This window comes from Pipra filicauda, unplaced genomic scaffold (assembly GCF_003945595.2).
Source record: "Pipra filicauda isolate LSUMZ 115617 unplaced genomic scaffold, ASM394559v2 scaffold257_size1096998_pilon, whole genome shotgun sequence".
NCBI lineage: Eukaryota > Metazoa > Chordata > Aves > Passeriformes > Pipridae > Pipra > Pipra filicauda.
Window position 1 is genome coordinate 38,980 of NW_024104373.1, and position 1,057,986 is coordinate 1,096,965.

The window sequence follows — 1,057,986 nt, forward strand, 5'->3', positions numbered from 1 at the left end:
AAGGATGGGGAGAAGGTGTTTTTAAATTTGGGTTTATTTCTCATTATACTACTCTGACTTGATTGGTAATAAATTCAACTAATTTCCCCAAGTCAGGTTCATTTTGCCTCTGTCAATAACCGGTGAGTGATCTCTCCCTGTCCTGATCATGACCCATAACCCTTTTACTTTATTTTTTCCTCTCCCATCCAGCTGAGGACAGGAATGACAGAGCAGCTTTGGTGGGCACCTGGCATTCAGCCACAATCAATCCACCACAAGATTTTATTCGATCATTCCCTGAGCCTTATTTATATACAATTTGATCAATTTTACAGGAGGAAATGATTAGGAGAGTATCCAGATGGAATGACCAGATTCTCCACCCAGAGTGGTAATCAATGGCCTTGGAAGATCCTTCTAGATCCTTCAAAATTCTCATCTGGAGAGCTTCTTGAAATAATCAGTCAAACACTTAATGTTGTATGTGTCTTGGAGTTTGGTCAATGACCTCATTTCAGATCTGTCTGCTATTTCAATCCAGTCCATTGTCACATCTGGGCATAGAGTACCTGGGACGCTCTTGGACTATGTAGGGAACTAATAACTCGCTGAACTGGCTGCGAATACGGCCATAGCTCTGATAAAGAGCTATGCTACAATTCTAACTGTAGAAAACCCTAATTTCTATACTCAAATCTCTTTTATAAGTTCTCACAGCACCGAACTTGCTAACTTTGAAAACACCAATAATACTCTGTCATGGAACGGATTTAAGGCTAAAAGGCATCCAGTTACATTACCAAACATGAAATATCATCACTTGTCCTTCAAAACATCTCTCAGAGGTATTTGACTGTGTATTGCTTATAATGCAATAAGTACTAGCTGTGATTTTAGTTACCTTTTAGGTTACTGAAAATGTCACTGATGCTTTTCTATGTCCTTGGCAGGACTCTATGACAAAGTTTTTATAGTAGTTCTGTCAACAAATGGCTTCCTTTTTATCATCACGATATGTTATTTTGGACGTTACTCGCTAATAGTTTTGCACTCATCTGCTTGGACACTTTTGAATTGAATAATCATGTGCACCTTTTTGTCAGTAATGTGTATATCTTTGAAAATGCAGTTTATTTCCTTTCACCTTTCTTTGCTCTACCAGGGATCATAGGATTTTGAAAAGGATGCCTGTCTTTGTTTCTCTTGCTCTTGTTTTGTTCTTGTTCAGTGACACGAACAAATAATACTATGATAGCCCTAAGGGACTGACACAATATGCACTATTCAATCTGGAGAGTAAAATCAGTTCAAGAGCACTACAATTAGATTAATAATGCTGATTACATGCTGTACCTAAAGAATTCAGTAGATAATATTTAGACATCTTAATCTTTTCCAGTCCGTGTAACCATTAACACTTTATGTATCTGACTTTGCAAGGCAGTCTAAATATTGCTTCTGATTTTTGAATTGAGTAACTGCCAATAAATAAAACCTGTACATCTCTTACATATGGGATTGTATGATACACACCCCTCTCCCCTCCTCCCCAAAAGCCCCAAACAAAACACCTGGAATTCTGATTGGTTAGTAGGTTTGCTAACAGACTTTGTTTTTGCTATGCTACTCTCTATAAAGATTTTCTTCTTTTATACAAGACAAAAATTTACTCTACTTTGTTGTTTTGGTTCTCCTGTTTTTCTTCCTTGCTATTTTATTATTTGTTGTGGTCTTCTTTCTGTTTCTTTCCCCTTTTAGTACCACCTTGCCCATTCCTCTCCACTTTTCCTTCATATCTCTTGGTTTCTCATATCTGCAGTTTCACTTGAACTACCACAGCCATTTATGCAACAAGGCTAATTCTATTTGACTGTAGGAGCTTGACCTATATCAAGGATGTGATAGAAGCATTTTTTTTTTGATTATACAGTTCAATACTCTTATTATTCCTTTTATAATAGAACTTTACTAACTCTGCCAAATACTTATTTGACAGTGTAACACAATTCCACTGAAAGAGATCTCTTAGAACCCGGAGCCTCTCAGCACAGATAACCAGGTAGCCATGTAGCCAGATAATCCTTGTAATAAACTTGCTTTCTGTCTTTCTTATGTAGCCATTTTCAGTTTTTTGATATTCAGTTTCATTATCTCCTGTTCGAAAAAGGGACAACCTGTTCTTTATTTTTACCTTTTTTTTTACAGCAAAAAGTACAAAAGTCTATGGGATTTCAGGATGTATTTATTGGCTATAAAAAACCCACACAAAATCAACACCTGCTTTTGAGTGTGTTTCAACTTTTCAATATTTTTTTCTGCCTGTTTAATGGATATATCCAGTTGAAATTTTTGATTTCTACAAGATGCCACATCTATTAGGTTTTGCCTAATGCTAATTTAAGTGTATTGTATCCCACTTAGTGTTGTTGACTTTCGTTATACAAATACTGATTTTAATTTTCTTCTCTTTTCTATCTTAATTTCATTTTGTTGGTCCCTACTAACACAGCAATTTTCACTGATGAGATGTTCACCAATATATAGTACAGAAGAGTGTGAAACATGAAATTATTGCAGTTATCAAGTTATCATCTGTCATATCAGACATCAATATTTCAATGAAAACTGCTTCACTACCTCAGTAATGTTTTTGAACCCATTCTTACTTTTCCCAAAGTTTGTATTAGTTGTTGTCTTATCATATTATTTTCCTGTGCTTATTGCTTATACATTTTACTTTAAAACAGCCTTAATAAACCCCTTAATTTAGCTCTTTATTTAGTGGTATGATATATAACAGTTTATCACTAAAAGTAGTATCATTTGCCTCACACTCCAGGGCTTTTTTTCTTTCCAAAACCTGGGGGGATTTCCTTTTAAACATTTAACTCAAAATGTTTCCTAGGCCATAGAAATGTAATGACTAGTTGATTATGAAAAAGATATTTCCAATTCCTATCTCTTTTAGTCATGTCTCCTTCTGCACATAGAGAATTAAAATTAAGTAGACTGCTGGAGTTAGAGAAACAGATTCTTGGAGGCAATACAAATGAACAGTTGGACTGAAGAGTTGTATTTTCAAATACGTAATTCACTTAAACTAAGATAAAAGGGCCTTTTGGCATTTAAGAATTGAAATTACAAGTTCTGTTACTTATTGAGAGATAGCAGTCATTTTCTAGTGATGTGTTTGAAAATATGGTAAAATATTCATACTACATTAAATAATGTATACTGGAAAATGTACTACTGTAAAAGATAGACAAGAAAATATGTTTTAGGAATATGTTGTTTACAAGTTATTTTACAGGCTTATTTAGGGAGTAACTTGGAAACTTCTCTGAGATTTAAGAAATAATGTGAAAAGTTTTCCATCTCTAAATCTATCTAGTTACTTTCCTTAGTTTAAGGTTTAAAAGCACCAAAATCATATTATTCATGGAGCTTTTTCTGTCTTTTGCACTATTCTTCTGTAGCAGTCAAAAATTCTGAGTTTCCTCTGTAGTTGCAACAGAAAGTTGTTTAGAGCCTGGTGCAAATAATGCAAAGGTTGTAGGTTCACTCCCCGTGTGGGCCATTGCCATTTACTTAAGCGTTGGACTCGATGTTCCTTGTGGACCCATTCAAACTCACTATAAGATTCTGTGATTCGATAAACTTACATAATGTCAAGGAGGTTATTGTAATTGCCTTTGAAACTCCATTTTTCATCACTATTCTTAAGAAGGGGGAGGTTTTTCTTCAGGAAAGAATGAAAACGGGGTAAAATCAGAACCTGAGAAAGAGATGAAAAGTTAGCTAACTTCCCCTGTAGACCCATTATTTAAATGACTTAAGGAAGAGGGTTGAAAGCTAGAAGAGATAAACTGGTATAACCAGGAGCATCCTGTGGAACAGGAGCCCAGAGGACTATAAAAACTATTAAAAAAGGAAGGTGCTGGAAAAACAAATAAGAATGTCAGATCAAGTTAGTATTTTTCTTCCTGAAGTATAGTTACATGATGTGAATCAAATTAATGACAGTTTAACTCTGCAGTGTGAAATACGGATTTCTAAAGGCAGTGAAGCAAACCGACTGCAATGCTATTATTTCTTGAGGTACTGCACAGAAATGTGAAACACTGCAAGACAGATTTAAAACTTCAGAGACTAATTAGATCTTCAGTAGAACATCTGATACTATGCTTATTTTTAAAGAATCAGTGTTTTACATCTAAGGAATAAAGTAATGTTTGTTTGTTTGTTTGAGCTAGGTGTACCAACAACTTTAAACCGTCTGGGAAGCAGAAGCACTTGCAGCTAAGATTTCATTGATTTTATGTTTAACCCATCTCAACTGTTTTCTAATTTTACTGCCCGTAAGAACATTAAGATTGCAAAATCAAACACTCAGATTTAGAGAATGTCAGAAATAAGATTGCCCATGCAAATGTTATTTTCTACCTCTTGTGAGCATACATTATGATACAATCTTTAAATTTTTTTTTTGACAATCTTTAGGTCTTCCACAGGACACCTGCTTCACTCAGGGCACATGCCTATATCTTAGACAATTTTTCAATATTTCTCTTTTCTCTTATGTGGCCTCCACTCAATATGTGGCCTGGGAGCTTATTTACTGCATTCTACATGAACTCTGCACTGAAAAATGATTACTGACATCTTTCTTGGTGTTTTTATGGATTTCATTACCAGAATAGCTAGTACTTATCAAAGATTAATCAATTTGTCTTCACAACAATATTTTTATAATCTTTTCAGGATGCATCCTTCTCATTTTGCCCCTTACCCATTTGTCCTCCCCAGCCATCTCTGCCCCGCCATTTGTCTCTTCCCAACCCTTTTACTCTGATTCTTTCCCATATTTACTCCCTTCTGCTCAGATTTTCTTATCTCCCTCCTTAGCCATGGGACACTCTTGTGCTGCTACTCCTCCATTCATTACTCCTTGAGTGACAACCTGGTTTTTTCTTCCTTTCCAGAGTGCACACCTCTTCTTTGTTTGCCGCTCTCTTCTTCCCTGTTGCACAGACACACTCACAACTGACAGCACAGTAGCCCTGCTGCTTGTCTTGACAAATGTTATCTTCTGTCATGGCATCTGAAAGCCAGATTCATATTTGGAACTAAAGTCCTTGGCCAAATTCCTCAATGTAAAGCAGATACCATTTTCAGCGCATTTCATTGGCAAAATTTAACAGACCTCTAGATTTTTTTGAAATACACATAAAGCAATTTTAGGAAGTGAGAAAATCGGGGGGGAAAAAAAAAGAAGATAGTAAAAGACATAATCTGCTGGATGATGGAAGGTGTTCCCAAATTAGCATTAGTGCAAACACACACGCTGAGTAGTCTCACGTATCAAGACACAATTGCAGCCAGCCACCTTACACAGCCCCACTTCTTTCAGGCTCAGACTGCTTCCAGACGTCCAATGAAATTCAAAACCACTGCCACAAAGCAGGAAAATTAGAATTTCTCAGCTAAACAGCAACACTTTGTAAACAATATCTCAATCCTTCAGCCTTTTTCTGAGACAAAATGCACAGATTTTGATGGATGCATTTCAAATAACTGAATATAGAACAGTTCAGGTTAATGTGGTTAAATTTTGGTGAGTTTGTGGGAAACATAAAGTTTAATATTGAAAGTGTTACAGAACTTTAGACATAGGTGTAATTTCCAAGTCTGCATCCCCTGTAAGTCAGAATATGAATTCATATGTACAATTATATTAGTTATATAAGCCTTCATAATATATTTCTGTCAACCATGACTTCTAAGCATTTATGCAATGCTTTTTTACAGTAAGAATTGTGACAGAAACTGAATAGAATTGGCAGATCAGGATGAGAAAGAAAGAAAGAAAGAAAGAGAGAAAGAGAGAAATAAAGAGAGAAATAAAGAAAGAGAGAGAAAGAAAGAAAGAAAGAGAGAAAGAAAGAGAGAAAGAGAAAGAAAGAAAAAAGAAAGAAAGAAAAGAAAGAAAGAAAGAAAAAGAAAAAGAAAGAGGAATATAAGCATTTAGAAATACAATTGAAATGGTTTGTTACAATACCTGTTCTTCCCCTGTACCTATGCTATTCCCTAAACATCTACATTGGACCAATGACAGGGACAGCACAGATCAAGGTCAATCTGGCCTGACCCAGCCTCAGATTTTTTAGGTCTTACACAGAAGGAGGAAAGCATATTGCTATTCAGATTCACCAGGGAGTGTTTTCTTGAATAAAAGTCTGGGAGCAAGATTAAGCCGAGAATGAATTAAATAGCCTTTGTACTGCAACACCAGACATTGCACATGTAGTTCTTAAGTGATATTCTCCCAAATCAGTGTATTTCAGTTGTATTTCTAAATACTTATTTTGTAGGGGGGAAAAAAGGTGAAAGCAAGGATACCATAAACTAGCAGAGTAATTTTCTCACAGTTCTAGTTACTGATTATTTAAGAGCTTCCATCTTACTCAAAGCTTTCGAAAGGAACAAGGACTCATTACTGGATGATAAATTACCTATGGAATATAGAATTTGTGAACTGTAGTCTAGATCCTTTCCTCCTACTTTGTCTTCTGGATGATATTTTCATCTTTTCCCTGTCCTTCTCTTTTTATCATAGTGATTTCAAAATATATTTCTTAGATTGAAAATATTTATACAGAGTAGGTGACCTAGGAATCCAATAAAACCAAATTATATAATGCACAATTATAGGAATTTATAAAATAGCCTTACTGTAATAGAAAGATGATCATAGAAAAAGAAGACAAGACAACAAGAAGGGAAGATTAATGTTACAATAGTCAACCTGAGAAATTAGTCATCTTGGAAATTTCAATCCTTCTCTGTAATTCCTAGAGCAATATGAGAAGATTTTATAGGAGTTTTAAATCTGACAGTTATCTTATGAATATTAGAATTAGCCAAAGATTCATAAGTAATACTTTTAAATTAATAGAATGAAACCTTTAGAAATTCTTTTGTGTCTGATAACAGAACCAAATTCAACCACTATAAATGGTTATTCAGCTTTACAGGACAGGACACTAGCTGAGAGGGCTCACCCAGAAAATGAGTCACACTCAGAGTAGTAACACTCTACCAGGGAACACCAGGGAAGTTTTTCTTTTATGTTTTCAGCACTATGAACAGAAGAAGCCTTCCACAAAATTTGCCTGAAACTGACACCATAGATTACATCTTAAGAGTCTTAAATATATATTACAAAACCACTACAGATCACATGTAAATAACACACCAAAAGAATTTTTCTCTTTATCAGTTGAACATAGAGATAAACAATGCTCTACATAATGAATGCTTTTACTATGAAAACCTGATGGAAAAATATATTTACTGAACACTAATACTGTGCAATTTAAGAGGTCTCCACTGCGTTTGCTAACCCTTTAGCATAAAAACTTCCATAAATTGCCCCAATCCAATCTGTTGTTAATTAACTCCGAGCAACTGACACAGGCATCAATTAAAAAGGAAGCAACTCTTATAATTTTGTGGTGCGTTATGGAACATAAACAACATTTTAGGCAAGTCAGACCTATGAAAGTCACCTTGCATAGGCTGAGTAGCAGGAATAAAATATGAACTTCAGCCTTTAAAATATGAAGTAGCATTGCCAAATAACATCCTTCAAGTAATATTTTTATACTAATATATTTTCTGATATAGGCAGAATGATACTGTTTTAAGGCAGTCTTTAAAATTGCAAAGGAATATGCACAGATATTTCTCAAAGTCTTTAAACTTCTTTGTAAAATCCAACTTAGATTCCTCACAAAGTCTTATGCCAGAAGGAAGTCATGTAAGCCAGTAGCAACACTTTCTCAACACTTTTGCTGGCCCAAAGTTAGACTAATCCAGAAGGCTTTTAATTTCCATATCAACAAATTAGGGGAAAATAATTTTTATTCTTCCGTAGTAAATCTCAACAGCCAATTTAACTATATAACATTCTAGAAATATTGACTTTGTTCTCTTAATTTGTTATAAAGTTTACTGTGGTGCTTATTAAGTTGGACTAACAAAATAAAACACAAATACCAACATAATAATTAAAATTTCTATATTTCAAAATTAAATATTTCCCTACTTCACTGCTGCAATTTAGATATTCCTTGTCTTGGTGCTCTTTCTCATGATTTCTCGTGATAAGACTTGTCAAGAAAGTTTCAGGAATTCCAAATGAATTATTCTTTTTCTTTTTCCTCTTTATTTTGAATGCTTGAACTACTATAACATTCTCATTGAAGATATAATAAAAAGAACAACTTTCTCACCATTAGAGATAATCATAATAAAAAAATATAGTTTATGAATATAAAATTAAGATTTTTTTCCTTTTTTTAAATTTCCCCCCCCAAATTATCAGTCTTATGAACTCTACAGAGTCAAATATACAGACTATTTTCTTTTTCTCCAGTCCTTCACTCTCTAATTTTATTGCTATTAAGAAAGAGTTTCTATAAGCTAAATTAAACCCTAAATTACACATCTATTTTGAAAGATATTTTTTTCAATAATAAATAATGTTTGCTTTATTTTGTTTTTAGGATATAAATAAATAGTGTATAGATTCTCATTTTTTAAAGTAGAGTACATTTGAGGAATTTAGGAGATTATTTTTTAACACGTTGTATTTCATTAAAATCATTTGGGCAACTTTGGAAGTTTCAGATAAACTTACTGCATGAATCTAATAAACTCTCTCAGTAATTTTCTCATCGAGAGCAATTGGCTCTCGAATCAAGCACAGAGAGTAATAGTGAGTGGGGTAACATCAGACTGGTGATCTGTCATTAGTGGGGTTTTTAGGCCCCGTGCTCTTCAACATCTTCATAAATGACTTGGATGCAGGACTAGAAGGGATACTAAGCAAGTTTGCAGATGAACAAAACTCAGAGAAGCTGTCGACTTTCTTGAAGAAAGGGAGGCCCTCTAGAGAGACCTTGACAGATTAGAGGACTGGGCAATCACCAACAATATGAAGTTCAACAAGGGAAACTACCAGAGTCTGCACCTGGGATGGGGCAACTCTGGATGTACAGACAGACTGGGGAATGAGATGCTGGAAAGCAGTGCCATGGAAAGGGAACTGAGGACCCTGGTCGATGGCAAGTTGAATATGAGTCAGCAGTGCCCTGGCAGCCAGGAGGGCCAACCCTGTCCTGGGGGGCATCAGGCAAAGCGTCACTGGCCAGTCGAGGGAGGGGATTGTCCTGCTCTGCTCTGCACTGGTACAGTCTCACCTTGAACATTGTGGCAGTTTTGGGCACTGCAATATAGGAAAGACATTGAGCCATTGGAGAGTGTCCAAAGGAGGGCAATGAAGATGGTGAAGGGCCTGGAGGGGAAGCCATATGAGGAGCGGCTGAGGGCACTTGGTCTGTTCAGCCTGGAGAAGAGGAGGCTGAGGGGAGACTCCATCACAGTCTACAACTTCCTCGAGAGGAAGCGTAGGGGCAGGAACTGATCCCTTCTCTGTGGTGACCAGTTACGGGGCCTGAGGGAATGGCCTGAAGTTGTGTCAGGGGAGGTTTAGGTTGGATATTAGAAGAAGATTCTTCACCCAGAGAGTGGTTGGGCACTGGAACAGGCTCCCCAGGGAAGTGATCACAGCACCAAGCCTGCCAGAGTTCAAGAAACATTTGGATGACACTCTCATGCACATGGTATGACTCTTGGAAATGGTCAGGGGCAGGGGATTGGACTCAATGATCCTTGTGGGTCCCTTCCAACCCAGCATAATCTGTGATTCTGTGATTTCTACACAAAAGATCTCAGTTTGAAGACAAGCACGGTTGCCAGCTTTGTGAGTATGTGAACAGCACATTCAGAAATTCATTCCTGTGTTAGGTTTAAGAATGACTGCTTGTATTAGGAAGGGCAGTATTAATAGGAGAAAGAAAATACTTGATTTGGGACTGTAGATGTTTGGGAAAAAAGAACAACAGCTGAAAACAAATAAGATAAAAATGTCTGAAAACTATCTGAAACATAAAATGTTTTAGGCTTTCCTATAGATACATGTGAATAACCAAGAGGTTAATGATAATTTCTTTTATTCATAAATTTTGGAAGATGATTACCATGTTTAGGATGTCTTAGTAATTATTATGGGACTAATTGTGACTTCCTTATTTGAAGGGAACAATGTTTTTCTCTTTGAAGAGCTTTGGTAAGACCAATTCCCAGTTCCTTCAGAGTTCTTTTTAAACTCAATTATATTTTATTCCAGCTGAAGTAATGTATCTGTACTTTTGAATTTTTTCATACAATATTCCTTTGAACACGGGTTTAAAACTAATCGAGATTCACATACGCACAAATAATCCTGCAAAGATTGAAAGGTGAAGGAAAACCTACTACTCTTAAATAATAAAAAGAAAAAAAAATATTAAGATAGTAGAGCTACATGGCACAAAATGCAAGGGACAAGGATTGATCACAGCCTTTATTAATGATGTGTAAGATGATATTTAGTAACATGGGCTACTCTCTGAGTTCTCCAGCAATGTAACTAGCATTGAGAAGAAACTGCTACCTGAAGGGAAATACAATTGTTTGTTTCTATTTCTATTGAGTACCAGTATTAAGTCATTGCATGAAGAAATCAGGAATGCGAGGAACCTTAGAATAAATTAGAACCTAAGATAACTTAAGTCAATTGAAGTAATTCATATTTGTGCAGGCTAAATAAAGCACTTTAGAATATAAGGTATATAATAGAAAATGACACTGTTACTTACTTAAAATGGAAAGATTTGGCTGACAGTGCTGCTGCGCTAAATAATGCTTCTCTTCCTGCTGTTTGTTGGTTTGCTGTGGAGCTGGTTTTCTGTGGAGTCTGGGGCACAAATAGGGCAGGGAAGTTGGTGGGAGCAATCAGGCCATGAATGAAGGCTGCAGAGTTTGTGTCTTTTTTTCTTCCCCTTCAAGGAATCTATTTTTATTTCTCATTTACTTGTCTAGTGCCTCAGAGAAAGTTCAGACAGTATGTTTTGTATATCAAAGCACGATCTGTCTGTGTTTTAATAATTACACTGTCTCTTGTAAAATAACTTTTCAGATGATTCTGTGACAGAACCAAATTGTGCCTTCAGACCTGCCTGTTATAGCTTTGCTGAGCCCCTTCCTGCAGAACTTTCCCAGGCTGGTAAGAATGGCTCCATACCACAGCAATGTCCCTCACTTACTGCAACAGGGAACTTTAATAACTGCAGAGGTCAAACCTGTAATACTTTCTCCATCTGCTTTAGATGTGAAATCCCAAATAAGACATTGATCCTGACTTCAAAGAGTGTTTTGCAATCCGAGGGCCAAACTTTGCCTAATCTGTCACAAGTACTCTGTTCCCTGACAACAGCAGAGCTCACAAGACATGACGAACAGTGACAGGGGGCAAAGGATCTTCCCAGTCAAACATAAAGACGTGATACTTCTATGTGCTGAAACAGTGTCTTCTTAAGGACAAGCTCTATAGATCCAAACTTACAGGAAGAATTTGATTGTCACTAAGGCCTTGTTTTATTACTTTCTATGTGACACGTGTCTACATTAATTTTTTGCTATCTAATACAGAAAATCAAGGAATTTTGTCACTGAATTATGACAGCACAGGTTGGCTCCCAGAGAACTACTCTGCAAATGATGAACAAATTCATTCTACCATAAAAGAAAAAAAAAATCTTTTGCTTGAAAGTGTTATCTTTGATGTTGCAGTATTTCAGGAATATAGTTACAGGGAAAAGTATTTTCATATTGCATTTTTTGTCAACTTGCAATCTAAGTATTTACGGAAAAGTGGGATTTATACATCATGTGCTTATAAATGTGAAAATGTTAATGCATTTATATTCTTCAAATAAAAAAAAATTGTAGGCAACATTTCGCAGGGCTAGATCATTTCGTTGACATATGCAATGCAAGAAGCAGTGTACATTAATCACAGGACTGAAAAACACTGCAAGGTTTTAGAAAATATCAGAAACATCAATCAGTATCATTTCTTTAAGTCTGTTCTTAAGAAAAATCAAGTTAAAATATTTTGCTTCAGCACTAACAGCAGATGTTATGAGGCACATTAAGAACATTTTGAGAAAAGAAGGAAGCAGGTTAAATAAATCCCAAAACTAACCAAACCCACAAAATGGTGATATGCTTAAGTATTTCATCACCTGTCATAAAATGAAAAGATATTTTTACAAACAAAACATTGAAAGATGAGAACACTACTCAATCAGTATTACTGATTACTACTTAATCAGTATAAAACATGGGCTTCTTAGAAGCATATGAAGCCATTTTTCTCTTTCTTGTACACTTTTGATTGAGAAAATATGAATTATATTACTGCAATCAGGTGGTTGAAGGTGGAACTACCATTAAGCATAGAGCATGTTGCATTTTCCCACCAAAAATACTCCCATGTCACTTTTAGCTCTTAGAGGAATGATTCTTTTTCTCGTCTTCCTAGTGTAACCATAAAATTCTAACAGAATGATAATAATAACTAATAGTAGTCTTTTGAAGTGACATCTGTCACTCTTGCTGCATAGTTGTTCCTCTGAGTTTTCTATAGGGACTGGATTTAACCAACTTAAGCATTTTATTTCCCTTTAAGTATTCTTGAGATTACTTAGGTTCCTGTATCTGAATTTGAAACTTATATTTGCAGGGAAAGTATACACATAAATACCAAATAAGAAAACAGGTTGATTTGAATAGGGACAGCGAAGATAATGTTACTAAGAACACAGATCCTCAAAAATACCTCTGCTGTTAACAAGACATCAGAGCAGCAGTCTTGCTGTTGTTGGGTTTTTAAAGCATGTTATTCACAATGCATCTACAGGTCAGCTAGTGCACACACGCAGCATGGTTTTAGGCAAATATATCTAAAGATACTATTTCTGCATCAGTGAAAAATACTAGTTCTTGAACTGATCCCGTAATATTTCATTGCCCCTTTAAATGTAATTGTCTTTTTTTTTTTTTTTGAAGGGGAAGGGATGAAAAGCCCTACCATGGACAAAGTTATTGTTAACTTACACGGACAAGTTCCTGGTAGAAGAACTTCACTTTTTCTGTTTGAGAGAAATCAGGAGAAAAGTGGTTCTCAGTTAGCTGCTTGGTTTCTTTGTTTTCAGCTTTTCTTCCATTACAGCTTAGGCAATTTGTCAGACAAAGAGAACTTCTTTCAATTTTAAAAATCAGATTATTATTTTAACTATTTTCAGTAAAAGTAATTTTATACACATTTTCCTTAAAAAACCCCCAATTATTAAAAATTTTTTACTGGAGAAAAATTTAGAAAAGATGAAAACAACAAAGTAAGATGAATCTAAATCCAGCCTTTACATTAGGCATGCAGAGAAACTGTTAAGAGTGTTCCATTACAGAAAAAAATAGAGGCACATAAAAATAAAATCAAAAAAGTATCAATTTTCCCTAATAATGTGGCAAGCTTGCAGCTTGCCTTAAACAAGACTTAAACAGATTTCAGTTGTCTCAATGTGACATTATTATTCAAAAATAAAGCTAAATGCAAATGACATCTAAATGCTTCCAGCACACTGGGCAACAGACTTCATTCTGCACCCCTAACTCTAGTGCCCTAACCAAAACATCTTAATTAAGAGGTTAGTAGCTCTAGGCTCCTTTGCAGTCTAGAGAGACAAGGATAGACTTTTCTGGGACAAATTACACCATAGGCAGATGCTATTTTTTTATAGTAGACTTTCTATATACGTCCATTTTGGAGGAGTTTCAGATTTACCACCTGCTAGGTCTTACTGAGCAGGTGGATGTAGATGTCACTGTTGCTTGCTGCTTCTTATTCTGGTCTCTAACACAACTGTTTAGCAATTCTATTGTGGGGGTCTATGCTACAGAGGAAGCAGAAATTTGTGTAAAGATAAGTTAAGTATTAAAGGCTTCCTACTGGCTGGATTTGGTGATTATTTTTTTTCCTGTCATTTTTTTGAGGCACCTAATACTTCCCACAATGTGGAGTGGCCATGATCTTATCTTTAATATTGCCTGGAGGTCAAATGGTGGGACTGGGCTATTCCAATACCTCATTTCTTGATGTCCAATCAAGATGCTGATGTCCAATCTTGATGTTGCAATCAACATCAGTACTTGTCTGTCAGGATTAATGGTAAGGAAACTCTAACCACCAGAAATATTTTTCTTTATTCTGATGAGACTAATGGATTTTAATGAGGGAGTATAAAACACATGAGATTATTATGGAAATAGTTTGGTATTCAGTATAGTGGCATGTCAATCAATCTGTCTTCTCTTGCTGGAAGTGAATGTCCTTGGAGGGTTTTATCTTGGATTGTTTGTTGTGTTTGTTTTTTTAAAATATAATTTTACATAAATTTTTTCTAGCATTTCAGATGAACAGGCATTTGATCAGTAGTAACAAAACACTCTTGTTAGACACATACTGTTTCCTGAGGAGACAGGAAAAATAAAGCAAAAATAAGGGCCTTCTGTAGTGACTATGTCAGTGGACAAGGGAAGGGGGACAGATGTCATTTATCTGGATTTCTTTAAAGCCTTTGACATGGCCTCTCACAATATCCTTCTCTCTAAATAGGAAAGAGATGGATTCAATAAATGGACTGTTGGATGAAAAATTGGTTGTGATGAATGGCTCAGACTCCTGATGGACATCAGTGAAAGTGGTGTTCCTCATGGTGTCCATACAGGGACCATTGTCATTTAATATCTTCATTAATGACATAGATAAAACAACCAAGTGCACTCTCAGTAAGTTTGCAGATGACACCAACCTGAGTGCTCCGGTTGCCACTCCTGAAGAATGAGATGCCATCCAGAGGGACCTGGACAAGCCCAAGAAGTGGGCCTATGGGAATCTCATGAGGTTTAACAAGACCAACAGTAAGGTGCTGCACTTGTGTCAGGGCAACCCCTAGCATCAACATAGACTGGGGCATGAACAGATCAGGAGCAGCCCTGCTGAGAAGGACTGGGGGGTGCTGGTGGACACGAGCTGGCCACATGCACTCACAGCCCAGAAAGCCAAATGTGTCCTGGGCTGCATCCAAAGCAGCGTAGGCAGCACCTGTTGGAGCAAGTCCAGAGGAGGGTCACCAGGATGATTAGAGGGACAGAGCACGACTCCAATGAGGAAAGAGTAAAAGGATTGTGATTGTTGAATCTGGAGAAGAAAAGGCTTAGAGGTGACCTAATAGTGGTCTTCCAGTGCCTGAAGGGAGCCTACAAGAAAGATGGGGCAAGACTTACCAGAGCCTGAAGTGACAGGGCAAGGCGTAATGGCTTCATAGTGAAAGAGAGTAGGTTTAGATTAGATATTTTTAAGAAATTCAATACTGTGAGGGTGGTGAGACACTGGAATAGGTTATCCAAAAAAATTGTGGACGCCTCATCCCTGGAAATATTCAAAGCCTTGTTAGATGGAGCTCTGAGCAACCTGATCTAGTGGAAGGTGTCCCTGCCCATGGTTGGAACTAGATGATACTTAAGATCCCTTCCAACCCAAGCCATTTTAAGATCCTATGACTCTATTTCAATGTTTGAGCTATATAACTCCTCCTCATGTTATGTCCATGCCTCCGCAGAGCAAGCTGGGTAGAAACTGAGCATCTTTAAAATATGATATTACGGTATTCCTTCCTAAGCACTATAGCACCACTCCCAGAAACTAAGTTTCAATACTTATATACTCAACTCTGATAATTTTGATGTGTTGGATACAATTTGCTTGCAGAGAAACATTCATCATCTAAATGTAGCAGACAGCTAGGTTTAGTTGTTTGTCGGGTAAAAAGTTCCCTTGTGAAGGGTCTGCTCACAATGCAAAGAAATGAAAATATGAGGAAAAATTTGCAAAAAGTCATGGATATATGGTATAGTTGGACCTGATTATGACTAGCTTGTTGTGTAGAGTTTTTTATAATTAATAATGGTATTTAATACTAATTAAGAATCCTTCACACATCTAGAAATTATTTCCTCCTGCTGAAGTACATCAGAGAACCTGAAATGACATTATTTCTAGTGCATCTAAACTAATGGGTATTAAGATATTTTTGGATTCATCTGTATTCAGGGGGATGCAACACTCTCCTCTGTCTGTCTTTCATTTATACCTGCTATTATTAACTCCTCCACTTTATTCCTATTTCCAAAAGTTACAAAGAAAAAAAGTACAGGAGATGTCTGTATTCTTTCTTTCTTTCTTTCTTTCTTTCTTTCTTTCTTTCTTTCTTTCTTTCTTTCTTTCTTTCTTTCTTTCTTTCTTTCTTTCTTTCTTTCCTTCTTTCCTTCTTTCTTTCTTTCTTTCTTTCCTTCTTTCTTTCCTTCTTTCTTTCTCTCTTTCTCCCTTTCTCTCCCCCTCTCCCTTCCTTCCTTCCATTTTTTTCAATTAATTAACCAGTCTCTTCCCAGATATTTTGATGCAGTCAGGTAGATTTCTCATATGAAAATACAAACTTGTCTCAACAACTTCACTCAGAACTGCAGCAGTTTACAAAACCCTGTGCGAGGAGAGCTGACCTCATTACGAACTCAAACAGCTTAAAAGAAAGTCATACAGGATTAAGACCCCAGGTGATAACATAATGCTGGAAGTGAGCAATCTTCAGGCATTATCCTGGTGTACAGACCCAGGCCAGCAGCTCAACATGCTGAGGAGGGCGGATATTACTTCTGTCTTAGGCAACAAGGGTGAACATGCAAACTTAATTTTCTTCCAGAGCATTTTGATATTAAAGTTTTGCTACAGTCATAAAAAACCCATACTTATGGGTCACTCTTTCAATCTGTTTCCAGTCTCATTCCATCCCTGGTCCAAGTAGTCCTACAACCCAGTACTGCTCCTGGCCAGAGACAAAGAACATCATTGTCATGTCCTCATGAGTAGGTAGAAGTCACAGCCAGGTAGAGCAAAAACCAGGGAGACTATAATACTTCACCCATAGCTGAACATCAGTGCGAGATACATAACAAAACATTACCTTAGAATAGAAACAAAGCAAAAAGCCAAAAATTGAAGCTGCAAAGAGGATCCTTGAAGACAGGAAAGAGGTACAGGAAAAAAAAAAAGTAGTGTCCTTGTTTTGTTCTTTAGGCAATATTCCATACCTTGTCCATCGTAAATCATTTCTGCTTCAGTGAATGAGTGGCTGTTGTCCCTTGCTTGCACACCTTAGTTCTGAGTTGCTGTTACTTCCCAGGGGTATTAAAAAGGGTGGCTGTTTTGTGTAGCCTTCACACCAACTACACAATGAAAACCAAGAGACCTCTCACATACCAAAGGCATCACTCTTCAAACACTGATAACTGCTTGCAATATTTAATTTATCTTAGAAGGAAACTCAGTGTTTACAGATGAACAAAGTTTTTTATTATTTACTGGCTTGTTTTCAAAGAAACTGGTTCACAATCTTTTTGTTAGACCTACAGCAACCAGTCATGTAAGCTAACATTGTTTTCATTCACTGAACACTGTGCAGAGGTTTTGTACAAATTTGCCTTTTCTTCTGCAAGTGAATGAGCATTAGGCCATCATTAGGAGAACTAATATTGATGAGTCAGATTTCTGTCAAACAAGATGATATACTTCATGTCCTCTTTTCTTGCAGCTATCAGAGTTTTTAACACAGTTTGAGAAGCAAATTAAAATTTTTAACTTAAATCTGTAAATCAAAAAGCAAGACATAATATGCTAAAATTATTAGGTATCAAGATTTAACAGTCTTGACATTGTTATACATATATACAATTAAAATAGCTATATCATTAATTATAATTACCTGATCCTGCTGTTGGAAAGTCTAGAATCTCCCTTTCAAAGATTTTTTTATCTACCATCAGTTTCTCCCTTGTTAATAAATATTTTTTATGAATTAACAATAAAACCTAAAATATTATTCTGAAAACCTCTAAGTTTTTAAGCTATATAATTCCACTTTGTTAAACATTAAAGGATCATAGTATTGCATGAAAAGAAAAGAAAAGAAAAGAAAAGAAAAGAAAAGAAAAGAAAAGAAAAGAAAAGAAAAGAAAAGAAAAGAAAAGAAAAGAAAAGAAAAGAAAAAAGAAAAGAAAAGAAAAGAAAAGAAAGAAAAAGGAAAGAAAAGAAAGAAAAAGGAAAAGGAAAAGAGATTTATCCTAGGTCAGATATGTAATTCTCACCTGATTCTGGTGGGTTTATTTGAATGCATAAATAAAACAGGACTTGCTGAGAATTGCTTATAAGTTTGTATTTGTGTTTTATTCAGAAGGTCGGAAATCATTAAAAAGAAGAAGGAGAAACTATCAACTTATCGAATACTTTACTGAATACATTGTCCTTTAATATGCTGCCTAAAAATAAGTTGAGAAACAAAACTAGTATGACACGATAACCTGTAAATCAGTCAGTGTTATTATGGGGAAAAATAAACCAGAGGTATTGTTTTAAGAAAACAGATAGAAATCAATATCTCAGTGTGTTATGAGAAGAATTATTAAATCCCTTTTTTTCTTCTGTAATGGAATTCATCCATATGCAAGTTATCAGGAACTAATTGGCTTCAATTATTCCTTCAAACATCTAAGAAAGACAAACCATAGACATAAAAAGTTTTGCATATTCGTAATATCTCAGTGAGTCACCAGAAATGGCAATGCTGCTATCTGAATGCTAATGCAGAGCCAACAGATGAGTTGAAGGGCAAGGCAACACAGAAATAATCCAGATATGCCCACTTGAATTCACCACTTAATTATGAACAATTCTTATATTTTTCTTTTTCCACTGTTACCACTTCCTCTCTTATCCTTTTTCATTAAAAAATCTAATGACTTAATCTAAAACACATATACAATAACATGTACCTAATTTTAAAGGTTTTTTAACATTAGCAATGGTCAGTACAAAATATGTAATTTTTTAAGAGAAAACCAAAGATATTCAATGATTACTGACTGATACTTATGTCTTAAGTGTTAGTAGGTATGCCTATTAACATAATGCAACATAGTTTTTTATTCAATCTGGCAAAGAATGCACACTCACAGCAGGAAATCTTAATCATCATTTATCAGAGTAACAGGTATATCTGTTTTCAAAATGTTACCTTCAAGGGGCATATATCTAAAACTCTTCTCAGAATCAATTTTTACTCTACCATAAAATTAATTGACCTTTTAGCTTTACTGAATATATTTCAAGATTTAATATGGTTAAGATGAAAAATGTACTTCATCTATAAGAGATCAACATTTTTACAAAGAGATGGTTGGGGGAAGGGGGAAGCCAACCCCAAAAACAACTCTTTCAAAAATTTGACATCTACTTTTCTTAGTGTATGACTGCAGCTGTCATTTCAGTGATGCTCCTGAGGGACACACATGTAAGTTCAGGGTCATTCTGTTTGTGATTCATTCCCTCAGATAACTTTGCAAATTACTAAGGCTTATTTAGAAGAATTCTCTGGAAAGATATTTAGTACTTCAGAAGAATATATGTGATGAGTGGTGTCATTGCCATGCTGGACACTAATTGTGCCATTATAACACAAAAAGCAGCTACCTCAGCTGCTATATAAACACCATCACCAGTCTTAAACAGAAATAACTTTTAACATACAACTCAGGCTGAAATGCCATTAACTGAAAAGGCTTGTTAATGAGCAGACACTAAGAGCTGTGTAGTATAATGGAGAAGAGTTTCAAATGAGGGTGTAAGGTCTTATTTGCCAGTTGTGGAGCACAAGCCTCTTCAAAACACACAGAAAAGTCCCACAGGGTTGAAGGTCATGTCTTTGTAAGTCCAGATTTCTCACATCCTCCTTTCCAGAGTGGCATCATAAAATTTAATAAAACCAGCACTCGCATCACAGAAAATTGTGAAATGCTTTATCCAGGCTAGTTACTAAAGTGATTAACATGATTCTTTAAGGCGCTGAGAGTCTCCCTGGAAATTTAATCAGCACTGTTGTCAAGCAGAACTAAATTAATTTCTTCTGGTGCTTTGTGTCCTGAGGCTCAGTTATCTCAAGCTGCTCCTGCTGTCCATCTTAGAGCTACTCATAAATGGACTGGTCTCTATATTGAGTTATGCTTCTTTCTGGGACTTAGAGGAAATGTTATTCATCCCTTCTAAGTATCTGCCCACCAGGAGTAAAATTATCAGAGTAGTTTCTGTGACTCAGGTTTTATGTCTGGAAGAAGTTAAGAAGTGCTCCACCAGGCTGGACCATCAGGGAGCCCTGTATTCTCAATGCTTCTGGCAATGGCAAAAGGAGAAGATGGGTAGGAAGAGACATCCTGCCTGTTCTGGTTGTGTCTGCAGTTAATTTCTCATTGCATTCCCCAGCATCTAGAGTAATTTAAGGGGTTTTAGAGTGCAGATTCCTGCCTAGTCCCTTTAGTGTCTGTTTATTGTCCTGTCTTTCAATGAGTTTATCTAATCCTTTTCTTCAATTGGTGATATTTGTTTTTGCAGGAGTCTACAGCACCAAATAACAGAAATTCACTACATGCTAAGAAAAGAAATGCTTTCTTTTACATGTCTGAACCTCAATTTCCATCATTTTCAGTGAGAACCTTCAGTTCAAGTGTTGTGAAAGTTGGTGAATGAATAGTCCAGCACAAGCTTGTAAGCCTCAATTATACTGCTTCTTGGTTTTCTATGAGATCCTATCCCTGGGAATCATTTTGTAAGTCACTGGGTGACTTTGTAGGGCAGCTACTTCATCCATGTGACATTTTACTTAACATTTTTTTCTACGTTATTTGGTTTAGATGCAGTTGCTACTTCACTGAAAGCATTAGTGTTATCATAGTATAATTTTTGGTAAACTAAGACACTTCTTGGAAATCCCCAATTATATTTTGAGATTTGTTTAGCTTTATGTGTTTGCAAATTCCAAAGTAGATTTACTGTTTCTGCTACTAAAAGAGTTCTTAGTTCAGGTTTCTGTTGGAAAGAATGTCAGCTTGGGACAAATCAAATTTGTCTGTGACTATACATTACAACTGTGCCAGATATGAAAGTGAACTTACTCCCCAGCCTTTTCCATGCACTAGGAAGGTACAAGCCATTCTGTGTGGGATTCACTGCAGCTAACTTTAGACATCTATAGTTTAGTCGTCTAGATCTGAATTAGTCACTTTGGATTCTCTTTATAGTTACCAGAGAAAAAAGGTCCTTTTAGAACATGATTCATCTGACCTATTTAAATATCTACTTAAGAAAAAGATGATTCATGTCCTGTAACTTCCTTCCCCTCCCTTGACTCTGAAGGTAATTAAAATATTGACTTCTACAAGTAGATTTCATTGCACATATTCCTCTCTATGTTATTTTGACACCATTATTCCAACAAAATGATTGAGTACTATGGAATGACTCAATCGTCATAGCAAATTTTATCTGAATTCCTGTTAAATTGCAAGCAGTGTTACAGTTGCTGAGGCAGGTATGATGCATTCAAGGACTTTCACATCCTTCTTAAATGGTGGGTTTCAGAATTGCACAACACTCGAGGTAAGGCTGCACCAACACTGAATACAGCAGGATGATCACCTCTTTTGATGGGCTGCTTGATGCACCCCAGGCTGTGTTTTTTCCTCTTGTCTGCCAGGGCACACTGCTCACTCTTATTGAGCCTGCTGCCAACCAACACACCCAAATCTCTTTTTTCAGGGCCAGAAATACCCAATTTATATTTGTGTCCAGCATCCAGGAATCCCAGATGCCAGAGAATGAATGAAAATCTGGAGCAAGCAGAATTTGTGTCATGATCAGGTTAGAGAATACTTAAGGAAACTGGACATACAAAAGTCCATAGCCCTGATCCACTGACGAGAGCTGAGAATTGTAGCAGATCTCACTGTGAGACCTCTCTCAATTATCTTGTTTGATCATGGCAACTGGGAGAAGTGCCTGAAGAAGTCCCACACCTGGGGAAGAATACCCCCGGATACCACTATATGCTGGGGACAATCCAACTGAAAAGCTCTTTGGCAAAAAAGACCTGGCAGACATCAAGTTGGACATGAGACAGAAATGTCTTCTTGAGGGCTAATGGTACCCTGGGCCGCATTAGACAAAGAATTATCAGCAATCTGAACTGATCTACTAAGAACTGATGAGGCCACACCTGGAGTACTGTGTCCCATTCTGGGCTCCTCAGAGCAAGAGGGACATGGACATACTGGAGATACTCCAATGAAGGACCACAAAGATGAGAAAGGAAGTAGAGCAACTCTCCTATGAGGAAAGTCTGAGAGCTGGGACTGTTCAGAGCAGAGAACAGCAGGTTGAGGGGGAATCTTATCCATGTTTACAGGTACCTGAAGGAAGGGTGCAAAGAGCATGGGGCCAGGCTCATTCTAGTGATGCCCAGTGACAGGGTAAAAGGAAATGGGTGCAAAATGACACACAGGAGGTTCCTTCTGAACATCTGGAACCACTTTTTGATTGTGAAAGTGACTGAGCACTGGAATCAGCAAGGTTGTGAAACCTCAATTATTGGATATATTCAAAAGGCACTTGGACACTGTCCTGAACAAGTGTCTCTAGGTGACCCTGCTTGAGTAGGTAGGATTAGATCAAATGACCTCCACAGGTGCCTTCCAACCTCAGTAATTCTGTAATTCTGTGACTTTATGAACTAGAAACAGAAACAAAAGTTGTTGATTGACTTTTTTTCCTTCAGATTGAGGATCAGTTAATATCCAACTGGGTTTTAAAAAGAATCTGCAGAGCTAGAGGTCATACTGTAATCTTTTAGTACTAGTGTCTACAAAGTGGTGCAGTGCAGCACAATTCTTGCATCTTTTTTCCAAACACCAGATTATTTCTTCAGTCTTGTTATTTGGTCTTAACCTGTGAAGTACATCATGTTCTTTCTTTGTACTGAAGAACAGGTCCTGACAAATCTTTTTATTCAAGGCATCTCCTTCTAACACATTTTAGACTCTTCACTCTGGAAAGACAACCTAAGCACTGCCCATCCTTAGTACACTTCAATATGTTATGCCTTTGCCTCTCAAATTCCATTGCATATTAAATGTTAAATCTCAATTTCTTGATAATTAGCAGGATTTAATTTTCTCATTATCTCATCTACAATAGATGTCTTAGATCCATACCTTAAACATCAATCAGAAGCCTTTGTGATTCTTGTCCTTTCTGTAATATGTATTTTTAAAAATTATTCTGCGTATTTCTTCATTGGGTGCTGCACTTCACACTTCTGTAGAAGGAATTTCATGGTTAGCTTCCTCTGCTTGACTTAACTGAAAGCCGTTTAAAAAACATCAAGGGCTTCAAAGCCAGCTATTGTCAGAATTGAACCTTACTTCTGACCACCTTCTCCTTTACTTTCATGCATTACTTGAGGCTACTGGGTACTGAACTGTTTAAATCTTCTATACTTGTCTTCATATTTCCAGAATGATAGAGCTGGTGAGACTTGCATTCTTCTTTTCAGAATATCTTAGTAGTTTTCTTTATTTCTTGTTATTACTGTTCAGAAATTAGTTAGAAGTGTCATTCCCATATTTTCTGCCTGAAGGCTCCCATTCTTCAGATAACCTTCAGTCCAGCAATGCGACCCAGAGACTCCCTGGTAGATTACTGCTCCTTCATCTTTGTGTTACCTTTAACAATCAGTTATATCCCTTATTCTTTCTAGGTTACTTCCTGCCTTTTTTATTTATTGCTTCTTCAGGAACAAAGGCTGCAGAATTTTTCACTAGATCTGTACTGAGGATTCCTTTCCCATTCTCTCTCATTAAAATCAGTAATTTGAACAGAGATTCTATTTATTAACTAAATGATGGTCTAATTTACTTTTTCTCTTTTACTCTCTTGTTTAGGATTTTCTCCTTTCATTCATTCCTACTATACCTTTAAAAGTTGATTTTCTATTATTTAAGACAAATTTTTTTCTTATTTCGTAATGAACTAAAAGGTCTTTCACTACTTTCATCTTACCCATAAAAGAGAAATCTTTTAAATTTTTATTTATAGAACTTACCACATCCTGCTGCATGTCAAAATTTCTTAAATGCAAAAGAAATAAAAAATGCAACAATTATTTTATATTTTGAAACAATTAACTTTAAATATTTCCATATTACCTTAATATTGCAATATCAGTAATTAACAACAGCAATAATGTGAGATTGCAACTGTTAACAGTCTTTTCTGTAATATATTGGTCCTTACTTATTATTTTGATAATTGGCTCGAAAATTCTAAATTGTGAAATATTGTTCCTCCATAAATGATATTGTATTTCACTGAACTGTCATTGCTAGGCATATTCAAGTCACTGCTAACATTTTTCCTACATCTTTTATCATGTTTCAATGAAATATGACACACATCTCCATGCTTTGTTCAGAAATTTCTGCAGGTTTAGACTTATGCCAATATTTAGACTTTTACATTCTAATATGGATGAATTTAAGGCAATGCAACAAAACAAAATGGGGTCAGACCGAAATTAACATTTTCAGTAGAGCATTTCTTAATGAATAAGAAGATTTATCTTGGATTACACTGAGGTGTCATCTCTTGCAGCCAAAAGTGGCCTCCTTCAATACTTTTAGCAAACTTTGAAGGACTAAACACTGTTTTATTTAGTTTCACATCTTTCCCAGTCAGCCAGGGCACTCAGTTATAAATAAATAGAATTAATTCTAGTGGGGAACACCTGTCACCACCAATTGGAAGATATCAGAAAAGTATGAGCTGAACAGCAGCTCTGCTCACTTCACCAGGTTGTCTAGCACTTCAGCAGCTTTCAGTGTTCAAAATCTGCTAACAGTCAGGGGAATCTCAGCAAAGGCACAAGGTCTACCAACAGTCATGTTATCTGTGCTGTTTTCTTCCTGTAATCTTATTGGAAACCCACCTCACTAAACCTAGATTCAATTGGGCTGTTGTAAATTGCAGAAAGATCACTTCAATAGTAACCTCACTTAAAAAAGATAACATTATTATATGCTAGGAATTTGGGTAGGAGTTCGGATACCTATGCAGACTCCCTGGTTTGATGGATGTCTCTTCTTCTACAAGATTGTGACTACAGTACTTTTCACCAATTACTTTTACAATTAAAAATTTTTCTGAAACATGGTACATGATGAGATCATATCTGGGTAAAAGCTGCTTTGGTGCCATTAAATTCAGAATATTTTAACAATATTTGTATAACAGTTACAAAAATACTTCCACATACGTGCAGTTCAAAATAAAGCATTATGAGGATATTTTTGTCTGTCTTGCACCTCTATTTCGAGGATGCATCCTGTGATAAGTGCTGTCTGTCACCTGAAAAAATAATACCAGTAAGACATTTTTCTTGCCTTGATCCCAGTAGCTAACATTATATTACGTGACATTGTTAATCAAAAGGCAGACTTGTCCATATAAAGTAGAAACTAACCTATTCTTTCATCAGGTAGGTTGGGTTCTACTCTCAGAGGAGCCACACAACATCCTGTGAGATCCTCCCAATGTGTCAACGAGATCTGTGAGAGTTTAATGAGCTACTTTGTTTTCTCATCACTTATGCTTTAGATATTACTGCAGAGAAATGGAATTTACTAACAGTATTTTTTTGTTTCTGTGTTTCACTCCTATGTGTCGACGGTGCTCTCTGATGTTCAGATTGATAAGATTTTCATGTTTAGTGGAACATCTGGCTGAAAAGAGTCAGGTTGTTTTTTTTTTTTCAGTTATTAACAGTGTGAAAGTACTGTCATGGTTCCCTTAAATAGTAGCTGAAGTTCTGAGGCTTTGTCTTCAGAACAGATTTTTTTCCTTTCTTTACAATCTAGTCTTACTAAAACACCTAATATCAGAAAAATAAAGCATGGGTTATAGGGCAAGAAACAAAAGTTGCCACCAGCTTGCACAAACTTAGAATCATAGGATCATTACGGTTGGAAAAGACCTGTAAGATCATTGAATCCAACCATTAACCTAACACTGCCAGATCCATCACTAAGCCTTGTCCCTAAGTACCACATCTACAGTTTTTTTTAACACTTTCATGGATGATGATTCCACTGCTTCCCTGGGCAACCTTTCAGGCTTGGTCACCCTTTTAGGGAAGAAATTTTTCCTAATATCCAATCTAAACCTGCTCTGGCACAACTTGAAGACATTTCACCTTTGCACCCCCCTCTAGGGGGCCCCCTGGTGGTCTAGTGGTTAGGATGCAGCGCTCTCACCGCTGCTTCCTGGATTCGATTCCTGGTCAGGGAACTCCTCTGGGCAGATGGAGCTCGTTTAGCCCTGTAAGGCAATCCATCTCAGAGAAGGTCACTCTAAACAAACCTACATCCTGAGGACCTCGCTGCCACTGTCCAAGCTCGCTCGGCCCCGGCAGATGAACCTCAGGATTAAAGGGTGGGCTCAGTTCAGCGCACACTGTGTCTCACCTAAAAAATCCACTGCGCAGGCTCCAAGGGTAAAGACCTTTCCCAAATCTTCATTCGCGAAGACTGACCATGATGATGAGTGTCCCCTCTACCAACCCACTTTCCATACTGGATTTCCATGCTGACTTTAGATCTCTTAAAAAGCCCCACTGCTTACATGTAAGTGCATCTGGGAGAATGGTCTGTTGGGATTTTCATGTCCTAGCTCATTGTGACAGGATACTTCTGTTTGAATTACACATCCTCCAGGCTAATAAATTTTGATTGCCCCACATTGTTAGCCATCTGCTCCCATCCCCTGGGATCCCAGTCCAAGATGGAGGTTAAAGGACAACAAACTGAACACCCCAACAGACATAGTGCAATATAGTTTGTACACAAAATTAGTAAGCAGAGAAGAAGCTGGTGCATAATATTTGATTGAGACATGCACAGACGTGCACTGGCTTTTCCCATGGTCTGCAATTTATTATGAGTAACATAGTAGCTATAAGTAAAGTTTTCTAGCACCTCTTTTTGTAATACACTGTTTTCATATTTTTATGTATTTACTGAAGTTAAACAGTGGAAAAAGTTCAAAGAATGAACCTTAAAAATCAGAAGAAAGAGACATATGGTGATCTGAACCATAAAAGGAAACTCTCATATATAACGCCAACAGTCTCGAAGATCTTTATTCCACTGCTGACAGCAAATAAATTGTTCTGAGGGGCAAAATAAATGCATAAATAAACTCCACTTGTGACCAGCCCCCAGCTGGATATAACTTCATTCCCCACCACTCTCTAGGCCCAGCCATCCAGCCAGTTTTTTACCCAGCAAACCTTTGTTGTCCTCTATGTGCCACGTGATAATTAAAAACTGTCTATTTGCCAAATGAGATATAGCGCTTTGGGAAACATGATGTTTCATGATGTACCTCTTATGTATTTGCTCATAAATGAGACAGTTGTGTGAACTTAAGTTTGTCAGACATTTTTCATGACTGTCAAAGAATCCCCAGAAGACACTATCTTTTTACAGTTATTATAGTTTCAGCATACTCTCTTGTTTAAAGGAAGAAAGAGAAGTTCAAAGAAATTAAAATATCATTATATGGGATTTATTGCTTAATTATATAATGTATTCCTTAACTATTTTTCTCAAATTATCCTGCATAAAATGAAAGAGTTAAATAAACAAGCATATTTTCATTTGAAACAACACTATTTTTAGGTGTATGACAGCTGCTTACAATTCTGAGAATAGATAATACGCTGATAGATAAATAAACACAAAAAATAAAAACACTAATGAACTATCATCTTTTTATCATCATGTTCAAGAACATAGTCTCTGACATGTTTTGTTCGTGCTTGTTCTGCCAACACCAAGAAAACCTATGCCATATAACAACATAGTAGGAGTCAGTATTTAAGAGATATCAGGACTTTGGGAAGACTGCCTTTATGACACGTATTTGACGACCTAGATCAAGGAATAAGTAAAAAAAAAATCCTTAATAAAAGAGACAAATTTTATTTCACAGGTCTCACATCACTAGAAAAAACAGTAATTTAAAACCCGCTTTCTTTTTGGAGGCAAGAGTTGCAATTTTAAGAGGAATTTAGGTATGAGCTTTAACAAGCATAGCCTTGTAACCAAGGACTGAATAATAACAAACCAATTGATGAATTGATTAAATAGGAAGAGAAAATTTGCTTCACAATTAGACACTTTTTTAGGCTATCACATATAAGAACAGTGTGCAGGGAGAGAGAGAGCTTATAAATGCTAATTTTCTTCCATGAGTTCTAGCACACCTTAAGTATGGCATGATAGATAAAAGGAATGACATTTCTCCTGTGGTCAATATGTGTTATAACTATGAGACAAAGCAGGATCAAAAAAATGGAAAATAATAATAAAAAAAAGAAGTAAACCAAAAGAGGATGAAACTCTGAACATATCATCTACTCTTTAAAGGTGGATTTTCATGTCCTGTTGAACTATTCATCTCACCCTATAAAAAAAAAAAATAAAGCCTTTTAAGAAATTTGAATATCCTTATAGAAGATCCTTAGAACATTGAGCATTACACCAGGTTTCTATCTCAGCCACACAGTGATTTTGAGTAAAGAATTATGCTGTGTACATAAACATGCCAAAGGAACCACGGTAAAGTAATGTGAATTTTTGTACGTCAGCAGGAGAATCATTCCACAAAAACTGTAAAAGGGTATGTTAGAAAGCTTCAAGTGTAGGAGCAAAACTGAGTTACACTTCAAAATATGGACTTCTGCTGAGTTAAAAAAAAAAAAAAAGACTAAATTTCATTCAAAGCTAGGAAAACATATGGGCAATGGTGGTCCAAGGATGGGTAACACTTCTTTATATTCTACTGCTGAAGAGGAGAAGCTGGTCGCAGAACAGATAGCTACACTGACTACATCATGTGAAGAGATCAGTGCTGTCATGTCCATTTAAAAAGCAGTTTCAGCAATCAGACCTCTGCTGGAGGCAGACCCCAAATGACTGTTTCCACTCAGTGTTTCAGATAAAGAAATGAAATTGGATTATGAGCATCTTCTCTGCTTGCACTGACCTGTGGAACTGAAATAGCAGTTGATGGCCTTTTAGAAAGCAGAAGTTGCATCCTCTTTTTTCTCTCTCTCCTCAGGAAGTGCCATTAAAATAAATAGCCCCAGTGACTTCATAAAGTCTCCAAGGAAAGTTTTTTGTTGCCATTTACTTTCCCATGAAAATCTTCCCATATATTGTTTGTAGATGACAGCTGAAAAGCTCAGGACAGTATGACTGATACAGAGATGCTGTAAAAGCTGTGGCTTCATCAGTAAGAATGCTTCACTGGCACTTGGAGACGTGGAATTTTTCTACATTACATTTTTGTGGATACTACCATAAAATAATCTGATGTTTAAGAATTTGGTAATTTTTCATTATATATTTTACTCCTGTTATTCAAGAGACAGTACAGGCTGTACTGTAATGAAAAGAACATAGTATATTTGATATTATGTTTTTTTACGCTGGTATTTTGTCATGTATGTAATTGACTCTATATTTCTAAAATGGTTCCTTTGTTCTAGAAACATTTTATGCTTATCTTTACTATACATCTCCCATGTCACTTTACATGACTTTCTGATTGCTCTGTTTTGATAACATGTGACTTTGAAACCTAGACTGCTTTTTACTCTGCTGATGTATGGATAGTCTATATTACAATACTTGTGAGACCTACATGATTTGCATTTCATTTTGATATTTTATGTTCAATTTTACTGAACTAAAGGTTCTATTAATTTTTAAGGTCTCAAATAATTAGACAACTGAAACAGTTCCATAATATCTACGGATTTATCTTAAGTCTTTTCAGGAAAAACTCTGCCATCTTTCTATATTACTTGCCTATATTCAGCAATGTTGTGTCAAAGTAAGATTTACTGATATAAACCCATCTACTCAGACATGATGTTCTTCAAAACCAGTAAATGTAGGTTCAGGAACTGTTTGTATATTGACCAAACAATTCATGTAGGATAAGTAAATTGAATAATATCTGTATAATTATCGCATGTCTTTCAAAAACCAGAGTCCAAGGAATGAAAAATGTCAGTGAAAGCATTAAGGTTTAGATGAAGATGATTTGCCAAAGAAGTTAAGAGAATGTTCATAGGAGTCCACTGAGCAGTCAGATAGTTGGTGGTGTTTGAGTTTCATGATAACTTGTCCAAAATCAGCAGACGCAAATTCAGATAGAGAATTTGAAAATCTTGGAAAAAAAGTCTTGAAAAGCATTATATCATAGAAACATGTAATATTTTGGGTTGGAAGGGACCTCTAAAAATCATTTAGTCCAAATCCCCCTGCTATGGGTCAGGACAGCTTTCCCTGAGTCAGGTTGTTCAAGGCTTGTCCAACCTGACTTTGAAAGCTTTCAGGGATGGGACATCCATAACTTCCCTGTTCTAGTGTCTCACCACCCTCATCATAAAAAATTTCCTTCTTATATCCAGTCTCATCTATCCCAACTCTCTCAGCCCGTCTTAATAGGAGATGGGTTTCATCCATGCAATCATCTTCATGGTCCTCCTATGGACTTGCTCCGACAGGTCAGTGTTGTGCTGAGGACCCCAGACTTGGACACAGTTCTCCAGGTGGGTATTACCAGAGCAGAGTAGAGGGGTAGGATCACCTCTCTTAACCTGCTGGCCACACTGCTTTGGATGCAGTCCAGCATTTGATAGGATTTACCAATTCATGTCCAGTCTCTCATCCACCAACAACTCCAAGTCCTTGACAGGGCTGCTCTCGAACTGTTCCTCTCCCAGTGCATCTGTATACATTAGAAACTGTTTTTCTGTTTAATGCCTCTTTAGCATGATCATGCTGATTTCTGTCCATGCTAAAAAAAGTAAAGTGTGTAAAGCAGTAAAGTGTGCGTACAATAAAGGTATTTCACACCTGGAACCAACATGGGAGGAGTTGAGTAATTTTTGACTTTCAATTTTATTACCTACATCCACAAGGTTTTAGAATACCACTGCCTTTTGAGTCAGGAAAAATTATTTATCATGTTGCAACAAAATAAGTAAAATATACCGAGAATTTCTGTGTCATTTAAATATAGTCTTTCACGTTTTTCAAGGCACATTCTCAGGTCTCCGATGACAGGCTCTGAGTCCTACCCCAATATTTTTTTCTGGACTAAGTGTTTACTGAGAATGAACTCAACTTCTATATTTTTTGCCCACAGTTCTTTTTCAGTTACAAAAGAAGAAATCCTACAATTACATGTTGTTGGATTTTGCTTTCTCTCTATTTATGTTTTAAACAGCTCTAGTGCCAAAACAATTATAAGCAGAAAGTTGAAGTTTGACCTTCGTTGAGAAGTACCTTTTCTGTTGTGAAAATCAATTTTGCTTTGACAAAAGGATTCCACAAATTGTACTTCTGAACAGTGATCAGTTCTTTGTGTACAGCTTTAAAACTTTTTGTCTGACGTTTGTATTTAAAGAAATTAATGATGATTGTACTGAGGCTATCTAAGTTAAAACAGTGGCTGCATTTTTGTGTAGCCTTCTGTTTTTCAACCTGTGGTGTCATTGACAGTTTTCTTCTTACAGTTCTATTATCAGATAGTCTTTTCTTGTTCTTTATAACACAAAAATAAAATGAGGATGCCAATTCCTCTCACCTTTGATGTACAGATTTCTATTCATGAAAGAAAGGTAGAATTTTAGATCTGAAATGTACCAAACAACGTTTCATACAGGTTTTGAGTTTCAAAGAGATTTTCAAAGACATGCAGAACTATTCATATATAATTATCCCTTACATAGGAGTTCAGTACAAATGTACAAAAAAAAAATATTGCATTCCCCAAATTACATAATTTTTAAAGTATTATTGTGTCTTCTAACGAGTTCAGCTCCTTATCTGCTGCATGTGTAACAACACATATATCTATCTCTGTGAATAAGGAAAAAATGCCTTCTGGTGTTCTGTTCTTTCATATGTCTCTAATTCTTATAATAACTAGTATGTTAATGAGTGCAAAAGAGATATATCCCTTTTTGTGTCTGAAGTGATAGTACTATTTTAACTTGTAAAATTTGATATTGAAGATTGATATAGAGACATGTTTATAGGAAACAAATACTATATTTTAATGAGGAAAAATACATGAACAGCAGAAATACAAAATTCTACACTTTGTCCTTACATCCTGACAGTCACTAAGAAATGGGAATTGTAGTATTGAAATAGGCTGAGGGTTAGAGAGACTAACACATCTTTTATGTTACTTAAAAATAAAAAGAAACAAATATCTGAACATTATATTTCAATGAGCTTCACTAAGTTTAATAAGCTCAGATTTCACCTGTTTGTTGAGGCTCTAGTTAATTGAAGAATCATAGAAACATTAAGGCTGGAAAATACCTGTAAGATAATCTAGTACAACTGTTAACTTAGCACCACCGTGTTCATAACTAAACCAGATCCCAAAGTTTCACATCCACACACCTTTTGAACACTTCCAGCAATGGTGAATCTGCCACTTTCCTAGGCAGTGTATTTTATTGTCTGACCACCCTTTCAGTGAAGTATTTCCTAATATCTGGTCTAAACCTCCCCTGTCACCTGTTACAGGGGACAAGAGACAACCCCCACCTCTCTACTACCTGCTTTCATGAGTGTAGTAGTAGGTTTTTTTATAGAGAGTGATAAGGTCTCCTCTCAGCCTCCTTTTCTCCAGTCTAAACAACTCCAGCTCCCACAGCTGCTCCTCATAGGACTTCTGCTCGAGACTCTTCACCAGCTCCATTGTCCTTTTCTGGATACACTCCAACACCTCAAGGTCTTTCTTGTAGAGAGGGGCCTAAAACTGAACAGAGGATTCAATGTGCAGCCTCAACAGTGTTGAGCACAAGAAATCGGGTTTTGATTTTGATCAAGTACAAAAATCAGTTTTGATTTTGTGAATAAATATCTATTCCAATTTGCTAGAAATAAGTCAACTCAAGATGCTAAGCCCTAAGCATGGCAAGTTTGATCAGAAATGATTTGGACTAGACTTAAACAGATAATCATTCAGGATGAAAATATAGCAAAAGCTTGATAATTGCAGAATGTGTAAGCTGTACTTATACTTTTGGTTTCCATTTTGATTTGAACTAATCTGCATGTATTTTTTGAAAGAAAATTCCTCAGAATCTGATATGAATATTTATTTAAACAAGTGATATTCTGTTTTGCTCAACACAAGAACAGACAAAGCAGCCTCCAAAAGAACTTGATTCATTTTTAATGAGATATCAAGAAAAAGCAAAATTCAGTAATAGTGCTTGCATATGACTAATACTTGTCTAAGAGATATAATTGCAGGCTGTTATTGTAAAATACTTTGAATAACACCACTGACACTACTACTCAACATTGAGAGTTCAATCAGCTGATAATGGAATAGTAATTCCTTTCATCTGATTAGCATTTAGAGATACATCTTCCCACTCACGTTTACAAGTAACTCCCTTCTTACTCACTGACAGCGAAATAAGCCATTAAAAAGTTATATGGCTTGCTGAAGAACACAGAGGAAACTACTGGTAGAAGAGGAAACTGCTGCTAGAAGAGGAAACAGGATCATGAACTGACTGACTTTGGATGTTCAGGCTGTAGCAATTAATTGTAACCTTTGAATTCCTGTGTCCAAATTATGCACAATTTAATATCATATAAACTTCTCAGAGCTATTTACTCCACCTGTGGAGAAGAATTCTTCATGTCTTAATCAGGGAGCCCACTGAGAGAACACAAAAAATGATTAATTGACTTGCCATGTTAGGTGACAAGGTTTTTAAGCTTTCTTCACGCCTGAAGCAAAAAAAAATAAAAACAAAAACCCCACAAACAAACAAACAAAAAAAATTAAAAAAACCCAACCAAAAAAAAAAAGGAATGTTGTTTGATTTTTATCATAGAATGATTTAGTACACAGAAATCAGCATTATTTTGCAAGTTATCATGATTCTAATTTTATTCAAAAGGCAGTTTGACTTTGTTGATAAAATTAATAAATACAAACTGGGAAAGCAAGTTCCATGATTTTCGTTGCAGAAGGCCTTTTTATAGAAATAGTGTATTGAATAAGAATTTAACAGATATTCTTAAATGTCTTCCTGATAAATAAATTTTAAGAATCTCCTTAGTCATGATAAATGTAATTTCTTTATTAAACCTGGTATAAAACTGATTTTGTTCTCAAGTTTCAGAACCTGTCCTTCCCTGAGATTTTCTGCAAAGTGTGTATGGTCTCTCAGTAGAGAACACACAAGTAGCAGGAAATAAACAATAAGGATGAAACAAGAGCAATTATTTAGCATCCATGTTAATTTTATTGTTCCGTTATACCTCCCTCCCCCAGCAATGTAATAATGTGGTAATATCCTCAAGGAACAGTTGATGTGAAAACACATTTAAATATCCTTGGAATCTGATATAACTTTAATGTTTACCAGACTCATTTGTAATAATTTTAAAACACTTTCCAAGTTCCACATCTAAATAATAATAATAAAAAAAGGTAATCTTATTAACAGAAATTTTCATTAAGTACACAGTACATCAAACTTTTTTTTTTTAAAGAAAAAGTTTATAGACTAAGATGAATTTAAGACAATCCGTTCTAAACAGTAGTGGAGATATTCCCAAAAGCAAAAAAGTTCCCCCATATTCAAGGCATCACGTCCTATTATCTTCAAACTTTGTTATAATGTTTCCTGAGGACAGAAACCATGTGGAGTTATTAGAAAATAAAAATCACAATGTGAGTCAAAAAGATAAAATACTTTTTGTTGAGTTTCTGCCACAACCTGCCACAGAATTAGGGCTCCAGGGGCTACAAATCTTTATAGCAACCTCTTTTAAACAGAGAAGGACAGTATTGAAAGTTTGAGATTAACAAAAAAATAAAATAAAATTAAAAAGAGCCCACATCCACTGTCCCCCAAAACCCGAACAAAACACCAGATTAATATTTTATTTTTTAAGGTCTTATACAGATTTCTTCCCGTGGTTTCAAGTCAGTCACCAGTTTAGAAATCAATTTGCAACCACTAGAACAGTTTCAATGAGATTTTCCTGTGGCTCATCTTTCTGATTTGTTGAAATCTAGCAAACTTTTAATGGGAAATCTCCCACTTGGAGGCATCTCCCAGTAAAGTACTAGAGCTGCTTGCTCAAGCAACCCTGGCAGATTTCTCTCAGAACAATGCAAATTCCCGTTGCAAATTACTTCTTTAATGTGTGCAAAAGGAAAGAATACTGGTGATGCCCTGTAATTTTATAGCTTTCCATTTGAAAGGCTGGACCATATCACACAAGACTTACTTACCTCAAACAGTAACTTCATAGCATCAAGAATACAAAATTCCATTGAGTAGTACAGACTTAGTCAACACATAACTCTGTGGAGGATTGTCACAGCAAATCAGTGTGGTAAGGCTGGGAGACCTAACTTTTTGTGATTTACAATAAATTATTGCTGCTGTTTACTGAATCTTGGAGTGCCTCCAAAAAAAATGGGTTTTCACCATTCTGACATTCAAAATTCACAGCCCAGAAGACTCTTTGAATTATTTTAGAAATGCGGGTATACTTGAGAATAACAGATGCACCTTGGGCATCTGTTTAACAGCAGCACAGAGTTTGTGACTCTTTTAAATCTAATTTCAGAAAATCCATATGAGTATCACTGCACTGATAATTTGTGTCCCATCATTGCTCTTTCAGCTTTCTCATTCTTCTTTCAGATCTGTGTATCCCAGTCAAATGTATTGGATGCAGTCACATGTTGCACTTTCCTTCTTGAGATTAATTTGGTTTCTATGGCATGCATGACTAAAAAAACTAATCTGTCCTTTTAGTCTCTTATAATACAATTTTTGTCTATTCTAGTATAAATGCCATTGTGATTATTCCATATTTACCTCAATGTAATGGACAGTCACAGTTCATCCAAGACAAAGGTGTGGGTTTTTTTTATTTCCACATAATACTTTTTAGTATTTATAATCTTTGAAGCTATGCCAGCATTTTCTCCGTTTGTCTCTCTCTCGCCCTCTCCCTTGATCTTATTTTATTAAAGCATCCACATTTTTAATAAGCTTTCTGCAGACTTAACTACCTCTCCCCCTAGGAAATAATTCCTGTTCTTATGCTCCAATGATTTATTTTAGTGTTTCCATGGAATAATCTTGTAGACATTTATTCATGGCCAGTGAAGTCAGTAATGTGCTTTTAACTGCTCCATCCACCCCCATATCAGTGCAGAATATTATTAACACCTGTATTTCTAGTTATGTACATATTTCCTCCACATCAGTTCCACTGCATTGCTCCCTTAGGATCAGACTAATAAAGGTAGTGTAATGTTTACAAATTCTAAGAAGCTTTTTCATATGAGTTTCCTAGTGATAAGTTAAATAATAAATGAGCATGACCTTTATGCATTTGAGTTGGCTGCATTTCCTGAAGGATTCCTATTCTTATTGTGTCCTGATTCTTCATGTCACTCCAGTCTGAGCTCCAGCAAATAAGGCAAAGTCATATCAACTGCAAGAGCAGCACCAAACATCACCTTTCTTACAAATGCCAGGCCAAAGGTGAGTGAGGTTAGTGCCTTAAGCTATGGATTTGAATGAGGCCTTTTAACTAAAGTTAGAGCTGTGATGAATTTATTTCTTTTTTCCTTTGGAAGAAATTCTGAGGCAAATGAGAAAGGAAACTTGAAATTTCTGTATTGCAATTTTTCACTCTGGAGAATTCATAAAAAATAGACTACAAACCATTGGCTCAGTTCTGATCTTTGCTCCAAGATCAGCTGACAGCCCCACGATATTTTGTATATGTGTGGTGAATTAATAAATGAAGTCTGACCATGCATACAATTTTATATCTATTTTGCTAAAAACTATAAACTGTTTTTAACCCACATCTATGTATAAATGTGGGTTCTACTTATATAATTTTTGTCTACCATATGTTTCATCTTGGCAGTCTTGTTATTTAATTTTAGAGCATGTAGTTTCATAGTTACTGACAAGAAATTATACATATACCTCATTTTGATTATTGTTTTCCAAACACACACATATATAGTAGAAGAACAAAAAATATAACAATAATTTATCTTGCCTATATATTTCTGACATAAAAACTTGGGTAACTGTAACTCAGATAGTACTATCACATTAGTAGAAGTCAGCATTTTGTGAAGGCTGGTGAGCATCTCATTGATGTGACAGACAGATTGTAAGCTGGCTTTTTCTTTATTTAACGTGCTATACCTTAGTAGGCACATCTCATGAACTAAAATGTTGTGCTGTGTCTTTGACTTCCATCAGTAATGGGTAATACACCAAAAATGCCTCTGCCCCTATCTATATTTCACTGAGCTAAAATCCTTTTATCTACAAGAACCTGACATTTATTAAAACCCTAAAAACTAGCCAATAGTCCTTAAAATAAAATAAGTCATAAATAACTTTGTCCTAGTTTCTTCTTGGTAGCCAGTACAGTGCTGTGTTTTGAATTTAATATGAGAATAATGTTGATAACACACTGATGTTTTAGTTGTTGTTGAGCAGTGCTTACTCTAAATCAAGGACTTTTCAGGTTCCCATGCTCTGCCATGGTGTACAAGATACCAGGACACAGCATAGCCAGGACAGGTGACCCGAACCAGTCAAAGGGATATTCTATATCATAGAACACTGGGCTCACTATAGCATCAGTCAGTGGGGTGGTGAGCAATTGAACTGTGCATCACTTGTTTCCCTTGGTGTTTATTCCTTGCCACCACCTTTTCATTACAGTTAGCATTAATATTTTTGTTGTTGTTTTGTTGCTGTTTTGTTAGTTTTGTTGTTATCATCATGGCTAGGCTTCACAAAAGAAGATTTGGGTATCTACATTCGATACTGTACTGATGGAATCCTATTCAACCTAAGGTGACTGAAGGCCCACACTAAGACCTTAAACCATCTTGTCCGGGAGCTGCCTTATGCTGATGATGCCACCCTTGTTGCACACACAGAAGTAGCTTTGCAGACACTGCTGAGCTCTTTGGGCCGGAAGTCAGCTTAAAGAAGACAGAAGTTCTCCATCAATCAGCACCTCAGGAAGTCTTCCATCATCCCCATATCACCATTGACCAATCAGAGCTCAAATCAGTCCAGCAGTTTAATTACCTAGGTAGCCTCATCTCCTCGGATGGTAAGATTGACGGAGAGATAGACAACAGGTTAGCAAAGGCATATAGTGCTTTTGGAAAGCTTCATAAAAGAGTTTGGCAAATAAACACTTGAAGAAAAGCACCAAGATCAGTGTTTACAGAGCCATAGTGCTGTCTACTCTCTTATATGGATCTGAATCATGGGTCATCTACCGCCACCACCTGTGACTCCTAGAACACTTCCATCAACACTGCCTCCATACAATCCTAAATATCCACTGGTCAGATTATGTGACCAATACATCTGTTCTAGAACAAGCAGCAGTCACTAGCATTGAGGCCATGTTACTGAGAACACAGCTGCGATGGGCAGGGCACATCTCCAGGATGAAGGACCACCGCCTCCCTAAGATCTTTCTTTATGGTGAACTTGCCACTGGCTGCCACATAAGAGAAGCCCCAAAGAAAAGATACAAGGACTCCCTAAAACAACATCTCAGCCTTGGCCATATTGATCACCATAACTGGTCTACTCTGGCCTCCAATCGGGAGGCCTGGAGACACACCATCTATAACGCAGCTGATGCTTTTGAGAACGCATCACCCTTGAGGAGAAAAGACATCGCAGAAAGAATCATGCCTTGCAAAATATACCATCTAAGGAGTCTTTCTGCTGTGCCTTTTGCAACTGGACATGCCTATCTCGTATTGGTCTTTTTAGCCACCAACGTGCTTGCAGCAAACATGGGTAGAGCCCTTCCCAAATCTTCGTTCGCGAAGCCCAGCCATGATGATAAGAACAACACTGTCATTATATTTTATTTTTTAAATTATTAAACCATTCTTATATAAACCCATGACTCTGACTTTTTTTTTTTCCCCAATGCTCCTCTCCAACAGTAGGGTCAGACATTGAGCAACTGAGTGGTACTTCATTGCTAATTGGGATTAAACCATGACAAACTCGATTAAGTTTTTTCCTCTTCTGTTTAATTTGATAGAGAACTGCAAGAGAATAGTAATAAATTAGTAAAAAAATATTTTCTCCATGATTTCATATTTTCTTTCTTGTGCTCCTGGTAACTCAGTTTTACACCCTTTTCTCACAAATAGTAATTCTTAAACTGCCTAAGTCTCTCAGTTTAGGAATAATGTCTATATAGGTAAACTTGACTCAGAAAATAAGATGCAGATGAGACAACAGTGATATCTTCAGAATTTCACTGAGTAATATTTTAAAGCAAAACAGTTTCTGTCACCCTTTAGAAGGCAACAGGCATAATTTCCAGGGAAGTTTTCAAAATTTGACTAATTTTGCTAGATTGGAAAAATATGTTTTATATGTTATATATTATGTTTTGAGGAAAATAAAGCAATTTTGTCTAAATTAAAAATTTGAATTAATAAAGCTTTTCAACTAATTAACAAATTTTAAATAATATTTAAATGTTTTCTTATTATTAAAAATAATTTCTTACTGCAGGCACTTCTGAAAGGGGTACAAGGTAGAAACAAAATTCTGTTACCAATCAGTGAATGGTTTAAGAGATTTGTAATGGCACAGAAATTTTTTAGGTTCTTTGAATTGGGTCTTTGTTCAGTATAGACCAAGATAAGTCTACTGATGGCAGTGGTTATATATGGAGTTACAGCTGCTGAAGATCTATGCTTTTTGAGGTCAGAAAAGGCCAGACATTAAAAAAGTTCTTCTAAACAGTACAAGCCAGAGAACATCACTCAGTACTTATCATAGTAACCTCAACAATTTACTTGTGGGCCCACTTTTAAAACATCTTTAAAACATATTCTATTCTATTCTATTCTATTCTATTCTATTCTATTCTATTCTATTCTATTCTATTCTATCCTATTCTACTCTATTCTTTCTATTCTGTTCTGTTCTCTTCCGTTATGTTTTAGGTTTTCAAGACTGCAAGTGCAGAAAATACCACATGTATGGAATTGTTCTACACTACATTGCTGCTCAGTCTGACCTGGATCAATATCATTTTCCGGTGACTGTTTCTCAATGTTAACTTCACTGGTGAGTTCTCAGTCTCTTTATTATTGTGAAAGCATAGAAATCATAGAAACTAAAACCATCTTTGACACTCAAAGAGGTTGTTTCAGTTTAAAGCTAGTATTTTTACTGAAAATCAAATCTTGGAAAAAAACTGATCAACAAATAAACTGCTCATTCATATTGCTTATACAGCAAAAGCCTTTGTAATGCAATTAAACCAGCAAAAGAATGATTCTGTTGTGCTTAGCATCTGTTGCTTAAAATAGTCAATGTATATATATCATATTAATTCCTTCTATCAACATGCACATATTTTACAACTCTAGTGCAGGAAAAGATCTCTCTTGTAGCAATTTTTACAAGCAATTGAATAAAGAAGAATTCTTTGTGCTAATTTCATTCTAATGTATGTTAGCAGAGAAGCTACGCTCTGAGAATAATATAAAACTCTTTCCTATGCCAGAATGTTCAGGAAAAAAAAGTGAGATTTAGCTACAGATTAATAACCACGGAAATAAAAACAATTCACAGATGCATTGCTACCAGAAACCTGATTTTCAGAGTTATTATAATGTAAAAATAAAGCAAAAACAATATCGAGCAATTTTATGCATCATTTCAGTATTCATCAAATATTCAACAAAAGTAAACTATTTACAATTAATACACACAGTCAAAATTCCCATGGACCTTTCTGGAAAATAAAAGCAAATTACTCAATAAAATAATTTTTTGAATATATTAGTAAAAGAGGTGGCAGATCCCAAGAAAGGTTTACATAAATATATACTAATACGTGAAATACTAGATTTTTTTCTTCTATTATGAAAAATTTTATATCGCATTTTTCCATCTAAGAATGAAATAATATTTGCCTTGTGACATGCCAGAGGCCAGTCAATTGAAATTACATGTGATCTTGTTCTTGAAGAATAATTTTAGCTGCAACAGTGCATTTATATTCATTAAACCACATCCAGTAAACTCCAGCAAGTATTAATTGCAGTTTTGTTTTTCCTTTAATCAAGAAACAACTGGACATCTACTTAAAATTCTAGGATTGAGAGTCAATATTTTAGGCTTTTTTAAGTGCCAGTAATTTTTGGCAGAATTATATAATTTCAAGAAGCTTACTATTGAAAATAAAAACCTAAATAACTGCTAACTTTGAGTTTTTTCTTTCTCATTTATTTTTCAAAATCCAACCTAAGGCAGTTAAAATTAGAATCATGAGTTCCACCATCATGATGTCCCAACTTCTTCCTCCTACTGTTCTACACAGGAATTCAGATTAGGTAGGAATCACTAGGATTTCAGCAGTACATGTGAAAGCTTAGAGTGTTTTCTTAGAAAGAATGTTTGTACCTAATCGCTACTTTTCTTTCCACACATCTTACAGATTATTTCCAGTAACAACTCCACAGCAGAGATTGCAACACATGACATAAACATACTGTCTGACCCGCAGAGGCAGTGATACTTCTTTTTATAAAAGTGATCTGCATACAAGTGAAAATAAAACGGCAGAAAGATGGTTAAGTGATGTAAAGAAAGGTAGAGACATTGTTCAGAATGGCATTTATCTTTACAATGTTTCCCTCTGTGGCAGCTCAGTAGTCTGTCATACTACTTATGTTGATGACTGTTGGGCAAATGCCTCCATTGTGTTTAACAGATTTATTCCCCAATAAACAACCTGAGGTCAGAGGTCTGTTTTCACATCCTACAAATCTGCTCTTGAATTTGTGTTTAATTATTATTTTTGTGGCCAAAACCACAGTGCAAACAACAGAGAAGAAACTGAAGCTAGTAAATTGAGAAAAATAGCATAATCTTAATGGTATTTATACAAACTATTTAGTGAGTGTCTATAAATAATTAACATGTTTTTGAAATCAAGTCTAATTTACGGACAGCCTGGTAACCAAAAAGAAAACAAAACAATGCAAACCAGATTACAGTTCAAGAACATTTGGGGTGTAATCCTTTGGGGTTCTGGTCTGTTCCGGAGCACTTTAAACTCTGCTACCTTCATTCCTTTCTGCTGAAGATGAATCTGATCTCTGACACCAACAGCTGTTCCAAACTTTTTGAGCTCATTATGTACCAGTTTAATCAGTAACAGCAATGCACCACTGGACCCTGTGCAGCCCCACATCCCATGATCCTATATTTGCCCCACCCCAAGTGTCTCTAAATGATGGCTTCATCAGCTTTGTGTAATTTTACCCCAAGGCTCAACAGGTACAGAGGTCCTCACATTGGCCTTCACACTGTAGACGAATGCTGCCTAGAGGTATAAAGTATTTTTCATAACAGTGTTAAGCATTGTCATTCTTTAACCTTCAGTCTCTTTTCATGCTTACTCTCTAACTTTTTAGAGCAGTAGGTCATAAAAAGGCTTTAAGCTGAAACTGCGTTAAGCTGTTTAATTGTGATTTTTAATGGGTCACTGTGTTTCTAAATTTTCTATGTGCATAGGCTAAAAAACAGAAGAAAAAATCTATTTTGAAAAAGCCTACTTTTTTGGATGAGGCTACTGTTAAAAGATCTATCTAAAGAGTGGTTTAAAGGAAGTGGTTGAAGAGGTGACAGACAAAATACTTCAGTTGGCATGAAGGATGCCTCTAGAGAACACAAGTAGCTCATGCTGGGATCATTTCCTAGGTGAAGAAGAGCGGTTGTTGTTGTGTTAAGAAAAAAAGGATTTTTATATAGTCCTATCAAGAAGCCAAGTTGCTTTTATTCTGCTGAGTTGTTACTACTAATCTTGAATAAATTATTCTCTAAAGCAAAGAAAGGTGTCCCTTGATGTTGTTACTTAACTCAAGAGTTTTTTTTCCTTTTATTTCAAAGGAAGCCCTGTGGGTCACTTACATGAAACCACATCCTTCCATCTTATTAACACTTCATATAAAGATACTCTACCTCAGAACAACTAACTTAAAGTCATTATTCTGAGTTGAGTTACATGATAAAAGATTTGTCTTTAAATAATGAGTTCTTCAAGGCTTTACACATTCATTCCAAAACCAATATATTTTTCATTTGAACATTTCGCATAAAAAAAAATCCATCTAACCAAAACATTTAAATTTCTTCTTCAGCTTTTAATTAATATATTTATTCAAATATATTTAAGTGTATATCAATTGTTTTAATACTGTTATCCATTCCCATTTATGTACTTGTGTAATGACAGTAGAGTAAGGAAATTATAGGAAAGAAAAAAGGGTGAAGTTTGGGGTTTTTTTCAGATCAATTTATCACCCACTCCAAAGAGCAGGTGTTTGGCATGAAGCCTCAATTTCTCTAGAGCATCACTAATTTTCACATTTGTCTTTGAATACAGAAAAGTATTTCCTTATTCCAGTTAAAACAATCTTTTCCCAGACAGAGGAAGGTTTTCTGCTAAAACCAAAAAAAAATTACCTCTTTTTAATTATAATAAGGTTTATGTTTCATATTTTTCATCTGTAATAATTTCTTAATCTCAGTTTAGTCATCACAGTTTAATTTTTCTCTTTGTGTAATAAAATTTGACATGGATTGCAGTAAAAAGCCTTATGTTATACTATGTGGTGTTATTCCAAATTGAGGATGGGTACAACTCCAGAGTCTGCATTATAAACTGGAATAAAAATTTGTGGTTTTGACATTCACAGTTGGATGAATCTTGAAAAGCCTTCACAGCTGACTGAATTCAAGGGCATCCTAACATATGAAAACACGCAAACATATTTTTTTAACAAAAAAGGAAGACATTTAGTAACTAATCCTGTAGGTTGAATTACAGTCGAGTGTCACATACATGGTAAATCTCCCTCTGCTGGACATACCCTGTGTTGACCCCATTTTGGACTCTACATACTCTGGTGCTCTTTTGACTTTTTTGAATGAAATATGCTGCAGTTTCCAAGAGTTTTCAAGTTTGTCACTTCTGTCTCTCTCTCTTCCTCCTCTCCTCCTATTTTCCTCCATATCTTTCTATCTCTCCTTTTAGTTCTTATCCAACCAAGTATAGGATGAATGTGGGTCCCTCTGAATACTCTCTCTGTTTTGTTGAACTTGTCTTGCAATTATTAAACTCTTCTATCTTTCTCTGTGGGGATTCCCTTGTCTCCAAATTTCCTTATGCAGTTAAAAACAGACAAATAATTTTACAGAAAATTTTTGCAAATGTGCTGTCCCAGTTTACATACCAAATATAAAATACATTTTCCTTTCTTCTGTGTAAGTTTCTTAAAAAACTATTTAAAGGTAAATATCCAATTAAGTCAGATTTTTTTCTCTTTAAGTAAAGAAATAAGCAAATGTCAACAATTGCTTTATAACCATTCTTCTAGTCCTAGATTCTGCACATATACTGCTGTCCCAAAATTTTATCTGAGAAACACAAAAATATAAATATAAGCAACTCTCCATGCAAAATAGGATAAGTCTAGGTTCCAGAAGGACAACATGGAATGTTTTGACATGCCTTACTTTTTATGCACCATCTACTCACGGAGGAAAAAAAAAATTCCATGTCTTGCAAAGAGACTTTAGGAAGTGATAGATTTCTAGAAGTGTTCAAGGTCAGATTGGTTGGGGCTTTGAGCAACCTGATCTAGTGGAAGATGTTTCTGCCCATGGCAGAGGGGTTGGAACTGGATGATCTTTAAGGTCCCATCCAACCCAAATCCTTCTGTGATTCTATGATCAGTGGTTAAGAAACTTGAAGGAACTGGCTTGTACCAAACCAACTGTGTATAACAGGCCTCCTCATGAATTTAATTACTCAAAGACCCACAAGTGTTTCACACATAAGAAAGAGCAGCAGAAATGCTTTGGGATGTTAGGATAATAGCAGTTATTTCAGTAAGAACTTGTACTTTAATATTTCTAAAAGAAAAGTTAAATTTTATGTAATAAACAGCATGTTAGAAAGTTACAACAGAACAAAACAGTGAAACCAGCTGGATGGGTACAGAATTGGCATGGTACTGTTGGGATGTCAGAATCTCTTGTCAAGCATCTCTTCTGCTTGGATCAGGTTTAATAAAGGATTAAATAGATCTTAATTTTATGATGTCCTGAACTGGGAATCCTTTTATAATGTTTGTGGGGGTTTGGTTGGTTGATTGGTTGGTTGGGGTTCTTTTGCCATCCTACAAGATTGCTTCTGTCTTGCAGTTTCTTCCTCCAGACTTCCTAGTTTCCCCAATAAAGTTGCACACTGTCATTTCTGATCAGATTTGTGTTCAATACATATATCCTTTTGTTCTTGGCACTCAAGTTTGTCCATCTAAATGTCCACCAGCTTGATTTTTTGTCTTTTTTGGTCTGACTCCTTGCCTGGCATGTTCAATTGTGTTTAAAGCATTACCGTCTTGGTCAGTTCAATTGTTCGTTATAGGCCAGAACTATAAACTCGTAGATGGAAAGTTACACTGGTGATTTAATACCAGCAGCCACGAGTTCATTAAGAAGATCTCAAAAGTTACTAATTAGGCTAAATGAGAAAGTATAGGTGTCTGAAGCTGGTATGAATACTTACTGTATTCTGAATTTGCTTAGAACAGAATTCTGTTCAGTTAACTCAGAAAACTGAACAGAAAATATGATAGAAATATTTCATCCATTTTGTATTTAAAAAAAAGTCATTATCCCTATATAAGGGTAGATCCAGCCTCCAGTAATAGTTTGTTCATCAATGTTTCTGTGACATCTGCAAGAAATTAGCCAAGCGATAATGGTTTGGTGCAGAAACTGCAAGAAAGTGCCTGATAGCTGTATAAAAAAAATGTTAAAAGAATATAAATAGCTCATTGATTTTATCATCCTTTCTTGAGGTAGTCTGAAAAGAGATTGGGACCAAAAACTGCATCTTCTGTTGAGTGTGAGTTCCTAACACAGTGGACACAGACAGTAAGGTGAGAATACGAGTGTTAATAAACATCTGTGTGATGTGGACAAGCTTAGTTAAAAAAATATTTCAAAATTACATTTAAGTAAATATAATCATGTTTTCTGTAATTGGTCTTTACAGTGAATAAGGATATGGGTAGAAGAACATAAACATATTTTTGCATTGTTTTCCTCCCTAAATGTCGATTTACTGATATATGGAATCCAGTTCCAAGTTTTCAGTGTATCTTTATTTTAGTAAATTTTATGAAAAATGTTAGCAATTTTTTTTTACCTAAATGACTACATTCTGGTAAAAGCCACTGGGAAAATGTCAGTTCATACTCATTCCAAATTGTGACATTGTTTAATTTTCTGCTAGGAAGAACAGAAAAAAAGCTTCTGTTTGCTTCAGTAGTAATCACAAAATAAATTCAATGGAGAACTTGTCCACTGATGCTGCAAGCGTAGTATAAACTCTTCATCTAACAGAAAGAAAGGTGATAAAAATGCCTTTCACTAGGTCAACACCTTTAACACAAAATGGATAAACACATTCAGATTCTGTCTATCAGAGAACAGTTTCTAATGGATCTTTAAAACACTGGCATGTAACACCTTCATGTCCTTAAAATTGTTAAACATTTGGCAGCATGTTATTAGCCCTGTACATACCAAAAATAAACTTTACTCTTTCCTTCCTACTTTCATGCTCAGATCTGTCAAACCAACCAGAGTATGTGCAATAACAATGCAAAGGGTCAGAGTTTAACATATGATGCTATTGTTAGCATTCTATCCTGTATATATTCCTTTCCACATTTTGCATCATAAGCACAGCAAGAGCTGGGTGTGCATCTGAAAGAATGAAAACGTTGCAAAGTTAAAATTGAGTCATGTTTTACATTGCTCTTTGATGACATTTTTCTCCATAAGAACATAAGACTTTGTTCTGAAAATGTGCATGCTCCTTTATTTTTAGTTATCTCTCTCTTTTTTTTTTTTTTTTTCCCGTGGATTTAAATACTGTTTGTTCCACAAACTTTGGAAATATAGTTGTTGAGGATTAGCCCCAAGCCACCAAGTGAGTGCTTGCTCACTCTGTCCAGGTAGAATGGGGAAGGGAATCAGAAGAGTGAGAAAACAGGTGTGTTGAATCGAAGGTAGTTTAATAGGTAAAGCAAAAGCTGCACACACAAGCAAAGCATACCAGGAATTCATTGACCATTTCTCATGGGCAGGCAGGTGTTCAGCCACCTCCAGAAAAGCTGGGATCCATCATACCTAGTGATAACTTGGGCAGACAAAACACTATATCTCTAAATGTCCCCAATTCCTCCTTCTTCACTCAGCTTTTATTGCTGAATACGAGGTCATGTGGTATAACGTCCCTTTGGTCTTTGGGGTCAGCTTTCACAGCTGTGTTCCCTCAGCTTGCTGTGCACCCCCAACCTGCTCACTGGTGGGTGGGGTGAGGACCAGTAAAGGTCTTGACTCTGCAAGCACTACTCAGCAATAACTAAAACATCCCTGTGTTATCAACACTGTTTTGGTCAAAAATCCAAACCACAGACCCATATAAGCTACTATGAAGAAAATTAACTCTATTCTAGTCCAAACCAGAAGACAGGTTTTAGTTAAATTTACTGCCTGATCAGTAATATTGCTTTGCTGAGACTAAGACCACAGAGAGTCACTGTACAAAAACAGCATTGAAGTACCTTTATAAGGCAACTGGTTATGGGATACCTTAATGCTAAGAGGACAGTATACATGCATGATGTATTTTTGTAGATTCTGAGATGATCTTTATAAAGGCTCCGTTGAGATAGGAAAATCTGCTGCTAGGCTTTTTTTTCCCCCCCTATTGCAAGTTATGCCTGAGACTGTCTTATGTTTTTCAGGTATTGAAGGGAAATGCTCAAGAAACTGGTTGAGAATATCCACTGCAACATCCTACGACACTGTTTGATTATGCATAAATAATTATTTGTCAGCGTAACAGCTAGTAAATTGTCCTTCTTAGTACGAGTGTTGGCAGCAAAGCACCGTTGCACCCTTTACGTTTACTTTTTACTTTTATTTCTATTGTCTAATTATGGTGAGCTGGTAACACAGAGAAAAATTAATTATTAGTTGTAAAATCAATGTTGTAGAAAATGGATTTTAAAGGACAATCTAAATGCAGTGTTAGATGCAGTTAACATTTGAATGCTGAATTTTCATTGCTAAGTGTGATAAAAGTGTATTAGCTCATGCTATCCTACATATAATTAGACTAGCAGTTTTCTGAGAAATTGTACAAACAGCATTATTGAGTCTCTCCCATATTCTTCAAGCCATTGCACTTTAAGTGTAATCAGTCACTTGGTGATTCTTTCAGTACTGAAGATTTTCCTGATAGTCTTGTTATTCTTCTCTATATAACTTTTTCTTAAAGAGCTAAGTGTTTCTATGCTTCGGACAGAGCAGGACATCTTCATTCTTCAAGACCTGATAATTCCATTGGTCGAATTTTTTTTTGGTGTTGAACTGCTTTGCAGATCTCTCTGTAGTCTCTGTAGTTTCCATATTCTCCACGTGTAGTCAGCTCGTTCCCTCCTGCAAGTCATCTGCTACGCATTTCACGTACAAGGTTGCTAAGAAATTGCTGTTGGGAACACAGCCTTCTCAGTTTGCTTTTAGATATCTTTGCACAAAAATATTGGAAATATTGAGGACTGTTGACAAACCATTAAGTCTAACATTGACTCATATAAATATCAAGCAAGGAATCAGTATTAGAGAGAATTATCTGTGTGTTTACGTGTTAAGGACCAGGTATTTTAAGATTTTAAGCAATCTTTAAAAAAATAGTGTTTTCTTAATAATTGTAAGCCAGGATCAAATGTACATTAATTCTGGGAAATCACAGGCTTCACGTTTAGGAAAAGGACATTCTCGGGTAGCATTATCACCTCGTGACTGAGTTCCCCATTGGTTTGCTGAAGCTTGAAATTTTCTTATCCTTAGCCAATGAGGTGATGTCTGTCTAGCACCTTAAACAATTTTTCAGATGTGACTAAAAGTGAGTTGGGAATAGGGATGTATGGTAGTACCGGACTTGGATGCGTTTTCACTGAGGTTTGTTTGTTTGTTTGTTCGTTTGTTTTGGGTTTGGTTTTTTTTTCTGTTTCTTTATAATGACTTGCTAATAAAAAAGCAAATTAAGCCATCATTAATATCACACAAATATTAATTATTGATCTGGGACAGGTTACATAAGTACATTAGCAGTACAAATACGCAAATTTAAGACATTTTTCTAATATAGGATATACGCCCAAAATAAGAAATAAGTTAGATACTGTGCAGACAGTTTCAACTAATAGTAAGTTAACTGGAGTAGAACCATGACCTCACAACGTCAAATTCAGTAATACATCTTCATAAAATAATCTCTTCTTGTGATAAAACATGACTTTTAGAATTTAATCCTACATTTTTATAAACACGGTAGGTGAGAAATAATCAAAGAGAGAAAGAGTTTGATGGTGCGGTGGGTTGATGTTGGCTGGAGGACAGGTGCCCACCAAGCTGCTCTATCACTCTTCTCCTCAGAAGAAAAATAGGAGAAAATAAGATGAAAAAAACAACTCTGTGGGTCAAGATAAAGGCAGTTTTAAAAAGCAAAACCAAAGGCCATTCAAGGAAGAAAAGGAAAACAAAACACTTTTTTTCTCTACCTCCCATCAGCAGGTGATGCCCAGCCTCCTCCTGGTGGGTGTTGCCGAAAACAAATGTCATAACAGCAAATTTGCCCCCCCTCCTTTTCTTTTCTCTTAGTATTTATATCTGAGCAGATATTGCATGGTATGGAATATCCTTTAGCTGCCCTGGCTATGTCCTCTCCTAAGATCTTTTCCTACTCTCAGGCTACTGATGAGGGGGGAATGTTGGAGAGTCAGTCTTGGTGCTGAGTGAGTCCTACTGAGCAATAACCAAAACACTGGTGTATTATCAACACCTTTCTAGCTACCAATGCAAAGCACAGTCACTACGAAGTCTGCTATGGGGAAAATTTACTCCATCTCAACTAAACACAGTAGAGATGCAAAATTTGCTATTTTAGCAATTATTATTTAGCAAAATTAACAAATTGCTAATTTTAGCAATTATTTGTGTATAAATAATGAAGATATTTTCTGTTAAGACAATGAAGACTCAAAGAAGAGAAGTAAAATTTTGAGATGTGATCACCTCCCAGTTTACAGCTCTGAAGTATCCTAGCATAACAATGCCCCATAACAATGTTTTCAGAATGAAGTAGAGAATTTTTAAATACGTAATTGAGAGAAATTACTTCTGAATGCTTTTTCCTAGGCAGGTGTTACTTCTTTACCCTCTAGACACAGAAGGAAAACAAACGAAAAAACCCTTTAAATTAAATCCAAATATGATAATGATTACTTAGTAGCTGTTGTTTACTCACCCTGCAGATGCTTCTATATCCATTCAGACCTCATGAGAAAATAGCAATTAACATTCCTACAACAGATTAAAAATTTAATTAATTTTTTTTTTAGAAGTTGAAATAGCCAAATGGAAAAAGCAAGCTGAAAACAAGTACTAAAGGACTACTTTCTATGATTCTGTGATTCTAATTTGAAATTGCCCATTGCCACTCTCCATTGCTGTTGGAATCATGGAGCAAAAGAGCATGACTGTTTACTTATTTTCTAATTAACTGTAATTCAATAATTTTCCAGATAAAATGCCTTTTTTTCTACCATGATTTTATTTCAAATTGGAGACCACCATATGCATAATTTTCATGTTGGAAAAGCAGTGAAAGCACTTAAATAAAACTCTCATCTCTGTAAATTAAATTACTTTCTAAAATACTAATCTTATTTTATCTTTACAAAATAAACTAATATGCAATACATAATGTATGTTTTAGGGGTTTTTTACTGTGCGCAAATGATTCAGAAATAAAGTAGTTTATTTAGTCTGTTGTTTGCTATTTCTTCTCTTTCTCATTATTATTCCCTTTATAATGCTGAGAATAATTTGTGATTATGACATGAATCTATTGTTTGAGTTATTTTCCTTTCATCTAACCATTTATGCGTGTCTGTTTTATGAGTTGATGATAAGAAATAACAAGCAAAGATTTGCAAAGATGTGCAAATACTTGAAACATTTCTGTCAGCTTGCTCAAATGCAAAAGGAATATTTTCAAAACTGTGACTGATAATATTCAATTTATAATTTTGTATCTACGCAAAAAATTGCACTCAAATTTCTTTTAAAAAAGAAACATGAGAGATGAGCACAAAAATGGTACATACAGGATGGACTCTTTTAGGTACTCTGCATATTCAGCTGCTGCTGAAATCTATGTGACTATGAAGGATGTTCAGGATTTGAGGGATCAGATGTAAAGTAGGTATGTTTAATTTTGAAGGAAATGTTTATGTTTTCTTTTTTTTTCTACTGGTTTCCTTACTCCACTGAGATAAGCAAGACTTATTTACAATCTTTTCGTGAGGTGTATTGAATGATTTTCAAATAAGGAACAATTTAAATAAAAACACCATAGTTCCTTTTTAAAGTATCCCATCATTGCCATCCTTGACATTTCAGGACATTCCTCAGGTTGTAGAATTTTTATGTGATGCTCTGTGTGAAAAATGAGAATCAGAATAGGAAAAGATGTTTTATATGTGTGTATTGTTTTTAGTGGTAATAAAATTAATTTCTTCATAGTAGCTGTTCTGGTGCTGTGTTTTTAATTTGTGACTAAAAGGGTGTCGGCAACATGGGAATACTTTAGGCACTGCTGAGCAGCGCTCACACAGGGCCAAGGCCTTTTCTGCTTTTCATACCACCTATGAGTCGGCTGGGAGTGCCCAAGAAGTTGAGAAGGGACACAGCTGGGACAACTGATCCTGCGTGACCAACAGGATATCCCAGACCATAGGGCATCATAATCAGCAATAAAAGCTGGGCAAAGAAGGAGGAAGGGTGGGACATATTTGGAATAATGGTGTTTGTCTTGTGAAGTCACTGTTACGTGTGATGGAGCCCAGCTTTCCTGGAGATAGCTGAACATCTGCCTGCCCATGGGTAGTGGTGAATGAATAACTGATTTTGCGTTGGTTGTACAGCTTTTGCTCTACCTATTAAACTGTCTTTAACTCAACCTGTGGGTTTTCTCACTTTTACACTTCTGGTTCTCTCCCTCTTCCCACTGAGAAGTGAACATTGAGCAGCTCTTCTGCAGGGCTGAGTTGCCCACTGGGCATTAGGCATTTTCAAATTTTAAGTAAAACTTGAATATTCCTTTTCAATATCTTTTTTTTTTTCTTAGCTCTGATAAAATGTGCAGTTATAAAATATTTCATCTGTTTTTTAATTCACTGTTCTTTGTTCTAAAGGAGAAGATAAGTCTATCCCGCTGTTCCTTTATGCCTGATTTCTTTTGACTTTTTCCAGCTATTTTCTACCATTGATCCTCCTGCTTAATATCCTTGTCAGGATCACTGCTGTTTTTCTTTGTGGTGTCATCCATTTCAACTTTGGCTCTTTATGCTGAACATGTCCCCACTGATGTGGGACTCTGAGGAGGCACTTGCATCAATTGTCCAGAAGTTGCTGAGGTTCAAGTGACCTTATCTGTGAGTTGGACTTAGCTTGGGAAATGTTAAGCACCACACTGATTTTTAAAACAGATGTTCAGTCACACAGGCACATCTACTAAGATAGGAGATGGAGGTGGCTGCCTACCTCTATGGCATTTCCAGTTTGAGAAGTATATATCAATGTACTGTATGTATCAGAATATGACAAAACCAGGAGCACTGAATATGACAAAACCAGGAGCAACTAAACTTGACTTTTATGATAAACCTTTATGATTTTTTAAGCCAGAGCTTGCCCTTATATGCAATAGTAGCACACTATTAAATTTGTATGTACACCAAGTACACAGATGACTGAAGCAGAAGGAAAGAAACAGGAACAAACAAATAGGTTAATGGAAGACAACAGAACAAGCCAAAGAGAAAACAAAAGCTGAGGGGTTTTGCTACTGGTATTTAGTTTATGTTTTAATATAGGACAAGGAAGAAGTTTAGGAGAGTCAAAAAGCTTAAGAGCAGAGGATGGTTCGGGAAAGAAATCTTTGCAGAGTTTTTTGGGATCATTGGTGTCTGCAGGAACAACAGACACCTGACCTTGTCTCGTTTTTGGCACTGAGGGCAGATGGGAAAATCAGTGGCTCAGGACTGTATGCCCCTATGTGGGGTTCTTGCCCTTCTCACACTGTGTGATCCACAGAGGGTCTGCACCTCACAGAAGCACAACCTACTCACACAGACCCACTCAGGAGGCCAGTTTGGCAGTGAGCGATCTACTGTGCATGAAATGCAGAGGGAGACAGTGACCATGGACATGACTAACAGACTTTTTACTGCTTCTATATTAGTATATATGAGAAGATTCCAAGGGCAAACGTGCATTAAGAAGCTCAGAATAAATTAATCAGTTATGTCTGTGGTATATGTGCTTATCTGCAAACTTTGAGGATTGCATAAAACCGACAGACATAATGGCACTACTATGTTCTCACACATGCACACTGCCCTTACAGACCTCAAGAACTATATCAGTCAGTTCAATTTATTTCTCAGAAACCTTATTTTTTTTCTGTCCACTTTACAATATTCCCTCAGAGGTTTTTCACAGTAAATTTTATAGTCCCATGATATTCCAAGGAGAGAGATTAATTGGAGGAGACTCATTCCACTGTATTCCCCTGGGAAGAAGCAGATGAAGATTTTACTGCAATATCAGTGCCAGTTCAGACTATCCTGCCTCTTCCAGTATGCTACAGGTCAGCTGAGTATGGGACTATTTATTATTTCCTCCATGCAATTTTTCAGCTAAATTGTACCATTGGTACTTTCCAACTGTAACACCTAAGTTCAACCACAGAAACCTCACTGCTTCTCGGGAAGGAAGCAGCAAAAAAGCCCAGCATGGGGGACAACCTCTTTCAGAAATCTGGGGCAATTTTCCTGTCCTAGTTTGAGAATGATGGAAGAGTGTACTGTGAATACTCATGTAATAAAGTCAGGTAGGTGTCACCAGTGGTGCTTCCTTGATGAGACATTCTGGTAGTTTTTGACTTCACTTCAAAAATTTGGGGTAAATGAAAGACAGGATCAAGAACTTAGAGACACGTAGAGAGGAAGCAGCTAGCAGCACCTCAGAGGAAATGAAAGAAAAATGTTATAAGATCAGTTGGATCTTGATGTCACATGAATTAAGACAAAGTTCTTATGACAAACATGTTAATTTATATACGGAAAAAAAAGATGGCATAACAAGATAATGCTAATAAATGAGTAGTAAACACAAGTTAAGAGGCAAGCAAAGATTTTAAGTAAGATAGTATAAAACATTTTTATATTGCAAAGGGGGAAGATGAAGAGTAATTATAATAAATTTACATATTTTAATTACCTGGTAAATATAAACTTGACTAAACTAAACCAAGAATAGCATCACTACAGAAGAACTCAAATAATTTTTTTTGTTATTGGTTAAACACTCTGCTTATTTCAGGAAATCAGACTGATTTCAAATATAACACTGTGACTTCAGTAGCTTATCCAAAATTAAAAAATATTTTTTTTAAAAAGTAAATTGCACTTCTTTGTTATTATTCCTTAGCTATGACATATTTGTCATTGCATGCTGATAATTTATTTTAATTTAGTCAGATACGCTTTATCAGTATTTGTATACTTTTTATCTAGGACTCTACATTCTCAGCAGTTAGAGGTTAATATCTCTTCCCTCATCTTTTTTTCTATTAACTATTTGCTTCTAATTTCTCAGCTGAGAATTTATTCAGATTAGTTCAGAAAGAAATTACTTAGTCATCACAATCATAGCATAATATAGATTACAAATGGTGCATGATTCAATAGTGTTGGGAGAGTTGATGCCAACCAGCAGTCAAGTTTCTACACAGCCACTTGCTGGTTTGCCCACCCTGAGTGGGATGGGGGAAAGAAAACAGGAAGCACAAAACTGAGAAAGCTCATGGTTTGAGATAACGGTAGATTAATATAAGGGAAGGTGGAGAGAGGAGGGTAAGAACTCCAAACAGATATATCAGTGGAACAAAAGAAATCACTCACCACCCTCTACAAGCAGACCAACCTGTAGTCAGTCTCCAAGCAATGGTCACCTTGAAAGCCAAAACCACTCGCTCTTCCTCTAACTCTGTGTTTGTGAGCATGACATCATGCGGTAGGAAATATCCCTTTGGCTGATACGGGTTTGCTGTCCCAGTTATGTCCCCTGCCAGCCTTTTACTCACTCCTAGCTGACTTGATAGGCAGGGAGCAGAGCAGGAAAAAAAGAAAGCCTTGACACTGTGTAAGCACTGCTCAGCAAGCATCAAAACACTGATGTGTTACCAACACTGTTCTAGCCACAAATCCAAAACATCATGCAAGCTGCTATGAAAGTTAACTCTAGTGCAGTCAGAAACAGACCCGGAGTTTCAGATCCAACAGATTTGTTTCAAAACAAAGTATCTCCTCCACGAATTTGTTCAGCTTTAGTGCTCTCTTGGCTTTGAGTTTATATATTGACTCATATCTTTTCATGGATATATCAAATCTCTTTCTAAATAGGGACTATGCAAAGTCATCAAAGTGTATACTTTGAAGACTGCTTTCAAATAAAAGTAGTCCCACGTTAAAAAAAAAAAAGATGAATTGCAAGATTTATCACCAGTTGCTAAAAGGCACCAAGTACAGTAAGTTAATATGAAGCCTGTGTCTTGGTTATCTAATGGCTGTACAAGCAGAATGTCTAATAAGTACAATTACATCACATAATTGCATAAGAATAGCTGTGTGGGATTAGACAGAATCTTATATCAGAAACAATACTGAAAGGAATAGAATGGGAATAGTATTCTATTCTTGCCATATATCCATGAGGAACAAAGAAGAGTTATTAAAAGTGTGGCAATAATTATATGGCATTATTAACTTTTTAGTTGTGTGAGCATTATCTTACCACCATACCCTGCTCAGTCAGCATAAGGCAAAAGAATAATGAATTTCTGTAGATTAATATGTAGAGTATTCATGGTAATCAACATAAGGTTGCATTTGCTGGGTGTTGCTTCCATGAGCATAGTTCCTACTTTGCTCATTCAGAAAGCAAGTTATTATCATTAATATTTTTCCACTGTAACAGACATAGTAATATGTAAATCACATAACTGACAGAGTATGTCTTCTAAGAATCTTTTTAAAAATTATCTTGTCTGTAATGAAATGCAACATGGCACTTACGGGGTTCTTTTTGCTCGTGTATCACATAAACACAAACCCCCCAGAAACAGGAGCAAATTGTAATCCCTTTCTCAGCTTTGGGATAATGCATGACTTGATAGTCATTCCTCACTTAAGCAAATTTTGATTCATCTCATTTAGTGGGAAGCACTGCAGGTGCATTGTTTACAATAAAGTGGATGTATGATGATACTTTTTCTTCTAAATGCAAGTGTTTCATTTAATCGGTCCCACTCAAAATAGCCTTTCACCTTTCTGCAGATTTTCCAAAACAGACATTTAATCTCCTCTGATTTAATGTTTAAAGGCAAACATATCTTCTGCAGTCTCCAAACAAACTATTGCTTGCCATATACAAATTATTATTTTTCTTTTTTTCTAGAGGAGATAACAGCTGCTCCTAAGATCCTGCAAAAACACCTGCAGAGGGTGTTTCCTGTTATTTATAAAACAAATCTCTGTCATTCAATGAAGTAGGAAAGAGACAGTAGTGGGTTTTAGAGTTATTTAAGTAGTATTCTTGGCTTTTTAAATTTGGAAAACACGATTCTGCAGTGAGTATGCTATTAACAAATGGTCGCTAAAAGTAGACAGGCAAAGATGATTAGGCAGTTCAGCACTGACAACTCTGATTTATATGTTGCTGTAAAAGCTAGAGGGGGTTGGATATCTCTTTTGAAATTAGAAAAAGGAAATCCTAAAAGTAGATGACATTTCAAGATGTTATCCAAAGAAGTGATATCATATTTCCTCTTCATTTCCTGTAGGGATCTTTCCAAATCAGATTCTGCTGTATAGCCTTCTTATCTCATCCTTAAAGAATTCAGGATAAGATGCTTCAAATAGAGGGAGAACATAAACGGAAAAGCTTACTTACAGATGAAGCTTCACCTAATTGGATAAAATTTATTCTCCTGATCATCATATTTAATAACTCTTGGATATTTTCTCTACCTAAATAGTTATCAACATATTCATGTCCTGTTGGAACTTGTTTTAAGCTGCTGGCTTCAATACCACATTGTGTTAAAAATCATGTAAAGTTGTATTTATTTTCACAACTTTTAATTGTCTGCTTCTTTTTCTTTGGGTGTCTGCTTGTTTCAGAATTGCAGAATGAAAAAGAAATATTTTATAATCTATTTTACTAATCATAGAATCATAGAATCATAGAATCGATTGGGTTGGAAAAGACCTCCGAGATCATCGAGTCCAACCCTTGGTCCAAATCCAGTCCATTTACTAGATCATGGCACTCAGGGCCACGTCCAATCTGCGTTTAAAAATCTCCAGGGATGGTGAATCCACCACCTCTCTGGGCAGCCCATTCCAATGCCTGATTACTCTCTCTGTAAAGAATTTTCTCCTGATATCCAACTTAAATTTCCCCTGGCGGAGCTTAAGCCCGTGCCCCCTTGTCCTATTGCTGAGTGCCTGAGAGAAGAGACCAACCCCCACCTGGCTAGAACTTCCCTTCAGGTAGTTATAGACGGTGATGAGGTCACCTCTGAGCCTCCTCTTCTCCAGGCTAAACAACCCCAGCTCCCTCAGCCTCTCCCCATAGGACTTATGCTCCAGTCCCTTCACCAGCCTTGTTGCTCTTCTCTGGACCCGCTCCAGCACCTCAATATCCTTTCTGAACTGAGGGGCCCAGAACTGAACACAATACTCAAGGTGTGGCCTCACCAACGCAGAGTACAGGGGAAGGATCACTTCCCTGCTCCTGCTGGCCACGCTATTTTTGATACAGGACAAGATCCCATTGGCCTTCTTGGCCACCTGGGCACACTGTTGGCTCATGTTGAGCTTCCTGTCAATTAGTACCCCCAGGTCCCTTTCTGCCTGGCTGCTTTCCAGCCACTCTGTGCCCAGCCTGTAGCGCTGCAGGGGGTTGTTGTGGCCAAAGTGCAGGACCCGGCACTTGGCTTTATTGAACTTCATCCCATTGGAATCAGCCCATCTCTCAAGTCTATCCAGATCCCTCTATACACATCTTTAATTAGCTAGTGTTCTAAGTCCAAGAAGTTAAATTACCTTATCTTTCACTAACAAATTTTAATTTGCATTGTTATTTTCTATTTGTTATCTACTGCTGTTTTAAATTCCCCTTTAGAATTTTTAATCTCACAAAGTTAAATTTTGCCATGTCTTGTCTCCATACAACACTGAACTCAACTTAATACTTAAAACCAGTATATGACTACACACTGGAAAAACCTACATGACTTATATTCAAAGACACTCTCTTTTGCTCTCTAAATTATAATAATTCAAGAGACCTAGGAAACCTGGTCCATGAGTCTCAATATGCTGTGTATGCTTAAAAATACAAAGAAACTAGGCAAATTGGTTTTGTACATAAATGCAATGAAAAGGACAAAAATAAAAATTACAGAAAATTTCAAAAAATGTGAACAATTAGAGTATGTCTTCTATACAATTGAGCAAAACTTTATCTATCTTCACATTATCCTCATTTTTGTTATTGTTCTTCTATACAAAATTTATCAGTCACACACCTTCCTATGAAAGTGGGTTTTTCCTATTTTCATTTTTTTTTAGTAAAGTGAAAATAATTCCTAAGCACAAGCAGACACCTTTTTTGTTCAAGGTTCAAAGAAAAAGAATTTAATTCATATATTTTCATCCCACCTAATTTAACATGAAAGTATCTCACATTTTTTGTAAACACTTTGACCTTAATAATAACTTGATAGCAATTAAGTTGATTATTAAGTAAATCTTTCACTTTATTCAAATCACTTTATTCAAACTCACTGCATTGAGTTTCTTTTTATAATATTGAATTTCTATTGTTTGACTTCTATATGCTTTTCTGCTTTTAAAAATATTTTCTCCTTACTTACTTTTAAACATATATATGCCAATAAATATTTAGTACCTATTGTAGCATGAGAGTTCTGGCACTTGCATCAGTGCTTGGAAATTGAGATTAAATCTTGTTTTTACAAATAATCACATAGAATTCCACAGACTTCTGACGGAACCTAACCCAAAATACTTTAAACTGGGGTCAATAAACTCAGTTACACAGCTTCAAATTTCCTCTATAAAGATCTTGAGACACTTCAAAACTATCAAAATATACTAATTGTTTCCATGTGTTTTGACCTGGACTAAGAGTGGTGGACATCCTCAAAAATTAAACCATAATGGATAACCACAGATATATTTCTGTTTATATTGAATGCATTCTGAAATTCTATGATTTGCACTGGTTCACATCAGGGCTTCTGCTTTTGCTTTAGTATATCTTGGGACAGAAATAGGATTACTTTAGGCAACGAAAAATGAAACTTGACTTAGCTGTTAAGGCTTCTTTTATAACTGTTATGCATCTACATTTATCCTTTCAACTACGGTGCAAAAGTTCCACCCAGATAAACATAACCTAAGGAAAACCATTATGAAATAATGACAGCATATACTTACCTTCTAATTTTTGTCCTGGACATTTTATGAATATCTCAACATTACCTGAGAAAACGATGCTCTGAATTTTTGTTTGTCTCAAATCTTTATTTGTTAAGCATTTTTATATTTTTAACAAATCTAAGCAAAAATGCAAACTAAACAAGCCTGCAAATCCTGTTTGTCCTATTCTTCCCCACTAAGGTTATCAATAATAGATACCATCAGAAGCTAAAACTGAGAGCATTCAACTGATACAAACGTGTCTCTCTAAAATGCCAACATGGCAAACAGAGAATCAGAAGACAAATTTGTGTGGCTATATAAGTGAACTCCCTCTTCAGCAGTAAATTTAAAGCCTAGAGTGTGTTTCAGTATTTTGGAAGATAAACACCAAAGGACTTCGCATTGCGTAAGTAATTTCCTGCTTTCACTGGTATAAGTATAAGCAGGGTTGAAATCTCTAAGATAAATATTAATTTTTTTCGTGGGTTTCATCTAAACATCCTCAGGTATATAGTCTTAGCAACATCAGTTAATAAATTACCTGTATGAACACTTTTATGCACTGCTCTAAGCAATTCCTAGTGCTTGAAAGAAATGCTTCTACAGGAAAGGATTTGATATTTGATTAAAAAATAATACAAAAGATTTTTCCCTAAAATAAAGAACTGCTATTAAACAGATAAATTTGCCACTGTTATTTATTTTATACCAAGTTTATTAGCTCTCAAAACTGAATCAATAACCACAGAATAACTTTATATGTATTTTATTGATATTCCAGAATCTAAACAGAATTTAATAACTGGACCAGGCTATTTCCAGCAAAATAAATTTATTTTATTTTATTAAGTGATAAAAATATTATCATTTATTATACCTCTTGTAAAATCTTATGCATTTTGTTCATTCAAATGGGAAAAAATCAATATTGAGGGAAATATCATAAAGTTATTTATTAATACCTTTATTTATATTTTGCATAGCATAATATTCTCCTTGTAGATAGGCCAATATTCTATTACAAATTGTATCCAATATTATGGAGAGTTAAGCACCACTTAAATCAGCAGGTTGCCCAGCGATGCCGTGGAGTCTCTATCACTGAAGGTTTTTAAGAATATCTTTGACAAACCTGTCAGGAATGGTTTAGGTAGAATTTTTCTTGCCTTTAGGGCAGCAGTTAGGATGAGATGATCCCTTGAGGTTCCTTCCAGTCTGATTTTCAATGATTCCTAGCACCTTCAGCAACCTTGTTTCTTACAACTGTGAGTATATGTGAGGAAGTGTAATGACCTATATCAACCATTTCCAAGATCCTTTCCAAAGGCTTTATTATTTACTAAGATTTTATTTTCTTGGAACTGCAGCAAACGAATTTGAAGAACAGATTTTTTGTATATGCACATATGCTCATGTACTTAGCAGCAGTTGTTGGCGCTGAATATATTATTCTCTATACATTTTGTCTTCCCTTTGTCTTTCAAGTAAGGGGAGGACCCACTACAAAAGAATGATAACTTACCCTCCTGTAACTTTTCTACCCTGTGTTAGCAGAGGAGCTTGGATTTACCCTGAAGGTAAGGTGTGTGTGGTGAGGTGGACTCAGCTACAAGGGAGGAGGCAAGTGGCTCATTGACACATTATTCCCAGGAAGTGCTACTTGACCCTCAGCTATCCACCTCTCTTCATCTCTGGAGCCCTGTACCCTGTGCTGGGCCTCTCATTGCTCCTGGCATCTTCTGAACCTGCAGCATCTTCTCTCCAACACTCAAAATGCCATGTCATCGATCTTTTTTTATGCAGCACAGAGAAGTGTGAGGGAAGAAGCAGCAGTAACTCCATTATCTTACTGTTCATATAAAAGTCCTAGCACAGTTTGCAGTTCAGTGACAGATATCTAATCAACCAGAAGCTTCAAGTGTTCCATTTCTTTTCTATCTTATTCTGCACTACCATGCTCTTCTCTTGATCTGCCTTACAGAAATATTTTAATGACATTTTTCAGTCCAAACATTTCACACTCGCAGAAATCTACTTCTTTCAACTAAAATGTAGTCTCCCCCTTCCTTTTTTTAAATTCATTCCTCTATCAATTAAATGATACTTTGAAACTCATGAGTGGTACTTAGTCACTCAGCTCCACTGACTTTTAATTAAAGGTGAGTGTCTAATTGCCCAGAGTGCAACTGAATATTGCCCTAAAGTCTCTCTAATATATACTCATTCCTTTATCAGTCTCAAATGCCTTCTTGTACAGTAAGTTCTCAATGTAATTTTCTCTGAAAAACTCTTAATCATTTTCATCAAAACGAAACAAAAGGCACAAGGGTAGAGAAGTCAACAAGACTGTCACACCTCTCCAAATTTCTCTGTCAGTTTAGCATGACATTCATAGAGATGATATGCTCTGCTTCTGCAGATACCATTGAAAACATTCATTTGAATAGAATAACATATAGTCAATCCCATAAAGGGTATAAATCCTCTCAGAAATTATAATATTAATGAATTGAATAGTTTGTTCCCACTAATTATATCAGGTCTTCCATTAACCTTATTAGAAGTAATGTATTTTTAATAAAATGAAGCAGTATACTTTAATTCATTATGCCTTGACCTTGGGGGTTAACACTTTTATTATGGACCTGAAATGACACAAACAAGTTTGGATAAACAGCAAATGGTGTATGTTTCCTACATTAGGCTCAACCCAGCTTAAATAAATAAAAAAAAAGAACTAAATATCTGTGCAAAAGTTGAAGGTTTCTAGGAGATTATAAAATCATAGAATAATTTGGGCTGGAAAAGACTCTTAAGATCCAACCATTAACCAAACACTAACAAGTCCACCACCAAACTGTGTCCCTCAGTGCCACATCTACGTGCCTTTTAAACATCTCCAGAGATGATGACTCTATCATTTCCATGGGTAGTCTGTTCCAGTGCTTATTAAACCTTTTGGTGAATAAAGTTTTCCTAATATCCAGTCTTAACCTCCCCTGGTGCAACTTGAGGACATTTTCACTCATCCTATCAATTGCTACTTGGTAGAAGAGACCAACATCCACCTCTCAACAAACTCCTTTCAAGTAGTTGTAGAGAACAATAAGGACCCCCCCAAGCCTCCTTTCCTAAACAACCTCAGCTCCCTCAGTCACCCCTCACAGGACTTCTCTAGATCCTTCAGTAACTTCATTACTCTTCTTTGGATGCAATGATACACCAGAGAAAATAAAATTATTTTATTCAGCAATGGTCCACTAAAAGGTTGTAAATGATGGCTGCTCAGCTTCTCCAGTTTTCCTCCAGTCTTTGAAGAAATCTGGTATTTGTTAATCGTGGCTAAAATAAAGCTGGATTAACAATGGGATTCTCAGTGTTCTCTGAGTTCTTTGAGTGATACCAACAATTCTCCTGTCAATTATCAAGCTTTGCTTCATATAACTATACTGAAGCATAGTTCCTGCAGGAAAGCATTAGGAAATAAATGTAATGAAGTAAAGAGAGGAAGACTTAAAGAGAAACATCAAAAAATGTTCCATAAGTTTAAAGACTTAAAAAGATATCTTGCAAATAAAGAAATACAATTACTACTACTCAAAGCATATATATATCTGTTAAAACAGCAAAAATCAAATCCACAAAAGAAATTAACAAAAAGCCCAATCCAAAAACCACAGATATAATGCTAGGAGAATGTTTATTAGGCAATTATGTTTTTCCCTAAATGAATATAAGAAGCCAATAGCACACTAGGAAGTACTAGTATTTATTTAAGAGGTTTTATTTTACAATTTATATTAACTATAAAATATAGACTCTGCCTCTACAGCTTTTTCAGTGAGAACAAACGGGTTTTTTATTTAATTGAGATAATGGTGGGAAAAAATCAAATGTCAAAGAGTAGCAGCAATTTTGAAATCTAATGATCAAGACAGCTCAAAATGAATAGTGCTTTAATTTCCCTGACTGTAATTTTTCAATGAAATATTTGTCAAATTTCAAATATTCACATATAAACTTTTTAAATTGACATTGCAGAAGTTGTGGGGTTTTTTTAAAGGAAAGGGAGGCTTTGAAAATTTCTAATTCTGGGTTTATCATAGTCAAAATAGTGGAAAATAATTGCAAATTCCAATTAATATTAAAAGAACCAAACATTCTTCATGATCTTATATATGACTGATTTTAGTAGATGATTATTAATTCTATTCTTCCCTTAATTTCCATCTCATATTGCATAATAATGATGACTTCTTCAATAAAGATTCATTTTTATTTGGGTTTAAAAAAATTGTGGCTTGCCAGGTGAAAAAAATTATGATGACAAAGTTGAGAATTTTCTTAACATCACTTCCATTGCTAATTTCTCCAGTGCCTACAGACTTCCTCCTTTAAAATGTCTGCTCTCAGAAGCACAAAATCCTTACCTTGTTTTACCATACCAGTACTGTCTTTTTGTAATTAAATAGATGAAAAAGTCAACTGTCAGAGCTACTTTCTTTTGTTGAACAGTTTTGTTTGAAACATATTTCATATTAATATAACAGCAAAAACTTATTCCAGACTAGCTAAATATGTAAAAAATAATCAAGCCCTGAACTCTATAGAATATAAAATGAATGGCAAATCTTAAGTATTTAAGAGATTCTTTGAATTGTTACGCTAATATTAAAATGAAATGAATTAAAGTTTAAATTTTTGCTGTAGTTCATTTAATTCCTCTGCTGCCAATACCAGCTCCCTGGGATTTTACTTTGGTAGGCTGCTCAGCCCCACACAGTCACACTCTCACTCCCTGACATTGAGACTGGGGAAAGTATCAGAAGGGCAAATGTGAAAAAACTTGTGGGTTGAGATAAGGACAGTTTAATACGTAAAGCAAACGCTGCATGCACAAGAAAAACAAAATAGGGATTCATTCACTCCTTCCCATGGGCATGCAGGTGTTCAGCCATCTCCAGGAAAACCAGGATCCATCACATGCAAGGGTGACCTGGGAAGACAAAACGCTGTAACTCTGAACCTCTCCCTCTCCTCCTTCTTCCCCTAGCTTTTATTGTTGAGCATGAGGCCACGCAGTATGAGATGTCCCTTTAGTCTGTTGGAGTCAGTTGTCTCAGCTGTGTCCCCTCCCATCTTCTTGTGCACCCTCAGCCTTCTTGCTGGTGAGGTGGGTGAGAAGTAGAAAAGGCCTTTACCCTCTATAGGCATTACTCAATAATAGCTAAAACATCCCTGTGTTATCAACACAACCCAGTCCCAAAACATAGCCCCTTATCAGCTACTATTGAAGAAAATTAGCTCCTTCTTAGCCATAACATGTACAGTAGCAAATGCAAACATGATTTTTATCAATTTTTTATCTACTCAGACATTCAAAAATTATTTATTTTAATTTATTTCTTACAGAAATGAATGCATTTCTTTATAGAACTCATCATTCACAAGTACTACTGTTTGCTTTACACTATCCAGTTTTTAGTATGGCGTTGAGTAACATAGAGTGGTCGCCCTCTATTTAGTGTATATAATAAAACCCCAGATCATTATACAGGGTGTTAATGTGCCATAATCCTTTCTCCTTATCACTATATTGGGCCAAATGATTTTGTAGAGAGGTGCACATTTCATCTTGCTTTGAAATCTCATTTTGTTTGAATTTTTATCCTCAAGGTATAGAACATGATGCTGGTATATACTCTGAAGTATGTAAATTATACTATTTCCTAAAGTTTGCCTTCATCTTAAGTAACTAAAATACTAAATACAGTTTAAAATTTCTTCTTAGAGCTCCCCTTCACCATCCCACTGTATTGTCTCTATTTTCTACTGCTTATTCCATTCCCTGGACCCTTTTATTCATTCCACTAAAGGTGGAAGTCAGTGGACCTCTGCAATCTTGCAAAACTTTCTATTCCTGATTACAATTCATCTAATTAAGAAAAAGCACATTTGAAAGAGGCAATTATTGTCATTATCCTCTACAATGCCTCACACGATTCATGTTTCAAATGATAGCTATTGATATTCCTGCTTCTCCTCCTAACAAGTGATATAGAATTGATTGAAATGTATCATTTCTCTATCAGTGCAATATGGAGTGCTTATTATAAATAAAAATTGTGTTTGATACATTATTTCACTTTTCTTAGGGTTTGCTAGCAGATGATTTTTTATTCCATGAAATTCTAATTTCTAGGGTGGGATTAATAAAATTAATCTAACTTAACATTGGAATAGATCAGAACAAAATATAAAAATACTTTTACTGGATTTGGTTCTGCTTTCCTCTGCTGGACCCACATTCCAATTCTTCATTAAAGAACGCAGGAAAAAGTACAATCTGAGCTGAGATTTTAAACACACATATTTTTAAGAAAGACAAAGTTGCTGCTGACAACTTCATCCTGCTTTGTATATTGAAGAAACCTGGTTGTACCAGGAGTGTGAAATTATTTTTCATTTCATGTAGGAAAGTGCCAAAACAACACAGATGTTCTGTTCAGGACTCTGTGTTTAAATTTTCTTTTCAGAGAAGTACAGTGTTAATTTCATCTTATACAATGAAGAGGAAACTTTGTTTTAAAGTTTAAAAACAACTTTGTTTTAAAATTTGTTTTAAAGTGTATGCTGAATTTTTTAATGTCTTACCTAGACAACTTGAAATCCAAGGTTTATGGGAATATACACAAATAAATTTATTGAGTAACAGTTAAAATATTAATTTCCTAAAGATGAACCAATGAATATAATTCCTTCCAAGACTTTAGATGGTTACAGGAAGTACGAATTTCTTCAGTTGCTACTTAATACATACTTGTGCAAGGTTTTTTTGTTTTGTTTTGCATATCACTACTTCAAAGATATTGCTACTGTTCATCTGCTATCATATTTGAAATTTCATTCCTCACTTTCAGTACTAGATGACTGTACTAATAGTTCCTGATCTAATTATTAATCTATTTGTAAGTGTGGAATTGCCTGTACCTGTTGCAGGTATTAGAATGATTTATTAATGTTGTTTTCAAAGGAGACAACTTATTGGTTAATGCTACTCAGACGGCCTGTTTTCTCTGGTCCCTAATCCCTTTTTTTTTGATAAAGGTCACTGAGGAAGTAACAGGATCATTTATGTAAAGGCACCATCAGGTGGAGGTGCTGCTTGTAGTGTGCTGAGGAAACCTGCTTGCTGGAGTGCATCTTAGAATGAAAAACCAACAACTTGACCTCAATATTCTGACCAATTTACTGCCTGACAGGCTTGACATCTGGAAAAGGTTTCTATTTCTGAGTAAGACTGCTAACAAAAGAGACAATCCGTCTTTTGGAAATATTCTAATCTCCTTGACTTTTGTCTGTCTAGGTTGACCCAGTAACTCTTCACTGCTTACGGTTTTCCTCAAAATAAACATCAGACATAAGTTAAAATGTAATGTGATCTACCAAGTAACTTTGATGTCAATGACTGTCAAGCACTGTTGATACTCAGTGCTTTAGTATAAGTAACAGCTATGTTACAAAGACTTTACCTTTTCTTGCTTTCTTGAAGAGGCTCAGAAATCATCAGAACAGATTATCTTCCACAAGGCAGAGTAGATTCTTCAAAGAAATGTATCATGCTTTTTCACAATGTGTTTAGGGGGAATAGCTGGTAGGAATGGTGTTAAACATGAGTTTATTCTACAGTGCAAGTGTTTCATGTATTGGTTTCCTCTGACTTCAATGGTTTTGGACAACAGAACTGTGAAAACATGGCTATGAAAGCAAAGCTGTTAACAAGCAGCTCAACAGAAAGAGTAACAGTGATCCTTTTAACTAAGTGGCAATTGTTGACCATTAGTTACCTAACTCTCCAGTGAAAGGATAATATTGACTTAAATTGTATTAAATTACAGGAATTCAAAATGTTTCTTTTCATGTCTGCAGTTTGTTCTCGATGTTCTTTGATATTACTTTTTTCCACCTTAACTAAATCTTAGCTGCCTTTTCACAGGAATAATGGTAGAGAGGGACAGAACAGACCCATTTAATGAGATACATCTTACAGTACATGACATAGTGAGTATGTGAACACCAAGATGCTCTGAATTGCATTTGCTTTTTTCTTGTTTTACATATGGACTTCAGACTGAGAAACCTCAATGTCTCAGCAGTTTGTAACTTTTCAAGTCTGATATAATTAGAAATGCAATTGTTAGAGGGGGAGAGAGAGAGAATCCAGGAGATTCATTCTCTACAATTTGCTTTCATCTTCTAAGTATGATTTTTCTGACATTTGGTTTCCTATCCGTTTGTAGTGTAGGGACATGAATTTTCCTGCACTGGAGTATTCATCAGGCAGCAAACTATGGCATACCACAAATTCACTTCCTCTATCTGAATTATTATGATTTCAATAAGCTCATAATGTAGCAGTCCACTTCTTAAAGTCCACTTTTTGAAGCATCAGCTTTTGATCACTTGATGATGCCTGAAATAGCTGAAATCTCCTTTCACTGTAATTTGCATATAGACAGGTCCCATCCAGTACCGTGACACCCTTATTCCTCAGTTTGTTCTTGTGTTAACAAAAGCAGATGGAAGTAGACAAGGTAATGTGGTTTTGTGGAACAATTTTTTTCTTCTCTTTTTTTTTTTTACCCAAGCTAAAACCAGCCTGTTTTTTGGTCAAAAGTTTTATTATGTACAAACAAATCTGTCTACTGTTCAAAATCTGAGAAACAGAATAACAATGAACTGAAAAAAATAGTTAAGCAACTCACCAAAAAAAAAATTGGAAAAAAAGAATTTTTTTGTTCAGTCAATCAAACATATTTCAGTGAATTTAATTAGTTAAACTGGCATCTTTCAGCTCTTACATATTTCCCTATATTTATTATGACTTTTAAATGCTTATTCTCTGCCAAATTATTCATAACAGGTTTAGAGAACAAATTCTGTCATTATTTTTTATGTAAAATGTTTGGAGGGAAGGGACTGAAGAAATACTGGGGGAATATAGAAGTACCTGCTTGCTTGGAGATTTGTTTTTTTAACTAATGAAAGAATCATGTTATAAATTGACAGTTGAATGAAGCACAAAAAAAATATTGCAGATTGTCACTGTTTCCAGCAATTTATATTTCCAAGGTAGAACATTTACATTTGCTTTACTTCTTGCCCTACATTTGAATCCCACACAGACATTAGTAGTGACCTCAAGAGACTTTAGTCATGCTGTAGGCCAGAAGATTCTTGCTAATACCACATAATGGTTTGGCACTGTCTGACAACTCAACTAAGCAATGTTTCCTCCCAAATGGGCAACCTCTATAAAGGGTGACGCCCTTACCTGGTTTACTGAAATCTGGGAGTTCACTTCTAATTAGAGCTGACAAAAGCTTGATACAATCAGCAGCACTGAGAACTGAAATGCAGTTTCTTGAGCATAACAATACCTCCAGTTCTTTCCTTTTAACATCATTAAGAGCCCTGAGGATAACAACTGAATGTGAGGGAAGGATAATATGATCAAAAAGGTGGAATCCTCCAAAGTCATTATTTGTGGCATGAACCAGGTTTTAACAAAAGTACATTTCAGGCACTGATACAGTAACAGTAGAAATTAGTACAGTTTAATAATACTGAGGAAATACTAGACAGATTGTTACTAATGCAACCTTCAATTTAAATAAGACTAATTTTCTAAATATTTTAGAAGCGTAAAGGAAAGAAGTCAATACATAGCTGTAGTTTGGAAGTAGCAAATGCACTGTTTCTTTCAAGTTATTTATAAAACTAGACAAAATATAGAGACAGTCATGTATTTATGGTGGGTGGAAATTGTCAGTTACGTTTTCTAAGACCTTGGTTTAGTGCTGAAAAGTGAAATGTTTTAACCTGCAGTTGTTAAATGAAAACTATTGTGTCAAGACAGTCATTGTCAGTAAGCACTAGCTGACCTGCTTGAGCAGAAGACTAGATGATCTCAAAAGATGCCTTCCAGACTCAACAATTCTGTGAATAAATAAATGTAGTGAAAGTAGGTCAGGGAGCTAAGGAACTAATCCTTAAACTCAGCATTATGTCTCTAGGTTTGATCTAAAATGAAGATGCATTTGATATTCACAGGTAACTTGTACAGTTGCCCACAAAGTAAACCCAACATACTCAGCTGGATGCATGATGGGCATGAGGTATTTACTTCTCCTGACAGGAGTAGAGGTTGCCAACAGTTGAAGCTACTCTGGAGAGCCACATGTGAATCGATATGCAAGCTCAAGGAAAGGTCATGATGTGCCATGGACTCGCTGCTACCAGTATGCAAACAGACAGGTTGGTTTCTAGCAGTGTTTTAGTACAGGTGCCCAAAGATTTTAAGATATCAGCAGTTAGCTGAAAATAACGTTTGAGTCAAATTTATTGCCAATAAGGGCAATATGATGCAGTAGGGAAGAAATGGCTGGAATAGATTGCCATGCTAGTACTCCCTAACAACTGTGTTAAGGTATAGGTAATTGAACTCAGTTTTACTTCTAAATGCATAGATAGAAGCGTGAGATAAATCTATTTGATAAGTGCTATGGGACACTCTTGCTGGACTAGAACTTATCAAAATTAAAATGTATTGCTTTAGAAACATAATGCAATGTAAAAAGGAAATGTAATGAGTAATCTCAAAAAATAAGTGGTTTGCATTCATATATGGGTGACATGACCAAATGTCAAATATGAGGCACATGCTTTCAACCACATCACATATGTAGTTCAGCACAGGAGTAGAGAAGCAAACAGAGGCCAGAAGAACCTCTTGAATATTGAGGTTAATTCTCTGTAATAGCAAGGAGCTATTACATCAAGCTCAGAACAGTCCATGGTACTATATTACTTGTGGATTTTTTCAAACCTGTCTTCTGTATTATTTACAGACCAGAACAAGAAGTTCAGTGTTTGGATTGATGCACTGAGAAGTACAGTTTTTGACATTCTCGGTAGAGGACTTTTACATCTGTAATCCTTTGCTGAAGGAAAACAGAAGCTATTCTCTGAATACAATTCAAAACATTCTTTTGTTCAGCAGGCAAAAATACAACCATTTAACAGATAGATATAGTAACCATAATAGGATTTACTCCATGGAGAAAGCAGAATGTCCTAGTCCTAGTGAGCCAATTAGTCTATCTTCAATTATTCTGTGTCTCAGAGGAAGACTGTTGATTCAGGAATCCAGTTCCCACTTGAGATTATTTAACTTCAGGCCATTTTCTAAAGTTTGACCATTCCATCAAACTCCTTTGATGGAAGGAGTTTGACCATTCCATCAAACTCCATCAAACTGTTATTATAGGATTATATACCATTGTGGGAAATTTATTATTTCTATCTGTGCACAACTCTTCTATTCCAATTGTAAATGTGCTTCATGGCAGTAAAAAAAAAACAAACCAAAACAACAAAAAAACTCCCAAAATATTCTGCAGTGCATGAAAAGTGAATATATTGTTTCTCTGACCAACTGGAATGCAAAAAAAAACCCCTTATGTTATTATGAGTTTTGATTCTGTGAAACCAGAGGAAACAGCTTAAGAACCAGGGTGGAAAAATGAGAGAGTTTATCATAACAGAATAAAGGCACCTCCCAAAAATTCTCACCCCTTGGCTGTAGGGCAAATGCACAAAAACATCTATAGGTATATGTCAGGTGAATCTGACTCAGTGTCTCTTACCAGTAGAGAGTGAAAGAGAGAAAGAATACCCTCTGAATCAATATTTAGAAGTACACAATACTGAAATGAAGGAAAGCAAGTGCTCACACGCACTTAAGGATATATACACACAAGCTGTTAAAAAGTGTTCCTTATTAATTTGCTTGTCTTGATTCCCTCACCCTTCCCTGCTATGCTTCACTCTCCAACTTGGCAACTTAGCACTTGCTCTTGCCAAGCTTCCCTTTTCCTTCCATTTTAATCCTTCATCTGGTAGCTCTGGGCTTGCCTAGGATTTAACCTTATAAATATCTTTGATTCGTGCATTTAGGTTTGACAAATCTTTGCAGAACCTCTCTATTGACAACTTAGATTTTCACATTGAGGCTCTTTTTCCGAGAGTAAATAGAATATTTTTTCCCCTGGAAATAAAATTTTAAGTTCCAAATACAGATGCAGAGTTATATATGTGCTAAAGAAAAAACCAAAACAAACCACAAATGAAAAATGCTTGGTACCTCTAAGGATAGTCTTTTCTTTACTACAAAATGGCATGATGCCACTTGACTGCATAATATTTTTAAATATCCTGGACTTCTTCAGTGCATTAAATGTTTTGTCATTCTATAAAATGGAATTCTTCATCATAATAAGTTATTAATTTGTTTCCAACATACAAGCTGCTAAGAAATGTAGGCATTTAGAGGATAAAAGGAGAGATTAACTATTAATGAAATGTGTCATCAATATTTGACACCCTACTTAGCATGACCATTATCTACTACAATCTACAGAAAATATTCTTCTTGCTTCCACTGTATTGCTAGAGTGCCATATGGCCATGCTTGTTTTTCTTCAAATAATTTTTACATAAACAGCTGGTGAGCTGTTTTCTTTGTAACATGGCACATATTTTTTAAGACAGTTAGGAAAGACTGATGTAACACTAATATCTGCAATGCTTTTCATGGCAGGGTTGTAAGGAATCTCATATGTATTATTCAAAAATTCTGAGTTCATTCTGTGTTTTTGTTGCTTTGGGGGGAGCTTTTTTTTTTTTTAAGTGATTGCTTAGCAAAGAGATTACATTTTCCCACTTTCTGCTGATATAATCTTTGACATAAAAGTTGGTGTAGATGAAAGCTTAATCACACAAAAGACAGTCAAATTATAAAGTCTTGTGGAAGCTCTTTAATATTAATTTGATTAAAATTGTAGTTCAGTTGACCTAGAATTTGACCCCTGTCACCTTAGATAAAGGTAAATCTGAGCTGGTTGGTTGCACAGGGATTATTTCAGTTATGTGGTAACCAATTTATTTAATTTAATGTTTTATTTTATGCAATTCTGAGGGAATAGTACAGTATAAACATTAACAAAAGCTAAGTTAAAGTTGGATTTCAAATCACTTCCTTAGCTGTCAAGGATGCTTTCTCAAGACTACTCACCAAAGTCTATTTCAGCCAGTGATATTAGTTTGCAATGAGCTTTATGTGAAATTTAATTTTCCCAACACATTTACCTGAAAAGTTTTGCACCATTCCTGCCTCTCACTTGTAAATAAAGACAAAATATAACAATCTTTATTTTTATAAAAAACATATAAATAAAGAAAATTCAAAACTTCTAGAAACATGACTAAGGGATGAGGAAGTGCTTTACAGATTTACTTTTAAAGGCTTTCTGTTTTCACAAGTATGAGGAGTGATAAATGTTTCATATGTTTTACTAGTGGCCAAGACAAGTATTTGTAAAGGAAATACACAACACGAAGTAGTTGGCAACTATTGGAAACAATTTATCGAAATGTGTGGGGAGTGTAAAATTTAAAGTGAGTCAAATGCTGTAAGAAACATAGGATCAGTTTCCCTGCCTTGTGTCAGAATGTCACAGTGATTCACATGAGACCAGAAAGATTTCTGGTAAAACACAGCAATAGGACTACACTCAAGAGCAGGTGAGTGAGAACCTATATTAAATTCCTCAGCTCGTGGATCTGATACTTGATTTTCTATTTTCTAAGTAGGTTTTCTTCTATGTTTCTAGAGACATTATCTGCAGATTAAAGCAGTAAACTGATGGATAAATTTGCATGCTCTTGAATTCTACATGGGAATAGTAAAAACTCCTGAAAATAAATTTAATTGCTTACTAATAACAAGTAAATTTTTAAAAAGATTGGTACTTTTTGTGGAATACTTAGAAATCCCTGTTAGGTTCATCCTTGGTTTGTTTGGGTTTGTTTGTTTGTTTTTTTTTTTTTCCTATGGACTATCTGCTGCTGCTACTTGAAGCAATTTCTCATCATAAAACCATTTCAAGAATTAATAATTAATTCTTTCCAAATTTAATCTCTTTTAGATATCATCAGTGACAGATTAAAAATGTTTCAGACCTGTTTAGGCTGATATGAACAGAAGTTTTTCAACAGCTAGCTAAAATGAATGAAAGATTGAAAATTATCAATTCCAGAGAGGAAAAGTAAATGTCCTCAGTGCTATTCTTATTCGTTCTGCTTCAAATCCATCAAGCAACCCAGTAAACCCTGCTGCACAGAGATCCATATCACTTTTTGCCTGTCAAAGGAACTGTGATTTTCTCTGGACTGGATCCTGAAGCAGTCTACTATGTCTGTTACCAGATGCCAAGCAACTGGTAGGCAGAAAGAAACCAATCTCCCAGATCTCTGTTTGCCCCAAACTTCTACCAAATAAAAGGAAAAAAAAGGGGCTATGAGTGGCCCATCTCTCCAGCCTCATGGATTCCCAAGAAAGTACAGGGATATGAAAGAAAAGAATGAACACCAGGAATGACAGAGAATCTTAGCAGCAGGATGTGACACAGACCCAAATGGACCTTCTGCTCAACGGGTAAGAGTTTGCAAGTTCAGAGCATAAGGGGGCTGAAGATGCCAACTGCTTACTCGACACAAATGTCCCAATTTTCTCTGTTGTTGCAGAACATTGTCATAACCACTCAGTGTAATTATTTTGTCCCACAAAACGGAATATATTTGGTAATCTGTTGGCCTATTTTCTTCTTTTTCTTTTGTTTCCAAATTACTTATTAGATATTTGCTATATTTTCTTATTGAAATGGTGCAGTAATACTGCCTTAGAGTGTTAATAATGGTTTTGTGGGAGACTGCTTTGCATTGTTAAAACTGCCTTTTATGACTCTGCAACTGTTTTAATCTGAAACTCATATTCTCCATTTTAACTTGTGTTTGTAAAGCAGGGGCATTACCACTTCTGTTATACCACACCATTTATGAAAGACTTAGCACTCAAGGGATCAAGACTCTGGCAAACAGTTTATTACAGTAATAATAATAATAAATAAACGAATGAACAAACAAAATATTTCTTAAATAATGGAAAATAATGGCAATAAATGTTTGTTGAGGGATTTAGTGAATACAGGCAAGCTGAAGAAGTCTCTAAATATTGAATTTTAGACCAGATGTGATTTGTATCCCTATAAAGCTATTTATTTTGGAAAATAAGGAATATTTAAACTTTGAACAGCTGCTGTATCTATATAAGGTGTTATATTTTAACAGTTAAGAAGTATTTAGTTTCCTTGAGTCTCTTAGTTAAACCTGAATTGCTACTGTAAAAATTAGGAAAAAAAGGGGGAGGTGAGGGAAAGCTTCAGAAACTCTTTAGCTTCAATTTTGATTAGGAAATATGTATTTTAAATGATCCTTTAAATGTATCTACTCTTACAGGTCTGTAAACATTCACCTTTTCAACAAGATGCATTCACTTGAACAAATATTTTGACACATCAGTCAGACATTGATTAAATTCGTTCTCTATATCATCATCTAAATACTTTGCTGAAATAGGCCAAAGTAATTATGTCTTCCACACAGTAAATTCTCATTTAATTCCAATACTAAAGGAAAAAAAATAATTGTCATTGAGTTGCAAAATCTGAAGTCAAGGTAAAGATTAAAACACTCATTACTGAGCTCATCTTCTCTAACCTTGCACTAGTAGACATTGGAATTGCTGCAATTTAACTTGACTTGAAAAGAACTCTGACTTTTATAAGGAACAATACATACCTGTGAGAAAAAAATTACATTTTCAGAGACAAATATAACTGTTCCCTTAATATATGTGAGACATTTATTTGGATTTTTTGTTGTGTGGCAAAACTTCAGGAAAAGTAGAAGTGCAAATGCATGCAAACACAGACACAGAGGTATACATATGCGATATGATTAAAGAGACCTCACTATTTTGTCTCCAAGAACATTTCATGACCACAATTTAGGGTTTTTTGTCTCCAAGAACATTTCATGACCACAATTTAGGGTTTTTTTTATATTCATGAAACAGATATTTATCACAGGCCTTTGCATTTTGTCAGAGGCCAGAATAAGTTTATGAAAGTATGTCTAAGAACATGTTCCATGTCCCTCAGACATTTGAGAACATTTAAGACACCTGAATCCATCCAAGATGGTGGTTTAGATCTGGTCTTGATAGGAGTATTCTCCTGTCCAATAGCTTTAAAAATAAATAAATTGAATATTAAGATATGTAAATTTCTACCGTAAAGAAAACAGATGGCAAAAAAGTTTCATGGTCTTATTAAAAAGTAACTAAAATTTTTTATATTCTGAAAATTTACATCAGATTTAATCATTTAAATCCAAATTGAAATCTTACTGATGTTCAAAAAAACGAGAGTTAACCAATTTTACCTCAGTAATGTTTCGATCTGTACATGTTTTACTTACACCATATGTTTTTGCAGCTGAAAGATAGTCAAGATTTTATCAATGTTATAACAGAAAATGAAGTTCTTTCAGTCTATTACACAGTAGGAAGCCAGGTTTCTAAAGACTAATCAAAGCAGAGTTTCACATTAAAAAGGTCAGACTATTTGGGTACATTGAATATAAATTCACGTGTGATATAGTGAAAATCACCAGGTATTCTAAACTTTACAGAAATGGAGAAGTAACAAGATAATTAAAGTAATAGCACAGGAAGACTCTTGGATCTACTTGCGAAATGTGACGTTCCTTTTCACATGCCTCATGGCCAAAATGGGTTTTTATCCAAGGGGCTCTACTACAACAGAGTGTCTTTTGCTCTTGTGCAGACCACACTAAACAGGCTCACACTGGCACCTTCACCACAGGTACCTATGGCTGGCACTTCAGCTTCCAGTGTGCTTCACATGAGCTTCTTCGAGAGCCCAGAGCAGCAGCTTTGGAGGCAATGGCAGTGAAAGCAATGGCTGTGTGCACATTGCAGCATGGATCAGAAGTGAACATCCCCAGACCTTCTGAAGAAGAAATCCAACAAACTCCACATTAAAATGCTAGATTGTCTTTTTTTTACAAACCCCTGACTCTTGAAAGGGGACTCATGAGCATTTACATTTTCAACATTGGTATCTCTATTGCTTACACCAGTAGGCTTCTTGAAATAAACAGAGGATCCTTGAAAAATACGTGAAATGGGCAAGTAAAAATTTCGGATAGGCTTGTGAAAACCAAAAGAAGAGCAGAACCCACTTCTTCTTAATGAGAAGTATTCCTTCTTTTCTTCCTCTTAGTGAGTAGTATTCCTTCTCAGTCACTTTGTGAGTATGATGTGTGGAAGGCAAGCCTTAGGGTACCATTATGGGGTGATTTGAGACAGGACTGGCCCTGCAGTCCTACTATGCCTTTCACAGATTTCTGAAAACTCTTATTTGTAATTTACTTTTTTAGTATACGTGTATAAAACAACAGGTTAGGGAAACATTCTCTGAATTTAGGAATATTATGTCTGCAAGATCACTTCACTAGTGTATTCAAGAGTCAAAACAGCTGGAAAAGATTTTCCTTACGGATGAGTATTGATTCAACTGAACTAAATAGTCAAAGAAGCTGGAAACAACTGCACCAGAAACCAACATGAGCTATATGATTAGTTCATGGTACATCCTCCAGTCCATGCTATTTTGGGCAGAAGTTGTCCCCTTTTCACAGACCTGGAACACCTCCAGATGTTTTGGGGACTATTCTGCAAGGCTTACTAGAGAAAAAAGCAACAGTCAAACCACATTTGATTTCAATTACACAGTTGTAAGTCTAGGACTCTTTATGCTTTTCAGCCAATCTAAGTTTATTTGAGAATCCAGAAGAACATTGTGGTTTTACATCAGACAAAGGAGTTATTTAATAAAATCACTCATCTCAGAAATAGTTTATCAAAACAACAACAACAAAAAAAGACCAGGAATTAAATGAATAAAAATTAGAATACAAGACTGTATAAATCATGTAAGAATAGAAATTGAAGGCATTTTTACTTCAATTTCATGCTCACAAAAAAAGGGAAGGATTTAACTTTCCTAGAGTAATAGAGTTTTCAACAAAAATGTCCACTTTCTTTATTGTCAAGATTGGTTTGTATTTTGTGAGTAATAGTATTTTTTATTTCTGTCTCCACATTTATTTTTTTTCTGCAAAAAAGGTTAACTATCTAAACAGTAACTCTTACTAATATATGCAGGAAAGCAGAGAGTTGAAGTTGTAGTTGGCCATAAAATTTAAGAAAGCTTTTGTTTTATACAACATCTTTCATCTACACCATGTTTCAAGATAGGTTGTGCAATTGTCAATCTAAATAATATTAATTGGAAGTTATATTGGGATTGAAATTGCAAGGAAGAAGGGAGATTCTTACAAGGGCAATTTTCAAAGGCAGAAAGACAGGTAAGAAATGTAAAAACATTGTTCCATATTTTATGTTCTGCATAAAAAAAGAGCATTGGGAATAAGCAAAAAAAGGACAGTATGTCAGATGTAGGCAGTTGTAGTTAGTGTCTTTAGAAGCAGATGGTACACTTCTTGAAAGTACAATATTAATTTTTAAAAAAAATCATGCAGCAGTGATCCCATTCTCCTTGACTCCAGCACAATTCCCCAAGGATACATGGACTTGAGAGATTTTCTTATATAGATTCACTAAATGTGGTTGTAGATTAGTCATTGAAAGTTTACAACAGAGATTAAATGAATGGATAGAGTGAGCTCAGAGTTCATTCCTAGGCATCTAAGAAAAAATAACTGAAGTTAAGCATCAATTATGGCAGGCTATAATAAAGAAAGATGTCAAATACAGACAAATTTTCAGGGGAATCCTTCATATCCAGAGTAAAACAGACATCAATTGATTGCCACCTAGTGTACCTGAAGTAATCAGAAATTTGATTGCTTTTCCTCTGGCCAAAGCCTTACCAATGTATGCATTTCTTGTGCAGAAAGCTGTGCACATCAGTATATGTGGATCAAGGGAACGGGGTGATGAGAACCAATTATGCAGGCTTCTCAAGGACTTTTTTGTTAGAGTACCATGGATCTCAGCTTACACCCATGGAATAAATTTCTATTTGTAGCTAGAATTGGGTATAATTTTGGAACACCCTGTCTTGCCTAGTTTCATCTGAAAGGAATTCAGATCACAAGCTTCATGACTGTCCCATAGTGCAAAAAAGTGCAGAGCAAGTGGAATGATCTGGAGAGTTGATTCAAAAGCTTATTCCTGATCTCTACTAAAATATCAAAGCAGGTGCAGTCACATAATACCACATGGTATTTTTCTCATATACATAATTTTTATCACATATGTAGGTTTGCACCAGTATTATACAGGCTGGGGGATGAAGGGACTGAGAGCAGTTTCTCTATGAAGGACTTGAGGGTAGTGGTGGATGAGAGGCACGACGTGAGCCAGCAATGTGTGCTCACAACCCAGAAAGCCAATTTTGTCCTGGGTTACATAAAAAGCAGTGAGGCCAGAAGGTCGAGTGAGGTGATTCTGTCCCTCTGCTCCACTCTCATGAGACCCCACCCGGAGAACTGTTCGGCTCTGGGGTCTCCAACATAAGAAAAATACGGACCTGCTGCAATGGGCCCAGAGAAGGGCCACAAAGATGGTTAGAGGGATGTAACACCTCTCTTATAAGGAAATTTCCAGAGAGTTGAGGCTGTTCAGTCTGGAGAAAAAAAGGCTCCAAGGAGACCTTATAGCAGTCTTTTAAGACCTAAAGGGGGTCCAAAAGTGAGCTGGAGAGGTAGGACAAAGTGGTAAGTAGTAAGACAAAGGAGAATGGCTTTAAACTGAAATAGGCCAGGTTTAGATTAAACATAAGTGAGAAGTTTTGAGGATGGTAAAACACTGGAACAGGTTGCCCAGAGAGGTGGTGGATACTCTGTCCCAGGAAACATTCAAGGTCAGGCTGGATGGGGCTCTGGGATGTCCACTTCAGAGAGTTTACACTAGGATTCTAGGATTCTATGATCTATGGGCATTTTTTCAAGGATAGTGAGATAATTAAATAAAAACTGTTTTTATTGGGAATTAAAGGGAAGCTTTGTCTTCTTCCTCTTTTCTCTCTTTTTGAAATATGACAGATGGAAAGTAATTAATCTAATTGTGAATGTCTACAGAGAGATGCTCAGTTTTGAGCCAGACACCTCAAATATGACAGATGGAAAGTAATTAATCTAATTGTGAATGTCTACAGAGAGATGCTCAGTTTTGAGCCAGACACCTCAGCTGTCTTATTCATCTTTTTGTAGTCAATGGAGAGGCACAGGGCTCTTACAGCACAAAACACGTGGAGTAATTTAAATGTCTATTTTAGATTAAAATAGTCTTGCCTTATGTCTTTCTGCTGCTTATAAAGGGAATCTGAGGAGTTTCTTGTAGGTCTTAACCCCATTTATTCAAAATAAATCAATTTAATTACATGCTAAATGTATGCAGATGTAATTACATCTTTATGAAGATGCTTTACAGGTAAAAAGAAAAGAACAAATTTTTATTTCCCTTGACAGGGTTCAAACTACTCAGAGATGTGTCTTAATTATGACATCAAGAAAAAATTTTATTAACCTGAATGGTCTTCACTTATTAATGTATAGAAATACTCTTAGAAATCAAAGAGAAGTTGAAAAAAACAATTTTTGAAATATTTTTTATCCTGAATTTTGGTTTGGAAGTGTGAATGTGCTTCAGTTCTGATTAGGTTTGACAGCAGTCATTCTAGCGAATGGAAGAATTTATGATTAAAAGAATGGGCAACATTTAAACAATTAAAATAGAGATCTGTGCATACAAATAAGGAGATTAAGCTGAAGGAGAGGAAGTATTGTTTGTAACAATACTTAGCAACAAAAAAGTTTTTGGTTTTTGGTTGACAGGAAAGGGGGATCTAGAGATTTTTTGTAATAGAGAAGTAGATGCAAAGACTTAAACAAATATACCATCTGTGTTAGCAGTCACTCTTTTTCTGACAGAAAAACATGGGAGGAGATAGAAGCAGAATTGTATTAGAAGTGCATATACCAGTCTGAAGGACTGCACATGGGTGATAGCAGTGACTAATATTAGGTTTAAGCAAGGAGGAGACATTCCTGTCAGTTATGGAAACACTAGTCAAATGGAAGCCACTGAGTATGTGTGTGCAGAACCAGTCTCTGAGCAGTCAGAACTCTGTTACTACCTGGGACAGTAGGAAGAGATGATATAATGCAATGGGATGTCCTATTGAGACAGAAGGAAGAGAATGTGATACCTACTAATATCACAGACAAGGAAGGATACTTACATGACAGACACAAGAGGAAACTGTAAAGACCCTAGCCAAGCATTTCTTATTTCTCTTTTAAGTCAGTACTTTGTTTCTTCCTTTTTCACTACTGGTTTTCCATTTTTTCCATATATACATAAATAAGTTTAGCTCTAGGTTAAAAGTAGAGGCTGAAAACCTGTTGGCTCTGTGAATAAACTGGAGGAAATTACAGTGATAAGGCAAAAGTTCCTGTTGAAATTGGGGGATTGTCATTTTGGGGTACCTGCTGAAATCCTTATAGACAGAAGACAAGCAGAACGATATCCTCATTTTGACAGTAGCTGATGGGTTAGAGGCAAAAACTACCTAACAGCTGCACGAGGGACAAAGAATAATATCGTAACTGCAGCAGCAAGTTATGCAACAGGTATGCACATCCTTTTCTGCTCTCTAAAACCAGGATCATCTCTACTGCTTTCTGTCACTGTTCTGTACTTCATGCATTTATATTACCGACACTGCCCCAGGCATCAATGACAAAAAATTTATTTTGTATGGGTATATTAGGGCAAGTTTACCTATATATAGCTAAGCTATAATTGCATTCAATGAATGCAGTGATAAATGTATATTTAGATAGTTTTTGCTTTCTATTGAAAATCTTACCAATTTTCTTCAGAATAGGTAGTGTATATCTGAAACATATACATATATACACACACAGACAGATCTCTTTTTATTCAAAATTTGACACAAGTTGGATTTCTTGCTATCAAAAAGGAGAAAGCTTAAAGTCACATGTGGATTTTGACCCACCAGCCACTCGAGGTGGCAGAAAACATGTAGACTTGTAAAAGTCAGATAAGATCTACACAGAACAAATATTTTGCTGTGAACCAGGAAGGTGTGACTGTATTATCAAGAATTATTCACAGTTTTCCATCAAACAGGAACACTTCATCATAATTAGAAGAGTAAGAGTTTTCTGAGCACTTTGCATATGGGAGGGGAGCTGAATGAATAGATTTTAACCACAAAAGGAACAACAGCAAAAAGAAAATATCAGTGTTATATCTAAAGGTGTGTGAATTGTTTTCTTCTCAGGACAATAAGTCTTTCCCTCCAGGTGTGGGGAAGAAGGATATTTCATATTGATGCTTAGCATAAAGAAACCCTCCACAAAGATCAAGGAAACCTTAACTTGGAGAAATGTGTCTTAAATTCAGGGTTTGGTGCCTCAGGAGGACGAAATGGTTCATTGGGGAAAAGAAAATTCAGGCAGGAGTTCATGTACAATTCCTTCTCTACTGAAGGCAGGGTATTGTTTTTATTGCCCAAATTGCAGAGTGATTTTTCTTGTTGTTGCTCTACAACGTCCTCTGAAAATCCATCTCAGTTCAAGTGTTAGATCTGGAGAAATCTGCAGAAATAAGCTACAAGATATGTTTGAAACTCCAGGATTTGGCTGAAGATACCATGGAGATCTCAGGGGTGATTTTTGCAGGTCTACTGCAGTTGGTTCACAGGATCCCTTTGCTACTAAGAGGAATTAAGAGACAATCAATGCCTAGAAACTGTGCCAGTGAAATTACAAAAGAAGGAGACAAGCTTAGACCCTGGAAACCTAACAGAAAGGTGGAGTGTTAGGTGCCACAAAGAAATTTGGTAATGCTCCAGGAGAAAAGTCTGGGTTACCACTTCAAACAGACACCTGTGCTTGGTTCCTATAGTCTGGAAGAAAGGGGGGTGACCAGCACTTTGCATAGTAAGGTGTATTTCAAATAGCCCATCTGTAGCCTTTTAAAACTGTGAAAAATGTTTCGCACACAGTGAGTTTCTGATGAATTCTAAATTGACATATTTGTTCTTGGGAAAGCCACTGTGCCCCTATCTTGGCAATTTAACTGATACAGCCTCTTTGCAATCCATCCATGTAATCACAGTAAAACAGGTGAAAATTAGTGGATCAAAGTGAAATGTTTGGGAACACACAACCTATCTTTTGAGAGAAATAAAAACAAATTGCCTCCCAGATTAGCGGCAGCAGAAATAGCTGATCTTTGTATACTATCCAGTCAGCCACACACAGTATTTAGCAAAGAAAATACATTCTGAAAAGAATCTCACTCTTTGAAGCATTATTTGACTATTGTTTGATTTTAATTTCCTGAAATAAATAGCAATTACGAGTTTGAAAAATTGCCTTACCAGCATCTGCTGATGTCTTTGTACTTCTAGTTTTAAAAAAAAATAAAAGGTTTTCTGGAGTGCATTTTGCATCAAATTTGCTACATAGGAATGCACCTCTAGAAAATTAGCGTCTTACAGATTTTCTATTGAGAGAAGCACTTTTATATAAGAAAACAAAAGCTGATTTTCATTAGGGACAGAAAAGGAAAGCAAACCTTAAAGCATCTGTCTTTTGACAAAAAAGGAGAAGCAAGTAATTCAATATATTTCCAGTATATATTCAGTATCTGGTTTCTGGTTTAAATGTTTAATGTGGTATACTAAGAGTCAAGAGACAATTGTGACAACTAACATATTTCACATATTTTCAGAGTGTATGCAGGTAAGTAAAAGGGAATACACACATATATATATAAATACTTTACATTTTCCATTATTTAGTTTAATATCTAAGTATGGTATATATTAATGGGAACAAAATTTTTATATCTTTTTTTTTTTTTTAGCTTCAAAATCAGTTCTTTATGTTAATAAGTGTTAATGGCTTTTACAAATGTAAGCACCAATACTGGATAGAAAATATATATATGAAGATTCTTTGGTAGAAAGTACCCTGCTTGCAAAACTGAAATACTTCAGAGAGAAGAGAAAAGACTGATCAATGAGAAACATTTTGAAAATTATAATACTTCTAGGAAGGTAGTACATTTTTGGCCACTTAATGTAATAAAAATAAGTAATTGCACAAATGAAGCATAGTAACAAGCTTTCTGCTGCCCACACTGTCTTCCCCCACAAGCAGACCTCCTTGTCCTCATCTTTGAAATGCAAATCAGAAAACCAGAATTTTTTAAATCCATCAACAAGATCTTCTCCAAATTACACGAAGCTCACCACCAGAAACACGATTTTTAATGTTACTTATACCCTTCTCTACCTTTTTAAAATTCTTTTGCACTGTATCTGCTAAGATTAATAAAAAAGGAATAAGGGATTATGCTGTCTTAAAAAAACCCAAACACCACAAACAACAAATTAAAAAAACCAAACACAACACAAACAAACAAAAACCCCTAAACAAAACAACCTTTTTTCTACAGTCAATATCTAAGTGTGTCAGCTCCTGTTTAGATTCCTTATTCCTCCTGCTTATTATCATTTCTCTCCCCTACTGTGTAGCCTCACTGATAGTGATTCATCAACTGCTAATTACACCCAGGCTTCTTTCAGAATACTTATTTCTATACATCTTCAGATGTGGAAAAAGTATTTAATACATTCAGAGGACTACATGGCATAAAAGTCTAATGCTGGAGCCATGTTCAATTCCCAACATAAGATGGGCTCAGGAATTCTCTTCTTTGTAAGGTCAAACTCAAGTTTTGCCTCATCCTATACTTGATTTACAGATTCCTGTTATATTTCTACTCCTTGTATAAGATCATGTCAAGCCATCAGTAGGAGAAGTGTAAAATACTACAGATTAAAAAAGAATTTAAAGCAGTATTGTCAATATTTAGAGCCTTTTGAGGTTTTTTACTTCTTTCAAAATATCACTTGAAATTGTCCAATGACTTTGCCCTGAAAAGAAGTAATCTCATACTGGTATCATAAGACCATCACCTCCAAATTCTATATACAGCAAAATGTATTCATACTTTAGTAACTTTAGAAATTTTCTAAATTTCTTCTGAAATTACTTATTACTGAAGCTCTAAAAAGTGGGGGAGGGATCCTAGCTATTTCAATGGACTGCAGTAGGATCATGTGCTATTACAATGTATACTGTAAAACCCTATTTTGGTGGAGCCCATAGATGTTATGATGACATAATGGAAGGGTGCCAAATGTGTAGCTTTAATTCTAATGACTCCTTCCTTTTCTTGGTAAAGAGGAAGTATTAAACATCTGTGAAGAGAAATTAGAATTTTATATGAAGAAATTTAAAAAAAAAAGATTTGAGGTAATTTTGTGTTAACATTCAATGGAGCAATAGTTTGTAAAAATTCAGAACAAATTAAGATTATTCAGTTACTTCCAAAATTGAAGAAATCTTCAGAGATTCAGAAAAACTTGGCAACATCTACAGCTGGGATGTAAGACACTACAGGACATTTAAAATCAATAAACAGTTTACATTTTCTGTACCTTCATGTGGAAATCATTACAGTGTTATTTTTGTAATGCAAGACAGTGGCAACTAAGGAAAATAATTTAAATACAGAAAGAAAATTCAACCATTATAATTAAACGTAAAGGAGTGTTGAAGAGAACGTACCACTTTAGTGCAAAATCAAAGTATGTTTGCTAGTTATTAGAAATATAAAGAAAGTGGGGTGCATTTATATCTTTTTTTATTTGTGCTTCTTGGCCTGTTACATCCTACACTGAGCTAGCAATTAGTACCAAAAGTCAATACATATGCTTGAAAACCTACTCATGTAAACTAAAAATAGAAACTGCAACTTTGCTTCTTTAGTGATATTTAGAAGTTTCTGGTAATAATGTTAGCAGCTGGGATAGGGAATGAAAATTCATAGGGGGAAAAAAACTTAAGAATTAAAAAGAGATTCTCTAGGAAACTATTCATCATCAAAGAATGCTGTAGCAATGGTGATGTAATGGTGATGGTTTGTGTTTGTTTTCCCTTATTGCTTTCTCCATGCAAAAAATCTAGACTTATCCCTTCTGAAAACTGATAAAAATCATCAGTCTCTGATGTTAATTTCAGTTAATTCTGAAGCCAAAATTTTGTTATTGCCTGTTATTACAAATCTTGGCAGAGATATATCTCTTTGGTCTTACAAAATTCAGGTTTTTCTAGTTCCCACTACACACACAGGAAATTAACTGCATGAAGGCTGCAATGGATCATTTAGTTATTCTGAAGTAAAATCATTTGCTTTTTGCTCAGAATATACATATATATACTAGGTATAAAAATACTTGGTTTCAGTTGTATCTTCTGAGATAGCCTAACATCAGGAATCTGGGTGCCTGTATTTGACAAAACAGTTCAATGGCTATTTTAGACTTCAAACTAGGTTTTAGATTTCATTAATCTTGGGGAAATGAGCTTATGTCTTCCTCATTCCTAAAATCTGATCAAATCTCCATGCTTTTCTTCTGAGGTAACACTCCTCCTCTCCTAATGAAGCAGAACAAATATGAGAAAACAGGAAATTTCAAACAGAATATAGAGAAGTCTGACTCTATGCCAGCTCTTGGCATAACTACCTATGCTGAGTTCTGCATCTACACTAGTAGATAGTTACATATATTAAATTTTTTTTTTCTTAAAGAAAATAATCCCTTATCGTGGGTTTGAATTTATATATAAAAGAATTAGGTGAGTTGGGAAAGTGGGGAGAAATATTTCTCAGGACAGAATGGATTCTATGAATGTAGTTCCCAATTTAGGCAAATGTAGGACGCAACAGTTCCCACTCTTCAGATTTTAATAAGTGATTTGAGTCTTACTGCCATTTTTTTAGTCTCATTACCTAAAAAGTAATAATTAGTTTGCTAAAAACTGTGAATTATTTACATATGTAAGGAATTACATTGCTTAGTTTATATTTAACTGTTTCAGCTTATGTATTTTTAATGTTGAGAAAAGGAGGGTTAAAAATGTTATTTAAAAAATATTTTTGTGGGGATTTTTATCAAATTATTTCTGAAAGGAAACTATATTCTAACTAACAATGCAGACAAACAATCTAACATTTGATTTACGTTTTTTCAATAAAAGTTAAAAATGCTGTATACAAACTGAATGAAAAATACATTTGTTTTTAAAAAAATACCTGAAGTACTTAAAATAATATATTAATGACTTAATTTTTTTCTGATGTAGTTGGGTTATTTTCAGTTTTATCAACACATAATTGTACAAATCTCAGGTCTCAACATTTTTAACCTACTTTTTATCTGTGAATCAGGAAAGGAAAGCAAGCTTTCATTTTCTGTCTGTTAAACAAGTTTAAAGCTAAAAGGAAGCAAAGATCATGTCTTCTTTATCTGAAGAACAGTCTACAGCTTTCAAAAGTTGGATTGTGTAGGCAATGATATTCTTAATCTACAGGGTTTATTTCTTCAAAACTGTGGTGACTTACATGAGTTTCTTGAATAATGTTTTTGTTAAATTTAAGGTTTTACCAAGGTCTTTAGAATAATTCTATACCAAAATACAGCTTGTAATTTCTTCTTTATCTTGATATTTTTGTTGTTTTCTCTGCTGTTTTGTGAGGTTTTTTTTAACAAGAAAGCATGTGTTTAATTGAATTAAAAGAACAGTTGAAAGGGTTTTGTTTGAATTCCTATACATTGCGTTAATTTTGAGCTCTTGATTAGGAATATTCACATCAAGGAATATGTATTTTTTTATATTCTGTTATCTTCACTTTTCCATTCTGTGAAGTATTTTCTATTGAATCTAAATAATAGAAAAGAAATGCAGAGAGTAAAACATGAATTTAACTACTTGTGAAATAAATACCCTGAATTTGCAGAAATCCTGTTGCTATTGCATCACAGCAGAGAATAAGTTTATTTTCTTCCAGAATATGGCATCTGGATCAAAATAAGCTGATGTAGGTAAAAAAAAAAAAAGGCTTAAAATTATAGACACCTTGTAAATCCATATTGCTTCTGAGCGCCAGTCTGACTATAAATGTGAAGATGGGTAACACTGGAGAACTTCAGGTTTGAGCCCTGCTGTTCACTACGAAGTCCTGCCATCTGCACTGCAAATATTGGAATGGAGTGTGTAAGACTCTTCTTGGATGTGCAGAGATGCAGCTGACTGTGAGGGAGAAGCACAGGGAGATGTGGCACAACTCTGCGACATGATGTGTGCCAAAGCAAACCTCACACCACTGAAAACCAAGCCACAGATTTCATGGTTGGAACAACTTCAGAGCAGCATACAGGTTTTATCCACTCGGTCCCACATATTGGAGTTTTCTAAGATTTTGAAATGCTTTGGACCACTTACACATCTTCAGTTTTTAGACAGAATATATATTACCTTCAGTCACTTCAGAAACAAATTTACTTCTACATGTTGTGAAAAAGAAGAATCAGAAGAGTAGGTTTTTGCTGTGAAGAAATTAATTCTTTTCCCTTTATCTGTCTTACTGATGGTACAGATGAATAATCAGCTAACCCTGAGTCCTGTCCCTTACTAATATTAAAATAATATCAGGGCTTCATGGAAATTCAGTGACAGAGTGATTTAAATATTCTTCTTACCTTCACACCATGGATTATGTATCTTGACTACAACCAGATCCCAACACTAGGTTTCCCTAAAATGAGATAGCTATCCTACAGTCATTGCAGCACCTTTAGAAAAACACGGTTTTCTTTCCAATAACTGCTCTGTAATGTGCTGTGAGTGCACACACTTAACCACAATGAAGGTAAGAGTGGTCACCTAAAACTCCTGTGTCCTTTTTGAAGATCTTTTGACCTTATAAAACAAGAATTTCAGCAAAGATCCCAGCCTTTCCAGTCTTTTTCATTAGCCATCCTACCAAGATTGACAATTGCCTGTCCTCATTCTCAGCTAAATGATCTAGATAGAGGGACACAACAGATCTTTCAGAGTGCGTTTCAAAAACATCAGTGGTTTAAAATTTTCTTGAGTCCTGTAAGCCTTTGCCTCTTATTTTCTTTATGATCATCCATTGAAATTCATGATTTCTGGCCTTTCTCAAATTAGATCTGCTAAAGCTTGCTTTTGAGTGTGTCTAAGGCAAGAAAGCTTTCTTAAACTTATATTTCTTGTGAATCCACATAATTCCCAAACTCTTCTGCTTCTGTATGTGAGGAGCACAACTGCCAAATTTCTTTCCCAAACTGTCTCCCAGGCATAAGCAGTAAAGATAGATGTAAAAGGCAGGTACTGTGTATTTCCATACTCAGTAGTGGTAGTACATTTTCCTTGCAGTTAATGGGAATGTATGTCAGGTCAGTCAATTTAGATCATGATTGGAGACATGGCAGGGACCACGGCTGAAGAGTCATCGAATATGATATAATAATCATTGTATCTCATTTACCAAAGAGCAAATGTCTTACATTTTCTATGTGTGCTATAGCTGACGCTGCCCTGAGATGTCATAGGAGCATTAGGAAGTCTTGGTGTTAATCTGGTAATTACTAAATCAGGTGCACTGTCATAGCAAGGACCTGAGGAGAGGAGCATTAGTGAGAGAAAGGGAGGGAAAAGGTAGATACTATCTTTGAAGAAAAAAAGGAAGAGGGAATGAGGAAGCTGGAGCTGTTTCTCATCAGAGTTTTGGGTTGACGTGGGATGTTCCTCTGACCATAGCTGCAGGCAGAGCCCCTTCCACAGAAATGCCTATGGCAGGGGGTTTGGAACTAAAGGTTCTGTAAGGTCCCCTCCAACCCAAACTGTTCTATAATTCTATGATTGTATGAGAAGATTCATCTATAAGCGATTCTCCTGCCTTGTACATCAGCACATATGGACCTTTGAATGAATGAGAAACATAGATATTCTAGCTATGGGCAGCTTCTCCAAAGAGGAAATCTTTATAAGGATTAATTTCCAAGGAAGAATTGGAAGAAAAAAAACCCAAGTTATTCCTTAATGGAATATGTATTCTTACATGTGGAAAGGTGGCATGGGCATCCAGAGGCTGTCCAGGTCAGAGTACAGGAATCATAAAGGCTGGTGGTTTGTGCTTTGTCATATCCATATGTAGCACCCCAACCTGTACTCATGAAAATTCCAGGCATATTCAGAGAAAAAGACAGTACATGGAGTTTATTTTCAAAGGTACTTACAGAATGGTATAAAATGATTACAAGTTTTGCATCTTAATGAAAGTTTTATTTTTTTCAATTTGTGGAAGGGTAGATTAAATGAAGGTGCATTGGTTTGGCAATTTGATTGCAGCAATGTCTTTGGCCAGAAGAAAAATTAGGTAAAAATTTTTTGTTTTGTTTTGTTTTTTACCTCCTATAACTCTTGTAATGTCTTCTATGGTAAAAATATAAAACACGGGTATGTACTGAATAGTTTTATTAAATTTCATCAATCAGTAACAGGGACTTAATGTCCTTTATTGCTGAATTTTTTTTCTTCTGCTACTATAATCAAGCTATTGGAATTTTAATTATAGTTTCATTAGCATGACTATAGTTTAGATCTGTCAGTTTTTCCATTTAATAAATCCGTATCTACACATGAGCCCCATTTTTTACCAGGCTCTACAATTCAGCCAATAAAATTACTTCAGATAGAAATTTCAACTGAGATTTTTTTTCCTTGTCTTTTGCAATTCTTGAAATTTCTTCATTTTGAGCTTGATTCCATATATTCTGGCCATTTTTAACATGAAGAACACAGCCTTTAAAATTAAATTAAAGCCTCCACATTTTCAGTCTGTTCAAATGGTTGTGTCATTCCAACATAGTTTTAAGCTAATTAATATCAAGTATTTTTTGTTGAGAAAGAATTTTCTCATTCTAATTAAAAACTTGGTATCAAAAAGTAAATGTACTTCAAGTAATCAACACATTACTTCATTTTGAAAAGTTCATCGTGATTATTAGTGAATCAGATGCATGCTTGTGGGTAGCAGTGACCTTAACAGAACAGAGGTGTCAATGCAGTAGCATAAAGGATGACAAAATCCCTTATACTGAAGAACTTCCAAAGAATCTTTGCAGTCATTGCATTAGCAAAAAAAAAAAAAACAAAAAGCAACAACCAAACAAAACCAAAACCAACCAAACAAAAACGACAACAAAAACAAAAAACCAACCAACCAACCAACAAACAAACAAACAAAAAACCACAAAACCACACAAACCAAAAAGAACCCAACCCAAAAACATAAGACCATGATTGAAATTGCTGTAGTTTACTAGTAGTGTCACTCATCACAGTCAGTGAATGTAAAAGTCTTCTCACACCTCATCCTGACACTATATCAAAGCCTGGGCAAAGTCAGTTGCTGAATTAGAATTAAAGACAATGGAGTCTGCAACTTGAAAAGGGGGTTCCTGCTTAAATTTAAGGTAAAAATAAATCTGATAATAAAAATGTCAATTTTTATTTGGAAGCTGGGAAAACTCTGGGGAAAATGTTATATTCAGCCCTTCTCTGACATATATTATGAAAGGTGACAACCTCAACAGCTGTAGGTGGAATGTAATTAGGCTTTATTATCCCCATTTTACAGATGGCAGTCTGAGATACATAGCAATCAAAAGCTACACAATGCAAAGAGATTATAACACAGAAAGAACCCTTTTTTTTTTCTGGGATAAAAGAACTTTCAATGATTTTCATAAGCATTATTTGTATTTCACTGCGAAGAAAAAAAAAATACCAAAGATCTTTCAGTTTTCTGGCCCTAAATCCTCCAGCAGTTTATACTCCCATTCAGGCAAATCATCTTGTTGCAACCAAACTAGAGTGTTAAAAACACTTTAGAGGGGTCTTATGTGTTATACCATAAATGAGGTGATCAACAGGGGTTCCCTCTGGGGTCTGGCTATCCCACAGAACTGAATTCCTGAAGAGTGAGTAATTGCAAGTTCTTTTCTGTCTGGTGGATCTAGGTGTGAAAACAGGCCACTGAAGTGCTTTGTGATTCAGCCAGTATGGGCAGATGTGTTCTGCAATCTTAATGAGGTGATTAAGGTCTCTGGAAAGGAAGAGTGGGTGTGTTGGGCTGCATTTTTAAGGAAAGAGGGTGCTAGAGAGCACCTTGAAGTTGTACTAGACAGATGTATGTAGTAGGATTTTGGTTTGAACAGAGTCTACTTGTTTAGAAAAAAAAAACCAACAAAAACTTAAACCCATTTTAAATTATGGGAGATACAGCTGTGACTAGTAACACTTAACTGTGGCAATCTGAAAGAGGAAGAAAGAATTTTTAAAACTTTGGGAGATACTCTTTCTTAGAATTTCACTACTTAAGCATTGTGTGCATCTGCCCATAGTTTTCCTGCTTGCCCCAAAACAGATGGTTTTTAGATACTCTCTGTTCTGCTTAACTTCCACAGAAATTCTTGTATTAACAGTGCTCAGTCCTAACATGTAAGGAAATAAATACTTTGTTATCATTGGATTAAGCTTGAAAAATTTTTGAGAAACAGAGCAGTGTTTAATGTCAGTTGTCTTGTTTAAAGAGTTGCCCAAAAATGCCTGGTCACCTTGCAGTCACACTCAAGTCAGTTTAGGTCAGCTAAAAAATAAAAATAAAAGAAAAAGGTTTATTTACCAAATTCAATTAAAACCAATTGTTCAAAATTTTTTTCTAAAGCTACAGGCACCACTAATGAAGAAAAATCTCTAATGTGTTGTTTTAAGATCATATCTAAAAATTTCCTTTCCTTCTAGATTTGCTTGAACTTCTACTAAATGTTTAATCTAAATTATATTAATTCTGTTTTCTGACAATTTGACGAGTAAGCCGACATGTCTGAAGAGGTAAACTTGTTCAATCTCCTCCTCAGATGTTTAGGACTCCACTTACCATTTAGAGGTACTCAAGCAGGAGGTCTAGTCCACTAATTCCAGGGTTTTTTTCTCTTTTGTTCCCAAAGTTCAGCATTCCCCTTCTTTTTCCTAATTCCTCTTCATATCTTTCAAGTGCCAAGTTGGCCCTTATCTAAATTATCTAGTAGAATCTCTGGGGCTGACACGGCCCCTAGACAGTTTTCCTTCAGGCTCAAAATCTCACTCAATTATGTCATTCTGAATGTCAAATCTGAGCAGGCTTTGGCTATTTTAGGTCCTCTCATGAAAATTTCAAACGATGGCAAATATATGTCCTCGCTCATTCACACTGATTGCCCATTAAACTGGCATTTGTTTTCTGAAAGACCATTGCCCTGTATGCTAAAGTAAGGAAAAAAATACTTCTATATATCTCCTCTCTCCTATCCAACTTACGTCTGCTATAATTTGTTCTTCCATCCCAGAATAAAACAGCTTTGCTTATTTCAGTGTTTTTCTTGATTTCTTATAGCCATTGGTATGTAAATTATATTATACCATACTAGCTGAATTTAAATTTTAGTACTAGTATCAAATTCCCCTGTGAAACGACATGTAAAACCACATTTCTTCTTAGGTATGTTTATAAATACCATTAGTTATCTTTTTCTGTGTATAAGCATTATTGTAATATCATCACTGACAGCATAAATCAGAAACATGGCCGCAGAAATCTGGTGCTATCTTGGACACAAGATGGGAATTCTCTAAGAATTAAATAATTTATAGAAAATATAGATAAGTGAAGTTTTGGAGAGTAGCTTCCAGCAGCTTTTGTGATTCATAATGGAAGTTTAGCTAATTTTAATTGTAATTTTGAATTTCATATCTTTGTCTTTTGGGATTTTTTTATTGGTTTGATTTTTGTAAGTTTGTTTTTATTTTTTTTTTTTTTTTTTAGTGGATTAGTTTTAAATATATTTCAGTATTTGGACATAACATATAATTTAATTAATATTTGGTAAACATTAATTAATTAAGTTGGGGGAAAAAATTACCTCACTTTTCATTAATTATAAAAAAATCACTCACATTCTAGTCTCTTACTCAAATTCAGGTAGATCATCCTTCAAGTTTGTCTGTTATGTTATTAGTCTTATCTTGCAAGGGAAGTAATCACTCCTAAGGTGTTATCTTTTTGCATCCATTTTCTACTAGTTATTAGAAACTGATTTTCATTCTTTTATATATCTCTTCAGCTTCTGTTTTTCATTCTATCTTCACAGTTCCCAGTTGACTTATTTCAGGACCTTAAATAGGTCACAGATTAAACTATACAACTTCAAAAATTACCACTGTTTACTTAGTGAATGGGTCTAGAGCAATGTGACTAATCAAACACTTGATTAAGCTTGATTCAAAGTAGCTGTGTTCAGCAGTCCCTAGACACAGAATGTTATGTCTGTCTCATATGTTCTTTGCTTTAAGGATTATCTTTAGTTCTAGATGAAATTCTACTGGTTTTCTGCGTTTAAGGTGCCTGCAACAGCTATTCTTCAAAAACAAACATAAAGAAAATTAGTAATGTTACATTCTTGTAAACAACTGTTGAGTTTCCAATAAGAATTGTGGTTTTACATAAGATTTTGAGAAATAGATTAGATATTATTCCATTACTAGATTATGTCAACAGTGTCCAGAAAAAAATGTTCTATCAAAATTTCTTGCTTTCATCAGTTTGATAGCTCAGTAGAATCAAAAATATTAGTCAATAGAATCCAATATTTTCTTCACGTATTTTTTTCTTCTTCTGAGGCATGTGTAAATTGAAGCTGTTAGGATATATGAATACTAGAGTATAAAAAAGTTGCTCAAGTATATAAATCTAATGTTGAAAGAATCTGGCTTTTGCTCTTTTTGATTGGGGTCAGGAAGAGCCTTTGGAAGTTTCTTCAAATAAATGCTACAATGTCAATGATCACGTCCATAGTCATTTGTGCTGAAGTGTCTAACAGTATAAATGATATGTCAGGTACAGGAATCAGTGAAAAAAGATGGAGAGAGAAACCTACCCAGTATTTTCCCCTCTTTTGTAATATGTTTTAGGTCAACAACATACAGGTGATTGGCCTCAGATTTTGTTTGGAAAGCAGGATTTTCATTGAGAAGTGTCTATAATATTCAGTCAAAAAGTCCTTGAGACATTTCTCCTAGTACTGTGTTTACAATACTTTACCTTGAATGGCTTCTCTACTATTTTAATGACTCCTCTCCCACAATGAATTCCGTTTTCTCTGAAAGTAATTTATATAGTTCTGTCCATTTACAGCCACATATTATGAAAACGTATTTTCAAATGTATTTATTGAGTGTGAACCAAGCTCTACAGACACTACTCTTCAACAATCACGTTCATACTGTTCTGAGGTCTATGACTGGAAAACAAATTGCAGCTATTCTTTACCATCCAAATAGAGATATGTGAAAAGAGATGTGTTTTAATACAACACACATATTTAGATTAAATTTTGTAGAATTTTAAAAACAAAAATCAACTTGTGATACAATATTTAGTAAAGATTTTTTAAACTTCAAGTTAATGAAGAATTATAAATAAAGAGGTGTTTGTATTTTAATTTGAACTGAGGCGACATTTCAAATTACATTATAATATTTCTGATATGCATAGGAAATTAATATGAGGTAAATGGGCACACAAGTACACAGATTTTGAATTATAGTCAGATCTTTGAGGGATTATTATATTATCTTAATAATCAGGGTATTTCTTTCAGATTCAAGAACAATAAATCACAATCCACATATTAAAAGCAACAGACCAACAACCCAGCTGAACATGAAACAATTCTTTGATTTATTTACATAGGAGGAATAAAAATGAATGAAGTTACATTTTGAAATAAGACAATAGAAAGGTGTTTAGTCTGATATTTTGCCTCTGGACTGCTAGCCCTTCATTCTAACATTCACTGGGTTGATTTGTTTTTCGTTTTGTGACTTCAGGCAACTTTCTTTACTTCTTTTGACCTTCCTCAATTTAGCTCTAGGGCTGAGTAACACGACTTCAATGGAAAAACAGGTGTTTTGTCCCCATTAGCATTCATGGATATTTAAAATACCAAAATGGGAGTTTTAATGATTGTGTGTTGCTTAAATATGAAAGAGTTATTCGAACAAGCCACTGTATTGATATATAAGCATTAACGACCATGTGCTCAAATTAATTGCAGATAAACTTGATGTGACTAGGGGCCTAAAGGTATTTTTAACCCTTCTATGACCAAACATGGAAATATTTTCATGATAGTTCTGGGAATCCAGTGTAAGAATTTCCAAATTATTGTATTTTACATTAATAGGAAAATTAATAGTAAATATTGGGAGAAGCTTTGTCCTTGCATTGGAGCAGCTAAACAGGCAATTAGAGCTGTTAAAAAATTACATAAGACTAACCCTAGAGGAACAGAATCCCAGATCTCAGAAGGAAAGAACAGAAAATTTAAGGTATTCTTAAGAATGATTTTTAGTTAGCTCTTTGGATACCAGATCAGATCTGTCATCATGCTTCCTGTGTTAACTAATATTTACTGAGAACATCAATGATTGAACCAACATGTAGTTTAAAATTCTGAAATGCCACTCATGTATGCTGTCAATATGATTTAATAAAATACACATTGCTGAGAAATAATTAATTTGCTCATTCTTATAATTGAAAACCATAATGAATACATGAATTTTCTCTTGGTTTCTTTTTTATTTTGTTGATTATTTTTGGACTGTTGAGAAATTTTTCATCCCTAGAACAAAATGTCTTTATAATTATACCTGAAGAAGTGACTTCAGCCAAGAATGACAAATTATGTAGTATGACTTAATATGTTTGCACACTTTTTGGCTCTGAGACTTGGATTCATGTATGGATGTTGATGCTTAAGATGACATTTATCACCTTGATTGAAACTGAAAATCGCTGTTTTTATTAATGTAAGACCAGTTAAGCATCTATTTACCCTGTCTCAACCCACCTAATCTTTTTGTATGGGGATATTACATTTTCTGCTGAGTGGAACACAAGGCTTTTTTTCAGTGAAATCTCAGTTAAATGCACCATGTCAGGAAGTAGCAAAGGTTGGCTGCCCCACGCGAGAAGGGAAGCCGGGTACCAAGCAAGACATCAATCAGCAACCTCTCAGGCTCAAAGTACACCTGCGAGGGAAGAAGAGCAGGTTCATGATGACAACCACATGCAACTTCGAGTCAAAACTCTCAGGCAACTCCAATAGAATGACACCAGGCCAAAGACAATCAGAGAAGTCAGCCTGTGACTCTGGGTCTGTGTACGCTGTGTTTCAGGTGGCATACTTTTAACTTGCTTTGAATGATGATAGTTTTTTTATTTTCCTTTTGGAAGCTTCATACAGAGGACGTTAACCAGCCAACTCCTGAAGGAAAATGTTTACTTAGTAATGAGTCATAGAAAGTGCATACATAAACACATAACTATTTTCTGTAAAACAGTCAATGGCCTGCTTTCATGTTTAATTTCATTATTAGAAAAATATTCTCTTTGTTTTCAGGACTCCTCCATCTTGTTCCAATTATTTTAGAAACTCTAAATGCAAGACAGGTCAAGAGGATGCTCTCAAAGAAGATACTGCTAGTGATTGTTTCATTGTTTGTGAACTTGGACATAGTAATTTTTAGAGAACTATATCCGATGTTCTGATGACTCTTAATTGTCAAGGATTTTCAAAGCATCTGAATAAATGTGATTTTTAACTTCCTGTATTATTTTAAAACATCTATGGATCCAAGTTCATACACGTATGAACACCCCAAAGTACCCAATCAACGATATTCATAAGATATTGTATCTAGAGCTACCTATCTATTATGTATTCTCATCTATATTAAGACAGATCCACTTTAAAGTAAGCACTGAGTACTCACCTAACACCCACTTAGCAGAAGTGGGTTCTTGCAGTGAGCATATTGTGTACTGTATACAATTTTAGTGCACAAAATTTGTGGTGGTGTTGTAGAAATTCAGTTAGTCATTTTCTCAGTGCGAGTGTAGTGGATGTGTAATGCATGTATCAAGTGCATAATGACTGCTAACAAATGAAGATAATAATCACTTTGGCTAGTCCTTAAAATTAAATGGAGTAGTTATTATGTACATTTATTTATCCTCCAAAATGTAAGCCATTACTGTAAACAGTAATGAGCACCTCTTTAGCATTCTGTTATCAATGTAAACTACTTAGTATGTACAGATCTACTAATAAAGATACTTTAAATGAAGGCTGTGATGTCATAACTTCTAAGAATATTCAAATAAGTCTATTGAAAATCAAAATGTGCGCATGATTTTTAAACCCCTGAAAATTCGAGGTTTTTAATAAAATCCCCCAAAAAGATGGAATGTGAAAGGCAGAGAAAAGGGTTAGACAGGTGTCAGTAAACACCCAAAGGCACTATGCTAACAAGAGTTTATAACTAGAGGTTGAAACGTGGTTTAGTCTGCCTACATTTGAGAAGAATTTGTACCCAGATGCTGCTTGAAGTATAGGGCACATTATTAAAATAGTGTGTTCCTACTACAGAACTTAGAAGCACGTTTATCAATTTAAAACAGACACTTTTGTAGAGAACTGAAGGCACAGATATTTCTGTTAGTCAGCTTATTAGAATTAAAATAAAACTAGTCTGTTGGTATTTAATAAGAAAGTATTTACTTAAAATTCCAATGCTACAAGTACAAACTAGTGAATCTTCATGAATCTTATGACACAGGTAGTTAAGCATGACTCCTAACTTTTATGCCTAAAGCAATGATGTTGATGAAATACAGTGTCTTGACATGGGCCACCCCAAAAGAATCGGTATTGGAGCTGATGAGATTGCAAATAAAGTCCCTTGGTTTTGTTCATGCTTCAGTAACACTTTTGTGCTTCCCTTGTTGTTGGTTTTGATTTCTTTTTTCACCCATTTATAATTGAGAGCACGACTTTCTGTATAGCAGCTGATTGGCATGCTGTGTTCTATATCCAAATATCATCCTGGATTAAGAGAGAACTATAATATCCCTGAATGACACTACTATCACAGAGATAGTACATTTTCCTTTTGTTGTAGTCTAGGACTTAGTTCTATAAACACAGTCTATCTCTCTGTTACAGGAAAATATAAATCTCTAAAGGTTTGTTATTCTTTAGTTGCTGATGAATGTTGCATGTGATCGTGGCCAAAGGGGAAGAGCTTTCACAAGTCTTTATTAAACTCTGGGAATGCTAAATTCACAAAAGTACTCAGAAGAAAGATATAGTTTCCCTTGGTAAATGCTTATTTGGTTTGGAAGGGACTTCTTTCAGCACCCAGTAAAGAAGTATGTTCTGGAAAAAAAATTCTTTCTTTGTACTGATTTATTTCATGAAATCTGAGAGCAGAGAGGGCCTCACAAATGACTTAATGCTGTTGATGGAAATAAATAAGTTACAACTGGTATTACAAATACTGGTGGAACTCACAAAAATGGAATAACATTGAAGAATCATAAATACACCATTCAGCCAAGGATGAATATTCCTGGAATTGCGTTGAGTGGGGATTGCTTCATTGTAAAGCAAAATGGTTCCTCTTGGAACATTGCCCAGACTTACCTAACTATATTAACTCTGAGCAGATATTGCTGCATAAATGTCAGGGCAAAATGAGCGACGGTAGACTAGACAGGCTCTGAGATATGTAAAGAAGAGTTTCTACACCACCACCAAATCTGACTTAAGGCAGAAAATTAGATACTAGGATACCAAAAAGCAACATCAGAAAATTTTTTTTTTCATAAATAAAAGTTTGATCAGAAGCATTATCTTGTTATTAATATCATAAAAAAGAACAAAATTGTTTTGCCAAAAAAATGGACATTTCAGTGGATGTTCTGAAACCTGCAAATGCAATTTAAAATATTACGAATGTTTTGGAATATGAAAGTCTTCTTTTAACATAACTTATGATAAATTACTGCAAGACAGCAAAAAAAAGGTACAGTAAATCTGGTTTAGAGTTGTGATTTCTTTGTGTTAAGATGGAATGCATAATTAAATTGTAAGGTACTGAGGATAGAACTCACCACAAAAATCTTTATTCTAATACATTTACTGTAATAATGGAAATCTTTCACATCAATTATTTCATATCAATTCCTTTCACAGGGTTTTCCTCAGATGAATTTAATGTAGTTTTAGTTATCATAAGAAAAACAGTATTCTAGGTGTACTTTATCTATTTTCCACTCTACATCAGGACTGATATAGATATACAAAATAAGTTCCTCTTGCTTCAAATACTGTTGTTGATGCAAAACTACACTTGTTGACTCAGATGCGGGAATACAAATCTAACCTTTTCAACACATTTTGGTTTGATAGGGATTTTAACATGAATTCTATTTCTCACTTGTTGTGGTGCTTTAACCCCAGTCAGCCACCAAATACCACGCAGCCACTTACTCACTCCCCCAGCAGCAGGATCAGGGAGAGTATTGAAAGAGTAAAAGCTAGAAAACTTTTGGGTTGAGATAAAGCAAGTTTAATAGGGAAAGCAAAAGCTGCACTTAAGCAAAACAAAACAAGGAATTAATTGACTGCTTCCCATGGGCAGGCAGGAGCTCAGCCATCTCCAGGTTGCAGGGCTCCATCACCCGTAATGGTTACTTGGGAAGACAAACGCCATCACTCCAAAGGTCTCCACCTTCCTCCTTCTTTCCACCAGTTTATATACTGAGCATGATGCCATATGGTATGGAACATCCCTTTGGTCAGTTTGGATCACTTGTCCCGGCTGTGTCTCCTCCCAACCTCCCATGCAGTTTTAACCTCCTCGTCAGCATGACAGTACAAGAAGCAGAGAAGGCTTTGGCTCTGTGTAAGCCCTGCTCAGCAATAACAAAAACATCTTTATATTATCAACACTATGAATTGTGTGTATTTTCAACACAAACCCAAAACACAGCCCCACAGTAGCCACTGTGAGGAAAATTATCTCTACCCCAGCCAAAATAACACCCTTGTCATATAGAAAAAACATTGTTCCATAAAAAGACTGAATAGCAACAGTAAATAGACAAAAATTTTGTTAAATTCGTCTTAACTATATTTGGTTTTTTTCATAATTACCCTTGAAGGCCTGAACACAAGCAAACAAACAAATAATACCAAATGTTTCTATTTTTTCTGTAAATAACCTGTATACCTAATTTTTAACCTTTTTAGATATGTGATATATATACTACATTACTATGAAAGACAGAAACTTCCTTCAATCTTTATAAACTTTAGTAAATCAGCAGATCTATATTTTTATAACACATTCCACACTTATTGCAAATATGGCAAATTATTCACTTAAATTGATTTATTGAATATAATATTCTGAAGTTTAGAAAGTACTAAGATGATTATTTTTAGGATTGATTTATTGAACATGTCATAAATGTCCATGATACATGGATTGAATCTTTAGCACCTTAATCTAAAGTAGAAAGGACACATTGAAAGGAGAGAACATACTGTATACCTATTCATGTGTGTGAAAAAAAATTATTTGTGAAAGTATTTCTTTATGACAAAGGAGACTGTTCCAAGAGTAGAAGCAAAAGTTCAATCAGAGTGTAAAGTCTGAATCTGAGAGCTGAAAACCAGCAAAAAAACTTCTGAGAATTAGAGAATTAGAAAAATTCTCTAAAAATTGTGGGGAATCTCTAAAAGATGTGGGGAAAGCATGATGTGTAGGGAAATCAATGCAAACCGAGTGGAAGGATAGTTTTATTTATGTCCTTGATGATCAACAACCTTGAAATATGCAAGGTAAGAAACAAATTTAATGGATGATGTGGAAGTGACATAGAGTAAGTTCACATATAGCAGTAAGGAATATTAAAACCCTTCAGAAAGAGCAAAACAAGGTATCCATGTAGAAACTGAAAGCACTGTTGTATTCTCTTCTTTTGAGTCTCAAACAAAAGACATGCTTTGGAGCAATCCCTCATGGATGTTTTAGCTTAACTGCAAGCTACAGTACTTCTGGCCAATTTATTTGGTAATCAAAAGTTGTAGGTACAAACCACAAATAAGTACATCCAGTGAACTACCAAACATTTTTGTACTAGCCACTGCTTGCACACTGTATTTTGCCTTACACCCACAGGGCGTTGGCTGAAATTAGAGTTTTCATCAAAACCTGAACATTCCAGTCATGTCGAAGAATTTTCAAGTCTCTTACCATTCCTGAAACATTTCCCAAAACCCCACATTCCAACCATACTTACATTTTAAGTAGTCCTGTCTAAAACTACTTATAGTGCATTCTCCAGGATATAGAAAAGTGTGCTGTTCATCTCTGGGAATAGCACTTTGGATGCAAGCACAGAAAATGAGACTAGTAGTTCCGCCTGCCACCAGCCACACCAATGTCTAGGAGCACAAACTAATGAAAGGAACTTTTTTCATCTGTCAAACAGTGCACCCCAGTGCATAATAGTATGACAGAGTGAGAAATTACACCGCTTTAATCATACCTCTGCAGCTTAGGAAAATAAAATAGAAGAAACAACTAAAGTAAGTGGCTTGTCACTACAGTACAGGTCCACTGATCTCAAAGCTGAGGAAGAGTTAGATGTGCTTTCCAGTGAGGCGTTTGGGTAAGTGGTAAGTAATAGGAGTGGGTGACCCTGCTGCAAGGCACAGAGGAACCCACCTGTTAACCTGACCTGTTGTCTAAAGAAGTTTGTTGCTTATGGGTGCCTGGATCCAGGATGTTGCCGAGAGACTGCTGAGGTTTGTCCAACCCTCTGACTATTATCCCCAGATGTTTTTCCCTGTGGGCAACAGTGGGACAATCTGGAAAGGATCCATAGTGACTGCAGAGCTCTAGGGGCCCATGTGGTGTTCCCAATCCTGTCTGCTGGTGAGGCTAAAGGGTGAAAGCTGATACTGTATGCCAACAACTGGTTGCAGAGCTGATGTCAGGAACAGGTTTAGCTTGGATGAATCTAGAACCTATTTAAGAATCAGCATCTGCTTAGGATAGAAAGGATGCACTTTACTAGGCCGGACAAAAGTATCTTTGTCCAGTAGGACAATCATTTTATGGCACATGAAGCACAAGAAAGTCATCAGGAGGAGTCACTATGGTTTCATTAGAGGGAAGACATGACTGACCAACCTGAGAAACTTCACCAATGAAATGCCTTGGCAAGTATCGGGAGAGCAGTGGATATTGTTTACCTCGACTTCAGTAAGGATTTTGACACTGTCTCCTAGAAGATCCTCATAGACAACTTGTTGATGAATGGACTGGGTGAGAGGACAGAGAGATGGATTTGAAAGGAATGTCAGGCCCAGAGGGTGGTGTTCAGTGGTACTAAGTCTAATTGGAGGCCAGCAATCAGCAGTATAGACCAGAAGTCAATATTGAGTCCAATTCAGTTCATCATCTTCCTAAATTATCTGGATGATGGGCCAGAGTTTACCTGCAGAAGGTTTGTTGCAGACACTAAACAGGGAGGAGTGGCTGATATGTCAGAGGGTTGTGCTGCCATCCAGAGGGACCTCAACAGACTGGAGAAATGGGCTGGGCTATTTGGAAGCTCATGTTCCAGATGGGGAAGTGCAGAGTCCCACACCTGGCAAAAAAAGAACCCATGCACCACCAGTACATGCTGGAGGCCAAACAGTACATACTGGAAAACAGCTTTGCACTCCTTTTGACTCTCTCTACTGTCATTTTTGGCATATCAGAAAAACAGTATCTAGGAAATTTTAGGTGTTGTAGCAAGTCTGGTGTATGTATTGTTTTCTAAAGGTCGTGTATGTGGGTCTCTCAACTACAGTAATAGAGTCACAATAGATCTGAGATTATTTATATGCAAAATATTATAATTGTATTTGAGAAACAAGCCCGTAGGTTTAAGAAGTGACTTGCAGAACTTCTACAGAACTATACACTCTACTATCTTTGCCCTGTCAGCACTCAGTTTTCATGCTCCAGATAACCCAAATCTGAGCGAGAAGGTCCTTCAATGATCTTGAATGTATGTTCTGCCAGACTCTCTCTGACGTATTCTCTCTGTACTAGTAACAGATAAGCATGAAGACAGTATACTGACAGGGAACATTCCTATACCTCTTTTTCTTTGACCCAAATAAGAGATCTGCCACTCTTTGGACCTTGTTCCTACATTTTCTAAGTAAACCGTCATCAATGTAGGCTGTATCCTTAGGATAGCACTTGTACATGTAGTACTTGATTGCCAAGTTTGTCTGCAGAATCCTCATTCAGATCCTTCTTTATGATTCATTCCTGCATACTCAGAACTATAGCATTGATGTAATTATCCAGGCTGGGCTCTAGGATTTCTGAGGACATGTGTCAGCGTTCAAATACCCTCAACCACTCTAGTGGTTACATTGTGAAGAACCGTGGGAAAATGTGCCAGTTATTCCAGAACTCAGTGTAGACCCACAGACAAATCTTCACTGAAATGCTTTCACTGCCTCTGTATGCAACCTCCCCCAAGTTTCCAGTTTTCAAAAGCTGAGTTTTTGATAACTGCTACTTCCAAGAAATTTTATCACAATCTCCCTCTTCAGTTAAGCTTTGCACTTAACAACTTTCGTGTAACTGCAATCTCAAAATTGTAACGCATCTACACTAGTTCAGCTTAGGAAAATGTTTTTCAAGGCTTGGCATAATTTATGGTTTCCTAGAGGCAGGAGTCCTCTTTTATTTTTTTAATCTGAACTAGGATTTTTGCCCCAGACCTAAGATATTTTACTGTGAAAGGGAAAAGGCAGTGTCTTCTTTCCCCCCTTTCCCTCAGTCTATTGTGTCACTGATTGTGTCTGTCTAGAGTGACGACAAATTCACTTCATCATACAGCAAGAATAGCTGCATCTCTGTGTTTTGTGCTATCAATTTTTGTTAGAGACATGGGATTGGATTTAGTTTCTCAACTAAAAGCACCTGGTGTCATTTTAAATGTCCTGTGGAATTCCACCTGACCTTCATCTACTAGTTTAGAAAGAAGCAAGTATTTTGTAGGTCTCCTGTGTCACAAACAGCAGCTACATGCACATGTCCCAGATACTCTACAGCTTTCAAAATACCACTTGACGTGTATTTAGGGAACTAGATAACACTCAATGAATCCTACTGTGATATAATAGGAGATCTCATTCAAGGGATTCACCTTTACAGGACCCCTTCAAAACCCTTATATCTTTGCAGGTACTGTTACAAACCCTTTCACTTTCAGTTAGAAAAAATTTAAAATTACTAGTCTTGTTTTGCTGGTATTAGTGTGTAATTTAACAAAGCTAAGAAATGTATACCTGACTCCCCAGAGAGGATTTTTTTTTAAGTTATTTCCATACTGTTCTAATTCATTGAATTGACTGTGACAGTGGCTAGTGGGTGCGTGTCTAAATCTGTACTTCTTTACAAAAAGCTTGAACCTAAAATTCCTAAGCTTCTCAGTCCCTTTCAGATATTATTCTCTTCAGTGCAGCACTCCTAGGAGAATAAAAAAACAACAACAATAAAACCCACCCACAAAAGAAAACAAAACAAAACAAAACAACCCCCCATATTTAGTATGTACATATCATGTATACTTCTAATACCCTTGAGTAAAGCTCTTTTAGGAAGGGGAAAATGAAGATGGCAAGTAGGCATATTTCCCTTCCAGTAAACAAAAACAAAGTTATACTATTCTGCTGCAGGCTGACATCTTTGACTTGTTGCTCATTGATTGCAATGAGCAAAATCATTTCAGTACTGCTCAAAATATCTCTACCATTCACTTATCTTTTTAATTGCTCAAGTGACCTTCATGTTGCTGCTTTTATATACATTATCCACTTAAGCCAGTCTCCTCATTTGAGCTGGTTTTGAAGGTAGAGAATATGTTCTCTCAGTCACCCATCTGGCACTCTTAATGCTTGTCTGAAGAAGGAAAACTTTTTTCTTGAAAATCATATAAGTATACACAATAATTTGTTAAAGAGTTTTCTTCTTCACTTGATATTTTTCAAGTGTTTTGAGAGTTTGTTCAAAGTCACTTTGTCTCCCCTAAATTTTTATGTAATTTGTCATTTGAAACTAATTGTTTGATTTTCAGTAGACTAATGAAAGCTTTTTTTTCTATGAACTTCTTTCTATGAACTTGTGTCCTTTGCTTTTCCGCCTCATCCCTTTCCATCCACAACCATGACACTCAGCAGGAGACAACATGTGCCAAGGCTAATTTGGGCTACAAGTCTGTGGACTGACAAACACTGAAAATGAACTGAACCCAACACCTGTTGGTTGTCATCCTGTTTCATGGCCGAAAAGATTTGCGCTGTGAGTCACATATGCCTTTCAGTCTAAAATATCTAGCAGCATATTTTTTAATTAGACTAACAGAAATTCTAGGTTGAGCAAGACCTTTATTAGTCATATCTTTCACTTGTAGATCTTCTTTCAAGGCCTAAGAAATTTCAAGAGTGTCAACTTTCTCCAAGCACCAGCAGACATGGATGCAAAGACATTCACAGTATTTCTGGACCACTTCCTTCAACTTCACATCATCTAAATATTGCAGGGTTGTCCTCTGACTTGGGTAGTAAAAAATCCCATTCCCTTACTTTCACGACAAATCACAATTGTTTAAACCAGTTATATCTATATTTAAAGACTGCAAAATTTAATATTTGGCTTTTTTAAACAAGGCTCTGTCAATCAAGAAGTGGCTTAGGTGAGAACTCCTTTTCTATGTAAAACATATCTTCTATATATAATAAAAAAAAATAGTAATAATTTCTCAAATTAGTTTAAATCTTTCCAATATGGACGCCAGTTTCTTAACTATAGCAAGAACAGTTCTTATCAGAGATCTTTATCTGTCTTTCTGCTACAAGTGTCTAGTGCCTCAAGAACAAATCATCCATACCTCTTCCTTGATTTGGGAGCTCTCACACCAGTATCACCAGCAGGGAATACCCACCACAGCTCTCTCATATAAGCTGAATGAGGTACATTACCTGAAGCTTCAGAGTCCATCAGCAAATATTCTGTCATGTCCTTCATTCACTGTATGGCCTGGGATGTTGAAACCCCTGTGTGTCCTGTGTAAGGTACAGACTGTCTTCATGGCAGTAATTGAAGTTCTGACTGAAAGGGGTCACACCCCATGATCAAAAACTTTTGCCGGTCAAACTCAGCAGAGCTATTGGTCCTGTAATGGTGGATCTGGAAAGAGAGCACTCACTTCTCTGGAGCTTCATAGGACACTGAGGGTAATACATGGGGGGGTTTTAACCCCCATTGCAGAATTACCTTATCTCCTTTCCGTACTTGCTCATGTACAAAACATGAAATCATGTTACTGAGATGCTGGGTCCGGCCAGCCGGTGACTTGTAACAAAAATCCAGAAATTAATAGAAGTAGGAAGTACAAAGGGGAAATGTCTTGTAAAATATAAGGACCAGATAATCATTTTATTATCACCTAAGGACTAGGCAGTGGTTTGGCTCTTCTATTTGTCACCTAGGCCAAAAACTGAACCTGCAGTATGTGGAATAAACACTTTGAGTGTGAAGATGGTTGGAGAAATTTGCAAAGCCAAGTAAATTTTTTCAATGAAGATCTCTGTAAAGGAATTCTACCCAAGATACAAGGAAATTTTTCTCAAAACTGAATGTCCCAGACTGTGGTGAGGAGATTTCCAACAGTATGATGGAGAGAAGTCCCTCTGTCTGCGAGGAAGAAGCAAGAGGTGAAGAAATGTGTTTTGAAGGGAAAAGACAAGGGGGAAACCTGTGGAATGAAATGAAGACAAAAGTGGGAAAAGTGACATGGATTTCACAGTGACATGGACTTCACAGTGTGTACGTGGATGGTGTCAGACAGAGCTGTCCCTTCACAGGCATCACAGTAACACTGCCAGGAACTTTATTTTGGGACTGCTCAGGGGTCCTTTTTGCACAGCTTGTGAATGGCACAGCTTTATGCAGTGATTCTACTGGTTATGTACATTTGTGTTGATAAGAAAACAGGCACCTAGGTTTTATGTTATGTGATAGAAGTCTGATTATTGTACACACAGAGGCATATGGGAAGCTGGGGTAACCCAGTGATGCAGGGTTATGGTCCTCAGCAGTCTCACCTTGGCCAGGCTGCCAGATCTAGCAGTTCCTAACACTGAGAATCTGCAGCTGACTTTTATATGACCAATTATTAATTCAATTTCAGCAACTGAGGATTCACAAGAACTACTTGTGGGAACAGTAAGGCTGAGTACGACAGGAGGATAGGATAAAGCATTGTCATGAACAATGCAAATAATTAGACATCTTCTAATCTTTGATTTTGATAAAATTTTGTAGAATATTGACCTCAAACATAAACACTGTATCTTTGAAACTTCTGCTATTCCCAAAGACATTTTAGGCAGCACTGGAAAGAACAAATGGTAGCTGCTGACAAACAAAATACTGAAGCCCAGTGGAGTGCAATCTGTAAAACCATTTAAACAGCAACAACAACAAAATTACAGTCCTGCTCCTGTTTATAATGGATCTAAAGTAGATTACCTGAGGCTAAACCATTTTTTCACAAACCTGTAAATGTCTAGTGAATCCGGCTTTCAGCAGGCACTGATTTCACTTTTCAAGGCTGCAATAAGGTAACAGAAACACTGCTCTTCCTGAATCAGTTCTACCTCTGAAACCTGACTTTATGTGTCTCTCTATATCCTGAAATTAGTTGTAGGCCGTTGCTCATCTCACCTTGGTCAAAAGCAAATAGAGGCTTTGATGCATGACCTGAATTGTAAAGATGTATCTGGTCTAAACTGAGTGTCAGCAGCAGCCAGCAACTTGGCAAAGACACTACCAAAAGTTGAAGAATAGCAAAGTACTGCTTTTTATTATGGCAATACTAATCACAGTTAGTAGAAGAGGAGTAAGGCAAAAAATGAGTGAGAAGCTGCTATTTGCCAGGTTTGTTTTCTTCTCTAGAACTCCCTTTTTCCACCTTCATATTTTCTCAACCTTGGTAAGGTTTTTCAAGGACACTGTTGTACGGGGACCATTTTAAAGGACTACAAGTGAGAGCCAAACACATAAATGAAGAATTTTGTAAAGTAAGTCTTCGAGCTCAGCTAAGGCAGTGGGAAAGCCTCTTATAGTGTAGACATCACTGTTTTGGGGATCACAAGGGAAAAATCAATTTTTTTGGGAAAAGACATTTCTTAGCGTCATAATCTGTATATCAGGTAGTGAAGTTTGCTAAAGCTGGCAGTTTCACAAACTATGAATAAAAAATTCCACTTGCCACACTACCACAATATCTGAACAGCCTGTTCTATATATTTCTTTAGTCCTTTGTGCTACCAGATGCCATACATATATTATTTTTGAAAAAAATGCATTCTTTTTATAGAGGTATTATGTTAGAGCTGATTGTAATACAACATTCATCATTTGTTTAGAACTTGGTTTTATATATTTGTATACTTTTTATGCATGTTTGTTGCTGATTTGTTTTGAGGTGTGATAAAGTCTGGAAATGTTACTTTCAGTATTTTTATTTCTGTACATATGTAGTTAACATGAGGTTCAATATATTTTCTTCTGTAATAATTGTAACAGACATTATATGTATCAACAGAACTAAAATTGGTTCCAGCAAAAAAATCTTCTAAAATAATAGCATGATCTGGTGAAAATATTCAAATGTACTGAAAATAGGAAGTACTTACCAACTTTTTATTTGAATGTTCCAAAATGGAATATCCTGTAGTTTAATAGATGATTTATTTTTTAATGTCTTCTTTTGACTCATTTAACCATATTTGTTACTCTTATAAAAAGGTTTAATTTTATCTTTCCAGTCTTGAAGTAAATGTACATTTTCCGCCATGCTACCTAAACTGAGTCAACAGAATTTTTATAGACCTGTTTTAAGTATTATACTTTTATCTTTCTGCAGCTTTCCTATGAAGGTATTTAATTTCCCATATAGCACATTTTGATTATTTCATATATGCTAATTGTAACTTCTTAAATTAATTTCTTGGCAGGAATGTCCTTTAGACTAGCAGCATAAATTTTCACTTAATATCTGTGACATTAGGATAGAACTAATTCGACAAAAGCTGTATGGACAAAGCACAAGTATTTGTATAAAATCAATAATCTTTGTAACAATTTTCTAACATTCAAATTCATACAGTTATTTTAATGTAATTTTCCTAGAATACTTCAAACAGTATTAATACATTAAACTATCATCAATTTAAGTTTTATAACAGAGTTTGATATAAAATATTAATATACTATTTATTAATTTTGCAGTTAATTATTTGATACATTCCTAACCTAAAAATATTATTCAGGCAGTAGACAGAAATACTAGAAACAAATGTTACTGAGGTCTCCTGCCTGAACGAACCACTGTTTTCAAAGTTAGGAGCCTTTTCTTCCTGTTTGTAACTAAGAGTTGTGGATGCTCTCAACAAGAGAAATATCTCAAGTCAAATATGTCACTTCATGTCTGTAAGAGGGAATATATGGTGGCTTTCAGTGTAATAAGTGGGGATCACCCAAATAGATACATTTCAGCCTGTGGATTTTTAATCCTAGCTCCTGGCTATTTCTTTTTTTTTTTTTTATGTCTCTATTTTAATTTTTTCTTTTTTCTTTTCATTTAACAAACTTTAATAAAATCCACAAAAACAAAGCCATCTTCCTTTACAGCCCAAAGGTAGAAAAAAAATTCTGCATTCCATTGGTTTCAAAATATTATAATTCTTTCTTCATGCTCACTTAATCTTTCAAGCTATGGGTTTTCATACCTTTTCTAAACTGAAAGGGTATGAAACCCGATAGCTCATTCGTTTGTCATCTTTATAAGTCATCATAGCAAAAGTGGTCAAGCTAGACTTTGAAACGCATATTCAGGGTTCCATGAGGTCCTTCATCACTTTCAAAGAGTCTTCAAAGCTCTTCCTAACTTGTACATGCTCCATTTGCTGTTTTCAGCTGTGGTAGAGCTAATTTCCTTCATAGCAGTGAGTATGGGACTAAGTGTTGATAACACAAGAATATTCTAGTTACTGCTGAGCTGTTCTTACACAGCATCAAGGTCTTTTCTGCTTCTCACTCCACCCTACCAGGGAGGAGGCTGGAGCTGCACAAGAAGCTGGGCAGGGACAGAGCTTGGACAGCTGACCCCAGCTGACCAAAGGGATGTTTCATTCCATGTGGCATCATGCTTAGCACATAAAGCTGGGGGAGGAAGAAGGAAGGGATACACGTGGCATTTGTCTTCCTAAGTAACCATTACACATGATGGAACCCAGCTTTCCTGGAGGTGGCTGAACACCTGCCTGTACATTGGAAGTGGTGAATGAATTTCTGGTTTTGCTTTGTTGGAGTGGCTTTTGCTTTACCCATTAAACCGTCTTTATCTGAACCCATGAGTTTTCTCACTTTTACTCTTCTGATCTACCCCACCTCACCCATGGGGAGTAAGCAAATGTCTAGGTGGTGCTTAGCTGCCAGCCAGGATTCAACCATGACACCCTGACTTTTACATTTATTGCTATTAGATTAATGTGACTGTAAAGAAGTAAGGGGTTAGTATAAAATTTTATTTTAATTAAGCTTATTCTTAAAGCAACAGAGTTGCAGCTCTTTGGAAAATTTCTATATGAGATTAATTGCCTGGCCATGTCTACCTTTATGTAAACATAACTTTTTTCCTATAAAAGCACAGTTTTTCTGAATTTCAGGCTATGTAAAGGTTTCTCTCTCAGGTTTAGGTTTTGTTGTTTGTTTGTGTTTATTTATTTGTTTTTATTTAAGCATCATGTTACAAACTCAATCAAGGCACTAATTTGTGAACCTTATTTTTACACTCCCAGTTCAAATAGTGAAATTTTCTCTCACCTGTCAGCAACACAAACATAAAAAGGAAACCTACAGAAGGTGCAAGGAGGGACAGATAGCATGGGAGGAATAGAGAGACACTGTCCAAGTATGAAGAGAAATGCATTTAGGAAAACTGAAGCCCACTTGGAGTTGAATATGGTAAGAGATGTCTAAAAACCTGGAAGGGCTCTTGGAAGTAGATAAATGCCAAAAAGAAGATTAGGGAAAATGTGTCCCCACTGCTGAATGGGACAGGGGCCCCAGTGGTACAGGGCACGGAAAAGGCTGAGGTACTGAATTACTTCTTCACAAGAATCTTCAGCAGTAAGACCAGCCTTCAGGATTCTCAGTCCCTGGAGACTGGGAGGAAAGCCTGGATTAAGGAGGCCTCACCCTCCCACCAGCAGGGCAAGGGAGGTGATTCTACTCAACACTGGTGAGGCCACACCTGGACTACTGGGCCCAGTTCTGTTGTCTCCAGTACAAGAGAGACATGGAAATATTTGAGAGAGTTCAATGGAGGATCCCAAAAGTGGTGAAGGGACTGTAGCACCTCTTCTATGAGAAACGGTAGGATTATTTATCCTAAAGAAGAGAATGCTCAGAGGGATCTCTTCAATGTTTACAAATATCTGAAGGGAGGATGAAAAGAGAATGGAGCCAGGTTCAGTGGTGCCCAGTGACAGGATGAGAGGAAATAGTCACAAACTAAAACACAGGAGGTTCTGCCTGAGCATTAGGAAACACTTTTTGACTGTGAGGGTGACTGAACCCTGGCACAGGTTGCCCAGGAAGACTGTAAAGGTTGTAGAATTTTGAGTATCTTTGGAGATATTCAAAAGCCATCCTGGCAACCTCTTAGCTAGCCTTGCTTGAACTATGTGGTTGGATAAGATGACCTCCAGAGATGCCTTTCAAATTCAGACATTCTATGACTCTGTGAGCATGTTCATAGAAAGCTTTTTAAAGTGAGATGAAGCATTAGCTTCAATTTGAAGATCAGTGCCCTCAGTCTCAATTTTTTTCCCCTGATACTCTGTCAAATGTTTTCCTTAAGAAGACAAACTGAATGGACAAGTAACTAAGCTGTAATGGACAAGTCTGAATCAAGAAGTCATTGTGGCAATCATCAGTTTTGAGGACAGAAAAGGGTGATGTAAAAGCCAGGTAGCTTCTTCTACCTGCGGAGTGTTACATCTTTTCTAGGAATGTACTGAAAGGACTAAACTAGTCTTGATGAGAAAACACTTAATGCCAATCTTAAGGGAAAACTTTTTGAGTGTCTGGCCTTACTGTCTTTTTCTTCTCTTTTCTTTTTTTCTTTAATGGTAAGGCTAAAAGTTTTAATATTTTATATGTTATATAGTCCAGGGAATAGAGGGTTTTTTGAAGTTATAGGATTTTTCATCAACTCTTAGTCTAAAAATCTGTTGTTCCATGTTTCTGCAGCAACTCGGTAACAAGGGTACTAGAATGAATTAGCCACAGTCACTTCTGTGGCCCTTTCAGTCCCATATGCTTTTCTTTCTGTCCTTCTGCACTTTGTAAACTCAGTAGAACTTAACATCCATCACCTGACATATCCCAAATGTCTCAGTGCTCCCGGGTACTTATTCGCTTACTTTCGCTTTATTTTTCATCATCCTAGCTTCACTTCTTCCTCTGGTTCTAATTCCTTTTCAGAAATTTCCTACTAACATTGCAAACATCTTGCTGTGGTAGATTGCCTTTCTCCAAAACAGTTTAGTGAATATCTCTATATTTCAATTTTAAAGAATCATGTAAAAGACCTTCTATTTAGCAGAAATCAATTTCATATGATGTATTCCTTCCATGACAACTTGGTAACATCAAAATTTTCCGGGCAAGTCACATTTTGGCTTTAATTATCTTTGAAATATAAGATGTGAGGAATGATTTTAAGGGAAAAAGATGCACTATGAGAACTGTGGAACTCAAAGGTATTATCTGTAAATAAAGCCTCTAAATATGCAAATCAACATTTAAACAATTACTCTTGTGGTTTCACTCTTCATAACTTTTTTTTTACATATCCGAAAACCTTTGAAGGGGATGAAGTCTTCCTCAATCAAAAGTTTTCAGGAAAAAGCATGAGATGGGGGTTCCACTATACTTACCAGAAAATGGAATTGGAGTCAGTCTGGGGAGGTTCTACTCTACACATTTGTGCAAATCTGCTATTTTATTTTTTTCTGTACTAAGAACTGGGGAACAGTTCATAACAGTAAACTGTTAAGTTGGGTTTCATATCTTCGTATGAGATGAGCAAGAGGAGATGTGAACGAAATTCATTGTAAGTAACAGTAAAAAAGGTTGAGAAACTAAGTAGAAGCTCCAGTGCATGATAGAGAACTGCAGGGTTTTTTTAAGGAATGGGAGAAGACAATATTATTATCAGAAGTCTGTTTTAATAAAAGGTATTGACAAAAAGGGAATCTCCATCAGTGAGAAGAATGGGCAATCTCCACAAGTGAGGAAACGAATGAGAATTCACTCTTAATGACAGATTCCATGAAAAAAATGGCACAGACTACTATGTTTAGGTGGCATGCTAATCCAAAATAATATTAAATCAATAGATTCAAGGAAAAAAAGTGTTGAAGATGTATGTAATGGTACTGTAGAACTGGCTGAAATGACGGTGACTGAAACCTCTGATAGAGTCTACCTACCTGAAACAACATTCATGTACTCCCTTTGAGCCTTCATACCTTATGAGAAAGACACATCATTTGCCATAAGAGCCATTAGCTCTTTCTTTCCTTGGTTAAAATGACAAGAGTATGCGTTAGTTTGTGTTAGAGTTTTATGTTAAGTTTCATATAGTTAAAAAATGTGAGTAGAGCTAGTAGTGTTCAAACAACCCCATTATTTTAGAATGATTACCTTCTGTGGTGTCCTATTTGAGATAAAACAGAAGAGAGCACAGCAGGTTATTTTGATTTTGTAGAGCTGATGTTGAACAATTAGCTGTTATTGTTGATTGCCCCCTTAGAAATAGTCAGGAATTGTTATCCTATGACACATTTCTACAGTTGTTCTCATGTAGAATATACAGCTATGACTTTACAACTTGGATGGAGAAAACCTGTTTTTCTGCCTGTTCCAATATCATTCCTATTTCAGACTGTAATAGAACTGCAATGTGTGCCAGTACTTGCTGTTGTGATGAGCTCTGGAGTACAGTTTGTGTATGCCTTCAGGAACTGGAAGATGTAACCATGTGTAGTCAAGAGCCAAAAAGTCTCTCCCTGAAAGCTCTTGTGTGACTGAGGCTTCTATTTCCGTAGGGTACCATGTACAGGAAATTATGGAAATGTTTTCCAAACCACTCTTTTGTTACCTCTGAATCACAGTAAATCTTCACTAAGTCATTGCAAAATCCTATGGCTATCTCTATAAGCTCTTAAATGGCAAAAAAAGGACAAGCCATACATTCATTAGAATTGTGGTTATATATTCAAATAACAAGATAGATCAGAATGCCACACACATAAAATCAAGTAATTCTGTTTATTTGAGATGGAAAAAGGGAATCTGAAGATTTCTCTGAAGATTTCTGTATGATAAAGCCTTTCTTCATTCTGTGATAAACTTAGGCCTCCTATGAGGACAATTGTCCTTATATATATGGAAACACTACTAGTGTTATAGTTACAGAATTACCAAATAATGAAGTAATATACTCTTCCCTCCATCAGTTCCTGCCTGTGATGTGATCACAGTAACTATTTTTAATTCAGAAAACCTTTATGCTCATGTATATAAATATATAGATCTTTTTCCCCCCCTATTTAACTATGCCTTTCTACTCTTCTTCTCTGTCCCCCATTGCTTCATATCTCTGCAGGAATCTCTATGGCACTACCTACCATAGTATCTCACTGTACCACATATGCTGAGATACCAATTAAGAATTCCATAGAAAAACTTGAAAATCAAGAAAATATTCCATAAAAGAATTCCTTTTTTATAAAAAATATTTTGAACAAAATATTTTATTAAAAATTGATAACCATTTTTTTCCTGAAAATAAAAGCTTAAAAAGCAAATATTTTTAGACTTCAGATTCTGGACATATATTCTAATAAATAAATAAATAAATAAATAAAATAATCAATTAAAAAGGTTTAAAATTAATTAAAAAAAAAAAATTCCAACCAGGTCTAAGGGGAGAGTTCAGGCTAATTCTGCTTTCCCCTTTTCACAAAGGCACAGAAGGAGTTCTGATGTTAGTTAAAATTGATTTCCAGGATAATCTGAATGGTGATTTTCATTTGCTACTATGTTTTTAATTCTGAATGCTGACCTCAGCAAAAATGAGATGATTATTCTTAGCAGCACTTTGAAGCAATACTTTCAAGAAACGAAAGCCCTACATGCTTAACCAATGACATATGGCATACCTTATTGAAAGACATGTTTGTTTGTTTGCTTTATTACAACATTTTAACACTCTTCATCTCTGTCAGTTTATGTTGTCTTTAGTCCTGCCACGCATTGTCAGGGGAAGACAGACCATTAGAAGTTGCAGATATTATCCTTCCTCAGATGAGAAGAAAAAGAGGAAGTTGGAGAAGAAAGATGAAATGCTGAGTTTGTATTTAAAGGTTTAATATTTGTTTAATACAGGTCACTTGTATACATTTTCTTTGAAATGACTGGTAGAATCATTTAATATTACTTATTTATTTGCTTTGAAAAAAACCACAAAACACCAAAAAAACAATAAAACACATTTACTTCACTAAAAATAAGCACACTTTCAACCTGATATCAACTTATCATGCCTTATTATTTTCCCAACATTTTAAATTCTGTTATGCTTTATGAAAACTAATACATCTCTACATCTCCTTCTGGGTGATTGAGACAATAAAAGTCTCTGCACTGACCTCACTTGTAAAAGCTGTAGTATTCTTTTCTAGTGATCACTTTTATGGGACAAAGAACATCAATTAAAAATCAAGAACAGAAGGACAAAATAGCAAACCAGCAAACACAAGCTTTGATTACTAAAGAATTCAGGCTGAAAGGTTTAGAATTTCATAGTCATTTGAATCAGTTTTGGTACTGTCACAGAACAATTACTCAGTGAATTTGAAACAGTTTGTCTCTTAATATGGATCACATAATAGGTTAGTTGTGATTTATTTTCTATTTCTATTTTAAAGTGACATTTTACAAAAAGATTTGCATATTTTGAAAACAAATGTCATGACTCCTCTCTGTCACTTCCTCTCTTTTTCCATCACAATATATATTTGATAATCACACAAAATATTAGCATATTGCCTGATCAGTTGCAGTCTCCCACTGATGGAACTATTCTCATTTGTCCTTATAAAGTCTGTTCGCAATGTCAAAACAACTGAGATAAATTATTACTAATACTGTGTTGTCTCTACCAATTTTAGTATGAAACTAATTGTAGAATTTGATTAAAAGTCAATTAACTTGCTCACAGTAGGATGTTACATTTAAAGTGGTTGTGTTTGAGCCAATGTGTGAAAGTTCCATTTTCCTGCCTAGGGCTACCATATGGCTGAAACCAGAAAGCAAGACACTCATTTATGCCTTTAGAGATTCCAAAATTGATAATTCATCCATATATTTAAAAAACTGGAGTGAAGAAAAATCTGTTTCCATTTTCGGTTGGTCCTAATCAAGAAGTTACCTCTGAGAGATCAAAACGGCACCAAGTAATATAATGGTGTTACAGATCACCAGTAAGAATAATAGCATTTTTAAAATGGTATTTCCAGAAGGCTAATATTTCACAAGTTATTTTCACAGGAGTTCATGTTGCCACACAGTGAAATCTAAAATCCATTATATAAGTGGAAACATACCAGTGATTTCTATAAATGGTAGGTCAACCACCACCCTTCCTGAAAATCCATCTACTGGTGCATATATTCTTCTTACACATAAAAACTAACAGTTTAAGTTTCTAAATATTAACAGGAATTCTTTTTTCCTCTTTTGTTCCACACTTCCATGTCAAGTGTCTCCTTTGCTACAGATTGAGATTCAGTTTGGGATATTATAAACCTTAAAAATATTATTTTTTTTTTTTTACTTTTTACTTTATAATATAATTGTTACTTGCATCTCATCTGTCTCCCTAAAATTGCATTACCTTACAAAGCAGTTCAAAGACCTCCTCATTTTTATTTGATTTACTTAAGTTTTACATTTGTAGTAAAACCTCAGAACACCTGGCTTCCATGTTTGTGATTGTTGTGAATTCTTGTAATATCAACAGCAGGAAGATTATTAAACGGAATGTATGTGTATATATACATACATATCATGCTTTGGCAAGTAGGTGTCCACAAAATCACCACTAGCAAGTATATCTATGATTATATTAATCATTACAAATTACTCTCAGCAATGAAAAATATAGTATCAATCAATATTATACAGCAATGAATAAAAGCAAAAACAAGGAGGTATATACTAAACTATAGCAGCAAAACCCGAAAGGGGTATATTATAGGTTACTACAAAATATCATTAGTCAAGCAAGGCTATCACTGGTATGACAGCACCATATTCTTATGGTAGATTACTGGATATAAAGTACTGGTACCTAGTGAATCAGACAGAATTCAGAAGGGGAAAAACCATCCCTGAGGGGAGAACAAACCCATTCTAGAGATGGGAAGAGAAACCAAAGTGCATCTTAGAAACCCCTAAGATGCACCCAAAGTGGGACCAGTAATTCAACAGGCAGAGTCTCACTTCAGAGGTGAGCTTGGAGTCAGATGGGCATGTGCAGTGAGAGTCCAAGATCTCATAGAAAGTTCATGTGTTCAACCCATGTAGGAAAGGAAGAGTGCAACAAGGGATGTTCCCAGAGAGAGAGAGGCTCAGCTTTGGGTAAAAATTTAGTCCTTTTCAAATCACTGAGATACAAGACATAGGAACATCACCACTTCTAACAGCCAATATATGTTGTTAATGTTGATTTTACACATGTAATGATGCTGTTTTCTGTGTTTTCAGACCCATTTTATTTTCCCAGACTATTTCCACCTTTTCAGAAAACAAATTGTCATTACAGTTTCTTGATTTTGCACTTATTAGTTGCATCCAATGATATCTCTGGTTTCTAGGTACCCCAGCTGTACTTCAGAGAGGCCAGCTGTACTTTTCAAGGATGTTTCTGGTTCCCAGGCCCAGGCTCACAACTTTCAGGCTGGCAGGCAACTTCTTTGTCACTATTTTTCAGCAGAGAGTTTCAGTTTTAGTAAATTTTCCCTTCTAACCGGGCCAACTTTATGGCTGCTCATATCAACCTAATTTTGCACATTTAGTTATGCCTCTATATAAGTACATCACTGACCTTCAGTTCAGCCCTTTAATTAGTGTTTTTCACTTTCATGACCAAAGACACAACCTTAGGAATTCCTAACACATAGTACACAAACCTGTTATTTGAAAATGTAGACACCGATTTTGTCTCTAAACACTAGAATTTATGGATTGATTTTTTTCATACTGAAGCCTAATTTTTAAAATGAAACATTTCAAAACATATTCTAACAGTTTTTAACATCTTGCTGTGCAAAACAGTAGTGTGATTCACTCAGCAGAAATACCTTCCTGGTATTTGGGGGCTAGGTGGCTGATTCTTTATTTCATGGATCTTCAATCACTTTGCATACAAAACTTGAAAATGTGTTCAGTTTCTTGCTATATTAACTTCCAAATGTATCTACTGCTTGTTCTGTACACACGTCCTCCCCATTCCCTTCAAAAAAATTCTGGGTAAAAAGGAATCGAACAGCACATGAAGTATGCAGCATACCACAAGTAAAATGTCTTGCAGTGGATATGAGTGAACAAGATTTCTCATAGTACTTGAATGATAAGTTCGAATGTCTTCTATATTCTGTGTGCATGACAGCTTATAGCTTCAAACTTCGGTAGAACACTGACTCGTGCAAATAATTTTTCTATATTCTCCTCTAGGATGTGTTCTCATGGTAAGAAATGCGATGATAAGCCCCAAAACAAAGTGCTACTCTTCTATCCAAAATTTGATTATAGGAAAACTACGTTGGGATTATTGCCACAGTCTGAAAAAAATTGCATTTGAGAGAGGGTGAAAAAACTGTCTGTATCAGCAGCTGGGTTAGGATGAGGGAAAAACTCTTTTAAATGTCTGCACCTTTCAGTAGCTGAGTTTTTATGAAACCTGTTTGTTCTAGCAAGTGGTAGCATGTCTCCAAACAGTATGAGTAGCACTGATTTTGTTATGTTATGGCCAGAGAAAGTATCCGTGCTTGAGAGTTTTGAAATATCAAGTTATGAAAGATCCTGGAGCGTCTGCTGATATACCCCCCCTGTACCTGTTGACCTCAAAGACCCTGAAGCTGAGGTGATGCAAAATCAAACAAGGACAGTAGGGAGAAGACACATTTAGTGAAAAGAAATCAATCCTGTGAATCAAAAAGAGCAAGTGCTTGAATTTAGCTCTCATAAGGGAATGCTCTAACCATTTTAAGTTATTGGTGTCTTGGATTCCTCTCCACATATTTGACCAGAAATCCTATTTCAGCGAAGAAAAGCCTATAAAAGAAGTGTCAATCAGATGTTTTTGTGAGCAGCTTCTCTTTTGACAAGCCAACACAATGTTAAGGAAAGACATTTTTGTTTTCAAATATCAATCAGCTTCATACACCTTTCGCCCAGTCAAGAATGAGCACACACAATTATAAAGAATGAGTAATCGAGATGTGGTTTTCTTTTCTGAAGGATTTGTCCCCTAGCAGACATAGAGAATAATGTGGAACATATTTCCTCACAATATCTACCTGATCCTGCATCCATAAGAGTACACAAATAATATTGTATTATTCATGCGCAAACTACCTTTCTTGTCTTGCAGAGTACTAGCATTTGTTTAAAATACTATTCTTTTAATTATTTAACTCCCGTTGTTATGCTTCACCCTTATTAATCCAGGAGAAATAAATCCAAGCACTGTCAGCAACAGTAACAACACAGCAACTGAAGAACCAGGAGGTTAATTTTTGATTCAATAATATCATGTCAAACCACTGAATCAATGAAAAAAAAAAACCCATGTTCTCATGAATGTCCCTGTTGAACATAAGGTACCTTGGAAGTGAAATGATCTGGCTAGAATTTGACATAAACCTGTAAGATGACTCAGTATTTCATTCAGGGGCTTAAGATCACTAACTAATCTTTTCCCTGCTGTGTCTGGTCCTGATCTTATATTTTAGGTATGATGAGTAAGGCTGTTACTCTGCATGTCCTCTCTGGGCAAGTTTTCTTAAACTCTGTAGTTACATAGGAAGTTAATGACATGTTGTGCATGGACTTTGATCCACTTCATTGTCCCAGAGCTGAAATTTAACTCTTAATCACTTGGAACAGAATGTTATCTGAGGTAATTCGGCACATTTTAATTGCAATGAAGCAACTTTATATGAGCTATTGATCCAACCTGGTATAACTAGGTATCAAGAAAGAGTGTTCACTGCAGAACTAACCTTTTTATGTTGTGCTTTGGGGGTCTGAGCTAAACAGATTTATTTGTTCTTCTTTCCCATAATCCTTTCTGCTTTCTGACATTTTCACATGTGGACTTTACACTGAGATACTTCAGTTAGCACTGATGGAGAAAGGTTGTAGTAACTACGATTTTTTCCTGCTTTGAACTAAATAATAAGGCTATGATTTTTATTTTTTTTAAGAGAGAAAAATCTCACACATTTTCTATCTCCGTGACACAAATGTATCTTGGAAATCTGCATAAAAACTATGAAAAAATTATTGCATTTGCAAGAAGTAAAAAGATGAAGAAAGCAAAACCAAGTAGTGGAATTAGCATGAAAGAGCAACACTTTCTCTGATCCTTTAACTTTTAGAGTTGCCTCAGTAGGGGCTAAGCAAAACTTTGAGATTTTATTTCTGTAGTTGATACTTGTTTAATTAGAGCATGAATTCCAAAATGGCTGGAGATATGAATGAGACCATGAGATGTGTTATTACACGATATAGTTAGGGATAATTACAGATTTCATTCCCTTAAATATTGATTCTACCCTGGAATAAGACTGAAAATGGCGTAATTGCTACACCTCCCATGTAACTATGGCTACAACAAATTGGTTTGTTTCAAGGGTGATGTTTTTAAAAGCTATTTCTACCAACTTAGCCAACATTACTGAACACTGGATGTTTTTAACAGGAGCTGGAAATGTTGTAAATAACATAGGTTCATCTACTGTAGTATTTTATCTTGTGTCAGATGTACTATTTTAAGGAAATCCATTGGTTTTCCCACTCCTCATATATTAGTGCACATCACAGAGTAGTCTCAGAATGCACTATCTGGATTTCCTTTGCATGCATGTTCTCCAGTAGCATGCCTAGAGCAATTCCTCTACTCATATTCATCAAAACTGGGCTGGAGACAACAGCAGTAAAAACTCTGTAAAATTCTGATAACATGAATGTCAAGGCATTAGCACTGTTTTGTTCGATAAATACAGCTTTTTTTGTTGGCATTAATTTTTCTCATTGCTGAGTCAGAGGCAAAGTAGGCACACAGTTTCTTAATGGAGCAGTCTAACTTCAAGGGAAGAATAATTCTGCTTTTTATATGTAAGTTTTAGCATGTAAGTTTTTAACAGTCAAAGTGTTAGCTGTGGTCGTCTCCCATTAATGAACTGGGATAATGTTAGTCACATCTTTTCTTTCCCTTTATCAGAAATTTGTATATTTAAATAATCAGAGTGCTTTGAATCACTCCTCAGGTTCACTCTAGTTGACTAACCACCTATCACATAACGAAGCAACACTATTTCTCAGGAAAAAAAAAATGAGAACAGTGTTGTTGTTATTATTGCTGAAAGAAATTATTCTAGCTTCTGTATTCATTATTCAAACATGTTTGTATACCGGCCAAGTTCCTGAAATGTTCCATACTGATTGCGTATATGGGCATTTCTTTTTTTTTGTTTGGTTGTGCTTTTTGGTTTTTGTTTTGTTTTGTTTATATGGTTTGTTTGGACTTTTTCAATTTTTATTTTCCTGACCCTTATTCTGATAGCTCCATATATATTTAGTTCTCTATGTTTTTATGAAAATATACCCAGAACCACTAGTCACTGCCAAAAACTGGCATGTCCTTATGTTTTAAAAATACTAGTGCTAAATCCTTTATACCGTTGGACACAAATGATTCCATCCTTTTGTCTAAACCTTTCATCATTCACACCATTTCAGAAAAAACCTGCCTAACCCTATATCTTTTAGTGCTAAACTTAACCTTCTCACATTTACTTCTTTTGTAGAATGACACCTGTGACAGTTTGTTAATCCTTAAGAAATCAGCTTTTCCAAAATACCTATTTTGTTATCATTTACAAGAACTGGAGGAATTTTTTTCAGTAATCAAACACTATTCATACAGAACTTACAGAATTTGACGTGTTTGATAGAAAGATGATTGTAAGGGTCATTTCTCCACTTGACCCCTTGCAGTAATCTGGGCATTTTTTGAGACTGTATTTAATCCAACCACAATCCTTTTTTTGCTTGTCTAAGCCAAGAAAGAAACATGAAGAAATCTTTCTCAGGTTTTATCATCTCTCAGAGAATGAGATTTTCCTCTCAGTAGAAGAGAAGAAATAGCAAATTACTAACACAGATGGGGGAATGTTTGAAGAAATACCTTGTTATGAAAATATGCTGAAAATATGTTATTGAGCTTGGAAAGCTCATGTTAATCAGTAAATTTTCAGAGAGAAAGGGTCTGAGGCCCGCAGCAAAATTCTTGTGTCACTTCTCCAGAGAGAAATGAGTAAAATGACTGTTGTTGGTGGGTTTTTTTTTTTGATCTGGAGGTGTACACTTCAAATACATTCCATTTTATGAAAACATTCAAATGTTTGTGTTTTGTTTTTTTTTAAACACCAAACAAAAGCAAAAAAAAAAAAAAAAATCTTCAAACCAGCATTTTCTTGAAACAGTGAAAGGAAACACAATTTTCATTCCCTGGCCCCTGTAATTTATTTAGTGATGTTCTTTGATCTGAGGATTACATTTCTGTATAAGGATTAAATCTTTAGATTAGTTTGAATTACTATAATTTTTCATTCAGTCGTCTAAAGTGAGCCATCCTTTGCATAAGAAATGTTTTAGGAGAAAACAAGAGCCTATAGATATCCAAAATTACCAGAGCCTATAGCTATCTAAAATTACTACAGCAGAGCAAAGCTGAGTAATGGACTCAAACCACAAAATTTAGTGATGGCTAAATTTCCTCTTTCTTTCAGGATTTCAGAAATAAATAGGCATAGGATTAAAGACAATTTCCCTGTGATGATTTCACTTGTGTAGTAGACCTTTAACGTTGATATTACAACAGTAACTCAAAAGATTTAACTCTAAGATTGATATGTTTATTACTTTTCTTTTAAAAAGGGGGAAAAAATACATTGTTTGTTAATAAATCACCATAATGGAAATGGTCAGAGTAAATAAAACTAAATATGATTATCTTTCAACAGGTGTAACAACAGACAACTACATAAAATGCAGTTCATTGGAGAAAATTAAATTTTCTTCATTACCAAATCACCTGCAAAACCACAACACACATTATAAAACAGTTAAATTTTTTTTCTGGGAAAATTATGATATCTACTTCTACACCAGCTGTTTGATACCTTCCTTTCTTGCAAATTAATTTAAGTGCTCATACTGTTGAAGCCTTCCCTTTTCCAAATTAACATATGTAATTGCTGAACTCCTGCGCCCAAGTGACATCTCTATTTACTTATTATTTTCTTTGTAGCATCCATAGACACAAAAATGAAGATTCTAGTAGATTTGCTTTCATAGCACTACACAAGAAAATATTTCTCCTGCTTCAAAGGGCACAGCGACACAAGTTGGAAGAATAGAAATTAATAGAATAAAAGCAACTATAAATGAGGAAATGTATTGGCTGTATAATTATGTGCATTTGTGTTGGTTAGTTAACAACACCTTACTAGTCCCCACAACACTAGGAAATTGGCAGTTATACACAAAACACACACATTTATATGCATATGTACATATTTCACTCTTTTTTACTGTTAACTATAATTACGTATCATTTATAACATTTAAGCATGAGTAGAATAATGAGCAGAGACCTCTCAGAGAACAGGGTTTCATACAAAACTCACTTTGGGTTGAGGAGGTAACAGCACTTGAAACAACCAAATTCAGTGGACCACAGACACTAGACAAAATAAAGATAGATAATACCAGACAACAAAATAATGGAAACCAAGTTTGGATAGACTGGAATCTATTCAAGATTTGTGTTAAGAGAACTCTGTCCAGTTCTGGGCCCCTTGCTAGAAGACATTTTGGTGCTGGAGTGTGTCCACAGAAGGGCGGTGATGCTGTTGAAGGGTCTGGAGCATAAGTCCTATGAGGAGTGGTTGAGGGACCTGAGGGTGTTTAGCCTGCAGAAAAGCAGGTTCAGGAGAGATCTTATTGTTCCTCTGAACTACCTGAAAGGAGGTTGTGGAGCGGTGGGTATTGGTCTCTTCTCCCAGGCAACCAGTAACATGACAAGGGGAAATGATCTCACGTTATGCCAAAGAAGGCTCGGCTCAGATATCTGGAAAAAATTGTTCCCTGAAAGAGTGGTTAAGCATTGGAATGGGCTGCTTAGGGAGATGCAAAGGAAGAGAAACAGGGGAAAAAGTTACCAACTGGGTCTATGAGTTTTGCCTTCCAAAAGGCACTTCTCACTAAGGAGATGTGAATAAATGATCAGAAGTAGCAGTTTGTTCTCCCTTTCTGCTCCCCCCCTGTGGAGCAGTAAGTGGACAGTCACAAAGACTGCTCATTCAAATATTCAAGGGAAATTTTAAGAAGACCTCGTCTTCCACAATGTCAGGAATGAGAAGCAGTAGAGAAGGAAATGGGACTTCTGAAAATTACAATAGATAACCAAATCTGATTTGTCAAAGTAAGGAAGAATTGAACTGCTTTCCATCACTTTTCTAGAAAGCTGTCCTTTAAAATACATAGAGTTTTGTGGTCAAAGTCTTTGTTCTTTGCATTAGCCATATCTTTTAATACTAGGGTTGTGGGTTTTTTTTACTAGTCATGGGTTACCATCCTATATCCCAAAGGGTGCTTGAAAACAAACTGAAAAGTATCTAATGCAAAGAAAGCTCTAGTACCTGTGTCAGCTGGAATTATGCCTCTTTCTCATAAGAAGCTATTTTTCCAGCAATTTCTGTTTCAAAACTAATGTCCAGGATGCCTTGAGCTATGTTATAAAAGTAGTGTAAATTACGTCAAGTATGCAGAATACACATACTTGAGAAGTACAAATTAAATTATACAAATGGGACACGTGCTTATCAGAAGATTCAAAACATTTCCAGACTGAGACTATGAGGGGTAATTAGGAATCCCTTCGTACTGATGTGTGACCACAAACTGGGACAAATGGGAATTACTTTGTGCCAGTAAATCTCACAGTGCCAAATGCCCCAGTAACTTTTGGCTATCTTACAGATAGGCATGAGCAAGCATGAAAAGTGTTTTGCGTATACCCTGCATGCCTACTGCTTTATTTAAATTGAATTCAATTCCATTAAATTGAATTAAACATGAATTGCTTACTTTATAGCTGCTATTTTATAAGTTGGCTTAAGGATGGGATGAGTTGGAAGACTCATCTGTAAATGTCAGAGAAGAACCAATAGGAGAACAGAAACAGGAGAAAAATCAGAACACTCTACAGGAGTTTTGCTTTTCAAAATTGGATGTTGGGGACATTGTTTTGACCTTATCCTTGTATCCTACCAGAAAAAAGGAAAGAATGGAATTTCCACATTGCTTTCTAAAAGAAAAAATACATTGTATCATAAGTATGTTTCACAGATTGAAGTCAATTAGAACATAACTGAATTGTCAAAACTAACTCTCAAGAGAACACACCTGCCCACTTTACTGATGTTTCAAAGTTGCACTGCATTGTTTGGCTTTTTTTTTGTTTGGTTGGTTTTTTTTATCTCTTTGCATACTATTCTGGAATGTTTTGTGTAGTAAAGACATCTTTAAAAGAATTCTTCTACTCTCTTAATTCTTTTTCTTGCACAAAATGCATAATTATCAGTATAGAACTGACCGAGTGCTTCCAGCTCTGTCGGTTATGTGACGAATGCAGGTGCATGTAAAACAATTATAACATAATTGAGAAGTTAGTGCCTCTCTTCACCTCTGTGTTGGACTGCAGGCTGAATAATGAATGTGTTGCATTTTATTGCTGTTCCAAAAATGATGTTTGTTACAGAACTACAAAGGAATTTCAGGAATTTCTCATAATAGTTACACATCTCACATGGTTACAATACTTACTATGCCCATCGATTGCTTAAGTTTGGTTATGTGCATGTTGCTTCAGTTTTTAAATATATCCTAAACAGTGACTCAGAGACATTACACATTATGTTTGCTGTACAGTTTGAAAATGATTTAGTGTTTGTAGGCCTTGTAAGAGGTAGCCAGTGCATTTGAACTCCTCTTGGCAGAGGAGAAAACAAAAAGCCTCAGTTCAATTATGTTATTTTTAGACATAACTCAAGAAGGTTGGCACTGTATCTCCCAAAAGACTCTTACAATGTCTGTGTCCAAGTAACCCTAGCAGTGAAGATTGCATTAAGAGAGATGTAGTCATTTGGACATTGCCTTAAAGGTTATTCCTGTTGTTTACACAGTCTCATGGTACCTGTGTCTTCAAAGATGCTCTATTCCACTATTAATGTAATTATCCAGCAGAGGGTACATTTTACCATTTAGAAACTAAGTTTGGAAAAAAAGCCAAAATTGTTTACCTGCACTGCAATATAGTAGAAGGATCATAGATTGTCACAGTTACCAGTCATTTGCAGCCATCAAACCACTCTATATCTACTCACACCACACTGCCTGCAATTCTTATTGCACTCACATGTTCCCTTCTAAATAAGAATCTATATGTAGTTACAGGCAATTTAAGGAAACAAGGGTTTGTTATGACAGATTTCTCACCCGGGTTTGTCATTGGTTCTCAAGAAACCAGGTATTTGCCTGTGTCAGAATTAATTTTCAATAAGAGCTAGAGAGTTTGAGTATCACAGTTTCCAAATGTTTAACAAAGATAATTTGAAAGAAAATTGTTTCATTTACAGCAATATTCAGTTTCAGAAAAATAAAACTTTATTGTTTCCAAGACCTGAGATAAAAATAGTAGAATTTTTCCCATCTCCTCCTTTACTTCATAATTTACAAAAACAAATTTTTCATAGTATAAATTGCTTAACTTAATCACTTTTGATATAGTACAAAATTTGAAGAAAAGTTCTTTTTATTTATAACTCAGAGCAAAATAACTCAGTATTATGCCATTTACACATGACTTATTAATGACAGCAAGAATTTTTGCAAGGATTTACTACTTAGAAGGATTGTTTGTAACAAATATTTTCTAATGTAAATATGCACATTTAAAAGTTCTTAAAAATGGTTCTACCTACATGTATTTTCACATGCTACCTTAAATACACTGTTTCTATGAGCTTGCAAGTTGTTTATAGAAGAAAACATAGATCACAAATCCTGTCTTTGTAAAACTAGTTTGAAAAATTACGAAAAATATTCATGAATTGTTTTCAATATTCCAAATCTGTAAAAACAAAGGTATTGGGAAAACTGATGAATTTTACCTACTTCTTACACCTACCTTTCAAATTACTACTGCAGTTGAATCAGACACATTTTGTCTTCTATGGGAAAACATTATGGGAGACAAAGAAAATTATCAGTATTACTGTAATAAGAGTATTATAGGATAAAAAATCCTTTTCCAAATACTGTGAGAACTTCCAGTAACATACTTCACTTGATTAAATTACTGTTTATAAGACAATAATTATTTCTGGAAATCTGGTTACCTAGTACATATTTTTAGCTTTACTTTTTTCTCTCCAGTGTGCAGTCACTAGAACTTGTGGACATTTGCCATGAACTTGTTACCCCTGGCAGTGTATGGGATAATACAAAGCCTCAAAGGGCCATATAAAGCAAAACATAGTGTAACATAAAGCCAGTAAATACCACATTCCCTTTTTTTTTTTTTTTTTGGTGTATTCTTAATTAGCCTATGAGACAAATAATCAGCTGTTAGTATGACTTCATTGAAACTAGCTCTGCTTTATTGGTCTTACCTATTTCAGCTTGATCATGGTTAAAACAACAGCATTTAAAAATTAGGATCCAGTATACACAGATTTATAGCTGTCTTCTAATAAATGCACAATTTGCATACAAGATTGTGTATTCTCCAAGCAACTGAGATTCATATTCACGCAGATGAATACTCCAAAACAAGCCTGTTTAAATATGCCACAATAAAAGAAAATGCTGCTGACAGCAATTCCTCCTGTAGCTCAGTATGTGAAATTGTGAATAGACTGACAATCAAATGAAATTTATGGTGAACAAAAATTAAATTAAAAATAAAAATAAATTAAATGGAAAAAAAAAGATATCCAAGGGAACATTTTTTATGAAAATCCTATGAAAACACCAGATCTCTATTCCTTTAATTTCATAAAAGGTTTATGTATTTATGTCTGGTCAATTTTGCAGTCACTGAAAAAAAATGTTGTTTAGTTAATAAAACAATCACCTTTTCTAGATGAGATCTATTCGCTAGTGGTCATTTAATCTGCAAATAAACCTCCTAGGTAGTTACAATACACATATTGTATTCAATATTGAATTACTTCAATAGTAATTTTTATCTTCAGTTCCTTAAAGATATTAAAGCTCTTTTCTGTAAACCTGCTTTCCATTATTAAGGTCAGCGTCTCCTATGACTGTGATTTTGCATTTTTCAAACTGAGAGATAGCTATCCAGCTATTATTTTTTTAAATTGTTGAGTATTCTGATTTAGATAACGCATTTATTTAAAGCTACTGCTTCTCTATATGCAACTTGATGAAGAGAAATCAGCAAACTCATGGTCACACAATGACTTGGACTGAACAAGGTAGTGTAGGATAGTGAATTTTTTCCCAGATTATCTACTCTGACATTGGAACAAGTTGCATTTTATCGACATAAAGAGGTATTACATATTTGGTGGGTTTTTTTGTTTTGTTTGAGTTTTGGTTTTTGCATTTTTTATTAAAGAACATGGCATAGTTGGGGTTGAGAAAAGTACAAGAATTTTATTCTCAATCAGTTTTACTGGGATTCTGCACCCTGAATTTAGGTTTCTGTATGAAAGTGTCCATTATAATCCTGCACACTTGGCTCTCCTTACTCCACGTGGGGATCTGATCATGGTTGTAAATAGATCCTAGAGAAAAAAAGTTCAGCTACATACGGGTGGATACCCGAATAACTACTAATCAAATGCTCTTTGAATAAATTGAGCACCTCTTTCACAAACAGCAGCAGAGGCATAAAGACTGTACCCAGTTGTAGACACCTACTTTATTGATGCCTAAATTCAGCTTTTCGCATATGAAGGAGAAAGCCAAACATGAAAGAAGTCTGTACCCAGATAAACCCTTCCTCATAAGAGTACCTGAAGATCCACAAAGTTTCCCCATGACTGTGTCTACTGATGGTGCTGACTAGGATGATACTTCAGTTTTCAGTAGCATTTGTACCTGTTAGACCCCGCAGAAGCAATTGAGGCCAAAATTTCATTTATTACATATATCTAGAGCATATTGTTATACACTAATTTTGCTCAGTACAAAGCAAATTATTTAAAACAGTTCTCAGTGTGCCATTCATTGTTAAGCAAATTAAAAGTATTTGAGCTTGTGAACACTGATTACAAGCACTATATTTCATATCTCTCATAGTCAATGATCATTTATTTCCAGTAAGAAATATGAATTTCCCTCTATGATTTAATAAATGGTAGTACTTACCTTTATAGTCTAGGTAGTTCATTTCCATAGGTATGTTTCATTCAAATGAGTTAATTAAATTGATTTACATTTACATAATTTCTCTACTTTGACTGCAATAAACTTTCAGTGTAAATTTAAGCAATCTAAACTCTGTTTTGGCAAGTGACAATGATCTAATGTACATTTTGGGCTGATATTTCTTAATCAAGCAATTTAGACCATAAATTTACATATTTATGGGTAAACTGCATAGTTAATATTTGTTCTGCCTGGATACTTACTTCAATATAAGAGAAATTTAGTAGTAATTTTTTTTTAGCATTTCAGAGCAAGTACTAGTGAATGTTTTTATCATGCAAATGCATCTGTTATTTGGTCCTTTCTGTTTTCTCTAGAAAAATGAAGACCCAGTCATAAAGATACATTGATGCTAGTTGTTAAAAATAATTTAATTAAACAAATCAAGTGTAGGGATTTTAATGAAAATTGACACATCTTCACTTAGTATATTTTTATTATTCTTATTAAGAAATTGAAAGCATATTGGAAAGGCTGCAATCAAAGAAAATATTTATCACTGATTTTTCTGATGCTGACATGGAATAAGTAAATCTTACTTTAGTCTCTTTAAAGAAAATCTTCAATAGGAAGCCAAAGCCAGGCTGTTATAAAGTCTCCTCAGAAACTATTTTAAAGCTTGAAAACGTCTCTCTAGAAAAAACTTCCTTTCATGTAAATTTTGTACTTCGATATATACAATCCTGGAATAGTAGAAGAGATAATGCATGTAATTTATATTAATTTGACTTAATTTGATGTGTATATGAGGGAAGGAAAAACTTTCATTTAAATAATTTCATAAAGTTATTACAGAGGGTTTTTTTCTATATTTATAAATAGTTATATGAATAATCAAGGATTTTCTTAAAATATATTTTACAAGCAATATAATTGCTTGTTGTTGTTGTCAGGTTTTTTGTCTGTTTGTTTACTTTTGTTTTTTGTATTGAAAGAATCCACTGATCATACAAAGGTGTTTTAATTCTATTTTGCTTCATTTCACATTTGCCTTATGAAAATCATTATCCTATTTTTCCATTCTTTTCTAGTATATCTTGCATATTCATATTCTAATATAACTGCAGATATAGGAGGAATTGATAAATTACTTTTCCCTGGTGACATAGTTCTCTCTGATGACCAGGCTCTTTGGGTAATGCTTTCAGCCTGAAAGATCAGTTTTGTTGCTTGACTGAAGTGATCACCTTTTCTTATTTGTCACTGACAGAGATTCAGATACAATATAGAGTAGGTTGATTATACTTGGTTGAATATATCAACTTTTCTTTTACCCTCCTATGCAAAGGAGAGTTTAATTTCTAAATACGAATATTAAATTTGTGTTGTAAAGCTCTCTGTGCCTTAATTCAGGTTCTAGGTCATGAGTCTCCTTTCAAATCAACAGATTATTAACATAAAGCTTCTCTGTAAACTACTTCTCAACAATTTATATTTCTGCTGGAGATAATGGTGTTTGCGAACCCATCTGAATATTTTCTTTTAAGACTAAATCTAAATTCCTAACTCACGGGTTGTAGTGGTTTGAACCAGGTTTTCCCCCTGAAGCTAAGAAAGTGGTAACCCCCAAGGGGTGGTGACACTGGAGATTTGAACCAATCTGTGCTCCTGCGAAATATAAACATACCACAACCTGACCGGAAGAAGAAGAGTTGTAGTTTGGTAGTAGAAGTGGTAGCCATGTTCTGAGGCCTGCAGGGACCTGGAACAGCATAAAGCTGGGCTAGGTGCCTGCAGTTGAGAGCTAAGGAAGTTTTCTCCACCGTGAGTGAGCAGAGACAGCAGTGGCAGAAGCAGCGTCCAGAAGCGATGGCAGAGAGTCAAAAAGATAAGAAGCGGTAGAGGCATTACAGCCAAGCAGGAGAGACACGGTGTTGTCCGAAAAAGAAGCTAGCAGCAGCCGAAAGAGAGAACTGAGTTCTACAGAGAGGAAGTTTGGGGGTAAGAACTGCTAAACTCCCCTAAACTTTCTTTGAGATACCTCCAAAATGGAGAGCGGTGGACTCTTACTGATTAGAAGTCCTAAATGGAGTAAAGGAGCTAAGAAGCTCAGTTGTCCTGAGAGCTCAGCCAGGATGGTGTGTTGGAGGGTGACCTTGGAGCCTTCCCTTGCTGCAAACTACAAAGAAGCTCGCAGCCATCTTGAGGCAGGGCACAGAAGCTCTACAAGGGGTTTGAGTCTCCTGAAGATACCAGACTGTCACGAAGACCCCCTGCTCGTGATATGACTGTGGTGGAACAACCTTTGTCTGGGGTGAACGTAGCCCACGGAAGACCCCTCGCTTGGAAACGACGGGGCCGGGGGGGGGCTTGGATACCCCCCTCGTGAGTGCTGGCAGAAATCCAGCTATCAGCTGCTGCATGTGAAGAGGACAGATGACTGCTGCCGTAGAGAAACTGCTCAGAGACTAGAAGGGATCTGTCCTTCTTCCCTCCTGGACTTTTATTTGGAGGGGAGAAGAGATCTGACCCATTGTAAATACTTATGTCATGGTAGAGACAGTTGAGATCGTGTGTATAATGTATTATAATATTTATTTGTACAGTCATCGTAATATATTTCCCTTTCCTCCATTTTGATTCTGGTGTGTTTTGTCTGGAAAAACCCATCTCACATTAGATCGAGATGTGACAGGGGGCTAGGACTAGAGAATTAGATTTTTTGAGGCTCTCAAACCATGACACGGGCATAATGGAAATATTTTAAATCTTAAATGCCACTTGTATCTTATGTTTAAATTACAAGTTTTTCTCCTTTTTTAGTAAACTATTCAGATATTAGCGAGCACTTTAATAATATCTTATTGCCTTTTGTGTTGATCACAGATATGAAAGAAAAAATAAAACCAAAACTCTCTCAGCTACATAAATTTTGATCTCTAGACATGTTGAACAGATTTAGGTAATTATGAAAGTTTATCCCACTTGAGTTACTCAAATATGTTGTAAGATTTTGAACTACAAACCATACATGAAATATAGTTTATTAAAAAAGAGTAATACTGTATCTTTCTAATTACATTTTCCCTCAGATAAAAATATAAGTGCAAGATTAAACTGATATGTATAACCCATATAACTTATGTTTATAATTTATGTATAATAGAATATAAAGTATATATTTATAGAAAACTCATGCTGGTTTTACAAAGCCATAAATTGTTGTTTCAAACTTGCATCACTAGTCTGCACTTTCATCCAAATATAGCTCTAAAAAAAATGCGTAAGGCATTGGTTCCTCTGTTACTTTTTCACACAGTTCTAGCTGATATCGCTCTGAGAGTAGGTTTAGACTAGATGCTAGGAGGAAATCCTTTACCATGAGGGTGGTGAGGCACCAGAACAGGTTGCCCAGAGAAGATGTGGATGTCCCATCCCTGGAAGTGTTCAAGGTTGGGTTGGACAGGGCTTTGAGACCCTGGTCTAGTGAAAGGTGTCCCTGACCATGGCAGATGTTTGGAACTAGATGATCTTAAAGGTCCCTTCCAACCCAAACCATTCTGTGATTCTATGAGGGAGATTTTTTTTATAGTCCTTCTTAAACACAGAATTCATTCCAAACAAATGCAAGAAGTGATTGATCTGGCACTGTCACAGGTGGGTACCTCCATCTCCTGCCACTTCCAGGAGGTCTGTCTGAGTTTATTTGTCTCTGTTTTAAGCATCCTAAACTGATGAGAAACACTTTCATTTGAGCAACTCCCTTTCATCATATTCTCCACCAGTCCGTTTCTTCCCAAGGATCTCCCTCAGGGAAGGAGTCAGTATAAGCACAGAATCATTAAGGTTTGTAAAAACCAGGTCATGTTCACCACTAAATCATGTCCTAAGGTTCCATATACAAATGTCTTTTGAACACTTCCAGGAATGGTGACTCCATCACTTCCATGGGCAGCCTGTTCCAATACTTAACCACTCTTTCAGTAAAGAATTTTTTCCTAATATCCAACCTGATCCTCCTTTGGCACTCCTTGCCACCCCTTTGATTTATTTGGAGTCAAGAGATTTACACGCAGTTTGGTTATTGAAGTTAGGTCTTATAAGGTTGACCTTAATGAGAAAACCATCTTCCTATGCATAAAAACTCATTGGCTTAGCTCCAATTTCCTTTCTATCAGCTTGTGCAAGGAGCAGAAAGTGGTGGTTTATCACATAATATTCAACTTGCAAAAGTCTGCTATATTATAGTAAAAGGAAATGTAACTATAGAGGGAAAGACTCCTGCAATTAAGACTGAGAAACAGAATAGCAGTAAAAGGAGCATTTGTTGAGGTCTATTGTAAGAGTCTACCAGCAGAAAAGTCCCCTTAAAACCAATTGTAGCAGATAGACCTCACTCTTATGACTATGGTAGTTATGAATCTCAGAAGTTAAATTGCTACTGGGAATTCACAGATGACTGGTAACTGGAGTGACTATCTTAGTAAAGACAGTGGCAAGCTATGTTCTGGATAGCTTGAGTCTGAGATCCCTTAATGGAATGTTGCCCCAAGACACCCAGACTTGAAGAAAGTCAACCAGACTTATAAGTGAAAATATTGCTGGAATAATCACTGTTGGCAATAAGATATGACAAGGTACAGTATCACAATCCCTTCTAATGTGAATCTTCCCAAACTTAGCGTGTCAGTATCCCTCTCCAGTTGAGTTGTCCATATAACTCCCCAAAATACATTTTCCTTTAGGCTTGCTCAACATAACATTTATTGCTCTCCTTCCTAACTTTCAGTCATATATACAAGAAACTGATAAGTATGTAGATATTTATGTCACTTTCTTTTGGCTACTGATTTTTGGTTTTTACAAATGTAATAATTTATAATTTAATTATAAAATTATTCAAATTTTATAGTAGTACTCACTACAAAATTTGGTGTAAATAGAGGTGCGAATGAGCAGTAAAGAAGAAGAGAAATGTGGTGCTTTATTTTGTGTTACAACTACTCAGCTTTCAGACTCTGAAAGATTTCTCATCCTTATTTTATAAACCCTACCCCTGTATATAAATGTATGAATTTAAGTATGTATTTCATTATCGTAATACTAACCCAACACATTATTAATTGTCTGACTTCTTCCAGAAACTGAAACAAAAACGGGTCTAGAGGAAAGACTGTGTTGCAGTGAAGAGGGAGGTCAACTGAAAGAGAGGCAGATTGCTGAACTCAGGATAACCTTGATAGCATTGTATGCCTGCTTTATCAAGTACACCACATTGTAGCAGCCAAATGAAACACAATATTTCAAAGCAATGCCAGCTGTAAGCAAGACCTTTCAAGGCAGTGTAAGTTTCCATACACACATCTCTCAAAACAGTGTGGTCTCTAAGCTCTTTACATATATTACAGAATTTTTGTTCTCACTAAAGATACCTAAGGACATAGTGAAGTGTTTTCATTCCTTGATTACAGATAATAGAAAAAAACTGTCAAGAAAGGAAAAAGGGAAAAGAGAGGAGAGGAGAGGAGAGGAGAGGAGAGGAGAGGAGAGGAGAGGAGAGGAGAGGAGAGGAGAGGAGAGGACAAAGTACTTAAATTTAGATGTTGCAGGAAATGGACAGAAAGTCCAGACTGAATGTCCTGAAAATGCCATCTCACCTGCCTCCCAGCTCAGGTGGTCCTGAAAGACACATTTTTTTCATCTCAATACTCTCCAAATACAAAAAGATTTTGCTTTTGCGTTAGTATGACAGAACTTCAGATTTGATAAATTATAACTAACACACGCATCCTCAAGGATGTTTAGGGAAGCTTGATTGGTGGATTTCAAACTTTTTATTTATTCAGTTAAATTGAAGTAATCCTGACAGGCACATTCATCATCCTGCAGTGTTATTCTGCAAATGAAGTACATGAGAACACTTTGTGCTGCAGTTCCAGTGGTAGATAGGCATACCTTGTTCTAGGTCAGAAATCATATGCCTGCATTAGTGTGTACTGCCCAAATAATTATACCCTGCTGTTTCCTGCTGCAAAATTTTGAAATCAAATCCAGTTTGGATCTGAGCAGAGCAAACGCAGATCTTTGCACCACTTCTATATGGAAACAACTCGGATAATGCTTATATACAAGTGTCCCTAATAGAATACATTCCCAGCATAAGAGAACCCTTACATTCCATACTACAAAAAAGTAAAACTATTATGAGCAAGCCGTGTACCTCCAAAGATTAGTCGTGAACCTGAAAGAGTTTCATGTACATGAAACACTTCGAATTTTCACCAGATTTACTATTACTCCACATTGAGGATGCTGGGTAATGTTTTAGCCTTTACACTGTTATCAGAGGTTGTCTCAGATTTCTCCTTTCCAGAAACATTTTAAATAGATGGAAATCTCAGGTCACTGAAAAGAAATTGTGCAGCTGTTTTTCAATGGATGTACCTTAAGTGACACAAGCAGTAAATCAGCAGAGGAAAAAGAAGATGTAGGTCCAAGTCTGTCTGTCCTGTCTGCTGCAGGTCTCCATTATCCTGCTCTTCAGTCTTGATGCTCTTTTGGGCAGCTTTAGCTTTCTGTAATTGAGTTTATGTTCCAGTTCTGTTATTCTGTCATCTGATCTTTAGCTTTGTTCCTCTGTTTCTCGATTTTCTTTTTCCCTGCATAATCATCTTCACAAACTTCTGAGCAATCCTTCCCTGCACAACTCCAATATTTTGACAATATTTATTTCCTCTGAGGATTTCTTGGTGGTTTCAATGTAGCAAGGAAAAAAAAGCAACCTGTGTTACCACACCAGTAGTCTTGCAATCTGCACCATAAAGCTTTCGTCCTCCTGCAATAAGAATTGTACACGGTTAGAAATTAAAAAATGTGAAGCCCTAAGTTTTTCTTCAAAATAATCAGAGGACACAGACACTTTGAGAAAAGAATGAGGAACACAAAAATCGTTTTTGGGGGCAGCATTCTCATTCTGGTCAGAATTCTTAATTAGGAAAAAAAAAAGGAAACAAAATATAAAAAATACAGGAATCTTTTACTGATTTGCACTTCCAGTCCCCATACACTCTTATTTGCAATAATCACTAGTTGATCATAGTGGAGTTTTCTCCAAGGTCATTAAAACACTGAGTAAAATAATTTGTGTGTGTGAGTATAGAGAGCTCTGTAGTGGAGGATCTCATTGCTCCCACCATTACTAGATGGATGCTCTTTACTTCCTATTAAGCCATAGAAACTGCAAAATAGTTTCCAACTTATTAGTGTATTAATACGGAGGAATTTATTTTCATGGTTTTATGGGGAAACATATCAGTCAACTGACCCCTACGTGGTTCTTCTTGTGGAAGAGGGTATTACTTACCATCTATATGACTACTACTGCTAATGTCTGAGGCTGTTGCAGCCTAAAAATGCACAGTTCATTCTGCAGATGGTGATAGCTCTACTAACACTTCTATTGTTAGTTTGAAAGTCAAGTGATGATATGTGTAGGCGGATGTGTGGGAGCAGTGCAAAGAATTACAAGGATTTTCTCCCACACTAACGATCCACATGGAAAAGAGGACCTTATGAAACAATGTTCTGTTCCCCTGGTATTTTTAATCAGTCTGATATTTTGTTAGAATAGCATTTTATTGCACAGCTTGTCATTTTTCTATCTATGGAATATCTTTTTAAATAAAAAAATCTTTTATGGCTTTTCCTTCACATTTTGATATGTCACCATTTAAAAAAAATTAAGCTGTGTCAAAGCAGAAAAAATAGCTGGAAAATTAATGAGTTATTCTGACACACATGTAATTTACTCTTCTAGCTTTTCTCAGCAATTATGCATTTGTTGAACCTGGTAGTATTTGGAAGTTCCTTAAAATACAGCACCTGCCAGTTTTACCATCTCTATAAATTTCATGGTGGCGGCAAAGCAGAAAATACATCATTATTTGTAAACACAGCCTTTATGGTGCAGTCAGATGAGGATAAAGCTGACCTGGGCTACCCAGATGCATACTTCAGCCCCAAAAGGACCTTGTGTTTGATTTCTACAACTCATTCAGGACATTTTAGTATCCTGTTTGTATTTTTATTGGTTCTAGTTCCCCACACAAATTACCTATTCACTCTCAGATAGGAAAACTTCTTCCAAGTAGGGTATGAATTCTTTCCACACCATTCTCTGTTTTGTTTTTGTTTGTTTGTTTGTTTGTGTTTTTGTTGTTGGGTTTGTTTTTGTTTGTTTGTTTTGTTTGTTTTGTTTTTGTTTTTATACATACATAGATAAATATATGTGTATGAGTATGTAAACATATGTTTATATGTGCATACACAAATATTTTTAAATAGACAAGAGTATCTATGCATATGGATATATGCCTAAATTTTGCATAGCTTTTGGCTTGTCTTCATATATTATATAAACTCGGGTAACAGGAAAAATTTACTCCATCCAAAACTTCACTTGTCCTCCTTCTCTACTTCATTCTTCTGCTGCTTTTATTCCTGTCCAGTCATTTTTTTCTCAATGTTCAGAAATAAGATCCTTATCTGTGCATTTTGAATAATGAGGGCTCAAATAATGAGCCTCAGGTGATCTGTACTACTCTAATTATTTTGTTCTTTTGATGGCAACTGTGATTATACCCGCTGAGAAATGTCCAACAAAAACTTATATTCTATTAGAATTAAAAGAAACGATCCAACTACATACTCCCATGTAAATGTATCTATTTTAAATTTATCAGTCTTTAGTCTATTCAAAATCATCTTGTCCATGCCCCGTACTGTGAAAGTTTAGGAAATATGTGCTTTATTATTTTGTATGGGAAGGTGTTTTGATTTTATTTTTTTCTGAAATTAACATTTTATCACTGAAAAATATTAGTTTCCTTTACATTGATATTTCTGTTGGAAAGCTTTCTTTAGGAAATTTATTCATCATTAAACCGTAAACTTAAAAAATGCAAATAACTGACAAATTGTCTTTTACTTGATGGCCAGAACATCAACAGAATAGGGAGCCTCTCCTGATGCACACATTGTTAAGTGGCATAAAGTAACATCATAAAAATGATGATATATATCTAACTGTTTCACTGCATATTTTAGGTCCACCTGTTTTACAGACTTGACTGAATCAGATCTCTGCTGGCACATAGGGACTCTTTGGCATTTGACTGTAATCTTTCACAAGGGAATATTTTTACTTATTTCTGTATACTTTTTAAGTGTCTTACTTGTCTCAGTAGAACTCAATGTCCTTGCAATTTTATTGTTAATTAACTACATATTGAAATATATCTACAAGGTTCTATATCTTTTCCAACTGACATTATTAACACAATTCTCACTTGATCATAACAAATATACCTGCTAACTTTGCATTTAACTTTGCAGTATGAGTTTTATTTTGAATCATTATTTTTTGTATTCCTGTTGACTTGGTGCATGCATTTTGGAGGGTTTAGGAGTAAACAGAAGCTAATAATCAGGAAAGAATTTTGGATAGGAGCTTAATAACGTTTATATAAGAATGATGTGTAGAAGATACGTGGAAACAAGTTAAAATGTGGTCATACGTGATTATAGAATTAGAATGACATCTAGGCATAGGATTTGTGGCTTTGGGTGGTTTTTTTTGTGTGTGTGTGGGGGGGTTTGGTTGGTTGTTTGATTTTTTAATATTTCATTGTAATGAAAGAAGTACAGTAGGGTAAATGGTAGAATTAAATCTAGATGAAATATTATTATCAGTTAAATCTGTATAAAGAAAAGAGTTCCTAAAGGTGTCCATCTATCAACAATATTCTTGTCAGTAATGTGGAACCAGCCTAATCTGCATGCTTTGTCTTTTATTGCTCAGTGTTGTATTTTCACAGATGGTGATCAAAGAGTAATAACTGTTGTTTTTTTATAATAGCTTATGAAGTTTTGATTAACTTTCCTGGTTTTCTCCTTTTGTCACTATGAAAGTAAAGGTCTTTAGGGAAGGAGGACCATGGAGAATATTGTATGATTCTGAGACACGACTCAGACAAAATGAGAATAATTTTATTGCTGTCTTCAATCTCCCAATAGTCCACAACTAAAGCAATGTAAATAAAACATTTTAATAAATTATGATTTATATTTCAGTGTTAAGTTTTAAGGAGAAATACAAACAAGCAAAAGAAACCAAACAAGAAATAGTTTTTAAGAAATGGGAAATAGGAGTCATCTGACAAAATAAATCAATATTCAGGAATATGACTTTCTAATAGATCAAAATCCCCTGATAATTAGCATCTTGATTTCTTTTTTATTATACAATATACTTTGAAGATGCTATTGAGATCTTGTCTCCTGGGACTAAGCACTACATAAATGCATAGTAACATTAGACTGAATTCTCAGCCTGAAGGTGATAGTTTAGTCCTCTAAATGTACCTGTTTAGAGAGCTAAGAGATGAAAAACATCTTTTATATCACTTGCAAGCTGCACCCCAGACTAAATGGAGAGAGAAAGAAACCACTTACTGGCAAGTGGAAAAAGAAAGGGAAGACCAGACAAAAATATACCCAGTGAACACCCAGACACTCTGTCTGAAGGCCTAATCTACATCAGGTACTTGTCTGAGACAGATACAAGTCTCAGTTCAGAGCAGCAGAGGGGAATGTGACTGTTATTAGTAGCACTATTGCTTATCCCTCTGTCTGGCCTCATGCAAAAGCTGGAATACAATCATTGAAACATAACCCAGACAAAATGTTCTTTTCGTGTTTGAACCTTGAAGAATTTTACATGTCCTCTGGCCTCAGCTGTTTTGTCAATTTGTCAATGTTCACAAAGCCTCGTAGATAACAAAAAAGTGTATAATGTTCATCAGATTCTTCCTTTTCCTATCTTAGTTTGACTGAATTATTTCCTACCAATATCATATTATTTCTGCTAAAATGTTCATTTGTATGCATTGTTGCAGCTGATTAGTAGAAAATGAACCCAGAAATGACATGACTCAAAAAGGTGGCTCAGAAATACTTGATACAAGCATCTGGCCTTCATTTTGCTTTGTCTTGGTTTGAGATTCATATGTTATGCAAATAAAGAAGAATTTATTTTCATCCCTGTTCTTGTGGTTTATGTTTCTTTGTATTGGCTACAGCAGCTACTTGCTATTCCTTTGTGAAATGAAATGGAGTTCTAACACAACAACTTAAAGATAATGAAAATTTAAAGGTTTAGAACATAGTAAAAAAATAGTGCCCTTGATTACAGCTCATTGAAGTTGACTGACTTTTTCTTTTTTTGCTTTTTTTAGAAAAAATAATAGAAGAATTTTCACTGTTGAAGTCTCGGTGACTGCTGTGATCTGAGTAAAATTATCTTCTATTGGTGATCCTATTGCTTTCATTTTTGCTTTGGAAATGAAAGTCTCATTATATCCTGCTACATTATTCAATATGATAAGAAAGACAATTTTAATGCTTACACTACCCTATGACTCTGTGTGTAACCTTTCCAAATGCTGCCCTCGGCTGCAATGCAGACAAGTAAGTCAAGGCCATTGTTTGCATGGTTTAATAATTCTGCTGCTGGCAAATGAGTCAGACAGAGGTTGTTCTTGATTATTCTGTGAGAATTGTTTTATTTCTGCAATTCTAAGAGGAGTGGGAAAATTAAATAACTTTTATTTTTTTGTTGGTTGCATGAAAAGACTGAATCTTTTGATAATAAAAAATGTGGTATTTGCATGATTTAGTGAGGACTGACTTTTGAGATTTAATGTAGAATGCATTTTGAAGATAAAGATGCAGATGTTCCTATATTTTTACCCAGAGTTTATATCAGGTTTAGGGATTACTTTGCTAAGAGAAAACCTTAAGTAACAAAAAAAAATTACACCAAATGATTCTTAAAATGTGAACAGGTCTAGAAGTGCAGTGAATAGAGGAAGAGCATGGATAATCAAGCTTAGATTCTTCCAGTATTTGACCTCCAGATGAACTCTCTTTTCTTTTCCTAAGAAATACAGTCTACTTTAATTTCTTTACAATATTTCAATAAGTTTTGCACCACGTGTCCACATTATTCTACTTTACAGACTAGATGTGAACTCAATAGGCAGCTGCTGTGACAGTTTGATTTTGTCTAAATAACTCTGACCTGCTCAAGATAACCACCAGTCAAAGCAAAGCTTAAGTAATTGATTCCATTTGGATGTTCTGCAAATGGACTCTGTAAATATCAGGATTCCAAAATATAGTCATATGTTGTATTTGAGTGCCTTGTGCCAACAGTTACATATAGAAATACTTATAGTAGGTGTCAAAAGGAAACAAAGGTACCAAAGATAACTCCTTGGTCTTTCTCTCAAATCATGTTTACATATTCTAATGTCTCCATTTTCTTCCAACCCACAGAAAAGTTAGTTTTGAGATTTACCCTGGTAAAGTACTGGAAAATTGTCCATCTAGTTAAATATCTGGACTAGTATTTGCTGCTGTAGCTCTTAAATATTTTTTCTCATTAATTCAATTCACGCATTTAAAAAGCAAATATTTGAAAATTATACGTATGTCCTGTTATATCCAACATTCTTGGATATCCAAAAAGTCAAGAAGTAAGGTTTGAGATTTTTTCTAAGTTGAAAACTACACAAAAATTTCTCTTGTAAGATCCAAGACCATAAAAAATATTCAGAACATTCTAGGTGATAGTCACACTACCAACCTTATTCCCTGTGGCATATTAAACCGCAAACCGCCTCCCAAACTGATAGCAAATTAGCTCTCAATGAGTTAATTTGTCACAGTTGCCAACATAGAGGGTAAATTTTTCTCATGAGACAAGATTTTCAAAATATATTTTTATTTTTCTTGTTCTGTTGTTTATTGTATTGACAAAAATAGTGTAATTTAGGAAAAATGTGTTTTATAGTTAGTTCAGGAGAGAAAAAAGGATACTGAAATACTAAGTGGAAAAAGGCAAACAAATTCTGTCAGGAAATTAAAACAAAGAAGTTGTACTTTTCAGTCCCATGTGTATCCCGCTCCATGCTTTTATTCTATTTCCCTGATGTATCTATCAAAATTTTAGCTGGAGAAAAAAAATTAAAATATGACCCTGCATTTATTTTGAAATGGAAGTTTAGTTTGAAATTAATTCTATTTCTGAAGAGAACACTACAAATTTTGACAAGGTCAAAGGCCTGATTTCTGTCTTCCTTAGGTAAGTCAGGTGTACATAGTGTGAGAGAAAAAAACAAGTCCCTAATCTCCTAAAAGTTCCTGTGAGATTTGTGAATATAATTTTATTTAGTCATTTCATTTTGTCCTGCCTTCTAGCTATGTGTGGAACGGAGTGTGAGGTCCATTTACTCCCTAGTGTATAATTTTAGATGATTAGCTACCCAGGAAAAATTTTCAGAAGTAATTCAATTGGTTTTAAGCAATCAGAGGGAAAAAATGCTAGCATGACCAGACAGAATATGAGATATTAGCAGATGATATAACCAGGTCATTTTCCCCAAGCTTTGGAAATATTTTTTTTAAACTAATTTGGATTGTAGCTGCTTTTTTTATACAACTCCTCTCTTAATGAAGTGCAACAGGCTTTTTCCTTAATAGCTGACATAAACACAGTTGTTCTGTCTGATTGGTACAAGCACTGTCTGCCTTTTGCTGTGTTTAACACGTGCGTGTTCTTTCCTTCCTGAGAAGAGTACATGATGCATGCAACATTTTCATACTGTTTTGCTTCACACATGTCTTATAAATACTATTAATTTCATACATTACCACTAATTTTATCTAGTAATGCATTTTTAAAATCTTGGTTATTTATTTAAATAGTATGGCTACATTTGTGGTGTTCATGAAAACACTCCCTTTTCAAAAAAGGCAGAGAATCCTAATTACATTTTTCATTGGTAATGTCTTAGTTAAGCCTGGCCAAACAAGTCTAGATGATTTTGCCTCCTTTTATCAAGGAGATATAAAACTATTTCAGCATCAGATAAAGGGATTTTAATCACTCAGGTATTGGAATGGTCTTCTAATCACAATGGTGAGAGCAAGGCATTAAATATTTTTTAAGACAGAACTTGGCAAGTTCATGGAGAACAATGCATGCACGTTAAAACAGAATGTCTAAAGGTGAGAGTTACATCTGGGATATGTCACTGTGTTGTTACCTCAGAATAGTTCTTAACTGATCTCCATTGCATTCACACATTATTCAACCTATTCTTCAAAGTTTCCTCCTTTTCTTGGACCACAATGAGGTTTCTCTTTTTGTTGTTGGTTTTTTTCTTAATCTCTTTTTAGGCCCTCACTATAGGCTACATTTATATAAGTTGTTAACAGGTGCTTCTAAAGGGGATTAAATCTTACTAGGCTTCTTCCATCCAGCTCCCAAATCTGAATTGGAAGCTAATACCAAGTTTGTAGATTCAAAGCGGACTATTTCCCCCTTCTCATATTCTAGTCATAGTCTAGGGTGTTTTTTCCATCCTTTGGTCATTGAAAATAACCCTCTTTCTAGATTATCTGTGTGTGGAAATATTTGGGGTTTATCTTTTCCATTACACTTCTCCCTTTTATGATGCTTTTTTTTTCATACGTTATATCCAAAACATGCTACAAAATATATTGCAAAAATAACAAAACACTATTTTGAACCTATCAGCCTCCTTCCTTTTTTCCTTCCTATTCCATATTTATGAAGGAAAGTTATTCCAGGAAAGTTAGTAATAAGATTGTGAATGTAAAGGTTCACAAAGTGCTGAGAACCTACCGCATTAACGTCAATAGCTATTGTATAAAAGCTTTCAATTTAATCTGAAATGGGACTGCAAAGTGGTTCGTATGCTGAGATATCCAAGTGAATCTTTTATTTCTCAGTAATGGTAGGATGTCGACATGCTGATATTCACCCAGGAAATCTTCAGCTTAAACACTAGATGCGTCCAGGAAAGTAAAAAGGTGTTCATTCAGTTGTAGAAGACAGAACATTAGAAATTCTTTGTCTTACATTTGGTATTTATTTGAATGGAAGAACTAGAAAGTTTTTTTCAGACATAAAATAAAAACAGTGAACGAGGAGCATAAGAAATTACGTTGTATTCCTCTAACAAAATCAGCATTTCCTCCTTAATATCTTCCCTACTTTTCCTCATTTGCAATGCCTTGAACAATATAGACAAACAGTAAGATTTCATAACATGCTGAAAATTTAGAAAGCTTTCTTCCATTGGTATTAGTTAGAAACTTTGTAAACACCTATAATTAGAATAGAATAGAACAGAATAGAATAGAATAGAACAGAACAGAAAGAACGAAATCAAATAGCTCACCTAGAAGGGGCCTGGAAGAAACATCTATTCCAACTGCCTGAACACTTCAGGGCTGACCAAAAGTTAACAAATGTTGATAAGGGCATTGTCCAAATGTCTGTTAATCACTGAGAACTATGGGCCATCAACCATCTCTCCAGGGAGCCAGTTCCACTCTTTGACCACCCTCTTCTTGGTAAAGAAGTGCTTCCTAATGTCCGGTCTAAACCTCCTCTGATGATGCAGCTTTGAGCTGTTCCTGTGTATCCCATCACTGGAACCCAGACAGATGAGATCAGCACCTCCTTTTCCTCTTCTCCTTCTCAGGAATCTGAGGGAGCAATGAGGTCACCTCTCAGCCTCCCATTCTCCAAACAAGACAACCCCAAAGTACTTGTCCGCTTCTCACAATTCTTACCCTCTAGGCCTTTCACCAGGTTTGTTCCCCTACCTGGATTCATTTGAAGCCTCTTAAGTGGTGGGGTCCAGAACTGCACTCAGTAATCCAAGTGAGGTCACACCAACACTGAATGTGGAATGATGCCCTCTTTTGAGCCAGCTGTTGATCAGCAACCCTACATCCTTTTTCTAAACTGGAAAAAAAATGAGGTCTTCTTATCTTTTTTAACAGGTTTGTATCTTCTTAACCTGTATGTGTTAAAACTAAGTAAATAAGCTAATTCCAGCTATCTGACATCTCTTTTGGTTAATAATTCCATCTGTTTGCTGTCTGGATAGGAAGTTCATATGGGGTTTGTATTTAAAGTTCTGTTAGTTTTCTTCCCTTCATGTTGCTTAATAATCTCCAAATTCAAACAAAAAATCTTATCTGGAATTAGTGGCCTTTGTGTTTAAAAAAAAAGTCTCACTGCACTGAAGGTATTATATTGATTGCCTTAGGAGAAGATGCCATGTACGTGCACACAGTATAGTCAGATCATTGTACCAAAAGACACGGCTCTTCAGGTCAGACATACTAAACTGGGAAAGCTCAGAAAGATAAAGAATTAACACCAGGAAATCTTTTAGAATCTGTAAAGCAGTCTGAAATCAAACAGAACCTTCATCTTGTCAGATCACAGCACAAAAACTGCCACAGTAAACTGGACAGAAAATTCTTTTGAAATTACACCAAGGAGAAGTAAGGGTTTAGAAAAGCAGTATGGAAATGTCACTGTCCTTCCTGTACTGATGCATATTACATCCTGACCACCTTTTTTTCTGGTTTTCATGATTTTATATGCAACTCTATCCTGTAATAGTCATTTATTTTGTATACTGGAGAGTTCTTTTCTTTTTTGTCTCTTTTCATTCCAAATCCATTTCATACTTGTTTCTCTTTTCTGTACTCTGTCTATCTGTACTATATCCTTCTTCATAGAAAATAATGATAAATACCTGGAGAAGAACTGCAAAAGGAACGTGATGTATGGATTTAGACGAGACATACTATAATGGCTTTTGTTTCTTCCTTTCCTATTAATTTTTGAGCATCTATTATCTTGCAAATCTAAGCACAACTGCTCAAATCTGTCCTGATGCCAATAGCTGGTGTAGATCCCCTGATTTCAGATTACTTTGCTTTTAATTACTTTAGGCATTTCATCTCTCACTCAATCACTATTACAATATCTTTCATAAGTTTTCATACTGAATTATAGTTCCTACTTCCTTGAAAAACAGTATGTCAATTAATTTGGTAACCATCATACTTTTTCCCAGATCACTCAGGAACATGTTCAATAGCATTGATTTCCATGGATCACTTCATAATGGTAAAAGTAATCATCTTTTCCAAAAACTTTTTTCATCTTTAACCACTTATTTATGATTGCAGGAAGATTTTATCCCTTGTACCATGGCCTCTTCTTTTACAGAGGTACTTTCTCAAAATTGTTTTTGAAAACAAAGTAGATAATATCAATCAGTATCTCTGTCTACTTTATCACCTTCTTTATAGAGATTTGCACTACATTTGTGCAGCGTCACAACATAATCTGTGTTGATGTTCTACTACATCATATTTACTCATTTACACTTTATTATAGGTTCAACAGTTTGCTGAGTGCAGATTTTATAGTTTCCATTTTATAGTTCTTCAAAGCCCTTTTAAAAAATTTGTATCACATTTGCCATTTTCAACTCCTCCGGTACAAAGGACATTTTTAAGTGATAAATTGCACACTACAGTTAACAGCTCAGCACTTTCATATTTCATTTTCCTGGAAATTCCATGTGAATACCATCTGTTTCTGGAAGTTTGCTGGTATTCATTTTATTAATTTATTTGAAAACTCTTTTATTAACATTTCATCTGAAACAGTTCCTGAGCAGTGAATTCTGTTACAAAAAACTTTCATTTGTGACACTCCTAAACTTCTGCACAGTAAGGTACTTAATTCATTTTGGATTTGTCTTATGTTTTTATTTTACTCAGACATCCCTTATATTAATTTTTGACCATACAGAATCTTGGAAGGCTTCTTTGTTCTGGCATTGGTATTTGTTTGAATACATTATTATGGGGGTTAAATATTTTCCTGGTACAAAATGTTTCTCAAAGTCTTGTTTTCCCTGGTTTAGTACAATATATTTTAGTTAAGTTACAGTTTCAGTATTTGTATAGTTTCCTTTTCTGAAATAAGTATTTATAATTTCTAATGGTCTTTCTCAATTTGTATTTAGCCATGACAGCTTTTTGGCATCATTTATAAAAGACTCTTATTTTTGCTGTTTGTTTGAGGTTTTTTTAAATAAGAACTACACTTTTAGAATAAAATTCTTATATTCTTATATTTTCAATACAAAAATTTTATGTCACTAGAGTTTCATCCTTCTGGCTGCTTGTTTTATTTTCTTCAGCTTTACAAGCATGCTATTTTTTTCCTACTTTTTACTTCTTTAGTCATACATATATGCTGAATGTAGGATGGTAATTTTTCAGGTTAGCTTTTTGTTAATTATGTCTCGATCCAGGTCTTTTACATTGATTGAGACTACCTCATCTCTTTATATTTTCTAATTATTTGCTTTAAACTGAAATAATTTAAGAAGAAATGTTTTCAGAAAGGTTTTTGTGCATAATGTCCATTCTGACATGAATCTTCATGAGAACAACTGCAGTTTTCTGAAAATTTTCTTTTCTCACAGCTTTTCTGACTTTTAATAATATGCCACAGACTGTTCTGTCTAGTTAATCTACCTAGTATTTCTCCTTTTGAGTCCAAATTTTTATGTAGCACCATGTTCCATCAATCTTCCTGCATCATTTTTATCCACTGAATACTGCAGCAGGGGCCTCTAGGAGTATAGACATGGTTGATATCAGAAGCCTTGAAAGTACTGGGACATAGTAGACCTCAAGGCTATAAACATAAATCACAAATGATCAACAGCTGGTCACTAACAGATTTCAGCCTCGAGAATCAGGGTGGACTTATTTCAAGGCACATGAAAAAGTGAAAAAAAATAAAAAGTAAAACCTGAGTATTGATTCAGTAAAAACAAAACAAAACTAAAACAGACATAAAGAAAAAGAACACATAGCTGTAGAAAAGACAAGCACACACACAAGAATGGAAACAAAGCAAAAATAGAAAGAGATGAACTGCTCACATACATACTGCGAGACCACTCAGGATGCTGTGTCTCATCAATTCCCTCTGCTTAGTGCTTGCTAGGCCACACCTGGAATGCTGTGGTTAGTTTTGGTCCCCACTATACCAAAAAGATGTGGAGAGGCTGCAGAGGATTCAGAGAGGGGCCACAAAGACGATCAAAGGACTGGGAAGCCTGCCACATGAGGAGAGGCTGGGAGAATTGGGTTTGGGAAAGGAGGGCTTAGGGAAGACCGTTTTACCATGTTCCAGTATTTATAGGGTGTCTACAAAGAAGATGGAGACTCCCGTTTTACAAGGAGTGCCATGGAAAAGACAAGTGGTAATGGGTGCAAGTTCCTCCCGAGGAGTTTCCATATGGGCTCAAGAGGAATATTTTTCACAATGAGAACAATCAGCTACTGGAGTAATTTCCACAGGGAAGAGGTGGATTCCCCAGTGTCAGATACTTTTAAGATTCAGCTGGGCCATCTTGGTGCCTTTACCAGGCTTTTACTGTGATTTTGCCAAGAAAGGTTGGACCAGTTTATCTTTGAGGTCCCCTTCCAACCTGCTGTTCTATGATTCTATGATACCAGCGCTTAGACACCGCAGCTCCTCCCTCTCCTCTGGTTGAAAAAAGGCACTGCTTTTTGTTCTGCCATTCACCACATTTTCTTATTGCATTTGTTCAAATACTCGTCTGTAGCTGGTCTTGTCTGGTTGTCTTTGTCTTTTGTATGTCATGTTTGTATGGAACTTTCATTACTTTTTGTTGTTGCCTCCCAGGGTTTTATTTACCTTTAACTCATTTTCCTTGAAGGCAGAGGTTGCTGACTTCATTTTTACACCATGTACCATTTAGTTATTTTCATTCTTGTATACTTGTTAGGTTTTATCTTTTCTTTAACTTAAGTCTATCAAAACAGTTTTAGGGGGTTGTATTCTTTTTATTTTAGGCGTCAGCAACAAAGTTATATTGTGATTTAGATAAAGTATATATTTTCACAAAAAGGTTATATTTATTCAAAAATCATTGCCTTATTCATTCTTTCCAATTCTTCCCCATATTTGGACTTTCTGTCTCTGTACACACTAATGCAAGCGTTTCAGAGAAAACTTAAGTATCTGTTTTCTTCTGCAATATATACAATAATGTCCAGAAATCCCATGATCATAATTTCCCAACTGTTTAAATTCTGTCTTTTCATGTAGCAAAAGTTACCATCCTGACACACATATACACCTAGAAGCAAACCCGCTCAGTGTGATAGATCTTATCCTCTTGATATCAAGGATACCCTGAAGGGGTACCCACACACAGAAACATGTAGTTATTGTCTGTGAGGAACAACCTTCTTGCAGGTGTGATGCCTGGTAGATTGTGCTGCAGCTGAGCTGCTCAAGGGAAGGATGTGTAACATAGGGGTAGATCCAACATCCTAATTCTCAGATTGCTATTCCATATAGTTAGTGATCATTCCACATTCCATGATAATACATATATTCACTACAGACTATAGCAAAAAGTGGACAGAATACCTGCAACAGACCCTCTAGTTTTTTTACTGTGGTACTAAAGGCAACAGCTTTTGTTTTGCCCATAATCCCAAGAGATTATTTGCTGTTATAAAGGTTTGAAAGTAAAGTCATTACTTTATATTTTTTTTGTCTTTTTAGAGGTACTCCTTTCCATTCGCTCATAGGAACTTTCAAGGGATCTATCAAACACAGTGGTCACTCAGCATCATCTTTAGGGAAGTTTACATATATAGAAATGAAATAAATTGTGTATAAAATCTGTATTTCTCAACTTTCTTTCACATAATCTTACTTTTCAGTTTGTAGCAACAATAATTTAGGTCCAAATTAATGGATCATTTATTCTACCATTTAAATCATTGCAGCTATGGCATGTACACCATTGCATGAGATATAATGGAGGATTTTAAATAGGCGTTCTTGCTTTTTAAGCAAAAATACTTAAGACACTTTTGTGTAAGGCTTCAAAACAATAGTAGTTCACTGTACACAAATAGTAGTTATGTACACAAATTTTTGTGCACAGTTCTGTTGCTAATCATTAATGTATGTATACTTACTCTCATTGCCATTGTGCATCTGCCTTGATCCTTGTAACAACATTATACATATTTTCTAGTATTCATTTATATACAGTCATTGTGATAGCTTCATTTACATGTTAATTATGTTCTTTGAATAATATGAGCTGTCCATTTTTCTTGTAAATATTTTAATGAATCATTCATCTGGATAGTATCCTAGTCTTACTAGTAATTCAAGAAATCCAGTACAGTAATTGAAACATAGACCAGGAACAAACAGCAATCAATAAAGGTTCTCACAAAAATAATAAGTTATAGGCAGATAGCTCTTTCTTTTTCTAGAGGCTATATGCCACATTTTCTGAGAAGAGCATAGCCAATAATAGGCATTATACACACAAAATTTGGAGAGAATGTGAAATAATATTTTCATTCCAACAAAATAAACTATCATAAAATAAAACATAATATAGTTATAAGGTTAAGTATTCACATACTCATATCTGAAAGACTGCTGAACTGAGATTGAAAGTTCCATGTTACTTTTGTGCCCTAGTTCCTATTTACATATATAAAACAAACTTATATAGGAAATGCAATGTATTGCAGATCTCCATGAATATAACATCTATGATGATTGCATCTTATCAAGTAATTTGGCATTTTCAAAACTGAAAATACAGAATGTGAGTCTTAGAGGATTTTGCTATCATTTGTATCGGTACTTTTCCATTTAAAAATCTTCAACCATTTCATAAGACTATACTATCAAGTGTTAGAAAAGCATTAAATTTAAACAGTCTTTGCTTCTGTGTTCCTTTTTTCATTATATTCTTTTCACAATATTTATTTATTTGAATTACATTATTTGTGCTGGAGTCTAGGTTGTAGGACAAAAAGTTTAACTATACTGTACCATGTACTTGCTTACAGAAGTATTTGGATCATTGATAAACAGAAATTACAAAATCCAAGTCACTGGTAGTTCATCCCACAGCTGATGCTGACTTGCCTTTATCTCCTCAATATTTGTGACAGTCAGATTTACTAACACTTTCATATCAAGATATTTTAAAATGTCACAATTTAAATGGTGCAGTATGGTATTTGAACTCCTATCTTAAGTCTTCAATCTTCTGAGTTTTCTTTCCATTGATGTTTCCAAGGCCATATCTTTGTCAAACCTGTCATCACCTAAGAGGCAAGGAAACATGTCCTTTGTGATGCTTCAGAGTTCAAGTGCCTTCTGAGACTGTTCATAAATGTCTACAGTTTGTACTACCTTACTATTCCACATTTTTCCTTCTTTCTAAACACCGACACATACATAAAATCATATTTCCCAAACCATCAAAATCTATATATTCCAAAATATACATTGCCAAATATACATTTTCAGAAGTGAACTGCTTTATATATTTGTTTCTCTAAGATAGACAAACACATTTTGTTTGCAAAATGTCATCCCTTTAAAGCATTATAACTGTACTTAGAGGTGAAACAAATGCAATAGTGTCCCTTCAAGTTTTTAAAAATTGTCAAATTTGAAAGAGAAAAAAGAAGCTGTTTTTAGGACGAGGAAATTAGATTGCCCCATGAAATGTACTCTTCTGCTTGCTACTCAGTAGGATACCTTTGTAAATGCAGATAAAATGTATTTATTCCAAACATTACTGTTCACAGCTCATTGCCTCACTGAAAATAATTTTCCCCAATAGGTGCCATTCTGCCCAAAGTAAATTCAAGCAATTCATCTGATGAATTCAAAGATAGCACTCCAACCACCTAATGCTAAATTGTATATCAAAGGTATAAGTTGTCTGAATCTGTAATGTGCAAGCTGCAAAGACTTAATAAAATTATTAATAGTGAGGAAAGCAACTACCTTTAAATCGTCACATAATAACTTATTTGCTATTAGAAAAAAATTAAATAATTAGGGCATTCTTCTTCAATCTGAACAGAACTTAGCTGTGGCCATAGACACATCACCATAGTATTTCCATGGCAGGAGAAGGAATCCATAATTGTTTATATCATAGTACTGATTATATTGTTTATTGTATGAAGGACCGTGTTCCGCAGTCTAATTCTTTTCAACTAAATTTGTCTACTTATGAGTGAAATAGACAAAATCAAGCTCACGATTTTGTTACCAGTTCCACTAGGTTTTTAAGTTGTATTACTTTCTTTAAAAAAAAAAAATTATATTGTTTTATAAAGTTGTAAACTAGTTTTTTCTAACAAAGAGCTTTTAGTTTCTGACACGCAGTGCAGTATCTATGCGCATACACCTTACTGGGCTACATGATTGAAATGCATCTTGTTTTCTTTTCCATAGAGGTTGTCTGCTCTAAAAATGCTGCACGAAATGTCACATTCTCCAAAGAATGAAGAATGGTAGATTTTCCTGGAAATATATACGATATATACAAGACATGTATAACATGTAAGTCTTAAAATATAAAAGTTAGTTACACTTTTGACACTCTGTCATGTCTATTGGACCGAATACTTCAACAGATTTCTGACAAGCAAATGAGCCTTTTTTTTGGTGAAAATACAACACGAAATGTAGTCACCACGTCAGGTCCCATGCTGCTAATATATGTAAGCAGCAAATTCTCTCAAGTGTATTGAGATACATGTATCATAATTTAAACCAGAACTCTTTGCATACCTTTAACGGACACTAGAGGAAAATTCATTCTTTATAAGCATTGTCTGTGTTGGTTGTTAATGTTTTCTTTAGCTACTGATTATTAGCACTGCTTAGAAAGAAGCACCATTGTTGATCTTCTGCCAGTAGAACATCACAGTCAAGTATGGGGTAATAAGGTAAATGCCAAAAGACATTATGTAATAGTGTCTCCATCTATTTAAGAATTTATTGGAAAAAATAAAGTTCTCTGGGGTAAAAATTTCTGTGAAAAGACAATTCTGAAATGTTTTTCTGCTTTCTAGTAGTATTTTGTTTCTATAAAAAAGGGAAAATTTTTCAAATTATACCAACATTAGTCAGGGTATGCAATTGATCTGAAGACCATAAATGGCTAAGATGTGTGTGTTCTTCTAAAAATGAGATACATCTATACAGAATCTGGATATTACCTACTTAATTATGTATTTATTGCTTTTGTGAACAATTTTATTTTGTATGTCATACAGGCTGCTACAAAATAAGAAGGAAACTTTGTTTTCATTGTCAAAATCTTGCCCAAAATTTTGATAGTATTCAGGATAGAAAATGGAGGATAATCTAATCTTTTATGTTCTATTGTAGAATAGATTTGTGAAACTTATAAAATAAAAAGAGTAGCACAATTGTTTTGAAGTTAGTGTCCCAAAATGTTTGTATTGTTTTTTTCCATAAAAATAATCTTTTTTTTCCCCTTGCTTTTAGCACTGCTGTACCTTTAAGTTTAGGCACCTGATGTCCAAATATTTTGAGATTTGGGAAGAAGATGTCTGGGAATGTACTCTTTCATCTTTGCTCTGTTTTTGTTTTTTTTTAGTTGCCATTGTTAATTATCAACCATGTCACCATTTTGTAAGTGTATATGAAGTTGGTAAAAAGTATTAGTCTTCATTTTAAATTCCTATGTGCCTCCACAGGTCTGAGCTCTCACTAAAATTAATGAAGAGCTACTCAGTGAATTTGTAGTCTGCAGCAGTTTTCAACTCACCCTCAAGTAGACAGATGGGTCTGGTCTACAATAAAATAATCTGTTTACTGCGTCAACATCTTCATTTAACTCTGCAGTACCTAGACCACATGAAGGTTCTCCAGCTACCTAAAGAGAGGTATTTAATGTCATCTAAAAGACCCTTGGGAATCCAAGAGCTTCACATGACCCTGACAGGTGCAACTCAAAACCTGCAAGAGACCTGCACCGTCCTCTGGTGGTGGCTGAAGTGCAGGGAAATGTGTAAAATGGCACCAGACACATGAATCCCACCCCTGCATGGAAATACATGCAGATACAGTGATTTGAGATATGCTAAGCTGAAGTGGCTTCCAGTACCACTCTAGATGCCTTAGATTTTCCTGACTTATTTTCACATGCCACTCCAAAATCATAGAATCATAGAATCATAGAATCAATTGGGTTGGAAAAGACCTCCGAGATCATCGAGTCCAACCCTTGGTCCAAATCCAGTCCATTTACTAGATCATGGCACTCAGTGCCACGTCCAATCTGCGTTTAAAAATCTCCAGGGATGGTGAATCCACCACCTCTCTGGGCAGCCCATTCCAATGCCTGATTACTCTCTCTGTAAAGAATTTTCTCCTGATATCTAACTTAAATCTCCCCTGGCGGAGCTTAAGCCCGTGCCCCCTTGTCCTATTGCTGAGTGCCTGAGAGAAGAGACCAACCCCCACCTGGCTAGAACTTCCCTTCAGGTAGTTGTAGACGGTGATGAGGTCACCTCTGAGCCTCCTCTTCTCCAGGCTAAACAACCCCAGCTCCCTCAGCCTCTCCCCATAGGACTTATGCTCCAGTCCCTTCACCAGCCTTGTTGCTCTTCTCTGGACCCGCTCCAGCACCTCAATATCCTTTCTGAACTGAGGGGCCCACAACTGAACACAATACTCAAGGTGTGGCCTCACCAACGCAGAGTACAGGGGAAGGATCACTTCCCTGCTCCTGCTGGCCACGCTATTTTTGCTACAGGACAAGATCCCATTGGCCTTCTTGGCCACCTGGGCACACTGTTGGCTCATGTTGAGCTTCCTGTCAATTAGTACCCCCAGGTCCCTTTCTGCCTGGCTGCTTTCCTGCCACTCTGTGCCCAGCCTGTAGCGCTGCAGGGGGTTGTTGTGGCCAAAGTGCAGGACCCGGCACTTGGCTTTATTGAACTTCATCCCATTGGAATCAGCCCATCTCTCAGGTCTATCCAGATCCCTCTGCAGAGCCCTCCTGCCTTCCAGCAGGTCGACACTCCCTCCCAGTTTGGTGTCATCAGCAAATTTGCTGATGATGGACTCAATCCCCGCATCTAAATCATCAATAAAGATATTAAACAGGACTGGACCCAACACAGACCCCTGGGGAACACCACTGGTGACCGGCTGCCAGCTGGATGCAGCTCCATTCACCAGCACTCTCTGGGCCTGACCCTCCAGCCAGCTCCTAATCCAGGAGAGGGTACACTTGTCCAAGCCATGGGCTACCAGCTTTTCCAGGAGTATATTATGGGGGACAGTGTCAAAGGCCTTGCTGAAGTCTAGATAGACCACATCCACAGCCTTCCCCTCATCCACCAGGTGGGTCACCTGATCGTAAAAAGAGATCAGGTTGGTCAGACAGGACCTGCCCTTCCTAAACCCGTGCTGGCTGGGTCTAATCCCTTGTCCATCCTGAAGGTGCTGTGTGATTGCACTGAGGATGATCTGCTCCATAACCCTGCCAGGCACCGAGGTCAGGCTGACAGGCCTGTAGTTGCCAGGGTCCTGCTTGCAGCCTTTTTTGTGGATTGGGGTGACATTCGCCAACCTCCAATCATCTGGGACCTTCCCAGAGAGCCAGGACTGTTGGAAGATGATGGAGAGCGGTTTGGCAAGCTCTTCTGCCAGCTCCCTCATCACCCTGGGATGGATCCCGTCTGGTCCCATAGACTTGTTAGGATCCAGCTGGCTCAGTAAGTTGCTAACTACATCCTCCTGGAATACAGGAGGGCTATTCAGCTCTCTGTCTCTGTCTATCTGCTCTAGAGGCCAGTTGTTCTGAGGGCCACCTGTCTTACTGAAACATGTGAAACACTGATCTGCTGGCAACTCTATTAGCTCCATACAAATGGCTTGGACCTTATGGACTGGGAGTCTCCCTTCAGGCAGAATCAGTCATAGAAGTCCATGACTGTGTAGAAACAGTGTGGGCTGATCCCTTCTCTTACATTGCAGCAGAATGCTATGTTCTCCTTTTCAATAACATAGTTGTAGAGCTTCTGAAGCAATAGCTAGTTGGAGAAGCTCCTTCACCTAATTATGTATACAAAACCCCCACAACCTTGGCTTATTAATTTTTCCTTTTATCTAGGCTTGTTTTTCCAAAACTCACCAAAATGGCATTTAGAAATATTTTCTCAGTTTTTCAGAAGAAATCAATAAATATGGTGTGTAAGGACTCATCAAGTATGCATTTGTAGAAAGCTGGCAGAAACCACTGTAAGGATATACCTGCATGTTTTTTCAAGTTTTTTCTAAACAAAACAGAGTGGCTCATTCTCAGCTGTTGATTTTTCCATGTTCTGCACTGACTGATGCAGGTTCCTGGCAGCTTAATTGCAGCTAACAGCAGCTGACCTGTCTGCATAGTCTGAGCTCAGGATATAAACCTGAACAATATTGTGGATTTGTCTAGGTTTCTGTTTAACCTGAGATGCTCATCTCCCATCAATTTACCAAAAAATCAGTATATTAACTAAGAGTAATTAACAATTTTAATGGATAGGAATTGCAGACACGTTTGAGCGAATGTCATGAAAGTGTAAGAGAAAAAAAGTAAATTTTATATCTCAAATGATAGAGTTATATGGCAATATTTAAAACCTTTTTAAAAAGTCTGTTGTGAAGATCTTCGTGTGGTCCTTTCCTACAAGAAGTATATGAGAAATGTTTTTTAGAGAGTCTGTAAGTGGAACAGTCCAGTATACAGAAAACTCTGATGTTGAATAGAAGGGCTTTATACTATGAACTAAATGGCAGACAGAATTCCACTGCTTTTGAATTATATTTTGCTGTTTAGCTACTTAAGAGAGAAGCAAGTAAGCATAAATCCAAAAGGCAACCAAATTAAAATACTGACTTAATTTCAGCTCTCCAGTCAGGAAAAAAACATTAATCTTGGCTTATACAAATCCATGAAGCTGCACTGCAGATTTTTGGATACATCCTACATGATGTGCAGAAGAAGTGGCTTTGCAACACCGGAAGTTCCTGAAGTCTTTCCTATTTATTCTGCCAATATTCCTCTAGGACTTATGAGGTAGGACACAGCAGAGCATGGAATGTTAAACAGACTGAGGTATGCATTCATAAGAGAGATGTGGAGACTTTACATAAACACCAGCTCTGCTTCTAGATAATCTGTAAACTCCATAAATAATTGAGAGTGCTCTGAAGAACTCTATGCAATGAGGTACAGGAGCTACATACACATACTATATTTGAAATAATAAGTCTTCCTGTCTCATGGATTTCATAGTCTAGATAAACTAAACAAAAGTAGGCAGAGGGGAGCTTCTGGCAGGAACTGAAGCAGGGAGCATTAAAAAGACCTGTCCAAGGTCCATGAAACAGACCAAAATTTAGTACCAAGTACCTAAATCCCTGTCTAAATTTTTTCCCCCCCGATGAGGAAAAATATTCTCCCTCTCCCTTTTCTCATCAGTCCTTCTGATACTATTAGAATTGCTAAAAGGAACCTTTTGATTTGTTACTGTAGGGATTTTAGTCTTTTGGAGGACATTTGAAATTCATTCTAATGGTGGGGGGTTTTTTATTTTTTTTTAATTTTTAAAGCCTATGTTCACAGTACCTTGTATTTCTGGGTGTTGTCTTGTATAGGACCATTTACTAAGCACAAGACTACCTAGGTTTCAGTGTGAGCTTTGATTTGGATGGCCAGAGCAAGGGATCACTGTGCCGCTAAAAAATAGCTTTTAGTACTATGCATCTATTATTAATGTAGATAATCATGTTAAATATAAAAAACATGCTTTTCCAGAGTATGAATTGGTCTTCTGGACAAAAAATTCCATACTGATGATTAAAAATTTCCCTTTACCTAATCTTAGGAAGTATCAAAGAAATCCTGCTGTTATTGTACAGTTACAGGTATGCCAACAGTTTTGCCTTGTAGTAACTTGTAATGACCACACTAAGATTACAGACTTATGGTGGAGTTGTGATAAACACTGAAACCTTTTTACAAATGCCACATACATGAGTTCAAATGAATAGAATCATTCCAGACTCTGACTTAGAAGCTTTCAATCTCAAATTATGTTTAATGTAGGCTATCACAGGAAAACAATATTTTACTATTCATTCCACCAGATAGTTTAGTCATTATTCATTGCTCCAGATCACTAATATTTCAGCTAATCCACAGGACAGCTTATATTGTGCATGTGCTTTTACTAGGAACAAACCTGGAATGTCAATGAGATTTAGAAAAACCTACGAAGCTGAATAATCTTCAACAACTCCCTATTTTTTATATTAATACCATTTAGGCAACATTCTTTTACAAGATGCTCACTAGTCAAAGAACAACTACAGCCTAGGTGCAGCACTAACTCTCAAAGAAACCTGCAGAGGATATTGTGCCTCCGTGTTAAAACCTTCCTAAATCTGAAGCCATACAGTAAAAGTAGGCTAGAATCTAGGTTCTGCTATAAGTATATTTTTAAGTATTATAGTACTCCTTTATTTTTCATACCATTTTGTAATAAACTCTTTAGCAACACATGATAAAGGAAGGAAATAAATTATAGCTCATAAATGGTTCCAAACCAAAAATCTCTGGAATTAAATGGCACAAAAATATTCAGATCCAAGAGAAAACATTTCTCTGAGTGTTTTATTGCTTTCATCTTTCATCTTCATGTACCTTGAAAGTATGCATTGTTTTTGTCAGCCAAGGATCTTACCTTTCTCCTGAGTATCATTTTTCATCTCAGGACTAGAAGAACTGATCTCTTCTTTATTAAAAAAAAAAGAAAAAAAAAAAAAAGAAAAAAGAAAATATCTTGAAATATCCATCTCTCGAAAGACATATTTTAAAGACTTGTTGTATGCTTACTAGGGCAAGTTATTTTGTCTTAGTCTACAGCTCTCTACTGAAACATTTTATTGCTGTAAGAAGGGCTTCTGGATAGTGTAGCTCAATGGAATTGAAAGGTTACTTCCTGATAACAAGGATTAAATATTAATTAAGCTAACTTTACACAGAATCACAGAATCAAGTAGGTTGGAAAAGACCTCTAGGATCATCGAATCTAACCTATGACCAAACACCACCATGTCAAATACACCGTGGCACTCAGTGCCATATCCAGTCTTTCCTTAAACACCTCCAGGGATGGTGACTCCACCACCTCCCTGGGCAGTCCATTTCAGTATCTACTCACCCTTTCTGTGATGAATTTCTTCCTAATGTCCAACCTGAACTTCCCCTTGTGCAGCTTAAGACTGTGTCCTCTCATCCTGTCACTGGTTGCCTGGGAGAAGGGACCAATCCCCACCTCACCACAACCTCCTTTCAGGTAGCTGTAGAGAGCAATAAGCCTTGAGCCTTCTTTTCCCCAGGCTAAACAATCCCAGATTCCTCAGTTCCTGATAAAACTTGCACTCCAGATCCTTCACAAGCTTCATTGTCCTTCTCTGGACTCACTTCAGCACCTCAATGTCCTTCCTGAATTGAGGGGCCCAGAACTGGACACAGGACTTGAGGTGTGGTCCAATCCGTGCTCAGTACAAGGGGTGAATCGCTCCCCAAGTCCTGCTGGCAACACTATTTCTGATACAGCTCAGGATGCTGAACTTGCTACATTTGAAAGAATAGTGTATCTTAAAGTAGAAATTTAGAGCACAGTGCCAGTAATACCCAGGTTTGTGGGTTTGATACCCATAGAGGTCATTCACTTAAGAGTTGGACTCGATGATCCTTTTGGGTCCCTTCCAACTCAGAATATTCTGTGATTCTGTGAAAGATAATAGCTAAAATGACCATAAATGTGATCAGATTATTATTTTAACATTACTTCATTTTCTTCTTTAGTTAAAAAAGAATCACTATGCTAAACATAATAATGAAAATTTGCAACACAAAGTGCTGAAGAATTAAGAATTACATTGTATTCCAAATTTGTGCATAAAGATTAAGAACAAAATGTAGAACAGAATGCAATTCTATTTTGTTCTGTTTATTTTGTGATTCTCAGATGATTCATTAATTTGTTGTTTCTCCTCCAGCAGTTTCTCCTAACATAAATTCCCAGCTAACAAAAGGTGAATAGAGTGAGTACCATGCCACAGAAACTTCTTTTGTAAGATATGTGCTGTAAATCAAGATGGGTGTCACTAGCACACCGCTGCATCTATTTTCAGTTGGCAAATCTGGTCCTGTTTCCTCTAATAAACTAGAACTATTCTAAGACTTGATTGAGGACACACCAACTCAAGCTGCACACGACAGACATTGTCTGCAGTTATGCATCTGGACAGTTATCTCAGTACATACAGCCCCTGGGAAATGTTAATTTAAAATGCAGTCCTGAAATGGTGAAAATGTTAACTGTCCTGTGGGAAATTATTACCATTTCTACAGACACTGTAATGCATTTTTCAAGGGAGGACATGCCAGGTTAAATAAGTGGAAAGAGAATACAGTAGCATATAATCAGAGAAATACGATGAAAGTATAACTGTCAAAATCCACAGAGTTTAGTTTGGTTTGGTTTTGTTTTCATTCATCTGACCAAGATGGCTTGATGTTTGCTTGCTTGTTTATTTCCTGCCCTCCCCTAACATTTGAGATGTGGATATCTGCAAAGTATAAATTTAAAACTGTGTCTTTATGCACTACTGTATATTTTGAATATATTTCATTAAAGCTACTGTTCTTAGTTTATCGCATTCAAGTGTCATTTTTTATTATATTTCAATGAGACTGTAAAATTGCTTTTATAGCATAACTTTTTTCAGGGTATGTCACAGACAGTACAACCACTTAAAATTTTGGCCTGTGTAAAATTCTAGCCCTAGGAGATATCAGCTCATGAGATTGCCTGTGAGCTTTACTTTAGTATATAGATATAGGGTTCTTTAATACCTCAAGATAGTCTTAAGAGAATACGCCACGGGCTTGTTCCCAAGGAATTTGTTTATTAATTCAGGGGAGTAGATAAAGGGACTTGGCCAAAGTTCAAAAGGACACCACACAAACTAGACAAAAATGTTCTACTACGATGCTGGTTCAACATATACTATTAATCCACAACACTCAAGTCAAAATGCAGTAAACTAGTTCCACAACAAAGCAAGACCCAAACCCTCCAGCTCCAAACAACCCTAAGCATTAAGAAAGGAGCAGAGAAAGAGAAGCAGGGGGATCAAGAAGAGAGAAGGAGAAAGAGGGAGAGGCAGATTATATAGCTACCACTGGACCCTTGTAGACCAGCTCTCACAAGTTCAATGGGAGGGCCACAACACAAGGCAAACACATACCCTTGGTTTTATTTGCTCTGGTCCCTATGGCCAACCCCTTCAGGTGGGGTCTGTGACCACCAGCCACTCTGGGGATTCCAGGTCAGGGTGAGGGGCAGTGTCCTCACTGTCTCTGCCAATCTGAGGCTGGGTTAGGGGCTCCAGGAGGTTTGGTGTGTTACAGTTTTTCAGGGCTGTTTGGGACTGACTCTGGGGTTTTCCCATGAGGGTTCCAGGGACTGCCATGAGGGACACGATGCCACTCCATCTCCATGAGGTTCAACCCATCCCTTCCCTCTCCACACATGCACACACACACACACTTTCCATAAGTTGGTTCTGACCCAGTAATAACTAATCTGGTGTTTAACAGCCTGCTCAGTGACTCCCGTGACTTGGAAATGTGTGGGATTCTCTTGAAAACTGTAGGAAGTAGTTACTACTAAGAAAAAAGTAAAAGAAGAAACAAAAGCGTTCTGAGAGATAAAAGCTCTTTCAATATTTTCCAGTATGCAAAGAGCTAAGGAAGGTGGTTCAGATATTTCTACAGGCCATGTAGAAATGGATATTTAGGAATGATAATTTGAGATCTGTTTCACCTCAGTTTAATATGCATTTAAGATTGTTGTCTTGCCTTACTTTAGTACAGTACAGTAGATATCAATCTAAGATGGACAAACAACATAGATTAATCAGCCCCTCCAAGATTCTATGAGAAGTAAAATCAATCAAATTAACTGCTGTTATGTAGATATCCAAGTCTGGATAAATGAATCCTACCTGTGTTGTCTATTGGTTTGCTATGTGTCCACTCCTTGCCTCTCTAGCTTAGGGTAACTCATTTTCCTGAAACTTGTCAGTCCTTGAGTAGAACCAAGTTATGAACCTTTTGTTGTCAAGGTGAAATCATTAGTGCTTTGAAAGTACATATTTGTGTAACATATTGGAGTCCAAATTCAGTTACCTCTTTTGGATGTTTTTACTAAAACCAGAGAGACTGATTAATGAAACCAGTAATTTGAAAATTACAAGTTTTAATCAAGTAAAGTAACATACTGGTTATCATGGTCATGGGTCTACAGTACGAAGGAAGCCAAATAATTTCTGCTGCCATAAGTATTTTGATGTTTTTGCTCAAGCATATTAGACACAAGTACTTCTTTTTATACAGTAGAAGAAAATAGTCTAAGGCACTTTCTGAGGTAAGAGATAAATTAGAGCATTCAGATTCTCCAGAATTAGAATAAGTATGGAAATTTTAGTAACCCAGGGTCAACTGATTCATTGTTTTATCAGAGTGAAAGAGAGTGAAGCATTTGTTAGGAAAAAAAAATAAATGTCCATATAGTTGACAAATTTGATAGTGAGATGGATTGTTATTAAAGTGATCCCTTTTAGCCCAATGAAATCTTATAAGGTACTAAATAGTTTAGAACTCCTTCTGAGATCAGGTTGATATAAAATATTCAACATCCCTCCACTTCATGACAAAAATATTCCACTAAAATTAGAGTCAGACATATTTAAAATAATTGGCAATATGAGTTTTGCACAGGAAGGCAAAAGGGCTGGGAGATTTAATAATACTTTCATTGATCTTTGCATATGAGAGTAATCCTCTTTGGAAATGAGGATTATGCAGGAATGAGTCTTCCTCTTTTCTGCGTGTACACAGATTAACGATCAAATGCTTCTTCACAAAGTATTTCCCGTAAGAAGGAAACCAATGCACTCTGCATGAGAGAGGTAAAAAGAAGCTGATATCTGGTTCCAAGAAACATGGGTATATCTGACTACTCAGGGTAACATGCCTATTCTATGTACCTTTTTTATTTATTTTTTTTTAATGACACAGGAAAGTTAGACCTGACAAAGTCAGAATTGACAAAACAGCTGACAACTGTAAATTCTGGATGAACAAACTATTCTGGAACAAACAATTGAAATTAAATCAAAACTTTATTTAAGATAAAATGCCAGTGACATTTTTATATGCTATTTATTCATTAGTTTAATAAACATCTTGACACTTCCTACATGAATTCTTGAAGGTGTCAGAGACTGAAATTGACTTTTCCAAACAATTAAAAATCATGAGATTCCAAATAGTGTTAAAAAGACATCAGATATTCAGTATTTGTTCAAGCAGTATTTCCAAAACCTGATAAAAAGGTATATGACTATTTCAAATGTTATATGTTTTCAAGAGTAAGTGTAATTTATGAAAACAACGCATCTTGAGCTGAGAAATTACAACACTTCATACATTCGCACAAAGACTTGCAGAAAAACAATCTCAATCCACTTTGCATGATTGAATAATCACAGAATCACAGAATAATAGAATGGTTTGGGCTGGAAAGCACCTTAAAGATCATTTAGTTCCAACCTCCCCTGACATGGACAGGGACACCTTCCAGTAGACCAGGTTGCTCAAAGCCCCATCTAACCTGGCCTTCAACACTTCCAGGGATGGGGTATTCACAACTTCTCTGGGCAGCCTATTCCAGTGACTCATCACCCTCATAAATAAAGAATTTCTTCCTAACATCTAATCTAAATCTGTCCTCTTTCAGTTTAAAGCCATTCTCCCTTGTCCTATCACACGCCCCTGCAAAAAGTCCCTCTTCTCCAGACTGAACAGCTCCAACTGTCTCAGTCTGTCTTCATAAAAGAGGTGCTCCAGCCCTCAGATCATCTTCATGACCTTTTTCTGGAATAGGTTCAATAAGTCCACACCATTCTTATGTTGGGGATTCCAGAGCTGAATGCTGCACTCCAGCTGGGACCTCACCACAGAAGAATAGAGACTTTGATTGCCATTACCATAACATTTCCAGTAGTTAGTATGTATTATTTTCAGTGTTTACAAAGTGCCAAAAGAAAATTGTCATGACTGGAAATAAGACATAACAAACACTATTCAAGGACAGGCTATATTTGCCCTACTTTATAACTCTGGTCTTTGCTGATTATTGCAAATAATACTAGTAGTCTACAGTATATGCATGATCTTTCTAGTCCAGGAGAAACTAGATTTTACATAGACATCTACATTTAAAAGGTTACTTGCAAGTCATATTAGCCAAATAATAAGCAAGGGTGCAATAGAAGGGCACAGAGTTTTCAGGAGTCTAACTAGATTTGAACGTGAATTTCTATGTATTTACTGTCTGCACAATTTATTTTTCTCTACTAGCAAACACAATACAACTTATGATGTATAAATTTTGGAATGGGATCTAATCTATATTTTAATCTTAGCTCCTGTAATTTCTTATCTGTACTTTGGCCAACACTGAATATACACTCATTGAATATATATTTTTTTGAACTTTAAACAGAAAATTCTAAAAAAGTTTAAAGAAACTGTTGGCATAAACAAATGGGGACACGAAATTTAAGGAAACAATCAAAAGCTGAAGATATTTCAGCATTGTTCAGTAGATACAAAAAAAAAATCAATAAAAATAAGATAAAAAATCCTGAGATAGAAGAGAAAAAAAAAAGTGAGAGAAAACCAACACTTAATGGAATTAAAGAACATAAAGAAGCATTTTTAGAGGGAATAAAATCAAATAGAGATTTGGCCTTGTTAGAGAAGTAGCAAATTGAAGATCATAAAAATAAAAGCAGTAAAGCAAAAATCATTCACTAGATTATGCCTTGTACTTGGATGAAAATGTGAGGGCACATCCATTGTAGATGACGTTATGAATAAATAAGAAGGTCAGAGTACAAATGATGGAAGTTCCACTTAGGAAAGTATTGAACATCTATCCTCCATTCAGATTAATAAATGGGTTCTGTCCCAGTTGTGCCCATATTGTTCCAAAATTTATTACCATTCTTTTTAATGTAAAGACTTAATATTACCATTATTTAAGATATTTAGTATGATGGGAATTAGTTTCAATTTAAACATAGACTAAACAATAAAGTATCTAATTTTGAAAACCAACGAAAATTTGTGGACTTTTAAAAGCCTTATTTCATAGAAGGCCATTCTTCATAAAGAATCTGATTTATAATTTTGGGGTGATTTTGTGAGGATGGTCCTGTGGAGGGAGGGCCAGGAGTTGAACCTGATGATCCTTGTGGGTCCCTTCCAACTCAGCATATTCTGTGATTCTGTGATATATATGATGTAGCCCAGCAGTGAGATATCTTCAGTTCACCAACAGCAATACCTTTGTCTGTAGCATACCTATTTATTTTCTTATTTTTATAATTCTTACATGCAATAAATGATATTTACTTTTGAAATGCTATCCGCTGTCCAAGAAACGCAGTGAATCAATGTTCTGGAGTAGAAAATTAAATCTTTCTTCCCACCTTTTGGACATCTTTCTTCCTTTTTCAATGTGTGGTGGCTTGACCCTGGCTGCGTACCAGGTACCCACCAAACCACTTTTTTACTACCTTCCTCAACTGGACGGGGAAGAGAAAAGCCTCATGTGTTGAAATAAGCATGGGGATAGATTACTCAGTTAGTGTCACAGGCAAAACAGACTCAACTTGGGGAAATTCATTTATTACCAATCAAAATCAGAGCAGGATAATAGGAAGTAAAACTAATCTTAAATCACCTTCCCCCCAGCTTCTCCCTCTTTTGTGGGCTCCACCTCCTTTCCCTGGCAACCCAGAGAGACAGGGAATGGGAGTTACAATCAGTTCATCACAGGTAGTTTCTGCCACTTCTTCCTCTTCAGGGAGAGGAGTCCTTCCCCTGCTCTAGCTTGAGGTCCCTCCCATGGGAGACATTCCTCCATGAATTTCTCCAGCGTGAGTTCTTCCCACAGAATATAGTTCTTCACAAACTGCTCCAGCTTGTGTCCCTTCCATGGAGTGCAGTCCTTCAAGAACAGATTGCTCCAGCATGGGTCACTTCCATGATGTCACAAGTCCTACCAGTAAATCTGCTCTAGTCTGGGCTTCTTTCTCCACAGGTCTGCAGGTCCCTGCCAGGAGCCAGCTACAGCATGGGCTTCTCATAGGGTCACAGCCTTCTTTCAGGCATCCATGTGCTCTGGTGTGGGGCTCCTCCATGGGCTGGAGGTGGATCTCTGCTCCACTGCGGACCTGCATGGGCTGCAGAGGGACAGCCTGCTTCACCCTATTCTGCACCATGGCCTGCAGGGGAATCTCCCCTCTGGTGCCTGGAGTACCTCCTGCCCCTCCTTCTGCACTGACCTTGGGGTCTGCAGAGTTGATTTCCTCACATATTCTCAGTCTTCTTTCCTCTGGCCACAATTACTTCTGCACAGTAACATTTTTTCCTTCTTAAATATGTTATCACAGAGGTTTTGCTACCATTGCTGATTGGCTTGGCCTTGCCCAGCAGCGAGTCCATCTTGAAGCCATCTGGCATTGGCTCTGTCAGACATATAGGAAGCTTCCAGCAGCTTCTCACAGAAGCCACCCGTGTAGACCCTCTGCTGCTACCAAAACCTTGCCACACAAACCTAATACAAAATATAAGAATAAAACTGCTATTTGGATTAGAAGATAACGGTTTTGTTGTAGGCTACATTGGAAGGCTGTCCCTTCATGAGCAGCACAGACGTGATCTGTGCAGATCACCAGCTGGAATAACCCATGTGCAACTTATTGCTTCCTTTCATGCTCTGGCACCCTCTAAGCTTGCAAAACTTCAGTCTTCCTGTGCTTCAGAAGATATTTTTGTCTTCTCAAAGGCTCCGATTTACCCTAAATTACCATGGATAGCACCATTAAGTGATAAAGAGTTCATTGCCATACATGCAGAGGCCAGAGGTTTGAGAGTAGGAGGGAACCCTGCCTCAGCCACAGGAGGTGATCAGCCCCATGTCCATGGTGGACACCCATCACCATGGGGTGAGAGAAAGACTTGCAGTTACTTTTGGGATTTAGAATTGGAGAAGGGGATTTGGCTAGAGAAGGAACAAGTGGGGAAAATAGAAGGACAAGGGGCTGAAAGAGATTATTGTATGTAAGCAGGTGCTGGTTACAGTGTTTGAACGGCCATGCCCTGTGCCTGATGAGAGTAATCTGTCGTTTCTTCTCATTAAGCTCTATTTCTGACCATTTGCCTGGGTGAATGTCTCTCTACCTGTGCGTACAACGCTGCTGGAATTTCTGAGTAAAAGAAGCCAGAGCAGTTAGTACCAGAACTCGGAAGGGCTGTGCACTATGGGCAACTGCTGCAGTGTGTGAGAGTGTGAGATCTAGCGAGCCTCATTCCTAGAGAGGAACCTTCCCCTAAAGAAATTGAGAGAACTCTTCATCAATCATTCAGTTTGAAGAAGAATAGTTGATTGTTATGTATAGATTCAGTGTTTTGCCGAATTAGAGCCTACAAGAGAAATGTCTCATGTTTAAGAAAATGCCCTTGATGGAAATAAGAGACAAGTATTTGTATTGCCTGCATAAGTTATCAGGCATGGTACAGATGGTGAGGGACTTTGCACTGCAGATGGGAATGATTCAGAAGATGATAAAAGTGCTAAATCCAAACCCTTGCTCCATCACTATCTAGGGATAGACATTGTTACAAGAAAGTTTACATATAAAGTTTACTTTCAGCAAATATGCATACTCGTGGGAGTGAAAGTTAGATGACAAGAAAATGTTAACTTCTCCAATGGTAATGAGAATTTTTTGGGTACTAAAATAATCAATAAGTTGTTCATAGTAGACTGCCAGTACAACTCTTGAGATGCTGTGCAGATGATAATATCAGCAAATGAAGCTGCTTTGGGTAGCTCTAGCCTCAGCAGTGAGTAGCTTAAGGACATCAGGATGAAACTCAGATCACTAACACGCAATACCTCCACAATCTGTACTTTGCTGGTCAAATCTGCAAGTTAAATACGCAGGTAAAATACAGACATTTTTATGGCAAGAGTTATAGCATATAAAACAACATTCTGAACAACCAGCAAATTAATTCCATCACTTACCTTCAGTTTATCAGCTGATTGATTCCAATGACTGTTTATAAGAGGGAAAACCGTCACTCATATTTTGTACCAGGAATGTCTTCTAAGAAGACATGCTGTTGAAAATAGCAATACAACTATCCAGTGTGTCTTTTATTTTCTTTTTCTAAAATTGTAATAGAATCTTCATATAGAGAAGGAAAATATTGTTCTTTCTAAGGCCTCTTCTTAGCCAAGACAAGACATGCAGTTGCCCTAAGAGAATTAGAAACTTTCAGTTACAAAAACTCTTTCTTGAATTAGGTTCTTTTTCTAAATTTTTTTTTCCAGCTGTATTCTAATATTACTAAATTTTAGAAAGTTGAAAAGACCATTCTGAATAGTGAAGGTGAAAAATAGGCCAGTATCTTGTTCAGGTTTGCTTCAGGGCCTCTAGAAAGTTAAGAAGTAAGTATGGTAAATTTTTAACAGTAGTATACTCTGCATGGGGATAATCAGAGTAGATTTTTCACTATTTTCCTTGAATTTGGAAGCGTGATGTGTCTTAGAATTTCTGTTTCATGTACAATTTAGAAGTTCTAAATTTGATAATTTATGTGAACATGAGTCTACATTTGGAAAAGCTAGTAATTTTAATTTTCTGGAAACAGACATGCAGTTTTCTCTAAATGGCATTTATTTTGTTGTAGTTTTAGTTAAACGGGGAAGACTTTTAACAAATTGTTTCATACCACCCCGTAATTCAGAGAGTAGGGAACACCCCTCCACCCCCTCTCCGAGCTGGATTATGAAGAGACTGTCCCCAGCGTCTCAGGACCTGACAGAAAGGTGAGTCCCTGAAGTGAAGCATCCCAGGAACTCGGGAGACAGGAGATAAAAGCAGGCATGCACCGAACTCTCCCCCTTGGTACCTGGGTTTTTGCTTGCTGGAGCACCACTGACCTTCGGAGCCCCTTGCCCTCAGCCGCAGGTGTCTTTCGCATCGGATCAGGACTGTCCCAGACCCCAGCTGAGCTGTTTCCAGTTGATTTTTCTCATCTCAGCCTGTGATTTTTGCCTTTTGTGTCTCCAGTTCTCTTCTCCATCCTGCATCAGGGGAAGGGAGAAGGGGAGGGGGAAGTGAGGAAGCAGTGTATGGTTTGGAGAGTCTCAGAGGGAGCACTAAATTTGGGAGTATCATTCCTAAATTATGACAACTCTCCTGATTCTCTCCCCAGTCCCACTGATGGGGAAGTGAGTAAGTGGATGCATGGTGCTCGGTTGCTGGCAGGGGTTAAACCACAATAAATACCATGAAGTACTTCTCAGGAAACTTCTGTGTTATTATGGGAAAAATGTGCTATAATCAAAACTATCAGTTCTTACAGTATGTTTCCTAGTGTTTTTTGGCAAGTATTTTCTCTGTCCAGTTGTTTAGAACTTCTGGTGCACAGATGTCTATTTCTTTATGGGAGTAAGAAGGCATCTCTAAAGTTTATTAGCTCTAGCTCATATAATTAATCTCATTTTGAATTATTGAGAAGTAAAATCTACGTATACAAGCAGACAATTAAGATAACAAGTAACATTCAACTACAGCGTTCCAGGGACTAACATAAAATGTTTTTTTCTTAGAAGAAAATTGTTTTATATTTATGGAGATACTTAGAAATTTCTTAAGACAGGAGTTTATATAATGAAAGGGGTTACTTACACAGGCCTAAGTGTATTTACCATTTATTCATATTCAAAGCACTTTGAAACATTAAGTAAAAAGCACAGAAATAAAGACACCACCTGAAGTACAGAACTTTTTTACAGAACTGTAAAAAAGTGTGTGTAAGAAAGGATTGTCAGTTGATGGGCAGAAATCTAACAAAGCCTTTAAAAATCTGTTTGGGCTTCTTGTACATACAAGCTCTGTACAAAGCTTTACATAGTCAATATATAGAGACAAATTCAAGAGTCACATTGTTTCAGATGGAGTTTAAATACCCTCCAGTTTTGTGCTCTTGACACTTACAGATGGGTACAGGTGAAAGCTAAAGATTGTGTCAGATTCTTACTTTGTTCTTGTAACCCCATGGACGTGGTAATCCATGACTGCATAATGCAAAACTCAGAATAGCTATTTTCATGATCACAATTCTTAAACTCCCGTGTCTAAAACATTTATGTACCTACCTATAAACACCTTATGAGAAGGCATTGAGTAGCAGAATAAATTGGCTTGCACAGATCTATGCCAGACAGGTCCACAGGATTGCCTCACTGGAGACATTCAAGAGCTATCGATGATTTAATAGTTGCTTAGTGACTACCCTAAGTCAAGGACTTTTAGCGTCACATGCTCTGCCAATGAGGAGTTGCACAAGCAGCTGAGGGGGAGGAGCATGGGCAGGACAGCTGACATTAGCTGACCAAAGGGATATTCCACACAGTCAAACATCATGACCAGTAGTACCTCAGCTGGGTGAAGTTGGCAGGAGGGGTGATTGTTGCATGGGGACTGGCTGAGCATCAGTCAGTGGGTGGTGAACAAATGTACTGTGTATCACCAGTTTTTCTTGGGATTAATTCCTCTTTCTTTGTCCTTTTCATTACAATTACAATTATTTTTATTATCATTGTTATTATACTTTATTTCAACTATTAAATTGCTCTTATCTCAACCCATGAGTTTTTAGTTTTATTTCCAATTCTTCTCCCCATCCCACCAGGAAAGGGAGTGATTGAGCGGCTATGTGGTTTGCCTGCTGTGGTTAAACCACAACAATATGGTTGACCCTCTTTGGTACAAAATCACACTGTCAGCTCATGCTCAGCTTTGATGTTTATCTGGTTTTCTTTGGCAAAACTGTATTTTAGTCTTTTTGCCTCAGCTTGTAATGGTGAATGAGGTTATTTGTCCTAGATATTGAGTTTTGCATCCTCCTTCGTTTGCACTTTTTGTACACCTTTTTATTTCTTTTTTATTATTATTATTGTAGAGGTCACCATAGGTAACAATGCACCACTCCCTCCATTTTAATATCAGCTGTGAGCTGGCTGAGGATGCACACCATTCCACCATCCAGGTTGTTAATAAACATTGTTAGCTGCAATACTTACCCATGAGGTGGCTGCCAGCTGGACATTGGACCACTTTCAGCCTGAGAGTTTAGCCAGTTTTACAACAAGTTATCAGTTTGTATTTCACTGAGTTGACTGTGTGAATACTACTGAAGGCCGTGTTGAAGGCCTAGCTAAAGGCTTTTTTGGTTCAGAGTTTTCAAGAGCATCAGACAGGACCTGTGGAGTGAAAGCTTATCGACAAAATCATGACCCTGACAGTCCTTTACTGGAATCAATCTTCATAAAGTTATGTATATGTGCTGTAGGTGGACCAGCTTCAGTGTGGAAAATAAATAGAAAATGCATATAAGAATACTTACAATGATATTACAAAGTTCACAAGAACCTCCAGTTTATAGCTATCCCAAATTACTGTCTAAGCAAGAATATATTTGAGTATAAAAAGCAAAAACAGAAGCCTTATTATGACACTTTTCTCCCAGTAGTGATTCAAAGCTAGAATATGATATGTTGATAATTTGCCATTAGAAATTTCATCAGTCAAAAACATTCTCAAAGGGTTAGAAACAACAACTTTATGGCTATTCTGAAACACTACAATCATGAAAACATAGAGAACAGGCCCATGTTGTGATATTCATTACACTATCCTTTTCTTAATATATATATTTGTCATATATATATTTCCATTAAAAATGTTCAAGACATTGTGTTAAGTGCATAGCCCACATTTTTTCTCTGTAATCACACTGTACTTTATGTTTTCTACATTAAAAACTCAGTGGTAAGTGTACTAAACGCCTTTACACTCCAAGTAGGTAAATGGTCTGTTTTGCAAGTGAAAATGAATGTTCATGCTTCACTTACTACAAAATACTGTGTCAGTAGAAAATGAAAGAGGAAATTAAACAGAAAAGAAACAAATAATACAGAAGAAAGTCATAGAGCTTATGTTGATGACAATGCTAGTACAAGTTAACACTGTATGACTGACAGCATAACTGAAGCAGACACATTGTTAAATATTATTTAATTGCTCACTGTGTCTAACTCAGATTGTCAATGAAACTTTCAATTTCTAAACAAATTGGGGCCCCTCTTTGGACTACTGCAAATACATTTTCATTTAAATAGCCTGGGTAAATGGAAATAGGCCAGTTTATCTCAGTTAGGAATTTGTCTCACATAGCTTTAGATTGTTTTGTTCTCCCCCCCCCAAAAAAAAAAGACAAAATGGTTGGATCTGAGCCCAGAATAAATAGGGGCAAAATCTGTACATTTTTTCAAAAAAATGAGTTTTCAGTGGTTATATTAATGATAGAGAGTAGACATAAATAACACAGCTCATCTTTGCATTGTTTCTCATTGCAAAATAAATTAATACTCTACAATAAACCACCTAATAAATGTCGTGACATAAATTGTTTGAATAGCTTGACTCAAGACAAGAAAGAATATACTGTCATCAGAACTGTTAGTAAAGTGTGACATTTTACCCAAAGTTGTGTGTGTGACAGCCTAAGAAAGATGAAATGTTAGAAACGGCAAAAGGCCTCCACAACATCTCATCAGAGCAAATAAAGTCAGGACAGATAAATAGAATAACTTGTCTAATAAATCTGAAAAAAAAAAAAAAAAAAAGTACAACCATCAGGTTATAGTCAGACCGAAATTTTATTATAGTATATATCAAATAAGACTGCACATCATAATCTGTATATAGAAGCCAATTTAAAAGCTTCCATGAAATCAAGCTTAGAAAAGATATGGTATCATTGACTCTGAAAATCTCTTAAGTCTTTTCTTTTTTTGACATAGAGAGCAATAAATGAACCAGGAAACTCAGTAGCTGAAACATTCAAATGCATTTGTTTATGTTCCGGACTGTCACTGGGAAAAAAGAATTTACAAAGCTTATCCAGCATCTATGTGTATAGCTCAAGCAGTATCAGAGATTCTTCAGAAGACCTTTTTAGATCATTACATGTAGCATACAGAACAGACACAAATTAGACACATTGTAAAAGACAGCTAGCACAAGACATTAGACAAAAACTAATGGGAAACGCTTTTACTGCCTTCCAAGTGAACATTAAATAAGACCAGAATTCTGAAATGTCACTTTCTCAATGGACTAGAAACCATTTGCATTGATTCTACTGTAGACTGAGAGCATCTAAAAGCTTTTATTGTTTTGATGATTGTCAGAGAGTTTTAAAGAAAAATGTTTTATCACAGTGATCAACAGATTCACCATTGCAAATAGCCCTGATTGGCAAGCTCAGAACAGAGTTTATAAAAACAACTAGCTCAGCTGAAGTAAGGAGAATCAGAGCCTTTCTGTGGTTGGGTCTAGCAGTGGTCAGAATTCCTGATATGTTAGGTTTCCTCTTGTGAGCTTACCAAATTAACTTGGACCCGAGCCATGCAAGGCTATGTGTAGAACTGAAACATCAAAAGCTTAAATGCTCAAAAATTCTTCTTACTTAGTGGCGGTCTGAAAAATAAAAGCTAGACACGATCCCAGTATGGGGAAACTGGAATAGTTTATTGAACACAAGAACACTATTTTAAAGGCATCTGGGGCTGTATGTTAATGAAGGGGACAACCTATGTTAATTGGAGAGTTACACAAATTTTTACTGCAATTTCCAAATAGTTAATTTTTCTTCTAGTAGGATTACATGGGGGATAGAGGGATTACAGGGGTTTAGACATGGTTTGATACAATCATCTCAAAAGTCCTTTCTGATTTCTGCTGGAGCCAAGTTTGATCCATGAGGTAGAACTTTAACAGGTCTTGTGAGAAGGGTCCAGCTCCTTCAGATCACGAGGTTTTTGTCAGCCCTTGTTTTCCTTTGCTGAAAGCTGGGTTTGGGCTCCCACATTACTTGATGACCAAAGACTAAAGAATTTATTATTCATAAAGAAAACTTGAATATCAAAATTCTTTCCTTTTACCTCTGCATACACCCAGGAGTGTCTCATCCTGGAGAACATTTGAGCTATTTTAGGTACTTAATTTCACAGAATCACAGAATATGCTGAGTTGGATGGGACACAGAAGGATCATCGAGTCCAACCCTTAGACCTGCACAGGACCATCCCCTCAAGGCCCTTCACCATCTTCATTGCCTTCCTTTTGACACTCTCCAATAGCTCAATATCTTTCTTATATAGCGGTGGCCAGAACAGCATGCAATTTATTTCCTGCTGGAATCATACAACGCTAAAGATGAAAACACAAACCAAAACAGGGGGCTTGTGAAATTTTAGGAATCAGTGATAATGCAATATGGGAGATATTGTTAATAATATATTAATGGGAGAGGTATGTTGTTCAAAGGTTATGTCACATGAAATTCACATATTTGCAATGTAACATTTTACTTGTGTCACTCATTCAGTAGACAAACATCAGAAGTCAGTATGGGTGATAGCATCAAACAGTTAATAATTCTCTAGAAAGATAAATAAGGTGCAGATGCTGGAAGCTCTCACTCTGAAGGCAACTAGAATATTCACATACAGCACAGAATAATCTGGTGTTGTATTGGGTCTGGCTGAGATGGAGCTCATTTCCCCACAGCAGTCTTCACAGTGCTATACTTTGCATTGTTAGCTAGAAAGATGTTGATAACACACCAGTGTTTTGGCTACTGCTGAACAGTACTGGCACAGCATCAGCACTGTTTTTCAACATTCCTCCCCCTGCGTCCCCATCAAGGGGGTGAGGGGTCAGACAGGCAAGGGGAGGGGACACAAGTAAGCCAGCTGACCCAAACTAACCAAAGGGATATTCCATACCATATGATGTCAGCTCAGATACAAAAGCTAAGGAAAGGAGGAGGAAGTGGGGGGCATTCACTATTTACAAAGTTTGCCTTCTGGAGCAACCTGTTAGCGTTGCTGAAGCCATGCTTCCCGGGACATGGCCGGACGTTCTACTTCCCACTGCTTCCTAATGGGAAGTAGAAAATAAACCTTGTTATTTTCCTCTTTGCTTGTGCGCATGTAAACTTTCACTTTTGGTTTAGTAAACTGCGAAGGAGCAAGACTCATGATGGGAGCGGTTTCAGGAGTGGAAAAAGTCACACAGCAATTGAAAGGACTTTATGATACGGACTTTACAGTTCTTTTGTGTTTATAAATATATACATTGTATGTTTCCTCGGGATTTGTGTTTCCCGGGCATGCCCAGGCGTGCCTGCTTCCCTCTCTGATAGGCTGAAGAAGCTGCAGAGAGGAGACAGTTACCATTCGCCCTTTCCTTCCCCGGTTCCTCCCACATTCCTCCCCCTTTCGCCTGTGTCCCTACCCCGATTCCCTGGTTGTCTGTCTCATGCTCCACCCTATTTTCTGGCGCATTCCACGCCAGAGTTTATAAAACCCTTGTGCACCCCCGTTAAACTTGGCATTGCATCACAACCTCAGACGTCGTAGGACCCTTTTGTGCAGTGCTGCGGACTTCTCCCCTCCCCACCTCGGGCCACGGCAGTAAACTGCCTAAACCTATGAGTCATTTTCCATGTTATTCTCTCTTCCCTGTCCATCTGAGAAGGGAAGCGATAGAGTGGCTGGGTGGGCACCTGGCATCCAGCCAAGGTCAACCCACCACAGGTGTTAGCAGTTTTTATGTCAACATGTTACTATAAATAACAAAAGCTAAAGGCATTTCCAAAGAAATACTGTTGAGAAGCAGGAAACAAGACTCGGTCATCCAGTCTGCTTCTGTTTCAGGACCTTGAGTTCCACAACTTTATTTTACCTTTAAAAATGTGCTTGTATAGCACATTTATAACAGCAAGTTTTTAGCTTATCTATTAATCAGTGTCAGTTTCTACTGAGAAAACTTACCACTGTGTATCACGAATCATCGTGATCAGAAAATATTCTAACAACCCTCAGCTATTAAACAAGATTTAAAGCTATATATATATATATTTATATATCTCACATATATATATATCTCACATATGTATGCACATATATAGAGATAGGCATGGAATGTCAAGCAGATCAATGATAACTAATTTGTACAGTCTAGGAAATTATATCTATCTACCTCAGGCAATCAAAGATTTCTTTAATAATTGCACTGGAACCTGTTTTTTAAGCAATTAGAAGTCAGTTACCAGCAAACATCTTAGATTAAAAGAAATGGCATTTTAAAATTACATGAATGAAAATTAAATGGAAATTAGGACTACTGCTGTCTAATAGGCAATCAGAAACATAGGAAGATATAAATTCCCAGAACTACTGAAATAAGTTTGGCTCTATATTTCCCAAGTTTTTGTTTGAGTTCTGTTGAAGTGATATCATGGGACTGATCTCATATGTACTTATTAGCAAGAGTCCCAGTAACTTCAATGGGAATTCTATATGTCCTGTACCTAGGAAGTTGAGTCTACAGGCCATAAAGTCTCTTGTTAGTTCCTAAATGTGTACAAATCAGAGAACAGACACAAAACCTTTTTCATTTTGATATTACTTTTTGCTGTAGTCTTATCACTCCTAGTAGTCAATGTCGGAAATCAATAATGTGCTGCAATATGTTATCAACTGATAATTAAGCTTGAATATTATTTATTGATATTAAACTTGACAGTCGAAAGGATAAGCCTCAGATATTATGTTAAATATATTGTCCCATAGGATGCCTTGAACATTTTCTTTAATATTTAATTTGCTGTTAATATCAGTGCAGTAGAGAAAAAATGAATAAAAAATCCTAATGAAAATTGAGTGAGTTTAGATAATTCTCCAGTGGATTTATTATCTTAGAAAAGTGGTGTTCCAAGCCATTTGGATGACTCAAGGGATCATCAACAAAATACAGTTCTTCCCATATCTTGGTTTCCAAACCATTCCATGTCAGTGCCTGAAGTTAGCATACAATGACTATTTGAGGCCCTCAAGAATTGAGCAATATTCTGGATCCCATTCCAAAAAAAAAAATGTATCACCTCAAAAGAAGAGAGATATTAGGAATTTAAAAGTTAGCCTGAACTCTAAAGGAATTGTAGTGTTCTGACTGACAAAAAATAGTCATGTGACAAGGCAATTTGTTGTTTTTTCCAGGTTTTAGTTCATCTAGATAGCAACTGTGGTGCTGCAGGATTTTCTTATGAATTAAATAAATTCTGGTAATGGATAGACTGGTGTTTATAAAGCTTTCATATTTTTATGACCTTCAGTTAGGGGTTAAAATGTGCATGGAAAAAAGGAAAACACTATATATATTGTAGAAACAAGGAAAGCTATTTCCTGCTTTTAAAAGAACTGAAACTTTTACATCATGCTTAACACTTCTGCACATGGCTAACCATGAAGTCAGTAGAATCAGTCACAGTCTTAGAAGTTAAGCTTCAAAAAAAAATTTCCATTGGTGTAATGAAGGCAATAAGTAATATGCAAAGATTAAAAGGAGGAAAAATTTAAATTCCTTTATAGATAAGTGTATTTTCATTTTTATGATAATGATCAAATAAGAATCCATCAGTCCTAGCTACCGGTACTGCCCTGAGAGCTGGTTATAAAGGACTTAACTTAGAATAATGGTTACACAGCTTTTGATTATAGCTGTGCATGATGATTTAAATTAAAGTCTTTAGACTATTATAAATGTATTTCCTTTTTAAACTCGAACTGTGTAACTACATTTTGGGGCAACAGGATAGGAAGTGAAAGAAAGAAATACAGCAGGAAGCATTTGCAGAGATATGAATACTAATAGAAGATAAATAATAGTTTTTTAATGAAAACAGTATATAAGATGAAAACATAGATCAGGTTAAGACATTAGACATTGTGTCAGCAGTGTCTGAGCAACCACAAGCTTTTTTTAGGGAAGTTTAATGAAGTTTGGTTTTGCACACGTTTCTAGGACACATTACTTAACAAGAAGATGTTACAGCTCAGGACAAGCAAGAAAATCATTCAAAAGATGATAAATAACACTGATAAGTGGAGCCTATTTCCTAATATATACTCATAGTTTCTCTGGTCAGTCATAAATTGTCAGAAAGGAAATTTTATTTCTTCCACTGTACTAGCAGAATGACTAGTTTTGGATACTGATGTCCCATCTCAGCTGATTCAGAATACTTTTTGCTATGAGTTTTAATAAATAACACTTTGAGTCTTTTAAAATTGCAACTGTAATTTATATGAACTGTCACCAAATCCATAATTTTTCTATTAAATAAATTTCTGACTATATTCTTATTTCTGATATGTAAAAAAATGTAGATATATTCTGTAGGTGTTTTGTGTCTTGCACTTTAGAAAAAGAAGCTTGTCTTTCTAATGATTTAGAGGATAAATATTTACCTATAAAGAGTTAATTCCAACCCACCTTCCTTGCTGGAAAAAAAAATAAGCCCCTTTCAAAATGCCAGGATGACTTTTCCCAAACATGTACATTGACATAATTCTTCTGAAAGTGGTTGACAAACCTAATCTCAGGGAATGATGCATGCAGTTATAGAGAACATAAAAACCCCATAAACAAACAAACAAACTTACCACAGAAAAACAACCCAGAAACTATAATTCACATGTTTATGAATCATCTGCATCATGCTGCTCACCTGTTTTATTTAATGTAATTGTTAAGTCTCAGGAAACAAGCATGCCTCAGTAGGTGCTAAAACTCGATCTAGCAGGCTGGCATTGACAATCCTTAGAGCACTGATGGAAGAGATTTATGCTATGATAAATTTAAATACCAAATAAAATTTAAAATTCTGCCTCAACTTAGAAGGAAATAGACCAGGTATCTGTTGTGATTAGGTGGTCTGAGAGTGATGGTTAGCTTGAAATCTGATAGTGGATTCAAAGCAAAATCTTGCTACTTCTGAATTCAGAGTTCAACTTGGAGAGTTAGGAAATAGTCATGACTACTCTCACGCAGCAAAGTTATAAAAGCTGGTAGAACACAGTTTTTTCAAAGGGTTCATTTTTGAAGACTTTTGTACCATGGCTTTAATATGGAAAATTGAATATTTTTATATTTTGCTTAGCTTGGTGGAGAATGGGGGCATTAACAAGGGACAGCTAAGATGGGCATTGCGCAAACATCCCAGTACCAAATTTCATGGTTCTTTCATTTGTTTCACATGTGATAACCAAAAGAATGGACAGAAAAAAAACAAGACACCCACAAAACTGCTGCTCCGAGATGTATTGTGGAATGGTTAATATAACACCAAAAATCAGAAATATTTTCTCACAAGATATGTAATAGAATATTAAATGTACTTAATGTGTCAACAAAATACTTTCTCTAAGACTCCATCTCCCAGTTGCCACTTCAGACCAAAACAAATAGTGAGCTAAATTAAACTGTTAAAAACCCCCTCTTTAATTGGGTAAAGGACAACAGCACATGCTAATACTCATATTTATAATGATTACACTTTTCTTCTTTACAGCAACCTTAGGTGTGTGAAAGATATTTATAGCCATAAAAATTAAAGCAATTATTGTAAATGATGAGGCCCAAGTGATTGCACTGAGTCTGGACAACACACCAAAGGAGAGTCCCAGAGGTGGGACAAAAAAAATCATGAAGGTGGAGGTGTGTGTGGGGAGTGCGGGCTCCCCTTCTCTCTGACCTCCTCCCTCTCTCTGTCTCCTTCCTTCCTCCTTCCCCCTCTTTTTTTCCTTTTCCTAACACAACAGTCTGCCTGGACTTCTCACAAAGCCACACAGTTTAGGTGGATGTGATTGTGAGAGGGTTGATGTTTCGGAACACTTGTCCCAGTAAAGTTGGTGTTTCTGCATATCTGGTAGTTGTGAGTGGGTTAACATTTGCGAGTATTTGTGCCATTAAAGTGGTTGTTTACATGAGGACCTTGAGTGTTACCTCACCCTAATTTGCACCAAGGGGATTTGGGAATCTTGAATTGCTCTCCCCTTCTCGTAGGTGAGACATGACAACTATACAGCGTGTTTTTTCCCAGGCTTGATTTTTCACAATCAAATTAAGATGGACAAACCAAATGCATTACTCAGCACACATGTAGACTTAATTTATTGGGATTTTCTTATTTAGAAAGATACTTAAATGCACACCTAACTTCGCAGAAATGGAAATTATGGTTGAGAAAACAGTATGAAATCTACTCCCTAAGCAAGAGGGGTATTTTAAGGTTTTACTTCTGTCTTGCTTGTCTAGGTAAGCCTAATATGTAGAAATACTTGATCATTATAATTTTTTTCCTGTTGCTCAAATTTAAGTGGTTTTAAACTTTATGCATGTTTTTGCAGAGGTAAAATATTGCACTATACAGCTATTCTAATCCTTCATCGTAAGGTGCTGTGTCTTTCTGTCCTCTCATCACAACCCCAGTGTCAGTGGGAGGATAGCTCTTCATATTCAGCTGACTGAGGTATATATGCTCTGGTAATCTTTGGCAGGAAAGGTTTATCTTTTCTTTTCTTTTTTTTTTTTTTTTTTTTTTTTTTTTTTTTTTTTTTTTCAGGGAAATTACACAAAAGCAGCTTTCTGAGCAGGAAAGTATTTTCCAAGAATAGGTTAAATGAGAATATCTTTTTTAGGCTTTAGGTAACATTTTTAGATTTCTCTACATCTGATCTCCCAGTGTTCTCTTAGCTTCAGTAGAGAATGACAAATGATTACACCATCACCTTTATGAAAACAATATCCCTCTTTGCTTCTCTCTGAACAGGATACTGCCTTACCTGATGAGAAGAGAAAGGTAAAGTGAAGATACTGGTCCTACTTTGAGAGTTTAGAGAGAATCTGGATTCATAACTGGTAATATATCCCCATACAGATAGAGCACACTGTCAACATTTCTTTTGATAACCTTCAGGCTCAGTCCAGGGTAGATATGGAAATTTATTTCCATCTTCTCATAATCAGGTACAGTCACAGCCATATGTGTTCCTGTGCTATAGACAACCACCTTTATGAGTCAGATTGACATAATTCTGTTCTGCAACTCCCTTATTAGTCATGGGTTCATTGGCCCAGCTGTTTCCAGGTGTTATATTCACCTCTTAGAGGCAAAATGAAATTCAGTATAAATTATCCACGCTCTTTTTTTTTTATTATAAAATACTGATTGATTAGTGACAGATCACAGATCCCCATCACACCTGTATACTGACTATATCTCCAAAATAATCTGAGGTAAAGTTTGCACTTCTAAATAGTCACTTCTTTATATGAATTATTGACATCCCGTCTTATACTTAATCATGCTTCAGAGTATCATTTTCACCTCTTACTGCTTTGCCTATTCTATTTTTTTCATGTCACCCTCTCTAATTCTTCCTTTTTTCCTCCATTTAGTTTTTTGTTACACTTTTACATTATTTATTTGAAGAACTTCAAAAAACTTGTTTCTCTCCCCTTCTCATATTTTCTTTTTTCTTTCTATTGTTTCTTGTTTGCAATAATCTAGATGGGGGCAGGCAAATATTGGCATTACATTTATGGCTGTGCAGAAGTATGCTAATATAACATTTGTGGACTTTGGTGTCTAGATTATTTTCCTAGAAACACAGCATTTATAGGAGATACTTATTAGAAGGTTTGTCTTTACTCCTCCTGTTGTCAATAGCATGATATAAGAATCTCAAGGCAAATCATCTAACCGATACCATGAACTACCATGTATTTTTTCATTAACTAGAAATGACCTGAATTCAATTCATGTTCCTTAAAGAATGGAATGTTCCCACTAGAAGTACAGATGGAGTGCTCCTGCTGCCCTCATGGAAACACTGCTGCTAGCTGATGGATTCCTGGACTGGCTATTGAAGATCTGATATTGCACATTAGATCTTCTTTTCCCATTTTAGTGTCCCCACTGCAAGCATATAAAACATACTCCTACAGCATATTTTTGAAAATGTCTTATGTTTGATTTAAAAGACCTCCTTTAGACCATGTAGACCACTTCAAAATTGTCCCCCTTTTCTCATTTCTATTTCTATTTCTTCTCTTGCTTCTTCTCCTTTTCTGCTTCTCCAGCCAACTTTTTTAGTTCTTCATCGTCACATTTTTATCAGTCTCCATATCTGAACTTAATTTGACTTTTTTTGACAATCATTTCACAGATTATTAGAAGAATGAGATTTTACCATGATATATCACTGTAAACACACTAGTTTCGCTCATCTGTAAACATCTGGCTATGTCCATTTTTTCCTGAGTCAGCCAGAAATGTCAACCTCAAGAAAAGAAAGGGTAAGAAATAAATGACATCTTTAGGTCAAAACCACTGACATGTTTAGAAAGAATTTGCCTAATTCCTGGGATAAATACCAATGTTAATTAAAATATGAATTCTGTTGCCATGTGAAATAATTCTAAAGTTACCAAACTGAACTTATTTTCATTATTTTTTTTATTAAAAAAAAAAATCTCCCTTTCCCCCCTTTTCCCATTTCTGTCTCGTTTCTCTCTGTTTTTTTCCCCTCCTTGTCTTCTTCCTCTTGTTACTCCACATTTAGTTCATTCCATTTTTGATTCTTTTAGCCTTATGCGAAGTTTACAGTGTTGTTCTATGAGTAGCAGAGTGAATATATTCACTTTTTGTCTGGTATTTCCTTTAACTCTGTGGTAACCTTCCAGTGGGCTGGTTGTGCATCTCATCTAATAAGTGCTCCCTACTATTGATGTCTTTCCTTTGTTGTCCTTATGCTTTGTTTGATACCATGACTTCACGGGCAGAGCAGCTCTGCTTGAATCTTTGGGGTTTTCTGCTGGTGATATTTTGTTAAATGTTGTTCAATGATTTTTGGCATTGCTTTGACTTTGATGGTATTCTGAGTATCTCCTCTCCTTGATATAACTGCTTTTATCAGAAAAGTTCAGTTTCTTCTTCACCTCTTCTTTTTTCACTAAACTCATCACAAGGTTCTGTTTCACTGTATGTTTTTTTTTTTCCTACTTAATACTGTTGTCAGAAATTTTGTCTAAATTGTTGAGGTTTCTGCCAGTTGACCTATGGCCCTCAAATGCTCAATGTTACTTGGACTCTACGGCTTGTAGCATTTGTCAGTGGGTATATTTTGGATTCCTTATTCTCTACCTTTTATTAAGTGATTGTGTATTCACTCAGCAAGTTGAAAAGCTTTTGGACAAAGTCTGAGGACAGGTTGTTTTCTTTATCGTAGAGAATGCAACTCAGAAGTAGAAGAAGGAATGATCAGATTCTGAACACTTCTAAGCAGATTAAGTGCTGGGAAATACAATGATGATGATGATAGATAAAGAGACAGTAGGAAGTCAAAAAGCACCCTAGTCTGAGAGTCTTATGGTGTTAAATATATATGTCTAAGGAACAAGAACAAAATATTTGATGGGGTTCAGAATGTGGGAGTAGGGTGTAGAATTAACATGGAATTAAAATGCAATTAATGCTACTATTGGTATCATCTCTGCTCCAACTCCTGAATTCATCTTTTATGGGATACTGGGTAACTACTTGGCCTCTTCAGTAGTAACACACCCTAAACCAATAATGCTGCAGTGTATTTTATGGTCAGACCATATTCACTGGGCAACTGATTTTGGATTGCTCCTTTCTGTTTGCTGCCCAAAAACAGATTCCACCATGAGTTGTATAAATTGCTGACCTACCCAGAGCCTGGTATAAAACTGACAGGGCTCCATCAATTTGTTCAATTCCACTATATGCTCAAAAGTAATTTCCCTTCTTTTTACTCCATTTAATAATGTAGAAATACTCTGCAGCCACCAGTGGCTGTGAAAATAGATTTTTTTGCAAAAAATTTCTACACACCAAAAAATATAGTTTTCTGGTTTATCAGGAGCTGCTAGGTGGCTACACAGCAGGTTGTAAGGTTTAAACTGCTGTTACTCTTCACAGAACCACTTCTTTTTTTCTCATGAGTTGTAGCAATAACCATTACCTATTATTCGGTCTTTCAGTTATAGGTGATCATTTCTTGAGCAATCGGAAAAATCCGTTTTCCCCAGGTGCAAAAACTCACAACCCCTATTTTTTAAATAGAACAATCACAGTACCTGAATTTTGCAACTTCCTTTTACTGCCTGTGTCATTACATAAACTTTCAGTGGTCCCTTCTGTTTCACAGCTCTGGTGAAGGTCTTATTCTCCTATCTCACTTTTTCATGTCCTTTGAAGACCAAAATTACAGTAATAACCCTATGTGGCAGAGTGGAATCCAAATCATTACAGATCTCACTGACTGTTCATTTGTCTCAGAACTTAGAGAACAAAATAAGAATTACAGTTGCATAAAGAGACACTAAAAATGTAATTGATACCCTTTGCAAGTACTTATTTTCCAAAGTTACTGTGCTTTGATCTGAAATCAGTGTTTAAAGCATTAGGTTACATACATTAAATAACTTCATTGTATAAACAAATAAGTGATACTGTTTTTTACATTTGTTTATTAGAAAAGAAATAAAATTATCCAATTGAAATACCATAGTTATTGATATAGCCCATCATGATGGTGTTGGCAATTAATGCACTTACAAATAGTCTCAGTGCACACTTGGTTCTGTAGATAAACACAATACAATCACATGCGCTGGCTGTAGATCAGGTTAAATGACAAAGAGTTTATTAGGTGAAGAAATGCTGTAGGAGTATAAGGAAGTGAAAAAACTTCAACACCAAAATACTCAGCAGCTCTCTCAAGAATATATCTTGTTTGTATTCAGTCCTCTAGAAGACAGGGTAAACATTGTGTGCATTCTGGAATGTTGACAGTAACTAAGACTAGACACTACAGGAAGGGTACAAATTGTTCAGAAGAAGGAGGCAAGAATTCAGCTAAATACTATTTTATAATGTATATAAGCCTACATCATTCTTACAGTGCAAGTAAATGAAACAATATGCCAAACCAAATAATCTCAGTCTAAACTATTTCTAAACTGCAGTTGGTGGGTCAAAAAGGTTGGAACCAGCCAATACTTCTTGAAAGCTAATATTTAGAAAACTTGATGGAAAAGAGGTATTGATGATGCAAACGCAACTCCAGACATCAAAACATAATGGCATTGTTAATAAGAAGATTCAGGTGGAAAAAATATCTTTCAGGATGTGATTGGAGTGTTTCTTCTTTGATTTCACCTTTTTAGCTAATTTGATTGATTGATTGATTCTGTACAAAATGTTATTGGGCAGTTTTTTCATTGGTTTTGTATTATCTTGGGCTGCTGCTTGGAGATGTTCCAACAGATGGCTGGATGGATTTTGCTTTATGGGCAGGAAGGAAATTGATGTTGGTTAGCTGAACCATGCTAGAGCTGTTATTAGTGTGCAACATCACCGCACAGCCACTCCATTTTAGATTACTAGACATACAGTTACTGAATGTTTGGTAAAGAGCTGTTATCACAAAGATAGCATTATAACTAAAGTCAGATGGTATCATTCTTCTCATCTTTCACTGGCAGTGTTCACTACTGTCTTTATAAATACTACACTTTTTGCTTTTGGTAAGAGTAATAAGACATTTAATCTTTCTCAATATGTAAAACTGACATGAGTTCAAAAGTTACATCAATGCAACTGAGATAAACTGCAGCCACGATAACAGAGCATTCTGTCTTTGCTTCTGTTTTTCCTTGAATTGTTTTTTGGTTTTGTTTCAATGCTTTTTAAAGCTGACGTTAACAGGCTTTCCAAAAATTATCAGACTGAATAAATGATTATTGTAAGTATAGGTCCAAGCTTACAAAATATTTCAGTTTCTTAATACCTGTTTATTTAAAACACTACAGAGAATGTTCTCAATTTTAGAAAGAAATCATAACTTTGCATATCACATTTGAGAAATGAGATTGATTTTATTATAATACAATGACCCAGTAGGCACAGAATATGCTAGCTAGCAATACAAAAAGAAACTGAATATTTATACATGCTTTATTAAGCAACTATCGCTGTAATTTATTTTAATTTTTTAAGAGAGAAAGGAGTTTTAGGGAGCAATGATTACTTAGAATGTACATAAATATACCATGTAAAATGGATCTAAAGCAGTGTAATGTTGTTATGTTTTTAAGTCAATAACATTTATTAATTGACTAGTCATATTTGCTTAGCCTTTTAGCCTGGAGTTAATTATTTAAGGCCATGGAAAATGTCACGCCTCACAAACAGTGTTTCAAGTGGCAGGTATAACAAGTATAATAATCAACCTTCCTTTTTTTTTTTCTTTTATCTTTTCCTCTTTCTTTCCCTTTCTTTTAGTTGTTCTCTTAGTTTAGTTCTATATGCTTTTAGTTTTAGTTCTATAGACATTCTATAGTATAGGTAGAAATAAAGTTGTAAGACAAAAAACATTTTGAAACAAGAAAAAAGTCTACTCACATGTCTCATATATAAACTTTAACAATTTCTCAATGGCATTTGATAGACAGAAGATTGAGTCTCCAAAATTATTGTTGTCTTATCTGTAGCAGAGAATCAGTCTGAAGTCTTCTCTTCACTGTTGTCCCAAATTTTGAAAATTTGACCTTTTTTATCAAAACTTATATTTTACAGTTGGTGTGAGAAGATAATGAATCAGTGTTGGTTTATTTTCTTTTTTTTCCTGTTTTTGTTTCTTTTTTTTCCCACTAAAAGCAATGGTCTTATTATTATTTTTTTAGAATTATTGCAGGAGTTTGATGAAAAGTGATACCATTAGTCATTCCTTTCCTTCCTGCCTCTTTTCTCAGTCAGGTTTCCATGGGGTAATAACAGATCTATGTAGTAAATACTTCATTAATCAATAAATTAATTTGTAAATATTCAATTTTCATTATAAAATGTCCCTAAATCTGACAAAAAAAAGACACAAAATTATTAATTTTCATTGCTGGAGAAAAGTAATTTTTAGAGCTAAATAAAAATTTTAATTTCGTTCAGAATGATTTTTGTATTTGCTTCTTGACAGCCTGTTTCTAATTTTGCTGGCAACATTAGCATCCCTAGTTTTGATTGATGATCGTGCTTTGGGAAGACATTTACAATTTATATAATGTCCCGTAAGAGAGGACCTCATTGCCAGCACAAAATTGCTGTAATTGAAGACATATTACTTTCAATAACTACATAGGGGTTAAGGACGTATAATAAATACTTAGATACCTCCTTAATCACACTATTATAGATACTTTAAAATGTGTTAATTTGACATTTACATTAAATGTGAAAAGACACGAATCCAGATTTGTACATGACTACACACTGTGCCTATGAGAAAGATTATTCTTTACACTTCCAAAAAATAATTGGAACTTCTGATAATGGCTCTGAGGGAAATATTGTCATTGCATCTGAAAGGACTTGAAAGGGCTCCTCAGAGGTCAAGTCAGTCCAGTTTCTGTGAAAAGGTGTGAATTTAACTGAAGCCATCCACTGATCAAAAAAGAAAAAAATGCAGTAGGGTAAAAATTAAGTCTTTTACAGAAGTAAAATAAAATTCTGAACCAGTAGTATTTGATAAACCATTTGTGTGTGGTAAGAAAAGATGACAGTTCATTTTTATTTTTTTCTGTAATTTGATGTAGAGCAAAATAGTATATGAAGGGAAATAAAATGTAGTGGAGTATAATATGAAGTATTAGATGCAATTGTAACAGATAGAAAACAAAGAGTAAATAATCATTCTAGCTATGGAAAATGAAACATATTCCTTGGCTCTGTAGCAGTAAAGTTGTTTGTCATTTGTCAGCAGTCTGCAAAAATAGGTGACCATTGGCACAGTCCATGAAAAAAGAGGAAAAGACAAACTGGATGGATAACCATCGTGCTTTAACCCCAGCTGCCAACTACCACACCAGTGGGATGGGGGAGACAATCGGAAGAGTAAAAGTGAGAAAACTTTTGGATTGAGATAAAGACAGTTTAGTAGGTAAAGGAAAAGCTGCACTCACAAGCAGAGCAGAACAAGGAGTCCATTCACCACTTCCCACAGGCAAGCAGGTGTTCAGCCACTGCCAGGAAAGCAGGTTTCCATCACATATAGTGGTGGCTTGGAAAGACAAATGCCATCACTCTGAATGTTCCCCCTTCCTCCTCTGTCCCCCTACTTTACACAATGAGCATGACACCACGTGGTCTGGGATACCCCTTAGGTCAGTTTGGGTCAGCTGCCCTGGCTATGTCAGCCCCCAGCTTCTTGTGCACCCCCAGCCTCCTCAGTGGTGGGGTGGTATGAGAAGCAGAGGAGAAGCACAGAGTTGCTGTGCAAGCAATGCTCAGCAATAGCAAAAACATCTATTATCATCGTTTTCAGCACAAATCTAAACCACAGCCCCTTACTAGACAATGTGAAGAAAACACTACCCTTGTCATAATCAGCACAGTATTTGGTAAGTGACCCATTCAAATTAAATGAATGAGTAGCATCATAAGTGTGTGCTTAGACATGCCAGATAATTCATATTGGAAAGAATGCTTGATTGTAAGCTGTCAATTAACATAAACTGGAAAAATACAAGAGTCTTGGGCAGAATTCTAGAAGTTGATGTAAAATTATTCTGTATATCTAGCAAAAAATATGACAGTGCTGTCATAATAGACAAGAGAGATGTGGAAGAAAATATAAACAGTAATAATAGTACAAGTTTGTCCATTATGAGGCATCTGAGTCTGAAATAGGTTGCTTGGTTCTCATTCTATTTAAAGAAAAGTGGTAGGTGAAATGAAAATGTTTTAGAATTGTGTGACATGAATAAAGGTCTAGAGGATCTCCAGGAAATGAGGGGATTGAAATTTTTACCACAAAGAGAGATGCTCATGCAGGCTATGTTTATATTAGCTGTTCATTGAAATCAGTTACTCCTGATTCAACAGCAGCAGATGTAATGATGGCTCTGCTGTTCCTCATGTTTCTATTGGATGTGATTCATGGCATTCACACAAGATAAAGCTGGATACTTGGGCCAAATGTCACTATATACATATGGTTTCAAGTCCTCTGATGAAAACTGATTTAGTAAATTTTTGTTTCCTTGGCTACACACACTTCCTCATACCTGCTGGGGAAACAGCATCATCATTTCATCCATTTCATATGGATGACCAGCATGTTATTGCATCTGTGTATTTCCACCACCATTACCTTTATAATCTATATAGAAGTAAAACCTCGGTTCTGTTCGTGGTCTTACTGCTGCTAGCTTGTGTTTCAAAATGACAGTGTATGATGGCTGCTGCCCCACCCAACTCTCCTCTTTTAGTTTTCTGTGTCCAGATAAAAGCATCAGAGTGGAATGTTCATCCTTTGATTGCAGCAACTAATGCAGAACACTGAGTTGCCAGTTCTGTTATACTTCCAGTTTGAAAAGTAAAACAATAGTTGCTAGATCTGGCTTTCTAGTGATTTAGTTGAAGTACTGACCTGGTTTGTGCAGAAATGTTTCGGCAGCAAGGGAACAGTTCAGGTCCCCTGCCGTGAACTGACCTTTGCCATCCTCCTTTCCAATTTCCAGAGCCTACATTTCTCTTTAAAGGGGAGGTGAGGTGGAAGCTGTTCTCCAGCTGAATTTTACAGGCCATGATACCACTAAGTGGTCTCTGGAAGGACCACTGAAAGAGCAGTTCTAGGCTTTATGAGCTGAAAGCTGAAAGATGCTGAGTGCAGTACTTGCCACTTTTATAACACTCAGGAACCACTTCCAGTTGTCAGAGTAGCTCAAGAGCCTCATTATTGGCACGTGAACAAAATCTGTGGCATGGTACCCAGTGGCTGTGTGACCACGACCCAGTTCACAGCCTGACGTCCCCACTGAACATTTGATTTCTGTGCCAAGATTCCTGTTTAGCTTCTTCACAAGGGAATATGTGCCATAGAGCAAAGCTGCTCTGCAAACACTTGCTGCAAACCAAATGCAGAAAATGTAGATAAGGGCGAGATTCTCTTCAAAACCATGGTACTGCTTTATTCTAAATTGTTAATGTAGAGATGTCTCTAAATCTATAGAGTTGAAGAAATTAGAGGTAAATCTTAGTATAGTTATTTTAACATTTTTCATTATACAACAAAAAACCCAAATTAAGTGTAAATGGAAGGTAATAAATTGAAAACTTATTGTCTTGAGATATAATTGTGGCCCAAAGCTTAGCATGATTTAATGAAGGATTAGGCACATATGTGGATAATAAAATCATTCACTGTTATTTCATATAGAATAATTTTCTTTTTTTTAGACAGGTTTTAAGCCTTAAAAATTTTATTAATTTATAGGGATTATGACACCTGACCTCTTGGCAGATTATTTCATTCCTGGATGCTACAGAGTTTATTTTTACATATTCCTTTTATGACTGACTGACAGAATGCGGGTTTTGACTGGTTATGCATTTTATACATGTAGTGTAGTAAAAGAGTTGATATTCTAATATGCACTTCACAGTGTCAAGATAAGTGTATCAAGTTTTATCAATACTAAAAATTTTGATTACAAACTGAAAATAAGTTTTGAGACATACAGACTAAAATGTGAACCTTGCTCTCAGTATTCTGAAATAGTTTGTATACGATTCCTCACGCTTCTTCCCCAGCTCTCTAAACACCATATAAATTACTCTTGTGGACAAATAAAAAAAGAATGAAAATGCTGCAGTTTCTAATCCTGCAGAGATTACATTAGCAGGGCATAAATTTCTACCAAATGCTTTGCTGCAGCTTAAAAAATACATCTTTTTATCTGATATCTCGATTTCTGTGTGCAGAGTTCTCTACCCTGAGAATTCTAGATACTTTTAAGTTAGCTCCCTAAGAACTGTACTGCTGGTAGTTTTATTTTCACAGATTGGTTTGATATAAGTAAAAATTTGGAAGTTTAATGTTAAACAGTCTCCCAGAACAGCAAATTAATGTAGTTAAATGTATTAAAATCAGTCATAATTTGGGATTTTTAGAATGATATATTAGACATATTCTAATTAATTCAATGGTATTCTACAAGTGTGCAATCTCTTGTGTATACCTTGTATAATATTTTTAGCTTTTTATTCATGAAAGGAAGAGCATAAAAATAATAGAATTGAGTTTCATCATGACCTATCAAAGGAGTGAGGTATAAACATTTATACCTATTTATAAACATTTACTTTACTAAAAAGTAAAGGCTATAGGGAGAGAAATCTTGGGCTTTGAGCACTCAGGAATAAAACAAAAAACAGATGTCCTGTGAGTTTTGTTGTTATACTTTTACCTGGTAAGTCACTCTGCCTTCTTAACACTCTATCATCACTGCAAAACACTTTAATTCATTATAAGTGTATACTTTAACTTAGTGCAAATGAATATACTTTGTTGGAAAGGAAAATCCACAGATGAAAATTCCACTGTTGTTTAATTTTCCATTAATCTTAGAATGTGACAAGTTGGTTGGAGATATCTGCTACGGATCTGCACCAAAATGTCAAAAAGCAAAACTTTACTATGTGATGAAAAACAGGAACCTACTCACCATAGACAACTATCTACAAATATACTACCAATTCATACCAGTTTCTGTGTGTGAATTTGCTTAGCAAATACCTTGATTAAAAAAGTGTGATGTCAAAGGTAGGCTGAAAGATTAAAATTCATAATTAGACTTAGGAAATAGGGGTAGCAGGTAAGTTTTGGTTTGGGACTTTAGTTATTTGTGGTTTTTTAGTTAAATATTACATATTGGATATTTAGTTGACTAAAAGCAAAGTTTTGTATGTGTTGTGCTTGTGGCATGAATTTTATGCTATCTTATTTTCATTTATCTACTCATTTCTCTCTCTGGAAATACTATCATAACGATTAAATATCCTGAGTAAAACATGTCAACTCTTACTATTGAAGAAAAATTTGTGGTGAGGGAAATAAAATTGCAGTGTGTAAGAAACATAAACAATGTTAATGGACTTAATTAATCATAAATCTTACTGAATATTTGGTGTTACCTCTTCTTAATCAAAATACTAATCTGTGTTTCCACCATCATCACTGTCAATCGGTATTAGTGTTTATTATTATCATTATTATTATTATTATTTCTGTGTTATAGTTGCTGCAAAAAATGGAACTGATGTAATTGTCCCTCTGATGTAGTTTTTGACCACACTTGGGGAAAAAAAGCACAGAAACTGCTAAACAGCATAGTAGTAAATGAATCCATCAACAAAAATAGCAACTTCATTAACTAGAGTTTAGTTTGGTCAAAGACGCACAAAATGAGTTCAAAGGGAAGAGTTAATGGCACCCACTGACTCTTTAACTATGACTCTTTAACTGCTTGTTCCTGTTTTATGAAAGCTTCTCAGGATCTAACTGCAAAACTGGGGACTTCCACTGTAAGTGCTTTGGGAAACTGCTTTCTATCATCCAGGGATCCTTTTCAGTTCTTATTGTAGCACAATCCTTATTTAATTGCAATACCTAGTGCAATGTAGATCTTTTGGAAGAAGTGCACACCACAAAAACAGGAAAACAGGAAAAATTAGCAATGCAGAATAAATCAGTACAAGGAGGAAAGAGCTCAGAGATGTCAGAATCTGGTCACTGTATGGCCTCTAGCTGAGAATTTATTTAAGAGAGAGGCCAATCAGTAAATATAACCAGCATTATGAGTTATTCTTATGATAATAATAACAATAAAATTATTTCTGAATGCATAACTGCAATTTCTATTTATATTCTATAGAATATGTTCAAAGGAAATAGAATACATATCAATTAACTTTGGAAGCATGTTACTGAAAAATATGATTTAGTTATAAATAAACATATACTTCCTGAAGAATTCCTTCAGTGATTGCATAAATCATTATCATCACTTAATTTGTACCTCTTTTATGCTGAAACATGAAAATAGAATACTAATCTTTATTTCTCCAGTTGCCTTGGGGAAAAAAAAATACTGGAAAACTTTTCAAAATTAAATTCAAAACATGTCTTCGATACATTCATGTAGGTCTTCATGCACTGAATATACAGAACTTCTTGTTTTGCTCTTCAGTGTAATGTTGTGACTTACAGTTGCTAGGGAATAGAAAGCTCAAAATCAAAAAACAGCACAGCCTGTTTTGCAAACACATTATTCAGATCTTAGTTTCTGATTTATCTGTCTTTAATGATCGACAAAGACTTCTTTCAAATCTGGAATATAGCTGTTGTCGTATATATCGTCCATTTATTATAGGAAGCATAAAAATAAAAAATTGATATATATATTTTATTTAGTCAATGCTATTTGACATCCTGATATGTTTTCCCCCAATTCAGTGGTCAATGCTATTTGACATCCTGATATGTTTTCCCCCAATTCAGTGGTCAAAGAAGAGGAATGTGTCAAATTGCGTCATAGAGCATCATACAAAGAGTAGTTGTCTTGTGTCAACTTGATGAGACTCCATCATAATGATACCGTTATCGAGTCAAGATAAGGACTAGAGTAAAATCAAAACACTGCCATGCTGGAGAATATCAAGCAAACAAACAAACATAGTGTCTAAGTTTCTATAAAATAAAGACTGAATTCTAGTTAAACTATGCACATCTGTATTCAAATATGGCTCTGCCTTTCTACATGACTCTTGTTTAGGATATGCTGCTGGATAAGTATCTTGTAAACTAAAAACAGTTGCAAAGCTGGAAACTCTTAATCATTCAGTGTGCTCTACTTGCTGCAGGATCTAACAAAATAAAATCTATGAGGGAAGAAACTGGTAGTTTAGTTTGGAGGAGATATAACATGGATATAATAACAACAGGCGCAAAGACAAAAGAAAGAAACCACTGACCACAAGCCCTTCTGAACAGGACAAACATTAGCAACCAGACTTAAGCCAAGAAAAATTTTGAATATAACATAATAAAATGTTTCAAAGAGTAAGAACAGTTAATATTCAAGGAATAATATTCTTTCTGAAGCTTCTAAGAGAAAATTAGGCAAGTGCCAGCTCCATCCATATGTCTCGATTCCTTGACACAGTCCTGTAACATAAGCTTTGATTACTGTATAGTTGTTATGTATTATAAGAGTTTCCTCTTGAGATATTTCACTGTAGACGTGTGTTGATACTAAATATATGGTTTCTAATAATCTGCAATGTTGGTGATTGTTACTTATGACCAGCTTTGGCAAAAGCAGAAATGATTGATTGTAATAAATGTTGCACAATGACACATTTTATTTTGCTCTGAATTTCTGTTAGAATTCCATTTATCCAATATTGTTTTGTTTGCTTAGGCACAGTTGATACTGGCTTTCTGGAATAAAATTGTACATGATTTCTATGACTAGTAAAGAGTGTGAGTAAACAGCAGTACAAATACAGTAAGCAGTTAAGCTTCACTGAAATTCTATTCAAATTCAGTACAGATTATTGGAACTGACCTTTTTTTGCTTGCAAAAGCAAATTGTTCAACTAGATTAGAATTAGACTGGTAAATCCTCAAGGTCAAAATATATATATGATATGGGTGTTTGAATATCTCAGGCAATGGAATCATGGAATTAGAATATGCTGAGTAATCTGTGCACTTGGGCTTTTTTTTACTTATAATTGTACTGAAATTAAATTTAATTAGTTCATTAAATAATCAAATTGGCCAATATTTAAAAATATAATATTTATGTTTAGATATAAAAATGCTTTATTAAAAAAAAAGTGTATGTTCCATAGCTCAAGAAATAACATGATTTCCCTAAAGAAAAAACAATTTCCTTTACAAAGTATTCACATATTTCCTTATAAATATCTAGCATTGACTGCACAGAGCTAGGCTACCATTTGTACTCAACATGAAGGATAGCAAAGGGAAAACTGAACCTTAATAAGGACCACTGCATTAAAAATCAAACATGATTATGATCAGTATTGCAGTAGAAACAGAAATTATCAAATATAGTTTTGTTCTGAAACTGATGTCTGATTCAAATCGTAATAGATTTAAATATAACTCTCTATGGATACATCTACAAAAATATGCTAAAGATAGACACAAGCCAGACTTGAGTGCAACTCACTGTAAAGTCATCCTGTTCAAATTACTCTGGATAAGTTCTGGAGCTCGATGTAGATGAAAGCAGTCCAGAGCCTTCATTTCAGCAAGACCTTTAGTGCCTCAGTTAATATTTTATAATAAATATGAGGCAGAGGAACTGACAGTGATTTAAAAAAAACAAGCAACTTAGATTTTTTCCCCAGGGCAGCAAACTCCTTTTTTTTTTTTCTCTAAAATGTTATTTATCATGAATAAACCAGCATGAAATGAATAAGTAATAATTAATAAAATGTTTGTGTCTTAGAGTAGGTAAAGAACTTTTAAATTCATTTCTTTTTTCATTTAGAGAAAAGTTCTCCCAATATAACACTTGAATTTTAAATAATACTGCTATTATAAATGCATTTCTGTCTCCTTAGATTAATTTTTAAGCTTTTATTCGGGCAATGTCCAGCTTTGAAACTAACTCTAGGTGAGTTTGGGATGCCAACACTCATGTAAATAATCTGTCAATATTCTAAGTGAACTTTACTCAGTTGTCAGAACAGCTTTGCCTCCTGTGGCGTCCCCCTCTGTGGAGGAGATCTGGAAGGTAGAAGATGTTCCTGCCAGTGCAGACTGGTTGCCTGCTTGGGCAGCCCCCATAGGACTGCTCCATATGTGGTGTCACTGACTGAGTCAAAGGGCTGCTCTGTAAGGGGAAAGGCAATCAGAAAAATCATTCTGAATTAGTTATTAAAGTTATATGACTAATATGTGTCGAACCCCTGATTGGACAGCCTCATAGAAAATTGTAATGACCTTAATTTGATTCAGCTTGATTTACTTTGGAAGAGATTTAAACTCATTGAATTAAACCCTGTTTAGTTTTCATTACAGCTTTCACGTAGGGATTTTATGCAGTTTAACTAAACTGCTTGTTATTTACTCAGTGTGTTAACTGGAATTAAGTATCTAGAATTACCCTGTACAGAAGACATGTAAGTGAAATCAGAAAAATTTATACTATCATTATTTCAAATACTGATATCTGACAGGGTCAGACATTACCCCCCCAAATGTACACATGTGTGTACATGCAGGGAGATAAGTAAAAAATGTCGGGTTGATTTTGGACTGACGTTTTTATTAAAAGAATTCTTCAGAATTTATCAAAATAATTCAATAAAAAAATTTCCAAATTTGGTGAAAATATTGGTTTTGTCTAATCCTAATTAGTGAATTCTTTTTTTTTTGAGAAAGTTTGATCTTATGCTTAGATGTGTTTAATAAGGAAAAATTAGAAAACCTGATAGTGATTCGGATACTCTGTACTTCATTGTCATGAAAGAAATTCAAGGTAATCATAAATTCAACATATGCTTGTTTTTACTTAATTTGCTTTGTGATAATCTGAAATATGCTAAGAATCAGAGAAAATTATTATCTCCTTCCTTTGATGCATTATTCAAAAGTTCAATCTTCAATTTTCTGTAGTGCTGAAAGTGTTCACGCATTTTATAGAATCCAATTCAGTTTGAAAATTAGCAAATAATTTCTCCCTTCCCTTCCCTTCCCTTCCCTTCCCTTCCCTTCCCTTCCCTTCCCTTCCCTTCCCTTCCCTTCCCTTCCCTTCCCTTCCCTTCCAGTTCCCCTTCCCCTTCCATTCCCTTCCCCTTCCCCTTCCCTCCCCCCCCTCCCCCTCCCCCTCCCCTTCCCTCCCCCATATCCATTACTGTCCATTCATGAAGCAAGGTCTTATCCTTCAGTTTGTCCTTTTCTGAAAGCTCTCCTGTTGTTTATCCTTTTTATGGCCAAAATTTAGTACTTTCTTCTCCTTCCAGGTTCTTCACTCTCCTCATTTAGTAGACTCTCACTTTTCTTCCCAAGTTTCATCATTGATATTGATCAGACCAAACCAGTGCCTGGAATCACACAATCCAGTACTGTCTCTGACTGATGGGCAGTAGGAAAGGAGCTTCCTGGCTCAAGCACCTTCAGATATTGAAGGATCTCTGGTCACACATGTCAGGTTGCTGAGGCTTTGACACGTTCCTGAAACCTGCAGTTCTGAGTCAGGAAAGACTTCTGCTGAAAATGAGCTCTAACACAAAAGGCAGAGCTGGCTTTCTAAAACTGACCCTTGCAGGAAACACTGGAATCTGGTCTTAGGTCTCAGATAGCATTTGTATATGTGTGTGCATGCCTGTGCACGAGTAAATCTATAAAACATTGGCAGGGCACTCTCTACTGGAGTACTCTACTTCTATATTATGGATAAACGTTTCCAAGAAATCATGCTCTCTGCCCAGTCATTATTTGCATCATCAGGCCACGCTTACAAAGAAACGGTTTTAAACACATGTACTTATTATACTTTGGATTGTTTTGTGGGTGACGGCAAAATTATTGGTCCTGAAATCGTGCGTGAAAAGACTGCATAAAATAGCTGTTCTGAGGTGTTACTAACCATAGCAAAACACTATTATTCTGCAACTTATGACTATCACTTTTATTTTTCTGGAGTCACATGAAGTTCTAAATCTGATGCAGAAGGCATTTAAATCTATTAAACAGAAGAGGATTTAAACACTGCTTAGTGGAAAAATGCAAGGAAGTTGGCACCTCTACCTCTGTTGTATTTTTACTCACAGGTGCACCCTTAATAATGGCCATCTCCCATATCACTCGTGGACTGTTTATAGCAAAGATTTAACACTAAAAAATACCACCTTATCATAGCCTGCTAATAAAAACTGCATGAGACAAACACACTCATTTGGACAGCTAATTTCTTTTTGGCTTCAAAAATATTTTTTCCAGGCCCTTAGATTTAGTCTAACAGACAAGACTTCCTGATGCTCATCTCTTCCAGCTGAGCAGCATGTTGTACACCTGCAGCCAGAGTAGTGAAGGGCTGATAAAGATTTTCTGTCACTGCCACTTCCACTCATGAAAGAAGGAGAGGAACTGTCACACTTGGTCATTGGGAGAAGCCTTCAACTCCCACAGTGGAAGTGTCTATTTATGCAGCAAGGAACATAACAATATGGATATCCCTGCCAGATGATCTGTTCTAGGAGTTAGAAATAGACAAAGCAATTCAGATTCCTACAGAAAATATAAAAATGTATAAGTATATAGGAAGTTTACATGGGATCAGGAAGAAGATCCTAAGCATAAAATACACTACAATGGAAAATTGGAGTTAAAGAGCATGTCTTTGCCACAGTTTTGGCTTGTTGGTTCTTTTTTTTTTTTCAATTAGACAATTGAAATTAACTGAGATAGGATAACTTCAGCTATGCTTGTCTCTGAAGTGCTAATTTGTTGAAACATGTTTCCCACTATTCTGTAATTCTATTCAGTGGTATACAACAGAATAAAACCCATCATACAGAATAACATAAGGAGTGAGTTATGTGACTCTTTATGGGTCAGGAATATAGCTTAGTTTCCTTGACCATTTTTGGTGGGTTGACCCTGGCCAGATGCCAGATGCCCAGCAAAGCCACTCTGTCATCTCAGCTGGATGGGAAAGAGAAATATAATGAAAAGTTCATAGGTCGAGATAAAGACCTATGTGAGTGATCTCTCTCACCAGTTACTGTCATGGGCAAAACACCTGACATGGGGAAATTAATTTAATTTATCATTAATCAAATCAGAGTAGGATAATGAGAAATAAAACAAAAAACCTTAAAAACACCTTTCCCCCATTCCTCCCTTCCTCCTTTCCAGGCTTAAATTTATTTCCTATTTCTCTGCCTGCATTCCTTACAGGGAAAGGAGGTTATGGTCAGTTCATCAAATGTTGTCTCTCTTGCTCCTTCCTCCTCAGTGGCAGGACTTCTCACTCTCCTGCTGCTCCAGCCAGGGATCCATCCCACAGAAGACAGTTGCTCCACGAACTTCTTTAATGTGGGTCCTTCCTATGAGCTGCAGTACGTCACAAACTGCTTCAGCATGAGTCCCCCACAGGGTCACGAGTCCTGCCAGCAAACCTGTTCCAGCGTGGGTTCCTCTTTCCATGGGTCCACAGGTCCTGCCAAGACACTGCTCCAACATGGGCTTCAGGCATCCACTTGCTCTGGCACTGGAACCTGCAAGGGCTGCAGGTGGATCTCTACTCCACTGTGGAGCTCCACAGGCTGCAGGGGCACAGCTGCCTCACCATGGTCTTTGTCACAGGCTGCAGATGAATCTCTGCACCAGTGCCTGGAGCACCTCCTCTGGCTCCTTCTTCACTGAGTGTTTGCAGAGCTGTTGCTCTCACATATCCTCACTTCTCTCACCTCTGGCCACAATTTTCTTCTGCACAGTAATTGTTTTCTCCTTCTTAAATACATTATCCCAGTGTCACTGCTACCACTGCTGATTGGCTTGGCCTTGGCCAGCCTCAGGTCCACCTTGGAGCCATCAGGCATTGGCTCTGTTGGGTATGGAGGAAGCTTCTGGCAGCTTCTCACAGAAGCCACCCCTGTAGTCCCTCTCCCACTACCAAACCCCAAAAACTTGCCGTACAGACTTAATACATCTTAATTCTATATAAGATGTAGTTGTTTGGGAATGAAAAATACTTTGTTCCTATATTATTGCCAGAGAGAGGAGAGTCTTTCTAGCCTTAGGACCTCTCAACTGCCCATCTCACAGTCAGCGATTTGGGTTCTCAGGCTGGGAAATGGATTTGTAAAAGGAAGTAGTTGTTTTTTGGGAATAAATCTTACTAGTGTTTTGACCTAAACTCTTTTAGTAACTCCCCTTACCTAGAAGTGTGATTTTGTGTTTGTTTTTTTGATTAATTCATATGCCTATTTGAAACAAAATGCGATAGTTTATTGTATTATACTGTGTAATATTATGTAGGAAACATTAGCAAGATAGCAGTTGAACTTATGGGAAAACTGAACATAACATTGAAATATGACCTTGAACTGTATTATGATTTTATTTTTAAAAGTTGATGAATATCGAAACACCTCATTTATCTGAAATGAAGTATATACTAATGTACTAAAACATTCATGAGAACATCTGTAACAGCACGTCTCTACTAGGTATATTTTTCTTGATGACTAGCAAATGAAGATTGTAGAAAGTTGAGATCAATAAGAAAAGTTATTTCTATGATATAACATCCCTTTTCATTAAACCATTACATTCCAAATGTAATGCTTCTAAGTATATTTGCATATTATGACTAAAGAGCAAGATTCATAAATGCCGTGAGACAGAGAAAGTTCCTGAAGTGAAGAAGTTATTTTGATTTACACCGGCTAATGTTGGGCCAGAGGTGCAATTTGCAAAAATCATTGATTACTTTCATCCTAACATCTTAATTATTGCATATTTTATTGTACTAATACTTCTTACAGTAACTACAGTATTAAATTAGAGTTTTAACATTATGATCCATGAAATTTTGTGTGTATGAATCATGAAACTGAACTGAAAGTTTGACAGAAAGATTTATATACTCACATACTAAATCAGTACTCCAAAGTTTAAAATTTTTAAAAAAGTTTTATATGCAGCATACATAAATCAGAGCAATATACTGATTCTGAAAGTGAATGTGCATAAATCAAAATTCTGACTATATATTAATGAATCATGGAAAATAAATTATATTTAGAAAGTGTTTTTTAATGTGACAATTTTCAATTTTATTGCACCGAAGACACTAACTTCTGAGAGTCTTGCTTGAAGCAGCCCTTTCTCTTTTATATTTTCGATGCAACTAAAATACCTACTGTGGTCATCATTCAAGCAAAGAAACTAACAGACAAAAAAATAAAACATCAGACATAGGTCAATTGTTTAATACACCTAGATTGTCAGCTAACATAAAATCAAGGATGTTTAACAACTGAAGGTCAAGTACCTAGTCCAGATTAATACAGTTGAAACTGCACATAGTCACTTTTGCTAGTGTTTCCTTTTAGCTAGGTAATTTTATAAGTTTAGAAACATCCAGTTGGAAAATGAGTTTGGGCAGTGTTCAGTTCTGTGTTTAGTACTCTGGTTATTTTTGCCACTCACAAGCCTTTCCCCAGCATGAGTCAAGGATTAAAGTCATGATTGTTTCTCTGTCCCCTGAGAATTGACTTCAGTGCAATCTGTTTGGGTGAACTAATGAACCTGCATCTAAGTTAGAAGACAGCTTAATATTTATTGCAGAGACAACATCCCTTAGGACAACATATTATTGCTTTTATTATAGATTTATACTAACATACCAGGCAGAACAGAACCCAGTAATGATCAGCTATGCAGCCTTGTCACTGAGGTAAGCAGCTTCATCTTCATCAACTCCAAGGACATTTCCATTCCACACATTGTTTTAACTTCTTTGATCTGACCTTCAAACATGCATCCTTCAACTATTTCTCAATTTCCTCATCTCAATACAGTCAAACTTCTCACGTTGGATAACTCTACAATCCTTCTGCTTCCTTCTACCTTTTTAAAAATTACTATCCACACTTATTTATCACACAAAACTTTTGAATCCAGTCTAGGCTCTTGAAACAGGAATTGTATGTCATTCAAAAAGCCTATGTGGGAAAGATCCCACTCCTTGTGATTTTTGGTAGATTTTTGTCCTCACCCATGATGTAGTGAACTTCATGAAAAAGTTTTGCATTCGCTGTATCCTGTAAGCATGAGGTTATAGGAATTGTAACAAAGTTTGTTGTCAAGAAAATTTAGTCCTTATGAAAACTTTGCTTACCTTAACATTGTTCAAAACAAATATAGAACCTGAGCTTTGTTTTTAAAAATAATGGATTTACTTCAAAACTACTTATATTCTGTGATCATCAACACTTTCTAGTTGTCATGAATGTCACTTCTTGTCAGATACATTCTCTCCCCCTTTCTTGCTCTGTTTTCTTCTTTAATATGAAGAAATCCACAACCTGCAATATTTACACAGCAGTTTCAGTAGAAATCTAAATAATGATCAAGTATAGACTGAAGAGATTCGAGACAGTTATTTGTAACTCCAAAAATGGTTGATTACAGTGTGAGCTAGATACCCACAAAATTTTGCAAATCTGGTCCTTGGTGCGCAGTGAAAAGCAGATGCCTCGTGGTACTTTTTACAGATGGATCGTGTAAACTGTGTGTCTGTGAATAGGTGTCACAGAGGTATTTCAGCTTCCTTTTGCCAGTTGACAAACAGAAATCACACGCAGATGTTTCAGCAAAAAGAGAGAGAGGTAGAGAAGGCAATTCTCAAGGAATACGTGGAGCCAGCCTAACCCTCTGGTGTATGAGTTAGAAAAGCAGGCATATGTGCAACTGGGGAATTTTTCCAGACTAATTTAAAAAGACGTGATGAGCTCAATATTGGCTGCAGGAAGCTGAATCCTTCTGTGTATAACACTGGAGCTTGCAGCATTAGAGGTGAATTCACAGAGCACATGAATATGAACATTTTACACGAGAGATTGTTGTCATACATAATTTCTCATGCTCCCTAAACCTTCAAGGTATTAGTGTATTGCAAAAGAGTAGGGAAAAAATGCAGCATTACACTACTTGTTTTCATTTTTGTTATTCTTCTATCTTTCCACTATATGAAATCAAATTGGAAAACAGTAAAAGCAAATCATCAAATGGAAGGTTGAGTTCATAAAAGAAAGGTGATTAATCCATGTTAATGACTAGAGACAAACATGTAATGTTTGTCTGGATATTCACTCATACATAAAATCTGGAAAAAACAGTAAAATATTAAATAAATATAATCAGTACTGACAGTCAAGAATGTCACTGTCTTTTTAAAGAAGAAATGGTGGAAGATGTCTTTATATTTTTTTCTCCTCCTGTAAGAGAAATAGGAAGCACATACTAGGTCATATGATCTTTTATCTTACATGTGGGGGAATCATTCTTTTTACATTACTCTTTCATATTCAATGTAGCAATACAATTCCTTTTGAGAGCGAACACAAAAGGGATGAGACAGAAGGGGAGAAAAGGAGAAAGGCCAACATTTCTTCACAGGAAGATGACATTTCCTAGGACACCTTGAGTGCTTTCCTATGGCACAGAAACTATTTCTCCTACTAAGAGAAAAAGTAGTACACACTCTTGAAGGAGTGGGTGAAAATGTTAAGGCTATATTCATTAATTTTCATGCTGTCTGTGTATGTATGCCTGGATCTACTAACTCCCCAACACTGTTGAACTACCTCTTATATCTAAGTCTTAGTGACTCAGCACAAGACACTCCATGACTCTACTCTCATGCCACTTTAAGTCTTTGTTACTAAATGTTGTGTGACCTCCATACCAGTTCTTGGGAATCCATGTGCACCCATATATTCCTTTTCTATATTTAGCCTTCTAACAGTAACTGTGGAAAACCTAGACTAACACTGAAGGATGTTCATTAAATCACCTCTACAGACCCATTCTGAGAAAAATTTGTATTTGATTAAGTTGAAGGCATCTACTGCTAAAATCAAAGCACATCTGGGGTAAAAAATATAAATTCCTAACGACTTCTGGTCATAAGAACAGATTAACAGACATTCCCTGTAAACCAGGTCACCATGATAGATGTTACAATCTTTCAGTGAAGAGACTAGTAGATGAGAAACATGGAATGTACAGAATGGAATGTCCCCTATAGTGCTATGGGAAATACAACCATGGGTCATAGAGACAGCTATCTCCAGAGCCACTTTTGACTGACTTTCCTGTAAAATTCTAATTGCATAATGCATATTGAATGTCACATCATCTATTCATTTCTTCTCTGAAAAAATGTATGTAAATTGCATTTTTTATTTTTCCCATCTGTTTTCAAGGTAAAACCGAGTCAAGTGGATTAACCCCTATTATCACATAACTACTTATATCATACCTTTCTTTGGCTTATTTACTTTCTTTGATAATTCCGACAAAATAGCTCTTATATTTTGATTAAGTTAACGTGAATAAGAGAGAAGAAATATAACAACAACATGTGCAATGCATTATTGTTTCAAAACAGAGTTTTAATGAGTGGGTTATAGTCCACAAATTTAGCTCTCTAATCTGGCTGTGCTAGTGTGATATCAAAGTTTACTTCTTTGCATAAAATAAATTGAATTGGGACTGACACAGTTGCACTTTCTTTTACATGGAAAAATAGCATTCTTTATCTTTTTTGTGGATATTACCTACAATGAAAATCAAAACAAAGATACAAAGATATATATATATGGATCATAAAATATCTTTAAAAATATAATAACTATAAGGTGTATAAGTTTTCATGCATCTGGATGTTCTTTTCTTGAACACAATTGAGTGATCAAATGTTTACTGCAACTTTTAATGTATTGTATTAACTTTAATCTTTTTTTTTTAGCTTGCATTTTACCCAAGGGCACTCGTTGCTTTAAAAAATCCCAAAAACCTAATATTATCTTGTTTCAGTGTGTCTTTTTGACTGGGATATTGAGGGAGAAATTCAAAGAAAAGGTTTTTATGTTTCTTCAGAACAATGGACACAATGTTAATCTATTACAAAGTCTTGCTTACATAAGTTTTCACCAGAGGTTTTCCTAGCAGAATGCACCTTGAGCATAAAAAGACACAGAGACATTCACTTCCATAGAATGGTATTCTTTTATATTAGCCAAGGTTCTTGCCTATATCTTAAACAAGTGTTTTAAAAACTTCTAGAACAGCTGAAGCTTGGGGACACCTCTGGAGGTAGTCTGGTCAAACTCCCTGCTCAATGCAGGGTCAGCAAGAGCAAATTGATCAGGACCATGCCCAGTCAGGCTCTGAACGTCTACAAGGATGGAGAATCCACAATTCGTGTCATCAGTCTTTTTCAGTGTTTGGTCACCATCACAGTAAAAATTTATTTTCGTCATGCTTAAGTGGAATTTCCTGTGTGTGTTTATTCCCATCGCCTCTCATCCTGTCACTGAGCATCACTGAGCAGGGTCTATTGCCTTTACTCCCCACTTCAGGCATGTGGATAACTCCTACTGAGCCTTACCTTCTCCAGACAGGTCACCCACGTCTCTCAGTCTTTGCTCATATGACAGATGCTCCAGGCCTTGAATCATTATGGTCCTCTACTGGACTCACTCCAGTTCATCCATGTCTTGTACTGGGAAGCCCAACACTGAGTACAGATCACCAGACGTGTCTCACCAGACCTGAGCACAGGAGAAGGACTACCTTCCTCAGCCTACTGCTGATGATGCACTGCCAGGACTGACGGCCTCCCTGGCCATGAGATGAGCACAACAGCTCTGACACTCTCTGCAAGGCCACCCTGATACACCTCTCACCCCCAGCCCTTGGGTTCTGCCTCCACTGTTCCCATTTCCCAGGTCCAACAAAGTGGAGAAACTAAAACAGCATGTCCAAAGCAGTTTGCATGTTCGTTAAAGTTATAGAAATACTGAATGGAAATAATGAATGGAAACGCTAAACAAAGTATGGTGGGAGGCACAGTCTGTTGTGAGATACAGTTGTGTTCAAGGAAAATCTAGAGGCATCCTGATCCCCTCTGAGAATAAAGCTGGATACTACAGATGAAACAACACAGATTCAACAGTATGTATGGAAATTACCAGGTGCAGCAAACATCAGCTGGTATTTCAACCAGTCTCCTGTGGCTTCAGATTTGGCAGAACGAGACAAATCTTATTTGTACATTAGTGTTTTGCTCTTTGGGGCAAAGTGTTTGAACTGATATTTGTTCTGTGGAATCATTTGTCCTTTGCTCTTGTGGAGAATTGTGGCTCCGATACTTTGTCAACTTTCAGTAATACTTTCATAATCATCAGAATATTATGTGATTTAGGGCTCAGGAAATTAAATATATTGTGAATCTGACTGCTGTGATGAAAATTAATGAAAAATGTGGTTCTAGAGAATAGTTATTTACTAAAAATTAAACACAGTAAGTAGCTGTGTATCTTTCACTTTAATCAGCACATATTATCTAATTAACTCATTCTTTTCATCTTTAATCACTAGTTATAAAAGCAGATTTAGATGTACAATCAAGCTCTGTAAAATGGACACCACTGTTTATGCCCTGCTTTCTTGGTACGTTTCCCTCATTTTAATGTCAGGCTCCATACTTCAAGTACAGTGGTGAGTAAAGTACAGAATCAAGACTCAAACCACCTTCTCCCTGCATCTCAGTCAAACTCCCTTCTATCCTGGAAAATATGAGAAAGATAGGAGTGTCAAAGCAGGTGAAAGATAACCTTTAGATCAAACCTTGACAGGCTTGAGGTGTGGGCCCATGTGGATCATATGAAGGTCAACAAGGCCAAACTCAAGGTCCTGCTTTTGCGTTGGGGCAATCCCTGGTATACAGATTGGGCAATAAATGGGTTGAGAGCAGCCCTGCAGAGAGGGACTTGGGGGATAGTGCTGCATGAAAAACTGGCTATGAACTAGCAGTGTGTGCTGGCAGCCCATCCTGGACTGCATAAAAAGTGTGGCCAGCAGGTCGAAAGAGATGATTTACCCGCTTTGCTCTCAAAAGACCCATCTAGAGTATTGAGTCTGGCTCAGGAGTTCCCAGTACAAGAACATCATTAATCTATTAGAGGAAGGCCAGAGGAGGTCCATGAAGATGATCAGAGGGCTGGAACCTCTCCTGTGGAGACAGGTTGAGAGAGTTGTCATTGTTTAGCACGGAGAAGGCTTCAGGGAGATCTTATTGTGGCTTTCAATATATAAAGAGGGCTTATAAGAAAGGTGTAGAGAAGTGCTGGACAAGGGATAACCAGAGTAGCCTAAAAGAGGGTAGAAAGAAAGATATAAGAGGGTGGGTATAAGGAAGAAATTCTTTACTGTAAGGGAGATGAGGCACAGAAACAGGTCATCCAGAGAAGTTTTTGATGCCCCATCCCTGGAAATGTTCAAGGCCAGGCTGGATGTGGTCTAGCAGAGGGTGTCCCTGCCCATGGCAGGGGGTTTGGAATAAATGACCTTTAGAGTCTGTTCCAACCTAAACCATTCTATGATTCTGTGATACCAAGTCTAGCTTTTAATTTAGAGGTGGATAGTTACCCATTATTATTAACAGGGAATTTTCTAGAATGAAACATAGATGATCCTGAGAAAACTGGCCTCCCTGTCAGATCAAATATAGGATGCCATGATATATCTTAAACTGGAATAAGGTAGACTGGTTCACAAGTGGTCCTGATTCTAGTTGAATTAGAAAATCCCACAGGTAAATGTGCTAGTCCTGCAGTTATACCTCCTGCATCACTAAGAATCTAAAGAGGGAAAAGGACTATCATATTTTGGGAACAGATTAGATGGAGCAAATAGAACTAGGATTTAACGGTAAAATGCAGTGGTAAATTTAAGCTAAACATGAAGAAAATAATCTTCTTAACAATAAGACCTTTAAGACAGTGGAATGTTCTCTTAGGAATGTGATGGAAAGCCTCTCACTTCAGCAATGTACATGCAAAAGAGTTTTAAATGATGTTTGATTTGTGCTAGAAAGAAATTGGTGAGTCATTACAACGTACTTTGAAGTCCTGAAGAAGAAGATTTTTAAAAATCTATGCCTTCCAGTCAAGTGTGGTAAATGCTTCACTGCTCAGTTCTTGATATGGAGATAATCACAAGGATTTTCAGAAGTGATTTTTATGTGATGCCAGAGCTACCACTTGGATCAGAAACAAAATGTTGTGGACAGATGAACAGATTCACTACCAGCTACCTGAAGGGCCCACCAGGCAGCACAAATTAGACCATCCTGCAACTGCATTTGACCTCTTTTCTGCAGTGAAATTGTCCCGGATATGTCAGTCCTGGAAACAAGAAAAGAGCAGCAAGTCAGATATATATCTTAAATTCCTCACATTGTTTATTTAAATAACCATAATCCACCTGGCCCAGAACTGCTATGGGTGAAAGCAAACCAGTGCAGGTTCCAATCACAGCTGAGGCATTGAGGCTCCACAGAGGTCTCTGCAGCCCCTTCGGGAGCCCAGGCTGCCTCCATGCTCCCTCCCTGTGCAACTCGTACTGGACAGATTGCAACAAGGTGTTGCTGCTCATTCTGCAAGCTCTTGTTCTGGCTTCATAGTAAAACTGGCTAGAGATCCAGTCAAGAAATATTTATTCTACACATTTTCTTGAAAGTGAAAAAATATATTCTTAGCCTTTTTGCTGAAATTTTGATTAACTTGATGAAGTAAAATAGGTGGAGGTAAAAAATATTTTTTTCTCCTGAGAAGAAGAAAAAAGATGAAAATTCTAGTTTCAAATTAAATATCTTAACTAATTCACAAATTTAGCTATTTGACTACTTCATGCCAAATGCCACAAGTGTCCATGCTGACAATCTCAGCACAGAGTGAGAAGTCACACGCAGTTGCTGTGGTGATCAGTGCAGGGGTGCCTGCACAGTTCACTTTTGGCAAATGGCCCATTCTGTTGAGAATGTGAGAGTGTGAGCAGTGGGGATGTATGTATTTTAAATACAGAAACCTGGCTTTTACAATATTCACCCAAAACTGATCGTGTTCAAGAAGAAAATGATTGTCAGCTGGATTAAATAGCAACGGGGGAATTATAAAGAGGATTTGGTACAAATACAGAGTCACTGGGAATAGTATAAAAGAAGCACGAAAATTCCTAAGTAGAGGGAAAGACTTTGCAGTGGAAAAGACAAGAATGAGACCTGATTTGGCAGTGACAGAAGTTACCCTGGGGCATTACAGCCCCTGCTCAGCCGAGAGGGAGTACCCTCCCATCCTTATTCTGTGAGGGTCCTGACCTGGCAAGCAGCTGCTCCCTGTGGAGTACAGACAGCAGGTGGGACCCACTGCAGGTGTAAGTAAGCGACCTCGAGGAATCTTTTCCCATCAGTGTATGTGTTAGCAGGTTGATGGAACTTCCACATCTCCACAGGAGCAGAATGCAAATAGGGCAACCCTCATGCCCAAGAGGGTGGGGGTTACTGGTTACCCCCCTGCCCTGGGGGAGGTGTGAACATAATTTTGTGTGTGCATATATGATATGAATTTTGGGACTAGCTATAGAAGAATGTTTAGGATCTTATTTTTATTATCATCATAAGTATTATTATCATTATTTGTTTGTTATTTATTTGGGAAGTGTCTAATACTGAAAATTATCTACTGTGTTAAGTATGAGTCCTGAACATATTTGTTGATTGACAACAGTTATTTACATGTTGTTAAGAAATCAATAAAGTGCTTTGATCCTTTGATTTAATTTAGACTTTGTGAAATGAGTATTTTTATCCTGTGTCTATCAGAAAGCATTAAAAGAATTTCTACTGGCCAAAGAAAAATCTACAAAAAAACCTGCAAAGCCTGGCAGGAGGATCTGGGGAACCTACAGGCCTTTCAGCCTGACTTGGTACCCAGCAAGGTTATGGATCAGATCATCTTGAGTGCGATCACACAGCACGTGCAGGACAACCCAGAGATGAGGCCCAGCTTGCATGGGTTTAGGAAGGGCAGGTCCTGCTTGGCCAACCTGATCTCCTTTTGTGGTCAGGTGACCCACCTGGTGGATGAGGGGAAGGCTGTGGCTGTAGTCTACCTGGACTTAAGTAAAGCTTTTGATACTTTCTTCCACAGCATTCTCCTGAAAAAGCTGGCAGCCCACAGCTTGCACAGTGGCACTCTCTTCTGGGTTAGGAACTGGCTGGAGGGCCGGGCCCAGAGAGTGGTGGTGAACGGACCTGCATCCAGTTGACGGCCGGTCACTAGTGGTGTCCCCCAGGGATCAGTGTTGGGCCCAGTCATGTTTAATATCTTTACTGATGATTTAGAGGAGGGGACAGAGTATACCCTCAGCAAATCTGCGGATGATGCCAAATTGGGTGGGAGTGTTGATCTGCTGTAGGGTAATAAGGCTCTGCAGATGGATCTGGACAGGCTGGACTGATGGGCAGAGACCAATGGTATGTGTTTCAAAAGGCCAAGTGCTGAGTCCTACACTTTGACCATAACAATCCCATGCAGCAATAAATGCTGGGGGAAGAGTGGTTGGAAAACTGCCCAGAGGAAAAGGACCTGAGGGTGCTGGTTGACAGTGGTTGAACATGAACTGTGTGCCCAGGTGGCCAAAGAAGGCCAATGGCATCCTCATCTGTATCAGCAATAGTGTGACCAGCAGGATCAGGACAGGGATTGTCTCCCTGTACTTGGCACTGGTGAGGCCACACTTCAAATCCTGTGTCCAGTTCTGGACCCCTCAGTTCAAGAAAGTCATTGAGATGCTGGAGGGTATCCAAAGAAGAGCAACAGAGCTGGTGAAGGGCCTAGAAGGTAAGTCCTATGGAAGCGGCTGAGGGAGCTGGCATTGTTTGACCCAAACAAAAGGAGGTTCAGGGGAAACCTTATCATTCCCTATAACTACCTGAAAGGAGGGTGTAGCCATGAGGAGGTCAGCTTCTTCTCCCAGGTAACTAGTGACAGGACAAGACGACATAGCCTCAAGCTGCACTGGGAAAGGTTCAGCATGGACATAGGGAGGGATTTCTTCATCAAAATGGTTATTAAATATTGGAATGGACTGGCCGGGGAGGTGGTAGAGTCACCATCTCTGGAGCTGTTCGTGAAACAACTAGAGCAGCTCTTTGTGTCATGGTCTAGTTGACAAGGTAGTGATCAGTCAAAGGTTGGACTCAATGATCTCAAAGGTGTTTTCCAACTGAAATGAAACAGCCTCAAAAAGTGATGTTAGGATATATTAGGTAGTTTTATATTACTTTTACTTTAAAGTATTTTTGAGAATTTTTCATAGGCAATATTGACTTTTCAAAGGCAAAACTAATCCATCAGATTTTGGCAAAGATACATGTTTACCCACAGACACAACATGAGGCATGTTGTTTTAAAAAATTCTATTTTTTTTACTAAGTCAAGTTCCTCCCTAACTCAAATGACAGAGCTGGAAAAAGGATTTAAACTCTGTGCTCAGAAAAAAATTAGATATTTTCTTTCAAGATTTTTGTTACAGATTTTTGCAGAGTAAAAGTGTAAATCATAAGACTTACAAGAGGATACATGAGTTTACAAGAAGTCTCGGGACATCTTTCAGTCACTCTAAATTAGGCCTTACTAAATGAAATCCAGTGTCATTTTCCATTATCCTATGGAATTTTATGCTAAGACTTTGTATGGTAAATTGTAACAATATGAAATCATTTGTCTAAAGAATTCCACTGGGAAATTAATTTTTTCATTTTCTCTAGCTTTTGACTGTATGTAGTGATTTTAGAAGGGTCTCGTTTGCAAATGACATAAAATAGGAGATATGCTTGGAAGATATTTTTATATGAAAGAAGAGAAGAAGGAACTCATATGCCTGTAGAAGTCTGTGTGAAATCCTTGCATAAACTAGAAGCACTAACACGTATTCAGATAATTGTCTTAGAAGCACCACACTTCTGTTGTAGGAATGAGATATTTGCTTGCAAATGACTCATTAAGGAAGGTTTCCATAAAAATCATACTCTGTTAAAAAAAACCAACCAAAACAAAACCAAAACAACAAACTTGAAGTATTTAAAAAACTTGTGAGAAGTAATCATCAAGATATCATTTCAATACCATCTGTCTAACTTTCCAATGCCTGATGCACTCCACAGTGGAATGAGCTCAAGGTTTATCACTCAAAAAATGAGAGCATTTTCTGCACTCTTTGTTTAATTTGATTTTTTTTTATGTTTTCCAACTGCGAAAAAATCCATGAAGTAATTTTAAATATCATCAATTTCCACTGGGCAGCTTAATTTATCATTCAAACAAAGAAGCAAACAAAAAATTATTAAAAGAAACATCACCTCTTTTCACTCAAAAATTCAGTATATTTATTTTGGTAAGCTGAGGCTTGTTCCACTTCAGTAAAAATATTTAGCTCACTGAGATTTACAAATACAACTGCTTGCAAAAAAAGATTCAGATTAATTAATTTTTATTTCCTTTAAGGGGTGGGAACATATGTGGTCATATGTATGTTTTAAATGTGCTTCTTTTTCTTTTTTTCACTTTTAATGTGGTCTTTTTTTCTGCATATCTTAAAATTAAAGTATAACTCAGATGGGAAGAGACTTCAGAGTACAGGCTCTTCAAAGCCTTGTTAGGTGTGAGATCAGACCAGGCTGCTCACTGCTTCTTCTTGAAAGGTCTTCAAGGATGGATACTGCCCAACCTCCCCAGACCAACTGTTTCACTTCTTGACTACTTGGACCAACTTGGACCTCCTGCTTTTCCTGCACAGTGTCCTTTATTCTCCTGAGAAAAGCTGAGTCCTTGGAGAGTCCTCTGGAGAGTCCTCTGGAGAGGTGGCTGCTGGGACCCTGCACCAAGCCCAGCTCCCCTGTTACCTCCTCACAGGGCCACTGCTTCCACATTGACCATCCTGAGTGTTCCCCTGGACTTCCCTTGTTTGGTCAAAGTCTCTTTTCTACTAGGAGACTCAACTGGATGCAGAACTGCAGGTGGGGTCTGAAGAGGGATGGTCCCATCCCTCAGTCTGAGGGTGGCACTGTTGCTGATGTAGCCCAGGGTGCTGCCAGGTCATGATCTGGCCTTGGTGCCAGCCAGAGCCTTTTCCATAGAGCAGCTCCTCAGCTCCTCAGTCCCCAGTTTGTAGCTACCACTGGGTCTTCCAGCCCTGGAGCAGGACTTTGCATCTGTCCTTGTTGAATTCCATAAGGTCTTTGTGTACCTATCCCTCTGACTTTGAGTTTTCTCTGAACAGCAACCCTGCCCTTCGATATATCCACTCTTCCTCCTGCTCCCTCCCATTTGGTGTCACCTGTAAACTTGATAAGTGTGTACTCTATGCTATCATCAAGGCTGTTGACAGAAGTATTAAGCAGGACAGATCCATTCTTGTTCCCTTTTTTGTTGTTGCACTTCTTTTAGAGTGTTTCCTTAAACATTAAAGTGAGGAAAAAAGATGAGTTTCCACGCTTTGAATGCTTATGAGTTTTTAACCTTTTTTGTTGCTTCTTTTTTCTTTCCTTTTTTTCACTTGCAATAAAAGGTGAGAAGTAGAATAGATGGTAAAAGAGAAAAGAAAATCTTGATTTGAAAAATCAAGGCCCTTTTCCAAAATATTTACAATGTGAAATACAAGTGGATAGGAAAAGAACCTTGCAAAAACAAAGACATTTATATATGAGTTTTTAAATCAAGCTTTTTTATTATTATTATTATTTCTCCCACAATAACATTTATTCCCCCTCTGAAAACATTAGATTTAAATTACACTGATTTTAGAAACACTAGGTTCAGACTTATACAGAGTTGATTAAATTGAGCAAGGAACAAGCCACATCCAGAATAACTGGATGCAATTACACTGGATCAGTGATAGTGATAAAGAGAGAAAATTATAATCTGACTAATAAAACACCCTTGATATATTTTCTGTTGGATGGAAAAATGCTTTACACACTGTACAAACTGGGGATATGGTGCTGTTGTCATTGCCAAAGAATTAGCACAGAATCAAACAACAAGCCAGGCAAGAATGTTACTAAACCTTTTGTAACCAGGGAACGTGCAAGCAATTATTTTATCTCAATGTGACAAGAGAAAATTACATTTAAACTGTGCTCCCAATAAACATAGCCTTTTTCTTTTTTTTTTTTTTGCAAGACTGGTGCCTCAAGCAAGGCCTGTGTGATTCAGACTAGAAAAGTTTCTGAGCATTTAAAAAATTCATTAATCCTGATTATCTGATATCTCCCCTTTATAGATAAAAGACCTAAAAGGATTCTTTAACTCTGCTTTTCTACACCAGAGCTTTACTTTGAGCTTTGAACCCAACATAGTTCAGATTTGAAAATCTAAAGAAAAAAATACTATCAATAAATGGTTTACAATGAGGAAAATATGAGTAAAGAGAATAAATAACAATTATATGGTAAGTTGGAAGAAACAGCGTGGAAGCATCTGAAGACTTTTTGGAAGCATCAAACAGCATTTTAGACCTATGCGATGCATTCTTCTACGTAAAATATAATATTAGATTAACAATACAGAAAACAGAGTAAAGGCCAGGTTTACACACAAAACTCATATTTATATTCAGTTATAACACTGTTATGGTAATTAGCCTACCTCACAAAAATGTTGTTATTAAAAAGCAGATAACAGGCCATTAAATTAACAGAGGAGAGAACCAAAGATGCCGTGCAGAAGCTTCCTACAATTGGTGGAGAACAAGTGCCTCTGGCCTTGGGAATGACTGAAATGTTGATGATAGTTCACTGTATTTACTATGCAGGGCTGTCACCCACAGCTCTGCTGACAGAAGATGAAGGAATTCACCTCAAAGAAAAGCTAATGTTCTTGCCTCTGAGCTGGAGAAGTTCATGGTGCCTAGATCAAATGGATGCTGAAGCAGCTGCTGTTCAACAGATGCTGTAACATGTTCTGTTTGGAATCATGAGCTTCAGCATTGCCCCTGAGATGCCCCACAGCCAACAAAAGCTTTTTTTTGTAATTATTTGCACTTTCATCTTTCAATACATTGGATTCTCTGACCTTTACAAGCCAAGATCATTGTCTAACTGAAATATGACAGCTAAGAATATAGTCCAGCATACAGGAATTAGAAGGCTAAAATACAGATAATCTTTTTGTACTCCAAAAATCCTTCAGCTTTGGAAGTTGCTACTTTCTTATCCAATTACTTTAACATTTGTCTTTTCTTTTTCTCCCCAAAAACTAGAAGACTGCAAGCTCAGAAATATTTTTTTTCCATGTACAAACATTCCAAATTAAAACAAAAAATAATTGCTTCTCATGAAACCCTTAAGCATAAAAGTCTTTCAAATTCTCAGACACTTGCATCTTTCTGCAGGTGTGTCTGGATCTTTCGTTTTATTTGAACATTTTCTCAAACACCTCCAGTACTGTTAAAACTATGCTGAGAAATGTGTTTGGAATGACAAGTGTAGGCACAGTCAAATTGTTTATGCAGTTTTCCTTCTGAATTCTCTTCATCATACATTCCCATTAACTTACTGGGCATTTAATTTCCAGTCAAAGAAAACTTTGATAAGATTTACTCACTTAATTGCTAAGTCTATTGCTACCTTACTTAATCTGGCCTCTCAGACACATTAAAGATTTTAACAAGGATTTGCTGATTACAGGATATAAGTACTGGGCAATTAATTTACCAGTAGTACCCATAACACCCAGAGTTTACTTCTCAAAATCACAATTTTTCATTAGGATAGAGTTACTACTCCCAGGTTCTCTCTTTACACAGATAATTGAATAGCTAACAATTTTTTAGATTAATGTAAACAAATAGATGTACCTCTAAATGTTGTCCTCTTTCAGGCAAGTATATCAACCATTGCGAACTGGTTTGGTTGGACATATAGATGGTCAAACATAATTTCTAGTTTATTAAATGTACAATAAAATTTAACATGGACGTGTGAGACAATCCAGTAAAAATAAAGAATGCTCAGACCTACTCACCTTACTATCTTTTTTTTCTTCCTTCCCACCAAGATATTAAGAAAAAGAGGACTCTACAACCAAGAATATAATTCAGTAAATATCCTATACTAATTGCTTTCAAGACTTCATGCTATTGCTGCTGTTGCTGCTGCTCTCCTTTTTTCACAGTAGAGATAGGATCATGTTGTGGATAATTATCTCTGGGCAATATTTTCTTATATGATCTGATAAAGAAAGAAAACTACAGCACCTCAGAAAATGTTGTTTGCTAGTCATCAATAAACATTCTAAGAACCTTTTCCATATCTTTAGATTTTTCTCATATTGCATGACTATAACTTTTATCTTCAGAGAGGTACATCATAGGGTTATGCTAGGACAGAACAAGAGCCATCCTGGAATTTAGGAAACAAAGACTGTGCTCAGCCAATCCATGAAAAAATTCCCAAAGCAGCGAAGACAAATCCTTGTCTGGAGAGCAAGAATAGTACAACAACAGCACAAATTGTGATGAGAAAAGACGAAATATTGGGGTTTTTTATAATGTCCTTTCAGCAGTTGTAGAGTAAGAAATTCTGAATAAACTGCCTTTTTGGTGGAAGGAAATAAAGGAAAGATTGATAGGTTCAACAATTTAGTAAATAAGAACTTCTGAAAGCCCTTTTTTCCAAAGAAGTATCCACTCACAGTTAAGCAATGATAACAATTCATCCAAAAAAATGATGTGATGCCAAGGAAAGGTTGCCCTCATGGATGTGTCCCTGAGTCCCTGAGAAGAGTCACATGGCAGTAGTGTAGGAGTTGCTGGTGTCAGAGATGGGGAGGGACACTGAACCATGCTCACATGTCATCTTTAGTAAACAAAAAAATTATTTCAACAAACAGGAAAGAAAATGAGACACAGGCATAGGAATGGATTTAAAAGTGAAAAGTTTCAGTATTTTAACTTTATTAGAGAAAATTAAAGGAGTGACCCTTTCTGCCAACATTTCTGTAGCCCCTTGTGGCATTTGTACTTATACTAAGCACATAGCACAAACTGTGGAGAAGTAATTTTAATAATTTTTGAAACTTGAATGCCTTTCATAACACACCTTTAAGTAACTTACAGGGACTTACTAATATTATAGATAGTGCTACAGCTCAGAAGATCTCTGAGGGTTTTCAGTTTTTGTGTGTCACAGGTGTGAATAGAAATAAATGAATAATGCAACATTGTTCAGTAGAAAGACCTTGGAGTAATGAGTCAGCTTAATCTAGGAGTTGCTGCTCCCCTGGTTTCTCTACAGGGAAAGGAAATGGCAGTAGAAAATGCACTAAGGCAAAACAAGGAAAAAAATGTGCATGATAGGACATAAACCCAAGGGCCTTAGAGAGTAAGATGGGAAGCTTTGGGCAAGGAAGAAATCTGCACAAGCTCACACTGATTTACTGTGACAGTGTCTCCCCTTCTGGGCTTGGATGTGTTTTTTGGTTGTTGGTTCTGGGGGCATACCCCATCTGTGTCTGTTCCCAGGGCAGGGAGAAAGTCTAGCACCTTGACTTCTCTCTCCACACTCTGTGTTTCCACACAAGGGAACTCCTCTCTTCCTCCAGGCATGCAGTGGCCATAATGTGCTGTCAGGAGGGCACTGGGAAGCCCAGGATCCCAGGCTGAGCAGCGACACACACACAGACACCTGAGGAGCCAGCAGCCATCAAAAGATACTGCAGCACTGAGACAGGTGACAGGCTCAGTGCTTATATTTCAAACAGGACCCAGCTGAATGCTGTGAAGCTGATCACTCTGTGGGGCTGATCACCCATACAGTCTAATTTCTAACGCAAAGCACAAGTGTGGTTGAAGCAAGCTGGATTTCTGCTGGATAGCACCTGGACGTTACTCACACAAGAGAATGCACCCACAGGGGCCAATGAATGGGATACCCTCTGTACCCAATAGGCACAGAGTGTGCACCAGCTTTGCTTCTCTTTGCTCTATAGTTAGTGTATTTTATTAGTATCCTGCTATCTTAGCACACCACTGCATGCCCTCCCTTTTGTTTCAACATTCTGCTAAGCTGTAACGTTATCCTCACATTATTGCAGGACTGAAAACTACTCACAAAAATTACTTATATATTAGGGCCATAGAGCAGCACATGGGACACTGACTTACAGTTGAATGTTATGTACTGTGGACATGTATCATCATGTCACTTGGGCTCAGAAAAGAGAATAATGTATTTCTTTAGCAGTACAATTCCAACCAATGATTTGGATATAAAGTCTGTTATAGCTGTCCACAGAGTTAAAGCTGGGAAAGTAATTATGATTGAGTATTCCTTTTAGGTTTTGAGTCAGTTTCTAAACTGTAAGTGCAGAACATCATCATGGATGGAATCTACCTAAACAGCATTAATTAGAGTGAGCTGGGGAAAGTGAGGTGGTGTGCTCCAAAAAAGTCTGAGGAGTCAGCTCTAGAGTCTCATTGTCATAAAGGGATTAGAAAAATAAAGCTAATACCTGGGAATGGAACTAGAACTGTTTATTGATCTAGACAAACATACTAAGATTCACTACTAGAGGACCCAATACATCAGCTTGATAAAAATCCAACAGCTTTTGCCAGATTGAGAACTTTCAGTTCAATTTCCACTCCTGAATAACTTGGCATAGGCTTTGAGGAGAGTGGGAAGTAGATATAAATAATAAATAAATAGATAGATAAATAAAACACTGGAAATCTTATACATGCTGCTTTCAGATAATTCTGTCCTAAGTCTGGAATCTTGAACTGGCAGTAATGTCGTATACCAAAAATGTAATTCAAAGTCTTTTCCAAATGAAGGGCAGTAAGGCAGCTCCTCTGCTTAAGAGAGTTTCATGCTCAGAAAGGCAGACGAACAAGGGATGTACAACTGCCTCTTCCCTCCAGCAGAACTAGCAGTAGCAGGGCAAGGTGCAGAAAAGCTTTTTCCTCTCACCGTCTGATAGTCAAATACAATCTTCTTTAGTGTTTTGTAGGCAATGAAGGCTGAGCAATAAGGAAAACTCTGAGAGGCCATTTCCATTAACATACACAAAATTCTCAGGTTCCTTTTCCTTACTAAATTATAGCTCTCCAGAAAAGATGGCAATCATGCTATTAGCAAAGATAGCAATAATCTCATTTTCAGAAGACAGAAACCTGGGAAAATAAAGATTAATTTACTTTACAATACATACTTTTTAACTGCAGAAAAAGGAAGATAAAAATATTTAGCACTTACTTGATTTATAGCAGTTTCACTAATTTTAAAATATAAAAAAAAGTTGCACAAGCTTGACACTATACCTGTGTAAGTACACTCCACCTTTCAAATCCCAATACAGCAAAAAAAATCAGTTATTCATGTACTACATTCAATGTTCAGAAGCTATGAGATTTTTCTTGAAGTCAGTCATTATATGGTTCTTCTGTATTCAGTTCTTCAGGGGAAAAGAAAGGCCTGTAAGGAGAGCAACAATCTGTGCTATGCAGTGTTAAAATTTTGGACTATGTCTCCTTTGTTGTGCTGTATTAAGTGCCACCATGAGGAAAGATGAGGTCAAGGGGAAAAAAATCATGTAGGATACCACAAAGCCATATCTTCCCTTGCAGTGCTGAAGCTCATACTGTCTCTGTGGAAAAGCTGTTAGACAAATACACAAAGGGCATTTGAAAATCATTTTAATAATAAAATATATGTCAGAACCATACTGAAAACTAGATTCCAGCTCAGTGAACTGTGTTTCATGCATTATACAATGCCAATTACCATGTAAATGGCTATGAAATAAAGTTGAGTGAAATTTAGGAGTTCTATGTTTCGCAAAGCAAGCATCAGAAGGCACTTGATGCATTAAGTTCAAAAAACATGTTATGACATTTAACATTAACATTTACAGAGAAGCTGAGGAATAGCAGAAGAGACCATTTAAAGTCCACTTTGAAGTATGGGTCAAAGATTGTCTTCAACTCAAACATTATCTTCACTTTCAAAAATATTTCTGGGCTTGAAGACACACCTGAATCTTTAAGAACTCCTTAAGAACCTAAGGAGTACAACACACTGAAGATTTGGAGACAGTAACAACAGTTCAACAGTATCCTGTAACAACAAAGATTTGAGCTCATGTTTTTAAGTACAAATTAATTCCTCATCTGGTTAGATGTAATAGAGATTACATCTCTTTCAGGACAAAAATTATCTATAGTCTGCTTTTATAGTATGACATTAGGACTTGACTTTTCTCCTCAAAGCAGCTGTATCGTCACTGTTCCAGTGATGCATACCATCTGTCTGACACTGTGTACTTGGCCTCTGCTTCAACTTATGCTACCAACCTCTTATGGCAGAGGAATCTGCATGTGCTGGAGGGGCTAATTTTCTACCCCTCTGGGTGGCATGGACCTGACTAAAGCAGGCCTGGCATTAACTGATGTGCCCAAGTTTTTCTAAAGACACTGCAGCACATCCTTTGCCCTTATATATGCCCCAGTGGTCAGTATTTCCACTCTACACCACTGTCAGTGTCTCACTAAAAAGACAGAAGACAGAGAGTGTGTGTCCACTAAGTATGAAGATGCCAGAAAGGGAAGTCTCCTGTCAGATAGTCCTCTAGTGGTATGCACATGTCTAGCACTTACCGCCTGGGAGGAAACCAGTTTCTCCAGCTCTGAAGATTTCTTGTTCAGTTGATTCAAAGAAGTAGGAACTTGTGGTGAGTATTTTATAAAAATAGTAAAACATTGCTACCAATACAGTGATTTGTCCATAAAAATAATATCTGGGTACACGTAAATCTTCCAGTCCTGCCCCTAAAGTGACTTCTATATCCCTAACTTTATATCTAAGGACAAGTGTATAGTGTTTGCTGTTTGGTTTTGGTTTTTTTGTTTGGGTTTGTTTTTGGTTTGGTTTTTGGTTGGGTGGGGGGTTTTTTGTGTGTGTTTGGTTTTTTGTTTGGTTGGGATTTTGTTTGTTTTGAGGGTTTTTTTGTGGTTTTTTGTTTGTTTGTTTTGGTTGGTTGGTTTTGTTTTTGTGGGAGTTTGTTTGGGTTTTTGTTTGGGTTTTTATTTTATTTTATTATCTACAGAGTTCTTCTAAAAGAAGAAAGGCAGAACTAAAGGTCACAACAGAATAGGAAGAAAAAAAAAAAACAACCAAAAAACTACAAAGATACAACTCCTCTGCTTTCCTAATCTCATGGGTCCTAGCATTCATTAATGGAAAAATACATTCCTGTCTTTTCAGATGCCTTTTGATGCAAATCATTAGTGTCAGGTCTGTAGCAAGGTAAGGCAAATGACAGTGCAGATGCTCTGTGCATTTGGCAAAGACTGATGTGGCACATATCAGCCCTGAAGAATGTTGCAGCTTTGGGCTGCTATTTGGGATATAATGGGAGTAGAATATGTTAGGAAAAAGTGTACTAGAAGTTCCTGTTTGCCTGTAATTCAGGCAAAATTCAATCTCAGCTGAATACAAGTGAAGCTGGAAACATCTGCTAGAGCTGTCATGGGAACTCTAGTTTCAGAGTAATGTGTGCTTAGAGAGGAGAGAAATGGGTGTTCAACAGGTGGCTCATGGAGATGAGTGGCTTTTTCCACATCTTACAAAAAAAACCTTCATAAAGACAAGTTAAGGTCAAGAGTGCATGTGATACCAGAAACACTAACTTAAAATAGTTCTAATAAGCAAAAGGTATCACATAAAGAAGAAATTTCATATATTGGAAGTCTTAAGGCAGATGGATCAAAAATACTTAAAAATCACATAGATATATATGGCAAAGGCAAAGTTCAGGTAAAACCAAGGTCAGTTACAGGCCTGAATGACAGAAAGGATAGTGTTAGAAACATCCAACATTTTCAGAACTGAGATGATAAAGATGATGTCAGAAATATTTTGGCATACAAGAAATTTAAGCACCATCAATATGATGGTAAAAGTTATAGAATGGAGTCAGTTCAAACATCACAATCAAATAACAAGTTATGGGAGAGTCATTGGAAAAAAAAGAAATTGAACCCAAAAGAATAAGATCTTCTACAATATTAGGGGACAGATAGATACTGCAGGATATAGCTTAATTTGTAGGAGTAGAAAATTGTAAAAAAAATCAGCTTTTTCATAGATTTAAGAGAACAAAACTAAAACAGCTAATTTAAAATAACCTGGAAATTTAATTAGGCTGTAAAAGTGGTGGTCAATGTTGAAATTGTCCCAAACAAAATGAGGAAGTGGAAGAAAAATTCCCAAAGTGTTGAAGAGTAGTCAAGTGTAGTTGTATTTGCAGAGACTAGATCTGTAATTTTAATTGATAATTTTTCAGTAAAGTCAAGAAGTACATATCTTGACCTAAATACAACCTGGTATCATACCTAATATTGAGTTACAGCATCCCTTAATATCTAATTTGAACTATGCCATCAAGATGTGTCACAGCTTCTATCAGAAAAAATTCTTTGTTAGGTCTTCATTACTGCATTACATCCATACTATATACCAATGAATATTAATGTCACAGATTAATAACTATGAAATCATTAAAGATAACGATCTCATTTAAATGCTACATATTACTATTGTAATAAGGGGCAAGAGGTGTCTCACATAAGAAGTGGGTTGGTAAGAAACAAAGCCTGTTGTCTTACCCTCTGAAAACAAGTTAGCTGCACAGCCTGTATTTAGAGAAAGAAAATTCCTTGTCACCTTTCTTTTCTGTGAAGAAAATTAAGCAAGACAAAGTTTGAACTCCTTAGTTCTGTGTTCGCGGTAAAGTTGAAAACAGAGCAGAATTTAAAGAACACTCGGGCAGCACGTTTCATTTCTTTTAAGCAGATAAGCCATACTGTGTGAAAGTTTTCACTTTGGAAATTGTTATTGAATCACGCATATGTTACTCTACAGTTTCAGAGGAAAAGATAAACTTATCACCTTAGTTTTTATTTTATTTGTTTCTATGATAGGACATCTATATCTCTCTACCCTGTTTCTTCTCTGTAAACAGTTACATTGTATTAAATTAGAAAGGCCAGGAGAATAAATAAAGTTTGATCTGCCCTTGCAATCACTCTGTTTTTAAGCTAAAGGAATATGGGCGTTTCCACTCTGCCCTGAGCAGCTTTAAAAGTGAGAGTGGAAGGTGACAACATAAACTGTTACAATAACTCTCTTAGGAGCTGCAGTGCTGCTGATGGATTCTCATAGTAATGTGTTTGTCAGACTTCTAGCACTCCTACAATCCATCAGCTAAGAACTGTCTTGGGTAAGTGTCCTGAGTGCTGATCATAGCAACTGCACCAGTAAACTGTTTCTAATCTGACCTAATGGCCATGAATAGATTTTATTGCTTAATCAAGAGGTTATGCTATTAAATACCTTAGCAAGTTTAATTTTTCTATTTTTGTTTTTCTTTTCTGAAATATTATATTAATGTGAATGGCAAATATTCACTGTGTCTGAAAAAAGTTGGTAATTGCAAAAGGCCATATCATAATCACAAATTGAAAAAATCTGTTACCACAGATTAGATGCTTGGAAATCATTTGACGTTGAGTAAGAAGTAATATCTTTTTCTTCCTGCCCCCTAGGACAAAATATTGAACAAAAACATTTAATTAAGGCTAATCTCTAGGCTACTGAATTGTTTCCATTAAATAGCCACCTCTACTGACTTCTGCTCATTTTGGGAAATTAATTGAAAGCAATTATGTCTTAGAACTGTTTTGTCTTTTTGTTTAATAAGTCGATTCCTATGCAGGTCTCCTACCTCTTAATGATGGTATTTTATCTTGTAATCAGTGTATGAGCTGTTCTTTATATTGATATGTACTTCAAGCTGTGTCTACTTGTTACCTTTTTGTAAAGATAAAGAGCATCCTATTTGAATAGGAACAGACCCTACATAAAGTGTAGAAGTTTAGCGTGAGTATATTGCAGAAGAACCAGCAGAGGTATTATTTGGTTACATTTAATAATACTCTGATTTTATTTTTTAAGTGACATTATGGTTGTATGTGTCTGTGTATATATCTATATGTGTGTATATTAATGCAGGTGGAGAGGAGGAGAGTGAGAGCATCATAGTTAACATCTATTGTTCAGGAAAGGACATACCACCCTGGTAGTGGTACATACTACACCCTGGTAGTATGTTATGTTTTGGAGAGGGGTAATACCTATACTTTTTATCTGGTCTCTGAAAAATGACAGAGATCTTATTCCTAATTTTGGATAGGGTTTTTTTTCCCCAAAAAATGGATAAAAACCACATCAGATCAATATCAATATTTAATATCTTTCTGTATTAGCATATCATATCTCAGAATCGAGACTCCTTTCACTTAAAGGTCCTTGGAGAAAAGGAATATTTCCTTTGGGAAAGTATTCAGTGTCACATCTTTAAGCAAACACATAGTCTCAATGAGTTCACCAGAATCTGACTTGCACATTTAAATTCAAAACTCCAAAACAGTATGAAAGTAAGTACTCTTATCAGGCTTATATTTGAAATCGCTGGGTGCTTTCTCAAGTCTTACCTTTCATTATATTATAGTATTTTTCAGTTGTAAGAACTGCAAAAAATGCCTTTAAAATATAAGCCCAAGATGGTTGTTACAAAATGTCAGCAAGATTCTAAAGTGTAGTAAGACAGGAAAATAGACCTGGCAGCTGAGAACAATCTCAGACATGTTAACTATAGTGCCTAAAAATCATTCACCATATTTTTGTATGATGAGGAGATATCCCTACTCTGTGAACAAAATCCCAGATTTACCAGCATAAAGGATAGATAACCCACCTGATGACTCTTTGCTGGAGGCAAGCTGAATGTCCATCCCAAGTACAAATACATGCACAAACCATTAAAAGAATAATATTTTCTTTGTGATTCACAAAACCAGATTCTCTCTCGATACACATCACAGTTTAACCTTTGCTTAATTTTTGCAGTATATTTAAGTACATTGCTGAATCAGCGCCTCAATTAGAATAATTACACGGGTGGCATTTGAGCTGTATCGGCTGGAAGCCTGAGGGCAGGGTGGGGTTCAGTTTTCCCCAATGCTACCCTTGAAGGAATTGTACAGGCTTGTTACTGCTAGAGGTACCCAGACCCAGCAGACCCCAGGACAGAGGGGATGTTTCCCATCCCCATCTGATTGTTCATATAAGATTCTCAAACGAGTACAGTAGCTGAGTAAAAATGTTCCTTCTAATGGATTTTGCTTGAGAGACTCATAGCCTCTAAGAGTAAACTTGTCTACTGGATCTGATACTAAATGATTGAATGTAACCTTACACTGAGAGTAGCTGAAGTTTTTGAAACTTTCTGCTTCACATAGAATCAAGAATGTTTCATGCACACACACAGAGGACACTATGATCTTCAACCTGCACTATAACCAGTTGCTGGTCCTAGAGTTGTGTGTCTTCAGCTGCTGGTATGGGTCCCACAGTCCACTCAGTCCCATGCCTCTCTCTTTGACTGGCACTTGGCATAACCTCCCACCCCTCAGCTAAGCTGATTTGCTGTTCATCTGTGCTCATACACACAGACCCCTAACACAGAGTGCACACACACTTAAAACAGTTAGAAATGGGATTCAGTGAAGAGAACAGGATAAACTGTGCTGAAGTTGATAGATTAGTTAGTTGTGCATCATCAGTCCCTTTTAATCTCCTTTTACTTTCTCATGTTTGTGTCTCTCTAACCTACCTTGCTACTCCCCATAAACAATCCTTAAGATGTCCTATAAAAGGTTTTACATGACCCCAAAATGCTCTTCCCTACTGCATCCTATAGGCAGGAGTCCACTTTATTTTACATGCTAGTGCAAAGAGAGTTTCTTTCACTGATTCTTACTGCTGGGTTATAAACCAGGTTCAGTGGTCCAATCCTCCTCCTTTGATAATTTTAGGGACAGGTGATTTAGTGTTCTGTTATTTTCACTGATTAAATTTTCACTGATGAAGCTACTAGAGGTCCTCTGCTTGTCACTGTTCCCCTGATTCTCGTGGGGCCTCTGTGTCTGATCTGCTTTCCTTAGAAAACCTAGGAGCCATGATCTTCCCTACAGTTTCCTTCACCCCTGGACCTAATGATGGAAGCATGCTTCTACCACAGGTAAACATCTGCACTTCCTATCTTCACCCATGAAGATAGGACTTTTTAGTTAGGACTATAATTTCTAAGCCATCTCATGGGGTCAGCAGAAGGAGGTAACCTCAGAAGATACCTCTGTACTACTTAAACATGAAGATACTGCTTAAGTCCGTTGATCTTCATTCTCTGCCTTTTGTTGGTGGGGGCATGTTTTGCTTTGTTCACTGTGTATATGAGATGTTTTAGGAGCCTGTGTTAGGCAACAGAGATTGAAATGCACGTATACTTACTCCCAGTCTACACCAGTAAACTACCACCATAAAAGTTTTCAGTAAAAGATATAAGAATATGAGAAAGACAAATAGTAGCACTTTGATAACTTAAGAGTCACTGTCTTGCATATAGTCAGGCATTTTACCTTCTGTCTGACATCAGTTATATTTCTTAAATACTCTCAATCTGGGCATACACATTGTGAGCACCCCTTCTGAACTTTGGAAAGGATTTAGGTCAGAGATTAATGTACTTCTGGAACAAAAAGTTATGTTAATCCTTGAAGTATTGTCTACTGAAAATATGTTAATCCTTGCAGTATTGTCTGTGAATAATTTAAAGAAGCCAAGAAAAAGGAATAAATTTTGCTCTAGAGAAAAGAACCCATGTAATGACAGGGGTTTTTTGTCAGCTACCAACCTACTAGGCTGATGTAACTACTACAGAAAACAAACCAAAATGATTCTCACTGCCCTAGATTGTGAAGACAAGTGTATTTGGAAAAGTTTGCTTGTTAAGACAAAGAACTATAGGGAATAAAAACCTAAGATGTGGTTTAATGATTTTGCATGTGCATGGATGTGTTTAATGCTCTCCAGCAAAGGAGAGAAAACATACCTTTAATTTTACTTTTGAGACAGTAGCAGATCACATTGCTACCAGTAAAAGAATACTCTCCAAGAGTATGTAGGGGCAATAACTGAAGATGTCTACTGTGTGACAGAAAGGCAAAGGACTTTTTCATTAGATAAGATGAAGTATTTTAAAGCTTCCAATTTTAATTCTATAGAGAAATGAGACTCCTTTAATTTTGATTTTTTTTTAGACTCTTATTGAGTACTCTTTTCCTCTGTGGCTACTAATGTAACAGGAAGTCATTTGAGAAATGAAGACAACAGAATCACTACAAGCTTCTGTGATACGGAGAGCAGGTGAAAGCCACCAAGAAAACATCAACAATAGCACCACCAAATTCCAGAGACAAGGAACAGTTGATAGTACAGCATTAAGCTATGCAGTAAGTATTCTGTCATGTAATATTCCTTTGCAGCTGCTAGCATTAGAGGATCAAGCTTACCTTTATAAATTTGAAGTGTTCATCCATACAAGGGCTATGTTTTCAGCTGCTTTACCCTGCAAATCTTCACAGACAACACTGGAAACGCCTGACTAGGGCTTACTGACACCTACTTTAAGTTGTGGCAACCTGTCCTAGAAGTAAATTCTTTTTTTGCACTGGTATGTTAGCAGAAAAAAAAAAAATATGTTCTGAACATTTACCTGAACTGATAAATTGCCTGTTTTTTCAGTACTGTGTGTGTGCATGTGCTCAAGTTTAGCCCACCCTGAGGTTTTTTTGATTATTACTTTGATAAATGGTACTAGCACAGTTTCTCTGGGTTTGTATACTTACATTGTATAGTTTTTTAAAAGAAAATTTACCACTAAAAGTGAATAATATCTTTTCTTTTTTTAAGGAGTAATTCCCCCATCTCATAAATCTCTACTTTGAAACCCAACAAGGCATAGGGTTTAGATGTTTGGTTTAAAAATAAACACAGGATATCTATGGATCAATATTTCATGGCTGGAATCAACTTTTGTTCAATGTGAAGTAAAAATCTTCAAAGACTTCTCTTACCCTCAGTGTAATAGTTAAATGTAATCAGTTTGCATTATTTGCAAGCTGCCAAGTTCACTCTTTAGAGGTTATGCATCTCCCAAATAAAAGCTGCTAAAAGGAACCTATCCTCTCTGCTGCTGCACTGTTCTGAAATTCTTAAATGAACCTACACCGACAAAAGGTTGTTCAGTGTTAGCAAATATAGCACAATGCACTTGAAAAACAATAGATTAATTACTGGAATTTTAGTCAGAAATAGTTGAAGATCAATTCAACTTTGAAACTCATTATGTATGATTGTTCTTTCAAGCAACTGTCCATAATAAGGAGGGTTTTCTGGTATCAGCTACTACCTCAGCTGACAAAAGCAAAAGGAACTGTAAAAACACAGAGCCTGCAGTGGAGTTGCTGCTCTACTATTACTACTAAACGTAACTTTGAGCACCATTCAAAGTGATCAATGGAATAAATAACGAGTAATAAAAAGAAAGAAAAGGGAGACAGTACAAACCCCCATCCATTTTACATAAATCTAACGTTTCTGACTTCTAGGGATCAATTCTTCATTGTCATATTAACGAAAGAGTACTTGGTTCCCATTAGTAAAGGGCATGAGAGCAGTGGAGGGATAAATTCTCTCTTGGGTGAACTCATGACTCTTCAAAGGAGCTATGGACATTTATGATGCCTCTGGCTCTGGTACAGGGATAAGGATTTTACTGCCTGATGTGGTAGTCAAGTTAAGCTTGGCAAAGTGAATGCAGAATTAGGGATAAAACATGAATACCATTTTTTTCATGGCTTTGTCATGATCCTTGTTATGTAATTGCATCACGTTGGCTTGAATTATTCAAGGATCATATATGAATGCATGCATTTATAAGCAAAAGAACCAGATATCTATACATATGTCAGCTAACTCATTTCCAGACTTCTGCTATTAAAAATAATTATGTTTTCTTGCAATTATTAGTAAATTTTACTTCAATGGGCCAAAAAGGCTCAGCTGAAAAATTATACTGGGATTAGATTTTTGAAACTGTGGAGCATAAGGTGTCCTCTTCTTGAATTCCCAGTTTAATTACACTATAATAGGCACGCTGACAACACAAAAAGCATGTTTTCAATAAACACTTTTAGTCTGTACAAAGTAGAATAGCAATCGAGAGCTCTGTGGTGCCATAGTCTTTTACACAGTGTTTGGAGGTTACTCCTGCTCATTAGAAAAACACACATGAATAATTTAGGAAAAATGAAAAGAGAATCTAGGCTTCCTGTATTCTAGCTGAACATTCTAATGCTTTTTGTTGGCGTGTAGTAACCACTGCCTACTGCAAAGGATATTTTAGAAATCTGAGTATGTACTTCTGTCATTTGTTGAGTCAGCCAGCCAGAATAGATTTTTGGGTTTGACATAAACTAAACTAATTTCATCAGTATCTTGTGCAACTGAACTTAGTCTTATTTAGATTGATTTTCATCAGATCTAACTGTGTTTTGCAAAAATGAGAAAGCAAATAATCAACAGCAAAAACAAATATGGAAAATGTTTTGGGTTTTTTTATTAATCAAGAGCATTAGACATCAAGACTGGAGTATGCTAAGTATAGATTATAACCTCTCCTCTGTACCAATCAGTCAGAGTTACTCCTGAGTGCAGGGGACAAGGAGTCCTCCTCCTTTTAAGTGGTGAATTGGCTTAATCCAAGCTCTACTGAGCAACTCAAATTAGCAAATTAATCACCCAGAACATGACATATATTGCACCTAACTGTTGCTTTTGCTGGCAAAAAGACCAAATTTGCTAGACTACACTAGCAGAAATCCATTGTTCTCATGGTGTAGAAGCTGTTGCAAAAGTGTGGAAGTTGCTATTGCATGTTAGGTTGATTTTACAGATACTTTGAGTCTGAGAAGGGAAATGCACCACCCCTGACACCAACGAGCGTCAGCATGACATGTGACACATGATGTTTGATATCACAAGGGAGGAAGTGACTGACCAGTCATCCTGATGCTTTCAAGTTCTCTACAAATCTTCTAGACACTTCAGTTTCTACTTCTGCACGAGCCTGGAAACATGATTCAGCCTTCACAGATGATGACATGTTCCAGTCTAATTCATTCTCAATTCATTTTGGGTTTGCTAAATTAAGCTTTCTCTCTGCAGCCCCTTCAGAGCTCAGTTTAGGAGGATTCTTCTACCTGTTTTTCTTACAACACCAGAAAAGGCAGAAAGTATGTCTATTTACCTAGCAGTTTAGCTTCATTTGATCACCTCTCTGTCAGAGAAAGGAAACACTTCGTGTTTGATATTAATGGCAGAACTGCTAGTGGTGTGAGATGGGCATGAGGATGGAAACATATTTTCTGTGGGTTTTTTTATTTTTCTTTTTTTAATTTGAATAAAATTTCTAATCTTCAACCAAAAGCTTTTTGGGCTGACAGGCATACTTGATTTTTCCCCAGTTCACAGCAGGCTAAATCAGGTGATTTAACTTAGTGAGAAGAGTGCAGATTAGAGTGAAAGGAGACTTAATCACATAGTTTTTGAAGAGGTAGTTCCCTTGATGTAGCACCTCTGGGGTGTGCTAATAACTGCTCAATAACAAAAACTTTCCATGATTTACCGTCTCAGAATACTGGCTTAGAGTTCCTAAAAGCAGCAAGCATTACTCATAAGTGTGTATATTCGGTTTGGGCCTTTTTTTTTTTTTGTCGGAAAGGTGTGTAGGATACTTCCTTGGTTTAGATGGAATAAAAATAAGTGCATCTTACTGTGATCCTCAAATAAAAGTCTGCTTTGATGCAGGATAAATACGAAAGAGCACTGTTCTTGTCATAAAAGCTGGCAGCTGAGCTTTCATTTCCTAGTCACAAAAAATGACATCTGGACTGAGACAAAGTCAGACACATAGATGTAGAGGAGTTAAAAATCACTAGATCACAGAAAAAAAAATGAGGTAAAACTCATTTTTTGTCACCAAGAGGTGACAAATGCCAAAGACAAGGGGAGCAAATTTTCTTGCCAAGGGGTATAACCCTGAATAGCAAAGAATTCAGGTCTCTAAGGCCTACAGATAAACCGTTTTCTGTATGAGACTAATCATAGATTTACCTGTGTCAAAAGTGACAAAAGTATGTGCATCCAAATCTCTGAGTTCCTACAGCCACTCAGTGGAGCTCTGCAATGCTCAGGGCTAGCATTCAGGCCAATATTGCTAGAGGCTAAAAAGAAATTAGCAGCATGAGCCTGATACATCTCCTCCTGAAATGAAGTGGAAGCTGTCCCCTCACATTTATGAGATTAGGTCTGATATTTATTTCCAAGATCCAGTACACTAACCATGCCCAGTATTGTCTTTTTGGTACAAATCCAATTCATACCTAAGCTTTTAATTTACAAATGACACGACTCCAAGAGCTACCACAAAAAAAGAGTTTCTATCCTTCCCTCTGCATCCAGCCTCGCGGGCTCCAGGTACAAATTGCTTACAGTAATTCAGATACTAATATTATGTGTCTTCTTTGTCTTTATGTCTGTCATATATTGTAGAAATTTATTTTACAAAGAGGAAAGGTGCTTAATAATCAATCAAACCATTGCACTTTATTAAATGAATCATACAAAGTGAGTAATGTCATATGAGATAAAATACCAGGGAGATTGGAGGGAATGATTTTGGATTTACAAGTACATATTTTATCATGTAATTGTAAGTATCAGACCACCCAACAGTTGTATTTATTGCTGGATTTTGCTATCTAATTATAAAAACATAGCAATGTTAACACTTTATGGAGGGAATAGGCTCTTGCTCTTGCCAAATGTTGCATAAGTTATTAATGTTTAGGAGGGGACGTATTGTACAAAGACCCTGTGAGTATCAACTCTATTCACATTAATTTGCATTTTACACAAAAAATAGCCTCTTAACATCTATCCAAATGAACACTGGAAAAGGAGCAGATTGCAAATCTTTGCTTCAGTGCTTATTTTAAGGACTAGTAAAATATTTCTAATGTATTTTTAATACTCATTGGTATTCACCTCCTCACAATCAGTGAAACAGTCCATTGCTAATGCAGAATGAAGTACTGTTTTACCTGCAAAAAAGATGTTATTACTTTAAACAAGCTTGGCCAAATCAGCTGCTTAAATCTTAACTGTGCTAGGCAAAAGGCTGAAAGATAGTTTATCACTGTCTGCAACAGGTGTGCTACCAGCCAATTTCATTCATGTTGAGCTGGCATTCAGGAATTAGCTACAATAATGGAAAAAGATCCTTATTTAATTTGTAGTCCAACTAATTGTTTCATGGTTTATGAGTTCAGCATTTCAACAAACAGGAACAAAGCCTAATTCTGTTCAGAAACTACCTGCTTGAAAACAGATATTGTAAGGGCTTCAAAATTTAGTTTTCTGTTTAATTGAAAACAAGACTATTATTTTCAATATCCCAATTAAAACCTTTTCTGTCTTAAAATATTGGAGTGGGAAAAACATTGTAAAAATAATGTTTTGAAAACATTAACAGCTAAATGCAATTCTTACAGTGAAAATGTCTGCTTTCTAAAAAAAACTACAGACAAGGGATGCCTTTCTCGGAATCAGGAAGGAGGTGTTCTCAGAACAAAATTGGTCCTGTTTCACTGACTTAATACCCAAAGCCTGCAGTGATTGTTCAAAATATCATGTTGTTGTGTCTTTCATTTGCCAGTGAATGCTCTGCTGCATTCCATCATCATAATCCAGGTTGACTCAAATGTAGTTGCCAGGTTCACAACCTGGAACATCCTCTTGTAAGGCAGCTTTTTATTTTTCTGTTATTTTTAAATACCATCCAAACAATGATCAGGGTAGCTATTTTTCTTAAATTCTTTTTCAGGGATGTAAATGTAAACACAGTAATTAAGGCATCAGGAAATACATGTGCAGTCAGCACAGAATGATCCACTTTCTCTGCTATAGAAAGAACAAACAAGAAAGAGGCTTACAATTTTCCTTGGAAATGTCAAGATAAAAGGCTATAGTACAGAAGTAAGGAAAGGGATGTGCAATTATGACTACCATTTGTAAAATTTGCTACTGGTCACAGATTCTTTAAGCAAAGCTCGTGGTAAAAGGAGGACAGACAACCTATAAGTGTAGCAGCAGCTTTGTGATTCAGGGTACAACTCTGGGAAAGGAAACAGTTCTAAGATTCAGACCTTCTCTAAGAAGCAAGTAAATAAGATTATAACAAAAACCAGAGCTATTAGTGAGGACTACTACACAAACCTGTGAAAGCCCTTAAAAAGACAATAAATGCAGGATTATTAAGATAAATCCTCAGGGGTGGGGGGTGGGTAAGGCCAGAACTGCCCAGGACAAGATTTTTTTTCATGGAACGAATGAATGTTTTGGAACAGGATAACTGATCTGATAACTGATCTGGCGCTCTGTTGATAAAATTTGTCTTCATCTGCAGTTTTTAGTAGCTGTTTCTGAGGTATGAATTATCTGGGCTTGAAAAATAGGAAATTGTGGAGCAATATATTTATCTGCTGCTTTTAGTATGGCTGTGTAAAAGCTAAACGTCAGAAACATATTTCAGTATTGCAAAAGTGCTTAGGTTAATGACATTTAGAAGGAATATAGTCAATACTATTTCTTAGTTTAGGAAATCAAGGCACAGATGGTTTGCTTATTTGCATATAAATTACATTAAAAACTGTTTAACCAAGACTTTTGGCCCCATATAACATGATATGAAATTAATTTTTGTTGTTGTTTGGGTTTTTGTTTGTTTGCTTAGTTGGTTGGTTTTTGTTTGTTTGTTTGCTTGTTAACCTACAGGAAGGAATCTCTGTGGGTTTGGTTCTTGTATTTGTTTCTAGATGACAACTTGGGCTTCATCGGAAATCTGAAGATTGGACATCAGTAAGACACTTATTATTAATTCAAGTCCCCTGTCTCAAGTTATTCACTTTGGATGTCTATATCTTTCCACAAGCATCCTTTGCTGCCTAAGCCATACAAAGGTGGGTGAGAGAAGCTAAGAAATAAAGGCAGACTTCCCTATGAGAGGATAAAAAGAACCCTGAATTTTGAGATGGTCCTTATTAAATTAAACACTTTGTCCTTGTGGAATAAGCACAATTTAAGTTCTGAAGGACTGATCACACAAAATAGAATAAATGTGGCTCCTTGAGTTGCCTTTAACTTTGAAGTCAGCCAATGGCAATGGTAAATGCCCACATACCTCTCCCTAGTGAGTGTGTAACACATTTGGTTAGTATTGCTTCGTGCCTGTGTACGTGGTTCAGCAGAGACACAGCAGTCTCAGACTGTACAAACATATTTTGACATAGTTTGAGAGGATATAACATTTCAATTAGATCAGTGTTTTATACTTGAAATTATTTGTTTCAATTAAACTACTTGCAATTTTTGTGTATGTCTTTCGTAGCATTGATACATGGTGGAAATAATTCCAACAGACACACTTATATTAGTAATAGCAACCTGTCATGGCATTTTGTGGCATGGATTTAAAAAGAGCATTTATCATTTTTCTTAACCATGATCACAAATTACCAATATGTTTTCAATTACAAGCTTTTGAAGGATTTTCCCAAAAGTGTTGAACAGTCAGTGCTTCCTAACTTCACCTGTGAATATGTCTTTATACAGCTCACTTCCACTTGGTTTCACATGACTGGCTAAAGCATTCCTAGTGAATGTGTTTTCTAAGTCAAATAATGGTCTGCATTATTGTATACCAGTCTGTACTAGAGGTGAAGAATAGAGCTACAGAGAACTGCATAAAACTTTTCCCAGTGTAGTCCTACATCTTTATCCACAGTAGACCTGCACATTGGAGTTACAAAGATCTCCCTGGGCAGTGAAGCATTATTGCCCAAATCCAAAATCTTAAAAACCAAAGCAATTTTCTAAATAGTTTAATAGTCACAGACCTACAGTAAAAGTGATTCCTTTAAAGGATTCGATAGCTTACATATTTTTTGTCAACTGTTTGCTTCTTTGTATTAGTCTCTGCAGTTTTACTGAAGAGAATTTGAAATGGCTCTTTGAAATGCATTTGAAACTACTTTTTATGCTGACCCTTTGATTGCATAGTAGGTTGTAATCTAGAAAATATTTGAGTGCCCTCACCCTTATTAACTGGACCTCGTGCCAAGAGAAAACATTAAACTAAACATTGAAATGTTAGTAATGGTTTTTGTAAGTTCACCTTAAATAATTGTAAAGAAAAAAAAAAAAAACTCCTCTTGGGCAGAAAGCCCTTTGTTCAGAGCTGCTGAATATGTTTACAAATCTTTTCCAGCATTAGAATTATTTGGCATTCAGTCAATTCTCACTCTGTTTTCAATAGAACAGCTTTTTCTGTATACAGTAATCAAGTCCGTTTCTGACCTAAGCACTGTCTTCAGACTTATTTCCTTCTCCTATTTAGGCAAGTATTTCAGACTGTTTGGTATATTGAGCACTGACAAGAGAAATTTCTTGATTTGTTCTTAATTTGTGTTCCCAGTGCTTTTTCTGTCTTCTTTTAAATATTGTTTCGCTCTCCTCCTTGACACTTTCACAATTTCTTAACATACTATTTCAAAGGGAAATGGAATAGATATGGTCTCAATATGTTTTGGGTTTTTTTTAAATACTAACACTGTACCATTTCAATTATGCTAAACAGCCTACACAATAGATCCCTACAAATGCTACATCTAGGACTAAAGGGATTAATTATATTAAACATATTCAAGTAGAATAAGTATTAGTTTTCTCATGATCTGTGATAAAAAAGAATTGGTTTATGTAGACTTACATGCAAACACAACAAGTGGTTTTATGGAGACATTTAAGTAGAAAAATACAGTACTATTTCCTAATGATAAAAAAAAAAATGACAGCACTTCAGCATTTTATTTCCTCTAGAAAAATTTCACTCACCTCCACATAATGTGAAGAAAGATACTTTAAAGAAACATTTTAAGTTTTGTATTCTCCTGCACTGTGGAGGACTTTTTTCTCCAATGATAAAGGATTCTATATAAAAGTAAGATTGTTCAGAATCATTGGAATTAGATTTCCAGTTCCTACTTAAGTCTTGTAACAAATGGCTAATAAAGAGTTTATTTTCTTTCATTTCTTTCACTTTTGAGATACTCCGAAAACTTTCTTCAAGAACAATGCCTATTAAATATCAAATAAAGCATCATTAAGCAAACTATACTTTCATTTTGGGGATTTTATTAGAACTAAAGAAAATTTTTTCCCCCTTCTTGCATCCTTCCACCACAGTTAGAGTTTCCTCAAAGCGTGCACATGCTGCTGGAAAAGTGTTAACCCTAAGAAGGAGTGGACTAATAAGAAAGGGGAAAAAAACTAATCCTGCAGCAAGTCTAGTATGACACAGGTGCACCTTTCTTTCTTGTCTACAGAAGACAAACAGGTTGGGAAGAGGCTATGAAAACTCTGAATTCAACAAGAAATCTTCACTCTGCTCCTATTTTATATTCTACAACATTTATCAAAGCTTATTGTATTCACTGGTCAGCAAACAACAAGAAGGAAGGTAAAAGAAGAGAGAATAAAACAGATATATTTCAACATCAAGGGGAAGCAGCTTCCTGCTTCAGAGCATTGCTGGGACTTCAATCTTGTTGTTTAAGATGAGGCTGCAGTGCATTTCCATAACATTGATTTTTTTTTCTTTTCTATAATAATTCATTAAATACAGAAATCTCACTGTGGTTTAATAAAGAAGATTTTAATGTTTCAACAAACAGATTGCTTTATATTTTGCAATCAAGGAGAAGATTTATGAAGTACATCTGAAAGAAAAGAAATTGTAAAATTTTAATTTGAAATTAATTCTTTTCTTTCCTTTATCATCTTAAGACAATATTTTGTGTGACTTACTCAACAGCATAAGACCTTCAAGGATGTATAAATTGAGGTTAAATAAGAATATATAAGGATTATAGGTTTTCAGTTTACTTCAGATAGAAAGACTTTTCAGTAGTGACATGTTCAGATTTGATATTTGAAAATAAGTTTAGTTCCATATTATATTATTTGAATTACAGTCTACTAAATCTGACAGTGAGGCAGAGACTTTCTGGAGACATAGATCAAAAGATATTGCAGTAACATTATTGATATTATTACTATTATTATTATTTTCTTCTTGATTTATTTAAAGTATATGTAAAGTTCAGCATTCTAGACAATTAGTATTAAGTCAGTCACCCTGTGAGGGCAACTCAGTGAAGACTTTTTTCTAATATTCAACCTAAACCTCCCCACACACAACTTCAGGCCATAAAAGTTTACCGGTTAGGCTAAAAACATGGTCTTAAAGCAAACCTTCTTTGTCCAAGACAGACTTCCAGTGAAACTGGTTACTCAATAAGATATTTGAGTGAAAGGATCAGAAAAAAGCATTCATACCTACAGAAGCGTACACCAAAAGCACATTTAGATAACAAAGAGATATAATATTTTAAATACTTGTTCTATTTAAAAACTCCTAGTCATGAATTTTTTTCCTTTTTTCATCAAAAAAATCCAAAACCAAAAAAACACATAAATCATGCTGTTCCAATAAAAACATACTCAGAAAAGCAACAGAGCATTTTCCTTGCTGGCACGTCACAATCCACTAACTGCAAGAGTTTCTGCGTTTTATTCGACAGCAATATAAATTCTCTTTCTTTCATTTTCAGCTTTACTAAGTCAGTAACAGTCTTTTTAGTGTAATGAACATGGAATGAGAACTATAAACAGAAGCTGATGTTAGATTCTAAGCATTGTTGGATGTTTATACAATATGACTTGCAAACTGATACAAAACCAATATTTCACAGTGAGTTGGAATGTAGAAGCTGTTTTATTTTTCTGTTATTTTATCTGGTATGTTTCTGTTAATTCTTCTCTTTTTTAGGAGAAATGGTTACTAGAAATACATTGTTGATGCATCACACCAGGAATCTTTCTAATGGAATATATTCTTCTCAGGAAAATATCCATATGACTTAAAGCTGAAGAAACTAACAAATTCCTGTTTGCTATATGTACAGCCCAAAATGAACTTTCTTACTTTTTTTTTTTTTTAGTTAAAAAAGAACATCTTAAAGTAAAGGATTTATCAGAATTCTCAATATTCTTCTCCATCTGCCACAATGGTATGGAAACAAAATACCAAATATCCTTCTTTTTTCTTTTATTCCCCTTATTCATTTTTTTGTTCAAGGGTGACTGAGTAAGGAAATAGAAAAAGTTGACTACAAATTCACAATTCTTTGGACTGCCATGCAAAGATTTAAAGAATTTTCCATCTGTACTAAAAGCTGGAGACTTAGAGCCCCGGCAGGAATTATAATCTTTCCTTTCTAATTTTTTTTTTCTTTAGTGGAAGATTGCAGAGGTCCATAATTTAGTATAATTGCTTTAAGAAACGATGCAGTTAGGAATAGGAAGCATTGAGGATTAACTACGCATAATGAGAAATAGCATGTGATAACAGATCTGAAAATTCCTCCAAGAAAATTTTCAGAAAAACAGAATGACCATATTCTTCTGTTAAACAGTATATAAGGAAGTAACTATCTTACTCTTTTCTCTTGCTTTTTTATGGCTGGACACAAATAAAAACACAGGAGTACAATTAACTCTGAGCTGGTAGCTGAATGCTCTTTTATAGGACCAGGGTGTGGAGTATCAGGCAGGAATCAGCATTGCATTTCTAATAAATAAAAATGTATCACAAACGCCTTTGAGGTTTTTTCCATTGTACGAGTATAATTAAGTAATAAAAATTTTCTTTCTATATTTCTATAGAATTATTTTATGTTTTTCATCTTTCAAGTTCAATAAGAAAGATGAAAAAGGCCACTTGTGAACACTGTGATATTTTATATATAAAATTGCAAACATCTCTTTTATACTCTGAGCTTCTACAACCTCTTATTATTTTCTATTCCCAGAAAATAATGTTGATCATTCTACAGTTTCACCAAATTTACAGGAATGCTTTATAAGGTAAATATTTGGTCATCTGAAAGTAGCCAAATCTTGCCTTTTAGCAAGCAAATATGCTTTTAGCAAGCATATTTGAAAGGCTATTTTGAACATTAACAATATAAATGTTTTATTGAAATTTTGAAAGAATAGGGATGTTACACCATTCCTGAAGAAACAGTACGATTTCACACAACCTGAAGGACACATGGTCATATGGTGAATAAAGAACCAGAGAAGCACTTTTTTTTTTCCAGAATTAAACAAGCATTGTTTTAAAGTTGATAAAAGCACTGGGATGTCTAAATGATATATTGCTAGTCTTAATACTTTGTGCTACAGCGCTTCTATTAAATATAGTTAAACCTGCTAATTAAAGAGCCAGGTCAGTCAGGGCAAGGTTTAATTACCATTCTCTTATACACTATTTCTCTTAAATTCACAAAATAGTATTCAGGTTTTTCTCTTATTACAAGTGTAAGAACGTTATTTATTATATTTAAGAAATGGATGGCAAATACAGGAAGTATCATGCTACATCAGTGGGGAGAAAAAAAATTACATGGCAGGCAGGCATTACTTTTGTTTTTTCTTTTCTCTTCTTTTGTTTTTTTCTCCCTTGTCCTTTTCTTAATTTTTTTTCCTTTCCTTCCTTACAAAAGGAGGGGATAAACTTGTGCATATATATAAACTGAAGGCACATATATCTATCTCTTTAAATATATTTATATTTATATACATACATATACATATTTACATACATAATATATACATACATATATATATGTTTCTATATGCATATGTCTATGTAAAATTCTGTAATTTTCAAAAAATTTTCCTTCTTAATGTGAATGGGGAAAAGCTGTTCTCTTCATGCATTAAACATCACAACTGTAGTGTCTCCAGTCAGATTGTAGAGGATATTCAAGGTACCCTGAAGCATAATTTGATTTAGAATATAACTTCAAGTGTCTTTGTGAAAAGATGGTGCAGAAATCCAAAAATATATCTTTTACTATATTCTTAAAAAAAAGCAAATTATTTACCACATATGAACGAACTTAATGGTTTGTCCCCAAACACAAACATTTTTTTCCTCAATACTGTTTGCTTCTCCTACTAGCAAAAAAACCCTCAGATTGCTTGTAGAGGGAACCCCACTAAAACCACTGCTGTACACTGAATAACCAGGTCTTATGGTTCTGAATTCAAAAGAGGACCACAGCCATGATGTTTGATCACACATCAGTTCCCAATGCTGCATTGTACAAGCTGTGTATATACCTGTAGTGCCGAACAGACAATTTAATCAGAATAATTCCAATTAATTTAACCAGTCAGAAAAATATGTCTCCTCCTTATTGTTTTATGTTGCTGACAAGAAGAATAACTGACTTTCAAAACTATAAACCATTGAATTTTTGAATAACAGCTCAAAGCCTAAAACTAACAAAGTTAAAATAATTAAAATATTTAATTATATGTATTCTTTTTACTCTCTTCAAACTTTTTTTCAGCCTTCTAACATAAGCCTATATAATTTAATTTCAAGAAGCATTAGAACCAATGGAGTGTTTTTGCCCTTGGATATTGGATGTACTATAACTGCAAGGACCCAATGTTTGATGAAAAAAACCAAACAAAACAACGAGCAAACACACAATCCAACAAAACTCCATAAAACCAAAACCAAATCAAAACCAGAAGCAAGAAAACTTTTAAAAGAAGTCTATACAGGCTTGGTTCGAAAAGTAGTCTTTATCATACATACTTTTATAAATTTGGGGGGAAGGTGTGTTATGGAAGAAAAGACCACTGAGATAATGGGCAGACAATTCAGCATGCTGAACTTTCACTGTTACATAAAGGCTTATTTACTGCAGCTTAAAAATTGTTAACATTTCCCCATTAAAAATAAAATAAAAATGTGAGGCGTTCTCTTACAATTTCCTGAGGATTAAAGCAATGTATTCACATTTCTTAACATTTCTTAATACCTTATGCCTGAAGTAAAACTTCCAAATTTTCAGTCAAGTTGTTACTTTCCCCATTTGCAGTCAGATAAATAATAACAAAGGATAAAAAAATTCAGCAAACAAATATTTTACTGAAGATATAGAGCTGATTAAAGCTATTACTTATAAACTATGTGCTGCAGGATGCTGTACTTCTACGCCTTTGGAAGCATAAAATCTTTTGTGAGTAGTTCAGGCAAAGTCAAGCAAAATAATCAAATTAGCTGTTTGGTATATAAGCTTAGCTGGCTGGATTCATGTAAATGAGGTTACAGACTGCTCATGTGATCTTTCTGCCATCACAGATGATAGACATATGGATGGTGTTAAAGACTTTAACTGAAGCAGCTGTTTGCAAAATGAGCACCTGTTGATGGCAAGAGTAGGTTCTCACCTTCATTATTTTGAAATGAAGAGGAACATGGCAAAAAATCTTCAGTGTGTAATGAAGGCTAGAAATCTTTAAGCTCTAGATGTGGCTAAAACTTGCAAACAATGCCACAGCTTTTTGACTTCATGCACAGACTCATGGTAGAACGAAAAATGCAAAAGCAGAGACATTAATTTTATCACAGGTTTTATGCCTCTTTATGTATTTGTATCACAGGCAATAATGTAGGATGAGGGAAGCCAAGTGCAAAAATATCACAAACTCAGGATGTCCTTCTGCTTTTTATTCCCTCATACTATTGGCCTCAATTCATTTTTGCTGTCCTATCCAATTTTCCTCTGTGAAGCTTAACTCGTAGCTTTCTGTCTGTGTTGAAAAGAGAGCTTCCAGGTACCTTGTTTCCATCAGGTCACAACCCATGAATCTTCCAGTGTAATTTACAGCCCCATAAGGTTAAAAAAGTCAAAGTGAACCCAAAGGAAGACCAAAGTATGATGCTGTCTTCTAGATGCAAACATATTGTGTTGCAGAGCAGGATAAAAGCTGATTATGTAAGAAAAACCTATCAAAAAACTTTTTCACAGAAACACAGGACTAGAATTTACTAGAAGACTCAAGTTCTCCTGTCTTTTGCAGTCATAGGTAAAGGTGCAAGTTCTAGTCCAACAAAATCAACACTCCTAAGCTTCCATTGAATTTTAAATTGTAGACACTTTGTAAATTTCAGCATTTCCAGCAAAAGGCAGCAAGAGAACTCTCCTTCTCAGTCCTGGATAAAACAGCCCAGTAGATACCTAGGGGCTCAAACATAGACTTAAAAGTTCAAGGAATATCAAGTTCTACTTGGATAACATCTTAGGGAGGGCACTGCAGGCTCTCTTCTCGTAAGGAATAACAGATAAGGAAAGGAGACACTTGAATATCCAGACTGCTTCTGCTTCAACTCCTGGCCTCGCTACAGACTGTCTGATTGACCAGTAGCAGAATGTTTAAACATTCTACAAAATGGAGATAATTCATTTTATCTCCTAAGGACTAAGAGAAGATAGTTTCATGCATTCCTTAGGCTTTAAAATATGATATACTGAAGGGAAATTGTGACTCACGGTAATTGATTTGCACTGTATCTACATATGTGTATAGAGAAAAATGCATGCATAACTGTATTAAACTGTCCTCTGAGAGATATTCAACTTTTTGGTTTTCAAATGTCTTTGGGTCTTTACAAGAAACTTTTTTTTTTTTTGGGTGGAGCAGGGAGACTCTTGCCTGTTTATATCTTTAGAAGTTGAACATGAATCTCATAGTGGGTATATTGAACAATTGGTACTTAGGCTTTAAGTTACAGCCATGCTTTTTCACACTTCCTGTATTATGTGTTTGTTACATGATGACCAGTGGTACAATCTAAAAGACCCGAGGCCAGAGTGGTATGTCCAGGCATAGAGAACATTTCTATTTGAATGTGGTCAAGATACTGTGCCCAACAACCTTGTTCTTTTGAAAATGGTTGCACATCTTTAATAACTACACATCTCAACTTTGTATCTTAGAATTTTTAAAACAATGGCTGCTCCAAAAACAGACTTCGTTTTCTGCTCTTCTAGTGCTCAGCCAGAGGGGACAGTGCGACCTAATGATCTGTAGGTAAGTGCAGGTTACAGCTGGTATCTTTTGGTTCCAAGTTTTTGCATCCTCCACTGCTTGTAGGCTTAATAATTAATTAATTATTAATTATTATTTATTAAGTAATCTTAATAAAAAGATTCAGAGGTGGACAGTTGCTTTTACAGTTGGTTGTGTTTACAAACACAACTATGGAGCTGTTTGCATTCAAAACCTGAATGAGGAACAACGATCAGCTTTCCATTGGGCTTTCTAACAATAAGTTTGAATGCCTCTCAGGCCCTCAATGCCTTTAAAGGGCTGTTGAGTGCAGCAGCCAGGCAAAGTCATCAAGGGAAAAAAAATGAAAATCCTGAAGTATCATAGTTTGCTTTGCTAAATTCATGGGAGGTAGGCAAGAAAATTATGACAGAAGGGACAGGCACATGAATGAGGAAACTACTACAATTTAACAGCAGCTTCATAGAGAAAAGTGCTTCCTCTTCCATCACAAACCTGAGAATTACTTGGTGGAATGAAAAGATAAATACTTTCCCATTTGAAAAATTGCATGTAAATTGCAAACTTGTATTCAATAGAAGTAATATTTTAATGTATTGAGACATTGCAGGGAGTGTCAGTCACATTAGTAGGTGCCTCAGGTGGTTGAATATTCAAGCATCCCTTGCCTCCCATTGCACCAGAGGAATGTGTTAATGAGTCTGTAGAACATAATCCTGTCATCTTTTAATGCTACGTTAATTTAAATGTCTGAGGAACAAATCCTGGGGCTAGGAAGATCCATAGCATGGAGCCAAATGAAGCTGTACATTTTGTCTTGATCCTCTGGTCACACAGTCCTACTTCTCTTGAGTGAGAAATTTCTGAAGACACCTTGAGGGAGGGACAGCTTCTATGTAACTACCTTAGTCTCAACTCCATTGTCCTCAGGGATCGGTGATAATAAAACTGCTCTACTAAGAATTATTGGGAGGTGGATTGAGCATGAATTTTTGGCAACCCTGCTGCTTCACAGAAAAGTTGAAGCATTTTTTTATATCTTCTCTTTGTTGTGTGTTCTTAGCTAACAATTCCAAGGGAAAGATGAGGAGAAAAAGTATTAAAAGACCTTTGTTGCTCAGCAGTTCAAATACAGCCTCTTAACAAATGCTAAAACACCTCTTTTCAAGATGTAGTTTATTTTAAATATTACAAGGATGAGAAGACCCATTCTGGCTTCAACCTTCCCACTGAGCTGGGGCAGGCACGACTGCTTAACTGGGCCAAGAACATCCTGAGTTACACTGTGCTTTCTAAAGAGTGATAATGATTTGGCTGAAACCTTTACTTGTAAGCAGAGATTACCTACTAAGTGTTTAGCTGACATGGGGAATACTTGGTTCCATCAAATTCTCTTATTCTTTTGGGTGTACCAACAAAGATACTGATGTCATCCCCTAACCCCTTGCCTATTCAGAAACTTTCAAAGGAGTGGTAAGCAAATGCAGTGAACCATAAGAGGTCTATAAACAAATTTCAGCCCCATTTTAAATATAGAGTTGTACAAAGGAATGAAAACATTCCCAAAGACAGTAGTAGTTGCCTCAGTCTGGACCTTTCCATTTGCATTAACACCATAGGTCCTCGGAGTAGTTCTGAAACATTGAAGGCACATCCAGCCCCTCTTGGTGCAATACACACTGCACAGGCCTTTATGGCTCCACCAGCAGATCCAGCAAGTGCCTAGACTGTACTCCACTTAGGTCCATACCTAGTCCCATGCCTTGCACTGGGTAGAAAGCATTTGCATATCAGTCTCTTCACTAAACTTGCAGCACACTATTTCTGTGACAAACAGTCATTTGGGAAGCTGCAAAAGGACAAACAGGGAGAAGAGACCTCTTGGACCCCTATGGACTTGGCCAGGCAGAGCTTGTAATTCCTGTTGTGGGTGAAGAAGCAACATTGCCATAGCGTATTCTGCTCCCTTTTGAGATGAGAGAGGTGTTCAGGGACACCATCCTGAATGGGTTTCCCTTTCCCCATCCTCGACGTGGGGGAGCCCAGCTCTAGTTCCTTCTCCGTCTGAAGAACCATTTCCGACGTCTTGTGGGACGGGGAAGGGGGACTCCAGACACAGGGTTTTTCAGGCCCCGAGCCTGGAGGGGAGAGGTGCTCTCCCCTCCCCCCACCACCCACGTGGCTCATCAGGTATAGTGCTACAATCCTGAACAACACCCACGGAGCAACCACTTTTGAACTCCGAGATGGGCCAAGTGGCTAGCAGCCACTGTTTGTCTTCCTTCTCTTCTAACAGGTGTGCTTTCTGCTCATCCACTCAGGTGGACTGATGCACTGCCACAGACTATATGCTGGACTCCCTGACAAGTACCTTCTGACACGTCTCATGCTCACAGAAAAGCAGTCTTACACTTATTCTATCACATTGGCTTAAGTGTGGCTTCCCGTTTTCCCCAAGCTCATTTAGCCTAAAACTGGATAGTTAATAAACTCTCATGAGCCTATTGAGGGTGGTGTTTGCAAAACTGAAGTCCTAAATTCTTTCATATAGAGAAGACTGAAAAAGTGTTCAGCACTTTGTAATAGATTCAATATTGTCAGAAACAGACTCAGTACTCACTGTGATGGTATGGCAGCACTGCACATCCTGCCTGCACTCAGAGTTTGTGAACAGCACACAGTATGAAAAAACACTAGGGCAGGATAGATGCAAATCATATGATGGGTCCTTAAGGATGTGAAAGGAAAGTGTCAGCACTCTCAGCTGGAAATTTAGATACCAGAGAAATTTGAAGGTTCAGCAGCCTGAGAAGGGAATGGATGCAAATATATCTGCTCTACATACAATATGTGGAAGACCAAACTGCAAAATTTTTGCCACTTTTTCTTCATTATCATGTCCCTTCAGCTTTCAATAACTTGGAACAACATCTTACAAACCATTTTTTGAAATAAGGCCTTCTACATTATTCTCCATGTTTCCTGCCAACTTTCTTTTCGACCAGGTGATCTAAGAAATAATTGATAGACATTGCAGGCAGATGACCTGTACTCTCACAATACCTCTGTCTCATAGTCATGTTTCACTTCTTATTTTCTATCAGCTTCTCCCACAAAAATAGTAGATTTCCTCCAAAATGTCCTTTCCACCACTTTCCATCAATAATTACGTGAAAAATCAGATTAGTTTAATAAAGAGAGAGAGTGTGTGTGCATGTGTGTGTTTGTGTTTGTTCAGATTTCAAACAGTAAGGAGAAAGTCCTGACTTATAAAAATTCCAAATGTGAACTAGGAATTTCCTTTAATTTCTTTTTCTCCTTCCAGACCTCTTCTCTTGATCATAAGCATACATTCCTTTTCAAAAAATAATTTTTTCTCTGCTTTCTCCTGTTTAATATAAGAGCCTCTCTCTACCTTAGCCTAAACTTGCTACTTTCACAAACACATTGTAATTAACCAGGCTTTAAAAAAATCAGTGAATGACCAAATAGTTGTAACCACGAGAAAAAAGGAAGTGCAGTTGTTAGACAAAAGGACATTGATTACAATTCAAAGATATCTTAAGCTCTTTCAACCACTTCTTGGCAAAATGAGTTACAACCTTAGCTTCAATGCCTTTTTGCTTCGGTATCTATTAAATTGGAATTTTATTGACATACTATAGCTTAGTTAAGAATTTATTCATGCTACGTCACGCTGTCCTTCTGGCAAGGAGGGAAATTTGGGGAAAGATTTTTAACAGTGTTTTTTTTCCCCTAGGCTCTTATGGATAAAGGAGACATTCCCCCTAAAAAGTGAGTACTTTTCTCTTATAATTCCCTGTGATAACATCTGAAAATATGGCTGCAGGGGAAAATTACAGTTATAAATGTTAAAATTCATAATCTCAAGTAATAAAACAGCTTCAAAGATTGCTAATTTTTTCACTATTAAACAATAGATGTCATTAGATACCAGTATTTTATCATATGGAAGTATAATCTTCAGTATCATTCCTTGTTTATATGTGTAGATTCTTAGCAGCCCACCACACTTTTAATATTGCATGATAAGATCAAGCAGTATTCATCTCTGAAGCCAGATAAATGTTCTGAGCACAAACACCAGTTCAGTCTGGAAAAGAGGAAAAAGTGACTTAAGAAATATTCCCTATTGTTGAAACTTTCCAATTTTGTTCTCTTGTGCAACTGAAAAGTGCAGCACCCTGCCACTTAAAAAAGAGAAAGAACTTTAAGCTGTTTATGTGTCATCAAAATATATGAGTAAAAATGACATAACCCCGAGGAAAAGTAACAGCTGTTGATTATACGACTATGTGCTGGGACTTAGGCATAAGGAAAAGATGTGTGAGTCTTTCTGCATTTCTGGGTCTATTTTCTATGGCTCTGACATAGTTTAGATAAGTGTTTAGAATAATTCATAAAAGTTAAAACAACTTAAATTTTAAAGTTGAAGGAAATTAGTTTAAATCCCCAAGGAATACTCCCATGCAAAACTAGAAGTATATAATATTTAATGCCTGTTTTCTGATGTAAATCATTCATTATGTGCTTTATCATAAATATAATTTGAAATAGATATCTTAGGCTGGTTTCCCCTGTCATGCATGCTCCATGTAAACGAGCTGTTAAGTGAGTTCCTGTGAATGGAATCTCAGTATAGGAGCTGAGGGCAGAATTAATGACATTCCTTGGCCAGGAGTAACTAAAAAAAACCAAGGAAACTGTTTCAAACAGCTTGTTCCTGAAAAGAAAGTGGCTTCAGCTGTTTCCCATTTGGAGATACAGTAATCACTGAAAAAAAGTGAAAACCTTTACCTGAGTTTCATTGACGCACTTTGGCACAGCACAGTAGATGCTGAAGCGCATTTCAACAGCCAGTTTCCTTAGAAAGTTTATAATTATCTTCACTTGACTCTCCTTTTTAAAGAAATAAATAGGTTTCTCCTTCAAATAGGCTTTGATCATTATGTGAGATGTAAACAGACTGTATAACAAGGGATCTATTTGTAGGCTAAGAAAAGTGCCTTTAGGTTTATTTTTAGAGCTGATGGCCTTTAGTCACAATTCCCTAGTTGCTTTTCAGGTCCTGAGATATTTCAGGATATTAGTATTCCGTTGCTATTTTGCAAAAGTTGTGGAATGTCTGTATAAGTATGCTATTATAAAACATCACAAAAACACCACAAAAGAATGTTTCTCTTTTCCTACATTCCTAGGCAAATAAGAAGCTATTTCTGCAAGTGATCAGCTTCTTTTTTGTAATCCCTTGGATCCTTGTGTTGCATGCAAGGGCATAATGATAGGGTATTTTTTTAACATAATTTCCATAAATTTTACTAGTATTACTTGCTAATGTTATAGTAAAAATTTGAAAAATCACTATTCTTTTTTATGCAATATTGTACTTTCTAAATTTACAAATTCACTTCTGCTTATTATTTTATATCCTCTTTACATATTAATGACAGAAATAACCTCACACAGACTTAGGCATCTGTCATATACCTTCTATTTCCAAGCTTTTAATCTACTTTTCTGTCTAGTTGAGAGAGCAAAATAGATCCTTCAAAGGTGAGATTCACTTAAGATGTCTATACTAGAATGAGCTGAATCATTCTAAAACAGCTTCTGTTTCTCCCCCATGCCTGTATAGGTAGTCTGGATGATGAGCTCTGGATGATGACAACACTCTGAGAGCCTAAAGTTATGGACGATTAGTTCTGCCCTAATTACCAGAGTTAGCACCATAAATTGCAGTGGTAGAAAATTTGTTTTAATTTGTTACAAGATGAGACAAAGTTTTCTCAGTATTGAGTCTTTTAAATCCAATGTAAGTAACTATTCAATCTGTGATCCTCTGACAAAGATTAATGTTTTCATAGTCATTAATGATGGTCAGGCCTCTATTTAAAATCAAAGACTAGCTTAAGAATGTTTTACTTTTTCTCTTAAGAAACTGCCTTATGTATATACCTTATATATAAATATGGATATTCACACACTGTATAAATATACCATATATATATATCTTGTGTGTATACATATATATATACACACATATATATGTACACACACTATATATATATACATATATACACATATATATATATATGCCCTTGTGGAAACAACTGAAACTGTTCCCATCATTGCTGATATCCCTAAATCATATTTTGTTTTGTGGAGAATTTGGGGTTTGTTTTAGTTTGGTGTTTGGTTTTCAGATTTTTTTTTTCTGAACTTTGTTTGAATATAAGTATTTCCATTTTAAAAATTCATAAATATGTGGTCAGGCATAAGTCACAGATTCAGAAAAACCTGGTAGTAATAAATTGGTCATTTATTTCAGTGGAATTTTTTAAATGTAATGTCAAACCACACAAAATAAATATATGAGAGATAGGGCATTGTGGGGAAGAGCCACAGGGAAACAAAACAGGAGAGAGGAGATAAATTACCTGAAAAAAACCTCTTAATCTATAATCCTTCAATTTATCATTAATTCTAAACACTTCTTCATTGTATCTCCCTGGATCAACAAGAAGAAACCTCTACTACACAGGGTGAAAATGTGTGTGATGTAGTGTGAACGTACTGACCAGAAACAGTATTATTGCAGATTTATAAAGTGTTCATCAACACATGAATTCCAAAACCTTGCATCCTGGGAAAATGCATTGCTTGTTAACTGCTTGTAGTACCAAACCCTAATAGTAAATGCAGTTATAAAAGAGATATATATTTTTCCTTTTGTGATTTTTTTTGTTTGTTTTTTGTAAATCGAATATTGGTATTAACTTTTTCAGCCTGGTAGGAGTTTTAATTTTCCATAAATTAACTTGATGTAGAAAACATAACAGCAGACAATTTGATGACATTCTGCTTTTGAACACTAATATTTGAATTTATTCTTCCACCTGACAGGTATTCAGTTTAGAATTGAAAATATGAACAGGAATTAACCCAAAGCAACCTGGTTTGGTTTACAATTTTGGTTGGTTTTTCTCTGTATTTTCCCTGTCTTCAAAACATGGTTAGCAACAAAGACTGGAATTTCCTAATTAACCTCATGACTCCTATATACAATGCAGATAAATGTATAATTTATATTTTTACTCTTTACTTATTAGTCAGGCAAATTAGCCACAAAAGTGAACAAGCCTTTTACTAAAGAGTGAAGGATTTGAAATAACGCCTTGTTTTTCTTGATTAATTCCAGTGAAATCACGGTTTCCCTTCAGCTGTACCACAGAGGCGGAAAAAACTAAACGGCTTCTTATGCACTACTTTTAAAAAGTCATTATACAGAAGGAGAATTAAAACAGTACTACCTCAGATAGCACATAAACTTTAGAAAGTTAATTTTTTTATCTCAACGTACAATGTTGTGGCCTGTGTATTGCATACTTCACAATATGACAACACATTTAGGTCCATGTTGTATACATATATGTCACTATATTTTGTCCTACATTGTGAAAAAATATTTACTGGCAGAATACACACTGTTCTGAGCAACAGCCTTGCTTGTCTGAAGACCCTGATTCTTTGAAAGAAACTGCCATCAAAACCAATGGCTTTGATGGCTGGAAAGTGAAATTTTCCCCGATGCATGTATTGAAGCAAAAACTTCAGGAGTTCTCAGTGTACATACTATAAAGGTGGGGCTTTGATTTTTAAAGTTTGGCTACCTTTTATCTTCAAACATGACATATCTGCTTGGTTTTGTCATCTTGTTAGTTTTCCAAAACAGGATTTCCTCTGAGAACTGACATCCAACAGAGGTAATGTTACGCTACATTATGAATACACTTAAATTACATATAGGTAAAATACTTACATATTTAACTATATGGTACCTTTCCCTGGAGAGTCAATGTGAATTGTCAGTACCTCACAGACCTCTTTTATTTGTAATCAGCCTGAATTACTCAGAGAAGCATTCTCAAATCCTGATGAAGTCCAGTTACATGGACTGAAGGGTCTCAAAAAGTGGGAGAGAATGGGAGGTAGGTGCTAAGCTCTTCCCTTAGCAACTATATTTCACAGGGGCTGTGTCACCACCACTGATTGTGAATCCTGTTTGTTCCAGTTTTGTGATATAAAAAGAGCTCAAGAGTATGTCAACAGGACAGATTTTACACACTGGAAATGAGAGGGTGAGAGCGCGACAGAGAGAGATCTTTCATCTTGTCAATGCCTCTTCATCAGCATTCAGATCACATTGCCTTCATTTCAGACCCTGCCACTCTCCTCTGCCTTCATTCTTTTTTCTTATTCTGATTCATCTATCTTCACTGCTGAAAATGAAACTTTCTCCTTTGCACTGAGAGTTGTCTCTCTTCTTTCAGGAAATGCTACACCGTCACTGTTGATCTCATAAGGAACAGCTTGTTGTCTCCTGTTAGAAGAAAGAATCCTGGCCTTTGAAAAAAAATTGGCAGTTTAAGATAAAACAAGGCAAAAAGACACATTGAAATAGAAGTTACATTTTTCCAGGCCCACAGAACAAAGCTATACAGGAGTGTTCTTGTAAATCTTAGTAATTGCTGATCCTTCATTTTTCATTGTCTGCAGCTTGCTTTCTGTGCTGTCACAGACATTCTGTAACAATCATGCTAAACTGATACCATTTACGTTTGTTTTTTCTTATTTCAAGAGAATACTTAATGCAAGAAATAAAGACAGAAGAACAAAAAATGGTGGATGTGGGAAATCGGAATTTCAGGCTATGGATAACAAAAGTTTGACAGACTTGTTTATAGACTGACATAAGGAAAAGCTGTGTGAGACCTCAAATTTGTTTACGCTGTAAAGTTGTCCTGTAGTCACATCGCATTTCAGTAGGGTACAATACTCTCCCATCAAGGTTCTCATGTTTCTGTGTAGACTTAAAGAAAGATTTAGACAGCAACAGGACCTCCCCCCCCAAAGTCATGTTAGAAAACGTTTCCTTTAACTCTTTTGCTCCTGATACCACAGAGATCCTGCCACGCTGCCATCACATGCAAATACATTTTCCCAGCATCTCTCATCTTTCTTTCTGTTGCATTCATGATACCTGCTTACTTACACCTGTAAAAATAAGCATTGAATAAATTCAGAAATTCTTACCTGGTAGTAGTTTTTAACTCCCTTTTTGGCTAGAAGTAAACGTCAATACAAAAAGAAATTTCTGTGCACTAAATACAGGCAAGTGACATTCCCTGGCATTTCTTTCTGGATTCTGTGTTGCATTAACCCCGTGCACGGTGCATAATGTGCATTAACTCTTTCAATAATGCAAAACTTTCAAATTCCATGGAGATTCAGCACAAAGACCCAGTTAGCCCAGAGTTTCATCTCTAAGAATGACTAGTAGAAGAAACTTAAGCAAAGAGTGAAAGAAGCGAGTGAAGCAGACTTAGATCTTTCTCTGGTGTGTCTTTCCGCCTTGGCTGCACATAGTTTAGGCATTTTCTATCTGGGAAGTTATAATCAGATTATTGTTTAATACAAAAGAGAGGCCTCTCCAACAAGAATGTACTTATTCTTTCATAACTGATTTATACTTTGGCCTTCAAAACATCCTGAGGCAATGAATGAATTATACAATTTACTTATTTGTTATGCACCTCTTTTGAACATGTCACATCATAATTTACTGGCTGCCTCCTCATTCTTGTGTACTGAAGACATTGGTCTTTACACTACTTGTAACTTTTGAGATCTCATGTGTATTTCCCTTTGTATCACCTTTTGCAAACCAAATAGTCTTATTCTGTTCAGTATTCCTCCACCTCTCTAAGCAAACACGTTCTATTTGACTATTCCCTTGCTAATTACTTTGCTTAATACTGCTTACTAATTATGGCTTTTTTTGAGACTGGGCAACCTAATCATGTGTATATTTTTGTGAAACCAAAAACATTTTAAACAATGGTAGCAATAACTTTTTAACACCCTTATGTGTTAAAACATCTCATACATACTAGAACAAAAAATATTAACTATAAATTGAATATTTTACAACTTGTTACTGCTCTGTTAAATGTCTTTTTCTACTAATTGTTATCCTACTGAATCATCTGTTGTTACCAATGATGACAAGATTCACCATAACGAGTTTGAAAATATTTTTTCTCTATGCTGTATGCTGTTAGTGGGCTGATTCTGAACATTTTTGTCAGGGCTGAGTTGCTATAGCTTTACATTTAATGTACTATATATAATTTCCAATTATTGGGCTATGATTTTCTTATTTGAAAGAAGGCTTTTTTATCTCAGAATCAAGCTAGCCCTTTTTTAGAGATCTGATGGGTTCTTTCACCAAGAATGTAACATTATGTTTTTAAACAGCATCCCTTGCATCACCAAACATTTTTACCCTTTTAGGTGTATTTTTTTTTAAATTCTTTTTAATTAACTTCCATGGGTTTTAGGTATTGCCCCTCTTTACAGCAAAATAATACTTCTGTAAGAGAAAGTGAGGTTGTTTTGATATCTTTTTGGAGGGATCTGGGGAGATTGGCTTCAGGAATTTGAATACTTCATAGTGATTATCGTACAGTCGTACTTAAATAATTGGCTCTTGAACTTGGTTTTGTGCACTGTTCAAAAGTAAAGAGCTGCTTCTCTTCTTGTGAGTTCTCTGCTCACATGCATGTAGAAGTTTAGATTTCCCCATGTCATCCAAATAGCAAATTGAAGCTTCGAAACATACTGGCTGTAGATAATTCCAGCAACTTATATTAATAACTAGGACAAACCTTTGCTGCTGCTAAATTGGGTGCATTGGTAAGCACAAAATCAAGTGCCTCTGTATGCACATGTATGTGTATAGGAGGGAGACAAAATAAGCAACACTGAAAAGCAAACATTTCCTAGGTTAATGAATTCTGACATTTATAGCTATATTGTAATTGACTCACGAGGTCTGTGAGGTAGAAAATTCACAGAGCTTTGATTTTAGCAATCTCTTATTCTGCTTCATAACTTTCCAAGGGATATTTTTACTCAGGAACATTAGACCAGTTAAATTTTAGTTTGTTCCTGCCAAAGTGGTTTACATCTACACAGGCAGTTTCTGGATTTGATTTTGGTCTTGTCAGTCACACTCTTTGATGTATGAAAGTTTAGTACTTCATGTACTTCAGGGTGAAAGTAGCTGTACTTCTTTAGGAACTCTCTCATATGAAGCTGCATCCGAGTGAACACCTTACTGCCATGCTTCTGGTAGTCCCATTGCTACACTGACCTGCATGACTTCACATTTTGTCTACCTCTACCAAGGCTGCAGAAGTCATTTCAGTAGCAAGGGAGCACTTCAAAAGACGACCCTGTAGTCAAAGGAACAAAATTTGTGTTACACACCCATTAAATTATATGATGACCACCTGAACCCCATTCATGCAAGTAATCCCAATATCACATCTCAGAGTGAGGATGGGCAGGTGCTGATAGATGTCCAGGACTGCCTAATAATGATATTTATAAAATTGTGTATAATATCCACATTGGATGGATTGGATGGGGCTGCTGGGGAAGGTCCCTGCCACCCAGCCGTGCCCTGCCAGCCATGGCCTGCCCACAGGTGGGCAGGAGGCCTTGGAAAAATCCCTTTCCTCCTGAGAAAACCTTTCAGTGACAGAAGGGTTCAGTGGCCAGAATGGGCTGGGAAGGGGGTGCTGGGTAGCATTCCAGGCAGGGGAGCAGCACAGGGGGAAGGGAGCAGCAGCCCACGGGAGTTGCTCTCCTGGCATATTTTCTAGCTTCTGGTAATTTTTAGAATGAAAAAAACCCAAAACATTAATAGAAAAACTAAAAGCCAATTTTGCACAAAGCAGCTGGATGACTCAACAAAGTTTTGCTTGTCCTCTTGCTTTTTCCATTAAGGTTTGGGTTTTTTTGTTTTTTTTTTTTTTTTTTTGGTTGGTTGGTTGGTTGAGGGTTTTTTGCAATTCAGATCACATTTGTCTCTTAATTTCTACCACGTTTCATATTCATGATTGGCATTTTCTCGTGATGAAAAGTGAAAACCCCTGAACTGCCAGCTGTCAGAATTCAGGAGGTGCATTGCATGAGTATTGTTTTTGCTTGTCACCAGCCCTGCCCTTTTCACCTACTGCTGTCCAGCTCTGGCCACTGTTGGAGAACATCACTGGCTGAGAGGGATTACTCTGATAACTTGGGTCAATCATTCTTATGTAACTTTTTTTCCAAATAATGCTTATATTTAAATCTCCAATTTATTATCTTCGATTGGACAAGAGTAGTGCAAGATCTGCTGTAACACCTTTTGAAGTAATAGGAGCCTTTCTATTGACTTTATAGGAATCGGATGAGATTTATATTGCTGAAGACTCTAAAAGTAAACAGACCCTCAAAGGAAAATAATTTGTTATTACTGCCTTCTGTTAGTCTTTTAGAGAAAAAGAAAGAAAGAAAGAAAAAAGGCAACTCTTAACTGAAACATATAGATTTTTTTTAATGCACGAATGCACCCCACCATTTTATCTATCCTACCTTGTGATAGATAACTGTTTAACTAAATAGATGAGGTTTATGTTCTAAGCAGCTTATGGATGGGTATTATCTTTATTTGAGATACTCTAATGAGAGACTAGGGGAACAGCAAGTAACCATTTATTCTACAAAATTAAAAATGGGCAAGAGATGAGCATTTAATTACCTTGAGATTATCCTTTGCTAAATTAGGTTAAAGCAGTAAGTTGCAGGACAACAAAGACAATTTTTTATATCTGTGTGTATATATATATATATTATATATTATATATATAATTCCATCTTCTTTAAACATTAAGAATCAATGAAATGTATGTGTTGAAGGAATGCCTTTCTGAATGAAAGTACCCTCCCACTCAAGTAGTAACAAGACATTTAGCTTTCATGCAGTGTCACTTTTCATCCACAGGTGCCATAGTGCTTTGCTCAGGCCACCTACAACTGATGACTACCCGATGCAGAAGGCTTGTCTGGGCTGCACAGAGAGACAGCAAGGCCCTGGCAGAGCTGTGCACCAAATAGCCTGAGCTGTCTGACATGCTCTGCACAAAGCTGCTGAATTAGTCACACAAGAATGGCACCAACAAGAAAAGCATGGTAAAACTGTGGCATTTGGGACAATACAGCTCAGCAATGAATACAGCATGCTTATACTCATGAAAAGGTACATGAGGTTCAGGAAAAGAAAAACAGAATTGCAATTAAGACTATAAACAAGACTTTCTGTGATTAAGTCTCTTCATTATGAGATGAGTATTATTCCATGACTAGATATGTACTCTTTAGAATCAGGCTCCTCTGTAAAGGAAATTGCTTTTGAAATTTTCACATGACATGGAATTAGGGATTATTCTTTTTAAAATATATGCTTTCTTGAACACTTTTGTCATGACTGAATAAAAATATGTAATATGTAATGTACATTATATAAAGCACATAAAATAAATGAAATGTAAGTACATATAAATTAAGATGTATAAATTAAAAATATAAAATATACAAACATAAAATATACAAAAGAATTCAAGGAGAACAGAAAAGTTAATCACATAGCAGATTTCAGGTTTTACCTTGTTCTCTCTGAAGCATTCCAGACCACCTAGTCATGTCAGAAGTGGACAAAAAGGGAAGCATTTTGTAATAAAATCAATGAAATTTTGTTTTGAAAAGGGGAAAAGAAAAGAAAGAAATAGATAAAATGCTGACCTTTTTCTTTACTGAAACTGTTTAGTAATTGGATTGAGAATGCAGTTTACAGGGTTACAAGGTTCAGATGTAGATTTTTACAGGAGCAGGGCTTCTGTTTGGTATTTTTAGTGGGGGAGTGTAAGCATATTTTGGAGTTTTAATTTCATTACATTTTTAATCCAAAAAATTCTGCTTGTTTTGCATGCTGTTAGATTTATATCGTGTCATAGTTCTATTCTATATGCACACTCAGGATGAGAATGTGCGAGTGCTGATGTTTTACTGTGGTACTTAGTCTGTTTCTCCCATAGCATTTGTTAAAAAGTGGGGAATAAATACAGAAATGGAAAACTATTTACTACCTAAATCCACAGGTAGATGGTGAAAGACCTACCAGTCTTCAGACCCTCTGGACAGACTTCCCAGCAGGGTAAGCATGAGGCTATGAGGTTTTGAAGGACACCTTGCAGCTAAGGGGTGGTATCAGCTCTTGGCTGGTGCCCCTCCGAGCAGAATGGATTTACTAACAAAAAGTACTGTGCACGATGTTAGCATTCTTCAGAGCCACATGCTCTGTCAGCCCTTTCATTTTAAATATGTATTAGTTTTAGAAAGGGAAGTTTACTTTGACTGCACTGTTTCACTTTCCTTAAAACACATTAAATGCAATGATCCTTTTAAAGACACTTACTGAAGTATAGATGAAGATGTGGTTTGTGCCTCTTCCTTATCTCAAGGGATATAATGCCTCAAGATCACACACATAGTACACACAAGATACACTACTCATTCATATTAAACCATTCAGCATGCATTGAATGTCATGGAATTAAAACAATGTTTAGAAAACCACAAGATTTTGCTTTTCTCTTTGGTGAAATATCTTGAAAACACTCAAGTCATGATGAGGACAAAGGAGATCTCCTTCTGTATTATACAAACCCTAGTTATTAATGTGAGGATGAAACCAATTAGAGATTAGGTATATGGCTGAGAAAAAAATTAAATCTAAAACCTCTTACACTTGCATTCATACAACTGCATTGCTATTCATAACAATTCCATAACTGAGAAATGAACTGAATCCAGTTTCTTTAACCCAGGGACAAATTTAACTCAAGAACGCAGGTGCTTTGTATTCTGCACGTGTGAATGGTCTACAGCTTTTCTGTGTTATTAGTCTAGTTTCAGCCATTTTAGCAATTCCACTGTATTTTGTTCACAGCTTTTGGCTTCCACCCTTTTTCATTTTCCCTTTCTCCTGCCAGACCCTTAATCAGCTTCTCTGGGAATTTATATAGCTCCCATGACTGCTGTATAAGAACACCTAAAAAACATTAATGCCTTTTTATCTTCACTGCACCTTTATTCATAAGAACAGTGTTAATTCACATTATACAGTGAAGGAACAAAAGGACAGAGAGATTAAATAACTTGGTTATCAGTGGAAGAGAAATCTGTAAAGCACCAGGAACTGAAGGCAAATACGCCTTAACAATAGCCCCAAGTACCTCCTTACTACTCTCTGCTCGTAGAGCACGAACAGCCTCAAGCATTTGATGCTCTGTCCAGGCACGAAGAACACTCTTGAAGTTCCATAGTGGAGGTGCCTGTGCTGGAAGTCTGTTGTAGCACCTCCATGGGGAGAAAGCAGCTCTCTCAAAGGATAATGAGAATCAAAGTTGGGAGCCCCTCTCTCTTTCCCTTCCTCTCACTCTGTCAAACAGCTAGGATGGTTGGGTGTCTAAATCAAGCACCCAAACCAGCTCTCTAAAGTAGATGGTATGAGTCATTTAGTTAACTTAAAATGCCCTGTACTGATCCACAAAGAGAATCCCATGAAGTTTTTCATGCCACTTTTACCTGCCTACGCATGTGGATCACTCATCATAGTAGTATCTGAATGGCTGGTTTAACTAGTCACATTAATTTTCGTGTTTTAACACTGAATTTTGACTACTGGTTGCTGCATTCATTTCTAGTTTCTTCTAATTTTTGTCCAACATGAAGAATGTCATTATATTATCATAGGGAGAGGTGGGGTGGGGTGTGAGCAAGTTTCACAAATTCTGCAACAGCTCCTACCTCTCCTGCAACCCACTAACTCTGCATGGCACTTTATCTGCCTATCGATAATCCTTTATCATGTTCCGTAATAAAATCACGCTCTCCCACGTGCTGCTTTTTCTTTTCTCTCTTCTCTTGTTAAGATATTGGGGGTTTAACAACTGGTGCAGTTTGAATTTTTCTCTGTGGCCCTAAAAGGAAGCCACGATGGATTAAGAGGTAACTGAATGTTGCCTGGTTGTTTTGTTTCCCTGTTTTGGAGAATGCCATTTACGTAGACATAAATATGTACAGTTACTTATCTGTTTATCTCACATTGCATAGATATTTCCTGCTTCTCCACACTCCCACCCCATACAACAGGTTGTAAGAGTACAAAATGCCTCTGACCCAACCACGTACCTACTAACAGGCAACTCTGTGTCTCTCTTCCCTGTGAGTGTGCACCTGCAGGACTAATGCTATGGAAGAGGGGTGCCTACTCCCTTGCAACTTTGTGCAGAAATGGGATCAAATTTATTGGGGGGAGCGTCAGAATTTGAGAGTTATGTTTTATAGAACATTTGTTTAGTGTAATAAACATCTGCAAATGACTATTTATTTCATGAAGTAATTAACATTCCTAATTAGATGCACCTTGCAGCTGCTGTTAATCTTAATTGGCAATAATGCAGTTACATTTTGATACATATCTTCGGAAGAGTTACAGAAGACAAGGAGGGAAAAAAACCCGACAAAAATCTGAAGGGAAGGAAATAAAACTGTTCCCACACAGTTCAGAGAGTTCGCACAAAGAAGATCCCATGGCAACAGCGAGGCCCACAGTTTGCCTTATAAAAATCCAAGAATAGATAATGTATCATCTCTCCTAAAGCACTTTGCTTCGGAAACCGGAGGGGAAGGTGGGGAGAAAAATAAAATAAAGCACAAGAGGAGAAGAGAAGAAGGGTGACCCCCGCGCGTGTCGCGTTCATCCTCCCGTGCCCCTGCCCTGCCCCAGCCCCGTCCCGGGCGGGCGCGGAGCGCTGCGGGCAGAGGCGGCGCGGGAGGCGGGCGACGCCGGGGCGGAGGGAAGGAGGCCCCACCACCCAGGAGTTTCTCCAGGATCCCTTCCGAAGGGCCCTCCCCCCCCGGCTCCCCCCAGCACGATCCCTCCTCCGGAGCCGTCGCGGAGCGGCGAGTGCGGCGCTGTCCATCGGGGGGCAGTGCCGGCCCCTTCCTGCCGGCCCGGCGGAGGGCGCGTTCCGCCGAGCGAGCCAGCCCGGCTCGTAGGAACACAGGGATCGTCTATGCACTGCAGTTTCTCTCGCCTCTCTCTCTCTCTCTCTCTCTCTCTCTCCCTCTCCCTCCCTCCCTCTCTTCCTCTGCTCCCGAGGATATTTTGGGTGGATTGTGGTTATCAATCAAGACCTCCTCTTCTTTGCTGATCACTTGTCATTTTCACCGGGGATTAGTATCGTTCGGGGCAAGCGGACAACTAAAAAATTTTTTTTTCCTTTCTTCTTTTCCGCGTCTGGAGAATTTACCCCCCCCAAACCTCCCTCTCCCCCACCATCTTTTTTTGGTGGTGTGGTTTTTTTTTTTGTTTTTTTTTTTTTTTTTTTTTGCGCTGCGGTGCGGGTGCTAGGACCCGGCAAGCACACTCCCCCCGCCCCCCCCGCAGCGCTTTCCCAGCGCCAGGAAACCCCTCCGGACCGTCGCTCGCCGGATACTTGTGCGGGAAGCCGGGATCTGGCCCTCGGCGGCGCGCTGGGCGCGGAGCTGCCCGCGGGCGGCGCGGGGGCCCCCAGGCCGGCCGCCCCCTTCCCCCCTCCCCCCCCCAGCCGCACCTGGATGGTACCTCCCGCCGGCGACGCGGGCACTTTCTGAACTAGGAAGGAAGGGGCGACTCGGGGGGGGGCGGGGGGGGCCGCCGAAGTCTGTATGGAATTACCTGCGCCCGCGGCGGAGCTGGCAGCGGTGGATGGATGGGCACCGCGTCCGCGGCACTCGCGGCCAGCTCAGCCCCAGGAGTAAACACGGGGCTTCTCCGGCCGAGTGCGCAGTGTGGTGACCGGCACTCGCCTCGCTGACTGATCGCACCGGAGGGATATTTCGGGAGACTCCTGTGGGTAAGGTCATTTTATCCAGGCAAAAGCCCGGCATTGCTAAACTTGGTGGCGGGTGACTGAAATGGGCACTTTCGGGATTGCTGCATTACCCTGATGCGAGGGGGCTCCAGTCGCTATTGGTAGTTAAGTGGAATAACTGCAGTAGTTCTTCTGGTGAGTGCTTTTTGCGATAAATAAATAAAAAAATTAATTAAAAATCTCCTCCCTTCTTCATGCACCCTCTGGGTTTGAGGGAGTACTGTAAAAGCAAGGAGTCTTTAATTTTCCCTATTATTTATTTTTTTTAATCTTCCCTGTTGTTATGTATTTGGCTGAAAAGGGTATGTGCTAATGAAGAAGCTCTCCGTGATGGAATCTAATTAATATGAGCTCGGAGCCCATCCGCTGGTTAAATAAATGTTTTCAACTCTGTGCAGCGTTCTGCTGCATTTCATAGCTGCAATGGAGGTAGAGAAATCCTGTTCTTCAAGTTGTTAAACTTTAAGGTGGTGATCCTTATTGATCGTGGTACAGTGCACTGGTGCTAAACGGGTTAAATGCCACTGGTAATTTGGGATTGCAACTGTTCCTGCAAGGAAATTATTAACTGAGGGACAGTAAGGACAAAAAACCCCTCAGCCCGATAGTAGAGAAATACCGTAAATGTCACTAGCCTGAAAATCTCTCATCCAACTGCTCTTACAAAATATTTTTTTCACCCAATAACTTACCTACTGAAAGCTCAGACCACGTGTATGGGAGTTGGAAGATGTGCAAACAGAGATGCTCTCTTCGATATTTCGTACATACATGCATCTCGCTGAGGGACTGTGTGGGAATTCATTCCTGTTACTTGTGGTGTCAAGCGAGACAGGGAAAAAAAGGAAAGAAAAGATCATCTTCTTAGGAACAGAAGTGAGCAAGGGAACCACTTTAAAGGAATCCGAGCAATGCACATAGGTAATCTTTCTCCGCTAAATCAGTTCTGATAAGAAGGAATGGGGGAAGGTTAAGGAATCGATAGTGATGACGTTGTGCAGTGCAATGCACTGCAATGCTAAAGTTACATGGTGTGTGTGAAAATATGTACCCTTATGTACTGCTGGTGGGTTCATGCATAATGGATGGAAGAAGATATGCAGATCTGTCTGTAGGAAGATGGATGTGTTTGTGCAAAGACGGCGATTATGTAACTTGATTACATCAGTGGCATCAGTCGCCGATAGTGGAATAATATGCTCCTATAGCGTATCGATCACTTGGGTTAACTTTGTGGCGCTCCTGGCAGCGGGGGATGGAGACCTGGGCAGAGGAGGGGAGATCCTTTCTCAGCTCCTGACAAGGGGTTTGCCTCTTGCAGGCTGCCTTTTGCATCAGCGTGCTGCTGGCGGAGTTTCCCCGGGACAGGGAGTTCACGGAGGAGGAGGAGGAGGCTGCCGAGGCGCTGGTTCAGCCACACCCGGGGAGAGGGCTCCCGAAGAGCCCCTGCAAGGCTGCACAATGGTCCCATTGAGCAGCCCGGGCTGCGCGCTCCTCGGCAAGGTCACACCGCAACCTGGAACTTCGGTGCATGGCAACAGCTAAGCGAAGGAGGAACAAAGCCGAAATTAAAATTGATTCTCCTCCTCCCCCCTCGCCGTCACCTACCTCCAAGCACGTCATTCTGCTCACCCCTCTTCCAATGCTCAAGGCAGGCAGCGCTGGTGCCACTTTGCCCTGAGTGTGAGCGCCCAGCATAGACAGCGTTGTCTCTCTCTCCGGGTGTGCAGTGACTGCCTCACAGCTTTGGCAGGGTGCTGCTTCAGCGTGTTAGGATACAGCGTGACTGACTTTAGAAAAAAGTATTGTCAGATACAACAGTCTAATATACCTGTTAGATTTACAGGAAACTAAAAGGTGGTCCATTAGCACATCTCAAGCGTCTCAGAAGTAGGGAGGTGAAGAGCAAAGGTGTAACAGGAGCCCCATCTGTTTAACTCTGATGGACTTTTTTAGCAAATTGTCCACAAAGATAGTAGTATCAAGATATGCCTTAATACCCATTTTAGAATCCTGAATCACTTTTCCTATCTGTTCAGGGGGAGGAGGAGGAAGAGCACTCCTTGAAGACAGATAAGCTCACAAAGGCACTGCTGAGGCCCCATACCTCTAACAGATGCATTTTCTGAAAAATGTAAACCTGATGAAATCTTAACTCAGCTGAAATGAGTGATCTTATCATCACTGACCTATGTCCTTCCCCACTTCACTCTGACTCCATTCTAACAAAATGCCACTAAAATATTTCTCGGTTAAGAAGAGGTGAGAGCAGAGTGAGTTTTACATCTCTTGATAAACATGATCTTTACATAGCTACTAGATTTAATGCACTTTCAAACTCATGGTAATTTCACCCTACAACTAACCTGAAAAATAATTTTCTCTGCTTCCCTGGAAACATCAGTATTTTAAAGTTGGTTCACCATTAGTTCATGACTATTTTCATATTTCTGGAGGATAAGTCTGGGTAAGCACTAATAAATCCTGCTAATGTAGTTTAGAGTTTGACATTCATAGAGTATACTGAGTAAATTGGAAAAAAAAGAATGTGAAGTTAACTCTGTTTCCATCCTTCAGGGGTCAGAATAACACTATGGCAACTCCTATGCATCGCTACAGCTCTTTTGATTTTTAGGCATGTCCATGGCATACTCTGTTCTACCACACATAATTACAGGCATGCTCTTTCTATTGATTCCTTAAAAGACCCCTTGTGCACACAGGCTACATAACTGTACCACCCATCTTAAAGGAAAGCTCATTTGTCTACAGAAGGTGTTATAAAACTGGTGGTGTAAAAGAGTAGGCATTGACAGTGTGGGAATGTATCACATGGTACATGTAAAGTGCCATGCAGCATACAAAGATTTGCAAATTCAGGATAATAGAGAGTAGTAAGCAACCATGTTTTATTTATAGATTAATTGTATTGTTGTTAGCAATACCCGCTTGGTAAAAATAGAGGGTTTCAGCTCCTATCCAATATCTGTTCAGTTTGCACCAGTGTAGCTTCTTTGAGAGGAAACTTTCATTGCCGAAGTAAAGCTGTAAATCACTCGGACAAATGAAGAGAAAATGTGAAGAGAAATATTTACATAAAACATTCCCAGGCTCCAAATCTCAGACCACTGAAAGCAGTGAGAGTTTTGCCACCCACTCCTTGCTGTCGCTGGAGAGCTGGCTTTTAAACAGCAGTGCATGAAGAATAATCTCAGTGCCTCCCTCTGAAAGAGCAGGCTTCTGACTGTCATTATCACTGAAGACAGTAGACTTGTTTTACTGCTGATAGGAAAATCTGAAACAGGGCAGATCTTAATGAAGCTTTTTTACTATTCGGTGCTGTTCTTGTAATGTAGTCAGAGTACTTTCTGTGGCTATTATGTTGAACCCATATACTTGAAAACAAACAAACAAAAAAAAGGATAACCGGCTGAGGTTTTTCTTCAGTGTATTTGCACTTACAGAGAAGCATTTGGATATACTTCTGTGTTTCATAACAGCTGTGATCTTTAGCGGCTGGGAACCTTTTTATTTTTATAGTGCACACTGTGTGATAATATATGGCAATTGAAACATCCAAGCTCTGATTAATATGATTAAAAGCTAGCAACTTATCTAGTGGTGCTGAAGTTGTAAAGTTTAATTATAGAGACACCATTTGCACAGCTATAGGTAAGGTTGTGTCAGCATTTCTATTATAAACCTCTGTCTTGTTTCCATCCATTGTGTCAGGGGTTCATGAAATAAGAAGAACCCACAGTAGAGACCATAATGGCTATTTTAGGTTACAGTCATGGCCTGTCAGGTTAGTAATTCATGTTTCTTTAAGTCTTTATGTGAATGTCTACAGCAGCACCAAAGCAGCCATTGTGCTCTATCAGTTCAAGTGTATGCTTCTTTTTTTAAAAATGTAATTAAATATGAGGTGATGGACCACAGTGACTCAGGGGATCATTTAATGTGTCATTTTTTTTATGCACTTTCATATTGTTTTCATACTCCTAAAACAAAATCAGATAAAATGCAGCAATGAATTTTACCCATGACAGCTTAAAATTAATGCACAGTTAGGTGAAAGCTCTTTTGAGGGGCGGGGAGGAAGGAGGGGAAAAATGAAGATGAAAGCTTGTGGGTTTTTAATGTTAATATTCCAGCTTTGCATACTCCCCTGAGGTAGTCACATATGGAACTCCATCCTGCAGAAAGGAAAAATCCTATGATATTTGCCAAAGCTCTGTAAGACCAGGGCAAGGAAATCAGGTAGTGCTGGTTCTCTGTTTTAACACTGAGTACTCCGTTTTTCTAGGTCTCACTGTACTGTGTATTATAGGCATTCCTAGGTCATTTCATGGTGTTATACAGCACACTATTTATGCCTCAATAACCAGGTCTGAACAAACGAACCAAGGGTGTCAGTCTTATTGCTTCATGTTCTTAGAAATTTCATGTTTATAAGAACAGCACACAAACATACAGTAATCCTTCAATGGTTGTAGCATCAACTGCAGCAATTACAAAGAACGAAGTAAGAGAAAGGGAGAAAATGAAAACACTGAGATTTTTGCCAATGCAGGAGATACTATTTCCATTTTATTTTTTTTTTACTTTTGGTAATAGTTTAGGAAATTCTCAGCACAGCTTCTGAAAAGAAATACAGAAACCTAACTCGTGTGTCGACAAGATCTGTACAATCTATACAAGTCTATACAATCAGCAGGCAGACAATGGGTAGTGCTACTTGGAGATTGGATGGCTAGTGGCGTCAGAAAGTTTTCTGTTCTTTGGTCCTTCACAGCTCTCCACATTGAATAGAGCATTGTAAAAAAGGAAGAAGATGGAGACTAGCAGAATGGGTTAAAAAAGGGGGCAGAAAAATGTATAAAATATACAGACGATGGTGAAGTACCTACTCTCTCTTCAGAGATAGAATATATTTCTATATTCCTCTTGTCTGTTCTTCACTAGGGAAACCCAGAAGCCTAAAGTTGTTGCAGTTCCCAACTCCCACTGCTCTATTTTTTTTTTTTTGGGGAATGCTTAAACTCTTCAGTATGAGGGCCATCACCTTTTTGTTTTCATGCCTGTTTCCAGTCACACAATGAGACTGTGATCTCTCAGTTGAGGTAACTTGAGGTGCTTCTCCATAAAATGATAAATCAGTGGCAGGAACATGAGAGAAAGAATGTCTTCTGTTAGCTGAAAAGACTGATAATTTACACAAATCAAATTTTCCTCTGACAAAGCATAAACCTTAGAATTTTCAACAAAAATATTACAATGCTCTTACAAGACTGCCACTTAAAAAGCTAGTGCAAGTGCCACATAAAACCTCAATATCTCAGTTCCTCTATTAAGTTATTCCACTTAGTAATGTGTGTGCTTGGAGTGTCAGTAGCAATTTCTACTCAGTCCCGACCAAGAGCTTAGACTGTTTCAAGGAAAATGAAGTCATAGCATGCATCCATTGTAGTGTGCAGGGAAAGGCTTCTGCTGGTGAGGTTAGGAGGGAGCTTAACTGGCTGTGACCTGTCTGGGTTCCCAGACCAGTTGCCTCAGACTGAGAATTGCTGTGCTTTAATGGTGTAAGGGACCTGTATGTACATTGTCCCTGTCTACATCCATTTGACAGTGCACCTTTACTGGATTTGACTCTGAGCTCAGATCATACGCCTCAGGGATAATTCCTACACCAAGATCTGTCGGTATGGTGGAAACCTTGGGATGGAGCCACAATGTCTGCACAGGAATGTGTTTGGCCAGGATGCTTTTGTGTGGCACTGATCCCTGGCAACAATTTTAGCCCTGTGTCTGTCAGGTTGCTGTTCAGTGCACAGAATTTCAGGATGGCAGCAGAGCACAGCTGTTACCATATAGCACCTTGGCATTTTGCATCCTCGACTTTTCTGTAATGCTTTCTGACTGTCTCCTCCCACATTAAAACTTCCCTCTCTCCCCACACAGGAAATCTTACCTTTGCTCATTTTAGAATAACCTACCTAGAAATGCATGGCATTTCCTTTTCAGCAAGCTCTGTGTGTGATGGAAATGTGTCTGTTTGTGTATCAATCTATCTGCACGTTCAGTATACACAATTTATTTTGTTTAATATCTCATACAAAAGAGACAAGGCCTGTGAACTTTCTACTAGACATTTCTTTGGGGGGTCCTGTAGCTGAAGGTGTTGTGCTTAACACCAATGCAAAATCAGGTTTGCTGATTGGTACTGTCTCTCTGCACATACATACATATTTAGTTATCACAGTATCACAGAATCATAGAATATGTAAGTTGGAAGGGACTCATCAGTTTTATCAAGTTCAGCTCCTGGCCCTGCACAGGACAGCCCCAAGAATCACTCCATGTGCCTGAGGGCATTGTCCAAACACTTCTTGAAGTCCGTCACGCTTGGTGCTGTGACCACTTCCCTGGGGAGCCTGTTCCAGTGCCCAACCACCCTGTGGGTGAAAAACTTTTTCCTGATGTCCAATCTAAATCTCCCCTGACTCAGCTTCATGCCATTTGCTTGAGTCCTGTCAATGGTCATGACAGTGAAGAGATCGGTACCTGTCTCTCCTCTTCACCTCACAAGGAAGTTGTACCTGCAATGAGGTCTCCCCTCAGTCTCCTCCAGGCTGAACAGACCAAGTGCTCTCAGCTGCTCCTCATACGGCTTCCCCTCAAGGCCCTTCACCATCCTTGTGGCCTCTTTTGGATGCTCTCTAATAGCTTAATGTGTACTTTCAGGGATCATTTTTGTAGTTTGTCACTAGAGGAGAGTTATGTACGTGTACACATGTACAAATACATATAACTGCTTATGCGTGTTGCTTACGTATGTGTTTACTTACATACCTATGCATTTACTCGCTTGCATACACAGAGAAAGACTGAGACCAAGCCATAAAGAGGAAGTACAGTAGTTATTTCTTATTCTAAATGTAGGAAACAAAGCATCATTCAAACATGCCATGAGATGGTAGCTGGATTTGGGGGTCGATTTAATATCAATATATTTTTTAATGATCTGTAAATGTAACTGATTTGAAGACAACACAAATTTATTTTGGAATGCCAAAGCAGAAACCTGCTTTGAAAGGGCTATGAAAGATCACCACTCGGGCTGTATGATATCATCTATAACTTTAGAAGTATACATGATAAAACTTTGGAAGATACAATCTGAATCTTTCCTGTATACCTTTCCAACAGAAGAGATACTATCAAAAATCTCTTGTCCCTTGCTATGGAAAAGTTCAAATAGAGTGTTTGCTCAGTTCACAGCAGAAGAAAGCTATATATATTATAAAAGGAATGTAAAGCTTTGTTTAGTATTTTTTGTGTAACATTTAGCAACTGTTGACTCTCATATTCAGTATGAATAATGGGTCTGCCTGTGGTCACTTCTTATCCAGAAAGCTATTAAGGAAGGAAGAAAGGACTGAAGAATGACAGCAAAATGAAAAGTTTTCCACATGAAAAGATTCCTATCTGAGGAAAGAGATGAAGGCTTTGTTTTATTCAGAAAAAAAGAGGAAGATATGATGTGTGAGAACAGGTGATGCAGTAGGAAATACTGAAGGCTATTGAAAAATAGTTTTGGTTCTCTTAAGTATTGTTTTCCTGATGACCAATAAAATTTAATTGCAAAAAAGTAAAGGAAAGCACTCCTTTACATAGTTTATTTAAATCCTTTGTCTCTAGGATACATTGAAGAAACAGCTCTAGTAGAATATAATAGCTTGCTAAAAACAAAATTTTAAAATTTTGCATTGTAATGGATACCTAGTTAAGATTATCAGCCTGTATAACAGATAGTTAGAAGGTTATCACCCTGTGTACCCCAGTTATAGTGTAATCAGTGGATGTATGTGTCTGTGATTTTGGAAATGTTAAAGAATGCTTCTTCCAAGGGATTTGTTACTGGCTTCCCTTGGAGGTCTGCTGTCTGACTAGATGGACTGTTTGTTCTTGTAACCATAGTTCTTCATTACCTGTTCATTTTACAAACCCAGCAGTTATGGTAATGCTTAATAAAGATTTTATTAATGCTGACTGGGCAGCCTAATTTTGCTGTTTAAGTCCTCATTGCTAAAGTCTTGATCCAAAACCCACTGAGGAAAATGGAAAGAAACCCACTGCACTCAGTAGGTATTGATCAATTTTCAGCTTTATCATCTAATTTCCTAATTTTTGTCAATTTCTGTGAAAAAAAATTCATGCTGTTTCTTATCTTTAATAAGAATAGATTAGATTGATTAGAAAAAGAAAATCTTGTAAACTTTAACAGAATTCAATAAAGCTTCACTATGTTCTTGACATCTGTGCTGGTTTAAAGGTAAACCAGCAGGGGAAATGAACTCAACTCAAAAGAGAGATTATAAATCAGAATAACAATTTAATAAAATAATACAGTAAGTACAATTATACAGACAAACAATTGGTTTTAACCCACAAACCCCAAATATATAACCCTGCACCCTGAGGCATGAACAGTGGTGTTCTTTGGGCCCCCTGAGTCCAAAGTAAAAGGAGAGGGGAAAACCTGTTGGTGAGAGTGCTGTTGCAGTCTGGTCAAGAGTGGTGATTGCAGTCCAGTCGAGAGTGATGGTTGCAGTCCAGTCAAGAGTGGTGGTTGCAGTCCAGTCAAGAGTGATGGTCTGCAGTTTGGTTGAGAGTGGTGGTCTGCAGTCTTCCTCTGGATCCCACGAGTGGTTCCAAAAGTTCCAAGACTCCAAGATTATATATTCTCCAGTTCAGGCAGGAATGCTCAGTACTTCCCTCAGGGCGGGGAGTTCCACAAAAGAGTGTGAGGAGGAGCACCCTCCTGTCTCACAGGCCTCTTAACACCTAGTTTATAGCCTGAGGAGTCAGGCTGCTCTGGGCAGAAGGTGTACATAGTCTATTGATACCTTCATATTTTGTTTCTTCATTGAAAGGAATGTCTAGATTCTTAAAAGGTTACCACACCATCCTTGGTCTCTGGTGCTTTCAGTTGTTGTGATGGGAAACTTGTAAAGCTCTTTAAAATCATTCACTAAAAATATACGCAATATTAGGGTACATCCTGAGCTCATTAATCAAATTAGAGATATTTTTCAATCTGTAGTTAGTTTAACTTATCCTCCTTCATATTTCTTCTTCAGTGCTTTATATATAAATTAACGTATAATATATATTATATATAATAATGTATATTCTGTCAAAGGACCATCACATGGCTCAATGGACAGACACTGTAGTTCTGCTTATGGCTGTTCACTTACAAGGGATCTTCCTTAATTAGTGTTTTTTTCTTGATTGTGTCCATTGGTAGTATCACTTAATGCTTAAAACTTTCATATTAGCTAATGCAATGTATGTCTTTTATTTCTTTGGCGTCTGAAATCAGTCTCTTTCACTAGTTCCAAATATTCCTTCTCTGTAAAACTTTACTAGATGTGTCAATGCTTCAGTGTCCTGTCTCTAAACTCTGAAAGACGTAAGCATCTTCTGTCTTCTTGTCTTTTTACGTGTTTCATCTATTTATAATATAAACTCTTTGTTTAATATTTCTATGTTATTATATATGAAGTAGGGTTAGAGAAAAAGTTAATATCTTCCCCCTACCTAAGTGGAAATTCAGTTTTTTGTCAGCCCTTGAAAATCATAGAAAGTGTTTGCTTTCTTGAAGCCTCCAGAAAAGAAGTGATTTCCATTTTGGTTGGAGGGTAGATTTTTTTAATATTTTCTATTTATTTAGTACTTAGATTTTGGGAGAATTGAATCAAAAGATGCCATTTTAGACATAAAACTTTAATGAAAACATTTTCTTCTCAGTAGAAAATTAATCAGGGAAGATAATTTCAGAGGATTTAATGCAAGTTCTTAGCAGAACAGGACTCTCAGCTAAGGTCTTTAGGTGCTAAATAATACAAATATGAAAATAGTACTGTGAGTCATACTGCTGGGGGTGGCTGGGTCAGCTGCCTGTTTCCTAAATACTAATCAGTCTTTTTAATTTAAGATTACCTCACTATTCATCTTCTTCTTTTTCCATGTTGTCTGAATTAATTGGATATTAAATATGGATGGGCATGAATCAAAGGTAGCTCGTGTTTTTCCTTTTTGTCAGGGTTCAGGTGTAACCCATGTAGTTAACAGAACAAAAATGTTAATAATACTAGGTCTTTCAGATTTTGCTGCTGAACTTTGACCCTGTGTTTGCTTTTATTCATCAAATCTTAATCCAGTGCCCAGGGATTTGTGGGAAAGGCTGCTGTTGGTCTCATTGTGTAGTGAATTAGATTTGGGAATCTTCAAATCTTAGCAGTGAGGTTCTCTTATTTCATGCAGTGCATTCCCTGTCGGTACACAGCCATCAACTGCTGCACGCTCACGGGTACTGACTGCCTTTGGGAAGAGCAGCTTTCCCAAAGGGAAAGATGAAGCAAGGAAGCTCCTGTTTCTCTGGGAGATAATCCCAGAGGTGAGGGGATCTTGGGTTTCGTATATGAAATCTCTGCTGTTTGTTCCAGGTCTTGTTACTGGAATTGACAAGCCGTGCTCAGTGCCATCCGCTGGGCTAATTCCAGCTGACGGCTTTCGACCACGGCTGGACCGCAGAGCACCACGGTGACACTGGCGGCATTTCCCCATCTCAGGAATGCTCCAGCCAGTGGGCTCCGTGCCCGGCACAACCTGTCGCCTGGAGACTCGTGGTTTCCATAGCTTTGCTTAATAGAAGACATTTTTGTCTGCTCGGAAGATACTTGTGTTTGCTGATTTGGAATAATACTAAGTGAAGCAAGGGTAAACCGATTTTGCACAGAATCTCCTGTCAGAGCTCTGTGTTTCATCAAGAACGATCTTAGAGTAACTCCAGTGAAGCTGTTTCATTCAGCTTGCCAGATTGAGTCCAATATGAACCTTCAACATACATATTATTGCATTAATTTTAATGAATAAAGATCACAGACGTATTACTTATTTAATTAACATAGCAAAACCCATTGTCAGTGAGCAAAGAAGTTATATTGCGCAGCCTCTCTAATGCAATCACAAGAGTATTCTTTATGGCTATGAGAATATAATTTTCTTGTTAAAAAGCTTTGATGTTTCTTTAAATATATAAAATACAGGATATGTATAAGGCTTGCCAGCCATCTCAAATGCCTTGTATCAAAATGAATCCTTTAGTTTTAATTTGTGTTTGTTTTGATGGGTTTTAAATAATTCTGATGTATATATACAAGCATATTTATAAATATAAGCAGAGGTATATGTGTATATACATAACTTTTGTTATAAAATCATAGGTGTTAATATTGAAAATACAACTGTTATGTCAATTTTCATATGTTACTTTTACCATTATTGTTGTAATTTTATTTGCACAGTTATGGGCTGTTTAGCCACTAGAGTTTTGCTTTTCTTGTACTTTCCTGCCTGGTTCAACTCACTGATAGACAGAAAATGCTCCTTTAATTTGTTCCTGTGGAATTCAGGAGCATTGTGTTGAACATTGGTCTACTCCACCAAGACCCACTGCGCAAAGTCTCACCCGCGTGTCTGGTTCAGACCTACACGTGCTTTTTCATCCAAACTCCTTCATGCATTACCACATGGCTTGCTCTAAAGTTTCTGCAAGTCGAGGAGTCAAGAAGCCACCAGTCAGATGAAGGACAGTATCTTGACATGTGCAAGACAGGCAACTGTCTCTGTGTTAGTCCTGAATTCATAACTCACAGGGAATCTGTGTTTTGTAATAGGGGAAGCTATGGGCAGTACATCTCATAGGTTGGCAGGAACTGCTTGCTGTGTAAAAGCTGTGTAGATGGCTTTAGATTAATGTAGGAGTCAAGATTTTAGCATATACTTTGGTGTGTTTAATCCCACACTGACGCAGACGATGAAGACCATTGCTTGAACACAATATATTTAGACAGACTGTGGTTTATCTAATAAAAAAAACTGAATGTGAAAATGCAAACATAATTAGTCTAAAGTGTATCAGGCTGTATCAGTGCCACCTGAAATACAGAAATAAGTGAATTTATTGCTTATTTGGCAGGAACTATGGTTCTACAATCCTCACTTCTATTGTTGTTTTGATGCTGTGATTTTAACCCCTCTGAATGCTCTGAAATAAGCTTTTGGCTTTATGCTTTGTTTTGATGAATGGAGGTGACTGAATGTTCAACTAGAGACAGTTGCCTATAACATTACCTTGTATTTTTTCTATCAAAATTGGCACAGTATTCTTAGCTTAAAAAGGAAAGTTTTTACTTTTTTTTAATTCTTTTACTGGAAATTTATAGTTTAAGGTTATTGCAGGATAGAGGAAAATAGTACAATAAGACAATCATACCAATTTTTGCCACCCAAATCCTTTTGATTTTGTTTTGAGGATTATCTCTTAAGGCTTTACGAAAAAAAGGAAAAAAAAAACCCACACAACTTCCCCCGGTGACAATGGAAAGGGTCACACCAGAAAAAAATACAAATTTTTGTAATTAAATTTAGAGGAACACCTCTTTAAGGCCAGAATTTTTTTAAAGTGCAAATTGTCTTTCTTGTTATCTTAGAGGGCAGAGAGTCCCTCTTACTATTTAAAGCTTATTTTTAAAATAGCTTCAGTATGAAAGGGCCCACTTTTTGCTCAGTCTTTAGCAAAGAGTAAAATTAAACATACACTGTCCAGCAACACTCACTTTCAGATGGTCAGAAATAGTTAAAATATAGCAGAGAGCACTATCATTAATCTCAGTATCAAAATAGTATATATACTTCTAGGGAATTCCATAAAATTTAGTTTATGGAACTCAAAAGTTTTATAACCAAGTTGTTGGGATTTGGTGTATGGAATGACTGATTTCAGCAGGAGGTTTTGTTTTGGCGATGTCAGGAATTTTAGTCCACTTTTACTGTTGCATGATCTGTATTGTGCATAGCTTTTATGGTGAATACATGCATGAAACAAGAACTACTTTATCAGTTTCTAAGAGCAAATGCAGACTTCACTTTCTCTGGCTGTACACACCTCTCTTTTTAAAGAACATTAAATTTTACTTGGAAACAAATCCATAGGGGAGAAAATATCCTTAAATGGTCCTGTATTTTATGTTCTTTGATACATAAATACATGATGTGATACAAGAATTAGCTTCAGAAACATGGAATTTATTTATCAGTTGAGGCATTCTAACTGTCACCAGTCACAAACAATGATTGTGACTCCCCTCTGCACACGTTGCTTACCTTATACAAAAATTCTGTATTTACATAATTCATTGTTCCCGAGATTTCATGCCCCAGTTGGACAATTGGCTGCCAGTTAAAATAACAGGAGCTCTCCAATTGGATTTTGTGATAGGTTTTGACAAAGTTCAACTCCTTTGTAGAGGCACATTGTGAGCTGGCAGTGCCTGGCTGACTGGGAGCATGTCAAGTGCCACAGATGGGCAGGCACAGGATGTGTAGGCAGTGTGGAAGGGTGCTTGGAAAGCCATGGGCAGTGGTCAGCAGAGCACTGCCTTCCCATCTTGTGCAGCCCTGTAGTTACCACATGTGCTGTGTAACAGCTAACAGGCACGGGGAAGGCTACTCTAAGATGGATGTTAAAGAAAGGCTATTAATTAAAAAATTGATAATACTTGGTATTGGTCAATGGCCTCTGGTGTGACTTCGGGTTGATCACATAATCCTTTCTGTGGCATACATTATCCCTAAACAGAGATCCTTGCCTCCTTGGCCAATGTTAAACCTTGGCTTAACATCAGCTCCCAGGTGAAGGAGAGGGCTTGGCTGGGAGGCTGTCCATCCACTGGCTTAGGTGGCAAGAAGGGGGGCAGCAAACTTGTGCTGGTTTTGGCTGTGATAGAGTAAATTTTCTCCAAGGGGTGGAAAGCAGCTCATGGACATACTGCCTGATGCCTTACCCTCTCAAACAGGTTAACCAGGACTACAGTATTTGTCATTTGGCCTTGGGTTCCTTCACAACCACCTGCAGTGGACTCCTACTCTTAGTTATTACTATTACTGTTGTTTTTTTATTGTAGCATTTTGGTGTTGTTTTCAGTTGTGTGAAGTGCAGCCTCCCCTGCATGATAGTTTTTTCAGGCATAAAACTAGTAGTAGATATTGTGTGTCCTAGGCTATGTGAGGGATAAGCTAAGGGATAGAATGGTATCAGAGGAGTGTTCAATACAGACCAAACCAAGTCACCTTGGTGTCAGAGGCAGTCATTGGAGTGAACTGTCTTCCCTCACCTGTTGACTCCAAGCAGAAACCAACAGTGAACTCACACAGTGCAGGGTAGATGATCCATGAGAGGAGTTTACTCAGGGACTGCATTACTTTGCAGTGCAGACACATTGTCTGACTTCAATTCCCACAAGCAGAATGGGGTGATAGCACTTCTCACCTCGCTGGCACACTAAGGGAGCAGACACATTAGAGGCTGTGAGATGTTAAGATACGGTAAGATATGGTGTTTTGCGGTGTGATGAGAGTGCAAAAGACAGACTTCTGTCTGAGAAGATGGATGAGTTTCCTTCAGTAAAGCATTAATACATGCTGTATTCTACTCCTGAAATGTGAGCTAGTAGTCACAGACTGCAGTTATTTCTAGGGATTTTTTTATGCAGATGGTACTTTCTGATTGTCACATTATAAGACTCATGCACACATGAAAGGGAAGAGTGAAATGGAGAGGGGTAATCTAACTGAATATGAAGAGCATATTTATAAGCAGATATTTTTTTGCTTAGGTAAATAAGCTCACTCTTAGCCTTACACATTTGAGCTCAGTCTGGCTATATCTGAGTTTATAAGATGTCTATGCCTCTTTTATTTATTGCCCTTTGAAAAGCCTCAGAAACGTGACTGCCATCACTAACATGCTGCTGAGAAAGGTCCATGTGGAGCTTTGTACCACTCCCCCTGCCTGTTTTTCCCTGTCTGGCTGGGCAGGTGTGTGCCTGCTGCTCTCTGAATCAGGATTGGGAAGGCAAATGGATCTCCAGTGCAGGTCCCATTTGGGGCATCACCCTGTAACACAGGTGCTTCTCAGAAGTAAGCTACAAAGCTTTTTGTTCTTGTACACTCCTTTCCACAAATTGTCCTGCCAAAAAAGGGCCAGTGAAGCAAAGGTTTGGTGAAATAATTCCATTTGACACAGCCGTATTTCCCATTTGTAGGACTGCACTGCATTCGACACTCAGCAGATCGTGTTTGTTCAGCAGATTTCAATTAAAGGTGTTAGTGCTTTTAAAGGCCAAGCTGGACTTCTTCCAAAGCAGGTTTTTTATTTTCCTCTCCGTACATAGCTCCATAAAATGTCTTTGTACGGCCAAAATGTGCATCTGCCTATACCCTTAGAAAGCTTTTATGATTAAGTTGTGGAAGAAATTCTCTTACCTTACCCTGTCTGAATGGGCAATAGTGTATGCTTGAGAGGTAGGAGACATTGAGGTTAGGGTTTGGATGGGAATAGGGATTTTAATGTTGGTGGAGGAATTATTGTTATTTCTGTCTATTACAAGATTGCCCATAATCGCCCAGTTGCCATTTCTCTCTGTTGTAAATGCTCAGAACCTGCTCCACACAGCTTACAAGAGAGAGAAATTGTATAGAGGTAGCTGGGGAACACAGGGTGATAACCAAACCATATTGGAAACACTTGACAATAGCCATCAGCTACTGCTTCCTTCTCCATTTTTCATAGGCATCACAGTGGAGGAGGGTTTTGAAGGAACAGAGGATGGAGTTCTTCATCTTTTTAGTCTGCTTGAATGATTGAGAAGGCTATAAAAAACCACCCCAGGCTTAATTTCGTAGCAGCCAATTCTCACAAATTGTCTGTCTCTAGGAAGAACGCAAAGCTTCTACAATGCCAGGCCACCTGCAGATGTCACTTAAGAAAAAACAGCCCAGTTTTCTTTGGACTATCAAAACAAATGACTTGCTTGAAATCGTCCTGATTCTACAAGGTGATTTTAGCTATGGAAGAAGAAATTTCTGCAAAAATTTCCATGAGCCTTTCGGAATTCCGTATAATAAATCTTTCCTCCATCAGTGAAATCCCAGTATTTTAAATCTAGAAAATAGAAAACTATCACTAAGGAGGAAGTAAACTTAATTTCATATTACAGAGTATTGATAGTATTTAAATAAAATATTTGGGCTCTTAGTTTGAATTTGGACTTTTGACCTCATATTATTAAGAAAATTTTAGTCTACTTGAATTTAAAGGATTTTTAATTTTTAATGCAGGCTTTGTGTCATTTTACTTTCTTAATAATCAGAAGGTCACATGGTACCAAATAAAACACCTTATGACAATCTAAATTGAATATATCATTATTACCTTTATCAATCAAAAATAATTAATTGAATTGTGAGTATTGCTCATAGATCATAATGTCTGCTTCTGAAAAATGCATAAATTGTCCTCCAGTAGCCATGCCCAGACTAGACAGGAGTTGTAAAAGAAATTTGTAGAACAATGTCTTCAAAATGATGGGTGTTTGCACAGTAAAGCTGAGTAAGAAGGCAGCTGTTCAAAGCACCTTTTAAAATTTTTTGTTAGATCTTTTTTAAAAAAGTACAGTTTTCTATTTCTAGCATGAATTAACATAATTCACACAGGAGATATATTTAATTTCTTTATGTCTGTCTAGTTATTTCCATGTAAGACAGGACACTATTTGGACATAATACTAACCACTACATCAATTTATAGCTGCATGTTCCTGGTGCCACATTAATTTTTACCCAAATGCAGTAAAATTATTCAGCATATGAGTGATTCCTGAAACCAGTTATCTTAATATATGAACTGATTCTTAGGCAGAGAGGACAGGGCCTTATTGTTATGCAGTCCCTACTTCCTCTTAAAACAGTTTTCTTTTAAGTTTGTCCTTTTACTCTGTTTTCTTCTTTCAAGGCCAAAATAATTGCTGGACAGCTCAGATTCAGTGCCCTTTAATTGAAATGGCTTTTCTTCTGACTCATGTCTGTTTTCTGATGGTACACAGAAAACAGTCATAACTTCTATTCTAGTTAGACTTCTATTCTCCTTATGTGTTTTACAAGCTATCGTTGCACTTGTGATCTGAATTCATCCTTTTGAGAATATTGGCCAGAAGCCTCTCCATTAAGCCAGAATAGGTCTTGCTAGTGTCACATGCAGCAGCTCTCCCACGCACCTGTTTAAAAATGCAGATGCTAAATTTGCAGCTGTTCAGTGGTGTGCCCTTCTGATTTGTCACTTAAAATATTGTACTTATTGCATACAAGTTTTCTCACACCCAGCATGTAGCAGTGTTTTACTGTGGGTCTGTGGCTGCCCCAGCCAATCTGTAATGCTTTACTACTCTAACTAATGTATGTATTTAATGCAGAGAATCTGCCTAGAATCTGAATAGTAGCCAAAAGCATTGCCCTCTCTGCTCCTGTAAGTGTCCTTAACAGTGGTCTTTCTTCTGGCAATGTGGGGAATGGTATTAACTGTTCATAGCTTAAGCCAGCTTAAAAATTCATCCTGGTACCAGAAGGATAGACTATTTCATAGCATATATTACACAGGACATCATGATGACTACTAATATATAGGTATGCAAGGCTGAACAGGTCAGTTTTACTCGTAGAATATGAGTACATTCACTGAATCACCAGAAATAGTGATATGTGTGAAGCTGAGACCTCATTGAATATATCTTATCCTATCATAACAAGACGCTGTATTTCTCATTGGTTCCTATAGTTATCAGATTCTATTTAAAAATCCCCTCCTCTCAGCTGTAAAACCATGCCAGCAAATCTGGCATTTTAATGCAAGTCACAAATACAACTAAGAAAAATTCTGATTCTTTAATTTCATACTTACAGAAACTTCACATGGCATATGTGTAGAAAGGCAATACTCAGATACTTCGTTATTAAAAAGACAAGAAATAGAAGAACAATCCACCTAGCATAGAAAGAGTATTAGCTTCCAAAGAAAGGGATTCTTGGAAAGTCCTGTGATGGTAAAGTGTAACATCGGCATGATTTTAAATATAAAAAACCCAGAGTTTGGCTAAGTTTAACTAGGAGTAATGTAAATAAGTTTTTATAGAGCAGTTGTGGAAAACCCTGTGTTTGGTATCCTAATATTTCATTTGTGGTTCCTCAACCTAATAGCCTCATCATAAACCAAATTTATATGAAAAAACCCTCCATCTTACATGCAACTAAGCTTTACTGAGGATGTAAAATTACAGCATAGCCAACGTGAAATAGGATAATAGATGGCAGTGACATCTGTCAGACTCAAGAATAAAACTACATTAGGAACCCCCAGTCTTGATAGTATTGTCTCAGATTTCCATAACCAGTGTTAAAAAATGCAGTTATGTTATGCACTTAGTGTTTCAGAATGGGCTTCAAGTATAGGAGTGAGGCTAGGAGGGGGTATCAAATAATTGTAAATAGTGCAATTAAGATGCCAAAAACCATCTGGAGAAGCAGCCGTGCCTGTAGCGGTGAATACAACAGAGCCATGGACCACTTCCTGGTCCTGACGCCGAGTGACAAGGCCAGGCCATATTTATGCTCTGTAATTTATGGCCTAAAGGAGTAATCCTATGAGGAAGGCTCCTGTTGCATCATTATTAGGTTTTGGGAGGGTTTTTGTTTGTCTTTTTCAGTTGAAGACCTTGGGCACTGTTGCAGCCCACCAGACCGGTGTTTCCACAGCGTAATTGGAAGAACTGTGTGTTGTAACGGGATGACACGCAGGGATGTTTGTGGGCAAGCCCTTGTGGAGTGTTGGTCGGGGAGTCTGTAGGGCAGAGGGACTCTTGTCCTGACTGATGCTCGCCTGGTGCTACCCCCTGCACCCTGCCTGCCTCAGTTCCCCCAGCCCACAGCTATGCCAGGGAGTGTGCCAGCAGGGAAGCAGGGGGAATGGCTGCAGATCCAGCACTTGAGCTTTCTTCCTGGCTTTATTTCATTTAGTACTGGTGCAGCCAGGCAGTCTACTTGGCTTGCAAAAATATAGTACACAGTTAGTTTAAAAAGGACGACAGGACACCAACCCCACACGACTTACACATCAGAAGTTCCAAGCTAATAACTCCCAACATACTATAATTAATTAGAGTAAAAAAATCCCCAGAAATTATGATGTGCCACAGAAAGAGAGCAGGAGAAATCAAGGGCATTAGGGTTGTCCTAGTATATAGATGGTGCAACGGTGAGAATACTGACACAAAAATCTTTATTAAAGTAAATTAAGAAGTTTAAAAGAAGAAATTACTAATGCTATAATATAGGAACAAGTCCCATGTTGCACAAAAATGGTATAATTTTTCTTCATTAATGGGTAAGATGGGAAAGGACAGATAGGAAAAAGCAGTCCAGAAGTAATATGTTGTTAACTACATCAGACCAAGGAGAGCCAAATGAGACACATCTAGATGGGAAGCACCTTCACAGGCCCTTCTGTCTCACCACTGGGCACATAGCAAAAATAGCTCTTCTCGCTAATCTCAGGTATATTTAATCAGCTAGGCAAAGGTGTATTCATCCTGGCACAAGATGTAATAATTGCCTGAGGAAGCAGCAGGAAGGATTGCTTTAAGGCTGCTATTGCAGAAGTGTGGAAGAGCTAGCCAGGGGTGAAACAGTATTTCCAGAAGAGGAAGGCCATTGATTTTTCAGGCTTATGGCTTCTCTTCCCCTTAGCTAAAACTGTTTTGCACTTGCTAATAGTAATACACCCCTGCCAAATGAGTCTCCCCAGACACTAACTGAAGAAAAATGACAGGAAAAAGATGTTTGTTAAATTTTATTTTGTTTTGATTTTACTTTGCACTGCAGAAATTAATATTGTGCATTTAGTCAAGTTAATAAATGTGAGGTTATCATATTCACAACATTCACACATAATTTTGAATATTTTCAAGGTAAACAACATCCACATTTCCATATTACTAAAGAAAACAAACTACATAGAGAACACAGGAAATTAGTATGTTTCCCCAAGTAGTAATTTCTTTTCTAGTTTGCACAGATGAGAGAGGATTTATATTGCTCAATGAAGGAAAGTTTAAACCACTCTTGTATACAAAAAAAAGGAGAAATATTATATTGTAGATGAAATATAATATTCTCTGTATATGAGATTCCAAAGATAATTAATGCACTTCTCTCTCAGAAATAATTTCTTAAAAATTCATAAAAATTAAGAACAGAGTCCTCTGAAGATCAGCTAAGAAAAAACAACAAAACCGAACAAACCTGTCTGCTCTTGTGCTGGGTGGGTAAGTTGACCCTGGCTGGATGCCAAAGCTCCTCTGTCACTCCCCTCCTGAGCTGCATGGGAAAGAGAAGATAAAATGAAAGGCACAAGGCTTGAGATAAAGACAGGGAGAGATCACTCACCAGTTACTGTCACAGGCAAAGCAGACTCAGCTTGGGGAAATTAATTGAATTTATTACTAGTCGAATCAGAGTAGAATGATGAGGAATAAAACCAAATCTTAGATAACACCTTCCCCTCACCACTCCCTTCTTCTTGGGTTTAACTTAATTCCCGATTTCTCTGCTTCCTCCCTCCCAGTGGCACAGGGGACAGGGACTGGGAGCTGTGGTCTCTGCTGGTCCTTTCTCCTCACATTCTTACCTTATTCTAGAGTGGGGTCCCTCCCATGAGAGACAATCCTCCATGAACTTCTCCAGTGTGAGTCCTTTCCATGGGCTGCAGTTCTTCACAAACTACTCCAGTGTTGGTCCCTTCCGTGAGGGGCATTCCTTCAGGAAGAGACTTGTCTGGTGTGGTCTTCTCTCTCCATGGGTCCACAGTTCCTGCCAGGAGCCTGTGGGCCTCCCACAGGGTCACAATCTCCCTGGAGCATCTGCTTGCTCCGATGTGGGTTCCTCCATGGGCTGCAGATGGATTTCTGCTCCACTATGGACCTCCACAGACTGCAGGAGAACAGCTGCCTCACCATGGTCTGCACCACAGGCTGCAGGGAAATCACTGCTCCAGCACCTGGACTACCTCCTTCCCCTCCTTCCCTGACCTTGGTGCCTGCAGGACTGTTGCTCTCACATATTCTCATTCCTCTCTTCTCTGGCTGCTGTTGCACAGCAATTTTTTTGTCTTTTCTTAAATATATTATCCCAGAGGTGGGACCACTGTCACCGACTGGCTCAGCCTGGGCCAGCAGTGAGTCTGTCTGTCTTGTAGCTGGCTGACTTTGGCTCTGTCTGACGAGGGGAAGCTTCTAGCAGCTTCTCAGAGAAGCCACCCCTGTACCCGCCCCCCCATGACCAAAACTTTGCAACACCGACCCAATACAGGTGGGTCAGAGTGAATGTTGCTATGGGTTGAACGGTAATTAATCTGAATGTCAAAAAAAGTTCTCAATTACATTAGTTGCACTGGGCTCTGTGTACCTTAGCCCTTTTGTTTGAAGCAATAGCACAATCTTGAAGCAAATCCCTTGGTTGTTCCCTCTTCTCACATGCTAGTTCAGTTTCCAGGGCAGCTTTTGGATCATGCAAGACAGGTGACCTTATAGAGAGAAGCACCATTGGTGGCTCCCTCCACTTCTGCATCAGGAGAGGTCAGATTCCCATCAAGCATGCATGGATCGAACCCTCAGACTGAACTTCCCAACAGCCACATGATTTGATCTAATTATTGTTTCACTCTCTACCAGGAAATAGCTGATAATATGGAAGAGGTTTTTTTGTTATTGTTGTTTTGTTTGTTTGGGTTTTGGGGGATTTGTTGTTGTTGGTTTTGTTTGGTTGGTTGGTTTGGGGTTTTTGTTTGGTTTTTTAATTGTTGTGAAAAGGGGAAAAAGCCCAGTGATATAAAACCAGAATAAGTGAAGGCAATTTATGTGGATAGTGGTAACTGCATGAAGGGTATCATACTGGCACTGGTAAAATAAAGTGAATTGAGTGGAATGAAAAAACACCTTTAACTTTATGGAAGAAATTAGATTCCTAGTAAAAAATGAAAATGAGTAATAATTACTAAGTGTTTTGCCATTCACATAATCCTGTAAAACCATCTGTCAACAAATTAAATAAAATTTCAACGAAGTACTTCCATGTGGGCTAATTTTTAACTTTAGCTCAGACTAAAGTTTTTTTCTGGAGCTGCCATTGCTCCTGTTAAAACAGGAACATCAGCTGTGGGCATGCGTTTTCCAGCCACCCTGTCCTGCCCTTCTAGGTTAAAGGAGGTTTCTGCTTCTTCAGATGGTTTGTAAATCTGACTACCAAATTTTCTGAAGCAGAATCTGCTTCCAAATTGACCCAGTTTTGCAAATAGTTTTAAAAGAGCTGAAATCACACTTTGGCTTAAGAAGAAAAGAGAAAAAAAAATTCAAAATAGGAAAAGGAGATTTACACATTTCATAGCACTATTTTGTCATGTTTTCTAAGAAATTCGTTATATAATATGTCCCTTTAATCCATAACAAGATTAAAAGTAATTGTTTTCCCATGTTCTGTTCTCCTCTGAGGCTGATTCAATACATATCCCATTGTTTGTGTAGTATTGCATTATTTAGTGAAATCCTCAGATCTTGAACAGCTGTTTGCTGGTTTTGACCTGCAACATTAGAGTAACAGCACTACAAAGACAACAGATTTTGGCAGCCTTAAATTGTTTTCAGCTGAACTATGATATTTGCAATTAATATGTCACTTACAAAATTGCATCTGCTTGTATTCCTTTCTGACTGTTTTTGAAGTAGCACCATTTACTAGAATCTACAAAGACCTAAGAATTTTTGAAGATGCTATGCAATTCTATAATAAGTTTGTATTTATTTGTGTTATACATTTCATATCCAGATTTAAATTTGGAGTGCTGAACTGGTCTGTAGATCAGGTCCACATGAATTTAAGAACCACTCAGTAGTCAATGGTGTCTTAATAGCAAATGATGTCTTAATAGTAAAAATACAAAGCATGTGTTAAATTTTACATTTTCTTCAGTAAACATATATACATGTATTACATACATGCTTTTTTTTTTTTTAAAAATGACACTTTTCCCTGTTATTGTAACTGTAGTCATTACCTTATAGAATGTCAGAAGTAGAGTCCGGATGCAGTGACTATAATTTAATGCTATTCTATGCATCAGAATTTGTTGACATAAATTCTGTTCACTACTTAACTCTAAACTGTTATTTGTCTTAATGAGCTTAGTTGACGGTAGTTCCTTTGCTGGAGGGATGTTAAATTAGAAACTGGAAGATGGAGACTTGAGGAGACTTTGCCAGCTGCATAGACAAACAAGGCTTACTTTATTATTGCCTTAATAAAAGCTATTGAGCCCTGAGTACATAGTAGTTTCTTGGCACCTCGTACCCAGTGTGCATGGAACATCCGATTCTCCGGTTAAGTGGTCTGTTCAGTTACACTTCATTTCTCCAGCCCATTTTTCCTGGCTTTCCAACCATCCTCTAGTCTCACTAAACAGATTCCTAAGTAACTATATAAAAACTCTTTCAAAATATAAAAACATGCAGAAGGTGAATCCTGCTCCTGCCTGCTCCTGAGCAGCCCGAATTCCCATGCAGTCCAGCAGGAAAGGGATCAGGCACTGTTGAGGAATCAGGCAGAAGCCTGTGTGAGTTGGCCTGGGTTTAATGCCCCACAGCCTCTTGCTGGAAATGAAATTTTCACCTGTGGAATAGCTCCAGGAGCTAAAAATCTTCAAGTCTGACTCTGTGTATTTCTTTTTGTTTGGTTTCTAAGGAAGATTTTTCACCAACCAAACTGTATTTCCATTAGTCAATAACCTGGATCATAAACTCTTGAGCTTTTTTTTTATTTCCTTGATATATTATTTAGTACTCTCAGGGTCTTGGGACCTCCAGGATGATGTATTTCCAACTAGGAATATTAACCATGACAACCCTTTTAATGAATTAAAGAATACTAATCATGGCAATGAAAAGTATATTTTTTAAAGAATATTTCATACAAAAGGAACAAAATTGAACTACCTGAAATTCTTGTAGTATAAAAGTGAAAGCATATTTGACTATTACACAAAATATTCAAAATAGTTCTCATGAAGAGTTGTTTTGGTCTGGTTCACAAATGAAAAATGTAGAATCTGTGCTTGCCTATTTAATAGCCATTCAGAGAAATCTGTACTTGATCAATATTTTTGCAGAAGGTTGATCGATATTCATTGTGTTTCACAATGACAATCTAGAAAGAGATGATGAAGAGATCACAGTCATGAAACAAAAGATAACACTGTAGCAGTCTGAATTTAGCCAGCCTGTCTTGGTTAATAATTCCTAGTTAACTCTTTTAGATTTTTAACTGTAACTGAGGTCGATTGTAACTGTTGAATGGAACAAGGGATTTTGTTGTTGTTCTTGCATGTGAAAGGGTGATTCTACAGGTTGCCAAGTGCTCTAGCTTTCATGCAACAAAGCACATGCTCAAGTCATTAAATGGCTTCACTCAAGCCTTCAGTCGTTCTTTGTGGTTAGAATCAAGCCGGTGAAGAACACTTTTGCTGGATGGAGATGAGTAAAGTTACCAAAAAATCATAATCCTAACTAATTTCTTTCTGTAGTTAGTATACTCGATTAAGTAGTATATTTTTTTATTGTTTTACTTACTTTACTGCCTTAGGGTGAGCCATTTGACAGAACCACTTTAGCTTCTTTGATTTTGATTAGTCAAGGATGGGGATATATTCAGATATATTGCCTGTTACATCACGAAACAGAGCAGGTGACTTGCAATATCTAATCCTGGAGAACATTTTTTTTCTGTATCCAGATTGGAAAGACGCTGTAAAGGACTTTCTTAACTAGCTCTTATATTTTATATTGAAGACAAATTTTATGTTTAAGGTAGTCTGTTTATGCTCTCAAAAATGTTTAAATATATTATTTTACAAGTTTTATTTTTATTTTAGTTTGTGTAGCTAATGGAGAATGAAACTACATCACTCTTAATGATACATAAGAAAATTGGTGGAGACTTAAGTTCTGTAGAACTACAGAGTTTATTTTAAATTTTGTTTCCAGACCTCAAAAGGTGACAATTTTGCTCATTTAATCTGCTATGGCTTTTTTCCTCAATGCTGAGAATAGCTGCCACAGAGTAACATATTTGAAAAAAAAATATAATTCAAATTAATTAAGATTGAAAGTAAGTTTTGAATAGTACGGCCAAAGAAATAAATACTAAAATACTTTTTGCAGTGGGAAGAATATGCATTTCAAGATTTACTTTTGGAAAATGTAGTAAATGGATACTTTTGTGGCTGATGGGTTCATGGGCCACACGTTCACATGTTCCACATATTTGTATTTCCTGCGTTTGATTATGATAATTTATTGAAGGCTGATTTTTTTTTTTTGGGGGAGGGGGTGTTATTTTTTTGTTTCATTTTCTGTTTCATTTTGTTGGACATTGAGAAGGTTCAGGTGGTAAAGAAACAGAACATTTAATATTAAAGTGCAATATATAGTGTCTCGATCAGTCAATTTTATGTAAAAAGATAATGTGAGATTATACCCTTTGTGACATAATCTCCCTTCACACAAACTGCAGCTGTAGTGTTTTAGATGAGAAAGAGGGCCTGCCCTTGCCTCTTGCTCTCATTTAGTGTCTGAGTGTATCTCACTCTTGAACAGCAGTGAAGAGTAATGCCAATTAACAACTACCAAACTTAACCAATTTTCTTGTATTTGAAAGCATCCCAGTTATATAACCCCTGGTACCTTTACAGATAGGGAAAATTACTTTATTTTTCCTCTGGCCCCTTAAGAAAGTCTGCTTTGATCTATGACCTTTAAGATATCTTAAGCAGGATACCTTTATTTAAATAGCACTGAAACTTTTATTTACATACTACTGTAGAAGTTTTCTTTTTTTTTTTCACTTGTATATCCTGTTATTAAAATCTTTAAGGGCACCTGCAATTAGTCCTTCATGCTGGTTTTAGCATCTCTGTGCTGCAACTGTTTGCCATACATATAAGCCTAGTAGATGTATCTGTATTTGCTATTGCATTTTCTATGTAGACATACCTCTTTACAGAAAGATAGTGAAGCAGTGAAACAAGGTACTGGAAAGCAAAACAAGAGATGAAGAAGTGAGCACTCCTTCACCTCATTTGACAGTGTGACAGAGGAAGGGTAAAGGGCAAACAGTGCCGTGATCCAAACTGGAAGGAGACCAGGTTCACTCCTTCCACCCATGCAGGAGCATCCCCAGGAACTTGCTGGAGCTTGCTTTTAGCATGACAGATGATTTTGGAGACAGACAGTGCTGTTTTAATTAAAACAAAATGCAGTGTCTGTTACGTGTCTTCTATTTATAGATTAGGTAAATATGTTCATCTTTGCTTTGACATCTTTGAAGAACAGTGAGGATCATTACTATTAACATATGAATATCAGCTTGGCTTTTGTGTGTTGGCTCAGAGCCAGTTTTATGAGTTTTTAATGACGCTGCCAAGTTCATCAGGTTCTCTCCTGTAACTGAGGTTATTCATGTGGATAAGTGGTTATAGGGCCAAGGCCTGGTATCTTTACAAACACCTAAGGCCTCCCAAAAAGAGGTTTAATGGCATGACTCACAGACATAGTGCCTCCAGTCTAAGTGCTTTAACAGTTACTGGTGTAGCTGATAATATTTGATAATTGGTGACAGTAAATGAGAAATTGCCTTTTATTTTCATGCAATACAAATCACCAAGAGTACAATATTCAGGTTTTATATTCAGTGAGCTCCTGTTTAGCTTTCATCAATGGTAAAAGACAAGGAACAAAAGATATAGCTGTTCCTTCTTCCCAGTAATTTGGCTGGGCTGCAAGCACCAGTGCAAGAGTATGGCAGAGAGTTCTACAGGTTGGGTGGTTGGTTGTTGTTGTTGGGTTTTGTTTGGTTGTGTTTTCTTGTTTTGTTTTTGTTGTTTTGTGTTTTGTTTCTTTTTTTTTTATAGACTGGGTTCCCAAAACAGCTTAATTGAAATTCAGTTCAAGTTAGGTTGCTTTTATTTAGGCCTTAATTGGTAATGCTTGGACTGAAAGGTATCTGAGGATGAGGACAAAATGTTTGTAGAGAACCTGTCATGGTGGTGAAGACTTTTATGGACTAACAATGCAAATAACAATATTTGAAGCAAGAGGATGTTTTTGCGTATATTGTTATACTAATATTTTGTTATTGGTATTTTTTAAAATAGGAAATATATTTGATATTTAATAATATATTTTAAACAATTAAACAGTTGAGATGCTCAAACATTCAAATATGCTCCTTTAAATTTTCAAACAATGAAAATGGAAGGGGTCTCAAAAATTATTTCCATAGTATTTTTATTCTACAGCATATGTTTACAGTTGAGTTATTAATGAACATGTATAACAAAAAAGCAGAACAGGTCAAGATATCTATGCTGTAATAGAGAAATTATAGTAACATGCACTAAAATAATAACGAATCATGATGCTTCATTGGTTCTAAATTTATTATAAATCTGCTTAGTAGTTTTTGCTGTCCAGGAATATGCATATTTATCCTGTCTTATCTACAAGTTCAAGTAAAATATCAATATTTAGCAACTGATTTAAAACACCCACAGGGTTTCATGGACAACAAGAGGCTTCAGCTTTACCTTTCTTAAAAAGGCATGCAATCATGTAACTTTTAAAAGGTACCGTACAAATTATATTGAAGTATACTATCTCATAATGTTTTCCTAAATGTTTATTAATGTTAACATATATCTCTCCATTATTCCCATACTTGGATACTTGTGTTTTCAAATCATGCAGTGTGAAATTCGTGACAGTTTATGAAAGGCAGGGGCTTCTTAACTAACCTCATGTCCTTCTATGACATGATGACACTCGATGGATGAGGAAAAGGCTGTGGATGTTGCCTACCTGGACTTTAGTAAAGCTTTTGACACTGTCTCCCACAGCATTCTCCTGGAAAAGTTGGCTTCTCATGGCTTGGACAGATGCACTCTTCACTGGGTAAGAAAATGGCTGGATGGCAAATCCCAGAGAGTGGTGGGGAATGGATTTACATCCAGGTGGTGTCAGGTCACCAGTGGGGATGGAGAACACTCTCAGTCAGTTTGCAGACAACCCCACATTGGACATGAATGTTGATCTGCTGGAGGGCAAGAAAGGTCTAAAGAAGGATCTACACAGGCTGGATCAAAGGGCTGAGGCAAATTGCATGAGATTCAAAAAGGCTGAGTACCAGGTCCTGCACCTGGATCACAACAACCCCAGGCAGTGCTACAGGCTGGGGGATGAGTAGCTGGGGGATGGAAAGCTGCCCAGCGGAAAAGGACCTGGGGTTGCTGGTTGACAGATGGCTGAACATGAGCTGTCAATGTGCCCAGGTGGCCCAAGAAGACCAATGGCATCCTGGTTTGTACCAGGCACAGTGTGGCCAGTAGGACTAGGGCAGTGATTGTTCCCCCTACTTGGCACTGGTGAGGCCACACCTTGAATCCTGTGTTCAGTTTTGGGCCCTCACTACAAGAAAGACACTGAGGTGGTGGAGCGTGTCCAGAGAAGGGCAGCAGCACTGGTGAGGGGTCTGGAATACAAGTCTGATGAGGAGCAGCTGAGGGAGCTGGGGTTGTTTAGCTTGGAGAAAAGGAGTCTCAAGGGAAGCCTTACACTATCTACAACTACCTGGAAGGAGGTTGTAGTGAGGTAGGAGTTGGTCTCTTCTCCCAAGTAACTAGTGACAGGACAAGAGGAAACAGCCTCAAGCTGCACTAGGTGAAGTTTAGATTGGATAATAGGAAAAATTTCTTCCCTGAAAGGATTATCAAGCATTGGAACAGGTTGCCCATGGAAGTGGTTGAGTCACTTCAAGAGTGTGTTCAAGAGATGTCTGGATGTGACACTTAGGGAGAAGATTTAGTGATGGACTTGCCTGAGTTAACAATCGGAATCAATGGAGCTTAAAGGTCTTTTCCAACCTAAATGATTATATGAAATATTACAGGCTTGAGTTTGCTTTCCTGTAAAGCAATCATATATACTAAGCTAAAGTATCATGAAATTGATGATGCAAAGGTCAAGAAAGAGGGTGATGTGTCTTTTGTTAGTGACCTGTGCTCTGGAGTGGTACTTTAACTGGAACATATGACGTGTTTATCAGAACTTAGATAATCTTTTCCTAGATAGTACTCCTAGGTACTGATAGGTATTAATTTCATAGAAATAGTGCAAGTAATAGCAGGGATTTGTTCTTCACATTAGTAAAATAATACTTTCTTCCAGGTTTCAGGAATTTTAGAAAAGAAAGTAGATTCTCCAAGTGCTCTAGGTTACACATCAAAACCAAAATAAAACACTGAGATATTTTTCTCAGTGCTGAGCACCAATGACTTTCAAGAGATGCTTAGGTAGGGTGTTAATTAGCCTCAACCAAATGCAAACATTTATAGACTGATTTTCCAGGAGATAGTGCAGCTTTTATTATTTGCTTACATGTTGTGCATGTAGTGCTGGGCTTTTGCTGTTTGTTTCCCTCTCTCACCACTTTTTTAATCAGTTTGCTGTTTATTTTGTTTTCTAATTATTTCCCTTATGAAAAAAATATGTACCTTTCCATCTCAGAACATGACAATTGCAAATATTGGACTATCTTCTACCAGATAAAACTTCTATTTCAGCATATGCTAACATTTTTCTATCTACCATATGGCTCATTTTGGCTTTCAGTACAATTTCTGTAGTTTGCTTTAAGGAATAAGCTTTGTAAGCTTCATAAAAGTACCAGACCTGACTGTTGTTTGTGCAGAAGAGCCAGTGGACCCCACACTTCTGTACAGAATGGCAGCTCTTCAAGGAGAGGATCCCCACAGCTTCTTCATAGCCATTAAGGCTTGAACCTATAAACATAAAACATTTTATTACAACTGTAGGTAAAAACTCCACTTTGAGAGCTGGCAAGGAGAAATTTTTTTATCTCCATTGATCAAAGTGTTTCTGTGTCAGAAAGGCTTATTTTCATGTAGTCATCTAGAAGTTTTATGACTAGGATACAGAAAAGTTTATGCTTAGCTTTCTTTGCATTCTGAGTCAACATTAGCATATATGTGAGCAAAAATGTAGGAATAGGTGGTAAAATTAAAATTATATAAAAATCGATATATACACATAGTGTTTACAGAGATAACATTTGGAGGAAAGGCAGAGTCTTTATAAACCCCACTTAATCATAAAATTGTAGAATGGTTTGGGTTGTAAGGGATTTTGAAAGATTGTCTAGGCCAACTTCTTAGACAGGGATATCTTTAACTGAACTAGGTTGTTCAAAGCACATTCAACCTCACATTGAACGCTTCTCTGGGCAACCCGTCAGTGTCTCAGAACCCTCATTGTATAAAAATTTCATCATTACATCCAATCTAAATGTATCCTGTTTTGGTTTAAATTGTTGCCCCCTTGTATCTTTTGTTTCAAGAATCAGAGAATGGTTGGGATTTGAAGGGACCTCTGGAGGTCACCTAGTCCAAGCTCTTGCTAAAGCAGATTCCCTTACAGCAGGTTGCACAGGATCGCATCCAGGAGGGTTTTTAATATCTTCAGAGAAGGAGACTCCACAACATCTCTGGGAAACCTGTTCCAGTGCTCAGGCACCCTCAGGAAGTTTTTCCTCATGTTCAGCCAGGCTCATTCTCAGGAAATGTATCAAACTGATCTTTGTTGCTTGTTGACTGCTCTGGCTTGGATCTCCTCCTGTATAAGAAAGATTGCATAGCAAAAGAATTTGTGTAGTGTACAGGTTTTCCAGAAATTTTAAAGCCAAATTAGTTTGGTCTTTCTCTTAAATGTTGCATCAAACTGTTCTTGTTTTTCAAGCTTAAAATCTCCTATGTACATGCACTTACTCCCCAGATCAGTCAGTCATCTGGTACTACAAATACCATGTTGATATGGATTAAGACAGTAGCATTATTTTTTTTTTAATTTCTAATAAGTTCTCTCTCTCTCTCTATTTTTTTTTTTTGTTTAATTTTTTTTTCCCCTGAGAACATATGAGCAATGATGGTTTGCTTCTCTTTGAGCAGGAGACATTTTTCTAGGGAAGTATTTTAATCTTCCTTAGATATGTGCTGTACAGAAAAGTGAATCTTCTAGAACAGGCCTGACCATTGTGCTTATGTGTGTCACCTCTGCTGACTTTACTGAGATAATTTTGACTACTTTTCAATTCTGCTGGCACTAAAGATTCAATAAAATTCAGGCAAAGCCACAAGATTCTATTTTAGGCCCCAAAAAAATTAACTTCTGGGTAAGGTACTATTAAAAAACCTGCAGAACATAGTAAATAAGTAAAGGAAAAAAATAAATTAGAGAGATGAGGAGGAGAGGAACAGGCTGACTTACAGATTCATGAATATATGTGTCAGGGCTGGCAATTCAAGAAGCCTTATTTCTAGTTTAAATCTAAGAGTTTTTGACCCAAAAATAGTTGGTAAGAAAATTATATTGCACCATTTTAATAACTTTTTAGACTACAGATATCCTTAAACTGCAAATATGAACAGCTATTACCTAGTTACACTGCATTAGAAGAAAAAAGTAAATTACATCTCAACTGGTAAGAATGTTCTTCTAATCCCATAGCTCCAAATTTCTTTACAGAGTTTGAAGTTTTGGGTTAAAGGTGACTCATCTGACTTATGTCCTTCATTCTTTTACTTTTCCATTTGTTTACTTATTTTTAAGACATTTAGAACTCAGCTTCTCTGTTTTCTATCAAGGGGAGTAGTAGTGATATTATCAGGCATTCCCACTTTCAAAGTTATTTAAAACCTGGGTTTCTTTTAGGCACACTAGGGTTCCAATATTTTCTTGTAACATCTTCCTTTTACTGAATAAAGTACACATTGTGAGTGGACAAATTGTCATTGCATCCCCAGGTACTTCCTGCAGTGACTTCCATTGACTCGAGTGCATGTGCTTGTGAAAACACAAATGATCGACTGCACTGAGTGAACTGAGTCAACAACACACTCATTATACTACCAGATGCTTTTATTTTCACATAGCAAGAGTAGCTTTATGGACCATTGTTTTCTTTTTCTCCCATAAGGATTTTTCAGTGTACTTATAATTCCAGAAATGAACGATCTATTGCATATTTAAAGAAATTCCTGTCAAGACCTTGAGAAATGCAGGGTATGCTACACATTATTAATGTGGAAGTTTGAACTTTCAGCATTTGTTTTAAGAGGTAATTCTGGGGAAAATCAACGACAACGACAACCAACAAACCCAACCAACTAATGCCCCTTCCCCACCTTCTTCTCTCATGATAATAATATAGTACTTGATTATTGTTTTTTGTCCATCGTCTTTCATGGCTCGCTGTATGGAAGCAAGTCACAACAGCTATCTGAATATCACCCCAGAGAGGTTATTTCTGTGTTTACAAACAAAATGTGTTGTTTTTCCTCTCACATATGTTATTATCTTTCTCTAAATACTTGTTACAAATTGACTGTTAATTTATCAAGTACCTGTAATGAATGTTGCGTATTTGAGATATTGCTGAATTTCTAAAGGTCGTGTATATTCATTTACATCTCTGGGAAGCCCACTGCCAAAGTTTATCAAAGCCTTTCAGACATGCTGATGGATGTTGGAATATCAGCAGATGACTAATGCATTCTGCTTCTGTTGGTCTAGTTAGCAAATGAGAAATGTACACCTCTGCTTTTTGTACTTCAGGTTGAAGCTAAAACAAGAAGCACAGAATTAACATGCTTTAAAAAGTAGACTGTGTTCTGCTGAATGCTAAAAAGCAAACAAACACATGGATTGGAAAGTTATTGTTTGAATAAAGATATAATATTTGCAATTTTTTTTGCATTCAATTGAATGTTTTTTGCTCTGTCACACAGAGCAATATAATATTTAAATATTTACTCATGATTCTTACTATCCTGGATTAAATTCAGTTTTAGTACAAGAAATTCCATCACATTAAACTAAAGAAGACAGGGAGAAAGCTAGATTTTTCGCATCTGTTAGAGAATTTATAGAAGTCATTAGAGCTGCAATAATGTATAATTATATAGTTCTGACTGCAGTCAGAATCAAGACTAGTAAATGCTGTTATGCTAATAGGATTTAAAAAAAAACAGCAGAAAAAAAGCCCTAGTCTTTTTTTAGTTCCTGCTCATCAAATGGGTCAGCCAGCCATGGATGGGTGCAACTATAGATGAATGTGTGAAAGGTCATTTTAGATCCCCATTGTAATTTTAAGGTACTTTTTAATAGAGAAATTACTCTAGTATGACATCACTAGCACTGGCTGCTGTCATCAAACACAAATCTATTCTGGACTGAGAAGATCAGAGAGTAGAGAAATGGGGGCATTGTTTCTCTGATCACTGCAATATGTTTAATAGTCCATGTGTTTTATGCTACATCTCAGAAAGGATCTTTGAAGGTAAAATTTCTATTTCTCATCTCCTTCAAGCTCTTTTATGTTTTTTAATATTTATTTTGATTGTGTAGACTGAAGTCTAATAAGTATTTCTGATTTCTTTGTCATTCATTTTGGAGTTAATCCACTAAAAACTCTATAACAGTCACATTAAGTCTCTTATTGCAATATTGCATATTTCTAAAATTTTTCAAAATGTTAACCTCGTGATGATAGTCTGAAAATAACATGATAGTTTGGAAGAAACAAATGATCTTGAAGCTTATATTCCTGACATGGAAAAACAGTGTCAAAATTCCCAAAACAGACACTTCACTTCAGCTGTAAAGAAAGCAAATTTGATAGTAAGGAATCAGAGAAGCCCAGAATGTTGTGTTTGGAAGAGACTGTTGAACGTCTTTGGGTCCAACCCTGGCTCAAGCAGGGCGAGCTGGAGCTGTGTCCAGGCGGAGATACTTTTGAGTATCTCCAAGGATGAAGACTCCACAGCCTCCCTGGGCAACCTGTACCAGAGCTTAGTCACTCTCCCAGTGAAAGTGTTTCCTGATGTTCAGAGAGAACCTCCTGTGTTTCAGTTTGCTCCTGTTGCATGTCCCTTAAGGAGAGTGTGACTCACCCAGACACAAACATCTGGGAGATGTAGATGATGAATTTCTTTATGGTGTGCTTCAGGCATTCATATAGAACAAGTGTTTCGTATCCTCTCTGCATAGGTAAAGGAGCAGGTACTGTGAAGCAAGTGGCTGAACTTTATCACTCATATCCTAAATGGTTTCCTGCATTACAGGATATTCTGAGTAATAATTCCTTATGTTGCCTCTTAAATTTAATCTCCACTGGATAAAACACTTAAGTATTGCTTGTAGCAAGAACTGAAATTCAGAGCTTCCAGTTATGTATTCAGATATGACTAAAAGTACAATCCATCAGGCCCAGTGTGTCAGATATAGTATATTTTAAACAATATGAGAGTGTTGTAGGGAAAAATGTTCAGAATACACTAACAGTTTGCTGATTAAACCATTAATCTGGCGGGACAGTGATGTAAATTCAGTCTGTTCTCCAGTTTAAGCAAAGATGGGATCAAAACCAGACTCTTCCTAGGTTTTAACTGCAGCTTCCATATTTCAGCTTAAAAATCTTTCCTTAGTTGTGGTCCATAAATCAAAGAACAGACTAAGAATTTTACCTTCCTCTTACCTTTTCCTGCATGCAAGGCTTAGGATTCAGAAAGTTTAAATCAGTCACGCAGATACTGCTGGGCAGGAGGTTGCCAGATAGGAGACACTATAAAACTTTGTTTGCAGTGGCTGAATATCTTTGTTTGAATATCTTTGGTTTTTTATCTGGTCTGGTTCTGCCTTTTGGTATGGTACCATCTAAAGATGATCACCTCTCCAAGGACACAGTGCTAAAATCCTTTCCAGCTCTTAACACCTTTTAGCTCTTATCAGCTGGTCTCCAGATACCAGTTCCAACCTCCTGAACAAAACATTTGCTAGGTGCAATATAAAGTGTGTACCTTGCTTAGTCCCCTTTAGATGTATGATAAGGCTGGAACAATATTGATGAGCTGATCATATGCGTGTGTATAGAGTCTCCTATAGGCTCTTATTTCCATTTTATGTAATCTTTATGGCCTTTTGCCAAAGTTGTTGGAGTTATTGATGATATGTTAGTATACTTATGTAGAAGTAGGTGTTGGATCCAGCAATTAATGGAAACACTTTCCTTTATCTACAAATCATCCACAGAATTGAAATGCCAAATTTTAGGGACACCTAAATTTAAGTTTAAATTTATTCTATTTTAGCCTTTTGAGGTTAAGCAACATATATTGTTATGACAAAGAATATATATTAATAGTTTAGCTTTTAAAGAAGGTTCAAGAAAGTCTAGTGATCTTCATGATGATTAAAAGGTTGCTAATCAGATACCTTCCCTTTCTCTCCTTACACCACCCCCATCAGTATGAAGCTGGCTAAGGAAAAGACAATAGATATGGGATTCAATTTTTGATTTAGATAGGTGATATAGATTAGATATTACAATTTAAAGCTCCTCTCCAATGGATGTACCAGTAGAAATGCCACTAGGCCATCACTGTTTCTAGAAATTATGAGGAGTGTTGTCCTCTCTGGTCTTCCATACTTATTCATGCTTACAACTTTCTTTGAGCATGCTGTCTGCCTTCTCCTTGCCACCATTTAATATTTGGAAGAGAACATTTCCATAATGACAAAAGTCAAAATTATCTTACCAGATTCATGAGATACCATATCCATAGAAAAAGATGATATCTTTTATGATGTATAAAAATTGTCCCATACAGCCTGTATTTAAGGGAAAGAGCACTGATGACAAGCATAAATGAAAGGTGAAAAAAAAAAAGTAGAAGTGGTCTTAGTTATTCCTCAGGTATGAAACTACTCTATGGTCTTCTCTTCAATGTCTAGACTGCAAACTAGAGAAAGGATGAATAACAAAAAAATATTTAATTTGTTTTGAAAAAGACACTGCTTTAAATTATTTAATTTGATCCAAGTTGTTTAAGTACTACTAGAAACATATTAAAAATGCTAAGAAAAGCTTCAGTTTCCGTTCAGATTAGGCAGTAAAGGAGAAATTTACTTCTTCCTTTAAATATGGATATATCAGAGATATAAAACAGAGGGTGGAAACAAAGAGCCTGCATTACAGATTTGCTGGGACAAATCACATCTTTTCTCTGAAAATATTTTTATATAATTTAGTGTGAACCAGTTTCAAGCAATTTTGTAGCTATTTGGTTATATGTTAGATAATGGATAAATCTTTGTAATTAATGGAAGACTGAATATTTCAGTACATTCACCTGAGGGCTAACAGACTGAAAGAAAAAGCTTCCCCAGTTTGGTAGGTCAAGGTATATTCACTCAACCCAGTAAGAGCCCTGGATACTATCTATAACCGACTCTATAATCCTGAGAAATGAGCAGTAATCTCTAGGTTTGGAGCATTATATAACACCTAACAAGCATATAAGGTATCTTGTACTTTCAATTGCCTTTGATAAGCACTATTTATGTAGTGGTAAAAACCAATCTAGTGTGTTTTGCTTCTGATAATCTTGCTGTTGTCTTTACTGCTAGGGAGCCATAACGTAATAATTTCTATTGGAACTATGGGGTGTTTTTTAAGGATGTTAAGTGGAGAATATGCCAAGCCGCTATTTAAAAAATGGCCCTGGCCTAATTTTGAGAGCAAGAAATACAAATACAGATTCTAAATGGGATATTTTGTAAGGTAGTCTTTGAAGTTACTGTGGAAGTGCTATGGTTTTGGAAGGCTTTTTTAGCTTCATGTAAGAGTACATATATTTAGCACATAATGTATCTACATCCTGAAGTGGTTTTTTTTTAAATCATGAAAGATAAACTGATTGAAAACCAAGGTCACGTGCCCAATATTTAATTTTGAACACTATAGAAGTTTCAATACGATAAAAAAAACCAAATTATTTCTTTTTTCCTTTTCGTGTGATATTATTTGCTAGGTGAAGAAGTTTAGCAAAGAAAAGATTGGACTTTCCAGGACTTGAAGGATGGGGAATGTTCTCAGGGCTTAGAGGAATAGGGACAGAAAGATTCAGTAGGTGGCAGTCTTTCCTTTGAATATTTTCAGCACTAATATCTCTTAAGTTGCTTTTGGAAGCTGTTGTCTTTTAAAAGAACCTTACGATAAAGAGGTGTCCTCAAGTGGTTATTATAGATTCTATGGGATGCTTTAGAAAAATAGTGCTTGCCCTAACCAATAATATCAGAAAATTATATTCTCTTGACTTGCATTTCCTCAGATATGTCAATAGGTTATCATTCCCTTTCCAAAATCTGGAGAATTTTTGTTCCTTGAAACAATGACATTCTCTCAACACAGTTATTGCAATGAATTTAAGAATATGAAGGTCCTTGTGATGCTGTATTATGATACTGTGTATTGGTTGATTTTAGGATCACAGAACAATGAGAGGATTACAAAAGCATGATATTTTTTATCTGGATAGGAGATGTACAACCTAGATTCACCTTCTCTTAGGAAAAAAACCGTGTTTGCCTCAAAATAATCAAAATGATCTGAGATTTTAAGAGCTGAGAAACACTTCTTGAAACTAACAGGAATTCAGGCCTTTTTCACAGACCCAAACCCTTTGTAAATTGTATTCTTGTTTAACTCATTTAAGATGTAAAAGACAGTATGAGTATAAACACAAGGTACTTGGGACTGGTCAAATCAAACACACGGATCTTTAGCGCTGATACATGTGTTCTTAGAAGTGAATGCACATTTACACAACACAGCTTTGAAATACCGTCCATTAAGTTTTGTTGTCTTTTGTCTGTTCATCTTAATGATTTTACTTTTCATATATTTACTGGTGCTGTAAGGAGTAAGAGGCATACCCTTTTCCTGCAATGATGCACATTGGGATGAGGTGTGACCCAATGGAGTTCTCTAGGAGGAGTGCAGAAACGGGTCACAAGGTACATGAAATGTCACTACAAAGCATAATCATGTTTCCAGCGTAGCTCTTATGCATCTCACAGTCCAACTCTCCTGGTAGCTGCCAACATTCAAAGGCTAAATGTGACTGGTGGGCATGCTTATCCATGACAAAAGCTTTTGCAGATTTGCCATATCATTCCCTTTTGGTGTTCATGTTGTAGCTTAACTGAATTACAACTCTAATACTAATAGTGCTGAAGTGAGAATGAGGCTTATTATGCAGTCACTTCTCTTTTACTCCTGTAGGCATTGATATAATTTGTCTATTGAAGAGCACTTTTTTTAAAAAAATCATATTTTAAACATGGCTCCTCATTACTTTGATTTTCAGTCCTATAGTTTCATTTCAAGGACAAATACACGCTTTTGTTCAGACTAATTTTCCAGAGACAATATGGTTCAAAGTGAGATTTATTCCTTCTCTTATACAATTAGTCTTATATTAGCTAAGTTTCCATTTTAAGACCTATTTTTTTCCCCTTCATTTAAATGTTTAGGAGAAGAGAGGGGTTACATTGAATTGAATAAATGTAGAAGCTGGTTTAGTCTGGTTTTACTCTTAGTAGTTGTTTTTCTAGCAGGAAATATGCACTATATGTTCTGTGAGGTATTGAAGGAAAATAGTTGTTTTCATGCTGTAAGGATTCAGTTCAATACGCTTGTAGCACCTTTCTCTCTGTACAAAGTGATTAGATAACATCTTGGAACTGTCTGGAAAATAGAACTAGTTGAGAACAGTTGACATCTGTCCAGTTTCTAAGGTCTAGTTCATTCAATGCTGTGTAGCTTTGTCTGACTGATGATTCCATTTTGGATAGAGGTTAGAGTGCTGATCTTGACCTATAGAACCCAGTATGATTTAGGATCTGGTTTCAGGGCTACCCATGTGGTGCAGTCACAGCTGAAATTAGTTCCCCACTTAGGAAAGCATAAGTTGATGGCAAGCTATCATTATTATTAATAATTATTTCAGGGTAAGGAAGACAAATTAAAATAGGCAGGATGATGTGTTGATTAACTTAGTTGTTATTAGTTTTAAAATACAATAAAGATGGACAGAAATATAGATAGCACATTTATATTGTTTTGGAAAAAATATTGACTTTACTTCGGTGCTATTTATGATACTGTCCAGTCACTGAATATTCCCATAGATGATTTACACATGTAGAAACAAGTATTGAATTCAAAAACAGTCCAGTGAGAAATGAGTATCTGTATACAGTTTTGCAGCAGAGGACACTTGGCTTTCTGTTCTCATAAATACTCCTTTTGCTGACATTGTCAACCTTCTAATCCATAAGAGGAACAACTATGAGATATTAAATAAAGTTAAGTAGATTACAAGTAAAAGTAGTCTAGAATTCTAACAGAGATAGTATCACACTTCCCAAGTTAAAATATTTTCATATAAAACGTTTAGATTCTGATTTTCAGTGCATTAAAAATCTGATGGTATTTACTTAACCCCACAATTTTTTTAATATATGATAAAAATATTTCTTCTCTCCTGGTCTTTCATAAATAGGACTTGACTAAGATCAGGCATCATGAACATTATCCATGTTTCCTCTTAAAGAATATTTCAATACATGGCCTTCAAAACATTGGTCTTTGAGTTTGTCGGAAGGAATAACTGATTTATTATTAAATTCTCTTTGTCACAAAAAAAAAGCTGTACTTGCCTCAGTCTTGCTGTAGATCTTTCAAAGGACTAAAATTGTAGATTACTTGGAAATAAAGTAGTGTGTGAAGCATTACACACTTCTTATTAGAGAAAATAGAGAAATTGAGATGAAAACATGAATGTGTCAAGCATCTGACATATCACACCACCAACTGGAAAACAAAATCTTGGTCTTTGTCTAAGGTATAGTGCTTTACATCAGTCAAACAGGTACCAAAGAAAGCAACAGTTTTGTTTGGAATGGGCAAAGTTCAGTGTCATCACTAAGATTTCCACTTCTTTCTAATTGAAAAACTGATCAGCAATGCAGCCAAGTTGCTAAGAAGCCCCCTCAATTAGTTGGCACCAGACAAGAGGAGAGACACAGTCTGAAGAGTTTGAGTTGTTGGGGTTTTTGAACTAATAAAAAACCAAATCCCAAACCAAACCAAACAAACTACCCTCCTCCCAAATTTTCTGCTGCCTTCAGGACAGGCAGATAGAATCCTTCTCTTTTAATAAAGGTAAGAGAAAATACTAATAATATTGACATAACTATGGAGATATTATAAAATAAGTTTTCAGACTGAATCTGAAAATCTGAATCAAGACTACTGCTTGAGCTGCAGTATCCAGATTTTTGTTCATGTTTCAAGTCATCTGAAGATAACAAATTCACAAGAGCTAAGATTTCCCTTTCTGCAGCTGCTTATTCCAGAAACTAAATAGTTTTTAAAACTTAAAGTTTTAAATTCAGAACTTTAAATTCAGAACTTTCAACATACCTAGATGAAAGAGTAAGTTATTCAGGCTTTTATGAATTAAGATATTGTGCAAGAAGTGCCAAACTATTCCAGATGTGATACTTGATAGGAAAGGCTGCTTAGTATTCTTTTTAATTAAGCCTTGTAATCTTTGAGTATCCTTAGTCAGTTGATTTTGAAGTTAAATGTAGAAATTAGCACACGGAGGTTTCACTTCAGAAAACACAAATTCAGCTCTTAATTTAGGTCACTTTATCTCTGCTTCCTTCCTGTGTACTCACTTTCAGAAGACTGGAACATAATGTGACTCAGCTTGACTCTCCTGGCAGTATCTCCTCAACAGAGGTTCAGTGTTAAGACATTTGCAGGTCAGAGCTGATGTACACTGGTGGGGCATTGCGAGCATTAGTGTGTCTATCTGATTACAGTCAGAGTTATTAGTGCTTTGCTTTTTATTAGGAAAAAGCTCATTCCTTTTCCTATTTATCTGTTGTTCCAATAATTAACTCATAGTGATATTTCTGTTTGCTTAATGGCCCTTTTTCTTTTTTGACTCAATTCCAAATATTTCTGCAAACCCTTAGTCTGTGTTCCAGATTAGCATGTAAAAGATATTCTGCAGCTTTCTGCTTTAACGCTTCACCATTCAGATGTATTATTTCTGCTTTGAACTGAGTTTTTAGCCTAGAAGTGGGTCAGCTGCATCTGCCAGCCTAAATTAGTTATATGCAAACATGCATACACAAATGCAGATGCATTGCATGCCTCTGACTTACCTGTGGAACAAAGCATTTTGAATAGTAAAACTGTGATTCATGTAACTCTGAGAGCATGCTCTTCTGGATATAAGGGATATAAGCAAATATCCAGCATGTCACTTTTCACAGCCTTCTCTTTCACTTTTTTTGACATGTGCCTGAAGGAGTGATCAAGATACAAGTGTCTCTTTGAGGAGAAAAGTAGTAAAATGACATAAGTGAGAAGAGGGAAAGGAGACATCAGACAATACTTCAAACAGAAGCTGAAAAGCCACACAGACTCCAGCAGCATGAAAGATAATCTCAAAAAGATTTATATTTTTTTATCTTTCTCTTATTTTTCAATTTGCTGTCTCTTTCTTTTATTTGATTTAAAAGTTGAAACTCATCTTGCCTAAATACACCAAAACTTCATCAATAAAAGCATGTTCATGCTAGTAGATTGTCATGGTTTGAGATTCCCAAAATTCTAATTCCCTAGTCCTAGCCCCCTGTCACATCTCAATCCAATGTGAGATGGGTTTTCCAGACAAAACGCACCAGACTCAAAATGGGGAAAGGGAATATATTACAGTGACTGTACAAATAAATAAATATTATAATACATTATACACACGATCTCAACTATCTCTACCATGACATAAGTATTTACAATGGATCAGATCTCTTCTCCCCTCCAAATAAAAGTCCAGGAGGGAAGAAGGACGGATCCCTTCTAGTCTCTACTCTGAGCAGCAGTATCTTCTAAGGTAGCAGTCATCTGTCCTCTTCATATGCAGCAACTGATAGCTGGATTTCTTTTCAATACACACAAGGGGATCTCCAAACCCCTTGGCCCGTCGTCTCCAAACGAAGGGTCTTCAAGACACAAAGGGGGTCTCCTTTCACCCCTCTTGGCTCTCCTTCGACTCCAAGCGAAGGTCTCACCTGTGGACTCGCTTCACCACAGGCATATCACGAAATGCAGGGGCGTCTTTGTGAAAGTCCCTTCCTCAGGGGGGTTCACCCCTGAGTCAGAACATCTTGGGCAGCATTCAGTTGAAAGCCTTTGCCTCAAGAGTTCTACCAGAGCTCCTGTGCTCTGTTTCAGGCTGCCACCTTGGCAGCAGTGGCGAGGGTGGGGGGAAGGCCAAGGTCACCCCCCTCTGCATTTCCTCTCTGTCCCGGTCTGGCTTCCCAGGACGCTCTGAGCTTCTCAGCTCCTCTCTGCAGTGCATGTCACACTTCACCCCTCCCTTCTAGGACGTGAGGGGTCTCCAAGGAGTTTGGGGGGTCTGGTTCAGTTCTTACCCCCAAAACTCTGTCTCTCTGCTGGTCTCTCTCTCTCTCTGTCTCTCTCCCTCTCTCTCCTTGCAGGAGTTCTTTCTCTGGTGCTGCATGCCTTTGTTGCTGCTTGGTCTTATCTCTCCTGGCTCTCTGCCACCTTCTCCGGCCAGTGTTGCTTCTGCCGCTGCTGCTGCTGCTGCTGCTGCTGCTGCTGCTGCTGCTGCTCACAGTGAAGAAACATCTCCCAGCTCACAGCTACAGACACATAGTCCAGTTTAACACTGTTCCAAGTCTCTGTAGCCCCCAACTGGGGCTGGGGGCCAAAGCCCCCCCCCCCCCCAGGGGGCTTCTGCCCTCAGCTCCTTGTGGCCTCACAACACTTCTTCAACAACCAAACTACCACTAACCTTCTCTTCCGTTTGCTTGTGGTATGTTTACATTTTGCAGAAGCACAGATTGGACAAAACTTCAAAACTTCCAAACTTCCAGGGGTTACCACCCCCTGGGGTTTTACCATTTTCTTAGCCTCTGGGGGAAAACCTGGTTCAAACCACTGCAAACCATTTACAAAAATCAAATTTTTCCAATTAAAGCTTTGAACTTTATTTAATTTTAGGATAAACAAGTTACAGTAGTTTGTTTTTTTTCCTTGGGATTCATCTACTAGCTGATTTTTTATATCTCCTATATATATTTTTTTATATAATATTGCCTATTATATAAAGGTACATCAACCTATAAAAGATTTCAATTGCATATTGCATACTACATGACCTAGCTACATGTTCTTTTACAGCAGGGCAGCAGGACCACAATGTAAAGAATAATACAGAGCCTAAAATACCCTGTACCACTGCTGGAACAATCCGTCTATTTTCTGTACAGTACCTCAGGACTTCCAGTGGCTGAGTCAGCATAGTGAACCTACACATTAAAAACTGTGGCTTTTGTGGCTCTGCCCCTCTTCATTGATAATTTGATTTTCTGGATCTCACTAGGTTCACACTATTACTTGTCATTCTCACTAGCATGTCACTATTACTCTTCAAGTTATCCTTCCTACATTTATAAAGCAGATTCTGTTTTCTACAGGTTTTATTCTTTATTTAGTTATTGACCTTATATTCTATATAACTAGTACCTCTGTGTTTGTAGTGTGGTGTTCAAACTCTTTTCATTAAAACTCTGGTTTTGAAACCAAAATGGGCTAGAGTGATCTTAAAATATATTTACAACACTGTGCTAATTATAACAGTAGAAATACAATGCTCTGAGTTCATGGAATCATGGAATGGTTTGGCTTGGAAGGGACCTTAAAGTTCATCCAGTTCCAATGCCCCTGCCATGGGCAGGGACACTCATTAGAATGGGTTGCTCAAAGGCCTATCCAACCTGGCCTGAACTGCAAACACACATTGCTGGGTCATGTTGAACTTCTTGTCAAGATCAGAAGTTGAAGGTGTATTTTGACCAAAAAAAACCCTGTAGATTGTGGATGCATCCATATAACCACACTGCTGCTAAAGAGCACTTCAAAACCTGCAGCATCAAATCAGCATCACACAAAGTAATTAGTTTCAATGAGAATAAAATGTTAGTGAAATTGTAAAACATATATGCAGCTTCACTTCATCTACTTAAGGTTTATTGCATACTTTCTTCTATGTTCAGTCAATTTTCTTCCAGCATAGAAACTAAGAGGTGAGAAAAGCACAGGGAGAAGCTTCTTCACAATCACTCTTACAGCAACAGTAGCCTAAAATCAGACTGGTATTCAGCTAAGTGGGAAAAAAAAATGATAACCCCAATCCCTGAGCTATGAACATAAATTAAAGAGGAGCTAGGGAGGAAAAGGTATTTTTTACATCCTTTCTTTCTTTTATGCTTAAGAGATTCATTTTTGGAAATAGGTCCCCAAAGACTATATTTGCAAGAACATTTACTGTAGTTTTTAAGGTTATTAAAACTTGTTAAATAGGCAAGGTAAATCTCATTTCTTTTGAGCTCAAAGTACTGCTTCCAGGGATCTTTTTAAAAAGATAGTTTCGATTTCTACATGAACAGTTTGCAGTTGGTAGTTTTTTGACAGACTTAATTTGGAGAAGATACTTCCCTGTCACTTTCTGTTTGCAAGTGCTTGAGCCTTGTTGGTTTCAAGATGTTTAAAATGCTGGCATAGGAACAGCTGAAATTTTAAGTGTTTCATGGAAACTCATTCCACACCCCTTATTGCCTGAAGGATATTGTTCAAGTTCAAATTTATTCTTCTTCAATGTTAAAACAGTTCCTACTCTACTTTCCCACAAATTGACTTAAAAGATAATTTGTATATGAAGATTTTATAGACGATAGAGAATATTTTCATCTTGGTAAGAGGTTATATTTACTGATAATGGTGCTCAACATGTTTGGTATTTTCCTGGCCCAGAGGTGGTGTTATACATGTGGTTGGAATATGTTGGTGTTTAATTTTTCAGTGCTTTGGTCTTGTCTGGCTGCGGTGGAAACCACGATTTTCACACTAATTGCTACAGTGCCTTTCTAGTAGGCATGGATACCTCTTAATATTGTAATTCATTGTAAATGCATAAAAGTTTATGTTTGATTATTTGTTTGCTTGTTTTTCCTGGTCAGTTAATACAGAATAAAGAGGAACAGTGTGATAATATTTGTTTAGCCAGTCTGAAATGACAAGTGAATAAAAATCTCATTAGAAAATTGATTAAGGAAAATCCACCTTTCAATATGACTAGCTTTAAGCCTTCACAGACATCGACTCAGACAACCACACGCTGAATGACAGAAACTAAGGTGTGACTCTATTGCAGTCTGCAACTTTATGATCACATGTGGTCAAGCAATGTGTCTTACAGAATGAGTGTAGATGACTAACAGGGGTGAAAAGCTGGTCCTTGTGTCTCCCGAGGTTTTCTTCCTCTCCTCTACTTTGAACAAAAAAGTCCACTACCCCATTTCTCAACATTTTATTCTTTTATCTGTATCTCAGCTCATAAGTCTTTCACTGAATCTCTTCCTTCTGAGGCCTGGTCCTTTGCCATTCATCTGAAAGGCGCTGTATACATAGAAAGGCCTTCTTATTGATGTTATGCTTGGGCAACGTTATTTTTTTTTCCATATGTTTAGTAAGTTCAATTGGTCAATACACAGTGTAAAGAGTCAAGGTTTTGCTGTTTGTTTGTTTGTTTGTTTTGTTCTGTTTGTTTTTGTTTTGTTTTGTTTTGCCTTATCTTTACCTGATAGATGAAGTCCATCATTACTAAATTTACTCAGTCAGCCACAGTGTTTTTTCCGTGCACCAAATTTTGGTACTCTCAGACATTCACAATCTAGTATTGAGTGTTTGAAACACTCTGATGATGAATCCTTGTCATCCAGCACAGTACCGACCTCTTAACTGTATCACTGACTAGATAAGATATTATGGCTCTAATACAATGCATCCAGAACAATCCAGGAAACTTCATTTCTCTCCCACTTAATTCCGTAACAATAAGCTCTCTGAAGTTTTCCTCCTCGCATTGAATCTTTATGTCAGTTATAGGACTTCATGGGAGCAAATACTGGTGTTGGTCCTGTCATCCCATGAGGGAGTAATCCCACCAGTCTCATGTAGCCACATGGCCACATCACTACTTTATGTTAAAGGACAAAGAGGGGTGGGTTTTTTTCGTGTTTTGTTTTTTAGTTGTTGGTTTTTGTTTGCTTGTTTGGTTTTTTTTTTGTTTTCAATCGAGTTCTTCATGCCAAGGTACCTGTACTATCAAATGGACAAAAACATCTCTGATTCACTTGCTTACTGATGGCCTTTTATGAGCATGCCATTCATTTTTGTAAACTCAGTCCAGCATGACCCAAAATTCCATATTGCCTACTCGAATCTGACCATTATTTTTATTACACAAAATAAGATTAGTTTATGGTAACAGTATTATATTGGCTCACTTTTTCCTGTCATCTTCCTTCATAGACCTGGTCACTCTGAGATGACAATGTATACCTGTGCAACAGCCACAGTCAGTAATCTGCACAGGCTGCCGTGGTGAGGTGAGACCTCCAAGCAAACGCCCCAGTAGTACTGTGGCTGGCAAAGGATTTCCTAACTGCTTTCCACCTTGAAAATCAGGTGTTTAATTTGCATGATGAAGGAGGTGGGGTTTATCCACTGTGCACTGCAAACTTGTTCTTGCATATCTACTTCTATTCTGGCTCTTCGAAGTTGTCTTTCTCCTTCCTATTTTTCTTCCTCCTCCTCCAGAATTACTCTGACTGCAGCAAGCAGGTCTGACATAACAACAGATTAAAAACTAGAATTGTGTTTGACTTCTATAAGAAGCAGAACAGAGTATTAGCACTGCACTTCACCAAGACCCCAATTCCTGATTGGCTTGGCTGCAGCTAAGCCAATGAATGATGAGTAATAGCCTAAAGCTGTTTTGAATCAATGTATCATTTACTAGGGATCTATAGAAGGAAGAAATGGATGTGGGTTCCCCTGTCAGTGTCATTCTGGAAATCAGAACATTGCAACTTTAAAACATTGGCCAATTTCTATCCCCACAGATACCTCTCCCCGTACTCTCTCAGTGTCCTATTGCTTTTAGCCATTCCATTGACTGCACATCTCTAACCCAATATGAAATCTGACCTCTTCATGTTACACTGTATGAGAATGTCTCAAAGCCTGCCAATAGAGAGAAGATTCATGTCTCTGTTTTTTATGGCAAATTTTAAAGAGGCTTCTGTTAACATTCCTTGCAGCACATTGTTGTTTTTGTCTTATATTCTTTTGGTCGTTTTCCTTTTCAAACCCTAAGCAGCTGCCATTCACCCTGACTCTCCACATGCTTGACTATTCATTGCTTTTCTTCCTGGTGATTGTCATCCTGCCAGCCCCCAGGGAGAGCTCTGAAACAGATCTCTACCTGCATTTGCTGAACACCTTATTCCCCATCTGGTGTTTTGAATTTCTATTTATTGTCGGGACTACTAGTTGGGTCAGAAAAGTGTACCTTCACACCCTGAGGAGGAATGGTTTGACTGCTTGACAAATAGCCATCCCAGTAACGGTCTGGGAACATGGGGGAGGCACATACGGTTGCTAAATTCTACAGTTATTGTTAACAAAAATTGCAACCACCACATATAAAATGTCATTGGAAGAAAAAGAACATTCTTCTGGTATCCTGGTGAGCTGAATCTCAGTCACTGTGCTGACCAAGCCATAGAGATTTGCAAGTCTTGCTCCCAAGGTGTTACAGTGCCTAATGAAACTGATAGTACTGGTGGTCTGATCTCCATATTCCTCGAGGCACCGTTGTGTCAGTTGCTGTGACAGGGCTGACCCTGCCATTAACCCCCGTGACATACTGCCACATACCAGCAGCTTGCTTATCCTCATACAATTATCACTACAGAGACGTACATCTGTAGAGTCTTCTGAAGAAATAAAAGTAGCATTAGTAGCCATGCAGCAAACATATGGTGCCTCAGAGCAGCTGGGAAAACACGGTGCTCCAGCTTTCTTGATGGAAAGCACTTTTCCTCTGCCAACTGCATTTTGTAAAACAGTTCAAAGGCTTTTACCAGCTTTCAGGGAGCTGCTTGCCACAGGGAAATGCTTGTGAAAGGAGTGGGCAGACAGACACCCAAACAGCAGAAGTCATAAGCTATCTAGCTACCTCTCCCCATCTTCCAGCTTCTACACAGAGAGCTGGGATTAACTGCTGAGTGGAAAAATTACTAAAGATATTTGTAACTTGTATACAAGTTAGCTCCATACAACTGCAGGATGACCAGTTCAAATCATCCCATAAACTGAGTATCAGCCCTGTAAACATGCATTCTCTAGGAATGCTATTGCCAAGATATTGTCTTCCTGCCCTGCACTTCTTTTGACTATGTCCCAATATAATTCTACATCTTCTTGGCCCACCTTTCTTTGCTGTGGTCAAATACCTCTTGATTCAGTATCTTGACCAGTCTGGATTCATCCTGCTGACTTCAGATCTAACACTCATGCAAATGCAACCCCTGAGTAGGTCCAAAAGATCAGTTGATTGACATCTAACAGCCTCCTTTACCTCCTCCTCTAGGGGTAGCCTCCCTGCCTTCAATTCTCTACCAAGTTCTATCAAATACTGCATCTGATCTACACAAAATGGCACTGTCTGTCCAATGTTTTGTCCTACTTATTGTAGTTCTCCTTTTGACTTAGTACCACAGAACCATAGATTAGACCAGATTAGAAGAGACCTCAAAAGATCATCTGGTCCAACCCTCTGTGGGAAAGAGGAAGGAAGACTTTAAGAAAGGAAGAATATTATGAATATCACGTCTATCAGTGGAAGACATCATACAGTAGATAGGGAAAATCTGAATCATAATTGAAATACTTTTTTAGGTCTACTCAATATAAAAACCTCTCTCGTGGGACAGCCACATAATATTTTATTTTCCCAGCTCAGAACGACAACATCATATGACAGCTTTTCCATCAAAGAATAGCGTAATCTGAGGAAATATAAGATTACCCACAGGAATTATGTGTTCTTTATGTGTCCTTTGTTAATAAGTTCCCATTCAGGATGAGGATCCATATTACATGTTCTGAATTCTTGATGAACAGTTTTCCCTCAAATTAAATGAATATGTCCCGCGACAATAAAGCATCATTCTAAAACATTGCGGTGAGACCAGCATCTTTATTAAATAATGTATTAAAATTCTTCTTCTCTCTCAAAATATTAAAGAAAAGGAGGGGAAAAAAAAGGAAAACGTATTGCTGAGTCCTACACATCAGCAGATACGAGTTCCAAGAGATTCAAGGAAGGAAAGCCTTCCCTGTTAAAGCAACAAAGATTCACGACATAACCAAATGAGTAATTTCCAGATGATTAGATAAACTGTAGGGTGTATCTTCTACATCTCTTCATTCAAGATTTTAATAAATGCTCAGTATGTATTCTACATATCCCATGGCTTTAGTTTAATTACCACAAAGTGTATTTATGGCATTTGGTGTATAGAATCTCTATAGTATATGCTATGCCTTATAGACATCTGGAAAGCAGATGTCCTTCCTGGATAAGAACATTTAGAAAAAATTCTTTATTGTAATATTCAACTCAAGAATAACTAAGTGTATTTGAAAGCAAACCTCCCTCAGTGTTTCAGAGAAGTTAAGAGTGTTTGGACTCCTTTTGTTATAGATTTCAAATAATCCAAATTTCACAGTCAATCAAGTATAAATAACTTATTACAAAGATTTAAACTTACCTTTTGCATGTCCAAAACAGATAGACTATTACTTGAATTCCCATGACTGTCATGCAAAAGCTGGAAGGGAAAATATTATTTGAAACTGCAGTTCAAAGTAGTCAGTGTACAACACACATTTAAACAAGTATGTTAAAAGAAATATGTTCAGCTATAATAATTTAGAGCTATTCCAATTCTACAGCTTATTTTATTGCAATAAGTCAGTGGGATTTCCAACAGAAATAATATTCAGTGTTAATAGAGCATAAGGAGGAAAAGGTTACTTGATCCAAACTACTAGATATGTCCAGTCAGTTTTCAAAGAAGGTCTTAGTCACATTGTTAATTACCTTCATCCTTGCTGAATGATCTAGTTTCAATCATTTAGAGCATTTTTCTCTTTATAACTTGACAAAGGTAATGTCTTTCCTATATTCCTTAAAACACATATCATCGAAGTACCACTGATTCAGTCAAATTCCATTGTCACAAAAAACAAACCTGCAAAATGACCCTCAAAATTCTGGTTAATTTCTGATATTGTGCATTGTAAAACCACTACAAAATTTGAGTTTAAATTTTTAATTTTTTTCTGAAAATTAAGAGTGATGAGATTTTACATAGTTGTTATACTTGTGAATTAAATGCTCCTCATGTGGATCTTAATTCAGGAGTGAGCTTAAAATTAAGCACATGAAGCTATTATAGCAGTTCTGGAAGCAGTGTAGAAAGGAGAAGAAAAAGCAAGAGCCTTAGGAAGATTATAGTAAAAATATTACCATGTAGGAATCATGGTAATATAGTAAGGGTCATGACTATGCAATGATCTTATGTTAAAGTAACTTAGTTTTGCAATAAAACTTGATTCTTTGAGGAAAAGGAGAATGGACAGCTTATTTTGTCCACTGTGGAAAAAACTCTTGCCTGTTTGCAGGTTTATGGTTTGTTTTATAGGTGCTTTGGGATTCTTCTCATGTAAACATAATGTCTACTTATTGGAATAAAAATAAAAAGTTATTTGATGTGATATTTGGAAATTTTGGTGATGAGTGACATATACTAAAAAGAGGTAATACCTGACTCAAGAAAAGCATGGGGAAATAATTACACTAATCAGGTTCATGGAAGAAAAATGGTGATCAAGAAATACCTAATGATTGACAAAGACAGATGAGGCATATTCAGAATGCTAAAAAAAGTTGCAGCAACCTTTGGGAGTTACCAATATATATAGCATTTCTCTGGAACTAAACAGTTTGCAGGGATACAAACACCTTTAACTGCAATACAGTGGAAGAAATAAAGAAGTATTTGGGGACCACGGTGTTCCACTCCCCTCCGGAAGGCAGGACATAAGTAAGGTGAAGGGGTACAAGAGGAAATGGCCTCAAGTTGAGCCAGGGAAGATTTGGATTGTGTATTACGAAAAACTTCATAGAAAGTGAAGCATTGAAAACAGGCTTCCCAGGTTGCATCACTTTTCCTGGATATATTTAAAAGATGTGTAGATGTGGCATTTAAGGACATGTTTTAGTGGTGGACTTGGCAGTGTTGGATTAGTGATTGGACTCCGTGATCTTAGAGGTCTTTTCTAACCTAAATGATTCTATGTGCATGTGACAAGGTACCAGAGGCATGAGAGACCATAGACAGAATGTATGTGGACTTCAAAAAGCACTGATACAGTGCTGCTCAAAAGGCTTGTGTGCCAGTCCAGTAGGTATCATATCTATAGACAGGTCATATCTATCTATCTACCTATCTGTCTAACATAGATATATGTTATATGCCTAGGATAAATTAATGGAGACATATTTAATTCATAGTTCTGAATAAAAACTTTATTGCATTGCAAGCACAGAGAAATACAGAGTGAGAGGTGAAATGTCAGAAGAATGAATATTAGGGTCATCATTTAACTTTTAGAAGAAAGGCAAGAAAAGCTGTATCTTTCAGCAAGAAAAGCTTTGTACTCGAGAACAGCTAAACAAGCATGGTTGGCAACTGAAATACAGGTTAGGCTTGGTTATATTAAAATCTTAACTCACTTGGATATGAAGTGCTCAGTTATGGGTTTCCACTTTTCCCCAGTGGGATCACAACTAAGAAAAAGAAAGAAAGAAAGTCTCAGTGTTATTCATTCAAAGGATTAGTATGTTCCAGGATTTGAGTGTAATTTAAGCTTCTTAGCCATGCATATGTCTTCAGTAGATTATGAAGACCAAACTAAATTTCCATCGCCATTATAAGCTATTAATTATATATTACAATTCTTCTCACACGGAAATGGGTATGAGTGAAGTTGTCTCTGGAACAGTTTTGTCATAGACTATTTAGAAAAACGAGAGGGAGAAGTGGGAGGGAAAGAGATAGGTGTATTATGGGGCAGCAAAGTGGTAAAAGAGATGTATGAATTTTATATGATGAAGAAAAAATAATATAACAAAGAAGTCTGCATGGGGAGAGAAAGGGAGTGAACCGTTCTCAAGAGGACACATTTCTACAGAAGATGGACTGCAGCATTTTAACCATGGGAGTTAGATTCAAATCAAAGCAACAGTGGTTAGTTTGGTTTATGGATTTTTTTTGTTTGCATTTTTGTTTGTTTTGATTTGTGCAATAAAACATTAAAGAAATATTTGAATGAATAAATGAAGATTTATAGGAACATATAGCTGTAGAAAAGTTCATAGGTCCTCTGTTAGTAGAAAATTTAGACAAGAAATTGTTGCATAGGAATAAAAAACCCATTAATAGCTCACACAGCTCAAAAGTTGTTCTAAGATAAAACCAAACACATCTAGTGCTACAACTGACTTGCTGTCATTAATTCCCTCATGCTTTGGTTTCAGCTGATGGCATTCAGCACTCTGGCAATTCCATGTTTATGAAATCAGACACATCATCCTTATTAAAAGATTTTGATGTTCATATGCAATCACAAAATGTCACAAACTAATGTGCTATTTATTGCAGAAACAGAATAATAATGGGTTTGGACTTGCAGGAGCTACTTGGAAAAAACTTTACTTCTCAGCAAAAATTTTCCTAATCCCAAAGCTTTCAGGACGTTCTAAGAATTCGATGCTACCGGTAGCTCCAGTCAAGAGACCGAAGAGCTCAGTACCTGTCAGGATTAAGCCTGTTTCCGTTTCAAAATTCAAGGGTGGGCAAGGTTACTTTTTCTTTTTTCTTTTATTTTCCCTATAACAATAGGGAATAACAATGTAGCACTTCTGAAAGTGTCTGTAAGAAATACAAATTAATCTGTTCTGCCTCTGTGAAGACTTTCTCTACATGTGTCATATGCTGATAACATTACTCAAGTAATTATCATTATCTTTGAGCAAGTGTTTTCAAACACTTGATATCTTTTAATAAGGAAAGTATCATGCATTCTGTATAGAAGAGCTGGCAAGATTTAGGTGATATGGTTACCCAGGAAGAGAACTAGAGGAACAGGAGAGGTATTGGGGATTAAAAAATCAAGATAAACAAAAAGCAAAAATTCCATGCATAAAAAAATATTGCTCCTGCATAGCATTGTTGCTTAATAAGTATCATCGTGTCTCACAGGGCTACTGTAGAGATTTAGCAATGAACTGCAGTTGCCTATTGGATGTAACTGTAAAACAGTTCACAGAACTGTAAAACACAGTTCACAGAGTGGAACATATCAGTGAATTAACAAAATACCCAATTCACTGTATGTATGCATCGCACCTTCTTAAACTTTTTTCTCTTCACAAAAGGACTGTATCATCATCATGGCTAGGCTTCGTGAACGAAGATCTGGGAAGGCTCTATCCACATTTGCTACAGGCACACTGGTGGCTTATGAGGCCAATACGTGACAGACAAATCCGATTGCAAAAGGCACAGCAGAAAGACTCCTTAGATGGTGTATTCTGCAATACACGGTTCTTTCTGCGTTGCCTTTTTTCCTCGAGGGTGATCCTGCGTGTGTTCTCAAAGGAGACAGCTGCGTTATAGATGGTGTGGCTCCAGGCTCCCGATTTGAGGCCAGAGTAGACCAGTTATGGTGATCAATATGGCCAAGGCTGAGATAATGAATGCCTGCAACTAATTCATCCTGGAGACATGACCTGCCCAACGCAGCTATGTTCTCATCAGCAATACTTGTGATAGCTGCTTGCTCTAGAACAGATGTATTGGTCACATAGTCTGACCAGTGGATGTTTAGAATTGTACGGAGGCAGCGTTGATGGAAGCGTTCTAACAAAAGGACTGTAACTGCTTAGTTTAATTACTTAATTTTCACTTTTGGCATAATCTAAGTTTAACACTCCATCTGCAAAAATGATTAATGAACCTGCAACTAATTCATGTAATGTTATAAAATAATAATGTATAAAATAGTATGAAAGCACCACTGCTTTTTACCCTGTTCCACAGATGTCACGCTTTCCTGGGAAACATTTTACAGTATATTAACTGCCTGATCATTGAGAATTAATTATGAATTAATTTGTCTTCTTTTGCCTTTTCCTCAATCAACTAAAAAGTTAGATGTTCTGTTACAGAACTGTGATTTAGAATGATCTAAAGAGATCAGCAGTCTCCTGATCTCTCTTTTTCTTCAAAACTATAAGCTGAAATAGTTGTAATGTAATTAACAGAATTTTGGCTTATTTTTTTACCTATTTATAATCTGGACCACAGTGAACATTTTACTATCATTAACAAAAAAAAAATAATGGAGTCTTTTTTTCGGTCACTATAAGTCATCCTGCCATTTCTGTAATTAAATAATTGATTTTTTTTTTTCAGTCTCTGGGACTGAAAATGCAGAGTTGTTTCTATTTCTTCAATTCTTTGCATGGTCTGAACTAGAAGGTGAATCAGAAAAGGTTTTCTTCTGGCACCGTTGTTATGTAAGTAGCAGTGAGGTGGTTAGTACCCCAACAATACACACATTCCATTTGCTTTAGCTTTAAAATTTTCATTGAGTATGAAGTTCCATGAAGGATCTTCTTCTATCCTTGTTTTGGGTATAATAGCAAGACTGAAAGCAAGCCTGTCCCATGTCAGCTTTGTCATGGCAAGGAAAATACAATCCTTCAGTCTTGGTATCAGCCTGGAAACTTGCTGTGAGTTTCTAGTTTCACCAAACTGCTCCATAATGGTCATACCATCTTTCCATGGCCTCTGAAAGTTCGCTGTGGATTTGCTCCCTCCTGCAAGCAGTACTCTGTTTCCCTCAGAAGTCTCCCAGTTCAGATAGGCAGCAGCAGAGGCAGGGGAGCAGCAGTACACACATGGCTTTGCTTTGCATCCTGTGGCACTTTAGTACTGTCCATACCTCCAGTACCAACCACCAGGTGCTTATATTGCACCTTCCAAACAGATTTCTCCAAAGGAAGGATGCACAGACATACTGTCTGTGGAAGCAAACTGTCCTCTTTGGTGTGGGAGAAGAGTAAAAGGAACAAACCAACAGCCAGTCTTTGACTGTGCTGCTATTTATGTTTTTTGTGTGGAATGCAACATCCAGTAGAGGCACAATGAACTGTAAGCGAGCAGCTTGTTATGCCAATTGCTGTAGCATCTGATCTGATCATGCCCAGTTCAGTTCACTGTGGGTTGCTCTTTATAACACTGATTGATGTATCACTTCTGAATTAAATGTCCCCACTGGCATCTTAAAAGACCTAACACTTAAAATGCCCATGACACTGAACAGGTATGGCTAAGCCTTTCCAAGAGTGGGCAGGTCCAGATGCTGCCAGCAGTGCCTGTTTACCAGGCTCCACTGTGACCTGACCAGGTTTTCCTGAAGAATGACTCAGAGAATGTATGGAACTTAATTTCTTATATTCCTATTGGAGTGGGTGTCTTAGATTGTGAGAAGGTACATCAAAAAGTAGAGGTTCAGTGGGAATTGGAGAAGTCTGTGTGCCTGTTCTCTGTCTATTTTGTTAAATAATATGTCTAAAGACTTTCTGGGTTCCTTCTTTCTGAATCTCAGAAACAGAGACAGAGCTTTTCAGACAGATGAAAGTCACAGGGAGAGAAAGTAAAGGCTTAGCAAGTCCAATGACTCAGACCTTTCAGAGACAGAGGAAGGAAGGAATGCATTTCCTTATCTTTGTGAATATTTGTTGGGTGAAGAAAACCTGATATGTAATAACAAGCCCTCTCCTTGCTCGTCTTTGGCATGTCTCTTTCACCTGGGTATCCTCTCATAACCATTTTGTATTGAATCACAGGAATGACTTTAGTAGTGAACAAAGGCTGCACCACTCCTGTTACTCTCTACTAATCCTTGCCATCCTTCTGCAGTGTGTGCTGAACTTCCACAGATGATAAACCTCTATTATTCTAAGTCACTCAAATGAAAGTAGAATGACACTGTAGAGCAGAAAAATGCACAAAAAGAAATTGTTTTGAACAAGCCTTATCTGTAAGAATTAAGCTATCAAATCTATCCAGGTGTGTGCTAAAACCTATGTAAGTTAGCAAAGAGTGCAAAAACCCTTATGGGAAGCCTTATGGTTGGTTGGCCTTATTCTCTTTTGTTGTCAATGAGGACCATGGCAGGCTGTAACAACTTTCAGGCTTAGTTACAAAAAAACCCCAAAATCAAAAAAGACATTTTTAAATATAAAGAAAGCATTGAAATAGTGGTAAAAATAAGGAGACAGTGTGCTTCCCTTCAGGGGATAAAGCCATCTATAAAGTCATCAGTGAATCATGAACTGATGACAGAAAACTCATGAGTCCTGGCTAACCTGGAAAAAGAGCATTACTTTTAAATTCTCTGCCTTCCTCCTTCTTCCTCTCTCTCATCCATCTCCCACCACCCCCCTAGGCAAGAATATGGAACTGGAAGAAAAAGGAAAACCAGTCTACATGTGGTTTCAGAGTTCACTGATTTACCTTCAATTGCACCTCTGACTCTTGAAATGCTGTGAGGCCCTGAAAGAGAGAAAACAGTATGGAGAGAGCAGACATCATCCTCAAAGGGATAAGATTTGTAAAGCCTAAATGGAGGTCAAATGATGTTGATGAAAATCTGATAATAGCTCTTAAACTGTAAGGAAAGAAAACTAATTGCATTTGTTCATTTTCTTTGCCATAAACTAAACCTTAAAGCAATTACCAATCTGTATGTAGATGGATTCTTATACAGAAAACAAATTTTATATACTTATGAAATGTGTTTTGTGTATATGTGATTTCAATTACTTCTGTTTCCATCAACCACTGCAGGTTGATGCTTTCAGATTCTATGATTCTGTATTTTAAGCTTTGACATGAAATATGCTAAAGAAAATGCTTAGAGCACATGAGCCTCTACAGGTACCATATAAAAATTGGGTTTGCTTTCAGAAAGTGAGTGAAATCATAATACTTTGTATTGCTTTGATCTCTGTTGCTGCTCATTAAAGGAGAGGAAACTCTCTGCAGATTTATTGTATATTAAAAGACTAAGTTCAGAAATGGCAGACAGTGTAAAACATTAAGGAATTACTGATGTTACTTGCATTTCACCCTGAATATGGCTGCTTAGTGCAGCTTTTAACTCCAGTTTGTTCTACAGAATCAAATCTGAGAGCCTGGATACAAGAAGTTATAAAATTATTTAGACTATCTTGATAATAAAAATCACCTTTAGTAAGGTTATGCAAGAATAAGTTTAAAAAAAGTTAAAAACTGCATATGTTTTTAAATTTTCTACTATCTCCATGCTTTGGAAGAGGAATCTGAAGTTTATTAAGTGTGATTTTCTTGTATATAGCATGTCCTATGTGAAAATGGTATTATGTTTAATTGGTCTGCATATGCTACAGAGCTGCACAGACTTCTAGCATCACAAGTATCTGAAAAATCCACTGATGCTACATGTTTATAGAGCATTTTTCTGCTGACCTCACATGGCTTATGACTGCAAGAATGGAACAGGAGTTCCTTGCAGTTGTTCCCCCCAGGAGGTCCTGCATTGCTTGAAAATTTAAGCAAAGATATTTGTGGTCATACAGAAAACTGAAAATTGTGTAGTGGCAGAAGGAAGGGAGGAAATATGAATAGTATGGTAGATGGAGACAGAAATGAGATCAGCAGCAAGTGCTTCTGGGAATATCTGGAAAAGTACAGCAGACTAAGAAATACAGATGACACAGACTAAGTAGAAACTATGGATGTCGGAAAAGTTTGGAGGAGAAGGAAACTATTCTATAAATAATAAAGCACTGATACTTGCAAGTAATGGAAACGTGGAGTTGTGAATAGTTCCATTAAAGAGCTGTCATATGGACTGGTAAAACTCATGTTGCCACTTCAGTAAATCTCTATGAAAGACGTGAGCAACTTTTTACTGCTACCTACTGCTGCCTTTTTGATGTAAAGTCCACTGACCTGATTATTCAAGGTTAGGATGTTTCTATGTTAACAAAGTCGTTGCTTCATTTCACCTTAAACAGAGAAAAAGGAATGCAAGTTTTATCATCCTGAGTCTTTTTAAAAAACATTAAGGTTTCTTTTTACCATGAATAACTAAAGTCTTACACTACTCTAGAATATAGCCAAGTGTGCAATCTTCATTTATATCTAGTAGCTATATCCATCATGAAAAAAACAATTCTGATACAGTTCTAGAGTTGATTTTACAAGTTCCATTTACACAGTTTTGGAGAGTCAAACTGCTTATGTAAGAATGGTACATTTTGTATAGTGCCTCTAACCTGCCTTACTGCTTGAGAGCTGTGGAGGAAGTACTTGCGGGGGTACTCTGGTGTGAGCTGGAAGGGTACTATAGGGAGGCCAGATAGCTGCAAGTGGTGATGCTGAAGCAATAAAGTCAGATAAAAAATTACATAAAGCCTAGAAATATGTTCTTTTCTACTTTGGTTTTGAATATTTTTTAAGAGCTTGTGTTGATGAATGTATGAGTAACAGTCATCTTTCATACATGTCAATAAAGCCATTTGATAAACTCTCGAATATTCCAGTCCTTAGGATACAGAAAACATTGTTAGACTTTAGTGAATTTCTCAGATAGCCATAGCTCAACTCAACTCAGACAAATTTAGGGAATACTAAGTTTGAAGCACAGTCCCATTACACACAGTCACCTGCCAGATTAAGGGACAGAGCAACATTGTGGATGACTCTGTGTCTCTGTTTCTCAGCTGCTTCAGGCTGCTACAGGAGGTGCCATGGAGGCATGTGTCATGAGGGGACATGAGGGTGGGGTCTTGGAAAATGATGGATCATGCAGACATGATAAATAGAATGGGAATTTAAAATTTTTGTGTTTGTCTGGAGATAGAATTTCTCCAGTATTGGTAAAAATTCACTTAGAAAATATTTCTTTGTTTGCTTTTTGTGCCTAACAGGGAGAATTTGAGTAAGTACTTTTGTCCTTTGGGATGTTTCTAGTCACAGGAAGAACAGGTGTCATGAATAGACAAATGTTTTTCTTCCTTTGCCTTTCTAGAATTGCTTCATGAAAAATATTTATCTCTGAGGAGAGAATGCAAATTGTTTATAATAAATTTTAAAAAAACCCACAGGCAACTTTACTTCTCAACAGACAAGGGAAAATAAGAGTTTGGGGAAAAGAATAGAAAATATGAGAGTTCTACCGCACTACATACCACCTTTTAGTTCTGATTCTTCTGTCTGATTGTATTGATTCTTATTTTTCACCTCTGTGTATACTCACCTTCTATTGATGTTTTAAGATGAAGGATTTACTTTCTGTTGAATGCTATATAGCTTTTCCCAGTGAAGGCACTAATTTTTTCTGTGCTAGAGGGACACCATTCCTTTAGTTTAATTTTCATTGAAATATTTTGCTGTGTTATCAACACTAATCTAAAAGTTGAGTAAAATGAATGTACACAGAAAATGAAATTATTTACTCAGTGCTTGTTCAATGTTATCAGTCTCATAAAGATTCATAACATACAAAGCAGATGTATATCTATTTCCCTCTCCTATTTCCTTTCAAAACCTTTATTCCTTTCTCCTTGATACTATCATTTTGTGCCTACTGAATGCAGAAAGAACATATTTTGTGCTGGTTTATATCCTCTCCTATCTCACTGAAATAGGTGGAATTCTGGAGATTTAATTATTTTTTCTTGATAATTTTTGTAACAGTGAACTGTCGAGAATATTTTTTACATGTTTGAAAATAATTCTCTGTGATACAGTTTCTGATAACATGATAATTTCATATAAAACTTTTGGCTTTAGCACATTATCAGTATTACAAAATAAAAACCTGTAGTGTATTTCTGGATGCAAGAAATGTGTTCCCAGTTCTGTTCTAGAAATCTATACACTTCCAAGAATACAGGTACAGGGACTGACTTACCAGTGCTTATCCACTTGCATAATCTTTACTCGCACAGGCAATCCCATTGAAGTTAAAGCTCCCAGATACAATGGAATTACTCACATGCTTTAAGGTTGTATGGATCTTGACAATTGTATTCTGCCCCCCAGCTAAAGGTTTGCCTTTGCTACATCCATCTGAATGCTTCCCTGATGTGAGTATATATTTTGAAAGCTGACAAGTGTGTGGCTTAAGAAGTAGAGAGCCAATGATAAACTGCCACACAATTTTTATAAAAAAGCAAATCTAGCTTACTTTTAACATTTTAACTGTTTTTTCAATATTGTAGAATGTTGCTGGTTACCTCACTTTACAGCAATTGTTCTCAAGAAAGACAAGGCTAATTATAGATTTCTTGCTGATGGTAGGAGGAGGAAGAAAGAAAATTTGAACATTGTCAATACCAGTCTTAACAATGACTTTCATTGTTGGGGCAAGAACTGAGGTCACATTTGGCACTGAGCCTCCAACTGTTCTGCAACAGTGCTTTGACCCAGCACAGACTTTACCACATAATTTTTCTCTCAAAACTGGAGGCAAGTATTTACGAAACACCAGTGCCAAAGCTGAATTTTGTAGTCTCTCGAAGGACAATACATAGGCTGGCTGCATTCTAGGTTATATTTTGTCATGACTGCTTGGTATCCACTGTCCATATGCATACTGGGTGCATACACATGATGTATTTCATATGATACTAATAATGATAAAACTTTCAAAGTGAATGGTGCACAATCTAGTGCATTATCTGGTTTGGCTGAGCTAGGATAGGTGTCATAAATTGATTTTACGTGTCAGTAGTGGCTATTAGCTAATTGTATAATCTGGCTTTTTGATGTGCTTCACATGCAGCCTTACTTTTAGAAAAACTGCCAGTTGAAGAAGAAATGAAGTTTCCTCTTTTTCTTCCCCTCCTTTGAATTACTTAACTACATAACCATATCCTTATCTTCTATTGAATGTAATTAAATAAATCTTAGAAAATTATTAGGTCAGGAAGACTTTGGAAAACAGTTATCCTTGTGAATGAGTGAATGTTTGTCTGTGAAATAGAAAGGGAGTGATGCTGAGAGTGGGGGTGTCTTCTTTGTCGTTTGAACAAACTGAGTTAATGAGTGGTTTTCTGTAAATATCCAACTCTACAAGCCAAACCTACAAAACATTTCCCCTCAGAGTATTATTGTAATGAGCAATTGTCCTTTGGGAACTCAACTTCTCCATGCTGAATTTTTCTCCACAGTACAGTGGGATTTTTGGCAGGAGCTAGCAAGGAGTATGTGGGATCTCAGTATTAGACAGAACTGTACTGCTGATGAAGAAAAGTATTGTGCCCTTACCTTGCAAGAATATCTTATCAGGCGTTGGAGTATCTGAACACAATTCCTGATTTGGTCAGTTCCAAAGGAACAATATATCAGTCCATCAGTCCATCAGTCAAAATGTTATGGAAACAGATTTAAGTGTTCTACTATTTATTTATATTCTGTAAAGTCATCTTATATTGTTATATTTGAATGGCTGTTTGAATCAAATATGTATTTCTTCACTGTAAAATGAGAGTGTAGCTCAGGTCACACTCTGTCACAGAAATTTCTGCAGCTCCATGCAAGTCAGCAAAATAGCACAAATTTATACCAGTAGCACTGTGACCTAAATGTTTATTAAGCTTATACATGTCACCTCATTAGATGTAAACTCATTACTGTGAATTTTTAATATCAGCTGGCTGTAGCATGTTTTTTGCTATTTAGCCCATGTATCTATTTAGCAGGCTGTATAATTACTGCTGTATGTGTCAAGACTATCCTAAGGTGATAAGATCTTGTTCCCCTACTCCATTTCCCCCTAAAAAAAAAAAAAAAAGCATAGCGTTATCCTTGTCTTACACTGATGCACATTAACAACAACCTTCCTAAGGTGAAATTCCCAGTTTACAAATAATGGCAATGGTGAAAAAATTTGCACCCTCCTGCTCCATGTCATGGGCAACACTCCCAACCTTCTTTTCTTCTCTTCCACGTTTCTCCTACCCACAAAACTAACTTAGTTTTCTCAGTGTGATAAAACCCATCTGAATAAAGTTGCAGTGTACTGTTTTCTGTAATTCAGAAATGTAAGTTTTATTGTTCTAAACGTTTTTTTTAAAATAAATTGACATATAAATGAAAACCTTCTAGTAGTTTATTTACTTCATGAGGAGTTTATTATAATAGTCAGGAAATTGATGTGGAAAAATACTATAAAAGCATAATTTAACTACATTGTTTACACACATCAGGTCTCATTCACTTGGATTCATTTATTATTTGTTCAATACAAGTCCTTTATGTGTATTAAAAATAATTTGATACGGCTTTTTCTTGCTCATCTGCATTAGACAGCTTTAAAGATGTATTTTGCAGAGCTCTGTGACCAGAAGAGTTGTTTAAGCAGTTTTAGCTTGTTTTTTTTTTTTAATGAATACCAACCACCTAGCTTCACCTAAATAATACTCTTATCTTTTTAATGGTTGTGATATTGAGCTCTATTTGCCTTTAAAACTTCAGTAAATGTCATAGGCCTGCAAGAATAATTTGAGAAAGACTATTTACCCCTACTAAATTATTCTCTCTCTGTTTTTCTTTTTCTAAAGAAGACAGATGTGGCTATTAAATAGGAATATTAAACTGCATGGAGTGAAGAGAGTGGATAAAAGGCCATTTTTTCAAATCTGAACATTAGTGGGGTCGACCAGCAAACCTCTAAAGTGCAAAAGAAAAAAGTTTTTAGAAGTGCTTAAGAAAGGATGATTTTAATTTTTTTTTCAGATATTTGAGAATATTTTTAATCTGGTTTGGAGGAATCTTTGAGCTAGGTTTTTTCTTGTACAATTGAACTAAGTAAGATTTCTGAAGCTTTTCTTCCAGTGAAAAAGGTCAGGAAATAAAGTACATTATGGTCAGCTGTTTTCTTTGCTGTACATGTCTAGGTCCAAAATCTATATCAAGTTGGGGAATTTCACTCAATTTGATTTAATTTATTACAAGTTAGAATAAAATTTTAATTACTGATTCTGGTATTAATAAATTGATAAACAATTAAACTTTTAGAAATGAATGCCTCAGCTTCACTCTGGACACTTTTCTTCCCTACTTCCTCGTGTCCAATCCCCTCACTCTTCCTAATGCTTCATCCCCTTGGTGAGGCAATAGACAGAGTGGTAGATGGGAGTCAGTGTGTTTTGTTTCTTTTGCTTTTTGCTGCTCCCTCTTTATCACTCAACTCCTGCGCTATGATTTCCTCCACCATACCCAGTCTCTTCAGAGGCTGTATCAGCTGAGTGTCTCCTGCTGTAGCTCCACTTGTGCATCACCCTAATGTCTTCTTTAGTTCTACAGCTTCACCAGGATCATTTTCTGGTCTCTGGTCTCATTCTCTCTGATGCTAAGACCTTACATCATATTCTGCCTGAAAGGAGGTTGTGAAAAGGTGGGAGTTGGCCTCTTCTCCCAAGCAACCAGAGACAGGCCAAGAGGACATGGCCTAAAGCTGCATCAGGGGAGATTCAGGTTGTAGATTAGGAGCAATTTCTTCACTGAAATGTTTCTTAATCATTGGAATGGGCTACCCAGGGAGGTGGTGGAGTCACTATCCCCAGAAGTGTTCAAGAAAAAACTGGATGTGGCACTTGGTACCATGGTCTAGTTGACAAGGTCAACGATTGGACTTGATATCATTTCCAACCTAAATGACTCTGTACCAGTTTTTCATGTCAGTTCTTTAAGAGGGAATGGATAGAAAAGAAAATATTCTGAGATTGTAACATTTCATATTTCTACTAAGAAAAATTAGCATCAAAATTTAAATCTCGGTATATCAGCCTATGCAGTGAAAACTAAATGAAAGACAATGTTATATTTTGCAGACTGGGCAAAGGGCTGAAGTAGCTTAAATTCTTGATTCTGCTTCCTGATGTAGCTTTTCTCAGCTATATACCAGATAGTTAAATACAGTTGCTATGACAAGTATATCCCTTCTTAAGGGATCTTAGTCTTTTGGTCCACTTCCATTTCATCTCTATTTCGTGAAGCTGTATGATTTTTTTGCACTAAGACATGGGACATGTACTACCAGTGATATTGGTCTGGGAATGGAAAGGTTTGGGTAATACAGGAATAATTGCATTTTATAGAAACAACTTCTAAATGAGATAGTCAGAAGTCAAGTAGACAACTGCTAGCCCAGAGGCTGTGAAACAGCTCTTCTTTTGCAAAAATCTACCAGAAATGTGTACAATTTGTTCCTTTAGGTTAGAAACCAACTAAATTATCGGATAATCTCATACTGTATTGACCTTCAAAAAGTTTCAGTTTTTTAAAAGTGGGCAGGTAGGTCTGACTATTTTAACGTTATTTCCATTTTCTTGTCTCCTTGGGACAATATACAGGGAGAGGAAAAAACCAAATCTTTCTGGTAAAATTCCGATATAAGTGAAAGAAAAGGGAATACACTCATTAAATATTGCTCTATGGCTTTCTTAGAGGAAAATATTGGTATTGGTTATTATCTGAGAAGAACATATTATCCAGAGGTCACCAAAGAGGTGGAACGTCTCAACTGCTCTACCAGACCATATCTGACTCTGCTCCCTTACACCAACTTCAGTATATTCAGGGCATGTTTTTTGCTATTTTTAATCTGCTGCAGGAGTGTAAAAACGTAATGATCTTCTTTGGAAAAAAGAAGACTGGACAAAACCAGATTGGTCTAGAAACTATTTATTATTTGAAATGAACAGCTATTGTTAGTGGTGCCACAGAGATTAAACTTCAAAAAGACTAGCATTTCCTAGCTATTTTATTTTATAATCTTGTGGAAAGAAGCATTTTGAAAAAGTCTATGGAATATCATGATTCCAACTGATCTCCTTTGTTCCTGTTATTAGATTTGATTTCTCCAGTCTCATCCTTCTGCTATAGAAGAAAGGGTATGTAGCTGCTATATAAAAGTCAGACATTTCCTCTGTTAGAAGATTATTCTCTGCTTTTTTGAGGAGATGTGCATCTTTTAAACATTAGAAATCTGCTGCCAAGTACAGTTCATAGTGTGAAGATAAATAATGTCATAAAACTAAAAAAACCCTTTTAATGATTGCTGGCCATTCATTTGGCTTAGCAATTGAGACTAACACTTCCTTGCAAAAATCACCACAGTTACATAAAGTTCTAAGCCCAGCAATCATTTCAAGACAATGTGGCAGCATTCTTTTATAAAGTGGGTCACTGGTGATTTTTCTGAAAGCTTAGCCTGGTAATTTTCGTATTCTTTTTATTGCTATGTAGAAGAAGAAATACAAAATGTGATTTAGGTTGTTAAAATGGCATAACATTATTTCAATTTAGCAGGGACTATCTAGGAATAAGGCATGCTAGGGAGGTCATTCTTAATTCCCTTGAGGACAGTTGCTGTGAGCTTACAAATTTATACTTTGCCAGCCCATTGTTCTGCCCTTTGTAATGGTGAAGGAACAGATCAAGCAAATTCTGACTGCATCAAGCAAATCTAACTACAGAACTTTTCTATTCACTTCAGTTTCTACTGTTGACTATGTCTTTTAGCACCGAGTATGAGCAAATTAGAGAGACTAGCACTTAGCTCATGTACTTTTCTTTTTTACACCTATATAGGAAATATTTTCTATCTAGAAATGCCCTAAATGTATGTACTTTGTACAACTGGAGAGATGTTCAATAAATCTGAAGGCACGGGAAAACAGGGAAACACTCAATATTAAAATTAATAACTTATGGGTGTATATGAACAATTCAACTAGAAATTAAAACTAAATCTGTCATCCTAAATATGAAACAGTTCACCATTTATTAATTTTCATTTGAACACGCAGGAGTAGGGAATAAAAAGTTAAGATGTTAAGAAGTTAGTAAGTTAAGTTAATAAAAAGAAGAGAAACTGGCTTTTTTATTGTTATTATTTTAAATGCAAACATCTTTCCTAAAGTCAGGTCTGTATTTGGCAATTAATCACGAATCTAAAAATCCTCTTCCATTTTAGAAGAGAAAGTGTACTCAGAAGTATGCTGGGTGTAATAGATAAGTTCAGAGCACATTCTCACTGGTTCCATAGCACAGCCTGCAGGGAATGATGCACTATAATGGATATTCCCTGTGAGGCTCAGCACATCCCTCCCCTTAGGCCCCGCATAGATCTGAGAGATGACATCCTTTTGGAATTTGATTTCTCTTCTTTCCACACACACTTACTGTATTTCTAAAATCTAAGCAAGAATGGGTAATTGAATTCTCTGTTTTGTAATCATTAATTTATCAAAACAGTTTTAGAATCTTAGCATTTAATTAAAACTTTGTCGAATTTATTCTCTCATCCTCTCTTCTGTATCACTCAGAATTTATTAGACTGGTATTAAACACCCAGTTCATACTTATTCTAGCACTTCCTAGAAATATAAATGCAATTGTAAACAAAGCATTCACACTTTCATAAATAATTGATTTGGTTGAAAGGTCAGGGATTGTTCCAAACAGCATTAGAGCAGAATTATTTAGGATTTTCAAAGTTTACCTTCATAGACGTCATATGCCCAAATGCTGAACCTTATGAGAGCTTGGAAAAGTTCTATTACTCTGATATTTTCTAATTTAGATTCCTAAATGATTCATTGTTCTTTGCTTAAAAATAAATGATGCTGTTTGACAAATGTATTTTTCTATGAAAATGGAATCTCTAAGTGGATTCTCAGAGAGGTCTGTACCTTGTTGACTTTTTGCCTAAAGTATAAAAAGCTAAAGGCATGGTGTTACATCTCCTGTGAAGGTTAATTATCAAATTTCCTTAACTCCTTACAGTCCCTCACAAGGGCTGTATTTCAGAATATATTCAAATAAACTTTGCTTTTCCAACCTTTGAATAAGCATGAAGAGGGTATATATTTTCATTCTCAGTTTTTTGTTAGTTTTTTTGTTTGTTTTTTCATTCTTTTCCTTTTTAATTTACCATTTTTTTTGAGCTATCAGAGAGCATTCCACCCTCTTTTCAGCCCTTCATGTTCTGGGCAGAGGCTACTTATATATAATAAGTAAAAGTGTGGGAAACCCTTATAGAAACCAAAAAATGATTTTTTAATATTAAATAATAAACATTATGTTATATTTTTTAGGAGCAGTACTCAGCAACAGATCTATTAGCTAATGGCTTGAGGGTACATCTGTGGATATATATGAACTGTAATGAGTGAAGGAAATATTTAGATTTTCAGAAAAAACGTTAATGAGTATATGTTTTAAGCTTTATTTCTTTATCAGATTCCAGATTTAAATAAAAAGAAAGGTGGAAACAGATGCATTTGAGAACATATTATTTCCAAAAGGTCATCATGACAAGAAAATAAATTATGAAGTTCTTGAGTGTTTATGTCTGTGCTCTCATTCAAACTGAGTGTTTATTGTGGTGGAATTTGTACAGATTTTATACAAAGTCTCTTCAAAGACTTTGGTGAGCATGAAACTTCGAGGAATAAAACAAGAATTCTCATCTTCTTGGAAACAATTTGCCTGTAAAAAAGGGCAAGGGAAAGCAAGAAGAGAGATCTCTTAATCCTAGAACTGGTCTCTAAGTGATGTGGTTCTTCTGAGTAAGAACCTCTGATTATGTTTGGGAGTGGTGGTGAGAGGGTAATACTTTTCAGTAATCTGGCTCTTTGTCTTGCCTGTTTTGGTAACCCAACTGTGCTGAGAGTAGGATTACAAACGGAAGCCCTTTTGTTTCAGACAACATTACACAAGCATCATCTGTTGTTAGGGAGATAGTCATCCAAGGAACAGTCATCAAAAGATAGCATGATGTCTTTACCAAATTTAAGCCCGTTAAGACTGTTCTGTTGAAAGCAGAATGGTCCCTTCCAGTTTTCTTTTAAGCTACACTAGCAGCTGCTGTAATACATAAAACAGCTAAATGATTTCATAACAGCATTAATGAATTTAAATGAGAGCTGCAGTCTGCTCTTCTTTAGTACAAACTTTCAACTACCTGGGATGAACAGGGACTGCAATTTGCAGGAAGTCATCCCTGTTATCTATAAAACTCCCATTGACAATTATACAAGTTCACAAAGAACAGAGAATTAACCTTACTGAGAACATTGTAAACCAAATCATTTTAAACTGTCATCAGTAAGAGGAAGGGCTTTATTGGCTATAATGCTGTTTTTTTTCACAGTAGGGAGACACAATTATTAACAAATTAGTGTGAATGATAAACCAGAGAACATAATATATGGACATGATTTTTAACTGTTGTCAAAAATCAGAACTAACCTTTACTGATTACAGACTTACAGTGGTAGAAATCTCTCAGGATAAACCATTCAGCACAAATCTTAGCTAATTTTTAACTGTCATATTTGACTGAATGTCCTTGGCACACAAGCTGCATATGCTCAGTATACTTAATATATGCAAAGTTTCCATTTAATGTATAGTTTAGAGAAAGAGATGTATGAATTATTGCAGCTAAGGTAAACCTAACAAACAAAACTCTTGTATATTTTATTTGTAATATGTATTTTTAATAATTCAGTAGGAAATATTTCAGTAAAGGGATTATTTTATTAAATTATTCCAGTAAAGGTTTTTTTGTAGCTTATTGGAATTGTAAATGTTGGCATGTGCCAATACTTCTTACAGCAATAACAATTAAGTTACTTATCACAATCTTTGTTCTCAATCTAAATACATGTTTATAGCAAAAACATGGATTGGAGGATGAACCACTAACCATTGGATAAGAAATTGGCTGGATGGCCACACTCAAAGTGTTGTGGTCAAAGGCTTGATGTCCAACTGGAAGTCAGTGACAAATGACGTTCCCCAGGGGTCAGTACTGGGACCAGTGCTGTTTAACACCTTAGTTGGTGACATGGACAGTGGGATTGAGTGCACTCTCAGCAAGTTTGCCAATGACACCAAGTTGTGTGATCCAGGTGACACGCTGGAGGGAAGGGATGCCACCCAGAGGGACCTTGACAGTCTCAAGAGTTGGGCCTGTGCAAATCTACTGAAGTTCAACAATACCCAGAGCAAAGTAATGCACCTGGGTCAGGGCAGCACAAATACATCCCAAGCACAAATACAAGCTGGGCAGAGACTTGACTGAAACCAGCCCTGAAGGAGAAGGACTTGGGGGTGTTTGTTGATGAGAAGCTCAGCATGGTCCAACAATGTGCGCTTGCAGCCCAGAAAGCCAAACATGTCCTGGGCTGCATCAAAAGAAGTGTGATCAACAGATCAGAGGAGGTGTTTCTATCCCTTTACTGTTACTTTTAAAAAGTAAATAAAATATGACTTTGATAGCATTCTAATTTGATCTGATTCACACCACTACAAAATTTCTTTAGACCACTGCTATTAAAAAATACTTAGTCTCATCTACTTACAAAATGGAAATACTGTAGACTAATCAAACTGAGATTTACTTTGTTTATTGATAGTCTAATCAAGCGTGCCCTTAAATTCATACTAAAAATCTTTGTCAGTTCAAATGCAGTCTTTTAAATTCAGAAACTGTACTTCACAAACACTAGATATTTGGGGAGAGCTCTTTTTCTCAGGGCCTCTCAGCAAGCTGAAAATGTAATTCTCTTTCAGTATACCTTTTTTGTCTGAAGTAAACTTCTTTGTTTGTGAACGCTATAGACAGGTCATTGCTGCCTGATATCACAGGATATTAATCCAGAATTAACAAATGCATTGCATGTTCTCCTCACTTGCTTTGCTGAAGCAAAGACATTGCAGTTATGTCAGGTTAGTCAGCAAGATAAATGGATGGCATCCTGAACTTTGCGAGTTAAACCAGGGGTTCAGTGGCAGTCTAAGTAGACCTAAATACTGATGGCTGCAGCTACACTGCCTATGTTCATTTCTCCTTTCTCTCCCATATCATCTTACCATTCCTTGAAGATTCCCTGTTCACAGCAAAAATGAATAGCACACTCACACAGTTCAGTGAAATAAATGTATGCTAAGATCCAGCACAAAGGTAGGTAGGGGCAAAATTGGAAGTAGAACTGCTAAGTGGATATTTTTCAACTGTAGAAGAAAATGAGGAAAATAATTAAGAGTTAAAATCAATTGAAGACTTATATTCTTTCAACTGTATCCTTGAAAGACAAATATCTAATAAAGTGTAAGGATGTACCTACACTATAATCTTCATGTTGGATCTGGCTTGTTTTACTTTAACAAATCAATCTTTTAATCTACCTGTGACAAGTTAATTTTTCTTTGGTGGACACCTATCAAACTGCTGTAGAGTTTTGTCATATTAAGTCTCTGTGTTTCAAACTTAATGAGTCCAAAAGGCATCTTGCATTGACTTCTGCCATACCTTCTGTCTCATGCAGGGCTAATTAGCCACTTCATTTGAAGTGAGATATTGCAACCTGACTTTCCTGCCTTCCACCCTCTCTTTAGAAGCCTGTGAGAAGCTTCTTAATTACCTACCACACCACCACATTTGTTCATGTTGTCATATCTTTGGAGATGCACCAGAATGTTGGCAAAGAAAATATTTGCAAACATTTAGAATTTCTAAAACAGCACAAAATGCATATACAAGATGAAGGGAACCACAGGCAGGGCATGATGGAGCAAGACACTTTTTCTTTTCAAGGCTCCTGTTTGAATGTGCGGTGTCTGCAGCAGTGCCTCCTCTGATTCTGCTCCTCCTCTCATTCTGCCGTATTTGCCCCTGTGCTGTTACAGTCCTTTCTCTCAGTCTTTACAAGTCCTACAGATTTTTGTGAGGAGGGAGCGTCTTTGTCTCTGTCATCTTCTTTCTTCCCTTTTTAACTGTGCTTTGGGGAACTTCCAGACATAGGCTGGAGAAAACATTTTCTCTGGAATGTGTTTCTCCTTTTATTCTCCTAGCTCCTGAGTAGCGCTTCAGCTCTCCAGTATATGAGAATATATTGGAGTTTCTATCAGGCTAGCCCTTCACAAGACCCTTGGTACAAATCCTGTCTCATCTTGTGGAAAAAGATGGAAAAAAGAGTAAAACCAGTGTTAGAAATATGGACCCTATTAATTTAGTAAATCAAACCACACCCATTTACCTTTTACACTGTATTTTTAGCCAGAAGTATCCATAAATTCATGTTTTGATGTGGTTTGAAAATATTAATTCCTATAGAATAGTGTGGTGGATTGTAAACTTCCATAGCATTTTGGTGTTGTTCTAAAGAGCCTTAAATAAGAGGTTTGATTCAGGTGCAAGGACTCTATACGGTGCAAGGACTCTATACTGTGCAAGGACTTTATACTCCAGATTTATGGAGGAATCGAGCACTGGGCTCAAGCTTCTATTTCCAGGCACTGGCCCTGAGAGTGGCCTCATGGGAGGTGCCTGATGCCTGAGACTGGGGCTGCCCAAGTGCCCCTGGCTGCTCCTGGCTGGGGCAGTGGGACATGGGGATCCCTGCGATGGCCCCAGCCTACGGGGAGCTTCAGCCTTCACCATGCCCTGTGTAAGTCTGCTCAGTCAGAGTAGAAGGTACTGCTTGACACAATTTGCTTAATGTTTTTAAAGAAGAAAAGAAATGCGGCTTAAAGATTTAAAGATTATTTTGATGTTTCTTACCCCTTTACTGTCCTATATGTTCCCCTAGGCTTTGTGTCCCCATATAAAACTGAGAAGGAGAACCTCTTTATAAAAGATTTTTGTCATAACATGAGCTGGGGTGTTTGCTTCGCCATTGAAACTGGTTTTGCCCTGTGTTAGCTGTATACTAAATGGGTTCTCCCAGGAAAAAAAAAAAAAAGAAGTAAAAAGGAGTCGTATTTGAAAATAAAAAAAGGATTTTTGTGCAGGAGGCAGCCTTTTTACTAGTTGCCTGACCTGCAATAAGTAAACAATTGAGAACCCTTGATAATTCATACCCAATTAAATTGCTCTCATGCATCTGTGTGGGCATCATTGTTAGTAGCAGTGCTGAGAATAAGCTATCAGCTCTGTTGGTAAGTAGGAGGCATTTACTCCTCATCCACCTCTGCACTGTCTGGACAAAGTAAATAGTATTGAAAATCGGTAATATTGAAAGAGATGTTTTCTGCCTAGCTAATACTGAACATGCATAGAACTAATATTTGCTTAAAAATAACCCTAAGACTAGGTTTTGTTGCCAGTGTACACAGCTTCTCCATTTCCTTGGTGTCCTAGTTACAGGGGCTGGGACCAGTTTGTCACTATGTGGATATAACCAAAACTATATATTCTACACCCTCTATGTCATTTCGATGGACTGTTAATAATAGATCATTTGCAGCCTAGAGCACAATTGACACCTCAGGCTACAAACTGAGTGTTAAAGAAACCCTGTGAGAGGTGTTTCTTAATCTTCACACTAATAACTGTGACAACAGCTGTGATAACTCCCCTCCGAGGAGGAATTAGCACCTTCACACCCAGCCTGAGGGGTTATCTCTGCTAATGGGCCATACTGGACTGGCATAATAGGTAGCTGCAAGGACCTAGACCATCAAAGACTCCAAAAATATCCCATGACTCACAGAATTAAATCACCCATTGTGAAACTGCCGGCCCTGGGGGAGGTACTGGACATTCCCACCTGAACCTGAGCACATATAATCTTGGAGCTTTCTCTGTATCATTGTATTTATTGTAATCTTTTTAGGAAATTGTAACTCTGATTTGTAATCTCTCTTGAGTTGGGTTCATTTCTCCTGCTGGTTTACTTTTAAACCAGCACACTTGGGAATTGTCCTCTGCTCATGTGATTCAGTGAAGGTTTTTGATATTCTGTTCTTTAAGTTTACAAGAAAGGCTAACCTTGTATACAGTATGAAACTAAGAGGATTACCTTGCCTGTCCAAATATATACCTAAAGAAAAAAAGAAATTCCTTGTAGCAGATTAGTGTCTTTTAAATATTGTAGACTGTATGAAATAACTTGAAATAATGCATATGCTGATAAGATTCCATGAAGTAGAAAGTTTCAGTGACTATCTGACAACAGATATAGAAAACAGAGTACACCAGAGAATGCTAAATCCTTCTCATGACCTCTGCTTTAAAAGCTGGAAATTAATTGATTCACATGAGACAAAAACACATTTTATTAAATATTTATGTTACAAATTGAAGTTCATAGAATCATAGAATAGATTGGTTTGGAAGAGACCTTAAAGATCATCCAGTTCTACTCCCCCTACCATGAACAGAGGTGCCTGGTGCCTTCCACTAGACCAGGTTGCTCAAAGCCCACCCTGTCCTGGAACACTTCCAGGCACCACAAAGTTCTCTAGACAACCTGTCTGAGTGCCTCACCACTCTCATAATGAAGAAGGTCAAGTTAGTTGATTGATACAAGATGATAGCCCAAACTTTGTTAGTATCTGATGGCTTATATATAATACACCTAAAAGCTTCTTGGTGAACTGCTAATACTTGTTCCATAAGAGCTACACTAATATTCTATACTTGCTAAAACCTCTACTTACTTCAGGATTTCCTTATTACACTTGTCTCCATTAACAGTTCTTTTGCACATAATTACTAACAATACATGCACATTTAGCAGAAAATAAGTTTCTGTCCTGAATGGACAAAGTCAGTAAAGAATGTGCTCTCCTGACTCCTTTTGCTCAGGCCCCATTGTATGTAATGATTGCAGCTATTAGGCATTACACAGTAAAGAGTGTACAACTGTGAGCGGGGTGTATAAGGCAATGAATAATAGGCAATGTCTAGAACGAGGATGTTATACTTACAGCTCTTGTTTAAAATGGACCTAATGAAGATTCTGTGAGGTATCTCACTCTGGGTTCTTACATTCTCCCTGTATTATCTCCAGTAAGAGTAAGGATGGAAGTTACTGGGGGAACATTTCAAGCATTATTGTCTGATTGTTTCTTCTAGACACCATATCCACAACTAAAAATCTCATGTTTTGTTTAATTTAGCAGATCCTTTACTTCTGGTTGTTTTATTTTTTACCCTCCCAATTCACATTTCCTCCCTGGTACTTTTTGCCTGATTTGTAGTTCCAGAGCTAAATGCCTACTTCTTCAATCACCAGTTACACCCCTAAAACTCTGATACCTGGACTCACAGTGCCACATGCTCCTGTGCTTTATCATAAACCAGTGACACTGATGCAGTGATCTACCTTGAGTGTCTTTTTGTTTCCTCTAGGCCCTTGCCTTCCCTTGCCTTCCTGTGAAGGTTATCTTCCTACCACAACATACAGAATGAGCTAATACCGTGGATATTGCTGAGGTATGAGGCTCGGTGTCGTGAGCCATGATGCCATAACAAATGAAACACACACATGTCTTTTAGATCCACCTCAGAATTTCTTATCCCAAAACTGTGGGCAAACATCAGCCATGCCAGTATTTATTCTAGGAATGCTTATTGTCTTCAGATAATGTTGAACAGGTCAATAAAAAATGATATTTCTACTTATGTTGACTGCACTGGCTGTTAAATGAGTCTTTTTAGGACTATCATTTGTCTCTAAATGACACGTTCTGGGCAGTGGCTGCCACCAGTACTGGTGAACTGACCATTTTCTGTGCTTTACACTCTTACTCTTTCTTAACAACTCTTTTATTCCTTGTTTGTTTGTTTTGAAGAAGTATGTTCCAGAATGTGTGAACTTCGTAGACATCCGACTTTTATTTTCAGGGGAAGTTTTGATGCCGAAAAACCTCGGAATGATTAACTGCTCAGAGACTTTTCATCTTTAAGCAGCAAGGTATTTGTTTATTCCATTTTGGGAGCAAGCCAGCTCATGCTGGACAAACTTGCTCGACTTGAAAGTGCAAAAGCAAGCCATTTTATATACTTTAGATACATGGTTACATCATTTAACATACATATTAATAAGTAGGCCAGTCTCTGGGAGGAGTCTTTCCAGGCATGCACAGTCTTCTACTGTGGGGGTCTTCTCCTCAAGCCTTCATCCCTCTGGTGGTTGCCACGGACACCTTCCTCGATTTGACCTCTTCTTAGGTGACCTGAATTCTTCAAGCTTGCAAAATCCTGGCTTCGGGCCTTCTATATCTTATTCAAACGTTTAGTTTACCTAATTTATTACCGTGTGTGTGCTACTCCTATTCTTTCTATAATAAGGCCTTTGGTCCAGTGAACAGAACAGAACATGATATTAACCAGTGCTCCTAAAATGTACATCTAGCAAAACAGGTAGAGCAAACAGGACAAGGTATACCAGATGAATGACTGTTAACTTTTTTTTTGTGCCTTTTTACCATTGGTTTCATAGAATCAAAAGCATGGAATGAAATTATTCCTCTGCCCAATGTCAAGATCAGCTGTAGTGAGTCAATGTGTGCAAATGTTAAATGCACTTTTTAAAATATTCTTAGATCCTAAAGATAAAGATTCCGCAATTACCCTGCTGTGTGCACATCCCAGTATGGCAATTAACTTTTTTTTAGGAAGTGTAGTCTGGCTGGTATTCAGTTTCTAATCTACTTCAATTGATAGATCCTTTGGTACAGAACCGATGCCTAGCCAGCTGTTATTCATCCTTTCTGCATTTGCTTGATTAGATCTTCTTAATTTGACAATTTACACTTGTTTCTCTAGAGTTTTATCTGTTTTTTTGTATTGTTTCTGTAGTCTGGATAATTTCCAATACTGTCACTGACCTCAAACAGTCAAGAAATTCATCCCACTTTGCTTAATCTGGAAGTATAATAATCAAAATATTTTTCCCATTACATAAACAATTAAAGAATAATGAGGAACTAACAACAAGCTGTTTATAAGGCCACTTAGTATCTAGCCTTCCAAACTATTGTCCTTTACTCATCCTGATGAAACAATGGGGGACTCTCACAGGAGAATTGGGGTTTGGAAGCCCTAGCTCAAATTTCTTCATCAGAATAATCTCATCTAACTAAATGTAGAAAGAAAAGAAAAAAAAAAAGAAAAAGAAAGTACTGGAACCCCATAAACTGGTCTACTTCTAGTTTATTTAGTGCCTCTAATAGCTCTTATTAATCTCCTAGTGTTATAACCAATGAAGAGTTAATGAGGTTTGTGTGTGTGGTGTCAGATTCACTGACTGTGAAATAAATTTATCACTTCTAATCTGTCAATCAATATATGAGCACAACAGCCTCAAAAAATCGAGAGACAGGAACAGAGGGATGATTGTCACTTCTTGTGGGCCTTCTGCTACTTCTGCAGCAACCCAAAAAGTACTTTTTTCATTGAGTCTGGGTTGGCTGCTATTAGAGAGCGAATGATCATGTTCTTTCTTAGTGTGCATGGAGGGAGTATGTGCTTGAATTCAAAATCCTGTGGAAATAATATAAGCATCAACTGTTGTTGCATATATTTTTAGAATGCATCAAAAATCTTACATTTTAGACATTGTTTTTTCAAGGAGGTAAAACCTCAGCAGTGTTATCCTGAATATAGATTTTGTATATATAATTTATTGGCATAAAGTAGACAGTCAATAACATGGATTCATGGACAAATAAACTTAGGTTTAGCTTTGAATTCTGTAGAAACTAGATGCATTTCTAGTGAGCTTTTAAAACATCCTGGGGGCTTTCACAATAGGAGCTGATAAAATTTTATGGAATGCTCTACTTTTATGTTTAGTGAATATGATGAGAATCATTCTGCTCTGTACAACAGCGTGGAAATTAACTGAATAGTTTTGAATGAGTTACCCATAAACATTTGCTGCATTTATTTTACAAGTTAACATTTTACTTGGCACAAACTACTCCTTTGAAAGCACACAATGTGTGTGTGTGTTATGGAGTTACAGCACATGCCCAGGAACTGGAAGCATCATTTTGTAAGACTTCTTAATTTGAAGGACTTGAACCCACATTTCCCAAATGCCTCATCCAATTATTTTGATGACAGCAATCTCAATAATTTCTGGAGAAAACAAGTTGCTGTGCAGCTGGGCATTCTAAATTCAGAGGCCTGGAAAAAGAAGCAGAAGGAGACAAGTTCTGGCTTAATAGTTTTAATACTTCTATAGGAAAGGAAGAATTCTGGGATTACAGACCAGAATGGTTGTCAGTCTCATCCTGATACATCAGTATTGAATGGGTAGATGAGTACCTGTCATGGTGGGACAAAATGTTAGTAATTTCCAGAGAAGTTATTCTTAGAAGGTTTTTTTGATTTTTTTTTTTGATTATTATTTTCAAATCAAGATTTTAAAAAGTATCATTATAATAGCTCACTCCCAGCTATGAGAACTGCCAGAAACATACTGAATGTACTGCAACTTAGTTTAATACTCAGCCTGTGACCTGGATATATGTAAATCTTTACTTGATGTATATTTTCCATGTTATAATCTGAAATTAATTTTGGAACAGCAGTTGTTATCCACCAGGATGTTGCAGCATTAAGTTTGGATATTACGTATTTCATGGCTACTCATTATTAATAACACATTGGTAAACAGGAATCTCTTCTTCTGAAACTTTCTGCTTCCTCTTAGTGTCAAATCATAAATTGCTGCTATTAATAAGCAATACTATTCAGCAGCACTTAAAGACAGTACTTGATTAGGCCATTGCTTTTTGATCTTGGATCTCAGTACAGATTTAAATTACAGCTGAAAATAAGCAATAGCATCATGTGTCTGCTACTTTCTACTCAAGCAATGAAAGTTTCTCCTGCACTGGGATTATTAGGTAACTGGTTGGTGCTAGGGCAGGCAACTAGCAAGCAGTTTGACCAGAAATTAAAGATATGGAGATATGCTTTTCAAAAACTAGCTAAACAAAGGAACAAGATCAACACTAAAACTGAAGTAGGATTAATGGTTGTCATCCCAAACTGAATGATAAGGCTGGGCAGTTTCAAAGTTATCTTGTTCAGTGCAGCTAAATGCTTTACAGTTTTAATGGGAGAAGTTTTAGCACCATTTACAATCCTTTCTTCCTTTTACCCTTCTAGTCTTTATAGCAATAGATCAGGACCTATAAAACTGTGATATGATTGTCAGTGCTGTAGGAAAGCTGGCTCACAGTGATGGTGTGCGGAACAGAGCAGAAAGAGCTGCTGTGCTATACCCACCATTATTATAGTTACATATCATCAGTGCCTGAATCCTTTACAAACCAATTTAATGATGATAATCCTTGTAGAAATTGTTCTGCTTTTAATTTTGCTACGCAGGATACTGTATCTGAATTGTAAAGTTTACATCCTTTGTGTGCATATTTCTCTTCACGTCCTTGTTCGTGTAACAAACGGCAAATTCACAACACGGACTCTTTTGTCTTTATCAGGCAGTAACTTGCCTGTGTAATCCCATATAGATACTGAGTTGTTGCTGCTCAAATGTTTTTATATGTGATCTCTCTTATAGTCTGCTGACATCTTAAATAATTATATCATAGATAATTGATAAAATTGTGAACTTCTAAAGCTTTTTATTATCATTTCTGTAAACACAAAACTATTTACAATCCATGCATTTTCAAGGGGAAGCAGCAACTCTTACTGGGTCATTTGTAGTATTAAATGTGAGAAATTTTCTCCCATTGGAAATGAACAGGTTTAAGACAGACATAATCAATAGTTATTCTTTCAGACCTCTTTAAGGAGCAAGATGTTAGGGTGCGGTGAGGTTTGACTGTCTGACCTCAAGAGTGGCACTGGCATAGCCTGTGCCCTCACCCAGGGGGTGCAGTTCCACAGTCTCTGAGCAGGGCAGTGGTTATGGGGTCTGTCAACAGCCCCTGACATGACAAGTGGTGAGCCAGGGCCAGGGACTTTAGCCAAGAACAGAAGGAAATGACATGAGAGAGAGTGGGAAGCAGCATAATTATGAGGAATCCATGCTAAGACTGGCTCCTTGAATGTTGATACCATCCAGGCAGGGCCAGACACAGAGCTGGAGACCAACACTCCTGCAGTGTCACAGAGGCAGGGACTGACATCCTTGGAATGAGCTGAAATGGTGTCCCAGGCCCATGGGGGAAAGTCTCAGGGAAGGTTGGGCAGGGACAGTCAGGCCCAGCAGTGATCTCAGGATCTGACAGCATGTTGTCAAAATCTGGTTTGAACAAGTGTAAAGGGCTTGTCAGTTAGCCTTTGAGAGAGAGGGGATAAATGAAACACTTATTTCTCTCTTTTCACAACTCTAAAATGCAAAGTGAGCTCATATAGTATGAAGTGTAATGTAAATTACAGATCAGTTCCCTAACATCTAAAAGCCCAGGATAGAGTAAGCATTAAAGCAGAAACAAGTTGTGCTCTAAGATTACCTTGTGTTAGTCAAATTGTGTTACAGGTGTCAGCTGTGGAAAACCATTGATGTTAGTGTTACATAAACAGATATCTTAGAGACAGTGAGGGGGGTTATTATTTTGTGTGTAAACAATCTGTCAGAATATTCACAGTGGAGCTTCATCTTCCATGTCCTTCTGTCTTTTTTCATTTTGAGGGAAAATGTCTCTCTGATTAGTGAATCAGATGGGAGGTACTATATAGAGAATTCTGGAAATAAATCATTCTTGTATGCTTTTTGATTGTCAAAATACCTAGAATCTTCTGTCAGTAACTGAGGAGGAGCATGCTTATTTTATGAAGTATCTATTCAGAAAATTTCATAAAGAGCAAACTTTTTAAAGAGGGCTTTTATCCTAACTTAAGCTAAAAAATTTAATTCTTCTTTTACTTTAAGCTACATCTTACCAATTTGTTTTTTCAAACATATTATGTCATTACATAACTGCTACTCTTCAGAAATTAGAAAATGGGAGAAAAGTGCTCATATAGGAAAATAGAGTATTCTAACTGTTTTGCAGTGGTTTTGCTGCAAATAGCTAGTCTTTGAAAACTTGCCATATGTAGAAAAGGAGTTTGAATTCTCCATACATGTGTAGTGAATACACTTAGCACAGACTGGAAAAGGGGAAATATAGCCCCCATTTTTAAAAAGGGAAATAAAGAAGACCTAGGAAACTACAGGATGGTCAGTCTTACCTTGGTACCCAGCAAGATCATGGAGCAGATCCTCCTGGAAGCTATGCAAAGGTAATGGAAAATAAGGAGGTGATTGGCGACAGCCAACATTGCTTCACTAGTGGCAAATCATTCCTGACAAGTTTGGTGGTCTTCTGTGGCAGAATTACAGTGGTGGTGGATGAGGGAAGAGCAACTGATGTCCTCTACTTGGGTTTTTGCATTACATCCTTGTCTCTAAACCGAAGTGACGTTAATTTGATGGCTGGAGCACTCAGTGGATAAGGAATGAGCTGAACAGTCTCACTGAAAGAGTTGTGGTGAACAGCTCAATGTCCAAGTGGAGATAGTGATGAGCAGTGTCCTCAGGGACAGTGGGACCAGCACTGTTTAACATCTTTTTCAGCGACATGGACATATCGTCAACTTTAATGTCCCTTCCAACCTGAAACCACTCTGTGATTTTATGTTTCTATTAGTCTACTGCTATTGTAAATATTTTAGGAGCTCATTTAGTTGCCTGAAAAAACAAGCAATTAGAATTATACAACAAAATCATATTTACAGCATTAAAACTTTGTTTTGTCAGTTTTGACAGAGGTGGAATTTCATCTTGCTACAACAAGGCTACTTACCCTCAAAAAGCAAAGATATAGAGTAGTCAAGGAACCAATGCAAGAGCAGATAATTGGGGTTAGATATTTCACATGCCAAAACCATGCCATAAGTTGAATATTGGTTACCCATACACACACATACACAGATTTGGAAGAAAGGCCTTTTACTTTTTTTGGAAGAGCAACCCTTCAGAACCACATTGATGGTCTTTGAATTTTTCCTTTTTATCTGACTTTATATATTTAAGCCTATGAAAAGGGTAAATTGTTTTATTTATTCTTTTCTACACTTCTAGTGTATCTGCCTTTAGAAGCTAAGTAGCACAGCAACCATTTTCAACTAGCTTTCTGTAAACATTGCTGTTGAGCTAAATTTTGAGTATTGTCTATAAGTTTACTGCCAGGTTGTTATAATTTTTTTTTTGTTTTCTGTAAAGAAAAAGAAATTATGATTTCAACTTTTCCCCTAATCCATCAGGCTAATCAGCATCGTTAGCACTTGTTTCTTGTTTATTCTACTAGATGTGTTGGTTCCGTCAAGTGTGTTAGTCCAAAATGGTTACATTTTTTTTGTTGCAAAAACCTTTCCTAGGTTCAGATTCTTATTTCCTTGTGATCAGGAGTGGTAAACTATTAAGAGGGAGGCATCTACTTGTACTAACAATATTAGATTGTTTTAAACTAAGGCTGTTGTATTTCTTTATCTCCAGGAAAGGCTCGTAGTAATGAACAGAGAGGCTCGTGTCTATCCATTTTTCCCTTACCCTAATAGTAAACAACTCACTGTCTCACTACCCAAGGATTTTATTTCCTGCCCTATTTACATCAGCACTTTTGACTGACTGAGCTAGCTTGGTGAATTATCTGGGACTGGCAAGGACACCCTGCTGACCTGGATTCTACAAGGTGCTATGAGACCGTTGGAAAGAGACTGTCATCTCTCTTTATTATATCTCTCCTGAAGCTGTACTTTCTCTTCTCAGCCCTGGCAGTTCCCCAAAATGTGTGTCAGATAGTTTTCAGCTATTCCAATCTATGGTTCAGAGGGACAAGATGTTCAACTGTTTCTTCAATGGAGGATTCTCAAACATATGATGTGTTACATTTCAGGTATCTACAATCTGCTACAACTTATTTGTCTCATAATAGAAAAAACACTATCTAGAAATTTTATCTATTATCTACCACACAAAAAAGTCACTTAATGAAATATTTAGAAACACATTAAGCAATCTAATCAGTGTGCAAAATATTAATGTTTGATAGTCCATCATGATCAGTTCAAATACTCTTGTTGACATTACTTTTTTATGCAAGATTAGGAAAATAAATATTCAGCCCAACATCAGGATTCTTCTAATTCTGAGAGAAGATTTCTTCCCTGTAGAATCGTTTTTAATTCTTTTATATCATTAAGTTTCTTAATGGAAACTTATGAGAATGGTAGATTATATTTTTATACAGAGAGACACATGGAATGATCTTAAATTTCTCCAGACAGATTGCCATGTGTACTATACCTTGCACGGTGGATGGAGTCCTAAGGAGATGAAAATCTTAGCAGTAAAAAGTGTCTTTAAAAGAAGGTAGTAATGAGAATCAGGTTTAATAGGAAAAGTGATAATGCAGTTGATTGGAAAGCTCTCCAAAGGCTCTACTGAATTCCTGTTCACAATGTGCTCTGCAAGACAGGTTATATATATTGGCTTTTGGTTATCACAGCTTAAAACACTGTCACCAATCCTTCAAAACTTAGTGCTTTTTTAATTATCTCCTTTTTGTGTTTGTTTGTTTTTCTGGTGTTGTTTTGTTCTGAGTCACAACTTGCTTGAACTTAGGAATGCTGCTTAGCATGGAGGAACAGGGTGATTTCAAAAACAAATGTAATTAAAAAAAAAAAAAAAAAAGCAAAACACCTTTCTGGTGCTTACGACTGGTTTCTGAAAATTTGATTTGCTGAATCTTTTTGTTTTCTAGGACTTTGGAAAGGATTTATTTTATAAACTTTTGTATTTGAAACAGGTATATTTTCTTCTAGCTAACATTTTAAGAATTGCTAGAGTTCTTCTACTGTTCTAGGACAGATCATGACAATGAATTGACATTTGTTTATGAAATCACATTCATTCTAATTTTAATTTTTCCTTACATTTTAGGAATTTAAAGCAGTTTTTTTTCAAGCTGCTTGAGTTTTGATCTGGACGTACCAAATATTATACCAATAATATGATACCAGTATTTTTTACACTTTATGGGATCTAATGTCATACTATTCAGGTATTTGTAAAGAAATGCCACATAAAAAGACACTATTACTGAACAGGCATTTTTGTTTGTTTCTTATGTATTCAGGTGGTGCTTCTTTGTAATTTTGTTACTCAGTCAAAATTTACCAGCACTTTTATGTCATTGCCATGGAACAGTCATGAAGTATCTTCCATGGTTCAGAGGATCCTGCAATTTTTTTTGTTTTTCTTTGAAGGATGTATTTAGGAGAAAGATAATGCAGCAGTTTTGAAAATGTATAAAAGAATATTCTTCAAAGTTAGAAGAAAAATTATTTTCAAATTAATGACAGCCAGCTAGCATTTATAGGTCAACTGAGAATCAACCCCTTAAAGTTATTGTAAGGGACTGAGCCCATGGAAAATTTCTTACTTCAGTTAAGTTCAGTTCAAGTTTTGGGAAAGACTCATAATGAACATAGGTAAAATTAAGAAATCAGATTTTTTTTTTTTTTTATTTTCCTGCCTTATGAGGAACTGCTTTACTATTGTTAATTTTATGTCTACTGAGCTGTTTTGGGAAGCATGTGTCTTTATGTATGCATTTTCCTCACAGTGAGTATTTATGATAATTTAAGAAAAAAAGCATTCTTGGCATTTCCCCAAAGAATGTTAGTTTTGAGATGCGGCTGTATTTCTACTTCTGCCTCAACTGAAAAATTAGATACATGGCGATACAGATGCCATGCTATGCCATTTTTGTGTTAAACAATGACACCTACAGAAAAGACTTTTAAAAAAAATTAATAACATGCCCAGTTAAAAGTTGTGTGAAATATATTTATGCAGAAGTATTCAATATTTTTTTCAGTGTTTTGGTTCATGCAAACAAACAACTCATTACTGAAAGTTTGAAGTTGCCAATTCTACTTAAAGATGAAAAATATTTCAATCCTTGCTATTGTATAAAGAAAAAGCAACCAAAAATCCCTCATTCTTAAAGATTTTCTTAGTCTACTATTCACTTATAGTGTTTAGCAGTTGTATGGCCAGAGTATCTAAAACATGCTAAAATTGATGTAAATTGAAAACCAGCAATTAAGTTTATAACTACCATACATTGTCTTAGATTTTTATTGAAAGTAACTGAAAATCAGGAAAACAAGTAACCATTAAAATAATTTTTATGGGTGGGTATGTAAGATGTTTATCTACCTAATGCTTAAAAAATCAGCAGACTTGGTCTGCTTGTTAAAATCAGAATTTCTTAATGTAATTAAAAAAAATTAAATTACAGCTAATTGACTAGTGTAATAGTCTCTTAAAAATTCATTGCTGAAAGAAAACTATTTCCAATTCATGAGATATCACAGTCCAGTTAGTGCTAAGAACTTGATTTCTCAGAATTATGCATTTTTTTGTTTGGTTTTTTTTTTTTTTTTTAGTTTAAAAGCTACCTGAATATGTTACAGTGTCTAGGCCTCAGGCATAGTCATTGCAGCAGTGAAGGCATTTTCTGTTGACTTGTTGTGGGATTCCCCTTGGGATATTCCTTTTTTATTTTCTTCTGACTTGCTTATTATGTTTTCACAACCAATTTCACGAGGGTGACATTTTCTAGAATAGCCAATTTCTGAGGCATCCACCCAGAACAAGGCACATGAGATGTTAAGTATCTGTTTTGAGTCAGTCGTATGAATAACATGAGGCAGATTTTCCAACCATCCAAAGCCTTAAGGCACTAGATCCTATATACTGATTTTTACTTCTTTGCATTTTCTTTGTTTGAGCATTTGATTTTTAAAATGAAGGAAAGACTAGAAAAACTTCTCCTCCTCCTCCACAAAGGGGAGTGTAAACAGAAGAGAAGGGTTGGAAGACTCTGGGGGGAGCCTATTTAACATCTGATGTGTTGCTCATTGCTGCAAGGAGGCAATAGCTGCTATTGGGAGTCACTCCTCCCTTATTTTTTCCCTTTAGCAGGAATTTTTTTGTAGTGTCTCCAAAGACAATGGCAGACTTTACTTTTGAGGGATTTGCCACAGTGTAGGCAGCAGCCAATTTTTCTTATGCCTTTAAGTTAGACCTGAATCTCAGAATAAATGTGCATGAGAATGGCTGCCACAGTGGTGTGACTAAAATGAAATTCTTGCTATACTATTGTAATAGTGGTTCTCCTTGTTGATTTTGCAACTTAAATGAGTGATATATGCATAGACCAAAAGAAAATTTTAGTTTACTGAACTGTTTCTTATTCTTGTATTTACTGGGACTTGCTTTGGTAGAATCAAGCTTTATAGCTACTCCATGGTTTCACTGCAAAAGTATCCATAAATACAAATGAATACATACATACATGCATACACACACATATATGCAAATGTATGTATATATTTGCATTTATTTCACAGTGATCAGCAATATTGTCTTTTGATGTATGGTCAGAAAGGATGTGTTTGGATATGCTTTCACAGTCAGAACCTGTTTAGTGGATTTGTAATTGCATGGTAAATTCCTGTGGTTCTTTGGGCAGTATTTATTAGGCTCACACAGAGCGAGGAGCTGACTCTTGCTAGTACCCCGGAGGCTGAAGATATCAGCTTCAGGATTTCCTGCGGCATCAGTTAGTGCAGTGACTGAGAAATGAGATTTTGATTTCAGAAAGCTTGACTAAGTTCTGCAGTAAAATGTGGCATAAAACATTGGGGTATCTACTCACTGTGTCCCTGGAAAATTAACCTTTATTTCTAGCTTCTAAATTTCTAAGGATCTATATTATTTATAACTGCCAGTGGTCATGGTACTTTGTTAAATTTTAAACTTAACTAAAAGTATTAGCATTACACATAATTTACCTCCTAGTAATCCCATATTTCATATTTAATTTCTTGCCTAAATTTATTGCCTAAATTTTCTGAAATATCATGTGAATGGAGTCAAATGACAGTCTTTCACCTGTAATGCTAAAATGTGGAAGCTTATTCACAGCCAATGAATGAGCAAATGCTTCTGTGTTTCTCTGTGAGTACAAATATTGTTATAAAAATAAGATATCACAAACTGTTGTCAAAATATATTCTCTCACTCTCTCATCTTTAATAAAGTCATAATAATAAATGCAGTGGGTTTGTGCTTAGTTCTGAAATGTCTTGAAATGTTAAGCTTTAAGATGGATTATATATGAATATATTATATATTGTTTATATAATATTATATATTGTTTATATAATATTATATATTGTTTAAGCAATTCTTCCCATAATGTGCTTTTTTTACACTCCTACTGTTTCTTATTTCTAACCCGTTCTCTTCTAAGATGAAGATTTTTTAAGATACTGCTTTCAAAAAATGTCTTGGATAGTCAGTAACCTATCAATGAAAGTGCAAAAGATTCACTGTCTCTTTAGAAATCAAAGCTTGTAGTATGTGGTTCCTTCTGAGATTTTTTTCAGTTGCTGTCCAGTGCTGTGATTAACAGAGGTCAATATCAAAACCACATTGGTTTAATCTGGGTCTTATTTATAATATTAAAGAACCATTGATCCCAGCCCTTTTTCATCCCCCATTAGACAGGAATATTTTTGCATAAGCTCCTGTCATGAATATAGATAGCACAGATAGGTTACTGTCTAGCTTGACTAGACAGAGGATTTGACCTCCCTTTCCCTTTTTAACACACTGAAATATTAGATGTTAGTCCTATCAGCCATTCCAGAAGAAAGCTGATAATCATCATGAGTAGATGGCACCTTCTTAGTTATATGGGGAATTAACAAAATGTTTGGTCCCTGCTTTCACCAGCTGCTTATACCACTTAATCCTCAGAGTAAGAAAATAGAAATGCAAAACTTTTATTCACATCTTAGGGGTGAAGGCTTAGACATAGTGTATGCTCCACTTCTTTCCACTCTAATTAACATTTACTTTTGATTTAGTGCAGTGAATATGTTAGTTTGAACTTGCTCATGGGAACTTGCTCTCCTAAGAGGAAGTTACAAGTGTCTCTATTGGTTCTTCTGGTGCACTTTTATGTTTCCCCTTTCGCTGTTCCTAAGAAGATGACAAGATTTGTTTTTAATCTGTGCTCAATTTCATTGTGAATCTTGTGCTTAATTTGTGATAATAATAAATGGGAGCAAAACCAATGAAGAAGGGCATTATTTTCTTTTTCCTCTTGGTGGGGGCAGAATAGATTACATGATGAAAAGAAAGAACTAGGTGTTCCAGGAGATCTGTTATAAAGTTTTAACAGGGACACAATGAAATTTTAATGTGTAGACAAAATTGTAACTTAAACTCCAGGGTTAAATGTGCTGTGTGCATGTGTTTATTATATGGTGATTTTAGTTTATATAATTTTTTAAAGAAAAAATAGATAATTTTTAGTGCATTAAATTACTCAGAAAAAACTGTATTTAGCTTTCCCACAAGGTCAATGTTATGATTATTTAGTTTAAGGTTGTTTCAGCACTAATGTACAATCAGTGTTTCTTTCTTTTTTTGGTACTCTAGGAAGCAGTCACAGAAAGACAGAAGATGAAAGCTCCTATTCCCAACTTGGTTCTCTTGTATGCTACTCTAACTCAGAGCTTGAAGGTTGTGACCAAAAGGGGATCAGGTAAGTAAATCTTTATCTCTGTGGTTACAATGTGGTTTGGAAAGAAGTGCTTAATGTTTGCAAGTATATACTAGGATATTATTATGGTGGTTTGGAACATTGTTAGGAGAATTTCAAATTCTGCAGCAAAAAAGATATTTCTATATATTTTTAGACTACTGTGTCCTGTGGACTTGGTGAAAAAACCCAAAAATATTAAAATCAGATATGTAATGTGAACTGAATGTAACCATTCATCTGTTGAAGGAAAGTTATTCCCAGAACTATCTGACTTAAAAGACTTTGTTGCAGTCAGTGTTGTTATGATACTGGATTTATCTGTTTGACTATATAATTTTGGAAATGAAGATCATAGAGTTTTCGTTCAAGCAACTGATTTTTGTAACACAACAAATAGATCAAACACATTAAATTTAATACCCATGAAAAGTGAGCAGCAAAATTTGGCTTTTTTAAAGGGATACTTGAAACATGGTTGAAGAGTTTAATTCAGTGAAGAAAATAGAGGCAGTTTTTCAGAAACCAAGTAGAGGGTGATGTGTTTACCAAACATCTTTCATAGTGTTACTACAGATGAATCATCTTCATATGTAAATAAAGAGAACAGCAGTACTGAGGCAGTTGGGTAGTTTTGTGCTCATTTTTTTCCCTGTCACCCTAAAATTCTAGTTTTCCTCTCTTTGGCTTTTCATTGGATAGTGAAAAACAAAATAGGATACTACTTATGCAAAATGTCTTGCTGTATAGCACTAAAGAAAACTAAATCCTTAATGAAAGTCTTAATCCCTTGTTGATGGAATTAATTAATTAGGTTTGTTGTTGCTAGTCATTTTCCGTTTAGCATTGGGGTGTTTTAGGTAGCTTTTGTTGCTCTTCCAGAAGTCTGGCTTTGATTTGTTTTTGTATTTTGGTTGGTAGTAGTTGTAAGCTGGAGCTTGGGGAGAACACAGGTCTTTATTCATTTTGGCCAACAGCTTAAATCATGTCTTGTATTTTCAATGGATTATATTTGTGACAAAATAATGAAACTAGTTATGTCTCCAATATCTTAGTGCCTGGAAATGTAGATTGAGGGAAGGCAAATAAGGAGTACTACTATAAATTAAGGTATTCCTCAATCAAGACTCAAGATAAAATTATATTTGGGGTTATTTGAACTCAAGAAAACTGAAATATACCGTTTGTGTACAGAGCAAAGGAGCTGGTGGTGGGTTGACATGTTTATAGTAGGATGTTGAGGCCTAGATAGATAACGTAGATATCCTTTGAATGTGTCTGGGTAGAGTGTTCTGTTTGATTAAGATTTAATGCTTGTTAGCTTTAAGACCCCTTAATCCAAATTTAATACAAAGATTATTGAACATCCTAAAGTAAATTTTTCAAAGGCATCCATTCTTAAGGAACAAAAAAATGACCAGTCATCAGATACTTGTTACTTGAAAGTGATGATAATAAGAACTTGGGTTGTCTTTGTATTTTATTTCATAATTTTTGCCTGTATCATCTTCCTCTGATTAACCAGTGCAAGGAAAAGTGTAAATATGCAATTAAATTCCGATCAGGAAAATAATATAATTGCTGTCCAGCAAAAAAAAGAGCTTACAAAACTTTTCAAGATGTATAGAATACTTTCTGAACCTGTTGTAATATAAAGGAAAAGCTATAATGAAAATCTTTGGATCATGCTTCACTGCAACATGGGGTTCTTGATGTTTTCGTGTGAGATCGGGGGCGGTTTGTCATACTGTGTGTGAAGCAAAAGTCTCTTATTTACTGAAATCTGCCTTTGATCATGTTTTTTTGTGATTTAAATTGGAAGAACTTCCTCAGACATAGGTGGAATGTAGTAACATGTGTGATGGTGCTTGGTTTGCTTTTGTTGTGGTTTGGTTTGGTTTCGTTTTTTCCTCCCTTGGATGCTCAGCAGGCCTATTCTTGCAACCCTGAAGTGTTTCTACAAAGAAAACCTTATTTACTTTAATGAAAGCTTTAACAAAATAAGACTGACTTATCTGTACTGTGAAAATAGAAACGGTTTCCTAAAGCTAATGCAACTTACAAATGGAAGTAGGAAAGAAAAATCAACTTGGAAAGAACTTTAGTTTTATGTGAACTTGCTAATCAGAGGCAGAGGGTGGCAAAGACATGCTTTGCATCTCTTTAGTCAGTGAGTTCACTTTGTCCTTGAAATGTTATCATGAAAACAAAATGAATAGACAAAAAAATTATACTTATGTCATAATTATAAATATGGAGTATTATATATATGGAGTATCCATGTTTTAGAGATATATTATTTTTCTGTATTTCCTTCTCTGTTATGAATTACAGGACTGTATTGTAGGTAAAGAAGTTATTGCATTAATATACTAAATATTTATCTTAATTGTGAACTATTCCTTCTAATTCATTTTTGTTGAGCTTATTTCTAAGTACCAAACCTGAAATCACAGATCTTGTGTTCTTTATATATTTCATTTATTTATTTATTTCATATGTATTACATATTTTATATAAACTGATTTAAATTTAATATATATTTGTATATTTTATATATATTTTTTCTGTATTTAATGTTATGAAGATATCTGTGTTTGAAAATATGACTTTTCAATACTGTCAATTGGATTTTTTCTGCAAGAGTACTTCAGCTCTCTTCTTTTGTAAGTTTTCTATCAGCTGTGCAAAAAAGATAGTGATTAATAAAAGTATGACTTTCTCCGTCTGGTAGAAATACATTTCCAACTACTTCTCTGATCTGTCAAGAACATGACAACTTACCTTCAGAAAGTCACTGAGGATTCACAGCAAGTCAAAAATGTGGAATAATTTGTGGGCTCAAATTCTGGATTTATTTCTAAAAATGGATAGTAATTCTGACTGTTTATTGGCTTTCAGGCCAATCAAATAATTAGCTATATGTGTAAACAATTAGGATCAGTATAGTATTCTTTTGTTTGAAAAGAAGGTTAAACTTCACAATAGAAGAAATCTTAGGTTGTGCTGCATTTGGATTAGGTCTATAATATTGAGAGCTGTCATTATGCAGAGCACTTAAATTAAATTACTTAAAGGCAGTCCTTGAATCTTTCTACCTCTTTGTGCTATTAATCAGTTAAATATAATAATATAGGGAATAAAGAGAGCAGTATTAATCAAATATTTATTATACTAGCCAGGAAACATGCTTTAAATTAGCTTGCTCACAGCTGTGTGACATACCTGTTTAACATTTACCTCATAGGTATGATTGTGTTTCTGACAGAAAATAAATTTTTTTTCCAGTTAATATTTTAGATAGGGTCTTAACAGTTTCAAGTTACTCTTTAACATATTTTGCATCTTTAACTTATTTTACATTAACTTTGCAGTTAGAACCACTGACTTCATAGTGGATGTAAAGTTTATTAATTGTGTGTTTAAGACATTCAGTGAAGTCTCAATGAACTTCTGGAGAGGCTTCAGAACCTGTAATAGTAACTGCAAAGATAACCTTCATTTGGCATGTAATAAATCTCAGATATGATCTTCTAAATGGGAAGTTGACTCCTGTACTGCTTCTCAGCTTCTTGAAATATCTTAAAGCGTCTTCCTTTATGAAACAATTCCTCAATTTGATCACTGCATCCTGCTTGATGCAAAGGAAGAATAAATACTTAAAGCCTATGTATTTTGATCTGTTCAGCATGTAGTTTTACAAGAATTGACTTAAACCTCAAAAATGCAGGAAATAATGCCTGTTTTTTAGCATGAAGCCAAACTACATATAAATTTATGATATGCCTAAAAAGATATAATTTTTGTGCAATTTGCTGCCCAGTGCAGCCCCTGATAGTATTTTGAGAACTCTATGTTGATAAAGAGTTCTAAATGTTTTCCTTTCAGTGGTTTTTCCTGAAATTATCCATTTTCATAGTTTGAACTAAATTGTTGATTTTTATTTCTTTTTAACCATGTGATTTTACATCCTTAGAAAGTTGGGTTTCTAAAAGTCTGTTCTTTACAGGTTGAATGGTATTTGATCACTTACTTGCGGTGAATAGAGTTTTTGCTTATGAATTATTTAATATTCATCAAACAGGAAGTAGGTTAGGAAAGAGAGCTTCATGCTGATGCATACAGACTTTTTTCCTTATAATATGTATGTTAAATGAAATACTTGAACACTGCATTGCCATCTGGTGGTTTTTTCCAAGGATGCTGAATAGACAAAAGAGAGAAAAGTTTGGGATTTTGGTTTGGGAATTTTTTTTGTTTGATTGGGGTTTTTTGTTTATTTAGGGGTTTTGTTTGTTTTTGTTAGAACAAAATCTGTTAAAAGGGAAAATGTGGGAAAAAATATCTAAAGAAATTTCATTACAGAAAGCAATAATGAGCTGATCAGTATATTCAGACAGTATTAGTGTATTTGTTTTTTTTACACTAAGATTGCCTAATAATCTGGTGTTGACTTGTATCAAAAGAGGTGAGAGCTGCCTGCAGTTCTCTGCTTTTCTACAGATTATTTTGCATTATGAGTTAATTAATTAATTAATATTCTCTGTTCAGTTCTGCTATGGTGAATGGAAATTTTCTTTTCTAGATCAGATTTGTTCTCTGCTGGAATAATCTTATTGGAAGGAGAGTCTTTACAGTGATGGATTATTGGGATATGTATGAGGTCCTTCACATAATTATGATGAGATTAAAGGCTACATATATATTTTTGTGATGTGGGAGAAGACTACTTCTTTTTTTAATGTCTACTATTTTTGTACCTTAGCTATTATTAGTCAATATGGCTGATTCTTTTTGTTGTACTTGTATGGAAGATCAACATTATGAAAAAAGGTAGTAAAGAGCTTTGACACTGCAATGCTATTTCTGACTTTTAGTATATTTTTTGTAGGAGCAATGTAGTAAATGTAGTAAATGAAGTAAAATGTAGTAAATGAAGTAAAAATAATTCAAGATTTTTTTTTTTTTATTTTCTAAAACCAGTGGAATTCTGAGTAACAGACTGGAAATATATACTAAAATTTCAAGTAGTTTTTCTGTTTGACAAAGTCAATACTCTTTAAGAACTATTAGCAGATATTTTTCTAAATTATAGCCCTCTATGAATTTTTATGAACTATTTCTCATGAAAGAATATTTTAGAGAATAATGACATATGTGTAAGGGATTTCTCTGCACAAATGAGACAGTTTCTGGTTTTTGAGAATGTTTCTTTTAACTAGAAAAGGAACATGTGATCTGTGCAATGTGAGCCTTAACATCAACAAAGCTGAGGTTTAACACCTCATGATAAATGTTATCATGAGAACTCAACAATTTAGTTAAAAAAAAATCCATGGAATGAAAATTCTTCATTTGTGATATAAGTAAGGAATAGATCTACAGAAGTCAAGACAGTATGAGAACTCTTTGCATGTAGGAAGAATTTTTTAATTTAGTTTTTTCATTTGTACCTAATAATTGGATTACCACTATTTTACAGAAAAAAATTATGTATATATATAGAATAGAGCCTGCAGGGCAAAAATACTTTGAGAAAATGCACATAATTAAGTGCTGAGGCTTAGAGGTCTGGTATCCAGTGTTTGAGTATTTGTAATTTTTACTTATTTTTATAACCCTTCCAGGTGAGACTTGTTGTCCTAAGTGTGTAGCGCTACATAAATAATACTGTCCTTTTTTCAGTAGTGCCATTCTGGTTTTTATTCTACCCGTGTTTTGATTGTCTAAGTATTTTCCTTTTGGATTCTTGTCAAAAGGTAATTAGTTGATTAATGACATATTGGATCTGATACACGCTGGATAAGAAGGTTCAAAATTTAATTTTATATATCTGTTGTTCTTATACAATTTATAAGCAGAACACTCACATATACAGTACTCCAATACACTGAGCTTGGAGCAATTACAGCAACTAAAGGATATGCTTCCTCTAAACCATAGGAGTTTGTGTCAATTGATATTAATGGCTCCTAGCTGTTGTTTTCACTCTGTTACAGAATGTTGGTTTTCCATTATTAATTGATGAGGCTTGTGGCTTGTTGGGAGGTTGTGCAGAACGTGAAATAATATTTAGAGTCTATCTATGTCTATTTGATGTGCAAAATTAACTTCCATGAGCAATGACTTTTAAACTAGATCAAGACTACTATTATTACTATGGAACCTTCTTCTGTTTCTGTGTTTGGTAAGAAGAAGAAAAAGTATAGTGAATGTCAGTCTTCAGCAAAGGTGTGTATGCCTTTCTTATTGCATTGGGGGACAGGAATATTTTTGCATCATGACCTGATTAAGAAGTGAACCTTCCCTCTTATGAGGATTGCTTCAAAAAACTCATTTTGAATTGGCATATAAATATGCAGCCTAGTTTGTGGTTTTAGCTGTGGGACTGAATGGGGAAAACTCTGAAACATTTTTCTTTTTGAGGGAGAAGAGAGAAAAAGATAAGGGTGAACCTTACAGTTAAAAACACAATGGAGATAAACAAAATATAAGAAAGGCAACTTTCTTATATTGTGATCTATTAATTTATTTCATATTGATTTTATTAGCACTAATATTCTTTTACTTTTTATCCTAAGAATAAAAGATGTTTTAGTTTACTTTTTGCCCCTGTTTTATTTTGATGTAATGTGGTTATTCCTCTCCATTTTAATGTGTAGTAGAAATCAATGTTTTATTTTTAATGTTAAAACTTCTTCATAGTTGAAGAATGAATTCACTGAGTGTATCCACTTTCTTGGATTTTGACTAATTACTCCATAGGGTATACACCTTGTATAGTTGTGTGTCAGTGGGAAAGGGGTGTTATTGCTTTCTTACTTGCATGTTTCTTTTAAAGTTAGAAAATCTTCAAAAGTAATACCCTTGAATATATAGTAATGGAGTCAACTGAGATGAATGATTGATTGCTTATGCCTGCTGGGATGGACCTCTAGATGATCTAGAGAAGCAAAGGCTGTGTAAGTGCTCTGTGTCCTTCTTCAGCACTTTCTGTCCTGAACTTTTGCTGTCTATTGCAGAGAATTGTGAGGCCTCCTGGAATTAATATAACCCACAGAAAACTTTTACATCTTGCTATTACTACATGGCACCAGGATGTTAGAAGAGCAATTAGTGTCCTTTAGCACTTTATATAGACATCAGAATTGGCTGTCCTGCAGCCAATTCTGACAAAGTCATTTACACCACTTTTGGTATGATTCTCAATTTCTTTCTTAATTTATGAAGGTAAAAACCTACCTGATTATTGTTAGGTGAAAAGGCATGATTTGCTGCTTGTGAATCAAAGCATGCTGGAAGAAAGTAGGAGTAAGAAAGTACTTATTTAGTAAATATTTGCATATTCAGGAAATTAGAGGGTTCCTTTACGATATGGTTTTGAACCTGGATTTGTTTGTTTATGCCACCTGTATATGAGAAGCATCATTTTTTTTAAAAAAGAATAATCTTTTACAATGCTTCATGTTTATTTAGCTACAGAATATTGTCTGTGTTGCATTGCTTTGGAGTGATGTTCAACGTACAGTTTTCATTTGAAAAACCTTGAGTAAGTTTTGTTAGTGATCTTAAACAGTGCTTGGCCATGATGATGGCTTGCCTCCAATGGTCTCTATTCTGTTTTTATAAGCTAAGGTACTGTTCAATGTGTCAGATGAACAGCAAATATGAGGCTTGTGTACTATGGGGGGTGGGGACTATATTATAAAAAAAGAGAGAAGTACAATTCCGTTCTACTGGAGTATTTGAGCAATAAGGAATGACTGCATCAAAGCATAAATCCTTTGTGACACATTACTTATTTTGGAGCCACTATGAAAGCAGTAACTATTAGTTGTCTTGTGAGCATTTATGAAAAGGATGGCTGGCATTTTAAAAATAGTTGTATGACCTTTTGTTGTTGCTAGGATCCATACTGATACTTTTCAGAGTCCTGGGAGATGGTGAATAATACCACAGTATGTGAAAGGATTTTCTGTGTGGTAGGAAAGGGTCAATGTTTTATAATGTACAATATTAAGAAATTACTAATGATAGTAAAGGAGACAATACAAAATCTGAAGCCAAAAGGACAGTAACAGATATTCTTACATAGTTCAGTCACTGAATTTTAGTAGCTGTTTAGGATGACTCTCTGCTTCCAGAGTCCTTATTTTCTCTGGGGAATTGTTAGTGGTTGTTTCACTGATTGGCATCTGTTGGCAAATGGCCTAGAAGATGTAAAAGTACAAGGGACCTTTGATCAGGAATCACTGCTGCAGAAGATTTATTTATTCGAATATTATCCTGTCAATTTTATGTAGAATAATGACTGTGGAGAATAAGGAGGCAAAAAACCCTCAAGGACAAGTAATGGCCATCTGATGTATTTATCTTTTTTATTTAAGTGTACTCAGTTGTGAAACATTATTAAAATATAGAAATAAGAGCCATGATAACAAGTTCTGCCCCTTAGAATATGTTTTGTTGCTACACTTAAAGGAAATTAAAATTGACAAAATCTGTCCTAGATTAAAATACATACTGACTTGCTCTTCCTGGAGGTTGGAGAGAGAAAGTGCTATCAGTGCTGCATACACAGATATATGGGAAGCAACTTAGCATGAAAAGAAGAGCTCATACTTTAGATTGCAATACTGAAATTTTCAGCCGTTCTTGCTCAGAATGTCTTTGTCTTGTCTTTGCTGTTAAGGTGTTTACTTCAGAAGCAGAATGCACAAGCTGATTTAAGATATATATTTTTATCATTTTTTCATACTTTTGGGTTTGATTTTTTTTTTTCTTTCAGTTAAAAGGAGAATTATCAGACTGCTGTAATGGCAAATTACAACACAATTATGTTAGTTGAGAGATGAGTGCTCCTGTAATTTCATCACCTTACTCCGAACGCATAACTCATTTCAGGAAACTGTCGGGAGCACAGATGCAAAGCAGACAATTGTGTTGAAGCAATCTGAAAATTCATTTGGAGTAGCCCACTTCCACAAATTAGACTTTTTCATCCTTTGCAAAAAGGAGCGATTTTTATTCTTTTAAATAAATTTTAATTCCAATTAAAATACTTCCAGTTGATAAATCCGGTTTTTATTACGGAGCCATTTAGGTTGGAAGGGAGCTTTTAAGACCATCTAGTACAACATAGCTGGTTCAAGCAATGTCAGCTACAGGAGGTTGCTCAGGATTATGTGCAGTTGAATTAAGTGACTTCAGGACTGTTCTTTAAAAAATGCTTCTTAAGGAATTTAGCAAACCTTCAAGAGGCTATGTGTACATGCTGCAGACCCTCGATTTTTTCAGGTAAGAATTTCCCTAAACATCTCTTATCCTGAGTTACTCTAATGTTGAATTGCAACATGCCAAGGAAACACCTGGAGCTATTGTCATGTCAGGTTCTAAAATTTGATCTATCTGCAAGCAACAGTAGTTAAAATTGCTTCATACCTGTTCAGAAGGTTCAGTTTCTTTCACACTAAGATTAATTATTTCTTGGAAATTACAATTATATTGAAAGTCCACTGAAACATGAGATAATAAAGGATGCTGCATGAAAAAATGACCATATGTAGAGTGTATTTTACCATTGCTGCCTTACTTTTAACCATAGTTAAAATCCTTATCAAGGAACATAGTATTTTTCTTATAGGAAGAGTAACTGAATAATACTAGGCGTTCTACCTTCATGTACTTTTATATAATTCACTATGATTTTTTTTTTTATTGAGGTTTTTCATGGTAAGTAGAACAAAGACAGTGACTTTTAATTAAAAATTAAAGAGCAGGCCATAAAGCCTACAACTTTCAAGAAAACCAGCAATGTACATGGGTTATCCAGATCAAAAGAGCACAACCAGCAGTAAAGCTGTTGTTAATACTGTTTTTAAAAAAGTGCAAGGTAGACTTGTCTCAAATTTCGAATTTTCTGCAAATGTCATTGGTTGTACAACCCAGAGTGAATCCTGAAGGCAAAATAGAGAGACAGACAAGAAAGAGTGTAAAATCTCTCTATTTATTCCTAGATATCTGTGATATGAGGGAAAGCTCAATTCATCCTAGGGATCATGAAGCCTATAGAGATGCTGTTAAGCTTTTACATAGGTGAATGCCAGGGTGCAGCACAGCAAAAGAGGAGGGAAAACACGGAGCAATAGTGTCAACCTCTGAGCCCTTTCCAACCAAACAGGTTGAGCCAAGTATGTCAAGGAGTCAAGCTGCCTTTTCTAGAAGTGACTTATTCATATCTCATGGTTTCACAAGGGGCAGGCCAGGAGGGAGGCCAGTGAGTGCCCTGTTTTCATTCTGCTGACTCTGCCAGGCTACTTTACACACTCTGCAACAAAATCACGTTTTTGTAATGTATGTTTACTTTTGCTATTAGCAACGTTTTAAATGTAATTTATATTTTCATTATTGGAGAGACAAAATTAGATTTTAAACTTTGTATTTTTCTAGGGAATTGAACAAAGGTCAGTAGCAGAACATTCTAGTTGGGTAAGAAACATTGTTTGAAACAATTATTCAGCAGAAATGCTAGCTGGTATAAATTTAAAAATATACGTGCTTTCATTTTTTCAGTGTACTACTTGTTGTGAAGTTTTAGCAAAATGGACTATTAATGGATGAAGCAGGAAGCTTAAAATGACATAAAGTCTGAAAAGATAACATGGTAAACTGTGCTTATCAGAAAATGCATTTTTATTGTGAAAAGTAGCTGTCATGTCAAGGAGAGGAGAAACAAATTGCTTCTGGTGGTTAGGAATGATAGAATAGGATGGCTTATATTTTTTAATTGAAATAAGTTTTCTATATCTATTTGAAATACATATCATAAACCCCACTTGAATGTCATTAATATATAAGATTTGGGATAAGGAAAACACCTATTATTTCCTTTTCTCAGATTTTCAAAGAATACAAATTTATGACAAACATATTAATGAATTAATAAATTTTATTAATTCCCTTGAAATAGTCACCATTACTGTTATCTGAACTTTTTTTCTTGTTATTCCTAGTTAAATTGTCAGAAATCTGTTCAATGGCATAAAGATAATGAAATGTAGTAACAAAAAAATAGTTTGAACAGAGAGTTATTTAACAACCTAAAAACTTACCACAGTAAGATTTTGCTGAACAGTACATCAAAATGAAAGGTCATTTCCCACACGCACACAAGAAAAAAAAAGTAGAGCATCATTTTTAGGATGTAATGCAGTGACTGAATTCCAGTGTGATTACACTTTTACAATGCCTAGAGAAACTGTTATCTCTCCTTCACAATAAGATTCCATGAAAAAGCAGCTGTCATTAACATCTGACTAGTGTCGTGTAATCTGTAATTCAGGGCAAACTGAAAATAAATGAAATTTTATGCATAGTTGACTAGGTGGACTGCTTTATTCATTCATAACTTTGTTTCAGTTTGTCACTGCTAAGAAATGCAAGTGTAATAAACCTGCATTTCAAAGTAGCTGATACTAGTCTCATACGTGTACAAAGACAGCATGTTTTGAGTGTGTTTGGTAATGAAGGCAGCTACATGGAAATGCTGCTGTTCATGCCAAATCTATAGTTGATGCTGCACTTAGGATCTATGGTGGATCATATCTACAAATGCTACTGCTTTCAGTGGGGGAATCAGTCATTCGTTTCCAACTGTGCTTGAACAAGACCATTCAGCAAAGTTGTTTTCTCACTATAAGCATATTGAACCTTTGAAACATCTCAAATTTTTCTTTCTGGTAAGCAGTGAGATCCAAATAAAATACTGAAGTCCTGTACTAAGTCTCCAGAATTAATAACTTTAGGGAGAGAAGAGGCTTGATTTTTTTTGGTTGGTTGGTTGGTTGGTTGGTTTTAGTTGCCCTCAATGACCGAATCTTTCACTAAAAGCTAGATAAGAAAGAAATTCATGTTTCATGGTACTTTTGAGCCTTTTTCCCATTTCCTTCCTTCCATGTAGATATACAAGGTGAAAGATGTAATGGAGTAAGGTAGTTATCCATCGCTGGACAGCAAATTGTTTAATGTTTCCGGGCTGAGAAACTCCAGAAAGGGCTTAAAAGCTGGTTTGCTCTGCCAAGATGCATTCATCAACTTCAAGATATTGTCAATTGTGATCAATGGTTGTGGTCAAATTGTGATCAGTGGTTTCTGTCTGCCACACATAATTTCCTACAGAGCTGTAGGCAGTGGAACAGCTGTCCTCTCCAAAAACAGTGCTGTTGAGGATTTTATGTCCAAGTTCTGAATTATATTTTCTTACAGAGGCAGTTGCAAATGTTAGTAACATATAGGAACTCTTGGAAGTGTGACACATTTTGCCATGTAGGAGAAGAATCTGGATAGAGTGGATTGGTGAGCCAAGGTCAGTTGTATGAGGTTCAGTAAGGCCAAGTGTCAGGTTCTGCACTTGGGTCACAATAAGCCCAAGCAGTGCCACAGGCTGGGGGAAGAGTGGCTGGAAAACTGCTCAGAGGAAAAGGGCTTGGTGATGCAGCTGAACATGAACCAGTGTGTGTGTCCAGGTGACCAAGAAGGCCAGTGGCATCCTGGCCTTTGTCAGCAATAGTGTGGCCAGCACGACCAGGGAAGTGATTGTCCCCCTGTACTCAGTGCTAGTGAGGCCACATCTTGAGTTCTGTGTTCAGTTCTGGGCCTCTCACTACAAGAAAGACACTGAGGTACTGGAGTGTGTCCAGAGAAGGGCAACGAAGCTGAGGAAGGGTCTGGAGCATAAGTCTGGTGAGGAGAAGCTGAGGAAGCTGGGGTTGTTTAGCCTGGAGAAAAGGAGGCTCAGGGGAGACCTCATCACTCTCTACAACTACCTGAAAGGAGGTTGTAGCAAGGTGGGAATTAGTCTCTCTCAGCTAGCAACAGGACAAGAGGAAATGGCCTTAAGTTGCACCAAGGGAGGTTCAGGGTGAAATCAGGAAGAATTTCTTCACTGAAGGAGTGGTTGAGAGTTGGAATGGGCTGCCTGGGGAAGTGGTGGAGTCACTATCATTAGAAATGTTCAAGAAATGACTAGACATGGCACTTAGTGCAATGGTGTTCAGTCAAAGGTTGGACTCGGTGTTATTGGAGGTCTTTTCCAGCTTTAATGATTCTATGCTTCTATGTAAGTTTAGAAGTATCTGGTTCTCTAATTATTTACTTACAACAAAGCTGATTTGTTATACTCTGAAAACTTCTCAGTAACTTTCTTTTTCTACCTGCAGTTATTAAAACCAGTTGAATTTAAATTATGTGTTATTAGGTTGATTTCATTAATATGTTCACTGAAAATAGCTCTTTATTTTCTCTCCCATTTGTCTGATCTTAATTTCTAGGCCAAATTTAATATGAACGCTTTTACATCTCGTCTCTCACTTATGGGAAAAGTCAGGCATCAAGTTCCATCACATTCTAGAGAGAAGAATAATATGTTGTGTATGCTTTGTTCACAGTACTTCACTACTGTAAGGAATTCACAATAATCAGTTGCATGTGAGAGTAATTTCTGTTTACATTTACTTCAATCAAAGCAAAGGTGAACTTCTTGCATTTCCCCCCCACCCCCGAAGACCTATATCTTTCTTTCTGGGCTTTATTGTGTGTTTGTGGGTTGGTTTTGGATTTAGATTTGTTTTTTTTATAGTAGTTAGCTAGTTTTGATGTAAGTAATACAGTGCTGTATATTTTTTTTTCAGTTTGGGGGTAAAATTGCAATACTTGCTGAACAAATCTCTGACTTACAGGAGCATAATAATGTAATCTAAGTATGATAATTGAAGTTGCCTGTGTATATGAAACATAAACAAATATGGAAACAAATTCCATTACCTGGAATTTACCATTCCAGGCAGACATGGAGAAAATGTGAGGTGGATTGTGGTGGAAACCTGTGCAGCTTCCAGTATTTCAGACCAAAAAATGCTATATGGTACTACTTACATGTTCAATACATAGGCACAGCACTTTGATTGAAGTAAAAATGTTAGTCCTAATTAGAATAATAGAATGGGCTGGGTTGGAAGTGGTCTTCAAAGATCATCTATTTCCAACCCCCCTGCCATGGACAGGGACATCTTCCACTAGACCAGGTTTCTCAAAGACCCTTCCAACCTGGCCTTGAACGCTTCCAGGGCTGGGGCATCCACAGCTCCTCTGGGCAACTTGTTCCAGAACTTCACCACTCTCATTTTAAAAAGATTCTTATGTCCAATTCGAATCTACACTCAGTTTAAAACCATTGCCCCTTATCCTATCACAACTGGCCCTGGTATAAAGCCTGTCCCCGTCTTTCTTATAATCCCCCTTCTCTTCTCCAGAATGAACAACCCCAACTCTCTCAGCCTGTCTTCATGGGAGAGGTGCTCCAGCCCTCTGATCATCTTCGTGGCCCTACTCTGGACCCACTTCAGCAAGTCCATTTTCTTCTTCTGTTGGTGGCCCCAGAACAGGACACAGTGCTCCAGGTGTGGGGGGAGGATTCCCTCACTTGACCTGCTGGCCACATTTCTTTTTCTTTTTTTTTTTAATGTATCTTCTCAATATGAGTCACAATACTGTTAATGAGAAAATTAACCTGATGAAAAAGGAAACTTTTGGAATACTCTCTGAGAAACTTTTCAGAAATAAGATCCATAATGATGTTTCTGTCTCGAGGATATGGTTAAAAAACAGGATAACCTGTAAGGGAATAAAATGAAATGTGGGATACTTAACTGATGTGGATTTCCTGTGCCACAGTTATTAGTGAAATAATATCGAACTGCTTTTTTGACCACAACAGAAGTTGTTTTTTTTTTTTTTCAAATTTATGTGGTTTTGTTGACACAAAGATTTAGTCGTGAACTGGAGCTGGCTGAATCAAGTAATACTTTCGATTTTTTCAAATTTGTTTTGTAGGATAATTCAGGTTGAAAGAGATCTTTGAAGGTCTCAAGTTTAAAGCAGGGTCAGCTCTGAGATCAGGCAAGGTTGCTCAGGACTTTATCCCTGTGAGTCTTTTAAAACCTCTGGGGGCAGAACTTGCACAAATTCTCTGGGAAATTGACTCAGTTACTTTTGGACTCTTGCCTTCTGCTAGGGCTCTCAAAATATTCTCTCAGAGTTCAGAAGGAACTAAGGCATGAATTAAAAACTACGTCTGATCTAGACCCAAAATCCTAAAAAAATCTGAAATAGAAAAAAAATCAAAATTAGCTGGTTGATAACAGGCTTGGTTATCTGCAGTAAAATAAAAAAAAAGGATTAATATAAATAAAAAATAAGTAAATTAAATTTTTCCTTTAAAAAATTATAATGAAACCAAAAGAGAGAAATTAATATTCAATTAGTTCAACTTTCTGCATTATTTATTTCCATATATATGCTTTTCTTTTATCTTAGCTTTTTTCTCTGTTTTCCTTAAGGCAGTTTATTGAGATTAAGTTCCTGATGAAAATAAAAATCTGATGGACCCATTCACTTATTATTTTATTTACATACAAAGATATTTAAATTCATTGCAATACCTTCAAAATTTGTTACATGAAATGTGTTTTTTTTAAAAAAATCGCAATTCTGGGGTTTTTTTAGTGTATTAGTGGTTAGAGTAATGCCTTTGAAACAAATTGTGTGATTGGGAAGAATTATATGAAGTGTAGCTAATTGTCAATAAAAGTCCTACTATCAAAAACTGTTCAATTGATACATATCTAGCATACTAGAACACCTCATTGAAACAATGAATGACATTAATTATTAAGCAACAAGCTTAGGTTTTCATTAGCTAGCTTACATGACTTTCTGAAACAGGGCAGTAACGAGCATTGTTATACTTTTTTCTTTGAAAAAAGCAAACAAAAACCTCTAACTCAAATAACCACAAAATCAAAAATATTTTTTGTATGGTTTTAACTCATATTAGTCCTCTTAGTTAAGATATAGGCAAAAATCCTAAATCACAACATTTTAATCATTCAAAAGGACCTATCCTTGTCATCATGGAATCCAAGAATAACATTGCCAATAAAGTACCCAATTATAATAAAAGCCTAGAGCTGTATTAACAGCATTGCTTATTATTCTTTCTGTAAAGTTTTTGTTCATAATTTTTACCAGGACAACAGTATCATTTTCTTCTTTTGAGAAATCCATTAGAGCTCTTAATTAAATAGGTGAAAAAAAATAATATCAATTGTAGAAACTTATTGCAACACTGATGAACCAGTGGTTGTTTAAGGATATAGACAAGGAAAAGTTTGTTAGGAATCACAATATCTTTTATTAAATGAATAGGTGCTTTGTTGAAGAAGTTGTTCTTGTCACTGTCATATCATATGGGGAAGCAGGTCACCTGGGGAACAGTGTTTATAACTCAGTGATCTACTGAAAAATAAAACAAACTATTAAGGAGCTAACCCAAATTCAACAGAGACAATAACTAAGCTGGACTTAAAGTTATAAAACTATTCAATTTCTTTTGGGCTTTAAAATTCAAAAGTAACTGTAATCGAGTTTACAATTCCTTAAGAGAACATTATTACTGTAAGGAAGACTTTCTGGTCCCTAAGGAACCAATTTTTCCTGTTCTTTGATGTACAAGAGCTTACTTACCTTGAGTATTGTATAACTGATGTTATAGTTGCCCCCAGCTCCTGTATACAGAGCATATATATTTCTGAATGTTCTTTTTCCTGTGCATTATGTTTTTGAATATCACTGTTTTTCTGATAAAATATTATCTCTATCTACATGTCTAGGCTCCTGTTTTCCAAAATATGACTTAAAAGTTTAGAATTATGCAGAGTGATGGAAACTGGGGGCAGGGGAGGAGGGTTGGCAGAGAAGTTCCAGCACAGTTGGGGATGTTTGTTTCAGGTGGGATCAGTGGATAATTTTTTTTCATGGTAAGCACCAAAACATTTGCACATGAATCTCCTTGGCCTCAACATTTTATTCTATAGTTTTAGTTTTTTTTTAATAGGGTAAAGAAAGCACTTTTTTTGGTCTTCTGAACTGGATATTACAGCATCTAATACTGTCCTTGGGACTCTGCTGTGTGTCTATAAGATGTCATGCTCAAGGATGGACCGTTCAAGCAGTGCTTAGATTATGTGGGGTTTTCTTTGCTTGTTTAGCTTTCCTTCTGATGTTGGCATCCAAAGGGATTAATATGTCAGCTCAGAAGCTACTCACAGGTAATTAAATTGATTCTTTTATAGCTAACCCAGAGCCTTAAAAAAGGGTTGAATTGCTTCCACTGAAAAAATAAGAGAGAGAAAGCCCTGGCCAGAAGTAGGAGAGAAGGCAATTTGAAAACAAAACAAAACTACACAAAATCTCCCCAAAATAAAAAAGTAAATTCTGAATAATTTTGTTTTATGTAACATTCTATTTTCTTCAGTTCCCAACACAGTTATAGAGCTGTGTTTGAAAAGACACATTGAAACAAAATACAACTATGATTCTCAAGCAGTGTGGTTCCCATTTAATGCTGAGACTTCAAACTGGTTTTTACAAGTGTTCAGTTACTGACTTTCTCTCAGTCTTGGCTGCCTACAGCTAACATGGGATTGTGCAGAGGTGAAGCACTTGAGATGAAGGGAGAACTGATTTTTTAAAACAAAATCTGGATGAGCAACTCTAAACTTGTCTTGTACTGAATTGCAAGTCCCACACAGAGCACCAGTGACATGAGTCTGCTTCATGTATGCAAAGGATGTATGTAGTGAACCAGCTGCAGCTTGAAAGAGAGACATGAAAGTGCAGCATCAGTCTGAAGAGATCTCCAAACACAATACTTGGGAATCTTCCAATCAGTTGCATGTAACAGCCAAGCCCTCCTTATTTAAAGCCAGCTGTGATAGTTTATTTCAAATGTCAGGGGATCTGGGAAACATTATTTACCCTGAACAAGTAAAAGATGTAACTTACATATTGACTTTAATATAGTTAAACATGGTGAATATACTCCCACATGATATGTTTTACAAGAAAAATGTTAACTTTCCAAACTGGGTGCTTCCAAATATGTATTTAAAAAAAAAAAAAAAAGGGAAGGAACATTAAAATTTCAGTCTTTAGTCTACTAAGATAATTTTTTAGCTTTTAACTAAATATAAGCTAATATTCTTTACCTTTTCAAATATATTCTTTCCTCCTTTCTGAATGCTCTCCCTTGTTTCTATCCAGCAATCCAATTCTTTGGCAAGTTTCCCTCTTCACTTTTAAGTTGTTATTGAGCTTCTCAACTTGACAATCTCTGTGAATAGAAAGTACTTCCTCTAGTTGTATGTCAAGATCACTGCTTTTGACAATCAATTTTGTCAAAAATCTTTAGATATATGTTAGAATGTGTTCAGAACAGATGTAAATCTTTTCAGTTCCAAGAAACTCAGTAGGTTTCTGGTGAATTGTACATCACTTTGTTCTTTTATATCAGAAGAAACAAAATGGCAAATCACTCAATTGTAGCCCTTAGGGACCACAGAATCACAGACTGGGTCAGATTGGAAGGGACCACAGTGGGTCATCTGGTCCAACCTCCCTGCTCAAGCAGGGTCATCCCAGAGCACATGGCACAGGATTGCATCCAGGTGGTTCTTGAGCATCTCCATTGAGGGAGACTCCGCACCCTCTCTGGGCAATCTGTTCCAGTGCACAGTCACCTGCACAGTAAAGAAGCTCTTTCTCATATTGAGGTGGAACTTTCTGTGCATCAGTTTCTGCCTGTTGCCCCTTGTCCTGTTGCTTGGCACCACCGAGAAGAGCCTGGCTCCATCTTCTTGAAACCCCCCCTTCAGATACTTATATTGATCAGATCCCCTGTATATCCCAAAATAACTTTTATATAGTTTCTCCCAATAATTGATTCTAGCATTGCATTGCCTTTCTTTAACATAGGAAGTGCAGGAGTTGAACTGCATTATTTAATGAGATGCCCTGGAGGCATCAAATTTTGGACACATATCTGAGTCACAGCTCCTGTGTCATTCTTGCTCTGGGCAAGGAGGGTAACACTTTGCTGTTGGCCTAATTTTACTACCAAAAAGTTTCCAGTTTCTCCCCTACCTTCTCTTCCTATATGTGTAGTTTCAACTCTCTGGCCAGGAAATGCTCAGTGATCCAAGTTTCTGACAGACTGAACAAGGAATGAGGGAAGATGTTGTATTGCATTAGTCTTGAGAAAGTGCTTTGTTCAGTAGCAGCTGAGCCCTTCGATTTTCATCTTTTTCCTGTAGTAGTACTGTTGTGTTTTGACATTTATAAGTATGTATCAAAAAAGGACAAACAATAAGGCAGTGATGTTAAATTAGTTTTGCCTATAGTTCAACTTTTCATATGCATTTTTCATGTGCACTTAATGTTTTAAAGACAATTTCTAATTTTACGTGACAGCTGACTTTCCTTCAGTGTCTGCTAAACAGCACATCCAAATTTAAATCAGTGGAGTTATGGACTGCTCTTAAAAAAATAAATGTCAAATGTCAGAAGTCAGTATTTGACTTCTAAAATTCTCCTTTTGATCATCAAAGAGGATTTTTCTGTTTGTTTGCTTCTCTATGCATGGCTGTATACCTTTTAATTTATTTTACTCTGTTGCACTACACATCCCTAATATGCTGACTGAGAACTTTCTGTAAATAAATAAAACATTTCCTGAAACGTTATGGTTCTAGGAGAGATTCTATTATATGGCATCATATTTATTTCTTCTGTTCTACGTGGTGTATGTTTGTGCATTCTGGTCTGAAATAGATTAGTAGATCAAAAATAACACAATGGGATAATCTGTTTGATTGGTGATGGAGAGGACTGACAGGGCAGCAGTCGGGCAGGCTGCATGGTATATTTGGCATTTCTATAAAATCATTGTATTAAATTAACAGCCACATTATTTCCAATCCCATAAAATTTGGCTCCGCTTTTAAATTTATTTTATGATCGGAGGGAGGAGTAATTTTCTTTTCTGATGTTTGACTTTTATAAATGTACCATAATTCAGAGCCATGATCATGCAGTGTTATATTGCTAAGTAATGAAGTTAAGCAAAGACCTTTTCAGCTGATTTCAGGTTCTACAATACTTTGAGACAAAATTTAAATGTTGAAAGTTATGTGTCACATAGAATTTTGGAGTCAGGTGCTTCTCAATTTAAATATCTCAGATAGGACATCTCTCAACTATTTTTGATCCTTTCCTGGCATGGGAACTCATACAGCAGAGGTACTGTCAATTACCAGCTAAAGAATTGACTTTTAGTAATTTCTAAAAATAGAGGTGGCAGTAAACTTAGACTTTGTATTCAGCAGAGCAGAAAAGGAAAGTTTGGAACATGGATTTGGGCATAAACTTTCAGTTTTATTAAAAATTGCTGCATCACAGTCCTCATAAAGCAGATAGGAAACTGAAATGCTAAAAGCTCTTTTAAACCCAACAGGCGTTGTTACAGTATTGAGTTAATTAATACATTGAGGAAAAAAACTTATTCAACTCCGTTTCTAGCATAATTCAGAATTCTCTTCCTTTTCTGTGTCTAATTTCTGGGATTTGGGGATATGAACTTTTTTTATTCTAGAGATAAATTTTATCAATTCTAATTTTAAGAAGTTAAACAGGTAGTGTTGAAGCAGATTTTCTTTTACAATGATGTATTAAAGCAATGTAACAGTTAAATAAAGAAGGCTTTCTATGTAATTAAGCATTTTTTGTATTTTTAGAGTAGAGTTAAAGATTACTTGGCATAAAGGCAATTATTTTATTTTTAGGTCTGGATGTGATGAACTATTTTATAATGCGTGTCACTATCATATGTATGAAAATGTTTGGGCACCTTTCAAAACTTTGTCTTTTTGACAGAGAAAGTTCAAAATTGCAAAGAAAAGTGACTGAGGTCTAAGCAATGGTGGTCAGAGGACCAGTTTACATACTGACATTCAGTTCCACAAAACCTGAGAGAAGCCGTGCAAGAGGAACCTTGTTCGTAAGGAAACATGACGGAACACTTCATGGATATTTGACCTTGGAGGCTTCCCAACATTCCCTAACAAATCCAAGCTTCATTGATGGCAGCATCATACACTTCCATAAATGGTTTGAGGCACTTCCCTCCCTTCCTTTCCTCCACTGACTAGTCAGCTGATAAAACCATTTTATTATCTGTAAAGAAGACACATTTCTTCCATGATGTATGGGCAGAGCAGAAACCAATACTCTTTATTCAAACTAATTTTTCATCTTTTCAGCAATATGAGCCCTACTCTCATTTTCTAAAGCATCTAACATCTGTCTCATTGCTCATAAGAACCTGGAGTGGTCTAATGAAGGTAATGTTTTGCTGAGTAATATGATGTAATACTTCATCTCATTGTCCCAAATAAAAAATGGCTTTGGCCTCTGACCTCCTGACTGCATTGCACATTGCTTCATGTTCCTTTTCCCCAGGCAGGAACTGACTATTAAATATATTTGTCTCCGTTTGTCCAGCTACAGTTCTCAGAGTTTGCTTACTATACTATGGTATTTTAAAATACTTTCCTGGACTCTAATTATACAATAGCTACATCCATTCCTATTTGCTTAAATGAAGTATGCACAGAGTGAAGATCAAAATTACTGAAAATATTTTATTTTTAACTATTAATCTTTCAAATGCTCAGAACTTGAATTTAAATTTCTAAAATTCAAATTCTTACCTTCAAATTCAACCTTCTTTAAAAGGTTGAGAAATTAAGTCGATATTTTAATTTCTTTGATTACCAAATTCATCTATCTTTGAAGTAAGCATACCTACAAAACTCTTTTAAAGCCAAGTCTTTCTATCAATACCAATTTTTAAATTCCACAACTGAAATAGAAAACAAAACACCTCCATAAAATATCTTTTATTTTTTCTTAAAGATTGAGACTTATCGCTATTGATGCACTCTCTACTTCCAAGCACTGTAAGTAGCTTCTTAAGGTGCTACTGTATATAAAATTTCAATGGTTTTACACTCCATACAGATTTCTGTCACTTTTGCATCCTCAGTATTATATTGCCTGATCATGTATATTTTGGTGTATTCTGGGAGTACCTGTCCAGTCCTCTCGCACTGCTTCCGGTAGAAAAATGATGCCTTTAACTCAGTCCCATCCCTTAGAAAAGGAAGCATGTGTTTAGTTTTACTTTCCCAACACAAGTCTTAGTAGCATCTCAAGATAATAAAATTCTGGGGGAAAAAAAGAAAAGTTTTAATTTTTATTTAACTATACTAAAGGAGTAATTTACCGCAAAATTTCCATAAGAATACACCTGTATGGGGTTGTATAATTTCCCATACGTATGAATGAAAGCAACAAGATTCTTTTCCAGAGGATGAGGTATGTTTAACCTGCAAGCATAGAGAATACACTTGAACGTTCACAGGCACTTTGTGCCTTGTTCAAAGAATTCGGTAAAAGCTAGATCAAAAGCAAAAACCAACATCTGAGCACTGAAGAAAATAAATTCTTAAAGCCACATGTGGATCTATCAGAGAACCACTTGACACATTATTTTGGTGAGAAGTAAAAAATTATGATTGGTTCATTTACAACATACTCTGTCACATTCTCTACAGAAACCTCCCATTCAGTTGTTGAGTGAAGGACACCATCCATTCTAATTTCCACTAATTTATTGTGACTCTTATTTAATTCTTTAAAATTCTCTTCAGTCTATTTAGCTTCATCACAAGAGCAATGTTCATCCGAATCATTCCTGTGGGGATGATTTTTTACAGTTAATTAGGCATTCATTAGCTACTAGCCCGTTAAAAGCAGGAAGTTTCTTGGTTTAACTGTTAATAAATAGATTAACCCTGTTCTTCCTAGTTCATTTTTTAGACACTGAAAAATTCATGGAAATATCCTTTCAATCATCTTGAAAAAATACTTAAACTCTAAACCAAATGTGTAAGATGACATGGTAAACATTTTCCCCACCTATGTCAATATCAGGGAAAAAATCTCAGACAATTATGATTTCTTTAGATTATTTTTTTTCTTGACTATGCTGACATTATGGAAATTGAATTTTACTTTATGTGATGTCTGATTCTACCTGCTGTGGTATTGCATATTCAGTATTAACATACTCTTTCACTTAAGTACATTCTCTGAAAATAATGGAACACTGTTTTTCAGTTGCGCAGATTACTTATATATCTGAATATACTCAATTTAAGTTTCAATAATTTCTGCTTTTATTTCTGGAAATTTTTGATTTTCTTTATTTTCATTCAACAAATGGAGATTATACCGTAAGGGAAACCAGATTTAGTCTTCTGATTTCAGCTTTCCTTGGAGCTTCAGAGGGTTAAAAAGAAAAGTAATTGCAGCTTGTTTTAAAAGATCAGTCTGGTGTAGACTCATTCTCTTCATTTGGAGTAATTTAACAGGGTCTTCCTGACTCTCATAGAGTTATTATCTCTGATTACTCGTGAGTCAGACCCTTGGACAAAGGTCTGACATGGCAGTGCTAATGGGAAACTAAATTGTTATATTATGTATTTTAATAAGCGCTAGAGACAAGTCAATGAAAATTACTGATACCAATGATTCAGTTAAAAAACTAGTCTAACTAGAATCTTTACATTAATGAATTGGAATGCCTTGTAATCAAATTGTTCAGTTGTTCAAGCAACTGTAATTTAAGCATTCCATAGTGCATTTCAAGGGTTTTTCTGAGATTTGGAGGAGCAACTGATGAAAGAAACAGAACAGTGAAATGGAATATTTTGTTTTTCATTTAATTGTACATTTTACACCAAATTCATTAAAGTACATTTTTTTTTTATTTTAAAGGGTTTTTGATATGAGCTTCTATGTGTTCAGAAACATTTACAAAAGCTACATTCCAGTGTCATTTCTGTCCACACTTTAAGGATAAAACTAATCTGTGTGTCTATTATTTCTAGGAGTTGTGGTAAATCAAACACTGAATATCTTCGTGCACACTTGTGCACAATCCTTTTAACGAGAATTTTGAAAGCAACATAGTAGTTAGAAAAAAAATAGAAAGCCTGTAAAGGATACTCTAATATAAATATCTTACACAAGCAAAGAAGTCTGTTAGCGTGATGTTGGTTGTTTCCAACAGTTCTGTGTAAGCTCAGTGTATAACTCTGGAAACAAAACAATTTTCAGCTCTTTAGTTGTTCATGGTTTGGTGAAATAAGAGATGTTACAGTAAATATACATAATTAATTTTTTTTTTTTTACAATGGAACTACTCCTTTTTTAAAAGTCTTTCAAAGCTGGTAGAAAATGTAAAATGAAACACTGCAGCACCTCTACATGTTATTCATTTAAGGCAAAGACTAATTCGATTTTACAGGAAGAATAAATGACAATTTTGCTCTAATTTTTTCCTAATTTTGTTTCATTTTCTAAGGTTGTTATGTGTTAAGATTATTTATTTTATTTCAAAGTTCCGTTTCTAGAAACGTGTTAAGTCACACAACCGGCATGATTTCAGCCATCCGCTAATGTGTACATCAGATATATTTTTTTTCTGTGATAGTTAATTCTGATTTTGGTTTTGACAACTGAATCTTCCTAATAGTATTGCAATAATTCCAGGTTGTGCTATACATGATAACAGTCTCAGAGAACTCATTAACTGAAGACTGGAGCTTCACCTGAGTGAAGCACAAGAATTTTAAAAAATCTGAGGACAAATCCAGACTCTTTTATCTCTGGAGTTTTTTATGATTTTAGAGACCAGTTGAGCTTGTCACTCTTCTATTTGTATAAATGACAGATTGTTTCATAGCAATATTTCCTCTCAAGGACTAAATAAAAAACTCCAAAGGGCTAAAGAGAACAGGACAGTGAAGCAGTTCCTCTTGTTTTTTTCGGCATAACTGTTTTCACAGGGAATTCCTGAAAACAAATAAAATAATACTGTACCCATAAAAAAGGCATAATAATAATAATTTGGTATAAAATTAATACTTTTTTTCTTTTAAAGAATTAGAATTTCTTTTTCCTTGCCTACAAAGATACAAATATAAGACTTTGCAACAGTAGTAGGGCAATTCAGGACTTAGCTGAATAGGTTTAAATGAGAAGCATGGTCTTGATTTTTGTCAATAATTAATGTACATATTTCAATACAGAATTCATCTCTTTGTCTTGGTGAAAATGAAATGGAAGGAAATTGAAAATTACCTTAAATGCAGTTTAATGTGAGCCTCAAACCTGATGCAAAGGTACCTTTGTCCAGTGTAAAACTAGCAGGACAGTTTCAGGTTTATCTTTTTAATGAGAAAGATCATTTGTTACTGAATACTCTATCAAGATATACTTTTACCTATTGTTAAAAAGATCTCTCCTCAAAAATGTACCTGCATTTTTTGTTGACATTGCAATAGGAAACTCTTGATTTCTTTTTGTTGTTAATGGAACATAAATATTAAAATGAGTAAAATATTTTTATTGTTTGTTCTAACTGCAGTGATTTTGTACTGAATGTCGTCAAAAGTCTCTCCCAAACTGAAAACACTTTTGAAACTTTTCTCAATTTGATTTGAGTTTTGCTTTTTCCAATTGTCCATAAGAAATAGAGAACAGAAGAAACTTGTCGGTTATGTCTTTAATGCAATCAGAATATGAGTCACAAAAGTTTATGAAGTGCCCCAACCTTGAATCATCTACCTGCTAATGCGCCCTCATAGAAAAATGGAATGAAATATTCTGCCTATTTCCTTACCCCAAACCTTCATCATTTTGTTTCAGGTCAGCTTCTAACTCACTTAGAAGTAAAAAGACACTGTCAGTCATTGACCATTTTTGAAAAATCAGGCCGTTGTGTTTAGATGGCTCAGCTCAAAATGGACAAGATAACTTGTTGGTCGTTTAACTTGTGCTCACAGGGCAATTTCCCTTTTGTATAGTTTAAATGGAAATAATTCACTCCAGAACCTATGCATGGTCCGCATTTTTCTCAGCTTCTTTGTCAGTCCAATGTCTTTTTCAGTTGGGTATAACTGAAGGAAGAGCATGTTTTTCTGTAATCTTTATTATAGTACTGGGGGGGCTGTTCTGTTTTATACAATGATAGGAACCCCTGATTTCTGAAAGATACTGTGGCCATTCAATAATCTTAAAGAAAAACGTAAAGTAACAATCTTTGCTTATGAAACAGTCACTAAATGAGAATATGTTAGTTATCTGGCTTTCTTCTCCTGTCTTTCAGACTGTGAAAAAAAAAAAAAACATTAGAAAGGGCTTACATGAGTATCTACCATTACAATAAAATGAAATTAGGTTATTAATTTGAGCCTATGAATGTATAATTAACTATTTGCTTCATTTGACTAATTCATTGCTTTTGAAGATTAATTTTTGGTAGATGGAGGTGCTCTCAGGATTAGGATAAAATTAAATATTAGAAAGGAAAACTGGAATTTGGATTGTTCTGATTCCCAAATTCTATCTTAGCTGTTATCATAATATAAAAGATTTTCAGATGGGTATTATAATATTCTTTAGCTGATACTCAAGAAAATATATTCTTTTAACTTACAGTGTTTACTATATAGATGTTATCCATAGTATGTTGTGTAAATTACTTGTTATACACTTTTCTGATAGTGAAAATATTTCAGATATTTCCAGTTACATTCAGTGGAAATAAAAATAGAAAGTTGGTGTTTGATCATGCTTTAAAATATTTTCTGCTTTTATGCCTAATGAACAGTGTAAGAGTAATGTAAAATGTTAGATAACTTGAAGGTAAGGGGAGTTAAAAAAACATTGACAAAATCGAAAATCACATCCTCTTTAGCTGCATCTCAAATGATATGTAGCCAGTTTGGTTTTGCTACCTGATCCTCATAACCTCTCCTGAGGTTTAAAGACTATATTTCAGGAGTATTGCACAGCAAACCCTTTCTAATGTAAAAAGCTCTTTATTCTACCGGGAAACAGACAATGCATTTTAGCTCTGTTGGAAAATTAATAGCTCAGCAAGATATACTTTAAGAAGGTCAAGTATTGTCTAAGATTGTACTTCTCATTCTGTATTTTTGCATGGTCTGAGAATCATTCCTATATAAGGTTTGATACCTTGAAGTACTCTATAAATACACCAAGCTGCAGAAAATACTTGTTGAAATCCAGATTTTTAAACATTCAGTTCAGGAGATAAACAGTTTTGTCTGGAAATACTTAAGGACTGAATCACAGTAGCTTTGCTTAAAAATTTTTTCTAATACAAATTGAATCTTACATATGGCAGCATAATGCAATTTTTAAAATTTAGTTTTGACTCTCTCTTTGCAAGGATTATTATCAGAATCAGTTTATTTATTGCTTGGTGAGACTGACTTTTCAGAATTTGGAAGTCTGTGAATAGCTTAGATTGCGTGAGGTCTATGCAGTAGCCTTTCCTCTCCTTTCAGACTTTGCCACTACAATACAAAATTGACTATACACATGCAATTAATAAATAAAGACTGTTTACTTAGATTTTAAAAGCCCTGTTTCAGTATTTAATATGTAGTAAGAACAGGCTCAATTCAGAGTGTAGAGAGCTTACATGACCTAATTAGCTTATTCAATCATTTGTTAAAGTCAAAGGATATGAAGATGTCTTCATCTTTTTTCATCATTTCCTGGAAAAAAAAAATCCCATGACTTTACATTTACTGGCAAGATCTTTGAAAACATTTTATACTATGCTCTAGCTATACATGCATTTAATTAAATCTTCCTGTCAGCAGTATTGAGAAGACTTATTTATCGATAAGTGCAGGTAGGATAAAGTTAGAGAAGTGATTACAATGCAGACTCTATTGTCTCTTACTGCAAGTATTAAATGAACATTTCAGCATGTCTTATCTCTCTTTTTTTTTTCCTAGTTTAATTAGAAGTAACTCACTTAAACAATGTTTGTCAGATGCAGCAATTAAAATTTCATTAACTGGTAATAAACCCTGTAATGACTATGGGGTGGGGTTTTTTTCACATGTGAAAAAAATATTCTTGTGATGTCACCTTTTCCTGTCTGATCATCCTAATTCGACTTCTGTCACCTTGCATAATGATCAAAGTACATTTATTGATTCTTTTTGTTTTCATCGAATAGAGCAGAGAAAATGGATTAAGACAAACTTTTTTTTTTGAAAACAGAGTCCTCAACTGATACTTTGCTTTTTAATAATAAAACTCTAAATGGGATAATTTAAAAATAACCTCCTCTAAATAACTGTGTGAAATCCCAGTGATCACTATGAGATTGAACAACCTTCTTGTAGTTAAAATATTTGTTTTAAATAAAATATATTAATTTAAAACCTGAAGGGGAATATTGCATTATCTTATCTTTTATGATGCAAATTGTAAAATTCCATGAAGTCGCTTCTGCACTCAGTTGCATACTTGTGTAATGCGAAGGTATTTTTCTGAAATATAGCTACTGTTTTGTCATCCTCTGGCTCTGAATTTTCAGATTTCAGTCTTTAAGCTCTTCTCTGTAATCACTCAAGTTAGATGTTTGAGATTTTTGTTTGCTTCTTTGTGTTTTGTTGTTTTTTTTTTTTTTAATAAAGGAAAAAATTGATTATTTATTAAAATTTTTGAGCTTGAGGGAAAATAAAAATAATAAATCAAGGAATGAGGAAAGTATGCTCTTTTTCCTGATCTTTTAATGATCTGCTAACAAATTAAAAAAAAATTAAAAAAGGTCACAGAGCATTAAAAAAGGGAGTTTAATTTGGTTTATTTTGATGAGAAGACCCATCTGCAGCTTTTGGTGCAGCCATGTCTTGTATAAATAGTAGCAGAAAGTTAAAGTATGTTATGTTATGAATACTTTAGTCAGTAAACTTTTCAACTAATACACTGATGTTTTTTCACATTTGAAAAACAAAAGCATTGTGTTTTAAATTGGAATATGCCTATACATATGTCAGTGTATGAGGCTTTGATTTATTGTAGAGTTGTTAATGGGTCTACTTAGACAGTTCTGTCTTTTTGCCTTTTTTTTTTTCAAAAGAAAAAAAAAGCCTAACACTTTCCTGTAAGTTCAGTAGGTATCCATATGTGTCACTTAAGAAATCTAAAAAACCTCTCCTACTTCTAATTTTTACTAACATATTGTAACCAATATGCTGTTCAACCTGCTTCATCCCCAACTCCAAACCAAGCTATACACTTGTCAGCTTCTCATTCTTTATCAGTTAATTTTTTCAAACACAGAAGTAAGAGATTCAAAATATGTTCTAAAACACATGTAAGGTTACCATTTAGTCTAATTATTTTAACTCCTAAAAACTCCAAAGCATGTAGCTGGGACCAAGACACTGCTTTAGTGGTAAAAATTGTACTTAGTTAACACTGTAAAACTCTACCTTCCTCAGTGTTTTCTCTTGATGTGAATATGACTTTGTGGGAACAGTGTATGATGCTAGTATACTCTGAAATAATTATATCAATAGAATTTAACTGAGTTGACCTGTTAAGGAGTTGTTTTTAAGTCCCCCAAATTAACTGGTGGTTCGCCATACCTTTACCATAGACTGTCACAAAAAGAAGTGTTTCGTTTTCTTTCTTTGCAATTACTCAAGGTAATTCTGGAAACATTTTAATACACCTGCTTTGAGTGTACTTTCAGAGTATGACTGTGTGTCAGGGTGTGACTTCTGGAGCAAAATCACATACACGTGTAAGACCAAAGCAAAAGGAGTTACAGGAAAGTTACTTGCAGCATTCCCCAAAGATACTGACCTTTCTGCAGCAGTCACCTTTGCATCAGTTCTTGCGCTCTTCAGCAGGACTAAATGACTTATTTCTTTCTATTTTTCACTCCAGTTAGACAGCATTGTTTTAGCATGTTTCATATTTAATTCCAGGTTGTTCTTTACTCCCAGACTCGTATTTTGACAGAACTGCTGAGAATAGATTGAGTATCCTTTAGCTGGGCTTTTTCTACCAAGTGATTATACTTCTGGCAGTAGTTGGGAACTGTGGAATGTCCTCCATGCTCCACTTCTGAAGCTCTCAAAACTTTTAAAATCTGCCATGTGGTGATATTTTGATTTCAGTTAACTTAAATAATGTAACTGAGCTTGTTTAATTTATGTACTCCTATTCATGAAATATGCATTACTTCACTCACAAAGGTTGTAATGAATTATTTTTATTATAACTTCTTGAAGTAACAAGCTATGAGTGTAGCTGAGGTGGCGATGAGAGAACAAAATAAATAAACGGAGTTTTTGTGAAAGAATACAGACTGATTTTTGTTTAGACCTAATTTCTACAAATAATTGTTTTAATTAAGAACTTATATTTGTTCTGTCCTTAATATGTGCTGCGGTTATGGTTAGGTAATGATTGCTCTTTTTTTTCAAAACAAAACATCCCAGAATATGACAGTGTTTAAATCAACCCACAAAGCGTAAGATATACTGCCTAATAATATTTTTTTTTCAAACAAAGGAAGGCAAAATTATAAATCCTATGTTCAGTAAAAGTCCTTGCTCAAAAGTTGTACAAGATGGAAGGTTTTGGGTCAAGATATCATACTAAACATTCTTGTTATGCATACTTTGCCTGAAAGATTTCACTGCTACATTTTTGTACTTATGTTTCAGGGTTTCCTGGGCCAAATTAAGGTTTTGTCTTTCAGAAACATTTTGGTTCTTGTGAATATTTTGAAGCATATTTTGTGAAAATTTCCATCTAGAATGCTGCCAATGCCATGAAGAGGAATAAAGTCTTGAGTGTTTCAAGTAAAATCAGTACCAAATACATAAATATTGATGTTATTTGTGGATCTATTGTTATGAGTCTTTCTTTGGTTGATTTTTTTTTCTTTTGCTTAGGCTCCTCAAAACTAAACTTGATTTACTACCTTTTCTGCCTTGAAGATTAGGTAGATTACGATAATGAGCAACAGCCCTTGGTGAACACGACTCAAAGACTAGAAGGATTAAAAATATTCACAGTCAGCTTGAGGATGTTTTAAGAAGTCTGTGTGAAATTGTAGAGCTGAAGTAATCTGTGCCTTCAACAGATTTTCCAGAGCCAAAAAGAGTTGTTTATCACATGTTATGAGTTTCTTTTCTAGAGCCAAGAATATTATTTTAAGCTAAGGAAGGATTTCTTCAAAATATAAAGCAAAGATTTATTGCTGCATTTTTTATTATATGTTTCAGTTAATAGAATTACACATTTACGAAGATAGTACAATTATGATAATCAAATGACCTCATAAAAATTTCTTACTGTTGTGAAAAGCCTGTTAAAAACCCAATGCCTAGTTCACCTACCAACTTCTTGACTTCCTTCCTTTCTCTTGTGTTAAATGAAGAGTCTATGCTTGAAATACTGCTGTTTAATTTAAACTGTGATGTAATTTATTTTCTCCTTCATGCTGAAAGAGCCTGAATATGGAAGGATTTTCATAAGTAAAAGTGTGTTGTGCACCAGCCTAATTCCTGGTCCTGTATTAAAATACCTATGCTTACACAAGGCACCATTTAACAAAATAAATTAGTCCCCCCCTAGGAAGTGTAGCTGTACTGGCAAAGAAGAGGAAATGCTGCATTTTGCTGTACAAAGCCATAGGAGAGACGGACACAGAACTGTATTTCTTTCATCCTTCCCCTTGTGTTGATAGGATGAATGAAATGCTTTGCCAAAATGCCATGCTGACTGATTTCCATGCTGACTGAGTCTCTTCTTTGCTCTCTGATTCACACTGTTAAATGGCAGAGCTACAACAGGCTGCACCTCCCTCGCAGGAAGAGGCACTGAGCTGTAGAGTCCCCAGGCAGGAGCCAGCAGTGTTGACACTGGAGCTGGAGGCCCAAACAGAATAGGAACCCTGCCATCTCAGGGAGAACAAGAACAAGAGCTTCTTCTGAAACACACAAACAAAAACCAAGGAGCAGTCACTGACAAATCAAATTAGCAGAAGTAATCAGAAGTTTGCTGTCTGAAGCAGATCAACCAATTCTGGGAATTCCTTGTACCATACTACCATCTCCTTTTCTATATAAATTTTCTTTTTTGCCACTGACACTTAACTATTTGGTTCTGATTCATGAAGGTGAAATTTCTTGCTGTAGGTTGAGATATTTAAAATTCCAACATTAAAATATCTTTTGTGCTTTTCAGAGGAATAAAAAGAACAGCCATGCATATTAAATCTCTTACAAGAATTTCAGGCTCAGGTTTTTTGTCTAGGTAGACAGTGTATACATTTAGATATTATTTCAAGTAATACAGGGAGCAAGAACAATCATAATTTTTAAACAGAAGACATGATTGTGCTCTGTCCTTAAGCCCTATCTATTTAAAAAGAAAAAAAAAAAGAACAAATTATGGGCAGGTATTTTATCATGAATATTGGCTTCACCCAGCAAAAATTTCTTCAAGAAGTATTTATAACTTAGGTTTTGTACAATTGCATTGCAGTTGTACAAAAAGTACACTCAGGTCACTACAGAGGATGTTTTAGAAGTGTTGTCATCTCTCTCCCATCAATAGCCATATTGAATAAAATACTTGGATAATTTAATAGCAAAAGACTGTTTATGTAAATTCTGTCTTATGTAGATTTTTCTGGTTTTCAGTGTATTTTTAGTTAATAGCTCATTTCTGTTATCATCTATTGAGCTCTTTTGTGTCGTAGAAGAATCCCATGGGGTTGGAGCCAGTTTGGGAGAAGGATGACAAATGTTGCACTGCCTGTAAAAAGCTTCTAGGTAAAATATAAGAGTTTCATAGCATCCAGTTTACTAACTCTTAGTTAAATGTGTCAGGTATTTTCTTGATCATTTGCAACCTAATTTTGAATATTATAAGATGATATAATGATAAAAATTGGGATGATACTCTTATCAACAAAACACTTCCAGATAAATAAGTTTTTAAGAAAACCCTGAAACATTTATTTCTTCTATAAATGCTACTATGAAGGTAACAAATACAGGCACAAACATATATGAGTTTCAGGGGGCTTTCTTTTAGTGTCTTGCACCTAAGAATCAATAGGATGATCTTAAAGCAGCTACTTTCAGATGGATTAGAGAGAATCCAGGAATCCCAAAGTAACTCTCATGTGTGGTGAAGACAATTCAGAATAAGTATAGTCATTACTAAAGGCTGCCAGAAAGTATGCCAAAAAGGTGGAATGTTGCAAAACTTTCTTCTCTTTTCCTAATTTACAGTCCCTTCTCTTGTAACAGAGAAGCTGCATCACTTGTGGATGTTTCCTCTCACCCAATATTCCTATTAACATATGTGTACATTTGTAATTATTAGTATTAGTTGGCATTTAAATACATAGGCTGAATAATTCAGTAGTGTAAACACTGTGTATACAAATGCATATCTGAATATATTAACAGGGAAATGAATAATTTAAAGGATATAGTATGGGAAAAAGTATTCTGACAAACTTCTGAAGCTGCATATGTAACCAAAGAAATACTAAAGTAGAGAGAAGGATGAACTGAAATGTGCTTTGTGAAGCATAGAAGGGACTCACAGCTCTACACATATTATCATTATCAGTATCTGGGAACTAGCCTGGGATACAGGGACACTTGGAGCTGACTGCCTCCTCCTCTTCCTAGACTGCTTGTATGAACTGTGGCCAGAAGGCCATTTTTCAAAGCTGTTTAGACACCTGAAAGTAGTGGTAGTTAGTGGTGGTAAAATATCTTTTAGAACAATATCTTGTTAATTTCCATCTTTCCCGTGGGTGTTGTGATGTTAGGGGTAATGGTGCTCCATAAAGAAAATCAAGTTTCAGTATTTAAACTAGTGAACAAACAGGAGGGACCTTTCTTATTCAAATACAGTTAACAGCTTATTTTTTGTTGATGTTAATGGTGCAACAGTCTTTTAGGAATCTGCTTGGGTGCCTAAGTATGAGCATGTAGCACTGTTTGAGACACTCCAGCTGTCCATGCATAAAAGCAGAGCCTTCCTTCACTCCAGCATCAATCTGCCAACCACATGCAGGTGGGAAATTTTGAGTGACTCTGCATGTGTAAGCCATGGCATACTGGAGGAAAAAAAAAAAGTTTGAAAAACATGGATAGGTTTGAGTTTTCTGTATTATATTGTATTAACATTGTAATTAGCTTCCAAGTAACATGTGCAGCTGGTCGGAAAGTTACCATTGTATTTATATAAGGAACTGGCACTTATGTGTGTTTGTGTAACTTTGATATGTAATTTTATGTTTGTGTGTGTATATAAACTTTTCAGAGTTTAGGATTATGTTTATGATTTGTATGTAAGAGCGTTGTTTATAAAATTATCTTTCTTTTCAAAATATACCTCTTTTTAATGAAGAAAATATAACTTTTAGGTTGATTCATTATTTTGTTGTATAGCAAAGGCATTATAATGGCCATTGGTTCTGCTACCCTGAGAGGAATTCTACAAATGCCCCAGAGAATTCCATGTTTCTTCTGCCTTATTCCCTTATCCCTGATACCACAGCTAAAGTTGGAGGGTTTTTTGTTGATCTTAGGCTGCTGCTGGAAGAGAACATTCTGCCTTACCTGCCATCTGTGGTATCAGCACTTCCAGTACCTGAAGAAAGATTGAGAGAGACTCTTTTACAAGGGTATGTAGTGATTGGACAAGGGGTAATGGCTGGAAATTGAAGGAGGGCAGGTTTAGATCAGATATTAGGAAGAAGTTCTTTACTGTGAGGGTGGTGAGCCACTGGCACAGTTTGCCCAGAGAAGCTGTGGACACCCCATCCCTGGAAGTGTTCAAGGCCAGGTTGGATGGGGCTTTGAGCAACCTGGTCTAGTGGAAGGTGTCCCTACCCATGGCAGAAGGGTTGGAACTGGATGATCTTTTAAGTCCCTTCCAACCCAAACCATTCAATGATTCCGTGACTCTATGAAATTATGATTCTATGATTCCATGTAAGTAATGTGGGTTGACTGTGGCTGGATGGCAGGTGCCCACCAAATCTTCTCTGTCACTCCCCATCTCAGCTGGATGGGGTAGAGAAAAAGTAACAAAAGGCTTGTGAGTCAACATAAAGACACAGAAAGATCACTCGCCACTTACCATTATGGGCAAAAGGGGTTGCAGTCAGTTCATCACAGTTGTCTATACCACTTCTACCTCCTCAGGAGGAGGACTTCTCACATTCTAGTACTCGCTTTTAACCTTTTCAACCATTCTCAAGACACTAGTGTCAAGACACCCATTGTCAAGACACCATTCAGGTACCTTATTCTAAACTAGTTTGCATTCCTTTGCTTACTTTTAATTCCCTTGGCTAACTTTTGCTATATATGAAACACAGGAAAGAGACAATATTTTCATCTAAGAACTATGATCTTTGAAATAAATTATTGAGAAAAGCATTTCTTTATTACTTTTCTCTGTGGATTTAAAGTTCTAATTCAACACCTTGAATTTAATACAGAAATATACAACACACTGACATTTTTAAAAGTAATGTTGTAGGAAAGATTAAAGATGTAAAGGTCTTTGAAAATACTAAGAACTGTATAAGTTTACTGTTGTGGAGGAGACCAGGAAAAGGTGAAAGAATAGAGAATAATCCATTGCCCTGTCATACTAGTCTCATTTAATCCAATTTATTAATGCTTGAATTTAGATCTTTATAAATGTATTAGAAGTATGTAAGTAAATATATGCACAAGACTAGATCCATGTAACTTGGTGGAAAGAAAAATAATATTAGATGCACAAACTTCTGCAGTCTCTGGTCTCTTCTGCAAATTCCATCGCAAAAAGCAATCACTGTTTTTTTATGTATTAACTATGAATTTGGGATAAAAATGTTACCTAACCTCAGGTTTCCCTCCTTAGAAATTGATAAATAGATGATGTAATAACATATAACTGACCATGAATATGAAAAATAAGTTTTTCAGGAAACAGTTATTAAAAACAAACAAACAAACAAACCCTAGACAAAACCCAAACACTTAAAAAAGAACACCATACTACAGTTTAGTTACAATATAAAAATAATCCCCCCGTGCATCCTTTATGTCATAAAGAGGCAAACAAAATAAAATATTCAAGTATTAAATTATTGCGAAGTCTTCGAAACCCTAATATGATGCATATTCATATAGCTTATCATTTCAGATTAAGGTCCTGAAATAGAATCACAGAATTAAAAGGAAGAAAAGAAAGAAAAAAGTGTAAGTTAGGAACACTTTATCTGGCAGGGGGGTTGTTCTGAGGTTTTGGGTTTTCTTTTTTTTTTGGTAGGAAATTTTGACGTATAAATTTAAAACTTTGCAAATATTTTTAGATCTAAAATGAAATATTAGTTCAGAAGAAGTATTAGTCAATACCTAAATACTGCTTATGGCACTTATTCAGGATATAGGAAATTTTTAATTGGCTCATTTGAACAGGTGCATGAATCTGGGCCTCCTGTGTTTGATGTAAATGGCTGAGGCAGAAGGCAGTAATACTTTTACAGAAGGATAAATTCAAAACCAAACCAGACCTCATTTTCTCTTACTAGCGATTTATAACAAAGTCTAAACCATTGATACTTATTATGTAACAGAATATGGATTCTGATTTTTTTCACTCACATGCTCCTAATTAAAGCTTGTGAGATCCACGTTGCTGCTGAACTGTGTATCTGTACACCTGTGTATAGAGACATGTTTGGTTTCAAATGTGCCTCTACTAGAACATGATAATCAAAGCTTGAAAAGAATTCCTTGTCAATGTTTGGCAGTTTATGGTATCTGTGCTTCCATATTCATCATGTACACAGTACTTTACTCTCAATCCAATCATCTTCTTTCTTCAAAATGGTAAATTGTGGAACTCCAGAATTCCCGAAGGGATAAAATGTAGATTACCTAGGAAGCTTACTGTATAAAACAGAACATAAGAGTGGAACGGTAAATATATGGCTGTCTGAAACTCTGCAGCGAAGTGTTACAATAGAATTGTTAAGGAAACAAAATAGCTCGGGCATTTCTGCATAAACTAAATGCTTTTGCCATTAAAACAAGTAATTGGAAAACTAATGGTGAGGGATTAGCTGATTTTTTTATTCATAAATCATATCTGTTTGGAAATTCCTATTCAAAGAATTTTTCACTTCCCAAGGTCAAAGAAGTAGCCAGAGGATTCTGGCTGGATAGGAAGCACATTACCCAAAGTAACTGCATCATATTCTTTCACTATGAGAGGAAACTACTCTATAACAAATGGATAAAATTGCTATTGTAATAGAAATTGAACACAAATTTAAAAATAGAAGGCAGAAGTAGAATTCGTTGTTCTTCATTCCAATTAAAAAAAGTGAAATTAATTTTGCTACGAAAAAGAAGCCCTTTATAAATTATGTATTCATAACCACCACTTACCCGGCAATAATGCTACCGTTATTAAAAGGAATATTGATGAGTTAAATAAAACTCTGCCTGCATATGCAAACAAATGTGATTCTTTCCCTTTTTTTATTACCCAGTATTAATGAAATTTGTGTCAAAGACTTGTGTATTTCAGATGTGTTTCTATTTCCATTGTGTTTATTATGATGCTTGTGACATGCTGGAAAATTATCAGAGGTTATTAGGGGAAGGGCAACTTTTCAATAATATGAAAAATAACATTTGGAATTCTAGTTGAAATGTGGTGATTTTAATCTTTTTTATACTTCAAGCTTTTAAGTAGAAGGACCTTTATTTTTTCCTTTTTTTTTTCATCCCAAAATATCTTTTGTTTTCAGCATCTATTGTGTCAAAATTGACTATGATGCTTAATATTCTAGTAGACTACAGAGCCAATACATTTACAGTTACTCAGGTTGCCCATGGGCATTTTATGAAGATGGTGACTGTGAAAGCCTTATAACTACTATATAGTACTGTAGGATTTAAGCACTAATCATATTTCACCTTGAGAAGAAATGCCGGCTGCAATTCCTAATTTTCAGAAGCAAATTCTGACCTTTACTTCTCCCTACCCCCAAGGTAGATCTGAGCTGCCCAGACCACTGATGAGTGGGGAAAGGAGACTCTGCCAAATCTTCACTCTCCAGACTGGGAGTTTAAGAGGAGCATAAACAAGGACGGAGTAAATGAAGTAAAACTACTTTCTTCTGTGGATCAGTTACAGTGGTTATGAGTTGTAGCAAACCCTACATCCATGCTTTCACTTACTCCTGAAGGATGTGTATTGTTAAAATCAATATCTAGCTTCACTTCTGGATATGTGCCTGCAGTGGTGTAGCATATAATACTTCCCTTATCCCAGTGCAATCCTCTGGGGATCTATGTGCTATTTCTTTTGCTGACAAATACGGGGTTTTTTGATGTCAGTTCTGTACAGAAAGGTCTAAGGAAGTACAGGTGTTTAACAAATATATATTTACAGAGAATCCTCTATAAAACCCAGTTAACTTTCTTAGAAGGCAAACTGAAGAAGTCACCACTGGCTTGTAATAACCATGTTTAATGGGAGCTTGAGGAAATAATGAAAAATGTAATGTAAGCATGAATCACTCCAGAGAATACCAATCTACAATCAGTAATTTTACTGTCAGAACCTAGAGATTTCAGTAAGAGGTACTGTGCAGACACTAAAGGTAGAAAAAAAAATTATGCACTTTGAAACAACATTTCAGACCCAGAGGTTACTGATGGCTGTATTATGCAATATTTTCTTGCGGTTTTCCTCAAGGTAATAGAACTACTGACTCCATATGGGGGTAGTGATTTATTCTTACTCAGACATCCTTAATGTTGACCAAATATTATTTTAGTATATGAATTCCTTTATAAATCCACCAACTAAATTTATAATGATTGAAATTCCAAGTTTAGGTAAATTATCACTGCTGTACATATAGATAAGGTGCAGAACCAATGGATACCAATGTGAATGCAAGGAATAAAATTAGGAGGTCTTGAAAGTCTTCCTCAGAGTCAGGAACAGTTTGAATCTCTTCTCCATGGTGATTCACTCCTCACCATGCTCGATACTATTATTTTTTTCTAGATTTACAACCTTTAAAAAAAATGATTAAAAAATGAAATATGCTTTCAACTTCTGTCATTTTGACACTTATTTATTCGTTGCCTTTTAATGATTTAACTGTACTTAATTTGGAATGTAATATATATTTTAATACATTAGTAATGCACATTGAAAATATGATGACATTTATTCTCTCTGGATATTTTGTCTGACAAGTTAATATTGCAACCTCTGCATGACTTATCTTAACCCACTTGATGCTTAAAAGCAAACTAGGTTTTTAAAGACAAGATTCATCCATCAAAACCACTGCACTATTCCCTGTGGTATCTCTGTGTTGGTTTAGGTCACCAGGAATGAACAGAAATCAAACAACAGATAGTCATATATTGACTCCCAAGTGATTAAGATCATGTTAAGTGATGGTTGATATTTATGCATATTTCTGATTTTAGAAAAGACAGAAATTATGGAAACAAACATTGCAAGAATGCTTCCTGTATTACAATTCCTGTATTTTTTAACAGAAAAAGTTGTTTAATTTTGATCAACTTATTAATGAAACTAAATGAAGATTCAGTGATAGTTGTAGGATACCTGTTTGAAATGATGAATGAAAGACTGAATCTCTAAATTTTATTACTGATATTCTGTGAAAATATATGCTCTTAGAGACAGACAACATGTTCTTATTCTTAAGACTGTGGCAATTAGAATTGATGTATTTAATGGAAAATATTTAAGCTTCCCTCCTTAATCTTGATAACTTTTACTGACCTAGATAGTTTCAGCAAATATTATGGACTTTGATTTTCACATTTTTCACTGATGTCATCTACAGAGAACTCTGTGGACAGTGAAAAGCTACATATATGCAGGATTGTAGCCTCAGTGATTTCTCTTTTTTTTTTTCTTTTTTTTTTTTTTTTTTACGCATTCTTGAATTAGGGGAAAGCAGGAGTAAAAGGGAACAGTCAAAAAAATCAGTTGTCTTCTGAAGTGAGTAATGAGAAAGATCTTGGGATTGGCTAATTTGTGAATAAGATTTACTCTCTTTTGCTAACATCTAATTTACATGAAATATTTAGATTATAGCCATGCTATTCAGATAGAGAAGAATTTCAAAACAGTTGTATTACTATAGAAACTAAGTAATGATTTATTTGTTTCACTTTGACTCCAAGAGAACAGGAAATACTACATGGTTTCAGACAAAGCAGTCAGATAAAGAGCTAAAGATTCCTAGAGAAATTCTAATAATTCAGCAGCATGACATTAGAATGCAATCTTTGCTGACTCTGGTGGTACCCATGAATTCCAATTAGGAATCTGAGGAGTGTGCGAGTATTTTCTTACTGTTCACCTACACCAGTACTCTACCTAATAAATATGGTTGGCAAGCTCTACCAAGAAATGATAAACAGATGTCGACCTTCAGTATAAAATCCAAAACCTAGTTTCTGACACTGTGTCCTCTGAATTAACTTGAGCATATGTTTCAAATCTGTGTCAGTAACAAGTAGTGAAATATCCTACTGAATTCTATCCTTTGAAAGTAATAATAATAATAAAACCAACAATAATAATAATTATTATCATTATTATAATTATCATTATTATTATGATTCTCTATGGCACTTCAGTAGACACTGGCCCAAGAGGTTGAGAGCCAAAAATAGTGAAAACAATAATTTCCACTTCAATTAAACTTTTCTACTGATTATTTGAAGTGATTATGAAGTTGTTTAATTGAATAGATGAGTAAAACTTTCTTTTTTACTATAATGTAAATTACATAAGCTACTCTTTGGCTGTGAAATTTGTGTTACTTTTCAAACAGAAGTCTTTTCTTACGGCAAAAAAAAAAAGGTAGCAAAAGCAATTTCCCTTGAGAGTAGAGTATATTAAATGAATGGGCATAAGGTGCCTTTTGTTTTCTCAGAGCAGCTGTGGTTTTACTTTCAGTTTTACAATTATCTTCACATCATTCTTGATTACTTATTTTACATTTGTTGTGATGATGTTGGGAATAAAGAAACCAAGGACATGTTCACTGCTTTGAAAAAGGAAACAAAATTTAGGCTTTTTGAATAAAAAATTTGAAAACATTGTAAAACTTATGGCTTGAGTCACATCTTTGCAGATAGGAAAAAACCCAAAAATGTCTTCAAACCAAAGTCTTAGGTAAGCATGCTCTCAGATGCTTATCCTTTCATTTCAGGAAGGTTGCATAAAATGACTGAAATGATAATCATAACTGTTGCTGGCAAGCAGTTTACTTTACCAAGATTCAATAAAATTATTAACTTTTTTGGTCCTCCTTTCCCCTGCACTATAAATGTAGAATCCTTGGAGAGATAAATATTAAGAGTTTTAACTCAGAGGAGTGCCTAAAAAGAACCCCATTTAATTTGCAGTTTACAAAGACCTAAGCAATTGAAATAGATATTTTAGAATTTACATATCATTAATTGAAAACAAATTTTTACATATTTGGATCTAATGATAATGATAATAGGACACTCAATAACTTGGCAATGGATTGGTTTTCGTGTTAAAGGCAGAATTTCCAGAGCATTCTAGAAGTGCTCAGGGTAATTTCCCTGAAGAACTCCATAGTATGTGAATAAGTTCTCAAAAAAAGAAGATAAGGAGGAAAATATAATTATTTGTATCATAGCAGTAGGTAAGAGTCAATATTTCCAGTCCTGAAAAAGTTGATGGAATTGACATCACAGGTTTTTCACAGAGTAAATATATAAAATAAGTTTAAGGCTGTTAATGAACTCTTCCAAAAGTAGATTTTTTTGTTGAAGTCAATCAGAAGTTTAAACAGTATACCTGATTATGTGTTTGCCAACTTTGATAGATAAAATGTGTGAAAATTAATGTTGTTTATTCTGCAAGTGTGGAAGGTTGTTAAATCTAGTGTGAGTGTCTAATTGTAAAAGACGAGAAACTCAGCTATCTAAGTACTAACCTTTAATGAAATACCAAACTAAAGATGAGAACAATGTACTGAACAAATTATTGTTATTTTAGCAGGTCTGGTAAAGCCATAACATAAAGACTGTGGTGACTAGTCGTTCATATCCTGTTAAACTGAAACTTACATCAAATTTAACTTTTTTTTTCCTATGAATTTTTAATGAGTCAAGGATCATTTGAAAGCCTTACTAGCTTTTTTGATCTGTTCTGTGTTATCTGTCCACTGCTGTTGTTGGTGTTGGTCCCAAGTATTTAATTTCAATTTTGGTTATAAATAGGAAATAATTTTCTAAACATTTTTGTCTATTTTTGCTTCCTCTTGATGAAAACTGACACCTTATAATAATGTGGGGTAGGGCTTGGGAATGTGTGATTGTTCCATAAACAAAAAGAAGCAAGACCCAGCCAGCCAAAAAATAGGTCTTTCAGTTAGGTTAAAATGCTGCATTATGGTGTTTGGATTATTGAAGCAATTGGAATATCTGGGGGAAAAAAAGTCTGAAATAACTAAATATTCTGTTGGATAGTTTTGCAGTTTTGATTCATATTGAAATTCACAAATTTCTAAAATATAGAAGTAAAAAGTGTTCTGGCAAATTTCCATTCCTTCATGTCCTTTTGAGTAAGCTGTTTTTACACTACTTCAGTTTTTCTTCTAGATCATATATTGAATGGTCAAGCCCTGATAGAAACCTTACTGAAAAGACCACCTGCTTTTATACACACTGTGCACTTTTTAATGATTGGTATGTCTCACTTGTTTCATACTGTTTCTTTATTTCTATTTAAATATCAAGAGTCTCTCTCCCTTTCTACTTCTTGCCATTATTTTCCTTGTCATTACCTCCCTTGTTCCCTCTCATCTTTCTTGCCTCTCCTTCCTTTGATATGCTCAATATGGATATACTAGAAAATATTCCTCTTTCTTTTTTATAATACTACATAATATCAGAATGTTCTTGCTTCTTCACCTAAGCAAGTATTTTTATGTACCTCTATTACATGCAACTCCATGTAACTGTGATCCTTGATGGAAACATTAATAAACAAGATTAATTACTTATGCAGTCAATATGAAAAGGTATGTATTATAATTTCACTGTGTATTCTTAGCAGAAATGAAATAAGCATCGTCAAGAAATGACTGAGGATCAAACAATAAAATGCAGTCCTTGCATCAATATTATATTTCCTAAAAGTAAGCAAAACATTGTTAGATGTGGAATGCACACTTGGTAACTCAGACATCAAGTTTGCTTTCAGTAACAATGGAAGAACTGGGGAATGTGGGAAAGGAGCAAACTGTCCAAGATCCTAATTAAAGCAGTTATAAAATCACTCAGCCAGTAGATTGAGTCTGCTGTGTTCTGTTTTTCTAGATAATTGTTTTGTAGGCAAAGTTGAGCTCTTCAAACTTTGTGCATTAAAGATAAATTACTTCAGTAAAAATTTTGTTAAAGCTGAAGAAAGTTATCTCTGAGGATCTGACACATTTGACTGGATGAGTGAATACATGTGATCTAATAATCCCTGCTCTAATGAGCAACAGTAGAGTTTTTGGACCTTTTTTTGGCCCCGATGACTTAAATGCTGAGAATTACGTTTAACAGAGCAATAGAATTCTTCACAGCCGTAAATAGCTGCTATCATACATTAATTTATGTCACTGTATAAGCCTTTTTGTCAGAGATGGTGGGAAACATTTCTCTTGGTGGCTTACTTTTATCCCTAAATTGTAGGTATTTTCCATCTTGTGTTAATTAAAATATTTTCAGTATCTGATTATTGTGGAATGATCACTCCCTTCCCCACAAAATAAGATGACATTTGGTGCCTTCCTATCTTGCTTCTCTTTCTTTCCTGAGAAAGGGAACAGCAGTACCCAGCCCTGTGGTCATCTCATAAATAACAAAATGAGGTTCAGAAACCTCCAGTTCTCAACTGCTATGGCCTGGAGTTCTGGCACCTAAATGTAAGTAAGTCAGTATAAGAAAATAGACGTGCCAGAGTGGTAACATTTGGTGAGTGGTGACATTTTCTTTCTGATGAATATCATACTTAGCCTTATTATAGATTATGGTAAAAATATTTCTATATGAAAGAAGGAAACAAAAAACAACCCAGCAACAAAAAAATCAACAAGTAAATGCAATATTTATTTGCTGAGTCAAGTACCTAGATACTGGTGATGCATTTTCTTGTCCTTTACAGATGATTGAATACTTAACTTTTTTAGGATTCTACCTGTTGGAAGCAAGTACAGCAATGCATTTTTGAGGGTAGGTTATAATTAATAGCTATTGTATAGCACAAAATGCATCAAACTAGTCAGATCATATTTTTCTTCCCGATGATGCTTATTTTACCAGCTCTGAGTACATTTTATGAAAGTTAAAAGACTGACTAATGAAAACAAGGATATCACTTATCTGAAAGTTGAAGGGAAAAAAAAGATTTTCAATTGCATTTAGCCAGCAACAGAAATGGAGAGGAAAACCTGAGGTGACTACTGAGAAAAACAAAGATGACTTAACTGGATGTTAAGAAGAATAATCCAAACATCCCTGTCATTTATGGTAATTAGTTGACTACTGTTCAGTTTTTGACTATTCTTAGATTGTGAGCTTATTTTTGTTTTTCAAAAGGTATTCAAATATTTACAAATTTATTTTTATTAAAACTTTTTTTTTAGTTGCTTGTACCCTATCTGCATATATGCACATGTGATCATATAGATCAATCATGATAAAGTGATCACAGAAATTAACACTTCATAGGAGAACATTCAGAGTTCTCCTATGCCAGACTATCTGACCCTCCCTAGAGTGAATGCATTCACAGCAAAGGTTCCCATGAAGCCAGGAATTTAGGGATTTCTTTCATACTGATCAACGAGGAGGCTGCCATAATTTTAATCCTTTCCTGAACTGCTGAAGAAATGGTTGGGGGGGAAAAAAATTGAATTCTGAATGAATTCTGTATAAAAGCATCTAATGATGTATCTAATTTAAAATTCATGTACTGTTATGTTTTAGCACATGATAGAATATTATAATAGATTTTAAAAGAAATAGAATTTAGAAAATTGAGTATTATCATATTTTCATATTAGTAATCATATTTTCACTGAAATAAAAGTTTAATATGTTTTCAGTACAAATGTAATCATTAGGACTTTCTAGTTGTGTAATTTAGATTTTATCAAATTCTACACACTGCATAATGATTAAAGAACTTCCTGGTATTTACACGTCTTTAATTTTCTTAAGACAAATGTTAAAATCACTTCACTATAAATATTCTTTCAGTATTCTCTGAGGTTGATAAAAGGATGTTCATGGACTTCACTGAGTTACCTATGAAACTCAATTACATGATAGAATTCCATTTTTTAAAGTAATGATGAAGATCTTAATTTTTGAAAGAATTCACGGTACTTTGATATATTTTTATATCTATACCTGTGTCATTACATTCTTTCTAGTTTCAAGTGCTGCTTATACAATGCCCCAAATTCCTCTCTGCTACATCACTTACTTCACAGAGTGTGAAGGCGTAGGGTATTCCAGGAAGCTGTGCAGATATCACTTACTGCTTGCTCAACACTGGCCACAGACATCACAGGGCGATTATCTCCTGATTGCATTTGGCCAAGGCAGTAATTTAAGTGTTAACCTGTATGCTGAAAAGTTCAGCATAGAGCCTCTAAGGTAATTTTAACAAGGTACTCATTTTCTGAGTAAAATCGACAATTTTCTAGAGGCTAAATTCAAGCCTTTTGAACATCAGAGTAGTAGGCTTCAGTGGATGCTTGGTCAGGCCCTTTGAAGTCAAGTGTGTCACCCTAAGGTAAATATGAGAAGCAATTTTACTGGTGAAAAGATCTCAGTGAAAATAAATTTTCTATCTTTATTCTCCTGTATAGATATTTGTTAAACAAATAACATTTTTAATTGATTTCAGTCATTGAAAATAACAACATGCAAGCCATGCAAGAGTCATTAAATATTACTAAGGAAAAAACCAGAAAAATTAGCAGGCATTGATGGGTGTGCCAACAGTCAAAATAGCCAGCCTTCATGTCTCTTCTTTTCCTTTGTAAGTTGTTTTCTTTATGCTGCTTTGATGTCATTATGCAGTGAAATTGAAACTAATATTGACATAGATTTGTACAAAATTAGTATGTTTAACATGACTACTTAATGGCAATTCAAGGTTCAGGATTACCTGCTAGATAAAGTCCTGCAGAGTGTATTCATTAAACAAGTAGGGATTTCTTTTCCTACAGATTTGCCTTTTTTTTTTTTTTTTTTTTTTCCCCAAACCCGAGTACTTAAGTTAAGCTAATTTTTCTTAGTTTTCATCATCTGGATGTTGGCAACTGGCAGTCACTGTTCCAAAGTCTTTAGAAATATGGATACAGAATATAAGATTTCTTGTTTTTAAAGAGCATCCAAGACTTTTTAATACTTCTGAGGGTTGTATTTAAGCATGCCTGTCAAAATGTTTACTAGTGTCTTTACCAACGTTGATGAAAATACAGTATTTAACAAAAGAATTGGATATTGCATGGAATTTTACCACCAGGTGGTATCCATTTACGTACTTAAAGGTATCCCTAATCTATGGAGCTCCTTACTTTGTTGTGTTCATGAGCAAACACAACATTTTTGTATCCCCTTATTAAGATATAATACAACTTTGCAACTTGAAATTGGCAAATACGTCTCCCTGTGCCAAAATGGTTTTTAATAGGAAACCTGTATTGTGCTTTATATCATCTTACTGTCTCAGGAAGATTGTGCAGAAGGGCAATGAGGTGTGTGAAAAAGTTTGAAGGAAGAAAAATAGCAATACTTCTGTTTACTAAAGGGAACTCTGTTGGCAACAATAGTGAATAAATATCTTCTTGTGTTAGTCTCTCTAGCTCGAATTCCAAAGTGTGGTTTATTTCGTTTATTTCATTTATTTCATTTTCTCTGTGACAGACCATTTATTTAATATCAAGAACAGCTTTAAGTGAGCAGCTGTTTACCACAAATAACTGAGAGGACACATGTAAATGATATATGTTTTGCTTATTTTTTATACACTGGACATGAAAGAAATGTACCAGATGCTAAGATAAAATGTCTGTGTGGCCGAAGAAAGAAAGTAGAACAAACAATTCAGTTTTTCAATAGTACACACAGGTATTTAGGTTAGTTGTTTATGGGACCCTAAGTGTTTAAGGGAACTTTTCCAAATTTTGTCCTAGGAAAAGTATAAGGATGTTATACGGATATTGGAAAGATAATGAGATAATAGTGCTTGGGCTGTTTTCTTAGTCCTCATTATATTCTACATTTTTTGATAGCTTATATTTTCTTCTTCATTCATCTATGAGTCACTACTCAAACGATCCTACTGTGGCAGTAATGTACACATATTTTTCTCACTGTCTTGGCATGAAGAAGATGTGGGAGTTAGTCATGAATATTTACTTCCTAATAGGTTTGCTGTGTCAGTGAAATGCATGATATTATGCTCAAAAGATTTTTTTTTTCCCTTTTAGGTTGTGCAAAAAATATTTAAAAGTATTGGTGGTTAACTTAAGTACTATAATCATATATTAGATATTTCACAGAAAAGTCAAACTTCACGTGTGGCTGGGTTATTGATGACTCAGAAATGACAACTGTTTACTGTCATCTATAGAGTAGAGTCCACTTCCCAGAAAACAGGCATCCTAAGAACAGACTCTAAAAGGAGTCAGGAATTTTGTACCAAGTGCACTGTTGCACACATTTGTCTCAAGTATGGCTGATATGAACATCCCCTAATTCATATCAGTAAGGCAGAGAAGCAATTTTTTAAATTATTTTTTCCTTTCCTTTTGAAGAATGATTTTGTGAACTGAGAGTTTGGTCAGGAAGGTTCTTTTGCAGTCATCCTAGAAAGTCCTGAAATGAAAATAAAAGTGTAAAGAAAATATTCAAATTACTGAGGCATCATCTCTAGAAAAGTGTATTTGAAATTGTGTTCATTTCTTTGAAACTATACCTGAATTGGGATGCCTCATGGCTGACTTTTTCTGTCCATTGAAACAGGTTTCTGAGTGGTGATACTCAGGGTAGTGACCATCCCAGGAAGTGTTCGAGAGGCATGTGAATGTGGCATTGGGGACATGGCTCAGTGATGAACGCAGTGCTGCTGGGTTAATGGTTGTACTCGATGATCTTGGTGGTCTTTTCCAACCTTAGTGATTCTATGATCCTATATTGATCACTCCTGATTTTTGTTTAATCTAGTCACTGCAGCTTCCTGTTTGACAGCTGGAGAGAGAAAATTCTATCCAGAGGTGTAGACTTTCCTGTTCTGGGGATGAAGTGAGTCATTCCTTAGAGCCTCTTTCCTTACACTGCTTGCAGGCCACATTATGTACAGATGAACACTTGGAAAATACACACTTGGTTAGGAAAAAAGGAGGCCTAACAGAAGTGGAAAAAGTCAGATCCTGTTAACACATAGCAGTAAATCATTCCTTGTAAGACTTGCGTGTGTACTGTTATGCCCATATAACAAACTGTAAGGAATCTTCAGCCTGAGGCTTATCAGACTTCAGTTGGATGCCAGGTTGAAGAGTATAACCAGTGGTGATAGTGGTTCCTGCAAACTGTTTCTCTGCTCATGTTGTTTGTTTCGTGATCTTCCAGTCCAGATCTCAGTGTTTGCTAAAATGTTATGTATCAACTAAAACATTGATAGCCAAGAAGGTCTTAGGTTTGCAAAGGTTCAAGATCTTGCCCATGTTTGGCTTCTTTTGCTGCACATTGCAGCACGTTGCTGCCTCATAGACATGAGCATGTTTGTTATGTCAACCACTTGAATAAAAAACTTGATGCAGTTGGTTCAGGATATTATTTTGTGGGAAATCTGAAGTCCATTTGAAGAAATCGGATCATTCTATGGAACAGATCTATGGATCCTTCTGTTCTTGCACAGAAGGTCAGTGTGGTAGATTTCTCAGTGCAAAGGGGTTATACTGACTTCCTATTTCTTATTGTTGGATGACAGATAGTGTCTGGCTGTCTCATGACTGCTGTGGACAAATAGATCTGAAGAAATAAAAATGTAGCTATCTTATGAGTGTGATTTCTTTCCTTGGCCTTCTCCATACAATTGTGATATGAATGGACTCCTACGAAAAGAATTGCTTTTGGCTTTAGGTTAGGATGAAGTCAGCATTCCAAACTGCATATGCAGAAAGCCTTTTCAATAAAAGCCTTTTCAATAAAAAGCAGTGTACCAGGTTGTTTTCATTTTGATATAGAATAAGACTTTTTTAAAAAAAGTTAGAGAAATATTTAGTAAAAAAGGTTATGTAAGTAGTGTCATCTAAAAATGAAGCAAATCAAAGGGAGAACCTTTACCAACTACAATATTCATAGATGTTATTACTTTCCCAAAGTTCTTTCTCTCAACCAATTTTCTAGTTTTCTTCTGTGAATTCTCAGCTTTCAAATTGATTATCCTTTGACTTTACATCCTCTGATTTTGTCACATTTTCCTTATTGTTGTCAGCTTGAAATCAAACCTCACTGCAACTCCTTCATTACAAATTAGGGATCTTCTTCTGTAAAGTCTAAAGGCATAAACTGCTATTATTTTTCTTGAGAAAAAAAAAGACTTTTGTTTAGCTAAAAAAGAAAATTAAAGATAATAGAGAGAGAATTTCTGTTTTCAGAAAGTGGATTTTTTTCTTTATTTTGCAGAATGAGAAAAGAGCAGGCTTGCAGAAAATACCTAGGATATAGCTCATCTACAAAGTATTTTTGAAGTAAGGAGTGTGTAGAAACAAAAGAAACTGGTGAAAAATATGTTCCTTTGTATTGTGCTATTTAAAAGAAAACTAGTTACTAAAAACTTAAATTCCTAGAATGTACTTGGGTTTTACTATATTATGGTTTAACTGATAAAGTATATGAATGTGCCTCACTAGTTCTATTTTGTTTTTCTGTTAAGTTTCATTGCTCTTTTCTCACAGAGGAACCTAATATATTTTTAATGCATTAAACCAAAATTTAAAACTAGCTTCATTCCTTTATGCATTACATTATAAATCAACCCTTAAAAAGGTAGAATGCATCTTTAGTTGGTATAAATTTACTGTCCTTATTGGCTGCAATAAATGTTGACAATTTATATTACTAAGAGTCTGGACAGCAAGCTTCCCTTCAGCTGTAAATATAAGAAATAGACCACAATAATATAAGATATAGACTGTAAATCCAATCAACACTGCCCTTTACTTGTTCAGAGAGAAATATAATCACAAGTTTAAGAGTACATGGTATAACTTACACTTGAAGAACTCATGGAAGGCTCAATGATTACAGTTTATTCACTGAAGTAATTGTGAACATGTAATTATTTCTTCCATTACTAATAATTACCAACCCATTTTACTTAGACATAAAAAACAAGACAAAAAAATTAAATTAAGGCAGCCTGAAAAAGAGGAAAAATTTATGTTCTTTAGTTGTGAACTCTAAAATAAAATATACAGAACCAATGGGCCAAAAAATTGCTTTTGCTAAACAGTTACATAACCCTTGTTTCTTATTTCTGCTTTCTGTAGAACTCCAGTCAAATGGAAATCTGCATCTCCAGCCTTTTTTTCCTGGCATTCACTGTCTTGCCAAGTATCTCATAACATTTTACAACATAATGTGTGTCTGTGTAGAGTGCTGGTTTTGTATCAATGATTTTCTCCTATGAATATTGATGCCATTATCCATGCATAGTATTGCTGCTGTCAAGATGGCACTTCTATAGCTATCTATATATCTGAGACAACAAGTCCTACCGATAACCTTAGTCTTTGAACCAAATTATTATCTTGCAATGAATGCCATTACAGGGAAATATAAAATAGTGCTATAAAAATCACTGATTAGAGTGTATGTTCTTTGGGACAGGGACTCTTTCTTGGACTATAAAATGGGGAAGAAAATTAGGATTCACAGTCTGTAGTTTACCTAGATCAGAATATTATTAACTTCTCTTACTTAGGACCCATTTGAAATAATTCACATACTACTAGAGATACATCATCACTTCTTTTCTGCCTGCAATAGTGTTTGCTTTCAGACTTGATGTTGTAGATTAGGTGTCTAGATGCTCTCAGAAATAACAGATAAAATAATTGAACACCATAGAAGAAAACATAAAAGATTAGGTCGCTGCATATTTATGCCATATTCCCTTCTCTTTATGTTAAGATTAAGGATAGAGAAAGAGAGAAGTGTCTTTTTACTACACTAAATTTTTTAGCTTCTAACTATCTCTGCTTTCTGACAAAGCTGTCTTCCAAATCCTTGTTATAAGAGAACTGGCAAATCCCCTGGCTATATTTACTGGATTGTGCCACAGAGTTGGTTACCTTACTACAAATAATAACAGAGCAGAGATGCCTCCTGAGTTCCACCTCCTCCACCTCGTCTCATGGTAATGGACCATTGAATATTATTTTTTTTTTATGTAAGCATAAAAAAAAAAGTAAATATATCAGCATTCCTCTCTAAAACTTTCTTCTCAGAAACACCTGAAAGCAAAGTTAAATGTATTAGTTAGTTAGATTTCTGGATAATCATGATCTAAGAAGTAACTGCATAGGGTTTGTCTGTGCAATGACAATTTACAGTGAAGTATTTATCCTGAAAAATAGGACAATTCATAGACAAACTTTCTTTCCTCTGAAATATATTAAAATCTATTAAGTACAAGACTCATTCTGTAAATGTGATAGCAGTATAACTCTTCAGAATAAATGAAAAACAATTATACGAACAAAAGGTTCACGGCAACTTTTGAGCATCATTGCTAACTTTATAATGAGTATTTTTCAGTATAACTCATGCTAAACACCATGGGAGGAATCAATTGTGAGCAAGTAGGAGGACTAGTTATTGAGATTGCTCATAATCACATATTTTCACCTGTGGATTTGTACTTTGATTCACATTCTTGAAATCCATTCACATTTTAATGTGATTAAGCCTTCTCTATATCTTTTTGGTAGGTTGTATTTGATTACACCAACTATCCATATTTTAAGTTAAATCTAGTGTGATAAATCTAGACCATAGATCTGTTTCTAGCATTCATTCTTCTCATTCTTCAAAGGGAATTTCCTTAGGTCAACCTAGGAACTGTTCCCATGCCCCAAATTTCTCTTATTTATTCTTACCCTTCAAAATTCCATAGCTTCCCCAGTTATTTGAGTAGCGCCAACCAACCTGGTGTTTTAAGTTATGCCTCTCTCTTTTACTGGATTTCTTCTCCAAAGTTGATGAGGAAATCCTAAATGGAATCACAGCTTTCTCCCTCCAACACACTCCTAACTTGTTGGGTTTTTTTTCTTTTTTTTTCCATCCCAAGGTGATGAAAAGGCATTTTACAAAAACCACCTGATTAGAGACAAGGCACATTCAGCAATACTAAAAATTATAGAAGTAAAAATAGTAAAAAAAAATTTTGAGGCATCTCACCTCATAAGAGATACCATTATTAGAAGACATTTCTTTGTCAGAAACCACTCAGCCAGCATTTCTGTGGCTTATTTCTCACTAGAAAGTGATAGTTCTTTACCAAATGTTAACTTCCAGCAGAATACAAAGAGAAAATGTGCTCAGATTCCAATTTTTTAACTTTTCCTTCATTTTTTTTCCAGATGGCTACAAGGTCTCAATTATGAAGCCAAATCATGCACTCTCTCTGACAAACACATCAAGGCTTGTGTGGTGGTTTGACACTTCATTTGGTCAAGTTCCATTTTTGTGTGCTGAAATTCTTTCACCTATTCAGGCAAACTGAAGGCATCACTGTTGATTAGTGATTCTTAAGCAGAAGGCTTTCATATTGAAACAGCGTGTATGTGAATTTAAGAGGGGCTTTTGTCACCTGTGACAAAGTCCTTGAAAGATACTCTGGCATATAAAAATTGAATGTGTCATGGAAATTATTTTTAATCAGATGGTAAATAAAATACAAAGAGAAAGGAAAATAAAATCCAGATAGATTACTTTTTTAATGATCCTGTATTCAAATAATTATTTGTCACTTTACCTTTGATGAGTTCTCCCTTCATAACTCAGTCCTTCATAACTAAAGAAAACTAGGCAAACACCTTTCTATTGAATACCTCCATTTGTTTTTAACATTAGAATTTCTTTCAAAAAAAAGAGTGAAATCTAAATTTAGGGGTTTTTGGCTTAATTTTCCTTCAAGGAAAATTATATATGGAAATTGGTAGATTTCTTTGCAGAAATGACAAGAGACAGTGATCCAAATGAACAGTTCATGCAGTATATTATGCCTTCTTAGTTCATTATTTGTCATGATTCAACAGAAATTATGATATTTAGAGTTCCACTGAAAATCTGAAATGCCTGTGCATATCAGATAGATTGTCTTCTCATAAAGATATATTGCAGCCCAACAGCACTTATCTTCATTGAAGGTAATGTAATTTGTATTCTGTATTTACTTTTCATAACAGCGCACAGAATCCTAATAAATCTAAAATAGAAATACCCTAAATTTGTTTATATGTTTTTTATTTTTTATATATTTTTTATTTATGTTTCATGTCTTCCTATTACTACTATTACTGTGGTCTGGTTTCAATATTTTGTGCTAAGCCAGTAATGTTTTAATTTGCTATTATTTTTCATTATACAGAAACTAGCTAGGGCTTTTCTGGCATCTATCCTGTTCAAGTCCTTTAACTTGCACATCTTAGCATCTTGGCTTTAGGTCTTGTATACCATGTCTTTCTGCATGCTTATACAAAAATAAAAGCCACAAACAAACAAAACAAACTACAAAAAACCAAAATCCAAACCCTTTTAACATGATTCACCTCTAAAGAAAGGTAATCAACTGTGACTCAAATTGCTTACCATAATCTTTACACAGATGTTCCTGCTGGATTGACAATACTCTGCTGTGATCTCTAGGACATGGGGTAGGTTAATATTCAGAACATCTTATTTTATCATTTGTCATCTCTTGGCAGAGAATAAAGTGCCAGGTGCAGGAAGTCTGATGATTTTGCCGTTGACAGAAACCCTAAATCATCGGTATGTCTGAGACAACCAAAAACTATTGAGTCTGACCATTCAATTCTGTATTTCACCCTTTCAGCAGCTAATATATTGTTTATGAAACTTCTGAATGGCAACACACAGCTAGGACACTAGAATAGTGGAAATTTAATGTTAAAATTATGTAACTTAAATTTTAGACATTTATGAAGTTCATTGGTTATTAACAACGTCAGGCACACAGGCTGCATTAAATCTAAATTCTATAATAACACATAATATTTCTAAGTACTGATATATGTATATACTGTCCTCTTGAGGCACAGTCAAGTTGCTTGCTTAGCAAAATCTTCAGTTAACTCTGAATAGTTCCATGAATACCAAGGAAAAAAAAAATTCTTCAAAGACGTCCAGTCAATCAAAAATGTTCAAAGCTGATTGAAGTGAAAAAAGGGTTCCTGGAGGTTGCTGGATAAGGCTCTTCTTCCAGCCTGTTGTAGTAGCTTTCCCGTTCAGTGAAGGTGCCCTCATCTTTGGAAACCTCCCGAGAAATCCCGTCCTCAACCCCACCACTGTTAAAATTCATGTGTTTTGAATGTGAGAATTTTTTGGTTGTTGCTCTGTTTCTACCCTCAATATCTAATCTCAATATCTAAACTTTTGGGCCTCTGAGGTACATTACAGTTTGTTCTGCTGTATTGCTTGTTGCATGGACATGAAGAACTGATTGGTCCTTTTGTGAAAGTAGTGCTACTTTTGTGAAATTAGTGCCACTTCTTGTCAGTCGTAATCATGCATAATATTTTTGTGTCCTAATGATTACCGTGGTAGAGAGATAACTCATCCTTCTGTGCTGTCACTCCGATTCTTCAGAGAGAGTAGTTAACCTGAGCAATCTGTCATGAAATTTTGGTTTATTCTTTTTAAAAAAAAAACAACTTTAATCAGTGAATCACTAGAACAGCTTGCAGGGGGCAGGTTTTTCTGATTTATTTTGCAACCTGATTTCTCCTTCAGAGACTGTGTGATGGTGAAAGACTCAGTTAAAACAAGCATGACATTAACATTTAAATCATTCTGAGGAGCTGGTAAATATGTATTAAAAAATCCCCAAACCAACAACCAAAATCTTCTATTCTGCTACCTTTTAATAATTCTTAATTTTTTTTAAGTGAGAAAGTTTTAAAAAATATGTTGAAATTCTGGGAGAAATGTCAAGACTGGAAATTCTCTAAAAATGCATGTCAGAGATTTGTCATCCTTCTTCTACAGTATTAAAAAAACTCTTATAAAGCAAAAGATATAATGATCCTTACTCCTTCCTTTTTATAGACTTCTTTTCTCAAACAAATTTCATTTTTAGTTGTCTGATTGGGTTTTTTGTGTTTTAAGCAACAACAGATAAAGTTTTGGGGGGCAAAACAGTACTTTCTTCATTACGGTGAATATGATTGTTGTGAGAAGGGATCTTTGGTGTTCCTTACATCCTGAGAGAAAAAGGGAGATGTTATATAGCATTTTAGTATTTCAAAACTGATTAACTGGTAATTCTGTATGTATATTTTGCAGACTTACAGATTTGTTAGGCAGAAGCTGAATGGTCAGTTCTACACGTTGTTTATTTCTTACAGGAAATTATTCCAGAATTTAATCAGTTAAACCTTCCTGATGGAAAGTTTTGAGATGACTTACACAGCCTCTGTGGCATCATTTCTAAATGAATAATCAGGCAATGATTTGCTGACATGACACACCTACCTCATAAATCTTTAATGAAGTATCCAGTGTCACCTAATTTTAATAGTATAGCCATGTAGGTTGGAACAAAGTCTTTTTGAAAATAGATATGCCATCCACATTACTCAACCTTTTTTCAGCTACTGTTACTGCACTGAATACCAAATGAAATTATGAAAATTAATGCTTAGAAACGTCATTCTTTCTAATACACACTGACATTTACTAATACAAATATCCATGGTTTAGCAGGAAAAATCATGAATACTAAAGGTTTCAGTATGGCTGGAAGTGGAAGCTAGAAAACCAGATTAGTTGTCAGGCAAACATTTTTGTAGTGTGATTGTTTAACCTTTGGAAGAATGATAGTGGTGGATTGGGTTTCAGACAGCCAAGGTGAACCCACCACAAGGAACTTTTTCTTCTTAAAAATATTTTCAAGTTTGAATAACAATTATTTTAAAACTGTCTTGTAGCTAGTTTTATGTATGCATTGTGATATTAATGGACCTTTTTTGTTTCAGGATTTATGAATTGTTGATAAACACTGTGCAAAAGCACACTGACAGTTTTAGGTTCTTCTCAAAGCTAAAGACAGTACTCCACAGTACTACAGAAATACATTTATGAATTTCTTCCCATAGAATTTTTTTAATAATATGTTTTTTAAAAGATAAAATGAATACAGCTTTGCCTACTCTACCCAAGATGCACAGAAGAGTTTCAATTGATCTGACAAAATAGTTTCTATACTTCTGAATTTTCAGTGGGAATATTTCTAAATGTCAAAGAACATTTTTTCATTCTCTATTCACACTGTTAATCTTTTGAAAAAGTATACTTATATTTAATATACATAATAAATGCTACTTGGATAGACTCAGTATTTTTTCAAAGCTCTGTGATTATCTTGCACACCTTTGGAAATTAAAGTTTTGATTAGAAATATCAGACTTTAAATAAACCTGCCTTTTTCTATTTATTCTACTGGATTTTTTTTTTTCTTTGCTGGATTCATTTAATCTATCTCTCCTCTTTTCATCTTAATCCTTGCATTCCTCTGTATGTCCAAATGCAAAAGACTAAAGACATTGTTAGTCTTGGGCTAAGGTTTCATCCTCTTCCCTGCCACCCCCTTCTCTCTCTCCTTCTCAGATTAGAAGTCTGTCATCTTCTTTTTTCTTTTCAGATCATTTGACTTCAGGAAATCAGGGTCTGAGATTCAGTTAAAAGCCTGATGTTTGAAGTTTTTGGTATTTGCCATTTTTGCTTTCTATAGTGTTGCAAAGAACATTGGCAAAAAGTTTCAGTGCTAAATATAGCATGTATAGTCAATTTGTGTAAAACAGATATTTTGGTGGAAAACTATGAGTAACTGTGGCTCAAATCTAGCCCAGAATTTGGGTAACATCTGTAAGCCTAAAATACAGCCTTTTTTCTCTCCCACTTTTATTTATAATTATTTGTTTGGTGATTGTGCCAGTGTATATGTAATCAAAAAGCATGTACCTTTTCTCTGAGTAAAAAAATTTAAGCATTTTAGGAATAGGAACTTCTCTCTCATATATAAAATATCATTTTTCTATTAAGCCAAAAAAATTTTAAAGTACTAATCCCAAAGGTGTCTGTCATGCCTACAAGCAACTGTTTATGGCCTTTATTTGATGGTTATAAATGGAAGTCTATCCATCCAGTGGTCCTGATTATTTCTTTGTCTTTGGGCAAGGACAAGAAAAAAATAGTTTTCACTCTCATCCTGCCTTTGTGATTAGAAAGATGAATTAATAAAAAAAAAAGTTTCTATACAAACTTTCCCTAGGCTGTAATTGTCATACATTTAAAGTATACCTCTAAGACTTTTATATGAGTGTGAAAACTCTTTCTGTTGAACTTATTTTGTACATTAAATCCTACAGTCATTCTGAATGGTAAAAAGTCCTTTTATTAAAGGACCATTCCATCAGTATATGTTAACTGGGAGTCCTTCTACCTCAGTCATCTTTTAGCACGTGCACTTGATGAACTTTTTCTTTTTTTGGATGAGCATTGTTTATACATGATGTATAGACATGCATTGTTTACTAGGCTTTCACAGCTTTCTTTTAGTCCTCTGACATTTTGAGTTTATTGATCGGATTAACATTTCTAAAGATGCAGTGGCACTTCCTCAGATATCGAGTATAAGCCTATATCTCTGTATGTTCCCAGGTAAAATCTAGAATTCAGAAGGAGAAAAACAATAAGTAGTGTCTTTGGTTGCACAGCACTGTATATAATGTCGGTTTATTTTTCATTGTGAAATGGCAATATGGCTTGTGAAGCACAGCTTGAGCATGCGAGAGAAGTGTGACCCTCTTTGTCTGCTGTGCCAACAGTCTGCTGCATCTCACAGGAAAAAACACCAGATTGGTGGTATCTGTTACTATTTGTAGGATTAACACCCCATGTTAGTTCCAGCTGTTGTTCATGCAGTTGTCTTCCTGGTAGCCAAATGAGTGCTTCCTGTGCCCAGCTAGGGCAACTGTGTGTCAACTCAGCATTTAAAAAGTCCACTTTGAATTATTCAGAGATATTATCTCTCTGTGTGCATCAAAACTCTCTTTCCTATATATTCATAAGAGTAGACTAGTATGAACAACTTATACATTGTGGTTTGTATATAGAACACATGTTGCTTATTGTGATTTAATTCTCCATGTTAAAAGTGTTTCTACTTTTCATTTGCTTATCCAGGCCATTTTCTGGCTTTTCCTGCCTAGAAGCATAGTTTGTACAGTGAGACATAAGGAGGATTCTAGTGAAAACACTATTCATTCTTTCCATAACACTTTTCATTCTTTCCATTTTGCATCAGTCTGGAGCACTGATCTCATCTGGATGGCAAAGAGTCATGGTATCATCAGCACTGCTGAGCCTTTTTGAGTGCCAGAGGCAGTCTGAGTGACTCATAGCTGAGACAGTAGGGCTTTTGAGAGCTGCCTCTGGGACAGAGCCACAGGGAGTCTCACAATCCCCGTGCTATCAAACGCAACAATAAAGCTTCACAATGCTGTGTGTGAAAATACCAAACTCTGGGGGGGTTGCTTTCTCATAGCAATAGCAGCTATGAATGGCGCAAAAGTTCAAACTCACGTAGTTGGATTTATTTTCTTCATCACTGAAATCATAATGACAGATTGCAAATCTCTGATTTAATTCCCAAACCTGCTGTTTCAGTGGTTTCTTCTAGATCTCCCTGTCTTTATCACAGTTGCCTCCAGCAATAGAGGCACACCTGCCAACATGAGTCAGAAAAAGTTAGTGGTCCTATGCTAATAAGAAGCACTCTATTAATCACCATCTTGCTGACAAGCTTATGTGATGTATGTGTGTGGGCTGGTAGCAGATTAGTACCTTGTGTAAGTATATACATAACACACAAGCCTGGGATTTCATTAATATCTGTAAAATTCCTGTTACAGTAAGGAGTCTCTTCAATACAGCTTATTATACTAGACACAGATGTCCTAAATGAAAAACAGGCTAATGGACAAAAAGTGCTCTGTTCATCCTTGTATTCTTTCAGTGTTGTGAGAGTCCATGTTTTTTACAAACTCTTTTTTGTTCACATCTGAAAGCCTTTTTGAAGAACTATTGTTGGTCCTCTAAACAGATAATTCAAAATTTCATGTGATGTTTAGGCTTGTTTGTTAATTGAAATGTTTAATTCTATATATTCTGCAAAGTCTTTGGGTTAGGGAATACCTTTTCTTTATCCTGCTCCACAACATTATAATTCACTTGAATAAGGCAAAAAATAAATGTGGAAATTCAGAAGTATCTCTTCCACATTCAGTTTTCCTGAGTTATCTGATAGGTCCTTAGGTCCTGCAGTTCTGTTTTTTATTCGACCTTTCCTTTCTTCCTTACCAATAGGCCTTTTGGTTTTATCTCTTCTCTGATGGTAGTAATTTTTTATTTCTCTGGCTATCATCCTTTCCTGAAATTAAATTCTTACTCATTTTGTAGATGGGAAAATACCAAAAAGAAAAATTCCAGAGACATAGGACTAGGCTGAATAGCTGCTGAATTAATTGAGAACTCCTGCCCTGGTATATCACCAACAAACAGGCCAAACAAATTGCCTTTATCTGGAAAACAAAAGATGAAATTTTCAAAACTGGGATACCACAATGCAGCATTCTGCTGGATGACAAAGTACCCCAACAGGAAGAGAAAGGTCATCATTGTTCATGTAAGCTGCTCTCTGACTCAAGATAGGTGGTCTTGAGTATTATTTTAATTCTTTACTTATGATTCAGTTTACTTCAGTTTAATTCACTGATTTATAATGTCTTGTTATTAACTAACTTTGTAGGCAAGTTCTGCTTTTCCTGACACTTCTTATAGGAATTATTCATTTTGAACAAATATTTGGCAATGGCTGGAAGCTGAGAGCTAGAGAAAGAAAAGCATGATGTAAAAGAAAAGAAAGACATAGTCCATTAACAAAGACAAATGATTATAAGATTTGCCCGCAGTGGCAAGGTTTCACATGTAAATCCACCTTTGCCTTACTTTATCCACGCCTGAAACTCGGCCTCTCACATCCTGCTCTGAGTTTTTCTTTCCCCTGCAGCCTCTGTTTTTTGCTGACCTGAGTGTTTATGTTATTAGTATTTAGTAGGTTACACACATACTGATGTATGAAAGACTTGTAACTTAAGCCCAGTTTTATGCCAACACCACTCTATTGCTGGAGGCTGGTGTGAGTCCAGGCAGCCTTGGAGCACACACCAGGTACAGCTGGGACCTGGCTGTACAGAGCCATGCAGCTGCTCCTGTGGCTGTGCTCTGAGCAGGACAATCCTTCAGAAGATAAAGTCCCTTCATTTTTCCTGGCTACTTGTTCTATTGTAATTGCTTTTCTTTTTTACCTTGTAGGCTTTCTTTCAAAAAGACATATCCCACAGTTTCTTCCTAGATCCTGTGGAAGCAATACAGTAAAGGAAAATACCTCAAAGAAAGTAGAATTTTGTCCAATCTCACATGCCCAAGGCTGTTAAGTAAGTCTGTTATATAACTAGAAGTACAAAGTCCTCTAATTCTTTTAGGGATGCCTTTGAAAACTACCTCTGGCATTTACTTTCTGCCATATAACAGCAACTGTCCTAGAGCAGAGGAAATCCTTCAACAATCTGCATGGAACTGAAGGTCTCTCTCTGTGTAGAAAGTACTAACTAGCAAATCAAAGATTTTGCTTATGTTGCTTTAACTGAAATTCTGTGTCACAGCATAGTTACTAAGAAAAAGAAAATAAAATTATTTTCATTCTGGTTGTAAATATTAAATAAATTCAGTTGATTTTTTTAAATGATCCCTGAAAAAAAAAGAGACAGACAGAACAACTTATGATTCAGGGCTCTGCTTTATATTCAGTCAAGTAAAAAATACATTTAATTAAATGATTACTTGCCCATGCCCTTCTCTCTTACACACTCTCCAAATACAGGTGAATATAAGTCAAGAAAATTTATTTTTTTTTTAATATACAATTAAATTGCTGTAAATTTCTGTTTAAAAAGAAAATCTCTCAGTTTGCATGCAAAATTGTCTCCAGTTTCTGTTAGTCTATCAAGTGAACAGAATTTCTTCTTCCTCCAGTCAACTTAAAGCAACTTACATAAAATGGTTTCCAAAAGAATAAAAAGGGCTGTAGGCTGGTGATCTGCAATGAAAGAGATTGTCTTGTTCACATGTGGACACTGTCAGAGACATCCATTCCTGATCATCAGTCATTGCGATCTGGTTGACTTCTAGGGGTGTGATGTGGGGTTGTGTTGACAATATCTAACCAGGCTCCTTTAATTCTAACCACTGGGAAAACATGTATACCTATACAATTCTCATGTATGTATGTATATATATATATATATGTAACTGTTATTGCTGTTAATCTCATTATAATTCTGCATTGTTCCATGTAATAATGTTATCAGAGCTTGAATGTGTAGACAGTTCTGATTGATTCGCTCTTTCAAGATCCAAAGCAAAGTTGTGCTTGTATGCATTCATATTTTTATCCTCCAGTTCCTGGTTCTTTTCAGACATTTTCTTGACTTGAATGCTGCTTAATGTTATCAAGGACCATGCTACCAGTCTTTTCCTTTTTGTTCATGTCATTTATGGTCATCAAATTTTCAAATATGCAACTCTTCAATTTAGTTTTTGTTCATAGATCTTGAAAAGAATAATGAAGCAATTAAGGGAACATATGGAGACACATTATTTTTTCTATACTATGCTATAATTCTAACACATTTTCTTCCAGTCGAATAGTCTTTTAGCATAAAAGAAATCCCAAAAATGTTTCACATCAAATAGAAAAGAATGCATCTACAGTTCTGGATTTCTATAACACTAATCTCACTGAAATATCACAGTGCTTAAAAGAAGTTATTTTCTTTCTATATGTGAAAGAAAGATGAGCTTTATTTTAAAGGACTGAGTCATTACTGGTGCTGGAGTCATCTACTGACACAGGTAAAATACTTAAATAAGTATTTGTGTATCTTTTAGAGGATGCTCATGAGAGAGGTAAATAACATGACTCCTCTTTTGCTATTTCAACACAGAAAAGAATAAAAAGATGACGAAATGCATTTCAGACTCAGGTTTCTGCTAGTGGACTTGCAGATATTTAGGTGCTGCTATGAGAGTATAAGGAAGGTTTGCATTATGTTGCTGGTGTGCAATAATTCAATTAATTAAATCAAAGTGCTGAAATTTTTTTAAAAAAACTACTGTCTGCCTATCTTTGTGTTAATCTAATACATAAGTCTTTGTGTGTGGCAAATATTTATATTACATCATTAAGATTACTTATGATACTTGAAGGAATCTTATTCTGTTGGAATAGACTTTGGAACGGAATCAGGGTTCAGTGTAAAAGGCAGGTTTTGAAAATATCTGATTTTTGGTAAAGAGCCATTACATAGAAATTTATTTGACTCATCTGTACATGAAACTGATGGGACTTAAATTTCTTAACCTACAGACAGTTCTTTAGGTGTCCAGGTGTACTGGAACACGTGGTTTCCTTGTTTCTCTTGAGAATTTCTGAGTATCAGAGGAAGTATCTGGAATAAACCACTTTTGTCATATACAATTTAAAACTTCAGATAACTCAGGGATTTTTCTTTTGTAAGTCTATGGGTGGCTATTTAACCTCCTGACTGGAAAACATGAGTAACACTGCAGATCTCTATTATCCACACCATTTAGAAGGTATAGAAAGTAACTAATCTTGCAGATTTGTTTCCATAACAAAATAGACATGAAATAGAAGCCACTGTAAATTTAGGACGCTGGTACAACTTTTAGAAACAAATTTGCTGGCATGGCTAGCACCTCTTAGATGACTGATAGGTGTTTCTTTTTCAATTTCCTTCTTATGGAAGTTATGTAATAAATTTTGCTTCATAACTCAGAATGACTGAAAGGCTAATTTTAGCTCTGAAGGGTTTTTACATCTAAATTGATCAATAAATTAGATGGATTAATTAAGTTCTGCTGTCAGGGCCAAGGATTGTCAGTGTATGTAACCTTGCTGATGTATCATTTATTAATCTCTCAAGGAACAATAACTTTTTTTAAACTCTCTTTATGTCCTTTCCATTTTAAGGCCGTCAAAAGGTCTGCCTTTAGAATGAAATTTCATCCTGTTAGGGAAATGATGAAGTAATATCAGTAATACAGACCAGCACTCACCTGCAAAAGATGAAAAAAGTTCAGGAAGAATGTAATTTATTTCTGACAGCTGCATAAATTAGAAAGAAGTGTCCTGACAAATGAACATGATTGCATTTTGTCCATCATGTCAAGAATGGTGCTATAGGTTCTAGCAATTCTGTCCCTCAGTAATAATTTTTCATCCAGATGAAAATACACAAGAGAAATTAATGAGGAATAGAAACCTCTTTCATTATGACTGACCACAAAAGATGGTGTCCGCATTGTAAAGGATTTAAGGGTTGATAAGTTTAAGGAAGATATGAAATGCATAATATGTATATTTTCATGAAAAGAAATTTTATTTTCTTTAACATTTTTCAGAGCACAGCATAGTCTGAATCTTACTATAGTTTCCAGTTTAAAACTGGTGTATATATATTGGTATATTAACTCCATTTTCTCATGTGTTTATACAATCAATGCTCATCTGATATATTCTCTTACTGGGCTTTTACCAATTATTAATAAAATAAATTAATTTAAAAATAAAAATAAGAAAAAGAGGAAGAAAAGGGGATAGATTTTTTTCCACCATATTTTGTGTTTCATTTTTTCTTTGTTACAACAATACAATGCAAATATCTATTTACATCTCATAGAAACTTTTTTTACTTGCATGTGGTTATGAACAGTTTCTTTTGCTTTATATCAGTGTTTCTTTTAATCTATATCAACTACTTCAACTTTCTTGGAGAAGGTTTGTGTTTGGTTTAGAATTTCACACTCAGGTAACATCTTGTCAGGGTTCAAGCTGATGATGCCACTACAAGATGTTCCATTTCTCCTTACTTAAAATGAAAACAAGAAAAGAGAGAGAAGTACCACGTGTCAGAGTCTGTACTTGACACTGCATTGCTTCTAATACAGTGCTCCTGTCTTGTAGGCTGTGGAAACAAAAAGTAAAACAAAATCGAAATCTTAGTCACTTCAAAAGTACCAGATGCTCATTGAATCATATATTTTCAGAGGGATGCAGACACCTGAGACTTCACATGAAAATGACAAAAATGTCAGAGTCTATTAGGAAACAATTTCCTGCAGGCATCTTATGTGTAGGAATCTGACTTTCATACCTTCAAAAACCCAGCAATGGCTGAACTGCATCATTAAGTGGCTAAATGTGTTTGACGGTCTTGCCCTTGTTCCTCCAGAATCTATCTCATGAAAGAAATAGTTGCAGTGAAATGACTCAAGAAGAAATTAAATGTTTATATGTACAAAAATTATATAAGGTGCACACATTCATTGTAGAGGTGTATGATTCCTCTGTTAGTTTAAGGACAAAGATATTATGGCACATAAGCTGAAGTTTCCAAAACAGCTTAAGCACTCATAAACTCTACTATTAGATGACCTTCATTAGTACATTTCAGGAGTACATAACGAACTTTAGAAAATATTACACTGTGACAAATCTAGTTTTCATATTATAAGTTAATGAGTTTCTCTTTTAACTTCCTAAATTAACATGAACACTGCACAAAAGATTACAATGGCATGATAAAAGCATAAATTTAGTCTTAATTATTTAAAATGTATTTCTCAGAAGTGAGAATGGCTGTAATGCCTCTAGATGCAAATGTGTAAGGCCAGGCACTATTTATGTCTTCCTTTTAAAGAAAGGAGGATGTCTCTGTAACATAGCCCTGTTGATGTTAATAGATTTTTTGAAGTGCATAAGGATCTGGCCAAACTGTCTCTGATTCAAATTATATTGGGAAAGAAACAGGTAAAATTCAAGAAAATAGAAGTGCATTTCTTTTTATCCTTTTTTTATTATTATTTGTCACATTATTAATATGCTTTCATTTTTAATTTATTTTCCCTTCTATGAACTAGCTAAAAAATGCACTGTACACCCAACATAAATATTTCTGCATCACAAGTGTAGGGGTTTTTTTTGTTTGAAAGTGTTCTTGCTTTCACAGTAGAGAGCTCTTGATAAAGTTGCAAAATTAACTAAGCTTCAATTGCTTTGCCAATTAAGTTTCAAGAAATTGCATGTGATTCTACTTTATAAAACATTTTGATATAATACAGTTACAACAGTATTAAGTTTATTCTCCAGTTTCAGCTGTCACAATGACCAACTTCTTTAAATGGAGGACCTCTTCATGCTTGATGTGTTGTAGTACTTCTGTACACTTCATGGCTTCACGCTATTCACTAGAAAATAATTAGGCATTTGAGTTTCATTATAAAAGAAACACCACAGCCCACAGGTCCTGAACTCTGAAAATGTGAAAAGAACTTCCCTCACTGATTCAGGGACAAAATTTCCCTCTCTGCCAGCCCTCAACCTGACCATTCTGGTTTGGGATGAGCACTAAACTATAGCAGGCTTACTTAGTCTTTGTTGTTGAATTGTATTAACTGAAAATTTTTAGTGGTAATTGAAGAAACATGAAAAAAATCATTGTTACAAAATCAAATATTTATTTCATATTAAGCACTGAAATGTTTGTATTGTTATGCAGCTTGTGAAAATTTCTTTTCTGAAAAGGGAAATATTACACCCATAGTTACTTTCAGTTACTAAAGATAGGTGCATTCTCTCGCTTTTTACAAAAGATTTCATTGTGGATCATTGATGCTTAAAGTGTATTTTCCTGTAAATTACAGTTTCCCCTTAATTATTGAAAATTTAGGTAAGAATGTTTGAATTGCCATCTGTAATGTCTTTTTCATAACATTCTTTTGTGCCTGTTTGACACTAGAAAAAGAAAAGTGTTTTCTCTGTGTGTTTTGTTGTTGTTGTTGTTTTTTTTAATCCATTTGCTTTAGTTTATATAAGAAATTTTAGCTGTTTGACATCAGTAGCTAAAGTCTTGGGTCAAAACATTGCTTATGAAGTATGAAATTACTTCTTTTTTAGTGCTGATAGGTTTTGAGAAACGTGAGATTTTGAACTGCAGTTGTCATTATGTTTGATTTTTTTCAATTTTCCATAAATTTAGTAAATTCTATTTTTTCATAATATCCGAAATATTGCACAAAACTGAATCCTTGTAGATTCAGAGTGTTTCTGAAAGCACTAAAACTCTTTGGATGGCTGAACTGAAATTGTAAACAAGGAAAACCAGTGAGATGCATTCGTTAGAAGGGAAAAAATCACCCTTATCTGCTTGATTATACATTATTGTAAAAAGAGTGTGTTTTAAGGTGATTATTCAAAATTCATCCATGATTACTAAACAATAATTGATTATAATATGGAGGCCTGCTTACAATGTATATGCATAGTTTTATTAAGCGTGCATATTTTACTGAATTTATGACATAGTGAGATTTTTTTATACATTGCCTCTTTTATTATGAAACTCTTCTTCTTACAGAGTTTAACTTGACAGATCTCATTAATCATATTTATCATACAAATATGAAGTGTAACCTTTTGTGTAGAAACTCTTTTTGTATAGTTTCCTCGTGGGTGAATTCCCAGTAATTACATTTAATGGTTAATGTCACATCTGAGCATAGATGTAATTAGCCAAAGTAGAGATGTTGGTTTCTCCTTCATTTGATCATCTAAGCTATTTCAAGTTTCATTTTTTTAAGTAAGTGAATAAGTGAATTGCAAATTGGAATTTCAAGAATTAGTGTTTGCATCTGGCATACACAGACTCGTTGACTCCACAACCCTAAAGAGCTGTACAGATCTGTAATGTCATGGCCTTATAAATAGCAAAAAAATAGACAGTAAATACAGGAAAAGACTTTGTTTGAGTTGTTTCATTCAGGTGAAGTTGATATATACATTCAGATTAAGAGACAGTTTAAAGTTAGAAATTCAGAAGATAACTAGAGGGCCAATGCATTGCTCCTCAGAAGAGTACAGAATCAGATCCTACCCAAATAAATATAAATTTGTAGGGCACATCAACAAGTTTCCTGGAATAATCAATGACTATGACAATGTAGAATGTCTTAAGTGTTATATATATTGCATTATATTTTCTGTATTTATTATTGTGATGTATTTTTTCATCTTAGAGTGGAAGAGTTGTTTGAAATACTCCTTTCCAAATAACAGATTATAGAACTGATGTATTGTGGTGTTCCCTACCATATGGAAATGCTTAAAGCAGTATATCATAACAGAATGCTTTATCTCCAGTGCTTTCAGTACTGCTTGCTCTGTAATTTCTTGAAGCATTCATTAATTAAGGAAGTACAATGCAAGTAATTGAATTTCAGACTAAGACCAAAATAAATAAATGTGCCTTTAAAGGGAGAAATGTTGCTATTATTAGAATACTTCTGACTTAGTTTATTTCAATTATTTGCATAGCTGTAATTAAGCTATAGTGCACTTCATTTCTGCATTAAAATTAAGTAGAATAAAATTATCACTTTTTAATAACATCAAATTAAATTTCATTAATGAAAATTTAATTACTAGGTTTCATATTAGATATAATTAGCTAATGATCTATAAATCTGTATAAAACACAACTTAACAATATAACACCTGACATAATAAAATAACTAATCTCAGCCCAAGAAGTAATTAAGAAGATGTCATATGTGCCATATTTCACTATCCATGAGTGAAGACGATTGAAGCTCTGGTAAAATATACAAGATGAAATTTGACTTGGCCTGCCCAAGGCATGTGCTGAGGGTTACTCCATTAAATGGTGGCTTTTATTTTCTTGGTTTGTTCTTTATACTAAGACTTTCACCAGAAAAAAAAAATTATGAAAATAAAAATCTCCTAAGAGAGAATATTGAGATTTCTCTGATGAATTTTCTCACATTCTTTGGATAGAACTTCTACTCAAAAGCAGTAAGAAAAACATGTTCTATTTAGTTAATTGCAATAGTTTAGGTTTTCAACTTTGATGTCATTATGAGCTAAACTGCTCTGCAAGTCCGCTAGAGTCCTGTCATACTTACTCTTGATTTTTCCAGTTATTGAAGAAAACAAAGCCATGAAAAGGCTGAGCAATAAAATACCCTCACGCCTCTGGAAAATAATAATGATATTGTTGAAATGTACTTTTTCACTTGCCTCCTCATGTTCTTGTCTTAGTTTATTGAATTTGGTGATCTCTATAACTCAGAGAAGAAGTGAGCAATATAAAATAATTATTTATTATTTTTCAATATGTGAATTGATCACTTAAGTATACATTGGAGTTCAGAGCATTGGAGTACATATCTTTCTGAAATGTCTTACAAGCTATTTGATTATTAAAAAATATTTATAATACCCCTGTTGTTTATTTCCTGAAGATGACTTTGAATTTCACTGAGAATATAGATTTTTTTCCTAACTTAAATATATATATACATATATGTACATAAGTAGAAGCAATATTCTCCACCATATATGTGTCTTAAAAATAGATTCCTGTTCAGGGACTTTCAAATACTTGAAAAGCTGGTAGTCCCATCTATATTAACTTTGAAAGTTGTCAAATATGCTATGTTTAACGCATGGACAGTTTCCTGTATATGCAGAAATTATGTCAGCTTTCAGTACTTTAGGTTGCCTTAAATTTTAGAATTCTAATTGCCTGTAATGTGTTTGCTAAAAAACAGGGGGGGGGGGTTGTTGTTTTTTTTTTTTTTTTAGTGGAGAAAGGTTATAGAGTTGCTGATATTGTTAATAAAGTAAAAAGACAAGTTTTCACTTTGCATAAACTTGTCCATAGTGTTTATATTCACTTCAGTACAGTTATTTCTGATTAAGGAGTTCATGCATGTATTCATGTAACAATAATGATACAGTATAAATTTGTTGAGGAAAATATATTCAAGTTTGTAAGTGATTATTAAACTAAGATCTAGGTACTTCAAAGTGGAACGAGACCCTATTTAGAGCCAAAAGGAGTGCAGGCTATTGTGATTTGCCGTGTGGTTTGGTATTGCTTTCAGATTTTAACATGTCCTTGTGGGCCAAGTATCCAACCAAATATCTTGCCAAATTTTTGAGAACTAAATAAGCATACTTTGAATGCAAAGTTAGGAATTCAATGTTATTCTAATAAAAGAATTACTATTAGTGCAAATTGCTCTAAGCAGTGTTAATTTGACTAGGGCATGAGAATTCCCTCCACTTTAGGAACAAAGGAGATGTTGCCATCTGCAATTCATGATTTTTCTGAAGTTTGGATCTTGTTTGCCTATTCTTGAAAATGCCTAGATCCCTCTGGCTGTGTGGGCAAACAGAGCCTCAGCTCTTCAAGTTGTTGTATTGACAGACTTTATATCAATCCAGATGAATTGGTTGAGGTTTCTTCCTCCTTTGTTTTCTCCTGTGCTTTATTGATAAGTGATCACCAACTCCTGATTTCTTCTTGATACATAATCTGATTTTCTGTGTTCTTCTGCTGGTGGTTGACATAAATGGGAAAACAAATTTGAATTGTTGGACACAGGTAATGTGCTTGCTGTATGCAGGACTGCTTTAGTTCCTTGTCCCCATGCCACAGGAGCAACAAATTACAATGAAACCAATAAATTCTGCATTTTCCTAATGATATTTTTAAATTCTAAATAGTGGTATAATGAAAACTTTCTCATATTCACCCTTCCTCTTTTCCTCTGGGTCCCAAATTCAATGGGAACAGCCTTCTGCATGGAGAAACAGAATTGGAAAAGAGCAGAGTTTCAGCAGGTGCTCTGCATCCTCAGTCCTTCACCAGTAGAAGTGAGATGTGGCTTCAGGGTGTTGAAGATTTGCCTCAGGTCATGTTTATACTTTTGATAACACAGCCTGATTGCTTGGTCTTTCTTTAACAGTTGTCCATAAAACCATCTTTACCAAGTATCTCAGGGTTATTTATTAACCAACAGTCAACCATTTATTTGTTCTTGTAGCTATAAGGCCTCTGATATGATCTTGTGTTTGTAGATTCAAAGCCTTCACCTGTGTATTGTGCTCATACCTTTAGGGTATGTATCACTACTAAAACAGTGATCCATTAGAAGACACATAGAAACATAAAGGTACAGTAAGTTCAGTAAAAGTGCACAGTCCTACACCTGGAGAGGAATAATCCTGGGCAACAAGATATGCTGGGGGACACCCACGTGGAGAACATCTTGTCAGAAAAGGACCTGGGAGTCCTGGTGAATACCAGGTTGAACATGAGTCAGCAACATGTCTTGTGGCAAAGGCCAGTGGTATCCTGGGCTGCATGAGGGAAAGGGAAGTGATCCTTTCCCTCTATCAGCCCTGGTAAGGCCACATCTGGAGTGCTGTGTCCAGTTCTGGCCTTCCCTCTACAACAGAGACAGGGACATACTGGAGACAGTCAAAAGGCCATTAAGCTGATTAGGGGACTGGAACATTTTTCCTGTGAGGAAAGGCTGAGGAAGTTGGGATTGTTAATCCTGGAGAAGGGAAAGTTCAGGGGGATCTTAATGTATATAAATACCTGAAAAGAGAGTGTAAAAAGGATGGATCCAGGTTCTTTCCAATGGTACCCAGTGACAGGAAGAAAGGCAACAGGCACAAACTGTAACACAGGAGGTGCTGTCTGAACACCAGGGTGACCAAGCCCTGGCACAGGTTGCCCAGGGAAGGTGTGGAGTTTGCTTCCTTGGAGATATTTAAAAGCTATCTGAATATGATCCTGGGCAATCAGTTCTATGTGTCCCTGCTTGAAGCTCTGCTTGACCATATGACTTCCAGAGATCTCTTCTGACCTCAGTCATTCTTTGATTCCCTAATTGCTTTGGTACTCTCCTGTTATTAGTATCTGGTAGTTACAGCAGTACACTGATTCACTGTCAGAATTACAACATGGCATAAGCACATTCTGTCAGCTATCTCTGAATAGATGCTGTGAAGTAACACATTAAAACAGAGAATCTTGTTCACTTCTAATGAGACGCACCTGTCCTTGAAGCTATCCCATCAAACCATAGCTGTGTAGTAAGCATATTGGCATTTGGGGCAGAGTTTGCACTATTTCACTTTTCACCTCATCTCTACCTTTTTTTATACATTGATTTATTTTTTTTGGAGGCTAAAATCAAAGTTGAATCTTTCCAGATATTTTACTATGTTTTAAAGTCATATACTACATTACATACTTAATAAAGATTTAGAGAAGTGAAATTCATTCATTGATCGGAACATGTTAGACAGTTTTAAAAATGTGTATTATTATATCATATCACTCATGTCAATCCTTAGAAAGACTTAGTAATCAAAATCATCAACATCAGTCTTAAAACGAGAGCTCAACGATATGCTGTTAAAATAAATGTCAGCTAAAAATCACTGTCACAGTTTAAATAATTCAATTTTCTTTTCAATTAGAAATTTTTAAAATTGCATTTTTAAGATTGCAAAGTACTGACTGGTACTGCATGAAGTTACATTTAGGCTGCAAAAGTATAATCAAATTATGTTTTTACTTTTTCCCTCAGAATAAAGCTTGGTGTTTCTCCATTGTTGCATTGAAAGCAAAGCATTTTTAAATTCATAGAATACTTTCCCACATCATAAATATCTTTTCTGTAACTCCCACATCATAGAAAGTGCAGCTATCTGTACTGCTAAATGTACTGCTAAAATTTCACCACTTCATAATAATTGAATTGGATGTCAAAGTTTTCTTTGGCTTTCCGTTCATTTTGTGCTGCATTCCTACCCCAAGAAATTAAATTTTTATGCCCTTATAAAGGTTGTGTTTAGATTCCCAGTCACAAAATATGATATTCTTTGATTTCTGTAAGACCCTCATCACCATCCTAGGAAATCTTTTGTCACAGAGCATGGGTACCAGAAGGGATTCACTACAGATGACTGTTAAAGTGGGTGCAGAATGATTAGCACGTGAAAGAGTGGTCCATTAAGGGATGTTGAAACCAACCACTGTCTTGGGAAGTCCTTGAAGCACCAGTGGCTGGAAACTGGCAGGGCTACCTGGAGATGTGCCAGGATATGACAGTTCTTACAGTAGGACTGAGTCCTTGCTGTCACAATCTTAGGTACAGGGAGAGAAGCCCAGCTCTCAGCCACCTTCTAACACTGCTGTTGGTGGTTGAGGAACTGTTGATTTGGAATAGCTGAGAATCTTCATTCACAGTATTAACTGTGAACTTGAGGAACATCTTGTACTCAAAAAATGAGTGTAATCAGCAATCACTCAGTAGACAGTATGATGATAATAGTTTTCTTTCATCGTGGACCTTCTGGATTTGCAACAGGAGGTCAGACATTTTTCTTCTCAAGGCATTTGAAGAGTGCAATTGCGTGCATTGATTAGGGTAAAACTAGCTTATGTACTATAAAATGTTTAAGAAAATCTATGAAAAGAAGCGATTCTCTGATCTGGAGTATATGTATTTCAACTTCCAAAAATTAAAAAGGTGAAAAGACAGACACTACCATCTATTACATATTTGATTATATTCAGATAAGTATTATTTTTTAAACTAGTAACCCTGATTTTATATAGCTTTTTATGCAAATTTTCAGAAAATAAAATTAGGAATAATTAATTCCTGGTAAAGTGTAGCAGGAGGAAAAGGAAGATACGCAGTCATGATTATATGTGTGTGGAGAACTGGTATAAAATGTTGTCTAAGTGAATAACTTTGGTCCTTTCATTTGACAGTTTATTTGAATGGACCTACTTTTGCCCTTTCATATGCCTTTCTGGGGCCCGAACTTCTAATTCCTCCTGGGAGGTGGAGGATAGGACATGCGGCGCTGGATTTTTTCAGGCCTGAGGAGGACCTGGAGGCTTTGGTGTGAGGTGTGAGGTTTCCAACAGGAAGAAGCATATGAGATGAAAGGTGTTAAAATGCACCATAATATGTGTGCTAGGGCATTAGGCAGTGCTGTCTTGGAAGTCAGAAAGTGGAAAGATATTGGGCAATATCATATTTTCTGGATAGCAATGTGCTTGTTTGAAACCAACAATTAAATTCAGTGAAATTTAAGCTGTTTCCAGGACATCCAGACTTATCACCCATACTCTCTGCAGTTCAGTTTTTCACATACTTCAGAAATGTCTGTTATTTTTTGATTTTTAGGTGTGTGACTAAAGCTACTGTGTAAGTGCTCCAAAGCAGAAATGTGACTGGGTATGGGATTTCACTTCTTCACCAAATAACTTTGAAAAAAATCCCAAAAATTAAATGGTCACCAAATATTTAAAAAATAGATACTTTAGGCTAATTCAAATAGGTGTTTTGTTTGCAGATATCATAACATCCCATCTGCTTATCAGATGAGGCATATCTCTTGACATGGTGGTAAGGAGGCTATCGTTTCCATCTCTAGCAACTAGTAAAACCCTCCCTTTGAAATTGGAATGTTTCAACTTGTATTACCTTGATTCTTGTCACTTCAACAAAGTAGTCTTCAATTATCTCTGAACCAAGACTTTCTAAACAATATACATCTTTCTGCTGATTTCCCTGTTCTGGAAGTTTCAAGAGAGATTAGTCAGAATTACAAATCACAGGCAGGCAGTCCTAAGAAAATAATTGTACTGTCTAGCCAAAACAGTCTCTCAAAGAGGCACTGTACCAGAGTCAGGTGGAGAAGGAAACTTGTCTTTTTAGTATTCACAGTATGTAATACTTAGTCTGGATTTTCTTTGTCATGCTTCTGAGAGTCACAGCCCCACAAGTTCATTAACAACCATGTGTCTCCACCAACCTGGTTGTTAAATTTAATATTTACCCAAATTTATCAGAAATTAGTTTAAGACTGTATGTAAGTTATAGGTTAACATTGCAGTCCTAATTAAAAAAACAACTCACATTGGTTTTGCTGAAAACCATACAGTTTAGGTATTTGTTAACCAATTTCATTAAGTCCTGTTATGCATTTACTACCTGCAGATAGTAAATCTTTACTGACTTCAAGCTATAATCTTGGACTTCTACAATTTCCTCTTACCATATCTGATGTTAAACATATTTGTTTATTGCAAATTACTGAATTTTGAGTCCTGCAATGTTGATTAGTAAATTGGAATATATTTGGGATAAAGACTGTCATTTTACCATTTTTATACTAGTTGCTCTATAGGAAGCAGTTTCTGATGTTGGAAATTAAGTACTGCTATAGCACACATTTTAAGTGATCAGATTTATTAAAAACTGTATCTGAGGGATGTTTCATGATCATAAAATGCAGATGGCTAATTTTCATTGAAGGTTTCAGCTCAAGTACTGGTTGTCTTTATATCTCACAGTATTCAAAAAATAGGAAACTTCAATTTGGAGACTAAAATCTGTAGTAATCCTTGAGAATCATATGTACAATATAGTGTTCAGATCTTCCATTTGCTGGGTGACAGCTGTATATTAAAAGATTGGGACCAGAAGAAAAAAGGACACTAATTTTCAACATTTTGCCCATGCCATTTAGGAGAGGTTACTGTGAAGAAACAGTGTTGTATAATCTCAACTTCTGCATGCCAGGGACATAGATTCCTTTGCTTAATATGTGCATTGGATTCTGCTTACACAGAATAAAGATCAGTACTTTTCTTCAAAGAGAATATTTTTTCTGAGGCCAATATGAAACATTATCTCCTGTATGTCTCAGTGTTCAAGTGACTTTCATCAATTTTTAACATTTTTTTTTCTTCAGCAGTTTAAGTCAATAATGTGGTGCCTTTAAGTAAAAATCTATCTTATATTTTGCTGTGTGTTTGTTAAATTGATAAAAGAGTTGAGAACAGAGTGTCTTGGACAGTCTTTACTGCTATCCCTACTTATTTTCTTCACTGTTCCATCATAACTGATATTACAGGCAATAGCAGTCAGCACAAAGAGATTTTATTTTTGCCTTTGTGTTTTGTCTGAAGTCTAGATCTGAAATTCTTTAGTTCCATATAAATATTTATCTCTAGCCTGAAAAGAGGCTTGCTACTCTCCTTTCTAGTTATAGTGCTAAGTGGTTCATAGTCACCTAAATATAACATTTATTTAGCATAAGAGAAACAGACAGTGTTAATATTTGAATGAAAACAACATTTGACTTCAGGTAGGTGGACTTTTCCGGTTCTGCAGGATACTGTTCTGAAATTTCCTGGTGTGCCAAGTGATAACTGGAAATCCCTCCTTCCATGTCATGAATTTTATAAACATGAATTTTATTTTTTAATTTTTTTTTTTTTGTAAATTTCAATAAGAAACCATCCTTTTAGTGAAACAAAGAATTAGACATAATTTTATCTCAGTAATCTGTACTTGTTTTGTATGTTTGCAATTCACATATACCCAGTGTATTTTCCCTAACTGACACCTCTATACATTTGACCCAGTCACCTTTCACTAGGTCTTTGTTTTCTTGGTATTAATATTACTATACAGTAGCTATATATAGACTTACACTCTACAGCACTTGTGACCTTTTCCATAATGGAATGGGTGTGGTTGCTGCACCATATCCTGTCCTTGGCTGCCGCCCTGTCCATTCTCAATGCCGAGAGGTATTTAACCCGGAAACACTGTTACCATACTCTACCTGTGATACACAGAATTTGCTGAAGGTTGCAAAGTTTTGCAAAGCAGTTTAATGCTCTGGAGCCCTAGCATGCCCTTTCAGATGCAAAAGTTCTTTTTTTCATTCTACTTGCGTCTGTCACAGGCGTATCCATGAGCTACGCTTCTGTGGAATCCAATAGAAAACTGTACATGTTCTAATTGCAGAGGGCTGTTCCAAAGTTTTGAATCTTAACAAATTTGTGTGAATGTCAAAGCACAAAATACCTCACATGAATTTTGCTGTAGAACTGGTGACTTATTTTTCTCAGAAAAAATCTCATATAAAACTTTGTGTGATTATTTATAGTTCATCCATTATTTTTTTCTGATATATTTTTCCAGATTCAGCTATGATGCTGATTCTTCTTCAAAAGTGGTATTGAAAACTGAGAAATTGTCTCTCTAACTTGTATGTGTTGCAGCCTATTCCTTGTGCTGGTTGTTTTTGTAAATTATCTGTTTCAGAATCTCTTGCTTTATTTTTACGTGCAGTGAAATTTAGTTGTTAAGTTTTGCAGTATAATTACAGTATCAAGTTATTCAGAAAGTTATTGGCAGAAACACAAATATTTAATTAATATTTTCTACCTTTTCTGGATTTTTCTTTCTAAGATCTCTTTAAAATGAACTATTTTTACAGGAATGGGCAGATGGGAAAAATATTTCTTTCCATAAATTTTTCTGCTCTGTGTGCACAGATTCTCTATGGCACACAAATATATTATTAGTTTTGAGGTAGATTTTCTTTTTTCAGTCTTCATATCCTTGATGTAATTTATTTTTCAATTAGTGAAGGATAAACTAGAAACAAAAGCAGAACAAAGCCCTTGAAGTAAAGTAAATTAACAAGTTAAGCATGAGGTCAAACAGAAAGTAAATGTACAGCCTATAGGCACTTCATATCCATCCAAGAGAAACAAATATAAGCACGCATGGGTGCTCCCATATATTACATAGCAAAAAAATAAGAGCCAGCCTTGAGCAAGCAAGGTTGAAATTGAATGAAAGAGAGGGAAGTAATGAGAAAAACATATGTTGTGCTTTTCTTAAGTTATTAGTGTATTTGTTCATCATTAGTCAAAAATAAGTGTATTTTAAAAGCCTTTTAATACCTTTCCAGTCTTTGTTTCAGTTTCAAAGCCTCTAAAAAAACCTTATTTTTTGTCTTCTTTTATAAGTCTAATCAGTGTCCGTTATGTATTTAGTGGATGTTCAAATGATGCTAAAAAGCACTCAGTTTTCTTACTTCTAGTCAGTGCATAATATGTGTAGATACCCAATAATGTTTAATCAGTGTTGTAAAGTTTGTCATGAAGTATGAACTTCTGGAAATTTAGTTTTAAGAAGGAAGCCTGGCTATGGCTTATTACAAAAACCCCAAAAAAACAAAAAAAGAAGCTGAACCCAAAATCACTAAAAACCCCACGAAGCAAACCAACCAACTAAACAAAACAAAAAAACCACTGCCCAAAGAACAATAACAACAGCTTTAAATAAGAAATTCAGGAGTAGAGTTAGATATAAGAGCACTTTGATATTGCATACACATTAAACTAAGAAACTGGTCAAAACTTGGTGACTTTAGTATCTCTGATTCAGTTTAAATCCCCAATACTTGAACCATGTCACATTTTGAAAAGGAAAAACAAATCAGTTTGGAAAATATTTTGTTTTAAGGATACTGATTTCCTGTGGAACTGCCCTTATCTGTTGGTTTTATATAGATCTTCACTTTTGGTGAAACAAAGAAGAATCAGCAATGTTTAAGACCTTATCTGTCAAGTATACTGTTAGAATTTGGTTTTGGCAGCCTCTGCTATTATATTGCACAGCCATATTCTATGAGTGATTTTTTTTTTTTTGTTGTGTTGATGCCTTTTAATTCAGTGAAAAAATCACTTTATTTTTTTTTTCCCAAGGATAAAAGATTTAGAAAGCAAAGCCAAACTCAGAAAGTCTAGTGATAGAGTATCCCACTCACACTGACTCTGCCCTTTATCTGCTGTTTTATTGAATTTTTATGCTGATTACAATGGAGGTGGCTGCAGATACTTTCTGTCTAGAAGGGCCAGAGACATGTTTCTGGAACACTTATGAATGACAGTGACTCTTTTGTTTCCATATTGATGTAGCCTGAAAAATTAAAATATCAATAAACATAACTTTTCAATGAATCTCCTTTTGTTGCTGAAAACATGTGCCATATAGTTGGTATCATCTCATGTCTTAGTTAAAAAGAACAAAAATACCCGCAATCTGTTTTTGAAAGGTCCAGAAAGACTTTACTGAAAATACAATTAGAGCTGTTTATGTATTAAAGCACTTTGTGCAGTGTAAAATAAGAGAGCTATAGGAACTAGATACAGCAATGGATCTCTCATGTTTAAAATAGTAAAAAAAAAAACAACAAAAAAATCAAAACTGATTGCTTGTAATCTAGTTTATGTGTGGAGAATTACAAGAGAGACAGGTTTTACTTGCCCAAAGTAAAATAATAGATTGGTGACACAACTAAAAGTAGCTAGTAAAGATTCCCCAGAAGCTTATTCTTTTAGGCTATGTCTTCTCTGGGACACAGTAGTGTATTTTTACAACACTATATAGGTTAAAAGACCTTTTAACATATGTCTGGGAATTGAACCAACATGAGTCAAAGCCCAGTTTTTAAAAAAGTCAGCATGAAAATAGAAAATTATACTTTTTTACTTCCCAGAGGGTGAGTTTCCATAATGATATTATGATCAAATGTACACTTTTAAAAACTTTTTTCCTTAGCTATGCATAATTTTGGGTAAAGTGTTCAAACACTGTGAGGATAAGCATCTCAGAAGATACTGCATTTAATTTCACTGTAGGAACTAAATTCAGAAAGCACAAATACTTGAAATACTGAAATTAGGGTACACAAAGTAGACAAATTCCTGTAATTATGGAATTATTCTGAAGAGTGAGTCCAAGGATAAGATTTACAAGGAATAAAAAACCTTAGGGTAAATCCATATCAATGTTTTATTACCTAGTGTTTAATTGTGAAATGAGTTCCTCTTTCCTCCTGCTGGTGCTGGCTGGCTACTGGGCAAATTATAAAGAAGGAGCAACATATGAAAGGAAGTGTTTTACACAGCTAAATGAGCTGCAGTGTTGGTGTTCCAGAATTAGTATATCTACGCTTGATGAAATATGTACCTCCTGCTATATGGAAAACCCTCACAGATTAAAATATTGATATTTAATAAATGCATCAAAATACCAGCAAAGAATATACAAAAACATTTTATGATAAAATTTATGTTAAACAAAAGGTCAGTTGGCATACTTTCTGTGCCAGATTTATTGCTAACATGCTGTGCCTCTTACAAAATAAATAGAATGTTCCTATCTTTAAGTCCAATCTTGCTTGCAAATCCTTTAAAAATATTTTATTCCTATGGGCCATGAAGATCTCAATATAAAAAATTTGAAATTTCATCTACTTACTCACGTTGAAGTAGGGTTCTTTTATGGTCCCTACACAAAAAGAAAACTGAAAAGGGAATGATCCATAGTACCACTATAATTAACAAACTACCAAGCATAAACTCTCCCTTCTTTAATTCAGATGTTTGGACATTAATAATTGAAAGGCTGGTGCTGAAAATTGTGGAGACCCATGGACTACCCTTGGGCTAGTCTTTACATTGATATGCATTTCACTTATGAATAAAAAGAGCAGAACCACTGATAAGTTGTTTCTTTATTAATCACAGTTCCTAATCTTAATTTCTCACATCCCATTGTCTCTGTAGATTTGATGAAAACTCATGCAATTCTCTATAGTTGTATGAAGAAAACACATCAGAAGTCATAAATAAATCATTAAACTGTAAAGTTTTTGAGAGAGTAACTATGTGGTTCTGATGTGTTATTAGGGATTGGAAGTCACATTGTGAAGTTAAGAATTAAGCAAGGAATTCAGGCAGGAATTCCAAACTTCCATTTTACCAAACAACTTTTTTTTTATGTAAATGTGTTTATATGCTAGAATCATTTCTCAGGTCCAAGATGGAATTTTGTAACTAGAGTGTGAAAAAGGATGTGGAGTGAGACTAACGAAGTGATTGATTGCCAAAGTCATAATACTCCATAATCCTCCACTGTGGCGATTGCAACATTGTACTCAGGAGGTGGTCCTTTTTTTCCCCTCCCTCGTACTGTGGTTGGGATACTAATGATCCAAACCTCACAGCTTTCATATAATTGAGTGGTATTCAATTAACCAGGCACTGGTAGTAAGTAAAATAAGAGGGCGTTTTTGAGATGTTACTGACTTTGGGGACAGTCCTTCTACTTTCAACAGAAAATATGGTGAGAACATCTCCACTGAGATATCTTTATGCCATGTCTTGAAATACCCACCTGAACATTGTGTATTGTCAGAGGAATTCTTAAGCCTAAACATTTGGCACAGGGAGAACTTTTTTATGTTTTGTGTAATTTCCAAAATAAATTTTAAGTATAAAATAATAAAATGTTATATTATCTTAATCTCAAGAACACAGATCTTCTCTTTTCCTCAGTAAAATTGATGGATATAGTAATTGCAACGTGAACAAGCAATAATAAGCAATTTATTCAAAAAACTGGGAAGGAAATCTCTTTCCTGAATAGCAAGATTTTTGAGACATAAAACAAAAAGTGAGCGCATGCCTGGTTGGGTTTTTTTGTTTGTTTCATTTTGTTTTTTAATTATGCCCTATTTCTTCTATAAATGTATTTCTGTTGATACTGGCTTAAACTGTGTGTCATGATAGTTTTTCAGATCCAGTCCTCCACGTTTGCTGTATCTAGTTCATCACCTGTGAGGCTAATTATGGGATTCACTATTTTAGCCCTTATTCTCCTGTGAGGAGAAACAATGCAAACATACATTGCAGCTTAGTCTCACTAAGACCAAGATTCAGGCAAATCAGATGAATCACCTTCACAGGTAAAGTCAATAAGCTTAATTAAAATGTTTTTAAACACTCAAGATATGAAGTAAACATGCATAAATTTAAGCATATTTAAACATATGCAGACTATCTCATGCAGAATTAAAGCAACTTTAGAGGGCTCTAGTTTATTATTCAACAGAGTGAAACTGCAGCTGGGCAGTTACTTTAAATAATAAATATCTCATATTTATGAGTAGAGATTGTGGTGCTGGTGTGGATGTAGAGGGAGCTGAAGGAAGCACAGCAGAGCTCTCAGGATGCTCCCCACTTCGTTTTCCAGCATTCTGCCTGCACAGTTTAGCTCTGTGCTCCTGTTCACTGAGGCTGATTGTAGCGAGGCTGTAACCCAGTAATTTCTGTACCTTGGCAGGTAACTATCAACCAGCTGCAAATTAACCTGAGATTATTTTTTAACATTCACTTGATTTTCCTTTAATACTGATTTTTTGTGCCTTAGTCATACGAACCCCTTTCAGATGTTCTGAAAGATTGTTGAGGTGAGATGTCCTGATAGAATAAGATGGCATAAATATTGTAAGATGCATGATTTAAATTAAAACTTTATTTCTTATAAGAAGAAGTATTCTGGTTCTTTTCTGCTTACCATATTATTTAAAGACCTGAAAAGCTCAATATGTTTCCCATGGGCAAATAAGAAAATTCAGTGCAAAATTGAAGAGAAAATATAAGCAGATAAATCTGCCCTGTCAGGGATTTTCAGAATCATGTTTCTTTTTGGGAACTGAGCTGCCTTTGAGGTATCGCTTTGGGGAAGTTTAGCTCCAGAAAAGACAGACATACCTAATTTGGGTTGTTTGGGGTTTTTCTTTATTTCCCATAACCCTCATAATAAGAATACTGACATCATGACAAATGAGCATGAAGTCCAGAATAACATATTTTATGTATCAGTTTTGTTGAAACATTAGTGTTGTAAATATTTAGTGATGAAATAAGAGAGGGATTCAGGGGTGCATTTAAGTGTTCAGTTTTTAAAGAGTCTTTGGAAAATTTATTCTTCTAAAGTTATTAAACCATAAAATTGAAATAAGTTTTTCTCTAGTCTTCAAAAGATGCCACAGTTTGTTTAATTACATCAAAGTGCTTTCAGATGACTTTCTGAGAAAGGTCATGAACTGGCATTACATTTTAATATTGCATATTTGATTTTGTTTCTTTTTTTTTTTCTGTCTGAGTTGATGCAAGTAACAAGCAAGTATTTCTGACTGACCTGTAGTGCTCCATTCCCTGGAGATGCTGTTGTTCCCAGTGGGAACTGTCATAGTTTGAAGGTTATTGTGCCCGTAGTGGATTAATCTAGAACATAAGAGAATATGTGTCTTGTTTGCTTTCCTGGCCAGTGCAGGACTGTTAAAACTGTGAGTTAAGCAACTAAATGCATAGAGTTGTTAAATATTTTTGTATGGTACTTCTCATCCACTTTCATTTATGATGTTCTTATTTTTTAGTTTATCCCAGTCCACATTTTTTCTACCGTGAGTGATTTTTCTTCATTTCACTGTTTCAGAAAGAGGGTAATTTCTTTGGTATTGTTACCTTGAAGATATGATCCATTCCCTGGATTTTCCAGGTTTTGTAGACACTACTCTGTTACATTATCTCTCAGTTTTCCTCACACATTTTATCCTCTTATCCTTTTGAGTTGCTATTCTTTGTATTTTGTCCAACTCATCTGTAGTTTTTATAAACTGTGCAACCAAGCATCAAACAGGAAGACTTACACTTAATAAAATTCAGAAAAAAAGCTCCAAACCCGAAATCTCTACGGTCAAGCTTAAAGATACTCAACCTCACTGGGAATACCAATCCTCAATACAAATTTATGCATGTCCATGGCATTTTCAACCCCTGAATTTTATGGAAATTTCATCAAAATGCAATGAAAGACTTCTGAAGCAAAGTGCAATGCTTTTTCAAGTTCCTGTTCTACTCTCAGGCAACATTTAACTAAAAATTTACATGAGAAGAGTAAACCAGCACTGGCATCTGTGATGAGGTGATACTTGTGAGGGACCTTCCTGAGAAGTTTTGTTCATTACCACTGGATTTGCATTAAACCATTATCATAAAAGGAACCACTGATAAATGTCTGACTTTTTTTTGCCCCCCCCCTAATTTAAATGTTAAATCACATGCCACTAAAAAAAGAATAGAAAAAAAACACCAATATTTTCAGACTATGTAGATACTGGCTATACATTTCTCTTGCATCAATATATTTGGTTAGTGTTTCAGTGAAATATATTTACAGACAAATAATGATACAGTTTAAAAATTGCAGTGTTTTTTTTCAAACTTGGATATTTGTTCTTATATAGCAAAATAATGCAGTCATTTATTGAAACTAGTTTTTTATCCACATCCATCTTTGAAATACAGAAGAAACAGAAATACAGAAGAAAGGTTACTATTGGCCCATAAGCCATCATAAATATAAATAAAAAAATCCTTTTTTATGAAGAAAATCAATGTCTTTAAGCATGACAATGCAACGCTCTTTTACTAACAAAAGTATTATCTTTACATCAGGTCTTATTTCTAACAATTGGTTTGATTTACATACCAAGAGAACATACTATTTTGATGTTCTCTTCATAAAACAGAATACATATTTCCTTCTGTTTCTTTAAAAGACCGTGAACCTTTCTATGAAAAAGAGAAATAAAGGCCTTTTTCTAAGGGTTACCTCTTCAGAATTTCAATAAGAGTGCCTCGATATAAAATGTCATCACCTCTAATGGGTATTATTATAACAGGTTGGGAGCAGTTAATGAATATACACAACAGTTTATAGGTACACAGAATTCTGGTTGATGAATTGTGACTAAATACTAATTTGGGGGTTTTGGTATCTTTTTGTGCTGCATTAGGATTTAATGGAAATATAAGAACTTTATGAAAATGTTTTGAGAACCAGCATAATGTGTCACTGGACATGAACAAAGTACCAGCAAATTCCACAGACATTATCTCTCTTCCTTAAATTTAGGCAATATTATGTAAAAAATACATTGTTCTTTTAATAATTATGAAATTAATTGTAAGGCTTAGTTAAAAATATTAAATATTTACATGTTTGTTTTAGATATTGTGTAAGGAAAAGCTGTTACTTTTTATAGGCAGAGCACTGACTGGCATAAGTGTGAACTTCACACTGTGCTGTACTTCACTGGGGATCTTAATGTTTGTGTGAGATTAAAAAGTGACAGTTGAGTTTTTAAATTTATACTAATTTTTATTTTTATTGGCAAATTTTCTTAATATTTATAGCTGAAAATATATAAAAATATGTACATTTTGCTTTTAATTATTCTGATCATAAGTATTTGATAACCTAATGTGAAACACTTGTAAGATTTGAAAACTTTGAAGTTTTGTTCTCAGATTCTAAATTCTAATCTCTGAAATACTGAAAGAAAACATTTTTGCTTTATTTGGCTTCAGAGAAAAACAAAAACCTGACTCAGGCAAGCAACAGAGTAAAAATTAGTGTAATGCAGAAGAGTAAATTCACAATGTCAACAAGACTTCATTCCTCAAGCTGAAAAACACAGGCACACAATGGAATTCCTGCTTATTGCTCACTGTATACATTAGAACATCGCTAATAGCTTATGAAGACAGTCATAAAAAAAAGATTTCTAATTTCATATTGAAGATTTGACTTTGGAATCACAGAAAACACACGCTGAAAATACATTTTGTTAAAAATATTTTTTGGTGGTCAATGTATCTGTTCTTATTACATGTTATTGTGTTTTGAATTCCATTTTAAAATCTCACAATTACTTTTTCTTTTGGACCAATCTCAACAGATTTAGGTCTTGCATATCAAAACTGATAGGGGAAATAACATTAAAGACTTGTGAACTGAGAAAATAGACTGACAGTGACAAATTATATGCAGTTTCCTAAATGCCTTTCTTATTCTGAATGATGGGGAAGATAAGCAAACATTTAGAGAGTCTGAAATTAGAAATTTGATCATTTACATTCCAGCCAGGGATTTATGAATCATGGAATCACAGTGATATAAATATGTAGCCACCCTTTTATTCCTCCTGAGTCCAAAACAAAGTGAGAATAAGGAGTACAGTATTTTGCTCCTCTTCATAATGAGATGTATTCAAACGAGAATACTGTGCTATATAATTGGAATTGTCAGTGGGATTTGCAGAATATTAATTACTGCTTTTTGAATTGTTAACCATTAGTGAGTCATAGGACACGTCTACTTGAAATTATTCAACCTGCAAATATTAAATTAAAAAATATAGACTATTGAAATAATAGTGGGGTTAGAGAGAAACCTAGTTCCTTTTCTATAACAACGTAGAACTTACTGACAGTAATGGAAATATCTGGAAACTTCTAAGTCATGAGCATACAGGCAAAGCAAAATGCCTATAGCAGGCTGATTATGGGATGTTAGGTCAGGTTTTGTGACTGATATTGATGCTGTGAGGATGAACACCAATCTGCTAGACTCGAGGGTGATATGCTTTATGTTTCATTATTGTTATTTCTATCTCTGTTGAGTAATCCAAACATATCAATAAAGAATTAAAAAAGCTTAATTTCAGGTTTGTGCACTCCCTAATCCTGAAACAGAGGGATTTAAATGAAAACAAAGAAACAAAACTTAACATTTTGTCTTTATGTAAAGCTGATGTGAAGCAAACCTGTTGAGACACTTTAGATTAGCAGTTATTGATCCACTATGCAGCCACTATTGTTGAAATGGATGCATAGGTTTGGTGGCTGTGCAAGTGTGATGTACAGAGTAAATACCTAAGGAAAATTAAACTGGCTCTGCAGTAAAGCAGGACATTCTCTCCTTACCCTTTTACTTACTTTTCAGACTCTGCCACAGGGATTAGTGCTCAACTGCTGATTCATGTCAAGGCAGTTTTCACTCACTTTGGCTCAAACTGGTGAGCAGATTTCAAGGCAAAAAGCAGGGCAAAAGATGCAGATTTGCACGTTTAAAAGTAATAATTCTGTCAGCTATTTATTGGAAAGGTCTAGCACATGTTACAGAGAAGAGACTTGGGACTTGACAGAGATTTTATACAAGGTGTCACTCTTGGTCTTTCTTTGGACTTCACAGCTCAGCTGTCGAACGTATGAGCTTTGCACGGGACACAGCTGGTGCTGGTGCAGTGGGAGCCCTGGATTGCTGGAGTGTGGCCTTGCAGGGTGGGAAAAGGCTTTCCTTGGATCATTCTAAGTCTAGATTCAGACACCTGGAACAAAAGCAAGTAAAAGGAGGAAATAGACTCTTCTATGCTGTCAATAAGAGCTTCCTACCGTAAGTAATGGGAATATATATATATATATATGTGTGTATATATATATATATATATATCTCCAGGTGTTCATATTCTTACTCTCAGTGTACATAATCATAGAATCATAGAATCATAGAATCAGATGGGTTGGAAAGGACCTCTGAGATCATCAAGTCCAACCCTTGATCCACTACCACCACAGTTGCTAGACCATGGCACTAAGTGCCACGTCCAGCCTCATCTGAAAAACCTCCAGGGACGGAGAATCCACCACTTCCCTGGGCAACCCATTCCAATGCCTGATTACCCTCTCTGTAAAGAATTTCTTTCTAATATCTAATCTAAACCTCCCCTGTCGCAGCTTAAGGCCATGTCCTCTTGTCCTACTGCTGATTGCCTGAGAGAAGAGACCAACCCCCACCTGCCTACAACCTCCTCTCAGGTAGTTGTAGAGAGTCACGAGGTCTCCCCTGAGCCTTCTCTTCTCAAGGCTAAACAACCCCAGCACCCTCAGCCTCTCCTCATAGGACTTGTGTTCAAGTCCCTTCACCAGCCTTGTTACCCTTCTCTGCATCTGCTCCAGCACCTCAACGTCTTTCCAGAAATGAGGGGCCCAGAACTGGACACAGCACTCCAGATGAGGCCTCACCAGCACTGAGTACAGGGGCAGAATCACTTCCCTGGTCTTGCTGGCCACACTGTTCCTGATACAGGCCAGGATGCCATTGGCCTTCTTGGCCACCTGGGCACACTGCTGGCTCATGTTCAGCCTCCTGTCTATCAGCACTCCCAGGTCCCTTTCTTCCTGGCTGCTCTCCAGCCACTCTGTCCCCAGTCTGTGGCGATGCAGGGGGTTGTTGTGGCTAAAGTGCAGGACCCGGCACTTGGCCTTGTTGAACCTCATCCCATTGGAATCAGCCCAACTCTCCAGCCTATCCAGGTCCCTCTGCAGAGCCCTCCTGCCTTCCAGCAGGTCGACACTCCCTCCCAGCTTGGTGTTGTCTGCGAATTTGCTAATGATGGACTCAATCCCCTCATCTAAATCATCGATAAAGATATTAAACAGAACTGGGCCCAACACTGATCCTTGGGGGACACCACTGGTGACCGGCCGCCAACTGGATGCAGCACCGTTCACCAGCACTCTCTGGGCCCGGCCCTCTAGCCAGTTCCTAACCCAGCACAGAGTGCTCCTGTCCAAGCCATGGGCTGCCAGTTTTTTTCAGGAGTATATTATGGGAGACAGTGTCAAAGGTTTTGCGAAGTCCAGATAGACCACATCCACAGCCTTCCCCTCATCCACCAGGCGGGTCACCTGATCATAGAAGGAGATCAGATTGGTCAGACAGGACCTGCCCTTCCTAAACCCGTGCTGTCTGGGTCTGAGCCCTTGTCCATCCTGTAGGTGCTGTGTGATTGCACCCAGGATGATCTGCTCCATAACCCTGCCAGGCACTGAGGTCAGACTGACAGACCTGTAGTTTCCTGGGTCCTCCTTCCGGCCCTTTTTGTGGATTGGTGTGACATTTGCCAACTTCCAATCGTCTGGGACCTACCCAGTGAGCCAGGACTGTTGGTAAATGATGGAGAGCAGTTTGGTGAGCTCTTCCACCAGCTCACTCATAACCCTTGGGTGGATCCCATCTGGTCCCATAGACTTGTGAGGATCCAAGTGGCTCAGCAGTTCGCTGATTGTTTCCTCCTTGATTACGGGGGGATTATTCAGCTTAATATTCCTATCTACATACTCCAGAAGCCAGCTGTCCTCAGAGAGACCTGTCCTACTGTTGAAGACTGAGGTAAAGAAGGTGTTAAATACCTCAACCTTTTCCTCATCTTTAATAACTATGTTCCCCCCCATGTCCACTAAAGAATGGAAGTTTTCCTTGTCCCTCTTTTTGCTACTGATTTATCTGTAGAAAGACTTTTTATTTTCCTTAACAGAAGTGACAAGATTGAGTTCAAATCTTGCCTTCGTCTCTCTGATTTTCTTTCTACATGACCTAACTAAATTCCTGAACTCTTCCTGAGTAGCCAGTCCTTTTTTCCATAATCGGTAGGCTCTCTTTTTCATCCTAATTTCCCTCAAGATCTCCCTGTTCAGCCAGGCTGGCTGTCTTCCCTGCCGGCTTGCCTTTCGGCAGACTGGGACAGCCTGCTCTTGTACATTTAAGACTTCCTTCTTGAAGTATGTCCATCCCTCCTGGACCCCTTTGTTTTCAAGGGCTGTTTCCCACGGTACCCTCTGAACCAGTCTCTTGAACAGGCTGAAATCTACCCTCTGGAAGTCCAGCGTAGAGGTTTTATTGATGGCCCTTCTTGCATCCCTGAGTATTGAGAATTCTATTATTTCATGGTCAGTGTGCCCCAGACGGCCTCCGACCACCACATCTCCCACCAGCCCCTCTCTGTTTGTGAACAGCAGGTCTAATACCAATGACAATCTGGTGTGTTAGATATTGACACTATTAATAACAAAATATTATTAATTTCTTTCTTTCTGTACCCTCCCAGGCCCGATCTCAGGAATTCTGTATTTTTGCTGCATTACCTCCCTGTTTTCCAAAGCTTCAGTTCTGCTGTGTTTGCAAACTCATTATAAATCCTTCATAAAAGGAGATCTGTACAGATCTGAGTGGTCAGTATGATCTATTTTGAGCTGAGTTTGCATGCAGGAGCAAGAAGAAATATATTTGGAGGATACATTTTTTTAAGCACATGACTTTAATGATTGTTGGAGTAGGAGCACGACAGTAAACAATTCCTAAAATAGGAAGTTGATATTCATTAAAAAAAAACCAAAGAGGACTATGGGCTTGTATTGGTGAATGTTACTAAAAAAGTAGTGCTAGAAAAAAAAAAAAAGCTAGGTTTCGTTTCTCTGCCAAAGAATACCTATGTGAATAATTTCTCAGAACCACTTTTTTTCCTGTATATTAATGAATGATTTCTTATTTTCAAATTTGGAACTTCAGATCTGAACTGATTAATAACAAGTAGGAACACATCACTGAAAATATCAAGTGCTTGTAAATTTAGACACCTAAAATTAGAAGATACTTCTATTTTTCTTTCTGTGGTTCTATTTCTCTTCTGTAGAATGGGATAGTAATGAACTCTTGTCTCATAGTGGTGCAGAAATTAATTTATCAATAGCTATGAAGAGTCAAAAAATCTGATGACTTATTGCAATTTGTTTCCAGAAAATGGTTTGAAGGGTCTAAAAATGAGGAGGAAATAGGATATGAGAAATTTGTCATTAAACAAGCACCACCTATGATATGATTGAATGCAACAGGGATTCTATGGGAAAAAATTGCTGTATTACTATTTCAATAAAATATACATATGCAAAAGGGTTAGAATATTCAGGATTCAGTTAGTTTTGCAATACTCTAAGTGTTCTTTTAGAAAAGGTGGTTTCTATTTAATAAATGTACTTTTATTCATAGTTTATGTACAGTGGAGGAAAAATTAAATTTCTCCTTTACATGGGGACAACTTAAGACACAACTAAGCAGATAGATTTGTAACAGATGGAACTTCTCAATTATAAATCCCAAACCATTGACTCCATATGAAACTTGAGGCAAGTTGCTAGTAAAAGGATTTCAATCCAAGAGTTTTTTGGGGTTTTTTTACTGATTTTAGAATGTGAAAACACAGACACATTTCTTATTTTAAATAAACAAGACTGAATCTTGGGTGGTTTTCACTTAAAAATTTCTCTTTTTTATGTTTTTAATTTTTCAATTGTTAATAATTTCTATTACCAGTAAGAAACATAACTGTCTTTATATATATATTTCTATATTTTTTATAGAAATGATATTTCTATATAATTTTTATTTAATGAAAAGGAATACACTAATCAGTTTTCTTAATTATGTAGCAGAGATATCTGTAAGGGGACAACATTAAACCATGATCTGCTTCAATACGGAAAGTAGTTAGCATTGAAATACAATGATGATGTTCACAGTATCAAATGTCATGAAATGACAGTTTTAATTTTGCCTCTTATATTTGTGAAGGAATAAAAACAACCAACTAGTCAAACATACAAACAAAATACAAGATTGTTGCTCTATTGTTCAGCAGAGCACTTAAACACATGATTCAAGTCCTTCAACAGAGAAGTCACGTGCTAAAGTAACTGGATAAATCCTTTTCCAAATCTGAGTCTAGATATCTGCTATCCAAGAGATTTCTCATCCCACTATGACATACTTTTTCAGGGTAGAACATTGGTTCTAGACAATAGTCTAGCTGAATTTACCTGCTTGCTATGGGAGAGTCAAAGATTTTCTTTACAGTTCAGATAATGTCAGGCAAAACTTTGCGTTTTATTATTAGCTGATTTAACTACTAACTGATTAAGAAAGACTTTTGTAAATATTGAAGGCAAATATTTTACTGTTTCAAAAACCTTTGAAAGTGATGTTCAGTATTTTTTTCTTCCTACTAAAGTACAGACAGTGCTATTTTTTCCACTGAAATGCTTTGGATTTATCAAAATGGGACAAAACAGCTACCTGTGTAAGCACATTGATTTATAGGGGTACTTTTTTCTTTCACTGTTCATAACACATGAAATTGAGCTGAGCATCTCAGGAACAGTACTGATTTTTAGAATTGTATTTATTCAACACTTCAATGTCCTGGTTTATTATTTAAGAGAGAAAAGAGGAAGAAGAAATGGAGGAGAAAGAATGTCAATTTCTTTGCAACTTTGAGTGAAATATTAGTCACTAATCCAACAATACAAAATTCTATTTGCAAAACATACAATTGGTCTGAATCTATTTTTTCTTCTCCCTACCTCATTCATTAATTTCCTTTCACCTAGAAACCAAAGACCTGAACTAAACCCTTCCTTCCTTTTATGTGGTCTGGCAGCTTTCAACAATGAGATGACAGGTTTGGTGGATGAGGCAAGAGCAGAGAGTATTATTTACCTCTACTTTAGTGAGACTTTTGAGGCTGTCTTTCAGCAGCATCATAGCAGCATCATGACTGGACAGTGAGGTGGATGGAGAACTGTTTGAACATCTGGGCACAGAGGTTTTTGAAGAGTGGTATGACATTCACTGAAAGGAATTGCCAGGTTCTGCCCATGGAAAGGAATAACCCCAGCCACCAGTGCAGACCAAGAGTGGCTGGAAGGCAGCTCTGCAAATATTTGATGGGAAGGAATTCAGAGAGAACCAGAACCAGACTCTTCTCAATGGTGCCCTCTATCAGGGCAGATGCCAAGGGACACAAAAAAACACTCAACAGATTCCTTTTGAACACAAAAGGTGCTTTTGTACTGTGAGGATAGCTACTGGGACAGGTTTCCCAGAGAGGCTTTGGAGTCTCCATCCCTGGAGATATTCAAAATACGGCTGGGCACAGCCCAGAGCAATCTGCTCTCACTGCTACTCCTCTGGGCAGGGGCTTGGGCTAAGCCATCTATGAAGTTGCCTTCCTGCCTGTGAGTCTGTAACATGGACTTCAGACAAGGCTTCCAGTATGTCTCTGTGAAAAACTGATGAGAATTGAGGCAAAGTCTTGTCCCTGTTCAAAATTTCTTTCTCTTCTTACCCACGCTGCTTCATTTTCCATACATTGGGAAGATTACACCCATGTGCTTTTTGTTTGCTTGTTTTCCTTGTGTTCTTGTGGCTTGTCAGAGAAAAAATGGTCATAGATTTTCAAATGACCATAGGAAGCTTAATCAAATGATCATGTTTGGAGACCACAAGTTGCTTCATTACCAGTTAGTGCATCTGTATACTGTGCACTACCTGGTGAAGACAATGGACTTAGTTTTTATTTTCCTTTGGGCTGGTATATGCACTATGTAAGTAATGCTTTTTTGGAAAGGCAAGTAAGGTATGTTATTAATTTTCTTTATTTTTATTATCATGTCAGAAGTTCCAGGAACAGAAATAAATACTGGAGGGAGGAAGAAAAATTTTTACTCTGTGCATTGACAGTCATGAGTTGAGTGTGTATTTATGCAATCTTTGGGACTGAAACTGTGTGCTACAGGCAAGTACAACATTGTGTATCACTTCTTCATTTTTTTAAGCACTTTTCCTGAGAGATTTTCTAAGAATGTTTTTTATTTCAAGATGAAACAATCAAAAGATTTTCAGACCAAGTACTAAACAGTTAATGAAATACATTCATTATGTCTTATTTCTAGAAAAAACAAATTCAAGGAAAAATTTGCCCCATTATCTGTCATGAATAAGTTGAAAAGCAATCATTTTTCTAACCTGCAATAAAAGGAAACTAATACCTAGTCTTATTTTTTATTCTTCTTAAAAGGATATGAGAATATTCTAACTTTAGATTTTTGAAAGCATTGTTTTCTGTGATTTTTATTTTTTTTGTATTTTTCCTTCTTTTCCTTACTCATAGGGCACAGCAAAGAGGAAAGGTATTAAATTTACTCATAAATCATAGAAATGCCATTTATTTGTAGGGTTCAGGAGTACTAACTCATCCATTCTGGCCTTGATATCAACTGTTTTTGTAGTTGCTATTAAAATGTCAACATTTGCTATCAATTACACCACATCACATTTGCAGTATTTCTCAATAGCTAAAATAAGAAATAGCAGTAGTATTTCAGATAATGTAGTGCTTAAATTGTTAGAAAAAGTACACCATAGTTGATACCCTCAGGATTCTTGAAAATCACAGAAGGCTATGGCGCAGAAAAGAAAGATAAGATGAAATACATATATGATTAGAATTCAGGTTAGTCACATATTGTTAATTTTCTTGTTAAAAAATCAGTAATAAGTTTGCGTTAGAAAACTTATAAGATGTTAGGAGATTTAGTCTTTATACTGTGTTTCTTAAGACTTAAAATTGTAGGACACTACAGGTTTTGCAAGATTTTTTTCTAATGTTCAGTGTAAGCATTAATATTTTCCTGAAAATTATTCTTTAAAAAGTCATTTAAAAAAATCTGTAGTAATATTTTACTGAAATGTAACATTTATTCAAAGGACTTATAGGGGAGACAAGAGGAATAAAAATGTATCCATGTCTCTTTGAAGTCAATCAGCATCATTCCTTCAATTTACTCATGACCACAATTTCTTTGTGATTTGGGGTTTTTTTATGTTTCATTTAAACTATTGTATAAACCATAAGTTAATTTGAGTAAAGGTGTAGGACTAGAAATGAGGGAGTCTGTTGTAATACACTAATATTCTGAGACACCCCAAGATCCTTCTTCTCTGAGGAACTGGTGCTGTTCACGTTAATGTCAGATGAAATGTTGTAATCTGATTTCAGTGAAAGTAGAATGGAACTCTCATTTTGAAAGGCCTTAAACACCTATTTTTTTCTCACTCTGTGTATAACCAGGCAATAATTATGATAGCTCAGAGAAAAAAAAAGTTTCCATATCGGCACTTTAATATTACAGCAGTTTTTTTTTTTTACTTCAGAACATTTGCATCAGAATGTTCACTACAGGCTTTCCAATATGACAAAACTGTTTCATACACTCCCTCGTAGGTATGTTTAGCTCTGCAAAGGTAACATGAACAAAACTTTGCAGTGTATTGTGTGAGCATTATCTAGAGACTGACATCAGTTTCTGTTATTCAGTATAGAAATGCTTTCTCTCCTTGAAGTAGATTTATGTTCTTCAAGCCATGAGTTTGTCTTGTCCATGGCACTTTACTAAGAAAACTGGATGTGCTGTAATTGTTCTGCATGACAAATTGAAGGATGCATGTTTTCTAGATAATTGCCTATATATGTATTTATATTAATTTGTCAGAATTCATGCTCTCTGACCAGGTTCTTTTAGGTATTCCACATGTGGAGGGATGTCAAATTTACCTATAGGAAGACAGTTGGTGTTACATAGGATTTATGATTTGATGGAGCAGTACAAAATACATGTATTTGCCAGGTCAACAAGACATTTGGATATAAGATCTAAAGTAAAAGGACTTTGATATAACTAACAAAAATTTCCCTGTATGTTTGAAAATGTGCCCATGATTTATTGCTTTGTCATGTAAACATTTGAAAAGTCAGTGTACTTCCTTGATATTTAAAAAAAAAACAAAAGAAATTATTAATCCAGAGAAAATTAAACTAGCTTCAATTTAGGTCAGACTTGGGAACAACATTTGTAGATCCAGATGCAGTTCTTGCTGTGGCAATATGAGTGATGGTTTCCTATGTCTCCTCAGAACAAGCTTCTACTGCAATGTATCCTCTCTCTTTGTGCACAAAGACACGCACACCCATACAAGTACATGTATAAAAATAGATGACTTGAAAATCTCTCTACTCTAATTTCTACTTCAGCTTAACTTCTGTTTATTGTGTGTACTTCAACTTGAGTCATGCATATTATAAGTAAAAAAAATATTTTTAGTAGCAAAACCACTTAAAAATATTTGTGAAATTTTTTTATGCTTTTCAAGTGACTTTATAAGAAGAGTGACTTGAAGGAAAGTTTGGTTTCATAGCTTTAAGGCTTCTTTATTCAGATTAACTATAGATATAGTACTCTTCACGAAGATGTGCATTTAAAACTTGTGGAGCAAGTATTCTGTTAATGCAGTTTCTAACTGCAGATAATCAGTGTTTGCATCTGTGTCTGCATGTGTGTGGTAGCTTTTCCCTGCTTGAGGTTTCTTGCAATCCTGAAATAATGCAAATTCTCTTTGCTTGTTTGGCAAGAAGTTTGATAATATCGAGCTATATCAGAATGTCTGTGACTGTTTCTCTTGTCATTAATATAATTGGAACCAGGAAACATCAGATAATCTCAAGACATGCTAAGAAATGCACATACTATCTTCAGAACTTGGCTTCAACAGTGGAAAAGTAGAATATTTCCGAATTATAAAATGAAACAGCTAGCTTATTTCCACTACCCTTTTTATTAATTTCCCCATCTAACATGTTTGCCCAGGCCTGGAGTTGAGCAGAGAAAAGACAAGAATTAAATAATCAGCCTTCATTCCTACTATTTGCTTTCTCTTTCTAGTATTTTGCTCGAGGGTAACTGGAACTTTTAAGGTTCATTAGCTAACCAGACAGCTCAGGACTCAATCTTTGACAAATGATGCCACAATTAATCAATTAGCCTTTGCTAACAAATCAGAGATCTAACATAGAGGCATCGGAAGTCAAAGTGTGAGCTTTTAAATTTTGTTAGCTGAACCTGTGACACGATGATTCTTCTGAAACTAAGATGGTGCAATATGTATCCATCAATAGATTCGCTGTGATAAGTGCAAAAGAAATGATAACCAGAAAATGTGAAAGGCAGAAGCCTAATGCATTTTATTATCAGAGCAATAAAAACACATTTTCTGTGGTGTCACATCTTAAATCTCTCTTTTTGTGTTAGTATAGTCAATAATTTTGAAAAAAAATGATTTTGGTGCTTTGTTAAACATTGGAAGTAGAACATCGCATCACACTTGGGAATTTTTCATGCTTGTGGTAACAGAATTTTTTATGTTAGTTTCTCTCACTTTGTAATTCTCAAGTAGTCTCCACAAATGCACGGGTTTTGAAACTACAACATTTATTTCCCTTGTCAAAGGCGGTCTTCAAGCCTCTGGCTGTAAAGGAAGGATCTAAGCCTGAGTCTATCAACCTGTCATGGGAGGGTGGAAGGCTTAGACAAAGTTATTAAAAAGCAAAGCCTTGCAGGGAGCCTTGAGGTACAGAAAGGACTCCCTTGCTTTCCAAACCCCTTCTCAAAGATGAGTCTAGGTTTGGCTAAACCCAATTTTAGCCTAGGATTACGTTAATGGTTTAAATTTAAGGAATTATAGAGGTATGATTGAACAACTTTGTCCCGTGTGTTTTGATGATTGGCAAAATGAGAATATTTTTATAAAATGAATAATTTATTTTATACAAATGATCAGACAAAAGATCTTAATCAGAACTATTTGCTACACAACATAAACACTAAAAATCTACTAGTAGAGTATAATACAGCATAAAGTAGTATAGTTCACTGTAATAAAGCAATTATTGAAGCTGTTATATTAAAGCTAGCAAAAAGAAATAATTTAAATAGAGATCTGATGTAACTCACCCAGAACAACACTTCTGGGGAGATCTCTTTCTCTCAACCTTGAGGAGTATCCTTGGGGGATGTCCCCACCCCAAGGGAGGAATCTCCATCCCCCCACAACCCCAAGAAGTGTTATGTTAGATGAACCTGACTACATGAGAGGGGACTGGACTTTTATAGTATAGAGTGATTGACTGCTAGTGACACCTTTACAGGCCAGCTATCAGCTTATCTGTCAAATAATACTTCAACAAGCAGGGCGTGTATTCAAAGTTTGATGAACCAGGATGTTTTTAGCATAATTAACACCAAAACAACACCCTGGTTCCAGCAATTGATCTTTCATGATTGCTTGATTGGATTTTAGGTCTTATCAACCACACAACCTCGGCACTACCATGTTCTCCTGTTAGAGACCACAGCCTCATGGTTCATGAGAGCCGCAGGCTTTACAACACTTTATTTATTTATTTATTTTTTTTTTTTTAGAGTTCAGGGAAAATTTTGGAACCTTTTTTTCTTGAGGCTTTCTCATAATCTTGCCAGAAGGGAGAGTCTGAAAGTCTCAGCTTGGCAGTGAAGTTCTGAAAAAAACAGGATCGGAGAATTACACCTGGAAAAAGTGTAGAACGTGAGGTGTTTCAATGCAGAACTTTTTGTCAGCATAATTGGCTGAGAAAAAATTATTATTAAATTGCTGGAAAGTCTGAGGGCTCATAGGTCAAGTGGAACTCAAGGTACCATTTCTGTGAAATGCTAACAGATGGAGGGTGTCTGTCTTGGGAGCCTGCCAAAATCATGATGATGGTGATGGGCAGGCACCTACTGAGAAGAAATATCTTGATAGCTGCCTAGATTTCACAAAATTTGCCATAAACAATACTGCTTTATGGAAAAAAAAAAAAAAGAAAAAGACAGTATTTCAATGTTGAAATAGAACCTGCAAAATTATCCCAACATCTCTTGAAAGAAATGTTTATTTATGCTTGTGGAAAAACAAAAGATAAATCCTTACTCTTGCTAAAAGCATCCATAATTGTATCAAATTAAAGCCATCTATAATTGTATCAAACTAATTTTTTCATTAATACTTCCTAAGTGTGTTGAACAATGGTGACAATGACCCAGTTTTCAGATCATTTTGAAAAAAACCCAAAACGCATAAGACTAAACAATTGTTTTATATTTGAAGCCTTCTGAGGAAGTAAATATTATTTCTTCTTTTTTTACTTATTATGTGACCCTGATCTGTCTACTGAACAATAAAATGTAATATTTTTCCTGATTTTTTGGATTATTCATAAAAATAAGTAATATTTCTGTGGCAAAGAGTTATAAGATGGAAAATAAAAATAATGAGCTGCATTAAGCTCAATAATGCTACTGTATCTTGATTAAAAAATAATAGTTGAGGGATTTGCTTTATAAATTTGGGTAGAAATTGGTGAAGGTAGGCAGTGACTCAGGAAAGAATTTGCATAACAAAGATACAGCTCTAAAAGGGAAATTCCTGTTAAGGACATAGTAATATTGGAGTTTGGAATATGCTAATTATTTTCTACATTTCGTCAGTCCTTTGAACAATAAACACTTCACCCCAAATAAGATACCACCTTGTGGATGTGACTAACCCTTGTAAAAGTGACAGTGTGAAGATGCCACAGATAGCAGCAGTGACCATGGTAGTTGACAGTTCATGTAAGTGTTCTTTTCCCCTTTCATGTGGCAGTAAAATTGTAGAAAATAGGTTTAAATACTTCCACTCCAAGCAAAAGTTTTTGTCAGCTAATATTTTTGGAAATTTTCTGTATGTTGTACATGATTCTTTGCCATATAACCTCTCTATCATTAGATCAAGTAATCAGTAAAAGGGCTTTGTGTTGTTTGGTTTGGTTTTTTGTTTGTTTGTTTGTTTGTTTTAATTTTGTTTGTGTTCTGATTTTGTTTTTATCCAATTCTGATATGCTTATTAAAAGCAAATCCTTTGCTTAGACATAAAAATATCCCAGTTAATAAGAAAATAGTAAGGATAACATAGAATTTTTTCTTCTTAATCTGATTAATAACAGAGAAGATTCATTACAAGAGGCTGGGGAAAGGGTATAATACCTGTATTTTTTAAAAACTCTGTTTTCAGTTACTCTGTTTTCTCGGCTTTTTCCTGTAGACTGAGACAGAATTCTGAAACAGAATCTTTATGCCAAGTAGTTCTGTATTTGTGCTACCCTCAGCCTAGAATTAGCACACCAAAACCTATGAAGATTGCTACTGAACAGTAAAGTCAAACACTAGCTCCACCTTTTCCATCCTTTACTTCTGTGTGTATAGGCAAACACTTAGTTGTACTGAAGAACCCTAAATCACAAATTTGCTGAGCTTCTTTTAACTGTACATATTCCCCATTCCTGTTTCTCACACCTTTTCAGTCAGAGACAAGACAGTTCTTTGATCTGTAATTCAGTCTTTAAGTGTTGTGGTTTGTGGTAATTTATTTACTATTCTTGCTTCTTCTGCAAGTCACTCTTGTTTACTCTGGGATATTTTGATCACTGGAGTTCAGTTGCTGAATTAGAAATTTTTAGTTTTATAGTTAAAAATGTGTTTACTTACTAACCTGATACTAAGCAACTTGAAGTGAATGTGAATTCTGTTAATTTTGTTGTACTTTTCATATCCTTTCATGACAACAATGCTGAAGTTAAATTCAAAGAATATCAATGGTCTTGTTCACCATACAAAAGGTTTGGTTACTTCAGTACCCTGTTAGTGTTTCATTACTTCAGTGCCCTACTAATGTTTCATACCTGATGTAGGACCTAGAACATCCTTCAATGAATGCTACCATATATCATCCTTCTACATATTGTTTGCCTTTTTTGTCTAGTATTACTCCTTTTTTACATGTTCTAGGTATAACAAGTTGGTTGACCGTGTAGGTGTTGTACAATTTTTTTGTAATACATCACAAGCTTTTTCCCCCGAAACTTACTGTGTTAATAGGGAGGAGAAAATAGCAAAATCAGCATTCCTAAGCACTAAGGAATGCTTAGGAATGTTCTAAGGACATTGCTACTAAGTCAGAATCCACCTATTAGACTTCTAAAGAGGTGAAACTGTCACTGTCACAGAGAAAAGAGATGAAGAATATTTGGTTTTGCAATTGGAAGTCATGCTTCGCAGGAAAGATTGAAGATATATGATATATATCGAGTACGTTCTAACTGCATTAGCTGGAGAGAGGTCCTGCTATCACTTCTGTGAAAAAGTCATCTGTAAGAAGTCATCCACTTGCATAGATATTTAATCTTACTCTGCAGAGACCATGGAAACTCTTCTTCACTGGGCTGTAATATTAAGGGGAATACTTTAGTGGAACAAAATGCATATTTTGTTACTCTTCGCAAGTATGGATACTGAATTACTCTTCAGTACTTCATAATTCATAATTCCAAGAAATCTTTTCTGGCTATGTTGGATACAGAAAAAGTTAAGACTGTAAGTGAAAAGAGGTGATGACAGTCTGTATTTTTCACATTTAACTATTTTACAAAAATCTATTAATTGTCTCTGTCAGTTATTAAAACAAGTAAGTAAGATGCCCTCTGCATGTCTATCAGGATGACTGACCTAATCAGGCTCAGCAAATTCAATGAGTATTCTGCTAAGCTTAATTAAAATTCAACCCTGCATTTGAGTAAGCCGCAGCGGTTTGGCAGACCTTCAAAGGGCTATACTGCAGCACAACAATAAAAGTGATAAAGGCACATAATAACAATAAATGTAATGCAAATATTCCCATTATTCACAAATCAGGTGATAAAATTCAAATTTGTGGATTTTTCATTTTCAACCTCTTCAAATGCTATTCTTATCCACGTACCATTTTATTGTTCTAATGAGTTGAAATGGAATAATTCTAATAACTTAAGAACAATAGTGTATGTAATTTATTCCCAATACTGAGAGAATTGCATATGGCTTTGTTTGTAAAAATTTCAAAGTGCGACTTTTGCTTTGCAGTGGCAGTGCTGTCAGACCCTTTAGTGGGTAATACCTCAGTTCAACCAGTTACTCCTTCAGGTATATTCTTCATCTGACTTTCTTGACTGTATGACCTCAGGTCTAGGTTTCTCCAAGCATTATGTAAATTAAAGTTCTTCAACATTAGAAATGAAATGGAGCCTTCCCTGCAGGTACTTCAGTTTTGATTTATAAACTAGAGCTATATTGCTTCATAAATACTAGTTTTCTTTTGTTACAAAATCCCTACTGTTCCCCACATATCTTAAATACCTTAGGAATGCTTATTGGTGACCCCTTATAAAGAAGTGTTGTTTAGACCAGATTATTTCTTCAGAATTAGAATTCCTTTTTGGAGAAAAAATTTGTTATTGTCCTTTTGGACAGAGAGGGCTCTGCATCACAAATAATTTACATCTCACTCCTATGTCTTGTACTTCATAACAGTCCCGTTACCCTAGTTCCATTAACTTTGTATCACGGTATGTGCCTGTCATGGTTTGAGATAGCCCCAAAATCCTAATTCCCTAGTCTAAGCCCCCTCCCACATCTCAACCTAATGTGAGATGGTTTTTCCAGACAAAACACGCCAGACTCAAAGTGGGGGGAAAGGGAATATATTACAATGACTGTACAAATAAATATTATAACACATTATACACACGATCACAACTATCTCTACCATGACATATAGTATTTACAATGGATCAGATCTCTTCTCCCCTCCAAATAAAAGTCCAAGAGGGAAAGAAGGACAGATCCCTTCCAGTCTCTAAGCAGCAGCATCTTTTAAGGCAGCAGGTTCTCCTCATCTCATGCATGCAGCAGCTGTGGCTGGCTTTCTACCAGCACTCACGAGGGAGGTATCCAAGCCTCTCTCAGCCCCCTTGATGCAGGCAAAGGGGTCTTCCTCCGTGGACTACGTTCACCCCAGACAAGGTCGTTCCACCACGGTCATATCACGAGACGCAGGGGGTCTTTGTGACGGTCTGGTATCTCCAGGAGACTCAAGCTCCTTGCAGGGCCTCTGTGCCCTGCTGTCTCAGGCTGCGAGCTTCTTTGTAGCTTGCAGCAAGGGAGGGCCCCCAAGGTCACCCTCTCCGCATTCCATCTGGCCGTCCCGGTCCAGCTCCGGGACGTCTTTGAGCTTCTTAGCTCCTCTCTCTCCGGTGCTGCTGTACTCCAAGGCTCCTCTCAAATAGGAGTCCATCTATTCCTCCTTTCTCGGAGGTCTCAAAGGAGTTTGGGGGGAAGGTCTGGTTCAGTTGAGTTCTTACCCCAAAAACTCTGTAACTCTGCTGCCGGCTCTCTCTCTCTCTCTCTCTCTCTCTCTCTCTCTCTCTCTCTCTCTTTCCAAGAGTCCTTTCTGCGATACATGCCGTTTCTGCTGCTTCTCCGGTTCAGTTCTTATCTGTCCTGGCTCTCTACCAGAGTCTCTGGATGCTGCATCTCTGCTTTCTGCTCTGTTTACACTGCCCATGGTGGAGAAAAACCTCTCCCAGCATATCTACAGACACTTAGCCCAGTCTAACACTGTTCCAAGTCTCTGCAGTCCCCCCAGCTGGGGCTGGAGGGCCCCAGAGGCCCCAAGGGGCTCAGAGCCCCTTCCTCGTGGCTCTACAACATGGCCACCTCTCCCACAACAACCAAACTACCACTCCTCTCTTCCGGTCAGCTTGTGGAATGTTTACATTTTGCAGGAGCGCCCATTGGACAAAACTTCAAAACTTCCAGGGGTTACCACCCCTCTGGGGTTTTACCATTTTTCTTAGCCTCTGGGGGAAAAAAAGATTCAAACCACTACAGTGCCACAGATATTTTAATATATTTTTGTATTCTTAGCAAACTCTAAATTGACAGTCAAACTTGACTGAAGATTAATTTTTTTCCTCCAAAGAGGTAAGTCTCAGAAGTTCCTTATTTTCTGCAACAGAGTAAACTAATAGCTATGGTAAGAGATTTTTATAATGGCAAACAAAACCATTTTTCAACAATTAGAGAAACAAAAGAGTAGGAAACAGAAAAATCTGAAGAAAATAGCTATTACTATTGACCACTATTTCTAGAATCAGATTTTTTCATAGGAAATAAACATTAGGATGATTTAGAATGAAAAATGGTGATTTAGAAATAAACAGTTATTGAAATATCACACAGGGAAAAGACGTATTCCTAGCTTATTCCTTGCTTTGATGTTTAGTATTTGCTAAAATTCGTTATCTGGCCTGTACAGTCAGAATCATAAATTTTTTCCAAGATAATCAAATTCTACCTAAATACATAAACAATAGGAAAGAATACTTAACAACAGGAACAGTGTAAAAATATTTTTCCATGTGAAGGTTAAAAATTCTTATATAATTTTAAATTCTTTGACTGAATGAGATTAAAATAAAGAATAGAGTGGAGTCCATATTTATGTGAACTCTATAAACCTTGACAAAGCAGTACAACTAAGCATGAAGCTTCTTCACATTTCCGTGAGAGCAGATGACCTGACATCTTTTCATTTCTCTTTTCTGCAAATCTAATCTGGACTTTGTTAAATGAAAAACTTTCATTTTCTTCAACAGATTTGCAGACAGCAGATATTTTACTAGGTAACTGTTCAACTCTCAGTCACTGGCCACTTCTCCTGCTTCCATTCAGCCTTACTGTTGTACAGCCTTAGAAATGCTACCAAAACCAGTATGCAATGGACATGTAGGATATTTCCAGGTAATGGAAAAAGGAATAAAAGGAAATTTCAAAGCTTATAGTTTCAAGGGGGTTTTTTGTTTGTTTGTTTGTTTGTTTGTTTTTCTTTTTGTTTGGTTTGATTTGGTTTGGTTTGGTTTCTTTGTTGTTTGGTTTTTTTTTTAATTTATTTTATCATTTTGTTTTGAAGTGTAGGAAAGTATCCAGTTAAATGAGGAAAATGACTAAGCATCCAAGCTGCTAAAAGATTGTAAGTACTGCCTACAAACTGTGACTAAACACTTAATTCATATTAAAAGCCATTCTTTACAATTTAGTATTTTTTCCACAAGTCGTGACTAAGGATACAAAGTCATGTAAATCTTTGTAAATGAAGATTTGTTCTATTTTTCCTAAATTGCCTTCTGATAGTGTGTACAATAAATCACTGTCAGTAAAAGGATCATTTAGATGCAAGATTTTTCTTCATAGAAGTAAAGACTCAAAGTTAGATTTTTTAAAAAGTCTTACCTCATTTCTCTTTGTGCCTTGAGAAAGATGTGAAATAAACTATGACTAATATATAAAATGTTAAAAAATTGACAGTAAATTACAATATTATCACAGATTCTATGAACTGTTTTTGCACATTTAGTTCAGAAAAGTTTGTCATGGAATTAACACAGAATAAAGATTCAGGGGAAAATTTCCTCATTCATACTGTCTGTCTTCCTAAGTCTGTCTTCTTAAGTGTGAAATTCTTGAGTCTATCTTGAAATAAGATTTTTCTTAAGTAATTACAGCATCAGGACTCTGCCCTTTACAAGCCAAAAAGGAGACATTAGTGGAATTGAGTAACTGAGTTAGATCTAGCCTTTAATACACATGTAAAACAGTCAGGTATGTATGTGTATATAATATTTAAACTGAGAGAAAGTTGCATTTAATCAGACTTTCCTTACACAAGAATGCAGCAACATACAAAGAGCAATGTCATTGATGAAGTTTCTTGATGATCTTCTATGTTGATCCTTTCCTTTTTAGTCGAGCTCAATTGATCTTAAATGAAGTAGGGTTACTGTATAATAACATAATATATAATAATATAAATTATATTAATATTATTATTAATAATGATAATAACAATAATAATAAACCAGTTACTCTTTTTTATCAATATTCAAAAAGTTCTTTTAAAAGAATTTTCTTCTCTATTATTGTATTTCAACCACCTTAGCGATAGTATTGTTATAGACTGATGTGAATACTTGTGAGACACTAATTTCCAGTTGAAACTGTGATTCAAGCAGAGATGAGTATTTAGATCTTTTCTTACAGCCCCATAGACTTGTAGAATTATTATAAGTAAGTATGAAAGTGAAGTGATAGCTTATTATTAGCCCATAATGCTATAATAAGGAAAATCTATTATAAGAGAAAAATAATAAAAAAGGACATTGTCTTCTTACTTTGTTGATCATGAAATTTATGACAAATTATTGTTTTGAAAAATCTGACAGATTGAAGTGGATTTTGATACGTGAGATTAAAATTATGCTGACAGTCATATCTGAATAGAAAATATCTGAATAGAAAAGTATCTGAAAATAGTATTTGAACATTAATTTCCCAGTATTTTCACAAACTGATAAACTGGAATGCATTCTGATGCTACTATGTTTCTGAAGTTTTTATTTTCTTCTGCAGAATCTCTTCTAACATTCAATCAAAATAAATAAATCAAAAAATCCTTTCAGTGTTATAAGCATGAGGAAAAATGTGCAAGTGTTGTTTTCATGACACACCCAGTAAAAAATTGATGTGGTTATAGGATTGTGTGATAAGATCCATGAATGGATTTTTTTTTTTAAGTGTTAGTATTACTAAAAAGTACAAATCCTGAATGTTTCCTCAGGTATAATAGCTTCATAAGTCTTTATCTGGAATCAGTCATGGATAAATGTACCTTGTACACATAAATGTTAAGAAAGAGGCAATCTGTAACTTTGTGGATCTCATTGTTTTAGGCCCCTAACTAACCCTTGCACATAAATGTGATGAACTGCTCCTCACAGTGAGTGTTGACCTGATCTTAAATATGCTTCTTGGTTGGGAAATGCAATAGTTCATCTTGTGAGTGCGGAGAACTGAGAGAAACTGACTGTTAGTGATCTGCACAAGGCTACATAATAAACGAGACAAAGCTGGAGCTTCTGAATCTCAGTCTCTCACTAGACTTAGAATTATGATCAATTATGAAATCATAATATATTTTATTAAATTATTAATACGGTTAAGTATAAATCTGTTTATATATTTATAAAATAGCTTCTTAAATTTTAAGTTATACCAGTCCTTTAGTCCTCCTGATGTAACTAGCCTATGTGCAATAAAAAAAAGTGCAAGGCATATAAATGTTGGATGCTTAACTATATCAAATTAACAACCTTCAAAAAGTGATTACCAGAAATTCATTTATTATGATATCTTTGCTGTAGATTCAAAAAATCACATAAGCAAACAATTGATTTATGTGTTGAACTTCAAATTTTGCTGGAGAAGGCTTTAGGAAAAGGTCTTTCATCCCCTTTTGCCTTCAAATCTTCAATTAGTATTCTGTTCATATTCAATTTTAATTGCCATGTTATAGTTTGCAAAGATGGTATGCAGCAGTAAAATGCTGCACTTTATTGCAGCAAGAGGAATATTTATCTGAACAGATACATTACTGTTACTGTAAAGAATGGGCCTATTTTACTTTATCAGCAGCTGAGGGGAAGGTTAATGGCTATGATGTATCTTTTACGTTGTGTGTGAAACATGGAGTACTCTGCACTGTTAAGATTTACGGTGTAGAAGACAAAGCGTGTGCTATTCCAAGCACTCTCTTAACAGCAAACTGTAAACTTGGGAATTAACTTCAAACCCCCTAAATATGTTAAAACAACATTAAGACTGGAAAAGGAGATAATTTCTTCACATAAATTCATACTTTTAAGCTTTTGTACGTGGGAAGGCCTTATAAATTTTATGGATATCCCAAGGAAGCAAAGAATGCAAGTAACCAGGATGTTTTCAATATTCATTGTGTTTCCATCTGTAGTGCAGCAGGATACAGGAGCAAAGTCATACAGAAATTCTGTTCATTATTCTGGAGAAAGAGCTGGTACCTTCAGAGAGGACATAATCATCCTTTAGTGTGCTATTGGGAAGTCCAGTCTATTTGGCAAGAAGGACCAGATTGCAGTTTACATCTACATGAACACAATGATGAAATATCAAGGATAAGGGAGGTACTCAACTGTTGGGTTTCCCATATTTTTTGTCCTGTAGCTGGAAAGCAATAGGACCCACTGGGGTGATGTATCCCAATGACAGTTAGCTGGACCATTGTAGGACCACTGCAGTTCTGGTAGAACAGACCATAATGGAATTTGGTGCAGGAATAATTAGGAATATGTCCATTAAAGATTATGTATGCTATATTTGGGAAACCTAGTGATAGTACATGTAGATTCTAATAACCAGAACACAATTCAGAGCTCTGTTTTAGAGAACTGTGTCATACATTGCACAGGAGTGGTTGACCATGTTATAGTAGTGTCATAAACCATCAAAAAGCTGAGAACAGTCTGAAATAAGTACATTTGTTAGAACTACCCAGTAAGACAGAAATCTGACATTTGTTTTGTCATTCTTTTTTTTCTAGAGTCTAGATAGCTCCTTTGTATGGCTTGAGCTTTCATCCAGCTGGCTCAGATTATGTGTCTGACATGTTTGGAAGGGATTTTTTCCCACACCTGTGCAAAAAGGTTTGCTCTACACCTCCTCTGTGCAGCTCCCTGTTCAGGAGAAGGGAAGTTTCATTAGTTACAGAAGAGAACATGAAAGACAGTAATTTTCCCAGTTGATTATTCAAATGTTTCAGAGAATAATCAGTTTTACCCCTTGCTTCTACAGACATCAATAAATTTTTAAAAATTTTGTTCTTTAATTTGAAACTGGTCCAAGAGGCTAGGAATCAGGTCCCACATCTCCATTGTCCCAGACAAAGAGATTTACTACTGAATAACGAAGTCAAGTTCCTGTTTCTCTTCTGTTTGCAAACCTGGTACTTGAGTTCCTTTCAGTAAGCTGACCCACCTTTAATTTCAAACAGGAGTAATATGAATTTCCTCTGTAAGACAGTCCTAATTGGTGGTTATAAACATTTATTACTGCTTTGCTTTAAAATACAACTGTATGGGATACTGCAAATTGTCATACCAGACTATGTTCTCTTAAGATATTAAAAATTTAGGTTCCTGGATCATGTTACAATTTTATTCCTGATCTAGAATCATAATATTTCTGAACAAGTTCAAATGTAGAAAGAGCATCAGAACAAGAAGCTGCTACGAAGTTCTTCAGGTAATAGCAATGATACTAAGTACAGTATTTCAGGATTAGAAAGAAGATAAGCTGAATATCTCAGAATCATACTTTTTGTTTTAAGATGTGACTTTCAAGACTCAAGACTATTCTTATTGTGTAACTATCAAAGCATTGCTTTCTTTTTGCCATATGATTAGCTACTGTAAAATGGACTACCTTTGTTACCTGTTGGAGAATCTGCCCATGTTGGAGAATCTTTCAACTGTGTTAGCAGAAAGTTTGTGTGCCTTGTGGAGAGAACCATCATAATATCTCAGTAAATAATTTGATACATTTTCATGTTTTGAAATGTAGAAATTCATTCTGAGAAGTGGAAGGAATGATGCCACTAACTTGCTATTGATATTAATTATAGGGGTTTGTATGTTGAACTCCATGACTTTCTATTTCACAGATAAGAGAATAATGTTCAGCAGATTCATATTGTTTAGTCCATTATATTTTATTTATCCATCTGTAATTTACATTGAAAGGCTTGGTATTTCTTGATGAAATCTTCCAGTTGTGATTGATTTTATTTTTTGAAAGATCCCAAGGTTTTATTTTCTTTTAAGACAGAAATATCCTATCCATTTTGTCTAGGTTACCAATATATTGTACTTTTCAAAATGCAAGCAATCATTATAGCTTCAGAGCTTCAGTTTGAGGTTTTTGTGATGGAGCATTGTTCCAGGAAAGAAATAAACGTTTATCTTGCAAATATTTTATGATTTTGTTTTTGTTTAGTACTACATCAACCAGAGAAAATTAGTTGTAGTTCTATATATTAAAATGAGCTTGCCACAAATGATAAAGAGGAACATAACTCAGTCCTCAGGGAAGATGTCATTAATTGGCTGTTTTTCTTTCTTCTCATTTAATTGTTTTGGGTAACCTTTACAGACATTGCAAACTTTTTAGATAAGGACATCCTTCTTTAATTTATAATAAATCGTTAAGTACATTAACAACATTCCATCTTTGATATTTTGTACTCTGTCAGATTTAATACAGACCTAAAAAAAAAATAAATGTTTTGGGATAATTCTGTAATGCTTTCCATTTTACATTAAACATCTCTTTGAGAAAAAGCTATAATAGCTAATAAATATGTAAAATGCAAGACTTCTTCTTATTTAATCAAGTAACCACACATTTTACTTGTTTGTTTATTAAATATATAATTTTTTTCTCATATACTGTGCTAAAATGAGGATGTCAGTGTGGGAAGCAGCTGGCAGCTTTGGTTGTAGGTGCAAGTCTGAGATCCTAATTTATCTGCTGTTCAGCTTTAGGATTGTGTTTTGGGTTTTTTTAAATCTAACTATGTGCTATGCAATTAATACTGTGTTCACAGAATCATAGGATATCTTAGGTTGGAAGGGGCCTTTAAAGGTCGTCTATTCCAACCTCCCTGCACTGAGCGGGGACATCTTCGACTAGACCAGGTGGCTCAGAGCCCCACCCAGCCTGACCTTGAATGTTTCCAGGGATGGGGCATCTACCACATCTCTGGGCAACCTGTTCCATTGTTTCACTGACTTAATTTTAAAAATATTCATCCTTATATCTAGTCTGAATCTTCCCTCTTTTAGTTTAAAACCATTACCGCTTTCACAACAGGCCCTGCTAAAGCTCTCAGTTCCAATTTGCTAGGTGGCTCTTCCCATTATTTTTCTTATTTTGTGGTAGCTAGAGGATGTCCTTTTCTTTTATGTAGAAGAAAATTGAGTATTTAGAGGTTCAGTTGTCCCTCTTTGTTGCTTGTGGTGAGATAAAGATTCCCTTTTCCCTGAGATTAGCTCAGTTGATTACAACATGGTGCTAATAATGCCAAGGTCATGGGTTCAATCCCTGTACAGGCCATTAACTTGAGTTGGACTTGATGTTCCGTGTGGGTCCTTTACAGCTCAGTATATTCTGTGATTCTGTGGCATATTCTTATCTATGTTTTACTTCCTCTTTTTCAGGGATAATGTTGTCATGATACTTACTTGAGAGGAAAGTAACTTCCTATAAACTGTTTGGGGTGTTGATTGTTATTATTTGCTTGTTTTATTGCTAAATTAATTCTCAGTTTGTTGAAATATTCTCTGATTTTTCTGAGTCTAGTATCCATATAGCTTAAACTGATGGCAGGTTTCCCAAAACTTATTTGTGGAAACTATCTTCCAACATATTTAAAGGAGTTCAGTGCCTATGCATTTCTCTAGATCCTTCAGCCAAACTGCAAACATGTCCTTCTGAGATGAATGACAATACAAGTAAATCATTTGTGACCCGTACAGCAATGCCAGTGCTGAAAAAAAGTCCTGTTTAAGGCCATTAACAGCCATGGCATCCTGAATTCATAAATCATCTTGTTCACTTTCTAGTTGTTTCTTTTACTCCAGACCCTAAGGAAAGAAGCTGCCACAAAGCAGGTTTAGGTGTGAATGCCCTAAATTCATCCCACTGCTCCCTGTTCTTGTCTCTGCTCCACCTGGTAAGGCTACCTGCAAGCCTGTAGGTGAGAAAGCAAGATGATGTAAGTGAAAAGATACATTTGTGTTCTACCAGCATAATGAAAATACCTGCTTATTCAAACATTTAGAAGAAAGTTTCAAAATGCAGTGGTATGTATTACATTGACTCCAGACATTTCAGATTAAATTATGACTTCTAAAAGCAATCAAAGAATAGAATTTAAATAATGAAAGCCTTCACTAGAACAGCTACAGATCTGAATGGTACAGCTAAGTTCTGGATGCTAATTTCCTTCAAATTAAAGTTACCATAAGCGAGTAGATCTGGAGTTAAAATACTAATAATGAAACCACTTTTGGCAACCCGGAACTGCTCATCTTCAGAAATTTGGTTCCCAACACTGAATTTTACAATCAAATTAAAAGAATCATGCTACCATTAAAAGCAGATCCAAGCTTTTCAGTGGTATTAAAATTTAGGAGCACAAATATATGTCTGTTTCTAACACTTAGAATGTTTTTTTCATGTCTTGGTGCCCTTTTAAAGGCCTCATTGTATTTAGATTCTATTTTTCTTTTTTCCTTTTGCAAAAGCTTTCTCTTAGTCTAATGCTGTCAGTGAGAAGAAATTCACACCATAAACCTGGGATAAATAATGAGACTTGAGATTCCCTGGTCATGTTAACTTTTTGGCTTTTTTCTTGAGAACACACATTCTGCAGAAGTCAGATCCACTAAGATCTGGCTGCTGTACGTAAATGGAATATACCAGTGGTTATTTCTGCTTAAAAATATATGTGCCACTTAGGGTTTTGTTTGCTTGTTTGTTGTTTATTTGGGGATTGGATGTTGTTTTTTGGGGGTGGGTGTATCTTTTGTGCTTGAGAAAATAAGTTTTAATTCATGATGTTGTTTACTGTATTTCACAACCTGCAGCATGGGTGCTGATAGTCATGCAAGCTCTTCAAATAGAATAAAAAAAATTATAGTAAATAAAATTTATCCAGGTGTCATGGTTTGAAGAGTTTACTCTTCATATTTCTTAAATGAAATTTTGTACTCTGTACAAAAAACATTTATTTTTTTTTTAGGTCTGTATTAAATCTGACAGAGTACAAAATTTCTTATTTTTTTAAAAAAGTCAGGACATGTGTTGAGAGAATATTTTTCATGTAATCTAGTAAATATTAGTGTAATTACTTTGCCCTCAGACATTGTGTAGGGTCACAGAAGGTCTAGGTTAACTTGTCAGGATTCTGTTTTCTTTTCCAGAGCAGTGAAGGTCTCTCACAGACTCATATCTGCCAGACACAGACAGATATCTTGCAAATCTTAGGACACTAAAAACAGTACTCAACACCACTGTGTGTCAAATTAATCCTGTAAAAAGCCTCAGTATCTATCAGTAGCTCAGATTTTCCAAAGAATTCATACCTGATGCTAGTTAACAGAATTCCTTTTTCGCAATTTAAGACACGATTTCTGGAGTCAGTTCATTTCCGTCCCCACTGTGATAGTCTGGCAGTGCAACCTGAACAATTCAGCTCTCTCAGAATCCTCTATTCTCTCAACTCAGCAGGTTTTTATAATTTCACTCATTGTAAACATACTGTAAAGGCTATAGAAAAGTCAGAACAGAAAATAATGGTCTTGATTCTTAGTATCTTGCACAAATACAATTCCCATGTTGCTGCTACGAGTTGCTGCCACACCATCTCTGATGCACTTACCTTGAATATCTAACTACATTGCTTCCAGAAATTCAGATATCAAACTAAATAGTTATTTCCATATGTCAGTGTTTGACTTCTTTGAGGTCAAGATCTGTTTGTCTTGCAGGACAAAGAATAAAGCTGTACATGAAGCTATACATATTATTTGTACCTTCAAAGTCAAGAGGCTTTAACCAGTATTGGTAGGAGTTGTTGTCTCCCTTGAGGACAGAGAGGCCCTGCAGCAAGATCTGAACAAATTAGAGGACTGGGCAATCACCAACCACATGAAGTTCAACAAGGGAAAGTGTCAAATTTTGCACTGGGATGGGGCAACCCAGGATCTTTGTACAGACTGGGGAATGAGATGCTGGAAAGCAGTGCCACAGAAAGGGACCTGAGGGTCCTGGTCGATGGCAAGTTGAATGTGAGTCAGCAGTGCCCTGGCAGTCAGGAGGGACAACTGTGTCCGGGGGGGCATCAGGCAAAGCATCGCCAGCTGGCTGAGAGAGGGGTTTGTCCTGCTCTGTTCTATACTGGGGAAGCCTCACCTTGAATATTATGGCAGCTTTGGGCACCACAATGTAAGAAAGATATTAAGTTGTTAGAGAGTGTCCAAAGTAGGGCAATGAAGATGGTGAAAGGCCTTGAGGGGAAGCTGGAGCAGCTGAGATCACTTGGTCTGTTCAGCCTGGAGAAGAGACTATATTGGTACACAGACCTTATTAAAAAAATTGAATAAAGGTCAAATTATTTTGAGAGACAGATTACTGAGGTAAGAAGACATTTTCCATATGTTGTGCTTTGTCTCTTTCATTCTTCTTACCTTTCCTTCTTCCCTTCTGTCTTCCTAATTCCTGTTTGAGAGATAAGAAGGACCAAAAAAGATTGCTATATTATTGCTGTTTCTATCACTATTGTTATCACTATGGCAATCCATATCACTATTACTTCAGTTTTTCTTTATTCTCAAGTCTGAGGACCTAGAATGTAATGTAAAAACACCACAGGTGTACTTTTTTGTTTGTTTTTTTTTTAAGAAGTAATTTGTAATATTATTTTTTTCTACCATAGCACAATCTCACAATATTATCCATACACTCTTGTCAAATGATATCCTGAACTTGTTCTTTCAGATATTTTCATTCAAGAAGTTATTCATTATGTAATCCAAAAGTGTTGCCAAAATTCAGCCTTCCTGTCATAAGGGTGAGATAGACTTCCTATGTCACATCAAAATTTATTGGTTTAAAAGCAGAACTTACCTCACCCTAAAAGCCCACATTAATAGTGCTTCTCTTAAAAAAATACTTCAGAAGACCATTTAAAACTCAGTCTCTATGCATAAGTTTAAGTTAAGTAGATGAGAATTCAAGCGTCAGTTTTGTACACTGGAGACATGGGGAAGCTGTTTCAGAGTGAAGTTAATAGAAATATGTACTATATGTTCCCAGCAACAGACAAGCAAATTAGGAAAAGAAAGTACAAAGATGACTAAGCATTCATTTTTCTTCATGTTTGGTTTGTTTGGAGACTTTGGGGGAATGTACATGTGTGTGCATGTGTCTGTAGGGTCTCTCTTTCCTCCTTTAACCTTAAAGTTAGGCTTTTTCTTTCTCTATAGTTGCATGGATGTTGAAACAAACAGAAAACCACATAACCACAATGAAACAAAATTTGGTTAAGTCCTGCTCAGAGAATTGTAAGATTTTAAAGATTTCTTTTCCAGCATTCTTGATATGTCTCTTGATGTCACCCAAAACTTTTAGTGCATTTTTGTTATAATACTTTTAACTAACTTGTGAAGGAGAAATATATGGGGACAAAAACTTGAAGTTGATATCAAACTTCTTTCAAAGGAACCAGTAAATTCAGTTTGCTACAACTGTACGTAATTTCTCCTAAACCTATATTACTCCACTGAAAATTAAATTAGATTTTTTTATGCCACTATTTTGAATATGCATAGTAGACACCATTTATCTTGCGTTTGTCCTAGCCCTAAATAATTGTGATTATGTAAGAACAAAAATCTAGTGATAATACATCTATTAAATATTGTATTTTTAATCAAACATTGTCTGATTGTTACAGATTTTAAATATAGAAAGCTAAAAGGAGAAAAAATTAATTGAGTGCAGTGTTCATAGATTGGTTAGTATGGGTAGTCTCCAAAATTAGAAAATTATTTTAGTGTTTCAGTTAACCAATACAATAATTCAACTTCATTACTACAGAAACAATGTCTGTTGAAAGAAATGGAAAAGTGATACAAAGCATTCCCATTGCCAGTCAAACATCCCTTCCATACGTTTACAAAAACTTGTCTTGTTTTTATTATGTAGTTTAGAAATGTGGGAAATGGAAGGAAAGCACACTGAGGAATTTTATTTTACAAAGTCAAAATTCTGAGGTGTGGAAAGGAGGGTTTTGATTTTGCTGTTGTAGATTAAAAAAAAAAAAAAAGCAATGCCCCTTAGGTGAATTTCTTGCTGAGGAAGGAGGCTTGGTTAACTTACTCACAGACCTAGAGCTAACCCTAGGCCTTTCCTTCCTTACCTGCAATCTTACATAATATGAGGAAAAATGAAAGGATGCGTTTCATAGTTGTAGCGGCCAGATACCAGGTACCCACTAAAGCCACTCTCTCACTTCCCTCTGCAACTGGACAGAGGAGAGAGAAAAAAAACAGCTAAGGATTCATGAGTAGAGCTAAGAGCTGGGAGAGGTCAGTGACTGATTACCTTCACAGGCAAAACAGACTCAAAGTGGGGGTAATACTTATATTTATTACTAACAGGATAAGAGCAAAAGAGTGAGAAATAAAACAGTCTTAAAAACACCTTCCCCCCACCCCTCCTTCCTTCCATGTTCTCCCTCCTCCCTCCCAGTGGTGCAGGGGAACAGGGAATGGGCGTTACAGTCAGCTGTTGTTTCTGCTGCTGCTCAGGCAGAGGAGTATTTCCCCTACTCGGAGACAGTCCAGTGTGAGTCCATCCCTCGGGCAGCAGCTCTTCCCAAACTGCTGTCCCGTGGGTCACTCCTCCATGGGGTGCAGTCCTTCACGGATGAGCTGTACCAACGTGGGTCACCCACAGGGGCCAAAAGTCCTACCGTGGAAAAACCTGCTCCAGCGTGGGCTTCCCTCTCCATGGGCTGCAGGTCTCCGGCAGGACCCTGCTCCATCTTGGGCCTCCTGCAGGGTCACGGCCTCCTTCGTGCATCCACCTGCTCCAGCATGGGCTCCTTCATGGGCTGCAGGGGGGTCTCTGCACCCCGATGGTCCTCCATGGGCTGCAGGTGGGTCTCTGCACCCCGATGGTCCTCCACGGGCTGCAGGGGCACGGCTGCCCCACCATGGTCTGCACCACGGGCTGCAGGGCCTCAGCTCTGGCACCTGGAGCACCTCCTGCCCCTCTTTCTGCACTGACCTTGGTGTCTGCATTGTTGTTCCCATGTTCTCACTCTGCCCTTCCCTGGCTGGAATTTCTTCTGTGCAACAACCCTATATTCTTAAATATGTTATCACAGAGGTGTTACCATTACTCCTGATTGGCTCAGCCTTGGCCAGAGGCAGGAAGTCCATCCTGGAGCCGGCTGGCATTGGCTCCATGGGACAGGGGAAACTTCTAGCAGCTTCCAATAAAAGCCACCCCTGTAGCCCTCCCCTGCTACCAAAACCCAGTCACAGAAACCCACTACAATAGTCTATGTTCTCAAAGAAAAAAAAGGCATTTTCTCTTCTGTTTTTAAAGCTATGATCTGTTCAAATAAAGAGCTTTAGAATTTTCCCTCTACTTGCACATGTGGAATCTAGAATATAATTTTTCAACAACTTTATTGCAAAGTACATGAATAATTTAATTGTATTTTCTGATTCATAAAAGCAAACATCAGGACTGTAAATACGTCATCAATATTCAAAAGAATAAACAGAGAGTGTTCTCATACTGAGGACCAAATTTTCCTGTGATCCTCATTTTTGTTAGTGATAAGAGATCTGCACTTTATCAGGTCTGCTTTCTCCGTCAGATCTCAAATCTGGGTATTTTGGAATTTTTTATGAAGAAAGGGTGGAGGCTTTCAAGATTGTTTGGAGTGCTTGAGTCCAGGATGCTCTTAGCAACTTATTGTATTAGAAGGAGATTTGCAGAAATGAGAGTTCTTAACTGTACAGTCAGAAACGCACAGGCAGGAGTCAGAAAACTTTGAAGTTCAAGCCAATTCCATAATTTATGTTTACTGAGCTTTTATCTTCATGGAACAATGATCTTTTTACTAATATCTGCTTTTGATCCAACCAGTGACATTGTTTTCAAATGTCACTGCTGCCTGAAGAGCTTATTTAAACATGTATTCAGGCAAGGAGAACACTTCAGTATGCAAAAAATTATTTAAAATACAAAAGTTTTTCAGAAGTCACCGAATCAGTAAGGTACCTTAAATATTATCTAGTTCCAAACCCCCTGCCATGGACAGGGACACTTTCCATTAGAATAGGTTTCTCAAAGCCCCATCCAACCTGGCTCTGAACACTTCCAGAGATGGGGCAACAACTTCTCTGGGCAACCTGTTCCAGTGTCTCATCACCCTCACAGTGAAGAATTTCTTCCTAATATTTCCTAATAGTGAAGAATATCTTTCTAATACCTATACCTATCCTCTTTCTATTCAAAGCCATTCCTCTTTTAAGCCCCCTTTAGGCACTGGAAGGTGCTATAAGGTCTCCCTGGAACTTTCTCTTCTCCAGGCTGAACAGGCCCAATTCTCTCAGCTTTACCTCACAGGACAGGTGCTCCATCCCTCTGATCATCTTTGTGACCCTCCTCTGGACTTGCTCCAAGAGGTCCATGTCCTTCCTGTGCTGGGGACCCAAGAACCGAACAAACTACTCCAGGTGGGCTGTTCTGTACTTTCCAATTAGAACTGTTTAAACTGTAAACATTATTGCTGGAATGATAAACTTTGTTTTGCAGTTTAACCAGTGGCATGTAATATCTAGATAACTTAATCAATTCATGGAGATAATTTTCCAGAGTTGCAATATAGAACTATGATAGGAGTTTCCAAGGATTATAGCTGATGTAAGCTTGCAGTTACTTTCTGAGATCAAAAGAGAATTGACAGTATACTACCTGGGTCTTTAATGGTTTTCTCAAAATTAATTTCTCCCTTGTTAGTATAAAAAAGTAAACATTGTCATCAATCTGCTAAGAAATAAACAGTTCTGTATTCAGGTGCTCAGCTACTGAATGAAAAAGCACATTATAACTTTATTTTGTTTGTGATACTTTTACTGTGCAAATATTACATCATTATATTTCTATAAAATATGCTAGTATTTAAGGGGAGGATTTTACTTTTCTTCTTTAGCTCCTATAAAATTTGTTAGGGTTCCTTTTCTGGTAGGTACTCTGTAAAGGCTGCATGTTACGCTGAGCCAGCAGAGATTAGACTAAATGAGAATACACTCGCTATAAATTTAAAAGGGTTCATTTTCTAAAGTGACTGCTTTATGCATCTGCAAATGGAAAGAAATAGAGCAGCAAGCTCTTAATTTTTCCTACACATATAAAAACTGAAGTACTGAATGTCTTAATTTAAATCTGCAAAGAAATATTATTTTTATTAGGTACTAGAACAGAACACAATGCTCAAAAAGGGTATCCTACTGATGTAGGATTTTTGTATTATGCACCTTCAGTAAAAAATAAGTGTTTTTTTACCTCTGCATGACATTTTTCTAAATATTGTGGTGATAATCACTGGATTGTAATGTTCTGTAAACTTCTGCATTAGTGACTGTGTGAGGGTAAAACATTATATGAGTTTCAATAGTGCATATAAAATCTATCTCTGCAGCATGTTTATTCCATATTCAATCCATTTCCAGTTCAAGTCACTAATAATAATTCTACTTACTGGAATGGAACAGGATCACTAGATTGCATATCAATTGCTGTTAGCCCATAAGGTGACTGAGTTTAAAGGCAGGAAGGGGCTTTCTAACAATTGACTTTTTAAAACTATGCCAAATATGCAGGTACTTCAAAGATTTTCTTCCCAAAAGAAGAAAAAAAATTTTCTTTCTGCACAGTTCCTGCTTATAAGTCAGCTTTTGTGTTTATTGAACAGAGTAATGGAAATGTAGTGTGTGGTCATGAATACTTACTGTAGACTTAAGTACTCAGAATTCTTTGTGTCAAAAAGTATTATTTGCCATGTGTTTGGGGCTTTTAAGTTATATCATGCAAATTCAAAGAAACTACTCTTTTCATATAATGACATAAAAGAAAAATGTAATAAAATCAGACTACTAAATAAAAAAGTTACAAGTGTAGATAGGTCTCAGACAAAAGTGAAAAGAAGGAAGCAGCAGGAGACTAAAAAGGCTGTTTAATGCATCCAAAGATACAAAAAATAGCTGCCTTGCAAAAGGAAGGTAAGCACTTAAGTGCAAAAGACATGTCAGAGAGTAATGACACTTTAAATAGCAATAAAATAATATCTAATTGTCAAAATTGCAATTAATGCATTGTGAAGTCAGATGAGTTTTTTTTATTTTCCTAGTAATAGCAATTAAATACTTAGATAGGTAAACCTGAGATGATACTAAATTTTTTCTGTTTATTTCTCAGAAATGTTCTGAGAGGTACATTACATTTTAAATAGATTTTTCCAACATAAAATCAGAAAACATTCTATCTTTGTAACTTCTTTCAAATCTGTGAATGGCTCTTCATCATAAAATTTCATGTCTTTTCTCCCTCTTATATCACAGCCTAATATAGGGGTAGAATATCTTGTGTAGAATATAGACAATAACCAGCAAAAACAGTGATTCAGCATTGTGTGAAAATAAAATTTCAGTTTGGTAGTTTGTCACATGTTATTCTGACATTAATATATGGTAATTTCTCCCTAGTTATAATCTGACTATCAAATAAAGTTATATTTAGTACTTTCTTACCCATTAACAATGAGTCACATATATAATTCTTCTGCCAGGAAAATTAGTTCAATAAATAGAAACTGATGTTATTAAAAGATATATGTGTGTGTATGAATGACGTATTTATGTTCTGGAAGAAATTGTTGTTGCAGATTTATATTACTAGAAATATATTACTAGAATGTGTAACTTTCAAGGAAAATGTACCTGAAAGTTCTCTATGGATGTTTTAATGTGTTCAATAAATTTATGCTGTTTATGCCAATTTATTATATTTTTATTTGTGTTGAATAATAATATTAGTATGTCCACTTGGAAAATAGAAGTGAACAAATCAGGTCCTTAATATTGCAGTTTTAATATATAGTACTCCAAAGTTATAGAAAGCAAAATTTATGCAATCTATGCTATTTTACACAATATATACTATTTTATTAAAAGAAAAATCTGGGATATTTGATTTATTGTGCCGAAGTAGTTTCATGCGACTTTTTCTACTTTGCTTGAATATTCTGACTGAGCATCCAAGCTCTGAAAAGGAAAATTGGTTATGAAAATACCTGATTGTTCTTTTCAGCCACAGCTGAAGTTGAGAGAGAAAGGATAGAGCAGGGAATCACCTATAAGTCTAAAATACCAAGAGAACATGCATGGCAAGGCTTTCCAAGATTGGTGTGCACTAGAAAGGAATTCAAGGCTTTCAGTTTTTTGGCATCAATGTCTTTTTTTCTTGGGCCAGGAGAAAGATCTTCCAGTTCAGAGCACGGAATTTGGAAATTCACTATGGGTACAGGATGTGTCAAAATAAGATGACAAATGTGTCTCTGTCTAGAATTTTAGTTCTAGAGTCTTGTCTGAGCACATGACTCCATTGCAGAGATCCTAAAATCCCATGTCAAGACTTCTAACTCACTGAGGCCTCTGTAGCTCCCAGTCTCTGGGTGTTTCCATTTGAAAGTCTCCTATCCCTCTTAGTTGCAGAGTTTTGTAGCATCATGAAAATGATTAAAGTCGTTAACATTTTCCTCTGTATCTGTTGCCCCAAATGCTGACCTGCAAGCAATGGAAATATTTCACAGTTGTACAAAAAACCCTGATCTTTGTTCTCCATCTCTGCAACTGAAATTTAATTACATCTTATTCCAAGTTTCCTGGAAATGGAAAAGAATCAGCACCCTGCTACTTCCTGTGAAAAGACTTATGCCTCTATCTGCTACCAACAGATTCTGTCTGATTCAGCAGTGCTATTAAGTAGGAAGAAGTTCTGTTCTTTTCCCCTTACCCAAATAAACTCACACAAGGTAAAATTGCTTCAATTATCATATCCTAATGTCGTAGACATAGAAAAATAAAAGTGAAAACATTTTGTTCAGTCTTTGATATGACTTGGGATGGAGATAATGATGACTCATTTCACTAAATGTTTGGACATTCATTTGCTTCTTACTGAATGGACATTTGTATGATTTTGTTGAGCCCGAGTAGACCTTTTGCTTAGTAAAAGAATATTGGGAGTTGCATCCTTATTTACAATGGAATGAAAAAAGGAACATCAAATTACTCTTTCCAATTATAAGGGCATATGCACACCATTAAAGCCCCCCGGGCTTAACTGACAGCATGGATGCACCTTGGGGAGGCTGGTGCATCATGGGAATATGCTCTAGGAATTGGGACATGTACTTGACTAGAAGCAACTATTCCAGGAAATTTAATGATATTTTTAGGGTAAGATGAGCATATCAGTTGATTTCAGCAATTGGTATAAGACATTTAAAACATCCTTTTCTTAATCTGTGAATGAAAAAATAGTTTTCTAATATACTATCTTCCTTTACTCTCATGTTTAGCCAATTGATACTTAGATTCTGAATTACAAATAAAATTCAACTTTTTTTTTACTTTTTTTTTTAATGGTTGCAATGCTTTTCTGTTCAAATTTGCAAGTCTTCAGACGCCCCAGATTTAGAGTATATATCTTACAAATTCTTGGAGTAGGTGATGCTTACTGAGGTATTGTGGCTTTGAGCCTTTGCTCTGATAACATGTTACATGTTATCATAAAGAGGCATAAGTACCAAGGGTTGTTTAACCAATGCTGTATACTGTAATTGGTTAGGATAATTCCCCTTTCATTAAATACATGCTAAAACTAAATGAAATAACTTAGTGATGACATTCCATTTCACAGTAGTGCTAAAGCAGCAATAAATATAGGAGTTGTTACATTAATTAGTCTGCATCTAATTAAGTCAATGTCCTTATTTTTCTTACTTACTGTAATTTGATTTGTATCTTTGGGTAGCCTTGGAATGAAGAGTTGGGCTTCTTTTACATGAAACTAAACTGAAATCTCCAGTCATGATCGTGTGTTCAGTCTGTGAAGCTAGAATAGTACCAGTGTAAAATAAAATCTGAAAAAACGTGTATATCATAGATGTCAGATGCACACCACAAGCTGTTTTGCTGTCCGCATCAATTTCTGTTGTTCAAATAGACATATGCTAAATACTGTATTTATTGTATCATTAAGAAACCTGAGGTTTGTGATTTCAAGAGTTCTTGGCTTACACTTTATTTTATATTTCTTTAATGAAAGAAACTAGCATTTTGTTAAAATCTGTATATTTTTGCTTTTACAATTAAATCTGTTCCTGTCCACACAAGCAGTAAAGGATAAATACAATTATTGCATTAGGCAGATATTATTAAGAAAACTCTCTGATGTATTATTGACAGTCTACAAGGTCTTTGGAACTTATGAATTCTTAAATTAGTTTTAGTTATTAGACAAGATGATGAAGCAAATATTCCATAATATATGTATAGTCTTTGGAGAGCAGATTCAGCATGAAAGCTTGGATTGGAAATACTGAAATGAGTGTTTCATCAAATAACTTTTTGAGGTATGCTTGAACATAAGTATCACATAGATTTGTATATATCTGTAGCCAAACCTTTTATATACGTTTATATGTAAATCCTATATATAAAAGTAAATTTACTGTTCTGAGTCATAACTTCCATTTAAAAATACACCAAATCTCTCCTTCCTGTTTTTTATGGCTCTCATCTTTTGTAAACATCTATATGCAAAATTGATCAAGATTATTGTGAGCCCAAAAATTTTAATGAGCTATAAGATGCAGGGACTTATACTGAGTCTATTTGACATCATCGTGGTTACTTAAGCAGGTTTCAATGTGTTGTGTATTCTCACTGCCCAACTCTTGGTAATGGAACTATGAGTCTAATGTAAATTCAGTCTCTCTATAGACAATGGTAAAACAGATTCATTTCCGTTATCAAAACAGAAGCACTTCTTAATTCAGGCACCTCATCAGGGTGATGATAAGCTGTCTTCCCCTCCACCCCCAATGTGAAACATTTATCTAACACCTGAAAGAAAGAGTAGCAAGTTTACAGAAGATACCTAAAGAAAAAGGAGCAGTTAGAGAGCTAATAAAGAAGATGCTTTCATTATCAATTTCACTTACTATTGATGTTCACAAATCATTGTCATTTTAAGTTTTTCAACAACTCTGTTGATGAGAAAATGGGGATGCATGTCAAGGTAAATTCTTTCCACTAATGGTTTTCACTCTGAAGAAAGAGACAGGGGTATATAAAAGCAGCAGCTGATTCTCCATCCAAAATATGGGTCCCAATGTCCTCAAAGGCTTGATCTCATTTTCATAACAGAAGCAACTTTAATGAAAATGAGGGAAAAAAAATGGATAGTAGTATTAGGAGAATCAATAGCAAAGGATTATAATATCTGACCAAACATTGAAGTATTTCAGTAGTGTAACTGAAAATATATTTGTGAAGTTGTAAACATTTCAGAAAATGGCTTTACTCTGCATAACAGTAGACTAGTACTTTAAAATAACAGTTTTGGAGCTGAAAATGAAGTATAGCATAAGATTTCCCTTTAGTATTCAATGGAATACCAGGAGGGGGGAATCGACATCGTAACTATATACCACAGTTTTCAGTAATTTGATTTTAGCCCGTTCTAAACTGTATCAGCAGTAGTACTGTGTTACATTAAAAGTTCACCTGAATGAAGATGCAGTGCCTGGAAATCCACAAGGCTCTTCACTTTTTGTGCCGGCATCAGTTCTCCTTCATTTGGTGCTGTGGCTTTTCCTCAAAATTTTTCAAGGTAAATGAAAACCTGTGCACATGAAACTCCTTCAACACACAAAATCTAGAAACAGCTTTTTTTTTTTTTTTTTTTTCTGTACTGTTTTCCTTCCCCTTTACAACAGACAATGTTATTCTTTTCACCTGTTTATGTTCGATTCCATCTTAGAGTTAATTAAAGGAGGACAGCAATCGCTTTGTGACAGTGAATGCTTAAGTGGCTTCATCTAGTCATATAGATGTTTCTTTTCTCACGAAACCTGAATCAAAAGTTTCTGTGCAGAATAACAGAACCGAAGACTGGAAGAGTGCTGGCACATACCACACTGTGATGCTGTTTTTCTTATTTAATCATCTGCTACTGGCCACTGTGGGAAAGAAACTGGTCTTGATCTGACCCAGCATGGCCATTTCTGTATTCCTTTACACCTTCAGAAAACTTGTTAAGTACCGTATAAACAGATCTTTCATGAGACAAAACAAAATCCAGAAATACAAAATAAAGTTCTGCAGAAAAAATATCAGTAATTTCTTCCCAACTTCTGCTTCCTCATGGAACTTATTCAAAATGCAAAATATATGTAACCATTCTGGAGCTCAACAATGCCTGCAGCACACCAACTGTTACTGGCAATGTTCTTAAATTGTATCTGCTCTTTGTTGCAATGGTCCATTTGAGTAGTACTACTGAAAACAAGAAAGAGTTAAACCTCTGGAAATTGTGCTTTTATGTTAATTGTAAATTTAATTAAAACAATAAACAGTTTAGCATCTTGAAATGATACTTGTTATTTCTTCATGTTTTAGGAGTTACTGCAAATATTCACATATTTTCACCGCAGAGATAATAAAATTGTAAAATTGTTTCTTCCAATGCAAAGATGGCCTTTAAAGTATAGATTTTAATTACTCTAAGTCCATAGGTTTGTGTCCCATCTACATGCTAAAAAAATTTAATTATTAAAGCAACATAAATTTCATAATACTTATCTCCTAAGAGAAAATCCTGAAATTTCTCTGAGGCAAGTATTTTTCTCGATTTGTTGGGCTTTACAAATCGCACACAGAGTCCAATAGAAGCCTTGCAATGCCAAGTTGGCAGAGGCTGCAGTGTTAGCTACAAGAAGGCTTAAGAAAGAGACTGTCAACATTTCCTCCTACAGACCCTAAATAGCTGTGGGACGTGAACAGAGCTTTGTATAAAAATGTGCTTTTGTCCAGCAAGTAAAGAAAATCAATTCTGAATTCATGCTATGGTGTATCATGGCAGTGCCTCTACTCCTCTTCATTAGTTTTTTTCTGTTTAGAATTGCAGCAGAATGTAGTCTCAGCCTGCCCTTTTTTAATGTTCATAATCTCAGTCAGCTTAAGTGGTTTCAAGTAGAAAGACAAGGATTAACTTCTGAAAGAATAATAACTCTACTCCCATTCTCTCTACTCCCATCTATCATAAATAAAGAGATATATACACTGAGAAAATGCAGATAGTTAGGAACAGTGAAGTACTTTAAGTCTAGAAAGCACTGGATCACAATTCCACTTCATCATTTCATTTTAGGAATAACTCAAATTCAAAGTCTGTGACTTGAGCAAAAGCAGTGCTGCTTCTGGACCAATGGACATAAATCTATGTATCAGTGCTGCTTTCCTTTTTCTCTTTAAGCAATCAGATCTCTTAGTGATTAATGCCTTTGTTTTCTTCCACCTGTCCAGTAGACTGGCTGTTATATATTGCCATGGAACATCATCTCATTTGAAATAGAATTCAAGATATTTATCTTTGAAAACAAGCCAGTATAATGTCACTGTGCAAGATTACACATTCAATCTTTTCCTATGACAACTCCCAGTGAAATAGATATTCACAAGGCATTATTTTGTAAAATTCTTACATTCTATAAAATACTTGAGAATAAACGGAGTTTTTATGAGATGAAATCTCAAATATTATTTTGGTAGTTACTCAACTATTATACAAAACACAGAGAACAAGTAAGCTGGGGTTAATATTTTTCTGGCTGTGTGCAAGAACATATTTTTCAACACTCTAACTCTCTTTCTGCTATAATATTTCAACTACCATGTAAGTAAAAATATTTAATTCCTAGCAGAAAACATTTTTCTTCACCCTAGAGAAGAGCTCTTCAAACTTTTTTCTGAATATGGAAATGCTTGTTTTAGGTGCTGATATGTTCTCACCAAATTATCTAAATTTTGTGTCAGAAACCTGAAGACATGTAGATAGAATCCATGCTTTGATTTGTATCAAATTAACTATGTGTGGTTTGTGTGCTTCTACTCATTAGAAGAAAGCTTTTCTTTTTCTTTTGAAGGCATTTATTTTGAGAAATGTTGGTGATATATTGCAGCAAGATGACTTTTCTGAAACTGAGCCTCTCTAATGAACTTCTGATATGATATTTCAAAATTAAGTTGTTCTTTAGACTTAAAATGGTAAATCAAATCTCTGTCTTCTTCACGAGGAGGAAAAAGGCATTGGGGAGTCTGCTCTTGACCTTTCAAACTCTAAATGCTTACATTTTTTAGGCTTTCTGAAGATAAACTGAAGAAAATAACATTTCTTTTTCTGCCTCTCAAAAAAGTGAGTTTTTCCAGCTCCTCAACAATTTAACTTCTATGTTGATAATTTACAGCAGTTTTTTATTCCATATTTCGGAAATAATTTGTTCTTGAATATTTTATTTTCCATTCCTTTAGCTTAGGCTTTCATATTCATGCTTTCATACTCAGTATTAATAGAGATTCCAATCTATATAATTTCACTTTGCTTTTTGACACATTTTTGCAAACATTTCATTAATCTTTACTGCATTTAAGATTCATTGGCTGGTACTGATATTTATTTTGGGGACTCTAGATAAACTGTTGTTACACTGAGTGTCTGAGGCAGCAATACCATTCCAGAGTAAGGTGTCTTCAGGTTTCTGCGCAAATAACCACAGCTCTCCCCTGTGTTTGAAATTTCATTATCATAAATGGGCACCTGATAAATAAAATTAGTGTTTAAAGAGCAGTTCCTCTCCTTCTGAAGTGGCCACAGTAGTGAATCTCTTACCTCAAGCCAATGCCTGTATTGATTAGGGGTAGGATTTTCATGTGGCCATCCATTGCCATTTGAGGTGTGCTGGGATAGCTGAGAAATCCTGATGCTGGTGTGTGACACGCAGCCTGCAGACACTTGCACCTCTCTGGGAGCAGCACAGGTTGTCAAGGAGGGATACCTTTCACCTGGTAACATATACACATATGCTTAAGCTCTTGAACCAGATTACTGTTCTTGAACCCTGTTTAGGGTTTCCTGGTTGCCAATGCAATGCCTGATACACTGCTTAATATTTCCACATAATAATATCTGTTTAAAGGTATTTGACTATTTTGAGGTAGAAATTTCTTTTTTCTAGTTAAACCCATTTATTCCTCTCCCAGTGAAAGAGATTTGTGACTTTAGAATGCATTATGAGTACTTACGAGAAGCAGATACCAAAGCACCCGTAAATGTTGGTTTCTTATGTTTGCATGGGTTTACACTGCTGATTTCATGTTAGGACTGACTTTATGCCTATTTAGGTTTTCTTTCAGTACAAGCATTGAGATACTTGACTAGATCTAGAATATTTTGTGCCTTCACTTCCCTGTCTGTTTCAAAAGGTAAGATGATGAAATACTAAATAAATAAAACAGATGGAAATTTTTCCAGTGAATACAGAAAGAAATGTCTGATTTTATTACAGTCAGCATTAAGTCAGGCTATATTGGTTGAGTTTATGTAAAGATAATAAGAACTCCTGTAAATGTTACTTCAAAATACATTTAGGATTTTTAATATTATCAGCTAAATTCACTTTTTTCCCTGGATGTGCATCGTCTTGAATTGCTGTATTAGCAATGTGCCTATTGTGTTGTCAGAAATTGCAAAAATATTATTTTATCATCAGAGATTGTTTCAGTTAGTAAGAACATATTATGTGTGGGTTTGTCTGTGTGGGTTTGTCCCCACATGTGATTGTAAATGAAGAATGACAGAGGATAAAAACCATTTAGTTGTATTATTTTAAAACCAAAATAAAGCTGTCTGATGAATGACAATAAGATATCACACAACTGCCAGTGTTACTAATTAGTAGGATTTACAGATTTTGATATATTCAGCAGTATGACTTATGTTTTTGGCTAAAAATGAATGCTAATGATCTGTGCAGTGTTGCAATACAGATAGTACATTGTCAAAAACTGTTATAAGTGTAAAACTTCATTTGTGTAAAATCTGTAAGGACAAATAAATACATCTGTAATTCCAAAATAAGTGATTATCCTCTCACTTATGTGTGTAGAAGCCTAGTTCCAAATCAAAGTGGCTATTTTCATATGTTACTTTTCACAGGAGTTTCTTGGCTAGGTTTAGAAGATTTTGTACTTATTTTGCGTTCTGTGTCAAGAGAGGATGAGTGAGAAATGAAGACAAGTAAATTAAAAAAAAAGCAATCAGTTTAACATTCAAATTCAATGTTCTTTGAGAATACTCTATCTGATTTTATCTTGTATTTACTCATTTATCAAACTTAGGTCCAGCTATTATCCTACTGAAATTAAGATAAATTTCCTCATTTATTTTGTTGGGCTTCTGGTTTCTGGTTATGAGTTTCACATTCCATTCTTCTGTCAATAACTCCCTTGAAAATTGACCAATACTTTTTGTTTTCTACAAAAGGAAATTAGGCAAGGAATAATTACCCTTTTTTTTTCTTTAACAGTGAACACAAGCATCTTTTTAACTGCACGTAATAATCATATATAAAGTATATACTTAAAATTATGTGTGATAATAGCATGTTCTTTCCTTAAACAGAGATAATGCAGTTCAGTTCTTAGTATAGTTCATCAGCTTTCTAATTTTCTGGAACCTGAGTGAGTCATGGGAGAGAAGCAAATGTTAATTCAAAGATGCTATTATATATCTGATATTTAACCATTCAGAATAAAAACTCTACTTAAAAGGAAAGCCTAAGGATTTAGGAGAAAGCGATTGAATAGGAAGCTGTTGAAATAGAAGTAGAAAGGAAAAAGGGTCTCTCAAGTTTAGACTGTCCTAGGAATTTACATCTCTCATAGGCAAAGAATAAAGGATTGTCAAAGTTTCAGAAATGTATTCACAGTTTCAGCTGTATTCACCTGTCCTTCGAACAGTCATTATCCTGGCAAATTTTAAATATATCCACTGGTATTTTAGCACCATTCTCAAGCTTTGAGATACTGCTATATATCTGAGAATGATATTTATCATATGGCGGTATTTAAAAAAGGATAGCATTATTATAAATTTTTACCAGCCCAGGTTTGTCTATCTTCAAATTTTATAAAGTTTGGAAGATGATAATCCAAATGCTATTCATGATGGAAAGAGGAAGAGATGAAAAGATCTTACAACAGCATTGCGATATTTTGGCACTCTGTCGATTTGGGAGAGTAAATGATACTTGAGAGACAAGGACTGATAAAAACTGAACAAACTGAGTGTCTGACTGATGCCAGAAACCTTATATCTGATATTTAATGAACTTAATGAATAACATTTAGAGGGCAATGAAGACAGGTCAAGATGGCAAGTCTACAGAAATTTGGGGGAAAAAAAGCTGTACTGCAAAACTGGGAGACCTTGGTTGTAAGAAATCAATCCAATGCAAGCTACAAGAGCCTGTATAAGAAGCTGAAAGATAAGAGGAGGGAGAGAAGGAACTGACTTAGCAAGGGATTAGGCCTTAAATAGAGTCACAACTGTAATTTCTACTTGTCAAAAATTTGATACAGCTCCCTAAAAACTCATTTGTCTATGACAACCTACTGAGACATATCACTCTAAAAGGAATAAAGACTTTTAAATATCTGATAGATATTTTATAGATATCTGAGAGGTAAACTATCTTTCATTCCTCTTGCAGAATTCTCTTATTTGATTCATACAGACCTCTGACCAAATCCGTAATACAGTAGTTTTCTTGTATTTGCTACAATGAAGCAAAATATATTTTAAAACCCCTGAATCCTAGAAGAACAAACAACTCTCTTCAGCATAATTAGACAGCAGCAATTGAACCTTGAGTTAGGGGACCTGTAGGAATAAAAAATTAAGATATTCAGATAGCAGAAAGACAACAACACGGAGAAATGAAGTTTAGTAGCAACAGCTGCCTGTATGAAAATGACAGAAAATAACTTTCTTTGGAAAGAAAGATTACTTTATCAGTACTATGAATATTTATCTTTTATGGAAAGAATACCAGTCACCTACTATGCTTGCTGCTAAGACCAGTACTCCTACCAATACTTACTTGGTACTTAGTCCTTACACATGCTCCCTCTAAAATCTGAACTGTATAATTTAAAATCTGCCTTTTCAAGTAGCATTTTGATGAAACATTATTTCTTGACGTAACACAATCTCTTTTTCTTGGATAAGCAAGGATGAATCTTTCATTTCAAAGTCTTGTCCACCACCTTCTTAGTCACACATTTACAAATTCACATGTTGTTAGACATGTCTGTAAATATACAGTCAGAATATAGTGATGTATTTTGAAACATGTTATTTGAAAATGCATGTCCTGTTTTAAAAGATTTGTTTCTTTACACTTATGTTTTTACTGTAAAGTTAATTAATGTTCTTAAGGATAATCAAGAAAATCAAGTTAGGAGTGTTATACTGAACCTAATTAGTACTGGTTGGATGTCCTCTCTTTGCTATTAATTAATTAATTTATTTATTTATTTATTTTAAGATCAGTTTGGACCTGGAGCATGGTGATTTTGTAAAAAACTCATTTTGCAAAACATTTATGTACTATTTGTTGGTAGAGAAAGTTGCCATTTTTAAGTGAAATGAAATCAAATATTTTAATTCCTCACATTCTAATTGTTGTGAGCCATGTCACTTCTTTTAATCTGTTTATTTATTCTAAAGTTAATGCATTTAAAACTGAGTGTATTGAAGTCTCTAAAGATCTACAGTTGACATTATATTTCTGATCCCAGTCATTGATCCCAATAGGTACTGTATCCATTTGGAGAATCTGGTATTTTTTTCTGAGATTATTGTGATTCTACCGCAATCTTTGTCAGCAGAGTTGCCGGAGCTGAAAAACATGAAGGGTTTTTTTTCTGCTCATACACAAAGAAAGAAAGTTTTTGAATTATGAGTTTCCATAAATCACTTGGGATCTAGTGATCCAAGAGGCAGCTCCCCTCCCATGGCATAAGGCTATACTGTAGCCAGTATCTTAGAATCATAGAGTAGTTTGTGTTGGAATGGACCTTTAAAAGTTGTCTAATCCAATCCCCTGCAATGAGCATGGACATCCCCAAATAGACCAGATTTCTCAGAGCTCTGTTCAAGTGTACCTTGCATGTTTACAGTGATGGGGCATCCACTGCCACTCTGGGTTATGTGTTCCAGTGTTTAACCACCCTCATTGTAAAAAATTGCTTCCTTATATCTCATGTAAATCTGCCCTCTTTTTGTTTAAAAGCACTACCCTTGTCCAGTCACAGCAGTCCCGGCTTAAAACTTTGTCCCCATCTTTAACTACTGAAAGACCACAATAAGGTCTCCCTGGAGCCTTCTCCATTCTGAACAAACCCAAGTGTCTCAGCCTGTCTTCACTGGAGACATGCTCCAGCCCTCTGGTGTGACTATCCAACCACTTCCTCATCCCCTGAAGAGTCCACCCATCAAATCCATCTATCTCCAATTTAGAGAGAAGGATTTCGTGGTGAACCATGTCAAAAGCCTCTACAGAGTCCTGATAAATGACATCTCTAGACCTTCCCTTGTCCATTGATATAGTCACTTCATCACAGAGGCCCCTAGATTGGTCAGGCAGGACTGATCATAGGTTCTAGAAGTATCTGTTCCATGATATTTTTGTAGTGGATTCCAAACACTGATTTCCCCTTGTTCCTTGGTCTCTGACTCTTACCTACAAGTCTTCAACCTTCTCATGACTATTCCTCAGAATATTCTTCTTGGTGTAGAGTGCAACTTTAGTATTTCAAGAGGTCTAATATATCTAAAGTCTAAAGTGAATCTAGAATAAGTGCACGGAAGACAAAATTTTAACACAGCACTCATGAGGAAGACTCTTCACAGTTTTTTAAAGTGAGAAATTACAAGTGGGAGAAACGAAATCTTTGACAATTACCCTTGAGGGCCATGAGGCTTTTTTTTTGTTAATATTACTTGAAAAATGAGGTACAATTTACTAGGTCCCACAGTCACAGGTCAGTTCCAGCAGTTATGCAGTTGGGTTCCCTTTGCTGTCAGGATGTGAAGGGAGGAGCTGGATGTAAGCTGGTCTCCCTGCTCTTGGTTCATGTGAGAATAGAGTGTGAGTGTATGTGCTGAGAGGGTATGACTAGTAACTGCATATACCTAACTAAATCATTCTCTTTAGAGGAATGGGGTGAAGAAAAATTATAACATAAGCTTTTATGTAGTCTCATCTCTAAATATACAGTTGGACAAATACAGGATTATTGCCACTGTCATGGATATTTTTTGTAAGATTTTAAAGGTTAGGATGATAGGCAAACCATTGACTTTCCTTTCAGAATGTAATATGTGTTAAATTATATATAATTGCTTGGAGCATACAGTAAAACTCTTGATAGGAAAAATTGAAGCCTTTGCTGGTTGCCCCAAAAGCCTTTGCTGGTTTTGATTGCAAAGGTATCTTGATATCAGACAGATTGCTCTGAAAATAAAATATTTATGAAAGAAAATTCCTTTCATATAAGGTAAAGCCTGCTTATACAAGAAAAGACTTAAACAAAATAATTTTATAGAGTCATACAGTTTCTGATCCCGACTGCACTGATCCTGAGAATTGTTGGCTTTCAATTACTTCAGTGGGTGGTAAATGCACTCATGATTTTAAGAGCTGTACATTTGCCAAATACCATAAATATATAAAAGAGATCTACTGTATATGGAAGCACAAGTTTTTATTGCCAGGCGCTTCATCACTTGGACTATTCTCACGGAAAACGTGTTCATCCATCTAGGAAACTCTGAAGACAGCTGAAAACTCTGATATAGGGAGTGGGAAATATCTCCTGTGAATTTAATTTTTTAAAATTTAGTTCTCTGTTTCAAGTTATTTCACTCATTTTAGATACCCATCCCTGTTTTCCTTGCCATTTTGGTCCTCATTTTTATTAAGAAGATATTATTTGGACATTCCATAATTACTACTATGTATTTTTGCATGATCTAATGCGTATAAATAATGTTTGGGGATTCTTTTTTTTTTTTTTTTTTTGAGAAGCTTGTGACCATATAATATTACAAAGGCAAGGATCAGAAGTTAGACAAAAGCAACGGAGAAACAGAACATTTTTGGTGGTTTACAGCAGGGAGTCTTGTAATGGAATTGGATGCTTGGATCCAGACTCATCTGTTGGTCTTAGAGCTGAAGACACAGTATAATACTTCTGTTGCATTTGAAATTTTATTTAATCATTTACTTGAATGAATATAATTTCTTTATTATTTAATAAAGTTCAGCTAAGTTCAGCAGTTTTTAGGTATTGTAAAAAAATACTGAAAACTAAAAAATATTATTGCCTGAATACGACTTTTCCAAATATTGTTTTAGATAGCATCCTACTCACTCAAATTAACATCTAATAAGAATGATTTACCATTTTCCTTACACATGATAATAAATAAAATATGTAGGGAAAGAATGGCAGCATGAAAGGTAATCAGAACTGTTTTAGAAAACAAACACATGCCAAAAAATAATATCTTCAGTTTACACCTGTGTTGAACAGAGTTACCTGAAGTGTACCAACTCTTCATGAAAATAGTAAATAAATCACCTTTCTCAGCTTTTCTCTAACGTCTCTAAGGAGCTTGTGAAACTTCAACAACTATTGCTCCCCTGTTGTGTTTTAATGAGGATGAAAAATAGCACAACTATCATACCTGTGTATAGGTGATTCATTACCAGGAAATTTTGCCTTTTGTCTTCAGAATCCTGCTCTAATGACTCAAAAAGAAAAAGATGGTTCCTTCAGCAACAATGACAAAGGCCTAATGACTTTAGAATAGTTACTCTCTGATGGTAATATTAAGTGCAAGAAAGTTTAACAGAAACTGGCCTTTAGCAAGAGATTCATTGGCTATACCCTATTTTGTAACCTATTAAAATGAATTGCTATATCACCTTTTTCTAATATGTAACACAACAGTTTCAACTACCAAAAAAGGATAAAATAATAGTGTAAAAAATCAGATATGCTATGATTAAAATTGGACCAGGGGTTCATTTTTACTTTATATCTTCTATATTTTGTATTAAGGAAAATGATTCATTGCTAATATAACTCTAAGTGATTTTAACATCTATCCTAGAAGTATTACACGTGTTTCAGCCTGTTCCATTTATTAGAGAATTTTGTATTTATCTCTTGAGTATCTTCCTTCAAAAGGGATATCTACTGCATTTCTGCATCATATCCAGCATCAATCACTTTGATTAGGGTCTCACTCCACAAAGTGAACAGCTTTTCTTCCATGGCAGCTCCATATGTTTGCTGCAGCTGTTACAGTTTCCAGGCAGAATGTGACCGTACTCCGTTCAGAGTTTGTGTCCCTGTCAAAGAGGCAGGAAATTATTCCTCTCTGCTTTGATTTGCCTCGAAGTTGAGTGGCTTGAAATCTGTCCTGCAGCTAGACTAGACCTGCCTACAAAAACATACATGAATTTGCATCTGCATTATGTTTCACAGCTAGGACTCCTATCAAGGTTTGTTCCCACAACATTCTTTGAGTACCAGGACAGAGGAGTTTTATTGCTGGAGAGGTTACTCCATGGAGATTTTAACATGGATCCAAAGTTAGAAGACTATTTTAAGTTGCAGACTCGTTTCATAATAGCTATAAGCATTAAATATACTGAAATTTATTACTGATTTTATGATTTCTGGATCAGGAAAATATTTCTCTTTTTTTGATTAATATTGTTTTATCTTGCATTTAGGCACTATGTAGAGCTACATAATACAGTACACTGTACTACAGCACAGTAGTTGTACTACCACAGTACACTGATTGCAGTGCAAAGAATGTACCAGTTAGGAGATTCATCTCTATTTGAAGAAATACTATGTATTTCCATGAAGGGCACCTTGAAGATCACCAGCTCACTATGGTTTAGTTACATCTAAGATGAAACAGAGAACTCAGGTTATTAAAACATTCTAAAACATATATATTAAAACATATATGTGTGAATTTGACTCAAACTCCACATGAATAAGGGGAGATGAATGCAGTTGACAGTATCATAGGAACTTTATTCTCATCCTGAAAACATCCATAGAGTTGTTCAGCAAATAGGCATTGCTACGTCACTTTTCATTTCCCTTGATTAGCTGTCTCCAAAAATAAATATGCAATGGATCATTACTTTTTGGTGACCAAGAACACAATTTGACATGTCTTAAATAAGCTTTTAATGAAATCTGCAATAGTCCACGTGTTCAGATGACAAGTATTTTAGAAAGCCCTGTGGGTCCATCAACACAGGTTGACAATTAAGGTCCGACACCGGTGAATGGATGCAATGTATTCACTATAGAGTGTGAAAAATGACTTCAATATCAGAGTATCTTATTGCTCATTCATCATCTACGTCTGTGATTGCACATTGCTACCCTGGTTTTAGCAATTCCAGTTGTTGGAGAGGCAGATTGTTCCTGCTGCTACCAAGTACACTGTTTCTCTGTGTGTGACTTCAGGGTGACTGTAAGTATTGAGCTGCCACAGCACAGAATTTTCCTCTTTCCCACCAAGAAAGAAAAGCAGAAAGCACATACAGACTATCAAAAATATGCACCATGGCAGCAATACACGGAGTCTTAAAGGAACTAGGGCTGTTGACAAAATAAAACTAGGTCAATTAAAAATCATTCTCAAAGTACAAAACACCATCTAGAATTTTGAATTGATTGATAAAGGTCTTTGTCAGATAGTTTTGTTCCCTCCTTCTCACAAAATGAAAATTGTGACTCAATATAAAAAAAAAAAAAGGTACTTTTAAACATTTTTCTTTCTCCTAATATACAGAAAACAGACATCTAAAATCAGAAGCAGCAGTATTTGTGTTTTGGTTTTCAATTTTCTGAAGAGATGCTTAGCTTTTTCACTGAAGGCAGAAATATTCTATCCTATTTCAAGGTCAAAATAACTTTTTGTTGTTTTAGTAGAGAGGTTTTCTAAAAAAAATTCCTAATTATTGCAAGAGGATTTTTCCTGAGTTGCTGGAGGGGAATAGGAAAAGTAAATTTATTATCTGTATGAAGATCCTTGTCCAACAAAGCACTTAACTTTAAAGTGTGAATAACACCTCAGGTTTCAGAGAAACTTCTTGAGTGTTTAAGTGTTGTTCTGAATGAGGTTATAGAGGGGATATTTTTAATAACTAAATTAGCAGAGGGACATATTTAGCTTTAGTAGGACTATAAAAATCATCAGTTGTCCTCTCCACTCCTCACCCACCCCTTTCCTTAGTCATTAAGTGCTGAAGTGAGGGCTCTTGTTTTTTAAGTGTGGAATAGGAAATGGGTGGAAGGAAAACATGTTGAAAGCACTGGAGAGTGGGCAAAAGCCCATCTTGGGAATGGCAAAGCACTGGTGCCCAGTATTACCCTTTGGTTTCAAGGAGATCTGGCCCTTCAGCAATAATTGCAGTCTGACAGTGCTATGTCATGTGAAAATCTAATTTCTCATTCCTCAGGGACATTAAATGCTTACAGATTTTTGCCAGCTATAAAAAAGTTCATGTTCCAGATTCAAATGTTTGAAGTCTATCTAAAAGTATCATCCCTTTGTAACCGTGACATAGATGACATTAGGAAATCACACTTTGTAAGTCAGTTGTGGTTATTAGCTTGGACCTCAAATGCTTTATGTGGCAGGCTCCTTCCCTAACTCAGACTTGAGAGCATTTTTGAAGGAGTAGACACTGTGTATCACTTGTTAGTAGAGAATCAAAATAGCTGTATGATAAGCATTTTCGGAATGTAATTAATGTTTATTTTGTCTAGAAATCATAAACAGTGAGAAAAATATTGCACTGTGTATGAATCATTCCAGACATCACCACAGAATCTAAATGTTGTCTGGTCATTTTTGCCAATTAAAAATCTGATTACCTGTATTTTACTCTACATGCTGTTACTTAGGAATGTTTTAATATCAGTGAGTCAAAATCTAGTCATAGAGACACAAAAAGAGGAAGGATTTTCTACCAGATTTTCTAAAATATCGATAGTCTATTGATGTATATTAAATTCTTATATTTTTATTTTCTTTAAAAAAAAAGCAAACTTAATTTAAAAGTAAATTTATTCTCATCTTACATGTGCAAAAAGTCAATCAGTCCCTCATATTTGTTCAACAGAGTGCTTTAATTGTACTCACTTTAAGAAGTAGGATGTCATTTGGTAGTAGATGAGGCTCTTTTAAAGCTTTCCAGACCAGAAACAGATACATATACTATGATATAGAACATGTATATATAAACAGATATATACAACCCCACACAACAGCTAAGGTGGTTCTTCATTGGGATCAAATATAAAATATATCGATTTCTTGATTTATTGTATACAAAAATCTTTGTACCAAGTATTGTACTTGTGACATAATATTTGAATTAAACAAACAAAAATCTAAATTAAGACACACAGGAACAATGAGGCAAGGCTGCTTCCAGATTAGACATCATAGATCCTAGATTCAGGAGTGGTGGTTACCATGAGGGCTCCATAGGTCTCAAGCCCTTGGATCCTGTATCACTTGATACAGCATCTTAGCAATATTTTATCTCATGTGCTTAAATGAATTCTCAGTAGCTGTAATAAATCCTTTCCTTTTTGGCAGGGAATAAGATGATTCCCTAATATTGATTCAGTTCCCTTGAATATTCAATGCAAAATCACTGGAGATTTGTTAATAGAAGAATTAACATGCACCAAAAAGGAATTGCATCAGGGAGATTATATTTGTAATAGATTTTTTTTCCTGCTACACTAAATTTTATTCTTTCTCTATAAATCTTTATTAAATACTGCTGATTCAGCATCCTTAACCTGATTGTTTCATTTGCATGCTTTGCCTTTGTGATTGGATTACAGTTTGTACTTTATTCTTTATTATTAGTTCTGTGGATGTGTAATTATGCATTATTACTTAACATTCAATTTACTTTGATCAGTATTTGAGTATAGGGTCTTGCACTGAGGCAACAATAAACAAAATATTTTTCTGCTTCTGCAAGTCCTTCTGCAAACCTTCAGCTCAGCCTCTGTAATCATGGAAAAAATTAACTTGCTCATGGCATATTACTGCTGCAATAATTACAGTCAGATGAAGAAATTGAAAAAAGTTTGATTCATATCTGAATTGGCTATATCATCTTATAGTCAGTTGGTCACATCATTTATGAGCTGATTAAAGACTCCTAAGCTTTTGCATCCCCTGTTTTCACCCACTTCGCCATTAATGAAATTGTTTTCAAAATTATAATTATCAATCTGACTGTATATAATTTTTTAAGACAAAACAAGGAGTCAAATTCGGATTTTTTTCATGGGGAGTATTACTAAAATAAGATTATTTTTAAAGAAAAGTTTGTTTTTAAAATGCTATCAGTTTTCAAAATTATAGAAAACTGAACTATACTAATTGGATGTCTTTTGCGTTTCCCCCTGGTATCACTAATTAAAAAAAATAGAAAAAATGCAGTTACAATTTTTTTTCCTATTTCACATTTTCAAACAAGATAATTAGAAACCTATTAACATTTGGATCAGATAACTAAGTGCCACAAAATAGCTAGACATACCACAGAGCTCGAAAGATTCAGACTGACTAAAAACCAAAAATGTTTAGGAGAACCTTCATATAAATCTTTTGACTGCTACAGGAAAAGGTAAATAAGTGGTAGAGTAACAAGAATAGGAAAAAGCTCTCGCATTGTTCTTAAAAATACAGACCAAGATCATCCATCTTGGGAATTTAGACTCAAAAAATCAGTTCTTAAAAATTATCATGTCTCATTGGCTGCTTCAGTGACATCTATATTTAGACTCTAGATCTGAAGGAATACGTTTTTTAAATTCGTGATTCTTCACAGTGGTCCAGTTACAAATCCTCAGTTATCTCTGCAGTATGTTCACAGGCTCCTCCTGGTCTCTCCTAAGGGACCTATTTAGTTGTTCTGCACAGGATTTCTCAGATCCATGCAAACCTGATCAGCTTTTACTGGCAGAGTAGTTTCCACACAACAAGTTTTTAATTAGAAGATGTTGACATCGTAAGCTTTTCAAACTGGAATAATTTTCCCAGTAACATCTCTTTGTGGTAGATGATAACAACTTCAAAAAATGATCATTCCTGGTGTATGAACTACTGTGCCCTGTTCTATGACCTCCACTGAGCCATTCTGTGATGGAGAATAAGCCATTTAGTGACTGTGGATGAAATGCTGAATGTCTCCAAGCATCAGTTGCTCTGTATTTAAAAAGAGAATCCAGATTACTTACCCACTGTTGTGTAGTATATTCAGAACTCTGGACTAAAACATGCTGTACAAGTAAAAGTGTTACATTTGCTACCACTGCATGTATAATGGATTCACCACCACGGCACAGAGAATGGAAAGACGCTTGTAGTAGCAATTTCAAAGGAAGGTAGTGCTTTTATTAGGCTTTTAGGAGATCAGGACTTCCATTTACCTTCTTCGTAACCAATTTTCTAAATGCTACCATGCTGTGATGTCCACGTCAGACCTATTATGTAAAAAAAAAAAAAAAGGAAAAAAAAAGGGACATACTACACGTTAGTAATAATTTTAGCTGCAATTCAAAAACTACCTGACTGTTTCTTGGATGAAAATCAGAAAAGCTACTTTAGTGGCAGTAAGTAAATACTTAGGATTTACTTAGATTTAAATACTTGGAATTTTTTCACAATATTAATTTCAGCATCCATGCTACTTTTAGCTGTTTCCATGTCAAGAAAACAACAATCTATTTTTATAAGCAGCATGCAAGATTTTTTGAAAATACAAATTCCAACATACCTTTCTTTTAAAATAATTTTAAAAATATTCTTTTACTTGTTTCTTGATTAAAACAAAGATATATCTGAAATTTGTTGTATATTATGTTTTCTATCAACTTAGAAGCTATTACAGGTTTACAAATTGTACAGTGCACCACTCTACAGTATACTACAATAGTTACACTGCATTGAAAATGAGAAAGCACATATTCTACTGTTTCAAATGTGTTTGTTTTTTTTTTAAAACAGTGCCAAACAGTGTGTATGTGTACGAGGGGAGGGAAGAGAGGGTGTCATCCTGAGGCTGTCAGGATGTGTACAGTAATTTAATCTTTAAATAATGCTTTATGTAAATACAGGTAATTTTTTAGCAATTTTGTCCAGTCATTTAGCCATTACGCTTAGCTATATAATGTTATATTTCTTATATCAATTGAAGTGATTAGCTGGAAGAATAAAAATGCCTTTGGACTTAGAAACAATTGTACCTGCTGCTTATTTATGACAGGTGTAGTGTTAGCTAAGGCTTTGTCTGAAGAAAACATCAAAATCTGTTGTTACAGTGACATACAAAGAAAAATGCAGGAGTAAAGGAAAATGTTCATTTTCAATAGCTAGAGAACTCAGTTATTTTTTGGCTACTGGAATAATAAAAATACTGTATAAACTTTTGAGGTTTCCTAAAGTTTGTATTTAACAAATTTAAGTATTGCTACTTATGTAATTAAAATTTTAATTAAATTTATAATTGATCTAATTTTAATTGTGACTTCCTTAATGTCTATTTAGTTTTTTTTATATCATGTAAGTATTTGATATACTGCAAAGCACAGAATCCCTCTCAAATCTCCACATTACTGAAATGCCAATATGTACTACTTTTCAGTTCAGGGAATGCATCAAATGCAAGGAACAACATATTTTATATAAACAATTACATATTTTTGCTTTCTGAGGATTCTGATGTTGCTAACCATATTGCAGCAAGTTACACAGGTCGCTTAATCCACCACTGAAATGCAAAGTGGCAGCTGCTCAGGAGCACATAGCAAAATTTTGTTTCTTGCGCTGCCAAGCAGAGAATACTGCGTTCAACTGAGATTGCAAAGGGAGCTAGGAAAACAGGAGGTAATCACTGGAGGTATCTTGGGAATAACACTTTTAATCCTGTGAAAAGTGTTATGGGACACTCAGTGACCCACATGGTTAAAGTGCCCATCACACCTATCCCCCAGCTAGAGGCATTTTCCTCAAAGTAGTTGTTTGAATGGTTTTTTTGGTGGACTCAAGCTAAAAGCTGTGTCTTCTGTAAATTTAGATTGCATCTTGGCCTTTATATCTTCACAAACTCATGAAATCCATCCAGGAACCGATGAAATTTGTCTTGACTTTGGATGCACAGTGAGAATATATAAATTGGTTATAAGGTAATACTGCTTTGGGTTTGAAGTGACATTAGGATTTGTCTACATTAATGCAATTGTGAAAGTTAACCCAAATTGACTAAAGTCGTGAATTCAGAGCATCATTAATTAAAGTAGATTAGTTGATTCACATCCTGAATAAATTAAATTAAACTGAATGCAAGCCCTTTTTAATTCTGAATGAGAGTGTCCAAGCAGAAGTTTAATATAGTTTAACTAATCAATTTTTAAAGTTAATTCTGATTGATCTTGATAGGTGTCCATGACAACGAGACATGCAAAGGTGGCTGTCTGTTTGCATGGGTGAATTCATACAGAATCTCAAAGCAATATAATCAAGTAAACAAAATACAAATTTGTTCATTTTACACTTTCCTTTTCAAGAAGTTTACTGATTAAGCATTGACATAGATGTGGTCAAGATAAAAGAGTTCCATGTTTCCAGAGATACTAAGTTTCTAAGAATAATGAACTTTTAAGGTCAAACTCTATGTAAGAAAACATTATTCACTTTTGTGTGTGGATCAATCTCACTAAGCTTCCTACTTCCTCTAATAGGTGTGTTAGTCTACAGAGTAATCCTCCATGTAGAAAACCTTAAACAAGGTAGCACTGTACACAGTACAAAAAAAACAAACAAACTTGAAAATGTATCATACACACACTATTCCTTGCAAAAGGCATAATCTGTCCTCGGTGCTGGAGCTACACCTTCAAATGAGCTGGGGAAAATTAGAGGTGATAAGAAGTTGAGGTTTAAGGACAAAATAGATTGCAAGACTGTTTATAGCCTGTTTATTTTTATTTTCCCATTTAATTTGCAATATATTTTCCCTTTCTAGCTTTTACTGTTGAAAAATTTCTTTCATTGTGCAAATTGTCATATTTTATAGCCCAATTGGAAGTTCACTTCCATTTCCTTGCTATAAATGGTCCTTCATACTTATGTGGTGACATACACAAATTTTTTTATTGCAGTTTTTACTTTCTGAATAATATTAGTTATTATTCATGATAATAATTGTCTATTTGTTCAGAACATTTTTTTCAGCTGAAAAAAAATTACTGAGGAAGCAAACCTTATATCCTGCACAGTTAAACTAGTCAAAATGTGTGGAGTTTAGAACGGAATGAATGATTTATTTTGCTAGAATATTTTCTGCTAATCTTAAATTCATCATTCCTCTCTGATGCAACACCTTGCAGCAATGAAATGATGGACACAAGAAATTTACTCTGAATGATTGCAAATTTGAGCTAAAAATATGGGCCATTTCATGTAAAAATGGAATATTGTCATATGCAAATTCATAAACTGCCAAAAATAGAGTGAGAGAAGGAACACTTTGATTTCTAGGCAGAATGTTAATATCCTGTACATTGGGATCACTTAATCATTAAAAATAACAGTAATGTGTAATGTGAAAAGTTTAACACTCAAGAGTGTGAACAATGGGAAAGGTCAGATATCTAATTACTGAGTTTGTCATTGCCTGGAAGGATTTGTAGGATCAGTATTGGTAAAATCTGTTTTCATATTGATTTTATGACTGGTCCCAGTTTTTCTTTCTGCATTTGCCAAGTTTCTCACTGGGTATTAGATCATACTTAGACTTCTTAAGAAAAACGTAATCTCACAATCCAGGGTTAAAATGTCAGTTAGATAAAAGCGAAAAAAAATGTTAATACTTTCCTTTTTAATGGAATCAGATAGCATAGAAATCAATTTTTAGCCTTTAGCCTCTGCAGTATGTTTGCCTTAGAATTATATAATGTAAACTGTATAAGAGAAGTGTTAAGCTTAAATGAAATTCTGAAGTTTCACCTGGTAGTTCTCACTACTGAAATTTAGGCCATATTAGCCTAATAATGCCATATTTCTGTAATTTTTGGAGGGCAATCTGATTTTCTAAGATTATGTTTCTACTATATATATTGGGACAGTTACCAACTTCTATCTCTTGAAGCAATGTCTGGGTTGCATCCTGTTCTCGTTCAGGCAACACCGGATAACATACAATCTTACTTCTGTACCCTGATTTCTGTGGAAAGCACACAGAGATGTGTGGGCTCAAAGTGGTCATAGCTCGTGGAAGAGTTCAAAATTTTGGAAAACAACAGACCTATATTTGCTGTACAGGTTTAATAAACTCTTCCTGCCTTCAGAAGGTGACTTTTGTGAGTTTTCGGTCTTACTGTTTCCAGAGCATTGAGAGACTGGGGTCTGTAGCAATGAACTGGTTAGGCTAATTAGCCTCTTTCTTGTCCAAGGTCTGGGAAATGTTATTTCAGGAAAAAAAGTCATAATAGCTTTCATGCTAAACTTTCAGTCAATAGGAAATGTTGAATACAGAAATCAGAGGTGACATCTTAATGCATTTTGGTCCTTGAGGGTCTTCAGTATAGAACTTGTGAGTGTAGAAATGTGTCGTGCTGTTGGGTTGTCTCTATTTAGGCACCTAAATTATTTCTTTTAAAAATGGAATAGAGATTATGTGTCCATTCTAAACCACAATGGGAGATTAGTACTACTTTTCTTTAGTCCTCTGAACAGCTGCTATCACCTGAAAGCTTCTTGGTTCACAGCACTAACTGTCCCCTGTGTCGCTGTGGGACACGTGGACTCTGCTCCCTGCGCTATGAGAGGCTGAAGCCCACAGCTGCCCCCTCTTTGCTCTGACCTGGGAGGGCTCATTCACCCATAATGGGTGATTATGTTTTTTAAGGGCAAGAATGCAAAATATGGTGTGCCAAATCCAAAACTCACAAAGAAACATGACATCCAAGTTTTCAAGTTTTCACATCAGGAGTCAGTTTTGGAGACTGCAAATGGATTTTATCCGACAGTTTTAATACACACAGTCCAGACTTAAATGTGTACACTGAATGTTTAGGTATGTGTTGAACTTCTTGTCAAATGCTTCCCTTTAAGTAAAAATAAATAGTTTTAAATTATCTACAATATCCTTCAGAGTCATTTAATCTGGTGTAATCTCATATAAAATCTGGGTTTGTGTGCACTTTATTATCTCATTAAAGAATAGTTAAAACAAGGACAGCAGCTATTTATTTTTTGAAGCTTTAATCATAATAGGAAAGGTTAAGCACTTAATATATTTTTCAGTATGACGAGAATTGGTTTTCACCCTTGCTCTATTTCCATTTTCACAAAGAGAAAGGAAATGAAAGTTTACAAGAGAGGTTATGTCAAATAGGCCAAAATTATATCAAACCTTGATAGCATATGGAGCCAGAAATTTTCCTGAATAGGAAAACTAAGAATTCCTTAGAGGTCACAGAGTACTAGGCCAAAAATAAGGCATTAGAACTAATACCCTATGTGCTTTGATAGGTGACTGCAATGTAATAGCCCCTGTGAGACAATTATTAGGCAAAACCATTTGAAGCAGTTTTGTTGTTGCTCTGTCTTACAAAACAAATTAGATTGCAGCTGCCTAAGGGATCTAGACAATACAAATGTAATCACATATTACTCTGTTTTCTCTTTCAGTTCTGACCAAAAAGGCTGGAGATGTACTCAGAGATCTGTTCAGTAGTAATTAGATTAGCATGGTAATTGGACTGTAACTCCATTTATTCATGCAAATGAAGACTAATCCATTTTTCAACCTTTTGTTTGTTTGTTTGTTTTAGTAAATAGAACAGTTTATTTAGTATCATATTTAGTTGACTCTTTTTTTTCCCCCAGATGTCAGATTTGTTAATAGGTGAGAAAGTTTCCTGAAGTTTAAAGGTTATATCATTTTATGTGAATGTGGAATTATTTTAAAAACTTTGATCATCTTATAAATCACTTTTTTTTGCTCTTTTCTAAAAGATGGAATACTTCTAAATAAGAAAGTAGAAGTATTTAGTGAAATGTATAAAATGTATTAAAATATCAGTTTGGGATTCTGTATGAGGCAGTATTGTTTTTCCTTGGAATTTTTCATTTTGGCTATTATCTGCTCATCCTACAGATGTATCTCACGTCCCACAGCTAACATTATCTAATTCATTGGGTTTTTCCAATTCTATTTTGGTTACCTTTTACTTAATCTAAATCAGACATATTGCTTTCCCCATTTCTTGAGTTAACAGAATGTCCTCAGTGTGACTTACAAAGACCTGTACCTTTTGACTGAAAGGTGTTCTGGTAAGTTTTAAAATAAAAGCAAATCACTTCCAGGAAATCTGATTTACTGAGATGAACTAACAATACTTCAATTCCTCTACAATATGTATTTTTTAGTATGTACCTTTTATTTATTTTCCTTTATATAATTTGCAAATATATCATATGTATATAATATGAAGCAATGGATATTATTTAACAACATATAAATGAGCTGTTAATGCATGAAGAAACATGCAAACATTGCTTATTTGATATTTGAAAATTATTCCTTCTCCTTCTTTAAGGTAAGACCAGCAATAAGAGGTCTGATGCTTTAGTACAGTTCCTAATGGATCCTAGTAAAAAAAAGGTAGTCCATGAGGTATTTGATTAAACTACTATTTAAGGGAGCTATAACAAAAAAGAGAAAGAAGAGAGTAATTTACATCCCTTCAGATGCTGGAAACCCTGAGCAATGCAGCTCTGGGGCTCTACAGTCAGGGCATAACACAGTGTGCAAATCCTGTCCAGGAAGGTATTCAGAATGTTGTGGTCTTTGGATGGTGTTTTCTTAGACATACATAAACCTAAGATAAAGGCAAGACTTGATGTCATTTGACTAATCGTGTTCTCCATGATTAGTCAAATAGTTCATCCAAAAGCTGCTTGGGTCAACTGCTACGTGGATCACTAACTCTGCCATGTATAACATCTTCCAGATACAATCACTATGTGTGCCTTTCCTGAAAGTGTGTTTTAGTCCTGAGATTCAACACTAATAGTCCTTGTTAAATTTATTGAAGTTAAAGTTTTTGTCCCTGCAGTGGGAACAGGAAATATATAATAAGTTATATAAGGAAGCCCAAATATGAGGGTTAGTTTCATTGATTACAACTTAAAATGGCCGGGGGGACACACTTTTTTTTTCCTTTTTGCAATTATGATTAGTTATCAAGTTAGAAAAAGTAAAAAGATAGAGAGGATGATTACCTATTTAAATCTTAACCAGTAAGGTTGGATGTACATTTTACTATATTTTAATGTTATATATTTTACCCAACCCTGCAGTTCATGGGATTCTGATCTGAATTCCTCCTCAACTTTGTAAGTATGTAATTAACAGTAATATTCTATGAAGATAAATATGGGGATTTTTCCTCAGTTGACATGCATATCTATTTACATGCACACACACAGACAAATAAATTTCAACTCCAGTTGAATAAAAATGAGTTTCAAATTATGCATTCCCACCTTCAACCCATGAAGGATAGAAAACCCACCTGACAAAAACATCTTGGATCTTTTTACTTTTTAGGGTAGGAGGACTGAATGGAAGGTACCTACTGTTTTTTTCACTAAAGTTCATATTTGGATATATACATGGGCTGTAAAACTCATATGCCTTCAAAGTGCAAATACAGAATTCTTGTACATACAATGCAAACAAATACTTGAAGTTGTAAAAATAGCAGAAATTACAGGAAGAACTGCAGGATAGAATGTAGTTGACAAAGTTGAAACAGTTCTTGTGTTGTAGAAGAACATAATTTGTGCAAAGTGTGTTCTGTGGGTGGAGAAACAAAGTCTGTCTTCACCACAACACTGTGACACAGTTTGATTGCCAGCTGGGAGAAGTGTTGATAAAATTTGTAAGATATTTATTTCTAGCACTGTTGAAACAGATTTGGACATTTAGTCTGAGGTCTGTGGTATCAACATAGCTGTAGCCTTGCCCTTTTGAAAAGGTCAGGTGCAACATTTCCTAAGATGCTGGACAAACTTGCAGAGCAAAAAAGGGCAAAGAAGAACGTATTCAAGGGGAATGTGGGATGCACAATCAGAAACCATATGTCAGCATGGTTGTGTGGTCAAGTTAAAACAGAAAGAGACATAAACACAGCAGTCTGATGATGAGCACTTTTGGTCTCAAACAGTGGAAGATGGATAACCTCTATTGTCCAAAACAGAAGAATGGAATTCTCAGAATTCAAACCTCATGATACCACTTTATCAGTGGTATAGTTCACCTGGCAAAGGATAAGAGAATAAGCGAGTAAATACACAATTCCCACTCCTCACCCCCAGTTTCCTGGTTGTAGGAAGTTCATCAAGTACAAGTAGGATATGTCACTTTGCTATTTGTCAGAGATGTTTGTAATTTTTTAAGTGCAATAATGACTAAACTAAAACCAGGTTAATGTTTTCCCAACACACTCACTCACATGTAAATCACTACAGATTATTCCCATTTCATGCATCTTGGACATACTTAAACTGGTACTAAATGAGTGGGAACTGTTAGATTTAGCAGACATTTAATTGCTATTTCTGTGAGCAGCAAATGAGCCAGTGTTGTGGTTTAACCACAGCCAGCAACTAAGCCCAATGCATCCACTTGTTCACTCCCCCCTGGTGTGATGGGGGAGAGAATCCGAAGAGTAAAATTGAGGAAACATGTGGGTTGATATAAAGACAGCTTAATTGGTAAAGCAAAAGCCATGTATGCATGAAAAGAAAAATGAGGAATTCATTCACCAGTTTTCATGACCAGGCAGGTGTTGAGCCATCTCCAGGAGAGCAGGGCTCTATCACGTGTAGTGGTAACTTGGGAAGACAGACACATCACTTTGAATGTTCCCCCATTCCTCCTCCTTCACCCAGCTCTATATGCTGAGCATGGTGCCATGTGGTATGGAGTATCCCTTTGGTCAGTTGGGGTCAGCTGTCCCTGCTCTGTCCCCTCCTAACTTCTTGTGCACCCCCAACCCTCTCAGTGGAGGGGGATGTGAGGGGCAGAAAAGGCCTTGCACTTGTGCCAAGTGCTGCTCAATAATAGCTCAAATATTTAGGTGTTATCAACACTGCTTCCAGAAGAAATCCTAACTATAGATCCATACTAGCTACTATGAAGAAAATTAACTATCCCAGCCGAAATCATCACAGCCAGCATCAGAGGAAATAGTTCTTCTACGTGCCTTAAACAGTTAAACACACTTTTATGCACTTTATGAAACAGGGAGAAATTAAAGTCCAGGCTTACAATTTTGTTGAGCTGAGGTGAATACATATGTGTGTGTGTATATATATATATATGTATATATATGTTTTATCACCAATGAAAACACTTAATATCACTTGAACTCTAATCATATTCCCCTCAGTTGGAGTAAGAACTACTGGAAACAAAACAACTGTGCAATTGCAGCAATTTTTTTTTTTTCAGTGTAAAAAACTGATTATAAGGTGTGAATGTCTACTGTGCATTTTGCTTTTTGCCTAATTTATTCACTGATGAATCTGGTTTTCTGTTTAATTTGATGACATTAGAGGGAACCAAATGATTTGTGTTAATAATAATGTAACTTCCACATTTTAAAACTGATCCATCTTGGCTAATTAGTGTAGGTATGAGGATAGTTCAGTCACTGACTATAGAAGGGCACAGAGGGACCTGGCATGCTGAGTAGGAGAGGAATGCTCAAGTGCCAGGAGGTGACCAGGTGACAGATTTGTTTCTCAGATGCCATTGCTGGCAGTGGACCACTGTGGATATCCTGCCCTACGTGGGCTGTGGCACCGTGTGCACTCTGCTGGGCTCAGGGTGAAAATGATCAAGAGCTTATATTAATCAAAGTGATTGAAGAAGAAAGGAAGGTGAAATCTGAGCTTAGAGAATCTGTTTTACTCCATTCCACTGTCTGCTGAGAACACGGATTGCCTGAAGCCATACTCTGTTGGGTTAGCTGGGCCTTTTCAGCAGTGCCATGCTCCCAAAAAACTACCAGCAGAGCCCAGTTACAACATATCTATGACCATTATATTAAACTGTACAGTTTTATCCTTTTTTTTCCCCCACTGGGAAGAAGAGAGAGCGAGGATGCTGGGACTACTTCACTCTACCATGACCTCTAGAACCACAAGCCTTTGTAATAAAAATGTCTTTCTAAAAGCTTATACTTTGTATTGCTATACTAGAAAAACCTGCTGACAACATTTACAATGAAGGATTTTCTTTTCAGTGTTTTTCATTGTATTAGAGACATGAAAAATTCAGTTTTATCCATATACATTTTAAAATATGTTGGACAAGGCAAAATGTTTCATTGGATTTTGATGCAGAATGAAACAGAGCCCAAAATTTTTCTGTTAATAGTAGGGTTTATTTTTTCCTTTTATGCATTATCTTTCAATGCAACCTTTTTTTTTTCTGGTTTGGAAATGTCTTGATAAGTTTTTAAACAACTTTTTATTTCTCATTTTTTTTTAAAGGCATTGGTGTCTGCAGTAGTCTTTCCTTATAAGTCATTCTGGAAAAGTTTCAGAAAGACAAAAATGTTGAACTTCAGTGTAAAGACCAGGCTACACATAGTCCTGGGACTTACTTTGCGACGATCCCACATCTCTTATGACTACTAATAATCGCCAATTAATAAATTAATAAACCAGTGAATACTGCCCATCAGAGTAGAAAAAATAATGCACCCAAAGATATATTAGAGCAAGAGAGAAGTTAAAGCACAGAAAAAGAAAAAACTGTTTTGATAAACTTGACTCTTAGAGGGAGAAGCAAAATTGTCAAATGGAAAAGAAATTACAATATTATAACTCTCAAATCCTGAAACCCCCTTCAAAGCAAACTGTTATTTACTGCTTAACTTCATCATTATTTCCATACTTCATTCAACATGAAATACAAGTAACATGATACTAATTTGCTTTTCAGGATAGCTTGTTTTTTTCTGTCAGGTACCCTAGATTTAGGAATGCACTATTCTGCTGTGACTGACTGATCTGACAACTTTGAGGTAATAACATAACATTCTTCTATTTTTCCATAGTGAGTTGAAATGAGATATTAAGAAAATATAAAAGAAAAAATCCATTTAGTCTCTGTAGGAAATAGCTTTATGTGAAACATAGTGGGGGAACGTGCAGCTAAAGGTGGTTGGTAAGTTTGTCTGCTATATTTCATAAAAGTTTCTATATCTTGGAGTGAACACTTTAAAAGTAAATACAAATAAATACAAGTGAGTGTAGGTCTTTCATGTATGCTAAATCCCTGCTATTTTTAATATACGTTATTTCCTCCTGAGTTGCATTTTCTGCCAAAATCTTTTCAAACAGTAGGTCATATAAGGAACAAACTGAGAGAAAGAATTCGTGCAAACCTGTACCAAGAAGAAAAAAGCTGTTAAGAAACTAGGTATTTTAGAGTTCAACAGTGATCTCTTGGGTCCTTTTGTATTTTGAAAAATAGCTCAGCTGCACAAATGTGATTTTGGAAGACTAATGGTAAAGATATTTGGCTTCCAGTATGAACTCTAAAAAAAAATATTGCATTAGTGGAAGCTCATGAAAATAAGCTAGAAACATCTGTTCAGGGTAGTATTCTCATGAATAGTAAAGCCACAAATTTCTTTTGGTCTTTTCAGATAAAATCCAATGAATTTTCAATGGCAAATATTTTTGAAATCTGTCTCAGAAACACTTTTATGTTTAGAAACACTCTGTATGTTTAGATTTTTCTGATGTTAATATAAGAAAAATGTTGTGTTTAAGCAAGTTTGTCACAATGAATCATGCTAAAATAGGGTTCATGTGTTCTTAGAATGTCATTCCTGATATATTATGCCCTCATAACCAAAAAAAAGTTTGAGGTTTTGTCTCATCAAGCAGCCTTTGACCTCTCATTGAATTCTCTCGACACATTTGTTCAGAAAAAAAATGCTGGGCAAAAGCAGAAGACGCATAGAGTCAACTCACATTTGAGTAAAAAAAATTCTCTACCCCATATATTTACTTTTATTATATTCTATTTTTGCTTTACCTGCCAAGTCTGAAATACCTGTTGACTCTCCTGCAACACTGCAAAGCAGTGGTCTCAGAGAAACACTCTGCTTTCTTCGGCAAAGTCATAAAAGGATTCAAATGTGGTTGCAAGTATTTGGAAAATATATATTTTTTAAGAAGAAAAAATATAGAACTTTTATCTATAACTGTATCATAATAATTTTTGTCTATAATCTGTACAATTTATAACTACAATATATATTAATCCCTGAAGTAAGCCTCCCTTAATTATTTGAGTGACATTCTATAAATTTGAGCAATTAGGATGTTACAAAAAGATGGCAAGTTAAAAGAGAGACTCACACTTTCAGAAAACTTGAGTTGAACTGTTCAAAATCATACCAAAAAATGAAAATACTAATGTTCAAGAAAATCCTAGAAACAGAAGTACCTGATTATTATACTTGATAAATTAATTCCCTTCTCTCTATTAACCCCCTTCTTGCTGCTGTTCTGCAGGATGGTTGATTCTTCATCCATCTCTACAGGTGTTTGCCAGTGTCTGGAATCATCCCAATCCACATATATTTGACATTTTTACCCCCCAGACAAAAAGGGTTCCTGCTTCTGACCATCATGCTTGCAAGGAAAGGGGAGTTGTTTTTGTTCCTTTCCTGGGTGATGACTATTTTGAGCTACACTTTCCCACCTATTCCACAGATCACCTTGCAAAATTGCATTTTCTCAGATCCATTTAAGGACTCTGTTTAGTGGTTTGCTTGGTTATAAGGGAGGGTATTACAACTATTTAATGTTGATCATGTAATCAAGTGCCTGCAGCACCTTTCAAAAATACGTATCTGGTGCCATATGAAGAAATTGCAATACTAGCTTCATGATGTTCCTCTTCAAACACTTTTACAGCACATTGTGGATTAAAAACCTAATAAAAGTCTGTCATTTTAATAATTACTTTAAAATGCTGTTGACACAATTGAAATTGCTCAATCAAGTCTTGCTCACTTACAGAGCAAGAAGTTATTAAATTTAAACTTCTAAAAACCAGAATATGAAATATTAAGGCAAGCCACAGGTTTATTCTATAAGATTTTTTATGTAGATTGGCATCTTTCCCCACTATTAGTTTCACTCAAGTACTTGTGCTCTTTCTTGCACACTGCACACTATTCTCTTCTTCCCTGGGCACTATTTGTACCTCAGTCTATGCAACAGAAATGTAGATCTCCGAGAACATGGAGTTAGAGAAAACTGCTCCTTCCCTTGTGTCCTCTGGAAGTTGTACTGGGAACAAGAAGAGGTTCAAAGGTTAGCAAGCTGCCAGTTGATGACAGGTTCCTCACCTCTTGTTACCTTCACATTGAAAATCTAGACTTTCAGTGGTAAATTTAACACATACAAGCAGTAATAATTCAACATCCTTTGCTAAGGGAGAGCTTGAACTAGTTGTGCTTTCTGGCTAGAAAAACTTATGAAGCAATGTAAGAAATATACAGGGAAATACAAGGAAAAGGTAGTCTTGTTTAAACTGATGGTAACGTATTATAGATGTGTTATTCAGAGGTGCAATCATACTGAATGGTGGACTTGCTAGAGGCAGACTAGAAGAGCTTTTGATGCATTTGGAGCAAATGTATATTAGGGAAGTACATGTAGCCTTTTCTGATGCTGGCTACTATAGATATAAGGATCATACCATGAAGATTTACATTTTCTATGATTTAGTAAGCACTGAATAGAATATGTCTGTGTGTGTGTGTATTTAAGACTGAAAAAACAGAAGCAACTTTCAGTATAGTAGTGGAAGAGTATTAACAATAACATTGAGTGGTTTATGTGGAGGTTGTGTAGGCCAAATGCAGTTAGGAAAGAGGCCTGAGTTTTAGGACTTTGTCCTAAGATGCTCATGAACTATGTACTGGACTATTCAGTTGTATGTCAGATGGGTGTTCAGATTTAGGAAAGTAGGGGTCTTGTCCATAGAATACTACTTAAGAAATATTAGAAAAATTAAACATCTTTGCTATAACTTTTCATTAATTGTACATAAAGAATCGATGGATAATTTCAAGTTTGTGGTAGTTTTTCAACTGAGTCAGAGTGTAATAAAGATATTTTCATTTTGTTGCTATTGTTGTTACATCATTATACACTGTTTTAAGAGAGGGTAAAGTGAAATTTGGTCATTTTTGTTGTGTTTCAATCTCTACTATTTTTATATTAGAAAATCTTACCAAATGTAAGTGGTTTAGAAATATATAAAATGCGCAAAGCAAAATATTTGAAAGGATAAGATCACTGCTGTTGCAGGCTACATTTTAAAATAGTTACATCTTTTTTGGACTGCGGGCCAAATATAGGTACTGACATTTCTCCAGCATTAAATGATGTTTGCTTGTCATTAACATAAATGAGCTGCCACAGAACTTTGTTGCTTATCTGCCAATTTTGGCGACAAGGCTGCAGAGTAATCTTTATCCAAGACCATCTTAAGGTAGAAAATTTCTCATTTGTCAAAATACTTCTTCTCTCAGTTCCACTCTATCTGACAACATGCAGCTGTAGACTTATAGTTGAGATCTGCTCTACAGTTCTGTGCACTTTCCCTCACTTGCTTTCTTATGAGTAATGTCCAAAAACTATTTTAGTGTGGAGTGTTCTTTGCTTGTCACAACACAAATTAGAGCGAGGTCTTTTAGAAGGATACTGATTTTTATAAATGTAGTTTACAAAATTCTTTCTCATCTTTGTGAGGCAGTGGCACTTCTTCATCCCTATTCTTAGCAAAGCTGAAAAAAAAAAATCGCAGCTTTTACATAGAACACTATAATTTTATATAAGAAAAAAATACCAGTAGTCCAACCATAAGTGAACTAAGAGAAATGGTGGAAAAAGAGACCAAGGATCTTTTATCACAGGGATCTAAAAACAAAAATATGAGTTTGCAATAATCAGTTTTACACACACACTGTATGTGTGTCTGTACATGTATAAAAATTTCTTCACAAAGTTATCTGGAGACAAGAAGAAGGGAAACAGTATCAGCACTATGCTTTTAAAGAGGAGAATTTAGATTGCTATCTATAATCTTAGAACGTGTTATCTTTTTCAAATGAACTGTTTGCCAAACAGCTCTCCACCTTCCTAGAGTCACAGTCTTTGATTCTGTGCTAAAAGACTTTACATTTCTCCTCTAATATATTTGCAGGCTTTCTCTTTTCTATTTTGTTTTGTTGATCAGCACACTGGAACACTCTCATCCCAGCTAAGAAATGACAAGTTATTTTTCCGTCACAGAAGAAACTCTAGATCAAGTCAGGAAGAGGTAGTAGAGGCACAGAGAGTTGTTTTAGGATGAGTGGAAAAAAACCCCTAATATAATATAGTCACAAGGAGAAATTCCTAGAAGTAAAATGTATCTGAAAACATTTATTTCTGTATTAGCTGAATTATAATGTAATCTTTAATTGCATGATCATTTAATTTTGCTGTCTGTGAAAGTGAAATATACCACAACTTCATCAAATCTTCATGGGTTTTCATGAAATCAAGAAATACTATTTCTTAGATGTGCGATCCAAACCTTACAGGATGAAAAGTCTGCTGTCATCTCAGGAATTCCTCAAATACAGATTTTGTTGTGGCTGGGATTTTTTCAGAGTGTCTAGGTAAATGACACTTCCAGCCCTTTGTATTAAATACGAGGTTTATGAGTAGAAATGCATAGAAATTTTGACATCAAAGAGAGAAGCCTAGATATTCATTATCCCATAAGCTTTACAGAAAGGCTTCAATGGGATAAATCCCCTGGTTTTCATATAGTGACAAAATTTATTGCTGATGGTGGAGCAGAAAGAAGCAATAGGAGCAGCTTCTGTCATAGGAGTTTTCAAATACTCTTTTGATCATCTGCTCTCATTTCCCTCTCTTGTATCTATCTGTTCCACTGGCCTATATCACTTCTCTCTTACTTATGTCCATCTTCTCTCCTTCATTTCAACTTTCAGCTATACCTCATCAAGTCTTAATATTCCCAGGCTGGTGTGCTTTATAGGGTGATCTGCCTGATTTGGGCTCACAGCCCCACTCAACCTCCAGTGCACTTATAATACTCTAAATAGGGACATACAAAGAATCTAAAAAACCTCCACTAACCCCTTGTGTTGTATCTTCTGTTTGATTTTGCAGGAACTGTGTTTTCATTATTCTGTTTTGTTTTCTTTCCAAGTTAATTAAAGTTAATTGATTAATTGGTACTCTATCCAGCTGGAAAAGCATCAATCTGCAGAGTGATCATATGTGTAGAGCATGTCTAATTTGTTATCTTGTGTGAAAAGGCCAGAACTCCTTTTAAATAAGCTTTAACTAGGTGTATTTTCCAGAAGGAGCAGTTAAGTTAGAGTACAACATAAATAATCACAGATTCTACCCAACTCTCTGCAGCAGACACGCTTGTGCTTAGATCCCAGAATCACAGAACATGCTGAGTTGGAAGGGACCCACAAGCACGGATGTAGCTCTGTTTCCAGTGAGACAACTTCAGGAATCCATCTTCTGTTAAAATGGTTTCTCTGGGTTCTTGCACTTTGCATGGTCACCACTACACCTTGCAGACTCTCTGGTGAATAAGAAATTTGAGCATTTAGGGAGAAAATCCCCACTCCCTTTAATAATATTTTGGCTTGTTTTTCCAGTGAGGCAACAGGAGCTGGATACTTCCAGAATGGTGGCAATTGGAATTATGTATTTAGAGCTCTAGTTTAAGTCCTATTCACATGCTACAATCAAACCAATTCCTCTTTAACAGTGAATTTATAAAAATTGGGGCTTTTTTTTCCCAGTTCATGAAGTTTGCAAGTATATTTGGAGTCCACTGCTCCAGTGACTCATTATGGAACAGATACATTAGCAGTCATCCTTATGTACTGTATAAGAAAACCTTAAGTATGTCCAACTAAAACTTTAAAAATGCTGAATTTATCAAAAGCATTGATTTGATTTGAAATATTTCCTTTTAATTTCATTTTGTGATCAGTTTCAAATTGTTCATTCTTCTTTTGATTAAAAATTTGAAAATAATAATTCCAAATTATATTTTGCCTAGACAGAAAAAATTATTTTCTTGCTATTTGTTTTATATAAACAATTGAGTAAAGAAAAAAATCATAAAATATCCTCTGATTATTGAAGTTTCTGCAGAAACAAAGATTTGATTATCTTCAGAATATGGTAGGAAAATATACATGTTGTCAACTCTGTAATGTTCTTCCAGTATCTGCCAGAGGTAATACCTGAATTTGATGGTTTTCTCTGAAACTACACACTAATACATTTACTTTCTGTAGAATAATTAGTGTTTGTGCCCAGGGAGAGCTAGAAAATTAATTTCTGAAGGCATGTTTACTTTCCCAGAAAATAAGGTAGAGTATGTGATATGTCTCTGTAATTTATAGGAACAAGAAATTATGATAATGGAGGGAAATTGTTAATTTATGAATTATTTATTTTAATAAACTATAGATTCACTTACAGTTCCTTTCTACAACCATAGATTTGTACCTAAATATTTTCATGTGCATTTAAAGGTGTGTCACCATACTTAAATTTATTCAACAAATACATATTAGATAGGTTGAGTCATGAAAAGTTTAGTTCTCTATTAAAGACAGAAATTTCACTTCATCCTCTGCTAATGTAATAATTTCATAGTTAAAATTATGTATTAACACATTTTTTATCATTTTATTTTAGGATTTTCTCTAAAGCTTAAAAAAGTATTTGAATTTAAAGATGTGTCACATTTGAGTAAGTAATTATTAGTACTTAGATAAGCTGGTCACTGAAAAAAAATTACCTCATTTTTTCGAGCAGTGAACATTAACATTGAGGTGTTATTATTTTTCAAGGCCACTTTCTTTTTGGAAGTACTCAGGAACTTGTAAAATGTTACAGGGAAATGCAATTTTTCAAGCACAAAAAACTAAAGGTCAGACCTCATTGTTAACATAAATAAAGCTTCTGACATCTAAGAAAATGATAAGATAGATTTGCATACAGATTACATTCAAAATGAATGCAGTTTATTTATTTAAAGGAAAGTGAAATCAATTAAAATACAATAAAAAAGGAGATCACTGAAAAGAAAAAAATCAATATTCTTCCTATTAACAGAATCTAATGTGAAAGTCATCATCTAGAAGAAACAGCATATTAATTTGGTAGGAAAAAAATCACTATCACTTACAAACACCACCACCACCACCACCAAAACCAGATAGATCACGTAATTAAAATAAATTATAGTTCCTTAAAAATAATTAAAACATTTCTAAACTTTAATAGAAATAATTAAACATTTGCTTAAGCAATGTCTTCAGTTTGTTGGGGTTTTATCATTTCATATTTGGATAGACATTGTTACATTATTATTTGCTAAGCCTCTGTAATTTTAGTCCTCTGTATCTTAGCTGCAGACAGCAGAAATCTACTCTCCCTGAAACAACTTTATTATTGGTTCATGGAATAACAAACACAAAAGGGATGTCTTTCTTGTAATATGGAAGGTATGCAAAGGATTCATTTGGCCAAATTTAACATCTAGAAATAAAATGCAGCCACCTGATGTTTGCTGCATAGTCCATGGAAAAGAAGGCGTCTCTAGAAGAACGCACATACCACTCACACACAGAAAGGTCAGCAGAATTGCTGGCTGGTTTTCTCCACTTCTTTAATTACAAAAGAAAGTTCAGACCTGGATGGCTTCCTTGAAGGGAGACAAACCTCACTCAGTGCCTCTGTGTACTTTCAAGTAGGATGTAGCATCTGATGAGATATTCTGTTCTGTGAGCTGGACCCACGTAATTATGTGACATCAAACTCATATGGGAGGCTCTCTGTTCATATGCTACAAGCCTGTGAAGGATGGAAGGAACTATTAATGAAAAAGCTCTTTGCTGCATCTTCCACCTCAGAAAAGATGTTTTATCCATTGCATACACCCACAGTGTTTGCATTTGCTGTTTAAGTTTTTGTGGGCAAAACGTTGACCAAAGAACAAAATCTGTGGTAAACTGACAGAATTAAATACAATAGTTCCTTGGAGGACTGTAATGTAATTCTGGGTAACTACAGGAATTTTGAAATAAATGTGATTTCTTTAAGAGACCATCTCTAATCAATCCCTTACAAAACCACCAGAGTAACAAATCATGCCTGTCAGGGAAAATAATATGTGGAATCGATCTAGTATCGATTGGAGAGTCACTGAATAGCCTCTTTCTAGGGTCTTATTATTTTCTATTTAATATGTAAATGATGATATAAACCAGTGATAAATATTTTATTAAGTTGTATTGCTTGTTTTGTAGGGTCTTTTTTGCTGTAATTAAAATAAAATAGTTGGAAAGTCACAGACAAGATCAGTCAACTAACATTGCACTATTTAATGAGTTAATCTTGCATAAGGGCTACAAGGGAGTAATTCCTTAACTTAAACATCTAGCATTGTATTAGACACTCCATAATGTCTTTTCTGGTCTCCAGTTGCCTGCCCTGAAGGTGAGGTTCTCCTTCTACGGTCCATACCTACCAAATACCTCAGCAAATTGAAACAGCATCAAATTTGAGCTCATGTAGCCTAATCTGTGTGTGAGCAGCAGAACCCCAGGCTTTAGATATGGGGTAATAAGTGATAACAAGATGTACACCATGTGCAACAAATCTGTTGCTTTAGAAAAATCTACTGGCTGCCTAGTGTAGGACAACAAAATGCTGGCAAATAATGATCTTTGGTCACTTGTGTTTTAGGGAGACCTAAAATTATAAGGCCAAGATAATTATTATTTACTTTCAAAAGTAAGCAGTAGTTTTGATCATTCGTATTAAATAGTGGATGCAAGACAGAAGAAAGGCTACATTTTACAGCAGTAAATTTTAAAACATTAGGTCTTTAAAAAGGGATTTTAGACTAAGTAATACAAAATTTAAGCCTTTAATTCAAAGGCTCGTTAGTTTAAGGCTAATTTCAAAGGCATATGCATTCACTAAAATGAAGGTAAGTGGATAGGTGTATTTTTCAGAAGAACTGAAATAGGGTAAGAAAATAATTCCCATTAGATCTCAGTAATTGGACACTTTGGAAAACAGCCCAGTATCTAACTGTGTTGTAATCATCTAAGTCTGTGGGAAAATATGACCTTCAGATCTCAGGAATCTTCCCAACTTATTTTAAATCATCACAAAACCTACCATACTAGATGAGTACCTAATACACTTCTATTTTATTTTTAATTTGGTGTACTTTTTTCAAAAAGCTTTAAAAACTTGGGCATCAATTTTATGTGTTAGAAAATCATGTGCAAATAGTCATCTGGCTCAGAGAGTACACATCCTTAAAATCATGCTGATTTTACTGGTGGAGATCAGGCTGGATCGAAAACTTTGCGTATACAGAATGGCAGAGATGGGAAAAATGTTTTCATTAGTAAAAGCAACATATTTATTTCATGCAATCCAAACACAGCAGCTAACCCCTAATGCCATGCTCAACTACAGGCTGGTTGTCATATATTGTTATGGACTCTGATCTGAACACCTTGCTTCATTGACAAATCATAGGATCACTCAGGAGAGAAGAGACCACAGAAGTGTCTAACCCAACCTTTGTTCAGCCAGGAGCTCCAAATAATGACAATACTGAATTCAAGTCAGGTCACTCAGGGCTTTGTTGTGTCAGGTCTTGGAAATCTCCAAGAATGTATATTCCACAGCCACTCTGGACAACTTGATTCATTGCTTGATTACCTTCACAGAGAAATTTTTCAGCTTAAAATCAGTTGAAATCTCCCCTATCTCATTTTATTACATGTAAGTGTGATGTAAAATAATAAGCCTTCATTTCCTTTGTGGATTTATGAACATAAAGAGCATTTGAAAAAGTAGGATTTTTTCTTTGTTTTTTCCTCTCAGTGTATCATCTCTTAAATACAATGGATATGTTCTCCCATCTTAGAATGACAGGAAAATGAGGAATGAATGTCTTTTGCTGATCATGTTAAGCACTAGACTTTTTCAACACCTACTCCCTACAAAAAAAATACCCAACACAAACCTGTGATCGAAACTGAGCTTTCCCTGAAATATCTGGGTATGTAAAAAAAAATAGTGTGTTTTGTGATATATTACATTACACCTTTTCCATCAGAAGGACACTTTAATCAATGTATTGTTAAATCTACTAATTTTCCATCTACTCATCAGAGAAGTAGACTGGTACGATTTATTTTCCCAAGTACATGGATGACATTTTGTCTACTAAAGCATAAGATTCACTGGCAGGGCCTTTATAATTCAAGTGCAAAAGTACTGAAACTCACATGATAGCAATTTTGGTAGAGGAATTTCTTCTGGATCTGTATGCATTTAAAAAATCTATATAGTGCATAAGTAAGAAAAATGGCATTGTTCCTATCTCACTTAGGAAAGTTGTTGGATTGTACTTCTGTGAAGGAAGGTTTTCTTCCCTCTGCAAAACCAAACTATGCAGAAAGACATTAGTTTTGAAATCAAACATGATATAGCAGGGGTGATGTCAGAGGAAGGTGTGGCTCGTATGAAGGCAAGACTCAAGTTAAGAAGGGGAATTTCCTGTGTGTAGAGTGACTGGAGAATAATGCCATTTCATTTGCAGATCTATTCCTTCTCATGCTCAGGGGGAGACACTACCTATATAATTAAGCTTTATTCTGACAATACGTATTGATGTGAAGTGCAATGTTGATGAAGTTCTCTGGTAGAGTTGTTAAGCATTGAAGAATTACAGTTCCTGGTGTGCAAAGTAGAAAGGAATAATGAGTTCACATTGTACTCTGCAGTATTTATGACAGCTACTAAAATAAAAATTAAAGAAAAAGAGCTCAGGCTCTTTATGTGTATCTTATGTAAGGATATAATTATGATTTCCCTAATGCCTACGGAAAAGATGCAATAATCACAATCCTCAAAATCTCACAAATTTTCATAGTGCATTATGTTCTAAAACAGACCACTAGATACATATGGAATATGCAGCTAAACAACTACTTGGCTGAGCACCGAGAGAGTTTTGTTCAAAGAAGCAAGCATCACCAAGATTATCCCTGATTTAATCTTTGACACGTTGCCATCTCAGTGTTCTCCTCTCTATGAGCTATTATGTGCTGCCTTCAGCATGGGAATGGTTAACTTGGGGCATGACTACATGTTTCATTAAAATCTCAGTTTTTCAAATTCTTATGAGAAAAGATGGGACAAATTTTTAAAACTAAACATAATTATGTATATATATATATACACACATATATATATAAGCTACATCTAAAAAAAGAGTTAACATAAAAAATTATGATTAAATAATTATGTCATCATACTTGATCAGAAGAAGAATTGAGAATATTTCACAGAGAATGGGTCTGGAAACACTTGACACCCCCTCTACTCATAGTATGATTTGATTCAAACAGCAGCAAAGTTATTTTCTCAGCCAGTGAATTGTTCTTCATGCGGTGGCAGAGACCAGGTTGTAAACTCTGTTTCAGTACTTGCTGGCTCAGAATGGAATGGTGAATGGCTCACATTAGGAAGGAAATGAGCATTTTTGTCTGATGCTTGTAACTGAGCCAAAAAAGTAAGGGCAGAACTTTCCCCACTCACATTTTTAGAACAAACTAGTACTTCCTAATGTAATAATACAAGAAAAAAGGCAATACGTAACTCAGAGTAATATGTTTGAGTCAGATTAAACTGTATGGAGCTAAACAGCAAACACAAATTTAACCTTTAAATAATAATGATAATCAGTTTTGGAAACACTGAACATAAATAAACCAGTGGAGTGAGCGTGTGGGGTGACATTAAGTTGTAACGAGTACCTGAGTACCATGAGGTTTAAATCATATTAAAAGCTGAAAAAAGAATGAAGTTATTTTTCTGCAAATAACGTGTAATATTAATTTAATATTTCTCGGTGGTTAAGGAATATTGTTTCTTTGTATCCTTCTGGTTGTTTGAAATTAATTCTGTGCATTGATGGCCCACCCTTGCCAGTACTAGACTGGGTGCCATTTGTTGCTTCTTGTGTCTCTGTTGACTGATAATTCAGCAACGACAGGAGAGCTGACATATGGGAAGGAGGTAAACTGTAAACCAGGGAAGCAGAGACACTGAAAAACAGCATAAAGACAAAATACAGGGGACAGAAACTGAGAGAGGAATATACAAGTCAGTAAGGATAGAATTCAAGGGGCATAGAGTATAGAGGGAGAGAGTGAAAAAAATATGTAAGTAAGTGTTGAAAGGTAGCAAAAATGGCTGATAAAAGAAACATCTATTTTTTGTTTTGTTTTGCTGGTCAGTCTCTTTTCTTTCTTCTCCTTCACCTCTAAAACTGCTGAACCCTCATGTCGATAACAGTGCAATAACAATAGCCCTTCCAAAAACGATGGGTTTTTAACTTCTTCACATAGTGTTTGTTAAAAGACAGAAAGTTGTGCTGGGATATTAATGTAAAACTTTCAAATCTGAAATAAAATATAATGTATTTTTAGGTGATTATTATATTTAAACAATACCAGAGCTGCTAAGTACAAATATGACTATTGTACTCATAATATGACTCTTTCAGGATTGTGTTGGGCAGAGATGCTCTGTCTTGGGAGTCAGGGAATCCTAAAGAGAATCCTGCACAAAGAAGGAAAAAAATTTTTGTGTAGTTAGTCCAAAATCTGAAAATTAAGACAGCATCTTATATCCTCTCTTGCTTCCTTACTTGTCCCAGCTGCAGGTTGGAGTCTCCCACAGGGCCGTGGCAGTTTTAGTTCCACAGTTTGACCATCTTGGCAATAAGGTGGGGAAGATGAGGGAAGAAGAAACTCCTGGTACTGTCCTCAGCCCCAAAAGCTCTTGTGCAAAATGAGTAATGCATAAGTGGGTGCTTGTCATGGTATTTTATTTGATTTGTGTTTCATGCAGAATTTAATTGGCATACCCAGCATCACTCCAGACTGACTATGCAACATGTAGATTTAAATATTATATTTATATATTTTGGTATTAGGGAGAATATCTACTTGTCCATGGACTTAAAAATCCCCACAATTAATGTTAGAAAATGAGGTATTTTCTTCTAAACATAGCCCCTGTTTGTTTGGGGACTTTTTGGTACACTGAATAGAATCCTGAACATACTCAAACCATATACTAAGGGAAGCAGCAATATGTGGCTCAAAAGTTCTGGAAAGAAGACTTAGGATAGTCTGAGGTCAGATCATTTCCTGTCTTTGCTAGAGTGATGAAGAGCTAATGAAGTAAAAAAGTCTTTTTCAATTTTCAGAAGATACAAAGTCTTTGTAACAAAAAGGCATCCAGGAAAACTTAATAGGAGAAAAGTCTGACTTCCTTCTCCAACAGTAAATTGGGGGGAGGGGGAAATACCTGGTTATTTTGCATCAAAATATCATGACCTTAAGTTTATCGAATTTATCTATAACTGCTTGACTATGGCAAGTCGCTGAAGAAGAGTGAAGAACTTATTAATGAAAAAGCAATAACATTTCCCAAAGCAAAGTCTTTAAAACCAAGAAAGGATTACAGAATTTCTAATAAGTGACTCTTAAATACAACGTGATCTATTGAGATGGTGTTTAAAATACAAGATGCAGGAAAAAATAGGTATCTGAGTGATGGTAGTTTTTCATGTTATAATATTTCTAATTTACTAGGGAAAAACCTTGTATTAACATAAATAAATAAATAAATGTTAATATATTTTATCGTCATTATAATTTTCATCTATCCCTCCATCAAAGGTTGGATTATTGTCTTTGATTTAGTACGGTTAAAGTTAATCAACACAAATAGATATGGCAATGTTTACTTAGTTAAGATGATTGGAAGGATAGTCTTTTCAAATACGGTTCTGTTATTTTGGGGATAATTTAACTAATTTTTCTGAATGTTTGCAAAAAAGTTGTTTATCTTCCTCTTAAGATTGTTTTTAGAATTCTAATGATTTATTAATGTATAGAAACAAATGCATCCTTTCTTATAATAAAGCAGTCAGCAGCCTGGAACATGCTTCTACTTCCACTAGAGCTTTTTAATACCATTATTCAAAATCCTGGAGGTGTTTCCAGAAGGTCAAGTAATCAGCTTTTCCAATTAGTTATCATAGAATTATCATTAGCCTGTAATTAACTGTCACTATCCTGTATATGATCTGTCCTATGATTGGAGAGTGGAGCCCACTCTGTCTCCTCTACCTCAGGAGCAGCAGTGCCCATTCCCAACAGGCTGACAGAGATGGAGGTGCACGAACTGAAGGACAAACCATAGCTGCTACATCCCTTTTGTTTGTTTGTTTGTTTGTTTTGAGTGTGATGATAAAATGGGATTTTACGTCTTTTTCTGTTTGTTGAAGGTGAGTTTTCAAATTAAGCAATACCTCACAGACCAGAATGCAAATAATAGTGGCCTCTTTCCAACATGGAAATCCTATCCTGCTCTGTGAGTGTATTTGTTTCAAATACTTGCAGATTGAATTATGAAAACAAGGATTATAAATCTTTGATGTGAGTTGCTCATACTCATTTCCCAGAAGTCATTTACCGTTAAGTGCATAGTTAAATGATTCTTATTTGTTACATTTTTGAGAGTTTTTGAATATGTAAGCTTGCCAGATGTTTCTAAAATATATCATCACCTGCAATTTCTTTTTTGTTCATTCTAACAAATGAACCAACCACCAATGATAATAATAACAGTGCAAAAGTAGTTTAGTGACTATCGAGGTTTAAAGTGCTGAATTACAGCATGGCAGGCTACCAACTACTTTCAAACAGACAGTAGATACAAATGCCTTCACCATGACTCTGAATCTAGTGATAAATTAAATTTTAGAAAGGAAAATTATAATCTAAATGCTGAAATTATGTTAGAAGTGAGAAATCAAAGAAAAGGGTTTAATCTTTTCCTTCATGACACACTAATCAGTGACTTTATTATTAGACACTTAACAGCAAATACTTACAAGTACTAAATATCAAAAATTCTTGTGCTGGAAACTGCTGCACTGACAGAACTGAGATTATTCAACTCTACCCTTCACATCCCAATCAGTACATTTCTCTGCTTAATAGTGCTTTTTCTCTACTGTTAGCTTTGTGATGATGAAAAACACATTCTGACTTTGTGTCAGTACTAGAAATAGGACTTTCAATCATAAAATCTTTTGCCACTCTACCTCTGTGCCATGAAAGTGATTGAACAAAAAATTCAGTCTGTCAAGCAACAGTCAACAGCCACCGTGACAGCTGATTTTGTGCTGATCAAGGCTTCTAGAGTGGAAGCTTGTATTGTCCTGGGACTACTGATGGCCTCAACTGCCCAGCAAAAGCTAAAGATGAGTAAAGTCAAATGCAAGGTAAAATTTGTTATATGATGACATTTATTAGACTGTAAATCATGAGCGATATAGAATATAAGAGTTGAAATTAAGGTATATATGCTACATTCTGTATGGGTAACAGAAGAGAAAGAGATTACAGTTTCTTAACCCTTTACCTTCTCACTTTATACCATCATGAAATCTATTCAATTGGGTTTCTGTATATGATTAATTAAACTCAATAATTCGTTATGTTAGTGTATTTTCCGTAGTTTTTTTGGAGGGTTATCTTGTGAGACAGCAATGCTATGGTATTGGAAATGCTGATGGTATAAGTTACTTCAGAATAAAAGTTACTTCAGAATAAAACAAGTGCTTTATTAACAGCATCAAATATAAGCTATTTGCTTCTAAGGGGAATATTAGGCTTTCAACTGGAGAAAAAGTTGCAAAATTCTCTTAGGGAAGCTGAGTTCTGGCGTTATCAAACCTACCACTGTTGAAATGTTTACCTTTTTGTCTGTGTTGCATTGCAATGTAAAACCTCTGAATTGGCAAAGCAACAAACAAACATTTAAAAATAAATCTTTAGAGCTGGAAAATATGCATTGGTTTTTTTGTCTCATTGCTTTAAGTACTTTCCCATAGTCAGCAGAAACCAACTCAAATAAAACATGGTGGATGACCATAATAACTAATCCTTTGTGAGACCGTGTCCATTCTATGACTGATATTTCTTAAAGAAAAAGAACTTGATTGATTTGAAAGGAGTTTCTACAAACCCTTATGATGTGCAGCTTGACCAGCTCAGTGCTAAGCTGGAGCTGCTAAATAGAATTGGAAAGCTACAGGACACCTGGCAAAGAAACAGTGGTTATTTCTTCTACTTCAGTGGGCACTTGGATGTCATGTTGCGTTGTCAGGGTTGAGGAAAAAAGCGTAAGTCAATCTTTACTGAGGATAAAATCATTTTCCTTGGAAAATGAACTTTGGCTAAATCAAAACAAGGAAGACACAATCCAGGTTCCACAGCCCTTTTAAAACATACAGTAGAGAAACAACAGGGAAAATGAGATATTTGTATTATCTGACAAAAGCCATTTTTTTTTTCTATTAAAAAATGGACTCTTACTTCAAAAGAACAACAGAAGAAGCTGGAGCCTCCTAACTGAAAGGGGAAAGTTCACAATAAACTTTTTGGTTTTTCTTGAAGTCCAGAGTCAATGGAATAAGTATATTTTCTTTCATTCTACCAACTGATTACATTAAAACATTTTGAGACAGAAAAATGCATGTATATATTTTTAAATATTGTCCTAGAGTATCAATCACAGACATGACTATATAATAAAAAAGAAAGTCACAAACCAGCTCTGTCGCATGTCTTGTCAGAATTTAGGACAAATTCTGTTGCAGGAAGCTGGAACACATTTATGGTTGTTATTTTGGAGCAGTAATATTTTGCCAGAAGGGAAAATGCTTTGCCTCAAATCACTGTCAAGTTTTGCAACTGAATCCAAAACTTTCTTATGACTCAAGTTTTTGTTTTTCTCAGTTATTTTTCTGAACTTAGAACTCAGTAGTCAATATAAGGATACAAACTCCTCATTAAAGTTCAGAAATAAATTTTAGAACAACACCACCCACTACCATGAAACTACCTAATAGTTCCTAATGACACAAAAATGTCCCTTGAACCAAGCAGAAAAGTACTAAAAATAACTGTATTTATATAAAGTTGTAACGCACTCTAGTGTAGATAAAGTTGTGTGTATATATATCATATATATAAATATATGTGATATATATACATATATATGTATGCAACATATGTATTATTAAAGGTATGGTAACACTTTAAAACGAGACATCCCTAAAGATGGAATTGAATACAGTTGCTTAAGAAAATAAGGAAATAAATGAAAAATGGTGGTACATTAGTAAAGGAGAAGGTACAGGTAGCAACCCTGGAAATGGAGATTGGGAAATGGCACTGTAATAGTTTAAATGTACTATTGTGTTGTATGAAATTAGCAATACCAAGTCAGAAAACAATTACATCTAGCTCACTACCTTAATTTGGATCCCAGACTGTGGCAGAAGGGGCAGAAGCAAGGGGCAACCATATGATTACATTTTTCGTGTGTACTCATACACTCTGTTAGTCAGCTGTCTTGAATCATTCTTTAGAGTTTTTTTCTCACATGAATTAAGAGAAATGTTTTGAACCTATGCAAACTGAGGCAATCATTTACCTGCACGTGCAGAATTCAACTACAAGCAAAGTGATAGCGTATGTCCTGTTTTGAACTTCTAGTCTGGTGATGGCAATCCTCTGATTCCATTCTTGTTTTATGACAAAAAAATAAAAACTCATTCCTTATTCACCTTCTTCTTGACATCCATGATTTTAGAGACCTCTATTGTATGCCTGAGGTTTAAGGGTCAGTTCTCATTTAGAAGTGTTTGTATATCTTTGGGAATCCTTGCTGCCCTTCTTTGCTTCTTCTCAAGTCTTATTATCCTTTTGGAGATATGAGGACCATACGTATTTTGCACTCTCTTCCTTTCCTTATCATTCTTTTATGTTTTGATTTTATTTTTCATTCTTTAACCTTTTTACTCTTTGCCCTTTTGATAATATTTTCGCACAGCTCTTCATATAATTGCAAATTTTTGATTAAGTAATAAGGTTAACAACTGGTATTTACTGACTACCAATACTAACTCCTTTTTGTTGTGTACAAGAAAAAAATCAGGATTGTTTCCTTCAGTGTGCATAATTTTAATGTTTTCAGTATTGGTTTATCCAATGTATATGAAATACTATCATACTACTCTTCTTCACCTTTTGACACTTTTTTTCAACATTGCTTACTTAATAAAAAATTATTCTTGTTCATTCAAGTTTGGAATATATCAAAATAAATAGGCATTTCTATTCAGTGTTTTAGCTCTGACATTGTCAATTTTTTAGCGTGGTGAGTAATGCAAGATGATATGTCTTATACCAGTTCCTAGAAAACAATTTCCTACAAAATATCAATATGAATACAAAATATTAATCCTCACCACCATTGGCTACCATTATAAGTATAAAATTATATAGCAAAGATAGGATAGTAAGTAATTCTCCTTATTGTAAATAGAAAGCAGACAAGACCATACTAGAAGCCCATCTAGTCTTGTATTTTCTCTTTGGTGCGGTTGAAGATAATATGTTGGAGACAGTACTGTACATACAAATATGTTGTAGACATATTTGCAACAACCCATTTGGAGAGTGTATTTCTTTTTATATTTATCAGACTTTACAGCTTGAAACAAGAAACTTCAATCCTTCACCCTTCAGCTAATTTCCATCGCTCTTCAGGGCACAAGGTAATTTTTAACTGACAGAGCACAAAGCTGTGTTTTAAGGAGGCAGATTCCTCCATTGTTTTCTACCATGGGTACATTGCATCTTCCTCTGATGTATTTGTCCCAGGCCAATATTAAAGACAGAGTGCTCAGCTCTTCACAGATCTGCTCAACCATGGCAGATCCTGTGAGATAACAGATGATCCAGTATAAGTGCAGCATTTCCTGTCAATAGTACATAATTCCATTTGAAAACACATAGTAATGCATATGAAAAAAGCCAGTTGACTCTACTTGTAAGTCATTTTATACCCAGTACTCTTATATATGTGGTATGAAATTCAGTATACACAAATGCAAACTGGAATTGCAGATTGCTCTCACTGTTTCTTTAATTTAAAATGTTGGTCTCATAAGTGAAATTGATAAGAGTTGTCTACAAAATACTTTCAACAAACAAATAAAAATTGAGGCAGTTTGCTTTCCTGATCCATCTTGAGTAAATCTCTGTTCTGTTTTTGGTAAATCATTAAGCAACTGCTTGCTGACTGAAAATGGGGACAGTGATATCTTTGCAACTCACAGAGGTGGTGTGATAGACTAAAACCACTAATCACACTAGTGATCATCTGATTAAAGATCTGAGACCAGTGATCATCCTAATCCAGCAGTTTTCTCAGTCAAAATCCTCGACTGTCCCTTATTTAAACTGTTTTATAGCAGAGACATTGCTTCACCAGAAAAATCAAATATATATTGATAGCTTGCATGTATTTAGGGTCGTGCTATGAATCAGATGCAAAGTGTTTGAAGTGTTCTTGACTCTGCTGTTGACTTTTTAAATTGTTTTATAGTTTTCATTCTCTTATGGAGTTCAGATCATTAGGTCATTTCATCTAACTGCCTAGATGCCATATATCAAGATACTCCTTTGGGAAATCCTTTAAATTTTGTATGACTAGGGGATGACTTGTGGGTTGGCTAGCACACGTTTTTCAAAAAAATTCTAGTTTGGGATTTAAGTCATATGGAGAGAATTTACTATTTTCCATGGAATGGATGTCAGTTACAGGAGCTTGAAGGAGGACTTTTGAAATTCTTTTTTTTCCCTACAGAATGTAACAACACTTTGAACAGACACACTGAAAATTTTGCAGGAGGAAGGTAGTTCATGTGGGTACCACTGCCTTAAAATTTCCAATATGACCAATAAATAAGAGGGAATATCATGCAAGATACAGTCCCAGCTTTAAGTGGCAACATGTCTACATTCAAAACAGTGTGAGACACTTAGGGTTATATTTTTAAGGGTTATTACTTTCTATGACTTTTTAAAATAGATTCAGTCCTGTCAGTGAAGTTTCTCTTACTCTAGACATAATTACATAACACATAACTTCCAAACCTGAATACCTTCCTTCTGTCTGAATTGAAAAAAATCAGATAAGTACCCAGAAAAGATATTTTTTTCCTTTTTCATTTAACTATTCAGATGTTTACCGTTCCATACATACATACATATATATATATATATATATATATATATATATATATATATGTATATTTCAAAATGTGTTGTTCTGGAACTCTGCAAAGTATCTTCATGACTCCTGTAGCTAAATTTGATGTTCTTATAATCACGAAAGTGGAAAATAGATTAGAATACACTTAGGGCAGATTGGAGAGGTCTGATTCTGCATTGAATTTCTGAGACTATTGACCCCCTTTTTAAAGATGTGTGGATTCCTGGACATTATCAGCTCATCATAGATTTTCACCGAATTGCCAGAATATAGATTTAAAATTCTGAAAATTATCTTAAATATGAGATGATATGGGAATTTGAATAAATGCTATTTCCAGATATCGTTGCCATATGTTATGTGTCCCTGTGAAGGATGACACTAGTCTCCCATAATTAAGGTATATCTTTCTTGATCACAGTGTCACTTAAAATATCAGTGCTCATATAATTCTAACTGTGGTTTTTTTTCTGTTAGAAAACCCTGCATGCTCAGGGATTACTGCCTTTGGTTTTGATTACACACTGTCAATTGTTGTTTTAAGTGTGCAGTCTTATATAACATACTTTCATTAGCTTTATCTCAGTGTTTGCTAGTTTTCAGTTTCCTGTGATTGCACTGAAGACATAAATCACTGGACTTAGTTTTTCTATAAAAGCTGAAGAAAAAAACCATATCCAACTTGGATAAATGTTCACTGTTTTACACCAAAAGTTATCCTAACTGTCAAACTGACTAAAGTCTTGTTAACCAACATAGTGTCCGCAGAATATCAAATACTGTATAAACTCCCTTGCTGGTGAAGAAATACAATCAAATTTTTCTTTGACCTACATGTGTGTGAGGACAGAACATGTGTGTCTGTATGAAATTTCTGTAAGAAAGGGGTATTTGCTGATATTTTTCACTATGTAGAGCAGAATAAGCAGCACAACTTGAGTAAGAAACATATCAGATGAAGGAAAAAACATTGGCATATAAGAAAATAAAAAATCAATTTTACCATGCTGCTTCAGTCCCGATCTTTTTCAGAAATGCTTACCAGAATGCTGGTGGCTCCTAGCAGCTTTTGCTATAGTCAGAACTGCAGAAATGCTTTTTCATGACAATATGCTGTTAAGGAGACAAACTATAATTCATCATTTTCTAAAATCTCTGACCTTCTATCAAGTCCAATTCTTCAGATTCATCCCCAGTGACACATTTTCAGCATTACTGGGTCAAATCCTCATTTGGTTTAAGGGCCGTGCTCTTGTGACATAGATTTATTTATCAGCATCATCTACATTTGTAAAAAATTCAGCTCATAGACCTGTGTATACAAATACTGAAGTGCTTTCTTGTCATTAGTTTAAGAAATTACTGGCTTTCAAACAGCTTAGTGACATTTTATGCCCTCGATTAATTCCTCTCAAAATCTTCCACGGACTGATTTGGAGATTTGTTAGTTTTGCATTTGCATGGTAGTTCTGGGAAGCTGAAGAAAATGCACTCGTCCTCCTGATTCTTCCCTCCTTTGTCAGGCAATACCAAATTTTTAGACATTGATGCTATTTTGCTTTTTATGATTTTTACTTAATTCACTTGGAGATTCTGAAAAGCTTCAAATAACTGTATTCATCTGTTTTAAGGATTCTATTTTCATGCATATTTTATTTCTTTCTCAAGTTTTTTCTAGGATCTATGAGCTCTTCTCTGATAATTCTTCATGACCATTCAATGTGCTTTCCAGCTTGCCATCTTGTATGAATATATACTGCAACTACATAAGTTTGTGTGTGAATATACAAATATGTGTTTGTATACACACATATATAAATGTATGCATATGAAGGAATATGTATACCAACTCATATATGCCTAAGATATTTAGAATATGCATCTATGGATATTTATAATATCATATTTAGGCATATAAGGAGGCACACAGACCTTAGGTGCAAGAGTGGGTAGCTCTGTAAAACTATCAGAAAGCATGATTTTCTTTTGGTGGTCTTTTCAAGCTCTTCATGACACTTTTGGAAGTCAAGTGTATAGTAGTATCTGTTCATCACTATGACAAAGCATTTTTTGTCTTCTGCAAATTGAAGTTCATTACATTAGTGCTGATGTTCTCTCAGCAGGTGGTCGATGTCAATTATTTTTTGCTTCTGTGTAATGAAAGCTGCTACATATTCATTTCAATTCTGTTACAGAGCTCTGAAGTTCTGACAAGCAGTGAGCAGTTCTTCAATCAGGTAAACTTATGAACAGCTTCCTACTAGTTGGAATCATCTTGTCCTGACTAACCTGGGTTTCTCACAATTTGTCTCTGTGTTTGCCTCAGTGGCTAGGCTGTCCTTTTCCTTTCTCAGTTTTTAGAGCTTGTTGCAGAAGACAGGCATCCAAACCTCACTTGCTCACTTGTAGCAGCTGTTTCCAAATGTTGGACAAGCTGACTTTGTTTTAACAGGTGCAAGGCACAAGATAATTCTCATTGATCTGAGACTTGGATCATGTCCACAGGAGCGACTTACCTTGCCCTTGTCCAAGTCAGCACAAAGTCTCTAGTCAGATCAAACTGAGTTCTGTTCCTCCAGAAATAAGAACCCTTCTCTCAGGACTAGCGTCCAGGTGGCTGATATCAGTCACATGGACACAAAACAGCCTGGTCTTAAATCTTGAATAAAGTGCTTCTTGATTATACACTATTCAGACAGAAAAGAAAACCAACTAAACAAAAAAAAAAACCACAAAAACAAACCACAACAAAAAACAACAAACCAAAACCTAGACTGTGATGTTACATTAAAAATCTCTTTCAAGTCTTCAGCCTGCTGTGATACTCAAATTCCCAGTTTCACTTTCAGGAGTCTGCTGTAGCTTTGATATATTTTGCACATAAATATATATATTTATGTGTACATAAATATATATATAATCTCTAGCTCTGAATCTATTGCAAACTTTCAAAAAAATTTTTAGGTATTCAAAAAAATTTCTAAAAAAAAAAATAGATCTTCTTCCAAAACTTTTGTTTATCTTATGACTCATTAGAGAGGCAGTAACTCGTTGTGTGTTCGTATTACACTGGTGACTAAATCTGTTGAGAAAGATCAGAGCTATGCCCGTATAAGTGTCCTTTAGTGCCTGTTGGAGCATTCCCTCTGCTATGTGCACATGCACTGCCAGGGTGGATGTAGCACTAAAATATTGAAAGACAAGGCATAAAGAAAAGATGGTTGAAAATATTTAGTTCATGTCCCTCTAGATAATAAGTCACCACAATTCATTTTTATGATTGAAAACAGGAAGAGTAGTGCAGTGACCATGAAGCTGCCCCTGGTTACCAGAATTGGTTATCTGGACTTAACACAGTACTGTGTGCATTAGGTAGGTAGAAATTTGTTATCAGCAATACAGAAACATCTGTCATGTTGTCAAGTTTAATGAGAGGGAAGCATGCAAGAAAGGATTACAATCTAAAGATATAATTAGTTCTCTGGAAAAGAGGTTTGAGTTGTATAACTTGTTCATTAAAAGTCAAAATGACCGACTCACAAACTGGCCAAGGCACAAAGGCACCTCTGGAGATCATCTGGTCCAAGCCTCTGCTTAGAGCAGAAACTTATGTTTAAATTTCATTTTGTGCCTATTTCCTGAGAAAAGTCTGTCTGTCCTCTTTACTCCCCCATCAGGTATTTATAATCCCTCTGAGTATTCTTTTTTCCAGAATGAGCAGTCACAATTCTTTCAGCCTCTTCTTGTGTGACAGGTGCCATGAAGCCCTTCGTTGGACTCCCTCAAGTATGTTCACATCTCTCTCATGCTGAGGAGCCCAACACCGGACCCAGCACTTCAGATGTGTCTTGCTATTGCCAAGTAGAGAAGGATCACTTCCCTTGAGCTGCTATCAGCACTCTTGCCTAATGCAGCCGAGGTTACCTTTAGTCTTCTTGGCTGCAAAGGCACACTGCTGGCTCCTGTTTAACTTCGTATCCACCAGGACATCCAGAGCCTTCTGTGCCAAACTGTTTTCCACATGGGCATATACTGGTACGTGGAGTTATTCCTCCACATGGTCAGGACTTGGCATTTCCCTTTATTGATCTGCAAAACTTTTGGCCAATTTCTTCAGGCTTTTGAAGCCCTCCTGAATAACAGGACACCAATCTGGTGCATCAGCCACTTTTTCAAGTTTTGTATCATCTGTAAACTCACTGAGGGTGTGCTCTGTCCTATTGTCTGGATTATTAATGATAATGCCGAACAGTATTGGCACCAGTGTGCTTACCTGAGGGAAGATCTGTGATGTTGTAGAACTGACATTCATAGTTTATGAAAAAAAGTTATATTCAGACCATTATATTAGAAACAGCCTGCCTGCCATCTTGATTGTCAGATGCTTCTGTGAGTTTTTGAGTTACCTTTTGCATTGCAGCCATTTTGAAAAAGCCCTTCCCTATTTTTTAAAAAAATGCTGTTCAAAAATCAAAGCCTAGTGATTTTTAAACTAATTATCATGACACTGATCTTAAACTATGAAAATTTTAAATAATATTGGTCGTGCTCTTTGTGTTGGACTTAGTTTCAGTAAACTTGGTTTCAGTTTTCAGTACTGAAATTTTCAGTAGATGGTCATCTCAAAGGCACATTATTGTCAAATGCTAAAGAAATAAGTTATTATAGTTTATGTTAGTCTTCCTTTTCAGAGCTCAGTGGCTACTCTATTTTTTTATTTCACAAGATTTTGTACTTACTTTGCTCAGTTCTGCAAGAAATTCAATGATGTTTCAGTAGTGAAACTTTTTATGCTACTTGCTGGAGCTCTTGCACTAGACTAAAATTCATCTGCTGTCTTCTTGAGTGACTTTTATTACAATTGTTCATATTGTGCCCTTGGAAATGAAACATAAGTAAAGATTTCTCCATTAGAGGTGATGATGTGCTAGACAATAAGGTAATTAAAAGGAGAGGGCTGGCAGAAAAAAAAGGAAGTGTTTTGTACATCTGTAAATACTGCTAATACTAATACTGCATCAGAAAATGTGTTAGTACCAAGATTCAAGTAAACCTTGCTCCTTTAATGTCCACATGAGCCTTTTTTTTTTTACAGAAACTGTTGTTTCACATGCATGCATTATTCAAATACTCAGTGTATTGCTGTTTTCTTGCTGTTCTTGTGTCAGGCAGGATCAAACTGCTTAAGGTAGTAAATTGTATTAGGAAATTGCCACTGTAATGCTTCTCATATACTAGGTAAGTATAGATCTGCAAACATACTTGAATCAGCATACAGATCATAAAATAATAGAATCATAGAATTATTAAGACTGGAAAAGATCTCTAAGATTATGAAATTCAGCCATTAACCAGATAGTATTTATATTTCTATTGACATCTAAAAGAAGACATACTTTGATAATCTTGCTTCTACAGGACAAGAGGACATTCAGGGTAATCAAGTTTAATTCTTTTGAGTATCGCACTTTAGCAATAGGCAAAAGTCCACCTTAGTTTTGTTGTCTACCTGCCATATAAGAAGACTGGTCCAAATTCACACTTCTGTCTTCCTGGTTATTCACACCCATTTATTTGTATGCCGGTCTGGTCCTTTAGTTTAAAGTGCTGCTTTCACTTTCTGTTCTTTCCTCTTCCCTTTCTCTGACCCCTCTCCCTCCCATGCCCTGCTAGAAGGAAATGTTGCAAGTCATCTTTCCACATTGGTTTTATAGCCTTAATTAGCCACACATTTGCCTTTCAGCCACAGTATTAGCCTTCTTCCATTTGATAGTTGTTTCTGTTTTCTTTATTCGCTCTACTAGTCCTTCACTGTACTGCTCCAGTGGCTTTGTACATAGAAAATGTGCAGACAGAGAAGTAAAGATACTGCAGAATCATTGTTAATATCTACTTTTGTATATTTAAGTTCTTAAAAAACTTGTAGGCTAACAGCTTCCTGATCTAAGAAGAAAATGAACGAGGGCAAAGAGGGGAGAGGAAGAGATTTAGGTTTGTAAAGGTCATGACTATCTTTGTTCAGAATATCTGCAGTTATTAAAAACTTATAATTAAATGAAAGATCAGTTAAACCCAGTGCAGTCCACTGTAGCCATTTATCTCTGTCTGTTTTCATAGACATAGTACCAGCATTTCTTGATTTTTCCTGAAAATTAAGTGGTGGTCACTCAGCATTTTTCTGTCAAGTTTGAAAGAAATTTTCAAAAGATGCTAAGGGAAATATATTCTTCCATTTCCACGCAAATCCCAACTTTATCCCAGATTGCATCTATTCCCTAGTTCACTTCCTTTCCTACCCTTCTGCCTACAAACTGGCCTCTGTCACAGTCTGTGCAATAAGAAAAACCTGCAAGCCTTGAATAGTAATTGTGTTTCCAAGTAGTTCAGTAGGACTACTTTTTGGACTAAACCTCATTCAGCAATGTCAACTGAAAGATCTGTTATGAAGAATGTATATAAATAGTGTAGTGTACTGGCTTCATAGAGGAAAAAAAATGAACTACTTCCATCAAACTGTGTAGAGCAATGTTTATCAGGTTGTGGTTTCTGCATCAATGAGGGTCTTTAAAATTTCAGGAGTGCCGCGAAATGCCCCTGTTTTTCTGCAAATACAAAACATATGTGTATGAAGACAGATAAACAAAGCAAACAGAGGGATATGGAAGAAATACAGGAACACTGAAAATGTAACCTATGTTCAGTACAGCAGTAATTGAAGCTTTTTTGTGGCATTATTTCATATTATGGGTGGATGGTTTGGTGTGTTTGTTTGCACGTGTGTGCTTGCACACACATATACTGCGTATCTATGTGTGTTTATGTTTCTATATTTCAACTAGGTATCCTGCAAATTTGAAAAGTGTGAAAATCAAAGTCGTTGTTCCTAATTATTCCTTCCAGTTCTATCACAGCACGCAAGTGCAGTAATGAAGAAAATCAAGAACTATGCATGCCACCAGCAGTATCAATGCTGAGGAATTCATTCAGCTTGTCTAAGCCCTCATCACTCCTTTTCTGCAGGTCAAGAACTAGTTCAAAAGAAACTATTCACTTGAGTGGCTTTGGATGTGAGAGGTTGAGCTTCCAGGAGCTGTGCTCATTCTTCCTTCCTCCTTTTAGAAAGTTAGAGCTAAAGGTATTTCTGCATTCCCAAATAACATCTTTTTTTGCCAGATTTGAATCACACTGACAGCCATTATGACCAATGATTTTTCCTCATTAAGAGGTCCCAAATAAACTTTACCCTAAAAGCTCCTTTTTTTCAACTTTAAGAAAGGACCCTTTGTTTGTTTTTTTGATTGGATTGTAAGTTAGGAGAAAGAGAAATTTCAGAAATATATCAGTTTTTGAGACTAAATTAAGTCTATTAGACATTAAAAAGTGTTCTATCTTACTCCTTCCTTTCACTTCACTCTCAGTCGACTGAAATACTTTCTCTTGGACTTTTTTTCACTCTACTGTTTTATAACTGGTGTCTATTCCTCTAAGTATGGAAATGATATGAAGAAAATTTATTCACGTTCTTAGTGGGAAGGACCACAAAATAATGATAGCATCCACTTTTAATTGGTAATATATTCTTTCATACTTTTATGTGTAATATCTGTCTTCTGTACATTGAAGTTTGATAATTGTAATCCTTCACAATAACTTTGAAGAGATAAAAGTATGAGCACTTGTGATGCATTTCCTACTTTTCTACACTCTAAGGTATTATTACATTAGTAGAATAAACATTTAGGTTTTTATTTAACATGGGATTTCTGTTTTAAAATATGCAAAACAGAATATTTGAAAATATTACTATAAAAATTGAAGCTAACACAGATTCTGGCAAAGATCATCTCTTTCTTAAACAGGGAAGAAGAATGGGAAGACGAAACCTTCATGATTCTGAGATATCTTTTAGGTCAGTTCATCCAAGTCATCCCTTATGCAATGCTATCAAGATCAATAAGACTTGCTATAGAGTGACTTGCTGAAGTTACTTTGGATAAATTATTCACCATGAACTTCACAGTTTTTATGGTATTTTAAGACAATGATTTAAAAAGTCTCAAAGGCATGGCAATTCAAAGTATTGATCCTTAGCTTGGAGATTCAGCTAATTATACCCAAACATCACAGGTTGATAAAGTTTTCAAAACTAGCCTGAAAAGTTAGGTGGGCTAATTCAAGTGATCTATAACATTCTCTCCTTAGGGTCAAGTTTAAGGCACTGTAGAAATGCCTTTTAGAGCAACGGCAGCACTTTGCCTCCTGCCAAAATTAGAAAGCGTATAGAGCCTGAAGAGAAAAAATATGTATATTAGGAGAATTCAGCAAATTTCCTGGAACTTCAGTCCCTTCTATGTGTTCAGAAATTTATTTTATTATCATATTGCCCTGCAGATATCATTTAATTTGAAATAATTCTACTGTAATTCTGCTGTAACCTTTTTACTTCTTTAACTCTTTCTACTTTGGGAGTATATCCTTTTGTGCATGACAGATACCAACCATGTAGAGCTGCATTTAGAAAAATGTACAGAGAATGGCTATAGTTAATGAGAGGAACATATAACATTGCATTTCAATCTCAAATGCAAAAATAAAACCTGGTTTTGGCACAGTTAGTAGGACAACATAGCATAGAGCATTAAGAAAATGCTGCAAATAAACCGAAAACTACTTTACAATCCTTTTTTTTTTAACTCTGAGAAAATAGCTTTATTTAGCTTGATTAGTATTTTCAAGAGTCCTGTATCCTTCAAAATATATTCTTAGCAGTCAAAACCATAATATTTTGCATTCTACTATACAACTATACTGAAAATACCCTTGTTAAAGAGAGCCTTTGGTAAATACTACTTTGAAATTGAGCCTGAACAATGACAACTCCTAAAGCTACAGGTTTTTTTCCCTAAAACAAGAAGTTAACAGCTGTTCTACCATTGTCCACTCTTGCTTGAAACCCATACTGAGGAAAAGTGTGAAAAATTACTAAAGGATGAAATAATTTCTAGACAAAATTTGTGTTTTGGCTAAAGAAAAGAGAAGGAAACAGGAGGAGAATAAACATGATTTATGTTTCTGTTTTGTTCCATATGCACCAATTACAAACAAATTTAGCTGCTGGTGGCCAGAAACCCTAAGGATCTTGTGATGTGCATTCCTGTTTGTCTCTAATCTTATATTAAACATTGTACTGAGGTCTGTTAAACATTGATAAGCTTTTTTTGCACTGTAGGTCATCTGAGACCATTATGCCTAAATTCTGTAGACCTGGATTAGGTTTATGCATTGTTACTGTGGTTTAGATACATCTCAGCACTCAGCCTATTCTTTTCAAGGGAGAAAGTCAACCTGACTGTATATTAATATTGGTATCATTGTAGTGATTAGCTGCTCAAACTTAAAAAGAAAAAAAATAATTCAGAGTAGTTTTCTGCTGCTCATTCTTCACTGCATCAAAGAATTTTGTCAGTCTTTAAATATGGCAAATTTACAAAAATTCGTATTGATATTTTTTATGTGCAAACCTATGTAAAGAACTCTAATTGTTTTCAACCCGTATAATACTATGGTTCAGAAACATTGTTTCTCTATTTTCTTCATTATTTTTCAGAGCAAGAACCTTCTTCTCTTTTGGCTAAATATTTATTTCCCCCTTTCTGACTTTTTAATGTATGTAATAGAACTTAGTATAGGTCTGGGTTTAGATAAATAATATATTCTATTTTTTTCTAAGAGGTGCTTTTAAGGCAGGAAAAGCCAAGAGCATTAGCAAACTACACACAGACTTAACTTTTCAGTGCCATTTTTTGAGGTCTTTCATTTGGTTGAGATTGGTCCATACAACCTTTATATTTACAGAAATAGTACCTGCTTATCTGCCTATTAATACAAATCATCAAAGGATAGACACATGTTCTATTTCCTGGGTGCAAATGGGAGGATGACAGAATGACACCATAAATTTCTATGTCTTCTTTTTATATCATTTTAGTTTCCATCTTGAAAGCCAGCAGCTGTTGTTTATCCTTCAGTATCTTTCTTTTAAAGCTATACTACTAAATACACAAGAGTTGCATCCAGTATGTCTTTACTCACTCTTCACTTGGTTGTGCTGTTGTGTAGATGACTCCTGGATCTCTAAAAGCAGCTTAGTCCAGATTGTATCTCAGGATCACAGTTGTTCAAGGCAATTTCCCAGTTTCCCCAATGAGATAAATATATTTGCTGACATCTATAAGTGGCTTGCTACAAAGTGGGATGTTAGCCTGATTATTCTCTGCTGTTTAACAGAATGACACAACCCTCTTCAGAGCATAAGTTTTCCTAAAAAAACTTCTGTTCTTAGCTCTTAGTAGCATGCGAAACCCCTGTAATCAGCTACCATGAATATTTCCTATTGTTTGTGTTTGCTCTTTTGTGTAGTCTTATCCTCTTAGGATCAGAACAATAAATAATTTTTGCCGAAGGACACTCAACTTGATATATGTCTGTTCAACTTTATAAACAATGGAATATATTGTAGTAATTCTTGAGCTTTAGATTTTGAGCTTTAGAAATACATGTGGGAATCTTTCGTGTGTGTGTGTGAGATTACAGTAAGAACAGCTTATTTTATAACATCTAAATTTATCCTATTGTGAATTTATTAAAGTCAATGCTTTAAAGAAACAGGAGTAGATAAAAGAATGCACCTTAGCTTTGAAATTTTTTGCTTGGAAAGGTACAGGAAGGTTTGACAGGCTTAAACACCAAACAAAACCAAAACAACAAGAAACCTAGACTACAGAGTTTTGCTTTTCCTATTTCTTAGCTATCTCAGCAGAGTGAGAAGAAAAAATAATATGAAGAATTTCAGAAGCATCCCACTACTTTCTTCTGAGTAGTAAATGACCCTTCTGTTTTTCAAAATCCCATTTTTGTGTTCAGTTAAAATAGTAACTTTTGTCTATCATTATATATTTTTAATGTTCTCTATGTACTTCTGCAAACATTCCCGATGAAGTAGGCCATGGAAGAGTAATGCTATTTTTTTTGGCACAACATACTAAAGCCAAGAACAAATTAATTGTTTGCAAAGTGCTGTGCCAATAGAGAGCTGTAAGGCTCCCAAAATCTGAGGTTATATACACATTAATGTGCTAGTAGCTAAACTAGAAAGTTAGCTGGTGCCTAACCTTGGGTTTGGGTTTTTTTCCCCCCATGCATATCTGGATACAGCTGGCCACAGTTTCACTTTTTTTTTCCCCTTCAAAATTGGATATATCATACTTAAATCTGGGTGGCTAAACCAGAAAGACAAATCTAAGAACCAGATACCAAAACTTAGACTTTGTTACTTTATGGATGGTAGTGCCTTGAAAGACTATACCAGCTTTGGCTGATACAAACTTTTGCTGAGGTACTTGCTACAATATGAACTTTTATTTTGAGGATTGTTAATTGTCAAGTTCCAAAATATTTAGGTTGTACCTGTGTGGAAGCATGTCTGAAAGCACAGGGGAAACAGATGAACCAAAGCTTTATTGGGTACATGGAGTGCCCTGTCCTTGATTATGTGCTGTCTTGGAAGTCTAGTGCTGCAGATCGAGGCATTACTATAGAAATTATATTTTCATAATAATGTGGCAAATATGTTTTGCCTGTTCTTTTTAGCTCTCTCAGTCATTTTCACTGTGAAGCTCCTTTAAACATTTTTTTTTTTTTTTTTTTTTATTTTTTTTTTAAGTAGTTTTCAGTCTTGGATTCCTGTTTGCATATCTAATGCACACCAAGTTATTACTCCTTAGGGGTCAGTACATGGTGGAAGTTGAACAAATTTTCACTGTAACTACAGAAAAATCAAGCATTTGACCTAAAGTCACATATCCTTCCCCTTATTAATTAATTCAAGAATTAAAAATGCAAACAAAGGTGGATGCTAACATGAGTGACTCTGCGAGCCCATTGCAGCCCACAGTCTCAGCACCTTAAATATTGGAGGCCTGATGAGACATAAAACCCAGAGCTCTGGAATGAGCTGTGTCAGTCAGCTTGACAAGTACTCTGTTTTGATTGGCTTTTTTTTTTTTATTTCCATCAAATTTCATGTCAACTAAGGCATATTGCTGGTTAAGACCTTAGGTCCACAAACAACTGAACTATTGCAACAACTCGCTGCTGGTACTGAAGTCTTATTGATCCTCCTGTTTTCACAGTCCCAAAGTCCTTCTTTCTACCATTTTGATACTACCATCAAAATTAATTCCCACTCAGAAAGACAGAAGGTAAAAATAACTTGAGATTGCAACAGAGAATTAGGCAAAGAGCAGAAAACTGTTCTGTGCTTGCTTCAGTCACAGCGCTATGAAACTGAAGGAGAGGGCAGCAGCCTGGCCCTCTTCATGTGCCAACGCTGCAGTTGTCTAAAATGAGAATACAGAAAGGTCTTTCTCATTCTCATGACCACCCTAAAAAGAAACTAAAAATATATATCTATTTTTTTAACTGGGGGCACAGAAAAATATTACACACATGTATTTATTACACAGGAGAAGAATAAGGACAATAGGTTCATCTTTACCCTCTACCTCTCCACATCTACCCTCTCAATCCTCTTGAAAGACTTACAGTAAATTCAAGGGCCCATGTCTCCAAGGCAAAAGTACATGCAAAAGAAGAGTAGGTATATTTTAGAAAGGTGACAAAGCACAAACTGTATTTGAGATCTCTGGAATTATATAGTACATCTGTGGGCAACTTCCCACTCTGAAGTGACTGAAATAAACAATTGTTTTGAAAAAAGCTTGTATACTCAGCAAAATAGTGACAGCATTTTCCAAAATGCTTAGATTTAAATGATTTAGGTGGTGACCTATGAAGTTTTTGATATTGTCTATATTTAAAGAAAAATGAGTGTTTGATTTGTTTTTATTAAACTGCTTTTATTACAATGCATTGCAAATAGGAATTCTTATACTGCTGACATTGCAGGTTGAGTTATGAGACAATAGAGATATAGGCTGCACATTAGATTGTGTCTGTTTTTATCAAATTGGTTGAGTGGATGAACTTTTCAGGTGAAATTTGAAAAGTTCAGATTTTTAGCAAATATTAAGAAGAAATTAAGCAGATCTTAAAAGAAAGATACATATATATTGCATTATTTAGAGTCCAGAAATGCAACTAAGAATAAGTTTATGTAGATTTAATTGAAAGATATTTTGAATTGTGTTATTGTCTTTTTGGTCATCTGAGTTTCTGAAGAGTAATTTGTCAATGTGAAACTCCGATATATGCTAGTAATCGTACTTAATATGAGTGGCAAAGTGGTTTTATTTCAAATATGAAATGCTTTAAATTCATGGGATTCAACTCAAATCTAAATCTAAAATTATTGAACCTTCCTGTACATAATTTATAAAAAGAGTTTCAGAAATAAGTTCTGTAAAGTATTCTGCTTTTCTGTAGAATAATACACCTTGAACTTTGGAAAATGTTTAGAGCTACTAAGACATTTCTTTTTCTTTCTGTTATTTATGTTGAATACTTCTTATATAGGATGTAATTCTGCTGAATCAGAAAGATTGTTTATCAGATAGGTAGATAGATAATACACCACAAAGGTGATAGAATCTGTTCCAATTGATTTTTAGCCCTACCAAGCAGTTCCTGTTGTTGTATATGAAATATGTGAGGTTCCAGAATGCCATTATGTCTTGAAAGCAAATAACAGTTCAATTTCCATCCCTATTCAGAAACAGATCCTTTATTTAGATACATACCACCATAACTACAATTGGCATCAGTAGCAGCTGTGCATATGTAACTAAGGGCAAAGCTTGGCCCTAAATCAAACTCATTTTCTGCTGCAAAAATATCCAGTTTATATTTTAGATGAGCCATTCAGTTATCTTTCTTTCTTCAGTAGCATATCATAAATTGTAAACTTTTAGTAATTATTTTCTGCATATTGTTCCATTGCATTGCCAAAACAATTAATATGTATTTCTATTATTCTGCAAAAATCAATCATATGTTCTAGGCAACTCTTGCTATTATGAATGTTTTTGAGACAATCCAAAAATTAAGCCCTGTAACGCAATAAATACAGTATTGACCTTGCTAATGACAGATTTCAGGTTTTACAGTAGCTCGGCAAAGCCTAAGGATTTTTCAGGCTTTGTCAGGACTTCTCTTGGCCTTCTCAGAGCTATGTTTCACATTATTTAGCTGTAAAAACAATATTCTAATGTCCTACTTCCTAATGGCCATTTCCTAATTTGTTTCACTTTTGCTGAGCTCTAGGTAACCAAGTAGTATAACCATAATTTTTGTATAGATAATACTGCTAAGTAATTATTTTGTGTAAAATGAACTATTTATGACCCTACCATAATGATGAAGCATAATGGAATAAAAGACTGGGAGTGAAGCAGAGCCCTTAAATGTGAGGAAAAAGCATGTAGTGCAGAGTGTACAGGGATGGGGTCATGACAGAGGTAGCACTGAAACTCTAGTGCTATAAAGAACTCGTGGGTGGTCACTTAGCTTTTGATAGGAAAATACAGCCTTCAAACCTGGGTAAAACCAGTTTATAGAATTAACAGGAGAATGAAGAACAAAATAGGAAAGATGCTTGTTTGACATGTAAGAAATTCAGATGGGAGCCTTCCAGTCAAAAAAAAACCAAAACCAAAACAACAAAACAAAATCCAACACAACAAAAAACACAAACAAGGTGCAAAAAACTATGTTAGTAATGTACAGTTGGCCTGAAATAAGGAGCAAGAAGCTGTGAACATGAACATGATACACTTCAGGGAAGGACATGGATTGCTGATGACATGCTACAGTGCCCCACTCCTTCTACGATGCTGCAGAATGTAAGACCTATAGAAGCAGTCAAGGGCAAAGAATAATCTCACAGAAAGGAGTACAAACTCCAAGAAATTTCTGTATAACTGTACAATCATAACTGTCTATTATAACTGCATTATTACTGAGACTTTCCTCTGAAATAGTCCCCCCCCCTTTTATTTTCTTGTAATTTCTATCATGCAGCTAATAAATACTTTATATTTCATAAAAAGTGGGTTTGGTTTTTTTTTACCTTTTGCCAAAAGAAACATTTTGAGCATAACAGGTACACCTTGGTGATCTTTAGCAGGGAATGCAGCCTCTATATTGATCATGCCATCTTCTCACACACTTGAGGAATTTCTGAGTCTCAGAGATACTCCCCATGTAGAATATTTCTTCATCCTATTCATGTGTGAATTCACAACAAGTCAATTTAAACAGAAAATTATAGCATTGCATTTTTCAATGTCTTGAATAGGTACTTTTTTCTAAGGGATAAGAAAAGCATCCATGCTCTAATTTCCTGCTCCAAAAGAGCAAAGATTAGATGACCTTAGAGTTCAATATATTTCTTTACTTTTTTATGTCTTGCTATAAAATAATGATCTTTGGTGATCACTATTTAGATCTCAAGATCATTCTTACCCCTGATTACCTTGTTCTGGGTGGACTAAATTTCAGATGTTAAAAAAAATAGTATCTACAACTGCTTGAAATAATTGTCTTTTACCTATCTCTTGGCAAAAACAAAATTTCCACCAACATTTTTACTAAAGAAAAATATGTTCTTCATGATACAGACTTACTCATCCAGGTGCTTACAGAGGAGCAGAATTACTCTAAGAAAGAGACTCCTCATTATCTTTAATTCTCTGTATTTATTTCTGTTTTAGAAGACTAAATACCCATTGTTTATCATTAAGTTTAACTTGTGAAAATAAGTGTAACAAGGAAAGCAAGATGGGCTTGTGAAAGTTAGGTTCTATATTCGCAAAATTTAAGTATTTGGAAGATCATAAGATTTCTTTTGCCAGTCATCATAGGAAATATGATTCATTTCTCTGATTTAAGTAGAATCTTCCTAGAACTGTTAAATTTTACAGAGGAACAGAACGATGAGATAACTGGCTGAAAATATTTTCCTAGACATTTACTGAAAGAAATAATACCTAAAAGACTGTCGAACTTTATCTACCCTCACCAATGAATCCTAACTTTAATGTCCTTAAATCCACTTAGTTCCTTGTATCTATCATAACTCAGAAGATGCGTTATGTATTATTCTCCAGTCATACTGAAAACATCAAATGATGACTTTTCATAGGACACTGACTTGCAGCATGAAACAATAAAACAAGCACATATTTGGACCCTAGTTCTAATTCTTAGAGAAAGATGTCAGTCACAGGCTTAGGTGCACAATGGCAGTGGGATAAGAGTAAGGATAAGAGAAATAAAGACATTGGAATTTCCTCCAACACCTTCAACAAGGAGGAATTCAGGCTGCAACCCACAGCAGTGGTTCTAAGGAGGTACACATGCATGCTTGCAGGAAGCTCCCTTCCTGCTTGGTCAGATTTTGGAATGGGCACATATTCAGGGCAGATTCCAAAAAGCAAAGTAAACCTACTGTGTCTTTTACCCAATGTCTTTACACAACATCAGTGAGCAAAAGACTGGTAATAATACTCGTAAATCACTTTCTGTGATTTTTTTTTTTTCCTGTATCCATCTTTATGTTTGAAGTTTGACAGTTGTTTTTTGATTCATGAATGGTTGCATAACATTTATGCTGGAGGCAACATTTTGCATCTCCAGCAACCTGCATGTGTGAAGACCATACATGGGTTTCTACCTTTTCCAGACCATAAGCTAATACACATAATCATGCCTTTATTTTCTCCTCTACTTTTTGAAGAAATAGGTGCTTGAGTTTTTAGGTTTTACAAACCAGGAGTTTATATAATTTGGTGTAACAGATGTTTGCACTTCAATGTTTCCATGGAAGTATCTAGCTTATTAAAAATTAGTTTCTTGCAGCCATAGTGTCTTGAAAAGAAAGTCCTCTCTGGTGTCATGAAAATAATTGCTCTACCTCTTCATGATTTTTTAAACATTATGAATTAAGGAACTTTACTAACCATCATTAAAATCTCTTCTTATAACTAAAAATATTCATGCCAATTAGGGTAACTCTTTTCCATATTTTTATATATATTGATAGATCATTGGGTCTGATCTAAAACCTTATTGTAATTGTTGATAGAAAATGTTGGATCAAGTCCAAGGCAGTGAAGATAAATAAGTAGAAATGGAAATGAAACTCATAGCAAACACTAAGTATTATCATAATCTATTTCCTATTTGCATTTCTGTCCATTCTCCATCAGTGTTTTAAGATCTTTTCTAATGAAAGAAAACAGCGTGTTGAATGTCAAGAGCTGAACAAGAATTGAAATTCATTTTTAGGATGAGGAAAGTGACATGAAATTGAATAGAACTTTTACCATCAACATTATTCATAAGGACCATTTGTTGATTAAACTATCTGTTGTACTCTCAGCATGTCATATCACATCAATCACATATGAATTTAAATTAAAGTCATATTCCAAAAAATAATAATTGCCAAGTTGCCACGTGTACCATCTGAGTGCTAAATTTAAGCTTTTGCAGTACTTCAGCAGCTGCATGAAGTCATGAATAATTCATTAACTGTATGAAATAGTAGATTAGAATTAACCAACTAGTTGCATATTTTATCTAATGTTTAGAATTGAAGAAATATAACTAGCAAATTCACCAGATACTTCCTAATGAAAAGCAATTATTTTGTGCAACATTTTGGAAGATCTACTTAATCCTTAATATATACTTTAGGCAAACAGAGAGGAATTGAGCTAAATTGCAGAATTGCGGAGTGAAAAATAATGAAATAAAAGAAAGAAAGAGGAAAAGAAGGTCTTCTGCTGGACATAGGTAATGTACAAGTGGCTTGTGAAATGGCTCCAGGGATTTTTGTTCTTGGATTTCTTAACAGGCAACAGATTTTTTTTTTTTTTATAAACTTGCTTTCATTCATCATTTTTTTGTATTTTTAGATGTAAGAAATCATTATATACTTTCTATGCACATCAGGAATGATTTGTCTTTTTCCTAAGTAACAAGCATTACAGTCCATATTCTCCATTCCTGAATTGCCAGAGATAGGTTGGTACCAGGCTTTCACATTTTTTGTAGCTGATGAGCAACAACAACTATCTCATAGAAGGAAACTGAAAATTTTCTTTGCAGGCATTACAAATTCTTGTTCTTAAACAAGCTGCCAACACATAAACAGTACATTTTATATCGGTAGACTCAAAAGTAAAGTATTTTTAAAGCCAGGAAAAGAGGTGCATTGTCTCACCAAGAAGTGACTTAAATCACAGGATTTTATAGACTCACAGACTATCTCAAGTTGGAAGGAACCCATGAGGATCATTGAGTCCAACTCCCTGCTCATTGGAGGACTATTTAAAACTAAACCACATGGCAAAGAGCACCATCTAGATATTTCTTGAACTCTAACAGGCTTGATGCCATGATCACTTCCCTGGAGAGTCTGTTCCAGTGACTGACTACCCTCTCAGTGAAAAACCTTTTCCTAATGCCCATTCTGAACTTTCCCTGACACAACAAAAATCGCTCTATCTGAGGAAAGTATTTTCTCTTTCAGAAAACTGCTGGCTTTGGAAGCTGACAGGGTATTTGTCTTCCTCTTCATCAAAGGGGAGTGTGACTCTTGAAACCTTTATTGAGCATTATGCTGACCTCAGGCCTCTGGGTTGGCACCCTTTAAGCTGGAGCTTAAACATTTCGACTGTGGAGCTTGTGGACGTATGTGATTGTAACTGGGGGGTTTTTTGATTGTTTTTGGGATGGTATTCCCTTTAATCTGTGAGAACGGGTACAATAACACATTGTGAAAATTTGTGACTGAAACTGCAGCATGACTCCTAAGGGGAAATAGGAATTAATAACAGCATATCCTGTGTTGAAAAAGAGAAGCTCCATCACTGAGCAAAGATGTGAAACCTCATTCCTAGAATGCCCTTTGCTTACTTTCTTTTATAGTCATATTTTCATGTGTAAAGCAGGGTGGGAAGATGTTTGTGATACTGTCTGTAACTTGTGTGGGATTTAATGGGTTTTAACTTTTTTTTTGTTAATACAGATGCTTATTCATTCTTAGTGAAAAGAAATTTTAATCTAACTACTTTTTTGAATGATTTATAACAATCATATCCAGGCCTTCACTTCTGTATTATACTGCTATCTGCAACTAGTAGAGGAGCATTTATCCCACCTACTATGAACAGGTCAAATCATGCCAAATCGAATTTAGGAAATTGTGTAATTTAGGGCACAACACAAGAATGTATTTCCTTGCTTTAAAATTACTGTTACTACTAGTAGTAGTAGTAGTAGTACTACTACTACTGCTACTAGTAATAATGATAGTGATGGGGGGAGAGGGAGGATGTTGCATGAAAAGGGGAGATTTCCTTGACACTTAGTGCTGGGAGACTTCCTTGATCCTTAGTGTATGATTTGCCTGTCAGTGCTCCAGGAAAGCTGAGACCCTTGTGCCTGACCAATCTGTCAGTGATCTGTTATAGGTACTCTTCACTGAACAGTCCTGCTGGACTGGAGGGAGATTCAACTGCCCTTTTCTAGGAACTACACCAACAGCATAAGACAGGCCCCTCAGTGAGTCTTCCCACTTTATTCCGATGTGTTCCCGCTGCTGGTAACTGCCAACGCCTGTGAAGGACTCACTCTAAAAATTTACAGAATAACACTGTTTATTAATACAGAGTTCGTACATTAAGGTTTGAAGAATGCTGGTGATGGTATCTGACTGCAAAAATGTATTCAAAGCAGTACAGCGACAAGCTCTAATCCCAGTAAAAGTATTCAGAGCATGTAGAGTATTGTTCTTGTCCAACAAGATGCCTAGGGATGCCTATGGGGAGAGAAGACAGGTTCAACCTGTCAGTAGATTCCAGCAATTATGATGAAATCTCCACCAACTTTTCTCCCATTTTTTACTTACTTTTACGCTGTTTCTTTATGTTTAGGTGGAGCTTGAGTGACTTTAGTCATAAATACCTTTATTACTGGTCGGTGTAAAATTGTCTTGCTTCATGTTTAAAGATACAGTCAAAAGAAAAAAAAAAGAGTGCATGCCCAGTGGGGGGTAGTCGCACTTTGAAGGCAGGTAACTTTGGGGTGGAGGTGTGCGTTAATATTATAAATAGACTTTAAGGAACCATGTTCATCTGAGGAGAGAGATTTAACCACAGTTGTTGGCTCAGGAGCAGGACATCTTTTCCTGTCTCCCTTGGCTGATAGGTGCTATGAGGTTTTATCAGCTGCAAAGTACTGCTGAGTTCCACTCCCCGCAAGGATTTCTGCAGCACCTGGCCACAGTGTCTCCACTCCACTCCACTCTACCCTCCATTCCATCCCCCTTAGCAGGTGCTTACTGTTGTAAGGAGAATCATCATGGAGCTGCCAACCATGTTCCATCCAGGGAGCAGCAGCTGCATTTTACCCTATAATTTCTGTACTCTTGTAACTTCTGTTCAGAGTTGAATATAATTTTTCAGTTTCCTCTAATTTTTACCCCCAGCCGTCTTCCCACAGAGGGGCGGGAAGGCAGGGGGAGAGAGAAAGGGTGAAGAAAGGAGGAAAGGGAGAGAGGACAGAGACATGGGGAATGCTATCAGTATAGTAGAAGCAGCATAGCAATAATACAAAATGGTATTACTTTTACTTAGAGTAATATATCAGTCCTTTAGTGTAAAATAATTGCAGTGATGCAGTACTCTAATAGAGGGAACTATTCTGAAGAGTTTAAGGTACTCGAGCATTGCTTTTATTTGCTTTGCAACTGCTTATACATAATAAACCAGGGGCTTACAACTGCCAGTGCTTTAAAGATATCGAAATGAGAAAACTCCTATTCCAGGAAAAACACTCAGAAGAAATAAATAAAAGTGAAAAGGCAAAATGAAGTAACAGTGGAGTGAGTATTTTAATGAAAAGCAGTTGATTAAGGTGATGGGTGGTCTGATTGAATGACAGAACAGTTGGCCTAGTGCAAAATTTAATTCATTGAGGTTAGCAGAAACAACTTTCTACATAGATATTTTACTTTGTCAGCCTCTTATTTTATTTCGTCTTTTTCCCACTCTGTCAAGGAGATAATTGAATAAAAACTTTCAATGCAGGTTTGTGTAATGCATTACTGTTTCTGATTTTTTTTTTGGCATGATTTTTTATGGTGTTACCAAGCACATACATAAAGACAGATATTTGTTCCATCACCTAAGCTTGTACTTATAGTAATTTAAAAAATCTCACAGTATGATATATTTCTCAGGATCTCAACTAATTAGGACAGCTGGTCAAATGGCACATTCCTGATTCTGCCAGTTTATATGGCAATTAAAAAAATTCTGCTCTAGTAAGGTTATTTCATAGTCACAAAAGGGTATATTACTATGTATAATTATTCTGTGTAATTATAATATTGTTTAGGACTTACAAGATGCCTCCTACCTCATGATCTCAAAAAGTTCCTCAGAAGAATTTGATTTGTGTTCAGACCGTGGTACATCTGCTGCTACCTCCATTTTACAGATAGGGAAAATAAATGATAGAAAGTCAATATATGTGCAAAAGCCTATGCAGTAAGCCACTGAAAGAAGTTAATTGAAAGACTTAGAATCAAACTTTTGTCTCTACTTTCATTCACTAATTTCTGATGCATTCAAATGCATGCTAGATTGTATGTCTTAGGCACGTGTCCTCAGAGGGGTCCTCTAGAGTATACACACAGGGTATGCTTGGCTTTAACCCGACCCACTTTATAGATTCTTCAAACAGCTGAATCCAAATTTGCACATCATAATTTAAATCTGGGAAAAGTGAAAAGCTCATGGCCTACAGACTTGTCTAAGAGGGGCAGCAGCTCTCAGAACTGCTCTTGGAGCAGCAATTTCCTTAATACCTCCTCCGCCTCAGGTCTTGTCTGAGTCACAGTTGTATCCATGCCCTTCACAACATATCCATAATGCACACATACTCCAATGTAAGGACTTTGAATTGAAAAAGCAATGCTGAGTAAATATCTGTCACTTTTCATGACAGATGAAAAGTGAATAGGAACAAAGGAATTGCACAATTTTGTGTTAGAATTTAATTATTTCTTTTTTCAGGTCTTAAAAAACAGCATAAAACAAAAAATAGATTTCAAACATTTCAGTTAAAACTTTTTCTTTACATCCCAATACTTATCTCATCATCAACATCAACCTTTATGTAGCTCCAAATCCGTAAGGTGTCTTTCAGATGTTGTGTTTCAGCACAAATCTACTCTTTCCTTCCTGTAATATAATTTCAGTTTCCCCCTAATAAATATATACTTCAAATGTTTCTATTCCATATTAAATAATAATTTTTGAAAATTAAGAATCTGTGAATCAAACACAGAAAATTTTCCTGTCATCTAGAGTCTGTGTAGATGATCGGGAAAGAAACTTCATCAGGCTGAAAGAAATTTAATTAATGTTCCAGTCATCCCCAAGATACATGACATGATTGACATACAAAACATCTGGGGATGAGGAGGTAATAAGGAATGAATCAATAGTCCATATAGTCCACATTTCAAATATTTTGCAGGAATTAGATCTTTAAAAAGCTGTAGAAGAAACTGAGACATCAGAATAAAATTATTAGGAAGAAAGGTAAAATAGAACAATAAAGGATAATTCTCCCATAATAACAACAGAAATAATCAAGGAGTAGTGGACATAAATTAAAACACAAGAAGTTCCACCAACTTCTTTCCATTGAGGGCGGAACAGGCTGCCCAGGGAGGTCTTGAGTCTCCCTTTCTGGAGGCATTCAAAACTCACCTGGATATATTCCCTTGTCACTTGCTCTGGGTGACCCTGTCTTGGCAGGGGGATTGGACCAGGTGATCTCCAGAGGTCCCTTCCAACCCTAACAATTCTGTGATAATAGTAATTAGAAGAAGAAATATTTTTTAAAACATTTTTTATCACAAAATGTGCAGTTCAGGATCACTGTGTCTTATCAGGCATTTAGAAAAAGAATTAATCATTATTACAGAATGCAAAACTATTTCGTTTTAAAACATACTATCGGTGTGGAATTGCTGAAAACAAGCTAGAGGGCATAAGTCAGACTTTCTCTGATTTTGCAGATTTAAGAGGAAATATTCCTTGCAGCTACTCTATGAATGTCTAATAAGGAAACCTTCCTTCAAATCCATCTTGGAGGTGGGATAAGAAACCATATGTTGTATTGAGGAACCGCCATACACTGTGGGCTTTCTGCTACACAGTTTTGGGACTGGGGAGGAGGGGGGAGAATAAAGAAATCCTGGCTTTTCTATAGGCCCAAAGTAAGAATTTAGGTCATGTTTTCTCTTATTCAGGACGTAGTTTTTGGCCTCTCTAAACTACCCCTTTGTCTCTAAAGTATATTACATATATAATATGTAATATTATATATAATGTATATTGCATAGTATATCTAAAAGATGTTTTGGCAAGGTACTTACAGTTAAGTATTCTGCAGAAAAATACTGCTCAGACTTCTTTCTTTATTGTCATAATTTCAAATTGGAGTCCCTTAGTTCAAGTCCCTTGTTTCTTTCCAACTGAACTGGAAAAACATGCCAAAGTTGTGATGTGAACAAACAAGGACAAGGAAAACCTGTCTAACATAATTTTACTTGACACCTAAATTATGGTCATGTTGGGCTCAGAAAATAAAGAATGCAGCAGAAATCGACTGGGCCATTTTTCCTTTAGTGCCAGTACATTCTCTGTTGTCATGTACTGTATATCAAAAATATACAGAACTAATCAAAGCTAACTAAAAGTTTAGGTCAAAATATTCTTCTCAGGAGCTACTTTGAACTTATAACTACAGTATTAGGTTGAAAAATAGTCAATTATTTTTTATCCTATTAGTCGTAATGTTACTATGCTAGAACCTGCTCTCATTTATTTTTGTATGCTAGCTGGAAAGCTCACCCAATTTTTTATTTTTATAAATGGTCTTCAACACTAAAACAATTAGTACCTTTTAATTCTATATTCACTTTAAATAAATGGAAATTTCATTAAATGAAATGCAAAATTAGATATAAGGGTTTTTTTCAACTTTGACATTTTTTCTACTTTTAAAAGAAATATAATTTTGCATAATATTCCAAAATTGTAATAATTGCTGATCTATCAAAACACGTTATCATTTTTAATATATCTCTAACTTGACATAGTATACAGACCATATGAAGTAAAAAACGCATAAGGAAGATCTTCATTGCTTTTAAACTGTTGTATATGTCAAATGGATGCAATTTCTAGAGTTATTATTTTTCTTTTGTTCTAAGGAGCAGAGCTGTTGCAAGTTCTGTTCCAAGAGCCTCATCCACCTGACCATTGAAGCTAAGGTTGACCACTGTTGGTACATAGACAGGTTAGAGGGAGTGTAGCTACAGAGATGACTGAAGAATAAACCATTGCTCCAAGAACCCTAAAGGATAGAAATAAACCATTTTATCTGTCTTTTTGTATCTTTGGACAACGTCATCTCTGTGGACTTGTCTAACAAAATCTGTCTTACTTTTCTGACTGCTCCTCATTTCAGCCATCAAGTTTCCCTGCCTGAAAAGTGCTGATGAAAGGCCCTCATTCTGGCTGATTGGGAAATGAACAGAAAGATGTCACTTCTGCTTTTCTTTCCAATATTAATATTAAAGTTTGATGGATTTTGAAGAAAATGAAATTTTGAGATGATTAGCTAAACCCGCAGTTTTAACTAATCACAGCCTTAATCCACCATAACACTTATACATACATCACGATTTTAAGCATGTGGATGTGAGTTCACACAAGTGAGATTTTTAGAAAAGAAAACTAAGTAAAGTTTAAAGTGATCTTTTAGAATTTCCTTACTTGTATAAAATTGTGCAAAGTTGAAACTTGCACAAAATATAGAACAATGTTTATTTTATTTGGATTTTTAGTTGTTGTAAACATCCAGGTATTATAAAAGTATATTAAAAAAAAATCTAAATTGCTCTGTTTCAAAGAACTAGAAATGTGAAAGGAAACTGGGAAATTCTGCTCTGACTGTATTTCATTGCCTTACAGCGTACCCACGAAAGGGCCTTGATTTAGTGTCTGATACTTATTTTTCAGGCATGTTGTAGAATTTTCATCAAGGCTAGGGTGATATCACCAGGTTGACCAGAGATATGATGAAATTCCTGTTTACAAGAAAAATGGTTGTCCCTTGTCTACTGAGAAAAAAAAAAAAAAGCCTTGACTGATACATCATTGTCAACTTTTTCTGCCATTGTTTATTCCTCTCTGTTTTCTGTGGAAGTTCTTCAGACTCCCTCAGTCTATAAATCATTGGTTATTCGACTGCTTGAAGATACAGGAGTAGCATAACACATTCAAAATCATTTTATGCAAGGCCTATAGGATATTTGCTTAGAAAACAGATATTTACACAGTAATAAGTATCTCTTTGTTTCAGGAAGAATGTGTGCAAAATACATTGAGTACATTGATACCTCTTTCAGAGGTTTTTGGTTTTGATCAGTTTAATAAAATACAAGCCACGTGGGTCTTTGGATGCTAAATTTTGATAACCTATTTTTTAGTGTTTTTTCATAATATGCAGACAAGTGATTGAAAAGCTTTATTATGCTTTGGAAAGCTGCAAAATTGCCCAGTCAATCTAGAGGAGGAAGAAGCAGTTTTCAAAAAAAAGAGCAGTTAAAGGGAGAAAATGTGACCCCCAGAGATTAGCTAGTTGTCTCTGACCCAACAGGGTGGACTAGGTGACCTGTTTAGATCCTTTACAGCCATTTGAACCTATGAAAGAATGAAAGGCAGAGGAAAAAGAAAAGAAGCTTGTGTAGTAAATAAAAGTCTTGAAAAAGGCAAAGGTGATAGAGGGGCCACGATATGTAACAGCAAATTATTGATCCTACAAGTTAAAGAATAAAGGTATCTTGTTTTCAGATTGTTTGAGTCTCAATACTTTGTGAGCAGCCTTTTTGAGGAAGGCTTTGTAGGCAGCTGACAAGGCCCAGAAGGCCCATCCTCTGTGTCAAGGGTATAAAGTTTTCCATTATCTTAGAGCAATTTTGTAGCTCTAAGATGAAGGAAAGCTGTTTTTTTTTGTGTAGCAATTATGAAATTCATTAAAGTTGTCTGGTTTTGGTTTTTGTCTGGTAGTGTGGAACAGATTTTAGAAGATTTTAGAAGATATTTGTAAAATATCTTGCAAACAGAATACATTGAATATATATTCACAGGTTGAATAGATGCCTACTAGGTCATCCAAAAAAATCTTTCAGTTTCTAACTCACTTCAAAATCATGTGCAATTGTGGATGTGCATTCTCATTCCCAGAGCCTTGAACTGTGATCTGTTCCTGCACACTTTGACAGTGTCAGTGGAGATCGATTTCCTTGTCCTTTTCTGAGGGCACTCCAGTAACACAGTACAGGACTCTTGACACTTATGACAGTGTTCTAATACTTCTGAAATAGGTAGGGTGGCACAAAATGTGCTTAAAAACATCTCATTTGTGCTTTTATTTTCTACGAGCATTCTCTCTATTGAGGTGTCCTGCATTTCTCAGTAAATTTGAGGTTCTACATACCTTTAAAAAAAAAGTGCAACTTCCTCCACTTGCACTCCCAGCACAGTATTCTCTATTCAAGCTTTCGTGTTGCAGAATGAGCAGCACTACATTCACATGGTTTTGGCTCTTTCCCAGCACAAAAGTCTTTCTGCCTTACATATCAGGACCCTCTAAATGTGCTGGATCCTACAGTACAGTCTGTTTATTCCCCTTATCAGGAGTTTATCTGTTGCTGGAGTCACAATAAGATTAAAGATCTGCCTTATGTTTTCTTGCCTTCCCCTTTCATACCCCAAATATTCCCACCCTTTTCTATATCCACAATAACTTTAATAACATTAAAATATTTTTTAAATATTTATTGAAAGACTTGACAGGTTCACCGAAAGAGTTTTTTTGTTCCAAAACTTGAGCAACAAGGAGAGTCATTCAAAAGTGCTAGGCACTGAAAGGAGGTGCTTGGGCTTCATGGCCATATCTAGTTTGTGCAATGTTTACTATGTTACTATGGGGAAATTGTTTATATACATAAAGCAGAGCACACCATACTTATTTTCACATATGCTAAAAACCAAACTCCCACTGCAAGGTCCATAATAGCAATCAAGCTGTTTAAACAAAGTTTCTTTAAAAAGTTTCTCTTCTGAGACTCAGACATCATTTCTGTGGTATAGATTGTCTTCCAGGAGGATGGGTTAGTAGTGCTTTTTGGAGTGAAACCCTCTTCTGTGGGAATTTCTCACCTAATTTTTTTCTTTATGAATTAGATAAATCTGTTACTTTCACTGAAATAAAGTACTGATGTCACATTCTGGAAGTTCCTTGGTTGTTGGGATGCCAGACTATGCCTGTTTGGGGATGGATAAGTCAAGGTGATGCAGATCTGTGCTTGCCTTGTGAATCCACTAGGAGTTACCTGCTTTTGAAAGAATAGAACATCTCCCTGAGCTGATCAGGGTACACAAGGAGCATAATTTATCTTCTAGTGTGAGGCAGTGTGCCTTTACAGTATGTCTGGCATCTCTGCTAGCCTAGGGAGAAGAAGGACAGCAGAGCAAGATGCTGAGTTTCCTTTTCCACCCTCCCTATTTGCTACTTAAAAACAGGGAACAGTGCAGAGACTTTGGGATGAAGAAACATAATTGCTTGCATAGGCAGTACCACTCTACTTACTCCTGTGTTAACTGTTGTACCTGAGTTTGGTTCTCATTGCCTGGAAAACTGTCTTGCCCTGTGACTGCAGGGCATTCTATCCCATGGGAATTTAATTTTGAAAACCTGTTGTTAACAGCTGATGTTGTGCCATTGCATGGTCCCTGAAAAGACAAAGGCTTGGGTTTTCTAGCTCCTTTTTATGGTGTCACGACTCAGTGAACGCAATACAGGTTTACTTTTATTGCTATGGGATTACATTTTCATACTAAAACAGGTGCTCTATGGGATTTCTTTACTTTCTTCCAAATGACTAGACTTGTTCACACTAATGGTTAGATGCTGGCTATGTAACACCCTGAACCAATTTTCATACAGTAATTATAATACTCAGACAAAACAGACTTTTAAATTACTGAACTGACTTGATGAAATGTTGAAGGTAAGATGTTGGAGCTATCTGCGAAAACTTTAAGTATGTGCTTGAATTTCTATTTGCAGATTGTTATATTTTTAATGATATATTTAGGGCTTGAAATGAGTAATGTTTTATATACGGGATAAATAGTTAATTTGCTTAGATGACTCATGCATTAAACCTAACGTCATTGAATTTTACTCCTGCATCCATTTCCTGGGAAATGCAACTCACTTGTTAAAAAAAAATCTTACACTGAAATGTCATCTTACTGAAGTCTGCAACACAATTGACACTGTTGCTTCTTTCATGGCTGTTGGGGGAAGCACATGGAAAATATTAAGATACAGTAATGTAAACACTTTACATTGACCTCTTTAAAGGAACAAAATCAGTTTATTACTGGAAAAAACAGCACAAAAAATGTATTTCTACTGAGTCATTTATGACTCCCCTGTAAGTGTTAGACCAGATTGTGATTCGATTTGCACAGCTATATAGAGAAAATACTGTATACACCCTTTTTCAAGTAAAGAAGGCCAAATTCATTGATCCTACTGCATCATATCTTTGGACTTCCTATTGATTTTCCCATAGAACTACTTCAGATGAGAAACTAAGGAAACTGAAATGGATAAAGCCTGGGGTCAGACTGAGAGTAATTGTGTAAGAACTCCATTTTTTAAGAGAATTTCTGAGAGCAGCAGTCACTGGGATTGTGGTTGTGTGTAAACCACAATACTCACCAGGTTTTGCTAAGACATTACTGGATATATGTCCCATCAAAACAATTTTTCTGGGCAATATCTAGGTCATCTGTTTTTGATGACTTATTATTTAAAGGTTCTGCCAGAATGTGGAACTTTTTCTAGGGGACTATGGCATTTTGGAATGGCTCTGTTGGTTAGACTTAGAGCTGAACCAGGTCAATGTAGGAAAAACATATCTGAGGACGTCTGAATCCAGCTACACCAAGTTACTTTGTCTGTTCATTTCAGCTGGCTAACATCTGAGAAAGACTGGAAATTTTGAAATCTAAGACCGTTAAATACAAGCTGCTAATATTAAATGGGAATTTATCATCTAAGCATCGTTCAGAGAAAAGGTGCTTTGTCAAATTATTAATTGGATGGAAACCTTTGACCTACTGAAACTAAAGACTCTTGAACTCTGACTCTGTAGCTCAGGCACGTATTGCAAGAGTTCAAAAATGAAGTCTGAATCCTATATTCCTGTCACTTATGCTCAATATGAATGCACTGTATTAATTTCTATAATCTTCAATTTAACTAACAGATAATAATGCATTAAAAATGTCAAAATTATAGGCAATAAAATCTTTACCATTTTTGTGTTACATTTCACTTGACCCTATTCTTTTCTTAATTATTTGATAGATTACATTACAACAGTCTGTATTTTAAAGTCTCTGTATTCTAGTCTTAAACTTACGCCCTTGTATACAAAGTTTTTGGAGACACTGTCCTAAAGCATTACACAAAGGATGTATTATTTAATAGACCAAAGGCCAAAATGTTCATGATTCAATATGCCATAGGTCACTACATTTCAAAATGACTGCATATTTCTTAAATGATGTCTAGTTCTGAAATATATTTTAGGAACTGACAACGCATCAGCTGGTTTGGAAAAACACAAAGACTTCAGAAATGCTTCAATAATGAGTTATGGGATTTAGGCAGTATGTATTTCTTTTGTCATATCCTTGGTGGGAAACTGGATTTTCAGATTCTCTATCACTTTTTAGTGTTATTTTTACATTTAATATGGTCCATGAGGAGTTCTTTTCCAAAACTTTTGGGCTATATTTTTTATTTTTATTATAGTTCTTAATGACATTTTGATAGGTCCATAATGAGTCAGAATTTTTTGTTATGCACTATGTATTTTCTACTTTCAAAGGGATAAATATGGTTGTCTATCCACTTTGACATGATATACTTTAGAAATCAACAGTCATAATATTGTTGTGAGTTACAGTCTCTCTTCCTTCCCTTTGCCAATACAGAAGTCTCACGAGGTGGGGGTTTTGTTGTTTTGGTTGTTGCTTGGTTGCTTGCTTTCAGTATGAGCTACTTCTCATATTAATTTGATGTTTCAGGACCTGAGAGTAGAAGATATTTGAGTGATTTTTGGACTAATATTTACACAAGGGTTATGACTTGTATTACCATTAAATAACTCATAACCAGTGGGGGTTTTTTTCTGCCTTTTTTTTCTTTTTTTTTTTACTAAGGACAATATTATTTGAAACTCTACATGAACTTTGTCAGGGTCCTGTAGGAAACATGTAATCATGTAAGATATTTTTTCCTATGAAAAAGAAAATTATGTCTTCTTCAATATGCATCAAAAATATATTCAATCTGTCAGTCACTGTAAATGCTGCCATTAATAACCATTTGATATTAATTTTCACCTGTCTTGTTTATCCTGAAAGATTAATATGAGTTATATTAAAAATTACTAAGTTATTAATCTAAAGATATTTCATGGAATCTGTACATGTGAAAAAAACTTCTAAACTTTGCTCGTTTATACTTTTAGGAATATTGTCAATACAGTTCCATTACATTTAGTGTGTACAAAATTAGCTTGTTCTCAGCACATACTAATGGATTGGTTGATGGAACAATTGCTATTTTCCATTAGAAATTATTTGCACAACTATGAACATTATTTGTTTTCATAATGTCCAGGAGATGTATTGACTCAAGATTGCCAAAATCAGGTGATCCTTAAACTTCTTCTGCCTCTTGGGACTAACAATGAATTTGCAGTTTTCCACCAGACATACCAAATCACAATTCTGTGTCTAGAAGTTATTTTCATTGGAATCCACCACCAGTCTCACAGGAAAGTCTTTTTAACAGACTGGGTAAGCACTGCTGCTTTTGTAAGAGATTGGTTTAAATATCTACTGATCTTTAGCCAGGAGTAACCTGAGCTGCTAAATCCACCTAGCACAGCATCCTGTAGACATGACAGTATTTCTCTGGAAAACAATCTGGATTTGGGGGGTTCTGTTCAGTATTGTGGGGGCACACCTGGTCTGCTTCCAGGTTTGGGGGCGGTTCAAGGAGAGCTGGCTGGCAGGCGGGATCTGCATGTCATTCCCTGTTTTCAGCACCAGCTCACACAGAGCTAGCTTGGGTATCTACATGCTTGGAGCAGGCCACCTTCATTCACTTAGGTCTCAAATGTGCCTGATTAACAGTTCCCTTCCAGAGCTCAAACTCTACTCAGAAGACACTGTTTTACAGGAGTTCTTTTTCATTTTGCATTTCACAGACAATGGTTTTTTTGGCTCAACTGTGACAAGATTAAAGAACACATTGGAACAAGAGCCATGATAAAAATCATACACAATTTCTGAGTGTGTCTATGACATTATTTCTTATTGTTGAAATATTATATATGAATTTTGCAGAATTAATTTTGAATAAATATAAATTTGCATTTTAGATCTTTCCAATTTCTTTCCAATTAGACTTTCCAAAAATTGCTAAACATATATCAGGAAAAGTTCTAATTATTACTGGTCACAAGTCCTCTTCAACATCTTTCTGTGACCAGAAATTGTACACTTATCATTATTTTGAAAAAAATTACCTTTTTGACATTTTTTAAAAACTTTTTTTGATTTATTTTTTATGTATCATCTAATAGTCCAATAGTTATATTTGACAAATATCAGAATTCTGTTATGATATGCAGTATAACCAGCTTATATGATGTGCTTCCTTTTAAGTCTAATAAAAGTAACTCTGAAGCACTGTAGAGTAATGAACATTGTAACATAACTTTCTGCTGAGTATTCTGTGCCACTCAGGGATGTTAATGCTTTTGCTGCTGCAAATATTTAGACTAATTAAGCAACTTAGTAGTATTCTTCTGCAATATGGACAAAATAAATTGGTAAACAAAATCTAATCAATGTGTTAAATATGCAATATTTTCTTTACTATAATGAATGATATTTTTTTACAGGTCAGATTATGTCCCCAAGGTTCAGAGATTAGCCATATTTTTATTTTGTTGGTATACATTAAGAATGTTTATATAATTTTGACAATCCAAACTGGATTTTATATCAAATTTATATTAGTTGTGAGATTTTTAGGGACAGAAATTGTGTAAGATTTCATCCTACATAAGACAAAAAAAAGATCTTAAGTATTTAAAGTTCTTTGCAGTATTAGAAGTTTGGTAGGTGACATTTTTACAAATTTATATGTTCACAAATACAAGTATATATATAGTATATGTGTACTTATATACACAAGGATATAAGTACAGATTTGAGTATTGCACAGATATGAGTAGGTATACTATAAATGTACATAAACAGATATATTAAATATAACAACATTGTTACTACACCTTATTTACCTGCCTGTGAGAGGAAAAAAATATGAGTGCACTAAAGGATGTGATAAGAGTTGTCTTTAAATTACTTTGACAAAAGTTTGATAATTTTCATTATAGCAGTTTTATCAGTCAGTGTCATCCCATAACAGCGTGAAAGTTTCTCCTGTCCATCATACTCAAGGCTGCTGTTCTTTCATCTTGTCATGCTTAGGTAGTGCAGGTTGACAAGCCCCTGTATGATGAAGATTCCACATAAAAAACACTAAAAAAAGCAGAAGAATGCACCTAGACTGTGCCTGTAGATCACAGTGTCAAAGACTGTCCTCTTCTTCGGTGAGGTGAACCCAGCTTGTCACATGCTACAGAAAGATTGCTGTGGATAAGGCTTCTAGCTGAGTGTCAGAGATGATTAATGAGACAGATAAGAGAACATCCTCCTTTTGACATTAGGGGCAGATAGAAGAGCATGAAAGACTGAAGGAAAGCAAAACATTTGTATCTAAAAAATAATGAGGGTCAGCAAAGCTCTGGTCTCAAATTAGAGTTGTGTGTTGGTCCATTTGTCGTTGTAGTTTGACCTCTTCTATCTGATAAAGGACTTTTAAAGGAAGATGGTAAAAAAATATCCCCTGTGGAGAAACAAAAAGGATGAATAGCTTTAATGGAAAGAAACACAGCAAGACGAAAGCAGAATGCAAGCAAAAAAACCCAGAACTAGGTGTTTCTCAGAATAAGATGAGTTATTCTTTTCTTCAGCTCTGAGATGGCTTTGTGGAGACAGGAGCAGATAAAAGCAAATATCTTCAGCAAGGCTTAATTAAAAAATTACATAAAAGACTAGCAATAGAACTAAGTATTGTTGAACATAATTTTAGAATATACATAGCAAGTTCTGACAGCATGGGGAATTTTGTGACCCACCCCCTCAGCTTCTTGGAGGAGGTGGATCAAAAGAACGCAATCAATATAAATGTCAAAATCATGATGGAGGTTCCTGTTAATGCAGATACACTGTTCATGCTGTAAAAGGGAAAGATCATTCCTCATTCACTGAAGTTATTAAAATGAATACATTTGTTGTTAGCAGACAATTTTTAGGCAGCAAAATATTTTTTTAGACGCATGAGTTTTTTCCTAATGAGAACCATCGAGTAATTTGCCATCTGGGTAAAATGTATCAGACCTCACAGAAACTTGAATGGTAGTGTATTAGATAAAATCTCTTGGTTTGGGAGTGTGCTGCAATAAGGTTATCTATTAAAAATTTTACTAAAAAGTAAAATTAGTTCCCAGGATGCTGAAATATTTTTACTACAATAAGGGGGAACTCATATTTTAAAAATTTGAGCAGGACTTATGTCTCTAAAATACATATATGGAGTGGGGAGGATGAGTATAATGTTACCTGCATGTGCATGGTTTTCAGATCTTGCCGGATGGCCCTGCTTTATTAATTTGTCATAATGAATAAATTATAATAATTAATTTATTAATACATGTCTGATAGTTTAAAAACACTCAGCTCACATTATTTAATTAGTTTGCTAATAATTTAGTAATTTTTTATATCAAGCTATATAAAATAAACTCTCATTAGGAAAGTGGGATATTCCTTCTAAAAAAACTTCATCCTCCTTTGAATCTGAAAATAAGATGATATTAATTTTATGTGTGTTAAAAGTTTCAAGAAAAGATTAGGATTAGTCTAAAAATATGCAAAATTTAATAAAGCAAGAAATTAATTTGTTGGAAAACATAAAAATGAAAAACTAACTGTTGGTAACTTACTACTTAGTTATAACTTGCATTTGTCTGTATAGTTCATTTGAGACCTTCATCTGGAAATATGCAGTACTGTCAAAACATCTTAAAATGAAGATTCTTCTAGGATAGTTTCTTTTTAACATATCACACATAGCTACTGATAGTGTAATTGACTCAGATTTGTTTAGCAAGCTGAGCATTTTTTGGACATGAGTTCTTTTCTATTCATCAAACAGCAATGTTATACAAGCTTAGTGCAGCAGATAAGTATCTCGTATGAAATACAACCAAAAAGGTAGTACATTTTAAAATAACATGGTGATCTCCAAAACAGAGTTGTCATTTTCAACACAGAAAATATGAATGTACTGTTTTCACAGTTATAATTATACAGTTTATCAGTGCAGACTGGTTTATATAAATATAGTTGATAAATAGCCTTCGTTTTGGTTTGCTATGTTTATCAAATGGATCAGTATGAAAATAATTTTTGCTCTAGCCACAGATAACAGAAAATAGTGTCCAGGAGAAAAGAAATTAAACAGTACTGTTGCTGCTTCCATCTACTTGCTCCAATTCATCACAAGAAGAGGATAGTTAAAATGAAGACTTACTTCAACCTGGCCCCCTCCCAGCCTTGTGTGACCTCCCCACCACCACTCACCCTCATCCCCCAACAACAACAAAAAAAAAATCAAGGAAGAAATAGATACTTTTGCTTGAAAGATAAAAGACATAAAAACATAAAACCAGACATATTTTATCTTAACCACATTTGGGAAAGGAAAGTATGTGGGAGTTCACATAGATCTATAGTTAAACATAAAGACTTAGTGGATAAAAAGCAAAAGACATTTACATGTTTTATCCTACATAAGAAGCTGTGATATTCTAGTCAGGTTGTCTGAGGTTGCCCAAAGGTCTTTAATCAACATGTGACACTGTATAGAACTGTTTCAATATGAAGAGAACATAATACAGAATGAAGAGTAGCTCTGTAGTGTTCATTACATTAATTTAGAATTTTGTTTAAGAAATTGGATCACTAATGCATACATCACAAAATTAATGTCACAAGTATCCTGTGTCAGAGGGAGAAACCTCACCTCTTTTCAATCATGTTTTTTCAAGCGATTGCAGTATTCTCTCCTCTTTACTATAAAACCATTCCCAAACTTTAAAACCATGGAAATATCCTCAGTTTTTCCTTTTACTTTTAGAAACTTCACAGTTTCTAAATTTTCACATAGACCTTCTTATACTTAAGGAAACACAATTTCTTGAAACTTCTATTCTAGGATTTCAATTTAATGAAACACAAACTCTCTAGACCCAAAGGATGATTTCAATAAGGTAAAGCAGGAAATGAGGATTTATTTTGCAATTGTGAGAGTAAAGCAAGTTACGAATTCTTGAAACCTGGATGAGAGTAGGACTCTGAGGGGTCACTACAAAAGTCCATATACCAAAATATACTTTGTGTGTCACTTTTACAATAGCCTGGGTATATTATTTTGGTTTCATAAAGACTTACCCATTGAGGAAACCTGGAGTGGAAGGCAGGTAGGCTGACAGTAGTACTTAAATTCTGTATATTAAGATCTTCCTTTCCCTGGTGATGTCCAGTGTATCGCCTTTATTTCCACCAGTCTGTTAAGAAACACAAAGAGGTCTCATTGGTCACAGCTTCTGATGGGGAGAGGTGAGGACTGAGAAGCATCTGGAGGCAGTTCATGGAAGAGTGGAGTGACAGACATGAAATGCTGGGGTTTAACCACTGGAACTGGGTGTAAAATTGTTCTGACATATTGACACTTTTGACAGAGAAGCAGAATCATAGAATCAGCTGGATTGGAAAGGACCTCGAAGAATCACTAAAGATACAAATTAGGAGAGGAAATGTTATGAATATATCTCTGTTAACCTGGATTATTTTCTTGACTGTTGAAAATTACTTTTTGACTTCCTATTTCCCCTGGGGAATTTTTATTTCCTTGAAAGATAAAAGCAACATAATATTTAATTATCTAAAAATTATAGATAATATGAAATAGAAAATAAGGCGGCGTACATAGCACTAGCTGGAATTTATTTGATGTTTTTTAAATAAAATAATATTTTCATTATTATATTGTGTCATATTATATAACCCTGGTATGATATTCTTTTGATGTAGAGATTATAAATACTGGAATAATATAAAACCAACAATAATAAGTAACATATCTAAACATTTTGGTGTTCAAAGTTGGAAAATAACATTTTCTTTGGGCTGAAAATAAACTCGGCCAAAAGAAAACTTTCCAGTTCACACTATTCTCTGTCTCTGCAGACTGCAAATGTGGTAAATATTTTTACAATTTATGACCATCAGGTTGCTTGAATAATAGAGAAAACTAGAGGATAAACAAACCCACATAAGAGGTCAACAGACCTGGTGAAAATGCTGTTGAGAAAGGGCACCACTTATCCAACTTTTTCTTTGTTTGTTTTTTTTTTTTAAGAAATAAATGAAGTAAAAACTTCTTTTCATCATATAAATAGCTTTTTATGGAGAAAATAATATAGAGAAAATATAAGGGAGAAATTTATAGGAAGAGTCAACACCTACAAGTTGGTGCATAAGTCAAATAGCAAGTAAGGTCTATTTTTTTAATACTGAGTGTATTTATCAACTCAAAAACCTTCCTACCAGTTATTAAATTTAGGAGATAAATAAACTATTTAAATGTAACATCCTGCAACGTATGAGGTTTGACCAGATATGCAAAATTCGTTCTTCACTTTATTTCCATTAATGTGTGATGCTGCTCTATAAGGGGAAAACGATTGGCACACTTCATAATCTCAGCTGGCTGCATATAAAATGAAAGCTATATTTGCAGTTTTTATTTTGGTAACTCACTACAGAGAACAAAGAAAGTCTAATTGTACTCTCACACATTTTTGATTCTGGAGAAATTCCGCTTGCTTGCTACAAGTTACTCTTAATTCATACCAAGGAATATACTTTGAACTTGGGTTACATGATACCAACCTCCTTTTCCAGTACTTCCAGAGAATTTTGGTTTGCTATTTAGCATCTTTAGCTGCATCTGCATGTACACTCTGAGATTGCACTAGGAAGTGCACATGTTTGCATTTCCTTTCTATAGAAACTGTGGTTTAGCTGAGAAGTAGAGGAACTTGTGCACACACGGGCTTACTCTGAAATGAAAACAGAATGTGGTTGCAAACTTCCAAATCCTGTAGCTCAGGTGCCATCTCTGTAACCTCTTTTAGTCTTTGTAAAATAGAAAAATCATCTCATCTTTCAGTGCAAGAATAAAAGATCAAAGGCTGTAAACACAAACACGTCACAAAAATATTTCATGCGACTTGCATTCACTAAACTTTCTTTCCCTTGTCATTATCAATATTGTTTTCTGATCATTTTTACAGGTAGATTAGAATTCAAAAAATTGTCTCCTAGAATTATGATCTCAGTTTCCTCTATACTGGGTATGAGGATACCATAGGCAAAAAAAAAAAAAAATCTAGCCTCTTGTTCAGTTCATGCTAATGGTTTGTTACTGGAATGATGTATTTCACAAGAGAAGGAGAAAGAGGATATGATCTGATAATGCTCGTTCCTTCTTTTGGTTTTGTCACATATTAGAAGAGAGGGGCTGAAGCAATCAGACCACTTATGGCCTCACATAATATGTGTGTGTATTGCTTATATCACACTGACTATTGTTTGTGTTATATCGACTCAGTCCTCTGGATCTTCTACAGGTATTCTGGAGAGAGTCAAGTTTAGACACATACTTCATTTAAATCTATGAGTTTCAAGCTGACAACTGAAGTCTTGGTTAGGATAAATGTGAAGGGAAGATGGGATACTATGCATTCAAATATATTCAGGGTCATTTTCTTTAAAAATGTATAAAAGGAAACTGGGGCAAAACAGCATGAAAAGATGGAAGAAAATGTAAACTTTGAAATTTAACTGATTATTAGTGCCTTCTTTCTCACATTTCAGAAAACATGCCTTTATTTTTCCTTATACTGTCTTTCTCTATTGCCGTGTTTAGTAAAAGTATTTTAGAGGTTTGAAATTATGACATGGTTTACTGGATTCTGTGGCACTATAAGGTACTCAGTTTTTCTCTTAAATAAAAACCTAAATATTCTAAGGCTTGTGGATGCTCATCATTGAACCAATGGTTAAAAGCCAATAGGTTCTTGGATGCTTTCAATTAAGTTTTGTGCATGAAAATATTCCCTTTTTTTCTAGCCAATGCTTACATCTGCTCGTAACATAGCATCAGAAATCTCCCTGTATGTGTATGTATAAATCAGGAGTGACACAATAGTTGCAATGGCCATGTACTGGAGAAACAGCAGAATGAAACTCGAATCAGGAGTTAAAACTTTTTTGTGACTGTAACTTAATCAATAATGAATTTGCATTAGTTTTGGAAATGTGAAAGTCAGTAAATGGAAGCAGACTTCAATTTATTTTAGAAGATGCATGTGGGTTAGTCACAGGGTCCAGAAATCAAAGCAATGTACACCTAGGAGCTCTGCTACCAAATGAGCTCTTCTAAGTGTGGGATGCAAATATAGCAAACCTGGCAAACAACTTGTCAGCGTTCAGGTTACAGTCCTGGAGCCTTTTCTTCACAGGGGCCCGAATACTTTTCTTCAGCTCAAATTTTTATAAAAGCATATTTTGTATGTGATAAGCAGAATTAGCCCAGGTATTGATTCAAAACCAGTTTGATAAAGGTCAGGAGCCATTCCATTTCAGCTTCTTGAAAATGACTCGACACTTTGTTCACAGGAATTGGATTTAATGATCTTTGTAGATACTGACACATCACTCTTTTCAGTATCCTTTCTGTCTGCATAATTAAATTGAAGGTTGACACCAGGGAATCTCAGGCTCTGTCAGGTAGTATATGTTTTTCCTGGCCTAGAATGGAAAGACTGTACAGGCAACGAGGTATTATTCTGCTTCGCTGAATTAGAGGAAGAGAGATTGGTAGTAAGCTTTTTATACTCAGGTGGATTCAGTGTTCCATTCACTAGGCTATTGTTATTAAGGGTGCCTGTCTGAGGACTCTTTTTGCTGTAGTACTTTATTTACATATGTTTATTTTAAACAACACAATAGGTTTCTATGTAAATTCAGATAAAATAAGAGAGTATGCTTTTTTCTTGTGCCAGGAAATGCCCTCCATTTTCCTTTCTTTGTAGCTGTTGGCAGCTCTAATTTGTCTACACTATGACCATATACCTTTTACAGTGTTGATGTACAACAAGGTTGGCACATTAGAAGACAAAGACTTTTGCTCCTAGAATACTATTTCTCCATCTTAATTTATCCATTTTCTTTAATCGTTATTTCTCCATTTCCTGCATACACATATATAGGTATATGATTATGAAATAATTGCTTACAAATGTAATGGCTGCACAGATAGATGTTAATAAAATAATGCTTCCAAAATAGAGACAAAGAAAACTGAGTGATGACAATGCATCTGTTTTTTAAATAATTTTAATGCAAACTTAATGCAAAGGGAAGAATGTTGTTAACTCTGATAAAACAGAATAATTTTTTTTCTGATTTACACAAAGAAAGTCCTTTGTAAAGAGATAGATTAATAGAGCTGGTAGAGAATAGAAACACTGAGTTTTTCAGCATTCTTTGCTGTCAAAAAGTTGAAAAGATCGAAGAGAAGAAAACTGATCCATATTTTGGGAAAACAAACTTCATAACTTCCGTTCAGATTTATAGTCAGGTCATTTTAGGATGGCTATTTATGCGTGTAAATCAAATCACTAAATATGTATACATGTTAACAAGCAGTAATTGCAAATAAGCATCACATAGATATTTGAACAATAAATATTACATCTCTGAAATTCGATTTGTATGCTGTTTTTTGAGAGTTTACCGTGTAATAATTTTCATTTTTGTGCATAAAAAAATGCATGTAGGAAATTCTAAGTCATCTGAGAAAGCAGCAAAACCCACCTATACTCTCAAGCAGAAATCAATTTCTAAAATTATGTCTATTAGAATGCACACATGTGCCATCTGCAATGCCTGTCCACTTATTAATTCAACTTCTTTTTAATCCTACAGTTTATGGATTTTGACTGTATTAAAGACCTTGACCCCTGACGTCTCTGTAGATTAGGGGCCTGAAATGGCAAAGGCAGAGGGTTCGTTCTGTTCCCTCACAGAGAGGGAGTTAGTGTAACATGTTAAATAAGGTTTTGAATAGCAACAGAAGTTCTAACTCATCTTTGGAAAATTTCTCCCTCTACTCATGCATTCGAGAGTTGGTAGCCAGCTGAAGAATGGCTGGAATTTACTGTCTTTCTCTGCCATAGTTGGGCTTGGTCTTCAGTTAGAAAGGCTCTGGTGGGACCTTCCAAACAATGGTAGATCTTGGAGGACATCTACCACACATAATGGTGGTCCAAAAATGTGCATCCCCTTAAGCATTTCTGAGTTTGTATTGTTTGAGAAAAATGCTAGAAATTGGAGTTTGTGATATTTTAAGGGGAAAAGGTAAAAATTCTTCTGTATTAGGATGACTACAGAGAGACACACTGGAAATTATGCCTCCTAGAACTGATAAAACATTGTGATTGGTCTTACTGTTATTTCTTATACGTTTTATTCCCAGATTTAAAAAACTAATTCAGATAGAAACTCTCGTGGCAGGCAAGTAGCAGTTCACAGTATCTGCTCAAGACAAACACAGTTCAAATATTACAGATCTCGAGAGATATGCTGAACAACTGTCTGCTTTAAATTGCTGTGGTGTGTGCAATTTTACTTAAAAGGGTTTTGTGATTTCAGTGCTACCATTATAATATATGTAATTGCTTTAATAATGGAAGTCTTAAATGTACTCAATATTCTGTGAATTTCAGCATCTCCTTTCCCTTTTGAATGAATTATCAGTAAAAACAATTTCACTTTTAAAGTCTTTGTGTTGCATGTGCAGGCACTTACATTTTGTCAGACACAAGTTCTGTTTATCATTTCTGGGTATTTAGGTGTTGCATTGTCAGGTTATTCCATTATGAATATCCCATATTCCATTATTCTTCCCATGACAAAAGGAAGAATGTGTGCTGGAAAACATCTAATCCACATGTAAAAGTCATTTGGAGGGGTTAATAAACAGGAAAATTAGTTTGTGCAGTTACTAATAATGAACAAGAGAGCTATTCAGAAGAGGAGGAGACTCTTGGTCCTGTCTGATTTGGTCTACAAAGAACTTTGGAGGTCTGGAGATACTGGACAGTCTTGACAAAGGGAAAAAGACCAGTATTCTCCTTTTCTCAAGATACAATGGGTGCTTACATTTTGTTTGTCAACAGTAGAGAGACATGAGTTAAAGAGAATGCTGACATTATTATTTGAAATCTTTGTTCATGTCCTTTGGAGGTTCTCACTCTCCTCAGATCATTGACCTCCTTCTTAGCACAGCAACTTTTATTACGGGTCTGATTTACCATAAGGCAGTTCAAGTATTTTATTCCACATGTAGTTTGTCTTTGTGATCTGAGATTCAATGCATTGGCTTTTCTTTAGATGGATCTAAAAAATTGATGTGAGCTAACAGAAAATAAAAAGACAAAAAGGGATAATTAATAAAAGATAATATATACTCCCTACTTGCTAGCCAGAAGTAGAAATGTAAAATTTATTTTATAAATCCAGAAATGTATACTTAGCCCTTAATGGGCTTACTAGTAATTTTTTCCCATAGATTACCTACAATCTTACTGGGTATGTGCATATATGTGTTTGTGTGTATTTATATATGTATATGCATAAATTAAATTTAACTATCTATACTTAGCCTTTTACAACTATTTGAAGCAATCTAATTATCCTGGTGTTCTTCAAAGAGACTCTAGACTGGTTGTAATCAGTACCACTGCTGTATTTACTGAACCTAGCTGTGACTGTAATTAGCACAACCCTTTCTCATGAAAGGTTTTACTTTTATAACGTTTTTGTCCTCCATTCTGGATCATTTTTTAACTAGAGAAAAGCTCCAGAGCTATGGAAGAGTTCTCAAAACAGATAAAACACCTTAATTGTATGGAGAGTGGAGGGGTTTTTTGTTATTTTATGGCTTTTTGAAGCAAGGGGTTGTTTGTTTATTTGTTTTTGTTCACTATGTTGCAAGTGTGAAAGCTGTGTTATGGAAGTAGTGGAACAGCAGTAACAGAAAATTTACCTGGTAAGCTAAGGTGCCTTATGTAGTTTTTAGTATTTCTTCTTTCCTAAAACACTGTGATTTTGAAGGAAAAATGAATATTAAGTGGTACCTGAGTGCTTTGAAAAGAGAATACTTATTCATGAACCTTATGAACTTATTCATGAACCTTTTTTTTTCACAAATAAAAACTGTGAGAGGAAATTATATGCCTTGTGTTCTGGAAGGCTATGTATCTTGTATCTGAAGATGTGTTAGTTAAGGTTTGTGTTGTGTCTTCAGACAACTGAGCTATTCATGTTTATTCCTCCTGTAACACATGATCTAGTGAAATGTTTTGAAGATTAGAAAAACTGTATTGAGAAGGAAGTAGAAATAATTTTGTGTTGATTGAGGTCAAGAGTTTAATGAATTATTTCAAATATTTGTGTGCCAAGCAGAATTTTTCTGTTTTAAAATATTTAAAAACAAAGATGATCTTCCAAGGCTGTGATTGTAAACATTTCTTAAACACAGAGAAGATGTGCATAAATTGTGTGAAAGCTGAATTGGGCAGAGATGAAGCTGCCACAGCCCCATGTTCTAACATCCAGCTACTACCAAGCTTAGCCACACACATGAATTCATGTGTGCACGCAATAACTGGCCTTTAGATGTAGTGTCAAATTCAGTCTACCCACTAGTGGGCCCTGGGTTGTCTTAGCCCAGGTTGCCTCAGTGTGCACATGAACATTTACACACGCACACGCACGCACACACACACACTTCCCATTCAGTTCTCTCAGATCTCTCCTGTAGCTGGCACAGATGCCCTGCCATTCCAGCAGACACCTCGTAGACTCTGATCTTTCTACCTCTTTACACAGACTTATGGCATTTTTGGTCCCTGGATTCCAGGCCACTTACCCAACTCAACAGCCAGTCAAGACTGTTGTTCGGTCCTGATGTGCTGACAAAAAGAACCGCACATGTTACACTGGTGGTCCTCAGGCATGTGGCTCCTATAAGCCCTGATCCTACTCCAATTGGTACCACTCAAACATCCCAAATCCATGTTCACAAGATAGAGAGCCTCTCACACAGGAAAATAGTCAGAAATGAAATTTAATAGGGGGACAGGACAGGTCAGGTATAGGGCATGGCCAGACAAGCACAGTGTTGAGCCCCTGCTTACTTGTTACTAGCTCCTTTTATCCCCTTATCCCTCTGTTTTCCTGAATTTGTTCCTACTCAAACCACTCAGGTGCTTGAGGGCTTTTCCTTGCTCTGGCAGCAATGGGTGTCTGCCCCAGCTGTGGGGCTGATCATCTCCTGAGACATCTTGGGTAGAGGTTGGGGCAGTGCCTCCCCCCTGCCATTTGCCTCTGTCCTCCTTCAATTTACCAGACAACCCAGTGAAAGGATTTGATCTTCTCATCAGGCAGAAATTGATTTATTTTCTTTGTTTAACTGTGTTAAATGCAGATTTCTGTGGTTGAACCGAATATATTCACTTCCCATGCCAAAGACAATACAAACCCTAAATATATAAACAATTCCCTTAAGCATTTAGATTTGTGTTGCATCTATAAGTCACCTAACTAAGTAGTAGTGCCACTAAGCTGGTACTGGAAAAATATGAGCTGGTTGGAGGTTTCTGGGAGAAGATCATGAGGATGAAGAATGCCTGTACTGATACTGAAAGGACTTAAACTACTTACTTGTTTTTTCTGCAGAAGTGATAAATTTTTGTTGTTGTTGCTGAAAATGCTCAAAACCTGGTATTTTGATGTCCCTATATATGGACAAAAGCAAATGTGATCTTTCCTCATGTCTTATAATACTGATGAGGACAGAACAGAGGACAAATTCTACTTCCTCTCTTCGAAATCATACAGTTCACAAACAAGGTGTAAGGAAGCAATAAATATGTAGAGAATTCTGTAATTTTCAAACCATAAAGAATTTTTAAAATTAATTGTGGGAGCTGTATTGGAACAGTTTTCCCATCTTAAAAGACAAGCTTCCACCTTTTGTCCCTTTGGGAAGCATAAACACAAGGTCATTTCATTAAATTATGTGTACCATAATTTTAGAATTTATTATTCAATGAATGCATATATAAATATGAATTTGTAAATAAACATCTTCCTGACAGTGTGTATAAAACAAAACTTCTTATTTATCACCTATAAAATCATAAGGTGATGATTTAATGGACTGGGAAAAAAAATCTGGATGTTTCTTTAACAGCTAGTTTTCCAAAGTCATTGTTAACCTGGAAATAGAAAATAACATTGCTAATATCAACCTGCATTTAACTAGGGGCAGGAAGGGCGGAGACCATGTTTATAATTTGGTCAGAGAAAATATAGCTTAAACCTCAGGCCTAAATTAGATGAAAAATATTTGAAACCAGCTTAACTGCAGATGTTTAGAAACTATTCTGTATATAAGACAACAAATGCACAAAAACATAGATGCCCTTTTCAAGTTCTCCTTTATCTGGTTCAGTTTTAATCTCTAATTTTAGAATTTTTCTCCACCTGACTTTTGGATAATACAATGACGTTTTCTTTAGTGGGCCAGCACTGGTCCATTTCCCCATTGTATTTGTATGTCTCATTGCCACATGAACAGAGGAGGAATAGAGAACACAGTTAAGGTTTAATTCATTCAATATGTAGGATTTTTGAAATACAACTTGAAGGAAAAATTTTACTCTTTTTCTTTTTTTTTCTGCAGTCTCGAGTGGTTTCTCAGACCAGAAATAAAACACTGTACAGGGCTGGAAAATTGGAAATATACACAATGTTTGATAAAACTCACAACAGGTAGGAGAGAGAAAACGATTTAAGATTTCCAACAGAAAAAAAAAAAGGCATGGGTATACTAATGACACTCAGGGGAAAAGTAAAGGAAAAATGTACTGGGCGTGGTCTGGATGGCAGCTTTCAAGCTCATTTTTGTCTCACAGGAGCTGTTTCTGTTCCTAAACCTAAGGCAAAAATGGAATACCATGTGGTGTACCTATCTTAGTAAGTGTTTGCCTTTTAGGCAGCTAAACCAAATTTTTCTCATCATAGTTCTTCTTTGTCACTTAATAACTAGCTTATGTTAGCTATTGCTAGAACATTGTAACTGAAAAAGTATTTAGGACAGAAATTATAAATGAAAGACAGAGCAATGTGGGAGATATGAAATGCACTTTTATCAAGCCATGTCATCAGATCCTAAGAATTTTGCATGGAAACTAAGTAGAAATTCATAGTGCATAACAGAAAGAGGCTTTTGGAGTTGTTTACATGAGGCTAGACGTAAGAAACTGTCAAGAAAAAAGAAACATGACAAGGTTCATTTGACTAACCTGCTGGTTTTCCCCTCTAAAATGTCAGGGGGAAATATGATAGCATCCAATGGCAGAGGTAGAAATCTATTTACTGCAGCAATTTAACTATGAGCTTGCAGGGCTTCTGTTGCCAAGGGATCAAAAAAACCTCAAAAATCTATTACTTCATCCTTATGTCAACTAAAGTGAAGGCTATATTGTGTCATGGTTCTTATCTGTAAAAAGGGCTCTTAAAGCTCCTTTAATCTCCCTGAAGATGTTTGAACCATTACAGAGTATGGGATAAGACTTCAAAATGAGACCTTTTTCAGAGCTGCATTTCTCAGAGCTATTAAAAATAAAAACTAAACATCAGAAGAGGAAGCATGTCATGATGAGAGAATGGAGAGCTAATATTTAATGTGATTGTAGGTCTTTTTCTTCAGGATGCTAGTCATTTTACTATTATATTTAACATACTTACACAGGTTAAATACTTTGTGCAAATATGGTGAAACACAAACATCTTGTTTGACACTTTTTTCATGTGAAGTTGGTAGTTAAAATGCTGGGTTAAAATCACAAGTCTGTATAAGTCCTAAGAATGCCACACATTTCTTATAGATTTTACAAATAGCATAATTCAATTTCCTCACTCTCATTTTTCAAGGAACAAAATTTTCATATGATAAAATTATATATCTCTGTCTGGAGCTTCTTATTGGGTCAAGAAGACATAGGGGTTTTGTCAACAGGACTGCTAATTACTAAAGCAAACTGAAGAAGCATTTTGGATGCTAGTAAAGTCCTGAGAATATTTTTTTCTCTCCCATGATCATCCTACAAAATAAAGGTATTATCGAAATAATAAACCAGATTTATTTTTAGTGGACTCTTATAATGCAGTCTTTTATGTTTCTTTCTGCTTCTGGAAAAATAACCCTTGTTAATTTTCCTCAGAGAATGTGATATTCAGCTATACAGCATATTCAGTAAGAATTTGCTCACAACTGGGGAAGTCTTATAAATTTGGAATTTGCTGTAGGTGGTTATGTTTTGTAAGACATTGGGTACACTCAGTGTCGTGTTCTAACTCAAAATGACAAGCAAAAATTATTTAAAGCTTAAGAAGAACTTGTCCAAGTTTTGTGACTTAAAACATTAATTAAAACATGCTGATACTTCACCTGTTCATACTGCAAACCCTCAGCCCATACAACCTCATAGAATATCCTGAATTGAAAGGGACCCTCAAGGATCATTGAGTCCAACTCCTGTCCCTGCACAGGATGGTCCCAAAAATCACACCATGTGCTGAAAGTGCTGTCCAAGCATTTCTTGAGCTCTGTCAGGTTTGGTGCTGTGATCACTTCCCTGGAGACCCTATTCCAGTGCCCAACCATCCCCTGTCTGATTTTTTTAGCCTCAGCTCAGAAAACTAGTAAAGCCTGCTTGTCTTAGCCTAAAGTGTGATAATGAATGGTTAAGAAACCTTGCTATTGTTTCCTACAGAGCTTTGCTGAGTGTGATGTTTGCAGTAGTGCCTTATAGCTTCATGAGACTGACAAATGTGACTGGTCCTTCCCAGAGCCAGAGTTTCAGGGAAACAGTCTTGTTGAAGATTTGACTGCTGTATTTCTCCACCTGCAAATGGAATTGATGTAATCTGTGGTTTTCACAGAAATTTCTTAATAGGCCTAGAAGAATTGTGTGTGTCCCTTCACTTAGCTTCCCAGTCCTCTCTCTCCACAGCTGGGCTGAAGGTTCTCAGTAGGCTAAGAAGATAGCAGGAGAGGAAGACAGAGAGAGACAGCACAAATTATTATTTAATGAGTATAAGCTTCATAGTCTTCTCCAGGTATTGACGGGTGAGTAACACACAAGGTACACCTGGGGTTTATAAGTGGAAAATTTGAAAGACAAAAATAAATCAGAAAATTCTGAGGTTTCATGTGAAAAAAATTAAGAATGAAGAAATTCTTTTCAATTTCTTTATGCTTGGATATTTTGAATTATATCTTTCAGTCCTGTGGTCCCAAATTTTATTAGGTCCTCAGAAGAAGCTAATAATTTTCAATACAAGCTGCACTATTTTTTATTTCCTAAGACAGCATTTCCTGCTCACAAGTGACTCTCATCCAAAAGTGTTTCCTAATTCAGCATTTTTGGGATTGCATATTTACTGCATGTCATTGACTTTCAGCTCAAAGCTGTTTGAATTTGCACTTGATATTCTGAAGTTTTTAAACTCTTTTCCTTGCAGAGAAACTAAGGCAAAGTCCTTTTGTTTTCTGACTTGTTTTGTGATGCATTTCACTGTACTAACCTAAAACAGCTGGTATCATGTTTAATGACTAGCTATGGGTGCAGACAAACACTTTTTGTTCAAACTAGCTTGTGTTCTCTGAGAGTTTCTCTTTTCTTCTGAGTTTGCTCTTGGGGGAAGGGGGTATAACTCAAAAGAAATTGTGGGATTGCTCCTTTTGCATGGAAAGCTACAAAATGTTGTGACAGAAATAGATAAAAAAGCCAAATTAACTGTGCTGTTTCAAATGCAGAACACTTGTCTTTAAATTATGTTCCCACTTTTCTTGTTGCTGTCAGTAATCCTGCACAGTTTAAACTGAGGTCAGAGTTTTGCCTTACCATTCATAAAACATGAGAGGTCCCAGCTGTCTTTCACATCAGCAAATTGGCTATGCAGGGCCATCAGAAATCAACAGGATAAAAAAAAGTAAAACTAGCTTAGTCATTAAAATGAGTGGATAAATGATGATTCTATATTTCTCAGACCTATTTAAGGGAACAATGTCAAATGTCAATAAACACATTCTAGAAGTTGTTAAACTTTAAAAGCAAATTGTACATCATTTTAAGGACTTCAACTGGTTCAAGGGCTTGTCTGAATTAAAGTAGCTTAATTGAGTTTCACCATGTTAAATTAAGCTGATACACAGTGCAGGACCTAATTAAGAATGTCCTACATAAGCAGTATCAGATCTTCTCCTTGTATAGTGTCTATCACATCTCATTTCTTTGAGAAAGAAATGAAATGTTATTATTAGTTGTCTCTTAATCAACTCTATAGATCTAGATCAGCTCAGAGATGCTACGAAGAATTTTCTTTTAGCTTATTAATTATCCAATTCCTGCTAGCATTGTTAAAAATTTCTTTATTTCCATGTTGTCCCTGTGTGGTGCTGCTGAAAGGCTTTTTTATGGTTCCATAGGTGTAGAGGGCACTGTTCAACATCAACAGGCTTTGCATTTGTGGGTAAAGATCAGCTTCATCATGGAGAGAGGCAAGGCAAATTTATTTTCCTTGTATTTAACTTTATTATAGATAGAACTTGAGGCGTAAATAATTTGACCTATATATCCAGGCTTTTCTGCAATTTATAGTACCTGTTATTAAAGGAGACTCAAATTTGGAATTCCCAAAAGCCGAAAAGTAACAGATAAACTACTTTAAATACTCAAGAATGCATTTAATTTAAATCAAAACAGATTCCTTAAAGCCTTAAACTGAAACAATGTTAGCTAAAGTGCTTTCATAAAAGGATTAATTCCATGAGAATTAACCAGCTTGAGCCTAGGTGTTAAGCCCCTGAAACTTCCTGAACTGTTAGAGTGGGCTTAAACACCTGAATTCATCAGCAATGCCTTAGTTAAATGCCAGCTCAATTCTAAAGTGCCTTAAAGACACTTCAAAAAGTGAAATATTTTCTCTTTATTTTTTGTTATAATTAGGGCATCTTAATTAAGAGAACATTGAGTTCTCAGAAATTAGAAATTTAGTGATTTTCATAGGCTGTCAAGTTGAAAGTTGTATCTTGAAATTTTGGTTTAAGAAAGGCTTTGGATGCATAAAATGCAGAAAATGTGGTAGGTAAGAACATGAAATAGAGACTGTACTAGATAAGACTGAGTAGATGTGTAAGATGAGAACGTCAAATACTCAAACTTATATTTTTAAGATATCTTTCAGTGACTTTTTTAGGGTTATGGAGATTGGAAAGAGAAAGATCTTTCAAGAAAAGGTTTGGCACTGCAAACATCTAATCAGAACATGCAAAATCCTGCAAAATTATTCTAGATAAGGAAAAGAGAAGGAAAAACAGTGTGTTAGAAGTAGAGCAAGTATTCCCAAGAGAAAATAAAAAAAAGGACATAGAATTTGTAAAACCATACCTTATTAAGTTGTAGACAAAATGATAAGTCAAAACAAACAAACCCCCTTAAAATTTGCCTGAAATTGTATATTAATAGAATGAAGTTTCACTTTTATTAGAAAAAGGTTCTTCACCCAGAGGGTAGTTGGCCACTGGCACAGACTCCCTGGGGAATTGGCCAAATCCCAAGTCTACCAGAGCTTAAGAAACATTGGAACAATGCTCTCAGGCACATGCTGTGATTCTTGGGGTTGTCCTGTGCAGAGCCAGGAGTTAGAGTCAATTATCCTCATGGATCCCTTCCAGCTCAGGACGTTCTATGATGCTGTAATTCTGTGTCATGCAGCGACTTTAGCAGTTGCCGTTATATTTGCTGCAATGCCAAGAGTTAATACTATAGTGAATTCCAAATATCTAGGATGAATTCTGAAGCATTTATGCAAAGGAAATCTTCATCAGTCTAAAATTATTAAATTAATTGAATGAGATCTTGTTGAAATATTCTTACTTAAACCTTTCACACAAATTCATTGAAATACTCAAACCAGGGAGTTCACTACTGTCTACACATTTAGTTTAAAGCTCTTTCTTAACTATGTTCAACAAATTATTATCAAGATCATTTATGTCGAGTTTTAAGAGGAAAGGCTCCATAAATCATCAGTAGAATAGTGAAATGTATTTGTACACACATTGAGCATTCTTTTTGCATTTTCTTGCATTCTCTTTATTGTTGTGTATTGCTTATGCTTGAATGTGTGTTTGTATATATATTTATCAAAGGTGTTACATGTGTCAGTGGAATTGTGAACTGCTGCTTCTACGTTGTACAATATGAGTTGTGATTTAACAAACTTAAGTGAAATTAATTGGACAATGAGAGATCCATTTGGAAAGAGAGAAAGGAGACAATGTGCAGGGCTTTTCTTGTTCTCTGTGATAATAGCTATTGCAAGAAAGGATATCAATTGACCAACTCCCAGTCATGTTTATCAAATTTGATTGCACCATTAGTTATACAAACAAGTGAAATCATAGGATCACCAGAGACCATTTATTTATAACTCTCACAAAAGAACTGAAATACTGGAAACTTAGGAAACTCAATACAGAAAGGCAAGGTAGTTTATTTATATCAAGCCACTCTACTACACCATCTGTGTTTTCTGACACTTATGAAAACTATTGCTGCAGTCAAGCTTGGTGATAAAAAGTAGTTTTCAGGGGAAAATTACTTTAAAGCTATTATATCTCTGACTTTTTTGAAATAATTCCATAGCAACTTTAACCTTACTATAAGCCTACTGTTTCATGTTTGATATTAATTTCATTCTTATAGGTATACATTGACCTGAGGTGAAAGAAATATGGTGCAACTAAAATCTTAGGCATAAGTAGCTTTTAAGGACCACAATTAATCCAAGAAATAAAATAACAATAAAAAAGTATTATAACTTAAGTGCAAATGAAAATCATTCCGTTTCAACTTGTTGAGAAGTTCATCTTGGGGTTCCTATTACAACTAGCATTTCTACCAGATATTGCTTAAAAATATGACTAGAGAAAAAAAGCAGAATACTATGTCATCTCCAGCTGTGAGACAGAAAATATGTGGGTGATGTTGTTTGAGAACTTAAACATATTTGATTTATAAAAACTAACTTAATTTCATCAGAGTTTTACCATTCATTATTACCACTGTAATTTGATACAAAATTATTACATACAGGAAAATTAAATTAGGTTTTGTATATTTATCCCGTTAACTTCAATTTATTCTGCAGACACTAATCACTAGAAGCAGTAAAATAAAATGTTTAAGCTTGGGGACTCTAATCCAGTACATTACATGTTTTCTATCACTGTTTATAATTCCAAAGTAAGTAAAGTTCCTTTATTTGTATTTGTAAGCTAATGAAAGCTTACCTTTGAAACATCCAGATAATTTTACTGTAACTTGTATAGTCAATGTGTTCTAATGTCTTTTGGCATATTCTTGCTTATTAAAGTTTGATGTGATTGAGGACAGTAAACTAATATTGTTAGCATCATTTCTTAAGTCTAAACACTAAGTTAAATCTTGACCAATTATATAATATTCTTGCTGGTTATAATAAAGTGGTCCTTGATTAATTTGATAGAAAAAGAAAAATCTAGGTAACTGAGCTGCTTCTTATCATTAAAATAATTTCAGCAGTATAAAATCAAGTAAGGGGTCAGATTAAATCAAGTAGATCAGTTTCTATGCAGAAAACTTTTTGTTCTGAGTTTCATGCTGGGACAAATAATATAATCTTACACAATTATAAATACGTACTTGATTTAGCAAATAGTCATTTAGAGATAGATTTTTCAAGTCTCTCAGCAGTTAAATGCTGCTATTTTGGCATATAAATTAGTAGTCTCATTTTCTGGAATGCTGGCAGCTGCCAATTTTCAGTAGAAATCATTGCACAATTTAAAAGAAAATTGAGTATTTCCTTTATTGTTGATATCCCCAAAGTGAAAGCATGACCAATGTTTAAATACCTGGTTCTAAAACCCACTCAAACTGAAATCAATTAGGAAATTTACACTGAATTCATTTGGATGTGAACTGATTTTTAACAATTTCTAGATTACTTTGTAAAAAATATATAGTCATCTTTCTTCTGCATCTCTGCTTTACATCTGTAGTAAGATTTTTGGATCTACCTTTCAGTCTAACTGATCTGAGTAGCTAAAATGTATGGTAGGTCATATTCCTGTATTAATGGGTGGGATGAATATCACCCAGTGAGAATTTAGTCCATCAATAAAAGCACAGTTAATAAGTGTAATTTTTGTATATTATCAAACCATTTTTTATCCATATCAGTGAATTCACATAAGTAAATTAACAAGTGAACATATAATTATATTCACCTCTTTATAAATAAATGTAACACTTTATCACATAACAAAGTTAACCTGCTATCTACATCTACAGAAGTTTGCCATTCCTTTTCATAACTCCGTATTATGACTTGCAGCTCTCTGAGCTCACTTTTGCTCTTTGTGGCTCAATCCAGTCAGGCAGTTAAAGGTGAGGTGCCAGGAATATTGCCATCAGGGTTAATCTATTTAAATTAGATAATAAAAGCCACAGGAAAAAAAAATAGTGGCTTGGCCTCTGCCTTGAGCAATGGAAATCTGTCAAAAAGTTTCTGGGGACATTTGAACAGCCAGAATTCAAATTCCAACTGCAAAATCTTTTTTTTTGTTTCTTTGCCAAACATACCTGTGCGGTAATCATGTGCCTGTGAAGATGTACAGTAGGAAGGTCCTGTTCTTGTTTAGCTCACCTCCCATTTGCACTTTATTGTCAAAAATACCAGTTGGACTTCTCTTGCATGTAAGAATAAATATTTTATTTCATCCCGTATTTTATGGATTCCTTTCGCTCATTTTGAAAAGGACTATTTTATGACAAAGGTTTGCTTTTAATGGTTTTTGGAAGGATGTAATTGAATAATCTTTGAGAGTAGCGTTGATCTTGGGGTTTGTGTACCTGGCTAGAGTTAATAAGATAATGATTTTCTCCCAGGCAACTGAAGGGATATAGGACAGCTTTTTTCCTAAGAACATATAAAAAAGAATCTTTCAGATCTTCAAACTGAATTCAGTAGGAGGTACACCAGTTTTGAAGTGATACCTAATAATGGATATTGGTGACCTTATATAAGTCCTTATAAGTCTTTTATATAAGTCCTGTTCGTGCTTGTCCTAAAGAAACTGTTTCTCACAAAAATGGGACTCAGAAATTGAATTAAAGAAATAGTTCTTGTTTCATGTTTAGATTTATGAAGTTATAGTCCATGAGGTGTGTATGACACTTGCTTAAAAACTATTTTGTGTTCTTTCAGTATGTCAAATTTTTAAGACTATGAAAACAGGTGAAACTCCGAGTCATATTAAACTGGCAAGCCTCTTGCCAAAATGGACCTTTATTTAGATTTTTCAGAAGCAGAGGTACAAAGACAATGATTTATTCAACTATTTGTTTATGTGGGCCAGTTGTGTTTGTATAGGTTTTTTAATAAAGGTCCTGAGTGTGTAGCACCATTGAAGTGCCTTTGTAGCACCACTGAGGTGCTATGAAGATACAGTCCTTTTTTCTACGAGTAAAAAGCATTGTCTTTCATAAAGCTTTAAGAAAGAATAAGGAAAAAAAATCCAAAATGCAAGAAGGTTTTAAATTTCAGTAACAAATGCCTTTTCTTACAACTAGGGGAGCATAATTTTTTAATTTTTCAATTTTTCAATTTAGTCCCTTGACATCTGGATAATAAATAATAATATTTTAATATTTTGTGATGGTGGTAAATCAACTCATTCAAAAAAATCCCAGAAACTTTCATTTCTTTTCACATACAACACTTCAAAAAGGTGTTTACTGTTCTTTTACTCAGCTAAAAAATATGAAGCTTTATGGAGAGCTACAGACAGTGCATGATGATATCTTAGGACATATAAACACTCATTAACTTTTTTTTTAAATGTTTACTTATAGCTTCACCAAAATATTTTTATTTAATTGATCAGTAACGATTTAATTCATTATATTATAACACTTTTGTGTCATGAAATGCATGAACTCTGTCCATATTTGGGTTTCAGTCCTTGACAGGAGCTGAAGCAAACACAGTGGTCTCTCAGCACGTTTGTCTTGGTGTATTTACTATCATTAGTTATTTATAACAAACCTCAGGTGTCCACATATCCATCTGTGTTCTGTGGGAGTAATTTAGAAGAGATAATTGTGAACAATTAGTTTTAAACTAGGAAGTATCAACCAAAATATTCTAATTCACCGACCCTAATATTCCAATACAGGCTGTGTACTTGGGGGTTTATAATTTATATTTTATTGAATAATTTTTTATTATTTTCATCTTAAAATTATTATAAACCACTTATTTGCACAAGAAAAGGGAAAAGTTATACACATGGACAACATGTCATGACTATTGTTAGGGAAAGTAGAATGTTTCCTTGAATGTTTTAAAAACCCTAACCCCAGAAGTCAGAAAACCTAAAAGGCAAAGATTCATTAAGTGATTACTGTAAGGGACGTGTTAATCTGGTCAAGTTTCTGATAGAAAGTAAATACTTGTGATTTAAAAAAAAATAATAATAAAGTAATATTTTAGAATCTGATATCATTCAGCCATTTGCATTGCACTGTATGAGTTAGATAGAGGTTAACCAGAGCTTTGGTCAAACTTACCACAGTTCTGTAACAAATTCTTGCAGTTCTTTGAAAAGATTTATTAAATGTCTCCCACTCAGAGAAAATGGAGAATTTTTTTTGTAAATTCAAGATCACATTTAAATGTCATTGCTAATCCATAGATTTAATGGAACTGTACTGATTCAGCTTCACTTAATGAAAGTATTTATTTCAGAAGTTGTTTCTTTGATTTATTATTTGTGACAGAATAAACAAGAGAAATCATGCTTATAAAATTTTGTTTGTACAAATACGTTTAAAATAAATACATTTCTGTTTGTTTGTTTGTTTGTTTTCCCCCACTACATAATAAGTTGAATCTTGTAAAAGTAGCCTTAAAAATTTCTCTAGGAAATTTTTTTTATAAGGATGCAACTGGGAAAGAAAAGTATGGGGGACTGACAAGAAAGTGTTTGTTCTATGCTGAGATTGTATCCTAGGAGAGATCTGGAAAAGAAATTTAGGATATTGGTCAATAATGTGTATCCAGTTATGTCTTTTACATAACTTTACTTGCATGGGAACTTGAAACAGTCTCAGTTTTAGATTTTAGCATGGAAATTTTGGCATTGATATCCACATGCAATTTATACTATTTTACATATGTGTTTAGAAGTAACTGAAAATATGTTAACAATATTTCAAGATGAGATATTTGAAGACATCAGATATTGGAAATAATATAGAAACTGGTGTCTAGATGAACCTGTATCAGCAACACAGAATTGAAGAAAAAAATCTGAAATCAAAAAATATGTTTAAAAAATTCTAAAAAGTTTTAGATCTGTCAGAATTGGAGATAAAATTCTCAGCACAGAGAAATACTTTTAAATTTTATAGATTTCAGTTTTATTGTTATTTTCATGGCACAGTTAAATTTTCAAGGTCATAATAAAGACATATTTCAGTGAGTAGAAGTTAAAATGATAAGTGTTTGTACATTGCATACCTCTAAATTGCTACATTAAAAATCACTTTTATTTTCTCTCGCTTTCTGGAGTCCTTCCTATCAAGTTTATGGTTTTTTTTAAATCACACCAAAAGATGCTGGGGTAGTAAAAACACATTATAAGTCTTAAGTATGCATTTAGAAAGAGGTCTTTGTTTAATCATAATAATATTAAAAGAAATTCACGGGAATTGAAATTTTTCTACACTTGTTTCATGAGTTTACAGGATGCTAAATATTACCAATAGTTTATTTAATTTATATTGTGTATTCTGCTATGGTCTGCCTATGAAAATGCTTCATTTCAAAATAAAATAAACTGGTAACTTAGAAAGGCCTTCCCCATAAGTTAAATTTGTAACCACCTACTACGTCTTAAGTAACCAAACTTTATTAAATATATTTTTAATATCTGGAGAGAAGTGGCTAATCTGCAGTACTATGTTAGATCTCTTAATTTCATATTCTTGTGATACAAAAACTTGAGAACTTAACCTTGTAAGTGTCAAGAAATTAAATACTGTTTTTGAACAGGAATGATGAATAATTATAGGATGGAACACATTATGTTAAGGTTTTAAATTGCAACCAAATACTTTTTTGACAGTTCAAAACAAAAAGCAATAATTTCTTTTCATAAAATCTCCTTCAGCTTCTGAGTTAACATGAAAACAAAATTACAAGACACAGCTTTGCATGTTCATGGAAGATTCCAACCACTGAGAAAACTGCACTTCTTTCCACTGCTCTTTTGGATTTCTTTGGGAATTTCTTTCAAGATACTAAATTGTGAAGTTTATAGGTTAGACAGCATGAATCTCTTCTCTAGTATAGATTCTGCTATATTTTGCCATGATTGGAAGAGGGATACTGTGGAAGTTTAGATCAAAGTTTAATTTCAGCAATGTCTTATCTGGAACATTATGTACAATTACAGGTTTGCAGAGTGAAAAATATTCACTTGAACTGAATAGGTTAAGAGGACTGATCAGGGCTCTTTGTATGAGAATAAATAGTCGAGTTTTTAACCTTCTGAAAGATTAACTGTTTATACAATGTGCTGTCCAAAAGGTAAACACCAAGAAAGAAGGAAATATGCTGGTACAGGATCAAGTGGCTGTAGATTAATCATAAATGTGTTAGAACTGACAAATTTTCTAAGCATTAAAACTTTTGTAGCAACATCCAGAGAATTATAGGGCAAACATACTGAATTTAAAATCAATCTTGAAGAATTTATAAAATTCCTCTATATTAAGAAGAAAGTTTCTACTGAATCTTCAGGTTTTTTCATCAGTAAGAAACACAGCTGTCACACAGCTAGCTCAAAACAAGGGTTTTAAGATATAAAACAGAATGTAAATGCAGAAAAGGTTGTAAGTATGCTTTATAAATAGTCTGGTGTTACAATTTGTAGGTTTCCTTTATGTTTCCCTGTCAATCAGCAACATAAAATATTCTGTTTTTTTTCTTACTGTTTCAGATGTACTTTTTTATTGTATTATTCTACAAGGAACTTCAGGTTTACTTCTGAAACACATTGTATTCAACCTACATTTATATCTGTCCTCTACATAAATGTCATCTCAGTATATTTTGGCAGTGACAGAGTAAATGAAAAGCATTTAGAATGTAACATTAAATTTGTATTCCTAGGTCTTAACATTTCCTTAGTTATGATGGCATGAAGGGGAAGAAATCTGTATTCTCTGTTGTGGAAGACTGTATTACTGTAGATTCCCTTAAATAATCTTGAATTGAGTAAGAAAAGCCTCTGTATCATACCTATCTCTTTAAACATTTAGGAAACCTAGTTGCTTTATTATTTCCAGAATTCTCTTGTATTGCACATACATCACTAAGTTTCAGTGGCATTAAATGTACTATGACAAGATAATTCTTTAGTTTTTAAATTTGTAAGCAGTTACTAAAGTAAAGTGTGTGGTGCTTGGATCAATTAATAATAAAATGGCAGATTAGGCTTTAATAACTCCAAATTGCCCTTTCGGGTTGCTTCCTTATCAGACACCTTTGCACATTGTATATTTTGGCACACTCAATAAAAGGGTTAAAGTCAATTAATAACATCTACTTTCCAGATTGAAATAATTTCTGGAATTTTATTTTTATTAATTGTTGGTAAATGTAAAGTCAAGATTGAGAACTTTTCCAGGCGGGTATTTTGTCATCTCAGTTATTTCTGGAAAGCTTATACCTACTTCTATTAGAGTGGAAATCTACATGATTTTTATGCTAATCTCATGATTTACACTACATACTATTATGTTGTGTTTTGCAATATTATCACACTTACTGTATAAAATATCTTTTATTTTTCTAGAGAATTACTTCAGAAAAGTCATAGATATTAGAGAAAACTTGGCTCCAAGAACAAGGAGTCGTGTTCAAATAACTTTACAGAAGAAACAGAATGAGCTTCTCTTCTGTTGTATAGGGATACCCTGATCTTGCTACACAAGAACTATTCTGGTGTCTTTAGTGAGGAGATGTGTGAAGTTCTCAAGGTTATTTTCCATTTCAAAGAGAGCACAGAACAGTGAAGTTATCGGATGTTCCATATTGGAAAACCTGTTGTGAATTCAATAGAGTTAAACTTTTAATCACATCTTCAACCTATTCAATAGCAAGAGACCACAGTGGATCTATTCTAACATTAGGAGTTCATAAGCAACTATTTTCATGACCCTCTGCAAGCTTTTGCTTCAGGTAGCTCCATAAAATACACAGATTTGGTCAACATCTAAAGAATAGATTTTTAGTTTACAAAGACATCATTTCAGAGAGTGATTAATTGTGGGAATTCTCTTATCAGTATTTGGCACATTCAAATATTACCTTATGAAAATAACTGACCAACAAGCACCCAGTACTAATAAGCAGAATGCAGGACTGGCATTAAAGAGCAACTCTTCTTACAAAAATACAATTTTGATTGTGGATTGGGGGTTTTGGTGTTTGGGTTTAGGGTTTTTTGGGGGGGGTTTGCTTGCTTGTAATTGTTTCTGTTTTGTTTTGGTTTGAGAGATTCAGTGGTTTTTGTTTTAGTAATAAAGACATGGTAGAGAAGAAAACATAAAGGGGAAAAAAGGAAAAGTAAGAAAAATGAAAGGTTGAGAAAATTGTGAAAGACATTACTGGATAGTCAAGATCTTTTAAAATATTCATAAAAGAGGAACTTTTCTGTTTCCTTTGCCATGCCTTATGTTTCATAGTGGTTTTCATTCCTGTGTGATCAAATTGTTTTCTCTGGATGACACAAAGCATATGATTGAAGAAAAGCAAAAGGAAAAAATAGATTTTAGACTGTAATAGAAGTGAACCAGGATTATCCTCTTCACTCAGATAACTGCCAGCTGACACTGCTTGTAATTGCAAAGAGGTCTGTATCTTGGAGCATTAGCTAGAATATTACAAAATGCAAGATCTAGTACAGGAAGTGGAGGAATGTAACATAACCCATTTAATAACTTTGTTCTATTTTTGTTCTAAAGAAATACATATAACTTTTTTCTTCCTTATGAGAATAACATAGCATTAAAACAATATATTCAATTGTCATCTCCCAATATACCTAACCTTTCTCTTTTAGATAGTGATTCTTGTTTAATGATAATATTACTATAGAATAATAATATATAACATGACTTCTAGAGATGTGTTATTACATAATTATATTTTTAATATTAGATGGTTTTAATTACCAATTTTCATATACTCTGTACTGGGTTCTTTCTATTCAGGGAATTTTACATGTATGCACACATATATAAATATGCACACATATTTATATTATAAAAACCTCTACTTTTAGTCAATAAAATGTGCTTGGGAAATAAATAATGTGTATGCAAATTGCACGCAGTTATTGCTAAGGTTGCAGTTTTAATTTTAATTCTTTATCAGAAAGATTTATTGTAAGTTCAATTTACATTTAAAATATTTTAATCTGCTGACATGAACTATAGTTAGATTCTATTATAGATTATGTTTCCATAAAGGTTCTGTTATTAAACAGAATAATTTAGGTTTTGGATTGTGTTTTTTGTTCTTGGCTTAGGAACACTTAGCTCCTGGATTGCTGTGTTTTTATGTTTTACGTGTCTAAAATCTGGACTGAATCCCTGTGTTTCAAACATTATTTGAAAACCGACATTTCTGTCAGTTTCTAAAGATTACTTAACATGTAGAAAAATATTTACTAAGGAATGTGTGTCAAAAAGAATACTTTCTGTATGACAAGCAGACTACTTTCAATAGGTAAAATGATTTATTATTAAGCTGAAGACTTGTCTATCAAGAGCTAGGGTATGGTACCCATTTGTCTTTTGAACTTCCCATCCTCATGGAATGAACTCGTGTGTGTGTGTGTGCAGGCAGGGGTTGTACCTTTAGTGTTGTTCTCTCTGCTTTTCTTAGACTTGGGCCATAAAGTCTTCCATTGTTCTTTACTTTTTGCACATTTTTTGTATTCATCAATGCATCAATGCATGTCCTTCTCAAAGGAAAATTGCAAGAAAATTGAAAATCAAGGCAGTTTATTTTTTTGTTATGCTGGAGATGATGAAATGAACAACTTGTCTGAATCTCTGATTCCTCAGTCAAGTGATTTTTTTCTGACATATCAGTGGCACTGGTGTGTTTATCATCTTTCTGCTATCCTGTGGAGAAAGGTTCTGAGCCCTTGCAAAGTCATAAAGTTGTAACTAGTGAGTTGCTGGTAAGCAGACAGATTTCATGTAGGCAGCAATGTCTAGAAGTGAACAGCTATGTTCTAGTTTTGTGATTTTTTTCATATCATAGACTTCTAATACTATTTTGGAAATTATGATCATAGGAAATCTCGAGCTTTGTTACTAAAATAAGCATTGTAGTTTATACTGTTGGTGGTGCTAATAGCACATTTGAGAAGGAGGCTCAGAAATTAGAAAACTGAAAAAATAATAATAAGCAATTGTCTTATTATTTGACTATTATTAAAAAAATAAAAGAGAGGCTAAAATTATTTACACACTGATGATAACCCTCAAAGATGGCTTTTTTCTCTTTTAGAAGATTAAACATTATCTTAATTTAGCATTGACATGTTTGGTACTCTTATTTCCTTAGAATATTTTATAAGGACACATTCTGAAATTTCTGTAACTACAGCTGTATTCAAAGCGTAGTTCTAGCTTTAAAATTAGAACTATGGCAACAGTCTTATACTTTCATTTGTTTGAAATTGCTTCAAGAGATGAAATGCAATGTGTACTTTCATTTCTCATTTGTTTTTTTCTCTGCCGCAGAATTTGTAAACGTATCTAAGGGAAGCTTACTTTTTCTCATTGCAAGCAAATGTGTTTATCAGGGCAAATGATGAATGTCATGTGCTTCATAATATAGCATTGCAAAGTATTGAAAAAGTCTATTATAAGAACCCATAAAAACAAAACCTTTTTTTTTGGAGGGATGGAAGAAGCACACCTATTTTCCCCATTTAGTGTGAATGCCATTATTTTATGAATTTAACATTGAGCCACTTCATTCATACTAAAAATATGGTAGGATGATGTTGTCATATCAAAGCAGCAGTCTTAGTCACTTCCTTTTTAATTTCTTTTAGTAAACTGAACATTCTTAGTTGGATCTGTTGGATCATTTAACCTGCAGGTTTTATTATAATTTTCCTAGCTCAAAGAATCTCATTCAAGGTGTCCTTTTGGTATTCAGATTGTAAGATTTGCCCAGCTGCCTGTTGAAACTGTTGCCTTCTCTGATTTGAAAAGCAGAGGTATGCATATGTCAGACCCTAGGGCACTCAATCTGCCTATTGCTACAAGCCTGTGAAATTCTTGTTTACAAACTTGGATTTTTCTCTCAAGTTTCATAATATCTTGTAATCTTTGCACAAAATGGCAAGGAAAGAAATTAATACATAAACTCAGCATGTGTCACGAGGTACTCGTATGTTAATTAGTGAGGGCTATGCAGTCAAAACTAGAGAAGATCTTGGAGTGTTACGATCTGTACAGACCCAGTGGTGACTGTGTTGTGTGCTGAAGTCAAAGCAGAATGCCTGATAACATCTGAAATTAATGTATGTGGATTTACTCTACAAAGAAATAATCAGAATATTAGAACAAACAAAAAACCACCCTCACAGATAACAGTCACTAACGTTACCAAGTCTTCTGGTACACGTTATCTCCATCCAGGGTTTCTGTAGCAGCCATGAAGGCTGATTCCAGCCTTGTCCACTTGATCCTTGGGCAGGAAAATGCACAGCCCAAGCTAACCACGTCCCCACGCTGCATTTCCACAAGAAAGACCAAGTCCAGCTCAGAAAGCTGTCTCTGTTTCCAGCATTGCAGAGGCTGAGGGTTCCCAGGCACACACAGCTGAAGTCCCAGACTCCAAAGCGACTCAGGCAGCTGGGTTGTTGAGCCCGAGCTCCCTGAAGGGCTGTGGCTTCAGCTGTGACCCCAAAGATGGCTGGCTCCATCATGCTGCACATTTGTAGGGCTCACCAAGTTCTCTTATTTCAGGAACGAGCAGTGAAATATCTGTCTTGCTGGGGGTTTGATATGAAAATAAAATGTAAAGTAATATTTACATTTTGAATACTTTTTTTCCCCAAGTAAAACCTGCAGAAAACTGCTAATAAAACCCATGTTCAGTGAGGATTCTTTTAATGAAAAACTTAATTCTGCCTGCTAAGATTCACTCCTATTTATGCATCCTTTCTTCATTAAATACTTTTTAGTATTTATTTGATTAATTCACTATAATTTAAGAAAAATGAAACCGACTTTTTTTAATGTGAGGGTTTATCGCCCTTATCACTTCCTTAGAGTTTGATTTGGACTGTGTGATCAGTCTATACTCATCCTGGAGAAAATGTAGAAGGTAATTTAACTGATAATGCAGAAGAGAAATGTTTGTGGTGTTTACTAAAATTTAGCAAAAGCTTTATAAATAACGGTATTCTGCAAAGTCTTAAGCATAAAGCTATTCAACATAAAGTTTTTGGAGCAGTAATGCTCTTGGTGTGTTTTCCTGTGGTGATTTTTGGATCCATAATATTTTTTGGCTATAAAATGTTAATAAGCTATTTTTCATGTCCTCGGAAATAATGATCTATTTTGTTTGAAGAGCAGTTTATGCTTTTCTCAAAATAGTAGCTGTCACTGTACTGAATTCAACTGTTCTGCTCTGTAAGGGAAAATCCTAGGTATCATCATGCACAGCCATCAGCCATATTTAAAAGCTTGTATGTATTTGGCCATCATTTCTGTTACGTTGCCTAAGCTGCTCACTTACTCTACAGTTTAAAATACAACTCAGACACAGATATATTGAATATCCATCTGAATATCACTTAAGATTTGTACTCTGCTCCTCAGTTTCCTTTGCAGAATTATACTGAAAGGAACTTTTATATGTACAGCAATATGAGAAGTTATTCTTACCCACTTGTAGTGTGTAACTAATTTTCTTATTTCACTACACCTTTAAGTGAAACAATTAGAGCAGGAGGAGGTTTTCTGCCATTTCATTGTCGTTCCTTTTCATGTAACAACAGGGTTTGGAAATTGGTTATTTTCCTTTATGGAAGTATTCAATGATCCTTTTAAAAACTAGACGTGTCCTTTTTTTCTATGCTCAAAACAAAATCTAAGTAATTATAACATTAAAAAAAAACCACATAAGCATTCTTCTTTTTCTGGTAATTATATCAAATTATATCATCAAGTCCGACCCTTAGCCTGGCACCGGAACATTCCCAAGAGTCACACGATGTGCCCAAGAGTATTCTCCAAATGCTTCTTGAACTCTGTCAAGTTTGGTGGTGTGACCACTTCCCTGGGGAGCCTGTCTCACTATGATTTTTCTAATAAAAAGCTGAATGTTTAGGAATGCTATGATAGAGAACTGAGCAGTCAAACCAGCAATCGAGAATTCTTTCACAAAAGACATTTCTAAAACTTTCGTAACCTGTTTTTGTTATTGTTATGTTTCTCAATGCCCGCTTTTTCTCCAAACTCAGTGATTGATCAATTAATTTTGAATTTTAAAAAATACTTTTCTTTCCAAGCTAAACACCACTACTGTGACAATTCGACACAACAAAACATGATATTATCCTTTTCCCCAGAAAAAAAAATATATAATTAAGATGAGTTCATCCTAAGAAGTCTTATGCTGTAATTAGTCACCACAGGAAAGATTAAACAATCATGTAAAGTTTGAAACTTGCCTATTTAGAGAAAGTTGTTCAAAGTGTTTTGATTTTTCAACACCATCATTACAGGTTGTCTAGGTATATTCCAGTGAATAAAATATTGTGGCACAGTAATTTAAGTATGTATATTTTATTTCTTTCCTCTGTTATAATTTGCAAACAACAGTGATTTCAGGTTGAGATTTCAAAAGGGGGTGTGCTAATACTGTGGTTTGGATCAGAAGATAAAATCATTTAACTTCAGTTCATGCAACTGTTTTGAACCAGGATGTTACCAACACAGAATGATGTGAGTGCAACTTAAACCATTGCTCTTTAACCTGCTAACTGGCATATGTTCTGTGAAATTTTGTTTCAAGCAAAATTGATGGGATTCCTTCCAGTTATTTAAATAAGACAAGGATTTATTTTTTTCCTTGACATCTTTGAAGAATTGTACTGGCAAAAGGGCTGGACGTGTAGTTGACTGAGCATGTATAAGATGTATCCTTGCTGAGCACTTCTGAGAGTCAAAGGAGCCCTAGGCAAGTGTGGGATAGATAGACCTGTGCCTGTAAACAGTTGCTGAATTAGTGTGGGTGTTCTAATTTTTGCTTCTTGAAATGACTTATGCACAGAAGTTAGCAGAACACATAGAAATTGAAGTTTCTGTATAATCTTGCAAGTATCCTGGGCATCATGGAATTCCATAGGATGGGGGCTTTTTGACTGTTTATTTTTCAACTCTGTATTAGCATGCTTTAATGCTTCGAAAATAAAACATTGGGTTGCAAAATATTTGGGTTGAAATAAATTATAATTATGAAAAGACACTTTCACTATAAGTAACCATAGTGGAGAAAATCTTTTTAGTTACAGAGGCTTAGACTGGAATGAACCGCTATAAAGAATGCAATGACGTAAGAGTAAAAACTAAATTAGAGGGAAAAGAATGAAATTTTGAGTGCCAGAGAAGTCTTCACAAAAATAAATTTAGGGTGAATAAAAAACATTTAATCAAGTAAGTTCTCCATGTTTTGTCATATTGCAGTGGAAGATGAGATGGAGACAGGAAAGTGGTGTCTCTCTTTGCTGAAAAAATTGAGTACTTCTAATGGGCATCCTGAATTCAGTGAGTTTTTTTCTGCTGAGTTAGAGCAGAAACTGACATGCAACTCCATTAGATAATTTCTGGCCATCAGGAGAAAGCTGCTATTCGTATCTCTTTCCCATTTTTAAAATTCCCCTGAAAGTCATGTATCAATTTTGTGACCTCTAGCAAATATGTTAAGTTCAATGCAGTCCTACACAATTCCTCTGCAAATCTCTAACGTCATAGCACACACATCCAGATGTCTTTCCCTGACTTTAACATATAAATTTCAGTTTCTAAAACACAGGGTATTTACTCATGGTTCTATGTGTCTGCTCACTTGAATGTCCCCAGTGGGGACATTTTTTGTAGAACGTGTTAGAAACAAAAAGCAAAAAAAGTCTCTCAGAATTCAAATCAATGTATTTGTCAACTAATTGCATGCTGCAAACTTTGTAGTTCTTGAAGAGCTGTTTTTTACATTTCATCACAAAAGTTGCGATTTTGATTTCTTTGTACTGTAGATATCTTATGCAGACATAATTTTGAAGCACTGATTATTTGACAGCAGAAAGAGTTTAGTTTATCTTTTTGTCATAAAAGTACTTTCTGAGCTGGTAGGGGAAGGAAGCATTTTGTATTAGAGTCTTTACTGCTAGGTATGGCAACTAAGAAAGCTAATACGAAATATCTCGAGATTTAACTGTTTGAGGAGACTTGCCTTGCAAGACTTTTAAGAATTTTGGACTTCTGTGGCGATGATCAGTATCCCAATGATCATGGGCTCACCTTTCTAGCCTGTCAAGGTCCCTCTGGATGGCACCCCTTCCCCCAGAGTACCTACTGGAGTAACCACACTACTCAGCTTGGTGTCATCTGCAGACTTGCTGACTGTACACTCAATCCCACTGTCCTTGTCCCTGACAAAGATGTTAAATAATGCTGATTCCAGTGCAGATCCCTAAGGCATGTCACTCTTTGCTGTTCTCCACCTCTCTCCACAATGGCATCAAGCCGTTGACTGCAGCTATTTGAGTGTGAGCATCCAGACAATTCCTTACCCACTGAGAGGTCCACCCATCAAATCCATGTCTCTGCACTTCAGAAACAAGTCATGAGGCACATGACATGCTTTGCACTAGTCCAGGGAGATGATGTCAGTTGATGTTCCCTATCTGCCAATACTGTAACTGCATCAGAGAAGACCATCAAATTTGTCAGGCACGATTAAACTTCAGTGAAACCATGCTGGCTGTCTCAAATTCCCTCTCTGTTTTTCATGTGCCTTAGCATAGTTTTCAGGATGATCTGCTTCATTCTCCTGCAGAGCACCAAGGTGATACAGTCTGGTCTGTAGTTCCCTTTTTTGTCGTTTTAATTTTTTCAAGACTACAGCAAGTCTCACCAAGATAGTCTGTGAGGGTAAAAATCTTTTCCACTCTGGATATAATTCTTCATTTCAGAGGAAGGAAAGCAAAACCAAGAAAGCTTTAATTAAGTTTATCTTTATGAAGTTACATCCCAACACAAATTTCAAATCTGAGTTAAAAAATCAAAGCAATGCAATAAGTAAATATTTGTACTTATGAATATGAGTATGAAGTACCTTAAAATGTGTGATGATGACATAGAATCATAGAATTATTTATGTTGGAAAAGACCTCTAAGATGATCAAATCCAACCATTAACCTAACACTGCCAAGTCCATCACTAAAACATGTCCTTAAGTGCCACGTCTACGTATCTTTTAAATATCTCAAGGGATGCTGATGCAACCAGTTCCCTGTGCAGCCTGTTAAAATGCTAGACCACCTTTTCAAAGATTTTTTTCATAATATCCAATCTGAACATCCCCTGGTGCATCTTGAGGTCATTTCCTCTCATCCTATCACTCGGTATCTGGGAGAAGAGACCAACACCCACCTTGCTGCAACCTCCTTTCAGACGGTTGTGAACTTTGAGCCTCCTTTTCTCCAGACTAAACACCCCCAGCTCCCTCATAAGACAGCAGGTAAGACTTGTGCTCCAGAACATTCACCTGCTCCTCAAAAATGAGGAGCAGATGAGCTGATAACTGATGCAGAGTAATATTATTTAAAACTAGGCCCTTGTGACCTCAGCGATTTAAACATTGGGAAACCATTATTGGTAGTCAAGGAATATAAATAAGAAGTTGTCAGAAATAATAAAATAAAGATTAAAAGCAGTGTAGGAAACTCCATTGGCTTTGGCAGTCTAACTGCAAAGTGTAGAGTTGTCACTTAAAATTTAATCCAACAAAACTGATGCCAGTGGGAAGTTTACTGTGAAGTTCAAGGAATATAAAATAAAGTTCTAACTAAATCAGTTTGAAATTCTGACCTCATTTTCTCTTTCTTTTCTTTTTTAAATATTTTGTGTTTTAAAAACTGAACTGTGACACCTTAGGCAGAAGCATCATGCTGTCCCCTGTATTTCAAGAGATCATCTTTGTATCTCATTAGTATTCAAAAAAGTTGTGTGAAAATTTGTACTTAATTTGTATGGATGAATGCCCAGTATATTCTAAAAACATAAAGCTTTCTACAAAGAATCATGTATTCAGCAGGTTGTCATAGTTTAAGAGAACTCATTGCTCCCTTCCCAATGAGACAAAAGATACAGATCAAATGCTGCATAGAACTGGCTTTAAAATGTGTATCAATTTAGACCCAAGAACCTCCATTATTAAATAATAGTAGGCTTTAACAGAACACACACCACTCTAACTTATGTGATTAAATGACAGCTTATTACCATCTCATATTGGCAAAAGACAGTGTGGTTAAGATTTAAGCATTTATTGGTGCTTTACAGTTGCAGCTGTAGCATGCAGTAAAAATTATATATATGACTCTCTCTATTAAAATATTTTTTCTCAGTAAAAGTGGTAGTTCCCGCTATATTTATATTTTATCCATAATAAGGAGATAGTAATCCTTTCTGGGCATGAGAAAGCTTATAATTGAGCATACTTGGGAATCCAAACTAGTAATGTTTAAGAATTAGTTCTTAAGGTTCACTTCATTACGAAGCCATAAAGAGCAAAGACCAACTGTTACTCCAAATATGTGGTAATTCAAAACAGATGTTATAGTACCAGAGAGGACTGTACTTCAAATTCATTTTAATTACTCTTGAGTACACTTTCTAATGACAAATCTTGTTTTCTGCTTCCCATTCTGAGTAGAAGCTATACGACCTAGCTGCTTTTTAATGCATCATTAGGCTGAAATCTTACTGGTTGTAAAATCCTTTAGCCTGAGGCCAAATCCATCTTGACCCATGAGCCTTCAAAAAATAAATGTGCGATGAAACAGCTTTTTCAACAGAGAACCAACCATACATAAGGTATCCCAAATTATATAACCTGTAGAGTGTTTATTACACCATAGTCTTTTGCGGAGTTTTCCAAAAGCATTATATGCCTTTACTAACCTGTTGTCTATCTCTCCGTCAATCTTACCATCTGAGGAGATGAGGCTACCTAGGTAATTAAACTGCTGGACTGATTTGAGCTCTGATTGGCTAATGGTGATGATGATGGCGATGATGATGATGGTGTAATAAACACCTGAAGAAAAGTACCAAGATCAGTGTTTACAGAGCCATAGTGCTGTCTACTCTCCTGTATGGTTCTGAATCGTGGGTCATCTACCGCCACCACCTGCATCTCCTAGAACACTTCCATCAACGCTGCCTCCATACAATCCTAAACATCCACTGGTCAGATTTTGTGACCAATACATCTGTTCTAGAGCAAGCAGCAGTCACAAGTATTGAGGCCATGTTGATGAGAACACAGTTGTGTTGGGCAGGGCACATCTCCAGGATGAAGGACCACCGCCTCCCTAAGATCTTGCTTTATGGTGAACTTGCCACCGGCTGCTGCAAGAGAGGAGCCCCAAAGAGAAGATACGAGGACTCCCTGAAACAACATCTCAGCCTTGGCCATATTGATCACCATAACTGGTCTCCTCTGTCCTCCAATTGGGAGGCCTGGAGATACACCATCTATAACGCAGCCTGTCTCCTTTGAGAACACACGCAGGATCACTCTCGAGGAGAAAAGGCAACGCAGAAAGAATCATGTTCTGCAGAATACACCATCTAAGGAGTCTTTCTGCTGTACCTTTTGCAATCGGATATGTCTGTCTTGTATTGGCCTCATAAGCCACCAGCGTGCCTGTAGCAAACGTGGATAGAGCCTTCCCAAATCTTCGTTCGTGAAACCATGATGATAACCTGTAGAACAAAGAGATTAAAACCAAAAAGTACAGAATATTTACAGACCTTATCTAAACTGAGATACTTCCTTGCATGCTTCTGACAGTTCCTTTTAGCCCAAATTTCCCTATCTCTTCCTTGGATAGATTTACTTTGACTTTCAATGGACTGTTTGCAACTCAACCCTGAGCACCCCTCTTTCCTTTCATTGCTTTCCAGACCAGCATCTTTATGATTATAGTGTTTCCATCTGAGTAACATTTACCTCCTGAGCAGGTGTCAGGTTGAGGTTTATTTATTTTATTTATTTATTTATTTATTTTATTTATTTATTTAATGTCCATCATGAAACACTGTGGGCTGTGTTATCTTTTACATTGCTTTGCCTATTTCTTACCTTCCTTGTTTGATTCAGCTTTTTATATTGAAGCAGGGTGGTAACATATAGGTAAATACATGTATGGAGCATTCATATCATCATATGCTCAAAACTGTCAATCTCTACAAAATATTTCAGTCTTTTCATAGCTATTTGAGCTATTTAGATTAAAAATAAAAGGGAATTAGATCAAGAACATCTGAATTTAAATAACTGAAATTTTATATCTAGCTAATAATGAAAAGTGACTGTTGACATCAGTGGAACTGCTATTACTACTGTAGTTAGTGATATATCTTTAAAAATTTAAAATATAGTAAATTTTCTTAAAAGCTGTAAATAGCTGATGGAAGTTAAATGAATTTAAAATCAATGATAAATGCAGTTCATTTTTTATTAACCGGAAGTGATATCATATATTGTGGTTTTTTACACTGAAGCCACTGACATCTCATAAGCATCCTAATTAAACCATTAAATAATTATGGCCCCTGGGGTACCATATTGGGATCAGTAGTGTTTAATATCTTCCTCAATGACACAGACAGTGGGATCAGTTGCAATCTCAGCAAATCTGCAACCAATACCAAGCTGAGTGGTGTGGTTGACACGTCTGAGGGATAGGATACCTTCCAGAGGGACCTGGACAAGCTTGAGAAGTGGGCCCATGGGAATTTCATGCAGTTCAACAAGATCAAGTGGAAGATCCTGAAACTGGGTCGGGGCAACCCCTGGTATCAGTCCAGGCTGGGGGATGAACAGATCAGGAGCAGCCCTGCTGGGAAGGACTTGGAAGTGCCGGTGGATGAGAGACTGGACATGAGGCAGCCATGTGCACTTGAAGTCCAGAAAGCCAAATGTGTCCTGGGCTGTATCCAAAGCACTGTGGCCAGCAGGTCAAGGGAGGGAATTCTACCCCTCTACTCTGTCATGTTGAGACCCCACCAGGAGAACTGCATCCAGCCCTGTGGTCCCCAGCACAGGAAGGACATTGACCTCTTGGAGTGAGTTCAGAGGAGGGTCACCAAGATGATAAGAGGGATGAAGCACCTCTCCTATGAAGACAGCCTGAGAGAGTTGGAGTTGTTCAGCCTGGAGAAGAGAAGGCTCCAGGGAAACCACATTGCAGCTTTTAGTACTTAAAGGAGGCTTATAAAGGGAAAAACTTTATAGCCGGGATAATGCTAAAGGAGAAAGGGTAACAGTCTTAAACTAAAAAAGAGTAGATTTAAACTAGATATAAAGAAGAAGTTTTTTTACTATGAGGCTGGTAAAACACTGGAACAAGTTGGCCAAAGAGATGGTAGACGCTCCAAGGGCAGGCTAGACTGGGCTCTGAGCAACCTGATCTTTTTGAGGATATCCCTGCTCATTGTAGAGGGGTTGGACTAGATGGCCTTCGAAGTTCCCTTCCAACACAGAGTATTCTATGTTTCTCTGATTCTATGATATTTAGAAATGCATGGACGAATAAAAAGTCTTAGTAAAATATGAAGTGTCTAAAATTGAGCTGATATTTTATTTTATTAATGTTACAGTGATATTTGACAAGGTAGATTCAGATATAAACTTTATTTTTTTAGGAAAACATGAGCATAAAAAGGAAACCAAAATCATCAAAACAAATCCTCAGAGTTTCACAGAGTCAAATGGAAATTTTGCTGATTGGGGAAAATAATGTTTAATATACATAAGAAAATGTAATGTATGTATTTATGCTCATCTTCATGTTCTCTTATAGAACTATTTCAGGTTCTTTATTCTAGGACTGGAATTCAGTGTATCTCCCATAACTCATTGTAAATCAAGAAATGTTTGTTCATCTGGGAAGCAACCATTCACAGCTCTGTGGCTGTTTTCTGAACTGCAGCTCCCACGAGCCATAGCAATAACATCACAAGTCCAATGTTTCTGTTCCTCCCTTTATTCACAAAAAAGAAAGCATTTTCTGTGGAGAAGATAAAAAAGGAGTAGAACTATCCTTTGAAAAACACTAATAACTGACTAATTTCATCATATTGTAAAGAAATTAAATAGGTCTTCCAGTCATGAAAGTTGCATTGCGTTTAGTTCCTCTGACTTTCTCAGATATGAATCTATTTCTAGAGAAGACATGATCAATACATTTGCAACCGAGGACTGAAATGTGAGACAGCAGACATCACTTCAAGAAATACACTATTGAAATGTATATTCTACCAGCTAATATGTCAATAACATATTGCAAGCTTACGGTAGGCTTGGCTGGGATGACAGCAGTCAGTTTTGCTGTTTCTAGGTCACAATTGTTCCCATTTATGTAAGTTTAAAACAGCATCCTAGGAGACACCTTGACAGACTGACTTGACAAACTGCTCCATGGTGTGGCCTGTCAAAATCAGCACAGTCCCTGTAGGGACAAAGCCGAGGATTTCCACTCAGCTGCTTCATGTCCTGTGTTAGAATTAAGTTCCCTTGGATAACCCAGCCTCTGCAAAATACAACACTTGATTCCCACTACCTCTTACCAGTATTTCTACATTCCCAAACTTAGGAGTTTCCCTAAGGATGACTTAGGAAACTGTTTTGTCCCTGCAGTGTCCAAGGCACCCAAAACATGAGAGGAAAAATGTGGAATGTAAAGACACTCTTGTCCTCCCTCTTTCCTTCAACTTCTCGAGAGGAAGGACGGAAGCGTGCTTGAATTAATCTTTTTTTTCAACTTAAATAGGCCATTTGCCACTTAGTAAGGGAAGTATTTCCATGATAATTGCTAATAAATGAGGTAGTCTATGCATAAATAAAAAACATTCAAAAATATTAACAAAAATAGTTTGGAAATACACTAACTTACTTAAATACAAAATCAGGGTTGTACTGGCACTGTATATAAAATTAAATGCTTGCATTTTACATAAAAGTAACACTGCTTTAACCCTTTCTATTTTTAATGTCTGATGATCTCATATATACCCTCCAACAAGGAGGATTGTGTGAGGTTTCAACATAAGGGAGTACATTTCAGGTCCAGTGAGGAGTAGAAGCAGGAAGAGGAGGAGGACCATGATGTCCCTAGGGAAGACCTGGCATAGATAGAACAAGGCTGTATTTCCAGAAGTGAGCCACAGTCTCTAATCTCTGTGACACCAGCCTTCCTGTGCCCAGGCACAGGCAGTGAATGTGCAGCTGATGAATACCAGGAGATGGAGCCTTCTTTCACCAGTCTAGTCAGAGCCTGCATGACAGTGAGGAGAAATTATACTAGAATGGAGACTTAAAATGAAAGGAGATACATAATTAAAGAGTTGAGACTCCTTATCATCATGTCATTTTAACCTTGTTCCATTAGCAAAAATAAAATAAGTCACTCAAGACCAACTGTATTTGCAAGAGTCTATTTTAATCTCATGTTCCAAATTGCCTCTGAGCTTAGAATAAGCTGGACCGGTTTTTACTGACAGTAACTTTTAATCACTGTGCTTTCTGTACTGATGTATTGTGATAATTCCTTGTATATTGAGTTAGAGAATGACACTTTACATGCCTTCAAATTATGGTAATGTAAATATATTAAACAAGTTAATAAATATCCTATTTCCATTTTGACTTTTACTCTTATATTTCAAATCATAGCAGGCATTTAAAGAGATTACTGCCCTGCAGACACACAGAGGCAACTAAGAGAATTGAATAACTTCTTGTAGCAGTATGAAAGTGCTTTACCCATGGCTCTCAGTAGGAAAAAATGTACAGTTTATTAGCAAAGAGACAGAATTAGAGGTTGTTGTGGTTGGGACCAGGGAGCTCATTGCAGTTCTACAAAACTGTAAATGTCAGATCTTGGTTTAGTTGTGGCTGTTACACATCTGTATAAATATTTTCAGGGTGGAAATTATAGTGGATCATGTTTGTAGGCTATGTTAACAGGCCGTCAATTATATCATAAGTGAAGGGAAAATGTCGCTACATGTCATGATCAGTCTCCAACAGCTCCTCTGATAAAGACAACTGCATGTTAGTTTTCAGAAACAAGCTGAATACACAAAGCCTTTCTCTTGGTGCTGACATGGTGCTCAGTGAAGATAAAAATTATAATGTACTTTGTCCTGGAAGGTGCTTGTACAGTACCTATATATTTCAACAAAATTAAAAGACTATAAAATTTGAGATTTAAAGTCAATAGGAGAATTATGCATTGGGAGAGGGGGGCAAAGTAGTTTGATTTTGGAGTTCACACAAGTGGATAAGCTTGAAGAACTGTATGATCAACATTTTATTCAACTTCTTCATAAGTAAACTCTTCTTGAAATAACTGTTGTTGCTAAATAAAGCTAGTCCTCCCAACAGGGAATTTCACACAGCCCAGTGAAGGTACCACAAAAATCCCAAAGAAACAAAACCAGAAGGAAAAGAGTAGACAAAATGTTCATTCTGGATCCTAAGATGAGAGAGCATCAGAAGATCCAATACTCTATCACTGAATTAAAACATACTGTTGGACTTCTTTCAAACCACTTTCTAATTTGATTAAAGTAAATTGCATGCTTTATATTGCTGATACAACCAGCCATTATTGGACTATCATAATATAAATTCTGTAAACCACTGATGGCGTTTTTCTGATACCATCTTAAAAATTGTTTTAATTAATCACCTTTTACTTATCTAAGAAAAGTGTGAAAAGTGGGCTGTATTTGGGAGACTGAAGGAAGTGAAAGTGACTGAGTAAATTCAGTGAATTTTACCCTCTTCTGTCATTTTGGTGAAAGTTCCCTGAAGTTGTTTGCAGCCTTCTGCAAATACATGAATCTTCCACATTTTATTTTGAAAATCTTGCCTCTAATTTTTCCAAAACTAAAATTCTTGCACTTTGCATGAAAAAAATCTTTTTCAGATAAGATCTGACTCATGGAACTTCTAAAAATGGTTTAGATAAGGCAAAATTTGCTATCAGAAGCAACATAACAAGCAAACGAATATTATTGTGTTTTCCTGATTGTGAGATAGAAGGATAAGCAGCTCTTCCTTATTGCTTGAAATAGGTACAAAGCTATTTGTCAGCTTACAGCTGACTTCAGTGGTTTAGAGGGTACTAAATTTTTTAGCAACTTTTCTGTCTTAAAAAAAATTAACACAGTACTCATGGATAATTCAAATAACAACATCACCTGTAAACCATTCCTCCTCGTTCATTTCATCAAAGATATTGTGCTTATCCACTTGTGGCTAATAACAGGTATTGGAAAAAAAATCTTCATATTAACTACAGAATTATTTGTCTTTGAAGAGGAAATATATTTTCTTATCAAATATTTTTGTCAAAGAACAAAAATTTTGAACAAGTTCATATTCAGCTGGAGAGAAACATTCAAAACTCTCTAATATTAGGAACTAACAATTAGCCAGTATAATTTTGTGGAGTACAAGTGTAGTGTAACAGTGATGTCAACACCTCATTGCACTGGCACCAAGTTTTCCACCCTATTCGAGAGTCAAGAAAAGCTGTTTCAGATATTTATGATGCCATCATGTGGAGACTTCTGAGCATTGAAGAGGTTGAGTTAGGAGAGCTTTATTAGAAGAAGAAAAAGAAAGTTCAGCCCCAAACTAGTGCTGTTGAGCTTAAGCTATGAACAGGTGCTTGAACTTAAGAAATCCTAGCTCATTTCTGAGTTGCCAAACTTCTGATCTTCTTATTCTCATTAGGTATCTTCTTATGACAGTCACACAATCCAACAGCATTTTACATTAAAAAAGTGCCTGTATGTTTTTTTCTCAAATATAAAAGGATGTGATTCTGTCTTAGGTTAACATAGATAAAGAAAAATAATGAATGAAAACTAATTTTCACTCCCTGAAATACTTGAAAAAATGTAAATGTAAATCTAATATAAATAATATATTTCTTCAAAGCTTTCATGCTTTCCCCTGACCAAAGTGGTCTTGGGTTAAAGTTATGCAGCAACATGCAGCAGGAAGGTTTTCTGATAGTATATTAAAAAGACTAGGTCAAAGTTACAAGTATCCAGGCTTATATAGATGGAGGAAGACAATTATACTCCTTTATACATAATGTTAAAAAAATCAGAAAAACATTTGTCTAATATTGATTTTAATGTCTTGATTTTTTCCCTTTTTTTCAAGGACAAAACCATTTAATCCACCTAGGAAGAGAACTGAAGTAGGTCACTTCCTTTTTTTGTTAGATTGAAGATGGGATATTATAATAGTTCCTTTTAGTTCTACGTACGTTGGTCTGCACAGATGGCTGTGATTTATTGTAGGAGCCTATTTATGCTCTTTTATTTGGCTGCATAGGACAAGTTGTTCTTTAACAGTTCTTTTATGAGCATCCCATTGAATACCTCTATACATGCTGAATGGCACATCGATTCCTGGACCTTATTTCTTTTCTTTCTCTGGAGAAAAGGAAAAAAATAAGCCCCCTAAACCTGCAGTAAATGTTTTCCCAGTTTTCTGCTAAGAGCATTTCATGGTCCTAGTCTTTCTTTATGGAACATAATGCTCAATCTTCTGCTCTTTCCGGTGAAGAAACCCTTTGGTTGCTACAGCTGATGTCTCAACACCTGGTCATCATCTTTTTAGATTTGTGTATGAGACAATTTGTTTGAAGATAACAAGTTGTCCTTCTGTTTGCAGTCGGTTTGAGAGTAAGAAGGAATGTAACTGTTAAAAAGTAACCTCATACACGGGTTAATCTGTGTAAGAGGTTAATCTGGATAATTTCCAGGCATGCATCTTATGATTCCACATTATTATGGAAAAGAAAGCCCTGCTTTTGTCATTAAATATTTAATTTACGCGTTTTGATTTTAAATGAGTGATCATTTATTTAGTTTATGGATAAAGTCTGGAAAAATCAGTTATTGAGGTTTAGCCTGTGTGAAACATTTTGGTAACTCTAAACAGATTAGCAGGAGATGAAGATTTATGTAAGAGGATGACAGGCAAATATTTTGTCTTTATGATTTTTTATAGAGTTTTGATGGAGTGATAGATGAGCCTTGAGTGGACTATACAGGTATTCCTGTGTGTCTTACTGCAAATATATGTTTTACATCAATCATCAATCTCTTTTTCTCCAGGGTGTTAATTTTGAAAGTCATAGCCAAAATGTTGAGCCAAGATGTAGTGTGGTATGTACTATTAGAAAATTGGTTTTGCATTGTAAATGGAACCTAGGAAAGGGAGGAATTGTATACAGGCAGAAATTAATGCAGTAGATAAATTGCAAAATAAACTGGCTAAGAAAGTACAAATAATGAGGAAAAGAAAACAAAATATGTGAAAGGAATAAACCCAACAACATTCTTTATTTGGGAAGGATCCTTCACAAGAAGGTCACAAGTTCTAGTCAGGTTACATCTTAAAATCCCAAACCTGCCAATTCTTTTCCCCAGTATTATTCTTACATGAAAAGAGAAATGATCATTGAGTCTAGTGGGCCTCTTAAAAGTTACATAGAAAAATTATTGTAAAATTATTTCTTAGCCTTGGGTAACAAGAAGAATTGGGAATCTGGGGAACTGTGCTACATCATGAATTGTAGTACAGACAGTTACTGATCTGTGTGACTTTATGTTTTGCAGGGTTAGCATTCTGGTAAAAATATGAGATTTATAACGGAAGGCTTTTTAGTCAGCTGGAGAATGCACTATAAACATTGTGTTTTCTGGCAGTCTGAGACTTGAGGAGGGAAGGCAGTTTCCTTTTGACCTTAATTTTCGTGCTGATGAAATTAACTTTGGACAGACAAATATTTTGCCCTTCAAATGAGATTCATGTACTCAGATTTGCATCAGCAACACAGTTACAAATGCAATGATGAGGAACCTCCAAACTTTTCTTAAAATATCCAGTCAAATTTCAGTTCAAGTCAATGTCTCTTTAAACCTATAGAGGAAGGATTTAGTAGTTTTTTGATACTATCTGAAAGCTGATAGAGTTCTTGAAGAACTCTAGGGAGGAAGGGGGAAGATTCACTTTTTTCAGGAAATTAAGACTAGTTTCCTAGAAGGTTGCTAATGCTAAATTTTGCTTATTTTATCAGTGCTTTTGATTATACTTGCAAACAACTGCTAGTGTAAACTTTATAACCTAAATGCTTTATAAACCAGCAGCTTTACTGAATGTGGACAGACAAATAAAAACAAAATTGGGAGACAAGGGTGTTAAGAGGTGTTTAAACATTGCTTTTACACTTTGATATGTATGTTGTGTTAGTCCATTCACAGTTACAGGTAGCAGTGGCAATGAACATGTACACAGAGAGATGGTCATAGCCACAGTCCAAAATATGAGAGCAGCATGTCAATTAAAAAAATATAAGAGAAACCAGGAAAAAATTAACCAGTCTGGTTATATGACATATGACATTTAGATAAATTAATAGTTTTATTTATGTTGCAGAATTTGCAGCTAACATATTCCAGATTTTCTCATTTTTTGAGGGGAAGGAAAAAGAAGGGGAAAAAACCCAACCAAATCAAAACAAAAAAGAAAAAGCAAGAGCAAAACCAAAGCCAAACAAATGAACAAAAAAACCCACAACAACTTGTTAAGTACATAAGCTAAACAACTACCTATTTAAAGAAAGATTTATTGTTCAGATTAATATTGCAACCAAGCCGCCTGTTAGGAGCTGCCAGGAAGGTACATCACAGCCACACCTAGTGAAAGTAAATACAGAATTACTACTGAGGGATACAGGACTATTCTGCACTCAGAGCACAGAGAGGTCAGAGATTTTAGAAATACATACTGTGATAAGCAGAATTTTTTTACAATACTGATGCTCTTGATAATGGAGAACTGACAGCAAAATCATCATAGTAAACACAGTAAGAGCCAAGAACTGACTTGGGTTTCCCCCCTTCCTTTAAGGCAAATCTAGGGAGAAATTGAAATATTAATAAGTGAGGGTGTTTCCACTATTATCTACTTATGTGGCACAGCATGAGTTTGTTTTCTGGCACAGCACAGTTTATGAACAGCTTGATTGGCAGAAATAGGTCATCTTTGTGAGTAAGAAAAGAGCAGTAGGGTGGCCCTTAATCAACATTATTTTTCAGTGGCAAATCAGTTCTTGGTAAAATTTACCAATCCTATTGTGTGCTGAAGCCTGTAGATTGATTTTGTACATTACTGGAAATTAAAGAGTGAGAAAATAATCTTTACTTTTAAAAATTTCCATGTTATACAACATCTATTTTAGTACCACTCTTTTTAGCCAGATTTTCTTTTCACAGAAATATCATTTAATAGGCATTCCATTCTTAGTGTAGCAATAGTTCTTATCTATATTCCCTAAATAATAATAAAAAAGATTTCTAAAGTTTGACAGAGGGAGATGTAAAAGGAGTGCTCCATTTCTCATAATTCTCTACTTGTGTTCTTATCATTTAAGATAAAAACAACATTTAATTTTGCCTTTTCAGGTTTTAGTTCTTTTTTAAGTCTCAAGAGGCTGTTACCAAGTTAAAAGTGTCTTCCCATTTTTATCATAATAAAAAATAGGTATTAAAAGCAGAGAGAATTTTAAGTTATTTTGTAAGACTATTCAGGGATGAAAGGAGTGCGATAAGTCATAATCACAGTACTGCTACGGTCTGCTATAGCCCAGAATCTGGCAGTGGTCAGCACTGTATGCACATGCTCATAAAGGCACTATCTCAGCCCTAAATATATTGCAAATTACATGGAAAAAATTAGAGAAAACTATGAGAGGAGGATTTTCAATATGAAGAACTGATGAAGGGTAGAATTTGCTAAAGGCTGCAATGTAAGCTTGTAGTAGTTGGACTCTACTGAATGACACCAGTGACATCCTTCTGAAGGTAATAAGGTCAAAAGTACATCTGCTATTCATTTTACTTGCCATCAAACATAAAATGTGATTTTTTTTTTCTCTCCCCCAACTTTGAGGTGCCTGATGTTTTGTGATTTAATTTTGTATTGTCTCACAGCAAGGGACTAATATTGAATTTTTCTTATGTGAATGTAATATTAATTATCAAATAGTTCTACAAATGTATTTTCCAATAATCTTGAAAATATTTGTTTCAGCTTTGAGTTTCTTTCTTTATGTGCCAAAACATTATATGATCAAAATTAGCAGACTAGTACACCTAGCAAGAAGTAACCCCTCTGCTTTGTGCTTACCTCCTGTAGTGAATCCTATTATGAAGCTGCCAGTTACTCCCTTCCTGTGGCATAAACGGTTTTCTGACTCAGCAGGATCCAGAGATCCTCTGTTTTTTTCAGGCTCAGCGCTGAGTGATGCCTGTCCTAGATCTCACAATAATGTGAACTGGTGGTTTGGGGGGGGGAAAAATCAACATTTGTAATACAAAAAGCCAAATAGTTGGGGAATAGGATGCTTCTGAACACATGCAGAAAGGTTGGTATTGTTAAAACAATTGGTTGGTATTGTTAAAACAGTTGAGAGATTTATGATTATAATGCAGATGAGAATTTCAAAGGTGCACAATAAATATTACTTATGCAGGAGATGTTTGGAGCCCATCTGTGGGTTTCATGTACCATGATTCTAGCAATACAGCTAGACCTTCACTGCTTGACAGTCCAGTCTTAATGTTTAAAGATGTCATTTGTGTGAAGAGGGGAATAACATCTGGAAGGATGCTAAGAAATTGTTCTGATCTGAACATGCATATAAAAAGGACCATCCTATATAAAACGATTTGTGTTTTTCCCATATGTGTGTAGAAAAGGGAATGTAGATTAGATCTTTATACTTCATGACAATGTTTTGTTTTCCTCTCTAATTTGTATGGCTGTGAAGACGCATGATTATGTTTGCCTAAAAATAAACATTTGCATAAGAGCTTTCATACATGGGAATTTTTGTATTAAAAAAATATCAATCAACTAGTATCAAGCTCTGTTACACAAGCTGGTCTTTAATTTGCATTGTATTTTCAAGGAGTCACTTAAGGCAAAACATTGCCAGCTGGAAAGTACTTTTTAATGTAGCTTACTATTCACTCTTGCACTTATTCTTTTTATTCCAGATTGTACCTCATGTTATACCAACATTATAATTGAAAAATCTAATTGAAATGATTACCATTAGAAATACTTAATACATAACATGTACTTGTATTTGTACAGATAGTTGCATACCTTCCTTTATATAAATATTTTTAACCCTGTGGGTTAAATGTGGGGCTTTGACAAAGAGGTATGGCAGTGCTCTGGAAAAAAATCCTTTTGAGTAATCAATCCTTCCTACTGTCTTATCCTTATTTCCATCTTCTGGTTTACTGAAAACATAAAACTTGCACTTCTTTTCATTTTTCCAGGAGTTATTTACATCTGGAGGCTGACAAGTGAAGCAAGAAATCAAAGGCTAAGGTCAAATCAACAGGTGGATCTAAAGGAACTATAAAGCTTGACTGTGCACCCCCAGCCTAAAATAGCATTTCTGTTTTTAAATATGCATCACAATAAGCATCAGAGTCACTTGATATTTCATTACTGTAAATTGCAATCCTAGTCACAAGAGTCACAGAATCATAGAATGAATAATAAAATGGTTTGGCTCCAAATGAGCCTTCAAACATCATTTAATTCCAACACCCCTAGTGTGGGCTATGACATCTTCCACTAGACCAGGGCCCCATCCAACCTGGTCTTGAATACTTTCAGGGATGAGGCATCAACAGCTTCTCTGGGCAACCTGCTCCTGTGCCTCACCACCCTCTGAGTAAGAAATTTCCTCCCAACATGTAATTTAAATCTCATCTTTCAGTTTAAAACCATTCCCACTTGTCCTATCTCTACATGCCCTTGTAAAAATTCTCTCTCCAGCTCTCTTGCAAGCCCCTTTAGGTACTAGAAGGTTGTTATAAAGCCTCCCTGAGCCTTCTCTTCTCCAGGCTGAACAACCCCAACTCTCTCAGCCTGTCTTCATAGGATAGCTACTCCAGCCCTCAAATCATTTTGGTGGCCTTCCTCTGGACTTGCTCCAAAAAGTCCATGTCCTTCTTATGTTGATGACCCCAGAGCTGGATGCAGTACTCCAGGTGGGGTTTCACCAGAGTGAATGGAAAGGCAGAATCCCATCCCTCGACCTGCTGCCCACGCCGCTTTTGATGCAGCCCAGGATATGATCAGCTTTCTGGGCTGCAAACATACACTATTGGCTCATGTCCAGCTTTTTGTCTGACAGAACCCCCAAGTCCTTCTCCATAGGTCTGCTCCCAGGGAGCTTTTCTCCCACTCTGTACTTATGTCTGACATTGCCCCAGTTCAGACGCAGCACCTTGCACCTGGCCTTGTTAAACCTCACTAGGTTCAATTGGGCCCATTCTTCGAGCTTTTCCAGGTCCCTCTGGATGGCATCCCTTCCTTCTGTTGTGTCAACTGCACTGCTTAGCTTTGTGGCAACGGCAAACATGCTGAGGGTGCACTCAGCCTCATTCTCTGTGTCATTGACAAGGATATTCAAGAACATTGGTTCCAAGACAGAGTCTCGAGGCACACAGCTTGTCACCAGCCTCCACCTGGACATAGAGCCATTGACCACAACTGCCTGGCTGCACCCATCCAGCCAATTCTTTATCTAATAAATATTCCATCCTTCAAATCCGTTTCTCTCCAATTTAGAGATATGGATGTCATATGGGACTGTGCCAAAGGCTTTGCAGAAGTCTAGGTAGATGACATCAGTCAGTCTTCCCTTGTCAACTGCTTCAGTCACTCCATCATAGAACACCACTCTTATCTATAGAGAAATCATCCCTAGTAAGAGTTTTGTCACCTGTCTTCTTATAATGAATTCATTCTTCCTTGATCTTCAACTTTACCGAGAGACCTGACCAATAATCAATAGTTCTGCCTTAAGTGGAACTCTATTACTACTGAAAAAAATACATGAGGAACAATTGCTCCATACTCGATTGATCTGGTTGTAACTTCTGTGCATCTGCTTAGAATAAGTACAAAGCACTTAATGTCAGCATGCTATAGCAGTTATCCTGTCCCGAATATTGAAAACAAAGGTTCAAGTGATCAGTGCTGAGAAGAACAGGTCCAGAAAACAACTCCTTGTAAACAGCCTTTTGCGGTGAAATTCATTTCACAGCAAGACCATCTTGATGAAGATTGTGTGTAGTATAAAATATATTAGAGAAGCTCTATGCATAATTTAAATTACTCTCATAGAAAAAATGCAAGCAAACTGATGGATTCAGAGGAAAATATCTATACATGATAGCAAAACAGTATCTACTGTAGCTACTTACCTGAAGTATCTTTTCCCAGTGGTCCAATTAGCTTTACAGTGTGGCGCTAAGACTCAATTTTTTCCCCATCAGAAAATGTTTTTATGCTCTGAATTATACAGTGACCTTGTTTATATCATAAACTGCAAAATAAGGTGACAATTCTGTCATGTATTTAATGTAAAACATCTCAAAGAAGAAACTTGAGGCTATGAAATAAAGTAGAGGCTTTTAGATAATATATGTTGCCTGTTTGGTGATTTTGAAAAATGACTAGTAGTGTGTTACTTTTCTTGAATTTGCATATTTTGGAGGAAAATATTTTAGTGAAGAGGGTATAAAATGCAAATGTAAAATTAATTTGTTTTGCAGTTTTCTATTTTTAGAAAGCAGAACAACCTCCACAATTATTTCTCTCTAAATGAAAATTAAAAAAAAAAGCTTGCCATTTCTATGGAGCATTATATGATTTCCAGCAGTGCTGTTTGATTTTTGGCAGCAGGAATGCCTGAGAACAGTAAAAAGAAATCAAAATCTTTTTTTTTTTTTTTTATTTTGTGATGGCTAAGTGCTTTATTTATTGTGTAAGTCCAATCCATATTAGTATTTCGGAGTGGGGTTTTTTCACTGTACTCAAAATCAGTGGTATTTGAATAGACTGGGAGGAAGACTGGGATATTGTAACGATTCACGAATGACTCATCAGAGAACTCTCTGTCATGCCTGTTGGGGAACAACTGTAGGAAACACACTTTGGGGTCCTTTAGAGTAATGTTCGAGTCAAATACACCCTTATATGCCTTGATGTTCAGTTGTTTAAAACTAGGCTTTGTATCTGCCTTGGAATAATGCAAAGTTTAAGCAGACCAAGAACAGAGTGAAAAATTTGAAAAAAATTTAGAAAGAATGGCATGGCAAGATTTCCAATTAAGGCTTACTCAGAGAACTTTATCTCAGAGAACTTTATCTCAGAGAAAGAGATGATCCAAGTACTTCTGCAGGTCACAAATCAATTACAAATTAAATAAAGTGCATAAAAGAAAATGTCAGATTATGCAATTTTTCTTCAGAAGATCTTGAACCAGAACCATTTGCTGGGAAAAGCCATGTATGAGACCACTTTGAGAAGTACAAAGCTTAATTTGTGACTCATCATGCAAAAGAAAAAGCTGAATCTCACAACAATCAATTGTGTACCAATGAGCTTTTGCAATCCTGTTTGTGGGCTTGCCCAGCAGAGCCATCAGGCAAATATCGACTAAGTAACTGGAATTCTTATAGATTCAGAACCTAAGAATCAGAACCTGTTGAGCTCTTTCCAGATATCTTTTCTGTCATCTTTCTCTTTAAAATGCTGCATACTGTGGTCTTGCAAATATTTAGGTTGAGCTTTTGTGCATTCTACTGGTAACTTTCACCCTGACACACTGTAAGAGTGTCTAAACTGAATAAAATTTATTTTATGAGAAAAGAACAGTATAAAAGTCACTATAATGTTTACATGTAAGGCAGCATACTGGAAAAGAATTACTGCATTGTATGATAAAAATTCATATCTTAAACAGTAAGATGCTACTATGAATACTTTATTATGCAATCTTGCACAACATCAGAGAGAAACTCGTTGAGATTTCAACAAATAGTATAGGTATAGTAAGCTGTTAAAAGAAAATAGGGAGATTAAAATGACAGTTTGCACAGCAAAACTCCACTTAGGATTTATATTCAAGAAACCACTGGTAACTCAGCTAGATAGGATCCTATCAATTTTGCAGGAATATATTACTTTGGTATAACTTTTTAATATTTTTGGCAAGTGCCATAGGGCTTCAGCATAAAGAGCAGCACAAATTTAAAACCACAAATATGTTATTTGACTTCTGTGGGTATCTGTGGATGGAAATTATAATCACATTAAAACGTGTTTCTCAGTAAATTGATAAAACTAATAAGGTCTTTCTGAAGGAAAAAGCTTTTCTGTTATATGACACAAAAAGATTTAAAAAATACCTTGAGTTATTTGTACCTATTATACCAGCAGAGTAGATTTGCTTAAGTTATTCACAATGATCTATTCAATGCCTCTAATTTATGTGAATATTGTTAATGTAAAAACTTGATTTCTATCTAATGTTCCTTCCTTCTTTACTGGAGCAGAATGCAATAGATACCATCATCTGAAACAGAAATACTCTGTAACTACTTAAACAATTTAAATATTACTATGAAATACTGCATTTAATTACTTAAAAAAATATATCAGAACTTATTTTCAAAATATTGTGATATTTGGTTCATGGGAAATATGTGACCTGGTGACTGAGGTGAATTGCAATTGCTCTGATTTGTTATGGCTGCCTGAAGCTCTTACTGGACTATCACAACCCTGCTGTGCATACATGCAGCCACCTCAGGACATCCCTCATTCAAGAGATGAAGAGGTACTTGAGGAAGGCAATATAAAATGCACAACTATTATGATTATTTTTAAATTAATTAAAGACAGCCTACTATGAATTTTATTTTCTTAAGAAATTACATTAATTTTCTGGGTTTTCTAGTAAAAAAAGTGTTGGGAACACCTAAGAACTTCTCAGGCTTACATGATTTTTTTTCTTTTTATAATCAGTCTGAAGCAAGACTAGTTAAAATTAGAGTCAGACCTATGGAGGTGACCAGGCACTAGTGCACAGGTGTTTACATGGCCTAGGCACAGCTGAAAGGTTCAGCACATGATCTTGTTGGACTCCTACAAGTAAAAAAAGAGAAATTAGGTTAATTACAATGGTTAAAGGCTTACCTAGAAAGCACTTCCAATTTGAAAGTTTCTAGGAGTGGGGTGTATTTCTAAAAAAATCACCACATTTGTGATATTAAGGTGATGCCAACATATTAAGGTTCTTGGGGAAAATGTTTAATAGGCCATTATTTTCAAATGTTCCTCTGTAATTTGCCTGGGATGTACTTATCTTTTGAAGAGTTGCTACATCATTTGGAGTCTAATTTTAATCACCGAAGGATGAAATGGGAGAATTTTAATCCTGCTTTAAGTGCTCATCTCAATACAGCATTAACTGTGGTGTTGCTACTGATACCTCTGTAATATATCTGACAAGAGGTGCTTGGAAAAGTTGGATTAATCAATCACTTCAAATTCAATTACTTTTTTCTTTTTCTTTTCTTATGACCATGTTTTCTTAGACTTTATGAGAATCCTGTGGATTTTTCATTACTATGGTTAAAAATAATAGTAGAAAATGGGGAGTGGTTTAAATATAATAAGAGGAAAAAAAAGTCATAAGCCAAATGTATATGTGTGAAATAACACCAAGAAAGTATGAGTTGACATTTTCTATCTAATGATCTTGACTTGTTTTTTCAGTTGTTTGTTTGTTTGTTTGTTTGTTTGTTTGTTTTATTTCTGCATCTCGGACCAGGTGGTTTTTGGTTTTGGGATGTTTTCAAAATAATTTTCTTTTTCTTCTCTATGCCCATGTGTGTTTTTCTGACAAGTGTTTCCCTTGTTCCTTTTTGGACAAGGGGAAGAGGAGTCATCTTTAAAATGAGGAAATAAACAGAAGAAAATAGAAAAACTCTGCTAGCTTTAATGTTCATTGTTACCAGATTAGAAGTATCCCTTAGCACTCTTTAAGCCCTGTCATACATATACTTACAATTACACTTATATAGACACAATGAATATATATGCCAGAGAAAAATGATACGAAACTCTAACATCCACCTGCAAATTTAATGTTTCAAAGCATAAAATAAATTGGTTTTCTCACACAATTCCTTTTTTTCCCTAATGATGTCTGTAAGACATGATAGGTAAATCTGAAGTCTGCTGCACTGAATTTTTCTGAATATGTAATTACATGAAGCTTAGAGGGAAAAAAAGTACTCTATTATGAAAGTATGGACAACTCATGCTGATATAAGGGGTTTTATTTCCGCAACAACAAATGGTTCTCAGGTAGGGATTAATTCCTCTGTAGGCTTCCTGACTAAATAATTACTGATGTCTAAGGCATTGAAAGATTTTCAGAGCCTCTATGCTGCAAGATGCTGGCTCATTTCTACTTATTCTGGCAAAAGCTTCAGAAAATGGGACTATTCAGTGACACTTGGGAAGGCACAGTGAATCACACTGTGGGTTTCAGTAAGCCAAAGATACAAGAGAGTAAGATTATCTTCTGCCTATCATATTTAAAGTCCAGATACCATTCATAAACATGGTCCCTGTGTTTGTGTGTTTTACCATATTAAATCTGCCTCCCAGCTTGTTACCTGCTTGAAACAGTCAAAGAGAGGGTGGAAAAGCAGAAAAGAAAAAGCAGCAGAGGACAGTCTGTTGAGTCTCAGTTTTGCAGGTGTTTGACACCTGAAAAAGCCTCAGCATGTGGGAGGTCAACTTAGGTCATTCAAATTCTTTAAAATAAGCTTGTGTGTAAGCATTTTAGGATCAAAGTTTTAATATCCAGAGAAGACCTGCCAAGACTATGGCAGTTAGCACAAAGTGGTACTCGCTGGCAGCTGTGCATCCTTTTCTTCCTCTTCTTCAGCCAGCAGTGTGCCCAGGTGGCCAAGAAAACCAATGACATCCTAGCCTGTAGCAAAAATAGTGTGACCAGCAGGACAAGGCCAGTGATTCTCCCTTTGTTCTTGCACTGATGAAGCCACAGCTCAAGTGCTGTGCCAGTTCTTTGCCCCTCACTTCAAGAAATACATTGAGTGCTCAAGCATGTGCAGAGAAGGATAACGATGCCGGTGAATAGTCAGAGCTTGGACTCTGTGGCCTTGGAGGTCTTTTCAAACTTTAACAATTCTATGATTTTTTCCTTGTCAGGTTCAGATCTCACTGAAAGAGGCCTTAGCAAACCCTCAAAGTGGCAAAACCAGACTACAAACATTAATAAAAATGTATATAACAAAGAATAGAACTCAGTAAGGAAAAATACACTTTCAAGTGAATGGAAATTTGGAGAGAAAAATAGAAGTGAAAACCAGTTATTTTGTGTGCTTCCAGAACTCTAACTACCAGTATAGTACAGTTGGTGTTGAGGAATACATTCAGTGCAGGCGGCTTGGTGTGGAGCTGCAGGTTTTGCTCCAGGGTGCAGGAGCCTGAGGCAAGAGGCCACAAAAAGGCACCAGCCTTTTGCATAACAAAGGGCACAGAGACCTGTGGTCCAGGACAGGTGGGGGACACTGAGAGACAGAGCAAGATCCAACAACCCCCAGACTTCGGTGAGCTTGGACTGTGAAGGCATAAAATTCCAGGGTTTCCTTTGTTCAGGGTCCCTCCTTGGAGACACTCAGCTTGAGCTGTTACTTTGTTATTGCTCCATGATTAAATTAAGGATCTAAGATTGGGCTATGGGAAACCTGGGATTGAGCCAGTAAGGGAACCTGGTCTAACTGTGTGAGTGTGGTGCGTGTAGCTGCGAAGAGGTCTCACAGTCCAGGCTCGAGTGGCGCAATTGTGGCTCCCAGGGTGGCACCTGCATGGTCAGACAGGGAAGTATGGGGAGTAGACTAGTTTTTTTTTTTGACCTACATGAATGTAGTCATGGCACAGTGCCTCATCTCATATCTGAAATATCTTTTCAGTGCGTGTGGGAAAAAAAGCGGGGTCAGGATTATTTCAAGAAATAGATGTTTCACTGATTCGTTTTACTGGATTTATAAATCAATACTTAGGGTTTTTAAACATTAATTCACCTGTTGTCTACACATACTCTCTTGCTACACTCTCAGAATCCTGAAACATATCTACAGTACTTTATCTGATGCTTGAGAGAAGAAAAATAGCACTTTTTATGACTTCCTATAATTCATATAAACCATATACAGCTTTGTCTTGCAGTACTACATTTTCTTTTTTCTTTTCCTTTTTTTTTTTGAAGAACGCTAAGTATTCTGGTTAGTGATTTTGAATAATTGGGTAGCAGAGAGGTAATTCTTTTTCAAGATACATCAGGAAGGGGAAAAGCATATTTTTGACAGCTTGTCATCTAAAATTATGAAAATTGAGCTAATCATTCCTGTTTAAAAGTGGAACTGAATACAGAAAAGAAAGTTGTTTACTTGCACTGCTAATGGTTTTGTTGTTTAATAGCCAGGTAAGTACCCCAAGCTATAAGTGGTCATTTATCTTAAATAAAAAGATATTGAAACTAAAGAGTTAGAAATGCTCACTTAAGGGATTTCTGAGCACTCAGAAGACAAAAGGAATTGTGTGGTAAGTGTAGGTAGTAAGGAAAATTTATGAGGTTTTGAGTTCTTACATTAGTCCCCCTAAAATACCATACCTATGAAGTTCAATCTCTCTGTCAAAGGAGAGAAAATATGGTATGATGTTACCACTCCTTTGTGATAATTAATCTTCCATAGATTTAACACATTTCAGTTTTTAATTTTTAATTATTGATATTGTAAATTAATATTGCAATAGTTACACAAATGGGAGCTCTGTTGCTTAGTAAAGGCTATTATATGTTCTTTTACTGAACTGAATGCCTGGAGGTGACCAACAGGAAGAATTAATTTTGCTCTAAAGCTAAAATATGTATGGATAAGGCTATTTCTGCTGTGTGAAGTAGTAAACGTCAATGCTCATAAAGATTTTGTTCATAGCAAACTAAAGATGCTGCAGTGACTTCTTGAGACAAAAGATCATCAGCAGTTGACAAACCTAACTGTTTCTTTGGAAGTCATATAGATGCCAGAGTGATTTTAACAGTGTATCCTTCATGCTTTAACCAATTTTTAGTTTTAAACCCAGCTATTTTTACACCCATAATTTTTCTGCCTTCTCTAGTGCTCTGTTACTCTCAGTCTTGTAACAGGCAAAAAAGCTGACTACTCATTCTATGTAAGCCAAGAACAAACAGTTAAACTCTTAACAACAGTTAAACTCTTAACCATCAGATCTTAAAATCAAGGAATCATATTTAGCCCATATGCGATGGTTACAGAAAAACAGAGAAAAAAGTAGTAATACAGGGAAAAAAATATACACATTCCTGTGTCTGTGCCTTTCTCTACTTTTATACTCGAGGTTCCACTGCTCCACTGAGTCTTAAGGCCATTGACTTCAGTGTGACGAAGAGGTAGAGGGGTTTTGTTCAATTAGTCTTTCATACTGAGGAGACACAGGAAATTCCACTTCAGCATAAGAAAAAGTTTTATTGTGAGGGTGATGAGGCAGTGGATCAAGTTGCTCATCAAAGCTGTGGAGAATCTGTACTTGGAGGTATTCAAAACCCAACTGCACATGGCTCAGCAACCTGCTCTTGCTGACCCTGCTCAGGGTGCTGTACTAGATGCTCTCCAGAAGTGCTCTCCAGAATCAGCTCTTCTGTGATTTTGTGATTTTATAACTTTCTGAAGGGATTTAAGAAAAATATTTCCTTTTAAAGCTTCCTTGTCTGAAAATCAAGATTGTCCCTTATATTGCTCTAAGAAGTTTTTATCTACAATGAACAGAGAGAAGGAAGTACTGTTGATTAGTATAAAAGTTTTGAGATTTTTTTTTTTTTTGCCAACCCTGTACCTCCTCTCCACTGACAGCTGCCACTTAGAACACTGAGAAATGTCCACTTTGGCATACATTTTTTTCTCTCTCTGTTAATTTCTGGCCTGGTTTTAACTTACTTTCATTTTTTTGCAATTGTATCTCATGAGTTAAGGAAATTGTCAGGCAGTCCACATCAGAACAACCTCGGATACTGTGTGAGGTCTTTTTTACATTTTGGCTTAACTCTAAAGGAAGGCCGCAAAAATGGTCAGAGGGTTGGAGTACCTCTCTTATGAAGATTGACTGAGACAGTTTAGGTTGTTCAGTGAGGAGGGGAGGGGAGTGGAGAAGAGAGGCTTCAGAGACATCTTATTGCAGCCTTTCAGTACTTAAATGGATCTATAAGAAAACAGGGAACAGGTTATTCCCACAGCCTGTTGCAACAGGACAAGTGGTAATGGCTTTAAACTAAAAGAGGATAGATTCAGACTAGATACAAGGAAGAATTTTTTTACAGTGTGGCTGATGATACACTGGATCAAATTTCCCAAAGAGGTGGTTAATGCCCCATCTGTGTAAACGTTCAAGATTGGACAGGACTCTGATCTGCCTCTAGTTGAAGATGTCCCTGCTCATTGCAGGAGAATTAGACTAGATGGCCTTTAAAGCTCCCTTCAGACAATATCATCAGTCTCTATTTATATTACATTGATCTACAGGCAGGTGAAAGATAAACTTTTCCTGCAGCTGAAAGGGGCACATATTTGGATTGTCTTGCAGAAATTTACAGAGTTTATAGAAATCACACAATTTCTGTGTTGCGGATTTTATGCCACTTGAACTATGCTTTGTCGTTTGTTTTTTTTTTAGTCCAACAGTTTTCCTAATTTTTTTCCAAAACTAAAAGACAAAATCTATATTTGTGACCTTCAGATTGTATCATCTGGAAGGTTCAGTGAACTGAAAAACCAGACAAGTATTTAAAGTAGCATCTCTTGCCTTTTCTTGAGATGCATCTGTTCAGGTATCTCTTGTTTAGCAGTGATAGCTTGGCTGTGGTCCAGCAGTTTAATTAGCACTTGTTTACCTAATCTCTTATAGCAGATATTACTACTGAATTAAGGGACTCTGAAAATCCCATATCTGACAAAGCAGGCTTATTGATGAAAATCACTATGTTTTTACATTGCATTTCTCTTGGCAAGAGCACCTACTAGAACACATACATTTTTCACCAGCTAGAAAACACGCAGTTCAGAGTTGCAATCCCCGAGTTGTTCACTCTTCAGAAAAACAGAATTGAGTAGGAATTAAAATTGAATGAAAACTGGAGGGGGAGTTGCAGAGAAAGATGAAGTGTACAAGAGAGCATCATTTTCTAGACAGATGTTAATTTGTTTCTCACTGGGTGAAACCGATCTGCTGTAATGTAACTGTGTATATTTTGAAATGTTTTTGAGCAGAATATCTGTGGAGCACTGAGAGTTGATTTCAGCCGCTGGGTTTGTTCAGTTGTCTGATTTCCTCACACAGGCTAGCTAGCTTGGTTCCTGCTTGACAGCTGCTGAGAGCTGATTTTTGGAGACTTGTACTCACGGGGTGGGAGAAGTAATGTTGTGCTCTGCTGAAAGGAGAGGAAACATCCCCAACCAGTGGTCCTCATAAGCAGTGCCACCCAGGTTGTGTCTCTTCCTCTCTAACCCTCCTTTTGGCAGAGGTGTGGGGAAAGGAATGAGGAAGTATGTTGTTGCTGACTGTGTATGGACCACAAAACTAAAAACCTGAGATATGGAGATATGATTTTCTTTCACTGGCAAACTGTATAAGTCCTTCTAGCAAAAAGGAAAAGTCAATTTGCAAACATGGGTACATGCTCTTCTATACAAGTGCTGGCCCACTGTTTTAGAGTTGTAGAGGTTATTATCTTTGGCTACACAGCATGACATTCCTTTACATTTTCCTACCCCTGTTGCAGGACCCATCAGAGTCCATAATCCAGTATCATTGGATAATTGGGCTGTAAGCTGTTTTTGTGCATTAGCTTCTACTCAGGCAAATGACCTGAGCCTTCAGTAGAGTAGAACAGGACAGCAGGGGCAGGTGCTATCGTTGCAACTCCGAGGTGAGGTCTCTCCTCCCAGGATTCGGTGTTCAGGGTCTCCATCTGCATGTACAGGCAATTTAGTCTTCACCTAATTTTACGTGTTTAATTTTCACATTCCATGTTGCCCCGCACAGATTTTTCTCCATTGGCTGGACAGGAAGATTCTGTTGGGTATTCAAATTAGATACCTAAAGTAGTCTGAGGAGAACCCACAATGCCAATTTTCCTTATGGTTTACAATATATGAATTGTATCATTCTTAATAGTCATGTCTTGGTAAAATAAAGGAAATATAATGCTTTTGGCATTGTTTTCTCTTTACAAGAGATTGCCTCTGATATTCCATGTCGTTGTATTGCGATCCACTGCTTCTGTGCATGTACTTTAGCAATAGGTGTAAAATGTCAATAATATATCATAATGATGAAACAGAGAATTAAAATTGTATGTAATGGTTCTCTTGGACAGATCTCAAATTCTGCCAGGTGGCATATCAAGTTTTCAGTTATGATTTTGTAGTTGTCAAGCTGTTTACTTAGGAATATGAGGGAAAAGTTAAAGAAAAGGAGACATAATATTTTTTGAGGACTGTAAAGACTGTAGTACTTTTTTTAATCAAACTGGAGAAAACCTAGGAAAAATAACTGAGTATAGTCTGATGCGTTGATATTGAGGATTGACAATGATATGGATAAAGATTACTTTAAGCATTTATTAAAATTAATGTTTGTATTTTTCTTTTGACAATGCTGGACCCATCTGGGGCCAACTTGTACCATCAGTAGCTGAAGCAATTATTTTCACTGCTGCTGTTTTGTAATTTTACCTTTGAAGTACAATCCTACCTTTGTAGGATTCTTAATGTACCTTCAAAAGATAAAATATTTTTTTCTTGGTACAATTTGATGCTACAAATACACTCCTTAGTATCACTAGTAATATTCCACCTGTTCAAAGGGGAGTGTTCCTTGTAGTACAGTGATCAGGATACATGTTGATGAGTAAAATTGGTTTTTCTCTCCTCTGTATTTCAGATAAGCCACCCTAAGGTGGCTGCGGGGCTTTCCCAAATTGCCAGTCAACAATAAGAAAAAATAAATTATGTATTCTTGCACAAAGAAGAGCAACTATAAACTGACCACAAATAAATGTAAGATATAAATTAAATATGAGCTCTGAATTACAGGATACTTTCTAAATATTCGAGGAAGGAGATTATGAAGCAATTTCCAGCAGGAGTTTCAGAAAAAAAATTACTTAAGTGATCTTGACATAAGAATTGGTGTAAGAATCTGTATTTCTTCCATTGACTGAGATGATAGTCAACTAAAAACATTGACCTAGAAGATCTGACCCTATTCTGACATGAAGAACATTGGATAACTTTATTAAGGAAGAGAAAACCAGGACATTTTTAAATTCTTTCTAAGTTGGTACCTAGTAGGTACACTGTACAAGAGTGTTTAGGAGTAGTTTTACTGTGATACAACTTGATGGATTTCATTTTTGTTTGTGTATAAACCATTCCAGTATATATCACATATTTTCACGTGAAAGGTTATTTTCATTAGCCTCTGATATCTCTACATGTTTGTTTTGGTGAAATGGATCTTATGATTTTTTAATAAAAGATAGAATAATGCATTTATATGCAGATTAAATTAAAAGCTTAACAACTATTGGCAATTCAAGAAATAGATGAAAATATTAATTTATCTTCTGTTCCTTATTTATTTTCAGATGATTTTTCATTACCATATATTTATTATGTAACCTTTTTGAGTCTAACGTTTTAAAGTTTAATTTCAATATCTTTTATCTGCAGTGGTTAATTCGTTTACTATTACATTATGCAGCCTTTTCAATAGGGCCTGATTCACAAAGAAGTTAATAATTCTACATGTTTGAATGCCTTGATGGGACCTGATAGTCTTTTGAACATGCTTTTCACAATAGATCTGCAGGATATTTCAGGCTGGAAAAAAACTGTTGCATAATACTGTGAGTTATTTCTAAAAACTTTCTTCTATTTCCGCATCAAAATGTTTATTTGTATCATAATAGGAACAATTTTATATTCTAATGAAAATTTTCCATTGAAGACAGTATTTATTAGCTCCATAGTGCTCTGTTAGATATCTGTGGCAAACTAAAAAATCCAAAACCAAGCACAAGAATCCCTTAAAACAAGCATAAGAATCCCATAAAAAGAAAGTGGGGAAGTCAAAAGATGAAGTGAAAACCTTACATATAAATTAATTTTCTAGTCCAGCTGAAAATTTCCAATGTGCCTGGAAACCAAAGAAAAACACAAAAATATATTTCTGAAACCTTTTTTGCAAAAGTGAAACCCCCACTTTCTCATGAGTGCATCTGGTAATTACTAATTTTCTATTTTCTGACAGCTTAACTATACTTGGCTGCAGTGGGCTCCTCTCTTTTTTAGACAAATACATCTTTTAATACCTTTGTCAGTTAGCTGGGCTGTAATTCATCTGTTGTGCTGATCCCCTCCAGCAGGGGAATGACTCCTCTCCCTGAGGAGGACGCAACAGAAGAAAGAACCTGAACTGAACCTAAACTGACAACAACCTCCATTCCCCATCTCCCTGCACCACTCAGGGGAAGGAGGTGAGAACTGGGAATAAAGCAAAGCCCGGGAGGGAGGGAGGGGTGGGAGGAAGGTATTTTTAAGATTTGATTTGCTTCTCATTATCCTAGTCTGATTTTGATTGGTAATAAATTAAATGAACTTCCCCAAGCTGAGTCTGTTCTGCCCATGATGGTAACTGGTGAATGATCTCTCCTTGTCCTCATCTCAACTCATGAGACACTTGTTAAACCTCCTCCCCGCTGTCCAGTTGAGGAGGGAGTGATAAAGCAGCTTTACTGGACACCTGGCACCCAGCCAGGGTCAACCCACCACATACAGGTAGCTGAGTGGCTCCTGACTGAGTATCAAGACAGGAAGCTTCTTTATATAGGAGGAGCTTTCCAGTGGAGGCATTTTTACTGAGTAAGGCAAGTCCAGAGGTTGGTAATACAATTTTCTAAAGAAGAGTTCGTTTTAAAATCTGGATTTTTTGTGAATAGCAATGTTTGAGGGACAAAAGAGAAAAAAATCAAGTTTAGTAAGTGTTTTGTTTCAAGTGCTGATATTTTACATTAGGTTCTATGTTGTTGTGCAGTAATAAGGATACAAAATCTAATTACTTAATAGGGAATATTGAATAATTTTGTTTTTACTTTAATGCTGTGTCCTTGTTTTTTTTTTTTTCAACTTCCTTTCAAAAAAGAATTTTTATTAAGAATGACCCAGTTTTACAGGCACCCTGATTTCACTGAGTTGAACAGATAATTTTGCTGAACTTTCTGCAGTTATCTCTACTTCAAAAAATTGGATAGAAGGTAATTGTAGAGATAGGGTGATATCCTGAATAATAGAAAAGAAGGTCTAAGGTTTCTGATTCTACTTTTCTGAGGGGGTTATAAGGTATAAATGGAAAACGTTTTTTGAAATGTGACCTGTCTAAAAGGTGGCTATATACAAAGCTATATTTCAGATATGTGTATATATATATATATATATATATATATGATTGAACTGTGTGATTATTGTTATTTTGAGAAGAAATATAGCAGACATCAAAAAGGTAAAAGAAAAATCCAGAAGGGATCAGTTTATTTTTTTTTTCTCTGAGAGATGGTATTTCCCAGAAAAAGAAAATCACTTCTGCTCTAAAGATATTGTGTTAACTCTGGAAAAGAGATTCAATCAATAAAGTGTGAAAGGATTTTAATCACACTTTCAGCAAAAATCTCAATGTGGCCTTAACTGTGGAGTTACTAATAATATTTTTATAATAATGAAAATGTCATATCATCTAGATTTCATATATAACCGTGTAAAGTGTTCCAAATTAATTATGAGACATGGATTTTAATTTTGATCATTCAGTTCCCACAACTAAAAATAGCCTTTTCTTCCTTCTTCTGTCACCATTTAAAAAATCTCTTCTGAGGAAATAGAAAACAAATTTCCTGAGGATGAAGGCTGTGAGAATCTTGGGATTAATACTTATGTACCTTATCCTGTTTATTTTGTCTATTACATGTGTAAAATAGTACATCATATGCCATTCAAATTTCACATGTACCACACAGTGTATATGTTTTAGTTTTGATTTTATTTCCTTACCTACCCCTCTGAGTCAGTGGCACGTTAAAGAGCTGATTTGCAGTTGCCATTTTAGGAGGCATATAATCTTACCTTAGATTTTCTTTATTCTGTCTTGTTTCTTGTAGCTCTGGATATCATAATATGGATTTTTCTAAATAAAAATAATCCCCTAGAAAAATGTTGGCCTCCATTTCAAAGTTTATATGAAAGAAAAAGAGATTTGTGTCAAAATCCTACACATCAGGGTCATTCATATTAAATAGTCTTTTCTCTAAAGCTATAATATTTTTATTCATACTGGTGCAAAACTTTTTTTACTATGGTTAAGCCACAAAAAAAATTAAACTTTTTCATCATGTATGTTTGTTACCATTAAAGATCAAGCCTTAGAGAAAAGTGGTAATTAAACTACTGTTGACCTATATAAGAACTCAGTTTACTTACAGACTGCAATGTAGCAGTGCACAAGACTCATCTGGAAACAATTTTACTCTCAAAGACAATTTTCACTTGATATTAAGAAGACTATGTTGAGAAGAAGCTTGATAAATACTATTTCTTACTCTGTTTGCAAACCCAAGTGTAAAATGAGACTCAAGTATCAAATGGGAGACTCATATGACTTCTCTCCTACTGTTTGGCTAATGTGTTGAAAAACACCATGTGAACAGCCATCCTGAACTGCTGAAGTGCACTAATTTGTTACTGTAAAATGGAGCAATGGCTGGCAGTACTCACAAAACCCCGGGGAAGTTGTGTGAAAAAATGAATGAGGGGTTGATGTAACCTCTGACTGCTTTCAGAGACTGAACTCATCTTTGAAAGGGAAGTAGAAGTTATGCATTTCTTGGAGATGCCTACACTGACAGTTGTGAGCTTTGCAGCTCTCCAGATTGGAAGCTGTGCAGCCTCATTAGCACAGAGTTGTTCTCAACCTGAAGTACAAAACTCAACAGCTTGTACACTCTACTGGGCTGTTTCATGCCCAGTCAATGCAGGCCAAGCCAACATCACTGTGCCTTATAAATATATGTAAATTGTTGGGGTTTTTTCCACTCAGAATAGGCTCAGGTATTTATACAGGAGGGAAAAAAATTAAAACAAAAAATCAAATAAAGAAAGAAGTCATGTATATGTTTGTATTTACATACACTTTTGGTGTGGGTTTTTTTGGTTTGGTTTGGTTGTTTTGTTTTTTTTCTCCTGTCTTCTTAGAGAGTCCTGGTAGACTTGTGTCCCTATTTCAGGCAGTTAACCTTGTGTCTAAACACACATTGAAACAACTAGAATGTCCCAAGTCATCATGGCTAGGCTTCGTGAACAAAGATTTGGGAAGGACTCTACCCACACTTGCTACAAGTACGCTGGTGGCCTAAAAGGCCAATACAAGATAGACAAGTCCAGTTGCAAAAGGCACAGTGGAAAGACTCCTTAGGTGGTATCAAGACACGATTCTTTCTGCGTCAGCTTTTCTCCTTAAGAGTGATCCTGTGTGTGTTCTCAAAGGAAGCAGCAGCGTTATGGATAGTGTGTCTCCAGACCTCCCGACTGGAGGACAGAGGAGACCAGTGATGATGATCAATATGGCCAAGGCTGAGATGTTGTTTCAGGGGGTCCTTTTGTCTCCTCTTTGGGGCTCCTCTCTTGTGGCAGCTGGTGGCAAGTTCACCATAAACCTTAGGGAGGCGGTGGTCCTTCATCCTGGAGATGTGCCCTGCCCATCGCAGCTGTGTTCTCAGTAACATGGCCTCAATACTTGTGACTGCTGCTTGTTCTAGAACAGATGCATTGGTCACATAATCTGACCAGTGGATATTTATGATTGTATGGAGGCAGCATTGACAGAAGCATTCTAAGAGTCGCGAGTGGCCCAAGTATTTTTTTCCAAAGGCATAAAAACTGTAGGAAGTCCAGGCAAGATGAATAACTTGATTATCAAAAAGGTTAAATTTTCTCGCAAATATTTCAATTGCTTAGAAATCCAGAAGAATGTTGCAAGGCTCTTCTGTATCTTCTTTTATCTGTCTACCAGACATTGCAATCCTCCCCAGAGAGACCTTAAATTTAACACCTCATAAAGCAGTCAAACACCTTCCTGCGTAAACCTGTTGTTGGAGCATTTTCTAAATTAATACGTATTATTTATCCCGGAAAAGGAAATTTGGGGAGATAATATGAACTATTGCAGGAATTCACTTGTTTGCTATTGAATTCACATGAAAAAGACTTGGATGCTGAGGACAAACAAAATAAAACAAAACAAGGAGCACTTATAGTAATGAAAAGCATATGAAACTTTATTAACTGTATTATTTTTTTCATGTGTCCTCTCAGCCTTTCGGGGTTATCCAGTCTTGGTTCTTTCTGATAGTTTTAATATACTCTTTTTGTTTTTTACTTCATTACCTATAACTTTATTTCTTTCAGTTTGGAAGAGAAAAAATGGAAGCAGTTTCTCTTTTTCTGATAGAAAAATTCCTAGTCTTTTTTTTTCTGTCTGTCTGGACATAAACCCACAAATTCATCTTTGTCTGTATAGATGATGGGATTTATATCTATTTATCTACTTCAGTCACATCCCCTTTCTTCTGACATAAATCTGATCCTGTATTTGTACATTCTACATGTTACCTTCCAACAGTATTAACAGAGGGCTATGACATCAGTAACCCTAAAATTGCACAGCTCCAGATTGCACTCAGATCTCATTCTCATCAGTATTTCTTACACTGTGTAGTAAAATTCATCATTAATAATTAAATTGTGTATTTAAGTATACCTATATGTGCAGAGGAGGACAATGAGCATACATAGAAGGTGAATTAGTTCTTAAATTGAAAAATCTCTGAAGAAATTTTAAATAATCAGAGATCAACATCTATTTCAGCTCTGTGACCTTATCCTGAAAAATATACTAGCGTTTTCTTTACTTCAGTGCATTTGAGGTAGCAAAAAGGCTACACAGAGATCAAATACATGAAGCATCACTCAATAAAAGTTGATCTCAGTGGAATATTTGGGTTATAAGGTGCTCTTACAACCATTTCTAATTTCATTGAATTCCTTTATAAAAACATTCATTCCTTCAGTGGCTGGAAAGGCATAAATATGAGATTGTAGGCCAGGTAGTATGAGTTTGTAGGCCAGGTTCTTTAAGTAGGGGGCCTGTGCAGAGCAAGATTGTGAGCACAAGTGGGGTTTGCAAGAAGGGCACCACTGAGTGTGCAAACAGGCACGGCCCTGTCGAGCGTGAGTGTGCACAGCCCCATTGTGAGCACCAGGGCACTGCTACAGTGTCACTGCTGCTGTCACCTCCTCACACAAGGCAGGAGAAATTGCCACCTTTGCAACCTCTTGTGCCCTGGGAGCAAGAGGTGCGTGGTGCTCCTCTTCCTGAGGCTGCCTGTGGTTCACCTGAGGCTGCCTGTGGTTCACCTGAGGCTGCCTGAGCTCTGCTCGTGGGCCGGAGGAGGAGGAGATGTGGAATGGAGGTGTCTGCATTGGCACAGCAGCAAACGCAGCCCCAGCCCCTAGACAGCTCCCACCATCCCCGTCTGACCAATTAACCTCTCCATTCTGCCCTGGTTCTCACCTGGCACCTCCTCCGCAGGCTCGGGAGCCCCATCATGGGGTGGGAGTTGGGGTTTGCCTTCTCCTCCATGGACATCTCCATCTGACTCTGTCACAGGGGCACTTGGGAGCTGCTGACTCCTGAGCAAGGTACTCTCTTGGTCTCCACCCCAGGTCTCTGTGCTCCTTAAACACCCCCACTGCCAGTGTCACAATGTGTCACAAAGTGCCCTGGAACACCGCTTTGTGCCAAAGGGCCACCCCTGGCACCCCTAACAACCACAGAACTGTCTGGAAACGTCTGGAACTGTCTGGAACCATCTAGAAATGACTGGAACTGCTAACTCAGTATGTGCTTCGACTGTCTGGCGTGCAAACTTATAACTACACAGTGCAATATTCCTTGTTTCTTATAGATATATATAGGTTTTATGGGTTTTTTGCTGTTCAGTAATAATTCATATTGTTTAGTTTTTCAATGTGTGTCTACTACATTACATAGATTTAGAGGAAAGAGCAGTTGAAATACACCTTTTGAGGTTGGTTTGACCCAATCTGTGGAATTTCATTTTGATATTGTGCTGATTTTGGCTGGGATAGAGACCATTTTCTTCATAGTAACTTGTATGGAACTATTGAAACAATTCTTGAAGTAAATCAAAATAAGTTTGTTTTTTTTTACCTGTAAAATTATTATTTGGATGTCCAAAGTCCAAATCCTTTCTCCTGTGCAACTTCCATGCTGAACTCTATGTCTAGTGATGTAATTCCCTTTTCATCTTTAATCAAGAGTTACTGTGGGTGCAAGGATTTTGCATGAGTTGACCACTAAGAATTATGATTGCTAGGGCAAATTTGAGCCATCTTACCTGATCATGAGTCCCAATGTCACTGCAGAAAAAAGCAGTCCTACAATCAAATAAATATCATGTGTCTGTTCATTAAACCAGAATGAAAAATTTTTTTGATAATGTATAAAAAATTGTCTTTCAGTTGAAGATGATGAATTTTTCTGATTGAAATTTTTTTCAGAATTTAATTTCAAAAATATTACTATGGTATTCATAGTCAGGATGCAAAAATATATTTCAGTATAATAATGTATTTTTTCGTTATCTAATGAGTCAATTTTGTATTGGATGTATTCTAAGATATAGCATTATGAGAGAAAGAGAAATGCTCTGATGTTTTGATTTTTGTCTTTGAAATTCAATGCAGCTAAGCACATTAGTGTGCTTACCTGATCCACAAAGGTACCTGAGAAAGCTTTTTATCTGAGTCTTGTGGGATTTAGATTCCTAACTCAATTAAATCCATTCTATTTCTTTAGATTTGCTTCAACCAAAACATTCACACTAAGCTTTAAAGCAAACTTTGGTGAAAGGAGTAAAGTTTTCTTCTCAAACTCAAATAGTAGCGATTTTAATTTCCTTTGCCTAATGAGATTAAAGTACTGAACTACTGCATTACTCTAGTGACCTCTTTCTCTTTGGTAAGCTGTCTCAAGTGTGGCAAACGTGGCATATGGGAACAGAGGAAATGTCAAACTGGGGAGCAAAGATTTACAAAATTTAATAACTTTCATAAGCTTTAGCTTCTCGACTTAATATGGACAAAAAAAAAAAAGGAAGGAAAATGCCAGATGCTATAATAATATGGGTTCTTCTAAAACAGAAATAAGTGTACAAACAGATTTATAATGACTTTTTGTAATCCATGGAGTGCAGATTTACTGTAGTTAATATTTTCTCTTTAAAGTTCAGTTAATGTTGTTGTTCCTTGCTAAGTCTTTCAAGAATTTCCTATTGGCTTAAACTGCCATGTTTTGTACTTAGCAACATCTACACAAAGAGCATACATCATAAAAACTTCTTAACTTAAAAATTTCTATTTTATAAGGAAATGTGTCCTTTCTTTAGCCATTTGATGATAAATTAACCCACTGTTATACATATATAGAAGTTTTTCTTGTGGTTTTGTAGTACCAGCATATTTTTTCTTTTTTTTCTTTTTTTGTCGCCGTAGTCAGTTATATTCTACTTTTGGTAGTCATTAAATTATAGTATTTTTTGTATAAAGGAGGATCTACAAATTGGTAATGGCTAAGTTTTGGTTAGTATATATTTACTGTTTATTATGGTAGTTGGTGCTCTATTTGTGCTGGTAGTAAGCTTCAGAGTAACATCAAGAATTTATTTTTCCTTTGAGTCATTCACACAGAAAATGTTAAAGGGCTCTTGGTGCTAAAAAGAAATGCAAGAGAGAAGGAAAATTTGTCTTTTATGAAAGGTTGATACTTTTCTAAATGGACATAAAGCAATGCACCCGTATCACTGTATATTTTTTTTAATTTGTTCAGATGTGTAATAGCACAACATAGAACAGACTGTTAAAAGGGCAACTATGTTTTAAAGTAGATGTGTCACCTGCTGAAGATACAGATTCATGGAGGGTTTTTTTCCATCTTTGATCATTACTCGCCCCTGTCTGATGGCAGCACAATGCAGGTCCTGATCTGACCTGTCCCGTGGAAAATCCCTGTGGTCTCCCAGTGCAATAGTGCTCGTTGCCAGGGCACACATGGGTGCCTTTACAGCAACCAGGACATAAAGCAGCTGCCCTTCCAGACCTCTTTGCCCCAGTGCCTCCCTCCTCCTCCCAGGTCAGCCTTTCAGTCCACCCCTGCTCCACTGTCCTGCCCAAAAATTCTGTCCTCAATTCTGTTTCTGGAGTGTCTCAAAACTGCCAATGATTTCTAAAGCCTTGCTTAACAGATTCCTAATGGCATCATACATTTGTATTAATATATTGATATAAATATTGACATCATATCCCTCTTTGAGAACATTGTAATTACTAGGTCAGTTCTTTCTACATGCAAACGCACACACAATTAATCAAACTGAAGCAGTGATGTACAGTGAAGATTATTTAAAAATTCTTGCCAGCTTGGGGAAAAATAAATAACTTTGTCATATTGAGTGAAGAAAAAGAGAAGCTTTGAAGCTTCCTGGAACTGGTTTGTAGTCTTAAATGTTAGACTGTATTTTAACTTCTATTTAATTGCAGGTATAGACACCAATATCTGTCTGACACATACATGGCTTTAAATAAATCCTTATCTACAGTTTCAATCTAATAGGACTACCTGTAGGCAAGAAATAGTTGTCAAAAACACTTGGAGTTTTATGCAGTTAATATAATGTTTCACAAAGAATATCGATATTTTAAATCCAAGACAACAGTTTCAATATATTATCTCTCTTCCAGTATTTTAAGAGTGAAAGCAATGTATAATAGATTAATAAACAGAAATATGTAACTTTTAAAAATATATACTTTTCCTGGTAACAACATGACCTATTTATACTTATTAATTATATGGTTAGAACTTTTGATCTGAAGTTTTAAAGTAAAAACTGACCCTTTGTTTGAAATAAAGTGGGTTTTTTTCAGTCTCAGCTCTTTCTGAAATTCTCACTGCAATTTTTTTTCTGCGCAGTTCTAGTCACATAGTCATGATCATGCATCTTAAGAAATTTCCGCTTGATAAGTTACAGCAACAAGGTGTTTGTACTCTACTGTACATATGTTGTAACTTGATTAATTTTAGTCCTCTTGCATTACAAACTAATCTGCTGAATTTTCTTATATTTACTCCAAGTGGACAGTTTTCATATATTTAGTTATCACAATTCAGCTGATATTCAACAACTTTTTAGTATTCAGCAGTTGAGTTCTTTGTAGGAAAAAGTTTAGAGGTATACAGTGCAGCTGTTACCCAAGTGCTACTGAAATTCCATCATCAAAAATCTTTGATCTTCCTCATAATCTCCGAAACGAAGCTACTGGAGAACAGAATGTATTTTCAGAAGTAGTTTCAATAATGAGAGATTATGAAAGAGATTAAATAATTTGCCATCTGCTGTACAACATGACACACTAGTATGGCCCAGAGATAATCTTTTCTTGGAAATCTCCTTTCTAAAAGGTACCCTTACAAGTGCTTGTTCAATTTTTAGAAGTTAGTGTAACCTCTCCCCATAGTAGTTTCTCCTCAGGTTGGGTTACTATTTTGTTTTAGTCACTTTATTTAGTCGTTCCAGAGGGAAATCTAAGACCAGTGTATACCAGACTTAATTTCCTCACATACTCAATTGAGATTCCTTATCTAAACATATATATGTAATATGTATATATAAAAGTTTATATAAAAAGTTATATAATATGTAGAAATTGTATGACAGTGGCACTGATTAGAACTTGCCTTTCAAGATAAATCACAGTATTTTTGGGGAACAGGGAGGGAAGTGATTTGTATTCTTAAGGTCCTAAAACAACCACAGACAATCTAGTACAGCCACATAAGAAACAGAGGATGTAGAACTGTTCTCAAATAAAATTGTATAGTAAATATAACAAACAAGAAACAATTCATTTCAGAGGGGCACAGAAATTAATGCAGTTTAATAACAGGCTTTGGAAATTAATGTGGTAAACAAACTCTTGTGTTATGTGGCTATTGATTACATTATGCTACCATCTCTATGCTGTAACTGTAAATGTACAGACAGTCTCTGAGCTGAAAATGAATAATTGAAAGAAGGTAGCATATAGAAGTACATAGAAGATTAGGGACCTGTGTATTTTTATTCATAGCAGCCTTTATGGTCCTGTGTTTTGGATTTGTGACTAAAAAAGTGTTGATAACACACCAGTGTTTTGACCATTGCTGAGCAGTGCTTGCAGTGCATCAAGGCTTCTCTTTTTGCCATTCTAATTCCCAGTAGGTTTAGGGGCATGGGACAAAACACTGGGAGGGGACACAGCTGAGACACATGAGCTGGATTGGCCCAAGGGATATTCCACACCAAATAACATCATACTTATCAATAAAAATGGGGAGGTTTTGGCTATCAAGGTAGCTGTTGTTCAGAGACTAGCTGGGCATTGGTCTGCCTGTGAGAGGTGATGAGTGAGTTCCTTTGCATCGCTTGTGATTGTTATTTTTTTTCTCTTCTCTTCCCTTCTTAAATTATTTTTATCTTGACCAATGAATTTTCCTGCTTTTGCTCTTCCTATCTTTCCCCTTTTCCTATTGCACGTGTGGTTTAGTGATTGAGAAGCTGTGTGGGTGCTTGGCTGCTGGCCTGGTGTCAACTCACCAGAACCTGATCAGCCAGTATGGGCCAGGCTGTCTTTAAAGTGTGTGCTTATGAAGCCTCCTAATTTATATGACATGGTGAAGCAGAATAGGAGGATTTGAAAGATGCAAGAGGGACTGAATGAACAACAGGGATAAACTCTTAGTTTGGAGTAGGAACTTAGGAAATTCAGCATTTGATCTTCCATTGGTTGCTTTGTCTTGCACAGTATATTTATTCTACTTTTTTCTTAAAAATAACTTTCATGTTTTAACTTTTTCTACAACATTATAGTGATAATTAAAGGATTAGTAGTAATTCAGGCAAAAATGCTATTTAATCTGACTTGGATTAGGTAAAAGAGAGAATGGCAAAAAAACTTCCCACCAAATAAACACAAAGGTATTTTCATGATTATTATGCCTCTAAGTAGTCCAATACCGAGGCATATGTATTCTGTTTCATGTCAGTACAGTATTCTGAAGCCAGGAAACATAGCATTAATTTATGGCAAGCCATAACTTTCTTTTTTTCATTACTCCTCTTCTTGTGGGCTAGTGCATTTGCCAAGATTCCTCAACTGCCAAATCTGCTACTTTTAAAACTTATCTCAAGTGGGGCTGCAACAAGTTCAGTTCTTAGGATCTAACTTCTTTAATAGATGATGATATCAAAAATAATTTTTTTGTCTCCTTGAAATGTCCTTCAATATCTTTTTCGATTACTGGCACCCTCTCATAATAGCCACTACACACCTCTAGACTGAGAACAAAATATATGAGTTTTTAGCTTAAAACAATTTTTACATGAGTTTTCAAGAGAATGAAAAATGACATTTTGAAATGAAAATGCGGTATCAAACAGAAGTGCAGCATAGCAATATGCAGAGCTGTCATAGCAGTCTTAATGCAAAAGGAAATTTGTGTATAAAATACCTGACATGAACTTTTGATAATATAAGTACCAATATTAAATCAACTATTTTTTCATTTTTCCAATTTTATACTGGTACTAAAAAAAAATCTAAGCACAAGATTAGTCTAAGTCTAAGAATAGAACTGCCCATGTTCTCTTTCTTATCTCCATAGTACGTTGTCTTTCTAAGCTTTACTTCTTCATTCTTCTTAGAGCTTATTTTTATAGCAAATAAAAGCATACACAAACCAAAAATAGACAATCTTTGCATGTCTTCATAATGAGAATCCACAGTAGAATACCATGTGTCATGTTGCACAGAGCTAATTGGCTCAGGTACTGTAATGAGTGTGTTAGAAAGCATAAACTCTTGATCTACTTTTTGATTTTTTTGTTTGTTTTTTTTTTTTAATGCTAGATAGTCTGAGCAAAAAGCAGAAAGAGACAAGCAGGGTAAAGAGAGGGGATCAAGAACAGGCTGCGATTTGATGGTAAAATATTGTGAAAGTTGTTTTAAAGAAAGTAATTTTGAGTTTTACACGTCACTCAATAAACATTTTGAAAAGGTGTTTTATGAGGAGCCAGTTAAGGAAAGCCTTTTTTCTGGACATATTTTGCCCGTATTCTCCACTCTACCGAAAAATCTTACTGATACAATATCCTTTGCTCACTTTCTCTACCTACATACTGCCATCTTATTTCTGCATTCCCTAGTGACCTCCTTGACAAGTTCCCAGCTTTAGGAACAAGACCTGGTGCTTTCTTCCTTAGATACCCACTTTTCAGAATTTATTGTGACTTATGAGATCGCTTCTTCATCAGGTTTGCAAAGGCCTTTAAAAACCTCTGAAGTAGTTGACAAATAAACAAAAGGCATAGTGACATTGTATAATCCTTTCTGTATGAAATTAAGTCAAGAACAGAATTACAAACACAGATAATCAGGAGAAAATAAATCTATTAATTTTTATTTTATTAAACATTATTAACTGTAATAAATTTCAGATGATTTGATGTTTTCAATTGTCACACCTAATTTGTTTGGATGTCTAGAAATCAGATTTTAACCAATGTATTGGAAACTTAAAGACCTTTTCTAACCCTGAAACCTATAAATTGAATTGAAGCTTTTGAATGAAACCAGGCTATAGCAGTGGACTCAGGAGTTATTAACTTTATATTTTTCTCCTTTTCAGCATCAAATTTGGCCTTGAAAATGATACATATGATACTGAAAAATTAAGGGGAAGACCTTCTTAGTAATGATGAATATTCTGTGTGCTAGGTCCAATCAGCAGGTACAACCTGCAAGAAGCTTGTTTATCCAGCAGAGTGGTCTATTATTAGGACAGTGATGTAGTGGGGTTTATTTCATACCCTGAAATCACTCAAGGAAATAGCTGAGTGAATGATATTTATCTTGGACACTGTATTGTGCTATTACGTGTAGCAATAACTGGCAGCCTACTAAAATAGACATCAGGGACTACAACCATTCATTGAAGGCAGTTCTGAAATTTCAAAGCTGTTGAATTTTTCAAGTATTTTCCAATTTATAAAATAAAATAAAAGATGATTGACTGCTTGATGATGTGATGATATAAATAAAAACATTGCAAAGTACTGAGTGTATTTTTTCCCCACAGTTGTTTTGAATCACCTAATTGTAGGTGTTGGTGTCTAAATGTATGTTTGTGTCTTTTAAAATATATCTTTTCATTCTTCAAGGAATTTGGAAATCAGGATTTTAATTAGGTTTCTGATACATCCAAATTTTTCTAAACTCAGCACTGCATGTGTTCTCCACATCTCAAATGCCGAGTGCACATGGAAAGGGTCAGTTGTAGTGCATGCATGCTATCATCTATCTGAGTGTTCACAGTAATATAATTTTTAAGGACATGACAGTCTAATTTTCATTCCATTATGTGGTTTTAAGCCTCTGTTTATACTCCTCGGTTACGGTGGAATAGGGCCATTTTAGGCAGAGATAGACAGTTATCTTCTGAAATGTCATTGTTTTCACAAAATATCACAGAATGTTGTCTGTGTCTTTTGATATGAATGATGAATTTCTATTATATCCGATAGAATTGCATTAGCACCTTCTTATAGATGAAGGCACATTGGCTGAGTAGTATTGTGAGGTATTTCCTGGAAGATTTTTAAGATATTAAGCCTTCCAGCTGTAATAAGGTTAATGCAGTTCTAAGTGACTTGAATGTCAGTGTTGGCAAAGTTTAACTGGTATAATATTTCTGTAAGCAGGAAGAGAAGCATTCTGATGTTCGCTTCATTGAAAGATCATGTTGAGAAGAGGACACATGCTTTCTTAAGATTATCATTGAGTGTAGCTGTAATAAAGCACAGAATTACAGGGTGGCTGAGGTCCAAAGAGGCCTCTGAAAGTCATATGGTTCAAACCCCTGCTCAAGCGGGGCCACCTAGAAACAGCTGGATTCTGAATATCTCCAAGGATAGGGAATCTTCAACCTTCCTAGAACACCTGTGCCAATGCTCGGTCACTCTTAAAGTAGAAAAGTGTTTCCTGCTGTCCAGAAAGAGCCTACTGAGTTTCAGTTTCCTCTTGTACTCTTACTGGGCACCAGTGGAAAGAGCCTGGCTCCGTCCTCTTTGCAACTTCCCTTCAGATATTTGTATTCATTACTAAGATTTCCCTCGAGCCTTCTCTTCTCCAGGCTGATCAGTCTCAGCTCTCAGCCTGTGCTCATAGCAGAGATGCTTCAGTCCGTTAACCATCTTCGTGGACCTTTGTTGGACTCTGTCCAGTCTGTAAATGGCTTTTGTACTCAGAAACCCAAAGCTGAACACAGCACTCCAGATGTGGCCTCACTAGTGCTGAATTTGGTAATGTTCTCTCTGTTTTTGCGTGTGATATAGAATATTTACCAGCATATTGAACTGTACTGCAGATGATCCTTAGCATGCTCTTATGAGAAATAGCACACTGAAATAAAGTCAGTAGCATTTGCTCTGCCTCCTTCATTTGATACAAAGGCTTGAAACAGAGTTGCAATATATTCTAGTGGATTCAGCAAGCTAAAGGAACTGGGACCCATTAGAACTGAATATCCTGAGAGAGAAAACGTAACTAACAGACTAATAATATAAACCGAAGTGTACTAACTTAATTAGGTAGTGAAAGGCAAGATTAAAATTTGATAATAAAGTATGATGAAGAACCCATTACCTGGTTACTTATATAATGAAATTTACACTGCTAAGAGGTGTCTGTTAACTCATTTTTAGCATGGGGATGTAGAAGCAGAGAGAAATAGTATCAGAAAGGGAATGCACTTTCAGAAAGGTAAAAAATGAAATTATCAAAGATGTAATTGAATTCTGAAATAGATGGAAGTTAGTTTCTTAGAGTCCTATGGGAAAATTAATAGTGTAGCTTTCATTCACTTCAATTTCTACAAGAGTACAACTAAGTCTTGTTAGGGCCTCATAATTGTTACTAATTTTTAGGAACTGTTGGGTAGGAAAATTGGAACATATTATAATAGGGACATATTATACTCCCTTCCTGGTTTTAAAAATAAATGCAGGAGGAGACACTTTAAAGATATATTAAATATTTCTTTATGTGAATTCTGTTTACAATGCAAATTCATTCTAAAGTTTTCATTATTTTTTTCCCTTCATCTTTCAATGTTCTCTTACATTATTGCTTACACAACGCTGCATGAAGATGTCTGAGTCTTTCTTATTTTGCATGCATAATAAGTACTGTGGTATTATCCAAATATATGTCTCAGAAATCACTGTCTGGGATGTTATTCTCCCAGGTAAAAGACCAACACATTGTCTAGGTTTAAAGTGCTAATACTGTTTTATCTTGCACAGTAGTTTGAATTCTCTGTTAAAGTCAGTATTCAAACAACTCTAGGATGACACTTTAGCTTTGCAAAAGTTGATTTTCTGAGCTAGTTATCTATCTAAGATCTTTTAAAGTTAATAAAGTGTCAAATTCAATGACCAAATATTTATATGAGACATAGATACTAACTTTAGGATAAGTTGCACTTTGGTTATAATGATTGCTTTCTACTGACTGGATTGGGCCCTAACTAACTAGCTGAGACTGGATGCTGAGTTTTTAAGTGAATGAATATAATGGTGAATTTCCATGGTTGAAATTCCTTAAGAAAAAAATCATAAGCTTTTATTGTATAAAACGCCCCTTCTCCTTTTGTTGCTTTGGTATTCTTAACTAAAAATAAAGAGGAAGAGGAAGGGAGGTTGTGGTTTTTTGGTTTTGGGGTTTAGTTTTGTTGCTGGAGTTCAGAAACTCTAGCAAATCTAGTATTGCTTTCTGATGAACAGTTATTGTGGGACAGTATGAGTAGCGACTGATGTTATTCAAGAGAACAAAGAATTATTTACATTAATTTGTAATGTACTTCTGGAAAGTCAGAAATTCCAAGTGATATCTGTTTATCGTCTTCTTGAATAATCCATTAAGATTACTGACAGTAGTTTTCCTGACAGTATCTTTTTGCACATTTGCTCCTACTGTAAAGACAGTTTCTACTTCTCCTTCAAATCTATCTCAAACTTCCACACTTTTTGATTCAGACCACAGTTCTATGCCCTAATATCTTCTGAGACTCAATTTGCATGGTTACCCTGAAGATATTTGATTGACGTAATCCAGATTGGGACACCCTGTGTATCACGTGGCCTCTGTGTTTCACTAATTTCACTCCAATATTTTATAACTGGTCATGCTGGAGTTCCACAAAAGATAAAATAGCAATTGCTCAATTTTCTCAGAAGTTATCAACACTTAGCAATAAATGTCCTAAGAACTGTCCAGTATAGATAAGTACATGACATTAATACTGTGAAAATGCAGTTACTTTTTCAGGGATCAAAAGAGTCCTGCTAGTCACTCAAAGGGCCTTTTCTCAAATACAATGCTTTCCCACAATAAAGGTTCTGTGTGAACAGTGCTCTCCAAAGCCTCTGACAACCTCTTGTTGTTTTCTCTTCTCTTTCAGCTGATGGTTGCACTGACTGGTCTGTGGATTACAAGAAATATCAAGTTCTAGTGGGAGAACCTGTTCGTATAAAATGTGCACTCTTTTATGGATATATTAGAGCTAATTACTCCCTAGCCCAAAGTGCTGGACTTAGCTTGATGTGGTACAAAAGCTCTGGACCTGGAGATTTTGAGGAACCTATAGCTTTTGATGGAACCAGAATGAGCAAAGAAGAAGACTCCATTTGGTTCCGACCAACAGTGGTACAAGACAGCGGGCTCTATGCATGTGTTATAAGGTACTATATTTTAATATATTGCATTTTAATTAACCAAATATGAAACAAGGCTCTTAATAGTGAGACTTTTGTGTCAAAGAAAACTTTTTTTCTGATTGTGTTTCTCCTCCTGGCATTCCCTTCCTTGAAATAATTGATGCTTAAGTAGAAATTACTATTGAATATCCTGAACATTTTAACTTTTTTTTAATAGATTTAGTTATTTATAATGCAATCTAAACTTTATAAGGTGGGTAGGACTTATAAGTCCTGTGTTCTGATTGTGGTTTCACTCTTGCAATCACAATCCTAGAGTAAAAAGTTCCTTTTTTACATTTAGATTTCATTTTACATGGATTTCATTAAATGGTTTCATTTAATTATTTTTTTCCTGTTAAAAAAAATGCTATTTGATGTAAAGTAGTTGCATCAGGGAAAACAGAAGGTGAAATTTTAGCATTTTTGCAGATATATATCCTCTAGAATCACATCTGACTTAATCTGATAATAGAGGCTGGGTGACAGATGTCTTCCAAAAGTATTTAACCTTCTGATTCATTAAGCTTTATCACCATAAGTTGGACTAGATTCTGCTTCCTGATTTCTGCAACAGGTGTTCAGCCTCTTTCTGCATCTCTGATATGGTTAACACTGAGATGTTGTTTCCAGCTCTTTACAGTGCTCCTCTCTATCTGCATATCTATAAAAGAGGTCTTGCTACTAATACACAGTAGAAAGAGTGAAAAAGTTTCTTTACAAAGTTTAAAGAAACTGAGTGGCTAGAAAAGGAAGCTGCATGATGCAGCTATTCCCATGATGCAAGGAAAATAAGGAAACTGTTTTACCATCACCTGGAGATGTTAAGTGTCTGCCACATTTTTTTTTTTTATTATTTTTTATTTTGGGGAGGGGGAGCACAGATTACTGTCTGGTCTGTGGGTGATGAAGGAGATTTTTACTAATGAATGTGTTTATAAAAGCATTTATTCTATGAGCTCTTTACATAACCCGTGAGACATTTCATATCAATCATTTGCCCAATAACATTTTCAACATGATTTTTCTGATGATGACAGTTCTCTTTAAAAGAAAACCACAAAATGTTACAAATTAGGCTACTTAAGGAAAATGTTTAGTTATGTTTGGATTAATATATTTCAGATAAGTTTGTAACAGTAGCCATGAAAATGGAAATAGTTTTGTCAATTATTCCATAATACTATTTAAAATACCATAATTATCTCATCTGTTTATATAAAGAAAACCTTAATTAACTGATGTTGCACTTTCCAGCAAGTATAGATAAATGCTGAATTTAGATAATCACACACTTTAAAATGTGTTTTTTTATCTCAACCTGTATTCATGCCTTTCCTACATGAATTTCTTTTCAATTCAGAGATAGATAAGGGCATGTTCTCTACTGCTTTAAACTACATACTGCTTTTTTAGCACATGCTTTATTTCCAGTTGTCAGTGCTTATACATGTAGATCTATGATAGACTTTAAAAAATAAAGTAACAATTAATTGCTCTCCTGAAAACTATTATGACAAGTTACAAAGCCTTTCACCTTCAGGACACCCACTAGTATTGTCTAAAGAGCCATCTAAGCTTGTTGTATCTGTGTTTCTATTTTATACTTCTTGGATGGAACCTTTTAAATGTATGAGCAAGATTATTATTGGTAGAAGACAAAACCTCATTTCAGTATCAGAGGAATGTACTTTTTAATGCATGTTTTCTGCATACAGTCAAAGGTTACTTTCAGATAGTTTCAAGTGCCCACCTAGAATCTAGTTTAAAACTTAATAATTCAGGTTCCTGAGATAAACATGTACTTGATATTTTAACCTCATATAAATAAAATCAAATACTCAGCAGTATAATGGTTCTCTTTTTTCTTCATCCTTCCTTCAGATTCTTACGCTATAAAGTGATTATCTGATTAAAAAAAAAAAAAAGAGGCTGAAGTGATGCCATCTGACAAAATTATGTACTCTATCTGTACTTCCAAAGTTATTGCTACAGAAATGGATAACTAAACCTCTCACATCAAATAGCTGCCTAGTATTGCTTTTTGGTCTTGTCACTGAAATCAGAATACTCAACCCATAACCAACCTTATGTTGGTTACTGGTAGAACGTATCAAAGAATCTTGAGAAAGATTAGTGAGCAAGAACTATAATTTCTTTCAAGGAGTAAAGTGAAGATTTCAGAGATGATATTTAGGAGTCTTTTCTTACAGATTTGGGGTTTCTGTTTATTTTAATGATGAGGTGATGCCTTCAGAATAAATGTTACAAGCTGTTTCAGTTTTAAAAACGCGGTGGAGAAGCTCAGTTGAGACACTTAAAATTACCTTGTAGCAAACATGTTCAGTGTGATGATTGCAATAACTTGAGTAGGACAGCAAGAAGAAATACACCTGAGAGGTGATGAGGGCAGGCAGTAAAGGGTAAATGGGCAAAAGCAGAACTGCACTTTGAGTAAAAGACTGTTTAGTTTTTATTTTAAACTTAATTGAAGGGGTGAAACAGTCCAACGTGTATTATTTAATTTGCTCAGAACCTCCTTTCTTCACCATTCTGTTGCAATTTCTCTGTGCTGCAATTTTAAGGAAGCCAAAGATATAAAATATTAAGTCTTTCAGTGGATGTCACATCACATGGTTGCCTGCTGTTTATCATGTATGGGCTATAAATATAATTAGATAGGCTGCACAAAGAGTTAAAGTATATATATAATTCCAGCTCCCAGAAATAATGTGTGTCTATCTATCTATCTGGTATAACAGCAAGTAATAAGCAATTTCTGTCAAATGTTCTGCCTTTAACGTTGCAAAAACAGGTGAAATATTGTTCCTATTGAACCAACATTTTCTTCATTTATTCATCTTTTCCTTCCCTGCCTGAAAAACATCAATTACAGTGTCTCTAGTAGTTGCCCAACATATTATCAGCTTAGGTCAGTGGAGTCCTGGAGGAAGGCAGGACTGGGATTTATGGTAAAGTGCTACAGTGGGTTGTATTGCAAAAGATGAAATGGGGTTTTTGCATTGGTATGTCTGAGTGTTTAGAAATCATCTTTATTACCACATACAGTATATATAGCAATTCAGACATCTTTCTAAACCTGAATATGCTCTTACTAACTAATGACTGTTGTTTTTAAACTTATTTGTAAAAGTGAGATTTTACATCAGGAGGTAGAGATAATTCGTATTCCCTTGAAGAAACCTGTTTGGACTTGTATGTAACAAGCATGTAACAAGTTCACTTGTCCTCCATTTGTCTGTAATAATGATGATGGTTGTAGACTATTTACAGTTCTGTAGTTTAGTCTTTGTGAAGACTTATGTGTTATAGAATCAATCATAGAATCCTTAAGGTTGGAAATGACCTCCAAAACCGTCGAGTCCAGCCTTTGACTAAACACCACCATGTCAACTAAATCATGGCACTAAGTGCCACATACAGTAGTTTCTTGAACATTTCCAGGGATGGTGACTTGACCACCACTCTGGGCAGCCTAATCCAATTCTAAACCACCCTTTCAGTGAAGAAGTTCTTCCTCATATCCAACCTAAACCTGGCATAGCTCAAGGCTATGTCCTCTCGTCCTGTCACTACTTGCCTGGGAGAAGAAGCTGACCCTTACCTTGCTACAATCTCCTTTTGGATAGTTGTAAACAGTGCTAAGGTCTCCCCTGAGCCTTCTCTGTCTTCTTTGGACTAGTCCCAGCTCCCTCAGCCTCTCCTGATATGACTTACTCTCTAGACCCTTCACAGAATCAGAGAATATACTGAGTTGGAAGGAACCCACAAGGATCACTGAGTCCAAATTCTGGCCCTGCACAGGACCATCCCCAAGAATCACACCATATGCCCAAGAGCATTGTCCAACTGCTTCTTGAACTCTGTCAGACTTGATGCTGTGCCTACTTCCCTGGGAAGCCTGTTGCAGTGCCCAAACACCCTCTGAGTGGAGAACCTTTTTCTAATATCTAACCTAGTAACACACAGTACAACGTTCTAGACAAAGAAGTAAAGACTGAAATAGTGTGACGTATAGAGAATTTTCTGATTTTACAAGGGAAGGAAGGAACGAAGATTATTGTCCACTTTCATTTAGCCTCATTACTCTTGCTATGGTCTTGCAAATATGAAAGTAGAGGCTTCAAATATATCAATGTTTCTAGTTAATGTTTTAAGGTGAGCTTTAATCTTTACTGGATGGATATATGTGAGATATTTCAAATTCACAGCAGTTCTATTTTATGATTTTATATTTACAAATAGATATGCACATGCATCCACTCATATAGACATTATGTTGCTGAATCGCATAACTTCCCCGCCATACAGTTCAATTAGTATAGATATATTTTATTTAAAACAGGAATAAAATAGAATGCCATAGAGATATTTTAAATAAGATAATATTAATATTCTTCAAAAAATTGTCGCTTAAAACTGCTTCCAAACTATCTTTGAAAAGCACCACAGTGTAGGACAGTATAAAATATCGGGGGGGGGGGGTTTCTTTCCTAGCCATGATTGGAAATGTGAGATTGCTGAATTTATGAAAAAATCATTCTTTATCTTCATCACACGAAAATTCATTTTAGGTTAGATAGCATAAATTTCTTTGTTTGATAGGATATGTTCCTGTAGTGCTCATCTTCAAATATAAAAATATTGATTTCTTTTAGTTGTACAGCTCTAATTCTGTCAAATCATATCAATCATGTCAATTCATTTTAAGAAGAATATCTATTTTTGCATATTTCATGTATGCACAATTGTTTAATTCAATATCAGAAATCCTGAATTCAGAATGAATAAGGAAATCTTTGCTTTACTGAAGGAAATGGTAGGCAAAATAAGAAATAGAATCAATTTTTCATAAACCTTGTGCAAGCACCGTTTCTTCATCATCTTGAATAATGTAAAACATGTTTACAAATGGGAATTGCTATTGCAGGGCAACAGCCATTTTTGAAATCTGTCTTACTCTATGAAGGGCTTTTATCCTGGCCATACATACTTACAAATATTTTTATTAATTTACACAGGTTTTGCCAAATATTATTTAAAAAAAGAGTAAGTGTTCCTATAATAACTAGTTATTAAATCTGAATGAAAATCAAAAAAGGAAAAAAAAAGAAAGGAAATATATGAAAATGAAGTCTTACAGCAGTTTATCATAAAAATTCAATAACACAGTTTTCTCTAGATCTTCATGAGATCTTTGGTTACACTTATTTCTGTTAGTGACAAAGGAATCTCACAATGGATAAGAGAAATGAGTTTTCTTAAAGGAATACCAAATATGTTAACAATACTCAGAAATAATTCTCAGAAGAGCCTGATATTCTATTAGTTCCTTTAAATCAGTAGCATCACAGTGGTAAAGTAGTTAAGAGAAAAAGAGCACTAGAAAGAGGTTTAAAATTTCTCCAAAATAGTTCAGAATGCAGATTTGCAAGTTTTCATTATTTGCATTTATTGGAGTGCAAAAAGCCCAGAAGTCCAAGTTTAGAGCACTGGCCCAAACACTAGTTTTGTGAGCATTTAGCATATAGCCATTCATAGCACTATGGCAAGAGAGCTAAGGGGATGGAAAAGAAAACCAGGAAAAAATAAGGATAGAACTGTCTGCACCATTTGAATTGTTTAAATGTTTGAACCACCATTACATGTCTTTGTAGAGAAGTTGTGTCATGGAGCGGGTCATCTTGAGTGCCATCACATGGCATGTGCAGGACAACCGGGGAATCAGGCCCAGCCATCATGAGTTTATGAAAGGCAGGTCCTGCTGGACCAATCTGATCTCTTTTTATGACAAGCTGACCCACTTAATTCATGAGGGAACAGTGTTGTCTACCTGGACTTTAATAAAGAGCTTGACATCATCTCCCAGGGCACTCTCCTGGAAAAACTGGCTGCTGATGGCTGAATATGAGGCAGCAGTGACAATGGCATCCTGGCCTGTATCAAAAACAGTGTTCAGAAGGATCAGGGCAGTGATTCTCCCTCTTTACTCGGCACTGGTGAGGCCACACCTCAAATCCTGTGTTCAGTTTTGAACAAGAAGGACACTGAGGGGCTGGAGTGTGTCTACAGAAAAGGAGGCTCAGGGGAGATCTTATCACTGTCTACAATTATCTGAAATGAGGTTGTAGCAACACGAGGGTTGGTCTCTTCTCCCAGGTGACAAGTGACAGGACAGAGGACATGGCTGCATGGTGGTGACTGTGGAAGTGCTACATTAACAGTTGAACTCAATCTTAGGGGTCTTTTCCAACCTTGATGATTCTATGATTCTAAGTGAACAACTCTGACAGCCTCTTGAAGTGGTGTGCAAGTTCAGGAGAATTTTTATCACACACATGAGATGGACTTTCCTTGGTGCCCACCTTTATGTTCGTTTGGTTTATAGAGAGGTGGGGAGGCAGTTTAATGCACCATCATTATTTTTGCACTACATTTGTAAGCTTGTCTGAATCTTTTCCAAGGTCTTTTTCTTCTGTGAAAATGGTAACCATCACAAGTGATCTGTCTCTTATGGAGATTAAGGTTTGATCTATCTCCTTTTCAAATGCAAGTTTGGTAGGCTAGTCAGACATCCATGAAATTTTTCACTCAACTTAGGGATGCCTTGGTGAGTAAAAAAAGCCTTCAGGCTAACATTAGGAATTTATACAGCTTGGGTAACTGGAGCTTACATTAAGTGTCCTGTACAGATGGCAAAAGTACTTGATCCCAGAAATAAATGAGATCTGGGATTTTCTTGGGGTTGATGCTTGTTGAAAGTCAGGTGACTGAAATCTACTCATTCTCCATTCCCTCTCCCTTCTGACACTTCAGATGACCAGCTGTCTGACCTTAATATCTTCATCTAGAACTAATAAAGTTAGTCCAGACAGTTCTTTTATGTAAGACTTCATTAAAGGATATATTATTTATACTGAGGGGAAAATAAGAAATGGCCATACTTACACAGAATAGGGGAAGACTCTTGATATTGGAAAAGAAGAAGACTCTTGATATTGGAAAAGAAGAAGAAATTGATGTATTTGACTGAGCGGAAGGCATTGTTAATATTGAATATTACAGGAATGGCATAGAAAATGCTTGAAGGGAGAATTATTTAAAGAAAAGTCTTCTATGTGATACCAAATTTCTTTAACTACTAATTCTTTTGTTGTTGAGATATTTACTGAAATGCAGCAATGTAACAAATAACATAGTCTGACTATTGCTTCAACTATTTTATTAGAGGTTTGTTTTTCACTAAGAACACTTTCAGCAACCTAGTTTTTCTTGCCCTTTGATTGTCAAGATTCTTCTTGCCACAAGTAAATTAATAATTCTGAGCAAAAAAGTAACACTTTAGATCTCATTTCAGTAAAATAGTAAAATATGACTGTGCTGCTTGTTTTTGTAGCTGTAATTTAAGAGGCAAAAGTCCTAGCGGGTAGTCAGGTGGTTTTGATATGCATTGTTTATAGTAAAAATTATAGTTTCTATGTTGTTAGAGTAGCCAGTATTTTGCTTGCTTTACACTCTGCTTCTAACTTCATCCATCTTAGAAAAAGACAAAGAAATATGCAGCAGTATGGAAGAAGTGGCTTTCAAGATGCCTGTTTAGCAAATGAAGGAGGAGAAAATACAGAAAAAATTAATTCCATATAATAGATATTTAAGTCATTTTCAAAACAATGGTTTTTAATTTTTTCAAATTTTTATAGATTTTTTTTTATCCTCTAACAGAATTCAAAACAGCCAATTAGTAATATTATGGGCCACCTACCTGATCATTTAAGTTTGCTCCTAACATTTTATTTCAAACTGTATTTTGAATCTGTCCTGCAAATGCTTACCTCTGTGTATATAAGCTGTATGTAGACATCAAATTCAGTTTAAGCATCTAGATGCTAAATGGCTGCATGTCAGTTGTTTTCTTTTTTTAATTCCCATTGTTCTCAGGCCAGAGAGTAATTTAGCTAACCTTAAAATATAGCTAAAACTTGATTCCATTACACAGGGATAGTGACTTTTGTTGTTTTAAAAGGCTCTAGGAGTATTTCCAAAACATTTGCAAGGGAATGACATATGGTACCAGGTCTGGAGGAGGCTGAATGTAGGATACATTTGGGTAAGCCACATGCCACTATTCACCCACTCTTAGGTAGACAGAATGAGCTTTTTGTGGCTTTTTAGCTAAACCATTTGCTAGGCTCCATCAGGCAGACTGATAGATTCAGTAGGAGTTTAGACATAGCACACAGGTATGTGAATGTAAGTGGATCACAGAACTGAAATATCTTAAACTGAATTCCAAACTAAGCCACTTCATTTGTGTGTTCACATCATATACACTGAAATGCAGTGGATGATGTAAAGTTAAGAGATGTATCTCTGTAGTTATGATATGAGACTGGCATTTTAAAATATTAAACTTATTTGAAGAGTCCATAATGTAAGAAAGTAAAGGGATTGAATAATTTATAATATAAATTATTCTGAAATGCAAATCTAATATAGTGGCTGAAGCTCACAAAATTCATCAAACTGACTTAAAACCATCAGTTCAACAAATAAGAGTCTTAGTAATTAGTTTAACATTTCCAAGATTTCTGACCAAATAAATATTACAAATCTTCCTCTAGAAAAGGGAGAGAAAAGCAACAGTTGTGAATCTTTAGTCAGACTCACAGAAGCATCAAATATTAGATGATCTGTGGTGAAATTTTTCATGACTGGTTCAGAAGGATTAAATCTGAAAAGAGTGTGTGTGCCATAACCTAGAAAGGTTACTAACAGAGTAGAGAGACTGAATAAACCTGCCTACTGAATACTTTCTGGTGCTGCTACAGTAAGAATAAGTAAAGATGGGAAGAAGGTGATGTGTTTTCAGGAAGTTGTTGGAACAATTCGGTCAGCCCTTGCTTCCCATAGGATAAAGAAGTAAAGAAGAAATTGGAATATAAAAGTATTAATCTACAAAATTTAGAAGGCAAACCATCAATATTCTCTTGTTGGAGAACCTTATACTGACTTAATTTTGTTGCTTAACAAGCAGCAAATTGGTTTTTTGTTCAGTCTCTAAGGTCTTAAAGAAATAAAAAAATCCCTCTGTTTCTCAAATAATATCTCTAATCAATTTTTGAGTGTATTATATTGATGAAGCCTGCAATGTTTATCTATTTTCACTGTGGCAAGGGTTTAATGATAAAATCTAATTGTTTTAAACAGTGATGACTATTAGGAGGCATTATCCCTCTTTTAAGGGTGTCTTCCAATAGTTTCTTATTCAAAATGTGAATTAAATGCTGCACATCTCACTGAGATCGTGTGGTTAATTAGTTAATAATTAACTCTTGCTGAAGAAAAATGAAGATCTAGGCTTTCAAGATAGTCTTGAAAAATAGTTAATGGACGTTACTACATTGGTGTATTTTCTGTGACTGAGAAAGAGGGGGACTTGAACTAAATATTTTTTTAAATATTTTGGTCAACAATATCCTGGCTTAGTAACATCCATTCTTAAAACTTCATGTCCATTAAAGGTGGTGTATAGGTAAGATGCTGGACCCAAACACTTTGCGATTTCATGATGAGATACTGATAGGTGGTGACCACGGAGGGAACTGGAGGAAAAAGAAGAAAGATACTCATTTACATGGTGTGGATGTTAATGAAATATTGCCTTGGAAATGTAAGGCATGAGCAGAAGAGAGTTACTTGATGACTCTGGCAATGTCAAATAGTGGGTTTTTCAAAGGACTACTGATGCACATGAATCAATACTCCAGTGTGAAGAAGGTAGAAGTCATGTGATGTCTCAAAGTGACTCCAGGTTTGATGTGCTAAAAGTAATAAAGTGACATCTTGTAACACCTGAACCATTTGGATTCAAAGAATATTTCACTTCCTCATTCTAAGATCCATGTTTGCAATGATCCTATTTCATAATGAATTGTTTCTTCAGTTCCAGTGGTGACTGTAGAATGACTACAGAGAACTCCTTTGTAGTAAATATATGCAGAATTGATGGTAGACTGAAAATTATGAATTTACTTTATTTTTAATGTCTTCCAGACGTGAAGCTTACAAGCAGAGTTAATAAATAGAACTTATTTGTAACACTGAAAATAATATTCTTCAGATATTCCCACTATGAAAATAATGAAATTTGCATATTTGATGCATGCTTAGCACTACAATCTGTCAAAATAACCTGGTGCTGCTAATTTCAAAGGTGAAGAGAGTGACAAAACAGATCTTGTGGTGTGTTATTGCAAAAGCTGAGACGATTATCAAAGGTCAAGACTTTCTCTGTAATGTTAATTCAACCATTTAATGTAGTAAGCATTATGATATAGCATTTGAGTGCTAAATTTGGACTTCATTTAGAAAATTAATCAAGATCAGACAGTGAAGAGGGCTCCTGTTTACCCTTAATGCAAGAGTTAGTTTGTGACTATAAATACACAGAATAATGCACACACACACATCCTTAGCTGCGCATCAGCATACACACATGTGTGTGTATATATACATATAAAAATATATATATGTGCATAGTGAACCAAGAAAGGGAATTAAAGGCAAGAATGGATGGTCTTAATGCAGTTGATGAGGACATGCTTGTAAAGTGGGTTTAATTTTTGGTTGTCACAGACTTCTTATGCAAATATGGCCAAGTCATTGAAATGAGTTTGATCTTTCTATTTTTGGGGTTGCACTGTGGATTCTGGCTTGTCTTTTTTAGGCTGTAATGAAACAAACCCTTGTAAAACCATATTTTAAGTTTTTCTTTTATGTAACGAAAATTATAATAATTATGCAAATTAAATTTGTCAGTCTGCAGGAAATCTTTACAATATGACCTTTTCATGATTTTGACATTTCTTTTTTCCAGCTTGCATACTAAGTCTTGATATAAACTGGACCAATTTTCATGCATATACCTCTTATCTGATAGTGAAAATAATCCCAAAGTTTTATATTTAATGTAGTTACATGATTAAATTTATTTAGAGGGTTGTATGTAAAAATAAGTACATTTTTTAAAAAGCAGGCTAAAAAAAAGAAATTTAAAATTATTGGGTTTTACCTGATAAGTTAACTTGCTTTATGATAATCTTGAAGAATGCGAAATACTTTTTCTGTATACTCTTTTCAGTTCTTTGCAATATGTAGTGAAAAAAACAAATAACAAACAATTACGTTTTGGGGCTTTTTTAACAAGTCTTTCAAGCACAATATGAACTGGATAAATTTAACAGCAAAAAATAAACAACTACACAATCAGCTTCATTTCTATGATGTTCTTGAGGATTTCAAGATCAATTTTGCTGCTCCTAAAGATTGTATGTAGAGATTAAGGCTCATTACCTTCAGCTGTGGGTGATTTAATTGACAGAGATTGCTTAAAGGAGCACAAATACTAATGCCACTTCAGTGACATTTTTATGACATGTTTTTGTTGTGTTGTTTTCGTTAAGGGTTTTTTTTTGGGGGGGGGTTGCCTTTTTCCCCCTGAAAACATCTTTCTACCTGTTCTGGACATTACAATTAACCCAATTCAGTATAAACAACTCGGTACAGTGTTTGGTCCCAGGTGTAGTTCTGCCTCAATATTCATTCTAACTCTACTGATTTTGTGAAGTTTTATGAACACTGAAAGGAATTCTTCTTTCCAATGTGTGACACCTAGCCTCAGGTCAAGACCAGACAGGCTGAGGATAATTTTATGGTACTAATCAGGCTTCACATTATGCATTCAATTCCCCAATAAGATGTCCATAAAGTTGGGATGGGTAGGAAGTCCAACATAAAATTCATCAGCACAGTATCTCTTGGCCTCGCTCTGTGAGATGCAAAAGATGTCCAAAACAACCAATGGGACAATATTTCAACAACAGTTTGTGGATAACTGCAGGAAGAAGTCTGTTTGCAGTCATAAGATATTAGAAAAGATACAAGTGATTTTGCTTCTATAGTGGGATGATCCAGGAAGTGACGTTGTGCCATTGGTACCAACAGTTGGAAAGAAGAGGAGCGTGAAGATTTCTTTGGCACTTCAAGAGAAATCTTTTCAATTCTAAAGGGCAAAATCTAAGAAACTGCAGGTTTTCACCTGTGCATAGCAGCTGCGATTGACCTCATTTCCAGTTCTTACTTTATCTCTTACTCTTCATCTTTGTATTTAGTGTTGTGCTCCCCCATTCACAAAGTGGGCTTCGGTTGCTGTTGCTTTTCTTGATCAGGCAAGAACTCTTTCTCTTCTTCACAATTTCTACAAAAGCTACTTCTGCTTTTTTTGCTGCCTTAATAACTGGAACACTTCTTCATATATAGATTTTAATATGCATGTATAATAATTTTAACAAGGTATGCACACCTCATTAAAATTAAAATCATGTATCTCTACTGCCATACAATGTGTATATTTTAAATACCTGAACAAAAAAGTATGAAATAAAATGGCTTGGTTGGAAGGAACCTTAAAGATTATCTAGTTCCAATCCCCTGCCATGGGCAGACACACCTTTCACTAGACCAGGTTGCTCAAAGCCCCATCTAATCTGGCCTTGAACTCTTCCAGTACCTGAACAGAGCAGATTCTCAGCCTCAGAAAACCCTGGATCTTTCTACTGGAATAAAGACAAGGCATATGTTGGATGCAGTGTCCTACAGTATGTTTCTGCAAACACTAATAACAAAGTGTAAAAATCAGAAGATGAGGCTTCTAAACCAACATCTTTACCTAATTTGCTACAAGAGCACTGGATAGAAAATATTCCAGGACTAACAGGCACTAGATTTGACACTACTCTCAGCTGAGCTGGAAAAGCATATCTTGAAAATGTGCACTTAAACTAATGCTGCAGCAAAAAAGGCTTTAATTGTGGCCACTGTTCTGGCTTCAAGGCACCTGAATCCCATTTACTGTAGGAACAATTCTTTCCCCAATAAGCAGGGGGATATGCTACTACCAAAGTGCAGAAAGTACAAGTACTTTCAGTAGAAAACCATTGCCTCCCAAAGTGTCTGAGTTTTGACTGAGATCCTGACTTCTTAATCACTGGAAATTGGCTGATAACTCCAATGGGACCTGGATTTGCAGTTATCAATTTGTATTAAAAGCTTCAGAGCTGTTAAAAAATACAAATACGTTCTTTCCTTCTAACACACTCATGTGTTTTCATTTGAAGTAAAATTTAAATGTTACTGGAAATGTCCTTCATAACCACATAGAGTCTTAACTTAAATGTAGGAGTACTCAGTTGAGCAAGAAGAACTCAGGAATTGAATCTACATAAGTAACCCATGGAGTAAGCCAAGACTTTTCAGCTGCTCATGCAGTCATTCCAAGTACATGTTATTTAATGGTCACTTTCATTCAGTCAGTGTTTATTTGAGAGGAGTTAATCTAAAAATCGAAAACTTCAGTTAACTCTGCAGTGAAAACAACTAGCTCTTTATGTATTGTTTGGACTAAGTTTTCAAGATGGGTGAGAAAAAGAAAAAAATATTTTCCCTGGGAGATTACAGCCAAATATTCTAGTCTGAAAGGTGAAAGGTTAATGAAAAACTGGGATAGTGCAGTGATAAAGTTATATACGGCTTATAAGGAAATTAAATTCTTTCTATTCAGTTCAGGATATGCAGTACATAAAACCAGGACCTGCATGCTGAGTGGTAAGATATAAAGAAAGATGAGATCAGGAACATGTACTGGGATTTGCACATTCAGACTACCAAATCAGAAAAAGAAGTGGCTGAGTGGAGGAAAGACTGGGGAAAAGGAAATGTGCTCATGCCATTTAAAGATAACATTGTAATATAGGCGCACAGGGTGGCAGGATTAAGGAACCTTTAATTACTGCATTCCTTTACATCTCATTTTTTTACTTCATATTTTTTTGTTCAGGTATTTAAAATATACAGATTGCATGGCAGTAGAGATACATGATTTTAATTTTAATGGGATGTGCATACCTTGTTAGAATTATTATGTTATCTCTCGCTCTTCTGTACTATGAATTTTACCCCAGGCTCTGTAGCACTATAGGTAGAAAAGTTATTAAGAATTTGTATGGGTTTACTGCTATACAAAATTATACTAAATCCTTGTCCTTAAAAACTTCTCTAAGATGGCAATGAGATTTAATAGCAACAGATACCACTTTCACATTTCTAGGTTGTACCGTTCTCTCAGGCCACCAAGTAAGGAATAGGAAGGGCACGTGTCCCCAGGCAGGCACAGCCCATGCCAGAGGTGACTCTGAGTGTCTGTCTGATCTCCCCACTGCAGAGAACTTGCTACTACATGCCAAAATACCCTCTTCCCAAAATATTTCCTTCACAGTAGCATTGCTTTCCAGTTGGTAGGGTTACAGTCCCTTTTTCTGCAACAGCAATGTTGCATTGATCCCTTCATCACTTGAAGTGAGCAGAAGACTGGCCTCAGACAAATGTGAGATCTCCTGGGCTGTTTTGATACACTGACGGTAAATACTCCATTTGTGGTTATTGAAATTGCTAATTTTTTCATTTGGCTTTCAAATGCTGAAGCCAAAACAGCGTGCATACTCCTTTATGGGCCTCAGGGACACCCTCTCAAGCTCAAGTCTGTTCATTATTCAAGGGATGTTATATTAGAATAGTTGTCAAGCCTGAAAAATTGACCATTGTTTTTGAAAAACTGTTCAGTTCTCCACCATGAGAAGTTTTCCTTATCAGAGCAGATTCGTGTTTGTTTTATTTCTGAGAACTTTATTTAGGGAAGCATTCTAAAATCATACAGGTCTCAGCATTGGACTTGTTGGTCACAGGGAGTCTTAACAGGGAATGAATGAAAACGAAGAAAGACTCTGTTAACCTCTCCTATTGCTCACCTAACAGAAAATATCTAGCTGTCAATTAGAGCAATAAACCATCAGTGTATGCAATAATGTACAGTTTGTTTAGAGTGGTACTTTTTAAGTGGTACTTTCCTATTCTTTGTGACAAAAATATGCCCACACATGTTCAAATCTTGTGGTTGTTCAGTGCATGAGGAAAATTGGCAAAGGCCAAACGAGACTAAATCAGCTAAAACAGAAGAGTTTGCATGAATGTGCTTATAGTCAAAATAATACAGTCAACAAGAGCAATCAGTAAATGCCATTTCTGTGGATGTGATGTAGTCTGAAAACATGATTTGCAGTAGCTTTAATGACAATTACTTTGTGTCATTGAAAGAAATAAGACAAAATTGCATATGAGGAAAATATGTTATGATCCTGATTTTTTGGAAGGCTTTCTTCAAGCACTGAAAGTTGAAGTCCCTCAGTCCCATCAGGGCAGAACAGGCATGGCTGGCTGCCCAATCAGTTAAGCTGTGTTGGACAGTGGGTCCCTACTGTATTTCACAGAAAAGACTCTACATAAAGTGATTTACGCAGGACAGTGGGTGTTGTCTTATGGATATGGAGGTTGTCAAACAATGGATGTCTTCCCTCTATAATGATGTGAGGGAGAATAAACCTGTGGATGAGGCTCTGTAGCAGACTATGGTGTAATGTTCACGAAACAGAACAGCAGCCATTGCATTAAAACCTTAAGCTTGGGAAACTACAACAAAATGTACTGTCAGTCTTTCTTCTGAAAGGCACATTTAAATGGTGACTTTAAATGAGCAATCTGCTTGTGTTTCAGTCCTTTGCTGCCACTGAGAATCTCATTGGCATGCAGTACTTACTCTGACCGTCATGTTTTGCTCTTTGGTGTTTAGAAAATATATCAGAGAAATTTACTTTGAGTGACAAGAATAACTATTATAGACTCTCTTGTTTTAACAGTGTGAAGACTGCTAAAGGGGGATTAATGTTTTTGAGTGAACAGCTACATGATTAAAATAGTTTTGAGCATTTTCTATGAACCAGCATCTAACTCTTTCTGATTCTTCAATAGTTCTATCTGGAAGACATGTGAGAGTCAAAGTTGTGTTTCTGGAAGCACTGTATATCAAATTTGCAGATTTTGCAAGCTATAATATAGAAATTTATATCTTTGTATTTGTGTGAATCCTAATTATATAGTGGATGCTATTTCTTTTACAAGTACAAATAATCGCCGAGAATAGTATGATGGCTTTGGTTTTCTGTCAAATAAAAAAAAAAGGAAAAAATATTTAGTGTTAGGAAACCATCATCTGGTACTCAATAACTGTTACATAGAAATTGGCAAGGAAGTAATGTTCATGTGTTTAGAGTTTTGGTGTCGCAATATAGATAACAACCACAGTAAAATGGGGGTGATTTGCTCATCCTGTCCTATAGTCAGAACTGTTGCAGTTTATTTTTCAATTCTCATTTTAAGTTCTTCAGGGGATATGTTTTCAGTCATTTCAGCTTCATTAATTGACAAATTACAACTTCAGTGAAAAGTTAGGGGCGTTGACATGCAGAGTATGTCAAAAAACTGCATGTATATTTACAGGTTTTGTGATCCTAGCTAGGTCAAGGACTTTATATGAACTAATGTGTTTAGAAAAGTAATGGAACTGGAAATTATGCAAAAATAATCTTCATCTTGTTCAAAAGGACCCAAAACTCCAAAGATCACACATAAAAAAAAAGATGTCATGATTCATGTTATTTATATTTACAGAGAATTTCTATGTTTATCACTGTATCTCTATGATTTAGTTTTAGGTAGTCCTGTGAGGAGCAGAGAGTTAGACTCAATCATTATGCATCCACTTCCAATTTGAGATATTCCATGATTCTGTGATCACCATGGAATTTTTGTCCTATGGCCTTGAAGATACATATTTTCTCCTCAGAGAGAATGCAAATGATGCCTCCCATTTTTAAACTCTTATGATTCAGAAAACAGACAGTATGCACAAGCATGGTTATCTACTCAATCTGACAGGTTAGAGTCTTGCTAGCAATAAATGTCTTCAACTGGCCAACATTTTCAAATAGTAACATAACATGTTTCCGGTTCCCTGGGGTATGTATAAGGAAGAAGGTAGAGAGGGATGAACATGTTTAGGATTTTCTCTAGAATAAATATGTTCATAACACACAATGAAATAGGGACAATTGCAGGTATTCTCTTCTAGTTCATAACCCATTAGTTCTTCTAGTATGTAGTACCCTCACAAAAGAAAGAATATTTAAGTGGATTTAAGCAGTTTAGAGATCACTACCTTATCTAATTGTAATAATTTTGAACTTTAGGGAACCTAAAAACATATTCTATCTATCTTAATCATGCCTTCAAAATAATTTTAATTTCAGTAAAGAAAACAAAAAATATATCTGGCTAAACATCTAGTAATATATTGTGGAAAACAAAACCTGTCCTCTCATACAGTACCGTTTTGAATCCTAGTAAAACCAAGAATGTAGTATATTAAATCTAAAGTAGTTTAGTATAAAAACATTATATATAAACATTACTTTATATATACTTTATATACTTTACATACTTTATATATAAACATACTTTATATATAAACATTAGTTTAGTATATAAACATTACTGTAGCTACCAATATTACTAACTCAGAAGACTAGCAGAAAAGGAACTTGAAAGTAACTTGAAAATTTTGTTTTCCAAAAGGTTTAAGTGCATACCAAAGTCTAGAAGCATTAGGAGTTCAGTTGAAATAAAATATGTATTGAAGTGCATCACTTACATCATGTCCATTAGAGGTAGCTAATAAACTGAATTGCATCCAGGAAGGAATGAGATAAAACTGTGAGCCTTGACAGACAAGAGTCAGAGATAACCCTACTGTGTTAGCACTATATATTTGTAATGGGTTGTTTAAACATTTCAGAGTTCCTTTTTCTAGAGAAAATATAGAACTATTTCTGGCAGATTTATGCAAGTGAGACGATAAATTAGATAGTTGTAGACACTGATTTTAATTTCCGTAATGCAAGACTCTTCCAAAATCTGAATATTTAATCCCATCATATATGCATTAAAATGTCTAGAACAGAGAATGCTTCACATACACAGGATGAGGAACTCTCTAGGAGTGCAGTGACTGAAAAGGTCTATGGAATCATTGTAAATGCTCAGACATGAACTCCTGTTTTGCTTGTGCATCTATTACCCTACATATGTGACAGAGGACGGGAACATCAAGTAGGATGGCCAATGAAAGGCAGGATGAGGCTCTGTGGCAGGAAAGTTGTGCAATGTGCACTCAGACTAGGAAAAACGACTCATTTATGACTATTCAAAGCCATTTACTTATTAGTTTGGTGAATCGTTCATTTGCTGGAATATTAAATTGAGTAAAATTAATGCTAGTAAAATACACGCTACACCTCAAACAGAAGTTACATTCCAGTACTAAAATAATGCATTTCATAGTGTACCTAATGTAGATGGTTAGACAACAGGGTTATAGTATGATCCCTTCTGCTGTTAAAAAAAAAAAATTAAAAAATTAACAATGGAATCAGAGCTTTTATTCCTCAAGATACACCTTAATATTATTATTAGGAAATAGATACTGCCCTGAGAAGGAGCCTAAAATATTTATATCCAGGACACTTAACAAGGGGATTTGATAGACCTGAAGAAAATTATGAGTGTAACGCTGTTTTTTTGTATTCTTGTGCTAAATAAGTGTTCATTTCTGACCAGCCACCATACTATTCATTCATGCTCATTCATTCTTCATTGTTCCTTCATTCAATCTTTTTTTTTTTTTTATTAATAGTATAGTGAAAGAGGACATAATGTGTGTATGATAACATGTAAATGTTCAGTCATACAAGATAAAAAAAGAAAAAGAAGCTATGAACAGCAAAAAGAAAAGGTTCCAAAGAATTCCAGGACATAGGATATATTTGTATATATCTTTTGAAGAACTACAGGAATTCTAAAGCAGATCATTGTAAATGGTTATCAGATTTTGAATTTATACGCATTTGTCTCATGTCATGTGTTATTTGTGATCTGTACATAATTCACAGTACATATGAAAAGACAAAACCACGTAGGTAATTTTAACAAGATGCTTCACTGAAGTTAATGGACAGGCAGCCACGGTAACCTAGGAACTTTTGAAATGAAACAAATAATGCGAATAAAATGAATGAGGTTGATTCATTGTGATTTTATGTGAAAATGCCCTTTCTTTTTTTTTCTTCCACATGTGAGGGAAAAAAATAACGTGAAACCAATTAAGAGATCTTATGTATGCATATAGATTCATCTTTTCAGGTTGGATTGTGAAGATCATTGTGTATTGTGAATTATGTCACCACCACAACACATTTAAAGCTTTAACAATAAGAAAGGAAGCTTATAATTGAGAGAGCTTATGACACCATGCTGTCCATAAGTATTTTATTTTTGACAGAGTAGCAGTAAAATTCATGACAGTGAAATGTTCAAACAACATTCAAGGGCCTTATGCATTGATTAAATTTATTGGCTTTGGACTAGTATTTAATCAACTGCCAGAAAAAATTTATTGCCTAGCATACACAAGCAACGTGAACATTATCCATTCATCTCACTAGTACAGACAAAACAAATGCTATTGTTTTTTAAAGTTAGCAAACTAAAAAACTTAAGTGTTTTATTTATATATAACAGTGTTTGTGTATACATGCATTTATTTGTATGCGTACATAAAAGTCAAGATAAGATTGGGCTATCATGATGCATTAATTAAGACAATTACTCTTCTTAAGGAATTGTCTCCTGCTGTTATCATATTTTGCATTAAATAAAGCTCAACACTTGTAGTTGAAAACTTAAATTCAAATAATAATACAACTTAAAAAAAAAATCACAGTATGCATGATGCAACTGGACTTGAAGATCCCTTTGAACATTATTTTCATGAATCACTTGCAAGGTCAGAATGATAAGCTTTCCATGCCATTTCCTATTACATTTTTAAAAATCGTTATCAATTGTGTCTCTTGTTTGAAACTGGATTGTTCTGATACAGGAATTAGTGAATTAATTTTGATAACAAAAGAAGGGTCACCCATCCAAGTCTTGAGGCATCAGCCACATGAGTTAGAAGGGCAAAAATTAAATAAAATAGCATCTTATCCTCTCTCATTCAGAATAACTGAACTTCTTCAATCATACTGAAGTACCCCTAGAAAGCATGTATCATGGAAATTAGTTCATGTGATGTTCTAAGGACAAGCAGTTAATGTTAGGCCTTATTTTTTCTTGCAGTTCCACTTATAAACTGCTGACATGGAACTGTTCACAAGAAAAATATCCTCATCCACTATAACTAAACCCTGTGGAAGCTGATTTGTTATACCAAATGGGGACTTTTCTCATAACGACAGCCTTGATCTCAAGAGCATAGAACATAAAAAGTAAATAGATAAAGGTGTTTCCTGATGCTCAGAAAGAACTTTCTGTGCTGTGATTAGACATCACTGAAAAGAGCCTGACTCCATCTTCTTCATCACCCTCTTTTCAGGTATTTATATACATCAGTCAGATTCCACTGAGACTTCTGCAGGCAAAACAGCCCCAGCTCTCTCAGCCTTTTCTTACATGTGAGGTGCTACAGTCTCTTGACCAACTTAGTGAACCTTCACAGGACTCATGTGTCCAGGTCTCTTGTACTGGGGAACACAGAACTGGATGCTCTGTGTCCCAGACTGGTGTGACTCAGCAGTGCTGAGTGGCACCACCTCGATCTGCTGGCGATACTCTGTCTAATCCAGCCAGGGATATCATTAGCCTTTTTTGCTGCAAGGGTACACTGCTGGTTTGTGTGCAGCTTGGTGTTCCCCAGGACGCTCAGGTCCTTTTCTGCAAAGCTGCTGGGTGTCTCCCAGCACAGTTTGGTACCCAGAGTTTTTTCCTCCCCAGGTGCAGGACTTATCCTTGTTGAACTAGATAATATACCCAAAATTAATAATATTATTATGGTATGAATTAAGTAATAGACCTGATATGAATAATATTATTATAGGGTTATTGGTAGTTTTTGTTTGTTTGGGGGTTTTTCAGTGTTTTGTTTGGGGGTTTGTTTGTTTGTTTTGTAAAATAAAATGTTGTTAAATTACAATGACCAAGGGTTCTCTCAATAAAACAAATTTCTATAAAATGAAGAGTTGAAATAGAAGCTAGAGATTTAAAGAGAAAAATAGGCATTTGTTCCCAGTAATATTTTAGAGCAAAACCATAGTTCAGGACAGGGTTCCCAGCATAAAAGAAAGAAGACATGTCACAGGTTTCAGTGCATGGAAATAGATCTCCAGTTATAGCAACAAAGTTTTGCCTAGAATAAAAAGGTAGTAATTTTTTTTTATTTGTTTAGAGATTTTAATTGATTGAAAGTATTCCTGCAGATTGCCCATTTGTTAAAGAAAATAACTAAAAGCTTGTCGCTGGTCTTCTAACACCTGTCTGTTATTTTAGTCTGTAGTTTCCTAATATTTTCTTTAGGGACTTTGCTTCACTCAGTTGTTAAACAAAGGGGTCCAGTTATTTTTATTCCTCTTCTTTCTCTCTGTTGTGAAATCTGAACTCTGTGCCAAGGAATGAAATAAATAGCACCCTATCAATTGACAAGGCCTTCCTGTGCAAGTACTTTTATTTTATTCCTATGTTTATTTAACAACAAAGTTTCAAACTCTTCTCTGTGGGTAACTAAAATCACGAAAGAATCACAGAGGATTTTGAAAATGAAACAGGACCACATAATATTTAAAAGCTTGATTGTCTTACAATCATAAAGTTCTTGTGAAATAATGATCATACACTAATAATTCTGTTTGTGCATCATCAGTCTCTCATCTCAAGTCTGTAAGAACTCTAATCTTCTTGCCTCTCTAATCTTTGGTCTGTGTTTTTCAAAAAGGACATTCATCCAAGATTTTTGGAAGGTGTTTTAAAAGTAGAGAACATGAAAAATAGAAATTGTGTGTTCAAAGGAACACCAAAAAATTGCAGAATTAGTTTAGACAGCTTCCACTTCAGTGGTTGAAGAAAAATAATCACTAAATTACTGGAACTAATAGTGACCAAAGTGAATGTAAATGGGGAGAAGAAAGAGTTTTTGAAATCTTTTCTCCCCATTATATACAGTCATGATATTCTCAAAGTGATATTTCCTTGTATATATAGTATCATATTACAACATCTACTTCTGTGATAGAGGCAATTTAGACTTTTATTTGTTCAGAAGTTTAAAATCAATAAAATTCTAGAAAATGCTAAATAAAATAAATTAGTTAAAAGCATATTTCAATAACAGGTTGTTAATGATAATACATATGGATTTTTTTGACAATGTGGAAATAGTTGAACTTAGTTATGTCAGTTCCAATTCCACCTCCAAAATATCCTTACAGTAACGCTTAAAGTGTCTTCTAAATAATACTTAAAATAAGGTAGAAAAGACAGGAAAACACAATGATTTTTTATTTGTTTTTCTTTATTATTCATGCTTGCAAGTAAATATTAAAAAATGTGATAATGAATATTTCAACTGATATAACATTCCAAACCCAGAAATTAAAGAGAAACAACATTTAATTTATTAATGAAATTTATTTATGAAAAATGTTTTTACAGGAAAAAAATTTCATTTAAATGAAATACTGACAATATCTTTTAAATAGGTATGCAAGTATATACGTGCATGTGTGCTTTGATAAATGTATGCTAATACATATATACACACGTTTGTGTGTTTAAACATAAATTAGATAGTGGCAGACTTTGATTTCTGCTTGTTTATTAGTTTGTTCCATACAATCTTTGTATTCATCAGTGTATTAACTCCTGTTTTGCAAAAAGTAAAACAGAGGTACCAAATATTTTTTCCTCTAGATAACATCCCTCTTCTACTTCTCTGATGTTGGACTTTTTAGCCATGTTCTATCCATCATATTTGTTATTAACTGAGTCATCAGTTCTGTCCTGGAATACCTGTTTGCTGTACTTGTGCATGGGAATACACTCATTCAAAATCTTCCCTCTCATTCTAAACTCATGTTTCTAGTAATTCATACTGTAACTTGAAGCTTAATCATGGATAGATAAGTTCTAAACTAGGATTACTTAACAGTTTAAAATATGGCTTTGTGAGAGGAATATTATATTCAGAGTGAAAATACACTAATTTTAATTATTTACATGTGCCACTGTAAAGTTACAATTTTTAATTTTTTTATTGCTGCAGCTGAGATTGCAGCTGCACTAGGACTGTTTTCCATGGCACCTTTTCCCAGAATAGTTTAACTGAGTTGAATCCAGCAATGGATTTGAGAAACCCAAGTTATTCTTTGAGCATGTGTTTCTTCCACATTGCCTACAATTCTGGATATGGCTTTCAGACAGAGGAGCAGTCATTTTATATAATAAGTTCAGTAAGAAATTGTTTTGTCCTTTGGCAAAAAGAAGATAATTTATTTAAGTTTTACTGCTTGGGTTATTATTCAAGTTTAACTTGTTGTCATGTTTTAAAGTAAGTCAGTTTGTTAAGATGAGATAAATTCTAAAGTATTTAGCTTTTATTTTATTCTCATTTTCATGTTAATATATTTTCTTCCATTTTACTTAATGGTTACTCTTTAGTAATACAAGCATCCCAAGTAATCTGCTGCTGTAGCAGCTGACATAATTTTCTACTGACAGTGTTTTATTGATTAGTTTATTTCTGTTTGTATTTTTGCCCTATTGAGGGAAACAGAATTTTATAGCTGTGATTGTCCTGAGCTGTAATTCTTAGCGAGCCTACATCTGGGTGATTGCAGGCAAGCCACTTGACCTCAGTATGACTCAATTAACCCAGCAGCAAAATTGGGTAAACATCAAAATCTCATTGAAAAGCAGCTGCTGCATCTAAATTGAATTGTCTAAAATTGCATTGTGACAGCATTGCCATTGGGTCTCTGAAGATCTGAATTTTAATTGTTTTTCAGTCATAATGCTAGGTGAAAATGGCTCTAAAAGGCATGCAAATAACGATGTCTCCATAGTTTTGCAATGAAATTGCCTGTATGGTCAATTGCATTTATAGCAAATCTATAAAGTGGCTTTTTACAGTTTTCTGATTTTTTTCATAACCATTTACATGTATATTTACTTGCAAGGGGTGTGTATTTTTAAAATTTAAATCAGATAGCAGCAATTTAATCTTTAATTCATCATACAACCTTAAGAATTTATTGATCTTGAGGGAAACCTAGAAAACATGAAGATTAAAAGAAGTTTAATGAGGTTTTGAAAAATGAATGGCTCAGTCTTGGGAAATATTCCATGACAGTTATTGCTTTTTCCCTTGATTTGAAAATACTTCTTTTCCAGTTTGCAATATCTGCTCCCTATATCTGCTCACATTTAGGCAATGTGAGATGCTCTACACTTGAGCTGTGCTATAAAACCTATTATGAAAGGTTGTAGTTAGAGTATGAGTGTACCTTTTTTGCAGTAATGGTGGAGCCCACACTTCAAAAGTCACGGGTGGCCTAGGTGTCTTCTCTCCCGGCACAAGCAGTAGTAATGCTTTGACAGGATTTTCCTTAACATCTAAGGAAATTTTTTCATCATAATTAATTTAAATTATTATATATATATATATTCAGACTTATCTTTTTCATACAGTCCTTTTATAAGATTGTCATTGAGGATTTTGGTTGCTATCTACCTCAGTATACTAAAGAACCTATGACATTCTGAGATCTTTCTGGATCAACCATTTGAAAAATAATTGCTATTACTATTAATCAGTCCAGTATTTTTCTCTGCCACCAAAAAAATTATCCCTTACTTGGTAAACGTTGAAGACAGTTTTAAATATGAACTTGTCGCACAGGACACCTTATTCAAACACGATGGCTAGTGGCAAGCCATCCATACTATTTTTTTCTCGTGCTGAAATTGGTAGTGCTCAATGAAGTCAAACTACCCAACAGCTGAGAACCAAGCCTAGAATACTCTGATTTTCCATTATTTGTATTCTATTCCTTAGGCATTGCGTTGTGATTATTACCTCCTAATTATCTTTTATTGCGAATTTCCCATTACAATGAATACACTCAGTTTTTTTATCCACATGTAACACACACTCTCAAGTGCCAATCAATACAGCAGTGCCTGTATAGACAATACACATTTAATACCATACTTGCCTATTTTCTACTCTGCATGTTGTCTTTGAATTATGGCCAGGAATGTAGTGAAAGGGATGATTTTGTGAGTCACTTGATAACCTACAGAAAATTTTATGTCATATAGCCGAAAAGAGGTTATCAGTTGATTATTCTCACTCAATACATTTCCTAAAAGAAATAATGAGGGAAATCTGATATCTGTTTCAGAATGTAACCAGCTTTATAGGGTAGAAATGCCTCTGTGTATGAAAAACAACTTTATCATTGTTAGCTATGAGTGGTCTCCTTACCTATAATGCAACAGAGAGATCAAATGCCTTTTTGTGTTTTAAAACTTAAATAAAATTCTTGATATGACTTACTGAACAGTCTTTTTATTGACTGTAAAAAGTTAAATATTTGGCATTTTTTCTCATGCAAAAAACCCAATGTGCTTTAAAAAAAATAAACATCAGTATCCTCAATATAGTGATTAAGTGGAAATCTCAGTACAGGAATCTTGAAAATAACTATAGTAATGTAAAAACACCATAAAAATTGCTAAACATAGAATTGATTACCACATACTGTGAACTGGACAGAAGAACCATATGGACCTTTGGCAACATGAAGTTCAAGAATATACTGTCCTGTGTCTGGCAATATAGACTTAATGCTTTAGGTAATCTGATTAAATAGGAATATTCACTTACAAAATGGTAAAAAAATGAGGTCAGTTTGGCCTGAGTTAGTTTCTTATATAAGAAAATCAGTGCAGCTGTGAATCTGTGCTTTCTATGAACACTTCTTGTAACCTTTCACTTTTGATTATTTTCTGCTCCTGTGTAACAGAAATTATTGTAAGGAGTTAAAAAATTATCCAGAATATGACTCTGTTGCACTGAGAAGGGTTTGCAAGGGTGGGTTAGCATGAATGTTTCAGTAGGTGGTTAAATGAAAGACAGAATAAGAAACAGTTCATTCACCAGAATTTAAAGATGGACTTGATGACTTGCAGTTGAGAGGATGATGCTTTAAAAAGAAGATATAACTGTTTATCTATCTATTGATTGATCTATCTATTCTTTCTGTTCCTTCCTATCCATAAATGGGGTCAAACAACTAAGAATGAATGAGAAGAAAAGTGAAGAGTTTCATCATCTCCTATATGAGTTTCAGACAGGTTTTCTCTTTCTCTTACTGCAAACAAACTTGGGCAGAACCGGCAATAGAGCATCATTTTTCTAGGTTCTTTACACTACAGATGAAGTCTATGGGTACTCATAGACTCTGACAAGTCCCCCACCCTTTGCTCTGAGATGTAGGGACCTCCTTGAATTTGCGGTCCTGCCCTGTGCCTGGGGTTTTCCGGGGGAAAACAATCCCCACCCACACCATGGGGCATCTTTTTCAGACCTTCAAAGCTACCTTAGTTCGTGTTGTGTCACCCACTTTGTCACCCACTTGGTCGGATCCCAAATAGCTCTTTAGAAACCCTTCTGCACGTCTGTATGTGGTATGTTCTGTTTCCTCACTCCTGGGTTCTGTCCCGTCTTCAGAGAAGAGTGCTTCAGTGGGCAAGCTCCATGAACACCATGACCTGGGTAATGGTACAGTTAACTCAAGAGTATAAAATGGAAAATCCTCTTGGAACAATAGGTGCAAATCCATGGCATTCCTCACAGGATCTCATGACTTACGACTGTCTTGCAGGAAGAAGACAACTCTGGTGCGCACATGTATGGATTACCCAGCTTCGTAGCTCCTTCTTGTATTCTCTGGGACCTCTGGTTGAGTTGCTGGCTGTGCTTTTCTTCTCTGTTTTTTTTGTTTGTTTGTTGGGATTTTTTCCAATTTTTATTTCCCTTTGAAAGCCTATCAACTCTTACACCTCCTCCTTGCCTTAAAAAGCTGGCCCACAGTAGGGTAAAAGGGAAGAAGCGTGGGACAGCCGAAGGCAGGAGTGGGGAGATACCACAGTCTCACTTCTGTTCTCTTCTTATGTCACATCCTTGGACATCCCTAATATTTATTTTTTCACCCTCATTCCTCTTCCTTTTTTTCACAATTTATCTCACATGATTTTCCCAAGCTGCTTTCCCTTTCCTTATTTAAGGAATGAAGGGAGATAATAGAGAACTTCTTTGTACAGTCTGATTCCTGTCCCTAACTGGGAAAATCAATAGGAGTTGCAGTCACAAGTATATGCTCAGAGAAGAATAATACCCAAAGAAACAGTTTTCACAATACACAATACACAAGCACACAGTTTGATATATATAATGAGTCTGATAAATGTAGCGATGACTTCTGTGTAAGTAGACAGGAGCCCAGTAGCAAATTTTTTACTATTGCTGATGACATTCCATTACTATGCAGGATATCCTTCAGGGTTTTAGTTGATTTGAACTGTGACTTTCTTCTGTCTTAATGGACATCATATAGTCGCAAGGATTTTGTAATTATTATTACTTAAAAAAAAGAAATAAAGAAAAAGAAACAGAAATATAGAGTGGACAAAAAATTAGTCAGATGCTAGTGATTATGTTCGTTATTTTCTAGGTAGTCTGATGCAATATATTCCCGAAGTTTGAAAATAACTTTAACATTGATATTAATATTGATACAAATATTAACATTATTAATATTTATATTAATAATAAATACATATGTTCTCCATCTAAGCCATCTTTAAGAGCTGTTAGTTCAAAAAAATCAATCTGAAAAGAGTGCCCAGAACTGCCCACAGTTTCTATTTAGCAGTTGAACAATCGTAAATTGCCAGTGGTTTAAACACTATAGAAAAGCTTTCTCAACAATTTTGTTAGCTAATGCAGTAAATAAATAGTCATCATCAGGTATCATCAGTAATAGTAATTTGCGCTATACAGTACCTTGCCAATAAGGATCTGTAAGTCTTTCACACACAAATTTCACTTGCAGGTGAAATAGATAAGCTGGGTAAAAGAGAGAAATAATACCTCCTTATCTTTCTAGAAAAAAAAAGTAAAAATTGAGTCTAAATGCCAAGTCTCAATTTTTAAATATGATGAAACTTCAAAATATATTGTATTATTATGTGATTTGAAGTGGAAAAGGAGCAGAAATTCATTTACATTAAAGTCTTTTGCTGAGCTTTTCTTGTTTCTTTCTGATAGTTTAAAGCAAACAACCAACCAAATATTATGAAGTGAAATATTTTTTTCCTGTAAAGGTTACACATTTTCATGGCCAAAGTTTATAGAATTTCTTCACCAAAGGAGTTGTCAAACACTGAAAGAGGCTGCTCAGGGAAGTGGTGGAGTCACCATCCCTGAAGATTTCAGACATATTAGATGTGGTATTTAGGGTCATGATTCAGTGATGGACTTGGCAATACTAAGTTGGTGGTTGGACTCAATAGTCTTAGGAGTCTTTCTCAATATAAGTGATTCTATAATTCTGTGATTCTGTGTTTGCTGTGGTCAAATAAAATGCCAGAATAATTTTTGAATGTCTGTATAGAGTTAGTAACTATGATTCCATATGTGGCTTATAAGACCTGATGCCGGTAGGAAGAAAACCAAAAGTGCTTATTCCACAGGTGCCAAAATAGGATACTTGATAATCTTTCATGGACAAAAACTTTTGGAACTGACTAGAATGAGAAAATTAATAAGTATGCCTAAAATTCATATGGGAAGTGGTTTTCCTCAGTCACTTTATTGTAGATTGACTGATAACATTTGTTATGTTTGTATATACAAATAAAGTCTAGATCTTCGAAAGACCCCATATGTGTCTAAAAATATGGTGAATTATATTTTGCAAAAATTGCGCTTAATTTTACAGAGAACTCTTTCCTAAGGAGAGAGAAATTACCTGTAAATGAGTCACACTCGGTAAGATATCTTCTGCTGTGTACAGACTCTGCATGCAATGTATGTACAAGTTAAGAGCACAGAGAAGTTCAGCTGTTATTTATTGCCTAATGTATACAGTAGACAATTGGCAGTGCCAAGCTTTAGTATATTTCCAACAGAATGTGTTAAGCGTTAGTGTATTCTCAACACCAATGAGACTCCAGATGCATGTGATGCTGATGGTGAAGTAGACATTGGCTAGGGAAAAGTTGGCCTATGTTGCTCCTTGAGGTGGGCTGATCCTCAGGCACTCAGACTTCCTCTGTTCCCTTGTTTTATTTTGGTTTGTTTTTTGTGTGTGTGTGTGTGTGTGTTTGTTTAAGATATCACAACTTTCATGGTAGTGTGTTTCCTTTGAAAATCCTTAGCTATTATTTTCTTAAATGCTACAGTGTATTTTCCAATTTTGTATGGCTTTAGATTACACATACTTTCACATCCTAAAACAATTCCCTCAGCAGATCCAAGACGAAGATTCACAGACTCACAGACTCAGAATATGGTGAGCTGGAAAGTACCCATCCGGATCACCAAGTCCAACTTCTGGCCCTGCACAGGACCATCCCCAAGAGTCACACTGTGTGCCTGAGAGTATCATACAAACATTTCTTGAACTCTGTCAGGCTTGCTGTTGTGGCCACTTCCCTGGGGAACCTGTTCCAGCACCCAACCACCCTCTGGGTGAAGAACCTCTTTCTAATATCCGACCTAAACCTCCCCTGACACAACTTCAGGCTGTTCTGTCCACCAGGGAGAAGAGATCAGTGCCTTCCCCTCCTCTTCCCCTCACAAGGAAGTTGTACCTGCAATGAGGTCTCTCCTTAGTCTCTTCTTCTCCAGGTTGAACTCGAAGCTACACTGTACACATTTGCCTGTGGATTTGATAGTTAAATCCCTGATCTGAGGATGGCAGGGAGATCAAAAAAAGAGTAGAATTCAGACTATGCTAGTAAAGTACTGTGTAATATTAACCATATACGCAATTTCCCCTGGAAGAAATTCACAAGCCAATGAGGAATTTTAGTGGTTAGGAAAATAATGTGTTTCAACTGCCTGTGAGAATTCCTAGTGCACCATTCCTTCTGAAATTTCTCCATCTAATAATGGCAATACTCAAAAAGCTACTAGAGAGACTTTTAGTTCCCTAACACAGACTTTAAAAGGCTGCAGATTTTGCTTTATAGGCACTCTTTTGATTTGGTTTCTTTTTGGGAGTGGAATATGGATTTCATGGTTCAAAATGGTATTTAACTCACTGTTAATCTGTTGCAGTTTTAACATTGAAAAATGCATACTCATGGAAATGTTCAGGAAAGGCCAAATAAATAAACCTTATTGTTAACTCATCTTGGGGAAACTTATTCAAGTCCCTCACCTCTCAAATGTTTACTCACTGTTTTACTGAACTTAATATATTCTTTATAAATTAACTACAGACATTAGTGTCATTTTTATGTTTACAAAATGTCAGTTTCCTTGTTTATGCAAAATATCAAATTAAATTTTGAAAGGTTTCAAAGTGAGTTTTCAATATTTCTCTGATGACAATGTGAGTCTTATCTCTTTAATGATTTTTTAATAATCCCCAAGCTATGGCATTTATCCTTACTATTGATAACTATCTGACCAGTTAATAATTGCACATTTTCATGTAAAAACATGCTGAATTCTAAAGCCAGAACGAACAGATAACATTCTATATAAGGTATAAATTTCTTATTATAAAGTCAAAGAGAAGGAATTTTGATGTAGAAATGTCTACCTGCAGTCACTAAAGATTGTTTATTATAGTATGTCCTGTATGATTTTGTGTCTGTGTACAAAACAGTTATTTTTTTGGGTGGGTTTTTATATTGGCATATGTGTCTTTACTCTGTTAGCTTCGGTTGTTTTAAGTAACTGTCAAATCTGCTCATCTTTGGCATATGTACTCTTCTGAATAGAATTCAAGAAATAAATATGTGACTGTTGAAATCACACAATAATGCACTGTACTATAATATGTCTGAAGAAGCATATTCTTCTTTTGGCACCATATGTAAGAAATTTGAGCAACAGCTGCTTATACAGGCAATAATTCTCAAAGTGAGGGTTTTTTCTCTCTGCTTGAAAGGCTATTTTGTTTAATTTCTTTGAAAACAAGAAATTGTATAGTCATAGCATTTTCACTAATGTGATGGATGAAGGTGTTTAAAAATGTATTCCACAGAGGCAGGTTATCTTAGGATGTCTTTGCCACATCCTCTCTGTATTCTCCTTATTTTCTCTCTGTTGTCTTTCCCATTATATAAATATGCTGTCTGGAAGTGTAAATCTCTCTTTAACCTGTGTCTCCTGAGATGCTTACTTAATTGTAACTTAAACACCCAGACACATATTTTTCTATTTGTTTCTGGAGGACACTCTCCACTTCATGTTGCAGCTGATACCGTTCCTCTCTACTGAAAATGTGTAAGTGGTCTTTATGCTCTGCAGCAACTTCTCATGGATTTATTTTATAAACTAATTTAATATTATTTGAAGGGTTTTATTTTTCTCTTCTCAGCTCTTCGGACGAAAGTGCTGTTGGAAGTGAGGATATTATGCATCAGCTTCTCCTGACTACTTGCACGAAAGAAACAGTTTCCTTAAGACTCCAATTCCCTACCCCTGTATCAATAACAAGATTTTTTTTTTGCTTGGGAAATTGAAAGCCTCAGAAGTGCAGCCTAAGAAATAGCCTCAAACAGAAGTTCTAGGTCTTGTTTACATGAGGCAGTGCTGGCCCCTCTGTGTGATGTTCTCAGAGCACCAATGTTATGGCATTTCCAGGGCTTGTTACGCAGAGATGACTCAGGAGATTTTATACTCCTGTTTCCAATATTGGCTCTTGCAGGGTGAGCTGAGAAGACATGAAGTCTAATTAAGCCCCTGTGAAGGCACACAGTTGCAAGCTGACTGGCTTCTTAAAGAATTTATTCCACCTTTTCTTCCTCCTCAGGCAGGAAAGAAACTTACTAAAAAACAGCCCTGCTCTGAGTCAGGGGCACTAAGTGGAAAAGTTCCTATTCACTGCAACCAACTTTAAATCAGGAACAAAGTGACCTTAATCCTTTTCTGTGATGCTTCAGAGATCATTTGTCTCTGAGCTGGGCTTCCTCTGGGCCTCTCCTCCTGCCAGCCCTTCTGCCCACCCTGACTACATTCTGCTTCTCCTCAAGATACAAAACGTTTCAAACACTTTAAAAGTTCAGGTTTTTTTCCTCGATCTACCTGTCACCAGCTACAGCCTAACCGCACACGTCCTTATTAATTTTTTCAATTAAAAAAAAGTTTTGTGAAACAAGAAGTGAAAGAAACCATGTAACTTTGTGTCTTAAATGCTCTTCCTCCTCTTTATGAAAGGTCTATTCTTTTCTTATGTAAGATTTTCAGTCATGGACTTTTTTCTTGCATGTTTATAAACAACACCTAAAATAGAGAGGCATTCATTTTGACTGGAGAATTTGACACTACTAGAATATAAATAATATGTTACAATTATAAGACTTGAACTACAGGAAAAAAATACAAGGTTTCTGTTTACTTTCAGTATAAAGTAATTTGTAAGAGAAGGTTTAAAACTGATGTGTAGAGAGACATAATTTGTAAAATCCGTGTTCTGTTGCAAAGATTTATGTGCCTCTACTGTTGAGTATCTGTGACCTATTAAAGAGATCATAGAGGCCAGCCTGCTTAGTAAATAACAGCTGCATCCAAGTTGCTTCATTTGGCTAAACAATGAAAGCATCCAAACCCTTGGTTAAACCTTTCAGAAATACAGAATGCTATGTCCCCCTCAGTCTTCTTCCCTGGGGAGCAGGCCAGATTGTTTGCATGCAGTGTAACACTGCTACCTCTCGGGACCTAAAACAGTAACTGTGTTAGTTCTGCTGTACAGTAATGCCACTTGGCCTCCTTTTCAGTTACTCCTGTGTGTTAATTAGAATATAAGATTAAATGAAATAGAATTTTCACAGAGAGATGCAATGTGTTTGAATAACAACATCAAAGTAGGGCTAAGGAGCATTGCTCATGTCTTTTGGAGTGATTTATTTTGGATGATCTGTTGATTAGAATTACTTTTGTGCCTTTTAGTTGTTCACTGTTCTTCTTGTTACTGTTATTATATTTGCAGAAATAAAGGTTGAAATTAATTTTGAAAAACATCAAGTATTCTAACAAAAACCTACATTTTCTAACTACAAACTGTTTAATACCGGAGATGTGGCTCTTTACCTACAGCTACTCCTCTAACTCCAGGCACAGAGCCTTTGAGCCAGTGCTACCAATGTCTTGGAAAGCATTTGAGAAAACTAGTGTGAATCTGCATTTATTTGTCTGTTCATCACATTATATGACAGATGAAGATAACATTCAAGATGTTTTTGCTATTGATATAGTGCAGATTTTTAAAAAAGGAAGAAAAAGATAAAATGTTAGTCATAGTCCAGATAAAGAGAAAGCAGAACATACACCTTTAAAAATTAAAAGACAAAATAAATTACTTCAAATTCAGAAAAGAGCTCTGGCTTCGGACAGCTCTAGGTATAGTCCTTTTATAGTCCTTTCTAAGCACACAGTGACCCCCTCCATTTGATTCAAACCATTTCTTTTGCAAAGCAGTTTTATCCTGGTCTTTTTAAAGACAGATTTTCAGTCATGCTACATTTTATGGTCTTTTTCTGCCTTTTAGTATTCAAAAAAACTTGGTCTTGTACATCAAAGTGATGTTCTTGTCTAGTCTCCAAAAGCAGTGCTTAAACAAGTAATGCTCCTGCCTACCATGTCTTCTTTGTGTTAGTTCTGTAACTCTGCAGAAAATGATGCAACTCATGTCTAATTTTTGATGATTACAATATATAATAGCCTATCTAAAACAAAGTAATTTTTAATGTATGAGGGTATTGCTGAGAAGGATAGTATAACTAATAATATAACTAATAAAATATCATGAGAGAATTAAGCAGCAGTAAAAATTGAAATGATTTTTTTTCTCATACCTTTGAGATTCAAAATTACTTTCAGAGCCAGTAGGAAGTTAATGATTTGCCTCTGTGGTGCATTAAACTGGGCTGGCTGCCATATGCCCACCCAGCTGCTCTCTCACTCTGCTCTCTCAACAATATAGGGGGAAAAATAAGATGAAAAAGCTTCTGGGTAAAGATGAAGACAAGGAGATAACTTGCCAAATATCTTCATGGGAAAACAAGACTCGACTTGGGAAAAATCAATTTAATTTATTCTCAATTTAAAAAAAAAATGGTGTAGGATTGTGAGAAACAAAGACAAAACTAAGAACAGCTTTCCCCAGTCTCCTTCTCCCCAGGCTCAGCGTCATTCCTTCTTCTCAACTCCTCTACCTTGTCCCACCAAACCAGTGTGGCACATGGGGATGGGAAATGAAGGTTGCCATCAGTTCATAACAGTTCATCTCTGCCACTCCTTCCTCCTCACACTTTTATCCTGCTCCAGTGTGGGGCCCCTTTCATGGGATACAGTCCTTCACAAGGGTAACCAATTTGGGTCCTTCTGTGGGCTGTGGTTCTTCAAGATTTACTCTGCATGGGTCCTTTCCACAAGGCACAGTCCTTCAGGAACAGATTGCTCTAGCATGATGTTATGATCCAGTTATTAAAATTATTATAAATGCTTCTGCCCGAATTAAGGTGCAAATGAGACTGGATCCCAAAGTCAATAGTATGGGTTTTATTTAATGGTGAATGTGAGGCAGAGAAAGACAGATAGAAAGAGATAGAAAAAAAGGAGGAGGGGAAAGAAAGGAAGTAACAGAGATTAAAATAGAAAATGTATCCCCACTATGGAACCCGGCAGCATCCCATCAGTCCGGTTCTTCTGGTCTTCTTGGTGATGAGGGTTCCACAAAACATAGAGTCCAATGGATTAATATATGTTCAGGAGATGACCAGTCACTTCCCATGATGGGTGGGGCAGGGGGGAAACTTTACAGTCTCTTGTGACAGGCTCTGGATTTGTTACTTCACTTGGATCACATGCAGTCCTCTAGCGGTGGAAGGCCTCAGGAACGAGTTGGGGGGTTGCTTTGGGGGTCTTTGATGATTTACAACACCTTCTTAGCTGCCTTTTGAGTGAATATCCTGTGTGTATGGGGTCTTCCCAGAGCAGGGATTTACTCCTTCGGTTTGGTGTGGAGAGATTTTACCACCACACACCCAAAACCCTTCTCCTACATCACCCCTGGGCCTTTACTTCTCCTCAGACAAGAGATGATTAGACAATAGTCTTATCTCGAGTCCCCCTTCACAGTCCAAATTCCAGTCAGGCTTCAGTGGTTGTAGACAGGCAGTTACTTCCTTGTAGTCTGACAAAAAGTCTTTCTATGATTTTGACAATATTTAAGACATTGCTGACATTTCAGTCCATCACTCATGGGTCCTCCATGGGATGCAGCTCTTGCCCAGAAAACCTGCTTCTGTATAGGATCTTCACAGACCTCTTCCTCCATGGCATGTCCACCTGCTCCAGCTTGGGGTTCTCCATGGACAGCAGGTGGATTTATGCTCCAATATGATCCTCCATGAGCTACAGGGGGACAACCTGCATCACCATGGTCTTTTCCATGGGTTGCAGGGGAGTCTGCTCCAGCACCTAGCAAACCTTTTCCCCTTTCTTTTTCACCATGCTTAATGTCTGCAGGGCTGTTTCTCAATCCTTTCTCACAGCAGCTGCACAGTGGTTTTTCTTAAATGCAGTCTTAAAGGAACTTTCCTACAGGCATGGCCAGCTTGGCTGCCAGGTTCAGCTGTGTCCTGAGGTAGATCTGTTGGAGACAGCTCGAACAGGGTTTTTCTGACATGGATCAGCCCTTGTCTCTTCTCACAGAGACCACCTCTGCTTACTAACACCATTTAAAGCCAATATAGCCCTTTTTTTTTGGCTGGTTCTTCTAATCTGCCCTCATGTGTTGCTCTTTGACAGTCTTAGTCCCTGCTCTTTAGTCTACCTGGATCTTGCTTTCACTCCTGCTATTTCCTTGATGCTGTTTTATTACCACCCTGTTGTTTATACATAGCTACAAATAGTTTGTCTAAAGACTGAACAAGTGGAGGACAAAATGGTAAGTCATGAGGATGCTGCAAATGAAATAGGAATGTAGGTTTTTCTTTCATATAATCTTTCTGACTCTTTCATCATGTAACACATTAATTTAGAAATAGACTTGATATTGGAAGGTGAGTGTTCAGATCCAGATTTAAATTATTTTTGTGATATTTATTCATATTACTATTTGTGAGGAGTGGGGACATAGTCTTTCTGTTTTAGTTCTTCCTCTGCAGATAAACACTTTTACACTTCACAGATGATGAGGTAAATGTATTAGAGAGTGTGAAACACTTGGCTGCCTTTGGTTGAGGTCAGAGGCAAATACCTGAGCTGGAGATGGATGGGATTCTGTGTCAGATTATGTCTAATCTCAAAGTGTACCTCTCGTACTTTGGGTGAGATTTTTCTACTAGTCGTAGTGATCAGCTGTCATCATTATAACAGCATGTTGTTCATTGTTCAAGATAAATGATTACTGAACTATTTTGTGTTCTATACTCTCCATTTCTCGACTGAATTGCTGTATTTATTTCAGACAAAAACAAAGAAAAATATATCTGAATTTTCTTGTGTTTTTTTTTCCTATGATGAGATTTCCCTTTAAAGAGGGAAGATGGCTGTATGAAAACACATCTGAATTAAAGCAGTTTTCAGATATTGGTGTGAACACAATATCATTTTACTGGATGTTTGTTTTTAGTGAATAAAAAAGTGGTAATTTTTATAATGGTCAAATAGAGCATCTGTTTTGAAATCCAAACTGAATATTCATAAACTCTTTTCCTGCCTGATTTAACTGATTTGAGCTTTCAAGGTCTAATGCTTCCTCAGAAGTTCTGCTAGAATTGTAACTAATATTCTTCCTGTGTTTATAAAACATGCAAACACACATATGGTACATATACAGACATTATCTTCATATTAGCTAGATTTTGTTGACAAAAAGTTGATAGATCATTTAACAAATATATAATTTGCTGACTTTATTTCAGCTTATAAGAGACACTGTTATAAAAATGAGTATGACATTTGCATTTCTGTTTAATTGCTATGAAGTGAACATAAAAAGATAAGAGAGCCAAGAGAGCTTATTAAAACTGAAATGAGGGCAAGTGATAAAAGAATGATATTTTAGTGGTGCTGCAGTTAGATCTGACACTTTCCCCACAAAAACAATCTTATTCATGGATTTTTTTTGGTGTGGAGAGAGGATGTAGGGTTTATGTAACAACTCTTCTCTTTTGAGCTAGATTTTATATGCAGGATCTCTCCATGACTCTATTTTAACTTGAGGGCTTCAGTAGCCCTAGGGACATTCTGGAAAATAATAAGACTTTTTGCTGCCCTGAAGTAGCTTCCTTTTCCCCCTCCTTTTCCTCTCCTTTTTCCCCTTTCCCTTTTTCTTTCCTGCCTCAGGATATCCCATGCTGCATATAGGGCCCCTGAGCCTCACCTTGGCATGCCACATCTCTGGATTTCAACTCATCCAATGAGATTTACTAATGGAGAATAATGTCTGAAAGTATTCAAAGGTGTGTGTCATAGTTTGAAATGTTAAACATTTGGAAATACTAGTCTATGCCGGACATGTTAATGAGTTAAGTTCACAGTGAAAAATAAAGTATAATCACATAACTTAGTCATAATGTAAGTACACAGAGAGGTAAAAGTACATAGTAATCATTTAAGTCAAGGCCATCCTATTTTTTTTTCATTAATGGTATAATCAAGACAATGCTTTTATAAGGAAATTTGTAAAAGTTCTCCTAGTTTTCTAACATTAAATATCTAGATATAAATGTGCATCTGCTGCATGCCACTGTAGGGACTTTCCTCTGCTTCTGAATATCACATACCGTCTTGCTGTCTGAAATCACTACAGATGATATTTTTATTAAAGCCATGAACCTAGCTGTGCAGTGAACTACAGTAGGGAACTGTCTTACAGGAATCTATGTGCTGGAACAGGCTGCCTACCCCTCCTCTGGTGAGACATTTCAGCAAATTGTGGAAAAAATCTGCTTTGTCAACAGAATAAGCCCCGTTCTACTGAGTGTTCAGCACAGCCTTCAGTCACAAAGTAATGATGAGCTGTCACTGAGCTGATATGGGAACAGAACTCCATTACACAGCTTTTCCCCACCAAAAAAAAAATTAATTCTGTTCTCTGCAGGGACATTCATAACCCCTTATATAAAGCTGTATTAGGTTGCACAAAATTTGAGGAAATCCACTCAAATAAGTAAAATCTACCCAAATCAGACTTACTTTTTTTTATGTCCAGTCTAGCTTCTCTAGAAATGAAAAATAGTCTAGATGATAAAATCTAAAAAAGGAGGGACAGTCCCCAAAAATTCAAGAGCTTTCTGGGACTACATTATGAATAGTGACAGATAAGACAGCCTCAATTATTTCTGAACAAAGTATAACCATGGGATATGGCTTCTTTCTCAAACACACATCTTGTTTAAATAATTGTGTATGCCGATGCTCTGAAGAAACAACTTCCAAATCCCAAAATTTATGGATTTTAGTCATCCTAATAGTTTGATTTAGCTCAGTAATCTGAAATTAGAAGCTGCAGGAATAAGGAACAAGTTTTATTTGTCCTGAACCTGTATCTTGCTGTAACAAATAAGATTCATGTGCTAATAGTAATTATAGGTGAAGTTTGATTTGGTTTATTATGTTTTTTTGCAGTTCCCATGTTTACTGCAGAAGAGTAATATCACTAAAACACATTGCGAAATAGTTGAAAAACTAAAAAAACATACGTATGAAACTAGGAAAGCTATTCTCATACTGTTCTCCTATGAGTGATTTTATGCTGTGAAAACAACTTTAGTTTTATGACAGTTTTATTTTCATAGTAATAGACTGGGTTGCTGTCATGCTAAAGGGCTCTTGGGGTAACACTAATGTCTATCAGAGCTATCACACATTAAAATTGATGTTTACTTTTATTCTGCAATATATTTTAACATATTTTTGAGTCCTGGCGTTCTACATAAAACTCTCATGTTTCAGATATTTTGACTGCTGTAAGAAATGATCTTATCCATTTCCTCATTCAAATATACATAAAATATAGAAAACTTCTATTTATTGTCCCACTTCTGGTAACATAGCCTTCATTTCTGAGGCAATTTACATTTACATTATACATATATCTATGCATTTGATTAACTGCTGTACTACAGCTGTTGGTATTTTGTAACGACTGAGGTTCAAAAATTAGCTACTTAGAAAATTATTTAGTGCAACAACAGAAAAAGTTGGTAACTTAATGTGGAAACTTAAAGAAGGTGCAAATAAATTCTTAAGGGCCAAATATTCTATTGTCAAGACATTTTACATTAACAATAATGATGTTCTTGTCACTAACACACAATCAGTATGTCTAAAAAGGAAAAATCTGCCTCTGTAGACTGAAGACTGTAGGGCTTCCGCTATCGCTCTCAATAGTAGCAAGAGTCTCTCATAAATTTCAACCAGCAGAAGAAGGAAGAAAAATATAATATGAAGACTTCATAATCATGTTCGTCAAAACATTTATGTTACATCAGTGCCTTTCACAGTTCAACAAAACACTTTTATATTTTCTTTGGTGTACTACAATTTCTGCTCTTATTCAAGATCTCAGCATTTCACTGTTGCTCTTTTTCCCTCAGAAACTGGAAAGTGAAATATTTATAAGTCATTTTTCTCCTCAAAAAAAAAAAAAAAAGAAAAGAGGAAGGAGAGAGAAATTGTACAGAAAGCATCAGTATTATGGAGTAGCAGTTGCTGATCCATAATTACAATGGAAGATTTCCCATAACAAGCTCAGTTACAAAATAAAAAACTCCCGAGTGTCTCAGAAAGAAACAGATTTTTCTGATTATTATTCTCTTATAGCTTAATATCTTTCTTGTATTGTGGCACCCAAAACTGCCACAATATTCAAGGTGAGGCCACACCAGTGCAGAGCAGAGCAAGACGATCCCCTCCCTCGACCGGCTGGGGATGCTTTGCCTGATGCCCCCCAGGACACAGTTGGCCCTCCTGGCTGCCAGGGCACTGCTGACTCATAGTCAACTTACCAGGACACCCAGGTCCCTTTCCATGACACTGCTTTCCAGCAGCTCATTCCCCAGTCTGTACAAACATCCAGCGTTGCCCTGTCCCCGGTGCAGAATCTGAAACTTCCCCCTGTTAAAAACTTCAGATGGTTGGATCGCTCAACCCTCTAATTTGTGGAGGTCCCTCTACTGGGCCTCCCTGCCTTCAAGAGAATCAAGAGCTCCTCCCAGTTTTGTATCATCTGCAAACTTACTTAGTATCCCTTCCAGATCTCTATCTGGTTACTAGATTCAGCTGACTCTAGCAAAGACATCATGAGTCTAAGCACAAGTCATGTTCTTGAACAGATGTCAAGAAAATAGCTATTTAATCTAAATTGTTTCAAATATTAAAATACTTGCAAATAGATATTAATTCATCCAGGAAAAATGTGACAAAGTGTTTAATCAATACAGGAATTCACAGATTCTCTTTGTTCTTTCCCAACACGAAGAAAAAAGTGTGACTGACATAGATTGCAGAAACAAAAACATAAACCAGAAATATATGGTACATAAATGAAAATATAAGTTAAATTTTCTGTTCAGAAGGAGTTTATATATTCATTCATTCTCTACCAATTATAAAAACTGATGGCAAGAGTTTGAGCCATGGTGTATTTATAAAATGAACTAAATTGTGTTATACAGCTATTCCTATATTTAGATAGTGGGGAATTTGGGAGTGTAGCTAGGTCACAAAAATGATTAAGCTGGCAGTACCAGCCCAGCTGGAAGCTGTGTGCTGGTACAGGAGGAAGCAGCCAGACAAGCCGAAGTGGAGGTCCTGGATTCTGCATTTCTGACAAATGAAGTGGATTCTTCTGTGAGACCTCTGCCAGCAAACATGTGAGAGAGGTCTCTCCTACTGCCCCTCCTACATCCGTGCTGAAAGGTATTGTACAAAGACACTGGCACATAAATGTTGTGTCATGGTCCAAGTGAAAAAGGGGCTTTCAATTATCTGAAATGCATTTAAACTTGTTCAGTTTACCTTTTTGTTTGAGAAGTGAATTAAAATGTGTAGAGCAAACTTCATTTTCATGCCCTTACATGGGCACACTTAGGTGAAATTATTCAAAGCTATCTGCATAGAAATGCTTTCATATATTCATATTGCCACTGTTCACATGACTTTGGATTTTTGTGTCTGGATATTCTTGATGATTCATACTTCTGAGGATGAGAGGTAGCAGCAAGCTTGAAAACTAAATCAAGAAATGAAAATATACAGCTGTTGTGTCTGGCAGCTGCCTGTGTGTAGTGGTTTGAACCAGGTTTTCCCCCTGAAGCTAAGAAAGTGGTAACCCCCAGGGGTGGTAACACTAGAGATTTGAACCAATCTGCGCTCCTGCGAAATATAAACATACCACAACCTGACTGGAAGAGCTGAGTTGTAGTTTGGTTGTAGAAGTGGTAGCCATGTTCTGACACCACGAGGAAGGGAGCTCAGAGTCCCTTGGGCCCTTTGGGGCTTTGGCCCCCGGCCCTGGCTGGGGGAGCTGCAGGGACCTGGAACAGCATAAGCTGGGCTAGGTGCCTGTAGTTATGCTGGGAGATGTTTTCTCCACCATGGGCAGTGGCAGGAGTAGCAACAGACCACAAGACCAGAAGAGGTAAAACGAAGCAACAGAGGCATGCAGTACCACAGAGAGGACTCCTGGAAGGAGAGCTAAGAGAAGAGAGTCAGCAGCAGAGCTACAGAGTTTTGGGGGTAAGAACTGAACCAGACCCCCCAAACTCCTTTGAGACCTCCGGGAAAGGAGGGACATGGACTCCTATTTTGGAGAGGAGTTTTGGACATGCAACACTGGAGAGAGAGAGGAGCTAAGAAGCTTGGTTGTCCTGAGAGCTTAGCCAGGACAGTGGGTGGGAGGTTGACCTTGGAGCCCTCCCTTGCTGCAAGCTACAAAGAAGCTCGAAGCCATCCTGAAACAGAGCACAGGAGCTCTGCAAAGGGGAATTTGAATTCCCTGAAGATACCAGACTGTCACGAAGATGCCCCTGCATTTCGTGATATGACCGTGGTGGAATGATCTTTGTCTGGGGTGAACGTAGCCCATGGAAGACCCCCTCGCTTGGAAATTTCGGGGGCCGAGGGGGATACCCCCCTCGTGAGTGCTGGCAGAAATCCAGCTATCAGCTGCTGCATGCATGAGAAGAAGAAAACCTGCTGCCTTAGAAGATACTCCTGCTCGGAGACTGGAAAGGGATCTGTCCTTCTTCCCTTCTGGACTTTTATTTGGAGGGGAGAAGCGATCTGATCCATTGTAAATACTATATCATGGTAGAGATAGTTGTGATCGTGTGTATAATGTATTATAATATTTATTTGTACAGTCATTGCAATATATTCCCTTTCCCCCATTTGGAGTCTGGTGTGTTTTGTCTGGAAAAAACCCATCTCACATTGGATTGAGATGTGACAGGGGGCTAGGACTAGGGAATTAGATTTTTTGGAGATCTCAAACCATGACACTGTGCCTTATCCTCATACCGTTTGTTTGGGCAGCTGAAGCCTCTGTAACCTTTTCATTTTCAGGTCGGTTGATTACCCTGATGGTTGGTAATAATATGAGACAAGGAAGAGTATGATTTCACATACTTGAAACTTGAGGCTCTGCTGAATTCTCAAATGTGTCATGCTCTATTTGGGCTTTGCCACTGGAGATGGAAACGTAGCATTAGGAGAGTGAAGGTTCACAGCTGTCGGTTGTGAGGAAATTCTTGAGGAAAACAAGAATTAATTTATTTGGGGATGCTGCAGAAGAAGGGAATTAATAATTCTTTAGCATGGAGTCACAACTCATGGTTTGAGAGCCTTACAACAAAAAGTGTGTCCCTTTGGCTGTCCCAGCCTCTTCAAGAAAATAGTTCCAAGGGATCCTTGAATAGCATTTATCTAAAATGTCTTACTGAGCCCTGTTTTCTTCTCTGTAAAGCTGCTAATTTTCCTACACTTTCCTTTGAATGTGTGGATATAAAGATGGCTTTTAGTACATTTAAGGACAGACATTCAAACTGGAAAGAAGCTCTGGAGGCTTCTTTTAGGAGAACTAACACTTTCAACACTGGGCAGAGTAGGTAGCTGGGATGGGTGGAAGTCCTTCCTTGCCTATATTTATCTTCAGGGATGCTGTTGATATGAACATGATTTGAATATTGGTTTCTGTTGCTTGAGCTTCCATGATTCTGATCTTCAGCTACAGCCTTAAGTGGATCTGAATCACGTTTTAGAGATTAAATTTGAGTGACTTAAAACTATTTATCATTTTGTTACAGATCACACTCAGGCAATTTTGGAAACTATTTTGTGGTAAAACTGTTCTTATGAACACAGTCAAAAATGATTAATAGATAAGTTTCTCCTGTACTTTATAGTCCTTGGATGAAGGACAAATCAAAATTGTATTATATTCCTCTGTTTAATGATTTGTTTCTTCAAATCCTTCTGCCCTTTCTGCATTTAGTGGATTTCTCATTTGAAAATTCAGGACTTGCTCTGAGGTCTTCAGTTTTATAAATTTCATTAAAATTCTTGCACATTTCCAAAGTTCTGCTCTGGTAGCAGGTTAAGCTTTGCCAAAACCTACCTCTTCTGCAGAAATGCTACTTTGAGTTCTAGCTCAACCTGCCCACAGCAATGCTCTTACATTCATCTATGAGATGTCATTCTACCTTCTTTTTAATCCTGCAACTGGTAAAGAAGACTGACTGATTTCTGAATTGTTGTTTCTTCTTAGGAAAGTAGATTAAAACAAGTATAACTAAAACTGGTGTGTTGAGATCTTGGGGGTTTGTTTGTTTGTTTGTTTTTCTTGCGTGTCCATGTGTGTGCGTGTGCGCGTGCGTGTGTTTGGTTGGTTTTGGTTTGTTGGGTTTTTTTTACAAATGTAAAAGTCATAAGTATGGGAATTATTTACTTTTTTAGTTCAGGGTTGTAATGAAATCCCATTAGAGAATTTTTGGGAGTCTGGGGAAGTGGCATCAGTATGCTAGGAAACAGTTAGCCTTGAAGCAGTAACCGAAGAAATGTGATGATTTTTCAAATATTCCCATTTTTACTGAGTAGATATGAGAAACAGTTATGGAGAGATCTTCAAGGGAACCTTATTCACATACAAATGTAATTCTTCTAATATGTATAGTAAATATCATAATTGTTGGATATCTCTGTCCATATCTACCTTTAATGAGTAACTGATAATGGAACATGAGAAATCTCTATTCAGAAAAGAACACACTCATGCTGAGTTAGCAAGAGATAAATATCTAATCATTTAGAAACAAGACAGACACCTTCAAGGGATGTTCTTAATGCAGCTGCTCAACAGCTGAACAGAAGATTCTAACTTAGTATTTGAGACTGAACAACAGGATCTGCCTTTAGCTGAGAACTATAGGTTGCACTTCTGTAAGTTCAGCAAAGAAAGAAAGGGAACAAGGAGGAGCCATTCAGCAGCATCTTTGTTTTCAATAATATTTTCAGTGTTAGTGCTACAAAAGAAGGCCAATTGCATTTGCAAGAGGGATGATTTGGTGATAAAGACATTCCAGTATTTGATGACCTTCTGAGTCATCGGGATGTAATAACACTCGGTTGTTCCTGAACACAGAAGCACAGCTGCTTCAAGCATACACAGTTGCACCAAACAGTAAACAATTCTAAGGGCCTCTACCTTCAATAAGTATGCATTTTTCCCAGTCATTCTCATACCAACTGCATGGATTTTTCTGTCCCTTTTATATAATACTAGGGAAAAGTATTTTTGTTTAACAGTTCCTCTCCACCCCCTACAAGTGAAAAACCACCTCAGAAAACAAATGTGCCATGAACAACAATATATGTAACTTTGAAGGAGAGGACCTGGGGGTTCTGGTGAAAACCACATTGAGCATGAACCAGCAATGTGCCCCAGCAGCAAAAAAAAAAAGGCCAATAACGACCTCGGCTCCATTAGACAAAGTGTTGTCAGCACACTGAGAGAGAGGGCCCTTCCTCTTTACTCAACAATGGTGAGACCACACCATGGCTAGTTTCGAACTCCCTGGTGCAAGAGAAACATGGACAGTGGCCAGTGAAGGTGCATGAGGATGATCAAGGAACAAGTGAATCTTTCCTATGAGCACAGGCTGAGAGAGCTGGGACTGTTTAACCTTGAGAAGAGAAGGCACAGGTGCATCTCACTGATGTATACACGTATCTGAGGAGGGAGCCTGGCTCTTTTCAGTGTTGCCTGGTGACAGGACCAGAGGCAATGGGCACAAACTGAAACAGAGTATTCCTTCTGAACATCAGGAAACACTTTTTGCCATAACAGTGACTGTACCTGGAACACTTTGCTCGGGAAGGTTGTGGAGTCTCCATCCCTGTTGATGTTCAAAAGCAATCTGGACATGCTCCTGGGCAAGGAGACCCTGCTTGATCAGGGGGTTGGACCAGATGACATCCAAAGCTCCCTTCCAATCTCAACCATTTTGAGATTCTGTGATTCTAAAAATGAAACAAATTGGAGGAATAATAAAACTACTAACTTATAATTTTCCAAAGAAGCCACAGTACTGCATTTCTGCTATTCTGACACGTGGTAGTAAGTAAGGTATAAAAAATATTCTTTTTCATGCTCATTGGTTCCCAAGAAAAAGCAAGGGCCATCATCTCCTGAATTATGAGGAGACAGTATACCTAGAGGCGTTTCATGCTAAGGTATTATCTCCCTACTGCAGTTTGTAGAAAGCTAAAGGGATTTTCATCTGTAAGGGTACACTTCACAGCTTTTTATACTTCTGTCTCTTTTGGTAATATACATCGATCTACTGCAGTGAAAATATTTAGTATCATTCTGACACATCTCCATTTTAGTACTTCATGACTCACTAGCCCAAAATTTTTTCACTAACGATCCTGGGAAGCCTTACTGAAATGAGTAGCTAATTTAGCACTAAATTTGTAAGTAGCACTAAAATATTAAATGTACTATTAAATTCAGACTAGTGGTAATCCATATTTTACTCACCATTTACATCGTGTGCAGTACAATGCTTTTTTGATTTATTCCTATCCTTTTTAACAACCTCTAAAATTTTTACTTGCAATCCATATGTAAGTGCTATTCTCTGCAGGAGTTTCCATACAATATATTTTAATAGGAAGTTGTTTTTAAAATTCACTGTTATTCACGGTGAATAACATACAGGTGTAGTATTTATATGCTTTTTAAATCTTTATTTGGTAACTTTCTTGAAGCACATACTCTGTCTGATTACTTTTACAATTATTGGAATTCCTAATATGACTGATTTATAAGCATGTATGTATAGACATAGATTATAGCAACAGATGTAAGAATACGAGACTTTTCTTTGAAAGTTACCTGTAAAAAAGCTTTAATTTCAAGTGAAATGTATTTAGATTTATATACTGTAGGAGTACAGAGTTTCATTATAGAAAAAATTTTATATTCTTGAACCATAAAAATATGGCTTTTTTCTTTTATCTGAAAGGAAGTTTTAATTTCAAAAAAAAGGTTTGATAGGGAAAGTAGTTAATTTTATGTAATTTATGTAATTTTGCTTTCCATATAATTACCAGTACAAGTTCTTAATTAAGATTAATGACATAATTGTGTCCAAGCATTCCTGAGAAAGTGATGTTTTATTAAAATCTGAAAATCAATATCAGATTGATTCCAGCTCTTGTAAAGGAATAGATTTCACTTAGACTTTAAAAAAGACAGGGATCATTCAAAAAAGTCAATAACATAAACATTTACATATATGTTTTTTCTAGTTTACCCCCAAAATAAGCTTTAAAGTATATTGAGGATAAGAAAATTAAATTCCCTTTCTAAAGGCTAATTTTTATTTAATTTTTATTGTTCAGGACATCAATAAAAGGCCTTTCACATCAGTCAGTAGCTCCCTTTAACACAAGGCAAGTGTTATTCTTATGCAGTTAGACTTTGTACTTTGACATCCTCTTCTGGCAGGCTTAGAGAGGAAACTTGGGATGGCAACATGTACCACTTGTGTCAGAAGAAGATAAAATGTGAAGGTTTTGGCTTCCAAGGATGGAAACGGGCATTAAAACCAAACAATATTTTCTGGTGTGACTAATTCAAACCTATTACAACAAGTATCATGCAGAGCATTGATATTCAAATAGTCCTGGAGGCTCGTGTGCACTGGGTTATTTCATAGTATCATGCACATAATTAGGTGACCCTCGAGGGAAGAAATCAGTGCTTATGTAATTCAATTGAGGTCAAAAGCAGTTTTCAAACTGGGTTGGCCCCCCAGGGTATGGAAGAAGGAGATAATTTTGTAAAGCACAGAGGAAAATTCCAGCCGACTTCTGTCCACCTCCTTCCACTTCTCTCTTCCCCATGCCTGAAGCACTGCCCCAGCACTGGCAGCTCAGTTGGCTCCGGAAGCTTTGTGGAAAAGGTAATCTGTAATTTCAGCTGTCGGAACCAGGAGTGTGGGAGTCAGCCATTCCAGAGTTTGGGGGGAAAAAAACCAAACAAGAACAACAAGCAAACCAAAACCAAACCCACCAGAAGGGAACTTTGCATATAAAGTTTGTGAACTGCTGTCCTGAGCAAATGGTCCGGAAGCCACAGACTGATGGGGGCATCAGATCCTGCCACCAAGGGGACCTCAGTGCACGATAGCAATTCTGGCTGCAGCATGATATGCTGGCCTTCCTCAGTCACCATGTGGCCCAAGGCCTCAGGCATGTCCTCAAACAACCCCGCTGCTATGTAGAGGCTTTAAAAATTTTTGTGCTAAAGTTTTAAAGCTCACAAAGAGCCTTTGGAGCTACTGGCCAAGAGCACGAGTAGATTATCAATAACGTGTTTTTGTTTCTCTCTTGAATGAATGCTTTACTCTCCAGCTTTCAGGCATCCAAATAATTCTAACAGAAGTTACTTGGACTGAAAAAGGACAAAATTGTGTCTGTAAAACCATGAAAAAACTAATTAATGAAGTCAACAAAAGTTTCCTCCAGAAATGGGATGGACCATTTATAGAAAATGGATATTGACGTCAGTGGCTATGTTCACTTATTAAAATTTAAAACAAAGCTGTGAAGAAAAGAGTTTTGTCAGACTTTCTTTTTAACGTCCAGTTTACGAGGAGTTGGAAATAAAGTTGCTTTTCCAACTCAGTTGGTATGATGAGGGAAAACATAGAAGAGATTTTTTTGGTTTCCTGTTTATTCTTCAGTTTGTTTAACCATGTTAAATAGCATGATGGCAAACCACCAGAGTGCACAAGCAATGGGTAGAGTCCCAGTTTCCCTTCTGTCATGGATAGGGATGATGAGAGATGCTGCCTGGGGAGTACTGAGCTGTATAAATCCACTCCTGAGCTCTCTCTGGTGAGACTGAAGAGGAGACTGACAATTACCAGTGGTTTTTTTGGAGGAAAAAAAGCATAGTTTCATAAGAGTAACCCACCTGACCCATTTCAGAGATGTATTTTATAAAGAAATCATGGTTTAAGTGCTTAGTTTTCTAAGCAATTCCTTTAAATTTAGATGTCAATATTGCAAGTGTTAAAGTTTAGAGAAGCTGTTCTTGATCCATGTGTGTTCTCTTATTTGTTTCCCCCACTACCTCATCTTCTTCCCCCTCCTTTTCTCTCTGTCAAATTACCTGTTATTTTAACTTCTTTTTAAGATTTAAATGGGTTTGTTATCTTAAATAAAAATCCCCAAAGAGATTCTTGCTTCCTGTTTTTGTATTTTGTACTGTTTAGATCTCACTATTGTATTACTTGAAAATCTATTGAATAAAAGAAGAAAATGGAAAGTTTCACTTATATGTACTAAAAGGTTCTAGCAAATTGTACACTACGTTTGTGACTGGACTAATTAGAGAACAAAAAATTGACTAACTTGTCACTTCTTATTACCATATTCAGAAAAAAACCCCAGGCAAACAAATGAAAGAACCCCTCAAAAGTATCATGTGATGAGTTAAAGCACAGTTATTTTAGCTAATACAGGTTATTAAAATGCCTTTAGCTCAAGAAATGAGGATTTTTGTATAGTTTTGTGTTTCTTATCTGGTACCTCCAGTAACAGAAATACAGAAAATTTTTTTAATTCTAACACATGAACAGTTTTTACCCTCTTCTGTATATGCATGCTTGCCAGAGGGCTCTACTGCCTGCTACTTTTTCTGCTACCTGAGAGTTTTGACATCTACTGTATCCTTCATGCTCTAGCTGCAATCAGCAAATGCACCTCCTCTTTCTTCTTCTTCTTCTTCTTCTTCATTCCCACCTGGGGGCTACTTAATTTTCTTTCTCTGTTTCTGTTCTCTGAGCCCATTAGCTTGGTTTCCTTTGCTCATACTGTTTGTGTAGCTCTGCCTTCTGTGTCATTCTGAGTTTTGTTTCAAACCAACACCCTTGCTTTCTGACACGGAGTATGAGATGAGTCATAATGACAGTGCAGTTTGTATTTGGAGTCAGAATAAGAAAGTCTGTCTCACCAGTGGGCATCTGGAACTTTAGGTTCTTTTGGTGACACTTTAGACTTTTGAAAGAAACATTCAAATTCTTTGTCAGCTAACAATGAATCCACCCCAAATTTTTTAGTACCTTGTGTCTGACAGTTTAGAAATATCATCTTCAAACAATGAACTTAAACATTCTGGGATATTTCCAAAATACTTCTCTTATGGAGCAGAAAGCCTTAGCTGCATCTGGTGAAGGATCTGCTGTTGTGATGGAAACGTGGATGTGCACCAGAAGGAATTCTATGTCTGGCAATTGACATTGTCACTGTTTCAGAACAGAGTTTTTTAGTAGATCAAAATATCAAATCATAATTTTTGCACAATGTGCTCTGAATTTTGAAAGATCCATATGTGACAATTTTACTTAACTTGTTTTCTCAGAGAATGGAAGGACAGTTAAGTGTCATTTGTTTGTTTGTTTGTTTGTTTGTTTTTCGCCCTGCTAGGTCCTTTTAGAAATACTTAAAATCATGAGGTTCAGTAACATGAACAAAACATAATGCTCAAACACATAGGAAGGATCAAAAGGGAATATTTAAATGTGAAAATTGTATAGCCAATTACGTCTCTATATATTGCTCCCTGTCATCCAATAACAGAATCTTCTCTTCTATTTAGTATACTCTTGAACCTCAGAGCTTGATGGATTGTTCAGGCCTTCTCCCCATTTCCAAGAGTTAGAGTAACGAAAAAGAATTTTACCAATTCGGAAAAACAGAATTAACTGACTTGTTATGATGTTTCCAAACCACATGATTAAAAAAAAAAAATATTCCAAGTAGTATCCTAATGGAGGAATAACATAAGGTACATGAATGAAGAAGTGTCCTTTAAAAACAGGGTGATTTTTAATTGCATATGCAGATAAGAATGGTGATCATCTCTTTAACAGCTTAAAAGCAGCAAGAGTGATCCATATTCAGTGACTTCATTCTTTGCTTTGCATAAAGTTTAAATAACTTTGCTTTATACAGACAGATTCTTGAATGGGATAATAAATTGTACTTACAGCTTCATTATAAGGAAATAATTTTGTGTTTGTTTTCCTTACAAATCCATGAACTAACTGGATAGCTAAGAGTCATTCTGTTCCAGAATTTACTTTCTAAGACTATTCTCTAATTTTATAGTTACTTACAGAGCTTCCCTTACAGGGTTACATTTTCTCTACAAAAATTGGACTCTAGAGTTCTTTGAATTAACTATTCTTATTCTTTATCCTTAAGAATTTCTGTTCTCTCTTATTGAACAGAGAAATGAAACAGATATTAAGAAATGGATCTTTGAGATTCTCCCATGTCTGATACACCGGATTCTATTGTAAATAATAATCAGCTCATAGAGCCTGAGAATGGAGATAAGGAGATGAATGTTTCCTTAGTGTTCTCTGCAGGATCCTCATTCAGCAAATCAAGGGTCAAATGCATTTACAAAACATTAGGAGAGAAATCTTGCATTGTCGCAGTGTGTTCCTGGGGAGTACTCAACTTTACACACTCATTTACTGCCCACATGGAAACTCAAATGAAAATAAATAAATAAATAAATTTTAAGTAATTTTGTCTCTGAGCCTAATTAAACCACACAGTGAAATGTGGGAAGGCAGACAATGTTTCCTACTCTCTGGTTGCCTGGCTTATCAACATCCAGGAGCAGAGTCAGTAATAAGTTTCAGGAGAGAGCACAAACTAATGCAGGCTGTAGGTAATGCAGAAACAACATTTTGTCCTGGGATGTGGGGATTAAAAGCTAAAGTAAACAAGTTGGTCTTTGTTAGGTTGAAACATCCTTCCTTGTATGATTAAAAGGGTCACAAGACTCTTTTTAATTAAAGTCTACAAAAAGGCCACCACTTCCCATTTAAGGAATGCTCAGAGCTGATGAATAGGTGGCTCTTGGTGTGGGGCTCTAATTCCAATTTGTCATTTGCCTGTAGTATTACAGTATGATCCCTTCCCTCCTGAGAGCTGCCAAAACGGTGTCTGTGAGCAAGTTGGTTGTATAGTTTCACTGGTAAATACATGGATCTGTTATTGTTTACTTATTTTTTGGGAAATTGTTCAAATACACAGTAAGGACACTAATATTAGAAAGATTTTGATGAAAGGGAGAAATAAACCTTTCGTCATAGGGTAAGGCAAATCAGCACCTTCTAAATATTGTCATTACTGGTGAGAAAGAAGCAAAATTATGATGAACAGCTATAAAATACACACAAAATTTTCTAATTTTTTCTTGGGATGAAAAACAATGTCATGTGCATTGGCAATTATTCTTTTTTTTTATATTAGACTTTTCTTTCTGTTTTTATTGCATTACAGAAACTCAACTTACTGTATGAAAGTGTCCATTTCGCTGACGGTGGGTGAAAATGACACTGGACTCTGCTACAATTCAAAGATGAAATATTTTGAGAAAGCTGAACTTAGCAAAAGCAAGGAAATCTCATGCCCTGAAATTGAGGATTTTTTATTTCCATTTAGGGAGCCTGAAATTCTGTGGTATAAGGTAAGGAATGCAATCGATCTATACCTTCAAAAAGATACTATGCAGTGTTCTTTTGATTTTCATGATCTAAATGTGTTATGAAACTTCGATTGTTTTAAAATTTGTAAAGAACAGACAGCAGAATCAATGATAGAGAAGAACAAACTAATTGAGAGAGATTCAAATGCTTCCTTTGGTAAACTTTATAAGATATCTGTGCATGCTCTTACCTGAATTAATGGCTTAATTTTGCAGCATGAAATTCAGCTTATACTACCAAATCTTTGATTTCTGCATGAGTTGAGGTTATATTTGCAAATATAATTTCATTTTTTTAATCTTACTATATGTACTGATTTCTAGATCTTTACTTAAAGGCTAAGTTCTTGCAGGTAGTGCTCCCTGTGTGTAGTGCACTGGAACTTCCATGAACAGCATCTTGAGTTCTTCAATTCTTACTATCTACATGAAATACTCAGTACTCCAGTTCTCTATTTAAAGACCCCAAACTGCTCAGTAAATTGGAAATTTATGTTCTGTGTATTTTGTCTGCATAGACCCTTACAGATGTCTGTGTATATAGGAAGTCCTAGTTTAAGTATGCACTGGTATACATTCTAATTATTTTTCTGAAGTGTGATAATTTACACGATAATATAAATGCTATTAATTATGGTTTACTGGTGGTCTAGTGGTTAGAGTGCCTGACTCTCACCTCTGCGACCCGGGTTCGATTCCCGGCCCCCTGGGCAGGTGGAGCTCGTCAGCCTTGGTAGGCAATCCACCTAAGAGAAGGTCACTCTAAACAAACCTACATCCTGGGGACCTCACTGCCACTGTCCAAGCTTTGCTCGGCCCCGGCAGATGAACCTCAGGACTAAAGGGTGGGCTCAGTTCAGCGCACGCTGTGTCTCACCTAAAAATCCACTGCGCAGGCTGGAAGGGTTAATGACCTTTCCCAAAAATCTTCGCTCGCGAAGACTGGCCATTACAAGGCTATGCTATCTAATGAGGGAAATTTTGTGGCCTAGAGAGATATGGTTCAAATTAACTTACAGCATATCTAAGATAGGAGAAATGTAACCAATTATTTGCTTATTCTCATCTTGGATTTTGTGTTTGTAATACAATATTTTTGTAGATTAAAAACTCACATTTTCTAAGTTCAGAGAGCTTTGATTTTTAGATGGTTTTAGAAAGATATGTATATATATATTTCTCTTCATTCTCATAGTCTTCTGCTTCTCTAAATTTTTTTGTTATAATGTAAAAAATAATTATTAAGAAGAAAAAAAAATAATCCTTGCCTGAAGCTGCTGGCAATATAAAAATCCTTGCCTGCCTAGCTGATGGCAGTATAAAAGTAATAGATCACAGGCATAAGTGTAATGGTAAATACATAAATTAAATGGGAAACACTCAACAAACTAATGTCAAAAGAAAACCACCAAAGAAATCAATTCCTTGTTCTTGACAGAGGCACAAATATTAAATCAGCTGATAAAATTCCAATCTTTTTTCTTTTTAATCAACACCTAAATGGACTGGATTTTTAGATGTTTAGTGTATACACAGTTTATAACTAGCCTGGGCTGTTGCCTAGCCCCCTTAGCTTTGAGCAGCATTGTAAACAGTGGTCCATTTTAAGTGTAACAATGCAGTCACTGAAGTGTTATATTGTCTTTAAACAGGAATGCAAGTCAAAGACATGGAGATCAAGTATTGTGTTTAAAAAGGACACTCTTGTCATTCGGGAAGTTAGAGAGGATGACATTGGAAATTACACTTGTGAGTTAAAATATGGATTCTTTGTTGTCAGAAGAACGACGGAATTAACAGTTACAGGTAATTACAGGATCTTGCTATATCTCCTGTATTTATATAAAAAATATTGAATACTGTGATTTGAGTTGTGTGTATTTGAGTCATTTGCACACAACTTTGCTGTGTGCCTAGATATGAACGGCTCATACATTTAAGCTCTCCTGGATACTTCACAGTGGTATCTCTAGCCACCTTGACAAGTCTGACTTCTGTTCTGTTCCAAAAGATTGTGGGGAGCTCTTTCTTTTGACTGGAAAATGTGGTCAAGGAACAGGTAAATTCAGCAAGCACTACCTCTAACAGAAAATAAGATTATTAAATCTTATCATACTTCTTCATGTGATTAAATGCCTTGGGATTTAAACATAGCTGTAGCAATAGCTCAATAGTATTAGCTCTAATTGTCTTTGGATGTGAGAACGGCTGTAGCCACAACCCAAGAGCAGCAGCTCTGTCCCAATGAGACCTTTGCACCTGTGTGACAGGTGCCTGAGCAGGGCGTGACTGAGGGGTAGTAGCATTATTCCCCTGGTATTCTCTCCCCACTTTCTGCAGTTTATAGTTCAAGAATTTCCTGATCTCAATTATCATTCACCGTGGCTACCAATTAACCTATTTTCCATTAGTCTGATTATTTTTCTAATCCATTTAGTCTTGGCTTCAAAAACATTTTGAAGTATCAAGTTCCACAGAGTAATTATGTAACATAAATAAACTATAATTTAGTAAACAGCAATTGAACAAGATACATTTAATATAATCTGCATTTAAAACTACCATATCAATATGTAAAATCCATTATAGATGAAAACAAAATATATACTGTAATAGTGATGTCCACGGAACAGTATGAAGAATGGTCCACTGAATTTTCAATTCCTCACCAGACCTCCAACCTCTGTTTTAAAAATACGTAAAACATATAGTTGAACATATACCTAAGGTAGAAAATCAGCCTTTAGAATTATAGGATAACAATGGAAGACAGGAGTACATAATGATCTATGCAATGCTATGTAGTTACACAGTAAATTTCATAAAAGAAGGCAAAATAAGGATTTTCTTGGAACACTAGAGGTGAACTAGATCCATGTGACCGTCAGACGCCTGCATGTATGAGTTCTTACACCTTCAAAATACCTAATAAATCAAGAAACAAATCTTAGAGAAATTATTTTGTGGGCTTTTCTTGCTCCTTTTAGTATCTAATATACAAATCTATTGCATACCAACAACTAGTAACACACTAATGTTGGGTGGTAGGTTGAATAGCAACAGTTTCTTTCAGTGGTGAAAAGTTTGTTTCCTCTTTCAATGTATCCCATTTGCCCTCTCCATTAACAGAAATTATAGAGAATTGTGGTATGTAATTAGATGAGTCTGGAAATCCTATAATTTATGTTGTTTTGGGAGATTTCAAGTAATCAATTGTATTTATTTAAGCTCAATAACCAGAATCTTTTTGTTGTTGTTGTATGGAATTGATTTATTTGGTCAGTACAGGCAGGCAATTACTGTCAAGTGATTAACCTCACAGTAAACATCTATGTACTCTGTTTGATTGACTCTGATATAAAGAAAACAAAGAGAGATTCTTCGAGCATGTGATTTATACCAGAAGGAGGTTGTCAATTGTCTTTTACAATATATGATATATGGATTTGAAGAGTACGTATTCCCTCTGTCATCAGGTGATCCCTTCTGTCCCCTGCTCCACTGCACAGCAGTATTTCAACAGGCTCAGACTGACGAAAAAGAGAATGGAAAAAAAAAGTTGGAATCAGATGCATGTTTGCATTTGTAGGAATAATTTAAAAAAAATGTAATTTATCACTTGTAGTGTAGGTAGGAGTTCAGTATTTAATGTTTAACTAGACGGAGACAGAAGGAGACTTGGCTGATTTTGATGTGCTAAAAATGAATGAATGCATATGGAGGGAATTATTCAATTTCCACCTCTGCAAACTCCAGTAGATTTAAGGACAACCTCCAAATTAGTAAACTTGGGTAGTACTGTAGGTCTTCATAACATCTTTATAATATTATGTGACTAAAGAGGACAAGCAGATTTACTTATAGTACTACTAATTTTATTACACCAATATTGATGTCTTGATAAGACTTTTATTTAGTGCTTTATAGGTAGAGATTCTTAACTTAGGTGCCTGTCATGCTTTCTCAGTGGCCTGAAAAGCAAGTTGAGGTGCCATGGACATACATTGAGGAGTTCATAGAATAAATGGGGGCTGGTGGAACAGACTGTTTATTTGATTTGGAAAAGGAATTAAACTTTAGTTTAGGAACTGAGAAATAAATGTTGCAAATGTCAAATTAAAAGTAGAGAATTAAATTGATAGTTGATTTCCTTACTGTATTAATGAAAACATAATTAATGGAAACAAAGGAATAACACACCTCTCAGACGTACAGTCTCAAACATGTCACCAGGCAGTATCAATAAATGGTGACATTTGTGTGAACCGTTGCTGACAACAAATTCCATCAAATTGCATCAGCTCCACAAGGAGTGATTTTTTTTCCTAAGACATTTGAAATTTCTCTACCAAAGATACTTTTTAACTAGAATGAAAAAAAATTAAAAATATTAGTAATAATTAACAATTTACCTCAGAGTTTTCAGAACATGTGGGAAGTTGCGATTTGTTTATCAACATATAACATGTTTATCAAATTTGGATTTATGAAAAGTAACTCTCTGTATTCCTTAGTATTACCCTTTGTGATAATGTTGTGTGTGCTGCTGTCACACACCCATCATTAGAAAACAGTCTCTTATTTTTTTACATTTTCTATGTGCTATGTTTCCAAGTATGGGTTTATGTAAGATTGGAATTTGGACTTTCTACATTTCTTTCCTGGTATATACCACATTTCCTCTAGAAACAGAAAAAAAAAAAACAAACCACACTTGTGATAAAGAAATCTATGAGCCAGATATTTTTTATATATATGTATGTGTATGTATGTGTATATATATATACGCACACACGTTTGTAGTATTCTCAGTATAAAGCTGAAGATCCCAGTCCCTGCATTTTCCTTTCTTGACCTGGGTGGCATGGCTGGAGCACTTGCCGTTGAAGGCTGAGGCATAGAAGTCATCAGGAGCCTCAGCCTTCTCTTTGCCCAGGGTAGCCAGGTCTCCCGTTTCCTTCCATCAAAGGAGAGGGCCCACATTATCCCTATTCTTTCTTTTGCTTGCAACATATCTACAGAAGCTCTTCCTGTTATCCTTGATATCTGTGGATAGACTCAATTCTTACTGGGCCTCGGTTTCCCTAACCTTGTCCCTAACTTTCCGTACAATTCCCCTGCATTCCTCCCAGGCCACTTGTCCTCTTTTCCACTTCTTTGAATGTGTCCTGTAAGTATTTTGAAAGTGTAGTGACATTCAGAGTACTCTGAACTTTCTGGTGATCTTTTAAGATGAATGTGGCTGTCTCTCTTAAAAAAAAAAAGGAAGAATAAAATAAATTTTATTGGGGAGGAAAAGTTATGATGTCTTCAGACAATATGAGAAAGGTTAGAAACAGTTTTCTTTACCTTATAAGCACTTATAAAAAGCTCTCTTTCTGGTGTTATCCACAGTTATTAAAGTAGAAGGTAGAACATCTTCACAAAAGTTTTTTGGAAGAACAGAGTCATATGTGTAAGCAACTGCAATACTGTAAATTAAGTAGTAGCTGCCGGATTCCTTAAGGCACGCAGGGTGAGCCAGCTACAGCCCTGGGGGGATGAGGCAGCAGGCTGTCTTCCTCAGTGCTCTTCTCTCTGGGCAACTATGAAAGATCACTGACCTAAGGATCCCCTTTTTTTTCTCACACGATGCACTTTGGCAGCCTTTCTGTCTGCTATGGGGAAACACTGCTGTTATCCCAGACTGTTAGCTGTGGATGCAATTATATATGCACATTCTTTTCAGTATTGATGTTGTGTATGCTTGTTATGATAAGCTCAGTGCTTTATACCTTACATACCTGTGTGCCTCATGGTGAAATATGGAATGGCTCATATTCTGATTTGGAACTAAAATTGAAAAGTAAGAACAGAATTCACATATTTTGAAAAAGGCCAAACTCACTTCCTAGGTGGTATCCATCTCATCTTAGTATAGCTGTTGAAAATCCCTAGGCCATGGTAAAAGGTGATATTCCCTCCTTTTAAAGAATGATGAAGAAAATTGCCTTTTCTTAGCTTATATTACAAGCACTTATTGCCACCTTGGGTACATCTTTAAAATAACAACTATTTTACGGCTCAAATTTTTGTTGGTTTGGTTTGGTTTTGAGTTTGGTTGTTTTTTTTTCTGTGATCTTAATGGAAAATTTTAAATATTTTAGAAGATCTGTATCTCATGGTGAAAACATATTATTGTCTAAGAGATTTGAATCAATTTCCTTATTATTCTGAGATCTGACTTAGAAATTACATGCTTTTCAAAACACAAACTATACACTGATTATTTCTGCTTGTAACTTATGAAAATATTCACATAAACAGCCCAGTTGGTAGCTTTTTTGGTTTGTGGTTATGCAAATACATATTCGAAAAAGTCCTGCAATGTACAGAGTCATATGTAGACTTTTATACTTCCAGAGTGGTCAGATTAGCAGTTTTACTTTTATAGGTGGAGTTTCAATTAAGGCATACCTGCTCTCTCTGACATACTTAATTTAAGAATATGTTCAGACTTGGGAAAGAATCGTATTTTACAGCATAGTGCCCAACATGGGTCAAAAATATTTTCCTGCAGTGGTTTCTTTTAATTAAATATTGTTTAATAATATTCTTTTTGTTACTTATAGTACTGAGGCATTTGCAAACTCTTTCCACTTTCGCAGGATTTCATTCAGATCAAATGAAGACTAGCCTGTGTCTGAGAGGGATCGTACGTGTCCCCACTGCAATAACGAATAGTTCTCAATGATGAACATCATAAAGCAAACAGACCCAATCAACCTTGCAGTTGGAGCATTGCTTATTCAATTCCTCCATGGCATTTTAGTTTTAAGTATTAAAATATTTTTTCTGTTCTGTTAGAAGTAAGAAGCCCTTATATCTGGCAGATGGAATCAGAACTGATGTGTAGGTTCTTACTCCTGAAGCTTCTACTCAGCTGCTACTTCGTTGTCTCTATTCATTGGTTAGACCCCTAAAGTCCCCTTGGAAACAACTCCAGCTGTAATGAGCACAATTTTAGATTTACAGATTTGATCATGTCTACAATCAAGCTATAGCAATACTAATTTAATGTACATTGACGCTATTATTTTTTTATTTAAATTTAGCCTACTTGGTTTAACAGATTTGTGCAATAATCTTGAAAGTGCCAGTTTACTCTTTCAGTCTTCTACCCATGACTTTTGTAGTCTAGATTTTTTAGGCAAAAAAAGGAATGCAATTTTTCTGTTTCAGAGTTACACAGTAGCTGACTCTTAGTGTTGCTTAAAGTCTGGGATATGTTGAATAAGCCTTGTCTCTTGCTTTCTGACAGAATTAGTCTTCATTAGCATAGTAGAAAATCTTAAATTACTACATGTATGTATGTATTTTTAGAGCTGAAAAGATCACTGTAAAAATAAACAGTATGAAGAAATAATTATGGTTAAATTATATAAGTAGCCTAACAGCTTCTACATGTGGATTTTTATACATATTTTATGAATAAGAAAAACAAAAAAGTGAAAGAGGCACACACACACTTTTTGAAGGTTATAGCCTACTTTAAGTGGACTGTATTCTGACTGTGTAAGACAAAATATTCACCATTTTTTCCCCAAAGATATTGACTTTAATTTTTTCCAGGTGTGCAGCTCTTTCTCACTTGATACATCGAAATACAGAAAAGTGCTACAATATGTATGTACCTTTTTAACATTAGCAGGTGCTAAGTGAAAAAAGTGTTAAAGAGGGTTGTTTTCCAAGCATTTAGAACTTGAACATAGACTTTGCTTGTTGTTTGCAGGTAATGACAGGGTTGAGCCATTTTGAATGTACCCAGCCCCTCTTCAGCTGATCCTGATAGTTATCAGACCTGATGCTCATCCTTTTGTTCATCATTAGTTTAACTAAATTCCAGAACTATGATAGAAATTCTATTTACCATTATTCTGTGCAAAGACTAATAAAATATAAAGCAAACAATAGACTCGTTATGAGAGCAGAATGTTCAAAATACCAACCTAACATTTTAAAATACATAAAATCCTGTAGGTTTAACAAATACATGGCTAAAGCGTGGGCTGGATGGTTTCTTTTTTAATTAGAAATGAGTGATCTCTTATAGTGCAATCACTTTGATATAGCTGAAAACAAGGGTCTAAATTAATTTCCTATGTGCATTTGAGTAATAATAATCAAAATGTTATGTAGATATTTGATTAAAAAATTCTCTATAAATGTTCACTTAACATTTTTATTGTAAATGGGTTAAGTGGGTTATTCAAAATCAGCCTTATATTAAGACAGGAATGAGCAAAGCTTTATATATCTTACTTCAAAGGAAGTACAAATGATGTCATGTCAACCTCTGTTATAGGTTGAAATTATGAATTAGAAAAGCAACCTCAGTAATGTAGCAAAAGAACAGATGCAAACATTAAAGGGAGACAAAATGTCACCTTCATTTTCAACTTGATGGTGACCTGACACTTCTTCCTTTGCTAAATGCTGAATTGGGGTGCTTCCAAAAAACAGCTTCAATTATTAGAGATTATTCCTATCATGATCACTGGGTACAGAGAGCTCCTCTAGACAGTAATTCAAAGAATTAGACAGAGCTGGGTGGTTAGAACTTATTTAATACAACAGTTTCTATGGACTTTAGAAGGAGAGTTTTTCTTCTTCGATCTATGAGTAACTGATTCCTTTTGGAGGATATGTTTACATGCTTGTCTTTCTGGACAATGTCCTAATTCATGCATAGCATACTGTTCTTTTTGTGTTGTTTGTCAAAAAATCCTCCAGGTCATGGCCACTATTTCTGACTTTTCTTATTTTATTAACATTTTTTATGCAATGATATTTTTTTGCACTTCCCTTTCTACAACCTAGTTCTTCCTCTCTATTTGATAGCATAACTTCAGAAGAGAAGTGACCAATCTCTTATGGCTTTTTGTGTGGATAATGCAAAAATAAGGCAGTAATAAAACCCTAAAATATACTAGAAAGTTTTGCATTCAGTATCTTAAAGTAAATTTCAGTATTTGCAAGCTTATTTTATTCATCCTTTTTACATTGTGTGCTATGTCCATTGATGCCTTTTCTTATCTTCTACAATGTTAAAGAATGGAAAAAATATGTCCGGTTTGTGATAGTTGCTTGGACAGATGCTATGAAATAATGTAATTGAGGATGCAGTCGTGACTTCTTTTGGAATCCTGTACTCCCTATTGACAATATGGTGTCAGTAAAAGGTAGGGGGATGTTTTAATATGTGGTGATCAGTAGAAGAAATCTTAGTCCCTAATGAAAATTAAGACTTCCACTTAAAGTAGATATTATGCAAGAAGTGTAGATTGTTACTGTGCATGCTGTTGTTAAAATTGTGACAGTTTTGCTAATTTCTGACCATAGTGTTGTTATAAACCTGACGTCTTTTTAAACTTCTACTGAACGTTTTTCCTGAAGACTTTTTTTCAATTGTAGCTTTGTGTGTAAGGTTAAAAACTAAGATAAAAATAATAACTCCAAATTTGTTTTTTACATCAGTTGAGAAAAAATTTAGGGAAATGCCATTTCCTGAGTTATGAAAGTTTGTTTGTGTGAGTCAATTTCCCTTTCTTCGTGAGTCATATCAGAATATTGAAATATAAAGATTGTGAGTGGATGCTGTTGCCATGATTCTACTTCCAATTGTTTCACTTTAGTGGGGTGAAGTTGTTAAGATGAACTTCATTCTAGAGTGAGAAAGAAGCTGTACACAAAAATGTTTACCAAAAAACTGTTTTAGTGAGTGCTAAAGACATAAAAGACATATAAACCCTTAGCTCAATAATATCTTGAAAAAATTAAGTAAATCTGTTGTTAAGGCACCCAAGATGCCTGTTAAACACCCTTTTAAAAGGTAGATAAATTACAATGAATGTTAATTTTTCACATTATTGCTATGGTAGCAGAAGACTTCATTTTACTTTTATGTTCCCCTAGAGTATGCTAAATCCACCCATACTGTTCTAACTGAGCATTTGTCATTTCCCTAGCTTTTCTTATAAAGCTTTAGATAATTTATGTGTACAGTGAAGTCTTCCAGGATGGTACTTTAATAAATCAGAGTATAAAATGTATGATAGCATATGGACCTTGTGTTGCCTCCATCCTAAAAACAATCTGTACGCATTCCTAAAAACAGTCAATAAGCAATTAGACTAACTGAATATTTAGATTTAAAATGGAGAGCATTTTTCAAATGCTTTCAATGTCTTTCAATTGGCTTAGGCAAATTCTAAACTCAGTGCTACTAAGTGAAAATATATTGATAATACATATGTTCAGGGAGAGATTCCACATAATACATGCATCTGAAATCAATGCAATTGTTCTTAGAGGCAGAAAAACTTTGTTTAAAGAAGAAAAGGAAAGACACCTCATTTTAACTGCAGGAATATCACATGGGTACAGTGTTAGTAGCCTCAAAATCATGTAGATAGTATCTGAGATATATTCCATTATATTAAAAGAAAAACTTCTCTTTAAGAGTATTCACATCCTGAGATGACCTCAGAAATGTTGTCTCCCCTTCACCACTCCAAGAAAAAAAAAAAGGCTTCTTTTCATGGTATTGTCTCACAGTATTAATTAACCATCTAAAATATCATAGTATATAAACAATAGAAAAACAGTGCATATCAAATTTAAGAAACAAATTTTACTTTGAATTCTTTTACAAGTGTGAATCAACACTGACATCTTAGTTTCTTTGAGATTAATGTCAGTTTGTCCATCAACTTAACATAGCCAGTATTTCATCCTTGGATTCTCTAGTTATGAAAGATCAGAACTGAAGTTAATTTTAAAAATTGAAATCAGTTTTCAAAAAATCTATTTCTGCAGAACACCTTGATGTTTTATTGGTTATCTGTCATGCAATTTCTTTCAATTAGTGAATACATTAGTTTTTTAAAAGGCTTAAAAATACTTTTTGCATGTTTTAGTAACAGGAAAAATGCATGATGGCTGCATAGTGACCTTCCAAAACAGGATGAACAGCAGATGAATTTTTTTTTTTTTACCATTTTAAAAAGGGAAAACCTGCCCATATATTTCTACATGACTCTAAAATACAGAATTTAATTTTGAATCTAGCTGAAACTATAGTTCTTCCTAGTTTACTCACTTGGTGAATAGTTTGTTTCAATTCTTGTTGGAATCAGTATGAGTATAACACCTACTGACTTACTGGAAAAAGTACAGGGCTGAAAAAAAGCAGTCAAGAGAACTAATGTTGTATTCTATGGTAATTTATCTGAAAAGTTTAAAAATTAAAATATGTGAAAAATAATAGAGATAAAAAAATTGAAATTATATAATATTTTAACTTCTGATGCTTTACTAACCTGTGTGAGAGCTTAATATAGGAAAACAACTTCACCAACTTGTATTTTTTTCTCTATGAAGTTGATAACACACAATAATTGTTTGAATATGAAAAAGAAATTTGAACTAGCAATGACATTTTCCATTTCTTTAATGTAGTTTTTCCTTTTGCTTTGAAGTATTATATTCACATCCTGAACTAGATTAATTTAAAAATATTGGATAATACTTCACAGAACCATGATTGAGGAGTGATATAAATCAGTGAATTTCCTCCACATTCTTTACACAAAATGAAGAGGGAGTGTAAAAAGTGTAGAAAGATACCTGTGAGTTTTCTCCCTTTCTAAATCATTCTGTTTCTCCTCACTGCATTCTTCCCACGTTGAACAAGAGTGTTATATTTCTGCAGACACAGGATATGACAAGAAACATTCTCAGTCCTTAAATAAGCCCTTTATGGAGTCACTAGTCCCACAGCACAATTCTACTCAAGTTGTGGGAGGTTCATTTATGGTGAGTATATGATCTGTTGTGTGGTTGTTTTTTGTTTTCTTTTTCTAGAGGTAAGATTCCTCTTATCTAAGCTTAATATTTACACCCGCTGGCATATGAGCTCACTGCTCTTCATAGCGATTCCATGGCATGACTTGTATCCTCTCTATGCCAACGTGTTGAATATCAGATGAGTTGTGTTACACAAAATTCCACTTCCAACTCTTGACTATCCAAGGATCTTTAGTTGACAAACTCAAATGTAGATTTACAATATAAGTATCTAAATTACACGAGTCCTACTTTAAGGTTCCATGGTTGTTATGATTATAATCTTTGGAAATGGTAAGCTGGCTCTACATAATATTTTATTGTTATAGAACAAATCCAAAAATTCATGTTAGCTTTTCAAAGAAGGCAAGAACAAATCTGTAGTAGAAATATGTTTGTTTGTTGTTTTTTTTTTTAACTGAGATGTACAGTTGAAAAAAAGTAAAAAAAAAAAGGGCAAGCTTTTGGGTGTACAAGGCTGTTTTCAGATCTTAGGGGCTTACTATACCAGTTGGTCTAATAAAATATATTGCTTCTACCTTCTTTTATCTGAACCATCATGTCTCAAGACACATTACCATTATTATTTTTCATGGTATTTAAGTTTTCTTAGGATGGAATAAGAACATGCATTTCTTTAAGCTAACTACAGTGTGCAAAATAATATAGAGGTTTTTATTAAAATATTACTGTTTTGATTCATTTTGGTAGTTAGAATAAACTGTACTTCATATGTAACACAGAGTGTTCCTTTTTCCATCCTGTGCTTTCTTTGAAAGTGATGATTGTGGTTACGAGACAACTGGAAGCTTTCCTTTCATACTTCACTATTCTCAATTCAATGCAAAATAAACAAAGAAAAATGAGTCCTTGCTGAAAACAAAGGTTTTGGCTTGAGAGCTGCAGTAAACAGAATAAATGTTTTCTTAGAAGAAGGTGGGTTATGATGCTTCAGTTAGAGATGGCAGATTTATTTTAAACTACTACTTCTGTTCAGTACTTGCACATATAATAGGACATTATTAATGTTGATATCAACTGTCTTAAATGCTCAGGTGAGTAAAGAACCTGAGGAGAGATGTGATTTTTATTTTGTTGTCATATAGCTCTGCCAGCAAACCTTCTCTCTTGCAGACTCAGCACAAGACAGTGTGTGACTTGCACTGAACACCTCCTACTTCCACCACAGCCTTGAGCCTGGCTCTACAGCCCAAGCACCAGCTGCCTTACAGCATCCCATGCTGGACCTGTCCTAACATACCACCCCCTCTGAACCTGGCACAGTTTGTGATTTCAGTGGCCAAAACCGGCCTCTCTCACTTTGCCCAGCCTGCCCTTTGAAGGTACAGACCAGAGATGCATTTTGGGTCTTGGTGTCACTTCTAAGATGTGCAGCAGCAGCAGCAGGAGCAGCAGCAGGAGGTAGCTCTGAGGGGGCCACCCTGCCTCCCCACATACACTGCTGTGGTTGTTCCTGCCCTCCTGCAAACCACCCATCTGCACATCCTACCCTGGGCAGAACTCGGGTAGCAGCAGTGGACAAGCCAAGGCTTGGGAAGAAAGGCAGCTCTAAAATAACCCTCTGAAGATGGAGGCAGCAGGGACCTCTGCTGGCCCAAAGGGAGCACCCCCACACCCCCCCCAGCCTCCAGCTCTGAGCAGCCACCCCTCCATGAAGTGGCAGAGTGTTGCTGAAATCCAGTTTGGATTTTTCAGGTGTTTTGTTCCTTCAAAATGATTCCATTACTTTTTCAGAATTTTGAGCTAGCGTTCAGAATTCAAAAAGTCACTCATGAATAACTTGGCAAAGGGCAAAAAATGCATTGTGATAAGCTAATTTAAATAGAAATAGGCTCATTCCTTTGTGTGGGTTGCATATGTGTTTTGGTTGTTTTTTTTTAAAATATCTAGATTTTTATGAGCAAATTCAGTTTCCTGAGGAGCTACTCTGACACCATCAGGCAACAAGAAAAATTAAGGCTAGGTGAAGTGATTGTCATTTTCATACAGCAGCAATCCAGACTTTTTGATCACATTTGAGGAGTGACAGTTTCTTAGGATGACTGGGAGGACAGGAACAGAGATTAGGGAAGAACAGACACTTGAAAAATGTGGATGATGTGATATTTGCTGGAAATTATGTGATCACAACAGGAGAAGCATTTATTTTTTTCCCTACTCTTGTGCACAAGTAAAAAGCTGTATGCTTAATAGGAAATAGTCCTATGCAGCTACTGTTCTTACTAAGAGAGGTTCAAAAGACTGAAGAAAAAAACTTGAAAGATCTATTCTGGCTTCTGAAAAGTCAAGGACATTTCAAAATAGTTTTACATGTGCTCTGTAATGTCTTATTCTAATATATTATAAATGCTAGTTGGCAGATTACATCTCATATTTTCAAAAACTAAAGTCTGTAACGTTCTGCTCTAGCTGTCTTCTTGTCTATGTGGTTCAAAAGCATCTTCAAGACCTGTCATAGTAGTTTTGATATGCACATGAAGCTGAGAGAACAATGATTATAAACTCCACTCAGAAAGATATAAAGGTAGATATGCCTGCTGACATGAATAGAAAGCATAAAGCTCTGAAAATATCTTGCTTTAGACTATAGTATAGGTAAATTGAAAGAAAATATTATAAACACAAGTTCAGTGTCCTGTTATTACTAATTAGTTCCATAAAAGATATGATAATTTAATTTGCTTGTTAGTGTTACTTATTTTTTTATGACCTGTCTTTTGAAAATAGCAGTTCTGAAAAATGTTACTTAATTCAAAGATAAACCAAACCTAAACAATATAAATTATGGGGGTTTTTGGGTCTTACAAGCCGAATTAAAAGACTCTCATGACTTGAAATTTTCTTTCCATTTTTGAATGTATGGCAAAGTAATTCTTCCAAGAAAACATGCCAGCTGATATCTAGTTCTCTTATTAAACTGAGTGCTTCATAGTATCAAAGGGCAGAAAACTTGCATTAACTTGATTAAAAATACTACACTGAGTCAGTAGAAAAACTATGAATTTACTTTTGGGATTTTAAAAGGATTTTTTGGGCAGAAAAGAGAGGTTTTTAATAAGTAAATTGTTAAAAAATAAATAACTACATGTGTAGAAGCTCCTATAGATCCTGCTCGTGTACATTATGGAGGAGTAAATAAAATCAGGAGAGTAAGAAATGCAATTCTGATTCAAAAACTAAATTGGAGGTGGTCTTAATTCTTGTTTGATTATGGAAGCCAAATCTTCGTTCGCGAAGCCTAGCCATGATGATTATGGAAGTAGGTAATATCCAGTTAAATTAACTGAAATACTGTTAAATTTTCAGGATATGAATTGTTTCTTCAACATGAATAGCAAAATTGTATTTATTCTGTTAGAGATCTTTCAGCATTGACAGCATGTTAGGATAGAAAAAAAGTTGTTTTCTGCAGTTTCAGCCATTAAAAGAGAAGCTAGGCCAGGCCAGGCCCATGGTCTGGGCAGGATTTTGAGAAAAGAAAAAAAATCATTTGCACTGCAGTACTGGGCTGTTAATTAAAGATTTGAAAGAGGTTGAAAAATATACTCATCTACAGCTAAGAGACATTTGATGACTTTTTTACTTATGCAAATAAAAAGCATAGTTGCGTGACTCTATTAAAATAATTTTTACCTGTTGTACTTTTAATTATAAATATTTAAATGTTTTAATTAAAACACATTCACACTCATTCACTAAATTTGAATGGATCTTGCTGATTACCAGTCAATAGAAAACATTTCCATTATAAAAACCCTCCTCTTTTCATTCTCCAAAATCTTTGCCAACTTTTTGAGAGGAGGGGGGAGGAGAGAGACAAGCAATACACAAGCTGCTTGTGTGTTTGTTTTGTGGGGAGAAAAAACAAACATAGTTTTAAGAGTGTTCAGCTATATTTGACCTTTATCAAATTTGACTACCGTGACTTTGAAGAAATATGTGGAACTTTCTGCCCCAGAAAGAAAATACACTTTTAAGAGGAGAAAGATAATTTAAAACTCTTGCTATATTATTAGAAATCTCTTCGATGAGATAAGAAGTAGATTTTTAATGTCCATATTAATACATCAACTCTTTTTCATGAATAAATTGACAGTATTGCTGGGGGCAGGGGAGGAATTGCTGTGAATTAAAACCAAGACAGTAGAATAACTGGGGATAGAGTTTTTGAGACAAATGTATCTTTCTTTCTACTGTGCAACAGGAGCTTGGGAAGACACACCCTTAAAGACTTGGTGGGTATGGAAGAAAATGAATATGCAAATATGGAAAGAGTAAGAGACTTCCATTAGTAGAGATGGGAAAAATACTCATAGAGAAGAGAATGATTGTTTTTTTTTCTGCAGCAGGCCCAATGTAAATGCATTTATCATTTTCCCTACTGTAGGAATGTGTACCATTTTTCACAGGATAGTACTGACACTGAAGACTGGTGAGCTAGTCAGAAGTCATGAATATATTTTAGTGAATACAGTTATATCTGTCATCATGAATGGCTGCTGTAATCACAGCTTCTAAAACCCATTGTTGGCTTCAACAGTCCATGGCACAATGGAGCTCTTCAGAACTATACCAGTTGTTGACATTCCATTAAAGAAGACATTATAAGTGTAATGAATACGCTTAGATTTCTTTTTACTCTGTACAACTGATTTATAAAAAGAAATAGGAGAGGGAGAGAAAAACAAGAGGACAAACAACTGTGAAAAGTAATTAAAGGTATGAATGCTTGGGAAGGGTAAAATACTGCTATAGCTATAGTAAAGACTATTTGACACTCTTTAAACTATTAAATGGATTTTTTTAAAGATTGTATATTGTTATATCATTAGGATTATCAGAGCTATCACACTGAATTTTGTTTCTAATTTTTGTTTAAAAATAAGGTTATGTAAGACTTTTAATTTATCATTTATGTACCAGCAGGTTCTATAGCAACCATTTTACAAGATTTGCTCAGTTGAAATTGTGAGTAATTAGATTCTAGGAGAAGTTCAATGGTAGTGGATATTTAGTTAACTTTTTTACATTGTGTATTTCTATATTCAGCTGGAGAAGAATGTACCCTACCTGAATCTCACTGAAATGATGCTGCCCTGTAAGTTTACTGCCCAAGGTTTGTATAGATTCATACAGTAGAAACATAAGCCAAAGCAGAGCTAGACATCACTTACTTATTTAATAAATAATGATTTCCCTCTCACCCCCATAGGGTAGTTTTCAAAATCATTTTAGATTTATATGAAATCTATTGAAGAGTTTTGCCTTTACCTGCCAGCTTTGCCTTTACCTGTCATCATTAGATATTTCAACTGCAGTATGCAACCTTTTCCTGTTTAAAAAGCTTTGTAATTGTTGTCCTCATTCTAAGGAACTTAACAAGTGAGAGGCTCCAAATTACCTTTGAAGCTATTACTATGTAATCCACTGCATGGTTTTGGTTTACTTGCTTAGTTCCTTACTTGCTTTTAATCTAAAAACGGTATTACAGCAAAGCAAACAGCACTGTCAAATACATTAACCCATTTTTCTCTCTGCCTAAGGTTATGTTGGTTACCTATACAGATATTTGAGAAATATCTCTGCATCTTATGCATAAATGTTAAATAATATTAAAACATAAATGCATGAAGAATATTAGAATAGGTTTTTAAAAGACTGAATTAATATTTAATATGGCTTTGTTATACAAATAACCTGTCACAGCCAGTAAACTCTCCTTGCCCTGCTGCACTGAAAAAAGTGCAACACTTTAGAAATATTTTTAACTTTGTCCTCTAAAATTAAGGTGGGATTTTTGCGTCCGCATAACAAGTTGTTTTAAAATAACCTTGATTGTCCTTTGGAACTGGATGCACATCTGGTTCTCCACCAAGCATTGTTAGATTGCAAGCTGCTAATGGGTTAGATTGCAAGCTGCTAATAGTTAAATTGTAAGTCTGAAGAAGCTCAACAACTAAACAAGCACTTATAATTCTTCTAATCTTTTTTTCATATATCATCTGTAAGAAAGTGAATGCTTAGGTTATTAATCAGGCAACTAGAAGTTGCTTGCCAATCCCTTTTTTTCTTTCTAGGAGATTTATTTCTGCCTAATACAATAGGAAAAAATTAGCTAAAATTATTTACAACCTTTTTTTTCAGAGTCATGAGTCTTAACGGTCAATGAAATATGAATGCAGAAGTAAATGAAAATAATATAAGTGAGAACTTAAAATGTGTGGAAGTGAAGAAATTTGGAGGTCACATGTTAGAAAGGGCAGATACTGCAGCAAATGAGGCTCAGAAATCTGAGTAATATTAGTGGCAATGAACTATTAGGGTGTGCTGGCTGAGAAGTCAAAATGTTCACTTTTTTCTGAGTGACATAATTTTTTTACTTGCATAGTGGTTCCATCAAATGATGACTTTTGTGACACTGCTAGAGTCAGTGAAGTGTCACCCCTGTCTGGTACTCATTCTTGAAAAACGGTCTTACCAACCAAACTAATAAAGAATGCATTCCAAACAACTACTGTAATACTGCATTGCAAGAGCAGTAATAGGCAGAAGCTTTCTGGATGTGTCAAGACAGTTCCAGGTTTGGAGACGTTTAAAAAAAAAAGTAAATCTTTAGTTTCACTACTGATAAATTCAAAGACTCAGAACTTAAAATGTCTCAATCTCTCAGTCATCTGTACTACATTCATAAGAAGAGGGAAAAAAAGACACTAAGTTCCTGTTTATAAATTATCAGGCATGTCTCATTATGAATCCTGTCTGACAATGCCTACATCACACCAACTACCATTACAGTCAGCCATAATTGGCACTCTTATTGGTAATCTCAGAGCAGATGAGATTTGAATAGTTTTGAAGGCTCTGCTACCAACCTCAGTCTTAGGCTGAGTCCCAAAAGTACATCGGAGGAGGTGAGAACAGGAGGGATGAAGAAACCTCTCTGCTCTGGTTCATAGATAAATAAAAGATTTTGGTTCATGATATCATGATTGTTTGCTACTCAAGATAAATAACTTCATTTGAAATTAAATAGTCTCTGTCTTGTTTCCAAACTCTTTTCAGTAATTCACATGTGGCTGATATAGAAAAGGAGAAACTAACTCTTGAATGACAAACCAAGCTGTTTAGTAAGGCATTGCCTAGATTCAAATTGTGGAGTTTTTTTCCACACAGAGAGTAAGAAAATTGGATTACCTGTGATAAAATTTAATTTAAATGTATTGATCCCTACTTAAGGAGATACTCAAATTACTCCTACGTGTGGTCTGCCTGGGGATCAGCCAGACTTAGGCTAAACTTCAAACATTCATGTTGAAGGACTGTACTGTATTCTGATCAGCTTGTGCAGCCTGTCAGCTTTAGTATTTGCTTAACAGTGTTTTTAACAGTTAGACTTGATGAACTTAAGGGTCTTTTCCAACCTAAATGATTCAGCGATACCATGATTCTATGAAAATAGCCGTGGTATTCTCTTATGTCACTACAAGATCCCTTCAGCCCAGCTGTATTTTGCAGCCACGTAGTTCAGCAGCTGAGAGTAGGTATTAGTTTGTGCACTAACTCTTGACAATGACCTGAAGAGGAGTCTTCACTATTTGCATTTGAAACTCATCATTGCTGTATTAGATCCCAGAGTTCACTTGGTATTCTCTGAAGGTGTAACTTAAAAAAAAAAAATAAATTCCAGGTTTAAAATGAAGCTGGTGACAGATATTATGAAACCAGTGTGGGTATGTATATTTTAGTGGTATTAAAGTCATTAAATTGTGAGTCTTTTTACTTAAATTTTAGATAATTGTTTTCAAATAGCAATTTATAGTGTAAAAATCAGTATTAGCACTCTGAAAGACAGTATGACTTCAAAATGAACAAGCAGAACCCCACCAACTAACAGGATAACTGTTAGTGATAGCGTGTTCTGCCTATCCCAAAATATGAAGGGAAAGCAGAGCACTTAAACTGCTGTCAGTGTTCTGCCCAAATTTAAAGCCACTACCTTTAAGTGCATGGCTGCATTGCACTTCTACAGCTTCTATCTTGTCAGCACTGCTGCACAACTAAACACTGAACTTTCCTCTGAGAGCCAAAACAGACATTGGAATTTTCCATAAAGGTCAACTGAAATTTCTCCTTGCTCTTTCCAGTCTCTCTCCCGGCTGGATCTCAGGCTCCCCACAACCCTACTCTTCAGAGGTGAGCTGTACAAAATGCTTTACAGCAGCACCCACTTGGTAATTGTTTTTCTGTCTAAGGATGCCAGTGCTTCTAAAGTAGGTAACATGTCAAACTGACAGTGAAAACTGCACAGTACACAGTTGCCTATGACTATCTAACCTCCAGGAGTGGTGTTGGCAGGTAAGAGCCGCTCATTTCTAGTAAGCTAGATTTCTCTATTCAGATGCAGGCTGTTAAGAAGACAGATTGGATCTGGCAGTGTTAGGACTCATCATTAACTTTGTACTCCGTAAAATGCAGAAAATTTTTTCCAATGTATTTTCTAATTGCTTTATTACAAATAGAGTCATGCAACCCTTTGCGTGCTTGTCTTTCCAGTCACAAATTATTCTGATCAGATTCTGAGGGACAGAAAAGTATCCAGGTATTGACTTCAGATTCTGTAAGTCCAGCTAGGTTCATAATTTTATTATGTGCCAAACAGCATTTGGATATCAAAGTAATGCAGCATTCGCCCTGAATAATTTATAGAAAGACTTTTTTTTTTAAGTTACACTAGCTATTTAAAAAAAAAAATGTTTTGAATTAACACCACTCTGAGTTTCAGAATAGAAAGACATAGAAAAGGAAACTGGTGAAATATGCAGAACTACAGGATAGGTAGTTGCAACTTTACTTACCGAGTGCACATTGCCTGATAATGTTTCAGGCTACTGTTCCTTCCTGGATCATCATCCTTAATGGAAAACTTTCTTTAGCCCTTCGCTGACCCTCAGACGATTTTAGGAACTACATTCCCTTCCTCTCACATGGTAGTGAAAAGATGGGTTAAATGGGACTGTTATTCTCCTTCCCCAGGAGGTCAATGCTTAGTGTTAAAAAATACCTCTCTCTGACCTTAGTGCTGCTTTTGGCAAGCAAAAGATGACTCTTGAACCAGGAGTAAGGTGTTTTCAAACTCTGAATTTTCTTCAGGTAAACCTTTCAGCTCTTACTCTTGCTTATTAAGGAAATAGATACCTTATGAAGTGAAAAATAGGCACAAGATTCGTAGACCCATAGTTACACGCACAGATACAAGGAAGCAAGAATATAATATGTTGTTCAGACCTGAAACATAATTCCCATGAACCCAATTTTTCCACTAATTTTGACTCAAATTGAAAAGAGTTCATCTTTCTTTGTCATCTCTCATGGTACACTGGGCTCTTCGCAACCATTTTTAATTGCCAACAATTCTCACATTTAACATACTAACTATAAATACCCAGTTGGTTCCAGTGATTCCCTTCACTACAGCACTGCTGACTTGTTTAGAATGACCTACCAGCAAAATAAAAAATTAAGAAAATAAAATTGTTTCAATGTATTATCTTATAATTTCTCTTAAATAGATTTCATGGAATCAGGTTAGAACTGGGTTCGCCTGAAGGACCAGAATATGATCAAAGTGGAGTAGCACTATCCATTGCATTGAAAAAAGGAGTGATCTTTTTAAATTTGCTTCTTGATAACTAAGTAAATAAATAAGTTTTTTAAAACATGGAAGGAACAGATTAATTAAAAAAAATAATCACTTTGGAAAGAGTCTGTGCAGCAAAATAGCCTTAAAAGGACAGTCTTATTCTTTCAAAACAGTCTTTTATTCATCCACAAGTTTTCAGTTCCTTGACCTAAAAAAATTTAAAAAAGCAAAAAAACAGAGTGACAGAAGGAAAAAAGCGTGGTATTGTGGTAAATACATTTTCTTCAACACTACTTATCTGTTCCTTAAAGGATGAATATTTCTATTTCTATTTCTGGTCCCCATGCAAACATTTTAATAAATGTCATCAACTGTGAAAATACAAAGCAGAATCAACTGCTTGAAGGTAGAAGGAATGTTTCCTCTGCATCTGATATTTGAAATAGGTTTCGGGTTGGCAAAAGACTTTTCTAATATGATAGGCTGCAGCTGATTAGATATAAACTATTGTTGAAATTGTTATTTCTATAAATTATCATTATCACTGAAATTCCAAGAAAGTTTGTTGAGTTTTTGTTTGGGTCTTTTGTTTGCTTATTTGCTTTTGGGTTAAGGTATTTGATTTGGTTTGTTTTTTTTAATAAATCACTTTGAATTTAAACTAATGCTTTTATTAGAAAATTATGCAGTACATTTTCAAAGCAGTCTCTCTTCTGATTGCTTTCTCTGAGATATAGATGTTAAAGTAATAATGATAGAGACCAATAGAGGGGGAAAAAAGAGCATGAATTTGTGTATAATCTTAGCTGTATTCTCAAAGAAGAAAAATTTCTACTGACCAATATAGGATGGCATTAAATGTCCATTTGACAGCAGCTTCCTCCCTATGGATATTTTGCAAGGCCTGAGAAATTGTGGTTCTTTCTTCATAGTGAGAGATGGAAGTCAGTAGAGTGCTTCCTCTCCAAAAAGAATTGAAAGATACAACCTCTCAGATGAAGGTGTATTAGTAGCATGTATGTTAGTAGGGCCACGGTTTGGCAAATCCAACCTCACTAACATGACTTATAAACACTAAAATTACTGCCTTGTATGTGTCAGAATTATGTTTCAAAGTGTAGTAAACTCTAGCCCTCTTTGTGATTTTTTATAAGGTTTAGCCGTAAGAAGAGGCAAAGAATTCTCATAAATTACTTGCTTATATTGATATCCATGCTACAATTACCAACTTCCTTCATGAGGCATTTCTGTCCATCAGAAACTTCTTACTCTGATAAACTTCCCTTAGAAAAAAAATATTATTTGTGCAAAAGGGTCTTTAAAGATTTTTATTGATGTGAGACTTTTATTTTTTAGTTGGCACTGGAACTGACTTATATTTGCATCTATCAGTTACTTTCAGCATAGCTTGATACTCTCTGGGGAAATGCATCTATGATCCAACTGACTAGAAGTCCCTGTTATCACAAAGTCTGCTGCCAATAACTGACATCAATTTGAACTGTTACTGATTTTCAGTTTTTGAGTACCTTTTAATGGTGCATAATATTTGTATTTGTTAGGTGCATTGTACATTCATCTTTTTTACCTTCCTCATTTTCCCTGTTTTCATCCAGTCTAGTTTTTTAGTTAAAGCATAACCCAAGTGTATATTTAGATTTATTGCGATGAACATATGTGTTCTGCTTTTGAAATTATAGGAGTGTATAAAGTAATGAAACAAGAAATACGACAAAACTAGCCTGACTTTTTCTTTTAAATAAGAAATTTATGGGATAAAAATGGATATATTTTAATACTGAATATCTTTATTAAATTAGTAGTTTCCAGACAAGTAGGTATGACATGACTTACAGACCCAATATTTATTTTTACAAACCCAAATATATAACTATACTTATTGCTAAGATACTAATTAATAGTAATGCCAAAAACTTCTTTATTGAAAAATTTGTTTTATTTTTATGGTTTTCCTGGCTTATTCATAACTCCATCAGTGTTTTAAGAAATATAACTTATTTTTTAATTTTTCTGTGCATCTTTATCACTTTCTAATTAGACAGATATTCTGATTGCTATATTTTTAGCATGGCTAAGAATGTTAAAGCAACTCTGAACACTTTGAATTAAAAAAAAAAAGCTACTTTGTGTTGCAGTAGTAACCAAATAAGGATTGATTTCATATAACTGGTAATATTGACCAGAGGCACTGTTCATAGCACTATAAATAAGTAGTATATACAAGCAGTATTGGATTAAATGTATGTAAAACAAGATGATTAATCAGATTTCCTTCATGTTCTCTCTTAACCTCCTCCCTGAATACCCAAGTTATTTCAAAAAGTGGAATTACAACACTAATTTCCCAATAGATAGCCAACATAGTGAACAAAACATAGATTTGTAGTTTACGACATGAATTTTTCATTGAAGTAATAAGCGAGTGGTTACTGTGTGTGTTTATGTTTTCTCTTAGACAAATGAAGTAGCTAGTGAATTCTGCAGCAAAGGCAAATGCTCAGAAATTTAAATAGGACATACATTCATACAGAATGTGTTTATTATTGGTTGCATATATCATTTAATATTTAAAAGCCCTTTTATCATGTACTGTAGCTCATGGAAATAAGCTTTCTTCTAATTTTTAGTCTTGGGAAATGGCTTTCAGTTAGAGGATTCTGGGATTTAATTATAGAACTTTTCAGAAGCTCTTCTTAAAGATACTAATTCTGCTCTGAATTAACCCATATGTCCACATTTGGCCTATAGTAGTTGCATAAGGAGAAATGAAAAAACACGATGTCATGACCAAGACATTTCCTGAGAATACCTTCCAGTTTCCTCTAACTTAGGGTTCAGGGAATTTTTCCACTGCTGACTGTACCTCATAGTCTTTTTCCAATCTCTATTTCAATTTTCGCAGTCCCATGTAACCTCTAAGCCTCCACAATATCTTGCAGGAAGGAATTGCACTATTTTCATCAAACATTGTGTGAAAAATGGTCTTTTTGTTTTGTTTGAAACTTTGTTCTATTAGTTGTTGTTGACTGTTTCTATTCTAAGTTACATTGCTGAAAACCAAGAACAAAGCTGATTTTACAGTTGTAGCGTAGAGGCTTCAAAGGGACGCAGCTGCATGCTATAAAATATTCTGGTTCTCAAATCTAGAAGTATATGATTTCAAATCCTACAACTAAATGCTTAAACAAATGAAAATACCTTATAATTCTCTGCATAACAAACTACCTCTCAAAAAGTTTGCACCTTGAGTTTTTAAATTAGCTCACAAAGAAGGCGAAGGCAGACTTTGCTTCGCATTTCTTCAATCTCTCAGCATTTATTCCCAGCTTTACTTAAAATATTCATTATTTTTGCAGCCCCGGAAGTTAAAACCTACGGATAAAAAAGTGATCAGTTTAAAATACCAGTGGTATAAGGAAGTCACCTAGATATATTTCCAAAGTCTGAAGCTATCTTGAAGACCTTCAGAAGAAATAAACTTCATGAAAGTACAGACAAGCACACATATAATGTGTATGATGGCAGTCAGTGAGTAGCTTTGTCTCACCGGTTTATAGCCTTTAGGCTAGAAAAACGCTAGTGATTTTGTCTGAGCTAGTCATCTAGGCTGTTGTCATAATCAGTGATGGACACACAGGCAGGTCTGTTTCTCTCTTAATTCAGTCAGGGCACTCTGTATACACTTCATGTGGCTGCTGTTAGTGGGATTATTTCCATTCAGGGTCAGCAGGAAACACCAGTCATTTAGGACTGATAGCAACTCAGCTCTTTTTAAAAGATAGAGACCAGACTCATGGCTGATGTACTTAGCTGCTCTTGGCTTTCTGCCGCTGTTTTTCATTCCGACATTTACCTTACTTGTACCTCCATTTCCCTTTGAAAAAGGGATTCACTTGTACTTTCCTTCTCCTGCTTGTCAGACAAGGTATCTCTTTAGATTGTTCTCTACTTTTTTACTGTGGTGAGGTGTCGTGCAAGTTCTGCAACATAAATATGAAATGACAGTGTTATGTAAATATGAATGACATTTCATAAATATGAAATGAAATCAGATGGGCTGGATTTAAGATACATCACCTTTCTCAAAAATCATCAGTATTTCATCCAACACCTCTTCCCTGTTACTCCCAATCCCAAAGCGGGTAGGACAGCAAACTAAGTGCCAAGTTATTCATAGCAAATTATTCAGATATCTGAATATCCTAATCCACAAAATAATCTAAGCTTTCAATGCTGCTCGCTTTAAAGGATTTCACATTATTCATCAACAAATAAAGAAAAATTAAGTAGATATTTTTTAATGCAGTAAAGACGACCAATGTATAGTTGTCACCAAACAAGACAAAAGAGGTTCAGCATAGGGCAAAACTAGAACAAATTTTTCTGTTTTATCCATTTCTTCCACTCTACCCTTACTTTCTTTCTTGTATCTACACCAGCAAAAAATAATCATCATAACACCCTGGAGAGATGTAGGCCGTGTAGTGGTGCCATGGCACATAGGCATTAAAGCTTTACCAAATAAATACAAAGATCTCGTCGTATAAGATGATTACTCAGAAAGAATATGTTAGGCCAGGATTTGAAACCGATCAACAATTTACAGTGTCGCTGTTGTACAACACATTTAGTATGAGACAACTGCTAATATTCCCATCTGTAGTATGTATCTTAACCTCATTAACCACTCAGTGAATAGAGTTAGGCTTATAGCTGAAAATTAAAAAAGATACCTACAAAATATGCTACTTGATGTAACTAATATTGGAGAATTTCTATAATCTGTTCCAAGTAGAAGTAGAGACAATAGTAAGAATTTCAAGGATTAAAACTGTGACATATTTTATTTCTTGACACTCCTAATAAATTTCTCATGTTAGTTTTGCTGCTTAATTAATATGGCATGAAGAATAAAAATTGCAGTTGGGACCAGAGAATTAATATTTTCTCTCTAGTTCTCACTGATCATACTTTCAGACTGTAACACCGTATCTCTCAGTGTTTTCTGGCTACAAAATTGTAAACAGGACTAAAACATGCAGATTTGTTGTAAGCTCAGTAGGTTTAAAAATCAAAGGTGGTTTTAAGCATGGTGCTCAAATTCATCTCTGTCTTTGCCATTTTCCTTTGCTGCGGTTAGTTGGATGGAATATTTGATCCATAAAAAAGGTGAGAGAGAAGTGGCTTTGAAGATCTGCTGTGCATAGAAAATCAAGTAATTTTCTTGTGAACCCTGCCATTTATCTTTGGCACTCTTAAAAGTGTTTAGAGATAGAAATGAAAGAAATTAAATTATTCAAATTAAATTAAATTAAATACATTCCCATTGTATGACAAAGGGGTTCACATAGCTTTATGCCTACTGTGTTTTCCAAAATACTCTCTGCTAGATCAACCCTGAAATAGAAAGAAAAGCTTCACATAGTTGATTCAATTAACCACCTAACTTCTTATATACATTTACAGTAATTATTATAGGTTTTATGGTAGTTAATCCTGACAATGTTTTTTGGGTAAACATGATGAAAGAGATATAACTATAATAATGTTCTTACATACTTTGTAATACGTCAGTACTACTGCTTGAAGGATTTCCATCCCTTTACCTTTCTCATTCTCTTCAAATCCGTTTCTTTCTCTGGAAACATTGAAACTTCTGAGATTAAAGGCAAACCAAACACTAGGTCTTAGATGAGAAAACTATGTAGGTACTTTTATGATTTTATGTATTAACTAGTAAATACAAGCTCTAAACACATTAATAAACCCTCAGGTATCATATAATCAATATTTTTTTTTATGGGGACAAAGCCATTCACTGTTCATTGCAAATATTCTTTTACCTAAGCAACAAATTGGAGAAAAACTCATAAAACTATCACAACATATCTTGAGATTAAATACCCTTTAATCCTTTTATTTATAATTTTTTTTTACAGGCAAAAAAGAAATTAGAGAGCTTTGAATGACTTATTACATATGTACCAGCGTATACAAAATCAGCAGTACCAAAAGTACCTTTTTCATTGAGGAACAAACTGAAAGGAAGTTACAAAATTAAGAGATTCACAGTAAAATGAGTAATTCTGGATACCAAAAATAGAAACTAAGTTCAAGAACTTAGTTACATTCAAACTTAGTTACATTTATTTAGAATACTCCTTAGTAAGTATTATGGTGTTTTTACTGACAGTGAGAAGGAATTTCAAGACCAGTATTTTAGGTGTGTTGTTGCTGTTTTCAGACCACAGTATAAAGTTGCAGCTCCTTCTCAAATGGATGTGACAGAGCAGCCTTACTTCTCTTCTTAGAAAATAAATTTAAAAAAAAAAAAAATAAAAAAGAGCAGTAAAGACAACAGAGAAAGACTCTTCTCAGTAGTGCCCAGAGACAGATGAGAAGCAATGAACACAAGCTGAAAGACAGGAAATTCTAGTTAAACATTAAAAAAACCATGTAATTGTTCACTATGAGGGTGGTCACACACAAGAACAGGTTGCTCAGAGCTGTTGTGGAGTCTCCAGCATTGGAGATATTCAAAACTCAATTGGACAAGGCCTTGAGCAACTTATCGTCATGGACCCTGCTCTGAGCAGAAGCTTGGACCAGACGCTCTCAAGATGTGCCTGACAGGCTCAGCCAGTCTGTGAATCTTTGAAAATATGTTAATGAACAAAAAATGGTAAAAATGAATAGATGTGGGTAAGAAGTGTGAATCTAAGAATCCTGCCTCTGTTGAGCACTGTGCAGTGCCAAGCTTCTTGCCTCATCCTTTCCATTTATTTCCTGAGAGGCTGCTGGGGTCAGGTGCAAGCAAATGTAAAAGGAGGTAGAAAAGCATGAGAGTTCTCAGTTTAGCTTATTTCTGAATATTTAATGTTTCTTTTTGACTTGGTGAGTTCTTTCCAGACATACACAGGACAAATAAGATGTCAATGTCATAACAGAAACTAAATGTCTGACAGTTGCATTCAAAAAATGTCAGGTTAAATTTGATTGTCAGTATAATAGCTTCCTGAATTTTGGTGATACCAGTTGAAAAAAGAGAAAGTTATGTCAGTGGTGGCTTTTCGAAGCGTCATTGAAATTATCAATCAGCTGAAATGTCTTTTGATTGAAGCACCTTTAATTGTGATAATTATTTAGTCAGCTGATGCACAGAGAGGTACTATGTGCTTGACAAAAGTACAGAGATGAGGTTTTATTATTGCTTGACAGATGCTCTTTTTGCTACACCATTCTTGTGACAGGCTTCACTGGCCAGGCTGAGCTCATGAGTAAGCAGCTGCTTGTGTGAAAGCCAACGTTCAGCACAGCCACCCTGGGCACTTGCTTTTTGGAACCAGCTTCCAGACTAACTGAGCTGCTGGTCTGGATCTGTGTTCTGGACAATTCCAGCAAGGATGATTACTGTTTGCCAAATGTAATTCTCCCCTACACTTTTAATTGGCCGCAATATTCGTTTCTGGTCTTGTGCAGTTCTGTGAAACGTTGTTAATTGCCTCATTTTATTGCAGAGAATGCTATATTTTAATAGAAAATGAAATTATTCTTCCCTCCCTCTAGATGTACATATGTGCATATTTATTAACACAACTGGCTACTCTTATTACAAGATATTTTTAAATAAAAACTTTATATAACTTATCAGTTGTTTATGATACATAGTCTAATAATTTTTAGGTTCCCCTCTTTCCTAAGTATTTCAAAATAGCAACAAGTAGAATTGCTAATAGCTCAGCTCCCCAGCAGTGGAAAGCATGGCATGTTTCCCTTACACTCAGTGATATGAGAAGTGCACCATAGCTGTGCCACAGTTACAGCAGCTTTTGTTGAAAATGCAAATAGTGTGTTGTGTCACCTCTCCATCTCACTGGTCACTTCAAAGTTTTTAAGTCTCTACTGATGAAACTGATATTTAAAGGGCAAAACCTTAGCAATACTGCAGTAATCTAGGATATGTATATACCTCTCTAGAACACTTTCAGACAAAGATTTAATTAATTTAATTTAATTTAATTACAAGATTAAATTAAATCAAAATAGCAGAAATATATATCAGAGATACAGATATCCACTGATTTTCAGGGGTAAATGTAGGGGAAGCTGGTGAGGAAAAGTGATTTGTCATTTGAAGTGAGATTGAAGCTCCATAACTCCAACAAAGATGAACATATGGAAAATTTACCGCATAGCTTGAGCCTGCAGGTATGTTCTGAAATTCGCCTGTGTGCTTCCTTACAAAGATATAATTCACTCATGGAAAACACATGTTTATCTTGAGCCTGTGCATAAGTGGTCACAACAGAGCACCTAAAGTAAGAATACTGATTTTGGTGGAAAAAAATTACATTATTTGTCACAATTCACATTGTTGTTTGGAGGGTTTTTTTATTCCTCTGAAATAATATTGACGTTTTGAACCTCATTTAGTTTCCTTTGTTATTGTTTAGTATGACTCAGATCCCCAAAGATATTGAGATGCCTGACTTTCAGTTCAATCTATATTTACTGAGTCTGTTGCTTAGACTGAATTTAATATTAGATGCCTATTGCATTTGAAAATATGAGCCTAAATGCTTATGTGAGAAATAAAACTTATAAACCATTATTTTGTTTTAAAAGACATGGCATATTTTCCAATAATTTCTTATGCATTTGACAATAACCAAAAGAAGGAACAACTTATTTTCATACCTCTTGGTAATTTAATCTCATTTATGATTTTGGTCATAGATATACAGCTAAGGACATCAGAACACTTTAATTCTTCATGAACTCACTCAGACGTTTGCAGATCTTCTGTATTTTTTAAGCATCTTTAATCTCAGTGAAAATATAGGAATAGATGCATCACTTTTCACATTTCTGAAGGTTAAATTTAGATTTTTAACATCACTCTATTTCAGCAATAGTTATAAATGTTCCTCACTTTCACATGCAGCATAAGTATGCAAGAGAGCTGAATGCTATCACATTTATGGTGCTAAAAAGAAAATGCCTGGAGCACATTTTGCAATATCAACTATGCTGAAGGGATTACTTGATTTGAAGAGAGATGCTGAAGTTTGTCATGTCCTAGTCATGTCAATGAGAAATAACTTTTAGAGCTGAACTTCGAAGGTGATAAAAAATATATATGTTGCCATTCAATTTTAGATATCACTAAGTTCTGTCCAAAATAACCACGTAGAAAAAGCTAAAAATTTTTAACTTCAAATTACAGTGGGTTTTTTATGTCAAAAATTGTGTCTTAAATTTTGATTTCTGAACAAGTAGGACAATTATTGTCACTGTATTTTCTACTATTAAATACTCACTTGCAAGTCTTCTCAAATGATACTTTATCGTTCTGTATCATTACCCTTCTTGTGACATGTAATGCAAGCGATACCACCTTAAGTTACACAAGGCTGAGTATAACGTTAATAAGCTAATGACCTTTGCTGATGACATTTGGTGTCAGATTCTTTCCACTTATCTTTGTTAATGGGTAATTCAGATACATCATGGAGGAAAATGTCATGCTTTGAATACAATTTGAAGGTTCGCTGTCTGAATGACTCTATTCCTCTCTGTCACTGGAATTTATCAAATTTCTGAGTACATGACTTCTCATGACAACTGTTCAAAAAGCTCATTGACACTCAAATACAGTTGATACATATTAGAAACTCCTCATCCTACGGTTCAGCATCTATATATGAATTAGCATATGGAGATATGAGTAATTGTTTTAATGAAAATTTCACCTCTGAACCACTTTCCTCTGAGTTCATTGTGAATATAATTAGGTCTGCCATAGTCTGCTCCCTGTGAGACTGCAGATAAGGCACAGCAAAAAATATTTCTTTGCTATAATCCTTCTGCTTAAGGATGATAGGGAGGCACTGATGAATTTAGTGCCATTCGTGTTCTCTGAACTAGAACTCTTTAAATAATAATATATCATATAATGCCTTTTAAAGAAGAACTTGTTTTTTAAACAAAGAAGGGATAAATCTTTAAAACAAATGCATTAAGGGGCATTGACTATAATAGATGGAGAAATATATACCATATTCTTCAGTCCCACACAAACAAGGACTTGGTCATGAACTTCATTTGACCTTTCTGTAATAATGACTAAAGGAACATGTTTTCCCTCTCTGTGGCACTTATATTGGTGGTTTGTAAAATGCATTACTGTGACAGTCATCATTAAGAAAACTTTTGTCTTAGTGTGAGCAGTTGCTGAAAGATTTTAACTTTGGAACTAATTCAGGGTTATATTATATATATATATATATATAAGAGATATAGATCAGAAGTGTGACCAGCAGGACCGGGCAGTGACCTTGTACTTGACACTGATGAGGCTGCACCTCAAATCCTGTGTTCAGTTCTGGGCCTCTCTCTACAAGAAGGACATTGAGGGGCTACAGTGTGTCCAGAGAAGGGTAACAGAGCTGATTAAGGGTCTGGAGCCCCAGTGCTAGGAGGATCAGCTGAGGGAGCTGGGGTTATTTAGCCTAGAGAAAAGGGGGCTCACGATAGACCTTTTTGCTCTCTACAACTACCTGAAAGGAGGTTGGAAATTGTATCAAGGTGGGGGTTGGTCCCTTCTCCCAAGGAACAAGTGATAGGACAAGAGGAAATGGCGTTAAGCTGCACCAGGGGAAGTTGGATTGGATATTAGGAAAAAGTTCTTCATGGAAGGCATATCATGCACTGTAACAGGCTTCCCAGGGAAGTGGTGGAATCCCTGTCTCTGGAGGTGTTTAAAAGATCTGTAGGTGTGGCACGCAGGGACATGGTTTAATGGTGAACGTGGCAGTACTGAGTTAATGGTTGGACCTGATGTTCTTAGTAGCTTTGTCCAATCTTAACAATTCTGTGGTTCTATGAGAAGTTAAAAAGAGAGGTAAAAAAAGAAACTATCCCTCTTCCATGAATCATTTTTAAGACTTCCAGAAGTCTATATTATAGGCAGTCTGAAATGATGGTTCATCCAAATGCCTCTCATTCAGATTGTCTGCATTGTATTACTTTTTAATAAAAATTATTTTTTCTTTGAGTTTTTAAAGTATCTGTGAATAGCTGTACAATAGAGATACTTAGAATTTATCTGTTGGGTTTATGAATGGATCCTTGGATCCTTGGATCCAGCTTACATAACCAAATGTCTAATAGTTCTGTGGCATAATGGCCATTTATCAATTTCCTAATCTTTTTATCAAAAGACTTGTTGAAAATCAATGCATTTTCACAGGTTTTAGTATATATTTTTGTGATCCCTGTTTATGCCATGCCAGGATCACAATGCTTTTATCTATTTCAAAAAAGTAATTTCAAAGGCCAAATTGCTGTCTTAGAGAAGTTGGACTGGGATATATGATCTGTCAGATTTAGGTCACGAGTTTAAATTCACCCAAGTGAATTACATCTGAAGATCATTATTATTCAATATCTCACTGAGACAGGAAATTTGTACTACAGTGGTTTTCGTAAATAAATAAAGATTTCATTACTGTTATTCCATACTTTTCATCTTCTCTGAAGTTATCACATCCATGTCAGAACCTAAAACTCCTTTAATTTTGCAGTTCGTGCAATCTGTCTTCATGACCCTTGAGTTCCAGACATCTCTGAATAATGTGTGGTTTTCCTCTCTAGACCTCAAACTGAGTTAAATGCCTCTACAGTGCTTTTGATCAATTAGGGGCTAGCACAGTCAATGTCACAATGTAAAGCACAGCCCTTCATGATTAATGAGTTTCAGCTCCCATACTTCCTTTGGAGGAGCAAAGCAGAAAGCTGTAGGCACTATGACTATTCAATAGCTATACCAAAAAAAAATAAAAATGAAAGAAACCAAAACCCAAAGCAAAAAAAAAAACAACAAACAAACCCAAACCCAACCAACCAAGCAAAAACCCAGCAACTTAAACAAAACAAATAGAAACTAATTATGAAAGAACATATACTTAAAATCCATTTATTTTACTCCACATGACATAATTTTTAAGTTGCTCAGATGTTGATGACAACATTTATCAGATGTTGAAGCTAAAAGAATAGTCAATTGCTCTTGAATTCCCGGTTTGTGGTTCAAATGAAATGCAAACTAAAAACTGAATCATGAAAGTTAAAGCAACTTTTTTTGAATTGCTTAAAGAGAAAAATATCCATTAAAATAGCTAAGGAAAATATTTTATTTTTCTGAATCTTTCTTCATCATCTGAAAGAAGTTGACAAGTTACATCCATAATGTATTCATATAGAGCAAAGTAACATGATGTGTTTTTACTATTGGTCTAGTTTGGCAATTCGTGATGGAAAGGAAGAACTAACGAATTGAAACAAAAGAGATGTTCATGTATCTTATCCAAACTGATTATTGTAAGAACTCATTAATATAATAACGCAATAGTTTGCATGTATTTAATTATTGGTATATTCTGTATAAGTAAAAGTGAGATTTGGTAAGGTTCACATATGTTGTTCTCATTTTATTTCTTATGACCACATTTGCCACTAGCAAAGAAGGTTTATAATAATTTTTTTTTTTTTTATTTTGAAATCTTAATTTTTAAAGTCTTTTTCCTTGCAATACCACAACAGGTTTTTACAGAATTGTTATTATTAGAGATTAATGTTTCTTTGTTTAATGAACTTGGAATATGAATGTTGTTGAGGGTATTTTATGAGGTGTCATTATTCTCCTGACATTAATCCATCTTGAAAAAGACACACTTTGTATAAATGAAGTACTTAAAAAGAAAACCTTTTCATTTATATGTTGTCTTAAGTATAGATTATTACACTAGACTAATGTTTCTGAAGACTGAGGTAGAAAAGATTGCAAAATTATTTTTGTGTGAGAATCCAAAAAGTCATGGAAGGAGATACAACTGTTCAGGTTTTTCTTACTAGTCTCTTAGTACTTCAAAATTGCACAGAAGGCTTTTAATGAAGAATTAAAATGCATTTCTATATACTTTCCAGTTCAAAAGTTGGTTTCTTGCAGGGGTTAGGAAGGGGATTGAATATTAAATAAAAAACTTGAAATGTGTATTCTATTCAGAAGCCAAACTGAGTATTAGAAGTTAAAAGACCAGCTGTAAAAACAAACTCTGATGGAGATAAAAGTTAATTTATATGTATAGTGAAAAACATTTTAAAGAAAATAATACTTTTCTTAATTTCAAACTGAGGTTGATAACAAGCAAAAGTTATTATTTTAATATACTAAGATGTTTCAGACTGCAAATTGCAAGGAAACCTCTGTAATCAATCATCGGTTTTATTTTCAGTTTTTCTGAAGACTCTAAGACTTGTAGGTTAAATTTCATATACCTCCTGCCTCCACTCTCTATCCCCAGAGACAGTTTTGTACATTATACAAACTACTCAGAAAATTGTAGGGGAAAAATATCAATTGATTCATTAATGATATCTCCCACAGAACCCCAGTATAGAAGTTGATCTGATTTACGAAGGCAGCCTCTTCCTTAGCTTTTTGCAGATAACTAGAATTCAGAAAATAGAAAGATCCATCAAGATGCTCTTCAAGAATGGTACCTGAGATCTTAGTTAAAATTTCTTTTCCTGCTCAGTCACTGTGAAATATGGAAGTGCCTCATGTACATGTGCTTCATGCATCAACTTTATGGCACCAGCCTCTGCTGTACTTGTGTCCAGGCTGATAATCCTGTGGATGCTTCCTCCTAGGCTGTGTTAAGCACCTTGCCACTAAGTCTAGCTGTGAATTTAAAGCTAGTTACCAGAAATACAGTATGTCTCAAAATACGAATAATTGACCTGCATGTGACAGCTCTTTGATGTCAATCCCCAATGGGGTGAATTTGGTAAGAGGTAATCTAGGTATACACTGATTTACCCTTTCTGTGGTTTTGCATGGAAATCTCATGTATTCTGTCATGCCATGGTAGAGAATTCCCTGTACAAATGTTTCAGATAATCTCCCTGTGCAATACTTTCAAATCTTCCCGTGATTTCAAGTCTATTCATATCACGCTCTTACTGTACCCTCTGATGATATGAAAAACCCAAAGATTATAACAAGTTTCATCACTCTGAAGTTGTGTTTTGTCACTTGTGGACTGTTTCCTCTGATTTCATTAAATGCATCAAGTAATAATGTGTTTTCTACTCATTTTACTGTTAGCAGTGGTGTTCAAAATTACATCACAATTACTGGCTAAAAAAAAAAACCAAAATGGACTTACATTTCACTTTATTGTCAGAATATTGGAATAATTTAACTGCAAAGAGAAGAACCTTAGAAAGTAAAAATGCTGCATTCCTGTTAGAGTATAAGTCCTTTTCATTACTATACTAATATGTAATATTTATATAAAAGTAATTGTCATAATATGAAAATACAGGTCAAAGAATACCTATGGATTGTATTTTGCTAGTGTTACTGCAATTAAAGTAATTTTTAGATAGCAATTGAGAATTTAAGATATAGGACTTGGAGATAGGAATTTATTGAGCTAATCCGTTTAACTGTGGGTCACAGAACATCCCCTGAAGCTCCCTGTGTCTTGGCATGTCATTTTGGTATCAGTCTTTTCTGCTATACAAGGTATGCCCCCAAAAACTATGCATCAAAACAAAATATATTTTAATTATATATAATTGTAGAATTTTATATTTCTATTTTCACAATAGAAGGAGTTCTTGTCCAAACCTCACGTAACAAGAGTTTGTATAGTGAAGAAAAGCTTTTCTTTCCTTAAATAGCTTGTAATGTAATGGTGAAAAAAAAATCCCATAATAACATCATGATTAGTACATAATAAATCACAAGGAAACAATAAGTCATTGTTAATTATAAGTAGTTAACTTGCCTTGAGAACATGGAGGGGGAAGTGCTTTGTGAGCACTTTGTAAGTGGGAAGTGAAAGGCAAATCCTCAATATTGAAGGATAAATGATAACATTACTGATATACTGTGAAACCTTTTGTCTGTCATTTAGGATATGCTTGATGATTTGTATCATCAAAGTAATAGGGGTGCATTATGAATTTGGCACATGCATCTTGAATAACTGCATTTGAGACGGAAAAAAATGGATTTATGCTAGTAAAGATTAAAATGATAGAACTTCAAAATTGTCTTACTTGTAAAAATAAAACTTGTCAAGACACAGATAACCTAGATGTGATGATTTGAGTAAGAAATATGATTTGAAATTAATATCTAAGAAACAGTCTGGACAGATGGAAATGAATAGAGATTTTTGGTGCTGAGAGCAAGATAGCAAGGAGAAAAAGTGTACAAAAGTTCGTTTTAGGCAACTGAAATTAAATTTACAGCTGGGCATCCAGCAAAACATTGATCAAAGGTCAAATGGAGGTCTAAGCTTTGACATCCTGAATGGGACTACCTGATTTTAACATCTGAGCTAACCACACTAACTCTTCTATATCTGAAAAAAGACACAACTAGGAAAACATTCTTTTTAAAATAGTCCTCTGAAGCAGATCAGCACAAATGCTGGGTTAGTTTGAGAAAATAGTCATTTTTTCTGCAATGACTATTAGGAGAGGTGTGGTTTTCTAGTATAGGTATAAGGTGCCTGAAGTTACATGTGGTAAATTTTTTGGGCAGTAATACAGTGCTTGGATGTGTTGCCACACAACAATGGAAAGTAAATTCGTTTCCTGTGGAGAGATTTCATGAAATAAATAATTTAAACATAAAATGCACCAGGCCAAGAGAACTCTGGTAACCATGGAGAAAATTGCCACAGGATTTGAGATCATATTTTTATGTTTAGGATAGACTGAAATAGAAAGAAAACAAAGACAGGAGAAGAAAGTTGGCTTAAGGAAGCTATTAAATGAAAGAAGGAAAATGGGGCACTTGTAATATTATAATATGCAGAGTATACTAAGAAGTTTGTTTTAGTGGTTTCTGGAAAATATATGGAAACTCTGCTAGAGGCAATTGTAATATTGTGTGCCCATAGAAATTGAGGATAAAGGACAAAAAAAAAGTTGCTGGAGAGGAATGTCAAATGCCTTTTTCTTTAGAAAATGGAGGTGACTTGCCATGTTTGTACTGTGAAGAAAAAGGAGACAGAGGGTGGTCAACTCTGTGGGAGAACTGTTTGCAGGAAATGGCAAGTCTCTAAATAATATTTCCCATTGATGTTGCTCAGCTAGGTGAAACCAGATTTCTGATCTAGATGCAACATTGTTCGACACAGCTGGCCATTTATTATGCTCTTAGAGCAAGATTCAATTGAAGAGAGGGAAAACTAAAGGAAAAATATAGGGAAGAATTTAGATTTGGCATGATAAGTTGCAGTAGGATACTTAAATCTATTTTCATGTCAGGAAACTCTTCTGAGACGTAGCTGGGGGAATGGCAGGTGCTGAGGTGAGGAGAGTCTGGAAACAAATTGTCAATCCAGCACAAACTTAGAATTGCTTGTGGCGAGACTGAAGCAAGCCATTGCTTGTTGAATTCCTGCATGAACATAGATACCAATTTGTTGTGTTGACACCATCATGACTATAACAGCCACAGAACTCATTAGCTATGCGTCACTCCTGGAGCTGCAACCCCCAGGCGGAGAACTGCAACCAAAGGCTGAGTGATCAATTTGCTTTGGCTCAGAATCAGAGGTACCTCCGTTGGAACAATGAACCATCTGTCAGAAGAAACTGGGGAAGGACATGAAGCTGTAGGTCCCAGCGTGGGGAAGGGGGAGCAAGGCAACAAAAAAGCTGCAGTAGAGTAGGGAAGAGCAAAGGGGGAGTGAGCCCTGTATACCCAGACTGTGAGCGTCAACTCGTACAGGGGTGGGTGAACACCTCCTGGCAGCCTTTGCACACCAGCAGGACTCCACTGGGCTTGCAGGACTGTCCAAGAGATCTTGCAGTCCTTTGCAGGTTGAGGTGAACTCAGGAAACCAGGAGTGCTCATCCTAAAGGATCTGGTAGTGCTTACAGTACCATAGCACTATGTTGCTAATACTTAACATGTTTGTGTGCCACTAAGTTTAGTAGAGTTATCCTCTGCCAATTGTCATGTTATATTTCTTTCAATCACAGACTGTGAAATTTAAAGAAAAGTAGTTCATATAACTTTATCTGCTATTACCATGCTTCCATTCTATATAAACTATTGAAATTAACTGTACATATGCTTCATATATAAACATTTTTTGTTCCTTAAACAACTACAAACTTTTCTTCCCCAATATCAACATGCTGAAATACAAATACTGTGATTGAGACAGGTATGACACAAACAGATAACATTCTGTGTCTCAATGAGAAATAGAACAGAAAATCCAAGAAAACAGGGAATAATAATGTCATGTTCTTTTATTTTTGATCACAAAAATATAGGGTGACCCTGTCTATAGGAAAAAATTATGGCAATACTAAAAAAATAATAGCAGCTTATGAATAGAATTGGATGATACAAGTGTTAAAAAACTTTAGTACTTTGTTAAGAAAGAGTGTGAATGTAATATAAAGGAATCAATCTCTTTAAAGAGAATATGATGTGATAGTAGGAGAAAGGAGAGACAAAATTGAGACTCGGAAAAATACACTTTTGCCATGGAGCAGTTATGACAATAAGGAAGAATTTCTGGGGGGAGTGAAGTCATAGAAGCTGTAGAAAAATTAGTGGTAAGATCAAGTTTCATTGATTTTCTTGTGGCAGGTAGGAGGTAGGATAACTGAAACACATATCAAATACAAAGAAATATGCAGTAAATATGAATCAGAAGTTATAATGAAAAGTGGGAAAGGGAGAAAAAACAAGTTTGGTGGATGATGTCCAGCAGAATCATAGGAAAGGAGAGATTCTGATTGAGATGACTGGCCAACATAGTGACAGTTGATCCAAACATGCACGTGGTATGTAACAATATCCACACAGTTGTATTGAAATAGCTTGACTGCTCCCTGAACTGGGTACAATGCCTTGGTCTCATGGATCTGTCAAGGCCATGGTAAGCACCAAGCTATTGGCTTGTCTTAACTGCCTTCTGTCTCCATTTAAATAAATAATAATAATAATAAAAATCACCTAAGAAATCACTCTTATCTATTCTATCATCAAAATTGGAAGGATAAGAATTCGTGGTTTCCTGGTGACCATCAAGCTTCCGAAAAGCAATTTAATACAGTTGATGGGCCCAGAAATTCTATCTGACTTGGTCTGGCTGTAATGCAATCTAGTCTACAATACTAAGTTTCTGCATAGACATATTTTTGAAAAGTTCAAGTGGAAGAAACTTATTTGAATAATTTATAGGAGGCACATTTATGTGTACAAAATATGCGACTATCTTCACTATACAGATATGTTGATATTACAGTGTGCACTTCTCCTATTTTCCAGTCAACTTTCTAGAAAAGACATGAGATTCTGACTAAGCAAACACATTTAGTCAACACATTTACTTCATTCCCTGTTCCTCCACTGTAGTCCACTGATCTTCTAACAGATTCTTAATTCAACAGAGCACATTTATTCTGGAAAGCACCTCAGAGGACATATGAATATTGAAATGTTTTTTTCCTGATATGAAAGTTAGACAAAAAGACCAATGAATCAGCAGGCTAGCTGTTTACAAGAGGTGATAGCAAAATGCATTTTGTATAACAAGTTATCATCATAAACAGTATGTAATCTCAGCATTTTACCAACCCTGCCATAATGTTTTATTATAGGCTTTACAGCTCCAAAAGATAAAGATGGTATGTACAAATTTGTTTGTACAAACCCAGCTGTTTTACAGCCTTTTCCATGGCCCTTTTTTATTGATTTTGTTGTTAGCAAGTGTTAAAAAAATAATAATAAGGTTGCAACATTTTCCTTTGTCAGAATGGAAGCAATATGTGTTAAAGTGAAAGCGATTGAGTGTTTAATCCCCACGCGGGGAGAAGAAAGGTTAATGAGAGCCAGAAAAACTTTCCCAGGAGCACAAGAATACAGACAGATAATGAAAGTATTACTCTCTGCTTCCTTTGAGTTCTTTTAAAAGTAGGAAGGGAAAAGAAGAATGGACAAAGTCCAGGAGTAGGTCTGTATTTCAAGATAGACTAGAAACTTGGAAACATGCTAGGAGAGGATTAGAAAATTATACCTGGAGATGGCTGAAAATGTTCAATTTCTGTTTAGCACTCCCTGGAACATAACTGTGCTAGGAGAGCCCAGAGGCAGCACAAAATTTTCGGAAAAAAATTGACTAAAAGACACATTCAAAATTCAGATCAGGGACTTGGATTTCAGCTTCCTACAGTAAAGACAAGGGATTTACTGTTCTAGAACAGGGACGTCTCATTCCTTCTTAAAGTCTAATATATATATATATGCAAATATATATAAGAAGGCAATTATCTGATATTGTGCCTTCTTTAGTGAGATATCTTAGCCAGCAAAAACAGGTCTCTCTCTTTTCATTGCCCAGTAAACTTGTTGATATAAACAGTTCTTAAAAACTATGACGAAGGAAAAAAAAAACCAAAAAAACCAGAACCATAAAATCTTGTAGAAGTCCTGAACTGGAAGAGACCCACAAGGATCATAGAAGTACAATTCCTGACCCTGGCCCTGCACAGGATAACCCCAAGAATGGCATCATGTGGCTGAGAATGTTTTCAAAACATTTCTTGAACTCTGGCAGGTTTGGTGCTGTGACCACTTCCCTGGGGAGCCTGTTCTAGTGCCCAATCAACCTCTGGGTGAAAAACTTTTTCCTGATATCTAAACCAAACCTCCCCAACACATCTTCATGCTGTTTGCCAGGTCCTGTCACTGGTCACAGAGAGATCAGTGCCTGTATTTTTCCTTCCCCTTGTGAAGAAGCTGCAGACTGCAATGAGATCTCCCCTCAGTCTTCTCCAGGCTGAACAGACCAAGTGCCCTCAGCCGCTCCTCGTACGACTCCCCCTCCAGACCCTTCACCATCTTCATTGCCCTCCTTTGGACACCTTCCAATAGATTAATATCTTTGTTACATTGCGGTGCCCAAAACTGCCCACAATATTCAAGGTGAGGCCGCCCCAGTGCAGAGCAGAGCAGGACAATCCCCTCCCTCAACCAGCTGGCGATGCTTTGCCTTATCCCCCCCAGGACACGGTTGACCCTCCTGGCTGCCAGGGCACTGCTCACTCATATTCAACTTGCCACTGACCAGAGGCCCGAGGTCCCTTGCCATGGTGCTACTCTCCAGTGTCTCATTACCCAGTTTGCCTGTAGATCCAGAGTTGCCCTATCCCAGGTGCACCTGGAACAGGGTAACCCTGGATCCCCCTCAAAATCCAGCAATGAGCTATGTGGGAAACAGCATGGACTTTTGCTCTGGCAGACCCAGGTTGAGTCATATAAGGCAGGATTAAATGTCTTCCATGTCTCATCTACGGTTGTTTGTTGGAGGTTTTCCTTTCCCCCCCAAAGAAAAACAAAACCAAACTCAAATCCACTTCTTTGCCTTCCAAATATTTTTTGCAATTCTGTTTCTTTCTGGCTTTCACCAGAAGTACTAAAATGGAAAGATGAATTCTTCCTGGAAAGCCTGCTAGAATCTGACACACTGTGGCACAGGGTTTCGGTGTGAACTTTTGCACACCCACACCCGCACAGGGCAGCACCAAAACACCTTGTCAGCTCAAGCTTCATCTACGCTGTATATCTTGTGGTCTGTTAGAATATCATGCTATTGAATAACTCATTATTCAGTGATGACATACAGTGAATGTTTGTTGTCTTTTAGTTATTTCAAAGTTATTTCCAAGTCCCCTTTAAAAATACATCTCCTAAATAGGTCATGAACCCATAAAAATTTCCTTTGGTTTTTAGTCTTCAGCACTAAAGCACTGAGCATTCTTTCACTCTCTCTAGCAGTTGTATTTGGAGTATCAGCATCCTGTTAAAAAGAAAACATCTGCTGGTGGATGAACTATTGTAACCCTGAATGGAGGCTCTGTTACATTTAAAGTTACATTTCAAATGTTCTTAAGGCATACTTAAGGTAATGATACTATTATTTTTCTGTTGAACAATTTCTGTACAGTGTTTTGGTAAGCTACTGTCTCAAGAATAAAATTTGCAATATATGCAAATTTTCTGTGACTTTTTAATGAGGATGGTTTTATCTCTCTGGATACCTATTCCTAAATGTACACATCAAAACCACATTTCCATGAAATCACAATGAAACTGATGTTGTTACTTTGAAATTTTTCTATCTTATAAAATATTTAATTTCTTCCATCCTTGGGTTTTGAATGTATTGTACAGCCTAATGCCTGAATAACTTATTAAATCATTTGTTAAATAATGAGCCTTGAAAATTCTGAAGGAGTCATGAGTACTGCAGTCAATGAAAGACTTTATTCTTTAGACTATGAACGAGAAAATCAACTAAATAATGTTACTTCTCAGTTCCCCTGCCCCCACTTCCATTGCAGCATTACACATCTGCTCTTGGCTCAGTGCTTTATTTAACTCAGTCAGGAAACTGCAAAAAAAGCTCATCCAGGTTCATAAAGTTTGAAGGATAGTTTCTACTACACTTGAGGACTTAAAAGGTATACTTGAATTTTCATTCTGTTTTTGCAAAACTAAGTATATAGTTTTTCATTCCTTAAGAGTACGCTTATAGTTAAATAGTTGAAGGTAACATTAAGTATAAACATTTAATAATTTTCAAAAATGTTCCTTTATTTGTAAAATACAATTATAATCACTTTTGTGCTTGTCAAGAAATTCAGGGTAAAAGTTGTAGCTGGCTGCAATAATCTTCAGAAATTGCAGGAAGAAAAATTTTGTTGCATGCCTCTACTATATTGTGATTCTTTAGGTGTCAGAGATGATCACTTGCTGAATAGATTCAATTTGGAAAAATTTATAAGCAGTCATTTCTGTAACAATGTAATGAGATAAGATCAAGACACATTTGTATTTTGGCATAAATTGTTATATATAGTCAATATTAACAAATAAAATCTAGTCTACGCTATTCCCCAAATGAAAAACTAAGATGATTTGATTTATTTTAAATAAGGTGTCTGAAATAAAAATAATATTTTCATGATATTTAGTGCTCATATTAATCAGAACTACTGACAATAAGGATATAGAGTGATTGAACCAATGCAAATAATTGTATTTTAAAACTTGAAGTCTAAACATACATTGCAAGACAAAACTGTGTCTCAAATACCACCTTTCAGTAGCTTTTGGAGATATTTCACTGTTTTGAAATAGTACTTTTGTTTTCCAATACCCTTTTCAAGTTTAATATGTTCATTTCAGTTCATATTTTCAATGGAACACGAGAGTGAAGGGAACCTGCCCATGCACAAGTATTGCAATGAATTTAAAGCAGAATAACTTAAAATGCTAAAATCACTGACAGTCTGATAAAGGTCTGACCGGACCTGTGGACAGCCACTTCCACTCTGAGCAGCAGCTGGTGAAAGCCAAAGATGGGACTGCAGGGAAAGTGGGATGGAGGGAGCGGGGGAAATCCTGTTTGTCAACAGAGTGTTGTATACTGGGGTAATTTCAGATGCTTTCACTTATAAGTTAGAGATTTTGCCATTTTCTTCTTACATATGACTTGTCTTAAACTTTTCTGCATTAGAACAGTAGTTTTTTTATGTATTTAGAAAACTGTTTGGTTTTGGGGAGCTGATGTTATATGTGAGTTATAACAGTCATATACCTTTAGTACAGTGCTTACTGGACAGTCAATCAGAGCCATTTCAAAATATCAAACTTGAAAAATCTCTCTTTTTCTTCCTGTTCAACAAAATGGACTATTCAAGACCTGTAGACCCAGAGCAGATTATACTATCACCTTCAAAATAACTGTCTGCTGGATTAACCTCAGGGGTTTAGATGAGATGGAGGGAAGATTTAGACACTACAGTAAAATAGTCTCTCTGGAAATAAGGGAAAGTGGTTTAAACTATTACCTGCTGGGTTTTATATCAGTATTATTTATTATTTTGACCTATGCATATATTATCCAGTACACACAAAAAAAGCTATAAAAATATAGATATAGCAAAAAAATTAAAGCTTTTCCTTTTTTTTTTTTTTAAATTAACAAAAATGTTATATTTGCAATGACCTGTGGGCAGTAATTAATATGTGCTACAGTTCAAGTATACTACAATTAAAAGACTGGGTTCAGAAGTAACTTTCTCTGCAACTATATTTCACATGTTATGGAGCGATATCTCTTCTACATTTTTCAACTATCAATCATTTGCATCTCACATTTAAATAGATATTATTTATGAACAACTGCTTCTGTTTCTATTTATTCTGTTCATTTGTTGTGTAAATTTTTGTGTACTATTATCCACTTTGTTTTCCAATTTAACTCTTAAATTTGGTATTTTTTTTTTAACAAACTTGTATCATTGCAATATTATTATGAAGTAAACTAAAGTTATTTATTTTATTTTGGTGAAATGTATAGCTAGACAAAATTATATCACAGTAAAGTTGTTTGCTTGTTTTTTTGAATATAAAATAGAAAATTACATATTGATAATTCACTAAGCATGCACTGAACTAAAAGTGTCACGTAAATACAAATGTCACAGTAGATTTCCATATTTAGACTACAGTACCCCATAGGCATGAAGAAGAAGAGACACTGTGAGCAGCTCCATTTCAAATTAAACTGCATTACTGTTTTTATGCTAGGCTTATTGAACAGTGACTGATCAAGCAGTAAACTACAAATTCATACAGAATTATGACAAAAAGTCCAAAACATCTTAGTCCAAGTAAGGCAAAAAAGGAGTTTTAATGTAACCTACCTAATTTAAATGCTACATGGGTGAGAAAAGGCTTAAAAAAACCCCTGAGGAGCTGTGAGCTTAAGTAGTCTTACAACCAATAAACAACAATTCTCACATTCCATTGCACATGTTAATGCACAGCAGCTGTAAAAGCTGTAAATGGTCACTGTGGTGTCAGTGATAGATAGGTATAGATCTGTGGTATTAGAATAGACCTAATATTTGATTATGTTTCCAAAAGGACAGTCAGCCACTCACACAAAACATAAACATGAAGTGTGTCTGGGTGTTTGTCAGAGCTTCAGCACCAGCTGTTTTGTTTGACGGCTCTTCCATCCATCTGTACTGCACAGCGTGCTACAGATGTAATTACTGCTCCTGTAATTTTGTTCAGCTACATTTATATATGAACTACACATGGATCATTTTCATGATAATATAAATACATGGGGGTAAATGCATGTAAATACATGTCATGTAATATGTGTAATGTAAACACATGTAATGTAAATACATCTGCCCTCAGGAGGGGGGCCATCAAGATGATTAGAGGGATGAGGTACCTCTCCCATGAGGAAAAACTGTAAGAATTTGAGTTGTTCAGCGTGGAAAAGAAAAGGCTTCGGGGTGACCTAAGTGTGACCTTCCAGTACCTGAGGGGAGCCTACAAGAAAGATGGAGAAGGACTTTTTACAAGAGCATGGAGTGACAGGACAAGGGGGAATGTCTTCAAAGTGAAAGAGAGTAGGTTTATATTAGATAATAAGAAGACATTCTTTACTGTGAGGGTGGTGAGGCACTGGTTGCCCAGAGAAGTTGTGGATGCCCCATCCCTGGAAGTGTTCAAGACCAGGCTGAATAGGACTCTGAGTAACCGGCTCTAGCGAAAGGTGTCCCTGCCTGTGGCAGAGGGGTTGGAGCTAAATGATCTTTACAGTCCTTTCCAATCCAAACCATTCTATGATTCTATGAAAATATCTATATATTTTAAGTATCTAAAAATCTCTAATATTTTGATAGATGTAATTAATCTGCCAAAAGTTAAACAAACTATTCAGACTGAAAGTACTTATGGAGTATTTGGTTATACCTCTGATATGTACCAGCAAATTGAGAATTCCCATCCAGATAAATCCAGATTTTTCTATTAAAAACCAGTTTAAACAGGGACATGATTTACACAAAGCCCTCCATTTACCATTTCAAGAGAAATTAATCTATTACAAATGAACCCACTCCAACATTAATTGTCTGCCACATGTAACTGTTATATCTAACACTTCATTTTATTTTTTTTTTTTTTTTTTTTTTTGGTGAAGATACTTTCATCATAAACACTTGAAAATGCACTTAAATTATGTCTCATAGTATCATTTATCCCCTTTTCTGAATTCCAGGCACAACATCAATCTGGAAATACAACACACTTACTCCCAAGTCATCCCCTGCATACAGAATGTTTTTCCTAAGCTAATTTAGATGAGTGTGCTTCTCTTTAACCCACATTTCTTCACAGCTGCATTAATGACAATAAACACTTCCTTACTATAAAAATAGCGTTAGGCTTTACTGAATATTTCTCTGGTCTTATCTATTACACTGTTTCCCCCAAGCCCATATTAAACTTATGCCTCTACCTAAATTCCTACTAGGACTCATCTGTCTTATATTTTTACACCATACTATGCTTGCCAAATTCTTGGTTTTTATAGGAAAGAATGACTTATAGGAATTATAAGAAACATTAATTACAAAATCACAGAGTATTTTGAAAGGACCTCAAAAAATTATATATAATGCTAATTGGAGAGTTGGATATTTAGCCTGACACTCTGAATATGTAGTAGCTAATTTATTTTTTCCTTCTTTGTATTTAAAATATATATGTTATTAAGGAAACAAACTCCTGTCATCTGATATTCATATATTAGTATCAATGTCTGCAATACCAAATATTGTCAAAATTTGTGATAAAAGAAATAATCGCTACCATTTGTACAGCAGAGTTTTATCTCTGTATTAACATCTTTTTTCTTGCTGTTCTTCTCCAAAAATTCTGTATGGAAATTAAAGTTATTAGATGTTTTACTACTTATCTCAAATGAAACAAAAATGAGAGTTGATTGCAAAAGATAATTGCACTGCCAAAACCCAGGCTTTACATTAATCTAAACAGTTTGAATTTGCAGCCCTTGTTAAATCCCATTGCTAGTACTTAAATTGAATCACATTGTGTGGGTTTAATTTTCTAAGGAGTTTAACAAAAATATTCTCAGATTTGCACAATATTTCTGTATTTGTGTAAAAATTGTATCCTTATTAGTTATGATGTAAGTGCATTTTAGCATAGCATGGACTGTAAATGGGCCAACAATGAGAAGTACAGCATCCTCTATTGACATGGAGATGTGAGTATACAATGCATAGAAAAAGATTTAAAAGTTAACATAGAGATAAAATCAATTTTTAATGAGAAGTTAACATTCATACTGAGTTTTCTGTTGTTGGTATTATTAACAAAACTAAATCTATTTTAAATTATTTCTATTTACTTGACATTCTATTGTGTGTGCACTGTTGGCTGATTTAATGACTCATGAAACTCTTCAAAATGGAAACAGGGATAATATAAAAAAAACAACTTCAGTAAATCATTAAAGCATGGCCCATTTGTGTTTATGGTTAATGTGTTTGTACAATGAGAAAAAAGTATCAAATAAAGATACTGAGTTTACAAGACTTCTTTTCTTGAATAAATGTTTCCAAAGTATTAAATTATCCCAATCAAAATCTAGAAAGTTTTATCTACAGAAAAATAGAGAAGATGGAATATTGGCTTTAATTCTCAGTAGCATAGAAATTAAAAAAAGTCAGTCTGAAAGACCAGTGTGAAATATAAGCTTAGACTTTTTATTTATCAGTGCATGGGTGCGTATTTTCACTTCTATATAAAAAGTCTGGGGAGCTACTGGTGACTTTTCTTTTGTCCCTGATGCAGACTGGGCAGAGGAAGCAGCCAGGCCGCAGCCAGGGCCTCCACCAGCACACCCTGTGACCATGGGAAGCAGGGCATCCACCTACTCAGGTGGCAGAGGAAATTCCTTGGACCAAGGCAAGGAAGCATAGGGCGTTCTGCCATGCAGAAAGGCACAGAAGTATAAAAACTGCTTGTTGCAGCTCTGTCTTCTCAAATGACTTTAAGTTTTCAATTGAATAAAGGTAAAACTTCTAGTGGTAATCTAATAAAGCAAAACACTTTTGAGTCTAAAAGTGGGGGAGCTAAAGAGGGGTGGGGGATGTCATTTTTTTTGACAGCTTAATGTATTTGAAGCTAGTAATTTACCCATTTTGTTTATTATTTAAAAGTTTTAGTTAGGACTGAAATAATTGTCACCATTATGTTTTTAATTATAATGTTTTCAAATTTGCTGATTGTACCTCATTATAGGCAGCAGTGTCATTACATATAATTAAAAATTATGGTCTCTGATAAATAAGTAAACTTATGCTGCCACAAACTTTGTATCATTTCCACATGATTTCTCCTGAGTTCAGGAGGGGTATAGATTAGAAGTCTATCATATAGAAAATTAATTTTACCAAGTAATCTTTTTTTAATGCTTCTCCTAATTGGCAGAGTTTTTTTTGTATAAGAGCAGTAGCATGGAGAATAGGGTGAATCTATGCTCTATTAAAACATTGAATTCCTGAATATGTATGAATTTTTGACTGGAAAGAATAAAAATTAGGGTTTTTTTGTTTTTCTTTAATACCATTTAAATGAGGCTTTGACTTTTAATATGTGGAGAAGATGATTTTATTTCAAGCAGAAAGGAATACAATGAAATTTTCTGCCCTGCATTATGCAAGAGGTCAGATTATATTATGCAAAGTTGTGCTGTCTGGATTTATAATAAAAATATCTCTAGCCTACAAAATTAGCTTTATGAGTTCATTGTTTGATCATTTATGTCAGGGAAGATGAGACTGGGTTTTAATCTATGTAAAGATTTTGAAAGTATTGTTTTGTTTTGGAAATACCAAATTCTGGGTTCTGGAAGTTGTGCTATCCGGTGTCACCCTTGCATCTCGGCAAGGGAAATGTCATTCTGCACTTTATCTGAAATAGGAAGGTTGCCCCTTACACTCATGGGGCTTCGTGTGGGTCAGCAGTTTGATTATTATGGGAGAATGCAGCAGAAGGTTACAAGGGGAGAGATGATAACTGCCAGGGGAAGGCAACTGCTGCAGATGGCTTTTGATATCAGAACAGAGAGATTGAGCTGATCTTTCAATTCTTCTGGGAGAAAGTGTACATAAGGAGGGATAATGTGTTCTCATGGTTGCTAAGCAGAATGTTGTGCTAATTATGGCTGTTCTTCTAGATGGGTGCTTATTTACCTGAGCTGGAGAAATCAAGCGTTGTGGCACAAAATACATGGTCTGCTCAAAACTTTGATATGGGAAGGTGTGTAGTCTTGACCAACCCTGAGTTGTTCGTATCTGAGTAGCCTTTACTAGTACAGAATTGAAAAGCAAAACCCTCAACTTATCCTGAAGATGTCAGAGGGCAGGTGTAGCTATAACCATCCTTGAAAGTTAGGCTATCACCATAGTCTTAGAAGGTGCTCCCTAATCTTTTCAGAAACATCAATGCAACCACAGCTTGGTTGAGTTTTAACAGGTGTTCTTCTGGTTATTAATTTCCTAGAGTCTTCTTAGAAGCTGAGAGGAAGACAGAAGTATAATTTTATGTAAGATACTAAGTAGATACTACTGTATGGGATCTGCATGCACAATGTTAGCTTGTTTGTTTGGTCATCATTCTGAACATTGAGTTGCCAAGAAAGTTTGGACCAGATGATCCTTAAGGTCCCATTCCAACCTTGCAGACTATGATTCTATGATTTTATGAAAGAGAATGTGGTGAACTAATTTCCTTCAGGGATGGCCAAGTTGGATAGGGCTCTGAGTAACTTGGTCTAGTGAAAGGTGTCCCTGCCTATAGCAAGGGAGTTGGTACTAGATGATCTGTAATGTCCTTTCCAACCCTAACCATTCATGATTCTATGATTCTATGGTGTGTCTAAGAGATTTTTGAAAAATAGGAGATGGGTCAGTCATTCTAATTTTCCACCAAATACGTGGAAAATTACTTCAGCATTACTTCACCGAACACTTCAGCAACTAGACACTGTGGCCCAGGGAGATTTCACTGGCAAAATTATCACTAGCTGATTACAATGGAAGTCCAACATCTAGTAAAAGATATGTGAGAGTCTCATAGTTTAATATGCTTGAGGAGTCTTATGGACTGTTTTTTGTGATGGGAGTTGCACACGTAAAACCTGGTAGTTAAGTCCTGCAATGTTCACGACAGGCTGATAAGCATCTCTACAAAGGCTTCATCACATCTAACTGTTGTCCCCATGTTAGGATGTTAAGATGTTAAGATGCTAGGAACTCCAGAAGAAAGTCAGCTGGTTACTCTGAGTTAGTTGCTTACCTTTTATTTCACTGAAGCTGAAGGGCACAAATGCTGCATTAACTTTAGGGCTTTTTGCTGCAGCTTTAAAGTTCTGTGTCAATGAAGTGTTTCATGAGGTTATAAACACTATTTAATTTCACCTGGGAGAATGTCTTTCTTTCCTTCTTAGTTGCAGGACAACATTACCTACCTAATATATGTTTAAAAAACTAAACTTGGACAATATCATGTTTCTGTTAACTATTAACTGTTAAACTAATTTCCAGCACTAGGGACAATCTAATTTCTCTATCTGAATCACATGTACATAGACTATATATATATATATATGAATATAACATATATATACATAATACGTATATGTTTATATATGAAAAAAGGGGGTTTAATTTCTTAATCCAGGCTTACTAGCATACACATGAAATCACATATAAATAGGAAATATTAAGAAACCCTACTTTATTGACATAGTTATATGTGCTTTAACTTTGATGATAAGATTCATTATGGGAAGGATGACACCAAAACTGTGACTTTTGGTTTTGTTTTTCATTTGAAAGTCTTAGAATTGTTTTTAATGCCTGCGATTACTTTTCACTTAAAAATATTCTCTACCTACCAGCAATTCTCAGAGTCATTCCAGATCCAGCACTAATACTGTAGGCTCTTACAGGAGAAAATGCTTTCCTCAAGCAGTTCTGCAGGTCCATGGAGCATTGTTAAAACAAGCAAATGTGAAGTGTTAATCTTTATTGGTCTGTGAACTTAATCATGTATAACCAGGAAGAGTTCATTTTTTTAATTAAATCACCCCCCACTCATTACTTATGTTATCCTCAAAGGAATATCAGTGAAAGGGTCAAAGTATGCTGGACCTCTTGCTGTTCATTTAAATTAACACATCTTCTGATTATAGGTGTACATATTGTGCTAACTTTGAAGATTTCAACATATTAGAAAAATGGGAATTCTTTCTGAATGACAGAATGAGATCAGGATTTCTGGAAAAACTGTTTTTCTGAAGCCTGTGTTTGTGAGTAACATGCACATTATTTTATAGTAGCTGACATCTATGAAAATTCTGGAGCAATAAAATGTCTGTTTCAAATTGCTTTTAAAAAATTATACAGGCTACTTTAATAGTGTCTGAAGAAAAATATATCTTCTTTTATTAGATTGTCTATGGCAGAACCAAATAACTGTTTGAAAACAATCTTGGAGAGAGAAATAAAAGGGAGGACTTTACCTCATTATTCATATATCCATTATATTAATAAAAATCACTCCTTGAGAAGCTACAAATTCTTCTTCATTCACATGGCTTATACTTATCCCAGAGGTTTGCTGAACTACATATCAGAACAAGGATTATTCACTTGCATACATTCTTCTGAGAAAGTATTTTTGAATTTCATGTTGACTGTTTCCATTTTGAAAGGCTTTTTTCAGTGGCTTGTAACTAATATATGCAGACCACAGTTTTTAGGTTTAGATGATTTATTATGGCTTCTGTGTTGAAGTTGAGAAAAGAATACCACAAATAAGGACCAGTTTGTGGGTTTGACACCATAAAACAGATCACCAGAAGGGAAATCTCATCGGTCAACAGTTTGCTTTCAGAGGATAGAGGCAAGGATACAAAAGGGTATGGTCCTGAAGATCTACAAAAGAATTTATTGTCATTTTGCATTATTTCACAGTGCATTGACACTGTCAACTAACTCAATCATTGCAGAATGTTAAGGATTTTGCTAAAATAGTTTCAACTTCTCAGTCACCAGACTAAAAATGGTGAATTTATATACCACCTTCTTTTTCATCCTTAAAGATGCTCTAGAACAAAGCATGTGACTGTCTTCAGTCTTACTCTACCTATTTTGAGTGCATGTAAGTAAAATAAGGAGCCATGTACTCTATCTTAAATTTCTATGCAACAACAGTTTTGCACCAATTATTTACAGTGTTTGATACTTTGTTAGCATTGCAAAATTTCCTTCCTTTTGCTGTTTTTCACTGCTTCAGATTTGGCTTTATGAAGTCAAATTGGGCTGAGATGCACAAATTAAATGGGTAGCTGTAATGCAGTGGCATCCCAAGCAAGACGTCGTGGAATCAAGATATACCATAGAATCATAGAATCAGCCAGGTTGGAAAGGACCTCTGAGATCATCAAGTCCAACCCTTGATCCAGCACTGCCATGGTTACCAGACCATGGCACTAAGTGCCACATACAGTCTCAGCTTAAAAACCTCCAGGGATGGAGAATCCACTACTTCCCTGGGCAGCCCATTCCAATGCCTGATTACCCTCTCTGTAAAGAATTTCTCCCTAATATCCAACCTAAACTTCCCCTGGTACAGCTTAAGACCATGCCCTCTTGTCTTACTGATAGCTGCCTGGGAGAAGAGATCGACCCCCACCTGGCTACAACCTCCTTTCAGGGAGTTGTAGAGAGTGAGGAGGTCTCCCCTGAGCCTCCTCTTCAGGCTGAACAACCCCAGCTCCCTCAGCCTCTCCTCATAGGACTTGTGCTCGAGTCCCTTCACCAGCCTTGTTGCTCTTCTCTGGACCTGCTCCAGCACCTCAATATCCTTCCTGAGCTGAGGGGCCCAGAACTGGACACAGCCCTCCAGGTGTGGCCTCACCAGTGCTGAGTACAGGGGAAGAATCACTTCCCTGGACCTGTTGGCCACGCTGTTCCCAGTGCAGGCCAGGATGCCATTGGCCTTCTTGGCCACCTGGGCACACTGCTGGCTCATGTTCAGCTTCCTGTCAATCCAAATTCCCAGGTCCCTTTCTGCCTGGCTGCTCTCCAGCCACTCTGTCCCCAGCCTGTAGCACTGCAGGGGGTTGTTGTGGCCAAAGTGGAGGACCCGGCACTTGGCCTTGTTGAACCTCATCCCGTTGGAATCAGCCCAACTCTCCAGTCTGTCCAGGTCCCTCTGCTGGCCTTTTTCACTGCAGGGCCCTGGGTGATTGAGGGCCACCTGGCAGGCCCTTGAAAGTTTGTTCCACTGTACCACAGCTTGGTGCAGCTTGGGATCTGTATCAAACCAAGCTGCCTTTGTGGCCATGCTTACCCTTCTATTGGTAAAACAGTATTTTTTGAGAGCTGCAGAAGAGTTAGGTGAACCCTGACAAAACAAGTTAATTCTACCCCTCTTAATTATTCAAAAATTACTGTACTTTCCCCATGAATAATTTATAATTTCTTTTTCTGAGGATGCAACATGTGTCTTTACTGACACATCCCCAAGTGTGTCTTCACTTCCAGCCCTATTCTATCTAGCATGGAGTGTGTTTCCACTGGGCACCATATGGCTGTATAGAGACATCTGTACCAGTCCCATATGTATTTCAACCAATTAATATATAACTAGGATTGACATCTACACTGTTCTGTTGAACTAATTGAGATTATATAACATTTTCATGGAAAGGACTATGCAAAATAGAATTTTCTGCTTTTTCTATAGTCATAAGTCCTCAATGCAGTTGTATAAAGGTTATCATCTTCCTTATAAGTGATAGAAGACAACATTGTCCAGCCAAAGTTCACATTAGAATTTTTGGTCGTGATAGTGCATTTTCTGATGGAAGACCTGACAAATTTCTTCACAACTTCCTTCCAGTTAATTCTGGATTTTTTGCAGTCTCAATTATGCCTGTAGCCTGAGGCAGTCCAGAGATAAAACCCAACAACTATAGTGCAGCTTCCAGTTAATAAATTGCAGGTTATCACAGGGGACAAGTTACTAATCCTTTCTAACCTGAATTAAAATAAAAATATAATTTAAAGAATTTGTCACTGACCTCATTTAAAAAGCCCTCCTCTCAGGTATACATTATGGAAGCATCTGTTACTTGCCCCAGTAGTTCATTTACACTCCTTTTCTTAAAAGTTGTAATCTTGCCAAATATTTACTTTTGTGTTTTACTTGCTAATTAACTGTCATTGCTTTGAATAGTGTATTTAGTATAAAGAGAATTACATATTCTGTTCCTTATTAGTGTGCTTTAAAGCCACACCAAAAATATACTGATACTTGGCTGCTGCTTTGTAGTCTTTCAGAAGTAAGTTTGCAGTTTGATTGATTAGTTTCCACCACCAAAGAGAAGCAGCTGCAGTTCTGAATAAAATTGTGCTAATGAAGATTTCAAAGTGGTGATCAAAAGCAGACTTTGTTCTTTCAGTTGTACACTTTTCTGAAGATAAATAATTGTGCTGTTTCAGCAAAATGTGCATATCAAAGCAGCTGAATCATACATTTCAGTGGGAACTTTAAAGCATGTTTAACACATTATGATGGCTAATCTTTGTCACATTTGGTCTGTCAGTTGCAGTGGTTAATTTTAGCATTGATTCATGTAGTCAATCAAGAGTCTGAATATGAAGAATGTTCTATATTTGCTCATAGACAGCTATATTTATATGACTGTGAAGACACGTATGTCTAGATGGCTAAATGTTACTTTCTTCAAGAGTTTTGATAAAATGTACAAATCCCATAACTTTGAGAAGAATTTCAGTCTGTTGGACAGAGGTCACAAAGCCGTGTGAGGGGTTTGGGCACAATACCATGGTCTGCCACAAGCTTTCTGACAAATGTTCAGCAATAGTCTGCTGGAATTGTATTTTTAACACATCTAGGCATCTAAAGACAAAGCTACTTACCTTCAGGAATTTCTGTTTGTATATTCAGGCAAAGACAAACTGTTCCCATCTCAGTTAAACCTCTTTGTATCACTGCACTTAATTCAGAAGGCATTTTTTGAAGTCTGTAGTGAGTTCTGCAAAGCCATTTTTAGACTGCTCAGTCACTGAAGCTGCCTACCTTCTGCTTGTTCCACCATTTTCCAAATCACACTTCTGTCCCTTCTACGCTTTGGGAAAACCCACATATAGCTGGGGCATGTTTTGTCATGCTAAAAGCTATAAAAAATATAAATAAATTAAAAAAAAACCCAACCAAACAACCAAACCAAAACAAAAAACCCAAACAAATCAAAACCATAAACATAATAAAATCAACTAAATGAAGTGTATTAAAAATCCAACAACCTGTATATGGAGTGAACAGTTGAGTTGAATTAACTTGCAATGATATTCTATATAATTTTAAAATTTCTTTTTAAAGTTTAAATGAGGCCAACACACTTTTCTGGACATACAGCCAAGAACTTCTGGTGGAGCCACTCAACCCTTCTAACTAGAGATTTTTTTGTCTGTTAAGTGGTTGTTAATTGCTCTATAGTTATGGGTTTGGTCCATTTAATCCAAAATATCTGGATTTAAATATTGAAGTGACTTTTCTTGATATTAAAATTTTAATATAATTACATATCCATAGCTCAGCATCCTTTGTTTTTTTGGCCACTTTTGCACTCAACTTTGAAAGTACTAGGCTCAGTGAGGATATCCTGAGATGCTTCAGACAATAATTCAGTCTAAATAATTCAAAATGGTTGCAAATCTTAGTTTTGAGAAAACAAAGTGACAAATAATATTTTCATGTTTTGTATCAGCAGAGGATAATTTGGATGGTATACAGAAATATTCTGACCTTTCTAAATGCTTATCAGGCCAGTAATAGGAATTACTATCGTAGCAAACCCTTACTTTTTCTATTTATTATAATGTTGTACATGGCCTTCACAGAAAAGATTAATTTTCTCTTTCATTCTGTCTTCCTTCTGTTTCTCTGTGCTATATATCTTTTTTAACTGAGTTACAATTCAGAAGAATTACATGATTAAATCCTTGTTGCACAAAAGTAATCTTCCTGAACTTCTGCAAATTATTTTACTCACAAAGATAATGCCATGAAGACAGAAAAGAGAAAGGTCAAACTAAGACAAAACTTCAAATTCTTTTAGTATCTTTTAAATTTGCTTCATCTATAATATATTCAAAATCACTATCTTTATTTCATTCCTTATCAAACCAGAAATTAAGTGGAAAACCTTCCTTCTATTAACACTGTTATAAATGTCATAAGTTATAATATTTTATGAATTTTCAACAGCAATATAACAATATTTTTAGATTAAGTATTTCCAGAATATCCTGGTGGGTTTTTAGGCCATATTTAGAAGATGCAACAATGTTACCACAGAGTCCAAACTTATGAAATAAAACATTCCATGATTTGAAAAGGGAAGGCAGAGGAAGGAATAATTAAAAATAAAATAATAATGAAAACTTTCATTTCATCTACGTCTTCTGCAATTTTTACGTAAAAGACATCCAGTTACAGCAACTCTACTTTTTTTTCCTCAAATCCCATTATTTCCTGTACTTTTCAAAAATCTAAATATTGAGATGTTTAGCTCTTTCAAGGATGTAAATATCGAAACATAAACTAAAGCAATGACACCTAAAATGGAATGCATTTGATTATTTCATTTGATGTATATGCTTAATATGTCAGATTCCAATAATGTAAGGTGTTATGAGAGCAAAATCAGAAAAAATATTATTAAGGGAACTCTGGATGTCAGAATTGAGCTCATAGTTATCTATCTATGTAACTATGTATGCATATAGTTATGTGTCAGTTACACATAAATATTTCCTCTTACTTTGTGTTTTATTTTGCAGCTGACATTGCTCTAAAACACAACTTGTCCTTTAGAGCCACAGTCATTCACTAGAACTATTTCAGAGGTTTTCTTGTCTTGTAATCCTTACAAGGTTTTGTGGATTATCTCATTATTTCACTGACTCTTTGCATTCCCTTCACTGTTGATATGATCTTTTTCAACCAAGGTTATAAAAGATGGACAAATTAGATGTTCTATTTTGAGAGAAATAGAAGATGTTCTTTTTAAAGAGAAACTCTTAAAATACAGGTTTGCTAACAAGTACATTTGCAATCAGAATGTCCACACACCAATTAGTTTGAGGAAACTGCAGAAATGAATTAACATGTGGAATGAGGTAAATGGTTTCCCCAGGGCTCCCAGTGGGCAAGCTGCCACATAGTTTACTCATCCCATGAACAGTTTTTATCTCATATTCTGTCCTGTTGCACTAGATTTTTTTTTTTTCTGAGCACATATATATTCTTATATTTAGAGGTGGTCTTTCAACAAAAAAGTCTGAGATTCCTGAGAGTAATGTGGGAATCCCTTCTGCCATTGTCCAAACTCAAAGTTGTGCAAAAGGTATGAGAACAATGGGTTATTTTCTCAAACACTCTTTGGGGGTTATTTATTGAAGTTAATTTTACACTTTGAGAAATTGCTTCCAATTACTGTCTGTAAGTTTTCAGATGGTGGCTTAGCCTTGTAAAAGTGACCTGGGTCTTATGAAATAGATATGAATTTAGGCAGTATTCAAAATGCAGATAATAAGAAATAATGCCAGATGACCAAGTATGGTCTTCATTTGAATTTACAAGCATTTCCTAGACATAAGAAAGTAAAAAAGTAAAAAGTGTATTCAGTGATATACCACTTTTCCATCCTTATATTTTCTCTGTCCAACTAGGGGTTTTCCCAAAAATCTCTCAAAAAACTGCCCACTTTTAGAATCTTAGTGTTAAGGGAATATTTTTATTCTACCTCTTTGCTAAGATAAAAATAGAAAAGAAACCCATTTATGTCATTGATTTAGAATCCTCTTATTTTCTTTTATTGTTTTCTTAAAAGAGGAATTTATCACTATTTACACCTAAATGTGCTCTTAAGTTTTTTTTTCTTTTTTTCAAAATATGCTGGTAATCTCTAGTTTATTTACAAAGATAGTATTTTTAAAAATAGGTTGCCTAAGAATCTTGGTGAGAAACATTTCTGCTGCTGTTCACAGGAAAATTTTATTAATACACAAATGAAGTCACTCTGTATGTCCAGTGAAAATTAAATTTTATATGTCTTGAATGCAATAATGTGTTTGCCTTATTTCTTACAGAGGGATCCAAAAATACCATTACAAAGTCTTTTATAGCAAATAATTCACTTCAGCAATGAAAAGGTGTTTTAAAATAAATGGTATATAACAGTTCTAGAAAAACAGCTATTGGAACTCCTATAAAAGAAATAGAAAAATTACACTGTGCATCTGAAAGATTGTTCTTTTCAAGGTCTCCAAATCAAGGTCCTATTAGAACTCCTGCCACTGAGTCACAAGTGCTGCTTCCCTGCTATTACCCTAATCTTGAGTCATCCCACCTCAGAGAATAAAGCAGAGGGTTCAGTAGCACCTTATTCTCACATTTACAGCACGTTCAGTACTACCTTGGGGGTCTGTGCTTTTGTGTTTTTCTTCTTGTAAATCTGTGTCCCTTAGTCCAAATGACCTTTATGGAAAACAAAATTGTGGGGCAGAAAATATGAACTACATATCATTACCATATAAAACCTTAGACCCTTGTGCATCAAAATACTTTTGCTTGTTCCATGGTCAGGATAAGACTGGGAACTGGAGAGTGTGTTACACACCAGCAGCAGGACACTTGGTGTTGAGCTGGACACTGCTTTTTTTCCTCAGAAAAAAGTGCATGTGTCATTACTTAGTTCCAGGGTCCAAAAGGACTATCATTATTATTTATAGTTTCAGATTTCAGACAGTTTGTTAATGTGAATCTTGACTAGGAAGTAAAATAACTTGCTAGAAACTCAGTGCCACTAAAATGACTGGACTTACTTCTTAAAGGAGTGTCCATAACTACTGAAGTGAACATGAAAAAAGAGCTGCAGTTAAGCAGAAAGGCAGATGGAGAAGCCAGGCTTCCCAGTGAAACCTTGGCTTGGCTCACTTCTCATCTCGCTCTTTCCTGCCTTAGCTTGAGACCTGCTCTGTCAGCCACCTCTTGAAAGCTGGCTTCAGCCACCCAGCTGTGCCTAATTTCAGGCGTCTCATGTGCAGTGATGCTCTGCCTGCAAAAGCTGAGTTGGTATGGACACTCCCCTGGGGAAAGCGGAGCAAAAGACTTTCTTCCTTCCCCTTTTCAAGCTTTAATGAGGTGGGATGACTGGGAGAATCCAATAGTAAAATTATTCTCAGTTGAAATAAAAAGGAAATAGACATCTTTTTTTAAAAGGGTTCTTTAAGGTTTTCTGACGGGTGATTTAAAAGGTATATTTCAATACTACAACATCTGCTAAATGTTATTTTCCAACACAGGCTCTCCCTTTTCGCTTCTGTATCCAGGGTCCATGCCAAAAGGGTGTAACATCTCATGTGCAGTTACCATATGCCACAGTTTAATCCTGATTCAATGTGACAGCAAGATCCTTTTCCTTCTGTCATCTTATTCTGCATGCTGATGTGACTTTGTATCTCCAGTCCACCTTTCCTTTGCAACAGTACCCTGAGCTGCACAGGTACAGAGCACTGTATGCACACAGCCTTGCAGCTGGAGGAAAGTATGTAATCTTTTCTGGCACAGGTCCTTTCTGCCTGAGTCTATGACAGAAGAACATGATATTGAATTCTGGAGACCATCCTCAGAGAATTTTTCAATTAGTTTGTAGTGGGGTTTTTTTGTGGTTTGTTTTGTTTGTTTGTTTGTTTTTGTTGGTTTTTTTTTTTTAATCATGTCTTGATACAATCTACTGGCCATCCAAACAGCTTGTCTGATATCATTGACTAATGCCAAATTTGTGCTTGTTTCTGGCTGCAGAACTCAATACCAGACATTTGATAGCAAAAGTGTTTTCCAACAAGGGTTTAATTATAAAAAGTGTTGTCAGAAAAATCCTAGTTACTGATTTTTTTCTGACATACAAACCATAAGGTCAGTTTAAGTGCAAACCAATATTTGAGAGTACATCTTTATTTTTCCTTTTTTTCCCTTTTCTTCCCTCAAAATTTACTTGACAAATTTCCATTTAAGATTTGCATTTACACATGCTTTTCATTAAATTATGACTTAAATGAAGAAAGTACAATGCATATCTCTACAGCATGGAGGAAAAACCACAAGTATGCTAGTGAGTGCTTAACTGAATTTGTGCTGCATTTGTTCTGAAGGCTTTGTTAGGACACTAGCCAAGGCTTGTGACAGATCTCACTTTCCAGTATTACCAAATGGTTCCTGTAGTACCTTGGGTACATGAATTAAAGTTTCTGGATCTCAGTCTTTACCTACAAAATGAGAATTTCATATCTCATGTGTGAGATTAGGAAATACTGAGTTGTGAAGCTCCTTGGTCATATGGTAACTATCTGATTCTGTTTTAAATATGAACTATTCATACATTTTCTGAGTTTGGTGGGCTAAAAGCATTGTAATGATAGCTCTACACTGAAATACAACATAGAGAAAATGCTGGTGACTACCTGGTGTTGTCACACTGTTTAATCATCTCTAGCTGGGGCTTATACAAACCCTACAGGTAGTGGTAAACCTGTTTACATACCGGAACTGTCATTTTTAGACTCATCTCTGCTTTCTCCTTTTCCATTTCTTAGGTTGTCTGTTCTCTCCCCTTCATCCCTACATCCCACCTGAACTTCTCTTTCACAGCATCTCACAGTGGTTTTGACTACCTGAAGGTATTCCACCCTCCTCCACTGCCTTCCTAGCCCCACCTGTCTCCAGCTTTTGGTGCTGTATGTGATGCCCCACAAATGGTAATGTATTTCCTACCTTTCAGTCTTGCAGACATAAGTGGTGGTTTACTGCTGCCCTCCTGCCAACTCCATATGCTTTCACAGATGCCTCATGCCCTTCTTTTGATCCTCTTTAACATCAGGGAACATAAACAACTGTAGCCTTCTCCCTGCTCTGTTCTTGGAGAATGGACCATGGGAGCATCTCCTGTTCATGCAGCACCAAAAAAGAGTTGCTTATGCTTCTTATGACTTGGGTCTGATAGGAAATTTTATTTTCTTCTCTGTTCACCTCTTGTTATTTTCACATTTTCAGTTATCTAGGAAAGATCATTCCATTAGGCTTGAGCTATACCAATCTCTGCTAAACAAGGGGAAACTTCACTGTTTTTTGGATGACTGGACAAAGTCCAAATTTTTTTAGTCTACTAAAAATGTGTAAATGTAAATATCATTTTGAGATTTACCATGTTTTTCTTGAATCAGAGTTGTAGATATTTTATACTTAGGAGAGGGATTGTCTCCCTGTAGATCCTTCTTTTCATGGGATAATTCTTCGTTGAATGGTTGTTGTTTTATATTACTGGGAAAAAGAATGCGAACAGAACTCAGTATAGCCCTTTGAGTAGAATTATTCTTATGGATATGAACCTACTCAAAATGGAAATATTGCCAACAACAACAACAAAAACTTTTAGTTTTTTTCTTTTAAGAAATGAAAGAGCAGTGAGTAATGAGTAATTTTCACAAAGTATTATCAGAGGTGTTTGGGTTTTGTCAAAACAGTGATTGCTGTTTATCCTCAGTAAGTCTTTGATAACCTCTTCTCTATTTTAAACAAATGATGTGTGAAAGAAGGACACTTCAGGAAGGAAATGATGAGCCAGTACTACCACAGCTCTGTCCCCACTGTCCTTCCCTCTTTCAACAGCCTGTAGTATATCTGTATGAAATTGGTATCTTTTTCTCCCTCCTTTCCCAGCTTCTTCCAATTATGTACAGGAATGAGAATACGTTCCATTGACTTCTTTTGTCTGTATGAAGAAGAAATCGTGACAATCTACCCAGTCAGTGTTTCAGGTCCTGAAGATTAGCAATGTTGTGTAGTAATATGTTGTCTCTCTCTCTTGTACCTTAAGGTGCAGAAGGTAATGCTGATAAATGCTATCTTTGGGAGGATCTGACAAAAGTCTTGGGTTTGAAGAATTAGTAATTGGATGCGATAAATGTATTTGAGATTGGGGAATATGAGTTAGAGTGTATAGCCCATTGAGGAGCTGGGAGGTCTGAAGTGAAGCCATCTAAACAAGTGGGGTTTCTCTGGTGTACCAGGAGAATAAAGTTCTGTGAGACCGTGTGATCTCATCTCTCCACTATGTGCTTTGCACACTGGGCTCAAGGATTACAGCAAGGCAAACTGCTTTCATAACTTCTCTTGGATTTGGAATAGCTGAAGCTTATTACTTATATTTGAAACCTGCATTGGAGCAGCCCTGCTCACAGTGACACCCTGGGTATCCATAGACTCAGCCACAACACTGAGTTGTATTATCATGTCTGCTTTGTCACGTTTTTATCAGTAGGCTTTGGTAAAAAGCCTTCAACATGAGAACACTTTTCAAGCAATTTTATCAAGCAAAACTGAAAAGAGATAGATATTCACAGGTGCCAAAATATGCATCCCAATATCTAACACTACTTTTGACAACGGTTCAAAAGGAGCATGAGCCTTAAAGAAAATGGTCAAAACAACCTTTCTTCATATTTTCATAATAACTTAGTAGTTTATTGTTCAATTCACTCTTATTCAGATTCCATCCCCGGTTCAACACTTCAGAAGGAACCAATGTAGCTTACACACAGGAGCATTACAAACTTAACAGCCTCATATAGGAAATAAACAGGAAGATGATACAATCCCTACAGCTCACAAACTTGGGGAGATATCACTGCTTTTGATCAAGTGATTGTTATTATTCTCCAAGATTTTACTGGAGAAATAACAACTAACTATGGAAGACCCATCATATGGATGCTACTTCATCAAAAATTTATGGAAGTTCCTGAAATATATGAAATCATCACAGTTGTCTAACATTTTATTCATCATAGAAGGTTATAAACTACTGAGGGCCAGCTTCGTTTCCATAATTTCAATTTTAAAGGATTGAAGAAAATCTAAGGACTAAACATAACACCCCAAGTTATTTCACCACAACTTTCTACACACCTCAAAAGTAAAGGCAAGTTGTAAATTTAGAGTACGGAAGTCATAGAATCATAAAATGGCTTGGGCTGGAAGGAACCTTAAAGATCATCTAATTCACCTGCCACAGGCAGGGACACCTTTCACTAGACCAGGTTGCTCAGAGCTCCATCCAGCATGACCTTGAAGACTTCCAGGAATGGGGCATCTACAACTTCTCTGGCCTAACTGTTCCAGTGCCTCACCATCCTCACAGTAAAGGATTCCTTCCTAATATCTAATCTAAACCTACTCTCTTTCTGTTTGAAGCCATTCCCCCTTGTCCTGTTGCTCCATGCTCTTGTACATAGTACCTCTCCATCTTGTAGGTTCCCTTCAGGTACTGGAAAGCCACACTTAGATCACCCCTAAGCTTTCTCTTTTCCAGGCTTAACAATCCCAATTCTCTCAGCCTTTCCTTGTAGGAGTGGTGCTCCATCCCTCTAATCATCTTGGTGGCTTCCTCTGCACTCCTTCTAACAGATCAGTGTCCTTCCCATACTGAGTACTCCAGACCTTAATGCAGTTCTCCAGGTGGGGTCTCACCAGAACAGATTAGAGGGGCAGAATCTCCTCCCTTGACCTGCTGCCCACACTGCTTTGGATGCAGCCCAGGACAGGGTTGGTTTTCTGGGCTGTGAGTTCACATGGCTGGGTCACATCCAGTGTCTCACCCACTGGCATCCCCAAGTCCTTCTCAGCAGGGCTGCTCCTGATCTGTTCATCCCCCAGCCTAGATTGATCTTGGGAGTTGCCCTGGCCCAGGTGCAGCATCTTGCTCTTAGTTGTATTAAATTGCATCAGATTCTCATGGACCCACTTCTTGAGCTTGTCCAGGTCCCTCTGGATGGTAGAGACATCATCAAATGCCTTCTTGCACTTAATTATGTAAGGGTAAAATCTTGTTACATTGAATAGGGCTTTTTAAATACTTTAGTATTAGTTTTATGGCTACTATCACATTTATTAAATGAAAAAAAAATTCTTTTTAATAAATTCAAGAAGTATCATACTAAAAATCCCACTACACTGTACAATCTTTGGAATGGAAAAAAAAATATAATTGGGGTGTTGTTTGTTTTCTTGGGTTTTTTTTGTTTTTTGGGGTTTTTTTTAATTGTATTGATTTATGTAACTGAATATGCTGTTATTTTTTACCTTTCTTAAATTTATGGTCATTCTGATCATAAAATACTAGTCATTATGACGTGGATGAACTATGTTTTGCTATGAAAACAGAAGATTTTAGATTTCAAATTTTTCTTTTTTTATCCCAGTTGAAATCATTAAGTTCAGAGCTGTGATTTGCACCATAGAAAAATACTTTGATGCTTGCATAAATTTAATTAAGATACTCCCACTTTTTAGTTAATTTCAGTGACATTTATGTAGCTAAAATTATACCTGTAATTGTGACTGTCTTTAAATATGCCTATGATTAAGTTTAGAGTGTGGAAATTACTTTTGTAGATCTTGTACATCTTGTACTATCTGAGATTAGTTTGGTGGGGTTTTTTATCTTTTTATTTTTTTTTCCCTAGAAAATGAATTTGCTCAAGGACATTAAAAAAAAAATTGAAATTTACATTGTACAGACAAGTGATGTGGGAAAATACTTGCTAAACTAATAAACTGACTGTATGAACTATGTAAATTTTGTACAGTATAATCATGTTTTACTGTAAGTACAGTAATAAGGAAATTACTTGAGCAAACCAGCATCTATTCTGTTAGTGTCTTTCTACTGCATAAAATGCTGTTTGTGTCCTTTTAAAGTAGTCTTTAACTGCAACTGTGTGACAACCATTCACATTTAATGTGAAGGATAGATGAGCCATTCATTCCAGTATATTTACTACAAGGAAACTGGAAGAACGAGGGACAGACACACTGACGGTCTTTTAAAGTTAATTTCTGAAAGCTCTGAACCGTAAATATAACATTGTACGTTTTTTTCTATTTCGTATTTTAGCTTTATTTCCTGGAAGAACAATATTAGATAGTTTGCAATTTTTTTAAAACACCTTATACAATTATGTTTTTGTCTTTTTGGTTTTGAATGTATATTTAGATGCTCTCATTTCAGTATAAACCTTTTCCTAATGAGCTTATTCCTATAAAACATCAAGCTAGTGGTTTAAGAATAAAGTTTTCTCTACTGAAGACAGTTTTCTAACTCTGAACCTGCTGGCTAGATAAACATGTTCATTGTTGTCATGGTTATCTACAGGCATGTAACTAACTTTTCAGCAAGATCCATAAAATCAAAGTGTCTGCAGGTATTGTGAGCTTTGACTGAGGACATAGCAATGTCATTATCTTGTAGGATAATTTAATGGTTGTTATTTACAAGAGCAGTGTATAATTATAAGAAGACAAATTAGACTAGAACTTGAAAAATTATAGTTCTTGTAAAAAAATATGTGACATTTATGTATTGGAAAAATTCCACTTATTCATAGTGCAAAAATCCTTCAATAACATTTCTATTCTCTTTAATTATCCAGAAATCTTTGTTTGGAACATTTTGTGTATACTCCCTTAAATCCTAATTTCTTTTCATATGTTTCCAAATAAATTATTATTTAAGAGAGAATCATCTTGCAGTTGCATTGAAAAAGATTCATTTTAGTGTTTATGCACAGCAGATGTTTGATAAGTATAAAATTTGAAGTGGAGAAACCAAATTCATCAAAGTTATATGCTGTTCTTCCTGTATTAAATAGTCTTTCATTTATGCCTTTCCTTTACATTTCTGGCAGACTGTAGCAGTTTGAGCCACATTAGAAATCTAAAATCCAATTTTTAGGCTTCCCCCACCCTTCTCAACAATTTATCCTAACACCGGAGAGAAACTTTCAGGCCAGAGGCTTCTGTAGGGGAAGGGGGAAGTATATACATTTATTTGCACAAATGAATACTATACAAACTAAAGGCAACTATATATATATATATTACATTACTATCAGTCAGTCCTTTCAAGCCCCTCCTTTAACTTTAGTCCAGGAGCAGCCTTTAAGGCTGATATGTAATACAGTCTGCCGTGGGAGTGTTCTGGGCTCCTGAACACTCCCTCCTCACCAAGTTCCAGCAGTTGTTTGTTGTAGTCTCTCCTCCTCATGAAGTCCGAGAAGATAGCTTTGAGTCCTTGCTCTTCTGTTGCTGTGTGGTTTCTCCCTCTCGATGTCTCACCTCAGTTCGTAAACTGCTACAGTGCAGCTTATCAAGCGTACGTATCCTGGAATCTTCATTCCTCCACATCAGTTCTCAGCTGCCTCTGGTCAGCTTCGGCAGGCGACTCTCGAGCTCTTGGCTCATCTCCAATTTCCCCTGGGACTCCTCTCCTGAGCGCAGGGCCTACCTCCATGGCCCAGTCTCCTGGCTCAGCTCCAGCTCTGAGCCCTTCCTCCACTCACAGTGGAGGGAAAGAAAAGCCCCCCTCTACAGCTTCACTGCAGAAAAGAAGGGGGAAGAAGGCTTGGCTGCAAAGCCTGCCTCTCTTCTCTTACTCAGGTGCTGTAAATCTCTTCCTTCACAGCACACACTCCAAATGCTGACTCTAATTCTAGCCAAAGGCTGAGTTGGGGGGTCTCAGGGCTCCCCTCTCCCCCCTGGAGAGGAAGAGAGGGAGCCCAGCCACCCCCTGGCCTTGTCCACCTACACACAGCAGAGCCCAACAGCAAAACAACCAAGACTGCAATGCCAACCGTTTCCGGTGCTGTGATATATGATTTTGAGCAAAGCAAACAACATGAGTGGTGATTGGCTCTCCAGGGAACACTGTCCTGGCACCCAGTCACCTCTGAGCCCCTCGAACTCTCAAGGGAGGCCAATTTCAAACTATGACACAGACAAATACTTTGGTTTAGTTTTCCATGACTTTTGTATTGTGTACAAACAATTTTATTTTCAAAGACTAAAGCATGAAATCGGCAAGAATATTCTGTTTCTATTTATTTTGTTCTGATTAATTAGGGGTGAGCACCTTTAAATTTTATGTCCTGGGATCACAGTCCTGAAGAAGAGAAGCAAACATGTTCCGGATATTACTGAATGATAATCCTGCTTTCATGCCACTTTAGACTTGTCTCTACTGAGACACTTCAAAATATATAGTACTGAAACATGCTTAAACATAGTGACTTAAGGTTCTGCCCATGAGAAAGTGGACTGAGAATTGTCAGGAGAATTCTTATGTCCAGGGCATGTCTAATTTAATCTGCATTGCTCCAGCTACAAAAAATAAGATAGATTTTAAAAGCATAAATATATGAAGATAACTCTAAGGGATGAGTCCAAAATCCAGCTATTGAATGGGAGAAGTCATTCTAATTATAAATAAGGTCTGAGACTTTATCTATACTTATCAAGTTAAAGCAGGGAAAAAACCCAACCCAACCAACAATGAACTGAAACCTTTCTTATAGCATAGTTATTTAGACAGTCTGAATTTATTATTGCTCTAGTTATTCCACTTAAAATGCATTGTTTGATTTTTGCTTTTAAATTATATTTTGAATTTGCTTTTTGTTACCATATTTCTTTTGTAATAAAGCTCCCAAAACTGCACAGCTTCAAAGGAAAATAAGATTAAAAGTTCTAAAAAATACAAAATTTCTTCCTCTACATGAATCAACAGGAAAGACTAAATGGTTGAGTCCTGTAACACATAGTGATCTTACCACCCTGCTAAGGCAGAAATTTTATCTCTCTGGACATGCTCTGAGGAAGTGTGGGCACGTCATATTATTCATGTGAGGTATTTTTTGTGTTGTAATTACATTCACAACAGTATTACAGAATGGTGTTATGTACAGGCTTTATAATTAGTTGCAATCTGACAGTATCCATATCATTCAAATCCCAATCCCAGTCTTATACAATTTGAGCTCTAGACAAAATAATTTTGGTTGATCCTAGGTGTTGTTCTTGCAATTATCTTTCAACATGAGAAGGTAGAGGAAGAATTGTTTTTAGAGTTTTAATTCTAATGAAGTTTCGTATGACTGTGTCTTTCCATTGTTCTTTACCTCTCTAGGTTGGTTTTGTGTCTTTTTTCATGGTGAAATGTGCATAGCCATCCCATTTTAATTTTCTTGCAGGCTGGCATGGTATCAGTGTGTAAATGCAATCTCCACTTTTTGTGGTAAATCTCAGAGTTTTCAAGCTGAATACCTTATAAGAAGAAAGTGTGCCATTTAAATATAGGAATATTTAGTAATACTGAGTTTTGGTAGTAGTGTATGTAGGCTGAAAGATGTCAACACTTTTTTTCATGCAAAATATGTTTTTCCAGGTTCTGAAATTGTGGTAGAAAACCCACATATTGTATATGAGATAGCACAAAACCCAACAGTGTCTGGTGAATACTCACATCTGGTAAACACGGATGAAACATGCTGAAAACTATAGGTTAGAAATCATCCAAATGGCAATGCTTTCTTGTTGCTTGTCATTTTCATGCTGTTTTGGTGTGTTTCAGTGTAGGACAATACCACAGAGGAATATTTGATTGTACCAAACAAATCAGAAATATATGCAAATGAAGTCGCCATCTTCTTAATCATTGTAACATTGTGACAGTGTAATACATATAATATGTGTGTGTATGGATATTAGTATAGTCTTTATTTAAAGTCCAGAACTATCTATCCTCTCAGATTGCAGCTTTTCATTTAAGAAAATTGCTGTGTGCAAGTGCACATAATAACTTCCAAGCGCTTCCGTCATGACTAGAAATGGAACAAAGAAAAGCTTGTGAATCTAATGAATCAGTCCAGATTTTGGCGGTAAACCTGTATTAGGACTAAAATATTATTTTATTAAATGCAAAAATAATTTCTCTTTTACATATATTTTATTTTTTTATTTTAGCTTGATTGTGTGTGGCTTTCTTTTTTTGTCTGTTCTATTAAATTTATTTTGGTCAGGTTCAAAAAAAGGGGCTCCATGATTAAAGCAGACAATCTTGATTTGGTTTAATTGATCAGGACAGAATTTTCATAAAGAATTAACTTTTTTCTGTTCCTTCTAATTTAGTTCTCTCCAATCTGCATCAAGACATTTGTTCACACACAAGTTAAAAAGTTGAAAGGACCTAATAACAAGACATGTAATATGCCAGCTTCATTCATCAGCTCTCTCGTTGCATCAGCTTGCCAGTCTTAAAATTCATGTTTTCCAGGTCCTATTAAGTGAACTACATTATTTTCATTATAAATTATCTGTACCAAAGTACAAATTATTTCTGCTCGTTTTTTTAGGCATAATTATCTTCAAAGACTTCTGGGTTTAATTTTATTTTTTTGTTCCTTAAGCCTGTATTTGATACCTTATTTCCTTGTGCCAGAGAAACTGAGTGGCAAGTGTTCATCCTAATTGCTATAGAGATTGATTTGCTATGAATACCACAGGAGCAGAGGAGCCCATCAGTTTTATTTGTTATAATCTGGAGATTATAGCACACATGATAATCTCAGCCTTTCTAAGATTGCGAAAAACACTGGACTTGTCCATCAATTAGTCTAAACAAAAGGGAACTTTCTCATTTAATTATATAACTGCAAAGATTTTCCAGTTTATCTCTGGCTTTGAATGCGCAATCATTTTTATTGGCCTTTTTCCAGGCCTTCTCAAAACACATAGAACTGTATTGTGAAATAGAAGTTGTCAATATCAGCACCTTGGTCGTAATTTCCATTAGTTCATTCAAGCAAATGTAAATCGATGTTATTATTTGCTGTACTTGGGTGTGTTTCATATCTGCAGCTCATACTGAAAGAGAAGTATTCTTTTTATCTTTCTATATCCATCAATTTATCACTCTCAGGTATTACAATTTCCATATAACTCTTAATATTGATTAAGTCTCCTGAAAGGATTTGCTTTATTTTAAAACACCGACATGAAGCTTTTGTTTCATTTTTCACTCTTCTTATTCATCCTGAGATGCATGTCCTGATGTGTCTGTTTGAATGAATATTTTAAGTAGAAAACAAGTGAGAATGATGAAGTACTAGTATGGAAAATGTGTAGCTTTGAAGGTGATTATGAGCAGAATAAAACAATTGATGTCTCTCATCACTTTCATATTGCATAAGTACAGAAGTACATTATTCTTGCACATGGCATTTTTCTTCACATTCAGCAGAAAATTTGTTGTTATGGAATAATAAAATGTAACTACATTTAGGCAGAAGTCTAAATCCATCAGTTCTGACAGATAGAAATAAGTATTTAAGATAAAGTGATTAGGAAATTTTGAACTGTTCTGGTTTCAACCCAGAGCAGCAGGAGGTGGCAGGGCCAAGACGTTGTGTTACTCGATACCACCTTATGTCATTGCCAGGAGCGGAGGAAAGGGACTTTGTCTCTCACTTGCGAGAAGAAGGGAGTTCCTTCTCCAGTGGAACAGGCACAGAACGTTGCTCCACGGCAGCAGTGGAGTGAGCGGGGTGATGTGCTTCTGGCTGGCGTTGCGTCACCTCGGTCAGGCTTGTTGATCATTTCGTGCGTAAATCAGCTTCTCTTTTGTAACTTTGTTATTAGTATTGTTGCTGTTACTGTTCATTTTTGTTTTCTCATTGCTGTTTCAGTAAATTGCTCTTATCTCAAACTGTGATCTTCGCCTGTTGTGCTTCCAGCGGGAGGGTGAGGGGAAGCACCCTTTATTTTTAGTGGGACTACTAAATTGGAGAACAACATTCCTAAACCATGACAAGAACATACATTTAAGTAATTTAAAATAATTAACTAATGTCCAAATGGTTCATGAAAATTCATTCATTCACTTGAGAGCATAATGCCTTCTGAGAGAAGATTTAGCATTTGTTTCCACTTTTTATGGATTGCAAATATAGTCAATAGTTTTACATTATATTTAAAGAAAAAATTGTATTAAGGCAGAGTTTGTTTTAAAATCATGTATCAGTAGTTCCAATCCTACTTAAATCAAACATTTAAAAGAAATACGTGTGGGAATGAATAAGTCTTCAAAAATACTGCCTAGTAAAATCTTTGCTTAATTCCTTATTCATGTATAAATACTGATTGCTGAAAAAAAATTAATATTTTTCAATAGAATAGCAAAGACTGAAGACCTCCCAATTGCTTTTAAGCTATTAAATGTTATTTAGGTATTCTCAAAATATTCAAATGTTTTTTAGTTATCAATCTAGATCTACAATACACATTAAAGTATTTGTCAATAGCAATTTCCCCAGAATTGAGGGGCAAAACTTCCTTCAATTTAAATTAAAATCGGTCTCACTATCTCTCAGATGCAGAGTCGCTGTCACAGCTGGTGTCTAGTTATTAACATGACAGGGTTTGAGATCCTGTTATCTAGCCCACATCAGATGTTCCAATCATGGAGCCTGGAATCCTTCTCATCCTCCCACTTTCTTTATGATCAATATGAATATTGGGCTGCACAGCATCTCTATCCCCACCATTTCATGGATGGAACTGCTCATGAATTAATAGGGAAAACCATAAAGCACTTGTTAGTAGAATTCTACTTGAAAATTTAGAAAATCTATTGTTTAGATTAAGTGGAAAAAAATCTAAAGTGCCTGAAGGAATGGAGATATGTTTAAATTCTGCCCTGCAGTGATACCACCAGAAAGGAAAATTAAGATAACTTAAAAATAAATTTAATTATTCTGGGACATTTGTTCATGCACTAATCATATTTAATCCAAGTTGCCATTACAAAGAGGAAGTAATGCAGCTGTCAACCTCATATGCTATATCTTATGATACACTGTGTGATTGTATTACATATATATTTATATATATTTATAGCATTAGAGCTTCAAACATACATAGAATGAGTTGTTGTGTAAATGGAAACAGAGTCACCACTTTTGTCCCTAAGATCATAGACTGTGCAAAGGTACTCGACTAATTTTGTTGAGGAACAAATTTTTTTGTTTAACTGAAGTACTTGCAAAATTCAGGATTCAGATCATCTCAGGTTCTTAAAAAAATACTAACAAATCATATAAACCCATATTTTGTGTTCTCTGATTCCTGAAAGGAAAAAAATGCATTTTTTTTGCTTTTTAATTTCACAAAAGTTTATAAAAATCTTGATACTTTGCTTGATTGTTTTAATTTTCTCAGATAGTTTGCACCAGTATAATTTGTTTCTCATCCAAAACCGAATGAATAGCTTCTTGTCATTACAAAGAGAAGCTACAGCTGGATTCATCTTTCTTCACTGATGATTAGTATACAAGTTAGCATGTGGACAGTTATTGATACTGCTATGGAGGCTGCATACTCATTATCTCACTGTTTCCATCAATACCTTAATGAAGGACCCTGGCTGGACACATCAGGTTGCTGTTTTCAGCACACGCTGATTTTTCTAGTTTCAAACTGCAACACAGAAGGTAACCAAAATGCCACTTTGTTTCTAGGTGTGGGATAACACACCTTTCTATTCTGCCTACTTTTAGGAGCTAATTTGTAATGGAGAACTACCTATCTGGTGCTGTCAGTCCCATAGTGTATGTCTACATTCAGAAAATAAATGTAGTTAAGCTTGATTCTTTTGGAAATGTACAGATGGAGATTTCCTTCAACTTCCAACATCGTGGAAACAGAGAACACAAGTTCTTGTGATTTCAGTCAGCCCATTGGAACAGAAAGTTCCCAGTACATTTTCTTTCTCCACAGTTTAACAAACTGTGGTGAGGTGCAGATCCACAAGATGAATGCCTTAATCTGTCAGCAGCAGATGGATTTCAAGTTGTCAAAACAAACCTTTCTTATACATTTTCCTATACTCCCTTTGTTCCCAGGACTTCACACATGTTGTTTCTCTAAAAGAGTTAATACTGGCTAAATAAATATTATACTGGTTAGAAATTAAGTACATCTTCTTTACTGTGTAGGAGAGCTTCTCTGTCTCTCCCCATCTGACATTTTTCCTTTCATTTCCCCAGCTGTACTTCAATAGGATTTAGCAGGTTCTATGGGCTCAGGAGGAGACCTCTCAGCCTTTGATTCTCTCTCTCTCCACAGTTCTTTTCGGTCTCTCCTGTTCCTCTCTGTACTGAAGTAGACTCTTTAAATTTCAAATAAAACAATTTTGAAACACTGCAGAAACCAATACCCTACCAAAAATACCAGTTGAGTGTGTAATATGACACTTCTTGGTAACAACTTCATTAGTTGTAGAAGAGAAACACCAGTAAGTTATGTATTTTTTATCATGTATTTCCATTCTGGTCACATTCAGGTCTTGCAGTTACTTTAATCTGAATGGAAAGCTGTGATGAACTGTGAGCTGCACTTGAGTATCCTGATGATATAAATGACTTCAGGAATGAGGCAGAGAAATCAGGCAATACTAGCTTTGTTTAAAACCAGCACATCACAGTAAAGTTGATTACAGTTCAACATGGCTGTGGGATTTTATTAGTGGAGTGGTAATACAACTTGAAATGGATGGGGGTTTTAAGCATTCTTCAGAAAAGATTATCCAAAGATTATGTCCTGCAACACTTGCTGAAGGTTGTTTTATGGTAGAGAAGCTGGGGAACCTTGCAACATAGTTTTATCTAGACAAACTACAGTTAAAAAAAATTACTATGGAAATAAGCTTGTTATGGTAAACTTTTGCCATATTAGTATCATCAATTGCTAGCATAAAATTTTATTGTTTAGCTGTAGCAAGAGTAGAGAGAGGTGAATGTGACGTCCTTTGTTTATCTCTTCCACTTTTGAAATTAGTCACTCTGTTCCCCTGAATTCCCTAGCAAGACTTCATCTGGTGACTATTTTAGAAACAGGCTACAGATTCAAAAAAGGCTAGAGAATACTAATAACATTTATAAAATTCTATTATGTAGTTTTGTAGTTATGTGATTTTATGTAGTAATAACTGGTCATACTGCAGTGAATTTAGAAATTAAAATTAAAGTAGAGTTATGTTTGTTTTTTTATAAAAAGCAAAATAAAACCTAAGTCCATGGGGCAAAGTAACATATACATAAATGTATAGACACACAGTGATTACTTCCTGCTGAGTTTCCAATGTGCCATAACGCTTTGGGGATTTTTCTGTTGCTATTATAACAATTGTTCTAGGCAGGATGATTCCTTTTCTCATTGGCATAGAGATGAGAAATAAATAAAAAAAAAAAGTAAGATGGTACAAATTTCCATGGGATCATCATAGACAAAGTTCAAAAAAATGTGTTACATTAGCTGAAAAAAATTGTGACTTGCACCTTCCCTGGTATATCTGCTGTACTTCAGACATACTGTAGGTCTGAATACAGACTGTAACAGAGTCCAAGAATGATAAGGTCATACATAAAATAAAATTGGATGCCTAAACTCCACCTAAATTTGTAAGGTCTGTTTGAATCTTGAAAACTATGGCATGAATGCGTATCCTTTACATGAGTCTCACAGAGAGCATTCAGTTGCAGGAGTCCTTCAAAACCAAAGAATTTTTCTGCCATCTCACTGTGTTTTGCTGTTTGTTTATTGTTCATCTTTAATCTTTCCATCACTCACTAATGCAGCTTAGGCAGCATTAGGTTTTGTGGTTATAGCAACAGTCTCTTATGTTTCAAATTTATTGTTTCCCTGCTTTTAATTGATTCACAGTGAGTAAAATGGTAACATTGTCAATGTAATCTTGTCCAGAACAGTATTAGTGAGACTTTTATTAATAAATTTGTCCACTCTAAATTCAATATTTAAAAAAATATTTTTCTTCAATAACTCAAGCACTGTAATTCACTATATTTGCTTAAGCTTTGCAGCCAAAACAACAAGCATCGTTCAGCAAGTTCCTGAATAAAAAAAATTATTAAAGCAGACACAAATGGCAGATAAAAATAATATTGCCATTATATCTGTCTCACAGGAAGACATTATTCCCTCTATTAGTAAAACTGCTGTGTAGAATTTTTTCTGTTACTTTTCTAACGATCTTGCAAAATTACATTTACTCAAGAATAGCTGCCACTGATTAACAACCAATGGGACACCGGTACTGCTGAAATACCTCCCTTGTGCTGAACTTTACAAGTAGCTGTCCTGTGTCTCCTGACTCTATTAATTCACAGTTGGAATCAATAGCTCCAATCCAAGTAAAACAGGAAAAGCTGTACAAAATCTCTTTAGAGCTCTTTTGCATCGGAGCTAGAAATGCAATTCAGAAATTACTGTTTATTTTCTACAAAACTTCTACAAGACGAATACTGCATTCTAAAAATACTTTGTCTGATTTATTGAGAATTTGGCATGGGAAGCAATTGCCTCTATGAGACATAAACTGACAATTTATGTAGGCTTTTAGCAAACACAGAATGTGGTTCATGACACAAACTCCTGCCGCTGTAAGATGTAAGAAACAAAGTATTAATTTCTCTTAGGAGGTTTGAGACATATACTAGCGATATATATCCTGTTTTCAGAATTATTTTTACACAAGGAAGATCTGGCAATGCTGCTGTATAAAATTTTTAACTTTTACCTCCAAATTATTAGTTGCAGTTTATATATCAGTGTGCCAAATCATTCACAGTGATATCTAAAAGAAATGTTAACTAATTTTTGAGCAACTAAGCAAATATTAGTGCAAAAAAAAATCACTTTAACAAGTAAAATTATTTAATTAAATGTATTCCTAATGCACTATTTTTCAATATAAACCACTGTATAAACAGCTGTATAATGACTGTAGCTATAGTATACAATTTTTACTGGCTACTGGAAACTTAAAAAAAACCATAAAAGTGGGTTATTTCATTAATTTCGTGTGAGAACATACTATGCTTTAAAATAGCTGTTCCATCACTTCTACTTAATTAAGAAGAAATTGCATGGGAAAAACATAATTTTAGCCATTCTTCTAAACTTTCAGAAAATACTTTTCTAAGGTGGGAGTGATTTGGTCACATAAGTAGGAAACAAAAAATGGCAAACATATTCTCTGTTAAAACTTCTTCACCTATAACTGAGTAGGTAATATTTATCATTAGATGCCCTTCTTCAGTAAAAATTTCAGTCCTACATTAAAATTTTATTGAAATGTAATGAATATTTCATTTAGATGTTGAAAGCCAGCATTTGAACTTTCCATAGTTTTTGTGGCTGTCTATGTTTCCTACTTCTGGAGGGAGCATAAGTGTGCCTTCAAACTGATAAAAAAAAAGAAAATAAATTTACAGTTTTACTTTTGTCTGTGAGGAGAATAATGAACTCTTCATATAGCAAGTGACCCTCTTTAAGGAAAATTTTATATCTAACTTTCCAAAGTCAGAGAGGATTGCTCAGCAGTTAGCTGTGTTTCAAAGTACATATCTGAGTCCTTTACAGTAAGTCCTTTGACACTGCAAATTCATTTCCTTGGCATCAGGACAGGAAAAACAGAAACTATGAAAGTACTCAGAAGGAACTGGAAGCAGTGTTGCTGAAAAGTGCTCATCCTGAGAGTTCAATGGCTGCCTAATGTACCAGTGGTCCTCCAGCATGAAAAAGCTAACTTAGTACTTTTTTTCTCTGTAGATTTGGTGAACAGTTAAAGGGATTATAATCAAACTGGTTCAAACAGTAGAAAAACCCTGTGGTTTTCCTTCTGTTTGAGACCATTTGGTTTTACATAGGTACTGGAAGGTCTAGTAGAAAGAAGGAAAAATCTCAGTTTAATCACCTCAGCAGATGATACACTGAAAATCTGCTCCAGAGTATTCAGAACTAGTGGATAATATGCTAACAACAGCATGCAATCACCAATTATTGCGACTGTACTAGAAGAGCTCCTTAAAAATGGGTTGTAAAATAAAGAGTACAAATTACCATGGTTTGGACTATCACCATTTTTTCAATTTTTTAAGCTTTTCAAAGCAGGATGCTTCTTCAAAGCAGCACAAAATGTGGATTGATAACCTTTATGAAAATCTAAGTATAGGACTGATGTTTCTACTATTAATAATGTCCATTCAAACTCTGATGGGCAATGCTCATGAGTAGAACTACTTTCAAAATTGGGTGAAAATTGAAAAGTAATAAGCAAAAGTAAGTTTTGTCATTTACTCTGTCTAGAACTAAAATTAAAGAAAAAAATAAATATTATCTGATTTCATACTGATAATAACTTTTGATGTAATTCAGTTGGGGGGGGGGAAATTTGAGGCATTTATGTAGCCTGGTCTCTACACAGAAAGTTAGTCCCATGGTCACAGGGACTTTATTGACTACAACTGTTTGGTACAAATGATGACAGTAAAAGAAGATCTCGTTTTCATAGAATCATAGAATCAACTGGGTTGGAAGGGACCTCTGAGATCATCAAGTCCAACCCTCGATCCAGCACTGCCGTGGTTACCAGACCATGGCACTAAGTGCCACATCCAGTCTCATCTTAAAAACCTCCAGTGATAGAGAATCCACCACTTCCCGGGGCAGCCCATTCCAATGCCTGATTACCCTCTGTATTAGAGAGGGTTTGAGACATACCGAAACTTGAAACCATGACACTGTTAAAAGCTTAACAAAAACCAATATTTATTACCAAGAGGTGGCCAACAAAATGAACAAACCTAAAAGGAAGGAAGGAGGAGAGAAATAAGCCCCCTGCACAACCTCCCCAGTTACCCAGCTTTTGCCTATAAAGTTATCTTACCAACCTAGCATACCTATAATTACCCATAGCAGAAGCTGCATCCTTGGAGAGTCAGTAAGTTCACAAACTGGCAGGCGTCCCTGCCAAAAGGCAACATTGTCCTTGATATGAAGTTAGCTAGCTTCCAAGAAAGCACTATCTACTTTTATACAATTAGCTGAGTGACCACAACCTCCCAGGTGTGGCCAGCACCGCCCAGCCAGAGGCCCTCAGTCCCACCTCCCGGTTATGTCAGTGCATCTCTTCTGCGCATGCGTGAGAACTTTGGAAATCCCCTAATGCACGCACAGTATGCTTTGGGGGTCTTTCTTAATTGAGTCTGGGGGCGCTACTTCATCCTCCTCCTCCTCAAATTCTCCTTCAAGCGACCTTGGAGGACAATTAGCCAACCACAGAACACCAATTAAAACAGTTTATACAGAAGTTCTCCCTTCAAGGACGAATTCACTGTTTTATCAGTGAACTTGGCAGGGAGAATATAAACTATTGCAGTGGCTGGGGCCAAACACAGACCAAAAGTATCAGCATAAATTCACCCTGGTACACCCTATCTGTAAATTTCTTCCTCATAGCTAATCTAAACCTCCCCTGGCACAGCTTAAGACCATGCCCTCTTGTCTTACTGATAGCTGCCTGGGAGAAGAGACCAACCCCCACCTGGCTACAGCCTCCTCTCAGGTAGTTGTAGAGAGTGAGGAGGTCTCCCCTGAGCCTCCTCTTCTCTGGGCTGAACAACCCCAGTCCCCTCAGCCTCTCCTCACAGGACTTGTGCTTGAGTCTCTGGATCCCTTTCCCCACCCACGACGTGGTGGAGCCCAGTTCTAGTTCCATCTCCTTCTGAGGAACCATTCCGACGTCTTGAAGGACGGGGAAAGGGAACTCCAGTGACAGGGTTTTTCAGGCCCCGAGCCTGGAGGGGAGAGGTGCCCTCCCCTCCCCCACCCACCCACGTGGCTCCATGGCAGGTACAGAGACAGCACACCGGCGTGGAGAGGAGGCAAGAGAGAGTTTATTGTTGGGGATGTCACATTTATAGGGTTAGGGAGAATCACAGGTTAACCAATTAGAAGTCTCAAGGGGCTTACAGGAACACCCAATCACAGGAAGGGGTAAACAAGGTCCAATGGGAAACACCTCAGGACACCTTCCCAGGACATTCCTGAGATAACACTTGTCGTGGGGGGTGTTGGCAAGAAGAAACACGTGTTTACAAAAAGACCACAAAGAGCCATTTTAAGACATGTTTAAACAAGTTTCTCATCAGATTTAGTGCTACACCAGCCTTGTTGCTTTTCTCTGGACCTGCTCCAGCACCTCAATATCCTTCCTGAACTGAGGGGTCCAGAACTGGACACAGCACTCGAGGTGTGGCCTCACCAGTGCTGAGTACAGGGGATGTTTTCTTTGAGTTGGACAGAGGCTCAGATACTGATACATCTTTGGACATTGTGTCTAGACACACACAGCCCTGTGCCTTGATCTGGATTAGGTAGCTCTGGCAGCAGCATCCCAGTAAGTGTGAAACATCTAATTTTTCAAATGCTTCAGTTACAAGCATCTTACCTCAGTTCAGATATAACAAATCATGTGGTCAAAGATGGTTTCACAGTTTCAGGAGTCTAATAGCAGTGATATTTTTTTAAGAGAAAAGATACCAGTGTGTTGACATTGATTATATTGAGAATTATAGTGGAGAGAAGTGAAAACTGCTTCTAGCAGGACAGCATTTAGAACCAGAATGCTCTCTTTTAACTGTTGCCTATAATCCCTTGTTAGACATGGTATGACTTATTGAATATTTTACTCTTCAAATAGGTCTATGTATCTTTGCTCTTAGGACAAGCATTATTACCCTATACAATTTCAATTTCAAATATAGTAGTGATTTCAGCCTTGTACAGGACACAGTAAAGAAGGATATCATTCCCCTTCAAATATCCCTGTTACAACAAATATCCTGGGAAAAGCATCATTAGGTTTGTTGTCAGAACAGAACTGGGTTCAATGGTTTTCAGAGGGACTTCAACTTTCTGTTGTTCTCCTATTGCAAATCAGAAAATTGACCCATTGGATAATTTTAAACAAAGAAAAATATGTATACATGTGTATTTTAAGTTTACCATAATATAATAATATAACTATACTGGTAATCGGCTCTTTTACAGCACTTTAAAGTACTTCAGAATCATTAAGTAATTAGTGGAGTAGTTACAAAGAGCAATACTACATGAACAGATTGAGAGTGTGTTGAGCCACTCAGGGATGTTTTGCTTTTTGGCACAAGATAAGCATGTATTGACTTAAGAACATATACTCTGATAAATTCTACTTCTTTTAAAATACAACTTTTAGTATTTTATTGGGACCTAGCCATTTCTGAAAATAAATTATCTTTTGTTTGTCTGTGTATTTGTAACATCTCCCCAAATTGAAACAAGCTCTCTCATTTTTCTGTGTCTGCCTTTCCGAGTTACCCTGTATATGGACCTATAATTTAAATGACCTGAGAAAGAAAGAATCTTAAGAGCCAAGTTTTATTTCTGTTTCGCAGAGGTGTTGAGGAGAAGGCACCTTACCAACTTTGGGCTTTGCACTGACAGTTCTGTCAGACTATAGCTGATTTGAGCAGCTGATTCAGGTGTTCCTACACTTAAAAATAGGCCCTAAGCACTGACATCATGATTGAGTGTCCGTACTAAGTACTGAGCCTTCTTGCACAGTCAGGTGCATGCAAGATAAACGGACGGGCGACTTTATAAAATAAAAAGTGTCTTAAAGTCTAGTCCAATATGAATACAGCCCCTGGAAAACTGTGTTCTGAGGTGGACCAAAGTTTCATTGGCAACCATGATTTGGTATCTGGGATGATTTTTACTTGGGGGTCATGAGGCCAAGAAATCCTCAATGTCTACCTTGGAGGGAAATCTCTGTGGGTTTCTAACAGAAAACGGAAGATGGTCATATTTTTAAATGTTCCTCATTTCTACTTGCATGTGTGATAGTTAATGAATATACAAGAAGCTTATTTATATTAGGTTCCTAATGTTGCACAGTGATAGTTTTTTATAAGGAAAATACAGGAAATCTCTAGACATAATTGCCACACATGATGGTGTTATTTCAATTAATTACTCTTTAAATGACTCATAATTTTTTTAATATTTCAGTATTTCATTGAGCTTTTTACCATACCGTTTTAGGGCATGAATGTTCAACTGTTTATCTTAAAAGTCATCAAAACCATGTCATTGAAACAGCTCTTATTTTTAACCTGTATGGAGAACTTGAAGTACAGGAACAAAGGTGTTAAATGATTTTTTCCTTTATCAACACTTCTATCACTGTTCACTTTGGAAAACAAAAAGTAAAGTGTCTGTATCCATTGTATGCTGTAAGTCATCGCGTGTATAGAAATTATCACTATGGTGTTTTTCACGGAGTTCAGATATCACTCTGATTTAAGAGAAATCTAAAATATTGGTTGTTTGTTGCATGTTATTCTAAGCTACCACTTTTGCATCATGGCTGTGGAAATACTCGAAGAACATTTCCCCTTCACATCCCGTTAGACTGGAACAAGGAGAAGGGGAACAAGGAAGAACTGAAAACATGAGGAATTATTTTTTTAATCCTATTCAAGTATTTAGAACATTAGTTGGTCATTCAAGGGAAATTCCATAAGCTTTTCAATTTCCCTTGTTTACCCATGCATAATAACAATGCATTCTATGGGTATTTGATAAGAAAATCTATAACCACGGCATGACACTGAAATTCTTATTGAATGTATTCATCTGGGTTTTAATATAAATTATTATACCTTGATGCTTACAACATTGAAATATAGCCCTGAATATGTCACATTTAAGAAGGTAGACTTGTAATTATAGATAATTTTGCATGGGATACAAATATAATGCAGAAAATGCATTCCAGATACTTTGCACTGGATATATTATTACAAATGTAAGCATGATAGATAACAAATGGTAGGTTGATTTTAGCTAAAATACTCAGGTTTATAAATAATACATGTTACTTTGCTGATTTTATGAAAAGGTTAGCTTTGTGAATTCCAGAATATATATTAGAACAACGCATGGAGGAGAAAAGAATTTTTGAAAATATATCTTCACATTCTCTGAAGTTAAATAGAGCAGGAACTAGTCTATTCCTTTGTTTATCATAGCTGAGAGTCTGAAATTGCTTCCATAGGAAATGTTAAATAATGAATTTTATTATTTATAGAGCTAGCCAACTTTACATCAAATTATTAAAATTATCTTCTTCACAACTGGAGTCACATTAAGCTGCAAAGTGATAGGAATCCATGTGTTTGCAGCAAAGACATACATCTTCATCCCATTTGGTTTGATACTGAATGCCTAAATAACATCTGATAACATAAAAAACCCAATAATTTCGTGATATAATTGCTAACAAACAGAACAACTTTTTAAGTTAAATATCATGTATAATGTATGTAGTATGAACTACTTGTGACCAATGGTAGGTTGTGGCTTTGAGTTAATTATAAATATATTCCTACTGGACTGCAAGAATAATTTTTCTAATTTTATTGCAAAATATAAACTTCTTACAAAGAAAAATTTGCCTAGCTACCTACTTAAGAAATAAATATATGGTTATAATTAATTTTGCAAGACACTTTCATGTTTTATTATATTTATAAATATATATACATATTTGAACCAATTGTCTACTTAGAGCTGATTGACTTTTTGAAACAAAAACGAAAGTATAAAGTTGTTATTTTGAAATTCTCATATGAAAACTCTTATAAACTCTCTGAAGCTTTTTGGTTACCATGGCAATGGTTATCAGACTGTTTAATATAGAACATAATAATGTTACAATTGTGGAAATTCAATCTCCATGGTAAATTTGATAAAAACATAATGCTCTTCTTTTAAATACTCTGAATCACTCCAAAGAGCTGTATTAAAGACAGATTTCACTAACAAATATATTTGTAATAATTTATAATCTGTAGCAAAGATCAAAGGTTGCTTGCAACTAATTAGTTGATTATATGAATGTGATCTCTGTGGCAGCAAATTTGAAAGCAGCGAGGAAATTATAATCAAGACATTTGCTATTGTCTCCATTCCAACCTGTTGATGAATGAATGACAGTATAATGCTCCCCAGCTTTTTGATGAGGACATAATGATCTGAAGAATGTCTCATCAAGTTAAAACTACTCAATCTCATCTGTTTAACCTTTTAAAAGTTTAACAGAGTATGACTGTGAATAGAAGTCAGTCTTCTACATAAGACAGGAACTGGCAATTCAGCCTGGTCAACAGCACACTTCAGGTCTATGTGGCCAGCATCTTCAGGCAGAGCTTCTGAAAACTGGAAAGGTGTCTGACCTTTTCACAGTTGCATGTGCAAACTGCAGCCCCTGGCCTGAAAGGGCTGTGGGACTCAGCTCAGACACCATGTCTGCAGCTCCTGCGGCTCCTGCCCCCAGACATCTATTTAACTGTGAACAGTTTTGAATATTGTGATGCTATAAAACTTGGAACAAACTCCTTTAGCCCAGAAGATATTTAATTCCTGTTTATACAGGGTGACTAGGGTCAAACCCTGTAAGAGATTGCTGCTCTAGAGGCTTACTCTCCTGGCCCTGGGGGAAGCAAGGTACACCCTAGCCTAAGAGTTTCTAGTTCTCAGTTGCAAATAACTCCCCAGATTTAAATGTCTAAGTTATTCCTGTCAAGTTTATTAACCACTGGCAGTCTAATAACAATTAGCTGTAGTTTAGGCAGTAGAGAAGAAAACTGTTCCATTGGCTTGCCATTAGTTTAGCTGCAGCTGGAGACATGAGAGGCATTTGGCAACTGAGATGCCATTTCAGGATTATACCATAGAGGTACAGTGTGCTTTCAGCTGAGTCTGTCTTCAGTGAAATAGTAGAATGCTTAATATTTGAATGACCTTTTTCAGATTCCCAGTTAAATTCATTGTGATGAATCAGAACACATAATAATTTCAGCATTTATGATTTCAGGTTGTTAGAGGTCTGACTCCTTTTGTTGCTCTGTTTACTTCTGATTCATATCATATATTATTTCAGAATTGCAAGAAAGAGAAAAATCTTTCTCTTCTTCAAAAAGAACTCTTACATTTTAGGAGCATATTTATTTAAAGGGCTGGTGACACGTAGAGGAATTTGTAAAGAAACATGTTGAAGCAGCCTTGTGCTAGGTAACCCAACCTTAATTCTATAATTTTCTTTGGAAAGAAAAATCGTATTTTAAAAATTGGCTTTGTGTCTTTCACAAAATCAAAATTTTGGAGCATCCCTTGCCTGGGACTGAATCCAGGCACTTCCAGTGCTCAAAAATCTCACTGATCTTCAGTTGTTCAGAAAATGGGTTGGTTACCTTTGCAAATATTTTTTTGAACATATATACATATGCATATATATACATATAGGCATTTTCATATATCCTGTGCAGTGGAAAAATCTTCATAATTTCCCGCTAACCCTTGTGCTGGACAGTTCCTACGTCTGTAGTGCCTGAATTTCAAAATCAGTGGCTGGCGATAGAAAACCATGTTAGTTTTGGAACTCATATTTAAGCATCTTTCAGAATCTGCCAGCAACCCATTTATGATAATCCCTCCGTAAAATGTCTTATTTAGAAGCTGGTGAGTGTGCCTACATATCTCCTTACTACGCTCTCTGGTCTTTACTTCCTCACCACTCCAGGGAAAGTGTGCTACCAGCAGGGGTACTAATTGGGTTTGGTTTGGTTTGATTTGTTCTAAAATATTATTCATACCACCTCTTCAGTTAGGGTCTCTTTAAAGATAAACAGGACTTGAATTCAGGCAACACAGGTTGAATCTACCTAGCATATTTTGGGTTTGAAATATGTTTGTCTGGTTTTTAATTATCTGGCCGTAGAAGAAATACTGAAAAAACTCCCCAAAACATTCTCTACACACCAGGTAAGAGTAGTTGTCTGCCTTAATGATTCACAAGTCCTTTCCATTGTATAGCCACATGATTATTACTAAGCACACGAAAGCATCCATGGCTAATTGTCTACAACTGCCATGTGCCCCAAGAACATGTTTGTGTATGTACTGGTGATATTTTCCATCACTATCATTACTGTGAACGTCATTGTGAATATGAAACTTGGATTAGGATGTTGATCTCCTTTGTTTGATGCCTAAAAGAAAACTCAGGGAGAAAAAACTCTGACACAAATTAGTATGGAGGTAAGGTAAAAAAAAGATTTAATAGTGCCTCAAAGGCAATAAGTTACAAGACACACACTTGCCTTCTCTGTCTTAGGTGTTACACTTTATAATACTGTTCGACCAATCCCAGTTTTTTTCCACCCCCTGGCCTTTGCCCCAATCCACCTCCGATCCGCCCCTTGGGAATTGGGACTGGGGTCTTTTTGAGGCCACCTACTTCATCACTTCATCTTCCTCGCAGCACAAAGGACATGCGGTTACCCAGTTTTTGACTGTACCCTGTGGTTCAGACTATGGATTAGATGTTCTCAGACAGAAGAGGCCTACCTTGGCGAGAGACTAAACATTCTAACGGAATTTAGGAAAATTGATATGGGGAATTGGGGTGAGAGGCTTGGGGAATGTGTGTCTACTGTGCTAAGAGTAAGGGAATAAATGTTGCTGCTTCTAAAACCTACATTTTCTACATAACTACTTATAAAACTTATAAAAATTAAAAAAAATCAAAAAATCAAAATTGCTAAGGCATCAGTTTGTTGTTCTGTTGCTTACTTGCTTTGACTTACTTTTACATTTACATTTGGCATTTCTATCCATAGTATCTATGAAATGAAGTTCAGTTTTAATACTGATAAACAGCACTCTGATAAGCTTTGTCATTTCATTGGTAGAAACAGCATTATTAGTCCAAAGGTTTTTGCCTTTTTTTTTTTTTTTTTTTACCCAAGTAGAACAGACAAAAGTCATGAGTGTCTGACTTCTCTGAGCAACAGAAGAAAGGCAACTTCGTGTTTGAGATCATAACCTGTCTACTTAGAAGTAGAGGTTAATCTAATAATATTTGTTGTACATAAAATTTGTTTGGAGAGGATTTCTTTGTACTTAGATTAATTACCTCGAAGAAGGGGAAACCACATCTTCCATTACTGCTTAACTTGAATTAGAAAACAAACATGCAAGCTTAAGGTGCATTCTCATGAATACTGAGTTCAATAAAGTAAAAATTACTAAGAAAAAGTTCCAAATATGGACAGACTGCAACTTATTTTAACTCAAATAAATAAAGTTTTGATCAGCTCCACTTACAGCAATTCCAGGTTAGACTAGATGTTTGGATATGACATAAAGATTTCAAATAAATAACTTACTTGCTCTAGTTTTATTCTGATGTTCCTGTATTGCTCACAAAGTTACTCTTGCTTACACAGCCCTATAATACTTGCTATACATATTTATGAATAAGAAATGCATTGACACTAATAACTGTTTGTCCTGGATGTCTAAGCAAGATAAATAATTTCAAAGAACAAAGAAGGTTTTATAAGTCATGCATGAATGTTACAATTCTTACGCAGAAGAATATATCTTGTGGAAAAAGATATTTTTTGTGGAGGTAATAAAACATTCAGATGTCATTGTCAATTATTTTTATAAGAAGATTGAATACTTTTCCTGATTATATTTTTATTTGCAGGAAAGTACAGAGGAGAGTAGAAGGCTATTATTTGTTACAATGTGCCTGTCTGTGAATCAATAAATAGTTCAATCATAAAGAAAATTAACTAAACATTTGTATTAGTTCAATGGCAAATTGGTTGTACTGGAGAAAACATAAATGTAATCAAAATCCCTAGACTGATTTTGCTGCTAAAAAAGCCTGTTCCTTTCTGTGAAAATTCCTAGGGGACATATATAGGCAATAGTTGTGAAACTTTAAAATACTGCAGTTTTTATATATTTTGCTGCTTGTTGTGACACACAAGATAAAGAATATTAAATGTTGGATAGATATAGATTTTAAGCTACAGAAGTGTTTCAGATAATAATGAATTGTTTTTCCAGAGGAAAATGAAGTGTTTTCATCAAAACATAAATTTGAAAGGATATAGGATTTCACAGGAAGGCAGATGGTATTCAATATACTTGTTAAATGTCTGGAAAGAAAGATGATGTAGGAGGTGAAACAATGTCCTTAAAACAATGGTACAGGTCACCATAGGTTATTCAAGGTAATAGACTTATAATTCATTAAGTTGTAGATTTTTTTATTTGATCTGTGGATTTTCTACTTGTGTTCTCTTTCTTCTCTTCTGCTTATTTGTACAGTTAAGACACTTTGTCATTACAAATACCTAGTTTAAAGACAGCTCTTTGTCTTATCTTTCACCTCTACATGCAGTCAACAAGAGAGGAAACCACACATTTTCAGTAACCACCTATATCACACCACTTGATGCTAGCAACTTGTAATGACATTTTTAGATTATGCAGATTATTTGGCTTTTTATTCATAAATCAAAAGGGAAAAAGCCCAAGAAATGTAACTCTTAAGAATTTTGCATGTTTACTACAGTGTTGGCAAAACCTATTACAAATGACCATTCTTCAGTAGGGATGCTTTATCAATTTGACAACATTTTTTCGTTCTATCCTTTTTTTCCTCCACAAATAGATTTTGTGTATTTAATAGGTTTGATTGGTTTATTGCGTTTAATTCATTATATGAAACAGGAATTTCATGCATTTTCATTTTCTACTTGTTCTTCAAACAGGAGCCAACTTAGTTTTCATTGTCATTCCATTTCCTTCTTGAGGCACAGGATAATTAAAAAATACTCATTTTCCCAATAATCTGCTTTAAGATTTCTCTCAATTTCTATATTATTCCCTTTCCTCTCTCCCCAAGTAACGCTTGACAACTTGCTGGCAGCAAATGTTAAAGTGACTAATCATGTTACATCCTCTGCAAATGTATTGTGGTAAAATACAGGCAAGAAAACTCATTTCTGGCAGAGTCCTGGCTTCAGGAACCAGGTCACTAATACACAGTGGCTGGATGGAGAAAAAGCCCTGGTCCTTGACTGATGTAATGTGAACTGTACCAAAAACATCCTCCCCAGCCTTCAGCTGAAGGCAAAGACTCTATATGTGTGTAGCCTCCAGCAAAATGCAAGTGAATTAATCAGGAGACAGTGGAGAGAAACTTGAGGATTAATGTAATTTTTAAAGGGTCATTAAAAAAGTTTCCAGCAATTCACATAGCATTAAGGAATTATCATGGTCAGAGCATTGTTGTTTCATAAAACTGGAATACTTTATTTGGCAATAAGCCTATAGGTAAATGTATAAACTACTTGAGTAAAAAAATTAAAAAAAAATTCTAAATTTTAATATGCAACTTCTATCAAGACAATATATTCTAAATTTTCACTGTTAAAATATTCAGAAGCACGTGGAATTAGTTCTGAAGTTAAATTATCAAATCATGGTTGTTAAGAATATGCTTTCCCTGTTAGAGTTTGTGCAGTGACAAAACTATTTCAGGCAAATGCAAGACATCATATTGTGACCTTTTACCAAACAGGCACTTCTCATAATTGTAATTGCCTTGGGCTACTGAATGCTACTATTACTCATTTTCACAATGATTGTACCCATATTTGAAAAGATGTGTCATATATCTTGAATGCCCAATTTACAATAGTCTGGTATGATTACAGTTAATTAAATCAGATGGGAAAACTGTACTTAATCATGTTAATTGCTTGAATGAAAAGATTCAGAAATTTGTGGATAAGACCTATAAAATATTTCCCATATTTGGGCTCAGTGTGAGCCCAAACTGTGAGATTTTTGGTTTTTTTCTTCAAGTTTTGTACCCAGTATTGTTCACAGTTTTGGGAAGTGGGGATCTCTTGCTGATTTTTCTTCATTAAAATACAATTAAGAATTTATTTTTCATTTATTATTCAAGGATTTTTTTCAAAATATCTGAGTCAAGGATGCCTACCAGAAAAAAAAAAAAATCCATCCATCTTCTCAGCTGTTGCCCCTGCATTACGGTTAGGAAAAAAAGTTTTGAGTGTGCAACTATATCTTTGAAATTTTATTTCCCTTTTTGTTTTGTTCTGGAGCCTTAGACATCCACTCTTCATGAAACAACCAACTTACTTCAGAGGAGCTCCAAGCCAATGAGTTAGTTTGCTCAGTGGACCTGTTACTTACAGATAAAACAGAACAGGCTACTGGGTTTGTACCAGTTGACATATTGTGAGACTGGTCTCAGATTGGACCAACTGGCCCAGAGGCAGATCTTGCTCTCTGCAAACCAGTAGGGAAGTTGAAAGCACTGCTTATGATTTTAGTGCAAGTCATCTATGTCTGTCTAAAGAACTGTGGGTCCTGCATAAAGATCCACTTTGAAAGTCCGTGGAAATTATTTCTGCTGAGGAGTTCAGTTGTTGAATGTAAAATATGGACATACTGAGCAGCTGGAAAATCTTCAGGAAAAATGAAGATATTTAAGAAATTACCTTATGTTAGAGCAGGTTAATACTTCTATAAGCACATAATTCTTAGCAGATGGAAGGACAACGGGGGATTTGCATGTTTTAATTTTCACTTCTCAAAAACGGCAATTCTTTCTGCTTATAGACAGAAGCTATCAGACAGTCTATTTTATTTCCTTGAATGTCCTACTTTTTTAGAGGTCAGTGTTATTTGTCTACTAATTGTTCAAAATTTTAGTCATTCTAGCATTACAGAAATGTGGCATTGTAGCTGTTAACACTATCTGACCATCAACAGTTTATCAAGAGTTTATCAACAGACCATCAACAGTATCTGCAGATCTGCAGACATGTACAGACAACAGCTCATACAGAAAAGTACAAGAGCTTATTAATGAGGTAAAATCATTTTACTAAGTCCATCTTAAGGTGAATTTGCAATAATAAAAGTGCTAACATGCATGTACATGATCTCACAATATCTGATTGTTCTTAACTTCAAAGTAGTTTTTTCTGATGTTGATTCATAAAATGAAAGAAGACTATTTTATGAAATAATTCTTGGGATTAAAAACATATTTCAAATGTTCCTAAGTCTGCTGCCAATGCTCAGCTATTAATAACTTGGCTACCACTTGCAGGCAGCTTTTAGTAAGTCTGATTTTTCAAATAATGACAACACTTGGTGGAGAAATTGGCCCTTATTTTCTTGTAAAAAGTTTAGCAGTCAACAACCCGTTTCAGAAAATTTTGAGAATCTAATTGTCATGTAAGTTCATATGGTAGAACTCCAGCATGAGGTCCTTCTCTCATGGGCAAAGCAAAAGTGGATGGTAACAAAATTCTTCACTCCAAACATCTTTACTATAGAAAATACAACAAGAAGCTTGGGAAGATTAAAATTCATTAATATAACAAAAATTATTTCTTTAAGGTTCTTTGAACACAAGTTGATTATTTTACCCTGCTTTGAGCAGGGATTTCAGGCTAGATAACCTCCAGGTTGAGGTCCTTTCCAGCCTCAACCAGCCTATGATTCTGACATTTCACACCATAAGTACACTCTTGGAACTCTCTTTGAAATTTCCACATGTTGATAAGGTATTCTGATTAATGTATGAATAAGACAACAGATATTTCCAAAATTTACAATTTCTCAGTGACACTTTCTCTTCAAAAAGATTAATTGCAGCCTGCTTTTAATATCTTTCCAATATTTCTTTGTCCAATATGTTTTTTTTAAAATCTGTCCAACTTTATACTTGACAATTTTCTGTCATGATTTTCCATACACTCGTACTTTTTTTTCTTTTCCTTGCACTGCATTGTTTTGTTCTCTGATGTATATGGTTTGTTTTGGTTTGAAGCATATAACAAAGGTAAATCTTCTACTTTCTCACCTTTCCCTTTAAAAAACAAGAAGGTAGGAACCAAAAAATATGCATACATCGAGGAACATACATTCACTGTGAATCCTTTTGCCTTCCACATTTACTTCCTAGCATGAAGTTTTCCCTCAGAAAATGACTATGGCATGGCTCCAGAGTTCTTTCACATCAAAAATTCTTTCAATTTCTTTCTTGTGATTTCTGATAGCTTGAATCCACCTTGTACTTTAAAGCCAGTTGTACTCTGAGAATAAAAATACAGTATAATGTATGTGACTTCATGTAACTTTTAGTCTTTGTTTCTTATTTTTCTGTTGCTGTTGTAAGTGAAATATATTAATTTCAAATTTATCAGAAATGAGTCTGGCTGAACAATAATTTAACTTGTAGCATATTGATGAATATTTTTGAAATGTGCATGAAGGATAAATATATACATATGGAATTAGTTTGGGACACCATCAATACTTGATAAATTCACTTCTGTCAAAATAAGTAGAAAAGTAATGATAGAGGGAAAAGCTTCAAGTGCCACAAGAACTTGAAGAATTGCACTTATACATCAAGCAGTTAACTTCACTAGAAATGTGTGATGTTGCTGTGTTTTCCTCCACTCTTATGCAAAGTGTTTTGGAAGTAATTTACTTTCCTTTCTCATTTTTTTTCTTTCTGAAGATACATGATACATAGTCCTAACACAGAAAGTACCCTTGAGTTTCCTTTTTCTAGAGTGTTTTTCATTCTGTATCGAACCTCCACTGTGGTGGGTTCCACGTTGGCAATTTGTGATTAGTTCACTCAATGACTAATTTAAGTTGGTGCAGTACAGCCTATTAAGCTTGCCACAGTTCCCTGTTACATCACCTTTTATTGTGTGTTCCCTGGTGCTCAGTTCTAAACAACTATAATGAGAATTTAACTGAATTTTTATCGCACAAATAGGAAAACTGAACAGAGGGAAAGAAAGCAGAGAGGAATCCCATAAATATGGCATTTCTCAAACTGCTAAAAAAAAAAAAAGTAATAACAATCAACTTTTTTACTTTATTTGAAAAATTGTGTCATTATTTATTTTTTTGGCACTGATCTACCCTTCAATGTTTTTTCCCAAGGTTACATATTATGAATCAGGCATGAGGAGGGCCTGTGGTAGCTTTCGAAGTCCAAGTGAAACCCATTTCTGATACTAAAAACTCTACCGTCTTACCTGTATTGTGTAGGATACAATACAGGAGACATCTGCCATGTGTACCATCACCAAGTGTTATAGGTAAATTAAACCTCTGTGGGAGGCAATAATTTCTGGATTCTCTGTGGGAGAAGTTATATGGAAGAAAACAACAAATATTGTAACTATACATACCTGAAATATAACTGAGTCAGAAAGAAAATGTTAGAACTGTATTTTGACTCTTTTTACATGACACAAGTTTGTTTAATTTTCCTAAATGCCAGATATCTGTGGGGTACAGTGGCAGCGTGATTTTCAGAGACTTTGAAAATTCATCTTGGGGCCTGTCTGTATATTTTAGTAATCAAAACATAGATCTTTAAAATACTTGTTTCTTATGCCTCAAACCTTGTGGAAGATACTAATAAAATTATTATATAAAACATCCATATAAAATATAAAACATCCATAAACCCACACTTGCATTAGTGAATACCTGTTTCTATTTAATGTATAAGAGAAAGGGAGCAGTCTAGTCTTTTTCATTTTGTTGGCTGTACTGCTTCTTTTCGAGTTTAGTTTATTTTTTCTTGGAATATGGGTCCTCTCTGGAATGACACAGAATACCTGGTTACCTGGGATATGGAAAAGGCTCAGGTACTCAACCACTTTTTTAACTTGGTCTTCACCGTTCTCCAGCCACACTGCCCAAGTCATAGAAGACAAGTGCAAGGACTGGGAGAACCACTCGCTGCATGAAAAGATCATGTTAGAGAATATCTCAGGAACCTGAAAGTGCATAAGTCCATGGGACCTGATGAGGATATGCATCCTTTTGTCCTGAGGGAACTGACAGATGAAGTGGCTAAGCCACTATCCATCATATTTGAGAAGTCATGGTAGTCCAATGAAGTTCCCAGTGATAGGAAAAGGGGAGATATAACTGCCTTTTTAAAAACCTAAAAAAAGGAAGACCCAGGGAACTACCAGCCAGTCAGTCTCACCTTAGTCTCACCTCAGTGCCTGGCAAGATCATGGAACAGATTCTCCTAGAAACTCTGCTAAGGCATGTGGAAGATAAAAAGGTGATTGGTGACAGCCAACACGGGTTCACTAGAGACAAATTGTGTCTGAAAAATATGGTGGCCTTTTATTGATGGAGTTATGGCATTGCTGGATAAAGGAAGAGTGACTAACATCATCTACCTGGACTTGTGAAAGCATTTGATACCATCCTGCATGACATCCTTTTCTCTAAACTGGAGAAACATGCATTTGATGGATGGATCATTCAGTGGATAAAAAATTGGCTGTATGTCTGCACTCAGTGAGTTGCAGTCAACAGCTTGATGTCCAAGTGGAGACCAGTGATGAATGGTGTTCTGTGGGGGCAGGTATCATGATCAGCATTGTTTAAAATCTCTGTCAGTGACAGTGGGATGGAGTGCACCCTCAGCAAGTGGGTGATGCTGAAGACACCAGGCTGTGTTGTGTGGTCAGCATGCTATGTGAAATTCATGAAGTTCAACAAGGTCAAGTGCAAAGTCCTGCACCTAGATTAGGGCAATCCCAAGATAAAGGACAGGCTGGGCAGAGAATGGATTGAGAGCATCCCTGCTGAGAAGGACTTGGGGATTTTGGTTGACAAGAAGCTCAATATGACCCAGCAATATGTGCTCACAGCCCAGAAGCCAACCGTGTCCTGGGTTGCATCAAAAGAGGCATGACTAGCAGGTCGAGGGACATAGTTTTCCCCCTCTTCTCCACTCATGAAACCTCACCTGAAGTGCTGCATCCAGCTCTGGGATCATCAGCATGGGAAGGACATGGACCTCTTGGAGTGAGTCCAGAGGAAACCACCAAGACGATTAAAGGAATGGAGCACCTCTCCTATGAGGAAAGGCTGAGACAGCTGGAGTTGTTCATCCTGGAGAAGATTCCAAGGAGACCTTATAGCAACCTTACAGTACCTGAAGGGGGGCTAGAAAAAATCTGGAGATAGACTTTTACAGGGTCATGAAGTGATAGGACAAGGGGAAATGGCTTTAACCTGAAAGAGGGAGGTTTATATCAGACATAATGAGGAAATTCTTCACTGTGAGGGTGGTGAGACACTGGAACAGGTTGCACAGGGAAGCTCATTCCTGGAAGTGTTCAAGGCCAGGTTGGATGGAACTCTGAGCAATCTGGTCTAGTGAAAGGTGTCCCTGCCTGTGTTGAAGGAGTGTTGGAACTAGGTGATCCTTAAGGTTTCTTCCAACCCACTGTGATTCTTTGTAATGTACAAGCAGAAGGTATCACCTGTTGTTCACTTGACTCAGAAGAACTTTTTCTCTCCCTCTGATATAGCAGCTTCCTGTACTGCCTGTGGAGGCATTGTGTCCCAATGTTTACTGCCTAAATATTAATTGTAACACAGGGCCTATTTTTATTACTGAGAATTTAAGAGTATTAAACAGAGATATGAGTCTTTGGGGCAGACTATTCATAGCCCGTGCACTACACAGCAAAGATATGGCTATTACTGCTGGATAAAAATTTCTTTTGCCTTCTTTCTCTGCTTAAAAGACCCAGAGCCATGTAATGTAATAGCTACTACACTCAGCTGTTTGTGGAATGAAAATTTATTCCTTGCTATCAAAATGGAACACAAGGATGAAATATTTCCAAGGGACAATCTCCCAATCAGTATAAGAATGAGTATTTTCTCATGAAAACAAATTTTTCCTGTTCTTGATATGATTTTTATTTGTCATCTCTAAAAATTTCTACGTTTATGATTTGATCTTTTTCTTTCTTTATGACTCAGTAAAATCAACTTCATTTCTTATAGGAGTGTTACAGATCTACACTTTTAGGTTCCATACAGGTGGGTTTTTTTATTATTATCTTGTGGTTGAACTGACAGCTATTTTTCTCATTTCTACAGCATATCATGTAATGCACTTTGAACATACAGAGAAAAGTCAGTCACATAAACATAATCAAAGAGTACTTGTATGCAAAATGGCTCATGCTGCTACTTTCAACACAGACTCTGCACTACAGATTTGTTTTCCGTTGGGAAAGAGACTAACTTGCTGGAAAACTGAGTTTTCAGCCAAAGAAAACTTTTCAGGCAAGTCACCTTCTTCCAAGGGATTCAGATTCCTGCTCCTAGATTTACACAAGCATTAAGGTACCAAGTGGGATTTACAAAAACATGGAAAATAAACAAAAGGGGATCCATATCAAGTCATGAGTTTTTGAGAACTGGCATGACACTCAGGCTGTTAGGTATCTACCCCATTTTTGGAAACTGGATTAAGGCTCCTGAATCCCTAATGATATGATATAGAGAAGTACTGTACAGCAGCATGTAGCTCAAACACTAGAAACAGCACAGATCTGTTAGCAGTGCACTCCTCCCTCGCTCACCAGCACACTGTAGTGAACTTCTGAAATAATCTTTTAGCCCAGACACTTCAGTGTCCTAAAATGTCCTTTCTAGTGGGGTTCATACACCTCTGTATAACACTGAACAGTGCCTTGTAAACAAACTCAAAAACAGATTAGAAAATTCTGACATATTTAGCTAGTCCCTTAGTTGAAAAGGTCTGTGGTATTTCTCACCTTCTAGTTTCAGCTTTGATTCAAACCAAAATATTGCAAAAAATAAAATGCTTGTACCACAAGAACTCAGAAGCAGAAGCCTACACAGACAAAGATGAATATTAAGGAGATCTTACTCTAAATGTTGCATCAAAAATGAATAATTTTATTTTAAACATAGAAACCCCAAAATAATATGTCATGGATTTTCCTTTAGATATTTCTACCAGGAAATATACACATTTCTACTGAAAACTTCAGAATTAAAAAAATTCTGAATAACCTTTACTTTTCTGTGTAAACAAGATGTACATTCCAATAAAAATCCATCCTTAGATTCAAAAGAAATAACAAGTTTGGGGAAAACCAAAGGAAAGCCTTCCAATTCTATTTCATCTAGCCTAAGGTATTTTATTATGAAGACAAGAGTGCAATAATAATCAAGAGAATTATTGTGAATTTATGATGGTAAGGATTCTGGAAAGAAATAGGATGACATAGATTTATAGCCAGAGAAAACTCATATGCTTCTAGCCAGAGAAAAGTATGCAGATGTTTAATAGGCATGAATTTCCTTAATTAATAAAACTAACTTTGCCCAACCACTGCTTTCTGTTTCCAATGAAGAGTAAGAGAAGATCTATTTGAGGGGAAAAAAAGTCAATTAAAGATGTCATCGTTTCCCAGTTACATTGTCTGGGAAAAAAATCCAGCATTGTTTGCCAGCAACAATGTGTTTTATCAATTTGTTTGCAATTACAAGAGGGAGCTTTGTGTTGTTTTTTGTTTGTTTTATGTAATAGGAATATTATTTTCAATAAGATTTTCTTGTTTTGTAGTTTGCTTTACAGACATTTTATATATAAACAACTAGAGTGGATTTTTTTATGCATCAAGCATTAAATATGGTTGTGTAACCACCAGCTCTGAAAACATTTCTGCAGACCAAATGTTTATCATGTCTAATCTATGTTTGTTGCCAAGTAACTGTATGATATGTGCTAATATAACATCTGCCATACTGGGTTTGCATAGAGAGCTTTCTTTAAAGCTTGGCACATCAAATGGACAATATGTGTCAAATATTATTGTTCTCAAGCATGCTCTCTCTCCACTTATATTGACTGTGTAACTTTTTTAGTTTTAATATCCTATGATAGACCTTGATTTCATACCTTCTTAAAAACAGAAAAGCTATGGAAACTAAAACTGGGCTGCTTAGGCTTCAGACAAGATTTATATAGAGATAATGCAAGCCTGAAGTCCTCTGTGCCAGGATGTTTGCTGTTATAATGGGAGGGTCTGAGCACACAGTAGAGAACCAAGCAGAACATCTGTATGATAAACTTTAGAGTTGTACAGTGCAATAAGTATGTCCCCCATCCCATCTGCTGCATGGACACTAACTACTAAGGACATCCAGGAAATTCTCCAGACTTTCGAAGCCTGTTTGAAAAAAGGAAATATTTGCTAAAAATTAAATAGCAAGTGGAGAACTGCTAGAGATATTTTGGTCAGAGCCCCTGCTCAGAAAAGGATCAGTCAGGGCAGGTTGCTGACGGTCATGTCCAGTTGGGTTTTGAGTATCTCCAATGATGGACACTGCAGCATCTCTGGGGAATGTGTTCCTGTGCATGACCACCTGTGTAGTGAACACTGTTTTTCTTGTGTTGAAGTGGGATTTCCTATGTTTTGTGCCGCTACCTCCCATCTTCTTCCTTAGCACAGCTGAGAAGAGTCTGGCTCTGTTGTCTCGACTTCCGCCATTCCCACGTGGTTTTTTACATGTGGACAACAACCCTTTGAGTGCCCTCTTCTCTGAGTCTCACTCTCTCAGTCTCTCCTTGTCTGAAATGTTCCAATCCCATAGTCTTCATGGTGGCCCTTCATTGTCCTTATGTCTATATCTCTCCTGTATTGGAGGGTCCAGCCCTGAAACAGCACTCCAGATGTGTCTCATCACAGTTGAGCAAAGGGGAAGAATGACCTTCAGTCTGCTGACCATGCTCTCCTTGACACAGCCCAGGGTGTTGTTGGTCTTCACTGCTGCAAGAGCACATTGCTGCCTTATGGCTAATTTGTTCTCTGTGAATCCAAGGTCCTTCCCTGCCAATCTGATTTTCAGCTGTTTGGCTCCTGGACTGAAGTTTGGAATTGCTACTCCCCAGAGACAGGACTTGCCGTTTCACCTTGTTGAACTTCATGAGGTTCCTGTCAGACCATTTCTCCAATCTGTCAAGGTCTCCTGAGTGGCAGCTCACTCGTCTGGCTTGTCATCAACCACTCTTCCCAGTTTCGTGTTCTGTTATTTGGGTCACTAAAGAAGATAAACAGTGTTGAACCAGCACTGATCCTTGGGATACACTGCTGCTGGTCCAGGCCTCCAGTTAGACTTTGTGCTGCTGGTTGCAGCCCTCTTTAGTCCAGCAGTTCACTCAGCTTTCAACCCATCTTACTATCCATGTACTTAGTCCATACTTCACAAGTTTGTCAGTGAGACAAAAGCCTTGTAAAGTCAAGATAAACAGCATCAGCTTCTGTCTGCAGGCCCACTGAGCCAGTCATCTTGTCACTGAAGGCTACCAGGTCGGTTAAGCACAATTTTCCCTTTGTAAATCCATGCTGACTACTCCCAATCATCATCTTGTTCTTAATGTGCTTGGAAATGGTTTTCAGGACTATTTGTTCCATCAGTTTCCCAGGGATCAAGGTAAGGCTAACCAGTCTATGTTCCCAAGTTCCTCCTTCTAGCCCTTCTTGAAGATTAGGAGTGATATTTACTTTCTTGCAGTCCAAAATCTCTCAGCTTTAAAACAAAAACCCTACCTCAATGGAGCAGATCAAAAAAAGCCACCCAAGAGGACAAAAAAGACCAAGTCATCTCAATGAGTACAAAAAAACCCAAAAAACAAAAGCCTTCTCACTGTTCATAAAAGTATAAATCATGGATTTTTTTCAATTTTTGGGTCACAAGAATGTCCAAATTTCTAGCAGAGCAAAGACATACTCAGAAGACCTAATCACTGAAATCACTTGGAAAACAAATGAAAGAGGTTTATAGCTCTAAGACAGAACTAGAACAGAGAGAATTAGAGCAGGTCACCTTTTAAATCAGATGACTTTAAAATAAAGGAACAGAATTAAAAGGTTGACTTCCAATCCTGAAAGTGAAAACTCTATGAAATATGTAAAACCTTTAATTGCAAGGCCTTTAAATGTCAGCTCATTGGAAGAGTTGAAGTGGTCAAGGTGCATTGGGTCCTATTCCCTTTACAAGGCTTCCTCAGAGGCTGAGAAATCTTGCTTTGAAATGTCAGCATTATCAACAGAAAGATTTAATTATGAAAGAAAAAAAACAGAGAGTATCTAGAATTTACGCTCAAAGGCCGTGAGCTACTGCATTTCTAAGAACTATCTGCCCTAACTCTCAAAGAAGGAGAGAATAATAAAAGCAAGGCAGGAACAGTTTCATAGTGTTACCATTCCCAAAATCAGTGTTCTACTGATGCTACTTTTAATGAGGTACTTTAAATTGTGGCTGGAAAAGGTTCCAGACAGACAAAGACCTGGGAATGCTGGTCCATAGACAGTTGAACATGAGCCAGCAGTGTACCCAAGTGACCAAGAAAGCCAATGACAACCTGGCTTGTATCAGAAATAGTGTGTCCAGCAGGACCAGGACAGTGATTGTTCCTGTGTACTTGGCACTGGTGAGGCCACACCTTGATTCCTGTGTTCAGTTTTGGGCCTCTCACTACAAGAAAAACATTGAGGTGCTGGAGTGTGTCCAGAGAAAAGGCGTTGGAACAGGCTTCCCAGGGAAGTGATGGAGTCACCATCCCTGGAGGTCCTTAAAAGACCTGCAGATGTGGCCCTTAGGGACACGGCTTAGTGGTGAACTGGGCAGTGCTGGGTTAACAGTTGGACTCAGTGATCTTAAAGGTCTTGTCCAACCTCAATGACTCATTGATTCTAAAACACACTCCATTTACTTGGTTTTGAAATCTAAATCTGACATAGAATATACAAATAATAGGAAAAAAAAAAGGAAATTATTGCTAAATTTCTAGGGGAAATTATAATGATTGTGAAAAGATTGAGGACAAGAAATAACAGTGAATACTTAAATTCAATGTCAAGTGTGAAGGTGATGCTGAAAAAGAAATGTAGGTATCACTGAATAATTCGACTGTATAAATGAGTTTTTCTGGGGGTCATCTGGTAATAAGAATAGAGTAATTGTTAAGAAAATGTATATTTGGTCTAGTCACAGAGAATATAACCTCATGATACTTCCATCCCCATATTTTCTGTATTTTAATGCAGAAATAAAAGGAAAGATAACAGATTAAGGTAATTATATGAGAAGTGAATCTACGATGATATGCAGAGAAATTTTAATAGTGTGTTGCAGAATGCTTACTTGTTGATAATGTGTGAGTCTAGCTTTTCATAACTGTTTGACTAAATCTCATGGTTTATGTAAGTCTCTGTTTTGCTTCATGAATATGACATCTATTCAGGTAGCCCAGGTGTTAAGAGCACTGCATATGTTTCTATTTGTTTCACAAGCCTTATACAAGATTTAAAAACATACCACTTCACTGAAGACTCTTCTAAACAAAGGTGTAACCTAACATGTAGATATAGGAGCAAATTCCCTCATGGGTTATAACTGCATTCCTGCTGAATGACATGCTGGTGAGCTTCATCATTAAGCTGAAATACCAGGGGATCTACTGGTGGAAGTGTTCCTTGGTGCATCATTTAATTATTTTGTTAACAAGAGCTTTTATCTTCATTAAATGCACTGATAATATATCACCTGCTTTTTTATAGCAACAACAGCAGTAACCATCTCTTTTTTTTCCCCCTTTTTTTTTTTTTCAGATGATCTGACACCTCTTAGATACAAGTGCAGGGACATGTAGATGGACCAGGCTTTAGCATACAGATCATGCAGAAAGATCAGGCTTTATAATGACAGCCTTTTCACAGATCTACCTAGAAAATCTCATTTCCGTTATCTTGCTTTAGGAATCAGCTTTGTACAGAAACAGTGTTGTAGTGCAGAGAAACTTTATGCAAGAGAGAAAAAAGAATTTGGATGTTTTAGATTCTTCAGTATTTTTATTAGTCTTTTTGTATTTTGGGGGTTTTTTTGTTTTGTTTTTGGGGGGGGTTCTTCTTTATAAGATCAATATATAAATTCTAGATCTACCACACAGAAGGAGACCAATACTATCAAGACGTTAGACTGATATTTCACTCAAAAGTTTAACTACATATACTCTTTGGTTCTTTTGTATTTCAAGACTCTATTCACATCTACTATGGCAGCATTTTGATTATTTGTACTTTTTCCATGGAGATGATCACTGGGAAATGTCACTGTGTGTTCAAGAAAACTAACATCTTCTCTGAAGTCCTAGGGGTAGCACAAGTGTCACATCAGATTCAATTAGCGATGAGCAGATAATGAAAACCCCAACATCTGGCTGCATTTGCTCTTCTCAGTATTCAATGTGTTGTTAATCACAGGGGACTCACAGGATTAAAATATCTTAAAAGGCTTCTTGGAAATATTCCTCCTGTCTTTTAGATTTCATTTTAGCAGTGCCTCTTTTCTATATGCATCACGGAAACTTTTGTATAATAACAACCTCTTTATTAGTTACCAGTTTAGCTGCTTCTGCACTTCCTTACAGGAAGGACAAATATTCTATTGAATGTATTACATAGTTCTTTTTAGGAGAATTTTCTTATGTAAAAAAATTAAGGATTGTAACCACTCTGGGAAAAACATCAGAAGAAATTATTAGGTATGAAAAATAAAGACCATTTTCATTTGTATGCCCAAGGCAATAGGAGTGGGGGATTGTTTTTTTTCTAATATGTGGTAAAAAGACAATGACACAGACATAAACTGAGAAAAGAGAGAGACTTTTTTGTCTCTCAGTGCAAGATTTATGGGAACATTTCAGAAGATAAAAGCTGATCTTCAGTCAGTCATAGTGATAACTAAGTCACATTAGACAGCTCATTTACTGTCATATGCCTATGGCTTCACAGACATGTCTTCAGTATCCTTGTATGTATCTGCCCTCTGTTTGAACTGCTTGATTCAGAGTTCACACAGTGAAGCAGAATATTCTTAGAGGACTGCTGTGCAATTCATGGCATACGTGATTTTAAATGATGCCCTTGTGAATGACAACTAATCTGAATGTAACCGAGAATTGAGATTTCAGGTTGTTAGAAGGCTCAAACATGTATAAAGAATTCCCCTCTTATAAAAGATCTTGCCACATATTTATTTTTTAAAAGGCAGTGATTTCTCTAGAGATATATCTGAATGTATGTGGTTATATCTATGTAAGGAGGAATAAAGAAAAAAACCCAACGCCCTTGCATTGCATTACTTTCTTTTACTCTGAGGAACCTCAGAGTTCTCAGTATGAATATTCATCTGGACAGTGACTGTGTAGATTAATGTTTCAAGAGTGCAGCTTCAGGCTGCACATAATTAATTTTATTACAGTCTACTGTAGATTACTACTACTGCATTATTTCTTTTACAGGCATTACTATTAAAAAGGAGAAACCAAACATAAAAGTATACATTGGTGTTTTCCAAGGCACTGTAATTATCAACTGAAATGCTATAGTTTTTCCTTCTATTCTCATAATTACTTATGATTCCTAAATATGACAATTGATTTCATCATTTCACAGCTGATGGCTTTCCAATGACTGTGTTTTATTTCAAGAGCTCTCTCATGAAATAGACACATAAACATAGCAATCTAAAACCCAAATCCATTGTTTTACTCTAATTTCAAACCTCTCCACCGTTGTTGGTATAAGATTATCATGCTTGACAGTGCTTGAATAAGTGTTGAGATGTGGGAGTTGGAGGGGTGAGCACCACTACATGCACTTCACAGCAAAGCAGTGACCAACTCTGAGAGCACGTGGAGCAAGTATCAGTTCCAGGCACTGTCACAGAATCATAGAATGGTTTGGGTTAAATATCATATTGTTTCAACACCCCCGCCATAGGCAGGATCACCTTCCACTAAAGCAGGTTGCTCAGGACCCCATCCAACCTGGCCTTGAACATCACCAGGGATGGGGCATCCACAGCTTTTCTGGGCAACCTGTTCAGCTTTATAGCCAGTCAGACCTGATGTCCCTCTTCTGACAGAAGTGCCTTGTTTCCTCAATCATTTACCTATGACAAAATTTGCACCACAAAGAGAGGAGAAAAAGAGACATAAGCTCAGAAAATTAGCAGGAAGGTATACTGGAATGAGGAATTCTCTTAAATTTCTACAGGCAAGCAAAGAGGTGGAGCATCTTTTTGAACTGTGTGGTGAATTCAAAGAAATAGCGTAGACTTCAAGAAAAGAAATCCATGTTTTTGATATCCCTTGATTTCAAAATGTAGGAATATTTTGCCTTCACAAAGTAATGAATTCTTCCCCCTATTTAATCCTGTGCTATAGTTGTATCTTCCAGGGGCATGTCGGTATTTTTTTCTAGAAATGGTCTAAGTTCATAAACACAAGAGATTTCATGGCTGGGCTTCACGAACGAAGATTTGGGAAGGACTCTACCCACGTTTGTTGCAAGTGCGTTGGTGGCTGAAAAGGCCAATACGAGACAGGCATGTCCGGTTGCAAAAGGCACAGCAGAAAGACTCCTTAGATGGTATATTCTGCAAGGCACGATTCTTTCTGCGATGTCTTTTCTCCTCAAGGGTGATCCCACGTGCTTTCTCAAAAGAGGACAGCTGCGTTATAGATGGTGTGTCTCCAGGCCTCCCTATTGGAGGTCAGAGTAGACCAGTTATGTTGATCAGTCCAGAGTAGACCAGTTACAAGAGATTTAATCCCATTGTATTATCTCAAATATCAGAAAAATCAGAAGAATTTTCATCCTCAAAAAGTAATTTTTACTTCAATAAAATTGTTGAATAAGATATGTTCTAAAATATTTATAGCTCAGACTGGCCAAGTAAGGCAGTTATTCATTTGAATTTTTGCCCTTGAATGAAATATCCAGATAATAAACTGTCTTTCTGAGTTGCAGACAATCCCACACAGCCCTGTCTTCCTCTAAGAAATTAAAAATGTTTGTGATTATTTTCAAGGGAACATATGAGACCATTTTGTAAAACAGATGTAAATACAGAATTCTCATTTTTCTATTATAAAGCTTGTGCGTTTGAGGCAGTTGCACTTTGATGTCCAGATTAGTGCCATTTTGATGTACAGTCTGAACTAAGATTTCTTCATTATGTGTGTCAAATTCTAAGAGGTGGCTGGTCTCTTCAAATAACAGTGTTTTTCATAGAGCAAATATATGTATGCAGCATGTGACCACGTGCATCTAAAGCTAAAGCAGCAACATAGGAAGAGGAGAATGGAAGTAGGTGGCTGATGTAAAAATATTATATTCTGGCTAGTTTCCAATTGGGTGACTGATTGTGTGGCTCCTGGTTTCACTACCATAAGACAAATTGTTCAATATATTTCAAATGTACATCCAATCTGATAGACATGGAATGTGAATTTAGGTACTTTTTCTCTGAGTAGGATCAATATGTCTGCAGCTGAGTGATGTCTCTGAAGTTAAATATTAATTTTTAATGAAGCTTCAGAATCAGTCACTTCACCCTTTTTTTTAAACTTCAGCTTGTTTCTAATAAAAAACAAGTTTGACAGATATTTATTTCAAATCACTTATCAGTGATGGTTCACAAGTCAAAAATAAGATGAGCTATAAACTTAATTTGTGATCAGTTTTTTTTTAAAAGGCACTGACCTGTCAAACCCTTTTTTTTTTTTGAGAGGAATATATCATTTTTGGTTAACTTTGTCTGGGGTAACATTCTTGGCTCTTAAGCAGGGCAAGAAAAATCTCAAAAAACCAAAAAAGACAGTGAGAGAGGAGAGAGGGAGAAGTAAATCCATACATCAGTAGATAATAATATCCAGGAACTAAGATTCTTGCCAAGAGACTTGAGAATTCCCTCATTCAAGAATAGGAATCTGAGCACTCTGTTCCTCCTGTATGACAACCATGTTGATAAATACTACCTGGTGGGAAGAGGATTTTCTCTTTTTATTTTTAAACATATTCAAAAGAATTCTTGTTCTTTGCATGCAGTACAGAACAGGAAGTACTTTGAAGTCGTGGATATTTTTGTAGGACATGAAAATTATTACCTTCCTGCATATATTTATTTAAAAAAAAAAAAGAATAAAAGCTATTCAACTTGTTTAAGAGACCAGATGAAGTTGTGAGTTTTGTAAATTTTGGGTGATTCTTGTTACTTAGTAAAAATTTAGGAAGAAAAGCTTGAACTATAGTTTTGCTGTTCAATTTAGTAGTTAACTGTGCCTCAATATCTCCATCTGAAAATATTATTGCTTTGAAGAGCCTCTTGAATAGTGGGTTTACCCAGTGAAGAAGTCATTCCACATGGTTTGAAGGACATGAAAGAGTTTATAGAAAACACATAGGTCTAGTCCAGAATTTCTGAACCTAAATGAGGATTGCAGTAACTCTGTGTGTCCATTAATGTTGCTGTCTGTGGAGAGTGTGAACTTGAAAGGTAGAAGGCAGATAGAGAAATTCTCACTTCTGCATCAGGCCACAGGGGTCAATATGCCAGAACATATATATGTTTTCAGGCTAGGAAATAGATTAAATAACAGACACTAAAGGTGCTGATTGACCGAGGACAACTTTTAAATCACCTTAAATATTTTAAGCACATCAAGTTATTAAAATTGTATTACCCACATTCACAGTATTGTTCTACAGTCTCAAACTCTGGAATGAAGAATACCTAGGAATACTTTCACTTTTCCAGACAGGGGAAGGAGTTAGCCCTGAGAATTGTGTTTACTTGTATTAAAGAGATACTCACAACAGTGTGAGGTTGATAGACATAAAAGGAATCCAACAATGGAATATGGATATTTCCCCCTGTTTAGAGATCTTAGAGTTGTGTTGTCTTACAAAGTATTAACTCTTACTGGCCAGAAATATTGGTAAGTTTCCCTTTAAAATAAGTGTATGACACAGTTCTAGTATATATTTGTTTTACTGTTGCTTAGAGGTTTTATGTATTCCTGGATGATGGGACAGAGTGCACTCTCAGCAAAATGGAAGGAATGGGTGACAAAGTAGAGAGCAGGAATGGTCTTTCAGGAGGCTTTGACAAGCTGGAGAAAGTCATGGAATCCAGCAAAGGCAAATGCAATGTCTTGGTCTAGAAGTGGAATAACCCCTGGTTAATAACTGGTGCTGCAGTGCAGAACCAGGGGCTGACTGAGTAGGAAAAAGCTTTGCAGCAGTGGTCCTGTTAGCCCAGGTGGACAATAAGCTGAGCATGAGTTGGCAAGGGCCAACTGCACAGCTCTTGGAATTTAGCTAGCACATCTGTGAGGGTGATCCTTCACAGCTATTTAGTATCTGTGAGGCCACACCTGGAATACTGTGACAAATTTTGGGCTCTACAAAAAGGCATGGATTTACTGGACTGAGTCCAGGGCATGGCCAGAAGGTGGTTGGGGGCTGGGACACCTGAATTGGTGAAATCTGCATCCATTGAGATGTTCAAAACACGACTGGAGGTCCTGACAACTTGTTCTATTGGACCTGCTTCCAACAGAACATTGGATTACTTGTTTTCCAGAGGATCCTTCTAGCTTCTTGATTATGATATATCAGATATGTGTCTAATTTATTATTTTCAGTAACATTTTCTTTGTTAAATTATTTTTTGAATCTCACAAGTTATGGGAAAATTAAACTGGGCAAAAATTTTATAACTTCATACTTCAGTTGAAGAATGATGTACTGCATATATTAACAACATGGGTTGTGATTCTCTCCAAAGTCTGCAGTGAGAATGATTTCCCATAGAGAATAGAAGTTGTTGTTGGAAGAAAAAAACTGAAAGGATGCCTATGGATCAAATAAAGTTCTTTTCCCACTCCTGAATTTTGATTCAGTGCTAGATCTGATGGGTCAATATCCCAGACATTTTCTGTAAAGCAGAAACATGAGTTCATAGTGTTTTCACTCTGTAATTATTGAAAAGTTGAAATTAATGCTGTATATTTTAAAGAAAGTTGATAATTTAATAAAAGAGCAGAAGAAACGTAGTGTAGAGAATGCAACTGCTGCTCCACTGACAGCAGAGTGTGTTTAGTAGATTAAGCCCATACACATATGGATATGTATGTGTGTGTGTCAGTAAGAAAAGGAGCATTGATTTTGACAAGTTGAAGGGAACAAATATTATAGAGTTATATCAAAATGTCAAATGTATTTTAAATCTGTGACAGCCCATAATCTGTGTTAAAAACTGAAGTAGGAATTAATGTTGAAAAGTAAAATATCAAAATGTTGCAAGTGACTACAAAAGCTGGAACTTTCCTGTGAATATTTATTATCAGTATTAAAAAAAATAATTATTGTTCTTTTTTTTTCATATGACACACACTCACCTGTCAGAGATAGTAAAGAGGACACTTCCTAACAGAAACAAAATTAGTAATAATCAATGTCACTTCTATGAATTAAGTATACAGATGATAAATCTAACAGAATAGCTGCACTACTTGGATGCATGGTTTGAACACACTTCAAGAACCTTCAGAAGGTTTTTGACCACTACAAAACACTTTCTATTCCACAATTTACCTAAGTCTACCAGTATTTCAGGGTAGATCAAAAGGGAGGAAAGAAGCCATCTTATTAGGATTCTTGACATTATTTTATTGTATCCATCCCTTGGATTTTGAAAACTGAGCCTTTTTCTAGTACTCCACTTTACAAAGTTTCAGTGTTGGTAATATCTTTTTAAATAAAGTTTTCATAAACTATTCAAAATTGGTTTACAGTAGCATAGTTTATTTTATTTCTCTGTCAATGTCTATATTTTATAGAGACATAATTAAATATAACAACAAACTGTGAAGTGCTGGATAACATTTATGAAAATATAAAATTGCAATGTCAGTGCATGTTGGGGGTTTTTTGTGAGGGTTTAAAGAGATATTTTTTTTTAACACAAGTGCCTTTAATTCCTTAGCATGTGAAATATTCTAAATTTAGGTGCTATTTTACTGTCTAAGCAAAAACATTTACAGCTACTGAAGGCACAAATATTATTGAAATAAAAGAAAAACCAAAACCTTCCTGAACCAATATAGGTATGCTACTCAATAATAATCAGAACACTATATATGTGAATTTCTTTCTTTTCTAGCACCACTAACAGATAAACCACCAAAGCTTTTACATCCCTTGGAGAGTAAGCTAACAATTCAGGAGACCCAATTAGGTAAGTAGCAAATGTAATCTCTGTTCAAATTGTATTAAGGTATTTGATATGTTATGATGGTAATCTGATGGCATGTTGGCATTAATAATTTCATTGAAAAGACATTAAACATACTTTGCTTCCATGCAGAGATGCATCATAGAGCATCTAGAAGATTGTTGTTCCCCAAAAACAACTTAGTAATTAATATTGAACGCTAATTTCTTGAATATTATTGATACTGGGTTTTAGGTTTTCCGAAAGTCAATAGTTATAAGTGAATCTGAACTTTTCTTTGTAGCTTCCCCTTTTCTGTATATGTATATATATATATATATATATATGCATATATACTTACTGTGGAGTTCAGTGGGATTTTGTGATTTGCAAGACTTTTTTGCTTTCGTGGATGCCTACAGAATTGCAAAGATATTCTGTAATAATAAAGGTTGTGTTGGTCAAATCACCCAGCAAACAGTTATTTTACCATAATAGCATCTGATTATTCTAAATGTAAGAATATTTATGTATAGATCAATCAAGAGAAATTGATGCATGAAAAAACAATTTTGTTTCACTTTTTCTGGAATAGTGGATGGTGGGTATGTTTGGTCACTTTAGTGTCCCACTGCTGTAGAGGTAATTAAGGCTCCAAAACTAAGTGCATAAGTTACTACAGTTTGCAGGATATAACAGTCTGCCTCTTTCTTGGATTGACACAGACAGCAACTTGTCCTCAGTAGGTTACTTTGGAATTATGCTTTGGTGTCAGAATAGTAACCTATTGATAGACGTTCTAGAATGTTAGTTACAGAAGAAAATGGATACAAATATGGTGGTTGTCTAAATCTTGTAGGAAAAAAAATGCAGAAAATAAAACTCAGTACATTCTGCAGCACAACATCAGAAAAAGCAGAAGGCTTGAAAATTAATTCTGACAGTTGTTGGCAGAGCATTTTATGGTGATTGCCACATTGTGGTTAATAGTGGCCAGAGAATAACTAATCTTTTCTTTGAAATTAATAAACTATTACTTTAAATCATTCATGCTATTCAGGTAATATTCTGAAGTGCTGATATACAGCTTTTTCAAAAACAGTCATATAGAAAAGGAGAAAATGTAACATTTCCTTCTAGAGCTACTTTCTGTTCTTCTGAATTTATTGGTTCTGATATGATGACTCAGAAATCTTTTCCTGTATGACAGTCCTATATGATTTTATGTTATTGTTTGTATACAAGACTAGAGAAGAGAAAGCAAAATGACCTACACATTTGTTTCTAAACTAGTGTTGCTTACTGGAATATTTTTGTTGAAAATAAAAACCCCAAAAGGCAGAACTTTTCTGGGCTTTGATGTTGTCTTGCTAAACGTACTGCGTGGTGAGACTATTTCAAGAAAAGTGTAATTAGTAATGGCTAGCCAGAGGCTTTTTGTCTATGACTTTTAGAATTAATCTCAGTTTTGATTTCTCATAGTTCTAAAAAACAGAATAAACAATTTGAAAAGAGCTAGGTTTGAAAAAGATCCTATTCAAAAAACTAAATAGCTGTTGATGAATATGAAAGAGTTAACTTGAAAATGTCACTTTCAGACACAGATGGGAAAATCTGACCATAAATGAATGTGAATCTACAGTACTTAACCTTATGTCAAGAAGTTACAAGAATATATTAATTTGTTGTTTAAAAGCCTGTGAAATAGCCTGTGAGAACTGGAGCAAGTACAAAAAATTGATAGTTCCCTCACACAGAAATTGTGTTGTTCCACTCTTTAGATTTAATGCCTTGGTCCTGCTGGATAACCTTTGAAAGCTCTATGTTTCCCTGAGGAAAGCCAGTTCTGGGGGCCAGTTCATACCTTGCAAAAAAATGCAGAACATTTTATCATCAGAATAATGCTGAAATTCACTTAGATGAAACTTGGGTGCCTACCTGAGTCTTGGGGTGACCACATGTTGCAGAGTGGTCTAGACACTGCCACAAAATATGTTAGTCCTCTAGAATGTGTTTGGGATGATGTGTTTGTCCCTTATCTGGAAAACAAACGTTTTGGTGGAAACTGGAAAAGGTGGCAATCCCATTCCAAAAGAAAAGAGAGAGCAAGGAACTGGGAGCTTGAGGTAGTCTGGGATTTCATTAGCAGGTCACCAGCCAGTGCGGTGGGGAGCTGGGACAATCCCCACTCTTCACTCACATTTCTGTCCTTCTCACCTTGCAGTCCTCTGTCCTGAGTCAGGAATGAAGCAGGTTGCACATGTCAGGGCATGCTCTGGGAGGTGCACACCTAATTTGCAGGGATGTGTGTGCAGCTGCAGGTGCACATAGTGTACTAAAAAGTCAGTACTGATGGCTTACCTCCAAATCTTCCCCTGTGGAGTGGTGCTGGGCACACTGTTTAGGAAGGCATCAGTAAGTCCCGTGGGTTTTCTGCTGAGCAAACTACTGGAGTTCAGTACTTAAACAGGGCACCTCCATTTAGTGTCTAAATCAATGTGGGAAGACTCCCACGAAAGATATGAAAAGACATATCTTTTTCACTTGGCTCCAGCACTGCTGCGTGATAGAGATATTTGACATTTATCATTGGGATATATTGGCTTCTTCTGTACACAAGCAATTGAAATTAATATCATGGGACCACAGATTTGTGTTATTTTGCATGGTTTCCATAAAACAGAATCACACTGAAAGGTGACTGCACATTAAAGAAGGAGTTTCTCTAAGGGGTGACTGAGAGAGTGTTATGGCATCAGTTTGATGCAGTTTGAGCTGATAAGACAAAAGGAAAGAAATGAGAGCTGGAGAATCTGCACACCTCAATCCAATGAACCTCCCATCATGCTCAAATTGTCCACAGTTAGTTGTGGAAGAGGTATTATGCTACTCAACTGATATCTGAGAGAGTGTTGAGCATGGCTGTACTGAAATGAGCAACTTTAGAGAGTCACAAGTATCTTGAGATCTCATCAGAAATATCTGTTTATTACACTGAATAGTAACTAGAAATGCATAAGATAGAAGCACAGGATAAAAATTGAAGGAGAAGTTAATTTCTCAAAGGTTTTTCATATAAAATCCCTATGGGACAGGCAAAGAATTAAGCAGAGAAACGTAGATGAGGAAAGAGGGATTAGTTTCCAATCCTGTAGTATCCTGTGCAGTATCCTGTTCTGCACTTAATGTTTTTTGTTATTTCACTTCCAATTTTGTAATCAATTACTTAATCCTGTTGCAGGGGTAAAAACACTCCTTTTTAAGCTTTTCTGCTGTTAAAGGGTTTTTAGGCAGTGGTGGTGACCTCAGTATAAATTTCTTCTCTGGAAACAACCACTCCAGATAAAATATTATGTTAAATACAGTCTTCGGAAGATTGAATCCTGCAAAGCTTGGAGCTGTAAGAAGATGAAGAGTGTTTCCCACTCAGCTCTGAGCCACCCTGTAGTCTGGTAGCAGCATATACCAGGGAGGGGAGAAAAGCTGGCAATCAATGGGAGGTCAGGGGAGGCAAGGCAGGGTAACGAAGAACATAATGACCTAAGGAACTGCATACCACAATATTCTTCCTCTTACCTTCTACAGGCTAGCAAAATCAGATAAACAAATCCCTGCTAACATAAACCCTTCTCGTAATAATAATAAAAGCACAAACTTTTTCATTCAGATTTGTTTAGAAAGGAATTTATTAACACTGTTTCTTACATACAAAAAATCCTAAAACTTCAGGCAACTGTATTTTTAATTCTAGATTCATGTCAATCTTATATATTTATGATATAAATATACAATATCCATGATATGCAAATTTATATAAAAATATGTTTTGGTTGTGGGGTTTTTTTGTAATTTCTGAGATTTTTTTAAATTCACCCGTCTTTCAGATGAATCTGTTTTTGCATCCAGAACTGTCCCATATCTGTCCCTCTCAAGGTAACAAAGAATATTTGAGACAATTTGATTTGAGTACCCAGTTGGTTCATCTCATGTTACTAAAGAAGACAGATATGATTCCACAACCAACAGTAATGGATCTGAATTAAAAAATTACAAAACATGAAAAAATTACTTTAAACACCTCACAAGGTAGTTAGACATTGTTCTCCCCAATTTTTTTCAGTGTGTTTCCTGGTTCTGCACAAGGCTGTAATTTGACATGCCAAAATTCACCTAGAATAATAAAGCTATTGTTGAATTATTTTTAGCTAGCCTTGAAGTTAGAGAATAAAAGATTTCCAATGCTTTATGAATGGACCTAAAAGCAAAGTTTGTACAGGAACCTAAACATTATCTGTGTCGTCTGGATAAAGTGAATTTTCCTGAATATCATCCCACACAAAAATATTACTCTTGTGACCAAATATGCACTGAATGTCTGTTCATTTTTATCTAGGGCATTATTTTGATAAAGTTAAACCATTACATAGTGAATTGGGGATTTCTTCTTTCTCCCCCTTTCCTGAATATATTCAAGAAAAAATTGATTAAACTATTTTTAATAAACTGTTTTTAAAGTAATAATACAAAGAAGTTCCCCATCAGGGATGGAAGTAGGTTGCTTCTTTTATAGTACTGTCTAGTCATAAAAATCTTGCACACAAATTTGCCTCATTAAAGATAAAAACACTCCTTAACTAGCTTAATCAGTAGATGTATAAATAAATTAACTAAAATGATATTGAATAACTAGCAATCAGTGACTCCTTTCAGGATGGAAAGGGAAATGAAAGAATAGAGAAAATTACGGATTTTATCTCTACATATTTCCTTTAAATGTTATATTCACTCTGTAAGAGGAACATGATTTTTTTCATTATATAAGGAATTTTAAATTTATCCAATTACACCATCGTCTTTTAAACCAATTTGAACCTTTTTTTGATCATGTGATTCAATTAAACACTTTGATATATTCTGTTATTAGATTAACATAGTATGGGCAAGAGTTTCATATGGATATTAACAAAACTGTAGCTTCATAATTACTTCAAACTTATCATCTGGATTTTTTTTACCTGAGAGCTGGGATTTTCCTTTCAGAAAACAATTAGGGGAGTTTGAAAAAAAAATAAAATTAAAAAAGGCAATGCATTTGTTTAAACTTTATCTCACTTTATCAATGCTTTTTCTGGGAGACATATCTGATTTATTGGTGGAATAGTAAAACTTCTTTGTTCATGTTAGATTATAATCCACTGAGAAATGTCTGCTCTAGAGAATAGTATATATCATACTTTTCTGAGGTACTTTCAGTGTTAAGCATTTAAATAGGATTTAATGCAATAAAAAGTGTGTTTAGTCTGTCTGCAACTATGCACATTTCATTGTTTATGTACAGATTAGATATATGAGAATTTTCTATTTCAGATTGTTTGTGCAATACAACCAGTTTATTTTGATAATATGAAAGAAGACTATGGAACCTGAAAAGATTTTTCATATCAGTTGGATAATCATCCAAAAGTTTGGTTTCGTACTTAAGACTTTATTGAACAATCAAAACCCATATGTCCTTTACCAGCAGAGTAAAATATAATCAGATACAGCAAAACTTTTAAAAGAATACTCTGTGGGAGACAGTAGGGTATAACTTATTATAACCAAGATCATAATAACTACAGAATACCACATACCAAGAAATGCAATTTAGGCATGTACTGTACATTACTTCATGTAAAATTATAGTCCTAAAAAACCCTGTAATTTTGTAAATTTGAAGCATCAGGATTCACATTGTTCTATCATCATTTGTTGCCAGACTTTTTCTTCAAGCTATACTTTGTGCTTCCAACTTGGATGTAGGGGGTTCATTGTGTCTGATGCTGAAAGACACATGAGTGTTTCATTACATTAGAAAAAATAATCACAAAGCAGTGCTATGCAAACACATTAAAATGTTAAGTAGCAAATGCCAAACTCAAAATTTAATACTGTGACTTATAATTAATAACTATTTTAAATTAATGAACTCCTCCAGAATATCTTGCTCTAGAGATATGGATCTCTTGTGAGCAGCAATGGTATTCACATATAAAGCTGATCTCAAGAATAATGTATTGGTGGAATGACAAACGCTAGTACAATATTTACTCACAGGAATTAACCTGCTTTCCAGTTCTAGAATAAATGCTTTCCAGCCTTATTGGTGTAGTCAGTACATGCCCATGCAATCCAAATGAGGAGTAGTTTTACATGAAGCTGCACTGAACATTGTTTTTTTCTTAGATATACTGTACATTTGTATTAAGATTTAGTGCTGCACACAGGTTTCATTATGACAAATCCATCTAAATCTACATGCATTCTTAGCAGCAATAATTATCAGGGATTTGACAGCTTGTCGTGTCAATAGGAAATGGAAAGATATTTGAAGGAACTCTAAAAGTCTCAAAGGCTTAAATGCTTTTGATAAATTCTTACAGTTTAGAATACCATAGTAGTATGAATATTTTGAAGCAATCAATTGAACAGGATCTTTTTTATATTTGTTAACAGATGTGTAACAATGAGACTTCAAATTGTGCAGTTGAAGTGCTGTTCATGTCTGTTTGCATAGGATATTATGGATGAATACACATCATCCTAAGATAGTTAACACATATTTGTCATAAATGTCCAATTTACTAGCTATTTAATTTTATATATTTAATATCTGAGGAACTTGTAAATAAAAAAAATACAGAAATTCAATTTGATGCTGCATAGCATAATTGATATTAAAAAAAAATCCCAACGATAGTTTATTTATGGCATATATTGTAAACCTTCATGTAGCATTTTGGTAGTAATGAATGCATGATGAAGAACTATAGGTCTGTGAACTCCTTGGCTTTGGATTAGGCTTGAGGATATTAGGATACACATGGTTATTAGTCTAAATTTCATATTTGACAGTAAATTACCAGCAGTGTGTTCAACATTCACATGTCAACCATAACTGGTGCCCTATATCCATCTTAGAATGCTATGGACAGTTATAAGCAAAAAATAACACAGTAGTATTTTCCACAATCGATCCTCTTTTAATTTCTTATTCTTTTGCCTGAAGTAAAATTCTGACAATGGACTACTTAGGTACTTCTGCTATTTTCCAAACAAGAAAGTAAAATATCACTTGAAGCAAGAGATTTATTCAGCACTTAGTTTTCATGCCTATCTGAAAGTGTATACAAATAAAAGACCAAATACAAAGAAAAAAGTGTTAAACACTTTTTTCACTGGACTCAGAGGTAACTCTTGAGAGCCATGGAGCTACAAAGTGAAAGAGAAAAGGTATAACTCAGCTCAGTAAACCCCAAATTTAAATTTATACCTCAGGATGTAGTTATTTGCAAGGCCCATCTTGAGCATCTACCTAGAACCCTGCAGTAAATGTCACCTTGTAGTTTAGTAGTAATTTCAGCTGCTTAAAGTATCCTTTAAATAGTTATGAATAATAGTATAATAATAGTGTATTACTAACATACCCATCTCACTCCAATAACTAATATTTGTAGAAAAGGAAATGTTAGAAAAAATGTTATACTCACCATGAAATAAGACATATCAAGTAACTATTCATATTCACTTCAGAAATAAGTGAAGCACATGCTTCAGTTAACCACATTAGGCTTATTTAGAAAAAATTATAACAAGCATTGCAAAATTACTTCTCTGTACACTAATGTAATTAATAGATTGGAGATTTGTGGATGCAGGGTCATGTTTTGTTTCTTTCACAGCTTTCAAAACAATTAATTGGAAGTAATAAATGCTTGTAATTTTTAATCATTCATTCACAGTCTGATCTTTCATGAGATATCTAAGAGCATGCACGGTACATTTCTGCTCATTAAAAATCATAGGAGGACTAGCTTCTTGGTGCTAATTTTAAAATATGTTTAGAGATTGATACTAAAGATGCCCATGGGTTTGTTATAGTTTAAGTATTACAGAGAATTTTTGTGCCTTTCTAGTGTGTGGTTTTAATCTCTCATTAGTCATTCTTAAACAGAGTATTCGTCCCACTTAAGTCAAAATTTAAGGATTTCTTTTTGGAAGACTTTTTCAACTTTTAATAAAGAGATTCAATACTTGCATAAATAAAGATTATTTAAAAAATAGAGCAGACAATATTTTTTTTCCTTTGTCAAGTGGTAATTAATCTCACAACAGATATTTTATCATAGATACAGTATCTAAAGTGCCATTTACAGTCATCTAATGTTTTGGAAAGGTCAGGTACTTAAAAAAGCTTATAAATGCAAATATTTTCTGTCATGCAAGTACTCTAATCAATGAGATTATTCTTCTTTGCAAAAACAAACAAACAAAAGTTACATTTAGGAAGATAAAATCCAAGACAAAATAAATTGGAATTGCTATTAGGGAATGAATGATCTTCAGGTTTTTTTCCAGGATGTTGTTCAGAATAATTTTTGCTATAGTGGACACATATGCTGATGAATACAGCAATAATAATTCAAACCAGTTTAAAGCAAAAACTAAAATGAGGACTAAAATGCTATTGTAGTAGTTACTGGAGGGACACATACAAAGCATAGCTCAATGTATTCAAAAGACTTTTTTTTGAAGCACTGATACCTGCTACGATTCACTGCCTGTTTTAGTTTTATGGATCTGGCATCCTTTTTCGGAGTTCTTTTATTTTGGGAGTTCCATAAGGAGGAAAGGGTAGGTAGAAAATGGAGTATAGTTTCCAGGACAGTCTGAACCAGCAGTTCAAGAAAGAAGCGAATATATAGGTTCCTGTTTTTACAGAGGAAAGAGGTCTGGGGAAGAAGAAAATTTTGCTACTGTTTCCTGCAGTCTCTGGATGTGCAAACCCCTTGATCTTGTTGTTTTCTGTTTAAAATGCTTCTAAGTGACCATGAAAGAGGAATTTACAAAAAAACAAACAAACAACCCCCCTCCCAAAAAAACCCCAAATATCAAACCCAACCAAACGAAAACATAAAAACCCATTTAGAGTAAGATGGACAAAACCCATTAAGATGCCTAACTTCTGTTGCTGTCAACACCTTTGTGTTCCTGCTATTTATATATTGTGAGGAGTGTTCACTTTTTTGAGCTTGAAACTTCTGGCTCAAATATGTTCTTGAATTAGTCAGTGGAGCCTCTCAAGAGGACACACAATTCCACCTGGCAGCTGGGTTAGCAACTAACGGTGTGATGTTTCGTTGGTGTGATTGTTTTAAAGAGTTGTAAATCTATGCTGCTCTGACATCTGCCTCCTGTCACACTCCTCTTATTCCATCCAACTTCAACACTCTTGCTTACAGGGCTGAAGCAGAATTCAAAGGAAAGACAAACAATTTAAGCTGGATTTCTTGCTATGCTGATGGTAACACGGGTGCAACAAGCCCTAGTGCCAAGATACGGTGAGAATGGGAGGTATAGCCAGGGAGAAAAGTTGAAAGAAGGTGTTAGGCTCAAACTGATAATGAAACATCACTCTAAGTCAGGACTTGGTCACAGTAGGTTCCCGAAAAGGTCAATATAGATCAAGAGGCACCTGTGTGACATAAATCACATCACATCAGAATGGAACTGTTTTTCAGCTACCTGCATCTTCCCATCAAAGTGGCTTTTGTCTGGACTTTGGCAAACTGACAACTTGCTCCATTCACTGTGTAAGATTTTAGACGTTTTGTTTAGACATCTGGGATGACATACCTGAAGTGGGAGTGTGTGAATGTCTTCCTTCATGATACCTGTACAGAGCAGGTGAATGAATGCCAGGCTTCCAAAAATATTTGAAATATAGCTTTCAGAAATGTTTTACATTGAACCATTTAACAACAAGTATTTTATAACAGAAATGTAAAAGCTATGGTATATCGTAGAAAGTTATAGCCCAGGTCTTCTAATATGTTTGTATTTTTGAATGTTAAATTCATTGAAATGTAACTCCATTAACTGAGATTGATGGTAATGATTTACCATGGCCACAACAAGGAATTATTCCATCATTATTTTGATGTTATTTAAACCTATATATAATCACACTGCTAATTAATTGGTTGTATTGTATCCAGTTACAAAAACTTGAGAGCAAGGAAGATGTTTAACTGTGATAAAAGAAAAAAGTGTGTTACTCATATCAATTCTTTAATTAGATGTTTAGTTAATTTTGTTTATCTATTGTACTTGCTTTGTCTCCTTTGTACTCATTAATATGAATAAAAAGCATACTGGATGGTGGTTCTTGTTTTTCAGCAGAAATGTACATAATAAATTAGTGATACTGAGGAAAACACAGCAAATATTTTTTTGACAGTCATGTTTATGCAGCTTAGCAAAATTCAAAGACAATTTCAATTTAGGTAGATAATATTTTCTTTGGTAAATTTTCAGTCTTTTGATACTGTCGTGTCAGAAGACTTATTTTTCATACCTTTTTTAGTTGTTCCCCTTAATGGCATAAAAAATAATGAACTCAGGATTGTTTCTGCATTTGAAATAGTGCTTTGTTATGTAAAAAAATGTACTGACTTTAATACAACTTTCACAAGTAATGTTATTGACTCTGTGTACAATACATTGAAAAGATATTGTTTGACTGTTAGGATTGAGGTATATCTTATTTTTACTTTTGTCTGACTTTATGTTATAGGCAATCATCAATTAAAATGGTTCAAATTATTAATTTTAAAAGCAAATCACTTTTGTTTTGAAATTATTTCCTTTTTTCTTTTCACTGGAAACTATAGTTTCCTGCAAAGAATAGGGAGCTGTTGTGTCCATATTGCACATGCCAAACTACCAAGGCCCCATCCCCACTGCATTCAGCAAGTGTTTGCATACATCCTATTTCTCAACTCCATTTTTCTTAAGCTTTTTATGTAATTAAAAGCAGAGCTCCAGCCTGAAGTAAGTCAGAGGAGAAGACTGTAGCAAGAGAAGTTGGTATCTCTCAGAGCTTGAGCATCCCCTCCTTTGAACTTTGCTTGTCATTTAGAAGTGTTATCTTCATTATGGCAAGATGGTGTCACTGATTGCTCTATCACCCACCACTCTGCAGTATTCCTGCCCCCGTCTCCTCCTTTGCTTTGTGGCAATCTGTTAGCAAGTGTGGGTGTGGACCAACTCTGCTGAGCTGTCATAATATCCCAAGGCATGAAATGTAATTCATGAGTTTTTGTGTCCTAAATTCAGTGTGATTCGTTCAGAAATAGCCTAATGGATGAAGGGATCCAAAGTGTTGGACTGCCAGTAGCAATTTACAAGCAACCCACAGATGAAAAGGAGGACTCCACTAGTTAGAGATGTCTGAAGAGGGAAAGTGGTGCATGTATAATTGCTGGTTACTTTCAAGTCACTTAATTGGGGTCTCAAGTGTGACAGGCTTGTAGATGAGCTGAGCCTCAGTACTTGATCCCTGGCAGCATTTCCTTAAACATCTATTTAGTGCATTCTAAATGCAAGGTAAAGCACCGGTGAAGTTTAAGACTGTGAGGTTTTCTTTGCTTTTCAAAAGTCTAATAGTACATATTATCACTTACTGTGTCACAGAAGATATTTTGAAATTCCTTGAACTGTGATAAAACATTTGTGATTTAAAGAACAATATTGAATCCTTACTAAATTATCTGTCTAATATTTATTTTGTCTATTTGGTATGTAACAGCTCCTTCACAGTTAGCAATGATCTGTTTATTTATTTATGATTAGTAATTGACCTATCCCAAATGCATTATCTTTCATACAGATAAATATGTGTACATAAATTTACCTTGTTTGTGAATATACAACATGATTAAATTTTTGGTGTTATTTTAAAATTAATTAGAAAACCCAACATGGACAATAATCTCAAAATTATTACCAGTTGTTTTTGCAGCTCATATTTTGCTGCACTGAAATACATTCATGTAGGTTAAAAGATAAAAGTATTAAAATCTGAACAAAAATAAAACTAATTTTTATATAATTTTACAGTTTAAACTAGAGGAAATGTAAGACTAGACAGTCTAAATAATTAAAAGCCAATGTGATATGTATCTTCAGTTTTATTCCCTAGTAAATTCTATGTTCTGTATAGAATAATTTTTATTCTTTTTATGAAGGGTATATAAGGATACATTATTTTTGAACCACTAGTCTACCTTTAAATGTAGCTTTTTAAAGGGAAAATGTTGGATTATGGCATCTGCATGTAGCCTATGTATATTACAGGCATAAGTAAGACCAGATTACTGCAACTGTAGATTTTACAGGCTGTGTGGAATAACAATAAATAAAAAAACAAGATTTTCTTATGCAGAGATGAAAACACACATCCTACATCATTACCCTCCTGGTAGTAAGCCATAAAAGTGCTTTAAGAAACAAGAAATAATTGGGTTTTATCTATTGTCTGTTTTCTAATATATAAGAAAAAATATAAATAAAATATTGATAAATTTGGTGTTTAATATTGGCATTTAAACTGGGGAAGGACAATAAAAGGACAGTTTTTTCCAATAGGTTTCATTCTTCCCTATGTGCCTGTGCTACTCAGTTCTGCCTATTTAAAATGTTGATTCTAAAGAATATTTATTTTACTCTAAACAAATATTGAAGAGGGAAAAAATAAAAAGAATCAGTCAATCATTAGTAAAGGTCAAGACTTGCAAAGGTCTGTGCTACCTCTATAAAACATAAGACAATAACAGAAATAGATGACTGGAGGGATAATCTCCAAAGCGTAGCTAAAGGAAATATTTCCTGTTACATTAATGTTAGGATTTTTTTCTAATAATGACTAATGTTGGGAAAAAGTGTCTCTGTCAGAATCTATATATTATTTTTGATTTAAGTAGAAAGTACTATTAAGAATGTTTAAATTAGATAAGTTTCTCTTAAAATTTCAATTTTACTAACTAACCGCTTGGAATAGTAAGTTAAAAATACTGTGAGATAAAAGTCTGGTATATGTAAGTAATGATAAAACTAATTTCAGAAGCACAGCATTGAATGGAATAATGAGTTTCTCCCAAACCTTTTCTGATTCTCTGTAGTCAGTCATCTTCAGTTGTTATTGCAATTCAAACCCTTGCCAGTCGCATAAGATAAACAGGGATTCAAGACTTTGTATCTCTCTGTGGATGTCATTGATTCTGAAGCCTGAGGACAATTGAAACCATTCTATATTGGAAAAACAGTATAATTGATTCTTTAAAAAGACTTATAAAGCACTCTCAATATTTTATTTTAACTACATGTAAAATGTGCCTTCTCACCAGGATTCACTCACTAGAGGGTTGTGCACTTTTCAGTAATCTTCCCTGCCTGCTGGAGATAGAGACTTTTACATGCAATACTGCTGCCATATATATCCTTCATATAAAGGTCGTAGCCATCAAATTTTGCCCTAATACCAATTCTGCTTCTTACATTTCTCTTCAAAAATAACTGTCTTTATTTGGAAAGTCCCTATCCACTCTTATCATAAATATTTGTCTTTTGTGATGAATAATGATGATTTTCTAGCCTGGGTTCTGCCTTCTTTTACTGTTATTATTTCCTAAGAATTATCTTAATGTAACTGCACAGGATTATCTAGAACTCAAACACTACGCCTTTTGCAGAGCTATAATACCTGCCAGCAATGGACTGTTCTCTACTTCTCTATCTGAGAGGCATTTAAAAGAATTCAGTTTCCAATTATTCTTTGGCTATACTGCCTGCAGAGCGGGGACAGACACTTCTTGTATCAGTAAAGCAAGAAAGATTTGTGTTAGAGAGCATTTTCTGGAACAGCAAAAGTTTCATAAGTGGTAATTTTTGTAGTGAAAGAGACCTCCTCTCCTGCTGACGTTTCACCCAAATACCCTGAGAATAGGAGAGACTTTCTCCTCTCCCCATATCCTCCACGTAAGTGACAGTCATTGAAAGTCATTATGTCAGAAAGCTCTTCATCTTCCCACATCCTTAACTTTACTAGGCAGAGAATCCTCTAACACTCACTCAGATACCTGAGCATTTCACACATGGCAGATATAGCTAAGGTAGGCATCATCCTCCTTATTGCTAACATATATTTATTGTTAAATAAACAATGACCGAAATTATTAAAATTTGCTTGATTCACAGTCTCCACATGATTTTCTATATGTTTGTTTGTCACAGAAACTGCAAAGTTTTTGAGGAAAGACTTCTATTCTACTATGTATGGCCTGTGTAGAGCCATGCCCAACTAGTGATACCTAGTCATGACAGCTGTGGAAAGAGATTTAGATTACATTTATTGCTTCTTAGTCCCTCTTTCTTCAGTGCATTGAACTCTCCATGAACCATATAAAGTTCTGAACCCCATAAAGGACATTATCTTCCTCCTTCTTTCCTTACTTCTGTCTTACTAGCCAAGAAGAGAAAGAGAGGCAAAGAAGAACAAAACTTATTCCGTACGGTAAAAATATCCCTAAAAATTAAACTGGATAAATAAAAAATTCTACACAATCTATTCAGTGCCCTTATTAGAAGATATTTTGCAGCTGCCAGGCACCCCACAGGACTCTGCAGAGATAGAAGCCACCAGTGATCCTTTGTAGTGTTCATTTCAATGACATTTTGGATACTGAAAACTCTCTCATGGTGTAATCTCAGGATGAGTCCTTGCATTAACATCCAAAAATATGCTGCTTAGCATAGCTTTCATTTTGTATTTCAGTAGCTTTGCAAGAAATCAGACCATGTGTTTGGGTGCATCCACCACCTACCCACACTGCCAATTTTAATGGGAAACAAAATGTAGAGAAAATCTTTTGCATGCAAATGTGCAGTAAACACTATGTGTAGTGATTACAGATTTCAAGGCAGTATTTATTAGTACTCTTCTCCTCAGTGATCCCAAATGATCCTTATTTGCAGGCAGAAGCCTACTGATGTTTTAGCAACACAGAGAACACTAACTTAGTTCTGGAAGGGATTAAACTGATAAGAAATGCTAAAATGAATAGTACTGAGTTGAGTGCACCTGCTTGCCCTTTGTTGGACCACCTTGTGTCAGCAAAATAGTTTCTGTGGCTTAATGAGCTATGCATGCACAAGCTTGTGAGACATCACACATAGACTTCCTCATTAGCAGTTTATGTAGCTATGGAAAGAACCATTGAGTAGAAATGCTTAATGAAACATGAAAGAGTTTTTTGCGCGCTCCCAGCACCTTCTGTTGTGTTCCATATTCATGGCAGATTTTTCCCTTGAGTGCTTCTTGAATTCCTCATCTCTGTTATCAGATGTTGATTTTTAATGATAGATGTGATATTTAGAAATCTTCCAATATGCCATGTCTTGTGTCTTGGTCAAATTTCAATTAACAATCTAAACTTTAGAAATAACCTCAGAGGTATTTGAGGTGTCCTTCAAAGACCTCTAGCCAAACAACTGGCTCTAAGAAAGTAGAAAAGATATGTGTGGCAATTAGTGCAAGAAATAAGAAGTAGATCGGAAGACTAAGTGTAATGGGCATAAACTGAGAGCCTCCAGCAAAACAAAAAAAACCAAGCCAGTTCAAAACCAGAAATTCAGACATCAGATGGTGAGAATGTGGTAAGGACACAAAATCTCTGCAAGGGTTGAGAAAAGGCAAGCAAATACTGCCAAACAGCAGAACAAGAGGAAGGAATCATGAGGTACAACATAGCCACAGCCCATTATTGAGAACATCATTAGGACAACATGTGATTTCCCTTGTGTGACAGAGGAAAGGGAAATCCACTGACTCCCTCACTGGGGTACTGGAGTGTGCTACAGGAAGTAGGTAAATGCAGAAAGGAAGGATGATGTGTATTGTGGGTTATGATTGTAATGACAGGGCATAAGGGCATGCAGGAAGAATCTCTCTTGTTCATGCTGCCAGGATTACAATAGATATTAAGTAAGACATTCCTCAACAACATTAATGTTTATTAGGTCAATGTCAGCCTGCAAGGCTAATACTGATTCCTTGTGTTTGTTAAATAAAAACTTAAAGAAATGTAAATAATTTTTGTTGCAGGAAATATATTAGTCGTATTAGACCATGCTTGGTATATAATTATCTAGTTGTGTTTTTGTTGAATAAAAGCAGATTACAATAAGTATCAGAAAATAGGAGGCATGTATATGAAAGCAAGATCTTGTATTTCTTGACTGGGGGGAAAAGAAAAAAAAAGAGATAAGATGAAGAGAAAAGATGGTCAGAAAGTGCTCTGTCTTTTGAGAATGATTGATAGGGTACTCTTCACTCGGCCTTTGAAGCTCTAGCATTTCTATATCCATTATGGTAACTATTTTTTTTTATTAAGTTTTAAACTTAAAAGATTTTTAAGCTTAAAATCTCACATAAGATTAGTGAGAATGACTGCTCATGACTAAAACCAGCTATAGAGGATGATGTAGATCCTGTACAGGAGAACTCTGTGCCTGCTTTGACAAAGGTATTCTTGCCTTCTAGTTACTCGGTACCTCTCTGGACTACATTGACCATAGCAAATTGCATTTGATGGAGTATTGATCTATGATAGTCTGTGCTGGATTATCTGTTTCTCACACTTTTTTCTATGCTTGCTAGCAAAATCTGTGCAAATATCAAATCCATGCAGGCCAGGAATGCCCTGAGAGGCCAGAACTAATTTTGAAATAACCATCAGGTAGAGAGTCTGTTCCTGACGTTTCAGTATCCACCCCTACCTCTTTACATATATTCATTCCCCCACTGACACAAATAGTTCTTAAATAAAGAGAAATTTTGTCAGGCAATTTGTCATGTTGACAAAGCTTTGATAACCTGAGTCCTGGAACTTCCAGGAGCTAATTCTTCATTAAAGTTTTGGTTCGGCTGATTGGAACAGCTCAGAAACATATGATTTTATTTTCCCTGGAGTAATTTGTATAAATTGAACTCATTAACTCACCAGGCAAGTCTTTTACATGGGGTCTAGTTGTAAGCCACAAACATTCATTTTGCACTCCTCACAGAAAGGCAAAGGCTTAGGTTTTTTAGACGAAAGGAATTACTGCCACCTACCTAGATGGGTGTGGGTCTGGAGCTGTGGACACTTCCACAGTGAGCCCAGTGGTCTGCTGAAGACAAGTGACTTTTCGTTCCCTGCCACAATTCCACTTTCATTGTATTCGTGAGGGCTATCCCTTGTTAGAAAGGAGAGAAAGTGCCATTGCAGAGCTACTAATGATTAAACATTTCCTTGCCCAGAGCTGTCTCTTTAGGGTTGGTTGGGAGAAGTTTCTTCAATGTTCCTGTAACAATTTATTTTGAAAAAAGGCTGATGAAAAAGTGTCCCATAGCATAAGGTTTGGTTGCAACAATGCACCTATGAGACACAATGGCAGAGATATGTCAGAATGGAAAACACTAATGATGCTTGTGTCTAAGTGGTTAAAGAGAATAGGGCAAGCACTGTAAAATCATGCTTTTAAAAATTAAAATACGTATTTGAAAAGAGGAGGAAAGCAGATAAACATGGTTAAGTAGTCGTTTCCTCTTATGCCTGCAGTGTTTGATAAACTGGGAAATCTTTTTCCATTGAAAGGTATAGGAGATAGTGTTGAGAATATTATATTTACTGATAACACTATCTTCCTGATTTAAGCATAAACGAATACATGATAATAAGTTCCTAGCCTTTACTGACATTTTCACTACTTTTTGCCATTTTTAATATCTGAAAATGTTTAGAAAATGATTTTATAAGAGCCACATTTCAAAGGACTTTTGCATCTGTGTGGCTCTTACAGATCCCTGTAAGGAGAATAAAAGACATGAAAGCTAAATATTTAACAACTCACCTCTTTTCCATTAATCACTGTGTTGCCAGGAAAGCACATTTACAGAGATAAAGGGCTAACATCGGGGCAGTGTAGTGCAGAAACACAATGGAAATCCTCAGTAATTTCAGTGTGGCTGCTTGTTGTCAAATGTCCTCTGACAGTAAAAAGTTATTTTAAAAATTCAGCTAAAAAATAAGTTTTAATTAAATATATATAAATTCTTTTAATTTTTAACACATAGCTTTTATGGGTTTCTGTCCATGTCTGTACGTAGAACAGCTATCAGATATTTTGTCCATATTCTGTATTTTCTATAATCTTTCATGATTTTCATAAAGTGAGGAATGAGTTCATAAAACATGATCTAAGGACAATGAAGAAGGTGGAGAGGACACCGACTTTATTGATTCATACTGTGTGAAAGATGTTGTGTTCTTCTTTAGGCAGAATAAAAATATGAGTCAAAAGGAGATAGAAAACTCACTTATCATGCTGGTTCTGGGAAAACTTGGGACATGAAGCTGTACTGCACATGCAGCATGCAAAGACATTAGAGATGCTGTGGGCATGTTACCTCCCCATGGAAAAATAAATACTATTCACTTTTGGCCTCTGCATTTGAAATAGTGCTTCCTCAGATGCAATGACAAAATTCCTTCCTTACAGAAGAAAAGTTTAAGGGGTTTTCTAATTCCTATATCCTGAATTATGGCAATATAAATTACTTTTTTACACCTGCTAGTGCAGCAAATGTAGCTCTTTCATATTAGATTCTTGGTTTTAATGTTAAATAAAACCTTAGAGTCTTCCAGCTTTCAGTCTTTCCAACTCTCCTTGCAGAGCTGCCTTTATCTGATTGTTTCTCTTGCTTAGCTCAGGTTGCAATCCATATGGGCAAACATGGCTAACCTCTTTAATGTACTGTCTCCTCAGTTCAATCACCACAAACAGCATGATAATACCTGCATCTGTGCATGCTGGAGTAAGGGAAGCACTTTGTTACACCACTCCAGTTCTATCCCTGAAAGCCTACCTGCTGATATTCTCATCGAACCGCACGCCAATGTTTCTCTTATACCAGCAAATAGGTTCCATCTGCTCCATCACATCCATCTGCTTTGTAAAGGACCACACGATCTGTGTTATCTGTTAGTGTCCTGGGGGAGAGAAATCCAACACATCTATTCATAATTAACAGCTCTGGGAACTACCTGTCATGCTAAAAGGGTCAACAAATCAGAATTCAGTGGTTAAGACTAATTTTTATAGCGGAGATATGTTTTCAAAGTCTTAAATGATCTCATTATGTAAATTAGTAGAATCAACAATTGCATTGTGGTCCGTTTTTCCTTCAAAAGTATTTAATGTTTCTAACTGTCCCCCCTTTGCATCTCTCAGTATTTCTGTCAGGTAAGTAGCTACTGACTTCCTTGAATAGTTTGCTCTTTATGCAAGCTGCTCAGTAACAGTGAGGGCGTAGATGCTTCCACCATATTATTCATACTGAGTTTTGTCATCATTCTGAAGAGAGTTCTTTTCCTATTTCCTCTCCTATTACTTTGCCTGTAGGGCTGCTTCTGAAGCTGGTCTTTTATTATTGGTTTTATGGTTTGTCTCAAAAAGCTGTTAAACTAGTGACAAGCAATCTATCAACAGGGTGGTAGCACGTTATTTTAAATTTTAATTAGCTGAAAGACTCCAGACTTGCTCATTCCTAAAGTGAGTTTGTGATCCAATCAGCTTGCATCTCGTGCTCTACCATGCAGGCCAGCCTTGTCCTGTGCCTCTTTGCTTTCCTTATATCTAGAAATAACCCTTTCATTCCCACCCTACCAGGAGCTGGTATCAAAGCAGCTAGATTTGTTCTTTCCCTGTTGCTTCAATAAAGCTGCTCCTCAGCAAAATCCTGGTGCTGCTACATGAAGGGAGAGATTTTGGGTCCTTAGATGATTTGGGTAGAGTGCAATAACCTGAACAAGGGGCAGGGAAGGAGAGAAACTCAGTGTCATCTTAGGTTATGACAGAATTTTATCCCTGGGGCATCTTCTGCTCTTAAGGACATTAAGGATGAGACAGACATGGCCTTGGCAACAGTACATACTCATTCCCTGACCTACTTTTGTGCAGGAAGTTCAATAATAAATAGTGTTGATATCATCAGTGATGGTGGTAGTGGGTGTTTGAGAGGGTATTTAAGTCATGAAACACCCCAGTGGGAGCAACCTATGACTACCCTGAGCACACCTAAATTATAGACATATGCTTGTATCTTAGTGACCATACCCTCAGACTGTCTATTAACAAATAAAAGAGGATTTAAAAATGATTGATTGGCTCCTGTGAGGCTTTTGTGGTTGTTGCACACACCAAGCTATACCCTGTACTGGTCTGCATCAGGCCCAGGTTTGGAGGCTTTTGCATGAGGCACTGGACAGCTATGTCAGAAAGCTGAAACTTCGTGATTTACAAGCAACTCACCAAAATCCCAAAAGGCAGATCTCACATTTCTAGGTTATACTTTGTTTTTTGGGGGGTTTTTTTGGTTGTTTTTTTTGTTTTGTTTTTTTTTTCAGAGCCCTGAATTCCAGCTCAGGAAAAGCTGCTTTTAAGGTGTCCCTTTTGGGAAATCCATCTAAAAGTCATGCATTTTTCAGGGCCAGAAGGCAAAAAAAAGTCTGCTCAGCTAGCCCAGGGGAGAGACATGGTTCTCAACTTTATCCTGTTGTATAAGATGTACAAAGGTGCTTCTGAGGACTGTATCTTCAGTAATCCATGGTCTTTGGTCACTGAAAAGACATTGTGATTACTGGCCTGTGCAATCTTGGGGTGAACAGGAAACAGTAGATGTCAGGTGATACCACTGTGATATTGTTAACAGCCAAATGGGACAAGAGTGGACACCAAGTACAGGTAGGAACACTTCCATCTGCCCGTCAGCAGGGACTCTTATGAGCTTTTCCTGTTCAGAATAACTCAAAGAAAACCAAACACTAAATCAGAAGTTTTATCAGATTAACAAAAGAGAGAACTCTGGTTTTTTGTACATACTAATGCCCAAATTAAAAAAATATAGGTTCACACTTGAAAATTCATTCCCATAAGAAGACAGCCAGGTTTCTCACTGGGCTGTTGATCGTTTGGACTCTTTTTTCTATGCATTCTGTTATGATGAGGTAAAATACCTGCCCCCTCCCCCTGCCCCTTATTAAGCAAAATAATTGTAAGGCTCTTAATTTCCTGCTTCCAGACTAATTTCCACTGTCTTCAAATTAAACTCTGATGGAATTTTTCCTTTCAGAAACTCTGTCTCATCCCTGAAACCAGTACTGAGCTGTATTGTAACAGGAATCCAATTTGTGAGAGCATGGTTAACTGTCCTCATGTTATTTGCCTTTTTTGGTTTATCTGTCTACTGAGATACACTGAGGCATTCCATTTTCAGTGTTTTTTGGTATAAGAGATGCCTCTTTTATTTTTTTATTTTACCTCATACATTTCTTAAAAAGAGGTAAATATTTAAATTATATTTTTATATTGCTGCTTATTGAGATGCATTATGTTTGGCACATACATCATGTTGCTGTTGTTATTCAGACCAGTTGAAAAAAAAAACAACCCTTATTTCAAAACTTGTTCTCTGTGTTCCCATTTGCATAACCCTGTTGTATGTCTCTTGCCTATGCTGTAATAGCTTGTCTTTGAGCAACAGTACTAGCATGGCTCTTATGTGTATGTATTAGCTTACAATTCACTTGCAACAGACTTGCAGTACTGGCTGATGTTTCCACAGGTGCTAGCAAGTTGTTATTGTGAACATTCACAGAGGTAAAATTACTATTTTTACAAGCAAGAAACAAAATGGGGGATAGAAGAAAATCCCATAGAACTTTTTTAAAAGTTATTGAATTATTATCTTATTGAGAGACAGAACAATTTCTGAAACACAGAAGTGTTTTGTGCATATGTTCAGATTGTAGCTATAGCCTTCATAATATTTATGACTGTATCTCCACTGGTAAAAGCAAACCTTTTAGTATGTACCCAAGCAAACATCACAGGAGAATTTATGTATTCCACCTCAGTATGAGTGCTGTAGGTCATAAGACTGAGCAGATGACAATTTCCTTAAGCAGCAAAGCTTAAATAAAGACAACTTACAGGTCGAATTCCACTGTTCTTCACACAGTGATGTTGATTTTGATGCACAGATTCTGGCTTCATATGGATACCCTACCCCTTTTAAGGTACAGACCTGGAAGATATAAATGAAAGTATATGTTCAAATCAGACTGGTGTTTATTCTGAGCCAGAGTTATCAGAGCTGGTTAGCAAAGAAAGAAGAACAATATCTGCTTGAATCTTTGTGCTGCTCTGCCTCTGCATTTCAGAAAACATGAGATCAGTGAATAGGTCTAGCTGAACAACTGGATATGATGAAGAATTTTTTTTTCTCTCAGCAGAACAAAAAGGACAGTGGAAAATGTTTCAATCACCCTTACTCTGTTTCATGCAAGGGAATTGGAAAGAGTTCATAAACTGAACTATTCAAGTCTGGCAAGAAGGCCAGCAAAACTGAAACAGATTTTATGAGAGTATATTTGATATACTATCAAGAAATTATTTGTTAACTCTCAGAGAGGAAGAGTAAGAATGGCTTGTACTCTGGAAATCAATGATGACACTAGAAGAGATATACAGAGAACAAGTTTGCAACACCATTCCTTGCTTTGTTGTCCTTTCCTCAGTTCTAGGCTATATAATGTCTTAGAATCATAGAATCATTTAGATTGGAAAAGACCTTTATGATCATTGAGTCCAACTGCTACATCAGCACTGCCAAGTCCACCACTAAATCATGTCCCTTAGTGCCACATCCATAAGATTTTAAATACCTCCTGGGATGCTGATACAACCACTTGCTTGGGCAGCCTGTTCCAATGCTTGGCAATTCACCTTTGTGTGAAGAAATTTTTCCTTAATATTCAAACTAAACCTCCCCTGCTGCAACTTGAGGCCATTTCCTCTCCTCCTGTCACTTGTTATTTGAGAGAAGAGACAAACTGTCACCTTGCTACAATTTCCTTTCAGGTAAGTGTAGAGAGACATAAGATCCCTCTTCCAGGCTAAACACTTGCAACTCCTTCAGCTGCTCCTCATCAGACTTGTGCTCCAGACCCTTCTCCAGCCCCACTACCCTTCCCTAGAACAAGCTCCAGCACCTCAGTGTCTTTCTTGTAGTGAGGGACCCAGAACTGGGCATAGGATTCGAGGTGCAGCCTCAGCAGTGCCCAGCACAGGGGGTCAATCACTGCCCTGGTCCTGCTGGACACACTATTTCTGATACAGGTCGGGATGCCATTGGCCTTCTTGGCTCATGTTCAGCTATCTGTTCAGCTCTCCCAGGTCCTATTTTGCCAGGCAGCTTTTGAGCCACTCTCCCCCAAATCTGGAACACTGCTTGAGTCTGTTGTCATCCAAGTTCAGGACTCAGCACTTGGCCTTGTTGAACCTCATACAATTGGACTTGGCCAATTGATCCAGCCTGTTCAGATCCTTCTCCAAAGCCTTCCTGCCCTCCAAAGATCAACACTCCTGCCCAACTTGGTGTTGTCTGCAAAATGACTGGGGGCGCCCTCAATCTCCTTGTCCATGTTGTTGATAAAGATATTAAACAGGACTGGCTCCAAGACTGAGCCCTGGGGAACACCACCGGTGACCAGACACCAGCTGGATGTAACTACATTCCCCACCACTCTCTGGGCCTGGATGTCCAGATGGTTTTTACCCAGCAAAAAGTACAACCTGATAACATAGTTTAGCTTTCACATTTCATTATATTTATTAATTAGGGACTGAAATTTTCTTTCATGAGACTTCGGCTATTTATAAACTATGGTTTATAAATTTCAGTACTCAACAAAAGTATTTAGTCTTAACTTATATTAACTAGATAATGAGACAGATTTACCACTGAGAACGTGTAGCATTTTAACTCGGATAAAAACTGTACTTCAAAGTGTTTTGTTTTTTTTTTAAACTTTGAAGTAAAACTCATTGTTTGGCATTTAAATAATAATTCATGGAACATAAGCTTTGTGTAATGAGTTTTATTGGACATGCTGTTACTGCAAGATTATCTTTTTTAACAGTTCAGAAAAAAAGCCAGAAACATCATCATAGCAGACAAAATAGCCCACAAGTCTGGGCTGCCTATCAACCTTCTTTTCATAATGTACAGATTCATGTCACAGATGAGGGTCTGGTCCTTAGGGAAGATGACAGAGCACAGTTTATTCTTGGTCAGTAACGTACTGCATTATTGTACTAAAAGCCTAAAGGTCTTTTACACAGTACTTTATATATGACGTTTTCACCCACCCCTCTCACCCATGGGTGTGCTGTGGGCTGTTTTTTTCTTCAAAGTTTGGAAGAATTTTGGATATCTGTTCTTCCCTCCTTGTGCAGCTCTTGAGGTGCCTCGTCTCCCTTGTGAGACAAAAACTTTCCAAAGGTTCCAAAGTGATAAACCCCAGTTTATCACTCTCTGCACAGGGCTCACAAATAGGGGCTAAATTCACCAAATAGGCTATGCAGACACCATACCTCCTTCTTCAGCTGGCCTGGTGAAGGAGCAATTAAGCAAGGTGCCAATGGGAAATTAAACCTAGGAAACTGTAGACTGAAATTTGGCCCTGGATGTCAGAGTCGGGAACTATGTGTGTAAAAAAAACAGTGTTGCAGTTAGTGTAAAGAGATTGACACCCTCTAACAGTGGAGTGTAGCTGCCCGTTGGTAAGCCTTACAGCAAGGTTTAACATGCCTTTATAGCAGAAGGGCCTAACTCAAGATAAATTCACTTCTCTTAGAAGTGCTCACTCCAGCCTTGTGCTGTGAAAGGGAGATAAGGAGCAGAGGGTGGAAAAGGGTGGAAAATGAGGCACATGTAAGAATCCAGTGAGCATCTTTTATCAAGAATGATTGATGTCAGCTTCGAAATGCTAGAAAAGATGATGGAAGTAGTCTAGTGTGTAGGAATAGAGAATAAAGCTTAAAGTGATCCACCTTCCTTAGTAGGAGTCTGTGGGAGGGGTTGACAAACTCTTGGTTTAGCATCAAGAACAAGCTGTTCACACAAGTTGCACCTTTGAACTCATATGATTTCTGCAGATTCACCTGCAAATTTTAATTTATACATTTCATACATTTCTCCTATTAGTATTGATGCAAGATGGTGTATGTAATTGTCTTAACTACTCCAAATACAAGAAGAATCTGTTCTCATTTGAAACATGCACAACCTAAGCTCATGTTTACAGGACCTTCATTTGCATGGCAAGGCAGTAATAGCCTCCTTCAGGCTCTTAAATATTCAAATTTGCCATTTTAAAGAATTCAAGGATTCCAGATTTTGTATTCAAAGAAAAATCACAGTAACAATGTATGTGTTTTCCTTTCAGAACATAAATTTTCCTAACTAAAATTGTAAATTCTTCAATTCTGTAAAAGTTTTCTGACTAAAAGTTTCAATAAAGAAAAAATGAGAAAGTACTTCTTAACATCCATGACCCTCTGGAGTACAATCAATTCCATTGCTATAAGATACAAGTGGAGCTAAATGCAAAAAGCACAGACAATTTTTGTGTTCCCTCAATTAGTCAGAGTACCATAGTGTGAGTTAATAGATTATGTTTTTGTTTTCACTAACATCTAATAGCATTTCCAAGAAAAGCAAGCAAAATTGGAAATTAGTTAAACATTTGGGTTTGTGAGGGCTTTTAAATATTAGCAGTATCATGAATGCCTAGCATTAACAATATATAGTCTTTGCTTTATATTAGAATTAAGTAAAATTATAAGTGCCAATGTAAATAAGGATTTCAGTGGCAGTGGCAATCATAAATTATACATTTCTTTAAATTTTGCTTCGTGATTTCTGCTGTAAATCAATTCTATTGCTATTTCTACCAAATAAGTACTTTGTAATTTTACTAAATTAGCTACTCAATATTTGAAAAAGTATACACATTAACTTCATGCTGTTGACCAGGCATCTTTATTCTCTCACACCTGACAAATCTAATAGTCAGCTGACAAATCCTGTGAAAACTCTGTACCCTCTTAAACTCTGCACTTTCACATGCTGTCTTTGGCTGTGTATTGCTGTGTGCAGATATGTTTAAATCTGAAACTTGTATTGTTTGATAGAGTTTGTTTGGTGGGGTTTTTTTAAAGAACAGAACTGATTAAACATTCTAAGCAGTCTAATTATTTGTCTGTCACCTTTATAGGTTAATGTGGTTATTTCCTTTACAACTCTGCACATACTCATCCTTAAGCCTCTAAAGCTTCATCTAACCCAGTCTTCACTTGTTATTGGCTTCATGGTAACACTGCTGTTGTAGCACAATGCTTAGGAGTCAAAGCATCTTCTGCTCTGCTTCCAACACCTGGATGGTCTTTCACTGGGTAGCATTCTCAGGTTGACCAAAGTTTCTTCCATTCCTCTTGCAGTGACCTCTGAGAATTCAAAATAACATTTTCCAGTTTGTCAAAGCAAGTAGCTTGAGGAAATAAATGAAAAAGGGTGAAAGAGAGAAACAGGTACAAAGTATATTAGTGTTCTGAAAAGGAAAACTAAACTCTTTTTCAGCTGTCAAGTAGGACATACACTATATTCTATGAAAATCCCTAGTTACCTTTTGGCAGATGGTTCCTCTCCTACACTGGTATCAAACTGGTAAACCCATAGGGAGTTAAGGAAGTACCTTACTAAGAAGTGGTAATGATTCACCTGCAGTGATCCAACTTTCTACCTTTAAGTCAAACCCTGCACCTTTCTGACAAGTGGTGACAATTACATTGTTATTACATGCCATCAGACGGGGAGAAATAATACATATGATTTTGATTGAGTACTGGTATTAGGTACTAGTCAGCTATTTTGCAAGGCAAATCAAATACCAGATACAAAACCTGGACATTAGATAATCAGGATTTTTATGGCATATCTAGAAGGTCTTTTCAGAAGAAGCATAATGCCACCTCCTTCACCCTCTAAATGAATACCAGCGTTGCTTACTTGAATGTCAGCTTAGCCAGAAATGCAACCACCCTTGGCAGAGTGAGTGAGTAAGCTAATAAACTTTGATTTTCAGTTCAGAGTAGGTTTTCATCTGGCTGATGGAGGCTGTGAGCAAAGCAAGTCTGCATCTGCCTGGGCATGTAAAACACCATGGAAAATGGCGGCACTGATATGAGACGGAGCTGTCATTTCTAGGCTCTGGAGTAAGATGGGATGTGCCAGGAACAAGGTTCTCTGTTTATTTATTTGCAATCTGATAATTTTGTGCCGCTCTTTAAATCCATATTATTACTTCTTTCCTTTTGATTTCTTTTGCGAGTCTTATTCTCCGTGCTTATCTAATGTTAGGTGTCCCCATCTAGACTTGTAGGCTAATCCACATTTGTCCTACTTCAGATCTTCTGTGAGCCAAATGGTACACTTCCATGGTGCAAATTGTCAAGGAAGAATTTTCTACTTTCTTTCGTGGTGTCCTTGCTGCTAGAAAGAGCTTCCACAAAGCTATGTTAACATTCTCCTTCAAAATCCCCCTTAAAACTCTCCTTTATTATGATGCTATGATGAAACTTGGAAAATAGATTGCTAGTACGTGAAAACTGCTGCTTTTAATTCCATCACATCATTTTCCCTTGCATTCTTCCATATGCCTATAACAATCTGTTGCCTCTTATCTTAAACATATATTACAGACTTAAGATCACATCTGTGAGTGTTGTAGTCTGCCACGATAATAGTCTGCTACATGGCTGAAATTCTTAGACATTATAGTAATGGCAATTGCCATCATCTCTCAGAGCCCAGAGATAATGATTTTTTCCTTTGCACTTACAGCTAAAAGCTGGAAAGCATAAAATGATAATGCTGTTTTATATAACGTTTTAAGGTTTCCTCATTAAAGGAGAAAAGCTGTTTATAACATTTTTGAAAAGACAGCAGTGAGGAAATATCATATCTCATCACAGTTGTTTCATTCTGAAATGTCTTGTGTGATGTGGGGGGTGGTTTCCTATTTCTGCTTTAAAAAAAAATGCCCAACATGTGTATTTTTATTCATAGACAGTAAAATGTCTTTTAAAGAGACATGAGGACAGAGATTGAATCAAACAGAAGCATGAAGATATATCTACATGCAAACCTCGAGTACCAGAAGTGGCTAGAATGCCATCCTTCTACGTGAAAAAAATAAATGAAATAAATTTTTTAAAAAAAATTAAAAAGCTTCTGTTCTGATGAAGAGTCTTTCATTACAGAGTTTTGCAGTGGTTCTGTCATCTGATAAAAGACATCTTTTTTAAAGTGTTTTCTCTGTGACAAAGCGAGGAAAATAATTTACTATCTCTGTTGCAGTACTGTGAGAAAGCATTAATGTCCAAAAAGAGCTTTAAGAGCCTCAGAGAGAATATACCAAAATCACATGGACTCAACCTTTTAAAAATACATATCTTAACAATAAATTATTTGCAAAATTGTTGTTTTCTTTATTATTTTATTATGTTTTTCATGGCTATATAAGTTGAATATAAGTACATATACTATATTCCAGAATGAACAAATTTTGCAACCCAACGGTAAGGAAATGTTTCAGTGTGTTTTGAAAAGTTCTCAATTTAAAATGATCTACAGAAAAGCCTGCAGCTACATGCTTTTACACAGTGTACAGAAATTTTAGTTATGTATACAAAATCTTGGGAGGTAGGAATTGTGTAGAGGAATTGAGTTTGTTTCTGTTTACATTTCTGTAAGGTTTCCTAAAATTTGCCAGCAGAGTCCAATGAATATCGAGTAAAGAAAAAGGTATGAACACGTGTTAAAATATTTTATTAAAACAAATGATCATGGCATGAATATGTTAAAACACATTAAATACTTATATATTTATTTTTCTTGTTATCTGCAAACTTTTCTTCATAGAATTTGTTAGTTTTCTTTCAAATATTTATTACAAAATAGATACTCTAATGTTTATGCACGGATTAATGTGACTGTTCAAGACGAAATATTTGTAAAATCTGTTTAATCTATATTTTGCTATTAGTTCATGCTTATAAAAGTTTGCAATTAAATAAGTAATTCTGAGTTTTCACTATTAATTCTTAACCAGATAGATTTCAGAATCTGCTAAAAGACAAAATCTACAAGAGAAATGATAGTCTAGAATGTCAAGTCCTATCAGGGTTGGTGACTGCTTTCCCTGTGCCTGGGAGGTGCTTGGCCCTTCCAGTGAACAAAGGCTGGGATCTATAAATGTCCTGAAGGGCATTAGGGAATGTGCTCTCTCCACCTTCAGGATACTTCTTACACTCACACTCATTCTTCACAAGGGTATTTCACACATTTCTCACAGTGAAGAAGCCTCTACTTTCAGATAAATATAAAGACCAGTTTTATTTACTGCTTAAACACTTGAGTTTTTTTGGAGCTCATAGTTGAAAAACAACATATCAATTAGCAGGTCTGATCAGGAAGAGGAATATAAACATATTGACTCAGATAATCAGCAAGATCTAAAGCAAATGAAATACATCGTAAGAGAATCAGACATTTGAGAAAACTCTCAAACTGAAATCAGGTTTAATCAAAATGTGTGGGTTAGAATAATGGACATATCTATAAAAGTTAATACCGCATAACTGACAAGCAATGGGAAATGTTTATAAATTAAATATCCATAGTTGCTGTAATTAAATGATAATTGGAATTTTAGAGAAGTTGAATTTTAGAAAATACGATATCAATCTTCTACTTCAGTCATCAAACCATTAAAAAAAAAAAAATACAAAGTAGATATATGGCCAATGATTTCTAGCATTTTGATAGTCTTTCCCTGAAGCATTTGGAGCAGGTTATTGTTTACTATTCACTAATAGAATTTTTACATTTTTGGTTCAGAAAAACAACTGTGCATTTCTGAAACATGTCCAAAAGACTAAACTAAACACTACCAAACTTTTATTCTTTTTGAAAGATAGGTCAGTCTCATAATAACCACAGTATCCATATTTGCATTCCTGTTGTAACCATCATCCAGAACACAAGGCTTCCTTGTGTTGCTGCTGCATAAGAAAAAGTATTAGGGGTTTATCACAACACTATGGCATTCTTTGAAGAAAAAGAATTAGAGGAAATAAAGTTTGATTTCTTGCCTAATCCTGAGACTAAGTCATAAATTCCTTTAATTTCCCTATTCTTGCCTTTCAGAGAAATGAGAAAGTTGCTTTTCAGCTTTGTCATGGAGCATCTTCTGAGGCAGATACTCTGATTCTTTAGGATTTAGAAAGTATTTCTTAGTGTTGGTGATTATTCTCAAAACCAGAATCATAGCTTTAAGGAAGTTAAGTCTGAAGCCTATAAAACCTCCACCTCAGAATCCCCAGGCCAAGTGCTCAGCTCTACAATGTGGTTTTTAGGTCTCTTCCTGGGGCAAAATAAGGAATATTTGTATATGGTTTGGCCCTCTGGCAGCTAATCTCTCCAGAAGTGACTGTTATTGTATGTGAAGGAAAATTTTATTTATTTACTTTTGTTCAGTTCTCTTGTCAAATAAAAATATTGAACTGAGCAGAAGCAGAGAACTACTTGTTACAACACTTTCTCTTTCAGTATATAAACTCTGTGCTTCTTCAAAGAAAAAAAAAATCCGTTAAAATGAAAAGTCATTACTTAGTTAGACTGGAAGAAAACAGCTTATCAATTATGCAAGTCCAAGAGATTTACCAGAGCAAAAGCACCTCTCAGGTAACTTTCTTTGAAGTGATTAGCAATCCTCTTTCCACTTCTCCCTCTGCACGCAATCCCTGTGATATTAGACTGTAGCCCTACACTGTGAAATACAGTGTTTTGATAGTAACATCAAGCATTTTTTGTTCAACATCTGACTGTTATCAGACATTGATAACATAGTTTCCATCTTGCTCACTGCTGGCAGGTAGAACTGGTCTTCAGTTCCCCAGAGGCAGGTTGGGAGCTGGGATTAATTCTTTACTCAGGTGTCCTGTTTTTAAAGACAGCAAGTGGAACTCCTTTAGCAGCAGCTGCCCACAAAGGAGATTTGATTCTATACAAGAAAAAGAAACCACTTCAGAATTAATGAAAGATAGTTATTAAACTTAAGAATGCCTTGTAGAATAACTAGAGCAGCATCCAAGCTTTGTTTGCATCCCTGATGATCAGAAAATTATCCTTATTTCAAAACGTTTAGATGTTAAGGTTGTGCTCTAGGCCCTTTGCCACCTGTGGAAACAGAGCCAGTGCCATTGATGGTCTGATTTGAGCCACACAAGCCCTGACTCAACATGAACAGTTCATGAGACTGATTAACTTATTCATTACCAATGTTACATGACAGTTTTATGTTCTTATACAGTGTATGAAAAGCTGAACAAAGAAATACCCTTTGGAATTGATTTTAAGGAAACTATGTTTGAAGATGTGTCCCTTTTTCTTTTTTTTTTTTCCCCACTGTGGTACAGTTAACATCTCCAAGGACATAAAAGCCACTTTATAAGGAAACAGCATGAAGTAGGTAGTATATTCTTATTCTTCAAAGAACAGTTAAAATAAGGATTTATATAATATTTTCATATAGTTTTTTTTTAATTATGGATTTTTATCTGGTTTTGTAATATTTTAATTAATAGTGAAGAAAGTAATTTTTAAATTGAATTTTCAGATAAACATATTTGTACAAATGAAACCAGTGTTTATTAGCATACATTCATTTTCAAATACTTTTCTTTTTATGTCTGTAGGAAAAAAAAATCACAAATCACATTAAAATACAACATAAAATTACTCACTTATGTCAGATTAAAAGTCTCTCTGATAGGAAATTTTATGTATAATATATTTTTTTCCAACACAGTTTAAATTGCATGTTAGTTTTATGATTATTTTGAAATGTACTACTATTTTGTGGTATTAATTGTTTAGAAGTGAAAATGGAAGAAAATGAAACATTTTATTGTTAGAAATAACTTTCTTCTGTAAAAGTCATCAAGTTCCTGTAGCTGGACACATTTTTTGAGACATTCCATAAACTCAGTGAACACACTAAATAAGAAAGGCTGGTGTTTTTCTTTGAGTCCCAGGAAGCTGTGATTTATCAGGTCTCAGCTGCATGTAATACCAACTCTTATCATGCATAGTGTGTAATTTAGGCTGCCACAGGAATTATGTGTCTGCTTTCACACACTTTCTGAGATTAAGGACTTTGAGGGTCCTGCTATCTGTCTGTATGTACATGGTTATATGCCCAATTGTTTTTCTAGAGATATAAGTGCACAGATATATACACACACTATATATACACACACATTTGCACACATGTATACATACACATCTGTATATATATGTATACTTACATATAAGTTTGTGTGTATAAATACAAATATTTACAAGTAGGCATTAGGGGTAGTACAAATATTACAATTAATAATACATTAATAATAAAAATGCTATATTTTGTATAAGTAAATATAATTCAATCTACAAATATTTTCTTGGGAAAAATACCCATGATGTTTCTCCCATTCAAAAGTCTTTAAAGAGTCCTATTACAAAAAAAAAAGAAAAAAAAAAAAAGATCAGTTTAGGAGCAGATTTAGGAAAGATTTTTCTTTTAAAGAAGACCCATATTTGAGCCAGAAAGAGACATACTGAAAACTCTAATATTGTCAGCCTAAAAAAACTGATAGATATTCCCAGCTGGTATAAATCTGTGCAACCAGAGTGATTTAAGTATTTTTTATCTGCAGCTTGGTTTATAGCAGGGAGCAAAATTGTTTGGCTTCATTGTACGAAACTGATTATTGATATCCTGGTTAGATTTTATTGTGTCCCTATTGGCGTTAGGTTTGCAGCAGAAAAAATCCAAACCTCCTCTCTAAAATTGCTTCTCTTTCTTCTATGTTCATTCCAAAGCTTATACAGGATAGATGAATAGAGGCAAATTCTTTCAAAGTGTTCCTTTTTCACGAGGAATAGTATACTGCATTTAATACAGATAAAGCAAAACTACTTGGAAAAGCTGTTTGAACTGTTGAAAATGTCCATCATTTTTATTTATTTCTAATTAAGATCTTGTGCAGAATGACTTCTAGGATCACCCTAACAAGATATTTCTTCTAGTTCTTATTCTCAATCTGTCAGCACAGAAGATTAACTGCAGTTTAACCTGTGTATTAAAGATTGAACAGAAGGAAAGCAAGTCTCATTATTAAACAAAATCAAAACACAAAAAAAACCTTAAGCAGTATGATCAGCTGTCAGCTTTGTTTTTCCCTGCGTCTAAGTTTAGGATGAATACTCCCTCTGTTGGCTACAGTGCAAGGCTAATTAGGTAATTGTCTCGAACTAACATGATGTCTTAGTTGAAATCAGGATGTAGTTCCTGAAATCGGAGAGCACACTTTGTATTTCTGCCAATTAGAGCACACGGCCACCAAAACATTCAGCTCTTCTTTCTCAGCTCTCAGGCAAGAAATACAGTGTATTGCAACCATAAGCTTCCTTTTTGGCAACTATATATATACTTTAAGTTTTGATGTTTTTATACCTAGTGGCCCAAAGATCACTGCTGGGCATAACATGGGACTATAAAATCAGTGTAAAGAAGCCAATAACTAAGCCTTTGAAAGCAGTGTTAGAATATTTATTCTTAGACACATTTTGAGGCAGGCTAAAATTCTTCTTTTCTTTCTTCTTTTATGAACAGGATTCACTGGGAAAAGAGGTGATCAGAAAACTTAAGAAACAGAGATATTTTGACATTTTGAGGTTAAACTGAAAAGAGGCTTCCTGGCAGGGAGCACATTTCATGTTTGACAAAGTGTTGCATAAGTACTGACAATTGTCGCCTTTTCCCATCCTTTATAAAGTCAGAGTGAGTAAAGGTGCTATCACACACACTGAAGGAACTGCTCTGTATTCTGTAATTCAGCCAGGTTCTGATTTGTTTCCCTTTTTACACGTATTTATGAACTCATCAATAGTATAAAACTCTTGTGCCTACTGTTTTGGATCTTTATTATCTCCCTGTGTAAGAATAGCAGAAATTATCTGTCCTTTTCAAACTCATCCTGGGGTAAATCTATGCATTCAGAAAATGCAATCGGGTTTTGTTGCTCTAACAATTGTTAGAGCATTCTGATTTCTTGCATCAAAAATATGTTATCCATCATGATTAATTCTACATTTATCTCTCATTTGTCATACCCAATGTAGGCTATATTACATTTAAAATATGGACCCCCATTTTGAATGATAATGGAAGTGCCTACCAATCCTCTTAGTACTGGTTTTCATTCAAATAAACAGAAACACCCCCCCACTATGGATAACATACTAGAATTATAGCATAGTTTAAACTATTTAATTAGGACATGGGTTTTTTTTAAACTTTGGGCATGAAAATCTCATGCATCCTCACCATTTTTCCACTTAAAAACACTTGGGGGGTCATACAAGTTTTTATATTTTGATACCTAATCTCCCAATTTTCCATCAAAGCATGACTGGCAAAATTTAGTGCCAAATTCAGTGGGGCAGCAGTGGATGTGTATTCATAGATGCAGCCTATATGGTTTTCTAAATGCAATTTTGACAACCATCCTAAAGTAATAGTGCTATACTTTGCATGTATCTATACTTTATCACATTCATAAATTGCTGAAAGAAAAAGAAGACTGGGTAAAAGCATGGAGGAACAGAGGATTTGGCAAATGTGAATGTCCAATTGGTGATATTTTTAGTGTGAAGCTAAGTGACTGATATAGTATGTCTTTCCCCTAACCACAACCTATGAAGTCAGCTCCATGACCAAGTTTGGTTTTAGGAGATATGCTGGAATGATTTTACAGGGCAGAGAGGGCAGAGGAAGAACTTTTGTATGTGCGCTGTTAAACAAGTGCAGTGCATCTATTTCCAGTGATCTCTCGTGTAACACCTTTACATAAGCAAAATCAGGGAAGAACTTGAGTTAATTTGGCTATGCTGTGGTGAGAAATTTTGAACTGCATTTAAAGCAAAATATGGTGCAATATGGTGAAAAACAAGAGTACTGAATACAAATCATCTTACTGCTAACTTCAACAAGGCAAAAAACAGATGACGAAGCACGGAACATTCTGTACTTGTCATGATCCCTGATTTGTAAATGTCTCGTAGCAGAGTTCTGGCAGATGCTTTGTGTAAGAGTGATTGACTTCAGTGAAGTAGTTAGCCTAGCCCAGCCCTCCCAAGTGATCTGAAACTGCTTCTCCTTTGCTGCAGGCTTAGTTCAAGCTCTTGTAATAAATCATGCTGATGTCTATCCCTGAGATATACAGGTTGGACAATGGGGTGTCTCTTCACCTCCTGTTGCAGTTCACTGAAACTGTTAAAATACTCTAAAGAGTAGCTCATTTGTCACGTTTTTCTGGCTGGGAAAAATGCTTTACACAGCTGTCTTACTACTTATCCAAGAAACTCAATGTTTTCTAAGCACTGAAGGCTTCTAGGATTCAGGTGGAGTAAAAAAGCATTATTATACCTATTCCAGAAAAAGGTAATTTGTAGAACAAAGTCTCATTTTTAACAACTGAATTGATCTTGCACAGAAATTCTTCAACTAATAGAAACATTCCACATCTCTATTTGACTAAGTTATCTCAATGGATTTTTATATCTTAATCTATGACCTCTGTTGCAGATGTCTTAGATAGAGAATCATAGAACCACAGAATGGTTTGGGTTAGAAGGGACCTAAACAATCATCTCGTTCCAACCTCTCTGCCAGGGACAGGGACATCTGTAGTTGGACTAGGTTGCTCAAAGACTCATCCAACCTGCCTTCAATACTTCCAGGGATAGGGGTAATATTACTTTATCACAAACTGTGTGAAAATCCTTAATTGTTGATGAATGTTGAGATTTTATATCAGTGTATTTAACAATGGCAGAAATTGCTGAGACATATATGAAATCAAGAATCATATGATAAACCTATTTCTATAAATTCATATGTAAATAAATATACAAAGAAAAGTGAAAAGAAAATTAAATATATACAACCATACAAATAGTGACAAATTCAGAAGTTTTCAGAAATTCTATGCAGATGATACCAATACTGGGTGAGCTGATACTGATTTGTTAATTTCCCATTGAATCTTATTGGTTTTATTCTAACTGACTTGGAATAAATTTGTTAAAGTTTCATCCACTTACTATTTCATTTAGACTGGCTGTGATTCAGCTGTGTCCTTCATTGAAAGAGAATTAATAGTCACTGAAATATTAGTTGTTTTTCTTTTTTAGAAGTATAAAACAATCTTATCCATTAAATCTCAGGAGTTGAGGAGAGAACCCAGCAATTTAAAGATGGTCTTCATTTAGCCGTAAACCATTTTTTGCCTACAAACTTGGCAAGAAGAAAGAACATCCATAACATTTTTCAGAAGTCCGGTCTTGAAAATACAATTAATTGGCAAAACTTATCTATCTAATTTGTCAGATATAACTATCAAACAGCCATTAACATCCTATGTTCTGCTCAGGTTTTCCAGGTAGTGAAAGGTTAAGAACATAAGAAACACTGGACCTCATATGGGATGGCTGACTCTTTTAGGAGTTGCAGCATAGCTGATTCTCAGACGAGTGCTGACATTGCATGGGAATGTGTTGAGCCCTGAGGATGGTATCTTCAAAGGCAGAAGAGGCAGTGGGCCATAAATTTCAGGATGGAGAGGATTGATTTTCATTTTAGGAGCTGCTGAACAACTTCTCTGAGAGTCTGAAGAGCTTTGTGTATTTTCTCAGTCACATCCTTTTTGTAATCTTCTACATGTTATAAAAACATCATTTGCATATTCACATAGAAGAGAAACATTCATTTCAGATATAATACTAACCCCTCTATGGAAAATTGTTTTCATAAAAGCCGCATCATGGAAAAGGCTTTGAGTTTTCACATGTTACCCAAAGCAAAAAAAAAAAAAGAGAGAGATAAGTAATAATAATAAAAATTAAAAACCTCTGCAGTGGAATTTCTGCCTTGTAGATCTTTTATTTCAACCCAGGCATCTGACAGTTGATAGTGTGTGAAATGAAAGGTTTGGAATTTACTAGACCATTTACACTTTGTCTGTAACTTTGCAGGTTCTCACAGACTGTGTAACACTTCTGGAACAAATGTGTAAAATATTACAGAAACAGTATAGATTGTACTTTTTCTACTTTCCTTATTGTGTCGTACTTTAGTGAGTGCAGGCTATTTTCCAGTTAAGTATTTTCAGCAGTACATATAACATGCACCGTAACTTGTTAATTTCTTCATTTACACCTTTTACTGAATATTCCTCCCCCTCCCCACAAAAAAAAAAAAAAAGCCCAAAATGAAAATAAAAATAAAACTGTTGAATTGCTAGTTAAAAACATAATATTATGAATGATCTCTCAAGAAAAACATCTCTTAGTTCTATGCTATGATTTATTTTTATGTTTTGCAAGCAGTAAAGCGTCTCTGTGGTGTCACTGTTGTCTGAAAAAAATTCAGCTTTAATTTCTAAAAATGTTGTTATCCCCTCTTTAATGCTGTTTTATTAGCTATAATTGCAGAGACTAATTTCTCATTTTCTTCAAAACCAAGAAATTACCAGACAAACAATCCAGGCTAATTATCAAGAAGTATTTTAATATTATTGATATAAAAAAGCAGAACTGGTAGAAACCTGTCATTTCTATTGGTACACCCAGTTCAGATTAGCAAAATAAAGACTAAAAATTAGAGCAGGGCTGATGGCTTTGGTGTGACAGCCAGAACCCTCTCAGTTCATATTCCTGTGAGCATTTCCATATTATCTCAAAGTATGAAAGGAGACTGGAGCCAGGTTAAAGTTGTCCACAGTTAAGGAGTGGTTACTTAAGTAATATTTATAAACTTCTAATAGTTGTTCATCATCCTCTTTCAATACCATCCATATGGTAGACCCTTTAGAATGATTAAAATTATTTTTACAACAATATGATACAACAATATGGTCTTTAATATGGTTTCAAACAGAACAAAGGCTTAATGCAGAGAAAACAAAACCTCTCCTAAGCCTGAGGAAAGAACTGTATGTCTCAGGTATGGGCTTGAATGGAACTCTTCACCAAGCTCATGTGAGTATGTGTTACTTAAGAGGATGAAAAGGCCATAATTTTATTTGCCTGCTTACTTTTAATTACTAATGACTATAGCATATATGATTGTCATACCCAGTGATTTTATTTACCAGACTTGTTTTAATTCCGTATAAGCTAATTACTATTCTGAAAATCTTGCAGCATACTAATTGGTGGCAATAAATGCACTGGAGAGTATAGAGTGAAGGAATCTGACCAGAACCATCAAAATACTTATTTATCATCTGTTTATTTATTCCACCTAAGTAAAAAGGAGTTAATTAATTTTTAGAAATGTTATCTCAATATTTAGAAAAGTAATGTCTTGTGTAATAAACCTAGAATAATTCTTTTCCCCCTGGTTTTTATAACAATTAATTTTGTACAATTTCTCAATTCAGCTTGTTTGAAGTAAATTCACTTTAAACAGATTGATCTACATTTTGCTAGTGTTGGAAAACCACTTTCGAGGGACAGAAAATGGTGCCCAAAATTTATTTTACAATTGAAAAAGTCCAACTGTCTTCTGGTTTTGCATTTACATAGCTTTCTTGATCATGGTTTTGGTTTGGTTCTGTTGTTTCCGTTTGGGTTTTATTTCCTCTTCAGAGAAGAAACATTCAGGTCAGTTAGTAACAGCAAATAAACCCCAGTCAGTTGCGAACTTATAATCAGTTATGGACCTCATCACTCTCTGCAACTGCCTGAAAGGAGGTTGTAGTGAAGTTGGGGTAGACCTCTTCTGACATGCCTACAGTGAGAGGACAAGAGGAAATGGCTTTAAGGTAAGATTCAGATTAGATATTAGAAAAAACTTTTCACTGTTAGAGTGGTCAGGCACTGGAATAAGTTGCCCCGGAGTCACCATCCCTGGAAGTGTTCAAGGGGATCTGAATCTGGCACTGGGTGATGTGTTTTAGTGGATTAGGGATTGCAGAGGCAGTGCTAGGTTGACAGCTGGACTGGATGATCTTGAAGGTCTCTTCTAACCTCTATGATTCTATTATTCTATGATTCTATGAACTGTGACTACATTGGGTAGATTTGCTAAATGTTATAGTTTAGAGCCTTGTTTAGAGATAGTTCTTCAGTCAGTGATGTTCAGTTTTTCTTTCTGAAGCTGAATTTTGGCACTTACACAAGTGCATCAATACCTGGAGAGCAGTAAATACCTAAAGTGGGTGATTCATCTCATCCTGACACCTCTGTAAAGTAGTTGGCTGAATTCCCTAAGGAAATGTATTGTAGCCTTCAGTGACTACTGAGGGGTCCTTGACAGGCTAGCTTTAAGATAACATTTAAAAGTCAGGTTATGTTAGCACTGCATTTCCCATCTAAACAGACTAATGTAATTCTCTCAAACTAAAGGAAGTCTGGAATCCAGCTTCTGTGTCAAGTCAGATATTTATGTAGCAGGATGTGAATGAGGTCTGCTCAGCTAGTGGTATAGTCATCCAAACATCTCCCACGTGGGGAAGAACTTCCTTCAAATGACTTCCTCCTTTGGGAATGGTAGAGCTTTCAGTGCTTGTCCAAGAAACTCCTGAGACCTAGACAGGTCTCAGCTTTGCTCTCTTTTCTTACAAATTCTGTTACATTAAAGGACATAAGTAACAGTTGCTTTTGCTAATTGCTAATTTTTTTTGCTAATTTTGCAAAATAAGTGATTAAGTGTCTTCTGTAGCAAGTTGTACTTGCTCTGGCTGGGATGGAGTTAACTTTCTTCATAACAACCCATATGGTGTTATGTTTTGGATTTGTGCCTAAAACAGTGTTGGTAACTAATGTTTTGGCTTTCACTGAACAGCACTGATATTTTCTTTTTGCTTATTTTTTCTTCTTTCCCCCAAGCGAATAGGCAGGCTGGGCATGGGTAAGAAATTGTGAAGGGACACAGTCTGAACAGCTGATCCAGGCTGGTCAAAGGGATATTCAAAGCCATATTAACATTATGCTCAACAGCAAAAACTGAGGTAGAGGAAAAGACGGGGATTTTCATTTTGGCTTCCAAGGTGGCCTTTGATCAGAATTTGTCAGTCATCAGTCTGATTATAGGAGGTGATGAGGGATCTGCTTTGCATGTCTTATCTTTTTTCTCTATCTTTTACTTGTTGAATTCTCTTGACTGGACCCACAACTTTTCTTAGTGTCTTTCCTTCCTGTTATCTTCCCTGTCCTCCTGGAGCAGGGCGTGAGTGAGCAGTTGTGTAGGTGCTTGGCTGCTGATAGTGTCAATCTACCACAGTTCTATTTGGCTCCTGGCTAAAGGGATTCAAGATAATGACAGATCTGACCAATGTGTGCTAGACTGAATTTACTGCTGTTATATGAGTTTAGCTGTGACTTGGAGGGCTTTTACTTCTGTTTCTGGTCACGATGTTGACTTATCTGCTCCTTCACCTGATCTCTTGTTCACTCTCTTACTGTACATTCAATTCCAGGGATTGCTGATGGCTGCTTTTTGCTTTTTCAGTTTACACTGCTTATAGATTTTCCTCTTTTCTTCACTTGTTAAACTGTCTGCCTTGACTCACAACTTTTTTTTGATTTTTGTCTTCCTATTCTCTCCCCCATACTACCATAGGGGAGGAGTGAGAGAACAGTTATACAAGTGATGATTAGCTCCTGGCTGAGATCAACACACTGCACAAGCCAATCCTTTAAATTCAACTGATATCAAATAAAAATAATTACAAATTGCTGGTGTATTTCTTATTCTACACCATACTGAAAACAATTAAACCAATAGAACTTTCCAGTTTTATATCAGAATATTTTTTATTTGAGTTTTTCCAATGTCAGTATTAGTGATGAGACTCAAACATTTATGCCAGTGAGGCCATGAGTTGGACTTACATGACATCAAGCTGGTACTATGGCACTGCAGAAGGGCAGCCTGCAATGTCCAAAATAAATTCTTAGCGGAGTTCAGAAGAAAAATATATTTTTTCTAGTAGTCTTCCTGGTTTATACTTTCTCTGCTTTCACTGCACACTAAACTACAGCCTCATAAGCAATTTAAGTCTATAATATAGAGGAAAGTTGCTTGTAAATGGGCTAATGTTCCATTATTATGTATGTTTCTGGAAAGCTAAAATTACACATTTACTCCTGCTTTTGCAGATGTTTTGAAATACATGCAAATATATTATCTGCATAGTTATATTTAGTCCAGAGGTGTCTTAATTTATTCTGCAATTTTGCAAAATTTTTTTCTTTGTAATTTTCCATAAGTATTTAAAAGAATTGAATTAACTTCATATTCAAAATAACTGAGACAGAAATTGATCATTCCATCAAAAAAAAAAATTGTTGAGAGGGATTTTTTTTTGTTGTTTTTGCTTTTGTTTTCCCTTGGTTAATTAAAATTAGGCTTCAGTTTAAATTGCTTTGGATCCATGCTACAGCCACTTACTATATACTACGTTATAAAAAGTAAAAGTACCAAGGTCAGCATGTGCTGTCAGAAACATTTGATGTTTGTGCCGTATTTCAGTGGAGGATGACACAAACTGGCTTTTCTGTAAAAAAATCTTTGAAATAAGTGCAGGTGTCATAGTTTAACCACAGAAAAGAGTGCATGAACATGAAATGTACACAGACTGAGCTTCCTATTCTTTACATTAGATAATTAAGCACACTTAACTGCAACAGGGCTTGTCAGTCCTGACTTGGAGACACTTCTTATTTAACAAACATTTTCCAAAGTACAAAGAAATTCAGGAATTTGTAAAAGGGAGCTGAAAAAAAACCCCAATTCCTTTATGAAGTTGGCATGCAGCTGTGTTTAGTTTCTTCTCAAGCAGAAGTGTTTTTTTCTCAATGTGTATTTTGAAATAATATATATATTTTTAATAACACTATTGCAAATACTGTTTTTGTTTTCCAAGTTAAATCTTAGTTTACACCACTAATAAATGAAGCTACCATCATCCAGTATTCTATGGCAGCTGGCTGCTTATATAGATATAGCTGTGATCTTAATTACAAATGGGAATAACTATAGGAATAGTTTGTTTGGGATCTAAGTGGATCTGACAAGGCAACAGGTAATAGATCTCTGTTTTGAACAAAGAATGCTATTGGTATGTCTAGGATTAGCAGCTAGAAGAAAGTTCCAGAGTAAATAGGAGTCCCTGTGCCTTCGGCTTCACTCCCTTCACATTCCCTCCAACACATTTCTTGCTTTTCTACCATCCCACATCTGCTTCATTTCAGCACACCCACACGTTCAGATTATCGAAGTCAAATCTATACATGCTTTTTTACACCACGAGCAGACTGATGAAATTATTTTGCACAGCTGTGACACTTCATTTCCTATATTTCAGGGATAGGAAAATGAATGAAAGAATGCACAGCCTTGTTCTCATAAAGCACCAAGAAAAGATAAATATCAGGAAGCAGGGAATGAATGCCATTCTAGCTGTCTGATGTCTAACTGACTAAACCGGGAAACACATACAAATGTGGATGAACTATCTTCTCTGGAAAGAAGCACCCTTTCCATTCTAAATAGATATTAAATATTGTTTTTAGAAGGAATCAGGACATTAAAAATGGGAAAAAATATAATCTTGAAACATGAGAGTCATCAGTAAAACTCCCATGGAATCTGTTGAGATGGTAATTTTCTTCATGATTACTATCCTAAAGATTTTAAAGAAATTACTCTACAGGACAGAATAGAAAAATGCTGAACTCCTTGAGGACAGAGCTAGAGAGAAGAGGAACACCTTGCCATGTGTAGAAAAGTGAAAGTGTACCTCTGGCATGACAAATACTATGCTTGACAATGTATGATCATCAATAGATTAGTTCATCTTCCTTTGCCTCATTTTTCCTATTAACAGATCAGGAACAATAATTGACCTATTTTTGAAAGTTTAAAGATTCATGTTTAAAGGCTAAAAATAAAATCAAAAATGAAATAAAATATGAGTGGTATTCTGAATAGCACGATGAGCACAATTATAAACTGAGGAGAACATTGAAGGTACAGAGACAGAGCAAGCATTATTTTTGGGTTCTTGTCTTCATCATTTGTGTATATGCACACATGTGCATGCACTTAAGAGGCAATTTGATGTGGAATTTTATTTAGTTCAAAGTAATATTTCATAACAATATGAAAGTAAAAGCAGCAAACACAACAAAAATAACAGTAAAACCCTATGAATATTTATTTTCTGCAACTGTGCATACATATCATGAAAATAACAAATTTTCCAAATTTTTGGCTTTTTGTATTGTATAAATAATAGTTTTGTTTATCATGTATGTATTGGAACATATATATTTATATATTAAAATATAATATGTTACTATGAACTAGTACTTTGCTGAAGCCAGATATTTGTAGAGGACATGATTTCCTGACAGCTCTAGCTTGTCACAACGTTTTCAGTAAGTAATTCAGTGAAGAAGTTGGCAGTAGTAAGATCAGCAAGTGTTCTTACACGATAAGAAGTGGCAGTTGCTCACACTGATCCTTTGAAGAAGAAATGTGCTGAAAGGATACTGTCAAAATTGGTAGACTTGAAGTGTGACCTACCTTGATAGTATTTCCCTATGGCAAATCTTACTGTAAAGATTGTAAACACTTAGAATCATAGAATCATAGAATCATAGAATCGATTGGGTTGGAAAAGACCTCCGAGATCATCGAGTCCAACCCTTGGTCCAAATCCAGTCCACTTACTAGATCATGGCACTCAGTGCCACGTCCAATCTGCGTTTAAAAATCTCCAGGGATGGTGAATCCACCACCTCTCTGGGCAGCCCATTCCAATACCTGATTACTCTCTCTGTAAAGAATTTTCTCCTGATATCCAACTTAAATTTCCCCTGGCAGAGCTTAAGCTTAATGCAATGGGATTTGAGAGAAGTAATACAGCATTGTAATTCAGGAAATTTTGAGTTCTGGTCACTGTGCTCCTGACAGTATATGCCCTGACATAAGGAAAGTCACTTGGGGTAAGTTGTACATCTATGACATCTCCTTATTTTGGTGGACGTCCACTGTGCTGAGGGTAAGCATATGCCCGGTTTCCATGGCACACACTCCTGCGGCAGCAAGGCGGGTACCACTTCCAGGAAATGGTGTCTTTTCCAGCTCCATAAGCCACCAAAGACATCCAGACAGTTCTTATCCAGAGTCCATGAGAAGTTATGCTTTTCCCCCCTTTCATCATGAGCCTGGGTTGTGCAAGTGCTTTCATCTTTCTTTCTCTGCAAAACGTGTGCAGCAAAACAGGGCATGCATTAATGTTAGAACTGGTGTAGTTGTTTACACAGTGCAACATATATTTACACTTCTGAATTTCCAAGTTCTCTGATAAACTTGATTTCTTATAGGTTTAATATGGCTTTTCTTTTTAACTGGAGAATTTTCTCTTTTACTCATCCTTTAACCTGATATTACTGAGATTAAATAATACAAGGTCAAGAATAGCCTACTGTCCTCAAATCTGTATAAATAACAGGTATGTTTTTAATAGATAAATGATATTACCCCAACTTAATTCAAAGTTTCTAACTAAATGTTTGAGAATCTTTGAATAAAATAAGATAGCTCTGGGAGCAACAGAGTTTTTATAACTTTAGATGCTTAGACAGACATATCTTTTTATCCAACTCAGAACATCTTTCGCAGAATATTATGTGTCTGCAACTTTACCACAAAAATAAATCAGAAATATGAGCCATGACACAAGAATTTCTCATCAATTATCATCTTCAAAAATTAAGAGATAAAAAATTGCAATATTTTTAAATTGGTCTTAAATTATATGCCCACAGATACCTGTTTTTACAGTGAAAGTAATTGCACTAATTCTTTTCTCTAGTATACTTCCAAATTATTAATAATTACCACGGTAGGATATAATCAAGTTTCATAACAAAATTTGTCAATTAAAATTTATTTTGAAAAATATCTTTACATAAAAGTGTCAGAGCAGTTATTAGGGAGTTGCAGATTTCAGCTTCCCTTGCTGAAATCTTCCTGCTTTACATTTCTGAATCATTTCAATGACTTAATATGACTGTAAGACTACAGACTTCTTATGGAAGGGGTGTGTCCCAGAGAACTGATAATCTCACCCCAGAAACAGTTAATCACGGATAATTTGCACATACTGTTATTATTTACATTTATTGCAGTGATGATGGGTGGAAAAAACACAAATAGCGCCTGATTGTACCAGACGAAAACAAAGCAAAAAACCCCAAACAAATACCAAGAAGGATATGTGCTTTGCATCCAGCAAATTTCAGTCTGGATGAAATACATGCATGGGAAATGAATGTTTCACTGAATGTTGTGTAAGCAGAGCTGGAAGCAAATTAACATTAATTCCATGGCTGTAAGCATTGGGGAAGGAGTAAGGGATGAGGGAGAAGGTAAGAACAGGGTGGGAAGGAGAGGAGTCAGAGAGGTGGGAATGGAGCTGGGGCTGTGGGGAACACCCTGGTACCTGACTGACACGGTCAGGGGACCCCCAGGGTCCCTACCAGCATGTGAAAGTAATAGAGGTGCTTCTTGGGTGCCGGGCATCATCCCAGCAAAGCTGCCTTCAGAGCTTATGCTGCTACATCTTCCTTTCCTGCAGGAGGCGGACACAGGGTAGGAAAGGATGCAAAAATAAAATGCTGTGTGTAGCTTTCTCAGTAATCACCTGAACAAATGTGGATTTCTTGAACTGATCCTCAGCTTAGTCATTGCACAGTGTTCTGCTCCCTCGCCTCACTTATGGGATTCACGTCAAATCAATCCATTTCTTCAGTTGTATTTACTGTTTCCTGGCAACCACCCACCTTGAAAAATAAAATCCTGTGCAATGAGAAAAAATGAAGAACCCTTTCCTTTCCCTTGCTACCAGGCTTTGGCAGGGCTTCCTGTGCTTAATTCCACATGTAGTCAGACAGTCTGTATCTCAGTTACTTTCCTAAGATAATGCTTATGGAAGTTGATTAGGGGTATGTTAAATCAGCTTGTTATTTAAACTCAACAAAGCTTAATCATATGAATAATTCTGATTTATAAAATTAAAATGTGAAATTTTCCTTTCATTTTCTCAGTGTGTTCATGCAGATGGTCCATTTCAGATAGGAAAATGAAATGACTTTTAGAAAGATGATTGTACAAATATTTTTCTCATGTAACATGAGAAAATATGGCAGTAAATTAATTGAAGGATAAAATTAGTGATGACATAATATTAAACAATAAATTGCTTCTGTGCATTACTTAAATCCACATAATATTTTTATTATATTTCATCTAAGTGCATAGGGAAAATATACACAGACATTCATCCAGGAAGCTGTCCTGGAGAGTCTTGGGGAGTTCACTTGTAAGGGGAAATCAAGTTTTCAGTGCAATTTGTGTTTCTGCTCAGCTGTGTGAAGGGATGGACTGCTTAATGCATTATTTCTTTTTCTTTTATTGGTAGTCAAATGTTGTGTGTTTGTTGTCTGTTATACAGGTAACTTATTCTTGGGAGGTAGCTAACATGCGCATTTGAAGAAAGCTTCACAAAGGTAAAGGATGTCAGCAGTGAAGCAGACCAACCCAAAGATCTTTAGTCCTTTACTCTCATTCCAAGACAGACTGTAACAAATGCTTACATGAGAGCAAACGTATTTTAGTTCCCCAGTATATTCTCCTAAACTTCATTAACTTGCACATCAGGGACTTGAATCTGCAAGCTTAACGTATTTATGGAGGAAAAAAAAAATAAAAGGAGACACTAATGCAGCTACACACAACTAATATAAATTACAGTAAGTTGTGAAGAGTAAGAATCAAATAACTTTCTGGAGATAAAAAAGGTCTTTCAAAAGCATAGTGGCCTATGTAGAAGTAGGACACAATGCAGTAAAACTCATTTAGGTTGGAAAAGACCTCTAAAATCATAAAGTCCCATCATTAACCCAGCACTGCCAAGTCCACCACTAAACCATGTCCCTAAGTGCCACGTCTACATGCTTTTTGAACACTTCCTGGGATGGTAACTCCACTACTTCCCTGGGCAACCCGTTGCAATGCTTGACCACCTTTTCAGCAAGGAAACTTATCCAAATATGTAGTCTAAACGTCCCCTGGTGCATATTGAGGCCATTTCCACTCCTACTATCGCTTGATTCCTTGGAGAAGAGACCAATGCCCTACCTGCCTATGACCTCCTTTCAGGTAGTTGTAGTGAGCAATAAGGGCTTCCCCCAGCCTCCTCTTCTCCAGGCTAAACAACTCCAGCTCCACCAGCTGCTTCCTTAAGCTGTCACCAGCCTCACTGGTGCATCCTTTGTGCAAAGATAAAATCGTTGAGGTGGGAAAAGACCATTTAAGTTCAGTGAGTACAACCACAAACACCATAGAAAGAACATATACATGTGAGGGTTTGGATATGCAAGTGTGTCTTGCAGATCCTCAGCGATAAGCAGCCCTGTATGGCACAGCACAGCAAGACCTGAGCACACAGCTGAGAGTTCACAGGCCCTGTCTTCCAGAAGGGCAGAAAGAAAGCTTAGGGAAAAGGCAGGGACAGATCCTTCTTCACAGTTAGTAAGGGAGATATGTTTTTCTAAATATCTTAAATTTTCTTTCTTATCAAAAGAGATTGGCTAATAGTAAGAGGACAGTTTAAATTAGCATGCTGTTGGTGCAATTAAGTTTATAGTCTATGGCAAAAGGTGCTAGATTATATTCATCTTGCAAGGAGAGGAACATCTGAGGCAACAGTTTCAATAATACCTGGTCTCAGTGATTTGCAATGCGATTTAGACTTACAAGTCTATTTTAACTAATATCACAAATAAATAGAATTCAAAAGTTCAGGAAAATGCTACAAAGTTATATCTGGAGGCAGGAACAGCAGAAGCTTTTATTTTAAGAGATTATGTAGACTAATCCTATTTACTGTTGAAAGACTAAAATCTATTAGCCCTTTTCAATACCAGAAGCAGAAAAGGCCATTCAAAATTAAAATGCAAAGATTCAAAATGAGAGGTTCTACTTTATATAGCATGTAAATAGTCTGTGGAATTCTGCACTATATGGAATAGTGTTCAAGAAAATAAAATTCTAGATTTAAAGTAGTATTTATGTAAAGACTAGTCTTTGAGATATTAAAATGAAACAGACTATTAAACAAACTATTTCAGTGAGCAAGAAATTTTCTCCCCAAAATATACTTCTGTTTTTCTTTCCATTTCTAATACAAAACATGAGGTTTCCATTTTAAATTTACTTAAAATCTTTTTATGTTCTGGTTAATTACTGGTTGTGCATGTGCATGCGTGTGCCAAAAGAAACCCAAAAACAAACACTAGAAGTTACCTTGAATTCTCATTTTTTTAGTACAACAGAAGAAATATGTGTGTTTATGGTAAAATGGAGAATCATAAAATGGAGGGAGGAATCTTGCAGATGAAGATGATATTTCCCAGTGATTAAAGAAATACATGATTTGGTAGTAAGAGGGAACTTGACATACTCAGGCAGCTGCCAGATGAAGGATGCAGCAAAGCACAAAGTGTCTGACAGTGACTGAAGTTGTTTTGTGTGTTTTTTTGCAAAATAGGGGGAAAAAGACCTTTTCAGTTTGACTCTGATCACTGAAATGAATTAGTTGACTCTGACTCATGAGGCCCCATGATTCTCAAGGAAAAAAAGTAGAAAGGACATCACAACAGAGGCAAGAAGCACAAAGAAAGCAAATTTAAAACTCCAAGGACTGGTATGTTAGATTATAAGAGGAAAATCTAAATTTTGAAAAAAAAGGGAGGCTCAGGAGAGTTCAGAATTCCTTAATGACATTATATTGAGGACACATTAATATTTTTCAATGCAGAAAGTTGGACCAGAAGTTTAAAAAGGAACCCTCATAACTGAATCACAAGTTCTTCAACTACAAGCTCATCATCATCACAACAGTGATGACAAGCTCAACTGTAAAGAAGAAACAACTGTAGTTTATTAGACATGAGTACAGAGGGATGCTTACATATGTGAACAGAAAATCAGAAAAACACAAAGCTTTACAGGATTACCTCAGGACATAAATTATATTATAGAAACATTTCATTCTAAGAGGACCAAAGCTCTGTTTCTAGCAAAAATGTGTTTTACTATTGCAATAGACAACGTTGTGTTGCCAGTGAAATGCTATGAACAACAGCGTTTTTCCCATAAGCTTGGGATGATCTTGGCTTTCCTTCTTTGAGCCAGGCTAGGAATAAAACCGATGCATTTTTTTGTTGAAAGAAAGTTCAAATTAAGCTTCTAGTAGTTTTCTCTATTGCAACTTGAATTGCAAAGTATTCCCCTCACTTCTTGTTTCTACTTCAGGTAGTGCATGGTGAGAATAATCTGAAAAACTTGAAATCTCTGTTTTATGCAGCATGGAAAAAAAATATTCCTTTAGAACAAAGATATCAAGGCCTTGATTAAGGGAGATCAAATTTTAATGTTGTCAAAAAGAATTCTTCTTCCTACACAGGGCAGTAGTGTAATTGACAGATGATTATACATCAGCCTTTGCCAAAAATATTGCTAAGCACTTTAAGTCTGGCAAACTCTGTGTTACTCTGTGATTGGTAGAAAAATCTATAATTTTCTCTTGGGGAAAGGCCAATCTTATATCAACCCAAATGTTACACTGTGCTCTTGCCATCACAAAATTGCAGCTGCACACACCGGATGCACTCCTAAAAAGATGGATTTTATTTATTTTTAAAAGAATTGAAAATTATTTAAGGAAACAAGCTTACCAAACTTGGCTTTCCAACTGTTAACTACTTTGAAGTTAGAAGACGCTCTTGGCTTCACCTCTGGATTTCAATTCACAAATGAGTTATTAATTTATTAATGAAGCAATTAATTATCAAGGATTGTAGCAAACCATTGAATCTCTGGAGCCCTTTCCCCTCACTGCCTCTGAGTTTGACATGTTTCCACTTGTGCAGCCCAAGTACATATATTCAGAAAAGCTTTTGGTCAAACACAGTTGTGATTATTTTGTTTGGTCTAATGGGATATTTAGGATTATGAAGGGTTTTTAAGAAGTATGAACCATTGTAAATAGTTGTTGCTTGAACAGTACATCACACTGCCATATCATGTTTGTAATGTAAGATTATATATACATATGTACTGAAACTGATGAAATCAATTTTATGAGAAGTTAGTATTTTTAAAAATGAGTCAGTTTTACAGTGTTATTCAAAACATGGATTAGCACCCTTCCTTCCAGAAGGTGGCATTAACCATCACGGCCCATGAGACAGGTATTGTTTATCAGTAACTTCCTTCACTGAACAAATAATTGTGCAGCAATTGCATTTGAGAAAGAATCAATATCACAGCTCATGAATTTGTTATTTAATGCAAATTTTAATAAGTGTTCATACTTTACTAAATATACGTAGCTTTTTTCTCAGTGATCTTTTCACATTTCTCTCTCATTAGCTTGGGTACAGTTTCAAGGTTTTCTAAGAGATAGGCATTGTTCATCCTCATGTATGCAGGCAGACTCATGAAGCTTTGATATTTTTAATTCAAATTATAGAAAGACCTCATTTAAGCAAAGTAATAATTGTGGGCCTTGACCAATTTGACACTGCATGCCTAGTGGGAGTTGCATCAAATCTGTTATTGAATAGCTGGGTGCCATCTCATTTTCTAACATCTGAGCTGAAAATTCACTGCTGTTAGATGGACCAATTTCTTCTACTTGAATGGTGAACTCGATAACTGATGCTAACTACAAAGATATTTTGGGGTTGTAGAAGCAAGAAGAGAGAACCATAGGAGAGTACAGTTAATTACAAAAAAACACAAATTAACTGACCATTTCTGCCCTACATTTCTTGTAGTCCTGAGTTAGTTATTTTTCACTGATCAAAATAATTGCATAGCAGTTATGCATATATCTAAACACTATTTATTTGCTGTCTTGATATAAAGAGAGAGCAGCCAAGATCCCATGACACTTTGAATGCTAATCCTTTTCTTTAAAGTAAATGAAACAGTCTCTTTACTGTCAGTTGCAGTCCTTTAGGACAAATAATCCATGTACTTCATGCAGAAAAATAATCAAAAATGCCTGCATGATGAAATGTGCTTCTTTGAAAAAGTACTTCTGGAATACTAGTGTAAAAAGTCTTCTGAGACAAAATTGGTATAGCAGTTCATTTTTAACCAAAGGATATCTTTTCCCAAAGTGCATCCACATTCTGATTATGATCAGGAGGTGTATTTGACTGCATAGAGTCCAGATCCATATGTTATTAAAAGAAAAAGCATAAGTAACATTTTTTATTCTAGAAACACTGCAAATGCTTAATTAGGATTGAAGTTGTCTCTGGAGTGACAGCACCTTTATATATATCCTAAATGACATTTATTACCAGAAACTCATACATTCGAATGCAAGAAAAACTGGGGAGCAACCTTAGCTGTGAGTGCTGCAAAGGAAGCTCAGTAATGAATCCTGGCAAGGAGGCTCTAATCATTACTTTCATGGCAATTAAGCAGTGTACTGAGCAGGCCTTAAACTCCTGGAGAAAGATGGACAATGAATACTGAATTTTGACCTGCCTTTTAAGACATTCTAAACTAATTTAATTGGGATCACATAATTACTCAAAAGGCAATCTCGAGTGCATTATCATCCTCCTGTGTCAGCCTTGCATACCTTGTTATCCTGTTAGAGTGTGTCAAAAAATTGTCACAGGAGACTGAATCTCACAGAGGATAATAACCCTACTGCTGCTTCTTCAAGCCTTAAACCTGAGATTTGAAATAATGAGAGGACTCTGCTGCTGGGAAGAGCCTTTTTCATGTTTTTGGGATTTTTTTTTTTAAGCTAGACCACCCAGTTACATCTGTCATAGGGATTTAAAAACAATGTTTTGAACAGTGGAATCTTCATGGGTTTTGTTCACTGATTTATTATGCTCTATTTGCAGAGGTGTCAAACAGTCCCTTGCTTCCTGGGTTATATATAGTCCTAACGATCCTTTTCCATTTCTGGAGAAAAGAAATAACATGGAAATTATACATCTTAGGATGTCATCTCATCTGTTTTTTACAGAAAGTTTACAAATAGAATTTATTCTGATTTTCTTTTCCATTTCGTTTGAATCCACAACGAAGTTTGATAGTATACTGCTGCAATATATGTCTTGGTGTTACTGTTTGTACCATTTGTTAGCAAAGAGAGAAAAAGGCAAATAAAATCTTTATTTACTTGTTATTCATGGCCACTCCCAAAGGCTTTGAATTCTACCAAAATGAAGGAATCTGAAGGAAGAGCTAAGATAAATAATTTTCAGACAAAGTCTTCCATCAGACTTGGCTTTTATGTGCCAAAAATCAAGATACAGCTAATAAAGGTCTGGCACTGATATTTGGATTGGGAGCTTAATGATCCGCCAGTACATTGTCATTGCCACTCTGTCCTCTAAAGCAAATATTGGACTGTCTTTCCTGCATTTATTTTTACTTGGTCATCATTCACTTCCCCAGGGACCCCTAGGCAACGATGTTTTGTCTCTACAGACACTGTAAATTCTAAACTACTCCCCAGCCAGATGTCATTGTGGACTCTTACACTTTGCCTGCAAGTTCATTGCCTTGCAATCTTTTTCCAGACCATACAGAATTCTGTACCATGCATGGTGTGGAACTCAGAAAGGAGAAGCACTACTTTTCATTTTACTAATTTTCTGTGTGATGCTTTTGAAATCAGCTGAAAAAGAGACAAGCTATTGCTGACAGAAGGCTTGGCTTGCACAAAAGAGATCAATCTATAATCAGATCAGTCTGCTGCAAGTGCTCCCCAGCAGCATTCATATCTTTCTACTTGAAGTGCTTCCATTTGGAACTGCTATGCACAGATTTTCTTCCTCTACACTTTTATCAGCAATGGCGATTTTATGTCCAATTTTAAGGACAACTAAATCAGCACAGGGCAATTTGAAAATGACTGAATTACTGTCTTTCTAAAAATATTTCAGACAGAATACCCTAAGTGTTCAGGAATAGTTAAGATCAGGTTTAATGTGGTGACTGGGCATAGCTCTATGACCCATAACTGATAGTGGACACGTACTAACAAAACTAGTTCAGTATATTATATGCTCAGAGATGAGTGAAGCACATTAGTGGTACACAGTGCTCCATGTACAACACAGCTGAATCTATTCTTGATACACACTAAGAGAAATATCTCAGTGTATTTTTGTGGCTTGATGTGACGAGGCAAATAGGCAGAATTTAGGGGCAGAAATGTTGGAGTATAAATAATGTGTGAGTCATGACGGTATTGCTGGTATGGTGAGAAGCAATTAGGACCTCCTAAATGCAGATGGGCTTAGTGCACTCTGGAAAGAGCCGTGGTTTCATCCTATTTTGACTTTTTAGGGGAGGGAAGGGAGACAAAAATTAGTGCAATAACATATGGACTGTCATATGGACATACTACAGAAAGAATCAGAAAGGGCCACTAGACAGAACATGATACCATTGTTAATTTTTTTTGTTTGTTTTTTACTCTTCTGAGCACAAAGGGTTCATTCCTGCCATGATCTATCAAAAAATACCATGTGAATTATGTGATCAATAGAAATTTAACAACTTACATTTCAATTAAGGAAAAAAAAAAAGGTAAATCTGGTTGACATCATGACTGGTAATTTTCTTCCTGAACAATGCATGAAGAAAATAATTATTTAGTATTTCATAACATTTACCAATATATCACCAACACATGTGATTGCTTTTTAATAAATATCTCTGATGTGATACTGATGCAGGCAATCCCATGTCATTACCTAAGCATCAGTAAAAGTTTGGGATTGTTAAGTTATAAATAGGGATGTACAAAATCCTTCAGTTTCCTGACAACTAAAAACTACATCTTCTGGATCAAATGAACCATAAAACAAGATAGTTGTATGACAATGATAACATTTTAATAAATTCTGGTTTCATTTCTTCAAATGAGATTTGAAGAAACTGCAAACCGAACCAAATTAAACACTATTTAAAATGTCTTAAAATATTTTTTACATTTTTAAGCACATACATTTTTAAATCTAAGAAGCTTTTCACTGCAAAATGAATTAAAAAACTATTTTATAGTTATAAAATTTTGGTCCATATCTACTCACAAGCTTAGACAATTACCAAATCAAATATGTCAGCAGAAAAGCAAAACTTAAATAAAAAGCTGTTGCTTCTCATCCTCATCTTAAATCTAACATAGACTAATTAAAATCTTTATTACAGTAAGTTAGAATTCATTCCATGTAATTGTCAGAACGATAAATATATTTTTCTTTGTTTCTTATTGCTTTGTTTTTCATACTAGTTTGTACTGTGCATTCACTAAACATATAATAAATTGGCTTGACATGAGCATGTGAAAAGAATATTTTGGGGTTTCTCTTCAAAGGAGCTTTCTATTTTAACAGATATAACTCAGTCCTCAATTGTTTTTAAGTTGTAATGTTAATAACAGTAATTATTACTCCTTTGTCACGATATTCCTGTCACCCACAGTTATTTACATGAGAATTCAGAAAGGACATTTCACTTACTGCTAGGCAGCTGAGCAGTGTCACTTGTATAATTTATAACAGGACTAATTAAAATGAATGAGCTTGCTATAACATTCTTTGCAGTTTTTACTACATGAAAGTTATTAAAATATTCAATGCAATAACAATAAATTCGTTATTCAAAGGAACAATAGACACATTTATTTTATTTAATGTTAACTTGCTTTCTGTCAACTCGAAAGTAGATTGAAAACTCTTTAATGGCAGCATGGCATTTTTGTATATCTTCTTAATGTTTTCAAATAGTTCTCTGTGGCAGTGAATCTGATGAGAAACTTGTTTAAACATGTTTTAAAATGGCTCTTTGTGGTCCCTTTGCAAACACGTGTTTCTTCTTCCCAACACCCCCCACAGCAACTGTTATCTCCCATGCAGCAGTGTCCTGGGAAAGGTGTCCTGAGGCGTCCCATTGGTCCTTTGTTTAACCCCTTCCTATTGGCTGTTGACCCTTTACCTGATGGTTTTTTCTGTGTGACCCTGAACTCGTGATTGGTTCCCCTTTGACCCTCCTAAAAGCCTTATAAACCCCTTCCCAACAATAAACTCCCTCTTGCCTCCTCTCCACGCCCGGTGTGCCGTCTCTGTGCCTGCCATGGAGCCACGTGGGTGGTGGGGGGAGGGGAGGGCACCTCTCCCCTCCAGGCTCGGGGCCTGAAAAACCCTGTTTCTGGAGTCCCCCTTCCCCGTCCCACAAGATGTCGGAAATGGTTCTTCAGACGGAGAAGGAACTAGAGCTGGGCTCCCCCACGTCGAGGATGGGGAAAGGGAAACCCATAGTTCTCTGGAGGTAAACTACGTCTGGAGGAGTGTCTTTGTAGAATCAGATTCATAGAATAGTTTGGGTTGGAATGGGACATTGAAGACCATCTAGTTCCAACCCCCCTGTTGTGGGCAGGGACACCTGCAACTAGACCAGGTTGCTCAGAGCCCCAGCCAACCTGGCCTTGAATATACCAAGCCAGTTTCACCCTCCTGGTTATTCATTCCCTGGAACCTAAGGTTTAAAAGGAATTTTTGTGTAATCCAACTAACTGTGTTTCTTCTTTTCTTTTCAATTGCTAGGGGAAAACAAGGATATTACTGATATGAGTTTCAACAGCCTGTAGCTGTCATTGTTTTCAATATTTGTTTGTTAAATGCCATTCTCACAAAGTGCTATGGGTTATTTTCTCCTAAATACACAAATGGCTCTTGCCACCTCTTTGCATCAGTCACTATGGAGAATGCGTTGCCCTCCTTTGTCGTAGCTGGGAAAGGGCAATGACAGCATTCAGTGCTTAACAAAGTTACCAAGTCTTTCACCATAACCAAATGTAGAAAACTATACTTGAATAAATTACTTGTTACAGATAATCTAAATATACACTCCTAGTGTGTGACCATTCTGCTAGCACAAAGCATCAACTTAATTAGCAATAGCACACATGCAAATGAAGTTGTTCGTGTTAAAGAACTTTGCATAATACCCCAATGATTAGTAAAGTAATTATAATAGCAGCTTCATGTCATTATTAATCTTTTAATAATTTCTGTATACTAGATTTACTTCATTTTTGAAGCTCTAAATCAAAATATTTCTTTGCATTATATTCATCAAGGCTTCATATTGTTTCTTATTAGTTTCTATATGATTTTTATTAACTTCAGCCACTTAATTAAAAAAGTTCTCCATTACTTCCCATACTTTAAAACAAACATTTATAGGTATACTGTCTTGATAGTGGCTAAAGAGTGACTGTATCTTTTTGGCTCATTTATTCTACCTGTAGAGATCATTTGCACAACGAATTTCTATCCAGTGTCTTTTTATGAGAGACAGAAATAGTCAGTTCTGAGATTAAACATGAAGGAACGAATTACTTTGTGTCTGCCCATTCTCTCACTCACAGTTTCATACACAGGTAGCAGTGCAGCGAATTCAAACCATTGTTTACAACTCTCTGATCCCAGGGATAAAATTTTGGGTCTCTGGCTATGGAGCCAAGTACACCCCAGTGCTGCACCCATAGGGATATATTTTGCAGGACAAAATGCATTTTCACAGAGTCATGTAGAAAGATATTGGGCAAGAGGTGCCAGCAGCCAACCTTTCATCCATTTGCTGAATCCCCACCCTGTTCTGTGTATTAATGAGACTATATGTCTAACACACCGATACCTTTAATTTAGCATTTTACAAGATGTAAAATAAATTCTAATTTCAGAATGGGCCTGGAGTAACACTGCTTCCTGATTTTTCTCATATCCTCTTTTAATGGGACTTACGAGCCCTTCTCATGGTGAGAAGGAAAAACTGATGGTGTTGCACTGAAAAATGCTCTGTGTGGGTAAAGTTTCAATCAGTTTGCTTTGCAATGGCAGAATTACTTTTAAGTTTCACAGCCAATAAAGACACAAGTTTACTTGCAGTGTTCCCCACAGCACAAGCACGTAACCATCAAACTCAGGCCCTGGTGTGGAATACACAGGCCTACCATGCCTGAAGGCTTGTTAACTCCGTATCTCTCTTGGGGAGCAGTTGATTTGCTGGAGAGCAGGGCTGGAAGATGGCACTTGACACACTTGGGACATGGGTGGAAAATAATGCAGAAAGCTCAACAAAGCAAAATGCAAATCTTACAGCTAGAATGGAACAATAGCATGGAGCAACACAAGGTGGGAGACAACTGCTCAGAAACAGATCTGCAGAAAAGGTCCAGGGAGTCCAGACCTTCATCAAGTTTAATGTGAGCCAGCAGTGAGCCCTGTGGCAAAGGCAGTCTCAGCACCCTGGGCTGTGGTGGCAGTGGTGGAACCAGCCTGCCTGTGCAGATGTTCCTTCCTCTTCACTGGGCACCTATGAGTTCCAGGTGGGACCTCCCAAAGTCGCATATGTTCTACATGCCATGGAAAGAGAGAAGCTGTGAACCATTCTGTTTCATTTCTCCATCACTGTGATGGCCAATTCACATGGGTACAACTCATCTGATATGAAAACAGAATTTTCTTGTGATCTCCTCGTAGTTTTCCTAGTTCCCACTTCACCAAGTCTCACACAGGATGAACCTCTCGGAGGCTTCTAAAACCATTGCTATTTCATTCTCTTAATTTCTGTCAAGAAGAGAGGCAAACCAGTTTTACACAGAATAGGACAAACCAAAATCCAAATGTTGAGAGTGAACTAAACATTTGGATCTACCTTGAATTTACCACTGGAAAAACAGTGCAAAAAATGTATAGGGTAGCCTAGAATCTACTCTGTTCTTTAAGAGCCAGTATAAAGTCCTTTATCCTTTTCTCCTATTGGGAAGTTCCTTTCTTTGCCTTCCCAGTCAATATGACTGACTGATTTTCCCAAAAGCTTCTATAAAATGCTGTATATCTCAGAGATTAGTGCACTGTATTGCTTTCCTTTATCCAATGCTCTCAAAGCCAAATGATTTTCGTTTAAAAATGTCACTATACATCTCAGAACAGTGGAAAAATGAACACTGGAAATTTTGGACTCCAAGATACTTCTTCCTTTGCTGACTGAGTTATAAATTTGTATCATACCACAGTTCCTAGCACATCTTTACATTGAATCAATATGGATATGTTGGATACTGAAGTGTACTTCGATCTTGTTTACTTTTCCCCCAAAGATGACAATTTATACAGAGTATGATATATGTGTAGCTCTTTTCCAGCTTGTTCTTTAGCTCAGATGACATGATATACTTTGATAAGGAACGTTGCTCAAGAAATGTGGAAAAACAAAAAACCAAAAAACCAGAAAAGAAAAGAAAGCAGCTTCATGACACTGTTAAGATGCAATTATATTTCATCCTACCTCTTTGCATGATTTTTCAAGTTAGTACAATCTTCAGTTAGTTTTCACTTACAGGACGGTCATACTGGATATTTTTTGCTGCAATGTATATTGTATGCAAAATAGCTTAATTAAAATTTCCCTCAAGCTGCAGCTTTAAAGTCTTCAATAATTGAGCTTAAAAAGATCTATTTTAATATACTACAGGCAAACTACCAGAAGATTTTTTGAAAGCTTCCAAAAAAAAGTCTTATTTTTTGTTTTCAGTTGCCCAAAATTGAGAAGTCCCGATTCTATATTGTGTCAAATATTAAGGTGCTAGGACTTTTTTTTTTTTTCCTTCTTTCTTTCTTTTGAAATTGCTTGTTGGAAGGTAAACAAAACCCATGAACGTTTTCAAATATCAAAATTATCCTTACTGAGCGTTTTGGGTGAGAATGTGGGTACCTTTATACCTGTACCTTGAATTGTACCTCTCTCTGTCTCTTTTCACACACTTTTTTATTTTAAAAAGTTCATCTTTGTCTAAACTGACATATCTCTGGGCAGTTTTTCTGCTTTGCAAAAGTAAACATTTTCATATTTACCTAACCATGCTTTAGAGCAATTTATTCTGCTTTTGCCAGTGGTCTGCTGCGTGTAAACCTCCTGAGGATCCATTTGAATAATCCAGGACAGATTAAAGCCTACAGAAACATGAAGGGTGTTTTGGGTGGGGTGAAGAAGACAGAGAAAGTAAGTGGAGGGAGGACATGCAGAGGGTACCTGTCCCAGCATGTTTCTGCTGTTCATGTGTCAAGGGGACAGGTGAGCTTTGCGTGCTGAGGAGCTGCCTTTGAGGACAGCCCTACCTGACCCCAGGCAGGAGGTGAAAGTAGCTGCGTGCAGCACGACTCTCTTCCTTTCACAGGAAGGTAGGTCATGCTAACATTTGTTTACAAGAAGAAAGCTTAAATTTTTTACCTCTACTAACTGATCTGAATGCTTTTACTGGGTGATCCACGCCTAAGGAGTTTCTGAGTTCAGACCGAATGTCTCTGTTTCATCTAGAAGCCTTCCAGTTCTTGTGTCCGCATTCAACTTTCTATTACATCTTCCAATTCCCAAATTGCTTAGAGAACAAAAAAAAGGAGCTTCTACAATGTCGATTATTTCCAGAGTCAAAGGTCTCGGTGTAGCAATAAGAACTGGACGTTTGCAACAGTTTCTTACATTTTTCAATAAGGAGGAAGGAGGCACATTGCCGTTTCTAGAAATTTCTTGCTGGCTTAGTTGTTGTTTGCTCCAATCTTTCACCAGAGAAGTTACATAACTAAAGATAAACCCTTCAGATTACCTATTCTTTTTCACTATCTCAGACCTTACGTGCAGAAAACTCCTGCAAAACATTTAGCCTTCCCAGAGATGTCATTACTCCTTCCCAAATGGGTTTCTATTGCAAAATCAACAAAAACACAAGAAGTGCTACAATTCAAGTTTTTCAGATGGTGGTAAAATACCACTGGAGAAACGAAACTGTAGAAGATGTCAGCCATCTGTTGTTTAAACCAATCAAAATATATTTATTGCAATTCTTTCATAAGGACTCTGTCTTTAGAAGGAAACACATGTACATGTGTTGGCAGCAGAAAGCCTTCTCTAATTGTAATAGGAAGAGGAAACATTCCTCTTTCCTTTCCCTGATGATACAGTATTGGGAAAAATAGTAATTTCTATGTACAAAACCAGAAACATTCTAAATGAAGAATCTAGCTAACAAACACATTGTGTTCTCTTGCGTAGCTGACAAGATGTTCTAATATTATGAATCAGTCAGATGTTGGGTTATAAACAGAAGTCTGCAACACATTCTTTCTTACTGACTCACTCAATTTCATCCAACATGATGTCAGAAATTAGAGAAAGATGGCAGAGAAATGAGAATCAAACATGAGGAAGAACTGAAAGAGACGTTAAGAAATGTAATTATTATTATTAAATTTCAAGACTTTAAACACCTTTATGTGAATGTCAGTTTTAATTTTGGAAAAAAAAATTAAAAATTCTGATATTAAGTGATTTATTTATTAAGATGTTAGCAACAATTTCGAAGCAAGTTCATCACTGAAATTATAGGCATATTTTTCAAGCATGGATTTGACTGATGTCAACAGTTAGCAGCGTAATAACATACATAAGTACATTTTCAGTCCAAAGGAAAATTAAGGAGGTTTAAGAAACTCTTGTTCTTTGGAAACCTATCCAAGTACATCACATGGATTTTATGATACTTCTAAAGTGAGAAAACTCAACAGTTCTAATCATACTGAAAATGAAGCCAATATATTAAAATATGGGAAAACAGGACATATAGAAATATGTCATTGATTAAACCATTCTTCTGAAATAGCATTACAAAATAACATTCTTTTTGAATAGCATTATAAAAAAAATCAGGTAAATTAGTGTGTTATAGCATTTGTGGTCATCCTAACTTATTATTTAATTTTTTTTCCCCACCTTTTATTTATATCACTATAGGAATTATTCATCTTTATCTTTCATTGTCCTTTTTTTTTTTTCTTGACAAGGATACACTTTACTTATATAAAAGTGTTAAAAATTGTGCATGTTATTAAAAGCATTGGGAAACAGGACAAATTCTGCCTCTGGAAGCTGCATTTCCTACAGTAATAATTTTAAAATTAATTTGAGCTAGTGTTATGAAATTCTTCCTCCGATGAAGGGAAAGCAATATTGCTATTGATGTAAATTGAACCAGGATGTCATCCATAAAGTAATTTCCTTCTTAACAGTAAAGCTGATTTAAATATGGAACTTGCAACAAGCCCAGTAGAGGAACTAGAGTCACGAGCTGTGGTAAAGAAAAAGAAATCTGAGTTATGATGTTTTTATCAACGTGAAGGGAGGCAAAGGAGCCAGGATGCTTTCCAAAGTGATACCAATAAAAGCATTATCCCACACCACAGTAATGTGTGCACTGTATATACTGTCAAAATATTTTTTAAAACTTTGATTGCAATCTTAGTACCTGCAAGTCCCTTGTAATCAGAAAATTTAGGTGCTACCATCACTGTAATTCTCTTTACATGTCAGAAATGGTTCTTTGAACTGGTGATTAATTGAAATACAGGAGAGGTTGCAGTCAGAATCTTTCTGGATATGAGCAAGTTGGACTCTTGTAACCAAAAGCTTCTGTTTCTTCTTGCTATAAAGTCACCATTACAACTACAACTCGTGGCCTCTGTGTGGGAGAACATCAGTTTTCATCCATAGATTGGTCTTCCCTTTAGATTGTTTTACTACTGTGAGCTTCTGTGGAAGGAGCAGTGGAGCAGTGTGGTGGCAGCAGCCTTGTGGTTCTGTCTGTGGTGTGGGGATGAACATCCTCCTACTTTGAGGAAGGAAGCAAAGATAAAACCAGGGACAATCAGAATCAGCATAAGATCATAGAATGAGTCTCAGGAAAGCAGGCTAATGGATAACTTGTGTGAGAGACAGCAAACTGTTGCTGAATGTGATTCTTCATGATGGAGATTCTCAGGAGTTACTGCCGCAGTAATACTTATGGGGGTGACAATAGTGAGAGTAATAAATCCCTGTGATACATCTGAATCTGTGCTGAACGTCAGGGACACGTGTCCTGTACCTGCTGGACACTTATTTCCACTTATGCCATAACATAAAAAGTTAAAGCATGACCCTTTTTTTCCTCCCTAAATATTAATCCTAGGATTTGCATTTTGCAAAATTCTAGTACACAAATTGGATAGAATGTAAATCTCTTGAAACACAAAGAAACAGAATGTCATTCTTCTCATTTTCCATGAACCAGATACACCTGTTCAAGTCCAAGGAGGAGATGCACTAATTGCATGTAGCATATCAGAGACACTGTGTGAAGAAAAACACTGCATTCCTCTCCAGTTGGTGACTCGTTTATATAACATTCTAGGTTACTTTACACATCTCTCCAAGTTTTGTATTTAGATTCACCCGACCCCTCCCAAAATAAAAATGCACGCTACATCCTTTGCCTATCTGGAACTTAGTAAAATATGAAAAAAAGGCGCATTGTGAAATCTTAGAAATTTTTAAATGCATAATCTAAACGTAAAATAATTATACAATTTTTTTACTTAAATTGTTAAGTGCAAAAAAGCAAATTTATTTGAGGTGTCAGAAAGCATGACATTTTCAGCCCTCCTTACACATTTAAGAAAACCTTCTCTGTACTGATGTTAAGATGTTATTTTTACAAATAACTTCAAGTTCCCTTTCAAGTTAATGTCACATTCCAGGGCTTGAGCTAACATTTACAATAGGTAGCAGTTGCTCATGATTGATGGGGGTTTTTTGAATAGTTCCAGTCTTTCTGGTTCTTTGTGAAGTTACTGTTTCCTAGAGATATATAACTATTCTGAATTTTAAAAAGCCCAAAAAATGAGACAATTGGCTGTTGTGGAAATGAACTCACAATCTTTTGTTACACTTAAATATAATATAGCCATGCATTGTTTAGAAAACATTCAGCTGGGGGGGAAAGTTAAAATATTGACCTATTGTCCTATTCATTGTTACATTTTTCAGAGTTGGATTAAATTAATATCAGAATTGTTACCAGAATAGTAAAAAAATTGTTTGTAAAGTTATTAAATGGTAAATCTACTTCCCAAAGAATTGGTGAAAACATTGTATAAAAATATATTTCCACGCAACAAAAAGATGTGGGTACTGTTTCTGGGCTTATTTCAATAAAGTGACATTGGAAATTTTTCAAGAATCAAATCAGAAATTATGTTCTTCATAAGTAAAGATTCAGAATGATGTGCAATGACACTCTTAAAGTTCTGATGGTGACCTCACTGCATACAAAAAACCAAACCCAACAATCCTTAATTTCTTTGCTAGGAAACAATTTCTGTGGTTTGCAGGGAAGACTCTTGTGTACAAATCTAGCTAGCACCCTTCACAAATTTTCCTGTCAAATTATCAACAGAGTTCAGAGGGATCAGAGACAATGAGTGGTATTACTGAGTGTGATGGAGCTATTGGATAAACTTGTCTTTTAATATCTTTGCACACATTATTACTGCATACAAGTTATATATGTGAAAAATATAATATACTTATATAATATAAAAATATAGTACAAGTAAAGGATACAAACCACGAATGATAGAATTATTTGAAAACTGGTCCACAAAGAAAATATTATTGTTGCAATTTTTATGTATGTGTATAGATAATTTTTATATGTTGTATTCTTTTCCTGAAAATTATATGGAAAGCTAAAACCAACTTTTTTTTAAAATTAAAAATCTGTATATAGGTAGGTATGACAAAGAAAGCAATTATTATGTTGCTCTTGATAAAAATTTCTCACACAGTTGAGTTAATTTTCTCAGTCAATTTGTTACACAGCTAAAGAGTTAATTTCATGAGCATCTGCAATACAGACTTGGTAATGATTAAATAAGTATTCATTATTAAAGAAAAAATATGTTCCGTAACAAAAGTATTGTTGAGAATCTATCCTCCATATATTATTGTCACAGAATATGCTGAGTTGGAAGGGAACCATAAGGATCATTGAGTCCAGCTCCTGGCCCTGTACAGGGCCATCCCCAAGAGTCACACCATGTGGCCAAGAGCATTGTCCAAATGCTTCTTGAACTCTGTCAGGCTTGGTACTGTGACCACTTCCCTGGGGATCCTGTTCCAGTGCCCAACCACCCCCTGGGTGAAGAACATTTTCCTGATGCACAGCCTAAACTTCCCCTGACACAACTTCAGGCTATTCCCTCAGGTCCTCTCACTGGTCACCACAGAGAAGAAATCGGTGTCTGCCCCTTCTCTTCCCCTCAGAAGGAAGTTGTAACTGTAATTCACTGAGGTCTCCTCTCAGTCTCCTCTTCTCCAGGCTGAACAGACAACGTGCGCTCAGCTGCTCCTCGTTCGGCTTCCCCTCAAGGCCCTTCACCATCTTCCTTGCCCTCCTCTGGGTGCTCTGTAATGGCTTCATACCTTTCTTATATTGTGGTGCCCAAAGCTGCCACAATATTCAAGGTGAGGTTGCCCCAGTGCAGAACAGAGCAGGACAATCCCCTCCCTCAACCAGCCGGAGATGCTTTGCCTGATGCCCCCCAGGACACAATTGGCCCTCCTGGCTGCCAGGGCACTGCTGACTCATATTCAACTTGCCATCGACCAGGATTATTAGCAAAAAGAATCTAAAATGGATAAAACATTTTGATTAAGTTCTTCCTTTCATATAAATATTCTTCAGATTCAGCATAACTTGAGAAGCTTCCTGCTTCTTACCAGTGACATTAATCCACACAGCCCAAAAAGGTCTACACAAGTAGTTTTTTGTCATGACAGCAAAATCATAATCATGAATTGGAAAAACAAGGGTTGGGTTTTTTGGGGGTGGTTTTTGTTCTGATTTTGTTTGGGTTTTTTGCAGCAGAGGACACCTGGCAATGAGCAGCAACATTTTCTATTCTAAAGCCTACTTTGAAAATTGTTCTTTTAGACAAGTAAAACTTTCTACATTGCATATAGGTTAGAATAATTTAAGCCTTCCTATGTCTCTACTTATTATCATCAAACGGGGTACACCTGAATGTAAAATCCATAACACCAAATTTTATTAATATTTGAAAGAAAATACTATTAAAACCAGGTCTATGATTCAATAGCCTGTCAAATGAACAAAGTATAATCACACGAGCTCTGATGCTTATTTGATTCTGCTTTGTTTCCATAGTAACTGTAAATAGCTAATTGTGGTACTCTCACAAATGTTTTTGCCTTTCTCTTTCCTGACAATGGATGCTGGTTGTTTTATGGAGGGTAAGATTCTGTACAGGAAATATCAACAAATTACATTGTTCAGAAGTCCAAGCTAATTTATTTATATAATTTAGCTATATTATAACTTCATTTTTCCTAAGTTAAGAATTAGAATAAATAGTATTTTGTTGACTAGAAGTGTCAAGCAGGTTTCCACAGGAAAAAATTTATTATCCATCTTGATTAATATATTAACTTTTGCTGTGGAAGCTGGAATGATTCTTACATGAATGGTTTTTACTGATGATACCTAAAATAGGAGAGAGAATTAATATGTGGCAACATTCCTACAAAGAAATAATAAAATTTATATTGAGATTTAATATTTTTAAGAAGATTAGAAATTTAGCCTAAAAAGATCAGCTTGGAAAAAAGTGTGAACAAACACACTTCCACCAAAATAACACATTATCCATTAAAGACATGAAGCAAGGTCTAGCAACATTTTGAAATTTATTCCAGAGACCATAATGATGGACAGCAGGTGAAGTCAATCTTCCATGTAATACAGGTGCTCAGAAGGCTTACAAAACTTTATTCTGAGCCTGACAGGAATTATTTATATCTCAGCATGGAGCAGTGCCGAACTTGCACTCAGTCTGCGATACTGCTCAGGGACAATGAAACAGATGAGCATCCTGTGATGTTTTGATAAGTAATCCTTACAAATAACAGCAAATATTTGCACTTGGAATTCATTGTGTGGTTCTGCATGTTTCTTAACAGAAATGCTTTTGTTTTCTGTTACTAGATCAAAGATCAAGATATCTTTCTAACAACAGCATTGCTTATAATTATGATTTGTACCACTGACTGCAATTCATATATGCAAAATAAGCCCCACGGGGAGTACCTTAATATTCTTCAGTGTTGCAAATTCATCTTTTTCTATGAAAAGGGTTACCTGTTAGCACCATGCAAAACTTTAGGCCAAGTGTGATTTCCCAGAGTTACAGGGATGCTGGAGGGCTGCACAACCCCTAGGAATGCATCCAGATTTGACTGTGCTCTAAAAAGCATCTGAGTTGTGTACTAAGATGATATTTGCAATTCTGTGAGGAGTTCAGAGTTTCATATGCAAAGACAAGCAAAATTTGTCAATCTTGTTTGAGGTTTAGGATCTGCTAGAATCTACCTTCCACAGAAGTTCCTCAACATGTGCAAGCAGAACACCAGCAAAAAAAGTAAAATAAAGAAAAACTGAATTCACTCTTTCCAGCAACTGAGAAATTCAGTTTCACACAGCTCTACTAACTGTTGAGAAAGCAGCTAAATTTTTTTCTAAATAATTGCCAAAAGTCATGGGGAAAGAAAGGAAAATAGCCCTATTTTTGTAGCATTGAAGAAATTTCTAGTAATTTCTTTAGAAGCAGAATAGAAAAAATACAACTCATCTACCAAATGTCACTAGTCACTAGATGTACAGCAGCGTCTCTTACCTGTGTGAAAATTGCAGGTTATCTCAGAGTATCAAAATGTCAGCAGTTACACTGAAGAAATACTAGCTGCAGAATAACCATAATATTGCTTTCTATGGACTGGTCTGAACATGTGAAGGATGGATCTGCACGAGCCTGGATTTTCTAACCTGTAGGTTCTCCTTGGATGTCTACGATAATAGGGAAAGCAGGAATAGGAAAGTAATAATGTTTTCCTAGTGACTCTTTTGTGGAGTGTGTGTTCATAAGGAATCTGCAGCAGAAACTAACTGCCCTTTTCCATCCCTCAAAAGACATAGTCCTGCAGAGTGAGAAGGAATTAGGCAGAAGTATGATACAAAGGAAAATATGTTCCCTAGATTCTCACTCACAAGAAGGAAATCCTTAGTATGCTGAGAAAAGGATTAGTCTAGTCATCAGGAAAATGGACAATTATCATAGAAGAAGCCAAGAACAATGTTTCTTTATCACTAGATTTTGAACTATAAAATCATGTTTAAAATTGTTTTCATTGGAACAAAACTTATTCAGGCACTGATTCAAACTTTAACTCATATTCAAGAAGTTGCCTTGTAGAATAAATCATCAAAAATTCTGTGAAGACAGAAACTCTGCTCTATAAAAAACCCCTGCCATGAGTAACCACCGAACCACAGTAACAAATATCTCTCTGCTGCTTGGGGGACCAAAGCAGGGGTGGTAAAAATATTATAAGAGGAAAGCTGAAAATATCTACTTTCCTTTTGGCTTTCTTACTCACTTGGAGGAGAAGTAACGCTTTCTTTCAGTTTGAGTGTAAATGGAAAGGTTCTAGATACAGAGAAGATATTTAATATCACTAACAGATTTCTTGGACTGGCATTTTTAGTTTAAAATCTCTTCTTGCCAGACCCATTCAGCATATCCTTCAATGCCTATCTTAGTAAACATGGAGTTCTTTTTGCCTTTAATGGCTAAGAGCTAAACCCCTTGATTTTAACTTTCACATTATCCAAGCGGAAACTGTTTCTATTAAGCAATGATTTATAATAATTTGATTTTTTCCTAGACAATTAAGCAATCATATTATAATCAATAAAAATATTAATATCTAGCACTAAATTTTTACCTAATCAGCTCATGAATGGTTTTATTCCTGGGATAATACATGCATAACAGTAGATGGCTTTTTCCATGTATAACGGTTTTATATTATATATATACATACATATATATATATAGGTATTGGTTAATCTGTCTGAAGGTTTAGAAGTATTGCTTAAAGAAATCTCTATCTAAAATTAAAGGTTTCAAAAGGACTTTTAGCAGTTCCCATAGAGCAGCTGGAGGTCACAGGGCACAAACATCTGAACTTGAGGTTACAAAGAGATTTTGCGGCTCTGAAGCCATACATGGACTTTGTTTTAATAAAGGTGAGACTAACAAGCAGTTGTAAGATGATTAGTGCTATCCATGATATTAAGAAGAACTTATTGAAATTCTTTGTGCAGTTCCCATTTAAAGAGTATAAAACAGATGTCAGCAGTTTGGAAATGATTTAGAAAAGAACTCAAAGAATAGTGTACAGTTGAAAAACCTGTCTCAACTGTAAAATACTAACAAAAAAGTTAATCTTTTTAACTAAACAAAAAGAAGGTTAAGAGGTGAATTGTTTGTAGTCTGCAGCTGCCCACATGAGGAAAGTTTTCCAGTGGTAGAAGACTCTTTAATGTTATAGATGAATGGAGAATGAGACCCAGTGGCTGGAATTAGAAGTTTAATAAATTCAAAGTCAAAATGAGGTAGACTTCTTCAGCAATAAAACGTAATTAAACTGTGCAATCTTCCACCATTTAAAGTCTTTAAATTAGGATTAGCTGTCATTTTAAAAGATGTGCTCAAAGTCCACCAGAGTTGTGGGCTCAATGAAGGAATTAGTTGTCAACATCTTTGGGGCTGTTTTACTGGCAATGAAATTTGGATGATCATAACGGTTCCTTATGGATAAAAACCCGTAAAATGTCTTTTTGAGTTTTACGTTCTGCTGTTGTTTCTCATAGTGAATGTTATTTTCCTTTGCACGTTTCCTTTGTTACATTCCTTTCCTTTCCTTCCTCTTTTGAAGACATTGGCACTGCACGTCCAGTGTGTGTAACAGAATCCAGTTCTCAGGAATACTATTTTGCAACCTCATTCTTTGTTAGCACTAGTAAGTGAAATAATGTCTGCATTTGTAAGACATGTAGTTCTCACATGTATTATGGCTGTGACTGAAATAATTGTACAGACTTGAGTATTAATTCATAATTTGACCACTTGTATTCCTCTCTGGTACATCTTTGTGCAGGGTAATGTTTGACCTCTGCTCGCTAAGAAAGCCCTGTGAGAATTTATAACCCAGCTTACCCAGGGTTACTGAAGCCACTGTAGCATCCTGAGTGCCACTCAGTGAAGCCACTAGGACATCCCTTTTACAGGGTAACCTTTCCTACACTCTGGGCTTTAGTGCTACAAGAGCTGGATAATGGCAATTTTTGTGGTCCACTTACAGTGGACCGAACATTACTGCCCAGAGTAATGATTCATCTCCTCCAGACAGGAATGCAGTATTTCTGCCTTGATCTTATATACATAAATAGAATAGTACATATATAATGAGCTTTCTCTAGGACAAAGAAGACCTACTTCTTATGTACAAAGCGTGCATAAAACAAAGAGGGCCCCATAGTGAAGGGGGCTGTCACATATCTGGGGAGATTTGTAGGTGTTGTTTACACTCAAAAGAGAGTGATCTTACCATGCTCATTAAGTTTGCCTTGGTGAATATATTGGACTAACTGTAAATGAAAAATTATTCATAGTAATTAGTGTCATACAAGTACTGTAGGTCCAACATATCTTAGACACATCACAGAGAAGTGAATACTCAAATGTACACCAACTGAGGAAGTGGACAGACAGATCCCTGCTCTACCCCCCACCCAGACAAAACAACCCAAACTAGATGGAAGACGTGTTGGGTCTGAGGAGAGTATTTCTCATTTATGGGAGTCTATTTTTTTATACTCTGTAATGTTCTCTTGTAACTGGCTAAAATACATCCAGTAGGCAGGGTTGATATTGCAGTGTACAAAAAATTTATGCAGTAACTTCACATGTGCAATAATGATAATTCTGCAGACAGGTCATTTTAATTAGTTAAACTGAAGCATACTCTGCAGTACAGTATTTAAAACAGACTTCTAACAGAGGTTAAATTGAATCTACAAACTTCACTTAATTGATTAAAATTTTCCATTGAGCAAATGTAGTATTCCCTATTTGCAATAAACAAGATGGCATTCCAAGTGCTTACCTTCCACTAAAAAAAGAAAATTACATTGTAATTTAGAGGGCAGCTTGCAGTCATTTTATGGGACTACTTCCAGAAGGCATAACTAGCAAACTGCCAACATGGTTTGAAATAGCTCATACACTTTCTTCTAAAAGAATATACTGCACAAATATTATTATCTTTCCTCTCTGTTTTATACTGGCATTATAATGCTGCTCTCTCTAAAGACTTTAATGTGAAAACCAGCACATAACCCAAGTCCTGTACATACAATATATTCAGATATGCACGTTATATCTTTTATCCTTAAGTTAAATTATTATTATTTTAATTTTTATGTTAATTAAAGTTTCCTTATTGTATTTTCTTAATTTAAAGAGTCTAATTATTGCATAAATATCTGATCCTATTTAACATTTGTTGTGCAATTCAACAGTAATTCCCCTAGATTTGGATATTATTACATAATTATGTGAATTTATATGAAGTCATGTTTGAATGTTCTGCACACAACTGACTGCAAAAAATCTACCCATCAAAATCTTGGATACATTCACACTAGGAATTTCCCTCTGTAACACATGTTTGGATGTAAAATTTCTGCCTCTGTAACATATAACAGTGACTTGGAAAGACAATCCCATAACTCTGAATGCTCCCCTTCTTTCTTGTCTCCCCAGATTTTATTGCTGAGCCTGAGCTCCGTATGGTCTGGGATACCCCTTGGGTCAGCTGGGGTCAGCTGTCTCAGCTGTGTCCCCTCCCAACTTCTTGTGCACCCCCAACCTGTTCACTGGTGGGGTGGTGCAAGAAACAGAGGAGGTCTTGACACTGTGCGAGCACTGCTCAGCAGTGACTAAAACAACCCTGTGTTATCAACACTGATTTCGGCACAAATTCAAACCACAGTAACTTATGGGTTGCTAAAAAGAAAGTCAACTCTATCCCAACCAAAACAATGAGAAAACATAGTTTTGCCTAACTTCATAATAAGGGAATAATTAAGTTCAGTAACACAATTTCCACAAATATAGTGTCAAACCAAACTTTTATAAACACTGTCCCTTTCACGACAAAAAAAAAAGGTTTTTTTTAAAAAAAGTTATTATGCCATCAAGCAACAAAAGGTATACCCTTCCCGTTCATCAATGAAGACTAGCACATCAGGCATTCTTTACCTTTTTCACCTACTTTCAAAGCAGTTAATATTTAATTTAATATGTGCTGGGAAGTTAGGTTGATCTACTTTGCATATAAATAAATTTCCAGTCCATATCCCACTATGGCAGCCAAACTCCTGACATGCTTCCTCAGTGGAGAGGTGGGGAGGTGTGCTGAATGCCTTGGATTTACTCAGAAACCTCATCTGCATTATTCATATACACTCCCTTTTCCATTTTGTCACCCTGTAGTACAAAATGTGGAACAGTACTAGATTTTGAAAGTTATTTTTACTTGCAGTCAATTGACTCACAAGTGAAGTGGCTTCCAGGTTTTTCAGGCATGCAGAGTTTCCTCATTTTTTTTTCATCTTGATATATTAATGTTTCTCAATATATTTACAAGGTTGTTTTAAATAAGATACTATTTATTTCATGTGCTGCATGTGCTATTAACTGGAATGAATATTAATCTTTACTAGTTGAGTATTAGATAGTGGAGGAAAAGAACAGAAACATTAATGAGAAACCTCCTTCTCTCTTCCATCCCATCTTCTGCTTCCCTGCTCTATCTCCTCAAACTCAACAGGATTCAGTTTCCTAGTTTTGTCTATCTAGAAGTTTAGCATCTAGAAGTGCTATATATTTAGGGATAAGAGAGGGACTTGTCCCAACAAAGGTTCATGCCATCTTGGACATGAACTCGAAAAGTCTAAATTTTCCCCAAGAAGCAGATATTTACTAATAATAACAACAGAAGGAACGTAGATTTTTTTTTTTTTTTAACCAGGAACAAAATCTTTAAATGTCTATTGTCAGGCACTGTAAATAGCACACATGGAAAATCCTATACTCCTATACTCTCTGTACTTGTCCCCGGGGCCCCATGGTGACATAGCCGAAGGAAGGTCACCACTACTGCACTACTGGGGTATCATGGGCTTGCAGCTGAATGAAATTCCTCTCAACTAAGTGAACTCTTAGTGGAGTTGGCAGTATTTCTTGCTTACCCCAGCTATTTCAGATTAGATTCTGTTACTGTGTACATCTGTGTGATCTTTACATTTCCTGTTGCTGGAATTCTGTGCTGATTGTTGTCACACCTCAGTGCACACTCTACATCTTACCCCTCCAGCTTTTTTCAGTGGGATGTTGTACATTCATAGTCACTATTGTGTCCTGAGCATACTGAGAGTCTGTTTGCTGTTACTCAAATGCCACTGTGGGTAGCAGTGCATTGTAAGGATCTGAAACAAAATAATATCTTAAAATTTGAAAATATTTCAGTCTGAATTTGGGACAAGGAAGGCTGTTCTGTTTTATAAAATTGTGTATGATACTTGGATTGAAATGATTAAAGGTAGTACTTTTTCAGCTTAGAGGCTTTCTCATTATCTTAGATTTCAAGTATGATAGTGGGATTTCCAGCAGAGAGAAGCAGTTGAGAAAAACATTCTGCTACAGTTAGTTAATTCTTCCCTACATGTGCTATATTTAATGTGTCCATTTTAAAACCAAATGAGGCAGCTCTGTCTTCTTTAGAATATACAGCAAACTCTAGCTGTGCCAATTTTAGAGTATGAGAATACAATTTTCTAATCTTTATTACATATTAAAATTAAAATAATAAAAAATAGAATTTTACCTAATAGCAGGAAAAACACCTGTTGCTGAAGGATTTTTATAGTTCTTCAGCTTGGTTCTTACAGCTAAGAAATATAGTTTTTTTCATGGCTGAGCTTAAATAACAAAACCCATGCTTGTAGAATAGTCTCAGAAGACAATGGGATGGAGAAAGGGCCAAATCATTAACCTCTGAGTACTTTGCCTGCAATATATTGACACATTGCCAAATATAATTCTCTCTTGTAGTGACCATTTGTGACACCAGATTGAAAAGAAGGTGTAATACACAACAAAAAAACCCCAAATTAAAAAAAAAACAACTCATAAAACCTAAAAAAAACCTGCTACAGTAGAATCTGGTACAAGAATTTAGGCACTGAAAAATGTAGGGGATCTTCAGACCTTCTATAGAAACAGTTGTAGTCTTTGAAATAGCACTTAATTGCTACCTCTAGCAGGAATGCCTCAACTTTATTTGAGAGCAGTTAGTTGGTTTTACCAGCCTCATCTGTGACTATACATCTGCGCCCAGAACAGTCTCTGCTATACAGTGAAGTCAAGTCCTACAGGATCCAAAAAAGGCGTAAAAGTCATCTGAACAAATTAAGGAATCTGTAATGTAGGTAGTTTCTTCTGATTGATTGATCTGGATATCCTTTGGAGTAAACACAAGTGATGTCCAAAACGCATCAGATTAGTTACATTTTACTAATGCTTATTTAATTCCATTGACCAACTCAATTAGCTTCAAGGTAGATTGTGTAAATGCAGACTTTACAAAAATTAAAAAAGTGAGGTCCAGCGTTAATTATTCTTTTACTATGAAAAGAATTGAAATTCCCTGGCTCCGGACAGTGTTTTACATTAAGGGATTACAAGCATGATTAACTTAAACTCAGGAGCCTCTCTCTCCTCTCCTTCATGAGTGAACACTTTAGGCCCCTTAAAGAATCATTGTCAAAGGTATTGGTCAAAGAAGGTCTTGCTATAAATTCGTGAAAGTGCTACTTTAACATTCTATGACAAGGTTCACTCTATTACTTATTACAGGATGAAACATACAAAGGAAAATGGAAATCAAGTTACAAGTAATTTAGAATGATTTACCTGGAAACCAGGGTTGCAAAAGGCTAAGGGTGCAAAAGGGTTTAACAGCAGCTAATCGTTAATCATTGACTAATTTAACATTTATGAAGTGATTTGATAGAGTTTACTACAATTGCAACAGTGACTTAATGGAAACATTCATACTATACTTGCTAGAGGGTATTTAAATCAATCCACAATCACACATGGATATAGAGATTTGTACATCTAAATGCATAAAGAAATACGTGTTAAAAATTCCCCTTGAGTTCAGTAAAATGCATCAAATTCAATGGCATTTCTCAGTGGGTGAGGACTGAGCCTTGAGTAGTGGGGTTATTAGCCCAGGTCCCATTGACAGGTTTTGATGATGGCCCTCTGATTATCACACACTTGAGAGTCTGTGAGCTCTGAGAGGCATCCCTCTCAGAGGGAGATATTGGCAGAGAGGTGTGTGATGCAGAAGAGTTCAAAGGGCTTCACTTAGGACCACCATTTATAGGGTGGTGAAGTGATTTGCTTTAGTCATCCATGGATTTCTATCCTGATCATAATCAGAGTTGGTAACTACTGAAAGTTTTTTTTTCAGAAGTCCAATAACAATTGTTTTTTTCCATGTGGCCTACAATTCAAATAAGCAATGTTCCAACGTTGTCAGTGCATAACTGATTATCTCTAGTTCCCCACCTTGGTCAGGCGACAGATATCCCTGACACAAACATACAGTCAAAGGATGCTTCAGCATCCAACTGATTTGGTCAAGACTTAACAGGAACTCCTGAGATTATAGACCAGGCCCTAAAACTGGGGAGGGGATGCACTCCCACAGTCCACTCTGTGACGAAAGCCGATCGACCTTGCTCCACAGAGTGGCAGTGTGGTTGCCTCTTGACTCTGTTCCTATAAACAATTAATGCCCTATTCCAATGATAATTTGAGGAAATTTGGTTTTGTTACCTAATTATTAAGGTTTTGTTAAACGAGATTGAGTAGTATTATGTATGCAAGGAGGAGGTCTTTGCAACTGTGTGGAGCTATTCTCCACATTTTAACATACAGAATAATACGCACTAACAAGCATAATACAATAAAAATTAGCAACATTAGTATGGGGTGCAGCATTGGATTTACAATTATTGTTGCTGTTGGTGACCATACAAATAAGGTGTCCCACCAGGGGTGACACCCATCCTTCTTCACTTTTTCTAGGATATAGTATCTCTTCTCTTGTGTCATGATGAGCAGTGATTAGACTTTTGTGTCCATTGTTTTGGACACATTCTAGCAGTTGACACAGGTCTTCTGTTGCAGTGGTTTCTTTACCAATGTAAAATTTGTTCCAACGGGGGTAGGCAGTAAATCTTGATATGATGTGCAGCTAGATTGTAACAATTTGTAGGTTGTGACAGGAGCTGAATAGTTAAAGTTGCATCCCACAATTTTGGTAAAATTACAGATATTTGAGTGATTACTTGTCTCTACAGTGGTGTTGTCTATAAGTATAGCATTACAAATAGTTCTCATACAAACACATCTATTTCCAACATATACGAGTACAATTTCAGGAGTTTCATCAGGTTGTATTTCAAAATGACAAACATTTTGTTCGGTGTCAAAGATGAATGTCTTGGGCCTTGATGGTATTACTTTCACAAATAAATCCTTGCTTTTCCCGTACAACACATGCATCAATATCAACAATTTAACATTTGTTCCCATTTTGTTAGGATTGTACTCTGTGTTCTATTGGCTATAGTTCCATTGTGATTTAATCCCAGTGCAATGGTTGGGTATATGGTGTATACTGAAGCATTGCATATTGTCAAAACAGAAGCTGTGCTTTTACTGTCAGTAGGGTCATTTGTGAAATTAATTAAATGCCACCGGCATTGGAATTCCCTTTCAAATTTAGTTGCATTATCCCAGATTACAGCTTGAATTTCAATAGTTAAAATGCTCTCATCACTTTCCCTTATAATTGCTTTTACAGTAGATTGTATCCACAACAGGGAAGCATTTACAGTGCAGAATATGCTGTAGTTACCATATTTATTAGCATAAATAAAAGCAGTGAGGAGCTTTACCCTGTGGGTCAAGCTTGTTGATGAATGAACCGATTTGGTTCATGCTGGCAGTGATTGTTCCTCAAAGAAGGATAAGCAATTCCTCAATGGATTAACCCAATCTCTAGTAGAGGTGTGCTGGCATCATTCCCAGTATCATTTCTGGAACGAGAAAACAGTGCAAGACTCAGTGGGTTTTGTCCAGACAGGTTGCCTCTCAGTGGCTCAATTGTTTTACTGTTCAGATTAAGTCTCTTTTCCCACTGTTAATATCTCTGATCTGTCTCTTTACATGCAGTCAGGCTGAACAATGAAGATCGCTTTGGTCCATCAGGGCCAGTTTTAAATAGATCACATTAAGTACCATGTTCAGCAAACCCTATTTTGCCGTAAAAAGGTCACAGGGATGTACTGGCTCCAGTGACTAAGAGTTTTTCAATTCTTGTTTTAGGGTTTTGACTGCATCTTCGTGTTCTGAGTCCCTATTCAATGCTTTTCCCTTTTGTAAAAGCAAACACAGTAGGTGAGCAGTGGTAGAAAATCTGGGCCTGTGTTTCCTTCAATATCCTAAAGTTCCCATTAACTGTTGTAATTCTTTCTACATCAGGGCATCTGCAGTTCAATTTTTTCTGAAGGCCCCTGGAAGAATCACTGTGTTGCCTGCACTGTCCACCAAGTACTTTACTTCTCTACCCTACCACTTCTCAGGTGAAATCTCGACTTCTGCTTTATGTAGCACTTGTCATGCTGCTGTTGGTTCTTCCCCTGCCTTTTCAGGGGAATCTCCTCCATTTAGACTATCATCTATGCATTTATATAATTTCACATCTTGAGGGAGTGAAACTGTCTGTAAAAGCTCAGCAAGCACAGCAAGAGCAATTATAGGTGAACGTCTATAACCCCAAGGGAGTCTGTTAAAGGTATATTGTATACTTTCCCAAGTATAAGCAAAGCTCATTTTATCCTCCTCTTGTAAGAGGACCATAAAGAACATTCGAACCATAATTTTATTTTTTTTCTTGCACCTGGAGATTCTTTCAAGACCACAAACCAGTTGTGGTTTAGCCTACATATCAAGGAGACAAAAAGAGAGACAAAAGAAGTGATTTGGAAGTGAGTGGATTGAGCCATTTAAATTGTAAATAATTTATACTGTCATGGTTTTCAAGAAGAAAAGAAACTGGCAGGGGTGTGGGGGATGTGTGAAAGTGTTGTTGTGTTTGGTTTTAAGTTGTTGGTTTAGGTTTTTTTAAACAGATTTTTGAGTACTGGGAGAGAACAAATCACAGAACATAGTTAATATCTGAATGCTGCTGGATACAATAATCTGCTTCTGTACCTAGAATTTCCTACTGACCTCCTGTCAACACCGGTAAGATCAGTGTGTTGGGATGTGACTGAGAGCAAAAACATAAACTGTTTTAAGAACGGAGAAGCAAATTAATGGAAGCACTCCTCACCAGATGCAAGGGCTATTTCACAAAGTTTCTAAACTGGTGAGACTTATAAACTGGAATTATAGTTGGGGAGTAACACTCTACATATTACTTATTCTTACTCAAGGTTGGGTCTGATCCAGAGCAGTAGTTCTCATATACAATATGATTTTAGACTGCTTTTTAGATATCCTTTGAGTGTCTATGATCAAAAAGTGATAGTGACAGGGCTCCACTGCAGGGCTTGGCTCAGTTCTCATCTATGGGGGGTGTGAAGGGGAGATTTGCCCACAGAGATGAAAAAGAGCAAGAAATGGTGGAGATTCAAGAAATTATGAGCTCAGTACTGGTACATGAGATTAGGTAAGACTTACGTATATGCAAAAGGTTTACACTACAGTTTTAGAATCATAGAATCATAGAATGTTAAGGGGTTGAAATAGACCTTAAAGATAATCTAGTCCCAACCCTCTCTGCCATGGGCAGGGACACCTCCCAATAGACCAGGTTGCTCAAGGCCTTATGCAACTTTGAACACTGCCGGGGTTGAACCTCCCTGGGCTATTTGTTCCAGTGTCTAACCACCCTCACAGTGAAAAATTTCTTCCTAATATCTAATCTAAATTTCCCCTCTTTCAATTTGTGCCCATTACTCCTTGTCCTATCACTACAGTTCCTGACAAAGGGTCCCTCCTCGGCTTCCCCGTAGGCCCTCTTCAGATACTGGAAGGTTGCTATCAGGTCTCCAAGCAACCTCCTCTTTTTCAGGTTGAACAACCCCGATTTTCTCGACCTGTCTTTGAAGGGGAGGTGATCCAGTCCTCTTATCTACTTTGTGGTCCTCCACTGGACTTGCTCTGACAGTTCTATGTTCTTCTTATGCTGGAGACAGCAGAACTGTACGCAATATTCCAGGTACTGTGCTCACAAGAGCAGAGTAGAGAGGGGGAGAATCACCTCCTTCGACCTGTTGGCCATGCTCCTTTTGATGCAGCCCCTGATTCAATTGGTTTTCTGGGTTGTTAGCACATTGAAATAGAAATTGTTGTTGCATATGGTTTATTTTGATATAGCATCAGCCAACATTTGGACACCAGCCTGGAAGACCTCCTGTCACTAGCATTTTTGCAGGCCATTGCTACTGTCACTTTTCCAGATTCATCTACTTTAGAGTCTGACACTCCTGGGAAACCTGCTGCAAATTCATCTGCTTTAGAGTCTGACACTCCTGGGAAACCTGCTGCAAATAATAATGATTATTTCTGTTGTCTGAGCTGTTTTTTGCTCTAGGACTTGCACGAGTTTTCCTCTCTGTCCCCATATTTTCTTGTTTTTTTGTGTTGACTTCTCCAAGTGGTAGTTTTACTGAGACTGAAAGAAATCAGAAGCAATGAGAAGCCACTACTAATTTAATATTTTCTCTTTTGATTTTTTTGTTTTTATGACCTGAAATTTTGAATATGCTTATCCCTGTTCATTGGGATTAGAAGTGGCCTATTATTTTTCTGTTCTCTCCCCACTTGGGAGACTGGAAGTACTTGAGAAAAAAATAAAAAGAAAGAGAAGGACATTTGGTTTAATAGAATTAGTTCAGTAAGTTTAGAGCTATCATCCCTATTCACTCTCGTGTTTCAGTGTTCGTGTACATTATGGCCTGGATGTTCAACAACAAGTACTTGTGTGGTCTTTGTCTACACTGAGGAATTCCTAAGGTAACTTAAGGGAACAGTAGGGCTGCTTAAAAAAAGTCTTGACGAGGTGCACTTTAGAAAAAGTGATAGCAAGGTGAATATGCAAATGTGTTGGCACTCAAACTATCTGGTGCTTTTAAATATCATTTTTTCTGATAATAGACCTGCCTCATCCCATATACATTCAGTGCTTTCTTTTGTATCAAAGAGAAGAAACCTAAAAATACCTAGGGAGACAATGTACAGGGTTTCCTAACTAAAAGTGACTTAATCCTTAGTCATTTTTCTGAGAGCAATTGTTATAAACCCACTCTCATGCCATGCATTAGACTGTCACAGACAAATCAGTAATACAGTCTAATTTAAATCTCCTGAATGCCAAACTGTTCTTTGCCCATATTTAGCTCATACTAATTATAAAAGAAATATAAAAGACAACTTTTGTCTCTAGTATTTTTCCCCAGAACTATAGGTTTTATTATGTCCTCTTTAACACTGCAATCCAAAAGAATGCATCAAATTATATTTGCAGAAAAAAACACTCATATTAGTGTTGTCGACTAATTATTTTATATAGCTGAAAAGTAACTGTTATTCCTCTCTAGCAATGTATAATTTCAGAAGTATTATATGACATCTTTGTCCCCTGACTTAGCTGGAGAATATCCAACACACTTGAAATATATAATTTTTATGAGATTCTTTCATCTTAGTTTTCTTTTTTTGCATACTTATATTATAAACTCCATTAGGCCTATCAAGAATCAAGTGTACTCCTTAAGTGTAACTTGCTTTAGAAAAGAGACGTTTCTTAGCTAAGAATAGTTGCCAGTTCATGGTTGATCCCTTTAGACATTGCAATACTGCCTCTCAAACTCATCTGTGCAGAAGTATGTTATGGATTATCTGTGGAAATTTGGTGTGCTGTAGGAATGTCTTGGAAGTGTATCTTACGAGTGTATGTTACTCATATATTCTGAAATCTTTCTAAATGAAAGTCATGCCAATAGAACAACAAATTAATTTACAAAACAAAAAAAAAGCGACCAAAGTTATAAACACATCCGAAGTTATAAAGATAGAAGTGGCCCAAAAGAAAATATTTGGATTCTTTCAAAATCAAATCTCTGTAAATCTAGATGGAGATCTCCCTAAGGTTAGTACCAAATTGCAGACACATACTTACCCTGCATGGTTGGGAACTTGTACCTCCTGCCAGCTATAAGTCTTCAGACTACTTTCATAAAAAATATCTTTTGGACAGAACAGAATGCTAACTTGCATGCTTATGCCATGTTTTTATTTAACTTCAAAATCTCTTCTTATTCTTGAAAATAATGACAGACATTTTATCATGCAGTTTCTTTCCTGGATTGCCAGTTGCTCTTACTTCTCCTGAAATGTTAATGTCCTTTGGACAGAATTAGTGCAGATATTTCCTCTCTCTTCCTTAAACAATTAGCAAGGCATTAACCTATGAGTAAAATGTTCTTTCTCACAGCAAAATGTTCTTTCTATTACAGCAATACAGATATATCAATTTGAGTTTATTTCCATTTGTCATACTTTATGCTTTACCAAAAGATATAAAACAACAGCTATGATTTTTGCAAACTTCATTTATACAAATAAAGGAGATTAATACTTCTTTTCATTATGGGCTCGTAACTGAGACGATGTGATTGCAGATTAGTCTCTCTAAAATTATGGCCACATTTATGACAAACAACTCCAACTTTTGCCTTTGATGAACCTTATAATGCTCTCTTTTTTTCAAGTACAGAATAAGAACCAGTCTAAAACATACGGTGAAAGAAAAGGGAGATAAAAAAATAATGAGTTCTTCTGAGAAAAGAAAGTCTGAAAAACGTCTCTAAACTTTAACATGTTCAGGTTATAGATAAAAAAATATCACTGGCTATATTACACAATTAATCTTAAATTGCAAATTTTTAACAGAAGGATGAATTGCTTCTGAACATTTTCTCCAGAGCACAAACAAAATAAGCAAATTGCTTTACATTGATACCATTTAAGTCAACTTGAATGGTGCCAAGAAAGCTGCTGTTCATTTTTTCAGTTTTACTAACATTCTCTGTTTCTCCATTACTAGTGGAATTTGAGACTGAGGACTGCAACAGTCTGTTTTTTATTTCTTCGTGCTGTTATTTTAGGTTCAAAAGCTACTGTTTAACTGCCACTACTTGTGACCTTTTGCAGTGTCACCTTTATGTAGATACTTTTTTCCTCCTGATACGTGAAGATTCTCTTGCAATGTCTCTTGCTTTATTGCCCTGTGAAGTAGCACCAACCAAAACAATGGGAATGCAAATGTCCTCATGCTATCAGAGAGTATCCACAGGACATTGATATTCTATGTTAAACTGCATATAACTGTTCCAATTGCAGTTCCTCCAACATCTGTATGGATTCCTTTCACAAGATACCATATGCCTTTTCCTGAAATAAATTACTTTAGGTTTAAGAAAGCTTAATTAATTTTAAAAAGGAGAACGTGCTATAGCTGTTACTGCAACACACTATGCCACTCAGAAAGCTGGTAATCAATGTATCCATAACTTCCTAGTTGTAAAACAATTGTAAGTATTAGAGATTTAAAAAAAAAAAAGAATAAATGCCTCCTGTAATCCACCATTCTCGCCAATGTTTTTGGATCTTCTCTAAAGATCTGAAAACTGGTATACTTTTAAGTTACTACATTTTCCACCCTTTCCCCATGGAGGAATATTTCGCATTCCAGAAGAAATGCTAATTTCTTTTTTCTCTCAGAACTTCATAGATGTTCAAATGTAACCTTTTAAATTGCTGGCTTTCTTGCTTTTCTCAAGTGTCTTTGTGTCTCCTATGTATCAATTTTACCTTTAACCAGTTTCCATCAGAGATTTTATATCTGCAGTTAATGTTCTGTTCAAGTACAAATTTACTAACCTCCATACAATTATACTATGTTTTGTGCTCAAATCTAAGCTGAATAATGGAGACTGAATTCAACAATCTGAAAGGGAATTGGGAAGGACTTGAACATACGACTTGTCATCAAGAGTCCCATTTATCTTCTTTGGTTTTTGGTCTTAAATAAAAAGTTGTATTTGTGCCCCTGAATGGTTTAATAATAATACTGACAGTTGAAAGATAGATACAACATACACAATCCTAATGTTTTCCTTCCAGTGTGGGGAATTCTGAGATTTAAGAAGCCGAAAATCACTTTCATACTGGAGCTTATAAACTGAAATCAGAAGCTTGGAGGCAGTGAGTATCTCTACCTTAACAAACCATTTGGTGCAATATCAGCAGTCAAATAGACTGAGCTGGTTTGCGTCGAGGCCTGAATTTTGTGTGTTTATATTTTGGAGTTTTACTTCAGAATAGATTTAGACTCATCCCTGTGACTGCATGCCCTCAGCATGTATGTGGCTCAGAGCTGCCCAGAGGGAGCAGATTTGGTGCACAAATGGGATTCTCTTTAAAAGGACCTTAATTCATGTAGAGACTTCTCTGCAAATTTTGTCTATACATGGTAAATAGAGCAGATGACAGCACTGCACTGTAGAACCACACTGCAGCTCTAAACAGCTTGGTCAAATCCATAGGAAGAACTTTTTGAACGGGCTATAGATTCATAATTTATTAATATGGTCCTTCTTGTATTTATTCACCCTATAGAAAGTAGCAGAGGATGAGCAGTTTTAAATACTAAGGGGAGACTTTCACAAGTTTAACAGAAAGCAGGATCAATCAAGCACCTGCCTGCCCTAACATGCACTGCAGTATCTTCGTAGTCGTAGAATAAGCAGAGGTTCTGCTTCAGTTTTGATCTCTGTACCCCACTATTTGCCCCCCAGGAAGCCTTGGTAGTGGGGTAGAGGGAACTTTGAACTGACCTAGTATGAGCAGTCTCAGCCCTAGTCAATCATGGTAACCTTTAAAATAGATGTTTTAAAAATGTTTGTGGAGAGTGCCAGTTACCACTAAAAGACTCACTAGTATTGCATTTTTTGTCAATCTGGAATTTCATCAGAAGTGCCAAAGTTTTCTGGAAAATATATGTATATATATATGTATATATGTGTATGTATATATATATATATACACACATATAATTTGTGTCCTGAACTCTGTACTGACTGTGTAGTCCTTTACTGTGAAGGCAGTGGTACTGTTTTCCTAGTGCTTACATTGTGACTAAAGTTCCAGAAGGGACTGGTGTCTTTTCCAGCATATTCTGGTTCATGTGTCTAAGAAAAACAACACAAACAAAAAAAAATCCCAAACCACCTATCTAGTTTCAATCTTCTCCTTGGAGAGATAAGTGGTGATGAGTTTTTAAGTCTCTCTAAAAGAGGATTTAAACAACAGTCATATTTTTGTAAGTAGGAAAATATTACTGCAATTTAAACAGAAGAATCAGCTTAAAATTCAGATTCTTGACTAAGGGGAAATTGTGGATGGTGAATGGATCTTTCAGATAGGTAGGGAAGGATTCACTGACCTTTATGACCATTCCTTCTGCAATTGCAAGGACATAGGTCTCCCAAACCCTCAAAGCATCTTGTGTAAGTGCAACTGAAATGGCACTTGATGTATATGGGTTGCTATCTGAACTGAGCTGTAGGCACCATCTCCTGCTGTAATGAAATGGTCAAATGCTGAAAAGAGACAAGTACTAATTGTTGTATACAGATACTTTCATCAACATGTGTTACCCAGATCTTTCTCCTATCTGCTCTACAGTCAGGCAGCAAATGAACTAAGTGCTGATCATGCAGTAGAAATATTAGTAAAACATGAACGGGAAAAAGAGCAAACTGTCACTTAAGTCAATGAAGTGGCTTAGCTAGTGATCATTTAAGTATGCAGAAGGTGAAGCCAGGTACTCTCAATTCCTTCTAAGCCTGAACCGTATGAACACAACAACAAAAAGAGTATTGCAATAATCCCTTATGTTAAGATATATTTTAACTTCAATATTTTTATACTAAAAATTTTGCATGTAGAAGTCAAAGTTAATAAAATGCGCCAAAGAAACCCGATTAAAGACTTCTGTTTTGGAAACTTTATTTATATTCAGTTACTTAAAGTCATCCTCACTTGGCAGCCATTGTTTCTTTGTCAGCATGGTGCCATTCAGTAAAACATACAACTACATATAAAGAAAAGTGCCTTCTTTCATCCAACAGTCTTCATTATAAAAGCCATGTGCAAAGAAAAGGGGAAGGTAGAATGAGAACATGGCTGTTTTATGTCATGCAAAGTTAAACCTAGTCACCTGCAGAAAGAATTGACCAACCTCAATGTTCATGTGGCTGTAAACAGGATGTTGGAAACGTGTGATTTACAAGACATCATTTGTTCAATCACCTTTTTTGCAGACTAGTTTTTTTCTCAGGGCAACATCACCGTGGTCTTTGATGACATAGCCACAGAGAGCCGACTGGATTCTAAAAATCTCAAACGGAAAACAAAAGCCACTTTGGCCTTGATCCATAGTATTTCACTCCGATTCCTTTTAATTGATCCTAATCAGAAATAGAATTTACATTTTAGGATTTGTTTGTATAGACACCTTTGTGACTGGTCTTGGATTGGAACAGTAGAACCATGGGTCTGAAGTTTGAAATGCAACCAATAAAATAGATCATCCAAAGACTTTTAGTAAGATTGGGGAAGATGAATCTGAAGCAAATAGAAAAACTGAACTAAGTCCAGAAGCAACATTCCTATTTGTGATGCTAGGGAACGCTAGTAAAGCTGCCCTTGGAGCAGTAGGAGATAAAAAAAAGAGAAACCTCAAATAAATGCTAAAAAATGTTTCCTCTATCTAGACTGTCACAATGAAATCTGAAAAAGAGAAAAAGGAAAAGCAAGGCGCTTAGAAGAACTGCGCTTACTACGATTTCAGATGTAATAGAGTTCAAATAACAAGTAGTTTTGAGAAAAATTATCTGGAAAATCTTAAAAATTTCTTATATATGGGATCACTCCTAATAGGTGTGCTCATAAGTCTAAAATTCATGTGAGGAGATCTATGTACACGTACTTCAACATTACCTTTCAGATATCCAAAATACACATAAATGCCTACTGGACTATACAGGATAGTGGCCTCTATGGTTTCTTTACGCTCCAAAACATACATTTTATCCACCTACAAGCATCTTTGGAAAAAACACAGAAACTTACAGATTGAAGTAAGTCAAGACGTTCCCTGTTCGTTAGCAACAAAATTGTGCCAATGGAGGAGAGGTTGTGCCCTATCTCCTCTTTCTTGAAGACAGATGAAGATGTGGCTTTCCTGCTCTTCTACGTATATGAAAGAAGGCACAACTATAAGGGATATGATCATATTTTTAGAGCATATTCTTGCTGGTTTAGCTGTTCTTCATCTAAGGTTTATCTGAGAGAGAGATTACCAAGATCTATCTGAGCATCACTATGATGGGCTATTAGTGAAAGAAACTGTATTCCATTAGTGCTTATCATGACATTAATAATGTTCTGAGTTAACAAAATGCAAAAATCAACCAATTAATAGGAATCTAAACCACAGAAAAGTAATTTAACAGCACTGACAAAGTATGCCTAATATAAAACATAAAAGATGACCTTTCCTTTGCTTCTTCATTGGTGGAATTGAGTCAGTAACTCATGCAGAGACTTCAGTAAGTGTGTTTCTTGAGAAAACCAGTTTGAATGGTTAAGAACATTGTTCTAATAAGGTTATTTACTTCTAATTAAAAAGGAAAACATATTCAAGATAATTTCTGTAAACTCCTAGTTTCTCTTTTCTCTTGCATTATACCATTCTTCACAGATTTAAATAAAGGGGGATGGGTTCTTTTTTGTCACAAGTACTTCACGTGTAGTTTGTTTTCAATAGTGATATTTTTATTTTCTATCTGATAATGAGAAACACCTTAGTTACCACTTTGAACTGTGTTTTCTTTTGTTTACATAGAGATCTCAAAATATATGTCTGAATAAGTGTATTAACTTACAATTCAGCTTCATAAAGCAGTGGGTTATTGATTCAGTATCTGCAGCTAGCTCTCCTTTACAGGTAGTGTCACCTGAAAGTGTTGGGTGCAACATCTCATTTGTCTTTAATGCATAGTTCTTTGTTGTAGAAATAAATCATAGATGTTCCCAAATTATACTTGTGATAATATCTTTTGCTCATTTGAACCTTCATTTATGGTAAAATATCATCCATGAAAAAAGGGAATGAATCTTTTATTGAGGCATTTCTTCTTTGAGGTAAGTTCGTATATTCTTATACACATTTTATATTTTATACACAGTTTTGTGTGCTTTTCTATATAATTTCCTCCGTAGGACCTTTAACTTGATTAAAAATGCATTTTTAATTATGTACCTCAGTGACAAACATTAGATTTAAATCCACTGTGCATGGAAGACATGCACTTTTATTTTTGTCTCTCTCTACACAACTCCATCTGTACCAAAAAATTATGCAATGCATGAGTGTAGCCATTTTGGCAGACCAGTTTCTTTTCGTAGCATCATAGAATCACAGCATGCTTTGAGTTTTAGGGGGCCTTTAAAGGTCATCTAGTCCAACCTCCCTGCAATGAGCAAGGACATCCTCAACTAGATCAGGTTGCTCAGAGCTCTGTCCAGCCTGACCTTCAGTGTTTCCAGGGATGGAGCACCTACCACTTCTCTGGATAATATGTTCCAGTGTTTCATCACCGTCATTGTAAAAAATTTCTTCCTGGTGTCTTGGGACCATATCCTCTGCTGTCCTAGCAGCTGGTTTGATTGAACTATTGATTTTCTCTCTGTGAAGGAACAATAACTTGCTAGAGAATCATCACAGTTATTCCTTTACACTGCATTCAGCCACTGACAGAGAAACACAGGCAGAACAGTATTTTTCTGTCCATTTCTGAACAGTTTTATTTTGGTCTGTTCTATTTAGCAAACTGGGGAAGAGTGATACAGAGGTGTAACAGCCCTGAACTTTGACCAAGTGCATTACAACAGCTCCTCAGCTGTGATTTGGTTATAATGAAATGTATGGAAATATGCACATAATAGGGAAAGAAACAACCCAAATGGGCCTCTTTTTACATTCACATACACTTATGCAGATTAAAATGGATTTAACAGAAGTAAACAACATATACCCCTATGAAGATAATGTAAATGAGAGCAGAAACAGCCCCAATTTTCTACTGTTGAGTGTCATCAGTTCACCATAATACATTACATTTAGGAAGTTTTTGAGACATACAAGTTCAAACTTAAATATCTCCAAATATGTGCCTTTCTTCTTTTAATCTGTCGAAGCTGAAGATCTGTCAATCTCATTTTCAGAACTTATTTCCTGACTGAATCAGTACTTCAGCAAAATAAAAACAAAATTTATGTTTAATGAATGTTGAACACTACTAAAGTATCAAGTAGGTTCAACAAATTTTTTCATTTTCTTCCTTCTTTTTTTTTAAACAAACATTGTCTATACTCATTGTTTAAAACTCATTAAAAGAAAATGCCTTTTTCTTATGAGAACTCACAAAATTAAGTGGAATCCTAACACTAAAGAGAGATGTTCAAAATTGTTTTAATCTTTGAACTCTAAGAAAATCAAAAACTAAAATGAAGGTTCATTAGGAAAAATGTCTAAGGGAACAGTTAAATCATATTTGAACACTCATTTTGAAAAGAAGTTACATGTTCCAGGGCCTGACACAGTTTAGTTATCATTATCATACTTTGGATATTCTGCCTCATTATTGTTCACTATGGAGGTACACTCATTGGTTTCATTACTTGGGCAATTAATGACACTGACTATAAATTACTCAACAAACACTAATAAAATGGAAAAATTTTGAATCGATATGTGCTGCAGCTAATGTGCAGGCCTAAAAAATAGTAACAGGACTTGAAATTCCCTTCTTCATATTCCATTCTGTCAACTTCATTATCTTGAGGTGATAAAGAATGACGTTTTGAGAACAATGTAAGTCATTTTATATGCAGGCTGAAGTGAAATTTTGAGTTCTCTTAGGACACTCATTCATTGCATAATACATTGATATGAGGAAAAAAAAAAGTAAACAAATTGATTGAATTCAATTTTTCCCAAACGCCTTTCTTTTATCCTTCAAGGAAAAAAAAGAAAAAGAAAAAAAAGAAAAAAAAAAGGCTCCATCTCATGTTGCATTACAAAGACATCAGAAATGCTGTTTTTAACTGCTAAGCCTCATGCAGAATGTGACAAGGTTAAAGTCTAACTTTCGACATGTTCATCATTAACATTTTGACATTCACTTAGCCTGTCTGTTCAGAGAAAGATGAATTCATTAGAGATAGGTAAATAAAAAAAAAGTTATTCCCTTCTAAATTTATATAATGACACACTTTCATGATGAATTTTCTAAATCATTTTCAGCTTATACTTTCCTCTCTATGTGTTCAATTATCTCTGTCATAAAAAAGAGTTTTTTTCATAAACAACCTTTAGCCATCTTTCATGGCCTAATTTAACTATAAAGCTGTTAACATCACATTTTAAAGATGATGATATATTGCCTTTTAACCTATTAGAAATTTTCAGATTAGATATTACAATATTCATAGATGTAACCTTAGAAATTTAGGAAGAAAAACTCTGAAAACATAAATATGGCTTTAACCTTGAAACCTGACTGGGCTTCAGATACAGCAGAAGCTGTCATGTCATACCAGTGTTTTGTCACAGCAAGTTCTGTGATTTCTTGAATTGACTGAGAAAACGTGTGGTGGCCAGATTCTTCTGATACTTTAGTTTAATGCTTTTCTTGTAGCTTATTTTAATGCTAGTTACTTCAGATATTTCAGACAGTGTTTCCCCCTATTTATTTTTACACTAAAATGATTCCTTCCATGTGTTTCAAAAAGGGGATGGAATTTGGTTACTTTATTACCTTGCTAATTTTGCTCTCAAAAATTAGAGTCTATTTAACAAAGTCAATAATAACATACTTGCATGGTTCACTGAAATTTTTTTTGTGTGTACTTGAATAATAAAATTCATCGTAGGAGTATCTGAGGTATTTCTGTGGTAGAAAAGATTCTCTGAATGTAAACCATATTGCTAAGTTACATGTTAGGATTTCACAGAGAAGCCTTCTATAAACACCAAAAGAGTTAAAAGAGCCAACTCACCTGAGCAAAATGATTTCAATTAGCCTAAGTTTCCCAAACCTGTTGGCTGGATTATAACTATCCCTGCCACCGCCAGGAAGGCTGTACACCAGCATTAACAATCAGATCTTTTTCCAGGTTACTCATGCTCGTGACCCAATGACAATCTTCCTTTCACCTGTGGACCATATCCTCAGAGTACAGGAAAGAATGTTTTAAAAAGTGACAACAAAGGAAAGAAGCAACTTTTTACTCAAGCTATATACTTGAGCTAAGGCTTTTGGTAGTTAAAAATATATTTTATGATTTAACAAGGAAAGCAGGCTAATTTTACTCACCTGGCATGATCGCTGTGCCAAAGTCCATCCTACTTGCCTCATTATATTGGCTTTCATTATGGCACTTACTTCACTGTGTAGGGAGAGGAGTCTTTGCCTAATTAACCTCTTTCCCCTGATGCCTTTTTCCTTTGTGGGAAATCTCAGTGTAGTACCAATACAAGGCTGGAGGTGTCTGGAGTGTAAAGACTAGTGGCTGTTACCTGGAACTCACTCAGTTGGCAAACAGGAGCATAAAGCAGCAGCAGCAGCATCACCACCTCCTGCAGATAAGAGCTACAATTCTCCCAGAGCTTCCCTAATTCAGTCCTAATTAACAGATAGAAAAATGTGGTACTGGGCCGCCAAACATAGTGTAGCTTCCTTGCTGAATAGCAGGACTCATGAGGGCTTTGGCCACGTTCCCCTGAACTCATGGCAAAGACACTCAGCACTAGCCAAAACAGCCTGTCGTGGGCTATGGTACTGTCAGCAGGCTGCCAGCTACCTCTCTTCCTTCCATGACTGAGAAATATCATTACAGCAATGGACAGTATTATATGTGATTAAGAGTCTAAGTTAAATCCATTAAGGTAATGAGGGCTAGAGTTCAAAATGACAAACTGAAGTATGTCCTTGATTCACGATTCTTGGAAGAAATTTAATTTTACACTGTAAATGTGTCTTCCAGGGAAGTACAGTACTTCTTGTGGTATGTTTTTACTGTGTTTTTAAAGCAAAAATATACTCAGACACTTTGCAATTTTTTTCCCATCTAACATCTCTGGGAGCCACTGGTTCCACAATACTACATTTCTGAAATCCATGCATGTTTATGAGCTGAACATAGATGGATTTGATTCCCTGCAATTATGTACCCCCACTACCTGCTACTCTTTTCCATTCTGAGTGCCCATGACAAATGAATCTCCCTCTCCTATCTCCTGCTCTGATCATGTCATTCTTATTTCTGAATTCCTCTATTGACTGTTTTTCTCCTTCCCATCATGGTAAAGCTATTAATTCTTGATGACAAAACTCTTTGCAATCTCACTGATCTCTCTGTTTCTAGTTTCTTTCCATCTGCATGTTCCTTACTACTGCTTCTCCCTTTGTTTCTTCTTCTCTTAACTTTCTCTCATCCTCCAGCTAAATCAGCCTCCCTCTTCTAGCTGTTCTTTTTCAGCATTCAGAGACCACTCCCCTTCAGCCAGTCACTCCTCATTGCCATGAAAAACCATCCAATCCAGTATTGCCTAATGTCAAGGGTTGACTGTCACTTCAAGCTCTTTGATAAAGTACCTTGTAATATATTTGTACAATGTTGTATAAACACCAAGAATAGTATATAGGTATTGCAACTTACTCAGAATAAGTGCATGCAAGCAGCTTGGTCTGTGGTGAATATCATCAGGCGAACAATAAAACAAATTGCAGTCATTCTGCATTATGCATGTTTTCATCTGATTACACTCCCAGAATTCACATTTGAAAATTTTTGGCATGGCTTTTTAGCAGACCACACCATCTGACATCTCAAAAAGCAGGGAAAGGCAGTCTTTAGCCTACAAATCCCTGTAGAACAAATTAAGTCTATTTAAACACCTACACATGTAGCCTAAATACCAAAAGCACCCATACATATGAACATCTAAAGCTGGACACACAGACATCACCAGGCATTTATCTTGTCCTGAACAGGAGAGTGCTCAGCACTTTAGAAAATCAATGCTCTAAGTGGTTCATAGTTAGGATTTAGGAATTGTCTGTAAGGTACCATTTTTATGCTCTTAACTACCAGGCTAAAAACAGACCTTTAATGGAAAGTTACACCTGTTTTTCTCAGCTCAACAGTCTGAAAGCTGACAAGGTGAGACATGCTTGTGTCCCTGAAAAAATTGCAACGTGTTTATATTTGAGGAGATTTAGTTGCAACTTGTCAATTTTATCCTCTCTTGAAGTGTGGTGTCATTTGTGAGGAGTGTCATTGAGGGTGAAAAGTAAAGATTTTTATGGCCTGCCTAAATATGGACTTAAGAAAGAGAAAAAAAATATTTAAAACATAAATCTTTAAAAATGATATTTTATGCCTGTTTCAGCAATTACTGACATAGAACTGAAATGTGTTTACAGATTCCTGCATTGAACTCTCACACCACCACTGTCACAAATCACATTGCTTTTCAACAATGGGTCATTTCTAGCACTCAAGAATGGAAAGTTGTTTGAAATGAAATATTGCTGTGAATTCACAGCAATGTATTTGTTGCCCTTAATATGCTCTTAGGTGACATCTCTCTTTTTGGCATTTTACTGTCTTGCTTATTTTTGTTTGTAGTATTATAGGAAAAGGGAAGCATAACTTTTTCCAAAGATTTATTTTAAAAATATAGAGAGTTTGAACTAAAAATTCATCTGATGCACATGCTTTTGGAGTATCTGTGCATTACATATTTGGAATCTGCAGAACTTATTTATTTATTTATTTATTTATTTATTTATTTAATGCAAAATGTGGCATGATATCATTACTGTTTCAAGTGGAGACTTATAAAAATGGAGAAAGGGGAGGGGTATGGACCACAGCTCAGCTCTTGACATAGAACCTTCTTTGTCTCTAGATTCAGTAGTTCAAGATAGTGCCTATGTGATTTGACTGTTGCACACTTAAATATCAATATATTTCTAAAATGAAGAATTTCTTAAAAAATATGTGCGTATTTTATTCTTTTGGTCATAGTAGCTATAAATCCAAGATTTTGCTTTTCAAATAAATTTAAATAATTTCAGCTGACTAAGAATTCTTTCATTTATTCTCTCTTAAAATATTGGTCCAGCTGGGTTTTACATATCGCTGAAGCAAAGATCTCTGTCCCATCTAATCTTTACAAATCTGCAATACTTTCTACTTCTTCCCACTGCCAGACTTTAATCTCAGCTGTAATTTTCTTTTTAAATTATAATATTGATTTATACCCCGTGGAATATGAAAGAAAGACCTTGAGTGTGGTGAAGGAAATATCAGAAACCTTCACTGCATCATCATTACTGAATGAGTTCAGAAAAAGAAAGTCTCAACAAGAGAATTCAAATTAAGAGATGCTTTTGTTGCCCATGCTGCAATTTGAAAGGAATCTAAGAAGAAAAAGGGTTACAGACAAATTATAAAATGTCCTTGGCTGATGGCTACAATGAACCAGCATTTCTCAGTGTTACTGGCTTACTAAAAATGAAATAATCAGAACTGAAGACTAATATGTTTATGAAGTTCTTCAATTCCTTTACCAAAAGTGAAATTGAAATACCCACTTGGAGAATGTCGCCACGTCCCAAATCTGAATTTTCTCAGAATTTAGGCTATTTCAGCTCCAGGATCTCTGTTCACAGTCAGTTCTATTTCAAAGCTTTGCTACGACAGATGGGTCATGGAAATGTGGGGACGGAAGATTTGGCATGGGACATAGGGAAACATTACACATCCTATACATTGTAGGGACAGATGTCCTGTGGACAAAGTTTTAATTAGAGACTTATGCTCAAAAAATAATGCTTGTGCATCTACTTTAACATCAAAATGTTAAAAGTCAATGAAAAATTAAGTTATCATCTTTATCTTTGTACAGAGAAAAACATAAATTAACTCTAAATGTAGCTAAAAATTTGTTGTTTGTTATCTGCCAGTTAGCCCTCCATCTTTCATTCATCTTTCTAGAAAATACAGTTCAAAATATGAAGTCAGTGAGAGCTCTATGGATATTTTTTTGGCTAATAAGTTACATTAATTAATATGATTACAGTGGGATACAGTCAGAAGTTCAGGCATGTCACTTGTGGTACTATCACTTCTCACTCAGGCAAATAACCTTGGCTGGAAGAAAGGTCACATCTCTGAGCAAATCTGCACTCAGTGTTACAACATCTGCATGAACAGACCTGGACTAGCCCAAGAGCTGGCATCAGCATTAGTAACTGCATTCAGGGTGAAAAACTTCATGTACAAATTGCTAGCATGCCTATAAGAGCTGCCATCACTTGCATAGCTGAGCCATACTGATAAATCCTCCTGTTCAGAAGTAACAATATATTCCTGCATTGCATGGTGCAGACATATCTGCTGCTGTAGGAACAGGGGAAGACTTCCCTCAGACAGTCTGTCCTCCTCATTTTATGTAACAGAATGGTCTAAAAGGAGTTAATTTTGGCTCCTAATAAAGATCTTTTATTAAGTCTCATTGGTAAATACATTGAGAAATGGAAATACATTCAGTTTCCATAACAAATCAAATCCAATAATGAAGTGATAGACAAACATTTTGCAGAAAATAACTATATTCCAAATGACGGAAGTCTCAGATAGACAGAGAAAGGAGAAAGAGTATTTCATAGAAGGGTGGCCTCAACACAACCCTATTTTTATCAGGGAACAAGTTGAAAGAGACCAAGTATCTCAAAGGGGTAAAGCAGCTTTGTTTGAAGCATAAACGGTATTTCTGACCCTCTGTAAGTTAATTAAAGTTCAAGGAAAATGAGCCATAAATAAAATAAATTACTTTTCTTTTGTTCTTAAATGATAGTCATATCTGCTCACACAAATGGTGTTACGAGACTGGGACAATTTTGTTGGGGCTTTTAATCTTCAAAAGGAGGTTGTGCCCTCGTCTGTGTGCTGTTTGTAGAGCCAGTTCTGCGGCAGAGAGAGGCTGATGGTCATTTCATGAAAGCAAATTTCCATTTCTCTAATAAGTAAATTCTTAACAGAATCTGGGAGCAAGCATTTCATAAATAAGAACATGTGAATTAATTCACTTATTCACTTATTTCTCTGATTCCCTTCTAAAATATTTATTGCCTGAATGAGGTGTCAGGGAGAGCTGCACGTCAAAGTTACGGGGCATTACAGGTCTCATAACATCTTCCTGCCTTTGGTAGCTCAACAGCTGCCTCTGCAGGGCAAGATCAGAGCTGAAAAATAATACAGAAAAGACACTGACTCACTGCACCTCAATTAATAATTAATGATGATGGTATATGATCACTCCAACAGCACATTCAAATGAGGTAGGCTGGGGTAAAGAAAATACACCCCTCTGTGAGCCACGCAGGAAACAAGTTAGGTCTGAAATACATTGCAGCAGGTGAGAGTTTTCCTTCCTAAAAACAGGAGGCAAAGGAAAGCTTTGGAGGTCTAAGCTTTGCCAAAGAATCTCTTACCTAAGATTTGAAATTCCTGTGAAATGAGAAGCTGCTGGATCTGATTCCCACTCAGTGACTTGTGACTTTTGATGTGGAGGGATAGGGAATATGCTGTCCCAGTGCTTATGCACTGCCAACAGAAATGTGGCAGCCATCCTGCCTAGCTACCACAGTCAAAATAATGATAAAATTGGTGCTATGCTGTTTTCCCTTGTTATGGTGGGAAAAACAAGAAAGAACATAGGGTTTGTTTGGGGTTTTTTTACATATATATAAACGGCTGTGTTCCTGTCTGGCATGACTAAGAAAAATAACAGATTTAGGGTTTCAAGTAAACACCAGAAAATGCCTGAGGCAGATAGAAATCCTGTTAAGGCATTCCTTATTTGGTTAATGTGAACTATTTCTAGCTTGCCTAGCAGGTGACATTGCTGTATCTTCATATAAAAATGGATGATAAAATTTATCAGCTTGTTGTGTCTGCAATGACTGGAACAGTTTTATAAATTTGTTAACTTATTCTTAAGATTATTTCTCACCCACTGTAATTGTAATGGAAGTGGGAAAAGAGGAGAAGGTGCTTTGGAAATTTGGCTTTCTAAATGTCTTATGGAAATCTTACTTTCTGAATGAGGGATATGCCATTTGCAAGGGTCAGTAATGATCTATTGAGACAAAACAAATTTTTTACTAGGACTGGAAACACATTTCCTGTCCTTTCATTTATGTCTCTTGGTTAAAAGTTACTGTTCATTCTTGAGTCTCTGTTGTTTAGCAAAACTTTTAATCTAAACCTAAAGGTATAGGTGTTGCACATCCTAAGGAAAGAGTGCTGAATTTTGGCTACTGGCTCTATTTGCTGACAAGATGAGAGAATTAAATTTTCTTTACCTAAGACATTCCTTCTGTTCTGTTCATGAATTACTCCTAATGAAAATCTTAAGTAGAGATTTCTCTAAAGCACTTTCATTCCTAAAGTTGTCACCGTTGTATCTAGAATCTATAAAGATCTTGAAGAACAGACATGTAATCCATTCTTTGTGCAAAATATTTTATAAGATATAACATATGCTGTGACCTTCTGTTTCAGAGGATTCTATTTAATTCAATACATTCACATGTAATGTGTTTTTTCTTGTCATCTTAATTTGGATCCTTGTATTTTTAAGATTTTATTATCCTTCCTGATGACTAGGATAATATTATCTCCACCATCTTCTGAAAGTAACACAATATAAATGCTAATGAAAAAGTTACTTTTACCTTCAAAAATATTAGTAGTCAGGTTATATAAAACCTTCATAATTTGAAAGCGTAATCTAATAAAAACCAAAGAGGAGACCAAGGAGGTAGGAGGGGATGACAAACAAAACTATCTACAGCATCCCTTATTCATGTTGAGAAATTCCCTATTCTGAGCATTTGCTCACTTGAAACACCTCAAATCTAGAAAAGCAAATAAACAACTACATGAAACAAAATTTTATATGTGATAAACTTAAGAAATATCTTGTGCATCAGATACACGCACACACACACACATAGAACTGAACCAAACTGAAAAAATCCTTGGTAATCTCACACAATCAAAATAAAAAGAATAACTATCCCAGAATCAAGGAGAGAGGGGATGTGTGTGTGTGTGTGTTGCTTTTCCCTTTGCTCATCTCTACAGCTGATTTCGGCAATTTTTTTTTCATATTGACCCAAAACTAACAAAAGTAAAACGAAGAGATAAATGAGACAGTTTTTATCTATGGTTATTTGTATAATGCGGACAATAAGAAATGTGCTGCAATTTATAGACAGTACATCAGAGAGACATTTGTGCCTTTGGTGGATTTGTGTTGGTGGGTTTTTTTCAGTGGAGAAGACAGAGAATTCCAAGGAAATCAAAGCACATATAATTTTCTTCTTGGAGACAAGAGTAAAGTGATGTACAGTCAGTGATACATAAGTAAACAACTGGGCATCATAGATTTTTCTTATTTGTGGAAGGATTACAATAGTTTGAAATGAGTGGGTTTTGTTGTTTGTAGTTAGATGGTACTGAAGACTTCAGTTCTACTTTGTGCACGCATTTGTTAAAACTCAGTTAACTGCACATAATCAAATTGTTTGTCAACATCCTAAGAATTGGCCTTATATTTGCATGGTCTTACATCTTTCTCTTAGATGTCACTCTCTCTAGGCAACAGATAATACAAAAGGAAACACGACATGGTTTCAAATCATAATATTTGTCTCATTCATTCATATCTTCCATTAATAAAAATAAATTGTATTCATGCCTGAAAAAGAAAATATTTATCATCTTTAAAGATATGCAGTTATTAGCTTTATGGCAACTCCATCTCATCAGCAGCTTGCTTAGCTCCAGTAATTCTAATTCATAACTGCAAAAAATAAAATTGCTGACTAAGACTTCTGAAGTATGTTTAGACACATACAAGAATTAATGAAGATTTATAAGGTAAAGGTCATAGCAATAAACATTTTCCTACTTGGAGTAGACCAAATATTGCATTTTGAGCTGGGCTTGTATTGTGGTCGATTCTTCAGTTTGATTTTTCACCATTTCATCTAGGCTGAATTCCTCTCTCCCATCTCCCAGGAGAAAGAGTAATACTGCGAAGACTGTATCAGACAATATGAGAGTGGTAACAGAGAAGATGGAGGTCAAATACTGAGGAATTATTAGTTCAGCCAATTAATCAGATGCAACTCCATTTAATTATCCAGTATAAGCAATGTAAAGAATAACCTGCCTGTGAATACCCAAGCAAGATAGTGAGGAAAAAAGCTATTTTTTTGTAGGAACAGAATCTGATTTTATAAAACCAGTGGTGATTAAAATACTACTTCTTGAGATTTTTAGTCTTTTGTGGCTAACAGTGTTGATATGTATTTTGTTGTAAGTGACCTTCCCTTGAAGATGCTCACACTGTGGAGCAGAGGGTATGGTCTCCTCTCTGGGCGTTTGTCTTCAAGTGCTACATTCGGTGGTCATGGTGTTGTGTCACTGAAATTAATAATGCAGTTTATATCCACTGTCTCATTTGCATTATATTTTATAAACTTGTATTTGAAATTACCTTAAAGTTTTAAGGTCAGTATTTATTTCTGGGAATTTACTTATTCATTTCCTTTCTTCGTTTCTTCATTGGTCTTGGGAAAATATGTAAGCATCTGTGAGAGATTAAACTGTGCTGTTTAGTGCATGCTAAAGCCACACTTAAGTTTCTTGCAATCATTTTATATTCTTTTTGCCTTGAAAGTGGTAGTAAGACATTGTTAACAATGTAAAAGACAGCAGATATAACTGCATATTATATCATAAGAAGAGACAATTATAGAAAGGGTATGAGATGAAGTACCTGCTTAGAAAGCTATAATTTTAACTGGTAATTAAACTCAAGTGTTTCATTTTCCCAGTCAGCTCATCAGTGACTCTAGAAAATAAATGATCTGAAAGTGAAATCCTTTGGGGGAAACAATAGTAATTAATTATAGTTCTCAAGGGACAGTATATTCCCAAAGCCTGTTTCTGGGCAACCTTATGAGCAACAGATATTACAATGTACAGGTGGCAAAGTAGGGAAAATAAGGAGAAAAAAAATCATAATTTAATTTCAATATTAATGAAGTTTCCAGCCTGGCTTATACCCTACTGTCATTTTTTTAAAAATCACAGAATCAGTATATATTTCCTATTCCATGTCACAGTAATAGTTACCACCTTTGCCCATATGAAAATAAGGAGACAGTATTCTACAGGATTTTCTGCAGTATTTTCACTGGCACTCTTCCAAAAGTTAATTACATGTACAGAAAAATTGGTCATAAAAAGGAATCAGAGTCTAGTCTAGCAGTCTAGTAGGTCAGAAAGTAATATCTCTTTGTAATAAGGAAATTCTCCCAAGAGAACATCCTATTATGTTTTTCCTCTATATTGGGTTTAAGGCTTAAAGTGTTGGGAATTCCCTTTTTGTTCTGGGAAATTAATCAATTCTACTTTTCCTAATTTTTTTCTGACTAATTTTTCTTCTGATTAGTTTCCTTCAGTTGCCTCAAGTTATTGTGTTTACTCCCTGCATGACTATCAATCCCTTCTTAGTTTTTGTTTAGCTACTCTACACATATTAAAATTTTAATCTATTCTCGTATGTCAATCCCTTCAGACCTCTTACATGTAACAGTATTTTTCTCCATAATCCTTCCGTTCTGCATACTCATTTTAGTTATCAATCATCCACAGCAAGAGTTGAATTTAAAGCAAATATTACCAAAACCAGAGATTTTATAGAGCAAGGTAAAGACATCTTCCAAAAGAGAACTAACAGTTCTGAAACTGTTGAGGTGAAATACCAATCTGTTCTTTCCTCCTTGCAGAAAGGGTATAAAACTGCATCCTTAATGACCACCTTAAGTTGTTTATGTGTCATTATAACAGCCTTAAAAGATGAACTCAAGATGAAGCTTTTCATCATGAGACAGTTGGAAAGCAGACAAAAGATGTTTCACAGTCGATATGGAAGATAAACAATCATGCTGTCAACAGCACCTCCCGGGACAGGCAGCAGAAGCAGCCATGATGAGAATTACAGATTTTTAGCTTCAACAAAGCTCCACAATAATTTCAATTCATTTGTCCTGAAATATGGATATGTTCCTTACCTGTGGCAGTGTCAGCTTTACCTACCTGTATCAAGTGGGTTACCACAGTTCCCTAGCTGTTCAAGGAAAGCCAGGAAGAAGTTTTCTGCTTAGGTGAGAAGAGTACAATATAATCCTTCTCCACAAGCCCACTACTCCAGCCCCAGAGTAGCTTTTTTGCTATTTTTGCCAGCATGCAGAATCTTTCAGATTACAGGACCCGTTGTAACAGTGTTCACAGTGCCCTGAGCAAGCACCAAACAAGATTGGGGGTAATAAGAAATATGTCTTTTTAAATTGCTGAAACTTACAATGACACAAACCCTCACTATAAAAGTTATAGAATCCTAGGAATTATTCACAAAACATCATCATTTTCTTTATTAACACAATTTTTTTCTACCCTTACCATTGAATGCATAAGAATATGTCAGGAGGACATATTTCCAGATCTTGTCCCATCTTCATCATGTAGTCCCACCCATAAAGAGCAGACAGCTTGGTGCATCAATACATGAATCCAGCAACAGCTTTATGTAGGAGAGTGATAAACATTTATCAAAGAAATATCTGCATTAGCAGTCTATACTTCCCTAAAACTTCTTTGCTTCTTACAGACAAAAGCTTATGCAGCACTCCCACAATCAAGAACAACATGGTTCCAATTTTCAGGTCCTTGAAACTAAAAATTTTAGCAGCATAATCATAAAATAACAGATTCATTTTGGTTGGAAAATGAAAGAAACCAAGGTGATTTTAAGGCTCTTCCTAGGATCCCTTTACCTTAAATTACCTTCTAAAATTTTGAGCATTTAGAGAAAAAATTTGTTTCATTCCACCACTTTTATAGCTAAAAACCAGTGCTAGAACATCATTCATGCTTAAAGTAGCCAAAGTTATGAAATAGCTTGTAAGAAGTCCCTAGTGTTTCATGCAGATAAGTGTCATAAAATAACGAACGGTGAAAAAGCACAGAGTTTATGAGAAACCTGTTTGAAATCAGCAGCCTGTGCATAGAATCCAGCTGTTATGAGACAGATTTTCAACACAGGGGTCCTAAAAATTGGGTGAGTCCAATGCACCAAGATGACACAGTTTATGTGGAACTCAGTGACTGGAAATAATCATGCTGACACATGGAGAAGAAGTTTTCCCATACTCATAAACTGTTTGAAAAGCAAAGAAAGGATGATATAAGCAACAAGAATCAAACGCAAGAATAATAAATCATATTTATAAATAATTCAATCACAAGAATATTTGTCTGATTTTTTAAGGTAAAACTTTAGCAACATATTATTAATCCCAATTGCCTACAAGATTTCAAAAAATGAGGCATATCAAAACATCTGAACAGAGTTGCAATATTGGATTTGTTGTTTATTTATTTATATGTTTCTTCATATTATGTTAGTGCCCTGGAACAATTGTACTAAACAGGCAAGTACATTATAGAGATATCAACAGTCCCCAGGAAAGCTTAGACTGAGGTGTAAGACAACAAGCAGATACAGGGAGCTTTGTGACTGAGCTGCCTCTTTCCAACTGTAATTCTCAGAATACATAACAGATCTGTGAGTAAAAACAGAAAAAAAGGAACAAAAGAAGCACAGAAAGTACAAGGATGTGTGACTGCAGCAATAAATGAAGAGCTTGGATGAAGAAAATGCTTAAACATGTACCTAGCCTTTAATATACTAGTGGATATGGTGTGGCTTTTGTGACTAATATTGTTTTATGGAACTGGATATAAAAATCACAAGAGCATAAGATTTTAAAGTAAAAAATACAAAATCCCCTAAAGCATTTATTAATCTAGTAAATTCATCAATCTTTTATTTTTTCCAACTATTGTCTAATTAATATCTATATTTACATGAAAATATTACTTAAACTGTTTTTCTAAGGATCTGTCATGTCACTGTGCAAATTCAATGTTTCATTTCTCCTTCATTCTTGAAAGTTGGAAACTGCTTAAAAGACAAAAAATATTTGCTGATATTCTTTAGTTATCCCTTTATATATGTTAATACCATGTTACTACAGCCACAGGAATTTCAGAGGCAGTCTAGCAGAGCACCTCAATATGTATTTAACTGCTTGCATTTAAGAATGCACATAATCCATAGTGTTCTTCTTTCACACCTCACACAATATAAAATGATGTATTCCTCATGAGCAAGGCTCTTCTTGCTCAAAGGAACCTCCCTTGGCAAAGAAGAAGAAATCAATTACATTAGGTATATAATTATTTTGAAAAATTATGGAGTAATATCACTAAAATGACAGAAAATGAACCAACTGTGTATGTGACTGTGTAATTATATAGTCACAACTATGTATTGAAGTTTCTTCTTAAATAATAATAATTTGGACATCAAAACTGACAGCTTCACTCACAATCTTCACTTAAAATCATTTATAAACTTGTTATGGGAAGTAAATTGGTAAAGTCATATAACTTTCTATTTTAAAATTGCCATATGATCAAAATCCAGACCCACAGAAAACTGACATAAGTATATATTAGTAGCAAATCCCAATCATTTACTATGGTCATTTGAAAATTTTTTAACCATATGTCATTTGCAGACTTTATTAGCCTCAGGTGAAATATAGAAGTCAAATCTTCACCTGACTTTGATGTTTTTGGTGAATAATTTATTTTCCATTTTTAGTATCTTCAAACTTATTAGTTAATCAGAAATAGCAGATTTTGAAAATCAAATGGAATTGGAGGATATTCTTTTGGCAAATACTGCAGTTGAGAGGGTTGTGATCAGAGGAAATAAAATAATCTTTCTATTTCTGCCTGATGAAGAGAAGATCTTCTCTTCTTAGCTTCTTCTGTAATTTTTTTTTTGGGGGCATCTAGGCAGTGCATTAGAACAAATTCACTTAGAATCTGGAACAGGGTCAAAGCTTTAAGAATGGGTAACTGAAATAAAAGCTTTTTTTGTCTGGATTTTCTGAGCCTAATAGGTATCACTAAAATAAAAATAAATGGAAACTAAAATTTAGCCCCTATTTTTTTAGTTTGGGATTTTTATTAAAGCGATTGTCCATGTATTTGTTGAAGAGTAAAAATCCTTCGGCTAATACCCAAGCTGCAAAAAAGGGCTGAGAGGAAAGTGTGCTTGAATCTTTGTTGCTTATAGATTGCTTACTGAGTAGCATAGGAATTAATTCCTACCAAAATGAAACAGAATCATTAAGCTCCTTTTGTACAGAGTTTAATGGCCACAGATAATGAAGAATGAAGACCAAAGTAAGATCACATATACATAACTAATTTTGTTTGCTAAAATAGCTATTTGTATTGCTATAGTTTTATGTTTGCTAAAATAGCTGTAGGCTATATGTAACAGCCTAATACTGGTTTAGCATAAATTAACCTGCAAAATTTGCAATGCTTTTTTCTATGTTTGCAAAATCACAAGACATGATGGGAAAAACTGAAATCAGTCATAATTAAAAATTTAAAACCACAAAAGCAAAGGTAGTTTTACTCCTTCAAATCAGAGGAGATTTTTTTGGAGGGAAATTTATATTAATTGATTTAAATGTTTCTGAGAAGACTTTGTTGCTCATATAAAATAGAACAGAAAATCTCGTACAGTCCATTTTAAAGCTAACTATGACTTTAATAAAGAATTCTTACACAATTCATTTTGTCATTATTTTTTCTGTTGAAATATTGTTAATTCTATCATGGTTGAATTGTTTATAATAAGTTTTTCATACTTTCCAATTTTGGTTAAAAAATTTTCTTTTTGAAGCTTTCTATGTTAAACAGGTATTTTCCAACATACTCTTTTATTTTATTTTTATTTTTATTTTAAAGGATATATTGTTCCTTAATGTTACACCCTGTGATCTATTCTCTCTTCAACAATTCAGTGGCCTGTGTTGTCGTGGTGTAGTCACATGCTCCAGCTCTTGCTGTTTCTTTTGGAATGTTCTGTTTGTGTTACCAGCCCAAGAACTGCTAAGGAGCCTGAACACTGTTTGTCATTTATTGTGATGATCCTTCTTTGGGAAGCACTCACATCCAGCTCTGCATGCTGTAGAATATATAAAAATGTGTAGGTCTTGTCCTGAAAATTCACAGACAAAGCAGATGGGCAAGGACTGGACAGACATGTTAGACACAAAAATTATGGCAATTCATCTTTCCTAATGCTCTTAAAGAGGTTCATATCCAGAGGACTATGCTACTCTAGCACTTTTACATTCCTATCAGTTCCTTAGTAATGCCATTAAACCACTTGGCTGGAGTCTGTGGATCATCTCTAAGGAAGGTTGTTGAGGAGGAATTTGAAAGTAAAGGGAAAGATGGGGCACATGTTGCGTTAGCAACTGTGTGAAAAAATAATGAACTGAAAGAGAAATTTGGACAGGCAAAATGAAAGATTAAATTTGAGATGTAATTGGAAAAAGCCAAACATATAATGTACCCTCAATGGAATATTAGGGTGGCGCAAGGAATCTGACTGCAGTACGTTTTTGAAAAACTTTCAGGATGGTATATAGAAGAGGCTAGAGAAAGTCAGACACTCCTGGGATGCAGATATCACTCTCTAGAGATATTGCTAGACAGGAAAAAGAGTCTTGATTTAGCATCTAATAGTGCAGCTAATGGCAGCGTGTAAGGACAATAACAATCTGACCTTTGCAGTTGCCATGACTTTTCAGCGCAGGAGGAACAGAGCAGGGACTGTCACAATTCCTGCTCCTCCTAGGTTGTTGACTCAGTCAAAAGGCTCCAACTAGCTATTAAGAATAAATGGGCAGGAAAATGCATGAATACAGTAGTAATATATTGCTGGGTTTTCTATCTGTTTTTCTTAGTTTTGAACTTTACATCTACTAAAAATTCTAATAAATCTTTAAAGGCAGTGGTCTTTACAAATGGCACACTAACAGAAACTTGTTTTAAATTACTTTCTCTCTTGCTTCACAACAAAGATGAAAAACCTCTTCCTGTAGTTTTCTCTCTTTTTTTTTTATACTGTCATCACTCAGTATAAAAGATACTTTGTTCTAACTCTTTTTTAATGTGGTTCTGACTCTTTTTTATGTTATTTGTTTTTTTATAACATATGCTTCACACTCACTCAAATACCCTTTTTTAATACATCAGAACACAAAACCCAACATGACATAAAATGTAATTGATAAACTGCAAAAATAAAATAACTGCAAAAAGGCAACACTGTGGGTTGAACCTTTGAGGGACTGAGACATCTGACAAATGTTAGATTCCTCACTCCAAAGAACATTACCAGACTGCTTTCCAAATTCATATTGTTTAAAATAGAAATTCAAATAGACCAGCCTACATATTGAAGGCATGTTGTGAAATCAATAGAATTTAGCCTCAGCAGCAGCTGTAGGATTTGGCCTCTGGATAGTGTAAAAGAATAAGAAAAAAATTATTCAGGAAGAGCATATATTTTATGAGTAGAAACAGCAATGCTAATTGAATTCTACAAAGAGACTATCATTGAAATGTGAAGAGCCTTTGAGCAAATTTATGGCTACATTATGCCTTCTTTTTGCATCCCATTGTACTCATCTGGCTCATAACTTGGCTCCAAGAGCCAGATCCTCAGCTGCTATAAACTGATGTCATTCCACCGAAGACAGAGAAGCTGCACTGATTTATACCAGCTGTGGACCAAGCATGTTTATTCCTTCTATTTTTTCCTATTATTTGAATGAAGGTGTAGCCAGAAAAGCTACTACGGCCTAAACAGCAGACGAATAAACATAGTTTGAAGCATATCCAGCATGGCTATAGCATTTCTATTATTTGAATAAAAAGATAAGACCCACACTACAACTGGAAGTCAGTTAATCGGAGATTCAGAGATCGCCCTCACATTATGTGTCATTAATCATCTACCATATAAACAGGCACATTCAGCTCAGAACAATTTAAAACTTTATTTTATTTGAAGAAAACCAACTAAAAATGGGAATTTGTTCTGAGCAAATTTATTTCTTGTGTGTTTGGTTTTGCATTTTTGGGTATGGGGTTTTTTTCCCCCTAAATCAATGAGTCATCATATTGAAATTATGGTCTTTCAATAGAAATAAATTGTGTTAGTCATATTAAAATGTGAATCGCATGCACTTATGAACACAGTCTAAATTTGAGTAATACACATTGGTTTTTGAAATCAGAGTTCCCAGTTTTATTACAGTTTATTCACTGTCCCTTTGTTTTTATCTTGTTTTATATGAATTTAGTGAGCAGAAGTATCTTGAACTAAAAAATGGAAATGAATATCAATATTATTTTTCCTTAAAAAAACTCAGTTTTATTTTTCCTTAGTGAAGTCTTCATGATGAAGGCTCCTGGATTTACTTACGCATTTTACAGCATCTTCATCCATTGGAGTCAATTAAGTAGAAAATATTAAGGATACAGGTCTGTTTGTGGCAGGCTAGTACTGACCTAAACGAAAGGATCCAAGGAGCAGGTCTTCCCCCTTTGAAAGTATGAGGTTGAAAATAAATATTAAAGCAGTTCTGAAAAATATGAGTTATCCCTTTGTGAAGATCATCGCTTTTAGGTAATTAATAATAACAGATTATAAACTATTAGTTGGTTCATAATGATCAGTTAATGAATAATTAATACTTAGGTGGATGCGATTAATCGCTAAATAATGATTAGCAATCGACTAATTATTAATAATTATTATTAATTATTATTGATTATAATTATAAATTTCATTTATAGTTTATCTGCAGTAAAACTATTTATCCCTTTCCACTGTTTATCCCTTTCCATCCAGTAAAACTATTTATCCCTTTCCATCCCATTGAATCTAAAATACATATCAGTCAATTTACATGGAAATAAGCCTCTTGTTCTCATGTATCTAGGTGACTTTACAATTGTTGGGTAAATGGATGGAGCCTTTGGTTTGTCTGTAATATGCATTTGGATTTAGTCTCTGTAATTTCTGTTGGAATTTTTTAGCAACTGTAAGCAAACAGGACATGATTCTGCTGTTGAAGTAGTGTGCTTGTAATAATCTAAAATGCTATTTTATAATAGAAGTGTGGAAAGGTCCATTATGTTATGCATTTAGTTTCCCATTCGGGGGGGGAAAAAGGCAGTTCAACACAATACAAAATGACAGCTCTTAAGAGCATGACAGATGAGACATCAAAATTAAGTTTGTAGCAAAATTTTCTGAAAAATTCCACAGTCTAAATGGTTCATTGAAAAACTCAGAGATGAAGTAATAAGGTGTAACCCTAGAGTTTTAAAATCAACCACTGCTACGTAAGGACAATGTGCAATTTGAGAAAGGAAAAAAGTCCATTTTAGGAATTTGGATCAGATCCTTTGAAATAATCCCATAAACTAGATGTTTTAGAGTCAATATGGCTGGATCCCAAGAAAATATATATATAGCAAGAGAGCCTTCAACAGCAAGCGATGAAGCTAAATTAGATCTCTGAGCACTACATAGTGGCATCAAATTTGGACCTGGTAAAACACTGGCTACACTGAAATTTTTTAATTTTTGCTCTTTACTGCTCTATCAGGCTCCAGAAACCCAAAGCCTCTGAACATCTCAACTCCTGTGTGATTTGTGATTTGTGCAGTACCTCCAGGCGAATAAAGAGGTGCTGGCCTCTTGCACAGAACCGAATTTTACCCCTCTCTCTATTCGGTCACTGGTCTCAAAGGTATTACCTCCTTAGGGACTTAAATGCTAACAGACTTTGCTATCTACAGCTACAAAACACTTTACAGCTAGTGAGGGAGAGACTTTGGCCCATACTGGAGTTCTGCCATGCCAATTGGAAGTTTAAACCTGGCAAAATCTTGGCCTATCACTCAAACCAGATCTGAGTGTATTTGCTCAGTGTTCCTTGGGCATCAGTGTCTCTGGTACAGCTGGGTGAAGTTTCATCTTATGTCTTGTGTGGGGCCGATGAGGGACAGAAATGTTAACGTAGGTGTAAGCAACATGACGGCAGCAAGCACTAGAGATCTGCACTCCTACCTGTGGGGGAGGCTCCGCACTGGATCCCTATCCCCTCGTGTGAGTTCAAAGGCTGATGGCTGAAACTCCCGGGTGTTTCTCCCTGTGCTATTAAAAACACTACATCAAGCTGCCAATACAGAACTATTCAGTGCGTATGGACTGTGTTCGCCCATTCCCGTTCTGAAGATGTGCCAGTTCCTTGGTGTATGAAATGGAAAGTGACTGTGGGTTATAAAATTGTGATGGATGATTTAGGCGGCTGTATTCAGCTGTAAGCAATAAATGCTGAGCTCGGCAGAAACTACTAAAGGCAAAACTGCAAGTGATTTACTAGCAATTTAAAGCACATGAGATTTGTAATGCATGAGGCCCTCAGGCCCATCACTTCTCTTCAGTAATGGGAAACAATATTTTGGTGAAAAATGGCACGTTTAATTTCAACCCTGTGCTGTAAAATACACAGGCAGCCTAGTTCTCTTCATTTCTCAGGGTGTAGCTACTTACATCTTATTCAAACTGAAAGCTGATGTTCAGAAAAAGTTGGCAATATTAATATTCCTTGAGTGAGTTTTGATACAAAGAAAAAACAATATTTCAGGATAACTGAAACAGTGCAGTTTTAAAACTACTGGTCTAAATGATCCAAATTTTACCTTATGTATGATAAACTTGTGTGAGATTAACTCCATAGTGAGCCAATACAGCTGCACTTTGAAGGAAAAAATGAAAATGTCATCTATTTCTACACAAGTACCAATACAGCTAAGTAGTTCAAATACTAATTTTCATTTTATTTTTCTGAGTATGTGTGACCTAAACAATGGAAGGCACAATAAGCCTATAAGAGTACAACACCACAGTCTGAAAAAAAAAAAAAAAGGCATTTCCACTCAGCAAAGCTAATCAGGTTATGCCACTTTTCCTTGGGTTATTTCCAGCATGGTCATGATAGCTTAATTCCTGACTTATCACCTCTTCTCTGAAGTCAAAGGCTCAGATAGTAGGTGAGTTCTGCAAACAATCAGATGATGATTTAATAACTGCAAATCTTTCCCTAGCTGGCAAAGATCTACTGTCTGGTTTCTCCCGTGGTATCAAGAGCTGAAGAGCAATTTACTGATAATCCAAGATGGAGGTGGATGATTAGTTTTGATGGAGGTGGATGATTAGTTTTGGTTGACTTTCTCTGTGCAGTCCTAAATACCCCACCTCTTTCACATCTCTGGTCTGTGCAGTACATTGCCCTTCTGCCTCCTCCTTTGCCTCCATGGTGCCAGCTCTGCCCACTGTACATGTCATTGTGAGCACCTTTGCAGAAAGGATTATTTTTGTTATAAAATAGGTGCTGTAGACATCCCAAATTCAGGAGGTAGTAAAATTGTCCTAAAATATTTCTTCTGGATAGATAACTGAATAGATGAAAATTATACCCATCCATCCATTTGCTAATGAACATTAAAGCCCAGTAGTAAGCAATGAAGAAATAATGCTTCTAATTAATGTTTTTCTTTCAAGTTTCTAGTTAAGACTTTCTCTTACTGAAAATTTGGAACTTTTAAAACTTTATTTATCACAACTAAACTCTGAAAAAATTTTTAACCAGAAACACAAGTTACTTGATACTACAAATCCTTAGACTAGTAGCATGAGACAGGAGAAAGGAAGTTAAAACCATGAACTAGATATTTGTGCTTTTATCCTGAGTCTGTTGAAACCGTGCTAATATATCAACCATTTCTGTTCTGCCAGTGAAATGCCTCCTAACCTGGTCAATAGAAAGGATTAAGATGAAAGGAAAGTAGTAAAAGCATTTTCTATCAAGTGGAAGTGTACCTATCCACTTAAAATCAAGTATCTATACAAGGAGCCATAATTACTTAGAGGCAGTTTTCATGTTCTACAATTACTTTTCCCCTCAAATTATTCAATTGGAATAAAAAAATCAAAATCACAAAAGCTTTTAAGAACTAAAACCTCAAGATAAATCAGATCAGTCAAAACTTTTCACCATAATTTTTGAGTGGATCTTTTTAAAATTTCGTTTCCATTTTTAAGCAAAACTTCCATTTATTTTTCCAGCAAAAGATTTACCTTTTAAAAGGTTATGTCTGACTTTATTGTTTGGAGTAATTTAGGAGTGGCAAACTGCTTTGATAATTAAAAACAAAACAAAACCAAAGAAAAATACGAACCAAACAAAACCAAATCAAACAAAAAACCCCCCAAAAAATACAAACAAAAAACCCCCAAAAAACAAAACCATAACCAACCAACCAAACAAACAAAAAAACTCGAGGAGAATGAATAAGGAGAGAATAAAAGTGATTTTGGATAGCCTTGCAGGTGAGACCATGAAGGAGTTTTGATAATCAAAACTGCTTTCAAACAAGCTGATCTTAGTAATCAGGTTTTATGACAATGGGTGAGTTTTACAGGACTGCTGGAGAGAAGGCTGGCATAGAAATTAAATGAGATGTAGTGGATCTTCAGAGGTTAGGGATGTTTGGAAAGGGCAGATATTGCAAAAGCCACAGAAGAAGAACACAAGATTTAGGCACATTATACATTCAGGGCAAGAATGTAAGAGAAAGAATGTTCTCAATTTTTTTCCTTCTGTCACACACAAGTAATTGCCATCAGTCAAAGGCCATACTATTTTTTCTTTTCCCATGGATGGGTACAGAAAGCAAATGGTATTTTCACCCAATTCTTCCACTTCTGACTTCCTCATTATTAGAAATGTCTAAATATCCAAATCTTTGAAGGTGCTAAGCAATTTCCTTTTGACTTCTTTAATGTAATTTCCCCTTTTGCTCTACCCCTCATCTACACTCTGTGGAGTCTTTTTTTTTTTCCATTTTTTTTATGAGCAGCATGTTTACAACATTTTAATTCAAAGACCTGGGATACTAGAGGTCACTGTTCTTGCTAAATCCTACTTCAAAGGAAGTCTAGAAATAGGAAAGGATTTGCAATTTATGTTCAATAATTGGAGCGAAGCACCTGCTAAGGCAGAATATTAGATTGCCTCATATAGTGACAAATGATGAGACAGAGAAGTCCAATGACTCTTGTAATGTAAATTGATTTCAGATTATTATGGATTCTCTCTTTAGTTGACTGTGATTTCACAGACATCCATGGAAAAGAGTTACAGTGCTCTAAGTCCATGGTTTTTGACTCTACATGTTTGGGGTTTTAGGCAGTCACGTTGAAACTGTGACTGCACAGAATTTACTTTGAATGAAAATATTTTCCATACTATGAGATTTCTTTTTTTGTTGCTTTTCATGAGCTATATGGCCACAGTAGTTAGTTACTGTCATTACATACTCTAGAGCCTGCTAAAAGGAGCAGTCACATTTTTCTTGCCTCTTTCTCTGGGCTGCTGCCTGAAGTCTTTCTTCCTTGGAGCACTCTATTACAAAGTTGCTCAGAAACAACAGGTAAGGAGAAAAAAGCTTCGGTACCCAAAGAGCAGGGACCAGTGAGTGTGTGCCTGCTTAAACTGTACCTGGCATTCAGAGGAAATTATGTCATGCAATGGCAACAGAAACATTTCTGCAAGTGTTTAGACACAGGAAGATTGTAGCAGCATTTGCCACACCATGTTAATCTCTTTCAGATTTCCTGTTACAACAATGTAAACCCAACATCATATCCACACTGTGATTATAAAGAATCTTTTTTAGGAGGACACCAACAAAGATAATAACTTCCAAGCAGTGGAGAATTTTCAGATCTATTTTCCTGAAATCCCCTTTTTACAGAATATATATCACTTTCTGCTTTGAATTTTATTAATGACAGTAGGTGTCAAGACTAATGTTGCCTGTTTTCAAGAATGGTGTCCTATGAGAATAGTATTTTAATAGACTTTTACCTTTCAGGATGTGATAGAAAGATAAAGAAGAATTAAAGAGCTTTTTATAACATTTTTGTCACTCATTTGAAATGTTTCACACTTTAATAAAGGGCACATTAAATGCAGACATACTAATAATCTGAAGATTTAGCCTTTAGTCACTGAAAGCCAGAACTGTGAAAACTAAATATTTCAGAGTAATCTGCATGTGAGTAGATTGTGTCTTTACCTTTGCACCTACAATTTGAAAAAAAGGGGTACCATGCAGGCACAGCTAAGCCTAATATTTTAAGTTTCTGCCTTTGGAGGCTTACTGTAATACATGATTTATTCTTTTGCTGATAATTATTCTTCAATCAAGAAAAAAGAATATTAATAGTCTATAGATTTGGAGGGACTTTGTGATTAGCAAGGACAGTCTCCTGTTATTATGAAGATCTGTATTAAATAAGCCAATGTTTAGAACATTAAACTGTACTTCTCTTAATTTTCTTGACATGTACTACTAAAATACGCTTCATGAAAGAACAGTGTAGTCTACTGTAGACTACATATTTAATTCTATATAATTTGATTATCTGAAATTGCTTTAGTTAATCTGAGCATGATTAAAAATGTAACTTTTACTGATTATTTATCATTCGCCTTTTGGAAAGATTGCACTACTTTGCTATGCTCAGATGTATGGCATGTCAAACATAGTAAATTAGGCTTTAAAATTGTTTTGCATGGTTATCTTCCCACTATATGAATTCAAACTACAATGAAAAATGTTGAAATACTCATAAATAAAAAGTTTTGAGTTGGATTTAAAAATAGTATTTTTTTCTCATGGTGCTGCAAATAGCCTATAATTATTTTTGTCAAGTATAATATTCTATTGGATTAACTTTTTTGTCTTCATGTATAGAATTAATTTATTCTTAATTAAGCAACGGTAATGGTCATGAGTAAGACTGAGACCACTCTTGGAAGGTTTCAGAAACAAATGAAAGGAATTTTCCAGAATCAAGAACAGTGAAGAACACTTGAAATTGATAAATCTGATGAAGTTTAAATTATGGAGAATCTCTACTGGGAAAGTTCAATACTGTGAGCTACTTGTCCAAAAAACCAAAACTTTCTTCAACTTTAGTTCTACAATTACACTGATAACTTCTTTGTAAACAGGTTTTGTGGTTAAGACTTTTCTGATGAACCATAGGGCAGAAATCCCAGCATTCCCCTCCAGGTGCCTGGGATACTTCTGCAACCCAGCTTCTGTAGTATGACCCCCAGAGTACTCTGAACACTAAATAAAAATCCCTAAGCAAAACTTCATGTAAAATATTGTTCTATCTAGCTCATATAGTGCAGGTATATAGGGTGTAAACAGAGAGAGTGATCCACATGGCAGGCATTAGTCATTCATCAGAGTTAATACACTATTTGCAACTGAATGACAGAGGCGTATGGAATAGAGCAGAAAATATTTTCTTATTTGAAATTCAAGTCAAACTCTAAATACAAACCATTGTCTCTGTGGCTCTGGAAATTTTAACACCTCTTGTATATTCTTGTGACATTCACAAGCAATTCTCCTGGCTATATATAGAACAGAAGTGTTAAAACAAAGGTCAAAATGTCCTGAACTTAAGATGTTGAAAATACAATAATCTATATAGAAAATATTCTGTGATGGCATATTTTGTTCCAGGTCTAAGGATTCATAGTCCATTTCAATTTTGATACACCACCAAAAAATTTTTTCTGAAGTATTTTGTGTTATAAATAGTAACAGAAAAACTTCTATTAGCTAAAATACTGTAAAATTTTTTTTGTTTCTAGAGATATTATGCCCAGGAAAAAAATCAGGAAGGATTTACAGAAATTTTTTTGACATATAGTCTTCCCAAGTTCTTGAGTTCAGTGTGTTGGTTTTAGAATACTGAGAAGTAAAATCCATGCAAGTTCCTCCATGATTTCCTAGGCTCTCTGTAATTTGATGTCCATATGCTGCTTTTCATCCCTGCATGATGACAATGATCATGCAACCATGCAATCTGCTACAGGTCACTCACATGGCATATTTTAAAGGAAATTAAAACTCACAGAAGACAGTATAGCCTAAGTCTGAGGGGCTTGAAGGAATGTGGAGAGTTGGGTTGTGCGTCTCACCACTTGACAGAACTCAAATATCTAGATATGCTTGCTCTAAAAAATACTGTTTGCCTGAAAGGGTAGGATATGGTGAAAGGACAATTTAGATACAGGAACTCAATACATTAAAGAAGTCTGTTATCACAATAGTGAGCACAGTTCAACACTCAAGATTTGAATCTGTCCAGGATCAATACTTGGCTAAGAAATTAGTGCAATTTTTAGGGTTGAAGTTAAATAACTTCTCTAGGAATATTTGGTGTAACAATGATGTCATGCAGTGTCTCACTTTGGAGTAGCCAACACTTTCATTCAGCACAAAATAATAAATTGCATTTCCTTTCCAGTTTTTTAATCCCCTTTGAAAAGTCTTTCCCTTGTCAGGGTAGGTAATTTCTCAAAATAAAATAAATTAGAATAAGAAATATTGACAAAGTTTATTTGAAAATGTCAAAAAAACTCTCTTGATATTTTCTACCTTACTTTAGTCTGTCAGCTAAAATCCGTCTGAATTTGCAAGCGATTTTGTATCTGTCTTCCTCTGTTTTCTAAAATTAGATATTCACTGAAAAAACATTGCCTTTGTCAAGGCAAAGTGAATTGTATAAAAACTTTGTGTACATCTCAGGAAGAAGACATAGTCATGATCTATATGGTGTTTCACTGGGAATTCTCTTCTTTGCTGTATTCTGGGTAACTGGAACTGTCACAATTCTGAATGAGAGCTAATGTAACCTGCTTAGAATGTTTCTGTTTACAAACGAGCCTGTAGTAGGTATTTCTGCCTTCTACCCACTCCGGTTTCTTCCATTAGTAAAGAAATTCTCCTCTCTACCAACATGATTACAAATTTCACCTTAATTTTATCACCATCCTTGGAATAACTGCAAGCAATTTATATACGTGAACCTTCTAATTGACTTAAGATGCCTTTCTTGGGAGGATAAGAATTAGGGAGCATTACTAAATAGGTCAATTCCCATGATGTTATGGTCTCTGGATAGTCCTCCATTTTATGCATAAAAAACAAAGGATTTTCTTACTGTGTCTTTAATGGTAGAAACCTTATACTCTCTGTGAATTTAGAAAAGGAAGAAAGAATTAGTATTTAAAGTGAATGATTACCCATACCCCCCACAAGAAGACATGGATTGAATCCAAGCAAGCCACGGAGATTACTGGAAAGCTGGCAAAGGAACCATTACCACAACTGTTTTATCAGGCAGCTGGGAAGAGAATGAGAATAAGTATTTACTTCATGAGGGCAAATATTCCCTCCAATACTCTCCAAAAAGGAATTTACTTCAATCTACCAATAAAATGGCTACATTCAAGAGAATTTTAAAGCATTGTAGTGAATGAAAACTGAGTATATAGTATTTAATCTAAAAGTATTTGTCTTGGCTTCTGCCCAAATCTCTTGCATAATTATGCAACTTTCTTACTGGTCTTTGGCTAAGCTCCAGTGAAACATCAGCTTAATATCTACTAAGTATGTTAGAAGTATGAAAACTATATCCTACAAGAAGGATGTGGACTCGGTGGTCTGAAAGGTCTCTGCTGCAGCCACCGTGTTTCCATGACTACCTTTAATATTAACAGTAAGTGTCCATCCCCTAACACTAACAATAAAATCCTCTCTTGCAAGGTATGGGTTGATTTTGTGTTTCTCTCCTCACAGTTAGCCACTTTCTCCATTTAACCATTCATCTTGGCTCTCAAAGGAATTACTCTCATATTTCTTTTCCCAGTTCACCACACGGTTTTTTCATGTGGTCATCACAGTAGCATTTGGTGGTGGAAGACAGGCAGCATTGGACAGGGCTCTACTTGGTAATGTGAGCCAGAAATACAAGCAGCACACCACTAATTGTTGTGAGCAGTGAAAATTGTTCAGTGACCCATGGAGGAACGACTGACTAAAGCCCATTATTTTTAGTCCACGTAAACACCCAGATTCCATTTCCCTACTGTTCACCCATAAGAAAAGATTCCGAAGTGATGCACCTTTACGTAGAACGAGTAATAGGGACTGTCCTCATGCATTTATCACACAGCAATAGGAGCCTTAAATGGTTTTATATTTCATTACACTACTACAGCTGTTGAGCTGGGCAGTGGTAATGTTGAGGGTTATTTTGCCAGCCATAAACAGATGGCATATTACTGTGCAAAACGCTGCTGCGGTGCTGTGAAGACAGTGGGTGAAATCCCAGACTAGGATGGCAGTTCTTATGTCAGCCTGGATAGTACTTCAGCAACTGGTTTCTCATAATGCTAACAATCATATAAAAAAGTGTATTAATTGTGTTCTACTGGACAGAAAACATAAAGCCAGACATTTGTATCAGAAAAATTGTTGTGCTATTTAAAAGCACTGTAGAATATCTTAGCTGGTCTATATGAATGCAATACAGAAACACAAAATGCTACCCATAAAACATGTGAAACTAATAATTTTGTAAAAATAAACAGGTCAAAGTTTATGTAATTTGGAGACACGGGTTTTTCCAGTAGATTGCAGAAACAGGAAAAAACAGTGAAACCGGGAAAAAAATAGGAGACTAGATGGTCATGGGAGGTCTCTTTCAACACAAACTATTCTATGATTCCACGGATTAATATATGGGGAACACACTGGTTATATAGCATGGAAGTGAGAACGATTAGAGGCAGACAGGGCAAGTGCTTGTTGTAACTTTCCAACAAACGTTTCAACTTCTTCGTATCTTTATCTTCTAGCAAATATTGCCTCCAACCAGTAAAACCCTTTCAGATTAGACTGTTAGGGTCTGAATTCATCCCTATTACAATAGCTCTCACAGAAATAATTATGCTTACAGGGTGTATTTTACAAGACTTTTTAAAATAATAGTACCTGAGCTATTAAACATTGACATCCATGTAAGAACATATACCTATTTCTATATCATATGCAGCTAGATTTTTCATCTTGATTATAGGGTAATGATATGGAGTATTAATTTAAGACTGACAGAGTAGTAACCAGCACCCATTTTTCTTCCACATATGTTTCTTTCCCTCATACAATGAATTAAATTACGAAGTGGTTTCCCTGATTTGCATCTTCACTACTTAGCCTTTTTTCATTCTTTCCAGCATCCTAAAAGCACTATGTTTGCTATAATTCAGTAGTGAAAAGAAAATTAAGTAAAAAGATATCTGGAATGTTATAACAGATACTGCAAGGAAAAACATTCCTACTAGAAGTAGGAAGATTTCTAGAAAAGAATGAAGTTTTAGGTACATAATGAGCATGAGAGAAATTATTCTCTTCCCCCATGAAGCTTATGATGCAACGCCCCCAGCCTATAAACAGTTATGTAAATGCTTAATTTGAAGCATATGAGTCACCTTGTAGCTTATAGAGTGTTAAGCAGTTTCCTCATTGCACAAGTGTAGCTTAGACCAGAGTGATAACAAGGGTGCTTTCTGCTAAGGTTTCACCAGCAATTTGTTTAGAGCCCTTTCCAATGTCTAGGCATTTTATTTGTTCTTTTCCTAGTAAGTTGAAAGTAATATTACCCTACAGATTATACTGAATTCAACTTGACTCCCCCTATATAAATGCATTGATAAATATTCCCTTTTCTTCACACTTCTTCAAGTAGCCTGCCAAAACAAGTAACCTCTTTGAGGAACAGATGAAGATATAGTGAATAAAGAAATGAGCAATCACAAATGTAACTAGCAGTGCTTGTTATCACAGCGACATTTAATGGTCTCCACCAGAAGGAGGATCCATTGCAATTTTAATTTTATTTTTACAGAAGAAAAAGTATTGATAGAGCTACAGTAAGCAACACATCCTACAGTTATAACACTTATGGGGTTCAGAACAAATGAGCTTGGGTACAGAAGCAGTACAGATGATCCAATACAGCGTTTTACAGCTATACTACTTTCAGAATTGTAACTATTATATCTGCATATTGCTTTATTGTGTGACATATCCAGGCATACTCATTCATTCAGCTGATGCTCTATTGTGGAATCTCTTTGACTTGCTGTCATTGTAGTTTAATCATACAAAACAGAGGACTAGAGGACAAGTTTCTCTGAGACCTGGTGGCAGGTAAATTAGAACAGAAAATGTCAGTAAGTATCCCAAAGTCCCACAGAACACGTTAGCAGAGCTGGAACTAGACCTACATGCTGAGGTCAGGAATTTTTGGGAAAATATAGTCTCACCCAGAACAAATGAACTTCACAACATTTTGGAAAATCAAACATCTCTAGGTTTATGGCAAGTCAGTGGAGATCCCCAAGTTTACAATTTCCTAGTCCTGAATACAAACAGTCATGAGGGATATTTTGTACCTGATTAGTAAAGTTGCAAGTCTGAATTTCCCGTGGGCTAAGGTTGTCATCTTGGAAGTAGCTTTACTGTCTGACATGACAGGTATGCAAATCTTCCTGCATCCTGGGTCTTGAGATGGTCAACAGGGAGGCAGTCTACAAGCTAGAGCTTTGAGAAGCTCAAGATGGACTTTCAAGGTTGATGTATCCAGGCAGAAAGACATATAAGTTTCCAAGATCATTGATATGAAGTTTGCTAGTGGAAAAGTCTTGGGATGCCCAGCCCCAACTAGATTACTATCCTAGTTTTAAAACTGTGAGAACATAGGTGGGTCAAGATCCAACAAGGCTGCCAAACTTCTTCTTGCATCACTTGAATTCAGATTCTACAAGTCCTGGGAGAGATATCAGCATCCTATCTAACAGGTCAGCCTTGCTTTTGTGACTATCCTGGGCTAACAGCTCTGAGGTGCTAAACTATTCAAATTAAATAAACTAGCAGACAGAAAAAAAGTCAATAAAAAAAATAAAAAGTCTTTATTATCAGAAATCCTGTTTCCTGCACTGTTTTTCATCCCACTATCTAAGCCACAGAAAATTAATTCTGTGTGTCCAGAACCCAGTGTGTCCAGTCCATGAATTATTCATTTACAATCAGTTGATAAATAAAACTGTAAAAATTCTATGTGAGATATGTTTTTATTCCTTTCTATTCAATCTAACAATTTACCTTTGTAATTTTAAATAATTTATTGAAACTTCTCTTGTTCCCACTTAGTGAAAGTAGCTAGTAGCTTTGCATTTTTTGTCTTAGTGAAAATCTGGGGGTTTACAGCTCTTTACACAAACAAGAGCTCAACTGCAATATCTCCCATGTCACTAAGGTAAGTTTTTATTCATAAAAGTGACATTTGAGTAACTAATAGCTTTCTAATAGAGATATCTCTAAAATGAATATAAAAAGCAGATTTTTTTTTTCCTTCAAAGTCTTCATTTATGCAGAAAATGTCACGTCAACCTTTTTCTTCTACCTTTTCAACAAATGCTCTTTTCAAACTTAAATTTCAGTTTCATTCTAATGTGCAACATATGCTAATCATATTAGGAATGATTCATTTTATTCAGAATGGCAAACTGCTGCTCTTAGCTAGTTCTTTTTTGTAATGCCACTCTTAAATGTACAGCAGAAAATCTTTCTCAAGGATGAAGTGGCTCTTCTCAGCCAGTTCTCTCACATCTCTTGCAGTGCTTTGCTTCATTTTGTTGACGTTTTAATTTTTCCTGATCAGTCCCCAAAGTAATTTCATAGTATTTGATGATCTCTTATGTTAGGGGCCTGCATATTTCAGCCTTCTTAAATTTATGTATGAAGACAGAGGTGCAAAATGAATCTCCATGTTAACAAGGTTCAGGCTGCCTCTCACCTGACCTGGGTACTGGAGATTTAGGCCTGCAGTTTTCTCCAGGAGGGGAAGTACTGGAAATTGCAAGGGACCTTTAGGATGGAGAGAGGAGGGATAGGATAGACAGGGTGGATGTGGAAACATGGGCAACAGGAATGTTGGGGGCTTTTGAGGAGAAACAGCATTATCCGCCTCTCTCAGCTCAGCCTTTTTCTGGAACATGCTTTTAATCTGTTGCAGTGTCACCAGGTAGGTGCCAGTAGCCCATCTCTAAAAGGATATCTTCTCGTTAACATCGTCCAGCTCTCCATGTACACACTCCTGAAGAGCTCAGGTTCTAACCTCAACAGCAATCTTTTTCTGCTTACCAGCTACTCCCTCCACACAATACTAGCCTAAACATTCAGAATGGAAATAACTTTTACAAGAATTCCTTATTGCAGCATAAGGAGAAAAAAATGAGCAGGACATTGAAAAGTTACCAGCGTTCCTATTGAATTAGCTTTTCTCTCACATTCATAAGGACAGGTATCAGTTTTAGAGACTGACTCGGAGGAAATAGAAAAGATACAGGACCAACCACCCCTTGTCATCCTATTACCTGCCTTTGACACCAAAGAAGTGCTGCCTGCCATCACAGTCTTGAAAAAAATACTCACTTCATCTTTAAGGGACCACCTAGAATAGGCAAAATTTTGCCTTTTTCATTCTGCCTTTTGTTATTGTCCTCTGTTTTTTCATGCTTCTTAAATTACCTTATTAATTAAAAATTAAGCTTTATCATCTCACACTATGAAGTGTTTTAGGATAATAATTTTTGTAAAGTATAGTTTAATGTACTTGTTATCCAAAATCTAATGCATTTTAAAAAAATCCTAAACATCTCTTTCCAAATTTGAGTTATAGCTATCTCTGATTACCCTGAAAACGGGAGAAAATAAACAATAAAAAGTTGGAGATGAAGCACTCAATTGGATAAGATCACTTAGCTGTTTCTTATCATACCAATACATTTACATCTTTTAACTTCTCATGTAAATGCGTGTTTTCTTTAAAAAGCACATTGCTGAATTTCTCTCAGAAGGCTTTTCTTTTTTTCTTTTTGAGTCCTAGTCCTAATGAAGCTGATTCCTTGTCCTGTTTTATATGCACATCCTGTTAGAACAGAAAAATGGCTTACAGAGGACAGCAATACGACCTTGCCTTTTATTATTGGAATTGCTGTAGTGTAAAGTCTGTCAAAATTTTCATCATAAAATTAAGGTTGGACTCAATGATCCTTGTGGGTCTCTTCCAACTCAGCATATTCTGTGATTCTGTGATTCAGGGACTATGACTCTCTTATCTAGATGTTTGGCCTCATGCTATGGAATTGTACAGGTTCAGGATGCTGAGATAATAGATCTTTGCTCTGATTCAATATGGATGACTGTTTTCTTTCCCATTCTGTGTGCTTGAAGATCAATGATCCTAAATTAACATTAAAGTGTTTTAAAGTGGTTCTTTTCTCCTCCCTATTCTCATCTCAGATAATCCATATGACTTAATTTAAGATACATAGGGATTTAAACTCCTTTGAAAGTGTACACTATGCATATAGGAAACTATCTGGATATGTAATTATGCAATACTTAATGCCTAAGGCCATTAATTTTAGACTGTTTTATAAATAATACTAATTTTCATATGTTTGCAATTATGACACATTTTTAAGTGAGTGGATGCCATTTAGATGGCAAAGGACTGAAAGCAAACACTATACTAAGTACCTTCTAAAAATCCATCTCTGTTTTACTCTCCAATACTTTGTAACAACACCTACAAATTATTGCCTCAATAAAAATCAAAGCCTACAGCTGCAGTGGTATTCTTTAGACCAGGTGATGGGCTGTGTAGTGCAAGGGTTAACACACCATCTTCTTCTTCCATAGATCTGGACTAAAATTCTAGCTCCAAGTCACAAGTGCAAATGGGTTTTGCAAACTTACCCTGATCCCTTGTGTACAGGTGTCCACATTATAAAGCCATCATACAGCCTGGGATGACCGGCAGCCTCAGCTCTGGTGGGGCAGAGGACCAGTTGAGTGGTGGCACCTGCACCTCTGCAGAGACCTGTGCTGTCAAAGAGACCAGCCTGCCACCTCTCTCCTTGCACAGTTTGTATCATAAATATTGCATAATGAATATTTGTCTCTATTCCTGTAACCAGCAGCTGTCACACCTTATATTTCTATTGTCACTCAAACCCTGCTTTTAGTCCTTGCTTTGAAACCTGAAAAACTGTTAAAAGCACAAACAACATTCCAGACAATGTTCTGTGTTCCCGGGGCTTGAATGGGACAAGGTGAAATTTTCCTTCTACTTTTTAGAAATACCACAACTCCCATGTCTCTCAAAAAACATAGAAAATTAAAACAAACAAACAAACAAACAAAATAAAACCAAAAATCACAACAACAACAAATCCTTTACTCCACTTGTATACACACAGCACAGAAGGTAGGGTATGGGTATGACATCAAGATATCAAGCTTATTCCCTTTTCTAAACTAATTTCCTTTAAAGTCGGGTAGCACATATGCAGTGCTAGCTGGATTCTTTTTATTCCATTGATGGCACTTGGAGAGCTGCCTTCCCTAAGTGTTGTCTATCAATATGCAATTATATTGAGGTATAATCTAAAAATGCCTGGCTGCCTTTCATGTAGAAAGGAAGCTGAACAATAGCAGTAGATTCCAGCATGTGTATGATCCAAGAGTATAACATATTCATCATGGAGAAGCAATCGAGTTTCTCTATTTGCATCTTTGTGAACTGGAGGGTGTGGGTTTTTTTAATGGATTTTGTTTCAGTGTTTTCTTAAGAGAACAGAACTAACTGACACATGCAAGAGAAATAGAAAAACTACATGATGTAATGACTGCTGTGTAAAAGGAGAAAACCTAGTGCTGTTACAAACAGCATACATTCCCATTTTTATGCAATAAAAATATTTGATGTGTTAGGATTTTTAAATTATATAAACAGATATTAATCTATGTGGTACGTAATTTAATTGCAAACAATTTCTAAGGATATGCTAAGCATTAGTATTTTCTCTGTGTGTTGCAATTATCTTCATTATATAAGGTGGGAACACCAAGATTTAAAGCAGAAGCACATTTAAACTATATATATGTATTTACTCTTTTTCATTCTTTTGTTCACATAGAAAAACCAGCATGAATAAACATGAAATACCCTTCTACCATCAGTACTACTTTACCACAGTAAAATGGAAAGTTGGTGCTGATTTTATTTATCTGTTTTATTGATAATCAACAGGTTCAGTTTATCAGGGCTCAAATTTTCAGTGTTTCTTAATGGCTTTCCTGGAGCAAATTTGAGCAGACAAGTTGTGTCATGTGTTTTTGAACCAAACTGAAGTATTTAGATTCACATAATAGATGTGGTTTATTTCAGTTGTATTTATCCTATTGTGCCACATTGATTCATGGGAACAGTAGTTTTCCCCATTCAAATGTTTGCCAGACTAATCTGGGTCTTTTTCAAATGACATTTTCAATCATGTGGTCTGATCTGATGGAACAGATTACTTAACGAAAATCTTAGAACTACTAATGTTTCCAGTGTGTGCTGAAGAGAAAGATCACTAGAGGAAGATAGAGTGTTTAATTATTTGTTGTTTGTTATTTGAGTCTCAGTTTCCTTAATACCCACTTAGCAGGTGTAGGTGACACTGTGCATGCTACTTCCAAAAACTCTGTTTTTAAAAAAAATTTTTCAGAATACCTCCTTGCCCAAATAATTTCCTGCAGCCTACTCAATCCATGGTAGACTTGCTTATGAAGAAAGAGCAAGGACAAGAGTAGTCAGGCTGACCAATGGAAAGTAAAACCACAGTTTATTATTTAATATATATGTGTAACTCCAAAGCTGAGAATTTGCTGTATGCACTCAAATTACCTAATGATGATAAAACACTACAATCCCTCTTTCCAAAGCAGTTGAAAAGCAGCTTTTATGAGACATACCAGTAAAACACATTTTCTAATGCTGTTCATTAAATTTTATGCCCAAAGAAATCAACTGGATGAACAGTTAGGGGCTGAAATAGCCACAAGAATTTGAATTTGAGTGTAAACTGAATTGCCAAGTCTGTTTCTTAAGATTATCGATATTTGCATTTAAGTGTGACCTGACACAGTAAGTTGTTTGCTAGAACTCCCAAGAGTTAGCCTATCTTGGAAAAAAAAAAAAAAACAAAACAAAACAAAAATTATGTTATTTATCATTATCTAGAATCCAGAACAATGTCTGCTATTCTTTGTACTGAAAGGGTTGTGCAATGCACCTGAGAGGGAGGCTGGGAGAAGGTACTGAGGCTGCAGTTGGTTGCCATGATTTATGAGCGGGTTTTTTTGACACGGACTAGCACCCACGAGAGACCAAAGCAAACCCACTGTATTCTGTTAAGAAAGAACAGAAAAACCTCTACAGTAAGACATTTGAATGCTTTTGTCTGCTGGAACAACACTCTTCAGGTTGAAAATAAAAAAGTCCATTATATCTACAGTTTTCACAGGTAAAAGAAAGTGAGGTGGAAAGGGAGCTGTGCTATTGCAAGTGTGTTGTTCAAGAAGCTCCTCAGCAAAACAAGTCTAGCAACAGCTGTGTTCTAACCAAGAGAGACATCAAAGTCCTGCTTTGAATTGATGCTGCTTTGCCTCTGGATTCTGTTCGGGAAGGAGGAATATGGTAGTGAGTGCTGTAATGGCTTGAAACTAGCACAGAAAGTATTCCAGCTGAGTAGTTTCTTGAGGCCCATAGTCATCTACAGGTTTTATGGTATTTCTTATCAATAAATATGCTTTACCATAGGCCCACATATTGAATAATTGTCTTTTTTTTTTTTTTTTTGCCTCCTAATGTAAACTCTCTGAAATGTGAAAAGATAAACAGGAAACCTCTCTGCTTTTCTAGGAGTTTCCCAAAATATGACCCAGAGTAGGACTTCACAAAGCTAAAGACATACAAGGTCTTTCTGGTTGTCAGTGATTGCTGAGAGTCAGTGGCATCCCCAGGGTGTTGCCTACAGACTCTCTTTCGAGGTACAGGAAGAGACTATATGGTCCCTATGGGAGCCCTTATGGGAGTCCTTTATGCAATGGGAACTTCGGGTTGCTAGCCCAAAGGTTATTTTCTTACCATATAGCATTACTAAAATGCAAAAACCACAGCACCATAATCGAAGGCAGTATGGTTGAAAGAGAATCCAGAAAGAAACCACTGAACAATACTAAACTGTGCACAGAGTGAACAGACGTAACGCTCTCAAGTCATAAGCCTGTAAGAGCTAAGAAACATGTGAAGTTTGACATTTAGAGCCACCTTCTTGTTTTTTTTTTCCTCTTCTTTTTTTTTTTCCCTGATTGGAAATATTTCATTACCTGGGACATTTTCTTGGAACTTATATCTAAAAACAGTTAAGCTTTAAAACAGAAATTATTTTTTGATCTCATAGAGACTACATAGTAAAAAAAAGTTTGTAATTGCATCTGTTTTAAAAAAAAAAAAAAAGAGAAAATATCAGCTTCTAAAGTAAAATTAAGTCAAGCTTTTAAAATAATTGCAGTGGTTTTCCTTTTCTTTAGTAATGCTTGCTTTATGCTTGGGATAGTTGTTTCCCACTCCAGCCTCTACTTCTGAAGAGGAAGGAGTGAAAAATACTTGCTGAACAGCTAATTTATCAGCCTGACATTACCATCCATCAAGAGGAGAGGCCTGCTGTTAGGAAAATCAAGATTATTGGTTCACGGGTTTTGTTACCTCTTGTGAAATGAGGGCAAGTTTAACAATCTATGTATCTGAGAGATGTTCTGGGCATTTCGATCCCCAAATCCCATACATCACTTCTTTTTCTGCAGTCTGCTGTGGTGGTTGCTGTCTTCATTGACTCTCTCTTGACAGTTCTGCTGCTACAGAACCCGTTCAAAGCATAAAGGACTTGGTTTCTTTTCCTTCACTATGAAGCAGTCCAGTACAAATTTTTAATACTCTCAGGTAAATCTTAGATTTTACCATGTATTTTTGTCAGTATAGCACCTTATAAAGTGTTGCAGAGTCCAGTAGCTCAGGGCTGATGGCAGGGAACATGTCAGCAGCAACTTACAGCCACCTCCATGAAGTGTCCTGCTGTTGAACTGTAATTCAGAAGAGGGAAACCGTGGAAGCCAAAAGGCTTTTCGTACAACAGTGGGTAACTATGAGTAGGTGAGCAAATTTAGCCCTATGGTGATTGAGGACTATTTTCTTAGTAAAAAAAACAAAGAAAACTCTAATGAACAAGAATTAGGCTTTTTTTTTTCCTTTTCAATTAAAAAAAAAGAAATCAGAAATTGAAGGGATTTTTTAAAATCCAATAAATAGTAATATCTACAAATTCAGTAAAAGTTCAAAAGCTACAATCTCTCTCTGATCTGGTTGAAAATTTTCCACTGGTGTTTTTTTATGGTGAAAGAATGGTTGTGTGTACTCTAAGTTTACACAATTATGGCCTGAAGGAGTTATTAAAAATGTAATTCAGATTTCCATGTAATCAACATTCAGCTTTGCAGCACATCAAAATATGGACAGGCCTATTAATGAAGAAATATAGCTGTGTAATCACATTCAGGACTTTGTATGATGCTTGCATGATAATGCTTAGTGGAATGATTACACCCAGCCCTTTCAAACCTACATCTACTGAATTCAAAACAGAGGGAATTTGCAGATTGTGTCTTTACAATCGTATAGATACCAGACCTGATTGCTTGCCAAAGACTTCAAAACCTACCACTCAGTGATGGGGCTTAATTTTACCAGAGATTAGCTCTCAGGTTGCAGCTATATTTCAGAAAATAGCATTTTGATTTGCTTTTTTTTTTTTTCTTTAATTTGTCCTGACCTGCTGTATGAAACACGCAGTGAGACAGTTACGTTATGGGAAGAGAGTACAAGATATCAAGATGCAAAAATATGTATGTAAACTGGAGGGTTGCATAGCAGTAGGTGATGCTTTTTGCAGGTAAGGAAGGAATCAAGAGGAATCTCTACAGTTCAGCCTGCTCTGAGAGAATACTTACAGATCTTGAGCATATGATCATATGATCAAGGCACGTGGCTGAAAACTATATGGTACCTCATTTTCCTTTGTTATTTTCTTTTTCTTAATCACATTTGCACGAAGGCTATCAACAACTATTGAACTGTTTTAGGATACAAGACTTCTCTGAAAACCAGAGCAGCTTCTACTTACCTGCCTTCTGGGCTTGGCAGCGACATCGGCAAAGCAAAAGGGTAATTGACTTTGTGAGAAATAGGTGCTGATCTGTCACACATAGAAAGTTAACAGCTTTCACAACCCTCCACTTGAAAGACTGATATTTTGTCAGTATTTTTTTCTCAAATGTGAATGGAAAGAATTGTATTTAATTCCCGTGTGAGAGATTTTGATTGTGTCTGTCTTGCCCTTTTGTAATCTTTAGATGTTACCATTCCAAATAAATGGTATAGGTATTTCATATACATAAGTTTTATAAATGGCTTACTTTGCACAGTAAAATAAAGTCCCACATTTCAGTGCACTTTACATTTCCACTCTTTTGGCCCTCAATATTCCTAGATATTGAGCATAGTTCTAAAACACTTCCGTAATATGTCTTGGGGGATTCTTCTGAAAAGAAGTTGCAGAATATGTCTGATTATTGTCATTGCTTCCAAGAAAAATGGTTGTACTTCACTGAAGAATCTGTCAAATCAAAGCTAGAAAGGATGCTATCGTGGTGTATGTTAACTTGTATGACTAATGTTGCAAGTGTAATTTAGATGACATTTCACCAACAACAAAACATTCACTATTTGCTAATTACAACTAGCAGGTTCTTAGCAGGCTGATATTTTTAATTAGAACTTATACACTAGGATTTGACTTAGTTTGGGGGTTTTTTAAAATAATGTTTGGAAGTTGGATAGTGCCCTCTGCTGGACTTAGGCTCCCATAGCAGTAGTTTGCAAAGTGCCCCAAATGTTGTCAATTAGTGAAAATGAACACAAAGTCAGTGTTGCTCTGCAGAAGGGATTTGCTGGTTTCGAGGAAGTATGCTTTGTTTTAGTCCCTTCCTGCATTCTGCTCTACGTGGAAGCATACTGTGCAACAAAAATTGGTCTCATTTTAGATGGCAAAGAGCTTTTGTCTAATTTAGTTTGAACCCTGTTGGCTAGGACTGACAGTGAGACTTTATCACAGCGAGCAGCAGGAACATGTAGTGCTATGTATTCCAATTTTTGCAAAAATAAACTCAATACAGTAAGAGCATATTCATCTTCAGAAATGAGGGTGATGAAGAAATATGCAGTTGAACTTACTTTTTGCGTCTTTAAGACTTACATGTCTTTATTGCATTATTTCGCAGTTTAGGAAGTTATACGGAGAAGTCAAAAGTGTAATTTTTCTTTTTAGCCCTTCTTTAAGGCATTTGGATTTTTTTTTTTTTGAGGGGGGTGGTTATAAAAATAGCAACACTACCAGTTTCACTTAATAATTCTAATCTCATGCCTTTGGACTTTCCCAGGGTCCATTAAACAACAAACAAACAAACAAACCCCAAAAACAAAAGTAAAAACAAACAAAACCACAAAAAAAAAAAAAAAACAGACAAAACAAAACCAAAATCAAACCCAAAAACCAAACAAAAAACCCCATGACAAACAAACAAAAAACCCACAAACAAACAAAACCAAAACAAAGCCATTTACCCAGGATGTAACTTTAATTTACAATATCTCATAGCAAAAGAGACAGAGAGAGATGAATTTCCCTAGTATTTTAATTGAAAATGTTTAGTGAATTTACAATATGAATTTAAAATCCTTCAAAGATAGACTATAAAACTGTAATAATTCAGCATTTACAGGAAAATAGAAATTAGTAGCATAGAAAGCATTACATATCCATTCATGAAACTTTTATGGATTTTAAATCGCTTCTCTAGTTTTTCTCAGCACAGAAAACACATGGAGGGAAATAGCTGAATAGTGTTAGCTGCGAGTGATTTCTATTAATTGACCAGCAAGTTCTTTTATACATTAGCTTAAAGACGATACAAAGCAGCTCTTGTGTTTATGTGTTGCATGCTTTCTAAAAATCTGCAGACTTCTTAAAAAGCAGATTGCCCGTGCAGAGCAGCTGTTCTGTGTCAAATTACGCATCGTCTCTCTGCTCACTTCAGAGGTGCACTTCTAGGGAAAAATGCAGCCCATCCTCCAGCACACACTCACTCACTCACTCTCATGGCAGCAGCTCTGGAGTAGAGATGAGGATGTGCTCCCAGAATACTCTGTCCACTCATAATATTGCCCTTCAGTCAGCCTTTATTTACATATGCCTGCAGCTGTGAACCTCTTTGCTTCACCAAGTGAGCTCCATGCCCTCTGCAAGGAGCTGTGAGCTCTGAAGTGACAGACCTCCACATTAATGGTCACAGCTGGTCATTAGCTTTTCACTGAATCTTTCTTGGTGTCCTGTTAATGAACTCCCCACTGGCTTGTTGTGAAGATTGTTCAAGGTAAACAGTACTGGTAATTTATAGCTGAACCCCCGGCAGGCAAACGGCCTCCACTGAGTAACTGCAATCAACACAGTACTACTAAGTGGCAACACGTTCTTTCTAATTTATTTCTCAGTTGTAACTATTTCATGTTGAAAGGAAGCTTTGGATTCTATGTTGAAAAATATGTTTACATATTTTATTTGGGGGCGAGAGGAATTTCTTTAAGAATTTAATAAGGAAAACAGCCTTAATCTTACAAACTCTTTTTATTTTTGGCATATTTTTACCCTTCACAGAGCATGTTTTCTTAAAAAAAACATTTCTATGCACATGAAATTCACCTCTAAAAGGCTCAGAAGCCCTCTCAGTTACAAAAATTAGCTCTCAGGTGGTCCCTGTTAGATGCAGGAGCCTGGAGACCTTTGATGGTTCAGCACATATGGTGTCTAATCTCTGTGAATCATGGATAAATTGGCCAGAAGTTACAGTCCCTCTAGCTGTGATCTTGCTAGCTCTTAAAAGCTATAAAGTTTCAGCCAGGTCCTGGCTTGGTAGGAAAGCTCTGGAAAAAGCCCAAGAAGTGGCAGTGATGCATTAGGTAGCACTCTTCCCTTTAAGACTGGTAGATAGTGTCATAGGGGTTATCCAGTTATCACAGGATCCTGCCTTGGCTTTAGATGGGCAGGTACCTTTCCCCACTTCAAGAGTGAACAGATTCCACAGTGGCCAAGACATTCATAATCCTTTAAGGTTTTATATTTTCATTTTCACTAGTTCAAGTGTCATAATTTTGATGCAAAACAAACAAAAAAGGTGGTATATATCTGCAATGAAACTGCCATAAGAAACTGGGTTTGCATGTCCTGGGCAAGAAAATTTATTATGTTCTATTACAGGTTTTCATGCACTTGACGCAGATTAAGCGGTGTCCCGATGATCATCTCATTTCCTGCAAATGGCTTCAAGATTGTAAAAATCTTTCCCCCCAGTGCTTCCAAATGGCACTTCTTGAGCTGTGTAGAGATTAAGTAGTTGAGTTTCCAGGAAGGTGTCCTGATCATTGCTCCCTGAGGTGTGGAAATAGGAGCTATGGTTCTCTTTAGAAAGACAGTTTTTGCCCTCTCATTGAAGTTACTCACCTTACATTTGGTAACTTTGCTCTAAATTATATGAGATTATAAAAATTTCTCATTACTCAGAGATTCTATTTCATACTCTGATTACAAAAGAGATCCTTCTCTCCATCCTGGTTTCAAGTACTGGGATACTCCTGTTTCCTTAGCAGGCACTGCTGACAAAGCATGTGGCTCAACCAAAACTTTGTGAAATGACTAAAAGCAACCAAGTTCTTAAACAGCTTGTGAAAGCAGCACAGATGGTACTTGCTTGATGTTGCCCATCTTGAACACAAACATTTAATTCTGCACCTTTTATGGTGTGGATGTGAGAGTTCGAGACAGAGGAGTCATATGCTTTTACAGAAAACCATAAATCATTTCATATAAATAAGACATATATTTAATCATTGCTCATCTTGTTATGTACATCCTGCATTTGTTTCCGTGCTAAAAAGTAAATAAGATGTTCAAATATTAATGTCATATGTTTGAGAAGGGCCAGGTCCTGACCCAAAAGAGTGTATTTTTAAGGAAATTCATTGAACCCAGATGGACTTATGGCATCTTGATGCAGAATGTAGTGCTAACAATGTTTTATTCTTATTTTTTGTCCAGGAGCTATGGACAGTGAGCTTTAAAATCCTAAAATCAAAAACTGAAAGTGTAAATAAAATATGAATTTGGTCTCAGCAGTAATACAAACTCCATGAAAATACTCTTCGTGGGGGGTGGGTGGGGTGGAAAACACTCCTTAAATCACAACACTTCCTTGAATGGCTGTGTATTATCCACTAAAGAAATGCATATAGCAGTTTAGAAGAGATGATGCATGTTGAGACAAACATCTTTACAGCACTGAATGGGAAATCTTTAACTATGTGTCTGTCCTCTCGTTTTATCCAATCTTAATGACACACAAAATGTATACTAAGTACTGTTTCGATCCCTGTATGTGCTCTGGATGAACCCCGAAGCCAAGTGATGTAAACATAATGTAAAGCACAATGAAAATAAACCAAAGTGAAGGCATATTACATTTTTAAATTTTCACTATAATGATTAAATCAGTAACGCTGTACATATATAGAATTTCTGCTCCTTGCTGCATGTACCTAATGGTTATCCCCATTTTTAATGTGAGACACGTCCCACGATGTACAGAATGAGTTTGCGTGTGCATTTTTTCAAGTGTCAGTGTTTAATACCTTCCTGCTAAGATAGCTTAGCAGTGAGCACACATCTTTCTACTGGATGTCCCTTGGGAATGGTACTCTACAGGAATATACCAGCCTTTCTGCAGAAACCATTGCAAAGCTGAACTAACACAATATGATTGCAGGTCTATTTTACCTAACCTTTATCTTTTTCAGAGGAAACATGGAAATGTTTTGTTAAGACTTAACAAACATAACTTTTGTTAAGCTAAATCATGGTTAAGCTAGGTCTTTTTGGAAAAACATAATCTTTGATTTCCTTACCAAAAAAGAAAACTTAGTGAAAGAATAATAAAAAACATCCTGTTCTTATGTATAATTTCCTTTTTATTGTATTTATTTTCAGAAAATGTATTGAACCTAGTGTCAAGACAAGTAGATACTTTTGAAAATTTTCTACTAATATAGTTTTTTAATCAATTAAAGCAACTGACTCAAAAATGAAACTTATTTTTTTACAGATTTTGAAATAACATATTTTCTTACATTCTTTGTAACAGGTGGTTCTGCTAATCTAACCTGCCGAGCTTTCTTTGGATACAGTGGAGATGTCAGTCCTTTGATCTACTGGATGAAAGGGGAGAAGTTCATTGAAGATTTAGATGATAGTCGAGTCTGGGAAAGTGACATTAGGTAAAAGAAAAAGCTTTTTTTTTTTTCTTTTTTACTCTATATTTTTGTGATACTTAATGTAATACTTTTTATCACAGACTAACTCAGGAGCACTTTGGGTCTGATCCATTTTTGCAACATCCATATTTTATCTTTTCGTCTCCACAAGTAGAGAATAGAAAAATGCACTACTCAGCCAGATCTGATATTAGAGAGCTTCAAAAGCAGAATAGCTGCCCAAAAAGTGTTGTAGTGTTGACCAACTGGAATTTACAGTGGCTTTTTCAAACTGTGACAGTCCACAATAAAAACCGTTAAGACACTTAGTGAGATGAAATAAAGAAAAATAAATACATCAAGAAAAACATCTCAAAAAGGCATTTTCAAACCTAGAACCTTAAAGAAATGCCAAAGTCTGACTTCCCTTTTGGAATATTTTGATTTATTTTCTGCGTGAAAAAAAACTTGATTTTTCAGGGATGTTATCTGGCCCGTGAGAGCCAAGCATCCTGTTATGTGGGCTGCTTATATCTGCTGAAATACTGGCATTTGTGTCTTGTACTTCTACTGCTCCTGGAAGTGCTACCTCATTTGGAAATTAAGGAAAAAAGTGGGTTTGTGTTGAGAATTGCATGCTTGACATGACATACCAACTCCTATCCAATATGAAGCATCTGCTCCGACCTGAAGGGATTCCTTTTTCATTTATAATTCTGTATGTGTGTTTATCACTGAGTTTATCATGGATAGACCCAGAAATAAAGGCACATCTAAATATGCATGTCATGGTTTAACCTTAGACAGCAACTAAGCACCACACAGCGGCTCACTCACTCCCCTCTTATCCCCCTCGGGTGGGGAGAAGAATCAGAATAAAAGTAAAGCTTGTGGGTTGAGATAAGAACAGTTTAAAAATTGAGACAAAATAACGAATTATAATAATATCAATAATATTAATTGTAATAATAAACATATATTACTAATAATAGTTGTAATGAAAATGAGAGATAGAGGAATAAAACCCAAGAAAGACAATATAATTGCTTACCACCCACTGATCAATGCCCAACCTGTCCCCAGGCAGTGATCCACGGCTCCTGGTCAACTACTTCCAGTTCATATACTGGCCATGGCATCTTATTGTATGGAATAACCCTTTTCCCAGTTCTGGTCACTTGTCCTGGTTATGTTCCCTCAAAACTTTTTGTGCATCTGCTCACTGGCAGAGCATGATACACTGAAAAGTCCTTGACTTAGGGTAAGCACTGCTCAGCAAGAACTAAAACATTGGTGTGTAATCAACATTATTCTCATACTGAATTCAAAACAATACGCTGTACCAGCTACTGAGAAAAAAAGCTAACTCTATCCCAGAAAACTGAGACAGTGCATTACAAAGGAAACTAAGAAATCATGGATGTGTTATCTATAGTGATTGTCTATAAGAGAACAAAATTAGCCTATTTTACTTCACTTCTTACATGGATATTTACAGCGTCAACAAAAGACATGAAGTCAGGCTCAGTGTCAGCTTAACATTGGACTTCTTCAGCATAACCAAAGTGACAGAAACATTCCCTTTAACAAAATCAAGAAGACCACCTTGATACTCAAGGTCATCATTGCCAGATATAGGCAAAATGGAAACACATTTCACCCTGTGCATTTCGAGGTCAAGACCAATACACTAAATGGCATGTGACACTCAGATATTTTGCATCTAAAGATTTTCCCAAGCCCTTCTACCAGTGACTTGGCTCTCTGATGTCTAACAAAAAGGTGAAAAGAACTCTGTTACAACTTTCTTTTTTTGTGAAGGGAGGAGCAGAAAGGCTGGTTTTCACTTCTTACGTCAGGCCTGACATGAGGGAGCAGCCTGGAATAATTTGTCATTTGCTTTCCTGGATTCCTAAAACCACTGACGGTCTTGCTAAGAAGGAAAGAAAGTAATGTGAAGACAGGTGGAGTCTTACACAGGAAGTCTTTTATTTACCATCTGTATGAACTAGAGGCATCTGGCATACCAGCTCTTTCTACTGTTTTATAATATATAATCAAATCTTATACTGCATTCTAGAAATAATCTCTCAGACCATGGCATGAACATATTGTTTCTGAGTGGCACATTGAAAAGCCTCAGAAAAAGCACAAATACTGTGTTTGGCCCAGACTCCTAGTGTGACTCTAAACCCCAAAACAACAGTTTTCCCTTTTTTCTCTTCTCACGTTCCAAGACTTCATGGATCAGGGTCTCCATCAGAGTGTGCAATGATATATTATCAGTGTGCATATCATTCTGCTTAAAGAAGACAATGAACTGAAGCTCTCATTAACATTTACGGAACCAATCCTCCTCATTAGAAGTGAGGAAGAAAAGGGCATGACAAAATTTGATTAAGATTGCATCAAACCATAGCCAAGTTTGAAGCCAGAGAGCTGTAGGTTGTGAGCAGCATTATTATGTCATGGTTATCCAGTGCTCCACTATGACACAAGTGGAATAGCAATGATGGTTGGTTTTTTTTCTCAGGGTTCTCAAGGAACATCTCGGGGAGCAGGAGGTTTCCATCTCATTGATTCTTGACTCTGTCGAGGAGGCAGACCTGGGCAATTATTCATGCTACGTTGAGAATGGAAATGGGCGCCGACATGCCAGCATTCTTCTACACAAAAGGGGTAAATATGCAGCTTTTCTCCATGAAATGGTAAAATGTAGGGGAGATCCATTTTTTACAGAGCTTCTTTCTGATGCAAGCATGAATTTTGGCTTCCTAAGAACCAATAGTCAATTATTATTTTCCCCTAGGAATTTGTACAGCTTGAAAAACAAAATAGAAAGGATGTTGTTAATTATGGATGCCACTGGAAAAAAATACAGTAACACCTTTTAATTATGTCTCTATAAAAGATGCATTTAATAATTCCTTAGTTTTGAACTTAATAAAGGTTCAATAGAGAAAAATAGTAGGAAACAACAGCTAATACAACTGCTATAATTTTCTGTAAGAAATAAAATCAATTATTTGAAAAACCAACAAAAATACATTCCACTTCTATCAGAAATGCCACCTAAACCCCATGCCAGGAGAGTTCCTTCATTGCCTAACTGTGGACATTTTCCTTCTAACTCTTTTGTTTAACATCAACATTTCTGAAGTGAAACATCATGACAGAAACTTCTGAGGACCTTCCTGTTTCTTCTCACCACTCACATCCCATGATTCCACCCTGTTTAATAGCCACAGCCATCTCCCACAGAGATGATTACAGAGAGATGGAGAATCTCTTGCAAATCAAGGCTCCCAGACCCATTTTGTCCACTTTACCTCTCAGAGGGTGCTCCACATGCCTGGGATTGACACTCCCCACCCTCAAGCAGCATCCTGCTGGCCTAAGAGAGCAAAGAATGAGCAGGAGCAGTGTGTGCACTTTGGTGTCATTACTGTGCTTTTTTTAGATTGCTTGTAAAGGTGAGCAAACCAGGTTCTTATTGTGGTGCTGAAGTACTTTTGGCATCTCAGTTTATATCAGAGCAGTGATGTCTTCCCTAAATTTACTTTTGTAGCATGCAAAGTCTGTCTAAGTTTAGAAGGAAACCATAAATCAAGATAGTGTGACCAAATTATTTAAACATATTATGTACCTCCAATTAATTGAATAGAACTAATTTGTAGCCATTTTTCTGAACTCATCATTGCTTCTTAAAAGATGCAGATGTAAATAACCAGATGTTCTGCTTAGCCTGGCATTTGCCACATTTTCTTGAATTCACTGAGGTAAGAAACTAAGGTATTAAGTAATTGAACCTCAACAATATACCAGTTAGTAGTCATATATTCCTCGTTCAGAGACATTTGAACCTGGAGCAAGATCTTAACCCAAAACACCACTGACATCCAATGGCTTGTCCTTAATAATTAAATTAGTTGATGAGACACCAAAAATAAAGAATTTTTAAGGCTTAATTACTTGAAAGGCTTTTTAAGGCTTTAAATTACTTTAAAACCAATACTTAATTGACATGATGAATCCTTATTTTCTCTTCCATACAAGCAGTATCTGCAACACTGACAACACATACTTCTTTTCTGTTCTATGACCACCAGATTTTTAATCTAACAGTGTAGGCATGAATTTTGAAAGAGTCTGCTTTCCTTGTTTCCTTTTTTGTAGAACTCAGTAAGTCAAACACACCACAGTATGTGCCCTCATGATGACATACTTCAGAGGAAATAATCTCAATATTTAATTGCCCTTATGAATAGTAAAATGATAAAAAAGCAAAGAAAACTCCCCAAAATATTTTTTTCCTCTTTAAGTAAAGCTGAATCTGAAATTGATTTGGAAGCACAGTCTGTTGTGCCCTCAAAAAACAAAATGTACCTGATACAAGCCTTCTACACACTTTGCATGTTGACAACTGTTTCAGTGAAATGATAAATTAAGCATGACAGATAAAAATTTGAGCTAGTCTCTGAGGTCTCCTAGGAAGAGAAGCTTTACACTTCTTGCTTAGTCTTCTGTATATCACCATGACAACCTTTCGGTTTAGGTTTCCTTGTTTAGATCCACATTTAGTCTCTGCTAGGAATGAGTTAGCTGTTTATTAATTTCTGATTATTTGGCTGACTTAGAACAATTGGGACCTAACAATTAGGAAAATTTGCTTCCTGAACATTAAGATATTTGCAGAGTATTAGTTTTGGCTGGTTTTCTAGTTAGTGATCTTTTTTTTCCAGCAGTATAAGTCAACAAAGGTGCTGAATCTGGAATGTTCACTGCATACCTGAAAAAGAAATTATAATCCTTCTTAAACTTCCTCTATGGAACATTATCACCAGGATCAGAAGGGACAGCAAAGCAGAAAGCTCTGCTACTGAACAAAAAGCGTTCCTGGGAAAAGAGGTATTTAGGGCTAAACGCTGCAGTGGCGATTCAGGTACAAAGTTTAAGCCTTTCAAACACCCTTGCAACTGCTGCTTCAACCTGGTCAGTATAGTCTCTGTAAACTTAAAAGTCCAGGGGGAGATTTTAGAAATACCTACAATTAACAGGCCCTGAAAGGGCAAGAAGTCCAGAGTCTAACTCACTAGCAAAACCCTGGATGCATCTTCCTTAATCTTCCCACTCGTCAGCCCAGCAGGAACACACACTCTCCTCACAGAAACGGCAAGCAGGACCCATCAAATGGTGGTCCCTGTCACAAACCAGTGCCTGGCACATTCAGACGGAGAGAGGGGATTTCTGCTCTTTCCCTGACATGGTACTGGAATGGATAACCAGAGCCTCTCCTTTCCCGAAATCAATTAATTTCAGGAAGGGAGCAGAACATAATGCCCCCAACTCCAACACCGCTTGTGCAGGAAAAGTGAACCTCGTTTCAGCATCCGGCACCGGGAGAAGGCTGGGACGCTTCTACCTCCCTCTAGTGTGGACACCGGTGCTCTGCATCTCGGGGAGCTGAGCCCTTATTTTCTCCTGAGCTTCTTTTGCTTTCTGATGCAAGTAGAGAAAACCTATGATCTATGTTTTTCTGCTGCCAGCTAACCATTTTTAGACTCCTAAATTTCCTCAGATGCTGTGCATAGGGAGCATTTAACTCGAAGCTAAAGGCAGTAGAGCATTTTAAGCATGACAATGACAATGCTGTTTCCTTTTCTTGTTCATTCCTACAAAATTTGTCCAATAGATAATCAGAAAAAGAGAGGGATCAGAACTCAGGAGATTTAACTCTCATTCCTTTCCTCCAGCTTTTGACCAAATCTGTTTCACCTTTACAATAATCAAGTTTTTTTCTCTTTTGTCTAAGAAAAAAAAAATCTACTTGTTATAATCCAAGGCTGATTTTGTTACTTACTGGTGATAGCTACCATCGATCATCTGTAGCAGTTCAGGCTAATCTTCATCCAGGTAGGGGAACCTTCTAGAAATTAATTTTTAGAGTGATACTGACAGCAGCTAAGCACAAATTTATTAATAACAGACCACATATTGAAAATGAGATGAGGTGGATCACACACTCTAATTCTATTTTTGTCCATTTTTTTTCAATTAAAGAAGAAAAGCCCATAGTCTATCAATGTAGTAGATAAAAATGTATGCATAAGGGAAAAGAATGCTCTTCTGCATTTTTATGTATTGACAAGTATGTCTTTCATGCTGGATCACCATCCTCGTAGTCTCATTTAATCATAGAGTGTGTTGTAAATACAGAATATTATCTAATTATGTGATTATTTTCTGGAAATTCTTCTCTGCATGTCTCCAAGCAGAACTCTAAAGCAAAATAATGTCAAATATTATTTGTCATTATTCTTGAAATGGTATTGATATTATTTTATAGAAGCTTAGTAATATACCTGTATTTTTCCTGGGACAAACACCAGAACTAAGAGCAGGTAACATACTTTTATACATTTTCTCAAAGAATCTACTACTACTTCTTCCCATTTTCACAGTATTATCTGATTTCCTATCCTGGGCTTCTTTTATATTTTTGATTTGTTTTCCTCTCTCATAGGTGTTCTCAATGGACATATGTGGATTTTGTTGACTATGAGTTAATGAAGAATAGTTAAAATCAGGGTTTTTTTCCTATCAGGACAAAACCCCCCATATTTTCACTGATATATATTGTTTAGATAAAGAGATTTAATCTGTTTGAAATTGCCCATGAGAATATATGTTTGAAAAATATAGAAGTTAATATTTCCTAGATGGAATGCGTATTGAGGAAACAAGTAGGTAGGCATACTTTAAACTCACCACTTATTAGTGCATAAACATCATATTAATATTTCCTGTACAATATAATGGCAAATTCAGAATAGAAAGTAATTCTGAGTTCTCTGGTTATTAATGATACTGAATTACTGACAAGCACCTTAAATTACGGTGTCATTCACGTAATAGTGTAAATCTGGTTTATTACTTAAAGACTTGAATGTGCTAAGTTTTTGATCTCATGAGCATTTTCAATCACTAGGACATGATTTCACACAGTGACAAGACTTAAAAGAAGAAAGAAACTGGTTCTTTTCTAACCTCTACAAAGAAACTGCAGGTGTTATTTCTCTATTTCCACAAGGCTTTACAATGCTTCTGAAATTTCTGCATAGAAACTCAACACGTGAAATATGAGAGCAATGAGTCTTATATTTCAGCTTCTGTTACTTGGTCCTAATTACTTGACCATTGCAGCAAATCTCAATGGAAGCAAAACTGTTGTAGAGCTCTGATCCACTTGGTCAGTTAAACCTTACACATGTATATCTTCCAGTGTATAAAGCCTTCAGTTTTCATTCTACACTGCAGGAAAAGCTTTTCTGAGATCCTCAACGGCTTTTAGAATTGGAATTGAAATTGGGTTGGACTTGATGGAAATTGATTTTTCATCCACCTATGTCCACTGAAAAAGTCTTTGGCTTGTCACTGTGCTCAGCAGTGCAAAGGTTTGTTCACTCAAGAGGTTCATGACATAGGACCAAAAGCCAAATATCAGCTCCCTTCTGTCCCAAATCTAACCAAATGTGACTGCTCTTTCTACACTCAGTCTCATCTAAAATCAGTCAAGGAAGTAGAATACTAGAGACCTCTGCCTGACAGAAACTCTTCATAAGACCATTGTCTTAATCAGTAAGGTTTTCCTCATCTCATAGAAAATTGTACTAAGACAATTCCAGTAAGAAGGTTAGTAAGATTACTCAGCATGTTCCTAAATCTAACTTTCCTCTGACGAATCTTACTTCTGACAATCTGTCAAACATGTTGGTTTGTTTAACAGATTCCTTTTTAAAACAACTTCTGTACCACTTTTATCACAGTTCTTCTCTTTACGTAACTTCTAAGTGCAATTCTAACCTTGATTGGCAAGGACGAAAATATTTTAGAATAAAATGTCACAAATTGTTCCCATAACCCATGCAGAGCTAAATTATTCATTAATGCTATCCTCAGAAAAAAATGTAAACAGTATGTTTTACAATCTTACATCCTTGGAACTCGGTAGTCAATTTTTTCCCCACATTTTTAGCAGCTCCAAGTGCTTTTTACATTAATTTCTTTCAGAAGATCTAAAAAAAGTAATTGTGTGGGCTCTGATTTCTGTAGTGCAATAAGCAAATAGAAGCTCTTTTAATCAGGAAGGTTTTAAGTCATACACAATTTATTAATTCTGGGAGACTAACCAGAGATTACTGCAGTTCCACACCATGACACTTCTTTCCTTCAACCTATGTTATAAACTGCCTTTAAAATGCAGTGTTATGTATTTAAATGTAGTAAACTTCATTTTACTTTCAACTATATTTTTTCCAACCTTATCCTCTTTTGAGCTAACATACTGTTGGAGATAATCAGCGTAATTATTCTCCTGCTGGGAACAGGTATCCCGCACTTCTCAGAAGAAATAAAAATGTCATCGGTAAGAATATACTTCTATTATAACAATTTACCGACTCTCTTCTAATAACACTGGAAATCCAACAGCAGCAAGGCTCAGATATCCTGCCTGCCATACTAATGAAGAGCTTAACAAGACCCCTGTCTTGCATTTGCACACATATATGCGTATGTATATATAATCCCAAACCTGACCAGCTCTTTTTCATACACAAATCAGGAATATATATTATTTATTGATATAAAAAAATAATACAAGATAACTAGGTCTCAATAGCTCTAATAAATAAAATAGCTCTACTGCATTGAAAACCATATTGAAAACCACAACTAAATTTAGCTAGCTTCAGTGAACTCTGCAGACATCTACAGGCACACATAGCCTATACTGGCAGAAGGTATATACTTTGTGCTAAGAAATGATTTCATAATCAAGCTAATGAATAGCCCAAGTCTGTTTCTACTGTTATCAGAAATATTATTGTCCTACAATATCCATCTGTAACTATTCACAACAGTGCTCATAAGGCCATCCAGGTACCCTAAGCACAAACAGATTTTATTTGGCAATTTGGAACAAACAAAAATCCTAAAAAGTAGTGACTAGATTTTATATATATGCAGTATGCATATTGGATATGCATACGGTGTATAAAGCTGTGTTTCCATATGCTCAGCTTTGGGAAGGTAATTTGTTTTACAGCAATGCCATAATGAATACTGTACTAAAAAGGAGGGGGGGGGGAAAGAAAAGGAAAAAATGCACATACTTCTCCATTTTAAAGCTGTATTTGTTTCTTTGTTACTAACCTAAATTCTGCCTAATCTTTACTGCTGATGTCTGAAATGACACTCAGTCGAGTATTCCTGTGTTAGCCACCTTCCTTCTTTAGAAGAAACACACCCATTCATAACCAAAGTAGTATGTAACAACACATCAGACCCTGCTCCCCTTCCAAATTATATTCATTATATCTACATTTCCTTCAATAATTGAAGTCTATGAAAGTATATCTAAACAAACTGAAAATTGCCTCTAACCAAAGCATATCTCTGTGAGTTAAATCATCAAAGACAAGCAGAGAACAGAAATCAGTTTAGGCCACAAAGTTGCAAAGATTTATTTATGTGCTAACCTGAAACTGTGTTAATAGTCCCGTTGACTTCAGAGGGATTACTTATAGTCCATGAAGTTGAACAATCTGTAAGTGATTGCAAAATTGAAACCTTAGATAGACTGTAATTGGATTTTGAAAAAGGCTCAGAAACTGAATGCACAGCTATAAATCACATGTCCTTGAAGAGTTATATATCACAAAAAAAAAAAAGAATGTTTGAAATATAATTATTTTTCTTAGTAGCTCAGCTGTGGGGACTAATTAATGAATAAAATTAATTTCAAATTATCACAGATCATATAATGTAAAGTCCCTGAAGCATGTCATATAAGTCAAAAGATATGAATCTTTGGCAGAACAATTTTATTTACTTTCTTGTTATAATTCCAGCTACAGTAAGAGAATTACCTGCATGACCTAGGGAAAGAAAGTTTATCAAATATTAGAGCCAGGTGAAGACCAAAGATATATATTACAAATGTGGCCAATAATTATAAAAGTATAAAATGAGTTCATTTATTTATTACCAGTTATATCATGCTAGATATTTGGAGAGGACATGTGCTTTGTTTTAATTAGCTGTCTTTTTCACTGGGTTCCTTGGGCAAAGCCTCCTGCTAAGGGTAAATAATGTAGCCATTGGTCAAAATGCTTGTAACAAATCTTGTTTTAAATTGAAGCTATTTATTCAGAAAACAATCTACTACTACTGCAGTAATCAATGTGTTTTCCCTTGGAGTAGAACTGCTCCTGTGCTATTGGAGGACTATTGTTAATTGCCTGTAATTGCCTGTAACTAAATGATTGCTGTGCTTCTGGATGTAACTTTCTGGCAACTCGTTTTTTAACAGAATGTCTGTCCCCCTAAGGGTTAGTCAAGTAATTTTCCTCTACTATTTTTTATGTTCAGTCTCACCTACTTAAGGAGGACCAGGTCTGTAATTTGAGCAACACAGAGGCTAAATTTTCATTTTTTGTCTCTCCCTTCTGATGTGGAATTGTGCTGAAATTGAATCTTTTTAGTATGTAGCCACTACAGCAAACTTGAATTTCAGCAGGAAAAACAGATCACACTTGAAAGGGAGTATATTCCTGCTGCAGCAACTGGGTGCTCAAATCAGAATGAAAAAGGCAGAATAAAGCAGCAGAAAAAAATGTTATTGTGAAGGTAACCATACGTTCTAACCTTGCTGTACACTTAATTCAGCTTTAGCAGTCACTACATCGCTGCTGAAATTGTTGACATACACATCACCAACACCCCTAGCATTCACAGAGCACCTTTCAGGAATAACCTCTCCTAGGAAGAAGCCAGAGCACCTTCCCCAATTCACATTGGTAAAACCAAGGCAAAGATATGTGAAATGGCTTCAGTCACCTGAGGGGCCAACAGCAGAGGCAAGACTGAGCATTCTGCTTCTCACACCTTGAGTTCAGCTCATCATGGGGTAACACTGTTCCCAAAAATCCTGTGGCAGATTAGAGCCAGCAAGTGGGCCCTTAGGGCACGGTTTAGCATCCTGCAGAAACGCAAACTCAAGGCCTGAAAACAATCAACTTAGCATGACACTGTGCTCAGGACAATCCATCCTGCCTTCCACAGTGCTGCAGAGATGTAGCTGTTCCACTTCCAGCACTTTGGGGGTTGGCTCAGGCATCTGCAGGGCTGGGTGTAAGGATGCAGCAGTCTACGGGGCTAACCACTGCCCTCTCTGCCTCTAAACTCTGACAAACAGCACCTAAGACAGGGAACAAACATGTGCTGAAAGATGTTGTCCAGCACAGAGGAAAAAAATAGCTTGCTATGTTAGATCAATAGACCATGAAACCTACATTACAAAAAAATCTGTTTAAGAAAGAACCACGTCATCCTTGTCCTCAGAAGCAATCACAATGGGCTCAGCAGCAGCACGTGAAAAGGTAATTGCTAGTACGTTTCAGGCTGAGTTAGAGAATTTTGTTGTTTGCTTTGATTGCCTAATTAAGGACAGCTTCGTGTGGCTTCACATAAATTTTACTGAAGGAAGCATATAGGCATAATCTTATTTTATGGGGGAAGAGAGAACTAAGAGGACTGATGGCAAAAGTGATGCAGTGCATTAGTCTGATTTCATGCACAGTGACAGACAGCAGATGACTACTGGCAGTTATTTTTTTTTTTCATCTAATCTCAAAATCATTAGTTTAGGAAAAACTTCCCTTTTCCAGTTGTAAAGTTTTTCTTTCCCTTTAATGAGTCATAACAGCAGGCATATAAATAGAGAATTTTGTGCCTAGGAACCTGATATATTAAAGCCTTTCTTCTAGTTACCATTGAACAGCTGCATCACCTGTAGTACAAAATGATAAACAGAGTATAGTAAGTCAGTGCAGAGTAATTTCCATTTCCATTTATATTCTAAAATATTGTATTACTTGTCTATGCAAACAATTTTTTATGGGTGTTTTTAATAACATTCCCCTCTCTGGACCAGAAAAGTATTGAAGTCTGAAATAACCATGTCAGTCTTAAAAATATCTAACACAAAGGAGTTTCCAGCACAGTTTTGGAGAGAATGACATGGAATATAAATGCCTTTTTATTTTATTTTATTACATTTTTAGTGTCTTCTAGAGAGTAATGAAATCTTCTTACAGTTGCCTCAAAATAGTAAAAAAAAAAGTGTGTGATTCTCAGTAGACGCTGTCAAAATAAATGGAATTGTCACTTTCTCCTCTAACCTTTTATTTCTCTAATTGAATTGCATTGTGCTGGATTATCATATCTGCACAACCACACACACACATTAAAAAAAAAAAAGGTTAGTTCTGGGCTACCCTGCTTCACTCAGACAGAAACTGCCTACTGGAAGAGGATACTGTGAAAATAACACAGAACTGGTCTTGCTCCAGCACAGATTTTTTTTTATGAGGCAAACTCTGCATCTTAGATTTCCAAGATCTGATTTTTTTAATTCCTCAAAACTGAGTGATTTGGAAAAGTATGGAAAGTCTTAACATTTGCCACCTATTGCTCATTTCAAAGTAAAAAATTGTTCATAACTCTCCTTCTTCTCCCATCCTCCTTTTTTAACATTGCCAATTTTCAGCCACTGAGCCAATGAAAACTACCAACAAGATGGAAACCACGTAGCTCTGTGAGCTTCCTTGAGTGTGCAACACTTAAAACTAAGGGAGACGAAAGTCCATGATGGCATATTGCTTTGCCTTGATAAGTGGCTCCACTACTGGTGGTAGGCAGTTTTTGACCTCATTTGACCGGAGTCCCCCCCCTCAAGAACAGAGTTACGTGGTGGTGACCCCAATCCATCATGTGAGCAGACTGCAGCAAAGACACCAGTGCGTTAGGGCTGAGTGGGAATGTCGGAACAGACAAATCGAGATGGTTTGCTGTGACTACATGTAAGCTAAGCCCACTGGGGGAAAGGTGAGAATAAAGATGAAATGTAGATCTCTGGGAAACTGTGTTAAGGATGTGAACATATAACTGAGATGTAGAGCTGCAGGGTTCCTTGGGTAATTTGTCTTCACATGTCTTGAGTTTTTTGAGTTTTGACTTTTTTATATTTACTCGGGAAAAAATAATCAAAGTCGTAGTGCGGTCTTGTCCAGTAGACTAAAATTCGTCCTATTTGTATGTGGAATAAGGGAGAAGCTGTTTTTGGATTATAGTCCCTAAAAAGGAAATATTCACATCTAATGCCATTGTAAGTCATACATCAACATTTATCTGTGTAAAGCAAACTGTGATCTATCTACAGAAAGAGAAAAGGAAGAGTTAACAAACATGTCGTGTGTATGCACATATTCTTACACACACATACATGCCCAGCAATTTTCAGAGAAAAAACAGTTTATAGAAGAAAAAACAAAAAAATACTATTACGTATATCTTCAAGGGCCCTATAATGAAATGAATTCATAAATGACCCATCATTCATTATTTTATTTTAATGTTTAACAGAAGCGCGAGGTCTGCTGCTAATCTTTCTGTGGTTTGGAATGTGGTTGTTACTGCATTTTGTAATTCTTTGCAGAGCTGATGTACACAGTTGAGCTTGCTGGTGGGCTTGGTGCTATTCTGCTGCTGCTTGTTTGTTTAGTGACTATCTACAAGTGTTACAAGATAGAGATTATGCTCTTCTACAGGAACCATTTTGGAGCTGAAGAACTAGATGGAGGTAAGGCAGCTTCTTAGTATGTTTTCTACTTTCTAAGAATTCTTGTCTTTTATTTCTTTCCACCAAGGCCCAGATATCATTTCAGTTCAAGATGCGGTAACAACTGTAATTTTTATTTCTCACTGCATTAGGCACTTACTTGAATACACTTTCCTCATACACCACATAAGCTCAGTAACTGCTGAGCTGTACATGCTGCTCTCCGGAGCTCCAGAAGACATCCATGTCTTTTCAATTCTTATTTCCAACACTGAATGTAAACTACCAACATTGATGAATTGAAGATTTTCATTTTCTGTCGGTACTGAAAGCCAGCTTCATTTCTGCATGAGCTAGGGAGTGTCCTCCCTAATTGTATTCAACAAAGAGGTAGAGGCTGAAGTGAATCTCAATTTACTGCTTGTTTAAACTGATCCATTTCAATAAACTGTACTGAGTGTTTGGGAATGTACCCAGCAGTTCTTGTTCTTGAGTTCATTTACTTAATCACTGAGAGAGCTGCTAATGGTCATTAAAGTTGTTCTGTGATTCAAGGACACCCAGACTAAACAAAAGTAATTCTCAATGTATGCACCAGCTCTGTCAAATATATACATGCATTTTCTTTTCTTTTCTTCTCTTTTTAAGCACTGAAGAAAAAGGTCTTATTTACCTCTAGCCTTACTAATCAAAATTGCTGTTGAACAGTGAACAGCTAACTGGGTTGAACTGGAGGCTCTGGTTAGTTAGATTTGATTTCTCAGGTCAGAGTTCCTGATGTTTTGTGCTACCACTATGTCTTTGGTGACAGGACCTTAGTTTCTACAGAAATACTAATAAAAGTTATTTTACAGTTCCAGGTAACAGCTTGTAGGCAGAAGCCACTGTGAAATATAAAAATAAATATGTACTGATAAACAAGTGATGGCCAAATCTGTCACTGATAAGGGAGAAGAGCAACAGCAGAATTACAAGTCATTATATAAGAGAAGAATTCCATAATAAACTCACTTGGGAATGACCCATTTCTGCCTTCCACCTAAAAATGCACAAGCATTCAAAATAGAAAATGCTCAAAACAACAAGCCCAAGAACATTAGAACATTTTGTAACCTTCTAGAGGATTTACAAAAAGATGCATTAATATAGCAGCTCAGTGGAAAAAAAAAAGTCAGGTTATTATATTTATTTTACAGAGAAGGAAACTGAGGCCCAGAGGGACTGTGAGTCATGGAGGATTTTGACAGACACTTTCTTTTTTATCTTTTTTTTTTTTTTCAGAAACTGAGATCCACTCCTCTCTACAAACCATCTGCCAGTTTAAATGGGCATGCTTACTTGCATAAATTGTGTGAATTTAATAATAGTCATATGCAGAAATAGTGACTTAAAATAATAATAGTTTAAATAGATGAAATTTAATGTTTTCTCTCTCAGTATCAGTAATTCTTACTTTTATAGCTGTCATTTATCTTTATCTCAAATCATTCCAATTCATTTGCAAACTTACTCTGCCAGGTGTTATACTCTTGTCTCTGTCTTGTCCCATCCCATACATTGGTCACCTGGGAACAACAATGCTTGAATCATACATTTTAAACATTTAAAAAAAAAAAAAGTGACCTCTAAAGGGTACTATTCTGTGATTCAAAAGAAGGAAAACCAATATCCATTCAGTTTATCCTTCTGAGCAAAGGTCACTATTCTAGAAGGTCAAGCATGGATTCTCCTTAGAAGACCAATGCAAACACTGATAGATTTGATGCTAAACCATGGCAATATAAGAAGAAAAATACTACTTACAGATTGCTAATGAAAACATTGAGCTTCTACTTTGTTCAATGTACTAGCAACATAGATAAAAACCATTGTGCCAATGAAGTGACTGCAGCTGGACGTTTTACTCCGTCTCTTCCACTTACAGTCGTGCAAAAGAAAGAGGACGGAGAGAAAATGTCCCAAAGAAACCAAGCCATGGCTTGTGTAGAAATAAATTGCAGATATACACTGAGATCTTTTCCTTTGGCTTAGTTTGTTATTGACAGACACAAAATGCTGAACTCTAAAATCTTATTCTAACCACATCTCCTGTGGTGCAGCAGCAGAGTGCCCACATGCTATTCATAATTTACACCATGTTCTGTCGTACTTCAGGACAGCCTGTAGATAAGGAAACATCAAATATAACAGTCGTCTTTTACGTGCACTGTATTGTACCCAGAGAGGATTTGAAACACTTTAAAGGTGAAGTCCAATTAAAATTTTCAATTGAAAATCTCTTTTAAAATTCAATGCTTCATTTCTTTCCTGATCAGAGAACAAGCCCTTCAGGATGTCAAATCTCATCACAACTTCTCTTTCCTTTCCAAACCTTAGACACATCAGTTTTTCTCAGGCTAACTAACACACATTTCCGTGGGAGACACGGGTAAGTTGTGAGAAGTATTTGAAAACAAAGTGTTTAACCCTTACACCTAATTCAACTGAAATTATTACTTTCTGTAGGGGTACTGCAGATTAAGCAATTGATCACAAGTGTTGATTCCTCATTTCTCTAATTTACAGCTTTGAATTCACTTTTTTTTTTTTTTTCCTTATCCTAGGGACTAGACTCTCCTTCTGCTTTTTTCTCTCTCCTGCAAACACTGCAGCTCTGTCCTGGGAATGGGAATTGAAGCCCCCTTTTTTGTTTTCATGGTTAATTCCCTGCCTTTCCTACTAATTTGGAATATAATAATTTTATCACTTCTCTTCTCACTCCATGCCTGTGCTTTCCAACAACATGGGAACTGACTCCACACCAGGGGATTACGTGATGGGCATGTGCTGTGTCCTTTACTGCAGAGCAGCACAATGTGCTGGTTTAGTCAGGGTATCTCACCATGAATGTCTGACAGTTCCCTCCGGTAGCTGGAGCACACAGTCAAGAGAAACATTCTGACCCCTGGAAAAACAGCAGGTGTTTAGCATGACCTTGCATTTCAGAGCTATAACTCACCACTACCTGTTTGGTGGTCAGAAACTCCAAAATCTGTTTAAAAGGAAAAATTCAGTTTAATATCTCTCTGCATACACAGTAAAGATGGGACCCCGAAGTGCTGTACAAACAAAGAAATGTCCAGTGCTATTCTAAAAACAACAAAATTTTCACAAATAGATACTACTGGGAACTTCAGAGGACTAATCATTGTCAAATGTCAGGCAACCTTTTTAGTTTTGCAGCTTTAAACTTAAAAGCTTATTTTAAAAAGCCTTGTCCGTAAAGTACACTTTAGGGACTAACATGTTATTAGTGAAAGCCACTTTTAAAAGTGATGATTTCTTCTGTTTTGCTGTACAATGAGATCAAACAAAAGGGATTTTTATACCATATTCATTCTCTGTGGAGTGTTTTAGCAGTTGCTTTTTATGTATTTTTATCTTCCAAGGACCTTCTCTTGCTGTCGTTCCGAGTTTTTAAATGACTTTATGAAAAAAGTGTAGTACTTTAACTAACAGAGAAGAGTGAAAATGCAAATAACTATTTACAAGTACCTACTATCAACACATGCCCTGACTTCTTTCCACCTTGCACTCGGTGACCTTAAAAGGCTATTTGTATCAGAAGACGTATCACCACTGTATAGCAATCTGCTCTTTGTCTACATATGAGCTGACTTCTTGGCACCCTAAAATCAATGGAAACTTTCCCATGATTTCACCTGGGACAACTTTCTCCTTTGTTATACTGTTTCTGCTCACCAAATCATGCAAGGATTAGTCCCCAGGCATCACAGCAGATACAGCAAGGGTGGAGGGGGGGATTGAGACCACTTCTCTAAGTAGAGCCAGTTTTGATGCTGCCTTAGAGTGGACAGGAGGTTCAAAGTGACCAAAATAGCTATCTTCAATTTTTTCTTGCCATTTCAAAACCTGACAGGTTCCAGGGTATATGCGGATGCCAGTTTGAAGCCATGTTATAAGGATAAATCCAGAAGTCTACAGATGACAGGCTGAAAACCATTGAACATGGTCAGATAGGCAAAATTACTCAAAATCATGAACTTCTACATGTGTTTGCATTCCAAATTCCAGTTTCAGAGGAAAGAGCGTATGGTACAGTTATCAAAAGAAACAGTTTACAGGCATCTTCCCCTACCATTACCTGGGTCCATCAGTAATCATTTAAATTGATGGAAGTTTTTGTATGAAGGTATTAATAAGAAAGGATGAACACTATCATAAAAGAAAAAAAAATTAGATTAGGACGCTGGTAAAAAAGTAGCAACTAAAGACACAGTCTGACCAAATTTGTTGCAAATAGTTTTGTAATGGAATTCACATAAATATCCTTTCTCACAGCTATGCTGACTAGAAGTCAAGCTTAAGGCTCAAGAAAAAATAAAAGCTGTAGACAGTTGATAACTAGAAAGTGAGAGCTTTGCTTAACTGCTTACATGATGACCTTCACAAAGATTCTTGGTGCCTTTAAGCCCCATCAACTATTTTTCCTGTTGGTCAGGACCTCACCATGGTGTTCTCGGTCTCATTCTCAGCTTTTTTCGCCATGGAAACCTTGGCGAATTTAAGGATGACACAGCATCTGTGCACCTGAGGTGCCAGCAGGGAAGGCAACCAGGCCCAGGCCTGAGAAGTTTCTCTGAGTTTCACTTTCAGTTCTGAAAGTGGCTACTTTTATTAATTTATTTATGTATTTATTTTTTTTTATTTCCACCACATTGTTGAAATAAAACTAAGCACTCCTCATGAGATTAAAATGTGCCACTGCTGAGCTCTCTCAGTTCAGGAAATCTTGTTTGGATTGGGTATATGACATCTATACTGACTATCTCATGGCTGGAATGGCTGCCCTTTCTTGAGAGATGAGTTTCTACTCTTGCTGAGGGGAAGCAAATCAATGCTCAAATTAGGAGATTGATGAAAGTCTTTCTTCCTTGATGTCTCTGTTCCACCTGGGAGTCCTTAAGTAATCACGATTTTTGTCCTTGCTATCATTTAGCTGCAAAAGACTATCAAGGTTCATGGATAAAACCTATGGGATTGCCCACATAATATCTTATTAACTGTCCAGGACAAGAACAGGCAAGATATACTTCTCAGTGGCTTCCAGGGTTTCATCCCAGTGAGGCTCTTAAGCAGTAAGGAACGGTAATGCTTGGAGATTCTTAAGGTTTCTGTATGACTAAGTTGTTAACTTCCAAATATAACTTTTACAATTGGTTTAAGCACCACCAAAGCACTTGTGTTAATAATTATGCTATGCAGGTATAGCAAGAATGAAATTACTGCTGAAGTTAGTGACTTTGCAATTACAGAATCTTCCCTGGGGACCCACAAAATAAGTTTGCAATAGCAACCTCACCACTTGCTTATGTATTCTTATTGGCTATTGGCAAATTGTGGTGATAAGAAATCCTGCTCTATGAATATCAATTTAAAATTCTATTAAAATCACCTGAGAAAAATGGAGCTTTCTTCTTTCTAAATATTACTGGTTAAAAAAATGGATTTTCCTGTTATTTAATTACAATTTTATTGCTGGAAAACTGCTTCTCTTCTTGTTTATGCCATTTATTTATATCTGAAATGCCATTCAAACAATAAAAACTCGATTTATGTCTCCACTGAATATGGTGTTTTCTAGATTCTGTGCATGAGACATGCTAATTCAAAGGAAAATTCCTGCTTTTTTCTCTCTTCCTATTTCATAGCATCTGAACTATATCTATAATACACATATATCTTAAAAAATAAAATAAAATATCACCAAGAACATCTTTAGATTCAAAACTAAGAGATCGTTACAGGTTAGAAAGTTTGGATTTAAAGTAGAAAAAAAAAGGTCTACCATATATGAATTGATGAAGACTGAGATATCTCCTGTTGCTCAACCAGCTTTCTAAGCTTTGAAGATTTTTTTTTATTGAAAGACAAATCATGTTGCAGATTTCTGAGGTAGGTGAGATGAACACAGCATACTGGCATCTGATTTCAAGAATCATAGATTGAAAGCCTGTTTCCCAGCTATTTCTCCCCTGGTTTTGTTTATATCTGTAGTGCTTTACTTAACTTTTTGCTGTTGATCAAGGCTGTCTTAGCTCCAGTTTTCAAAATCCTTTACAGAGGCCTAAGAAACAAGCGCTGTTGCTAAGATAACAGATCTAAGAAATATATCTAAAATAAAGTATGTAATTTATACAGGTTGTTGCTTTATATAGACAACAGGTTAGCAAAGGCATATAGTGCTTTTGGAAAACTCCACAAAAGAGTATGGCGTAATAAACACCTGAAGAAAAGCACCAAGATCAGTGTTTACAGAGCCATAGTGCTGTCTACTCTCTTATACGGTTCTGAATCGTGGGTCATCTACCGCCACCACCTGCGTCTCCTAGAACGCTTCCATCAACGCTGCCTCTGTACGATCCTAAACATCCACTGGTCAGACTATGTGACCAATACATCTGTTCTAGAGCAAGCAGCAGTCACAAGTATTGAGGCCATGTTGATGAGAACGCAGCTGCAATGGGCAGGGCACGTCTCCAGGATGAAGGACCACCGCCTCCCTAAGATCTTGCTTTATGGTGAACTTGCCTCCAGCTGCCGCATGAGAGGAGCCCCAAAGAAAAGATACAAGGACTCCCTGAAACATCTCAGCCTTGGCCATATTGATCATCTTAACTGGTCTACTCTGGCCTCCAATCGGGAGTCCTGGAGACACACCATCTATAACGCAGCTGTCTCCTTTGAGAACGCACGCAGGATCACTCTTGAGGAGAAAAGACAACGCAGAAAGAATCGTATCCTGCAGAATACACCACCTAAGGAGTCTTTCTGCTGTGCCTTTTGCAATCGGATATGTCTGTCTTGTATTGGCCTCATAAGCCCCCAGCGTGCCTGTAACAAATGTGGATAGAGCCTTCCCAAATCTTCGTTCGCGAAGCCCAGCCATGATGATGATGATGCTGCCTTATATTGTTTGTTTTGTTGAATTAGGACCATGATAAGCGCATTGTGTCTTGACAACTTTTATTAAGAAATTTCTTTAATATAGAAAAAAAATATATCTTTTCATTTTCAGAGTTTACATTACACTCTTTTTTGTGTTTCTTTCTGCTTTTTAATACAGTAGCTAATTTCTTGCAGTCTTTCAGAGATAACTACTATGCTATGCTAAATTTCCAGCTGTGTAGTTGTTATTCAGTCTTTCAATATCTACTAATAATACTTTTTTTCTTAGTTTGGTGTTTGACTTGAAAACAAATCATAGTAACCAAGAGAATAATTTAAATTCATTATTTTTTAATATTCTGAAACTCTTATAAGGACTTCTGAGTTTTCATATCTGTCAGGAGCAACTTCTAATATTAATGTTTCATCAGGTTTTTATATTGAATCTACAGTGTCTTCAATTGCAGTGATAAACTTAAGCTTTCATGAGAATATTGAGAAACATTTGAAATGCACTCTTCATTTAGTTAGGAACACAAAATCAGACTAAATATAAGATAAAATATCCTTTACTAATAAGTTATTCAGTTTAAATATATAATATTCTATCTTATGTATCTATCAATGACATTTTTAGCTGTAATTTTAGAAAACCAGTGAAAATATAACTTACAAAGAGAATTTATTTTGGACTTGAAGTCATATCACTATTACTTTTTGGGTGGATTTTTATCTACCAGGAATCACTCCTAATTTTCAAGAAACATTCAATGCAGCATTAATATCTTGGGATTTTCATAAATGTTCATATAGAATCAACTTTGAAATTGGCATTTATTTTATTTTTTCAAGTTCTTTAGGCTTCCAGAATTCAATATGGCTTCATGGAGTTTTAAAAAAAAAAAATAAAAAAAAAGGAAAAAAAAGAAACAATTGATTTAATAGTTTTATAAACCTGACAATTAGGACAATGAACTTTCTATTTTTTCCTGTTCTATGATGTGCTGAGAAGACTCCAGATCCTCTTTTGAAGTGATTACATTCCTTTAAGCTCTTCCCCAGTGTTGCATTTACAAAATTTCTCTCTAATTCAACATTGCTCACTCTACACAATGATATGAACTATCACAGAGAATGCTGCACTTAACAAATACTTTGCCATGGAAAAAAGTTGTGTGGATAGTTTTTAATTTTTACTAGCATTAAAGGGCTTGACATTTATAAATAATAGAAAATGTTACAGTGAGCTTCATAAGCAACAGTAAATAGTGTGAGGAAAAGTATAAGTATTTTTAAAGACCTAAGATTTGGGCATTTTACTCAACCAAGCATTTAAAGTATATTTTTTCATTATATTAAGGGTGAACACTATGACAACGTATCTTAAATGTGGCCCCACAAATAACAAAACAAATACAGATTAAGAAATACCATAACTTTGAAGCAAATACAGTCTCTGGGGAATTTTGAAAGATACTTTGCAGCCTTTCCTGAACACAGGGTGTTTTTTTAAAGACAAAAGCTTCCTGCATCAGTTTGGCTCCAGCTCCCTGCAGCACTTGGAAGAATCCAGTCTGTCATTTCCCCTTGAAATCCTGAAACTCTGAGTTAAATCAGCCTATTGCTCCTAAACTCCTCTGCTCAGTATCCAAGTATGTACGAGGCTGGAATACTCTCTGTTGGAGGAGAAGAATCACCTCTCCAGTTCCCTCTTGATCTGGAAATGGAAGATCTGCCAAACATGTTGCTGGGTACGTTAAGCTGCGGAGCAGCCCATACAGGGTCAGCTGCATTCACTGCACTGAATGTTTCTGAAGGCACTGCTAAGTGCTCTGGAGGATTTCAGGATGCACAGAGACATGGGCTGACCCTGCCATCTGGGTCTTAGAGCTTCACTGAAATATTATTCACTATGAAATATGACGTTGTGTGATTTCTCTTTGTTTTGCTCTATTAATTTGTCTTGTGCTAAAGTGTATCATGCCAGCTAAAAGTCAGAATTTGTCATCAGCTTGAACATGGCTGATAAGAAAAAAACTGACTCTAGGAAGGTTTTTTTATTATTTTTCATTTTTTTATGTATATATATAATTTTTCTGTGCCCCATTAGCAGAAATATCTGCAATGTTTAAGGTTTAATAAACCCTCAAAGCCCAGACTGCTGGCTTCTTGTCAGTGCAACATGGAAATCATTAGAAAACATGTACATCTATAATGCAAATTCAAAGTTGAATCTGTTTGGTGGTCCCTGTAGAAGAGGAAGTTTTATCTATCTTTCTGTAGGCACCAGTATATAATTTCTTCATGTGTAGCTGTTAAGAGGGCATGCATATAGATGAGTTCTTAGATGTCTGATAGCAATTTACTTACCCAAAGATCCCATTTGCATGTGAGAAAGTAGATGCATATAGAGTCTGGGTTTTGTTTTATGCTTACATTGAGCCTTTAAGTCACTGCTGCTGAGCACATCCTTGGAATAATGAGCAGCATTTGCAACTTCTTCCCCTAAAAATTTATATCACTTCTGCTGGATTAACTCTGTAGAAAGTTACAGGGAGTATGATAATGTATTCTGCATTTGGATGAGTACCAAAAGGAACGGACAGCATTGAAGAATGCATGTTGCAATGATGAAACGAGTGCTTTGGCTAAAATCCTTGTCCATGAAATGAAGTAGTGGTTCTATGTGTTACTAATGAAGCTGAGATTTGACCCTCGGTGTTTACCCCTAAGATCTATCCAAACAATTTTTTCAGACCTGTGGCTGAGGGCAGCTCCGTGATCATTACTGAGTCCTTGCTTTTAATTCCATAGAATGGTTAAAATTATATGGCAAAGTTTGTACCTCACAGTCTCTTTTGCCCCAGCTCTTGCAGTACCAGTATTTTTGGGCTGACTGAAACATTTGTAGACTGAATGCATCACAGCTTGAGCACAGGTTGTATATTACCTTATTGTGATGAACTAATCCAGAGCTTCCATGTGCTCTCATGGTTGTCTGCAGTACAATAACACAGGATTTTTTTACATAGAGTCTGGTTGAGTTTGGCCATGTAAGGTGTACTTTGGGATTTATTTCAATATTTTCAATTAATGGGTAAAACAAAACCTCACAGAAATGGTAGCTGTTGAGTTGAATTGCTCTGTCCTCGTTGGTTACTACCTGTAGGCCTAAGAAAGCAGCTACAAACCATCTAACTGAAGAGAATTACTTGTCAAGTCACAAAGAACGGGAAGAGAAAACTTAATACACCAAAATGTTTCAAAGTATAACTGTTGCTTGATATGGTATGTTATATTGAGCTGTGTTCACTAAATTAAAGAATAGCCATTACATAAATCAGCTCTGCAGCATATTTGGAAGCAGTGCAAGATTAACTTATTCTGATATGTTTCTGAAAAAAACAACCCTGAAATGGCTAAGTCATTTCAGATAAAAAAATATATTTAGATAATAGGTAATTTCTTTCAATCTTCACGAGAAAGAAAGCAAGTTTCAGATTAAATGATCAATTTCCCTGCCTTTGGTTATTAAAATGTATTTTTCTTAATAAGTGTTGGAAGAAAAAGTGAGTAACTATATTTCAGTTTATTGCAGATGCGCATAAGCCTAACAAAAACATCTTTGAAATAGTATCATCTATATCTAAAGCACAAGTGCAAGCAACAGTCAATCACATTTTCATTCCAAGGATTCTTGGATAGAAGACTTAATTGTTTGCTGATGAACAGAAATAAAGAGATTGTCATTTTAAAGAAAATCTTAGTTTATCACCAGCCTTGTTTTGAATTTGGATTTTTGTACTGTAATTCTGACACTGAATATTAGATCCAACCAATATCTGGACATATTGCACAGGCAAATCTGTAAATATCATACTACATAATAGTATGAGTAATAATATCAAGTCCTTTATGCCTTGATATATGATTTGGATCAGATTAGAAGTTTTCTGGTGACATGTTTTTTTCTTGGAAAAGGCAGATATGTTGACATATTTTCATGGGTAAAGTACTTGTTCGAGTTAATGTTCAAGAAAACATGAAGCTGTGATGGGCTGCTTGCTTGTTGGGAGTCTGGGGCCACCTGGATGCATTGCTTGAGAAGGAAAGCAACTGAAGAGCAAAGGGTTTGAGAGTAAAGTCAAAGCCTCCTGCTTTCATGTGACAGGGCCAGGAAGATTGGCAAGATGCGAATCCCAGCTCCCAGATTATGACCAGCAGTAAGACCTGGATGTCTGCAGACTCCCATTTCTACTTTTCAGTCAATTGGGAGAGCACATTGAAAAACACAAATTAAGATCAGAAATGTTCTTTAGAATGTAAGCATCAGTCCCTCCCATTACAAAGAGGAGTAGCTGGGACCATTGAGCTAAGAAGACCCTGCTGTAGTCCTTAAAATATTTCACAGAGTTGGCAATGTGTGATGAATAATTTTAATTAGCCAAAACCGGGCTAATATATGTGAACATCCTTTGTGTATCCCAGACATTTTACATTTTGCAAATTGTCTGCTTCTGCCAGTATATCAACCTATCAGATAACAAAACTACCACATAAGGTAGTTCTGCTGTAAACTGAATGTTTTACTTTTCATCAAAGAAAGTTTAAAAAAAAAGGGAGAGTATAAGAGCTCATGGAAACCATTGTGATAATACATCTAACAGTTTCCTGAACAAGAGTACACATCCTGCTGGATTGGAGTTTGAATAAATTCATGGTTGTCTGACCCCATCTGAGTAGACATACCCTAGATCCTCACCATTCTTTGCCCTTCAAATACCGATAAATCTAGGGAGGAAGGATATCCCTACAATACAGGATAATGCAGCTGTAGTTAGTGGAAATGCTAGAACCTCCTTGATATGAAAACTGTGTACTTCAAATAAGTGCATTAGTGCATAGCACAAATATTTTTCCATCCCAATCATAACGTGGAAACTATTTAAACAGAAAACACTCTGAGCCTTTAAAACAGTTTGAATTCTGCATTATTTCTTATTATTTATCCCTTTGAGAAATTATACATTCTCATCTTTACTCAAAGACTTTCAACAGAGCAACTTCTCTCCAGCATGTACTATGGTCACAACCATTGCTGAGGTGACAATAGAAAATGATGTTGCAGCAGCATCATTTTGTGGGTTTTTTGCAATTTCCCCATGTATTTGTTGATCTCACTGTGTGTTAACTCTGTTGCTGGGTTAACACTATCCTAGCGTAGAAATAAAATCCTGCTATGTAATCTCTCATGCTTGATCCAATCAGTGTTATTTAAAGGTATGGTCAAAGGCACGAGATGTTTGTCTACCAGTAAAGAACATGTTTTCACAAATATTCCAAAATAAAACAGTGGAAAGTGTGAATCATAGAAGGCAATACTCCTCTTTTTCTTATTTTTCTGTTTTTGGTGCTGTTGTTGTTGTTATTTTTATTTGTTTTAGGGTTTTTTTTCTGTGGATATAAAAATCCAACACATATCACACAAAAGATGTGCAGGAAGTCTGAAAGTAATAACAGTACAACCAAGTTTGTTTTGTCATCTGCAAAGATTAATGGGCATAGTACACATGGTTGCTCAGAAGGGAGAGGGGACGGTTCAAGATTAGCACTGTTTCATTAATTCCATTTTTAGACTTTTTGCACTCACCTACAGTTGGCAGGCTTTTCTAAATAATGCTACCAGACTACAAAAAGGTGCAAAATGAAGAAAGGAGTGGTTCAATAAATAACTGAAGTCAACATTTACTGAATATAACATTACTTATGACACACAGTGTTTAGAGTATTTAATCAGGTCTCTTTTAAAAGCAATTGATATTCTTGGTAGTCTGTGCATAATGTTGTCAAGAGAGTTCGAAGGATGTTAACATTTCATTACTCTTGTCATTGATTTCTCTCTGCTTTCTTCACAACAAAAGTCAAAACGTGACCTCTTATTCCACTGAATTAGTTCCAGAGCACTTGGCATTATTGACCTCCTAATGAAAATTAATGGTAACTCTTTTGATTCAGGCTTTCAAGTAGGCACACCAAGCACATTTGAAAAACAGGCATGGTTATTTCTCATATTGAAGTGAAGTAGCACACTATGAAGTAATGAAATGTACATTAATGCAACATTAAATTTGTAAATGTAAGCACGCAGAATTCAAGAGACTTAAACTGCATTATCCAGAGTTGATGCTGCAAAGATTTAAGCTTGGCAATAATTTCAGACCTGGAGAGCCAAAGAGTTTTACAAGGCAAGTTACACATACACTTAGAACACTACAGCCTCAGGTACTAAATTTATACTAAAAGTCTGGCAAGATTGAAATGTTTTTACTATGCAGCAGAGACAATTGCACATTATCTTAGATATCTCCATGATTTTCTTTCCCCCTTTAAAGTTAGAGAAGAATGCAAATTCTTTTCAGTGACTTTTGTGTTCATGAGCTGTCACTCTGCAGCTGAGTGGATTTCCTTCATCCAGATTCTTACACAAATGTTTGTGCACAAACTGACTTCTGTGTATGGATATGGACCCCTCTTCCTTGCATCTGTGTAAATAAGGACTACTTCTACAGGAGGAAACAAAGCTGAATGGATTCATATCTGGACATGGGGTGAAAGCTTACCTCTTTATCTAAACAGTTTCCTATTCTGGGAAAACTTTCCCAGAAATAACACCTGGGGAGATATCTGGGAAAGCTGCAAAAATAATGAATAAACTAACTTAATTTGTCTCTTTCCTTAGACAACAAAGACTATGATGCATATCTATCTTATACCAAAGTGGATCCTGATCAGTGGAATCAAGAAACTGGAGAAGAAGAAAGATTTGCTCTTGAGATCCTACCAGATATGCTTGAAAAGCATTATGGATACAAGTTGTTCATCCCAGACAGAGATTTGATTCCCACAGGAAGTAAGTCGTCCTTATTCTCGTGTGTTTTCTGAACAGCCAATGCAGTGATTGCAGTGATTGTTTGAGTCTCTTTTCTATACCTACTCCTTCAGAATGCCATCTTTTTTCCCTTGTCTTAGAGGGTGGCAAAGATAAGCCAACATACTTAATGTATATTTCCAAGATAAGAGGATTATTATTTAGTAATTGCATTATTCTGGTTGAAGGTGAGATAGTGCAGAAAGGGCATTGCATAAATAACGGTAATGAAAGACTCACTTTTTCATTGTTTTTTGAGAGCTTGCATCTCTAAGAATGAATACAGTTTGTTGTTTTCAGTTCCTTAGAGATTGTTTGGAAAGATATCCATAATTCTAAGTATTACAGAAATTAAGACACAAAGGAAAAAGTTGTGTTTGGACTAAGGCAATGGTTGACTAATAAAATTTTCATCAGAGAAAAATAGTGAATTCTGTCAGTGGCCACTGCAGATAAATGTGTAGTGGATGTACTTGATCATTCTCAGACACTGAAAATTAGAATTCATTGGTACAAATAGATCTTTTTCATGTTTCTCTCACCTATTCCAGCAGAAGTACAGTAATGCTTTTTAAGTTGTAGTATTCTTCATAAGCTCACTGTAACCATATAGACAGCTACTAAGTTCAGTATCTTTTTCTAAAGGTAATAAGGGATGCTTGGTATAGGAAAAGCTCAAACAGTCTCGTGGATATTTTTTAAACCTACAGCAAACTAGATACTAATTTGCAGGAGACAACACTGTTGTTGTATGTGGTGGGGTCATGGAAGGAAAAGCAGAATCTAAGCCTACCATACCCCACAGAGTATCATTTAAGTTTGAGACTGAACTCCTAAAGCACATAGATGCTGCTCTGCTGTCTATCTGGGTGACTTTGCCTTTTTAAAATAAAAAATCATGATGGACACAATTGTTTCAATACAGATAATGATACAAAACTACAACTCACGAACAAACACAATCCATAGCACAAGTGGGAGTAGATGTTTCTCAGGATCAAAGAATGTTTTAGGTTGGAAGGGGCCTCTGGAGACCACTTTGTTCAACCTCCCTGCTCAAGCAGGGTCTCATAGAGCAGGTTGCCCAGGACCATGTTCTTCCAAGCCAACCTGGCACATTTGCAAGTGATGTTTTTTCAGTGAGAACTTCTGGGAGCAGGGATTTGCCTCTGTTGTTTCTAGTAAGTCTGTGAGAGCAGACTGTTTTCTTAGATTGGTTTTTGAGCAGTTGTTTTGTTTTGTAGCCTACATTGAAGATGTGGCAAGATGTGTAGACCAAAGCAAGCGACTGATCATCGTCATGACTCCAAGTTATGTGGTAAGAAGAGGTTGGAGCATCTTTGAACTGGAAACAAGGCTTCGAAATATGTTAGTCACGGGAGAAATCAAAGTGATACTGATTGAATGCAGTGAACTACGAGGAGTTATGAACTACCAGGAGGTCGAGGCCCTAAAACATACCATCAAGCTCCTCACTGTCATTAAATGGCACGGACCAAAGTGCAACAAGTTGAATTCCAAGTTCTGGAAACGTTTACAGTACGAAATGCCTTTTAAGAGGATTGAACCCATCACAAATGAGCAGGTTTTAGATGTCAGTGAGCAGGGGCCCTTTGGGGAACTGCAGACAGTCTCCGCGATTTCCATGGCTGCTGCCACCTCTACTGCTCTTGCCACTGCCCATCCAGACCTGCGCTCCACCTTTCATAACACATATCACTCACAGATGCGCCAGAAACACTATTATCGAAGCTATGAATACGATGTACCTCCTGCCGGCACCCTGCCGCTTACCTCAATAGGTAACCAGCACACCTACTGCAACATCCCTATGACACTTATAAACGGGCAGCGGCCGCAGACAAAAACTAACAGGGAGCAGAACCCAGAAGAGGCTCACACAAACAGTGCCATACTGCCCCTCCTGCCACGGGAGACCAGTATATCCAGTGTCATCTGGTGACCGAGATGCAAGGGGCCGTCGACCCCCTTGAATAGGAGCAGAGTCTGCAGTCTGGTGCCTGGAACTACATCCTCGACTGCTGCTGTTAAACATGCATTACAATCGATAACATACGAGGAAAAACAGGGTCTTGTACATATGTTTTTGCAATTTCTTTGTAGCATCAGTCTTCCTGTTTTACCCATGTCTCTTCCCATTCACATTTTCGACTTTGTTTTATATGTCATTAGAATTTGTATATTTACATTTTTTTAAAAGAAGAGACTGCTGTATAGATAGGAAACTATTTTGCTTCATTAGTATAGTTTTAGTTTTTTTGTTTGTTCGTTTTTAACCTCTCTTGGGAATGCTTGGACAAAGCTATGTTGATATCAGAAGCACCATCCATTTTGTTGGCCTGCCTAGCCTGATTCCTGAAGGCCATGCCTGCTGCAGCTCACTTCTTTTGGAGAGTATTTGTTTTTAGAAGGACCCCATCCCTCACTGAGATCTCCAGTTTCATTTCTACTCCCGTAACGTGCACTGCTCCTTCCCTGCCCTTACAAAGACCCCAATTTGGGGTAACACTACAGTCTGATCATCTAACATGTAACTTGGTAGATACCTGCCAAACCACAGAATATACCCAATCTGTATCGGTTGCTTCACAGTAGTCACTACAGAGTGTGTAGAAAGTAGAGCCGGTTTGTTTTTTGTTTTCTTGGGTTTGTTTTTTAATTATTATTTTATGAATGAGTTGATTGTATTACTTTTATAAATATAAAAGCAAACCCTATTTTTAACACATCCTGGAAAAGTATCAATGTGGTTGTGGATTTTATTTTTCAAGCATTTATTTTTTTCTTTTCCCCCTTTCAAAATCCTGCAAATGACGTCATTTGCAGATGTCAGGCAAGTAAGACAAGTGAGGCAATAGGCACTGAAGTGCAGAGAGTCCTGTTGATATGTACAGTGATGACTTCCAAACCAAAGGGGAATAAAAAGACAGTGTTGTAGACGGTTTGTCATTTTGTATTATAGAAAGTGTTATTTTCAAAAAAAGTAAGAGCAAAACATTATTTTGCTGTGGATTACAGAGTCCCCTTGTATTTTAATGTTCAAAAAAATTGTATTTGCTTTAAAATGCTATATTCAGGATTAAGAACTCTTCTTTCATTTGGTTTTAGCTTGTAACAATAAATAAAACTTTATTAATTTCAACATGATTTCAGTAAGAACTCAGGCAGAAAAAATGACATGATACCAGAAATATAATTGTTTTCAGAATAAACTTTATTTATACAAAATTAATATTTAAGTCAGACCTGGAAGTATTAAAAACAATTTATTCACTTTAATGAATAAATAAATTAGTTTTATTTTTATGTATGATTCTATCTTTGAGGAGTTGCAAATAATGCATGTACCATGGCTGACAGGGAAGAAAAACAACCACCACTGTGTTTACATCCAGACATCTTTAAGACCAATTAAATAAGTACCTTGCTCATATTTATGTTTTAAATAATGGAAAAGTTCTTTCTGGTTTTAGAAAGAGAGAAGAGTGGTGCAGCTCTCCAACATATTCAGGCTAAGCTCTCTGCTAGTCCCTCCTAGCAGAAGCAGAAGTAGGGTTGCTGGCTGCAGCACACTGTCATGTAGTCATGGGTTTGATTTACCCTGGTAGAAATGTAACTGGTGTCCTGGCAAACAGGCCTTATGGTCTATTTATGTAATTAATTAGCTTTAGGTACTTTTATGGCAGCTGAATGATATTGGCCAATATAATGAATGTGTGGGGTTTGTTCATCCTGATTGTCACAACGAGAAAAGTATAGCTTATAATATTTTGGTCTTCTTAATGAGAAGTGAGCGGGGCAACTGCAGTTTGGGGGATGTTTGTGGGAGTAATCCAGAACTGACAGTGTGGGAGGAAATGACTATGCTCCTGTTGTGAAAGTCAAGAAATCTCAGTATCTGCATGAGAAGCTAATAGACCTTTGAGATGTGCACTGATTTTTATTTGCTAGAAATGTTTATTTCTCTGCGATTTTGCTCAAGCCCTTTTCTACAATCTGTTCTTTGTTACGGTGTCTCTCTCTGGACATGTGCCAAACATCCACAAAATGGAAATGAAGCTGCCAAGTCAGATAAAATTTTAAGAGACTTTTGCACATTTGGTTATTTTCATAGTGTAAGAAAACTATTATTTATTTGCTCTTACAGGCACCTGTCAGGCATTGATGGGATTTTCCTTCATTCATCTGGTTGCCAAATACCCCAATATCCTCTGAAAGCAATGCATTATTGTTTTCCCCTTATCTCACCTTTCTATGCCCTGGGGTAAAGATTGGGATGTGGAATAAATGTAGGATTTAATTATCTGACCACAGTTACTTTCAGACAATTGCTAGGTGTTTTCTTAGCCACATTGGAAGTACTTTTATGTTGTTCTATTTTTAGATTTAAGCACTTTGAAAAGCATGATTCAGGGATTGACAGATACTATTTGATATTCACAATACTTAAAAAAAGTTTTTCTTATAGTGCTTTGTCATAATCTCAAATATAAGAAAAACAAACAAACAAACAAAAAAAGAAATAAAAGGAGAAGCTGTCTATGGCTTTAGAAAAATTCCTCCTTAGTATTCCTCTTCTGTGAACAGCTCGATGTGGGGAACAGGGAAGGAAACTGTTGTGTGCTCACGTGCTCTTTCTTGGACAAAAATTCTAGTGGAACGCAAAATAAAATGGACAAAAAAACCCCAAAACCAAAGCCAACAAAAACTGTCATTGCCCTAGTGCTTAGGCTCCATCATTTTAGGTGAAAGTATTCCAGTTTCTGACAATGCAGCCTGAACTGTGCATGCAATAGCCACATATAAGGTTTAGCCATAAGCAAATAGCACTTTATTTTAAAAACTGCACAGTGTGATGATCAGAAAAACTTACTCTGCCTGGTCAGTAACTTTGGGTCTGTATGTGGTTTCTATGCATGTGAATTATCCAAGTGTGGTGCTCCATCTTTATAAGGCTCTCTCTAATCAGGGTAGTCTTTGTTATAAAACTAAAGGACTTTGTTGCACAACTTGTGTAAATTCAGTATATAGGCTCTCCAGACAGCATTTATAGCTGGACAGAAACGGGAGACTGTATAGTATGCAGCTAATTATTTTGAAGGCAAAGTGTGTTGCTGGGTCTGATTCTGTTCTCAGTTGCAGCAGCATGATTTGAGAGTAAATCTAATAAAGTTGAATGAGTGCAAGAGATTGATTTCTGTGGGAAAGGAAAATTGGAAAAGCAAAGAGAAAAGGAATTCATATTTGCAGTTGTGACAAGCTGAAATCTTGGTTGCAAGGAAAGCAGCAGCAAATGTCTTCTGAATTTTAGTAGGGACCCAGTTCTCACCTGGCAGCCAACATCAAACACTTTCAATATGATCTGGTTCAGAGCTAAATACTGTTAGGCTTAGATGCAAACTAAGATTTTTCTATTACTGCACAGCTGTGAAAACCATGTGTGTGTTACATAATGGGTGATAATCAGCTTCAAAATAATTGGAAAGCTTGTTATACCCAACTGATAAAAAATCACGAATTTTTATTTGGATATTGAGCATTAATGACACATTTAAATTATAGATAAAGCAGTGGGATTTGGGGAAAACTGGCCTGGTAAACAGGATTTCTTCATTTTTAAATTAAAAAAAAAAAAATAGAGAGAAAAAAAAGAAGAAGAAAATGTCAAGCTAGCAAGCCTAAGGAAAGCTTAATTAAAATCCAAAGAATAAAAAAAATCACAGCAGTAAAGTAAGTTCAAAAATAAAAAGAGGCCAATGGAGAATAAAGAGCAAAATACCCACCTGCTTTTTGACTGTATTGTGGTTTCTTTTGTCATGCAAAGCTCTGTACTCTGGCTGACCTACATCAAGCAACTGGCTTTTTTGGAGGCCATCCAGATAGACCAGCAACACAAATATGTCCCTGTACATCTAGTACGCTTCTGAATGATTTTTTTACTTGTTGATAGTTTAGCACAGAGAGATTTTTATTTACCTTATTGTGATAAAGAGGATGGCAGAAATCTGCCAGTGCTAAAAAAATCTCCGTAACAGACTTAGGTTATTATCTAGAGTAACTATATTCCTTAACACCCACCCGTTATCTGATTTGCTGTTATTAGAACACTTTTTTAACCCAGTTCTCAGCTGAGAAATAGATTAATGTTGCTGGTAACAGAAAAAATGTAAGCAATCTCATAACAACAAGTCTCCTTGTATAATGAATGCTGCAGGTTCCCTTGCATTTTTTTTTCATATAAACACATCTCCTGACCTAAATAGCCCACTGAGTGGAGGCTAAAGAACACCATTGTGTCTTTTAATTTGAAATTCATTTAATTTAGTATGGACACTGAGCTGTTGTTTTTGATGTAATTTTCCTGGGCTATTTTCCATTGGCTCTGGCTATATCCTCCAAGAAGATGTGTTGGCAGCATCACACTTCTCCACGTACCCTTGACTTGATGTTTCAAAACTCAGAGCCGTTGCCCTGGGGAGCGAAATTGATAGAAATATTTCAGCTGTTAAGAGTTTTCCTATGCCTATTGTTTGTTTAACTTCTGCTTAAGACAAAGTTAAATCTTTGTTCTGGATTAATAAGCTCTGCGGGTAGAAGGCCTAGAGTCCACAGGGTCATGAAGCAGTCAAAGAAGAAATTACAAAGGCAGGTCTGATACCTTCTTTGGAAAACATAGAAATTCTGGAGCTGTTCAGATTACTAAAAAATTAGTACATTTTGATTACTTCTCTTAAAGGGAAGTATTCAGCTTGTAATTACAAACAGCCTCATTTCAAATGCTTATTACCATTCTTACAGTAAATATCCAATACCTTAAATAACATAATTTCAGAAACATTTAATAGTCAATTAAAAATATTTTTATTTGGGGGGATTAAAAGCAACATGATTGTCTACAATCTAAATGTTAAATAAAATAGATTATCTAGTACTGATCTTATGGGAACTACAAACATTGCTGGGTCACTAGCATTAGAAAAACAATTTGAAGTAAAAATTGAGAGCTAAGAATTTGATGAGGATTTTATTGACATTTTTATAAAGACATGTCTCTTAACCATCAAGATATGACAAAAGGAACACACAAATTATTCAAAAAATAAATTTTATTAGCTTTTTAACCTTATCTTTCTCTCTTTATCAAATATTAGCTCTTCTTAAAAATACAAAATCATTCAGGAAAAATTAATTCTTATCAAACCCATACTCTCAAACACATTCAGTGACAGATAAAGAAGTGCAAGCCAGAGGGAGGGGCTCCACTGCATTGCTGTGACTGAGAAGCTCCACAGTGGGGAGAACATGTGTGCCTGTGCACAGAGAAGGAGAGCCCAGGCCCCTTTGGCCTCGTGTTTAGTTACTCCTATGACAGGTGGATGCAGAAGGAGCCATAGACTCAAATATCACCACTGCCCTACATGCTATAGGCAGCACACAGGGAAGGTGGGTAGTAAGTCTTGATGTTGACACCAAACTTGAGAACTATTAGATGTCGAGGATACTCTATTGCAAAGCAGCCGGAAGAGCGGAAACAGCTCTGAAACAGTGTTTTCCATTTGTTCCACGTGCAAAGTAAAAGGCACCGTTGAGCAGAGAAAGAGGTCAGCTTGCCGGGTTAGTGTGCAATCCACTAATAGGAAATTCCCATCTCAATCAGCTAACACCACACCTGAGCACTCTCACAGAAATTTCCATCCTATCCTATCCTATCCTATCCTATCCTATCCTATCCTATCCTATCCTATCCTATCCTATCCATCTACCTGGCAGACTGCATTAGAAGTAAAAGCACTCAAAGCTTGCCGTGAGCCCTCAGGATGGGCTACACATGAAAACTCCTTGCAGAGATGTTTAGGGTGACTAGATGTCTTCTCTCCTAAGAAGAGACTTACAAGAGCAAAGCTTTGATTTGTAAAAAGTTCGGGGTTTTTTTTGTTCTCAGCACACCATTTTTTCAAATCCACTTAGAGCGCTCATATGGAGTAACATCCTGATACTATTCTGACCCTCTCTGAGGTAAAAAGAAAGTCTTGACAATGTCAGTTATTAGCTCAAAATACGTCATTAAGCTGCAGAGTCTGCACACGCACTTGAAAAACCAAAATAAATAAAGAAAAGCAAATTAGCAATGTAATTACTAAAACTATTTAAACTTGGTTTTAGAAATTTCTTTTTCAGGGAAGATTGTTTTCTCCTGGTGTTTTGTAGGAAGTTATGTAAGAGACTTTTAAAAATTTTCTCTCCGTTCTTTGCATGGCAGGTAAATCACAGAGAGATTTGTTTAGGAAATCCCACTCTTCATTGTAAGTTTAAAACTCAGGTGGCAATGAATTTGCAGACATAGAAGAAGTTGTTTTCCAGAGTTAATACCCTCTGGTGAACAGCTCACTGCAGGCCTAATTGAGTTCTTAGGAACATTTCAGTAGAAAATGTAAACAATTAGTGTCGTATGTTTACCTTCAGCATCACATTAGAACATTGTACATTTATCTTCTTAAGACCCAGGCAACTTCAAATGGAACAATTATGTAAGTACAAAGCAGTGAGGAGAGCAGCGACACAGCTGTCTCTCCACCTATCTTAGCAAAATAGTTCAATGACGTCAGGCTCCTTCTCTGAGATCACTAACCTATGCCTACCTCAACAAAATACATGAATCTGCAAAATGTGCACATATCCAGGAAAAAATTGTTGCAATAAGCACTCTCAAATCTTAGTTATACCACAAAAAGCACTTTATGCAATTTTATTCCTATACATATGTATTTTAACTTGTAATCATTTAATCATAGAACCATAAAACAAAATAAAATATGTAGCACTCTCATAAAAAATCAAGAAAGTCCCAAAAATCTGGGTTTATTCATAGGATGACATTTCCCATGTGCTTTAAGAAGATGATGAACTTGTAACCAGTCCATTGCTAGGGGCACTATGACACAGGTACAGAGCTAGGGATGACACAGGGTGAGTGACACAGGATGGGAGAAGTATAGACAAGATGTTTGCTGCTCATGTCATGACCAGGTAGGTGTACTCAACTAGCTCTCATTTAGTCCTGCTGTCACGGGAGATTACAGATGTCTTTTGGCTGTAGGTCACTAGATAACCAAATTTACCAGGTACTTCCTTCACCACCTGTTTGTTATCTGAAGCCATTTGTTAGAGGTAGGAAACATGTTTTTCTAGGTCATAGAGTCTACCTGAATCTATGTGAATATCTGCCAGAGTTCCTATCTGTAAATAATTATTAGTGTCAGCACAGTTCACCTTGTATTTTCTCCGCTTCCCTTTTCACTCTTCTAAACAAAAGAGATTGTGAACAGCTGTCAGGGCCATATAGCAAATACCATTCCTACACTTTTTTTTAAATTGTTATTATTGTTAGGTGTTTGAAGAGTGAGAAGTATTGGCAAAGACTCTATCTGCTTGAAATGACACTTGCCAAGTTGTTCTTTAGGGAATGTTGAAGAAAATTCCCTGTTTAGTCACCTTGGGCACCTTACCTGCTATACTACTTTCAAGATCCCCTCAAACAGCAATCTAGAGCATAAGGGGTTGGAGACAGACCGACATGTACATGCTTATAATTTTCAAGAATATTTTCATTATTTGTAGCTCCTTGAATTGTGTTCTTGTTTGTTGTGCTTTGCTTTGCTTTATTTTAATTTTCTTTATTTCATAAGGAGACATCAGGACTGAGCTACCATTGCACTACATTAGTGGTGGCATAGCCATATTAGAAAGAATGGAGTGGAATTACAGAGAACAGGAGTAAAGTAGTCATAAACTAGGCTGAAATCTCCTACCTGTGCACAGAGCAGCTGGATCTCCTTAGCTCCCAGTTCAGTCAGTTCTCCACTTCACAGGCAATCCAGCAAAGAGGTTTTGTAAGGGAAGATGATGCTTTCATGTGCCATTACAAATGCAGTCTCAGGCACAGTGAGTCTGATGTCGCATTCTCACTGAGCAATGAGCCTTCTTTGAAAAACCTGAGGTTCCCTTCTCATTTCAGCCTTCTGATTGCTATCTGTTGGCTTTTTAAGGTTCTCCAAAGACTCAAATAATAAAATAAAATAAAATAAAATATTTTAAAATAACGGTGAATCTATGTAAATGTAGGAAATCATCACTGATTGTTTTAAATAGCTGACTAGAACACAGATATCTGCCCCTTTTTCCTGTAACTCTTCCTGTTCTTCTGCTCTAGAGAGTCATCGGCTGTAACTTATTTTACGTGCCCCATAAAAATATGATCTAAGGGTTTTTATTATTATATTAGTCAGCAAAATCATAAATAGTTTAATCTAATATCTTCATCATAAATATTTGCAGATTTGTAATGGTCTTTATTTTATATCTGTTCAGCAGCTAACAAAGTTCAAGTCAGCAGCTGCCCAGTGTTGGGCAGTGGTAAAGCAGCCAACAGAGTTAGTGAGTCAAGGATGCTAAAAGACAAAATATAATCTTAGCTCATACAGTAAAATGGAGTTAAATTATCCTTCCAACATTGCATCTAGATATCCACTGCTGTGACTCACAGCAATTTTGAGTGGCACATCAATTTTGCAAGAACAGCGCACTATTAATTCTGTGCAGCTACCAATGTCGTGTTGCTATTCATAATATATAAGCTCAAGCATATGTACCATTTAATAAGTAAATATTTTTATCAGCATACTGCACTTTCTTCAGATGAGAAGAAAACAAGAAGACCAAAAAGATCTTTAGAAGAAAGAATATGTGTCTAGTTGCAATACTAGAAGAAAAATGTCACTGCCTTCTCTTTCATAAAAAAAGCTGCAAAAGTAATATAAATAAAGAAACAAAAGTCTGTGGAAAATTGTTTGATTCTAATGTCAGCTGCGGCATCTTTTTTACCAGCTAGAATTTGTCTAGTGGATTTAATTTCTTTTAATTTTATTCTGTTACTTTAACCATGTCAGGAGAAGCTGACTGTCCTTAAGCAGAGTGCACAACACAACTCAAGCAGTAAGAGTCCCTTCTTGGAAACACAGTGTTTAAAGTTAATAGCTGGATAAGCATCTTGATTAAGTACTTTGTTAATAAAGCTCTCAGCTGGCCTTCCGTAATCCTGAGAACCACCACAGTAAAAATGCTCTGTAGCTCCTATTGAATACATTCGCATAAAATGAATATGTAAATGTATACTTACTATCTTTTAATCATTTTGCATTGACAGAATGAAACAAGGAAGTGCCATGCTAGGCTTTGGGACCTTTCATCTTAATTTGCTTAATAGTTTGTAAAAGTAAAAAATATTTCTATTGAAATCAGCAGAATTAACGTTGTGTATAACTGGTGCAAAAAAAGGAGCAGAATCAGGCCCAGAATTTCTGAACATAAATTTTTGTCTATTCTACAATTTAATTGAAGATTCAGCATCACTGCCTTTTCCAGGTGTCCACTACTATTGCCATATAAACCATAGATTAACATGCATTCTTGTCAAGGTTTTCTTTAAGGCTACAGATATGACTATGAACTGGACAATATGTCTCTTCATATACTTTGTTCAAAATCAGTTAAAATAGAAGCACTAAAATTAAGTAGAAATACATCAATCTATATTTATGCCTACTGTATATTAAATATTTTACCTAAAGAGATTAACTTATATTTATTTTTTAAAAAATTAAATGGGTCATAGCTGAAAGGAACTGCATTTTTGTAGTAATACTATGCTTATGCTGAGAAGCAAGAGGGTCGTGATCAAAATATTACCTAGTTTCAGTGTATGTTACTTTAAAAAGAACATGTTTTATGTTATCCTAACTTTTGGAAAATTCACCAAGCCTGGTACAGAAAGAAATGAACAACTTATTGTAATAACATATTAAAAAATTTTGTATTTTCATCAATTTTTATTCTTACAGGAAAAAATACATCACTCATTAAATATGAATGCTGCACATGTTAGCAATAGAAATATTGATTTTTGTAACTTTGATTGCACTTGCCTTAACTTTTCCACACATATAAACAAACACAAATAACACACAGAGGGAAAAAAAGAGGATTAAGGGAAATAAAACCCACAAAAGTAGGCAAGTTTTAGATTATTTAATGAATAATGACACATGAACATATTCAGTAGAATCCTTGTAAAGAGCACATGATGCTGTAGGTTTGTTAAAGCACAAGGTGTACTTTGTCTAGATTAAAAAAAAAACAACCACAAAACCAAACAAAAAAAAAAAAAAAAAAAAAAAAAAAAACAAACTTTTGGTGTGACTTTGCTTTAGGTTTAAAAAAGGTTGGATGTTTAAAAAAAAATCTTTATTACTTGCATATGAATATTTTTGTATAATAATATATGAAGAAGGTTTTAAAACAAAACAAAAAACCCTACTTGCTTTATAGTGTGTAAATTTTAGAGAAAAATAAACAGGGTATGTGTCCAGTTTGTAAAACAATGTTCTCCTTTCAAGATTACTCTTTCACTGGCTAAATGCAAGGTTATGACAACTTGAAATACTTTTTTTGTGAACTGACAAAGAAAAAATAAAGCAATGTGAATAATTTGCGTATGCAAACTTTTTTTAGAAGAAATTGTTGCTAGTAGCAATACAAATTTAACAGTGTGATAGGGAAGGCTTTGAAGATTCCTATTCAGTGATTTGAGGAGAAGGACATACTGAGCCAGAGCATACGCACTGGATAAGCTGGCACAGCTCCACTGGAGGCAATGGAGCTGCTCCAGTTTACACCAGCTGAGAATCTGACCTTTTGCTTAAGAATACTCTTAACAGTAAATATCCCTGCATTAATATTTTCTTTATTGTTGTTTCCTCTTGTTCTGTTGTTTTAATTCTTAAGGATATTTACTTTAGGATATATGTATTTTTTTTATGTGTATTCTTTTTTCTTAAAAGCATAATGGATTATGGATATACTCATAGTGAACCAGATAGTGCAGTCTCATAACTCTCCGAGGGAAAGGTTCTGTGTGTGTGTGTGTGTGGGAGTGGCACACACGTGTTTGATTTATTACAGCATTGCTCAAGTTTTATGACAGTTTATCTCCACTGAAACCATAGGTTGACAGGGGAATAGAGTAACATAGCAGGGAATAATTTTTGGTTGTGTGTGTGTGTGGTGTGTGTGAGCAGCGTGGAAGACCCTGACTGATACAGGAACTAGTGGAACAGAAGTAGCTCATATCACAGCAATGTTACCATTGCATAAATGAAAGCTAGCAAGGAAATGTCAAAGAAGGCATTACTGAAAACCTGGATGAATTCTTTTCCTTTTTAAGTTTGCTGACTATGACATCATGCCTGGGACAGGACAAATTCCATCCTTGGTTTTCTGAACGGACTGTAAACTCTGTGGTTCTCTTCTAAACTGCAGTGATATAAATCAGGAATGTCATTATCCAAGACAATGGGTTTATACTGACGTTATACCAGTCATGTGAACTGAAATCAGCTTCTTTTCGGCTTCCCTGTCAAGACCCTCACCTTCTCAAGTTTTTAAACACTCAAGAAACACTTAACTTGTTTACACTCTTCCATTATTTTTTAAAGTTGTGTATCCCCTCTGATACCAGGGGAGTTGCTCCAAATTTGAACCTCTGGGACACAAAAATTTTGGGCCTTGCAATAAGAGACATGTGTCAGTGCACAGCAACTCTTACAAAGGTTGATTTTATGCCATAGCAAGAGCTTAAGTTGTCAAAAAGGCTGGTGATCTTCTAGCTCCAGAAACCCAGATCATAGACCACCATGTGTCTCTGTAGCTCATAAGTATCACGAGACTTTTAAGATATGACAACTGAATCAGTTTACCTGCAGCAACTCATATTTAAATGTATTTTTAATATAACCACTGTATTTTGCACTTGCAGTCTGGAGCCTGGAGTCAAGGTGAACTATATAACAAAATAATGTTTCTACAGACAGTCACCTTTTTGATCTTGGAAGCTATCTGCTTCATCTACTTCTCATAAGATTTTTATCTTTGCTGTACAAAATATCAGTAAGATCATATGAATAAATGATCATGGTTTCACCAATATCAACACAGTTCATTGGCCTGGTGTGGTGGCAGGAAATGCATTTAGCATTCAGTTAGACATCATGAGAGTCATGATTACTCAACTACCAGCATGTGACATGCACAGAAATATGGTATCCACTGTAAATTCAAAAAATATTTATGTATATTTAGTTACATTTTTTAAATATTGCTATTTAACAGACATTAATAAAAAAAAATTGAAGAACACAATGCTCTATTTGCATTACTCTGCTTCCCTTGCAATTCTTAGACATATGACTGAGACAAGTACAAATGCAGAAGTATTATTAATTACTGGTATTCCTTCCCAAAATCATGCATGTGTGAACGACTGGGAAGCCACGTTGGGCTGCATGCTTGAAGAGAGACAATTACAGGAAAAAGTAAGTAAACAAGAAGATTGCTTGAAGAGCACTAGAATCTTGGTTCCAAAAAAAAAAAAAAGAGAGAGAGCGAAAAAGAGAGACAAACAAACAAAAAGACAGAGAAAAAGCACCAACAATCACCAATGCTGATCAAAATATTTAAGAGTACATCTGGACAGCTTTCTTGCATTCTACTGACCTGTACCATGTAGAGTTACTCTTTTACTCAATTGCTTTGATTGATTAGATTTAATTTTCCCTCTCTTTATGAGTACTTATTTCCCCTTTGTGTTTTTCACTGCATGAGGGTTTTTTATTTGGGAGGGTTTTTTTCCTCAGATTTACTCTATTTTGCACAGATTATTGAATTTGTTAATTATTGAAAAAATAAGCATCTTTAAGTACTAGGTTTGACTTGTGAGGAATTCAGTGTGGTATCTGTAATTGAAACATAGGTTCATGAACAGACCTGTGAAATGCAACTCTTTACACACTGTGAGCCTACATGTCAACTACTGCATCAGGGAGATCAGAAAGTCATTTGAAGTAATACATACATAACTGAAAATTAAATGCTCAGATATTTATAGTATCCACTGAAGTGCAAATAAAACTGCTGTTTGTAAGTAAGTAGCTGTTTTATTTCATCTGGAGAACTTTAAAAAGGTCTTCTGTTAAACAACCTGAAAAGAAACATAAAAGACATTCCAATAGTCATACCCTACTAAAGATGATGCTGACAATAAAAAGAGATTACAATGCAATATAGATCTGTAATTGCAGTTTTAAGTTTTCAAAATCTCTCCAAAAGGTCTGGGAAACACATCCTCACCTGGAATAGACTCATGGATTGCACACAGGTTACTTTCAAAGCTCAGTGAAAACAAATGTCAGAGTGAAATGAACAGTAACCATACTTTTCTGCAGAAGAGGAACTACAGTACTGAGAGTAATTCGAACAGAAGAGATAAAACAGTAACATAGAAGTGATGTTCAAATGCATTGTCTAGAGATTGAAAAATAGGCTCCAGAAAATTAGTCAGAGATCTTTAATGTGTTTTACTTTCCGGTTGCATTCAGAGTGGGTTCATTCTTTTAAATCAATATGCATGCCACAAAATCAAATAGCTATTCTTCAAAGAACACTGATGAATCTTACCCAATTTAATATATTCTCCATACTCATATTGCAGGGAAATATGCACTGAACAAGGTAAAGCTAGGACAAAGCCTGTGCCCCTTATGATTACTTTATATAGCACTTTTGTTTCTGTCTTGAGAAATTAGGTGTTGACTGTTATCAGATTTTGTATTGGCTGTGGTGGAGACAGCTGTCAGAAGCAGCACAGCCCAAATATTTGAAGTGGGAATATACTGTGGCTTTTCTGTCAGCAGCACTGGGTACACTGCCAACAACATCCACAAGATTTTTGTTCTCCGGTGATCATCATCTTGCATTCCATAGTAGCACCACATGTACTGGAAAGAATGGAAAGAAAACAAAAACATTAAAGGATGAATATACGATTAAAGAGAATGCAAGAAAAAGGACTATTCCTCCTATGCTGGTTCACATTTCATCCTATATGATAAATTCCTTGTTATCTTCTCCAGGCCTTGCTTGATCCCAGTTTCTGGCCCCAAACAGGTGAGATCAGCAGGCAATGATGAGCCACAACATTTGAACACCTCCAGGCAGTGCTAGCTCAGTCACCTTTACACCTCCTACTGCAACTGGTGGCTTCTCCAAGCTAACTTACAAAACTCACCTATCTGCAAATAATTATAATTATTTTTATAACAATAAAGAATTTTGTGTTCTGTCAACACACTACATTGCTGTCTTCTGGAAACATACCTTTTACTTTTGATATCCTGCTTGTTTTAATACATCTAAGAGGCGTTTTTGTTATGTAAAATGGTTGTGAAGTTAAAGTGTATAAATTTGTTTGGGTATAGAAAGCTGCGTATCTGGTGGCGTGGTGGTTTGACCTTGACTGGACAACACGTGCCCACCAAAGCCACTTTGTCACTCCCCTCCTCAACTGGACAGGTGACAGAAGATATAACAAAAGGCTCATGGGTTGAGATAAGGATGGGGAGAGCACACTCACCAGTTACAGTCATGGGCAAAACAGTCTTGACCTGAGGAAATTAATTTAATTTATTACCAACCAAAATCAGAATCAGATAATGAGAAATAAATCCAAATCTTAAAACACTTTCCCCCCACCCTTCTCTCCTTCCTGGTTGCAACTTTACTCATTTTTCTTCCTCCTCTTCATCTGCAGGGGGACAGGAAATGGGGTCTGTGGTCATTTCATCATACATTGTCTCTGCTGCTCCTTCCTCCTCAGGGGGAGGACTCCTCACACCCTTCCCCTGCTCCTATGTAGGTTCCCCCCACAGGATACAGTCCTCCATGAACTTCTCTATGAGTCCTTCCCACAGGCTACAACCCTTCACAAACCTCTTCAGCATGGATCCCTTCCATGGGGTGCAGTCCTTCAGGAACAGGCTGCTCCAGCATGAGTCCTTTGTGGGACCACAGATCCTTCCAGGAACCTGCTGCAGCACAGGTTTCCCATGGGGTCACAGCCTCCTCTGGGAATCTACCTAGTCTGGCATGGGGTCCTTCATGGGCTGCAGGTGGATACCTTCTCCATCATGGACTGCAGAGGCACAGCTGCCTCACCATGGTCTTCATCACAGGCTGCAGAGGAATGTCTGCTCCGACACCTGGAGCACCCCCTCCCACTTCTCCTTCATGGACACTGGCGCCTGCAGGTCTGTTATTCAATTATTCTCACTCCTCTCTTTTCTGGCTGCTGTTGTTTGCTGCACATTCGGGATTTTTTCCTTCTAAACTCTCCTATCCCAGTGACACTGTCACCATCACTGATGGGCTCAGGCTTGGCCAGTGGCAGGTCTGTCTTGTTGCTGGCTGGCATTGGCTCTGTCAGACACGGGGGAAGCTTCTGGCAGCTTATCAGAGAATTTACTGTTGTAGTTCCACTGCTACCAAAACCTTGTCATGCAAACACAATACAAGTGGTATGAGAGAGAGTTTAAAACTGTACTAATAGAAATGTAAGAGTAGGATTTATTCTAATGATGGTAATAACAGAACATTCACTTCTAAGCAAATAGTTAATTAGCAATATAACTGATAGATGCCTGGAAAAAATTCTCCTGAGATTACAGGTAAATTAAATACAACAAAATGGTAGCATTTGTCAAAAAGATTTGAGCATATTCTAAAGTAACTGTTCCAAGCTATTAAGCACATGATACTTTCAAAAAACCTCAAAAACTATGTTTTCATCCATAGTAACTTTGTAGAAGTTGTCTCAGTCTCTCTGGTAAATAATTAGCATTTTTAAACTGTTTAAATAAATATTTATATAAGAGATTAGAAGGGGTTTCAAGGACTTATTACAGGCTCTCTTTGTTGTAAATAGGATGGAATGGCTCTGATCTAATCTCCTGGGTAAATAACACATTTTATAACTTTTAATTAAAAATGGGAGAAGTTTAAATTCTTTTAAACAAATACTTAAACACCATGAAGGATATATTTCAAAAGTGACATCAGACACAAAACAACAGAGGGATATTCCATCCTTGATTTCTGTTTTCTCTAGCCAATTGCTGGAGGTTCCCTTCAGAGCTTGTGCTGTGTAACTGAGAAGTGAGGTCTGGCCTTCAAACTTGTATGGACCGCTTTGCAAAAACTATTGTAGTCTGAAGCTGGATTAACTTTAAGCAGACAATTTTTAAGATTTGATGTCTAATATACTTTGTACATCAGCAGAATCTGGAGCACAAGTGATAGTGTTACAAATCTTTTATTTCAATATGGGGAGAGATAGCTCTGTTCCTGAAGAGATTATGCTTACAGATCAGGAATTCATGTAACTGTTCATCCTTATATTATTCATGACGAAAAAAATATTCACTCAGAAACAACAAGATATAATTTGATTTTCCTCCTGACTCCTATTTGTAGGAGACTTAACCGTATGAGGGAGACACTTTCACCCCCTTTCCAGAAATATGAATGAATTTACAGTCATTGGGAAGTAATTTCCCTACCCTTTCTTCAGTTGTGAAATTACTTCTGGGGAAATATTTTCTCTCTTGAGAACCCTTTTGTCTTAAAATACTTTGTAGGATGTGACCACTGTAGAAAATAAGCTGTGAAGCTGTGGAATAGAAGTGTAAATCTCCTCTATTTGTTATAAAAAAAGACATACCATAAAAGAAGCCCAGACAAGTCCGAAAAAGGCTTGGTACCTGTTTCAGATAGCTCTTAGAAGGGGCCAAGGAGTAGAAATAAAGGACAGTCCTATAAATATTGTACTAGGACAAACACTACTGGCTGTCAAGTCCAGTTCTTAAGACGAGTACCCTAAGTACCCAATGTGACACTTTTCTTAAGCTTAAATTCAAATAAGTTTTTATTATTCCTCTCTTAGACATATTGTTCCAGACCATAACTTTCTTCTGTTCAGAAGACATTAAACATTTACCCTAAATATATTGTTTCTGTGACAATTTTTTTTCCATGCAAAAAATAATTCTCATCACTCACAAAGTAATAGGTATTATGTAGCATCCATGTTCTTGACAGCCTGTTTTCTTGTTAAGATAAGCAAGACAAATTAATCTTGTCTTCCCATAATACTCTTCCCTCTCAGCATCTATAAGGTATCTCCGTGATGGTGCTGGTGTGGTATCCTCTTGATGATCTACAAGGAATCTTCCACCAATGCTTTATAAAATGTCACTGATACATCTATCTCTATTTCAGATGTGATTTTCCTGGCTAAAATAATCTTTTTTTACAAATGTCTAGAACAATGACTCAGAATTGCCTAATGATAAACTGCACGCTCTATACATAAGGGTTTGGGGTTAGTTTTGGTGGGTGTTTTTTAGATGCAGTTGTTATAACCTCTCATCAAATTCTAGCCTTTATTTAAGTCTTAAGGTCCTCTGTTGTTTATGTGTGTTATTCTTAGACATGCTTATTGATAGTGAATCCCAAAGCTGTGAATCAGAACTCTTCCTTAGCACAGCTAAGAGCAAAGGCAGGATGCTAAGACTGTCCTCAATACTGATCTAAGAGCTCCATTACCAGCCTCTCCTGGCTAAAAGATCTACTTTTCAACATAGTCCAACATAATCTTCTTTATCTATTATTTTATCAATTTATCTGTATTGACTAATAATTTCCCATGTAGAACCATATTAAATGTTTTACTGAAATCTGGATAAATCTATTAACAGTTCTCCAAATTGAGATGTCTCCAAATTGAATTTTACTTCAATCTTGGATTTAATAATTTGGTTTGCCTACTGTCTTTCCTATTATTTTTTGGGCTGGTTGGCTAGTAACTTTCATTAACTATAGCAGAAAAAAGACAAAGCTTTAATTTACATTCGGATTCCTGACAACACTGCCTTTAATCTTTACTCTATCCTTATTATGTAGCATGGGTGAGGAGGAAGACAGGACATATTTTTTTGTTATTGATTATTTATATGACTATTTTTATGGTATAAGTTAATTTACAAGTTCTAAATCAGCTTGACTTTTGCCATTGTTGATATTATCTGACCATAGACTTCTCACTTTGTGAATATATATCTCTTTTTTCCTTTTCTTAGTGAGGTTTTTGTTTATTCTTTATGAGGAAGAAATTCTCCCCATGACTGTACTGCTTTTCTCTACACATTTTCCAAATATGTTTTCACAAGTCTTCCTCACTTTGGTCACCTTGAAAGTAGCAAATGAAATGGTGACTGGGCCCATTCTTTGGCCCTGGGGCCAACTGGTGCATTGATAAAATTAAACTCTTTTGGCATCCAAAAGAGGTGTTTTATCCAAATTGCCTATTAGGAACGGTCATGCAGACTTGCTTAGGCACTGACTAGAAGAGCCCTTGGTGGCCCAGAGTAAAATCATGCCAGAGACCCTTTTAACAGCATGAAAGTGAGATAATAGAGCACCACAGGCAATGTTTAATTAACTCATGTAGATGAGTCACTGTGTTCCCCAGCTCTTCCTGCACATTCATTGCAAAAAAGGGCAGAAAGCTGTTAATTCTCACAATCTTATCATAAGTTTGACATATTTTTGAGTATATCTTAAAGCTTAAGCACTCTGAAAGAAATATTTTGGCATAATTTTACCATCTGTTCTAGAACAAAAATGCCCAAGATTATTTTTTGTTTGTTTTGGTGGTTTGTTTTTTTTTTAAAATTTTTGTTGCAGTTTTGTTTTGTTTATTTGTTTTATTTACCAGTGGAGAAAGAAAAAATATCACTTACTACTTGCACACAAAACTTTCAGTAAAAAGTATTCTGAATTCTGATTGTTATTTTCTCATCATTTCTGTACCAGTAGACTTAATCAGGACTGAATAAATAAAAAGATGTTTTCAGTACTTTCTTCTGCATTTTCAGTCCAACTACTGACCTAATTTAAGTATAATCTTCAAGCTTTTTTCTGGAGAAAACAGAGCTGGAACATGAATCAGCACAAACGGTTCTCAAAGGCTGCAGCCTCTTCTAATATGAAATATCAGACCGTGACAGGTTATGGATTAACTGAAAGCAAAAAACAACACAAGTAATATTTGAAAAATGCCTCTCATGGATTTCAGAGAACATCCAACTGTAAGCAAAACAAAAAAGTAGAAAGCAAAGCATGAGATTTATTGTGTGCCATCTAAAAATGAGACTCAGCTAATTCACAGGTTGAAACAAAAATATATTCTTAGCACTGGAATACAGGGGGGAAAAAAGTATGAGGAAAAGATAGTGCATGTTAGTAAATCTTTCACTTTGTATTTAAAACAATGGTCAGTAGGGGATTTTTTTGGTTGGGTTTTATTGGTTTAGTTTCTGGGTTTTTTGTCCTATTGAACAAGCTTTTCCAATACATAATTACATGATTTAGGCCTCCTTGTCTCCCATTACATAAAAATACCATGTGTTTCTGGTAATACTATTTGAATTGGTCAAAAAGAATTTTGAGTATCTTAAGAAAGTTCCTGATCTGGATTAACACACTAATAATTTTTTAAAAATATTGAAACTATCACTTTGTTTTGTTTTCCCCTGAGGCACTTCTTCGTAGTGGAACTATTGAGATGCTATCTTGTGCAGCTGTTACTAATACTAGCAGCTTTCAAGATAAGTTTTAAGGATAGATCAATGAAGATATTTTGTTTTGATTTTAACTGAATTTTCTGGATTGATAAATACTTTTCTTATTTCACATATCTCACTGCATGCTACTGTGGCAATTTTATTAATTTACTTATTTATTTATTTATTTATTGTGGAACTATTTCAGTAGAATCTTGGATTTTCTCTCTGTCATATGGTGAGTTGGCCTTGTCTGACTGTCAAGTGTCCAGCAAACTGATCTTTCACTCCCTCTTCTGAACAGGACAAGGAGATAAAATATAATGAAAGGCGTGTATGTTGAGACAAGGACAAGGGAAGATCAATCACTAGTTACTGTCATGGGCAAAACAGATTGAAGTTGAGGAAACCGGTTTAATTTATTAATGATCAAATCAGAGTAGAATAATGAGAAATTAGAACAAATCTAAAAACACCCTTCCTTATCTCTCCCTTCTTCACAGGCTCCACTTCATTCCCTACTTCTCTACCACCTCTCTGTGAGTAGCCTGGGGGGACAGGGAATGGGAATTGTGGTCTGTCTATACTCCTTCGTCTCTGCTGCTTCTTTCTCTTCCCACTTTTCCTCTGCTCCACTGCAGGACCTCTTCCACAGCAGACAGTCCTCCAAAAACTTCTCTGATGTGAACTCTTCCCACAGGCTGCAGTTTTACAAGAACTGCTCCGGTGTGGATCTCCTGTGGGGCCACAGGTCCTGCAAGCAGACCTGATCCAGTGTGGACTCTCACATGGTCACAACTTCCTTCAGGGCACATCCACTTTCATGGGGTCCTCCACAGGCTGCAGGTGGATATCTGTGCCACCATGGACCTCCATGGACTGCAGGAGCACAGCTGCCTCTCCATGGTCTTCAACACAGGCTGCAGGGGAATCTCAGATCCGGTGCCTGGAGCTCCTGCTCCTGCTTCATTGACTTTGGTGTCTGCCGGGCTGTTGCTCTCACATTTTCTCAGTCTCCTCTCCCAGCTATCATTGCACAGAAGTTTTTACCCTTCTTAAATATTTTATCCCAGAGGTGCTACCCCCATTGCTGATGGGTTCAGCCTTGGCCAACCGTGGGTCCATCTGGGACCCGACTGGTGTTGGCTCTCTCAGACCTGGGGGCAGCTTCTGCATCTTCTCACATAAGTCACCCCTGCAGCTCCCCTGCTACCTAAACCTTGCCAGGTACACCCACTACGTTCAATTAGTGTGATCTGCAATGAGTTCATGGGAAGCTGTCCTGTTCTGTCTTCTAAGTTGTCATTGCATGTATTTGCCAAAGAAAATAGTGCCAATTTACAGTGGTTCAGTGGTTATACAGTCAGCATTATATTGAAAGATGATTGTTGTTCTCTAGAAAGCACAACATGTGCCTACTCTGGTTATCTAGGTTTTATATCAAGCAAATAACCATAGCCAAAGAAATACCAACTAGGGAACTTTTAACTGAATTTTAATTCTTCAATACTTTCCTTGTAAAATCTGTGCACAGATCATTCAACTTTAACTTGGTTTGCTTCACCTGTGTGAATCATCTTTCAGTTATCTAGTTTCCTTCTTAGCTTAACCCCACACCACAGTTTAAATTCTTTTTTTTTGTTGTTCATTATGCCTGTGTTTATTGTATTTCCAAATAAGAGGAAGTACTTTTCTAGTTATGAAGTGTACCAATGATATATAAATGACCACAGCACTCCAAAAGAATTTGGAAATCTAAGGTGAAGGCACCTAACATGTCCTTGCCACCTGCCACTGTATTGAACTAAATGTAAAGAGGGCAAGAAGATGGCACCACAGTGAGGATTATGCATGAAGTGTCAGGCATTATTTTAAATCTTCTTATCTTCTGTCAACTTAAATCTAATTCTTGAAATGTCCTGGGGCAGAGAACAGGGAGGTGGATCTGCAAAGTACCTAAATTAAAAATGTTTCTTTTTTCCTGCAAAACAGGATCATTTCTGTTACTTATTCAGATCTATACCTGCTAATTGCAGTAAAAAAAAAAAAAGATTTTATTGTTTCTGCTGTTACCAGTCCTGCAGAGCCAGCTACAGCTGTGTTCAAGTGGAGGTTTCTCACTAGAAATAACCAAAATAACAGTGAGTGCAATCTGAGGCAATGATCTAATTTACTGATGCCCTCAGGTCACCTAGGTGCCACAACTGACATTAAATGAAGGTAATGTGACTATACAGCTGTCACCAAGGGAATGAGGAAATAAGCATGGTTGCAAAAATACACACAGGGGTATGATTCAAACTGCAGAACAAAGAATGAAGAAGGAGGTCGGAAAAGACTGATTTTGGTACCTCAAGTTGGACGGAGAAGGAAAAACAAAAGTATAATTTTGTTAGCATGCTCTGCCCATTGCTGGATATTTCAGTGCCAGCATCACTGCCACCTGTCAAAACACAGGTGTACATTGTGTTCTTATGGAGGAATTTGAGACAGCTCAAGAGAAGTTAATCTCAGAGTGCAGACAGACAATGCAATGCCCAACTTTATGGTACACTGTTACCTGGCAACATTCACAGCCCTTCCTAAGGGTTTATGTTCTTTGCGCTGTACAGGAATAAAACCTCATGTTTAAGAAGGTGAATCACAGAAAATAGCACACAAAGTAATGAGCATATATGCCAGAGGATACAAAACGTTGGGCACAAACATATATAATAAAGTGTACCTTTGTCTCAGAGATAGACATTTCCCTCAGGTCAACACAGGTTGTCTGTTCCACAGCAGAAATTCAGCCCCTGAGCTGAGAGTCAGTGAAAACTTCTCAAACTCACACTGGTGCAAAGATTGTAATGGTTTCTCTCTCTTCCTCCTCTGTTTCTGCCTAGGGCAATGGGACTGACTTTAGCATTATCAGGTAAGAATTTTTGAGACAGGATAAATTCCTTCCATTGAAACTGTTCTACTTCATATACAGTAATTAAATATTCAGTAGTCCAAAGAAAGCATAGGAGGAATGACTTTGTAGCCTGTGGGTAAGGAGCTTGTTTATGAAGAGAATGTCCAAATTCATATACCTCCTCCCTTCATTCCATTCCCACTTTGCTTAAAGTTTGCAGCTTCATACTCTACGCAAATTAACTATTATTTTTTTCCCAAGCAACATGAGACAGCCAAAGGCATTGGATCTCAGAATATATTGTTTTCTTCAGTGAATGTAGCCTTTGTTTTGTTTTATAGATGGATTTTTTTTTGCAATGTTCTTTGTTTCATTCACATATTGTTTCATAGGAAAACATCCACTTTTCCAAAGCAATTAAGTAGTAACATCAAATTTTATTTCTGTAAGACAAAATAATAAACACTGCTAATGTTTTTTTCCCCAACTTGTTTCTATTTGGAGATGAAGAAAGAAACCTAGGCACGATTTCCTTAATGATTTGACACCAGATTATTGCAGAATTTTCAGAACTCCCTCGTGACTTCCTTGTAAATCCATGCCTGAATGGGCATAATAGAAGATTAATATGGGAGAAAAGACACTTAATCAGGCAAAGATTTCAGTGGGAGATGAGTATCCAGAAAATCCCATAGGTAGGATTTTTTGGCTATTAAGAAGCATGTCTGAGAATCTGTTTTAAACAGAAGGGATTTCTTACAGCCTTGATTAAAGGTTAGAAAGTCCTCAGAGTCCTTCTCTTTTCCTTATACTACCTTATTGTGCTTTCTTCGATTTAACTTATTTGTTGTTGTGAAAAGGTAGAAGGTTTTCATAAAAACTTGACAATTGTGTTTTCTCATTAATTTACTGGCCATAAAGTTGAGAAAAATTCTGTAGTTGTTTAGGCATTAAAAGGAAAACTGTATTGAGACTACCTACATTTAAGAATTATTCACATCCATTAAAAAAACTCTCCTATTTTCTTCCTGTCTGATATACCTACCTTTTGACTTTAATGCCTCAGAATCTCTTGCTAGCCTTTTTCTTTGGATAGAATTAAATGGGTTAGTTTTAATGCTATTGTTTTCTTTCCTTTCTGGATTTCCTGAAAGATTAAAGGGCAAAAAGTATACTCAAAAGGAACAGATAATTTATTATAACTATATGACAGAAATAATAATGCAAACAAACAAAAGAACTGATATATTAAAGTGTGTGAAGATGACTATATAATAACTTGTAATTAGATACATATTTTAATGGGCTTTTACTGTTATTGGGTTCAGATACATGGAGAAAACACAGTAATTATAACTTATTAAAGCCTTCCATGGTACGGATGGCAGAAGCACTAAAAAAGGCAGTGGTATGGACTGTAAGAACAGGACAAAAATTCTTACTACAGACATAATGTCTTCAGAAAACCCCTTATTTTTACTATATTTATCTTCTTGTTTTCTTGGATAGTACCGTATTGATACTAGCCTGTATTGTACTACTACTGTATTGTACTAGTCCCACAAATAGAGAACTTAAAATTGAGTAAAGTCTGTGTTTAGACTCAAATTTCTCATGTCAGGTTTTGCATTTGTTTTGTACACAGTTTTGTAAACACACTTGGGCAAAACTCTGCGTTATCAAGCAAGCTCAGATCTGACAAATATCCAGCTTGAATAAGGCACAATGGTTCCAGCAATGTTTACACCAGGTAGATATTCTTCAGCCGGAGCTCTCTGGCACCTACTGGGTGCAGAATACATGATCTACCTGGCAAACAAGTACTTTAGTGCAGCACTGTCATGGTTTAATCCCAGTGGCAAGTCACTCATTTACTTGCCCCTGGGGAAACAGAGGAGAGAACCAAAAGAGTAAAAGCAAGAAAACTCATGGGTTGAGATAGAGACAGTTTAATGGGTAAAGCAAAAGCCACACACAAACAAAGCAAAGCAAAGAATTAATTTGCTGCTTTCCATAGGCAGGCAGGTGTTCAACCGAAAACACCCCGGAAAAAACAAACCAAACCAACCAACCAAACAAACAAAACAAAAACAAATAAACAAACAAAACCACAAACAAACAACAAAAAACACCCAAACCAACCAAACAAAAAAAACAACAAAAAACAAAACACCAAAATAAAAAACAAACAAACAAACAAACAAACAAAACACAAAAAAAAAGAAACCCCGATTTCCCGATTTGAGGAAATGCAGCATCAACCTAAAGCATCTTAAGCATGAAATGGTAGCTTTGTAAGTGTCTCAATATTATAAAGATTTCCAAAGTAGCTTTAAGTAACACTATGTATGAACACATAATTTCTTGTTAGATTAAGTCTGCAGCAAAACTAAATCAAATAATTTATGCATACACATATTTAAATGATTTTTTTTCATTAGTCTTCATGATGCACATTCATCCTCAACATCCACATTTCCTCTTCTGTCCAATAGTTCTTGCTCCAGCTATAAGGAATATCAACACATCTCCTGGGAGGAAGATTGCCATTGGAGTCTGCCAATTAGGATGGTCAGAGCAAAATTTCACAACAGACTGAGTACTTTGAAGGTAACCCATAGGACACTATTGTTGAGAATTGTGTTCGTTCATTTTTCAGATGGATGATTTTTCATTTAACACTGATCTATCCCTTGTTTCCCCCTCCTTGTTCCATACCTCCCAATAGCATCTGCTTGCTGATAAGAAAAAATCCATTTTGGTAACAAAGGGAGAGTGATTCTGGCTACCATAAAGCATAACTTAAATCCTTACCTTCACAAGCAGTATAAACAATGTCATTAGTTCTTTCTGTGATCATTCTTGTGATCACATGAATGAGCACTACATGGTGTTTCTGGAGCATCTTCAATAGAATGTCTCAAATTAATTTCCCAGAAATTGCCATTATAACACACATGTGACCTAAGATTTTCAGTAGTCTCACTTATCTGAACAGCAAACTTCATGATCTTAGAGTTTAGAAGATTGTATTCTAAAATATAATACTTTAATAATTATTAAATTAAAAAAAGTTAAATGTTTTTATAATTTGAAACTTACATATTAGTAGAATTTTAAATGTGCAATTACAAGATTTTAAGAGTAATTGAGGTTCTTTTAGCTATTTAAAATCTGAACCTGCTAAAATTCCAAAACATAGTTACCCTAGACAAATAGTTTAATCATTTTCTGTCAGTGTTTATATCTGTTTTCAAAAAATAATCCAAACTTCGGTTGAGTAATGTAGAAAATGGAACTAAAGCCAGAGTGAATTTAAATATTACTAATATAACATCTCTAAAAATTAGTGCCTTAAGTGACATGGGGTATTAGATATGACCTATTTATGTTCATGCATTCCTTTAAAAAACAGCAACAAACTAAACTCTTTGCAGTTGTCATTTAATTTGCATCCCGAGAGTGGAAACAGAGAAGGCATTCACATCTCCTTTAGTCATTATAATACTCTAGACACAATCCTTTCCAGGAAGGTGTCATATACATTCACTAAAACATTGTGGCACCCCTTTGATGAGAGCCTAAATTCAGAAAAGCAATGAACATCATGATAGACTATTATCACAAAACCACATCACCATCCAGATTAAAACATGATGATCACAGTTTGGGAGAAATAGAATGGGGTCTGTGAGCAGCCTCATTACAGGCCACTACAAGAAGCACTCAAAGGATCTGGAATGGAAACTCATCTTCAGTATAAAGCCCTACCCACTGCCAAGTTTTGGAAACTGATACTTTTTACTGACTTAATTACTCACAATTTGTAAAAAAGCTGTGTAGAAATTGCAGACAGTTTTAACAGAGTACCTCTTTCTCTGTTTGTCAAGAATCAGATGCACCTGTTTTACTATATATAACAACAAAAATTATTCTTTCTAAGTATAAAATGCAGTGGATCTGATTCTTAACCACCTTACTGCTTATGCAGCCATTCAAAGTCTGAACTAACATGCAACCTAACAGGGAATATGGTTCAAGTGAAACGTACATATCAGGGTCTAAATTTTTATCATGTCTTGCCTATGGTTTCCATATGTGGCATTGCTAGTGGATTAGGTAAAATGGAGTACCACAGTACTTGTTTTTCTGGACACTTGGTAACATAAGAAGTTCGGTTTTATTGACTTACCTTTTTAAAAATAAAAATAGTACTTCTACCCTATATTTACAGTATTTACAATCCAGTACCAGTAAGTTATCACATTCTATTTATTTTGATAGCTCGAAACAAATAACAGGTGAATGCAGTAGGTTGTGGAAGAGAAAATGGAATTTTACACAGAAGGATTAGCAAGTATGATTCAGTAGTTGAAAAACAATACTACTATTTGTTTCTTCATTTGAGGTTATGGTCTGTTCAGCTTGTCTTCCCAAAGAGGGGGGGAAAAACCATCCATAACAAATCAGGGTGTTGATAAACTCCACAATTCTGTCTGCAATATTAACTGGTAAAAATCCTAATACTTCAAATTTCTTGATGGACTATGTCTGGTTACATGACTTACAAGTCACATGAAATCCTTTAAAGTAAATATCCTTGAGAGCTGTAAATTTTGCTAACCAAAACTGAACATTTCAAACCACCTCCCAGCAGCTTTTATGAGAATTTGTTACACCTCATTAAAAACCTGGTTTGTGCTTTGACTAACACAAATTTTCTTTCCATCTTTTTTTTTTTTTTTGGTTATTGCAGTATTTTAAAAATGCCCTCCAAGTTGAAATTATATACTTGTAGAGATTGAAGTGGCATTTTCTTATCTTTCACTCTGTTAACAGTTTGCAGTTTTATAAAAATGAAACTTACTTTACTCACAAATTAGATTTCTTCTTTTTACTCTTCATTTTATCCAAGTTATTTTTTCTCAGAATTAAACAACATCAACTATCACAAACGGTAAACCTTTGCTTCTGTGTATTGATTACATCATAATATGTTACTATGAACTATAATGAAAGCATTTAAATTCATATCCCCAGTGTAATTTTGAACTAATCTGCTGAATACTAGCATTTCAAAATCTATTTGAGTGTTCAGGTCCAAGTGATAGATCACAATGTCTTACCTATTAAGAAAGTGCAATGGCACTGTATTAAAAACAGATCTCTTGCTAAATATACTCACAGTTTTCATGCCGAGAAAATATTTCTTTTTTTGTTTCATATATAACCATCTTTTGTGATAACATGCTTGTCAGCAATCAGTTCTACGACATCCAGGAAATTGTGAATACATAACAGAGCTTCCTCAGCATTTGGCTGAAGAGAAGCATTTTGAAATTCAATTAAATTTGCAATAAGTCAAAGGCCTTTTCACATTGACATCTTCCATGGTGTCTATTTATTACGTTTAAGTTATTTTTAATTCAGTTTCTCTTTTTTTTTTCTCAGATCAGATACTATATATTCAACTTGAATGACATTCTACTCCTTATATTACACACTTCTTCAATTGCTACCAGTTTTACGATTTCATCAAAATTTGTAAGAACAGATAGAATAGGTAGCATTAACTTTTCAATAGTTCACAAAAGAAAAATTTTTCCTTGGGTGCCTGGTAATATTGTCCCAGAGTGCCTTGCTTCCCCTAGCACTTCTGCTGATAGTGAAAGAAGAGGATAATCTGACTCTCTGCATCAGCAATATGTTTAATAGGAAAGGAACTATTTTTACAGCTGTTCGCCTAATATGGAATTTATTTCCACATTTGGATATAATTTTGTATTATGCTTGCAATTAGCACTGTTAGTCTAAGTCTCAAAATTGCCTATGATAATCCCAGTGACTAGAATTTAAGATTAAGATAATTCAGTGCTTATAAGCAAACAGGGAAGGAATCTGTTTTCTTCATCTCAGTTGCCAGCTGGTGATGGTGAGAGGTAAATTGACTCTTTCATCTTCAAAACTCAAAGCAGGTGAAAACATTTGCTTTATTCTTTTTAGTACTTTCCTGAGATCTGTTCTCATTGAGCATTGCACTACTGTTTTACTTGGGCCAGGAGTATATCTTTCAAAATATGCCTTCAATGCTCCCTGCTTATCATGCTTTGGTGCTCACTATAGAGTTGGCTCAGTGCACTGGATCTGAATTCCCTTTGGATAATATTGAACTTTAGTGAACTCTCTAGATATTCACTGGTTGTGTCCCCCATGCAAGTAGGAGGTCAAACAGTGGAACCAGACAAGACTTGGTTGAAATCTCCTCGTCCTCGCCCTGCTTGGAATGTGTGTGTCATGGACGCAGAGTGCTCAGCACTGCCTGGTTTACTCTCCAGGTCTGCTCACGTTGTTACACCTGACTGGAGAACAGAGTCCCTTCTGGAGAAAAGAAATCCCTTCTTTTCCTTCTTCATGCTTACAAAATAAAGTTGTTATGAATGCAAACGCCTGAAAACATGAGCCCTGGAAAACATTGGTGTCAATCATTCTATGTTAATATACATGTAATGAAATGCAAAAGTCTGTTTATAAAATTAGTTTCCCAGGGCATTGCTTACTGTCTATTGGACTGATATTTTTGAAAGGTCAGGATTAAAGAAGATACATGCACATGTTACTTTTCACTTAAGTGAACAAGATTACACAAATTTGTTAGGAGAACAACCATCCTTACCACAGGCTGCATTACCCCAGCTAAGGTTGTTTTACAATTGACATTTTTTAGAACATCATTTCATATTCAGGAAGATGAGTAGGTTTACTAGAAAGGAACAGGAACATACTGACCTCATCTAAATGGGTGTAGGCTCATGGGAGCACTTTTGATGAAGATTTTATAAAAATGTCAGACAAAATGATTTTACAGACAGCAGACCCCATGAACCCTCACATGGTATTTTCAAAAGTACTTGCATGCACTTGCAGGATGATGAATACCCTAATAATGTGAGAGAAGAATGAAGTATGCTGAGGAAGATCTAGCTAGGTCTCCACATTAAAGATCAAGAAAATATGACCTGTTGTTCAGATTTATTTTTTTAATTTTAAAAAATCCAAATATCCGGGACAGAATTATGACCTCTTTGAACTTGTTGCCATGTTAATGTTGCAGTGCTTGCAACTGAAACATTATAGTTCAATTCCAACCAGGTGATTCCAGATAAAAATATACAGAGTTTCTGTATCCTATTATTACTTTCAACAAACTCAGTAGGCTAAGGTGTCTCCAGAGAGTAATCCATCCAAAGGTCATTCAATAGCTAAAACAGGAAGAGTTTATCACATTCTGAGTATGCCTATTCCTCTAGTTGAAAAGGGATCATAACTTGTAGTATATACTGACTAATCAGGTAACCATAGTTCAGTATGAAAATTCCCGTTCTCGGTGTCTACTTAAAGTTTTTGTGGCAGATGAGAATATTCCCTAAAAAATCTTTCTGGTAGTGCTAGCTTCTGTTTTCAAGTCCTAATTATTTCTTCTTTTTCCCTTACTCGGGTTGCACGTATTTGATATCAATGGGTATTTGAACAGATTTCTGAGGTTTGGTCAATGCTGTTCACCATTGACCATCAGCTTTTCTTCCTTCCCAGCCTTGTCCCTCATTAAGTAAACATCATTATCAATGCACTTTCATAATCTGACTGAGCTGCTTGGAAACGCTCACATCAGCTACTGTCTGATATTCACAGACCAGAGTCAGTGAAGAACAGGGTCTTCTGAGACACTTGTGGACCATCAGGTAGCAGCGTCTTGTACAATATTATAAACCTCAGGGCATTTCTTGGCCTTCATTGCTCTACTAACTTCCTTGCAACACTGTAGGTGCCAGTGAGAAAGTGAAAAGGTAAAATCAGTGTAACTACTGGTGCCTTGGGCACCACACTAGATTTTATTATCCCGTCAGGATTGCCTGGATTGTTAAACATGTGATTACCCAGTGTTTCTATGGGTAGGAGTGAAAGTTTTCTGTGCTGCTTCTATACAAATGTATGTTCTCGCTCATCACAGAACCAAAGGCAAAGAATCCAGTCAGTTGTATTTTTCTGGTTTTGAAATAAGGCTTCAGCTAGTCAGTCTATGCAAAAGACAGTACACCCCTCCCAAAATGACATCAAATTATTTCTGAATATAAGTAATTTCTTTTTTTCATGGGGAAAATGAACAAGTAGTTCATTTTAATTCAGTTTACCTCCCTTTAAAGCAAATGTTTAAAACCATTTTTCAAAGGGTTTGTTTTATATAAGTTCACAGATTAATTCAGATTCTCTCAACTGCTATATGACTGCATATTAAATATTTATGTCAAAGATAAACTTAAAATTTCTAAGATTTGAGCAATATTTCTTCCATTTTTTAAACTGAAAGTTCCTTTTGAAATAAAGGTAGAAATTTATATTTCATTCATATTTCCAGTAATGGAATTATGAAAATATTTTATTCTTGTTGTTGTTTACCTGCAAAAAATCAAAAAAATAGGAAAGAAATCCTCTTCCAAATCCATATATGTAGAAGGCAACTCTGAATACCACACATGTAGTATTATAGTTAGAATAATCACACTATGGTTGCAAAGTAGCATATTCTTAACTTGCAAATATGTTCTTGCCTTTCGTATCATGGAATTTTTGTGGTTTGGTTGGGTTTCTTTAATTTTTTAGTGAGGTTTAGTTACTTTGTTTGTTTTGGTTTTCCCAGAGATCTGTTCCATAAGTTTTAGGTTTACAACAGAAAGATATTTCAGGGCAACCTCAGCTATATCTGAAATAAGTCCTGATGTATCTCAGGTGCAGAATAATTCTGTGTCAGGTAGAGCTGTCCAGTGCTCTAAATTTCAGAAGGATTATTAGTTAAGAATCCAATGCTGTACCTGAGCAGGATAAATCTGTTCTTGCTATATTTATTTCAGCTATGCAATATTTCCAGCTTCTAAGTGAAGGGGATTCCTGGTAGTCTGAGCTTTATAAATTGCAGTAAACTTTTTAATTTACTACAAGTAAGTAAGGTTATGTAATGAGTTTCAATGTATTGGTATTATGAGAATTTTTCATCACCTGGACTATCCCACCCCTTTCTTTTTTTTTTTTTTTTTTTTTGGTGGAGATTCATCTACATAGTTTTCCTATCAGGTATGTCACAGTCCAGGGATAATTACATTCAGAACAAACAACAAGCCTTCCTTCTCAGATTGATTCCTCTCCAACCTGCTGGCCTCAGCTCTTTAGTCCTTGACACAGCAAATTCTTATCACAAATTTAACACAGAAGAGCAGCAATTCTTGTTAGTCTCTGCACTAAGTATGACCTATTTAAGATATCACCTAGCCCTGGTAATCTTGCAAATTCAATCAATAAACCCAGCTCTGCTCTTTCAGGTGCCTGCTTTAAGAGAACTATTAACACACAAGTGCAATGACCTTCCTGAGTCCTGATATCAATCAAAAGCCAAATGCCACTGCTGGCACTGACCTTCATCTTAACTCTTCAGGCTTTGTAGGATCTGTCAGTGAACCACAGTGGTCAGACTTGATGCTAATCCTACCTAAACCAAATTCTGACATTAGTATAAAAACATTGTACTGTAATGACCTTGATTAACCCAAGCAATAATCACAAACATATATCTCACTTTATTTGTTACTTCCAGTCACACCCTTCTTCTAGTTGCAGTTATCTGGATCGAAAGATGAAATCATGTTTTTTATCTGATGCTAGCTTATTCTCATATAGTCAAGCAATAAAGTTAACCCCTACTTAAGTTCAGCCTGTTTTCCTAAAGACTGACATGAAGTCTGACTCAAATTAAATACTGCCTTTAACAAAGTGAACCAGCAACCCTCTGTCAGCGTTAACTCCTACTTAGCCCAGTAAAATACAATAATTTTTCTTCCTAAAGCCTCATGCTAAACCTACATTTAATCTTGTAGTTTATTAGCTTCATCTAACCAAGACAAGTACAAAATATATCTGAAAGCCCAACTCTGTGTGCCATGCAGAATTCATACTTGACATTAATTCTCCTACTTCAGCTGCCACAAACCCCACCACAGGCCTAAACATAGCTTTAACACAGTAAAGCACTCATCCCTCTTATAGTCTCATAATCAATTATATACTGAACCTGGCAGAATTAATCCAGGAGTTAGTTATTCAGCCTCTGCTGTCCTCAGTTCTAACTCTGGGTTAAAATAATCCCTCTCCTGCATCTTGCAGGATCCAAGCCAGGCTTCCTTCCCCTTCCAGGGATGATCTGGAAGTCCTCAAACACCCCATGATTAACCTTCCCTGCTCCAGGACTGCTCATCACAGTCAGACATGCAGCACTTGCAGGCAGAAGCATGGGATTGTTCCACACATTATGGCCCAGCCATAATGAAAACCACTCTAATTCATTATCCTCCTAAATTCCACATAAGGTATTTGCCCGTGTCAGCAACAACCTTTATTGATCTTAGGAGGACCAAAATATACAGCTGGCTCCACTGTTCTAAATTTTACTGCTCTAACAGCAGTAGCAGGGATCTCCTGCCAGCTCCTGGTCTGACAAAAAGTAGTCAGGCATTTTCAGGAATGTCAGTCACAGTACCAACATGTGCAGCTTAATGTTAATTCTTAGCTAGTGACAGATTCTGGTGTATACTGTCAAGCATAGATTAAGACTAGAGTTAGAGGGCAGGAGAGCAAGAAGGCACTGGTAGATTTATTACTTACTCCTTTGAGGCTGAGGTAGGAGTTTTTCACAAGTGAATGTTTTAAGGCACTGTTAGGAATTGATGAGTGGTGGCACTGTAATTTCATTAAGGCTAAGACTAGAAGCAATTTAAAAAGCCAAGTGTTTCTATATCATAACAAATCCACAGAGTAACATTTATATGCTTATAACATCAGTGCCTTCCCCTTTCTCTTACAGTCTCCAGGAGCAAAACCAGCTTCTACCCTCATGAGAGGCAGCAGTCATGACCACCAGCCTTAAGCGCAAATTCTATCGCAAATTCTGCCTGATGAAATCCTAGTGTCAATATCCTATCATCACTATCTCCAGTTCTCTATCAGCCCTCAGACCTCACGTTGGCCACAGGCCATAGATAGCCTGAAGGCAGTTGTACTGACATTGTAAAATCAAGGAGGTTATCAGATCAGAAATATGTGCTTCCAGTCTTTCCATTTCAAAAGAGACCCAGGCAGCACTCATAAAGGCAGGAGCCCAACATATTTAACAGAAGTAGTAGTCAGGTTTATTTAATGAATCAAGAGCAGTGTTTGGATTGTCAAATTACAGCCTCACAAATAATCCCAGACCTTAATGAACCATTCCTCCAGTCAAATAGCTAGCTCCAGCTTCCTGCAAAAGTCAAACAAATGTCAGACTCTGCTGATGTTTTATATATAGAAGTATTATTCTCACTCTTTAGCAAACTACAGCACTGCTGCTTGGATAAAATTTTCCGCATTAGTTTTCCACTTAAATTGCTTTGTCTGGTAATTTATATAAATAGCTCTAAAAATATAAGAACAACAACCTAACCATAATGCCTCCACAAAAAAACCCCAAACAAACAAAAAACAAACAAACAACCCCCAAAACCACAAACAAAACCCACAAAAAACCCCAAACAAACAAAAACCCAAAAACCCAAAACACAAAATCAAACCAACCAACCAACCAACCAACAACAACAAAAAAGAAACCCCAAACCAAATCAAACAAAAAAAACCCAAACAAAAAAACCTTAGAGGTTTTCTTTTTTACACAATCAAAACCAAACCTCTACACAGCTTTCCAATTTAGACATAATGGTATGTTTATACCTGTTCATCTTCTGAGCCATCACTGGTTAAGATAACCTCTGATGCTGGTTAGCTTGAAGTTTAGAGCCTTCATATATTAAACTTAATTCCCTCCCAATCCCTGCTGTCAAGAAAAATCAATGTCTAACTCAAAGCTTGCCAGTCCCAGCTATAAGACATTGTTTGTTCTCACTCTGTGCTCATCTACTTGCCAAAGCAGGAAGGAAGAGCATTCATATATATGAAAAACAACTACTGGTTTAAGCTGTGTAATTGTTTCTGTCTTCACCCAGGCTGGATTATATTTTAGAAGGCTTTAGGTCATGGGGCTGCTTTAAATATTGCAGTTAGTGTCTTGAATACAACCCAGGCAAAAGAAGAATAATGAATAAGCTGGGTCATGCACGGCTGGTGAGAATGTTCTGGTGGGAAGAAATAAGTATCATATTGTTGTCTGGATCAAGATGGGTTCACTTGTCAGCAAAGCATATTAGAGTTAGAGTTTGAGTCAGTAATGTCTAAATAAATAGTTTTATTGCTTAAATCATGTTATATCCTTATGGCTAAGGTGATAAAAACTTACAAAAAATCTTAATACATCTCTAATAATTTCTGGATGAGGAAGATGTGGCTAAGCTTCAGTTCAGGATTCAGGGCAGGAAAGACTGAATTGCTAAGATTGTTGCTATGCTCAGACAAAGGTTTACATTTAATAACAATGAATATGGTAATCTCTGATCTAAGGGCAGAGGAAAAAGTTTTTGCTTTTTGATAGAAGCAAGGTACAAGGCTTGTAGGGTTGGGCTGAGCTTTAATGGTGTAGTTACAACTCAAAGAGGGTCCTGAACAAGGGAAGGCTGCTAGAGTTTGGAATAGCAAAGGGTAGTACCTAGCATTCAGAGATGGATTACAGTTAGGGAGTTAGGTTTCTATCTGTAGCCTTCTAAATTTCTAGAGTTAAGAGCCTGGATGTCAGCAAGGACTGAGATTCTGATTTATGGTTCTAGCTTGTATTGGTGCAACAAGGCTATGATATTGGCCTAACATGGATCACTTCTCAAGCTGAAAGCAGCAGCTGATCAGGTACATTAATTTCTATATCTTCTCAAGCAGCTAATACTAGGATCAGGGGCATCAGCAGAAGCAAATAATTTAAAATCAGTTCTAATTTTCAAGGATATGATAATAACTCATGGAAATTTTTAGACTAGTTATGTTTAAAGTTGCATTATGGTTTTGGCTGAGGTCAAAGGTAAGAGACCTCAATCTCCTGTTAGGAAGTGCAAGGAATGAAAGATCATATGAAACCTGTTATTGGAAAGTGCAAAAAGTTGGGGCACAGTTCTGACAGGAGGTAGGATTTACTGCACCTTTGGAATCAATCAAGTTTCATGTTGATGTTGGTGTTAGATTTGCAGTTAGGACTCAGCAGAACCTGAAATGCTAAGTTTCTTGCTCAAGTACCACAGGACAAAAGTAAGAGTTTGTAAAGATGTATTACCATCAGCTACTCTGCTGTGATGATAATTTGGCTTTAGTGTAAATTGCAGTCAGGCTTGGAATCAGAAGTGCCTACATGGGTAATATTCTAAATTCTAATACTAAAATGAGGATTAGTGACAATGTTTAAGGGAGGAACATGGGAGTCACAAGGCTATGGCAGTAAATTCAGCATTAGGAATTCATTTTAGGGGAGCAGGGACTAAAGAGTGAGTTAGATTCATTGCTGGTCCTGGCTGGGCGAGGGCAACTGTCAGTAAGTTGAATACTGTGTTGCCATTCCAGGGTAATAGCAGTCACTGTGGTGTGTGAGTGGGTGTGTTTTGAAGTGTGTATATGTAAATATATATATGTGTGTAGAATGTATTTATATATACACACGTATGTATTCATAGAGTCAAATCTTGACTTAGGACTGAATCTGAGTTAGTTTTCGGGGACAGTTCCAAATAAAGGAGTTGAATAATTTCCTATTGTATCTGTAATGTCTAACATTCTTGAAGAAAGAAGTGGTTTTGGAGCAGTCTCTGTTATTAAGCGTGGAAGTAGAACTCAAGCCAGCAGCATTCCAGAACACAGACTTGTTGCTGAATTCTGAAAGTCCTCCCATGTTTCTGAGACACAGTTTACACATCTTCAGAAGCCAAAGAGGGCTCACCTTGCTCTGATATTTACATGTACAGCATTCAGCCGCAAAAATGTATGTGCAGCTGTAAATGCAATAAAATTCAGCACCACCTTTAGCCACAGCTAGACTCGTGTTCACTGCAGAAGTGAACCACACAGTTCAACAAAACACTGAATGTAAGCACCAACTTCAATCCTACCCTGCACAGTCGTCCTGAAACATTTTTCTTCCCATAACCTGCGTGGCTTTAACCTCAGCTTAAAACCAGTGACAACCTATAAAATTGTAGCCACTCCATCTCAGGGGGACACTTGAACAGCATCCAAGGTCATCCAAGCAAGAAAGAATAGAAAGATTTCAATTTCCACAGTAATCCATTCATTGACTTGTTTGTCGTTTCCTCTCTTCGATACACCTTACATGAATACATGCAGAAAAGAGGAGTATTTATGGTAATTATTTCACTGAAAACATCAATTTTGGTCTACAGAATATAAAAAGTAAGGCTGGGTAAAAAGAGAATTTTAAAATCATTAGTTCACAAGTTTCACTTTGTTTCTTACAAAAATGGTGATCAGATAGAAACAAGTAATTACTTCATTGGTGGCATGGTTCTCTCTTGTTAACATATAAAACCAATTATTAAAAATGAAGATATTTTAATATAATTACTACATTGATTCAATTTTTCTTGTTCTTGTATTTCAAAAGAGCATGACAGATAAGTTGCTACTATAATCAGTTTGAAGTGAATTCTGTGCTGGTAAATGAGGTCAGACTAATGGTCTTCATAAATGATGTTTTCTGAAGTAGTGCTAGTTGGAAAATTGGACCTATTACTTCCTCTACAGAAAATTTTTATTTTTTTTTAATATAAATTGAAATGCTTCATTTAGTTATGTTTTTTTAGAAATGTGACAATGTTTCCCTATAAAATTGAGAATATAAATGCCATTTTACTACTTTCTCGTATAAGCTGGGTCTAGCACTGTGGCTATATATTTAAACATATACACTACCTATTTTCTAATTATTTTCATGATTGTTAAACAAAATGTTGCATCATTTAACTTGTGATACTTAGTAAGGCGGAGTCTCTTCAAATAGGGCACATAACACATGTAGTTTCTTAGTCTCTTAATGAAACCAAAGTATTCATAGGATGATGGAAACTGAATGGAAAACAGGCTTTTGAAGTGAATTTGTATTACTGCATTCCACACTTTCTATGGTAAACTATATTCCAATCTAGTAAAAGTATTTGTGGAAAAAGTACCCTAGTTCTGACTAAAAACCCGTTTCCATTAAAATCAGTGCATAAACTCCCGTAGGCCATGAAGGGGCCAAGACTTTAGCTATTCTTACGTGACTAAGTCAGGCACACGCACACAGGAAAGCAGAGGATACCTGCTTGAGTGAGCTGGACCATGGTGGTGTAAGCTTCTAAAATCCTCATTCCTCTGCCCATCTCCACTTCTTCTTTCTCTACTTCAAAAGTTACCCATGTCTCCATCAGTAGATTATAAAACAGGACCAACATAAGCTCATAACCTCCAATCAGACTCGAGAGGAAGAACCACAGACAGAATGAGGTGCCTACTTTTCTTCTATTAGCTGCCTTGGTTAACATATATGCTACTCTGCTCATCCTTTTGTCCTTTGTGGCAGGGGGCCATTAGGACAAGACACCTGACCCAGGTCTTTGGTTCCTAAAAGATTGGAAACCTCATTTCTCATGACCATTATCAACTGAACTTAAGAAATTATTGCTTTTAGTATTTTAGGCAAAGTATTTCATTCTTTTGGAAGAAGAAGAAAGATTTAAAGCACTGTAAATCTTATTTTCTGTTATAATTTTGGAGCTGTTAAATATAATTCATTACTTTTGGTTCATTTGTTGGGAAGTGTTAATCAGAAAGGCAGTGCTACTATAGAAGCCCTTTCATCACATTTAAGCACTTTCATCATTAAATGTGGCTCTAATCCTATTTAAGTAAGAGACATTTTGGCAGCAGTACCCATGTGTTTTTTGAAAAACGCCCATTCTCCCCTGTAGTACTTTATGGTATAAGGAAGCATTTCACAGATAAATTGATCAACTTAAATTCACTAACAGTGGAAAAGATCAGGATTATAAGAAAATATTGTGAGTCTCAGGGCTAGTTGCTGCTTTTACATTTCTCAGTAAGAACACAGTTTTCCTCTAAGAATCAAAAATTCTTTTGTGTATACATGATGTCACCTGAGTACACAGACACAATTGAATAAATACTGGCAAGAAACAGATAGAAGTTACCCTCAGCTGGATAAAGATGGACACAGTCCCATTCCAAACCCTCACAAGTATTTGCCATGTGGAAAAGCCCACTCAAGAGCACCACTCAGGGAAGTGGGCCCTGGACCACATTCACTCAGGTCCTGCTGGGCAGATAACCCAATATGAGCTGAAAAACAAGGAAGCAATGGATGAATTTTGCAAGTAATTGTCCCTGACTTCACACTCCCGTAACACTCTTGAGGAGGGAGACCAGAAGGCTTACAAAGAGAGTAACAGACCCTAACTTGCCTTAGACATAAAGACATCACCCTGGGACTACATGATGAGCAAGGTTATTTGCAGCCTGTGGGGACAATCTGATTCAGAAGTAAAAGAGTTAAAGCAGAGGTCCCTGGAGGAGTGTCATGGTCTGAGAGCTCCAAAAAATCCAATTCCCTAGTCCAAACCCCCTGCCACATCTCAACCCAGTGAGAGATGGTTTTTCCAGACATTACACGAGTCTCAGAATGGGGGAAAGGGAATATATTACAATGACTGTACAAATAAATACTACAATACATTATATACAATCTTATCTATCTCTACCATGACATAAAAGTATTTACAATGGATCAAATCTCTTCTCCCCTCCAAATAAAAGTCCAGGAGGGAAGAAGGAAAAGACCTCTTTTCACTCTCAGAGCAGCAGTTTCTCTAGGGCAGCAGTCTCTCTGTTTCGCTCTTCCATGCAGCAGCTGTAGCCAGATCTCTGCCAGTACTCACGAGGGGGTATCCAAGCCCCTCGGCCACTCATCTTCAAGTGAGGGTCTTCTTCCATAGGCTGTGTTCACCGGGACAAGGGTCACTTCACTACGTCATACCACGAAGCACGGGGGTCTTTGTGATGGTCCCTATCTTCAGGGGATTCAAATTCCCCTTTGCAGAGCTCCATGCTCTGCCTCAAGCAGCGGGGGGGCCAAGGTCACCCCCTCTGCATTCTTTCTGAGCTTTACAGCTCTTTCTGCAGTGCTCTAGCACTTCAAGACTCTTTCAAGTAAGAGTTCATCATCTTCCTCCTTTCTTGGAGGTCTCAGAGGGGTATGGGGTTTTATTTCAGTTCTTACCCCAACTTCCTCTCTCTCTGCTGCTGGCTCTCTCTCTTGGCTCTCTCAGACAACTCTGTGTCTTCTTTGTTTGCATGCTGTTTGCTGCTGCTTCTCTGGTTCAGTTCTTGTCTGTTGGCTTTTAGCCATAGCCCCTGTTCACTGCTGTCTCTGCCACTGCTTTTCAGTATCTCTTGCTGCGGCTCACAGTGGAGAAACATCCCCCAGCTCATAGCTACAGATACATAGTCCAGTTTAACACTGTTCCAAGTCTCTGTAGCCCCCCTGCCAGGGGCTGGGGGGGCCCAGCCCCCAGTGGGGGCTCCTGCTGTTTCTCCTCGTGGCTTCACAACATGGCTACTTCGCCTTCAACAACTACAACTAACCTTATCTTCCATTCTGCTTGTGATATGTTTATATTTTGCAGAAGCGCCCACTGGGTAAAACCTCAAAACTTCAAGGGTCACCACCCCCTGGGGTTTTAACATTTTATAACTTCAGGGGAAAAACTGTTTCCCCCACCACAAGGAGGAAAACACCCAGGATTGTCTGAGCCCTCCCTGGCATCCAGTCCCCCCAAGGCTCGTTTAGATCTGTGACAGCAAAGTGGTCATGCTTAGTAATAATAATACACAGTTTTAGTGCTTATATAGTCCTTCTATTTCTTTCAAAGTTCTTAGTTTCTTAGTTTTCAAAGTCCTCTTCTGAATCCCTTGAAAGAAATAAGGGCATAAAAAATTACAAAATAGCAAAGAAAAAAAAAGGAGTGAAGTAGCTCAACTCAAAGCTTTATTAAATTCTAGACAAAAAGAGGTATCAATTACACTTGCCTGAACAGTAAAATGTTGTCTCAATTTGTCTATTTTTCCAGTGCTGAGGAAAAGTGACAGAAAAATCTGTCATAAACACCAAAAAAAAGATCAAATACCAGAGTTAATACAACCTAATGAGGCCATGTTGCTGAGAACACAGCTGCGATGGGCAGGGCACGTCTCCAGGATGAAGGACCACTGCCTCCCTAAGATCTTGCTTTATGGTGAACTTGCCACTGGCTGCCACATGAGAGGAGCCCCGAAGAAAAGATACAAGGACTCCCTGAAACAACATCTCAGCCTTGGCCATATTGATCCCATAACTGGTCTACTCTGGCCTCAAATCGGGAGGCCTGGAGACACACCATCTATAACGCAGCTGTCTCCTTTGAGAACACACGCAGGATCACCCTTGAGGAGAAAAGGCAATGCAGAAAGAACCATGTCTTGCAGAATACACCATCTAAGGAGTCTTTCTGCTGTGCCTTTTGCAATCAGATATGTCTGTCACGTATTGGCCTCATAAGCCACCAGCGTGCCTGTAGCAAATGTGGATAGAGCCTTCCCAAATCTTCGTTCGTGAAACCCAACCATGACAACCTAATGCATTAACCAATGCATTGGTGAATGGAGAAAATAAAAGCCCTGGGTTCCTTCTTAGGTTCCTGAAAACGTTTGTACAACATGGAGTCTTCACAAAGTTTCCAGAAGTGTTTGGCTTATGGAACTGACTCTGCTCCCATTAGTGTCAATGGGAATTTTACAGTGAATCCTCAAGAGATACACAATTACTTTTGAAACTAACATATCATGGTAGATATTTATATTTAATGCTTTCAGGGAAAAAAAAATCACTTTTATTATGTAGTTCTTGATTTCACATAATCCATATGTGTATATGTGTATACAGACACAAATTTCAGTAAAGCTATGTAAGATCATGGTGACATGCAAATGGAGAGACAGTAAAATTAGAGTTATTAATAATAAACATGCCAATTCCATTTGGAAAGATTTGAAAAATGAAAATTGAAAACCACAATATGGGAATCATTTTCTTTAATGTACACTTTTTGGGATTTGAATGAATAAAAGCAAATTGAAATGCCTTTGTTGAAAGGAAGAAAAAAAAAAGAAGAAAAAATATCACCCATGTATACACTATTAGCAGAGGCAAACTGTTTTCTGTATCTCAGGTCTTAACTCCAATGTTCTGCAAACATGAAGAAAAAAAAAGAAAACTAGAGATGAGCTTAGATGGAGACTCTTAGGTTATATTGGTTATTGTTGCTTTCCTAGTGCCAATAGTATTTTCTGTTCTGCCATTCTGTCTTCAACTATAGCTCAGAAAAAGAAGTCATTAAGAGAAAAGAGATAAAAATTATTTATAAAATTTAATTATTTGTGATAGACTTCAATGGTCAAGCATTTTAATGTGCTCATGAGACAAAGGCTATATGATAGAAATACATACAAGGCATATATAATGATAGAGATACATAAAATAGCAGATGCCATTGAAAATATACATGATTCATAAAACAGTGTAAGTGGAAAGATATTGAGTAAAAATTGGATACAATGTTCAGAGTTTCCTTCTTTCCAAAGGAAAAAGCAATCACTGGGACTCGAAGCTAAAAAATTTGACATGCCAGAAACTTTGAGCTTTATGTGGATAATAATGACATCCATACTGTGTCAGTCAGGAAGGAATCAAGCGTTAAACTTTCATCCTTCATGCTATAAACTAAAGAGGAAAATAATCCATAGTAATTTCTGTTGCTAGGGAGAATGTATCCAAGTGAACCGAGGACACAAAATAGTTGAGGTCTGCTCTGATAAATGCTGTCTCACGAAAGAAGAGGTTCTACTGGGTCAACTGACTGGTGCTGAGGGCGCCTATCTGGGGAGAAGGAAGGGAGGAGAATCTCATCTGTTTTTTACCGACATGCAGAAAAATCCTTGAGAGTGGAAATTTTCTTGCTGTCATTTTTTTTTGCTTGCCTGTATGTTCTGAACTTATCCCTGACAACTACAGATTGCATCACACGCTCAGGAGCAGGAAGTACATGGTGAGATTCTCTTGTGACGTGTGGACAGAGAAGACTCACTGCCAGGGCCAGAACTGCTAATAAGTGCAGGTTGCTTCACTTCAGCAGGCAAGAGCACAGAAAGCAGTGCATTCTGCCATTTATAGCCCTCATTATTATTGACCACAATGAAGCACATAGGAGCTGTCTTGAAAGGAAGCATTAGGATTTCCCACTATGAGTAAAGCACCTGCTCTGATGCTTTTAGAGGAATTAATGAGACCCCTAAATCTCAGAGCAGTTTCCTGATAGACTTAATGATTAGCTGTCAGCACAACTGGCACTAATTGGCATGCTTTTGGGTACCCTGGAGGGGAAAGCGCCAAGTGGATAGTAATCTTATACTTCTTTGATTTATAAATGTTCAGAGTCAGACTGACGCTTCATTTCTGGGGCAGTACATTGATATTTGCACTTTTGTTTTTGTGCCGATCCTTGTTCTGTGCACATGCAGAGACCATAGTGTCTCCAAAATGTCAATTTGATGTTTTTCCAGAAAGTCCTGTGGAAGGATTTTAACAACAATTGTGTGGGCAGGAAGGAAAAGGAAAAATCTTCAAGTTGTAAAAAGAAAAAATATCTAACTTGCATATGATACTTACAACTTCAATTTTATCAATCACCTACTTATTGTGCTAATTTAAATAAATCTTGACATTGTTGATTCTACCCAGACTAGATCTCGTAAGGTCTCTGGCATTTAAAGATTTGCCACAGTCAGAAGTTTCTTGAGAGTGAGATTTGAGTGCAGGTTGCTTGTTGGATGGGTTACACCTGTCTCAAAGAGAGGAAAGGATCTTTGCACAGGCATTACCAGGGCTCAGGGAAAGACGTTTAAACCAGATTTGAAGGGGAAAAGGGATCAAACCAAAATCACTAGAGACAAACCTGGAGACAGCACACCAGTGTTTGAAGGATGGTGTGCTAGTGAAGTCCTTCAGTCTGCCGTCTCAGTGGAGGCAGGGAACAAAGATCCATGAGACTGAAAAGACACAAGGGTTATTGATGTGTTAGAAATTATGGTGCACCTGAGCATGATCACATGGGAATAAGGGCAAGGCAACTCAGGAGGACTACAAGGATGTTCTGATGTTATGCTGTAAAAAATCAGAAAGTCCAAAGCCCAACTAGAAATTAATCTGGCTACTGCTGTAAAAGATAATAAAAAATGTTTCTAAGATTCTCCTTAGGAGGACTAAGATTCTCACTAACTCTCCTTTGGTTGGTAAGGGTACTGAGGGAGCTGGAGGAAGTGCTCACCGAGCCACTTTTTGTCACTTACCAGCAGTCCTGGGTAACCAGGAGGGTTCCAGTTGACTGGAGCTCAGTAAAAGTGATGTCCACCTACAAGAAGGGCTTTAAGGAGGATCCAGGGAACTACAGGCCTGTCAACTTGACCTCGGTGCCGCAGTGGGTCATGGAGCAGATCATCTTGGGTGTCCTCATGCAGCATATGCAGGACAATCAGGGAATTAGGACAAGCAAACATGGGTTCAAGAAAGGCTGATCCTGCTTGACCAACCTGATCTCCTTCTATGACAAGGTGACCCTGGAAGAGAGAAAGGCTGTGAAAATTGTTTACCTGGACTTCAGTAAAGCCTTTAACACTGTTTCCCATAGCATTCTCTGGGTAAAAAACTGACTGGATGGCTGGGTCTAGAGAGTGATGGAGAGTGGACTTATATCCAATTGTGTCCAGTCACCAGTGGTGTTCTCCAGGACTCAGTGTTGGGGCCAGTTCTGTTTAATATCTTTTTTGACAATCTGGTCAAGGGGATCAAGAGCACCCACAGATAGTTTGTAAATGACAGGAAGTTGGGCAGGAGTGTTGATCTTTGGGGGGTAGGAAGGCTTTGAAGAAGGATCTGAACAGGCTGGAACGATGGGCAAGACCAATTGCATGAGGTCCAACAAGGGCAAGTGCCAGGTCTTGTCCTTGGGTCACAAGGACAAGTCGCAAGGACAAGTGCCAGGTCTTGTCCTTTGCTCCAAGTGGCTGGAAAATTGCCTTGTGGAAAAGGACCCAGGGTTGCTGTTTGACAGTGGCTAAACATGAGCTGTCAGTGTGCCCAGGTGCACAAGAAGGCCAATGGCATCCTGGCCTGTTTGAAAAATAATGTGGCCAGCAGGACCAGGGCGGTGACTGTCCCCCTGTACTCAGCACCTAAAAGTGTAATTGTGGCACTTGAGGAACTGTTTTATTGGTAAATTTAGCAGTACTAGGGTAGGACTCAATGGTCTTAAAGTTATTTTCCAACCTAAATTATCCCGTGATTCCATGAGAGATTATTTATGTTAAAGATTCTCCCCAAATGTCTTGTGTGCCCATATGCCTTTTGAAGCATCATTCTTGCCTGCTATGGTTGGAAGACTGAAGACAAGATTTCATTCTCAGTAACTTTGTCTCTTTGCTTATGTTAAAATGTTAATGATCATGTTCCTCTATTTAACAGAAAATGACCCAAATTATTATTTAGATTCCTTCTGTTCATAGAATCTACACTGAAGGTTACCATTCCTTAGACTGTTGCACTTGGACAGCTCAGTATCAGTTGCCATGTAGCAGAAAGTGACTAGTTTTTAACATTTTATTCAGCACTTCATTTCCTCTCATGGATTTTGGCCAAAGTCTGCAATTAGAGAAAAAAAAATAGTGGTATCAGTAGCAGCAGGTTCTTCTATATAGACCTGTGTGTTTTCTGCTGATTATCTAATTATTGTAACCAATAACAATCTTTAAAAACACTGAAAATTGCAAAGAAATAAAACTTTCTTATCAGAATTTAGTACCTTAGAAATGGAAAATTAAAATGCAAGGGTAATATACTAATATAATTGAATAAAAGAAAAGGAAATGCAATTATCTTTTTGGAACAAGGGTTTTTTAATTATAATGGTGGTTGTATTAATCAGATGTCACATTAACACCTGTAATAAAATGCCTTATGGAGCTTTCTCAGCCTACAGAAAAGATACAGAAGAGTGGTGAAACCAAATGTTAAAAGCATAAAACTATCTTAGAGTTCTGACTGGATTAAAAAGGACTAGAAAGAGTCATGTATATTAGGTGGGGTAATTTTTTTTTTCTTTAATTCCTGGAAGTTAGGCAAAGAAAAAAATATATTTTAAAACGATGTTAAAAAGAAAGTGTCCCTAGACTTCTAAAGGACATGTAAGAATTGGTCAATCATATCCAATGCTGTTAATCTGTGGAGGAATCCTATCAATGGCACCATATCAATGGCACAGCAAAGGAAAATCAACTACCTGAAAATGGAAATTCTGTCCAGCAGACTAGATGAAGTAATGTTTTAAGTCTGTCTGGACAATTAAAACCACTGTGCTTTGTTCCCTTGTTATGCAAAACTGGTCATATTTCAGACGTGGCTCTCCATTTATTGCCACACAGACACTGGCTGTGTGTGAAACCCCTGGATGTTGCCTCTTCAGTGCACTCCCCAGAGGATGGGCACTGATGCCCTCTTTCCCCTCCTCAGCAGATGGGAAGCCCAGCCTGCTCCTGGGTACCCCCATCTCAGCCCCTGCCTCTCTCACAGGCAGCAGAAAACATACAGAACACATTCAAATAATACAGGAGATTTAACTTGGTGAAATTCAGGGATGTTCTGCAGCCTAATTTTCACTGGATCTTGTTTCATTTTTGCTCCTGCATAATGCATGAAATGGCACATAAGAAAGCAAGATATAATGAAAGCAGTAGCTATAAATAAGCATGAAAACTTACCCACATATTTTCTTAAAGGAAATCAGATAATGGAATCAGACTCTCTTACAGAAGATGGATTCTTGTCTTTTCAAGCACTAGTTTTATGAATATTTTCATGACAATACTTTGAATGTTTTAGTACGTACAGGTACCATGTTTGGAGTACTGAAGAGATATCTCTTGCCCAGAGATATTTTCAGAAGAAATCTGGTGCTCTTAAAGCTACCTCTAACTGCAGCATTACCTGCTGAAAGGCAAAGAGCTTAAAGATTTTAATTCACTTTAATTTTCAATTCTATTTAATACTGTTCCACTGGATCAAGCCCTTCATTTCATAAGACCATTTCTTTCTTTCTGCTTGAACAAAGCAATGAACTCAAAAATGCTTTTAGTCATAATGAACACTGAAATAGGTTCCCTATTCAGTTTTTGCATATTGCAACAGATACTTATATCTGGATTTAAAATATTTTTTAGAATGCTCTTAACTGATCTACTAAATTCAATACACACATATATATATATGTATGTATAACAAAAAAATATCCTGCTCCATGATTTTAAAAAAGTTTGGTCTGACAATGTTTATTTAATTGCAGCAGTTGTAAAATTCTAAGAGGCTTGGGTTTATTTTAGTTAAGCAGATCTTGTGCTATGGTGAATAATGGTTCATTAAAGAAAAGCTTCTTAGGAGAGAAGGTGTCTAAAGCATAATGATTCAAACTAACTTTTCAGAGGAATTTGGAATAGTCAGAGTCACCTTTGATCTTGTTTAGTACATCAAAACAAGGATTCTGTATATCAAGCCTGCAAGCTAAACCCATGGCAAAGGTAATTGAATAAAATGGATTATTTCCTGTGTGAGGTCATTTGACAGATTTAGTTCTAAATGCTCTCTCTCTGGAATTGCATGAGATCCTAAAAGCTGGAGAACATACAAGCGGGAAGATGTGAATAAGGCTGCCTGGTTAAATTCATCAGGAGCTGACGGAGTCTGAGACAAAGATGAGTGGATTTTTCACAGAGGAGGAATAAGGCAAGGAAGGGAAGGTAATAATATTTTAGAGAGGGTACAGTTTGATCCATCTTCTGTTAAAAGGCAGAATACAGCACCCATGCTAACCCAAACCCCTGTAGTGCTCTCCCCAGGTTGTTGGAGACTCAAAAAGGGGATGTGCTTTGTTCCCAAATCTCTTTCATGCTGTCAAACCCCAGGTAATTCCAAGAACTTTTTTACCAGCTCAGGATATGGGTATATGATCTCAGATTGCTCTTCTCTTCCAGATTCCTGTTATTTTCTTTCTCAGGTCACAATCTCACCCGCACTGGAGGAATTTTTACGTTTCATTTAAGACATATTTTTCTTCTACCAAATAAATTTATATCTATTTCATTTACCTTATTTCTTCAACAAAATCACAGAATGATTTTTCATTATGCCTCAAATTTGTTTTTCGATCACCAAATCTGGTGATCGAACATGTCTGAAAATTTGAAAATTATCTGGTGATCTACCATGCTGCAGCACTGTATTGAAAGTCCACGTACATAAAGTCTCTAATGTGCACTAACTTCTTGGGGGGAAGTGGGAAATACGTTATAGAAATATTCTGTTAACTATATATCTGCTTACAGACATTTAGTCTGGATGTGCTATACTGAAAATTTTAGTACATTCAGGAACACAAGATTGATCTTAAACTTTATACCACCATCTCTAGAATCTCTAGAAATCCTGGATATGTAATTTCAGACTCAATATATTTGACGACCTTCAAAAAGGCAATAAAATTCTGGCAATTTCTGAAGACCTGTTAAAAAGGCCTTTAATAGCATAACATAATGTAAAACTAGAATTTTTCTTTAAAAGCAAAACAATTCAGGGTAAATATGCATCCATATCTAGCAATAAAATAATGTTTGTATCTTTTATTTAGAATTTAACATTGCTTTCCCATACACAAAAGTCATATATATGACCACCACAAAACCACAAAATGAGGTTTCCTAACCCTCAGAGCAGTCCATATATTGTGCCTTTCTTTTGATTCAATAGGTTTTTTCTGATTTCCATAGTTCTGTGTTTACTCACCATTTCATCAACTTTACCGATCATTTGTTTGCTAGTTATTTCAAGAGACCTCCACATTTTCATTCCAGTATCCTTTTTCTCATCACTATGGGAACCACTGTCTTTTTATCCTTCAAGAATATTATGTTTTAGAAAAGCTCTCATCCTTGTAATGGAAATTTGCAGGTGAGAACAGCTTCATTCTGTATTCTTAACCTACAGATAATTTTGCTGCTTGCGGTGATTTATCATCTCTCGGTTACGTCTACGCTGTAGCCAAAGGTACCATTGCCCCTCCTAGAAATGCAGTTACAGTGTCAATTGAATATTCATTGTGGTTTTAGCACTGGACAAGGGTGAGTCTGCAGCAGCAGCAAAGGGCTCTGCAGGTGTTATAAAAGCTGCTCAATAAGTCTCAGCCACTGAAGCAGCTGTGCAAATCTGAACGTGAAAATTGTAAAGCTACTTTGAGTATGCCTGTGTAAGCTGCAGCTACTATAGGTTCTCCACTGCAGACATTATTTTGGGAGCCATCTCTGTATTTTTCTCATTTAGTAGTTGATAAATACTTAAGGAAGATAGGGAAAAAAAATTAGGAGGAGAGTTGGAGCATTAGAAGATCTCATTACAGAATCAACTTTAAAAAGAAAATGAACAGTGAAAGAAAGATGAATATAATTTTAAAGGCTTAAAGAGAAATTTTAAATTGCCCTGAAGGATAAATAGAAGCAAGACAAGTGTATTCCCAGAACAAATTGTTCCGTGTTGGGTTTCCCTTTCCTTCACACATTCTAGTTGTAGGACCCCAGGGCTGACAATGTCTGAGACCATCATGATAAGGAAACAACAGTAGTTTGGAAAATATAGCTTAATATTGAACTGCTTCCTTTAGAGACACCTAAACTTTCAAGTCCATGAGTTATGACTTTCAGCATGGTGATAGCATCTCATGGTAAAATACGCTTTACTTCCTTGTGGGTTTGTTAAATGTTTGAGAAATTTAGCAAAATACCAGTTTCTCTGACGCGAGAGAAGGGGAAGAAGAAAGAAGATAACTGTTTCCTAACCAACCCAATTTGTCACTCTGGTTTCTGGTGACACTCAGTTTCCATCTGAATCCAGTAGAATAAACAGTTCCCCATTTCATGCCAGGGAAGAAGAAAAATGATGGGTTTGGTTCCAAATCTATGGTGGTTGAAACATTCCTCAAGAAACATTTTTGGTACACAGTGAAATACACAGTGAAATACAACTTGGCTTCTAACTGGACCCCCCTAAACACTACAGTGATGTACATATTAACAGTTTATCACATGGCAGTCAGATATAGCCTGCCCATAGCAGTAAACGTATTTCCCATTTTGTTTCTACAAATCTCCTCCTGTCAAAGGCTTTCAGCCACTAATATCCATAGAGCTAAGCCTTAGACAGCATGAGGACTGTGCTTCACCTGCCTTCTTTAGTTTCCACACTGTTTTAAAGCTCTTGCTGTCACCATCCCTCAGAGACATAGACCTAGGTCTGTAACCTTAAAAACAGATAACTAACTTAGACATTCAGGTGGGATATTTTTCAGTTGGTTTTTAAAGAGATCAGCAATTTGGTGCATTAATTCCATGCCAAAATAGAATCCTCAGGCTCCATTTAGCATTTCAGAGCCCATGACTTTCCTGTAATGGGCAGAGGATTTCTGTAAGCAAACAGTCTAGTCGGTTTTTTATTTAATCGCATAACTCAAAATTGCTTTCATCTACTCATTCCCTTTTTGTTTGCTGGACCCTGCACATTCAGAGAGGAGTTTGAATCTGTGATTCATCAGATTTTATTCATAAACTTCTGAAAAAGTACATTACAAGAAGCTATTAAGGGACATAAGTTGTCATGATATGAAAGATAAAGTGCTGTCAGAGACTGATTAGGAAAAGCTAAATACAGAAAACAAAGTAGGAAAAAAAAGTCAGTTTTCAGCAGGGAGAAAGGGTAATGTTGGGGTGTGATCACAGATGTGCAGCACTGCTCTTCGGTTAGAAAAGGGACTGGAGATCAAGGGAACACTAGTTTCAGGCAAAGCACCCACTCAATGGTAGGGAGACTCCTCAGCTGCCTGCTTGGCTAGATCTCATACAGAGCACGGAGGCAGCTCTAGTTCAATATCAATACATGCAAGACAATGATGGGACATACCTCAGTACATTTGGTGGGGTCTAAGTTAACTAACTTCTTAGCTAAATGGAAAGGACCATTTTCTGTTCAAAATGCAACTCAGTCCAGTGTGGCTGAGGCAGTAAAAACACAGGCATGCACGTGGAAATCTGCAAATGTAAACAGCAGTATACAAATAATCCTGAAACTACAAAGTCTTCAGGTAAAATTGCACAACCACACAGTAATTCAAGTATTTGGCTCTGGTTATCCAAGCTAACTATAATGTTATAGAAATTGAGACTGTTCAGTGGCAAGCAATAAGAATTATTATAAATTAAAAAAAAAAAGTCAAAAAGAGTTTAATTAAGAAGACTAGCACTGATTTTTTTTTTTGTAGAGATGAACTGAACAATATAAAAACCTGTGTAGTTGGTAAAAACAGTAAATAATTTTGGAACTCTTCTTTATTATAGCTTCCACAAGTGCAAAGTGTCAGATTCTCAACTGATGAAAGGAAATGTTTATTTTAGACAATTTACGTCTAATCTGTAAAATTCATGTTGTAGTTCAAGCTAAGTGGTACAGACTTCAGTGGAATAAGAATTGCTTATAATTTTTCCATCAGTGATTACTTTTTTGGAAAGTAACTTTCTAAACATTTTGAAAATTTTACTATTTGTAGTGATTTTCCCTTTAAAGCAGAAAGATTTTGTGTTACTTTCCTAGGAGAAATGAAGCAAGTTAAAAATAATGCTTCCACATCATTTAATTCCATTTTTTCCAACTCATTATTATCTGATTTATATTTTCTTATTAATTTTCTTATTTTCCTTCATTTCAAAGGGTGAAGAATTGAAAGAATTGGAGTACAAAGATTCATAACAGAGAAAAAAGTAGGCATTTTTGGCTAAGTGTTTTGATCCAAAATGTTTCACCATACAAACTTCATAGAACCATGGAATATGCTGACTTGGAAGGGACCCATCAGGGTCATTGAGTCCAACTCCTGACCCTGAACAGGACACTCAAAAAAAGACACCATGGTCCTGTAGTGGTTTGAACCTTGTTCTCCCCAGAGACTAAGAGAAGTGGTAGACCCCAAGGGGTGGAAACCCCTGGAAGTTTTGAAGTTCTGCCCAATGGGTGCTCCTGCAGAAATGTAAACATACCACAACCAGACCAGAAAAGAAGAGTTGTAGTTTGGTTGGAGGAGAGGTGGCCATGTTGTAGAGCCACGAGGAAGGGGCTCTGAGCCCCTTGGGGCCTCTGGCCCCCTCTCAGCCCCTGGCTGGGGGCTGCAGGGACCTGGAACAGCATAAAGCTGGGCTAGGTGCCTGTAGTTATGCCGGGAGATGTTTTCTCCATGGGCACAGAGCAGCAGCCGACGCTGACCAGAGAAACAGTGGCAGAGAGCCAGAGATAAGAACCTGAACTGAAGAAGCAGCAGAAGCAACATGCAGCACTGCAGAGGAGACTCCTGGAAGGAGAGTCGAGGAAAGGAGAGCCAGCAGCTGAGAGCTACAGAGTTCTTGGGGGTAAGACTGACTGATACCAGATCCCCAAAACTCCTTTGAGACCTCCTGGAAGGAGGAAGATGATGGACTCTTACTTGAAAGAGCCTTGAAGTGCGACATGCACTGTAGAAAGGAGCTAGAGAGCTCCGAGAGGAATGCAGGGGGAGTTGACCTTGGCTCTCCCCCCTTGCACTGCTGCCACGGTGGCAGCCTGAGAGACAGGGCACAGAGGCCCTGCAAGAGATACCAGACCGTCACGAAGACCCCCCTGTGTCTTCGTGATATGACGTGGTGAAACGACCTTGTCTGGGGTTACGAAGTCCACGGAAGACCCCTCGGTTGTGAGGCGATGGGGCCGGGGGAGCTTGAATACCTCCCTCGTGGACGCTGGCAGAAAGCCAGCTATCAGCTGCTGCATGAGATGAGAAGAAACCTGCTGCCTCAGAAGATGCTGCTGTTCAGAGACTGGAAGGGATCTGTCCTTCTTTCCCTCCTGGACTTTTATTTGGAGGGGAGAAGAGATCTGATCCATTGTAAATACATATGTCATGGTAGAGATAGTTTGTGATCATGTGTATAATGTGATATGGTATTTATTTGTACAGTCATTGTAATATATTCCCTTTCCCCCACTTTGGAGTCTGGTGTGTTTTGTCTGGAAAAACCTCTCTCACATTAGGTTGAGATGTGGGAGGGGGGATGGAGCTAGGGAATTGGATTTTGGGACTATCTCAAACCATGACAGGTCCTGAGCGCACTGTCCAAATGCTTCTTTAAAGATCATTTTACTTTTATTTTGAAAAGTATTACTAGAAAATATTTAACACACTTTCAGTGATTCAGGGGAATTCCAAAGCTAAAGGATCCAGCTGTGAGAGGATATAAGCCCTATCCTTACAGTTGAATTTATGTAAAAATTCTTTTATATTATGAAAAAAAAAGTCCTGTGAGTGGGTCACAGAGGGTTTTCAAGCTTGGTACAAAGTAGTTGTGCCAGTTCATCAGGAAGCAGGTACAATCTTACTGAGAGGTTTGGAGGTGCTCACAGAGCTGTAACTTATCGCTCCCTCTCCAGTGGACTGTGTCACACATTACAGGATGATTGACTGTCTCTAACTCTCCACACTTAGCCTTCTCTCCCTCCTCCCCCTCCTCTCCATCTCACTGCACTGGACTCATGGTCTGAAAATGCAGATTAATATTCTTCATGACTGAAAGTTTTCAAAAGCAAAACAGAATATTAAAAGCCATGACACTGAGCATACTAAAACAGAGACAGCTCTGCAGCCTCACAGCTTCAGTGAGAGCAGAGCTAACACAGATCCCGTATTACCCAGATTGTATCTGCATATGTGTGTGTGTGTTGTTATAAAATACCCAAGAACAGCCACCCACCCATGACATTATGTGTTGCACTGAAGTCTGATGCAGACCAGCAGGTATAGAGGGGGCTCCCCAGATGGTGATACTGTGTAAGGGATTTTGGGAAGAGGGCAGCATCGTGTGTGAGGGGTGGTCTGACGCTGTGAGGGTATGAAGTAGCTCAGGTCATCTAGGTAGCTTCTGGTGGGCAAGATGTGCTGGTCTAGAGTGCTTTGGAAAGGATTAAGGGCTTTTGAGGCAGTAGCAGGAGGCAGGCTAGACTGTAGGAGCAGAGGTTGACGTGGGGCAAAGGCAGCATTTCCACTCCCACCTAAGCATGTTAATAGTGATTTTCATGGCAGAAACACAGTAGGACACTCTTCCCCTTGCTTCCACTATCATACTTATATTCCTGTACCCTACCCTATTCCTGAGATCTTCTATTGGAAACATGGTTCCTCCAGCTGTGATTCTACCTGTCACATTTGGTGCCTATTACATCAGTCATAATTTCAAAAAACTATAGTACCAGTAATCATCATGAACATTTCTGCATCTGAGTAATTATTTTTCATGTGTATAATCCTATATTCATCAAGCACTTGTATGTAAACCTCACTCCTCTTATTCCTTCACCAAGCAATGAGTGAAACACAAAAATACTCATCTTCATAGAATTTAAGTGATATGATACACAACCGTAAGTATGAAATATTGAAACTTTAACACATAGTCTGCAGAATTACTCAATGTTAAGTGACAAAACTCTTCCTTTAGATTTCAATTGTCATTAAATGCAACAAAGACATATACCTCAAATCAAAGATAAAATCTGAATTATTTTTTCTTTTTTATAAAACATCTTTCTCAAAGATACTTCTTATCCAAAGGAAGACTTTAACTTCTTACATTCAATTTTCATCTGTAAGCCAAAAAGATAGGCAGTATTTAGGGAACCTGTTGCAACATTTTTCTTCACTAAAATTTCTTTTAAATTAGCTTTTTGTTCTAAATCTATCATGTGATCTCCAGTAGATTTTTGTTGGTATCTCATCAAAGAAAAATTGTCAAAGACTACTTAGTTCACCAGTCTATTTCCTGGCCTGTGCACACTTGTTTCTATCCTACAGCCCTTCCCAGTGTTTTGCTGATCCCATCTGGCATGAGTTGAGCACTGAGGATTCCACTGCTTCTCCTAGGAGTAACAAGTCTTCACACTTTTGTGGAACTTGTTTGTAATATCTGCTCAATCTGCATGACAGGAGGATTTCTTTTGGATTTATCATTCAAGTTCTTATGCTACTAAAAAATATCTGCTGGCACATACCAGGATTTTATATTTGCTGATTCTATTAACGAATCTGGCAGCTTTATGGAGCATGAATTGAGCTGCTGTCTTTTTCATGAAACAGGACACAAATCACACCTCAGATCAAGTAGTATATTTTTTCATAAATGTTTAATCCAGAAGCACAAATGAAAGAATAAAAGGAAGCTTTTATTTTATAATATATGGTGATACACACATGCACAGTTGGTGTTTATTTCAGTTAAAGTTTCCCTTAGGCAAGTAAAGGTCAGGAAAACCTCAAACTTACCAAAGAACTTTCCCAAACCAAACCACTTAACTTTCTAGATTCAATTTTAAAAACTGATTTTCTTCACTGTAGAAGAGCTTTCCCTCTGTAAAGTGTTCTCTTTCACAGTTATGGGAGGTGTCATTTGAACAGGAATTACTGTTCCCTGTAGAAGATCCTATTGACTGACCTCCCTTCCTTGATTCCATCTTGTAAATGCTTTTAAACTCCATCTCTTAAAAGTTTTTTTCCCCTTCTATATCATTATTTAAATGAACTCTGACACTTCCAAGTACAAATCGATAAGAGACTTAGCTGCATTATAGAAGAGATGGTGAAACAAAATGCCTATCTAATATACTAAGTGCAGTAAGATGTTCTTGAATTGGCAAATTTACCTTTGTTCCTTGTTCCACTTGATCAGGCAAATGCCTCTGTTCATGATATGTATGGTTAAACTGTCTCACTGAGAGAGTTGGTTTACTTGTGCCACTGCAGCTGACAGGGAGGATGTGAGTATGCATGTGTGTGAATGTGTGAGTATATACATATGTATATAAATATAAGTGTACATAGAGATGTGTGAAAACTTATAATTATTATACATACACACACACACATATATTTGCAGTAATCAGAATTATGACCACTGAGGACATTTGCATACCTACACATATTACACTGCAAATTTCCTGTAGAGGCAGCCTTGTTGGAACCCAAGAAGAGACAGTAGTTCATGTCAGAGAAGCAACATAACCATGAGATAAAATCCCTTGCCCCAGTGAGTAGGGCTCCCTAGCATCACTGCAGCACCATTTTGACACAACTACTGCATTTCCACTCCCAAAGTTAATTTCTTTTGGATCACATGTGGTGGATAGAGTCTGCACCATCGATGAGAGTGGACCCAGGACTTTTTCTGAAGCAGCCCCACGGCCGTGTGTGTTTCCTCACCCGTCCTAGGGCTTTTTGTGTAATTTAGGTGCCAAATACAGTCCAGCCTGAAAGCAAATGGAGGAGAGGAGAGGAGAGGAGAGGAGAGGAGAGGAGGGAGCGGAGGAGCGGAGAGGAGGGGGAGAGGAGGGAGAGGAAGAGGAGAGGACGAGGAAGGAGGAGAGGAGGAGGAGAGGAGAGGAGAGGGGCGCGGAGAGGAGAGGCGAGGAGATGAGAGGAGAGGAGAGGAGAGGAGAGGAGAGGAGAGGAGAGGAGAGGAGAGGAGAGGAGAGGAGAGGAGAGGAGAGGAGAGGAGAGGAGAGGAGAGGGGCGGAGAGGAGAGGAGAGGAGAGGAGAGGAGAGGAGAGGAGAGGAGAGGAGAGGAGAGGAGAGGAGAGGAGAGGAGCGGAGAGGAGAGGAGAGGAGAGGAGAGGAGAGGAGAGGAGAGGAGAGGAGAGGAGAGGAGAGGAGAGGAGAGGAGAGGAGAGGAGAGGAGAGGAGAGGAGAGGAGAGGAGAGGAGAGGAGAGGAGAGGAGAGGAGAGGAGAGGAGAGGAGAGGAGAGGAGAGGAGAGGAGAGAGCTATCTGCATTCCCAGAAGAACCTATGACTGCACATGCCCTTGCCTCTTTCACACAATGTGTCCTGTGAAGCAGAGCAGGAATGATTTGTATTTAATAGGAATGTATGAGTTGTCCGAATTTTTTTGTGAAAAAAAGGTTAGCCAGCTCATCACAAGCATTTCATGTGAAGCATCAGGGTATTTGGCAGGACCGGAACGTGGTAAGACAAACTGTGCAAGATGTCATAGCAATCCCTGCCAATCCAAAGGATGGAGTTTTTCATGCAAAACTTTGTGCACCTTGATGGCCCAGCACCAAAACAAGCTCAGTGTCTGGGCTTGGGGATTGACAGGGTAGGTGTTATTTTGGAGTGGAAGCTGATATTCTTTGGATCTAAAACATGGCTACTCAAAGTCCACTTGAAAGCTTTAAATCCCTTGTGAAAAATAGATGGAAAGCACTAAATGCATTCCATATTTGTTTGACAGATGAAATATGATCAGGGAGGCCATGGTGCAGTGTCTCATGAGTACAAGAGAAAACAATACAACTTCTAGTCATAAAAATATCTTTTTCTAATTGCTTTGTAGGTGGTCTTTGAGGCTTTGCACAATCTGGAGCCTCGTGGATATGTTGTCGGATGGATCATTGCCATCAGTTTGCTGGTGGGAATTCTCATCTTCCTATTGCTTGCTGTGCTCTTATGGAAGGTAAGGCAACAGATGCAACATAAGCACCAAAGCTAGTCCCAGAAAAAAAGCTTAAATTTATCCTTGTATTTTTAACATCTATTTGCTTTAGGAACTGAATAATTAGTCAGTAAAAACAATTTCATATACAAGCTTTCATGAGGGACAGGGAGGGATTCATGATGTACAGAAGAAGTGAAAAAGTGGGGGTTTTTAGGACCTGGTTATGAAAAGTTGAAACCTTTGATACCATTTCAGGACAACAGAGTGTCCCTCTTAGAAATCTGCTGTTATATTACTCTTAGGTACTTCGCATTTCTATGGTTTTCTGATGGCTGAGGCTCACTGATTTCAGCAGGATTTCCTGAAAATTGTGTCAACTTTGCTTGACCAGCAAAAAAATTGGGTGCCTGTCTAGGAAAAATCAGATGGTAGCTACTGTTTTCCAGAGGTAGATGCCCTGGGGAGAGGAGTTTCCAGCAGTAAATGCTTCACATCCCTCACACAAGGAGTTCCAGATCAGTTAGTTACCAGAGGAAGAAGCACCTGGACCTGTTAAAAGACAGCCTTCCCACTGTCTCTGATAGGATGCAGTTCTTTTACCCCAGACACTGTTACAGGGTAAAAGTGGGCTGATCCTGATAGTTGGCAGCAGCCATCTTGTGTGGTAAATATGAAGGGGAAGGAACTTCCAAGTGTTTTAATTCCTCAGTTCCCTGCTACCAATCCATAAACTTAAAAGACCACAGTCAAGGTCAGGGACTGTCTTTGAGGGAAGTAAATCTCAAATGCACACATGGGAACATGTCCAGCACTATTTTGCTTCCCATGGCAAACGTCCAGCAGTCTGACTCACACTGTTTAGCAGCACGTGTGCTGCAGGCTCTGCTAGCCGGCTGTGTTGGGACTGGAGGTCACAGGCCCAGTGTGCTGCAAAAGGACATATCTCTGCAGGTCATCAGGCTGTAAAATGGATTTACAAACCTGGGCCAAAAACTAGCCATGCAATTCTTATTATAGATTATATAGTTGTGTGTATAGTTGCGTTATGGATTATAAAGTTACTTCATATAATATATAAATTTTATATGAGTTATAGATTTATAGTATTTTTAAAGTCAGTTTTGAAGATTTTTAAGCATATACTGGCCAGGTTAAAATTGACTGTGCTTTCCATTTCAAAAACAATGTTTGACCACAGTCTAGAATATCTCATAACTTCTGTTTTTCTGGCATCTAGGAAATGCTTTTGCTTTCTGTGGCAGAAAGAGTTAAAGGAAAAAAAAAGACAGTGAAAGTAAGAAGGGAGAATAACCATGAGAATGGAAAAATGTGAGATTGGAAGAGACCCAGGGTTTATGTCTCGATGACACAATTTGAAAAAGGAGTTACTGCTGCTGATTTCATATGGCTCATTTCCTGTCATAAGAAGGCATGTTTGAAAATGTGCAAGATAAGAAAAATATCACCTTTCACTGTGAGTCTCCAGGAGAAACTCGCACAAGTTCAATTCTTAGTCTCTACTAGAGTTAATACAGTCTTTTGCTTCCTGGGTTAATCTTGAGACTTGAACTCTTTTAAATTTTAGAGATCATTCAGTGAAGAAGCTACCATTTTGTTGAATGAAAGCTTTGAGAAATTTTGAGAGATTCCAAGTAACAGTAACTATTCCAAGCAACTAACACCAGGTTCACATAGCCCTTTTTGCATGCAGATGTGCTGAGGTGAAGAAAGGTGAGATGCCTTGGTCAGAGTCTGTGTTAGAGATAAGTCAGACTTTGCCAACTGTACTCCAGTGCTTTATCCATAGAGTTGCATGATTAGTAAAGGATTCAATAATTTAAAATTTTGTTGTAGAGAAAAGTGATTAAAATTGTGTAGCTGCTAGTATCAGGTGGTGATTGGTCAAAGGACTCAATAATCTTGGAGGTCTTTTTCAGCTATAATGATTCTATGATTGTATATATATGTGTGTGTGTGTATGTGCATATGTGTATATATATGTGTATATATATATGTATATACGTGCATATATATGTATGTATATATGTATACATGTATTCCTCCCCTACGTTGAAATCCAAAGAGGTTTTGTGCCATAATTTTATGTCCCTATGCACCTCAGGGGAGAGGGGATGGTTTTTTTTTTTTAAAAATCAGTTTTATTTCATTGCAGCATTGATAGAGAAACCTGTTGAAACTGAGTGGCAATTTCATATCTTTGATGCAAGTTGTTGTGCCTATTCAGAGTTCACATACTTCTTCTTTTCTGTACATGTAATTCCAAGATCCCTACCTGTAGGAACTACATAGCCCATACCTGTCCTGTCTGTCCATAAAATCTGCAAAAACTGTGACTTGGTTTATGTTCTCTGAAATTCTTCTTTCTGTAGTCCTCATTGCATTTTGTACAGTTTTTCTGATAACTTTTCAATTTTTTTGGTTTTGTTACCCACTTATCTAGTTGCTTTAAGTGAGTTGTTACTTGCTATCTTGTGTAGGCTTCTCAGGGTACTACTCTTTTGATACAGATGCTAGGTTCAGTAGGCCTAGAATTAGGCTTTTTCAATATTATCCTGTTATAAAAATGCAGATAATTAACTTCTGTGATTCAAGACCAAACCTATACTATCTCCCAAACATAGATAGATCTTCGTTATGGATAACATCTAGGAAACCTTGAGGAGGGAATGGGACAATGAAAGTGATTGTACAAATAAGTAGGTTTTCGCCAGGCAGAAGTTGTGTGGATCATTTGAAGTCTGTTTATTTTCTTCTTATTTCTCGCTTTCTGAACCAAAGCAAGTATCACAAAATGTTTGTAGACCCTTGGCTTACCAAGAGCAAAAGGGTTTGTATTCCTGCAACAGTGACTCAAATGTTGGGGTTTTTACAGTAGATTGATAGGTTTACAGTAGTTTGATTTGCTGTGCTTTTTGAATTCTGACTGAATGTTACAGGAAGATTGAGTTTGTCATCTTTTATTTTTCTCACACAAGTAAATGGTTAATGCTGCTGTTATTTTGCCAGCTGTGAGTGTAATATTTGTTCACTACTCTCAAGATAGGCAATATTTCAGTGGTGGTATGTGTCCAGTACGTGTAAAATGCCTTTGTTATCTTTCTTGATGTAATGAGCTATGTAAATGTGTAACAATAATATTGTGGCTGAGTGTTCTCTCCAGTCTCAGTGTCCTCAAAATGAGAGCTGTGCATGGCAGGGTACTCTGAGAACACCACAGCCATTGCAGTTGTGTTGCTCTTATTCTGGCACTCTGTGAACAAATGTAATCCACTGGCTTGTGGTTCAGAACGTCTTTCAGAAAAGAGGAAAGATAGCCATCATTTTCAGGAGTCCAAACCAGTAAAAGAATACATATGTAGACTGAAAAATTGCAAATACGTACCTAAGGTTCCAAGGCTTCCCACTGCTGGAACACAACATATGTATTTATTGGAATTCATTAGCATCCCTCAAACCCAAATGCCAATAACAGAGCAAATGTGACTTACCTAGTCTGAATTCTGTTTTTAGGCTTGGTTTCACAATGAGAAATGGTGTATTATAACTTACACCAGCCATAGCTGTTTCCTTCTGATTTGACTAATGCATGAAAGTGACTTATTTTGATAATTATGGACATGGTACAACTTTCATTCAAATATTTTTGGCAGATCAAATATATCCAAATATGATTTTAAAGCTACTTTTTATTGATTCCAAAAATAGTCTTTAATGTTTAGTCTTGGGTTTTCAAACAAAGCCAGAAATATTTCAGTAGTGTTTCTTTTTTTTATTTGGAGAGGAAATGGAATATATGGATCAAGATATGTTTTAAATTAATTATGCTTATAGGAATGATATCTCTAATTACTGTCCTATTCCCTGGTGAGATTCAGTTTTTTTCCAGACATATCTGCAGTAGACATTATGTTCTTTGAGAGCAATAATCAGAGATGAACTTTGGATGATGGCTGTGTTCATTCTGTGACTTTAAAAAATAAACTACATAGTAAAATTTTGCAACGGGAAAAAAATCTTTATTTGGAAATAATCATAAGTTTTAATGTTGGCCAATTTGCTTTTTAATTACACTTATACTGATAACAGCTGTCTTGCAAGTTACTGTACACAGTCACCATACTGCAAGAAGTTCAGGCTTTGATTAAACTCAAGTTACCAGAACTCAGCACTGAAAGATCTTTATAAGTTCAGTCGCCATGGAAGAATTTGATTCCTAGCAGCTGTATCTGATCCCAGTGTATTGCAACTGATGAACATTGTTATGGCAGAGAAGAATTAGCAATGTACTCAAAATTGTGCTTAACTTTTAGCTTACTTTCATCTAACCTGGCTAACTGACTTGAGATATTACTGCTGGTACCTGGGGTGAAGATCTGTAGTCCTCCACAGATTTTAGAAGTAAATTTATTTCACATGCTGTAGTACTGAAACACGCATAGTTTTTAAACACACATTTTATTAGACAATTACTTTGTAATGTTGAAATAATAAGAAAAACTGGTTTGCTAAGAACAGCCAGTCAATTCATAAACTTAACTAAAGCAAACATTAGATAAACTATTATTTTAACTAAATATTCTATGACTATCTCAAAGGCCAAATGTTAAAAACCAGTCATTAAGGCTAGGTACCTCAAAATAGAAGAACAATTCAGACTGGCAGGATGCATGGAAAAGATGCATTTAGGTTTGCGAAACAGATAACTGCACACAGCAAGGGACACCAGTACAGAAAATCTGATTTAGTACTTTTTTATTTTTTAATTAATATAACATACCTTGCCATTGTCACTGATGCTAGAGTGTCAGCCCATTAATGAACAATTTGTTCCTCTAACCAATTCTTGTGTAACTTTTCTCGCAGGAGTTGTTCAGTTGGCTTCAATGGAGCTACTTGCTTATGTGGTGAATAGAGCTGGTAGTTCTGGTGTTTACCCTTGGAATATCTTTACTATGTAGGTATGGTCTAGGTTGCATCAGACAAGATTCATTCATCTAGCCTTTGATTCATTTGTGGATACATAATATCTTTTGTTAAGGACTTAGTATGTACAGTACTTCAGAAATGAATGCTTGTAGAGGAGAACTAATCTTTGAGCAAGCTGCTGAACTTCTCTTTGTCTCAGTTCCCCAGCTGCATAAGTGTATATATCATTGTGTATATTGTATGTGTGTACAGCCATTTGTGGAATGGTGATGTTTGAATCATATTTATTTATTTTCTTGTACTTGTTTCACTGAGCAAATGAGGACCTACATTACAAGACAGGTAAGGGGTTTGCCTCTCAAAAAGTCAATGAAAGACTGAATAATTAAACCAGACCTCTGGAGCTCTCATGAGCTTATCTTAGCCACACACACTATCATCCTTCCTCCTAAATACACATTTTCTCCTTTAACTCCTTTACGAACACACCTTTACGTCACAGTGGGACCCAGAATTGGCAGTTTGCCAGTTCTTGGTGGAAAAGCTGATAGACATATCAGTTTCTGACACCTATGTACTGTGGCAAGTGTCCTTTAATTGGGAGAAAGAACATAGTGCATCATCTTGGAACTGGTAGTTTGCGAGGATTATCCAGGACCACACAAACCCAAGTGCAAAGTGTTTTTACCCACCTTCTTGACAGTAGTAAAGTGAGTTGCACTTAATAACCAGTTATCTTACCCTGCATGGGGAAATGTTCCATGCTTCTAATCTCAGCAGCACTACTTTGCAGAGATTGGGGATGTTGTTGCTCTGCCAACTGGTGGCATTTAATGGGGTGAGGTTTCTGGCCCTGCTTTGACCCATGATTAGCTGCATATTTTTCTAGCTGTAGTACTGTTTATGTGAAGGCAGAAGTACGCAAGGAGTATGCACCCAAAAAAGGTGAGGAGATTAATTCTCTGTAAGTTAATTCTTTCTGAAGTGCCATGAGGTGAATGGCTTGAGACTTCTGCCTAGATTAGCAATGTGGCATTAAAAGATTTGTGATGTAAATACATACTGTTCAGCAGGTATGACTGGATAGTGGTTACAGTAGATAAAGGAACTGTATGCTAGAGGAAAGACAGCTTGTGACTAAGGCACTGAACCTTAAAGTATGTTGTCAAAGCCTAGTTACATGGGAGATTTCTTCAGTGGTTCTTACATTTTGTTTCATTATTTAGTTACCCCTCTGACAGTGCTTTACTCCCTTTTCTTTTTACTTGTTGGTTTGTACTGTGATTGGTAACCTTGTCAGCATAGGCATACTGTTAAAAATAAATACTTTCTATGTTCGGCTTAACACCTCAGTATGCACTGGAGAAACTTAATTAAAAATAGTACAAAAACTCACAAAAGTCTCTGATATAGTCTTGGATCCTGTTTGAATGTTTTTGTTCACAAACCTCTATTCCTAGCTCAGTGATAGTCTTGAAACACTGCCGTAAATCAATACATAATGCTGTTTTACAGCAGTACGTAACTGTTTCTTAATGAATCATATTAAAAAAAACCTAAACATTCTTCTTCAATCTCCATTTCAAACTATTTATCTTTTTATTTGATTGGGAGAATAAGCCCTGTTGGATTATGAGTTATAAAAATGTTTTAGAAATTTATCCAATGGTGACTATAACAAAAGCAGTGATATTGCTTGCCCTCTGATCAGCTTTGTTTTTTTCCCAACTGCAAATTAAATTTTATTTTGTAATCTCATCACTCTTCAAGCATATTTATAATTGGCACCCTAAAGAAATAGCCACAGAACCACGCTGCAGGAAATGTTAGGTAAGTGTTTATACTTCTGGAGTTTAGAAAAATATAAGGTCCAGTAATTCAGCCTTTGGATGAGTACAAAGTAGCAGCAAAAAAAAAAAAAAAAAAAAAATAATTTACTGTGATGTTAATTCACTTAAATGACTTTTGACTGAAGTTTTCAGTTTGTGTGAGTACAGGAAGAATGTAATTCTATGTGAGTGTTGTTAGATATGACTTATCTGTGATTTTTAAGGGATTTAAACCTGGCATGAGCTAAAGGGAGTTGTCTGTGCTAGAGACTTTAAATACTCACATTTGAATACAGGACTTGACAGTGCTTCGCATGGCAAGAAATCCCTTCACAATAACAGGTGTAATTCCTCATTCCAGACCAACACAGATTTTCTGTTGCTTTATTGTTCAGTTTTGCCAGAAACATATTTTCTGCTCAGCATACACTGTAGATGGCAGTAAGGTCATACTAGAAAAGGGTACATGGGCTGGAATAAGTAAATTAAAGGAAGTGTGTAAAACCTATGGATGGTTTCAGGTTTTGAAGTGACAAACACTATCCAGTCCTTTCTGAAGATGCTTCAAGTAAATATTAGAGCTGCTATAAGTAGGTGGCTTAGAGTCAAAACCTGAAGCACCTCCAGTTATTCTAGCCCATCTATCCTTTTCTCATTTTCTGCATTGTCTTTACTGGCTGATGCCTCTTCTTCCATTATAACCCTTCAGCTTCCCACAGTGCTCTCTCCTTGCTTCCTGCAAATACTTCCTGTTGCCCTTCCTCTCATGAGTGCCTTCCCTAGGCAGAAGTTTACTGATCAAAGTATTTTCCTCAGTCCTTTACTTGGATGTAGTTGTGTGAACTCACAGACTGCCTGATGGGGTCACAGCTCTTGACGTGGGTATTCCTTTGCTCTGTACATACATCTGTATGTGTACACACATGCACATATCTGCATATACAGAAAGCAAAGTTTGGGAGAAATGAACAATATTAGAGAGTCATTACCATGAAACGTGTTGGAGACCATCGGCCCACTGTAAACATTCTACGAATGAGATCACAGCAATGCTCCTGTTAAAGCTGAGGATCTCTTTTCCTCTTCCTTGCTCAAAATTCAGGACTCAATCCCAGCAGTGCTATCCTCACTGTGTTTTCTCAGTTCCCTTAATGGCTTTGCATTAGCCATGGAAAAGAGATCTTCTGGTGTTCCTTCAGCTCCAGTGATAAAAGAGCCAATATGTGCTCAGCCCCATGTTGTATCAATTCTTCTGCTTTGGTCCAAATGTCTGCCTCCTTATTACCTCTCACTCTATCCTAAATTCACTTCTTCTCTCCAGCTTGCTACTGGTATTAATCAGCCCTCACCGTACAGGTTAATATTGGTATCATTTTTAATGAAATTATTAATTGTAAGGAGACGGATATGCAGGTTGTATGGAGTCTTGCGAGACAATGACTGTGTTGTGATTTCTTCATGGTCCTTATCAAAAAAATCCCTCTCTGGTGATGATAGGGATTATATCACATTAAATGGAAATATGCATTAAACACTAAGGAACAGTATCGCATAACAAAGCACATCCTTGTCTTTCAAGGATGGGAAATTTATCTAATCCCTGACCACTATTTCTAAAAATGTTAAAAAAAATAATCCTTAAAGTTCAGTTTCTCTTTTTGCCTGCACTTAACTCCTCTACATAATTTTAGAGTATTCACATCATTTACAGCAAGTAAACATAATTCTTTGTAATGGGGTCACCTCTAGATGTAGGAATTCATGCTTTATTAATATTTACTATGGTTTTCAGCTCACTTTTTATCCCTGCTGAAAAGTTATACAAAAGCACTGTGTATTCAGTGAAAAAATAGTAAAATACCAAAATGCTCATAAACAACTTTTAAAGACAATTCCTGAAGCAGATGTTCAGTAACAGACATTTTTTATGAAAATAACAGTGGGAAGGAGTTTGGGTTTGTTTGTTTGGCCCTCAAGGAAATTAAAAAGCCTTTCTATAATTTTGATTATAACTTCAAGAGAAAGTTTTATTATATCAAGGATGTGTTTGCATGAAGGATGGAAACCTTAAGGGTTTAAAACCTGTTTTTAAAACTAGAAATTAAACTTCTCTTGTTAATCTAAGGAAGCAAAGTCCTGTGGCAGTTTTCTAATGAAAAACCTGTAGGTCTGTTATAAAAACTGATAATACAAAAAATGGCATCCACTTTTGCAACACATCTGCTCCCTGAGCATATATAAGTAATAGCAGCAGATTCCTGTGAATAAGTAAGTACCTATGATTAATCCTACTGGGGCAGAACAACAGAGAAGTATTAGGCTCTTACACTTTTTTTTTCCATTATCAATATAATAATTCACTTCCATTTTAGACTGAAAATCTAGAGAAACTTCAGCTATTTGCTTCAAGCCTCATTGAGCTGAATTCTGTTGGCATTAATGATGAACTTTCACTGGGATTTTATGGTGGTGCTATCTTGAGGATGTCTTCTAAAAATAAATCCTTTGCGCTAGTTTAGCTTGTAGGTTCAAGTACAAAACTTACTAATAAGGATTTTTTTCTGCTAAAGAAAGAATTTGATCTGATGTCTAGAGTAAGTTTGAAGGATGGGGAACTAGAAAAACTCCTCTTTAATTTTCTCTTCTTGAATCCTTGCAGATAGTGCTCTGAAAGATGCTAGGAAGTGAGGGAGACGTGGCCCTCTGAAATTCAACAGTGTCACTTTTTTGAGGTGATTTTTCAGAACAGGACCACCACTATCCCTGCATTTGCATGTACATAGCAACAGATAAAGCTTTGCTTCTGACAGATGGGAACGATACTACGTTCACAGTCTGTGCACAAGAATTTCTATGAACAAATGAGTTTTAAGGTCTAATTTCAGTTATTAAAGGGGGCTTCCAGAAGGTCATGGGACCTTCGTAACCTCAAGGTCATGGACATTTATGTATATGTCTACCTATTGTGCATTTATAACGTGGCTGTAGGTCTTGTGGTTTAAGAATGATATTCTCCAGTTACACTACCACTGCCTCCACCACACTTCCACTACTTCCTCCACTCGATGGACTGGAAGGAATCCCTTCTCCCTGGAAGAGACTTCCTTCCACCATCCCTGGGAATGACCTGAGGTGGTATAGTATAACCTCCAGGTCCTAACCACACCCCCTCCTGACCACTGCAAAAATTAAACCTGTCCTTTTGCTGCCTTTATTGGCTGCTCCTGTATGGGGCAGAGAATCTCTCCAAAAACTGGACCATTTTCTCCCACATTTCATGCCACTCATGGCTATCAATCCTTGAGGTAGATCTCTGAATGACCTTCCTAAAGGAAAGAAATTACCTTCTCTTTCTTGACTCTAAACATGGTGTGGACTGCACTGAGGAATCCTGGCAGTCTTGACAACAAGAACATGCTTTCCTTAACATTCAAGTGAATTTCAAAACTTCCGAAAGCTGTTGTAACAGGCCTGAAGGAGGAAAAAGGGGTGAAAAGCCAGGGAAAATAACCCTCCCCTGTTCTCCTGCAGACTGGGTACAATTATTGATGGACTCCCAAAGGTAGCACCCGAGGTAAGGGTAGGAGAGCGACACTGAATACACATCCCAAATGACCCTTGTTGTCCTTGACTTTATCATGTCATAAGCTGATATCAGACAGTACAATGACAGAGCAATCCTGATCCCCCTCCCTGCTCTGAAAAAGAGCACCACGAGGAGCATGTAGCGGAATATATACAGGGTTAGGTACCCCACCCACATGAACAGACCAAGCAATATTGTGACCAGTGGCTCTGTACCTAATACAACGAATGCTTAGATCAAATTTGTTTTCAACCCACTCTGGGCAGATCTGTTATTTTCTTAACCCTTCAAGCCACAGATTGGGTGCCAAAGAAGGCTGTCACGATTTAGGAATGGTATTCACCAATTTAGTGCTCCCACTAAAACCACGTGTCACTCACTCCTCCCCTCCCATGCAGCAGGCTGAAAAGGAGAATTGGAGGCACAAAAGGTAAAGATCACAGGTTGAGATAAGAAAAATTTACTGGAAACAGCAATGAGATAGAAAACGAACAGTAACAGCAGCAAGATTAATAACAAAAGCTCACAAAAGAGAGAGAGTGATTCACCTACAAATGACTCACTGAGCCTGAGGTGACTGCAACCACACCACCCTGACTGCTCTGTCCAGCTTGGAAACAGTGTTACCCCACTGCTCCCTCCGGCTTTCAAGCCAGTGCCATCCCATTGCTCTCTCCACCATGCTTACTTGATTTGAAGGAACCCCTGCTCCTTAGAAGAGACTCTCTTCCCCCAACCGCAGCAATGGCATGAGATTGTATAGAATAACCTCCAGGTCTTAGCCATCCCCCCTCCTGGCTACTGCAGAAATTATCCCTGTCTTGGCCAGAATCAGGACAGTAGGTGTGTATGTAATGTACACAAATGCACTCAGCGGGGTACACTTATCTCTAGAATAATGGCATGTCCCAGTGGTCCACAGTTACCAAACAAAGGGGCTTGTTAGACCACGCTGCAGCTTCTATGTCCTTTGCATAGGAGGCAAGAAGCAGAATGAGAGGATGGTGTGTGCATTCTCATGCTGCTGTGAATTCAGGATGTAGCTGGGGGCACTGGCAAGGACCTGAGCTTTAGGAAACCCTGCTGGAGAAGCAGCATTGGCAGATTGACCATGCTGCCTTTCAGACCCCTGTGAGTTAAAATCCACTAGAAGAAAGTGAAAGTTGCTGAAAACTGAAATTAAAAAATCCAAATTAAGGGAATATTAGTTATGACAAGACAGCACAAAATTTTCCTGCACATAGCCAGTTTGGGAATAAAGGGTGGCAATAACTAGTTCATAAAGGAAGACTAAAACATCATGTTTTACACAGCAGGAGTAGAAAAACAAGTTTAGAGTGATAGGAGTTACGTAAATATTTCATTATGGTGAACAAAATATTGATTCAGTGATCTCAACAGTGCTAAGTTTGAGGAGTTATTCTTGAATGGTTACCAAAGTCTGTTATTAAAATAATTTTTGGTTTTTTGAAAGACTTAAAAAAAAACAGCGATATGAGAAGTTTTTCTCCAAACTGAAATGAAACCCACTTGCATTTCTTAAAGTACAAGGGTTTAGGAAGGAAGAAGATGTGCAAAAGGAATTATCGGTAATGATAGCTGGAATTGAGATGCTGGGACAGGGGTAGGTGTACTGTATTCCTCTGATCCCTGTTGTTTTGTGCAGTTGTGGACGCTGAGAGCATCATTCATAAAACTCTGTCACAATTTACTCAGGACCTGAGTGTTACTCTGACTTTAGGTTCAGCTCCAAATTTTGCATTAGTCTTCATTTTAAACCAATAAACCTGTATCTGCCTCTTCTGGTCTGTTTTATTAGGAATACTTTATGAGCATTTTTTTTTAAAGTATGCTTTATGTAAGAGGACCTCTTACCTCTTAGTAGTTCATCTGTAAGGAGCAGAGAATTTGTGAAGATTTGGGATCCAGTTTGATCTCGTTTATACTGATGTAAATAAGGAGCTATGATTTCAGATTGGCACTTGGAGGATTAAATACTAACTCCTGTGCTGTTTTTTTCTGCACACCATTTTCTGTCCTCACACTGACAAATTAAGTTTCAGTTTAATGATAGTGTAACTTACCACTGTCATCTCTTCTGATTTGCAGATGGGCTTCTTCCGCCGGAGGTATAAAGAAATTATTGAGGCCGAAAAGAGCAAAAAGGAGAATGAAGATAGTTGGAACTGGGTCCAGAAAAACCAGTGAACTGCCCATGAAAACTAAAGCCCAGTCATGTGACACGTGCTCACTAGCCTATAGGTCCTGCTCTCATATCTTCCATATGTGGAAGAAGGAATCTTCTCCAGATTTTTCGGAGACCCATTGATGCTGTGTCTTTATCACTCAAAAAAAACTAGGGAACATATCCTGAGGCAACCACTGTAGCCATGTCAGGTGACTGGAGCAATTCATACTTCATTTAAGAGTTGAAATTTGAACTTTGGTAACCAAGCTGCAGTGCAGAGCAATATTTATGAATCCAACTATTTGGTATACCCTCAGGGGAAGACTGTTACCTAAAAATATATTTTATAAATATAAGCTTTTTATATTGAGTATGTCTTTATATTTGTATCAATGTTTTATAATTTCTACTGAATAGTATATAGTTCACTCAAGCACTGATATCTGGCTAAATCTTTGAAAATACATATGTGTATATATAAATTCTATTGTACTTTTAAACTTCAATGCGAGAGAAAAGAGATTTGCAGAGAAAAGTGACTGAAATCCTCATATGCTTAATTCAAAAGGCTTGGTAGTATTGTGTATAGACCATTTAATGGATATAAGCCAAAATCTTTTCATAGTCTCTTTCTTTGAGTTGAACTTGTTGTTTGATTTATAAACTAAAGAACCTAAAGTATTTCACAGTTGTGATAGTTGTGATATTCTGGATCTTGAGTCTGTCCTTTACTGACCTGAATGGGAGAGGATGAAAATGCTTCCTCAGTGATATGTAGCAAGATGTAGATTGCTTTGGTTCACTGAAGAAGGTATCACAGAATGTTTTCCTTTGGGAATTTTTCTCTTGCAATCTCTAGGATTTTTATAGTAGTCTAGGATTGTACAATTGAGATACCAGAAGGATATAATTGGGCCGACCATTATGGCATTGGTAAATTCCTTGGAATAAAAAAAAAATTAAATGGAGCCATATTAATATTGAGGGATATTTTTAAAGCTACTGTTCAAGATTGTAATCTGTTGCTATCAAATCAAGTGATAAATTGCTACAAGCTACGAGCATTATGTCTCCTTTGTGAGTTATATACATAAGTCATGAGTTTGTTTATATGATAATTTTAAGAGAGATAAGTAGATGCAAGGGTTAAAATGTTTGGATCTTTGAATCTTTGTTTGAATCTTTGTCTCAAGATTCCCTGTCTGGGTGTTCCAAGTACTGAATGCCATCCTTCTTCAACCGTTAAGAAGGAAGTTTAGGCTGGGTGCAGATGTTACTGGATCTCAGATTTCCACTTTGGTTGCTGGTGATTACTTAACTCGTTTGTTGAATTAGAAGAGACCTAGTTGTAATTAATTCAACCGTGTTTCTTTAAAAAGCTCTTGGATTTCTGAATAGAAATAGTGGAATTCTGTAAGACTTGGGTTTAGATTCTACTTGTGTTTTGCACTTTGTGTAAATAAGAATTAAATGTCATGTTGGTATAAAATCCATATAAAGGAAAGAAGGGTCAAGCTCATTGGTAGAAAGTGAAACCAGGATTGAAAGGTTGCAGGATGTCTTATTCCTTAAGGGTATGATAAAAGAACATTATATCCATTATAGCTTCAAATTTTAAAAACTAAACTCATCCATATTCCTGTTTGCTTTTTACCCCCACTGGCATTAAGTGTCTTCTATTACTACAGTATTGATCAATATTTATTAACTATTAACTATCTGCATGCATTAGGGAAAAAATAGTTTTAAAGTGAATTAAGTTTATTGATTCAACATCTGACAAGAAAAACTATTGGTCTATTCAGTTATTTTTCTTAAAACAATCATTGGTGACTTGACATTCTGTGTAACAAACGATCATTTAAGCCAGAATCCAAGGCAAAGTGCTGTTAAAATCACATGTAGTAGAGTACAGATTTTTCTTTAGAGTGCAAAAACAAAAGGCTTGTGGCATTTGACTGCACTGTTGTATTATCACAGAGAGATAGGATGGTAAAATGGCTTGGGTTGGAAGGGACATTAAAGATCTAGTTCCAACCCCCCTGCAGGGAAGCCTTTCACTAGATCAGATTGCTCAAAGCCCTATCCAACCTGGCCTTGAGCACTTCCAGAGATGGGACATCTACAACTTCTTTGGGCAACCTGTTCCAGTGCCTCACCATCCTCACAGTAAAGAATTTCCTCCTAATATCTAATCTGAACCTGCCTCTCGCATTAGAAGCTGATGAATTTCTCACAGTATGATATTTCTGACATCAGTCAGTTTTGCTGGTATATTAACTTAATTTGTCTGGGTTTTTCTGTTACAAAATATCTAAGTTGGACAGAAATTGGATATGAGATTGATTCACAGCTATGAATTGAAAAAGAAACTGCTTAAAGTACTTGCTGAAAAAAAAAAGAGACTGTTTATTAGCTGTATGAACCTGGAGTATCCACCCTTTTTAAAACTTAGCCCCTCAAAAATTCCTAAGAAGTAAATTTGCTGAAAAAATAGCTCAGGGAAAAAGTGAAATTATTTGTGAATTTAACTGAATTTAAAAGTTTCTATCTGAAAAAAAGGAGGAAGTTCCCTTTGAAAAGTTGAAATGCTTAATTTTCATTTTTTAAACAGAAACTTATTTTAAAATCTGCCAAAAATGTTTCATTACAATATTTTAAAAATACAAATTATTTATTCCTTTGAGACATCTTTTAAAAGTGTATAAAGAAAAGAGTTAAAAAGGGTAAAATACCCATTTAGCATTTATATTTTGTTGGACTTTTTGTTTTGTTTTGTCTCAAGGCAAAAATGTCTCTCTTATTTGCTTAAAGTAAAAAAATAAATAAAAATAAATCCCATTTGACTGAGCCCATACTGGACTTTTTGGATTTCTGACCTGAATTGTCAGAGAATTGATCCAGCTCAAGTCATCCTTTAATGAAAATCTAGTTGTTGCCCAGATGAGCACCATATTCTTGAAATGATCCACAAATTCTTAGTGTCATTACTGTTAGGCCCTCAGGAGATCTGTTGTAAAATAGGGTTTTGGTTTTATATGTATACTCTCCATATTTTTTTCTTTCTTTTTCTTTTTTTTTTAGTCAAGTTCTATTGTGGCTCTTGTATGCTTTCAGTTAGGATAGTCAGATGTGACAATGAAACATATCAATCCTTCATATTAAAATATTGTAGATGCACCTTTCCACTCCTTAAAAAGCAGCCAAACAAAAATTCCCACTAATATCAGTTGGTTGCAATCATTTTTTAATCCTAAAATCTTACGAAAAAGTAATATATGTCAAGAATGTGTAGGAAATAACTATGCTATAGATCTGCTGGTTTGGTTGGTGGGGTTTTTTGTTTTGTTTTATTTTAATTATGAAATTGTTATAAATATAACTGTATCAAAATCTGGAGACATGGTTACTTTGGAAATTGCTTTTTCGGCTCTAAGGTTCCCATGTGTCAGCTGCTTGTTAGTTTCTTTGTGATGTTCCAATTCTGCAGCAGCTGAGGGTAGTCATTGTACAAGTTCTCTCCAGTTAATCCATTTTGAGACAATGTCTTTAGTTGTCTTGGACAAGTTAATTGAAAGGTTTGCTAAATTGACATTGCCTTTTTTTTTCCCAGTGGGCTCACTTTGCACTAGCTCTAAGCTATTCAGGAGAAAGCTTAGCAGTGGGGCAGTAACATTTTCAAATGCATCCTCTGGCATCTGAGAGATCTGAAGCTTGCAATGTGTCTTCTTACAAGTAGTACCAATGAAGTTGGGTTTAGGATAGGAAGAAAACAGTCTCAGAAAAATATGATCAAGAAGAAAGGAGGGGGGAATTAAATAAAAAAATCACTTAATGCAAAGCCTGTGCTTTTGCAACCCCATTTAGTTTCCGTGATGACATCAAGAAGATCACAGTCATTTCACAGTTTTGGTGGTCCACAGCATAGTGGGCTTTCACTTCCCAAGAGATGAGAGCATTTGCCACCTTTTACAGCAGTTTCGTGTCCATTTAAGTTGAAAACCAAGGGTCTTGGAGGTGAATTTGCATCGATTCTCCCCAAGCAATAACACAGCTAGTGTGCTCTAAGACACTAGAATGCTCTGGTACTTGGCCATTGTAGCTAACAAAAATACCTGCTATTTTTTCTGAATAAACCTAGGTTTTTTTATTTGTGAAGTTATAATGAAGTCAGCAAACTGTAGAAAATACTGAAGCAGACTCTGAGTTGAAGTCATCTCACAGGTTGCTTGGATCATCTGAGAGAAATTATGCCTGATGTGAACCCCAAGCCTGTAAACCACTTAAGCAATCCTTTCACCTCTAAGTGGCAAAGGCATTTGCAATGCCAAGCATAACAGTAAGAATAGCCCTGTCTACCTTAATACAGGAATGGAAGTGACCCCACATATCAAGTCAGTGATGTGCAGGTAGCCCAGCTTGCTGAAAGCAATAGTTACGCAAAGACTGTCTTTGATAGTATTTGACTTCCTTGAATTTCTTCTGTTTGTGGGCACATCAGCAAGACAAGAGGGCATGGTCTCAAGTTGTGCCAGGGGAGGTTTAGGTTAGATATTAGAAAGAATTTCTTTACAGAGAGGGTGATCAGACATTGGAATGGGCTGCCCAGGGAAGTAGTGGATTCTCTGTCCCTGGAGATTTTTAAAAAGAGACTGGATGTGGCACTTAGTGCCATGGCCTAGTAACCACAGCGGTAGTGGATCAAGGGTTGGACTTGATGATCTCGGAGGTCCCTTCCAACCCAGCTGATTCTATGCACAAGTTTGAAGCATAGGATCCGTGTGGCAGGGGAATTTACGATATTGCTTTCACTAAAGGACTGAGGGAGTCATGGAACTAATTTCTATCCTTTGCCCAGGTTCATCCACTTGCTATAGTTTCTTGAATATAAATGAAAGTAGATTTTGTTCATTTAGTGTACATTGATTAAACTGGCATGAAGACTGTAATTGCTTTTGGAGCTTGGTTTGCATATGCAGTAGAGTACCTGCACCATTGTCACTCCTTTTTCTCAGACTGTCACTGCTTATGTATTATAAAATTGTATGTTTCTTTTTGTGATCTTGTGGTTGTAAGACTGTGTCCACTCTTACTGATGTCACCTATATTTAGAAGCTTGTGTTCACATGTATTCTAATTCACTTGCACTGTTTTGGAAATGTCAAGTTTACAAAAATACAATTTTTTTGAATAAAATATGGTTGCAAAATTATCCTAATAATATCATTTTGTCAGTTATTGTCCTTGTCCAGCTCAAGTATTTTTCCATTAATCTGGTGAGACATTTTCTTCTGTATGTTTGAATTAAATAGTATTAAATTAATTTAATTAAATAGTGTTAATAGTATAATGGAATTAAATGTGTTCGTCTGTGCATGGATAATAAGTATCTTTTATCTTAATTCTATGACTTTTAAAATCAAACTATTTGGAAACTAAGAGTACAACTAGCTTGATTACAGTATTTTAAAATCATGGAAATAAAATAAAGTTAGTGGGAATTTATATTTCATCAATATTGCTCTATCACCTTCAAATGAAACCCCATGTGATCGTGATACTGGCCTATGATAATAACTGTGTAACTTGACTTCTGTTTCAATCTGTGAATCTTGTTGAAAGTCGAATTATTCAGCTTGTGTATTTTTCCTGCAAGGATTTATATTCCATAGTAGCTGGAATATAGTAGCTAAATAATATATTTGAAAGAATGTTTTCAACTCTGTACATCCCCATGCTTAGCATGTGAAAGGGAGTAGAAGCTGGATATGAGGTTTTACTTCTACTAAGTGTTTCAGTGTTCTCCAGCCATACAAAGGAAATCTGTTTCCTCTGCATTAGACTTATCTCTATATCTAAGAACAGGCTGGGCAGAGTTAGGACCTAACCTATGACTCAGAGCACATTTGTACTGGTGGAAGACCACAGCTTTACATACCACAATTCCAAAGACATTAGGAGAGCTCCAAGTAGATGTGAGTTCTGGCATGTAGACAGCACCCTTCAAAGTAAAAATAAATGTTCTCAGTCAAGAAGGCTTTCTTTAGGGGGGAGGAAGTCGGGCAAAAGTGGTAGGAGAATGCTGCTACCAAGAGGAATGCAATGCCCAGCTTGCTTTTGGAGATTAGTGGAAGCCTTAGTGCTGCTGCAGCTAAAATACTAACCAGAGACTTTTGGATGTAGTAACATCTCTTTGTTATCATGCAAGCAAGTATGTGTGTGTGTAAGCAGGCGATGCCTGTCCCCTTGTGGGGACAGAGGATTGATAAGCTAACACTGCTCTCTGTGGGGCTTGCTTTCCTCTTGTCTTTTTGATGAGCAGAGAACAGCAGTTTGTACATAACAGGATTTTGTGTGCTACCTTCCCCCAAATGGTCTTTAAGAAACCTCTTAGGACTTCTATGATAAAGTGGCTTTGTTTTAGAAATCAAACCCACAACTTTTAGCAGATTTGTTTCTTCCAGTTTCATCAAGAAAGGAAGAATAAGATCAAAACTAGATCAAAATTCAAGAAAAGTAAGATCGTCTTTTACAGTGGAAAAACCAACTCATTTGTTAGCATGCTGCTCAGCCTGGCTCATGTGTAGGATTGGAGCTGGTCTGACATTTTGGCTCTCTATACTGGCCATTGGCCTGTTCTTTGGATTGGACATAACAGAAGTCTCTTTGCTAAATCTTTTCCATTTAGTAGTGAAATACCCTATGAGAAAAATAAGAGACTTTTCCCCATACCTTTTGGGTCTCATGGGGTTCATAGTGACCTGAGTAGTCCTAGGTAAAATGTTTTGATTGGACTACTTTTGAGTTCCCATAACATGGGAATAGTTGAGTCCCAGAAGACCGAAGGGCAGCATTATGGGAGTCAGTAAAGATACAAAGTAGATTTTAGTGTCCTCTTGCCCGCGTTGGCTTACTACAGGAACTAAAATACAATAGAAGCAGCTATTTTGTGCAGGTTCAAATATAGGAATGGATTTAAGGTCATATGACTTCTTACTACAGCACATCTGAGGTTTCAACATTTCAAATGGCTGCAAATGGAAATTTTATTTGCAAATGGTTTTGACAGAAGTAAAGAACGATAGTGGAGGGATGAATCATCTTAATAAAAGAGCAGTGGAAATTAGTTTTTCATGTCTTGGTCATGCTTTCTTGTAACTGTCCGAAATTATTAATTCACATATTTCTAGTTTGTTTTTTCTTTACGGTTGATGTAGTTAGTGTCATTTTAATGCCTGAACTTCTAGATATGCAATGTTTTAGTAAGTTAACCAGCAGTTCAGCAGCTGTAAGGAATCAGAAATCAATGAATTAGTGTGGTGGTTTGAAAAACCTTTTCTCTGAGGTAGTAATGGTTTGCCCCACTGATAATACTGGACCAATCAAAAGTCCACATGCGCCCTGTGGAAATTACATACCCACAGAAATGGAAGAGAAGATGGTGAAGATAGTTTAGAAGGTAGGTAGCCATGATCTGAGCCAGGAGGAAGCAGGGGGCCAGTGAGCCCCTCTGGGGGCCAAGGGCCCCCAGCCCCCAGCTGAGGCTACGGGAGACCCGGTATAGTGTCAAAGCTGGACCGGGTCCCGTAATCAAGAGCTGGAAGAGTTTCCTTACTGTCAGCAGCAGCAGAAGACATTGAAAGTGGCAGTGGAGCAGTCCCGAACAGAGACAACGGTGGCTAAAAGCCAAAAAGATAACCAGTAGCAGCGAGATAACGTGAAGCCAGCTGAAAGACACAGAGATGTTCCTGCAGGAGGGAGAGCTGGCAACAAAACAGAGGAAAACTCAACAGGGCTGTTTTGGGGTAAGACTGTATCACTTTCCCAAAACCCAGAGACCTCCTGAAGAGGAAGGGTAGACTTCCAAACCCTTAGGGAGTCCCAAAATGCAGCAGCAGCTAGAGAGAAAGAGAGAAAGGAGCTGAAAAACTCGGAGTCGTCCTGAGAGCTGACCCAGGATGGAATGCGGAGGAGGTGGCTGTGCGCTCTGCTGCTGCTGCTGCTGCTACCATGCTGGTGAGCTGAGACAGAGCAGAGGAGCTCTGGTAAGACTGAACTGAAAGCTGCCTTAAATGCTCTAACCCAAGAGAAGTGAAGGTCTCCAAGGAAAATCCCTCAAAGGCTTGGGCTCAGGGTTGGAATTTCCACAAAGTAAGAACAAAAATCCTGACTGCCATACTTAAATCTGCTACCTTAGAAAAATGAAAGACACTAACCAGTGCCACAAAAAACTGAAATGAAGGAACAGTGGCTTGAGGAGTGACAGAAAGACTTTTCTCTTTTCTTCTTAGACTTTTATTGAAGGAAAAGTGGAATTTAATGTAATATAAATATATATATGTATATAAATAAACCTTTGTAAATATTTTCCCCTTCCCCCAATACTGAATAGTTGTGTTTTGTCTGAAAACTCTCCACATGAGGTGAGGAAGATATCAAGTCCATGCCATCACTAAACCCTCTCACAGGGGCAAATTGTGGGAGGGGGCTTGAACTTAGAAATTGGATTCTTGGGAGTTTCAAACCACAAGTAGTAACCTTGAGCAGAGATCTCCCTGCTACCAACAGGTATTCAGGTATGATGTATTGACTTCCATGAAATTATTCTAGATTTATACTAATAAAAGTGAGAAAGGACTCAGGCTCCCTTGAAGCTGAAGGACACATGTCATGAGACAAGCTTTGCACTAATCTGTGTAAGTGGTAATGTGTGATAATTTTTGTCATTTAAGCAGTATTCCTCTGGGTTTGCTGTCTGAGAGCTGTGCAGTTCAATCTTAATGATCCTGCTCTGTGCTATATTCAGAAAGATAAAAGGAATAGTAAAGAAGGTGATCACTTTATCCAGCAAAGAGACCACTTCATAGAGAGATTGCATTGTCCTACATCAGTCTCTCAGGGGAGGTGAGCCTCTTGGGAACTGGACACGATCTGCCCCCTTACTTTTATCTAACTTAAATAATCAGATTGATGACTAAAATTCCTATTATGTGTTTTGTTGTGTTGATTTTAGGTAAATGGCACAGAATAGGAAACTGGCAATAAAGTGATTACCTAGTACGAGATAAGAGTACCTGCTCAATATTAAATTAATGAAATCTATATATAAGATTGGATAGAAGATTATATAATCTTCTGGGGTAAAATACTTTTCTCCATTTTAATTTTCAGGGTGGGGGATAAGAAATCAAATCTAACAGTCTAGGAAAATACAAGGGTTTATTTGTGAGATTGCCAAATGCCAAAATCATGTTGCCCTGTCGCTCAAGACTGTGTCCCTGACATGGCTTCATCAAAGGGGAGACCCATGTTTCACCTTGACAAGGTGGCACATGTCATACTGCAATAACCTTGTCTCATACTGCAGCTGAGCTGCCTGCTCAGCTGTGCTTTGTCCCACTCTCACTCCCATTCTACAGACACTACCAGGTTTTTCTCCTGGTCTGTTCTTAAATTTCTTCTCTGCTTCATAAGTGTTATTACCCTTTTCTCTCAATTTGTCTGAATAAGAGGACTAACTTAAATTTAAGTGATTTTCCCACCTTGCACTTAGTTTGAAATATGTCACTTGTTTCAGACTGAAAGAAAAATTTGTGCTGGAAACATGGCAGTTTTCCCAAATACATCAGCAGTTCAGAGGCCTATGGGAGGTTCATCAGGAACTGTGGTCCTCTTCTCAGCCATCTTTTATCTAACTTATTAGTCAGGTTGAAGTGTACCTTGTCAAATCACTAATGATTGTGAAATCTGAGGGAGGGAGGTAGATAATAGATAGACAGACAGACAAATATGTGTGTGACTGAAACTTATTTTGAAAGTGGATAAATCGTATAAAAAGGCCAAGCCTGCCAAAGCCTCAACCCTTCAAAATAACGTACACATTTTGTTTGGAAAGTCTGAAATGCAATTAGGAACATAGAATTGGACAAGTCACAATTTCAGTCTCCTATTTTCATTGGCAACTATTCCATATATTTCCTTTTATGAACTGAACAAAGTTCAGTAGAAGCAGTTACATTTCTTTTCCTTATTATTGTTGCTCAAGACTATTCAAGCACCTTGTTTTGATGGTACTTTTAACTGTAATTTTCTTCCCGATTTGTTCTCTTGCCCTCAAGGTCTTTTAATTTAAAAAGTTCCTTTCCTTCCTTCCTGTTCTGAGTTGATCTTTCTTGAATATAGGTGACCAGAAGAAGACACTACTTCTCAGGTGAGGTACCAAATTCCTTGTCCAATGCCTTGTACATCACATGTACACGAGACTGGCTCTTCTGTCTTCATGAAGGCTTCAAGTTCTCTATGAGATGTCTTGAATGACAACAGACAAAAAACTCTAGCACAAACAACCTTTCTCAAGAGCTTTTCATCCACCGTTTTGTGGAGACTAAAACCCAAATATTGTAGGTACACCACAGAGATAATTGTTACAGATGAAGGGAACCATCCCATGGCTGTTTTTGGAGATCTTTGGAGTATGATGCCTCCTTGCTAGGTGAGCTGGAAGGGAATCAGAGAGGTTCTCTATGGGAGGCTTTGGCTGTATTTTGACAGAAATTAACTAAAACTGACCACGCTGGGAAGGTCATTCCAATGACTGATTGTTCTTTTGTGTCTAATTAGAATCTTCTCAGGAATAATATTTCCCCATAGCCCATCATCTTTTCCATATGAGTCCTTATAAAAAGGAAGTCTTCATCTTCTTTGTAACCACATGTTGATAAGGTCTCTGCTAAGCTTTCTTTTCTCAAGGTTGAATGAACCCAGTTCTCTCAGCCTTTCCTCATATGGCAGGTTTCTCAGTCCTTTTCTTAATTTACCTTAATATGCACTGGAAATGTTATTTTAATTTATTTATTTGGTTAATCTTCTTCACATACTTCTGAGTGATGGCATACCATGTAGAGAACATAGTCTTACAACAGGGTGATAAAATCTTAACCATATTTTTAAAAATATGACTTTCTTTGGTGACAGGTAATGAAAGCTGGTATGAAGGTGTGGGAAGATGTCTGGGGGTAAAAATTAGAGAAAACTAAGAATTATAGAGTAAAATGCAATGCTATTCCCTGGATGGAACGCAGTTAACATGCTCCATGAGGACTCTCCATAAAACAATAATTGCATCAGCTGCGGGGGATAGAACCGAGGGTGGAGTGGAGTGGAGACACTGCATCCTCCCTCCATAGAAATTCTTGCAGGGTGGGGAACTTAACGGTACTTTGTGGTTCATAAGACCACATAGCACCTGTCAACCAAGGGAGATGGATTATGTCCTCCTGCTGGGGAATTCTTGATGGATTAAACTATAACTGTAATGGTACAGAATCGTATGGTTCTCATTAAGAGGTAATGCATGCACCTTTATACTGGCAGAATGGGTCTGCCCTCCGGGGTTAAGGTGTTAATATGTAAACTGGGACAGTTCTGAGACATGGAGGACACATGGGAAAATGAATTTTACCTCACTGATTTTCCTTTCAGTGTAAAACTGACTGACAAATAAAAGAAAAATCCACTAGTGGTTTTTAAAAAAAAAAAATCACCTTTTACTCAGTAAATCCCAAAGATTTCTGCATTGGAGGCAGGATGAGGATACTGGGGAAATGTCTGTCCCCACCTGACCTGTTATTTTTTCTGCATGTCTGCCCTCAGACAGCATTGGAGACAGGATGCTGGGCAAGATGAACCTTAGGTCTGGTGCAGAGCAGGCATTTATTAATCCTGGTGGCTTTCAACTGGCCTCTATCAGCAAGGGAAATCCTTCAGATGAGCTATGGCACCAGAGAACTTGTCTGTCTTCCTAAGGGTACCTTTTTTCTTTTATTTCAGTGGTTGCAATAATAAAATATATTTTTTAAAAAATCCCTATTTCCATGTAAGTCAGTGGTCTGTAAGTCAGTGGTATGAGTTAATTTTCTTCACAGTAGCTAGTATGGGGCCATGTTTTGGATTTGTGCTGTTAACAGCATTGCTAACACAGGGATGTTTTAGTTACTGCTGAGCAGTGACTTTCCTGCTTCTCATACCACCCCACCAGTGAGTATACTGGGGATAGACAAGAAACTGGGAGGAGACACAGCCAGGACAGCTGACATCAACTGACCAAAGGGACATCCCAGAGAACATGGTGTCACGTGGGGAAAAAGGAGGAAGCGGGGGACGTTTGGACGGCATTTGTCTTCCCAAGTCACCATTATGCATGATGAAGCCTGGCTTTCTTGGAGATGGCTGAACACCTGCCTGTTAATGAGAAGTGGTGAATAAATTGCTTTTTTTTGCTTTGCTTGTGCATGAAGCTCTTGCTTTACCTATTAAAACGTCTTTACCTCAACCCAAGAATTTTTTCTCTTTTGCTCTTCTGATTCTCCCTCCCCATCCCACCAAGGGTGACTGAGTGTGTGGCTCCATGGGGTTTGGTTGCCAGATGGGGTTACATCACGACAGACAGCTGTCATCTGTCTTAGAGTGAATAATAGAACATAATAACAGAATAAGGAAGACGAGGGAGATCAGTTTAGGTTTTTTTTTAATCTTGACGTTTTACATTTGGACTGTGAATTATTTCAATAGCTCTTTCAACTCATCAAAAAACCACTTCTGAAGAAAATTTACATTTCAGACTAAACCTACAATTATCCCCAATATCTAATATCTCAAGCATCCAACATCCTCACCAAAGTGATACCTAAACATTCTGATTGTTTCCATCTTTCAAAGTTTTCACTCTTCTCGCATAGCTCTTTACAGTTTGTTTTACTGTCTAGCATTCTTCTATCATATAGTTGATAACAAATACCTTACCCCTGCCACCATGAACATATGCTACTGCAGAAAAACATTTCAGATTGTTCCCAGAGAAAAACTGTCCTTCCGATGACAGTTTACAGTATTAATAACAACAACAACAGCAAAACAAATTCTACTTTGCTAGCTCATCCTAAGAGACAAAGTGCTGCTAAAGACTGGTCAGGAACATGACTGAAAGATAAAGGTGTCCACCTAAAGAACCCTGAAGAACTGTAATTTGAGTCTCAAAATAGCAGGTGATGGCTGCTTCTTCCATGTCTTTGTGTTGCAACAATCACATAACATGATCTGCTAATAAATGTTTATGCTTTGTTTCCCCACTCTTTTTTTTGCTTTGCCACTGGAGATGTAAAGCTTTGAGATGTGGCAGAATGAAACCTCTGAAGGACCAAGTCCCCTCCCTGCAGAGTAGGTAGGCACTCAAAGCAATACCAATGTTGTGATGAGTGTTGCCATTTGCATACTGAAATAACAAGAGATGCTTTGGGAATGTGAAGCTGGATCCTAATTTCACCTGTGAGCAAAATTTCAATGAGAATGTCAATGGTAATGTGAGCGTGCATGTACTATTTAGTAGAATCAATCTTAGTCCTTGAGCCTGTTGCTGCAGATATATTTAAGAGGAGAAATTATGACTGAAGTCAAAATCAGTTTAGTGCTGGCAATTTTTTACCAGGGACTAGGCAGACATAAAAACTCATTTCATGTGGACCATCAACAGTTGTCACATCAATTTAATTATTGGATAATTTTAAATACGTACTTTTAAAGCTGAATAACAGTGGACTCACCTGCCTGTCTCCTGAGCTGTTATTATTTGCATGTTGATGTTACCCTAGTGCCTAGGTGTTCCAAGCTCTAGGCCCAGTTTTGTGAAATAAGAGAAATGTACCAGAGCTTATGTAGGGTTAGAAGATCTTACAGGATTTTGCTATTTATCCCACTGATTGTTCTCAATGACGTAAAAAATCTGTCAGCTTTTGAAAACTCCACAGTCAACACAAAGACTGGGAAAGAGAATAAACCACAAAATTTTGGTGACACTGGACCTAAAATTTTAAGCGAGTTATTCCAGTGTGAAACAGTGTTGTCTTTGTCATTTTATTCTGGGCACGCTTTGAACGATAGCTGGACTTCTAGAGTAGGATATATGTTGATAAGTTTTCACTGTAATTGATATTTACTAGTCTGACCTAAATTACTAAAAAGCAACAACTAACTTTGCCTGAGTCTGTGCCCTGCTTAGGGAGTCATTTGCTATAATAGTCTTAAAACTGTAGGCTGGGTTAAGAAAATATGGGTCATATCTTAATATGAATACTCTCCTCATTTGTCCTGAATTTGAATCACTTGTGTATTCAAAGCCACCTTGGATGATTAGGGAAATCAACTTAAACTGATTATGTCTCATGGTGCCCACAATTATACCACAACAGCATCCTGGTGTTCACCTATTGTAATACCAGGTGTCTTACTATTTCATCTCATTCTTCTTTCCTGTACCATTTGTTTTATTGACCTGGTGCCTCGGACTATTGAAAATGCAGATGTGATGGGGCAGGGATCCTTTTTTCTTTATTTGGCATGCCCTCAGTTCTGTGACTTCAAATACTATATTATGTATGCAACAAACCTCAGACTACTTGAAACCTGGATAGATCTTGAATCCTAGACAGAACCCCCCACCCTCAAAACAATAAAAATGTTAAAACATTTCGTTCTTAAAAAAATATCTTGTTTGGTTTAGGTGCTTTCATTTCTTTATGGCAAGCACTTGCAGCATAGACACAGTGGAGGCAATTGGAACAGTTGAGTGAATGTAAACCACAAGGGGATTAAGTCCACTGTCTATAAAGCTCATGTAGCTCTTGAGCAATCCAGCAGATCAATTAATTATCATTACAAGCAGCCTGCCAAAGAAAACCTACAGGCTATTGAAGGCAAGATGACTGTAAAATTAGAGATCAGACCAACTCTAATGTTCACTAATGGACATGAACAGTACCCTTGCAGCTTCAGCCAACTGTGCTGAATGAGACCCTGGTGACATTTTTGGATAAAGTACATTAGGGACTGAAGATTTTAAGTTTTTCAATTTAAAATGTTGATTTATTTTTTTTTTGTTAGCAAGTAGCTGAGGAAAGAAAGAATTTGGAAAAGATACTGGAAGTGGAAAGGAATGAAGATTGCTCACTTACTTGTCTTAAACATTCCTTTCCTCAGTTTCTTCAATATTGAGCAACAAAAGCTCAGAGTGAATATTTTCTCTCCACAAAACTTCATTTGTTTACTATACAGTCCAGTGCTAGTACTGACAAGCATGCCAAATGGAGGTAAAACTGACACCATGTAAACTCAAAAAAGCCAAGTTTCTGTGTATAGAGAGCTATTCTCTTCTACAATAAGTAGAAAAAACCATTTCTGTCATCTTGAGTGCTTTATTGTTAAAAAGCTGAGATGACATCTTAACAGAAATTATGACTTTTACAGTCTTTAGGAGGCAAGCAACCTCTGCACAACAGTTGTAAGAACATAAGAGACTTTAAAGATACCTTGATGTCTAAGCAGAGGTCCAATTTCCTTGTTAGAGTTACTCTAAATTTTTTGTTTTTGCAGAAAATGACACTGAAATAAAAACTTGTTGCACTTCTTTTTTTCAGCTGCACTTCTTTCATTATTCTGCCTAAACTCCTTTTATGCTTTTAGCAGTCCACAGCTACTCCCAGGATTGCTTCAGTCCTTTTAAATTCTTTTATACACCACTTTATTATGTCAACTTGTAACAGGCTCCATCATATAAAGTAGTACTTCCAGCACTGGAAGTTAAATGCAAAAGTCTAGGCAGGACTTCTTCATTGGCAGCCACCAGGACTTTGTGTTGGTTACACATTATAGGCATGTATTGTCTTTGCGTGGACTTCAAAAAGCGCATTAAGAGAAACCCAGGGTTGTTGACAAGGTGTCCTTTACTGAATTTTCTGAAGTCTTAAACAGAAACTTCTGTTATTCCTGCCAGATATCTGTTTTGTTCTATACCACCACATAATATTTTACATCTTCCCCATGGCAGTTTTGCGCAAGTGCTCTAGGCAGAGAAGAGGGACCCACTGCTCCCTTGTCCGTAGCTTGCCCAGCGAAGTTGCCCTGTGGGCATTAGCCCAGCGAGCACTGGCCATGCTGGCATGCAAAGCCCTGGGAAATGGGTTAAAATGGCCTAAAATCAAAATGGCTTTAAACCAAAAGAAGGTAGGTTTAGATTAGATATTACAAAGAAATTATTAACTATGAGCATGGTGAGGCATTGAAACAGGATGTCCGGAGAAATGTTCGAGGCCAGGTTGGATGGGGTTTTGAGCAATCTGGTCTAGTGGAAAGTGTCCCTGCCCATGGCATGGAGGTTGGAATGAGATGATTTTTAAGGTCCAACTGAAGCCATTTTATCATTCTTTGAAATCTGAATTGGTCCCACTGATTTTGCAATATGCTTGTCCTAAAGATAAGACTTTAAGTCTTATCTTAATAAGTATTGAGACTATGAGGCTCAGAGAGAGAGCCGAGAGATGATGGTAGCTGTGGAGTACCTAGCCTTAAGAGAGCTGCTTTAATTTACTGGAGAGTTGAAAGCAACAGAGGGAGCTGAAGGAGGGCAGTGAGTGAGGAGTGCCTAAGGGCTGGGGAGGGAGAGAAAGAAGACAGGGAAGAGCTCGGCATTATTTGAGGCCACTTTAGCCAACAACCTAAAGCATTTTATCTTTAAAATAGGTGCTAGGGATGAAATTTTTCTGTGATAGTTATACGGTCTACATCTTGGAGACAACCGAGACATCCTTCTTAAGGCTGAATGAGTACTGCTCTGGTGCTGACTGAAGCAGAACATATCCGAGACACTCCCCAGCTGCATGTTATGTTTTCACACAGACATATTTTCTCCTCCTTCCCATGCTCCTATTTTCTTCATATTTGTTACTTTACCTCTCTTTTTCTCAAATATTATTGTAATTGTTCTAACAATAAATTGTTCATCTCTTTCCTAAAGATATTTGCTGGAAGCCATAAATGATTGACAAAATGCAGGCAAGACTCAGTCTTACCTAATCCCATGCCTATCATTAGCTCAGCTTTACCTAGTTACCACTGAATTGATAGATGTCCCTTACTTTAGGGGAAAGGGAGTGGGGGGAGGCAAATCGTACATTTGTGTAACAAAAACCAGAAAACACTTATGTTGTAAAGCAGTCAAAGGCTCAGAAAGAGCAGTGAAAGTATACTTACATATCTGCATGAATGAAAACTCAGCACCAAAACTGCATCCAGGACTCAAGTTTAAGTAACTCCTCTGTGCTCCCCCATTAGAGAACTGCCCTTCTGCATATTTAGGGTGAAATATGTCCCTTTGAGATCACTACAATTCTTTAATGTTGATTTTGGTGGGAGCAGGGACTTAAGCTAAATATTTTATGGTACCATCATGTAGTATACACATTTTATAATTCTTAGGGGGAAAAAAAGCTGATATTCATTTGTAATGACATGTGGCCAAGGATATGTCCATATGGCCATGTTCACAGCAATCAAACAGATAATGCCACTGAATTTAGTAGGCACCATCACGGCACAGCCCTGTGGAGGCTGAAAGAGAAAAATAACCCCATTGATTCAAATGAGACCAAGATTTCATCTCTTGTTTTTAGTGTAGCAAATGTTATTGCAAGCCCACACAAAGCCATCATGAAGTGCAAATTACCACAGGAATTTGACATATTCATTACCAACCTAGTATCATTAATTTATACAAATGTAGGTAATTAGAAAAGAGGTTTCGATTTCTTTCTTTAAAAATGTGAATTTTAATATCAAAATGACAAGCTTTGTTTCAATGAAATCAAGTTGTATGCTGCAGGAAGAGTTGCAAATTTGAGGAAAGAGCTGAGAGCCAATGTTTAATGAAGGCAGCACCACTGCACAGCTGAGAAAACAGGCAATAACTCAATTCCTTGTGTATTTGGGAATCGTGTAGAAGAAAAGTAACCACGGCAGAGGAGATTTAATTTGCAAAGCCAGATTAAAAGCTACTGAAGGCAGAGTAAAGATACTCAGGGGACATTAGTGGACTTTGTTGTCAGGTTCTGTAGCTAGATTTGGTTGTTTTCCATTGATTATTGGTTTTTTTGGTTATTTGGTGAGACCACCCACTCCCACCCCCTTTCCCCTCCCCATTTGATAATCCCTGTATGTTAAGCAAAGCTGCACTATTTATTGTGGGCAATAATATTTTTCCCAATAAATGAACATAACTGATGAAGATGCCATCCTTTTCTCCTCTGGGAGTTAGTTCCACCTTGGTTGCTGTTAGGTCAAGTCTGGTTTCATCTCATTTTTTTTTTAATATTAGTGAGAGAAGAGGAAAAATATAGTAGCCAGTTTTAGACATGGATGTATAAACATTATGTATGGTTGAAAAAGCTACATGAAGGGGTAAAAAACCCAACCATTTTGCAATATGGTGTAACTTTCTTGTATTACAGGATAGCTGTGTTTGCTGGGTGTTTGTCACATGGTTAATGGGAGCTGCCAGCCCCTGAAATTCTATTCTAGAGCGACCTCTCGTGTTTTATCACTTAACTTCTGTTTGAATCTGTGATTTTTACCATTTCCAATAAGGTTATGAAAGTATCATCAATTGCTTTGTGTGCTGGCTTTGTTCTGTGCAGCAAGCTCAGTTACACTTCCATCCCCTTCCTGCTTGTTGCTTAGTCAATGCATTGCATTTACCTGAAATCATCCCAACGACACTTGCAAGATGATTTCCCCCATCTTTTAAATTAATTGTCATGTATGTTCACTTCTGTTTGGAGTCTTCACCTTTCAGTGAAATGACCAGATGTCTCAGAAAGCCTCAAGCAATGCTGGCATCAGGAGACTTCGCCCCCATCCTGAATGACTGCAGACTGAGATGCCAATATGTTCGGGTTTGTAATGGATGATTGATTTGCAAGGCTGTTTTGCTCAGATTGTTCCTTGCTAAAAGAAGCATTGGGGCTTTTTTTTTTTTTTAAATTTTATTATAAAATAATAACCAAGCAATATTTCTCCTGTCTGTGGTCTTGTGCTCAATAAATCCTATCTAGCTGCTCTTTCGTTTGTGATTTCTTTTTTCTCTTCCAAAAGAGTTTACGTTTATTGAATCTTTAATGGCAATAAAATTACATTGGGGAAATAACAAGATTATTTGCCTAAATACCTTTGAACATAAGGAACATCCATGGTGGAAGAAGGTGCAGCAGCCAAATGGACAGAGCATCACGCTTTCTGTCTTCTCCCTGGGCCTGCTATATGCTGCCACCTCCTCCTCTGCTCTCACACATTGAATCCAAACATCTAACATCCACACTTCATAAGTCTTTGCAAGTTGTGTCTTCAGGCAGTGTGGGCAAGTCTGTGGTGAGACTCCTCCATTTCTACCAGGGTTTGCAGATGTGTAGCCACATTCCACCCCTGCTAACATTAGAAATCCTCCATGTTCAGTGAAAAGACCATAAAACTGTTTCTCTATGAAACTGTTTCCCTATGAAAGCTTAGCTCTGAAATACCAGTACAGGCCAGGCAACCTCTGGGAAAAGCCTGCAAATAGCCAGAAAGTTGGAATTTGGACCTTGGTGGCAGCTGGTCTTGAGGAATACACCTGGTGAAAGGTAGTTTGATGTGCTGCTGTAATGCAAGTTGCAGGTTGTGCTTTGAGTGGGGGGAAAAGGATGGAAACCCTGGAAACCAGCTGTGACCTGATACCGACCCTTTGCACAACAAAGGGCACAGGCACTTGTAGCACCAACACAGCACAGACTGGCCACTCTGAGAAACAGCAGGAGCCGATGATTCAGCAGGAAGACCCCAGACTATTCCGTGCATAGACTACGAGGATATAAAAGCCCAGGGATTGCTTGGTTCAGGGTCCCTCCTCGGAGACACCCAGTTAGAGCTGCTTTTGTGTGAATGCACCATGATTAAAGTACTTGAAATCAGGCATCTGAAACTCTGCTGTAGGAAACCTGTGGCCGAGAGCATAAGAAAAACTGATCTGACTGCGTGAGTGTTTTATGTCTAGGGAGTCAAGAAGGGCACTTGCTGGCTCACTGGAGCTGCCCCTACAAAGGGTCTTCAGTCTCATCATTGAAAGTCTCAGGTGGTAGGACTGTGACTGCCAGAGTGGCTCCTGGATGATCAGGCAGGAAAGTTTCCTTAACACCTGTCATAGGACTGGAAGTGGGATTTGGAAGTTACAACCTCTAGTTTATAGTCCCCTGTCTTTTCACTAAGAATTGAAGTATAGATTCATTGAGCAACAGTAAAATCCCTAATTGAATCTATTCCAATTTCTTTTTAATGCATGCTTCAAATTGATTACACAACTTGTACAAATAACAGGGACTGAGCTTTTAATTCCTCATGCAGTGGTGAGTGTGCTAAAACATAACCTGCCAGCATATGTTTCCCTGACTTACAGACTTTTTAAGCTGGTCTGGCAAGAGAAAGGAGTCCCCACATAAACGATAATCGGATTCGCAATGTTTTAAATTGGGAATGGGCTCTCCTGGAACAACACTCGCAAATTACCTGCTTTTAGGTGCAAAGGATTGCCAGGGGTTTTTTTAGAGCATTATTTTTCTTGCAGGACTATGTCTGCATTTCGTTTGGGTAGTAATAAATAAATGGAAGGCATCCTTCATTCACTAAGTGCATTCAACAAACACAGGGTCTGACAATTTTTTATTTTTAATTTTTTCCACTCCGAGACCATATTCTCATTGAGGTGATTACATTAATCTCTTTTCTGTGAAGCAACCTTTTTGTGTCAGTTTCATATTTGGAAATACTTGGTCATTGTTTCATATATCTGGATGCACTGACGAGATCCTCATAGAAGATTTTTTGGGTGATCCTCAATATAAATCCTCTAGAGATTCCTTTTGTGTAGAGGAAATACACTTCCTCCAGAACCGGGGGAACCCTGCAGATGTACAACTCACCCCTAGAGGTCACTGCGATCCAGGGATTTCAGCGAGCACCCGGCGGGTTCCTAGGTGCTGTAGCGGGACAGGGTGGGGTAATGGCGGAAGGGGTGGCAGAGCGGAACGCTCATGAAGAGCTGTTCCCCCTTTCCCTTCCTTTTCCCTCCTACTTATTCTTTTTCTCTTTCTGACATTCAAGGTTTACCACTAGGAACCAGCTTTTTTTGGGATTAAACTTATCTTCGGTGGAGTTTTTTTTCTCCTTTTTGGCGTCTTTTGCACTCGGGAAAAAAAGACAAATATGGCCAATTTGTTGTTAATTATTTTAGATTCATGAGAAAATTCACTTTCAGTGGATGAAGAAGGTGAATTCTGGATTGTTTGGTGTAAATTCTTTATAGGAGTGGATTTTACTGTGCTGCCCAATTTAGACTGCATCTGATTTAGGTTTCTGGCACAATTTACCAGTATCTCCCATTTTTTTAGCATATAACTTCAGATATTTCTGAGTTAACTCCCTGCTTTCAGTGCAGATTGCCAGTAGCATTGAGGCTCAGTATTATGCAGACTAATTCAAAAGCATCCTCCTTTTGTAAGGATTTTGTACAAAGGCTTCTTCACACTTTAGTTTTGCTTTTACTTTGCCTTTTAGAACAACCAAAGATTAGTTTGAGCTATGCTGTTGTCAGCACTCTAATGAACCACAGGCTGTCATTTTAATTTGGTGGGGGGAGAGGTACCAAACTGTCTCACTTAAAATCAATCTTTTTAGGCTTTATCAGGTCTGCTAAAAATTTTGTAATGCCCTTGAAATGTAAGCTTCTTTGTTTCAAAACTAGAAAAATAGATACATATCAAAATTTTGAGGTAGAAAAAGTCTAGGGGAAAAAAAAAATCTTTTCTGACTTTTCACAGTACTGTGATCATATTGTGCCCACAGAAATTTTTCTAAGTACTGCAGTAAAGCAAGTATATCTAGCCAGAATAAGTGAAAGAACAGTTGGCCAAAACTTTCAGCATAGAAAACTTTAGACATGGAAAAATACCCATGGCTAGAAATAGGTGTATTGGTGGAGCTGGGTACGCTACGGTCCCTTCTATATGACATACACTGTAATTGAATAGAGCAGAATCCAGCTTTTGCATCACAATGCAAAATATGCAAATTTCTGTGAAAAATTGATTTGATCCTATTAGAAAAGTGATTAAAAGTAGTTAAACATGTCAGGTTTGATTCTGCTCTATGACTTGTTAGCAAACACAGAAGTATATGATTATCCTGTTGATGAACTCTTGTGGCATCAGCAGGCACAGACTTCTCTTGGGAACCTGCCATATTTGCAAAACCTGGCTGCTATATTTTTCCTTATCTGAAGTAACTTTTAAAATAGCATCAGCTGTCTAATATTATACCTTCTGGTGATAATCCTACACTTATTTGTTTTGGACTGGACTAGCACCTGAAGGAGAAATCACAAATCCAGAAAAGATCTGGTGCATTTTTTTTGTGTCTAGTTTAGCTACTGACTCCTGGTAAGCCTTCTGGCAAGCCAGTTAAACTCTCTACATTTTGATTTCCTTATTTAAATAAGATTCAACATAGCTACACTAGTAAGCATTGTATGGGAAAGATGAGGTTAGATAATCCTATTTAGACAGTACAGAAATTGTAGAAAATGCATGCATTCTGTTACCAAAATAACTCCTATCTGACCAAATAGTTACGATAAAATACCACAGTGGTATAAAGAAGACATATTGTGAAGTATTATATAGTTACATGGAAAAATGGAAGAAATGTAACTTCCATAACTCACTAAATAAAAACACAAATGCAGAAGCTGACCATTTCTAGGTTCCTAAAATGAGTTGTATATATTGGGGAGGGTAGAGTATTTGTGTAACACTTAATAGGGTTTAAGGAGTTAGTTGGTTTGGACTGGGGAGTGGGTGGTAATGGTGGCTCTGATTACATTCTCTTTCTTACAAGAAAGGAAATTATGGGAAAAAAGTTGAATTTTAGAGGTTAGTTGACACAATCAGAATAGCACCTTCTCAGGTAAAAGTTTTATAGGCAGCTCTAGCACAGAGAATGTAATGGTCTCAGTCGGCTACAGTGGAAGCACTCATGGGCTGCAAACACTTCAGTATCCTTCCAAAGCAGAGCCATGAGACTTCTCTGTTACATGAGGCAACAGCAAAAGCTAAAAATGTGTCAATTAACACATAGTATAGGTGAATCTACATGTGTATTTTGCTAATACATGAAATAGCACCAAGAATCAAAGTTCTAAGCAGAGTATTCTCTTAATCCTTTTTTTTCTTTTTTTGCATTTTCCTTTTTTATTTCAATTAAGAAAAAATCTTCTTTAGTTGTGGCTGCTTAGGTGCTTGGCAATTGTGACCCTACAAAAGATCATCATAATCCTGTTGAAATAGAAAATATGTGGAAAATATCGGAAAATCTACTCAACCTCAACCATTCAGTATTTTGTTCAGTGTGGAAAGCTTTGCTATTTGTGAGATGGGTTATCACCACATAACAGACCCCTGCTCTTTCTTGTAGTGGTGATTGATCATCTATCTGCTTTACTTTGCAACTGTGCTTACTCACAACAGTTATGATGGAGGGTGAGACCATACAATTTTTTAATTTCAGTGGCAAAAGTCCTCCCACAGCCCACCTGGCCTTTGCCTGAGAGGTGGCACCACTCAAGAGAAAGCAGTGTCCTACTTTCTGGATTTTGCCACTGTTGTTTAATGAGATAACAACGTGTTTTATCATTTAACCCTGACATATGATGGGGTGAGGAGATCCAGAGAGATTTCTCAGAGCTGCCAAATTTGATGCAGTTCCGTGAAGGATATTTCTTACCAGTGAGAAATCCTTCCATTTCTTGCTCCCTTCTCATCACCAAAAATGTATCTGTTTCTTTCTCTAGGTCAGCCTACTTCCTGGCAGGCTTGCAGTACTCCAGAAGAAGTAGGACGTTAAAGGGGAGAAAAAAAGCATCAAATAGGACGGTTTCATCAGTCCTCAACTCCCACCAGAAAGACCAGCAGCACTGACACCTCTGCCCCAGTCTGTACTACCTCTTGTCTTAACTGGGGCCTTTTGGCATTTCTGCTGCAATTATGGACATAAACCAGATGTCCTACTGAGAGCACTAGGGCAGTCTTTAGGAGATGCAGGGGAAAATGGGCAGCTGCTCCATGGTTTGTGGTCTGTCAGGACCAGGAGCAGGGGATGCTCTCAGAGGCTGGAATACAGGTATTTTTTGCAGCTATTGCAGTGAATAGCACAGAGGAAGGAGGGCAGGTGTGGGGCAGGAAGGAGGATGAGGAGAAATCTTCAGGAAGGGCAGAGAGCATACAGGAAAAAAAGAACAGGCAAGGGGAAAGAGAGGCATGCAGTCTGGCCCATCTTGGCTCCTCGCAGAGGGTAAACAGCAGTGGAGAGCCCAAAGATGGGGAGAAGGAGCAGCTGACGTCTGGAGGACTGGTACCAAACTGCCCAGAACAGACAGGAACCACCACCAAGTGAAACTGCCTTTCATGACGAAGGCACAATCCAGGTGAGGATTGTTTTGTCCAGTATGTCTGCTATGCTAGACTTAAATTCACCTTGTCAAAGACCAGGCACATGCTATTTCTTGAAGAAAAAATGCAGTCTCTGCCTTGGTCTCTGGAGACAAACAGTGTATCAGCTTGCTGGGGCGCTCGCTGTTCCAGGGATAAAACAAAGTGTCAGAGGCCTATTTATGCCCAACAGAAACAATAAAAGCCAACTGCTGCGGTGAGAAAGTGGCCATTTGCTATGCGACCTGCAGCCAGGGACAGTGGAGGGAAGGGACAGTAGAGCATGGCTGGGCCAGGCTGCTGCAGCATTACTGCCCAACCTCCAGCTCCATCATGTCTTGGTGTGCTGTCCCTGTTCAGCTGCCTTTCAGCAGTTACAAGTTGGAGAGAGAAGTGAGGAAAGAAAAACAATGAATGATGTTGCCTGAAATCTGATTTTCTGTCCAAATTTTACACTGCTGTGGACTTCTTGTGCTTGGAGGGAATTGATATGGGCTTGTCAGACATTTCCTAGCCCATAGCTCTGGCTGGATCATGGCTCAGTGACACTCTGAGAGGCCCCGTGCAATGGGCTTTGTGTATGATGCTGGATCAATCCTCAGTCTCCATCTTTCTAAGTGAAGCTCTCAGATCTATGAAAGCAATTCCATACATTTCATTTTGGCACGTTAGCACCACAGGTTGTGTAGGATTACATCTCTGTTGGAGAATGATGACAAGCCCAGGGGAGCATTTATGGCAGAATGCTTTTTTCAGCCAGGGCTTGCCAAGCTGCCATACAACTTTGCTTTAAACAGACCTCAGTGAAATCTGCAGATCTAGGCTTTTTCCCAAAGCTTTACATCATTAAGCTTCAAGTCTTGCTCACCATTCGCTAACTAGATCAGTTCCTAATGCAGAGCAGTAACAGAAGCATGTGGGTACTGCTGTTCCTCAGCTGTTTAGCCCCAATAAATAGGTGTTTAAAGGATGGAGGATTGATAGGCAGCTCCATGCGTAGTCAGAAGCAGACAGTGGTCCATTCTGTTCATAACTGTGGTCAGTCTCTGTTGTTCCAACAGAAAAAGGTGAAAGTAAAGTCCCACATGCCATGGTACATGTGCAAAGATGGAGATATAGTTAAGAAAATTGAGTTTCTTCTGATCTGTTAGGTGACCAGCTAAAGCTCTTAAGTATGTAAATAATAGTCTATAATCATAGAAACTCACTGGTAGGTGATGGTCTCCTTCCAAATACCTTTGGAGAACTCATCACATCAGAGATTTAATGATTCAGCCTAAAAGCTCAATTTTCAGTTATGCCATCCCTTCCATAAACTTACGGGGTAAACTAGATGAGAGAAGAGGAATGGAGGTGAGAGGATGGCTTGTATCAGGCATAGCTGGAGAAAAAAGGGTAAAAAATTTTAGACACATCAGCATTTCTCTTGATGTGTTCTCCTGTGCTGTGATTGACAGTCTATATAGTTGGGGGGAAAACCCCAAAACCTATAATACAGTAGCTGTCCTGTAAGGCTCATTGCTAGATAAGAACATTGACTTTGTGGAGAGGAGTCCTGCAGTCCACTCTTCAGAAGCAGTCATGGGTCTGTAGAAGTGTGCCAGGAAATTGCAGCAAGCATGTCATCTTCCTAGCCTGGAGCTAACACCTGGAGAAGCAAGCAGTAAGACTGATAGGCTAGAGAATATGACTTCTTGGCTGTACCTTTGTTGCTCCATATATAGTGTTATAGAAAGAAATGAGTAGACATCCAAATGACCTTACGAACTATTTACATACTTGAATTTCACACATGAGTTTACTAACAGGCATATTTATAGAAACTGTGAATTTGAAATTACTATTAGGAGGAAAAACAAAACTTTTAAATACAATGATTTACTGGCATCTTGCTTCTGAGAACCACTGTGATAGGGAGACATGAAGCAAGTAACTTGTGTTTTAGTTGAATCTGCCCAAACTGACACATAAGATGGCTGTTCAAAGTTTGTTTATAAGCCATGGGAATGGCTTATAAGTTGGGAATAAAAATGGTAGCAACATTCCTCTGTTTTTTGCAGCAACTGGCAGCAGAAAAAAATTGCAAAAGTGGGTATAAAATGATTTTTTTAAAGTATGGTATTAATTTAAAAAAAAAGGGAAAAAAACTCCAGTGTGTCACTTTTTCCTAATTCTTTAAAAACTACAGAAAAAAGAAGTCTCTCAGGGACAGATTTCAGACAGAAGATATCAAAACTTGTTAATAAATTAAGAACTGTGAAGTACTTGCTCAGCTTTATTAAATCCTCTACTGTATAAGAAAAAGCAATAGAATTCTATCAGTTTATTACTTTAACAGACTCATTCATAGAGAAAAATCTTTCTTCTGCTGGAGGGGATGAAGAGAAATCTCTGGTCAGTACATCAGGTTTTCCATCTGATTTTGTTCCCAGTACATGGGAAAAACATAACAGATTGCATGTTGCGTTTACTAAAGAACATACACATGAATTTAAATCACAGTTTCCCTTTTTGTGATACAATTGTGAACTAACTTTCTGCATTTGTAATTAGAGGGCAGAACTAATGCAAGTTTAAAGTGATATGTCCAATAAAATGACTTAGACCGCTGAGTAATTTTTCACTATAATGGGGGAATATGCCCTTTGGAATAGCGTTTTCATTCCAGTTCAATTCCAGTATTGCAGGGACACAAGTCCTAAGCCAGTGTTGCTCAGATTGAGAAAGTTCCTGAGGCAGGGTGGTACTGGACTGCTACTGAGGAAAACAAAATCTTTCTTATGAAAAAACTAAGGAACTTCCCACAAATTTAAATGGTTAGTCTAATGCTTTGTATCAAAGTACGGTGGTGTTGACATAATTTTTTTTCCTCAGCATGACTTTTACTCACAATGGCACTTAGACTTCAAAATATTTTAAAATATTAACTATCAGGCTTTTCATTTTCAATGAGACTAAACAAGGGCTCAGATTGTGATCAAGACAGCTGCCCCCTAATCTGTAGTTATGCATGATTGAGATAGGCTCTGACAGTCAACATAACAATAGACAGACCATTCTTTAACATATTAACCCTTGTGACCTAATTAGCCATCCATAAAATGCAAATAGGATCCTCAGCAACCTTTTGAACCATTCACTTCTCACTGACATTTGATTTTCCTTTTGCAGTGTCTCTGCACTTGTGTTAAGATTTTAGACATTTAGCCTTTCTGCAGAACAGATGCACACATTAAGAACTTGCTTGGCTCTAGTTGAAAACCTTGCCTTTAGCCACCAGTGCTCCCAGAAACATTTGCAAGCTTGAGTGAAGATGGTTAAACAGAATGTTAACCATCCCCACTACATTGTTTACACATTTGCTGGTGATCAGTAAATACAGTTGAAATTGTAAACAGGGATTGGGGCAGGAGGGAGCAGGAGTGAGAAGAGGAAGGGTGAAAGGAAAAGCTGAAAAGGGTGCCCTATTTATTTTAGCAAAGAAGTCCGTATTTCTCTGCGTCATTTCAAAAAAGCTAAGAAGGGATAATTCATATAACACAACAGAAAACACAATACTGAGAATAAATCCCTGCCAGATAATTTTTGTTTTTAACTTGCATCACACTATCTGTGCATATTAACTGCAGTATATCTTTGGCATCTGTCTTTTTGCTTTTTCCTCGTTGAAAGTAAATTTATGAAATCCACTGAAAGTTAACCCTGGTCAAGAAGATTTAGATCAATATCTGTACAGGAAGTTTAAATTCAGTTTGCAGTAATCCTCATGTGGTTAATTATTGCTCCTCAAGTAATTCTAGTGAAGTTCACATTTGCAAATGCTGTTGTGACCCTTTATGTTTTTTAGGGACCTGTGGTTTGTTGATTTCCTAACTTTTTTTTGTCTTTTTTTCCTATTTTTTTTTTCTTTCTCTACCTCTACATGTTGCCTTCCATCAGCACTTTGGCTGTACACATGGGTCTTCATAAGTGGGGCAGGAAGCCCTCCATCCAAGTATGTCTCATTTCTTAATCACATAAACGCAAATACACTATGTGCCTGTTCCTTCAGACTGGGTTATGGGGTAATATAACAATGAGGAGTTGCGGGATAAGAACCTGATGTTTGCTCAACAGAGCTTAAAATGCTCTGTTGCTGAAGTAAACTCGAAAACCCCTGCAGTATAAATTGTTGATGTAGCTAGGTTTTGGACTCTCAGAAACATGTATTTCCTAGAATTTCAAGTGTGTGGATAAGCATACATTAGTGCAAGCGCAAAACATGGCAAAAGTTTCACTGGCATTCACTGCAGAGATGAGAAGATGAAGTGTTTTAAGAGGTGCAGAATAAATCAAAACATGCTAAGCAACAGCTCATGCGTCCAGCCCTCAAAAAGTCCCTAGAGACACTTGTCGTTTCATCATTTTTTTGAGATGGGAGGTCTCACTTGCTGACTTTTTCCTGGCTAAAGATTTACTTTTTGCTTTCCTTTTTATAAACCAGAGGCTGAAATTGCTGACACAATTTCATGATTCAAAACTACTGGGATTTGGGGAGAAATCACAAGTATCTCTTGGCAAGTAACTCACAGTAGCATCTTCAGCTGAAGACTTTAGTGATTTTTATGGTGAACCTTGTGACACATTTGAGTGTGTATCTATCCAAGAGTGGCTACCACAATTTTGTTGTACCTGGGCTGGCTTTGTTCATGCTCAGCAGCTGCTGCTCTGTCTCTTGTAGTTTGTAGAATGGCTCTGCCTTCACATGGCTGCTGATTTAAAACTAGCTTGGACCGTGGGCAGAACTCTGTCTTTGTTGTGACTGCAATGCAGACACATATTTTGTTTCTCCGCCTAAAAGAACAGAAGACAAACGGGAATTTGCAACAATCTGCATTAAGAGGTTTATTCACTGTGAGTGTTAATGATAACTGCAGGAAAATGACATGTGAGAGCGTGGTGGCAGCTTATGCTGTCAGAGTACACATCTCATCACACCTCTGACCAATACAGTTGTGCTGTCAGAACAGGATGGATTTGGCCTTCATAGGGAAGTGAATGAGAATAGAAGGTAACAACCATCGGAAATGGTGCAAGAAATGCTAAGCTTTTGCCTGATTTTGGCTGCAGCTTTGACAACCCACGTTCCCCAAGCAAAGTTCCTTCCCTCTTTTGGAGGTCTGTCACAAGAGTCTTTCATCCTCTGGACTGCCTGGGCATTTCCAGCTATGATCCCAAGGAGTGCTCGCACTGAATATGTTCGACTTCATTTGTGCAGTCCGTGAGTTTAGTACAGTCTCTTCCGCAGAGGGAAAATGACAACGAATGCTTTAGTGGACAGAATGAGAGTGGGCTATGATATTAATTTGAAGACTGTGACAGGATTAGATATAGTTCTGTAGCTTTACCAGTCTTAGAAGAGCCCAAATCTGCCATGACTAATTCACTGATAAGTTATTGCCATTTCTTTCCCCCTACCTTTTTTTTTTAATAGGTTGAGTTGTATTTCTTTAAAAAGGAAATCAATTGGTGTAATAGTGTGCTGAGTCAACTCTCCTTCTGAGTTTATTTTGCAATTGAAGTCTCAGACTTGTCAGTGGAGGTTTTTTTAAGGTTTTATCACCACTGTTGCTACCTCGACGTCACAGCTACAATTAGTAGTGAAGACAACAACAGAAAAGGCAGCAGAGGAGGCAAAGAGCACAAGGGTTGTCTCTGCTCCCGAGGGAAGTACCCTGAGCAAAATGGTTACTCAGGACACAATAAGTATTTCTCTGAGGATCAATGGAACAAGAAACATTGCAGTACAGCTCTGTCTGTAAAAGTTGGTTGCAGCTTGAGTGGTGCTTTTTGGAAAGCAGCAGGACAAGGAAGTAATGAGATGCAGTGGCCTAACTTCTGCCTAAAGTTACCATTGGAATAGTGCATTCCATTAGTACTATTGTCAATGGTACATTCAGTCAGGGTAGTAAACCATTCTCCATTCATATTTTGGATCATGTAAGAAACAAATGGAAACATTTTTGCTGCTCTGGTGGTTTGTAAAAAACACCAGAGCACAATGTCAATACCATCTCGTGGTGAAACTACTTCTGCTGTCCATGACCAGGAGGCACAGACCTCCTTCAGGAGCTGGTGCAAAGCTCAAAGAGCCACCACAGGTCTGTGGAATATGTGTGTCCTGTATGGTGAGCCAGACCTCATAGACTTGGCAAGGGGCTATAACTTGCAGGGAAGAGAGGATTTTTTGATAGTATCCCCATAATGAGTCTGTTGGCCCTAACATGACACAGGGGAAGCTGTTGCTGTTGGAATAGGAAATGAGAGTTTGTTAAGAGTTGGTTGGTAGGATTTGATTTACAGCAACAGAAAGGGCATCAGCATAAGAGCTGCTCCTTGCAGTATGTAGCGAAATGCTTTTTTGCCTTTCTTCACATTGAGGAAAGTGAGCTATGCTCTTTCCCTTTGCCAGTGAGAGCTGATGGGCAGCTGAGCCTCGAGGACACCAAATAGCAGAGACAGGCAGTGCAAAAATAGCCCATGATCCCTCCATAGAAGATGACAGACTGGCTTCCCAGCACTGATCAGCAGGCTTCTTTTTGATCTCTAATTCCACTGACTATGCCTGTGGGGAGATGTGGGTTGGATTTTTCCAGATCCTTGTGGAACTTCCAAACATACTTGTGGAGGGAACTTTAACACTTATGGAACAGTAGTGTTCTGCTATAACAACTCTGAATAAATAGCTATCTTTAGTTCTTTCCTTCTTGTCCCTAGCTTTTGGATTTTTCTGTATTTTACCTCTGCTTTGTTGTGGTATAAATGTTTATCATGATCTTCTGTTGTTCCTGGGTTGCCTAACATTTTCTGTATGGCTAAATCTTTGGTGCTCTTGCCCTGAGGTCATGGAGCACCAAAGAGTGGCAATTAATCCCAAAATGTGCTGATAAGGTCTAGAGGAGTAAGAAATACGAAGCAAGAGCACAGGAACCAGAGCTGCCTAAAGGAAGGAGGCTTTCAGCTGCTAAGCAATAGTGCTTCATTCTTTTAAAATTTACTAACAAAGTTGTATCCATGGTTTACTCAAATTTGCTCATTTAATAGAAAATATGACCACAAATATTTTGAGATTACCTGAAAAACTGGTGCTTCTGAACTTCAGGGGTGTTTGCCCAAATTATTGTCCATGGTCTGTGTGCTGGTTTAAAAGTTAACCAGCAGGGGAAATGAACTCAACTCAAAAGAGAGATTATAAGTCAGAATAACAATTTAATAAAATAATACAATAAGTACGATTATACAGACAAGCAATTTGGTTTTAACCCACAAAACCCAAATGTATAACCCAGCACCCTGGGGCATGAACAAAGTGGTGTTTCTTGGGCCCCCCCCGAGTCCAAAGTAAAGGGAGAGGCGAAAAAACCTGCTGGTGGGAGAGCTGTTGCAGTCTGGTCAAAAGTGGTGATTGCAGTCCAGTTGAGGGTGGTGAGCTGCAGTCTGGTTGAGAGCGGTGAGCTGCAGTCTTCCTCTGGATCCCACGAGTGGTAAAAAGGTTCCAAAACTCCAAGTTTATATATTCTCCAGTTCAGGCAGGAATGCTCAGTCCTCCCCTCAGAGCGGGGAATTCCATAAAAGGGTATGAGGGCAGGAATATCTACAGGCCTCTACTGCTAACAATTTCTGGGAAATGGCATGGAAGGCTATAGAATACACAGTTTTGGGTTACACCCATATCATGATGAACTGGTCTCAGCTGTCCTAACTAGGACAGCCTGACAGCTTTACACTGGTGGAGTCACTAGCAAAAAACTCATTTGTTCTCAGTAACTTCAAGCACAAGCTCAGGCCACTCCTTACCAGGGTTGTGAACTGGGAGGAAAAGTGTAAGGTGTATGTTCACAGCACACCTACGGTGACAATTACCAGCTGCCACAAGGACATTTGGATACAACTTTTAGACTATGGAAACAAAAGCAGGCTGGTTGCCCACGTTATACAGAGCAAGAGTCAAACAGCTAAGTAATCCCAGGAGCAGGAGGTGTCCATCCCAACAGCTGCTTCTGATATGACTTCAATGGAAGCCAACAGTGTAGGTTTTGGAGAGGGAAAAGTTTTTTCATTTCTCCTCTTAACTAGAAGTACCACACAATGCAAATGGCTATAGAATCAAATATACAAGAGTTATATGGCTGATTTTATTAGTAAAACCTTTCCTGACAGGTACAGAGAACAGCTGTTGCCCTATAATGACACAGGCATTTTATAAGCCCTCCCTGCTTTCTTTTTAATTGTGCTGTATAATTGTTGCCTCCCCTTAATTTTTCTTTCATCATCACTGTTTGACAATTGTTTTTATGTTAGATATATTCATTGACTTGATGTTTCTCACAACAGCTAGAACAAAAGTGATTTGTTTAAACTGTAGGAGGTACCATGAATTAATAGCTCACTTTTATTATTGTGTTCTCATGAAGGGGAAAGACAAGTCATCTTTTTTGCAAGTAACAGTTTTACCTTGGAATATTTTGCAGTGAGCAAAGACAGCCCTGGACACCTACGATGTCTCAATCAGAGGGTGACAGACATTGCAATAACATACACCCTGTCTTCAGTATGCTACTGTCAGTCACCAGTTACAGAAGATCTTTGTGGTCCATAATAATGCATAGTTGGTTTGCGGTAGAAATACCATCAATAAACAAATATGGTGTGGAGCAATTATTTAATTGGTTTTAGACATCCTTAAAGTTCTGATAAATTCATTTTTAAAAAAAGACATTATTCTTTCCAGTTTCTTAAAGTGACTCTATGGGTTGTTTGCATAACCCTTTTCCATGCATGAGAGCAGAGATACATTGTGTATAATCACCCAGCTAAGTGAGATATAGTTTTTCATCAAAGTATTCACCAGTTTATTGAGAAAAGTTTAGGAATATAAAACAGTAGGGGCAATTGCTTCAGGACAGAGTTTCTGGAAATAAAAGGGCCTTTGACCAGTCTTTCCTTCTACCACCTTAAGGTCAGAAATGTTGTAGAGTCCATCAACTACATACTGCAAATGAAGGGCTTGCTCAGAGCTCCCAGTGAGGAGTTTGATTTCAGAAGGAACAGGATTGGGTCTAGGTAATTAAGAAAGCAGTTATATCCCTACTATAAAAGTAGCTCAGGACTAAAGATTATCATCTTTTGGGATAAATTCTTACCCTTTTGGAGTCCATGGAAATTTTGCCATTGTCTTTTTTATGATTGGGATTTCACCACTAATATTGTTTAACCCATATTCCATTAAAAAAATTGGAAAGAAAAAGCCTTCCTCTCCCCCCCTGCCTTTTTCATGTACACATGCAATATGCCCACTTGCACATCAAGTGGTTTTGGTAACTCTTATTTTTTGCCTTTGGGCTTGATTTCAAAATATTCTAATATATTTGGCTTTTGCAACTTTCACTAATTAAACCATCTAAAGCAGATGGAATTACAGAAATTACAGGGTTTAGAATATCATCCTAATTGGTTTACAATCTATTTGACACTACAGTGCCATTCAGATGGTGTAATGTATAAGGACTGCACAAAAGAGAAATCTTTCCAATTAGTTTGCTTGAACTCCATTATCTGCAATTTTTGCTTCCTTATAATTCCTTTTCCGTTAAGCTTTTTTCTGCTATCCTTGTTGCTGTGGGAAAGTAGAAAGCATCCCATAGTTATTGGGACTTTTACTGTTTGCTGAAAAAACTCAAATAATTTATTTTTCATCTGCAATGGAATAGAGCAAATGAATAATAGAATAAGAATGAGTGAACTTAAAAGAAAACAGCAACTAAACACTGTAGAGCTGTAGAAAAAGCCTAATTCATATTAGAAATGTAAAACATTCATTGTGCACTCTGACACATTATCAAATTATGGGGATTTCAGAATGGATAGAGAAAGATTCCATTTTTTGAGAATGTAATCATGCAAAGTTGTAACAATACTGTACTTCTGTTGCACAGAAGGAAAAAAACCTTCTGTTTCTTTAAATTATCTTGTTTTGCCATTTAGACATGATTTTTAAACTCCCGATTCCCTTTTGTTGCCATGGTAACAGGTTTTGGCCCTCATGATGACAGAAAAGTATCTCAGTCCTTGTTCCTCTTTGAACACATATGTTTCTGTGTATAGCTGAACAGGCAGAGGGAAGGGAAGGTTCGGGAAGGTTCGGGAAGGGAAGGTTCGGGAAGGTTCGGGAAGGTTCGGGAAGGTT

General features: G+C 36.1%; 1 protein-coding gene and 2 long non-coding RNA genes across 4 annotated transcripts; 2 read left to right on the plus strand and 1 right to left on the minus strand.

The window, feature by feature from the left end:
* The first annotated feature begins 261,974 nt into the window (after positions 1 to 261,974).
* On the plus strand, positions 261,975 to 964,144 carry IL1RAPL1 (interleukin 1 receptor accessory protein like 1). 2 transcript variants are annotated; one of them, XM_027724383.2, is made up of 11 exons: positions 261,975 to 262,405; positions 349,899 to 350,004; positions 631,451 to 631,730; positions 683,791 to 683,977; positions 685,648 to 685,801; positions 792,286 to 792,360; positions 923,915 to 924,047; positions 926,557 to 926,702; positions 937,582 to 937,725; positions 951,392 to 951,562; positions 952,825 to 964,144. In XM_027724383.2, the coding sequence occupies exons 2-11, from the start codon at positions 349,923 to 349,925 to the stop codon at positions 953,541 to 953,543; spliced, it is 2,091 nt and encodes a 696-aa protein (XP_027580184.1). In that variant the 5' UTR covers positions 261,975 to 262,405; positions 349,899 to 349,922; the 3' UTR covers positions 953,544 to 964,144. The 2 variants fall into 2 exon arrangements, with proteins under 2 accessions (XP_027580184.1, XP_039238056.1); XM_039382122.1 differs by lacking the exons at positions 261,975 to 262,405; positions 349,899 to 350,004 and adding an exon at positions 436,296 to 436,334.
* LOC120323421 lies at positions 413,461 to 420,958 on the minus strand. The gene is made up of 3 exons (XR_005563825.1): positions 420,944 to 420,958; positions 414,378 to 414,439; positions 413,461 to 413,482 (listed from the first exon to the last, which is right to left on the minus strand). It is a non-coding gene; the product is annotated as an uncharacterized LOC120323421 (long non-coding RNA).
* A 46,048-nt stretch (positions 964,145 to 1,010,192) lies between the features above and the next one.
* On the plus strand, positions 1,010,193 to 1,023,750 carry LOC120323420. Its single transcript, XR_005563824.1, has 2 exons — positions 1,010,193 to 1,010,837; positions 1,023,291 to 1,023,750. It is a non-coding gene; the product is annotated as an uncharacterized LOC120323420 (long non-coding RNA).
* The last annotated feature ends 34,236 nt before the right edge of the window (positions 1,023,751 to 1,057,986 follow it).

What these genes read in the sequence shown, in the direction of transcription:
- IL1RAPL1 (XM_027724383.2), top strand. Translation starts at nt 349,923, where the DNA reads ATGAAAGCTCCTATTCCCAACTTGGTTCTCTTGTATGCTACTCTAACT. An exon ending in CATTCTTCTACACAAAAGGG is followed by an intron (nt 926,703 to 937,581) that starts GTAAATATGCAG and finishes AATTCTTTGCAG; the next exon opens with AGCTGATGTACACAGTTGAG. An exon ending in AGATTTGATTCCCACAGGAA is followed by an intron (nt 951,563 to 952,824) that starts GTAAGTCGTCCT and finishes TTTGTTTTGTAG; the next exon opens with CCTACATTGAAGATGTGGCA.